This window comes from Rhodnius prolixus, unplaced genomic scaffold (assembly GCF_049639745.1).
Source record: "Rhodnius prolixus isolate KJV_2025 unplaced genomic scaffold, Rpr scaffold_2, whole genome shotgun sequence".
Classification (NCBI taxonomy): domain Eukaryota; kingdom Metazoa; phylum Arthropoda; class Insecta; order Hemiptera; family Reduviidae; genus Rhodnius; species Rhodnius prolixus.
Genome location: NW_027411592.1, coordinates 49653046 through 50806478, shown reverse-complemented (window position 1 = coordinate 50806478; position 1153433 = coordinate 49653046). Strand labels below are relative to the sequence as shown.

General features: G+C 32.3%; 44 protein-coding genes, 13 long non-coding RNA genes and 1 other non-coding gene across 153 annotated transcripts; 31 read left to right on the top strand and 27 right to left on the bottom strand.

The window, feature by feature from the left end:
* Positions 1-66307: 66307 nt before the first annotated feature.
* Positions 66308-77184, bottom strand: LOC141449930 (uncharacterized). The gene is made up of 5 exons (XR_012455773.1): positions 77139-77184; positions 67656-67852; positions 67447-67530; positions 66940-67295; positions 66308-66853 (listed from the first exon to the last, which is right to left on the bottom strand). It is a non-coding gene; the product is annotated as an uncharacterized lncRNA (long non-coding RNA).
* A 63310-nt stretch (positions 77185-140494) lies between these two features.
* Positions 140495-143002, bottom strand: LOC141449929 (uncharacterized). Its single transcript, XM_074119884.1, has 3 exons — positions 142753-143002; positions 141382-141519; positions 140495-140913 (listed from the first exon to the last, which is right to left on the bottom strand). The coding sequence occupies exons 1-3, from the start codon at positions 142910-142912 to the stop codon at positions 140618-140620; spliced, it is 594 nt and encodes a 197-aa protein (XP_073975985.1). The 5' UTR covers positions 142913-143002; the 3' UTR covers positions 140495-140617.
* A 138888-nt stretch (positions 143003-281890) lies between these two features.
* On the top strand, positions 281891-287765 carry LOC141449927 (uncharacterized). 3 transcript variants are annotated; one of them, XR_012455772.1, is made up of 4 exons: positions 281891-282052; positions 282142-282192; positions 286175-287044; positions 287586-287765. It is a non-coding gene; the product is annotated as an uncharacterized lncRNA (long non-coding RNA). The 3 variants fall into 3 exon arrangements; XR_012455771.1 differs by lacking the exon at positions 281891-282052 and having other exon boundaries at positions 282059-282192; positions 286175-287011; XR_012455770.1 differs by lacking the exon at positions 281891-282052 and having other exon boundaries at positions 282059-282192.
* A 57373-nt stretch (positions 287766-345138) lies between these two features.
* On the bottom strand, positions 345139-347350 carry SdhD (succinate dehydrogenase, subunit D). The gene is made up of 4 exons (XM_074119882.1): positions 347190-347350; positions 345968-346083; positions 345686-345897; positions 345139-345458 (listed from the first exon to the last, which is right to left on the bottom strand). Exons 1-4 carry the CDS (start codon positions 347233-347235, stop codon positions 345281-345283), a joined length of 552 nt encoding a protein of 183 aa, XP_073975983.1. The 5' UTR covers positions 347236-347350; the 3' UTR covers positions 345139-345280.
* A 149-nt stretch (positions 347351-347499) lies between these two features.
* Positions 347500-348974, top strand: mRpL9 (mitochondrial ribosomal protein L9). 2 transcript variants are annotated; one of them, XM_074119880.1, is made up of 5 exons: positions 347500-347749; positions 347837-347996; positions 348075-348244; positions 348364-348564; positions 348712-348974. In XM_074119880.1, the coding sequence occupies exons 1-5, from the start codon at positions 347636-347638 to the stop codon at positions 348907-348909; spliced, it is 843 nt and encodes a 280-aa protein (XP_073975981.1). In that variant the 5' UTR covers positions 347500-347635; the 3' UTR covers positions 348910-348974. The 2 variants fall into 2 exon arrangements, with proteins under 2 accessions (XP_073975981.1, XP_073975982.1); XM_074119881.1 differs by lacking the exon at positions 347500-347749 and having other exon boundaries at positions 347837-348000.
* Positions 348975-349802: 828 nt separating this feature from the next.
* On the top strand, positions 349803-363291 carry metro (membrane palmitoylated protein 7-like protein metro). Of its 4 annotated transcripts, none has more exons than XM_074119867.1 (12): positions 349803-350020; positions 350175-350236; positions 350323-350606; positions 351369-351500; positions 352011-352040; positions 354181-354348; positions 354453-354649; positions 355263-355711; positions 356191-356393; positions 356477-356617; positions 357530-357714; positions 358204-363291. In XM_074119867.1, the coding sequence occupies exons 2-11, from the start codon at positions 350200-350202 to the stop codon at positions 357704-357706; spliced, it is 1818 nt and encodes a 605-aa protein (XP_073975968.1). In that variant the 5' UTR covers positions 349803-350020; positions 350175-350199; the 3' UTR covers positions 357707-357714; positions 358204-363291. The 4 variants fall into 4 exon arrangements, with proteins under 4 accessions (XP_073975968.1, XP_073975967.1, XP_073975970.1 ...); XM_074119866.1 differs by having other exon boundaries at positions 349803-350097; XM_074119869.1 differs by lacking the exon at positions 352011-352040 and having other exon boundaries at positions 349804-350020.
* A 1086-nt stretch (positions 363292-364377) lies between these two features.
* LOC141449923 (polyisoprenoid diphosphate/phosphate phosphohydrolase PLPP6) lies at positions 364378-376513 on the top strand. Of its 4 annotated transcripts, none has more exons than XM_074119876.1 (6): positions 364489-364630; positions 373822-373977; positions 374045-374144; positions 374298-374611; positions 375533-375659; positions 376000-376513. In XM_074119876.1, exons 2-5 carry the CDS (start codon positions 373822-373824, stop codon positions 375623-375625), a joined length of 663 nt encoding a protein of 220 aa, XP_073975977.1. In that variant the 5' UTR covers positions 364489-364630; the 3' UTR covers positions 375626-375659; positions 376000-376513. The 4 variants fall into 4 exon arrangements, with proteins under 4 accessions (XP_073975976.1, XP_073975977.1, XP_073975974.1 ...); XM_074119874.1 differs by lacking the exon at positions 375533-375659 and adding an exon at positions 372949-373259 and having other exon boundaries at positions 364501-364630; XM_074119875.1 differs by lacking the exon at positions 375533-375659 and having other exon boundaries at positions 364378-364492.
* On the top strand, positions 364648-368142 carry LOC141449918 (tetratricopeptide repeat protein 27-like). Its single transcript, XM_074119865.1, has one exon. It carries the CDS (start codon positions 365101-365103, stop codon positions 367609-367611), a length of 2511 nt encoding a protein of 836 aa, XP_073975966.1. The 5' UTR covers positions 364648-365100; the 3' UTR covers positions 367612-368142.
* On the top strand, positions 368296-372942 carry LOC141449922 (tetratricopeptide repeat protein 27-like). The gene is made up of 4 exons (XM_074119872.1): positions 368296-368461; positions 370350-370543; positions 371638-371922; positions 372062-372942. The coding sequence occupies exons 2-4, from the start codon at positions 370350-370352 to the stop codon at positions 372321-372323; spliced, it is 741 nt and encodes a 246-aa protein (XP_073975973.1). The 5' UTR covers positions 368296-368461; the 3' UTR covers positions 372324-372942.
* Positions 376514-377689: 1176 nt separating the features above from the next.
* Positions 377690-385405, bottom strand: LOC141449921 (alpha-tubulin N-acetyltransferase-like). Its single transcript, XM_074119871.1, has 8 exons — positions 385149-385405; positions 384445-384594; positions 384189-384360; positions 383809-383965; positions 382440-382509; positions 382085-382157; positions 381681-381730; positions 377690-380811 (listed from the first exon to the last, which is right to left on the bottom strand). Exons 1-7 carry the CDS (start codon positions 385250-385252, stop codon positions 381704-381706), a joined length of 753 nt encoding a protein of 250 aa, XP_073975972.1. The 5' UTR covers positions 385253-385405; the 3' UTR covers positions 377690-380811; positions 381681-381703.
* Positions 385406-385431: 26 nt separating this feature from the next.
* On the top strand, positions 385432-389022 carry LOC141449920 (inositol monophosphatase 1). The gene is made up of 6 exons (XM_074119870.1): positions 385432-385571; positions 385641-385774; positions 386096-386349; positions 387145-387250; positions 387597-387748; positions 388004-389022. Exons 1-6 carry the CDS (start codon positions 385503-385505, stop codon positions 388114-388116), a joined length of 828 nt encoding a protein of 275 aa, XP_073975971.1. The 5' UTR covers positions 385432-385502; the 3' UTR covers positions 388117-389022.
* Positions 389023-390228: 1206 nt separating this feature from the next.
* Positions 390229-393145, top strand: LOC141449924 (small integral membrane protein 29-like). Of its 3 annotated transcripts, none has more exons than XM_074119877.1 (4): positions 390229-390465; positions 390531-390735; positions 390851-390991; positions 392580-393145. In XM_074119877.1, exons 2-4 carry the CDS (start codon positions 390538-390540, stop codon positions 392613-392615), a joined length of 375 nt encoding a protein of 124 aa, XP_073975978.1. In that variant the 5' UTR covers positions 390229-390465; positions 390531-390537; the 3' UTR covers positions 392616-393145. The 3 variants fall into 3 exon arrangements, with proteins under 3 accessions (XP_073975978.1, XP_073975980.1, XP_073975979.1); XM_074119879.1 differs by having other exon boundaries at positions 390851-391014; XM_074119878.1 differs by having other exon boundaries at positions 390851-391018.
* A 6516-nt stretch (positions 393146-399661) lies between these two features.
* On the bottom strand, positions 399662-405157 carry LOC141449915 (uncharacterized). Of its 2 annotated transcripts, XM_074119864.1 has the most exons (5): positions 405081-405157; positions 404667-404834; positions 403411-403493; positions 402202-402345; positions 399662-401064 (listed from the first exon to the last, which is right to left on the bottom strand). In XM_074119864.1, exons 3-5 carry the CDS (start codon positions 403468-403470, stop codon positions 400936-400938), a joined length of 333 nt encoding a protein of 110 aa, XP_073975965.1. In that variant the 5' UTR covers positions 403471-403493; positions 404667-404834; positions 405081-405157; the 3' UTR covers positions 399662-400935. The 2 variants fall into 2 exon arrangements, with proteins under 2 accessions (XP_073975965.1, XP_073975964.1); XM_074119863.1 differs by lacking the exons at positions 404667-404834; positions 405081-405157 and adding an exon at positions 404040-404180.
* Positions 404133-412803, top strand: sgl (UDP-glucose 6-dehydrogenase sgl). 4 transcript variants are annotated; one of them, XM_074119861.1, is made up of 10 exons: positions 404133-404259; positions 406647-406852; positions 406920-407057; positions 408691-408855; positions 409386-409583; positions 409681-409828; positions 410949-411043; positions 411151-411354; positions 411546-411701; positions 411782-412803. In XM_074119861.1, exons 2-10 carry the CDS (start codon positions 406694-406696, stop codon positions 411959-411961), a joined length of 1443 nt encoding a protein of 480 aa, XP_073975962.1. In that variant the 5' UTR covers positions 404133-404259; positions 406647-406693; the 3' UTR covers positions 411962-412803. The 4 variants fall into 4 exon arrangements, with proteins under 4 accessions (XP_073975962.1, XP_073975961.1, XP_073975960.1 ...); XM_074119860.1 differs by having other exon boundaries at positions 410928-411043; XM_074119859.1 differs by lacking the exon at positions 404133-404259 and adding an exon at positions 406431-406553 and having other exon boundaries at positions 410928-411043.
* LOC141449916 (uncharacterized) lies at positions 410184-414425 on the bottom strand. Of its 2 annotated transcripts, XR_012455768.1 has the most exons (3): positions 414144-414425; positions 412731-412892; positions 410184-411467 (listed from the first exon to the last, which is right to left on the bottom strand). It is a non-coding gene; the product is annotated as an uncharacterized lncRNA (long non-coding RNA). The 2 variants fall into 2 exon arrangements; XR_012455767.1 differs by lacking the exon at positions 410184-411467 and having other exon boundaries at positions 411782-412892.
* On the top strand, positions 413442-434967 carry babo (TGF-beta receptor type-1 babo). Of its 4 annotated transcripts, none has more exons than XM_074119851.1 (9): positions 413442-413724; positions 417077-417197; positions 419102-419223; positions 425532-425792; positions 426289-426519; positions 427685-427852; positions 428580-428752; positions 429277-429516; positions 429939-434967. In XM_074119851.1, the coding sequence occupies exons 1-9, from the start codon at positions 413658-413660 to the stop codon at positions 430068-430070; spliced, it is 1515 nt and encodes a 504-aa protein (XP_073975952.1). In that variant the 5' UTR covers positions 413442-413657; the 3' UTR covers positions 430071-434967. The 4 variants fall into 4 exon arrangements, with proteins under 4 accessions (XP_073975952.1, XP_073975950.1, XP_073975951.1 ...); XM_074119849.1 differs by lacking the exon at positions 419102-419223 and adding an exon at positions 422901-423070 and having other exon boundaries at positions 413443-413724; XM_074119850.1 differs by lacking the exon at positions 419102-419223 and adding an exon at positions 421715-421869 and having other exon boundaries at positions 413444-413724.
* A 673-nt stretch (positions 434968-435640) lies between these two features.
* LOC141449912 (putative serine protease K12H4.7) lies at positions 435641-443604 on the top strand. 5 transcript variants are annotated; one of them, XM_074119856.1, is made up of 10 exons: positions 435641-435750; positions 438720-438900; positions 439690-439877; positions 439976-440211; positions 440286-440421; positions 440918-441109; positions 441213-441334; positions 442066-442198; positions 442784-442953; positions 443068-443604. In XM_074119856.1, exons 2-10 carry the CDS (start codon positions 438721-438723, stop codon positions 443178-443180), a joined length of 1470 nt encoding a protein of 489 aa, XP_073975957.1. In that variant the 5' UTR covers positions 435641-435750; position 438720; the 3' UTR covers positions 443181-443604. The 5 variants fall into 5 exon arrangements, with proteins under 5 accessions (XP_073975957.1, XP_073975956.1, XP_073975955.1 ...); XM_074119855.1 differs by lacking the exon at positions 435641-435750 and adding an exon at positions 436306-436440; XM_074119854.1 differs by lacking the exon at positions 435641-435750 and adding an exon at positions 437521-437753.
* LOC141449917 (uncharacterized) lies at positions 436031-438393 on the bottom strand. The gene is made up of 2 exons (XR_012455769.1): positions 438256-438393; positions 436031-436418 (listed from the first exon to the last, which is right to left on the bottom strand). It is a non-coding gene; the product is annotated as an uncharacterized lncRNA (long non-coding RNA).
* Positions 443605-445208: 1604 nt separating the features above from the next.
* On the bottom strand, positions 445209-452058 carry LOC141449909 (uncharacterized). Of its 2 annotated transcripts, XR_012455765.1 has the most exons (4): positions 451314-452058; positions 447070-447343; positions 446619-446721; positions 445209-445997 (listed from the first exon to the last, which is right to left on the bottom strand). It is a non-coding gene; the product is annotated as an uncharacterized lncRNA (long non-coding RNA). The 2 variants fall into 2 exon arrangements; XR_012455764.1 differs by lacking the exon at positions 446619-446721.
* Positions 452059-452365: 307 nt separating this feature from the next.
* LOC141449910 (uncharacterized) lies at positions 452366-457475 on the bottom strand. The gene is made up of 3 exons (XR_012455766.1): positions 457342-457475; positions 456919-457030; positions 452366-453542 (listed from the first exon to the last, which is right to left on the bottom strand). It is a non-coding gene; the product is annotated as an uncharacterized lncRNA (long non-coding RNA).
* LOC141449907 (putative serine protease K12H4.7) lies at positions 454259-467535 on the top strand. Of its 9 annotated transcripts, none has more exons than XM_074119844.1 (10): positions 454259-454418; positions 457394-457574; positions 460797-460984; positions 461091-461326; positions 461397-461532; positions 464495-464686; positions 464790-464911; positions 465643-465775; positions 466361-466530; positions 466645-467535. In XM_074119844.1, the coding sequence occupies exons 2-10, from the start codon at positions 457395-457397 to the stop codon at positions 466755-466757; spliced, it is 1470 nt and encodes a 489-aa protein (XP_073975945.1). In that variant the 5' UTR covers positions 454259-454418; position 457394; the 3' UTR covers positions 466758-467535. The 9 variants fall into 9 exon arrangements, with proteins under 9 accessions (XP_073975945.1, XP_073975942.1, XP_073975948.1 ...); XM_074119841.1 differs by lacking the exon at positions 454259-454418 and adding an exon at positions 454552-455108; XM_074119847.1 differs by lacking the exon at positions 454259-454418 and adding an exon at positions 455978-455997.
* Positions 467536-487810: 20275 nt separating this feature from the next.
* Positions 487811-490191, top strand: bin (biniou). Its single transcript, XM_074117102.1, has one exon. The coding sequence runs from the start codon at positions 488684-488686 to the stop codon at positions 489509-489511; it is 828 nt and encodes a 275-aa protein (XP_073973203.1). The 5' UTR covers positions 487811-488683; the 3' UTR covers positions 489512-490191.
* Positions 490192-558631: 68440 nt separating this feature from the next.
* Positions 558632-565952, bottom strand: Cog6 (conserved oligomeric Golgi complex subunit 6). Of its 10 annotated transcripts, none has more exons than XM_074119795.1 (13): positions 565827-565952; positions 565325-565439; positions 565141-565250; positions 564936-565046; positions 564710-564873; positions 563306-563525; positions 563105-563229; positions 562487-562707; positions 562170-562333; positions 561137-561370; positions 560461-560622; positions 559267-559431; positions 558632-559170 (listed from the first exon to the last, which is right to left on the bottom strand). In XM_074119795.1, exons 3-13 carry the CDS (start codon positions 565225-565227, stop codon positions 558898-558900), a joined length of 1926 nt encoding a protein of 641 aa, XP_073975896.1. In that variant the 5' UTR covers positions 565228-565250; positions 565325-565439; positions 565827-565952; the 3' UTR covers positions 558632-558897. The 10 variants fall into 10 exon arrangements, with proteins under 10 accessions (XP_073975896.1, XP_073975900.1, XP_073975895.1 ...); XM_074119799.1 differs by having other exon boundaries at positions 565347-565439; XM_074119794.1 differs by lacking the exon at positions 565827-565952 and adding an exon at positions 565655-565786.
* Positions 565953-566116: 164 nt separating this feature from the next.
* On the top strand, positions 566117-575478 carry LOC141449894 (uncharacterized). Of its 6 annotated transcripts, none has more exons than XM_074119823.1 (9): positions 566117-566336; positions 566418-566584; positions 567550-567744; positions 567983-568206; positions 569555-572468; positions 572567-572779; positions 573185-573331; positions 573961-574010; positions 574128-575478. In XM_074119823.1, exons 1-5 carry the CDS (start codon positions 566117-566119, stop codon positions 569739-569741), a joined length of 993 nt encoding a protein of 330 aa, XP_073975924.1. In that variant the 3' UTR covers positions 569742-572468; positions 572567-572779; positions 573185-573331; positions 573961-574010; positions 574128-575478. The 6 variants fall into 6 exon arrangements, with proteins under 6 accessions (XP_073975924.1, XP_073975923.1, XP_073975927.1 ...); XM_074119822.1 differs by having other exon boundaries at positions 572862-573331; XM_074119826.1 differs by adding an exon at positions 573625-573708 and having other exon boundaries at positions 572567-573331.
* An 11278-nt stretch (positions 575479-586756) lies between these two features.
* On the top strand, positions 586757-597461 carry Mvd (mevalonate diphosphate decarboxylase). Of its 4 annotated transcripts, none has more exons than XM_074119820.1 (10): positions 586757-586896; positions 589485-589555; positions 589640-589707; positions 592158-592207; positions 594200-594352; positions 594422-594621; positions 595678-595800; positions 595880-596053; positions 596141-596296; positions 597107-597461. In XM_074119820.1, exons 3-10 carry the CDS (start codon positions 589640-589642, stop codon positions 597260-597262), a joined length of 1080 nt encoding a protein of 359 aa, XP_073975921.1. In that variant the 5' UTR covers positions 586757-586896; positions 589485-589555; the 3' UTR covers positions 597263-597461. The 4 variants fall into 4 exon arrangements, with proteins under 4 accessions (XP_073975921.1, XP_073975920.1, XP_073975918.1 ...); XM_074119819.1 differs by lacking the exon at positions 586757-586896 and adding an exon at positions 588673-588842; XM_074119817.1 differs by lacking the exon at positions 586757-586896 and adding an exon at positions 589029-589133.
* A 179-nt stretch (positions 597462-597640) lies between these two features.
* LOC141449899 (protein stunted-like) lies at positions 597641-600879 on the bottom strand. 2 transcript variants are annotated; one of them, XM_074119836.1, is made up of 4 exons: positions 600720-600879; positions 600385-600515; positions 599648-599684; positions 597641-597772 (listed from the first exon to the last, which is right to left on the bottom strand). In XM_074119836.1, exons 1-3 carry the CDS (start codon positions 600746-600748, stop codon positions 599674-599676), a joined length of 171 nt encoding a protein of 56 aa, XP_073975937.1. In that variant the 5' UTR covers positions 600749-600879; the 3' UTR covers positions 597641-597772; positions 599648-599673. The 2 variants fall into 2 exon arrangements, with proteins under 2 accessions (XP_073975937.1, XP_073975936.1); XM_074119835.1 differs by lacking the exon at positions 599648-599684.
* Positions 600880-601292: 413 nt separating this feature from the next.
* Positions 601293-602028, top strand: LOC141449903 (uncharacterized). The gene is made up of 2 exons (XR_012455760.1): positions 601293-601631; positions 601717-602028. It is a non-coding gene; the product is annotated as an uncharacterized lncRNA (long non-coding RNA).
* Positions 602029-602262: 234 nt separating this feature from the next.
* LOC141449890 (uncharacterized) lies at positions 602263-605053 on the bottom strand. Of its 3 annotated transcripts, none has more exons than XM_074119810.1 (2): positions 604931-605053; positions 602263-603999 (listed from the first exon to the last, which is right to left on the bottom strand). In XM_074119810.1, the coding sequence occupies exon 2, from the start codon at positions 603950-603952 to the stop codon at positions 602864-602866; it is 1089 nt and encodes a 362-aa protein (XP_073975911.1). In that variant the 5' UTR covers positions 603953-603999; positions 604931-605053; the 3' UTR covers positions 602263-602863. The 3 variants fall into 3 exon arrangements, with proteins under 3 accessions (XP_073975911.1, XP_073975909.1, XP_073975910.1); XM_074119808.1 differs by lacking the exon at positions 604931-605053 and adding an exon at positions 604069-604394; XM_074119809.1 differs by lacking the exon at positions 604931-605053 and adding an exon at positions 604217-604349.
* Positions 604529-606264, top strand: mRpS21 (mitochondrial ribosomal protein S21). Its single transcript, XM_074119834.1, has 3 exons — positions 604529-604670; positions 605027-605093; positions 606031-606264. Exons 1-3 carry the CDS (start codon positions 604585-604587, stop codon positions 606145-606147), a joined length of 270 nt encoding a protein of 89 aa, XP_073975935.1. The 5' UTR covers positions 604529-604584; the 3' UTR covers positions 606148-606264.
* A 3903-nt stretch (positions 606265-610167) lies between these two features.
* On the bottom strand, positions 610168-618486 carry LOC141449905 (uncharacterized). Its single transcript, XR_012455762.1, has 3 exons — positions 617741-618486; positions 615039-615189; positions 610168-610537 (listed from the first exon to the last, which is right to left on the bottom strand). It is a non-coding gene; the product is annotated as an uncharacterized lncRNA (long non-coding RNA).
* Positions 618487-644011: 25525 nt separating this feature from the next.
* LOC141449888 (UNC93-like protein) lies at positions 644012-720019 on the top strand. The gene is made up of 7 exons (XM_074119806.1): positions 644012-644322; positions 674092-674611; positions 676062-676270; positions 695975-696212; positions 716735-716897; positions 718160-718427; positions 719365-720019. Exons 2-7 carry the CDS (start codon positions 674133-674135, stop codon positions 719715-719717), a joined length of 1710 nt encoding a protein of 569 aa, XP_073975907.1. The 5' UTR covers positions 644012-644322; positions 674092-674132; the 3' UTR covers positions 719718-720019.
* Positions 689721-694071, bottom strand: LOC141449902 (uncharacterized). 2 transcript variants are annotated; one of them, XR_012455758.1, is made up of 3 exons: positions 693879-694071; positions 693037-693625; positions 689721-689976 (listed from the first exon to the last, which is right to left on the bottom strand). It is a non-coding gene; the product is annotated as an uncharacterized lncRNA (long non-coding RNA). The 2 variants fall into 2 exon arrangements; XR_012455759.1 differs by lacking the exon at positions 689721-689976 and having other exon boundaries at positions 691926-693269; positions 693458-693625.
* On the top strand, positions 696231-709830 carry LOC141449904 (uncharacterized). The gene is made up of 2 exons (XR_012455761.1): positions 696231-706278; positions 706384-709830. It is a non-coding gene; the product is annotated as an uncharacterized lncRNA (long non-coding RNA).
* A 2651-nt stretch (positions 720020-722670) lies between the features above and the next one.
* On the bottom strand, positions 722671-725490 carry Surf1 (surfeit locus protein 1). 2 transcript variants are annotated; one of them, XM_074119829.1, is made up of 7 exons: positions 725045-725490; positions 724838-724958; positions 724630-724751; positions 723546-723743; positions 723293-723466; positions 723003-723146; positions 722671-722923 (listed from the first exon to the last, which is right to left on the bottom strand). In XM_074119829.1, the coding sequence occupies exons 2-7, from the start codon at positions 724856-724858 to the stop codon at positions 722869-722871; spliced, it is 714 nt and encodes a 237-aa protein (XP_073975930.1). In that variant the 5' UTR covers positions 724859-724958; positions 725045-725490; the 3' UTR covers positions 722671-722868. The 2 variants fall into 2 exon arrangements, with proteins under 2 accessions (XP_073975930.1, XP_073975929.1); XM_074119828.1 differs by having other exon boundaries at positions 724824-724958; positions 725045-725479.
* A 155-nt stretch (positions 725491-725645) lies between these two features.
* Ada3 (transcriptional adaptor 3) lies at positions 725646-730288 on the bottom strand. 4 transcript variants are annotated; one of them, XM_074119811.1, is made up of 10 exons: positions 730149-730288; positions 729867-730052; positions 729612-729793; positions 729325-729441; positions 728344-728478; positions 726944-727140; positions 726531-726616; positions 726275-726393; positions 726017-726178; positions 725646-725929 (listed from the first exon to the last, which is right to left on the bottom strand). In XM_074119811.1, the coding sequence occupies exons 2-10, from the start codon at positions 730039-730041 to the stop codon at positions 725798-725800; spliced, it is 1305 nt and encodes a 434-aa protein (XP_073975912.1). In that variant the 5' UTR covers positions 730042-730052; positions 730149-730288; the 3' UTR covers positions 725646-725797. The 4 variants fall into 4 exon arrangements, with proteins under 4 accessions (XP_073975912.1, XP_073975916.1, XP_073975915.1 ...); XM_074119815.1 differs by having other exon boundaries at positions 727028-727140; XM_074119814.1 differs by having other exon boundaries at positions 729382-729441.
* Positions 730289-730386: 98 nt separating this feature from the next.
* TH1 (negative elongation factor complex member TH1) lies at positions 730387-742069 on the top strand. Its single transcript, XM_074119805.1, has 14 exons — positions 730387-730522; positions 730638-730788; positions 730881-730996; positions 731180-731289; positions 731905-732014; positions 732178-732285; positions 732374-732523; positions 736118-736248; positions 737534-737718; positions 738295-738562; positions 740276-740486; positions 740559-740699; positions 741221-741350; positions 741763-742069. Exons 2-14 carry the CDS (start codon positions 730735-730737, stop codon positions 741795-741797), a joined length of 1749 nt encoding a protein of 582 aa, XP_073975906.1. The 5' UTR covers positions 730387-730522; positions 730638-730734; the 3' UTR covers positions 741798-742069.
* Positions 741797-748482, bottom strand: NijC (Ninjurin C). Of its 4 annotated transcripts, none has more exons than XM_074119831.1 (4): positions 748267-748426; positions 747625-747810; positions 742418-742615; positions 741797-741994 (listed from the first exon to the last, which is right to left on the bottom strand). In XM_074119831.1, the coding sequence occupies exons 1-3, from the start codon at positions 748306-748308 to the stop codon at positions 742424-742426; spliced, it is 420 nt and encodes a 139-aa protein (XP_073975932.1). In that variant the 5' UTR covers positions 748309-748426; the 3' UTR covers positions 741797-741994; positions 742418-742423. The 4 variants fall into 4 exon arrangements, with proteins under 4 accessions (XP_073975932.1, XP_073975934.1, XP_073975933.1 ...); XM_074119833.1 differs by lacking the exons at positions 741797-741994; positions 742418-742615 and adding exons at positions 742622-743772; positions 744426-744527 and having other exon boundaries at positions 748267-748474; XM_074119832.1 differs by lacking the exons at positions 741797-741994; positions 742418-742615 and adding an exon at positions 743996-744527 and having other exon boundaries at positions 748267-748435.
* On the top strand, positions 746061-797419 carry Mical (Molecule interacting with CasL). Of its 7 annotated transcripts, none has more exons than XM_074119782.1 (36): positions 746061-746296; positions 750319-750416; positions 751032-751081; positions 763176-763339; positions 764763-764864; positions 764934-765141; positions 765223-765339; positions 766058-766159; positions 766311-766567; positions 766650-766907; positions 767163-767365; positions 767453-767610; positions 767781-767851; positions 768318-768482; positions 769433-769555; positions 769679-769837; positions 770496-770642; positions 771549-771806; positions 772734-772875; positions 774384-774514; positions 774610-774822; positions 774909-775080; positions 775360-775610; positions 776053-776192; positions 776890-777020; positions 777666-777757; positions 778894-779031; positions 779641-781806; positions 781881-782042; positions 784458-784526; positions 785500-785560; positions 786494-786605; positions 788730-788842; positions 789084-789257; positions 790249-790363; positions 796422-797419. In XM_074119782.1, the coding sequence occupies exons 4-36, from the start codon at positions 763184-763186 to the stop codon at positions 796492-796494; spliced, it is 6939 nt and encodes a 2312-aa protein (XP_073975883.1). In that variant the 5' UTR covers positions 746061-746296; positions 750319-750416; positions 751032-751081; positions 763176-763183; the 3' UTR covers positions 796495-797419. The 7 variants fall into 7 exon arrangements, 6 of the variants coding, with proteins under 6 accessions (XP_073975883.1, XP_073975882.1, XP_073975886.1 ...); XM_074119781.1 differs by having other exon boundaries at positions 750319-750421; XM_074119785.1 differs by lacking the exons at positions 746061-746296; positions 770496-770642 and having other exon boundaries at positions 750278-750421.
* A 1163-nt stretch (positions 797420-798582) lies between these two features.
* Positions 798583-801555, bottom strand: LOC141449884 (sulfhydryl oxidase 1-like). Of its 2 annotated transcripts, none has more exons than XM_074119791.1 (2): positions 801031-801555; positions 798583-800950 (listed from the first exon to the last, which is right to left on the bottom strand). In XM_074119791.1, exons 1-2 carry the CDS (start codon positions 801320-801322, stop codon positions 799308-799310), a joined length of 1935 nt encoding a protein of 644 aa, XP_073975892.1. In that variant the 5' UTR covers positions 801323-801555; the 3' UTR covers positions 798583-799307. The 2 variants fall into 2 exon arrangements, with proteins under 2 accessions (XP_073975892.1, XP_073975893.1); XM_074119792.1 differs by having other exon boundaries at positions 798583-800966; positions 801031-801161.
* An 85-nt stretch (positions 801556-801640) lies between these two features.
* Positions 801641-814667, top strand: Flo1 (flotillin-1). The gene is made up of 10 exons (XM_074119816.1): positions 801641-801987; positions 802124-802199; positions 802317-802407; positions 802513-802656; positions 804454-804573; positions 806293-806423; positions 806508-806592; positions 807057-807244; positions 808938-809148; positions 809683-814667. Exons 1-10 carry the CDS (start codon positions 801936-801938, stop codon positions 809878-809880), a joined length of 1296 nt encoding a protein of 431 aa, XP_073975917.1. The 5' UTR covers positions 801641-801935; the 3' UTR covers positions 809881-814667.
* Positions 814668-818917: 4250 nt separating this feature from the next.
* On the top strand, positions 818918-830101 carry Spt5 (Transcription elongation factor subunit Spt5). Its single transcript, XM_074119788.1, has 21 exons — positions 818918-819136; positions 819251-819411; positions 821174-821280; positions 821373-821445; positions 822638-822876; positions 822954-823091; positions 823319-823553; positions 823633-823723; positions 823844-823965; positions 824291-824480; positions 824983-825200; positions 826246-826499; positions 826587-826782; positions 827093-827218; positions 827310-827505; positions 828335-828453; positions 828542-828632; positions 828719-828946; positions 829019-829147; positions 829459-829571; positions 829755-830101. Exons 2-21 carry the CDS (start codon positions 819283-819285, stop codon positions 830025-830027), a joined length of 3267 nt encoding a protein of 1088 aa, XP_073975889.1. The 5' UTR covers positions 818918-819136; positions 819251-819282; the 3' UTR covers positions 830028-830101.
* A 342-nt stretch (positions 830102-830443) lies between these two features.
* On the bottom strand, positions 830444-837720 carry LOC141449889 (PP2C-like domain-containing protein CG9801). The gene is made up of 6 exons (XM_074119807.1): positions 837036-837720; positions 836737-836951; positions 836199-836608; positions 834535-834736; positions 834249-834437; positions 830444-833941 (listed from the first exon to the last, which is right to left on the bottom strand). The coding sequence occupies exons 1-6, from the start codon at positions 837158-837160 to the stop codon at positions 833613-833615; spliced, it is 1470 nt and encodes a 489-aa protein (XP_073975908.1). The 5' UTR covers positions 837161-837720; the 3' UTR covers positions 830444-833612.
* Positions 837719-840936, top strand: LOC141449906 (uncharacterized). Its single transcript, XR_012455763.1, has 2 exons — positions 837719-837924; positions 840067-840936. It is a non-coding gene; the product is annotated as an uncharacterized lncRNA (long non-coding RNA).
* wnd (Mitogen-activated protein kinase kinase kinase 13 wallenda) lies at positions 840277-880652 on the bottom strand. Of its 2 annotated transcripts, XM_074119789.1 has the most exons (14): positions 880403-880652; positions 860351-860474; positions 851461-851693; positions 850035-850218; positions 847899-848090; positions 847515-847673; positions 847130-847397; positions 846163-846395; positions 845738-845876; positions 845376-845534; positions 845027-845233; positions 843120-843283; positions 842854-842998; positions 840277-842121 (listed from the first exon to the last, which is right to left on the bottom strand). In XM_074119789.1, exons 2-14 carry the CDS (start codon positions 860452-860454, stop codon positions 842023-842025), a joined length of 2286 nt encoding a protein of 761 aa, XP_073975890.1. In that variant the 5' UTR covers positions 860455-860474; positions 880403-880652; the 3' UTR covers positions 840277-842022. The 2 variants fall into 2 exon arrangements, with proteins under 2 accessions (XP_073975890.1, XP_073975891.1); XM_074119790.1 differs by lacking the exons at positions 860351-860474; positions 880403-880652 and adding an exon at positions 854372-854541.
* On the top strand, positions 854675-877223 carry LOC141449901 (uncharacterized). Of its 2 annotated transcripts, none has more exons than XR_012455757.1 (4): positions 854675-854849; positions 861630-864301; positions 864382-864662; positions 872759-877223. It is a non-coding gene; the product is annotated as an uncharacterized lncRNA (long non-coding RNA). The 2 variants fall into 2 exon arrangements; XR_012455756.1 differs by having other exon boundaries at positions 864382-864828.
* A 14977-nt stretch (positions 880653-895629) lies between the features above and the next one.
* FIG4 (polyphosphoinositide phosphatase FIG4) lies at positions 895630-912566 on the top strand. The gene is made up of 15 exons (XM_074119780.1): positions 895630-895857; positions 895945-896143; positions 897720-897927; positions 898436-898543; positions 898767-899034; positions 899185-899383; positions 899466-899664; positions 900002-900191; positions 900327-900552; positions 902124-902265; positions 904100-904288; positions 904420-904560; positions 904669-904815; positions 911947-912046; positions 912253-912566. Exons 1-15 carry the CDS (start codon positions 895774-895776, stop codon positions 912418-912420), a joined length of 2568 nt encoding a protein of 855 aa, XP_073975881.1. The 5' UTR covers positions 895630-895773; the 3' UTR covers positions 912421-912566.
* Positions 912567-914003: 1437 nt separating this feature from the next.
* Oseg1 (intraflagellar transport protein Oseg1) lies at positions 914004-931249 on the top strand. Of its 2 annotated transcripts, none has more exons than XM_074119779.1 (23): positions 914004-914193; positions 914276-914385; positions 915169-915289; positions 915375-915665; positions 915777-915852; positions 915927-916121; positions 916475-916563; positions 916985-917093; positions 917752-918033; positions 918231-918395; positions 918499-918618; positions 918714-918832; positions 918920-919073; positions 920041-920384; positions 920467-920750; positions 920863-921001; positions 921193-921283; positions 921946-922046; positions 922373-922481; positions 923834-924011; positions 929088-929281; positions 929350-929517; positions 930652-931249. In XM_074119779.1, the coding sequence occupies exons 1-23, from the start codon at positions 914135-914137 to the stop codon at positions 930751-930753; spliced, it is 3600 nt and encodes a 1199-aa protein (XP_073975880.1). In that variant the 5' UTR covers positions 914004-914134; the 3' UTR covers positions 930754-931249. The 2 variants fall into 2 exon arrangements, with proteins under 2 accessions (XP_073975880.1, XP_073975879.1); XM_074119778.1 differs by having other exon boundaries at positions 914261-914385.
* A 1648-nt stretch (positions 931250-932897) lies between these two features.
* On the top strand, positions 932898-934110 carry LOC141449876 (SOSS complex subunit B homolog). 2 transcript variants are annotated; one of them, XM_074119776.1, is made up of 2 exons: positions 932898-933152; positions 933224-934110. In XM_074119776.1, the coding sequence occupies exon 2, from the start codon at positions 933242-933244 to the stop codon at positions 933797-933799; it is 558 nt and encodes a 185-aa protein (XP_073975877.1). In that variant the 5' UTR covers positions 932898-933152; positions 933224-933241; the 3' UTR covers positions 933800-934110. The 2 variants fall into 2 exon arrangements, with proteins under 2 accessions (XP_073975877.1, XP_073975878.1); XM_074119777.1 differs by having other exon boundaries at positions 932901-933042.
* Positions 934111-946476: 12366 nt separating this feature from the next.
* LOC141449874 (peptidoglycan recognition protein 3-like) lies at positions 946477-966067 on the bottom strand. Its single transcript, XM_074119774.1, has 5 exons — positions 965936-966067; positions 963300-963770; positions 949141-949275; positions 947512-948047; positions 946477-947402 (listed from the first exon to the last, which is right to left on the bottom strand). Exons 2-5 carry the CDS (start codon positions 963655-963657, stop codon positions 946824-946826), a joined length of 1608 nt encoding a protein of 535 aa, XP_073975875.1. The 5' UTR covers positions 963658-963770; positions 965936-966067; the 3' UTR covers positions 946477-946823.
* Positions 966068-966277: 210 nt separating this feature from the next.
* SMC5 (structural maintenance of chromosomes 5) lies at positions 966278-979910 on the top strand. 4 transcript variants are annotated; one of them, XM_074119769.1, is made up of 21 exons: positions 966278-966614; positions 966731-966872; positions 967597-967752; positions 968387-968516; positions 968673-968796; positions 969728-969845; positions 969953-970081; positions 970783-970975; positions 971742-971873; positions 972686-972837; positions 972935-973024; positions 973108-973235; positions 973654-973817; positions 973926-974055; positions 974519-974765; positions 975068-975244; positions 975324-975554; positions 975799-976026; positions 976168-976347; positions 977094-977189; positions 979564-979910. In XM_074119769.1, exons 1-21 carry the CDS (start codon positions 966529-966531, stop codon positions 979750-979752), a joined length of 3222 nt encoding a protein of 1073 aa, XP_073975870.1. In that variant the 5' UTR covers positions 966278-966528; the 3' UTR covers positions 979753-979910. The 4 variants fall into 4 exon arrangements, with proteins under 4 accessions (XP_073975870.1, XP_073975869.1, XP_073975871.1 ...); XM_074119768.1 differs by having other exon boundaries at positions 966282-966614; positions 967597-967757; positions 968392-968516; XM_074119770.1 differs by having other exon boundaries at positions 966294-966614; positions 966784-966872; positions 967597-967757; positions 968392-968516.
* Positions 979911-981497: 1587 nt separating this feature from the next.
* On the bottom strand, positions 981498-1048076 carry Awh (LIM/homeobox protein arrowhead). 2 transcript variants are annotated; one of them, XM_074119773.1, is made up of 6 exons: positions 1047873-1048076; positions 1007658-1007839; positions 986243-986460; positions 983302-983547; positions 982535-982675; positions 981498-982341 (listed from the first exon to the last, which is right to left on the bottom strand). In XM_074119773.1, exons 1-6 carry the CDS (start codon positions 1047915-1047917, stop codon positions 982265-982267), a joined length of 909 nt encoding a protein of 302 aa, XP_073975874.1. In that variant the 5' UTR covers positions 1047918-1048076; the 3' UTR covers positions 981498-982264. The 2 variants fall into 2 exon arrangements, with proteins under 2 accessions (XP_073975874.1, XP_073975873.1); XM_074119772.1 differs by lacking the exons at positions 1007658-1007839; positions 1047873-1048076 and adding exons at positions 990841-990886; positions 990957-991110.
* On the top strand, positions 991230-1002377 carry LOC141449875 (uncharacterized). The gene is made up of 3 exons (XR_012455754.1): positions 991230-992060; positions 998457-998734; positions 1001933-1002377. It is a non-coding gene; the product is annotated as an uncharacterized lncRNA (long non-coding RNA).
* Positions 1048077-1053357: 5281 nt separating the features above from the next.
* TRNAR-CCU (transfer RNA arginine (anticodon CCU)) lies at positions 1053358-1053430 on the bottom strand. The gene has a single exon. It is a non-coding gene; the product is annotated as a tRNA-Arg (tRNA).
* A 1413-nt stretch (positions 1053431-1054843) lies between these two features.
* Positions 1054844-1069514, bottom strand: LOC141449870 (uncharacterized). 5 transcript variants are annotated; one of them, XR_012455750.1, is made up of 4 exons: positions 1067907-1068770; positions 1066918-1067100; positions 1056065-1056246; positions 1054844-1055146 (listed from the first exon to the last, which is right to left on the bottom strand). XR_012455750.1 is itself a non-coding variant. In XM_074119767.1 (2 exons), exons 1-2 carry the CDS (start codon positions 1068219-1068221, stop codon positions 1066993-1066995), a joined length of 423 nt encoding a protein of 140 aa, XP_073975868.1. In that variant the 5' UTR covers positions 1068222-1068770; the 3' UTR covers positions 1066512-1066992. The 5 variants fall into 5 exon arrangements, 1 of the variants encoding a protein (XP_073975868.1); XR_012455751.1 differs by lacking the exons at positions 1054844-1055146; positions 1056065-1056246 and adding an exon at positions 1066510-1066675; XR_012455753.1 differs by lacking the exons at positions 1054844-1055146; positions 1056065-1056246; positions 1067907-1068770 and adding exons at positions 1068780-1068838; positions 1068950-1069514 and having other exon boundaries at positions 1066515-1067100.
* An 11107-nt stretch (positions 1069515-1080621) lies between these two features.
* Positions 1080622-1084551, bottom strand: LOC141449869 (uncharacterized). The gene is made up of 2 exons (XM_074119766.1): positions 1084332-1084551; positions 1080622-1082785 (listed from the first exon to the last, which is right to left on the bottom strand). The coding sequence occupies exons 1-2, from the start codon at positions 1084549-1084551 to the stop codon at positions 1081809-1081811; spliced, it is 1197 nt and encodes a 398-aa protein (XP_073975867.1). The 3' UTR covers positions 1080622-1081808.
* LOC141449868 (TBC1 domain family member 13) lies at positions 1084517-1094967 on the bottom strand. 11 transcript variants are annotated; one of them, XM_074119756.1, is made up of 12 exons: positions 1094770-1094967; positions 1094621-1094694; positions 1094410-1094535; positions 1094174-1094330; positions 1091446-1091602; positions 1090363-1090570; positions 1089523-1089724; positions 1089277-1089399; positions 1089122-1089179; positions 1088787-1088854; positions 1088637-1088714; positions 1084517-1084564 (listed from the first exon to the last, which is right to left on the bottom strand). In XM_074119756.1, exons 1-11 carry the CDS (start codon positions 1094787-1094789, stop codon positions 1088675-1088677), a joined length of 1233 nt encoding a protein of 410 aa, XP_073975857.1. In that variant the 5' UTR covers positions 1094790-1094967; the 3' UTR covers positions 1084517-1084564; positions 1088637-1088674. The 11 variants fall into 11 exon arrangements, with proteins under 11 accessions (XP_073975857.1, XP_073975858.1, XP_073975866.1 ...); XM_074119757.1 differs by having other exon boundaries at positions 1088637-1088711; XM_074119765.1 differs by having other exon boundaries at positions 1088637-1088696.
* Positions 1094968-1095049: 82 nt separating this feature from the next.
* Positions 1095050-1105157, top strand: LOC141449867 (protein zer-1 homolog). Of its 7 annotated transcripts, none has more exons than XR_012455749.1 (13): positions 1095050-1096265; positions 1096334-1096467; positions 1096931-1097070; positions 1097411-1097613; positions 1098031-1098211; positions 1098479-1098640; positions 1098728-1098889; positions 1099210-1099359; positions 1099515-1099669; positions 1099757-1099854; positions 1100435-1100675; positions 1100842-1100912; positions 1102539-1105157. XR_012455749.1 is itself a non-coding variant. In XM_074119752.1 (12 exons), exons 1-11 carry the CDS (start codon positions 1095505-1095507, stop codon positions 1100638-1100640), a joined length of 2343 nt encoding a protein of 780 aa, XP_073975853.1. In that variant the 5' UTR covers positions 1095050-1095504; the 3' UTR covers positions 1100641-1100675; positions 1100842-1105157. The 7 variants fall into 7 exon arrangements, 4 of the variants coding, with proteins under 4 accessions (XP_073975853.1, XP_073975852.1, XP_073975851.1 ...); XR_012455747.1 differs by having other exon boundaries at positions 1101157-1105157; XR_012455748.1 differs by having other exon boundaries at positions 1100842-1101059; positions 1101157-1105157.
* An 11176-nt stretch (positions 1105158-1116333) lies between these two features.
* Positions 1116334-1143515, bottom strand: LOC141450445 (uncharacterized). The gene is made up of 4 exons (XM_074120902.1): positions 1142503-1143515; positions 1141020-1141036; positions 1134451-1136665; positions 1116334-1117528 (listed from the first exon to the last, which is right to left on the bottom strand). Exons 1-4 carry the CDS (start codon positions 1143278-1143280, stop codon positions 1117407-1117409), a joined length of 3132 nt encoding a protein of 1043 aa, XP_073977003.1. The 5' UTR covers positions 1143281-1143515; the 3' UTR covers positions 1116334-1117406.
* Positions 1143516-1153433: the final 9918 nt, after the last annotated feature.

Genomic DNA, 1153433 nt, shown 5'->3' with positions numbered 1-1153433 from the left:
GATCTGTTGTAGAGTAGTCTTTTCAGTTGTCGGAAGCGTCTTTTAAGTTCTGTTCTCTCTTAAGTCACGTATGAGAATTCCAAATAAATTACAGAAATGAATGATGCTTTCAGAGCTTTTCTTTCTAGAGAATCTTTACAGAATGTAGACAGTGCTGCAAAGCACTAAGTTCTCTTGTGGAACTTAAGGCTGTCCAACGTAGCACCTGCTACTCCTTATCCAGAAATCCTATCTGTTTGACCTTCTTATCAAATCATTCCAGAATCATTCACTTTCCCGACAAACCTCATTTTGGAATATCCAATCTCGCTGATATCTCCAAATATTCCAACCATTTTTTTTTAATACTTACGCTCTTGAAAACGCAATTCTATCCTTACATCGTGATCCCGTAATTGCTCACCGTTTCCTCCAATTCCATCTTCCATCACTCGTGTATTCTGGAGCATTAAAATAAAAAAAAAGTATGCTTTATTTAAGAATTCGAAAATGACTTATTCATCACAGAAATTCAGTTTTATTTAGGAATAGAATTTTTACTTTTTAAAATTCGTTGTTTTTATTTTAAATGATCTTTCTCTCTCTTTATATTTCGGCTAAAATTATAATTCAAATTTGTATTTTAGATTTTTGCTACTTGATCGAATGCATCTTACTGTAGATTTGATATTTTTTATTATATTTCTTCCAGAATATAACTTGGAATTTATTATTGCTATTACTTTTTTTACTTTCTGTCAATTTTATTTTATTCTTATAGTTCTTAAACAATTAACAATTTCCTCCTTTGTGTAGGTATACCAATAATAAATAACAAAAGTTGATTCGAACAATTGAAAAGAAACTGAATATATATGGCTAAATAAGAAAAGTAATTGTTTTAGTTATTCCAATTTATATTCTATGTGCGATTCTACAATGACATTTTGCTCTTAGACAATTAAATTGTATACTTCTTTACTAATTACATATATGGAAAAGACTAGTAAATGGTATTTACTGTGGCTAACCAATATGGTTCTGTAGATGGCTCTTGTACTCGTCAATTGGTGCTTATGAAATTTTTGGTTAATGTTAAGATTTACTGATTAATTAGACGTAAAATAGGTACATATAGCGCAATATTCACCCACGTATTTCTTTTGACTCACCTGTTCACAAATAGGCCAACAAAGTTGTGATCATCATAAAGTGTCCGAGCCTTTTGTAAGCCTCTAGTAACTGATTTTGAAGGTTACTTACTGTCGTATTGTAGTAATTTTTGTAAAAAGCAGAAATAAATATCTGAACAATAAGAAATTAATTTATTTTATTGAATTGAATGCGTTGAGGTTGGTTTCCATTTTCATATTCTTCCGCGACCAAAGTCATTTTCAACTGTCTTCTTGTCTAGTTTCCTCTTGAAGGATGTCCATTTTCGTAAAGTATATCTCTAGCCGTTCTTCAACTTTTTTGTTTGTCTAATCTTCGAGTTTAATAATCGAGTTAGCTTACCTTAGCTGTTTCTAATTCCAAATTTAGTTGAGCAATTTCTTATGATTGGTGTCGTTCCAAACATTTCGTTGAACTTCACCTTTTTGTAGTCACTTGGTCAATGGATTTTTGATTCTAAGTCTTCATAATGCATTTTCTATTTTTCCTATTAGTTTATTTTAAATGTTCTTTGTCAGCGTTTTATTCAGTTTAAAGCGATTGAATTCTAAATTCAAAATTATTTTTCAGCCCAATAAGTCTTTACTTGCTGCTGCAGTTGTCTTTGTATAAGTGTATTGATACCTTTCATTAATGTCTAGATCAATACTACATGAAGTTTATGACTTATGTAAGCAGCATGTCCGACTCTTTGTGGATAACATAATCAACTTCTGAACGTCCTTAGTTAACATCCTCATTAATTTGTTACTTCATCCCAGATCTCGACTCATATCCGGCGTCGGCGTTTAACTGGACTATTACTTTCAGGCAATTCAAGTTTAGTGTTTAAATTCTCGATTACAAAGCTGATCTATTCTCACGACACATTCCTGCTTCACACCCGATACTGATCATATTTGGCTCTGAAAATACTTGATAAACGAACTTTGATAGATCGATACCTGTCGAACTTCTTTCCCCAAGATTTCTCTCCTACTAATATTAAGTATGCTATCCTAATTCTTACTAGGAAAAAATCTTCTGGCTGCCGTGATGACATCATTTACCTTCACTCTCCGGCAAATGCCAAAAATGCAAATATCAGTTCAGCACAGTGAAAACTTATACATGTGCGATGTATGAAGACCCATGAAGAACTAAGCTGGGAAGGTTCTTCTTCTAACTTCCTGTCCTAAGATATTTTTCCCCTCTCTTTTATCGTGCTTCAAACTTTCAACGTTAACTATTTCATTTATTTAAATTTGCATGCTATACGTTATTCTAGGGAAATTCAAGCATATTCTACAACAGACAAATTTGAGAAATCATAACTTCAACTAAAGAAGCTCGTATTTTATAAATAATTTGTATTTTTTTTCGTTTTGTTCTCCTATTTATAACTAACTGTCGATTAATTAACTTTCAACGCAAACTAATACACTGTAGGAGAGAACATGGATATATAAGGCGCCACAAGAGTGTACAAGACGTCATTGGTCAGTGTTATCAATGAAAGATGCCAGAGTGCTCTCCTGTAGCTCTACATAGCTCCCACTTCGGTTTGGCTGCACTAAATCTAGCCCCCATTGGGGGGTTTAAGATTATTTAGAAATCAAAGACGTATCTTATATACACACATCACCTTAAGTACACATACACATACAAATACACTTTCAAAACAATGAATTTATTTGTATTTCTATCTATTATAATGTGGTGCGACTTCCACAATTGTTTAATGTTAACATTTACTAAAAACAACTATTTTCACCCTGGTTTCGTTATTTATTTATATAATAGATGGTCTCTGTTTTATATAATTATAATGATTTGGTTATTTTTTCACATATTGTTTTAGTTATTTATAAAACTTTCTTTTATATTTTCGAATAGGCGTTATGTAAACTTTATGTAGTTTGCTTTATTATTATTAACCATATTGCTTTTAAAAACAGAAGAATGGGGAATTCATAATTCAAGAATGGACATGTGCTAACATAATTATGCGAGTATAATTGTGTAACTATCGTCACGGAAAAGATATACTTGCTTATAGCCCCATTTTACAAGTGAGATAAAGAACATTTCAAATCAAATTTCCCGATTCTTTGCAAGAATCAAGGTAAAGTTGTTGGTTAATTTTTGTTATCTTTTCCTTCGTATCTAGGCATCGAAAATAGAGATATGAAGCCAAGGCTTTTTTTCGCACTGGTGCAATGCCGTTTCTTTGCTACAGAACCAACGCAGGCTATCGTCTGTGTGATCCATGTGATCCTATTATTTGTTTAATGTATAGCATGGTTATTTGGTCAACTATCAATCGACTGGCCGAAACTTGCAGTTACTTTATGAAACTGGACAGCGGCAAAGTAAAAGAGGCACTTAAAACTTCATCGAAACATAATTGGGCTTGTCCACCAATTTTTGTGACTAGTTCTAGAAGATAAAATAATATAGGATGCAGAGAGACTCCATAGTTTCTACCTTAGTTCTTATTTACTCGCACAAGAATCTGTTACCACTATGCAACTAAATACATCACTCTAAGTGCACAACAAATAACGAGAAGTCATATTCAGTCACCACTGTGTTGTTCTAGGAAGAAATAAGTCAGTACGCAGCGCTCAAGATATCCTTATCTCATAAGGAAGCCACGAAGAAGAAAGTGGTAGAAGAATGGTAGTCATGATGAAGAAGGAAGTGAAAGAGGCTGCGCTATTCCTCAAATTGAATATTGGAAAAGATTGGGCTGGTAAATTGAGGCATTAGCTGCCAACAGTAGCTGTGCTTACCAATATGTTGGTTTTTTTCCAGTCTTCATAAATGGTTAATGTGCAAAAAAGATCACAAAAACAATAAATAAATAAATAGAATATAAAATGGACAATGTCTTAAGACGATGGTAAGTTTTACTTTAGCCTCAATACTTATCGACCATCTACTGTTCGGTAATCTGTCTTCGAATAGCCAAGATCAATTAGGGAAGCAAAATCTGCTTGTATTCTTTACTAAAATGATGGAAGAAATTAGTACCAGCCACTAATTTGAGGTAATACAATCCTTTTTAGAGTTATATAATAACATTATACATATATTCGCAGTAACAACTATTAATAAACTATTTTGTATGTAAGTATGAATGTTAAGTGCATGCCATTAGCAGATAAGTATATGGAGAGACCAGATGTAGAAGAGGCTCATTTCAAATCCAAATTCAACTTACTAAATATTCCAACTAAAGTTTATATCTTAGTAATTATTATTTAAGCTGTATCATTGCTTAGCGCTGTTCGTATATAAGTTGGTTGTGAGCACATTAAGTCAAAGGACGAGAGAACATACTCACCTATATACCAAAACAGATACCACCAAGTTTGGGGGGGGTTGTAGGAGGGACGGTTCAACACAGATCCCAATATCTCACCCAGTCTTCATTTAGAGACTGGTGTGTAAGAGGTATGTACGAGTATATGTATGTTCCTTCATATTCCCCATCTGTTATGCAATATGCAGATAAGGAAGAAGGCTGAAAGTGAGTGTTTGTGAAGGAGCAGGACGAAGATAGGTTTGCGGATCCTTCAGGATAATCACATGCAATATATATATATATATATATATATAATTCAGGAGTGCATGTGTTGTATAAGTTAGCTGCCAGGTAGGTGATAACGTCAGAAGAGCGAAACAGCGAACAGCTGGTCCTTTGATCCACATACACTGAAGATAATGTTAATTCCATCAACTTACACCAAACCACCCTCTCACACGCACTTATTTCCCCTTTCCTGAAAAATTAATTACAGCCTTTATTAGTGTAAGTTCCAACATTAAGTGAATTCTTCAATAATAGTTATCATTTTTCAAAATGATTTTTAGCAATTGTGATTTCAAGTGTTTACGGTAACCATGGACAAATTTATAATATTATTTGCGAGAAATCTAACTTGAGTAAAACCAAGATTTACAATAAATTCCATTTTATAGAAAACTGTAAACATTCTAGAGCAAAAAAAACGAAAAAATTCTTTCAAAATTTCATACTAATATGTTGCTTAGAGAGGGAGATGATAAATCGGTCGCAATTTCATGGGAATCCATGACCCAAAAAAATTTCAACTCTCAATATCTTCTAAATTCATTGATCTGTACACCAAATAACTATAGCATATAACTGTCAAAAACGTAATGTAATAGTGTACACAATTTCATACTAATATCTTTTGACAGAGGGAGACGATAAATCGGTCGCAATTTCATAGGAAGCCATGACCCAAAAAAATTTCAACTCTCAATAACTTCTAAATTTATTGATCTGTACACAAAATAACCATAGCATATCACTGTTAAAAACGTAATGTATAAGTGCACACAGTTTCATACTAATATCTTGTACTGAGAGGAAGATGATAAATCGGTCGCAATTTCATAGAAATCCATGACCAAAAAAAAATTAAACTCTCAATATCTTCTAAATTTATTGATCTCTTCACAAAATAACTATAGCATATAACTGTTAAAAACGTAATGTAATAGTGTACCCAATTTCATACTAATATCTTGTGTACAGAGGGAGATGATAAATCGGTCGCAATTTCATAGGAAGCCATGACCCAAAAAAATTTCAACTCTCAATAACTTCTAAATTTATTGATCTGTACACAAAATAACCATAGCATATCACTGTTAAAAACGTAATGTATAAGTGCACACAGTTTCATACTAATATCTTGTATAGAGAGGGAGATGATAAATCGGTCGCAATTTCATAGGAATCCATGACCCAAAAAAATTTCAACTCTCAATATCTTCTAAATTTATTGATCTCTTCACAAAATAACTATAGCATATAACTGTTAAAAACGTAATGTGATAGTGTACACATTTTCATACTAATATCTTGTGCACAGAGGGAGATGATAAATCGGTCGCAATTTCATGGGAATCCATGACCCAAAAAAATTTCAACTCTCAATATCTTCTAAATTCATTGATCTGTACACCAAATAACTATAGCATATAACTGTCAAAAACGTAATGTTATAGTGTACACAATTTCATACTAATATCTTGTGTACAGAGGGAGATGATAAATCGGTCGCAATTTCATAGGAAGCCATGACCCAAAAAAATTTCAACTCTCAATATCTTCTAAATTTATTGATCTCTTCACAAAATAACTATAGCATATAACTGTTAAAAACGTAATGTATAGGGTGAAGGGACCAGTAATTGACTGGGCACCAGTAATTGACATACCAGAAATAAACTGGTATTATAAGGAATATGAGCCGTTTTTAGTGGTGATTCTTTCAATTTCGATATTGAGAAGTCTTTGGGTAGGAGTTCCAGAAAAATATTAATTATTGGAAGGTTCCTTGGTATCAGTGGAAGGTTATTTGTGTTAAAAGTTCAAAATCAAGGAAAAAACAAGCCGTTGCTAAGGAGGATTGATAAGAAAATAATTTTCCTTTTTTCTTATTTTTCGTTTATTTGTTCATATATTCGTGTGGTTATCAATGTTCTGTTATAATTAGTATTACTTGTAGATTTCATTTATGTAGTTTTTTTTTTAATTATATGAAGCATTGAGGATTAAAATGGGGCTGTCAATCACTGGTCCTTGAAACGGCAATCTGCCCAGTAATTGACATGTATGTCAATTACTAGTCCTACAGCTTTTTTGTTTGAGACCAGTGATTGACTTCCTGGGAAAATGATAAGATGGGTTGGTAAATTTTATTATAATTAAAAATTCAATACATTGTAAAATAAAATCATTGATAAAAATCGGCAACATAAAATAAATAGTAAAACTTCCAACAAAATATGTTTAAATTAATGAATTAGCAAATGTACGCCTTATTTCAAGAGGGCATGCAGAATGATTATTCTGTACAGAACAACAATGTATGAACAACAAACTGGAATAATCGTGATCGCCGAACAGCTTCCGAGGCCTACGTGATTGATAAAAACGACGCCCACTTATCGGAGTTGGAAAATCTCTCTTTCTCCCTCAGTTTTGGGTCCTAGCCACATGACAAAGAAGAAATGGTTGAACCATAGAATTCCATCAAATAAAACGGCCAGGGGAAAAATGAAGCTCCCTCAAGAGAAGTACGAGGTGCGAAATCAAACATACGTGGAGAGTTGGTGACTTAGTGATGTTACACATTAATAACATAAAAAAGATTGTAAGATATATTGTATTTACCAATTGACAGACATGTTGACGGAAGACGAATATATAGCATCCCATAGGCTAATCTGTATTTAAAAAAAATAAAATCGGTATGAAAACCATTTTTAATTCTCAAAGACGTGAAGGTTGGATCGCCCTGTACTACTTTATGGAGAACGTTACCAATTTAATAAAACCGTTGATGTGTGAGGTTTTCAAATGGCTTGTGATTTCAAGTGGCTAATTATCAATTACATAAGATATATTATGATGTTCATTTCCTATGGATTCCGAAAGAATATTTTGTTTTTTCATTCATTTTTTCTTTTATGGTGTGCCTATTTTAATAACACATATTTTTGTCAATTGGTTACCTAGTTATGTGAATATCAGTGGTTTATTTGTAGGTATGTGTATATTAATACCTATCTTTTCCAAGTTAAAGAGTCAATAACAGATATATATTTTTTAATCTAGTTTTTTTTTCATTGACGATTCATTTATTTATTACTGTTATAAGTGCGAATGCTTACAACCTGTGGCGGGACGCGATGAACGTGCACACAATGTATATATACATGTGCCCAAGAGGTAACTCAGTAATAATAAACAATAAAATACTGAATAGATGCAGAAAGTAAGAATGAATTACATTCAGATAGTTTGGTTTCGAAGCAAATGACACTGGCAGCACAGATTGTGGAAAATATTAGCGAAGCGCTCCAAAAGAAAGGAAGTGTAGGAGAAATTTGGTTCACTAGAAAGCACCAACAACTCGAACCCAAAGACACGTAGATGCCATCGGTAGCAGCGTTATAGGCGGATTGAATGAAACAAGGATGTGGCCACATAGTCTAATCGGAAGTAGAGAGGGTAGTTTGGTAAAGTGAGAACCAAAAAAGTTCCCAAAAAAAGGTTTAAGTAACAAAATATTTAGCGGTAACTTGAAAGTATAAGAGAGCGGAAGAATTAAGAGAAAAAGATAATGGCGAGCCGACAGACATTGTGTACGATCTAACAAGCATGTTAGCTAATATCTCCTTGGTACTATTGAAAGTAAGGGCTGTTCTTCAAATTACCTGTCTTGGTAGGACAGTTGTGTAAGAATTGATCGTCAAAAACTGCATAAAAAAGGGTAAAGTTGAAAAAATATTAGATTATTTAGGTTTGCCTATTTAAAAACTGATTGTAATTAATTATGAATAAGACTAATTTTTGTTATAAATCCAATTGAAAAAGTGATTTAGGTGATATAAGTGATTTATTTAGATTTAAAAGTGATTTTGAATGCATACCTTATGTCGTTTCATGAATATATTTGTATGTCAATTACTGGTCCCACCCCATGTCAAACACTGGTTCCACCGAAAATTCGGTATGTCAATTACTGGGTCATTGACATATTTCCAAAAAAAATCATTTTTGGTTGACATAAAGATCGAATTTACTGCTTTTAAAATATTAATAAAATAGAATACATCCTACTGGAGCGGTACAACTTTACAGCCTACACCTGGAGCCAAAATAACGAAAGTTATTCTATCTTAAACTCGAATTTTTTCTTAAGCAGTCAATTACTGGTCCCTTCACCCTAAGTGCACACAGTTTCATACTAATATCTTGTATTGAGAGGGAGATGATAATTCGGTCGCAATTTCATAGGAAGCCATGACCCAACAAAATTTCAACTCTCAATATCTTCTAAATTTATTGATCTCTTCACAAAATAACTATAGCATATAACTGTTAAAAACGTAATGTATAAGTGCACACAGTTTCATACTAATATCTTGTATTGAGAGGGAGATGATAATTCGGTCGCAATTTCATAGGAAGCCATGACCCAAAAAAATTTCAACTCTCAATATCTTCTAAATTTATTGATCTCTTCACAAAATAACTATAGCATATAACTGTTAAAAACGTAATGTAATAGTGTACACATTTTCATACTAATATCTCGTGCACAGAGGGAGATGATAAATCGGTCGCAATTTCATAGGAAGCCATGACCCAACAAAATTTCAACTCTCAATATCTTCTAAATTTATTGATCTCTTCACAAAATAACTATAGCATATAACTGTTAAAAACGTAATGTATAAGTGCACACAGTTTCATACTAATATCTTGTATTGAGAGGGAGATGATAATTCGGTCGCAATTTCATAGGAAGCCATGACCCAACAAAATTTCAACTCTCAATTTCTTCTAAATTTATTGATCTCTTCACAAAATAACTATAGTATATAACTGTTAAAAACGTAATGTATAAGTGCACACAGTTTCATACTAATATCTTGTATTGAGAGGGAGATGATAATTCGGTCGCAATTTCATAGGAAGCCATGACCCAACAAAATTTCAACTCTCAATATCTTCTAAATTTATTGATCTCTTCACAAAATAACTATAGCATATAACTGTTAAAAACGTAATGTATAAGTGCACACAGTTTCACACTAATATCTTGTATTGAGAGGGAGATGATAATTCGGTCGCAATTTCATAGGAAGCCATGACCCAACAAAATTTCAACTCTCAATATCTTCTAAATTTATTGATCTCTTCACAAAATAACTATAGCATATAACTGTTAAAAACGTAATGTATAAGTGCACACAGTTTCATACTAATATCTTGTATTGAGAGGGAGATGATAATTCGGTCGCAATTTCATAGGAAGCCATGACCCAACAAAATTTCAACTCTCAATATCTTCTAAATTTATTGATCTCTTCACAAAATAACTATAGCATATAACTGTTAAAAACGTAATGTATAAGTGCACACAGTTTCATACTAATATCTTGTATTGAGAGGGAGATGATAATTCGGTCGCAATTTCATAGGAAGCCATGAACCAACAAAATTTCAACTCTCAATATCTTCTAAATTTATTGATCTCTTCACAAAATAACTATAGCATATAACTGTTAAAAACGTAATGTATAAGTGCACACAGTTTCATACTAATATCTTGTATTGAGAGGGAGATGATAATTCGGTCGCAATTTCATAGGAAGCCATGACCCAACAAAATTTCAACTCTCAATATCTTCTAAATTTATTGATCTCTTCACAAAATAACTATAGCATATAACTGTTAAAAACGTAATGTATAAGTGCACACAGTTTCATACTAATATCTTGTATTGAGAGGGAGATGATAATTCGGTCGCAATTTCATAGGAAGCCATGACCCAAAAAAATTTCAACTCTCAATATCTTCTAAATTTATTGATCTCTTCACAAAATAACTATAGCATATAACTGTTAAAAACGTAATGTAATAGTGTACACATTTTCATACTAATATCTCGTGCACAGAGGGAGATGATAAATCGGTCGCAATTTCATAGGAAGCCATGACCCAACAAAATTTCAACTCTCAATATCTTCTAAATTTATTGATCTCTTCACAAAATAACTATAGCATATAACTGTTAAAAACGTAATGTATAAGTGCACACAGTTTCATACTAATATCTTGTATTGAGAGGGAGATGATAATTCGGTCGCAATTTCATAGGAAGCCATGACCCAACAAAATTTCAACTCTCAATTTCTTCTAAATTTATTGATCTCTTCACAAAATAACTATAGTATATAACTGTTAAAAACGTAATGTATAAGTGCACACAGTTTCATACTAATATCTTGTATTGAGAGGGAGATGATAATTCGGTCGCAATTTCATAGGAAGCCATGACCCAACAAAATTTCAACTCTCAATATCTTCTAAATTTATTGATCTCTTCACAAAATAACTATAGCATATAACTGTTAAAAACGTAATGTAATAGTGTACACATTTTCATACTAATATCTTGTATTGAGAGGGAGATGATAAATCGGTCGCAATTTCATGGGAAGCCATGACCCAACAAAATTTCAACTCTCAATATCTTCTAAATTTATTGATCTCTTCACAAAATAACTATAGCATATAACTGTTAAAAACGTAATGTGATAGTGTACACATTTTCATACTAATATCTTGTGCACAGAGGGAGATGATAAATCGGTCGCAATTTCATGGGAATCCATGACCCAAAAAAATTTCAACTCTCAATATCTTCTAAATTCATTGATCTGTACACCAAATAACTATAGCATATAACTGTCAAAAACGTAATGTAATAGTGTACACAATTTCATACTAATATCTTGTGTACAGAGGGAGATGATAAATCGGTCGCAATTTCATAGGAAGCCATGACCCAAAAAAATTTCAACTCTCAATATCTTCTAAATTTATTGATCTCTTCACAAAATAACTATAGCATATAACTGTTAAAAACGTAATGTATAAGTGCACACAGTTTCATACTAATATCTTGTATAGAGAGGGAGATGATAAATCGGTCGCAATTTCATAGGAATCCATGACCCAAAAAAATTTCAACTCTCAATATCTTCTAAATTTATTGATCTCTTCACAAAATCACTATAGCATATAACTGTTAAAAACGTAATGTATAAGTGCACACAGTTTCATACTAATATCTTGTATAGAGAGGTAGATGATAAGTCGGTCGCAATTTCATAGGAAGCCATGACCCAAAAAAATTTCAACTCTCAATATCTTCTAAATTTATTGATCTCTTCACAAAATAACTATAGCATATAACTGTTAAAAACGTAATGTATAATTGCACACAGTTTCATATTAATATCTTGTGTAGAGAGGGAGATGATAAATCGGTCGCAATTTCATAGGAATCCATGACCCAAAAAAATTTCAACTCTCAATATCTTCTAAATTTATTGATCTCTTCATAGAATAACTATAGCATATAACTGTTAAAAACGTAATGTATAAGTGCACATAGTTTCATACTAATATCTTGTATAGATAGGGAGATGATAAGTCAGTCGCAATTTCATAGGAAGCCATGACCCAAAAAAATTTCAACCCTCAATATCTTCTAAATTTATTGATCTCTTCACAAAATAACTATAGCATATAACTGTTAAAAACGTAATGTATAAGTGCACACAGTTTCATACTAATATCTTGTATTGAGAGGGAGATGATAATTCGGTCGCAATTTCATAGGAAGCCATGACCCAAAAAAATTTCAACTCTCAATATCTTCTAAATTTATTGATCGGTAAACAAAATAACTATAGCATATAACTGTTAAAAACGTAATGTATAAGTGCACACAGTTTCATACTAATATCTTGTACTGAGAGGGAGATTATAAATCGGTCGCAATTTCATAGGAATCCATGACACAAAAAAATTTCAACTCTCAATATCTTCTAAATTTATTGATCTCTTCACAAAATAACTTTAGCATATAACTGTTAAAAACGTAATGTAATAGTGTACACAATTTCATACTAATATCTTGTGTACAGAGGGAGATGATAAATCGGTCGCAATTTCATAGGAATCCATGACCCAAAAAAATTTCAACTCTCAATATCTTCTAAATTTATTGATCTCTTCACAAAATAACTATAGCATATAACTGTTAAAAACGTAATGTATAAGTGCACACAGTTTCATACTAATATCTTGTATTGAGAGGGAGATGATAATTCGGTCGCAATTTCATAGGAAGCCATGACCCAACAAAATTTCAACTCTCAATATCTTCTAAATTTATTGATCTCTTCACAAAATAACTATAGCATATAACTGTTAAAAACGTAATGTATAAGTGCACACAGTTTCATACTAATATCTTGTATTGAGAGGGAGATGATAATTCGGTCGCAATTTCATAGGAAGCCATGAACCAACAAAATTTCAACTCTCAATATCTTCTAAATTTATTGATCTCTTCACAAAATAACTATAGCATATAACTGTTAAAAACGTAATGTATAAGTGCACACAGTTTCATACTAATATCTTGTATTGAGAGGGAGATGATAATTCGGTCGCAACTTCATAGGAAGCCATGACCCAACAAAATTTCAACTCTCAATATCTTCTAAATTTATTGATCTCTTCACAAAATAACTATAGCATATAACTGTTAAAAACGTAATGTATAAGTGCACACAGTTTCATACTAATATCTTGTATTGAGAGGGAGATGATAATTCGGTCGCAATTTCATAGAAAGCCATGACCCAAAAAAATTTCAACTCTCAATATCTTCTAAATTTATTGATCTCTTCACAAAATAACTATAGCATATAACTGTTAAAAACGTAATGTATAAGTGCACACAGTTTCATACTAATATCTTGTATTGAGAGGGAGATGATAATTCGGTCGCAACTTCATAGGAAGCCATGACCCAACAAAATTTCAACTCTCAATATCTTCTAAATTTATTGATCTCTTCACAAAATAACTATAGCATATAACTGTTAAAAACGTAATGTATAAGTGCACACAGTTTCATACTAATATCTTGTATTGAGAGGGAGATGATAATTCGGTCGCAATTTCATAGAAAGCCATGACCCAAAAAAATTTCAACTCTCAATATCTTCTAAATTTATTGATCTCTTCACAAAATAACTATAGCATATAACTGTTAAAAACGTAATGTAATAGTGTACACATTTTCATACTAATATCTTGAGCACAGAGGGAGATGATAAATCGGTCGCATTTTCATAGGAAGCTATGACCCAACAAAATTTCAACTCTCAATATCTTCTAAATTTATTGATCTCTTCACAAAATTACTATAGCATATAACTGTTAAAAACGTAATGTATAAGTGCACACAGTTTCATACTAATATCTTGTATTGAGAGGGAGATGATAATTCGGTCGCAATTTCATAGGAAGCCATGACTCAAAAAAATTTCAACTCTCAATATCTTCTAAATTTATTGATCTCTTCACAAAATAACTATAGCATATAACTGTTAAAAACGTAATGTAATAGTGTACACATTTTCATACTAATATCTTGTGCACAGAGGGAGATGATAAATCGGTCGCAATTTCATGGGAAGCCATGACCCAACAAAATTTCAACTCTCAATATCTTCTAAATTTATTGATCTCTTCACAAAATAACTATAGCATATAACTGTTAAAAACGTAATGTGATAGTGTACACATTTTCATACTAATATCTTGTGCACAGAGGGAGATGATAAATCGGTCGCAATTTCATGGGAATCCATGACCCAAAAAAATTTCAACTCTCAATATCTTCTAAATTCATTGATCTGTACACCAAATAACTATAGCATATAACTGTCAAAAACGTAATGTAATAGTGTACACAATTTCATACTAATATCTTGTGTACAGAGGGAGATGATAAATCGGTCGCAATTTCATAGGAATCCATGACCCAAAAAAATTTCAACTCTCAATATCTTCTAAATTTATTGATCTCTTCACAAAATAACTATAGCATATAACTGTTAAAAACGTAATGTATAAGTGCACACAGTTTCATACTAATATCTTGTATAGAGAGGGAGATGATAAATCGGTCGCAATTTCATAGGAACCCATGACCCAAAAAAATTTCAACTCTCAATATCTTCTAAATTTATTGATCTCTTCACAAAATAACTATAGCATATAACTGTTAAAAACGTAATGTATAAGTGCACACAGTTTCATACTAATATCTTGTATAGAGAGGTAGATGATAAGTCGGTCGCAATTTCATAGGAAGCCATGACCCAAAAAAATTTCAACTCTCAATATCTTCTAAATTTATTGATCTCTTCACAAAATAACTATAGCATATAACTGTTAAAAACGTAATGTATAATTGCACACAGTTTCATATTAATATCTTGTGTAGAGAGGGAGATGATAAATCGGTCGCAATTTCATAGGAATCCATGACCCAAAAAAATTTCAACTCTCAATATCTTCTAAATTTATTGATCTCTTCATAGAATAACTGTAGCATATAACTGTTAAAAACGTAATGTATAAGTGCACATAGTTTCATACTAATATCTTGTATAGATAGGGAGATGATAAGTCAGTCGCAATTTCATAGGAAGCCATGACCCAAAAAAATTTCAACCCTCAATATCTTCTAAATTTATTGATCTCTTCACAAAATAACTATAGCATATAACTGTTAAAAACGTAATGTATAAGTGCACACAGTTTCATACTAATATCTTGTATTGAGAGGGAGATGATAATTCGGTCGCAATTTCATAGGAAGCCATGACCCAAAAAAATTTCAACTCTCAATATCTTCTAAATTTATTGATCGGTAAACAAAATAACTATAGCATATAACTGTTAAAAACGTAATGTATAAGTGCACACAGTTTCATACTAATATCTTGTACTGAGAGGGAGATTATAAATCGGTCGCAATTTCATAGGAATCCATGACCCAAAAAAATTTCAACTCTCAATATCTTCTAAATTTATTGATCTCTTCACAAAATAACTTTAGCATATAACTGTTAAAAACGTAATGTAATAGTGTACACAATTTCATACTAATATCTTGTGTACAGAGGGAGATGATAAATCGGTCGCAATTTCATAGGAATCCATGACCCAAAAAAATTTCAACTCTCAATATCTTCTAAATTTATTGATCTCTTCACAAAATAACTATAGCATATAACTGTTAAAAACGTAATGTATAAGTGCACACAGTTTCATACTAATATCTTGTATTGAGAGGGAGATGATAATTCGGTCGCAATTTCATAGGAAGCCATGACCCAACAAAATTTCAACTCTCAATATCTTCAAAATTTATTGATCTCTTCACAAAATAACTATAGCATATAACTGTTAAAAACGTAATGTATAAGTGCACACAGTTTCATACTAATATCTTGTATTGAGAGGGAGATGATAATTCGGTCGCAATTTCATAGGAAGCCATGACCCAACAAAATTTCAACTCTCAATATCTTCTAAATTTATTGATCTCTTCACAAAATAACTATAGCATATAACTGTTAAAAACGTAATGTATAAGTGCACACAGTTTCATACTAATATCTTGTATTGAGAGGGAGATGATAATTCGGTCGCAACTTCATAGGAAGCCATGACCCAACAAAATTTCAACTCTCAATATCTTCTAAATTTATTGATCTCTTCACAAAATAACTATAGCATATAACTGTTAAAAACGTAATGTATAAGTGCACACAGTTTCATACTAATATCTTGTATTGAGAGGGAGATGATAATTCGGTCGCAATTTCATAGAAAGCCATGACCCAAAAAAATTTCAACTCTCAATATCTTCTAAATTTATTGATCTCTTCACAAAATAACTATAGCATATAACTGTTAAAAACGTAATGTATAAGTGCACACAGTTTCATACTAATATCTTGTATTGAGAGGGAGATGATAATTCGGTCGCAACTTCATAGGAAGCCATGACCCAACAAAATTTCAACTCTCAATATCTTCTAAATTTATTGATCTCTTCACAAAATAACTATAGCATATAACTGTTAAAAACGTAATGTATAAGTGCACACAGTTTCATACTAATATCTTGTATTGAGAGGGAGATGATAATTCGGTCGCAATTTCATAGAAAGCCATGACCCAAAAAAATTTCAACTCTCAATATCTTCTAAATTTATTGATCTCTTCACAAAATAACTATAGCATATAACTGTTAAAAACGTAATGTAATAGTGTACACATTTTCATACTAATATCTTGAGCACAGAGGGAGATGATAAATCGGTCGCAATTTCATAGGAAGCTATGACCCATCAAAATTTCAACTCTCAATATCTTCTAAATTTATTGATCTCTTCACAAAATTACTATAGCATATAACTGTTAAAAACGTAATGTATAAGTGCACACAGTTTCATACTAATATCTTGTATTGAGAGGGAGATGATAATTCGGTCGCAATTTCATAGGAAGCCATGACCCAACAAAATTTCAACTCTCAATATCTTCTAAATTTATTGATCTCTTCACAAAATAACTATAGCATATAACTGTTAAAAACGTCATGTAATAGTGTACACATTTTCATACTAATATCTTGTGCACAGAGGGAGATGATAAATCGGTCGCAATTTCATGGGAAGCCATGACCCAACAAAATTTCAACTCTCAATATCTTCTAAATTTATTGATCTCTTCACAAAATAACTATAGCATATAACTGTTAAAAACGTAATGTGATAGTGTACACATTTTCATACTAATATCTTGTGCACAGAGGGAGATGATAAATCGGTCGCAATTTCATGGGAATCCATGACCCAAAAAAATTTCAACTCTCAATATCTTCTAAATTCATTGATCTGTACACCAAATAACTATAGCATATAACTGTCAAAAACGTAATGTAATAGTGTACACAATTTCATACTAATATCTTGTGTACAGAGGGAGATGATAAATCGGTCGCAATTTCATAGGAAGCCATGACCCAAAAAAATTTCAACTCTCAATATCTTCTAAATTTATTGATCTCTTCACAAAATAACTATAGCATATAACTGTTAAAAACGTAATGTATAAGTGCACACAGTTTCATACTAATATCTTGTATAGAGAGGGAGATGATAAATCGGTCGCAATTTCATAGGAATCCATGACCCAAAAAAATTTCAACTCTCAATATCTTCTAAATTTATTGATCTCTTCACAAAATAACTATAGCATATAACTGTTAAAAACGTAATGTATAAGTGCACACAGTTTCATACTAATATCTTGTATAGAGAGGTAGATGATAAGTCGGTCGCAATTTCATAGGAAGCCATGACCCAAAAAAATTTCAACTCTCAATATCTTCTAAATTTATTGATCTCTTCACAAAATAACTATAGCATATAACTGTTAAAAACGTAATGTATAAGTGCACACAGTTTCATATTAATATCTTGTGTAGAGAGGGAGATGATAAATCGGTCGCAATTTCATAGGAATCCATGACCCAAAAAAATTTCAACTCTCAATATCTTCTAAATTTATTGATCTCTTCATAGAATAACTATAGCATATAACTGTTAAAAACGTAATGTATAAGTGCACATAGTTTCATACTAATATCTTGTATAGATAGGGAGATGATAAGTCAGTCGCAATTTCATAGGAAGCCATGACCCAAAAAAATTTCAACCCTCAATATCTTCTAAATTTATTGATCTCTTCACAAAATAACTATAGCATATAACTGTTAAAAACGTAATGTATAAGTGCACACAGTTTCATACTAATATCTTGTATTGAGAGGGAGATGATAATTCGGTCGCAATTTCATAGGAAGCCATGACCCAAAAAAATTTCAACTCTCAATATCTTCTAAATTTATTGATCGGTAAACAAAATAACTATAGCATATAACTGTTAAAAACGTAATGTATAAGTGCACACAGTTTCATACTAATATCTTGTACTGAGAGGGAGATTATAAATCGGTCGCAATTTCATAGGAATCCATGACCCAAAAAAATTTCAACTCTCAATATCTTCTAAATTTATTGATCTCTTCACAAAATAACTTTAGCATATAACTGTTAAAAACGTAATGTAATAGTGTACACAATTTCATACTAATATCTTGTGTACAGAGGGAGATGATAAATCGGTCGCAATTTCATAGGAATCCATGACCCAAAAAAATTTCAACTCTCAATATCTTCTAATTTATTGATCTCTTCACAAAATAACTATAGCATATAACTGTTAAAAACGTAATGTATAAGTGCACACAGTTTCATACTAATATCTTGTATTGAGAGGGAGATGATAATTCGGTCGCAATTTCATAGGAAGCCATGACCCAACAAAATTTCAACTCTCAATATCTTCTAAATTTATTGATCTCTTCACAAAATAACTATAGCATATAACTGTTAAAAACGTAATGTATAAGTGCACACAGTTTCATACTAATATCTTGTATTGAGAGGGAGATGATAATTCGGTCGCAATTTCATAGGAAGCCATGACCCAAAAAAATTTCAACTCTCAATATCTTCTAAATTTATTGATCTGTACACAAAATAACCATAGCATATCACTGTTAAAAACGTAATGTATAAGTGCACACAATTTCATACTAATATCTTGTATTGAGAGGGAGATGATAATTCGATCGCAATTTCATAGGAAGCCATGACCCAACAAAATTTCAACTCTCAATATCTTCTAAATTTATTGATCTCTTCACAAAATAACTATAGCATATAACTGTTAAAAACGTAATGTATAAGTGCACACAGTTTCATACTAATATCTTGTATTGAGAGGGAGATGATAATTCGGTCGCAATTTCATAGGAAGCCATGACCCAAAAAAATTTCAACTCTCAATATCTTCTAAATTTATTGATCTCTTCACAAAATAACTATAGCATATAACTGTTAAAAACGTAATGTGATAGTGTACACATTTTCATACTAATATCTTGTGCACAGAGGGAGATGATAAATCGGTCGCAATTTCATAGGAAGCCATGACCCAACAAAATTTCAACTCTCAATATCTTCTAAATTTATTGATCTCTTCACAAAATAACTATAGCATATAACTGTTAAAAACGTAATGTAATAGTGTACACATTTTCATACTAATATCTTGTGCACAGAGGGAGATGATAAATCGGTCGCAATTTCATAGGAAGCCATGACCCAACAAAATATCAACTCTCAATATCTTCTAAATTTATTGATCTCTTCACAAAATAACTATAGCATATAACTGTTAAAAACGTAATGTGATAGTGTACACATTTTCATACTAATATCTTGTGCACAGAGGGAGATGATAAATCGGTCGCATTTCATGGAAATCCATGACCCAAAAAAAATTCAACTCTCAATATCTTCTAAACTTATTGATTTCTTCACAAAATAACTATAGCATATAACTGTTAAAAACGTAATGTAATAGTGTACACTATTTCATACTAATATCTTGTGTAGAGAAGGAGATGATAAATCGGTCGCAATTTCATAGGAATCCATGACCCAAAAAAATTTCAAATCTCAATATCTTCTAAATTTATTGATCTGTACACAAAATAACCATAGCATATCACTGTTAAAAACGTAATGTATAAGAGCACACAGTTTCATACTAATATCTTGTACTGAGAGGAAGATGATAAATCGGTCGCAATTTCATAGAAATCCATGACCAAAAAAAAATTAAACTCTCAATATCTTCTAAATTTATTGATCTCTTCACAAAATAACTATAGCATATAACTGTTAAAAACGTAATGTAATAGTGTACACAATTTCATACTAATATCTTGTGTACAGAGGGAGATGATAAATTGGTCGCAATTTCATAGGAAGCCATGACCCAAAAAAATTCCAACTCTCAATAACTTCTAAATTTATTGATCTGTACGCAAAATAACCATAGCATATCACTGTTAAAAACGTAATGTATAAGTGCACACAGTTTCATACTAATATCTTGTATAGAGAGGGAGATGATAAATCGGTCGCAATTTCATAGGAATCCATGACCCAAAAAAATTTTCAACTCTCAATATCTTCTAAATTTATTGATCTCTTCACAAAATAACTATAGCATATAACTGTTAAAAACGTAATGTATAAGTGCACACAGTTTCATACTAATATCTTGTATTGAGAGGGAGATGATAATTCGGTCGCAATTTCATAGGAAGCCATGACCCAAAAAAATTTCAACTCTCAATATCTTCTAAATTTATTGATCTCTTCACAAAATAACTATAGCATATAATTGTTAAAAACGTAATGTAGTAGTGTACACAATTTCATACTAATATCTTGTGTACAGAGGGAGATGATAAATCGGTCGCAATTTCAAAGGAAGCCATGAACAAAAAAAATTTCAACTCTCTATATCTTCTAAATTTATTGATCTCTTCACAAAATAACTATAGCATATAACTGTTAAAAACGTAATGTAATAGTGTACACAATTTCTTACTAATATCTTGTGTACAAAGGGAGATGATAAATCGGTCGCAAATTCATAGGAAGCCATGACCAAAAAACATTTCAACCCTCAATATCTTCTAAATTTATTGATCTCTTCACAAAATAACTATAGCATATAACTGTTAAAAACGTAATGTATAAGTGCACACAGTTTCATACTAATATCTTGTATAGAGAGGTAGATGATAAGTCGGTCGCAATTTCATAGGAAGCCATGACCCAAAAAAATTTCAACCCTCAATATCTTCTAAATTTATTAATCTGTACACAAAGTAACTATATCATATAACTGTCAAAAAGGTAATGTATAAGTGCGCACAGTTTCATACTAATATCTTGTACTGAGAGGGAGATGATAAATCGGTCGCAATTTCATAGGAATCCATGACCCAAAAAAATTTCAACTCTCAAAATCTTCTTAATTTATTGATCTCTTCACAAAATAACTATAGCATATAACTGTCAAAAACGTAATGTAATAGTGTACACAATTGCATACTAATATCTTGTGTACAGAGGGAGATGATAAATCGGTCGCAATTTCATAGGAAGCCATGACCCAAAAAAATTTCAACCCTCAATATCTTCTAAATTTATTGATCTCTTCACAAAATAACTATAGCATATAACTGTTAAAAACGTAATGTATAAGTGCACACAGTTTCATACTACTATCTTGTGTACAGAGGGAGATGATAAATCGGTCGCAATTTCATAGGAAGCCATGACCCAAAAAAATTTCAACCCTCAATATCTTCTAAATTTATTGATCTCTTCACAAAATAACTATAGCATATAACTGTTAAAAACGTAATGTAATAGTGTACACAATTTCATACTAATATCTTGTGTACAGAGGGAGATGATAAATCGGTCGCAATTTCATAGGAAGCCATGACCCAAAAAAATTTCAACCCTCAATATCTTCTAAATTTATTGATCTCTTCACAAAATAACTATAGCATATAACTGTTAAAAACGTAATGTAATAGTGTACACAATTTCATACTAATATCTTGTGTACAGAGGGAGATGATAAATCGGTCGCAATTTCATAGGAAGCCATGACCCAAAAAAATTTCAACCCTCAATATCTTCTAAATTTATTGATCTCTTCACAAAATAACTATAGCATATAACTGTTAAAAACGTAATGTATAAGTGCACACAGTTTCATACTAATATCTTGTATTGAGAGGGAGATGATAATTCGGTCGCAATTTCATAGGAAGCCATGACCCAAAAAAATTTCAACTCTCAATATCTTCTAAATTTATTGATCGGTAAACAAAATAACTATAGCATATAACTGTTAAAAACGTAATGTATAAGTGCACACAGTTTCATACTAATATCTTGTACTGAGAGGGAGATAATAAATCGGTCGCAATTTCATAGGTATCAATGACCCAAAAAAATTTCAACTCTCAATATCTTCTAAATTTATTGATCTCTTCACAAAATAACTTTAGCATATAACTGTTAAAAACGTAATGTAATAGTGTACACAATTTCATACTAATATCTTGTGTACAGAGGGAGATGATAAATCGGTCGCAATTTCATAGGAATCCATGACCCAAAAAAATTTCAACTCTCAATATCTTCTAAATTTATTGATCTCTTCACAAAATAACTATAGCATATAACTGTTAATAACGTAATGTAATAGTGTACACAATTTCATACTAATATCTTGTGTACCGAGGGAGATGATAAATCGGTCGCAATTTCATAGGAAGCCATGACCCAAAAAAATTTCAACCCTCAATATCTTCTAAATTTATTGATCTCTTCACAAAATAACTATAGCATATAACTGTTAAAAACGTAATGTATAAGTGCACACAGTTTCATACTAATATCTTGTATTGAGAGGGAGATGATAATTCGGTCGCAATTTCATAGGAAGCCATGACCCAAAAAAATTTCAACTCTCAATATCTTCTAAATTTATTGATCGGTAAACAAAATAACTATAGCATATAACTGTTAAAAACGTAATGTATAAGTGCACACAGTTTCATACTAATATCTTGTACAGAGAGGGAGATTATAAATCGGTCGAAATTTCATAGGAATCCATGACCCAAAAAAATTTCAACTCTCAATATCTTCTAAATTTATTGATCTCTTCACAAAATAACTTTAGCATATAACTGTTAAAAACGTAATGTAATAGTGTACACAATTTCATACTAATATCTTGTGTACAGAGGGAGATGATAAATCGGTCGCAATTTCATAGGAATCCATGACCCAAAAAAATTTCAACTCTCAATATCTTCTAAATTTATTGATCTCTTCACAAAATAACTATAGCATATAACTGTTAAAAACGTAATGTATAAGTGCACACAGTTTCATACTAATATCTTGTATTGAGAGGGAGATGATAATTCGGTCGCAATTTCATAGGAAGCCATGACCCAAAAAAATTTCAACTCTCAATATCTTCTAAATTTATTGATCTCTTCACAAAATAACTATAGCATATAACTGTTAAAAACGTAATGTGATAGTGTACACATTTTCATGCTAATATCTTGTGCACAGAGGGAGATGATAAATCGGTCGCAATTTCATAGGAAGCCATGAACCAACAAAATTTCAACTCTCAATATCTTCTAAATTTATTGATCTCTTCACAAAATAACTATAGCATATAACTGTTAAAAACGTAATGTATAAGTGCACACAGTTTCATACTAATATCTTGTATTGAGAAGGAGATGATAAATCGGTCGCAATTTCATAGGAAGCCATGACCCAACAAAATTTCAACTCTCAATATCTTCTAAATTTATTGATCTCTTCACAAAATAACTATAGCATATAACTGGTAAAAACGTAATGTGATAGTGTACACATTTTCATACTAATATCTTGTGCACAGAGGGAGATGATAAATCGGTCGCAATTTCATAGGAAGCCATGTCCCAAAAAAATTTCAACTCTCAATATCTTCTAAATTTATTGATCTCTTCACAAAATAACTATAGCATATAACTGTTAAAAACGTAATGTATAAGTGCACACAGTTTCATACTAATATCTTGTATTGAGAGGGAGATGATAATTCGGTCGCAATTTCATAGGAAGCCATGACCCAACAAAATTTCAACTCTCAATATCTTCAAAATTTATTGATCTCTTCACAAAATAACTATAGCATATAACTGTTAAAAACGTAATGTATAAGTGCACACAGTTTCATACTAATATCTTGTATTGAGAGGGAGATGATAATTCGGTCGCAATTTCATAGGAAGCCATGACCCAACAAAATTTCAACTCTCAATATCTTCTAAATTTATTGATCTCTTCACAAAATAACTATAGCGTATAACTGTCAAAAACGTAAAGTATAAGTGCACACAGTTTCATACTAATATCATGTATTGAGAGGGAGATGATAATTCGGTCGCAATTTCATAGGAAGCCATGACCCAAAAAAATTTCAACTCTCAATATCTTCTAAATTTATTGATCTGTACACAAAATAACCATAGCATATCACTGTTAAAAACGTAATGTATAAGTGCACACAATTTCATACTAATATCTTGTATTGAGAGGGAGATGATAATTCGGTCGCAATTTCATAGGAAGCCATGACCCAACAAAATTTCAACTCTCAATATCTTCTAAATTTATTGATCTCTTCACAAAATAACTATAGCATATAACTGTTAAAAACGTAATGTATAAGTGCACACAGTTTCATACTAATATCTTGTATTGAGAGGGAGATGATAATTCGGTCGCAATTTCATAGGAAGCCATGACCCAAAAAAATTTCAACTCTCAATATCTTCTAAATTTATTGATCTCTTCACAAAATAACTATAGCATATAACTGTTAAAAACGTAATGTGATAGTGTACACATTTTCATGCTAATATCTTGTGCACAGAGGGAGATGATAAATCGGTCGCAATTTCATAGGAAGCCATGACCCAACAAAATTTCAACTCTCAATATCTTCTAAATTTATTGATCTCTTCACAAAATAACTATAGCATATAACTGTTAAAAACGTAATGTAATAGTGTACACATTTTCATACTAATATCTTGTGCACAGAGGGAGATGATAAATCGGTCGCAATTTCATAGGAAGCCATGACCCAACAAAATATCAACTCTCAATATCTTCTAAATTTATTGATCTCTTCACAAAATAACTATAGCATATAACTGTTAAAAACGTAATGTGATAGTGTACACATTTTCATACTAATATCTTGTGCACAGAGGGAGATGATAAATCGGTCGCAATTTCATGGAAATCCATGACCCAAAAAAAATTCAACTCTCAATATCTTCTAAACTTATTGATTTCTTCACAAAATAACTATAGCATATAACTGTTAAAAACGTAATGTAATAGTGTACACTATTTCATACTAATATCTTGTGTAGAGAAGGAGATGATAAATCGGTCGCAATTTCATAGGAATCCATGACCCAAAAAAATTTCAAATCTCAATATCTTCTAAATTTATTGATCTGTACACAAAATAACCATAGCATATCACTGTTAAAAACGTAATGTATAAGAGCACACAGTTTCATACTAATATCTTGTACTGAGAGGAAGATGATAAATCGGTCGCAATTTCATAGAAATCCATGACCAAAAAAAAATTAAACTCTCAATATCTTCTAAATTTATTGATCTCTTCACAAAATAACTATAGCATATAACTGTTAAAAACGTAATGTAATAGTGTACACAATTTCATACTAATATCTTGTGTACAGAGGGAGATGATAAATTGGTCGCAATTTCATAGGAAGCCATGACCCAAAAAAATTCCAACTCTCAATAACTTCTAAATTTATTGATCTGTACACAAAATAACCATAGCATATCACTGTTAAAAACGTAATGTATAAGTGCACACAGTTTCATACTAATATCTTGTATAGAGAGGGAGATGATAAATCGGTCGCAATTTCATAGGAATCCATGACCCAAAAAAATTTCAACTCTCAATATCTTCTAAATTTATTGATCTCTTCACAAAATAACTATAGCATATAACTGTTAAAAACGTAATGTAATAGTGTACACATTTTCATACTAATATCTTGTGCACAGAGGGAGATGATAAATCGGTCGCAATTTCATAGGAAGCCATGACCCAACAAAATTTCAACTCTCAATATCTTCTAAATTTATTGATCTCTTCACAAAATAACTATAGCATATAACTGTTAAAAACGTAATGTGATAGTGTACACATTTTCATACTAATATCTTGTGCACAGAGGGAGATGATAAATCGGTCGCAATTTCATAGGAAGCCATGACCCAACAAAATTTCAACTCTCAATATCTTCTAAATTTATTGATCTCTTCACAAAATAACTATAGCATATAACTGTTAAAAACGTAATGTATAAGTGCACACAGTTTCATACTAATATCTTGTGTACAGAGGGAGATGATAAATCGGTCGCAATTTCATAGGAAGCCATGACCCAAAAAAATTTCAACTCTCAATAACTTCTAAATTTATTGATCTTTACACAAAATAACCATAGCATATCACTGTTAAAAACGTAATGTATAAGTGCACACAGTTACATACTAATATCTTGTATAGAGAAAGAGATGATAAATCGGTCGCAATTTCATAGGAATCCATGACCCAAAAAAATTTCAACTCTCAATATCTTCTAAATTTATTGATCTCTTCACAAAATAACTATAGCATATAACTGTTAAAAACGTAATGTGATAGTGTACACATTTTCATACTAATATCTTGTGCACAGAGGGAGATGATAAATCGGTCGCAATTTCATGGGAATCCATGACCCAAAAAAATTTCAACTCTCAATATCTTCTAAATTTATTGATCTCTTCACAAAATAACTATAGCATATAACTGTTAAAAACGTAATGTAATAGTGTACACATTTTCATACTAATATCTTGAGCACAGAGGGAGATGATAAATCGGTCGCAATTTCATAGGAAGCCATGACCCAACAAAATTTCAACTCTCAATATCTTCTAAATTTATTGATCTGTACACAAAATAACCATAGCATATCACTGTTAAAAACGTAATGTATAAGTGCACACAGTTTCATACTAATATCTTGTATTGAAAGGGAGATGATAATTCGGTTGCAATTTCATAGGAAGCCATGACCCAACAAAATTTCAACTCTCAATATCTTCTAAATTTATTGATCTCTTCACAAAATAACTATAGCATATAACTGTTAAAAACGTAATGTATAAGTGCACACAGTTTCATACTAATATCTTGTACTGAGAGGGAGATGATAATTCGGTCGCAATTTCATAGGAAGCCATGACCCAAAAAAATTTCAACTCTCAATATCTTCTAAATTTATTGATCTCTTCACAAAATAACTTTAGCATATAACTGTTAAAAACGTAATGTAATAGTGTACACAATTTCATACTAATATCTTGTGTACAGAGGGAGATGATAAATCGGTCGCAATTTCATAGGAATCCATGACCCAAAAAAATTTCAACTCTCAATATCTTCTAAATTTATTGATCTCTTCACAAAATAACTATAGCATATAACTGTTAAAAACGTAATGTATAAGTGTACACAATTTCATACTAATATCTTGTGTACAGAGGGAGATGATAAATCGGTCGCAATTTCATAGGAAGCCATGACCCAAAAAAATTTCAACCCTCAATATCTTCTAAATTTATTGATCTCTTCACAAAATAACTATAGCATATAACTGTTAAAAACGTAATGTATAAGTGCACACAGTTTCATACTAATATCTTGTGTACAGAGGGAGATGATAAATCGGTCGCAATTTCATAGGAAGCCATGACCCAAAAAAATTTCAACCCTCAATATCTTCTAAATTTATTGATCTCTTCACAAAATAACTATAGCATATAACTGTTAAAAACGTAATGTATAAGTGCACACAGTTTCATACTAATATCTTGTATTGAGAGGGAGATGATAATTCGGTCGCAATTTCATAGGAAGCCATGACCCAAAAAAATTTCAGCTCTCAATATCTTCTAAATTTATTGATCTCTTCACAAAATAACTTTAGCATATAACAGTTAAAAACGTAATGTAATAGTGTACACAATTTCATACTAATATCTTGTGTACAGAGGGAGATGATAAATCGGTCGCAATTTCATAGGAATCCATGACCCAAAAAAATTTCAACTCTCAATATCTTCTAAATTTATTGATCTCTTCACAAAATAACTATAGCATATAACTGTTAAAAACGTAATGTATAAGTGCACACAGTTTCATTCTAATATCTTGTATAGAGAGGGAGATGATAAGTCGGTCGCAATTTCATAGGAAGCCATGACCCAAAAAAATTTCAACTCTCAATATCTTCTAAATTTATTGATCTCTTCACAAAATAACTATAGTGTATAAATGTTAAAAACGTAATGTATAAGTGCACACAGTTTCATACTAATATCTTGTATAGAGAGGGAGATGATAAGTCGGTCGCAATTTCATAGGAAGCCATGACCCAAAAAAATTTCAACCCTCAATATCTTCTAAATTTATTGATCTCTTCACAAAATAACTATAGCATATAACTGGTAAAAACGTAATGTATAAGTGTACAAAATTTCATACTGATATGTCGCTTATAGAGGGAGATGATACATGGGTCGCAATTTCATAGGAATCCATGACCCAAAAAAATTTCAACCCTCAATATCTTCTAAATTTATTGATCTCTTCACAAAATAACTATAGCATATAACTGGTAAAAACGTAATGTATAAGTGTACAAAATTTCATACTGATATGTCGCTTATAGAGGGAGATGATACATGGGTCGCAATTTCATAGGATGCCATGACCCAAAAAAATTTCAACTCTCAATATCTTCTAAATTTATTGATCGGTAAACAAAATAACTATAGCATATAACTGTTAAAAACGTAATGTATAAGTGTACAAAAGTTCATACTGATATGTCGCTTATAGAGGGAGATGATACATGGGTCGCAATTTCATAGGAATCCATGACCCAAAAAAATTTCAACTCTCAATATCTTCTAAATTTATGGATCTTTACGCAAACTATTGTTTATAGTTTTTTGTTGTTTTTATTAACGTTTCAGTTGATCCTTTTTTCAAATTATGTTGATTTTCACCAGGTCTGAGAAAGATTTTTATTGAAATTGACGAAAATAATATAGATAGTCGGTTTTTAGACAGCACTGCTTTTTCGAGGAACTTTTTTGGATTTTGTTTTTCCAAATACTTCAGCGTTTTAATTGTTTTGATAGTATTAAGCGATTTTTGCTTAACGGCTCCCATAATCAGTATAGTAAATTGATAATAATTATTCTCTTTTTTTGTTTTTTCAATTTCATTTCTATTTTATTGAATTAAATAGTGCCTTATTTATCTAATGAACTTTAAAAGCTAGTTACTATATCTGACAAACAGTAATAAATTCAATATTTCTATAATTTGTACATTAGATACTGAGTTGCATGAATATTAAATGTAATGGTGGTCATCAATTCAATTTGGAGTAACGTTGTCTAAGTAAACATATTTGTGCCTATCTGTACTGCAGTCAGTTTGGTTGTATGTCCATTTTATGTTTGTTTGAGTGATATATATATAAATATATATATATATATGTATATAGTAAATGGCCCGTTTGATCTGGTTTAAATCAAAATTGAATCCTTTGAGAGAATCGCTAAAGACTAAAACACAAGTTAACTTGACATTATTATATAAGTAGAGTGACCGGTTCCATCTGCCCATCCCCAGAACCTACCATCCAACTGTACAAGGCCAGTCCGTATTCCCTTTGTATCCTTCATTTATATACATATATATATTTGAATAGAACTGGGCACAGGCTAGAGTTTAGCAACCTTAAACCCAATCATCCTTCTCAAATATGGGGGTCTCCTCTTACCCCATTTCTAATCTCACCATCATATTGTCTCTCTTTCTCTCAGCTACAATAATATTTACTAAGAGAAAAACCATTTTAAATCTCGCAAATCCAATTTTGAAGCTATTTCATTTTCTTTTCAGCTAACTTTTTCCTTTTTTGTTTTCTTCTTAATAGACTCTGCTAAAAGTGTTATCCCAACTCTTTGAAATCAGAAGATAAAAATGTATTATACTTACATGCATAAACTAATTATTGTCCATTCTCGGGTCACAATAAAGCGGTTGAACAAAACAATACCAAAAGTGTTCTGTACAAGGCACAACTATTTCTGATTTAAGCCCCACACTGTTCCACTAGAAATCTGGTGAATGACTTTGAAATGCTTGAAAACATATTCTACAAGATAACAGCTAGTTACTCAGATTCCTCTGTAACATATTTCCTGAAAACAAGACTCGATTAATGTAATAAAATGAGTGAGATAAGCCTGCATTTTAATTTTGTTTTTTAAAAAAAAGAACATTTTTGAGCAAATCGCTGTCCGGACTTGATCTAAAAACGTTCAAAACTTGAACATAAAGTATGTACCTAAGTAGGTCCTCTCCTCTTTGCGTAGATTGCAATGAGGAGGAAGATTTCAAACATGTAATAATGATATGTCCACGTTATGTGAGTAGAAAGGAAACGAATGTTTGACGATATATACAGGTATTTAGATGCACCATTTCGCTACGAAGACATTATATTCTCCACCAACAGTTATGTGCTTAAGTCGATAGCAGAGCTAGCAATGAAATATGAATGTATTTAGAAGCTATAGCCGAATTAGAATGAATGGAACAAAATGCTTAGAGAAGGATTACGTGATTTTAATTTTGGTTAAGCGAGAAGGATGGCAGGAGCACAGAGTGCTGCTCCATCCATTAGCAGTAGTTTAGGTAAATAGCAGTATATAGTAGAGAGATGAATGTGTGAAGCGAATGTATTTGTAGGTAAGAATGGAGAGTGAGTGATATTCTAGTGACAAGCACCTAGACGATGCTGGCTGTATGGCGGAAGCCAATGCCAAAAAAAAAAAAAAAAAAAAAAATGTACCTAAGTACTAAGCATATCAAAGTGCTCAGTAGTATGGTGACATAGCTTTCTATAGTGCTCAGGTTGAGCTATATAACTATTTTTGAACACACAAATATAACTATAGTTTGCAATTACACTTAAATTGATGGAATTAATGAAACTCTTGCGTTCATGAAGTGCACCAAAAGTTTTTGTATTCCCAGCCTTCTGCCATAGTGAGGTTTTCAACTTCTGTAAGATTACAGCTTGAGAGTAATAATAATGATGATAATAGTAAAAATAATAATAATAATAATAAGGTTAGCATACTGGACTCCCACGCGGAGGTCCCGGGTTCGAATCCAGCAGCTGACCCTTAGATTTTCTCTTCCTAGGAGCTTCTTACAGCTCACTGTCCGGTGATGGACAGTGTTGTCTGTAACGAGAGAACACTGTCCGGAGGCCGGCAGTGCACTGGAAAAAGCTCCGGGCGCTAATGACCTCAGCTGTTGATGCGCAAAAAAAAAAAAAAAAAAAAAAAAAAAAAAAAAAAAAAAAAAAAATAGTAAGGGAAGGGGTTAGCTATGCGTTTAGAGTATTGGATTCCCACGCGGAGGTCCCGGGTTCGAATCCAGCTGCTGGCCCTTAGATTTTCTCTTCCTAGGAGCTTCTTACAGCTTACTGTCTGGTGATGGACAGTGTTGTCTGTAACGAGAGAACACTGTCCGGAGGCCGGCAGTGCACTGGAAAAAGCTCCGGGCGCTAATGACCTCAGCTGTTGATGCGCCAAAAAAAAAAAAAAAAAAAAAAAAAAAAAAAAAAAAAAAAAAAAAAAATAATAATAATCATAATAGTAAGGGAAGGGGTTAGCTATGCGTTTAGAGTATTGGATTCCCACGCGGAGGTCCCGGGTTCGAATCCAGCTGCTGACCCTTAGATTTTCTCTTCCTAGGAGCTTCTTACAGCTCACTGCCCGTTGATGGACATGAATATATATTGGTTTTAGTGACCGTAAAATATTAAATTAAACATTCAAATTGGCGAGGAATCGGTCCAAATAAAAACAACTCGTCTTTTTTGCCAACGCTTCGACAAATATATTGCCTTCTTCTGGGCGTGTGTTAGATGAGTTACAGAAAACTGTAATTGGACCGATTCCTCGCCAATTTGAATCTTTAATTCAAAATAATAGTAATAATAATAATGATAACAAGCGTTTGTTTTATCAGAACATAATAAAACAATTCATGCGAATAAAAATTCACTTTTTGACAATAGACAAGGTAGTCTTTCAACTTTTAGTTTAAGTATGTATACATAAAAGAAACTCAAATTAGCTTAACTCAAACAACATAAAATGAAACCTAAGGAACTGAAAATAATCAAAAAAACAGTATTAATAATAATAACATATTTAGATTATATACATAACATATATATCCATACACAATCTTAAATATCAGAGTTTTTGAGTTACTATAGCAATAAGTCAACCATTGTACTAGGCAAGAAGAAAACCACTGTAAGTGGATGTCGCCCTGACATACCAACAGAGTCTTGTTCCAATCCTCCCCGTTTTAATATTCTTTTAGATCTTCTTTTAACAACCTTCTCGCCTTTTGGGTAATATCAAAGTCTAGTATCTGTTCTTATCAGCTTAATCTCTGCGCTTTCAGAGTAAATGAGACAAAAAAAATGTTTAACTTTCAGTTCACAATGAAAGTCGTCAGAAAGCCGAGAAGTGAATCGTGTTTCTACTTTAAATTCCCTCCACTGTCAGTTTTCCAGAAAGTTGGTTTTTGATTGGCGGACATCATGTTGCTGTTAGTAATCTTTTATGCTTGAGATTCAAATTTAAAAGCAATCAGTTTGGGATAGGTGAAATTAGTTTTCATTGAACTATTCTACTCTAATTGCAGATTGTTGTATCTTCTTCCTGATGCCCCTTCCTTAAGGCCCTCCTGGAAGTCCTGTTCAGCGCTTGATAACTATTCTGTCTACAGTTTAATCATTACCACAGCTACACATGTTGCTCTACTTTGCGAAAATATGGATATCTAGCAAAGAAAGTTCGCTGTGTTTGATTTAATAATACCTAATGATAATTTAAAAAAAATGAGAAATTTATATCTATAATAGATTTAACAAGAATATAAGTGCAAAAGGTGACGGAACCAAGTTGGAAGGGGGGGCACAAAAACAAAAAATGAAAATTTAAATTGAATTAAGCGAAAGGTACGTAAATTTTTACATATACATATAAATTTCCTCTGCTCACACACGGCCAGAGATAGATGGGATACTGCACGGAGGTGACTCTGTAGGAGATGAGAATGAATGTTGGCATAGGAGGGACCCACATATGGACAGACAGCGAGGTGTCATGTCCTATATATTTAGGTATTACTCTCGAACAAATATTTACATTCTGCCAGACACCATCTCACTCAGCACTTAATTGGAAAGACGACGCGACTCTGTTTTATTATTTTAATTTTTTTTTTTTTTTTTTTTTAAATATATATTCCGTCCAGCCCGACAGTTGGCCGGTGACCGTCAGCCGCAGCATCCGCAGCCTGTCGTAAAAATAACAAATAATATCGTTGATGGGTTTTTGTTATGAGCGTGTTTTCATTTGATTTACCATCCAGTTCGCGTTTCTTTTTTAATCCCTTTAATATATTTCCATTCAATCCTTCTTTTCAATTTTATTATTATACTTTTGTTTAATCTTCATTAAAATTTGTCCATATTAAACGCTTTAACATCATCAATAATACTCTCAAATGAAGAATTGTTTCATGTTATCCTTTTACTGCTAATACTTTTACTATGGCAAAATTTAACAAGTGTTTTCTATAAATAGGTCACCAACATTTGGTCACCTCGTTTACTACAAGCGACTATGAACGATTAGAAGATCCACTTTGATTTGTGCGACTTTGTACGCCTAGGGTTGTCCATTGTAGGGAACTTGGTGCGATTGTTGGTTGACATCTATTCCATAAAGTTGGTGAAGATCATGTAATTGAAAAACAAAATGAGAAAACGGAGAATTTCCTTTACCTTTACTGATGCAAAGAAGTAAAACAGAAGAAATGTCAGGGTGGTAAATCCATTACTAGGTAAGAAGTGGAAGAATTTCATTATGTGCAAGATGCACTAATTCTTTGATTATCATCGGATTTGTTATTTAATAAATTTTGAATCCACCCTTAGCCAAAATGTAAAATTTTTAAGAAGAAATAACCGCTTGTTGCTATAGTTACTTACCCTAGATTTATTGTTGGACCAAATGCACGTTTCGTCCTTCAAATAAATTCATTCTCACCAAATTAAAGATTATAATATAATATAAAAGATTATGGCTATTAGAGAAGCCCAATGCGAAGAATTAAGCCCAGCATGTTAAACCCTTCTTAATGACGTATTCGTTGTTTCCATGAAAAGATAATAAACAAAAGATCACCCAAATCTTTTTACAGAAAAGTAGCTGCAACAGCTAACTGTAGCTGATATAACCACTAAAGATTATATAATTTAGCAGCAGCTTATTATATCTCTTAAGTATTAAATTTTTTTTTTTTTTTTTTTTTTTTTTTTTTTTTTTTTTTTTTTTTGGCCTTATTGTACCACGCAAATTAGCCATATTAAAAATTTAAAAACACAATTTAATTAGAATTATTATAAGGTACAAATTTAAAAAAAAAAATCCATCTATTAAATATTTTATGTTATTCTGAAATGAGAAACTTTGATAACATTTTAGTTGAATGGTTATAGTATGTGTAACAATTTGACACTGATAATCTTGATTATTATTGTGTTATTATACCTACAACCAATAATAATTGTTATATTAATCCGTAGCAGAGTGTATACACTAAGAGATATCGCGTTTGCATTCAAACTGGCCATCAGCATTATTGTATTATGTCTATTAATGACAATAGCTTCTTTACAATGCCTTGTGTCAATCATCCAAGATATTACATTCTTAATATAGACCGAAATAAATTTGCTCTTTTAATATCTTTCTACCGGCCTCCTCTCACCCCTCATCTTAGACAGTGTTGTTGCGCTGATGATGGGAAAGTCCTTTACCGGTCATGAGAAAGTTTCTAATTTTTAATTCTCATACTTTTATTAGATTAATTAAAAATTGTTTTAAGAAAAAATAGAATACGTAAGGATAGCAGCAAGCTCGGTAACGTGATTTAAAAAAAAAAAAAAAAAAAAAAAAAAAAAGAACGAGCGCCATCCGTGAATTTCGATTCAGGAAGAGAAAATCGAACTTAAAAACGAATGGGATGTACAAAACTCGCTGAAATAAGCTACCAGAATTTCATTTATATTACTTATAAATATAAATTTGACCAAAGCCTTAAAAACCTCAAAACTGAATCAATTTGGGGAAAAATTCATATCAATTTAAGTTAGAGAGAGAGAGAGAGAAAACAAAAAACGCTTTGGGCTCAAAAAGTGTATTTCAAGTGAAACACAAAAAAATCTATCTAGAATAAGAGCAAGTCAAATATATTTAAAAATAAAATACAATTTAAAATATATTCCAGTTAAATAACTATAGAAATTAAATGAGAATCACAAAAACTAATAACTTCTCTGTAATCCCTAAGAAAACGAAGCCAAAATTAACCAAAATAAATTATTCATTAATCCATATACAATTATTCATTCATCTAAAAATAAACTGAAAAGTCTGTAAACTTGTCAAATAACCATCTAAAAGTGACGAAAATTGAAGATTTGTACCAGGAGAACATAATGTCAAAGGAGCTCACCGTAAAAATCAAAGTGAAAATTGATTTGAAGGGAAGGGATAAACTTCAACCAATCAGAATGCAACATTTTAGAGGTGGAGCACAATGGGCAGCTGGCCAGCTTATCGAAAATCAACGGCAGCCATCTTGTAACTAGAACTGCATTCTGATTGGCTGATGTATTGCACCTTCTCTTTTAAAATGTAAACTCATGGGCGTTACTCTAAGCTTCTGTCACATTGTGTTGTCCTGATACAAATCTTCAATTTTGGACATATTTTGACAAGTTTATTGACTTTTCATTTTATTTTCTTTTACACGAATAAATTCTTTATTTATTTATTTAATTTGGTTTGCTCTGAACGAAGATAATTTGTCTTGCCTTGTACGTGCTATTTCAGTGAACGTAAAGACTTATTATTTATAAAATATAAATCAGGATTAAATACGTAACCAAAACTAAAGTTTTAAGAGAACTGGCCAATCACTACGAATTGATTTTGAACTTTTATCATAATTTTGAACATGTGTAGTATATTTCTGGGTTGATTTGCAGCCCCTAGAATGTCCGTGCCTTTCACAGAGCCTGTGACATCTGATTTTCTGATCTCTCTGACATTGCAATCCAAAAGAAATTAAAACAAAAAGCACTGTAGTGCAGAAGAATATTTTAAATCTTAAGAAATAAATTAAAAGAACGCACGAGGCGACAATGAGTAAGAATAACGCTTTGAAGAGAGGTAGTTCTTCTGGCAGTACTAAGATGAAACTATTCAAAATATCTAATAGCGCAGAGTTACTCTTTAAAAATACCGGCGAAGAAAAAAATCCAAGAAAAAATTAATAAAAGTTTTTTTAATTATATCATTTACAGGGGAAGCGTACAAAGATTATGCCCTTTTTTCCCTGAGTAAAAATTATGAGCGTAATATAACCAAAGTTAGGGCAATATATTCACATTTAAACAGTAAAAAAGAAGTAGGTATTACGTGTACGACCCTTAGGAATATGGTGGAAGATTACTTGGGGGTGTGTGGAAGTCACCAGTGCAGGAGTAACAAACAGGGAAACAGAAGTGAACAAGAAATGGGAACGCCAGTATATGAGTGAGTTAAAAATTCGTGTCCATCCAATAAATTCAACCTTTTTTTTAGCCGCTCTCGGCTCCCGTTTGGCTTAGGCGGTACGTTGACGTCGACAGTAATAGGGTCGCGGGGCAGGGGGGGCGTAGCCCGACAATACAAGTGAAATATAACAACTCAACATATCTATGTACATATGTACATGTATGTCGGTACAATATATGCCCATTTAGTGGTGGGGGCAAGTGTGTCTGTATTGTATGAACATTTTGTATGTAGAACATATTTCTCAACAGTTAGTCTTCATTTAGTATGGTAGAAACGTCACCTCCATGTTCCATGTCACTTTGGGCGCTTGTTTTGATGAAAGTTATTGTTATGGCTAACCAGAAATCCACTTTTCTATTATAATCAGTTTTAATGTTTTGGCTCCTTCCTTCTTTGCTTCTAACTTAAATAAAAAGAAACCTAGTCTCGTTTTTGCTGATTAAAAATTTATATACAAAAACCTCAATGAGCAGCTTATTTTGATTTATATTTCCCATGATTTACTTGGAAGTATCCTCGATATGGACACAGTTACACAGAGGAAATAATTTAACAGCTTTTCTATAAGAATATTTATTTAATTTACATCAACGATTTATAAATTACCAGTAACAGTTTCTCAAAACTGCAGTTAATAATTAAAACTGTCCGGTAGGACAGTTGTATAAGGATTGATCGTCAAAAAGTGCACGAAAAAGCGTAACGTTAAAAAACACCCAACTTTGACAATTTTTTTCTCTTTTTCTATAAAAGATAAAATTCCCAAATTTTCTTTAAAATATAGGGCAAACCCTCCTTTATAACTGTAATTTTTTTGCAACCCCCCAGACCTAATAGATTTCGAGAAAAAAGTCGCCGAAAATGAGCAAAAACGGCATTTTCAGAAATTGTTGTTGTTGTTCTTCTTCTTCTTCTTCTTCTTGTTGTTGTTGTTGTTGTTGTTGTTGTTACCTTTTTTGTAAACTACGTAGCGCCTAAACGCAAGAACCGATTTTCATGAATGAGGTGACATTCGATTCGGAATTTTATGTAGATGTGCCTTTTGGGGGTCTCGACGCTGTACACCGAATTAGAGAGGAGTTAGCCCCCTGTATGTAAGGCCCCCTTCAAAATTATTATTACTAATTACTCTGTAAATCTTAGCCCGATTTTGATAAAATTTGGTAGGATGATAGAGTTAGGGCTCCCCTACGTAACATTAAAGCGGCGATCTGCTCTTACACTAGTTAAGGGGAAGTATAGCAATCGTTTCAAATTATCGACAAGTGAACTGATTTTCATGAATGAAGTGTCATTCGAATCGAAATTTTGTACAGATTTGCACTTTAAAAGTCTCGTCGCTACGCCTTATATGGAGGGGAGTTTGCCCCACCCAAGTAAGGCCGTTTCTAAAACTATTATTACCAATATTTCTATAACGCTTTGTCCGATTTTGATAAAATTTAGCACGAAGAAGTGATTAAAGCTCCTCTACATGGCTGTGAAGTGCCATCATGCTCTTACACCTACTAAGAGGAAGTACTGAAATCGTTAAAATTATCAATGGGTGAAACTATTTACATTAATGAATTGTCGTTCGATTCAAAATCTTTGCCTCTTTGCCTTTTAGGGAGAAGTACTGTAATCGCCCGTTTATTTTTCTTACTCCTCTTAAAAGGAAGGTCTGAAATCGCAGTTTAAATTTGCTTTTTACGTACAAATACCTTCCTATTTTATATAAAAAGGCTTTCTCAAAAAAATTGTTATTGAGGATGGTTTGGGGACCGCAACTATAATCATTCTTTAAAAAGATCTCTCCAGTGGTAGTTACGGTTCCTACTTAACACCTTATCAGGTTATAATGATAGAATTGCTTATTCCAAATTTAAAAAAAACAGTAAAGCAGATATGTAACTTAGCAAAATAGACAAAAATGAAAATCTATCCAAAAGGTACAAAAATCTCCTTAACAAAAACTTACAGTTTAAAAAGTTAAGTATAAGGGTTGATTAAACGCCAAAAGGTACACAAATCAGCAAGTACCCAACATTTCATTCAAGCTTAGTTGATATAATTTAAGTAATTTTGCTGCATTAACTTTTCCTTCACATTTTTTAGAATTTATTAGATGTCACAGACCCTTATGCTGGCCATTTTCATCTACAAAAAATTTGTTCAAGTAGCACTGTAGATTGACTGTAATATCTATTAATCTATAATAATCAAACTATTAATTACAGGTTAAAAAGAAAACGTTATAAAAATAAAAAAAAATACGAGGCTACAAAATTTAAAAACTTTTTTAAAAAAATGCTTACACCAACATACATCAATGATTTCGATTATTTTATTTTTAATAAAAATCGTCTGTTTAAGTTTATTCTTCGATTAAAGTAATTGTTATTTTATGTAGTAGTCAAACGTTTATAATAATAGGTAATAATTATCTGGCTTTATCGCAAATAATATAGTTTTCTTCAATCACACTCTCAATGTAGCTGTTCTTCTCACAATGTTATATATATGTTATGTAATATAAAATAAATAAGTATTGCATACTTTTAGGACAGCTAATTATTCCAGTATTTTACTGTAAGTAAAATTAAATTACAATTGAGAAATGAATAATTGTTGTTGAATAATCTACTTGTTATTAACTGTGTGTTATTTGTGCTCACGAATATTTCGGTAAGACGAATTCAAGTCTGAAATATTGTTTTAAATCCTCCATGATTCAAAATTAAACAGTAGCCGACTCTAACTTTGTCTTTTTCTACTTTAACATGCATGTATAAGATGTGACAACTTCAGAATAAAGGGCATATTAAAGATAAATCAGAAGAATAATTTGGAATAGAGTTAAAATAAAGTACCTATTTAAAAACGAAGATATAATATACATTTTATCATAATTATAACCAAATAATATTATGAACGAACTGGCCAGCATAAGGGTCTGTGACATCTAATAAATTCTAAAAAATGTGAAGGAAAAGTTAATGCAGCAAAATTACTTAAATTATATCAACTAAGCTTGAATGAAATGTTGGGTACTTGCTGATTTGTGTACCTTTTGGCGTTTAATCAACCCTTATACTTAACTTTTTAAACTGTAAGTTTTTGTTAAGGAGATATTAATAATATTTTACTGCTTTTAGAGTGTACACTCATAGCAAGGAGTTGACCCATGCAATTACAATCTACAATATAAAACAGATACAATAGAATGTAATTACAATATACAATATAATAATTTCATGTTTAAAGAATAGGTAAGCAAAGAATCAAATGATCAGATATAAGATAAACACAAACAGAACAGAAATGTCGTACTAATGGAAAAATAATATTAATAATAATAAAATTAATTCTTAATTCATTAATTTAAATCAACCGAACATAAAATTATTCTATTTATATTTTACTACACCTTATATTCTTCAAGGCATTAACAAAAAAAAAAATCAAAACCTAATCTGAAGCTAAGAGCTGGTTAACAATTTCCTGTAGGTCAAAATTTTAACTACAAATTTAAAAACATCAATAATTTGGGAAGTGGTTGTGAAAGCAAACAAATTGGAGAATATTTCAGTCCTATCTGAACTCTACTAGGCGGGAATTAAATTGTTTCTAACGCCCACAAACATCGGGCACTCCACTAGACAATGAGTCAGTGAATCCGAGCCGCCACAAAGTTTTCATTTCTCTTCGCTGACAAATATAAATTTTACTAAACGCTTTTTAGATTGGCTAAGCGAATTTGGCTCTGAAGCCTTATCTTATTAATATTCAACCTGAAATGTAAAATAAACTTCTTGCATTCCCAAGGTACTTATATGCCTGTAAAGGATATTATATCTGGAGTCCAATACAAACCGTATGTCTACAGACAGGAACTTATTTCGAAATCTTTCTACAAGGCTGTTGAAATTGGTACGCATAGTTCCAGGGTTCAAGGATAAGAGAATGTCTTCGGAGCCAATAGCAAAAAACATTGCTTTAAGTACAGAAAACCAGTTCAGTTCAGGTTTATTACAACTAGAATCATCTAAAAAGATGAGACTCTTAAGTCAAAACTGCAGTTGAAACAATTGGAAAACTACTTCTGTATTTGAAAGTCAAATCGTGGGTAATAATGGTCTTCGGCAGTAACTACGTTAGGGTCACTGATTCATTAACTTGCTGGAAGAACGGTGAATGCGTTTTAAATAAGATGGTGTTGATTCTGTTTTCTTAAATTGGATGAAAGATCGGGGAACAAGCATGGTCAAGATCGGAAATCTAAGAGGATTAAGTTTTACAAGCGTAAGGGAGTCAGAGATGGCTAAGATCCAGATAGCTCGACCAGATCTAAAGAGATGCTAAGATCGCTGGAGCGCCAGACTAAGAGCGGCGGAAGAGGCTCCATTGGATTAACTGCACTGTCGAAGAACGAAGGAACGAAAATAGTTGAAAAAGAAACTAGTTTTCTTAGTAAAATTAAAAGGAATTCAATAAAAATATCATTTGTAGTGGAAGGTTAGAAACTGTTATAGTGTAAAGAGTAGCCTGTAAAGGCGTGCAGTCAGTGAAAATGCAGCAAACCCAAGTCCCTGAAGCGAGGCTGTAAAACGATTCACAGCCATCTCCCTAAACCCTCTTGTATTAAGCTTGCACGCACAACAACAGAGTCCGCACTCTCCATTGCTGCCAGGTTTGACCCCCTGAAAGTGATTGTATAAGCGGTGAGCAGAAAGGTGAGCCAGTGGTTGTGCGGGGGTGGAGAATATATATATATATATATATATAGTATTACAACGTTCCAGATCTTCCTCCATTTCACAACAAACTGGTAATATTAATATGGCCACTATTGAACAATTCATAATGTAAGTCTAACTACACTCCCTGGAGCAAGGGCCCTATACCAGGGATTCAATTATAAATTAAAAATTTAACATTAGGGAACAGAGCAAAAACTAGATTCAATAATTCAGAAAGGGCCCGGGAGTTAGGAGATGGCGGTGGAACGCCCTTATTTACACCAGAAAGGAATACATCCCTACGCTTTCCTTTTTAGGAGAAAAAGGGCTTCACTTTGTACCATAATCAATTTATTCATCATTATATCATGAACTTCATTGCGAGGATGCAAAAACAATCAGAAGTTCTGATGAAGTAACTTGTTTTTTCTCGAAATAAATTAGTTTACATTCTTACAAATTAATTTAACCTTCCTTTTATTCACAGATGATGTTACCTTCATTTGGTCTGAGAGAATAGACATAAACAAAGCGGACAAAACAGCAGATTCAATACTCAAATTGCATTTCTAAAAAAAGAAATACCCCCACACTAGACTTAAAAGAACAGAACTAAACAGACGCTATCGACTACTTCGCTACTTAGCTACGCTAAAGACTCTTAGACGGTAGATCAAAACTCTCTCTGGACAACAAAAGACTGATTTATACTTCTATTTTGGAACCCATCTGGGCGTATGGAATAAAGCTGTGGGGTTCAACCAAACGCTCCAATCTCCAAAGGATTCAATCTAAAATACTTCGAACTATCGTAAACGCTCCATTTTATGTCTCCCAACCTGGACTATACACACTGACCTTAATATTCCTTTCGTCACCCAAGTTGCTAAAACACGATACAGAAAACTCCACTTCAGCCTGCAATCTCATATAAATCCTCTAGCTCAAAATCTTTCTTCTAGAACTCTTCCTGGTAACCCGGACAAGACGTCTTAGAAGACAGTGGCCTCGTGATCTCCTCTCCAGTGAAGAGAGTGACTAACCATATAATGTTTTGGAGTGTTACACACTGGGTAACTTCTCCACTTGTTACCTTATCATTTATTACTTCTATTGTATCTTTGTTACTTATAGATAGCGCTAACGCGCTGATTGTTGCACAATAAACGCAAAAAAAATAAAATTATTGAAGCAAGATTAAATAATGATTTAAGATGAATTCCAGAGATTTTTTGCAATACATTTACTAGCAAATAGAGATTGCTCTGCAATACTTCATACGCAATATATCAATAAAACAAAATATGCAATTTACCCTAATGAGATTTGTAATTTAAAAACAGTCAAAGACTTTTATCATATTTTGTTCATATGTCCTATTTACAACTCTTATAGAACCGCAGAGTTAAAAAAATTGCCCTGATTTGGTGACTGTACTCTCTCAATATGAAAAAATGTAAAATAATAAATTTATACAGATTTTTAAGACTAGCAATGAAAATGAGCTCTTTTGTAATTAATGAGTGACTCAAAGATTAAAATTGTTCAGTTTTTCTTGAGTTTTGTGTAATTTTCATTTATAATTTTTGCAGCTTTTTTATTATTATAATTTTAGCAACATTCGGTTTTGCTTTTTATTTTATTTTCAATTAAAATTGGGCTTTTCTATTTATTATTATTATGGCCAATTTTCTTATTTGTAAGTTATCTTTTTTTGAATCGTACTACATGTTGCTTGCAAGGAAGAGGTGTATTGATTGAACTTCCATTTAAAGTATAAAATAAGCACCTCAATTTACCTTTCAACTATTAATAGTATTAATTTGAACGGAAAACCATTTTGCTGGCAAAAGTTTCAAGCTTATACTGTTTTCTTTTACGCATAATAGTTTCAACAGAATTGTCATTCAGTAAACAGCGGATGGAGAAAATATTTCGGAACTTTCCCAACTAACTTTAATTTTTTGATATTAAGATTTTCTGTGAAAGACTTATTGACATGAAAGGATTAGAATAGTAGGAGAGGTCCACATATCTAGATGCAATTAATAGACTATATATTTAGTTCATAGAGTGAATTACAGTATTATATAGTATATACGAGTACATATATGATGACAGTAGAACATTAGTCATACTACGGATTATACACTCCTCATATATGTATATATATATATATATAAATATATATACATATATACATATAGAGCTCATATATAATAATTAACTGTCCACTAGTACTTCTCTTATTATAAGGTAGTGAATACATGTTTATACATGTAGTTCTACATACGTCACATATCTAACTCCACTATCATCATCATTATCATTACAATCATTGATATTTATGCTCCTCCTACCCTCTCTTTCAGCCTCCATAGGCATGCACCCATATATGTACACCTAGTTTGTAGCCTTCCCAATCTACCTTAATGTCCACAAAATCTAATAATGAAGTAGATAAATTTAGTAATTAGAATGTACAGAAAAATAACAAATTAGTGATTGAGAATAATTATTGAAACTATTTGTTATCTATTTGAAGAATAGCTGTTTCGAGTGATGGATTCACCTGCGGTCCTTGGTGGTTTTAAGCTGGAGAAAATGTTACTTAAGGCCAACTATGCGTCACAGAAGTTCATCTTTGTTAGTCAAGGCAAAAGGCATTTATTTACCTTTACTTGTTCCGCAGGTAAGCTAGTCTCAAGTCTTGAACTGAGTGCCCATGCCTACTCTATCCGGCTATATGGCAACATATAAGGCAGTATACATCACAGGATATTCCGCTGTAGGTAGGGCCAAACTCTGTGCAGACTATGATTGGAAGAGAGAATGTCAGTTTTCAAGGCAATCGCTAGCTTGAGACTTCAACACTTGAAGACCATTTTCAATCATCAATTTAGCCTATTCTTCAGTTCTTTCATCTTTTATGGGGTCCAAGTAGCTCAGCTTTACGTGGTGACCCCCCCTCATGTGAAGATGTGCTAAACTCTTCTGGCAGAGTTGACCAGTATAAGCCGTGTATTGTTCTTGCTGTAGAAATTACATTGGATTGACGTTGCCAATTTTCAGCAAAGAAAGGAGCATCGTTCGACCAGCCTTTTTGTGAATCTACCGCTAGAGACTTGATTAGTATACTGTTGCGTCCAAATGGAAACAAAACTTAGTCGAGTCTTCCGTAGGAAATAAATAAAAGGTAAAAGAAAGACGGAGAATACTAGCTCAACCTCGGAATCATATATCAACCTCTCCACGAAAACGGTTAGGGCGAATTTACCTGCAAGCCCAGGACTTGCCAATGGTGCACATCAACAGAAAGGACCATTTCTTTTTGTTAAACCAAGAAAACGTACCTATTTTTCCATGATGAACCTTGCCCTTTACACAGTCAGTCTGTTATTTTTGAAGAGAAAGACGAACATACCAGGATAAACTTAAAATAATAATCCAGAAGTCGTCTGAGCCTTATGACGCAGTAAGATAAAGTAGCATTGCTGCCGTGATGCTAATATGGATTTGCACTACATAAAATTATACTTTAAAAACACTTAAATCTATATAAATCATTAAATAAAAGTAAAGAACAAACGCTGGCAATCAAAAGTCAACTTGTAAACAGCTGATAGCCTAGTGGCCTAGTTAGGGGGAGATGCTGTGATATCATCCCACCTATTTTAGTCAATATGGAGGGGAGTTCAAAACTTCTCTGTAACCCGCTTTAACAATGGGCAGTCGAACGCTAATCGACAAACCTCTGAAATAAAAACAAAATCTCTATTTAACGCTTTTTGGTGTTATATTATTATGACAAGGAAAAACGTTTTTGCTTCCTTAATATGTATTTCTTTTTGCTGTAGTTTGATTTTCTTAAACTTTGTTTTTTTTTTTTTTTTAAATCACTTTAAGCTCCAACTTAATTTATCACCAAACCATTTCCACAGCTCTGGTGTTCCGCATCTTCACCCTGCCAAGTCCAGGATTGCCCTAGAAAGTTAATTTAGTCGTTCGCTTCACTTAACTTCAAGTAAAAATCAAAGACAACTTACTGTTCTCTGCTTCTTCATGATTCGTCTGGAGCCAATGATTTGAGTGCTTTTGGTCCTTCCCTTGGTCTCCGTAGGACAAAATCTTTGTGCAATTGTCTCCCATGTATTTCTTTAATAAATTATCTTCTTTGAAGCTGGTTGAGTTAAATCCAAAAAAAGGTTTTCGCACAGGAACTCTAATTAACCACAATACAGACTCAAAGTGGTTTTATTGGTAGGTCTATTGCCAAATCCACTGCGTTCCAAAGAGCTGTTTTGGATTCACTAAAAGATAGTGTTTGTTTTCATAGAATGGAATGGTTAATAAAGTAATTTTGTTACGTTAAACCCGAGTTGTTGAACCCAACTACGTCACCATGGCTTCCATTGGTGGGTGTTGGAAGTTGACATCGTGTGAAGTTTGATCTTGTAGTTAGGCTTGTTCACGTGCTGTGTAAGGTAGCTCATAGCTAATCTAATTTCACCAACTTGGAAACTCATAGAAATTAAAATAGACTTTGCAAATAAATTTGTATTATTTTGATATTGTAAGCCACCAGAAGTTAATATTGTGAGTGATCTCCAACTGTCGAATTGTCGCTTTTAGGTAAACAGTTTTAAAGAAAATCTTATTTTTCCGGTACATGCAATGGTAGCAAAACCAAATATTAAACTTGCGCTGAGGAAAATCTGCGAATAAATCTCAGAAATAGGGAGATTTGCATCTTTTCAGACAGCCAAGCTGCGCTGAAGGCCATTGTTTCCTTCAGAACTACCTCTTCCCTGGTTTGGGAATGTAAAAAGGCCCTAGAACTACTAGCTCGGCACAATAAAGTTCGGTTAGAATGGGTGCCTTGTTTTGTGGGGATTAAGGGGAATGAGACAGATGATCTACTGGAATGGAGCTAGTACTTCCTTTCATTGGCCTGGAGCCTGTCCTGGGGATCACTAGGGGTGCAGTTCTTGAGGCTCTCAGAGAGACTGGATCTGGAGAGAACATGAAAAGAACTGGGTGATGCTTCCTGGGGTCAATACGGCAAGAGTGTTATGCCCTTGCTGTGTAAACTCTGGGCTTGAGCAGAAATCAGATTACTCTGGTTACAGGTCTATCCACAGGGCACGGCAGGTTCAGAAAGCACCTGCACAAGATTGGGCTTATTAGCTCGGAACCGTTGTGCAGATTGTGCCAGGAAGAGGAAGAAACAGCCTCTCACCTGTTATTCGATTGCGTTGCGAAAAACTGCGCTACGACATCTTTGGTACTTTGAGACCAAAGGAGGTTATAGCGCAGAAGCAACTGGTAGGGAAAGCTCTCAACCTTCTTAGAAGGGGAGGTTTCATCTACTAGACTTAAATGGGAAGGCACAATAAGCCTCTAATGGCTGCGGTGCCGTGGGACATGCGTCCCGTCAAGCCTTTTAAAATCTAAAAAAATCTAAAACCAAATATTAAATTTGAACTGGTGGTTTTCCGTGATTGAATTATGCTGAGTTCAGACAGACATAACACACGTTCAGACCAATTTGTAATTAGAAAAAAAGTGGAAATACATTTTTAGACCCAGGAAATGTCATAACATCTGCTTCTAAAAAAATAAAATTGAAATATTATAGTAGAGAAAAAGGAAGATTGAGGATATAAAATGGTAGAGATATAAAAAAGAGGACCTTAAGCGATGAAGTTTGAAAGCTATGGTAAAGAGTCAAAAACAATATTCCTCAAGAAGAAGAGGCTGGAATATGATCATTTGATGCAATGATTGGAACACAGCAGCGTTCTTCTATGAGTGGCACAGTTCAGTGTTGTAGTAGAGCTAGTCTATAACATCATACATGTGTGGTATATACAATATTGACACATCTCCGCCAGTATGTAGAGGCTTATATGCATGCTTGTATAATATAGTGACTGAGCTTGATGTAGTAGAGACAGTGTGCGACTAAGAGAAAGAGAGAGCAGCTGAGATAGTAAGGAAGCATTGCTGGGCTGTTCAGAAAAGCTGAATTATTTCTGCAGTCTACCTGCATGAGTTGCGAGCAGTATTAAATATTTGAGCAGCTTTATAGGGGGCAAGCGCATGCTGTACTCCCCCCGCTTCCGACACAAGTGAATTAATAATGTCGACTTCTCCGAAAACAGCGGACTCAAAAGGCACCGTGTGCTCACAGTTGCTATAGTGCCCCTTCTACTCTCATTTTGTTTCTATCACCTCGTACCATCCTCTAAAACATGCCTATCTTTTACCATTATCACATTTCTATTTCTGTAGTAAACATCATCTATTTATAATAAACATAATTAAAATGAGATTTCAGGCAACGTCATTATTAACAAATAAATCTAAGGAAATCTAAGAACTAGCAGCTGGATTTGAGTAGTACGCAAACCTCTGATCTAAACGTGGTATAGAAAAGAAATGGTAGTAAAGAAGTGGAAGCCATTCTAAAAGCAGAAGGTATAGTTTCCTTAGGTAAAAGGTCATCGCAAGGTTAAAGCAAATTAAAGGATAAACATGCGTATAAACGGGGCCACCGATAGTACAGAAGTGGAAGATTTCAGATTGATTATTGCCTACAAATTTAATGGGGAAAAATTTACACAACTGGCTATGAAAAAGTGGCTGACAAAAATTCAGTCACAGTAATAAATTTAGGGACTTACCAAGGGAACCATGTTTGAAGAAGGCCATTCTTCTTCTTTCAGCCACCAGGACTGGTATTTAGGTTGAGAGCTTATCACGGAGTTTGTGGAACATTCTTACATAGAAGGAGATCCTTTATCTCTTGGTACAGCCAGTAATGAAGAGGAAGATTTCAAGCATGCAGTGCTTATTTGCCCATAAGGAATACCAATATTTGCAAGCTTCCGTTTTCGAAGATACAGTATACTCCACTAACGTTTACTCTCTTAAGGTGGGTCCATTACAAACGCTCTACTCCTCTCTGAACCGTTCGCAGAGTAACGGAGCAGTCAGAGATAAACAGGCTTGTTACTCAACTTGGTGGAAGTCCGAACTACGATGAACATTATCCATTTGTAGTCGGTACATCAAAGAAAAGCGTTCTTTTCCTGTTCTCACTTCAGTTTCAGATTTGGGAGCAGCTTGGACGGTTTTGCTCTTCCGTCGGTAGATTGTCAAGAATCCACACTAACCAGTCTGGGTATTGAATATAAAACAATATCCATATCCATCAATATATCCATAAATTCTGGATCCATTATTCTAATAAATAGTAATAATCAAATTAACTTGCGGCTTGTGACGTTATTATCTAAATTCATTGTTTTATATAACATAAATTTTTAAAATTTGTTTGGCACGAGCTTGGTCGATTACTAAGGCAGTACAAACTTATTATTTGTTTTAATTATAAGATCTCTTTTCTATAGTGTTCGTATTACTAAATTACATTTCTTTTTAATTTCCTTTTTACATTAAGATTCGAATTTCTAATTTCCTTCTTAGGCATTCTAAGATTTAGAAAAATTTGATTTTAGTGACAGTTCATTTAACTTTATTAGCATGTTAAAACAAAAACCTTTTTGTGAAATAGTAATACTGACTCCGGGTACGTTCACAACGGAGCTGTGAGCATAGATGATAGCGGAGATGATAGCAGTGATGCATCAGCGCTTATAGAATAACCTAGTACATTCTTATGTGAGCGTGCACAACGAAGCTTCGACTAGTGACCCAAACTCACTGCTATAAACGAGCATAGATGATAGAATTGAATTTTTCATTTTTCTGCTAGCTGAACTCCAGTATCGGAGCTTCAAAATGGACGTCGAAAAATTATTTAGTGCTGTCTTTACTCATTATTTTTGGTTATTATTTTATTATTTACTTTTAAACAATATTTTGTTTTTTAAATCGTGCTTACATTTATTTTCATGTGTATTTATTTGTTTTTTTTTTTTAATCAAATCATTACTAACCTAAGAGTAATCACTAGTTTTTCTTCTATGGTTATAGGATTTCCATGACAATTTTTCCAAAGTTTTCTTAATTTTGACCTTATTTTTTCTAAAATATAGTCGAATGTGGGTGGACCCATCCTCACATATTCAAAAAAACGATCCGGATAATTTCTAAGTTCCTTATATAAATAGTGAAATTCGCCCAAAGTACTTCGTTTTTTATTTATGGGATGTACATGATATTTTCTAAAGCGTTTTTTCTTTAAAATATACCATTTCGTTGCTGCTGAACATAAAAACTCTTCTTCACTACTCGGACATGTTGCATGTATCACAGCTCCGTTGTGCACACTAACCAGCGATTATATTTTCTCTCTATCAGTTATCATCTCTGCTAGCATCTATACTCACAGCTCCGCTGTAAACGTACCCTAAGGCATTTTCCTGTTTTGCGATGAAGAAATTAAGAATATTAATATTCGCTATAACTATCTAAAAATCTATTGCAGATTTGCTAATTTCCTTATTTCCTTATTTCTGGCATCGATCACTTCCTTAATTATTTTTTTACTAATAATATAAAAAGATCGTTACTTCCGGATCAGATCATTCTTGGGCCACTCTAAAAAAGAAGCACTGGAAATTCCGACTTCAGTAATTTTATTTGTCCAATATTCAGTACCTTATCTTCCTTCCAAAAGAAACCTATAATGTCTTCCGTGTGAAGTTGGGCCGGTCTCTTGTTCCGGTATTGAAAGTTGAACAAGTTAATTAAAATGAGGCGTGAATGTTGTTTAAATCCAAAGTAAGTATTTCAAACTAAACCCTCCAAAAGAATATTTACTGGTAGCTTAAAGTGGCCCCCCCCTGTTACATATCAGGTTAAAGAAATTGTTAGAGCGGTACAGTGATCCCTCACTTATGGCGGTTAATAGGGACCAGAGCCGGCCGCGATAAGTGAAAAACCGCGAAGTAGTGTCACCCTCTCATTTTTAACATACGTACATTTTTAGTGTATGTATAATATCAATAAGTGTATATGAAACCATATAAGTGCATATGTTACCATTAGAACATTAAAACATTGTTTTAAACGTGCAGGTAAATAAAATATTAATAGTATAAATATACATAAAATAAGGTATAAATGATATTAATATGATATGTGTATGTATAACATACGTAGATGTAACTAAAGTGTACATACTGTAAATATGTTTTTAGAACTCTTTGATTTAGATTTTGAATTGTTTGGGCACTTCCTGCCTTCAGCTGGCGTGCGGCGGGCAACTTTCGCGCCATAATTCCTCAATTTTGAATTTTTGAACAATCCGCGATGTACAGAGGCCGCGATAAATGAACCGCGAAGTAGCGAGGGATGACTGCACTTAAAAAAGTTAAGTCTTAGTCAGCTAGAATGGCCATTCAATAAATACCATGACGAAAAAACTGGACCATTACCGAACTGTTTTCTAATTAAAACGGTCAAAAGAAATAAAGCAAGTATAGATAATAAGATAGCATCGGAAGAGCTATCGACAGAAGAACATTCTCCAAAAACGAAGATAAGAATATAGGGGTACAAAGTAAATACTTACGGTATAGCTTTTATAGACAGATTATAAGTGAATATCAAGGTATTAATTGACTGATTGAAGAAAGCTAGCGAAAAACATAAAAAACAAATCATTGGTCTAGAATATTCTTAATAAAGAAGGAAAGCGATATTGAATGAAAAGATCTATTTGAATGGAAAAGGACGGCTATTATATTGTCTTCATCGTGTTTGATGAACAGGCCACTCTCAAAAGATATTATTGATAAGTATGTACTTATATGCTGAACATGGGGAGATATTAAGTATATATTATATAGATCTATATATATTGAATACTTGTGTATACATTGCAGTTTCATATTTCCCTTATTACTTCTTCACAATATACGTTCGAAACCTCTCTGGCCCACTTTATCTATCTTATTTGCAAACACTACTTCTCTTTTCAAAGAAAAAGTCATCCGTCTTTTATTTCTTCGCTCCCCTTTGCAGGACTTCTATTGCAGCTTCTCTTCCATACCCCAGCTAATCGCTAACCGTCTGCTTCTCTCCTTACACCACTCTATCCATCTCCTTAAGCCCCTATTAATACTAGTGGTAGGTTTTTAATTTTTTATTCACTAAGAGTTGTCCACCACCCTTTCGTCTTCTCTTTTTCAGAGTTCTTTCTTATCTGTGTGTACTTCAAGCACAAGAAAGAAGTAATAAAAAGAGAAGAAGCAAAAAAACTGTTTGTTACAAAATGTTCTCGTTTACACAAAAGAACCCTTTGAGTTATAGTCTTGAGGTAAAAAAAAAAAATCGTTCTTAGTAAATTATTCATTTCATTGAAAGGGGCTAAAAATGGGAAATTGACAGAATGTCACATAAAGAGTTTCCATATATATGTACTCAAGTTAAACCGCAAGGCTGTAAAAATTGACCATCTATTTAATCAAATATTAAAGAATATTATTGATTTGGGGAAAAAAAATTAAGAACAAAAGTTGTGGGGAAAAAAATATCTTTATCTATTATTACACATCTTACCAGCATGATGTAATAATGTCTGATTAGTGAAACAATTTCAGATTCACACCTCAATCCTTCGCAATCCTCAATTATAAACCTCAACACAGTGGTAAACAAAATAAAGCCTTATGAAGCCCAGAAAAAGCTCAAATAGTCGGCTGTGAAATAATTAAAGTTGACTGATTTTACTTAACTAAGTCGACTTCAAATTTAAGCTCTCTGCTATCTATCTTTATTTTGAGCTGTGGGTGAATGATATCAGCTTTCAGACAGTGGACAGATAATGGGGGTCCAAGTGTATCTTCTTCAGGAGCCTTCAAACCATGGAGTTCCTATGGGAGGAAAAAAATAATCGAAAATTTGTTTGTCCGCCTTACAAGAGACAGGAGGAAGTGATCAGAATATCATTACCGGAAATATCCATCATTGAAAAGATATTAACCATCATAATTATTATTCAATGTTTAGGTTGGTTTCGAAACTTCCCTTTTCTTCATCTTCTCGAGCGTTGTAAAACTTTTTATTTAGGTCGAAACTTATTATCTACTGTTGTATTTGTCTTGTATTTTTTTCTTTTATCAACGTTATTTTCTAACATAAATAAATCATTCAACTATTTGCCTTTTTTTTGCTTTTTCTCCCCATTGCTCCTCATTTTGTGATTTCTGGTAACAGCGGAGCGGGAAGAAGCTCTTTCTTTTCACCACTTCAAACATTAAAAAGAAAGAAAGAAAAAGAAGTACAATTAAAAAGTTGAAAGCGCTACTTTCTTTTTTTTCTCTTCCAACACGATTCCATAAAGGAGGAGCAAGAAAGAGGTTATGAATGAGGGTAAAGGAGGGTAAAAGAATGAAGAGTCTTTGGTAAAAAGTTTGGTGGATGTAACCTTCAGGGGGCGTTGAAATAGAGGAGGCGCTGGGGCAAAGACAAACATTTCTATCTTAAGTACAATATAACTTCATGACGGCACGACCAGAATATGCCTTTTTACCCCGCTAGTCGCCCCGCTCTACTGTACAGTATAATGTTTAAATATTAAAATGGTGATTTAGTGTGGTATAAAGGAATGGAAGGAGTCTGGGCTATTCTTTCTTGAAGTGTGAGTGTGTGTGTGTCTGATATAGGAACAAGTTGGACATCTATGTACATTAGCACAGTACAGGAGCAAACCATAGTGGAGGAGATTGCGACACCTGAACTAAGTACAACTACTTCCAAGAATCCTGTTGTTCTCACAACCAAGTCCTACTGAACACAAAGAGAGGGAATTTTAAGGAAAGCGATTCCTTAAGAGTGAAACAACTGAAACAAATGACTTTATTTAAACTGAAAGAAAGATTTGATTTGCAGTTACAAAAAAAAAAAGAGATCTAGATGAAGGAATTGGTAGACAGATGACTTCTTGACAAGACGTGAGACTCGGGGTCCTCAGTAATGCAACCAAATTATGCCTGAATGGCTGCGGTATATAGGAGTATTCTATTCTTTTTACAAGTTTGCAAGGTTCCCCTAACCAGTAATTTTTGCGTATTATCTATTATGAAAGAGGAAAGGGTTCTGTAATGTCAGAAAAGAGGAATGAATTCGTAAACCGTTTAAAAAAAAAATAGAAAAGTGAGAATTGACATGGAATAGGCAAATCTTGGAAATGGACAGAAGAAACATAGTGAAGCGGCGAGCAAAGCTGCAGAGAGAACAAAGAGCAAGGAGCAAAGAGCCGCATGCACGAGTTTAGTTGCGTTCTCCTTTCGACGAGACATGATGGAGGAATTATTTCTATTTGAAAATTCTTCCTTGAAAATTTGGTATTTACTGCAGGAGCAGTAGTGTTCAAGATATAACATAAACAGGACTAGACATGAATATGGTGAATTCCATCACTTGTACCAACAACTTCGGCAACATCCTGGCAAGTTTTATTCGTATTTTCGAATGTCTTTTCCAACATTTGATTACATACTAACCAGTGTTGAAGGCATGTTAATCAAGAAAAGGACGAATTTCCAATGTTAACCCCATTAATCCTGTCCCATTCCTTATCCAACACAAATCGGTTGTGATGTAGAAGATCCTTTTGGTCTCACAGAGGTTTATTTAAAGAAAAACTACACCAATAAATGCAGCAATATCCATTTTAACCTTTGGAAATTGAGCACGATGAGAGCGAAGAAATCAAACATGTCATAACGCTTTGCTCTACTCTCTCTTGGTAGCGTTGCTCTATCTTCGCTTTGCTCCCCACTATACGCGGTCCCATGTGTTTGTTTTCGCCGCTTTGCTCGCCGCTCCACTATGTTTCCACCCTTAGGTCATCTTGCAAGAATCTGGACTACACTGAACAATATTTATTGCATTTCTTAGTCTAGCGTTACCTTAGTGGTTAAAATTCATTGCAGTTCCGAGTAGTATTCAAGCAGTCAATCGGCTCACAATTCTTACTTCGTCTACCGTTTAGTCAGTTTCCTAATATTCACTTATCAGTTAGTTCCTTAAGTTTGTGATTGCCAATCACTCTTTATTATAGTTTAATTATAAACATACGAGGGTCGTTTGAAAAGTCCGTGCAAAAATAAAAACTACCTAATTTTTTGGGGTAAAACCTTTTTTATTTTTCAACATAGTCTCCTTTTAGGCTTATACACTTCGTCCAACGCTGCTCTAGTTTGTTGATCCCTTCCGAATAATAGGATTTGTCCAAGTCTGTTTCTGCAATCACCTCCTCGTTTGAATAAAATCTTTTTCCCGCCAGCCATTTCTTCATATTGGGGAACAAATAGTAGTCCGAGGGAGCCAAGTCTGGAGAATAGGGGGATGTGAAACGAGTTGGAACCCTATTTCCATTAATTTTGCCACCACAACTGCTGAGGTGTGAGCTGGTGCGTTGTCGTGATGGAAAAGGACTTTTTTGTGGGCCAATCGTGGGCGTTTTTCTTGCAGCTCGGTTTTCAAACGGTCCAATAACGATGAATAATACGCACCTGTAATAGTTTTACCCTTTTCCAGATAGTCGATGAGGATTATTCCTTGCGAATCCCAAAAGACAGTCGCCATAATCTTTCCGGCCGAAGGAACGGTCTTCGCCTTTTTTTGGCGCAGATTCCCCCTTGGTAACCCATTGTTTAGATTGGTCTCAGGAGTGTAGTGATGTATCCATGTTTCATCCACAGTGACGAAACGACGCTTAAAGTCCTGCGGATTCTTCTGGAACAGCTGCAAACCGTCCTTGCAACACTTCACACGATTTCGTTTTTGGTCAAGCGTGAGCAATCGCGGCACCCATCTTGCGGATAGCTTTGTCATGTCCAAATGTTGATGCAAAATATTATGTACCCGTTCATTCGAGATGCCCACAGCACTAGCAATCTCACACACCTTCACTCTTCTGTCATCCATCAACCATATCATGGATTTTATCAATGATTTCTGGAGTAGTAACCTCAACAGGGCGTCCAGAACGTTCAGCGTCACTTGTGCCCATATGGCCACTCCGAAAATTTTGAAACCACTTATAAACTGTTCTAATCGAAGGTGCAGAGTCACTATAATGTTTATCAAGCTTCTCTTTAGTCTCCTGAGGCGTTTTGCCTTTCAAACGACCCTCGTATATCAGTAAATCTATCTTATTTCTTCTTAGCCCTTTCCGGAATCTTTTCTCACAAAACCAACAAATCCGCTTGACATTATATGCGAGCTACTTAATGCGTGTGATTGCATATTATCTACATAATTTCATCCAGTCTTTATTCTTCTTCTTTTTCTTGAATTTTACTAGTTCTAAAGAGTTAGTGCATAGTTTAAGGTGTTGCCAAATTCGTTTCCACTATTTTATTGCAATGTTCAAGATCTTTACATTTAATCGCCTCCGTTATCCTGATATCTTGCATTGCTAAGAGGTGCATTTTTACTAAATTTTACTTAACATTCTCCTAATTTTTAGCAAAACTTTTACTTCTCTTTATTTATTCCATCCATCAAGTATCCAAATACATAACTGGATTTTCCAATACATAGGTTTTCTTTAATATATTTCCTTACTTTTCATTCTGTAGATATATTGCTAGAACATTGTTTCTCGACTCATTTATTATATTTGATCCTTCCAAAATTCTTCCTTTTGCGCTTTATTATTGTACCTTCTCCAAAGTTGTAATTTTTTTTATCTTTTTTAACTATTTATTTTCCTTAATACTTGACTACATTTGACTATATCCAGCTTTACAACTCACATCACAAATTAGCGATCGTAACGCAATTAGGCAGGATATAAAAGAGGGTTTCCTCGCCTATTGACACAACCTAAAAACCTATCGTCTGTGGGCCATTCTGTCAGGACATTTTCTGAACCCATCTACCTCTCATAACAAAAAAAAAAAATGCCGATATTATATTAGCATTGGTCCAAAATCTTCAAGTGTCTTGTTTGGGAAGTACTTCATTCGAAGTGGATTCTTGGTCATTTGTTAAGAATTAGACGATAGATTAGAACTAGCAACGCAACTACCGCCAAAAAAAAATGCCCCCCACAGTCACGGATATACAGGAGAAATTTTGGGAATGAAGTGGTTAGCAATTTCTAAAGTTTACGCGTTTTACTATATCAGTTGAAAGCGAGAGTTTCGAAGATTAGTTAACGTACGGTTACTTCCGTTTTTCACGAAAAAGTTATCCTTACAGGATTTAATCCTCAATTTAATGTTCTTAACGCAAGGAATATTGGTTGTAATTCATTATTTTCTTTATTTAATTAATAAACGAATGTATATCGCTGATAAGAGAGATGATTGTATTACGATAGATAACATTCTAAAAGATCTTTTCAGAGTACAACTGATCTTTCTTTTTGTTGCAAGATGCCGTGTTCAAACTAAATCTTAATGGTCGCCGAAGGATGAGTAAAAAAACAAGAAGATTGAATCCAAACAATTAATCTCTCCGCACAGATATAATTATTATAATTATGATGAAATATCTTCTAGGCGGTTCGGTCGATTTTTTTTTTTTGGCCAAACAGATAAATCTAACCGTTTTCATTATCTCGATATTTTACTATTAAAGCTTTATACATATGAATTGTTATTTTTACTTCTTTTTTTTTCTTTAGCGAGGAACCAATCGAACGGTAACCAAAAGTATAAATCTGTAATCTGGTTATTTTAATCAGTAAAACATAGCGCGCGCCCATCTGATAACTCCCGTACTGTTACCCCTCGCGCTGACGCGCTAGGCCCGGAGAATTGCAGTATAGATGAAAGGGTGAGCCTGAAACAGCACTTTTACACACAAATTTAAATCTGATCGCATTAAAACAGACATATACTTGGACATATATTAAATTTCCAAACATTATTTATTACCTATGTAGTTACTATAGGTCAATACATCCATACCATGCCCTAGGTATGGTAGTAATGGTAGTAATAAATTATTGGTATACTACCAGTAAAATCTACTGAAAGAAACAATGTTACATATATTAATTTTTGCTTTTACTTTCAATCTATTTTAATGTAAGGTAAATAAATGAGAATCATTTTTTTGCTTATTTGAATAATTTGGTTATAGCACTGTGAAGGAATTAAAGAATGAATTTCTCTGCAAATACCTCCTACGGTAAAGCGACATACATTTAGAAGATAGATTACTCTGTTGAGGGCATCTTACGCCAGTCTCTTGTAAGATTCTCAAACACATCTAATTTGTAAGTTTTCTAGATTTTCTACAAAAATTGTTCGCTAAGTAAGTCATTCCCTGAAAAAAAAAAAATCCCATTCAGTGGTATTTCCATTTTTAAATATTATGCAAAAACTAGGAATTTCATCAATATCTGTAATTTTAAATGCCTACCCAATTCTTTCTCCTTCAATCATTTTCCTCCAAAATATTTTCAAATTATGGTTGAAGACCAAAAGTAGTTTGAGGTATACATAAAGTTTATAGAAAAACCATTGATTTCATTTTTCAGCAAAAACTCCTTAAAGAAATAGAAAGAATCTTCCAATCAAAGGATATCGAGGCGTCATGGTAGCCGAGCGGTTAGAGGCGAGACTAAGGAACGGATTTTTATGTATTTAAAAATGCCAAATATTTAATTAAAATATGCATTTATTTTCGTCAATTATGTGGAAAATATGTGATTTTCTTAAAATATTTTCTGGAATATTTAAGTAAAATGGGCATTTTTTTTTATGAAAATGGAATTTTTTTTGGGGGGGGGGCAAGTTATAATTATTTATACAAGAAAAGAACATTTTTACAATTTATAATAATTTATTAGGAACAAAATAATTTGTTTTTACAAGTTGTAATGATTTATTCAACAAAGAACATTTTTACTATTTATAAAAAGATGTGTTAAATTTTCAATTTTGAAAACTTCACTCTTCGAAATTGTTTGCAACCACATGAAATTTCAAATGTTGAAACGTAAAGTGACGACGATCTGGGCGTAAGATGGACTTGTAACGACTAAAATCCTTTGAAATGTGGATTTTTAAGTTTGTGGAAAGGGATATCTGCTCTAACCAAAGCCCGGCACAGATCTGTACTCAGAGTGGACTTACTTGATGATGGAGATGTAAGGAAGGCTTGATAGGACGTCCTCTCTTTCTTTCTGTTTTTATTCTCTATGTGCGATCCGGTGGCAATATGTTGGGTGACTTGGGAACGTTGAGAGCAAGAAACGCGCTTGTCACAAGCTGTGCAGTACAAAATGTCTCCATCACTTCGAAAAAGTTCTGCTGGAAACTCGCGAAGATATTTAGCAACCAGTTGTTTGTTTGAGGCCGATGTTCGTGGCATTTCACCCAAAAAAGAATACACTAAGTGACCGAACGAAATGAATTGGACACTTCAACGAACGAGCTGAAAGAACAGACAACGTCAGACAACTTCAAAGAACTAACAAGTGCCCGTCACTGTTTAGCAGCATTCTGTGTAAATTACAATAACCATTGTACCCACTGTGATTCACAGCCCTACAGTCTGTGGTTCACAGTTCCTGTCAACCACCTCCCAATTATGAAAATATGCCCAAAATGAAAAATATATACATATTTTGATTAAATATGTAGAAATATTTATTTATTTTAATCAAATATGTATAAATATGCGATAACATCCAAATATGTGGAAATATGTGAAATAAAAGTAGACTCAAACGGCTTAAAAAGTGTCAGTATGAATACTTCTAGTTGAAAAACGTCTGTAAATTGCCTAGAAAAAAATATGTAAATACATACAAATCCGTTCCCTAGGCGAGACCTTTAAAGCTAACATGTCTTGTAATACTAGCTTCGATTCACCCGGTCTTAGGCCTTGGATTTTATTTAATGGTTAGTAGAAGAAATTTACAGTACAGTATGTTTGCTAGTCGCCTCCGTCCACGACACCTAATTGGTAGTTGAACTGAAAAAATAGGCATTACTTTATTTTTACTTCTTCAACGGATATCGATCGCTTAGAACCAGATTCCCTAATTGAAATATAAAGTTCCACCTCCCTTAAACTTTCAGTTTTTGCGAAAAATTTTATTCTGAGGTGCCCCCACTCTGAGCCTATTGTAAAAACTACTTTTGCGGTCCTGAGAAGGCTGGAAAACGAATAGTTTTTTTGGAGAAAACTACGAATCGCAAAAATTTTCCATAAGCGTAACACTTTACACTTTCCTAAACGTAAATCGATCATGTGCTTCTTCACAAATCCGGCCAAACAATTTTTTCACTTCCTCAAATTGCATCTTTTAGCTACATACATGTCGAGTTTTAAAACCTAAATTGTTGTATAGGTGAAAACCAGTACTATTCCCTACAATGAACTCTAGAGTAATGTCTGATACGCCTGCTACTTCGAGATACTACACGTAATAGAGTCATCTGTTCTTGTAGAACTGAACAAAAAGACTTTATAGAGATCGTTGGCGTTGGTGAATTAAAAATCGATAAACCTTTAAGCAAAGCATCGCTGAAACCGTGTTTTGAATCGCCAAAACAAAAATAAAAATGAGATTTAGTAGAAGAAAGAAATTAAATCTACAAAAGCTGGTTAAAGTATTTTTACAAATATTTTCTAATCAAAAAGACACATCACGTTATACAAAATCTTTTTTTTAATAATCTAATTAAAATAATTCCAATTCACAGTAATCAATACCACAAGATTGCTTTGTTGAATTCAATGCTCATTTATAGTAAGCTACTATTATTGCAGTTTCACCTTTCATTAAGAATGAGCTTACTTGATCAAGAGCAATGAATACAATTAAGCTGCAATCAATACGGTTTGTAGCCTTTATTGACAATCAACTAAATTAGATGTTGTTCATTGTAGAGGAGCTCTTAACTTGTTGTGAATCTGTGCAGTAATTTAGTAATACATCCGAAAATTGCCAATCATCTTCACAAATATTGTGTTACTAACAATACTTTGTAAGTAAATAACGTAATATTATTTGTAGATTATTTTAGTCTTACGAAAATATAACTGTTTGCCTTTATGGATTAGGTAAAAGTAAACACGGATAAACTAATTTTTTTAAGAGAATAAAAAAGCTACTTTTCTTGCTCTCAGATTATTGAATACTTAAAAAATTCTCCATAATCCTCAACTTATTAATTACACATGCGTAACTGAAGTTAGATTAATGAACACATGGACCGCAAAAATGTTGTATCATTAAATAACCTAAAGTATCTGTTTCCGGTTTGAATTTAAACATAAGAGATAGGTAGGTCTTATTTACGTTTTACGATTACCAATTTCGAAAATGCAGTCATTCTTATTACTTAAAAAATCATAATACTTTTTTTAATAAAGTGTAGTCATATCAGCGAGATTCGAACTGGGAATCTCCCACTTACAAAGCCACGCTTTTGACTACTAGACCAACACCCTGGCAAGATATTCTTACCTTAATCATAGGTCAAAAAGTCTTGCATACGGGGTACATTAACATAATACAATGGTTGCTTTTATTTGATGATAAAACAAATTTATCCTGATTCTCCCATAGCCATTACTAGGGAACGGATTCGTATGTATTTACATATTTTTTTTTTTTAGGCAATTTACAGAGGTTTTTCAACTAGAAGTATTCATACTGACACTTTTTAAGCCGTTTGAGTCTACTTTTATTTCACATATTTCCACATATTTGGATGTTATCGCATATTTATACATATTTGATTAAAATAAATAAATATTTCTACATATTTAATCAAAATATGTACATATTTTTTCATATTTTTCATTTTGGGCATATTTTCATAATTGGGAGATGGTTGACAGGAACTGTGAACCACAGTCTGTAGGGCTGTGAATCACAGTGGGTACAATGGTTATTGTAATTTACACAGAATGCTGCTAAACAGTGACGGGCACTTGTTAGTTCTTTGAAGTTGTCTGTTCTTTCAGCTCGTTCGTTGAAGTGTCCAATTCATTTCGTTCGGTCACTTAGTGTATTCTTTTTTGGGTGAAATGCCACGAACATCGGCCTCAAACAAACAACTGGTTGCTCAGCATTACAGTATTAACAGTAAACAGATCAGTATTACTATGAAAACTACAATAAAATCAAGAATGTCCTTTCACATCTCGAAGACGAAGTAGTAGCGATAAATACAGCCAAGTCTTTATTCGAGAAACCTAATTTAAGGAACGACCTTGCATTCATTTCTGACAATTGCATATTTCTTGCACAAGCCATTATTACCCAACTTGAGTCCCAAAATGTTCGACTGACAGAAAACGTGTCCAACGTTAAAAAAGTCATCGAAAAGGTGGAAGGAATACCTGGGAGTAAGGGAGATCTGATCAGATCAAAACTGGTAGAGTACTGAGCAAGAACAAAAGGTGGGAGACCATCTGCCAGATTTCTGATATTATCAGTGGAACAGAAGTCACCTCAGAACATCGTGTACCCTTTACAACCAACGAGATAACTTCTTTCAGCAAGGCACCTATAACATCTGTAGATGTTGAACGATCTTTTAGTCCTTACAAGTCCACCTTACGCCCAGATCGTCGTCACTTTACGTTCCAACATTTGAAATTTCATGTGGTTGCAAACAATTTCGAAGAGTGAAGTTTTCAAAATTGAAAATTTAACACATCTTTTTATAAATAGTAAAAATGTTCTTTGTTGTATAAATCATTATAACTTGTAAAAACAAATTATTTTGTTCCTAATAAATTATTATAAATTGTAAAAATGTTCTTTTCTTGTATAAATAATTATGACTTGCCCCCCCCAAAAAAAATTCCATTTTCATAAAAAAAAATGTCCATTTTACTTAAATATTCCACATAATTGACGAAAATAAATGCATATTTTAATTAAATATTTGCCATTTTTAAATACATAAAAATCCGTTCCTTAGCCATTACATTACACTACATGTTTTAAAATCTACAATTATTATTATTTTTGTTCTTTGCGTCACAAATAACATTTTTTGCAGTCGGAGGACCTCCCAAAACGTATATTTCTGGTGGAAAATTAATATTGAAAACCCGATCACGAATAGATAAAATTGTAACCTTGATCTTAAATATCTCGACAAACATTAGGGATATCGAAACCAGGTTAACGTCATTTTTAACAATTTTTTCTGTAGTTTTCATAATCATTGTCAAAACCAGTGGGTCCTTATGAAACGCCGATCAGGTTTTTGCCCGTAACTCTGCTAAATATGAAGATACAGCATCAGGGGTGGAAAATTTGAAAACTAGACCAAAAAAAAGAACATATAGTTTACTTCGTGGGTTTTTTTCCGAAATTCCGCCTTCCTAAAAAGTTATTAGCGTATGGAGCGTTTTAAATGGAGTATCATTCAAAATTTAGGATCATTTACAGAAGAATAAATTCATTAAAAGATCATTTCATCAGTTATTCCGTAAAAATTTCTTCTGCATTTTTCTATTATTATTTAATAATTGAATTCTATTTCTGTTCATCATTTCGAACATATTTCATTCTTTTTCTTTTATCTGAGTCGCCAATTATTAGCTGAAATTAATGTTGAATTCATAACGGTAGTGCATAATTCAGTTATGAACTTGCCTTCTTCATTAAATATTCAATTTTAGCAATTAGAAACGAGGAGACCAAGATAATATTCGCCTCTTGCCGAGTTTACACACGCACACATCCACCCTGGATCTTCGAAAACAGTTGAAATCTACTTGTTCAAGCTGTTAATAAACCTGAATATTATTCCGATATTCGTATTGAAAGTTTTGCCCCACAGTCTTGTATATCATTATCAAAGCTGTAAACTTGATAATAGTTACTACGTTAACTGTGTAAATTATTGATAAATCTATTTTAGTGAATTCTGCGGCCTGTGTTTTATACTTGTAGCGTACTTAATGTTAAAAACGTGAAACGAACCCTCGGCGCTAACTTAAACTGCTTGATTTTTTTGGGGGGATAAGTTCTCCCCTCGCTTCCCCAATTCTCTGCAAGCCCTCACCACTCGGGTCTTCTCATTTCCTCTCTTGTTATCACACTGACACAGTATTCTTTGTGTCTGTGTGTAAGTATACAAAAATTTACGCTTCGATCGCAAGTTTGTTATTTATTTTACCTTTAATTTATCTCTTTTATTGTCAAGTCAACTGAAGTGGGTAATTGCTTTGAGTTAAACGTTTTTTATTTACTTTTGTAAATACATATAATATAATTTAATGCTAAATTTTAGGAGCTTTGTTAATTTATCTCAAATTTACTTCGATTCCTTTAATAATCTCTTTGATGTCACAAAAGAGATTTTCGCGATAAGCTGTGCTTATTATGGAATTTACTAAACAGCTATTGTGCTTTACTGTTTCATGATTTTAGAATTAGACCAAGTGATTTCTATGCAGTATAACTCATGATTGTAAAAGTAAAAAAAAGCAAGTACCATGAGTGTCATTTAATACGTACAGAGACACCTGTAACTATACAGCTGCATGAATATTACTTTATGAAGCAGATGTTGGTACATCTTAACAAACTTGTTACAACATAACTCTAACTGAACGCGATTGCAACATTCGGCTGTCGAAAATTAAAAAATAAAAGACTTGTACAGAATTTCCTGCAACTTCTAATGTTCTTTCTTAATCAAATATTTGTTTATCATTTTTTTTTTTTTAATAAACGTTTAGCATGAATGAAAATAACAAATACGAATTATGGCAAAAGAAAGAAAAAGCAAATGGAGGTAAAAACACAGATTAAGACAAAGAAATAAGATTTTGGAATCTGGTCAGGAAACCAGAACGATACGTAATATTTCAGGAAAATTTGGCATTTTAAGGGAAAAAGTTACATAAAGAATTGAGGATGCAGGGCTTACCTTTTTTTTTAAAAAAAAACAAGCATTCCAATTAACAAGTCAAGTAAACACACTCCTTGCCGCCTCCAAATTGAGTGAAGAAATTAGGCCAGAAGTTGGACAAAGATCAACAGACCTGAAGATGAAATGTGAATCGAGAAATTGAAATTTTCTTTGTTGCCCAGGAAATATTTTAGATTATAGCTTCCATAATAAATATCCATCAGTGCAGAGTGGGTCATTTGTCTCGAATAAAGGAACCAACTAGCCGAGAATTTTGAAAAAACTAGGACAAATAGGCTAACCCTAGAGATTCACTTAATACGTACCTCGGTTATCCTCAAATTCAATTAAAAACAGAGACAATCTTGCATCCAGTCTCTCCTTCTCAGCAGAAATGAATCCACTGAAGGTTGCAACCAAGGCAATAATTCATCATCCAATACTCTTCCTCTTCTCTTTGCGTTTGAGAATCCCCAGAAGATTGGAAAAGTCTCAGATCTAACATCAGCAAAAACCTGTTCAAATGCAAATCCTCCACCTTTTTTGTACGCTCTGACCAGAATTCCAATTTCTAATCTTTAACACTTCTAGTGCATTCTCGGGCTACTGCACTTAGGAGTAGGCTAATAGAGTCATTTTGAACAGTTCTAACTATTCAAGCAAGTACGAGTAAAACAAACATTGATGAAATGGGTGGTTTTTCACTTTTCTCCCAAGCACTTTAAACTCTAAGCATGAACTTTACAAATAAATATTTTATTTATAATTTTATTATTCTGAGAGAGTTTAGATCTTCTTTCAAAAGGCGCATCTTGTACCTCTTTCTGCTCCTTCCTTCTTTTCGAAGGTTGGAGGATATCTTTCTGTACAGACAAAACTTAATTTATGCATTTTAGACCAAAAACTATTGGATGCCGCATCGCTGGGTGGTACAGAATCGAGAGGAGAGTCACTTCTTCAGCAAAAACCGAACTGCTGAAGGTTCTTCTAGTTTCCTAAAGCACAAATTCTCCTGGTTTTTATTTTTTGTTTTGTAGTTTTCTAAGTGTGCCAAATAAGATGAGAATGTTATTTCAGAGAAGTTGCTGTGCCAAAGAATAATAATTTAGACTAACTCAAATCAAATCTAATTAAGCAAATGGAGTCTTGAGATCAAAAAATATTTGATAATAAATTATTTTTTAGACAGAAGCACGTAAACAGCGAAACAACCAATGAACGAATAAATTTCCCTGTAAGACGAAAGAAATTAAGAAAAATCACGTCGCACCCTATTAAAGCAAACATTTCAAAACAGTTGGTTGAATGAAAATAACCCAGTTCACCTATTTAATGGATTAAAGAATTATCCATGAAGTATGTAACAAATAAATGTTTTGTACCAACATCTTTACAATAAAAATGCTTAGTGTAAAAAAAAAAAATCGGTTGAGAGACTTTTAAAAAAGTAAAAAGTCTACCTTATGAAGTGTCACTTCTGTTTGAGGGATTTTGGGTCCCCCCTAGTGTACCCAAATCAAAATGTAAAGTTCCAACTGGCTGCACTCTTCGTTTTAGAGATATTTTGTTTAAACAGACTATTTATGGGTAAAAGTAGCGACTAATAAGATCTTAAAAAGGTTATTTGCATAAAATTTTGTTGTTAAAATACAGTAAAAATTATTTTAATTATTGAGAATTCTAATCATAAATACATTGCTATAATTGGTTGAAAGTAAACTCTATTAAAGTTAAATACTGGGTTCCATAATTTTCTTAAATATATTATTTCCTATTTAGGTTTGGTACACCCATACTTCCCATCTTGTGTTTAAGTTAGGAATAACATTAAATAAATAAGAAGATTAGGTCAACTACGGGCTCGATTAATATTACTAACACTAGCTCCCTGCAACGCCATCGTTTTAAATAAATTGAAATAATAAATTATGACGTAACACCATTTATTCATATATATGTGTGCCACTTTAAATGCAAATCGGCAATATGAATATAATCTAGTATTGTTTGAATACAAAATGAATATGAAGATGGTAAAGCTTGTATATACTCATATATTTATTTATATAAACAATCCCGAGATGGTCCTATCTGTTTAAGTTGAGTTAGAAGGTGTGTGTATTCAAGTATCCGTACGAAATAGCTGCTACCATTCTTCGCTTAGCTGTGGAGATGATATTCTTCGGCGAGGAACAGCATCCAGCATCTCTGCCGCTTGCCTTTATTTAATTATAATTGTTATTACTTTATGTTCGTACATATTTAAAGTTTATTAGGATAATTTCATTTAATTATATTCACTTACTGTGCAATTATCATAGCCAAATGTACCATTAAACTATGATATCTAAGCATTTATCGAGCTGACTGTCCCAAGTCAGAAAGATCTGTAGTTATTTTGACTTCTGCATTGAAGATCGACTCATTTTGTTTGCTTATCATTTCCTGAAGAAAGTGATTCATTAATCCAGAAGAAAGTAAGAATAATAATGCCGATTTCAGACATTATTCTTTACAAAATGGTGACTGAAATTGGCATTATTCTTTCTTCCTTCCTTTGAGTATTTCCATTGCAGACATATTCAGCAAGAAGGTCTGTATTGGCCACTTTCTACGTTATGTACCTTCTAGTCTATAGTGCAACAATGTCCTGGAAAACAGCTAAAATAACAACCAATGCAAGGTTATTCTCAATTCGTCTACAACTATTTCATTATCTCTTCCTCTATTCAGCCGTTAAACAGTGATTAGACAACTTAGCCGTAAGATTAAGTACTTCTAGTAAATAAAAAGAGCAAAATGTGATTCTGACCTGGATTTGGTTATCTCCTCTTTCTACGTAGTCATGAATTAGTATGAATCATTGAAATGTATCATCACATTTAATTGATATTTCCTGGGAAACAATCATCATTATTTTATTTCACAAATAAACTTTTAAAAGTAATAAAAGGCAACTTATTTTTTTTGTTAGAAATGAAAAAAAAAAAATATGCAAGATAAGGTTAGAATTGAACCTACCAATTTGAGAGTTTCTCACGTTATTTTGTTTAACGCCTAAAAGTTTGGCAATCAAACAATGCGGAGGTACAACCAGTTCAGCGGCAAAAACTAATTCGCCATTCTGCTCCAATCTTCTCTGAATAGTAGTTCACTGGACCAAAGTTTCTCTGAATTAATGTAGAAAACTATGTCACGTGCTGCTGTCTGCCAACCGACTGATCCAGCATTAATGATTATTCAATTGTTGATTCAATGTATCGATAATTATTGATATTTTATAGAAACAAAAAAGCTTTCTTCAGAAAATTAGCAGCTAAATTTGCTCGTATCAAATTCATAGTATAGAAATTGATCAGTCACCTATCCATCTCATTACCATCTAGTTATGAGAAAAGCAATTGCATTATTGATGTATCCAAGAGAATGTTTGGGTTTGCACAGTAACAAGGTGGGCCTCTGCTGCCCCTTTCTCTCAATATCCCTGCTCTTGCGGTTCCCTAGGAGCACTGATGGAACAAGGTGGGCACCAGTTTTGGCAGAGTCAACATACAAACCCCCGGCGAACAGGATAGAGAGAGGGACTGCACTACTGTTGTTGCGGGTGGTATCAGCGGTGCGCCACCTACCTCCTAGCTTTGGCTAAACTACCTCTCTACACCGAGAATGCACACAAACTCCGTCGTCGTTACCCGGGGGGGGGGGCAGTATCACATAACGTCTCTACTTCGGCCCATCCATCTGGACCATTTGGTCGGGGCTCTCTCACTATACTATTATTGTATGGTCAATGTTTCAAAACCAAACGGCCACCAAACATCAACATGCTTAATTCATAGCGCTAACCAAGCCAGGTAACCATAAACTGTTCTAACCTTAAACCCCCCCACTCCCGTCCACTCTTATGTACATTACCTCAAATATAAGGCTAGCCTCAAACTCACAATGTAATATGTATATTTACTTATTTCATTATATAGTCCATTGTAAATTCTTTTCATTCAACTAAACTTTGGGAAATTTCAATCTTTCGAAGTTTACTTATTTAAGTTAAACTTAAACTCAGTTTGCCGCTCTATAATAGTGCATATATTCAGGATAAAATTTCCTTCATATACAGCAAAATATATTTTTAAAAAAGATATAACTTTATTGATTGCTTTGTAAAAGAATCATTACAAGAAATGAGGTTAAAATATTAACAATTAGTTCATTTTAAATCCTACAATCTCATAGCTGAACACTGTTTACTCACTTTCCTTAAAATCTCCAAAAACACAAAGCCGACAAACTCGAAATTTGAAGGTCACCAATCATATAAATATTTAAAGACCTAGCGGTTACATCATTCAACAGACAACTTTTTTGGATTGACTTAGTTCTTCACACTAAGTTTTAAGAGAAATAAGGATTTGAGAAGTTATTTTTCTTTAAATGCAAATAAGTATGCATCCACTGGAGATCATCATTGTTGTTGATCTCGCATGGTCAACCTCGCTTCTACCGTCTTCTTCGATTGAAAGTGGATGGTAGACTTGTGTAAAAATGTCTAGACATCTTTTTTGTTGATATTTCTTGAATCCAGATATGGAAAGTTCAGACACAAATGGTATGCTGAGGTCTTAGAAGTAGTTTAATCGCTAACATAAAAGTGGAGTTTTCTCAGAGAGATGAATGAGTTTCAGAATGAAGAGGTTTGTACACGGTTTCAGATAGTTTTTACACGTCTACAAGTCCATGACGGTGCGTGATAATCATTGATATTCTGTAACCCTAGTTTTGAACGTTTTGTCGAGTGGTTTAGCTAGATGTTTTCTGACTCATGTTAGGTTCAAAACGACTTAAGTCTCGTTCGGAACTTCCAAGAAAATGTTAAGATAGAGTTTTTTTTTGGCATTGGCTTCCGCCATACAGCCAGCATCGTCTAGGTGCTTATCACTAGAATATCACTCACTCTCCATTCTTACTTATAAATACATTCCCTTCACACATTCATCTCTCTACTATAAACAACTATTTACATTAACTACAGCTAATGGATGGATCAGTACTCTGTGCCCCTCCCATCCTTATAGCTTAACCGAAATTAAAATCACGTAATCCTTCTCTAATCATTTTCTTGCATTCTTTCTAATTGGCTATAACTTTTAAATACATTCATATTTCATTGCTAGCTCTGCTATAGATTTAAGCACATAGATGTTGGTGGAGAATATTATGTCGTCGTAGCGAAATGGTGCATCTAAATATCCGTATATGTCCTCAAACATTCGTTTCCTTTCTACATAACGTGGACATATCATTATTATATTTTTGAAATCCTCCACCTCATTGCTATCTACGCAAAGAGGAGAGGGCCTCTTATTTATTAAGATAGAGTTCTTTGATTTATAAGCATAAATTTTAGTACGCCAATGAAGAAGTTAATGCACCAATGTACCAATATTAGTATAACTATAGTTTGTAGACATCGATAATAAAGAATCAGTAGGTTTCGCAAGAAAAGGTGGTCAGTGTCAAAAAAGTATCGATGTCAGAAGTTAGGACAGACGTCCTATACAGGCGTATAGACTGACAAAGAAAGTGTTTAGACTGGGTCACCGATGATTGTATATCTACAAATATTAAGCCCATATCCAGCGTTCTGTCCAAAAAAAAACCAAAAGAACTATATTTAGGCCAGATTGCATTAAAATGGTCAATTTTTATAACTCTTTTCGCGTTTAGAATGAAAAAAAAAAAAAACGTGATGAATCATTTTCTAATTTTACGATGAAGAAAAGATCCGATAAAAATTGAAAAATACTGGCCTAAATACAGAACATTTTAGGTGCCACGTTAGCCTAGCGGTTAGGTTAAGGGTGAGACCTGTAAAGTTAATATGTCTTGTAATACTAGCTTCGATTCCCCGGTCTTAGGCCTTGGATTTTATTTAATGGTTAATATGAGAAATTAACAGTAAAGTACGTTTGCTAGACGCCTCCGTCTACGACACCTAATTGGTAGTTAGACGTAAAGTCTGCCTTAAAAAATAGGCATTACTTTACTTTACTGATCATTTTATGTTTAAAACATTTTTTGGAGGAGCCTAGGAGTCTCTGGATGCAATACGGGATATTGTTTCAATATTTCTTTGATATAGTATCAGCAAAACGAAAATTTTCTTGAAATGAAACAGTGAACAGAAAAGACACTTTCTTGAGTTACTCCTACTTTTATTTTGGCAATATCTTATTTGAATTCGGCAAAATAATCTAAGTATTCAGTAAGTATACTACTTAGTATTCAGTGTTGACTAGAATATTATCCAATGATGGAGGTATTATTAAGAAATATTACCAGTTTGAGTTAATACCTGGTTCTAAAGTCACTTGAATGTTACTACTACGTACTAAATAATGCAGTCCATAATAATATGTAGTTGATTAATGTTTAGTAATGGAGAGGGGAAATTTCGACTCATGTGTACAACATACATATTATATACATAGATATATATATATATTAAGGTATTGTTATGTTAATAGTGACGACACAACACACGTGGCCCAAAGCTACCAGCTAGGTCTACATAAGGCCGTTACACTTTGGTATAACTCAATGCCTAATGGTGGTACTATGATAATTAATATGCAAATTCTATTTACTTTACATAAATAAAGTGATAATAAACTTACCGGGATATTCTGAAATTTAATTGTAATATATACTCCATAGTATATAACTAGAGTTACTGAAATAATATTTGAGGCTAATAGATGAGGTTTTGGGCGCTTAATATATCTACTTTCTTATATATTTGACATATATACATTACTTGGTGTATGCGCTTGCATTTATTGGTAAATAAAGTAACCTTGTAATCACTTGCTGGAATACTGTCCAAGCTTAAAGCAATCTCCAGGACTCACTAAATTATTTACAAAGTAAAACCTTCAGATTTTTGGAGATTGCTGAAGAGATTTGAAACATAAGTGAGTGAATAAGACAAGCGACCAAAATTGTCATTGAAATGCATAAGTACTAAAAGGAAGCAGCTACAAGGACTAAAAAAGACAAACACATCGTATTCAAGAATGATCTGCTTCTGAGTTAAGTTGTTGGTCTTCTTATTTAATAGCTGAAGATAAAATATTTCTTGGCCGCAAAATATTCTCATCTATCGCAAATGTCAGATAGTTTAAAAGATTTCTTCTTTGCAAATAAAAGTTTCCTATAAAGACATACGGGGAAATTAATGTAAGAACTGTCCAGGTAGATCGATGTCTTTAAGATAAAAGGTTAGAAAAAAATTGCTTGGAGCTGCATCAATAATTTCACTCGTACTAGAGTAACCGCAAAATCATAATCTACAAAAATAAGGATCATTTATTACTGTTTAAAATGACAGTACTGTTGGACAACGGGAGTTTGGATAATGACTGTAGATGGCAGAAAACTTGGGAAATGATATTATTCGAGAAGATTTAATTTGCGTCGAGCTTGAAGGAGATGTATGATCTTTTAAGTCCAGTAAAGAATTGAAAGACATTGGAGAAATAAGAAACAAATTTGGTCTCTACTATCAAGAAAGGATGACAGTAGGCCACATGTGCAGGACACAGGAGAGAATCTCTAGAAGGATACTTCTATCATAGTCAATAGAATCCAGGAAATATTGACATCAAAGCTAAGATGGCGTACAGAATGATGCGTAGAACATGTTAGGGAAACTTGGAAGATGAAAATTTTCTTAGTTTTGCTGAATATTCGGAAGAAGATTATTAAAGTTAGGTCTAAGATGTGATTAATTTTATGTTAATAAGGAAATTAATTGGGATTTTCTTATAGTTTTTGTGAATTTTCATTGAAACAACTCGAGCTGAAAATCTGGCCCACTAACCACATTATGTTAGAAGTACAACTTTTTTTAAAATATTTTGCTACAATGAAACATCCATTTTTTAAAGGTTCTCTTCGCTCTCCGTCGTGCCATTTCAGTAAATTGTACAGATTTACTTTTTGTACAATATTACTGAGTAGTAAATACACCCAACTCTTTTTTTTTTAACACCGTCTTTTATTACACGATTTTGAAATAAAACGGTTCACCAATAAGAAGTAAAACACGTCTTTTTATGCGAATTTTTTTGTTCTAGCACAAATTCCATCCAAAATTTTTTTGTAATTCTAAATTTTGAGAGTGTGATCCAGAAGTCGGTCGGTTTTTGCCCACACATGTGCTAGTGACTTGGTCTTGTTGACATCACCATGACTTCATGGCTTGTTTACTTTGTATTCCGGAGCTAACGGGGAATACCCGAATTTTATTAACAATTTTTTTTCTTTATCTCGTTGTACTTCAACTTGGAACACAGCATTTCGTTATTCACTGTTAAAGTGTTCAGTATATTACATATACTGACATACCTATCGATGATGACAGCATTTTTGATCTAGCGATGAATAGTCGGGAAATTGATTTTTATTCTTAAATTCAATTTAAATTTTTATAACTTTATAATTTTTATAAAAATGAATTGTTTTTGTTTTATATATAATCATTATCATTTTTTTGCACGTTTTTTGGGGGAAATTATTTATAGTAGTGCTGCACGAGACCGAGACGAGGCGAGACTTTATGCAGTCTCGATCTCGGTCTCGGTCTCGTCGAGATATCTCGGCCTCGGTCTCAGTTTTTTTGAATTTTTGTTTAAGTATTAAAAGTGGTTAGCTATTAATAATCTTTTCAAAAAATGTTATTATTTTCTAATAATTATTTTAATTTATATATTGGTAATGAAAATGTGTGTAAAAGAAGACAACTACTTACACTTCAATGCATCATATATTACTATTACTGTTATATATCTTTATATAATTTCAAAAAGATGTTAAAAACGCGCCAAATGAAAGACCCAAATAACATATCTGCCTCCTATAACAAGTCGATTCGTGAAAGAAGATTCTACTTCCCGCTCTATTAGTTATGGCTGTTGGTGAAGATAAAGAATCTGATGATTCACCTTTTGACGACGACGGCGACTGCATCAATATTTTTGCACCATTTGCTCAAAAATCAGCAAATATCACCGAAGCATGGAAGACAGAAATAATTAATTATACCAAATTAGACCAAGCACCAGTAGACGTTGACATTTTAGAATGGTGGAAAACACTAGAGAATTCCTTCAAAAATTTGTCTAGAATGGCGAAAGATATTTTTAGTATCTGTGCAACTTCAGTGCCATCGGAAAGATTATTTTCGCAAGCTGCGATGATAATGACCAATAGAAGATCTTCTTTAACTTCTGATTCAGTAAAAGCTCTTTTATGTATCAATGCTCAGGCAAAGAGTATCTTAAAAACGAAAATAGTGCGAGACCTGCGAAGCTAATGAGTATTGTGGTACTGGGTTCGATTCCCGGTCTTAGGCCTTGGATTTTATTTAATGATTAGTAGAAGAAATTTACAGTAAAGTAAGTTTGCTAGTCGCCTCCGTCCGCGACACCTAATTGGTAGTTGAACGTAAAGCCCCGCCTGAAAAATAGGCGATTACTTTACTTTGCTTACTTTACTTATGTAATTCGAAGTCAAATAGATGTAGTAATATTGAATATATATAATAAAAGCGTAACTTTTAATAATTAATTCAATACCCGTAATGATTATTTATTAATAAAGAACACAATTTTATAATTTTGTAGCTAAAAATTAATATTTGAAAAACCGAGACGAGACCGAGATTTCTCGACGAGATATATATCATGTCTCGATCTCGGTCTCGGTCTCGGTTGCTCAAGTCTCGTCTCGGTCTCGGTACCGAGACCGAGACCGAGACCGAGATTTGTCTCGTTTCTCGTGCAGCACTAATTTATAGTTTTTTTTCATCTCAGACGATTTTTTTAAAGTTGTGGAACATATCCCCAAATTTACCATAATCTCGCGTGTATTTTTTTTTGCACGGATTTCTAAGGAACGTATCTACCGTGTTGGGTGTAGGTTAATAATATTTTGAGTTTTAAAGAGAATTGGTAAACGGGCAATTGTTTTTTGTTATCATAAACCTATACACAAAAAACATCGCTTTTGTTTTGTAACCCTTTCAATGAAATCTTATTTTAAGGGGAGATCTAGGTAACTTGGAAGTCTGGTAACCACAAAGTAGAGGATTGAACACGAGTAAGTGTTAACGCTAATATTTTTTTTTTTTAAATACAAAAACTCAATAAAACTAAATTTTATCACCATTTCAGCAGGGAGAAAACAAACTCGTTGCCCATCAATACATTGAGTTTAAAGAGGGAAGAATCTAGACAATAGAAATGTGAACAAAGGCAGCTGCGGCAGCCGGAAGGAGAGAAGGTGAACATTGTTAATGGAGTTAAAGAGAGTGTGCAGCCAGGATTGTGACGTTGGGGCTACAGCTTACTGGAACAGTAGCTGTAGTGGAGTCGCCGGAGAGGGGGTATCGGTCCTCAGGGATCTAGCGCCGCAACCTGCTGCTGGAACCGCCGCTGCTGGCCTCACCACCACTTAGGCTCCACAAGTGGCCTCGCCTTCACCGACACCTCAAATCTCAACACTCACTTTATTAACCGACCGCTACAATCTACCACCTTCCATTCTCCTCTACAGTCAACTGCTCCCACTTATCTTCGCTACCTCTCAGTTCTTCACTTACTATTATTATTACCTTGCAGTTTTATTAGATTTTGTACTATCTTTATTTACATGCATCTCACGTCTGTCACACTATCTGAACTGGGAACCATCTTTATTATTATTATGATTATTTTAAATTTCATTCATTTTCCACTTAAAAACTATTTTTTATAAGGCGATATCCAAAGAAAGTAATCTAACAAGATTTCATTAGATGTAAAGGATTCCAGTGCTTACTCTATCTTAGGATATAATATCACGTGTGCTATTACTACATTTAACCTCTTTAAAAGCTAGCGTCCAACGTCCATAATACCACCACTGATCTTGGCAACACAATAGAATGATTTAATTTTAATTGTGACAGAGACTTCTTTAAGAAGCATCCTTGAAATATTAGAAATCATTTTTTTTTTTTTTATTTAAACGTGGTCTTAGAATAGAATAGATTAAATTAGGGCGGCCTCAAGGCCAACGCCACTGCGACCCCTTTGGATCTATTGTGGCTCCCCAACTCTAGAGCTCGCCCTCCAGACCTGTCCGTTTAATCAGACTCTTAATTCTGGAGAACGGCTCTTGGGTAAAGCTCATAGGCCTTGGTTTTTTCTCCCCGAGAAGTAACATCCTTAGCCATTCAAGCCCCTCACACTGACACAACATGTACAGTGCCGTTTCCTCTTCTTCCTGACAGAACCTACCTAAAAGGCTATCATCTGCCAGGCCCATGCGATGCATGTGTTTTCTGAGCCTGCAGTGGCCCGCTAATAAGTCTACAATTATCCTTATAGCCAAAAAAAAAACCTGGTCTTGCTTTCGAAAGCAAAAGTATTTGAAAGAAATCAGTTAGCGTGTGGCTTTGAAATGATTAGTCCACTGTGTTTCTCGCTAGGTTCAGCTGATTGTTTCTGTTACTAAGGTAAATTCAACTTTTTTCTTTCCAAAGGTGCTGAATTGATGGAAGAAGTTAGAAAATTTAGAAACTCCGAAGGAAGATAAACGTAACACTTCTCAGAATACACTCGTAATCTACATTTTAGGCGCAGTATGTCCTAGATAGAGGATACAGGACCTAAAACTGAAGGCTGAACTCTATTGTGTGCTGTTAGCACAAGGAGAATAGTAGTCGTCAAAACTACGATTTTAACTCAAACCTAAACTTGATACTAGGGCAGGGATGGCGAACCTTTTTGAGACGTGGGTCAAATTTTGTTCAATTTTTTTTTTTAAGTACTAATGCCCATTTGCATAAGAGTTAAGTTTAAAAATTTTAAGCTGAATATTTTCAAAACTAAACATCTTTAAAATTCAGTTGGCTTAACTGGGTAAAACGGGATGAAACAAGTGCTATGGAAGTCTCTTTTTACAAACATAACTGAACAAAATCTTACAAAAGTGGGTTTTATCGGAAGAAAAATCTAAATATGGTTATTTGCTTTGGGTTGTCGATTTTTTATAACAAACAAAATATGAGTAAAATTATACATTTTATTTGATATTTTATAAACACTTTTGCTTTATTTCAAATACAACAACAGCATTTGTCATTTGCGTTTTAGAACTGTAATGATCCAAACTAAAGGTTATAGATAGCATTTAAATTGCTTTTGTATCAATGCGTGATTGAAAAAAATACAGATAGAATATAAATTATTCACACAAATAGAAAATCTAAATCAACCCGCGTAAACAAGCCTTGCAATTCCCTAGCAATTGTGGGTCAGTGAAAAAGCTTGCGCGTCTCAAACTTTATCTGAGGCAACATTGTTGTTTTTTTAAGACATTCTAATGATGGAGCTTTCTGATGATATCACGTTTCCTTCAACATTAAAGATAATTTATCTCTGAGATAATTTCACTCACCAAAACTCCAGCCACCAATCAGTTTGGACCATTTCAATAATTTTCAACCAATCAGGAGCCGAATTAAGGCAAGAATGCACCAATGTGTAAGCGCCGTTCAAAACTTCACTAATCAGCTGATAACAGATGATATTTACATTCTAAAGCTGCCATAACAGCTGTAATTTTTAATATTAACTAACATTAAAATTGTAAATATTTTAAATACCTAACTAAAGAAATTGATTTGCTTAAAAAAATGTATTTCTATTTTGAAAATAATTGCTTTTTCTTTTTTTTAACATTACCAAGTTAGTTACAATTTCTGCCCTCCAATCATTTGGGTGTTTCTGAATTAACCTATTAAAAACCATTGGAGTAATAATTTCACAGCAATGATTGTCATTTTAGCACTCGTGGAATATTGAAGACAAACATTTGTATATCTTCATACAAATTGTGAACTTCAAAAATAAAAATTAATTACATACACTCAACAGCAAAAAAAAACGGACACTCAGATTTGGTCTCATAATTTTGTTAAATACGCTAATCTTTTTAATTTATGGTAAGAATTGGTTTATTTATAAGTTATTTACACAAAATCTGCCACAAATGACTAAGTTTTATTAATTATTAACACAAAATTATAAAATAAAGAAAAAATAAGAAATTAACACATTTTTTTTTAAACTTTATTCTTCATTTTTATCAGGTTTTCTGACAAGGGATGTTCTTCTAATAGCGGGTATTTCTCTCTCCTCTATGGCGAAGGGCCCTAATCCTGTCAGGCAGAGAAGAAATTAAATTTTGGACGTACTCCACCGGCAGAGGATCCCATTCTTCACGAAGAGCAATTTGGAGCTGATTTAAGTCACTAAGAGGAGGATGACGATGTCTAACATGCCTTCCTAAATTATCCCATAAATGGTCTATGGGATTCATATCGGGAGTTCGTGTAAGCCAGTCCAGAACTGTGATTCCCACTTGCTCCAAGTATTCGGTAACAATTCTGGCGGTATGTGGGCGAGCATTATCCTGCATCAAAATGAATTGGTCACCAATAAATGGAGCCAACGGGATCACAGCCTGTAGGAGCACTTCCTCAATGTACCTCCGAGCAGTCAGAGCCCCCATTATCAATGAAAATCAGTTCAGTACGGGCGTGGAAATTGATTTCACCCTAAACCATAACTGATCTCCTTTCGAAAGGTCGTGACTCGCGAAGAGTACATTGAACAAATCGCTCCCATGATCGTCTCCACACTCTGTCTCGATCGTCTGAGTGGTATAGACCAAAGTGAGACTCATCTGTGAATAAAACTGTTCCCCATTGCACTACAGTCCAATGAAAATGCTGGTTGGCAAATAATCGCCTTTCTCTACAATGCCTTTCCAGGAGTTGGAGCCCTGTCGCGGAGCGCCTTGCTTCAAGTCCACGCTCCCTCAGTCTCCGCCATACTGTGTCCGAGCTAACACGCGTATTTCGCGCCACTTGAAGCCTGTCCCGAACCTCAGGAGCAGTTAAATGGCGGTCTCTCAATACTGAGAGCGTGATAAATCGATCGTCAACTTCAATTGAGGCCCTTGGTTGGCCACTGCCGGCCCTCCGTTCATAACTGCCAGTCTCCCGGAAACGCCGAATGCATCATTAATGGCGGACTTCGCTACTCCAAGTGTTTCTGCGATAGATCGGGCGCTCCGGTCTTCTCTTGCCAAGGCATCAGCTCAGGCTACGTCTACTTTCGAAAGAACCATTATTCTGGACCAAAATAAAAAAAAAATCACGTCTATTAATGACAGAAAGGCGCGGTTAATAAAGTAAAGATCTTTAAAGGTGCGAAAACCTGCTTACAGTTTAGAAGAGTTCCGTCAGGTAAAGCAGCCTCAAGACAAATAAGCCACATCTGAGTCTTATCTCATGCCCTACTGATCCTGAAGGGATTAGTCCAATGGACTTAGACCCTACATTCTCTGTAATAACCAGATTACCCACAAAAACAAACACATCACTGATAATCAGCTTTTAATATAAAAAATATTAAGTGTCCGGTTTTGTTTGCTGTTGAGTGTATGTTTCTTTTTCTTAACTTTATATTATTACATATTTTGTTTGTTTGTTTTTTAATAATGATCGAAAAGTTTGTCGGAGAAACAGAAAAACATAACTTCAGGAGTGGGTTCTGCAAATTGCTGTTTTAGTTAAATGTATTGCCTTGGTAATTTAAAATACCTAAGGGAATCCTATAATTAGATAATGTACCAATTTCCACATTTTGATAATCGCTTTGCTTTAATGGGCATACTTAGTAAACCACTTAAATACCCCCAATCCTCAAGAGTCCCAGTCCAACTAATTTGGAAAACATAAAAGGATTTGGAAGCAGAAAATTAGAGGGACGATAGATCAATCTTTTTTTTACCCTTGTTCTGTGCGACCGGTTGACACTACACTGTCGGCGAACTTCTTGTGTTGATTGGCCTTCCGCCACCACGACAACAGCCTGGCCGACCATTCATCAACTCCCTACCCACCGTCATCAATATTATCATCATTAAAGGATAGAGAGAGTGAAGGGCATTGCGTTGGAGAGAATGAAAAAGGAAATTGGACAACGTTTGATAATTGGTTGGCACTTTTCAGAAACAACGTCTTTTCTTAATTTCCTGTTCATTCTGTTATCCGTGCGCTCATTGGACATGAAAAACGTAGTGATTGGGAAAATTAGTTTAAAAACGTCCTCAACTGTGCGCGCGTTTGTCGCGAGAAAAGTATCAAAATTGAAAGAAAATGACTAACATTGCCAAATGATTCTTTCTATCAATACAAAGAAAATTGAAAATATTCTTTTCACGTTTTTTGTAATGTGATTAAAACAATTAAATTCAATTATTAATAATTGCAATACGAGGTGTGGCTATTAAATAACGAAACTGATGCTGTAAAACATTTTATTTTTAATTTATACATAATTAGTTATTATCACCTTCAATATACACCCCTCCCCTATCCCTACAACGCTCCATGCGAATTTACCATTGTTTGAAACTGCTGGAAGTCTTTATCGGTGAGCTCCTGCATGACGCATTCTCTTTCACAGCTTCAACGGACTGCTGAAATCGTGTTCCTTTTCAATGCAGATTTGACTTTGGGGAACAGATAAAAGCCACAAGGGGCCAGGTAAGGCGAATAAGGCGGATGGCCTAAAACTGGGATGTTGTACTTTGGCTAGAAACGTCTTGACAGGCTTTGCAGTGTGAGCCGGCGCGTTCCTTGATGGAGAACCCATAACTTGTTCTTTCACAAATCTGGTCGTTTTTTTCCTTACTCTTTCACAGAATTGAGCAAGCACCTCACGGTAGTAATGTTGATTAATTATAATCGATATTTTCATCCGTTTTGGACGTGGAAGGGCGACTCGGGCGGTCATCATCTCTGACGTCTTCTTTGGCTATCTTGGAAACGCTTGAACCTACTCAAAAACTCGCGCACGTGATTAAAATTCATCACCATAAACTTCTTTTAATAAAAGATGAGTTTCAGTGGCTGTTTCACCAAGTTTCATGCGAAATTTCACGACAATTCGTTGCTCTACTACATGTGTAGTATCGATGTTTTCGGCAAAACGAAACTAACACCTCTTACACAAACGACGGTTCAGGTCAGACAGATTTCTCTACAAACATGTGAGACGCTGCAATCGAAAGAGAAGGCATTACGCTGCACAGCTGTCGATCGTTAAGATTTGGCGCATTAATAGTTTTTCTGCAGCAGCATCAGTCTCATTATTTAATAGCCACACCTCGTATTACTGGGCACTTTTCCAAGATTGTCTTTTCGTAAGGTCTATGATACTTCATTGAAGAGAAGTGAAATAATTAAACATATTTAGGAACAAATATGCATACAATTTAAACTAAGAATTATTACAATTCATAAAGGTTTGTCAATGAATAATTTTTACCATATTGTAGGTGGTTCATTTAACTATAAAAACATTTACATAGTTTCGTGGCTGATGATTATGAGTTCTGATAAGTCAATGTAGTAAACATTCATAGATCTCTAAAGAATTTAGACTCCTAGCGACATTATTAAGACACAATATTTAAATATGATCTAATTTCGTGCAGAGTAACTTCTGTAAAATGAAAGAAGGTTCACACGTTTACGCGCTACGTTGTTTACAAGGAAAAGGTAAGTAACAACAACAAAAAATAGCGTTTTTTTTTGCCAATTTTTAGCAACGTATTTCTTGAAATCTGGAGGCAAAAATAATTACACTTATAAACCAAGGAGTTTATATCCTACCGGATAGTTTTATTATTTTGTACCTTATCTCTGCAAATTAAAGTTGAACAATAAACTAATAATGTTCTTTCTTTAATTTTTACTTTTTTTCAAGAATAAATAATAGTAATGTTCACTTTAATCGTGGAAAATAAGCCAAAATAAATTCAATGCAAATACTCATGAATTAATGTGTAAAATCCATACAGTATTCTGGAATACGGATTGGCTCTGGTTAGGACGATAATTATCTATATTCACAAAACAGAGAACAGAGAACATATACACATATATTTAACATTACGGTATTGTTATCATTGTTTTTGTTATTGTCGTGTTTGTTATTGTTGATGGGCAGTTATTATATTACAAAGAATGTTCATCATTTATATCTTAGTTCAGCCTAATTATTTACATCTATAATTGTGTTTATTCGTTTTTATGATGATGCAAAATTATAAATTATAAGTTATCATCACTGTTCATCATCGACAATGGTAAAAGTTTAATAAATTAATGCTTCAATTGGAACATTTTTATTTTGAAATATTCAAAATAAATTGTGACAGTAACAAAATGAGGAGGAGTAAAATTTACGTCACGATTTTCGAATACATATATATAATTTAAAGCAGAAATATTTATGTATATATTTATTGTATATAAAACACACCTTGATTGGTAAATATCATCATACTGTTTCACCTATCGCTTATGACGTATCAGTTTGAATAATACAGGAAGCCGTCGTCAGTTTCCCTATCTCGCTCCACGACTTCTTCATCCGTTCACGTCGACCATGTTCCTCTTCCACTTCCTCTTCTCCAACCTCCAAAATTTTATTCTATACACATTTTACGTCATTTTAAAATATTCAATCCTTATTATTTTTTTTTTTTTTTTTCCGCTCAAAATATTTAGCAACGTTTGGCATAAGAGTGGTAATTCTAAAGCAGTGGTTCTCAACGTTTTTTTTTTTGTCGCGGCGGCACACTTGGCGGTACACTAACAATAAGATTAAGTTTAAAAGTATTTTACTTATCCATAATACACTGGGTAAAATAGTTCTATTTATTTTCAATATAAAATAAAATAATATGTACTACAAAAACAGCAATATAATAATAATAAATTTATTGCTTTCAAGTTTTCACCATAGCAAGGGGATAAGCATACAAAGCTGATAACATAATAAACATTACAAAATATTAATCTGACACTAGCGCTGGGTTCTTTAAAATCCTGTAAAATAGCAAAATTTACATTAAAAAATACATATGGGGATAAAAAAAACCTTATTTAGACAATATAATGGAAATCTTCAGCATCTTAACATATAGATAAATGACAATAATTATAATGATATTTTGAAGAAATGAATGTTATGTGAGAGAATAATTCAAACACAAAAGTACAAAAGAGACAACAATAGTACATGTTTAAGCCCTACAATAATATTGCTTTTACTCTTAATCCCTCGATAGTAAATATTGTTTGCTTTGATATCATCTAAGCACAATAATTTTTCAAATTGGACTAAGTTAGAAACTTGCTCCACTTGAAAATGAAATAGAATTTATTTCTCATACAATCTAAAATTTTACATTCTGTAAAGAAATGACAAAGATCATCCTTAGGACTAGCCTCATTACACAATTTACATTGGCTTTCAGGAAAAAAATGTGTGTATTTCAGTCCATTAATAAATGATCGAACAGATTTTTTAGAAGCTGGTCTAATCTGAAAAATAATTCTGATTTGACTGATTTGAGGAATTGAATTCAGGGACGTTTCTTGGCCACCCAATAAACTAATATTTCTGTAGAACAAATTAAAAGTTGAATTTATAGCAAAATCTATATCTTTTCTCAACAAGTGGTTACTGAATGTGCTAATACAAAAAACAACAATATATGTTTATTAAGGGATTAATTACAAGTTAATAATAAGAATACTTTTAATGAGAAATTTGAGCTTGATGTTTTTTGATAATTTCGTTTTGTATTTGGTCGTATAAATGATAATGCTACTCTCACATCGTCTTCTACAATTTAATATATAATTTTTATTGTATGCATTTCTAAAATTTGGCGGCACACTTCAAAACTTTCGCGTGACACAAAAGTGCCGCGCGGCACTGTGGTTGAGAATCACTGTTCTAAAGGAATCGATCCTCAGAAACTAAAATAACTTTTTTAAATTTTATCCGTCTTAGTATGCATTTTTATTGTATCCCTGACCGATTTCTGATATTCATCCAACGTCATAGGTAGATTAATCCGTTTGGTGTACAAATTTCGACTTCACTTAACTTCACCGTTTCTAAACTTGCACTAAACTCTGTTATTCAGTATTTAGAACTGCAAGCGATTTTCATGCTCAATATCGATAAATACATTAGGATTTTTTTCTTACACTAACTTCTCTCTTCGATAGATAGAAAAGCAACTCTCAACATAATTTTAACCACATGGTAGAAAGAGAATTATTTATATAAACACAAGAAATGAAGTTGAAGAGAACCAGAAGAATAAAGAAGCGAATAGTAACAAACAACATAACAAAGTGGTAAATAATAATAACAACACAAAAGAGAATTGTTTTACAGAATACATAATGTAAACGTTGTTTGTAATTACCAAAATCCATGATGAAAGCAACGCTAAGCAGTACAATGTTTTTAACAAATCTTAACATATTTCTATTACTTTGCTCTTTCATAAACATATATTTATGTATTTCTCCGTCTTTATATCTAGCTGTCTTCTTCTTTTAAATATACATAACAACATAAGTTTACATCTGTTAGCGAGATTCCTTTAACTTAACCTCTACACTCAATAGTCTTATCGCCATAGTACGTTTTGTTTATGTTAGTCACACATAAGTTCTTTATAAACACATCAAGTTAAGTAATTTTTTTTTGTTTTGTTGAATTTATATAAACAATCAGATCACATAACTTATTATTTTTATATCCGCTTAAGTAAAATTATATTTGGACAAAATAGTGTACAACTGTTTATATTTACATTGAATTCAGACCACGTGATGCCAGTGTTACATCATACAGAACTGTTGCATGTACAGACACGACTATTTTAAAACTCAATTCTATTATAATTACTTTTTTTTTATAATTCTATTTTAAACTTTATAAATCGAAATAGATAGAATTCATAACAACCGAAACAAATCTTTGTCCAGTCTTATGTATTAGTGTTGAAATTCCGCTACGCCCTTTTCAGCAAAAGAGTCTTCATCTTCAGCTGAAATCGGGATAAACCTAAGCCTGAAATCCAAGAGAACAATTACTGGTCGATTGTTACTCACCTCTTATCGATAACCGGAGGCTGTTAGTGACTCGACTACATTTGGCTTCTTGACGTCAATGTTTGACGGAAAGAATGTTCTGACGTAAAAGGGGGTTAATTTTGAGTTTGCTAGACGAGATCTCAGCATTGTTTTACAGTAGGTGTTTTTGGGAAGGGTTGCCAAAGCCATTTTAGTTTAGGTAACTCTTATCTTCATTTAAAGCCAACTCAATACTAGGATCGATTTCTTTAAAAATGGCTCCAACGATTTTTTGTAAACTTGTATCAACTCAATGTATTAGTGTGTACGTATGTTTGTGCGTGTATATTTATGAGTTCCTGTCTACATCCAACTGGAATACGGAAAATCGCAGTGACATCCAATTGGATATTTTCCTTAATGCTAACAGAAGACCTCAAATCTGTTTTTTCAGATTTTTTTTTCTTTCTAATTTTTAATAAATAAAACCAATTGTATTCATTTGCGGTCGCCACGGTAGCCGAGCGGTTAGAGGCGAGACCTGCGAAGCTAATATCTATTGTGGTACTGGGTTCGATTCCCAGGTCTTAGGCCTTGGATTTTATTTAATGGTTAATAAAAGAAATTTATAGTAAAGTGTGTTTGCTAGAAGCCTCCGTCCACGACACCTAATTGGTAGTTGGACGTTAAGCCCCGTCTGAAAAAATAGGCGATTACTTTACTTTACTACTTAGAATTGTATTCATCTAAACCACAGGTTCTCAAACTTCTGCCGCCCCACTTTAAGAATCAATTATTTTCTAGCACCTTCAAAAATGTTCAACTTTACCACATCTTAAAAATCATCAAAGCAATCATTACTTTAGTTTAATTAATCGTATAGCTTGCCATATGAGTCTTATCCTGTTTCTGAGTTCGAACTTACATTTTAAATGGTACTGTTCTAATGAGAGCAATAAATTGTAACGTAATAAATAATATTTAGGAAAACTTTTATTCAAATTAAAACAAACATTTAATTTTAACAAGTTTGTTAATATCAGGCTCGAATTTACTTAAAAACATCCGTAAATCACCGCGTTCTGTAACATGCAAACGATTTCTCTTTTTAGTTAGCAGCGTTGCCACAGCGCTAAATCCACGTTATACGACGATGGGAATGCTATAAAAAAATCGTTGACCACAATCCAGGGGTACAACTGTGGGATTGGCTTTTGTAGCCCAAAATTAACGAAAAAAAAAGACGAAATAATTGATGCAGTATAGAAGGCAGGTTTTGATTTTAGTTTGAAATATTACGACAAACACAAATCAGTCATCGATCTCCCTAAACCCCTTCAATACTCCCCAATTTTCTTTGAGCTCTTTTCGATCCACCAGCGCCCCAAAAAAGGGGCATTATCGCCCACTTTGAGAAAAATTGATCTTAATCTATGATTTTTATATTTTAAACATCTTTCTGTGTAGGTTCGATTTAAGGCACTTCAGAGTGAGATGCGTGTCTTGACTTTCCTTAAAAATGCTAATGATTTTATATTTATTTGGCACCATCTTATCACCTAGAGTGACTAATGTGGAACAAAATTTCCAAATTATAAGAAAATCGGCTGATCAAAAGTGTCTAATTATCAAACGAGTTTTAATATTTGTTTATTTCCTTGTAAACAACTTCTACTATGGGATTAAAAAAATAACTGCCATTTCAGTCTAGTAAAATTTATTCTGCCGAGCTTTCGACCTAGGGACTAGGTCATCTTCAGGGCTGTGGAACATATTTACAGATTGTTAACAATGATTCTATTGAAATGAATATATATAATAAAACGAAAATTATTTACCTAGTTTAGAAAGTAATACTATTACATTTCAGGGTTGGTGTGTCTTCTGTCTTGTCTGTTCACGGACTGAGTGTGATCGGACTGTGTGTAATATGTGTTAGGTTGTGTGGAAGTCAGTGTTGCCAATTGTCAAGTATTTTGTAGTAAGTTTGCGTATATGTTGTTTAAATTGTTTGTGTCTGTTTTGAAGTTTAAACTGTTTTCTGTCTTAGATATGTATATCATTTCCAGAACTTTCCTTTTTTGTGTGTTGGTTTCTGATTTAAGTATCTTTGTGTTTGGGAAATCGAAAGTGTGATGATTTTCTGTGCTGTGTAAGGAAAGTGCTGTTGGTGTTCTTTTTTAGTTTTGTGTCATAAGAGTGTTGGTACAGTCTTTATTTTAAATACTGTGATGTTTCGCCTATATATTTTTTGTGACAGTCTTTGCATTCAATTTCGTATTTCAGATTTGATTGTTTGTCCTTTTCAGTCTGGTCTTTTAGCTTCGAAAAAAATTGTCTTTTTGAGTTGTTGGTGTTTTTTGTAGAGATTATTGTGTTTGTCTTGTTCTGTAGTAATGTTTTTAATTTGTTTGTGAGTGGTTGTACAATATGGTAGTGAGGCATATTTTTTGGGTTCTATGGATAGGTTGGTGTCGTTGTGTGTTTGTAAGTTTGTTGTTCCTGATGAGTTGGTTGGGTTGGTTTTTTCGTAGTAAAATTTGATGGCGTGGTTAATGTGTTTTTGAGGGGGTAGTTGTTGAGTTGAAGTGAACTTCTACTATTTCATTTTGTGAACTGTGTAAAGGTAGTACTACAACTATTTATTTTAAACAATCTCCACGGAAATTGGATTAAGAGTGCTTCTGGAAAAGGTGGTGGGTTTCCCCTTAAGATTACTTCTAGTTGATTTCCTTATTTTGTGCAAACTAAGGTCGTTACTATTAGCAACAGAAAAATGTGGTTGCTGTAATTGAATTTGAAGTAATTTCCTCAATAAGGACGTAGATCCTTTATTCGATGGTTCACTTCCTTCAAAATACTCATTGGCACTTTTTTGTTAACTTCCTTAATTACAATGTAAACAAATTAAAACTGTCCGGTAGGACAGTTGTATAAGGATTGATCGTCAAAAACTGCACGAAAAAGCGTAATGTTGAAAAACACCCAACTTTGACAATTTTTTTCTCTTTTTCTATAAAAGATAAAATTCCCAAATTTTCTTTAAAATAAAGGGCAAACCCTCCTTTATAGCTGTAATTTTTTCGTAATAACATAGATTAATTAGTTTTCGAGAAAAACGATGCGAAAAATGCACAAAAACTACATTTTCAAAAATTGTTGTTGTTGTTGTTGTTCTTCTTCTTCTTCTTGTTGTTGTTGTTGTTGTTACCTTTTTTGTAAACTGCGTAGCGCCTAAACGCACGAACAGATTTTCATGAATGAGGTGTCATTCGATTCGGAATTTTATGTAGATGTGCCTTTTGGGGGTCTCGAGGCTGTACATCGAATAGGAGAGGAGTTAGCCCCCTTTATGTAAGGCCCCCTCCAAAATTATTATTACTAATTACTCTGTAAATCTAAGCCCGATTTTGAAATAATTTGGTAGGATGATAGAGTTAGGGCTCCTCTACGTACCATTAAAGCGGCGATCAGCTCTTACACTTGTTAAGGGAAAGTATAGCAATCGTTTCAAATTATCGACACGAGAACCGATTGTCATGAATGTAGTGTCATTCGAATCGAAATTTTGTACAGATTTGCACTTTAAAAGTCTGAACGCTGTGCCTCATAAGGAGGGGAGTTTGCCCCACCCAAGTAAGGCCCTTTCTATTACCAATATTTCTATAACGCTTAGTCCGATTTTGATAAAATTCAGCTCGAATAAGTTGTTAAAGCTCCTCTACTTGGCTGTGAAGGGCCATCAAGCTCTTGCACCTACTAAGAGGAAGTACTGCAATCGTTAAAATTATCAATGGGTGAACCTATTTACATTAATGAATTGTCGTTCGATTCAAAATCTTTGCCTTTTAGGGAGAAGTACTCTAATCGCAGTTTATTTTTCTTACTCCTCTTAAGAGGAAGTACTGAAATCGCCGTTTAATTTTGCTTATTACGTACAAATACCTTCCTATTTTATTCAAAACGCTTTCTCAAAAAAATTGTTATTGAGGATGGCAACTATAATCATTCTTTAAAAAGATCTCTCCAATGGTAGTTATGGTTCCGACTTAACACCTTATCAGGTTATAATGATAGAATTGCTTATTCTAAATTTTAAAAAAATCTGTGAAGCAGATAAGTAACTTTGTAAAGTAGACAAAAATGAAAATCTATCCAAAAGGTACAAAAATCTCTTTAACAAAAACTTACAGTTTAAAATGTTAAGTATAAGGGTTGATTAAACGCCAAAAGGTACACAAATCAGCTAGTACCCAACATTTCATTCATGCTTAGTTGATATAATTTAAGTAATTTTGCTGCATTAACTTTTTCTTCACATTTTTTTAGAAATTATTAGATGTCACAGACCCTTATGCTGGCCAGATCATTCATAATATTATTTTGTTATAATTATGATAAAATATATATTATATCTTCGTTTTTAAATAGGTACTTTATTTTAACTCCATTTCAAATTATTCTTTGGATTTATCTTTAATATGCCCTTTATGCTGAGTAGTCACATATACATGCATGTTAAAGTAGAAAAAGACAAAGTTAGAGTCAGCTACTGTTTAAATTTGAATCACGGATTTAACAGAATATTTCAGTCATGAATTCGTCTTACCGAAATATTCGTGAGCACAAATAACTCACAGTTAATAACAAGTAGATTATTCAACAATTATTGATTTCTCAATAAATTGTAATTTAATTTAGTCTCCCTAATTTTACTTATAGTAAAATACTGGAATAATTAGCTGTCCTAAAAATATGCATATCTTATTTATTTTATATTACATGTATATAACATTGTGGGAAGAATACCTAGATTGAGAATGTAATTGAAGAAAACTATATTATTTGCGATAAAGCCACTTACTTATTATTATAAACGTTTGACTACTACATAAAGTAACAATTACTTTAATCGAAGAATGAACTTAAACCGACGATTTAAGAAATAAATAAAATAAAATAAACAAAATCATTGATGTATGTTGGTGTAAGCATTTTTTAAAAAAAGGTTTTGAATTTTTTAGCCTCATATTTTTTTTTTTATTTTTATAACGTTTTCTTTCTAACATGTAATTAATAGTTTGATTATTATAGATTAATAGATATTACTGTCAATCTACATTGCTACTTGAACAAATATTTTGTAGATGAAAATGGCCAGCATAAGGGTCTGTGACATCTAATAATTTCTAAAAAAATGTGAAGAAAAAGTTAATGCAGCAAAATTACTTAAATTATATCAACTAAGCATGAATGAAATGTTGGGTACTAGCTGATTTGTGTACCTTTTGGCGTTTAATCAACCCTTATACTTAACATTTTAAACTGTAAGTTTTTGTTAAAGAGTAGTTTTATAAGTTCCACTATTACCATTTTTTTCTCACAAACTGTACAAATGTTGGTAAGAATTAAAAACTACTTATTTATTGTAAGTTTGATGGAAATTAGTTTTTGAATTTTTTTAGTAGAATGTGAGTCGTGTTTTTGTTCGCATCAGACTTTTCTTTTTTCCACCTCACTTTGTTCATTTTCTAAATTTTAATTTCCGAGAAATGTGTGGAGTCAATTTACAAAATGGATACCTCAATTTATACATCTAACAACAATTAATTTACCAAATAAATTTTTAACTTGTAAACAAAGATTTTAATTGAATTAAATTAAATTTTCAATTTTGTGTAATGACCATTGTGTGTGTGCGGTTATTTGGAAAACTGGAGGAAAATATCACATTTTGTCCAAAAGATAAAAAGAAAATTTCAAAAAATAAAAATAAAATAAAACAAAAAGTATTTTGTAGAATGTTTTTGGAAAATTAAATTTTTGTTTTCATAAAATAAAATGAAATATCAAATTATAAAAGGAAAATTATTTTTGTTTCCCATCCCCTCCCCTCTTCGAACCCCCCCCAAAAAAAATTTCCCAAAGGTTACTCATTATCCATGCACCGCCGACAAGTGCAATAAAGAGTGAGGTGGCGTAACGCACTCTCTCCTGTCTCCCGCCCGCTACCTCGCGGTCACCCTCACACTACTCCCGCCAAAACACGTTCAATTTGCCACAGTTAATTGTGTGTATTCATCCGTTACGTTGTGCATAAGAGAAATTCTGTTACTCGCAGAGTAATATTTATATAGTCCGGCCAGCCCAGCTGGCTAATGGAATGGAAAATTACATTTGGTGTTAAAAACCTACCCCGGCTATATGAAATATGCTCGCTACTAAATTACAGTTCCCCAAAAAATTTACAGTTGTTTTTTAACAGTATACATTTAAAATATCGGCCATGCATGGGAAAATTGACAACTGAATTTTTTCTTTTTTAAAAAAAAACAATGTATAAGAGCAATTTTTCCAATCGTTTCATGTAAGTCCGCCAATGATGTATATGTAACACGAGACAAAATTTTTATTTGTTTCAACTGAAAGAATTTTCTATTGAATGTATAATATTTATATACTATATACACTTCAATTTAATCTACTCTGGAATTATGGAGAATAAAAATCTTCTATCGAGATAGCATTGTATTGTTGGGCTATAGGCCATGGAATCAATCTCTAAAGAGTTATTTATTGAATCAGAAACAAAGTAGGGTAGTACCCGGCGAGCCAGATGTTTCATTATTTAAACTGCCACCAAGTAGAAAAAACAAAACAATTCTGAAATGAATCGTAAAATATTTAATTCAAATCTTCAGTGAATCTCTTGATTACAGAAAACGTAGAGTAATGATAACTGTTTTCAATGATTCAGATACGAGTATACTCGCCAATGCAGGGTGGTTCCTAGGCATTACTTGGCGTAATCCTTCTTTACTCCCAAAATTTTAATTTGGGATTAAATTTTTAGAATATTTTGGGTGTTTTTTTTTTTTTTTGGAAAAAATAGGAAAGCAGGAACTATCGGCTCCTCTATCTCTTTTTCTAGAGCGTCCCTGCAGTTTATTTGGTTCCCGCTGATATGGGCTAGAGACATCTGGGAATTGAATCTTTAGAACATGTGGGGGGGGAGCGCTGAAGACATCATATATGTAGTTGAAGGGCTAGCTTCCTAGAAGACCTGGGCCGTTTATAAGATGATTTAGCCTGCAGGATATGGCCAACCATTGTAGCTCCTTTTCTCTCTTGTTCTCCATCTACCTCACTTATCTCTTAATTCTGTAGAGACTTCCTAGTAGATCTAAAACTGTCTCTAACGTTCGCAACTTTCTTTGTTTCTCTGTTCTTAGTGCCCCGATTTCGCGTCCATAAGACATGATACTTGGCAGCTACTAAAAGTGCTTTATTATATGAGCTGTTATTTTTGAAAGTGGTATAAATCCATTTTGCCATGTATCGAGATATTTAAGGTTTTGCATTTGAATTAATTTAAAAATATTCGTAAACCTTAATCTATTCAAGTGATGTTACTAACACCATACACCTTTTAATTTTTATTATGAAATAATAATTATTACAATTCTTAAAAAAATAAACAATTTTTTTAGCTCCAAATGGACTTATACCACTTTCAAAAATAACATATTACAAGAGATAAAAACAGGAGTAAATTTAAGTCCATATTTTTATAGACATTATAGCTTTACTGAAATGGGTTTTTATGTAAAAAGTAATAATTAAAATGAAGACACTTAAATACACGAATAACCAAGTTTATTATTTTTCTAATTTCAGTTATATTAAAAATATAAAAATGAAAATTACTTCGTTAAGATCTTTAAAGCAAAAAAAGATACTTTAAACTTATTTTTCTTTTACAGTTAGCATAATATCTGCTGACGAGCAGCGTACACTGAAGTAGCAATAATCAAAAATAATTGCAATAAGAAAGTTGTTTTAATTATAATTATTAGAAATGGACTTATTCCACTTTCAAAAAAAATATTTTTGTGATAACATTTTATAGTCAAAATTCTTTTGTTGACTTTATAAAAAAAATCGTACTCCATTGAATGTATGGTTATAAATATGGAAAGAATGTGACTACGAAATTACCATTAACTCATTTCTTTTAAAAATTGGACTTATACCACTTTTAAAAATATCAGCTCATATATTTAAGGTACTACTTAATAATACTGAATCAAGCAAGCTTACTCTCCTTACTTCTCTGTCGGAAAAACCATTCAGCTCAAAGGTTTCCCAGATACTTTCTGGCGTCGTCCATAACTTCAGCGCCCCTGTCTTTTGACATAAATCCATATTTCAAGTAATTAATCAGAAGTCTTGAGTCGAACTTTAGTTCTTGCCTCTTAAAAAAGAATTACCTGTTTTAATAACCATTCTGATTCTAAGTCCTTTCCCTAATTCTGGCGGCTGACATCCAGTTACATTTCCAACCACTTTGGGGACAAGATGTCCGTTGAAGAATCCTTTGGAGGTACAAATCTCTTAAGAGGGAGATTTCATATATTGACTTGGCATTTTTCCTACATACTATGATGAACGTTTTTTTGTATGTAAAAATAAAATAAATCCTTGTAAAAGAAATGTAATTTTGTGTAGATGCTTCTGGGATACGAAGTCCACTAATGCGATATTAGGGATAAACTTTAATTCTTCAAAAAGGAATAGAAAAAAAAAATAATAATAAAAGCTCTTACAAAATGTATTTGGTCATTACGCTAACAGTGAACACCATATTCTCTATCAATATAACGCACAGTATTTATCATTTTGTGCCGCTTGGCCATGATGAGTACATTAACAAGAAGCTTAATTTTGTTCCATCTAAATGAGCTTTCAGAGAGCTGTTAAACAAAAAGCACAAAAAAAAAAAAAAGTTCATTTAAAAAACAAAAAACAAAAAGGAAAAACAAAAATGATGATAACATACGTTGAAACACGTAATGTAAGTATGATTCGGCAGAATGAGGCTTGTCGATTAGAGGAGAGACTGCAGCGATTAGCAGAGGTCGTCATCTACGAAGTCCACTTAGCTTCTTGCAATACAGCTTCCATTTAGCTGCCAATATTTATTTAGGATATCTCCGTAATCATTTAAATTATATTCTCTCACCTCTCTTTTGAGGAGTGGTGGTAGGGGGTTGATGCACTCGTAAAGACGGTTTATTTTGAGAGGCTACCGGAATTGCAATATGTATTGAGGTTCCTTGATAAGGAAAAGGGATTTTCTTTGCCAATTGTTCTGTATGTATTCGTGTGAGCATAATGCAAAAAAAAGGGAAAGCTTTTAATTGCAACATTTTCCAAAGAAAATTCCTCCTAAGGCAGTTCTAGCGGTGAAGTAAGGAAAAGGTTCTCTCTAAATTGCCGATATTTACCTCTCATTACCTGTACTGTAACAATAGGAATTTAAATATGTAAGCGAAATTTCAAATTAGCAAAAAGTCTATTCGGAATTGTGTTGAGTCCCATTATTGAATAAATTTAGTTTTTCATTTCTCTCCTCAATAATAAATATTATACAAAACAACTGCATTACTAATAGCAAGTTTTGCTGTAATAATAAAGTAATAATAATAATAATTTTTTTTTTTTTTTTTTTTTTTGAGGGGTGAAATGCGTTTTCGTACGCAGAGGCCCTGCTGTGCCGGACTCCCAAAATAGACTACCGGCTAAAACACCCCCCCGCTGCTAGGCCTAGCCTGGATTCACTGGCGACCAGCATTACTTCAGAGCTAGGCCTCTGTCTTTACTCATTGGAGTATTTCCCTCGGTGTTACCCTACTTGGCAGTCGTCCAGGTCCTGCTTCTTCTGCTGAAGAAGGTCCCTGGCGTACCTAGCTGCAGTCTGCCAGTTGGCCTCACTGGCCAGCATAGCTTCGACTATAGTGTCTGGAGTCTGTTGCCCAATCACTGCCTCGAAGTGACCTCTGAGCCGCTCCCACCGACCGCAGGAGAAAAACGTGTGGGAAGCATCGTCTTTACTGCCGGGGCAGTAAAGGCATTCCTCATCCTCTACCTTTCCCACCTTTTTCAGGTATGCCCTGAAATATCCATGCCCACTCAGGAGTTGTGTGAGGTAATAGTCCACTTCCCCATGTGGTCTCTTCGTCCATGGCTTTACCTCCTTTATTAACCTAGCGGTCCATCGACCCCGCAGATCATCTTCCCAGGAAGCCTGCCACCTCCGGAAAGTCCCATCCCTCTCCTCCCTGGAGAGAGCCTCCTTACTCCCCTCTGCCCTCCTTTCGTGGAGGATCTTGCGTTCCCTAGCAAGGAGTGCAATCGGGATCACTCCGGCAATCACGAGAACCGCTGGCTCAGACACCGTGCGATATGCAGAGGCAATCCTCAGCGCACCAAGCCGCTGCACACGAGCCATTCTCTTCCTGTAGACCTCCTTGTTAAGAGCATCTGCCCACACCTCAGCTCCGTAAAGGAGTATCGAGTGTGTCACACTCATCAACACTCGGCGTGTGCTGCCCCGGGGGCCACCAACGTTCGCCATCAGCCTACTGAGGGACGCGACACTCTTTGCGGCCTTATCCGCTGCGCTCTGAATTTGCTTACCGAAGCTCAGCTTGCCATCAATCATCAAACCCAGATACTTGGCAGTGCTCTTCGAGGTCACAACTTCTTCCCCAACATGCCATGATATGCTCGTGGGGATCCTCAATAAAGTAATAATAAAGTAATAATAATAATAGTAATAATAGTAATAATAGTGCCTAAATAGTTGAATCATATAATTTATATTTAAAGTAAAAGAAACATATAAAAAAGATGCTTTTGCTTACTCGCCTGATTAATAACTGTATATTTGGCTAATTATGATTACTTTTGTAGCTAATAAATTATAAACAATAAAAGAAAGAATACTTCATCCGAACCACAGATGCCCTGCCATCTTTCAGGCATGAAAATATGATAGATTCTTCTTCGAACAACTTTTTGTTTAAATCTATTTACCTGCACAGGACATTGGCACGAAATCAGTCCTGGGGATCACCAAGGGTGCATGCAGTTCGTGTGGCTATCAGAGACTGGATGTGGAAAGGACATGAAGAGAACTAAGTGATGTGTTCAGGGGTCAAAAACGGCAGGACTGTGATGTCTTGGCTGTGTAAACAAAGAGCCAAAGTGGCTCTGCGCTTGAAGCAGAAATCAGATTACTCTGAACACAGGCCTATTCACAAGGCCATGGTAGGTTCAGGAAAGCATCTGTTCAAGATGGGGCTTATTATTATCTCGGAGCCGTTGTGCAGATTGTGTCAGGAAGAGGAGGAGAAACGGCCTCTCACTTGCTGTTCGATGGCGTTGCAATCGAGAGGTTGCACTACGAAACCTTTGGATCTCTGAAGGAGATTGTAGCGCAAAAAGAGTAGGGAAAAGACTAGTAGGGAAAGTGCTTAACCTTCTTAGTAGGGGAGGTTTCGTCTACTAGATCCAATGGGGAAGGCACAATAAGCCTCTTGAGGCTGCGGTGTCGTCCCTTTTCTAATCTAATCTGCCTGCACAGGATACCTCTACCAGGTTGTACAAACTTTGAGATGCCCTTGCACGCTAAGGTTTCTGCTGAACAGCATCAACCGGATGAGCGATTTTACAATTTTAGCGTTTTGCATTTCGTTCGTAAAAACAAAAAAAATAAGTGATACATAATTCGCAGTTTCAGGAAACGATAATTTTTAATAATTTGCAAAATAATAAATTCAATACAAAAAATGAAAATATAAATAATGCCGCCGCTACATATTTATTATTTATTAAATAAAATTTAATTACAGAAATCTTGTGAATAATATGAATTTTTCATTTCGAATATTATAAAAGAAATCCACCTTTTTAGAATAATTTTAATATATATGTACATTTTTTAAGAATGAATAAGTTAATACGGGTATATTTGGTCGCTCTTGGCTCCTTCTAGATGCATAGTTTGTGAATGGCGGATACACGCAAAAGGAGATTTATCTTTACTATATACTTATATATATATACTATGTATGTCTCTCCTTCTTTATCTGAATTATTTATCAATACTCTTGTGTTCTAAACCATCAACAGTGGATCTTCTCGCACGTTCGCACGCATATATATGTACACATTCGTACATACGCACACGATTGTAAGAAAATGAAATATATGTATCCCCACTGAACTTTACAAACGCGAACATAAATTTCTTTATCTGTGAATATTATGCAATAATATAGTGGTAATCAATTTAACAAAATATCTTATTTTAAAACCAAATATTGTTGAATGAATTACAGCACATTCATTTACTGCAATTCCTTCTATAAATTTTCTGCAAATTACAAACATTCCTAGGAAAACCCAAGACTAGAAAGTAAACTTGTCCAATCAATCCATTTTTTTTAAGCTTGGAATTTTGAACAATAAACTTAATTCTCGCCATTATTACATACAATGACGTCCCTTATACAATTTAATAAGACTTCAGTGTGAGAAGAGATTTACAATAATAATGCCAAGGAGATTATGGAAGTTTAAATTTGAGAAGATGAAGAAAAGAATCGTGCACTTTCAACATGGATAAATCAAGATTTATTTAAGATAAATATTCATTTTAAATGCACATGTTTACTGGCAGAATGTGCAAGCTGTTGCATTTTATTTAATGCCTAGTGATTTTATGAAATGTCTCTTACAAAATTTATGCAGTTTTTGCAATGTGTGCAGTACTACACATTTTGTAAAATGTCAATTGTGATAAAGTAAGCGTATTGAAAAACTCTTTTTGTACACGTTTGCCGAGAACAGTTATATGTTTTCAAATCACAATCTTATTTGAAATAAGATAAACTGAGAGCTAGTAAAAAGAAAAAAGAACAACTAAATTTAAACTGAAGAAATAAGCTTAATGTGATTGACTACTTAATACTTGTAACAACTAGCAAGTAAATAATAATTAAAAATAGGTACAACTGTATTAAAAACTAAAAAATACTGTTTTAAATAATTTTCTTACATTAATTTTTTCAATTTATCTGCTTCCAACTAACTAACTCTGAACAAACACTTCTGAGACCGATCTGGATTTATGGAGCCGAACTGTTTGGCTCCAGGAATCCCTCCAACATTCAGAGAATCCAATTTCTTCCAATCTTAAGTCTATCGTCATACTGTCAACGTTCCCTGTGTTACCAGTTTGAAGCATCTTCAAACAATGCAGGCCGAAATGTTTCCTAAATTGACTATTCTCCATCTTGGTATCCAGGCTTAACATGTTTAAGCATAAATAATAATCCACTTTCTCTTTTAATTTGAAACGAATAATAGACTTATTTAATTTTAACTAGCATTTTAGGCAATTTTCGAATTTTATAAAGTAATTAGGTATTAAATAAAACAGGCAGAATTTCATACTCTGCGAAAGACAAAATACGGAAGTCAAATGCTTATTGTAACCCTTTATACAACTGTCCTACTGGACATTTTTAATGAACTCAACCTACAGTTACTTAATTGACAGAACTATAATTAAAAAGAACAATAATTGATTAGTTTAAAAAAGTTAATGAAAAACCAGGGCTATTGGAAAAAATAATGTCGAAAACTACGTTTTATAAGCTCCTTTATTCGTAGATGGGGATACTTTTTGAACGTATCATAGACAGTTAAAGGATTGGCTGAAAGTTTATGGGTTTTTTTTACCGGGCCATCAAATTTAGCGTAAGTCAGTAATAGTGGTGATGTTCAAAATGTCATGAAGATGGTAACTGTGGTTTTAGCGAGGCAAGTTTGTGGAGAAGTGAAGGAATTTATTTTCTATTAATTTGGAGTTTTGGAAAGATTTAGAGATGTGTCTAACTTTTGATTATTGATTTGATACAGGACGTCTTCATTTCTGTAGGACTTTTTTGGAATTCCAGAAGAGTATTGGAAGAAAGAGCCATTTTGCGAAGTTTTGTGAAGTTGAATTTGGACTTCAAGTTAACTATCCAAGGTAACAAAGGTTAAGCAACGTGCATTTCGAGAACTTCAACTTTTAGTTTTATTATTGTTGATACTCAGTTTCCCACTTTTGGCAGGATTGATCTGAGAAGAAACTTCTTTACTTAACAGCTGAAGAAAACTACAGTCTTTCAGGAGAATATACTCTTGTTAAATTTTAGTTACTTCAATGTTTCGTCAATATTTGAGAAAATAAATTTAAATATTGCAGAAAGATCTCTAAAAGTTTAGTTAAGTTTACTATTATTTGGATGTTAGCAGCAAAATAAATATTTGACGATTTTAAGTCGCTGCCAGCAAGCAGGCTGAAATGTACCAATGTAGTATTTACAAGAGAAGAATACATTCTACAGAATTTTGTCTTCTAGACGCTGGAAGTTTGGACAGAACTAATTCTCCAGTACAAGAGCGGAAAGGGAATTATGGTAGGTAACGGTACATGTTCGTCAAGAAATCATGACAAGTAAGCATGAACTAGATACAAAGCACAGCATGGAATCGCTATATAGACAGGCCTTTTTGAAAATTTAATTTACCTCTTCCTTGCTTGCTGAAAGTAATGGATGGCAACGCAAAAATAAGTCTTTTGAATAAAAAAAGAATTCAGTCAAAAAAAGGAGAAGAAGAAGCTAATAACGTAGTTTTGAAATATAAAAAAAAATTGTAGAATGTATCCTTACAGAAGTTCCTATTTATGAAGAAGTACAATATAGATTAAGGTTGAAGCAGGAAAGGACATGAGTAGGAATATCTTTACTGTATGATGCAAGCTGAGGATATGTATAGTTGAAGAACAGGAAGTGGAAGCTATGTAGCTGGATATATAGACTGTCCATAGTACCCCAGTACCTCCAGGACTCTAGTACCCCAGCTGAATTAGTGAACACTCTAACACAGAATATTCTTTGTGAATGGCACATCGTTCGTTGAATAATTTCTGTAGAAAGGGACGTCTCATTGTCTGTAAGTTTCTTCTTTACCAGTAGACCAAGAGGCCATCCAACTTGGAACCTTGTATTGGCTGGCTTTCTTGTACGTGTGACTATACCTAACCCGGACTAAAGCACCGCCCAACGAAACCCATCTTGAGTTCTTGTCCTGAGATATATATTTACAGGCTGGCACGTTTTGTCACACCCTTCATGTTACCAACATCCAAGAACTCATTTATTCAAATAAATATGATACAGTTACCAGTATAGGTTAAGCACCATGTAGGAAGATATATGCAGAAAATACATAAGAAATGAGAAGAGAAGTAGTTTAGTTTAGACAAAGGAAGAACAGTGCCTCTTGTAGTTTTCAACAATTTAAAGAGGAATAAACTGCTGGAAAATCATATTTTCATTAAAAAAGCCATAGAGCGGTTTTATTGCGTACCTCCGGATGTAACTTTATGGGTTCATACTTTATTTTCAGCAACCATCAATTGTAATAATGTCCTGTAGACCTTGTTGTTGCATTTTAACTTCGTAATGTGTACTACGAGGGTCGTTTGAAAAGTCCGTGCAAAAATAAAAACTACTTAATTTTTTGGGGTAAACCTTTTTTATTTTTCAACATAGTCTCCTTTTAGGCTTATACACTTCGTTCAACGCTGCTCTAGTTTGTTGATCCCTTCCGAATAATAGGATTTGTCCAAGTCTGAAAAATAGCCATTCGTTTCTGCAATCACCTCCTCGTTTGAATAAAATCTTTTTCCCGCCAGCCATTTTTTCATATTGGGGAACAAATAGTAGTCCGAGGGAGCCAAGTCTGGAGAATAGGGGGGATGTGAAACGAGTTGGAACCCTATTTCCATTAATTTTGCGACCACAACTGCTGAGGTGTGAGCTGGTGCGTTGTCGTGATGGAAAAGGACTTTTTTGTGGGCCAATCGTGGGCGTTTTTCTTGCAGCTCGGTTTTCAAACGGTCCAATAACGATGAATAATATGCACCTATAATAGTTTTACCCTTTTCCAGATAGTCGATGAGGATTATTCCTTGCGAATCCCAAAAGACAGTCGCCATAATCTTTCCGGCCGAAGGAACGGTCTTCGCCTTTTTTGGCGCAGATACCCCCTTGGTAACCCATTGTTTAGATTGTTCTTTGGTCTCAGGAGTGTAGTGATGTGTCCATGTTTCATCCACAGTGATGAAACGACGCTTAAAGTCCTGCGGATTCTTCTGGAACAGCTGCAAACCGTCCTTGCAACACTTCACACGATTTCGTTTTTGGTCAAGCGAGAGCAATCGCGGCACCCATCTTGCGGATAGCTTTGTTATGTCCAAATGTTGATGCAAAATATTAAGTACCCGTTCATTCGAGATGCCCACAGCACTAGCAATCTCACGCACCTTCACTCTTCTGTCATCCATCACCATATCATAAATTTTATCAATGATTTCTGGAGTAGTAACCTCAACAGGGCGTCCAGAACGTTCAGCGTCACTTGTGCCCATATGGCCACTCCGAAAATTTTGAAACCACTTATAAACTGTTCTAATCGAAGGTGCAGAGTCACCATAATGTTTATCAAGCTTCTCTTTAGTCTCCTGAGGCGTTTTGCCTTTCATAAAGTAGTGTTTAATCAACACACGAAATTCTTTTTCGTCCATTTTTTGAAAATCACTCGACTTCCTCCATTCAAACGAATGCCAAACACAAGGAAATAGACCGATCTGGCTGAAACTTGGTGTGTGTTCTTCCAAGAGATGCTACTAACTAAACATAACCTCGATACGCGCCAGTAGTGCTATCTCTCTGACTTTGCACGAACTTTTCAAACGACCCTCGTACATATTGCATATAGTAGTTCCTGTAGCCGTCAATTACAAACATTTACTACTTGAGAACAGAGAATTAATGAGTAAATGAATTAAAATGTTAATGGTCAACTATTTAAATGTGATACGCTGACTCTGGGCTCTCTCTTTCCACATGCACCCCTACGTTATCAGTCAGGTGCGTCCAGGTAGTCGGATGATGGAATAGCCAGTAACAGTACGTCAGTTGAGAAAAGGTCACGCCTGTTGCCTTCGTTTGGAATTTAAAAGATAAAATACAACGGAAAAATACCGAATTGGCTTCCATTTCGACTAGATTTCTACTTGTTTTGTCTCAGTTATCTAGTTTTGAGGCCAAAGGTAAAATATACATAAAGGGTAGCCTTGGTTTGGAAAATGTAATGTAAAATACAACGGAAAAATACCGAATTGGCTTCCTGCTTAGATTTTTAAAGCATTCTTGGTTGTGATGTTATGAAACATAACTTATCAAATCAAATTTGTAAATGTGATGTGGCTAGCGTGAAACTTGCCTACGGCACCGAATGGCTCGTGTTTTAATTGAGTTTGACACCTCTGATCTAAGGGAAGGAAAACCCTAAATAATCTAATTCACACCAGGAAACCACCACAGAAAAAGCCTCAAATTCCTGAACATTGCTTCGGCTACAAAAATTTTTTTATCTTTATACTGATGAGGAATACTACAGAACACTCTTTAAAGTTGAAAAAGTGTTTAGATCTGCAGTGAGGGGGGGTAGTATCGCTAATTTTGCCCGACGTGACGCTACTAACAGAAAGAATGAGGCTAACTACGTTTTGTTTCCGAGGCGACGCACAAGTAGTTTTGTATAAGAGTACACAGCAAGATGGTACTTTAAGAAAAGGCATCGTAAGAAAAAGAAGAGAGCACGGAAGAGGAAAAAATGCTCTTGAGGAACTCAGAACCAACCACAATAATAATAAATTCTACCAGAAGATAAATTTCGCTAGAAAAGATTTCATGCCCATAACTATATATTGTAAGGACGTCCCCTTATTTTGTGAGGGAAGAAGGGCTTTGGCAATGATACTCCGGTAAAGAGTAAAGATACTCCCGATAGTCGACGATGTTGAACCACTTCTTGAGAAAGGAGAAAAAGGTCCATGAAAATCTTAAAAATAATAAGACTTAGCGACATGATGGGATTTTAACAAATTAAAGTTTCGACGTTTAGAATGAGTTCATTTGTTGGTTCAGGAAAAAGAAAGACAAAAGTAGAAAATCAATAAAATGAGGTCATTTCCAAATTTATTTGTAATTCAAAATAACAAATAATTATTTATCTGATTAATACAATTCATTCAAAAAAGTTTTTTGAAATTAATTATTCGAAATTATGTATAATTAATAATTCGTTTGGAAGAATGCTCACCCAACTTGAGTACAACAAAATAGCATCCTAAAGTAGGGTTTAGGATGTTTAGATGAGTCTGAATGGAGTTTTATATTAACAATTAAATTAATTAAGAATATTTCACAATTAAATATTTAAATTAAAGACTCGGCTTGTTCCTTTCTTAAACATACTTTGGTTAACTCTTCTTCCAGAAACTCAGTGAATTAACGCGAACTTTAATTTAATATATTATAAGTGGAATTAGGAGAGCGTACATTCTTCTTCTTTTTTGGCTGATTCACAATAAGTTAATTACGTGCGCTAGGTGAGAGGAGCTACTGCAGCTTCCAAAATATCGCGTACATACATACATACATACGTACAGAAATGGAGTGCGCGGAATGTGGAAAAGATTTTTAACATTAATGAAAATTCCTAAATCAATAAACAAATCGCTTTAATAATTATAACTCTTCAAAACATAATTATATATACTTGAACAATGCTGCATGATGAACTCGCTTCATCCATCCACACTCTATCATCATTCAACATTTAAAATGAGGGCCCATTTTCTTTGAATAAGTTTGCATAGGAATTTATTAATTTTTACACAAAAATACTTTTAGAAGATATATTTTACATTTTAAGGAAGATATTTAATTATGGGCCAAATATTTTAGATAAATTAATTAGGTATAATTTTATCAAAAAGTGTGTTTTTTTCCCTCTCTCTCTTTTTTTTGTAACATTCTCTTCCAATGAAATAAAAGGAAGCATTGCGATCGTCCAATTTTCGATTTCGTCTTCATCTGTTTTAAGATGCAAAAAAAATAAACATGAAGGGAAGCCTAAGATTTGGAAATTGAAAGGTAAAATACAAAGGAAAAACACCGAATTGGCTTCCAGTTCAAATAGATTTCTACTCCGGTAAAGAGGATGCAGAGATGGAAACAGAAGATCGAGCAACACCTGATAGTCGACGAAGTTGAACCAGAAGTGGTAAAAAGTGGTTTTAACTGCATATCTCTGTAAGTACCATTACATGAAATGTATATTTTATTTGGGTATCACCATTGGACCGAAACAATTACATTGAGATCAACATTTTTTAATCGGAAGTGATCGAATCTCTGCACAAGTAATTGCAAGAAAACATTACATTCCGCAAATTTTGTTAATATTGTGCTGTATTTGGACCATACTTCAATTGAATTAAGATAAAGGTCAATATTTTGATGGCCGGTCGTCCAAAGAAACGTTTCAATTAAAGAAACCTTCGCCCTATCAAACTGGTTTCGAGATCTGAATAGTATTTCCTTTTTTTACTGCCTGATGTGTCAGAAATTCAATCAATATTAAAGCCACAAAAATCAATATTTAGTCGATTTTTTTATCCACAGAAAGTTTGCGTAAAATTGTCCTGTATCCTCTATATTCATAGATTTAGATCTTAATATACAAAAAAAAAAAAAAAATTGTGGAACATTTGTCGTTTACAATAAAGTAGAAGATAGAAAATTTAATTAAAATAAATCGGAACAAAACACAATACTGGGCGCAGCAATAAACTTTGAACTTAGTTCAAAAATTTTAACATGATTGATTTACTGTTTATAAAACCTTTGTTGATTCTTAAAATCAATTGATTAGTAAAAGATGAGTGATTGGAAAGATAGCAATAGCAAGAAAAATCATTTGATCCACTTCCGTCCAAGAAAACAAAACAAAATTACAGATCGTTTTTAAAATCGAGATGGTCAAACGAGAGCACTTTATTGGTTCGACAGAAATATTATTGTTGCAAAAATAACTCGAGGCTTTCGTAACAAGCTAGGGAGGTTCTCCCAAAAAGTTTGAAAAGTTCTAGCTAGTAAAACTGAGGTTTTTTTTTTGATGATTGAGGCAGAGATATAGCCCAGTATGGGAATAGTTATTGACATCAACTTATGACGTGCATTTTCTTTTTTTTTTTTTAAAAAAAAAGTTTTTCACAAAGGAAAATGAAAGCTGTAAAAGCTGTAAAAGCAACTATCGCAATTTCTTTTCAAATCAATTCAATTAGAGTGAAACAATTCTTTTAGATCTGTGCAAACAACGACTGACTTTAACACTAGATTGCCCAAAGAAGTCATTATGACTGCTTTTTAATTTCATTTTAAAAAAAAATTATATTTGAAATGATATAATTTCTTAGAATTTTCCGACTTTTTATAGATGATATAAATGCATTTATTAAAAGTTGCATTTACCTCCCCCCTCTTTTTATTTCTGATATATGTGGTGTTATACCTAGATTGCCCAAAAGCAGCCATTTTGACTGCTTAGGAAATTTGATATAATTAAATTACTTTTATTTTTGAATTCAGCAAATTTCTCATATGACCAGTCCAGCCCTGTATTGAAATAATATTTTTCATTTCAATACCCGTTAAGGGTACGTTCACAACGGAGCTGTGAGCATAGATGATAGCGGAGATGATAGCAGTGATGCATCAGCGCTTATAGAATAACCTAGTACATTCTTATGTGAGCGTGCACAACGAAGCTTCGACTAGTGACTCATACTCGCTGCTATAAACGAGCATAGATGATAGAATTGAATTTTTCATTTTTCTGCTAGCTGAACTCCAGTATCGGAGCTTCAAAATGGACGTCGAAAAATTATTTAGTGCTGTCTTTACTCATTATTTTTGGTTATTATTTTAAACAATATTTTGTTTTTTAAATCGTGCTTACATTTATTTTCATGTGTATTTATTTGTTTTTTTTTTTTTCAATAAAATCATTACTTACCTAAGAGTAATCACTAGTTTTTCTTCTATGGTTATAGGATTTCCATGACAATTTTTCCAAAGTTTTCTTAATTTTTACCTTATTTTTTCTAAAATATAGTCGAATGTGGGTGGACCCGGTCCTCACATATTCAAAAAAACGATCCGGATAATTTCTAAGTTCCTTATATAAATAGTGAAATTCGCCCAAAGTACTTCGTTTTTTATTTATGGGATGTACATGATATTTTCTAAAGCGTTTTTTCTTTAAAATATACCTTTTTGTTGCTGCTGAACATAAAAACTCTTCTTCACTACTCGGGCATGTTGCATGTATCACAGCTCCGTTGTGCACACTAATCAGCGATTATATTTTACTCTATCAGTTATCATCTCTGCTATCATCTATACTCACAGCTCCGTTGTAAACGTACCTGTTACACGATAACATAGAGGTACATGATAAATTGTAGATTTCAACGTGCAGTTGCTCTGTAAGCCAAAAGTAGTTGTTATTCTTATCTCTATGCAGTGATTTTTGTTCTACCAAGGTATCTACAATTGTTTATGTTATATCATTTACGCCCTAAATACATAAAAGAAAAGTCGAATAAAAGTGATTTATTTATGAAAAAACTAACGAACATAAGTGAATTCTGGTCTCTCTAGAAGAGTGCTCCGATACAGAATCAAATGCAATAAGTTCTGAACTATCATCTGAAAATGAAACAGTTTACATTCAAAGTGAAGCATCTGAAACTGAAGATGGCGATGAAGAATCGACCACTAATGATGAAAATGAAAATGTCATCAATATGCCCAGTAACAGGTGTAGCATGCGAATTATTTCAGACACTGATGAAGAAAATGAAAACACCTTTCAGGAGATCGAAAGAGCTGCTGATTACCATCTGATACTGTTATCTGCTGATACTGTGTGGTCCAAATTTGACGAAGGAGGTATTCCTGGAAGATTACCATCTATTTGTATTTTCAAGGATGTGTAAGGGCCAGCAAACTATTCAAAAAGAAATATTATGGCAGATAATATATTATCAGTGCATTTTCGTAGATAGTAGATAACCATATTATGAAGCACATAAGAATGTGCACAGAAGAAAAAGGTCACCGAATTTCGATGCATGATTGGACCACATCATTATAGGAAATGCGTGTATTTATTGGGATTTTTTATGCTCGTGGAGCTTACGGGGGCAAAACATTGGATCCTTTACAAAGTAAATACAAATACCACGAAAAGTGTTCTTGTTCCAATTGGCAGAATAGCTTTCCACTGTATGGCAAAAAATTTTACCAGAACCTGAGGACCCACAAAGGCCAGCTGCAACATCATCAACTGCAATCCACCCTAACAATCGCAGAATTTGTCAAATATGACTTTGCCACAGTAAAGAAACAAATAATATTTGTGAAAAATGTAAAAAGTATGTTTGCGTAAAATGTACGCAAGAAAAAATGTCCACTTTTATTTGCAAAAAATGCACAACTAAAAATGCATAAAATACTTTTCTTTTTTTTTTTCAATTGATAGTTATTTATTTAACAAGTGTGGAAAGTAGTACTTTTCCTCACGCGAGGCAGGGTTTGCACGCACGAGCGAGCGAAGCGATGCGAGTGCAAGTGCAAATTGCCGAGTGTGAGGAAAATACTTTACACTAGAGTTAAATATTATATTTTTTCTGCAACCATTTATTAACTAATAAAATTAAAATTTTCATTTTTACAGTCTACAAAAAGTAATTTATTTATTATAAACATTTATTGTTATATTACAATTATTTACATTACTTACGTATTTACATTACTTATTACATTTTCTGCTGTTTCTTTTATTGATGGAGGAGTGTTTTCTAAACAGGCATCACTAGAATCCATTTTAAATTTCTATAAGGTAACACTATAACCTTTTTAACTGTTATAATTAAAAATATCTAATTATTTATTAAAGTATTATTTTTATTTCTATATTCCTTTCAATTTTTATTTTATTTTTTAATATTCGTTTTTTAATTATTTACCTAAATAAAATAAATTTAAATAAGCTTATTAGAGTTTTACAGAAAATATTTATGTTAATAACAAAACTTCTTATATCAAGGAAGCACAATAAAGTTTTTCCACTCACTTGTGCGGAAAGTGACACTAATGGGAATTTCCCCCCACTAGTTGGGCATTACACAGCTGATTTTAATTGAGTAATGAGAACTTCCCTACATGGTTGCAGAAAAGTAAATTTTTGTAATTGTTTAATATTTACTAAATGTTATATAACTGTAAATAATATAAAAGAATATTTAAAATCAATTTTAAATAAATTTCTCTGCGCCATAGTTATTCTTTCACAAAGAAGTCATTTTGACTGCTTTTGGGCTGTATAGGTATATACTAAGTTCCAGTCTTTCTAGTGTTTGAATTAAAAAAAAAAAAAACTGCAGCATTTGTTATTAACAAGCGTACGGAAGCAATTTCCTGTCAAAAACCGGTGAAAAGGAAATACGTAAAGCTGTGGTGTGCATTGTGAGAAATTTAACCATCGCTCTGAATTCTTAAAGTTTTAAATTGTGAGATATATCCTCTTGATTATCAAATTTGGAGATTTTTGTTTAGCTTAAACAAGATAAAAAGTAAGCTATAATCTCCAAGTTTTCGTTACGATAGAATATCTTCATGAAAATCACAAAATGTTATGTATTTTTCTCTCATTTTTATGGTTAAAACACTTTTTCCCAATGATTTTTTTTAAAGCTTTTATCTCATGATTAAGATAGGAAAATGTCTAAATCTAAGTTAAATAAAGAAGACAAAAAATCAGTGAGGTGTTATGTTCAAATAATCTTTTTTAAAACAATATGCTCACAGTTATTGAATCTGATTTACTTTATCGTTCTGTTATTGATAAAAAAGAAGTGGGTTAAAAATAAACAACTGTAATGGATTGAAATGGATTACTTACCTGTGTAGACATATGAACGAATATTCAGCAAGTATTCTCAAAAATAATCTTCAACAATTGTAAATACAAAAAAATGGATCTAATGTAAGTCACTAAAAGATAAAATACAAAAACATTTTTTACTCAATGCGCTATAGACACCCACACCATAGATTAAAGCCGGATTGGCAGAATTGGTTAAAGTGACAGACTATAAATTAAAGTTGAATTGAAGATGTACATATACATGCATATAAAAAAAATATTTGTCTCATTCGAAGCGTATATCACATAGGCATTAACTATTCATTCCAGCGAGGAGCCCTGTTTTAAAAATTAACTAACAATCCACACAAATGTTTGGGGGGGAAGAATTCCCTTTTTTTTTTGGTATTTTCTATTTTTTATTTCACCACTTTGTGTGTGTGTGTGTGTTTTTTAGGAAGAAAAAGGATGGACACATTATTCGGTGGGTGTTTAGAAGAGATGAGGCGGTGGAGGTGGAAACCGCTGGAGAATTTGTAAGACAGAAATATAGAAAAAAGAAAAAAATACTGATGTGAATTCTTAAGTATTTTGAAATAATAGATGTGGGAAATAGTGTGGCTTAGGGAAGGGTGTTACCTGATATTAATTTATAATTTATAAATAAGGTATCGCTTTTTTGTTATTTTCAAACCAAGTTGTTGAGAAATATTATTGTAAACTGTTCGTGCTGAATTACATCAAAGTTATTTATTTTTTTGTTTGAATTATTCAGAAATATTCATTACATTTCTTTCTCTTTTTCACAGATATTCATTTCTATCATTTCACATTATTTGCTTTACTAGGCTAACAAGCAGAACAGTAATAGTAGTGGTAATCAGATTATTAAGTTGGCATTGAACGATCAAGCAATTTCAGCTTCAGGCTTTTCAGATGAAAATAAACATTACAATTTTCTACACTGCAAGCAATAATCCAGATGAACCTATCTGTAAATCCCGCCGCTCAGATTTCCCTGAGTAGAAAACAGCTACACATTAGTTAATCGATTCGTTAATCTAATATTTGTATGTCGGGTGTAAAGGAAAAATGACGCAGAATTGAAAGATATTTCTCACCAACTTTTACCATTAACTAGCTCTGTCACAGTTCACAGCATTCAAGAAATTGGATACGCAATTAATACAGCCATAAGTAGGGAATGGTGAAGTCAAAGTGATAACTAAACTTTAAGACAAGAGCTACGAGGGGGTATCCAAAAAAAACCGGAATTATTTTTTAAAAGCTATTTATTTACAATTTTTTTACAGAACAACCTTATCCCCTTCAAAATACTCTCCATTACAACTAATACATTTGTCCCACCGGTGCTTCCACTGTTCGAAACATTTTTTGTAGTCATCTTTAGAAATGGCTGACAGCTCCTTCTTCGTTTTTTTCTTGACCTCTTCAATGTTGTCAAATCGGTGACCTTTCATGCCCTTTTTCATGCGTGGAAATAAGAAAAAGTCGCACGGAGCCAGGTCAGGCGAGTAAGGTGCGTGGGGCAGCGGAACCATGCCATTTTTAGCCAAAAACTGTGTAACAGAGATGGCTGTGTGTGCAGGTGCAATGTCGTGGTGGAAGAACCAGTCTCCTGTTTGCCACAAATCGGGTCTTTTTTGGCGAACACTATTGCGCAATCTTTTCAAAACTTCCAAATACAAGGTTTGATTGACGGTCTGACCTGGGGGGACAAACTCTGAATGGACTACGCCTTTGGCATCAAAAAAGCAAATCAGCATTGTTTTGATGTTTGACTTGACTTGACGACATTTTTTTGGTCGGGGTGAAGATGACGTCTTCCATTGGCTCGACTGTTGCTTTGTTTCTGGGTCATAACCATAGCACCATTACTCATCACCAGTAATGACCTTTGACAGAAAGTCTGGATCAGTTTCAAGCTGTTGTTTCAAAGCACGACATGTTTCAACTCGATGTTCTTTTTGATTGTCAGTCAGAACTCGAGGAACAAACTTGGCAGCAACCCTTTTCATCCCCAAATCTTCCGTTAAAATTCGCTGAACCGAGCTCCAAGATAACCCACTACTCTCTGACAGTTGATCAATTGTCTGTCGACGGTCTGTGAACACCAGCTCTCGAATTTTTTCAACATTTTCGTCGATTCGGGCAGTTGATGGACGTCCAGAACGAGGTTTGTCATCAATCGACATGTCGCCATTTTTAAACCGAGTAAACCACTCGTATACTTGAGTTTTTCCCATAGCGTCATCTTTGTAAGCTGTTTTCAACATTAAAACACTTTCAGTAGCATTTTTGCCGAGTAGAAAACAAAATTTCAGAGCTGCACGTTGTTCACTTAAACTTGCCATCATAAAAAACGAAAAAAGAACAAAACAATCACTGCAGATGAACAGAACAAGCCAGGCAGACAACACAGGCAGGACTGAACTGGCAAGGAATTGCGCTATACACGTCTAGCGGCAGAAATGCGTACTACATAAGCTCCATGCGCGGCAACGCAATTCTGGTTATTTTTGGGTACCCCCTCGTATGTACTTTGTAAACGTTCTTGGGTTAAACAGTTCGGACTGCTTCTTACTGCGAAAGAATGAATTCCCGAAATCTAGACAAACGAATTTATATTATTTATTATTAATTTGTTCTCTTTTTTTCTTTTTATTATACAATTCTAAGTTACTAGAAAATTCAATTATATTCTAAATTATGGTAAGAAAAAGTCATGTGAGTGTTCATACGTGATTCTTTTCAAGAGAAAGTAAAGAGAAACTGTCGAATTTTAGCGAAAAATAATCGAAAACGATCTTAACCTATGAAAAAATTTCTTGAAATTAGAGAATGATTTTTTTCCACCTGAATAATTTGTTAGTATTATTTCTCAATACCTAAAACCACAAAAAAAAGTTAATAAAATACGAGAAATTAATAAAAGATTTAGAAAAATAAGTGAAAAGTTTTGAAGCACCATTGTGTTAATAAGATGTGATCAGCCATAACTGTTTGTCATTGGACGGGGCGTGGTTACACTAGCGGTGGGAGTGATGACGCTAGAGGTGGGCATGACCCGCCCACAACCGTACTGCATTGTGGTTGGCTAATACTTTATACCAAATAATTTCAAGGAAATAATTATTTTAAAATTTGTTTTCCAACATTTCTCTCATAGGTATTTGATAATCTTTCGATTTAAGCAATAAAAACTATTTCCCTTTAAAAATACGATAAATAATATTTCTTTTGGAATTATACTTCATGTTTTGCACTATTATCGTCATCAGAAACAAAAAAAACTCCAGAAATTTGTATTTTTTAATCGTAAAATAGATAAAAGAGAAATGGGCATATTGTAGACCTTTACCTAAACTTTAGCCGCCATTACCTAAGCTGTAAGCTTACTTTATACCCCATCCGGTGGAGAACTCTAGAGACAATTTCTGTAAACATAAATGCAGTTTCTACGCTTACATTTTGACCATGTTAACAACTCACTAGATTTATATATGACCATCTTACACACGTATATAACCATGTTGACGACTCACTAGACTTCTATAGAGCTATCTCAAACTAATATTTTACCATGTTGACGACTCACTAGACTAAAATAGAACTAACTTATTTTTTACCGCATTACATGTAACCTATTTATGTATCAGTCTGTTATTTTGTCAATCTGTCTACTACACATCTCCATGTTAGCGAAGTAAGTAATTTGACCTTTGCTGTTCCACTCTGGTGGAACCTCGCTTTGTTGGACGTTCCTGAATTAGAATGATCTCACACAGGGCTACATTGCTCAGTTAATCTGTGAGTAATTGTTTCAGACTTATGAATACATTACAGTAATTCATTGAACCAACCTTGGATTGACTTGCTATTTATAAAGTAGGAGAGTACTACTTTAGAGTAAACTTCTTTAGAACTTCAATAGAACTCATGAGGACTCAACTATCGGAAAATGGCCAGTAGGGACTCATCAGTTGCTGAGCCAATAAAAAATTGATAAATTCAACACTAGTATTTCCTCAACTTCTGGTACTTTTTTAATAGTTTATAGTTTATGGCTTAAAATATTGAAAAATTAAATAGAAATTTCAAGAAATAATGATATAACAAAGTTTGGCAGAAAAGTGTAAACGTTCGCGTAGAAGGTCACTGTCTTTACAAATATTTGAATAAGATGGTTGAAAATTTTAATTTTAAAAAGAATTAATTGACACTGTTAATAAAGAGTGGGGCCGTGTACAAAGAACATGAAGGAGACGGCGGGAAAGGAAAAAGTAAGGAAGAAGATGGAAATGGTCGGTTTGTCAAGGGAAAGCTGTAGTGAAAGTTTTTTGTTAAGTTTAGTTTGTAGTCTGGGCAGGGGTGTGTGGAGGGACCGCCAGTTTGGGGACCATCCCCTCGCGGCCCCAACACTCAACAATGTACTGTCCAAAGTTGATTCTAGATTAATTAAACTGATATAATTGTGTTAATATTTCATTGTTATTCTTTAATTATGAACTTTTTATCTATTTTTTTTTCTTTTTTTGTTTTTCATTATTATTATACCTTTATTGAGGGAAAACTGAAATTAGAATTATTATTGGAAATTTCGCTTTCCCTCTGTTTCTAACTTCCTTTTCCACCCTTTTTTGACGTAGAGCGGCGAATTTTCCGAGTGAAAACACTACCTCTGCGAACCATCTTCATGTCTTTGACGTAATTGTCAATGCTATGTCTCCAGCTTAATCAATTCCACGCTGTTCAGTTGCTTTCCCGAACCCATATAGCGTCCTGCAAACCAGGATGGCCTTGTTTCTACCAAAGATAATTCCTCTTACTTCCAGTGTTTCTAGAAATCTCTCCAAAAGATACTCTCAAAGTTTGTTTCTATTTCTGGACCAATTAATACAGTTCCTGTCTAATTTCTGGCTGGTTGGAACTTCATTTTTCCTTATTCCATCATCTGTCGGTACCAATCTTGAAGGCAATCTTCCAAACAATGGATAAAGTACGAGATGTGGCTATTAAATAACGAGACTACTGCTGTAAAATATTTTATTTTAAATTTAAACATATTTAATTATTATCACCTTCAGTATGCACCCCTCCCCTATGCCTAAAACGTTCCATGCGAATTTACCATTGTTCGAAACCGTGCTGGAAGTCTTTTTCTGTGAGCTCCTGCATGACGCGTGCCGCTTTTTCTTTCACAGCTTCAACAGACTGAAATCGAATTCCTTTTATTGCAGATTTGACTTTAGGGAACAGACAAAAGAGATATAAGGTCAGGTGAATAAGGCGGATGGCCTAAAACTGGGATGTTGTACTTGGCTAAGTAGAAACGTCTTGACAGACAATGCAGTGCGAGCCGGCGCGTTGTCTTGATCACAAATCGGGCCGTTTTTCCTTACTCTTTCACGGAGTTAAGCAAGCACCTCACGGTAGTAATGTTGATTAATTATAATCGATATTTTCATCCATTTTGGATGTGGAAGGGCGACCCGGGCGGTCATCATCTCCGACGTCTTCTCGGCTATCTTGGAAAAGTTTGAACCACTCAAAAATTCGCGCACGTGATTAACATTCATCGCCATAAACTTCTTTTAATAAAAGATAAGTTTCAGTAGCGATTTTACCAACTTTCATGTGAAATTTCGCGACAATTCGTTGCTCTACTACATGTGTAGTATCGATGTTTTCAGCAAAACGAAACTAGCACCTCTTACAAAAACGACGGTTCCGGTCAGACAGATTTCTCTACAAACACGTGAGACGCTGCAATCGAAAGAGAAGGCTTTACACTGCAGAGCTGTCGGTCGTTAGGATTTGGCGCATGCATAGTTCTTCTGTAGCAGCATCAGTCTCGTTATTTAATAGCCACACCTCGTAGTTTTAATTCTGGAATATTGGTACAGCCTGGTTGTCCCAAAATTTTAAGAAACTTGTTATCTTCGAGTAAGTAAGTAAGTAAAGTAATCGCCTATTTTTTCAGGCGGGGCTTAACGTCCAACTACCAATTAGGTGTCGTGGACGGAGGCGAATAGCAAAGCACTTTACTGTAAATTTCTTTTATTAACCATTAAATAAAATCCAAGGCCTAAAGACCGGGAATCTAACCCAGTACCACAATGCATATTAGCTTTGCAGGTCTCGCCTCTAACCGCACGGCTACCGTGGCGCCTCTTCGTGTAGTATACTTTGGTTCTCTTCCGCACAAGCAAACTAGGTAGACGTAACTCTAATACGCAACAGAGCAAGTTGCTGCCTAACTCTAGCTGTTGGACGAGTATCTTCAGCTAGATAATAGGCTTATGCTAGGCGCCAAGGAAGCCGAACGGATAGTGGCAAGATCTGCAAAGCTAATAATATTGTGGTACTGGGTTCGATTTCCCGGGGTAGGCCTTGGATTTTATTTAATGGTTAATATGAGAACTTTGTAGTAAAGTATTGAAACGAAGTGACCTTGGCGCCGACTCTTGGGAGGAGGATGGAGCCTATAGTCCGTGGTGAGGCCGCAGGAAGGGACTAACAAAAGTCCAGACTTGACCTGGGCTGTTCAGAAAGGCCTAGATTGTTCTGTAAGTTTCTGGCGAACTCTAGAATGTTCCACTACCGTATTAAAACCAAGTGAGCGGCCCCATTGAGTCAGTTCTAGTTTTACATTATTCTTCGGTGTTAGCAATAAGCGGGTTAGTCAGTTAGTGAGTGAGTAAGCAGTGGTAAGTAGTTGAGTTGAGTTGAGTTTTGCTAGTGCAGTCGAGTCTAAAGCAATTCAGTGCATTGCGGACCAGTAGTCAGTCTTTGCAACAGCTTTTGTTGTGTATTTATGTGGTAAATAAGTAATAGTAAACTGTTGTGACTGTAGGGAATAGTAAATGTAGTGAATAGTTATAGTTTCTAGTAAATGTTAATAATGTTAGTAATGTTACTGTGCTAATAAATCAGTTTGGTTACAAGTTTAGCGAGTTTTATTCTTTATGGACCCATTTATTAATAACTAGTGGCAGTCACTAGTTGTAGTTGAAGTTTTTCAGATAGTGAAAGAAAAAGGTAAAACTTTACAATATGTTTGGTAATCGCCTCCTGATTCGCGACACCTAATTGGTAGCTGGATGAAAAAGCCCGCCTGAAAAAGAGGCAATACTTTACTTAACTTTTTTTGGCTTCTGCATTAACCCGTTGCCGCAAATGACGGCTATAGCCGTCCGATCTTTGTTGATATGTAGGCAAACGACGACTATAGCCGTCGTGCACATTTTAATTAATAAAAAAAAGTACAGCGTTAGTACGAAGTGTACTAACGCATACACTTGTTAATTATTGAATTAGTAAAGCAAATGCTGTATAGTCGTCACGACAGTCATAGCCGTCATTTGCTCTGGAAAGAGAAAAAATGACATGATGAGCAAATGACGGTTATAGCCGTCGAGAGTTTTTTTGGAAAAACCGTGGCCAAATGTGATAATTTTTACTTCCAAACATACAACTTACACTTGATTCTATCTGGCAGTCAGTTTCTGAGCACGATCATCAAAATAAAAGTGTGCAGCAACGGGTTAAAAGAAGAAAAACATTCCAACCAGCATCACCAATCGCTCAGATATTTAAGTATATTGTAATTTAGCTGAATATAGTGGCTATTTAGTAATCAAAGTTGCTGAACCTTTGTTCCAATCAGTTTCTTAACAATGCCTAAAAGTTTTCTACAAAAAAGCCTACTGATGAAGTTTCAATAAGAATTAAAAGTAATATTTTGAAGAAATTAGTCTATTTTCTTGAAATTACAGTGAAAGAAAGTTGAATTAACTTTTCAAACCATATTTTCCAAATGTTTTGAACAATACCATGAAAAAAAGATTTCAATTTATTTTTAAGTTAACTATATTACATGGACTTCATTTTCCAATAAAAAGAAGTTGTACAAAAATTATTCTTTCCTGATAAACTTACGAAATTTTACTGTAAAAATTGTAACAAACACTCCTAAAAGGTTAACAGTTTGCAATGAATTATTCAATAAGAGTTTGTAGATATAAAAAACAAAAAAATACAAAACTTGTGGTCAAAATAAGTAAAAATTAATTATTATTGACCTAGAAGTATAATTATTACCTAAACGTTTTTAGAAAATTATTTACAAAATGTAGAATGAGAAAAAAAGTTAAAGGCAAACTAATAGTTTTATCAAACTGAAACATTATTTCTGACCATATTTTTTAACTAATAATTACCCATCACTTTTCACTTTATCATTTCATTCTCATGTTCTTTGATTAAATATTTTATTTAGTTTGATAATTATTTATTAGCATTATCGATTATAGTTATCAATCAATAATTAGTAAAGTTCTACTGGATAACTACTTTATTTCAATGTACACTGGATATCATATTTATGAAATTTACTTTTTACAAATTTGAAGCTAGCATTTAAGTGCTCTTCAATTTATTGTAAATTTTTGATTAAATTACTTCAACTTCAAATTGTAGAAATTTTTGCTAAATTGAAAACTTTGGTGAGCGAGAAGAGACAGGATTAGTAACTGCTGGCTGGTGTAGGAAATTAAAGTTTAAATAGGATGGCCATTTAGCTAATTCAAGTAATCATAAATGGACCAGGCAATATCGTGGAAATGGGCACTCTAGGCTGGAAAAAGAATTCTGCAAAACAATTGAAGATGTATGCAGCTAAAGTAAACAAATAAGGAGTTTAGTGGTTGAGGACAGAGTAGGATAGTGTCTTTTGAGGTGAAAAGGGAATGAAGAAGGTCCATTGGCTTCCAAGAAGTTAATAAGGGATAATCAGAACCTCTAGAGTTGCCTTTGTCTATGGCTACTACGGGCCCATCTTTCTATTAAAGAACCCACAATATTAGTGCCAGAAGTCGTAACTTTTAGATAACAAACTTTGGAGTTCTGAGAGAGAATTCTAGCGAAACCTTGATGACATCAGTGTTTTCTCGCCTAGATCTTTTTTCAGTTAGTTGAAGTAAAAATAACAAGTCAGGGAAGGTAATTAGTTCAAGGTTTACTGCATCGGACTTCCATGCTATAGCCCAATTTCGGGTCCTGCTGGTCTTCCTAGGAGATACTTACAGCTCACTGTCCCAGTTATAGAAAGTGTGGGTTGAAATGGGAGTACACAGCCTGGAAGATTAGAGATCCTATACCGTCGTCTGATAAAAGATGATCAAAAGTGAACAGTTTTGACTGCACACAAAATTACAGAGACATCTTACTACAAAGCGATGCTATGTAAGAGGATTAGAATTAAAAGTTGGAAAATGGGACTGTAAAAGGTTTAAAGGGTCAAAGCCCAGGTAGGGTTCAGAGCAACCACCTAAGGACACCAGACCACCGCTTGGGACTCTCGATCGCATTCAGGGAATTGCATTCACTCGTTGAGGCTTCATTCTACCACTCTCTTCACTTACTTACGTGAACGTTACTCTACTCGTCATTCCGTTAAGGCCAATTCTTTTAGTTCCATAACGACTGTCGACAGAAATAATCAACCGTACATCCAACATCTTTACAGCAAAATTGGATCTTTAAACTTTGAACGATCCTTGAAAGAACGAGAAGAAAATAGAATGCAAAAAAATACATCAATGTGAAAAACATAACATTCTAACTTAACAAATCTGGGAAATATCAGGTTTTGGAGAAACACAGCTGACTGACAGAGGAGATAAGATGATAGAAGTAACTGTGACTTTAAAGAGAAAAAAGAGAATTTGGCACTATTGAAAATAACTAAAAAGAATCAAATCAATCAATTGTTATTGCCAGATTTCAGTAGTTCTGAAATCCTGTGTTAACCCTCTTCGTGATCTAGTCACTGAGAGTAAAATAAGTGAAAAAATGCTCTAGTTACAGCAGTAAGAAAAAGCAAAAGATATGAACAAGATAGTACAGTAGCTGGCCAGTGAACTGATTACATATGTATTACGAGGAGGTTGTTGTATGTACAGACCACAATACCACTGTGAAACTATTCCTCAATACCTGCAGTTCGCTGTTACTCACACTAACCACTGAGAGTAGAAGCTCAGTGAAGCTGAGAGTTGCTATACAGAGAAACACCGGTGGCTCTGAACGGTTAGTGGAAATAGGTAGCTCACTCCGGCTGAACATATTATTGATTGCGACACCCCATTATCATATTGATCATGAATTATGCAACGCTCTGTTCTGAATTAATGTTTATTGCCATATTGTTTAATTAGTTGACCCCCTTGCTAGAATAGACCCTGCGCCTCCTACCGACAATCCCTACAACCCTTCACTTTATCACTAACCTCTCCCCTCCTCCAGATACACACACAAACTCATCAGACAACTCACCATCAACTACCGTCGCTAGACAAGCAATGCTTCCCACTCCTATTTCTCCTATCACTCACCAGAGTACCTCATATATTCATGCGTCAAATATTCTAGTAAAGGAACCAAATTTTCAAATTACAATCCTGTGAGATCCTGTGAGAAACGATTTCTGTATTTTCTCAGTTAATGATTGATTCAAAAGCCAAATATCTCCAGCATCCCAAAAAAATCTATTTGCCAGGAAAATTTGTTTTTAACAAAATTATATTTTGAGTTTGATCGTTATTTGGTTATATAGTGAAGGCATCACATGAAAGAATATACAGTTGGAAATAGTTCTGGTTGGAATACTGAATCCTTTGGAGTAAAGTGGTAGGAATCCGTTCTGACAAGAGAATCGACCATCCTTGCATATTTTCTCTCTTCCGATGAGAACTTTGGAACGAAAATGCCAAAGCAAACTAAAAGTGGTAGCTGCTATGTAAGAGAATTATGGAATTAAAAGATGGGAACAGTGGCTTTGAAACGTTTAAAAGGTTAAAGCCCCAGGTAGGGCTCAGAGAACAGCAGAAGCTGCCCAAAGTCATCAGAGTGTATAAGGACGCCAGAATACCGATCGGGACACTCAATCGCATTCAGGGAATTGCATTCACTCCCTGAGGATTCATTCCTACATTCTCTTAACGATGTCAATCTACTCTCATCCAGTTAAGACCAATTCTTTTAGAACGGTTAAAGCCCAGGTAGGGCTCAGAGAACTACAGAAGTTGCCCAAAGCCATCAGAGTATATAAGGACGCCAGACCACCGCTCGGGACACTCAATTGCATTCAGTGCATTGCATTCACTCGCTGAGGATTCATTCTTAGACTCTCTTCATGACGTCACTCTACCCTTCATCCAGTTTAGGCCAATTCTTTTAGAAGGGTTAAAGCCCAGGTAGGGCTCAGAGAACAGAAGAAGTAGCCCAAAGCCATCAGAGTATACCATATAAGGACGCCAGACCATCCCTCGGGACCCTCAATCGCATTCAGAGAATTGCATTCACTCGCTGAGGATTCATTCTTCAACTCTCTCCACGACCTTGCTCTACTCGTCACTCAGTTCACCCAATTCTTTTATAAATAGTTAATATTTAGTTTACCCCAGTTAGTTATTAGGAGTTTACGCTCGTTCCTAACTTAGGGTTAATGTTAGCCACTAAATGCTTAGTCTATGTTATTATCTTTTATTCTATTTCAACCCTTCAGCCTTCTTAGTCAAATCTAATGTAATTAAAAGCTTCTTCATTTTTTTTTGTGGTGGTATTCATCAATATCAACCTCATCTACAGCTAACAGATTTATAGGGTGCGAAATGAACGTATTTGTAAGTAAGAAAAGAATTCTCCTACTCACCTAGTGGTTTGTCAAAGTATAGTAGCCAACAAAGAGACCGAGGAGAAAGTGGCTAAAAGTGTCGTATGACAGGAGATGAGCGGAAGTTAACTTTATAGGAAAGTAGTTGGAAGTGGCTGAAATTAAGGAGGAATATCGTTTTAGAATCAGTATATCATTGTACATCACAAAATTCAAAATTGATTTTTTTGCATTTTGAACAGAAGATAAGAAAGAATATGCTAAGTTATTCTATTTATTTTATTTAAACCAATTTCATGGCTAATTTTGATTATGAGAAATCTGAAGACTATTGGCCAAAACTGGTACCAAATGTTTACTTATAGCGACAGTTAATACTGGTCCACCATGTGGTACCACTGTGTGCTTTAAGAAATTAGCTGGTGTAAGGTGTCTGGGATCTGTAATTAACTTCGTCTAACTAGTAAACTTTTCCTCGCTAGCATAAAGCTTCGTAAAAATCTTATATTCTGATGATTATCTCGGTACTTTTGAGCGTGAATATGAAGCAGATACGTCTAATTAGACAACCGTAAGTGATGAGGTGTTTAATTAGTTCTGAGACCACAACTCGTACATTCTGCGCTCCAGATATATATATTGCTATAACCAAACAATTACCTGCTCTTAAACTCCACTTATAATTAAAAACAAAAAATGATCCACACATTGAAAAATTGCAGAAAATACTCCAATGAAAAGTGCATATAAGCAAGCAGAACAGTGGTACGTAGTAATGCATTGACATTACATGCATGCGAGCAGTGAAGCGCGAAATATGCGGTGCAAAACATAAAGGCGCGAAACGGAAATGCACTCACAAGTAAATAAGAGTTGAGAGGGTGTGCAGGGTGTTTTTTTTTTTTTTTACTCTGTCTCCCTCTAAAAACAAAACGGAAGATAGGGTAAGCTAGCGAAGCTCTAATTAGCACACTTCCCTTATTAGCCTGCTGTGAAGTTAAGGGGTAACCACTAAAGGCGCGGCTGTAGAGGAGGACCGTTGAAAAAGTACTCCTTACTTAATACCTTTAGTAATGAATCTGCGAACTCTTCATCTTTTACAAATCAAAGCTTTTTCAAAACAAGTTCTCAAGGTTTTTTTACCTACTTCCTCACTTCTTGGTCCATCATTCTCTTCTCCATCCAGACGGGAAGGAAAATTCTTATTCAAAATCTCCCAATTGGCGTAGTGGCTTCTTAATAATTACTCCTGTACCAACTGTTACGAACATATTTCTCTCACTTAATTTTATTTCTTCTATCACCTCACCGTGTTAATTAACTTGACGAAATTGATGTTCACAATTTTAGAAATGTCAATTTAAATAAAGATCACATAATAATAATATTCAAAACAAAAATTTACAAATTTCACTAAAAAAAAAGGTCGTAAAAGAAAAAAAATACGTCCTGAATATAAAGAGTCAGCTGGTGGTCAAAATAAGAACATGAAATGTAAGAAAGTTTGGAAAAACCTAGGTGGGTGAACCATAAATAATAGTAAACATACTCATGAATTTTTTTTAGTCATTTATTTAGTTACAATCAACGCATTGCGTTATAAGCAACAATGGTAACTATATAAGCAACATATCACACATATCAGAGTGAAGTGAAGTTACCCAGCGGTAACACTCCAAAAACATTCTAAATTCTACTGACTCTCTTCATCAGAGAGGAGATCGCGAGGCCACTGTCTTTTAAGACTGTCCTAGAAGTGTTGTCTGGAAATGTTCTGGAAGATAGATGTTGTGGACAAGTGGATTGTGATGTGATTGAATGTTAAGATGGAATTTTCTGTATCGTGTTTTCAGCAACTTGTGTGACGAAAGGAATGTTCAAGTCTGTGTGAATGGTTTGATTGGTGACGTAGTAAGGAGCGTTTAACTGTAAAGCGAAGAATTTTAGATTGCAAGGACTGGATCCTTTGCAGATATGAGCGTTTGGTTGAACCTCCACAGTTCGATGCCATAAGCCCAGACTGGTTTTAATATACTTACTTAAGTCTTTTGTTGCCCAGAGTAAGATTTGATCTGTTGTCGAGTAGTCTTTTCAGTTGTCCGAAGCGTCTGTTGAGTTCTGTTCTCTCTTAAGTCGAGTATGAGGGTTCCATATAAGTCTTACGCATGAAAAATAAATGTTAATTTTGTATTAAAATTCAATATGGGTACAAAAAAAAAGAACCATGGCGGACATTTAAATTATGAAAATTTAAGTGAGAACGATTGAAACGGTAATTTGGTAAGAAAACTAGGATCCAACCTCAGGAGAAGTATTTAAATTAAAACTGAGTCACAAAATGGTTGCAAAAACAGATTATTGCCAGTTTAAGTCAGAATTTTTTGATTATTTTTTTGACAAGCTTTCAAGTCTTCTTCAGGGCTTCTGCAAACAAGCAGTCAGAGCAGAAGGCATACCTTTGATTTTAAAAGTGCAAAAAATATTATTATTGTTGATTAGCGTAAGCCCTGAAGATGACACCTAATCCCTAGATCCGAATGCTTGGCAATAAAATAATTTAAAAAATTACGTGTTGAAATTAGCAATAATATTGCTTTCTTTTAGATTAATGAATCAGTCATCAAAAACTATGAATAATACTCTGCAGTAGTTCTTCTGGTGAAAAGATTAAGTGGTGCTCAATGAATTGAATGAAGCATTTGACTCCAGGTGACTCGGAATTAAAATTAAAAGCAGAGGACTCATTTATCATTTACTTCTTTATACTACTCTAACTGAGTAGAAGACTCAGGCTGAGTTTGCGTACTCATTTCACGAAGTAGAGTTTACTTTTAGTATAAATTTTAAAAACACAGGAATACCTCAAATTTTAAATTTCCCTCGTCGAACAAAAAATTCCAAAAGCATAGTTCAACCATCTTTGTCCAGTTAACGCCCTAAGTTCACTCTTTACTTTGGCTATTTTAATAATGGTTGCTCCATAAAAATAACTACGACTGCTGCCGTTCATTTGGCGAATCAAAGTTACAAATGATAGTACTTTAATCAAGATCGTCTTTAAAGAAAAGGAAGTAGTCGTTAACTAGCGCATACAGTAGCTTCCGCAGTAACAAATAAGTCTTTAAATAGCCGCAGATATCTGAACATCAGCATCTGCCGATTGAAGACAGAAATAGGATGACAGAATATTAAGTTCAAAATTACGATCTAATTTTAAGCGAACAATAAAAAAAAAAAGAAAGAGAGAATCTTTATAAATTATTAATCTAAATAAGTGTCATTTGTATTTCTTTGTATGTGGACACGTATTGATTTTATTAAGATAGACTGACTGGTCTTTAAAAATGGTCAGTCACAAAAAATGGTTATTGTATTTTATTCATTTCAGTAAATTTCTTTTGTACTTCTTCAAATATGACAACATTCTTTGATTTCTTTCTTTCAATATTATGGTATATATCGCAATCGTGTCAAATATTCTGAATATGCTAAAGTCAACAATGCAAATATGCTGAATTCAGGGGGTAAAAATAAGCTGAAACTTTGTATACTGTTTTAAAACTGAAAATACAGTTTCAGGAAAAAATCCCATCCCGAATGAATGTGACTTTTTCAGTTTATTCAAGGCACTGATAAATTTTCAAAACCCATGCACTCCTATTTGGAATATTATACGAGAAATAATTAAACTCTCCTTACCCACAATGCCTCTTCAAATAGATTCTAGATCTGTCAAATAGTTAACATTAAGAAATATTAATAGCTTTGCGAAAATTTCTATTGAGAAATTGTGGACCTTTTTCATCTTAGTAGGTCATCGGCCCTTTTTTTTGTCTTTTAATTTGAACTATGAACTCAGTTATTTCTTTTCCAGGCCATTCCTTGTCCTATTGTAATAGGACATAATTATTTACAGTTATTTTACTTATTTATCTCATTTTTCTTTTAATGACGCGTCAACCATTGGGGTCATTGGTGCCAGGAGCTTCTTTTTTTTTTTAGCGCACTGTCGATCTGTGCATAGTGTTCTCTCACACAAGACTGGACATTGAGCAGTAAGGATCTCCTAGGTATTATTTGAACTTGGGCAAAAACTGTTTTGAGCTTCTTCACTTCTTCCTTTGTCACGCGGTGTACCTCAAGGTTCTTCCCTATCTCCCACCCTCTTCTCAATTTACATCAATGACCTTCCTCTTTCCATCTCTCATTCCCAGTATCACCTCTATGCTGATGATTTTCAGATTTACCTATCCTTTTCCCCGTCGGATTTGTTTGAAGCTGTATTTAAACTTCAAGAAGACCTCAATAATATCTCAGCATAGGTCACGAACAATAAGCTTACCCTGAATGTAGACAAGACCAAAGCTATAGTTATTGGCTCCAACCCACTCCTTAAATCATTGGCTCCTCTTCCTAATCTTTTCCTTTACAATACCCCAATAAAATATTGTTCCTCTGTGAAATACCTTGGTATCACTTTCGATCAAAACCTATCCTGGAAAAACCATGTTTCCCAAATCTCTCGTCGTTCCATCCATATCCTTAAGCAGTTTAATAGTTCCCGTCACCTTTTTCCAATTAAGACCCGGCAACTCCTAGTTTCCTCTCTTATATTCCCCCATTTCGACTATGGTTGTTTAGTGTATGGCGGTCTTTCTGGTGATATTGAAGCTAAGCTTAAGCGCCTCATGAACTGCTTCATAAGATTTATTTTCAGCATTTCCAGAGACTCTCGCATTTCGCACTGCTATGATGAGTTGAAGTGGCTTTTTCCTGTCTATCGCCGCCAATATTTTTTGGCTTCTTTCCTTTTTCAAGTCATCCAGTCTCAAAGGCCTTCCTATATTTTTCAACTCCTTAAGTTTAAATCCTCCATCCATTCCCGTAACACTAGATCTCGCTCATCTGATCTCTATATTCCCTCTCACCGTACCTCATCCTTTGACAAGTCCTTCCTAATACGTGCTACCTCTCTCTGGAACTCCTTGCCTTCATCTGTCCACCATGCTCCTACCCTATCCATCTTTAAATCCCGTCTATTCAGTTATCTACTTTCTATTCAGCTTCCTCCGAAATTCTAATTGTTTTAATTTATTTCCTTAATTTCTGCTGTTTTATTATTTTATTTTTACTTTCATTTTCACTTATTATATTTTCACTTTTGTAAATACTTATTTATTTATTTAATTTCTCTATAATCACAGGCCAAACTGTTAAGGCCTCTATTTGTTCCTGTATTTATTCTTAGGGGACAATTGTCCCAGAATAATAAATTTCTTTTCTATTTCTATTTCTATTTCTATTACTATTATGAAACTTCTGAGATTTATGCTGGAGATGTCTCGATTCTTGTAAATACTATCGTAATGCCTAGTTTTTCACACAGGCTTGACGTCCAACTATCGATTAGGTGATCTCTTTAAGTATACTTGTATTCAAATGAACAAGTATAAATACTAAACTATGTTTTCAGTACAGATTCTATCTTTCATGAAAGATTAATTAAGTATGGTGCGTTTAGTGAGAATAGAGTTTGTTTTACATCGGTACTTTTAATTTGGTTACTATTATTACTATTATGATAGTGGGAGGACAAGAGGTAATGAAAACCCTACTAATTAGCCCTTCCGACAATGTATCTGACACGAACTGTTCGTGCGGCCAGTTCATTTGGTAAATAAAAGAAAGTTAAAAAAAACACTGAAATAAAAGATTACTTGTGTAATTAAATCAGTGTTAACAAAGATTATAAGGGTCGAACTATGACTGGAGCAAGATGAAGAATGTAAAAATGGTATATATATATATTTATATAAATGGTGTGCAGTCCGGCAAGATGAATGGGTGGTTTTTGTATTAATGAAAGTAAAGCCAGTGGGGCTAACTCGATGCTGCATTAGGATTAATTGTTATTGTAAGTAATGTTGTTTTGTGTTGGTGATGGTTTTAGGAACATAAACGGGTAGTGGAGGTTTCTGAGGATGTGTACGAAGAAAGCGAGGGTGTGGTTAGTTACTTGGGGGCGGACGAGAGAGAGCGAGGACGGTCTTGCCCTCTTTCGGCGGCGCGACCAGTTTCCGAGCTGAACAACACTGAGGTTTAGAGGTGAATATTAGTGAACACGCAACTCTACAATAACAGTAAATTAGAAACAACAATAATAATGGTAACAACAGCAGTACAAGTCTAGTTGCCACTCTTCTCTGTCTACACATAATATCTGACTAAAATTTTAATGAATTAACTCTCGTATCGTCCATTATGAACTTTAAGAGAAGGGATAGAAACCATAGCAACATAAGAACCTCAATCTTCCAGCATATCCATTAAATAAGGCCAATTCATTGACGCTGTACTGGAAGATGACACAGAAGGAAATGAAAGTTCCTTCAATGAGTATGGGAAGGAAAGAATCAATCAAAACCAACAACAAATAGTTTGGTACAAGATAAAAACTTTGATGAACGAAGTTTTGTTAAAGAAAAGCTATTCCTGAGTTGGAAAAATCGTTAGTCACATTTCCCGGTGTTTGGCTGCAACTGTTATGACATATGTTAACAGAAGTAGGTAAATCCGCTTGAGCTGCTTACGCTGGTGAGGGAGTTCTACTCCTCTGCTCCTTCTATTTCTTACTTACCAGCTTTTCTCCAAGTTGAGAAGCGATGTGACGATTTGTCGTCCTTCACTAAATTAGTAAAGGTATAAATATTCCACATTGATTTATATTTTGATTCTGAAATACAGATATCTTTTCTTTTTACCTGATACGGTATCCACTTGCTTCTTTTTCAGAATTTTCACTAACTCCTTAAGGTGTCCAGCTACTAAAATTAAGACATCTATTTATGATGTAATCATTGAGCGATACCTGATGGTTGACTGGAACTTGCTGAATTAGAGCCATCATGGCAGTGCCATCATTTCCGTTCGATATAACTACACTTTTTCCAACCTATTCTAGATCTTCACTGCTCATGGAAGTAGTTTAATTGTTCCTTCCATTCTGCTACCCCTGTTCCTCCTCACTTTTCCCATTACAATAATAATTTTAATTTTCACTTTAGTGGGCAGCTTAATGCGCGTGAGAATTGCCTTAATAAGCTGCACAAACTGACAAAATATTTCAAAATTGATGGAGCCGTTCTCAAGTGTAAGTAAAGAGTGGAATGAATTTTTTAAAACGTTTTGTTTAAGGTGGCACTGATTCAGAGAAAAACACAAAACAAACAAATTAAAATTTCCTACAGTTTTCCGATTTTTGAGATTTGCTGAACACTCACCATTGTTCGAATTCAGAGGACTTAAAAATGGAATTTTTTGGTGATTACTCAGAATTGACCCTCAGACGGTCATGGACCAGTGAGGTATGTCTAAAATAAGGAATGCATTTTGTTTTTTATCTGTTTCGTAAGATTGTTCGAATAAAGACGAACTATTTTTTTTTTTTTTTTTTGCGCATCAACAGCTGAGGTTATTAGCGCCCGGAGCTTTTTCCAGTGCACTGCCGGCCTCCGGACAGTGTTCTCTCGTTACAGACAACACTGTCCATCACCGGACAGTGAGCTGTAAGAAGCTCCTAGGAAGAGAAAATCTAAGGGTCAGCTGCTGGATTCGAACCCGGGACCTCCGCGTGGGAGTCCAGTATGCTAACCTCATAGCTAATCCCTTCCCTAACTATTGCTATTATTATTATTATTATTATTATTATTATTATTATTATTATTATTACCTGTTATTATTATTATTACCTATTAATATGATTATGATCACCTATTATTGTTATTATTACCTATTATTGGTTGGCGTGTCTTCTGTCTTGTCTGTTCATGCCACCCTGTAATGTTGTAAAACATTTCTTTGTAAACTAGCCCTGAAGATGACCTAGACCATAGGTCGAAAGCTCGGCATAATAAAAATATATCATGACTAAAACTGGCAGTTATTTTTTTCATCCTATTATTATTATTACCTATAACTCAGTAGTAATAACTCAGAAAAGAAAATGTGCACAATATTATTCTTTTAGAAGGAGATTAAGCTGAAAGCTGCTCTAAGGAATACTTCGCCATTACCTGGCTCTTGGGCAGAGAATTATTGGAGGCAGATTCCTGGTTGTGGATCCCGTATGCCTTGAGAATACAAGAATGATATTAATGACAAAACCCTGACAGTATAAAGACAAGTATGAAGAGCCCAGACAATAAATTGATGTCACATCCATTGCATTTGTAAGGCATATCTCTTTTTGCTTGGTCCTCAGAGACTATTTTACCAAAGTAATCATCTTCCATTAAGAAAAAATTTCATCTGAATATCAGCCCATGGTAAGAATGTTGTCACAGAAACCCTAAACTCTCTAAAGGATAGCTAATTTCCCCCCCCCCCTGCTGTCAAACCAATATTTCTTTCAGAGAGCAAAAAAGAATCAGATTTTTAAAGTTATTTAGAGCTAAGAGGAACTTGTAAGAAGTACGAAGGAAATACTTGGGAGTGCGCAGAAAGGCTTTCGGCTGCCATCAGTCATTCTTATCTGAAAGCCACACATGCGGCTTGGAAACATTTGTTCTATCCAGCAGAGAGGCGGGGCGTATCCTCCACAGTCTTAGAGAGTTAGAGGACATTTTCAAATTTAGCACACTATTTATTCAACTATATAATTTTGTAGCAGTTTAAAGTCTGCAAAAATTACTCTAAATAACCAAATATTTATTTAAAAAATTGTTTGAGTTATTATTATTTAAATTATAGATGAAGAAGGGTCAATAAGTTTAAATTGTGTTTGTCTGTAATATCGCATTTATTGGCGATCTATGAATCTAATGTAAGATGACATTTTAAGGAGTGCACAGCTGAAATTCTGCAAAATACCGCTCTATCTTCCAATAAATATTAACCGACTCTTATTATGTCTGGAAAGCCGAAGAATTCACACTAAATTAAAAATGTTCTTTACTAGCTGCACCTGGAACTTAGTGGTACTACTAAGTGCGCTTCAGTTTAATTGGTTAATCTTATTAAAGCATTATGTAGCCTTAAACTGGCGTCACGAGCGGATAGAGGCGAGGCCCGCAAATCTAAGAAGTATTAGTGTTACTGAGTTCGGATACCCGGTCTAGGCCTTCGACTTCATGCAATGCTTAATATGAAAAAATGTGGTTAAAGTTAGCACGAGTGGATACAAGTTATTAAATATTTTGAAAGTGCAGGATTTGAGAAATGGGTATTAAATGGAATTAAAGAGGATGTTTCTAATATTGTTATTCCAAATAACGAAATAATAAATAATTATTTCGTAACATTATTTAAAATAAGGCTCCACTTTGGTAAATCACTCCTGCAAAGTATTGTCTCCAATGGCAACGTGCTTTGATTTTATGGACAACTTAATTCAGAGACCCTACCGCGAACAATATTTTTTTAGCTTGTCCATCAGCAAATAACCAGTTTAATCGTACATTCTTGACGTGCGTATTTGGAGAAAAAAAAAAAAAAAAAATCACTCCTTCAACGCTGGCTGTAACGTGCGTCAGTAAGTGAGCATGTTACTTCCTGCATAGTGACCATAGTTCTTCAACGGAAGTCACAAACAATGTGAAATTGAAGTATATAGTGCGCTCGTCTGCTCACAGCCTAAAGGTAAACAAATATGCACCAGTTATTAGCGCATGAAGTTTTTTTAGTAGATGCCGCGGAGAGCAGTTATTTCGAATTTTTATTTGACAGTAGGATCTAGATCTCGGATGATGACTAATCTTCAGGATGCTGCCAGAAAGAACTATAACAGTACTTCTGTGCCTCTCACTTGACGTAATCAACTATAAAACTTGGTTATTCACATTAATATGATAATCATAAACAGCATTCTAGTATTTCTGTGCTTTGTACGCAACGATTCGGCGACAACTGGACGCAGAATACAAGCGGCTCTTTTTACTCCGGATAATGTTCTTGCATGTTCAGGGTGCTACAAAAATTGTTGAACAAAAAAAAAATGCAAAAAAATTAACAAGAGCATGTTACAACGTCAGTAGAAAACAGCAGGGGAAAAAAAAGAAGAGGGTTTTAAAAACAAGGCGAGCAGTTTTTCAAAAAGTGTAGCCCATACCGGAAACACACCAGCATAACGTCATCTGTCCTTTTATGTAAATTTTTTGGTTTGGGTTTTTTAAACAGAGTTAATGTTCGTTTTAGGAGATATAGGAATACGACAATACTGCAATGGATGAGCAAGAAGCGGGGACTACAACAGCATCAAAAAATCTGCATTTTCACACTCATCGCTTAACTTTTGCAACTTTTTTTTTTTTTTTTTTTTTTTGAACCTACACACCCGCACTCCTTCTCTTAGCTTGCAGTGTGACAAGTTTTGCAAATTTTACGTTAGCCAAGAGACATATGGTCCTCCAGAATGCACAGATAATTATGTATTAATAAACACAATCTGTTTGAGGGTATGTGGTTTACAATGGACTGCACTGCCATCTAGGGCCAGTCCTGCACATGTTGCAACTCTGTTTCAATATTAGGTTGGCATTTTTTTTTTTAATAAATTTGTTTTTTGTTTTAATAAAAAACACATTCATCTACGTCACACGAATATCATACTATTCAAATTTAAATCGATACTGGCGGAACCTATTAAAAGCGTCCTGCGGCAACATGAAGTATACTTTAAAAATTCCCTATAAATCGTATTTTCAAACGACTAAAAATTAATTGGCAACAAATCGATTTAACCTGTCAAAAACTATTTCAAAATGCTCAACTAACAAATTTTAAAATTTCCAGTAGAAATTTACTTATTTACTTCTCATAAATAAATATACGCAACATTCATAAGAAAGCAAACTAATGATTTGAGGGGAGCAATTAATGAAAAAAGGTCTAATTGAGGGGAGCCACAAATAGCAGGGTCCAATATTATAGTTATTACGTTTAGATATTGACCAAAAAAAAGCTGTAGATTGTTATAATATCATATTTAGTAGGTCTACAATAATATTAAAATAATTTAAATTCAAAACAACTGCGAAACTGCTCTACAGACTTCTTGGACGAAGCTCCAAATTACCCATTGAACTCAAACGCTTAATATACAACACTATTCTCAAACCTATGTGGGGGTTCAGCCAAACCTACAAACATATGGACAGTACAAAACATTTCAGTCAAAACTATTGCCGACATATAGCTGACGCTCCTTTCTATGTGACTAACCTCACTCTTCACAAAGACCTCAACATTCCCTTTATAGACCAACTCGCCAAGATTAAATATCAAAAATTCTATACTACTCTCTCGACTAGCTTTAATCCTCTTGTACTGTCTCTCGCTTCCTCTGACGTCCCGAATCCTGACGCTCCTTTCTATGTGACTAACCTCACTCTTCACAAAGACCTCAACATTCCCTTTATAGACCAACTCGCCAAGATTAAATATCGAAAATTCCATACTACTCTCTCGACTAGCTCTAATCCTCTTGTACTGTCTCTCGCTTCCTCTGACGTCCCTAATCCTCCTCGCCGACTGAATCGCCAGTGGCCCCGCGACTTCCTTGCATTCTGAAGGCTTAAACGCCATTATTCTCCTATCTCTCCTCTCTCCTCCCCACATTCTCCTCTCTCATCTAGAGAGTGCTACCGCTGGGTAGTTTCTCTCCTCCCGCACCAGTTCGTCACTCTCTCCATATTTACTTATTGTATACAGTATATACAGATTGTAAATTACAAAATAAATAAATATATAAAAAATTCAAAACAACAATATTTAAGTTACTTTAAGTAATAAAATTATTGATTGCTGAAGACTACTCCAAGAGAATTTGTGTTCGATAAAGAACATATTTAAGAGCAGATTAACTATAAATAAGGGAATAGAATAGGTAGTGGTTAATGCACAAGAGTCTTGACTCACATACTCGTACACAGATCCTAAGTTCCGAGTCTTACCTGCCCTTAAAATTTCCTCTTTCTACAGGGATCTAGCAGGTCATCACGGTCTGGTGATGAATATTGAGCGACTACTTCCCTTCTATCTAAGACCCTTGTAGTTAAGCTTCCGCTGGCCAAGGCATACTACTAATCTTCAACTGCTCCTTATATCTTCTTATAAGGCACCTAGTTCAGCAAGATTTCTGTAGAGTGGATCCTCCAGCTCCTGTAAAGCAACTGCAATCGCTAGTTTGCTTTATGAGTACCCATGAAAGGGTACTTGGAGATCGCAGATAAGCAAAAAAAGACTTATGGAAAACCTTCGACCTTCTTAAGACGAGATACTCGCATTAAACCTCTTTACTTCTTCGGGGAGAGTTGATTTACCAACCTGCTCTTTATATACAATAATTTGCCAGGAAGTGTAAGGAAATGACATTACAGTTTGCAGGCGCTGTATCGCTGAGTAGCGCTATGAAATCGTTGGCAATGTGGGTCCAGAGTAGTCATGTGGTAAATCCTGGATCTCGAAACATGAACTTTATGAAGTTTACTAGGTCCAAATGATTGTCCTCTTTGGCTTCAGTATCTTGGGGAGCTAGTCCCATACCGTATCCCAATTGGGACCTCTGGAAATAAAATTGTACTTTTTTCTTTTTTGTTAATTAAAAAAAAAAAAAGCCACTTAATCAGTGAAAACCGAAACATTTCAAACCATATTTGACAAAACCAATTTTAACCAAAATGTGATTTACAAATTTTTGACACAAAAATGACACAATATACAGATAGATCTGTATAGCACTGGGAAAAATATATGACGCTTATTGGCAAAAGCTATGTTGCAGCAGCTATCCAATATAATAAAACTCTGTGGAAAGGACAAACGATGTACAATAGAAGAGGGTACACAGATATATGGCGAGGTAGGTAGATTTGTGATACCATCAGATCAGCCTGTGTGTGGTATGCAGATAAAAATAAAAAAAAATAAATAAAAAAAAAGCGTTAACCCAGAGTTAGGGATGCTGCCGTTAGCGATCGTGCCCAGGGGAAGGGTATGCGGAGAGAACAAGAACACCAGAGAGGGTGTACGGCATTACACCTACACATACACACAGAATCCTGAATAAAAACGTATAAATTTCGATCCCATCACACCTCGTAACATCATACCCTCGTCCGCCAAATATAAATTGGACGAATGAAAACAATTGTATACTAGTAATCAGATTATGCCGGATAAAGAGCTATATAGTCCATGGACGGATGCGATTATCAGGTTCTTGCTGTCACGTTGGTGACGCCGCGAGGGGAATACTCGCCCGTGTGACCCACTATTGCAGAGCAAGACCAGAAATGCGTATGAAAGTTAGAGAGAAAAATAACTTTTACAAATTTAAAGTTAATAAAATGGCTCCATTTTGTTTTATTGCTTCGCGTAAATTTATCCATAAAAATTCCAATTAAATTGAGTCAATCAAAATTACAATTTATAGAGTCCAGTTGGGTAAAATTCCACCCTCCCTTCAAATAATTACCAATAATGCACCTCGGATGTCTCAGTAAAATAATTTATCTTGAGCTTGAGCTTGCAAGTTCCTCTCGATGAGTTTGGGTTTCATTGGTCTGTTAAAATTTCTAGACACTTGGAAGAATATAAGAAGTTTGCTCAGTCTTCAGAATTCGATCAGTACAATACAAGATGTGGCTATTAAATAACGAGACTGATACTGCTACAGAAAAAAACTATGCATGCGCTAAATCTTAACGACCGACAGCTGTACAGCGTAAAGCCTTCTCTTTCGATTGCAGCGTCTCACGTGTTTGTAGAGAAATCTATCTGACCAGAACCGTCGTTTGTGTAAGAGGTGCTAGTTTCGTTTTGCTGAAAACATCGATACTACACATGTAGTAGAGCAACGAATTGTCGTGAAATTTCACATCAAAACTTGATAAAACCGCTACTGAAACTTACCTTTTATTAAAAAGAAGTTTATGGTGATGAATGTTAATTACGTGTACGAGTTTTTGAGTAGGTTCAAGCGTTTCCAAGATAGCCGAGAAGTCGTCGGAGATGATGACCGCCCGGGTCGCCCTTCCACGTCCAAAACGTGTAAGGAAAAAACGACCCGCTTCGTGAAAGAACAACTCACGAGGTTCTCCATCAAGACAATGCGCCGGCTCACACTGCATTGTCTGTCAGGTTGTTTCTAGCCAAGTACAACATCCCAGGTTTAGGCCAACCGCCTTATTCGCATGACCTGGCCCCATGTGACTTTTATCTCAAAAAATTGGCCGTCCATTAAGCCAATTATGCGCAAGAAAGCTTGCAGTAACGATTTAAGCTCTTGCAACATTTCCGTGTTTAATCTCTCTTCACATTGTTGCTAGTTGACAATTACATTTTATCCACACTATTTATGTATTTTGGGAATCCCTAATTTTTGTCTTAATACATTCACTTTTGAAACAGGTTTATTATTGTTAAAATATGACATTATTCCGACAATTGATGGTAATTGAATTGTCCGTATTTAAATTTACTTTCCAGCAGTTACTTTTCTTTATTTTTGTAACCACAATTATTGAGTCCTTATTTCCATGAATATTTTTCTTACTGGTTTTCTTGCTTACATTTTGTAATTAAATTATTCTTTCAAGGTTTTTACTTTTCTTCCTAAGATTAAGATAAATGACAGCGGGACGGGACCTATGCCCCACGGAGGCGGCTTATTATGCCCTCGCCTTCTGGATCTAGTGGTCGAAACCTCCCCTACTAAAGAGGTTGAAGACTTTCCCTACTAGTTCTTTTTGCGCTACTATCTCCTTTGGTCTCAAAGGTTTCATAGCGCCACAGCAAGCGTGAGGCCGTTTCCACCTCTTCCTGACACCATCCGCGCCACAGTTTCGAGCTAACAAGCCCTCACCTTGTACAGATGCTTGCTGAACTCTCCATGCCCCTGTGAACAGAATAATCTGATTTCTACCCCAAGCACAGAGACACTTTGGCTCTTTGTTTAACCAGCCAAGGCATCATAACTTTTACTGCGTTTGACCCTAGGACACATCACCCAGTTATTTCACGCTCTCTCCAGATCCAGTCTCTCTGAGAGTCGCAAGAACTGCACCCTTAGTGATCCCCAGGACAGGTTCCAGGCCGATGAAAGGAGTGTTAGCTCCGTTTCTCGCCAGTTGATCAGCTAAACAGCTGAAACCATTCCCCTTAATCCCCACATGGCCGAGCCAGTTGTTCAGGGTCTTTTTACATTCCCAAACTAGGAAAGAGGTAGTTCTGAAGAGAGTAAGGACCTTCAATGCATCTTGGCTGTCCCAAAAGATGCATTCTTCCTAAATAAAATAATATGAATTTACTATCAAAATTTAACATAAAATTTACCTCAATTTAAAATAAAAAAAATTGTCATAACAAAAATTTCCTCTACCTCTAGTCCAAATTTTCATCTGCATTGAACTGATTTTCTGCATTTTCAAGTTTTATTTGAAAAGTTTTGTTAACCTTTTATCTGTTTTCATGTCGATAGCTGTTCGTTTCCGTTGTGTATCGATACTGATTCGATTAAATGGTTTGAAGTTATTCTTTCAGGAAAATTGGAAAATACACACACAAAACAGTTATTTCATGTCCAAACTTGTTCCGTCCAGATATAACAAAAGGAAACGGACAACGAATGTTCCAGACAAAACCTTCCGCACAGGATGTATCATTTCACTGATTTTTTAAAAACTTTTTCGCTATTTTTCATGAGAAGAACATTTTTTTTCCAGCTGTATACTAATTCACCCATCATCATCGTGGAGGATGACACTAGTATTAAAACCGAGATTAGATGATACAACTAGCATTGACTTAATTATGAGATACATAACAGAAAACGCTGGAAAAATTGGAAACTTCTAGCCAGTTTAGGCAGAAGAAGGGTATTTATCGAAGACGACAACCACTATTAAGACCGAGGTTAGTTGATACAACCAGGGTTGACTTAATTTTGAAATACATAACTGAAAACGCTGGAAAAATTGGAAACTTCTAACCAGTTTGGGCAGAAGTAGGGTATTTGTGGAAGACGACAACCACTATTAAGACCGAGGTTAGTTGATACAACCAGGGTTGACTTAATTTTGAAATACATAACAGAAAACGCTGGAAAAATTGGAAACTTCTAACCAGTTTGGGCAGAAGTAGGGTATTTGTGGAAGACGACAACCACTATTAAGACCGAGGTTAGTTGATACAACCAGGGTTGACTTAATTTTGAAATACATAACAGAAAACGCTGGAAAAATTGGAAACTTCTAACCAGTTTGGGCAGAAGTAGGGTATTTGTGGAAGTCGACAACCACTATTAAGACCGAGGTTAGTTGATACAACCAGGGTTGACTTAATTTTGAAATACATAACAGAAAACGCTGGAAAAATTGGAAACTTCTAACCAGTTTGGGCAGAAGTAGGGTATTTGTGGAAGACGACAACCACTATTAAGACCGAGGTTAGTTGATACAACCAGGGTTGACTTAATTTTGAAATACATAACAGAAAACGCTGGAAAAATTGGAAACTTCTAACCAGTTTGGGCAGAAGTAGGATATTTGTGGAAGACGACAACCACTATTAAAACCGAGGTTAGTTGATACAACCAGGGTTGACTTAATTTTGAAATACATAACTGAAAACGCTGGAAAAATTGGAAACTTCTAACCAGTTTGGGCAGAAGTAGGGTATTTGTGGAAGACGACAACCACTATTAAGACCGAGGTTAGTTGATACAACCAGGGTTGACTTAATTTTGAAATACATAACAGAAAACGCTGGAAAAATTGGAAACTTCTAACCAGTTTGGGCAGAAGTAGGGTATTTGTGGAAGACGACAACCACTATTAAGACCGAGGTTAGTTGATACAACCAGGGTTGACTTAATTTTGAAATACATAACAGAAAACGCTGGAAAAATTGGAAACTTCTAACCAGTTTGGGCAGAAGTAGGGTATTTGTGGAAGTCGACAACCACTATTAAGACCGAGGTTAGTTGATACAACCAGGGTTGACTTAATTTTGAAATACATAACAGAAAACGCTGGAAAAATTGGAAACTTCTAACCAGTTTGGGCAGAAGTAGGGTATTTGTGGAAGACGACAACCACTATTAAGACCGAGGTTAGTTGATACAACCAGGGTTGACTTAATTTTGAAATACATAACAGAAAACGCTGGAAAAATTGGAAACTTCTAACCAGTTTGGGCAGAAGTAGGATATTTGTGGAAGACGACAACCACTATTAAAACCGAGGTTAGTTGATACAACCAGGGTTGACTTAATTTTGAAATACATAACAGAAAACGCTGGAAAAATTGGAAACTTCTAACCAGTTTGGGCAGAAGTAGGGTATTTGTGGAAGACGACAACCACTATTAAAACCGAGGTTAGTTGATATAACTAGCTTTGACTTGGTTTTTGGATTATCAACTTCTTTTTTAGGCGAAGTATATTTATATGATATTCCAACTTATTTTAAAGTCTATTTAGATCTGTCTTCTGATACCCATAAACTCATTTTTGCATCTAAAACTTTGAAATGATTTTGTTTAGTCAGATGTTATTCTTCTGTCAGATTTAATTTTGACATTCATTACAAATTTTCGCAAACATAATGCTAGAAATCAAATGAATATTTTCTCATATTTTAAGGAGGTAAGCTTATATCGATATCTATCAGTATGCAATGACAATAACAAGTGTCAGTTTTCTCTGGTATCCTAATTTGTATTAACTTTTTGTTTTGGAGTAAGCTTAGTAAACATATAACGATGTTAATGTAATTGATGTCTAATGCTGTAAAATAAAGGTTTACAGCTACCACAGCATCATTATTCCCGCTGCTCTTTATCTGTAATTTATAAATAATTGAAGCATTAGATGAAACGCTCCATACCCCAATTCCAAAAACCATTCTACAGTGTAGTAATCCGAAATAGGCTCGTCTAATTACTTCCGGTGGATCTTCTTCTTTTTTTCTGTCTTAGCAGGAAAGTTATCTGAGAAACCAGAACACGGAGAGATGTACGTACATTAACTCGTTTAAATGGAGGTTGGTTGAACATCAGCTGTGATGCTTAAAGCATTATTCTGTTACCAAGCTTAGTTAGGTCTGTTACAGCGGCAGCAGGGACGAGCTGTATTTAAAATAAAATCTTGAAATGAATGCTATAATATTCATAATATTGTAGCATTTATATAGTTGGCTTTACATTTATAGTAAAATGTTGCGAAATGTTCGTAGCGTCCCATAAATCCATATTATATCATATAGTGATTGTTCCTTTATTTTTTTACACCAAACTGGTTCAGAATACCTTTTCCAGTAGCCGTTACAATCGAATTACAATCCAGTTCACCATCCCTTCAGTTTAATGCCAATACCTCAATCGATTTGAATTATTGAAATTGGAGAATACATTATTCATAATCGATGTGGATTGGTAGTACGAGGGAATACTCCTTTTTTTTTCTATAAGACTTATACGTTATGAAGGGGGATGGTGGTGAAGCAAGGTAGGGGTGCCAATCTATCTCTCGGTAGGAAATTAAAAATCCCTAATTCCGTTTGTAATGGGCGACGATGGGATATTTCCAATTAAGAGAACTCGTCAATCAGTCTAAAGTGAACGAAGAAAAATAATTACCGCTTTTATTCGGTTCCGTTTCTTACCATCTTTTTTATACTTCGTAATACATAGTTTTTAATTATTTGAAAGAATAATAACTAAAAAAAAGGCAGGAAAATTAATTTTACCCAAGAAAATTGCATTTATACTATAATGATGTTTTTTGCATGGGAAAATGTAATTAAAAATTCCTGAAGTTTTATTACATCAATTCTGGAGTTCTTCTTAAAAAGAGGACTGCAATTTATAGACTGAGCCAGTGCCGATGAAAGTGAGAATTAAGTAGTCTAGCCCACTAAGGCTGGGAACACAGTGGAGCGGCGAGCAAAGCGGCAATGATAGCGAAGAGCAAAGCGGCGATGATAGCGAAGAGCAAAGCGGCGAAAAAAAAACACAAGTTAACATATGGGACCGCGCATAGTGGAGAGCAAAGCGAAGATAGAGCAACGCTATCTATAGAGAGTAGAGCAAAGCGTTATGACATGTTTGATTTCTTCGCTCTCATCGCGCTCAATTTGTAAAGGTTATTTTTCAAAGGTTATGGATATTGATACATTATTGGTTTAGTTTGTTTAAAGAAACCTCTGTGGGGCCATAGTATTTGTGAAGCTACAATAGTTTTTAATAATTAATAGTTTAAATTAATTAACAATTAGTAGTTAATGGAGAATTCCGGTAATTTTTGCTACATTTAATTTGGTTCTCAATCCCTTAATGCTAACTTTCATCTAAATACTAGGCAAAATTAAATTACATTTTCACGTCCTTTTACTTCTGATCAGGACGAATTCTCTAATCCTTCTTCTGTAGCGTCGTACTACTCCAGTTTTTCAGATGAACAACATTAATTTATGACAAATCATGGAGTAGTGATTTAATAAAATTATTGTGTTTTTTTAATTGACTAATTTCTTTTTATCTGTATATATTTCTATTTTATTTTTATTTATTTTGATTTTCTTATCTTAAAGTAACTGCTAGGATTAATGGGGTTACACAGATTTGTATTTAGTAAATAACCTACATAGTTAATTTTTCTATATTATGCCTAACTCATGTTATGAGCTGTATTACTCAAAAACAATAAAATTTGAATTTGATTAATGGGGTTACACTGGGCTAGTATGTAATCAAATGTTGATATAGACATTCGAAAATACGCATGAAACTTGCCAGGATGCTCCCGAAGTTGTTGGTATAAGTGATGAAATTCACCAAGTTCATTTCTAGACTTATTTATGTCATGTACACTGCAGCTCCTACTACTAAGCTGCTGCAAATACCAAAGTTTCAACGAAGAATTTTCATATAAAAATAGTTCCTCCATCTTGTTTTGTCAAAAGGAGAACGCGACTAAGCTCGTCACTATGTGCATGCGAATCTTTGCTCGCTGCTCGTCGCTCTCTTTGATCTGAAGCAGCTATCATCGCCGCTTTGCCCGCCGCTCCACTATGTTTCCATCCTAATAGAGATTTGGTTTGATTTGGTGCATACACGTCAAACTCGCTTAACTGGTAAGCATGTATGAACTTGTCGAACTCTGCAAAACTGTTTTTTGGAATTATGGTGCTCTTCTCTCAGAGGAGTTTACTTTACTTCTTGTATTCTCTTATTTTTGAAGTCTTTCCCCTCCAAGATGTGTCTGTCTTACAGGGATATTAGACGAGCCTATTCTATTTTCTAATCATCACAATAATTCGACATAGAATTTCAAAAATAAATGTTTATTTTTTTTTTTTTTTTTCTTATGTTTGTTTGTACTAAACACTATAATAAAGTATGTCAACAATTTTTCTTTTCCAACAGAAAGCAGGTAACATAGGTAAACGGTTAATTTGATTAAAACGATTTTTTTTAAAACGTCTTCTTCATCAGTCTTGCGCCTTGATACTTCAGACGCATCAAATCTCGCCGACGTTGTTCATCAATATCCCAGGCGTTCGGATGATATCTGTCCATATTTATGTGATCGTTTTTGCTGTAAGTGATTACATTGCCTGCCCTCTTTTTGTCCAGTTCCTTCTCTTTCTTCGCCGCTTTGTATTTGTTTATTATACTTTTACGCTCCTCTTTTAATTGATTAATCAGATCATCCCACATAGGATTGTATTCATCTCCAGTTTTTTTAGCCTTCAACGGTTCAAGACACTCTAAAAGATAAAAATAAAAACTTATAATATTAACAGTTAGTCAATGGCCAGCTTATCTTTTTCATTCGCTTAAAAATGTTACTTTAGCTTAACTTATATAAGAGGAATTATTGCGTAATCGATCAGATTCTCGATTTTTAGTTTTCAGCGGAAACCTACTTTTTGAGGTCCGTTGAAGATGAAAAAGAGGTTTTTACAAACAGAATCCTGTACATCTGTTCGTTTTCAACATAACTCAAAACCCTAACATCGCAGACGGACAGAGTCCAAACAAAAAAAAATTTTGAATCAAATTAAGAGATTTGTACGATTTGTTTACGATGTCTGAAAAAAGGTCGACCTCAAGAAAATGAAAGAAAAATCTATTTTTTTGTGACTTAAAGAAGTCCTATGGAAAGAGTAAAACAGGAAATACCAAAGGATAAAAGAAAGGAACTCTAAAAGTGAAAGAATTATTTGGTGACTTACGATAAACTCTCCAGAAATCGGAGTTCTTCTTCATTTGTTTGCTGGTCGGTGTGCCACGACTTTCGTTGGCACGATTTTCGATGGCATGATTGTCTGTTTGATGATAAATACTTGATGCTGGTTTTGATAAGTTTTTCGCTACAAAAGATAAATAAGAGGGAATTATTGTATTTAGTAAACTTTAAATTTAAAAATAGTTTAAACCACTAATTATTTTTTTATTATTTTAAGCAGCTAAAAATTCTCCTGTATCCTTCTTAAAATAATTAAAGAAATTTTTACTGTAATTTTTAACTTCCTGTTTGCAATGGCATCTTAAGAAAATAGCAGAATGACAAGTGATACGAAGGAGAATTACTAAAGTAATCGCCTACTTCTTCAGGCGGGGCTGCACGTCCAACTACCAATTAGGTTGGTCGTGGACGGAGGCGGAAGCTCATACATTACTATAAACCATTTTTTCTAACAAATAGAAAGTAGTCGTTCGCGGGATTCGAACTGGGGATCACCCAATTACAAAGCCACGCTCTTGAACCACTAGACCAACACACGCCCCTGAAGGAGAATTACTAAATCAGGCGAATATCTCTAAGAACATTAGGCATACCTGCACCAAAAACTGCTCTTAATAACAGCCCATCACTACGACTAGATCTGAAATCCATGATTCCCTATCGCACAGTGAAGGCTAAAAATAATATAAGTTGCTGGTTGATCTTGTAATTTGAAAAACTTGAAGAGATAGAATCAATGACAATCTAATTCAATAAAGAATTTTTTCAAATGTGTTCAAAGGTAGAAGCGGATTTTGTTCTCTCTCTCTCTCTTTGAAGGTTCCGAAAATGGGGACCTTCATCTTTTTTAACAATTAAGAATCCCCTTGGAAACTGCAGGGGCAAGGAATTGGCTATATTAGGCTTGACCCAGACTAATCTGAAGATTGAAATATGCAATAAAACACTAAACTGCAATAAACGATACAATCAACTGAAACCTCTTTATGCACTTGACCAACTGATCCTCTCCGTTCAAATAGTACTCAGACTTCCTCTGACAAACGCTTGTCAAATTGAACAGCAAAGAAAAGAGAGTTATAGCAATTAGAATCAGAATAACAAGCTTACTTCTTGCTGTAGACTGAAACCGTCGCTATATCAAGATTTTTGCAGAATTTAACTGCATTTTAATTAAAAGTATTTATTTTTAAAGACAGAAGGGTCCATTATTATACATATATACATATATCGATCTTTCAGCACATATTTACCGAAAGATCGAGATCAAGATTTGGTTCACAATAATGGGGCATCTTTGAAATAATTGAACAAAAAAAAATATGCAATTAAAAAATAAACGCTGCAATGCACTTACATCTGCCTTGCAGTAATTCTTTTACCATGTAACGTAATTCACTGCAAGTGATTACTTCGTCTGCGTTACTTTCATTATGATCGTTTGTTTTGTAATTGATCAAGTTGGAACGTTTTGAGGGCGTTCTGTTCGGTGTATTAATTTTATATTGTGCATACATTTTTGTCTGGCCTAATTGTTCAACACGATGTAATAAACTGAATGATTGAGTTTTAATGAATAAATACAATGAATTTTGTTAGCGATATACAGCTGTTTTTATTATTATTGTTGTTATTACATTTTTTAATCACATAATTTACTGTTTTCCCTTCTAATTCCTTTCACTATTTCGGGTTTCTTATTTATTTGAACTTTTACAATTTTTCTCGTTTAGCCATAAAATACAGGAACAAACTGGCAACTTAATGATTGTTCATAAACCACAATCAGTTTTACAACAATTTAATAAAAAAAGACAGCAATATATAACCTAATTAGAACACCAAATGTGAGACTAAGTTATGTTGAATGTTCTGTTTAGGGTACGCTTTATAAGTGGAACAATTGGCTGGATTTCTCCACAAACAAGGAACTTTGCCACAGACGATATAAAAAGTAGAAATTGAATAATGCACTTATCACTAGTGATAAAAATAACAGAGGGAAAATTAAGTTGTTAAAGATTGGAAATATAAACAACGACCAAAAAAAAGCAATGCAATGTTGTTTAAGATGATATTTGGACAATTTGGAGATAGAGGAGAATAAAAAGAGCATTTTGAAGAAGGAAAATGTCAGGAAAAACAAAAAAAAAGATTTCCCAAGAAGTGAATCCACTGAAGAAATGTTCTTAAAACTTTAGAATCGTTCCCGGACTATTGCGAAGCAGTAAATATTTGGTAAGCATATTCCTTTGCAAAGATACTTAATAGAAAGCAGGCGACTAATACGAGGGTCGTTTGAAAAGTCCGTGCAAAGTCAGAGAGATAGCACCACTGGCGCGTATCGAGGTTATGTTTAGTTAGTAGCATCTCTTGGAAGAACACACACCAAGTTTCAGCCAGATTGGTCTATTTCTTTGTGTTTGGCATTCGTTTGAATCGAGGAAGTCGAGTGATTTTCAAAAAATGGACGAAAAAGAATTTCGTGTGTTGATTAAACACTACTTTATGAAAGGCAAAACGCCTGAGGAGACTAAAGAGAAGCTTGATAAACATTATGGTGACTCTGCACCTTCGATTAGAACAGTTTATAAGTGGTTTCAAAATTTTCGGAGTGGCCATATGGGCACAAGTGACGCTGAACGTTCTGGACGCCCTGTTGAGGTTACTACCCCAGAAATCATTGATAAAATCCATGATATGGTGATGGATGACAGAAGAGTGAAGGTGCGTGAGATTGCTAGTGCTGTGGGCATCTCGAATGAACGGGTACATAATATTTTGCATCAACATTTGGACATGACAAAGCTATCCGCAAGATGGGTGCCGCGATTGCTCACGCTTGACCAAAAACGGAATCGTGTGAAGTGTTGCAAGGACGGTTTGCAGCTGTTCCAGAAGAATGCGCAGGACTTTAAGCGTCGTTTCGTCACTGTGGATGAAACATGGATACATCACTACACTCCTGAGACCAAAGAACAATCTAAACAATGGGTTACCAAGGGGGAATCTGCGCCAAAAAAGGGCGAAGACCGTTCCTTCGGCTGGAAAGATTATGGCGACTGTCTTTTGGGATTCGCAAGGAATAATCCTCATTGACTATCTGGAAAAGGGTAAAACTATTACAGGTGTATATTATTCATCGTTATTGGACCGTTTGAAAACCGAGCTGCAAGAAAAACGCCCACGATTTGCCCACAAAAAAGTCCTTTTCCATCACGACAACGCACTAGCTCACACCTCAGCAGTTGTGGTCGCAAAATTAATGGAAATAGGGTTCCAACTCGTTTCACATCCCCCCTATTCTCCAGACTTGGCTCCCTCGGACTACTATTTGTTCCCCAAAATGAAGAAATGGCTGGCGGGAAAAAGATTTTATTCAAACGAGGAGGTGATTGCAGAAACGAATGGCTATTTTTCAGACTTGGACAAATCCTATTATTCGGAAAAGATCAACAAACTAGAGCAGCGTTGAACGAAGGGTATAAGCCTAAAAGGAGACTATGTTGAAAAATAAAAAAGGTTTACCCCAAAAAATTAAGTAGTTTTTATTTTTGAACGGACTTTTCAAACGACCCTCGTACTTTTGTTTTCTGCTTTAAAAGTAATTTGCTCTAAAACTTTTTTTTCTCCCAATCTTTACAAATGAAGATCACACAATTCGTTTAATTATTATTTAGAGTGAAAACATAATAATGATAGAATAATTATATACAATTTCCACTGGGTATGTTATTTATTTTACTATATTTCTATAATAATGAATAACGATTAGAACAATTAAAACAAGATCGTATAGTGAAGCTAAAAATTGTGCCCAATTTTCATTAATTACACGTTATATAATTAATGTTAAGTGCAGACTGTGAAACGATTTCTTTTCAGATAACAGAACATATTTCATGGTGCTCATATTCAGCATCTGACAGCCCTGTATTTATTCTTTTGTGTATTGTTTTATTTCTTCAAAGATGTTTCGCTTATTATTTAAATAATTAATTGTAAGAATAATGATATCCTTTTTATAGTTTAATAATTTTGAATATTATTGCTGAAACCTGGTTAATGAAGAAAAATATCGATATCTTTACTTGGGATGAATATTATAAATAATAAAGGCGCCACGGTAGCCGAGCGGGTTAGAGACTAGACCCGCAATGCTAAGATGTATTGTTGGTTTAGTGGGTTCGATTCCCGGTCTTAGGCCTTGGATTTTATTTAATGGTTAATAAAAGAAATTTACAGTAAAGTATGTTTGCTAGTCGCCCCCGTCCACGACACCTAATTGGTAGTTGGACGTTAAGCCCCGCCTGAAAAAATAGGTGATTACTTTACTTTACTTTTTTATAAATAATAAATCGCAATAGACATCGAATTAGTGGTACCGGACAGTTATTTTGAATAAATGATTTTTTTTTGCAACAAGATTATTTGCGATTAATTCTGTTAATAAGGTAGATTTATATTTTTTAACTCTAGTTTTGTGACAAGGTGTTGTTTGTTATATTGTTATGAAATTTCATAATAAAATAACTGAAGACTAACTGAAAAATATGTGACTGATTCGTTAACTCAAAGACTGTTTACTTTCAGTCACAATTTGTTGTACTTGGTTAACATTAAAGGGAGTTTTGTCTTCTGCTCTCACTGTCTTCAACTACCAATTAGGTGGTCGTTGACGGAGGCGGAAGCTCATACATTATTATAAACCATTTTTTCTAACAAATAGAAAGTAGTCATACGCAGGATTCGAACTGGGGATCACCCAATTACAAAACCACGCTTTTGACCACTAAACCAACACACGCCCCTGAAGGAGAATCATTACTAAATCAGGCGAATATCTCTTAGAAGAAAGAACATTCGGCATACCTGCACATCACCATCACTACGACTAGATCTGAAATCCATGATTCCCTCTCTCACAGTGAACATGATGGCTAGAAATAATATAAGTTGCTGGATGATCTTGTAATTTGAAAAACTTTTCAAATGTGTTCAAAGGTAGAAGCGGATTTTGTTCTCTCTCTCTCTCTCTCTCTTTGAAGGTTCCAAAAATGGAGACCTTCATCTTTTAACAATCAAGAAACCCCTTAGAAACTGCAGGGTCAAGGAATTCGCTACGTTAGGCTTGGTCTCAGACTAATCTGAAGACTGCAATATGCAATAAAACACTAAACTGCAATAAACGATACAATCGACTAAAACCTCTTTATGCACTTGACCAATTAACTCTCTCCGTTCAAATACTACTGCAGTACACGCCTCAGACTTCATCAAATTGAACATCAAAGAAAAAAGAGTTCGTTATCAAAATAGGACTAAGCATCTAAACAGGAACACATCTATCTTTCATTATTAATAAAGTAAAAACAAAGTGCAATTGTTAGTAAGTACAAGCCCAGAAGATGATGAGTACAAGCCCTAGGTCGAATGTTTGGCAAAAAATTAATAAAAACATGGCTGAAATTGGCAATAATGGCTGAACTTGAATATACATTGATTAGTCAATGGTTTTGATCTAAAATTGTAATAATCATTGATAACAAAAGAATAACTTCCATTAATTATGTTGAAAGAACAAGGTATGTAATCTACTCAATTGAACTCAAATACATATAATACATAAATGATGAACAATCTAAAAGAATTAACCTACTAATTCAACATAAATGCTTCTAATTACAATATTCTTAAACACTAAATGTCATTCATTTTTTGTCAACAAACGAACTTATTTTCATCAATAATTTTTATGGTAGAACAAATTTTGGACTTTAGCTTCTGCAATTCTTCACTTGACTAATGATAATGATAATTATTTATGAATTTCAGTTTTCTTTAATTTCTTGAGAATAAATAGGTAGAGAAAAGAAAATTATAAAGCAAAATAAAAAACTGAAACTTCCAACAGAATAAACCAAACAAAAAATAAAGAGAAATAAACACACGATATAAAAGTTATGTATATTCAAACAAATATGAATAAATGACGTATACGACAACATTTATTCATGGAAAAATGGACAAAAGCGACAGAAAAAAAAAACTTAAAACAATTCGTTCGTTCCAGAAGCAAAAAAACACAGAGAAATAAGTGGTTTGGGACGAAGAGCAGGTCAAGTAAAATGGGAATATTTGTGAAAATTAGAATATAAGGGGCACGGCACACGGCAGACTGCCCACGGACTGATATTTTGGTCAGCAAAGAGGCCTGCAATGTGGAGGCGGCTAGTGGGAAAGTTTTCTGCCCCCCCCCTCCGAAACCAAACACTATAACCAAAACTGGGGGGGGGCAGCGAGTTCTGGAGAGCACAGGGATCTGCTCTGTTGTTTGTACGTACGTCTGCGTGCTGTATATTGAATGTATCAAATTGATTTACGTATTGGCCGGGATGGGTGTCTCTGTAGAAGTGGAGCGGCTGACCGGGTACTGTACGAAAGTCGTAGGACTCCTCGTACCGAGTTCAAGGGGCAGAAGAGGTGGGATATTTTTCTGTAAAAATGTAAAACCAGGACCTTTTGTTATTTCGTTATCAAGTATAAACAGATATGGTAGGACCAAACAAACAGAACATTTGTTGAACAAACCAACCATTTCAATGTTCCCAACAACAATGGTCCGCCATAAGCAACATTTCTCTTGTTGGTTTAAGTTTTTTTTTTCCCCCCGCAGTTCCAATTGATGATTAGTGTATATTTATTACTTGGGAACTGGCCACAATCATTCTTTCACTCAACCATCATCCTTATAAATCGCAGATGCAAAGATGAAGCTTTTATTCCAATAAGCGCAGAGAATATTAAAATCAAGAAAGAATTAATTGAATAATACTGAAACTGTTATTAAGAAGTAGATCCATTACGTCGAAAATAAATCCATAGAAATCATGGTAAACTATTTCAGACAAAGATGGTGACTTAATTGTAAAGATGGTAACTTTTATGCGGCCGGTATTTCTTTAGAAATTAAATGGTCTTCTTCTAGTCAGTTATTTCCTTATCCGAAAATCTTACCTGCTCAAAAGTACATCCAAGTACTACGTGGATATTCTAACCTGCCACGGTAGCCGAGCGGGTTAAGAGGCGAGACCTACAAAGCTAATATGCATTGTGGTACTGGGTTCGAATTCCGGTCTTGGCCTTGGATTTTATTTAATGGTTAAATGAGAAATAGTAAAGTACGTTTGCTAGTCGCCTCCGTTCACGACACCTAGTTGGACGTTAAGCCATGCCTGAAAAATAGGCGATTACTTTACTTTACTTTATGTGGATATTCTTCTTCTATTCGACTCCAACGTACTACCTATACTTCACTCTGTTTCACTCTAAATACACAAAACTACACTGTACTACACTTCTGCAATCTAATACACTACCAAGTAGTTCGCTCGGTACCTTGGGCTTTACTTTCGAAGACTTACTTGGAATCTCCACATAAGAATTAAAAGTACAGTTTAACATTAAAGTTTTGAAACTAAATTTTACCATTGCCTAATGGCATAGGCTCTAGTGAGTCCACTCTACCCGATATAAAACCCAGCGACTCTTACAACTCTCCCAGTCAATCTTCACACTGGTTACCCTTAAAGCTAACCAGTAAGTTTTCCAATCTTGTCAGAGATAGGTTTAAAAGTAACCATGAACATAGGTAACCATGTTTATAAATTAGTCTTTCTATGTTACTTCCGCTTTAAAAGTCTCTCTATCGGCCAAAGCACCAGCAATTTTTCTTCAGTATCCTCTTCAATTCTGGGACAAACTGCTGACAGCTGCCAAATTACTTCCATGTAGAGTATGTCCAGTAATCAGCGCAACTATATTCCTTCCTGCTTCATTTGATAATCTCAAAAGAATCAATAGGACATAACATTCGGTTCAAATAATTTTATTTTGCGCAAGAATTAAGTTGGCGCCTGCCATCTCTTGTCCATTCTTTGCTGCCTCCTACTCTTTGATTCTGGTAGCCAATTAGCTACCAAAGGACAAACTTCCGTTAGTTTTTTAAATAAATGTTTAATTTCTAAAAATAGATACCATAAAATATTTTTATTTTAAAAGTATAATATAAAACAAAAGAAAGGATTACATCTATGCCTTCTTTGCTACAAAAATAGATGAGCGAAGTATATAATTTATATCTATATATCTGTACGTGATATTATATACATTAGTTAGTGTAAGTGAAAAGGTTTATAAATAAATTAGATGGTCCAGTTAGAAAAGATCCATATGGCAACGCTATAAATAAAGTACAATACAGAATCTATTCCATATGTAAAATGTGATCTCATCTCATCTAGATGCTCTAACTTTTATATATATATAAAGCCTGACATGTTAATGCGCGCGTGTTTAGTAACCTTATTCATTAAACTATTCATTCTAGTTTGTTTTTATTTCTTCTGCACTAAGTAACTTTGCTTATTGGCCACATAATACCTTGTGTAACCTTATTGTTGTGTTCAGTTGTCTTGTTCTTAATAAAGCCAAAAGTAATTGATTGTTCAGTTAGGTCTCTCGAAAATCAATCACCAAAGAAGTTCGCTTTGCTTATATAAGAATGACTGAATCTTTGATTAAGCTGATAGTGGCTGGGGCGCTTGGTATGATTCGTAGATCTAAATCACTAGAGAATGGCTTTAAGTTTCTCTTAAACAAGAATTCTGTTAAATCAGTCCTTCACCTTCTGAAGAGCTAAATAGTAGAAGTTTAATTGAATTCCACCACGGCTAACATCATCTGGGCCCTTCATGCTGACAGCATCTTCTACGTACATTCCATTTCACAGGACATCAGTGTTTAACCTGTATCCTGCCAGCATGTTCCCGACAATCTGACGCTGTATTTCCTAACACGACATTGTCAAATATTAGTGAAAAATCAGATTTCAATTTAAGGACATTTCTAAAACTTTAATTATTTCTTGATTTCTATCTTTCTAGTACCAGCGGTCAGTTCAGATTTCTGAACCGTTGCTGATTTTATAGTAAGGAAGTTGCTGCGTCTTTCAAGGGCTCCACGTTGACTTCCGGTAGTTGAGATTCACAACTGAGATTCACTAACGGGTCTTAAGACAGACATGAGGTTACTTCCATTGATCTCTAAATTTTTGAGATGTGAGGAGATCAGATTCAAGTTCTGTAGTCACAAAATTGTAATGCAAGAATTAAAAGTATTCCCCTAATAAAGTTAATAATAATAATAATAATATTTATTGCTTTTTAAGTTTACACTTTACAAGCAAGGAGTTGTATGTATTTGTGATACAATAATGCTGAACTCAAAGTATTGAAAATAAATAATGGAATGCAAACAGCGCATCTACAATATAATAATAAAACATACAAAATTAAAGTAACTGCTTAAAAAATACAGAAAATACAAACAAAAGTAGGACACTTGATGTCTAATAAAATCGAAATTAAGTAGATTTGATTAATTTGGAAATAAATAAACAAAATAATAATAATAATAATAATAATAAAAAAGAAGTTGCACAAAAATTAAAACATAATAATATTCATGAACTTAGAAAATAGATATGAAACGGGGAGGAAAAGATGAAAACTCAAAGCCACAAAAAAAAATACATAAGCCGCCTAGAAAAGGAAAAAGTAAATTTATACATATTACACAGGTATATGTTAAATGACATTATATACAGGCACAAAAAACATATTAACACTTAAGTTTGAGACCATTCACTGTAAACAAGAAGAGGTTATTCATTTTACTTAAGGCCAAAGTGTTCAATAAATTTTCAATTTTTCCAGTTGCAGTCAGAGAATCATTTATGAAACAGGAAATGTATTTAGTTCTGTGGTGATTAAGTTCTGAGCAATCTAAAAAGAAATGAGACAATGTATCAAACTGTTGTGAATCACAAAGCAGACAGTAACTCTCTGGAGAAAATTTATAGCGCATATCACCACATGATACCTTAGAGCACTTTTTACAAGCCAGTCTTATCTGAGCCATCAACCTTAATTTGTTGATATGGCACTTCAAATTGAGATAACTTTCTCCAGATCCAAAGGAGCTAATATTTCTATAATATAAATTATATCGACTATTTAAAACAAGGTCAACATCAATTGAAGATAAGTGGTTTTTCAGCTTGGCAAGTACATCACATCTGCTTTTTCGCAGAAAAGAAACATCTTGCTTAAGCCACACATCCTCAGCTCCAATGAGATAAAAAAACGATTTAAATTCAGATACCCAATTGAAAGGTATTGAAGAGAAATTAGCTAGTTGGTGCAATCTCAGATAGCAAATTCTAGGAATGCAGCTATCCGGCATGAGTAGCAATTTTTCCCACCATTTCAACATTCTCTTGAAAACATTGTATTTTACATGCACCCTTCCTGTTTCAAGTCTTTTGTACGAGTTTGGAGTACTGGGGGAAAGCTGTAGAAGGGATTTAAAGAACAAGATTTGGCTCCTTTCGAGGATATCCAAACACTGAGAGCCCCAAATTTCGGCACTATATAGCAAAACACTTTCAGAGAGAGATTTATACAGATAGCATTTGGTGCTCCAAACATCTGATTTACTGGTATTTAATAATCTGTAGACCACAGAGTTGGCTGCAATACTTTTCTGTAAAAACCACTTACCAGCCTGAGAGAATCTGCCAGAAGCATAGAGTGGGACACCCAAGTATACAAAAGAGTTCTCTACAGATATACTCTCCCGACCATAATAAAACGGGAAATTTCGGAAGTCTTCCACCTTTATGAAAGGGAACCAGCACAGTTTTCTTGGTATTTACAGAAAGAGAATTCTCATTACAGTAACTTTCTAAGATTCTGAGATTAGTCTGCATTTCTAGCCAAGAAGAAGACAATATACACAGGTCATCTGCATAAAGGACCATTATAAGATCTCTGTGTGAGCTGATATTTACACCTCGAACACCATGATCAACGAAATAATCTACAATGTCGGCTGAAAAGAGCGAAAACAGTAGTGGACTCAATATCTCGCCCTGTAGCACCCCCTGAGTAACACCCATCTCATTAGAGAGAGAGGCACCATCCGAAATTACAAAAGAGGCTCTATCATACATACTCCTAAGAAATCCAACCAGCCTAGCGCTAACACCAATTTGAGATAATTTAAACCACAATTTGGCGTGGTTCACAGAGTCAAACGCTCTTTTGAAGTCTACAAAAAGGCCGAATACTCTCCTAATAAAGTTATTACCCTGATTGTTCGCTATTTTGCTCTGATTGGATATATCTCCGCATTCAACTAATTATTACTTCTTTAAAGACATGTTTTTTTCAGCATAAACATGATAAAACATGTTCGAAATCCAGTTATGGCGTAGATGGTTTTAGTTTATAATGATTGTTTCACACCTTAACTTTTATTTTTATAGTTTACCGAATTTTGAAGGGCTGGTTTTTTAAAACTAAATCTCGATTCATTTTGTTTGAGTTTCATTTATTAGGAGCTGGATAATAAAGTAATCTTACTTGCATCTTTTGGAAAATCAAATGGAGTTTCGTTAAATAAAATAAAATCAAATATTATCTTACTAAACATAAATAAAAACTTAAATTGAAAACTAAAAATATACATTCTAATCGAATAATAGTTATTTATTTAACAAGTGTGGAAAGTAGTACTTTTCCTCACGCGAGGCAGGGTTTGCACGCACGAGCGAGCGAAGCGATGCGAGTGCAAGTGCAAATTGCCGAGTGTGAGGAAAATACTTTACACTAGAGTTAAATATTATATTTTTTCTGCAACCATTTATTAACTAATAAAATTAAAAATTTCATTTTTACAGTCTACAAAAAGTAATTTATTTATTATAAACATTTATTGTTATATTACAATTATTTACATTACTTACGTATTTACATTACTTATTACATTTTCTGCTGTTTCTTTTATTGATGGAGGAGTGTTTTCTAAACAGGCATCACTAGAATCCATTTTAAATTTCTATAAGGTAACACTATAACCTTTTTAACTGTTATAATTAAAAATATCTAATTATTTATTAAAGTATTATTTTTATTTCTATATTCCTTTCAATTTTCATTTTATTTTTTAATATTTAAATAAATAAAATAAATTTAAATAAGCTTATTAGAGTTTTACAGAAAATATTTATGTTAATAACAAAACTTCTTATATTAAGGAAGCACAATAAAGTTTTTCCACTCACTTGTGCGGAAAGTGACACTAATGGGAATTTCCCCCCACTAGTGTGGGAAGTTGGGCATTACACAGCTGATTTTAATTAAGTAATGAGAACTTCCCTACATGGTTGCAGAAAAAAAACTATTAAAAGAACCAAAATTTAGAAACAAAACAAAATTCCTCATTTTCAAAGCACTTCGTACGAAATAAAATATTTCATTTAATTTCTTAATATCGGATATATCTAATAGAGTCTGAACTTGATTATCTACATCTGAAATATTGGATATGTCATGTATTCAAGTATTTATCTCTATAAGATTGCAGCCTTATACATTTTAATAAAAAGTATTGTAAATCCTCTTTTTCGGGAATGCTGCATACAGTAGATATCTCCTTGAAAATTGTTTCTGAAAGCAGTAGAAGTACTTTGAAAACAACGAGGCTGACATAACCTCATTTGGCTGATGAATTTATGTTTATTAATTGGCATCTTTTAATATTCAACCATTTTTATTAAAATTACCTTAATTAGAGTAGTATTCATGAAATAGTCTATAGATACATTGTACAAAGGTAAATCTTTCTATTTAGATGATAATTCTATAGGGAGGAGTGCTGTAATAGAAAACAAAGTAAAGTGAGTTTAAATGAGAATGTTCCAGTTATGGATAGGAGTATGTTGCCTCGTTAATGGTACCAGGAAAAGAGAGAGAGAGAGACGGGTAGTTAAAATGAAAGGAATACATAAAAATAGGAGCACAATCTGGAAAACATTGAAGCTCCAGTGATTTCTGTGTATATGTGCGTTTGAAAAAAAAAGAAGAATAAATACAAAAAAAAATACTGGGAAATAACGCCTCCTTCCAACAACAGTACAGTTCTGCCCCCGAGGGCGGATTTGCTATTACTTAGCACACCATATATATGTTAGCCGTATATCAATCAATATAGGCAATTATCCTGGGCAAATCATTATTTATTTAAAACAGACACGAAGACCAGGGCAGGGCGAAATATGGTGCTACATCGTGGGTGGACTGGGAGAATCATCGGCTACTGTTTGTCCTTTGAAAGTATATTTGGGGAATAGCCCATAGAAAGGTGCTCTCCAACAGTGGGCCTCAAAGTCAGAGAGCAACCCAGTGGCAGTGGGGTGCACAAAAAGAAGAAAGAAATGAAATGAAAAAAAGTAGATAAATTTTTTTTTAAAAAAAAAAAAAAAAAAAGAAAAAAGCTCGGGAAGGCAGGAAAAAATATACCATCATTCCGATCCATTAACAGTCGATACTTCGATTTGATCTATTCTTCTCTTGTAGCGAGTGCTTTCTGCTTTGGGACTCAAAGTAAAGCCATTACGAACATTTTTTAAGTATTGATACATTGAAAATGAGAGATAGAGTCGGCTGTATCGCTAACGCCACTGGCACTATACCACCCCCTAGGACATTGCTTGTCACGGGAGGGGGGGGAGGCCGGCGATGCAAAAGGCCTGCAGTCCCATGACAAAGGCAGGATAGAGGCAATTAAAGGAATCAGTGCACTCTCACATCCTGGTAGCTACGCTTACATCCACACACATTGACGACATATAGAAAAACTGCCATCCAAATGAAGAGGATCCATATTCAACAGTTGCCGATGGACAGACAATATTCTGATAGCAGTGGATTGATAACAACGAAAAAAAAGAAAAAAATTCTTGCCCCATGGCAACTTCCGGTGAAGTTCATTAAAGAATTTCCGGTTCAAAAAAAAAAAAAAAAAATGCTTCAACATTCAGTGAAAAGAGTTGAAATAGTAACCAACAAAAAAAATGGCAGGAAAAAAGGACTCAATATCAATAATCCCCTAATTTATATCAGTGTTAAATGGAACAGAGTATCGCGCGAACGGTGGCGATTCTATACCCACATTATCGTTGAATTAAGAACATCCACATTCTAGGTCTATATCACACATATCTGATCTAGGAATCGATCTCCTAAGATTGACGTCATGCCGGACAAAAATCTGACCCAATAATGTTCCGTAAATGTGTCTGAACAACTTTTTCACTTTCTCCTTTTTGGAATACTTTTTACGGGCCTATTACAAGGAAACCTAAAGCGAAGGTGGTAAGAGTATAAATCATAAAACTACAGAAAGAAAAAAAAATAAAATGATGAATACATAAATTTTAAAAAACAAATACAATAACTAAAATAAAGAAAGCAAATTGAATGATAAGAAAGGTAAAAAGTAAAGGACTTGGGGCTTGATTAAGTGTAATCCAACGAAGTTCATCACCGAACCGAATAAAGTGATTTTGAAGAAGGTCCACATGATTACTCGACCAAGAATTATCTTGAGGACATCGAGAAAGATTCAACGTAGGTTATTTTGAGGCAAGTTGAAGAATGAGGGATCTTAAACTTAAGAAAAATTCAATGAAGCGTAATGATTTTAGCAACCTAAATGACGGATGGTAAAAGCCCGTCAGATGTCACTTTAGAAGCATGTTCATCCGGAAACCCTCTTAAAAATGAATGTTCTTGAAAGAAAAAAAGACGCAAGTTTTGAGCCTACTATCTGAGGAGGGAGAGAATATAATTTAAAGTAATTGGCACAGAGATTTTTTCGAAAAGACCGTAGAACTAAAAGAAAAATTACGTCCACCTGTTCAGGTTATTATCGCCTAATTCACATAATAATCGCCTACTTAATATTATGCAAGTGAAGTGTAAAAAATCATTTTATTCTTTACAGAGAAACTATATTTTGCCTGACAGTGTTACAAAAATTACAGATCTACCAAAGCAAGCAATCAGCAAACCAAAATCAGCTAATTTTAAGAAAATCTAAACAAAAACAAATAAATGGAAATTGAAAATTCTCTTCAGCGAAATCGGTACTTTGGATGGTCCAATTTTCACCAAAACTTTTGAATCCCCGGATGGCACTGGAACGGAAATATTGATTTGAACTTTCATTTTTCGCACTTTTTTTGTGCGTTAAGATCGATAAACGCATTCGCTCACCCATTTTTAGAATCCGCTATGTTTTAGATCAGCAATCATTGAATCAAAGTTGGCAATTTAAATGAAGCATAAATTTCTATTTTATGAGTGTAAACATGAATGTCATTTAATTAAAATTGCTCAATAAAAAATGAACTTAGTGATTAAATTAAAGGAGTGCTCAAAATGTAATAAATTAGTTCGTCATAACTAAACTGTATTAGACAAATTCCTGACATGATAAGGAATATCTTTATGGACTCTAATTTAATATTAATATGAGAGCACATTTGGAAAAGTTAAATAGCTCATAACATTAATGTGAACTCATAAATGTTTATTATATTATACATTGCACGCTTAATTTATAAATCTAATAATGCAAGAAATTAATCTATATTTTGAATCAAGATGTTGGCCTTGCGCCATATATATAAAGAAGCAACCAGCTCCTCATATAAATATATTATATATTTATAGGAGGCTAGTCCAGTTTTTAATCTATAATTAGTATGTGAATATGTTAATCATATTTCAGGCGAGAATGACACTTCGTACAGGCAAAGATTATTATTTAAACTGTGTCAGAACTCAGAAGTGACACCTGTGAATATCCGCTTTTACATTACCAATCAAATTATCTATTTCATGCAGAGGTAGTTTTTTATAAATCTCTGATTTTTCTTTAAAAAATAAAATAAATAAAGCTTAGTCTCTATTCAGATATCAAAGCGTAAAATTACAGATAAAGGAAAATATTTGAGGGTCGTTTGAAAAGTCCGTGCAAAAATAAAAACTACTTAATTTTTTGGGGTAAACCTTTTTTATTTTCCAACATAGTCTCCTTTTAGGCTTATACACTTCGTCCAACGCTGCTCTAGTTTGTTGATCCCTTCCGAATAATAGGATTTGTCCAAGTCTGAAAAATAGCCATTCGTTTCTGCAATCACCTCCTCGTTTGAATAAAATCTTTTTCCCGCCAGCCATTTCTTCATATTGGGGAACAAATAGTAGTCCGAGGGAGCCAAGTCTGGAGAATAGGGGGGATGTGAAACGAGTTGGAACTCTATTTCCATTAATTTTGCGACCACAACTGCTGAGGTGTGAGCTGGTGCGTTGTCGTGATGGAAAAGGACTTTTTTGTGGGCCAATCGTGGGCGTTTTTCTTGCAGCTCGGTTTTCAAACGGTCCAATAACGATGAATAATATGCACCTGTAATAGTTTTACCCTTTTCCAGATAGTCGATGAGGATTATTCCTTGCGAATCCCAAAAGACAGTCGCCATAATCTTTCCGGCGAAGACCGCTTTTTTGGCGCAGATTCCCCCTTTGTAACCCATTGTTTAGATTGTTCTTTGGTCTCAGGAGTGTAATGATGTATCCATGTTTCATGCACAGTGACGAAACGACGCTTAAAGTCCTGCGGATTCTTCTGGAACAGCTGCAAACCGTCCTTGCAACACTTCACACGATTTCGTTTTTGGTCAAGCGTGAGCAATCGCGGCACCCATCTTGCGGATAGCTTTGTCATGTCCAAATGTTGATGCAAAATATTATGTACCCGTTCATTCGAGATGCCCACAGCACTAGCAATCTCACGCACCTTCACTCTTCTGTCATCCATCACCATATCATGGATTTTATCAATGATTTCTGGAGTAGTAACCTCAACAGGGCGTCCAGAACGTTCAGCGTCACTTGTGCCCATATGGCCACTACGAAAATTTTGAAACCACTTATAAACTGTTCTAATCGAAGGTGCAGAGTCACCATAATGTTTATCAAGCTTCTCTTTAGTCTCCTGAGGAGTTTTGCCTTTCATAAAGTAGTGTTTAATCAACACACGAAATTCTTTTTCGTCCATTTTTTGAAAATTACTCGACTTCCTCGATTCAAACGAATGCCAAACACAAAGAAATAGACCGATCTGGCTGAAACTTGGTGTGTGTTCTTCCAAGATATGCTACTAACTAAACATAACCTCGATACGCGCCAGTGGTGCTATCTCTCTGACTTTGCACGGACTTTTCAAACGACCCTCGTAAATTGTATTCGCTGTTTCCTTTAATTTAATAAGAAATGAGGAACTTTATTAATCGCTATCAGATTCAAACAGGAAGGCACAAGTTTTACAGCAGCCTATCGTTAGGACATTAGAAGCATTGGGCTATCCTAGAGTGTAGTTCTAACTAGGAACAACTAGGAAACAACAGGTTATATTGCAATTAAAGAATTTTTCTCGTTAGTAATAGCTCTCGGAAAAACCAAAGTGTTTAGCAAAGCTGATAAAAAAAAGTATGTATGAGAAGACTTCATGAATTAGGATGGGTTCCAAGGTTGATATGGGATTCCAGGGTTACCAAGAAAAACTGAAAGATTGTTCTTAAACTTTCGAAGGTCTAGAGCCCCGATTGCTGTCATTCAATTGGGGAGCCAGAAACAAAAAGTGGGAACTACAAGAAATAGACAAGACCCCAACTTAACTCTTGCGGACTAATCCAAGAGATTTGTACAGATTGTTAAGTATAAAGATACCCTTGAGATTACCCCAATGAGCAGAAAAGATACAAGGAACATGGCGGCCAAGGAGCTTAGTTAATATTTTTATTTTATTTTTTTTCTAGTAAACGTATTTTTAATTATTCATACCAACAGAAATGGATTCATAAAAATGAGAGACAAACGAAACCACCGCCACGAACTGTGGATAAATTTACCACCGTTGTGTATTCATACACAAAATATAAATGTATTTTTAAAAGCGGTCCGTGTTAAGGTGAAATCAATTGTGATACGTATGGGCTAGGTTGGTTTAGGAGTTTTAAGAAGAAATTAAACTAAAGTTAAATAGGATTAAACTGCTGGTATTGTAAAGGGAATGGCGTCGAAAAATATTTGAATATATAAACTTTGTTTCCTATATTTAATCAATAGAACGATTAATAATATTTGCAGCATTATAAGACAAATATTTGTTTCCCAATTTTCATAAACAAGAAACCACGAACAAAAAAATCTTTATCAACCCGTTGATTAATAATAATAATAATAAAAAAAACGTGAATACAAATAACGAAAACCAAAGTATATGTATACACTCTAATTACTGCGTACAGGATTACAATATCTTTATCTATATGTGAAATTGTATATGTGATAACATTAGCAAAGTAGAATGTCATTTGTTTTCTGGAGTAATATTACCGAATAATTAACTTTAATCAATCACACAGCCTTTTGACGGCATTTTATAAATATGGATATACACACATGTATATGTATTTATCCATATACCTATATATGTCAATGTATTGTGTTATCAATGTATACGTTGGTCAATTATTTAACTTAATATGAAGAAAAGAGGTAAATATATCCTCTATACAGGGTGTTCAGCATAAGACTACGGTAACTTCGGGAGACGATTCTGGGCATCATTTGCAACAAAAAATTTCATATAAACTATGGCTCGATTCGGCTCCGTTTTGTAGATATTTTTAATTATATGTTTTTTCATATTATTACTATTTTTTAGCAAAAAGTTGCCTATATTTCTCAAACTATTAAAGCTACAGCTATTTTAATAAGCTCATTAGAAAGAAGGTTAAATTTCCTTTTAAATAAGCTAATTTGTATTCCAAAATAATAATAATTAAGTATTTTACTTTGTGGCCCAAACATAAGAAATAGCAAGTTTCTAATTTTTTCCAAAAACTTTGACTTCATTTTTCTCAAAAACATTTTATATGAAAAAACCGTGCACTATTCAGGAAAAACATCTACATACGATCACCTTTCGAACGGTATACAATAATTGGGGTTATTTTAAAATTGATGCAGAAATCTGTGATTAATTGTAAAAAAGTAGGCATTATGAAAGGAATTCACCTACCATAAGAATATAACTGAACAGAATCATCAAATCCAGTACGATTTTTTGCAAACGTGTAATTTTATAATTTATTTATTTAAGAACTATATTCAAAAATATAAAACTTACATTAAAAGTAATAAAATAAAATAAGAAGAAGAAAAATGAATATGATGTTAAATGAGTGTTAGGTACTAATTTCGAAAGAAAGGATTTTCGTTTAACGAGTTTAGATCTGTGTGCTATTCTTTAGTTAATTAAAGAAATATGCCAAATAATGTGAATAAATCCTCATTTCATCATTTTGAACTACTCAATAAACTTTTGGAATTAACAGGTTGTGAAGAGCTAATGAATAAGCCGAGAACTTACTTATCGCTCTAATCTCCAAGTTAAAAACTGATATGTTTTATCTTAATACGGCTTATAAAAACAAATAAATACAAGAAGAAGAAAAGATAGTTTAAAGCCTACATTTTATTAGATATTTAGTTGTCATTTTGCTATCATTATGCCAGCGTATTCGAATATTGAATATCGCGATATGTCATACATCATTATTATTTTTAATGTAAGTTTTATATTTTTGAATATAGTTCTTAAATAAATTAATTATTAAATTACGCGTTTGCCAAAAATCGTACTGGATTTGATGATTCTGATCAATTATATTCTTATGGTAGGAGAATTCCTTTCATAATGCCGACGTTGTTTTGAGGCCTACTTTTTTGCAATTAATCACAGATTTCTGCATCAATTTTTAACATAACCCCAATTATTGTATACCGTTCGAAAGGTGATCGTATGTAGATGTTTTTCCTGAATAGTGCACGGTTTTTTCATATAAAACGTTTTTGGGTAAAATGAAGTCAAAGTTTTTGGAAAAAATTAAAAACTTGCTATTTCCTATGTTTGGGCCACAAAGTAAAATACTTAATATTATTATTTTGGAATACAAATTAGCTTATTTAAAAGGAAATTTAACCTTCTTTCTAATGAGCTTATTAAAATAGCTGTAGCTTTAATAGTTTGAGAAATATAGGCAACTTTTTGCTAAAAAATAGTAATAATATGAAAAAACATATAATTAAAAATATCTACAAAACGGAGCCGAATCGAGCCATAGTTTATATGAAATTTTTTGTTGCAAATGATGCCCAGAATCGTCTCCCGAAGTTACCGTAGTCTTATGCTGAACACCCTGTATAAGACTGGTCGAATTAATCTTAAAAGTAAAACAAATCAGCATTTAGTTCAAATATATATTTTTATAAATTTATTTCGTTATTTACAATCTGTATAATACACTATACAATAAGTAAATAGGGAAAATGAAGTATAAAAGCGTGAAAGGCAGGAGGAAAGAAACTGCCCAGCGGCAGCACTCTCTACAGGTTGATTTTCAGGCCTTCAGATTGCGAGGAAGTCGCGTGGCCACTGGCGATTCATTCGGCGAGTATTGTTGGGGATGTCAGACGAGGCGAGAGACTGTACTAGAGAATTGGAGCAAGTGGAGAGAGCAGTATGGAACTTTTGATATTTAGTCTAGGCGAGTTGGTCTATAAAGGGAATGTTGAGGTCGTTGTGAAGAGTGAGGTTAGTCACCGTAGAAAGGAGCGTCAACTATCTGTCGGCAGTAGTTTTGACTGAAATGTCTGTACAGTCCGTATGTTTGTAGGTTTGGCTGAACCCTACAGCTCTAGTCCGTAAGTCCACATAGGTTTGAGAATAGTATTGTATATTAAGCGTTTGAGTTCAATGGGCAATTTGGAGCGTCGTCCAAATATAGTCTGTAAAGCAGTTTCGCACGTTTTGGTATTGCTTGTCTGTTAAGTCTAGGATGTAGGTTTCACGTGTGTCTTTTGTCTATAAAGAGCCCAAGGTAGCGCACCAGATCTGTCCAAGGAAGAGGATTGCTGTTGAAGAGGACAGGTGGACAGGAGCCCCGCCGGAGAGTAAACGTGGCATGCCTGGCATTTCTGTGAATTCATTTTAATCCGCCACTTCTTTGCCCAAGATTCTATTTTATGTGTGTCTGTAACTTGTATGAAGCTGATGAAGAATGTGTACGAGGTGTGTTCAAAAAGTAACGGGAATTTTTAAATTTCGCGGGTTTGGAGAGACTGATTGTAAAATTTTTTTTTTATTATGTTGGTACACATGCCCCTGAAGTACGATAAAATTTTCAGTAATATTCATTGTTTACTTCTTAAGTGGCAGCCGTTAAGGTTAGACGTGTTTTTCGAGCTTGGCGATTTTTGTTTGTTAAAAAAAATGGATCAAAGAATTTGTATTAAATTTTGCGTAAAAAATGAAATAAAGTGTGTGAAATGTTAATAAAGGCATATGGTGAGTCTGCTATGAGTAAAACAAGGATTTACGAGTGGTATAAGCGTTTCCAAGATGGCCGCGAAAACGTTGAAGATGACGAACGACCTGGACGTCCAAGCACATCAACAACCGATGAAAACGTGAAAAAAGTGAAAGAAATGGTTATGAACGATCGCCGAATCACAATCAGAGAAGTCGCTGATGATGTTGCCATATCAATTGGCTCATGCCATGAAATTTTTTCGGATGTTTTGGGTATGAAACGTGTGGCAGCAAAATTTGTTCCAAAATTGTTGAATTTCGAACAAAAACAGCGGAGAATGGAAGTTGCTCAAGAGTCACTCAATGAAGTCGACAACGATGCGGATCTACTGAAACGTGTTATAACAGGTGACGAAACATGGGTTTACGGATATGATGTCGAAAATAAGGCTCAATCGTCCCAGTGGAGGCTCGACAAGTGCGGTCGAATGTGAAGGTTATGCTCACTGTGTTCTTCGATTTTAATGGCATAGTGCATCATGAATTCTTGCCACAAGGTCAAACAATCAATAAGGAGTACTACCTACAAGTTCAACGCCGTTTGCGTGAAGCAATCCGAAAAAAACGCCCGGATTTGTGGCAAAACAATTCATGGATTTTGCACCACGATAATGCACCTGCTCACACTTCATTGCTTGTTCGTGAATTTTTGGCCAAAAACAAAACTTTAACGATGCCCCAGCCTCCATATTCGCCAGACATGGCTCCATGTGACTTTTTTCTATTTCCAAACATAAAGAGAACATTAAAAGGCCGTCGTTTTACAAGCATAGATGACATTAAAAGCGAATCGCTGAAAGAGCTGAAAGCTATCACAAAGATCGAGTTTCAGAAGTGTTTCGAGGATTGGAAAAAGCGCTGGCACAAGTGTATTGTATGCGAAGGGGACTACTTTGAAGGCGACAATATTAATGTAGATGAATAAATAAATATTTTTTTTCAAAAAACGAAAATTCCCGTTACTTTTTGAACACACCTCGTACTTGTAGCTAGTATGGCTGTGTCGTCTGCATATGTACAGAGTAGTGTAGAGGGTTTTACAAGTATCTCTGATGTGTACATTGTGTAGAGAACGGGGCCAGGTATACTCCTCTGCGGCACTCCACTGTGGAGAAAGAAGAGATGGCGGAGCCAGTACTAGTATCTTGAAAGAATCTATCTGAAATAGTTCAATTATAAATTACATTAAATAAACTGATTTTGTCCACATTTGTATTTTATTGAAAGTGAAGATAAATAGGAGTAAACGAGGAAGAACGATTAAACAAAATCTCCTTCGCATTCGAGGGTAAGAAAAGAATTGATTGTTTTCACTCAAAAAAACAATAAGTTTAACAGTATGAATACAACAATCAGATTCCAAATTGTAAACTGCTAGGTTAAGTTCATTAAAGAGAATCGCTAGACTTAAGAAAAGAATTGAGGCTTAAAACCTCTTTTTGTGATTGTATATTTGATGCTTTTTAAATTGTAAATTTAAATTTTCCCGGATTAGCGAGGTGTCAAGATCCAACGAACGGAACTGTGGAATTGTGGCAAGGGGGGAAAAAAATAAAGTTAATTTTCTCATTTGATGAGAAAATATCCATCTCTTCAGCCGCTAAATTGTTTCAACTTCTAAAATCACCTGCCTAAATCACTTTTCTACTTTGGTTTAGATTTGCTGAAGAAATTTGGAAGTTAAAACGTTGTGATACAAATGACGTGAAATAGGATTTCCGCAATAACAATCGACCTTGATGACTTTGATCGATTTTGTTCAACTTTTTTACGTATTTTTACAACTCACCACTTTAAAAGCGAAAAATTGTGGAAGAGAATTGATTTAGGTTTTTTTTCCTGGCGTCTTCAGCCTAAAGGATTCTAGATTGAAGATAGAATGGCTTAATGATACCGAATTCGCGCCGAAGCCCTCGCTTGAAGTTGATAACTATAACTACAAGCTAAAAATCTTTTTATTTTTAGATCTCTCGGGAAAGCGAACACTGTTTAAATATGTATGTGCTGATAAGCTACAGTTTGCCTCATAAACCAAAAACTTCTTCAATCAACTACCTCTGAAGTCTAAATCTAAACTGTAAAAACACGTGAATTATCAATCGCAAAACATAGTTAATAAAATTATCCACAATTATGGTAGAAGCGCGAGAAATAATTTAATTAAAACTGATAAATTTCTAGTACTAATTAGATAGGATAGGAACAATTACAAAATTTATAAACGTGTTTTAATCAAATCCGAGAGAGATACCAGGAGAGTTTCCATAATTATGAAATATTACCTGAGCTAGCAGGTGTAAAGCTTATGGGCGCAAAAACATAAAGCTTGGTTTGATATACAAGGTTATGTATAAGCTTGTATAGAATAATATGTTACGAGGATATAATTGAAATGAATCCGATATAACATATCTGTATTAAGGTAAGAGATGCTGCATTGCATTGGATGGGGGTGTAGCCTCATGCCATCTGGGAAGTTGGGCTTGAAGGTGTGCTTGGCCGCCAGCTTAGCACTATATACATGTGGTAACTATATCATCAAGCTAAGCTATGAGAAGTTAACTTATTGAGGTAACAAGTTGGCAACAGTGGGGGGAAGTTGGCAAACATGGAGAGAACCAGGTTGGTCCTTGTTAGTGTTCGTATAGTACTATGTAATTATGTGTTAGTAGTTGTAGGCATAGTGAGCTCATTACTCGAAATTATATTGTACATGTGTGATATTGACTATATATGCACTACCACTTCATCACTGCACTTGCTACCGCCTACAATGAATGCACTTCTCTCTCTCTATCACGTTAGCCAACTTACACACATTCACCCAGGCTCTAGCAAATTGCACTGCGAGATTATTCACCAATTACACAATACGTAGTTTCTATAGGATATATTAAACAGGCTAATCAGACTGATTAATTCAGAGTGGCTAGAAAGGTCCACCTGATCATCCCTCCGGCTATCTCCAAATTATCTCACTATGCACCCAATCCCTGACATCCTTCTCGCTCCCTCTATCTGCACCCGTGAGTGTGTGTACAAGTGCTAGTTAGTAGAGTATATTAGATAGCCACCAAATAACTTATTATAAAATCATATGCCACCTCAATAGTAGATTGAATCCAACCACAGGCAGAAAATAATTAACTATGAAAATTATTATTTTAGATTGAATAATTTGAAACAAATAATGATGACGTTGGGCCTCGCCTCTTCTACCGTCATTAAATTTTCTTGAAAAATTATGACGTACTAAAATGATGGGAATAAAACATACAAGTTCACTGCATAGAAAAGGCTAAAATAATGAATCTTTGATTCATTCCATGCAAGGATTACCTCGCTGAAAGTTTCAGCAGTCGATCATGCGCTAAGGATGCACTTCTCAGGATGTGGCCACTGTCTTCAGTACTCGTTTTACTTCATTATATTCTTAGCTTGATGCAAAAAAAAAAAAAAAAAAGCGAAGAATTTAATGGGTGTAGCTTGCTAAAATGGGATATTTTTGTACTCTCTGTTGTAGATAGTTCTTGCTTTAATTGCTGAAGATACGAGGGTCGTTTGAAAAGTCCGTGCAAAGTCAGAGAGATAGCACCACTGGCGCGTATCGAGGTTATGTTTAGTTAGTATGATCTCTTGGAAGAACACACACCAAGTTTCAGCCAGATCGGTCTATTTCTTTGTGTTTGGCATTCGTTTGAATCGAGGAAGTCGAGTGATTTTCAAAAAATGGACGAAAAAGAATTTCGTGTGTTGATTAAACACTACTTTATGAAAGGCAAAACGCCTCAGGAGACTAAAGAGAAGCTTGATAAACATTATGGTGACTCTGCACCTTCGATTAGAACAGTTTATAAGTGGCTTCAAAATTTTCGGAGTGGCCATATGGGCACAAGTGACGCTGAACGTTCTGGACGCCCTGTTGAGGTTACTACTCCAGAAATCATTGATAAAATCCATGATATGGTGATGGATGACAGAAGAGTGAAGGTGCGTGAGATTGCTAGTGCTGTGGGCATCTCGAATGAACGGGTACATAATATTTTGCATCAACATTTGGACATGACAAAGCTATCCGCAAGATGGGTGCCGCGATTGCTCACGCTTGACCAAAAACAAAATCGTGTGAAGTGTTGCAAGGACGGTTTGCAGCTGTTCCAGAAGAATCCGCAGGACTTTAAGCGTCGTTTCGTCACTGTGCATGAAACATGGATACATCATTACACTCCTGAGACCAAAGAACAATCTAAACAATGGGTTACAAAGGGGGAATCTGCGCCAAAAAAGCGGTCTTCGCCGGAAAGATTATGGCGACTGTCTTTTGGGATTCGCAAGGAATAATCCTCATCGACTATCTGGAAAAGGGTAAAACTATTACAGGTGCATATTATTCATCGTTATTGGACCGTTTGAAAACCGAGCTGCATGAAAAACGCCCACGATTGGCCCACAAAAAAGTCCTTTTCCATCACGACAACGCACCAGCTCACACCTCAGCAGTTGTGGTCGCAAAATTAATGGAAATAGGGTTCCAACTCGTTTCACATCCCCCCTATTCTCCAGACTTGGCTCCCTCGGACTACTATTTGTTCCTCAATATGAAGAAATGGCTGGCGGGAAAAAGATTTTATTCAAACGAGGAGGTGATTGCAGAAACGAATGGCTATTTTTCAGACTTGGACAAATCCTATTATTCGGAAGGGATCAACAAACTAGAGCAGCGTTGGACGAAATGTATAAGCCTAAAAGGAGACTATGTTGAAAAATAAAAAAGGTTTACCCCAAAAAATTAAGTAGTTTTTATTTTTGCACGGACTTTTCAAATGACCCTCGTACGTTCCTTAGAAAATCGTGCAAAAAAATAAATAAATGGGACATTATGGTGAATTTGGGGATATGTTCCACAACTTTAAAAGATCGTGTAAGATGGAAAAAAAACGTCCAAAAAAATTGATAATGAAATCCATATTACATGTTTAAGAAAATAAAAACAATTCATTTTGATGACAAAAAAATTATAAAATAAAATTAGTATACATTGAAAATTCCGTCCATAAGTACATATAAAAATTTAAATTGAATTTAGGTATAAAAATCAATTTCCCAACTATTCTTGTTAGCACGTTTATTACGAACTGCAATCATCAGTAGATAAGTCAGTAAATGTGATATACTGAACACTCTAACACTGAATAACAAAATGCTGTGCTCCAAGTTGATGTACAACAAGATAAAGTAAAAAATTGATAGTAAAATTCGGGTATTCCCCCGTTTGCTCCGGAATACAAAGTAAACCAAGCCAAGAAGTCATGGTGATGTCAACAAGACCAAGTCATTAAACACATGGGTGGGCATAAACCGACCGACTTCTGGATCATACTCACAAAATTAGAATTACAAAAAGAAACATTTGTTTTGGGGATTCGAGCTTGAACAAAAAATTCGTGTAAAAAGACGTGTATTACTTCTTATTGGTGAGAATCATGTTATTTCAAAAATCGTGTAATAAAAGACGGTGTAAAGAGTTGGGTGTTCTTTAATATTGTGATTTTAACCTCTATTCGAGTACGTTCTATCTTAAGAGTTCGTTTTTTTTTTAGTTGCGATATTTATATACATATTGTGACGTGTTGTAAGAAAGGTTTACAGGCATCGACAATATTATATATTTATGATATAAGAATTGATTCATAATTATATATCAACAATAATGGAATATAAGAATGGATTTGGCAGGAAGTGATTTAGTAAGAGTTAAAGACGTTTCCTGGGAGAATTCTAGGGGAAGTATGTCTGAATTTCTGTTGGTGTTAGTGTGGTCCCAATCTATTGTATATCAAATATTCATGTCTCTTACACTATACACTCGCATTTTCACAAAACATGTACAATATATACACACAAAACTTGCAAATATAAACTCACTGTATAAGTGAGCATCGACATCGCCCAGCGCCCCCTCCAGTATATTTATTATTCATTTCGTTGGGTTATTTTATATATCAAATATATGCATCTCGATCTAACTGAACTTAGTAGTTACTTCTATAAAAAGATACGCCCGAACATTTCTCTAACATCTACACTCATATAGGATCCATATGCATGTTTTAAATATCTGATTTAAGTATATATATTTGTATATGAATGTTTTATGTGTAGGTTATTTGTACGTATACGAGCAAACAATGCTGATTTGCTTTTTTGATGCCAAAGGCGTAGTCCATTCAGAGTTTGTCCATTGATTTTGATTATTATACAAATCATTCTTGAGCAGGTAGTTGAATCAAAAAGAGCAAAACAAAATGTATAGAAATAATGCAACCTTGAATCGTAAAAATAATTTTTTATTTTTAGCTTTATTTTTACGAAGGAAACGCAAGCTACAACAATTTTATTGAATTATTTTATGGAATGAAGTAAAGAATTATTATTTTCGGTAATGTATGATATAATGTTTACTATTTATAGTAATACTACAAATAGAATGTATAAAATATAAATAAAAGCATGCATAATACTAGAAATATATGTACACAGACAGGAAGTTATAGAACTTAAGATAGTTGGACGTTAGAGAAGAGGGTGATGAGGTTTAATCTGGACAATGCCGAAGGATATAATAAGATGGTTGATTGGATCTGGAGAAAATTATAGCTGGCAGCTCCGTTGCTGTAAGGTACGCTCCGGTGGGGGCGATGTAGATGATAAAGATAGTGCGCTGTAGATAAGAATGGTAGAAACAGCTACCTGAACTACCCGTAGGGTACAAACCGCATACTCATCTAGTTCGTGTGTGAGTTGCTGGAAGTTATTCCCTCCTCTTAAGAGTGGGGAAAGTCACTCCTTCTTTATGGGTCTGCTACTGGTTTCTACGTTATTTTATCTATTAGGAAACTATGCATCTTGAAGCAGTTACGCACATATTATATTCTCATTGTACTTTCCTACATTGAAACAAGTTTGTAAATTTTGCCTTGATAATAAGTATATTGAATTCAAGTGCACGCAATAAAATCATAAATAAACCAATTTCAATTTTCGTAATGTTTGTTGCGGATATTAACGCATTACCACGTGATCATTCCAAGTATGTTTTCCCAGATTTTTGAGTCTCTACGAGGGTCGTTTGAAAAGTCCGTGCAAAAATAAAAACTACTTAATTTTTTGGGGTAAACCTTTTTTATTTTTCAACATAGTCTCCTTTTAGGCTTATACACTTCGTCCAACGCTGCTCTAGTTTGTTGATCCCTTCCGAATAATAGGATTTGTCCAAGTCTGAAAAATAGCCATTCGTTTCTGCAATCACCTCCTTGTTTGAATAAAATCTTTTTCCCGCCAGCCATTTTTTCATATTGGGGAACAAATAGTAGTCCGAGGGAGCCAAGTCTGGAGAATAGGAGGGATGTGAAACGAGTTGGAACCCTATTTCCATTAATTTTGCGACCACAACTGCTGAGGTGTGAGCTGGTGCGTTGTCGTGATGGAAAAGGACTTTTTTGTGGGCCAATCGTGGGCGTTTTTCTTGCAGCTCGGTTTTCAAACGGTCCAATAATGATGAATAATATGCACCTGTAATAGTTTTACCCTTTTCCAGATAGTCGATGAGGATTATTCCTTGCGAATCCCAAAAGACAGTCGCCATAATCTTTCCGGCCGAAGGAACGGTCTTCGCCTTTTTTGGTGCAGATTCCCCCTTGGTAACCCATTGTTTAGATTGTTCTTTGGTCTCAGGAGTGTAGTGATGTATCCATGTTTCATGCACAGTGACGAAACGACGCTTAAAGTCCTGCGGATTCTTCTGGAACAGCTGCAAACCGTCCTTGCAACACTTCACACGATTTCGTTTTTGGTCAAGCGTGAGCAATCGCGGCACACATCTTGCGGATAGCTTTGTCATTGTCCAAATGTTGATGCAAAATATTATGTACCCGTTCATTCGAGATGCCCACAGCACTAGCAATCTCACGCACCTTCACTCTTCTGTCATCCATCACCATATCATGGATTTTATCAATGATTTCTGGAGTAGTAACCTCAACAGGGCGTCCAGAACGTTCAGCGTCACTTGTGCCCATATGGCCACTCCGAAAATTTTGAAACCACTTATAAACTGTTCAAATCGAAGGTGCAGAGTCACCATAATGTTTATCAAGCTTCTCTTTAGTCTCCTGAGGAGTTTTGCCTTTCATAAAGTAGTGTTTAATCAACACACGAAATTCTTTTTCGTCCATTTTTTGAAAATCACTCGACTTCCTCGATTCAAACGAATGCCAAACACTAAGAAATAGACCGATCTGGCTGAAACTTGGTGTGTGTCCTTCCAAGAGATGCACATAACCTCGATACGCGCCAGTGGTGCTATCTCTCTGACTTTGCACGGACTTTTCAAACGACCCTCGTACTTTAAATTTGGAAAGAGTTAATTTTTGAGATGGTCAAGAGGAGAAGCAAAAACCAAAATAAACTCCCTAAGCTCCTGGCACCGCCCACCTTTGATTCAAAGATATGTCGGTAAGGGGAGCGCTATCTCCGAAGGAATCCGATCTTGTTGGCCAAAGTTGAGGGCGCCACTAGCCTGGATACTGATGACAACCTCCCCAATCGTTAACAGACTATTGAAGAATGCCCAAGAAAGAGAAAGAGAGAGTCGATAATCACTCCATAACAACAAAAAACTTTTTAACTAAGTAGAAGATAACATCCTCTAATACCTGTTAACCAATATGGCTCTCAAACGAAGTACTGGCCAATCACTGGTAAGGATTTAATTATTGAAAGAAAAAAAGTTAACTGTAATTATCTCGATTTATCAATAATTAATGTATTTTTATCTATACATAGAAATTGGTAATACAAGAGAAAAAGTAGGATAGTGAATACAAATGAACAAGTACACTTAAACATCATTTACCCACTTGTTGTCTACCAGATGACACTTCTGAATCATCAACTTTGTCAACCTGTCAACTCACGGCTGACAACATCATGTTGACAAGTCTATACAATGTCGATATAGTGTACGTTCATTGAAAAATCATCAACAAATCTTTGTGATAATCTTGGCCATATTAGTTTACATAAAAGATATTTCTAATTAACTGGAAAATGCTATTTTCCTTTATTTTCTTTTATAATAAACTCTAATAAATCAAGATGTGTGGTTTTTTTTGTTTAAACCAATTCTTTTAAGTTGAACAAATATTGTGTAAAAAACTCTGTGGCTTTTCATTTACATTCTCTTCGCATTGTTATCTTCAAATTTCGAATGATTATTCGAATCTTCGTTGGACTCAATTTAGGGATTCTTTAGTAAACGTTAAGTTACTGAGCAATCAATTTTTTTAAAACGATATTTCATTAAACTGGGAGCTGCCAGTTAGGACTAAAACTCCCTGAAGACAACTTAAGCTTCTGCACCATTGACTTTCAAAATTATTCTGAAAAAACAACTCCTCACTGAAGAATATTGGCTATTCCTATTACTAACCATGCACTCCCGAAAGCCCAAGTTGTAGCGGGAGGTCGCCAGTTAGGAGAACTACCATTTCCTGGGTACAATTCCGGATGCGCCTAAGTTCTTTGCACTACTCAGGCTATTCATCCTAAACTTCCAGTTCTCGCATTATGCTAATAATTCATTCTCAGTATTTTATACTGTCTTGAACAGGTCAAATCTGAACTATTCGAACTTTACAAACTTCTGTCTTATTACTTGACGTAGACTTGGTGAATCAACACGAAATCTTAATCTTCCAATCATAAGCGGTAATAGAAAAAGGTAAATAAATGTGAGGACTTCCAGTATAATACAATATAAGTTCTGATTGGCCATGACTGCATCAAATAAAATAATAAAAAAAAATGTTAATAGATTACAAAATGAGAAATAAAAAAAATCACAAAAAAAAAAGATGAAGAAACCAAGAATGACTGAAACAAATATTATCTAAATTAGCTCATACATATAATTTTATAAATAGGAGCAAAATAGAAATGATTGCTAAATGGCCAATGTTATTGTGATAATTTCTTCTATTACGAGCAATTGTTATATGTTTTTACCTTTGTTAAGATAACAATATTGTTCTCAAATTAAAGCATATTAATAATGCAAAAGTGAATAACATAAAGATGATTCACAAATGTTAAAACTATTTGATAAGATAATAATAATACGTTCTAAGTGTTACTCAACATTGCTACCTTAGAAAACTTGGGATTTTTTTTATTTTTTGTTGAATATAATCGTTAAATTCTTTTAGTTTATCTTGAGATATTTTAGATTTTATTTTATTTTACGAAATGAAAAGTTTCCACTATCTAAAATTGTTTACAACATTTGTGTCATCCATTATAAGCAGCTGAATCATCAGCTAAAGTGTTAAGATCATTCTGTTTTTTTAAGAGATATTTTCAGGATGCTTGCATCATCCTTTAGAGCCTTTTTTCACCATTTTACTATATCCTCAGTACATCCTTCAATTCCTCCAATTCAAATCCTTTGTTCATCTTGCTCTTGCCGTCCTGACTTTAACATTCCTTTCCTTCAGGACATCAGCCTACAATAAATCGTTTTTCATCCTTGCGCTGCTCTTAGTAAAACTGATAAAAGCAATCACCCTACCTCGTCACTCCTTTAATCAAATCCATTATCTTTTATCTCAGTTTGGAATGACTGATTTCTTTTGCATATCTGTGTGTATTTAATTTTCACATCCTTTAATGTTGATCTAACAATTTAGTTAATTCTGTTAAGCGAGATTGGGCCATTACTTTTGGTACTTATTATTCTTAAGGTACTCCCAGTTGAAATCTAGGAGGCTCCCATTTCATTTGCATACTTTCTTCGCCCCAGCCACAGCCTGATGCTCAGAAAATACACAGAGGCATCATGAAAAAAAAATAAATAAAATAAAAAAGCTCTGCGATTTATTTATATTTCGAATTTCCTGGAACTTCTAAAGTTTAAGATAAGCTCTCGGTCAAGCTTCAGAATATTCTTGAATAATTTAATTTAATTGAACTTTTTGAATAATTGTTGAGGAAGAGTTTCATTCCTGCATAATAGAATAGCCTAAATTCAATAAGCCTAATTTTTGTTAGCACTTTCTTTGGACAATCGCCTTGAAGTTATCCTTGTTAAAACGTTTTCCAGAATGTGTTACTACCACATAGCAACAAAGCATATGTCTGTTTTTATTCCAGTTAAATACAAACAGAAAACAATGATAACAATTTATTGTACGATTGGTTTAAACATTATAAATAGATGGCTGTACTATGATATATAGATCACATACTGTTATAAGAACATTGGCTATTTATTACCTGTTTACTTACGTCTTTCATAACAACCTTATATACTTATTTATTGTGAACAGCAATAAATTATCAAGCCAAACACATCTTGTTTTAACAGCACTGCCGTTATATCTTAAGTGTTTGCAAATTAGCATACACATGCGCTTTCTTATATAAAAAGATAATTTATACATAAATATGTATATGGTAACATAATGTTTATTATATCAACTATAACTATATGGGCTATATAACAGATTCATATAGTTCGCTAGAATAAATAGTTTCAGTGTCGGCACATAAATCATTGACCAATGATCATGAAATATGTTTGTAAAAAACAGTTAATTGATCACGTGACAGATAATCCAATCATTCTTCTTCCTTATTGGATTTTATTCAAACAAATTCTCTCATTATTTCTGGCGACAGATTCTCGTGGTGCTTACTCAGAATACCATCTTGTACTTTGTAATCTCTACTGTTCGGACAAACCGATTTTGATCTAAAAATTGACTGTCCCATCGCATGTTGGTATCTAAACGAAAAATCCAATTTCAGCTTTTGTTCAATTTTGTCTTCAAGTTTCGGAACATACACTGGAACAGAGTAATTGGTAGAAACCAGTTTTTCCGTAAATATTTCTGTTCAAAACAAAAGATCCAAATTTTGCACAGCCAGTTAAAGTCTTTCTTTTAAGATAAGGTAACTAGAGGTTCCTTCCAATATTTTTTATCTCATTCATTAATGTTCTAATTTAATTTTTTTTTTATGTTACTTTTCACTTTCTAAGGGTAACAACGGCAACTCCTCCACAATGAAGGAGTATTCTTCAAACCTAACTTTTCTTGTTTTAAGCAGTTCGGTCTGTACATATTTATTGTACCTATATGTTTACAAGAAATTTGAGAAAACTACAAAAACCTGTGTAATGACGTTACTGATTCTTATTCCTTCCTTATTCTACAGAAAAATTGAGAAGTTTCACAGGAAAAAAGTGACTGCTCCCAAGTTATTGTCATTGTTTTGAAATCTATCAATCCGATTTTAACAGCCCATCACTTTCGGAGTTATCGTCCATGTTAAGTCTTCTTAACATCCTTGTCTCCTTCGAGATTGTGACCAAATCATTCTCTCTCTTGATTAATTAATTAAAGGAATCCTCGTACAGGTTAGCTCGAATTCTTGTGTTACTCATTCGATTCTTACCAGTTGTTTTTTTTTCCTGAGTGATTGCAATAGCATTGCCTACAGCTGGGCTCCTTCTAGCAAAGGTCTCCATGTACATACTAGTTTGGCCACTTGTTACTTTAGGAACTTCTTGTTTTTGCCAATTTCCTGCTGAGATGCCTATAGCGTTACACTTGGTTTTAATGCTCTATTAAGCAACCAACATTTGTCTTCAGGTACATGGTGGTACAAATGAGAAGTCCAAGAATCAATGCAATATATTTTTTTTTTAATCTTATATTAAAATTCGCGACTGCAACAACTGTTGCAACAAGCGAATGTGATGTAAGATAACTATATCTTGAATATGGGCAGGAGAAAGAACCCAATGGTTTCACTCCATTAATGTGCTCTTGCTTCAACGAGCTCTTATGATGAGAGTAGATCGCGGGGCCAACTTCTCTTCAATCACCTTAGAGGATTACCTGGTATTGCTAAAGAAGATAGGTATTCTATTAGAGGGTTAGGATGAACTGCGGTAGAGGAATGAAATTTGAGAAAGCACCCATTAGTGTCAATCCATTATCGTGGACATATGTTAGTCTGCTCTTATGAGGAGAGTAGATCGCGGAGCCATCTTCTCTTCAATCTCCTTGGAGGATTACCTGGTAATGCGGAAGAAGATAGGTGTTCTAGGAGATGGTTAGGATGTGCTGCGGTAGAGGAATGAAATTTGAGATCATTATGGATGGTGAGGTTAGAAAAATAGAACGGAGCGATAAGAGGTTTTCGTAGTATTTTTGACTGTAAAGAGATGCGTAGAGAATTGGAACGTTTAGTCGAAACCCCCATACTTCGATGCCCTATGACCAAATAGGACGCAATAACAGAAGTAAAACACTACCTTATTTGCTAATCAAATAACTATTATTTAAAGTTAATAAGTTTATCAGTGCGTTAACGCTTAACTAATTCACAATAGATAATATTATGATGTTTTTGTTTATATTGAGCGGTTAAATCTAGTTACAGGCAGCCAGTATGTTAGTTTGGTTTTGTGTATATGTGACCGAGTAACATGTTTACAGTTAAGTAATGAATATAGTGTAATGTTATCTAGTAATATAGAAGAGAGAATGCTATTTCTCTTGCAACGTAGATTGCACTTTATGGAAGAGATTCTTGCTACGGCCGGTTGTATAATGAATGACAAGAGAATGGTTTTGCACGGTAGCTAGGCTAGTATTAGAATGCACTTGTACATAGATCTATTTGAGAACTACAAAGGGCCTAACTTGGTATTTGTAGTGATTAGCTGGTTGAACACGGTCTGGCCTAGTGAACACCTAATTGCTTTATTAGAGAAGTAGATTTTACTCGTACAGAGAGTGTGCGCTCATGCTTAAACCGATACCTGGCAATTATTCTACTCATCTAGCTTTTACCTATAAACAAGCGTGCGCACGAAAAGCCATTCTCTCTCTCTCGCGCGCGGGTTTCCTGAGAATGAAAGAGAAAGAGAAAATTGTCACCACAAACTCATTTCTCGGTTAAAGCATATAACCCCTCCTAGCCCCCATATAACCCTTCGAAAACCTCCTAAATTTTCTCTAGCCTTCTGGGTAACTACACCAGAAACATTGTACTGTATTGCTTTAACAAACGAAAATACACAGACACTAACAAAAACCCCTTTAGAACTTGTAACTAGTTCCACAAATACAGCTGTTCGTCCCCTCTCCATTTCAACCGCCTTGTCTACCATATGTTAGAGATATCGTTTGTGTATTGTTATTATGTCTAGTTTTCAACTACCCACCCTTATCCACCCCTTCAGGCCATCGAATAGTATTCTATCTCCCAATAATAATTGTTCAGTTGTCCTATTTGTGCTTACACATAAACACAATCATACACTTTACCCAGATTGGAGATACTATATATCTACCTTGCTAACCTGCTAACACTGGATATACCCTACCTTCCAACAAACTACATGTTATTTCTCTTTGTCCTTCCCTTCCCTTGCTTATATATAAATGCATAACTATGTTTGTAAGTGTGTATATCTGTGGAAAATTAGGCTAGATTTTGGTTGAAGTCTCGGCCGGACAAATTAGTTCATTTGTAACCCCCTACCTCTCCCGCTTACCTTGGTCCTATGGCCCTTTCTATTACGATTTTGGTTGATTTGGTCTATACGTTTGGATATATTAGAAAATAGAGCTCGCAGCTAATATACAACCTTACTAAATTAAATGCTGCAAAATAACTAATCTCTGACCAAACCAACGCTAACTAGATCTCCCCCACCTGTTCTCCTGTGCTCTATAATGTAATTAATGTGGAAAATATCGCATTAATTAATGCTGCAAAGTGTGCAACAGGAATACAAATGGAAGAACTAAAAGTAGAGGGGCAGATATCGGGTTGCCGGGCCACGCTTGTAAATATCCAGATTGTTAACTAGATTTCACAGCTGCTCGCAAACACTATTCCCCCCCAGCTGTGTGACATTAAATCTAGTTTTCATTAACTATATCCACAGCATGATGTGTTTCATTCTGTGTGCTATGGTAGTGCCAGCAGATATCCACTGGTACACCAATCATTGTCTTCCCTCCACCCCTCATATATATATATATATGATTTTCAATTTAACTAAAACTAATCATTGAAATTGAGTTTTCAATTTATTTTCATAAATAATTTCAACTTTGAAAATTTCTTATACACATTGGTTTACAAACAACATGATTATTCTCTTTTTCAATTCCCTCCCTTTTAAACTTTAGTTCAGAGTTCACTGCCCAGATAATTATGCAATGAAGTTATAGCAGAATCGGTGCGAAAATTTAACCAATGAGTTTGCCATTTTTTTGTAAGAGTAATCAAGTGTACAATTTTATTAACCGCAGGCTCTATTTACTGTGACTTTACCATTTTTATTTATTTATCTTGAAAGTTACATCAGCACTGGATGTACAATGAACAATGTCAATAAAGTAGAGTAAAGTAATTGACCATTTTTTCAGGCGGGGCTTTACGTCCAACTACCAATTAGGTGTCGTGGATGGAGGCGACTAGCAAACATACTTTACAGTAAATTTCTCATATTAACAATTAAATAAAATCCAAGCCCTAAGACCGGGCAGATATACCTCGGACATCCAAATACCATTCTTTCCACCTTTGCTGAAGATACTGCAATCTTATCTCCTCATTCCGATATTCTAATCGCTACACGAGCTCTAAAAACACACATCAACCACTTACAGGACTGGCAAAGTACGCTACCTTGGACTGCACCTAGACAAACGGTTGACATGGAATCCCCTAGACTAGATTGAAAGGACAAGAAACTAACCAAACGCAACAAAATTTCTCGCCAGACTACTTGATAAACGTTCTAAACTTAACTAACATAGCAAAAGACTCTTATATCTACTGTTACTACGACCTATTTGGTCATACGGCATCGAAGTACGGGGATCGACTAAAGGTTCCAACTCAAGGAGATTTGAAGTGAAAATGGCCTCGTGATCTACTCTTATCGTGAAAGCAGTATAGCAAAGCACGTTACTGGAATGACACCACTGAGTGCCTTCTCTACTCATAATTTTCACTTAATTTTTTTGTTATCAGGTGCCATATTTGCTTGTTGCAACAACCGTTGCAGTAGTAAATTCAAATAAAAGATTTAAAAAAAAAAAAACGGGAATCGGACCCAGTACCACAACACATATTAGCTTTACAAGGTCTCGCCTCTAATCGCTCGGCTACCGTGGCGCCTCAATGACAATAATAACACTTACAAACTGAGGGAAGAAGTTATCCAGGGGTAACACTTCCTAAGTTATCTCTAGGATTAACTACTCTCTTCACAAGAGAGAGAAACTCGTGAGGTCACTGGCGTTTTAATCGCCTAGGAGGAGGATCTAGTGTATGTCGAGATGATTAAGATGGTTATTAACTTAATTGGGGGTACTCCAAAGCTGGACTTTGCTAAAAACATCTTCAATCTGATTGGGGTAGGTCCACTGAGGTCGACCGTTTCTATCTCTCCCATCCACACTCGTCTTGTTCGACTACCTTCTTTCGCTCATCCTCTCTATATGTCCAGACCATCTCAACATACCTTTCTCAATCTTCAACATCTTCTTTCATTTCACAACGCCCCTCTAAAATTATCTTAATAAACTCTACTTCAAGTTTTAAGACTTACCTTAAAGTTTCAATCACACTGGACTTGGTATTTTTTGTGGATGAGTCACACTCAAAGAGCTAAAGAGCCGCGGATTGTCGTCCGCTGACTTAGGATAGCAGGGGAGAAGGTCTCGTTATGCTGAAGTTATATCATCTATCTTTCTCAAAATGCGTTTGAAGTGACTTCGCATATGATATTCATTTTCACTGGGATCAATTTTTGATGTTCCTTATCACAGTTCAGTAAAGTTTAAGTTTGCCTTGGCTTGCGTTTTAATTCTGTGATTGCTACAAAGTCGGCTGTTATTATCTACGAAAATTGCAAAAGGAATAGAGGATTATGGAAAACAAGTGAAATAGGTATGGTATGCACTGTAACTGTTTCAAATTTAAATAATAAACAAATGTTAGGTGATTTTTCGTTCAGAAAAGGAAATGGAAAGGTGGAAAATGTACTGGACATAAATGTCCTTTGTTTTGTGTGAATTTTGAAATTGAAGAGAAAATTTTGTTATTTAGCGCTGTAGATATTTTAGATAATATTGTAGGAGAGTTTTGATCAGTTGCTAGATACTGGGTGCAAACGCCTGGACAAGTTGAAAGGTGGCCGAAAAAAAAATCTCTGCTTTTGTTTATAACATTTAGATTGGGAAGTGCCGGGAAGTGATGCGAGCAAGAGGCGCGGGAGGAGAGGGATGTTAGTGGAACCGATAGGAAACTTCTGTAAACATTTACAAAATACAATGAACGAACTGTGTGTGCATGTTTTAGTAGTAGTTAGAAATGTGCAAGCAAAGTACATGGCTATGTCATGAAACACAATATTGCCAACGTAAAACTGTCCACAAAACATTTTCCTAATAACGTCAAACTCAGGGTTGGGTCTCTGGGCGTATTCATTTCAGATTACGACTGTTCGCCAGTGGAGTAGTGGAGTCTGTCTGTAGGAGAACGATGAAAGGCAAGTTGGAGAAGGTTTTTACCGCAAAAACCCCTTTTTCTATTGTAAAACGGTTAATAGAAGGTTTGGATGGAGGGGGATATGAAATGAAAGGGGGGGCAGTGTGCCCTTTGCCCTTTTTCCATAACCGTCAAGAGTCATCTCGCCAATCACAGTCTCAAACAACCTCTCTATAATACGAAAAGGTGACCATGATGAGTACATATCATCAAAGTATGCAATGGAAAGAGTACAGAAAAAATCTGTTGATGCCCTAAATAAACTCTGGTAACCATCTTTTTCTCTTGGGAAGAGAAACATTCAACCAAAACCAAAGCGTACAAAAACATAAAAACAATCAATGATAACTTTTGTAAATGTGACAATGGAGAGAACTGTTAACAGATAACATGATGTTTCCTTTTATTCTTCTTTCTAGATATTTGTGTTAAACATTCTGCAGACTGAGAACAAGAGAAAAAAAAAGAGCATAATTTTTGTTTTTCTCCTTCATTTGAAATTTTCAGGAAAAAATGTAACTTCTGAAATGTGCAGATAATGCGTTGTCCAAGTGCTTCTGATGTTCGCTCCTTCGACATTATCGTGCATTTATCTCATAAATGTAGGTCACTAATCTCTGAAATTCACTTTAAACTTACAAAAAAGAAGCCTTCCGATTCACCTAATCAATACGTAATGATCAGAATTTCCATGGTAACCCTTTCTAAAAACTTTTTTCTTTTGCGTTTATTTTTGCTTCAATCAGCACGTTGGCGCTATAAGTAACAGAGATAACAGAAACAATGAAGCAAACGAGTGGAGAAGTTACCGCAGTGGTAACACTCCAAAACATTAGACTGTTTAGTCACTCTCTTCACTAGAGAAGAGATCACGAGGCCACTGCCTTTTAAGGCGTCTTGTCCGGGTTATCAGGAAGAGTTCTTGAAGAAAGATTTTGGAGCTAGTCGTATATGAGATTGCAGATTGATATGATCATGTTTTAGCAACTTGCGTGATAAAAGGTCAGTGTGTTATAGTCCAGGTTGGAGACATAAAATGAAGTGTTTACAATAATTCGAAGTATTTTAGACTGAAGAGATTGAATCCTTTGGAGATTGGAGCGTTTGATTGAACCCCACAGCTCTATTCCATACGCCCAGATGGGTTTTAAAATAGTAGTATAAATTAGTCTTTTATTGTCCAGAGAGAGTTTTGATCTTTCGTCTAAGAGTTTTTTAAGTTGTCGTTAGCGTCTGTTTAGATATCTTAAGTCTAGTGTAGGGGTACCAAGAAAGTCTTCTGTCTAAGTAAAGCCCAAGGTAGCGGGCAGTGATTACTTCTGGTACAGGTGTTAGGTTACAGAAGACTGGAGGAAAGAAAACGAAATCCTTGAGCGAAAATCATTCATGTCTTTCTTTCCCGTGATTTCCGTAACGAAATTATTTTTTTCGTATTACTTTTTCGAAAAAACTCTAAATTCTTGAGAAATAACGGGAGTAATACCTATTTTATTCAGGCGAGCTTTACGTCCAACTACCAAATTAGGTGTTGTGGTCAGTGGCGTGTAGCAATGTTTTACTGTTAAATTCTCATATTGTTTCATAATTTAGACAGACTGGTGTTAATGGCATGCAGAAAGAGGTCTCAGAAATGTGAAAAAAGTCTACAGAACTGGAGGAGATGTAAATATGTAAGAGAAACAAGAAAGACAATAATAAATAACTTTAAAGAAGAACATGGTAAAGAAAAATCCAGTATAGATTATTAAAATATCATATAAGATATTGTGTTGAAGGCTAAGAAATAAAGGTGTATAACTTCTCTCAATGCACTAATGGTACGCTCAGAGGTATTATAAGAAAGATATTGTAAGCTTGATTGCAACTGGTATTTGAAATGGCTACCGTTAAATAACTACCTTCAACATTCTGTAATAAAAATTTAAATATAATCGCTATTTCGTGATCATTCTTATTAATAATTATATCTGTTGGCGCAACTAAAACAAGAAGAAGTGTAGAGTAAAAGGAAGGCCCGGAGGGATAGCCACGGCCACTGCGAGTCAACACAGTGCTACCAACCAATAATAAAGAAAAACTATGGGGGTCTTCAAATTAAAGAAAAAAGATGGTAGAAGAAATGAAATTTTTAAAGTTCAGTGTGAGAACATTCCCTATTAGTTTATAATAATAATGGAGTCTATTTAGCATTTATACGGTTCGAGATTTCTTTTTACTTTTTAAAATCTAAGAGTGCCGAAACCTGTGTTTATAAATGTACTGATCGGAATCTTCATAATTGTATATTATTGAGAGCAAGCAAACTCAGTTATTCAACTTTGATGCTTTACTATAAAATCTTTATTTTTATTCTAATAATTTCTTCCTTTTTTTTATAAATCATAACCTTTTTTAGAAATAGTTTTTATTTGTGATAACATCTTTCACTTAGTAGTTTTATTTTTCTCTTACTAAACAGACTTCTATAAGTACAGCTTAAACTTCTAGCAATGAGCGTAAAACAAATTTCATCTTTTTGTATGAGCAGTTATGTTTTTTAAATTAATGTTTGTATTAACACCCAGACCTGTCTTATATCCACTGAATTTTGATTCAAAAAATGTCAAAGCGAATTTCAATGGGAAGACTGCGGCGTATTCCCCATATCGCGCGGTATTAAGAGGTGGAAACCTAGTTTACTATGCACTAAATCTATTACTATGCTCTATGACCAAATTAGACCAATTGATCCCTATATTCCAGGAGATCATTCTTCTTATGGCTTCTTCAGGAGATATATCCGCTGTTTGCGTACCTGTCGCTGTGCCAAGACCCCTGCACAATACTTTCTGAAATAAAGTAACAGGAATACAAAGTAAAGGAAGGATGCTAGGTAAGGTAGGCACTCTTCAATGTCCAAGAACTGGGGTCTTCAACCTTTTACACTTTTAGAAACCCTTGGAGCTCATAGTCTTTCTTGAAGGAACCTCATGTTTAAAATAGTTTATCAAAGTTTTTTTTCCACTCAAATTCCCAAAATTATTCTAGAATATTTTTATTTAATCTTAATACAAACCATCTTAATAAGAGACAATTGTACAGGTGATTTCCATTTTACGTGCGTTTTGGCTGAGCAAATGGTGATCACTTGTAGAACCCCCTGTCAACGTTCCAGGGGAACCATAGGGCTCCGCGGAACCCAGGTAAAAGACCCCTGGCCTAGAAGAAATTAAAAAATTACTTATAGTCATTCTAGGAACGAATCGTCAGTTGGGTATAATCATTCCTAGAAGCCAATACACCCGCACCCCACGACGGTCTCAGAGAGAGGAGAAAGAATGCCTCAGATAATCTGAGAATGGTTCCATCAGGTAATGGGTACCAGTCTTAGGAAGAGTGTGAAGCCTGCAGTTGCAGGTAACTACTCCCCGGTCATTCTCAGTGCTCCCATAGGGAATATATCCTATCTATCATATGCTATAAAGTCGGTCCGATAGTCAACTAGAAAAAAGACGAAGAATGTAAATCTTTACTCTTTCCATAACTTAGAAAAGCAAAAAAACGCATTTTTCACCAAAAATGGCTCTCCAGAGTGCTGTGGAAAACCAGAATGACACATCAGTGCGAACATCTATTCTGGATTGAGTTGACGTCGACTGATAAGGCTCCACTTAAACCGCATCCAAAATAATAATGTTTCTAAGGACGTAAATCATGCCCTAACGAGAATATCACAATGCATCCTGCTAAATGAAATCCTGTAACTTTTCCTTAACTAATGGCAGAATTTTAAGGCATTTTGCTCTTTAGTAGAAAGAACCTGTTAAACTTACAGAGAGGTAAGTCGCTGTCTTACTTAAAACTTTCCTCAATTAACTAGAGAACAGTTACAAATAACTAAAAGCACCAATCAAAAATCAATCAAGAAGGCATCGGATATAAGTAGGCAACAGATGGTATCAAAAGCGGAACCTCTACACATAACTTTCTGTACCTACTGTTCTTATGATATGTTGTCATATCATAGCCACAGAAGAGGGCACAAATCCGAGCTGAAATGTGAGCCAATTATATTAAATCTATTCTTCAAGACTTATCTCCGATAATCCAGAGATCTAGTACAGTAAAGAATGTCGAAATAAAGCTTAATGCTGCAAAACTAGTGAACTAAGGGTCGCACACCAACGGGACGGTTTTGGAACATAGCAAATACTATAAATACCAGCGTGGCTTAACTTCGGCCATGAAGGTAAGGGCGAACTCTATGTGCTTTTGTGGACTAGGAAATTCGAGCTGCAGTTCATCATAGTTTCTTAAGTAAAGATGATTTACAAGAGTTTATTGGCGCATTAAGAGCCGCCCTCAATATATTAAACCAATCTAATACTCTCTATAACATAAATTCCCACAACAAAGAAAATATCCACCTTCAAAAAAATACATTGCAGTCATTTTTATAATTTAACATGTCATAATACAGGACGTTAAAATTGCCGGGTTTTAAAATAGTAACAGAATAAAAAGAAAGTAGACAGAGAACCCGAAGAGAACCCAGTGTAGGAGCGACAGAGATAGCGAATTGTATGAACGAGGAGATTTATAAGTCGCGTCTAACACAAGCATAGAAGGATATCGTAGTTTGGAAAAGTTTAGAATAAGCATAAATCACAGAGAGTAAAACAGAGAGAACGAACTAATCATGTTCTTCTTGGATGGTGATGGGGTATTCAATGTTGTGAACGATCATTACGTAATTGTTACCTTGGCACCCATAATAATACTAAATCTTTTATTAAAAACTGTAATTATAAATAAATTCACTTTCTGTACTTCTCCAGTAGAATTCCAAATAAATGACTGAAATCAAGGATAAAAAAAGTTTAAAAAACCGAAAACAGGAAAGACCAGCCATACCGTCTCAGCATAAAAACAACTAAATAATTAATAATCGAACCTTAAAAGATTTATTTTAAATGTTTGAAAAGAGATCGGAATTTATAGAATAAAATCGAATAGTAAATCTGTAGCATTTTACTTTTCCCATCTCCTGATGAGATTTTCCATCAGATAAGTTAGTAAATATAGTTTTAGAGAGCTTTCCAAATAGATTAAAGGTATTATTTTGTACTAAAGTAAAATAAATAAAACCTAAAGGTTTTCATAAACTTTTCTAAAAAATGAAAAACAAATATATATTTAACGGCAAAGTAATGAAGGAGTTGAAAAACTGAGGGTTAAATACTTGGGAGCACATCTTAACAAGAACGACCACTGTAGGAAACTGTAGACTTAGCAGGTTAGTAAAGACCAGCCTTACAATGATAAACCATTAATAGTTTTCATTTACTCTTACATTCTCTTAGTTGTCCAAAAAGTAAGAATAAAATTCGGGCCATTGAGATGAGGTTCCTTTAAAAAAAAAATAAAATAAAATAAAACAAGAAGTGGCAGAATGAGGAGCCCGACAATTAGAGCCAACCTTAATGTTAAGGCGAGCTGTCAGCATAGTCGAAGAGACCACCTCAGTTAGTACAGTCGTTTATGAAGAGAGTAGACTAGAACAGACTATCCAGTAAAGATACGGACGCTAGCTAGATCCCAAGAGGTTTGAATTATATCCAGAGTCATGAAACGTCCAGAAAAAGAAGTTAAGAACTAAAATTTATAAGGAGGCTCTACAAACCACTTGCAAGAAGAGAGGAATTTGGCTTTGAAGATGATGGTCATTATAATTTGTATTATTTAATGTTTCCAAAACGTTTTAATTATTTAATTCAGTTTTTTATTGAACTAATTTAAATTTTTTCCACCACACAACTGTCTTCTGAATTTTTTAATTCTACAAATATGTTGAGTTTTTCATTATCCTACTAGTTTAATATCTTCTATCACAAACTTTCCTAAACTCCTGATTATGGGCACGATCAACAATGTTATCCGTAACATAGGATAAAATAAAGAAATTTTGTCAAACAAAAACACCAAAAAATATTGGCTATTACTGACATCATAAAGTTGAAAAAAAAACTTTTAAACTGGACGGGGGCGCTGTGAAATGGCGGCTAATCTATGGGTCATTTAAGCAGGCCAAAAACTAAACAGACTAATGCCCATAGTGAGTGGATTTTCCTTTTAAATTCAACAAATTATTCAAAAATTTAAACTATAAACAAAATTACAATTACTGTTGAAAAAAAAAAACCAATAGGGAATTTAAATGTTTTTGTAGGTTATTTAGCGGCCAAACAGACTTGCCAGTTTGTATAAAACAGTGAGCAAATCAAGCCGACGGTTATGGGAACAGTTAATCAACGGAAATAGTCATATTTGAGGTGTGCATGGACCAGTAAACGTGACTAACTGCACTATAATTAGGACTGTCATGTCCAACCTCACCCTTCATCACCGGAGGTGTATAATTTTTTTTGTTTTTGTTTTTATGTTCACTAAAATACAGGATATAAGTGAATAGTGACAGAATTAGATATACTAATAGTATTTCTTAAATAGTGAATAATGTAATGAACACAATGGAGAGCAGTGTTTTCAGTTTTTTGGCTTCATTTACAGAAAAGTTTTTTTAGTGAAACGGAAAGATATCAGTTCATTAACAAACTTCAACTCTAGACCTTTTAATAATTTTATTCTTAATATTAATGCAGGAAGTAATATTTCATAATTTTTTATTCAAATAAGTTTATTCCACGTCACCAGCATTGTTACAGATTAACACTTGTACATTTCATTTATGTAAAAAACGTTTTTTTGCTTGTTAGTTTCAGGTTAGGTGTAATTATTGTATCAATTACTAATAAAATAATTATATATTAAGTTATGTAGTTAATAATTGTACATATAAGTTATTTACGTCTAATTTTTGACCAGGTGTCTTTAGACTGACATTCAAATGAAATATTACTTACAGTAATTTTTTTTAATGATTTAAGGCTCGTCAACATCCTAAGGTTATTGGCGTCCGGAGCTTTTTTCAGTGCACTGCTTACAGTAATCTCCTATTATTTGGACAGTAAGTTAAATCCTAGTCAAAAATCGAAATGCATCTATTATCTTCCTTACCATTAGAGGGCTGTGGATGAATGCTTTCTTTGGATAACGACGAATAACACTTAAAACATTCTCTTGCGATATAAGAGTGAAGCTTGCAAAAAAAGATCCGCTCTGAAGAATTAAAACTTTCACAATTCGTTTACATTAAACTACGAGGGTCGTTTGAAAAGTCCGTGCAAAAATAAAAACTACTTAATTTTTTTGGGTAAACCTTTTTTATTTTTCAACATAGTCTCCTTTTAGGCTTATACACTTCGTCCAACGCTGCTCTAGTTTGTTGATCCCTTCCGAATAATAGGATTTGTCCAAGTCTGAAAAATAGCCATTCGTTTCTGCAATCACCTCCTCGTTTGAATAAAATCTTTTTCCCGCCAGCCATTTCTTCATATTGGGGAACAAATAGTAGTCCGAGGGAGCCAAGTCTGGAGAATAGGGGGGATGTGAAACGAGTTGGAACCCTATTTCCATTAATTTTGCGACCACAACTGCTGAGGTGTGAGCTGGTGCGTTGTCGTGATGGAAAAGGACTTTTTTGTGGGCCAATCGTGGGCGTTTTTCTTGCAGCTCGGTTTTCAAACGGTCCAATAATGATGAATAATATGCACCTGTAATAGTTTTACCCTTTTCCAGATAGTCCATGAGGATTATTCCTTGCGAATCCCAAAAGACAGTCGCCATAATCTTTCCGGCCGAAGGAACGGTCTTTGCCTTTTTTGGCGCAGATTCCCCCTTGGTTACCCATTGTTTAGATTGTTCTTTGGTCTCAGGAGTGTAGTGATGTATCCATGTTTCATCTACAGTGACGAAACGACGCTTAAAGTCCTGCGGATTCTTCTGGAACAGCTGCAAACCGTCCTTGCAACACTTCACACGATTTCGTTTTTGGTCAAGCGTGAGCAATCGCGGCACCCATCTTGCGGATAGCTTTGTCATGTCCAAATGTTGATGCAAAATATTATGTACCCGTTCATCCGAGATGCCCACAGCACTAGCAATCTCACGCACCTTCACTCTTCTGTCATCCATCACCATATCATGGATTTTATCAATGATTTCTGGAGTAGTAACCTCAACAGGGCGTCCAGAATGTTCAGCGTCACTTGTGCCCATATGGCCACTCCGAAAATTTTGAAACCACTTATAAACTGTTCTAATCGAAGGTGCAGAGTCACCATAATGTTTATCAATTTAGTCTCCTGAGGCGTTTTGCCTTTCATAAAGTAGTGTTTAATCAACAAACGAAATTCTTTTTCGTCTATTTTTTGAAAATCACTCGACTTCCTCGATTCAAACGAATGCCAAACACAAAGAAATAGACCGATCTGGCTGAAACTTGGTGTGTGTTCTTCCAAGAGATGCTACTAACTAAACATAACCTCGATACGTGCCAGTGGTGCTATCTCTCTGACTTTGCGCGGACTTTTCAAACGACCCTCGTATATAGTAGTTGGGAAAGATGTCAATAATTAAATTAGATTTGTGTGGTGTCTTATTAGTAAAGAAGTTAGGTTTCATGATGCTTTTGTTCAATAAAATAATCACTGTTAGTCAAGACAGCGTTACAATCAAAGCAACTTTGTAAGGGCAAAATTTGTTTATATTTATGAAGCAGGTACCTTCATTCAAGAAATCGCGCATCATTTGGACACGAAACCATTTTCACCTGTGCTCGATTAAAGAAGCCCTTCATTCAGAGGTAAGAGCATACATTACCCTCATTTTGGAAGTGAACTCCCTTGGGGGAGAGTAATCAAAGCGAAAATCATTGCCTCTCACAAATAGGTTTCGTTCTTCTGTTGCTTTTGGACGAAACTAACAATAAATTGACTGAAGAGAAGTGTTCAAGCTAACATCTTATGTATAGCCACCGTATACGCTTCTCAGGTCATCATCGATGGTGACAGGTTCGGTACGCCAAGAAAAGGTTTTAAGTAAGTCTAGGAATGTGGGCACATTATCTTTAGTTAGGGATTCTATTTTTGACTTCGGAAAGGCGCGGTCAAGGTACTGGACAGCATTAGGTACTCTGATAATTGGCCACCTCATCATCTCTTCCTCAACTTCTTCCTCTTACTCTAATAAATATAAAGTGAAAGATAGAAGGTAATAAAAATGTATATTATTTAGAAAAGAATTACTGTAACTTGTTTAAATAAATAAAAAAATATGAAACCGAAAAAGAAAGGTGAAATACATTAATCATATTTAAAATATTAGATTGACATTCAGAAAAATGTTTATATAATTTTTTTAAATTGTTTGCTTTTGAAAAATTATTTATTTTAGAAAACTGTTAAATGCCAAGGTAATATAATAAACGTTGTCAGAACAAAAATATTACAATAGATCCGTATAAATTTTAAAAAAACTAAACCAATCCTCTTTTTTTTTAGAACAATTTTTTTCTTCAGGATTAAAAAAAAATAAAATTAACTCCAAAAATTCTTCAATTGTGGATATCTCCTTTAACAAAACTCTTCTCCTTTTGACTTCCATTTTTCTCTCCTAATATTCGTAGAAATATTAATTAAAACGGAAAATTATAAAGAATGTCTGTCAAATTTGAATAAAAGAATTTTAGCGAACTAAAATCATATAGATTAATAATTTTTTTAACTATTTTTAGGAAAGATATTGCACTTACAGTAGATTTTTCATTAAAATTTGAGTTAACTTCCCTGCCATCTTTTCTTTTTCAAGAATTTTTTTGAGACCAAACAGAATTTCACTATAATTTATGTTCTTTTAACCAGAATATAAAAACGAAATTCTGATAATTGCGTTGACTAAAATTTTAATAACCCTTTAACATTAGCTTCAATGGAAAATATCATAAAATAAAATTTGGTTATCTAGGAGATTATACTTGGAATTTGGATCATTAAGTTAGATTAGACTTGGACTATATTCTGTACCCAGGCACGGAGCCAAAAGAGAATTGTTGTGCCAAGTCTTTGTAGATCTGGAAGTTTCTCCTCAACGCAAAGTCCGATAATCATCTCCTCCCGTCACCAAGTGCAGAGGAGGCTGACTGGCCGTTTTCTCCTCATTATTTCACAATCTTCTCAAAAGCAAGAAGAAATGAAAAATTTGACTCACTCAGGGCAAATATTTCCTTAGATTTAATGCTTTGTGAAGAAGTATAAGTCCAGAATGAGTGAGGCCAAAGGACTTCAATTAACTAAACAGGAACTATTGGAGGTTTCTCGATTGAGATTAGTGAGCTGAACTTGTAGGTCGCTTGTATACACTCTGTGTAAACTACCTCTGATTACCTGAAGGGTCTTAGCGTGGATATTTACCGGAAAAGCTATGGAGGTTTCACCACTGGATCCGAGTAGATTACACAGAGCTAAAAGGCCTACAATCCCAGGAGAACCTTTCCACATTGTTTCGAACAAGAAAGAAAGAATAACAGACATCCCACCTTAGTAAACTAACTCTAATAACTGGACTCTGTTCCCTACTCGGGACTTTCACGATAACTGAGAAATTGCATCTGCATTTGGGCACTTAGATCATACATTGATTGTTTTCTTTAATCCTTACAGATGCAAATACCGTAAATTTCATTTTATAAGTGATTATTTTTTCATTGAACAGCATAACGAAGTATTTTCACCCTTTACACTAATCACAAAAGACAGGAGTTTATAGTTACCTTTCAATAGACCATTTCTTAAAATTGCTACGAACTAGGTGCCTTCTGTTTTCAACTAGACACACTTCTTTATGATTACCTCAACAAAAATAATGTTGATGTAAAGTCGAAAGATTTACTTACATCTAACCTCTCAGTACCAAATTTAAGATCAACATCTGGGCAACTAAGTCAAACCTTTTAAAAGGGACAATATTCCTTCTTGTAAGCAGAATCTTACTAAACTATCTCCTTTCTATTAAAGATTTTAAAGGCTCTGAAGATATCTTCTTTGGCGACCTCAAAACGTGTATTACCTGCGAACATTTACGAATCCTATTTTTATATTTCAGGTAAACGAGAAATTCATAGTATTAGACACAGATCAGTTGCACATCTTATATTCAATCCGTATTTTAAATATGGAAATTCTGATCTCGCATTGTGAATGCTAGATGATTTACTTGCTGTCAGCCTTACGGTTCATCGGTCAAACGACTGACAGCAATACATTGCAGCATTTACTTTATTTTAATATAATCTAGTATAATATGTGTCGCATCCGTACCTTTACACTCCACACACTACCTACGATGGCAGATTTAAATTTTCCTCTTACAGTCTTCTGACTAGAATATATAGAAATCTTCCCTCTTGAAGCGCTATTTTTCATTCCAATTCTATTACATTTCTATTACACCTGACACGCTGGCTGCCTACGATATATATTTGTAGTAATATATGGGACCGATCAAGTAACAATATGGATCCTTTATTTTCATAATATTAAATTGTCTCACTATTGCCGGAAAAAAGCTTATTAAAATTTCCTAAAGATTTCTATAGGCACAATGGGGTACATCTAAAAGAAAATCATCATCTAAAAAGCTGAAGAATCTTTTTTTTTTTAATTGATCTCTTCTCTTAAAACAGTGCTATAATATACTTGTAGCAAAAAGAAGATCTCATCTGATCCATTTCAATTGGTACAGATCTATGAAGATTTGTGAGAGATCACACGGAAATAGTTAAAAATTTAACTGACCTTAGCTGAGATTTTACAACTACATCTTATTCCACTAACTCCATTCCTATTGGAGTAATCTTTGCGAAAATATGGCCAATCATAGTACTCATCTACCTCTTCAATTGTGCATAATTGCAACTTTTTAACTGTATTTATAAAGGAGATATAAGGTGATTAAGTTAGTCGTTTTAAATTCCCTTCATATTTCGAATTGCTGTATCTCCTGTCCTATTGGAGTAATCTCTTCGAAAATATGGCCAATCATAGTACTCATCTACCTCTTCAATTGTGCATAATTGCAAGTTTCTAGCTGTGTACAATAAAAAGACATAAGTACTTTTCAGTTGACATCCGGAAAGATTAAGTGCAGTAGCATCAAAGTTTCCATTGTCTTTTATAAAAGTTCTGGAAAAATAAATAAGCACGAATATTTTCGATGACTTATCGATGAAAAACAAAAACATAGACGTTTATTGAACACAGCTTTTGTTGATAACGTAGATCTGAGTTTAAGACATTAAGTCGGCTGCAGTCTTGATGTGCAATTCTATTTATTTATTTTTTCTAACATCATAATGATAAATGCAGTTCGTTGAAGGTCAAAGTAATATGCATTACATTATTACTCTAATTATAATTTATACAATACTAAACAGTTTGTTTAAAAAGTTTTTTTTCTTTAAATATCAATTTCAAAGAAGTGGGACTCCATATCAAAGAAGATGTCGCTGTTAAGGGGTTTGCGTATAAAACCGTGTACATCTGCCTATGTACTTATCTGTCTATGGACTTAGTTGTAAGATAATTATAGACAATATCTTTCTTCTAAAATCACTTAACGCGTATGCCGAATTACTAAATAATGGGTACGAGTTTTAATAATTATAAACATATAACAGATGTGTATAGAGAGCGCCATGGGTTCAGCCGAGTTGTGTCAGCTGCGAGTAGAGAATGCCAGGCTCACTAGGGGGTTACAGCAGGGCCAAGCTCGGGGTCGCCTCAGTGCTGAGGGAAGCTCACAGTGAGAGCCCATCTGCCCATCCTTGCACAAGCTATACTCTTCACTCCTGCAGGATGTAGAGATAATATTTTTAATTGCACTCCATCATCTCCCATTGAAAAGGAACGCATAGTCCTTGTTCTTCTCTGCGCACCATTTTTGACATCTGCACCTACTCCAATCAAGTATTTATAATAATATACCGAACATTTGGGGACTGGCATAGAAATAACCCTCGGAAATCCCTCCCTTTACAAAGATTTTACTTGGATAAGAACTCTGTAGGAGTTTGCTTTGCTGAGCGTAAGGCTTTACAAAATGAATTACTTTCAGTATTTTTTTTTTTCTGTTTATTGATCTTTTTCTGTTGAAAGATCCAACAGACAATTAAATAACTCTGATGATCCTCTATATATGTGTGTTTGCGTTTGATAATTGAAAAAATTAAAACAGACAGTTGTTTCCTCCGAGAAGAGCGTCAGTCACATGGTAGTTGGAGCGCTATTCTTTGTAGCCATGGCTAACATTAAAGGCCATCCAAATATCCACTGAAGAGCAGGAAGCTGTTGGATGACCATATGGGCATAATTTGTAACAAACTGCTAATTAAAAAAAAATTCAAGATATGCTCATGTGGTAGGTGCTACCAGATAACCCAGGTTTGTTAGGATCACTATAGCTCTGTGCATTACTGCCCTTCGAACAGAGTGTTTTCTCGTTGCACTCTATCGCTTACATCACTGGAAGAAGGTTTCTAGAATGAGAAAATCTGAAGTATTCAGCTGGACAGGTACAGACATTGAATTTACCAAATATTAGCAAACTTTTCCAACGAAAACTGGCTCCAGGGCTGGCTCCAGGTTTTTGTGGGCACTTGGGCGACAAAACCTCAGCCTTCCTCCTTTGAGGTGACTGCCAACTAGATTAAACATAATACAGTAAATAATACTATCTAAATAAATAGGCCACGCCCCTGGTCGCTTTTCTGAAGATTAGCCGTCTTCTTCTTTGGCAGTCATTCTGTTGAAAACCATGTACCATGTGCTTTCTTGATTCTTTTCAACTACTTGAGCACTCAATCTGGGTCTTCATTCCATCTCTGGCTTAATTATGAATACATAGAAGCACAAATATTAATACACCCAGTCAAACTAGACGAGAATTCGTTAATTTTCCTTTTAGTTTGCAATCGTCACTCCAAATTTGGAGTACCCTGTTTGTACAATCTAATTCACGCCTGAATTTCTAATTACTATTACAAAATAATTTGAAAAATAAGTAAATCTTTTCAACTTTTGAGCAAAAGTATTTAATTTCTGTTTCAGTGTAATAATAATTAAGGCAATGGTAGATTAAACACAGAAGGTGGACCGAATTTGAAGTTAAGATTGCAAAATAAAAGGAAAAATGTAGAATATCTCCTCTATTTTGGTTGGAATCATTGAGATTTGTTTCTTCATTCTTTTGCAATCTTTCTCCTACATTTGTTCAAAACTAGAAGATTATTTCTACTTTTTCTATCCAATATTCAGAAGTAATGTGAAATTCGGCTGCCCTCTTTATATATTCTATCTCTGACTTAATTATTGATACATTCAAGCAGAAATCTCAATCCTTCTAGCCAAACAAGTTGAGAATTCCTTAATTTTTCCATTAATTTTTTAGGCGCGCGATGTTACCTACACCCAGAAGAGGAAAACGCGAGAGTTTTAGAGAGGGTTAATCTCTAGTGCCCTTAGTGCGTAAGCCCCACCACCTCGGCAAGGTTGGACACCAAGTGGGGTCAAGGCATAAAGGGCCAGGGCCATAAAGAGGGCAAACAAAAGACACCGAGAAAACCCTGCAGAGGAAGATGGAGAAAAACTGATGCTGAAGAGGTGTAAAGTAAAGGATACAGGAAGACGGTTGTTAATCCTTCTTCTTGCCGATGAACGAAATGCACTGTAGCTTGGAAAGAAGAGAAGTGAAAGCACAATGAAGGTTACAAGATACGAGGCTACAGAAGTTTGGCGGGAACCAAATCATGGGAAACGCATGGCGGGAAATTTAAAAAGAGGGGGCGCCGAGAAATGCTGAGTTTGACTGAACAATTTTGTCATCGTAACTTCAAATTCTGAGCAACCCTGTGTGTACATGCCACCTCTGGCTTAGTAATTAATACATTGAAACAGAAATATTAATATTCTCAGTCAAATTAGACGAGAATTCCTTATTTTTCCATTAGTTTTACAATCTTACCTTCAAATTAAGGCTATGAAGGAACAATGCAGGCCCCAGCACTTGCCCAGGTAAGCTGGGTGCTGACGCCGGCCCTGCTTGTACCGTTTATTAAAGAATGAGCCAAATACTTCGTTTTTTTTTTTAAATCATCGATTTATTACTACTGAGTTATTGTTAGCGTGAACGTGAACAAAATGCGAGTAAAGAGTCATCTATAATCGTAAAAAGCATATCTATTTTAATTCCTTGCAGCCTGATTGTATCGATAATAAATTTCAATAAGAAAAAATGAAATAGATTATCTTAAAGGTATCGAACTGTGATGGCCGCAGAAGGAGAGTAAGAAATGTTGTTCATTTATAAAGTGGCCATTGACAATGATAATTTATTTTCTCATAAAGAATATAGTGAGTTGTAACTCTGTGTTCTTACATGAGCCCAGTTATTCAAATGTTATCACATAACTGGCTGTTCGCTAGTTTAATAGTTTTTAATGATAGTTTTGTTCTTTTTTGATAAATTTAACTTTGTTTATTTTTATTGATTTTCGTGTGAAGAGAAAAGATTTTTTCCAAAAATGGATCTATTTGTTAATCACAATTGAAATCCAAGCAAAAATCCAACAAACGCCCTTGAATGAAGTGATAAAATTGATTGTTCTCCAGTTTCAATTCTATTAATTATTACTGTACAACTTAACTTTATAATTAAAGCAATTGGTGGCTACAACCTCAAGTATGTAATAATAATGTTGGAAACTACGATTTTACAAAACAGCAGTAATCTTTCCCAATGAAACTATCGGTCGCTTCTACCTGGAGAAACAAGGTGTAACCGACAAAACCAATAATTCTATATAAATCTATAATTGGTCGGAATAACTTGTTTAAAATAAAACACTTAAAAAGAAATATAAACAGAAACAAAAAAAAGTTCCTTCATTTTTTTAACTATAAAATATAGAACTTTTAATAACTACAGCAAGCAGAGAGTTAGAACTAAGGAATCCCTCTACTTTAAGACAAAAACTCGAGACCAATGCGCCGATAATTCAGGGTTTTCTACGAAGCAGACGAAGCGGCAGAGAAGTGACCATATATACAGTAATAAGGGGGTGTATCGATCGAGAAATTATATATCTTCTAACATACATTCACTTTTATACATGATGTACATGTATAGTTAAGAGAGCGGCCGTGTCTGGGGCCAGGAGAAGAAATCAGTGCAACAGATAATATATCGTCAAAATAGACGTCCAAATGATTTCTATACATTTCTCTCTCCTTTTTTTCAATAAATTTAATTCCTACTATAACCTCCTCGGATAGGGTTATATATTTTTTTAGTTTTGAAAGAATAAAAAACATCTGTAGAATATAAAACTTCTTTAAAAAGGAAACATTCTCACAGTAAAATTACCAATCATAAAACATTATCCACCTCCACGTTCAAATAATTTTATAAAGAATGTATTTTGATTTCTGAAAATATAATTTATGTATTCTTACAAATCTTTCACTAAATACACACCTGTTGAATAAAAAAACAATAAACTTTAAAGATTTCTTTTAAATATTTTTTTATTCAATGTAATAAAGTGTTTGAATATTTCAGAGCCGCAAATCAAAATTATAAATCAATCAAAGCTGTTGAAAAGTGGAATTACGGAGAAGAGAAGGAATTTAAGTGCAAGAAAATTCAATGAAAAAACTGGTTTTTGTTTGTATAAGATATTATAATTTATCACTTTGTGTTTGATTACTGCAAATAAATTTCAAATCTCAAGGTAAATACTTGCTTGAGAATTATACCCGAGATTTCTGGATTGAGAAATAAAATTTGAGCTAAATGATACTTAATTCGAGGTGGGCCTATTGTTAAATAAATTTATTAGGTAATGAAAAATTGCCAGTAAGACTGCTGAGAGGACCCATTTCTTACCTGCTGCAGGTAAGCGAATTACTAGGGAAGTGTGGCTAGTGCTAGAACAGCCATTAACAAAATGCTGGCAAAGATCTTGGTTTACGAGGGGCACTATTTATATTTTGAGCCTAATAATAAAAAAACAGTAATTTGTCATTGAAAATGATATTATTGTTTTTCAAAATATTCTCCTTTATGATCTATACCAGTGGTTCTTAACCTTTTCATAGACGCGGAAAACAATTACACGTATATACTCGTATTTTTCTCGCGGAACACTAACATTAAATAATTTGAAATTCGGTATTTAGCAAGAACTTAAAATTAAATTCGAATTAAAAAAAAAGGAACAATTTTTTGTTTTCGTATCTTTCCTAAGTTTCTAAATTTCAATACATTATTAATTTTTTTATTTATTTAGGTATCCTTTTAATGAGATTTACACCTGTACCTACAGGGTACAATAGGTAAATGTAATAGGTATAAATCAATAGCGTGTCAGAAGTGAATGACGGTCATCCAGTGATGGCCGCCATTAGTCACCCAGTTGGTCACGGGGCCAACGGCGCCTCAGCCTTCTTCGAGGTGGATTGGAGGGTAGCGTAATTGAAGATAAATTTGCAGCTAAAGGGTTGTGATGAAGTGAAAGTTTTGGATGAAAATTTTTATATCGAATTATGGCAAGTTCGGAGATGAAAGGAATTTGGAGATCTGTATGAATTGTGTAGTTGCTAACATATAGAATGGAGCGTCTAATATGCGGCGGAGTATTTTAGATTAGAGAGTTTGCAGTCTATTGATGTTGCACTTTTTCAATACATTTAAAATTGAAATTTCCCGGAACACTTGGACCATATTCGCGGAACACCGGTTAAGAACCACTCCTTTATATCATCTAAAATTATAGATCTGTGCACAAAATAACTATAGTTTATAATTGAGAAAAACAAAGTGAACAAGAGAACAAAATTTCATACGAATACGTGGTTCACAGTGGGTGATATAGAACGGCCATAATTTTACAGAATTTCATGACCCAAAAAAATTTCAACCCTTTATATCTTCTACATTTATAGATCTGTGCACAAAATAACTATAGTTTATAATTAAAAAAAACAAAATGTATAAGAGAACAAAATTACATCCGAATACGTGCTTCACAGTGGGAGATATAGAACGGCCATAATTTTACAGAATTTCATGACCCAAAAACTTTTCAACCCTTTATATCTTCTACATTTCTAGATCTGTGCACAAATTAACTATAGTTTATAATTGAGAAAAACAAATTGTATAAGAGAACAAAATTTCATACCAATACGTGGTTCACAGTGGGAGATATAGAACGGCCACAATTTTACAGAATTTCATGACCAAAAACATTTTCAACCCTTTATATCTTCTACATTTCTAGATCTGTGCACAAAATAACTATAGTTTATAATTGAGAAAAACAAATTGTATAAGAGAACAAAATTTCATACCAATACGTGGTTCACAGTGGGAGATATAGAACGGCCATAATTTTACAGAATTTCATGACCCAAAAACTTTTCAACCCGTTATATCATTTACCTTTTTAGATCTGTGCACAAAATAACTATAGTTTATAACTGAGAAAAACAAAGTGTATAAGAGAACAAAATTTCATACGAATACGTGGTTCGCAGTGGGAGATATAGAAAGCCCAAATTTTACAGAATTTCATGGCCCAAAAAATTTTCAACCCTTTATATCTTCTACATTTATAGATCTGTGCACAAAATAACAATAGTTTATAATTGAGAAAAACAAAGTGTATAAGAGGACAAAATTTCATACGAATACGTGCTTCACAGTAGGAGATATAGAACGGCCATAATTTAACAGAATTTCATGACCCAAAAAATTTTCAACCTTTTATATCTTCTACTATTTTAGGTCTGTGCACAAAATAACCATAGTTTATAATTGAGAAAAACAAAGTGTATAAGGGAAAAAAATTCCATATCAATATGTGGTTCACAGTGGGAGATATAGAACGGCCATAATTTTACAGAATTTCATGACCCAAAAAATTTTCAACCCTTTATATCTTCTACCTTTTTAGATCTGTGCACAAAATAACTACAGTTTATAACTGAGAAAAACAAAGTGTATAAGAGAACAAAATTTCATACGAATACGTGCTTCACAGTGGGAGATATAGAACGGCCATTATTTTACAGAATTTCATGACCCAAAAAATTTTCAACCCTTTGTATCTTCCAAAATTATAGATCTGTGCACAAAATAACTATAGTTTATAATTGAGAAAAACAAAGTGTACAAGAGAACAAAATTCCATAACAATATGTGGTTCACAGTGGGAGATATAGAACGGCCATTAATTTACAGAATTTCATGACCCAAAAAATTTTCAACCCTTTATATCTTCTACATTTATAGGCCTGTGCACAAAATAACTATAGTTTATAATTGAGAAAAACAAAGTGTATAAGAGAACAAAATTTCATACCAATACGTGGTTCACAGTGGGAGATATAGAAAGGCCATAATTTTACAGAATTTCATGACCCAAAAAATTTTCAACCCTTTATATCTTCTACCTTTTTAGATCTGTGCACAAAATAACTATAGTTTATAACTGAGAAAAACAAAGTGTATAAGAGAACAAAATTTCATACGAATACGTGGTTCACAGTGGGAGATATAGAACGCCCAAATTTTACAGAATTTCATGACCCAAAAAATTTTCAACCCTTTGTATCTTCCAAAATTATAGATCTGTGCACAAAATAACTATAGTTTATAATTGAGAAAAACAAAGTGTACAAGAGAACAAAATTCCATACCAATACGTGGTTCACAATGGGAGATATAGAACGGCCATAATTTTACAGAATTTCATGACCCAAAAAAATTTCAACCCTTTATATCTTCTACATTTATAGATCTGTGCACAAAATAACCATAGTTTATAATTGAGAAAAACAAAGTGTATAAGAGAACAAAATTTCATACGTATACGTGCTTCACAGTGGGAGATATAGAACGCCCAAATTTTACAGAATTTCATAGTCCAAAAAATTTTCAACCCTTTATATCTTCTACATTTATAGATCTGTGCACAAAATAACTATAGTTTATAATTGAGAAAAACAAAGTGTATAAGAGGACAAAATTTCATACGAATACGTGCTTCACAGTGGGAGATATAGAACGGCCATAATTTAACAGAATTTCATGACCCAAAAAATTTTCAACCTTTTATATCTTCTACTATTTTAGGTCTGTGCACAAAATAACCATAGTTTATAATTGTGAAAAACAAAGTGTATAAGAGAACAAAATTCCATACCACTACGTGCTTCACAGTGGGTGATATAGAACGGCCATAATTTTACAGAATTTCATGACCCAAAAAATTTTCAACCCTTTATATCTTCAACATTTATAGATCTGTGCACAAAATAACTTTAGTTTATAATTGAGAAAAACAAAGTGTATAAGGGAAAAAAATTCCATATCAATATGTGGTTCACAGTGGGAGATATAGAACGGCCATAATTTTACAGAATTTCATGACCCAAAAAATTTTCAACCCTTTATATCTTCTACATTTATAGGCCTGTGCACAAAATAACTATAGTTTATAATTGAGAAAAACAAGGTGTATAAGAGAACAAAATTTCATACCAATACGTGGTTCACAGTGGGAGATATAGAAAGGCCATAATTTTACAGAATTTCATGACCCAAAAAATTTTCAACCCTTTATATCTTCTACCTTTTTAGATCTGTGCAAAAAATAACTATAGTTTATAACTGAGAAAAACAAAGTGTATAAGAGAACAAAATTTCATACGAATACGTGGTTCACAGTGGGAGATATAGAACGCCCAAATTTTACAGAATTTCATGACCCAAAAAATTTTCAACCCTTTGTATCTTCTACATTTATAGATCTGTGCACAAAATAACTATAGTTTATAATTGAGAAAAACAAAGTGTATAAGAGAACAAAATTTCATACGTATACGTGCTTCACAGTGGGAGATATAGAACGGCCATTATTTTACAGAATTTCATGACCCAAAAAATTTTCAACCCTTTATATCTTTTACCTTTCTAGATCTGTGCACAAAATAACTATAGTTTATAACTGAGAAAAACAAAGTGTATAAGAGAACAAAATTTCATACCAATACGTGGTTCACAATGGGAGATATAGAACGGCCATAATTTTACAGAATTTCATGACCCAAAAAATTTTCAACACTTTATATCTTCTACCTTTTTAGATCTGTGCACAAAATAACCATAGTTTATAACTGAGAAAAACAAGATGTATAAGAGAACAAAATTTCATACGAATACGTGGTTCACAGTGGGAGTTATAGAACGCCCAAATTTTACAGAATTTCATGACCCAAAAAATTTTCAACCCTTTATATCTTCTACATTTATAGATCTGTGCACAAAATAACTATAGTTTATAATTGAGAAAAACAAAGTGTATAAGAGAACAAAATTTCATACGAATACGTGCTTCACAGTGAGAGATATAGAACGGCCATTATTTTACAGAATTTCATGACCCAAAAAATTTTCAACCCTTTATATCTTTTACCTTTCTAGATCTGTGCACAAAATAACTATAGTTTATAACTGAGAAAAACAAAGTGTATAAGAGAACAAAATTTCATACGAATACGTGGTTCACAGTGGGAGATATAGAACGGCCATAATTTTACAGAATTTCATGACCCAAAAAATTTTCAACCCTTTATATCTTCTACCTTTTTAGATCTGTGCACAAAATAACTATAGTTTATAACTGAGAAAAACAAAGTGTATAAGAGAACAAAATTTCATACCAATACGTGGTTCACAATGGGAGATATAGAACGGCCATAATTTTACAGAATTTCATGACCCAAAAACTTTTCAACCCTTTATATCTTCTACCTTTTTAGATCTGTGCACAAAATAACTATAGTTTATAACTGAGAAAAACAAAGTGTATAAGAGAACAAAATTTCATACGAATACGTGCTTCACAGTGGGAGATATAGAACGGCCATTATTTTACAGAATTTCATGACCCAAAAGATTTTCAACCCTTTATATCTTTTACCTTTCTAGATCTGTGCACAAAATAACCATAGTTTATAATTGAGAAAAACAAAGTGTATAAGAGAACAAAATTTCATACCAATACGTGGTTCATAGTGGGAGATATAGAATGGCCATAATTTTACAGAATTTCATGACCCAAAAAATTTTCAACCCTTCATATCTTCTACCTTTTTAGATCTGTGCACAAAATAACTATAGTTTATAACTTAGAAAAACAAAGTGTATAAGAGAACAAAATTTCATACGAATACGTGGTTCACAGTGGGAGATATAGAACGCCCAAATTTTACAGAATTTCATGACCCAAAAAATTTTCAACCCTTTATATCTTCTACATTTATAGATCTGTGCACAAAATAACTATAGTTTATAATTGAGAAAAACAAAGTGTATAAGAGAACAAAATTTCATACGAATACGTGCTTCACAGTGGGAGATATAGAACGGCTATTATTTTACAGAATTTCATGACCCAAAAAATTTTCAACCCTTTGTATCTTCCAAAATTATAGATCTGTGCACAAAATAACTATAGTTTATAATTGAGAAAAACAAAGTGTACAAGAGAACAAAATTCCATACCAATACGTGCTTCACAGTGGGACATATAGAACGCCCAAATTTTACAGAATTTCATGAACCAAAAAATTTTCAACCCTTTCTATCTTCTACATTTATAGATCTGTGCACAAAATAACTATAGTTTATAATTGAGAAAAACAAAGTGTATAAGAGAACAAAATTTCATACGAATACGTGCTTCACAGTGGGAGGTATAGAACGGCCATAATTTTACAGAATTTCATGACCCAAAAAATTTTCAACAAGAAAAAATTTTCAACCCTTTATATCTTCCAAAATTATAGATCTGTGCACAAAATAACTATAGTTTATAACTGAGAAAAACAAAGTGTATAAGAGAACAAAATTTCATACCAATACGTGGTTCATAATGGGAGATATAGAATGGCCATAATTTTACAGAATTTCATGACCCAAAAAATTTTCAACACTTTATATCTTCTACATTTATAGATCTGTGCACAAAATAACTATAGTTTATAACTTAGAAAAACAAAGTGTATAAGAGAACAAAATTTCATACGAATACGTGCTTCACAGTGGGAGATATAGAACGGCCATTATTTTACAGAATTTCATGACCCAAAAGATTTTCAACCCTTTATATCTTTTACCTTTCTAGATCTGTGCACAAAATAACCATAGTTTATAATTGAGAAAAACAAAGTGTATAAGAGAACAAAATTTCATACCAATACGTGGTTCATAGTGGGAGATATAGAATGGCCATAATTTTACAGAATTTCATGACCCAAAAAATTTTCAACCCTTTATATCTTCTACCTTTTTAGATCTGTGCACAAAATAACTATAGTTTACAACTTAGAAAAACAAAGTGTATAAGAGAACAAAATTTCATACGAATACGTGGTTCACAGTGGGAGATATAGAACGCCCAAATTTTACAGAATTTCATGACCCAAAAAATTTTCAACCCTTTATATCTTCTACATTTATAGATCTGTGCACAAAATAACTATAGTTTATAATTGAGAAAAACAAAGTGTATAAGAGAACAAAATTTCATACGAATACGTGCTTCACAGTGGGAGATATAGAACGGCTATTATTTTACAGAATTTCATGACCCAAAAAATTTTCAACCCTTTGTATCTTCCAAAATTATAGATCTGTGCACAAAATAACTATAGTTTATAATTGAGAAAAACAAAGTGTACAAGAGAACAAAATTCCATACCAATACGTGCTTCACAGTGGGACATATAGAACGCCCAAATTTTACAGAATTTCATGAACCAAAAAATTTTCAACCCTTTCTATCTTCTACATTTATAGATCTGTGCACAAAATAACTATAGTTTATAATTGAGAAAAACAAAGTGTATAAGAGAACAAAATTTCATACGAATACGTGCTTCACAGTGGGAGGTATAGAACGGCCATAATTTTACAGAATTTCATGACCCAAAAAATTTTCAACAAGAAAAAATTTTCAACCCTTTATATCTTCCAAAATTATAGATCTGTGCACAAAATAACTATAGTTTATAATTGAGAAAAACAAAGTGTACAAGAGAACAAAATTCCATACCAATACGTGGTTCACAATGGGAGATATAGAACGGCTATAATTTTACAGAATTTCATGACCCAAAAAATTTTCAACCCTTTATATCTTCTACATTTATAGATCTGTGCACAAAATAACTATAGTTTATAATTGAGAAAAACAAAGTGTACGAGAGAACAAAATTCCATACCAAACCGTGCTTCACAGTGGGAGATATAGAACGGCCATAATTTTACAGAATTTCATGACCCAAAAAATTTTCAACCCTTTATATCTTCTACATTTATAGGTCTGTGCACAAAATAACTTTAGTTTGTAATTGAGAAAAACAAAGTGTACAAGAAAACAAAATTCCATACCAATACGTGGTTCACAGTGGGAGATATAGAACGGCCATAATTTTACAGAATTTCATGACCCAAAAAATTTTCAACCCTTTATATCTGTGGTTCTTAACCTTTTTATAGACGTGGAACACAATTATATGTATAAATTTTTCTCGCGGAACACTAACATTAAATAATTTCAAATTCGGTATTTAGCAAGAACTTTTAAGTTTAATTAGATTCAAATTAAAAAAAAAAGGAACAATTTTTTGTTTTCGTATCTTTCCTAAGTTTCTAAATTTCAATACATTTAAAATTGAAATTTCGCGGAACACTTGGACCATATTCGCGGAACACTGGTGTTCCGCGGAACACGGTTAAGAACCACTGATCTATTCACTATTGCATGCGTTCGAACCACTTGTTAATGCATTTTTTCCATTTTGCTTGAGACACCTCCAAAACATGGTTTTTGAAGCATCAACGGCTTCTTCTGCCGACTTAAATCGTTGTCCACGTAATTTATTCTTGACTTTCGGAAACAAAAAGAAAAGTCATTTGGTGCTAAATCAGGACTGTACGGTGGATGACCCATTAATTCGATTTTTTTGAGTGCTCAAATAGTCGGTTGTTAGACGAGATGTGTGACAGCTGGCATTGTCTTGATGAAGAATGATCCAACGGCGCTTGATTGTTTTCCTTATTTCATTGAAGACTTCCGGCAAACAAATGGTTGTGTACCATTCAGAATTGACCGTTCTACGTTCCTCTAAAGGCACTGTTGCCACATGACCAGTTTTTCCGAAAAAACAGGCGACCATTTGTTTCGAATTGCTTCGAGCGCGAACAACTTTTGTTGGATTTGGTTCATCTTGAAACACCCATACAGTCGACTGCTGTTTAGTTTCCGGTTTATACGCATATATCCATGATTCGTCACCTGTAGCAATCTTATACACGTCTTTTGAAGCACCGCCATTGTATTTCTTAAGCATTTGTGCCTAGATAGAGCTATTGTGTTCTCGCACAGGTGTCGGCGAAATTAACCTATTACCCAGCCAGACCGGAAAGAAGCTCAGAGAGTGTTCTAGAGAAGGTAATCAGCCAAGTAACTATCCAAGAATTTGCATCTTCTATAAACAACAGCTTCACAGCTCTTCAGGAGCTGTATTTAAGTTACCTCAAGTGCGTTCAGGTGTCTACCGAGTCGACAATGCTGTCGGAAGGAATTCCATAAGCATTTTCTTAAGCAATGTTTTTTGACTCAGAAGATCTAAAAAACGCTAATTTTTCGATTAGTAATTGGATATCGTAAAATGAATGATCGTAACGATGAAATTAATAATGCAAAAAATAAGGTAATAAAAAAGAAAAAAATAAATAACGAATGAGGCGTTATGTAGGTTATAAACTGAATGAGGTACTAACTGAATAAAATGAGGCGTCATATTTACCATGTGTAGCCCCAAACATTATGCAATATTGCTCTTGTAGATATAAAAAATAGTAGAAAACAGACGAAATGGCCTGTTTCTACTGAAATATTGACACGATGTGTTTATATGACTTATTTTGCTTACTATGGTAAGTAGAGCATTTTTTTGTGTTTGTGTGTGTGTGTGGGTGAATGTGTAGTAAGTAGGTGGAAGCAACATTAAAAAAGAACTGTTTGGGTAGCCGTGGTAGGCTTAGTTTCGTGTAGCCTCTTGTGTCTATGCGGACCTCGGCGCATTAGAAATGTGTCATGAATCATGCGCGAAATGCTACTACAGACACAAAAGCAATGAAGGTATTATGAATAATAGATTTAGAAAGAAAACTTTGGGAAGTATGTGTACACCATGTGTTGGTTTGTCTCTGTCTGTGTGTGTGTGTATATATACACAGTAAGGTTGGTATGATTACCTTTAAGTGCCCAGACGTAGCCTTCCCTACTTTTAAAGCCTCCCACCTAACCCTGTCCAAAGGCAACGACGACGACGACGACGCCTGCCCTTATATTTTAAAGAAGATTCTCTCACTTCTTATACACACAAAAGACACTGTATACATACATATATGGGCCATGTTCATGCGCTAGCAAGGGAACTACATTAAACATTTAGTTGAAGAGTCAAACTGGCTGAGAAATATAACTGGAGCTGAGTTGATTCTTATGGTTTCTTCCAAGTGTCTCAGTGTTGTGTTTTTTTTGTACTTTACATTAAAAACGAAAGAAGGATGTTACGATACAAATATAATATCACTCTGACATATAAATATGTCTGAGTAAACTGTATTTCCGGTGCGTGTGTAACGTGAGCTGTATATGACGGTAAAAAGTTTGGTTAGTGTGTGTATAAAAGAAGAAAATTACATAAATGGGTGTATATCATATTCAAACAAGTGAGCGAGGATGTTAAAGACAAGCTTTGCGCTTTAACCTAAACACTTAACGCTAATTCAGCCATCTTATTTTTGCATAAGAATATTAACACTTAGTAATATAGAACTTATAATAGTGATTATATGTACTCGTATAACTGAAATTACATGATTAAGTTCTGCTACTGTAAATATTTTAAATAGAATTCGAATTGGTCAAGTAGATGGACAGCTGTCCATGCTTTGTGTACATATGATTTACCGGTTATAATACTATGTATAAATTAATTAAAAATAAAACAATTATTATTATTATCTTTAGATCATCCGCGAATCTTCTAATCAGTTAAAGACAAGTCGGTTTCATTCAAAATTTCCCCCCATGAACAGTAATTTTAATGAGAGAAACAGAGGCTTTGCAAATCCATAAAAAGTTTTTTCATTTTAATGTTTTTAGTGCATTTCTAATCGATTTTAGTAAAAATTCAGTATTGGTAGAAATCCATCAGAACTGGAATAATTAGACGGTCCTGTGAGCCCAACTAACATGTAAATTCAACATACTTGAAACTAACATTCAAATTGTACGTTGAACAAATCTTTAGCCTCTCTTATGTTTTGAATATATTACCTAGGTAATAAATGATAACAAGAACCTCTATGTAGAGTTTACATCCTGTCAGGTCTGTTTATATGTAAGAACACGGCGGGGCTGAGGAAACACAACACACAAGCTGTACTAACTGCAGATCTACATACAAACATACCTGCGGCTGCTGCATTCGATCACCAGCATGATGATGATGTTGCTGATGGTCCAACTGTACAGCAGCATCACTTATCAGCGTAATATTCTACAGAACAGTACAAGACTACTATAACAACATCTCTTAACATCCAAACACACCAGTAGTCACGGGGGCCATATTTGTGCCAGACTCAACCCTCTAGTTAGCATATCACCCATAGAATTGTTCCATCTACATGATTTCTCTGGTAGATAGTAGCCTGGAACTATATATACGTTTATTTACTTACTAATTAGGGTAACTATGTCAATATTTGGCTATATGCACATATAGTTGTCGACTGGGGCACTCCACTATTAGCCAATAGTCATTGTTGCAGGTCCCTTCTCTATCTGTGTGTACAGCTTCAGTATTTCTGTGTTCCTTTTCCCCTAGTATTTAATTTCACCATTTCATTTAAATTTTTCTTAGTACATCTTTATCTGCTTATTTTTCCCTATTTATAGGGTTCGATGAGCTAAGTAAATAACTTCAAAGTGTGTGATTGACTGGTCGATGGCCCAACTTCTGTGCAAACTATGGCCGAAAAGAGGAATATTTCAATTTTATCCTGTTTAACTACTTTTAATAATCGATGAAATTTGAGGTTCCTGTGACGTAAAAATCGATGGAAAATTGGGTAGAACAAAAGTCTTTACTTTTCTTTTTTTTTATAAATAATTTGGATGAACTTTTTATATAAACAGAGCTATGTCATTGTATTTTGGCCAATTAATAGTAACTAGGTACTTTACATTCACTCTTTATTTAGCAGCGATGATTTAAAAAAAATAGAAAATTATGGAATTAGATTTTGAGGCAATATTTCAAGAAAAACTCCATTAACTGAATGTAAAAAAAAAAAAGTAAAGTAATCGCCTATTTTTTCAGGCAGGGCTTAACGTCCAACTACCAAATTAGGTGTCGTGGACGAAGGCGAATAGCAAACATACTTTACTGTAAATTTCTCATATTGACCATTAAATAAAATCCAAGGCCAAAAGACCGGGAATCGAACCCAGTACCACAATACATATTAGCTTTGCTGGTCTCGCCTCTAACCGCTCGGCTACCGTGGGGCCTGACTTAAAAGGAAGTTCTACTTGACAGAATTTAATTTAATATTATTTTTACCTTTTATTAGATTCTCTCAAGAACAATTCCCTGATTTTTCTCTAAACTTACGGATATTTTTGTCCATAAATAGTTGTAAAACTTTTATTTGAAATGATTCCAGAGTAAAATACGATGAAACACCCTTTAGGGCAAAATGAACTTAATAATTTAAGAACTTACAATCTATTATTTATTGACAAGGATTAAATATGGGTCCATAGTTAGTTGCCGCAGTAGGTAAAAGCAACGATGCTGCAAAAGCTACGATTGGTACGATTGGTACTCAGTTCGGTTTCCGGTCTAGGCTTTGGATTTTACTGAATAGTTCATATGGGACATTTAAAGTATGTTCGCTTGTCGCCTCCGTACATGAAATCTAATTGGACGTGAAGCGCCTTCGTTAAATGAATGATCATTTCAGAAGTGCAGTCCCGGATGTTAGATTTTATCCCCTGAAACCACCTATTCTACATACCAATACGTCTTCCGGCAATTTTTCTGACTTTGTATTTAAAAATGCAATAAAAAAAAACAAAACTAATTGCTTTGAACTAACAACGTGTGTCGTTAATTTGACCGCAAATAAGGGGTAAACATAAATGAAACTAAGAGATAATCTGTATATAAATTAACTGTTTATATGATTTAGGAAATTAAAGCGGTGCATTGTAGTTATTTTATTAAGAATGTATTTGCGGTTTAAACCACTGTATAGTCCTGAAGAATGTACATGAAAAAGGGACTAAATAATATGAAATTACCCAAATGATATCATTTCCGGTTTTATATTGTTTGAAAATCACAATGTTTTCACCTGAAATATTGTGTGGAACATCATGGAAACCGCAGTCTATGTGTTGCATATTTTGTCTCTCTCTTAGAAGCGCACAAACTGAGAACCGTAGTATTTATTGAGTTACAATATTACTAAACTAATACTTATATATGTATACAGTAGAGTTGTATGACGGACCCAGTTAGTGGGTAACAGATGGTAACGTAAATAATCCACAACAATTTTACTGCGTCATTTGCAATGCACGGCGACACACATCGTACGGCGCTGAGAGTGATTAGTTTTGGAAATTGGAATAACCCATATGGGAGAACTAATACGATAGAACGAGTGTGTGCTAGACTGCCCCCGGAGGTGGTAACCGGGGGCGAGATGACCACCGACTCTCCTCTCACCTTGGTTGATGAGCTACGCCCATCCTTGTTACCGTCTCGTGTTCTCCACACCGCCGCCCAGTCCATACTAATTGGTACAATAATTGAATAGGAATGATTAGATAGGAATGAATTGCAATTTGTTAGAACCGCTCTGATTCGGTCTACAAATGAAATTTGTTCCCTAATTGAAATACGTTGCCCATGAGGATAATTCTGTGCGAACCAAACCGCCGATATACTCTAGTTGCCATAAACAACAAGGATTTTAAATCTTCTAATGCATATATATTATGTATTATGTATTTTTATCAATTAAATTTTAAATTTAATCTTTGTAAAAATCATTGTATTGTTTAGACTTTAGACTATCTCAATGTAATATTACTTGCGATTGATTTTATATAACTAGTAACAAATCTGTGCTAGCTCTTTCAACAACTCACAGCAAAAAAGCTTTTAAAAGATTGCAACAACCAAAAAAGAAAGCTTCTTCTGCCGAGCTATTGGCAACCTATCGAACGAACCAACTCTGGATTAACTTTGCAGTTCTTGTCTAAAACCGCTCAGATGTTAGAACGCCCACAAGTATTAGAAAAAACTAGAAACTCGCTATTTCTTATGTTTGGGCCACAAAGTGAAATACTTAATATTATTATTTTGGAATATAAATTAGCTTAGTTAAAAGGAAATTTAATCTTCTTTCTAATGAGCTTATTGAAATTGCTTTAGCTTTAGTGGTTTGAGAAATATAGACAACTGTTTGCTAAAAAGTAGTAACACCTTGAAAAAACATAAAATTAAAAATATCTATAAAACGGAGCAGAATCGTGCCATATTTTATATCGAATTTTTGGTGGCAAATGATGCCCTGAATCACCCCCGAAGTAACGGTAGTCTTATGCTGAACACTCTGTATATATAAAACATAAATTAAATAATTAAAGTAAAGTAATCGCCTATTTTTCAGGCGGGGCTTAACATCCAACTACCAATTAGGTAGGTGTCGTGGACGGAGGCAACTAGCAAACATACTTTACTGTAAATTTCTTTTATTAACCATTAAATAAAATCCAAGGCCTAAGACCGGGAATCGAACCCAGTACCACAGTACATATTAGCTTCGTAGGTCTTGCCTCTAACCGCTCGGCTACCGTGGTGCCCAATTAAATAATTAGTTCACTTATGGAAGAGCTATAAATCGCCCTAGCAAAGCGGCGATAGAATTTCGATAGGATATATTGTTGAAAGAACCCTTGATATTAGTAAGGGAAGAAATAGTTTTGCTTTCAACGATTATTGTAATACAGGAAAAGTGGAAAATAAATCTATGAAAAAGCTGCAAGTCAGGAGAAAATGCAATCCAGGAAGTTGGCCATCAATGGCTAAACAGGAAGTCAATTTTTGGGAAATGTTCTTGTGTACTTGCATCTCCTCCATTGCAGTTATTCTGCCTACTGCATTTCGGCCAAACGTTTTAGCTTCTTAAGTGTTGTCATTTCTTCATGCAGCTTCACATTATTATTATTATAATTGGTAAAAAAATTAATTGCCATTAATCAAATCATCAATCACGATTATTATTTTTTTATTTCTTTTCACTCTGAAATAAAATATCTAAAAATAGAGAATATGAAAAAATAATTAATGCCCGAAGAGTAATTCTAAAGAAACATTAACCGTAACTTTATAAATAGCGTGTCAAGTTAATATGCAAATATAAATCGCAATATTAACATTAACGCCTCCAACTCCCCACTGGCTCTATTAAAAGTAAAATTAATTATGAAAACAGAGAATGGTTTGGATGGGGGTAAGTTTTTATCAAAATATGGAGAGCCAGCAAGCCACGGCGGAGGTGGGGGTGTGAGGAGCATTAGACAACACTGGGAGCAGTGTTGAGGGGGCGATGTCTGTTTGTTGGGGGGAAAAAAATACTAGAAAGTTGGGGCTGGTCGGGGCTGTACAGTCTAGTTTACGGAGTAACGGGGGGTTGTTATCGTGTCCGGACAGGCTAGTCAAGTGTCGTTAGCGAGGCTCTGATTTGTGGCAGTGTGTTACATCTAGATCTGAACACCGCTGCTGCACTAATGTTTACCATCACCCCACTAACGCGACCTACAACTCAACGCTGAGTGCATTTATTTCGTGATACTCTTTTCTTGATTACAATTCCTGCCAAGGAACCTACCTCTCTGTTCCATTAAAATCCAATTGAAATGCATTGATATATATTTATTTTTTACCTGTACAGGTTTTTCTTTGTTACATCTTCCAGTCCGGCCTAATAACTATACGAAGTCTTTTTTTTTATCTTCTAAACCTTTTCTAATCAGGTTATGTGGTTTTTCCTACATCCTCTGGTACATAATCCGATAACGAAGGCTTTCACTTCCTTCGCACATCCATTTAATTTGGACGATACTTTTTCATACATATCGTACCAAAGACATGAAACTTGTTGTTTACATCTAAGTCAGCCCTTCTCCTAATTTCATTGAATTGGTACAGGCTGAAACCTCGGAAGTACTCAACAACTTCTCTTCTATAAGTTCCATTTTAGAGACTTTATCTCAGGGAATAGAATCGATGTGTCACCCATCATAGAGCACCGTACACCTAAAGGTTTACATTAGACTTTCCCTATAGTATTTTAGAATTTTTTTCAGCTTTGGTACAATAAATAGAAATAGTTGAAATTCGCATGAAGTGTGTTCATAGGCTTTAGGCCAGCGCGAACACCCTAGCTTGATCTTGAGAACTTTGGCCATCCGGTTAGCAAGTGCGACTGTTTCTTCGGCATTTAGATGCTTGTGCGACGACTCAAACGTCTTGAAGTGTTCTTGGGAAGAGTTGTAGTTGTGAAAGCTAATTACTGGATTTAAAAGGAAAGATACGTTTGGAATGGAATTTGGTTTTGAATTTGAAAAGAAGGAAATTTACAAGTAGGTATGGATAGTGATGTTTGAGTTATAAAAGAGGGAGAACATTGACTAAGTTACGTAGGAGTTTAGATTTTAAGGATTGAGGGCGTTTGGCAGTCCCGTATAGTTTAAGCCCGTAAATCCACGATGGAACTAGTAGTGTATTTATCATTTGTTTCGTAAAGTAAGTCAGAAGCGTTTGTCTAGTAGTTTCTTTAATGTGGTCACCCATCCACTAACCACGCCCGATATTGCTTAACTTCGGTGATCGGAAGACAAACAGTGTATTCAACATGTTTTGAAACTGAGATTCAGTTCGTTTGTGTTGAGTGTGAGGTTTACTTGTTAGTTAATCGTCAAGGTGGAATCCTAGATAAACTGACTTGAGAATTATAGTGAATTAAATATTTATTTAACTATTTGTAGTTTTTGTTTTGATAAAATACTCAAACAAAATTAAAGCAGCACGTCAATAAACCAGTGGTTGATTAATATTGAAACCAAATAAAATGTTTAATTATGAAAAAGTTTGTTGAATCATTTATGAAAAAATTTTGCCGTTATAATCATCAAAGGAGGCCGTTTCTAGGGAAACATTTTGACAACAATTTCACTTTTTAGCTCCACAAAGTTTGTAGTTTTTTGTTGGACGAAAAGAATTTTAACTTTAAAATTATTTAGAATAAGGAACTTTGTGGGGTTAAGGAGCTGTTTTAAAAAAAAATTCTCGTTTTTCCGCTCAAAAAAAGAGTTTTTTTACACTTGAAATTTTTACAATAACAAAGGACTAAACCCAACAGCAAAACTAAAATGGAGGAGAGTAGCGATGGGCTGCCACATGACAGAGGACCACCACCGATACCCTACATCCAAGCGGATAAGTATACTACTAATAATAGTAATACTGACAGTAGCAATAACTCCAATAGTTCGCCTACAGAAAACATTAGCGTAATTCCTAATGCAGGCAAATCAAATAAAAGGTCGCTGGTTCGGGAGGGAACCCCCTTGGACCTAATTCGGGCTCCCAAATTGGGTAAAAATGACGACATGACGAAAAATAGTGGTCATGTTGCCATAGAAACATTACAATTACCGGCTGGAAATAAATTCAAGCCAAATGATAAAGGTCCCTACTTCATCTTTGTTGAGGGAAATGAGGGTAACCTGGGAAGTATCCATCGGGTTACTTTTGGCAAATGGATTTACACCGAGGATAATAAACATTCCCATGATATCCTGGATATAAGGTCAGTTGGGAAGAATAGAATGAAAATTGAAACAAGTACCCCCGAGGCAGCAAATTATTTGACAAATAATAATTGTTTTTTAAAAAAAAAAATTGAAAGCCTACATTCCGGACCACCTTATTTTTTCAAAAGGTGTCATAAAAGGGATGGAGTCTTCAATATCTGAACAAGAGATTTTGGAGAATATTCAAAGTCAAATACGAGTAGTTAATGTAAAAAGAATATTCAGAAGGGTAGAAAACAGGCCACTCGAGACCTGCTTTCTGACGTTTGATAGTCAGAGCTTACCGAGATACGTTTCAATGTATGGTGCCAGGTTTAAAGTGGAACCATATGTACCAAATAGAAGACCGTGCGTCAACTGTCTTCGATACGGGCACTCCAGCTCACAATGCAAAGGGCAACCGAGGTGCAGTAAATGTTCTGGTGCTCATAGCATCGAACAATGTGAAATAAACAAAACGGAATGCATTCACTGCCGAGGTAATCATTTGGCTACGGATGCGGCGTGTCCAAAATATAAAGAAGAAAACAAATTGATTAAAGAAAAAGTTACATATGGTACTACATATCTAGGAGGTACCACCTTCGTAGAGGTAGCCAAAAGGAACAGATTCGAGTGCTTGTCGGAGGAAGAATTTCCCCCCCTTCCAGATCCCTTACTCCACCCCATAAAACAACAACGGCCACGAAAACAAAAGAGGCGGTCAGAGAAGAAAACGCCGATTTTGGGCGAACATCGGGATGTTCCTGATGGGCCTATTGTGGAAATCGAAGAAGTCAGCCAAAAAAAAGACAAGGATAAAATCAGTATCAAGGATATCCGAAAAACTTTTGCCGCAGTAGATCACCCAGTGGTGGATGTAATCATTGGAGTGATCGATTCACTGAGTAAGGGAGATATTGGTGAAACTACCAAATCCCTAGCACTACTTGTATCCCAATTCTATAAAGGGGAAAAAACTGAGAGTGCTACTCCTTCAAAAGGAGCGCATTCTGCGGGTAACGCGAGAATGCTCACCAAAGAACGAAGGAATAGTCTGCGGTCTAGTTCGGAGAGAAATGAGAATAGTAAAACAAAAGCATATAACCTTGAACATATGAAGGATATTCCAAAAGTGCCTTTAGGCTGTAAATCTAAGATAATCACACAAAAACATTCTCAATCCTAATGAAAATTTTACAAATAAATATAAGATCGTACTTAGCCAATAGGGACAGTCTTGATGTCCTGCTGCGCGAGAGGTGCGTCGATGTGGCCATCTTAAGTGAAACATGGTTTAAGTATAACCTAAAATTAGAGTTGCGAAGATATCACGTTGTCAGAGACGATCGTGAGGATGGATATGGTGGAAGTGCCATATTTATCAGTAAAAAATTGCCTTTCGACCCAATAGTGCTGAATAATCCATTAAGGGGCAGAGTTCAGATATGTGGGGCTAAAATCCTATTTAGGAGCGTCAGTATTACGGTCCTTGGCACTTACTGCCGTCCTGGGCATAAAGCCTCAGTAGAGGAATGGAGTAATGTACTAAATCAGGTTTCGGGTCCTCTTATTCTTGGTGGAGACTTTAATGCGCTTCATCCAATGTGGGGGGGACATCGGGAAAACCTAGAAGGACGAGCTCTAGCAGAGTTAATAGATTCGTACAATCTGTGTACATTAAATGATGGGTCACCCACTATGATTCCCCGACCGGGGGCTCGAGCTCAACCTGTGGACATAACTTTATGTTCTCCAGATCTGATGTCTGAGCTCAGTTGGGAAGTAATACAAGAGCCCTTGGGTTCGGATCACCTGGGAATTCTGGTGAAGTCATTTAATGGGCGGCAGGCAACCTCTGGTGCACGCATTAGGCACCCTAAGGCAGGAGGTTGGAATCTCAGTAAGGCGGATTGGGAAAAGTATCGGATGGTACTGGATTTAAAATTCAGTACATCGGAATCCACCAGCTGCACTTATGATTATTTGACTCAAGAAATAAGATCAGCGGCCTTAGGATCCATTCCTAGATTCCCACAATGGCTTTATTTAAACCCAAATCGAGCAATCAAGCCATGGTGGGATGATGATTGCAATAGAGTCAAGCAAGAGTCAATAATAGCCTACGAAAGCTATAAGAGAGCACCCACCTTGGAAAATTACGTCAATTTAAACAGAAAACTAGCAATCAGTCGTCGGACGTACAAAGAAAAAAAACGAATAATGTGGTACGAATTTTGCAATAGTTTAGATAGACAAACTCCCTCTAACGTCATTTGGAAGCGAATTCGAAGTCTAAAAAAAGGTTACTCTCCCCAAGTAGAAGTCACTGATGATGGCCATTGGGTTGAAGAATTCCATAAATCTCTGACTCCGGACTATGCTAGCCAGTTTATCGACCTATCAAATATCCCAATTGGTGATGAGGACTTGAATCTGCCATTCCAATTGTGGGAATTGAAGTATGCTCTAAAAAAAGGAGGTAGTACATCGCCCGGCCAAGACGGTATTCACTATCAAATGCTACAAAACCTTCCATTTCCGGCCCTTTTATCGCTTCTTAGAATTATGAACGAAATGTGGGTTGGGGGAACTATGATTGAAAGTTGGAGAACCCATTTAATATTTCCTCTCTTAAAGCCTGGTAAAGATCCCAACTCGTACCAGTCGTATCGGCCAATTGCTTTATCGTCCTGTGTGTGCAAAACGTATGAACGGATGATAAAGCATAGGTTGGATTGGTGGGTGGAGGAATATAATAAGCCATCAGCTGGGTTTTAGAAGGCACCGTGGCACATTAGATTGTTTGGCAGCGTTTGTTAATGAAGTGCACTTAAATAGAACGGAAAACAAACCCTTATTAGCGGCTTTCGTAGATATTCATAAAGCATATGATAACGTAAATATCGCAATACTAAAGGATAAAATGTTGGTAATGCAAGTACCTGGCAGGGTAATAGTAAATATAATTAATATGTTACAACAAAGACAATTAATTATTAGAAGGGGAGTTTTGGTAACGGGTCCCAGAACAACAGGCATTGGTCTCCCCCAAGGTGCCGTGCTTAGCCCTTTGCTATTTAATATATATACATCTGATTTGAGAGACTGGCTCGTTCCGGAAATCAGGATAGTCCAGTTTGCTGATGATTTCACTGTATACACTGGAGGTAAATCCGAAGAAAATTTGGTAGAAATAATGGGACAGGCCTTGCATGATCTCAATGCATGGTGCAACCACTTGGGTTTTCGCATTTCTGGAAATAAGAGCTCAGTCACCATGTTTAGTAGAAAGCGTCAGAATATTCTTGCTGGCACTATACAGCTAGGGCCGTTTAAAGTTTCGCAATCGCCAATAGTTAAGGTCTTAGGACTTTATGTAGACCACAAATTAACTTGGAGACCTCACATTAAGAGAATAATCCAAAGTTGTGAAAAAGCATTGAATGTGCTTAGATATGTTGCACATGTCACATATGGTACCGACCCAAAAATAGCCCTTCTGCTTTACCGAAATTTAATTTTATCTAAAATAGATTATGGTTGCGGTATTTACGGAGATGCCTGCCAAACTTCACTATCTGGGCTGGACAAGGTCCAGTACAAAGCAATACGCATTTGTCTGGGAGCTATGAGATCAACTCCCACAAATGTTCTCCTGGTGGAGGCTAAAATTATGCCTCTACAGATACGTCGAGAATTATTGTTGGGAAAGTTCTTAAGCAAAAGGCTAATTAAGTTTAAGGAAGTTTCCTTGATGAGAGTCTCAGAGCTCTCAGAAGTGGTTCGCTCACACAGGTTTTGGTTAAAAAAGAAAACGCCATTAATGTGTGAAATGTTTAGAGTAACGGAGAAATTATACTCTGGCCTAGAGGTGTTGCACGCGTCTCCTCGCAGATCTCTTCACTATGAAGTATCTTGTAAAGAATCTCCGTACGTCCATTTAGATTTATATGATAAGGTGAAAGAAGAATGGGGGGATTTAACATACCTAGCTTTTATAGCGCGCATGAGGGAAATCATAATCAACCCTTATTTACTATTTACGGACGGATCAAAATCGGAGCAGGGAGTAGGTTGTGCTGTGCTTGACCCGCAAACGGGAAGTTTTCGCCTATACAAGCTCCCTAATAATGCCTCAATATTTACCGCAGAAATCGTAGCGATTTGGAATGCGGTAATCCTGGCGGAACAAATACAAAGTAATGACATAATAGTCATTCTTAGTGATTCTAAAAGTGCACTCCAAAAAATAAAACGTCCGGGCGATGTTTTTGATCCCATAATTATAGAAATTATAAGTCATTTGATTAATGCAATGGGTAGGTTGCATCTGGTTTGGCTGAAAGGGCATGCTGGGATAGTTGATAACGAGAAAGTCGACGTGCTAGCAAAAAGAGCGATCTTATTAGGGGAACATACTCCAGTGCTCAATTTAGCGGATTTCGAAGGTGCTTTAAGAAAGCGTTGTTATGACGCATGGCAAAAGCTCTACGATCTGGAAAAAGAAATTAAGGGTAAATATTACGCTGATTTACAGCCTAGGATTCCCAACAAGCCATGGTTTGTAGAAGTACTGGAGGGGGAAAGGCAATTTTACACAACAATAATGCGACTGAGGTTCAACCATAATCTCACAAATCCGCATCTGCATAAAATTAAGTTATTAGATAGTCCCAAATGTGATTGCGATAGCGGGGAGGATGGGGACATCGATCACCTCCTCTTCAGATGCAGCAGATATAATAAAAATAGAGACAAGTTCCTAAAGGAATTGGCAACACATGTACGATTTCCCTGTAGCGCTAAAAGTATTTTAGCTATAATGAATCCTGATGCGCTACGAATTATTTACAAATTCATTAGAGAGAATAAAATAAAAATATAGGATGCAGCTAAACTCCATAGTTGCGATTTTAGTTCTTAATTACTCAAACAAGTACTATCATAACTACACTACTAATTACACCACTCTAAGCTCACATCAAATAACGAAGTCACATTCAGAGACCATTGTGTTGTTCTAGGAAGGAATGTCAGTACGCAGCGCTCAAGATATCCTTATCTCATGGAAGCCACGACGCAGAATGTAGTAGAAGAGTGGCTGGCATGACGAAGAAAGAAGGGAAAGAGGCTGCGCTATTCCTCAAATTGAATATTGGAAAAGATAGGGCTGGTTTTTTTCCACCAACATATTGGTAAATTGAGGCGCTGGAAGCCAACTGTAATTGTTCATGCCAATATGTTGGTTTTTTCCAGCCCTCATATAAAGTAATGGTTAATGTGCAAACAAGACCACTATAACAATAAATAAATAAATAAATAATCATCAAATAAATAATAAAAGTTTGTAAAAATTGTTGAATAATTATATAAAATTTATTTTGATTTTTGGAATGCCGAGATGAAAAACTAACTAAATGGCGACATATTACATTGGACTACATTTCCTGCACCATGCTTTCAGTATCATTGCACACCCACACTTCGACCCAGAAAAAAACAAATATTTAAACACATTACTGGCTCTCCCACAACGCACCGCGTATAACTCCATAAACTTCATTAGTATTTATAAATATGTGTAAAGTCTGATGGTGATAAAAGGATATATATACATGCGATTATCATAGAACGTTCGTACACATTATATTGTGTCAAATTTTAACTGTTCTTCACAGCCGGGTCCCTTGCCAAGGGACCCCTTTTCTTCATCATAATGATGATATCTGTACGCTTTGGACCGACCGCACCACCCATTCCGGCCGGCCTACTAAAAACTCGCAAAAGACCAAAACAATACAAAACGATATTCACAATATAAAATATTACAATAGGAAAAACGGTATGAATGGTGATGGTGAGGTGGTAGTGTGCCGGAAGAAGTATGGCAGAGGGGGGGTAGGGTATTATAATTTAGTAAGCGCGCTGGTAACAGTAATAACTCTGGAGTAATGGTGGCCCGGGTCCGATGCGGCTCTACACCCGCCGCCATTTCAAATTTAAAACATTTCCAGATATAATTTAATATTTCCAGAGATAATTTCATAATTGAATAAAAATCGAAAGAGAGAGTTGAAATAGCTTTAAATATATATATTTATATGTGCGACTCATTCGTTCATGTACGCAAGCCGATGAGGGGCATTGCCTGTATACAATCCTAAAGATAATAAGTTAATTTCAATAAACCATTAACAAAAAATATAAAAAGTAAATAAATATTCGGAGGCTTTTAGAATACTTTTAATACCAGAGAAGGAATTTTTGCTGTTTTTTAATAGAAGTGACATTTTAAAATGGAATGGATTTTGTAAGCACAAATATAATGTAAATTGCAATGCCGATATCCTAAACGGATCACTTCGATCTTTGTCATTTCTTTGGCTTCTAAACACTCTTTTCCTTTATTAGGCCATCCAGTTCATTTTTTTTTTTTTTGTCATTTTCGTCGGTGGTGAGATGAATAAACTACCCAAAGCCCACAGTGTACAGCAGAGGTCCCAAAACTATGGTCCGCGAGCCACATGCGGCCCCCTGAGGTCATTTATCCGGCCCTCGCCGCACTTCCAGAAGGGGCATCTCTTTCATTGGTGGTCAGTGAGAGGAGCACTATATGTGGCGGTGCCGCAAAGCGCCGCGTCGATGCACGCGTCACGGCTCCAAAAAATAACAGCAGAAGTAGGAAGAAAGGCAAAACACTATAACTAAACCGGACATTGGACCATCTCATTAGCCAAAAGCAGGTCCATAATTCCCACAGACATAATCGGCAGTTTGTTGATTTAAAACTTTTATTCTGTATTTTAAATATTCTATTTGTTTCCGTTTTGTTTTTTTTACTTTTCAAAATAGTTTGTTTTATAGTCCGGCCCTCCACCGGTCTGAGGGACAGTGAACTGGCCTCCTGTGTAAAATGTTTAGGGACCTCTGGTGCACAGTAAACCCATGATCAGCACTCTAGCGCTACCTATCAGCAGCGTCAAAGAATCTTCATGGTGATTTTTTTCAGTTGATTTAAATTAATATTCAAGATTTGTTTGTAAACATCATTTTAAATTAAGCAATATGAGGCAGTTGCTAAAGCTTTCAAATGTTCAAAACTTGTATTTACAAGATATTGTTTTTCAGAGTAAATAATATCTAACATTGATGATCTTCCATTTAGATTAGCCAAATCTGATTACACTCTAATTATCTTGCTTAGCAAGTATATTCAATAATTTATCATAAGATACGACGGAAATAAGTTCAAAAGACTTTACCAAGAATAAGAAGTATTTTCTAATATAAAAAATTATTTCTGAAAACTAGAAGAACGGTTTTCGGAAAGTGTAGTTCAGCATCAACTGATCAGATAGATGAACCTCTGATCATGACCTTTGTGCGAGATTACTTACATTTTGTATATAACATCTCTTACATCCAGGAAATTCGCAAATCAACATTTAGTTTAAAGACGGTTTGGAAAGTCCACATAATTTTCCATGATTGTAATGGCATAGTAAAGTGTAGGCAATATAAGAAAAATATAAATATATTTGTAAATATAGCGACAATATTTAGCGAAGAGGTACTCTACGATATTATTGCTCTCAGTGCATATGCACGTAGACATATTGGATGGTATTTAATTAGAAAATTCAATTTTAAATAAGATTGAAAGACTTTAGGAAAAATACATAATCGCAACGCAAAAAGAAACTTAGCAGAGTGACCTGGATGACGTTCTGCGACACTGTATAGTTTTCTACTAGCCTATAACGAGGCAATTTCGGCAGTTCATTTATAAGCCTACGACCCCTTCCAGCAATATTCTATAACTTTGCTGAACATAAGCTCCAGATTAACAGATACTGGAAGCAATAAAATATGCTTAAAAAAATATTATTCGCTGAGGTTTTTTTTTTTAATTTAACGTTCAACATTATTCATTGTAATTCATATTGACATTTTCATAAAATCTGAGCTACACACTCATATTGGTTCCAAAATTAAAATAAAAATAAAAAAAAAGTCTTGACTTCTTTAACGTCATATAAATGTGACACAAAACAAATTCCAAGTGTAATGCGAAAAATATTCATTTAAAAAAAAAATGTATATATACGCACTTAACATTTTAAGAGTGTAAATTTAAAAGCAGAATAAAACCAAAATCGTGTATAATTTTAAATTCGTTATTTTTACAAAAAATGTTTTTTGTTTAACTCTCCTAAACCGCTATTCCCTTTTTTTTTAATTTTCCCCTTTATTTTTTAATTTTATTTTATTTTTACAGGGCGACACTTGCTTGTGTGTTTGTTTTAGAGAAATGCTCTGAATAAAATTTACAAAAATAACAGTTAAATCTTGTTTCCAAAATGAAACATGAATATTAATAAAAAAGTTTGACGAAGGGTGGGCCATAGGAGGAGGAGTTAACCTGTTTACGTAGTTGAACCTTCTTTTTTTTTCTGTTATTTAATTAAGATTCATAACTGGATTATACAAAAAAATAAAATTAAATTAAAGTATAAATATTCTGTAGCTTTAGTTATAGTATAGTCCACGTTGAAATATTGTGAGGGCACCGTTCAGAACATCGCCAAACATTAATTTATCTTTGATAGGGTCCACACATCGAGTTCAATCGAATGTCAATCAATGTTGGCGAAAGTTTTGACAATATGTGTAGGCTGAGAAAGTTATCTCTGTGCGTCCCTTATCACACGACTTCCTTCCAGTAGAGTATCATCAAAAACACAAAAATGGAAATGCGTGTATATAAAAATAAAAACATATCTGAAATCGTATCAAACCATAAGTTCTTACTTAAGTAAGAGCAAATGCTACAATAGACCCTTTAGAAGAGCGTAGCATTGTAAGGATTCCTGGCCAACTCCAATGAAAACTAGATGTACTCGTATATGGCGAATAAATGGATGCAAACATCCAAATCATGCCTGCAATCATACCTAAATTTCTCTTGAGGAATGTAAATAAATTCAAACTTGATACCGCAATGAATAAAACAAATCTTTTCTTCGGATTCATTAGATTGGATTCAACGTGGGAATTAAAGGTAATTTTTAATATTTAATTTAACTCAATTTAAGTTTTGTATAACAACTAAGCAACATTAAATTTAATCATTTAAATTTAAATTCATCTTTAAAATGGAATTAAGTCCTAACCTTGAGGAACTTGTTTTCCATCAGAAATCCTTGAGTTGGATTAGTTTTCTTAGAGTTCATAGGCCGATAAAAGTATAAAAGATTTGGAGTGTGTTCTTTCTAGGATAGTATCGCCCAACCTTAACATAAACATTTTTTTAAAGCGTTACTCTGAATCAGTTTTGGTTAAAGACCATTTTTCCTTTTTAACACTTTACTGAGTCTATATTAGGCAGTGAATATTACCCCCAATTATATGCTCTACGTGGAGACGGGTGTGGATTTACTGTTGTTGTTTACTTTGAGGTTGCATTTTAATTACTGTCTGAAGGTGTTGAACCTGCCTCAATCTGGGCTCCCCAGAATTTTGGCGGTGGAAGTAATTAAACAGAAAGCATATTGGTTTGGTAGTTGGATAAGGTTGGCAGAGAAATATGACTGTGTGTTTAGCCCCTCTATTGAGTACTGGGAGTGTTGGAGAGATCAGCTGGCAGCTCTGATAGTCAGGATTAGAACGGTTCATCGGGACGAAGTTATTGCGTTTGGCTAGAGCATCCGTTAGGTTTTCACATTATGGACAGCTGGATTTGAACGAAAAGCTATTTTCTTTTGAACGGCACGATGTTAATATGACATACACGCTTCAGCATTTGCGATGGCTTTTTAAGCTAAGAGGTGAACTTTTATATCTGAATCATACTCCTTGGCTGGAGAGGGATGTCCAGACGTGTTCTTTATGCAATTTAAATGCAAGAGAAGATATCGTTCACTTTCTTGCATTCTGCCCTATACTGACGGAATTTCGATTACGTTACTTGGGTGTTCGTACCCTCGCTGTGAGTTCAATGAGAGATTATTTAAATGCTCTGGACTGTCATGGTCTCATAAATTTCGCCAAGTCCTGCTTGGCGCTACCGTTTTCAGTTGGTGCAGGAATTTAATTTTTGATTGTTGTTAATTTTCATTATGTAACTTAATTTGGAATTATTATAATTTATTTATGTATCATAAGTTTTTGTTGCTTTTATACTATTCTTTGGATTACGTAATGTTGATAAAAGTTTATTTTTCTATTTAATTAACGGTATTAATTTCTTAAATGAAATTAGTAATTTATTTACTTTTGGCATTTATTTCATTTTGATTGATGTTACTTATTGTTTTTGTAATATGAAGTTCTTGGTTCATTTGTATTAAAATTTAAATTGGTTTTGTTTCACATCAACCTCCGGCTGACGGGTTTCCCAAGCCGTATATACTTCAGTTTTGCTGTAGAAATGTTTATTTTGCGTTTTTTAATAAAGTATATTATTATTATTACTGAGTCTATATAGCAAGAAGATATTTTTCCAGATTCAAACTAATTTATAATTAATCACATAAATAGAAAAGAAAAACACAATGGACTGAAAACTCAAAGGATACTTTTTTAAAATGAACTTTTCATTTAGGAAATACAAGTGACTGTTTAAGTTCTTACTTGAGACTTTTTCATTTTATTTTTTTTTCCTCCCCACTTTTCTTATTATTTTTTGTTGTAATATAGAAGAAAAGGAAGAGGCCGGAGGTTATGAATTCAGTTGGTACAGGATGTATAGTATATTAGTAGAGGAAGAAAATTAAAATAGGATTTATACTGCAGCCAGAGTGGAGAGGTTCTTCATAAAAATTACATTACTCTCTTTATTGAGCTTAGTTGGAAATTGAGAAAAGTATTATATTTAATGAAATAATAATGGTAGACAATATTATTTTTATGAGATATTTAGATTAGACATTATGGATTATTTGGGCCAGGAAGGGGTCGCAATGTAATAACAAGCTCGGATTATTATTCAGGAAAAAAAGGGAACAAAATACAATTTTATTATTATTAGTATTCACATAACAATAATTTTATATTTTTCTCTATTTTCATTATAATAGTCATAACAGAGTGAAAAAAAAAAAAACTGGTTATAAGTTTTTTGTTTCTATTTTTAGTAAACATTTAAATAAATATCAGGCCAATGGGACGGCTTCTCGATATTCCGAACCCTGCATTTCTTCTTCTCGTCATGGGACAGGGTTTGCAGCATAATTCAGTCCCAGTCGATAGTTTGCCTACATTCAAGGAGCGTTTGCACTGCAGATCATATTGTTCGCTAAATATCTAAACTTTATCGCTCCTCATCTTGCTAATAGAGTTCAACAATGCATCAAGAAGGACATTTCATTCTAGTTACCATTGTTCTCGATAACACACTTCATCTTCTAATCATTTACATTCTAATTTATTCTGGTGGATTCGTAACTTGTAAATTAGCCTTGAAGACTACCTGATTAATATCTAAATGTTTGCAAATGTTATGAAAAGAGGAAATTAATAGAAAGCTGAGACCGGAAAATTTAAGATTCAGATTCCTAAACGAAATTCCGCTGATTTTACAAAGATTTTTTAATGTCCTGGATTGTTTGAAGTCCTGGGCCAAATTCAGAAACTCTTCACATCGGTAATGGCTCACATCTTCCCACGTCAAACTTTCTGTGAACATTTCTACCATATAATACAAATTGAATCTATTTCATCCTAGGAAGTACATTGAATCCAGACCATCCTATATCAGACAGAGATTCAGTTGGCGTTTCTCGCAGTTTTTAACGCCTGTCAACAGATTTTCGGCTTTCAGGAAGGAGTAAAGCCAATCCGATCACCACGATTCTGGGTAGGCTAAGAAGCCATTACCAAACTAGATAGTTTAGTTCTTATCAGTTGGTAAAAGCATTATTTTTCAGCGTGTGATCTTTGAAATCTTGTAGTAAATAGACTGCAGTGTTTGCCTACAGTGGAAGTCTGGCGCTGAAAGTGAATGAAAGGTAAGTGGTAAGTTTCAGGTTTTATTGTCCCTTAAGCTGTAGCAAAAGTAACCCTTTCAGAAGAAGGCAACATCCTGTGAATATTCAAATTGGGGATATGGCAAACCACACCCACGTTATAAAAACTGTGTCTAGTTTAAAACCAAACTGTGGCTTATTGTTTTAACATGGACGTTTAAAGTAAAATGTGTTTTAAAGACAACATTAGTTAATTATGGAACTTTAATTTCTAAAAAATCTGACGTGACTGCTACAGTTTTCTCTTACAGTAATTGAAAAATAAAATAGAAACTAATGTTATTATTTTAATGCAATATTGTTAGGTTATAATGCTTTTAAATAGATTGAATAAAATGATTATTGGATATTTTTTTTTTTTGGCAGAGAGTAACTATCATGAAAAATGCGGGCAAGCTTAAGACACGCGACCAAAGAAGAAGGTAGACTAGCTGCTAACACTGGGACAGACCAAGGAGGAGATCTATTTACAGAAGATAATATAAGTGGCGACCAGGTTAGCGAGGGAGACCCACAAAAAAAAAAAACAGTGTGAAAAAAAAATAATGTGCTGTAATATTTTGTTATTAAAGTAGGCCCGTTAGAGGCATGCTTAAACTGTCTATTTATCGATTAAATAATTTATCTAGTATTATGTTACTTTCATGTTGTTGTTTTTTCCTTCCTCCACTTGCTGTAAGGGACTAGTTCTTCATGTAAGATATACCTTTAGGAGAGTTTGGTTCTGTCAGTTCATCTTTCTTTAATAATAAATCTTTAAGTTCGGGGAAGGAGATGTTGTCACGTCAGTGCATTAACTAAATGGGGTATATCTTTGCCCAACTCCCAATAAAACATAACACCCCCTTAGGCTTTCCGCGCTATCCCTCCTAGATCTATAATACTCCCTTGTAGTTTCTCTTTTAAACTAATATTAATTATCCGATATCTGGTTCCGGATCTTACTAACAACTAATGTTTTACTAATCACTGCAGCCCAGATTTGACTATGATATATGAGCGAGGGTGTTTCTTTTCTTCACTGTGCGTACATCGCTCTCTACAGGCGACTGCCTTCATTAATTATTATTAGCATTTAATTAGCAGGGCCAGTTAATTTCATTCATTAAAAAATTAGAATCTTTTTTACGGTTATTTCTTTCATATAACTGTGGCGCCTCGGTAGTCGAACGGTTAAGAGACCAGACCCGCAATGCTAAGATGTATTAGTTGGTTTTAGAGGTTCGATTCCCGGTGTCTACATCTTAGATTTTATTCAGTAGTTAATATGAGTAATTTACAATAAAGTATGTTTACAAGTCGCCATGACACCTAATTTGGACGTTAATACCTACCTGAAAAACAAAAATAGGCATCACTTTTTCCACTGTTATAACTGCATACTACTGAATAACCTCTCCACATCTCGCTGCCTCACAAAACTCATACAATAATAGCCTAATTTTGTAAAAATCCTAAAAAAAAAACCTCATTTCCGTTATATATTCAAAAACGAAATCCTGCAAGATTGCTATACCTACTTCCTTTTTATTATTTATTGGCTTAGGTCTTATTAAAAATCCAACATTGAATAGAAGTGACTAGATCATTAACGAATTTCAGGAATTCTATTCAAGGTGAAAGTTTATACTCTGGTAAATCAAGAAAAACCACCCAAAAAAAAAAAAAATTTATTTTAAATTTTTGACGTGAATACGTCTTTAAATTTGCTATCATATGGAGGCAATCCAAAAAACCTAATGATAACAAAATCGGGGGATACAGTTTGGCATTATAGTTTCGAATCTATCGTCTACATCCAAAATTAAATTAGACCACTGGATAGCTAAAGGATCAAAGAATTCATTACGATAAGCGAGGACTGTGACGCATCGCGCGCGGTGGAGGGGGAAGCCATTTTGAGATCATTTTGCTGCCTATCGAGATTTGCAACTAGTATAACTTTTGACTCGGAGAAGCTACAATGTTCGTTTAAGTTTTAATCGTCACAATCTATCGATTGTACATAAAACATTAGTGTAAAATAGTGACAGTGAATATAATAAGGTGTTAGAATAAAAAAAATATTATCAAAAATATATAATGTCGGCCTATACGCGTCGAAAAGCCAAAAACCAAATACAGAGATCGTATACGGTTGGAAAGGGCTTCTCAAGAACAATCGAATTGTAACAATAAAACACCATATGACCGAGACAAGCTGTGCCGCATTTTACGTACGGGAACGTAAAAGAATGAATGCGGCCGAGCGGATCAACGACGGTGTCAGTGCAACTGCAGCTGAGGCCGGTTGAAATTATGCAAGTTGATGATGAAATCGCTTCTACATCGACAACGAACTGTATAGGCATAGAATGTGTTCGATCGTCGATTTGTTTCCTTGATTTCATCCTAAATACATAAATAAAAATATTTTATATAAAAAATATAACCCGTTAGGTAAACGTATTCACATACAACACACGGCCGTGTCCATGACACAGCCAAAAGTTAATTTTTTTACAAAATTTAATGTTCATTAGAAAAATAAAAGAAAGTGATAACTCAATTGAAGACAAAGAAAAATAACAGACCGACTAATGCTTTGTGATTCTTGCCTTTTTACAACGCGTTATAAGTAATTAACCTTTCTCAGCTTTTTGATTATCTTTTCTTTACAAAAAAAAAGAAATAATTTACTTATTTACATAATTGTGTATGGATATTCATTAAAAATGTATAGATTGCTCTTTTAAAATTTCCAATACTAAGCAATGTATAGTTAATGATAATCATGATTATATATGAGCTGTATAAATTCTTTCTTTTCTTTTTTACAAATTGTATACTATACATTCAATAAATGTTAATTTCCAGAAATATATGCACGACTAGTGACTTCTACTTAGTATTTATTATTTCCAAAAAAAGAAAATCCCTGGATATGTTAATGTGGCCAACCTTTTATTATAAAATTGTAATAAAGAGAGGGATAGAATATAAAAAAGTTGATATGAAGAATGTATAAAACATTTCTTTACATTATAATAATGTATGGGGACATCACAATAACTACCACGTTTACAAATACTATTACAGCGAACAGATCTGTAATCCTCCACTCCAACTGTAGCATGATCTGTAATCTTGTAATTATGAGCACAATAATGTGTATTTAAGTTTGGGGGATTTTTCTCGATTTTTTTTCTTCTTTAATTGTAATCATTAAAATGTATTTGTACGTTTACAACTTTCGCAGAGGCCTTTAATTTAAGAATCGTTGGAAAATATTTAATTACAAATAAAAAATTGATCTTGAACGAACAGATTTTTTAAGAATTAAATTATTATGAAGAGCATCCTTTTTATTAAATCATTTTTAAGGAAGTGGTAGTTAATTATATAGTTAAAATACGAAAGGATCACAATTCTAGGAATTGGAAATTTGTTTTCAAAAGTGAATATATGTTTTCTGCCAGTCTTTCTGCCTTTATTTGAATTTCAAATCCTTAAAAGACATTTTAAGCAGGATGGATAACTAGTATTTAATTTAAGATTATGTATATACCAAGTTTACATTTTTGTGCGCCTACTTTAAACAGTAAACTGCTTAGAACATATTCAGTTACCAGTACAATTCAATTGGTATAAAATATAATTTTTATATTATATTTTATATTTTCCTATAGGAAAATATCCATTGAAGTAAAAAATAATAATAAAAAAAAATCTAAAAAAAAGTCTGACGAAACATTTGGAGTTATATGCTACAAAAAAAAAAACTCATAGTTATTTTTGTTGAAAGCTAGCAGTTTTAACGAAATATCAATATTCACCCAAGTAAATTACAGTTGACGTAATAAAAATTAAGTTTAAGCTGGTGTTTTTATGTAATAACAGAAGTTTATTACCAAAATTAATGATTGTCACGCAATGAAAGCATCAATTATTTTTTTAAAAATATCTGTGAAATATCTAGTGACCAGTTAATTGATATTACTAGCTAAACACTTTTTAAATGATTAGATAATATATGAAATAAAAATTCTATATATGAAATTAAATATAACCTTTTTTAAAAAATAAATAAATAAATAAAAATGGCTTTACAGACATGTAGAAGGATAATTCTAATAGGTTACCTTATTGGAGCTGAAGATATATTACAGCTGGGTATAATTTATTACTTTAATGATATATTTGTAAGTAATGGCCGCACATTTTTGATAACTTTGAAAGTTTGCGATGTACATGAAGATAAATGTGTGATAAAGCAATCCTATCTAAATTTCTGAACAAACTGATAGGTATGTGAGCAATTTAGAATGGCTTTAATCATCTGTCCGATTATTCAACTTTCACATTAGTAAAAAGAGTCAGCCTTAAATAAAAGATTGTTTCAACCATTATTTGTAAAAAAAAAAAAAACGAAGTTTTACTTTAATTTAAATTTCTTTAAAATTTAAATTATTTGTTTAAGATTTACATCTTAAAAGTTTCTTCTTTCTTGGAACCCCCACACTAGACTTAAGAGAACAGAACTGAACAGACGCTATCGACAGAACTAAGACTCTTAGGGTACGTTTACAACGGAGCTGTTAGTATAGATGATAGCAGAGATGATAACTGATAGAGTAAAATATAATCGCTGATTAGTGTGCACAACAGAGCTGTGATACATGCAACATGTCCGAGAAGTGAAGAAGAGTTTTTATGTTCACCAGCAACAAAATGGTATATTTTAAAGAAAAAACGCTTTAGAAAATATCATGTACATCCCATAAATAAAAAACGAAGTACTTTGGGTGAATTTCACTATTTATGTAAGGAACTTAGAAATTATCCGGATCGTTTTTTTGAATATGTGAGGATGGGTCCACCCACATTCGACTATATTTTAGAAAAAATAAGGTCAAAATTAAGAAAACTTTGGAAAAATTGTCATGGAAATCCTATAACCATAAAAGAAAAACTAGTGATTACTCTTAGGTAAGTAATGATTTTATTGAAAAAAAAAAAACAAATAAATACACATGAAAATAAATGTAAGCACGATTTAAAAAACAAAATATTGTTTAAAAGTAAATAATAAAATAATAACCAAAAATAATGAGTAAAGAGAGCACTAAATAATTTTTCGACGTCCATTTTGAAGCTCCGATACTGGAGTTCAGCTAGCAGAAAAATGAAAAATTCAATTCTATCATCTATGCTCGTTTATAGCAGCGAGTATGAGTCACTAGTCGAAGCTTCGTTGTGCACGCTCACATAAGAATGTACTAGGTTATTCTATAAGCGCTGATGCATCACTGCTATCATCTCCGCTATCATCTATGCTCACAGCTCCGTTGTGAACGTACCCTTAGGCTGGAAACATAGTGGAGCGGCGGGCAAAGCGGCGATGATAGCGAGGAGCAAAGCGGCGAAATCAAACACAAGTTAACATATGGGACCGCGCATAGTGGCGAGCAAAGCGAAGATAGAGCAACTCTATCTATTTCTAGTTTTTGTTTTTGCCGCTTTGCTCTTCGCTATCATCGCCGCTTTGCCCGCCGCTCCACTATGTTTCCAGCCTTAGACGACAGATCAAAACTCTCTCTCGACAACAAAAGACTGATTTATACTTCTATTTTGAAACCCATCTGGGCGCATGGAATAGAGCTGTGGGGTTCAACCAAACGCTCCAATCTCCAAAGGATTCAATCGCTACAATCTAAAATACTTCGAACTATTGTAAACGCTCCATTTTATGTCTCCAACCTGACTATACACACTGACCTTAACTTTTGTCACACAAGTTGCTAAAACAAGATACAGAAAACTCCACTTCAATCTGCAATCTCATATAAATCCTCTAGCTAAAAATTTTTCTTCTAGAACTCTTCCTGACCACCCCGACAAGACGCCTTAAGAGACAGTGGCCTCGTGATCTCCTCTCAAGTGAAGAGAGCGACTAACCATCCAATATTTGGGAGTGTTACCACTGGGTAACTTCTCCACTCGTTACCTTACCATTTATTGCTCTATTGTATCATTGTTACTTATAGCGCTAACGCGCTGATTGTAGCACAATAAACGCAAGAAAAAAAGTTTCTTTTTCGCACTGTACCAATTTATTTTATGGCTCTTTCGTTTTTTTAGACTCAATTGTAAAGAGGATTGGTAGAAATTGATCTGGAAAACCAGCAGTATTTATGTAATTGGGAGCCCTTTTTGATTCCGCAAGATGTCACTAGAAATGTTAGATAATATTTCTAAAGGATTTTGAATTAACTCCTAATTGATTGAAATGAACTTCTAGCTATGCAAACTATTTTGAGTTTAATTGTGAAATCATGTTAAATTTATGGAAAGTATTTTTTCTTTTTAATACTTTAATTTACTTTATACTGTATTAAATTTTAATTTAGAAATGAATTATTATTACAAATAGTTATTTATTTGTTATTAACTGTGTTTAATATTTGTGCTCTCGTATTGTTCTGTAGCAAAACAATTCCTAATTTAAATAAAATTGGCTAATACTTTCGTTTTTCAGCTGTAATAGATAGTAGAAAAATGAAAAAGACATCTGCCATTTTATTGCGGACCAGACAGGGCGTGGTGTGTGAGGGGGATAGGCGTGGCTTAATAAACTGTTCTGGATTCTGATTGGCTCTTCAACCAACCTACTTTTCACACTTCCATTCTTCCCTGTGATTGGCCAATTCTTTAGTGGTAATTATTTCTATGAAAAATAAGTTTAATTTTGTTTACTAATTTTTCCTCCGTAGGTATTTAATGAAGAATCAAATTATACAATAAAAAATTATCTCAATAAAAACATGAAAAATAAAAGATTTTTCTAGCTTAATGTCTTCTTTTCTACACTAATAATGCAAGGGTAAACAGAAAATTAGGTATAATGGTTATTTTCTTATGAAATAGGTAAAAGAAAAATTGTAGGTCAGGTTTCACGTTCACCGTTCTTCACCATGTTGAATGTTTATTTGCTTAAGGCTGTTATTTAACGATTTTTTAAACATTTAATACCTCCTATTGCAATCAATCTTAAGTTAAACAGGTACTACACTTTACTGAACAAATATTTTGTAGATGAAAATGGCCAGCATTAGGGTCTGTGACATCTAATAAATTCTAAACAATATTTATGAAAATTTAATGCAATAAAATTACTTAAATGATATAAAATATGAATAAAGCACATAAGCTTTTTTAAACGTTTCTAAATGGCTGAAGTTACAAGCTGTACTAGTAGATAAATTGAAATGTTGGGTTACTTGCTGCTTTGTGAACCTTGAGGATCTAGATGCCCATTCTCACAAACATTTGACATTAATGACATATATTTTCCATTTCTTATACATACTTTCCATTGCAAGTAATAGATATCTCTTTAACTATCATAATAACTTATAAAATAATCGATAAAAACGTTTACCAGAAAATTCTAAACAAGTCTATTCTGTAACGTTGCATATCTGGTTTACATAACATTTGGAATAAGCAATAGTTTCGTTATAACATGATATTGTGTACCAGTGGAACTTTATCTACTACTGGAGAGATTGTTTAAAATGATGCTGTCTCCAAAGAACACTACAAAAAGAATTTTATTGGTGAAACGTTTCGAATAAAAGTGGAAGGTATTTATTTGTAGGTAAGTAGCAGTTTCGTATTAGAAATTAAACCGCGATTACACTACTTCCTCTGAAGAAATGAAATGAAAAATAAATTACGTTTACAGTTCTTCTAAGTGTTTTTCAACGTTACGCATTTCCGTGCAGTTTTTGATCATCAAACCTTATACAACTGTTCTACCGGACAATAATACTGTATCTGACAGAACTGTTTTTAAAGAAAAGAATGAATATAACTAAAAAGTAGTTTTGCACAAAAGAAATTGAATAGAAATACTAAATTTAAGGATTATTTGACAGAATTATAAAAGCCCATAGAGACAACAAGCTGTTACAACGACCTGAGCACAAATAAAATTAACGACCTGGCTCCAACCTTATTCATTTCAACCGGATTTCAATTTATAGCCAATCGATTTTCAATTAAACCGACTTTCTGAAAATTAATACCCTTTACTCATTAAACTGCCGGTAGCTGGTTCCATCTACTTTCTATCTATGTGTAACAGCAGCAGAGTAAAGATAGAAAAGGCACCAAAATATATATAAGCGAGAAATTAATCAGCGCCCAGAGTTTGATTCATTGATATTTGTATCGAAATCTCTCCGTTCTGTCGCTAATTATTTACCACAATCATCTGCGAACTAACTCTTTATCTGTAAAACTGGGATGATGCGGTTCCTCCTGCCAGATACGGCTCTCATACCTGGTTTTCGTACAGAAATTCAACCATATAACCTATTCTAGATTCTAGATTGTGTAATGTTTGATTTATAAGTGCTAGAGTATATGGAAATTGTTAAATTTCCACATAAAGGATGATCATCTCGGACTACTTCCTTTATTCGAACCAAGCACTACTCTCAAATTCATGTTGGCTGCACTGACATGCTAGAAAACGGAAGAGATTTTTTCCGGTAAGGTCTACACTATTTTTGCACAAAAAAAATTTGGGCTCAAGCGGTGTATTAGTAAACAAAGAACCTCCTCGCAATCACACTTAATGTAATTCTAAAATGTTCAATGTTTTTTTTATAAAAGTTATAATACAACAAACAAAGGTGAACATAGAATAAAATGACATTCGAAGAAGATACCCAGTGGTACGTATCACTTCATGACTTCGGAGTTAGTGAAGATGATCACGAGGCCAGTGGCGCTTCAGTTGTGTAATGTAGTAATAGCTTAAGTTTGGAAGCTGTTGTAGAAGTACGAGTAATGATGGCAACGATACAATTACTCGTAAATTGTAATGATGGCATCAGGATAAATGTGGAATCTTTAATTGAATAATTTTATCAGATCGGACACGAAGGAAATGAATAGATCATTACACAGGTTTTTAATGGAGATATAATAAGGAGCGTTGGAGATTTTTCAAAGGATTTTCGGAAAGTAAGGATTGGATTTGGTAAAGGTAGGAATGCTTAGCGGAACCTTAAACCTCTAATCCGTAGGTCCATATAGGTCGTGGTGAGTATCTTTTTTAAATGTAAGTTCAGATCATATGTAAAGTAGTCATGATAGCATGTGAAATCGTCTGTTAGTCTCCATTCTTTGCTGTCTTCATTAACGATTTCTAGTTGTCCATCTTTAACCCGAGATAGCGTTCTCTGTCAGAAGTAAAAAAGAAATGTGTTATTGAATTTAACACCAGGACAAGTAGATAGTCTGAGTGTGTATTGAATGTATTTTTGTTCATTCACTCTTATCTACCACTTTTTTGCACTAAGATTCTGTTATGGAAAGAAGTTCTTGAAGTTGCCTAGAGACCGAGATAGGTTCGAGATGAGAAGAGAGGATAGCAGCACCTTCTGCAAAGGTCGAAGTTTTCTTTGTTCAAGAATGCAAAGAAATAAATTGTATTTAAAATAGGTCCCAAAATACGCCCTACAGAACTTCTGCTTTCACAAGAAAGTAGGGAGAAAAAAGGACTTCTTTAAGAAACTGGGCAATAACTGGGTCTCTAAAGGATGAGGAAATAGGTATGAGAGTGGGAGGCTTTTGATTTTGGACAGTAGCAGGCTTAAATATCTGGGGTCTGTATTTGAGAAGGATGGCTTCTCAGATAAAGATATGGAATTCCGAATTCAAAGTGGATGAAAAACTGTAAGAATGTTGAATTCCTTATTGTGGAATCCACACATATCTGTTGGGGTGAAAAAGCAAATTTATACGTCCATTGTGGAGAGTATATTGCTGTATGGGAGCGAGACCTGGACTCTCACGAAAAAACAAATGCAAAAGCTTAGAGCGGTCGAAATGGACTTCTGGAGAAGATCGGCGCGATGCTCAAGTGCACAACGGGTGAAGTCAGAAGCAATAAGAAGACTCATGGAAGTGGACAACGACATAACATAATAGTCCAGATATAACAAAGAGGTCTAACTTGGTATGGCCACTTACAGAGAATGGGAGACGACGGATGGCCCGGAAGATGTTTAAGTTAGCAACCATCCTTTAATAGAACCAGAGGCCGACCGAGGCAGGTCTGGCAGCAGTGCATCCAGGAGGTTATGGCCGGCTGGGGACTGCGGGACGGTGATTGCCAGGATAGAGAAGTTTGGAGAAATAAGATCCGTGCTGGCAACCTTCGGGAGACGCCTGAGTAAATAATAATAGCAGGGATGCTGCACCTTGAGAAACGCGTGAGAAAGAGGAACGCTTCCGTACAGAACTGTACCTTTTCAAAGATGGAGATTAGAGCATCTACAACGCGACGAAGTTATTTTTTTTTTTTTTTTTATTTTTTTTTTTTGGCACATCAACAGCTGAGGTCATTAGCGCCCGGAGCTTTTTCCAGTGCACTGCCGGCCTCCGGACAGTGTTCTCTCGTTACAGACAACACTGTCCATCACCGGACAGTGAGCTGTAAGAAGCTCCTAGGAAGAGAAAATCTAAGGGCCAGCTGCTGGATTCGAACCCGGGACCTCCGCGTGGGAGTCCAGTATGCTAACCTCATAGCTAATCCCTTCCCTTGACGAAGTTATTGAATAGTGATGTATCTTTGTCTAAATACAATCTGGATGGTCAGGAAGGATTTTTCAAGCTTCAAGGATAGGAATTAAACGTTTAAGGGGCTCTTCAAATATTTTGAACATTGCTGATAGGAGCGAGGATAATGTGGAGGTTTTCCAAGTTTAAAGATCATCTTTAAGACCGTGAATTTTCATGAGGTAGAAAAATGAGTAATTCTCAGTGTTGTTTGGAGTTGTACTGACATAAGTCAAGAATATCAGAGCGCATCTTAGTACATGTTTAACTTCTAGACGACATTTAAATCAGGTCGTACCCTGTAGTTTTGCGAAAGACCATGTACTTTTAGAAATTTTTAAATGGCTATTTGAAATTACAAATAGCGCAATAATTAAATAAGAACTCATTTTCAATATCCAGCTGACAGTAATTCTAAAACTGGCACCTCAACGAAATATGACAAATTAATAAAAAAATTATTTATGTTATTTTGAAGAATATAGTAAATGTGAAGAAATGTCGATTCAGTGAAGCCAACGTAGCCCTTATTTATTTCTTTATATATATATATATATTTGATACAGCCAGAGGCAGAATTACCGAATTTTCCCCTCAGGATATAAAATAGAGTTTAGGGACTGAAAAGTTTATTTAATTTTTACCTTCGACGATGTGATTGGTTAGGAATACGATTGGGAAGTTACTTCCGGTTCCGGACATTTTGGAAGGAGGAGGAGAATATGATGGGGCTGGATACTACTAGGAAGAGGGCGGACGCTGGTGATGGTATAACAAGTTTGACGTCGTCTGTAAGGGAGACATGTGATGAGTTGTTAACAGAAACAAGATTGCTCAATACAGTAATGGCGAGCATGCATCTATAAATCTTGGTTCGCAGCATGGCGTCACAGCGGGTTCAAATTTAAATCACCATAGCTACATCTGTCGTACAAGCTTCCTTCCTCTTTATTAACAAATTTGTTTAATCGATAATTTAATTGTCGGCTAGCTTGATTTGGTGAGTTACGCATTGTGAAATATAATTGAAAAAGAAATTATTCTTATTATAGTTATTATGGTTTAAACATTGAACAAGCTTTTAAAAAGTTTCATGAACCTATGTTAACTTTTCATTCTAATTACCTGTTGGCCAAATTATTCAAACTTTGAAGAAATTGATGCTTCTTCGGCCATGTTTTGTAGATATTTCACTTCTTTTTCAATGGCGTCTTTCAATTGTTCATCTTCTTTCTTTTCTTTCTTTTTTTTTGGGGGGGGGGTTTACTTTATCAATTCCTACAAGATTTCAACCCATTTGGACTTACGGATCAGAGCTGTGGTGCTCAATTAAACCCTCTAATATCTCCCGCACCCTATCCTTCCAATCAAAAGTCCTCCGCCGTATTGTAAATGCTCCCTATTATGTCACTAACCTCATCTTTCACAAAGACCTAGATATCTCTTTTGTCACTGTAACAATCCATTCACGGTTCCTGAATTTCCACAGAAGCCTATCCTGCCATCCCAATTCACAACAGTTCGAACTCTTTCTTCATCAACCCGTCCTGATAATCCTCCACCGACGTCTAAAACTATGTTAGCCTCGTGATCTCCTATCCTAGACCTTTCCAGTCACTAAAATTCCCGAGAATATCAGCAATGGCTGATTTCTCTCTTCCTGTGTCCTTACGGTTGCAGTGTGCGTCGGCTATGCCAGGCAGTTTTCGCATTCTGTATTATACTTGTACCATTCACACTTTGCCTGGTGTATATGTGTTTTTATACAGGTAGCAAATTAAAAAAAAAATCAATTCTAAGCTTTAAGTGAGGATCAACACTGCGATAAAGCTTTCTTCAAATCCTTTCCTCAGAAAGAGTGCACGATATCACTTCTTCTTCTTTCACCTTTTTAAGTTGGGAAGGCTTGCAAAGTTTCTTTTCCATGCAGTTCTGTTTTGGATCCTGCTTTCGCGTCTTTCTTGATCGATGCATCGAAGACCTATCTTTAAAAAATAATAATTTCTGTTTCTAAGTTTTTCTTTTAGACATATCACTTCTTCTTGTGTCAAAAATCTTGCAAACATCCTCAAGACACGGTCAAACTGATAATAATAATAATAATAATAAAAATTTTTCGATTTACAACCTGTACAAAGCGATGTTACCTCCAATGGCTCGATGCCTCTTACAGATACTTTTAGACCAAAAAAGCTGTAACGGTGATATAACAAAAGGGCTCTCTGCATCCTACGATTGGATCACTGTATGTCTCGGTTCTTGAGTGCTGCTCATGTGACCACAAATATTAGTACCTAAAAGATGGATTCTTGGATCAGCCAAATGCTGAGTAACTTACGATCTTAAGATTCCTTTTTCGAAATGTCGCATTTACTTCGAACACAGTCCACCACAATTAATTTATCATTTAATATTGTCAATACTTTGAAATTAAGACAGAAATTATTAACTGAAATACAATAATAAATTACCTTGAACAAAACAATAAAATACAAAAAATATTGGAGTAAACTAGAGATATTATTACTAGTATATCGTTTAGTGTAGATAATTTAATAATTAATAAAGGAAAATGATCCTTATTACCTTTTAGTACGCGTCGAACCCCTTTTATATTCAATATGAATAATTTGCTGTATAGTTTTCCAAATGATCATAAATTGTCCATAATTTCCCATTTTATCCACTATCAGACCTTAGTTATCCACTACAGTCCCTCCACTACAGTCTATTATCCTTCTAAATGGTAAATTGACCGGATAGTATATTGAATTATTCAGCTGGCAGAGTTGGTCATTACCTTCTTCACTTGAGCTACACAGAGTGACGTATTTATATTTGCTTTCAATAATATGTCATCTCGGGCCACTCCCCTATTAAACCTTTTGTTTATCAATATCTTCTTTTGTTCCTTCTAATTCTTCTGGTTTTCCCATTTGGATCTAAAGAACTATTGAACCAGAGTGGGTTTGTGGAATTCACAAAATTGATTCTAACTTAGTTTCCTATATTGAAAAAACATTTGATTTTCATGAAATCAAAGAGAACAAAAAATAACCAGAACGAATCTCTAAAAAAGAATGAACTTTTGTTGAAAAGTGGTAGAACTAGAGATGAAGTTCTGGGATGCAATGGGATTATGTCCTTCATTTTACATGAACGATTCATACTAACGCCCTGTACCTAATAAGAACTACCATTAGGTAATTTTTCAGGGCGACAAAACATTCTTGTTTGAAATATGGGGGATTGAGATTGAAATTTTCACTAAACAACAAACGACTTATCTAAACCTGTCTGGACATGCTGAATGGAACTTTGGGGCTCAGCCAGCTTCCAGTATCTATAGAATCCAATCCTTCCAGTCTAAAACACACTGTCAAATCGCTAATGCTTTTTACTTTGTGCCTAAACTCTACTTGCACCGAGATTTCCTTGTCCCCTATGTTTCAGAAGCTACAGGATCCCGTTACGTTGAATTCCAAGCTTCAATGCCCTCACATCCTAATCCACTAGTATCCCAACTAATTGCATTACCAGGAAATCCTCAAAGACGGTTGAAGCGCCGGTAGCCACGCGATCTTCTCATCGAAGTAACTGCCAATGCACAATAGTAAACTGTAATTCTTTGGGTGTTTCACCATAGGGTGAATTCTCCCCTTACGCTACTTATGTATTTACACTAAAAATCATGTAATATCAGCTTCATTTATTGCAGAAATGGACTACAGTTGTGAAAAAAAATAAAGTTAATATAAGGTAAGTATGGGTAGGACGCAAGTATCGTCAGATTTTGTATATCTACAACTGGATGGCAGCAATTCCTACGTTAGAGCGTGTAGTCATCAACTGTGAATACCGTGCTTGTGATAATTTCTATTTATATGTAGTTTAATCGTCGTTAAACTGAAAATTCAACTCTTTGAACTTGGCGAGTACACATATTATAATATTTCGTTGTCGATTCTTAAGGTTTGGTGACGGATTGACTAGATTAAACGTAATAATTCCGTGATATTTGTGTCGTGTGCATCTTGGTGAGTACGTGTTAGTTTGAAACAACATGGCATTAATATATGATTAATGTTAGTAAAGAAAGATGCACAATCTGATTCAAAAATGCATTTATTTTGACCTTGAGCAAGATTTGATATTTTTAAGTTACATTTAAATAACCTTTCCTAACTTCAAGGCAGAAAACCATTAATTTGTATGTTACAATAACTAAAAGGTAGGAGTTAGCTCTGTCTTCCAGCGTAATTTCATAGCAGTGATAGATTGTGTTTTTTAGACCAAAAATCTATTTATTTATTTTTTTAATTAAACCCAATTTACTTCTTTGTTCAATGATTTGTCGACAGCAATTAAAAACTGCAAGCATTAATGTTGAAAAACACTCAACTTTGACAATTTGTTTTCTCTTTTCATTTTAAAGATAAAGTTTTTCAAATTTTCTTTAAAGTAAAGAGCAGATCGTAGTTTATAAATGTGATTTTTGTTTGCAACAATACTGTTCAAATAGATTTCGAGGAAAAAGTTCGAGAAAATAGGCAAATCGGCATTTTTAGAAATTGTTCTTGTTCTTGCTGTTCTTTTTATTATTTAAACGACTTGAACCGATTTTTTTTTTTATGAATGAGATGAAATTTCTATGCAGTAAAAGGTCCATTTCGCCAGATTTGTCCAATAGCACTCGTATCCCGCGATTAGAAATATAAAATTAGAAATTTCTACAAACTTCCCGTTATTTGTTACATGAACACTCACACCCAAACTTGTAAAAACCTTATTTTTTACGAACTGAAATAACCTCAAAACTGATTTTGCGTGATCGCAATAACTTTAATTCTCTTTCTAGCAGAGAGCGCGAGAGAAATTTAATGACATCACTATTTGAGTTCCTTGTTTACAGTTAATTTAACAATAATAACAGAAAAATATACGTTTGAGCCAGTATTATTGTTTTGTTTCGCTTAAGACTTACAGAAAACAATAAATAAACCAAGAAAAATGAAGAGTGGGCTGATTGTAATTTGATTTAAAATATTAATTGTTTCGTGAATGTAGTAACAACTATTTATTAGGTAAGCAAACGAAGACCGGCCTTCCCTGTTATTAAGGGAAAGCGCCCTTGAACCCCCATCCTCCTCATAAATATTACTCTTTCCTTAAATAAAAACTAAAAAAGAAAGAAAAGAAAAAGAAAATACCTTCATAGAATGAAAGAGTTGTACGAAAAACTGGCTGGTGAATTAAAGATTTGTGAAATATTGTCCGTTCCAGGCTCTAAATAATGGCAAAGCTGTATATTTTCCACCGTTTGTTTTACACGCTAAAGATTAACTTAACTCCGTCCCAGCTTTAGTTCAATTTTTTATTCTACTATTTAGTTCTGACTCGGGCCCTTTCAACAGCGTCCAAAAAAACTCTTACCGTTTTGCTAGCTGAATAATTTATCGAATAAGTTAAGAAATTTGCGGATATTTAAAACGCTAATATTTAACACTTGCTTCTACTACTATTTATGCCAATAACTTCTCTATTCTTAGAAAAAAAAACTCTCAAAGTATTTCATGAGATCTTTCCAAGATATTTTATTTAATGAGGAGCTCCGATGACCAGAAATTTTAAAAGAAAAACCATAATAGTGCAAAAAAGGTAATAATGTCAGCTACCTAGAATGACTGTATCCCTAGGGCTAAAGTTAAAAATCTTTCCTTTTTCCATTTTTACAAATTCTCTATTAAAAACGACTCTTAGTTTCCAAAAAAAATAAAATAAAAATCCTGACCTCTTATGCAAGGCAAGTTGGGAGATTTACCCAGTATTTTGGACTGTTAAGACACTACATAGTTTTGGGGTTTATGATTACAGGTTCCAGAAGATTCATAAACCGGCCTGAATTAAGCTTTTTGAATAATATAGTTACTTAGAGCTTGCATGCGAGATTGTAACAGCATAGTTATTGGCTCTACAATGGAGAGAATACAATTATTGAGTACCACTCTAGTGGCAGAAATGTTCCTGGACGAAGCAATTGTTAAGATTCCTTACTGGCAATTTATTTTTTTTAACTTAAATTTTCCAATACTTCGAAAACTTCTTAACGCTCCGTTCTATGTATCTAACCTCACTATCCATAATGTCCTCACAAAATCCCTTTCATTACAGATCTTGCTAACATTCGTTTTCTCAAATTTCATTCCACTCTACAGCAGCTCATCCTAACCCTCTCATAGAACCCCTATCTTCCTCCACATTACCAGGTAATCCTCTAAGGAGATTGAAGAGAAGATGGCCTCGTGATCTTCTCTTATCGTGAGAGCAAAGCCCGTTACTGGAGTGACACCACTGGGTGCCTTCTCCACTCGTGATTTTCACCTATTTTTTTAATCAGGTACCACATTTGCTTGCTGCAACAACCGTTGCAGTGGTAAATTCCAATAAAAGATTTTAAAAAATATAAAAAAAATCTAATATTAATACCCAGTTATTTCAATTATAGATTATTTTTTTGAGTTACAGTTTGTGGATATCGTATTAAATGAAGTTACAAAGTTTGGCATAGAAAGTACAGAGAGCCAAATAACTCATGTAGTTATTCCGTCCCTCATAAGGTTAGGAAAAGAATTTTATAGCTTTGCCTGACCTTGCATAACTTTTCAGTTAGATGTTGTTCAAGGATCAATTGTGAAACTTACTTTTTGTGGAAAATGAATTTTCAAAAATATTTTATAGTTTTCCTGTCCTTGCGTCACACTGCCACAAATCTTTTTAATAAACTTGACTTACAATTTCTTCCTAAATCTTCTTATCGACCTATTTCCACTTCCATTTTTTATTTTCTAGTGCAGAGTAAAAGGTTAACTAGGAAAGAGATGGTGAAAGAAGGTTGAATTCTTAACCTCAAAAGAACCTACGTGGTACCGAAATGAATTTAAAAGTTGGATTGACGAGATTAATAATGGATTATTCTTTTAAAGATAAATTTGTAAGCCTCATTTAAGTGAAACAGTTAAAAAAGCTAGATTTTATGTTCCTGATAGAAAAAATATTCGCCTTACTTTTATCGATAACTCTATTTCTCTATTATTCCTAGTTAATGATTGAATGTTAGTTAATCAATATAAAGGCAATGTTGTAAACCTGTATTTAAGTGACTAAGAGGGAGTAATTTATAAGAGTGGGAATCAGAAGAGTTATCAACATGTCTGAATTGAAAGGAAGGGATGAGTTGCACATCATTTCCCTGTAAATATGTACTTATATATGTAATCTATGAGTAATAATGAAAGATTTTATTGCTTTTCACCATCATCAGCATCATCATCACCTCTTCATCCTTCACACAAAGTGCTCTCTGACTTCTCCTCCTCCTGATAGAGAGATAGAGGAGGAGAGAGAGAGAGAGAGAGAGATCTTGACATCCCCTCTCAAAGTATTAAGTATCTGGGTGTGAGCGTAGTTGAAGCTCACTTGGGGGCGGTAAATGATTGTGGAGACCCTGAGATTGCATATCCGCTAGCAGCTCCCGCCTTCCCCGGCCATACACATGTTGCCACCTCCTAGATATAAGCCATAACTGTATCCCTCCCTCCTTCCTCTCACACTGTCATCAATGTTAAACTTCTAGAACCTATATTACATTTAATATTTACTAATACATCCACTATAAAATCTATTTAATATACTCATATATATTTTTGGATATGTTTGTTTGCAAAATTTTAAGTTATTCTCAAAATGACTTTTCGCAAAATTATATTAGAGTTGATCATCAAAAACTGCACGAAAAAGCGTTAAGTTGAAAAACACCCAAGATAAAATTCCCAAATTTTCTTTAAAATAAAGTCCATATCCTCGTAATCTTTGTAATTGTTTTACAACTTAAATACAAGCGTACACACATATATATATTTAAATATCAACGCTTATAGTAAATAAAATAAAATGTTCTATTGAAATACAAAAACAATTTCCTATATTTATCCATTTGAGCTGATTTAATTCAGACCGATTTCGGATGTTATAATATTGATTTCCACTTTCTGTCTGTCTAACACTGTTACAATTTGAATATAGCAACTAGATCTATCTTCCTTAGGAAGAAAGTTGGATAAGAAATATGTTAAACTAGTAAAGAGGAGTAGTTAGTTGTTGGAAATAGAACGAGCGCAAAACGAAAGGCTTGATACTACTAATTTACATTAACATCTTCAGGGATGATTTTTTTTTTATAATGAGAACACTATTTCTTATTTTTTTTTTTATTTTTTTTTTCCGCCGGCGCATCGACGTCTATGGCCATTAGCGCCCACTATTTCTTATTATTATTATTATTTTAATTACGGTTTATTCATTTTATGTTGATAGAAATTCAAAAAGCAAAAACATTTGTGGCCACTGAGCCACATAATTTATAATTATAAAAGCTAAATGTCCAAATTTGTGGCAAAAGGCGTGAAGTGGTTATGGCGTTATTACGATTATTACTTTATCAAATAAAATTGTATTATAAAACTAAATTTAATGATTTTATAGCTAACTATAACAAGGCCGAAACTAGGAACAATACTTACTTACTTATACTAAAAACGAGTATTCAAAATATTAAAGCGAACATTGTTAAGAAACTTTAAGAAAAACAAAATCCGTTTTTATCCAATAAAACTCAACCTAACGAAATAGCCAATCCCCAGATGATTGTGTCATTACCAAAGTCACTTTCGTTGTCTTTAAAACAGCTACTGTTTTAGGTAAATCAAAAAGACTGGCTCAATCAATAGATTTAAGGAAAACCTCTAAGAGTTGCCAAATCGTGCGGGCCACTCTATTGAAGATAATTGTTCAATATTTTAACCTTCCAGCGGGCGTGAGTATCACACAGATACAGACTAAGACTAAAATAATCGCAATTTAGAGACGGAGCGGCGGAGGATGCTGTCCTTTAAGCAATGCTACACCTTCAGGACTAGTTTCCTTCAGTAAAAATCTTATCTTGTTTGGGGTAGTACATTTCTTTGCAATTGTCGATCCGTGCCTGACATATACTCGCGACCAATGGAGTAAGTTTCCAGACTTATCAATTATTTATATTTTTTTTTATACATTTCCATCAAATTGAACTATTTTCAACATTTTTGATGAGAATATTGTTTTCTACTGACAGAAAAATACATTGTATATCTCAGATACGAGGAGGAAATAACTGCGAACACTTTTAGACAGTCTAGTGGCTGAACATTCTGATTGTAATTATTACACTTATTGGCATGTAAAAAATAAAAAGTACTGTCGTTTTCTGAGTCTTTTTTATTTGTTATTTCGTTATTAATAATTACGGATGTTATTTAATTAATTTCATTTCTTCTATTGATAGAAAAAATTAAAAATACCAAAGTTTATCTATAAGATAGGCGCGCCCGTTTTTGTAACTTTTTGGGCGCGCCCGCTGGAAGGTTAATTAAGCCAGAATCATATACTTATTATACTCACTCAATCAATACATTATCATTAATACGTATAAATTTTTCTGGATTACGACAGTACTTACATTAAAAATTATAAATGTAAGAACATCTACCATTCTGAAAATGCAATGAAAACAGAGTAGATATGCTGCATGTCGATATTATTATTAATCTAAATTAAAGTTCAAGTATGTTAGTTTAAACATACTACTCGTATCACAGCACAATGTGAGCGTCAAACTGAGAAGAGGAAGAGATTTGAAGTGTCACGATTATTGGGTGCCCTATTTCCTGCCTGCAAAGGAAAAACTTCCACCTTTATTCTCTTCAAACTAACCACTTTTTGCAGTAATTACTCTTTTACCGACGGACACCGGCCTAAGAAAAACATTTAAAAGAGAGAATAGATAGGCGACCGAAGCTCATAGAAAACTGCAAATCAAAGTCTTTTATGCTAAATGAAAAAAAACCATCTCTAACCTGATTGTTTTTGTTAATAACTGCGAATATTAAAGCTTACCTACACAAACTATTTCACCGAATAATCACGTTAATCGAATAAATTACATAATCTTTAAAATTTGAACATGACGGAAGCTAACGTCCGTGAAAACAGAAAAATTTAACGTCATATTAGCTTCCAAAATAGTATTATATTAATCACACTTTTATAGAAAAATATTTGTTTAGAATAAATGTTTTACATCACTTAATACACCATGATTATGTTTTGCTTTATTAATAAAACAGAAAAAAACTTCGAGAATTAAATCAGAAACCCAATCAGTAAAGGTAATTCCTGGTTGATTTAGTTTAGCCAAAAATATTCATATGAGCAGGATAACCTGTAATTTAAACGGAATATCACGCTTGAATTCTCGCAAATTTTTATAGATATTGTTGAAGTTGCTCTTCTTCATCTTCTCTTGACGGTAAAGTTGGTTATCATCAATTTTTATGGTCTACTTTCCTTCACCCTACTGCCAACATCCAGGTGTCTCCTCTATCCTGTATACACTGCTGATATTCCTGCCGAATAGTGAATTTCATCCTACCTACGTGGAGGATGTATTCATTATTGCTTCATAAAGTCAACTTTTCCAAATGATTTTTGAATATAACCAAACAAATGGTTATAAGAAACAAACAAAATTATCAGAGTTAAATATTACTACTACGGCTATAATAAAATTAATTAATAATTCCGACAAGTGTAATAAATTTGTATAGTACAGGGTATAGTTAGTTATAAGTTTAAATAATACTGAAGGTCTCTGTAAGACGAGTGTAGAAATGTTGCAATAGGAAGGGGCATTAATTGCAAAATAATTCCAGTTTTTTCTAGAGCTTTATAAGAAATAAAATGATGTCCAATCTGCAACTTTGTTTTGGAAGTTAGTAACGCCATCACAAATCCTGTTACAATAGCAAATAAGTTTGCAACTATATCCTAATCAGTTTATGTTCTTCTTGATGACGGTTTGATGGGGTCGGATCTCTTCGCCAATTCAATTTATCTCTCTTTTGAAGTGTCTTCTGAAGAGGTAGTTGAAGGAAGAGATTACCAGCCTAAATATTAAGACTGGATCTGATCTGGCATTCCTTCAATTTTCATCTGTAAGTGTTGATCATCTTTATGGTGCAGATCTATTATTTAATTTTGTAATTAAATAGAGGTTATTTGCATCAGATTGAAAGAAGCATTTGTAACTCCTATGTTATACATTTCTTTCGCCTAATGCAAAGATATCAAGAATTCCAAATATTTAGAATGGTACTTAAACTTAAGTATGCCTCTATTATTTGGAATCCGTACAGAGCAGCGAAAAAAATGAAGCGGTTGGAAAAAATCTAAAAGAAATTTGTCCACTTCCTCAAATATTCAAGGCAGAGCAATGTGGCAAAGATATGAATTTGGACTCTATTGAAGATGGAAGACTGAGATATAATTTGCGTTTTGTTTTCAAGATTTTAAATGAAAAAATTGTTTTTACAGAAATCTTATTTATCGTGAGATTCCATGTGTGTCTTAAATGTTTCGCAATGTTTAAACAGCCCCTCATTTCGTTCGCAGCAAATGGAAAAATGGTGGGACAGGTGCTGTAGAAGATGGAACAATTCAGTGGCCTTAAGAGCTGAGACATATGTTTCCATCAGATAAGAAGATAAGCATGTTTATAACAACAAAAACAAAAAAAAAAAACTTCTTGTATAATGATACAATTACTTGTGACTGCAGAGATCTCTTTCTTGATGTACTTGCTGTTGACACAATTTGCCTTTTGTGATTTCAATTGATGTGACTTCAATTATTTTGCTTTGTAAATGTAAATAAGTAAACAGAAGTATTATCAAATGTTAGGGTTTAGAATTTTAATATTTTAGAAATCGCTTTTTCGTTTACAGAAGACCTCAAAACAAGTACTTCTAGTGAAAAAACAAAATAACAGAAACTGTCAGATGGCAAGACCCCCCCCCTTGTGGAGGGTTATCACAGAATATAAAAATCTCCTTTTCTAAACTAGAATTAATTCCCAGTTACTAAATAAACAAATTAAACAATATTTGACTTTAAATTAAGTATCTGCCGTTCATTGTAATGTTTAAATTTAAACCCAAAATTATTGGTTATTGATATCCAATTAGAAGATAATTAATTGCATACACTAGTAATCTCATATTGGGAGGTCATTTATTTTACAAAACTGTATGCAATATTACACTTATCTATTTCTAATTGGGCTCATAAATTTAGCAAGAGATAGCCTAACCACGAACTGTATAAAATGCTTTAAGCATTTGGTAGAGCGAGCTGTGTGTTGCATTGGTTTTATTGTAACGATAAAATGTTAGTGCAGAAATATATGTTTGCTGTGTAGGGTAACCTTATCGACGCTGTTCACTCTGAACAGAAGTTATATTTTGGCAGATTTGATGTAATTAAGTTTTTATTTTTAATTATGTAGCATAATCTATGATTTTCGGCCAAATTCATTCGATCGCCATTCTAGTAACAGTATATACAGTCCCTGAGTGTACTAACAATCATAATAAATTCAGATGACAAACTAATTTTCGTTTTTTAGTATTCAACAAACATTTCTTTTACATCATGGAACGTAATGGCAGGATCGTAGGTGGCTAACTAGTGGCACAGTGGCTTAGAATGAAGAGGAGTTTCAGAAAACAGTTTCGGATAAAGCAGTGTACACGGATTGTGGAAAATATCAATTACGTGATTAAGAGTCAGATGCAAGTCTGAGAAATTTATTCTTTGCTATCTGGAATTTCTTGATGTAACTACTGCAGGCTTCAGGCAAAGCAGTGGCCTGATGAACTACATTGTAGAGGAGGAGTTTGTTCTGTACAGTCATCTTCGAGTCACTTGTGAGTAAAAGGAAAAGTAGTTTTGCATTCAGCTTACCAGAATGGACTCTTTGCTGTAGGTGAGTTGAGAAGATTAGTTTGTCGTCCAAAGTTAAACCTAGATATGACTATTCCATGGGATCAGAGTATTGTTGTGCCTAGTTAGTCTGTTAGACTGTTGAAGAACAGACTACGTTGAATAAAAAGTTTGGCGTTAGTCTTCTCATGGTTTAATTTGTTTTTCCATCTAATTTAGTATTTAGTCTGTCCATGTTGTCGCTTATAAGCCACGTCATTATCTTATACAGCAAGATTGATTAATTATATCAGCTTATAAAGGGAGAGGATTTATATATGAATCCTAGGGTAGAACCTTGAGGAACGCTTTCTTCGTTTGGACACGAGTGTAAAGAGGCAGAGATAGACTTTTTATTGGAGTGCTATGACTGAAGGGGTGTTATGAGTTGTAGAAGAAAATGATATTCAATTAGACAGTGTCTATGGATTTTTGTACGTCGAACAGAACCAAGTCTGTGGGTTTTTGTAGTGGAATTTTCTTTTAACAATGTCTACAATTCGTGTTAGTTGAAGATCAATAGAGAGACGAAGTCTAAAGCTAAACTGATCTTTAGTTAGTTTGTTGTTTACGTTAGAGGTTCTGAGTATCTGCACTATTTTTACGAGGATTTGGCTGACGGAACTTAGAAGGAAATAGATCGGTATCTAGAAGGGAATTTTTGAATTAATGATTTTTTGTGCTTCAAAATTTAAGAGCTGCAGTCAAGTTGGAAATGAAAACTGATCTAGTATTTCACTACTATAACTATTTTTTGCAAACGAAAATTTAACAGATATTTTAAATGTGATTGCTGCCTTTCTTTTCTCAGTAATCAGGATTTCTTGATCCATTTCTGGCTAAGATCTAAGGAAGCTGCAGCTCAGAAGAGGCTTCATCGCGTTAGATGGATTCTCAAGTTCTGGATTAGAGCCAGAGCTGTTCCTCATGCTTCTTTTCATGGGAAACACTGCAGCTCACAGTTTGAAAAATCATCAAACACGCTTTGACTGTCAAAGATCGATTTTCTTGAGCACATTCAAAAAAGAATGAAATCACTTGAGCATTGCAATAATTACACTTGACAGAATAATTACATTGGCCGAAATTAAACTTACTTTCTGTTTAAAAAAAAACACGTATTTTGGACATCAGTCAATTTTACTGCATGTTGTATTTTACAGCTTAAAAGTTGAGTGCTTTATTAGAATTAAACTTCTGTTAATGACATTACAAGAAAACAGTTCACATCAAAATATTTATCAATTCAGATTCAATTTATTGTTGATTTTTTTCCCCCCTGTTTAAACTGGTCCAAACTAAGCAGTTCAGAGTTGTTTTTAATCATTAATGTGATTTAAATGATTCATTATCATGATCATTTAAAAAATTAAAAGCTGTACTTTATTTGTTTTCCAAATTATTTTCTGATAAACGAATAAAATTTTAAACATGATGGCCAAACAAAATTTATAAATTGGATAAACAAATTTTTATTCCCAAACTTGGTAATTTTATTTTAAATTCCACTTCTCAATATGTGTTTATTGTTGGTAAGTTGTTTTTTTTTAATTATTAAATCACTTTTAATTTCATACACTTTGTAGCAAATTAGAGCCCAGCCAAATCGGACATAATTTCATTGTGGTTTTACATTTTTCTCTGTCATGCTCTTTAAGAGCTTTCTAACTTGTTCTAGAGAGAGAAAAAAAGCTCAGTGATCTTACTCAGAGCTTAATACACTGAAAGATCTTAGAGAATCTTGTACAATTTAAAATTTGTTTGCTTGTGTAAGGTTGAAATAAAAGTGCAATTTTTGTACCTTAGAATTCAAAAATAAATAGCTATTTAGCTTAAGCTTCGAATATAAGCCATCATTTGCCACAACTTGAACCAACTATCACCCAATAATTGCCAAGAACCAAAGTGCTAGTTTCGTTTTGCTTCTCAAATAAACATCGTATTTCAATGAATTACATTTTAATTAAATACTTAAAAAAGATAAAAGCTTTTTTCAATAAAATAAGAAACCCATCTGCCAATAATTATTCAAAGAAATAAGTTTAATTATATTCAGAAAAAAAGTTCTGCTTGAATGAGTAGAATTGAGTTTAACATTTAATTCAATCCATTCAATTCCATTATAATCAAAATTATTTGATTGATTACTGAAAATTCATCAACTTCTTAGTCTCCTAACTCGGTCCGTACTACCATTGCGTTAGTAGAAAACTATTAGTATATTTGCTCGTACTGGATTTTATCTCATGAAGATTTGTTAAGAAACTTTCAATTTTACAGTTTTGTTAATTAAAATATTAAACAAGACCTCATAAATAAAATTAATGTAATAATCAAAATCATTGATTAACGGTGTACACAATGTAAACTAGAATCAGACCCAACTAATAATAGGGTAATCTAGCTGGGGTAAAATGATCATATTACCGTTACACTGACCAAATAAACGTAATTAAACTGTAAATGAGTATTATTATTGATGCTGTTATTCTTGTTATTGGTGATGTTCTTGTTGGTCATAAGTTTTTCAAATAAAAAAAATATTAGTTCATTTGTGAATGATGATATTATGACAAATTAGAAATTATCTTTGCCTGACTAAATTTTTTGGAAACTTTCAAATAATAGAGATCCAAAAAAAAAAAGAAAAAGGCGAAAATCTTTTGATGTGAGTCGAAGCGTAGAAACAGAGGATGTTGGATGTTGAAAGCCTCAGAAGTAAAAATATTTCTCACAGTTTTATCATTTTCTACTTGAAGAATGTAGAGGTGACAATGAAACAAGAATCTAAGGTATTTGCCAGTACCATGTGTAAAGAACAGATAAATAGCATTTGGTTTTTATTATAATTATACGTAAAATAAGAACTCTTGTATATAAATTATAACTTAGCTTGAAATGTGATGGGTAGGTTTCAGCAACCCGCTAGTTCAAGTTTCTGCCTTATTATACCTTGTCACAAAAATGGATAGAGATTATTATTAGAGATAAGTTTCTCGTCTGGGATGATTGCTACCCTAATTTGGGCAGATCTGCAAGATCTATAGATAGACCTCATGGTATGGGGCGAATGCATGCCAGTAGAGAATACCAAGCAGCTTTTGCTGAGGGACTCCCTTTTGGAGCTTTAGAGCTGGACAGATAAGTTACTAAGGGCCAGAACATCCTTAACAGTCTGTGGAAGCTAAGACAAGCGGCAATCTTTCTAGCGGCCTCAAGAGAGCGATGTTTATATTTTGAAAATTTAAAGCACAACAGTAACTGGGCAGAACAGAAAACAGAATGGAAATAAATGTTTAAATTAATATTGAGTTTGCGTAAAGTATAAACTAACTAAATAAATAAGTGTAATAATGAAATATACCCGTACTAACATTTAAAGCAAATGGAAAAATGGGGAAATAAAAAATAAATATGAAAGGTAGAGTTATTTTCCTTCTTCTGGACTCATAACGAACTAGATTTACGATTGCAGTTTACAGTTGCCAGAGACAAGTACCTTCATAGGGAGCTGTAGCTACAGGAAATTGAGTAGGCGCCTTCTCTCAAGTGAAACGTAGGGAAGTCATGAATATAGTTTTTACATGTACAACCATATTCTTATCGGTACTAAATGCCCTTTTTTTTTTACCTGTAATTCAATAATTCAATAAAATGAAAGAAAAATAATACTTTTTCCTTAAAATTTCTTGAATAAATAGTGATAATTATTGTTATTATTTAATAAATGAAGGGTGTAAATTATTAAATAATTTTAGGCTACCTTAAACAATACAACTAAATGAAAGCAAGCCACTGATTAGTACAATCCTGAACTTAATTTTCTAAGGAACTCACCAAAGTAGACAATATAACCAGTCTTAACCGTTTTAAACTCTCCCGGCTTCAACTAAAACCAATAAAGATAACCTTGAGTACTCCCTTCGTGAAAGTGGACTAGCCAATTCTTCATGCTTTCAAATATACTCTTATAATAAACCACTTTACTTTTATAATGCAGAGGTAGCTGATAACTACATCTACTTGGATTTAGCGTATGCATTGGATGACTATAACTCATTATTTAACCATTGTAAACTCTTACACTAAAGGGAGCATCAATCAATAGAAGAGTGTGAATTTGACACTTCGTGGGCTTGTTTAAAAGTTAAATAGTTCACGGTCTAGCAATAAACATCTAGGTTTTATTTTTAATTAAAATTCATTATTTTTTCTCATAGTTCCCTTTCAATTCAATGCGTTGATCTAACATTTTTTCATTACATAAATTTCATCCTTAAAGCAAGATTCTGGAAGGTTTACCAGTGAGTGCATTTATGACTACAATCACTTCTTTATTTAACACAAATAGTTTTCCAGCAACTATTTCCTTAGATTAGAAGACTAGGTGGAGGTTTTTGGTGGTAAGAGGGTGCTAAATCTGATTAATAAGGTGGTTGTTTCTGTTATGAATTTATTGGGGTTTAATAAGAAAAGTTTAACACAGAACACGTGTATTAGAGATGAGCAGAAGAACACACATAGCAAACGCATACAAGAACAATAAGACCGCCAACAACAGCCAACATAACAACAATATTTTTCTTAACACCCTCTCTCAATGAGATGTAGTTACTTAATGTCTACAATAAGAAACATCGAATTGAATACTAATAACACAACATCCACATAAACTAAAATAATTAACAAGATATTAAATGTTAAAAAAAAATCAATTAGTGAGCAGAGAGTTTCTAAGAGTTTCAAATTTTTCGGCTCCTAGAGCTTTGGTAAATAGATCAGCTATATTTTCTTTTGAACAAACATAGTCAATTTTAATAACATTATTTAGGCACAGATGTTTGATGAAATGAAATTTTATTTCTATGTGTTTGCCACGTTTGGTATTTGAAAATGTATTTGCTAAAGATATCGCACTAGCGTTATCTATTTTAAGAACTGCTTTCATTTCATCAGGCTCTTGTCCTTTCTCATTAAACACATCTTTAACAGATTTTAACACTTTTTCACATATCACCTCACTGCTTGCTCTTTTCACTTGACTCAAATCACTTAACACACCACGAAGATTCACTAACTCTTGAGCAGCGAACCCTGCCGCGATGTATTCAGCCTCCATTGTTGATTGAGCAACACATCTCTGCTTCTTTGAGTACCATGCGATAGGGTTTCCAGCATGAAAGCATATGAATCCACTGACACTTCTTCTAGAGTCATTTTGATCAGCTCCCCAATCAGCATCACTCATACCTTCTAAGCCTCCTGTATTTTTAGAAATAGGGAGCCTTAGATCTTTTGTACAACTTAAGTAACGTAGAATTCTTAGGCCAGCTTTCCATGTCTGACTGGTTGGCTTGTCGAGATATCTACTCAAATATGATACAGAGAAAGTAATATCTGGTCTTGTTGTTATAGAGATGTACATTAGACTACATATCAGTCTCCTATATGGCACATCATTTATAATATCCAAGCTTTCATCTGCCTTGAACTTAGCCTCCATAGGTGTTGAGATTGTCCTACACACCTCCATGCCAAACTCTTTTGTCAAACGATCTATCATTTTAGTTTGAGACAAGTGTAAACCATTTCTAACATGATTAATTTCCATTCCTAAAAACGATTTAGGACAACCTAAGTTTTTTGTATTAAAATTCTTCTGTAGATCTTTCAATAATGAATTCACATTCTCCTCCGTCCCAGCCAGTATCGCATCATCAACGAAAAGAACTAAGTATATATTATCTTTATAGTAAAGACAATAATCATAATCAGATCGTGTAAATCCAAGATTTTTCATTACGGATGAAAATTTATTGTTCCAACATTTTGGAGCGGAGCGGAGACCATATAGAGATCTATTAAGAATGAGAGTATTTTCTTGACATTTTAAACCTTTAGGTGTTTTAATATAGACCTCTGTATCTAAATCTCCATTCAGGAAGGCGGTGGGTACATCAATTTGAGTCAAAATCCAGCTATACTGGACTGCTACTGATAACAAGAGTCGAACAGTTGGGATCCTACATACTGGTGCGTAGGAGAATTCCCATTCTTCTTGAGGAACTTGAAATCCACGAGCCACAAGTCTCGCCTTCTTGGTTCCATCTTCTTTGATTTTAAACACCCAACGTGTTTCAATAGCTTTCATTCCTTCAGGTAATTTTCCGGGGGTCCAAGTTCCAAGTTTCTCGTGAGACTCTAATTCTGAATGTATTGCACTTTTCCATTCTTCTGATTCCATGGCCTCTTCAAACGTTTTTGGTTCTTCATTAGTTGACAATAGAAAACAGTAAGCTGTGTACAGCTCATAGTCATCCAGATATCCAGGTTTTTTCTTTTTTCTGTTTGTAGTAACTATTTCATCTTCTGCATTTTTATCCATAGAACCCATTTGTAAGTCATTCTGCACTACTTGTTCACCCTCTTCATTAATCTTTATTACTGGATTATTTTCTACCCCTTGAATTGGAACGATAGTGTCTTGTCCATTTTCCTTGACCATATTATTATCTTTGTATACCATGATTGACTCATCAAATTTGACATCTCTTGACTTTATTATTTTCCTTTCCTTTGGTAACCACAATCTGTAGCCACCTCCACAGTAACCGACCATTACCGCACGAACTGCTCGGGGTTCCAATTTCCCAGGCTTAGGTGTCACAGTATGCCATGCTCTACATCCGAATATTTTCAATTTGGACAGATCATTTCGCCCATTCCACAGATCCGAGGGAGTTTTACCTCTAGGCAAAACTGAAGTTGGTGACCTATTTGTTTCATAAACAGTACATTTTAGTGCCTCTCCCCACAAATATTTGGGAACCCCAGAATCAATTAATTTAGTTCTTAATTTTGAGAGTAGAACCCCATTCATTCTCTCACATCTGCCATTCATTTGAGGAGAATGACTTATAGTATATTCCATTCGAATGCCATTTCTTTCCACAAAGTTTAAAAAATACTTCGATTTCGCTTCCCCACCATTGTCTAATCTTATGCGCCGGACGCTTAAACCGAACTGAGTTTTTATTTCTTTAATGTATGATATCAAGTTTCTAGCTGCTTCGCTCTTATTTTTCAGCAATTTAACAACTACAAAGTGGGAATAATCATCTAATATTACCTGGAAATATTTTTCGCCATTGAGTGTACTCGGTGTGATGGGACCAACTAAATCGCTTGAAATAAGACTTCCTATTTCTGTTGCACGCTTTTTGTTCTCATAAAAGGGTTGCCTCTTTGCCTTGCCTTCTATACAAGATTCGCATAATTTGTGCGGAGTAGGTAAATTCAATTGTGTTAGCCCATCAATTGAGATGTGCCCCATTCTTTTATGCCAAAGATCTCCTTCATTGGCAGCAACAAAGCACTCTTCATTAAATTTATCCGCTTCAAAAAGGAAAAGACCATTTTTGGGCTTGAAGAAAAGTACAGGTTTATTTTTAATGAAAATAGTTGTACCTGATTTATCAGTGACTATTTTCGCCCCACGGCTAGCAATTTTTGAAGAAGACAAAAGATTGTGCTTCATACCAGGAACGATTAATGCTTCGATAACGAATTTTTGTCCCTGGCAATAAAGGCTCAACTTCCCTCTTTCATTTGCTGTCAATAGCCGGCCATCCGCTTGAACTATTTTTACTGTATTTTCTAATTCTGTAATGTTTTTCATGAAACGTTTTAACTCTCCTCTGACAAAATGATTTGAAGCGCCGCTGTCATAGATAAAAGATTTTTCTTCGAAGATCATGCCTGAATTACAACTTTCAGTTGTAAATAAATCAACTTCACTCTCACTTTGAGCATGATTTGCATGGCTATCCCTTTCTGTAAATTTTCTTCCTTGACTCTGCCGTAAAGGAAAATTGTTACCTCGGGTCCTTCTGGCTCTGTGGTATGATTGGTACCCTCTACTGTTTGATCCACGTCCTCTTGTTTGGTTGCTTCCCTGGACAATTTTTGGACAGTTCGCCTGGAAGTGTGAACTATCCCCACATCTAAAACAGCCATTATTTTGAGCTTTAAGGCCTGTCTCAGAAATATCTTGAGACTTAATTTTTAGTTCATGATCCAACAGACGTGCCTTCACAAAATCCATTTTTATTTTTTCAACAGTTTCCAAAGCAGTGACCACAGTATCATAATCTTCTGGAAGTGAAAGAAGCAAATGACATATTTTATCACTTTCATTCAGCGTGGAACCTAAATCACTCAGTTCTCTGATAATTTTATCAAAATTAAGAAAATGGTCTTCCAAATTTTCAAACCTCTCACTTTTTAAGTTTACTAGCTTCCTCCATAAGGTTAGTTTAGAAAAAGAACTAGACCTCGCAAATACATCTTTTAAAGCTTGAAGCATTTCTTTTGATGTTTTAGAATCTTGAATAATGTCAAGATGTTTATCGGAAATACCTTGAATTATGATGGCTTTTGCTTTTGCATCGTTAATGAGAAAAATTTTCTTTGCTACTGCATCAGTTGGAGGGTCACTTTCTAAAACGTCAACTAACTGTTCTTTTTCAAGAATTGCATTCATTCTAAATTTCCAGTTCGTGAAATTATTCGCTGAGAGTATAGGCACAGGCAAAGTAAGCACTGACATTTTTATAACCTGCACTATTTGAAATTATTAAATTAATCACGTAAACCGTAACACTAATATACATTTTAATTTAGAATAACTGGGCCCATAACCTGTTATGAATTTATTGGGGTTTAATAAGAAAAGTTTAACACAGAACACGTGTATTAGAGATGAGCAGAAGAACACACATAGCAAACGCATACAAGAACAATAAGACCGCCAACAACAGCCAACATAACAACAATATTTTTCTTAACAGTTTCGTTAGTTCATACATCAAAACACTCAATTTTACCGTCACCTCTTTGAGGGAAACTGTTACTCTATTGCAGCTCACTGCAGTTAGTTAAGGTATTGTAATTCAGAATTGTTTCCATCCAATTGGTGGACAGGACTCAGTGTTCTGTGTGAAAACTTTATATTATTTACTATCTTATTTTCTTATATTGATACTTTAAATGGTTGCTACGAACGTTTTTAAAATAACAGCAAAAATATGTTTGTTTTAAGTGACAAGTAATAATAATTCAAAAACCTAAGTCACTTATAAATTACTGTACACTTGAGAACCAATTCATCTCTTATTAAAACAAAGCAATAATGTCACTCATCTCTGATCTGGAATTTTGATCATATATGTAACACAACAAACAATCCAGAACCTTTATTGTCAACTTTTGGTGATTTCACTTCAAAGTAACTTTCCAAATACTACCATTATTGCTTTAGCCTATGCTCCATCAATTTTCCTGCAACATTCATAGCATACATTTAACACTTTAAAAACATTTTTTCAAGAAAATCTTTCATACGGCAGTTCCCGTGGGAAATATAGAATTTAATCTTTCTTCTAAATTGTCATCAATTAAATTAAATTTACAAATTTGAAGAAAAATCAATGAGCTTTAGTTCGACTGCACAGATTAAATTTTGGGTTTTACAGTCAGTTTTTTCCTCCCAAATTCTAATATTTAAAAAAATATAATTTCTTAAATTGTGGAAGCAAGTAGTGTTAGCATACAAACCAAATTTTGAAAATGGCAACATATGCAAACAGTAAACTTCCTAAAAATATTAATATTCTTTAAAGTTAATTTTTAAACAAAGCAGATAATCTTCTCTAGATAATGAAGATATTTTAGTAAATGTTTTCTAGTTCTCACTCAGTTAAAAATTAGTTAATAATTGATGGGAATTTTAATAGTAGTCCACCCCTATGTTTTTAATTAGGGATAAGAATCTCTGATAACATCTTACTAACTAATATTACTGGTATTAAATTACCACAGTAGTCTTATCTCTTTTCTTTTTTTTTAAATAGACAACAACTATGAGAGAGATATTAAATGTATGTTACTAGATACAGAGAAAGATTTGGTTAAGAATTACCATAAAAAAAGGTTGTGAAATCTTGGCCAGTTTTCATTGTTCACATCTCCTTGATAAGCTTCTGATATTTTCATATTACAAATATTAGTAACTAAAACTATGAGAAAATTATTACTACAGTTTATTTTTTGTTTAAAAAAAAGAAAAGAAAGGCAAGGGTAAAAGTACATTGGAAGGGACCTTATAATTTGTAACTTCATGAAAACTTTACACTTATTTGCTTCCTTGTTTTCTTATATTGATACTTAAATGGTTGCTAAGAACGTTTTTAAAATAACAGCAAAAATATATTTGTTTCAAGTGACAAGAAATAATAATTCAAAAAACTAAGTCTCTTATAAATAACTGAGCACTTGAGAACCAATTCATCTCTTGTTAAAACAAAGCAATAATGTCACTCGCCTTTGATCTGGAATTTTGTTCAAACAATATATTTAATACAACAAACAATCCAGAACCGTTATAGTCAGCGTTTCTTGATTTCATTTCAAAGTAACTTTCACAAACACATTTGAAAATTCACTCGTATCTGTTTAGATAACCGCGTATTTCAGGAAATTTTGGCCAGCCGCCTTTTCCTTATAGTTTTCCCGATCAGAAATGGGGTAACCTGAACGGAATAAAAAGCATTATATATAAAGTTTACTGGTTATAGAAAAGAATAACCCTGGGTACCAACATTCATAGAGCTTTTTCTTACTTTAATTGTCAAAGTTTTAAGTTATACATTTACTTTAAACATATTTAACTCATACAACAAAGGGACACTAGAGGCAAGTTAAATTTGAAGTTTAGATAAAAATTTTAGTATACATTTTGAAGGAAAATCTTTGGAAAAAAAAGATCCTCTTTCAGCTCGCTAAGTCACAGTGAAGCAAAAAAATAATTCTTCAGAGTGTTTGATGAAATGCAAGAAGATTTATTGTAATATAAGTTTCGAGTCTTGCATCTCTAATTATCCCAAATTCTTCTCTCTTTTTTCATAACTTCAGTACATTTTTGCAGCAAGTGAAGCTGATACAACATTATAATATAAATAAATGGGTTAATTATTTATGTAAAAAATTATTACCATTTTTTTCAATATAAAATTTACCAAATTATGATGATGTAGTTAAAAAACATATATCTAGTTTTGATATTAACCAGTACACAGTTTACAGTTTGCCTAAAACTCAAAATATCTTACTGACATGTGTATACACATTTTGAATATTACTGCACGCACCCAAAATGTTATCTGAGTTATGCCCCATTACCCACATGTCTATAATTTATTGGAGCATTCCAATTTCTATTATTATTGATTGTTACGATATCTGAAGTTTGTTACATGCACTAGTTTCCTGTGCAAGCACCACTGACCGCTTGTTCTTGCTGTTGTTATTATGGGTGTTTGTTGTTGCTGCTGTTGGTAATGTTATTTGGATATCAGTGTTATATACCATCCCTATGTTACAAACAGTTTTGCCGTTGTCTATAATATTCTATGAACGATTTAAACTCCATTCTAGCAATAATGCCTTCTTCAGTCGTTTATAGGCAACAAACTGGCCGAAAACATCAATTTTCAATCATACAATTTTACGTACATGCTTCAGTTATTTGTAGTTTTTTTTAATTTATTTATTTTGTCATTTACAATCTGTATAAATAATTACAATAAGTAAATAGGAGGTGAATGAGATGAACTGGTGCAGGAAGAGCAGGAGGAGAGAAGCTGCCCAGCGGTAGCACTCTCTAGATGAGATAGGGGAATGTGAAGAGGAGAATATGAGTGGGAGAGAGGAGAGATTTAGTTCTTCAGACTGTAAGGAAGTCGCGGGGCCACTGGCGATTCAGTCGGTGAGGAATATTAGGGATATCAGAGGAGGCGAGAGACTGTACAAGAGGATTTAAGCAAGTAGAGAGAGCAGATGGAATTTTTGATATTTAGTCTTGGCGAGTTGGTCTATGAAGGGAATGTTTAGGTCTTTGTGAAGAGTAAGGTTAGTCACCGTAGAAAGGTGGGTCAGCTATCTGTAGGAGGAGTTTTGATTGAAATGTTTGTACCGTCCGTACGTTTGTTGGTTTAGCTGAACCCCACAGCTCTAGTCCGCAAGTCCACATAGGTTTGAGTATAGTACTGTATGTTAAACGTTTGAGTTCAATGGGCAATTTAGAGCGTCGACCAAGTAGTCTGTAAAGCAGTTTCGCACGTTTCGTCATTGCTTGTCTTTTAAGTCTAGTTTGTGGGTTCCACGTGAGTCGCTTGTCAATATGTAGAGCCCAAGGTAGCGCCCCCAGATCTGTACAAGGAAGAGGATTGCTGTTGAAGAGGACAGGTGGACAGGAGCTCCGCCAGAGAGTAAACGTGGCGCGCTGGCATTTCTGTGGGTTCATTTCAATCATCCACTTCTTTGCCCAGGATTCTATTTTATGTAAGTGTGTCTGTCACTTGTACGAAGCTGATGAAGGATGTGTACTTGTAGTAGCTAGTATGGCTGTGTCGTCTGCATATGTACAGAGTAGTGTAGAGAGTTGTACAGGTATGTCTGATGTGTATACTGAGTAGAGAACGGGGCCAAGTATACTCTCCCCATTATTTGTAGTAAAATTTTGTTATAGAAATATCTGTGAAAACCAGAAAAGACTTGCTGACAAAGTGGAAACACAAATCAATAATCAGAACGATTACAATAGGCTTTTTAAATTGAAACGAGAATATTCATTTATCTTCGCAATTAAAATTTGTTTAAAATAATTTTATAAAAGAAAATGCTAACTTAGACAATATTTTAACAAAACTTCGCTGGAAGAGAAATAATTATGGCTATATTAATATTAAAATCATTCATTTATTAAAAGTCAAACTTATTAAGAAAACTCTTGAAAAAGTCGTTTCTAAGGGGAAAAATACATAAAAAAAATTAATTGAAATATTGCAAAGTTAAAGGGGAAAAGAAAATGAGTTTTCGACAATGATATTACCACCACTGCCGAGGAAAAACACGCGTAAATAATTGCTACAATCTTAAATTTTCCATTATTATCTAAACGTTGGCTCGTTATATTTATTTAAAAGAAAAGATGTAAAAGTTTATTAACATTGTTTTATCAATTTTAATTAGAAAAAACATTAATTAATTAATGAAGTCTAAAGAAAACGGAAAATTATTAAGAAGAAAGTTATCTGTTGAATGATGGGCAGAAATATGGCGTTAAGAAGTAGATCTTCACTTTGGATTTTAAACAGGTCCGACGGCACAAAGTTTTGAAAAAGATATTTCAAGATATCGAGAATAATTAACCACCGACAAACTAGACTTTAGTAGTTGTATTGATTACAATTGTATTGTAATCTAAAAACCTATTGTGGCTTCTTTAAACCATAAATGTGGGTCTGTGCCGAGTACTCTGAACGTGCGAAGCGAGACTAACCCTAACGCTGGAAGTTTATTGATACCTGATCATCAATGGTGTATCTAAAACCATTTTAACTTTAACATTGACTAGATAATTGACACTAAAAGTAAAAGTAAAGTAATGCCAATTTTCTTCAGGCGGCATTACGTCCAACTTCTAAATTTTGGTTAACATTAAATTTCTCAAATTATCCATTAAATAAAGACCACAGCCTCTAACCGCTTGGCTATCGTGGCACTGTGTAATACACTATACAATACAGTAGCTAAAAACAAAATCCATAACAATAAAAACATTACAATATCGTAGCAAAACATTTTTTTTTAAACTTATACTTTAATCGTATCCAAATTTCGAGTCCAAATATGTTGCATCCAACCGTGAAGAATGCTGTACAATTTTGTTATATTAAAGACAATATCTAGCTCTACAATAGACAAGAAAAATCAGCATTCCTAATACAATAGTTGCGGAGATATTAGCAGTTGAATTTTGAGTCTAAATATCTCCGGTCTTACTGTTCAAAATGCATTGCAATTTTGAACCACTAAAGGTAATAATATCTGGTTCTATAATTGATATAAAAAGCAACATTACTAATGCAATAATTGTGGAGATATTGGGAGTTTAAATATTGAGGAATATTTAGTAAGAATAAAGTAAAGTAATTGCCTATTTTTTCAGGCGGGGCTTTACGTCCAAGTATCACAAATTAGGTGTGGACGGAGGCGACTAGCAAACATACTTTACTGTAAATTTCTTTTATTAACCGTTAAATAAAATCAAAGGCCTAAGACCGGGAATCGAACCTAGTATGTACCACAATACATATTAGCTTTACAGGTCTCGCCTCGGCTACCGTGGCACCTCGGAGTTTAAATATTGAGGAATATTTGTGTTGAAATATTTACTTAGATTTTTGTCACTTCTACAATTAGAACTCTTACTGACTTCTCATAAGTTATTATATCAAAAATAAATTTTGAAAGTTTGATAGTTTTTAATACTTTCCTTGGCAAGGAGAAAAATAAGTAGGCTTATAAAGAGAAAGTTGGTACAAAAATAAAATTTCTGATGAACTACTAGAGATGGAACTACTTAGATTTAATGTAATGTGGTTGGACGAATTAAAGCAGATAAAATGTCGGTTTGTAGTGCACTAATGCGGTTACAGGACAGCATGGTCAGTTAGCCATCATACTATGGTAAATACACTATACTACTAGTAATTCTGACTTCGCACTTTACTATCTCTAGAGTGTACTACAATCGGTACATAGTACAAAATGTTATCGACCAATGATCAGTTTGCTAATAATATCGATGCTACTCTTGTGGCATTTCTGATTGATAAAAATTCATTTCATTGAACCAAAACTCGCTTCAATTACTACAATGAACCTAGTCTAACCTCTGGAGACTGGGTAACTCACCAGTGTTGTAAAACCACAAACCCTGTTCTGTCTTTATAGATGTCAAACAAAACCCCTAAATACCTCTTTTTATTTTGTATGTAAAAACAAAAAAACATCACGCCAGAATTGTCTAGGGGGGGCCCATGTGCATGAACAATTTTTGATCTAAACGCTCATCCAATTCACAGTCAAAAATGCAACTACACAGACGTATCTTGCAGTCAATGTATGTACGTGTAATGCTAACTTGTCTGGCAAACAGTGTCAGTGCGTTCAAAACCTAATCATATTATATATGTCCCATATGGTAAACAGCGCAATAATGCGGGTAAAAATGGCTACCAGACTGGACGCTCAATGGGAACGTTCACACTTTATTTGATTACAAAACATTTGTGTATATAGATCGGATACAATTATATTAAACATTGAATGTTAACAATCGGTGTCAACTTTTGTACAAAATTCCAAAAACCTCCTTCCAATTTCTACCGACCGCACTTCCCATGACAATTGTAAAATATTATTTCTGGTTAAAATAGAACAAAACATCTCTACCTTCTCACCCTAACTGCTGCCCGTCAGCAACTGAGCAGCGTTTTAATTTTATTAAGTATAACTTTTTGATGTAATTAATATCGATCTTTTATTATTTTAAAATGCACAGAATCACACATATGTACATACAGGCACATATGTACATACAGGCAAACATATGCAGATACGTTTTCAACTTCATTTTATAAAAATGGGGAAAAAAAATGTTTTTATTACATTTACTGTCCAAAATTTGGTCCATATTCAATTGAATTTCATCGCACACCACACATAGTATATATAACAAAGCTAGCTTTTGATTAGGAGTTGTCATATAATTAATAAAATTGATTACAACAGTTGACCGTTAACTCTGCTAGCTGTTAATTATCAAAATATGAGGCAAGTTAAGTCTGAACAAAAACTAAATTTATAACGTGGTTAATGAATTCACACTATTCTTGATTATATTTCTGCTCAAATAGTATTAAATTCTTTTATCTTCGTCATTAAGTTGATACTGATATATTTCAGGAGACCAAGCTGGAAAACGAAAGGAATCTTACCCAAGATACCATATTTGGGGAAGAGAATGTATTCGACGGTTTTGGGACTGTCCCTAGATTCAAGATATCTTCTTAATGAACTCTGTGATATGGTATACAATTTATTTAACGCAGTTTGAAGATTCACACTGAATATCAACCAGTCTCTTTTAACTTTGATGTAGGCCTATCAATCAATCTATATCACGAACTATGTGCGTATCAGGCGCCACGATAGCCGAGCGGTTAGAGGCGAGATCTGTAAAGCTAATGCGCATTGTGGTAATGGGTTCAATTCCTGGTCTTAGACCTTGGATTCTATTTAATGGTTAATAAAAGAAATTTATAGTGAAGTATGTTTGCTAGTTGCCTCCGTCCACGACACCTAATTAGTAGTTGGACGTTAAGCCCCGCCTGAAAAAATAGGCATCACTTTACTTTACTATGTGCGTATCTATATCACTGATTAGGGATCTAGAAAAATTTAATGCTAAGATGTTGCTGAATGAAGTTATCTCCTTGCCAGTTCGTTGGATATCAAAATTGCGCACTTTTTAAAATGTAAAGTAGCTCATACCAAACCTCTTTTGTAGGTAGCTCTTGGAGTCGTAGAAGAAATAACCATTCAGCATAAGATTTATTAGGTTTTGACGAGCTAAGGTAACCAGATTCTGAATTGATTACCTCATTCCATGTCCGCATTAAAATAAATCCTACTATTGAGAACGGCCAACAAAGGTTACTTCTAACCCTTACATAAAATGATCAATGGTGGATAAGACAAAAATCTCTAGAACAGAAAGATCCAGGTCGCAGCATTTAGGTAAAAGCTCTAGATAATTCTGGAATCATTTAACAGGAATTACATGATGCGTTGAGAGGAGCAAGCTAACCCTAAAGAGAAGAGACAGGATCAAAAGCCAACTTATAAGGGAAAGAACTTCAGTGAGAGACGCCGCTCGGTGCTGCAAGAAGTTACGAGTGGGAGTGGGCTGGACATTTGGCCAGAACGGATATCCACAGATGGACAAGGATGTTAACAGAGTGGTTACCTTTAGAAGGAATAAAGAAAAAAGGTAGGCAGCGCAAAAGATGGTCCAGACGAGATGAAAAAAGAAGAGGGAGTCACCTGGATGAGGAAAGCGGAAGACAGAGCCTACTGGAATAAGAAATGTGAGCACATGGAGAAATCAGGTAACTCTTATTCTTAGGTACAGCTGGTCTCCGTCAAAGGACCAAAACTCCCCTATGGGAAGGCCTACATATTTACAATGATTTAATCAGTGTAGTTTTATTTCATTTATTTTTTAATTTTTGTCTTATTTATACTGAGTGATAGATATTTATTTGTGTTATTATTTTTCTGTAAAATATGTAAATAAAGGCTTATTTTTTTTTTTTTTTTTTTTTTTTTTTTTTTTTTTTTTTTTTTTTGGCGCATCAACAGCTGAGGTCATTAGCGCCCGGAGCTTTTTCCAGTGCACTGCCGGCCTCCGGACAGTGTTCTCTCGTTACAGACAACACTGTCCATCACCGGACAGTGAGCTGTAAGAAGCTCCTAGGAAGAGAAAATCTAAGGGTCAGCTGCTGGATTCGAACCCGGGACCTCCGCGTGGGAGTCCAGTATGCTAACCTCATAGCTAATCCCTTCCCTAATAAAGGCTTATTATTATTATTATTATTATTATTACACATGATGTATAGCTTTTCAGTTCGGAAGGTTAGACAAGAAGAGGCACAGAGAATAAACAAAGCTGTTTGTAACATAATGGACGACTGTGCAATAGTTTATGAGTGCATTCTTGTACCTGTATTTATTAAAATAAAACTTTTAGAAATATAATTAGAAAAACTTTTAAAGTATAATTATTAGAATAAGAATAAACGTTTGCAGAATAAGAAAGAAGTAATAAATGAGGAAGAATCTGTAATTATCAAGAACATAAAGGATGTACATTTGGAATAGTTAATAATCGTCCTAGAATCTGAAGAATACCTAGTAGTACATGATTTATTTGTGAGGAAACAAAATTAATGGTCAGGTAATTAGAGATAAATACTGTGACTAGGTAACGGTGTGAAGTTACCTGAGAAGCAATCATGGCGGCCCTTGAAGAGGGAATAATCTAGGATAATTAAAATAAAAACCACTTTTTTATAGAAAAAAGTAGTTCCTCTATTAATTAGTTTAATTAGAACTAAGGTGGACTCAATGTCTTATTGGCGCAGGTTGAGTTGTTCTTTCTGTAAGCGCGGAGTTAATAATTGCAACATTCCTGATTTTCTTTTCTCATTAGGTAATGAAGTCGAATTGATTCCTCATTGTACAGATGTGTGATTTTTTAAATAAGAATCGGTTTCGGACTCAAATTCGTCTGTTGTTGATCAAAGTCAAAAAACAGTCAAAAAATTGGGGAAAAAAACATGCATTTTTTAATGTTCTTTTAATTACTGATAAAATCAAAGATTCCATTTTTATTCAAAGCAATGCTCTCGCAACAAAAGTCAATTTGGAGTGTCGTCCAATTAGTCTAAAGACGTTTGGGCGTTTAGTCTTAGCTTGTCTTTTAAGCCTAATGTTTGATTTCCATTTCTACAAAAAAAAAAGTTCAAGATAGCTTACCAGGTTTTGTAGCAGGAAGAGAATTGAGCAACGACTCTTAAAGGCAACAGAAATTACAAACTGGATACCCAACTTCAAAACACTAGCCCCGGAAATGAAGCCTTGATAAGAGTGAATGAGCGAGTATTTCCTGCGGATACAATCTTAAGAGCCTATCCGGTGACTCAGACTCAATTTCTATTTAAATATCAATTTAAAATGTCTTGCCTGATATTTTAATGTTTAGAAGAAGATTAGGTACAATAAAAGAGAATAATTATTAAACAAAGTCCCAAAATTTATTAATCATTATACATAAAATGAAAAATTATTATTTAAAAGCTAGAACAAAAACAAAAATTGTAATTATTAAAAAATATATTTCGCTGAAATAATTTATATATCCTATCTTATATAAAAATGAATATATAATACATAAATATAAGATAGAAGGCATAGGACAATATAAAAGAAATCAGGCTTTATAGAATGTCAATCTACAGACTAAAAACGAGTCAAACGATGCCTCAAGCGAATAACACTTTTTCAATTAAAACCTAATGAATATAAAACACTTATTTATTCTTTTATAACTAGAAAAAAAAAAGAAAAATAATAATCTTGAGTCTCTCCGTTTCCGTCAATCAATCTTATATAAAATATGATTAGAATTGATGTAAAGAAAATAAAGATTAATTGGAAAAAAAAAACATGACTGTTCTAAACATTTATCTAATTTATTATTATTGTTATTGCTATTATTATTATTATTATTATTATTATTATTATGTGAGCGTTTCTTCTCTTTGTTATAATATTACTTTCATCTTCAGATTTTATTTTATAAACGTATATTAAGTTCATCAAGAATAAGGGTATTAAAGAAGATAAAATTAAAAAATAAATTAATTGTTTTGTGAAATGGAGGAAAGAGTAAAACTGCAGCATTCAAAGGATGAACAATACTATTCCCAAAATAAGAAGGGGTCTTCTATAACTTAGAAAAAATTCTGACATACTTTAAACCAATTTATTCAAATTATTTAATGAAAACTTCCTTTGCAATCAATTTGCACCATTTCTATTATTTCCACCAATTAGTAGCTTATCATAGTGATAATATGCGCTGAAAAGCATCTGTTAGAAGACAATGTAAGCACCTTACATGCTTAACTGTGTGTACTAAGCATTGTAATGGCAGGACGTCGTTTGCCTTAAACAAAAATAATACTGAATTCATGTCCACAGCATCTCAAACATTCGCTCACCAGACGAAAGATTGTATGATTGGTAGTTCTATACAGTAATCATTAAAAAATAAAGAATTTTACTTCACCAACATTTTATTAATCTTATTTAATCAAATTTAGAAGCAGATTCTAAACTTTTTACTGGCAGTGTATAACAGTTTTAACGAGAATATTTAAAATGGCAGATAAGAGAAACGATAAAGAATTATCTTATTTTAAATAAAAATGGTTTTCTGTATATTTATAAATGAGGGGGCTTGTTAAATAAGAATAACTTTATTATTAAAGTACTACGAAGATAGTCAACATACTAGCACAGTTTGGTTGACAATAATCGAATGCCCAAAAATAACAGCTTTTAAGCAACACAGAACTGGGAAATTATCAGATCTAATATGATATGTACTTCATTTTGATTCTCTCTAAAGCAGTCTCTATTTTACTTTATCGAATACATATTATTTAATAATTTAAAAATAAAAAAAATTTAAGACTATCCCAAGGATTCTAATCCTGCATAGCTCTATTTCAAAGCTTAGTAATGATCTTGTGTATTCTCAAGTCTGCGAAGTTATTTAACAAAATATCAATATTTAATTAATAATTATTATTTAGTAGTGAAATTACCATTTGATAGTAAATTCACTAAATGTTCATTTATAATATGGGTACATAGCTAACTCTACGAGAAATGACATTTAAAGGATGTTTGTAATTGATTGCAAATGTATATATATAAATGTCCATACGTAATATTCGCAGGAAATAAAGCAATTATAACGTCTACTACATATAGACATTCAGTCTGGATATCCCCACAGCATTACTTGCCACTAAATAGCAAACATGCAAGTCTGTGCATGCAGTACAGTATCTCCTCACACATCGTCAGCCAATGAGTAGTCTATATATGCAGACTAATACGCTAAACTTTATTGATTAATATAATAAAATTTGAACATTTTATAGAATTTATTATTTAACTAATGTCTGCTGCGTATGTTCCCACATTATTTACCATTATACTCCCTTTTTTCTTTATTTTTCGTTTAAATTCAAACTTACAACAAATAGGAGTTGATTTCAATTTAAGGGAGCTTAATATCGTGAGGTTTCTCCTAAACAATCAACATTAATAAAAAGAACAATGAACCAAAACCTTAACTTAGCCCCTTATTTAATGTTTTTTTAGTATTATTTATAAGACCACATATTACCCTATTAGGCGACTTTAGGGATAAGCTGAAACAACTCAAGATGTGCCATAAATCTCAAGATTCCTACAGATCTTGCAGTCCATCGCTTTTGATCTAAAGCGTTAGCCTTATTATTAACTTTCAAATACTGAAACAGCAGCATTTCAGTGAAATTAAGAGAAAAGTTCCACTTTTTCCAATAGTTTTTGCTTCTTACTTTTCAAAATAGATCAACCCAACAAGTACAAAGTAGCATTGGCCTCAATATTAACTGTTAAATACAAAAACAGCAGCATTCTGTGAAATTAGGAGTAAAGTTTCACTTTTTTCCAATAGTTTTTGCTTCTTGCTTTTCAAAATAGATCAACCCAACAAGTACAAAGTAGCATTGGCCTCAATATTAACTGTGAAATACAAAAACAGCAGCATTCAAGTGAAATTAGATGAAAAATTCCACTTTTTCCAATAGTTTTTGCTTCTTACTTTTCAAAATAGATCAACCCAACAAGTACAAAGTAGCATTGGCCTCAATATTAACTGTGAAATACAAAAACAGCAGCATTCAAGTGAAATTAGATGAAAAATTCCACTTTTTCCAATAGTTTTTGCTTCTTACTTTTCAAAATAGATCAACCCAACAAGTACAAAGTAGCATTGGCCTCAATATTAACTGTGAAATACAAAAACAGCAGCATTCAAGTGAAATTAGATGAAAAATTCCACTTTTTCCAATAGTTTTTGCTTCTTACTTTTCAAAATAGATCAACCCAACAAGTACAAAGTAGCATTGGCCTCAATATTAACTGTGAAATACAAAAACAGCAGCATTCAAGTGAAATTAGATGAAAAATTCCACTTTTTCCAATAGTTTTTGCTTCTTACTTTTCAAAATAGATCAACCCAACAAGTACAAAGTAGCATTGGCCTCAATATTAACTGTGAAATACAAAAACAGCAGCATTCAAGTGAAATTAGATGAAAAATTCCACTTTTTCCAATAGTTTTTGCTTCTTACTTTTCAAAATAGATCAACCCAACTAGTTCAAAGTAGCATTGGCTTCAATATTAACTGTGAAATACAAAAACAGCAGCATTCAAGAGAAATTAGATGAAAAATTCCACTTTTTCCAATAGTTTTTGCTTCTTACTTTTCAAAATAGATCAACCCAACAAGTACAAAGTAGCATTGGCCTCAATATTAACTGTGAAATACAAAAACAGCAGCATTCAAGTGAAATTAGATGAAAAATTCCACTTTTTCCAATAGTTTTTGCTTCTTACTTTTCAAAATAGATCAACCCAACAAGTACAAAGTAGCATTGGCCTCAATATTAACTGTGAAATACAAAAACAGCAGCATTCAAGTGAAATTAGATGAAAAATTCCACTTTTTCCAATAGTTTTTGCTTCTTACTTTTCAAAATAGATCAACCCAACAAGTACAAAGTAGCATTGGCCTCAATATTAACTGTGAAATACAAAAACAGCAGCATTCAAGTGAAATTAGGAGAAAAGTTCCACTTTTTCCAATAGTTTTTGCTTCTTACTTTTCAAAATAGATCAACCCAACAAGTACAAAGTAGCATTGGCCTCAATATTAACTGTGAAATACAAAAACAGCAGCATTCTGTGAAATTAGGAGAAAAGTTTCACTTTTTTCCAATAGTTTTTGCTTCTTGCTTTTCAAAATAGATCAACCCAACAAGTACAAAGTAGCATTGGCCTCAATATTAACTGTGAAATACAAAAACAGCTGCATTCAAGTGAAATTAGGTGAAAAGTTCCACTTTTTCCAATAGTTTTTGCTTCTTGCTTTTCAAAATAGATCAACCCAACAAGTACAAAGTAGCATTGGCCTCAATATTATCTGTGAAATGCAAAAACAGCAGCATTCAGTGAAATTAGGAGAAAAGTTCCACTTTTTCCAATAGTTTTTGCTTCTTGCTTTTCAAAATAGATCAACCCAACAAGTACAAACTAGCATTGGCCTTAATATTAACTGTGAAATACAGAAACGGCAGTTTTGCAGTGAAAGTATGCATATATGCTTTAAGCTTCTCTTCAATGCTTTCCACCAATCAAAGACGCCCAGGAATGGAAATATTTAATGGATGCAGCTTGCAGTATCCAAAGAATTTATGTCAAGTTCTGCTCGTGCATTGCATTGTCAAGAACATACTTTAAAATGGACTTTGTTGTCTCTTTTTCGGTTATTGTTTTAACAAATTTTGATGAATACTTACGTCTGGACATAATTCTGGCAAGTCTTATAAAGATCACACCTTCATGAATTCCAATGTGACGTTAAAATCTCGGCATATATTTTTGAAGGAACCTTATGTTATAATTAGATAGTTATTCAATACACACCTCCTAGTGTTACGTTCGTCCAAAGAACACTGTACACTTTCCCCAAGTTAAAACCCATTTCTAAAAATGGGTACTTACTTCTTCAACCATCTCTAGAAAAGAGAGATACACATTGGGTTTATGTAAACGCATCTATCATTAATAAATTTTTGTATAACTCACACGTTTGCATATTTTAGAAACAAAACAAAAAGTCAATGTTTCCATGCGCTTATTATCTTCAGGTACAAGAAGGCCACACTCGTATCATTATACTAATGAACATGATATAAACATTTTCTACGTAAATATAAAATCGCAGGTCATGAAGTAATTTCCTCTTGTTTCTGTGTAAATAATATAATGAAATTCCCCGTAAATAGATATGAACATTTTATTATAAGTATATAACGTTTGAAAATATAATACTAAATTAACTAGAATTACTCGTTAGTAAATGATTTATGCGCAATAATATATATTTTTATATACTTGCCAAAGACCGTACTAGAAATCATCCTCTATTGTCATGTTGGTCTTTATAATAGATAAACCAAAACAAATTAATCATGAATTTTTATTTCATATTACATCCTCCAATGATTTTAGTTATTACTACATTATTTATACAGAAAGTGGAGAGACACAAATGTAATACTGTAATAACGGAATGTTAATAACAATACCTTGGTGTTATTAATATTACAATTATAGAGAGCGCATGAGCATTATTAATTGCTTTCTGTCGCACAATAACTAGCTAACTTCATCAATCTAATTCCGTTAACATCTCTGTTAATTTCTGTTCAGTTATATTGATTGAATTCTTCGATTAAATTTATTAATTATCAATAGCTTAATTGGTAATTTCCTTCTTAAACAATTATTTAATAAATTTATAAAATAATGCAAGATGAGAAACCCAACAAAATTAATTTATGTGAGCTGTATTATTTTTATTATTTACAGGAAGACGTGCACTGTGAAAAGCCACAGAGGACTCTTAAAAACACAGCCTCAAAAAAGAAAAGAAAAGTCGTGCACAGTTAGTATCTTCTTTGTCTCCAGAATTCTACAAGAAAAGGACTCTGGAAAAAGCCCCAACACATCCTCAATCATGGCCCTTATATAAATCCTAATTAGATGCGTTGAATGGGTACATGAAGACCAAGAAAGACAATAAAACTCATTATTAATGCTGCAATCACTATTTCAAACCAATGAAGGAAACTAAATTGGTCCAATTACTTCCACTTTTACATCTCCTGAGAGTTTTGATTGATTCACCTAGAAACATACTTGAAATAGAAATAGAAATAGAAAAGAAATTTATTATTCTGGGACAATTGTACCCTAAGAATAAATACAGGAACAAATAGAGGCCTTAGCAGTTTGGCCTGTGATTATACAGAAAATAAATAAATAAGTATTTACAAAAAAGTGAAAAACGGGATTTAAAGATAGAAAGGATAGGAGCATGGAGGACAGATGATGGCAAGGAGTTCCAGAGAGAGGTAGTTCGTATAAGGAAGGACTTGTCAAAGGATGAGGTACGGTGAGAGGGAATATAGAGATCAGATGAGCGAGATCTAGTGTTACGGGAATGGATGGAGGATTTAAACTTAAGGAGTTGAAAAATATAGGAAGGTCTTTGAGACTGGATGACTTGAAAAAGGAAAGAAGTCAAAAAATATTGGCGGCGATAGAGAGGAAAAAGCCACTTCAACTCATCGTAGCAGTGCGAAATGCGAGAGTCACTGGAAATGCTGAAAATAAATCTTATGAAGCAGTTCATGAGGTGCTTGAGCTTAGCATCAATATCACCAGAAAGACCGCCATACACTAAACAACCATAGTCGAAATGGGGGAATATAAGAGAAGAACATTCTTTGTAGAAAATTAATACTTCTAGTCTTGTAGAACGGCAGTTGTTTTTTTTTTTGAGGTTAGAAAAAGTAATTTTAGAAACTTGCACATCTGTAGTTGTTTTTCAGCAAAAGATAACAGTTACTAAGGTCAACATTACGTTCTCTGAAAGACATTTCCAATCTTCTTGACTTTTTTTTCAGATTTGCTCCAGTGCTGCCATCTATTTTGCCAACTATTTCACTGCATATGCACTAGGTGTGAAAATTTTTGTTACCTTTTTTCGTAATTTACAACTGCGATGCATGAACTCTTCCTGAAAGTAAATAAGCTCTTGTAAAAGGAATAAAAAGTGATTGTACTTCATGTGGTAAGTAAAATTAACTTACCGACTCCATGGGCCAGACAATTGGGCGAGCAGACGTCAAATGGAGATCAGCGATAAGAACACATGTCTGGAACTGCAAAGCTTGATTTCATCTGCATTCTTTCAACTGCCTCTTCTTTCGAATCTGATCGGTTTTGAGTTTTTTTTTATCAATTTTCGAAGATTGAAATATCAGGCTTGTGTAGAAAACTTTTGTCTTGCACTTATAAAGTTTCATTCCGTTCTTAGCATCCTATATAGCCCAGATTAGAGTCAGATTGTGCTTCGGATAGTAGCATTTTAAGAGGATGTTAACATTTCTCTACACATACCGGATGAATCCAGTGCATGCATCTGTGGTAGATAGAAGAGGTCGAAAAATATACCTCTGGCGCACGTCTGGAAGTACTAAAAGAAATATAAGAAGAGTGTAGAGGCGTCCATGATTCACACGGTCAGGAACATAAGGATCGACGGTTGAGATTCAAAGGAATTTCCCTGAGTTTTATGCTGCAAGCCCTCAAGCTTAGCAAGGTCAAAAGTCCGTGAAATATCTAGCAAGTAATATTAAACATTAAAGTGAATTCGATAATCACAGTTTTTAAGAAATGTTTGTGGATAATATCCCTTACTAGAGCTTTGTTTATTATATTTTCCAGTTATTTATGAAGAAAGAAAAAATATATAATACGAGGTTTAGTGTATTTAACCAATAAATTTTTGCTAAGATTAGATAGATATAAATAGTTGAGGTATATCTGAAAGATTTCTTACGATATCAATAAGTCACTTTCATTCTTTTGCCCATCACTTAAAGTGAAAGAGTACCAATGATGCTGAGGAGGGACGCTTTAACTAAACGAATGAACGTTTAAGTATAAATCTGTCTGACATAATATAAGCAGTGAACAAAATATACATGTATTTACTTGGGTAAGGTATACACACACTAACACGTCACAACATTCTCACACACGTATCCTTAAGTGTATATAAATATCTACACCATATATCAACTTAATTAATACCCCATACAGTTCCTTAACTTTTGAAGGGATAAAGGTAAAAATGATACCTTTCATATAATAAGTGTTATATATTAAAAAACAAGAACAAAAAACACTACGTTATTTAAAAAGAAAAGAAGAAGATTACAGAAAGATTCATTGTCGATATGTTCTTGTGTTAGTTTCGTGAAATCATTATTCACAATCGTGGCAACATCTTCTGACAACAACCTACATACTACATATTTCTGGTATTAGTACGTACAATTTTATACTAATAACTATTATATTTCGTACTATTAACTACAAATCTATTTTTATTCCTTTATTTTGCTGTATATTTTTAAAAAAAGGAACAAACAAACAAAAGGCAACCCTATAAATACCAGTTTAATAGTTTACCTTCCAGAACCCGATCGGCGCCACAAACTGATTTCTGTACATTTCTAAAACTCACATTAATTTAGGTATTACAAAAGAAAAATCATCCTTTATTTACTGCAGAAAGGTTGCCTTGGTTACAATGAAGAGCTTTTTTTCTTTCTTTTTAATTTGCAATATTTTTCATTGACAATCTTCAGTAGAGGAAGCGATGGTAATGTAGAACCCATCTTTGTTTTTGACTTACCTAAAGCTAGGCATTCCCAAAATTTGTATTGCTTTCTCTGGTAATTATTAGCTTTATATATTACTCTTGCACTATTGTCTTCAAATTTACTCTCCTCCAACCACCAGATGTGCAACCTTCAATTTTATGGAAAAAGTGAGAGTGGTGCCTCTGACTTGAGGTGCGGGTAATATGGAACACCTTAGTATTTTTATTGCAACTCGCCGTAGAGTCCAGAAAATGTCGTAGTTTTAAGCTTTAACAAATAAATGCTACAGTAAACCAACAAAACAAAATGCTGAATTTATATTGGTTGAAGAGAAATGTAATGAGAAAAACTGTATAATTTTAACAAAATATATAACAGGAAATGCATAATGCGGCTAGTTCTTAAATATATATATCTAGGCTCACTAAATATTAAAAGACTATTTAGGAGCTATATAAAGAAATGGGTACCGCAAGGTGCAAGCGTTGGTAGGTATGACCCTCCAGTCTGGGGGCTCATGATGACCTCCCACCCTTATCAGGGCTCATGTCCCCAGCCTTCCACACTGCACACATTTTGGTTAGATATATTTATGGGTCGTATTTCAAACATGCGTTCAGGCGCCCGTGAAAATATGCATGGAATAATTAATTTCGTGTCACTCCAAAATGCGCCACCCCTCTTCCTCACACTTACCCACCCTCTCTCTTACGCACACAAAATGGTATTTCATATTTTCTGTATCCATTTCTGGGACTAGTACTGTCGCGAACAGAGTTGTGGTGCCTTCAAACTACCCTATCATTTACTACACAAACCATCCGCCAAAAGTAACAGAAAAAAAAATTAAAAATTAATTTGTGGAAAACTTTTCTAGTTCTGGAAATAAGAGTTATTACCATAGAAATGGTTACTATCTCCATTTTGGAGATATCCTAAAGGAAATAATGATCAGTTTCATGCAAAAAAATGTACATCCCTTGCATAGCTTAGCACACATCCCTTTCGTCCGCATTATCAAAACCAAGAGTAATTATTCAAAACAAGTGTGTTTTTAATGAGAACAGATTAAAACTGCCCAGATTGGATAGTTGTATAATGCTTGATTGTCAAAAAAAGTGCTCGAAAAAGCATAACGTAAAACAACCAACTTTGACAAGTTTTCTATGAAAGATAAAAATCACAAATGTATCTACAATTCAATATTTCTTATTTTGTTAAGAGTAGAAAGTTGTTAAAGGGAAATTATAGTAATTGCCGCCAGAACATAGCGTCGGTAACATGGAGTCTTATTCTCAGTGTAAATTGTAGTACGTTCTGTATTTTGTATTGTGCCCTTTTATGTGTTTAGTGTTTTGCTTAAATAAAGTCTTAAGAATTTATAACGTGTCTTCTCAATTTAAGAACCATTCTATCATCAATTCTATCAAAAGTTAAAAAAAATAATAGTTTTTTATAAAATTAACCATATACAGGGTGGAACCGGATAAGTGACGAAATTTCTTTAAGCATGTAAAATACATAATTACTTAGTAATTATTGATGTATCATGTTCTCAAAATGCCGACCTCGATTCCTGACGCATAACCGAGCGCGTTTTCGCATTGCTCCCACTGTTGCTGAAAATGTTCTTTCAGTTTTTCTGAAGCAGCAATTACCCGTCTTCTCACCTCTTCTTCACTGTTGACCTCAACCTTGTAGACCTCACTCTTATGAAAACCCCATACGTAGTGGTCCATAGGGTTGAGGTCAGGAGATCTCGGTGGCCACGCGGTAGTTCCACCTCGCCCTATCCACTCAGGAAAACGTTGCGACAACCATCTTCTGACGTTCACCGAATAATGAGGTGGAGCTCCGTCTTGTTGAAAAATTAAATTTCTGCTAACGTTGTGAGGAAGATTCAACAACAGTGGGAGCAATGCGAAAACGTGCTCGGTTATGCGTCAAGAATCGAGGTCGGCATTTTGAGAACATGATACATCAATAATTACTAAGTAATTATGTATTTTACATGCTTAAAGAAATGATTTTGTTAATAAATAATAATATTGATATGCGAGTACGCTTCATCCAGTCCCCTTTGCTTCCTTCGCTAACACCGTGTTTTTCAGCACTTTCTCAGTAAGGCTGGAAACATAGTGGAGCGGCGAGCAAAGCGGCGATGATAGCGAAGAGCAAAGCGGCGAAATCAAACACAAGTAAACATATGGGACCGCGCATAGTGGCGAGCAAAGCGAAGATAGAGCAACGCTATCTATAGAGAGTGGAGCAAAGCGTTATGACATGTTTGATTTCTTCGCTCTCATCGCGCTCAATTTGTAAAGGTTATTTTGCAAAGGTTATGGATATTGATACATTATTGGTTTACTTTGTTTAAAAAAACCTCTGTGGGGCCATAGTATTTGTGAAGCTACAATAGTTTTTAATAATTAATGGTTTAAATTAATTAACAATTAGTAGTTAATGGAAAATTCAGGTAATTTTTGCTACATTTAATTTGGTTCTCAATCCCTTAATGCTAACTTTCATCTAAATACTAGGCAAAATTAAATTACATTTTCACGACCTACTACTTCTGATCAGGACGAATTCTCCAATCCTTCTTCTGTAGCGTCGTACTACTCCAGTTTTTCAGATGAACAACATTAATTTACGACAAATCATGGTGTAGTGATTTAATAAAATTATTGTGTTTTTTTAATTGACTAATTTCGTTTTATCTGCATATATTTCTATTTTATTTTTATTTATTTTGATTTTCTTATCTTAAAGTAACTGCTAGGATTAATGGGGTTACACAGATTTGTATTTAGTTAATAACCTACATAGTTAATTTTTCTATATTGTGCCTAACTCTTGTTATGAGTTGTATTACTCAAAAACAATAAAATTTGATTTTGATTAATGGGGTTACATTGGGCTAGTATGTAATCAAATGTTGATATAGACATTCGAAAATACGCATGAAACTTGCCAGGATGCTCCCGAAGTTGGTACAAGTGATGAAATTCACCAAGTTCATTGGTCATGTACACTGCAGCTCCTACTACTAAGCTGCTGCAAATACCAAAGTTTCAACGAAGAATTTGCATATAAAAATAGTTCCTCCATCTTGTTTTGTCAAAAGGAGAACGCGATTAAGCTCGTCACTATGTGCATGCGAATCTTTGCTCGCTGCTCGTCGCTCTCTTTGATTTGAAGCAGCTATCACCGCCGCTTTGCTCGCCGCGCCACTATGTTTCCGGCAAAAACAAAAACTAGAAATAGATAGAGTTGCTCTATCTTCGCTTTGCTCGCCACTATGCGCGGTCCCATATGTTAACTTGTGTTTGATTTCGCCGCTTCGCTCTTCGCTATCATCGCCGCTTTGCTCGCCGCTCCACTATGTTTCCAGCCTAATAGACCAAAGGAAACAGCTATTATTGAAACTGATTATTATACCATTGGAAAGAGTATTAAAAGGAGCAGTTTTTGTGAAATTTGACAGCCTCTAAGACCAATTTTGTCGAGGAGGCTAATTTTTGAAAATTCATGAAAATTCTAAATTCCTAAAAAAATTAACGTTCTTATTGTAATAAATGAATCTGATTAAAGTTAAATAACTACGAAAATGATCTATTATTATAGGAAATTTAATGCTGAATACGAAAATGAGGTGAAAAATGTAAATAAGTGAGGCACAAGTTGAGAAATAGTGTTTTTATGACGTAAGGTCGGGTTTAGTCGAAAAAAAACTGAAAAAATCATAACTCTCTAATAGATAGAGATAGGACACTCGTTCAGGCGGCGTTCTACTACATTTTGAATGTAGTTCAACAGAAAAAAAATTTCGTCACTTTCGTCATAAAATTTATTTTCTTTTAGAAAAAAATAAAGCAACATTATTATTTTCATTCAATTTTGTGGGTTTAATTCCAAAAATTAATGGAATATTATTTTGATTTTAGCATTATTATTACAATATTATTTTTTAAAAGAAATTCATGATTTTTCTTAACTAATTTCCATTATTTCAACCAGTGAACCAGGCTACTCTCAAATTGACACATTGAGGCAGTAAAGTTGCAAAGTTTTCTATCCAAATTGTTAAGTTCCCTAACCAAAATCTCGTAAAATAAATATTAAAAAAGCGAAATTGTTTAAAAAAGGACTTCCTCGGACATAATATAAAATTAATTTTTAAACATAATTACGCCAATTTTTAAGCAAAATTTTTCTTTATCTTCTTTATCGTATTTTCTTAAGCAGGAGCTTCTTACTTCCAACAGTATGAACTCTTTTTTTTTGATAATTTTTTTAAAAACGAATGAAGCCGAAAATATGCCACAAATACTAATAATAAGAAAAAATAGCTTACTAAATATTAGATGCATTTATTTTACTGTCACATAATTTGTGTATAACGAGTAAAATCACTCTTGGTCAGTTGATTGTTTAAAGCTTTGGACTAACAAAATTCACCCTCTATTTCCACCATAACCAGTAACAGAGTTACAAATTCATTAACAGACTAATTTCGTACTTAGCGCACCCCCCGCTAAATTTCTAATTGAACCGTTTTCCTATTCATCATCATTTGTTAGATTTATGCATATTATTTTGAAAACATAACATTGTTCTTTACTATTAATAAATTATTGTTACTTGTACATTAAGTTTTTATTTTGATCAAAATCCAAATTAAATGTTCGAGTAAATTAATTTATTGACTCAATTATTAAAATTAAATACATATAATTTGTATGGGTCAGTCTGTTTTAGTTTACGTAAACTAATTTTTGCCTTTTTTTTTGCTATTTAATTGTTTATCTTTGAAAAGTTTATCTCAAATAAAACTGTTCAAGAGCTGAAGTAATTCTATTTAAAATCATTTCTGCAAACAATTTGCTTTTTAACCTCCGCTTGCAAACTTGTTTCAAGGATCAATGGTAAATATTACTTATTGGAGTTTTTTCTGCTAGTAAATATAACCATCAGTTTTGTTTACAAATAGAGCTTTAAAAGTCTGGAATTTCAGATTTTTGTTGTTGAAATTTGCAACTACAAGGCAGTAAAGCTTCTAAAACATGTAAGTATTGAGATTATCACAGATTGTTTTATTGAATACACAATTTGCAGAAGCATTGATACTCGGTGAAAACTTAGTACTGCATAGATTGGAGATGCTTAGATATGGAAAGGCTTGCCTGAACCTTATACTTCAAAAACTGTAAAATCCGAATGGGTTTCAGTAGAACGTTAATGTATCCGTGCTTTGTTTGAGAGTTTAGTTTTGAACTATGTGTCAAGTAGACGTACTTAGTAAGTAACGTTTCTACAGTTCTTTCCGTTTGAATCTTGAATGCTATTTTCATGTCAACTTTTGATAATGTAAAGTACTAGTTGTTTGAGTAATCAGCTCAGAAAGTGACGTTTGATTTAAAATAAACGGAAGAGGAAGCAGAAAGTTATATTCTGGCGTTTCTGGGTAATCACTGAAAAATAAAAAAAGCTTAAGCAAGCTTCACTGAAAATTTAAGAACTACGCTGAATGGATACGAAGACACTAAAAGTCTAAACATGAAAAGCACAAATGAAAGAGTGCATAAGATTATATGAAGGTTACAAAAAGATACCTCAAGATTAGCTTCATGAGATTTTACCAATCGAAGATACCCACCATTATCTTACTTGTTCACATTTCCAGAGAACCTCAAATTATGTTTTTTCCTGTATAATCTGTTACTGCTGTTGATAAATGGAGCTTTAAATCCAAAACCTTGGATTATTTAAACTCCAAAATTATTGTTGCCTTCCAGAGGTGTGCAATGAATAAGCTTTTAGCGTCAGTTGTACTGTTTTCTCGTCTAAGTACAGTCCAGGCCGACCAAGTAGCCCAGAACTCCACATAGAGGTATAATCAGTACATCTTCTGGAAGTTCTTTGTTCTCCATTTTTTTTACAACAGTTCTAAACTCTTGCATTTAGAACACGTCTGTCAAACCAAATTTCAGTTTTCGTCCTTTCTTACCCAAAATATTGTTTACATATTCCTTAAATGATTCTAAGAAGCACAAAACGGAGAAGAACCAACTTTGATGACTTGGTCATGGTCGAGCTTCAGAAGTATGATGGAGGACGCTTGTAATAGCATTGTTTAGCAAAGTACAGAAGGCCTATTTTGACAAGCGAAGCTTAACGTTCAACTTAAAATTAGGTGTTGCGGATGGTGGTGGAAACAGATGCTCTTCTACTTAAATTTTGTCTAACAATCAAAAAGTAGCTTAAACGTGTGATCTAAAATGGGGATCTCCCACTTTGTAAGACCACGCTCGTATGCAGCATTTCTCTATAATGTTTTATCTGTCCTGATTCGCAGATGCTTAGAGTAAAGAGTAGCATCGGTTTTGGAAATTTGACGAGGTAACATTACTTTCATTTAGATCTACGAGGGAGATGTCGGTCTGTTGTCCCAAATATATACACTAGAATCATCTCTCTGAGTGAAATATATTTAAACAAAGAGAGAAGCTAATAAATACAAAATAGAAATGTATTCATGTTAATCTTATAACAAAAATTTAAAAAAAATCATTTAACATCAAATAATATGCAACCGAACCAGGCGGAAATTCAACTAAAAATCTTCTTCAAAAAACAAGAAAGAATGCAAATTACACAATCCATTTAATGTTATTTCATGATATGACATTGCATTGAAACAAAAGTGCAAATTGCAATTATATTACACGTGATTTCGTTATGACGTCACGGCCCGTCGGTAGTATGACTGAAATTAAATAAAACTGTGGCATGAACAGCACGTCAATGGGAGACTCGTTTGTGATACCCCAGCGTGGTACGTATATCGCAGCTGTCCGTACTACTAGCATCTCTGTAAAATTAAAATGAAAATAAACCCAATTTCATATGTGAAGGGTTTTTTAGAGAGTAGTAGTAAACATTGGCTACGACCACTGGTCCAGCTTTAGGTAGGGAACATTTAATCGTACATCTAAAGTGACAAGTTAAAATGGCGATATTGTTGGTCACATGTCAGCTACTGCACACTGTTTCCTGCGTGCAATTATTTGATAAAAAATAAAGAGATTATCTCCTGCATCCTTGCAAAATCTTGACTTACCATAAAATCTAAATCATATTCTCTGATCTAAAACACTCACAAGACTTAATTTACTTGCAGTTTACACAAATAAATTCCCTAAAAATAATTTGTAATAAAAGAAAATGGTAAATGATTCATCCCAGCTGGTTACCCTTCTTGACTTTAGAACCCTCGTATATTCCTACATCTTCATATATGATATAAACTATTTCCAAACATAGACGAAAAGAACTGCAAACCAGGTTTAGCTCAAAGCACAAACGAAAGACTACCTAAACAGCTCTTAGCTTGTAAAGTACCACAAAATGAAACTTGTAGAGTTACAGATTTAAGTCACTTAATTTCATCCCACTCCGATCCGGTGCAAGCCAGTCAGAATATACAAACTCACTTACAGCTTCTCGAAACCTGGTTTCGAAAATGGAAAATAAAAATTAATGAGCAGAAATCAGTGCACATTACGTTTACTTTACGAAAATCTGCGAGTCCACCAGTTTTCAACTGAACTGTGTAACGATTCCTCCAGCTGACGTAGTACGATACTTAGGACTGTACATTGACAAGTGACACAACCCACATACTCGACTGAAACGACAAGATGTGAACAGACGCTACAAGCTACTTAATACACTACTTGACCGCAGATCTAAACTCGATTTGAATCACAAACTAAGCTCATCTATACAAGACACTATTAAGACCCATGTGGACATACGGAGCAGAAGTGTGGGGCTCAACCAGAACCTTGCAACTCCAAACGCCTGCAGACACTACAGTCAAAAATCTTAAGAAAAATCCTTAATGCTCCATACTACATTTCTAACCTTACCATTCGCACTGACCTTCACATCCCCTTTGTCACTGACCTAATAAAGTCTCGCTACCGCAGATTTCACAGCCTCCTAGCTCACCATCCTAATCCTCCTGTACAACAACTCTCCTCTCCTCAGCTTCCCGACAATCCTCCTCGTCGCTTGAAGCGGAAATGGCCTAGGGACCTACTGATGTGAGTGTAATATCCACTGAGAAAGAGTTCCATCAATAGGTGACTGCTCCTACATGACATTCATGAGAACTTAACCACTTTCATCCAATTTACTTGATGCAACATTTGTTGCAGTTGTAAATGTACTAATAAAGTGAAAAAAAAAGTCACTTAATGTTTTATCAAGTTATTTTTATACCCGAAAATGTAAATAAAATATCACAGCTAACATGTACTATACTTTAACTGTATACTTCTCATGATGTCATTAATTAATTGAGAATAAACTAGTATTTAACCAAAGAAAACGGATGTAAAAAAACACAAGGCCATTTGGAATTCCAGTCATCATAATTCATAGTTAAGGAAATAAGTATTTAATAATTTTATTAATATAAAACTACCTACACTTTAATTTAAATAATTTGATCAAATAAATAAAAATGATTGAAACATAAAACTGAAAACATTAAATAGGAACTTGCTGGTTCCTTAGCAATAATTATTGTGCACAAATATATGCATATACTTAGTATAATGCATGGAAAGCAAAGAGTGAGGCTAGTATTATTTAAGCAAGGACTAATTACAGGATTTTTTATTAAAAATAAAAACTATGTAAGTTTATTACATTTATTATAATACATTAATTTCCTTTTTAATTACATATGTACATCAGACTTAGTAAGTGGGGGAATAATTGATGTTTAAATTTACCGGATCTTGTAACAAAAAACAAGAAAATGTATTTTGTTTAATGTTTTTAAGTTTTCTTTGTATCAGAATCAGAACTAATTTTAAGAGTGGCTAAAACTATAGTATGTACAACTAAATAACTTGAAAGCAATGAATAAGTTCAACATACTCGTATTTGTTCATTTATATCTTGTTTTTATTTGTACTTTACATTATTAATTATAAATTATTTTATATTAATATTATTCTTTATTGGCATTACAGGCCAACAAAAGAGGGGTGTCTTACTACCCTCTGTCCACTACGGCCAATCTTCTCTATAAGGAGATTGCAGCTTTCCAGTTCTGCAAGTCCAACAGAGTTGTTGGCATCATCTCTAATTTCTTCAGCCCATCTCTGACAGCCAGAATGGTTCTGCCACTCTTCTAGTAACGGTCAAGACTTTCTTACCTCTGTTTCAGATGTCCTGGCAACAAGTCCACACTAGCAAATTATCTTCAGATTGGTTCTTATTTCGCAGTCTAGCCAGTTTTCTTTATTAGGCCGAAGATACTAGATTCACTCATTGCTCCTCAAGTGCTTCCATGCTCCAGGGCCATAGATAAGCGCTATGCACATAAATACAATTTTAAAGAATATTTAATAAATGAAGAAAGTTTATAGAAGGAGAATGAATCTTACATAATTATCTTAAACAATATTTATATTATAATAAAGATATGCGGGCGTACAATATTACTTCACATTAAATGATTAAAGATCATTACACAGTATGATATTAAGAATCAGCTATTTCTACTAATTATATTTAATACATAGAAACCATAAAATGACCCGCATAAAAAACTAATTTCATCAATTATTAAAATTGAAAAAAAGGATTGTTGCAGCTGAATTCTAAATTACAAGAGAAAATTTTGCCAGCTGTAGTGTTAATTTCGCGTAAAAATGGCTGTAAAAAATATTATATTGTTATTATGGAAGTCTATAGACTAGATGGCCTGGCTTAGCGTTCATCCAAAATAGAAATAGTTCCATTTTCTGTTAAAGGTCAAAGGGTCTTAACATATCTCCGGGAAATGAAAGAAATGTAGAAGCTAAGTACGTACTTCCAGACAACCTAAAAAGAAACTTGTATGTAGATTCTTTAAATAACGATATTTAAAGGTTAATGTTTGCCCAACAAGGTTGATTAGTTTCTCTAATTGATCGAATTTTAATTAACAATTTCAATTCATTGAAGCAAATGAATTGTTCGATGGTAATCAATGTTGTTTACTGTATTCAAAAGTTTCAAAAGTCAGCAACATAAACACAAGATTAATCAATTATTTTTTCTCAGCTCCTTGTAACTTTTTCTTAATTGAAAAATTGAGAAAACCCTGTTTTCCTAAAAAGAAAACATCATAAAGAGAAAGATAGTTTATTATTGCCACTTTCAGTCATAATTATTTATATTTCTTTTGTCTCCAAGTTTTCGATCCCAAAGGACTAGGTTCATTTTCATTACTGTGGAACATATTTTACAGAAACAGATTATCATGTACATTGATTTGATGATAAAATAAAAAAAAAAAATAGTTCACAATTATTTACCTTATGCTGATTTAAAATTGAAACTTGTTTCACATTGTGGTTGTTAACCTTAAAGATGTCTTTGGTCCTGACTGTTCAGGTACTGAAATGGTCGGTTCTGTGCCCACTTTCTTCAGCTGCCTTGTCAGAATCTCGTGAGTCTATTTTTTGCGAAGTCCGTGGCAAGTGTTGGGTGCGGAAGTGAAAGAGAAGATACCGCGAATTGTTTCGTGATGGTGAAGATGGAAGAATAGATAATAAATATTTATGAGATTAACGACATTTGTCTATTATTCTAATTAATGAATATAATTACGTTTATTTAATTTATGTCTTTATTAAGAATGAGTGATATGTATTAATTAATGATTGTAAAGGAAGTGTTAGACACGGCGTGATTGCTGGTGGTACTTTGCGACGTGATGGTCCAATTGGTGATCTGATCTTGCGTACGATCGGTAATTAGTAATGATCACAGATGCGTTCTTCTGCTACGAAGAAGATTTTCTTGAAGGTTGGTAGAGTCCCATCTACTCTAGAGTCTAGACTATGAACACTGTCTCTCACAGCCGTATGTATTTCAGTGGGAAGATCAGTGAGGAAGGTGTCTCAAGAACTTAGCTTTTCTAGCTGGAATATCTTGAAGGACCCAGGCATATCGCTGATCACACCAAATGGTTCAGGCTGTAGGAGGAATGCAGTGCTCTCTTAGTTGGCCACAGTTTTTCCTGCGATGCCATTTTCTTTAAATTAAATTAAACAAACTACTCCTTTACAAAGTGGTCATTAGGCCGATGTTGCTCTACGCCTGCTCCGGCTGGAGCCTGACTTGTAGTAGGTAACATCAAAAAAACTCCAGGACAATACAGAACAAATTTCTGAGACTAGCGACTGACTCTCCACACGTACTATGGATTGACTCACTCCACGAGACTGCATCCAATATTCCCGTACACACCTATATCCAAAATCGTCTGCTGAAACTCCTTTCCATCCTAGAATGTCATCCTAATCTACTCTTCCGTGACATAGCCTCCTACACATCCTTCTATTCTCTACAGGCATAAAAGAATCAAACACATACTCCTCTAACTTTCTACACTAGCTGCAGGTCTTTCCTCTTTTTCCCTGCATTCTTATCCTCCTTTCTTGTTATCCTCATTTGTTATGAAGGTTACAATGTTTTGTACATTGGTACTTCGTATATCTATTTTCTTTTATTTAAAGTTTTATTCTAATCTATTCTATGGCACAATAAGTCTTCTGTGGCTGCGGTGCCTTGGGGTATAGGTCCCGTCCCATCTACCATCTAATCCATCTAATCTATTCTAAATTAAATTAATTTTCCGAAGCTATTCTAAATCCATTTTTGAGGTGGTAAAATGTGAAATCAGTGCTATTAGCGTTGGTTTACAGCGAGGTGAATATTACCGTCGTCACATAAACGAATGACCGTTCTTCAGGAAGTCTGTTTTTGAATGACCAATTTGTCGATTTAAAGCCATTACTCAGACTTTGCTAAGCTCGTCGTAGGGCTTTAGTAGAACAACCACCCTCTTTTAGCACAGGTGACTGCTCGCCATATTGAGGGAGACTACTCTACCAGAAATGAGAGGGTTAGCGAGAAATTGTTCTGTAATCATTTACTCCTGTAAGCTTCTGCCATTGCATGTCTTTAAAGCATATTTTTAATTTTATTCAAGCTCGCTCCTGGTGCTCTATTATATACTATTTACTCGTAAATATTGTTCTAAAAAAAACACCTACATTTCAAAATAAAAATGAAATATCGCCTCCACCTCTCGCCCATGCAAAAAAAAAAACAGAGTATAGTCGGTGTTAGATGCACCCACAAAATACTTTATCATAAATGCATGGGAGATGTTGTGACAGGCGACATCGGTGGTTGGTGTGCACTTCAATTCGATGCACACCACTGCATACGGATATTCCCTACCTCTTCTCCCATCAAAACTCCTACTTTATTTCTATATATATTGCATTAATGCACCAGCCTGTTAAAAACCTCAAATCAGATTTATGAAAGGTTTTTTTGTTATTATTGTGCTTTGTTTTTTTGTTATGCGGGCAGATATTTTTTATATTTGTTTGAATTGTGTTTGGCGCGGATGTTTAGAATGCAGGGATTTACGCCATACTCTGGGGGTCTCAGCAAAAATAATCAGAAATTATGTTGGCCAGTGCTGCTATCTGGGGCGTCATGCATTGTTTTAATGCTCTGCAGAATTTATCAACTCTTATCTCTAGTGCATATCTGCATGGTGTATGCTATATTTTTATTTACACATTTTTTTTTAGGTGACCAAATTGTGCATCCGAAAAAATTTAACTATTCTCAAATAATTGAAAAACAATGCAAGTATTGTTCTCAAATAATTGAGTTCAAATCGATAATTTCAAACATTTTTGATGGCGATAGTATATTTCAGCTCGTTTTTTAGTTAATTGATAAAAGAATTTAGTTGATAAAACTAAAATAAAATTATAAAAAGTCAACTAACACTTTACTTTTGTTTCTTAGTTTTAATAACTATCTGAACTTCCTGATTTATTTATTTCTAAAGAATGTAAAATAAGGCTAAATATAGTTGCAGTCTTACACAGAGTTAATAACGTTAATAACAAAGAACAGCTTCTTATAATAAAATTTTGATCTTATTAATTCCCTTTTTCATGCTGAATTGTTTCAGCTTTAGCAGTTCCTGTCTCCTACTTTTCAGCTTTTGTCTACTACAGCTTTTGCAGCTGTTATTTACTGCATACCTCTGTACAGTGCTCTGGAATGCTTTTTTATTTTTATTAGATGATAGGTTGATTGTTCTGAAATCCTATCTTGTATAAGATTCTATATACTACCTTAAAGAATCAGACACAAAACAATGTTTGACATTACTTTTTTCTCCCAACCGGCGTTCTGTAAACAGAATACTAGCTAAGAGAAGCTGAAAAGTAGTAAACAGGAGCTGCAAAAGCTGAAAAGTAGAAGAACTGGAGCTGCAAGAGCTGAAAAATAGTAGATTGGAGCTACTAGAGTTGAAAAATAGTAGATTGGAGCTGCAAGAGCTGAAAAGTAGTGTGCAGCGAATTGTTTTAGTAGACAGAGGACTAGTTTTCCTTCCTGATGTTGATCCCCCAACCACAGATAAGAACATTTGCCAAAATTTAATTTTTATTTGTATTCTAATATAAATATTTTCTCATAATTTTATGAGATATATTATGATATTACATATTAATATGACTTGGAATTTTATATTTTAGTAAATGTTCTTCCGAAGCTGGTGCTAGCGAGTTTGAGAATCAACGTATTTGGTTATTTATTATACTTATTTATATTATATGCATTTCTATATTAATATCACAATTTTGTTATTTTCAAATTTCTAGTGCATACATAATAAGCTAATATTAGCATGTCCATAATTCGAAATTCAGACCATGAATTTTCTATTTTCTTATCATAAATCAGCATTCTGTTGGCCAACTTGAGTTAAATCTTATATTACTTCGACTGATTTTTATTAGTGAATAAATCCAATCAACTCAAACTTTAACATTATGTTGAATATGTAAATTTCTAATTTGATATTTGGAAGGAACAAAACAAAATCAGTTTTCATCGCTTTTAAGGATACGCAGTAGATATATCGTATTGGTGGATGCAAAAGATGTATGCAGAATGCCTCAAAATTGTACCGTACTGCGGGCTGGCCAACACTGGTACTGGAAGGCTAGTACCCAGTCATTTGCCCCGCAATCTTATCGCGCATGTCAGACATCGCTCCGCCTACCTGCCTTCCAGTTTTCCACACGTTTTCCTCCCTGTCCCACAATACGATCATATAATTGGCCGGGGGACGCCTTACTGACCACACCTTTAACTAACCTCACGAACAACGCAACGATATCTATATATACATGTAAATGCATATAGATATAGATATTGTGCAGGAGTAGATGAGTAAGATAGATGGATGGTGTGAAATAGAATGTTGTTGTTGTAGTAGTTAATGTGTGCAAGTGTAGGTGTGATGGAAAGTAATGAATGTAAGTGAGGGGGTTGGACGATGACGTACGTCTGTATGTATTGGGAAATAAAAAGGTGTTACGTATGTGTGTCTGCCAGTATTATTAGAAAATCTCACTTGAATACAAACTAGAGAGCGTCAGCAGCCTAGTTTTCCCTCTTTCTGGGTCATTTGGGCCAGAAAAATTAATTAAACGCAAAACATATTTGTTCATAATTATCCAAAGTGCATGTGGTGCGCCAAAGTTCACACAAGAATCTTTTTTGACTAACTAATTTGATATCCGGTTGAATAAATACTAGATGAACAACCTGAGTATAACCTCTTCATTGTACATCTTTTGTTGTACTGTAACAGGTCAATGAAGAAGGCAAGTGCTGAACCTTTAATAATTATTTTTAAAAAATATTTACCAAGATCTGCAAAAAATAGTATTGATATGCAGTGAGAAAAAGAACTATTTTTATTTATATTTTGTATTATTCTTTTTTATTTATACAAAATGCTGTACGATCATTCCCGTGTATTGTAGATACTAACCTGAGTACAATCAACAAGTGTAACATTACATACCTCGACAAATCTTGACTGGGTAAGAGAATGGCCCAGTGGGTGGACTGGATTATGACTGCGAAGGGACCAGCATTAGCTCCAGCTTGCTCCTTCTAGATCAACAACTGTTAGAACTACCCTTAGCTTCTTGTAATCAAAAATCCATAAACAGCCTTGCAACCAGACTCAAAAGAACATCTTTCACAACAAGATAACCTTCCACTTTCTTAGAACATTCCAGCAATAATCCTGCAATTTAGGACACAAGATTTCAGCCCTTTAAGGTAGCTTAAATATTCAAAGCCATTGGTCAGAATTGAATTGCTTGTCTGAAATTAAACAAAAAACAAAAATTGCATGAACCGGTGCTCGTGAAACAGAGTAATTCACTCTTCAAAGGTACCACCATGATGATTTTCAGTAGACCACAGTTCTAGAACTTCCATTTAATCAAGAACCGTCTGTGTAGTTACACCGGAGATAAGTAGCCGTGGTATACATTATGAAGCATACCGCAGAATGGAGGTTATTAGTCCTTGTTTCTTGGAGACGACTTGCAACTTAATTATGAACACTTTATTGGCAGTACATTGTCGACCATTTGAGAGCAGTTTTTGTTATATTTAATAAACAATCATCTGAAGGTGAGGCCACCAGCAGAAATATTAACTCTGCTGAAACTAATTAGTATTTTGTATCAGCTCTCATACCCTTATAAAACTTGGATGAAATATATCTACGAGGTCTGTAAATTAAGTAATGAGACTGATTTGTTGATTGAAAAGTATTCAACACTTTTACGTACCGAGAGGTTCTTGAAAAACTTCAAGGGTCATTCGTGTGAGACCAAACATCAAGAACAAGTGGGTGTTGCATCACGATATTGCTCCTTGTCACACAGCAATTTCAATAAAGAGTTTTTGGCCAGTAAAAACATTCCTGTGGCTCCTCAGCCTCCTTATTCGCCTGATTTGAGTCCTTGTGACTTTTTTCTCTTCCCGAAGTTGAAAAATCACCTCAAGGAAACTCATTTTGGGACAGTCGAAAACATTCAAACGGCTGTAATCGACCAGCTGAAGGCTATTCCAGTATCGGAGTTCGAGCACTGCTATGAGGAGTGGAAGAAACGTTTCCAGCGCTGTGTGGCTTCATAAGGAAGTTATTTTGAAGGTGACAATATAGAATTGTAATTCTTTTTGAATAAAAAAAATTGAAAAAATCAGTCTCATTACTTAATTTACATACCTCGTATGTGTACTGCTTTCTAAGGCGGACTCCCTAAGTTAGCAACATTTTTAGAAAAACAGCACGGCCACCTACAGAAGTCTGGGATCGGATGAAATCGAATTGGAAGAGGTGTACGGTAATCTAATCTCTAGTTCACAGGGTAAACTTCTTCTGCAACAATAATCATTTTCCTACATTTCAAAAATTATCAAAAATGACTGAGGTTAACATAAATGTATTTAATTCTTTAATTATACATTTCTGAAAGTGAAATAAGAGAATATTAAATTCCAAAAAAAAATTATTACCTTTACATCAGCAACTGTCTTTAAATTTTTCTATCAGAAATTGCTTTAATAAAACTCACTTATTATATTTCTAAATTTTACCAGATTTATTAACATTCATTGGGGCAAAAATGAAAGAAAAAACTGCTTATCATTAACGTGTTAAATAATACGTGAGGTGGACACTGTTTCAGAATTTGTAGGCAAACTCTAAAAATGGTTATTACGAAAATAAATGCACTAAATATGACCTAGAGAATTCCTAAAATCTTATCATTAAAACTTTACAACAACTCTTTTCTTCAGTCAGAGCAATGTTGCATGAGATAGTAAAAGTTTATTGAGGAGTGACATCTGTAGTAGCCCATCAATAACTTGCAAGGAAGAATTCAATGATCAAATAGTTCTCAATTAATTAAATACAAATAAATATTTATTTTATTAACCAATAAAATATCCTAGGCAAGTCGGACATGATTTATATCTTAGGATGTTGATGACAGAATCTGTAGAATCTGGACGATAGAACCTACTGAACGTGGATGATAGTATATGTAGATTTAATTTACTGGTAGGAAAAAAGTTATTAAAAGTGAACTTAGAAAATTCAATAGCCTAGAAGTGGGAAAAATGAAACAAAAATTTTTGATTTACAAAAAAGGAGAGTTACGTAAGTTGAAATTAACTTCCAGAGTTAATGACTGATGTTTCTATATCTGTACCAGCACGAAGACTACAAGGACCAATCTTTTCAGTAGTTCCATAAACATGTATTCCAATAAAACTGACATTCCAATTTTAATGACACAGTGAATGATAATGTCTTTTAGTAATATGGATTGTCTATTTTAAAAATAGATGGGTCAGAAATTGAGAAAATAAAATTCAAAGTGAAAAACTGACCTTATATCAATCAATAAGTTCATTGATATAAAATCCAGATTAGGGCTGGCAAAACTTGACTAAAAAGAATGTAATACCTAACAGACATTATTGTCCATGGTCACGTTATAAGGGTAGAATAACGATCCTAACATTAACTTCAAGAATCACGTAGATATTGATGGTCTCGCCTGAAGATTCTGTCATGAGAATTGAACTAAAGTAACAATAAAATTTACAACAAGATATCCATTTATAGGAAAATGAATGGAATGTTTATTAAATTAACTAATAGATTTTTCTCTATGAAAATTAATTTTCTGGAATAAACCTTAATAAAAAGAAAAAAGAATAATAAAAAAATAATGTCAAAAACCTGTGAACTAAGTTTAGATTTGGTTGGTTTTCATATGAGTTTCGCCTTGAACTCCGTTACACAAAATCAATACTTCATTTAAATGTCATTATGTGAGCCAACAACCACTAATTTCAACCAATCTTTTATCCAAACCACTATCTCATGTTATTTAACTAAAAACTCAGTGTTTAATAATATAGTAATTTTGGTTTAAAACAAAAGACTTTTATAATAATATGAAAAATAATAGTTAAATATAGGGAAAGAATTAGCTATGCGGTTAGCTTTATTGGATTCCCACTCGGAAGATCCCGGATTCGAATCCAGCTGCCGCTGGCTCTTAGATTTTCTCTTCCTGGGAGCTTCTTACAGCTCACTGTCCGGTGATGGACATTTTTGTTTGCCACGAGAGAACTCTGTCCGGAGGCCAGCAGTGCACTGAAAAAAGCTTCGGGTGACAGTAACCTCAGATGTTGACGCGCTTACATCACTCAAAAAGTGTTATTTATTTATTTTGCAACCAAAGCCTTGCCCCATTCAAAGGAGTTTGGGTACAATAATACAAAAGTATACAATAAGAATAGCAATACAATAGTATAACTAAATATGAAAGTTGAACTATTATTAGATTAGTAAATATTACAAAAAGAAATAGAAGATTAATCAAAAAATGATTTTAGTTTGAAATAAAATAATGTGTAGATATAATTATGGATAGAATTTTGGAGAGTATGTGAAAAGACAGAGCCAAAACTTGAGATAAGTAAAAGAGCAAATAATGGTATGAATTTATTACGGAACATGTTATAGACTGGACAAATACAATAAAAATGGTAAAGACTTTCTTCAATATTTTTTACAAAATGGGCATAAATTTAGTGGATACAAATAATAGGTATTACCAGCCTTACCTGAAAATGCTTGCCTGAGAGTCTAACTTGAAACTAAAGCGTAAACATCATTAAAAATATAAATAGTTAAATACATATGTTTGCTATCCGCATCAACTGAAACTGATTTGTGGTGTTGGACGTAAAGACTGCTTGAAAAAATACATAGCTATTACTTTACATTTTTTTGCTTACAATTACTTTACTTATTTAAACTGTAAGTTTTTGTTAAGGAGATATCAATGAAGTATGAATGAAATGTTGGTTACCTGCTGATTTGTGTGCATTTTGGCATTTAATCAACCCTTATACTTAACATTTTAAACTGTAAGTTTTTGTTAAGGAGATTTTTGTACCTTTTGGATAGATTTTTCTTTTTGTCTATTATTTGGGTGGGGCAAACTCCCCTCCTTATGAGGCATAGCGTCGAGACTTTTAAAATACAAGCCTGAACAAAATTTCGATTCGAATGACACTTCATTCATGAAAATCGGTTCACGTCCCGATAATTTGAAACGATTGCTATACTTCCTCTTAACAAGTGTAAGAGCAGAATGTCGTTTTAATGTTACGTAGGGAAGCCATAACCCTATGATCCTACCAAATTTTATCAAAATCGGGCCAAGATTTACAGAGAAAGAAATACCTTTTTTGTAAACTGCGTAGCGCCTAAACGCGTGAACCGATTTTCATAAATGAGGTGTCATTCGATTCGGAATTTTATGTAGATGTGCCTTTTGGGGGTCTCGATTTACAGAGAAATTAGAAATAATAATTTTGGAGGAGGCCTTACATAAAGGGGGCTAACTCCTCTCCCATTCGATGTACAGCGTCGAGACCCCCAAAAGGCACATCTACATAAAATTTCGAATCGAATGACACCTCATTCATGAAAATCGGTTCACGCGTTTAGGCGCTACGCAGTTTACAAAAAAGGTAACAACAACAACAACAACAACAAGAACAAGAAGACGAACAACAACCATTTTTGAAAATGCCGTTTTTGCTCATTTTCAGCAACTTTTTTCTCGAAATCTATTATATCTATGTTGTTGAAAAAAAAAAATTACAGTTGTAAAGGAGGATTTGCCCTACATTTTAAAGAAAATTTGGGAATTTTATCTTTTATAGAAAAAGAGAAAAAAATTGTCAAAGTTGGGAGTTTTTCAACGTTACGCTTTTCCGTGCAGTTTTTGATGATCAACCCTTATACAACTGTCCTACCGGACAGTTTTAAAAAAAATATTTGAAAAACTGCTATTTATAAATATAAAATTCATTACAAACTATCAAATTTTAAGACTTAAGTTTTGATTAAAGAAAATTGTTTACATGTATAGAATTGTGTACAAGAAGGATTCAATACTGCTATACTTATATATTGAGGTATTTTTCGCAGTTTTGACATAATTGGCCGCATTCAGCAGACAAGAGCGCTACCAGATCGCTCCCAAAGGTAGCGCTTTATTTCTCTGAACGCTCTGCTACTAATATAACCTAAACATAACCTTTTTTCGAATTAATATTGGCGAGGAATCGGTCCAATAAAAAACAACTCGTCTTTTAAATTAAAAAGTGCTAGGCCATTTCAAAATCTGGTATTTATTAATCATATTTCAATTTTTTAACTTGTTATCAAAGAGAAAGAAGAGCACGCGATAGGTCACTTTTATGTATTTTTTCATCCCCATTTCTACTAAAAATACTGCCAAGGCAGTAAAGCTAGTATTTTTCTTAATATCGGGAAATAAGTAGTTTTCCGAGTGATTATTCTAAGAAAAATCAAATGTTAAGAGCTTTCGATGTTCTCAAGCATACACGAAATGACTAAAAAATAATTTTACATCTGTTACAAACAAGAAGGTTTAATAATTATTTGGTAATTTTGGGAGAGTTGCGTTTAATTACCAAAAAAATTGGAAAAATTTCAAAATTGTTTTTATAAATACACGTACTTTGCTAGTAGCGATCACCGTTCCGTCGAAGTAGCATAGAAAATTTCCGCTCCATAAGATGGCGACCGCTCCCACAACATGTTGTGAGAGCGATGCTAAAAGTGCGCCATTCAGCGGATAGTTCCGCAGCGCTCTTGTCTGCTGAATGCGCCCATTAAAACATAAATAGCACATTTATTTTAAAATATCCTGATCCATTAATTTTAAGATAAAACAAAAATTCTTAATGTGTGTAATAACTGATAAATTTTTATCGTTTCATAAACCATAGGAAAGGAAATAAGTTTTTAAAAAAATTGTACAATCGAGCGGCCGTATATATGTAATATATAATATTTATTTGTTGGGAAATTTTACGAGAATGAAATAGGATTTACGTGTGGCCGTTACGAGATGTATGTGTTAGTCTGTATATGTTATATGTTCTCTGTAATAAATTGAAGTGTGTAATAAACATTGATTTATATATATGTAGTATGTATGGCTTGTGTATATACAAAAAAAAAAAACGCAAAAAAAGGAACTTTAAGGGGAGGAGCATGGAGGCAATGTCGAGCTGGCCTGCGAGGGGGGCCCTTCTAACGTATATTTATGATTGATAGGTAATATTTTGTTGTTGGTGTTGTTTGTTGCTTGTAATTTAGTGTTGACAAGAGTCATTCTCAAAAATCCACAGTTTGTGCTAGATTACACATGCCTTGCACTCAGTGTAGTAATTTACTACAGAGTTTTTTTTTCTGTTTTGTTCAGTCAGTTGGCGTATGTCCATCTCAAGGTTGAAACTTTATAATGCCAAAAAATCTAGTTTGACCAATAGAAATGACTTTCACTAATGAAAATTTAAATGAATAATTTTTTGGGCAATCGCAGAGTCAAACTATGTCCAAACATGGGCCCGTGCTACAGGCAAGATACACGCGGGCCACATCATATTTACAAATTTTGTTAAATTTAAATACTAAAGGGAGGCCTTAAGAATAAGAATAGGATTTTTTGTTTGCCTTTTTTTAGGCATTGACTTTCGCCATACAGCCAGCATCGTCTAGGTGCATATCACTAGAATATCACTCACTCTCCATTCTTACTTATAGATACATTCCCTTCACACATTTATCCCTCTACTATGTACAACTATTTACATAAACCTTACCACTAATGGATGGATCAGTACTCTATATTACTGCCATCCTTATAGCTTAACCGAAATTAAAATCACCGTAATCCTTCTCTAATCATTTTATTCCATTCATTCTAATTCGGCTATAACTTTTAAATACATTCATATTCCATTGCTAGCTCGTCTATAGACTTAAGCACATAGATGTTGGTGGAGAATATTATGTCTTCGTAGAGAAATGGTGCATCTGAATTCCTGTATAAGTCGTCAAACCTTCGTTTCCTTTCTACTACATAACGTGGACATATCCATTATTATATGTTTGAAATCCTCCTCCTCATTGCAATGTACGCAAAGAGGAGAGGACCTTTTGTTGATCCTGTGAAGATACGATCCACATAAGGATGGGATAATTGAAGAGCTTGGTGCAAAAAGGAGTTATCTACAGTTTTTTAAAATTTTTAGTAGGGACAAAAAACTAAATATGCTTTAAGATGTATTCCTTATGTTGTGTCTGCTGTAAGGATTAGTTAATATATTGTGATGGGGTCATTTGGGGCTCAATTTGAACTTTCTAGGGCATTTTTTAAGCTTGCTGTAAGCAAAAGTTATTTTGCAGCTAACTCTTTTTTTGCACCAAAATCATAATTTTCAGTAAAACTTTGATTTTTGTTTGATTGATGGCGTCATCTTTTCTGTTTGGAGCAAAAGAAAGTTATCTGCAGTAGGAAACTCATTTTTGCTCCAAATCTAACCTAGGTTAGAGAATAAGTAATAATAATAATATTTATTCTTCATATGAAATATTTACAAATTACAATACATAAGTTTTAATTAAGTACTTTAGTAAACAGATTTCTTGTGTTTAAGCTTTTAAGCGGCATTTTGTGTCTTGTCGAAGCGAATGTTAGATATATTATTAGGCCTGTCAAAAAGAAAAATAATAATATCTCCCAATTATAAACATTAAATAAACCTAATAAAACAATTTTTGTTTGATTGATGGCGTCATCTTTTCTGTTTGGAGCAAAAGAAAGTTATCTGCAGTAGGAAACTCATTTTTGCTCCAAATCTAACCTAGGTTAGAGAATAAGTAATAATAATAATATTTATTCTTCATATGAAATATAACTTACAAATTACAAAATGAAAATATTGTACGGCTTGGAAAATCCGTCAGCCGGAGTCGATGTTACGATAATGATAAAGAAAGGAAAAGGAAAAACAAATAAACCAGAAAAAATAATAATAGCAATAATAAACAAAAAATATAACCGACCTAGAAATAAAAATAAAACGAAATAACCAATATATAACAGAATTATAAATTAATAATTAAACTCCTGAACCAACTGATAACGATAAGACTAGGCATGGCGAGCATATTTAACAAGAGGTTGACAATTTCGCGTTCCATTTAGGAAAGAAATCAATTGTTCTCTCGTAAGTACTGAACGGTCCGAGATAGAGTCTCCGGATCTCAGAAAGAATTGAGCAGTCACCAAGAAAGTGAACCACGTCCTCAATGCACCTTGAATTACAAAGAGAACAAAGTTCAATCTCCCTAGGCAGCCATGGCGTATGATTCAGGTAGACAAGCTCACATCTTAACTTAAAGATCCAGCGGAGTTCAGTTAGAGTTAGACCCAAGGAATAGTTAGACCCAGTGCCTTCCAGGTAAGGCACTGGGGCACATTTATACTCATCTTCAGTAGCTAAACGGTTATCGAGGGAGAGAATTGTGTGTGTGGTAGTGCTATTTTCTTCGTTACAATTTTCATTTTATTTCAGAACAAAGTGGGCCACAAAAAATTACCTCGGGGGCTGCCAGTTTAACACCGCTGGTATGGACATTAAAAGAAAACTTGAAGTAACTTCCGAACACTCAGATTTCTGGTAAACTAACCTTCTCTGTTATGAACCTGGAATCAATTAGCTGATCAGTTAAGCTGGAAATGAGCAGAAACAGTAATCGCAAAATGTAAGAAATATTATTTTATAAATTCAGCTAAAGGGTACTTATAAAACAGATCTAAAGTAAGAAAGGTAAGAAATGATGTAAAACAAAACCAAAAAAAAGGGTCAATTTTTTTTACAGCCCCAGGAACAACAGCTGCTAGTGGGGCAGAGCCATTTGTCCGTACCGCTGGGAGAAGACATACCCCAGCTACAAAGTCAACTCTTCCGCCACCCGTCACTCAGTCAAGTTCCGGTGTTTTGGAAGTAAAATTCTAATGAATTACCCTCTGATCTTTAGGTCTGTCTAGGTTTTGGTATTTCGAGAATGGTCTGGGCTTTTGTTTAAATATAAAATTTCTTTATATTTTAATAATTTATTTTGACATTAAAATTGCCATATTCAAATCTTTTTTTCCCTTCAAACTGACCTTCAGAAGCTCTAAATTCTGTTAATAGGGAAATCGTCGTACAATTAATAGTAATACGAACTGATGTATACTATTTTATTTATAACTACATAATTAATAAACTGGTCAAAACCTTTCCAAACCTTTAGACCTCTCTTCTGCAGAATCTTGAAGGAAAACTTGAATTAAGTATATGTATAACTGGACAACGCAGCAACCAAGTGGTCAGGAGGACCAAAAAAATACCATCATGAGTATCATGTAAAGTAGTAGTAATCGCCTATTTTTTTCAGGCGGTGCTTAACTACCAAATGAGGTGTCGTGGACGGAGGCGACTAACAAACATACTTTACTGCAAATTTCTTTTATTAACCATTAAATAAAATCCAAGGCCTAAGACCGGGAATCGAACCTAGTACCACAATGCATATTAGCTTTGCAGGTCTCGCCTCTAACCGCTCGGCTACCGTGGCGCCCCATGAGTATCATGGTAAGTTATCAAATAGTTTTCTACAATTTACTTAGTTTCAAGGGGAGCATTTTCCAAAAAAAAAAAAATATATCGTATGAAGTTAGTTCGTGATATTATACCAGAATATAAAAAATTTGTCTCTTAGGTTTCAGCACAAGAATGTCTGAAATTTCAAAAAATACTTAAAAGTTTTTGCTGACTTAATAATGTTAAATTTAAAATTGTATTTATTAATATTGTTTTTTAAACAATCTATTTGTTTTTACTTCTTTTATAAGTGATCAGTATGGTGTGCAGCTCATATTGTGACTAGCACGTAGAAAAGTGACTGAAACTTTTTCAAAAAGCAATGTTTCTAAAAATTTGACTTATTCCAACAACTTCAGTAAACTTTTTGGCTTATTATTTTACTTACTACAGCAAAAAAATTATTATATCTGCAAGCTATTCATGAAACTAAAACGTAAAAACTTTTCATCTACTTTTTTTTTTTTTTTTAACAATACAAATCTAAAGTAAATACGTAGTTTGCACAAGCTATGGAAAAATCAAATTGAATTCAAACAAAACACAATACCGGATATTGATATTGTTTTGTGGAGACCCCTTTTGCAGTGTTTGTTTTAGTATGCGAACTCACGCACTGGATGAAGTACTCTAATAAACAAAAAAACAAAAGTAACTACGAATTCAAATGAAAAAAAAAATCACCAGATTTGTGTAGTAGAATGGGACGAATGGTAAGTTATATATAGCATCAAGAAAATAGCAATATATGTAATCTACAATAGAGTCGCAGAAGTTGAAAGATTTGTCATCTTTTTTCAAAAGCCTATTAACCTGTATCTTTTTTGTAATTCCACTGTTATTGTTGCAGTTAATATTTTTAAGCATTTACCTAATTTTATCTTCGTTTCGCGTAAGTGATCTTGTACGTGTCTAATTTCTAGCAAATCATCTTTTATTCCGGCATTTTTCACTATTTATTAGACATAACTGTTGCCAAAGCATTCACTCTAAAAGAAGTCAACAATTAATCTGAAGTCTCCCTCGTGAACAATATCCTTTAAATGGCTAAATCACTACTGACTTCCTTCTCAAACTCTGAACCAAGGCAATTGTTTTAATTACATTCTTAGGCTGGAAACATAGTGGAGCGGTGATGATAGCGAAGAGCAAAGCGGCGAAATCAAACACAAGTTAACATATGGGACCGCACATAGTGGAGGGCAAAGCGAAGATTGAGCAACGCTATCTATAGAGTGTTTGTTTTCGCCGCTTTGCTCTTCGCTATCATCGCCGCTTTGCTCGCCGCTCCACTATGTTTCTAGCCTTAATACAGTACTATCATCTTTAGAACCACCGCATCTCTTCTTTTCGCTTAAATTCCCAAACCCAACAAACCAACTCATCATCTCATTAGTCTACTTGCGGACAGAATGCTTGAAAAAACTCCACTTTCAATTCTGTTGACTCCTCTCAAACTTATTCCTAACCAACAATTTGGCTTCCAAAGTTATCACACTACCGTTCATCACGCTAATAGAGAATTGTAGACCCCTTCCCCATTGCAACTTCACTTGAACGGTCAGTAGCAGTACAGCCGGAGGACATCTCTCCAGCATTTGATCGTATTTTGGCACAACTTAGTTGATGTGGAAACTCAAAAGGTGTTTAGTTTTTTTCTTGCATTCCAGAAGTATCGGTGGTTCAACCACAAACTGCGTATCGAGCATTAGCTGTCTAGTAGGTTATTCATTACGACTGCAATCGTTGGATGGATGTCGTTCACGCCATTTTTGTCAGTGTGCGCTTGCTTTTATGTAATCTATTTTACATGAAGCATGTAAAAATCTTAATTAAAAAAAGTTAATACAATATAAAATATAGTTAATATAAAAAGTTAATCTTAAGTTAAATAGTTGAATTTAAAAGTAATACTAAGTTGAAAGATTTTTTTTTTAATTTATTTTGTAATTTACAATCTATATAAATATATACAATAAGTAAATGGGATGGAAATAAGATGAACTGGTGCGGGAAGATCAGGAGGAGAGGTAGCACTCTCTATATGAGAGAGGGGAATGTGAAGAGGAGAATACGAGGAGGAGAGAGGAGAGATTTAGTTCTTCAGACTGCGAGGAAGTCGCGGGGCCACTGGCGATTCAGTCGGCGAGGAGTATTAGGGATGTCAGAGGAAGCGAGAGGACAGTTAGTCGAGATTAGAGCTAGTCGAGAGGGTAGTGTGGAATTTTTGGTATTTAGTCTTAGTGAGTTGGTCTATGAAGGGAATGTTGAGGTCGTGGTGAAGAGTAAGGTTAGTCACGTAGAAAGGTGCGTCAAAGTTAAAGATAAAAGTTAATAAAATTATGTAATTTCAATAAAACAACAATAAAATTATTGAATTATAAAAAATAAAAAAATAAAAATTAAATATACACCACAGAGAATGATCGGCGTACAATCCAAACATCACACAAAGGAAAATTATCAAAAATTTAAAGAGTGTAAATTGAGCACAATGTAGTTCTCTATGGAGAATCGATAGGTAACCGTGTAGCATGCGTAAAAAAATTGACATTATTTTATCTGTCACAATGGGGGTGACATAAATTACAGGTTAATATAATATGGCTACAAAATTAAGTTAATTAATACAGAATACAAATAAGAATATTAATAAATAAATAGCACATTACAGCGGTAAAAATAAAATGGTGAAAATGCACAATTTAGTTAATCTCACTTTATAAATGTACACTATATGTATATATACTTACATTTCAAATTTTGTGTAAATTAGCCGGTGTATATTTAAAAATTAAAAAAGGTGAAATCCCCATGCTATCCTCTATATTTCTCATTTAACTCGCCGCTTTTATATGCAGCTGAATTTATAATAGACCATACCGGAGGATTGTTGTTTTGGACCATACTACAGACGGACAGACGGGTTTTGTGTGTCACATTGGTCACTATAACCTCTGTCAGAATGGTAGCCTAAAGCTTCTCTTATGTGTTCATGGCGACCAACGGGTTCACCCGTGCAAAATGGTGTGTGTATGGGTGTGTGTGTGTGTGTACGTGGACTAAACGTAATGACGTCATTAATCCTCATAATGTTGAATTCCTGATAATACAGTTGCATTTAATGCCGTTGTGATTTATGCTAGTAGTATAGTGGGGAGTGCGCGCCCCCCCCCCACGACCGTCGCGCACAAATGTGGTGCGAGCGAACGCGAATGACTAGGAGGGAGCGAAAGTATGGTCATTTTTATGAGTTAATCTAATCCAGTATTCATGTGAACTCATATCTGTTGTACGAGTAGTTTGTGTGTTTACCATGGAGGGGAGACAGGAATCTCCCAACGCCCTCCAGCCAGCCCAAACTGTTCCAGCACGGCACATTCGCCTAACTTTGTAGGCTACGCTCCAGATGTTAATCTCTTTCAATTTTACGTATAATAAAAATTATTTTTAGTTGCATAATCCAACAGAAACAACAATGGCAACAATAGAACGGTAAATGTGTGACTGATCCCTCATGTGGTCATTCAATGCGCTTTACACAACTCTTTTAATCCATCTTTCTCTACCAAATAGCAACAACGACAAGGAACAACTCAAATGGAAGCAAAATCTCTTTAACATAGATCATAAAGGTCAATTACCAAAGAATTCAAGTAGCGGTTGAACTTAACTCAAAAACGGAACAGATTAAGAAAAAGGTATCTCAGCTTTCTTCCAGGCCAGGCTTCCTCTAAAAGCAAAGAAGGCATCGTAAGCAGAAGATACGTGGTATTGGGTTTCCTAACAAACCTAGTAAGTGTATAGCCAGTTATTGGACCAAAAGGAAACTCAAAAACTTTAAAAATTATAGCCTACAACCGGAAAGTTAATAAGCAAAGAAATGTTTCCTCTTCTCCAGTAGCAGCCCCCAAGTCCAACGGCGGGAACCCTGTAGAACTATCTTCGGAGTTAGTCACACTCTATAAATAAGCTTGGGTCAAATTTTATAAACTCTGCCTAGTTACCACTTGAAATGGTGCCGTTTATCTTGACCATAGTGGAGAGTTGGATGAACTTAACCAGTTAAGCGTGGAATTTAGTTTTTTTAAAAAAAAAAAACCCACAGTGTGCGGAATTAAAATCAGACAATGACGTGTATACACGTCGAACGCAGCAGGGCAAAACAACCAAAAGTTTACAACGTCGTAATATAGTCACTGCAAGCGACTTTTTCTGCAATAATCTCTGGGGCTTGAGATTACCAGAGCATTCTGTGCTCTTTCAAAATCTTGCACCGCTTCACGTATGCATTGCTCTAGTTAACTAGGAACGCAAGAGCTTTTACTAGGAAGAAAAGTGCTTTGAATTCTGTGCAAAATGAAATCTTGAAAGGGTTGAGAGCTTCTATTTGTGTGCTTAATTCCCAATCTCTAATGCGGAGACCAAACTTGTACCAACCACTTATCATTTGGCTGACTCCCTCCACCCTCTCCGTATAAAATAATTGGCAGTTCTATTGGTAAGATGAAGGAAACATCCCATCAAATAATATTCTTATTGTATTTTATTAAAATTTCGAGTTTTTATAGTTAATGGTAATTTTATATTTTTCACAGCGAGTATACACGTCGGGCGCACCGTAAGAGAGATTCGGTTTGACGTGAATACATGTCAAACACGCTTAGCTGGTTAACTACCTCCTAGATCAAAAGAAAAGTAACCTCAGCACAGCTGACAGGTCTTCAGGAATGAGTCCCGAATGCCAAAAGACCGTCCAGTAAACCTTTCATATCATCCCAAATTTAGTTAACAAGTGTCCCAGATTGGGAATCAAATACTCTCTGTGCTTCCACCAAAGTCCCAAAAATGAAACAGGTAAACTTAATAATTGCCTTTATTGGACTTGATGCAGTTAATTAGCTTCTGAAGGTGATAATTTAAGTTTTTACATTAGATTAACAGTTCTGAAGAAAAGTATCGCAATGCTGACAAACAAACGGTTGATTAGAACTCAGATTTTCTGAAATTTTAGCTTAAAAGTACTTACAAAAACCTGAAAGAGTTTGAGAGGTATTTAAATTCGACTTGATAAGCTGCAGGAATCGTGCACCATCAATAGATTAATTAATTAATTGAACTCAAGGAGTAATTTTTTGTTGAGCTTTGTCAGTCTTTGTCAGTGGATGGGCTTCTACATGCTAGACAACATCTTGGCTGAGTATAGCATCATGAAATCTTACCAGTATGTCAATCATATTCCCTGTTTCGAGCCCAACTATTCCCTACTCTCCATTCAACCTTCCTGCTATAATGTAATAGCCAAATCATTGTCCACAGTTCAATACCTTGAGCTGTCCATTTTCACTAGCTGCAGATATCTACAATCCTAAACTAACTTTTAGCGAATGTTTATCTCGTTTAGTTCTAGGCTAAACGAGCCACATTTTAAAAATTCTAAAAATGGATATTTAGCATTTCATAAAATAGATAGTTTTAACTAGATTCTTAGTGCCATCACTTTTTGTCTCCAACTCTATCCACATTTTCTTTCATTTAATTCTCTCTCATTACGAAGCATTAAAGAGCTAGAAGAAACTCATTTTTAGCATACTTTTGGGTGCTCCTATCTGTGGGTGCTTTGTTTTTATGTTTTAAATAAAGAAATATGCGATTATTTCCCTTCTTTTTTTTAGCACCATAAAAGTGGATTAAATTTTGAAATTGCAATTTAATATAAAATTAAAATACAAAGAGATAAAGCACATTGTTATGGCGTTATAAAGTTAATATGGCAAGTTTGTAATGCCCATTATGTTAGATAGTAGAATTTACGATATTACTTCAGAAGTTTATAAGAAAAACAAAAGAAAAAATGTAATAAAAATTCTTCGTAAATCAACTAGAAAAGAAAAAATCTAATACAATATTTGTACTGTTCTTACTACGACTAAAAATTCATTAAAAAACTCTAAGACAATTCCCTTATTTTTTAAACATTTTGTTAATCTTTCTTTTTGTTTTAATAAAAAAAAAATTATGCTTTTATTTTTGTATTTTCACTAAGAGAATGGAAAGAGGCGATTTCATAAATTTCAATTCCTTTTTCTTAGTAGTTATAATAGCGTATTTCCATAATAAACCGATTTACCTTTATAAAAAGGATGACGAGAGTACGATGCGAAGAGAAACAGGAAGGGATATTTGGGGTGAGGAGAACTAGGAAGGGTAATTCAAATATGTAAATATATTTCTGCAGGTACAGCAACTGTGGTCAGGCGAGGGGGAATTGCAAAGAATATTTTATATAGTACATAATATAAAGTGTTGTAAAAACAGTACTTTGGCAACAAAAATTCTTATCAATATGTACGTCTGATTCATGTCTAACAACACGTTATTGTTAAATGTATATAATTCAAGAAATATTCATCTTGGGTTGGCGAAAACAATAATCGCTAACACTACACCTAATTGACGGAAAAGTTAGAAAAGTTTTGTGATGTGAACAGCCCACTTTCTCTTAGCACTCCTGCTGATTTGTCTTCCCACTGATCATAACTTAAAATTAATCATTCCGTTAATATCGGAAATATAATGGAAATCGTCTTATTTTGTCTCTATTTTAATTTCTTTATGCTTTAACTTATATTTCAAGGGAAATCACAAGATGAAGGAATTGTAATTTGGGTCAATTGTAGAATGTTTCCATCACTCCAGTAATTAGCGAGCATTTCTGTTTCTAGATACAAGAAAAAATTTTACTCTACTACATGAAATGATAATCTCCTAAATGGAAGACATATCTTATCTCTCTCTGTCGACAGGTTGAGACTTTTTACCCAATAAGAATGAAATGGCAAAAAAAAAAGTTAAATATGAAAATATTCTACATAAAAATTTTGAATAGAAATTGAATTAGGGTGAAGGGACCAGTAATTGACTGCTTAAGAAAAAATTCGAGTTTAAGATAGAATAACTTCCGTTATTTTGGCTCCAGGTGTAGGTTGTAAAATTGTACCGCTCCAGTAGGATGTACTTTATTTTATTAATATTTTAAATGCAGTAAATTCGATCTTTATGTCAACCAAAAATGACTTTTTTTGTAAGTATGTCAATGACCCAGTAATTGACATAGCGAATTTTCGGTGGAACCAGTGTTTGACATGGAGTGGGACCAGTAATTGACATACAAATATATTCATGAAACGACATAAGGTATGCATTCAGAATCACTTTTAAATCTAAATAAATCACTTAAATCACTTTTTCAATTGGATTTATAACAAAAATCAGTCTATTCATAATTAATTACAATCAGTTCTTAAATAGGCAAACCTAAATAATCTAATATTTTTTCATCGTTACTCTTTTTTATGCAGTTTTTGACGATCAACCCTTACACAACTGTCCTACCGGACAGTTTTAATTAAATCTAAACCAAGACAGGTAATTTGAAGAACAGCCCTTACTTTCAATAGTACCAAGGAGATATTAGCTAACATGCTTGTTAGATCGTACACAATGTCTGTCGGCTCGCTTTTATCTCTTTCTCTCAACCCTTCCGCTTTCTTATCCTTTCAAGTTTCCGTTAAATATTTTGTTACTTAAACCTTTTTTTTTTGGTTCTCACTGTACCAAACTCTACTTCCGATTGGACTATGTGGTCACATCCTTGTTTTATTCATTCCGCCTATAACGCTGCTACCGATCGCAACTACGCGACTTTGTGTTCGAGTTGTTGGTGCTTTCTAGTGAACCAAATTTCTCCTACGCTTCCCTTCTTTTGGAGCGCTTCGCTAATATTTTCCACAATCTGTGCTGCCAGTGTCATTTGCTTCGAAACCAAACTATCTGAATGTAATTCATTCTTACTTTCTGCATCTATTCAGTATTTTATTGTTTATTATTACTGAGTTACCTCTTGGGCACATGTATATTATACATTGTGTGCACGTTCATCGCGTCCCGCCACAGGTTGTAAGCATTCGCACTTATAACAGTAATAAATAAATGAAACGTCAATGAAAAAAAAAACTAGATTAAAAAATATATATCTGTTATTGACTCTTTAACGTGGAAAAAATAGGTATTAAAATACACATACCTACAAATAAACCACTGATATTCACATAACTAGGTAACCAATTGACAAAAATATGTGTTATTAAAATAGGCACACCATAAAAGAAAAAATGAATGAAAAAACAAAATATTCTTTCGGAATCCATAGGAAATGAACATCATAATATATCTTATGTAATTGATAATTAGCCACTTGAAATCACAAGCCATTTGAAAACCTCACAAATCAACGGTTTTATTAAATTGGTATCGTTCTCCATAAAGTAGTATAGGGCGATCCAACCTTCACGTGTTTAGGAATTAAAAATGGTTTTCATACCGATTTCATTTTTTTTTAATACAGTTTAGCCTATTTAGTCTATGGGATGCTATATATTCGTCTTCGGACAACATGTCTGTCAATTGGTAAATACAATAGATCTTACAATCTTTTTTATGTTATTAATGTGTAACATCACAAAGTCACCAACTTCTCCACGTATGTTTGATTTCGCACCTGGTACTTCTCTTGAGGAAGCTTCACTTTTCCTCTGGCCGTTTCCTTTGATGGAATTCTATGGTTTAGCCATTTCCTCCCTTTCTTCTTTGTCATGTGGCTAGGACCCAAAACTGAGGGAGAATGAGAGATTTTCCAACTCCGATAAGTGGGCGTCGTTTTTATTAGTCACGTAGGCCTCGTGAAGCTGTTCGGCGATCACGATTATTCCAGTTTGTTGTTCATACATTGTTGTTCTCTACAGAATAATCATTCTGCATGCCCTCTTGAAATAAGGCGTACATTTGCTAATTCATTAATTTAAACATATTTTGTTGGAAGTTTTACTATTTATATTGCCGATTTTTATCAATGATTTTATTTTACAATGTATTGAATTTTTAATTATAATAAAATTTATCAACCTATCTTACCATTTTCCCAGGAAGTCAATCACTGGTCTCAAACAAAAAAGCTGTAGGACTAGTAATTGACATGTATGTCAATTACTGGGCAGATTGCCGTTTCAAGGACCAGTGATTGACAGCCCCATTTTAATCCTCAGCGCTTCTTATAATTAAAAAAAAAACTACATAAATGAAATCTACAAGTGATACTAATTATAACAGAACATTGATAACCACACGAATATATGAACAAATAAACGAAAAATAAGAAAAAAGAAAAATTATTTTCTTATCAATCCTCCTTAGCAACGGCTTGATTTTTCCTTGATTTTGAACTTTTAACACAAATAACCTTCCACTGATACCAAGGAACCTTCCAATAATTAATATTTTTCTGGAACTGCTGCCCAAAAGCTTCTCAATAACGAAATTGAAAGAATCACCACTAAAAACGGCTCATATTCCTTATAATACCACTTTATTTCTGGTATGTCAATTACTGGTGCCCAGTCAATTACTGGTCCCTTCACCCTATAAAGGCTCTTTTTATCATGAATAAAACTTAATTTCAAATAATGTTACATAAAAAGCTTTAATTTAATAATAATTCATAAAAGTTTATTTAGTAATCCTGAATGACTAGTGATCACCTTTGCAGTTCAGTGTTCTCTTGTTACATCTTTGTTGTCCATCACCAAGGAAGTGAAAATCTATGGGTAATCAGCTGGACTTGTACTCGAGATCATACAAGTTCATGCTCCCCTTTGTGTGCTGTGTAAGTGTATTGGAGTGTAACAGTATATGTTGCTCATGATCATGTTGTTAGGCTGGAATACCAGCAGGGACGCCAAGTACCCTGAAGAAGTGGCTAATCCACTTCCCCCTATGGGGAGCCAACGATATTTAATATTAACTGTTAATTAGTTAAAACAATTTTAAGAAAATTAACACCTGTTTTCTCCTAATATTCGTAAAATTCCAAAGAGATTATAAAGCACTTGTTCAGGTAATTTCATTTTTACCATTCATAATATTTTGAAAGAAATCATGACCAGGTGAAATTGGATAAGACCAAAACAAAAATTATAGAAATCAATGCCATAATAATCTTTACAGTTCTAAATAATATTCCATTAGAGAAAGTGCACTGACCTTAGCAGTGGGATAACCTCGATGAACCAGTAGAGATCGAACGTACAAAAGAAATTATCAATTTCCCAATATGGCGGCAAAACGGATATAAAGAAGTTATACAAATTGGTGGGTGGTTACTTGTTTTTGTAGTTGTTTTTTTTATCAAAGTAGAGAGTTTTATACAATTAACTGGCCATTAGGTTTAGTGTCCTTCATGCTGGAGTACAGCGTAACTTTCTGCTCTTAGTTCTTACTCTCGCTTTGTAGCGTACTGGCAGATATGCAGGAGAGAATGAGAGAGACAACTACTAGTACTAGAAATTGGATACAAGTTCATTTGTAATAATAATAAAGGTTTTTTTTCTTTTATGAATTCCACAGTTAGAGAACGAAATGAAGACGAACGACCGCACTAAGAAAGATTTTCTAATTTATAATGTTTCGTGATGTACCCTCCAGATTGTACCTTATAATCTGTATAATTTGGACAATTAAGGTTTAGACAAGGAAATAAAGAGAGCAAGATGGCTGGGAAGGTGGAATAGAATGAGTAGTAAAAAGTTAGAAATAATCTGTGAAGTCGTGTAGAGTGGCCAAGCAATATGGTGGGGGAGCGACGACGAAGGGGCGGAAAAAGCTAATTTCTCTCTCTTTGGTCGTGATCGAAGGCCCATGAACCTCCTCCACTGATATATATTTATGTATTTCGCTTGCATACACTGTATTCACATATTAACATTGAAACACAGGCCTTTACAGTAGCCTTTATTGTAATTACAATATTGTGCACTCAAATTATCCGTTCGCCATGTTAATATTTACTTCAGTTTGGTATAATAAGAAAGTAGATGGTTTTGAAAGTACCATCAAGCGTATAGTGTAATCCAATAGCAGTACATATTTTTTTACCATCATGGGATCAACACACTTAAAGTAGACGAAAAACATTCGCTTCTAAATAACTGATGTGAAGAATTCTACTGAAATAAATATCCCTGAGAACGAAGTTTCATAACAAAGGGATAGACCGAGTTTAGCAAATTTTATACTGAAATCCAAATGAAACGCTGTGGTAATGGACTGTCTGAACAAAAATTCTGCCTCCTCTTCTAGTAGTCTTACAAACGACTAATCCTTATGACTAAATTAGTTCGTGATTAATTTTACAATAATTGAATAAATATTAGTTTTAGTTAAGAAACTTGAGGCGCCACGATAGCCGAGCGGTTAAAAGCGAAACCTGTGAACCTAATATGTATTGTGGTACCTGGGTTCGATTCCCGGCCTTAGTTTTTATTTAATGATTAATGAAAGAAATTTACAGTAAAGTATGTTTGCTAGACGCCTCCGTCCAAGACACCTCATTTGGTAGTTGGACGTAAAGCCAGCCTGAAAAAATAGGCAATTACTTTACTTTAGTTTTTTTTAGTCATGGAATTTGTAATTAATTATTTGTTATAAGCTGTGCGTAATTCTGTCACTAATCAATGGGTTGTTACGACAATAAGCAGGCTGAGAGCGAACCACGCTGTGTGCGGATCGTATCTTCACAGGAACAACAAAAGGTCCTCTCCTCTTTGCGTAGATTGCAATGAGGAGGAGGATTTCAAACATATAATAATGTATGTGCTTAAATCTATAGCAGAGCTAGCAATGAAATATGAATGTATTTAAAAGTTATAGATTGAATGCAAGAAAATTATTACAGAAGGATTTACGTGATTTTAATTTCGGTTAAGCTATAAGGATGGCAGGAGCACAGAGTACTGCTCCATCCATTAGCTGTAGTTTAGGTAAATAGTTGTATATAGTAGAGAGATGAATGTGTGAAACGAATGTATTTATAAGTAAGAATGGAGAGTGAGTGATATTCTAGTGATAAGCACCTAGACGATGCTGGCCTTATGGCGAAAGCCAATGCCAAAAAAAGGCAAAAAAAAAGTAGCAAGACAAACTATAACTTTTTCTTTTCCTATTATAATGTGCATTTGTATGTGACGATTGTTCAGAATAAAGGGCATCCTTAAGATGAATTAGAAAAATAATTTGGAATAGATTTATAATAAAGTGCCTATTTATTACTAATTATGAAGATGTAATATATATTTTAATATCATTTTAACACTAAAATTGTTACGAGTGAACGGGCCAGCATAAGGGTCTGTGACTTCTAATGAATTCTAAAAATATTTAATAATGAAAATTTAATGCGGTAATTTTATAAAATTTTAATAAAACACGTAAGCTTTTGCGAGGAAGTATGTTTCCAGAATTCATAGTGGCCCAAAAAATAACAAATTACACTCATGAAAGATTTTCCCTTTTTGAGTTAAGGTAGGTACTCTCTTCAATAACACACATACTCATGTGTATTGTATATATACAGAGAAATTTGCAGAAACTAGTTTGAAGTACTCCGGGCCACGTCACAAAACGAATATTTCCTGTAAAAAACCTAAAATCAAAACTGTGAAGAGAACGTAAAAATCAATAGAAGGCAGTGGAGCACATATATATAGAGAGAGAGAGGAGTTGTGCGGAAAAGATGATATATTGTTCTGTAGTAGGTAATCAGAGCAGTGTGATAGCACCACGGCTCAGCGGACAGAGAAAGGGAGACTCGATCACCTCCCCATGAGTAATTCACTATAAAGTGAAAAATTACTGCTGGGGCAAATCTAAGGGCTGTAACATTGCCTTGGGATGCGGCAATAGGGGAATATAAAAGGCGTGACCACTTCCTAATTGTTTCCTGGTCTGCATTATTGATATTGAATATCGATTTTTTTGTATATATTTCTATCTCTTCCAGTGTCCAACTTCACCCTCCTTCTCGCTCTCTATTTAGAAGAATGTGAGAATTGGGAATAAAGAATAATAAAAAAATCATGGATTCAATTATTTGTGAGACTTCCTATTTCATCCAGCAATTCTTTCCGTGTCCTATACACTATCAGCAGAAAAAAAAAAATTATTTCACAGTAATTTCCTTGTGCCGTCCAGTTTTGGCCACTTACCCAGCCAATTCCCTCTCTACTTCCAGGGATGGTTGAAAGAAAAAACAAAAAATACAGATTGGGTTATGATACAAAGATTTATAAAGGAGTACCTGATGATTATGGTTTTTATCAATGTTTGTGGTAATCCATTTCCCAGTTGGGCTTCGTGCCGCCATCTCGTTCATAATAACCATAATGTCAGTAGAATAGAGGTTATATGTTAAAGTCATCCTAACAATCTAAGCTATGAACCTTCCATGAACAGGTGACGATGTTTAAAACGATAATATTACGCTCTTATAATATTTAGTCAGTAACTGATAATTACTCATCTCACTTCGTTTTAAGTAGTAAAATAATTTGGTTTTAAAACTTGAGTAGCCTTGTCTAAAGAAATGGAGATTAAAATAAATGAAAACAAATGTAATTACATTACATTCTCCCAAAGGAGAACTATTCTTTAACCCGTTTACCTCAATAAAACCAAGTATCCTCCACTTGAACGACCTCGACTCTTTTCTTTAATTGCACAAGACGAAAATACAGTGAAACCTTTGAACAAACAGGAGGATTGATCAAAGAGGAAGTAGGCCATGTCTGATTCAAGCATATTATATCATAACCAATGAATTCATTACAGTGTGTAATTAAATTGTTGTAACAGTGTACATTCCACAATAAAAAAGTCTAAACCTTACTCCTCTGCCTGCAACAGATTGGGTTCAGTACCTAGGACTCTTCATGGACAAACGCCAAACCTTCAATCCGCATACAGGACATAAACGGAAAGAACTAAACAGACAATTCAAACTTCTCTCTAGACTTCTCGACAAGTGATCTAAACTTTCACTACAGAATAAACGACTTATCCTACACTATGATACTGAAACCTGCCCGGACTTAAGGAATGGAACTTTGGGGCTCAGCCAAAGCTTCCAGTATCTACAAAATCCAATCCTTCCAGTCAAAAACACTCCTTACTATGTATCTAACTCTACCTTGCACCGATATTTCCTTGTTTCCTATGTTTCAGAAGCTATAAGACCTCGTTATATTAAATTCCATACTTCAATTACCTCACATCCCAATCTTCTAAGTACCTCAACTTACTATTCTACCAGGAAATCCTCCGCCTGTTTTAATAGCTTCACTTATTGCAGAAATATACTGACTTAAATATTTCTGTTTCATCAAAACATCGAATTCTAGGGCTTCTATTTTTTTGTGAGCGCATTATCAAAATGTGAAGTAGTGAAACTTATATGCATGGATTTTTGTCTCTAAGTAAGTTATATAATTCAAAGTGTTTCTTGGTACATATATTAAACGATTGGTAAAGCATATTAAAATGTTTAAATGTGAAATATTATACAAAACAATAAAAGCAAACAATTTGATCTTGAATAAGTGGTATTATATTGTTGGCTAACAATAGTGAGCGAGCATTAAACATACTTAACTTATCATGTATTCCAATAAGAAAAGAAAATCGCCTAGACCACCAAAGTATAGCTCATTGTGTAATATAAGAAGTTATAAACAGAAGACCATGTCCGAACATCCGTAAGAAGAACACAATGATTGTTTGGAGACTGCAGGGAGTATGGTTTGCAGATACTATGGTAAGAAGTAGTCAACCAGTTTGGAATATAGATGTGAGAGTTAGACGTAAAATAACTTAACAGCCAATAGAACATGCATGTATCTGATTGTTTTGCTTAGAGATCTGAGATTGGTGTGTACTATCAGATATTGAATTCGCTTAATCCTTAGCTCAAATAGAGAAGTACCAGAAATCATTACATTACGTACATTACATACTCAATAACTTAAACTAAATAACTAAAAAATTTAAAGAACATAAAACAGATGGTTAGGCACATTGATTGATTTATTTTTTTTAACTATGTAGTAATATCTACCATTTATTCTCACCTAATTGAGGTAAGAATTTAATGTATTGGATTATTTAAACCGTTTTTTTATAAATTAATACAACGACCGCTAAGGCGTAACTACCATCAATTATCTTCATTTCTCCTGCAAGTTTGTATTTTAGGGTAAAGAGCCCAAATTTTGTCCCTCTATTTAAAACAATCGCCAAGTATTCACACTAATGGCAATTTTAAGAAAGCTACATTGAGGCAGCAGTAATCGTTTGGAAACGTCAACTCGGGGTACGGTTCATGTCCAGCCGAGTTTAGATGTGTTATATTTTTAGTTGTTATATTTGGTAGTGTTAAAGGTTAAAATATTGATGTTGCTTAGGGCATGTCACATATTGCCTTTATTTTGAAATTCTTCAACGAAACGCCAGTTCATTCATGTGTTGTTTCTATAGTGGTAGCCATCTTTAAAAATGTAATTGTTCCTAATTCTGTCCTCTTAAGTAGTCCAAATTTCGTTCCTGGGGACAAAATTTAGAACATTATTTTTATTTCATATTTGAAAAAGTTTTAGGAAACAGTTGATTATTTGCTTTCGATTTAGATGGCAAAACGTAAGCAATGGAATCCTAAGGCAGTGGTAGAAGCAGTGAAGGCGGTGAGAAAAAAATAAGTGGGATACAAAACGGCAGCAAAAACATATCAAGTTCCAAGAGCAACGCTGAAGGATTATGTCCAATCCTCATTAGAACCAGAGGATAAAAAACTACTAATTAAATTGAATTAGTTAACTGAAAGTGAAAGGAAGTCTGAATTAAATGTGTATTGAAAGAATTTTTCAGAATACGGAATCCAGACCAGGGAGAAGCTGAGATGTTCCGCTTCTTCAACCATATCCTTGTATTGTATTGAACATGTGAAATACTTAATTATCTTGTAGTACAAATTCAATATTCAAGAAAATTTACTATTGTAGTAAACTGATAAGAGGAATTCATGTGAGTGTTCAAACAGAATTATTTTTCCGCCAGAAACAGCAACTCTGTTGCCATTCCCAGTTAATTACAAGCAAGATCGTCGGGGGTCGACCTGCTACTCCGCAAATCTATAGTTGCCAAAGATATTCATATATGTTCTCTCAAATCAGAACGTTGGGTTTATTAACATTCTAGAATGATAAAGTGCATTTTGGTTAGCTGAATGAGCCCTTAAGGGAACTAACCTCACCCCGTTAGTTGGAAAGCCCAAACTATAGTAGATTAGATTCGATTAGGAACACGGTCATTACTAAGAGCCAATACCTTCTAGGAACCTAGTTCAAACATTAAACAATAAGCCATATTACTGATTACACTTAAACAAACATTACATTGCTGTTATTGTTTGTAATTACACAAGTGTTTAACTTTAATTAACAAATCTATAAGTACATCGCTTTGTTTGTACTGGGGTCCATTTAAGTTTTAAAAAGATAGTATTGGTGACAATGGCCATACAAGTAGCACGAGTATTTTTCTCTTTTTTTTTGTAGACAATAAATCAAAAGCATCGGGAGGTTATGCGGAAAAATGGGAACCCATTTTGTATTCCAGAAATTGCAAAAACGTAATTATAAAACATTACTCACTTCTGCGTGATTTACAATTAAACCCTTTGCTGAGTCGAGAATTATTCCATCTTTTTATTTTCATCAAGATAACTTGTAGTTTTACCCTGGCTGGTGAGTTTCGTATACGCCATACCATACAATGTGTATGGCAAAAACATAAAAATCAGCTGTGAATTTCAAACTTTTTAATGATCAAAATATTGTGTACCACTTGGAGAGAAAATGTAACTTGGACCGCTTTCTGTGAAAGGCTGAAAATCGGCAGGTTTACTAAATTGTCAGATAGATTCGGTTTACTTTCAACAATGGAAGTGACGGAGGGTTCCGTTTTTGAATTAGTAAAGTGGCAAAAAAAAGAATTACCACTTTTCGGGCAACTTTGCAATGTCTAGCAAGTGTAACTGATAGGCCTCTTTAGGTGAGCAATTTAAAACTGCCCCCAAATTTAATAATGGTTAGAAAAAATGAGAAGCAAAATGCAAAACTTACACACACTATAACTGGTTTTATATTATTACGCACATATTACTACTGGCGTGAAAAAAAAAAAATCAGTCATCGCTTAATTTGAAGGCGACTCATCAAGCGATGAGTTGGTCTGCTGGAATTTAGGACGCGTCAACTTTTGAGGTCGTTAGCGCCTGGAACTTTTTTTTTGTAGCATTCTAACGGCCTCTGGACAGATTTCTCTGGTCACAGAAAACTTTGTCCATCACCAGATATTGAGCTTTAAGAGGCAGCTGGATACGAATCCGAGACCTCCGCATTGGGAATCCAATCGCTAACCATTTAGTCAATAATAGCCTCCCTGCAAGGGATTAGCAATGAGGTTAGCATACTGGACTCCCACGCGGAGGTCCCGGGTTCGAATCCAGCAGCTGACCCTTAGATTTTCTCTTCCTAGGAGCTTCTTACAGCTCACTGTCCGGTGATGGACAGTGTTGTCTGTTGATGCGCCAAAAAAAAAATAGCTTCCCTGCGATATATTGTAAATTAATATAATTTAATTTTAGTCTCATAAAATTTTATCGTTATTATTGTCATAATCGCATAAAAGTGAAATCATTGCTTTCGTTGTTGATATCTTATTTTTTAGTTCTTTTTCTTCTTTTTAGATCTTTTTTTTAAAAACTACAGCTTCTAATGTAAGAGATTTTCTCTGAATCGGACCAATCTTTATAAACTATTAATTCTGTTCCCGTTCAAGATGTACCAGTTAATAATTTAGTATTAAAACTGCATATGATTTATCCCACAATCTTAGTGAAAGAATATTGGTTAATTTTCACAATTTGAAACATCTTACGAATATTCAAACTAAATAAATATTAATTTGCAGAAAATTAATGAAGCATTGGACTTTTTTGTACCCTCTCAATATAGGTACCTTGACCATACAAACATTTAAATCTTGAATAATGATCGCAAATCAGTTTATAATTATTGAGGCTTCACTGTGCACAAAATATATATCACAACCATTTAATTTGTAAATAAAATTTTGAAATCTGATGACATATGATAAGAATGGAAAGCGTGGAAAAACGATTAAAATACGAAGTGAAAGTGAATGCGGGAAATGTATTGTGTAAGTGACGCTTCATGGAGTTGACAGTAAAATTCCTATGTGAATTTTAGATGCAAAATAGTGTTTGTTGGGGGCTATAGTGTAGTTCGAGGAGGGTGGTTGCCGAGAGTGAGATAGCTGCCTGAGTGTGTGTGAGTGTTCAATGATCGCTGGAGGGGGGGTCTGTGAGATTGAGGGGGGGCAGGCGAAGTGGAGATAACTCTGGACACAGGTCGGCTAAAACAAAATGTTCTCATTCTGGGACACCAGAACAATAACTGACACTATCAACATCGTTTAATTACAGAATATTTAGGGGTCATTACTGGTTAAAACGGCACTGGACAGTTAGCAGTCAGGCCTATAAACCATAACAAGCCTGTAAACCAAACTTCTATTATATACATTTCCGTAAAGAGTTGAAAAATATGATTTGGATTTAGGTTTCACAATGCACCGGGTTTACAAAGATATTCCAATTGGAGTTACGAGTGTATGTACGCTAAAAGAATATTTTGCTGTACTTGAATCCTACCAAGAGAAGTACTGAAAAGTTTGGAAATTATGTGTAAATAAATACGAGTTTTAAACTTTACTAAACACAAAAAATGATTAATGCAAAATACAATCAAAAACCACTAAAAAGAAATGAAAAAGTTCAAATTGTTGTTCTTTTAAAAGAGATCAGCTGGATTAGATTTTCTAAAAATTTGTACAGAAAATATGCACTTTTTTGTTCGAGTTAATTTGTCGTAAAGTAGGAATTTCTCCAACTCATTTGATTCTAATATTAAAACTAATTCTAAGGAGGCCATCAAGATAAAAGAAATGAAAGTTATCAGAAAAAAAAAAAATGGCATTGTACAAAGGAGACAGTGGTTTAAGGGTAACTCTACTAACTGCAGCATCAATAAGTACATTGAGAGATAATCATGGAGTTTGTTAAACAGAATTGTTACACAGAATCAGTAAGAAATCTTCACCTATCTGTGCAGGCTCATGAAGGCGAAGTTATCAAGCAAACAGCAATGACATGTCCACGGTTGAAGAGGCCGAAATTATTAGGCATTTAATACCAGTTCTTATAAGATCTCTTCCGAAGAAGATATGGTATACTCTATCAACATTTGAATGTGAGCTTGTTTAAAAACTTTGTTTTTAATATTGTAAGGAAATAACGCCCAAAAAATGTTGCAATAAAATGTTTTATAAATAAATAATGTTAATGAATGAAATTTCATCATTTGCGATTAGATCGGATATTCGGCGAAAGCCAATAACAAAATGGCACAAAAAAATAAATAAATAAATCTATAATTTTGAAGAACCAATTTGTTTCATTTTCAAAAACTTGTGATCAAAACACAAAATCGAAAATTTGACAAACGATAGCTAAACTTCCTCTTAAAAGAAGTAAGAGAGAGTAAGAATGACAACAAAATAAAACATAACACGAAATTTACCTGGAAATATCAAGCGAATATAAGGTGCATTTTTATTAGAAAATAAAGTTATTCCACAAACTCAGAGTAATAAATATTTATTGGTAATACAGAAATGTTATGTATTCACACAGACAAACCTAAGATATACAGTATATTGTTCATACATTATTAAGTTGCTCACATATAGTGCTTTTATATATATTTATATACATACATATATATTGCTAGTCTTGAAATAGTAGAGCAGTAGATGGAAGAGTTTTGACGTGTTAAATATACATGTTTATACATATATATATGTTTGTAGTCCTCTGTGAGGATCGCGCGAAACCGGAAACTTGCTTGAAATTTAGGTTATGGAGTATTAAATATTAACAGAAGGAAAACTTCTTGTGTTTCCAGAGCGCCCAACGGTGCACATCTTGTCGCGTGAGGGAAGTAAAAGATAAACTATACCTTTATGTAAATGGTATAACAAAACAAATCCTGTAAATATTCTACTTATGTTAAATGTAATAAAAATTATTGCAGTTTCAACAGCCTTTATCTAAAATGACTGTATTCTCTTAGATTTATCATTAGGGCAGCAATAAATATTTCTGAATAATTAAGGATGTAAGAATATTAACATAATTCATTCAATGAAACAGAGATCTCTCCTTAAAATCAGTTTTAATTCAAAGAATTTAAAATAAAAATGAAACATTCATATTTCAGTAGATTACTTTTTATCTCACACCGATAAAAGAAATCTATCAAAGATCCAAACTTTGGTTTTAGTAAGCTATAAAACTAAACAACATGTTTAGCTTTAAATATTCCTCCCTACATAGCAAACACCCTACACACAGGAAATGACAATTTAGAGTAAAGCCTAAACAATTTCCTCCATTGAAATCACCTAAATCAATCAAATAAAAGTAATCGATCTTCAGAGTCTGTAATGAGTTCACAAAGTGAATCATGAGCCATAAATGAAATCCATAAGAGTCATTTGCAATTAATTATATGTTTATACATTAGGTGCTGTGTAAATTTAAGAAGAGTTTCATGTGTTTCGAAAAGTATGTTTGAAGACAATACTTCCGAGTAGAGTAGAAATAAGGGTGAGTTTACGTCATGTGCTCTTTGCGTTGCTTTGCTGTGCTTTGTTTATTTTTATTAAAGCAAAGAAATACCTACATTTGGTTTTATAGTGTCAAAAAAGGCTAAATGAATGAGCTGATCGGAGAAGCAGTCCAGATGATACTCCAAGCAAGGTTATTTGCTTCTACTAACAAGGTAATTTACTTTCAATTTCTTCGCAGTCTTTGGTGGTACAGCACGCTCAATTGACAGTGTGAGAAATTTTTCGGTGTATCTTTATATTATCAACATTTTTCGGATTTGATATTCAAGTAACATATTAACATATGGTTGGTTGTCTATCAACAGCTGAAAAGACAATGGGTTTAATAGTTTGGTAGGTTAGTAAGATTCGCCAAAGGAGAAAAACAACTACCATTATCGCCCTTTACGATTATTTCATTATTATTAATATTACCCAATGCAACATATAGTATGTAATGTTGGACTGCAATTCGCCGGTTAGCTCTGTTTTTGGTTTTTAATTTAAGGCGAGAAAACAAATAAAATAATTGTGCCCGGAACTTTTTCTTTCAGTGCAATGCCAATCATCAGAGAGTGAGCTGTAAGAAACTCTAAAGAGAAGAAAATCTAACGTCCAACTCAAGATCTCTGCATGAAAACCCAGTTTGCTAGCCAATCAGCTAATTATCTCCCAGTCTGCTTTTCAACAGTGTCATTTGCGCAGGGTAAATTGAAAAATCTCAAACTAATAATTTCTTCTCTATTCAGTATGATCTACACTTGATCTTTATTGTGTGTCTAGACACACTGATGGAACAATCCGCCACCGTATATTTTGTACTGAACCAAAATTTATATATTCTCCCTGAAACAAAACCAGAGCCACCTAATTTCAATTCAATTTGTTGTTTCAATTCGATTCCACAGAGTTGAAGCATCAATTCTGTTTAAGGAAATCAATAAAGAAATAAATTTATCAAAGGAAGAAACAAAAGAAAAGAAAATATCCTCCCAAAATTTCCTACTCCAACAAACTTTAATGGGAGATATAAAAGTTTTATAAATATAATTAAGAAGTTTTCTTATTTAATTATAGTTAGAATATATTTTATTACTACGAAGTAACTATGAAATTATAATATTAATAAAAAAGCAAGAATTTATTATTACAAACAACAGTAATTATAAAATTCATTTAAATTATTATAAATAATTAAATAGCAATTATTAAGGCTATACGGCTAAGTATGGTAAGGGCAAATTATTTTATTATTCACTTTAGCAAATGCTATGTTAGAAGAAAATTTCATTAATGGTTTTGTCTTTTGTTAATTATAATAATAATTAATTTATTGACAAATCAAAATAAAACAAATTTAATATTTATTTCGTTTCATAAAAATGTTTCAAAAAAATAATAAATAAATAGATTTTTACATCGAATATGATAGTCAAAAAGTAGTTTGTTCTTTAAAGTCTATTTTTTAGCGACTGCTTAAGAAGGAAAGAAAGTATTGCGAGCTTTCTAAATTGAGTTTCCACCAGAAATATGTTTTTAAAAAAAAGCTCTGAAAAAGCTTGTATTTAGGGCATCATCAAAAGTTCCAGAAAGATAAAAACTTGGTGTCCCGTTTTGAAGTTAATGTCACTTCTGATGGTGTTGGTTGGAGCCACGAGATTCGTTAAATTTATTTTTTTGTAAGATGAAAAACGTCGGGTTGTTTGAAAGGAAATCTTCAGCGTATTGTTGGCCTCCGGATAGTTTCTACCTAGTTCTAACCACACTGACCGTTAGCTGTAAGAATATCCTAGAAATGATAACATCAAAGGGCACACAGCAGATTTGTGTCAGTGACAAACTGTTATTTACTTTATTTTATTTAATTAATTATTTTAATTTAATAATTAATAATTAGACTGCTTTGAGTTAAATCTTCACTTAGGAAATATTTATAAGCATAGCAATATAAATATTTATATAACAACAATAACAAAAAGGACAAAAACTAATTTAAACTTATTCATTCATAAATATTATACAGTGAAATTTATACTTTGATAACTTGATTATGAAAATAATAATATGAGAGTGTATGTATGGACGAGGTAAAAGATGAGGGGTGAGCCGCGGTGCACAGAGTCATGGTGAGGCAAGCCTTGTAAAGTTATGTTGATAAAGTTTAGTGGGAAATTGTTATTCTAGGAAAGCGAGGTGGTTATTCTATGAAGGAAGATAAATCAATTGTTTAAGCCTAGGGGGTGCCACCGTGGGGCCTGACCTAACCCCCAGTTCCTGACTTCAAATTGACAAATATCTCTTTGCTAGGCTTTATCATGTTTTACTACTTCTACTAATTAACTATGCACATACGTGTACATAATAGGGCCAATAATTTTTGTAAAACTATTAAAATCTAAATTACAAATAATATTCTGCGCAATATTACTTTGAAATATTAAAATTGTTTAGCTATAAAATAAATCTTTATCAATTTACTCCATTATTTTTTAGCATTTTTAGAGTAATAGCTCAAATGAGGAAAGGATCAATGAAAGAAAATAAATTATTCACGTGATCAGACCAAATTAGACTACCGGAAATAAACTATTAGCAAAAAAGAAAAAAAATGTAACACCCAGAAGCAGTGTAGAAAGACTTCTTTCATTTCCACTTTATTTAATTAACCTTAAAATAGATTTCAGTTGGGGAAAACTGCATTCAGGCAGATTATTAAGAAGTCGCTTCCTCCTTTCTTCTTGTCACCGTCTGCACTGCAAACGGGGAAAAAAAATGGTCCCACCTACTGGGGGCACCCTCAGAAGATTTTTTCTAAGCCAATCGGCCCTCGTGTCACAAAGTAGCAACTTGAAAACTCACCCGGCTCTGGTTCTAATTTTGCTAACTCTGGCCAATTTCGATCTGAAAATTCTCTTCAACAAATGTTTTGACTACCCTATTTTCTTAATGCCGTATACTTTGAAAGCAAATTTCAATGCTTTAATAATCTGAAAGCAGATAAGAAAGTTTTGAACCTTACTATTATTAAAGCCTGTCAAAATATAAATTCATCAGTGCTGCTAGATTTCTCTGTAAACTTTTGAGCTTGGGACACTGGAGTGAACAGTCGGTTCTTCCCAACACAGAAGTGTATCAGCCAGCAGGATTTGAACAGGGATCTCTCGACATAGTCTAATGCATTACACTAACTAAATCACTAGTTAGGCCTCAATGAATGCCCCTTTGGAATTATCAATATTTTCTACCCCTAAAAGGAGCTGAAAAATTACCAATATTAAAGTAAATTGTCCGCAGAGAAACAAGAAGGCGTAAAAAAAAAGTTGGGAGACACAAAGGGTATTTCTTTTTTTAAATAAATTATTAAAAAAGAAAATTGAATTAAACAAAATTATAATGTAACAATAATAAAGTTAGTATTTTATAATCACTTCAGTGAATTGTGTACTTATTATTATAAAATATAATACTCTCGTATTGTTGTTAACCTCCATAATAGAAATATCTATATTTTACAGTTGAAGTTTATACCCATGAGATATTGTATAAAACAATTAAATATAACGTTGACGCATGAGTTATATTACATGGTAACTGTAGGAGAAAGAAGTAAACTTCAGGCGTTGAACAATGAACTAAAGAGGGTGTGCGTTAAGAATAGCGGACTGAGGAATAAAGATGAGTGGTGAGACCTAAAGACTGCTGAATTGTGAAGCATTAAATCTTTAGGGCGATGGTGGCCTGGGCGAGGGGAGCAGCTGGCAGCAATTAAACAAGACACTTGCCAGTCTTAACGCTGATTACAATAATAAATTTTAACGATAAACTTTAATATTTGATTCTGGTCTTGCAACCTTCTCCACAAATAGAAAAAAAAATCGAAGAAAAAATATAAGCAAGTTTAGTGTTTCAAACTCTTAAGGCATTCCAATAAATATCCTCTTTCCTTTTTAAACCTCCATCAATCGTCCAGAAACAAAAAAGGCAATTGTTTATGTTATTGATAACAGCAAGGAAAAGGCGTACAATGTGCTGATGTCAACGACCATTATCAGTAAAGAGAAGTTGTGCACATTATTCATATGTTAGCCAACGAAAATTTGGAAGCAGCCAAGAAATGGTTTGATATTATTCTTAATGAGCAGAAAATAGTAAACATTATGTTTATCTTAAGTAAAAACTCCCAACATTGTGCCATCAAATTTTTGGGAATTACCTTTTATAAACTAAACTAGCCTAGAATCATCATGTAAATGTGAGTGCAGGCAAGTTATCTAAAGTAACATACATATTGAGAAAACTAGGGAATGAATTGGAACTCCATGTAGTTATCATTGCTTTATTCTAGATGACTTATGGCATTCTGCTATAAAGCGCAAGTGCAAACGCCAAAATGATGTTCACGCTGAAGAAGAACGCAAAAAGAGTAATATTCAAGATCAGTACAAGGGAACACTGCAAACCAACACTAGCAAGAATTGAGACAATACTTCTTACCTATTTATACACAATTGCTTGTTAAACACAAGAGCGCCAGAATCGTTGTACCATATTTTCTTTATTTGCCCAGCCTTAAAACATTTTGAGATCTATTTATTTAAAAGATTATGAATGCTCCCTCAGCTCTCTTAAGTGATCTCCATTAAATTCAAAAAATTAACGATATTTATAAATATTTTCTTGACGCCATGTCCCTAAGGAATCTTACAAATTAATTATTTTCCGAGGTCAGTTTTATGTAATTCATCCTAAGTACTCCTTTTGTTTATTTTTATAAATTATGTTCTTTTTATTACCCAGAATTTTCTGTTCTATTTGTTTTTGTATACAGCATAATGCCTTTTGTTTGTTTTTATAATTTTGTAATTAAAAAGCCTTGTATTTTATTTTAATTCTAATTAATGATATCTTTATTTCACATTCTTTTTGTCATCATATTATTATATAAGATTTTTGTACTGTTCTTATTTGTAAAAACTTATGTTTAAACAAATAAATTATTATTATTATTGTTGTAGTATGCTGAACGAGAGGCAAAGAGAGCCAATAACTACATCAGACATCTATCTAAGAATTACCTTAAAACAAATAAATAGCAAGAATATAAAGGAATTTCTAATAGATAAATAAGAAGTTTTTCTATGAATGAATGGTTTTCACTTCCGGAATTCAACATCAAGTGGCCTGTTAGAAAACCTTCTGTGTTACGAACTTTGTGCTTGATTAATCATATTTTATTTCTGTGACGACCTTATACATTATGCAATGCGCCCTCAAGAATAAAGAAATAAAAATAATAGTCTTTTAGAGAGAGGTTAACTCAGTGGTTAGTGCAGTGGACTTGCACATCGTTGCCTCAGATCGAGTCTCTAGCTACCTATCCTTATTTTTTTCTTTCTAGCTACCTCTTGCAGTTCACAGAAATAGAAAGTGTTGTCTATAAGTGTGATCACTGTCCGCAGAACGGCATTTTACTGAAAAAGAATCGGACCCCAATGACCTGAATAGGTGCCGCGCCTCAATAGAAAATTTTTAAATAATAGTCTTGGTGTGAGTGAGTTTTTGCATTTGCTTTCGCCGTATAGCCATTATTAAGTAGAACCGCAAAATAAACTTAGTTTCAAAAATGTTTATATTTACTGGTGGAGAGCTACGAGATATCTGAGAACCTAGATGTTAGTGGAAAACGTTATGTTCTCGTTTCACGAGGGATCATCGCAAAAATATGAGAAACCCCATCCTCTATTAAGATAGCAATAAGTTAGACATTTCTGTAGTATTCATAACTTTATCTTAAAGGATAGGAATCTAAGAATCTAGTATTTACAGTACTTCTTAATTTTGCAAGTAATTAGCCAAGTAGCTAGAAGTCCTAGAATCTAATTTAGAATCTGTTATAATTACAAACAGGACCATACAATGCAATATTTCAACTTCTTTTACTAATTTTCTGATAGTTTGGAATGCTTGGCATGCCTACACAAGACGGGCTTATTGAAATGGCTAAAGCGATTACTATAAGAAAAAATTGGAACCGTGTTAGTTACATTTGCCCTTTTGTTTTCAACAATTATCTAATTCATTGAAAACACCAGTCAGATTCATTTTTGAAAAATTATTTCATAAATAAATAACCGACATTAACTGAGAATTTCAAATTATAGGAATTTTAAAAAAATGATTTACATAGGACAAAATAAAACAAATAATAATAATGGAATATATTCGCCGTGTAACACATCCTACATAATCTGATATGGCATTCCAAATAAAACTCTCAACATCCCTGGATTTTTCCAATAATCTCGTTAATAAATTCTCCCACATGTATGAATCCTGTTCCAGCAATCAGCGCATAAATCATTATAATACCAAATTCCTATTTTAATCTGTATTAATTTATATTTATTTTATCTTCGCCCATCATTTATTATTTTCTGTTTTTAAAGGTACCTTTTTCCCTCACTAAACAGAATCTTGTTACAAAATGAAAACTATTTGAACGTTTGAGTGAATAAAAATTCAATAATTAGGTACTTTGTGATATGCTAGGTGGTTATTTATACAGAAAGATAATATGCTAACGCATTCTGTTGGATGTACCAAATACTGATTCAACCAATTCACTTTTTTTTTAATTTATTTCCGATCCATTCACCCGTATTTTATGAACTATACGAGTTTTATTAAAGCGAAAATAAAAGATGTTATACAAGTATAATAGATCGTCAAAAAATGTCTATTTAAATTTTTAAGAAAAAATAAAAATAGTTTTTTTCGTTCTATTGATTTCACCAGACCACACTGTAAGAGTTAAATTTAGGGTTTATTAACGTAGGTGTGTAACTGTTCAATTTTGTAACAATGTGGTGGTAAGAAAGTAGAAGCCGCCCAAACTTTAAAAGTACATTACAGTGCTAATATTACCTAGCAATGTAGGAGCTTAAGACTTTAAAGAGGAATGGTCCTTCGCAGGAAAGTTGGAAAAAGATGTATGAATGATTTGAGTGAACAGAATAAAATTAAAGGCCAATTAAGTGTTTGTTATCAATTAGAGTACATTTATATGAATCTACCCATTCGATTAAAATATCAAAAATGGGATGAACAAAATTTTCCTGTGATTAATACCATTAATAATTGTGAACGTTTTCTTTCCTTTGTGTTGTGTAGGAACTGTGGCTTAATTTATTGAGATTAATTTTTGTTAGCAATTTAAAGAATCATTGCGGCTGGGTATCCATGAAAGACTTAGAATTTTTGAGAAGTTATACCTTGGTTAGTCTCTAACAACCCGGCTTCCACTTCTTTCTCTGGGAAGCCGTGTTTGTTCTTCACCGAATTCTAATAAGAAGTAAGGATATTCGCCTTTAATGCAGATTTTTTTGTTAATCAATGGTGATGATGTAAAAATACCTGACAATGAACTTCACCTTTAAGAGGAATCTCTCTTTAAATCTTGAATCTAAGAAGATTCTAAGATATTTAATTGTTTCAACTTTAAGGCAATATGGCCGCAGACGGGCAGACTTCTAATCGTTAGCGTTTTCTTTGACTCTTCTCAGGTAAATATAAATTTAATTTGTAGAACTAATTTAAAATGGATTTAACAAAAAGAAAAAAACAAGGATAAACATAATAAAAATATAATTGAAAAATGAAAAATAATTTAACAAAAGTTAAATTTTTATAATAATGATAAGAGAGAAATGCTGAGATTCAGATAGAATGTAATTAGATATGGTTACTTTCTAAATGCTAGGGTTGATTACAATTTTTATTAATTACTTGCAATACCATTAACGAAAGAGGAAAGAGGCGAGGGAGTGAATGCCACACTAACACAGGTGTAGCCAATTACTAAAAAACACAAAGTGCTCGTTAGTAGAAATATGTATAATAAAAAAAAAGAAGAGTCGCGCAGTTCTGGGCTGTTCTTGCTAATACTCCCTGGAGCTACGGCTGTAGAAATAACATTTACCCGTGGAGTGTGGTGGGAGAACTTATCTGTTTTGTTAAAAGGTAGAAATGTAAAAGAAGATAAGGCAAACTAGGGTATATTGTAGATAAAATTACATGTCCTACAATTAGAAGGTAGCCTCTTCTGCTTCCCCATGTCCGATGTTGTTCTGATTTCTTTTATTTTGTAAATATATATATATATATATATATATATATATATATATATATATATATATATATATATAACTAATAGCTACAGTAGCTTAAACACCAGCTGCTAATAGCAGCCTACATACAATAGCTACCACTAATGAGCACAATGTCTTCTCCATTTGCTGCTTTATCGTTCCATGTTAGAACGCTTTATGACTTACCGCCTATATTAATCAAACTAAATCCCCTCAGCAAACTTATTGTATGGGTAGAATTAAAATAGCTATATCCATTATAAAATTTAAAGTTTCACAACGTGCATATTTCATTATTTTGGCAGGCTGATTTCCTAAGCACAGGAGATCAAGATGTAAGCTGCAGGAAGATATCTCGAAATAACCTTACTTTTTCAGGCGCAGTACAAGAGGTAAATCCAGTTCAGTTTAGGGCACAGCTTACCAAGTTTTGTTATTATAAATTTAAAGTTAGAGCTGTAGTTAAAGAAAAACAAGCAACTACACAAAGTAAGGTTTATGTTCTTATAACTGATAATAAAGAAATGAAAGGAGTAAATTGGAAAAGGCGCAAAAAAAACCTCTTTTACAGCTTCTTTAAATAGTTCCTCTTCTGTCTCATTGCTTTAAACCAACAGTAGCGCCCTTCTTCTCCATTAAGAGAGAACAAATAGGCCACACAGACAACAGGATGAACTACAAACTCTTCAATCTAGAATCTTCACAATATTAAGGATACTTTTAAAAGACCAATCGGGCGGATAGCCAAAGAAATGTCTGTCTTATTAGCTGAGTACTGTTCAAGATTGATGAGTATTGAATGATATTTATTAATATTTCTAGATATTTGAAATCCAAGGTACAATTACACCGAAATGAGGGGAGACTGTCAGTAACAATGATCATGAAGTGTCAGTCTAGAAGCCTAAAGATGATAGAACAATTTACGGGTTGCGATTCTTGACGACAATGCTTGTGCATTGGAAAGTTTTATACATGCTTCAGTCCTTGTTCCAGAGCTCTGGATTTTTGCAACAACATATAATAAATTTTAAAAAAATATTAAGCAAAAGAAAACCTACTCTTAATTTACAAAGAAATTAACCCCCGCTATTTTTATATTAGGCTTTACTTTTCATCAGAACAGTACATAAAATTATGTAGATCCTGTTTTCAATGAGTATGTTACTCCATAAAATTATGAAATGCTCATGATAATAAATTCAATTCTTAAGATGAAATTATAACACGCACATAGCATATTTTTATGTTTTCTGTATTCTAAAGTGTTTCTTGATTTTTATTTATTTTAAATGCTTAAATGTTTCAAAGAATATGAAACAAAATCCAAGCTACATAAGTGATTGATTAACGACTATTTCTTTTAAAAGAAATTCTCACTGAAATTAAGAGTAACTGAAATAAGATTAATCAAATTGAATGACAAAAATAATCACATTGCCTATAAACGGCAAATGGATCAAATAATTTTAATAATAATGCACCCTATTTCTTTTTTGAAATGCCCATGAACATTATAACGATCAATGCGCTGAAAATTTCCAGTAAAGTAAAATGAGAATTAGCATAAAATATTTTCAGAAATTATTATAGAGAATGATATTGAAACTGATCTTAGTTCTGATAGGAAACAATGTTCTATTTTTAGACTCCGTACACTCTTTAAACAAACAAGTAAAAGCCGACGATTTAAGAAAACTAAATTAACAACGGAATAATTGGGTGATTTTCAACCAACTTATTATTTCCCTTCATTTCATGGCTCTATTTTCAACATATTATTTTCTTCTGGCTAGCGATAACAAAATTGGGTATAATAATCAAACAAAACTACTTATCTTTCAACACTTGGAGTTCCTTAATTATGTGTTTATACTTATTTTCTATAAGAATTAATGTAAAATTTATAATACATATTCCTTCTAGAATGGTTCGAAGGCTGACTCTTTCAAACCCTCGGTTGGAGTCGTAAATTAATCTACCTCACGTTTTATTTGTACAAAGAAATAAACCACTAAGTGCATGGAATGTTCGACTGTAAAGGGTTCGAGAAGTACCAGAAAATTCAATCTTATTAGATTTCCAAGCAAAATGCTTAAAAAAATTTTTTTAATAAAAAACAAGAAAAAATAATTGTTTTCTTCTTCTTCTTCTTGGGCATATTGGAATGACATCATACTGAAGAAGAAACGTGCAGAAGAATACTTCTGCGAATTGAGTATGCTCCTGCTATCGATAAAAATTTTTGTAGAAAGCAGAGAGAACAAAGAAACCAATGAAGAAATGGACGGAGACTTCAGTATTTCTCTAAACGTGATATCATATCACTGTGTTAAATTATTAAAACTGCCCGGTAGGGTAATTTATAAGGGTTGATGGTAATAATATGTGTATACATATATTGTATATTGCACGAAAAAGCGTAACGTTGAAAAACACCCAAATATGACCATATTTCCGCGTTTTCTTACAATATATAAAATTCTCAAATTTTATTTATCACATAACTGTTACAAGTTATTTAAGCAGCTCCTCATTTATTGATACATGAAATAAAATATTTTGCTTCTAAATGAATACCTGAAATGAGTCTGTTTGAGGAGGAAGACTTGCATAATTAGATTTTATTTGATACGAGTATAAACAGGCCTCAAAGTGCTTAGTGAACCCCACCTACTTGGAATATAATAAATGGTTACAGATATAATATTCCTATTGATTGTTGTATTTATTTTAACCTGGTTAGTTATATTTAATGTTACAAAAATATTAAATTAAGGTAAATCTAGGTATTATATGTGTATTAAAGTTAATTAAAGATAAGCTAGGAACTTATGTTTTATACATTAAAGTTAGATTAAGAATAAATTAAAACAACCAAGTAATTTAATCTTGAATAAGTGAACAAAAATGCAATGAAGTATGAAAAAAGGATCAAATAATAATACGAACTAATGAATACAAGATAATTGTATAGATAAGAGAAACCTTTTTTTTCGCTCGAAAGCCCGATTAACTTCTGCCTTTCTACAGATCTTTTCCCATCTCTCTCCTCTAGGTGGTAGAAGTATTCCCCAAAAGACATGACTTTTAACCTCAAGAGATCTTATTCATAACTTGACGTACAGTAGCTGTGCAATTTAGATAAATTCTAAAATGTATGTTTCCTCCCTCCTCTTTCTATTTTCATATATTTTACATTTGTAATAATTTTGGAGCAGTAAATATTATGCACACGTTCAGGTTTAGAAGTTGTGGAATACTTGTATAACTGCTTTCGGACAAGAATTCAATTTAACCAGAAATGCCCCAGTAAATTCCACAATATTTCAGGAATAAATAGACCTGGATAGGGGCACTTTCTTAAAAGGAAGTGTGCTAAGTTAGGGCAAGAGGCTTTAATAAATCTTTTGGTCGCAATATCCTGGAAAATAATCCATTTTAGTTTATATAAATTAATGTATAATTTTCTACTTACAGGAAATGTTCAATAAATATCTCAGATGTATCATATTATATATGCATATTAGATATGAGGAGTAAATGCATATAATGACAATGAGTTAAGCTATTGCAGCTGTATATACCCAATATATAAAGATGGCACGAGGATAATGTGAGTGTTGGTCTGAGTGAAGATAGCGTCCAGTATCAGGTCGAACTGCTGCGAATATCCATCGTCCTATTGCAGGGGTCGGCAACCTATTTTAAGTAGAGAGCCATATTTCCTTAAATAATTTTAATAAATCTTACCAAGAGCCGCAAGGATGATAGTGTAAACAAACTCTGTAGATCATTTGTATTCACAAATTATTATTTTATGATATTCAATAACATTTAAATGTTTTATATATTTATTTTCACATATTACAAAGTAAATAAACAAATAAATAACTAAACCTGTGTTTAAATGAAAAGTCGGCAGTTTCATATAATTACGTACTTTATTTTAATATAATTCCATTCAATTTCGAACCTATCACATTTAAAATTATTTTTTAAAAAATACCTTTAAGAAATGGTATTTTCATTCGTTTCAATAAAATTAAAATATAAAATATATTTTGGACAGGCTGAAGAGCCACACAATTTGGATAAAAGAGCCGAATGTAGCTCGCGAGCCGCGGGTTGCCGACCCCTGTCCTATTGTGTACGGCTGCGGCCAGCTCGTAAACCACAAACACACTGATGGACATTAGCTTTCTGGCGAACCCTATTTTGAATATATTATTGATGAGTAAAAACCTTTCTTTTATAATATGGAACCCATTCAATTCAAATTGTCTTTAACATTCTCAATGTTTTATTGGTGTGCCTAGTACACTAGATGCAAAACTGCCTATAATTTCAAACAATACAAATGTCATAAAAAATAATATATCTTTTCTCTTTCAGAATGGTAAGTTTATTATTATTTTAGTAACTTGAGAAGATCATAAATATAAAGGATATAATGGTCATAACTGCAGTTTCTTAAACAACAACAAAAAATCTAAATATGAATAAATTAAATTTAACAAGACAGAATATCTGGTGTTCTTTTTTAAAAGAATTGCCTAAAAGTGGGGTCTGGAAGTTAAGCTGCCCCTATTAAAAACTTTTTTTTACAAAATAATTGTATAAATATAAAAATCATCCAAAAACAATTGTTGTTTTGCTAAGGCACCTCAACTGTCATAGAATCTCTGAAACTGATTCTTAGGGGAAAAAATAGAAACATTAGAAAATTTAAACTTTCTGAGCACAAAAAAAAAAAAATAATTGTAAAAGTTATTCTTCCTAAAAGTAACTGGCTGAATTATGTCATAAAGATAATAAATAAGTTTGTAATAGTATAGTTAAGATGACATTTAATTATTTCCATTTTCTTCAACACATGTTCCGCACATAATTGCCGCTCTTTGTTAGAACAGGAAGGTTTAATGAGACCTGAATAAACCCAAGCAACATTTGGTGGCAGCAATCTAAAGTATTGATTTACTCGGTTTGGTCAACTAGTTTTTTGGAAATAGTTTTCCTAGACCCTAAGAATTCTTTAAAATCACTAGCTACCTTTTTGGATAAAACAACAGTCTACATAAAAAAGGTTGTGTATCGTTTCTGCTTCATGCACATGAGGAGATAACACTTATGAAATTAACTGCTTAAAGAGTTTTTTGAATATGAAGGCTGACCTGCTACTACTTCGGATGCCTTCAAAAAGAATGTTAATGGAGTTTGAATGAGAAAACCTTACCAAATTCTCTTCTATTTTTTTCAAGTGAGAAAGTTGATTCATCAATTGCTGCCCGAGTATCGTTACGTCTTATTGCGTAACTCAACCAACCCGCAGAGCCACGCCCTGAAGAGGACAATATATTTGTCGAAACGTTGGCAAAAAGACGAGCTGTTTTATTTGACCGATTCCTCGCAAATCTTCCATCCTAAGTTTGACAATTTGCGGTCACGAAAACTATACGAGGGTCGTTTGAAAAGTCCGTGCAAAGTCAGAGAGATAGCACTACTGAAGCGTAACGAGGTTATGTTTAGTTAATAGCATCTCTTGGAAGAACACACACCAAGTTTCAGCCAGATCGGTCTATTTCTTTGTGTTTGGCATTCGTTTGAATCGAGGAAGTCGAGTGATTTTCAAAAAATGGACGAAAAAGAATTTCGTGTGTTGATTAAACACTACTTTATGAAAGGCAAAACGCCTCAGGAGACTAAAGAGAAGCTTGATAAACATTATGGTGACTCTGCACCTTCGATTAGAACAGTTTATAAGTGGTTTCAAAATTTTCGGTGTGGCCATATGGGCACAAGTGACGCTGAACGTTCTGGACGCCCTGTTGAGGTTACTACTCCAGAAATCATTGATAAAATCCATGATATGGTGATGGATGACAGAAGAGTGAAGGTGCGTGAGATTGCTAGTGCTGTGGGCATCTCGAATGAACGGGTACATAATATTTTGCATCAACATTTGGACATGACAAAGCTATCCGCAAGATGGGTGCCGCGATTGCTCACGCTTGACCAAAAACGAAATCGTGTGAAGTGTTGCAAGGACGGTTTGCAGCTGTTCCAGAAGAATCCGCAGGACTTTAAGCGTCGTTTCGTCACTGTGGATGAAACATGGATACATCACTACACTCCTGAGACCAAAGAACAATCTAAACAATGGGTTACCAAGGGGGAATCTGCGCCAAAAAATGCGAAGACCGTTCCTTCGGCCGGAAAGATTATGGCGACTGTCTTTTGGGATTCGCAAGGAATAATCCTCATCGACTATCTGGAAAAGGGTAAAACTATTACAGGTGCATATTATTCATCGTTATTGGACCGTTTGAAAACCGAGCTGCAAGAAAAACGCCCACGATTGGCCCACAAAAAAGTCCTTTTCCATCACGACAACGCACCAGCTCACACCTCAGCAGTTGTGGTCGCAAAATTAATGGAAATAGGGTTCCAACTCGTTTCACAACCCCCCTATTCTCCAGACTTGGCTCCCTCGGACTACTATTTGTTCCCCAATATGAAGAAATGGCTGGCGGGAAAAAGATTTTATTCAAACGAGGAGGTGATTGCAGAAACGAATGGCTATTTTTCAGACTTGGACAAATCCTATTATTCGGAAGGGATCAACAAACTAGAGCAGCGTTGGACGAAGTGTATAAGCCTAAAAGGAGACTATGTTGAAAAATAAAAAAGGTTTACCCCAAAAAATTAAGTAGTTTTTATTTTTGCACGGACTTTTCAAACGACCCTCGTATATTCGTTACGTCTTATGATAAATCAGTGTTGTATTTACATGTGAGTGTAAGGTGCAAGTTACAGTCAAAAAAAAAAAAATTAGTGTACACGTTAGCGACTATGGCTAAAATCAAAAAAATTTAACACATATTTCCTTTGAGTTTCTGTCTTTCTTCTTTCTTGCAAGTTCTGAGGAAGAAGTAAAACTTAAAACCAACAAATCTAAACCTAAATCTACAAATCTTTTCCCTTGAAGAAAGCTTGATGGAAAATTTGCCCTGAAGTAATTTCATTGAAGTATTTTCCATTGTAATTCTGCTAGGACATTAAAACAAAATAATTTGATGGGTCTGCTATTGAGAGCAGTCCTTTGGAAGATGTTTTACTGTAAAGTTAGCACTGATCAGTGTTGTAAAAATAATGACGCTCCTTAGTGTTTGTAACTTTTAAAAGTAATACTTCTTTTTTCTCTTTTTTAATAAAAGTAAAAAAAAAGGAACAACTTCACTTACCATTGTGAAATAAAATAAGAAGAAAAAAAAGGGGAAGGTATGTGTCTTATTTTGAAGAGCTTGTAGTGGTAAAAGTAAAAAGTGTCTGAACGAGGAAATATTATGTAAAAAGCAAGAAAAGCTCAGAGAGATGCAAATGCTTTGTAAAATATACCCTCATTTGTTAGCACCTCTCCACACTTACCAGAGTTCATGGACGGTTTTCAGATAAGAAATAAAAAAAGAAGACAAAAACTAAGTAAGCCTTTTTGGCCTGTTACAGTTAACTTGTAAGAGAAGGAGAGAGAATAATGTGGGGCCGCCTTTTTCTTTAATCACGCGACCATCTCTTCCACATCATTCCAAATCCCCTTCATCTGTTAACTACATCACACGTGCTACATCATCCTTTCCATGTTATGTACGTACATATTTCTACTTTGTTCTAACTTAACAAGAAGGAAGTTTTTTTTTTTAACCACTTTCTCCCGAGTGGTAATAAGTGCGGTAGACGAAAAAGTGATTTTTACTAATTGATCTGTGTGAATCTGTATACACCCACCTCTCATTACTCATACACTGCAGGAAACTTCAACTTTATTTTAATTTTGGTACAACCAGAAAACGCGTTAATGGGATTTTGGTCTTAGTCGTTCTATCAGATTGCCATTTTCTCCAATTTGGTTTCCACGATTTCCTTTAAAGCACTTAATTTCATTTGAATCATTTGCCAAGAAAATTAAGAGCCATGAGATTTTCAGATGTAGGGCTTTTCTCTCCCACAAGTAAGAAGGGCAATTTTTGGGACAGCAATGTTAGGGAAATTGAGAAAAAAAAAAACTAAAAAATAAATTCTAAGACGTCTTCCCAGAGGATTTTCTCCAAGATGAACAGCATGTGTAAGCACCCACGTATATCTGATGCCATGTTAACATGTTACAATGGCTGAACTAATTTAGATTAAAGAAATATTAGAGGTAAGTATTAATTAAAGATTCACAACACACTCTCTACAGATATGTACATTTTGTTTCAGCTCGGTGGAAAGAGGCAGCCTACCGCAGTTTAACACCATCACTGATCGTACATTGTCAGCTCTAGCCATCCCCTCTTTATAATAAATTAATAATCAGACTTAGGAAGCAACCCAAGCTTCATGAAATGTTAATCTATAAATTACTACTGCCTCTCACAACAAGAACATTTCATTCAGTGTTAAAATATATAACTCATTAATCTTTTCAAGTATGACGTCTATATTGTAAAACCATATTTTCCATCTATTTAAAATAACTTGATTTATTGGAAAGTTTACTTTACTGAAATTAAAGAATTTAGTATTCAACACATACTAAAAAATCTTTTCGAATCTTGGTGGCCCACAGGGCTTCAACTGTATCGTTTTCTTCACAGATAAACTGAATAAATTTAGTTATTTTATTTTTTGTGGACAAGGAAACATAATTCTATAAATACTACAATTCTAAAAAATTAAAAAATACTAAAAATTCCTTAAAGACTAAAAACCTCAGAAACATCCGAATTTTAGCCTTAATGAAACCGAAGAGCGCTTATCAAAGCACCTAGTGATACCCGTTCTTTCTACGTACATCTATCTTTATATTTCTTTACTGTTACTGTAGTTTTGGATATAACCTAGCTCAGTGAAGACGCTTGGTAACTACATACATATATTTAAATTTGTTTGTGTGATTTTTAATTTTGACGTATCTACGGCTCCAATTTGTAAACCACAATTAATCTTTTAGAAGAATTCACTACAGTAAAACTTACCATACATTAAAAGCATTTCTTTAGTAAACATTTAATGCATATGATAACATCTGCACCGCATTGATTGGCAATTAAAAAAAAAAAAAAAGTATTGTGGACAGAGGCGTCTAGCAAACATACATTATTATAATAATTTCTTGAATTAACCATTAAATAAAATCCAAGGCTTAGATCGGGAATCGAATCCAGTACCACCACAATAACTCAGCTTTGCGGGCCTCGCCTCTAGCAGTTCAGATGTTGTGGCACTTTCATTGAATGGCATTTTATAGCATTTGTCGTTTCAAACATTAATTTGAAGAATCTGGTTTAAACTAATTTATTTTAATTATTGTTTCAAAAAAACTGATGAAATATTACTTGCTTAAATTGAGACAAAATTGTATTATTAGGAAGGCAAAGTTTTGTGATTGGGCACACCAGATCTTTTTAGAGAATAGTTACTAACAAAACAAAAAAGTGAAAATTCTTTTAATTGCTTTTATTTACAGTCCAAGTTATTCTTATATTCTGAAAAGAATTTAAAAAAAGTTGTTCGCTGGAATCAAATGACTTGCTAGAAGCGTATTCACATCTACACAATTTTTATATACAATCATGCTTATTTACATTACCAGAACGTTTATTTTTATTTTGGAGAGATGACGGCTTTCAAGTCCATGTCTAGTTTGTATATATTGTAAATCATACAAGTTAAGAAAACAAGTCTTGAAGGCAGTTAAACATACTAAACATCCGGATGTTTTAAAATGTTTAAAAAAAGAGGTGAGTATATTTGTTGTTTATATAAGTGCATGTACGTATGTATGTGTGTAAATGATTGTAGAAGAAACGTTTCCCCCTAAAAAGTTCAAACTATATAAATATTTTACTTTAAATGTTTTAAACAAATTGATGAAATCAAAAAGAATGAAATCCTTCTTCCTTTTATTATGCGTAAAGAAAAGTAATTTTGGCCTGCAGCAAGTTTTGCAATAATTATAAAATTTCATCAACCTGACTCATCTCACGCAGATATTTTTACAACTTATCTCTTCTCTAATTTGTTCTGTCCACTGATGCTCTACATAAATACCAAAAAACGTATAGTACTCAAAAAATTAATAAAATAGGTGGCAGATAAATGTATGAATAATGTTCATTTACAATTGTTTTTCCTAAAAAGATGAGTAATAATAATAATCCCTGTGTTGAATTATTGAATTTGCATTGGTTAAATGAACAATTTGCCTCTTCATTTTACTCTGCGTGAATTTATGTTTCTTGTTTGAGAAGATTTTTAGAAATTTATAAAGACTTATGGTTTTGTATTATATAAAATCTCATTTAGTTGTTCTCACCAATTAGACCACAGTCATTTGTTTTAGGTTTGATTTATTCAACATGGACCTGATATATAAATTTAAGAATAGTAAAATTCTTCTATTTATGCCCAACTTCAGCGAAACTTCAAATAAGAGTGTTTTCTTCAGATGTTACTAGCAAGAGGGCTATTGCGATCGTGTCAAAAAAGTTTTGTTCGTCGCAGCGTCCGTATTTCTTTTTCAGTTTCGTGCTGTAGTTTGTTGTGAATGTTCTAGGTTCCTGGCAGATAGAATAACTGCCTAACCAAACATTGGGGTTTGTAATCCATTCAAAAACAATAATAATAATACTTTTTATTTTTCAACTACTTTGGCAATAAGAAGCCATCCAATAATATCTAATTTAAAATATCTAGGTAATTATCATCATTAATTTAAAAGATATAAATCTACAGCTTAAAGCACATAAAGATAAAAGTGTTTTTAAAATGTAAAAATATTCAACATTTGCTTTTCACTTATCTATAGTTTAATCAAAAATTAACTCGTAATTTCTTAAGAAGAAATTGTCCGTAACGAGAAGCTAAAACAAAAGTATAAAGGTGTTGAAAACAAATAAGAAATTATCTAGTGAGAACTGGAGGTCATCTCGATTATATCGTCCTAACATTGCTTCGCTTCTGTTTCCTTTAACGATTTTGTTAATTAACATTAATGATTTTTATTTAACATAAAATAATAACGTTTAATGTTCTAGAAAAAAGATCTTTTAGATTGTACAGGATTTGGCCATTTACTCATCTAGCCTGTAGCCTGCACTATTAAACCCGTAACAATGGTTAGTAAAATGCAAATTAAAACTACATATCAAAGCAAATGTAAAAATAAAATTCAGAAAAAAATTGGAAATGGTTTATATAAAAATAAAGTAACGCATATTTTTTTCTGGTGTACTTTTATGATCTACTCAGTTGCTTCATAACATATTAGGTAAAATCCAAGGCCAAATCAGGGATTGACCCCAGCCCAATAATACATTAAACTTAATAAGATCATTTTTTTAGCATTCTTTCAGTTTCTTTAAAACTGGACGAGTCTTCTTCGGTACATCTTGGATAGCATTGATAGACACTGATAGGATACATTGGCACAACCAGTGGCTCTTACCGCTTTTACTAGAACTGGATCATATTAGATGATACTTTAAGATGTTTAGATGAGTGGTAGCCAGTTTGAACATACCTATTTCAAAAAATGAAAAAATCTAGATATAGAAATTTTATGGCGAAAAATTAAACCCTGTTTTGTTTTACCTAGAAAACACAACAAAAATTATAATTCTCTAACGCTTTGAGATAGGACATTAATTCTAGCGGAGTTTTACTACATGTTGAATGCAGTTTAGCAGATCAATTTCTTTTAACACTTATCTGAATACACTCGATATAGATATTAGAATGGTGCGGGTTGGAAAAGGTTGCGGAATACTGCCTTAGACGATTTCTTTAATGTAGTGTTGTAAGGTTGGTGTTAATCAGCTAGCTTATAGTTTTGCAAACCTAGGATATCGCATATGTCAACTACCTCTACAAAATTAACACAATACGATTTGGATTAGACATAGACAACCAAAGACCCACATCTAAAGGTTGTTATCAGAAAATAACAATATCAGAAAAGATGAATCCACTTTCTCAAGAAATGTTACTACCATGAGGTAGAAGGTGCAAAATTTTGTTGGCTCTAACCATCTGGAATGTTTTCCATCTGCCTTTCACCTTAAATTCTATATTCTACATCTTCTAAACTAGACCACTATTTTATAATTGTAAAACTAAATAAATATATTCATATATCGGTGGTACTAGCAATATTATTTTACTTTACGACAGAAATAATGACAATAATTTTAAATAATATGGAGGACTTGACCCCGGCGGATGTGATGACAGAACTGTTCACTGCGCTCACTGCTCAGTTATATTGCCGGACACATAAATATATTCAGGGAAGCATATATGATTTAACGTTGGCCCAATGGAGTTAAGAATAATTTACTATACTATCCAGTATTAATGATGCTCTGCTAGCTGACCACCGTTGACCGCATAAAACACAAATAAATTTGCATTTAACTCCATAAACCTACATTAGAGCAAGCATACAATTTTGATTATTTAATTTTTAGTTAATTCATCATTAATTTTATCTTTCCTCTTTGTGTCCATTTTAGGCAGAAAAAAATCACAAAAAATCGTTTGTAAAATGTTTTTCAGTGTGAAGTCCACCGTTAACTAGATTTCTTGCCAAGGAAAAGTTTAAAGAAAAGAGAATTGATTTGAGAAGATTTCTAAAATTAAACTTTCACAGCAGCGAGAAAAGATAAAGGCTGAATGAATTCATCAACGCATCATGTAACCAATTGGAATATGTTTACTCTATCAGCTATAAGTATTGCATATCTTTGGGTGGCTATTCTGTGATTTTTCAACAAAAATGGCAAATTATAATCACAATATTGCCTTTTATTAATATTTTTCATATGATGAAAAAACGTGAGTAGATATCTAGTGAATTTCACTATTAGGCAAACAAGATTTAGACCTGGGGCCTCTGGCTTCAAATCCACGGCGCTACCTAATGTTTTAATCCCTTCCATAAGACATAATAACCTTTTATAATCTTAAAATTATTTATTATTTTTTTAACAAGTTGCTTGCTGACAATTGCTAGTATTCTGTTAATGCTTAATATTCAGGATTACCGAACAATTTCTTCCAGTTTTTTGGAATGCTATCGAAAATGGCTCTATAATTTTTTTTTTTAACTTGGTGCGCTTTTACCTCTCTCTAGCAAATTTAAAAAATATTTTGGGGAGAAATGTTTTTTAAGGTAGTTCTTAGAGAAGTGCTTTTTTAAGTTGAGCCGTTTGAATGCCGTTTTTAAAACAGGAATTCAAAATGATAGTAAAATTACAAATTATCGAAATCTATTGAGCAGAATTACTAATCACCAAACAAATTTAATTGTTTTTGGTTGTTTTTTTTTTTTTGCGCTAATTCTTAGTTTCAAGAAAACAGCATACATAAATTTTAATAAGAGAAGTAATGTGAATGTGAAATTTTTTATTATTTAAAATTGGTTATTTTTTTTACATTTCTTAAAATTATTAAGAAAGAAATTTAAGTTTAACGAGAAAAATAAGTGTTATTGCAGGGTTTAAAAATGCAAATTACTATTTCCTTGAACAGAGTTGTTTTTATTAAATTAGAAAATGAACTCTAATTGATTTGTACAATATTTAACATATTGCAGTATAATAATAAAGTAATTCATTTGCTTAGAAGTATCTATTTGTATGATTTAAATTCGATGAATATTGGAAAGTATTTTAAATATAAAAATATAAGTTGTAAACTAAATTCCAAAATTATCAACCGCATTATGTAGGTGCAGTGCATAGCAAGACTAGTGTAAAAATTGACCACCAGGCAGCAGCATCTACCGGACTTGATCTTTGAAACTGGATTTAAAAAAATAGACAAAGAAATAATTTTTGACTATTTTCGCTTGAAACTACATGCTCCATATTATCTCCCAGCTGGGTATAGGAAAAGCAGTAATTAGATTATAGAGATGATATTCTATATATTATTACTTAAATAGGTATCTTTATACCTACATCTATGCTGAAGGTGGAAAAAAAGGCTACTTTACTATTATTTTCTTAATTGATTGGATTAGCATCATACAAATTATTTAAATTAAATATTTAATTTAAGATCATTATGAATCTTTTGTTTCTACATTATTTAATATTTACAGGTACCTAGCAAGAAAAGACAAGCGCATTTTCTTAATTTTTGCCCCAATACTTTTTGAAGCTACTCTTTTACTCTTACCATATTTTTCACTACATTAAAATCATGACCTCGCCAAATTTCGATATAAAAAAATTCCACAACCTTTTTTTTCCTAATCCTTTTCTCACATTCGGGTAAGCATAAAGATGTTTGAAGCACTGTTGTCCCACGACTTACTGGAAATTTAATGGTAGAACGGAAACTCACGCCTTATCGTGGTACAGATTACTTTAATATAATACTAATAAAAGCGGCAAAATAAGTGTCTAACAAGGGTTCTTTATCTTCTATGAATAAGTACGACTTGACAAAATCTAGCTTTTGTAGATGTTTTCTAGATTTATAACCTGGGATAGCACCTTTCAGCACACTCCAACGCCAGTACAAGCGCTAACAGAACCCAAACATTTTTAAGGAGGCACTTTTAAAATTTAAAAAAATAAAAATTAAGGTTTTAATTTAATGTAACAAATTTTATTTACAAAGTACGTAAGAATACTGAATTTTTTAAATAAATTAACACAAATTTCTCAACAATTAGTCATCTAATGTAATCTGAGATACAATTTAAATTACTACTACCAATATCTAGATCTTCCATAGCAATCTAATACCGTTTCCAATGCCTGCATTATTGAATGTTAGATTAAAAAGACCCACCAAGGTGAAGATTGAGAGTAGATACACCAGACCAAGTGCAATCTTCGGTATAATATTACCAAAAAGGACTGGTCGAACGTAGTCAATAGCAATTGCTTCAAATCCCCTACAAAAGCACAAAAATTCGTTAAAAATTTAAATTGAAATGTACTGCGGTTGAAATGTTTGTTGAGGACGAAAAAATTTTTTTTAAAAAAACGGCAGTGAAACATCCAATTAATTTATCAGTTGAATCAAAATAAATTTAACGTAGAACTAACTTTTAGAAACTAATAAGTAAACTAACTTTTAGCAACTAATAAGTAAAAGTTTTTATGATAGTTCGGAACTAACCAATGCATATGCATAACTGCTGATACAGCCATTAGGATATCAAAAAGCACATTGGGATACATTACTCCAAGAGGGCAAATCACCAACAGACCCGCTGAAAGAGCTTTTTCGTAGGTCCATAATTTGCTGTGATCATGATGACTGCTGGCGTCTGGTTTTGCGGCAACAGTTTTCGATAATGGTCTTACAATTTGGCTCAGTTCTGGAAAAGCCTTCAAAAATTACAAACGTTAATTTTAGTGTTGATCAAGTGCTTAATATCGTACTTTAAAAATATCATACTTTACAACTTCTGAGGGGAGCAAATTTTTCATTCCTTCCTTGTAGTAAATCATATCTCTGGAAAGAAACTGATGATATTTTACTGAAGTTGGTTGCTACTCCAAGTGTAGGTCGCACTGTAACATTTTAATTTTCCACAATGAGAAGATAGCACTATAACTTACATTTTACAGAAATATATGCTAAATTTCTGCACAGCAATCATACAATTTTTCGCAAATCCTTGTAACTATTAATTATAGCAAAATCTGATGAGTTTTGAGGGGAGGCACATGCCGTGAAGTGTACGCTTAGGTATTGCACGGTGAGATCCTCAGACAGGAGTCTCCAGAGAATGTAGGCTTCCTGCATTGCACCAGTGTACTCTGCAAGATTGTAGCAATCTGACAAGATGTTTTTGAAATGAAAAATTTCGTTAGGACTTATTCCAACATTACTATAATTAAGAAAACTGAAATATGCTTTCTAAAAATCAAACAACTGGGGATGAAACTGGCCCTAATGTTAAATAATAGTTTGTCTGGTTAAAGCAGGATGGTATTAGTGAGGCTGAAAGGGCGCGATCGAATCGACATTTATGGTCCATTAAAAGTTGACATTCAAATACGGAATATAAATCCAATACAAAACGCGACAAGTTTTTTCGTAAGCCGTCTACACATTTACGATTCCCTTACAGCACTAAAAGTAAGCCAGAAATACAGTAATGTGTTGAAACGGATTAAAGTACAGATTTATAAAATTGCACAAAAGTACGATTTTCTACAAAGTGCTCATTTCACAAATAATAATAATTACAAACTTTTCATTATCACGCGAGAAAACATCACACATTTTAGTTAAAGCTAGGTACATTAACCACTCTGTTAATCCTGAAAGATAAATATTTATGACAAACAGAGGAGCAATATGTTTTCCACAGTCAGTAGTGTCTTTTATTCTGCTTTGACAGGTGTCTGGCTAGATCTTGACTAGACTAGGTGAAGGCTGAATATCTTCAAAAAAGCTAATTAAAGTTTATGCAGATTTACTTTTCCCAATTAATACCCTGTTAGAGTCAACAGCCGTCAGAAATGTCAATAATTGTTACTTTTTTTTCTTTAGTATTACGAAAAGATTGGTTTATTGTAAACCAATTGGTTTAATAGGTTGGCAAACCAAACCTTAAATCACAAATAAAAATAATCGCTTTAAAAACTAACATATTACGTAGTGAACTCACATTTGCAACCACTTAAGGTGCTTCTCAAAAAAAGTGATAAGGCCATTTGTTGAAATTGAATTACACTATTTCGCCAGAAGAACCGAAACTAGGACTTTAGAGCTAAAATAGGCAAGGTTAGCACTGACCTACAGCTGGTAATTGATTACCTTTCATTTGTCATAGAGTAAAAAAAACGATATTTTTTAAATAAGAAATTTTAAAAAAATTAGGTAAAACTATGTTTATTTAATTTCTTAGCAATGATATATGTATACTTTTTTTATAGTGAAAAAGTAACAATTTAAATGATCACCTTCTGTGGTAACCATATTAAAGGTTTACTTTGCGTTGCCCTTAGCATTGCTTTGCTTAGCGATTATTGTGAATTTAGAAGGGTTTTATTTAGTACTAAATCACCTGAAGTCAATTTTCTACGTTAGTACATTTATAGAGTTATTTGAGCGATGTTTACGATAAGTAATAAATTAAAGTTTATCTCCTCAGTATTTGTGTACAGTGATAGCTCTTGTCTTCAAAGAACGTTTGCACCGATTTTGTCTAAATATATCCAGTCTAGGGTAGGTAGATTATCGTATAAAAGGTAACAAAAGAAAGAATAAATTCACGCTTTTGTGTAATAAAAATGTTGGTACTTTTTTTTTAAGAACACCTATATTCTTAAACGGCGTTATCCAGTAAAACTATATAAAAAAGGAGTAGATCGAATAAGGTTAAAAGGCAAAGATTTTGTTTACGATTTATTAGAAGATACAAATATTTCTAAGAAACCTGACGTACAAGTAATTTTAAAAGAATATGTTGAAGGTGTGTAAGTATAAAAAGTATTTTATTTTTATTAACGTTCCTTCTTAAGCTTGTTTAAATTGTAACCTTTTGATACAGGTATTGGACAACGGGGAGACGTGGTAACTGTGAAAAGGAATTTCGCTTACAATAAACTGTTGGTACCTGGATTGGGCGATTACGTTACACCAGAAGCTTTAGAGAAGTCGAAATTAATAAGAGAAAAGGCCAAAGAAGTTGAAAGTTTTAGTTCATTATCAGCACTTCAGGTATATTTTGTGACTATAAGTTGGGTAGCTGTTACTTAGAAGAATTAGTGTAGTAAAAACTCTGAAGTGGAAGGATTTGTTTAGATCATTTTGCTGGCAAGATTTTTTTTTTTTTTCAGACCGTTCGTTACTTAGAGTCGCAGGTATTGTCTGTTGTAATGAATAAAGAAACAGAATGGACGATAGAACCCTGGCATATTAGAGTTTCGTTTAGAAAAGCTGGAATACATGTACCCGACGCATGTATTTCGTTACCTGCAAAACCTATTTATGGTCCAGATGCCGAACTTGAAAGCAAAGAGTTTTGCGTGACCGTTACAGTAAGTTAATTGAGATTGAAGGTTTTATTTATATTATGTCTTCTTTCACTTAACTAAGCACCTTGGCATATACGTACCTTGATTTAGACAAGGAGAATATGTTTCTACCCTAAATGAAAACTCCTTGTTACCGTTTTTCTGTTTCAGATAAATAATAAGGAAAAAGCTAAAGTGAGATGTCGGATTCATCATTGGAGTACCAATCCTGCTGATAGATTGCCACACATTGATCATTATTGGTTGAAAGAAAGTGAACCCATATTTCCGGAAGAAGCAGATATATTGAAAAAACTGAGCCATCAGTCTTCTTTAAATAAAAAGAAGAATGAACTTACACATTCTTAGTTTTGTAGATTACATAGTAATGTATGAATGAGATTTGTACAAATAAATTTTTAAAAAGTTCTTAATTTGAGCCTATTTAATCAATTTTGTATTCTTCACTATCACCAAAACTTAATTTGTGAAAAGAGAAGGTTGAAATATTTTGTAAAATAAAAACGGCCTTTCCCCCCTTTTTTAGGCGTTTTTCCCTTTATTTAGAGAAATTATAAATGAATGATTATAAAGGCCCATAATCGGATTAATTAAAAAAATAGCCATTTTTTTTTAACTTGCACCGGTTAAAAGGTCGGTGTACATTCTTAGAAAGTAGGTATCTGTAAGTATGCAGTAATGTGAATGAGGATTAAGTGGATAAGCGAGGGTTTGGCCAAACCTAAGTAATTGTATTTATAAACTATATTCGCATGACCTACAAGAAATGGTAGTTCTGTCTGAATAAGTGTTCTTGTGCTATCTGGTATATTTGCTGGGACTATAAAAATTCCTGAACGAATGACTCGATTATTTTCAAATATAACAATCCGAGCCTCATTAGATTTTTTAAAGCCATTAATTTTTAATTTAAATTATAGGACCCAAACATCTGAAGTACTAAGCTCTAATTACGGGCTCTTTTTTCAAAAGAAAGCTTTAATTTTTTTATATAAGTAAACTAAGTATAAGTTATAGATTCTTAACAATTAAAAATTCCAATTTGCAATTTTTTTATCCAAGTTCTGAATAAGTTTTATTTAAACAATTTTATATATCATTGATTCCAGCTAGATGTTTAGTAGCCCCTTATAACTGAAAATTAAAACACATTTTATAATCTACTAGCTTGCGAAGAAAATGGAAAATTATTATTTCAGTTTCAACGGGATTTTAATATTTGAATGTTGGCTAAACTGGTAATGATTTCTATCTCTCTCTTCGTGCTGCATAAATAAGTTTCGCACTAGAGTTAATACGGTCCCGTAAATTTGGAAGAGGTGTTTTATTTATGGGTCGTTGATATGGTTCCTGGGGAAGTACTTTCTCTCGTTTATTGTAATTAAATGTATTTTATAATTAGGAATAATTCCACGCTAATACTAGAATGGTATAACAAAAACTGTATGTAGTCACTGTGGTAAGCATTACCTCAAAACAGTTTAGATTAAAAATAGGTTTATATTTTTAATTTGGCAGACTATATGGATGTAAAAGGTCTCGTTTCATTTGTATTGGTTTTCTTAAAATTCTTTTATCTAGAGGCTGAGTTATTAAAAATAATTCTATTTTAGGTGAAGGATTGTAACAATAGATATAATGACTGCAGTTATGGCTAGCGGCAATTGGGATCCTTGTGAGTATTATTATTTTTTACTTTTAAGTAGATTGACGTGTATCATTTGTATATTCTATTTTAACTTTGATTATTTGTATCCTCAGCACTGTCTGGATTATTAGCTTCTTTAGAAGAATCTCGCCGTCAGTTACCAAGTTCCGAAGAAGAATTCGGCTTCTTAAGTGGCCTCTTACAATCTAAAGAACTCCATGCACTTGTGAAAGTTCACAATAAAATAATAGAAAATGGAAAAGACGACAGGTTAAATCCTTTGCTATCAAGTTCAATGCAAATTGGATTAGAAGTCTTAGAATTGATACTGCCCAGGCTTGAAATTAGTGAAACCTGTAAAGAATTATTCGTCCTTCTTCAAAAACCTCATGTACAGGTTAGTAGTATTTTGTTCCTTCATTCCTTCCTTTTCATGTAGTTCTTGGGTGAGTTCTTAGTTATTTTTATTTCAAATAATTAAGATTATTCTGATCTGTAAACTTAGTGAATTTGTATATATTAGAAAGTTTATTTAAAAAAAGTTTTTGCAGGCTATTCCTACGATTTTCTGCGCCTTAGTTAAAACAAAAAAAAGAACAATCGTAAAAGTAAAAATTATTTTTATTACTTTGTTTTGGATTTAATTTTTACCTTTTATTCGTTGGTAATGATAGATTCATTCGTTATTCAAACACTTGCAATTATCAAATTTGGGTTGAGTGATATTTAAGGCTTAAGTGAAGTAGTATACGTTTGTTAAAGAGAAACAATTTTTACTTGTTTATTCAATTGAAAGAGATTTTCTGGGTAGAAGTATTCTGTCCAGAAAACTATAGTACTTTTCATTTCTTTTTGAAAGAGTACTTGATTTGCTGGAAGTAAATGTTGAAAATCAAATCAGAAGTTTGCAGTAAAGCTTGAAATACAATTAATTCAATCTAAAGAAAATTTCTTCCAAAAACTGCGTATTTCAGATGCGCACAAGGAACTATCAAATTAAGGATTTCCCGGAAGAAAAGTAGACGTATATATCGGTTAAATCTTTCAACTGAAAGACTGAAACTTGTTCTTATAAATTTTCAAAAGTGTATATATATATATATATATAAGTATTAATTAATTTGCAATGAGAAAATTATATGTGCTGTGTGAATTGCAGGGTCTATTATGTGCACATGATGCTGTTGCCCAGAAGGACTACTTTCCAAGACTACCTGATATTCCCATTGACGTTGAAGAGGATGAAGAGACAATCAAAATAGTACAACTTGTGAAGAGTAACGAGCCTTTGGTCAGTTTATTCAAATATTTACGAGTTATTAATAACATTAATAATTTGTTATTGATCTCATTTTATTCATCGTTTGTTGCAAAAAGTTAACCTAATAAACGTGAAATTAGCATTGTTGTACGGGTTACTATTTCCTTAAGGATATCGTATTAAAGACTGGCCCTTAATAACTTTATTACTAGAATAATTATATTAATTATAAATTTTATGAAATCATCAAATTTGTTTTTAATTTTTAAATTTGATTCATTATTATTCACTTTTATTTTTAACCATTATAATAGTTAAAGGGCTTGCCATTTAAACTTTGGGTACAGAAATATTTCATTTTGCATGGGTACTAACGAAACAAAACATATAGTCTAATCACGCAGTAATGGTTATGTTTTTCATCGTAGTATATTAGTTTTAGTAAAATAAATTACTTAAAGAAACACTAATAAAATGAAAGAAATTCCGTAACAGAGAGCTAACATTAACATTTTCTCTGCATTGCTGCTTTCAATTTAGAGTGGTACCCAGAGTGCAGAACCAATTGTGGTAAGTTGTAAGCTCTAAAGAGAAGCCAAGTTAGTTGCTAGAAATTAGTAGTTACATTTGAACATCACTTCATCAACTCATTTTTATTACTCTTTATAGTAGCTAGTACACCATTTCATGCATGTTGTTTCTTTCATTTTCTTTTTAAAAGCATTAGATCTAAAAATTAAGAATTCCTTTTTCACATATACGCAAGATTTAAGTTTTGTTTTCAGTCTCATTATTTGGAATACTCAAATAATTCGGGTATAGTGCAAATTGAGTTTGATCTCAAATCTGTTGATCTAGAGAATTTTTAAAATTCGTTAAATATAAGTTCATTCATTCGGAGGAAATATAGAATTTTATCATGTACTGATTAGATTGTAAGAAGATAAAAACCTAATTCAAGTCAGAAGGACTCTGTTGTCATAATTAATTAAAGACTTCTTCGGGACTTCATAGACATCTTCACGAGAATCGGTCGCCATAAATAGATCTCTCTTGTCTATCCGGGTATTCAGATATAAAAATCTGCAAACCGCCTGGGCCACTAGGATTCCCAACTTGCCCTCGCAAGACTTGAATCCTTTTATTTACTTTACTTCATACCAAAAAAGGAAATTATAGGAAATGAATGGGAACCCAAAAAATCACCGATACGGTTAGACCAAAAACAGGCAAAAATGTTCATTTATAGGATACACTCCATTTCTAATCAGACAAGACCGGGTGACCATGATCTAGGCATCCTTACTGAAATCGAAGAAGCACATGTTAACACGGGCCTGATGACAGCAATAGCCAGTGAATGTTTGGGAGGAACAAAAATAAACAACAATGATGTAGTATTTGTGTTATTGGACTACTACCGAAATTCGCCACTTCGATAGAGAAAGTCTCATTTTTGTAAACTTTACCCGAACTCTTTAACTCTTAACGAAGAGTTGGTATTGGAGATATGAGGTCGCGGTGGTTGTAGTATGCTGACTGGTCAATCCCCATTAAATATAATCTAAATTTGTATACAATTTCCATGGTTTTTTGTCACTATGAAGACAGTAAATGGAATCATGATTCTGCATATATAAAGGAGAGTAAAGCATATTCATTGGGAAGCGTTTATTTTTGTACTTGTTTTAGAATTGTTCCTAAAATTCCTAAATGAAAACTTGTATTATTATGTAGTAAAATATAATGTAAGTTCTGAAACCATAATAGATTTCATAAGAGCTTTTCTTGCTCTTGCCATTCTCTTGGCCTTATCCATTTCTGGTGTTCCAGCCACTTGGAAATAATATTACATTAATTGTGGTTCAAATATCACATTAATTGTGAAGATTCAGTTATGTGTAATTGTATTATTTTACCATTACTATTTGTGACTGTATTTTTTTCCAGACACATAGGATATTCTACTTTTTTTTCTAGTATAATAAACTCTCTTTTCAATGAGGATATTGTTTTAGAAACTGCAGATTTCATTTGCTAAGGACTATCCTTTTTATTAGTGAACATTAAAATAATGAAAATTACTCCTAAAATTTTTAACATTGTCTTCTTTCTCTTTAATCTTGTTCTTTTTTATTTTACCATCTGTAGAGATTTCCGCAATCACTTTCCTATTTTTTTATTTAATAATTTTATTCCATTACGTTTTAAGTTTTTGTAAGTTATCTTTTCTCTGAATGTAGGTTCAATCCATTATACCTCAACATTTAAAAACTTACATTTTCTTTTTAATTTTGGTTTCTACTTTGGATCCTATAAATATTATCTCATTCCTAGAATGTTGTATGTTTATCACTAACCTGCAAAGTTTTAGTCGCTTTTTTTTTCTATTTAAATGTGACTTGAATAATACCATACAATTGTTCAATAAATTAAAAATAGAAATCGAACTTAAAATTGGTTTCAGTTAATCAATAACAACGTAAATTTTTAGGTTCAACTTTGGAATAAGACCTTCTTAAATCTAAATCATGTTTACCACTTTATTACCTGGAAATTATTCAAAATGATTTATTGATTTTATTGTATATATTATTTATTGTTAAGCCTAATTTTTTTTGTTAAAAATCATCTTATTAAAACAAGTCTTGATTATAATACAATTTCTATCTCTAAAATTTCTTAATTTATGAGAAAATTATTTATTTAGGGAGCAACAATAAAAAGTGACGAAGAGACAGGGAAAATATTAATTGCCCGTGTAATGCATGGAGGTGCAGCTGACAGATCTGGGCTTATCCACGTTGGTGATGAAGTGGTGGAAGTGAACAATATCAATGTAGAAGGACGGACACCCAATGATGTTCTGGCAATTCTTGTAAGAGTTAATATATTCTTAGTAGGCTGTTGAATAATTTATCACATTTTTATTTATGAAAACCTAATGTATAAATAATACATATATTATTATAATGTTTTCAGCAACAATCAGAAGGTACAATCACATTCAAATTAGTACCTGCTGATGGAAGAGGTGGTTGTCGTGAAAGTAAAGTACGCGTTAGAGCGCACTTCGACTATATCGCATCTAGTGACCCTTACATCCCATGCAAAGAAGCTGGATTAGATTTCCTCAAAGGGGACATATTGCACATTGTCAGCCAAGATGACTCTTACTGGTGATTACTCAAAAAATTTTATTTTGTGAGAGCGGGATTGTACTACTTCACATTTCTCTTCTCTTAGCGTTTTAATGATGTTATTAATATTTATTTTATTTTTATATAAATTTATACTTAGATGAAATATTTCCTCCATTCTGAAGTGACCGCCCCTAAAATGATTGTATGTAGAGTATTATTCGCCTTCAACATATGGTGATAATGAATGAAAAGAAAAATGTCAAATGTTAAGAATAGACATATAGAAGCCTAATAGTGAAGTGATCTTGTTTAGCTGTTACCTTGCAAACCGCCATATAATTATATTTATTATTTACAATAACATTTATTATTGTTGGTATTATTTTAAATTTATATTGTGAGGATAGTCTCTTTTAATGAAAATTAATTTAAGAAGTGGGTTTGAGGGTCGGGCTTTCTATGAACCTCCTTGGTGGTTATCACTTTTTTAAACTTTGGTCTTGAGAATTGGAGTTAGATATAGTTTTACTGATAACACAAAATTTATATTATTAGAATATGAAGACTCTTGTATAAACATACAATTTACAAGTAATTTTTGATTTATTTAACAGACTATTTATAAATTATAGTAATTCTCTTTATTCAGGTGGCAAGCAAGAAAAGAAGGGGATAGAAATATGCGAGCAGGTTTAATTCCTAGCAGAGCTTTGCAGGAAAGAAGGATTATTTATGAACGGCAAGCAGAAGAGAAAGCTAACAGCGGAGATACTATTGAAGCGTGTGCTGCAAAATGTCTAGGTGGAGGTCCACCGGGACCAGATTCTAGACCGCAGCCAGTAACCCTATCCTCTCCATGTTCACCTTCACAGTGTGCTACTGCTCCACCAAAGATTAAGAAAATACTCTATGATAGTGTGGAATGTGATGATTTCGCCAGAGAAGAATTGCCTACTTATGAAGAAGTTGCTAAACTATATCCAAGGCCAGGACTATATAGACCATTAGCTCTCGTTGGGCCTCCTGGCGTTGGACGTAATGAATTGAAGAGAAGACTTATTGCCACCGATCCCAATAAATATAGATCGCCGGTACCATGTAAGTTTATTAATTGGGTAATGTAATAGTAAAAACGTTTGGTTTGGCATTTGTTCATAATTTATTTACATACTCTTAAGAGTAAATTCAGCAGTCGAGACCTAAGTAACAGTTGCGTACTCACTCTTTCTCTCTTTCAAATAATTCTTTTAAGACGCTGACAAGAAATCGGGCAGGGAAGGGATTAGCTATGAGGTTAGCATACTGGACTCCCACGCGGAGGTCCCGGGTTCGAATCCAGCAGCTGACCCTTAGATTTTCTCTTCCTAGGAGCTTCTTACAGCTCACTGTCCGGTGATGGAAGTGTTGTCTGTAACGAGAGAACACTGTCCGGAAGCCGGCAGTGCACTGGAAAAAGCTCCGTGGGCTAATAACCTCAGCTGTTGATGCGCCAAAAAAAAAAAAATCGGGCTCCATTGTCTTCACAAGTTGAAATTAACACTTTAAAATTAGTTTTTTTTTGTTATTGTTTTTTTTAGTCACAACTCGAGCAATGCGCCCAGGTGAAGTAGATGGTAAAGATTATTATTTCGTTAGCCGAGAGACTATGGAAGAAGAAGTAAATGAAGGAAAGTTTATTGAATATGGTGAATATAAGGGCAATCTTTATGGAACGTCTGTAGAAAGCGTTCTGTCATTAGTCAACGCTGGTTATGTTTGTATACTCAGCCCTCATTATCAGGTTAGACTCTTAGTTAAGTATTTTATCACTATTCTAGAAAATATAAATTTATTATTTTTAAACAAGATTCAAATTTCTTTTAGGCTCTGAAGATGATTCGGACTGCCCAAATTAAGCCTTATATTATATATGTAAAACCGCCTTTGTTTGATACGCTCAAGAAAACACGCACTGCCGCATACGCTAGATCTACCTTCGATGAACACAATTCTAGAGGATTTACGGTAAATTGTTTATTATTATTTTAAAAAAATATCGTCTCAAACATCTGAAGCCACTTTTTGGTATACTGCCGGTTTTCTGACAACACTGTCCCATCACCGGACAGTGAACTGTAAGAAGCTTAAGTCAAACTATCTATTCCTAAACTTAATGACCTACTTCTTACGATGGATGAAATCCGAAACTGATAGGGATTTTCATAAATGTAAGGGCTACCACGAATAAAGTCACGATAAAGAAAATTCTAATTCTAATCCCTTATACAATAACAATTTAAAAAATCTAGAAAACGACAAAAATAGAGTTAAAGGTTTCATTACAAGTATGATCTAACTTGAAAAAAGTCGGTTATTCTTTCACTGTAATACTGAGTGTCATTGAAGACTCTTTTTTACAAAATCGCTCAAGAGATTTGTACTTCTTGTCTAGCAATTTACAATAGCGCTAGCATTCTATTCTTAGGATTCTTGAACAGCTCACTGAATGTTGTCTGCAAGAAGAGAACATTTTCCGGAAGGTGGCAGATTACTGAAAAAAAATAAAACCAAGGGTGTCAATGTATCTCTTTGATTTTAACCAGCACTGCGGACTTAATCACATTTTCAACAGTTATCAATGATCTCAATTGTTATTTTAGCCTTAATTTAAAAAACAAATATGGTTCTAGATAAAACACGACTATCCCATACCTAGAAAAATTCTGTAAAGAAAAATGCGCACTTTCGATCATAAAATTTTCTCCCAATTCGGAATTTGAGCAATTTTTCAACCTCGTGAAAATTACGCCCGATTTCAGGATGAAACCCAAAACAGATCGATTACCAAAACATAAAAATAAAAAAATCTCTGAAATTGTTATTTGTATCAGAAATATATAAATCGTTTTTCCTTGCAGTTCACTTTTTTATTTACAGGATGATGAATTGCGGGCAATGATTCACCGAGGAGAAAGAATTGAATATATGTTTGGACATCTCTTTGATGACATCATAGTTAATTCAGATCTATCTGCTGCTTTTGAAACTCTAATCAAAGTAGCTTTCTCAGTTGAAACAGAGCCTCAGTGGGTGCCTGCCTCCTGGGTGCAGTGACTGAATTTGTAAGTATTTTAAATTTTTTCTTTTACTCCTATTAAGTAACATGTGAATATTTTGTACTAATAAATTATTCTCTCAACTATCTTTTAGGGCCCACTGTAATGTGTAATTACTGTGGGTATTCATTTTGCCCAGTTTCATTATTTATAGTTTATTTTATATTGTTAGGCTGAGATTCCCGAAGCGTTATTGCTCTCCCTTAATGTTTTTTTCTTAGGCCAAACATCACTATTCGGAAGTCAGTGCTGTTTGAGGTTAAAAGACAAATTTAAAGTTTGAAATGATATAAATAAAGTCATGTACGGATAAATTTATGTCGGTCATTGTTGTTTGGAATGATATAAATAAAATCATGTACAGATAAATTTATGTCGGTCATTGTTGTTTGGAGTGCTTAATCTAATGTGGTTTACAAATCGCTAATAGAACAAAATTAACTTGTATATTACATTTTATTAAATTGAATTACTGGTGTTTTTTTTTTGTTTCAGCGTAGTGTTCTTCGGTAATTATTGCCTTGTTACCAAATGCCACTGAACAATAATTTATAAGTACCGCAGGTTTGTATAAAATCAAATAACGCTTAATTATTGCTAGTTCACGCCATTAAATCTTGTATACCTTTCGTGTGGAAATATTTCTCTCATCTTTCACTTATTTAAGGAAAATAACATATGCAATAATATAAATAAAGCAGATGTTAAGCTGTAAAAATATATATACACATATATTTCAATGCCAAATTAATTCTGTTGTTTATTTTACTTATTTGTTCTTCTTAATTCTTTGATCTCATATTTACAAGTTCCGGTAATATGAAAAGTATTTATTTTATTTATTGTATATTTAATGAAGAGAAAAGGGATACATATTTATTGATTATATATATTTATTTTATTTTATTTTTGTTTAGTGAATAGCAAAACTACTTTTAGAAGCTGAATGTCTTAGATTGATCAGCAAAACATTAAACGAAATAGTTTCAGAAGAAAATAATGTTTTCTCATTTGTTTTAAATTGAACTGTCTTATACTGTACCTTGTACTACTAATTTCTTTTAAGTTTGAGAATCAGATTTTTATTTACATTTTGAAGATATTCTTTATAATTTCATTTTTAATATAAGTTATTGCAAGCTGAAACACAGTGGAATTAAAGCGATTGGAACATCACAAATGTCTACGTTTTGATAAACGAGGATAAATTATTCGTAATTTTGAATGTTTTCGTACTTAATATTAATTTTGTGACAACGTGAGCTTTTTTTTAAGCATACACTTTTGAATAGTAATTCAAGGAGAAAACAACCGTTATTGAAATACTTGTTGAATTAGGCTTTTAAGTTTAAATAAAGAGTTAATCTCAGATCATCTGAACCAAAGAACAGTTAGGCAAATTCGTTTTTACTAGCATTTTATTATTTATTTTTCGAACAATATAAAACGGATTTTTGTACCTTAAAATATATGTATAAACCGTTGTGGAGAAAATTGTCAACCTTCTTGGTAAATATAGAATATAAAACGACTTAGCTAAATATTCTATTGTAGGACAAACGTTGTATGCCATTCCTCTGAAAAATCATTGTCTTTTTCGTAGCAATGATCGCCAAAAACATCGTATAATGTTATTTAATATAACGGGAGTAAGCAGCTCTCAACAAGCTGTATTCAGATATCTCTGAAGATCTTCATTCTGTTTTAATTTTCTGAAATAATCTATCAAGTGACTCTAGGCAAGTTATATAAAATGGGAATGGCCGTAATATGTTTTTACCGTAGTTACTGTGGTAAATGATTTTAGAAGACAATTTTTCCACCAAGACAGAATTTTTATTTCCAGTATAATTTTTAAATTTTTGTAACGCCAGTAATTTTTTAAATCTAAATTTGAGTGAATATTTCCATTAGCACAAAGGTTTCCAAAATTAGCTGATATATTCTTTTAGTTGCTCTGATGATAATGCAATATCTTAACGCATCTAATGATCCACCGTATGATTGTTGCATGCGAGGTCCTCGGAAATATTTTCAAATACGAGCTTTTTTTATACTTTATATGCAAATGTTTATCTCCGCCGATGAGGTGTTTTTTAATAAGGGTCAGGCGGAAATATCACCTCCTAGTTTACCAGCCATTACATTTAAAAACAATCCCCGTAGATTATTTGGTTACATTTCGAAAATTGTGGACTCCTTATTGTTATTTACATTTTGTTTGCTTAAACTTAAAGTGTTTGAAGGGGCATATAATAGTTTTTATTTGTTTTACTATTTTAATCGGATCTTCCGAGATGCTAAGATAAAGTAAACTTTTATTAAATGAAAAGAGTATTAATTTAAAAATAAACTTTTTAGAAAAATCTATTAAGACAGTACAGATTGATAGGAACGATAGTTTTTACATGTAACACTGAAGTATTGCTTCCCAAACTACAAAAACAAATATTTTGCTTCTCTTGTAGTTATAATCCAAATTTCACCTTAAAAGAACAGATAGACTTAATAATTTTGTTTTAATAAGTTAGTTTGTAATGCTAAAGTAAATCAGCAATGTTCTAATTAAATTTTCCCTTAATAGGATTAATTATATGTTTGTGTGAGAAATTTTTGATTACTAATTATTAAAGGTGTGTATTTAGGATTACTCGTGACAAACGTGAGCTTTTCATCTAGGAGCTACTAAATTATAAATTATTTATTTACAAAAGCATTTATTAAATAAAATATTATTTTCATTAGTGAAATATTATTTTTATTTTAGCACATTAAAATTATATGTTTATTCTTTTAAAGCTGAATAACCACCGTTTTTATAATGGAATTGTTAGCATTGAAGGATTATAACTGCACTTACAAATATTTCTTTATTCAGTATATATTTAACATGAAATTTATACTGAAATTTTGCTAAGCTCATTTTTATATCTATCAATTCGTAACAAATATTATTAAAAGACAACTTTAAAGTTGGCAATTTTCATCTTTATCCATTAAAGGCAAGTTTACATTAGAATAAAAAATTGCATTGTATTCTAGTCTTCCATTCCACATAATTTGTTACTTTATTTTACAATTTTATCAGCTCAGTATAATAATTTATATTTAAAGACTTAATGTTCAGAAATCTTATATTTATATTAATTCTAGTCCTTTTTGAGCTCTATATTTAGTACAACAAAAACTAATCGTAAGTTGAATTTGTTTCATTTTTTTTATATCAACCCACTTGTGCGCTGTCAAATGTAGGATCCAAGTTAGTTAATACTTTCATATTCACAATTATTTAGTATTCTTATGCTTTATTCTAGAATTAAACCAGAAAGAAAACTTACACACTCACAAACACAAACTAACAACGACTTACCGCGGTAAGGAGGTTATTGAAACCATTTTTTGTGATAGCCGCTCAACCCCTAATTTCTCTGATTTTGAACTTGTACTCGCATTAAATTCCTATTAGGTAACGAGTCCGTATATTACATTTAAATGGCATTTAAAAGAAAAACTTATCCCACCTCTCATCTTTAAAAGCATTTGAATAAGATCTCTTAACAGTATAGTTCTTGCACAGTTCGCAAATTGTCCTTTTGCCATATTGAATGATGAGAAACTAATAGCTAGCTACTACTATATTACGATAAAAAAAAATATTATTATTTTTGGATCTTACGTTTGATTATTATAAAAATTTAAAAAATGAAAGCATATTAATTTGGCATTAGCAGCTAAATAGACCATTAGTGTTTTACCTAGAAAAAAAAAAATACAAGTACTTCATTCGAAAAATATGTTTTGCATAAGAAAATATTCATAATGTGAATGTATAAAGTGAATTTAAGATATCATTAAAAAATATAAAATCCTCAGGAATTAGATGAAATTGTAAAGAAGCTAATTTTCTGATAATTGTGTGACTGTGGTTATGTGCTTTTTACAGTGTGTGTATGAATTAAAAAAACAATATTTTTAAAAAATTGGATTGAATTTTAAATATTTAAAATTTGTTTGAAATAGGATTTTTTTACTATTTAAAAAAAAAAAAAAACAACTTCGTCGACTTGTTAGTATTTGATCACCCTTGTCAATATACTTATATTAAATGTTTTTTTTTTTTGTCTCGTCACTTTTTTGAGGTGATGGTTCACCAGGTACCAAACTGCAGAAATTTTTATGTAAGTTCGGTGTTGTTAATTTATTGAATGAAAAATTTCAAAAGTTACACTGTTTATAAATTGTATTAAAAAAAAAAAAAAAGAAAAAGAAAGTGTAACTGATTTTTACTGAGATTTCAGAACTTTGTGCCTCAAAAAATTGTTGATTTAGTTGCTATTTCTGTTGAGAGAAAACGTAAAATTAATAATAATAATAAAATAAAATTGTTATAAGTGTAAAGAATCTCGTGATTAATAAACGAAATAGTTTTCAATAAACTTTTTTTTTCTTCTAATTTTGTTGGTCTATTTTTAACTGTAAAGATGTAGAACGCGAATTGATTAGACCCATAAATGCTTTGACATATACATTGTGTAATACAAATTTCTGGCTATTAATTTTGATATATTAAAGAAATATGTTTATAATTTACTTATTGTAAGTAAATATAATTACTTCTGTACTTATAATTAATTCTGCTGTTGTTAAAATAAAAAAATATTGGCAAATTTTGGTATTATAACTGGTTCATACGTTTCAATTTTTTCAATTATTTGTTTTTTTTTTTATAAATCACTGAAATGATTTCCATAGTTCTCGTTTTTCTCTTCTTCTGTTTTATCTCTTTTACATCATAACCGGATCAATCGATTTTCACTAGACTTCTACTCTACTTCACTCTATTTTTCAATCCATTGTCTGCCACATTCTCCACCAAGTGTTCGGATTCTGACCAACCTGGGTCTTCCTAGCTTTGTGAATTTGCGTAGAAAACCTTCATTACTTAGCCAAATATAACAGCCTTTTCTCGGAAATGCGTTCTAGCTTCGGTATCCCGGCTTACAATGTTTACTTGAAATCCCTTTTCATTGTTTATTGGTAAAATGTAATAATTTATTTTTTCAATTTTCTTTCTAATTTCATAAGGTCTTAAGAATTTAGTAATTTATTTATTTTCAAGAGTTTAAAATAAGAAAAATATGGAAAAAAGGCAATCAAGCACCAATGTTAGTTCAGTCAATAATGTGTTTTTGTTTTTTTTATGAATTTACAATTACATTCTCTAGCCAACACCTCTATCTAGTTGTTATAATTATTATTACATTATAAATAATAAAATATATAGAATCTTAAAAAAATATACTTCTTATGTATGCCTGTATTATAAAGATATTATATCTGGCGTTGTTAATACTACAATAAAGTGTTTATTGAAAATGTTAATTATAGTGTGAATATACAGTTTTGTAAATTAGTTTGTTGAGTATTTTATTAAATTTACATTTTATGCATTTAAAGGTGCAATGTTGGAAAGAGAAGGAAAGATAAACAAAAAATACTCCCTTTGAAACATTTAAATTATTTGCTGTAAATTTGTAACTAACAAATCATAAAAGAAAATTAATAAACAAAAATTTTAAACAATTTGTATTTCTTTAAATTTTCTTTATTTCTTCCAAGAGTAGCTGTACTTATTTTTAATTTATTTGAAGCTAACGAACGATACTCACAAAAGGCCATACTTTACTGAAAATGATTTAGACATCTAACTTCTTCAAAGATAGGTTCGTCAGTGACTTAGGCTTCTCACGAGTGAAAGTGGAAATCAAAATTTTCTACTTGAACCTAGCGTTCAAGGAGTTTATGAAGTAGATGAAAAATCTGTCAAAACCGGACTCGTCAAATTATTGTTAATAAACATATGTATGTTAATATGCATCTAATGCAGGCAAGGAGTTTGTCTCAGAACAAATAAATTAAGTAGTTTTCCAATTTTTCTGTTTTCAAGGAACACACTGTCAGAAGAGTAAAAAATAAGTTTAACATACTAAGCTGAAGGGTGCACATACTTCATGTTGGCTTGAATAATGGTCTCTCAAAAGCTTTACCGTAAGTACAAGGACATAAATTTAGAAATTAACGAAATTTTCTAGATAAATTGAATTATCTTAGTAAAAATAAATCCTTCAACCGTGATTCAATAAATTACTTAAGACAAAACTCTGTATTTACATCTATGTATATTTGTGTTAATTTTACGAGGCTTATAATTATTTTATCCTTATCATTCGCAGAGCACATATCCAGACACAAGAGAAAGATAGGTATTATTAAAATTCATATGTGGATGTGTACCGGTAGAATTTAGGCTAAACCAATTATTTAAAATTCTTGATTTCTTGAATTAGTACATACATACGTACATACAATATTGTATAAATTTTTTTTTACAGAACTATAGTTTTCAAGTGCACTAACTTTTGAAGATACCTATTAAGTTTAAATAATTAAGGTTTAATAATTTAATTTATAATAATTTGATTATATAATTGCGAACCATTTAATTTCACATTGGTCCATAAGAATGTAGAAATTGAGCATTGCTTTGTAAAATAAATGTACTCATAAAATTGTAGCTACAATTATTAAATATCTTTACATATTTATTTATATGAGTTTTCAATTAAGATTGAAATATATATTTTTTTTATTAAATAAATCAAAAGCATTTAGAAGATAAACAGGATTTAGCTGTTTGCCATTTATAATGAACGACTTCTTGAACTAATAATAGCTCCAAACAGTTGGGCAGTAGTCACTTGTCATTTGTTCAGCTGATTAGTTGGTAAGTGCAGTTTATTTTTGTTTATTTTATGAGTTCTCGCGGCAGTTGAGGTTATGTATTAGTAGTGATACGTTGAAAACGTGACTCTGATATTACTGGTAGTGGAAGTCCTTTAAGTATATTAAATAACTTCTAGAGGTAAGAACTTTGTAGAATGACCACATAAATTAGTAATAGTAAGTTCCACCGTAGAAATGTTTTCATTTATAACCTACAAACAGTGCTTTCATTAAACACTTTTAAGCAGTAGTCTTTGTTAGCTTTCCCAAAATATAACAATATATTACAATTTTTCGTCTCTGAATAAAAAAATGCAACCGTTCTACTAACGTTTCGTACCGGTTACTGATAGTGACTCAATTTCTACTTTGCGACACCACTGTCGTAAATACATCCTTACATTATTTAATAATTATATACAATATACAAATTTTATACAACTTAATTTTTTATTTATCCATTGAATAGTTATTCAAAATGAGATATGAAACAATTTGGCAACACTGTTTTTTTTTTTAAGTTTCTGTGAGCTGTGTTTAGTTCTTCAGGTGGCAGTGCTGATGTGCTAGGTTAGTGAAACATACTATACCATTATTTAGTGATTTGTGATGGCAAATTCCATGGAACATATTGTGGAGTATGAAGAGGTCTTGATCAAGGGAAGTAATCTAGATATATTGGAAAATATAACTCCAATGTTATCTAATTTGCAGAAAGGCGAATACAACGTGTTGGTTGAGTCAGATATATGTAAGTTCATTTTTTGCGATTATAAATGCAAATTGGACAATGATAACCTTATTGAAAAACTTTGTAGTTGTTTGAGTGATTATTTGAGTAGGTACAACGATATTGAAAAAGAGTTCGAAATATTGTGTATAGGCATTGCATGTTTACAAAGTTTTGTGCAAAGCAATTGGACTGGGCCAGCTTACGTACCTCTAGACAAAGAAGGTTCGTGTGTGAACCCTTATATTTTGCAGTTTATAAATGCAGAGAATATGAAGAAAAATGATGTTGTGGAATGTTTAAGGCTTTGTCTTTCTGTTGATGGTGAAGAAATTTGTACATCAATTGTTTGTCCAGAATTACTTATATTAGCAATAGCGTTTTTCAAGAGTCCGCTTCCTAGTTTAAACTCAGCTGAATGGTGGTTAATGCGTACTCAGTACATACACCAACAAGTTTTAGATGAACATTCTCCTACCCTTCAAGGAGAGTTAATTAAACTCAGTCAGATTTTGCAATCGTCTCAATTTATTTTGAATAACAATTATTTGGAAGTGCTACTTCATCTGGAAGTAGCAAGGATTTATCTTCATTATGGAAAAGTATCCATTTCAGACCAAGAAATTAAGGCTGCTTTAAAATTGTTGGACATGGAGGTAAATTTGAGTGGTGCATTAGGAAGAAGGACTCAGTACCAAAAAAGAGATTTGGCACAGTTAACTATAAATGTCAAATTAGGAACTAAGGCCACAAAGGCAGTAGACAATGTTGGTTGTCCAGTTGAACAATTTCCAAAAGATGTAATTTTAAATGACGAAGTTCGCCTGCCACATATTTTTTTCACTAATTCAGAGGAAGGGCGATTCCCTGACCTTTCTCCACTACAACAGGCAGCCATTATCGCAGTATTTGTACAGAAAAAAAAAAGTCAAGCCAAAGATCATTTACAGAATGAAGAACTAACACCGTTTCTCAACTGTCTGCTCGCACATCCAAAGGTTTGGGCATTTCAACTGTCAGCACTTTTATTTCGTTCAAGATTAGAATGTGAACATAAAAGAACTGTAGAAAGAGCTCTCTTGCAAACTCAGGAATTGATCGACTTTAGTTCTAATGTGACCATAGTTCCGCACCGATTACATTTATTTTACTGCAGCTATGCACCTCCATCGTTTGTTATAATGTCAGAATGTGCGTCTATCTTAGTTTCTATGGGTTCCGTTCAATCTGCATTGAGTCTTTACTTGAAACTACAAATGTGGGATGAAGTAATAGACTGTTATAATTACTTAAAGTTGAGACATATGGCTGCAGAAGTTATTAGAGAAAGAATGAAAAAGGCAGAAACTGTAAAGTTGTGGTGTTATTTAGGTGACGCTACCGACGACACTTCATGTTATGAGAAAGCCTGGGAACTTTCAGGTGGTAGAAGCGCGCAAGCTCAGCGTCATTGGGCTATGTACCATTTTCGTAGAAAACAGTTTCAAGAAAGCATTGAACATTTTAAAAAGTCACTTTCTATAAACAGTTTGCAGGTTGCTTTGTGGTTCAGGCTTGGGTACGCTACGCTTATGACAGAACAGTGGGCAGAAAGTGCACAAGCATATCGCCGTTATTGCTCGTTAGAGCCGGAGAGTTTTGAGGCGTGGAATAATTTAGCTAAGGCATATATTTTGCAAGGGCAGAAACATCGGGCATATAGTGCTCTTCAGGAGGCTGTAAAATGTAACTATGAGACTTGGCAGGTGTGGGATAATCTGATGGCTGTGAGTTCGGATTGTGGATATTTTGAAGAAGTCATTCATTGTTACCATAGAATTCTTGATCTTAAGGATAAACACATTGATGAGCAAATACTAACTGTACTTACCACGGTAATTATTAAGGGTGTTTGTGATTCCCATGGAAAACCTGCTGTTGAACACAGGAAAAAAGCATTAGAATTGTTTGGACGGATAACTGCAAAAGTTATGGGAAATCCTATAATTTGGAAACTGTATGCAGAATTAACTGCATCTATTGAAGAACAGACTCCAATTACACGTTCAAAAACTCTACAGTACTATCAGAAAGCTTACACTGTGGCAATGCAGGACAGCTCATGGTTTAAAGAGATAAAATCAATAAAACAAATTATAAGAATATGTCAGTGCTTGGGTAAAGCGCACCTACAAATCATTAAAGACTGTTCTTCACCTAAAGAGGCATATCACACTTTAACGTCTGCTAAACTCTCCTTGCAAAACATTATCTCAAAAGTAGATCAGCATATTGTTGACTTTAATAAGGACCATATTGATGAAAAGTTTCAGTCAGAACTCACATTGCTTAGATCATTGTTGGATGCAATTATAGAAGAGCATTCTAAACTGAAAAATGCGACAGCATGAAAGGTGATTTTTTTGAATATTTGAAATTTATCTTATGTATGTGGAATTTGTCAACCACATAATTTGCCTTTATTTGAGTGTATACAGTCAGGAGGCCATTAATCATGAAATAATTCTACTTCTTGTCTAGTCATTGAGCTTTTATGTAAATACATATACTCCATTTTACTATGTAAATAATTTTGTGCCAAAAGGCCAATTCAAGAAAATTACATTTTTTATTTCACCTTTTTTCATAGAAATTCATTTGTAAATATATTAAAATTTGAAATTTCATTTTTCTTATAAATTGGTGGACGTTTTTATTGTGATAATTATTACATTATTAATATTTATTATCTGTGGGAGCCAATTAAAAATGAGTACTCATTTCTATAATTGAACAGAATTTGTTTATATTATAAGGATTTTTTTGTTGCAATAAAACTTGATTGTATATTATTGGGTATTGAAATGTATTGTGCTAATTTTATGTAATTTTAGCTCCCTAACAGACTTATATGTCTCAGTTTCAACTGGGATATAATTTGGGGGAAAAATCTAAGTGAAACACTCTCTTAATTTCATTTAATTTTATATTTTATAGTTGTTGATGAAACGTAAAAAGGAAAGAGAACTATTTTCATTTTTTTAAAAATGTCCTTTAGGTTCGGATCGTTACTCAGAGTTCTATCTATTATTTGATGTTTATATGGTGAACGAAAGAAAACTAAATTAAATCAGAATGTTTGTTTTTAAGAGCAAACATAATAAATTTTAAATGTTTTGAATAAAGGATATGGCTTCTTCCTTATGAGAGTAAAAAATAAACTTATTCTTTATTTAATTACCTTTCATCGAAGTTTTTGAGGTATTTATTTCCTGTTTTTATGAAAATTACCTGAATTACCTTGTATTGGAAATTAAATTTTTTATTTTTGAAAATTTTCGTTATGAATTCAAAATATCCTTCATCCTTTATTTACCACCAACTCTGAATTTCTTAGAAACTTCTTTTTTTATCAGATTATAAGTCAAGGAAAGAAGTAATGTCAAGAAATTAATAAATATAGACGGTATTTATATAAATATAAATATAGAACAGAATTTTGAAGAAAACACTCAATATATTTTTCAAAGTAACGATTTTTTATAATAATATTAAAGTAAATTGCTGCAGACTCCCTTACGACTGCCTTCAGCCCCCATCTTTGTCGCATAGAATTAGCTAAAAACTGTTCGTGTGCGCTGTGATGTGAGGAGACGGCAGAATGGACGAAAACATCTGGAAGGAGGTCTAAGACGATCCATACTGTACTAGGCAACAAGAAGACAAATGGCTGAATTTTGTATATGTCATTAATTTTGAGCGTAAAAAATATACATATATAGAAATAATTTAAATTTTTAATAAATATGCATTCATATCGGTGTTTTGAACATATAAATACAGGTATTTCTTGACTCAATAAATAAAAAAATAAAAGAAAAAAATAATCCTTTGTAGATTACTTAAGACACAAATGTCATTAGTTGTCGCATCTTAAATTAAAAAAAGTTCCAGGACAGAATGTGGGACTCAAACCTTGAACCACGAGGTAGTGATCCTACTTGCCCTTAGATTTTGTCTTCCGAGGAGCTTCCTGAAAATGTTGTTACGCCGGTGACCTCAGTTTTTGAAGTGTTTTAATAAAAAATAGATAAATAAAAAAAATAATAATTTGTTATTCGCTTGATCCATTAAACTTCACATGATCACCTTTTTTTATTATCCTGCACATCGTTTTATTGCCAGCAATTTTGCTATGGTCTGGTACTATTCTTTTTCCCGTTCTACTACTCCTTCTATGAAGTAGTATTTATTAGTATGTTTTTTTTCTGTTTTTTTCTAAGGGTTTTCCCTACAGTGAGGATTCCCTCGCCCAAACTCATTTAATTTTTTTAGTTTCTTCTCCAAATCTCTCTGTTTTTGCGTCTTTAATTGAAACGCCATATCCTCCTTAGCCATCTTCAGCCATGACAACTTCGGCCTACCTCTTCTCCTTCTTCGCTATGGGTCCTTTCATTCCATGATCCGTCTAGGAATCCTTCGCTCTTCAATCCTTGAGACATGTCTGAGCCACTCCAAACCTTTTCTCCGTAATTTTTTGGAGGATGTTCTTCTCTACTTCCGTAGTCTTCCTTATCACCGAATTGCTAACTCTTTCTAAACGGAACCTTCTCCAAAAATCCATCTCGGTTGCCACCAATTTCCTTCTCTCTTGACTTCCTGGAGCCCATGTTTCACTACCGTATATGTTTTTTATTTTTACTTTAAGCTGAGCTTGATTCCTGAGCTTGATTAGACCTTATGGCTCCTGATAGTGAGCTGTAGAGAAAATCTAAGGGGTAAGGCTCCTATATGTATTAGACATTATTATCTTTAAATTCTTGTAAATTTTACAAATAAATGACTACTAAAGCCTTTAGGACATAGGTATAATCTTGAAACTGATTAAAATTATTTTGTGTTTTTTTCATATTTGTATCGTACCCAAAGCACTCAAACTAAATTAATTAGAGAATTATTTATTATTATTATTTATTTATTTTTTCTTGGCTTATTAATTTTTATTGCTTGTTCATTACATAATAAACATCAATGTAAGTATTGAGTTTTATTTTTCATTTGTTAATGGTAATATATCTAGGTGTCATTTGATACTAATTTTTTCGTTATCTTTATTTTACTTACTTATATATTGTTTCCGTAAATCCAGATGGTTTATAAACCTTCACAAATGTGGACCAATCTCGCACAGATTCAAGTCATTTTTGATGAAAGAGATGAAGCATTAAGGGTAATGTTAGAAGCGTCCCAGATTAATCCTCAATTTTGGGAGGTTTGGCGAGACCTTGCTGCAATGAGTTTGTCTTGCCATAAGTTTGACATTTTCATAAAGTCATATAGCAGGCACAGTATTGATGATTTTAATTTCTTCTTAGAATTTATTTTTAGTTTGCTTGTGTTTAATTAAATATATGTGAAAACTATTTTGTATAAACAGCATCAATAGATTAATAATTCTAACTAGTGGGATAGTCAGTTTTCAGTGAATCGATTGTATATTTTGTATAAGACTTTTTTTTCTTAGGCCCAAATGAACATATTCCTTTCATTTTTAATAGAAGAATAATTACGAGATAGGAGAGAAACTAAAACAAATACTTCTAGCTCTCTCTCGTGGAGTTATCTTTGGAGCATATTTATAATTAAACATGTCTAGTATTAACAGTCTTTTACGACAGATACCATTTGTTCTGTGGGCAAAAATATTTCAAAACCTAAAATTAACAATGTCGTTTTAAAACATCACTAACTTTAAACTTTTTTTTTTATTTTAATTACGCAAAGTAATTAATTATACTCTCTGACTAATAATATTCAGTTAGCTATTCCTGTTGACAAAATTAGTGTGTACAGGTATTAATGAGAGGTAAAAATCTAGTTGGGTCTAAAGTTCCTACTAAAAATGTGCATTTATTGTGATTTAAAAATCTAAAATGCTATGCTAGTAAAGTTTTGTTTCTTTAGAATTGTTATGAAATGTAGAGGTTTGCTGATACAAAGATAGTTAATCAGGAGATGATATCCCTTTCTAACCCCATTATGCTGAGTGATGGGCAAATGATGCTGAGTAACTTTCATCTGCAATTATGATTTTTTTGGATTTCCGCTTCATCATTTCTGTTTTTTTTTTTTTAAATAAGCAGCAGGGTAGTAGCGTTTCTTTCATGGCACGAATGAGATACTGCCTTTCTGATCTCATTTCTGGCTTTTTCATTTTTAATTTCTTTTGCAATATACTCAAAAAAGAAAAAGTTCCGTCTCGTACAGCATTCCAAGCATATCTGGATTAATGCGCTCTCTTATGGGCATTCATAGTTAAATTACCCGGCTATATCTAAGATCCAGCAGCTGGATTCGAATCCGTGAACTCCGCGTTGGAATCCAGTATTCACTAACCATTCAGCTAATCTCTTCCCCTGCTATGTTTATTTGTACAGATTATTGGACTTAAATAGTAAATATTTGAATGTTGACTTACTTACAAATTTGGCATACTCTGTAATTAACCTGAAAAAAGATGGAATTAATGAAGCTAAAGCTACCCAACTAATACAGAACGTTCAGCAGTTATTTGCTCGAGTTTCAGAACTTCAGCCGAACAATCCAATTTTGTTGTCACTGAAAGCACTAGTTGCTAGTATCTCATTGCAAGATACATCCGAAGCATTCAAATTGATGGACAAAGCTTTAATAACAGCAGATTTAAATTCTGTTTGGTATAGGTAAAATTAAAGCAATATTTGACACTGTTAATTAAATTTTATTTTGCTTTTGCCATAATTGAATTGTCACCATTGGATATCATAATTTGTGGATTTGACTCAGCCCTTCGATCTACTAATAATTGATTTTGATCCCTAGGTATCATTCTCAAGTTATGAAGAAAATTCATGAAACAAAAGTTATCATTAATGCCGTGTTAGAGATAAATCTAATTTTAAATGAAACGAGATTATCCTGTAAACTCCTTAGAAGTGCTAAAAGTCACTTAAAGAAAGTTATTTGGACATTACATAAATATTTTACAGATATTATAAGAGGTGATCTGAGAAGAGATATTCAAGAAGAAGTTAAAGATCTTGAAACAAAATTTGCAACTATTCAACAAATGGTTCCCAATTAATAAAATAGATGCCATTAACATTTTGTCAATAAAAAAGGAGGAATCTGAGTTATCTTAATTATTCAATTTATATCTTTAAAACACTAGTTAACATTTTTAATCATCCATAATTCGTTAAGAGTTTCATGTATTGAGACTAAACTATTGTAATTGAAAACAAAGGTATGAAGAACGAATTTTTATATGTCCAAGAATTTTAAATTTAGGATATTTCGGTGTTCTGTTTAAACACGAAATTCGTTTAGACTATTTAATGTACAACATTATTTGTTCAAGTTTTCAATTTGAGTTGGCTTTCAAATTAAGCATAATTTAAATTATAAATCTTACTTTCGATCGCAGAATTGGACTGTCTTTGGAAACCGAGAATGAATAATTTTTAAAGATAATTTACATTTCATTATTTATTTGACTTGAAATATCTTTTTTAACATTGCCATTGCACCAGTAACATGCAGGAAAAAGATAATATATTGTGTACAAGTTTCCCATTTCTTCAAGTTAAAATGTTGATAAAATTACTTTTTATTCATAAGTAAAATTACAATTTTTTTTTCTTTGTAATAGGGACATCCTGTGGACCCTTGTCACTCACTAGAACAAAATGTAAATTCGTTTGTTCTAGGAAATTAATGTTTCTCACTTGAATGTGAGAAAAAAATCAAAGAGGAAGATATTTTTGACAAGCTCCTAACCAGGAGTTACGTTAAAAAAGGATGTAGCGGTGACCTGAATGGTAGAAAAGATTCAAGGCGGTTTTAATGTGACTTTCATGAAACAGTGGAATGCTGTCGTGTCGAATCCAACTTCAACTATTCTTGCATTGGACTGTTATGGTCTTAAAACATTAGGTTATCTGTCATCTTATAGTGTACAAAAATAAAAAGGAGATATAAGAATAGTGCCGCCAATTTACATTTCACCTATCGGCGCGAGGTAAAGTTACATATAAGTTACGCCAAGTTCTAAAAATAAAAAAAAATGATAAAATATTCTATGTATTACCACAAAAGGATAGTGGCAGTTGAAAACTGAATGGCAGAATCGTGTAACTATAGATTCCGTGTGGTACAGAGGCCACTTAAATAACTCCATATGTAGTGTGGTCTGCTTTAGACTACATAGAGCATCGAAATAAAATTACGCTTAAATGATAGAAAAATGTTTAGTTTCTTATCGTGGATTAATAAGCGATAAATTTTCAACTTATTACTATAAAAGTAGTTTGCAATTTGTACTGACTTGGTACGAATTTTTGCGAGGGTTAAAGCTAGTTAGCTTTACAAAACAAAAAATCTATAAAAACGATAAATCTATTTTATCAGAAAAAAAAGCTTTAAAAAAAATTGTAAGAAACATAGGAGTGATTTTGATTACTTTAGTTATATTATTCTCATTACTTTCGTTAAATTTACTCATTATTCCTTTCACAGCAATGCACGTATGAAGCAAAGCATGTATACTTATTTATAATCTTAATTTTTTGATGGTTTTATAGATGACCATGGGTGAGCCTTCGCAAAGAAAACGTCAAGTCCCAACATTTTTGCAAACTTTGTTGAAATTGGATGTTTCTGCGACAACTTTATTTTGTAAAAATGTAGATAAAATAATTTCTCCCGTCAAGTATAGAAAGTACTACAAAGTACTCGAGGTAACCATAATTCTTTGATTGAGATTAATATTTACATATTTATTTGTTAATCATTTTCTTATTCCAGATTTCCTGCCATGCTTTGCCTTGGCTTAGTCTTACTTTAGCTTCCTTGTGGATTTTATGGAGTGAGGCTTTATTCCAATCACAAATCAATTTTTTATTGGGTTAGTAAGATTGCACTAGAAGATATACATTTATTTTTTCATGCTTTTGCAAATTTCGTATCTTTATTTGCTATAATTTGCTTTACTTGTTATACTTATAATTTTGTTCCAATGTTAAATTTACAAAAAAATAATTGTACCTTTTTCTTGTAGGTCTCATAATTGATATTATAGATATCAGCTTGCTGAAGGCCTTCACACGCCGTCGTCGCCCAGCGGGAAATCATTCTGATATGTTTTTCACTGTCGGCCCGGATCAGTATTCATTTCCATCTGGCCATGTATCTAGAGCTGTCTTTGTCACCTGCTTCTTCATCCGGCTGCAACCTACCTACTTCATTTTACATTTGTTACTTATTTTATGGACCTTAGCAATATGTTTTTCAAGAATACTTCTTAGAAGACACTATATTCTGGATGTGTTAGGCGGTTGCATTCTTGGCTTAGCTGAAGCATCGTTTTTGTCGGTTTGTATAAATTTTATTCCATCTGAAGCTATGGAAAATATGTTTTCTTATCGTTGATTTTATTCGACGAAGCATGTTTGTATTAATAATACTCTGGTCTAAAATAACTTGTTTCTTATATTTACACATTAGAACGCCTTTATTTACTCGACCAAACACCTCCATAAATCTAATTTGTGTCTAAAAAGTTTAATTGATTCACTTCGTGTAAATAGCCGGTTATATTTAAGTAAAAGTAATTAATTTAATCAGCAAGTTTAGTGTGAAACAGAAACATAGTTGAAGCTAAATTCTGTATACCAAACTATTTAATCAATCTCTGATGACAGATAAAAGTCCGAATCGGTCAGGGAGGATAAAATGAGCGATAAAAATAATTTAAGTTACCATCTTCCGAAACGTTGACCACTTCAGAAATTTTTTTTTTAATAACTGGCAACCATTCAGTTTACTTTTTAAAAACAATCTCATTCCTGGGTTCTTCAGTTCGTAATTGTATCGCGGCAGAGTATTTGCCTGTGCTTACGCCATTATAATTAGTTAATACATTTTTAAGTATATATATACTATTTAATTACATGTACTAACTAACTATATAATTACTATGCTATGTAGTCCTAGATTTTGGGTTTTACTTTAGACCGCACTGAAAAATTATTTACTTATACATAGAATTGCAGTCAGATTCATTTCTTGATTTTTAATAAATTATTATATCTTTAATTATTCACTTATTTCAACAAATAATTGTCACATGCAGTATTATTCGTTGCAATTGACGAGTGGTTACAAAATAAGATATATTCAACTTTCAAAGTTGTCTAGAGATTGGGGCATACTTATTTTGCTTTTCTGGCTGATTTAGGGAAGCAGATCTCCTAGTTTGATGAATAAAATTTGAGGTCATTTGTGCCTTTTCAGTGTACTGCCGGCGTCCGGACAATGTTCTCAAGGTCCCTTCACCGGGCAGTAATGAGGCTCCTAGGAAGAGAAAATTTAATGGCAGGCGGCTAATTGCGGCTCGGAAATCCCGGGCTCTATCCATTAAGTTAATTCCTTTTCTTATTAATACTATAATATTAATTGAGCTATCTCTTTAAAATTAAAACTTATTTGCGAATAAGGTGGGGAAATTCACGGTAATAAAAGAGAATGTGGACAGTCAGTAGAATACTAAATTATAAGCCTTAATTGAATCTTCATCGGTGGTTGCAATTTTGGGGACTTCCTGTGCACATAAGCATGCGTCTAAAATTATGTACTATTAACAAATATGGTCCCTTCTTTAAGAATCATCGAATAAAAATTTAAAAAAGTTATCTTAAGTCTTGGTATTATTTTATGTCAGTAGTTGCATTCAAAATAATTTATTTTTATTTTTTATTTAGATCATATGGATAAGCAAACCTACAGCCTTATGGATTGTTTCTTCGCTTTCTGACGAAGCTGTTAGTTTAGAAGGTTTACAAGATCAAACGCCAATTAATGATGATCTGTGATTTTCATGAAACAAATTTTTGTTTTACTTGCAGAGAAATAAAATTAGTGTTTGTTTTTCCTATATTTCAGTTTATTAATTTTCGAATTTAGAATTGTACGTTTTGTATTCTTCCCAACGCATTATTGTTTAATCACTTAAAAATCCACCCGTGTTACCCAATAGTAATGTCTTTAAGTACGCTAGTAAATACTGTCATTTATTGGTTTACTGATATTCATGAAAAAATGAGTAAACACAATGTAAAAAGGACATTTAAAAAATATGTCTCATTGCCAAGTGCCTTTCTTACTTGTACACATTTCTAGTCAGGTGTATTAGTCAGAAATTTACTATATGTAGTTTGATTCTTCAGTCAGAGAGAATAATTATACCGTTAAGAAATTAATTTTTACAGTTTTGTTTTGATTTTTTATTTTTTTGTTTCTTTTGTTATTGATACAGAAATGTTTAACAATTTATGTGAAAGGACTGCATTTCCAAACAGAAAGATGTCGTCAAAAACATCTTTTAACCCTGTTTTATAAAATAAAAATTTCCTTATCTTGGGTAGCTCGTTTTTTTTCTAATTTTATAGAAAAGAGAAGTGATTCTAACGTCAAAACGTTGACAGCGGAACATAGAGAGATCTGTGAACAATTTCATTTGTTGCGGCAGTCCTACCCATTTGGTGCGGAAGCCAAGAAAGTGACAACTCTCGTCCGTAATCAGTTATGTGTAGATTATTCTTACGTACTTTTCGGGCGACTCATCAATTTGATTTCTCATTACTTCGACAGAAAATGTAAACTATTCTTTCTGCTAAGGCTACAACAGTCTCTGAATTCTTCAGTAATTCTTTCCAACTTTTGGCATCCGACTCAGCAAAAGCTTTCAGTTCAATTTTTGAAAAAGATTGACCCCACTGTCAGCACAGTAGTGAGTCTAAAATATAACTTTTGCCTGTTACGGACTCTAGAATTTGCAGAGCTGTTTTCTGATTATTTGCCGATTTCGCTAACTTTGCGAGAAATTAATGCAAACAATTTATTAATTAATGTATAAAATACGAAAATCTTTCACAATTTTAAAAATTTTTGTAAACCAACACAGTTCTCGAGATAATCTGGATAACTGAAGAAACGTGTAAAAATAATTCGAACTCATACATATCACTGATTTTATGTATGGTGCTTGCATTTTTTTTTTTTATATTTCATACCATTTTTGGATTTTTATCCATAATCCATTTTACTACAGTCAGCAAGTGTAAAGCGAAACGGTAACATAAATCAAGTCGAATCTCTGTAAAAATCTGATTAATCTACCTCCAATTAATGATGGATGAAAATCCCAAACCGGTCAAGAAACATGTATAAATTTAAAGGTAATATAATGTTTCCTCCGAGTTTCGTTTTTAAATATACTTCGGTCGCATATTCACGTAAAATTTCCTAATCCTCACTTTTTGAATTCATTTCTTTTTACTAGTAAGTAAAATAAAGCACAAATTTTATCGAATGGTATTTTTGTTTGTGTCAGTGTAGTAACCTACACAATACTGAATATGAAGAGGAATTAAAAAAATATATGCTCCAAAATGTAATTAATCCATTTTACTAGAGCCATTAACAAATTATAAATAACATTATTTTTTAAATCAACAAGTTAATAAATTATTTAAATACAATAAAAAATAAATTATACTTTTATAATGTCGCAATAAATATGGTTTTGCATTATTTGACGCAATTTACTAAAACCTGTTTAAGTGACCATTTTAATATTTTAAAACATACAAATTTAAAGGAATTAAACTTTCAGCCTCCTTGTTTAAAGTTTTTGTATACATGTTTGCGATAGTACAAATGAATCATTAAAATAAAATTGATTATAAAATTTTAATGTTCTTTTCATTAGTGCAAATAACTGTTTAAAGCAAAAAATAAATTAAATCCATAACCTAATTAAATGCAAATTTAGTACCAACAAAAAGTGCAATCACAGATAAAATTATATTAATATGACAGATATAAATATTAATAGCAGGCAAATTATTTATAAAATTATGTAGGAAACGTTGGTTTAAAAAAATTAAATAATACAAAATACAAAAAAAAAGGAAAGACAAAAAGATATCGTTAGTAATGAAATATTATTTCATAACTTTTATGTTTAAATAATAATTTCTTTAGGATCTTCTCATATGTTTGAATTAGTAACTTAATAAATAAAAACGTAATTTTCAGTAAACTTTCTCTTGAAACAAATTTAAAAATACTGTATTATAACTAATTTAAAAAGAAAATGCGTGAACCTCTTTTATTACATTTAATTATTTGGCAAGCCAATTAAGTATAAAAACTAAATCTACATACAAATCAATTATTACTATTTAATTAATTTTTGTACTTTTCCATAAATCAAAACTGAAACTACAATAACTTGTGCTCTTGGAACATCTAGTTCGCATTATTTTTGCTTTTCAAGCGATGTTCTATCTTAAAGTGGCAGTATGAATAGATTTAAAATGTTTATTTCCTTATAATTTATAAATAAAGCACCATAATAATAACGAACAAATAATGTTTATTAAAATGTTTCTATTGAATAAAGCATATTAATAAGACGTAAAGATAAACCTGAAAGAAGTGGTCTCAAATTTCCAAAACCTTATTGGCCACAAAAAAAAAGTAATTATGATAGGAAATCCATTTTATATTATAGATTAATTCAAGATATTAAACAAATAATTAAATAAATATCGTTTTCAAAATTATAAATAAAAACAAAAATTATTTTAAGATTGTGCAACAGAAAAAAGTTAATAAATTAATCCTGAAAACTTATTTCAGATTTCTTATGATATGGAGGATAGAACTTCAAAATTTGCATCGTTTCTTATAAATCTTTTAAACATTTGAATTATTATTATTATTATTTATTTATTTATTTATTTACTTCACAACCTTGGAAAGTGCTTCTTGAAAAAGCAAAATAAAAAAATATTATAAAAGTGAGTACAGTAAGTGCCTTATATTTTGCACAATGAATTTCTTATATTTATTACGCTTATTTATTTTCCAAATTGAAAATGTTCATTGTTATAAATTATTTGAAAAAATGTACCAATAAGTTAAAATTTGGTATAAAAGGTAACAAAGAAGATAGTATAAAATAAATAAAATAACAATGACGAATTCGTTTGTAATGTAATATGGACTAACTACCTAAAGAATCGAAAAATAAGAAATTTCCAGAACAATATTTCTACTATTTGCATATATAATCTAAAAAATAATACCTACTTGAAATAAATATCATTTGAAACTACTCACATTAGCGATACAACTTGAACACTGAATTTTAATACTACATTGGTTCTTTCTATATAGATTGGGTGTTCCCCTTGGGTTTCTTGCATTAATAATTTTAATAAAGATCTGACCCCATAACAATGACTTTATTGTGAGCAATAGCAGATTTTCTTTTCTTATTATTTATAATTTACGCCGCAAAATATCTCTCTCACTCATTTTAATAGTAGAAACTAACTTCAATTTATTTAGTAATTATTTTTAAAAAGTAGATGAACAGCCATGTTTGGACGATGATTTTCTGAATTAACTATACGCCGAAATAAAAGAACTTACTTTCGTTAATGTGCAATGCTTCCAAATAATAAACAGAACTAAGAGCCAAGAACCAATTTTAAGTAGGACTAAAAAACAAATTAGAATATATATCGAAAGTTGAGTTATTACATTTATATGTATTAGTCGCCCATTTTAAATTAACATTTATTATTAACTATATTGACCTCAGTAAAAAAAACAAACAAATTGATGACGTCTTTTTTTCTATTTGTCAACATTAAATAACATTATTAAATCAAGGTATTTAAAAACAGTTGTAATTTAGTAGACAAAAATGTCTGCCTAATTTAATTTTTTTATTTCTCAATATCACAGTTACGGTTTATAGAAGAAATCATGATTATGGCTGGGGGCCAATTTCAGACTTTATATTCCAGTATAAAAATAGAGCCAAAAAGGCAAGGCAAAAATTTCATTGGGTGAATTTTTAATTTGGAAGATTATCCATTCAGAGGAAACGCACGTCTTTGATCATTAAATATAATAGATAGTTTTACGTATTTTCTATTAAAAAGCTGAAAGAGTAGCCACGATTTTTTTTTTGCGGTTGTTAAAAAATCAATGCTTTTTGAACATAATGACATTAAAAGTGCGTTAATTTTTAATACTCCATGTATATGAACTGGCATAAGATATATCTGAATTAATTAAGTTTAGATTTTTTAAATACATTTTTTACACTCAACTACAAGAGGTTTTAAAATATGAACAATGTTAAAATAAGTACATCTTAAATTATAAATAATTTAACAATAAATAGATCATTATCTGAAAAACAATATGTCAGGAACCATAAAATGAGTAAAATTATAAAAAATATTAATATATTATCTTAAGTATTAAAATGATAACGTCTTTTTAAATAATCAAAATTAAATTAAATAACATTATTAAATCAATTTATTGCAAGTATTCAAAAAGTGCTAGCGTTCGTATTCATGCTTTAAGCAGAACTCTTTGTTTAAATTCTTACTATTAAATTGCTAATCCAGTTGCTGAAATGGTAGAGATTATCATCGCTAGTTACTGTGACCATGGACACTGCTTCAATTTTATCCTTTCAAACACTGTGCAACACATTAATCAAAGCATAGAGTAACAGTCTGCTTCAACTACCACAAATATTTGTTTGCTATATTTAGGAAAATTGACATATAAAATACATAGGAAAATATATGTACATGCATTTAAAGTGCTTCTTAAGAGTAAAGGTTTTGGAGAAAAAAATCTTTCAAGATCTTCTACTTACAAAATAAAAATTATATGGCACTTAAAATTTTTACAGCAGCTTATGGGGAAATCATGTTACCCCCAATATATAACTTCAGCAACAGTAATTAACAGCCAAGTCCAAATTTATTAGTTTTAAAATTTGAACTTTTTTTCCAAAATTGAGGTAAGTTTTGGAGGCTCATTAGCTCATTTTTACTGAATTACTTACAATAGCTCTCTGATTAATAGAAGAAAACTTATTTTGTTGTGTAATATTTTTGATTAGATTAGGATTACATTAGATATTTGAATTGTCCAAATACGTATCAATCAGTTCTCCCTTTGTTCAAGAAAATTTGCCTTTACAAAATAATTCTTTAATCAGTTAGATAAACTGAGTGATGGAGTACCGCAGGGTATTAGAATCTCTAGCGGACAGCTGTGTTGGATGTCAGGTCTCAAGTCATTCGAGGCAAAGAAATGGCCAAAAATTTAGTACAGACCCCCCTCCCCCACAGAACTGTATTAGACAGTTGGGGACAGCTCTGCTTTTGAAGATGTTTCTGATGGTTAATTAAATTTCTGACGATTTTAACCTCCTTAGCAGTGAGAAAAATGAACAAAGAGGATTATTTTCATGGTAATTCTTAAATAATATCAATCATATATGGGGACGGGTCATATATATGATGAACAAAATGTAGATAAATATGCATACACCTACCTCATAAACTGCTAGCTAAGCTTTTAAAGTACCGGAGAAGAATGAATTATCTGAAAATAAATTAAACCAATAAAAAATATGTCTTAAGTAATAAAAAAAAAGAAAAAGGTTTTTAAACAAACATGTCGGTTTCCATAATTTGCTTTTAATCAGACCGTATCAATAATATTTTGAGACCACAGATGGAATCTTTAAATATGATGCAAAGAATATGGTGCCAAATTTTATTAAAAATAATTTATCAACTTATGAATATATATCTTTCTCAAATAGCTATCACGAAACAAAAACAAAGACGTAACGACAAATTTTATTTAAAATTAACAATTTACAGTAAATAAAAGTGTATGAACTTCATTTTAATACTTTATCAAAAACAAAATTTACAGAATTAGCTTCTTTACCTTTCCCACAGTTGATTCTGGTTTATGAGCTGTGTGCCTTCCGTTGTATTTTAAAGAACCCATTTTTCCAACACTGTTAAATTTATTTGACAAAATAATTAACTGCATTTGTTATTTGAATTATAAAGCTAAGCGCTTTCTATTATTATTTTTAATTAAGTTTATTAATTTAATACATTGCAGAAAAAAAAAAATCAAATATCTTTAGTCATTTATTATTTCAAAGAAGTTAATTTTTCAGAAGACTTGTCTTCTCGAATTTAGGATTCCAAAATTAAAAATTGTTAATTCAATAATATGGTTAATTAGTTTAATTTTACCTTTTAAAATGGATAGAATAATAACAATCAACTACCTGTACGGCGATTCAGGTGGTGTGTCTCTGCTTCTTTTAGGATTTCCAAATCCAGAACTAAGTGGATAACCTAAAATCGTTATTAGCAATGATTAGTGTTTTTGTAGTAAACATTTAAGTCGGATTTATAAATTATATAGTTAATTTTTACAAATCAACAGTATCACTTATTGACAAACTCCCTGAAAGAGTTACTTGAAGAATCAATTAAGTATATTCTGAGATAGTCGGCACTTTTTAATGAACATATAACATCCGACTTAAAAAATACTTAAGAAAACAGGGAACTCTCGAAAAGAGGACAATGGTCTTGAAGGAACCGATGTAAAAAAAATCAGTTGGCTACTCACATGACATTGTCGAATCGCTGCTTGGTTTATATTATCATCAAACGAAGAACGCTTATTAAGATAATTTTATTCATACTAAATATTACAAAAAGTTTACGAATGCAATGAGCCTACAAAAAAAAGTTGGATCGTGCGTTTTAAGGGAAAATCTCAAAAAAAAAAAAAAAAATCTTTCAGAAAAGTAGATTCCAGTTGATAAAATTTTGTAACAAAATCTTTGCTTACCATGATGACAACTAGTCGGTTAGCTATCGAATTTGAACTTTCCTATTCTGAGATATGTTGGGCACACACACATAAATTAGTTCCTAAACATCACTCGTTCAGCGTCAAAAAATCTCTAGTGAGAACTTCTAGTGAAACTTCAAACTGCATTATCGGCGCAATCGCAATTATTTGTACAAAAGAAGAGTAAAAATAATGTCAACCATAAAATAGATGAAATTAGAGGAGATGCCTTAGACCTCATACCACAGCACTTACAGTATCGCCGCTTTGTTCTCTAACAGCAAACTCAAAATTGCGCACTCACTTCAGATCCTTTATACCAATCAATTTTCCAACATTTTGCGACAACAAAGATAATGTGGAACCCACTGGTTGACCCACTGATATTATTATGGGCTTTGTGGTGTTTCGAAAGTTGCCTAAGTAACCCTGTAATTTTGGGTAAATAAAGTACAAAAAACTATCTTTTGAGTCTTATTTAATAAATAAATTAAAAAAAAAAAACTACGCATGAACTAAAACTACTAAAAGAAATGTAATTTAAATTAAGTTTTTAATGGCAAAATTCATTTCACTAGATCTTCATAGCGTTTTTTAATAGGAATTGAATTCAACACTATATGAACCTTAAACTCATAGATCTTCTTTTAGGTGAAATACAAGTTATTAATGTATCCTGATTATTTCAAGAAGCGATGTTGCTATAAATAAGAGTCAAATTAACAAAAAATTATGTTTAATGAAAAAGTATCTAACAACCTAGGTTTTTTTCTGAGGTCTAAACGACTCACCTGAATGATGTGGTTTTCTAGGAAAGAATCCTTCAAATACGACGTAATTATTTGTTTGAGGTATGGAATTTTTGAGTCCATAATGCTTACGGAGAAAAAAAAGAAATTTGTCCGATGGTCTATCAATTGCAAGCTTCTCTGGTTCTATGTTTTCGACCTAAAAAAGTTTTTATTTAACATAAGTATGATATAAATATGACCAGTGCTAGTTAGTGATATAAAAAAAAGTTTAATTAATTTTTGAAATGCATTATTATTTTCATTTTCTATAAAAACCACTAATTTTTTTCACAAGAATAAGTAGTGATTTTTTGGTCAGTTGAACGAGGAAACATGTCAGAGCATAATGAACATATATTGGTAATAATTATTAAACATACATTTAACATGTATTCAAACAATTTCTTTCCGCATCCCATCCTTTGTCTGGACTCGTGGACGTAAAAATCCAGGACACAAAGAGGTATCATCTCATGACATTCACCAGTTTTGTCAAATACATATAGTCTTTTCCTTCCCATTTTCAACATACCAATGACTGAACCGTTGTGACTAAAATATGATTAATTAAAATTTATGTTAACTGTTGAAACTGATTTTCACAAAGCTCAAAATATATATAAACAAAAACATTACTTGTTACTCTCTCTTTCTGTCAAGAGATATACAATATGTTCGGAATTGCGCAACTTATCAGCGCTTGTAATTGGCTTCAGCAATCCTTGAGCTTTAGCTGACGCTATTCCCATATCATCTAAAATTTCAGATATCGCTCCTACACAAAATCTGAAACAATAGATTTAAAACAAATCAGATGATATTCTCAAAATCATTTTTGCAAAGCAAACAATAATCTCTCGAAACATCTCAATCCTGATTTAGGAATTCTAACAAGCAACTTTTAAAGGTTAAAAAACACCTTTGAATCACTGAGTTTTTACCAGCAGATTGTACTAATCATTTTAAATGATTTACATAAGAAAGTGCTAGTAAGCTAACCAATTTTACATTACATCAGAGTTAAGATCATGAGTTAATCTTAAAACTTTCGGACGTAAAATTCACAACCGATTGGCAAGAGTAAAAAATAAAATAAAATCTTATTTAAAAGTATTTGTTTGGTGTTTCACCAATAAATTACCATGTACTGCGACCAAACTTTTAATATTTTCTTAGTTGAAAAAAAGGCTAATATTACTGATACCACCCATCTTTTAAAAACTGTTTTCAATTATTTAAATATTTCTACTTCCTACTAAATTTATACTTATTTATTTATTGCATATCAAGATATGACTTCGGTTGGATAAATACATTATAATTAATTTTTAAACACATACCTTAAATTTCTTCGATCCCCTGCGAAATTTTCAGGTACCAAAGTATTATTTATTACTGTTATTTCTTGGGTTATGAAACTACTCAATTTAAAGTTAAAATCCATTATTTAATATATTGATCTAGGTATATATAAAAAAAAAAAAAAATCTGAACCAACAATGAACGGAGACTTTCCACTTCACAGTTCCATTCACGGGCATTGAGCATGTGTGTCAGTTTGACAGCTACCAGCTGATTAAAAATGTTAGACGTTCTATCCAATTTGCGGTGACGAACTACTCAGTTCAAATTGAAGTTGTAAGTATTCGAGTAGTTTGAACAGATTTATAATCTTTGTTTAGTGCAAATTAAAGATGACTGCAAGTAGCGACATTGTAAGAATTTTCGGTGTAGCAAAAAACTTGGTAGAGGAAGCCGGAAAAGTGAGTTAGCAGCAAAGTAAAAAATATATTTTATAAATATTAAGATTATTAAATTAGTATGATTTTTAGTTAATAACTGAAGCTATATGGAAAGATAAAAAAGTATCAACAAAATCAAGTGCCGTTGACTTTGTAACAGAATCTGATCAGAGAGTCGAAAAATTTATTATTTCAAGCATCTCTAAAGAATTTCCCGATCATAAGTAGGTATTTTTAATTCAGATTTGATTATTAGATCCAAAAATACAACGGAAAACATTTTTTTACATAAGAAGTTAGGTCAGTTCCTTGTTGAAAATTTGTATTAAGTATGTACTATCTTTGATCTGCATTTAATAAAATGAACACTAATTACTTAATCAGGTAGTTTAAAGCTAATCATTTCCAGAAGTGTGTGCAGGATAGTTGAAACTTTACAAATCTGTATTTTACATTCTAAATCTAGCAGCTAACTTGTCAATTTGCCTTTGAATGATGTAAAATGGGTAGGTATAAGTTTCTAACACGAATTTGCTTTTTAAAAGGTTTATTGCTGAAGAATCCACAGATCAAGAATTAAAGTTGTTAGATTATCCAACATGGATTATTGATCCTATAGATGGTACTATGAACTTTGTTCATGGAAATCCTTTGGTGTGTATTTCGATAGGATTTTATGTTAACAAAGAAGCAGAGTTTGGAATAATCTATAACCCAGTACTTAAAGAATTGTACACAGCCCTTAAAGGAAAGGGAGCTTATCTCAATGGCCAGCCGATTGCTGCATCTGGAAGAACTGGTTAGTTATTGTGATTATTTATTTATTTATTGTTTTGTGGTCTTGTTTACATATTGACCATTATTTTTTATGAGGGCTAGGAAAAACTAACATATTGGTATGCACAGTACTGTTGGCTTTTAATGGCTCAATTTACCAATATATTAATGAAAATAAAACCAATCCTATCTTTTCCAATATTCAATTTGAGGAATAGCGCAGCCTCATTCACTGCCTTCTTCATTATGACTATCTCTCTTCTATCACTTTCTTCTTCGTGGCTTCTGTGAGATAAGGATATCTTGAACGCTACGTACTGGCTTATTCCTTCCAAGAGTATTTAATTAATAAGTTTAAGTAACTCATTTCATAAATTTTAGAACGTTCGACTCTGATTGAATTTTATTTAAATCACAAAAGTTCAATTAATTAAATTGATATTTACTTTAAATAACTGAACCCAGTGACAACTAATTAAAGTTATTTTTGTATTTTATTACTTACTTACTTACTAAGTAGCTCTGTAGCTCTGGGCGAACCTTGCCTCCCTGACAACTTCGAACCACCTCTCTCTGTCTTGCGCCTTCCTTTTCCAATCAGTCATTCCCAGCCTCTGCAAGTCGGCCTCCACATCCTGCATCCAACGCCTTCTTGGGCGCTACCCTCTACCTCTTGTACCCTGCATTTTATTAACTCCACATTAAATTCAAGTTAACATTAAATATTATTATTTTTTTCTGCCTCAGTGGCTGGAATGACTTAACTAGATAATTAGATAATCCAAATATTACTCATAAGCTCTTAATCTGTTTCTAGAAATAAACAAAGCACTAATATGTTTTGAAGGCGGTTCCAGCCGCGACCCAGAGAAAATGCGATGTGTAATTGAAAATTTTACCACTCTCTACCCGAAAGTTCATGGGTTAGTTTAAACTCTCTTTAATTTTGTTTGGAAAAAGCTTTCTAATGACTCAGAATTCGCGCACAAGTAAATCTTCTTCTTAACTTAAGATAATTTTCAAAATGAATGCTATTTATTTATTCAAAATTTTGTGAACACTGGCCGAAGATCTGTTGGGCCTTGAGATGGGTTTTTTGTTCAGAAAAATAAAAAAGTGAACACTATTTAAATGCAGAACGTAACTTTTACGCGTGTAAGTGAATGTTCATTAGAAACTAAGAATTCGTCTGTAATTCGCTAATATTAAAAAGCTTAGGGAAAACAAAACGTTAACGCGAATACATCAGATCGTCTATGAACATTTTAGATTTAGATCTTATGGAACGGCCGCAATAAGTATGAGTATGCTAGCTAGAGGATCGGTTGATGCATACTTTGAATTTGGACCGCACATTTGGGACATGGCAGCAGGATCTTTGATTATAAGAGAAGCTGGAGGAGTTGTCATTGACCCGTCAGGTCAGTAGAAATATTTTATAATATCAATATATTGATTAAAACAAATTTATATTTAGATTGTTAAACCAATAACTCTAAAAACAAATATTTCTGAAATATTTTTCAAGTTACATTGCAACATAATGAAGAACCACTTGATATGGAATCAGATTATTTATATTTTATCTGAATTCTAGTGAATATATTTGCTATTCAGTCGCTCACAGATGATCTACTAAAAATCAAAATCTTTTAAAAAGAAATTATCATTTATAGGTGGACCGTTAGATTTGATGAGTCGTCAGTTTCTGTGTGCTTCATCTACAGAATTAGCCCTAGAATTATCCAAGAACTTAAAACTGTACAAACAGCAGAGAGATGATGAATAAATTCAAATATTATTCATTCTTAGTATTCTCATCATTTTGAGAGTTTAATGCCATTTTTACTACAGTGCTTTTATAATTTTCAATGACAAATTTATTAAAATATAAATTGAGGATAATAATTTTCCTTCCAATTGAACATTCCTATTTAATGAACAACATTATCGATAAGATTTTTGTTTAATGTTGCCCAAGTTTTGATTAATAATTGTTAACAAAAAATTGTTACGTTGAATGTGTGTAATATGTAAGTTTAAAGAAATAACCTAAATATAAATAAGAGATGTTTTATTTAAATGAAAACATGAATTTGTTTCTTCTGAGTTTTGTAGTACCATGCTAGTTATTGAATTGTAGAAATAATACCTGAAATAATTGTACAACGTATGTACGAATATTAGAAAAATTAAGATTATTTTTGTGTTGAATTTATCATTGAGAACATAAATTTACATAATTATGTATTGGATTTTAGAAGTATTAAGGAAGGTCTCGTGCATTTTTATCTTCATAAAAACAATATCTTTCCTCAAAAATAATGCTTAAAATGTGTACACAAAATTAAAGTACGTACTTCAGTTTTTATTAGAGTAATAAAAGAGAGAAAAAAAATTGATTCAAATAATAGCCTTTTTTCTTAAATGTTTACTTTTGTCTGATGGCCTACTACTCACACAATATCAATTAGTAGTTCATTCTTTGTTAGGAAATTAATTAAAGCTCATAATAGATGATAAAAACAAAAAAAAAATACCGCAATATGAAAAATTTAATTATTAAAATACAATTTTCATATTTATTTAAAACTCGCTTGAATTTTCTTGGCTTACCTTCATACATTCATGAACTTCTACTGACAAATCTCCCATTCGACTGTTGCAGTCATACAAATAAAATGATAATCTTTTACTTTCGAGGGTTTCATTATTTTTTCCTACATCTGTCAAATATGGGTAGTAAATAACATGTTGCCCATCCATCATACGCGTTTGATGATTTTATTGAGATAAGAAAAAGCTGAGTTTCAGGCTACCATTAAAGGTTCCTGATTCGCCAACCTAACAGCCTCAAGTGGCTTTGCAGCTCAATACAATACCATTTTTTTAATGTCTATTTGCAACCTTCACTCTAGGACATCAGTATTAACATTACAGGTCCCTTTCTTCAATAGCAGTATTGGGACATAGCCACAAAAACCAGTAAGCCCTATTGTAGATGGTCAAGAGACCGACATGGTTTTTACTTCACCGTCAAATTCAGTTCACAACAAAAGTAGATCCTGAAAATTTATGGCAGAATCACTTCTTAAGAATTGCTGGTGACAGACATAGACTGCGATCTTTCGTAGTGATCGCAGACTTAAGGTGGAAACATTTGAGCCGTGGTGTCCTAATTTTTATCTGAGGAAAGATCTCGACAACTTCGTGGCGAAATAACTCAAATTTCCGAGATTCGAGGAGTAGGGCCAATCTTGAACTTAATAGATAAATTCCAGCAGAGGAAGTTTGTCTATTCTCGTTTGTATTAATTGGCTATTAAAGTACTCTGTTCACCGGCGAGTTCGGGGCCTTGTGAAAATATCTTTCCTAAAGCAGGGCAAACCATAACTGAAAAAAGGAGTCGCCTGGGAACTTCTAAGCTTTCAAAAATTATCATCGAGATCACTAAAATGAACGAATTTGCCCACCTCTGGTACGAGAGAACACGGTTCCAAAGCAGTCAATGAGCACATAAAAAATGTTGACTTGCCTTAAAAAAAAATTCTGTTAAGGGAAAGTAAAATAAATTTGACCATCAAACTAAATATTTTATTACTTTAGTGAAAACAAAATGAAATTTTTGTCTTTAAATTCAATCCCAAAAAAAATTATTATTTAATTTTCCTAATTAGACTCAGAAAAAAAAGAACCTCACGAATAAGACAAAAGACACCAATAAAGTTCTTTCCTTCATTCTTCAAATTTAATCAAGATTCCTTTTCAAATATTACTTATCTTATGGAAACAAAAATCTATACTTATTTAAACTTGTATTTGTTTATCAAGGATGGAAAAAAAATGAGACAGTAGGTATAACACGATATACGTACACGTAGTATACATATGTATACATAATTTGTAAGGATTCTTCTCAGACGTGTATCTGTATATTAAGATAACAGTACAGAAGTTTAAGTTAGTTAAGAGTAGGTTATTACTGTCAGTGTGCACGGAAAATACTGGTAGTCCTGAAAACAAACAGAGTAGTTATTCTATATAATTAATCCGTCGAAAATAGTTTTAACTCTTTAATTAAGTAAAGCTGCAAGCCTAGTCTACATGTTTTATCAAGACATAAAACCACCATTGGAAGGTTAGGATTTTAACAAAAATTTAACTTATAGTGTTTTATAAAAGTAAAATAATCTGTTTTTGTAGATGTGGGATGAAAGTAGTATCCAATTTGAATATTACCAGAATGAAGAATCATACAGAAATATATAATAATTACACTACAGAAGCAAGTGAGATATTGCCAAATTTGCCTGGGACAGTAGACGAAATAGAGTCAAATGACGATAACTTGAGCTACTTACTAGTACCATTTTTTTCTTTATTAATTATCATCATTTTAACTATTATAGTAAGTTCGAATATGATTTAAAGATCTGTGTCATCAAAATGTGAACATATTATGCAATAAGAATGTGTATAAAACCAGTTTATGATTGATAATGATTTTATATCAATTCCTTCAGGTTATTGTTTTACTTCATCGAAAACGTCGCATAGATCGTTTGAGACATCATCTCATGCCATTCTATACGTTTGCACCTGGTGAAGAAGAGGATTGGGAGACTGAATTATTGGAGAGTGAAGGAGAAGTACAAGCAAGAAGGGTATAATATTGTCCGTAATATACGTAGGTGAATAAAAAGAGTATGTCAGCAGTTGTTTTTTTACGAAGTTAATGATTTTATCATTTTTTCGAAGAGGGTGGTCCAAAATTAAAAAGTATGAATTATGAAATCATCAACTATTTTATTGCTAGTTCATTATTTAACTTCGTAATAAATCTTAAAGTTTTCTAATACAGTAAAATAAAAATGTGGTGCGAACCAATCACGCGCTTTCTTTTACTCCGTTTTAACAGTTAGTGACGAATTAAAGTTCTTCAGAGTTTCTATGAGAAAAAAAACAAACAATTCCCAGAAAAAGCGTATTGAGGATTGCCGGAATAAAACTCTACTCTATCCCCCCCCAAAAAAATGGCAAGCCCTCATGTCTTTTCAGTCTGGTATTTAACGTACATTATAGTGATTCTTGAACAGAAATTGGAAAATTATAAAAACAAAACACAAAAACGAGAACTTGACTTCCAGAAATGCCACTTTCATTTAATCATATTTCATACTGTAAAACATCGTCTTCCCAAAGTTCCTTCAGATGGATTTTTCAGGAAAAGTGTTTCAAATGAAAGTTGTAGATTTAATTGGAAAGTTAAAGAAAACGGTATCTTTGTCACAAACGTCGTTTTCTGCAACCCACTATCACGACTTCTAATCCTTGAGAAACAAGTCTCCCCTAAGCAAGAAGCGGTTAGCATGTAAGTGGTGGTCGTTCTTTAGAGTTCTCAAAAACTCTAGAACCGATTCTTCAAAGAAATTTGCTTTTAGGAATCCAGAATGTAAGGGTAGTTAATGTTTCCCCTCAGTTTCATTTGGATGTTGGCGTATTTCAATTTACAACTGACCTACGTGAAAAATTAATGCTTAGTTGAGTTCCTACATTAGTTATCCTGCCCGAGAGTGGAGGACTTTAAGCGAGAAAATACATTTTTTTTTAGCTTTTTGAATTTAAAAAAGTTGTGAGAGAAACCAGAGACATTGATTTACAAATTTAGCTCCGAGACACGTAGAAAAAAAAAATTGATCTGCAAAGAAAATTCTGTCCAAGAAGCCACTCATATTTCTCGGACTAGGGACGCTTACAAGACGTGGATGAAGATCCACAAGCTGGTGGAAGCAGAAAACAGGAAAGTTTCCCAGATTAATAATAAAATCCTTTACCTCTTATTCGTTCTGCTGCTTATTTGTTGATAGTTTCACAAAAGCAGATACTACAGATTCCCATTAGTTTATTAAAAAATATGATGAGGTATTTATTTATTTGTTTCTTTTCATTCATCCGGGTATTGATTCGTAGATCTTTATTCAAGTCTCGTTTTCTTGTTCTCCAACAAAAAGACGAATCCTTGCCAGAGCCCTGAGGAACAGTTCTTTGGCGAGACCACTTTGAATTCCACCAATATCAGTTTCATCATTATTGTAAAAGTTTTGTACAAAATTGTTACTTACTTTTGCCCATTCTAAATACGCTATTGTTTAACTGGATTTGATACTAACAATTTTTTCTCCTAAATTTTTGCATAATTAACTTTTGTTAATTGTAATACATGAATTATTGACATGAATTTTACGCTTTCAGGATTACAATTCGTTTCCCTTGTTAAAATCTCTGTGAACATCAAGAGGCGTATTTTATTATAACCTATTTTATTTCTTTTGTATTAAATTGTATTTCTTAACATTAGATACATATATACATGCTTATATATTCAACTATCTTTCTAGTCTTTGTCTTTCGATTTTTAATTTTCAATATTGCATGTTTTATATAAGTTTTTGTGATATTTTTATGTAACCTGTTTTTCATGATTTGATTCAGACAAGTGAATTTACAATTGACATAGTTTGAATTATATATGTATATGTATTTCTTCTCTCTACAATATGAATATATATAAAACAATGATATTAAAAAAAAATTATCCTTACATTTGTGGACAAGTTGTATAAAAGAAATGTAAAAATACAAAAAAAATTATAACGATTCTCTGTTCAGAAAATTAAACCTATTACAGGTTTGTTTACCCGATTTAAGACTTTTTAGTTGGAGTATCAAGAAAAATTTATTAAACTCTACATTTCATTAAAATTGTGTCTCACAAGAATACTATTGTGGGATAATAAATTGATGTTAAAAGTTGTAAATCCTATTACTTCCTCCCCTCTTAATTTCTTACAGTCCTACTGTACCTCTTTGATTGCTCATTTCTGAAAGAAATTTCAAATGTGGATTTGAGGGTATTCTGGTTAAAGACACGACAAACAGTTGTCAGTTTGACTAACGAAGATGTCTATTCAGGATAAACTTTCTATGTACAACTCCCTTGAGCGGATGTATATCCCTTTAAAGTCTGAACATGTTACAAGTATAGAAATAATAATTAGATTAAAAAAAAAAAAATCAGTTTATTAAGGACTAGCGATAAATACATACGTTATAAGAGGTTACAATAGAAAACCGATCCAACATGCAGTGATCTCTATACAAAAGAAATCAGGAAACATACTATGCGAAAATGCCCGGAAACATACCGTCAGTTGATGTCTACACAAGGTTTAATCGTAAATGTCGATCAGGTGTGGACGGAGGCGGATAGTTAGCATTATGTAATTTTCTTATTTAAAACATGAAAAATTAAACATTCCTTATTTAAGCAATATCCCAGGTATATACTTGGAATCTAATCCAGTGCATCAATTTAGTGGTATTCGCCTTTCAACTGTTCGACTACCCTGAGAACTACTCGATACATTATGTTTATATTTTACCTGTATATGGAGACAACTTTTGTCTATAATTGTGTAAAATTTCGTATAAATCTGTCGAGTAGGAAACGAGATATTTAGAGTTAAATTTTGGTTTCGTTTGAAACAGTGAAATCTTTAACTTTAAATATCTAGAAAACTACTCGATACATTATGTTTATATTTCACCTGTATATGGAGACAACTTTTGTCTATAATTGTGTAAAATTTCGTAACAATCTGTCGAGTAGGAAACGAGATATTTAGAGTTAAATTTTGGTTTCATTTGAAACAGTGAAATCTTTAACTTTAAATATCTGGAAAACTACACGATACAGTATGTTTATATTTTACCTGTATATGGAGACAACTTTTGTCTATAATTGTGTAAAATTTCGTAAAAATCTGTCGAGTAGAAAACGAGATATTTAGAGTTAAATTTTGGTGTCGTTCGAAACTGTGAAATCTTTAACTTCAAATAACTCGTAAACTACGTCATAGATTTTGATTATATTTTACCTGTATATAGAGACAACTTTTGTCTATTATTGTATAAAATTTCGTAAAAATCTGTCGAATAGGAAACGAGATATTTAGAGTTAAATTTTGGTTTCGTTTGAAACAGTGAAATCTTTAACTTCAAATATCTGGAAAACTACTCGATACATTATGTTTATATTTCACCTGTATATGGAGACAACTTTTGTCTATAATTGTGTAAAATTTCGTATAAATCTGTCGAATAGGAAACGAGATATTTAGAGTTAAATTTTGGTTTCGTTTGAAACAGTGAAATCTTTAACTTCAAATATCTGGAAAACTGCTCGATACATTATGTTTATATTTTACCTGTATATGGAGACAACTTTTGTCTATAATTGTATAAAATTTCGTAAAAATCTGTCGAGTAGGAAACGAGATATTTAGAGTTAAATTTTGGTGTCGTTCGAAACTGTGAAATCTTTAACTTTAAATATCTGGAAAACTACACGATACAGTATGTTTATATTTCACCTGTATATGGAGACAACTTTTGTCTATAATTGTTTAAAATTTCGTAAAAATCTGTCGAGTAGAAAACGAGATATTTAGAGTTAAATTTTGGTTTCATTTGAAACAGTGAAATCTTTAACTTTAAATATCTGGAAAACTACTCGATACATTATGTTTATATTTTACCTGTATATGAAGACAACTTTTGTCTATAATTGTGTAATATTTCGTAAAAATCTGTCGAGTAGGAAACGAGATATTTAGAGTTAAATTTTGGTTTCATTTGAAACAGTGAAATCTTTAACTTTAAATATCTGGAAAACTACACGATACAGTATGTTTATATTTTACCTGTATATGGAGACAACTTTTGTCTATAATTGTGTAAAATTTCGTAAAAATCTGTCGAGTAGAAAACGAGATATTTAGAGTTAAATTTTGGTGTCGTTCGAAACTGTGAAATCTTTAACTTCAAATAACTCGTAAACTACGTCATAGATTTTGATTATATTTTACCTGTATATAGAGACAACTTTTGTCTATAATTGTGTAAAATTTCGTATAAATCTGTCGAATAGGAAACGAGATATTTAGAGTTAAATTTTGGTTTCGTTTGAAACAGTGAAATCTTTAACTTCAAATATCTGGAAAACTGCTCGATACATTATGTTTATATTTTACCTGTATATGGAGACAACTTTTGTCTATAATTGTATAAAATTTCGTAAAAATCTGTCGAGTAGGAAACGAGATATTTAGAGTTAAATTTTGGTGTCGTTCGAAACTGTGAAATCTTTAACTTCAAATATCTGGAAAACTACTCGATACATTATGTTTATATTTCACCTGTATATAGAGACAACTTTTGTCTATAATTGTGTAAAATTTCGTAACAATCTGTCGAGTAGGAAACGAGATATTTAGAGTTAAATTTTGGTTTCATTTTTTGGTTTCATTTGAAACAGTGAAATCTTTAACTTTAAATATCTGGAAAACTACACGATACAGTATGTTTATATTTTACCTGTATATGGAGACAACTTTTGTCTATAATTGTGTAAAATTTCGTAAAAATCTGTCGAGTAGAAAACGAGATATTTAGAGTTAAATTTTGGTGTCGTTCGAAACTGTGAAATCTTTAACTTCAAATAACTCGTAAACTACGTCATAGATTTTGATTATATTTTACCTGTATATAGAGACAACTTTTGTCTATTATTGTATAAAATTTCGTAAAAATCTGTCGAATAGGAAACGAGATATTTAGAGTTAAATTTTGGTTTCATTTGAAACAGTGAAATCTTTAACTTTAAATATCTGGAAAACTACACGATACAGTATGTTTATATTTTACCTGTATATGGAGACAACTTTTGTCTATAATTGTGTAAAATTTCGTAAAAATCTGTCGAGTAGAAAACGAGATATTTAGAGTTAAATTTTGGTGTCGTTCGAAACTGTGAAATCTTTAACTTCAAATAACTCGTAAACTACGTCATAGATTTTGATTATATTTTACCTGTATATAGAGACAACTTTTGTCTATTATTGTATAAAATTTCGTAAAAATCTGTCGAATAGGAAACGAGATATTTAGAGTTAAATTTTGGTTTCGTTTGAAACAGTGAAATCTTTAACTTCAAATATCTGGAAAACTACTCGATACATTATGTTTATATTTCACCTGTATATGGAGACAACTTTTGTCTATAATTGTGTAAAATTTCGTAACAATCTGTCGAGTAGGAAACGAGATATTTAGAGTTAAATTTTGGTTTCGTTTGAAACAGTGAAATCTTTAACTTCAAATATCTGGAAAACTGCTCGATACATTATGTTTATATTTTACCTGTATATGGAGACAACTTTTGTCTATAATTGTATAAAATTTCGTAAAAATCTGTCGAGTAGGAAACGAGATATTTAGAGTTAAATTTTGGTGTCGTTCGAAACTGTGAAATCTTTAACTTCAAATATCTGGAAAACTACTCGATACATTATGTTTATATTTCACCTGTATATGGAGACAACTTTTGTCTATAATTGTTTAAAATTTCGTAACAATCTGTCGAGTAGGAAACGAGATATTTAGAGTTAAATTTTGGTTTCATTTGAAACAGTGAAATCTTTAACTTCAAATAACTCGTAAACTACGTCATAGATTTTGATTATATTTTACCTGTATATGGAGACAACTTTTGTCTATAATTGTGTAAAATTTCGTAAAAATCTGTCGAGTAGAAAACGAGATATTTAGAGTTAAATTTTGGTGTCGTTCGAAACTGTGAAATCTTTAACTTCAAATAACTCGTAAACTACGTCATAGATTTTGATTATATTTTACCTGTATATAGAGACAACTTTTGTCTATTATTGTATATAATTTCGTAAAAATCTGTCGAATAGGAAACGAGATATTTAGAGTTAAATTTTGGTTTCGTTTGAAACAGTGAAATCTTTAACTTCAAATATCTGGAAAACTACTCGATACATTATGTTTATATTTCACCTGTATATGGAGACAACTTTTGTCTATAATTGTGTAAAATTTCGTATAAATCTGTCGAATAGGAAACGAGATATTTAGAGTTAAATTTTGGTTTCGTTTGAAACAGTGAAATCTTTAACTTCAAATATCTGGAAAACTGCTCGATACATTATGTTTATATTTTACCTGTATATGGAGACAACTTTTGTCTATAATTGTATAAAATTTCGTATAAATCTGTCGAATAGGAAACGAGATATTTAGAGTTAAATTTTGGTTTCGTTTGAAACAGTGAAATCTTTAACTTCAAATATCTGGAAAACTGCTCGATACATTATGTTTATATTTTACCTGTATATGGAGACAACTTTTGTCTATAATTGTATAAAATTTCGTAAAAATCTGTCGAGTAGGAAACGAGATATTTAGAGTTAAATTTTGGTTTCGTTTGAAACAGTGAAATCTTTAACTTCAAATATCTGGAAAACTGCTCGATACATTATGTTTATATTTTACCTGTATATGGAGACAACTTTTGTCTATAATTGTATAAAATTTCGTATAAATCTGTCGAATAGGAAACGAGATATTTAGAGTTAAATTTTGGTTTCGTTTGAAACAGTGAAATCTTTAACTTCAAATATCTGGAAAACTACTCGATACATTATGTTTATATTTCACCTGTATATGGAGACAACTTTTGTCTATAATTGTTTAAAATTTCGTAACAATCTGTCGAGTAGGAAACGAGATATTTAGAGTTAAATTTTGGTTTCGTTTGAATGTAGTGCGTATTACCACACTTTATTAAATAAAGTATTAAGCATTTTTAAGTAATAAGAATGTCCGCATACGCGGGATTCGAACTGGGGATCTCCCACTCACAAAACACGCTCTTGACCACTAGGCCAACACTTTGCTAAGATATTCTTACCGTAATGATAGGTCAAGAAGTCTTGCATACTAGGTGCATTAAAATATTGTGATGGTTCCTTTTATTTGATGATAAAACAAATTATCCTGATTCACCCACAATCATTACGTTACACTACATGTTTTAAAATCTTCAATTATTATTACTTTTGTTATTTGCAGTCAGAGGACCTCCCAAAACGAGTATTTCTGGTGGAAAATTAATATCGAAAACCGTTCACGAATAGATAAAATTGTAACATTTTAGGGATATCAAAACGGTATTAACGTCATTTTTCACAATTTTTTATGTAGTTTCTATAATCATTGTCAAAACCAGTGGTCCTTATGAAACCCCAATCGGGTTTTTGGCCGCAACTCCGCCAAAAATGAAGATACAGCATCGGGGGTGGAAAATTTGAAATTAAACAAAAAAAAAACATTGTTTATTTCGTGGGTTTTTTCGAAAATCCGCTTTCCTTAAAAGTTATTAGAGATTGGTGCGTTTTAAATGGATCACCCTGTATAATGGTTATATCATTTTTTCGTATTTATCAGAAACATAATTCTTACTGATAATTGGAAAAATTGTCCTTTGCGCTTAAATCACGCTAATTATTGCCAACCCAGAGGGCAGGCAGAGCCTATCTTTATCAAAATGTATCTGCAGACATATTTGTTTTTACTTCTGTTATTATACACCTAATCAAATAGAATTATATTAGTTAATCTCGTTATAACGAATCAAATGCACAAGTCTAATTTTTTGGAGTTTAGGAGTATGGTGCCCCTGCCTTTCAATCTTCAATGCTTGCTACGCATATCATTGGTGTATTCAGGAACTGCTACAACCCTTCAACGTCATTTATGTGATGTAAGCACAAGCAGCAAATGTGACCCTGATTTCTAATTTCTAGCATTTATTTTTTAAAAATTTAATTTTTTTTTTTAATTTTATTACCGTTTAAAGAACAACATTTTACACCGAAAAGATCATTTTCTTGCAGATAGCCTATTCCTAATCTCTCAAAAAGTACCTGAAAACTAATGTTGTTTGAAAAATGATTTAAAGTTACAGATCAAATTTCTCTAAAACAGCTTGCTATACATATTTTTTGCTTTCGTAAGTGCAACCATTTGAGACATCTTTATGTTTTAAATTCTCTCAATGCAAAATGATTTTAGAGACGTCGAGCACCTCTCAAAACTTCTTTTAGTTTAGTGAACCTGAATTACACCAGCTAGTTTAAGTAACAAGACAGTTTGAATGAAAAAAAACCAATGAAAAGTCATACAAAATAAAAAATGACATACCTAAGAGTAAGTCACGTGAGGGTTCTCACCAGACTTTTTTGAAGTACACCCTAGTTTATTAGAAAATAAAAATGCCTCTTACCAAAAACCTACTCAGCTAGGCAGTTTGTATGAACTTCAATTGAAAACAACAATTTTTTTTTTTTAACGTACAGTTAAATTAATATTAATTAATACATCTCTGCAAATATTAAGAAAAACTCAAAACAAATTTTTTAAACATTTTATTAATTTACTCCAAAATTTAAAGACACTGTATTACAAAATCGTCACACAATCATAAAATCGATTTACATTGTTGATTAAAATACATTTGTGCTCATTTTTGAAATTCATGTATAAATTCGAAAATTTAATATCTGATTCACTGTACACTCCAAATATAAATCTTTCTTTGCAAGTCTAATGCACATAAAATATTATATTTCGTCAAAAAACGAGAGAATAAACAGTTAACCAGTTGAGAGAGGATGAGACATTCAAAAAATTAGATATTACTACTCATCTGTTTATTTTACAGCAGAGCAAATCACATAAAAATCATATACATTATATATTATTATAATATAAAGAAGTAAAATATAGGTTTTGTCCGATAAGTTTGGAAATGAAGTCATACAAAATATTGGTTGAAATAATGGAACACTTGCAACAAGAAACGCTATCAGTTTTTTCAGTCTTCATTCGCCCTCTGGAAGTCGAAACTACTTGGACATCATCCTGAAGGGACGTCTTTATAGATAGCAGGAATTGCTATAGCCCTTCATTTTGATTTTTACGTGATGTAAGCACAAGCAGTAAATGTGCCCCTGATTTCTAATTTCTAGCACTCATTTTACAAAAATTTAAATGTAAATCTATATATTTTGAGGTTTATTCTAGCTTCGTAGGCTTATTCTAGACTGTAGGGTAGTTGGGATAGCGCTAGCGCATTAGTGCCTTACTACCAAACGTACACTTGACAAGCGATCACAATTCAAAATTCCGTGCATTTTGACATCAGTTTGAAATGATGACGTAGGGCGCCGGGTCGGTCCCGGTCATTTCTGAATTTTGTATATCACTCAAAAGAAAAGGGTATGGCATTTCGTCCTTATAAGCCTTAGAAATCATCTTAAAATTCTCTTTAACAAACTTCTATAACGCGAAATTTGAGGGTTCAAATAAACTCATTTCAGGCACGATTTGCAAAGGCTTGGAGGCAACTTAGTTGGGTCTTGAAGGTTAGATAACATCTCCCACCACCGATTCCACCTTTTAGCCCTCCACGTTGGCTGGAAAAAGATATGTCCCGTTACTTATTGGACAAATCCTGTAGTTTACATCAAAACTATACATAAACACGAGAACACGTTCAAACGTTTTCCTTAAATTAACGGTTTTTAAAAATAATTTTCTTAAAATAATCATTATAGATAGCAGTACATTAGGTGTGAGTATTGTACTTTATATTCAGGTGAAATTTAATATACTTTTCTCAGGTTTAGTTATCGTCACCTTCATCATCATCTTCCTCTTCTTCTTCCTCCTCTTCTTCCTCAGCAGATTCAGCCTTTTTCTCTTCTTTCTTTGGCCTTCCTCGCCCTCTGCCACTTCCAGCACTAGATTTGGTCTGCAAAATTTAAAAAATAAAATTATAATTCACTTTTCTATTTCCATTAATTTCTTTTCTCCCATGAAATGAGCTACGTTCGTGTGCCAGATATTAAACGTTCCGACTGTTGTATAGCATCAATCAAGCACATTCAAATAACTAACGAAGTGTAATTGTAATTCTCTAATGGTTTTTGAAAAAGAAGACTATTGCTCGACTTAATAATTCTTGCACTGTACGATAAATCCAATGCTCGATAACATTCTAAGATCTCAAACATATGACACCTCCACTTTATAGTTTTACTCACATTATTACCTCTAAATAAACTTGTTCTTGTTTACTACAGTAAATACAAATAATATTCATTTCAATAGAACCACTATAAAGTAAAGGAATATTATTCTATTTTCTAAATATTTTAATTTTATATAACAAATAAAAAAAATTTCTTTCGAGTTTCAATTCCCGACGCATTTGACAAACCCAAATTGGTTATCTTTTCGGTAGTTCCGACTATGAGAACTGGAGTAAGATTAGGCACATTGATAACAGTTAGAATAATCGCTGAATAATTTTTATTCAATCTATCGCCAAGTTTTATCAACATTATGGTAACAGTTATTTTATAATAATTAAAATTACGAGTGCATTCAGTACAGGCGTTTGGAGTGGAGAGTACTTTAGAGCTGGAGTAATTCCACGAGATCAGAGCTGTTAATTGTAATACTTTGCCAAGTGAAATAAGTAATAAAAAGGAGAAGAGCAATTTTAAAATACAGGTGAGTAGGGAGGTGCCCAGTACTGTTACCATGCTCTCCACGCACTACCTTTTTTTAATGGCGCCTTCCCTTATTTATTTACTGACATTAAATTTAATACAATGAGCAAAAATATACAAGACGTCCTTAATTGAATAAATCTGATCTAAGTTCTGATTTAACACAAGATTTAGAAAGTATTAGAAAATAATTATTTTTAATATTCGGGTATCAATAGCGGAACTCGTCTTTCTTAACAGAGGGTTAGGAAAAATTCTTAATACAGATATTACTTCCTATACTATTTTAGCGATTATGTCCATAACCTTATTATAGCCTTAGCGGTTTCTTTAAGAAGAAGACAATCGAGTTTATTAAGCAGCCAGCGTCTTACCTTGGTTTTACTTTTACCACCCTTCTTCACTGATCCTTTGGGTCGACCTCTGCCGCGTTTAGCTGCAACTTCTCCATCTTCTTTCTTATCTTTTTTTTCAGGTGACTGGCGACCTCTTTTTTTAGATTCCTTTGTTCCAGATTCCTACATATTACAATAAAGTTACATTTATAATTCAGATTTTTAATGATTACTGTAGAAATAATTTGGTTACAAATATTGCTAATGAGCTCATCCGAAAAGTTTAGAATTCAGTTAGATCTCTTCTTTTTATGTAAGTCAACACGAGAAGTGAAAGCGATTTAACATTATGGATCAACAGATTGAGGGTACAACTAGAAAGACTCATTATTTTTTGTTTAATCTTTTACTTATAGTAACTGGATATAGTAGAAGGTAAGTGGAAGACAAGCCAGAGAACCGAGCTAAATTCAGTTCTACTCCCGCCCTTGGGTGCTATCTTGGAGCCTCTAGTCGCAGTATTCTAGATGAATACTGAAGCTAGACCTCTAGAGCAGTCTTAGTTTATACTAAGATCTAGGTGAACATTGAAACCGCTTTCTCATACTCTCATTTTTTTTTTAATGTTTTGTTCATTCCTCAAATTCTATTTACATTTTAGTTGGCTTTAGTGTATGTTCTCTAAAATAAAAATACTTTTAAAGAAAAAAGATTTTATTGTTATAAGCGCCTTAACCACAATTGTTCCATGTTCACTGAGGATCTTTATATTTAACTATCCTTACAACTGATAAAAAAGTTGCCGTTCTACTAAGGAGCATTGTTTATATAAATATTATAATATATATATATTTTATTAATCTATTGCTGAAATTTTATTTATGAATCCTTTTCATTAATTTGGGGACATTATTTTAATTTACAGGATTTTGCAGTTTCGGGCCAGGCAGAAAGAATTTTAAAAAGCCTAAACTTACAAAATTTATTTATGTAACTGTTTTGTTCTCTATTTTAAACTGCCAACTCAACAAAATTTTATTATTTTTTAAAATAAAACTTAATAATAAAATACAAGGATCGATGGAAGTTGAACAACATTTAATTTAATCAATTACTCAACAGATATTAAATAGGGGAACTAAAATTAATAAACTTAAAAAAAATCAATATTTACAAGTGTTTTTAGAATAGAAACTATCTTCAATTAAAGAATTACGACATTTTTATTTATTTGTTTTCTGTACATGCCTCTGCAACTTTTGGCCTGCCTCTTTTTTTTTCTACTGCTGGAGATCCGTCGTCAGACATCTTTCACTGCAGGATGGTGATATCTGAAATTAAAACTGCCTTTACTAAGTTATAAAAAGCGCGCGCGGGGCGCGAAGCCCATCCCAACGGTCGAACGGCATCCAGTAATGCCTCCTTTCCTTAAAAATTTTTCAAATAATAATTTACATTATTTGTTACAATTTGACTTACGATAAAATATAAATTTTAAGGTAAGCTAAAAAATAATAACAACTATTTATTGCCACTACATACAACACAACTATTTTTTCCCCTTTTTTTAAATTAAATAACCCCATAAATATCCAAAATAAACAAAATATTAATTAATAAAATATTTATTTTTTTAAATTTTTTTTGCCTCGAACAGAAAGAGTTTAAAATTATTGTAATTAACTCTATTCAGGAGATACAGCTTAAAGAATGCGAGAATAAAGCAGCGTCCATGACGCCATAGCTCCTGATTTAGATTTATTAGTTTCTAATTGAAACAAAGTTGTTTTAGTACAATATATTTTTAAAAAATTAGGAAAAAATATATAACAATGCGGAATAAATTAAGAAGGTCAGATAAAATTTATAATACTTACAATTAAATTGAATGAGATGTCAGAGTGGAGACTAGTAACGCACCAAGACTATCGAGAAGACGGCAATACTTCCCTCTACGTAAGATAGAGAGAAGTGTAGTCGGCTAGTGTTGTATTAAAGCATAGTTCGGCTGGTAGGAGCGCCTGCGCGAATACTGGATGCTTCTCAAATCATGATATGCAATTCAGCTCACACGATTTATTTATTTTAATTTTTAAGGTAAATACGTTAAATTAAACGCGAAGATGATTATTTTAACCAAAATTAGGTTTTAGGGGTGTCAATAACATTTCCGTAACCTAAAGTAAAAATTTAAATACAAAATGGACTTATTTATCCCTTGTTAATTTTAGTATTGAAGATTCACAATCTTTTTTTTTTTACAATACCCTGAACCTCATAATTCCCCCAGCTTTATACATTTAAGGAGTATTTTCAACAAATATATTTTCCAAAATATGTACTTCAATTGCTTTAACTTCAAATATTACACAAACGAATTTATTATACGTATTTTTTGTCACTGTGAAGAGGTTATTATTGCCAATGTTAAAAAAAAAAAAATACTGTCACTATAAAATTATGCAATTAATTAGCTAAAAACTAAGATGTTTCAATATAATTACCATTCTTGTTGCTTAAGGAAGTTCGAAAATCGCAGAAATAACTTCCGCATTGTAAGAAAGTTAGTATCTTGCATAAAAACTATTGTTCATCGGACGAATTAGCTAGCACTACATGATTCCTAGGATGAATGATGTACTTTTAACATTTCATGTAAAGATAATTATACCCTGAAAACACAAACTCCGTTAGTACGAAAAATGTTCCAGGCAAGAAATTTCGTTTGTTAGCTATTTCTACTTGATATTTTTCTTTTTCACAAATCTAATTCACAAAAACTCGAAAGGTTTTTTAATCTATTTTAACTGCAATTTATATAATTTATTAGCTCCTGGCCAACGGACGACCAGTATGCTATTTTTATTCTATTTTCTTTCCTAAAACTACATCTACTTTCATTTCCACACGACACTTGCATTTTTGCTAGAAAGTATCTGCCCAGTACACATTACACAAGCACTCACCACTGTCCACCGACACATATCACGATTAGAGGGGACATTTTAATACTTCCGTTACGATACCAGAATCGATACTTTTAATATCTAGTATCGAACACTGGTTGCTTTTTCTTCAGGCTATACTAGTTATTAACACCCTTAGGAGGGGTTAATCAATTTTATTTAATTTCAGAAAAATGATGTTCAAAGATTTTCTAAGTGGAGTTTTATTTTACAGAAAAATTAACCTAATTGTTAAAAAATAAATTTAGTTAATTTTCATTGATAAAGGGTTCAAGTTCTTTCAAAATACAGTTAAAGGAGCATATCAATGCAGTGGCCTAATTACAGATACATTTATTTAATTTTAATAAAACAATTTATCAGATGTAATATATGTAATTTCTATAGCTTTTTTCATTAAAATGAAATTATTTTAAATTAAAGTGGTCTGTTTTAGTTTAAACAACTTTGATTTATTGAAAAAATGGCATAAACTATTGACTGAAAGATTTAAAGTTTAATTTTTTTGATAACCATTAAAAATGAAAATCTATCTTTAATGATAGTTGAGATATTATTTAAAGACTCATTAAAAAAAACTTCTTCACTCAAGATTAACTACAACAATCACTTTTCACATGAATAATGGTGATTTTCTGATTAAAAACCGCCGTACTAATTAACTACAAAAGAAATAAATGTTCTGAATTCAAGAAAATCATAAAAGCTAGTTGAATATTCTTTCGATGAAATCTTCGAATAATTGATAAATTACTTTACGTACATTAGTAAACATTCGCACCAAACACTCTACATCAAAGAAATTTGATGTTTTTATTTTAAAATCATATCAATTTTTTTTAGTAGAATTTCAAGATTTTTTAACATATTTTATTCACGTTCGGTTATAATAATTATTTTGCTAAATATTATGCTCTATTGAAGGATACTTACAATTTACCATAACTGTTTCATATTTGCATACAAAAATTTATATTTGATTACTTACATGAGTGCCATTTACTCTCGATTAAGATTTACTAAAATATGAGAATTTCAAAGGAGATGATTAATGAGATTATATGTAAATTTATTAAATATGAAATCATTATTAAAGAAAAGGAATAAAATTAGATACAATTTCGTGATATTTGATGAGTAAAAAACTTGAATTAAAAGCACAAAAGATAAAGATGCGCATGTCAAAGTAGGTTTATTATTATTAATAAACATTATTATTATGGGAAAATGCTTGAGATTAATGAGAATGTTTATATGACTTTTAAAGTTACAATATGAACTCACAACTTAGCTGTGGGTCCGCTCGGAAGTTTGTTAGGGGGCTTCCCCACTTTTTTGCCGTGCCAACGCCTTATAACCTAAGCTTAACTTTACTCCGCCTTGTAAACAACTAGTGTTTTTTAGTGGTTTGTTGGGACAGATTGTGTACGGTTATTTAGTACGCCAAGTTATTTTGGTCATAACTTCTTATATGAATGCTCATTTCTGTGTAATGATGCTACGTTTTTCAAAATTTAGGTAAAAGAAACATTGTCTCTGTATAAGCGTTCCCCCCCAGCACAACTATGGTGATCAGAAAAATTTGTTGCATTGGTGCTGGCTATGTAGGTGGGCCTACATGCAGTGTAATCGCTTGGAAATGTCCAGACATTACTGTTACAGTAGTTGATAAAAGTAAAGAAAGAATAACGCAGTGGAATTCTGAAAAACTACCTATTTATGAGGTTCGTGTGTTTTTAGTTCTTTTACTTGCTAAATGAAAGAATCATTCAATTTTCCTTTAATTTACAGCCTGGACTAGACGATGTCGTACAGCGTTGCCGAGGGAAAAATTTATTTTTCTCTACTGACATCGAAAAAGGTATCCAAGAAGCAGATCTGATATTTATTTCAGTCAATACACCTACAAAAACTTTTGGGAATGGCAAGGTAAACTTACTAAAAGATTGTGTTTATTGTAGTAAGAATCATATGTAGTTATTTAATATTTCAAAAGTTACAGTTCACAATGTGCTCAATTTGAGAAATTTGTGTATTTTCAAGGATGTTGAGAAATAATTTTTCAGAAGAATGATATAATATTTTAGCGTGCAATTCACTTAGAAAATTCACCTTGGCATCGAATATTAAATTTAAAGACATTAACCGTTTATTTATTTTGAGGCGCTTTTTATGGCATTTTCTGTATAATATAGACCAAATCCTCCTTTATAACTTTTTTTTTTTTTTTTTGCAACAACCGAGGCCTAATTGAATTCGCGAAAAAGTTGCCAAAAATGGGCAAAAACGGCATTTTCAGAAAATGTTGTAGTTGTGGTTGTTCTTCTTCTAATTGTTACCTTTTTGTAAACAACGTAGCGCCTAAAAGCGCGAACCGATTTTAATGAATGAAGAGTCATTTGATTCGGAATTTAATGTATAGATGCGCCTTTGGGGGGTCTCGACGCTACACATCAAATGGGAGAGGAGTTAGCCCCTTGTATGTGAGGCCTCAAAATTACTAATTTTTTTTTTTTTTTTTTTTTTTTTTGGCGCATCAACAGCTGAGGTCATTAGCGCCCGGAGCTTTTTCCAGAGCACTGCCGGCCTCCAGACAGTGTTCTCTCGTTACAGACAACACTGTCCATCACCGGACAGTGAGCTGTAAGAAGCTCCTAGGAAGAGAAAATCTAAGGGTCAGCTGCTGGATTCGAACCCGGGACCTCCGCGTGGGAGTCCAGTATGCTAACCTCATAGCTAATCCCTTCCCTTCAAAATTACTAATAATAATAACTCTGTAAATCTTCCCACAAATTTAATGAGATTTGGCAGGATGAAAGGGTTAGGCTTCCCTAGATAACATTAAAGCCACTGCTTTTACACCTACTAAAGGGGAGTTTTCATTTCAAAATATCGACGCGTCAGCTGCCTGTCTCGAATGAATCTCATTTGATTCAAATTTTATGTGGATATGCATTTCAGTCTGCTCCACAACTGGTAAAATAGCAATGTTTCAGTGATAACAGTAATTGCGATATAGCTATGTTTCAGTTTTGGTGGTTTTGTAAATCGTTCAAATTTCAAACCTTACATTTCTCTTACAAATAATAACTTAAAGAGGGTTTCGAACTGGAAACTCCCACTTAAAAATCCAAATTTACAATCATTGCACTAAAAGCGACCTCAGTATGGATGTTTTTTTTTATTTGTGGTAATTATTTTTTATTTATCGCAATTATATTAATCAATATTAATATATGTATGATTTGAGTTGGTGCCTTAAAGTTTTTGCGAAATCGTCTCCTATCATTTGATGTTAGATTCTTAGTGCTCTGCAAGGAAACTGCAGGTTTTCATTCTCTCAAAGGTTGATATTTTTTCTTTGAGATAAATTTTTGATTTCTGAGATAAATTAATTGCTTTAATCCATTCTTTTCAATAAATGACAAAAGGTTTATGAAAATAAATCTCTTTTTTTTTATACTCACAAATTGTAGGTCCAACTTTGAATTTTTTGAGTAAAACATTTAAATTTTTGCATGTGAAGATTATCAAGCAGTTCTTTTAATGTTTTTATTTGCAGGGTCGAGCAGCCGATTTAAAGTACGTGGAATCAGCTGCTAGAATGATAGCTGATATAGCTACGAGTGACAAAATAGTTGTTGAGAAAAGCACTGTTCCAGTAAAAGCTGCCGAAAGTATAATGAATATTTTGAGAGCCAATCATAGGCCAGGAGTTAGCTACCAAGTTAGTTACAGTTTGTGCTTAACTTTCTTTTTGCTTCTATCTTATTAGAATAAAAAGACAATAAGTTGTTAAAATTATATATTGTTATCTTTAAACAAAGATTGCATGAATTTTTACTAAAATTTAGTTAACTGTAATGACGGGAGTTCTCGACAATATTGATATCAGGCTTTTGGTTTCAGAACGAAAGCTTATTAAAATAGTGTTCCTTAAATTTTTTTTGAATGATGTATTGTTTGTTCATCAAGTAAGCAATGATTGAGATTGCTTCTAAACATAAGCAAGTCCTATGATTAGTACTTTGATATACCCCTTTGTGTAACAATGTGTGTATGGAAGCGACAGAGATGTATTTTGTTCATTTTGTAGTGCATCTAACTGATCTAAGGAAATGACATACTACTTTCCCTTAGAAGGATAGAGAAATAATGGAACACTATTCAGTGGGAAGGGTATAAATAGTTTGAGAACTTACAATTTTTTTTTTTTTTTCATTTATTTCAAATCAATTTTACTTGCATACATTTTAGATTCTGTCCAATCCTGAATTTCTCTCAGAAGGTACAGCAATAGAAAACTTGTTGTATGCTGATCGAGTGCTAATTGGTGGAGAAGAAACAGAAAATGGGAAAAGTGCCATAGAAGAACTTTGTTGGGTTTACCAACATTGGATTCCCAGAACCAATATTATTACCACTAATACATGGTCATCAGAACTTTCAAAACTAGTATGCTCTTTATTATATGATTTTTATCTGTACAATATTTGAGTAAAAGTAATGTGAAGCCTCCTTCTCGGAACAATATATTCTTATATTTTTTAAGGCAGCAAATGCGTTCTTGGCCCAGAGGATTTCAAGCATAAATTCTCTTTCCGCAGTATGTGAAGCAACAGGTGCAGATGTGTCAGAAGTAGCTAGAGCAGTAGGAATGGACTCAAGAATTGGTCCTAAGTTTTTACAAGCTTCTATTGGTAAGTTTCCTATGTAAATGATCATTACCAGTTTCAATTATTAGAGTAAAATCGTTATTAAATATTTCAGTGCATTGTAATAATTACAACTTACCTCTTTTGGCAAAAAATAATTTTTTTAGAGGTCTGATTCAGTTCTACAACTTCCACCTCAGCTTTACATTATTATTACTTATCTGTGAGCCGAGATCGAATATATCGCTACCTAAAATCTGTAGACCCAAATAAAAATAACAGCTATAAAAGCCAAGTCTACCACAAAAATGCAGTCTCGAACTTGAGCCAACTAACATTTTCAAACAAATCGAAAAATAATCTATAATGGTGAAAACATGAGCTCTTTCAACATGACCTCATCTCCTTGCATCCCAAACAATCCGTCATTGGACGGATGGATATTCCCTCCACAAACTGTACAAAAGGGGTCGGGTGTGAGTCGCATAACAAATAGGCGCGAACCACAATGATCTGATAATCATCTCCGTTTGCACTCCCAATCAGCATTTTAGTAGACAGTACAAACATCATTAATAAATTCATACCTAAGAATTTATGCTGCGAAGCGTACAAGCCTAGAAGCTAGGTATATAAGTATCCAGAGATATGCAATAGCAGTTAAAACGATAGAGATAGAGAGACTCATGATTTGTCCAACCTTTTTATCTTTCTTCATTTCCAGACCGAAAAATATAATCTGAAACTTGGACGGATACACATCTTTTTTTGAATGAATTTCCTCTAGTCTTCTGGAATATTCCAGCTCTAGTTTTCTGGTGGAGGCACAAGAATTTAGAGCTTTGAGCGCAGCCTTACTATCCGAGCAGATTCGGTTATAAGCTGAAATATTGTAAAAGGATTTACTTTTTTATATTTACTTAGAATATTCCCTTTTAGTATAAATTTAGCAGATATAAACCCCGTTAAATCTGTGTTCTATCCCTCTCATTTATTGTAACAGAGGTTCCTTTAGGAACAATGAGTAAATATCAATTTCTGCCTAACTGAACCACACTGTTCACTAATATTGAACGATAAAGCAATTTAAACTATAGCTATAGGTAAACTACTATAGGTATAGTAGTTGTAGATTTTCTTTTAGAATTTTTCACGAAATTTTCAGGTTTTGGTGGAAGTTGTTTCCAAAAAGATATTCTAAATTTGGTTTATATTTGTGAATGTCTGAATCTTCCGGAGGTTGCTGCTTATTGGCAAAAGGTACATATGTCAATGTTATTATTTAAAATAATTATGGAAGGATCCCTCAAAATCAGATCTTAATTTGTTGTATTTGACATTTTTAACATCTCTTTCATTTTTTTCAGATTATTGATATAAATGAATACCAGAAATCGAGATTTTCTGCTAAAGTAATTGAATCATTATTTAATACTGTTACTGATAAAAGAATAGCTATTCTTGGTTTCGCTTTTAAGAAAGATACAGGTGATACCAGAGAGTCCCCTGCTATCCATGTTTGCAAAATTCTTCTTGATGAAGGAGCGAAGTTGCATATATACGATCCAAAGGTTAATATCTGTTCTCTTATTAGTTGTTTTTATCCAAACTTTCCGTTTTCCTGATCTTTTACGGAAATAAAATGTTAACTGTGCATTATTACTTCTTTCTAAAAGCTCAGTACCTACAAATAAATTGTTTATGTCATTAATGTGTCTCTTAATTCTTAAATGAAACCTTGAACTTTTCGAATTTATTTAAGGTTGAATATAATCAAATCTACGAAGACCTTATTCATCCTTCTGTTACTGATGAACCAGAAATTGTAAGGAACTCGATTTCTGTCTATGATAATGCATATTCAGCCACGCAAGGAACTCATGCAATTGTGATTTGCACAGAGTGGGATGAATTTATTGTGAGCATAACTAAGCAATGCCTTACGATCCATAATTATTGGTTGAATAAACTAATACTCTATTTTCTTATTATTTTCAGACTTTAGACTTCGAAAAAATCTATGAGCACATGATGAAACCGGCCTATGTATTTGATGGACGAATGATACTAGATGATGAAAAACTATCAAAAATTGGTTTTCAAGTACATACAATAGGAAAAAAGGTTTGTCGAATGGGATTGAAAAGAACTTGGGCGTCTCTATTCATGAGCTTGTAACTGATATAAATTACATACATTTTATTCAATAAAAGCCCTTGGCATATTCGCCAATCGCTTATTATGTTTTAATTTTTCATTTCTAATTATTGAGGTACGGTCAATTAAAAAGTACTTCGTTAAAACAAATTATAATTGACTCATTTCGACAAATTTGATGGTTTTTAAGGCCCCAAATAACAGTACAAACGAAATTTATTGAGATACCAAAAGTGAACAATGAAAAGAGGAATAAATAAAAAAATAATCTTCATTCCTTCTTAAATGAGAAGATTTAATAATTTGTAATTACGAAATTTTTTTTTCTTATAAATTATTCCAACATTTTTTCCTCTTAAGCATTGCAAAAGACATGTTTTCTTGTAAACATTTATCTATTTATTCCTCTATTATTTATTAATTTTGGGCATTCAAAAATACAGTTTGTTCTGTTTTTTAGACAAAGAATAAATTTTGAGAGACTTGGGCCCTTATGAATTGATTTTTTTATAAAATTAAATACTTTTATTTGACAGACCTCAATAATTTGAAAAGAATCATGACAATTTCATTATTATTCCTTTCACTTGAAATTATGTTAAAAGTGTTCATTTTCATTTTAATTTGTCTTATGTAATAAATTTATATTTATTTAATTATAATAATTAATATATTATATTTATGTATATTTTTTGTTATGGAAGTAAGAGCTTTATATGCTACAGTATTATATGTAATCTTACTTGTTTAAGCGATTATTCAAAATTTTATATGTGCAATCTCGGTTTACCTGTGTATTACTCATAAATTTAAGTCCCATTTTCTGTTTTTTTTTTTATCAAATATAATTTACTGTTCCAGTATTTTTACTATCTATCCTTCATTTATGTTTTATCGTTTTTTTTTGCTTCCAAAATATCAAATGACACGTGGACAAGTGAGTGAAATTACTCTGAAAGTAACAAGCCAAATTAACTGAATATTTTGTGTAATAAAATGCTACAAGAAAGAAAAGAATAAACAAAACTTTGCGCGTAAGTGTATCTTGTTCTACAAAAAGCGAACAGTTCTCATGCACTAGATTTAAGTGTTACATTTGAAATAATTTTTTTTTTTTTTTGCACAATAGGAATAAAAATATGGTAACATATTCAATATCTACATCTCTATAAATTGAAAATATTTTTGTGGAAAATCAATGAAATATTGCTAAAGAAAATACCATTCGTTAAGTTCCTCGAAAACGAGGCAACTTTGAAAATGTGCCGAAAAGTAAGATTTCTTATCAAGTTGAGGTCGAAAACTCTAATAAGAAAAAACTTAAAACATTTATTTCATCTGAAAACAGGTTGTTTACAAAATTAAATAACTAAAAATTCTAGGCAGATGTTGAGAGTATTTCGCTAAAAGCTATCAATTCAGTTTTCGAAAATTGTGGGTGACAAGCGGGCAAGCAGGGCATCTGAGATAGGTTACTTGCGCAGACTACGTATGTATCGCTCTGAGTTAATATATATATTGACCAATAGAACGAGGGTGGAGGGTCCTAATTCTTAGTTCTTACAGCTTCAACCAACTGAATAATGGCGACTTATGAGTTATATGGCAATGTCATTAAGTAGGGACAAATTCCCTGTATTTCACGCGACTCTGAATAAAATGTGTTTCATCAGGGTTGAAAACAAGTGATTTCGTGATGTAGTGTCCGAATTTTAAAATGCATTCTTATTTTCGACTCTTGACTACAATTTCAGTTCTTGTTTGTTTGAGAACTTCCGTTAGGGGTAAGTTAGAAATAATTTTTATTTTTATTTTTGAAGTCTGCGGTAAGTAGTGATAAGTTCTGGATTGAAATAAACGTAAAATTTTCCACATTTTATTTATAACCTCTATACTGTTACTTAGCCACTTTTATTGTAAAGGAATTAGGGGCATTCATAAGTTATTTCTGCCATTATTTACTTAAAATGTGTACCGCATTATTAATTTATCGGGAAAAATTGACCACATTCACTGAATAGAATTTTTTAACCTGATGCTATTCCGTTTTTAAAGTGGTATCAAATGTTAACATATGTTGCTTATTGAAAAATTGCTTTTATTCCATTTTATTTCTAGAACTAAATTATATTAAGTGTATTATTATTTTTGAAATGTTAGAAATGGAAAAGCTAAGTTAACTTAACCTTGAGATGTTACTGACCTATCTGGTATAGTGAGTTCCTTCTCAGTCATCTAAAGAATGTGTTCATGGTACATTCGCATTCTGTACTATTCTATTCATATAATAAATCTCTAAGAAATAATACAGTTTATTTTTACGTAAAGTTCTTTTTTTAAATATTTTCTCTTATTTAGAATTTTGTTAGTAGTGTAAGATACTTCTAAGAATTCATCAAGGCTTAAAATATATTATTAAATTAAAACGTATTTAATTAAATGGTGTTACTAATAAAAAGAAATGCAGATTGTAGTAGAGTAAAGAGTTCAAATTTTAATGTAATCTTATTAAGTACAATTTTTTTTGTTTTTAATCAGCTGAAATTTCAAAACTTAATCATTGTGGTTGCGTAGGTAAGGTATCACCGGTGTTTAATTACTTTTTCTTCCCTCCTAGATAACGTCGAGAGGTTCTCTTTCTTCAAAAAATAAATATAGATCTTATCGTTGCGTTATTAAAATATGTTAACGTTTCAGATAGATGCTTAAAATTTAAGAAAATGATCTTGATAGTACTTCTATTTTAGTAAAGTAATTACTTTTATGAAACTTTTATTAGTTATTGGTTTAATTGCACCTTAAAAATATAAATTTAAGTTTTTAATAGAACAGTGTGAAGTAAAGAGAAGGTCTTACAAATAATAAGAAATACATCGGAACTAAAGTTATTTCAAATATAGTGAGTCAGTCGTTCCATAAGAAATTCTACTTTTGATGGATAAATATAATTCTGAAAAATATATGAGAAGGTTTCATCGATGTTACTTGCTTCTGCAAGAATCTTGTTTATTCGTTACTCTATGTTTTTTGTCATTTGTATCAAGAGGAATGTAGTGGTCTTTCATTACCTTATTATTTGTATTATTATTAATATAACATTATTAATGTTAGGCGTGTAAGCGGTGAGAAGTCTATGTCAGGTAGTAGTTATTATTACGGACATAATGAAATTTTGACGCCTGGTTGAATCTTTATGAGTATTTAACGTCATTCTTTAACATCTCGACTTAAAAAACAAATATTTTTACTTTTGATAAGATGTGTGTTTTCTTTAAACAAAAATGTGAAATATGATTGTTCTCACAAACGCACCATGATAGCTGTTATTATTATATTTTTTTCCCTACGCATCGACATCTCGGTCATTAGCGCCAGATAGCTGTTATTATTCTCAGGATGAAAGAAGTTTTGTCAGTAATTGCTGTACTCTCATGCCAAAGGTTCCAGCTTCTAGTTAGAGTTTATCTTTTTATCAGCTTCTTAAACCTTTTTCGCGAACTACCCTTATGGATAAAGTTGCTTATCACTAACTACTAATTTTGTATAGAGGTTACTGTACCTCGCATTTGTGAGAAACGTGCGAGAAAGTGAATCCTGTAATATAGGCACCGGTTGTAGTGCAACGGAAAAATAGTGAAGGGAAACAAAGTTACGCTGCAACATTTTTTTTAATTCTCTAGTAATTAGCAATGTACATTCTTTTTTGGCTGATCGCAATGTATCTGGGAGCAATGTAAATTAGTCCTTCATTTAGCTGAACATCACAATATGTCTTGGAGAACTCTCATTGGTCGAGAGATCAATTCAAGAATAAACCTTGACAGAAGGAAAAGCGGCATTTGATCTCGGCTTTTCCAGGTTCTTGATCGTTACTGAAGTGCCAATTTGGAGGTTTGCACGTTGTATTGACTATCAACAAGCTAGAAGGAAGGACTTGTATGCTGACTAACAGTCACTTATTTTCCGAGCCAAAATCCTCAAGTACAAATGATGACGTTCTCCCCAAAAAGCCGCTATGAATCGCTCAGAGCAATATTCCTTACGATTTACCCGAAGTCATAGGTCCTTCATTATTTCAAAGCTTTCGCCCAGAAAGCTTAGAAGTGCTGTGCTGTCGTCGCTGACGGGAGCTCGTTGGTTTCAATCTGTAATTTTACAGTAGTGAAATCCAAAAAATCTCGTTCCTGGTCGGAATATGGAATTAGCTAAAGGCATTTTATGGAAAAGCTAGAACAACTACATGTGTACGCATTTTCAAACTTACTTTTCTAGTAAAAGACGGCTAGTTTGTTTTAAATTCTTTTGAATTATTACATACAGTATTTTCTATTTGGATGTTGGATCAGTTTGCAAACCAGCTTGAGTAGCTCTATGTTACATTAGAGAACCTCTGCCTTGTTAGCTCATATTCCTCCGTGGATGGGCAGGGATAATGTTATCTTCAAAAGGTTATTGTCCAGTGACAGTTAGTGCATTAGGATGGCCTAGATCAATTACTTGAATTAGTCCATTAGAACCAAGCAAAAAATTTACCCAGTTATCAATTAGTAGTTTAAAACATTCAACGACGGTCACCGACCATGTGTCTTAATTTTGTGCATTTCTAATTTATTCTTAATGATTTTCTTATTTAAACATATAATATAAATGACTAAAAGACTATAAAAATAAATAAAACATCCACCATTTTAATTTTATTTATTAAAATATTAATAAAAGTTAATATAATGAAGAGTGAGTCTTCTAATTGTGCAAAATGCACCGTTTGTGATGGTGTAACACAAAAGAGGAGAATTTCGTAACCGGCAGTTGACCAAAAAATGCAAGTTTCATGAGGAAATTCAAGGGCGTTACTTCATGTGGAAGAGAAATATAAGGCTTACCACTACTGTAAGCTTGCAATAGTTTAGAACTTTATTTTACCTCTAGGAAATAAATAACTTGGTAAAAATAATCCTTTAAACAAAAAAATGAGACCCATTTGTTGAAACCAAAAAGTATCACCATTTTATTGAAGAATTATTGTTGTACAAACAATTTTGTAGAAATTAGGTTTAAAATACGTCAAAAATTAAATTAAATTTAAAATACGTTCGTATGTTGAAATAATTTAGCTTTTATTATTGTATTTTTCAGCACTAAAATGTCATTGCGATATTTGTGTAGCAGAGACGAATTTTTCTTGTGTAACCGATGGGTACTGTTTCACATCCGTGTCTTTGGATAAAGCAACAAACAAGATACAAAGTGCATTTAGGTAAACAATTCATGCAATTTGGATAAGTTTTAAGTTAAATTTATTAAAATAAACTAAAACTTTGCATAGGAATAGAAAAATCAGCGTAATACATTTCATTATTTTATTTTCAAACACTTGAAAGTTCTTTATGGTAAAGAAAATTTCGATTAGAAAAAGCACATTCTAGGGATTGTAGATGTACTTGCATCATATTAACTTTTTTGTTCGTAAGATTTTTAAAATAATTTGTCGTTCATAAAGTTTTGAGAGTTTAATAAACTTTAAAATCAAGAAGTTGCCCATTTTATATATGTATAGTATTTTTATGGGGTATTGTATATTAGGACTTTTAATTAGATTATTGGGCTCCTTACTCGAGCCAGAATTCTCTCAGATATTCAAGGGAAATTCTAGACGGGAAACCGAAAGTAGTAATTCTGATATTATTCTGAACAAGGCTTTCCAAGAAGGTTGGTAATTTTCTTCTTTAACCCTGGTATTTGCTTAGCTTCGCCTCCCACGCCACGTCCCTCCATGTTCCCAAGATCAAAATAGGAACCACAGGGATTGTTCTGAGGGGAGTGGAGCCGATATTCAAGTATAATCTCCCTAGTGTTCCTCCATGCATCTCTCTCTGCAAAGCCCTCCACACAGATGTCCTCTATTTGTTCAAAAATAAAAAGTTAGGAGTGTTCAAAGAAGGGTATACTTTTACACTCCAGGAAACGTTCCTGTCTCTCTAATGCTTAACAGTACTATAGATTTAGTAACGAATTATCTTGTAACTGCTTCTAGGACTTGAGCTCTAAATTGTTGAATCGCCAGCTCCGAAGAAATAGAATGATCATAACCGCAGTTGGTTCCTCATTGGGGCTGATGCAAGGGGTGGGATCACTTAAATTCCATCCAGATCTTGAATTATTTTGGATCTATTTTCGATGTTTACGGTCATGCATTACTCTTAAGTACTCGTTGAAATGTACACAAAATGCGGGTAACTTCTAACCTAAAGATATTTAAAAGTTACCTTTATAGAGATAATAATCAACGGTAGTACTACTAACATAGATAAGTTCATTATAGATAATTAACTCGTATTTCTAAAAGTAAATAAAAACATTTATTTATTTTTATTTCTTGTTATTGACCTTATTGACCACGTTTTCTTGTTGGCTAAGATGATTAACCACTCCTTAACTAATTAATTTAGAGTTAATTTGCGAAAAATCTGTATACATTTTTGGTCACGTTCATTTTTCTGAAGTGCAGGTTTATAGAAGATTGAGACAATACAGTTAATAGTTTTTGGGTACGTTTAATTGGTGCTTACAACCTTCGGTTCTAGAGTATCCACAATTACCACTCAGGTATATTACTTCAACTTGTCTTTTTTAGTTAATATATCACCTCTTTTGAATTTTTGCATCAATGTTAGGCAGATCGTTAATTCATCTCAACTTAAGAAATTTTAAAAATTTATGCAGAACATCTTTTGCCAATTAAGTCTTAGAATGCCAAAAGTTTCGTATTCCACTTTACATTGAATAAACAATACTGACCAATCAGAATTTGAAATATGTTTAAAGAACATTTTATCACAGAAAAAGGTTTTAAATAAAATCATGTACAGCCATGTAATAACAAAGCAAATACCCTGAAAAACGGCAATTATTTGACTCACCCCATGATTTGTACTTGAAACCAACCAAGAAGATTGTCTGATTCAATTTTTTTGTTTTTGTTATAAGTCTTTGATGCAAGTACATTATTCACAATAGGAGTTGTATTATTATTAAATTATTTGATATTTTTACTTGTTTAACTCAAGAAGGGATTTAAGTAACCAAGGTAAAAACAATTGAAGGAAAGAACCCTAATCAATGTGTGTACATATTTTGTTGTGTGATTGTTTCGCCCCAAAGGTGTTATGACAAGGCACACTGGTTTCCTCCTGAGAGGCCGGTACGGTGTTTCAAGTCGGATGATACAGCATGCTGCAACAACGCGGACTATTGTAACAAGGCCTTATATCCATTGCCTGCAGGTAAACCCGTGTGCAACCATCCTTAGTCCCCCATCCAATCAGTCCCCATCAAGGCAGCCAGTTCTCTGTATTGAATTTGCGTTTTGTTAAATTGAAGAGATAAGTTTTGAATTCAACGTTATTTCTAAGTTTAAATATAGTTAAATTGCTGCATTTGTTAAATTTATTCACGTGGGAGTTATACGATTAATGATTTAAAACGTTTCTGCTGTATCCATTTATACTTAATTGTTTCTTCGAAATAATCCAGAGTTCTGAAGTAAGCACCTAAAAGGAAGAGGCTCAGACTTTATTTCGGTAGCATGATATCCTGTTATTTATTTTTTAAAATTAAATTACTGGGTTTCACTTTCCTTTGTATGCAAGTTGTAATTAGGTGTAAGAACTATCGTCTAAGAATTTTACTCTGGGAAAGACCGATGAATTATCAAAACTGGGTAGTCAGAAGGATTCAAAAAATGAGATTAAGATAACTAAGTTCGGAGTGTGTTACACTGATTTACTGAGCTAATGTTTCAAAGAATTCTGTTAATCAATCACTAGTTTTCTAAACTCAATGTTTAATTATTTTTACTTTTTAGAAGATATATTTCATGTCGTAACAGATATTTTGCTGTATAACTTTAAATTTATTGAGGGATAAAAATGTAAATGCTTTATTAAATCAATCAACCGACTCGTTTTCTAAAAAAGGGGTAAATTCGTTTTTCTGGAGGGCTTTTAAACCTGTAGCTTGTAGAAATCGATGACAAATGAAACAATTAGGCATCTCATCCACTGAAAGCGACTACTAGTTAATTACTTTATTACATCAAATTAATTTATTTGAGCGAGTTTGCTTTGAGCATCTTATTGTAGGTTACTTCGAGCGACTATCAATTAGCGGCTTTATTCGAAAACGTTCTTAGAAACTAGTGGTAAAATTAATATTGATGTCTTAATTCATTTTTCCTCCCTAGCGATGTGTCTGACGTAAACTAGTAAAAGAAGCATTAGGTGTTCAGTAAATTCAAACTTAAAATACCAGAGTGTATCAAGCTATTCAAAGAAAGTTATTATAACAGCTAAATAAGCATTTTTGTCATAAATGTGGATATGGTTATGCCCTCAGAATTTTGCCTGTAAAGTTCGTTTTGTATTTTAAGTATAATTAAAATTTATTTACTATCACATCTTACAAAATTATTTTCATGTACGAATACAGTTTTCTTCAAAATTTAGAATGTCTGATATTTCGGCGCTTATTTTTAGTCTAGTGAGCAACGATCACAATAACGGCAGAAAGATTTAAATTAGCCTCTTCGGTCATGTTGGCCTTCCAATTCAAGCTTCTTGCCTCTCCCTTAAAAACCCACTTGCAGTAATGTGCTTTTGCTTGTCTATTCGTAAGTATTGCACTACATCTTAAGTTTTGTAGAAACATCAGCTCGGATCAGAAAAAAAAAACTTTTTATATTGTTTATTGCAATGTCAAACGTACTCTCATGCACCATTCTTAAATGAATCTTAGGCCTTTTTAAATAGTTTTAAAGATAAATCCGTTACGGGATATTTATTAAGCAGTTTTAGTAAATTTCTACGAATTTATTTGACGCCCATTGAAGGAGGTTGTGTACATTTCTAACAAACCAAAAATTTGTTAATCACAGTCACGAAATTCATTTATTATAAATTTTGTGTTTTATTTTGTAGGTGTAAAGCATTTATTTGAGCAAACAGTCGCAAACACTAGTTTGATAACTGAATGTAGATGTGGAGTAAAGATATGTGGTAACTACTAACATCACACCCAATTTCAAGGAAATAAGTTGATATTCTTGCGTGCAGTAGACGCAATTGTTCTCGTAACTCTTGGTGGTCTCTTTACTGGTGTCTAACACACAAAGTAGCCAGAAATCGTAGTCGCTTTCAGTGTCGAGAGACCTTACTAAAAAAAAAAAAATACCTATTTCACGTTTAAAGTGATTTGTTCTAAATTACAATTATGATGGTAGAGCTAACTTAATCGTTATAGTAATAATTTTGTAAATGTGAGGTTTGAACCCGAGGTTTCTTTTTTATTCATTCGTTATTGCCAGTACAATATTGTATTTTGTGTTGTAAATGCAGATAGTAAATAACTCACCGTACCCTCTGTTTTCGCTTTTATTGACTAGCCCTATACAAAAAGAAGTTTTTCAAAATTTAGGGTTGTTTGATGTTGATAAATAAGATATCGTTGTAGTTCTAGCAGACGGTTCAGCCTTGTTGGTGTGACTTCCTAAAAAGTGACTTACCTCATGTAACTGCTAGTTTCCTGCACCCGAGGAATTTTAGCGTGTGCGCGTGTGTATTTGTCTGTGTGTGAATAACAATTCCCATAGCGTGATATATCGCGCTTTTGTTCCCTCTCTCAGTAAAGAGAGATGGAAAGTTAAAAATCTAACCACTGTATTGTTTTGTGTCGTTTTGTTTTGCAATTGTCTTCGGGTGGAACGCTACTATGGCGCAGATGTCTTGACAAGGAAGTTACTCATCCACCAGAGAACCCCATCGTATGCCATTCCAACGGTAAACATAACGACTCCTTTGTCATAGAATGTTGCAAGAAATATGACTTCTGTAACAAAGATCTGAAACCGGTACTTCATGAACGTAAGGAATCAGGTAGGTCCATCAGTGGCTGATACACTTCAGACGCCCATGCACCCATTCTTGAGTCTTACAATTCTTCAAGAGTAGTTGATTGCATATTCTTTCATGCATGTTTTTCATTCCTATTCACTTTTTAGGTTACTATTGCTTTTATAATTTTCTATAATTACTTCAAATTCTTTTTATTTATTTATTTTTCGCTTGCAATATTAATCTGATAATTTGTAAACATCCATAGGTTCTTGTTTTCCTTATTTTATTTTTTCATTTTGAAAGAGAGGTTTGAGGAATACCTTTGCAAGTTTTATTATTTTTAATGTTTAAGTTTATTAAATTGATAAAAACCCTTAAAACAAATTTGTTTAGTTTTTAAAAGAACATGGCGGAATTGATATCTAAGCTAATTAAAAAAAAAAAAACAGATTAAAACTTTTAATCAGCCTATCTAATTCTGAATATTAATTTTGTGCAGGTTTTATGAATCTTAAGACAGAATTTTTTTGACTACTAACGACATCGTAAGGTTTTAATTGTAATTTAACTTAAAATACCTTCGAATTTAATCAAGTTTCATGTAAGTATTTATGATAGCACGCACTATGACCCTCTCTCATCATAAACACAAATTATATTGAAAATTAAGAAAAAGAGAAACTCTCATCATCCAAAATTGGCTGATTATTTCATGGTTTCTTTCGAGTAGATTTCATTAGCAAAATACCTTGTACTTGTATCTTAAAAAAATCAAATTTCTTCCAAATACGAATGAAACCGAAGTAAAATTAGTAATTTTGATTGGCTTATCTATTTTCTCATACGCTGCAGTAATGTTTCCTTCAGTCAATGTAAAGCAAAGGTGAACCTTAAGCCAAAATTGTAATTTTTACTTTTGTATTAAGGGTTCTTCACAGAACAAAGTTAAAACTGTTGGATGTTTACTATGTGCACGCTCTTATTTTAACCTTAGAGCATATGGATTTGTCAAACTATCTTTCTTTTTCTTTTTTCTTTTTTTTTTTTCTATAATTTCTATCCATCTGTAGGTGTTTGCCAGAGAGTATTATCTTCCCACCAAAGAATCCTTTTTGGTGCCTTCATACACCTGACTGGAAGCCAAGTGATAATTGCAACTCTCATATGAAAACATGTGTGTTCATGGAATGCTGCGATTCGGATTTATGTAATAATGGAAAATTTGAGGCCAAAATTAGAGGTGAGTCTTATTAATTGCCTCGTGAACATCAGTGAAGGCAACAGAAGCGGGTTCACCTTGTGTCTGTCTTTGTGTTTTTGATTCGTTATTTTATTTTATTTTTTTTGAAAAGTGGTGAAAGAATTTGATTGTTTTTAAAAATTCTGAAAATAAATTATAATAATTAAAAAAAAAAAACTATAAAACTTTTTGCGGATTGTGTCAATGCAAAAATGCGCATACTAACTTCTGCAGTTTTATTGTTTGCACCGTGGCTGCGAAGAAAAAAGAAAAACTTATGAAAACATGAGATTTTCGTGTAACTCTTGAGTTATTTATCTGAAACATATCTGGACATTTTTACCGATATCCCTTCAAATCTTAATAATCCTCTGAAGTGCCCCAAAAAATCAGTTCTTCAATATTCCAAACAACGTTTTTGAAAAGATAAAATGACATAAATTTTACTTTGAAATACCTTAGAAAACTAAGCAATAAATGTTGGTTTTAAGTAAATTCTTAATTTTTTTTTAATTTAGTTGTTTAAACGTTTTTTACAATTGATTTTCCAATAAAATAGCGTGCAGGAATTTTCATAATTATAAATTTTAATTATGTTGAACTCTAATTGTAAAATATACTTTTCCTTACTGTTTTCTATAGTAGAAGAATCAATTCGGAGATAATGTTATTTAGCCTAAGGTTAGGTGCTTTTTTTATTTAATTTTTTTAATTGAAGTGAATATCTTTCATTAAAAAAAAAACTGTTAGCAGTTTCAGAAAACTTGTAGTCTAGAAATTGTCCCAAACTACTGCCTATTTAAAAGCGCCTTCAAACAGTTGCTTTTTCTGCTGTTTGGAAGTTGGTAAATACAACGAATATTCTTCCAGAATTTTCAGAATAAAAATGATAAATGAAAGCTATGCGTTTATTGAAATACAATCACTTCAACACTACTTTTGGGTTCTAATATTTATGGAATTTAATTTTTTCAGGGGAATCAATGGTTATTCTTTTAAGTAACATAATGATTATTTTTTTTTAAGTTTTTGATTCAAATGCATGAGATTAAGACATTGGGAAGTAATTTTAAATGGTGCATTAAAAATTTGTCTGAAATCATTTTTTAAAAAAAGTACCGATCTAATAATTTGTTAAGAATCAGTCAACTTCTATAGTATATTAGTAAAGAGGACCAATTTATTCCAGCTGTCAGTATCATTTTTATTGCTGGACTCAAAGAAAAATGTAGAATCTTATTTTGAATGGTCTCTGGAGATAAATATATCTCTATACAAAAAAAGTTATTTTTACTTTGATTGGGGTTAGCAACTACTTTGAATGATGGAATTCGTCATAAATGTAAGTAATGTGTGCCAGATTTAGCTGATTAAACAATTAACCAATGTAATGATTATTTATTTTTTCTAATAAAGAAAGAAAAAAAGAAAAAGAGTTTACCTTTTAGACTCGTTTGAATGCACGCTATTTACTTTTTCAGTTGGGAGACTCTTCTTGGACAAGTACGTATATACTTATTTTCTTTTTTTTTTATAGTCTGTATAGCATGAATTCGTTCGAATGGTATAATTTAAAGTAACAACACTTCAAATAATGGTTCTTGGCGAAATAGCATGTTTAATGCATGACAAAGCAATCGAATGGTTTGAATTTCAAAGAAGCCTACTTGCACGACTTATATCCACTAATTCATTAAAAAATAAAGATTATGTTTATGCATTCTAAGTTTTAAATTTATATTTTTATTTTATTATACCTTTTTTTTCTTTTTTTAATTCAAGCACTTTTTATTTTTATATTTTTTTATTTTAGAAATTTAACTTGGGAAACCTTTTTAATTCTTTTTCAGCTTTATTACTAAATGATTTTTAAGATTTAAAAGCAATTCCCAAATAATGTTTTACATTAAATGAGTGTTTCAGAAAATTGAAATTTTATTTTCTTTTATTAACCAATTTTATAAGTTTTGGAGCAGTCTCTTTGCATTTAAATATTTTCTGTACCTTGTTCACATACTTTTGTTGTGTTTTAAACAGTAGAAGTTGGTTAAAAATTCGTTTTAATTTTTTTGTGCTTAGGATGTTGCAGATGTTTACGTCATCCACAAGCACATTTTTTATTAACAATAAAATGTGATAATTTATATTTATATATATATATATATATATATTAATTATGAATTTCAGAAAAAAAAATTCTCTCAGAAAATAACGAACGGGACACTGTTATTTTTATATCCATTCGCTAAGCTTTCATTTTCGTGAGTAAATGGAAAAGAAATTTATTCTCTTAATCTTTCTATTGTGGAAACGTTCCTTTGGTAGAGTAACCGTTTAAGACACTTCGAAAAAATTTCAAAGTAGTAATATTTTAGGCCAGTTAAATTATTTTCACCTAGGTGTATTCATTTAAATGTATATTTTAGTAATTCTCATTAATTTTGATTTTCTTTTTTATTAGCATGGAAAATCGGCGGAGGCGCCGGTGACTTGGATATAAGAGATTCATCACCCTTGGGTTCACTGGAATTGGCTTTGGCGATAGCACTTCCTTTTTTCCTGCTTTGTGGCTTAATAATGGTAGGATTTTCTTGTTGGAATCGTCACAAAGGTAGCTCACGATATCATTGCCCTGAATCACTAGACGGAACTGAACAACCAATTCTAGGCAATGTATCTCTTAGAGATATGATTGATATGACTACCTCTGGATCAGGTTCAGGTAATCTTGTAGATGTGCAAGTAATTAATAAGTATGATAGTAATTTTATTTCAGTTCATAATTCTTTTATCATAGAAAGTTTTAGGAACAAAAGGCAATTACCCTTTTTATGTCTCCATTCAGGGAAACGAACTTAGTAAAAAAAAAAAGTCTAAAAACCGAATATCATTCTTCCATTATTAATGGCTAAAACATCTCGTTCGTGGGATTTGGATTAGCCTTGAGTAAAACCAAAAAAGAAGGAGAAATGGGGCCGCAGATACAATGGGCTGAGTTTAAAGATTAGTAAGACAAATAATTAGATGCCTTTAGATTTTTTTTTTGCTGGTAGCCTCTTTCTCACCTTCTGTGGACAGTATAAGTATTACCTTGACAAGAGAACAATGTTCGAAATGGGCAGTACATTAAGAACGCGCCGTAACCGGAAATGTAAAGCGCCTTAAAATAATAATCTTTAAGGATTATTCTAATTTAATATACTAAAATTCTGTTTTAGGATTACCTCTACTTGTACAGAGAAGTATTGCACGACAAATACAACTTGTAGATACTATCGGAAAAGGAAGATTTGGTGAAGTTTGGCGAGGACGTTGGCGAGGAGAGAATGTAGCTGTTAAAATATTTTCATCAAGAGAAGAAAGGTCATGGTTCAGAGAGGCAGAAATATATCAAACAGTTATGTTGAGACATGATAATATTCTCGGATTTATTGCTGCTGATAATAAAGGTAAATGTTATTGGAATGTTATGACCGCAGTAAACTTCCAACATTGATTATTTAATTGTAAATGCAATTAAGTCAGCAGTTATCGTGATTACTTATAATATCTTGATTTTATATGTCTGAGCACGTTTCACTGACCTGCTTCGATCTCACATCTGTGTCAGCTATTGTAGTGGCAGACGCAAACATAGTTTTGAGTCAAATTCTCTACATCAAACTGAATGAAAGTCGGAACGGAAACCGGTCAGGGTTATCAAAAAACATGCGACCTAAGATGGATAAATTCTTAACTGGGTACATCCCAAAAGCTATTTAAGCAGCTTCTAAATAGAATATAATTTCTTGATAAAACCAAAACTTGTTGCTTGTAAAGTCAAGTTCTTCCCTCAAGAAGAAAAGGATTAGAAGTTATGGCGTCAACCAAAAATGCTCCTTAGAACTAGAATGATTCCTTAGCTGACTCCTTAGGAATGATTTATATCTTTAAAAGGTTACTGAACACTTACTGTACTAATTCAATCGATTCAGGCACTATTTATACTGCAGAAATGTACGGAAGGAAGGATTAAAAGATTTTAGAAGAATGTTTTGATGAACTTCAGAAATGCGGGGAAAAAAGAGTATTTAGAAGGTGACCTATTCCAAAACCAAAAATATATTGTCGTCTAGGTTTTGATAATCGTACATGTCAGTATTATTGCTCGCAGCTTAGTGAAACTTCACGTGAAAATATTAATTTTAAAGTATCAGCAGTGATAAGTGATGGAATATTTTAAAGAAAGTGAAGTGCTATGCTTTTTAAAAATGGTTGACAAAAAAAGTAAGAAAACGAGATAAGTTCCTATTTTAGTGAAGTATTTAGAAACTTAATGAGTTCTTAAACACTCATTGTCGTCCAAATATTTCATAACTTACCAAATTAATTTTATAAAAAAGAAAATCTGTAATTTTTCATTTTGTTATTTTAACTTTATATTCATATCATTTAGAAACTAATGTATTTAGGCTGGGGAAACAAAAAATATTCAGGAAGGTGAACGTTTCTACGTTCTTCTTTCGGTTTATGATATTATTAATATCTGGACTCCAGTAGTAAGAAACGAAAAATGTATTATTTTCAAGACTAATAAATAAATGTTATTTCATTGATGAATAAACGAAATTTCAGATAATGGGACATGGACTCAGTTATGGTTGATAACCGATTATCACGAACATGGTTCATTATTTGATTATCTAAATAGAACAACCGTAGATGTGCCAGGCATGATCAAAATGGCACTTTCGATTTCAACAGGTTTAGCTCATTTGCATATGGAAATCGTAGGCACACAAGGTATGAAATTTATGAACTTTTTCTTAACATGTTGTGAGCACTATGTTTTGTGTTTAAATTATTTAATGGCCGAAGCGGGGTTTTATTCTTACTTAAATATATTGTGTTGGGTAAAATGACTTCCAATTATGCCAGACTATCGACTTTCCTCTTTACTAATAGTCCCCAACTTGCAACTTGACTTGCACCCAGACTAAAAGAATATCTTTACCAGCTGCCAGCTCTTTCAGGCGCCTAGAACAAACTATACCAATCTTATGGGATGGTACAAAGAACGCTGGTCTCCTAGATAAGCCAAACGTTGAATATTCTCACCTAGCAGTCAAGTCAATGCGTCCATCACTCTACAACGCATATCCCCCCCCCCCCAGGCTAATCGACGTCTGTGGTCATTAGCACCCTACAACGCGCATATTACTAACAGTTTAATAAACTTTGAAAATACTTATGCATAACATCATTGGCTAAACATTAAAAAATATATTTGTTTCTATTTTATTTTTTTATAATTCGTAATCATATAAGTAGCAATATTAAAAATTTATGTACAATATTTTCATTTTCTATAAACCATTAATAAAAACTCATCATGCTAATTTCGTGCTAACTGGACTTCCAGTATTGCATATCTAGTCATAATTGTTTAAATGATAGCACTTCTTAAAACTTATTTTATTTAAAAACAAAACAAAAAAAATTATGTTTATTTGGTAATTTTTAATTTCAGGGAAGCCTGCTATAGCTCATCGTGATCTGAAGTCGAAGAATATTTTGGTGAAAGCAAATGGTACTTGTGCAATAGGAGATTTAGGCTTAGCTGTTAGGCATGAAGTATCTACTGATACGGTAGATATACCTTTAAACAACAGAGTTGGTACAAAGAGATACATGGCACCAGAGGTACGAAATTTTTAATTTAGATTTAGAGATAATTTTGCTTTTTTTTCCAAATATTTTACAAAAGAGCAATTGAAACTTATTTAGTATGACAGCTTTTTTTGGCATCAGAGACTTGGAGAACAGAAGCCAGTAAATTAATAAATTTTTTGTATTTAAAAATATTGATTGAAATGATTTTTCGTAATATTATTCACTATTTCTTTTTCCTTTAGAAGTCTATTTATCCTCAGGGACCATATTGAATTTATGTTTTTCAATGAACCATGACAATATTTTAGATAACTAAGCCGTGTATCTTACTTATTTAAGCTGTGAATGCAATCTCTTTACAATCTATGCGCAACTTGCAATCTCTTTACATAACTTCCTCAAACAGGAATAACTTAGAACACTAGGATTCTGCTGCCGATTGTTTTCGTCGTATACAAAAAAAAGAAGAAATTTGTTGGATATAATATCATCTAAGGTGACCTGGTAATTTTACTATTAAATAGGTGTTTATTTTTTTTAATTTATATTTGTAGGTATTAGACGAATCAATGAATATGAATCATTTTGATTCATTCAAACGAGCAGATGTGTATGCATTTGGTTTAATAATGTGGGAAATCGGACGAAGAGCTAATGTAGGCGGAATCCACGACGATTATCAATTACCTTTTTTTGATATGGTACCTTCAGATCCCACTATCGATGAAATGAGGAGAGTCGTGTGCATCGATCGAAAACGACCAAGCGTACCAAATCGATGGCATTCTTCACATGTGAGTTTTTGTTTTTTTGTTATTAAAAAAATACTACCGCCACTGCTGAACATTTCATCTCAGGCTTTTTGCTTGTTCGGTCTTAGCCGGTCAGCCAATTGAGAATTGTAATTTTAATTTGCTTTTCAGGTCATCAAAACAGAAAGTGTCGGTGGTTTTGAAATAATTGTGATGTATTTTTTATTTTATAATTAAAGATAAACATTTTAGACATAAGATTCCCAAAAACTGATGAGATTATCGTCTTAGACTTTAATGATATATGCTTACTACTCTTGGAAAAATGTCTGATTTAGAGAAAGTTAATATAAATTTTAAGAAACGGCAATTGAAAAAACTTCTAGGATCCTGACCTTCGCTGGAACCATAAAGCCATCATAGATTAAATAATTTCGTAAATAAATAATATTGTTCATTTTTAGGCATTACAAGCCATGTCAAGAGTGATGAAGGAATGTTGGTACCATAATGCGGCAGCAAGATTAACTGCACTTCGTATTAAGAAAACATTAGCTAACTTAGCTGCTTCTGAGATACTCAGAACAGTGGCGTAGCCAGATTATATTAAAGGGTCTTAGATATATTCATTTTTAAAAAAACCTTTAGAATTACCGAAATAGATTGCAAAAACTTTATGTACATAAAATTTTCCTTTTTAAGGGACTAATAAAATATTATCCTAGTTTAGTAGGACTAATGAATTAAAATTGCTATAATCTGCATTAAATTGTTTATGGATTGTGCACATCTAAATTTCTAAAACTAAAAGCACACAGCGTATAGAAGAAGAAAGTGTAATTATTCTTATCCGCCTCTAGATCATGGTTTAAGTACGAACTAACGACCCTTCTGTCGGATAGTTCAGTAAACACTCATACCTATTGTGTTGAAGTAAATGTAAATTTATGAAGCAATATTTTCTGATTTTTATTTCTTAACTTTACATACTTTACAATTCCCAAAATTTTAGGAGTGAATTTAGTTCATGAATATTTTTTTTGCCAGGTTTTAAAGTTGGTAATCACGTTAAAACTGAAAGTCTACTCATGAAATGACAAAGTCTGAAAAGGAAAGTGTCATAATCTAAATTAGCCAATTCTGAAACTATTGCTGCATTTTTTTTTTCGCACAACAGATTTAAATAGGGCACTAGAAAGCTACAAAGATAATGATGAGTTTACGAAAACCCTTTATAGTGTAGCAGTACCAGTTCTAGTATTCTTAATTAGTCAGCAAGTTCAAACTGGAGCTTTCGGTTTCATCTGTGTGTCTTCTGTACATATTTATCAAAATATGTGATTAGGTACTTATATTTGCTTACATTTTAATTAACTTGGTTAAAAAGTTATTTGTAATTTAAGTGGCTGTGTTTTCATTTAGCAAAACATTTCAGCACTGATACATAATGATAATTGGGCGGTCATTGAACTCCAGAAGTAATTACATTTGTTCCTTCTATACGCTAAGCTAAAACTATATCCACCGGATGTTTATTGTAATTAATTGCAAAGTTACTGCTGATTTTTGGCTTGAACACAAAGATGCTTTTCGAAAAATTGCTGCTGAAGTTTTAGTTCGAAAAAAGAAATTATGAAGGATATTTACAAGTATGTGAAAATACCCAGCATCCACAATCCCAATAGTGCAATTACCTAATTTAGCTCCAAATTTCCTGTAAATAGTCCTTATGTAGCCTTTAATTCCCCACATTTTAATGTATTAATACTTAATATAATTGAATTATGAATTGGGAAGACCAATTCGTCATGTTTATTGCCTGCCCTACATTGGATACCTGAATATGCAATTTTAATATTTAAAAAAGCAATTTTAGTGTATTTCTTATTCTATTTTTATTAGTTTATTTATTTTTAATATGATTTACTCAAAAACTGCTGAGTATTTATTTATAATGAAACATTTCGAAGAAAAATGAAAATATTTCTTTTTGAAGTAAAGAAAATATAATTCGGACATGACTATATAATAATAAAGTATATATATAAAATAAATATTCTACTTTAGACATATCATTCTCATAATAGTTATTCTAAAACCAGTTTTTCACCATTTAATGATGCCTGATTACTAGATAGTTCGCTTCCACTCCTCTCCTTTTAACATTTTATACAACTATTCTCTTTTTCATTCAAGATTTTATCATCTATTATGTGCATATGACATATATTTAAAGTACTCTCAAAATTAAGTGATTTGTAACTGATAAGTGGGTGCGGACGAAGACTGATAATCTCTAATCAATAATATTGGACTCGTTTAAATTTTTTTTTTTCACGTTGCATTTTTTAAATTTCTTATTAAATGTATTGTATATTTGATCAGTTATTATTTTTTTGATGTTTAAAAACTATTTTTCTTCTTAACAATGTGAACTTCATACTAAATGTTATTCCATTAACTTTCTTTGCTATTTTTGTATACTTTGTTTAGTTTTAAATTCATCTTAGGAGAGCATTGTAGTTTTTTTTTTAGATTCCCTTTTCTAAATTTGTTGCTAATTTTTACCGATCAAAACTTCGCACAGCAAAAGAATGTATCCACATTTTCAAGCAATTGGGTATCTGTACCCTTGTTTTATGAATGTTTCCTCAGAGAAAAGTGAAACCCAGCTATTATGGCTTGTCTTGACTGATTTTTCCCATCATAACCTACTTTAACAGTTTTTCGTTAACCTAGAATTTTAAACGTTTTTATCACGATCCTCACAATAATTATATTTTGTGAGCGATTTGACCCGTAAAATATATTTATTAGTCTATAAATCATTAGAATTTCCAAGACATTCCATTTGCCTGTTCAAAGCAGTTCTGAGATATAATCTGAGATTCGCATACCCAAACGAACGTTCTGGATCCTTTGTGATAAAGAAAGGAGGGAGTTCAGCACCCTGCGACCTTCGTAGATCTGTTGTGTCTCCTGACTGGTGCTGGGTGAAACTCTAAACCACACTCTCAATTTAAGGTTTCTGAGCAGCCTTGATTCTGGTGTTCCCATGCATCTAAATACATTTTAAATGATGGTATCGCAGTGAGAAGTTTCCACAAGTGTTGTCACATTTCAGGCCCAGCCCCGTTGGTACTCTTTTAACTCTAAAATATCTCGTAGATACCCATCAGCGCGCCTATCTATTTTTACTGAGCCCGTGGCACACTTCTGATCTTTTACGATTATAGTTATTCAGACAGACCCGGGTCTTTCATCAGTCACAGGTGATTGGTCCAGAGCTTAGCTCTTTAGACCACCTCCTTCTTTTCAAGCTTTTCGTAATAGATGTTAATCCCGCAAAAGGGTTTGGTCCCATAAAGTCGGAATAGGTGCCTTGTCAAATCGTCGGTCATCATATTACATACCTGGCCAACATGATATCCAAAATAAGGTGAATTTAATTTTTCTGCCAGTTCTTTGGGTTAGCCGAGGCTGATGGTATAGGATCTCAGCCAACGGAATGGATTACCGGCTTCCCACATTTACCATGTACTTAATACATCTTCCTATTGTTTGACTTTGTCTGGAAGATGCTGGGCAAATTATGTTTGGGTTTCTGGTATGTAGCACAAATTCTTTAGCCTTACTTCCTTTAAGGGTCCTGATCCAATCGTGAACTACGTGATCGCTTGTCCTTAGATGCTTCACTTCCTCTTGGTGTTCACTTTAAAGAAAAGTTGATGACTCTGTCCTAATCATTCCATCTATAGGGAAGTTCCAAAAAGGGAAGCTGACGTGTACAGGGTTGTCACATCTTGTCCCTCGCAACCTTTCATGTTTAATTATGTAGATATTACATACTAAAACAAACATTGTGAAAGCCCGTCACAAAAAAGGAAACATGGCAATTAAGTCAGCTGTTTACTATTTACTCTGATCACGCGCCTTTGGACAGCATTTCAGTAAGCAGTCTTTGTGATAAAGCAGAATATTTAATTAATTACTGTCAGTGTCCAAAAACAGTTTCGTTTAGTTTGATTATGCTCTCCTTTAGAAAAAGTAACACAAAATTCATTATCACTTAGTGCAGTAACATGGTTGTATTTACAAAAAAAATAAAATAAATAATAATTATAAACAATGCAATAACTCCAAAAATTTTAACCACTGTGATAATTCTTAAATGATCAAAATAGAAATGCAAAACGTGATTTATTAAAGCTATAACTCAACCTGTAAATACTTTAGATGGTGCTTTTAAGTTTGTCATCCCTCCCCCCTAATAATGTAGCCCAAGGCTCCAAAATAATAATAAAAAAAGAATAAACTTTATTTTATAGAAGGTTTAATAAAGTAGTGTTCATTTTATTCTCACGAAGTGAAATTGTTATAACATTTTTAAAAAAGTTAAAATTAAATATATCAAATAATGTTTTGTGAAATACTTTTCTTATATTTCCTTAAAAGGCTCAAATGGATATTTTGTTTAATTCCAATTTATCGAATTTGCTTTCTTCTAATTTATTATGTAATGAATAATTCAATGCTGTGGGGTCAGGAGATTCAATCATGGAGAGTTATAAATTGTTAATATAAATGAATAAAAAAGAAAAGAAATATTAATTGTATATTGCTATCACTGCATTTAATAGCTTAATAGTTTTTTATACTTGTAATATATATATATATATTTTTTTTTTTTAAAAAAAAAAAAAGCTTTCAAATTGTTATGTTTGACAAAAAAGCTGTCTTTTTTAATTTTTTTTTTCTGAACAATATGCTCTACTAGCCCTATATAAAAAACTAGCCCTACTTAAAACAAAAATGGCTTATCATTTGTATAGTAATTGTACTGATAATTCACACCTTATTACCTCCTTGAGTTAAATTGAATTAATTATAAATATATTCCATTAAATTATATTTTCCTTGTATAAATGTGACTGTAAATGTCTGCTTTTTTGTACATAAATTAAAAAAAAAAAATATTTGAGGATATATATGTACATCCAATATATCTTACCTATACATAAGAGATTATTGAAGGAAAATGAGCTTTTATATAAACGAAAGAAAGAATTAATTATTGTATTACATTATCTGTCCTATGTGAACCGTGTATAGTTCTGTTATTAGCTCATTCTCTCAATTTGTAATAAAATTCTTTTATTCTTTAAGTGCCAAAAAATAAATATATAAAACTAATAAATAACTCATTAAAAATAATTAGAATTCCTATTTGAATCACTGGTGTTTATAAATTTAATAAGTTATACATATTTATGTATAAAGAACATCTTATATATATAAGGAAACATATTTACAAAGATTTAAAAAAAGAAAATAAAATGCCCTTTTTTATGAATTTACCTTATTGAAATAAAACTAATAAGTTTCAGAATGATATATTTCAATTTATGTATTTTTTTACATTTTTTGGAACATTTAAATTTCAAAATGTTTCTATTGTTGTTTTATTAATAAAACGACTAACTCATGCATAAATTATTATTTCTTGAAACCCTGAAACACATTTATTTATTTTTTTTATTTTTCAACCTTAAAAAGGAACGCTTGAATTTGGAATTCAGAATAAAAAATATTTACTTTTTCCTAGATCTTTATTGACAGAATATCTCCATGTTTTCAGTGTTTTACTTTATTTGAACGATTTTAGATTCTAAGGATTTTCTCGTCAAATGCTCGTAAGTTTCTTTAAACTTCTCCGTATACATGTACTTTATGGCCATCATTTTATTTTAAACTTTTTCCAAAGAAAATTGATGTTTTTAAAAAGTTTTTTAGGAGAATGCTGCAACCGTAGGCATCCCTCCAATTTTTCACATTAGAACAATGTACAATTATCTATTTGAGGCACATTAAAACACTGAAAGAAAAATACTTAGAAGAATTTCGGTTAATAAAGGAAATGAGATTTTATAAAATTAATATTTTTTTTATTTCGAAGAATAAAAATAAAACTGCTCCATCACTTTTCTACAAACGATATACTAGTTGCACAGTTTACTTTTTTCGGGAACAATTATTTTTAGGGAGCAACCGAAAAAAGGATAAAAATTCTACATCTTTTAAAATAAATAAATAAATTCATTATCTTCTCGAACAATATATCTTAAATTGATTATAGTACTTGTTCAAACATTAATGTCACAATATGAACAATAATCAACTGATTGATTGTATTTATCAACAGGCTAACACATAAAACAAGTCGTTTAAACTTTTACGTTATTTCTGTCAGGAAGAACTGCAAAATAGATAAGTTAGGTAAGTTTTTTAATTAAATTGAGAAGTGATTTTTTGTATTATTTTTTATGATTTATGTTCGTTCATAGAAAGTTATAAAGTATTTACGAAGTACCTTATTATAAACAATCTTTTTTCGTCTGGACTTTGCAGTGTTTATCAGAATGTTCAGTGGAATAGTCTCAGACTTATTTTCCCAGAATTTAACGGGTTAAAGTGCAATAACTAGTTTTTTATTTTGGTCCATGTTAGTCGCAGATATAATGTCTACAAGAACGCAATATTATTTTTCCAGAAGGACGGATCATTGTACAGTTGAATGAGTGAATTATCTTGAACCCAGTAGTGTCAGGGGCCCGCTAAAACCGTATGTTTAGTTTAGTTTAATTTTTTGTTTTTAACTGTTAGTGGAAGAGGAAGAGGAACTTTTTACTTCATTTATATCAACGCATTTGTATATCTTCTACGCCATCTCGCGCAACCTATACAAACCTTGCTTTTAACAGAAGAATTTAGTACTTTCCTGAACAATTAATCATTATCTTAATTTAACAGCTTAATCTACTCGAAATCACCACAATCCTGGTTAACATAATCACATAAAAAAGCGGTCATATCTTCCGCGATCTAATTATTCATATTGTGACTCTCTAAATTATGTTTGTTTTTTTTCCATTGAATGTAGGCATCTGTTGGTAAAACATAATACAGGTAATTATTAGTATAACATAATACACGTATGTATTAGTATAAATGAAATTCATTAATACAGTTTTTAACACATTATTACGTCAAAATTACTTCTGAATGATTATTATCAACCTAAAAGTCTGAACCTTTACTGGAGGTACAAAATAATTAAAGAAAATGGCCTATTGTTTGTTTTTTACATCTGTTAAGTGTATGAGTGCACGATGAGCTAGAGTTAGGTTGTGGGTTCACAAAATCCAAATAGAAGCATACATCAACTAACTGCCTCTGCAGGCTCGTGTGTGTTTGAGGAGTTAGTGTCGTTGGGCTGAAAAATCTGAGCAAAGTTACCTCTAAAGAATGTTTCATCCATAAATCACTTTCCTCTCTGAAGATATACAAACTTCATAGTTGGCGGGGGCCAAAAAGCATAAGTTTTCTTAAATGTTCTATGATCTCGTTCGTACTTTTTGTAGCCTTATATATTCGTTTGGCAAAAGCCCAAGAAAGTAGTTTTTTAATCGCTTTAAGAAAATGCTCTTCATTACAAGATTCTTTGGGTTTATTGAGCAATTAATAAAAAATTGTTTTAAAGCATTTCAGTTTAGTCCGCTCATTGCTTTTAATAGAAACATTTAATTAGATTCTATGGCTGTGAATAAAAAAAAGTTTTCTTCATGGTCAATTTCCGATATTAATTCGATTAAGTAATTTGCGAGATAAAGGGCTTCAATTTTTTTTAAATGAAAGAAGTATTTTGTAATTACTATTAGTGGAATTCTGCTTGCTTTTAATAAATGATCACATAAATGACTTCTTAGATAGATTTTTTGGGATAGCTATTTGACCAAGCAAAATGAAAACCCCCAACCAAAATATTCAAGATGTGCCGGTTTTAGTTACTTCAAGGTTGAAAGTATGTTTGTAAAAAATACATTTTAAGTTAGCTCTTCCAAAATGCAATGTAATTTTTACTTTAAATGCAATAACTATTATCTTCGGTTTAGAAAGACTAATTTGAACGTAAATTCAAAGTCCGCGTAAATTAATAATTAAGGTTTGTAACTCTAACCCATCTGACTGTATTTATCTCAAACTACTTATCAGGAATTTGTTGAAAATCACTGTTTGGACATACTATGAATATAAAAAAAGTTATAAATCTTCGACATTAGAATCCAACGTGACAATAGAGAAATAGACAAGCTAAAGTCAGCAATTCATACTCTAATGTCAGCATGAGATGATTCTAAGTTTAGTTTGCCAGGTTAATTCGTCATTTTCTAGCAATTTTAGTGAACTATTGTTTTAGAGAAAGTATAGGCTACTATAGGGTAAGGAATAATATTTTTACATATGTTTAATAAAAATCAGGATTCACGTTTCACACGTATTTGTATTTATCACTTAATGTGGTCAAAGCGTGGTGACATTAGATTTAACTTCGTTCTTTTTAATGTTTTGCGGTCAGTATAGAAATGTATATGTATGCACATTAAGTAAATGTGTGTGTGAAGATACAAAAGGTGCATGATGAGAAGGAGAAAAGCGAGCCAGCAAGTTGCACTCCCTTGATATTAACTAACTTTTTCTTTTTAAAATGTTAAAAATACCTATACAAAGTTATGATAGGATTTGTATCCTTAAATTAGGATTGAATTAAAATTTGGTTAGTTTAGCTCGTGTATGTAATTGTAGATACCGGATTTTAGATTACAATTTAACTGCAACCAGAACCTTGAAAATTTCAAGGACCTAGAGCGTCCTAAGATTAGTTTTAGAGCGTTAATATTTGTAACCTCTTGACTTTATAAATTGGGTAAACTCTTAATTTACCTATTCTTTTAATTCCTTATAGAAACAAGTGTTCACCAAATCATATTCGGAATTCTCATGTAATTCCAAATCGCCCATCTGTAGCACAAGTTGAAGAATTGGTATATTCTCCCTGAAAAATAACCAATTGGTGTTAAGTTCATTCTGAAACTGGCCAGATATAAAAATTGCATTTGAAGCACTTTGCAATCATCGGATTCCTATTACATTTTGGGATCTTCAATACTCTTGGAGAGAATGCAAATGTAAACACAAAAGTAAAAATTCATTATTATCTGTCCAAATTTAATTTGGGATGAATTTGTAATTTGCTTTTACTTATTTTCTGTGAGCTGGGAATGTACTCTTTTCTTTTATAACTCTTAGGGTTATAGCAAGAGCAAATACCCTGCTTATTACCTGATTAAAACAAATCTTATTTACCTTCTTTTGGTTACAAGAAATAAAAGAATTTTATTTTCTAGCATGAAGTTCCTTCTGTTGGTGTACTTTTTATGGATGAACAGTGTAGAAGCTTCGCTGAAGATTAATCGATTGTATCTTTCTGCACCTCAAGTAAATGAAGGAGTTCAGCTGCCTCCTGATCAGTGGTTTGAACAAAAGCTAGATCACTTTGATCCAACTAATAAAAAAACATGGTTACAGGTTAATAATTTTCGATGTTTTACTGTTTGATTTAACCAAACAAGTTGTAAATACTTATTTAAAGGAAATTATCCTATACATTTTTTATGATACTGAAGTTATAGCACTTAATATAATTTCAATTCACACACTTCAACATTCTTTTCCATTTACGGACATGGTCCTCCGCATTGCTACAATACAGAGTCTGGTCCTACAGCTACTCAAATTTATAGTCACCGGACAGATACGTTTCCTTACTGTCAAGGATGATCAGAAAAGAGGCGAAAAATTAAAGTAAAACCTGTCTTCACGCCTCCTTTAAGCCGCGAAAAGGAATCTCTGAAATATACCAATTGTTATATATTGCTCGTTAATTGTAATTCAAATTTAGGTGGAATCCTCATACTAGACCAGACGATATAGAACTAAATTACAATTACAGAAAAAGTATTACTTTTACATCATTTCTGAATTGGACTGTAATATTATCATATCTGTAGAAAGCAATATATATAAGTGATTTTGCCGAAAATCTTTTGTGACAGCGAACGTTTAATTACATTTTGAGATGATTGGTAAGTAGCCTAGAAGACATCCGATATATAACTCATCCCTCCTTTGAAACTTCAGAGGAATCACTTCTGATAATTTCCTCTATTTATCAACTCGGGACTTATATTTGGTACTTTGATTTATAAAAATAATTGTTATTACCTGATTTTATAATTTATTTATAATCAATTATAAAATTCAACAAAATTACAATTATTTATTTATTTTGTTCTTTTTATTATTATTATTTTAAAGAGATATGGGGTGAATGATTCCTTTGCAAAAGTAGTTCGTGAAGCACCCGTTTTCTTAATGATTGGTGGAGAAGGAGAAGCAAACCCTAAATGGTTAGTGAAGGGAGCCTGGATTGATTATGCCCAGAAGTTTGGTGCTCTCTGTTTTCAACTAGAGCATCGTTATTATGGCAAAAGTAGACCTACTGCGTAAGCTTTTTTTAATTTTTCACTTGGATTTTTTTCATAATTATCTGTTTATATTATATTTCACCGAACATATACCTGATTAATAATGTTCTTGACAGTGACGTGAGCGTAGAAAATCTACGATATTTGAGCAGTGAGCAAGCTCTAGCAGATCTAGCTTATTTCATTAAGGGAATGAACAAAAAGTACAATCTTGATGAAAACAATAAATGGATAGCTTTCGGTGGCAGCTATCCTGGTTCACTTGCTGCCTGGTTACGATATAAGTACCCTCATCTTGTTCACGCTGCTATATCCACTAGTGGGCCACTGCTCGCTATTGCTGATTTTAAAAGTGAGTGTTTGAGCCATCATCAGTTTTTTCCCAAGTGAACACTTAAATACATTAAAATTTAATTTATTTTTCAGAATACAATGAAGTTGTTAAAAAGTCGTTGGGTACTTTTAGTGAGGATTGTGTAGCCTCTGTCAAATCGGCCACTAAACATTTTGACAAACTTGTTCAACATCCTATTGGAGGAAAACTAATTTCTAAAAAATTCGAGTGAGTCGAGATAAAAATCTATCTTTAACATTCAGACAGTATCAATGCCGATAAATCATTCATAAATTCATAAGAAGCATAAACAATGATTTATTATTCATACAAATAAACCAAATTTATTTAAAGCCTTTACTTTTGCCATTACTTTAATATTTAAAATATTATATTATTTATTAGTGGTAAATGATTTAAGGTTTTTGAATAAGTACTAAATTCTAGATCTCTGAAGCTGTAACTAAGTATGGTAATTTCAGTGTGAATTTTCTCAGAAAAGGTTTTCTAGTTAGAAAGTATAGAGCTTCTATCATCTAACTTGAAGAGTCTAATGATTTAGCAAACTGAATCTTTTGGATTCACATCAGTGGATAAATCCTCCTTAAGATCAAAATTCAGTATTTGATGTGGGGTACATAAAGGAGAAGCTCAAAAAAGAAATACAAGTATTTTAGCCTCTTTAGAAATTGATTTTTTAATAAAAATTAAAATGCTATTCTAGATTATGTCAACCTTTAAACGTGTCAAAGAAAGAAGACATATCCAGTTTGGCTTCATCTTTAGCTGATAATTTTGCTGGAATTGTTCAATATAACAAAGATAACAGAATTTCAGCAGATCCAACAGCAAAAATCACCATTGATGACCTCTGCAAAATCATGATTGACCGATCACTTGGCGAACCACTTGACAGGTACTAGATTTTCGTAGCCTAAAAGATAATTTACTTATTCAACTAATATAATTTCGTTATTTGTTTATTGTGACCAAAGACATAAATCTACCGTATTTTACAGATATGCAGCTGTAAATAGCATGATGAGAAAAGTACAAAGTGAAAAATGTCTGGATTACATTTATTCAGCTTCAATTCAAGAATTAAGCAACATCACTTGGCCAGAGAGTTTCGCTGCAGCAGGTAAGATAAAATAAAATAAAAGTAAGTAAGAATATTGTATTGTTTAATATCAATCCTCCAAGAGGGTTAATGTGTCCTAAATGGATGGATCTAGTTTTTATTCAAGTGAGAAATGAAGAAGAAAAATCCATTTCAAGTATAGTTATAAAATATATGTGATAAAAATTGAAATTCTTCTTCTTAGCAGGGCTTTTCTTTAATTCTGATTCGAACTTTTTTCATGACAATAACTTAAAGATTTATGGAACCATTTTCATAAAGTCTACTATAGTTTCTCCAAGAAATAAAAGAATTTTTTAGGCGAGTTATTGGCATCATCTAACGCATTGTAAGTTAGCTGAAGAATTGTTCATAACAGACCACTTTACGCTGTCGATTCTAGAGCGTTGGATTATTCATAGTCTTCTGATGCTTTAAGGGGAATTCCTGCATTTGAATCAATTTTGTAAAAATTTTCAAAACCTTGGAGTAAGTAATAATTTATGAAGAGCTTAAACTTTTTAAAAAGTTTACATTTTTACATTACTTTAATACTTGTTTATTTATAATTAGTAGTTTGTCATTTTTACTAGTTTTTAGTTTGAACATTTTTTCAGCAAAACTTTGTATAAGGCTGAAATTATTTTCTCTAAGGAACGCTGTTACGTTTGATTTCATTTCTTTGACATTCCATTAATGAAACTTAGAAAATGAAATAGAATGTTTCAGGCAAGGTTTATTTCCTGTTGTAGATCGTCAGTGGTTCTACCAAACTTGCACAGAATTTGGATTCTATCAAACTTCAAGCAGTGATGCGGAATTGTTTGGCTCTAATTTTCCCTTGGATTTCTTTATAAAACAATGCAAAGATGCGTTTGGGGAAAGGTAATGTTGATTGAATTGTTATCTCTTTATCTTTTATCAATATATTTTTTTTTTTCATGAAAAAGGATTAAATTATTTCATATACAAGGGCTTTATCTTCCTTATTGTACAGCTACCACCTTTAAAGCAAAGATCCTGGGTTTGATTCTTGATTCATTACGGGATTTCGATTCAGTTCAGTGCGACTCTGTGCTGAATTTTGAAGCCGGAGTTAATGCTTACTACATGAATAGAAAGAAAGAATAAATATTTATTTTAATAAATATATACAAAATATAAAATAAATAAAGAAATATAAATGTAAAAAAAAATATTTCAACCTTCTTAGCTAAGTGGAGTAAAAGATAAGTTAGGTGTGGAGGATTGGGATGCAGGGAAAAAGGAGGAAAAACCTGCAGCTAAATGCTTACTACATGATTTATCTATAGCAGCAATTTAGTTATCACATAAGGGAAGAGTGGTCTGAATATGCCTTAGTGCAAACTACCTTTGGTCGGTAGTTGCCTCAAAAGGTTCTGGACCAGAACTAGATTAGAAAAGAATATTTTGATAAACTGTCAAGATTATTTTATGATGTAATTTCAGATTCAACGGAGAACTACTTGATCTTGGTATACAACGAACGAATACAATATATGGTGACTTTCACCTGTCAGTATCTAGAGTATTATTTGTACATGGAAGCATTGATCCTTGGCACGCACTTGGTATAACTTCATCTAAAAATCCGGAGGCTCCTGCAATTTATATTTTGGGTAACAAACAGATATATAGTAGTTATTTAATTAACTATTAAATAATTTATATATACAAATAAATATAATGAAATATTGAAAATAAATGTGTGAATAATATTTATTTTTTTTTAGGCACTGCTCACTGTGCAAACATGTATCCACAGTCGCCACAAGATCCACCTCAGTTGGTCAAAGCTAGATTACGAATTTACGATCATATTGGAAAGTGGTTACTTAGGAACTAGATGAAAAGATTACTATTCGGGAAAATGTAACAACATAGCCCCAGCCCTATGTTTCTGTATTAAGATTAATAAGTACCTAAACGAATTTTTATTTTGAAGGTGTTATTTACCACCATTTTTAACTTTAATAAAATATAGAAATATTTTAGTAGTTTTTCATCTATATATATGTATATCTTTTAAATGTATATTCACCTCAAATCTCTCACCAAAAGCATTATGTATGGTTTCAAACTTCTTCAAATATAGATTATTTTTACAATTGTAATAATTTACTTTTATTCAGAGCAATGTAATATAGCAATGTTGTTAAAATTTAATTATTGGCCAGTATTTGTCGTGAAAAAACTACAAAGTACGAATTAAACAAAAATAACTTCTTCTAAGAAAATGGAATAAATATTTATTAATTCTTTCTTAAATATATCACCCTATATACTTAATTCCCCCCCCCCCATAATGGGAAAAATGTAGATAAAATAATAAAAACTTAAGTTTACGTTAACGAAGTATAAATTTAACTTTATCGGGAAAGCCTTTTTCTAGGAAATTCCATAAATGGCAAATCTGGTTGTTCATTTATTTACTCATAATTTTAGCAGTGCTATTAATGAAATAATATTTTTGATGTAAAACTTTGTGGTAAATTTATCTTAATTAAAATTTATCTTAAAATTAATAAAACTAAATAAAATTTGTACGATTTAGGTACTAAATTTAAACAAAAATTGTTGGAACTTCATTCGAGGAAATAACCAAAAATAAACAATAACTAGTTTTCTGGACTTTCTGGTACAACCTTAAGTTTCTAAAATTTCTAATAAAACAGAATTTTTATTAATATGTGGGCCACGATGCAGGTTTGCAATTTTCATAAAAAGAAGTTTAAAGAAAAATAATTGTTTTTTTTTTCTGAATGAATAGTTAGGTTTTACGAGCGTTGACCTGACAGCCAACGTCTCCGCGATCCAGAGGGTCTATTGTGGCATCCGCTAATTAGAGTCTCCCCTCAGACCAATCTTTAGTCTGGTGAGATGCTCCTGGGTAAATTGTGAAGGCGTGGATTTTTCTTCCCCAATGAGCCAGACTCTGTGCCAAAATAGACAATGACATTGACCCTACCCGTGTAATGCTATTTTATCTTCTCCTTGACAGAACCTATACTGGCTGACATCAGCCAGACTAATTCGTTGCATGTGTTTATTCAGACTATAATGGCCAGCGAAAAGAACTACATTCATCGTAATGGCCGCTAGGCCTTGTTGGAGTAATGCTGCTGTGAAGTTTAGGCGAGTAGCTGCTAATAAACATTTTCACTTACTTCTGGCCCTCTCCACTCCTGCGACTTGTTATGCACCTACTCTATAGGCAATTTACGATGCCTCAAAATGTTTAGATCCCGTGAAAATAAAGTTTCTTCTCAGAAAGGTCCAGCGATCCTTCGTCTCATTGTTTTTGCAGCCCGAAAGGTCCGGTACTCAGGCAAGAAAGAACGGTTATTTGGTTTTGTTTGTGGTATTAGCTACTTTATTGTTTAATTAATAATATGTGTAATTTGGTAATAGTTCTTTAGAGAATGGTTTAATGAACCACCAATCATTAGGAATCAAGTGGTTCCTTTTTTTGATCATTAACAGGACTGGGTGCCTGGTGGAACCAGATAGAAATTTAATATTTAAACTTCTTGCGATGTTCCGTTTTAGACTTGTGCTGAACGTTCAATCTCACATACATACCTAAAAACCGAACGAATTAAATTAATTACTAGGAACTTTTTTTTATTATTATTAGAAAGAATATCTATTTCTGAGAAAATTTCAAAGTTGATCATCTATCTTCACGATCGCAATAATTTCTTTTAAAAGCATTAGTTTTTTTTTTTTTTTTTTTTTTTTTTAACGTAATACTGCAATTTCTCTTGATCGATTTTGTTGTAAACTTTACTTTCGGAAGCGAATGATAGAACATTTAGTTGTACAGCCGTGGAGGTTTTCGTATATTAATGTATCATTTGATTTATAATAAGTTCAACGCATTGAACCTTTTAAAAAGGAAGTTACTCGCGAATGACAAGAGTAAGGAGGTGGTAACAGAAGTGGGATGCTGCCCTATCAAGTAAACAATTTAATTGTGTTTTGCCACGGCTAGTATAAAATCCAATAAACCACGGTTTGGAGTTTTGGTAGAGGAGCAGGGTGTAGTTGCCAGTAGCTAGGACGGGTGCGGCTTGTTTGTCCAAGCGGGGCTTCAAACTGCTCTCCCTCCGTTTAACCAAACATCCGCACAACCAATTATACAGCACCGCTTCTACCAATTGTACTTTTTATCTCTTGTTTATTTGCCCAACTAAGCTCTAAGCTACAAACTCATTTAAACGCCTCTGAAAAGTACAAAATAATTATCTTTATAAAGTTCATTGAAAGAAACTTCTAATTAGATTGTATGAAATTAAGTTTACATTTGACGATTTTACAGAACATTTTTAAAAGAGCTTTTTTCGTTTAAACCAAAAAAAAAAAAACTTTTTGGGACGAAAGGAATTCGCATTATCATCAACAAAGAGGAGATGTAATGTAATGGAAAATGGCGCTTATAAGCTATCTTATAAGAGAAATGTAAAAGATTCACGACTTTCTTAGAAGAAGCTCTCTATCATCTCAACCTGTCCAGGGTGTCTTGCTGGAAGTAACTGATGATATCGCAAAGCAAATTCTTGATAAAATGGCAGCAATTTTTGTTTTACTTTTTAGAAAAGCATTCAATACAAAGAAATTCAATTGTCCAAAATGTTGCCAAGGCGGAGAGTTCTTCGATTTCCTGTAAGATCATTAAAACGTTTTGAATCTTCCGTTGTAAAAGGGTAGCAATGAGTGGAATTCAGATTTCCTCAGAAGGAAAACTTTAGAGTTACAAATTATTCACTTCCTCAAAAAACCTAGTTTTCTAAAGCTAGTAAAACTTGGCTTTAGTCGAAATTTATAAAATAAATTAATTTTTTAAAATTATACCATCTTCATTTAAAAATTTAAAGGTTATTAATTTTGTTTCACATTCATCTAAATTTCTGTAGTTTACACTTTTTATGTAACAAGAAATTATGAAAAAAATGGACAAACAAAATTGAGAGTAATTGTTGGTTTCACAAATTGTATTATTAAACTAATCAATAATTCATTTCATCTTGTACTTTAGGGAAGTAAATATACTTCTTAAAATAACAGAGGTAATAATGGGTACAAAGATGACATGTGGCAAGTTAGGGTTCGGTAGTGTAGTCGTCGGCCCATTCCTTTCTTTATCTCTCACACAACTTAATCTCAATTAACTTAGTCCAGTTCTTACATAAACTTAGGCTTACTCCGCAAAATATTAATAGAAAATTTAATGGGGAGTTACCAAGGTCAGGGAACTAATCTGTTCAAATTCATTGAAACTTACATTCCATCTTTTTTTTCCTCTTACTGGTGCAGTTGGAGAAAGTAAAGAAATCGTCTCAAATTTTGGATATCGAGTTTTTAAGGAAATATTTCTTTTGGGGTCCCTGAGTTTGAAAAATGAAAAATCAATAATCTTTTTTATCATCATATTTCATTCATTTTTTTTTTTTTTCCATACATCTCTTACAAATTAAAGCCAAGTTCTGATGAGACCCTAAGGGCCATCATATGGATTCGATACAGGATTTAAATGTTTTGAAAAGTCTGTTGTAAGTTACATTGTGTAATTAAGAGTAATAAAATAAATAAATTAGTGAAAATTTATTATATTTTGAAGCTAATGTTCTTTAGAAATTGCATAGAAATGTGCAGTAATTTTTTTCTAATTTATAAATAACATGGTGGAAAATTTTATCAAATCTATTGTTTCTATTGTGAACATAACTTCTTACCTATAAATGTGAACAGAGGCAGAGCTTATTCTCTAGATGTTGCCTATTTCGCTTGATTTGCTGCAATGTACATTGTTTATTGACTAATATTTGGCAAATAGCATTGTTTGTAAGCATGTTTAGTCAGGCACGCAAAAGCATCACCATCCTGAGCATTGAATGTTAGCAATGTATACATACACGTGCGTCAAGCGACCAGATGTTTCCTTCACTAGCTAGTGTTGTCTTTACCAGGACATCTTCTTGGTATGATGTTGAACATCTTCTTGTTAGCCTAATAAAACAAATCTTGTAAATAAAGCAGAATAATATCTCTCTTGTTATTTGGAATTATTGCAGTTGATACAGTTCAAATTTTAATAGCAATCAAAAAGAATAATATTAATGAGTTTTTTTTAAAATCGATTTATTGGTTGTAAAATTTGCTTCCATTAAAATACTGTGCTAATTTTTGTTTTATAGGTACTAAATTGCCTATAAAAGAGCTTATAAGAGACAATTGCAATTTTAATTTTAAATCTTTTTAAAATGCATAAATGATAGTACAGAAAATCTGTTTAAGGAGTAATCGAGAGATGCAATTTATTTCCAATTATATGAACAATTTTATAGCGTGAATAGGTATTGCGGCTCAAGTTTTTGAATATCCATAAGTTCATCTTGGGTGGGATCCCCTAAACTTTTACCTACTTATTCTTCAAACTTCTTTCCAAAGAAAGTTAACGCCTTCAGATGCTGTTATAACTGCATTCCTTTTTAACATATTCTGACTAGACTTAACTTGCTATCCAGAACTACTCTTATGAACTATACCAATTTGCTAATATGTAAAGAAGTTGCTGGTATACTAGGTTTATTAGATTTATTACCTAAAATTAGTAAATACAACTAGGTTTTTCTAGGTTGAAGTATCTTTTCTTATGACTGAACTTACGTGTTGAAAGCATTTTGCCGAAAGTCTGGAAAAGTATTCGGACAGCGCCGTACAGATAAAATACTAATGATAATTCATTAATATTTTAATATTCTCATCAATAGTTTAACTACACACAATACACCAAAGCTTTCGGAGAGTCTTACAACTTGAGGACATCCATTTTCCAGTTTTACTGCTTCTGCGTGTTTAAAGCTAAGAAACTATTCTTTGTGAAAACTTACGCAATTGAAATTACAAATTCCTAAACCTTTACCTCTTTGCACCTTCTAAGAAAAACCTTCATCAAACGATTATTTTATCAAACGACCCATACACATCCAACAAAAACATCTTACCTCAAGTACAGATTCTATCCTATAAACCGGACATTGTAATACGATTTCAGTCAATCTTATGTATGCATGTTGGTATCATTTGGGAGGATAGTTATTTCAAGGTGCTCTGTATCTATCTACCAACAATGTTGTCACATTTCAGGCCCAGCCCCGTTGGTACTCTTTTAACTCTAAAATATCTCGTAGATACCCATCAGCGCGACTATCTATTTTTACTGAGTCCGTGGCACACTTCTGATCTTTTACGATTATAGTTATTCAGACAGACCCGGGCTTTCATCAGTCACAGGTGATTGGTCCAGAGCTTAGCTCTTTAGACCACCTCCTTCTTTTCAAGCTTTTCATAATAGATGTGATGTTAATCCCGCAAAAGGGTTTGGTCCCATAAAGTCGGAATAGGTGCCTTGTCAAATCGTCGGTCATCATATTACATACCTGGCCAACATGATATCCAAAATCTCTTTAACAAAAACTTACAGTTTAAAATGTTAAGTATAAGGGTTGATTAAACGCCAAAAGGTACACAAATCAGCAAGCACCTAACATTTCATTAATTCTTCATTAATATTTAAGTAATTTTACTGCATTAATATTCATTAATTTTTTTTAGAATTTATTAGATGTCACAGACCCTTATGCTGTCCATTTTCGTCTATAAAATATATGTTCAAGTAGAACTGTAGATTGACTGTAATATCTAGTTATTTATAAAAATCAAACTGTTGATTACAGGTTAAAAAAAAACGTTATAAAAAATAAAAAAAATTATGAGGCTAAAGAATTCAAAACCTTTTTTAAAAAATGCTTACACCAACATACATTAATGATTTTGTTTATTTTATTTATTTATTTTTAAATAAAAATTGTTGGTTTAAGTTCATTCTTCGATTAAAGTAATTGTTATTTTATGTAGTAGTCAAACGTTTATAATAATAGGTAATAATTATCTGGCTTTATCGCAAATAATATAGTTTTCTTCAATTACATTCTCAATCTAGGTATTCATCCCACAATGTTGTATACATGTAATGTAAAATGAATAAGATATGCATATTTTTAGGGCAGCTAATTATACCAGTATTTTACTATAAGTAAAATTATGGGGACTAAATTAAATTACAATTGAGAAATCAATAATTGTTGAATAATCTACTGGTTATTAACTGTGTGTTATTTGTGCTCATGAATATTTTGGTAAGATGAATTCAAGACAGTAGCTGACTCTAACTTTGTCTTTTTCTACTTTAGCATGCATGTACGTATATGTGATTGATCATAATTATAACAAAAAAATATTATAAATGAAGTGGCCAGCATAAGGGTCTGTGACATCTAATAAATTCTAAAAAATATTAATGAATATTAATGCAGTAAAATTACTTAAATATTAATGAAGAATTAATGAAATGTTGGGTGCTTGCTGATTTGTGTACCTTTTGGCGTTTAATCAACCCTTATACTTAACATTTTAAACTGTAAGTTTTTGTTAAAGAGATTTATGTACCTTTTGGATGGATTTTCCTTTTTGTCTATTTTGCAAAGTTACATATCTGCTTTACAGATTTTTTTTTAATTTGGAATAAGCATTTCTATCATTATAACCTGGTGTTATATAATGATAAGGTGTTAAGTCGGAACCGTAACTACCACTGGAGAGATCTTTTTAAAGAATGATTATTAGTTGCGGTCCCCCAAACCATCCTCAATAACACTTTTTTTTAAAAAAGCGTTTTGAATAACATAGGAAGATATTTGTACGTAAATAACAAAATTAAACTGCGATTTCAGTACTTCCCTTTAAGAGGAGTAAGAAAAATAAACTGCGATTACAGTACTTCTCCCTAAAAGGCAAAGATTTTGAATCGAACGACAATTCATTGATGTAAATCAGTTCACTCATTGATAATTTTAACGTTTGCAGTACTTCCTCTTAGTAGGTGTAAGAGCATGATGGCACTTCATAGCCACGTAGAGGAGCTTTAACCACTTATTCGAGCTGAATTTTATCAAAATCGGTCTAAGCGTTATAGAAATATTGGTAATAATAGTTTTAGGAAGGGCCTTACTTGGGTGGGGCGAACTCCCCTCCTTATGAGACAAAGCGTCGAGACTTTTAAAGTGCAAATCTGTACAAAATTTCGATTCGAATGACACTTTATTCATGAAAACCGGTTCACGTGTCGATAATTTGAAACGATTGGTATACTTCCCCTTGAAGAGCAGATCGTCGCTTTATTGTTACGCAGGGGAGCCCTAACCCTTTCATCCTGCCAAATTTTATCAAAATCGGGCCAAGATTTACAGAGTAATTAGTAATAATAATTTTAGAGGGGGCCTTACATAAAGGGGGCTAGCTCCTCTCCCATTCGATGTACAGCGTCGAGACCCCCAAAAGGCACATCTACATAACATTCCGAATCGAATGACCCCTCATTCATTAAAATCGGTTCACGCGTTTAGGGACTACGTTGTTTACAAAAAAGGTAACAACAACAACAACAACAACAACAAGAACAAGAACATTTTCTGAAAATGCCGTTTTGGCCTATTTTCAGCAACGTATTTCTCGAAATCTATTAGATCTGGGTGGTTGCAAAAAAATTACAGGCATAAAGGAGGGTTTGCTCTTTATTTTAAAGAAAATTTGGGAATTTTATCTTTTATAGAAAAAAAGAAAAAAAATGTCAAAGTTGGGTGTTTTTCAACGTTACGCTTTTTCGTGCAGTTTTTGATGATCAACCCTTATACAACTGTCCTACCGGACAGTTTTAATAAGGTGAATTTAATTTTTCTGCCAGTTCTTTGGGTTAGCCGAGGCTGATGGTATAGGACCTCAGCCAACGGAATGGATTACCGGCTTCCCACATTTACCATGTACTTAATACATCTTCCTATTGTTTGACTTTGTCTGGAAGATGCTGGGCAAATTATGTTTGGGTTTCTGGTATGTAGCACAAATTCTTTAGCTTTACTTCGTTTAAGGGTCCTGATCCAATCGTGAACTACGTGATCGCTTGTTCTTAGATGCTTCACTTTCTCTTGGTGTTCACTTTAAAGAAAAGTTGATGACTCTGTCCTAATCATTCCATCTATAGGGAAGTTCCAAAAAGGGAAGCTGACGTGTACAGGGTTGTTACATCTTGTCCCTCGCAATCTTTTATGTTTAATTATGTAGATATTACATACTAAAACAAACATTGTGAAAGCCCGTCACAAAAAAGGAAACATGGCAATTAAGTCAGCTGTTTTACTATTTACTCTGATCACGCGCCTTTGGACAGCATTTCAGTAAGCAGTCTTTGTGATAACGCAGAATATTTAATTAATTACTGTCAGTGTCCAAAAACAGTTTCGTTTAGTTTGAATATGCTCTCCTTTAGAAAAAGTAACACAAAATTCATTATCACTTAGTGCAGTAACATGGTTGTATTTACAAAAAAATAAAATAAATAATAATTATAAACAATGCAATAACTCCAAAAAATTTAACCACTGTGATAATTCTTAAATGATCAAAATAGAAATGCAAAACGTGATTTATTAAAGCTATAACTCAACCTGTAAATACTTTAGATGGTGCTTTTAAGTTTGTCATCCCTCCCCCCTAATAATGTAGCCCAAGGCTCCAAAATAATAATAAAAAAGAATAAACTTTATTTTATAGAAGGTTTAATAAAGTAGTGTTCATTTTATTCTCACGAAGTGAAATTGTTATAACATTTTTAAAAAAGTTAAAATTAAATATATTAAATAATGTTTTGTGAAATACTTTTCTTATATTTCCTTAAAAGGCTCAAATGGATATTTTGTTTAATTCCAATTTATCGAGTTTGCTTTCTTCTAATTTATTATGTAATGAATAATTCAATGCTGTGGGTTCAGGAGATTCAATCATGGAGAGTTATAAATTGTTAATATAAATGAATAAAAAAGAAAAGAAATATTAATTGTATATTGCTATCACCGCATTTAATAGCTTAATAGTTTTTTATACTTGTAATATATATATTTTTTTTTTTTAAAAAAAACTTTTAAATTGTTATGTTTGACAAAAAAGCTGTATTTTTTATTTTTTATTTTTTCTGAACAATATGCTCTACTAGCCCTATATAAAAAACTAGCCCTACTTAAAACAAAAATGGCTTATCATTTGTATAGTAATTGTACGGATAATTCACACCTTATTACCTCCTTGAGTTAAATTGAATTAATTATAAATATATTCCATTAAATTATATTTTTCTTGTATACATGTGACTGTAAATGTCTGCTTTTTTGTACATAAATTAAAAAAAAAAAATATTTGAGGATATGTATGTACATCCAATATATCTTACCTATACATAAGAGATTATTGAAGGAAAATGAGCTTTTATATAAACGAAAGAAAGAATTAATTATTGTATTACATTATCTGTCCTATGTGAACCGTGTATAGTTCTGTTATTAGCTCATTCTCTCAATTTGTAATAAAATTCTTTTATTCTTTAAGTGCCAAAAAATAAATATATAAAACTAATAAATAACTCATTAAAAATAATTAGTATTCCTATTTGAATCACTGGTGTTTATAAATTTAATAAGTTATACATATTTATGTATAAAGAACATCTTATATATATAAGGAAACATATTTACAAAGATTTAAAAAAAGAAAATAAAATGCCCTTTTTTATGAATTTACCTTATTGAAATAAAACTAATAAGTTTCAGAATGATATATTTCAATTTATGTATTTTTTTACATTTTTTGGAACATTTAAATTTCAAAATGTTTCTATTGTTGTTTTATTAATAAAACGACTAACTCATGCATAAATTATGATTTCTTGAAACCCCGAAACACATTTATTTATTTATTTTACTTTTCAACCTTAAAAAGGAACACTTGAATTTGGAATTCAGAATAAAAAATATTTACTTTTTCCTAAATCTTTATTGACAGAATATCTCCGTGTTTTCAGTGTTTTACTTTATTTGAACGATTTTAGATTCTAAGGATTTTCTCGTCAAATGCTCGTAAGTTTCTTTAAACTTCTCCGTATACATGTACTTTATGGCCATCATTTTATTTTAAACTTTTTCCAAAGAAAATTGATGTTTTTAAAAAGTTTTTCAGGAGAATGCTGCAACCGTAGGCATCCCTCCAATTTTTCACATTAGAACAATGTACAATTATCTATTTGAGGCACATTAAAACACTGAAAGAAAAATACTTAGAAGAATTTCGGTTAATAAAGGAAATGAGATTTTATAAAATTAATATTTTTTTTATTTCGAAGAATAAAAATAAAACTGCTCCATCTCTTTGCTACAAAAGATATACTAGTTTTTTTTTTTTTTTTTTTTTAATTTGTTTTATAGGTTATAAACCTGTAACAAAAGGAGTTGGTTTAATCCTTAACAACAACGAATACAACTTGGTACAAAAAATACAAACAAAATAATAAGAATCTAACATACAGCTAAATTCAAACTTTACTCATTCAACAGAAATGACCGTAACCGTTAGTATATTTTTAACATATTTGTACACGTTGTGAATGTTTGATTGAGAATAATCATTCGCTAATATTTCCATTTCTCTCGCTAAATTGTTGTTTTCAAGGTTTAAACTTTGCCTATAAATGCTATAGGCAGGACATTCTAAAAACAAATGAGCGATATTTTCACGCTGACCTCCATTACAAACCATACAAAATTTATTTGAATCTATTGTATATATAATATTTTTGACAGTAAACTTCAGTACATAAGGTCCTGACATTCTGAATTGAAAGATATACTAGTTGCACAGTTTACTTTTTTTCGGGAACAATTATTTTTAGGGAGCAACCGAAAAAAGGATAAAAATTCTACACCTTTTAAAATAAATAAATAAATTCATTATCTTCTCGAACAATATATCTTAAATTGATTATAGTACTTGTTCAAACATTAATGTCACAATATGAACAATAATCAACTGATTGATTGATTGATTGTATTTATCAACAGGCTAACACATAAAACAAGTCGTTTAAACTTTTACGTTATTATTATTTCTGTCAGGAAGAACTGCAAAATAGATAAGTTAGGTAAGTTTTTTAATTAAATTGAGAAGTGATTTTTTGTATTATTTTTTATGATTTATGTTCGTTCATAAAAAGTTATAAAGTATTTACGAAGTACCTTATTATAAACAATCTTTTTTCGTCTGGACTTTGCAGTGTTTATCAGAATGTTCAGTGGAATAGTCTCAGACTTATTTTCCCAGAATTTAACGGGTTAAAGTGCAATAACTAGTTTTTTATTTTGGTCCATGTTAGTCGCAGATATAATGTCTACAAGAACGCAATATTATTTTTCCAGAAGGACGGATCATTGTACAGTTGAATGAGTGAATTATCTTGAACCCAGTAGTGTCAGGGGCCCGCTAAAACCGTGTGTTTAGTTTAGTTTAATTTTTTGTTTTTAACTGTTAGTGGAAGAGGAAGAGGACCTTTTTACTTCATTTATCTCAACGCATTTGTATATCTTCTACGCCATCTCGCGCAACCTATACAAACCTTGCTTTTAACAGAAGTATTTAGTACTTTCCTGAACAATTAATCATTATCTTAATTTAACAGCTTAATCTACTCGAAATCACCACAATCCTGGTTAACATAATCACATAATAAAGCGGTCATATCTTCCGCGATCTAATTATTCATATTGTGACTCTCTAAAGTATCAGTTTTTTTTTTCCATTGATTGTAGGCATCTGTTGGTAAAACATAATACAGGTAATTATTAGTATAACATAATAAACGTATGTATTAGTATAAATAAAATTCATTAATACAGTTTTTAACATATTATTACGTCAAAATTATTTCTGAATGATTATTATCAACCTAACAGTCTGAACCTTTACTGGAGGTACAAAATAATTAAAGAAGATGGACAATTGTTTATTTTTTCCATCTGTTAAGTGTATGAGTGCACGATGAGCTAGAGTTAGGTTGTGGGTTCACAAAATCCAAATAGAAGCATACATCAACTGCCACTGCAGGCTCGTGTGTTTGAGGAGTTAGTGTAGTTGGGCTGAAAAATCTGAGCAAAGTTACCTCTAAAGAATGTTTCATCCATAAATCACTTTCCTCTCTGAAGATATACAAACTTCATAGTTGGCGGGGGCCAAAAAGCATAAGTTTTCTTAAATGTTCTATGATCTCGTTCGTACTTTTTGTAGCCTTATATATTCGTTTGGCAAAAGCCCAAGAAAGTAGTTTTTTAATCGCTTTAAGAAAATGCTCTTCATTACAAGATTCTTTGGGTTTATTGAGCAATTAATAAAAAATTGTTTTAAAGCATTTCAGTTTAGTCCGCTCATTGCTTTTAATAGAAACATTTAATTAGATTCTATGGCTGTGAATAAAAAAAAGTTTTCTTCATGGTCAATTTCCGATATTAATTCGATTAAGTAATTTGCGAGATAAAGGGCTTCAATTTTTTTTAAATGAAAGAAGTATTTTGTAATTACTATTAGTGGAATTCTGCTTGCTTTTAATAAATGATCACATAAATGACTTCTTAGATAGATTTTTTGGGATAGCTATTTGACCAAGCAAAATGAAAACACCCAACCAAAATATTCAAGATGTGCCGGTTTTAGTTACTTCAAGGTTGAAAGTATGTTTGTAAAAAATACATTTTAAGTTAGCTCTCCCAAAATGCAATGTAATTTTTACTTTAAATGCAATAACTATTATCTTCGGCTTAGAAAGACTAATTTGAACGTAAATTCAAAGTCCGCGTAAATTAATAATTAAGGTTTGTAACTCTAACCCATCTGACTGTATTTATCTCAACTACTTATCTGGAATTTGTTGAAAATCACTGTTTGGACATACTATGAATATAAAAAAAAGTTATAAATCTTCGACATTAGAATCCAACGTGACAATAGAGAAATAGACAAGCTAAAGTCAGCAATTCATACTCTAATGTCAGCATGAGATGATTCTAAGTTTAGTTTGCCAGGTTAATTCGTCATTTTCTAGCAATTTTAGTGAACTATTGTTTTAGAGAAAGTATAGGCTACTATAGGGTAAGGAATAATATTTTTACATATGTTTAATAAAAAATCAGGATTCACGTTTCACACGTATTTGTATTTATCACTTAATGTGGTCAAAGCGTGGTGACATTAGATTTAACTTCGTTCTTTTTAATGTTTTACGGTCAGTATAGAAATGTATATGTATGCACATTAAGTAAATGTGTGTGTGAAGATACAAATGGTGCATGATGAGAAGGAGAAAAGCGAGCCAGCAAGTTGCACTCCTTTGATATTAACTAACTTTTTCTTTATAAAATGTTAAAAATACCTATACAAAGTTATGATAAGATTTGTATCCTTAAATTAGGATTGAATTAAAATTTGGTTAGTTTAGCTCGTGTATGTAATTGTAGATACTGGATTTTAGATTACAATTTAACTGCAACCAGAACCTTGAAAATTTCAAGGACCTAGAGCGTCCTAAGATTAATTTTAGAGCGTTAATATTTGTAACCTCTTGACTTTATAAATTGGGTAAACTCTTAATTTACCTATTCTTTTAATTCCTTATAGAAACAAGTGTTCACCAAATCATATTCGGAATTCTCATGTAATTCCAAATCGCCCATCTGTAGCACAAGTTGAAGAATTGGTATATTCTCCCTGAAAAATAACCAATTGGTGTTAAGTTCACTCTGAAACTGGCCAGATATAAAAATTGCATTTGAAGCACTTTGCAATCATCGGATTCCTATTACATTTTGGGATCTTCAATACTCTTGGAGAGAATGCAAATGTAAACACAAAAGTAAAAATTCATTATTATCTGTCCAAATTTAATTTGGGATGAATTTGTAATTTGCTTTTACTTATTTTCTATGAGCTGGGAATGTACTCTTTTCTTTTATAACTCTTAGGGTTATAGCAAGAGCAAATACTCTGCTTATTACCTGATTAAAACAAATCTTATTTACCTTATGAAATTTTTCTTTTGGTTACAAGAAATAAAAGAATTTTATTTTCTAGCATGAAGTTCCTTCTGTTGGTGTACTTTTTATGGATGAACAGTGTAGAAGCTTCGCCGAAGATTAATCGATTGTATCTTTCTGCACCTCAAGTAAATGAAGGAGTTCAGCTGCCTCCTGATCAGTGGTTTGAACAAAAGCTAGATCACTTTGATCCAACTAATAAAAAAACATGGTTACAGGTTAATAATTTTCGATGTTTGATTTAACCAAACAAGTTTGTAAATACTTATTTAAAGGAAATTATCCTATACATTTTTTATGATACTGAAGTTATAGCACTTAATATAATTTCAATTCACACACTTCAACATTCTTTTCCATTTACGGACATGGTCCTCCGCATTGCTACAATACAGAGTCTGGTCCTACAGCTACTCAAATTTATAGTCATCGGACAGATACGTTTCCTTACTGTCAAGGATGATCAGAAAAGAGGCGAAAAATTAAAGTAAAACATGTCTTCACGCCCCTTTATGCCGCGAAAAGGAATCTCTGAAATATACCAATTGTTATATATTGCTTGTTAATTGTAATTCAAATTTAGGTGGAATCCTCATACTAGACCAGACGATATAGAACTAAATTACAATTACAGAAAAAGTATTACTTTTACATCATTTCTGAATTGGACAGTAATATTATCATATCTGTAGAAAGCAATATATATAAGTGATTTTGCCCAAAATCTTTTGTTTAATTACATTTTGAGATGATTGGTCAGTAGCCTAGAAGACATCCGATATATAACTCATCCCTCCTCTGAAACTTCAGAGGAATCACTTCTGATAATTTCCTCTATTTATCAACTCGGGACTTATATTTGGTACTTTGATTTATAAAAATAATTGTATTACCTGATTTTATAATTTATTCATAATTTATTTATAATCAATTATCCTTAACAAAAACTTACAGTTTAAAAAGTTAAGTATAAGGGTTGATTAAACGCCAAAAGGTACACAAATCAGCACGTACCCAACATTTCATTAATACTTCATTGATATTATTTAAGTAATTTTACCGCATTAATTTTCATTAATATTTTTTAAGAATTTATTAGATGTCACATACCCTTATGCTGGCCATTTTCATCTACAAAATATTTGTTCAAGTAGCACACCATTTAACTTAGATTGACTGTAATATCTATTTATCTAGAATAATCAAACTATTGATTACAGGTGAAAAAGAAAACGTTATAAAAAATAAAAAAATATGAGGCTAAAAAATTCATAAAATTTTTTAAAAATTGCTTACACCAACATACATCAATGATTTTATTTATTTATTTTTATTTTTAAATAAAAATCGTCGGTTCAAGTTCATTCTTCGATTAAAGAAATTGTTACTTTAAGTAGTAGTCAAACGTTAGTAATAATAGGTAATAATTATCTAGCTTTATCGCAAATAATATAGTTTTCTTTAATTACATTCTCGAACTAGGTGTTCTTCCCACAATGTTGTATATATGTCATATAAAAAAAATAAAATATGCGTATTTTTAGGACAGCTAATTATTCCAGTATTTTACTATAAGTAAAATTAGGGGGACTAAATTAAATTACAATTGAGAAATGAATAAATATTGTTGAATAATCTACTTGTTATTAACTGTGTGTTATTTGTGCTCACGAATATTTCGGCAAGACGAATTCAAGACTGAAATATTGTTTTAAATCCTCTGTGATTCAAATTTAAACAGAAGCCGACTCTAACTTTGTCTTTTTCTACTTTAACATGCATGTCTACGTGACAACTTCAGAATAAAGGGCACATTAAAGAGAAATCAGAAGAATAATTTGGAATAGGGTTAAAATTAAGTACCTATTTATACGAAGGTATAATATACATTTTATCACAATTGTAAAAAAAAATATGAATGAACTGGGCAGCATAAGGGTCTGTGACATCTAATAAATTCTTAAAAAATATTAATGAAAATTAATGCAATAAAATTTCTTAAATGATATCAATGAAGTATTAATGAAATGCTGGGTACTGCTGATTTGTGTACCTTTTGGCGTTTAATCAACCCTTATACTTAACTTTTTAAACTGTAAGTTTTTGTTAAGGAGATTTTTGAACCTTTTGGATAGATTTTCCTTTTTGTCTATTTTGCAAAGTTACATATCTGCTTTACAGATTTTTTTAAAATTTGGAATAAGCAATTCTATCATTATAACCTGATAAGGTGTTAATTCGGAACCGTAACTGCCACTGGAGAGATCTTTTTAAAGAATGATTATAGTTGCGGTCCCCAAACCATCCTCAATAACTAATTTTTTTTGAGAAAGCGTTTTGAATAAAATAGGAAGGTATTTGTACGTAATAGCAAAATTAAACTGCGATTTCAGTACTTCCTTTTAAGAGGAGCAAGAAAAATAAACTGCGATTACAGTACTTCTCCCTAAAAGGCAAGGATTTTGAATCGAACGACAATTCATTGATGTAAATCAGTTCACTCATTGATAATTTTAACGTTTGCAGTACTTCCTCTTAGTAGGTGTAAGAGCATGATGGCACTTCACAGCCACGTAGAGGAGCTTTAACCACTTATTCGAGCTGAATTTTATCAAACTCGGTCTAAGCGTTATAGAAATATTGGTAATAATAGTTTTAGAAAGGGCCTTACTTGGGTGGGGCGAACTCCCCTCCTTATGAGACAAAGCGTCGAGACTTTTAAAGTGCAAATCTGTACAAAATTTCGATTCGAATGACACATCATTCATGAAAATCGGTTCACGTGTAGATAATTAGAAACGATTGCTATACTTTCCCTTAACAAGTGTAAGAGCTGATCGCCGCTTTAATGTTACGCAGGAGAGCCCTAACCCTTTCATCCTGCCAAATTTTATCAAAATTGGGCCAAGATTTACAGAGTAATTAGTAATAATAATTTTAGAGGGGGCCTTACATAAAGGAGGCTAGCTCCTCTCCCATTCGATGTACAGCGTCGAGACCCCCAAAAGGCACATCTACATAAAATTCCGAATCGAATGACACCTCATTCATGAAAATCGGTTCACGCGTTTAGGCTCTACGCAGTTAACAAAAGAGGTAAAACAACAAGAAGAAGAACAAGAACAACAATTTTTGAAAAAGCCGTTTTTGCTCATTTTCGGCAACTTTTTTCTCGAAACCTATTAGATCTGGGTTGTTGCAAAAAAAATTAGTCATAAAGGAGGGTTTGACCTATAATTTAATGAAAATTTGGGAATTTTATCTTTTATAGAAAAATAGAAAAAAATTGTCAAAGTTGGGTGTTTTTCAACGTTACGCTTTTTCGTGCAGTTTTTGACGATCAACCCTTATACAACTGTCCTACCGGACAATTTTAATAAAATTCAACAAAATTACAATTATTTATTTATTTTGTTCTTTTTATTATTATTATTTTAAAGAGATATGGGGTGAATGATTCCTTTGCAAAAGTAGTTCGTGAAGCACCCGTTTTCTTAAAGATTGGTGGAGAAGGAGAAGGAACCCCTAAATGGTTAGTGAAGGGAGCCTGGATTGATTATGCCAAGAAGTTTGGTGCTCTCTGTTTTCAACTAGAGCATCGTTATTATGGCAAAAGTAGACCTACTGCGTAAGCTTTTTTTAATTTTTCACTTGGATTTTTTTCATAATTATTTATTTGTTTATAAATATTATATTTCACCGAACATATGCCTGATTAATAATGTTCTTGACAGCGACATGAGCGTAGAAAATCTACGATATTTGAGCAGTGAGCAAGCTCTGGCAGATCTAGCTTATTTCATTAAGGGAATGAACAAAAAGTACAATCTTAATGATAACAATAAATGGATAGCTTTCGGTGGCAGCTATCCTGGTTCACTTGCTGCCTGGTTACGATATAAGTACCCTCATCTTGTTCACGCTGCTATATCCACTAGTGCGCCACTGCTCGCTATTGCTGATTTTAAAAGTGAGTGAGCCATCATCAGTTTTTTCCCAAGTGAACACTTAAATATATTAAAATTTAATTTATATTTCAGAATTCAATGAAGTTGTTAAAAAGTCGTTGGGTACTTTTAGTGAGGATTGTGTAGCCTCTGTCAAATCGGCCACTAAACATTTTGACAAACTTGTTCAACATCCTATTGGAGGAAAACTAATTTCTAAAAAATTCGAGTGAGTCGAGATAAAAATCTATCTTTAACATTCAGACAGTATCAATGCCGATAAATCATTCATAAATTCATAAGAAGCATAAACAATGATTTATTATTCATACAAATAAACTAAATTTATTTAAAGCCTTTACTTTTGCCATTACTTTAATATTTAAAACTCCTTAACAAAAACTTACAGTTTAAAAAGTTAAGTATAAGGGTTGATTAAACGCCAAAAGGTACACAAATCAGCAAGTACCCAACATTTCATTAATACTTCATTGATATTATTTAAGTAATTTTACCGCATTAATTTTCATTAATATTTTTTAAGAATTTATTAGATGTCACATACCCTTATGCTGGCCATTTTCATCTACAAAATATTTGTTCAAGTAGCACACCATTTAACTTAGATTGACTGTAATATCTATTTATCTAGAATAATCAAACTATTGATTACAGGTGAAAAAGAAAACGTTATAAAAAATAAAAAAATATGAGGCTAAAAAATTCATAAAATTTTTTAAAAATTGCTTACACCAACATACATCAATGATTTTATTTATTTATTTTTATTTTTAAATAAAAATCGTCGGTTTAAGTTCATTCTTCGATTAAAGTAATTGTTATTTTATGTAGTAGTCAATCTGGCTTTATCGTAAATAATATAGTTTTCTTCAATTACATTCTCCATCTAGGTGTTCTTCCCACAATATTGTGTATATGTAATATAAAATAAATAAGATATGCATATTTTTAGGACAGCTAATTATTCCAGTATTTTACCATAAGTAAAATTAGGGGAACTAAATTAAATTACAATTGAGAAATGAATAAATAATATTGAATAATCTACTTGTTATTAACTGTGTGTTATTTGTCCTCACGAATATTTCGGTAAGACGAATTCAAGACTGAAATATTGTTTTAAATCCTCCGTGATTCAAATTTAAACAGTAGCCGACTCTAAATTTGTCTTTTTCTAATTTAACATGCATGTATATGTGACAACTTCAGAATAAAGGGCACATTAAAGAGAAATCAGAAGAATAATTTGGAATAGAGTTAAAAGAAAGTACCTATTTATACGAAGATATAATATACATTTTATCACAATTATAACTATTATGAATGAACTGGCCAGCATAAGGGTATGTGACATCTAATAATTTCTTAAAAAATATTAATGAAAATTAATGCAATAAAATTTCTTAAATGATATCAATGAAGTATTAATGAAATGCTGGGTACTGCTGATTTGTGTACCTTTTGGCGTTTAATCAACCCTTATACTTAACTTTTTAAACTGTAAGTTTTTGTTAAGGAGATTTTTGTACCTTTTGGATAGATTTTCCTTTTTGTCTATTAGCAAAGTTACGTCTGCTTTACAGATTTTTTTAAAATTTGGAATAAGCTATTCTATCATTATAACCTGATAAGGTGTTAAATCGGAACCGTAACTACCACTGGAGAGATCTTTTTAAAGAATGGTTATAGTTGCGGTCCCCAAACCATCCTCAATAACCATTTTTTTGAGAAAGCGTTTTGAATAAAATAGGAAGGTATTTGTACGTAAATAGCAAAATTAAACTGCGATTTCAGTACTTCCTTTTAAGAGGAGCAAGAAAAATAAACTGCGATTACAGTACTTCGCCCTAAAAGGCAAAGATTTTGTATCGAACGACAATTCATTGATGTAAATCGGTTCACTCATTGATAATTTTAACGATTGCAGTACTTCCTCTTAGTAGGTGTAAGAGCATGATGGCACTTCACAGCCACGTAGAGGAGCTTTAATCACTTCTTCGTGCTAAATTTTATCAAAATCGGACTAAGCATTGTAGAAATATTGGTAATAATAGTTTTAGAAAGGGCCTTATTTGGGTGGGGCGAACTCCCCTCCTTATGAGGCATAGCGTCGAGACTTTTAAAGTACAAATCTGTACAAAATTTCGATTCGAATGACACTTCATTCATGAAAATCGGTTCACATGTCGATAATTTGAAACGATTGCTATACTTCCCCTTAACAAGTGTAAGAGCAGATCGTCGCTTTATTGTTAGGTAGGGGAGCCCTAACCCTATCATCCTACCAAATTTTATCAAAATCGGGCCAAGATTTACAGAGTAATTAATAATAATAATTTTGGAGGGGGCCTTACATAAAGGGGGCTAACTCCTCTCCCATTCGATGTACAGGGCCGAGACCCCCAAAAGGCACATCTTCATGAAATTCCGAATCGAATGACACCTCATTCATGAAAATCGGTTCACGCGCTTAGGCGCTACGCAGTTTACAAAAAAGGTAAAACAACAAGAAGAAGAACAAGAAGAACAAGAAGAACAAGAACAAGAACATTTTTTGAAAAAGCCGTTTTGCTCATTTTCGGCAACTTTTTTCTCGAAACCTATTAGATCTGGGTGGTTACAAAAAAATTACAGTTATAACGGATGGTTTGGAGTAAGATTTAAAGAAAATTTGGGAATTTTATCTTTTATAGAAAAATAGAAAAAAATTGTCAAAGTTGGGTGTTTTTCAACGTTACACTTTTTCGTGCAGTTTTTGATGGTCAACCCTTATACAACTGTCCTACCGGACAGTTTTAATATTATATTATTTATTAGTAGTAAATGATTTAAGGTTTTTGAATAAGTACTAAATTCTAGATCTCTGAAGCTGTAACTAAGTATGGTAATTTCAGTGTGAATTTTCTCAGAAAAGGTTTTCTAGTTAGAAAGTATAGAGCTTCTATCATCTAACTTGAAGAGTCTGATGATTTAGCAAACTGAATCTTTTGGATTCACATCCGTGGACAAATCCTCCTTAAGATCAAAATTCAGTATTTGATGTGGGGAACTTAAAGGAGAAGCTCAAAAATGAAATACAAGTATTTTAGCCTCCCACTTTTACAAAAAAAAAAAAAAAATTTTTACTCTTTAGAAATTGATTTTTTATAAAAATTAAAATGCTATTCTAGATTATGTCAACCTTTAAACGTGTCAAAGAAAGAAGACATATCCAATTTGGCTAGATCTTTATCTGGTATTTTTGCTGTAATTGTTCAATATAACAAAGATACCGGTATTTCAGCAGATCCAACAGCAAAAATCACCATAGATGACCTCTGCAAAATCATGATTGACCGATCACTTGGCGAACCACTTGACAGGTACTAGATTTTCGTAGCCTAAAAGATAATTTACTTTATTCAACTAATTTAATTTCGTTATTTGTTTATTGTGACCAAGGACATAATCTACCTTATTTTACAGATATGCAGCTGTAAATAGCATGATAAGAAAAGTAAAAAGTGAAAAATGTCTGGATTACATTTATTCAGCTTCAATTCAAGAATTAAGCAACATCACTTGGCCAGAGAGTTTCGCTGCAGCAGGTAAGATAAAATAAAATAAAAGTAAGTAAGAATATTGTATTGTTTAATATCAATCCTCCAAGAGGGTTAATGTGTGCTAAATGGATGGATCTAGTTTTTATTCAAGTGAGAAATGAAGAAGAAAAATCCATTTGAAGTATAGTTATAAAATATATCTGATAAAAATTGAAATTCTTCTTCTTAGCAGGGCTTTTCTTTAATTCTGATTCGAACTTTTTTCATGACAATAACTTAAAGATTTATGGAACCATTTTGATAAAATCTACTATAGTTTCTCCAAGAAATAAAAGAATTTTTTAGGCGAGTTATTGGCATCATCTAACGCACTGTAAGTTAGCTGAAGAATTGTTCATAACAGACCACTTTACGCTGTCGATTCTAGAGCGTTGGATTATTCATAGTCTTCTGTTGCTTTAAGGGGAATTCCTGCATTTGTATCAATTTTGTAAAAATTTTCAAAACCTTGGAGTAAGTAATAATTTATGAAGAGCTTAAACTTTTTAAAAAGTTTACATTTTTACATTACTTTAATACTTGTTTATTTATAATTAGTAGTTTGTCATTTTTACTAGTTTTTAGTTTGAACATTTTTTCAGCAAAACTTTGTATAAGGCTGAAATTATTTTCTCTAAGGAACGCTGTTACGTTTGATTTCATTTCTTTGACATTCCATTAATGAAACTTAGAAAATGAAATAGAATGTTTCAGGCAAGGTTTATTTCCTGTTGTAGATCGTCAGTGGTTCTACCAAACTTGCACAGAATTTGGATTCTATCAAACTTCAAGCAGTGATGCGGAATTGTTTGGCTCTAATTTTCCCTTGGATTTCTTTATAAAACGATGCAAAGATGCGTTTGGGGAAAGGTAATGTTGATTGAATTGTTATCTTTTTATCTGTTATCAATATCTTTTTGTTTCATGAAAAAGGATTAAATTATTTCATATACAAGGGCTTTATCTACCTTATTGTACAGCTACCACCTTTAAAGGAAAGATCCTGGGTTTGATTCTTGATTCATTACGGGATTTCGATTCAGTTTAGTGCGACTCTGTGCCGAATTTTGAAGCCGGAGTTAATGCTTACTACATGAATAGAAAGAAAGAATAAATATTTATTTTAATAAATATATACAAAATATAAAATAAATAAAGAAATATAAATGTAAAAAAAAAATATTTCAACCTTCTTAGCTAAGTGGAGTAAAAGAAAAGTTAGGTGTGGAGGATTGGGATGCAGGGAAAAAAGGAGGAAAAACCTGCAGCTAAATGCTTACTACATGATTTATCTATAGCAGCAATTTAGTTATCACATAAGGGAAGAGTGGTCTGAATATGCCTTATTGCAAACTACCTTTGGTCGGTAGTTGCCTCAAAAGGTTCTGGACCAGAACTAGATTAGAAAAGAATATTTTGATAAACTGTCAAGATTATTTTATGATGTAATTTCAGATTCAACGGAGAACTACTTGATCTTGGTATACAACGAACGAATACAATATATGGTGACTTTCACCTGTCAGTATCTAGAGTATTATTTGTACATGGAAGCATTGATCCTTGGCACGCACTTGGTATAACTTCATCTAAAAATCCGGAGGCTCCTGCAATATATATTTTGGGTAACAAACAGATATATAGTAGTTATTTAATTAACTATTAAATAATTTATATTTACAAATAAATATAATGAAATATTGAAAATAAATGTGTGAATAATATTTATTTTTTTTTAGGCACTGCTCACTGTGCAAACACATATCCACAGTCGCCACAAGATCCACCTCAGTTGGTCAAAGCTAGATTACGAATTTACGATCATATTGGAAAGTGGTTACTTAGGAACTAGATGAAAAGATTACTATTCGGGAAATGTAACAAACATAGCCCCAGCCCTATGTTTCTGTATTAAGATTAATAAGTACATAAACGAATTTTTATTTTGAAGGTGTTATTTACCACCATTTTTAACTTTAATAAAATATAGAAATATTTTAGTAGTTTTTCATCTATATATATGTATATCTTTTAAATGTATATTCACCTCATATCTCTCACCAAAAGTATTATGTATGGTTTCAAACTTCTTCAAATATAGATTATTTTTACAATTGTAATAATTTACTTTTATTCAGAGCAATGTAATATAGCAATGTTGTTAAAATTTAATTATTGGCCAGTATTTGTCGTGAAAAAACTACAAAGTACGATTTAAACAAAAATAACTTCTTCTAAGAAAATGGAATAAATATTTATTTATTCTTTCTTAAATATATCACCCTATATACTTAATTCCCCCCCCCCCATAATGGGAAAGATGTAGATAAAATAATAAAAACTTAAGTTTACATAAACGAAGTATAAATTTAACTTTATCGGGAAAGCAGTTTTCTAGGAAATTCCATAAATGGCAAATCTGGTTGTTCATTTATTTACTCATAATTTTGGCAGTGCTATTAATGAAATAATATTTTTGATGTAAAACTTTGTGGTAAATTTATCTTAATTAAAATTTATCTTAAAATTAATAAAACTAAATAAAATTTGTACGATTTAGGTACTAAATTTAAACAAAAATTGTTGGAACTTCATTCGAGGAAATAACCAAAAATAAACAATAACTAGTTTTCTGGACTTTCTGGTACAACCTCAAGTTTCTAAAATTTCTTCGAAAGAGAATTTTTATTAATATGTGGGCCACGATGCAGGTTTGCAATTTTCATAAAAAGAAGTTTAAAGAAAAATAATTGTTTTTTTTTCTGAATGAATAGTTAGGTTTTACGAGCGTTGACCTGACAGCCAACGTCTCCGCGATCCAGAGGGTCTATTGTGGCATCCGCTAATTAGAGTCTCCCCTCAGACCAATCTTTAGTCTGGTGAGATGCTCCTGGGTAAATTGTGAAGGCGTGGATTTTTCTTCCCCAATGAGCCAGACTCTGTGCCAAAATAGACAATGACATTGACCCTACCCGTGTAATGCTATTTTATCTTCTCCCTGACAGAACCTATACTGGCTGACATCAGCCAGACTAATTCGTTGCATGTGTTTATTCAGACTATAATGGCAAGCGAAAAGAACTACATTCATCGTAATGGCCGCTAGGCCTTGTTGGAGTAATGCTGCTGTGAAGTTTAGGCGAGTAGCTGCTAATAAACATTTTCACTTACTTCTGGCCCTCTCCACTCCTGCGACTTGTTATGCACCTACTCTGTAGGCAATTTACGATGCCTCAAAATGCTTAGATCCCGAGAAAATAAAGTTTCTTCTCAGAAAGGTCCAGCGATCCTTCGTCTCATTGCTTTTGCAGCCCGAAAACGAATGATAGAACATTTAGTTGTATGTACAGCCGTGGAGGTTTTCGTACATTAATGTATCATTAGATTTATAATAAGTTCAACGCATTGAACCTTTTAAAAAGGAAGTTACTCGCGAATGACAAGAGTAAGGAGGTGGTAACAGAAGTGGGATGCTGCCCTATCAAGTAAACAATTTAATTGTGTTTTGCCACGGCTAGTATAAAATCCAATAAACCACGGTTTGGAGTTTTGGTAGAGGAGCAGGGTGTAGTTGCCAGTAGCTAGGACGGGTGCGGCTTGTTTGTCCAAGCGGGGCTTCAAACTGCTCTCCCTCCGTTTAACCAAACATCCGCACAACCAATTATACAGCACCGCTTCTACCAATTGTACTTTTTATCTCTTGTTTATTTGCCCAACTAAGCTCTAAGCTACAAACTCATTTAAACGCCTCTGAAAAGTACAAAATAATTATCTTTATAAAGTTCATTGAAAGAAACTTCTAATTAGATTGTATGAAATTAAGTTTACATTTGACGATTTTACAGAACATTTTTAAAAGAGCTTTTTTCGTTTAAACCAAAAAAAAAAAAACTTTTTGGGACGAAAGGAATTCGCATTATCATCAACAAAGAGGAGATGTAATGTAATGGAAAATGGCGCTTATAAGCTATCTTATAAGAGAAATGTAAAAGATTCACGACTTTCTTAGAAGAAGCTCTCTATCATCTCAACCTGTCCAGGGTGTCTTGCTGGAAGTAACTGATGATATCGCAAAGCAAATTCTTGATAAAATGGCAGCAATTTTTGTTTTACTTTTTAGAAAAGCATTCAATACAAAGAAATTCAATTGTCCAAAATGTTGCCAAGGCGGAGAGTTCTTCGATTTCCTGTAAGATCATTAAAACGTTTTGAATCTTCCGTTGTAAAAGGGCAGCAATGAGTGGAATTCAGATTTCCTCAGAAGGAAAACTTTAGAGTTACAAATTATTCACTTCCTCAAAAAACCTAGTTTTCTAAAGCTAGTAAAACTTGGCTTTAGTCGAAATTTATAAAATAAATTAATTTTTTAAAATTATACCATCTTCATTTAAAAATTTAAAGGTTATTAATTTTGTTTCACATTCATCTAAATTTCTGTAGTTTACACTTTTTATGTAACAAGAAATTATGGAAAAAATGGACAAACAAAATTGAGAGTAATTGTTGGATTCACAAATTGTATTATTAAACTAATCAATAATTCATTTCATCTTGTACTTTAGGGAAGTAAATATACTTCTTAAAATAACAGAGGTAATAATGGGTACAAAGATGACATGTGGCAAGTTAGGGTTCGGTAGTGTAGTCGTCGGCCCATTCCTTTCTTTATCTCTCACACAACTTAATCTCAATTAACTTAGTCCAGTTCTTACATAAACTTAGGCTTACTCCGCAAAATATTAATAGAAAATTTAATGGGGAGTTACCAAGGTCAGGGAACTAATCTGTTCAAATTCATTGAAACTTACATTCCATCTTTTTTTTCCTCTTACTGGTGCAGTTGGAGAAAGTATAGAAATCGTCTCAAATTTTGGATATCGAGTTTTTAAGGAAATATTTCTTTTGGGGTCCCTGAGTTTGAAAAATGAAAAATCAATAATCTTTTTTATCATCATATTTCATTCATTTTTTTTTTTTCTATACATCTCTTACAAATTAAAGCCAAGTTCTGATGAGACTCTAAGGGCCATCATATGGATTCGATACGGGATTTAAATGTTTTAAAAAGTCTGTTGTAAGTTACATTGTGTAATTAAGAGTAATAAAATAAATAAATTAGTGAAAATTTATTATATTTTGAAGCTAATGTTCTTTAGAAATTGCATAGAAATGTGCAGTAATTTTTTTCTAATTTATAAATAACATGGTGGAAAATTTTATCAAATCTATTGTTTCTATTGTGAACATAACTTCTTACCTATAAATGTGAACAGAGGCAGAGCTTATTCTCTAGATGTTGCCTATTTCGCTTGATTTGCTGCAATGTACATTGTTTATTGACTAATATTTGGCAAATAGCATTGTTTGTAAGCATGTTTAGTCAGGCACGCAAAAGCATCACCATCCTGAGCATTGAATGTTAGCAATGTATACATACACGAGCGTCAAGCGACCAGATGTTTCCTTCGCTAGCTAGTGTTGTCTTTACCAGGACATCTTCTTGGTATGATGTTGAACAACTTCTTGTTAGCCTAATAAAACAAATCTTGTAAATAAAGCAGAATAATATCTCTCTTGTTATTTGGAATTATTGCAGTTGATACAGTTCAAATTTTAATAGCAATCAAAAAGAATAATATTAATGAGTTTTTTTTAAAATCGATTTATTGGTTGTAAAATTTGCTTCTATTAAAATACTGTGCTAATTTTTGTTTTATAGGTACCAAATTGCCTATAAAAGAGCTTATAAGAGACAATTGCAATTTTAATTTTAAATCTTTTTAAAATGCATAAATGATAGTACAGGAAATCTGTTTTACAGGAGTAATCGAGAGATGCATATTATTTCCAATTATATGAACAATTTTATAGCGTGAATAGGTATTGCGGCTCAAGTTTTTGAATATCCATAAGTTCATCTTGGGTGGGATCCCCTAAACTTTTACCTACTTATTCTTCAAACTTCTTTCCAAAGAAAGTTAACGCCTTCAGATGCTGTTATAACTGCATTCCTTTTTAACATATTCTGACTAGACTTAACTTGCTATCCAGAACTACTCTTATGAACTATACCAATTTGCTAATATGTAAAGAAGTTGCTGGTATACTAGGTATATTATTCCTACGATTTATTACCTAAAATTAGTAAATACAACTAGGTTTTTCTAGGTTGAAGTATCTTTTCTTATGACTGAACTTACGTGTTGAAAGCATTTTGCCGAAAGTCTGGAAAAGTATTCGGACAGCGCCGTACAGATAAAATACTAATGATAATTCATTAATATTTTAATATTCTCATCAATAGTTTAACTACACACAATACACCAAAGCTTTGGGAGAGTCTTACAACTTGAGGACATCCATTTTCCAGTTTTACTGCTTCAGCGTGTTTAAAGCTAAGAAACTATTCTTTGTGAAAACTTACGCAATTGAAATTACAAATTCCTAAACTTTTACCTCTTTGCACCTTCTAAGAAAAACCTTCATCAAACGATTATTTTATCAAACGACCCATACACATCCAACAAAAACATCTTACCTCAAGTACAGATTCTATCTTACAAACCGGACATTGTAATACGATTTCAGTCAATCTTATGTATGCATGTTGGTATCATTTGGGAGGATAGTTATTTCAAGGTGCTCTGTATCCATCTACCAACAATCTTACAGTCTTTAAGAAGTGTTTTCTTCAAGTTTTGGCACTTTTATAGTTGATTTTCTCGGGTTACTGGGAATTACCGGAAAACATATAAAGTTAAAGCTTTCTATAACTTTTCGTTTCTGGACTAAAGTGAAAAATGTCTTTCTTTCTTCAACTCCATGTGGCTTCTAGCCACACCTCTTCAATTTATATTATCTCTAATACGCGTATTTCTAATTGGGTGTTTATAAAGAAAAAAAAAATGTCGAGAATCATAAGGATCACTCTTAGTTATGTTTTTTTACTATGTTTATACTTCTTGTTAAATGTGTCATGTTTACAAGAAAAAGATTTCTAAATGTCCAACGTGTTGGATTAAGTTAGATTAGTGTTTGTCATTTCTATCAACCAGAGAGTACTATTTCATCACAACTCCTACTTTATGCATTATACAGTGAGTGGGGGAATGTGTTCTACAAGACTGCCCATTTCGTCCTGTCGTATCCCAATTGTAAATCTTTTCACGAACAAATTACCAACAGTAGGTGACACAAACTACTTGATTTATTTAACAACTAATCTATTTTCTTTTACAAATGGTTTTGTGTCTTCAACTTTATTTAATAACTTAGTCATTCTTTGATTTAATTATTTTCTAATATCATGTAAACAAAATTGATTAGTGGTTATTTATTTTCTACTTTTACGAACTTTTTAATGCTCGCAAAATTCTGAAACATTGCTAAGTGCAAGTTCTCGGTCTTGCAATAAAAATTTTAGTTTAAAAATACATTTCTGTAGGCAGGCATATTTGAGTTCAATCACTCTAACGTTTTTGAAAGAACTACTCGAAAAACAATCCAAATTGACTCTAACTAATAAGACGAAAAATCCTCTACACAGTTCCAAATTTCTGAATCTGGTCAATCGATAATTCTAAGCAATGAAACTACCCACACTGACATGAAAAATCCCTTTTGTTCTTGACCTAGCCAAATCCATTTACACCAAATTTCATTTCAAACATTCCCAACACTTTAACCCGCTCATACATAACCTGTCCTAAACTACTCTTTCCATCGAATCTTTACTGAAGGCTGAAGCGTTGATGGCCTATGCGATCACCTGATCGCATAATAGAAAAGGGCAACCTTAAAATGAAACGTTAATTGAAAATGAACTAGTTCACGATTTCATGAAAGGAATTAGTACCTAAGAAGTTTAAAAATAAACGATTTTAAGCATTTGTTTTCTTATTAAATCAATTATTTTTGTATAATTTTGATGTTCAAGATAAAGGTCAGTTTGAGTTTACTTTGATTAGCTGTGTCAAACTATTTGCTTGTAGGAGTGTCGGCTAACATTGACATGTTCATTCTCTAAGTTTTTAAAACATTAACAATTAACAAAGTTACATCCCAAAAGGAGAAAAACAATCATGAACTGCATAATTTTCTCTAAAAATAGATTTAAATTTCTTTCTTACTTTTTTTTTAAAAAACAGATAAATTTAGTTATAAAATTTAACTTTTACCAATAAATCGGTACTCAGAAATATTTACTGGAACATTTGACCAGGATGTTATTCGTAAATGGGAATATACGTAAAAAGAAACTAAAGAGAAACGCCAGGGGGTAATGGCGGAAGTGCTCATGTAGTACTATGAAAGGAGGAAACTCATTCCTGCTGCGACCGGACGAAATAACCTCGTCACAAATCAAAACTTGAAAGCCCTCTCGGGGGGCCCCGCACCTTCAAAGATGTTTGTTTTCCCAGCTCAACTATCTAGCTGTACTAAACCTTTCGTCAGACATATCAAACTCAGTCCAGGCTGGCTGTCATTTGGTATTACACAAATAGAACGCACATCTCACTCTGTATGTAGTTCTCGTCTATCTGCAGCTAAATATAAAGAGCGTTAAATAAAAAAAAATCACTTTTTCATTGGAGATCTAAGATTTAGTAGGGGAGAAAAAAACTATAAAACACCGGCCTTCTATATAATTGTTATTAATAAATCTTCTTTTTTAGTTCCATTGATAATCCTACATAATTCAGCATTTTTTACTGTAGCCGCTTCAAATTAATAAAATTGAATTTAACGAGATTTTTTTTCCAAATAGAAAAAAAAATAGATCATGAGATATATTTAGGCTCTTTCTCTAATAGTTTTTAATTTCTCTTATTCTTGTATGAGTAAAGAATTTCAATCGTGTAGTTTGTACATACATTCTTTCGAAATACTTGCAACCTCACGTTAATCTTCGAAATTGAAGTCATTTCAAAGTAAAGTAATATTTCAAATAAAAGTAACAGTCAAACAATGTGTAATAAATATATATTTGAGTTAGCGAAGTTTGTAATAAATGGCTGGAGTCATTTTAAACAAAGATAAGATATGAGAGAGAATTTTTAGTATAATTACATCAAATTATCTCAATTTATTAGCAACGAAAACACTTACAGGCATTTTCAATTCACCGCCTTGACAGTACTCAGAGAAAGTGAAAAGTATGATATTAAATTTCATTAATATTTAAGAATTAGTGGGAAAAAATATGGAGGCATAGCCATAAATTATAAGTGTAGTTAACAACTAGAGACAAATGGTAAGCGTTACTCAAAATACTAATGATCTTTTAAAGGAGTAACATGTGAACAGTCTGAGGGTGACAGAAAGTAAGGTGTGGTCCACTTCAGCGATACAAGATGTTCTATTTGCTCACAGTATCGAAACTCTAAAAGAACTCTGAATTTGGATGCTTCTGTTCTTTTCTTGGAATGACTTTTATCAAGTTATCGTGGCAATTATTGAATAAATTAAGTTCCAAATAAGAGATTCCGAATAAAATCTGTAGATTCTTTCATTTCTTACTAACAAAGGTAAGCATTAAAATATTCAGAGCTTTGAACAAATTTAAAGCTCCTGTTTCGGAGAGAACCCATACTATACTGAATTTTATTTTTTATTTCATATTCTGCAGCTAAAAAAATTTGTACACTCAAAGTATTTGTCACGAGTTCTTCTCTCTGGTAAGTTTCTGAGTGTAGAGCAAGGCTTATGTAGCCGGAGAAAAGTTATTTTTTTTTATTTTTTTAATCATTTATTTAGTTACAACCAACGCATAGCGTTATAAGCAACAGGGTAACAATAAGCAACTATCAGAGAAGAGAAGTTACCCCAGCGGTAACACTCTAATAACATTCTAAATTCTACTGACTTTCTTCATCAGAGAGGAGATCGGGAGGCCACACTGTCTTTTAAGACTGTCCTAGAAGTGTTGTCTGGAAATGTTCTTGAAGATAGATGTTGTACAAGTGGATTGTGTGTGTTTGAATGTTAAGATGGGATTTTCTGTATCGTGTTTTCAGCAACTTGTGTGACGAAAGGAATGTTCAAGTCTGTGTGAATGGTTTGATTGGTGACATAGAAAGGAGCGTTCGCTACATAGCGAAGAATTTTAGACTGCAAGGACTGGATCCATTGGAGGTTTGAGCGTTTGGTTGAACCCCACAGTTCGATGCCATAGACCCCAAACTGGCTTTAATATACTTACATAAATAAATCTTTTGTTTTCCAGAGTGAGTTTTGATCTGTTGTCGAGTAGTCTTTTCAGTTATCTGAAGCGTCTGTTGAGTTCTGTTCTCTTAAGTCGTGTACGAGGATTCCATGTAAGACTAAAGAAAAGTTAATGTTATAAATTCTGACTTTTAAAGAAAACTTGTTAAACTATAACTATGAGCTCTAAGAGAAAGCTGACGTTACCAGTTTCTTCCTAGTTTGTAATTTCTCTTACTAGCTGAAGAGAAAGTATTGAGATTATGTCCAATTTTCTCTGGAGAAAATTCATCAGAAATACTCCTTTTTCCTAAATCAGAACAAGTGGTATGGAAATCAAAATAAAATGGTGGAAATATGAACATCATTTCAGAAAAGTAGAATTTTCACAAGTTTTATATCATGATTGTAAAAGAAAAACAGGAGCCGGCCAAAAACTGAAGTTCTATCAGACTTATCGAGAATTATATTTTGTTGCTCACATTTCTGATTTCTTATTTTCGAAGAAAATTAATTGTAGGTCAGTTCTAAGGAAGGAAAAAATGAAGTTTAGTTCCAGTACTACGCACAGTCAGGTAACTCGTGCAATATTGTCTATATTAAATAGTTTACTAAAATTTCGAGTTTTTAGAAAACAGCATAGCCTAACCAGTTTTTTTTTTTAAATTTAAGTTTTCCATAATTTCCACAACAACTACCAAGTGAGTAAACTACTCACTTGAGAAACTATTATTTCTGATACAATGTTTTCCCCCATGAAAACTGTTTTTAAGAGGGCTAATAAGTTTTAAAATTCTTTTCGTGAAAAGTGATTTTAGTGCTTTATGGAAGCGAATGCTGTGTTTTGACCCAAGAGAGTATGGGAGAGGAAAGTATTGAGGAAGATATATGGTCCTGTAAACGAGGGAAAAGGATGAAGAATCCGCACTAAATTGGAATTGCAAACTCTTTATAGAGAAGCAGACAAATGCATTCATTGAAAAAAAAGGAATATTCGAGTTGATTAGGATATGTGGAGAGGATGGTGAACAGAATCCCGAAACGACTTTTATATGGAAGGCCCAGAGGCGTCAGATGGAGAGGTAGGCCAAGACTGAGATGGCTTGATGACGTCGAAGGGGATTTAAGGAAAAAGGTTGTGAGAAGGTGGAGATTGAAGGCTCTTGATAGAGCTTAATGGAGAGCCTTGATTGAGGAGTCCCTGGTCGTTTCAGGACTGCAGCACCGAGGAAGAAGAAAAAGAAAAGTGATTTTGAGGTGCGTTCTGATAAGTTAGGAAATCCCGTTTTTACTTAAAAGTAGACCTAGATGAAGCTAATCTCCTTGAGATGCAAGTTAAGAGAATGTAAATATTTCCAACCACGGTTGCTTATTTATTTTTGTTTAACATTGAAATTGTTTAGCTTTTAAAATGCTTTGAGAAATTCATTAAACACATTTAGTTCGTTCGAAAGAAATATTGCGTAGATCGTAAATTTAAACCTCTTTCCGCTTTACCATAAACATCAACATGATTTACTCTGGATTCAGCCAGAAAATTTCACTTCAGGAAGTTGTCTGAATGGAGAAGAATAATTTACTCAGCAGATCTTATAAAGATATATAAAAAAAAAGGTCATCTTTTCTGCTGCATCTAAATAACTCGCACAGAGTTTTGACTCTTTCATCTGATCCCCCTTCTATTGATACTTCCGGCAATGATTAAGAAGATGGTAGTAAAAGTAAAAAAAAATACTAGAAATAAAAATATCTTCATAACAATTTATTTATTAGAGTAGAACCAATTTGAGTCAGGGCCACAGTTGACGGACATGCCCACTTGTTCTCCCTCGGCTAACGTCCCTTTCATCTAGAACTGATGAGGACCGAGACTGAGGTGCGAGACTTCTCGTCTCTATTAATCTATATTTAATTCTTCTTTTTAGTTATATCTCTGTGTGTAATGCTAGCGGCCATCATTTCAACTATTCACTAGGAAGAGATGTTCTATTTGTTTTGGATTAATGCCCATTTACTATTCAAACCGATTATTTAAAATGCAGATCTACATATTCTGAAGATTTTTGAATTGAATTTTTCTTCAATATAATTGTAAATGATGTCTGGTATGTCATTTACAGGAGTTTACCTTATCGCATGTTTATGTAACAAAATTTTATAGCATTTTGTGCTTAGAAAAAGAAGTTCATTTAGTTTGAAATTCCTCTTAAATTCACAAACTGACAGAGTAATTTGTAATAACCACTTTTGCAGACCTAGAAGGCCTTGAAAATATTTATTTCCGGCAAAAACTCTGAAAAAGATGTCCATAAAAGTTACATAATCGGGTGGATAATTATTTTTCTAATAGGATAACTTTTCTCAATGTTGAATCTATGAAGTTAGCTGACACAGATACTTATTATAGATAGATAACTTTAGAACAGTTAATCGCAGGATGTTCCGAAGTTAAATTTAAGCCCCTCAACATACTGTGTGTAGTACATCTAAAGTGGAGTTCAATGACAATATTGGCCAACTTCATATTCTCCACTGTTCTTGAGTGACGTCACTTTAAATTTTGTTTCTAAAGTCATTACTTTTTTCCAATAAAAATGTTATTACTCAGAAAGTTTTAATCCAAAAACGATTCTTGTTGACACGGTTAGAAAGACAGATAAATTTTCTAAAAATTGATTCCATTTCGAAGCATAAGTTATTCTCCAAACAGCCACAATCTTCCTCCGAATAGTGGAAAAATAAAAGTAATCGAAATTTTTAAGAAAACTCATTAGGCCCTTACGTGATCATTATCAGACCTAGGTGCTCGCACTTTTTATAAAAGTTTCCTTGCCTAGTGGGCTTTCAAACGGTATATAATTTTCCAGGATTCCTTTTATCTTCGTATGAAAAATTACGTTTGTTTTGCAAGAAAACGTTTTCATGAGCACTCAACAGTGTTAGTTTATCAAGTTGTTTAATTCATTAAAAACTCTTTTGGATTGACGAATAGTTAATTTGAAAGTAGGCTGTCTTAAAATAAGGAAGTCATAGGTTACAAATTGCACTTTTTAGGAAATTTATCTGTCTTTCTAACCGTGTGATCATAATCGAATTCAGACTAAAACTTTCTGAGTAATAAACATTTTTATTGGAAAAAAGTAATGTTTTTAGAAAAAAAAATTAAAGTGACGTCACTCAAGAACAGTGGAAAATATGAAGTTGGCCAATATTGTCATTGAACTCCACTTTAGATGTACTACACATAGAGTAGCCCTATGGGACATTACTTACTGGTTCACCCTGTATAGTGGTTATATCGATAAATAATAACTAATTAAAGGAATGCTTTTGTTTTTGTATATTAGAAGTAATTTATTTATTTGTATTTTGTGTGTATCGGATGAGTATTGCAATTTAGGATAGACTCCAGCTTTCATAAGATTTGTATTTTTAAAAACAGCAATTAAATTTATTATTAATTGTCAAAGTTGGGTGTTTTTCAACGTGACGCTTTTTCGTGCAGTTTTTGACGATCAACCCTTGTACAACTGTCCTACCGGACAGTTTTAATATATTAATCTTTTTCATTTTTTACGCCTAAAATCCAACTTAACCCAGTCGTGCCTTCAAACATGGGATCTTCCTTACTTTCTAGTTCTTCCTGGATGATCTAAGGAGAATTTTGACAATTCTCTCTTCTATTTTTTCCACTAAACTAATTCCTTCTTTTTGCTAAGGCTAACATGTGCTTGTTTACACACAGAGACTACTTCTGTTGGTCCTTTATATCCCAGTCGGCCATAAAGTCTACTAAGAAATTAATGTTCCTATGTATTAAGTTCATCTTCTTTCCTTAGAAGCATAGATTTTCGTGCAGGGACTGGTAGACTTTTATTGATTATAAAGATCTCTCGCTCATATTTCTCTACTGACATAAGCTTAGTTGTAAATATTTAAAGCTAACGAATTGCTTCAAGCAATCTGCCTTGAATACAACAATTTAGTTTTTTCTCTGTTCAATTCAAGTTCGACTTTATTTTCAGCTGCTTTCACAAATATTTTGAAAGTATCAGATGGATTTTAATTGCGTACTTATCGATCGCAGATAGTTGTTAATGACTAAGAATGATGGTTACATCACGAGGCCACCTGTCCACGTTGGACATCCTAAGTAGCGAACCGATTGTACAGTACTCCTTCTAACAGACCTGTACCATCTGATTGCCAGCCATCCGCTCCATAGGCCATTTTTACTCGGTAATAAAGTTCAAATACTAGTTTGAGAACAGGCTATTTGGAGAGATTGTCTCTTTTTTTTCAGTCAGTGAACAAAAGGTGAAAAATTCAAGGGTTATGTTACATACAAGATTAGCTCGTTTGTTTTGACATAAAGAAAAAGGTCATTCCCTTAAGTTATCTGATGATTAGAATATGAAACTGAAGCTGCTGGCCATTTTACTGTTTAAAATGTTGACACAGACTAGAATCACACTGGGTCTATAACAAATGATTATTTTTTTTCATAATTCATTTAGGATTTTTGTCAACAGGTTCGTTTTTTCTCCTACTCTCTTTTACGCCTTCGCGATCCAAATTTAACGCGGCCTAAACATTGAGAAACGCTATTGTAAGATAAGATTAGATTCTTTATAAGAAAATATACCTGTATTAGCTCGTCAAAGATACCTACGGACTACACCTAAAGACGGTCCTTTCATCAAAGTGTGTGCAAACACCCATGAAATTGCCTGCGTGTAAATTGGCCGAAATGCTTTCCTTTTTCTTTTTCTATTAGAAGATTGTCGTCCTTGCCCAAACTAGCTAGCGATATATATATAAAAAATAGTATGGTGTTCGAACTAAGGCTAGATTAGAGGGCGTATAATGTTTGGTAGATTGTGTAGGAGGGTTGAACAGCTGGGTGAAGTCCAAGTGTTAATATTTAGTTAATAGACACTAATAGAGCGTCACTCCATTACTACTAGCGCTGCAGAGTAATGCACTGGAACAAATACACCTGTCTTTTGTATTTATTGTTTTTGTTAAAGATATATAAACAATAAAATATTTATTTTACTAATCAGACACTGGTTTTGCCAAATACCCTATATTTATTTTGCCCTCTCAGAAAATTATTTAATTCTTTTTATTTATATAATTTTATTTTTTTTACTTTGTGATCTGTTTTATTTGGCATTCATAATTACTTCTACAAATGTCTTCTAAATAAATAATATTATTAATAAAAAGGTAAGCTTTAAGTTATTAGAATGCACCGTCCTTTTTTTATGTATTGACAACTTCAGAGAAGTTAGCAGGCAATTAATTAATATATATTGAAAAATTAGTACTCATTTGGTATTTGTAAGAAAACTCATACAAAAATAGAGTTTTACATAAAGAAATAAATGATTGAAAATCAATTCTTGGTTCAATATAAATAAGAATTTAACTTGCCGAAGTTAATGTAAATCACAGAGATGAAATTAAAACATGGCGTATCCTAAATGATGAGACTCTGAATAAGAAATTCTGGTATGTAATCAAGATTGAAGAAAAATAAAATCCTTTATGGCGTTCCAAATCAGAGAAGAAATTAATCAGAGATTTGTTCAGATGAATTTCATAAAGTGCAACGATTTGGTTTAATATTGATCGAAACCATTTGAAAATACTCAATTCTCGGCATTTTTTTGTTCTCTCTGTAATTAGCGATATCGTCCTACTTTGTACCACGAACTGAATAGGTTTATAGAAAAGGAATACCTGAGAACAGCCCTTCTTCATCAAGAAACTGAGATCTTCGGCTTGCAAGTACAGTTCTCTAATCTCTGGCTACAATTCTCTGCCTTTTAAAAAGAGGAGTTTGAGGATTTCTTTAAAATTAAACAATTCATTTTTAAACGAATAATTTGGTCAACAGTGAATGCTGTAATTTGGTAATCATTTTGTACAGCGTAAAAAGCGAGAAATATATCAATGACTGTTAACATACACTTTTAATGTTTATTCTAAATGGATAATTTAAATTTGAGCCACAGAGCGATTAAAAAAAAAAAAACATGTTTACCGAACACACATTTTGAAAACATGTATGATATTATTTTTTTTTAATAAGCATCATTTCCATTAAAACCGTAAACCCATTAAAAAACACACAAAAGCTACATTAATTAAAACCAATTTAAAATTCAAACACAAAAATATTCTTTTCAAATTTTAATATTAATACATCTACATTACAATTTGTATGAAAAATATTTTCATTCGTTTTACAAATAAAAAGCGATTTTGGAGAGATACGTATTGTTAAATAAATAAAATTTTAGGATGAATTAGGATAAGGAAATTGTAAAGCAATAATAATAATGATAATGTAGTTAATTTGGGTAATGTAGATGATTTGGGTAATGTAGTTAATTTGGGCAATGTAGTTAATGTTGCCTATGTCAGTTTGGATTATATGGGTTGTTTAAACCTTACAGTTTCTTTAGTTATTTTACATATTAAAACTCAGTAAGCTTGAGAAGCATGCAATATTATTTTGGAAATTGTTAAATCTATTAAAATTATAATTTTTCGAAAATTATTTAAATATAATAATAATTAGAATGTGGTTAGTCATAATGAATGTAACCTAAATATTGAAGAAGCGTCAACTTTTGCATTTATACGTACATAGTGTGTACTTAGAGTGGAACTATTCTGCCAAAAGAATAACAGCCGAAGATATTGTGGTTGTGGTTAGATGACAGCGGTGCTGACTCCCTAATGCCACAATGCAAATCGTGACCGCTCATGTTTATCTAAGAAGGGGACACATCCTTTCTACCTCACTAAAACCAAATGAGACTTGAAAACTCTTGAAGTGGCGGATGTCCCCATCAAATATGTGACCACCCATAATCCTCTTTCTTCCAAAGCTTCTTTTTTGCTCCGCAAAACGACAAGGGAAATCTGTCCATTGTTCTTTTATATCGCTATGTAAACAGTTATAAACCTTATTTGGTACTGCCAATGTTGTCAGAAGAACCAATTATGCATAAATACTTGACGACAACTTATTTTTTCTTGCTTTTTGAATTCACTGATATCGTGCAGCTTTTTGATTTTTGAGCTTTAAATGGTGGTATGAAATCGATTAATAGTTTAATGTATGTACAATCAAACGATGTCTGGTACTGATTTTGAGATAGCCAGCTTCCAATATAGGCCCAATGCCATTTTGGCAATCCAAAATTGGAGGCAAATTTTTTGATATAGCTTTAGGTAAGCCATAACTCTTACTTACGTAGAATGAAAAAAAAGTTAAAAAACGTGTATTTAAATGGTTGTTAAGAATAACACGGCCTATTTAAATGCCACCAATCTTAAAAAACGATTCACCTAAATTTATTGTTTAAAAAGTTTCAAAAATTAAAGAGTTTAGTTTGAAAAGCGGATGTAAGAAAAATAATGCTCCGATTTTTTGTTTTGTTTTTTGATTTGAGGCCATTGTGGCGCCCGAAGCCGTTTTCACACTGCATCGTGTTTTCTCATTACAAAGAACACCGTCAATTACGAACAGTTGTAAGCTAAGCTGTAAGAAGGTTTCTAGGAAGATGGCTGTGAAATGTCTGATGATCTATTTTCTGAAGACATCATCACTCAACTAGTGTGGTCCTAGTGAAACGGAACAGACTTAATTCACGCACTACTGCCAGCCAACATGCCGCGACATGCTGTCAACCTGGCATGTAGGACAGAGAACATCTTTTGGCTCGCTTACACATCGCGCTGTCAAACTATCTTCTTCAAGTGAACAGTCCTTTTATTACCCATTCCATTTCTTCTAACACATAATGTCAGTGGTACTCTAACCGCTGACTTTTGAAGGTCATTTTAAATATGAACGGGGTACGAGGGAGATTAAAATGATATTGACATAATTATCTCAGAATTTGGATTATAAGATGAACAAGATGTATGTGATAAGAAAATGATTGTCTTTTAACGTTCTCTTACAGTGAAAGGAGGTGAAATGCTTTTACGCACGGAGTGCCGGGCTCCCAACAAAATGGCCTACCGGCTAAAACACCCCCTTTCATCCCTGGACCTAGCCTGGATTCACTTGTGCAGCATTACATCAGGCTAGGCCCCCCATCCTGACCCTAATTAGGGATTCGCTTCCTCCTCATCCAATTCCCTTTTTTTATTTATTAAAATCTCTCTTGCAAAAAATGCGACCGCTCTCCAATTCGCTCTGCTTGTGAGCATTGCACTTTGGAATCGGTCAGGAGTCCACCGGCCGACGCTCCCCTCCAAATCCCTTCTGAGACGACCCCACCTTTCACACTCAAAAAAGGTGTGATGGGCATCGTCCCTCATCCCTATACAATGGGGGCAGTCCCCTCCCGGCCGCTTGCCCATTCTCCGCAGATAGTCTCGGAAGTAGCCGTGACCAGTGAGAAGCTGGGTGAGATAGTAATCTACCTCACCGAACGACCTCCCGGTCCAACTGTTCACGTCCGAGACTAACTTCACAGTCCACCTTCCTCTGGTCTCCTCCAGCCATGCAGCCTGCCATTCCCACATAGTACGCAGCCGCTCCTCTCGGGTGACCGCTATCTTATCCACCTCCCTCCTTCTCCCGAAGATTCTCTTTCGTTCGGAGGCGAGAAATGAAATAGGGATGACCCCCGCAATCACCATCACAGCCGGCTCCGAGACAGTCCGGTATGCAGAGGCTATCCGGAGAGCACCGAGCCTCTGAACCCGCGCCAATCGCTTTCTATACGTCTATTTGCTGAGGGCGTCCGCCCAAACTTCAGCTCCATACAGCAGTACTGAGTGTGCAACACTCATCAGAACCTTACGGGAAAAAATAACAACAGAAAAGAGAAAATAATAATAATAATAATAATAATAATAATAATAATATACAATGCTTTATTTCCCTCTTTCTAGGAGCTTCTTACAGCTCACTGCCCGGTGGTGGACAGTGTGGTCTGTAACGAAAGAACAGTGCACAGAAAGAAGTTCCGGGCGCCAATAACCTTAGATGTTAACGCGCCTTAAATCTTTTTAAAAAATAAATAAATAAATAAATAATAATATATATTTATTTATTTATTTAAGAAATTATAGTGCACTAAATCGTTTTAAAAATTACAAAAGGTATGGCTAACGCCGTCTGCCAGAGTTTGGTATCAAAATAAAAAAGAAAGATAAATTATATGAAAATATTCTGTATTCCTTCGCGCGGCAGAAATAAAATAATACACAGAAACTTTTATAACTTCTGAGTTATACTGTTAGTAAAAATTATAAAGAAAAATTTTAAAATCAAAGAGGAAATATTGGGATATGTTATTGAATACTCAGTTATTCCGTTAGATAAGTATGCTTAAAGACCTCAAAAGGACTTTAAAAGATGCTTTCTTGATGAAAGCTTTCTGAGGCGTTTCAACGATTCAAATTTGTAGCTGTATCTTTGCGCTAACGAGATCATATGAGAAAAATAATTAATTCCAGGTTCGTCCTATTTTTCAGATAGCCAGGCGTCATTACAGGCCATTAACTCCTATGAAGGCTATTCAATTGTAACCGTTTAGTAATTCAGACGAGAATCAGTAGCCAAATTAAGCGCTTTCTCGTCTGGGCGCTCGGGAATCTGAAATTTAAGACCTGGGAAGGATGTTACACAGTTTTCATAGGATTTGAACCATTTTTCGGGCATCGTAAAAATGTCTTACCCGAGCGGCCGCATAACAAGTTGCGGAGAATCCACGGGCTAGAGGAACGCGGAAAACTTGTGGATTGAACGAAGTCATGCAACACCTTGAACTGCCAGTGATGCTTCTGTGCAACCGTAGTTCTTCCGTTCTGCATCATTAATATAGGAGGTGTGTTACATATTTTAAGGCAAAATTGTGTTTTTATTTTTTTCAAAGATTGTCTTTGAAGTTAGAGCATTATCGGCTAGAAATTGTTCACCTATTTTGATTGCTTTAGATACTGTAGAGAATGCCAGAAAGTTGATATTTGCAACTGAAATAACTATTTATAGGATTTCAATAACGAGTAAATTCTTATCCATTACCTTTTATCCTGCATTTAAAACTAACAAAATTTTGTTATAATTAATATGGTTTACACTAATACCAAATTTATTTTGTACAATACCAATTATTCATTTCTGTTACCACTTTTAAGTAGTAAAGATATTCAATCTTTTTCATTGCAATTTATACTATTTATCACGCAATTTATAACATCTTAGCAGATCTTAATCAAAAAGAGTTTGGATCAATTTATGATTTTAGATTGAAAGGTTTTGTGCTTGATATAGACTTCGACTTCTAACAGCAAAGTTACTAGTAAAGTACGTTTTAAAGTATTAAGAAGCACTAAGTAACTCTCTATCATTATCAAAGACAACTAAATGTTGATAAAAAATGCCAGTTTCGGAAAAAGAACATTTGCTAGTTATAATTATATTAACTGCCGTAATATGTGAATGATATTGATAAATGATGTAACACAACCAAAACAACACTCTGGAAGCGGAAATGTTGACAGATGAAGATAGGAAACAGTGTTAACTTGCCGCCGCTACCTTTGAAGTTAATCCCAACCCCTCCGGGCAAAGTGTTAATCGCCCAAATGTTTCTGTACAAAATTCAGTATTTGGTAAATCCTTAGAGCTTAGAATGTAGTGTACATTTTCAGCTGTACGTCTGCGTTACATCAATATATCAATGCATCTTAAACAGCTTTCAGTACTTAAGCTGCACCCTTTATTGTTGCATCTGCTTATGTTCAAAATATAAACTGTATAAATTTATGCTAAAATAAAAAAAAAAAAAATTATAATTTACAATGCTGGCTGGAGGATAAGTGGTATTTTACTTATTCATTTTTTATTATTTTCTCCCCCTGTATGGTATTAATTTTCTAAATTGAGTGTCACAATAAATATCCTTATTGATGTCCGCTGTAACCGAAAGATCGGTTTTTAGAAAATAGCTTTCTTCGCTTTTTTTGAGCTTGAGTTTATTAGAGTGAGAAGAAAATATATTTAAAAAAAAAATCAGAGTTAGCTGAAACCATTCTATTTCAGTTGGATTCCACCAGCAAACATGTCTGATGAAACTAAATCTTTTTTATTTTTTTTATAATTATTTACAACCTGTATATATCTACAACATTTAGATGTGTTTTATATTGAGTAAGGCACAGATTGCTTACTGAATCCTGGTGGATCTAGCGCCACAATCGAGGAGGCATGTTGAGAGGGGCCAGCCAACGCTGGAACTCTTTAGAGGTTGGAAGGAAGTTTAGGAAATTGGTAAAAGGTCACGGGGCCAACGTCGTTTCAGGACGTTGAAGGACTGTCGGGATGGGTTGTTGTGGATAAGGCTTGGGCAGTGGGATTAGGATGTATGGTTAGGCTATTATGGAAATTAAGGAAGCCGAGAATGTATTAGGTCATTAACAAAAGGGATATTGAGGTCTGTATGGAGGGTTAAATTGGATACATAATAAGGACCGTTGAGGATATGCTGAACTTTAGATTGAAAGGATTGGATTCTTTGGATGTTGGAAGGTTTCGCAGAGCCCCATAGCTCAGCTCCGTAGGTCCAGATGGGTCTTAGTAGTGTCCGCAACACAGAATCCTGTGCATGGTTGCAGCTGTTTATTTTGTTTTTAAATATGTTTAAGGGGCAAAACAGATAAGAAACTTATAAGGAACAGATAAGGCCAATTTATATAATTTAATTACAAAATAAGGGAAGTCAAAATTTTGCCTACTAATTGCAATTTACTAGTCATAATTGCAGTAGGAAATAATTGATAAATGTTTAGTTTAATTAGAATTTAAGTAGATTAGACTGTTTATTACACCTTGTAAAAGGAAGTATTGTTTTCTTTTTAGGTTACACCATCCGGAGCTGATTCGCCTTTGGAAAAAAAATCAGCCAACTGAAATATGCCAAGTGCCTAGTTGGTAAAAAAAGTAATCTTTAAAATATGTAGTAAAGTAATTCTTTAATTTTTTTTAGGCGGGATTTACGTCCAACTACCAAATTAGGTGTCACAGAAAATAGCGACTAGCAAACATACTTTACTAATTACAAAGTTCTCGTATTTTTCTTTGTTTAATGATTTAACGCGCGTCTAACACCTGAGGTTATTGGCACCCGGAGCTTTTTTGCAGTGAACTGTCGGCTTCCGGACAGTGTTCTCTTGTCACAGAAAACATGGATTGGTGATGGACAATAATAAGAAGCTCCTAGAAAATCTAAGGGTCAGCAGCTGAATTCGAACCCAGGACCTCCGCGTGGGAATCCAATCTAAACGCATTGCTAATCCCCTTCCAAAAAGTTCTCGTATTAACCATTAAATAAAATCCAAGACCTAGACCGGGGGGTAATCGAACCCACTAAACCAACAATACATCTTAGCTTTGTGGGTTTAGTCTCTTAACCGCTCAGCTATCGTGGCGCCTTCCTACGTGATTTTACTGATAATTAAATTGGTCACTAAACTTTCTAGTTTGAAGAACATCATATGACCAGGATGTGCCAACCTAATTTTACACAGTGGATCGTCTTCTCAGTTAAAAACATCGCTCTCGTTTGAAGCACCTTAAGAAGTGGTTTCACTTAACGCTTTCCTTCTATGGCTTATTAAAATGAAGCCAACTATTTTTTTATTAAAGGAGCGCGAGATAAAATGTGTTCACAATTCGAAGCTAAAAGGATATCTTGAGAACTGCGGAGGAGGATATCGTATATATATTTTTTTTTTTTTTAGCGACAAAATAGACCGGGAGCGTAGTGTGTCCTTCCAACTTATCCAGGACTTCCGCTAGATACATTGTCCAAAGAATCTTGTTGATTTCCTCTGCATAAGAGTAAGGGTGCATAAAGGATTGAAGCGAGACATTACTATTCATTAGCAACACTTACAATATTTGTAGAAACAATAAATCCGTATAAGGAAGAATTTAGTATAAAAAGATGATAAATATTTGTTTAAGAAGCCTGGCCGAGGAAGGGGGCGATAAATCTAAAGACAACATCCATTCAATGAGGAAACAAACGGTTTTCATTCGAAATGTTTTTTTAAGATTTTGCTAAACATATAATGTTGGTAGAATGTTTTTTAGATCAATATTTATTTAAATCCAGGTCATTGGCCAGATTAGTCAGGTTGACCTTTTTATTTGGCTTAAATTTGTAAATGATGTGTTATTGTTTTTAGTTAGGGTAGGTAAGTAAAGTAGTTGAAGAGGTAAGTCGTTTAATTGTTGGAGGGCGTGCCAGGATAGGGCGGAGCCATAGGATATAGTGGGGACAGTTTGGCCATCGGTAGAAGGGATATTTGGAAGCTGCAGGATTCCACTTCGGCACTCCCTGTTTTCTCTAGTCCAAAGCCAACAAACCGACTGTTTTCACATAATCTCTGTGTCAACTTCTCTCTGTTGTGTCTCATAACAGAGAGACGACTGCTTTATTTATTTTTTTCTTTTTTCTTTCTTTTTATTTATTTATTTTATTTTTTTTTTTGTAAAGTAACCTTATCAAAGTTAAAAGTTTTCGAGACGTGATGCACACTCTGTTCGGTGAACAAGGTTACTACCGGGGGTATGCAGCCGGGCCGGCAGGATACGCCACAGGTTATGCTGATTACAGCAGGTACGCTGGATACCATGGTGCCGGATATCAACCTGTGCCACACCATGTGCCTGCCAAGGATATGGTCAAGCCGCCATATTCTTATATCGCTTTAATTGCCATGGCCATACAAAATGCGCCAGAAAAACGATGTACTTTAAATGGTATTTATCAATTTATTATGGAACGTTTTCCATATTATCGTGAAAATAAACAAGGATGGCAAAATTCGATTAGACATAATTTATCCTTGAACGAATGTTTTGTGAAAGTTCCAAGGGATGATAAGAAACCTGGCAAAGGAAGTTATTGGACATTAGATCCGGATTCGTACAACATGTTCGATAATGGTTCTTATTTAAGGCGTAGAAGAAGATTTAAGAAAAAGGATGCTCTACGTGAAAAGGAGGAAGCGTTAAAGAGGCAACAAGAGATTCAAAGAAGAGAAGAATTGAAAGACAAAGCGCCGAAACGGGAACCAGAACTAACTCCTTGTGAAGTCAAATCTGAATATGAAGGATTTTCTGTGGATTCATTGGTGACGTATCCGCGATGTTCGGCAGTCGCACCACCGGCAGGACCATCTACCTCTGTATATTCGTATTGTCAGTACGAGGACCAAGGGTACAGACATCCTGCGTGGTACGGAGCAGCGGATACAGCCGATATCTTTGACAATCCCAGCTGTCAACTTGGTTTCCGGCACGTTAATTCAGCAGCAGCACAGCATACAGCGTACTATCAGCATTCACAGGTATAGCTGAACCACCATCATCCACTAACTGTAGGTAGAGCTCAGCATTCTTAGTCCATACTTTACCAAAATATTATGCCCACATTAATATGGACAAAGCAATGTATGTCGTTGTAATTAGGTAAATAATTATATAACCACAAAAATTCCAATAAATTTAAGACTGCACCCAAAATATTCATAAATTAATATAATTAAAATTACAAGCAATTTAAGATTTGAGGAGTTGTTTAACGCATACATTTTATTTTATATAATTAAATCTAACGTTAAAACTTTAAATCGCATGTAATGCTCCTCTGATGGTACAATTGAATACTTCCGTATCAAATATTATATCTGGCATTTTTACGTTAATCAGGAATAATTTTGAATTAAGTAATTAAAGCAAAAAACCAATTCTTCTTTTTTGTGTATTGGATTTGGAACTGCGCCATATATTTAAGGTTTTTTCTAGCAATATTTCTAACGAATATTTCGTAGGAGTAGATTTCTGATAAAATGAATGATTAACGATTAATTAAATCTAAACTTTGAATCTACTCAATCACGACCCTCTAAATGTTAAAACGTGTAACTTGCTGGGCTTCGAATCTTGCTTCAACTTTTATTACCTTCGAACGTGGATCTTTTTTTCTGTATCCCAAAAGATAGAAAACTATTCCTCCAATTCTAGGAGAAACTATTCGGAACTTTACTTGACTTTTTTCCACGTCATCGCTTTTAATTTTGATTTTAAACACAATTTTATGTCATAACGACAATATATTCAATAATTTGTATTGAAAACAAAGGATTTAAAATTTAATCATAAGGATAGTTGCTGGGAATTTTGGGCAATATCTTTTACAACCTTCCACTCTTCGGTTAATTTTGATAAATTATGGATTTTCTTCTATTTCAAAGGTTAAAGGTTGATCACGTTTACGTAAAAACATATTTCCTTTCCCAGTATTTATTTATTTACCTATTTTTGTAATACCCTTTGTATTAATTACTCTACCCACTCGGCTATAGCGTAGAAATGAGTCAATTGACATCTAACAGAACGTTTAAAACCAGTAAAAGTTTATTGATTTCCCCTATAAGTTAGTTGATCGATATTTTTGGCGATGAAATAAAATATGAAAACTGAACAAAAAAATAATATAATGTGACTATCTCGTTCCCAGTATTTAGGATTCCAGCGATCCAGATAAACAACGAGAAAGTGATATCGTTAGCGTTTTAATAAAAGGTTTAGTAGTTTTTCTTTACCACTAAACAATTATAGTTTTCCATTAGGCTGTTCCACTTATCAGAAAATACCCCTAAAAAATTCTCTTCCACGAGATCATTTTTCTCTCAAAAAAAAAAATGGCCCAAAATGTATGAATAGAAAATAAAAATTAATTAACGATTGATTTAAAACATTCGATATTTCAACATTTAGTCTTATAGCTATTTAAATGAACTGTGAACCATTTAGTTAGGTTACTGTTTATTGTAGAAGTAAAATTACACGGGCACAAGGTCTAAACGAGAGCACGTTAGATTGGATTTAAGGTTGAACACGGATAGTTAATAGTTGAACAACAACATGCTAGAGAGTGGTAAACACTGTCGGCTGAACTACCAGCAACACTAATGATAACAGTAAATGTGTTTATTTAACAAACAATTAATTATATACAAATATTTGATATTAATAAGACACCTTAGTAATAAACAGTACTTGATGAACATTATATTACAATATTGTTACTGTTACACGCCTTTGTCTATTATTGTTACGCATATAGTTTTTATCTTTCTTGTTTCTTCTATAAGATGAACTATACAAGATCTTTCTTCTATAAGATGAACTATACAAGATCTTTCTTCTATAAGATGAACTATACAAGATCTTTCTTCTATAAGATGAACTATACAAGATCTTTCTTCTATAAGATGAACTATACAAGATCTTTCTTCTGTTAATTGAAGTACAGAAATTTCATTAACAAACCTTTTACAGTCTTCATTTTTTTAAAATATTTTTAGTTCAACTGAGACATTCTTTAAACTTACAAGATGAATGCATTCCACTCTTATTAGATATTTAATTTATTAAAAATCTCAGAATAGATTTCTGTATACGTATATGAGGCCCAAAAAACGGCACTCTGCTTTCGCCTTGGTGAAAGATTTGCCGTGATTTTTGCAAATAAATATTAAATAGAGCATTGTCAAATTGCGGGAATGACAGAATTTGGTATGATTTTCATTCGATGTCTATCTCTTCAGGTTGTACGACTTAATAGCCGTTTATGGAGATGGATACTCGTATATCTTCCTGGCGGCATTGTGGGGAAGCTGAGTGTGGGTAGTGCTTATCCCGAACTCTGGCTCCATGTCTTTTCTGGATGAGTTAACAGGTGTTGGAGTGCCTACGTTTTTTTTTTTTTTTTTAGCATTTTTCAACTTTCTTTTAAATTTGAGGGAGCCTTCTTCAGAATATCTCGGGAAGGGTATGTTCGCGCATCGAGTAGTGTGATCCCTGACATCAGGCCTCCAGTTATTCTTCCTAGAACTTCCGTGGAGAACTTGGTGAGTGGTTTCATCACCTAGAACTGCTTCAGGATGAAAAGGGTCCATAAAACTATTTTAGTCATAGTGCAGTTCGCTTGTTAAAAGGAAAACACAACGGAAAAGTTTGTTGTAGCGATTTCCTAAGCATTGGTACAACCCATTTGGTACTCTGCTTCGGTAAGACAGAACAGAATTCCACAACAACAAAAAATAACTTCAGAATACTTCCATGAAAAACTGGGAAAAACATAGTACTATTACGGGTCTTTCCTTCTGAAAGTAGATTGCGTTGTACTATTCGATTCCTAAGAACTTCTACAGTTCTCGAATCATCACAAACGCCCAGGTTTTTGCCATGCCACCGATTTCCAATTCTCCAACAATTATATGTTAGAAATCTGGAAACCACTGGTAAAATTTTGGCTCTTTTCATGGGAATTCAACTTGCTTCTTTCGCCAAAAGTCTATCTACTATATTTACTCTGCATTTTGTGAAGGAATTCATTGCAAACTTTACCGCTCCAAAAATTACTTTTATTCAGAAGCGTACATCCCTAATCCAGATCTTTGGACAGCTATCCTGCTCCTTCTTTGTTTTCTATTCAGCGAGTGCAATCTTTACCCATCTCAATACTTTCTGATCACTACAGATTTCACGACTGTTATACTGAAACTTCAAATTCTCATAGTCAGTTTCACTCTGCAGTAGTGGCACTGCCTTATCTATTTCGATGAACATTTACCTAAATCTTGGAGAGAGTTATAAAATTGTCCAGCAACAAAATTTAAAAAAGAACTAATTATATGAAGTTCTTCCTAAATACTATTTTTTACTTATACACGAATCCATTCAGTGATATTACTTTTTAATTTAAGGCGCGTCAACTTCTAAGAACATTTAGCGCCCGGTGCTTTTTTAGGTCACTGCTGGCCTCCGAAACAGTGTTCCCTCGTTACAGACAATGTTTATAGCGACAGTGAGATGTAAGAAGCTCCTAGGAAAATAAAATCTAAGGAAGTGAGAAAATACTAATCTAAAATAATAAAATACAATCTGTGCAGGAGGTTTCATTTAAATCACTTTGTTTAACTCCTGGTTTGACTCACTTAGAGAATATCTGTACTGTTTCTTTTAATCCTTGACTTATCTATTTTTATTTAAACTTCAAGTAAAAAGTGGTTGAAGTTAATGCCATCACTTCCTAAAAATCCTTTTTAATCTTGTGAAATAGCGACAAGAGAATGAATGTCCATTGATGTCAAAAAGATGTTATACACATGTCAAAATTAACTAGCCACTAATCTATTTAGCTGATGTCAAATATGTTGTTGAGTGATGTGGCTTGAGTGGTACAGAGAGGAAGTGGTTAGTTTTTGAGGAAGTTATGTAGGCCCTACGTGCCTCAACCACCTTGCTTAAGGCTTGCTGTTATTTCAAAGCTCTTTCTAAGTCATTCTAAAACCACCCACATGGTCTTCTTTCATTTAAACTGGTAACCCAATGGGGAAAGTATAATAAAAGAAACAATTCGGACATTAAAAGATTGATAATTAGCCTATTTAAGATGCTTGATCATATTTTCTGAGGTACCTAATGCTTCAGAAGTTAAACAAAAGAGAACTTTGTAAAAGATTGAGGGCTTTAAAGGGTCAAATTTAATTTTAATTAAAATTATTGTTTTATTTAAAGAAATTCATTGATAGTAATTGATAAAATTTAAGCTAATTAGGAAGATTACTAATTCAACTCAATTATTCAATAGATAAAAACAATAATCATAAGATTCACTTACCGTCAAATAATATAATATACATAATATATATACACTGCTCCACAAAAAAAGTGGCGCACTTTAAAAATGCGTTATTTTTTTTTCTCTGTAACTTTTTTGTTCTACATTTTATTTTAGTTAGCAAATATAAGAAGTATAAAGTTACGGGAGGGCTAAAATAAAAAAAAAAATGATTTAAAAGAAATGAAAACCTTTAATTTAACAAAAAAGTACTTCTCGGCAAAAAATGAGTTTAATAAAAAAAATGTATTTCTTCCGATTAAAAAAGAGAAAAAGAATTTTAGTAACGTGTATTGCTCGTATTACTGCATCCGATCTCCTCGGCATACTCCTTATTAAATTTCTCACGAAATCTTGTGTTAATTCCTCCCATATCTCTACCAGAGCACCTCGCAACTCTTCTAAGCTCCTGGGAGGATTATTTCTCCATCTTAATCGCCTACCCAACTCATCCCAAAGATGTTCAATTGGATTTAAATCCGGGCTGCGTGCTGGCCACCTCTAAACACGAATGCTAGTGTCCTGTAGATATTGAACAACACAGGCGGTAGTGTGTGTTCGGGCATTATCTCGCATAAAAATAAAATTCTCCCCAATAAATGGTGCATAGGGTATCACATATTGCTGCAAAATTTCCCTCACATACAAATCTGCATTCAAGATTGCCCTGTTGAACACGTGGAGCTCAGACTTAGCCTCCATAGAAATCCCAGCCATCACCAGCACTGAACCACCTCCGAATGGTAGTCTACCAGAAATATTGCACGGAGCGTAGCGCTCCCCAGGCCTTCGGTAAACTGGGTAAACCCATCAGGTGCATAGAGAGCAAAACGGGACTCGTCTGAAGTGAGAACGTTTCTCCAATCGTTCTCAGACCTGTTGCGGTGTTCCCTAGCGAACTCTAGACGGGCTCTCCGATGGTCTACGGTGAGCAATGGTCCCGTGGCTTGCTTCCTAGAGCGTAAATTCATTTCAGCAAACCTTCTTCATACGGTTTCGGCACTAAGTGAAACTCCACGAACAGTAAGCAGTGTTTGAGCTGTTTCAGAAGCAGTTGATGTACGATTTCTAAGAGTGTGAATTCTGATAAATCGGTCATCTAGTGCTTCTGTGGCTCTTGGTCGACCCGAACCTTGTCTGCGAGTGCAGAGGCCTGTCTCCTGGTAACAATGGATGGCTCTACGGACGGTGGTCTCAGGCAACCCTAACGTTCGAGCTGCGTACCGCTGACTCTGTCCATCCTCAACTAATGCAATAATACGGGCCACTTGCTCTGCTGTAATTCAGAGTTTGCAATGCTTTCAGCTTGAAAAAAGTCGAAACGCAACTGTAGAGATCAATAAATTTATTTACTGTTGAGGTAAAGTTCATGTTGTTGTTTACACAAAAAGACCGAAGGGGATTAAACGAGGAATTGCTTCTCTATTTACAAGAAACTTTGGGCCTTGATTCGATTAATTGTTCCCTGACAGTTTATGAAAATAATTAAAACTAATAATCTTTGCCCAAAATGTGATAAAACAAAAAATAAACGCTTTTTTCAAAGTGCGCCACTTTTTTTGTGGAGCAGTTTATTTACATAATATATTCATACTCATTGTTTGTAAGAATACCAAATCATTCCTCTATTCCTCTTCCTAATGACTAATTACTAACTAATTACGCTGGTAGGATCGATTTCATTAAATCAAAACGGAATAATCAGCAAGTTACAGGGGAATTGATGAACTATTCATGTTTTTTACTTTCTTATTTTCGGAAACCAATTTGCAGAATCTAAGAAAATTTCCAGCGCTACCTACAGGCAAATTTTAGAAATTAATTTTCCCAAGTTAATAACAATGCTCGTTTTGAGATTTTGAACAAATTTAGAAGAAATAAAACGAACATTTGTGCAGAACATAAAGTAAAATGTTTTAACAGATAATTGTATAACTTAATTTTGAATTAAGAGTATAGTTTCCTACTGCTTTTTTAAGTTGGTTTCTGAATTTTGCTTGCAAATGAACAGTTCTACCGTGACAAGTTCTTTTATTGATTCCAATAACCTTTTTGCCGGTACTAACCGAAAAGAAATTCTGAAGTAAAAAGAGCAATGAAAATATATATGAGACAACGCCAGTCCTCTTGCTGGTTAATTCGGTTCGGTTTCTTATTTTCTCGATTTCCAGATGGTTTAACCAATTTATAATCTTGAAATCTCGTAAAAAGCTTTTGTGATAGATACAATGAAAATATCAATCTTTCTTTTAAAGAGCTTTTACTTCACCTTTATGCATACTTAATGAACCGAAATCCGGAAGGAAAAAATTCTGTAACTAAAGAAAAACCTAAATGATGCACCATCATAGTTAAAGTTCTACTTCTTAAACGTCTGATTCAACTATCAATCCACGTTTAATTGAATATACATTCAGTATCTATTAGGAATAGATAACTAGAAAATTAATAGTAAGTAACATACAATAATTATTATTCGTTTTCAGAATCGTCTACGCTTTCAAATCTTTAGATAGAATAGGATGTTTTATGTATAACCATTCGTGTTTAAAAATCTTTGTTTCTTTATAAATAAGATAAAATCACATTATGTATATGTATATACATTAAAGAGCCCTCTTTAACCACACAATAATCAGAATACCTTGATTCTGGATTTCACAATTAATTTCTTGTTATTTATTAATGCTAGCTAGAAGGTAATTATTTATCTTATTAATTAATACCTTGTACATTATAAGGTAATTTTAGAATTTAGGCTTTACGAATATGTTTGATTTACCTACATGATTATTAATATTATGCTAATAGGTATGCATATATACATATATACTCATAAGCATAAAAATGTTTCCTTATTATTTCTGTAAAATAAACAAAGTCTTTTTAAACACTAAGATTATACAAGAGACAGCTCTGTTCGTACGATCTTTAGATTTGACTGTAGACAATTTTGGAAATTAAATCTTTAAACTTGAAAATTGCGAGTCTATAACCAAGTTTACGGTAAACAAATTGTTGTTTTTCTTGAGAAGGAAAAAGGAAACAAATCAACAGACAAATAAAGAAGGTTAATATACTTATTTACTAGTGGGACGAAAGATCTGTATCTGTAGAGATTTCTTTCTCTGATAAAATGATGTCAAAAAGTGTTCGCTTTTAAGCAGAACGGTTGAACTGATCATTTTAAAGTTATGTTTGCTTCCTGATAACCCCTATTTTGGTTTCTTGATATGGTATTCGGTTTCTGTAATCGGTTTTCTCGTCTGAAAACAGGTTTATCAATTCTAAACACCATAAAACTTGCACCTGGCGCCCTTATTGCTCAGATAAACGTTAAGAGTTAGTTTGACTTATTTCAATGAAGTAGGCGCAATCCTTCCAAATAAGTAATTTCTCACTTTTTTACTCTTCCTTTTGAGATATTTACCCATGGTATCCTGTATTTATTTACCTTTAGCACCAGTCTTTGCTTGATCATAGATTACAAATTCCTCTGGTTCAGATAGATCATCACTCTCTTTAACCATTTCGTCAAATAGCCCATTCCAAATTGTTCACCTGCCATCTATTAAATTTCTAATTGCGTTCATTATTGATGCAGGAGATAGAACTAGTATTGGTGGAGATCTTTGCTCAATGAAGCCACTTGCAACATCATGTTATTCTTAACTTTTTTTTAATGATTCCAAGATTGCTACTCGCCAACTTGTAAATCATTTCAATATAGGCGTTAAGATTTGTACATTGTTTCGTTTAAACAATCTTACAAATGTTTGAATATAAATTGTTTTCTCATTTATTAATACTTTGTACAGCATAAGGTGATTTTAGAATTAAAGGTTTGCGGGAATTTTTCATGATTACGTACTTTTAACAACCATTTTCCGGAATTTTCTTTTGTAACTTAACTAAGTTACTCTTCCTTTTGAGATATTTACCCATGGTATCCTGTATTTAAAGTAAGAAACTTCTTACTTTTGGTAAGTTTTTTTTTGAAGCTTTGTCTTCAATCGAAAGTATTCAATAAACTCAACATTAATTTGTAAAAAGAGCATAAGAAATTTTTCAATAAAACTTTCAGATCGGTACGTTCACAACTTTATATACAAGGATTGTGAAATCAAGAACTTTTGATTAGTGCGCGGTCTCCTTGGGGACAAAGGACGAAAAACGGGAGATATATTCGTAAATTTTCTAATAAAATTAATAATAATAATAATAATATACTTTATTAAAAAACGCAAAATAAACATTTCTTCAGCAAAACTGAAATCACAAGTATATACGGCTTGGGAAACCCGTCAGCCGGAGGTTGATGTAAAACAAAACCAATTTAAATTTTAATACAAATGAACCAAGAACTTCATATTACAAAAACAATAAGTAACATCAATCAAAATGAAATAAATGCCAAAAGTAAATAAATTACTAATTTCATTTAAGAAATTGATACCGTTAATTAAATAGAAAAATAAACTTTTATCAACATTACATAATCCAAAGAATAGTATAAAAGCAACAAAAACTTAAGATACATAAATAAATTATAATAATTCCAAATTAAGTTACATAATGAAAATTAACAACAATCAAAAATTAAATTCCTGCACCAACTGAAAACGGTAGCGCCAAGCAGACCTGGCGAAATTTATGAGACCATGACAGTCCAGAGCATTTAAATAATCTCTCATTGAACTCACAGCGAGGGTACGAACACCCAAGTAACGTAATCGAAATTCCGTCAGTATAGGGCAGACTGCAAGAAAGTGAACGATATCTTCTCTTGCATTTAAATTGCATAAAGAACACGTCTGGACATCCCTCTCCAGCCAAGGAGTATGATTCAGATATAAAAGTTCACCTCTTAGCTTAAAAAGCCATCGCAAATGCTGAAGCGTGTATGTCATATTATCATCGTGCCGTTCAAAAGAAAATAGCTTTTCGTTCAAATCCAGCTGTCCATAATGTGAAAACCTAACGGATGCTCTAGCCAACGCAATAACTTCGTCCCGATGAACCGTTCTAATCCTGACTATCAGAGCTGCCAGCTGATCTCTCCAACACTCCCAGTCCTCAATAGAGGGGCTAAACACACAGTCATATTTCTCTGCTAACTTTATCCAACTACCAAACCAATATGCTTTCTGTTTAATTACTTCCACCGCCAAAATTCTGGGGAGCCCAGATTGAGGCAGGTCCAACACCTTCAGACAGTAATTAAAATGCAACCTCAAAGTAAACAACAACAAAATAAAATTAATAATTTAATTAGTTCTAATTTTTTAGGATTATATATCTTTGTATAATTTGTGGGTGTGAAAACATTCAAATAAACAAAAAATCCTTTCTCGCTGTGTCTAGGTAATAACGTTAATTGAAGATGCATTAAGGTATAAATTTATTGAATATTAATTTAGAGTGGACTAAAAATGATATCTTTTTCTTTTACTTAACATTTCTCTTAATAATTTTAAACTTTTCATTCCACACCGACGTCCCACTTAATACACAAAATTATTGGGAGGAAGAGCTCAGTTTGCGTCCAAAAAATCAAGTGCGGATTTTGCTAATAGATCATTTCGCACAAAACACTGAGCCAACACCTGGGAATTAGGATATGAATTTTTAGAAAGATACTATTTACTTCAAAGAGTGCGATATCTATCCGGCGGGGTTTCCTCCTACATTCTGTAGATCCAAAAAAGAAAAGTGCTGCATCTTAATTTAGAAGGGCCACCACATCTTTGTTAAATGTTATTTTAAAACCTCATTTCTTTGTCCAAAATGTAATCATGGCGATTTTGGTGACGTTTAATGAGACAAAGCAGTAAAAAAATATGGCGTCACACCGCCAAAGAAACGCACGTTACTTCAGGAAACAGATGTTTTAACACACAAAAAAAGTGAAGGCTCTTATTTGTGACTTCCTATTCTAAGTGGGAGAAAAACTTTGGAAAATTGTAATATTCGGGGATTGTAGTTCATTGGTTAATGGTTTGTTTTAATTAAAGGGAAAACTAATCGAGAAAAGAAGGTTTTGTTGAAATTTCACCTTCCTAATAACGGTGATTATGGAAACAAGACGGGGTTTATTTGTGAAAAGTTACTTAAAATGTTCTCATAATCGTTGAAGCCCTTTTTCTTAAAATTAATTAATTTTTTTCTATTTGAAGTTTTTTTGTTTTGTTTTCATTTCTTTTGGTAAAATTATTGAGTTAGATATTTGAAATAATTGTAATATTAATACAATAACCATAACGATAGAGCCGACTTTTCCTTCTCTTAAGAAAGTGTAATCCAAAAACAGGAGTCAGACAGAAATCTTGTTTTAAAAGCACCCTTTACGTCAACTAAAAAACAGGTTTTGTGAATGAAAAATACTTTTCAATTTCTCCTTAGATCAGATTTGGATTTAGAAAGCCAAAAAATTCCTACGATCTAAAAGAAAAATCTGAATGAAAGCTACAGTCTATCTAAAATAGTAGCTTGGGATATCTACACAGGGTCGCTAAAAAACCATGTAAAGTAGCCATTTTATTTAATATTTTTCATGTTCATTGTTGAACGTAGCGTGAAGTTAAAGCGCCTCTAGAAACTCATTAAAATCAATGTTCTTTGCTTCAAACCAAAGGTTGAAAAATAATTAGAACTATTTGCGAAAAAAATAACTGAAACATCTAATTGAGTTAAGTTCCATTGTCTTTCAATCAATCTTTTACAAATTTGGAAATTTAGTTCCACATTTAGTTTTGTATTCTTTATTTGAATCTTCACACACCAATTGGCGAAACACTTTTCCCAAAAAAATCCAATGAATCCTCAAAATAAAAAAAAAAATCTTCACGTTTTACGAGACATTCTTTTACAGAGTTAAACTACACATGTTTAAAAAAATTAAAATAATTTCTAAGATCAATTTGTGTTTTATTTTGTGTAAGGACAACAGTATATAATGATCTAATGATCTAAAAATTGATTGCCTGTTTAATGTTTTCTTTTTTTTTTTATTTAGATCAACAACCCGGACATCATAAAAAAAATATATATATATAAAGTCTTTGCTCCTCGGAGGTACATTACTTCCATAGTGCCAAGCCCCGTGAATGTTTAATGTTGGTAGAAAAACATTAACTGACTCACTAAAATAGGTGAAACGTAAACACTAAGGAAACAGAAGCCAGGAGGCTCACATAAATCGAGTTGCAGCGGTCCAGCTCCCGGGGGGTCGTCGCGCAGCACCAAATCTCCCCGAACATCTGTGTATATATACAGTTTTTTAGAAACTGATTTTTTAATTCTATCTCTCAACCAAAGTATATTTAAATAGGCAAATTGTTTTATTTAGATCTACTTCATGATTGTTTTCTGTTTATTTAAATATTTTTTTATTGTAGATCCTGTATTGGAAGTAGAAAAGAAAAAAAAGAAGGATGATGGTGTTTAAAAAAGCAGTTATAATTCTTTGAATTAACTTGTTACCATTTGTATAAATTCTCGTGTTATCACTCACCCATTGGCAGATAGTCGAACTGAATCATGTCGACTTTAAACGCAATAGATTTTCGTTTCAGTTAAACCTTCCAGCCAAGATTAAGGAAACGAAACATTAAAACGTTATCATTACAGCTTCTATTTCCTATATAACAATTAACAGCTCAAAAATATAAAATTCCCAATTTTCTGTTTTTCTTTGTAACTCTTCAATTTTGATCAATAAATAGTAAACTGAAATATCAATTTTATTTCAAGCGAATATCTTAAAAATAAAGTGAATAAAGATGGTTTATAAGTCAAACATAAAGGCCACATGCCGATTTCGAATTCCAATCAGTGCTACCCTTAGACTTTATCGCTGAATCGAAAGAATACTACAACGGTGTCTGCAATACTGCTCAGAAGGCTCCGCTCCAATTATCATAGATCATAATGCTAGTTTGAGAATTCAAGTAACCATTTCTGCGTTACCAAACATGACGGCTTACTGAAGTAATGAAGAGCTTGGTAATGGTCATTTCCATCCTACCTCCATTTTACTCCAGCTTTCAAATATCTATTGTTTTCACAATACTGTCAAGCATTATTTTGTTAGAAAATTTTTCTTTTAGTACTGACTATTGATTTATAAAAAAAACATTCCGGGCAATAAACAGATTGGACACTCAGGTTAACTCCTAAATCTGATATTTGGTTTCGAAAGACAACATTAAATCCCCAGAAACATTCTGGCTACAGGCTAGAACAGACAATGCTGTCTTTGCGAAGGAAAACGCCTTTGAGGCCGGCAGTTTTGTCAGAAGCCTTAGAGACTGATAATGTTTACCCTGAATGAAGGAATCCAAATTATTATGCATTATTTGCTTTTGTTTTGTTTCTATTTTTTGGCCACTTGTACTTATTTTTCAAACATACGAGAGAACAAACTTTGGGTCTCTCCTCCATTTTCATTCTTCCCAGCTATTACTTCTTAAATTTTAATAATACCAATTATTTTTAATTATTTAACGATGTTTTATCAACTTTCAGGTGGTTATATGTCTGCCTTTATGGGTTTTCTGATTTATTATTATTCAATTAAATAATTAGCCATATTTACTCCATTTGTTTTGCTCTAACTGAAAATTTTGATAAGTTTTCTCCTGGTATTGGTTGGAAACTGGAATTTCGTATAAGATTTTTCACCAGTGAATCAAAAAGGATTTCAAGACATTTACCTTAAGTATGAAAGCTTGGAAACTAAAACTCTTTGATACTAATAACATCGAAATTAACTTCAAGAATATGATTGTAGATTTCCGCCTTTAAACATGACAGCAAAAAAAAAAAATCAAGGCTGAGATAATTTTGCTCGCAATCCACTTAGTGTCCTTCAGGATTGTTAGAAACAAGTCTCTCGTTTGTCTTTCGAAGGCCCTCTGCGTATCTCGAAATCCTGATTACGGATATTTTTCACCGTCTGTCCTATTCTTCCGAAACCTTACTATTCTCCATTTTATTTTACCTTTACATTTTTTGGCCAAGAACAATTAATAGATTGAAGAGGTATTGCCCAGTACTGCCTACAATTCTATCTACTCATTCTCTCTTTTCTGGTACATCTTTTTACTTTAATGAAACCTCCAATTTGCTTAATTACAGTAAATTATTACACACAAAAGCTTAAAAAAACTTCAGCGCACTTTACGCTCAAAAAAAAAGAGTAAAAATGCCAGTTATAAATATTAAATTGTGTATAAAAAAAAACAAAAATTTAAATTTTGTTAGTGTATTTTGAATTAAAAATAATAAAAGTACTTCATCTGGAATAACTGTATTCAATGGTTTTATTTATTTTTTTTAATTTTTTTATAAAAAATATATTTATAAATATGTATTAATATTTTTAAAATTAAAATTTATTAAGTTACCGCAATTTCTCATTTTGAAAAGATACTAACAAAAACTATAATTTTCATTGATATTACTTAAAATTATCCTAGCAGACGGATGTCTACAGTATTTTACAGCATACAAAACTTCTTATTACTAATGTTGCAACATAAATTACAAAGAAATAATGATTACATTAGTAATAAAAGTGAATTCCCAAATAATCTTAATGTGTAATAAATTTTTTGTACAGTTTAAATATTTCTTACAATTTAAATAAATAAAATAAAATTTCAATTTTGATATTGTATATTCTTCTATTTAAAAATAACTTCTTTTAAAATAACTAATTAAAAAATTAGTGGAAAACTATGTTAATTGTTGAAATTATTACTGTAGGCATGAGATAGATTCAAATGTGATTTCATTTTTCTTTCTTTTTTTTAAATTTAATTGTCAATGTTTTTGTACAAAGTAAATCACGAAGAAATTAATTCCCATAAATTTTTAATGCAGAACAATTGGAAATAGGATTGTATTAACTTTTTATTATAAAAAAATAAATTTAATTATTCTATGAAAATCCGTTATTCTTTAAGAAAATTACTGTACACTTTATTAACTGTAAAATCTATTCAATTTTATTTGAATTTCATTAAAATGTAACCCAAATCAAGATTTTTTTTTTTTTATCTAAACATAAATATATAAACAATTTTATATTTCTATTACAGCATAATTTAATTCTTCATTGTAATAATAGTAATACAACGCACCGATGTACGGATAAACGGAAGGCAGATTTTTTAAATTATTAAAAATTACAAGTTTTTAAAAACGATTAAAATTTTAATTATATTTCTTGTAAATACTGACACAACTCAAAATATAATTTAATAAATGAAATTACATACATTTACAAAAGATTTTATTACAGCTTATACTCTCATTAACAAAAAAAAAATAATTATAAGTTCATGGAAACGCATAGCAGAATATACGTAAATTATTTGTATAGAATTTGAGATTTTACTTCATTTAATGACACTTCATTAAAAGAAACAGTATTAAACTGAAGCTGGAGTCTTATCAGACTTTTTGTTATTTATCTTTTAATTAAACTTTAAATAAATTCTGGATAACTCTATTGTAAACTAATGTTTAATTAATATAAAATTGTTCTATTCAATATTTTTTATATTATTTTTTGAGTGAGATCGCAGTATACGAATTTTTGTATATATATTATATATATTTAACAAAAAAACTGTCTTAGGTCGTTGAATAATAATAAAAATAAAAAGTGGTAAAAGAGATAATTTTGTAAATATTGATTGTAAATTACTTTGTATATTTGTAGTCTTATTGAGTGTCATATTGTAAATGTATATATTTGTATCCGTAGGTTGTGATTTGTATTGTTCTTCCGAAATTGTTTTATTATGCGATATTATAAAACGGAAATATATATATATATAAATAAGATGCAAATAAATTATATATATAAAATAATGAAAAAACAAACAAAAATCATGAAAAGAAAAAATGAAAATTGGAAAAACAAAAAAAACGCTTGTGTAAGAAGATAGATTAATAAAAGATTAGAAAGAAAGATTTTTGATTTTTGTTGTTTTGATATTTCCAGTTTTGCGTTGTAAATATGCCGGAGGTGGTGTTTGTATCTGTAATGTGAATTGATCCTGTGCAACCACTGAATGTCACATATGCAAAGTGAGGGCGGGCGCCCAGTGGAGTTGGAAAAAGAGTGCGAGCCAGAACTGATGATATTTATGCATGATATGCACATATAAATTGTGACGTCACCGATGTCGTGTCGTCATATTTATGGTGGTAGTGTTGGTTCATATTCCAATTTAGAATATTTAGTTTTTTATTTGAAAATAAAAAATTTAAAAAAAAAAATCCACTGAGTAACATCAGTTTACTTTACTCTTGTAGCTACCCCCTTTCAGCACCATTCTTCACACGTTCTCAACAGCATTTTGTGTGGAAAACTCACAATGGTAAATGGAGATTGATTTAAAATCGAATGTAGCGTTGAGTCCAGTGATTTTAGGACAAGAAATCTTAGTACGCCCGTGAATTACCATCAACAGCTTCATTTTTAACAATCTAAGCTCATTTTAGTTGCTCTTCTACGAATGCTCAATTTTATCTGATAATGGGAAAAAATATTAACATTCGCATAGTCGTTAAGAGTTAATAAAAATTGCATTATGTGAAGTATTTAGCATATTATATATGTACATATATAAGCTTATTTGGGGCCATGATAGCTGTGATTTTACAAGTTACCACAGATCTATCAGTTTTATTGGGAATATTTTTTTTGGAAAAAGTAGTTTTGGGAATGATCTGAGAGTTCGGTTTATGTTTGAGTGTTATACTGGTAGAAGGGAGGCGAGCATACAGTGAAGCGACCTGATAAATAGAGCTAATCATAAATAATAACTAAAATCTCGTAAGCAAAAACTTTTTGCAAAAAGCAATTATGTGGCATTTAATTTTAGTTAAACATAATTTCTTTTCCACAACTAACTGATATTATACAGTTTAGTGGTATTATTCCAATGCTTTGTAATGATAGATAAGCATTTAGATGAGACTAATCAACAATCTTTTTCTTTTTTTAAAAAGAAAATGACAGTATATAAATTAAGCCAGAGTTAAACGAAAACCCACGGTCATAAATATAAAAGATACTTGAACTTTCAACAGATATGAATGAAACATAAATTGGATGATCACTTCAGTAAAATTGCTCTCAAAGTACTTAGACATCTATCTTCCTAGCTTTATCTTTATAATAAATGATTCTTTAATTATTAAACTACATCTTAAATATTTAGATCGCTTAATTAGGAGATCCTAGTGAACTTGCAAAAAAAAAGTAAAATTTTGAGGGAAAAAATCATATGTTTAGTTGAAAGTACAAAAATAAAACAATTGTAAAGAAAGATCTAGACTATTTATTTATTCAATTATTATTTTTTGGTCTTCCAGTTGATAATGTTTCTTCAATTGTGATATTTTTTTTTACTTTTAGTAATGACTTATTCCTTGCCGTCATGAATTTCAATCATTTACGAAGTTGCTAGAAATATTCTGCTTCATTTATATTTTGATCCAGTAGTAAATACATAATTCTTTTGAATTCAGTTGGTAGTTTTAAAAAGGGGTTATCACCTGGTAAATATACTTGGATATATTAGGAATTGCTTCTAAAAAGAAGAAGAAAAAACAATGTATTTATGCGATTCAAAATCCGATTTAAAATGAAGGTTTAACCATTAAAAGAAATAAATAAATTAATTAAACTGATACAAAACTACAGGGGTTCAAAAAAAAAATTTATTTTCTTAAACAAAAAACAAAAAAATTGTAGTAGTTGACTGGTGCTTAAAAGTACAATTTTATTTTAGAAATTTTATTCATCAAAATAATAATTGCATTGTACTGGTGTCAGATATTCAGAGTTTAGTAAATTTAGTTTTGGTTAAATTCGCAAACATTCCATTTCGAAATTTACATCATTTAAGTTTATTTGTGAGAAGAAATCAAATTCTGCACATTCACTTGAAGAACCAAACTTCAATGTAGGAGAAAAAGCAATGAAAGACACAAAAGAAAAAATTAGCATTCTATGAAAAACAAAAAATTATGAATTACTAAGCTAGTTTTGTAGAACAAAACTTATTCACCGATATCTTTTAGAGTGAAATCCATGTTTTAATTAAAAACATCATTATTAAAAACTATAAGTTATTAGTTCAAGCCCACAAACCTAATTGTCGATTTCCCTGCTCGCTATTGATCAACCCAGTTAACTGCGATGAACCCAAATGCTTTCAATGGCTAATTGCAAGAAATAAGCTAGTACCTACGCTTATTTGCGATAGTTTAAAGTGAAGAACGGGTGCGAACATTCAGAAGAAAGAGAAGAGTTCACATTGCACTGTATACTGGACTGTAATCTATGTCACCTCTTTGCAAGAAGCGTATTAAAAATAAATCTACAATCTAAGATTGTTGGTAACGTTAGAGTTAAACAAAAAAATAAAATAAAGGTACTTTATTATAATATTGGATTGGTGAATATCTTTTAAAAATATTTCTTGTGATATTTGTGGAGAGGTTTATAAGAAGGTAGTACATTAATCAAGACTGACGTCTCTGCTGTAATAGTTTTCATTGGCTCAGTTTCACACTTCTTTTTTTTTTATTGCTTTCTTGTCTTCCTCTTAATTCATTCATTCATTTCAAGTTTTCTTGGTGTTCGTTTTGTTCAACGTTAGACATTAATCACCATCATCAAATGTTTACCTTTTTACCAACAATGTGTTAAGACATCTTGAGAGCTCCTACTCGCTAGATTGTTCTTCTTTGTCATTCAACACTCAGTCCATATAAACAAATTAAATTTGACCATCATGTTTGTTTTGTTTTACCTGTAGCTAGAATCAAATGAAAGAACTGGTTATTTTAATACTAAAATAAGAAAGAACACCATACATTTTATTTGTATAATTTTTTGTTTTGTTTAAATAAAATTCCTTAAAGAACTTGGTTTACTGCGTTTAACTGAAGAAGAAAAACTCAGAAGTGGAGTAAGCCGCAAGGATATTCAAATGTTTTAAACAATGAGACAGACAAAGATCATTCACCTAAATAGTTCATACATAGGATTTATTTATCTTACCAAAGAGATACTCTCTGTTAAGAAGAATCGTCGGGCACTTCCCAGGACTGTACGAAAGTGAAGGTAAAAGACGTGCTCAGGCAGCAAAAACAGTAAGACCAATTTGGATACATTGAAAGGAGATACAGGTAGAGAAAATAATGGAGCAGAACTTGGTATCTAAAGTGGATTGGTGGTTGAAGTTAGTGGCAATAAAAGTAATTTTATTGCTTAAAAATTATTGTTTATTAATTCTCTTTGACGTAGAACTTGCGAAGCGAATGCGGTGACAGTCAAAAGTATGTAACTGTGTTTATTAAATCCACATAAAGCCACACATCTAAAAGGCTATAGGTATTGTTGTACATAGGAATTATAGTTGATATCTAAGAAAATGGTTTATACTTCTTCAAAATATGGACACTTTTTTAGGAATATCGAAAAGAAAATGACTAGAAAAGTTGAAACCTTGGGTTAATTTTTTTTACTGAAAAACAGAAAAAAAAAAAAAAAACTGGCACAACAAGATGGTGGAGGGAGAAGAATGAGGAGTTGATGTCTGGAAATGGCTGGGAAAAAGGAAAGGACTGGTTATAGAACTTTGAAGGATACTTTAAATTTCCGTCACTTGAATGACTTGACGGCAACCTTGTTCCGAGTAACCTTTCTTACACTAAGAAAGATGAGAGCAAAATAATTAGCAATAATGGTTTTCTGCTAGTTTTAGCAAAAGTGGTTTGTTTTAATCATCTTAACAACTATTTGATTCTCTGTAATTATGAGATATAAATTAGATACAATTATTAGATTATGTAAGCAGAAGTTGAAGTTGCTTCCCTGAATAGATTGAATTAAGCGGCTTATATTATTATTAACAGATCATTCACCAAACGCAAAGGGAATAATCAAAGTAAAACAGAATAGATTATAAATAAACTAATTCGTATTTTTAAGTTTTACGGCAAAAACTTGCAGAACTGTAACAAAATATTCTAGAGCCTCAATTAATATTTAAAAATAAAAAATGTGTGTCATTGTTTTTTTTTTTTTTTGCTCAGATAACTTGAGTCATTCTTCCTTTCTAGATTTTTATTAAGACATAATCATGTTACTATATCTCGCGATAAGAACGGCCGATTCACCATTTCCAACATTAAAAGATTGCAAGGAGTACGTAGGAAAATCTCTTTACGCTGCTAGTAAAAACGTTATAAGTTGGAGTACATCTCTTAGTATTCCGTCGTTCCGGGAAAGAGTTCATAGTTGGAGCGATGGCAATCTTTCCATGGGTAATCAAACTCCAGATTGGGATAGGATCGCTAAAAAATATTATTACACTTTAGAACTTAAAAGATAAAAAAGAAATTTATAGCTAAAATAAATAACATAATGCCTTCATTTCTATTAAATGTTCCCTATTTGTTTAGGCAATTATTGTGGGCGATGACTAGATAATGGGAAAAATATAGATTTATATCTGCACAAAATAGATATAATTATTTTGTTCAAATTAACATATTTATACGTAGAGGAAAAGAATGATTGTAGAATTACTTTTTTAGTAGATTTCTTCGCAATTTTGGTTCTCATTTACTGAATCAACGTTATCCAGTGCTATTCCCCATAAGAACTATTTAACAGAAAAAGAGTATGGTTTTTAATAAAACAACATAACACTTTTTTTTATTTGCATTGCGCTTTGATATATTATTTTGTGGTCGGCTCCAACTTGGCTATCACCCAGCTGAGGGCCGCCCATTTGCCGACGCCTAGATGAATGTGCTTTAGAAACACTACTATCTATTGATTCACATTAATATCTCTTATATTCCAAGGCCAAGTCAGAAGAGTCAATCTTCTAGCTCGGCTGTCTCCATTCTGCCAAGGCAGTTTTTAAAGATATAATAACGTATTTTACAGTAAAATCATAAAAATGGAGAGCAGATAGCTGGAGCTTCCAAATAACAAATACAAATAAACAAAAAAAATTGTTATAATTACAACCTTTAATACCCAACAGTACTTTTATTAAAGTATTTATATTTTACTCGTTGGACGTAATGTGTGGGAACATCAAACAGCAATGCATGTAACCACATGTAACATTAAGTTCTCTGGAAGGACATAAAATACTTCAATGGCTAACTCGCCACGAAATATGTGCTGTAATACCTACGATACTTAGAAGATGGTAAAATTCTTGTAGGTATCTTGTCGTTGAAATCGGTTCTGAAATGTTTCAGAAAAGTGAAGCAAGCCTCTTCTATCAAGAATAGCCTGGGTTGTTCCCAACACTACTGTTGGCGAGTCTCTGAACAGATGTCCAAGGCAGTATTTGGGATTAGTAAGGTTTCACATAAATCAATCTTACTATTGAGCTAGATGAGTCGAAAGACAGTCTTTGAGTGCCCAATCAGATGTAATTCGTAGAAGTATTCATGAACAATATCTCAGATACATAGTTTGGATCTTATCCTGGATTATGAAGACATCGCTGCATTCTTATAGAGTTAGTGAAGTAGAGGAAGAAAGAAACATACTGACTCCAGCCAGTGTCTGGATTTTTTTTGTTGTATTGGAACAAAACCTCTGGGTCTTTAGGCAGCTCAATACTTGGTACCGCGTCAAATTCTTTTAATGACAATAGAATAACTAACCATCAATGGTAAGTGAAAGAGATGTCAGAAGAAGAATTTGACAATCAGAATTTTAGCAGTTAATTATTAGTAAATCATGAAAGTGTCTCACAACATATTTTTTGTTTTCTGATAGAAAATATTTATTATTTTGTTATGAGAGTTTTTTATGTAAAAATTAAAAGAATAATTCCTTTTCTAGCATTTAATGAAAGCTCATGTATTTTTACTAAGTGATAATATTCTTTTCAAATACCCAAATTGTAATTTTTAAATTCCAATCAATACATATTGTTAAGAACATCTTTACTGTCAGGAGAACGAGGGAACGTTGTGTTCTGTTTGTATAAGTTGCCCCACCCAGATGAAGTGACATGTCAGAGGAGCTAGAGAGTTGCTAGTTGTGGGCCATCTGCCTGCTTGAGATGCTCTCCCTGAATGCCTTAGGCCCGAGTGTAAGAAGTGCCTTGCTGACAGAACACTACAGACATGTCAGTATAACAATTCTTACTAATTATATAATACTGTAGTATATTATCATTTCGATACAAAGAAAAGAGCCAATGTAAAGGACAAAATATTTTGAACTAAATTAAGTGTTCAAACTATTATTTAAATAATTAAACATCTCTGAATAAGAAGATTGTCTGAAGTTTTTTCCAATTTTCTATTTTTTGTTTGTAATACGTAGTTCTAGCAATGAAATCTGAAGATATTTTCCGTCTCTTGCACTGTAGAAACTTTCTTTTTTCAGATTTCTTGCTTATAACTTTTTCCTAATCTTCTTAGAGATACATCCACTTAATACTTATCTTTTTCAGCTTAGGAAGTCTTTTTTTTAATTACTATCTATGGATGCGATGCCATTCTTCAACTTACAAATAGAATCACACTTCTACTTTGGTTGATGGATGCGTCGGAGGAGTTTTTTCAGATGCTTTTAGAGTTCTGTGCAAGCCTCTTCAAGGATCACAGCTTAAGCCAATGTTAGGAAGTGTACGGGTGTCTGTTAAAGAAGAGATTTGCTTCGCTGACCATTTGAGTTGATTCAGGATTAAGAGGTCAGAGTTTAATGATAAGAAAGCAAAGAGAACAATATACAAAATGGCGTTTAGCATTAAATTTGCAGAATACAAATTATAAGTAGTGTGCTGGTTCAAGTATTTTGGATCCGCAACGTACAGTAAGGGGAGGGATTGGAGACAAAATGTCTGAAAGAACATTGTGTGTAAGTTTAGGGGGTCGTCCCCTTTTATGTTGCAGTCTGTCTCGATGTATATATTTACACAGGATTCATTATATATTTACACTGAGCTATACTTCTAGAAAATAGATATAAAAGCTTAGGCTAGAATAAAAGAAGAGCTAGAAGAAAAGGAGAAGTGAAGAAAGCAATTAGGATATTGCCCCTAATTTTGGGGTATAGCTCTCTTCAAAAAATTTAAAAAAATAAATGACAAGATATTATTTTGGAGTATCCAAGATTACCTCCCAAAACGTAAGAATATTAGAAAAGGATTCTGGAGAAAATCAATGAGGAAAACTAAGAAACTATGTTGGATTGAGCAAAGAAGACATGGAAAGAAGACAATTGAACATGAGCAAAGGTTGTTTTGTCGTGAGACCTGGGCGATAGCCTAAGAAAATCTGGGAGACGCACGAGGCAATTTAGTGTGGGAATATTTAGAAAATGAAAATTTCCTCAAATTGAGGAGAAACCAGGAGAAAGAAATATCTACCAAAACTCCCTTACTGGCTGGATCAATTCTCTATTCTCTTCAAACATGGTTGAATTAATCTTTTGATGAACATATTTTCCAAATTTTCCCTTCAAACTTTGTTGTAAGTGAAAATAAAAGTTTTCTGTCAAAAGATATAATTGAAATGATAAACTTATTTTCCAATAATAGTAATTTGATGACTTATAGAAAATAATAATAAATAACCAAATTGAAGAGTACCTATATGGTTAACTGTGATGAATATTTTAAAAATATAGCATTTTAATGACAACGATCATGAACGCTAATTCATTAGATCCAAGTTACTTGTTTATTTTAGGAGGTACGCTTGATGAATGACCATGTTATTTATCATATGCATGTTTAACACCAGGGTTAACATATTGGTTTGCTAGTTATATTTAGACATTAATAATGAAGTGTCGTACTGTAAACATGAAGTTACTAACTACTTTACCAGTCTCCCCTTTTTTCTTAAAAGAAAAATATTCGGGACAAATTACTGGCTAACGACTCCTGCAACTATATTACTTGTATCTTGTTTCACTTTACATGATAACGATACGTACAGAACAACCTATTTCACAAAATGTTTAAAAATTCTGAGCTGTTCAGAAATGTTCAATTTCTAAAAATGATTTCAATTATATTTTTGATTTATTTGAGATAAACATTAAAAATATATTGCATTAGACATTAAGTAATTTGAATAAATGTTTATTGGGTTTGCTATCCGTATAAAAAGCGGTGTATAAGATAGAACAGTAGTGTTTGTGGCTGCATCAGTATGTATATAGTTAAGGCAGGCGAAGATCGACATAAAACAGACGAAAACAAATCTGTCATTCATCTATCCACTTTGTTTTACCTCCTAATTCTTTTGATCTTCACCTCATCATTGCCCTTCAATACTCCAGCTTTTTGAGAAAGGAATTGAACAAAAACAACTCCAGCATCACTAGTACTATTACTAGATTGCTTTTATCTATGAAATTAATCCATTAAATTAATCCAGACTTATCCCATAGAAGTTTATTTATCTATTTTCTAACATGTTTATTTTTGTACAGAGTTACAAGTTGTATTAATTAAGAACGGAAATTTACTGAATCTAATACCTGTTTATAAGTGATATTATTATAAAGATTTTCTATTTTCAAATTTGTACTGTAAATTATTTTGTTAATTTTCAATATATTTCATTTCGCTTTACATTAAAAGGAAATCCAAGTTATCTGAACAGGCTCCAATTTCATTTTTCACTTTACAGCAGATGGAAGGATCCATGTTTTGTAATTTTGTTATATTTTTTGTAGCACTTTTTGCTTCTTTAATAAAATAAAATATTATTTATTACTTTCAATTTTTCCTTAAATTCTCAAAACTCATTTTAACACGAACCCAAAGCCGGACTCAAAACAGTGTTCTTTCACCGTGCACACAACTAAAATAAGCTGTTAACTTCTAGGAAGAGAAAATTTAAAAGCCTCGTGAGGGACACTGAATGGCTTGTGAAGAGATGCATTGATGTCGTGGTTCAACACCGAGAGAAGTGAGCCGGTTTTTGAGACATCTCCCAGAAGTTAGATAGCAATGCCGACAGCGCCAAGTACAGCAAACTACATGCTCGAAAGTTCTAGGTAACTAGAAAAAAAGCCAACGTCTAGTGATGTGTGCACAAACTGGAGAATGTTGTAGTTTAAACACAGTTTACGCCAGTAATATTCTAACAAAGCCGGGTAACCACTGTGATGATAGTAGGTCTCCTGACAGGCCACTGTAGACTGAGGAATAATCACACGAATCTCGTCTCCTAACAGCCGATATCATAACCTGAGCAGATTTGATCAGGATAAAGGGGAAACGCAAGCACTAAGTCTGCTAATGCTAAGAACTGTATGACCAAAGACGTTGGGAGAAGAAAAAGAGAAGCCTCATAACCCCAATAGCCCCTAATCAGACTCCCAAATCTAATCAAACAGATAACTGATAGGAAATGGTACCATATTAGTTTATTTGGCGAAGCTGTTCGGCCAACTTTCTCAGAATCTAATCTTAAAGTAAAGGCTCGAAATATTGGCTTCCTAGCAGAATGTTAGGACATATTCTTAGTATACACCAGTGAGAAAACTTTTTTTAGAAGCGGGCCGAAAACTGAGAAGGAAAAATTTGGACGGGCCATAATAATTTTTTTGATTTAAAAAAAAATACAGTAAGCGAGTAAACTCATTTTTATAATATCAAAATTATACTAATGCGATGCATTAAGCTGCGAGTGTTTTGATAATAGTTCCGACATAATTTGGCCCAAATTGGAACATAGTTATTCTTAAGAAAGGAATTGAGGTGGTTCATTCGTCAATCTACGAGTATTTGTGGCAGAGCTTTTTCTAAGTTTCATTATTGAAATAAGCTGCACACAAATATATGAAGATGCAAACAGGGCACAAATTCTTATAACCCCAATTTTTCAACTCGTATTAAAAACTTGAACGTTTACATTGCAAGAGTAATTGCTATTTTTAATTATCATTATAAAATATGCGACGGGCCTGATTGAACCATTCACTGAACCGCAGTTGGCCCATCACTGGTCAACAAGATTAGTAATGGCATTACAAAGCATACGGAATCACATTCTTTTCAATTTACTATAGTAAATAGAATGTCACTAAGTGAAAATAGTAGAATATAAGATGTAGAACACGTGGTTCGATCTGGATCCGGGGATACAGCACTGATGTCTGTTCTGTAAAATCTAAATGAGGCTGCGACACAGCTCTATATCCCCCACTTCCAGCATCTCTGCACAACTACAGATATACAACTGAAGGTTGGGGAAGGGGGAGTGGGCAAAGATCGTAGAGAGCCCCCATCTGGCCTGCTGCATTTTGTTTATCTTAGCCCTGGCTAATGGGCCGCTGCATCTTACATAAATATTGATTACTAATTGGTCCACTCGTTACGAGTTGTAGAAAAAAAAACATGATGAACTTCATTACTGTAAACTTTACCTGCTTCTAAATATTTAATTGTTTACATTTTATAGTTAATCATCTTATTGTCGAGTTAATTAAATATTCATTTATTTCATTATCTGTATCAAACTGTTTCTTTTTTCAGATATCACTGACAGTGTGCCAGAAAATGTAAAAATAATAATTAGGTACTAAAGGCAGCCATAAAAACATCAGTGCAAACTACAGCAATGAACTACTTAAAAAAAAACTTTTATTACTTGATTAGTTTTATTCACTTTGTAAAGATTATTATTTGGGCTGAATCAGAAAGCTTTAATTAATCAGAAAAACTGTATCTACTTCTAATGTAAGAAGTTAATGTAATAACTTGAAAATAAATTTAATTGTACTTTTAATTTTGCTTAATTACTTTTGAAACACTGTCACATCTTCTAATAAGTAATTATCAATTATTTCAATTAATTATAACACAAAATTATATTGGTAATAATGTGACTGGGACCAAAGTGCTGGAAAAGATCGTCTTGAAACTCGTTTTTATTGTTTTTTTGATCGGTTTCGAGTTTTCATTGAAAATCAGAGATTGATGCAACATTGTGCTTTCTAACAGGCTGTGACTTCCACCAAGATAGTTCTAAACACGACCAATAGCTGACTCAATGGATGTCGACGAGGTAATCAGCTTCTAAAACTGATCTGAAACAAAGATGGGGAAAGGATCAGGTTGCATTAAGACATTTACTGTTTTGCATGTGATTTAGACGAATCTATTGTAAGTTAATAAACCTAAACTAAATTTAATAATTAAGAAAAAAAAAAACCAACAAGTTGACTCATTTAAATGAACCTAGCGTCTATTTTGTATAACATAGATGGTAAGATACCAGCGAGAATGCTCCACGTTCGGTCCTTTGGAAGCGAAGAACTAATAAAATGTTCCAAGCAATTGTCGAAGTCATTATTTTGAGTGCGGCCGAGCCATTGACAATAACAATTGTTGAGAATATCAAAGAGAGAGGCAAAGAAAGACCAGTGAGGAGAATGATGGAAGTTAAAAAGAGAAAATAATAAGGAAGCAAGCATGAATATCAACGATATTATCTAGCATTGGGAAACTAACAACATTTTCAATGAGATGGTACGGCATGTTCAAAGGAAGAAGGTAGTGAAGTGATTGTCGCGGGGCCTAGAAGGAGAGATAACCCCAAGAAAATGGAAGGTTATTACAAAAGAAAAAATGTCCGAAAGAGACTTAAATTTATTTAAACTTATTCTTAATCTAGATAGCTTTGATTAGCAGAAAGTAAGGTGTATTTACATGTATACATATATCTTAAGGTACGTATATATATAATATCTTTTGATGCGCTAAATCTGTTTGGCCTACTAAGCGATAGAGTACGCATGAAACGCCTGCCAAAACTCATATCTCTCTAGAACTAGTGTTTACAAAAACAACATGTCTATGTTTATATTTAAAATGAAGCCATAAAAAAAAAAAGAAGAAAGAAATCTTTAAATGTAAATATAAACGTGCGTGAGATTAGAGAAGAGAGAATTGAAGCACATTCGTCTAACTACTCGTAGAACTCGTTTTACTCTTTCAACAAATCCAACAGTTTTGGTCAAGGGTGTTCCGAGTTGGATGTCTTAAGGAGTTTTCTTACTGGAAACCTCTCGCAACACACTACTCGATACTGTGGGCAACGAATGGAAACTGCGTGACAGTGCACTGAGAAATGGTTCCGGCGAGATGACACGTAAGTTCTCCTGATTAAAATTTAATGTATTTTGACTCTAAAAAGAATCGACTTCTTATAAATATAATTATTAATTTCTGTCACCGGAGCTGACCATCAGAGAAGCACGAAATTCGTAATTAGTTTTTGACTATTCTTCGAAATTTAGATTTGATTCCTTTGAAATGGCTTCCATAAACTAATTATAGAATTTATGGATTTCGATGTAGTTAATCATCCAATTAGGTAATACTGTTGGTTTAGCAAACTCATGTTACATATTATGAGGACTATTAACTGACAAAAAAATACTGAATACTCCATTGGAGAGTTAAGTTGTCAACTTAGACCATAAGCTCTCAGAAGAAAGCTCTCCTTTTTTTGTTGGCTGTTGGCGTGAGAAAGACATTAGATAAGAATATAGGATGCTGAGCCTTATTGCTCTGGATCTGTTAATTAACCATTAATGCTTCAATTTTAATTTCTCTGAGACGAAGTTGACTGTCAAATTTCTAGTCGGTGTAATTGAGAGCGAGTCGACATAATTGGACAGCATGCTATTGGAGAAGTATCAGGCGACTAGGCGATTGTTATGCCCGAAATATTTGATGAGGAATAGTTGATGGAAGGAAGACCAAAGTTTGCTCCGAGAGACCTAAATCAAGTAAAACACCATTTCGGGCAATAATTGGTCAATAATTTTTAAATCTGACTTTTCTGGTTACAATTATTATAATTCATCTTTAGGAGAGATGCTAGTTTATCCTGTACACAGCATCTAGTTTCTCAGTTCTTCTCGTCTCTCCAGTGTGAAAGGTATTGAATATGAATTGATCCGTTTTTGGGATCCTAAACCCGAATAGTTGCAGAAATCAACAAAATTTCGTAGGTTCTGTTTTATTGTGGTTTTGTTTTGAGACTGACAGTGTGAATTTGCTTTTGTAGGCTGAGATTCCTAAAGGAATGCTTATATCCTTAACGCATTGGTCATCGAATTCTGGGATTGCCCTTAAAAGATTTATTATTAAATTGAAAATTCAAACAAAATAAAAATAAAATAGCCATTAACCCGTAATAGTTTTAAACTGACAATAAAATAACTATTAGGTTGTGTTTACAATTTAGGTGAGCCCATGAAATTAGCTAAAATGCTGTGAAATATCCATGACATTCGATTCGCTCTGCAATGAGTGTGGCCCGTAATAGAAGAGCTGTCAGTATTTTTTCAAGAAACTAAAAGTTCCAAACCTTTTTCAACTATTTCTATTTTTGGTCACATCAAAAGAAGAAAACGTAAATGTCTTTTGAAAAGTATCTAAAATGAAGGTTTTTATCTCTTTTAAATACAAAAAGTTCAAAAATAAAATAAAACAATCTCAGAAAACAACTTTATTTCAAGCTAATATAAGACTCTCTAATGATGTCAAAAGAGCAAAAGATTCAGATATTCCAGACCATGAACTTTTTCGATGCTAAATATGGATCGATGATTTAAGTAGACCAATGAGCAAATACATTTCATTACAATTTTCCAATTTTCATCTCTTTTACGTTTTGCCAAAATTAACTTGTAAATTAAAAATTACAATGGTCAGTCACATGTTGGTAATTCTATTGTTAATAAAATGATTATCTCCGTACAAAAAGATGGAATCTTTTTGAGATTGTCTAATCTAGGAGATTCGGATTTGAATTCCTGTCTTGCACAGATCCGCAGCTTTTTCCTGCATCTGAAGAGCAAACTACAAAAAAATTATTTCTGGAACAGATTCCAATTTAGTAGATAGTAACTTACGGGAAACTCTGTTCAGTCCGGTTCAGCTATATTGTAACACATTTTCTATTCAAATGTGCCTTATTGGTCGATGTAGATTTAAACCAATATATCTATGCTAATGAATTGCAAGGCTGACTGCAGAATTAATCCGTCAAAGCCGTGGGGTTATAAGGAAAATTGTAAACCTATTAACCGTCCACTGCAAGCTCAAAAAACACATGCATCGCATGGGCCTGGCAGATGATAGCCTTTGTAGGTTCTGCCAGGAAGACAAGGAGGGGGCACGTGTTGTGTCAGTGTGAGGGGTTTGACTGGCTAAGAATGCTACTTCTCGGGGAGGAAAGACCTGAGAGCTTTACCTAGAAGCCGCTTTCCAGAATTAATGATTAAACGGAAGGGTCTGGAGGGCGAGCTCTAGGGTGGTGGGAGCCACAATAGATCCAAAGAGGGTTGCAGTGGCTTAGGCCTTGGGCCGCCCTACTGCAATCTTATCTTAATGATTCGCAAGTTATTGTATCCTATTACACTGCCAACCTCTCGTGAAAGTGAGCAGTAACTGACTCCTAGGAAGATAAAATTTAAGGACTTAGTTCGACTAGATCCCGAGATACTCATTTGAGACAGAAAACCGTTCAGTCACTTTCTAACCACTCCTCATTCATCTTTCTAACTCAAATCGAAATATTCAATAGACTGTATTATTTTGCATATTTCAGATATTTGGGAATAAGTTTGGAACTAACCGAAAATTGGTTCTTAGATTTAATTGAGGTGTAAAACCTTAACACGACTTTCGTTATACTGGAAGCATTGCGATTCTAATTAAAAGATATTCAACTAATTTAACTAAAAGTACTGGATTTTTATGTATTGTTACAAATCATGTTCAAAATGACGTACAAAAAAAAAAAAAAGAAAAAAAAGAGATTAGATAGATAAATAATAAAAGGCTGTGAAACTGTAAGTGTGGCAGAAATGAACGTTTCACAGACTGCCTGGAGTATTTGAACAATAGTGTGCGACGGTACAATAGTGCTAATATAGACGGAGGGGCAGAAAGTTACGATATTGTCCGTACATAACAAGGGCTGAGTGGAAAAGGAGGCAGATGTTCTATAATAGTACTATGATTGGCTGTTTTGTGATTGGCTACCTACACACTTGAACCAATAGCAAGCTTTGGCAGGGTTACCATGACAGCATGTCTTGTCCCATCATTCTCTACCGCCTCCTGTTAGCGCCGCCACTTGGACGCCTTGATCAATAAGAAGTCTGCGACCACAGCAAGCTTTCACAACACCTTTTATATAAAGCTCTCTAATTTTGGAAAACTATAGAATCTTTTGTTTCATCTTAATCATTAAGTAAATAATTCTTTGGCTTTATCTTTTTTTTTTTTTTTTTTTTAAATTATATAAAAGATTTTTTCAAGGAATAAAGTGAGAACTATTGGTAAAAATACAATAATACATTTTCAGAAAAATAATTAAGTAATTTAAAGTTACATTTTCATTACCTTTTTTAGTTGATACTCGTTTTAAATAGCTTGTTAACTTTTTCCCAGTATAAGATATAAGATATCCCAGTTTATGTTCATTACGGCCAACCAGTGGTAGCGGGTTTTATTTACAGGTGAATAGAACTGACTGATTAGGAACTGAATGTACTATGCTCACTCAGTGCTCAGTACCTTATAAACTATTTTGGTATTGAGTGCACTAAACGTTAACTCAATGCTCAATGCTCGAAAGCTTGAAAATAAAGTGGCAAAAAAACAACAACTGAAATTGGCTATAATCTTTTTTCCACTCTTACAAATCAATAATTTTAATCCAGTTAATAATTAATAATTTGACGAGTAATTTAAGTAATAGCTATCTATAGTTTTATCAGTCGTAGCCGCCAGATTATTTTTCATGTTTCTTTTCGGTTTCGGATGAAAACAATAAAATCCAGCGTTCCAGTCACATTTTCATAGTATAGCTCTCTCTTTTTCAAGGATTTTGTGCCATTATGATTGTCTAGTCTTAGCCAATTACAAAATTATTTCAGTAAAGATAGATTTTAAAAAGATATATACATACATTTGGTGACTTCCTGGAGTGACGTGGACAAGCCATTGTATGTCTTTAGGTCTAAAAAGTGGCCTTGTTAATCAATCTTAATCTTGCTTTAAAGCTTACAGATAGAATATTACATTCATCTTGAATACAAGAACATCTTGTAGAATATTCAGAAATTCTTCCCTCCTGAACTATCTTCTTTTCTGCAACCTTGGATGGAGGATATTGATGTGGCCGAAGAATTGTTACTACTTCTCAAAGGTTGAACTGAAATTCTATTCTTGATGCCTTTAAAATGAACACTATTTAGTATCAACTACTTGCAAATTTCATTGCAACTTAACCTATGCTCATGCATCGGCATATTTCTACATTATTCTTGATTAATTACAAACCCAGAAACCAAATGGAAGTTACTGCAGATTCTCAGAGTCTTCATCAATTAAAGAAGTCGCCAGGGAAATACGTAATCTCTGGCTGTAATTGGTAAACAAATCAAAGTTCATTTGTAAGAGCCATAGAATGAAGTGTATCTCCATGATTTTCGAAAAACCTTTGATTCTTGGGATAAGACAAGCCCAGAATCTAATTATAAAATTTCTGAGGCTCATTAAATATTTGTACTATCAAGAAACAAATTCCAAAAATTGCCTACAGGCGCTAACTTTTGATTAATTTTGTTTTTTAAATAGAGCTCAGGGTGCAGCGATTAAAAATGAATAAAAGGAGGTAATGATAATGTTGTAAGAATCGCATTAAAACATTGACGAAGCCTTAGAGTGAGACATTAAATATAGATTTATTCGTTCTCGTCTAAAATCGTCAGAATTCTTTTTTTTAAATCCCCAACTCGGTTCTGAAACAAAAATAAATAACAAAAGTTCATTATTTTAAGGCAAAAAAAAAAAGAAAAGAAAACTCTTTCAAAATGTATTACTCGGTGACCCACCATTTTGCACTTTCCCACTAGTTAATAAGTCGGGTGCAGAACTAATATAGAGAGTCAATAAATGTTGTTTGCTGAACACAAACACGGGGCGAACAGCAACAGCAACAGCAGGAGGAACCGCTCTTGCTGTTATTGAGTGTGTACTCACGCTGACTGACTTCACACGTTATTCGCACGCTAGTCACCCTATACGAGCGGCCTGTCATAACATTAAATTATTCAATAAATTAATATACTCCATTATTATAGATTAGTTTATCCATTATTAGATGAAGATAGCCTTCGTTGCCAAACAAATTATATCCTGAATTTCAAATTATGCAAATACTCCCTGAACCTAACTGAAGCAAACAAAGCCTTACTTTTTCAGGAGAAGGCTTAACGTTCAATTACCAAATTAGAAGCTTGGTTGGGTCTAAACTTCTCAAATATTATCCCTAACAAATTAGAGTCTGCAACTGTGGAACTCAAAATGAAGACACCAAATCTTCTTCATCAATATTGTTTGTAATATTACGCGTGGTCTCCAGGACTTGAAAAGCCTCCTTATATCTGGAAAATACTGATACTAAACTATATTATTTAGAGAGAATATAATGAAAAGATGAGTATTCTCACTCGATTTGTTTTTATTATCACTTGAATTACCTTTTATTAAGCATTCATTAGTTAAATCTAACGTTATAAATTGTTGCTTTTATTTACAAATACAGATTTTTTACTAGATACAAACATTTGTGAGAGCCTTGATAAGAGAACTGTAGTACAACTGCATGATTAGAGTGATTTGAGACTAACAAGCGAAGGAAAGAAATTATTGAAAAGATTTACTAAAAGTGCGTTTTAATAGTAAAAAATACTTGTAACAGATTGTTCCAACATATTTGATTTCATATTGATTTTAAAATTAGGTAATATTCAAGTTCGTTTTACGTATTAGATTAAGGCCGAAAATATTATTAAGTACTTATATTTATCCGAAGTCCGTTTTAAAACTGGAAGGCAAAAAAATGAAGTGGCAGTTCTAGAATTAAATGAGTATCCGGTGTTATGTAGAGTATATGTGAAAATGGAGAAAAATGAACTGAACAGGGGCACAGGGAAAATGTATGTTGACTGTTCAGTATTTAGAGAAAAAAAAAAACTCAAATATTTGCGCATTTTCTTCATCAAAAAGTTCACAGTTACAAGCCTTGTTATCCAGAAAAAAGTTACACAAGGAAAGGAAGTGGTACAATGGTTAATTACCTGAACTAAGAAAGTGGAGCTCCTATGTTGGATTCAGAAGATAGCCCTCAGAGTGTCTTTTTTCCGCAACAGAAATTTGGTGCGCTCAAGGATTCAATAATCTTAAATGTTGTTGCGGCCCAAATTAAAAGAAAAAGAAAAATTGTAACATAAGTCAATAAATATTCAATTGTTTAAAAGATTTTGTAATATTCCAAAAGTCCTGTAATTTTAAGGAAAGCAACAAAGAACTTGCAGTAATTATTTTTAAACAGAATGATTATTTTTGTACACTTACAATAAACTCATTAAAGATCTTTCTTTTTAATTATAAAATGTTTTTCCCTCTTAAAGTTCACTCTAATTTAAATTAAAAAACATTTTTTTTTTACAATACTTTAAAGTTTAAAAAAGTATTTGTCATGAACTGAATAAATTAGTAAAATTGCCCTTATTGTAATGCAAATACTTCATAAATAAGATAATTGTTTCTTAAGAAGACAAAAGATCTCAATTAACTGTATTTAATTGCTTGATAACTGTGAATATTCTTCCACCATCATTGGCTCATCCACTCGGCCATATTGTCAAGTCAAGCATTTATTTTTAAACTTAAGAGAAAACTCAATTTCTTCTTTCTTTTTTTTGTAGTAATTTAAGGAACGTCAACATCTGAGATGTTGGAGAACCATTTCAGAGGGCAATGCTAGGCCTCAGCATAGATTTTAATCCAGTAATTCCCAGAGGCAGTTCAACAAAATTAATTACAATTTTCAATGTATTTTTTTGGTGCGCAGAGTACAAAAAAAAAAAAAGAATCAGCATGCAAAAAACTATGAAATTGTTGAATCATTTTACGATGGAGGAAAAAGCCCCTAAGTTATAGAACATTTATCGGATGCACTAGGGAGGAACCTCGGGACATAAAATGTGGTTAAAATCGGTGATGCACCTTCATGCAATGCACCTTCATGCAATGCACCTTCATGCAATGCACCTTCATGCAATGCACCTTCATGCAATGCACCTTCATGCAATGCACCTTCATGCAATGCACCTTCATGCAATGCACCTTCATGCAATGCACCTTCATGCAATGCACCTTCATGCAATGCACCTTCATGCAATGCACCTTCATGCAATGCACCTTCATGCAATGCACCTTCATGCATTGCACCTTCCTCTTGAAAGAATGCACCATTTAATTTTATTTTCCAAAAGTGTAAGACTGATAAAAATTGATAAAAGCAAGGAACCGAAATTGTCATAGAGACAGAGAAAACAAAGACTGGAAATAGAACAATATTCTCAGCAAAATTAAGTCGTTTATGGTATAAATCTTTGTTGTTTAATAAATTCAAATTCTTATTGTTCAGTTTTTTTATCTATGATTTGTTCAATGTATGAGATGGAGAACACGAGATATTGATTCTGATTTTTGTAAAGGTGTGTTCTAGAGCTGAAGATAAAGGAAAACCAAAACAATTAATGAAGTCTTATTACTTTTGACCGTCACAATACCCTTTATTCTAATAAGAAAAAGTAACAGATTTTGTTTTTAGAAAACAAAATTATTTCTCTAAAAACACAAAATGGAAAAAAAAGTTAATCTTTAATTAATTACCAAAATAAACAATTCTAGAAATGAAAATCTACGTTTAGGCCAGGTGCAGCTAAAACATTTTAAGCATACATTTACGAAGAAACATAAATATTTTTACTGTCATTATAAATGTCCATCATGCCAGTTTTGTTAGTAAAATATACAGAACAGAAGTAGAATTGTACCCGGTAACATGCACAGATAATTGAAATTAAATGTTGTGAAGTTTTACTGAATACAATTAAGTTTTTCTACCGTCAACACTTTTTGTAGCGTTTATTTAAGATTAATTAGAAGTTCGGCTAAATAAATATAGTGCTCTACCTACTTTAATTGTAGATTTTGGGTACCATTATTTTGAAGAAGAGTATGTGTTTCGTCCAAGTTAATGGTAGTCGCCTTTCACTTTAAGGCACAGTATTGTCCATTGTTTTCCGAATCAGTTGATTCCACCAAAGAGTATGCTTTAAGATGTGTAAAATACCTACCAATGGCTGCTATTCAATCTTCATTCGACTCAAAATGTTTTCCAGTCACAAATTTATTTAGATTTAGGAATAGGTGGAAGTCAGAGGTGCCGAATAAGACAATTTAAACACAATCTCCCTAATTTTTTTCCCATTACAACGCACCTTTGCGCAGGAAGTATTGAACTAATAAAGAATGATTTCATTCATTCTTTTGATCCAGAAGGATTGGGTAATATTGGTCACTATTATTTGGACCTTTCCAAGGAATAAATAAAAACAAACTCTTTTGAAAAACTAGAAAGCACTGGCCATGAACTTTCGGCAACTCAAATCAAATTTGGCTTTTTTTTTTTTTTGAAAAGCTTCAATCATCATGTTGAAGAGCGCCTTCAATCCATTGCTTTTCAAATTAGATCGACCCAATATGTACAATATAGCATTGCCCTTAATATTAATTGTGAAATACAGAAACAGCTGCATTTCAGTGAAATTAGATGAAAAGTTCCACTTTTTTCAATGGTTTTTACTTCTTGCTTTTCAAATTAGATCGACCCAATATGTACAATAAAGCATTGGCCTCATTATTAACTATCAAATACAGAATCAGCTGCATTTCAGTGAAATTAGGAGACAATTTCTGCTTTTTCCAATGGTTTTTACTTCTTGCTTTTCAAATTAGATCGACCCAATATGTACAATAAAGCATTGGCCTCATTATTAACTATCAAATACAAAAACAGCAGTTTTACAGTGAAATTAGGAGACAATTTCTGCTTTTTCCAATGGTTTTTACTTTTTGCTTTTCAAAATAGATCGACCCAATATGTACAATAAAGCATTGGCCTCATTATTAACTATCAAATACAAAAACAGCAGTTTTACAGTGAAATTAGGAGACAATTTCTGCTTTTTCCAATGGTTTTTACTTTTTGCTTTTCAAAATAGATCGACCCAATATGTACAATAAAGCATTGGCCTCATTATTAACTATCAAATACAAAAACAGCAGTTTTACAGTGAAATTAGGAGACAATTTCTGCTTTTTCCAATGGTTTTTACTTTTTGCTTTTCAAATTAGATCGACCCAATATGTACAATAAAGCATTGGCCTCATTATTAACTATCAAATACAAAAACAGCAGTTTTACAGTGAAATTAGGAGACAATTTCTGCTTTTTCCAATGGTTTTTACTTTTTGCTTTTCAAAATAGATCGACCCAATATGTACAATAAAGCATTGGCCTCATTATTAACTATCAAATACAAAAACAGCAGTTTTACAGTGAAATTAGGAGACAATTTCTGCTTTTTCCAATGGTTTTTACTTTTTGCTTTTCAAAATAGATCGACCCAATATGTACAATAAAGCATTGGCCTCATTATTAACTATCAAATACAAAAACAGCAGTTTTACAGTGAAATTAGGAGACAATTTCTGCTTTTTCCAATGGTTTTTACTTTTTGCTTTTCAAAATGGATCAACCCAACAAGTACAAACAAGTGTTGGCCTTATCATTAACTATCAAATACAGAAACAGCAGCATTCAAGTGAAATTAGATGAAAAATTCCACTTTTTCCAATGGGTTTTGCTTCTTGCTTTTCAAAATAGATCGACCCAATATGTACAATAAAGCATTGGCCTCATTATTAACTATCAAATACAGAAACAGCTGCATTTCAATGAAATTAGGAGACAATTTCTGCTTTTTGCGATAGTTTATACTTCTATTTGGTGGACTCATGTCTAACCCACTGAAACAAATCTGAGTTCAAAATCAGTTAGACTCTTTTTAAAATGGTTCAAACAGCTGTGAAATTCGTTTTCATTCCGGTTAGTTGTTGATGTAACTGTAATGTACTTTTCTTACTGTTTATCTCCGGGCTCAGCTATCTCAGTAATATTATTCGTTTATCGCCCCACAGAACGTGTTTTTCATATGCAGTTATGGATAATCTATTCAAAATAAAAGCTGCAGATTTACATGTGTAATTAAGTATTAAAAGTTAAAAGAAAATTGGAGTTGTTTCTGAGAAAATTCCAAAATTCGAATAATATGGACCGTTCTGATTTTGTCTAAAATGTAACAGCTGGCCTCGTAGTGTCACCGGTTCTAAAGGTATAAAAAAGAAAAGTTAATGATTTTTCCTTCATCTTTTTTTCTTGATTTGCGCTTACTTGGTGTGCTTGTAAAGTAAACCACATTTTCTATTTCCCTTGGTACTTAAATATGAAAATGTGCAATATTTCTTCTTGCCTAGTTTTCCAACAAATTTGCTACAATATTTTCGTTAACAATGTGATAATCTGTATATTTGTACAATATAGCCGCTTGACTCTTAGAATAAACTTTACGTTAATTACTAAGTACAAAATTAGCTTAATAAACATTCTTGTTATTTTAGTTTTTCACTTAGTGTTATCACTATTAATATCAAGAGGTTTCACAATATTATTATTAATAAATTATAGTTAATTACAGAATTAATTATGTCCTACTGTTTTGTTACAGTTATAATTAATAATGTATACGGTATGTAAATAACACATTGTCACACTTATCTTTAATTAAACTTGCACTAATATATACTGTTTATATTTATAGAGTTATTAAGTATACAGAAATAAAATAAAAAAAAAACTAAAAAAAAGCTGTTATTTACTTTGCTAAGATGTATATACAGTTAATGAGATAAAGTAAAGTTTTAAGGCCAGAGTATTTGTAAGATGGAATTTGTGAAACGGATAGATCCGAGGCGCTGCAAGGACAAGAAGAAACCTGTAATAATAATATTTATGGAATAATGTTCCAATCATGCTATCTCCGTCTTCTACCTTATCTCTCGTATTCATTATCTCACTTGCTCACCCAACTTGCCCACCCTCTAACTCTGCGTGTGCACGATGGTCCGTACGGCCAATATAGACGTTGTGATACTGATGTATTCAAGATTGCTGGAGTGGTTGCGGCGAAGCAGACCGTGGGAACTGCCACACCTGATCATCCCAAACCCCCTAAATCAATGGAACGACCTTAGTAGAGCGTCCTTAGGGATTTTAGTTATATCCAAAAGGGATGATTGCTGCTGGCGGTCTTCATCAGAGAGACTTTTCCTTCATTTTTTTTTTATCATTTATTTTTTTTTTTAACTAGCAGTTTTATAAATTATCAAAAAAATACTTTGATAAGTATAAAATCAAATTTATGAGAAATAATCTCAAGTATTTTTATAAATTTTACATTAGATTATTTATTTTAAAGTATCCTTATTAGTTTCCAAGCTCGCACTTAAAATGTGGTAGAATCTGCACAGCTGGATGTATAGTTGATTTTCTTCAAAAGAAGATGCTTATTTTCCTTAGTTATGATTGGTTGCGGATTTTTAGATGGATGACCTGCTATTGGGGCACTAATAGTGTAACAAAATCTTTGGTAGATAGATAGATAGAAAACATACTTTATTTCACAAATCAATATTAACATACATGAACTAATATAAATGTAGAAAGCATGAATACTGACATGATTGCTAATCGTCTGTCGGAAGTGTATGTCTCATAACTCAGAAAAAATTTGTAATAAATATTATACATCACAATTAATATTTGTATGTGTATAATTTTCAATTATTTACATTATAAATATGTGCAATTTATTATTATTATTATTTTAATTTATTACGAACCAAGTAGGTTTTTTATAATAATTTTAGAAATGAATAAGTATCAATGAACGACCAAAAAGGAGAAACAGTAATATAATAACATACTTAAAAATTGAAATTTTCTATCAGGAACTCTCTGTAAGACCATGCCAAGTTATGCCGGCCATTTAGAGCCGTTCAGTACACAACATTTCGCTAACTGTCATCACCTCGCTAAAGAAATACTTTTTTCTAGCAAAACTTAATATGGCACTCTGGCCCAAGAAATGGAATACATCTTCATTAGCAGCTAAGTTACACATACTGCATTTATAATTCCTTTCTATATAAGGCTTGTAGTTTAAATCGAGCAGTTCCCCTCTGATCTTTACATAAGGCTTAGTATAATCAACATTAAATGATAAACTGCTATGGATCTTGTGGTAGGAGCTATTAATCGCGTTATTAATATAACTATTTCTATAGTACTGAATCAGAGAGTTCTGTATGGTCTTAATTTTGCTACTAAACTGTTCAGGTGAATGCACGCTTAACCCAACATTACTATCCAACTTATTAATCCAATCGGACAAATCCTTAAGCCAAATAATTTTTTTATTAATTATTTCACAAGCTAAATTTTTAACTAAACGGCTGTTGTCGAATTCACATATCTTTTTTAAGAAATTTCAAAAATAGAGTAAATGTGAATACATTGGGGCACTAATAGTGTAAGAAAATTTTTGGTAGTGAAAGTCAAATTCTTAAATCCTAATTGAATCCATCTCTGATAATATAATTCATGAAAATCGGTTCGCGCGTTTAGGCGCTACGTTGTTTACAAAAAAGGTATCAAGAAGAAGAAGAAGAAGAAGATTTTCTGAAAATGTCGTTTTTTCCAGTTTTTGATAACTTTTTTCTAGAAATCTATTAGATCTAAGTTATTACGAAAAAATTAGAGTTATAAAGGAGGGTTTGCCCTATAATTTAAAGAAAATTTGGGAATTTTATCTTTTATAGAAAAAGAGAAAAAAATTGTCAAAGTTGGGTGTTTTTCAACGTTACGCTTTTTCGTGCAGTTTTTGACGATCAACCCTTATACGATACAACTGTCCTACCGGACAGTTTTAATATAAGATGGTTTCCTCAATATGTTATATTTAATTTAATATTACCATAAGTAAATTTTTCAAAGCTTCTGTAAAAAATGTAAAACATTTTCTCAGCAAAGTCCTGAAGTATCGCAAAAGTATTTTTTAAAAAAAAGATAAATTATATTTTTATTAGTTGGGAAATGAACAGTTAAAAAATGAATCAAAATTTACAAACGTCATTGAAAACTCTTTTACCTAAAATTTAATTATTTTTTTTTTTATTCCTGAATGTTTTCCCCAAAAAGGATTTGCATACAGAGTAATAAATTCGTATTTTATTACTTAGTCTCCATTTTCTTCTCTCAAAATTGTAGTTTTGATAACAATGCTACTAGAATAGCTGTTGTCGTTTATGTATACCCATTCATTCGCTGATTGCAGCCTGGAAAATGTTGTCTGGCTTGCCATTTTTACTTCTTCAAGTAGAAAATATAAGCCTTCCTCTCAGAGCTCCTTGATTTGTTTGATTACAATTAAGTTGCACTTTAGACTGCGTACTGTTGGCTCAAACTATAGCCCTATATTGTATACTTTTGTATTTTCAGTATTCTTCTAATTTGAGCATTCTCAGGAATCTTCAACTTCTCTGATTTGTTAGTTAATTCAAAGTTAAGGATATATTTTGAATTCTAAAGTAACTAGAGTAGGAATTTTAAGTAATATGATCTCGTACAGGCCAAACAATGGAGGAGTTCCAATGTCCAATTGGACAGCATTATTCTAAATTAAATCAGTGGAGCTGGAGAGACAACACTAAACCACTAGTAGGGCTTTTTACCCGCACTTCATCTGTTCTACGGATACATTCGGATAAAACGAAGTAAATTTACCTTCGAATGGTATATCCGAGCATATTTTAATGTTCTGCTTTTGTGGCCCACAGAAGTTTGTGTATACTAGGTATGGATCCTGCGTTAGTATGAGTTTATAAGTGCGACGTATATGTATTTGTATGTATGGAGTACATGTTTAATTAAAGTAAAATGCATCTAATGGGGCAAGCAATGATAGAGAGAGAGAGAGAGAGAACGTATACATCAGCGCGGTAAATAGAAATGTTTAAAAGTGAGATAGAAGGATAGGCAAAAAAGAGAGGGGAAATGGCAGATAAATAAATTAGCAGCATCGTGTACCAGAGCGAGCCTAGAGTTGGGGTCTCCAGGATACCAACTATATCATTCCCTCTCAAAAGCGCACACACATTCAGTTACTTGCATAAATTAACAATTTGCAACAATTTCCTCGTTTCTACTAAATTTGTTACAAAATCGTTATTCATTTTGCATTCCTTAAAATAAATATACACAGTTTTATCATCATTGTGTGCCAATTTTCGCACTAATTTATCATAATATAAATTTACAGTAAGTATAGGTGTGTACAAATATACATTTGTTTAACATTATTTATTTAATGAATTCAATAGGTGGTAAAATTAAATATATATATCACTTTGAATTTAAATTGATTTACTTTCAAACGTAACAATGCATTTATCTAGAAGTACAAAAAAGAATTATATTCCATTAATTTAGCATAATAAACCGCAAGAATCTTAAGAAAATTTTTAAGACTGTCCATCTTGAAGAATATTGTTAATTGTATTATCTTTTCCTCAAACATTAAATCATTGACGAAACAAAAAGTGAAATTTGAAGTATAAAAGTTTCCAAGATTGAATACCAAGCCCGTATTCAATCTTATTTCTCAGGGATCTTACAAAATCTTAAGTTGATCTCACAAGATGGCCTAATTCACTATCATAAAAAGATGTTTCCAAGAGAAAAAAAACTATTACGGTTTTGTTATTTACTTTCTTTGGGAAAAAAGAGAAGAATTTGCAAGGCTTTCTAATGAAATTGTAGTTTTCTACCATCGATCGGTGAGAACGATGACTAATCATGAATATGAATCATGTTTGTGATTCTTGCGATTTTTATTTTTATTTTTGAGTTATTCTGTTGGCATAGGTGAATTACCCATCTTCAAACACAATTCTTGCGATTACAGATTTGGGAAGCGTCTGTTAAATTATCAAGTTTAAGTATAAGTTGATAAGTGGCAAAGTTGAGTCAAGATGATTCACATTACTGTGTTCTGAATGTCTGCGTCTGGTAGACGTGCAAAGAAACGAAAGGTAGGCGTACAAACAAGTCTCGAGAGTAACCAATTTGACAAATATACATTTGCCTAAGCATTCTTGAAAATCTTTCTGAGTTGCCGTTGACCCAATGCTGCATTATCAATTGAAGCAATAACCCAAACTCTTGAAAAGTCGATGATTTCATCCGTTGTGCATCATGAAAGGTGAATTAATCAATTTGATGCAAAGAATTTGATTTCAACTATGTTTCCCTCTAGTCTCAGAAGTGGCAAGCCACACCACAGGGCAGAGACAGGCGAAGGAGTTCATTAAGGGCTATTCGCCAAAGCTGACTGCAGATTTAATCCGTGGGGCTATAAGCATAATTGTAGGCCTATTAACCGGCCACTGCAGGCTCAGAAAGCATCGCATGGGCCTGGCAGATGATAGCCTTTGTAGGTTCTGTCAGGATGAGGAGGAAACGGCACTGCACGTGTTGTGTCAGTGTGAGGGGCTTGTCTGGGGCTAAGCATGTTACTTCTCGGGGAGGAAAAACCAAGGCCTGTGAGCTTTACACCAGGAGTCGCTCTCCAGAATTAAGAGTCTGATTAAACGGACCAGTCTGGAGGGTAAGCTTCTAGAGTGGGGGGAGCCACAATAGATCCAAAGGGGTCGCAGTGGCGTAGGCCTTAAGGGCCGCCCTATTAGAATCTTATCTTATGTTTCCCTCTACTTATTTATGTTTCGTCTATGTTTCAAGTGCAGTGTGAGAGGGTCAAATTCCCGTTTAATCAACCCCTGTTGACGAATGCGAGTCCGGAATCGGTCAAGGATACTAAGAAAGTTGCATGTTTACGACAAATATAATCAGCCATATTTTCAACTATTAAAAGTTACCCAGAAAGAATTCACCTACATACACTTTTTTTTCTGTCAGAACATAAAGTATATTAAAAATGGAGCGATCACTTGGTTTTTGGCCCTATTGAGCGAGAAGATACTAGAAGAAGGAACCATATTTTGTTTTTCTTTGAGAAGTAGAAGAAAGAAATTTTGGCAATAGCAGCATGATGTCTTCCTGGGATCGGATATCTCTTCTTTTTTTATTTTTAATCATAGATTGATATGGGATACATTCAGGGGATTCTGATGGCCTTATCTTATCCAGGATGCATTTTCTTCTTTAAGGGATTAGGCTAGTTGTCCCCATATCCTAAACTCATAATCTACAAACTCCATTCTATTTACAAGGTTTTTCACTAGTTGTTTTTGTATATTATCTCTTTTTTATCTCTATAAGTCAGATTTTTCGTATCGGAAACTAGGAATAACATGGAGAATGTTGCTAGGAAATATAAATTGTGAATTTGCCTTTTAACTACAGGCTGCCAAAGAACTGGACCCACACATTGCAAGTTTTTACGAGAGCAGGTCTCCTATCGTATCCTATAAAAAAAAAGCCCAATTAAGTAGGTCTGATCAATGTTCAATCGTGGCCAGTTACCCAACAGTTGGCAGTGGCTACTAGTGTGGAAGTGCAGTAGTAGATATGGTAGTAAGCAACGACTTGCTAAAAACTGGAAATGCCTTAAATTTAGTGGCTTCTCTCGCAACTGTTGCGAGCACTTTATACTTTGTCTGAGAGCAAAGCTTCATCTAGAATAGGATTATCCAATCCTAGGGCCCATCAGCCCTAGCTCCATACTAGTGCAAGCCTCAAAAGAAAGAAACAAGAAATTAAACAATGGTCTATGGCTCTAGTCTAAGGCATTAATCTTGTGTTGTTTCAAAGAAACAAGAAACCAAACAATGGTCTATTGGCACTAGTCTAAGGCATTAGCCTTGTGTTGTTTCAAAGAAACAAGAAATCAAACAATGGTCTATGGCACTAGTCTAAGACAGTTAGCCTTGTGTTGTTTCAAAGAAACAAGAAATCAAACAATGGTCTATAGCACTAAACTAAGACATCAGCTTTGTGTTGTTTCAAGGCAAACTAGCCCCCTTTTCCAATTCTCTTGACACCATTTCAGTCCCACAACTGAAAGAAGAAACTTGAACGCGAAAAAAGCCACCGCTTCCAGCCGAATTCATAGTAAATTTTAAAAAAAATTCTATCTTCCTAAATTGACAAATAATAAATTATTTCGAACCAGATTTTCTTTTTTTTTGTTTTTCTTTTATTCCTAAGTTTTTGAAAGTTCCGTAAAAATAATTGAATAGAAGTTGTCCGACTAAATGAAAAAAATAAATTTGTGATTTACAAAAAAAGCACAACAATTCTGTTATCATTCTCTTTCCAATACCAAATATCACTCGCCATAGTGATCATAGCTCGTGAAGCTATATACAGCTCGTTCTCTCTCTTTGCCTATCTCTATTTCTCTCTATATATGCATATATATGTAGCTATATGAGAGAGATAGAAATATTTTCTCAATTTTTTTTTTTTTTAATCTCTAAGGTAAATATAGAGCTTGCAACCCTGGGGCTCTGACCACTCACTCACATCTAGAAAGCTCTCTTTTTTGTTTTTTAAGCTGTCGATTGTTTGGTCGAAAAAAGAGTATGTAAAGTTTGGCGATGGTATAGAGGCCAATATAAATGAAGTATATATTTTTGTTGAGTTTTTTTTTTTTGCAGCGAGAAAAAGGTAAAAAGAAGAAGCCCTATTTGTTATTCTAGGGCGCAGGGAAGCGCGGAAGGTGTGCACGGCCGCCAGAGGGGATGTCCGGTCCATCGCCTGCCATACAGCTATGTCAATAGTATTTCCATACAGAATTGCCATTTTTCTTTCAATTAATTCGCACCTTACGGGCGTACATTAATTTTATTGAAAAAGTATCCTTGACTCGTAGTTTCTAAATATTGCTTCTGTCCATAATTTCCCAAGATTCAGTTTTTCTTAAAATTTCCAGTACGGGCTTTTACATAACTTTCTCTTGTCCAAATTTTATATAATTAAAGTTTTCTAGATGAAAGCCAAAGACGTGTATTTGCTGTTAAAAACACGTTTTCCAAAATTTTAAAACGATCGCCACATCTCTTATTGTTATTAAAGTAAAAAAGAAATAAACACAGAATAGAATTAGTAGAATGACTAGAAATTATCTGATATTTACAATCATTTAACCCAGATACAAAAAATAAATACGATATATTGAAGATGTCAGCTCTAAGGCATTCCTGCGAGAGAACATTGCGTGATTCACAATAGTGCACCCAATAATTACTTAGAAATAAGTAAATATTACGCAATTTTAGGCTCAAAATCATTGGTGTCCAATAGATTTAATTGTAATGGATATATTATTAATTTCGTATATTAAATCTAGGTAAAGCAATAATTAATAAAGGAGTAATGACCGGTTCTATGGTTCAAACTAATTGAATGGTTTGACCTTATAGGAGATATAATTTGTTTATTAATACTGATAATAATGTATATCCCACCAAAATAGTAATTGTAATTAAAATTTAAACATGTAATAAAATTAATTTCCCTATTAATGAGGAACTGGCGTCTTGAATGCCTAAATTTGAATAAATTTAATCGATTCTTAATAAAATAAGTACTTAATAAAAGTCTTTATAAATGGTGCTTAAATTAATTGCACTTGTTTCTGCCACATTAAAAAGAGCCAACAATTGAAATTTATGCCTTTTAGGGTTTGTAGTCTTCCACAATCAGGCCAATATTAGGAGATACCAACTCTTCGTGCTTCACCCAAGTCTGGCGTTTATCGTGTCATAGTCAATTTCAGGGAGGAAATTAATTCGATGATTTCAAAACTGAAAATGCAAAGTTTAATGATTAATGAAGTGTTCATTTTTTGTTTCTCTAACCATCTCATTGTTGGAGCTGAATAAGCATTACCATTTGTTTACGGCAAGACCAGCGTTATCTTAAACCACCCTATAAATGAAGGACATACTTTTTTCGATAATAAACTGATTTTTTGATTGTTGACAACTATAAATGTGCTTGTGTTTGTTCTTACGTACGGTTACAAGGTAACCAAGCAAATTCCAAGATAATCCGAAACTTTGTTCCAGTATAAGTGTATAACAATGCGATGCTTTTTTTTTTGTTCGTGGTACAATTTTCAATGTTATTTATACAAGATAGTGTTAGAATGTGTGCGCAGACAATCTCTTTGTGAATGTGGGTGCATCTTAGCCAGTAACAGAACACACACACAGTGTTATGCACCAGCTGCAGAACATCACACGTGTATGCACATCCACTGATGCACAACTCTACACCCACATGCAATACCATTGCCACCCACTCTAAAGGCGGTCCTTCTTCTACTATTCCTCCTTCTTGATGGGTCTTTCACTTAGTTTACTTTTTCAATCTTTTTTTATTCCCCTTTTTCTCCTTTGTATTCCTAGTTACAAAAAAAATGTCATCCCAAATTTGGTCGTAAACTATCATTCTTCTTTAGAAGTAAACTATTCTAGTGCAATGATGCAACTATTAGGAATATATTGCGTAGACGTGTGAGAATCTTTTGAGTTCATTGAGGAAAATCATTAGGTCCAAACACTGCAGAAGTCTAATATCACAAATATTGAATTTCCCTTTAAAACAATTGGATTTCTTAATTTATTTTTTTAGTTCACTTTTTGCTGCTAGCTTCACACTTTCCTCACACTAAGTACGAACATAAATCTTTGAAATGAAGCTGAAATTATTCAAAATACAGTACAATCTCGATTAACCGGCCTTCAGTTAACCGGGATTCGGATTAACCAGGATCATGTTGAGTCATCATAAGAACACCTGGATTTGTGCCGAAATAAAAGTTAATTTTCGGTAGCGACAGGAAAATTTTTTGTCTTCCGATGTAATATAATTGTAGGCGTGGCAGCAACTCTTTTATACCTGATTTTCTTGAAGGGTCATTATGTATGTATGTAAAAACCCAAAATACAGGTTTGTCCCAAGCTATATGGATAACGACTTTTTCTCGGAAACTAAGGTAGCTAGAAAAAAACTAAAAAATACGTTTTCCCTTAGTTTTTTGTTAGGAATCCAAATTTACTTTATATTTTTTTTTCGGTGCTTCCAGATGCGAGATACAGGCACCAACTTCATTTTTTCAAATGGAAAGGTGCGGTTTTTATTTCAGAAATAGATTCCTCTATTTTTTTAAAGAAAAATTTACTTGAACGGTTTTTTTTTGTGAGCGATATTTTAGAAGTTAGGAATGAAAACATGATTCTTATAAGAAATGTCAAAATGATAATATTATAACGGTTTTTTGATTGAATAAGAAGGAAAGTACTATTTTATTATAAATTTTACTCCTCATTAATATTACAGATCATGCTCGAAATGGCCTCCACCATTAGAGATGCATAGACATGCTCTTTCCTGCCAATTGCCCTTACTGCCAAAGAAATAGATTCGATTTTAACCGAGTTACAGACATCTATTATTCTTTGCTTTAGTTCATCTACAGATGCAATCCTGGCTTGATTCTGATGCACCTAGATTTAGTAAAGCTTTTAGATAAGCAGAAATAAGGAAAGAAAGAAAAAGTTATGAATAATCACCTTGTTTTTCGAGTATGGCCACTGAATCGCCCCCCGTGTCGATATAACACCATCAGGCATGTAAAGAGATATCTCGATAGGCAATTTGATGGGCGTGTTATATCGACACGGGGGGGGCAATTCAATGGCCACCTCGTTCACCGGATTTGACACCTATGGACTATTTCCTTTGGGGATACCTGAAAAACAAGGTGATTATTCATAACTTTTTTCTTTCTTTCCTTATTTCTGCTTATCTAAAAGCATTACTAAATCTAGGTGCATCAGAATCAAGCCAGGATTGCATCTGTAGATGAACTAAAGCAAAGAATAATAGATGCCTGTAACTTGGTTAAATTCGAATCTATTTCTTTGGCAGTAAGGGCAATTGGCAGGAAAGAGCATGTCTATGTATCTCTAATGGTGGAGGCCAGTTCGAGCATGATCTGCAATATTAATGAGGAGTAAAATTTATAATAAAATAGTACTTTTCTTCTTATACAATCAAAAAACCGTTATAATATTATCATTTTGACATATTTTCTTATAAGAATCATGTTTTCATTCATAACTTCTAAAATATCGCTTACAGAAAAAAACCGTTCAAGTAAATTTTTCTTTAAAAAAAATAGAGGAATCCATCTCTGAAATAAAAACAGCACCTTCCCATTTGAAAAAATGGAGTTGGTGCCTGTATCTCGCTTCTGGAAGCACCGAACAAAATTTGCAAAGTAAATTTGGATTCCTAACAAAAAACTAAGGGAACACGTATTTTTTAGTTTTTTTCTAGCTATCTTAGTTTCCGAGAAAAAGTCGTTATCCATAAAGCTTGGGACACCCTGTATAGTGCAATTAGTACTGAATTTCTTGGAATTTACCACGGTCTTACAAAAGACCATGATGGGATTTACGTATCGTATATGGTTGATTTTCAACTTCACGGTGTAATATATTTTATGGAAAATTGCCGGCATTATACGCTGTATTCGGTTTAACCGGGATTTCAGTTTTCCCGGGTGGGTATAGCCGGAGGTTAATCGAGCTTGTACTGTAATATGAAATAACAAACTAAGGACATTACTAGCTCTTTCCTTTGTTACACTTAGAATGGTCATATTTAATTTTGGAAAATAAAAATGTGATTAATTTATTAAAAATATTGAATATATTTTAAGATATTCTGGATGTTTTAGAAGTTCATCTTGATTCTGAGATGAATCAGAAATTGGCCTCCACAGTGACTAGGGTATAACGCTGAATGTCAAATTTATTATTAATATAAAATATGACAAATTAATACGATATTAGTTACACATAAAAATTAATAAGGAAAAAAACAGGAAATGACGTTGATTACCGGACACGCTCTCCTAACTTAACACTGGTTCTACTTAAAAGTGATTCGACAGTCCCAATGACAACTGAGTAAGATTTAGGTGCGAACAGAATGTGTGGCAATGTCCAGGTTTTGCGCGCAATGAAGTCTTTAGAGTGGATGTGATTGGTTTTAAGTAAGTCAATAAGGAATTACCGGCGGACGGGTGTTTTCTTTTTTAGCTATTATAAAGATTCTTCTTTTTATTGATTTAATGTATATATTAAAATATAAAACATTATTGTTGATAGGTAAATATTATTTTAGAAAAATAGTTACAATGAAATTTAAAGCAAACAAATATAAAAATACATTTAGCTATTTTAGTGAGTAGTGCATGTTACTGCTGCTAGCTTTATTGAGATATTTGCCCTCGTGCTTCAGGTCTTTTGTTCAGAGTTTCACCCTTGCTAATCCATCGGTAAGCCAATATTGCCTGAGGAAAGTAGCAAGCCAACCACCTCTGTTTACATAACTTGGCCTATCCATTCAGTTGCTATTTATTGAGGGTTGACTTACTATTAAGAAACAATTCTATTCCATAGAATTTTACAGCTGGCAACTAAAACTGGTTTCGAACTCAACAGTAAAATTAACTTAACAAGAAATGAATCAATTTTGTAAACTAAAGAAAGATAGTTTTTACATGAATTTTTCTTTGCATCAATGGAAATTCACAAATATCTTGGTTACAGGTAAGTTTTTTTTAACCGTCCTTTTAGTCGGCAAATGCCTGCTTCTTGGGAGGCAATCTTTGATAGGGGGACTAAGATTTATACACAATTTATGTATACTAGGAGAACAAGACCCTCAACACTGGGTTGCAGGAAAGAAGAAGAGGCTATAAGCTGCAAAGAGATGACCTTGCCCTGAAGTATGATCAACTTTGAATAGTAGAAGATTCAAAGGGTGGCCACGGAAAGTTGAAGATTGGGGAAAACCAACTAAAATGGAAAAATCTAACGTAATACAATTTTTCAAATATTGCCTTTGCGATTTTCTGTAATATGCATGTACATAGATCTGTATCTTATTATATTGTATTCATATTTCTTGGGGCATTAGTTTTATGGTAGTTCCAGAGGAATGTGCGGGTACGCTCCTCTTATATTAAAGAGGCTCTCAGTGTACAATATGGTAATAAAAACGGTATAATTTTAATACGAATTAAATATGCATCTAAAATTGATAGTTTGAGGGAAATTAAAGTATTTAAACCGAGAGAATTTAGTAAGACAATATCGTATAAGAGTAAACGCAAGATTTTTAATATTTAATAAAGTACTACAAATAGAGGTAGTCTTTTCTTATACCCTTGCATCGTAGGGGATAGTTATTGCAAAAGGGATGTTCATGTAATTTGAAATTGTAAAAAAGAAGTGCAAAATATACGTATCAAAATCAAATTGTATGTAGGAATTGTCTTCGTTGATATCGCCATTTACTGAAATCAGATATATATATAAAAAGAAAGGTAACCTCAAAAAGTAAACAATGTTATTAGAAGCAAATGGTCAGAAAAAGAAGCAATATAGGTGATGGAAATGGTTTTCTTTCGGCTAGAATGTGTTGAACAGAGAGTGAACACTGTTATTAAATAAACATCTAGGAGATACGTCCACCCTTAAGTTTATTATTTAGTTAGACCGAGAAGGTGTTAAAACTTGAAATGTCTGCCGTAGGTGTTGGATCAGCTGGGAGTTGCCTCTGTGCGCTTGTTATTCTTTAGCTTAGTTTGGTGAATGAATGAATGAATTGACGGGCAACATTGATTTCGGGTCCTGGTTTGTAGAGACCAGAAAAGAATATAACCTGGCGAAGAAGTACCAAGACAAATATTATGCTAGGGATGATGGTAAATGTTGATGAATGGAGAAAGCTAGAAAGACAAGATGACAAGCTTGGGATATGTTCGCCAACCAGCTTTTACATAAACAGCAGTAGATACCTGACAGCATCTTTTTTATAATTGTTAGTCTTGTGTAAATAATGTGCTGCGGATAATATATTTTTGGATTCCTTTAAAATAATTAATTGAATTATTTACTTACACATTTTATTTTCGTTTCAAATTCTTAAGTTACAAAAAATAAAAAAATCTTATGCAACTTTACATGATTAAAACTGTCCGGTAGGACAGTTGTATAAGGGTTGACCATCAAAAACTGCACGAAAAAGCGTAACGTTGAAAAACACCCAACTTTGACAATTTTTTTCTATTTTTCTATAAAAGATAAAATTCCCAAATTTTCTTTAAATCTTACTCCAAACCCTCCTTCATAACTGTAATTTTTTTGCAACCACCCAGATCTAATAGGTTTCGAGAAAAAAGTTGCCGAAAATGAGCAAAAACCGCTTTTTCAAAAAATGTTCTTGTTTTTGTTCTTCTTCTTCTTGTTGTTCTTGTTGTTCTTGTTGTTACCTTTTTTGTAAACAACGTAGCGCCTAAACGCGTGAACCGATTTTCATGAATGAGGTGTCATTCGATTCGGAATTTTATGTAGATGTGCCTTTTGGGGGTCTCGACCCTGTACATCGTATGGGAGAGGAGTTAGCCCCCTTTATGTAAGGCCCCCTCCAAAATTATTATTACTAATTACTCTGTAAATCTTGGCCCGATTTTGATAAAATTTGGTAGGATGATAGGGTTAGGGCTCCCCTACGTAACATTAAAGCGGCGATCAGCTCTTACACTTGTTAAGGGGAAGTATAGGAATCGTTTCAAATTATCGACACGTGAACCGATTTTCATGAATGAAATGTCATTCGAATCGAAATTTTGTACAGATTTGCACTTTAAAAGTCTCGACGCCGTGCCTCATAAGGAGGGGAGTTTGCCCCACCCAAATAAGGCCCTTTCTAAAACTATTATTACCAATATTTCTAAAACGCTTAGTCCGATTTTGATAAAATTCAGCTCGAATAAGTGGTTAAAGCTCCTCTACATTGCTGATGCTCTTGCACCTACTAAGAGGAAGTACTGCAATCGTTTAAATTATCAATGAGTGAACCGATTTAAATCAATGAATTGTCGTTCGATTAAAAAATCTTTGCCTCTTTGCCTAGAAGTTCTGCAATCGCAGTTTATTTTTCTTACTCCTCTTAAAAGGAAGTAATGAAATCGCAGTTTAATTTTGCTATTCACGCACAAATACCTTCCTATGTTATTCAAAACGCTTTTTCAAGAAAAGTTGTTACTGAGGATGGTTTGGGGGACCTTAACGATAATCATTCTTTAAAAAGATCTCTCTAGTGGTAGTTACGGTTCCGACTTACCATCTTATCAGGTTATAATGATAGAATTGCTTATTCCAAATTTAAAAAAATCTGTAAAGCAGATATGTAACTTTGTAAAATAGACAAAAAGGAAAATCTATCCAAAAGGTACAAAAATCTCTTTAACAAAAACTTACAGTTTAAAATGTTAAGTATAAGGGTTGATTAAACGCCAAAAGGTACACAAATCAGCAAGCACCCAAAATTTCATTAATTCCTCATTAATATTTAAGTAATTTTACTGCATTAATATTCATTAATATTTTTTAGAATTTATTAGATGTCACAGACCCTTATGCTGGCCACTTCATTTATAATATTTTTTTGTTATAATTATGATAAATCACACATATGTACATGCATGTTAAAGTAGAAAAAGACAAAGTTAGAGTAGGCTACTGTCTTGAATTCGTCTTACCAAAATATTCGAGAGCACAAATAACACACAGTTATAACAAGTAGATTATTCAACAACAATTATTGATTTCTCTATTTTAATTTAATTTTACTTATAGTAAAATACTGGAATAATTAGCTGTCCTAAAAATATACATATCTTATTTACTTTATTTTACATATTACATTTTTTTTTATAAAAAAAAGTTTTGAATTTTTTAGCCTCATAATTTTTTTTTATTTTTTATAACGTTTTTCTTTTTAACCTGTATTTAATAGTTTGATTATTATAAATAACTAGATATTACAGTCAATCTACAGTACTACTTGAACAAATATTTTGTAGACGAAAATGGCCAGCATAAGGGTCTGTGACATCTAATAAATTCTAAAAAATATTAATGAATATTAATGCAGTAAAATTACTTAAATATTAATGAGGAATTAATGAAATTTTGGGTGCTTGCTGATTTGTGTACCTTTTGGCGTTTAATCAACCCTTATACTTAACATTTTAAACTGTAAGTTTTTGTTAAAGATTGTTCAGTGAGTTCTCAAGACAAGGCAGGTTTTTAAGACCTACACCCTACACAAAACAGATTTCAGATCATAAAAATAGAAAAATAAAATCAACATGAGAAATGTATTTAAGAACCAATGGTAGATGAAAAGATTGGTAAGAACCAGTAGTAGATGATATTTAAACATAAATTTTCTAAGATGAATCTGTAATCCTGATGTACCTAACTCTCCAAGCATGTCGAGCATAAGCTTATCAGTGGGCGAGAATTTACTTGTTCGGATAAAAAAAGCAATAATTTCACGCCTTGCAAGATTTCGCTTACCGAAATAAAGGAACTGAAATTCTGCCAATAGAGGACATTCGCCCAGAAAATGGTATAGCTCTTCGCGGGTATTGAAATATACAAAGAGAACACATTTCAACATCGGGAGATCTCTCCCAAGCCAAAGTCTACAGTTCCAAATACAATAGCTCTTCGCTCAGCTTAAATAGCCAGTAAAAGTTCAGAGAGTAGTTTAGATTCTCGGAGAAGGAGACCGTAACCTTTTCACCCGATACTCCGAAATCAAAACTGTATACAACAAAAAAACCGTCCGGATACTACTGCACGATTCACATACTCCACCAGATGAGACTTATTAATGACATCTGGAAGTTGCAGAAGATGTTTTGGGGCAATCAGGAGGGTCAACCAAAGAGAAGTGAAAATCGTATTGGTACACCTAGTAAGAGTGAGCCATTGTTTAAACCAATGCTTATATATTGTGTACATAAATATGCACAACATAGTAAATGCAATAATTTTATACGATTCAGTGTTCCGTTTAACTTGAAGAAATAATAATATTCCGAAACCACGATAAGTACTTCCTCCCTAACTGAGAATATAACCAACATATCGCTTGCACTTTATGAAAAACGAATATGAAAAAAACAATAAGAAAGAGAATATGAAAAAATTGTTCACCAAGAAAATAAAAGCGCAAGAGGGCTATAAAGAAATAAGGGTACATATAACTCTTCATAAACGGAACACCATGGTTATTTGATTGACTGGTCTGGTACTAAGGATGACTGGAATGACAAGGCGGTTAATTTCCTAACTATTGAGTAGGAAGGGATGTGGTGTCTTGCTGAAGGAAGTGGAACAATGGTAGGAGCAATATTGACAAGTGGAGGTAAGCTCGTTGGCAGGTACACATGCATACCATCCTTGCAGGACCTGTGCAGGGTTTAGTGGACCGTATGACATCTGTCCACACAGTATTTTACTTTTCATCTTATTTATTACCTCCATCATTCCAAGATAACAAAAAAAAAAGAACTAGGAATTACATGATTTAAAAACAAAAAAAATTAAGAAAGGAGCCATGTTTAAATAACTCCATTAAGTTGAAAATGTGGTTAGGTTGGCAATGCTGGATAATATCTTTGATTTTTAACCATCATAACACTCATATTTCTTGAATTCCTGACCGGTTTTAGACTTTTTTTCATCGGTTTATTGTAGAAATTTTGACTATACTTACCGCGTCAACGTAACGTAAAGAAACTTAAGGACGTTTGAAAACATTGATCAAGTATAAGCAGCTCAATGAAGACGACATAACGTGGGCGCTGGTGAGACAGAGATAGCTGGCCACCCTTGACTAAGGAGGATCAAGAACCGAAGAAGAACAAGTATTTCTTCCTTATCATAAAATTCATAACGATTTACGTGATAAGAGATCCACACTAATGTGCTTCAGCTACGACTTCAAATCATGTATTGGATAAACTCGACGGTGAATAGTTGACACCATGCAATCTTTCTTTCACAGGTGTAAAAAAATAGTTGAAATGAGAAAAGAATCATGTGAAAAAGAAATTAAATTATCCTTTTAACCGTACATAAAAGTGGTCTATCTGGTCAAGAATTTATTTGTAAAAGCAATGATGAACAAGGTGCAATTGGGTTACTAAACCATGTGTAACATGTAATTTTGTTCGTAAACAAGAAAATTGCTTCTTTTTTCTTACAATAAACAAGAGAAAAAGATGGTTAGTGAAAGAGAAGAGGGAAGTAGAGGAGATTAGATGGACAATGAAGCTGACATGAAGTAGCGAACTGTTTGCAGTTAAGCTCTGGCTGCCTACCTGATGCATGACCCTACGCACACCATATGCAGTTTGGGTGGTCCTTCATACTTTTACAAAAAAAAATACTGTCCACAATTCTTCACCATAATCTAATTCACATATTTAGATTTTATTGTTCCTTGCAATGCAAATGGTATTTGACATATTAATAATGTGAATTTCTTAGAAGATTTCGAGTACTTTTTGTAAAAAGCAGACAAAGATTGGTATTAAAATCTCACCTTTGGTTTTGCCATGAATCCTTTCTTTTTAATTTGACTTCGCTTTTCTTTTCTTCGGTTTAGATTTGAGTTAGAAACATTGTGTGACATCTTCAGACTTGCAAAAGGCAAAATTAAGTTTAAATTTCGTTTAAACACCACAAAGATAGTTATAGAAAAATTCAGAGAAAAGGGCAATAACATTTAATTTTTTAAAAATATGATAAGAACACACCGCGGCATTCTCTAACTGCAATTCTCAAATTAACATAACCCCTTAAGTTCTATTATCTGTGTTTGGCAACAAATAGAAGTTGCCACTCTTTGAGGTTAGTTAATCCATAGCTTTAGTGAGGATATAGTAGATAAGGCTAACAATTTTCGAGGGGGAGCACACTTTAAGGAGCAAAAAACAAAATTGCCGAGAAGTGTACATTACGCTGTTTTCTCAGTTAAGTCTAAAATAGAATAGAATAGAATAGAATAGAATAGAAAAGAAATTTATTATTCTGGGACAATTGTCCCCTAAGAATAAATACAGGTACAAATAGAGGCCTTAATAGTTTGGCCTGTGATTATACAGAAATTAAATAAATAAATAAATATTTACAAAAGTGAAAATGAAAGTAAAAATAAAATAATAAAACAGCAGAAATTAAGGAAATGAATTAAAACAATTAGAATTTCGGAGGAAGCTGAATAGAAAGGAGATAACTGAATAGACGGGATTTAAAGATGGATAGGGTAGGAGCATGGCGGACAGATGAAGGCAAGGAGTTCCATAGAGAGGTAGCACGTATGAGGAAGGACTTGTCAAAGGATGAGGTACGGTGAGAGGGAATATAAAGATCAGATGAGCGAGATCTAGTGTTACGGGAATGGATGGAGGATTTAAACTTAAGGAGTTGAAAAATATAGGAAGGCCTTTGAGACTGGATGACTTGAAAAAGGAAAGAAGCCAAAAAATATTGGCGGCGATAGACAGGAAAAAGCCACTTCAACTCATCGTAGCAGTGCGAAATGCGAGAGTCTCTGGAAATGCTGAAAATAAATCTTATGAAGCAGTTCATGAGGCGCTTAAGCTTAGCTTCAATATCACCAGATAGACCGCCATACACTAAACAACCATAGTCGAAATGGGGGAATATAAGAGAGGAAACTAGGAGTTGCCGGGTCTTAATTGGAAAAAGGTGACGGGAACTATTAAACTGCTTAAGGATATGGATGGAACGGCGAGAGATTTGGGAAACATGGTTTTTCCAGGATAGGTTTTGATCGAAAGTGATACCAAGGTTTTTCACAGAGGAACAATATTTTATTGGGGTATTGTAAAGGAAAAGATTAGGAAGAGGAGCCAATGATTTAAGGAGTGGGTTGGAGCCAATAACTATAGCTTTGGTCTTTTCTACATTCAGGGTAAGCTTATTGTTCGTGGCCCATGCTGAGATGTTATTGAGGTCTTCTTGAAGTTTAAATACAGCTTCAAACAAATCCGACGGGGAAAAGGATATGTAAATCTGAAAATCATCAGCATAGAGGTGATACTGGGAATGAGAGATGGAAAGAGGAAGGTCATTGATGTAAATTGAGAAGAGGGTGGGAGATAGGGAAGAACCTTGAGGTACACCGCGTGACAAAGGAAGAAGTGAAGAAGGATTACTATCGGGAGTGACAACGAATTGGGAACGATTAGACAGGAAGGATTGGAACCAACGGAGGGTGCTATTGGAAAAAGAGAGGGATTGTAGTTTAGATAGCAGGATATGATGGTCAACGGTATCAAAGGCTTTGGAGAAGTCTAGGAGTATAAGGATGGTAAGTTTTTGGTCGTCAATAGCCGTCTGCAAGTCATGGGTAATTTTCAAGAGTGCAGAATGAGTGGAATAAGAAGGACGAAAGCCAGATTGGAGTGGATTAAGGAGATTGTTTTGTTCGAGGTAATTAGAAAGCTGGGATTGCACTAAACGTTCAAAGGGTTTGGAGAAATTTGATAAAATAGAGATGGGACGAAAATCAATAGGAGAGGTGGGATTTGAGATTTTATTTAGAGGACGGACTAGGGCTGTTTTCCAGCAGGATGGGAAAATAGAATTCTGAAGGGAGAAATTATAAATATGGTAAAGGACTGGCAATATCGCTGGGAGGCAGGCTTTAATTAATTTAACAGGAATGTTGTCAGGGCCATAGTCATTTGTACGGGATACGTAATTTACTGAACAATGCAAAGAAAACACGACAGAAAACACACCAACCCACTAATGATTTAAAACAGTACATTGTAAATTAGCCCTGAAGATGACCTAGTCCCTAGGTCGAAAGCTCGGCATAATAATGTTTACCATGACTGAAGAAACTGGCATTTATTTTTTCCTCCTATTAAATTTTTAATTAATTTGCATTTTACCTGATATTTTAAGAGATAGTATCAATTAAAAAACTTGAAATTAAACATGTGTCGTAATTTTCAAAATTTGAAATAACTCCATCTTAATTCTTTTAAGCAGTAAGTTGAAAATTTTCATCAATTATACTTCGAATTATTTAGATGAACGCTGAATTTCTTGCTGCATATTAATCAAATAGACAATTCAAAATCCCTTTCTTACTACCAATGGATACTAAAGGATACTAAATAAGAATATTCCATTTAGCTGGCAATGGAAGAGAACTCAGAAATTTTACATTTTTTTACCCCTTTTCATTACCACATTTCACTATAAAATATTATCTGGTAAAAATTTAAAATATGAGAAATTAGGTATCCGTCAATTAGTAATAAATTATCTACAGACCTCATAATTCTTAGTGACAGTAAAGTGAGTGTTTAATCAAGATGTTCAATTATAAGAAAATTTGGTAAACATTATGTTAGGATTACCTAAAGTTATACGAATTATTGAAATAAGGCAACTATGTAGTTGATTAAGGCTAAATATACTTATTGAGTAACTCCATTCTATAAATTTCTCCAACAAAATAATCGTAGTTCAACATATTTATTCTATCACAAAGAATAAGCTAACTTAATCTAAGATTTACACTTTTACAAGTTACACTCGGAGTTTTACAGACAAATGTAACATTTCTTTTAAAATGTACTTAACAGAACAGCTTGGCTATGGAGTTAATACCACTACTGCCCAGACATTCCTCAGAACTTACTGACAAATATCACGGGGAGCTTTGGTATTCTATTCTTGAAACATCAACGATCTGTTATTCTTTCAGTATTTTTGGCAGGGAGATTGTCCTAAATAAGCTCAACAAATAAGTCTTTTTGGCACTCAGTGATTTTGTTCTGAGGTGGCGCCATACTCAGCTTGTTCGTTTTCGGATATTCCGCAATATCTGAAAACCTATTCCAGCACTACGGTTGCACCCTACTGTTTGAACTTTTCTAGTAACCTCTATATTTTTCTTTTTCTTTAGAGCTCTCACTCTTCGAATTTCAGACTTCCACTGCCAATATAAGTGTCCTTTGTACGGCAAGACTTCTATTTTAGAATAGAACAGAAGATAAATTCTAACCCTACCATTCAGAAATCTAAAATGTCTAGCAAACATATATTATCTTAGTTTAAGTACTGTCTAACTTTAGTTTTTCTACTTTTCTTTTAAAATCTCTGACAAGCAGATTAAATGCGATCAAGTGCTCTCATTCATCCAAACAATGTATGAAGAAAAAGTTTGTTCTCATATTCATAAAGATTCAATCATAAATAAAAAAATGTCGACAAATCAACTATTGTTAGCAGCTGAATTGTTCACTAATTTTGAAGTGACTTTGCATAAAACCAACAGAGATTATTGCTTTATTAATAAATAATTGGAGTAATAATTATATCAACAGAAGACAAGTAAATAATTACAAGATTTGAAATTATTTTAACAAAAAAACTAATGTGTGCATTACATTTCATAATTTCAGGAAATATTCCAAGCAGATGTTAAATATGTTTTTATTATTGATAAATAAATAATTATTTGATCCAGTAGGAAGAAAACCTTACAGTACTTTCGAAAGATAGTTAAGGCATTGTTAATGTGTACTGGAGAGATTTGGTGCCAAGTCACCTAGCCTGGAGTGTAAACTATGCGTTCAGTGAATAGGTAGCCCTGATTGGTATGATTCAGATCAGTGGTAGAGGTTATGCTAAGTGGCTCTCAACATGAATACCTTAGCATTCAAGTAATACTACCTAAATATGTGAACGTGAGTATTCATAAATGTACACCACTGATCATTTTATCTAAAGAACAAAATACGATTGATGTGCATACAAAGTTTGGTTATGTAATTTCAAAGAGGAGGTGAGAATAAGTTGATATGTATCATTTTCCAAATCTATTGCCTATAACAAAAGCTATTTACAGAGCAGTTGTATAATCTTTAAAAAGATAACATTTAAAGTGGTGTCAATTTGGGTTAAATTCTATTTAGTTTGCGATTTTCCCTAAAGAAAACCCATTGGAGCTAACATGATCAAATTATAGAGGAGCTAACTAATGCTAATATTTCATGAGGACAAGCTATACAGGAATCGGCTCAAAAGAAATTTGGAAACTTCAAAGATCACCAAGCAGTGGGCTCAACAATTCTTCAGAATGTTGCAAATATAGTTAGTTCTCCAATTTGAGAGTAACAGCTAAGTAAAGAACAAAACCCTATTTGGGTTATGAGACTTTTACTTACTTACTATTTGGTGCAATAGTCCTTAGAGTAGGACCTGGACCTCCTCAACAAGCTGCCCCCATCCGCTCCGGTCTGCGGCCTTAAGGCGCCATCTTCTAACTCCAGCCCGACGAAGGTCTTCCTCCACATCATCTAGCCATCTAAGTCTAGGGCACCCTCGAATTCTTCTGCCTCCTGGGTTTTCATTTAATAGTTTTCGGGGCACCCTTCCCTCAGGCATCCTCTCCACGTGTCCCAACCATCTCAATCTCCCCTTTTTTATTTGGGCGACCATGTCTGGTTCTTCCATTAAACTATTCCATCAATTCGTGGTTCTTTCTTATTTTCCAGTCGCCATTCTCGCACTTCGGGCCAAATATCTTTCTTAATATTTTTCTTTCCCAAACCCCGAGTATCTTTTCACTTTCCTTGCTGAGCACCCAGGTTTCGCTGGCGTATGTGACGATGGGTCTGATTATCGTTTTATAGGCTATTATCTTAGCCTTGCGGGACAAATCCTTAAACCGCAAAACCTTTTGAATAGCGAAGAGGCATCTGTTTCCTGCCGCTATTTTCGCCTTTATTTCTGCAGTTATGTCATTATTGTTTGTAACAAGTGACCCTAGATATTTAAAATCACTGCACGTTATGAGACTTTTGAAGAGTAAAATTAACTCAAGAAAATATCAGAGCTACAACCGTAGCTTCGATAATTTGGAACCATTTCTTCCATTATTCTTTGAATTATTTTTCAAGAGATTAAAAAAAAGAAGAAAATAAAAAATTGCCCATTTTATTTCTGTCGGTATTCACTACCAACTACCGATCAGATGTCTTGGAGGGAAGTTAGCCAACATTCTGTACTGTGGATTCCTTAATCAAACAAAATCCAAGACCTATTCGTTGGGGCCTAGTACCACAAAACCCATGGCTTTGCGAGCAGCTCCTGCAATCACTCGGCTACCAAGGGCTTTCTCTGCCATCTGCACTAGGTGTGGCTATTAAATAACGAGACTGATGCTGCTACAGAAGAACTATGCATGCGCCAAATCCTAAAGACGACAGCTGTGCAGCGCAAAGCCTTCTCTTTCGATTTCAGCCTCTCACTTGTTGGTAGAGAAATCTGTCTGACCGGAACCGTTGTTTGTGTAAAAGGTGTTAGATTCGTTTTGCCGAAAACATGATACTACACATGTACAGCAACGAATTGTCGCGAAATTTCACATGAAAGTTGATAAAATCGCTACTGAAACTTATCTTTTTATTAAAAGAAGTTTATGGCGATGAATGTTAATCACGTGCGCGAATTTTTGAGTGGTTCAAGCGTTTCCAAGATGGCCGAGAAGACGTCGGAGAGATGATAACCGCCCGGGTCGCCCTTCCACGTCCAAAACGGATGAAAATATCGATTATAATTAATCAACATAACTACCGTGAGGTGCTTGATCAACTCCGTGAAAGAGTAAGGAAAAACGACCCGATTGGTGGTAGAACAAGTCATGGGTTCTCCATCAAGAAAACGCGACGTCTCACACTGCCTTATCTGTCAAGATGTTTCTAGCCAAGTACAACATCCCAATTTTAGGCCATCCGCCTTATTCGCCTGGACTGGCCCCCTGTGACTTTTTTGTAATAAGTTAATTAATATTAACATTGTATAGTTAAAAAAAACCCTGATTATGAACTATGGTGCAAACAGTAACTTGATTAACACATGGTCAATGCGGTTTATCTAGGATGACGTTCAAAGCAGACAGTGTGTGTGGCTTGTCGAGAGTATTATTGATGGTAACAATAAGCAGATTACTGGAGAGCTGTTGATGTCAATATTGAAGAGAAGCTGTAGTCAGCAGCATCATGGACCACCTCGACATTCCGTCCTCGTCACTATTCAATGCAACAATAGCCTACCATTTCATATGATAATAATGTACTTCTGTCATATCTGTAGTACTGTATAATTCTTTAATTAAATCTTGCTTGATGAAATTTCACCTTCAATAAATAATAACTTTCTGAAAGAACTTTCATCACACGTGAATATTGTAAAACTATTTCATGATTAACAATCACTTTTAGTCGAAAATAATTTTAAAATACAACTATTTTTGTCCAGTATATCTACTTTTTAAATATGTCTTTTCATAGTTTCTCTAATTTTTTTCTTAGTTTTGTTTATCTAATTTAAAGCACATAAACATCTGAGGTTATTGGTGCCTTTTTCGATATAATCGTTGAAGAAAACACTGTCCTTCGCGGGACTATAAGCTGGCTAACTGACTAAGAAAAATCTGTGATCTTCATCAGCAGCTGTACTCGAATCTGGAATCTCTGCCTGGAAGTACAGTGCTCAGTTCAATAACCACTGAGGTAGGTAATCTCTTCGCTTGAATACCGAAATACTTATTTTTCTTGTGGCAACAGTCGGTAACATTAGTTTTACTATTTAATATTTAACACTTATTACTATTTAATATTTAGCGGCATAAAAACAAAAAGATAAGAAAAGTTATCTGAACGCGAACAAATCACTTCCAGTTTGACGAAGAATTTGCCGTGCAGTGTTCATCACTTTCAAATAAACGATCTTCCGCTCATTTCCCAAAGTCAATTATTAATATCTGTAGTCTTTCAATTTTCCTATAAAAATAATAAATTGATGGTCTTCTTAAGAGAAATAAAAATAGAAAACTGTTTGCTTTGGGTAAAACAAAGGCTTATCGGCTTCTCTACTGAGCGACTCCTGTAAAAGACTTCCAGAAAGATGGTTGGAAAGAATAATTGTTTTAATGCCTAATGTGAGCAAGTTTTAAATATTTGCATTCACTTCTTCTTGTTGTGAGATTCATTACCAAGGTAATATTGTCACTTAAGAACTAGTTCGTAAGGTCTGATTTCACCAGCCAGTTTTTCAGCTGATTCTTGGTTGTTCTGTACTGTCTTAGAGCGATCATTGTCCTTGGTTATTTCTGTTCTCTGCACCTCATATCCCGTTTTCAGGATCTCATACTTCAGATGTTTCCACTATTAGTAGTGATAGTTTTGCCCTTTTATAATTGTAAAATCATAATGAGTATGATTTGAGACAAAAATTTGAAGCAAATAGATACCCTAGTACAGCCATTTATGGATTAATCATTCCACTTGGTTATAACTTGCGCGTTTACATCCGGAAAGAAGTTTCAGCCTCAACAGTTTCAGTCCCATTGAGACCAGAAACCGTATCATGAATCGGTACTTTTTTAAAATAAAGTCTTCCAACATTGAGATGAATGAGTCAAAAGAGGTAATAACTTAAAAAGTCTGATTTAATTTTACAAAATTACAGTTCTAGAATTGGAATAAAATTTACCTCGGTAATAACACAATATGTTCATTCTTTCGCGCTTATTCGGTTTTACGTTTGACTTCCCTTTAAGACGGGTTTGTTCTTCTTCCATCTACTTTTGCATTAACCTACACTAAACAGGACAGGCCTTCAGTTTTGTTAAGAATGCCCCTGGAAATGTATTTTTATTTTTTCAGTTACTTGCAACTTTTACGCTACTGATAACTGCATTTGAAATATTAAATACATCAAATTATTTCACGCATTTTCGCTCCCTGAACCCCACAATCTCAGCCATACTAAATATTATTTTCATTCACGAGTTATCTACTTTTTTGCAAATAAGTCGTCACTCACTTCATTATTTTTTTCTAATCCTCGTTGTTTTTTAGTCTTACTCTCCTATTTGTTCATTGTTTTTTTAAATTACAAACTTCAATTTGAAGAGTCATGCAAAAGAACAGAAGTCATAGGAGTCCGCGATTTTTTTTACTAACTTATAGTTAGCAATATTGCTCAATATTTTCTTTTTTGGTTTCTCCTGAAATGTAACTTACACGGATGAACTTCATGCTGATACAAGGTTAGTTTTCCTCGGGTTAACTGGAATATTTTTGGTTTTGTTTTATATGTAAGAAACCAAACACGTATACCAAGTGCCATTATCATATTTATATTATTTAAGAAATAATCAAATTTAGTGAATAAAAAATAAACAGAACAGGTTTGAAGAAAATTGTTAATTAGAACGTTGAGAAAATTTCTATTGATAAAATGTGTTTTTCAACCAACATTTTAATTAAATTGTTTTCCCTGACCTTCTTTTCATATATTTTTTTTTAAACATAACTTCCGCTGCGTCTATCCTGCAAGCGAGAAAGAAAAATCCAGAAATTAATTAAGTTTTGTCGGAGGAAGAACAATGTTTATATATATATGTATATAATAAAGATAAAAGTGGGAGATAAATGCACCAACGGATTGGTTATTGTTAGAGGATTCACAATGGACCCATCCTCTCTCTGTACCCTACAAAACCGCACCGACATTCCACACTCTCTCAGTCGTGGGTGCGTGTGTGTGTATTATGTGTGCATGTAGTAGTGTCTATTGAAGTGCAAATGCTGCCAATTTGCATCCCCAGCGTATGGTTCTATTATCAATTCGGAATAAATCCTGCAACAACGCACACCGTGATAGTTCTCGTTATCTAATGGCTCGCAAGCTCCCCATACGCACATCAAGTTGTACCAGTCTTGCGCATTTTGAACATAATGTAACTATCCACTATCAAATAAATACGACTGCTTTAAACTAATCGTATTGAAATGTACCCAATTAAAGCAGAAACTTTCTCCTCAGGCTCCATAGTTCTACTTAAAACAAAAAAACAGAAATAAAAAAAATTGCCTTTTTACTGTTTTCCAAATAATTTTTATTGTATCTAATAAATAGACATAACGTGAAACAGGCATATGTAAAAGAATCTGGAAGACTTTGTGCCAAAAATACCCGTAACTCCTTCCTCGAAAGAGGAAGTTGATTTTCACATGTTAAGATTTTTCTTCTTAGGAGCTCCTAATAGCTCACGGTCTGGTGATGATGGCAATGTTGCCTATAACAAGAGAAAATTGTCCGGAGACCGGTATTGTGGTACTGAATAAACATAAATAAAAAAATTCAAAATGCATGTTAAAGATTTCTTTATTACTACTCAAAATTTTCTCTAAATTTGAAATTCTACTCTTTATAACACAAACAGAGGTGATTAATCTGTATATTGAACTAACATTACGTTTATAGATAACTATAATCTCAGTATAGAACCGTAAAACTTTCCAAGAACCCCAAAACAGGGAAAAATATTTCAGAATAATGGTGACAAGAATTTAAATGATCTATTAAGCTGCGAATGTGTAAAATGAAATCGTTGGAACGCAAATTTTGAGCGAATCGCTGGGAAAAACTAACGCTCCTAAGTATTGATAAGTTAAGTATATTTTGATTGATGGTTGATGTATCTGATCAAGCACTTTTAAGTTATTAGTTTACTTTAAAGAATGTAGTTCAGCTACCTGCCCTGTAATGAATACAAGATTAAATGGACGAAATTACTTATTATTTTTTATCTTTTTTAGCAAAAAATATTGAATCATTAATAAAGATAAATTATTTAATTTTCAAGAGCGAAACTATTGAATAGAATTCGCAGCCCAAGAAGTGATAGTGAAATGGTAAGATAAAAAAAGAAAAAGATATGATCGATCTTTTAGCAACTCAATAGTGTAGTCTAAGTTGGCTACCCTTTCCATACACTTCCAAATTAACGTCTGCCAATGTTGTTTTAACAGGAATGGGGCGCGCGGGCTTTATAGTAAAGGGTATGACTGACTATAAACGTACGTTGTTGTACAATGAAAGAGGGTATGAGGGATGTTTAAATGGATTAAAGCGGTAGGTAAGGCGTGGCCTAAATATAGGAGTGGTAGACAAGTTTAGTTATAGGCGGAGCAAAAATAAACTCCGCCTCATTATAGTAGAACCAATCGATTGAAGCCTGCTGAACAAACAGAGATCTAATGTTGGATGGAGCGCACGAAGGGAGAATTTCGACAGTGAAATCCCATTAGCGTTCAGCCGAGAGGGCTGCCTTAGGCTTATTTCACCCCCCCCCCCCTCTGCACCCACGGTTCACCGAAACTCCAACAGTTATATCATCACCCCAATGTGTTTAGATCTAGGAGACCACCCTCTCCTTGTCATCGGCAAGCCACAAACTTACTTTGGCGGATTAAACCTCTCTCGTGCAGAGACCATGGACATTGTGGGTGGGTGAACCTTAAAACTTAACCAACTTTATTTACATTGCACTACTTCCTTTTGTAAAATCTTCCAGTACGTTAAAGTGGAGATACGTTTAATCGGAAGTGCGGTAAAGATGAGATTCACTTTAGTAATGTGCACATGAACATTACACGCCAATTTCAGTGCATACTACCTCCCGAAAAAGAAGTTCAAGAATCAGAAGTGTAAAGGCAGAGTTAGTTCCGGGTATTTGATGTAAAATCCAATCAATTAAAAGTAATTTGTAACTGTAATAGGTAAAATTCAAAAACTATTTGAAAACAAAATAAAAAACCTAACAATAGTATTTTCTCATTAAATATGTACATCCTACAATATCCCCCATAAGTAAAAAAAAGATTCGAAAGTGAAATTGTAAAGAATTTTCTATTTTAGAAAGAAATATCTCAAATATGAAAAATCGTAGGAGGTTTGAACATTGATGAACTTTTTCTGAGTTAGGATATCATTATAAATTTACGAAGTCAGTACGAATTCTGTTAAGTAATCAAGACTGTAATACCTAATCGCAATTAATAATACCTAATTACATTTTTGAAGTGCCACGATAGCAGAGAGGTTAGAGGCGAGGATTGTGGTACTGGGTTTAATTCCCAGCCTAGACCTTGGATTTTATTTTGTGGTTTAATGCGATCATTTTATCGTCATCATTTGCACCACGACATGCAATTGATAGTTAGACGCAAAGCCCAACATTTTACTTTTTAAAAAACATTTTGGTTTCCCTTGTAAGGATTGCAACAAAATGTTACATCTAATATTGCTAAGAAAAATTCGTGTTTTCAGCTTTTTGAGAGTAATGCAGAAATAGGGAATCCTTATATAAAAGAATAATACTAATGTATGTTTTAAGTAAAAACGTGTGATCCCAACAATTCCGATCAAATGCTTGCAAATTGTTGGGATAGGCGCTTAACTATTTGGTTCAAATGCTTCAATTTGTCAGTTTATAAAGCTTACTTCTAAAGTAAGTGTGGCTGTGGGTGTGTTCACATCGAAATTTTTATTTTCTGATTGGCAAATCCAACCGCCCATATTTTATACCCCCACCTCTACATTCTGATTAGTTAATTAATTAGCACTAATCATTTTGATTGGTTTATGTTATCAGAAAACTACACAGTTTTTCAATCCAGATAATTGGCATTTAGTGACATTTCTGTAAAGGAAACAGTCGTAATATATTCTGGTAAAATCTGTTAAGATAACGATTTTCTAAACGTCAGCGTAATTCATGTAATTATTGCATCTCAATATGCAATGTGACTTCGCAAGTTCTTACCTTCATAATTTTGTATGTTAGAACCTCCAGCATTCATTTTAGTTAATAAGAGTAGTTACAGAGCAAGAGTTGCCACTATAACATGCATTATTTTAAGCCTAGAGTGAGGATAAAGCGAGAATTTTTATTTTAAAGAGGCCTAAGTATAAACTCCACTAATTGAATTTCTCCTCTAATCATTCAACTTGATTTTCGTTTTCATGGACGTTGATTTGTTGCAAACCAACATATAATAATTACCAATCAACAAAGTTTATTAAAAGTAAAACACATTTAGTTTAGAATAGATTCTTTAGATATGGGATTTTTTTGCATTTGAAGTATTTGTTTCCACGAAACGTCAGTAATTGGTAGATCGGAAATTACTATCATTCATTTTCCAAATATAGAAATTTTCTGCTTACCATTATTCTAATGTTATAATTTACAAACACAATAAATTTTTTTAAATATAACAGTTCAGATTTTTGATTATATGTATTTTTTACTTCTTAGGGAAAGTTATAAATATATAATTTAATTTTTCGCAGCTCCTTACAGTAATCATAAATGCCATAGGCAATTATATCCCAAAAATTCATCAGTTGTATCCTTTGATGAAACTCGCTAAAAAGTGGTGGAAAAAAGATATAATGGATCACCAAACTTAAAATCCACATTAAGTTTAATTTGAATTTGCAGCCGTAATACGATTTCATTCGCGATTTCCACGAACATTTCTATTCGTCGGTCCTTAGCGTTTTGGTGATGTTTGGCTAGCTGGCCTGATACAAAACAAATGGTAATACACTCCTCTCTCGTTGCTACGTGATTTCAGTCCACTCCAAGCGAACTCCTTGAACCTCGAGTGTTAGCCAAATCTGCCCATTCAAGATGTGAGGATCGTAAAGGAGAAAAATGAAGAAGAGATAGAGTACAGGGAACCAAGTTCCACATACAGTGGAACCAAGAGATTCATTTTTAGCCGCCTCTTACGACATGCAAAGTGTAATGTGAATGTGCTCAAAGGAATAATATAATAAGGGTAATAGTGACAATAAGAAATATTAAAAACATTAAAATAAAAATGCATCTATTTAAATCAGAAAAAATATGAATTTCCTTTAGCATTGCTTACAAAATAAATCTTTAGCGCACAACCCTTGGAGGGCCAAAGCTTTTTTAGATGAAGATTACTATGGGAGGCAAGAGGTGAACATGTTTCCCATCGCCGTTAGCCTTAAGAAGTTCTCTTAATTCATCTCAAATCAAAGAGACTCTCTAATCAACGGTTAGGCGGAATATAATGAAACAAATATCGCTTAGAAATGACTAATATCACAAATTGTTAATATTATTCTCAGCCGAGACATTTCCACGGTTGTGAAGTAATAGGTCTGCAACTTCTTGAGGCGTTCTTGGTACAAGAGTTTGCGGACTATCGTACAGATTAGCTGGATCATGTACTGATGAATACACTTTTTTATAAATCGCAAGTATCACTTCAGTTGCCCTCCTTTGTACAGTCCATCTATGCACACCACTTAGCAAACAGTGTACTTGCGGTAGCAGAAGAAGTTCTGGCATTGAAACAAAACTATCAAATTTACTCTGCAATTACAAAAAAAAAAAAAAAAAACCTTCGTTATTCAAGAGATCTTGAAAAATAATAATATAGCTTTGAATAGATTTTAATTTTTAACTCACAATAAAATTTGCAAGTGAAGAAGGCTGCATTCCGGGAATATGAGTTAATGGTCCGGTACTTCCTTGCTCTTCAAGGATCATATAGATTGGTCCTAAATTCAAATTTGCAACCAACGAACTAGCCTGTTCAGAAGTTAGAGTATCTATTTGAGCATCACACTGTGCCTGCAATCATCAAATATATATTTATAATAAAATGAATAGTTTGGGTGCCTAAGGACCTATTAAAACTAAACACAAGATATGGTAAATTAATCAACTTAAAATTGTTTGAAGCAAAGGAGTAAAGACAGAGATTCCCAAACTTTTCTGGTGTAGGATCCTCATTTCGCATTTGATATGAATTTGGTTAAGTCCCCTTAAGTGAATTATATATGTAAATGTTATAAACACATTAAAAATTTTGTGTGTATTTTTATTGGAGGTGAAAGTGTGCGCGTGTGTATGTGGCCAGTCAGCATAACTCTCAGAAAAAAAAAAAAAAATTAAATCTATATCAAGTTTAGTTGCCGTCATTAGGCCCAGTAATAAATAATTTATTAAGCTTTCTGACAAAATTAGATCATTCAACTTTTTTAGATTTTTCTTAAAAGATGGCCCTTACTTATTCTTAATGCGCACAAACAATCCTACTACTTTGATTAGAAACATTTACTCTAGAAAAATCGATTAAGATCACTTCTGGGCGACGTAGTTATTGGGCTAACCTCTCTAAAGTTCCATTTCAGTGCAATTTTACAACTTTATCACGTATTAAACAATAATAAGGATTAAATGTGCAAATAAAATTCTGAAATTGAAGGATATTGGATGACCAGAAGAGCATTTAACTGAAAAGATTTTTGTACTTTTAAGCAATTTTTTTTTTCGAAAATTGGTACCTCTAGTCTAAAATGAACATGTCAACTATTTTTATGTACAAATTATAAATTTCAAGAAAACTTAATACGTGAACAGCGTTAATGTTATATTTTGCGAGAGTTAACATCAGAATTGTTTATTAACAACAAGTAGATGGAATTAGCTTATTATTTTAGATGAGTTCAAATACCTGTTCACTGTTTTTTTTTTATTATTATTATCATTTCATTGAATGGTTAAGATAATTAAAAAAATTTAAAAAACCATCATTTCTCTAAACGAAAGCATAAGACGAACTGTTATAGCACTTTCAGATTCTCGTAATTAGATTACCTGTAAACGCTCCAAGCGATCATCAATAAATTCGTATAAAGTGACAGTAGTCTGCATAAGATGTAAACAATTGAGAAGGTACACTGCCATGTCGGTAGTGGTTAGTCTAGATGCACTAACGTTGACACCTTCAAGTAAAGGATCCAATACGGATGATACTAACTGTGAAATTAAATCTAACCATAATATCTAAGCAGAGTAAAATTATCACACTATATTTATTAACTTTCTACAAAGTTTTTATTATGTATGACCTAAAAAAAAAAAAATAGGTTATTAACATAAATATAATAATTAGAGAAAACATTTTTGTTTAATTATAGTTGCTGAAGGTACAATATAATTCTTGAAAATGGATCTTTTCTAAATAAAAGGGATAATTTGTTTTATATACATAAATATATTACAAGATGGATGGCCCTCAGGCATCCTATCCATTGAATCTCAAATCATCTCTAATATTATTAGTAGTTTTCGCAAGTGTTCTATACAAAAAAAAAAATAATAATAAGCATATAAGTTATCAATTAAAGAAAGCAACACCGAAATTATTTTTTGTCCAAAATGAAAATAAATAATCAGTAACAAATAATGTAATCTATTTTGTTCAGCTTAAATTTAAAAAAATAATAATAAAATAACCTTCGCAAATTTAAAAATATATAACCAATGTTACCTTGTTGAGAAATTCGTGATGATAATTAGATACTCTAGCAACAGAAAGAAGATCCCTGAGAAGTGATAGCAAATAGTCCACGCCAGGAGAAGGGCTCAGATCTTTGGGAGGCAAAGACACTCGTTCCATGATTTCTTTCCTAACAATCACTCCAAGTTTCTCCAATAAAGTATCACAAGAATTAGTCTCACAATCGGCTAAACCTCTAGTCAATCCACTTTTCTCTCCAACTTCCTTTAAAACAAAAATAATTCAATACATTATGGTAATGATTACATACTTAGGACTTTATAAGTAAGAAGGAAAGCAAATAGCTCAGTGGAGGCGCCAGGTATTCCTGGCTGAATGTCACAGTCCCCCCCCCCCCCCAAGAACCGAGTGATCTTTTTCACGATTAGAACTTCTAATTGGAGTAATCCCTTAAAAAGCAGGCAAGTAATTATATTTTATCGTTTATCTCTTAAAAAGCAATTCATTGTTTTAACGCCAATGGGTTACCAGTCAAATTAAGGTTCCAATAGAACCTCTCAGGTAATATCTGCCTCATTACCGGGAGCATCTAGATGAGCTTTCAATCCTCGACAGGACGCCTAGTCCCACCCTATCTTGAAATAAGTTGGCAGAAATCAAGAGATTTAATAACACTTTAATTTGCACTTTTCTTCACTAAATGGCTCCCGATTCTGCTCCAGGCGAATCTTCGAACTCATGTCTACATGGACCTCACCTTTTGAAAAAACTTGGGAGGTTAGACAGCAATCTGAAGTGCTGGTTGAGAATCCAGACCGGGCTAATAATTATGTTCATTTAAAATTATGATACCCAGTTTTTACTGAACAATTGGTACTTAACAATGTTAATAACCACAATTAATTTTTTCAACCTATAAAAGTAGGAAGAAAAACTATTTCGTATCAAATCTCCGTAGAACATTAAAAACACTATAAAAATTTCATCACAAACTTATTTAAAGTTAGAATTATTACATAAACTTTTATTTTATTTTTTTTGGAATACTAAGAAAATTGAATACCTGGGCAAATGTTTCTCTGTAGAAGGAGAGTAAATTAGTAATTATATACAGTGTCTTAAGTTGAATTTCTGGCGAGAAGATTATTTGTTCTATTCTAACTTTAAGAGGAGTGACAACTCCTTCAGATATAGTAGCCAATGCTTCTTGTATTTCCTCACCCACATCTAATAAAACAGTTTGTAAAAAAATAAATAAAATAAAATAAAAAAATGGAAATTATAATGTTTTATATTTATAATTTAACTGTGAAGGATTTCGAGAAATCAATAATGCAATATTATTTTGTAAAAGATATATAAGTATTTTTAATTATTTACCTATAGTCTGACAAGCACTCAAAAGTACAGCTAGATTCTCCCTTTCACATGGGACAGTCTGATGAAGGAATGCCAACATGTCCGAAATGTAACGTTGTGGATCGTGTGCAGACATTTCTATGGGACGTGGCGTACCTCCCGGACCACCTTTTGTAAGCGCATCTACAAATATTCGTACCAATACCGATCTTCTATGTGTACAGTATGCACTAATCACGTATCTAAAGAAATAATGTCTCTATTGTTTATGTTATTTAAAAAAAAAACTACACACGGAATTTGAACTGGGAATCTCCCACTTACAAATCCACTTTCTACAACACCCGCCCCAATATTTTAAAATACTAGTATTAGTTAGGAAAGGAGTTAGCGAATACTGGATTACAACGCGCAGATCATGAGTTCGAATCCAGTTGCTGACCCTTAGATTTTCTCTTCCTAGGAGCTTCTTGCAGCTCACTGTCTGGGGATAGATAGTGTTGTCTGTAACGAGAAAACACTGTCCGTAGGCAGTGCACTGAAAAAAGTTCCAGGCGACAATAACCTCAGATTTTGACGCACCTTAAATAAAAAAATAAAATAAAATAGTATTAATTTCATTAACTTTTAACTTCTTACTTGAAAAGCACTGGTCTATCTTGCATTTTAGCCATTGCCTTTGTTAATAAGTTGCTGATTGTTGGTGATTCTATACTTTTACAATTTGTTTGTGCCCATCTGTATAATCTTTCTAAGCCGGTTTCCTAAAAAATAATTCAAATATCCTATAATTTCAAAATAAACAATATTAAGAAGGAAATTAAATAATTCGAAAATAACCTGGAACACTGCCATTTGTTCCATAATTTCAATTGCTATGACCTGATGACCACTCTGCATTAGAGAACGGCAATCATTATGTATTGTAGCTGCACGCTCTAGAACTCGAAAAAATTCTTCGTTTATATCACCTTCCCTTAAAGAAGTTACTTCTGACTCCGTCAGTTGAAAGGTGTTTATCATAGCAGATGCTATCTTTTCTTCCAAAGTAAGTTTTTCACTACACAAAAACATAAATCAATACTGGATTTTGATTAAGATCGGATAGCTTACATTATGTAAATTATTACTTGATAAGAGTGATTAAAGAGACCCGGACTCCAGTCGGTTGGACTATCTTGGTCTTGGGAAATAATAGATTGTGAACATTATTTTTTTAGGACATAAGAAACAGGTTGTTCAGAAGATCCAGCGCACAGATTTATTAATATGATCCGATCAAAAGTAATTACCTTTACGAGAATGTTGAAATTATTATTTTCCCTAGCAGAACACAGTAAAGATCTATAGAATAAAATTTATAACAAACAAACTAGGCCCGAAAGAAAAACCGCTACACAATTTGGTATAATTCTTGTCAAATTGGCCTCTTCCCGTTATATCTACTTAGAATCCTACCAGAACATGGACAACATATATCATTCATGCTATTCACCTAAATCCCACAGCAACTGATTCTGCAACTATGTATGTTTTTGCGTAATAAAGTAAAACTTAAGTGAACCATGGCGCAAACTACACAATATCAGCACTGCGCACTTCACTCTCTCTGACAAATGTTTTTGATACACATAAACAAGGTTTACAATATACATTTCAAGCCTCTGAGTTTTAGGTCATCAGAAACTACACATTAATATCTGAATGCCCTTTCAGGGAGTTATATTTCTAAAGGATGCTATTCTACAAACCCTCTGCTTCTATTCTTCTATGACTTTATTAATTTTGTCCGAATAAAAGGAATTAAATGCAAAATATATAAAGGAATATTTTCTAAAACACGTGCACATAGTTGTAAGCAAATGTCTCTAGATAAATGGGGATAGCCGATGTCAAAAATGGCCACTATTTTGGGGCAAGTCACTCTCTTATAAACAATTTTTGAGCGAAAATAATCCACCCAAAAGAATCATTCAATTTTTTTCTACTTTTAGTGATAATTAGCTCACTTTTGTTGGCCCGTTCGAATAAATAATGACACTTCTTTACGTATTGCTTACGAACACTAACATTGCAATTAAACTATTTGTGATCTACAGCATCAAAACCTCTGAAAGGGAACAAATAATGCTTCCATTTCTTTTAAAATGGAAAAGGTATTTCTAGTATATTATACATATATATAAAAAAAATGTTGATGGTGAACTACTACTACTTATTAAAAATCTAAAGCAAAACTCCTACTTTTCTGCCTGCAGTTTAGTCGTTTGCTCTATAAGCTGGTTTGTTTGGGCTTTGGTAGCAACTAGTTGTTGAGACATACTTTGCACAGCAAAATTCATCTCAATAACGTCTTCATAAATAGCATCCAATCTCTCTTTCACTTTTCGAAACGCACTTAAGAAGTTCTGCAAAACAATTTCTGATTATTTATGCTAATGATAAGAAAAGCACTCTGGAGCAAAATTACCTCATTAATTGATAAGCTTCTCTTTTCAATATTGCTTCTTAAATTTCTTCTTGATTGAATTGTATTTTCATGAAAATAACTATTAAGTTCTTTCAGAGCCATCAACGCATCCTAAAATAAATGAACATTTAAAAAATCAATGACTAATGCTCTAAATAACACAGCAGAATGTCTAAATGACACAACTAATCCTAACGTAAAGAACCTTATCACTTTCGATGCGAGATTCCAGTACTTTGTTAACTCTTTTGGATATGTTACTAGTTTTTTCTTGGTCTTCAGTTGACGCCATTATAAATCTTATTTGAGGACTATCTATATAGAAAATATTGAGTTTATTTTTTTTTTTCTGGAAATATAATATTAGGTTCTTATAATTCAAAACTCACTTTATTTTGCGCTATAACTTACTCAATGCAAAAGTTATACAGAATTTTGAAATAAGTGTACGTTATGCTTCACATTGGTGAAATACTCTTACCTAGAGTTCTTTTCCAATAAAACCTGTAAGGAAAAATTAAACTAAGAAATAAAAAATAATCGGGCATTTACTAAATCAGCCCGGATATTCAGCTCTTTAATATAACACTAGTATATTCTTTTTTTTTAAAACTCGTAACTGCTCGTACAAACTGTCGTCTCAAATATACACTCATTATTACTGTACTGGCTCATTAACCAAGTAAGGTAAAGTAATTTAATATAAAGTATTCACTAACTAAAACCGAATGTAATCAGAACCTCACTGCAACTTCTTTTTCATCTTTCCTTTGTACGTTCTTTACTTGGTAGGTAGGTTTAGGTTAGTTTAGTACGTTAGCACTTTTCACTCCAATAAAGGAAGGTTATAATATTTTGATTAGAGAAGATTCTAGATAAGAGTAAACCTACCAAACGTATTAAAACATCTCTTATCAATGTGCTAAAAATTAAAGAAAAACTGTATTCATTTCTTCAATATTCTTAAGCAATGAAGATAGTCATATTACGTTATATTCGATTAAAAACTAAAAGGACTAAGCACTCTGGTGGTGATAACAATTTTTATAGTGTTTGGTTATGTTTACAAGTAAGCGGTAACTGTTATGCACACTACACAGTTTCTTGAAACTTTGTTTACATATATTGTTAGGAATTTAGCGGTTTCTTAATCTTTTCAATTTTTGTTTAAAATATCAGAAATGACATCAATACAATCATATGTGATATTAGATCTTGAAACAACTGGGCTTCCTTCAACAAATTACGGGGAAACAAAAATTACTGAAATATCTCTTCTTGGAGTAATGAAAAAACATTTTGATGATTCAACTCCTTTCCGAATACCGAGAGTAGTTAATAAATTAACTATGTGCTTTCATCCAGAAAGATTTATTTCATGCCAGAGTGAAAATATTACAGGTAATACTATTATTCTCAAATGTAAAAGCTTAATATTTTCTTTTATTTTTCCTAATATGCTGAAAAATATTTGACATGTAGGTCTCAGTAATGATCTCTTAGAGGAACAAGGAACATTTGATAATAATTTTTGTGATATTTTGCACAATTTTGTACTTCGAGTACCACAGCCTGTCTGTTTGTTAGCTCACAACGGTTACAGATTTGATTTTCCACTGATACAGGCTCACACCAAAATTTTAGGAAGGGTAAAGATACTTTATTTATTTACAACCCCTTTTTAAAAATAAATAATAACCATGGTTCCAAAACTAACTAAATAGTTCATTTTTATCCGTTTTGTACTAAATATTTTGTATATTTTATAAGCATTACTCGTTTTTAAATTCTCAACTACCCTATAATTAATTTTTATTTTTTTTCAAATTTAGACAGTCATTATTTAGTTCTTCTTTATACAGTTCTTCACAGCAGTATACTTTTTGAAGCATGATATCATGCTTTTATTTTGAATTTAAATATATCTTGTTTATCAATGAAGGCAGTTACATATAAGCATGCATATTTATTCAATGCAAGCACCAAAAGCCTTATAAAACAGATATAAAATAAGGACTAACAGTCTTTTGTGATTAAACTTTTGTTTGTCGAAAATGGCCTCTCAAATTTCATCACAATTTTTTTTTTATCCTTGCTCACTTTTCTTTTATCGACCCATTGGATCCTAATGTTCTCTTAAGTTCCAAGGAGAAAAACTTTGAGCATTTTCGCTTACGTTCTATAATTTTATTATTCTTTCCAGAATCAGAAATGTGATAAAAAAGAATTGAGCACTGGAGTATGTCGTGTAGCCCATTTAGATATCTTACTGTCAGTTTCACCTCCCATTGTTGAGCACACTTTTGAGACAGAAACTAAAGATATCGAAAAGTCGCGAAATTTCAAACTGTTTTCTCCTGGTCCAAACTATTCAAATCAATGTATGTCACGAATTAATTCTAATTCACCAAAAGAGGGTAATATAATCTTGTAACATTCCAGATAACCAACCATATTTTATTCTTGGTGCAGTATTTATTAATTTGCCTGCCTAGACATCAGAAGTTACTTGTTAACATTATGTTTGACTTTTAAATTTTATTAATTTTACCATCCAGCATTTATTATATGTTTGACGAAATTATTTCTTAAATAAAACTTTTTTTTGTGATAGCCTTTACCAGAGCACATATTGTGCGCAGATACCTGGTACGCTTTTAAGGATCTACACATAGTTGAAAAAGAACCACCATGGCATATTCCTAGAGGTATAACACATCCATTTTCTCCTCCACCTGAACGAGTTGAAGATACTGATCTTTGGGGCAAAGACTTCGAATCGGAATTGACGTCTACGGCATTAATTAAAGTATTTTTTTTATTATTAAAAAAAAATTGCTTTTTATACTATTTTGTTTTTTTCTTTTATTATGCGAACATTGAATTTAATTTATATTCTCCATCTTAGCAAAATTTTATTTTATTATTTATTTTCGTAAATAACATAAAGAGAAGAAATTGTGTTACTAAATATGCATATTTAATGTACAATTAATCATTTTAAATTAATTGTATCTTTCATTAAAAATGAGACGTTTTGATTACAGGAAGTCGAAAAAATAGAGAGATCTGTTTTTGAGGATTGTAATGGTCTTACTACCTGCGAAGCATTAAGTAAAATTTACTTAAATACTCCTAAGCGAAGATCTGCTTCTTTACACCCACCTCCTGCTCCACCGAGATTAAAAAGACATTCAGTTCCTCAAGGAAAACCATCGTTACCTCGATTAAACACAGTTAGGAAGGAACTTTTCCACGGGAATCCTACTTCGTAAGTTATAGATCTTAGTTGTGAAGAACAAAGGTGTATAGTATTTGGTACATCGTCCATAAAAATTTACTTAACGCGTTGGAACCATTTGATAAAAATTTGCATTTTCGCTTGCTCTAAAGCAAACTTTGTTTCATTATTGGTAAATTTTGATAAAAACCTGCTAAATATAAATATTTTAATGTACTTAGAGCTACTAGATAGCTTTCTTTAGAAGTGGTGGAGGTGTTTCTGCACTGTATGTTCTTTCTGTTTATGTTAACGGATGATCTAAAAAAATATTAAAATATTTCAGATTAATATGGACTATTTACACTAATATTACGCTACAATTTATTCAAGACCCTCTAAACTGTGAGGTAGAAAAGATTTCTGAATTTTTCTAAATCTGAAAGATTTCAGCGACTGACCTCTAGTACGATTTCTCTGGACACCACTTAGAAGAAAAGCTACAACTTGATTCTTTTCTTTTTTAGCGATTCTGACCACACTAGCGGTTTGTAGTTACCGCGTTCTTACATTCGAATCTAAATCAGTACCTCCTAAACTGTGCAGTATAGGTATAACTGTCTGCTTGCAATTAGTTTGCGAAGGTTGTACACGCTAAATGCCGTTATTAAGACTTTCCACCAGCACCTGAAGCTTCATTATTTCTATGTATCTCCCGCCCTATTTTGTCAATCGGGTCTTACTCTTTCCTAGATTGTTCGTGCTCATGATAACTTATAATACTGCCTCCATATAAGTCCAAAAAATAAATAACTAATAATTACTACTGTAACGATTACAAAAGATTACTTTCGCTTTGCTTCTTGAAGAAATTAAACATAACGCTATGGCTATACATTTGAATAAATGAGAAAGTAATTTAAAAATCTAAACCAACGAAAAAATATAATTTATAATTATAATTAATTTAAAGATTAATAAATTTAAGTCTCTATAATACATCCCTAGAAACCAAAATACGAACAAGATTAAACATTATTTTATCCGCAGTCAAAGCAGACTAAAAAAGAAAAGAATAGTAGTATAATAGTCTATTGACTGAGAGTGGCAAAAAAAAATGAGCTCTACAAGACAAAGAAGGAGGGATATGGTTTACAAATATTACTGCTAATTCACGACCTATTGTTGAAGCCCCTTTATATATCCTTCTTTTTTAACATAACTTAAACAAATTATTAATCTTAATTATTTTCAATTTTGAACAATAATAATAAAAAAATACAAGAAAGTAACTTATGATAGGGATTATGAACTTAATGAAATTGCCCTTAATATCGTAAGGTTAGAAATGTCCAGGAGGTCGGAATTTAAAAAAAATATATATTTTTTTTTATTGTAGAAAGAAGCCTTCGTATAGTTTGCAAGCTGTTTATAAACACTTATTCAACCGAGACATACCTTTGGCTCACACCGCAGAAGGCGATACATTAGCAATGCTACATTGCATCACAGCCTTAGGAACACCATTTCATGAATGGGTACAAGCTAATCATCGTAAGCTGAATTCAATACTTAAATTCTGGTGATTTTCAACTTTAATCTCAAATTTAAAAACATTGTGAAATGTGTAAGTGTAATATAATTTTGTCTAAAGTAATCTTACGATCAATTGAGTGTGAAATAACTGTTAAGAGTATAAATCTATTTAGTAAATTAATTGATCATTTATAAAAATGAAAGAGTGAAAAAAATGTTAAGTAAACCTTTACTCTAAATATATCATACGTGAAATATAAAATTTATTATTTAAAAAAAAATGTTATTTTGAACATTTTTTATGGAGTTTTGGGGTGAGTGAAGTTGATAAATTCCTTTTCGCAAGTAGTCACATAAATAAAAATATTACTATGGATACTTGAATAAAAAATATATGGTTTTGTATTCAATTATCTTCCGTCCACGACACCTAATCGGTAGTTGGACGTTAAGCCTGGAAAAAGTAGGCAATTAATTACTTTTCTTACGTTACTATTCAATTATCTTGCCCTTATGTACTTGGTGCGTCCACAAAATGTAAAATGTTGCCTTAAAATTGTACGTAAATGTTGCTCCATATTCGTAGGAATATATATCTATATAAATAAATTAAGTGTTATATATTTCACAGTGGCAAGCGTGATGTTTTTGTACCTTTTTCTTTAATGAAATCATAAATTAGCCTTTAAATTAATTTTGTTTTCAAAGTGTTTAAGAATAAAGGTTTCTATCGGCCATGGTTTTTAATTTTAAATCTGTTGAGTTTTACAGGAGCAGTTGGTGTTTAAGAAGGTACTATAGGCTTGTGATTAAAAATAGTATTGACATTAAAATTACAAAATAATTTTTCTTCATAATCGTTCTGCTGATCATTAAAAGTGAAGTGCTTTTAGACGTGATTTCCTTCGTTGTGGTTGATTATGTTTAATAAATTAGTATCACTTAGATTTTTCTTCCGGAAAAATACTTCCTTGAGATCTCCCTCTTTTTTTTTAATTATTTAGTAATTTACAATCTGTTTATATGTGTTTGCTACAATAAGTAAATATGATGAAGAAGTAAATGGTGTGTGAAGAGCTGGTGGAGAGAAACTGGGTGGTAGCGATAGCACTCTCTAAAGGAAATCGATGATGACGGTGATCTTCAGTTCTCAAGGAAGTCCTGGGGCCACTGGCGATTTAGTCGGCGGGGTAAATTGTTAGGAATAACTGTAGAGGCAAGAGGCTGTATAAATGGAATAGGGCAATTAGAAAGAGAGCAGTATGGAACTTGATATATTTTTTTTAGCGAGTCGTTGTACAAATGGGATTTTGAGGTTGTTATGAAGAATAAGATTAGTCACGTAGAAAGGATCTGTCGGAGTAGTTTTGATGGTAATGTTTGTACTGTCCGTATATTTGTAGGTTTAGCAGAATCCCACAGATCTAATCTGTATGTACACATAGGTTTGAGGATAGTATTTATATACTCCGTTTAAGTGCTATGAGTAATTTTGAGCGTAGTCCAAGTAGTCTGTAAAAATGTTTCGCACGTTTTGTCATTACTTGACTTTTAATTATAGTGTATGGGTTCCACGTGAGTAGTTTGTCTACGAAGAGTCCAAGGAGCGCACCAGATCTGTGTAAGGAAAAGTATTGCTTTTGAAGAAGTCAGGAGGAGAGGTGTCCCATCGGAGGGTTTGTGGGTTCATTTTAATTCACTACTTCTTTGCACACTACTTCGTCATCAGTTTTTAAAGAGAGAGTTAAATTAAGTTTAGTCACGAGTAAAGTCTGGAAATTGTCCTAGTCAACAGGTCTCGTAATTAGGGTAGGGCTTGGTTGAAGGGTCTTAGGTGTTGTAGTTTGTACCAATGGCACAGGACTGCTGCTAGAGGAAAGATCTGTAAGAGTAAGAGATGTCTGTACACTATGAAAATGTCTGTGAAGTAACAGAAATGTTAGGCACTTTAGAGTGAGCTATCGGCCATAATTGGTTGATCAGGAGGCAGTACATTGTAATGAGATGAAGAAAGAACATTGAGTAGTGTGCTTCCTCTAAGATTAGTTGTGCGACAACCCCACTGCGGATGGTTAGCGTTATAGTCCCCACCTGCCAAGAATCTTGGTCCCAGTTTGCCAAAGAAAGTACTAAATTCTTGTGTTGAAATTACTTCAATAGGAGGGCAGTACACTGCTGCAGCCACATTCAAAGAGACTGTCACGGACCGGAGGCATCTGTTTGTATAGTCAGGAGCAGGTTGTGAATTAAGAAGAAGCAGTGTCTCCATCATTCGCGCTAATTGGTTTGTCATGTGAGAAAATATCTAGTTCGTCTTTGGAAGTTTTCAGCCCGTTTGCGTTCCAAAGAAGTATTGTGAGCGATTGCGAAGGAAAATGGAGTGATGAGGCATTCATTTTACAACTCTAGGAATGAGGTCAATTGAGTAGTGAGAAGGATGATGAATAATTTGAACACAGAAATGAATGAAGTCAATATAGTTTCAACATCAGTAGAAACATACTTGAACTAAATTTCTATTATAAAAATTTTGTTAGTATATTTTCTTCTATATTTTCAAGAGTTTTTTGAACATATTTTTATAAATGTGTTGCAACAAGCTATGCCTAGTAGGTAGGTTTGGTTAATAAAGTGACGATAACGGTATGAGTTAGTGCTCAGTCACTAAAGCTACAATTCTCCCTCTTCTAAAATAAAGCGAATTAAGTGGGAAGAATAATATATACTGATAATAAACGTCGGTCAGCTCGCCGTAGGGGTGACCCTGAGAAAAACAAGTAAGCAGCATTGTGTGCAATTGTGAACGTAATGAATATTTTTATCTGTTTTTAAATTCCCCAAAATATGGAACCAATAGCATCTTACGTTATAATAGATGTTGAAACGACTGGTTTGCAAGGATCACATTATGGAAGAACAAAAATTACGGAAATATGTCTCGTTGGTGTAATAAAAAATCACTTCAAGATTCAGGAACATTCAAAAACAAATTCAGCTTTAGAATTAGAAATTCCTAGATTAAAAAACAAACTGACGATGTGCTTTCAGCCAGAAAAGGATTTGACTGTCATGAGTGAAAAAAATTCAGGTTTTTTTTTTGTATTTGTCAATTACATGTTTATCTTACCTAAATAATCTTAACATTTATATTAATTTCAAACTTCGGTTAGGTCTCAAAAATGAACTTCTTGACGAACTTAAACCATTAACAACAACTTCTGTGATATACTAAATTTTTTTATACAAAGCCTGCCTCAACCAGTTTGTTTACTAGCCCACAACGGTATCCGTCACAATTTTCCTCATTTACAGGCATACACCAAAATTAGAGGAAGGGTGATTACATAACCAAAGAGTAACTTCATTATTTCTCTGAGAATTTAACATTTGAGCTAATCGCTTCTCAGAATGAACTGCTGTAAATAGTCGCTTGTTCACCATAGCTGTTGGATGTACCCAAAAATATATCAAAATATGTATTTACTTCTTCCAGCCTTTTCCAGATAATTTGTTGTGTGCAGACACATTAGAAGCTTTTACGACACTCAAGGAGAGTGACAATAGTAATTTTTGGCACAAAACTAAAAGTAACATTACACCTTCAAGGAGTCAGCCAGCTTCTTCAAAAGCTATTGATGAGGTAAATTCATAGTCAGAAATTATACAGTCACCGATATTTTATTTTTCAATTACGTCATTTCCATTAAAGATTTGAATATTTCTTATTTAATTGCATGTTTTCTGCTTCACTTTTATTTTACTAAAATAACGCAGACGTGAGGATAATTTTTTTCTCTCGCGGTGATAGTGAACTTTTTATTCTACTGTTGCTTATTCTTCTCCAAATGTATAGATATATAGGACCCAATAGGCTCAGAAAACATCTCTACAAGGTTTCCAACAAGATGGGCTAATTTTTTCCACTCTGTTTAGGCTGTCAAGGGGAGGAGGATACAGCATCTGTATTACATCTCTCTGACTGCTCTGCAATTGCAAGTTTGCGTTTCGAGACGATTGGTACCTTTATAGAGTCAACATATATTTCAGTTGTTTCTGCTCTTGTACAATAAACCTCTTGTAGTTGCGAAAGATCCCATCTTAAGTCTAGTCTGCACTTATTTATTTTCAAGTATACTTTAGTTTGTTAGTCACATGAAATATTAAGTATCGGTAGGGTACTACCTATTTGGGCTTAAAGAATATTCATTCATTAAAGTGTTGTCAAAGCATTAACTTACTACCTACAAAATCTTAACATTTTTCTTTTAGGCAAATTCACCTGAAAATGATTATCAAAAGGAGAAGGAAGCAGTTGACAAGTAAGTTACATTACTAGCAAAAAAAAAGGAAAATAATGTTTTTTTAAAAGTTTAAATCAAACTGTTTTTCGATGAATACCAATTAAAAGGATTCTGTTAAGTAACTTTTGCTTTTAGAACACCAAACAGTTTGAATTCCATACATCGCCTTTTATTTCATGAAGAAATACCCAACGCACACACGGCTGAAGGAGATACTGAAGCTTTGCTGAAATGTATTGCTGCCTATGGAAAGTCATTTCATGATTTTGTACAAAATCATTGTATTAAATTCAATAATATACAGAAATGGTGGTTATACATTAAATTTTGATAAATGGCCCTAATAAAAAGAAACTTTAGTGTTTATAACATAAAGCTTGCATCTAACTAAACTTATGAAAATTTCATAATTTTTTGAACTTGTAACAGGAATTATCATTACCCAATTTGGTGCAGTGAGGAGAGGAAGTTCATACTTTAAATTAATAATTTAATTACAAATAAAAACTTGTTTTCAATTGATTAAGTAATAGATATAATTACAATTTTTTTTAAAAAAGTTTTAAATTATAAAACAAAACATCACTTTGAAATATTGTTAATGATTATTATGAATTTATAGTGTTCTTTCAATATTTTGTATTTATTTATTAAAAAGTTTCAAGTTTTACAAAATATATAAATATATCTTCATATATTTTATATATACAAAATATATATTCACTTTCAATTGTACAAAGAAAGAAATAAGGAACAAGGTATTTTTCTTAATCATAAGCTGGCTTATCATATGCAAACGTGTGAGTTGCAGTGAAAGCTATTCACTAAACTATTCCCTCTATTTACAGAATATCAAATATATACGGAGTGTAGTTGAAAGAAATTTCGAAAATTCTATGCGTCAACATGAACACAGCTATTCAGGCTTATTAGACCTTATTACATTGGATTCATTACGTAAACTACATTATTCATTGAAACCTGTAATCTATCAAAAATGTAAAAATTGATATAAAATGTGCTAGAAATTTGAATCTACACACAAGCAATCAATGACGATACAAAAAATTAAAGCATTCGCGGAACAAGCGCTGCCTATTAGTGGAATATTAAAATGAAATAAAACATTAGTTATTAAGTAACAACTTATAAATTATTTTGCGCTATATTATTGTAAAATTCACTGACGGAATAGGTTCGGTTATTCAGCTCTATCTATTGTGCTTAATCCAGACATTTCTTTTACCAATTTTTTAATATCTTCTTCAATCATATCAACACCAAAAATTTGAAATATGTTTGTTTTAATTTTTTCAACATCATTTGCTTCTAATAACCTATTTGTTTTCGCAATTATTCTTTTAACTTGCCCCTCCATATTCACAAGTTGGTCATTTTTTAAAGTTTGATATAGATTCATTTCTGTATGCCAGAAAAATTTTAGAGTTTTGATTTCCAAAGATTCTGCAAGTTTCACGAGCATCTAGTCAAAACAGAGAATAAGTATACAAAAATATATCATTAAAATACAGAAATCTAAAATACATTTATGATTATAAAAACAAATATAGCAAGGCAAAAATTACCATTGTACTCACATAAATAAATAAAAATGAGACTGGTTTAGTCCAGAAAATTTCATTTTTTTGTTGTTTTTTATCAAATGCTTCCCACAAAAACAAAGTTTTTATATAGTAACTCGGTAATCCCAATTTATTGGCATCCCTAAATTTCTGAAAAAGATATTACTTGTCACTTGATGAATAAAGAAGCAAGGGATAGAATAGAATAGAATAGAATAGAAAGCTTTATTACACATTTTACAAAAAGAGAAAATTACATATAAATAATAAACTAATAGCTATTGCTAGGCATGGTTGTATACCGTCAGCCTAGAGTTCATCTTAAAACTTGAGAAAACAAAAAAATAACTTACTTGCTAAAGTAAAACAAAGCAGAAGTAAACAAGTCCTGTTGTAAAGCGAGCGGCCATATGTACATAATATTTTGAATTAAAAAACAAAAGCAAAAAACAAAATTCTACATATTGTATTCACTTATAAGGAACATCCTGTACTTATAAGCCGAAACATGAAAGCAAAACAACTTTGTCCAATTTCCACTATTCAATAAATTAATAATTTCTGCCTGGCTTAGTGCCTTCTTCCCCAGCCACCTAATCCTATATTCCTGTAAAACAGGGCATTTCCCTAAATAATGGCACATGTCCTCACGTTCTCCTAAGTTACAGAGGGTACATGACCACTGTTCCTCCGAACGCATTACATTATAATTTAAGTTAACTAGCTGCCCTCTTAGCTTGAAAATTACCTTCATAAGACCGAAACTGTTAGTATCGGATATGTAGTGACCCTCTCCAAGATCAGCAACCAGATGTTTATATAACGAATGGAAGCTCGAATATTGCCCTTTTGATATCATGTTTTCCTTAAATTTACTTTTAAAACTGGCCACTACAGTTTCTGGATTAACACCTACATAATCCAAGCTAATGTTTAGGTTACCAAATAACTCTAAGTTTTCTTTGTGCCAATATATTCTATTCTTTATAACTTCCTCAGCTAATGCTTTGGGCAGTCTCCCTTCTGGCAAGGCTAAAACTTTCTTTATGTAATTCAAATGCAAATTTAACGTGTAACAAAAAATTGGATAAAAATTTGATTCCAGATATAAAATGTAATGAGGCGCATTTACTGGCAGGCAAAACAACTTTCTAACAAAAAATAAATTTAACTTTTCTATTTCTTTAAAACTGAGAAAGCCCCATACCTGCCCAGCATAACACATGATAGTTCTTACCGCAGCATTGAATACATTTATTTTTTTGGATATTGGAATGTCTGTTTTTTTCATCAAATTAGAATATGTAGTATTTAATGCGAATTTCGCATTTTCCAATTTAACTGAAAAATGTTTTTTAAAATTTAGGAGTGGTGTAAGACCAAGACCTAAATAGTTATAATAATTAACTGTTTGTAAAGCGTGCGTTCCCATTTTCCATTTTTCATTCCTGGCTAGCTTTCCTCCGTTTCGAAACACCATCACTTTTGTTTTCTCTAGATTCACGGATAAATTCCACATTTCACAGTACCGAACAACTTCGTCGATCATTAACTGAAGTGTTTTCGGATCTGGAGCTAATAAAACCACATCATCTGCATACATCAGACAACGAACAGCAATCCCCCCCACCCTGACGCCTCCGTTGATAAATTCCGAGAGGTCATTCAAAAAAAGCGAGAACAGAGCGGGAGACAACAAGCATCCCTGCCTAACGCCAACAGACGTTCCAAATGCCCTTGTAATCCCCTTACCCGTCCAAACAGAAGCCTCTGTGTGTCTATACAAAGCTTGAAGTGTATTTATAAACTTGCTTGATACACCACATAGGTACAGTTTATAAAACAACGAACTTCTACTTGGGGAGTCAAATGCAGCTTTAAAATCTATAAACAGACAATATAACTTTTTCCGCTTTATTCTTGTTTGCAATTTAATAATACTTAACAAATTAAAGATATTGTCTGTTGTGGAATATCCCCTTCGAAATCCGGCTTGGCACTCATTCAGTACCATGTTTTCATTAATCCAACTATTTAGTCTCGAGAGGAGCAAACCCGTGAATAACTTCGCAATACAATCCATGAAAGAAATGCCCCTATAATTGCTCACTTCGTTCACATCTCCTTTTTTAAAAAGAGGGAAAATGACCGATTTAGAGAAGCTGTCCGGAACCTGTGACGTTTCATAAATAGTATTAAATAAATTCAATAAAATCTGAAGAAAACTATCTGGGCAGGCTTTATAAAATTCATAGGGAATACGATCATTCCCTGGAGCTTTTCCGTTCTTTGCCCTGCCTAAAACCTCTTTTAATTCGTACAGTTCAAAACCTTTATCCAACTTTACATTTGTATTGTAGGGAGGCGCATATAACATTGTAGTCGCCTGGAAAGGAGGGTTCAAAAGATTACAATAATATTTGAACCATTCTTCTCCCGTTATATCCGGACTTCCTATGAATTTCTTATTTTTTAATGTATTTACCAAGTCCCAGAATCCTTTAGAATCTTTAACCGTTTTAAATTGATTAACAACACCTAAATAAAATTCTCTTTTTTTACTCTGACATAATTCTCTGTACTCTTTATTACTTATAATATAATATTTTTTAATTAAGTCACTATTTGTTTTCTTAAACAGATTCAATAGACTAAACACTCTTTTTCTTAATTTCAAACATTGAAAATCAAACCATTTTTCTTTAAAATTATATTTTAGACAACACTCTTTGCGACCTCCTAGAAAGGACGCATTCCTAATAATATCCCCAAATATATTTATAGCCTCTTGAGAATCTTTCGGGAGATTTATCTGGCCAGCTTTATTTATATTGTTTCTAAAATTTAAATTATCCTGCTCTATCCATTTCAACTTTGGTAATATTGGAAGAAAATAATCTTTTTCAACCGTTCCCAAATTTAATGACAATTGCAGAGGCATATGGTCCGAAAAAATTTCCGAATTTATCTTAAAATCTTGTACCAAGTGTAATATATCTATAGATACACAACAATAGTCTATAACAGAGCTGCCACGGGGCCCAATATACGTGAACTCCCCGAACTTGTCCCCAGGGGTTCTACCATTTAAAACTACCAAGCCGAAATCAGCACATAAATCCAGAAAATGTTCTCCTTTATTACTGGAAGTGTTATCTTTAGAATGTCTATTCAAACTGAATTTAAGCTTTTGCCAATCTAAATCATCAGAAAAAGTTTGATTTTCACCTATCCTTACATTAAAATCCCCCACCCAAATTAAGTTATGGCCAGAGCAGTGCGTAAACACAGTACTTATATTACAGAAATCCTCTCTCCAATTGTCAATCCTTACATAAAATGGCAACAAATAAAAACTGATACTATTATTTTCAAAATAAATTAAATATTGATCATCAAGTTTTTTGAAACTAAAGCCTTTACATATAAGTTTTCTTTTTATCCCATATAAATTTCCCCCTTTGGCTCTGCCATATTTAGATTCTTTCTTAGCACTGATCCAACAAAGCTGATAATTGAATAAACATTTTTCAAAGTATGCGAAATCTTGCTCAACTAAAAAAGTTTCGTATAAAAGAAAAATGTCGAACTTATTGATAAAATTAAAAAACGTTACCTGGCCTTTTTTACTATTCAGACCCTGTATATTATAACTCAGAACTGAACATAAACTACTTTCCTCAATATTCACCTTCACTTCACTTTTGTCTATTTTCCTTCTTCGTTTTTTGACTTGTGAACTTTATTTCTTCCAACCCGCTGCAGAACGTCATCGCCTACTGCAATAAGCTCCTCCAGTAACTTCTTGATACCATTTATCTGATCCACTGACAGCGTCATCAATTCCGTCAAGCATCCCAGACCATCCCTTCCGTTACACTTCAGACCCTCCTCAAAATCCCAGGAGAAACTTTTTCCTTTAAAAATAAAATGCGAATTTCTAATTCCAACTAGCGCTTTATCATCCATTTGCTTTATCTTTTCTCTAATTTTTAATAAACACCGTCTTCTCCTCCTTGTACGTTCACACAAATCTCTATGAATAAATATTCCTGTCCCTTTCAATTTATTCGCATTTTTTAAAACCTCTAATGCTGTACTTTCTTCATTAAACTCCACCAAAATCACGTCCTTTTTTCCATTACTCCTTAAATTGAACGCCTTATTAATGCTCACATTACTTAATTGAAGTACTTCTTCACACATCTGCTTTATAATTTTCACTTTATCATTATTATCACTTTCTTCCATTCCTCTAAACACCAAATTCTTGGCCTTACTTTTATTTACCAAATTCTCCACTGTATAACTTGTTCGTATCTCTCTCTTTTTTAATTCTTCAATTTCTTTTTTGAGTGCAAGATTCTCCGCAATCACACGATCCATTTTTTCCTCCAGCACTCGAAAATCTTCTTTTGAAGGCATTCCCTGGCTAAATAAACGTAACTTGGCGTCGAGCAAATTACTTATACTTTCCAACGTTAAGGCCATATTTTTATTTTCCACAACCACACTTAGATCTCCTTGTATTCTTTTAATTTTGCCTTCTTCTGGGGAGTCTTTACTCCGCCTTCTTTTCGCAATATTTGGGGATCCTTGCAAATCAGATGTGCCCTTATCACTTTTTCCTATATTCATGAACTTGCTAGTAATTGAAATTATTTAAAATTAATTAATTGTGATGTTTAATATCAAGTGACCTTGCCGGAGTAAATAAATCTTTATAAATAAGCAACCGAGTTGAACAGAGACACCACCACTCGAAGCAAGGGATAGAAGCGCAATGGATTATTATGATGGAGGTCCCGGATTTGAGTAATATCTTGCCGGGATTAAATCCAAGCTACACTTAGATTTTCTTTTCCTTGAAACCTCAGTAGCTCAGTTTTCGACGAAGGACAGTGTTAACCAACCGGAGCCGCAGTGCCACTGGTAAGGCTCCAAGCCAATGACCTTAAATATGATAAAAAATAAGTAATAACAGATAAATACTTCAAAAATATGAGTTACCCTAAGCAGTCATAAAAGAAAATATTGCGAATATATCTGTTATTTGAAATAAGCCACGAAGAAACCTTTGCTTAAAAATAATAAACTTTTTTTGTATTTTAAAAAGTAATTATGGTGTCTGATAATTAATTTAGGTTAACCCCCAAAAAATTATAGCTTACAGAAAAATATATCCCGACTTCATTTAATACTATGAATTAATGAAGAACTGCCATTTTTAAACATTATATTGGTTATTAAATATGAGGCGCCAAGGTAGCCGAGCGGTTAGAGGCGCGAACTGCAAAGCTAATACGAATTTTGGTACTGGATTCGATTCCAGGTCTTAGTCCTTGGATTTTGTGTAATGGTTAATAAAAGAAATTTACAGAAAAGTATGTTTGCTAGTCTCCTCCGTCCACGACACCTAATTGGTAGTTGGACGTAGAGCCCGTCTGAAAAAATAGACAATTATTTTACTTACTACTTTACTATTGGTTATTAAATATTAAATGAAATTCTAGCAATGAAAGCGAGCATGTTGGCTAATAACTAGGAAATAATTCGACTTAAAATTTATTTAGAGCGAATTTTCTTTTTAATAAATATTGTAAAGTTTTTCTAAAAAAAAAACTTTACTTACACAACTAGTGCCTGCCACTAGTTATTTGATATGTGGGTTTGATTAACTAATAAAACTCGTTAAGTTTGTAAGTAATAACCTGATTTATTCACACATTAACATTAACTAACATTAACATTTACAAGCAACTAACGCTATTCATTACAGTCACCATTTACAACAGTCACAACAGTTTACTGTTACTTACTCACTTCGTAACGCCACAAAACTGTTCCCCGACTGACCACTGGTCCGCACTGCACCGAATTGCACTAGTCTCAGCTGCACTAACACAGCTCTACTCATCAACTGACTAATTGCCCAACTAGCTACCACTGAAGCACTCCACAACACTGACTCTCTCTAACTATGTCTCAACACTGACTCTCCAAGACTAACTCCAAAACTAACTGATTAACAACTCGTTAAGAACTCCTTAAAACTTGATTAAAAACTGTTAAAACTCAATTGAAACTCGATTAACACTTGATTAGAAACTGACTTCTCCAGCTGTGTCGGCCTCCTTTTAACTGCGTGCCTCCCTCCAACTGGGACTGCCCTCCTCCAACTCTCTGAGCATAAGTTTCCACGCCCTCCTGACGTTCATTGGCTGGAGAAAACATACTGCCACCACCTCAGCTGTGAGCCGCCTCCTCCCATTCTCTGTCTCTCTCCAACTCCGTCTGTCTCACTCTCACCTGTCAATCACTGGCTGGGAAACACATATGCCACCACCCCAACTGAGGCCTTTCTCTTAGCTGGCTTTTACACAGGTCACTAACTCCTTGAACAATCTAGCCCTTTCCTTTCTAGTTCAAGTAAAAACCGGCCCTTTTGTCTACACAGTGGTGGCCTGTTACCGGCTTTAGTCGCTTAACCCCTAGAACAATCTAGGCCTTTCTTTTCTGCCACAAGTAGATACCGCCCCTTTTGTTTCTGCAGTGGCGGCCTGTTACTGACTTTGGTCGTTCAACCTCTAGAACAATCTAGGCCTTTCTTCTCCGCCCAGGTCAACTTCGTTACAATATAGAAACTTTTCACCTCAATACCAAGGACAAAGTTTCAGTATGTACTATATTGTCATCAACTAACCGTAATAATGTAAATTAGTTGTCGAGTTTACTAAAAAAAAAATATTTTCTATTTAAAAGTATTCAAATTCGGCTGCTTAAGCTCCAAAGGTAATACAAGTAATAATAAAAACGCACGTTTTTCAAAAGTTATTTTTGACTTTTTTTCATGTTAGTTATAAAAGAGAGTGGATTTTAATAACATAAACAATGTAATCTAAGCTTTAATTATAAATTATGTTCATTAATAAAGCTATGCAAAAACTTACTTTAAGCAATCTGTTGATGTATTTGAGGTGCCGTTGACCAATCATAATCTGTTGTTCTTGTATTGGGAAAGATGGTCTCCAAAGCGTTGGATTCAGCATAGGTTTAGGCACAACCACCCACGGTGCAGGCTTGGAAATGTCATTAATTATGTGATTTATTGTTCATTTCGTTTATTATTTTGGATGTATTCTTTAAAAATGGAATTTTCTGCCTTCAACAGAAAATAATTCTGCATTTTACATATACAATCTAATTTAATCTGACGTTAAATTTTTAAAGGTAACTTAACATGTTCTCGAACATTATTTCAGAAATTTAACTTTGTTGAATTTTAGTGTAGTAGCATACGCTGTGAAAGCAGTAGCCTTGGTGCTTTCGTAATAAATTTTGTAATTCTTCTCTAAATACCAAACAAATCTAGGCGTTACAGCGGTTAGAGACAAGTAAAGGTAAGGTGTATTGTGGAAACTGGGATCGATTACCAGTCTAGGCCTTGGATTTTATTTAATGGCTAATATGAGAATTAATTAGTTAAGTATGTTAGATAGTCGCCTCCGTAAACGACACCTAATTTGGTAGTTACCCTGAAAAAATAGGTATTATTGGGTTATCCGGAAAATAATGCAGGATTTTATGTTTTCTTTAAAATACCCCTCCAAATAAACTGTTTATGTTTGTTGGACTTTTTACTTTTATAAATGTAAACACTTATTAATCTTCTTTCAAACAAAAATGTTTGTTTACCTCTGTAACATTTTGCTACTTGGAAATAATTCAGTCTTCACTAACATGTCAAAGCGTGATTTTCGCATATTTTTTTTTACGAGTTTAAACTCGGCCAAAACGGGGCCCAAACGTCCAGAAATATCAACGATCTCTGGGGCGAAGGCGGTATAAGTGAGTGCACTGTTCAACGGTGGTTCCAGAGATTTCGAGAGGGAGACTTGAGCCTTGAAGACAAAGATGGCCGTAGAAAAAATTCTGCCCTTGTTGATGATGTCGGACAGACTTCCAACTACCAATTAGGTGTCGTGGACGGAGGAGACTGGCAAACATACTTTATTGTAAATTTCTTTTATTAACCATTAAAAAAAATCTTGTAAAATTGTTTTTGGAATGTGAAATATCCCATCAAACTTCTTTGAAGAAAAGTAAGGAATAAATGTTCGGTTTTAATTTCCTCTTTTTCTTTACAGCTTAAGGGTGCAAAACGCTTTAAATATCCGTTATATTTAAGTTTTCAATGAAGGATGTAATCTGTAATAAATGAATTAATTCTGGACAGAGAGTTATGGACTAGAGCTAATATCTATAAATATGTATAAAATTACCATGTTTGATAGCCAACGCACAGGATGTGGAGGTTTCATAGTTTGAGGAAATTCAATCACTGGAACTAAGTCAATATCAATGTTGAAGAAATCTTTAAGGATGTGTAATGTATTGGCGGGCCCATTCTTTTTTCGAGATACCTATTTTCAGAATATAAAATTAGTATTCCCACAATTTATTTGAAAACTGAAAGATTTTTTTAGGAAGGAAGGATATTCATTTTAAGATAAATATGTCTCATTATTTAATGTTGAAAAAATGTTATAAGAAAATTAACTAGAATAAAAAGGATAAAATCAAAACTATACTTTTCCTTAAAAAAAAAAGTTTCTTCTCATAAAAAAAAGCTTAATTAATTTAAAACAGTCCAATTTCATAACTGGCAAAATGTTTCATTGAAGACCTTTTAAAATGACAACCGCAAGATTTAATAAAAAAAGTTTTATTTAAGATGTACCTACTCTACAGTTTCATACTTTATCGACTAAATTGCACAAATTTATAGAAAATGTTATTTGGTCATTCTACTTTTTGTCCTTTCATGGCTTTCTAAAAGAAGTAACAAATATACATTCAAAACGTCAGGCCTTAAAATATAATATTGTATTGTATGAGTATATTAATATCGAACCAACAATCATCCATATTGTACACATGGTTTTAATGGTTTAGATAGATTTACAACTCATTTAATTCTCTAAAATATTTTACAAATGATAAGACCTTGTATTACACCAAAATCGCGCTTTTGAAAGAAGCCTAACAATCAGTCTCTTTCAGAGATGAGTTAAAAATGAATTTTTTTATTTATTATTTTAATTTTCTGCTGTCATATTTTTTTGAGTTATGCTGACTATCAATAGATCCCCATTCCATTTAGTCCTGGTAAAAACACAGAAATTGAATCACTAAGTTACTCCCACCTAATAAATAGTTCTAAGAGAAAGTTAAAAATTAAATAAGAAGACAATACTTACTTCAAAACTCCCACACTTGCCATTTACCCTTATTTTTTTACCATCACTGTTATCGGAAATTTTTGTTAACACACTTTCGAACCATCTTAGGATTTTTGTATGCAGCAAATACCCATTTTCGTCAACCCATTTCTTCCAGGCTCTACAACAGTCAAAGTGGAAAATTGCATGGGATGCGCTCACTCACCAATAAAGAATGTAAAATTTACTCTAAAAAAAATTTCAAAATTCGGTGAAACCCATTTATAAGTAAGGGCAATAAATAAGAAATATGATAAATATAAATAAATGTGCAGTTAAAAGTAAAATATGAATTACCTAAATATGTTTAGATATGAAGTAGATATGAAGTTTGGGGAATATCGTAGCAGGCATTTTTCGAAAAAATCTTGGATAAGTGAAAAATTCACTCAGGGATACGATACTACCAGTTGTAGAATTCCTATTAACTCGGAATTTAGTATCCTTCTTTATAAAATACATGATGCATTGTATTACACATTACCTAACTTTATACAGAAATAGTACTTTAAAGGGAAGCCTCATGTGTCTAAAACTCAATTTCGATCATTTGTCATGATCGTAATCTATTCTTCACCTAATAAGACAGAAAAAATTGACTTATATTAAAAAAAAAAAATTAATAATTTTTACCTTCCGCAATCATCATCTGTAGCACGTTTAACATTTAATCGCACAAAGCCAGGGTCATCTTTACTGCTTTCAATCTATATAAAAAGAAAAAAAAAACTATAATTTCCTTTGGTATGAATGAAACTATGAAAACCTAACAACAAAAGCATTTAATATTTGCTACCAAACAGATTGAGTCAATGGGATATGAAAATTTTATCTTTATTAACAAATCTTCTTCTTGACTCCGTTGAAGAACCAGTAGAAGGCGCTGAAAGTTGTTAAAAGCTAAGGGGTTTCCAGAGCTACGGCAAGTAGTACTGCGGCTAACGAAGCTGAATTGGCAAGAGACAAAGATCCTCTAGCTCACATGAAATTTGAGACACTCTAGGTGCACTCCCTTCTAAGGGCGTAGATTGGGGGCTAATGTGCCCGGTAGGAGGGGCCCAGAAAGAGGCAATTATACTGAAGTCTTTCTTTCTTGATCACTCACTTAATGATATAAACCACACAATTGTATATATCATGAACACTTTACCTTCCTTTCTTTATTCAAAGTGTCTGGCTCTGCTTCCATGATAGGATTCTAAAACTTCCGCGAAAGTTGCAGGAAATGTGTTGAAGAAAGGCAATAACAGCGCCGGCCTACTTGCTCCAAAACAATTGCTGATATATAGCAATAGTTTACTGGACGTCGAAGTAAAACTTACGAGACATCAGAGGTAAAGTTGGTAAGTGTACAGGATTGCCTAAAGTGCAAGATTAAACTTCAATAGGGACGATAGGTTTTTTGACTTAGCCTTCACCTCGACCGGGTTCGAAATGCTTTTGAAGCTTCTGAACCTGCAAGATGTGCTTATCATGGAGATTCTGATTAGCCAAGGTGTTGAAAGATATTGTTATAAGTTACTTTTTTGAAAAAATATTTTAAATATCATATAAAAATACACAAAAATAAATATATTCAACAGACAACCATTTTACGAAATTAGAAAATAAAGACTTACCTTAATTTTTTCGTAATTGCAAGGAATCTTTAAAATCACGTTAAGGTCAAATTCAGTAGCCTCACTTACTCTTAATCCATCAAAAAAACTTCCCACATAAGTAATTCTATTAAAAAAAAAATTGAAATCTGGATCTTCTTTCTTTAATTTTTCAAACAAAGTATTTACTACCTATAAAAAATAAATAGGTCTATTTGCTTTTAACTGCAGCTGTTTGAACCAAAGCTAAATTCATGTGTAATATACATTTAAAATATTTGTACACTTACATCCAAAGTAATTTTTACACATTCCTTCCGTTCTTCTTCATTGATGGACACACATCGTCGATTAATTTCGTCAAGAGAAAGTTCAAGTTTCGAATAAAATTTTTCTTCTTTAAGTAAACCAGCTTCTGACATCTTCAGAGAAAAATAAAAAAGTAATTTAAAAAAAAATATTAATGAATGTTTTTATAACTAATAGGTAATTTATATTACCTCAAATTTCAGCAGAAAAGTAATTTGTCACAAATAAAATAATTAAATGCTCAAGGAATGAAAGTCCTGACTTACAAGTTCATAAACAACAATATTTAAATTAATAAAAACAATTTCTTTCGCTTTCTTTCCTGAAATAAGAATCAGTGTTTCACATTTGTGGCTAATTTTAGCAGTGCTGACTCAGCTCTTAATATTGATGTACACAGGATTCTGATATTACTGCTTCATCAAAGCAATGAGTGGGCGGCTGACATCGTATCTGAGTCATCACTCGCCTACCGATAACAGTAAAAAAAATTAGTAAACTCAGTTTTTTAATGGTTGAACGTCGTCAAGGATAAGGTCAAAGAATAAAAGAAAGTTATTTTCTGTGTTAAGTTCCATATATCGGTTTCTTCACATCCTAACCCATCTTCCCACTTGTTGCACTGTCTATGCCGGTAAACCCTCCAAAACTGTTGAAAGCGCGATGGTCAGGTGGTCTAGGCACAGTAGTGTAAGTACTTCTTTGGTCCTTGACACTACTCATGTAAACTACATGTTTCATGTTGCAACAGATTCGCTTTATACAGAAATATACTGTGGTTGTGAAAATTAATAAAGTTAACAAAAAAAAACATAATAAATTTATTTACTTAAAAACAAAATTGAATCTGACGTTTTTAGATAGATAATGAGCACTGTAAGTTCGGAATATTAAAAAAAAATTAAATCTAATAAAGGCTCTTGGATAATTTTGCTCGAAGAATCCTTGTTTGAAATACAAGTTTTCCATACTAAATAAAATTGGAGGATTAGAGTGCAAGTTTAAATAGAGAATGGAGATTTACTTTACTTTTATTGATTTGTTTGCCACAATAGTGATGGTGATAAAACTGATTGGTTAATTTGTTCTTGTTCTTAATTTTGTTGTAACCTATTACTTACTATCAAGTTAGACAGTCCTTAAAGTCGGACCTGGACCTCCTAAACAAGTTTTTCCCCTTCGTCGCGGTCTACGGCCTTAAGGCGCTATCTTCTTACTCCAACCCGACGAAGGTCTTCTACCATATCATCCAGCCACCTAAGTCAAGGGCGCCCCTGAATTCTTCTGCCTCCTGGGTTTTCTTTCAACAGTTTTCGGGGCACCCTTCCCGCAGGCATCCTCTCCAAGTGTCCCAACCCTTCTGGGCGACTACATCTGTTAACTACTTCTATTAACTTACAATTACTACGTGTTTTAGAAGTTAACTGTGACAGTGAATTTAGGATATTTAAGTGTTCGCTTAATATTAAAATTAAAAATTTAAATCAATGTAACAAAATTTTTTTTTACACAACGAATACTAATAAATTTTCAACATTGCTTCAAATATTACTTGTAGGTTACGGTAATAACAAGGGTGCGTTCCACTAAGCGACCACAACGACCACGCTCACGGCCGCGATTTTGCCCGTTCCACTTGCTTGCGAGCGTTGCGATCGAAAACCCAAGTGGAACGGACTGTGGGCGTTTTAACCGTTCATGTAAACATTACATATGGCGGCCTCGAAAATAAGTTAGAAGCTTGAAGAGGTTATTTTTTAATTTTAACCCCGTTTATAAGCAGTTATAATAAACTTTATTAATTATTAGTAAAGTTGACTTATATTAAAAGAATATATATAATTCAATTTTAGTGGAGTATTTATAAAATTTACGTTTAAATAAAATTAAAATGTCTTTTGTGGCAACAGTTGGATATTTATTAATAATGCTTTAGAAAGTTCTTTATCTAGTTCCGATGAAGAGTGGAATGCAATTTTATAAAATCGCAATGATAAAAAGCGAAAACTTAGGCCACGTATTATTAGCTATCAGTGTAATTGATCTTTATTCAGATGAAGAATTTAAAAGTTATTTCAGGTAAATGATTTTGTTATTCAGTGATTTAGTATGTAAAGGGATAAGTAATTATTTATTTATTTTTTGTAGACTTTCGAGAAACACATTCTATTATTTACATAAAATAATACTTTCATTTACATGAGATAATTTTTTCGGTCGCCATATTTTGTTTCAAAAATTGCGCCATATTTCTGAACGCCCACTTCGACCCAGCTCTATAGATGGGGCGTTGTGGGCTTCGCGTGGCGAAAATAGTGACGTTTTCGCCACGACCACAACGACCGCGGTCGCCAAGTGGAACGCCTGAAGGTATGTTTTGGTCGTTGTGGTCGCTTAGTGGAACGCACCCCAAGTGATAAGCAAATGTAACCTTATTTTTTTGCAACCTGGTAAAACATTATGACTGATGTTTGAGTGAATTATGTCTGTGACCACTAGGAACGACAATTACTTAAAATATCTGTGAATTAATAGAATTCAACTAGATTCGTTCTCTGTAGGTTTTTTTTAAAACAACAACAACAAACAAACAAGAAATGACAATCATAACTTGCTTAGCCCCTGTAAACATTGCTGTAATTAAGTACTGTGAGTAGTCTTCCCTTTATTCTTCTTTTAGAAGTAATCTGTTTAAGATCAATTTAAGTTTTATGTTTCCAGGGGGAAAACGAGACGAACGATTGATTCTGCCCCTTAATGATTCTGTTAGTGCAACTCTAAGTATCAATCAGGTAATTTTACAATTAATAGAATAAATAAGAAAAATTTATTAAGAACATATTCGACTATTGGACAATCACACAATTCTGTTACAGATGCATGCAACAACAACTATTTTTACCAGCACTGATCTATCGGAAGACAGGATTTGGCTGAACGGAAAGTATGTATACATCATTAAGCAAAAAAAAAACACTTTTAATCGTAAAGAAGATCTATTTTTATAAGTACATCAGTTTTTTGCTTCAATGTGTATGAAAACGAGTATTTTCCTCATTGTAGGTATATATATTAAGAGGAGTTTAGTAAAATATTTACCTTATGATCAACCTCAATAAATAGGATAATATCACCAGAATCCTTTTATTGCAATTTTTAGTATTAGTATTTAAAGGCTGATTCATATATGCATAGTGCGGATTAGATAAAGAGGCGGGCCGCCAGGGTCGCCAAAACTAAGGCCAAAGACAACGGTAGGGCCTTATGTTAATGCGTTTTAAAACGGCTTTTTAAAAAAGTATGAGGGAGAGTGCAGTATATATAGTAGCCACAGTAAGCGGTGACAGTAAAAAAAGGTTGAATGAATGATAATAATTTCATTAAACCAACATCAGAAACATTTAAAAGACTGAAACATTGGTCCAACCAAATATCGGAGTTTGCTGTTGAGGGCAAGAAGCAATCGTAATCCTAAGGAGGCTCTCAGGAGTGCCATCCAGGATGCCTTAGACTCAACTTATAGGGTTTAACGTAAGTTCTATGTTCGCCCTGAAGTCTTATGTTAATAGTGAATGAAGTTTTTGTCTCAGCTGCGGAAAATACTTGTAGACTGTGTTTAATACTGCACGAGAGTATTTATTGAAGAATTCTAGGTCCCCCAGATTGCTGCAATAGCGACCGGTCTTCTCTTCGCGTCCCTACATACTAGTAATAGAGATTAATAAGAACTGGTGTGCAATAACGGGTACAAATTAATTATTTTTTCAAAAGATTGAAAACGCTGTTGAGCTTTTCACATTCTTTTTAACTGAACTCCAACTGGCTATGTAATTTAACTAAACAACAATTACTACCGCTCCCTTGTAATTGGGAATGCTGGCGGCTTCCGTTGGAGAGAATACGTTGGTTGAAGAGATTCAAGATGATGAGAAGCCGTTGTGATTATAAAAGCCATCGTGAGATCATAGTGTACTTGAGAGGTAGCCTCCAGAAAGATGGATCCACATATGCTAATTTTTCAGCTGCAAATTTCTCGTGCAAAGCAGTTAGACACTGGCTGTATTATGGTGCATAGCTTATGCCCTCAGAATAGCGATTAATTCGTCCATATAGATTGATGCCTCTACTTTTTCATTGATTAATTTGCAAAAATTATGGCGCGGATCACATACAGCACTACCCGTTGTATTTTTCTGCATTTGATTCAATTTCTGATGTGGTCTTTCCGATTGAATATCGTCCAAAGAAATTGGCATTCCTTTTTGTAAGGAAACTCGAAAGTTCGCTAGCACCATTTCTTTCGGCAGACTCTTTTTTTCTTTCTGTAAAAGGACAGATAACTAATTGCCCGTTGGAATCACTCCACTTTCTAATAATCGTCGGAATGTTGCTACATTTTATCAGAACTGATTCTAGCTAAGTGAATAGAATACACAGTTGAACTTGGAATGTTCTCCTGAAGAAGACCAATCTGGGTCACTTGTGGGCCCTTTAAAATAGTTTATTTTTTCTAGATTCTTCAATTCATAATTGATTAGATTGTATTTTTCAAGAATCTATTCGGCGGGTCAACTACTCGCATCTTTTTAACGAAAATCAGAAGTGGTATCGATTTGTAAGCAGCAGTGAAATCTGAAAACATGTTATTTTATTTATTGTGAATTCTGAATGGATGTCGGAATCGAACTTGATTTGATTATCCTGGATAGCTATTCTTTTTCAAAAACCACTTTGGCTAGATTTTAGCACCTTTTTAGACTTTAACCACTACTCCAACCTGTTTTTAATCATCCTTCGAGCACTTATACTCTGATAATAAAAATTGCCGTACCTTAAGCACCTTCTAGAGTGGACATTTTGTTGGAATCCAATTCATAATTGGACGTCAAGCCCCGCCTGAAAGTGTAGGTGATTACTGTACTTATTAATAAAAACCAATGCACGTTTTGGATACTTACGTATTACAGCTGCGTTTGTCTCAATAATGCAGTCAAATCCAATTGTAACGGCGTACTGCCATTCTCACTTTTTGCGCCTGACCTCTAGTATTTCTGTACACCTTCTTGTTAAGAGAGTTGTAAGCTGACATCTCTTCCTCGGACAGGACTATTGCAACCCTTCTTTGGTGTAAATGGTTAGATATATACGCTTAAATTCTTTATCTCTTAGTGATAATGACCTCATAGTTTATTCTCAACTACCGCGTTATTATATTTGACTCTAATTCTGTTCTTCCCTAACTTTTTGATTGCATTATATTGAATGCATTTTGGTTATTATGAAAGTGTTCTGAAAGTGACTTTGATTGCAAAATTCTTGTAAGTAATATTGCTTAGCATTCAATCTAAACGTTATCAATTCATTTCTAATTTAATATTATTAATTACTTTACAGAGAAGAATCATTTGATGAAAGTTCTAGATTGCTGACATGTATAAATGAGAGTAAGTCTACTTTCATGCTTTAATGTCTTTTAGACTAATGACTTAGACTCAAATGTTGATCATGGTTTGCAAAAATACTACTAGGTTCGAAATAGAAATATTAGTGGTGAGTGGAGATCCTTAACTAGATTTGAGTCATATGTAATAATAATAATAATTATTATTATTATAGTATTATAGTAATTTTTTTTTTTTTTTTTTTTTTTTGGGTAGGTGAAATGCTTCTAACGCACATACGTGCCGGACTCCCGCCAAGGCAGCCTACCGGCTAAAACACCTACCCCGGCACCAGGCCTAGCCTGGATTCGCTTATGCAGCACTACATCAGGCTAGGCCCCTATTCTATCCCCAATCAAGGGGTCCTCCCTCCAAACTCAACCAGTTCCCTTTGTTTGGCACTTAACACCTCCCTAATGAAGCGTGCCACACATGCCCACTGCCGCCTACTAGTGAGCATAGTCGGTATTATCCCCGCTGGGGTAATATGCCCGACATATTGCTCCAAGTCTCTCCTGAGGCAACCCCACCTCTTACACACAAAAAAGGTGTGGTGGGCATCGTCTAGCATTCCCGGACAATAGCCGCACTCACCACTGGTCCTCTTCCCTATCTTCCTTAGGAACTCACAGAAATACCCGTGACCACTAAGGAATTGGGTAACGAAGTAATCCACTTCGCCAAAGGACCTCCCTATCCATGAACCAACATCTGAGATAAGGCTGGCCGTCCATCTACCTCTTGACTCCTCCTCCCAAGAAGACTGCCATTCCAACACCGTGTATGCACGCTCCTCCCTGGAGACCGCTACTTTATCCATTTCGAGCCTTCTAGCGTAAACTCTCCTTCTTTCATCGGCCAGAAGTGCAATTGGGATAACTCCCGCTATGACCAGGACCGCTGGCTCCGAAACAGTCCGGTATGCCGAGGCTATCCGTAGGGCACCCAGCCTCTGCACCCGTGCCAGTCTCTTTCTATAAACTTCTTTTCTGAGTGCCTCTGACCATATTTCAGCCCCATACAACAGGACTGAGTGGGCGACACTCATAAGCACCCTGCGCGTACTGGCTTTGGGACCTCCTACATTGCTCATAAGCCTTGTAAGTCTGGCGACATTCTCTCCTGCCTTATCCGCCGCCTCCTGTAAATGTCTCCCGAAGCTCAACTTCGCATCAATTGTGATGCCCAAGTATTTCACGGCTTCCACCGAAACAACTTCTTCTTCGCCAACGTTCCACGGGATATGCCGGTTTATTCGTTTTTTTGTCAACATGACAACCTCTGTTTTGGGGAGAGCTAGCGATAATCCGTGTACGGTCATCCACTGGTTAACCTTCCGCATCACTTGATTAAGCTTCAACTGCGCCTTCTTCACGTCCCGCGCAGCAATAAGCGCCGCTACGTCATCAGCATAGCCAATCAACATTGCTTCTTCTGGTAGTTCCAGTCGCAAAAGGCTATCATAGGTCACATTCCAAAGATCTGGGCCTAATATTGATCCTTGTGCCACTCCAGCAGTAATCGATCGTGTCCTTGGTCCCTCCTCCGTGCAATAGCTGAGCACCCTATTGTTGAAGTAGTCGCTAATTACTCTCAACAAATAGTGTGGGATCTGAAAGTTCGCCTCCAGCGCCAGTATTATAGTAATAATAATAATAGTAGTAATAATAATAAGGGAAGGGATTAGCTATGCGGTTAGCGCACTGGACTCCCACGCGGAGGTCCCGGGTTCGAATCTAGTTGCTGACCCTTACAGTTTCTTTTCCTAGGAGCTTCTTACAGTTCACTGTCCGGTGGTGGACAGTGTTGTCTGTAACGAGAGAACACTGTCCGGAGGCCGGCTGTGCACTGAAAAAAGCTTCGGTTGCTAATAACCTCAGCTGTTAATGCGCCAAGAAAAAAGTAATAATAATAATAATAATAATAAATAGTAATCTATTGACATTTTATGTAATAAATTATTTAATTTAACGACTATGAATTTGGCTTGAACAGTTCGTAAAAAAGCTGCAGAAAAGGAAAGGGAATGCTTAAATAGTGGCATTGAAACGGAAGATAGATCTAAATGGAAAGTTCATGTATGTTCTGAGAATAATTTTCCTACTGGGGCGGGACTTGCTTCCTCGGCTGCTGGTTATGCCTGTTTTGGTAAGAGGACTTTTTTTCTTGTAATGACTGCAGCCATATTCAACAATTAATGGTAATTCGTTTTTTTAGTGTATTGTCTCACAAAAGTATTGAACGTAGATTGTGAAGTGTCATCTGTAGCACGCTTAGGCTCAGGAAGTGCCTGTAGGAGTGTTTTAGGAGGCTTTGTTCGTTGGCATCGAGGCCTTAAAGGAGATGGATCAGATTCGCTTGCCGAGCAAATTGTTCCTGCTGAACATTGGCCAACTCTCAGGATTGTCATTCTTGTGGTTAGTAATGTGTAATCTAAGTTCTAAAATAGAAAGCGCCTCTTTCCCAATTTTATTGGAAGATCGTTCCTCAGAATATCGTAGCTTTTTGCTGGAAAATCCAGGCAAATCGAAAATTCATTTATTTCAACTTAAAATGAAAGTGCTAAAACACAAAGAAGCAATAAAAAAAAACATGTCCTTATTGATCTAATAATTTTTTTGTACACACAAACGCTAATAAATATTTTGCAAAGCTGGGGAGACGTTCAACGTTACTGATGTTTCATAAAAAATTACATCCAGCTTTTGCTCCAATTCAAATAGAAACGTCACTGGTGACTTTGGATGTTCATGATTGTATCAGGTACTGGCTGAGGAGAGGTTTCTTTCATACTAAAGTTGCATTTTCCCATAGGCGCTTCTTCCACCACGTTTACTTCCAAAGTAAAAAAAGGGATTCTTCTATGCAGTTGCAAGTCATGACCCCTTATTTCCTTTCCGCAGGAGAACAAGTCCTCTGCATGAAGTCCTAGAAAGGTCCTTGGTCCAGTTAGAAACATGAAGTTAGTACGAAGTATGAATGTAACCTACGGTTTTACCACACCTTCATGTTGTCTAATTGAACTGGACCACACCATTCCAGCTACCCAGTCTTCTTTTCGTTATTAGAAACGTTGCTGTTATTTGTTTATCTAATTCTTCTTTCTAATTAACTGTATTGAAACATTAGTCCACGATACCTGTCCTACCGCTTTAAGCTTTAATCAGAATATCCATTCTTTAATGATGGAAAAAGTTAATCCGTTTAAAAGTTCCTTTTGAGGATCTTAGAGTTAGTGCTAGAGGTACTTATCTACAAAAAAATACGTCACATAACTATCATGCTTGTGGTAATACTCTTTTCTTATTTTTGACTCTAAAAAGAATCAACGCCCATTAAAAATGGTTAAAAAAGGGTCAAGTTTATTTCTAGTTTGTTTATATAAATGCTCTCCATTTTCGCAGAAGAGATCAAGAAGAAATTAAAATATTTTCATTAATATTCTTGCCTGTAAAAGTGATTTCTTTATTCAGGTGAGTGATCACAAAAAGAAAGTCAGCAGCACTTCTGGCATGCAAAGAAGTGTAGAAACAAGTGAATTGTTAAAATTTAGAGTTTCAACTGTTGTACCTCGTAGAACTGAAGAGATTATAAAGGTGAACTTCTTTTATATCTTTAAAAAGATATTTCAGTTTCAAAGAAATGTTTCTCAGTGTTATTGACTGTTCTCCTTAGGCTATTGAGAGAAAAGACTTCCACTCTTTTGCAGAGCTTACAATGAAAGATTCCAATCAATTACATTCTGTTTGTTTGGATACATATCCTCCTGCAGTTTATATGAATGATGTTTCACACGCAATTGTTGATTTCGTTCATAAATACAATAAATTGAAAGGAAGCAGTAATAAGGTATGTAATGTGGACCGTAATAAATAATTACTTTTCTAATGTATTAACATTCTTAATGCTTACTTATAATTCTATATTTTTGAATAGCTAGCTTATACATTCGATGCAGGTCCAAATGCCTGCTTATTTACGGAAGAGGAACATTTATCAGAAGTAATTGCTCTTATCAAACGAGTATTTCCACCACTTAGTGATGATAACTTCGTTCGTGGCCTTCCAGTTCAAAATAAACAAATTGATGCAGTAAGTAAACAATTTGTATCCAGCTTTTGGAAGTAAATTTATCTCATTATAACACTTAGAAGGGATTGTTATCCATTCTAGAGAAGGAATCTTATATCTAGAAGACTCACATTTGAGGTTTGTGAGGTTGGGTTTACAATTTACATGACTCTGTTCTGTTCTTATTTTTTTGTAAGACTCTTCAACATTTGACGTAATTGGCGCCCGGAGCTTTTTTTCAGTGCACTTCCGGCCTCCGGACAGTGTTCTCTCTTTACAGACAACACTGCCCATCACCGGATAGTGAGCTCTAAGAATCTCCTAGGAAGAGAAAATCTAAGGGCTAGCAACTGGACTCGAATCCGGGATCTCCGCGTTGTAATCCAGTATTCTCTAACCATTCAGTCAATCCCCTACATTTAGTGAGGTTATTGGCGCCTGGAGCATTTTTCGGTGCACTGCCGGCCTCCGGACAGTGTTCTCTCGTTACAGACAACCCTGATCATCATCAGTGAGCTACTAGGAAAAGAAAATCTAAGGGTCAGCAGATGGATTCGAACCGGGTCCTCCGCGTGGGAAACCAATACGCTAACCGTATAGCTAATCCCTTCCCTGATACGGTGCTTTCCTCAGATTTCTTCACGGGAGACTACTTACTGTACTGCAGGTTGCTGCTACTGTAGAAATCTGTTAACAAATGCTCGCAACCCATATTTCCAACCGGTTTACAGCAATTTTAAAAAAGATTAAGGATTTATTATGCTAAAAAACATATGTTTCTTGATAACTTTTCGTTGTATTAATGGTCTTTAATGAAATATCTATCTTTAGGACAATCTGTTGCTCCCTTCCTGTGGGCCTCACGAACCTGGTCTCCTCAAATACATATTATCAACGAAATTAGGAGACGGTCCAACGGTGGTTTCAGAACCTGGAATTCATTTGCTGGATGACAAGGGGCTGCCAAAGAAACAGCTGGAAGTGTAATTTTAAATTTATTACAATAAAGGATTTGACATTAATGGTGTACGGGTTGCTGCGAAATATTATTTACTGTTCAAATAAAAATATAAGATTGCCAAAGTATTTTAGGGTAATGAGAATTTTATAAATTGTTAATCACTTATTTTTTGAGGTTTAGGTTTTAACTTTTTATACTTCAAATAAAATATTTTTCTAATTATTATTCAGATTTATTTATTCCTGCAGTACTTTTTTTATTTTTCAAGAAAAATGTTTTTTTCTTATTATGCAAAGCACACGAGTATTTATTTTTTTATTTTTAATATATCAAAGGATACATTCTTGTTTTTTCTTATAAGTTTTATTCAACAATAATGTGTTTCATTAATATTAAGACACTCATTAATGAAAAACTATTTATTTACAACTTAAAAAATTTGATACATTATTGCGTTAGCATTAACTATTGTTGAGGGGACACAAGTTTTTTTTAAATAGATGAAGAAGCTTTCTTAAGGGCATCACTATCGGTCTCTGAAAAAAAAAAAAAAAAAAAAAAAAAACTATTAATAATGGGAATTAAAAAAAATTAAAAAAAAATGCCTGGATATTCAGGTAAATCTTGGGAACAAAAATAAAATTTGTGTTCATATTTAGGATTCTTATTTTAATTTTGAGATTTTTATTAATGATTCAAGGTAAGGCTTCGTTGTTATCATAACTTAAGAACTTCTTTTATAATAATTTTATATTTACTTAGCGTCCAACACTGACTGAATAAATCACGATGAACCAATAAACGGCTATACATGGAACTAGTGATTTTATTCTTTTCTTTTTATTTAAAGAGTTAAAGCTGGCTACAACTTGATTAACAATAAGCCATATATTTTTCTCCAATCCCAAACATATATGTATAAACTTAATAAACGTACATAAAAGGCATGAGTTTTAAGCCTAAGTGGTTCAATTTTCCAAAGTTGGGCCTTGGCTTCCTCCAATACTTACCTTTCCTTAGTTTTTCTCCTCCACGCTCATAATCCTAATCTTCTAAGGTCGTCATATCATCCAACTACTTCAGACTTGGTTTTCCTCTCAATTTCTTCCCCCCTGGTCGGCAGGTCACTTCTTTATAGAATCACTGGTATCCGGCATTCTTTTTTAGGTAGCCAATCTACCACCACCATCAGTAACGATGCTGGAGTATACCCACAACTACATTTTTCTAGTTATTGCGGATCCTCCATTCTCCATTTCATTTACCACAAATCCTTCCTCTGGTATTCCATACTTTAAATACCCAGGATCATCTCACTCTTCTTGATCGGCATCCAATTCGCAATCCCTTACTCTAAGATGGGTTTAATAATCTTATACTGCTACAAGTGTTGATGCCCGATAGAATAACTTGAAGTTTCAGAACGTTATCACAAGTATCTGTCTCCGGCTATTCTTGCTTTTGATTCAGCTTCTACATCATTCTTCTCCGTCTCTGAAGCTCCGGTCAATGCCTCTCGTTACAGACAACACTGTCCATCACCGGACAGTGAGCTGTAAGAAGCTCCTAGGAAGAGAAAATCTAAGGGCTCGCAACTAGATTCGAACCCGGGATTTCTGTGTGGGAATCCAATACGCTAACCTCATAGCTAATCCCTTCCCTTGTATTCTAGCTCCGCGATATTATTGTGACACGGAGAGGCTAATATCAGCTTCTTCAAAGCAAGAAGCAAAGAAAAGTTTAAAACCAAAGTAGCGCAGAGGTTCTTAAAAAGAGGAGACACTCGGAGAAATGATCCAATCCTAACAATTATTCTACATTTGATTCCTCTTCAAAGACATATATATACTTAATGCATTTAGTAAAAAACAGGTTAAGTTACACACTCTTAAAAACATTTGTTAAACCAAGCGTTGTTAATTTAGATTAAAATCAATTTTTCAATATACAGCTTCAAAAACAAACCCAAAATCTGTCAAAAGTAAGTAACTTAGAAAACACATATAATTTAGTTTTTAATGCGTCTTAACTTACATCTGGAGTAAATTAATCCAATAAAACGAGCTTGGTCTCGGCGACATAGTCATTGTTCATTGGTGTATTTTTAACATACTAAATTTCTACATCATTTAATGAAGAAGGTAGTTTTCAAGGCGATATTAATAATCCGAAGTTTAATTATTGTACCGATGGGATTAAGTATAACAGAAATTATTAATTGCTACTAAAAGTAATTTAATTAAGACTTGTTAGTTGAACAAAAATTCACATCAATTGGTTGGAATGGTCGGGTTAAGTTATAATGATTAGGATGGCAAGGGTTGCTAGAAATGCAACATTAGAGTATCTGCACTTTTTAGTTGGAACGAGCATAGCCAAAAATTTATATGAACAAATCTACGACACTGTACCTTAGACACAATTCACTCGAATTCCTTTAATTTTCACCTGAAATTATATGTTTTTATAATCTTAATTTTATAATCCTATCCAAAATAATACCTATTCCAGCACGTAGTATTTACTATTCTTAGTTAAAAATATTTAACTCGAAAACATTCTTCAGAAGTCTAAAAAGTATTTTAATACTTTTTTAGGCTTTTTAATTTTCTGCATGAAATGTAATATAAAAAAGCTCGCTTGGTCTGTTCACAAATTTCTTTAATATCTTTAAAAAATATCAGTCTCTAGATAAGAGATAATGTAACTGAATTGTATTTTACTTTTTTAATTTAATGCGAACCTACAGCAGAAGACCAGTCTTTTTCAGTGCACCTCTGAAATTTCTGTCATCACTAGAAAATGACCTGTATTAGGCTTCTACAAAAAGAAAATCTAACGGCAATCAACAGTATTCGAATCAAAGTACCCATAATCAAGAAACTTTTTATTACATTACTACTTTACGTTTAAATTACACTAAAAACAATAAAATGTGGTAAGAATTAATTTTAAGTAGGTGATCCTAATACTAAAAAATATTTAAAATGATGGTTAAATACTTAAACAGAATCTTTCAGCAAGGTGCACCCTCTGAACTTTCTAAGAAGCTCCCGGCTTATGTATTTCAAAATATTTCTTCCTTTATATTAAATAATTGTAACGACTATATCAAAATTATTATGAACAATTTAAAAGTTATATTTACTAATTGGTTTTCCATCTTTCCATGGAGTAAATTTTACGTGGCTTTCTTCTCTCTTAATAGCTTCTGCTTTTAAGTTAGGCTTCAAGGCTTGGCGAACCACCCTAGCCGCAATGTTGGAGTAACGAATATAGCTGTAAAAGAAAGTTTTTATAATTAAAAAATAATTAAAGATGTTTCGACAGTGTGAATTTTTTATTTTATAGTATTAATCGTTCACAAAACTGCAAATTCAACAACCTATCACTGAACTTACACGCCAGAATTGCAATCCAAAGCGAATTACTTAAAAGTTACTGAATAGCAATAATTGTAGCAGACTGGATTTAATTACTCACTTAAGGCCTACAGCTCGCCACGAAGACATAATAATGGATTTTCGAATGAACTAGATAGAGAGTGCTCCTTCTGGATGCCAAAAAAAGTTAAGATCCCAATACTAGGCCTATGCTACCCAAAGTTATCAACAGCTGGTCTACAGCTGTGCGTCTTAAAGATTTGTAAGATCCTTGGTAATTGATTTACTAAGAGAACAAAATAAATTAGGAAAAATTGTATTATAATTCAGTGGTGATTAGAATAAGAACAAAAAGAGTAGAAGATTTCCCTATAGTTTTATTCTCAGGCGGGCAAATTGAATTCGATATCAATTGATATGGGACCAATATCAGCACTATATTTTTAATATTTAAGTTCTGTTCGCCCCCAGTATTTTGTAGAATATTAAAACTATTTTGTGTGAGAATAGAGCATAAATTAACTTTGCTTTGAACAGGTGATCTTTATGTTAACTAGAACACGTACTTTTGTAGAATTATAGCTGACAATGGCACTAATCTTTTTACTTTGGTCTATCATCATTATTTAATGATGCTTATAAATATTACCTAATATTTGTTACAGGCTAAAGAATATTTTAATTCCCATTTATAGTCTGTAGTTGATTAATTTACTTCTTTTGAATGGTTACCTTCTTTGTAATCATAAATTATAAAGGGTCAAGATTTTACCTATAAGTTATAAGTGCAACATCATCTCCTGAAGTCTCAAGGTACCAATATACTCGTGCCACCTGCGATTGTTACGAAGCCAAAAGAAGTGAAATCGTTTTCCTCCTCCTTTCCTAGTCATATACTGAACTGGATCACATTTGATCTGCAAAAGAATCTCATGGCCTAGCACAATTTAGACGTTATCCTTATGCTGTTTGTTCCTGGGTTTTTCCAGTACTTATCACGGTCTCCCCAAAGGCATTGTTAATTAAATAACAATAATTATCATTATAATCATATTTTAGAAGTATTTGAAACGTAATGTACTTATTTTTTTCTTCAGAAATTATAAGCTAACACATTACATCTAATGTTACGTTTGCATGACGTTTGGACATTTCTACTTCTAAAGTCACTGGCCAAGAAGAATTCCATTGTTATAGAAAAGTTCGGCCAAAGCCTTGAATTTGCTTATACATTGGAGTTCTGCATCAATTAATGGCTGTCTATATTGAGCAACATTTACATTTGCAAGTACATTATTACATTCCGTTAAAAAAAGTGTCACCTGGAATTCTGAAACGATGATAACATGCTTTAAAGCTTTTAATTTTTCAGCACTTTTCAAAATATAGTTGCAAAATGAAATTTCCAAGAGGTTTTTATTTTCTCCCCTAGTCTCCTCTAAATTTCTTAATACCATCTGTATATTAAACAGTAGTTCCTTTAATTGTGTGCATGGGTGTGTTGTAGGTCAGTCTGCAACTCCAACATTAACTTCCGACATTAGGTGAATTAAGAGGCAAATCATATCAGTTGTTAACTACATCTCAAAGCTCATTCAAATCTTATTATTATTTTTTTTCTACCGACTCAGTAAAAAATAGTATTTCAAAGTGCACTCCAAGTTTATTTATATAAAAAAAAGTAATATAATTTTTAATCACCAAAAATGACATAAATTTTGGAATATATAAAAAGAAAGAAAAACATCTTACGAAGCAGAAATTTGTTTGAAATACAATTAAGAACAGAACAATTCTTATCATCTACTTTGTAATAAAATACTTTCTAAATAAAAGTGCTAAGCAAAATTGCTTTCCACATTAAATTTAGATAAATTGAATTTGTCTTCGATGAAGTTATTCTAGGTTGAAGTTCTGCTAAAATTTAAGATTCTATAATTTCCTCTGCGTTAACTACATATAGAAGAATTAATATCTTAAGTGGAAGAAATTTATCATCTACATGAAAAGAGGAGAGAAATATTTTTGTAGTAGTGATAACTAACTTCAAGCAAGAATTATATTAAACACTGCATTATGTTACTATGCCTCCACGCCAGACGCACAGCAATATTTGAGAACAATATGATTAGCAAGGAGAATAGTAAAACGAACTATGTCGGCCTTAGATTCCAGAAAAGTAAATTTCAATACACTAGACTATTTTTGACTACTTTTTCTTTTTAACGCGTTCCTTTAGCTTTTTTAAGAGTATACATGGACAACTAGTTTAACACTCTTATTTTTAGCGTAAATCAAAATGTCGTAAGAAGCAAAAACATCATCGTCATCCACGCCGTAAAGTGAATATAAGTAATTGCCATACTTAGCATCGTGAATATCAACAATGTGTCTTGAATAGGTGAAAAAGAGTAGGAACCTATCCGCCACTATGCTATGAAGGTCTCCTAGTATGCTATATTCACCTATCAATGTCCTCCACAAAATCATATTATCTTTAATATTGCACGCGAATATCTCCTTCTTTTCTAACGGCCAAGCATCCAAAACATCCACCAAAATATCCTTTGTTGGATGAAGAAGACAGTCTGCGGATACGAACATTTTTTTGTTATAAAGTAAGGTTCCCGTTTGTTTATCCCATGCACAAATGTCTACCTCACTATGACCATCTCCCACCGCAACTAGCACATGATTATTCACGTGCATCTTGTATATATTCCAATGAGGTGTAACTGCAAAACACATTCTAGCTCTTTCATCATAAGCAGTAATACTGTCATTAACACATATATAAACACGTTCTTTATCGTACAAAAAATCGCTCATATGAGCTTTAATTTCAATTAAACATATCATTTCTTTCATATTCCATGCATACATGATTTTTACATGAGGCATGTATACATACAATGTATGCCCTAATATACACATCAAATTTGATCCTACAGTGTACAAGGAAGACTGTTCATTCACCTCGTTCAAAACTCTTATTTCTTTACTACAGATCAACTTGCTGTCTCTATCTCGGATATAAAGCATATGAGCAACCTTATACCGATCATTAATGAGATGATACACTAAAATTAAAGGTTTATACTTTACTACAATATAAGATGTATTAGTTGCACACATATAAGCATCATACTTTTTAAAACTTAGTTTCTGACAATGCACAAGGTTCCCCTTTTCTATTCTGTACACTTCCAAACCGTGATTATTTATAACTAATGTCTTTCCATCGTAGGCACTACTATTTATCCAACGTCCATTTATTTCATGCCTCTTGTACCTGTCCTCTTCCCAGTTATGGATAATTTTTTTGTGGTTCATGAAATATAATTTCCACTTACATGGTTGACTCAATATCCATCCAAAATCTGAAATAAAGTAACAATAGGGAATATTTTAATATTTACTATGAATAAAAACGAACCAATTAGCAGTACCTTTAGACGCTTCGCATTCTTTTAAGGGTATGTCTTCTTCCCAAAAACGTTTCCAAACTAAATTTGTGTTCGTCAAATCATACCACAGCCGACAAACTAAACTACAATTTAAGATGTCTTTCAGATTCAGAAAAGATAATATTTTTACCGATATTTCTGGTGGTAAGCATTTCAGAATATCCATATTTAATGAAATAAAGCACTTGTTCCAAAATGTTTTCAACTGTTCGTTCCATTAAAATAATTTTTGTATACTTTGTGGCTTTCCAATCATTTTCCATAGATATTGCTAGATTTTAAAAAAGTTTTGTCGAATTTATAGGAAAGTGAAAATACATATATCCATTCCCAGCTCACCACAACATTCCAGTTTTACGATTGATTGCTGCAGGTTATGTTGCCTCTAAGTAGTAAATGTATCTAGGTGATTGTAACCAGAAGTTCAAAATAATTTGTGTTTAATTTGATGTAAATGTGTACCAAGATTTCAACTAACAGTTTTTAAGTTCAAAAGAGATGTCAAACAGGCATGTGTCATTTATCGCTAGGACTGTTCTAGTCCGAAATGGAAATGTGGATGAAGCGGCTCGATTATTAAACAGGTTTGTTGACTGAAAAGTGAAATGAGGTAAAATAGCAACATTATGTACTTAATAACAACTAATCATAAGCTTTAATTACCACAAGTGCTTGGTAAAATTATTAATTTGTATTAGTGTTTTTGCTTATATGTAGATTTTTGATGGTTAGTACATAACGATTACATTGTAATTAGTAATTGTTAGTATAAAGCTCACACAGTATCTACCGTGACATATAGCAATGAATTTGTATTCAATCATAGTTTTCAAATCTTCATAACCTTGAAAGTGCTGTCAGTCGTCAATCATTCCCAAATCGTGTGTTATCTTCTAGTTCATTTGAGAGACTACTCACTAACTCCATTTTTTTGTTGCAGAATTTTAGGCAGAGAAGGTATTTTTGATCAGTATAGAAGAACTCGATATTACGAAAAACCTTTTCAGGTAATTGGTTAGTTTGAGATTACCAACTTCAGTTTGAAGAATAGTTATCCCCTAAAGAATCAAAATGTGACATAAAAACCAATACATTCTTCATAAGCTTATCTTTGACTTCACAACTTTTCCTAATCATGTATTGCCTAGTTTTCGATAAAGATTAAAACTAGAAGCCTTTTTTTTCAAGAGTGCTTTATGTACAGCTACTACACTAAATGTCGCGGACGCAGGCGTTAAAGCTTACTCCGTAAAGCGAACTATGTATCTTAGCTTTGTGGGTGTCGCATCTTAACCGCACGGGCATCTCGGCGCCAAATAAAACTTATTAATTAACACTTCAAACATTTGTTTTCCTTATTTCTTAAAGATATCGTTCATATTAAAATATGCGAGTTTGCTTCTGTTCATTACCAATATTCATGGATGTAGTATGTTAACATCGACGATCAAATACATTTGACAATTTGATAAAAGAAATTCTTTACTTAAACATTTCATTTTACTTTTCAGTTTAAGAAAATATAAAGGCATGTTTACTTTTGATTTACATTTTTTTCTAAAAACCATGAATGCAACTTTGCCTCAATCAATGGCATAGAAATTTTAATTGTTGGCTGGAATCGTTATATATGTAGATACTGTTCCTTTGAAAGAATTCTCAAAAGTCTTAAAACTTCGGCGTCCACCACATTTTTAAGCAACCTCTTCTCTAGCACAAACAGTTTGATAAATTCAGAAGTAAAAGGTAAATTGGAAGTTACTTTTAATTAAATATATTTATTTTGCATATACATATATTGCTAGGAACTTAATATAAAGAATACAAAATTATTTGCATTATCACTTTAAGGGAAAATTGTGTCTTTGATAACTTTGGTGACCATCCTGTTCAAATTATTTAATTGTTTCTCACTAAGAAATTTTAATTTGTTTTATTTTCTAGCAAAGGCGCAGAATTAATTATGAAAAATGTAAAGCAATTTATAATGAAGACATGACAAGAAAAATTAAGTTTATCATGAGAAAAAACAGGGAAGATCCTTTTCCAGGTTGCCATTAATATGTTATCAATATCTTGTTTAATATACTCAAAATTTGTAGAAAAAAACTTTATATTATCAAAATAAATCTTTATGTATTTATTTGCAAAACAACCATTAAATTATAATAAGATTAATTTAATCTTGATTTTCTTGTAGACCATTAATGTTTTTTAGTGAATACATTTGTAGATCTCTGATTAAAGAATTTACAGATTGAAAGGTTCTCAAAAGATAATCATTAGACCATTCGTACTTGGCGACTGTGATGTTACTTTCACAGTGACTGTTCTAAATGAAAAGTTTTATTCTTTTGGGTACAATGATGAACTTTGTTTTTTATTAAGCAATTTTTTTAACTCTTAAGTTAGTGCAACTTGAGTGCGAATAATCGTGATGCACTCCATATAAGCTCTGGGAGCTCCAATTACTTAAGATGACGCACTTAATTTTTATTTATTTATTTGTTTTAATAAGTACGAATTTACAGAATGTTCTTACAAGTTTTCTACGATTTCCTTTGTAACGATCCTGTTCTTTATTTTTTATAGGTTCACGCTAATTTCTCTTGTAGGCCGGGTTTTACAGTGTTTATTGAGGTAGGATTGCAATTAGTAGTTGTTCAGTACGAGCACTAAATTACGCAATTTATGGACAAATTGAAGCCCAATGCTCTAATTTACAATTTGTAAAATTGATTTTACATAGACTGAGAGGAGTTGAGTCTCCAGTTTCCATCATGATTGCTATTTGTTCCTTCATTAATATTTCATAAAATTAGAAGTTAGGGGGTACATTACCTATTAAGTACTGCCTTATGTCGGAGAAACACTTTCTGATTTTGTTTGGAAGTCCCAACTAGTACAAAGCACAGCTGTGATCACTCGCAAATTTAATGCGATTTGATAACCAATAGTGAAATCACTTCGCAACGTTGTGTCCCAGAAATTTCGTTTTGAAGATTATTATCTTTAAGATAGCCCAGTATCAGTTGACCTGTATTGATCGATGATGATGCTTTAATATGTATGATATGTCGTACTGTTGACCCATCTCAGACGGTTCGAGGAATCTGGAGGAACTCGGGATGTTAGCTAAAGTGAGAGCTTCTCATGATTAACTTCAGAAAAATAGTCTCGTTTGGAGATTAGTTCACTTCTTTGCATTACAAAAAGAATAATTACAGGATCGAATCGGGACTCATGAAAAGTGAATCCTCTACAACAATAGAAAACTTTATGGAAAAGTGATTGGACGAACACTTACCAAAATATTTTTTAAAAAATGGCTATAGAAAGGTGGTCAGTGGCTGGTTTCAACTAACATCAATGTTTAAAACCGGTGAAACCATCAATACAGAAAAATATGTATATGCGTATTTGTAAAATATGTATATACATTACTTAAATTCAAACATGTAACAATATAAATTAGAAGTTTGATTAAGTAGCACAGTCAATTAAAGTTTCCTTTGTAGCAATTATTAACTTCCAAATAATAAAGTTGTATATTTTGCAACTGCTAAATAACTGAAATTTTGGAAATACATTATGTTGAACAGATTAAAAGGTAAGATTAATTTGATCGTAATTTTTAATTTCCTGTCACAGCATACTCATGGAACCAGATCTGGAATTTTGTCTTAACATTGTTTGTTTATGGATTTTAAACGACAATTAATGGGTGCCTAAAATATGATCAACTTAAGGGTGATTCTGCCAGTTTTACCTGAACTTAAATAAGTGTATGCTTCAAACATTTTTTTGTCTAAAAATTCTTTGCGTTGCAATGGTCTACATAATTAGTAGGCATTACTAATGCATTATATTAAAGATAAGTGTTTATTCTACATATTTTGGTTTTGTAATCTGTTTAAATTGTAAAGATTTAAAAAGAAAATTATAAAAAGTGTATAATTTAAAAAAAATAAAAAACAAATTAAATAATAATATTGTGTTTATTTTTTCTTTTAATCTCTTTAATAATATAAGCAACTTGAAGATACAACTTATTTTTTAGTCGAGCTTAACATTTGTAAAGTCATTTTCTAAAAGTAATTTCGTTTGTGAACATTTAAACTAAGTTAACTATTTGAGTCTTTATTGTCTTCCCAAAAGGGGTTATTTTGTAACTAGTATGGTTTTGGAAAAGTGCTAATATAAACAGTGATTGGACCGCTTCCTGGGAGAGACATCATTAACTAAAGTTGATTTGTCATTAATTTTCGTCATTTCTTTTAATTACTCTTTCTCTGTTTTCTTTTTTAACCAAGGTATTATGATAATTAGATGGCATTAGGTAAGTGTTAATTAATGATACCGGAAGTGAGCTGAAATAAATTGTTTCCTGTTGAAAAAATGCAAAAAATGAATCTTCCTTGTCGAGTGTGCACAAGTAGATCCAGGCTATATAGCTAAATGAAGTTCCTGGGTGGGACGGTGGGGCGAATAGTTTTAATTGGTTTAAAACGTTAGACAAGACAGGCATATACTGTGTATGCATATTTCCATGTTTGATGATAGCAAATGTAGCACTAGACTAGGTCTAAGAGGTGACAGATGTTAAACTAGAAGATATATTTGGAGTGACGAGCGACAAGCGATACACCTCCCCTCGTCTCTTAGGTCGTACTGAATATAATTTTTTAATGCCTTATGAATAAAGGTTAACAGCAGTACTGTCTGGTGGCAAAAATTTGTACTACTTTTAAACTAATCTATCTTTAAACTAAGTGGCGCTCTTTGACGGATTTTTTTGGAACTAATTTATTTTTGAACTTTTCTATCTTTCGTGCCCTCTGAGGGATTTTTTTGGAACTAATTTATTTTGAACTTTTCTATCTTTCGTGCCCTCTGAGGGATTTTTTTGGAACTAATTTTTATTTATTTTGAACTCTTTTGATATTTTACGCTCTCTGAGGGATTTTTTTGGAACTAATTTATTTTTGAACTTTTCGATCTTTCGTGCCCTCTGAGGTACTTTTTTGGAACTAATTTTTATTTATTTTGAACTCTTTTGATATTTTACGCTCTCTGAGGGATTTTTTTGGAACTAATTTATTTTTTAACTTTTCTATCTTTCGTGCCCTCTGAGGGATTTTTTTGGAACTAGTTTTTATTTATTTTGAACTCTTTTGATATTTTACGCTCTCTGAGGGATTTTTTTAGAACTAATTTATTTTTGGACTTTTCGATCTTTCGTGCCCTCTGAGGTACTTTTTTGGAACTAATTTTTCTTTATTTTGAACTCTTTTGATATTTTACGCTCTCTGAGGGATTTTTTTTGGAACTAATTTATTTTTGAACTTTTCGACCTTTCGTGCCCTCTGAGGTACTTTTTTGGAACTAATTTTTATTTATTTTGAACTCTTGATATTTTACGCTCTCTGAGGGATTTTTTTAGAACTGTTTTTTTTATTTTTGAACTTTTATGGAATTAATCGAGTTTTGCAGTACGCCGCTCAATTATCAATGTGTTCATTCGTTTACAAAAATAAAATATAATTTTCTAATATTTCAAATGCTACTTTTTTAAAAATGAAATTGAAACGTTTTCCATGAAATTTAAGTAAAAAAAGTATGGTTTTATTAAAAATTTATTTTATTAAAAAACAAAAACATCGTTAAAATAAGTTTAATTTGGGTGAATAATTTTTATTTAATGATTAAAGATACAGTGTTGATATTAAATTAAATAAATAAGATCTTTAATGAATTCTTTCCAAGAATACAAAATGATAATATTTTCAATTGGGTGAATATACTCGTATAAATAGATATTTGAGAGTTTTAATAAAACACCCCCAACAAAAAACAAGAAACAAATGAAATTGTTAGTCAGTCAGACAAACTTACTAAATATTTAATAACTAATTAGTGAAAGAGTTAGTATCAGTTAAATACATAGGAGTCACTTCCTCTTCCTTTTAAATGACCTTTCCAGACATTCTGGCCGTGCACTTCATAGTTTCTCAACTATCCTAATACATCAAAATCTTTTTGCGTGAAGAACTTATTAATTACCTAATAATAACTTCAATGTATAATACGACAAATTAATTAAAATTAAAACCACTTTTAATTTTTAATCTGACGTTACTGTTATTTTAATTTATTTAAATACATAATGATGGTGTATAGAACTATTGTGGAATTCATTTGCACTATAAATTCTTAATTTCAACTAGTACAAAAAATAAATAAACCTTTCTATCGCTATTTATTCGTCTGAAGTAAGCCATCTTATTTTTAAAAAATATATGATTGTTTCTATGGATGTAAATGATCTCTTCAATTTTTTGAAAAAAGTACAGCTCCCAGGGTTAGTTTTCTATTAGCATACCCTAAATTAATCTTAAGTTTCTGTGCTGTTGTCTTCTGATTGTCCTAAGCATCAAACAGTTATAATATTCTATAACAACAACAATAAAATCTTTTAGCAAGCGATGTAAACGATAATTGAATGTAAGTTCACAAAAGTATAACTAGAATAAGATAATTTAAACTTTTAACGATTAATCATAAAAGGTTTTGTATAACAGAAGCAATCAATATAAGTGGAAGTCAAATTCTCAGATATTATTTTTCTTCTTCCTTATATTATGTGATATTCCCTTACTGAATTTTCTACTTTTGCACTATATGCATCGTACGTCATTAATTTTTGATTTGCGTTTTTATTTTAAATGTTTTAAAAACTAAAAAATTAATTGGTTTTATATTTTGATGACTAAAAGTTTAGCTCAATATTGTTCTTCTTTACTGAATGAAGAGCGAACAAATGTATTAAGTTCCTCCCAACTTGTGGAACTTAAAGATATTGGAAAAAAATCAAGCCCTTGCTCTACATTTTACGTTCGCAGTCCCTAAGATATTTGTTACTTACAGCTTGGTTCAGATATGGAAGAAAGAGAAAAAGAGAAATTCTTCATACTCAATTCAAAAATGTAAAGAAATAAAAAAAAAAAAGAATAAAATCCTTGTAAGAACATATTGTACTCAATAGAATTGGGTTACCCACCCAAAAAACTTAAAGTTAAGTCAATAAAAAGAGGGATGTAATTGTCTGTCAAGTTCTGGTTTAATAACAAAATTGTATTTCTCTTCATTGGATACTTTTTGGATTTGGACAGTGGTGTGGATAGCTCAGTAACTAGCGCTCACATATTGTTGTGGCTAGTTCAGAAATCCAGCTTTGACCTTCTGCAAAATGTTTAGATGTATGTATCTGTTTTACTTCCGAAACTGAAATCATTTCAGGATTTGTGGTTATTAAGAAACACTAAAAAGCTAATAATTCCTTGTTGTTTTGATTATATCTAAAAAGCGGCCAATTAAGATATGGTGTATCTATTTAAAAAAACAAACGATGTGAACGGGGATAGTTGTAACCTAAAGATATCAGATCTTTTCTCATTTATTATGCAATTTTATATGTGGGATGGGTAAAAGCTGTAATCTTCATTAACGATACGCTTTAATAAAATAGTTTGGCTCTGTCAAAAAAACATAAAGAAAACTAATAAGAAGTTTAACGAGCATGATTGGGCCAGACCAAATAAGAGCGTAAGTTTGAGATGGCTCGGGCATCTAGTATGATTGGAAAACTCTAGAAATTCTGATGGGTTGGAAGAAAATTAAGGCTTAGGATTGATGATACTAGGAATCTGGGTGTAAGTATTGGATAAGAGGGAGCTTAAGGTTCTTCGAGGGCCGTTGAGCCGAAGAAGAAGAAGAAGATTGATTAAAATGTGTTCATTTAAAAACAAATAACAGTTTATGAAATTTGATATATTTTTTTTTTACTACTTACCGAATATTTTAAATTATTTGATCAATTTCTTAATTGCATGACAATAATAAATTAATAATTTTGTATTGTTTACATAAGTTTCCAATTAACAAATATAAATAACAAACATTACCAATTTCCACTTAATGTTACGTCAACATTAAAACTAGCTTAAGGAAAATCCATTTTATACTAAATTATTATTTTCTAAAAAGGTTTCATAATTTTAGAAATGTAAATAAGGAAAAACACGTAGCAGCCAGAGTTCACTGATGTGGTAAAATGTTTTAAAAAACTTAATAAAAAGTTAGCAAAAATGTGCATCGGTACAGTCTATGCTTAGAGCACTAAGTAAATGAAGTGTTTCGTGTTTAATGTACTAACATCAAGGCAGGATTGCTCTGGCGTAATAAATACCTTGCACAAGTGTGTTGGGAATATCTGAATCAATTTGCTAACAGTAAAAAAAGAATAATCAAAGAAAGAGTTAACACAGAGGTCTTGTAAACGAGAAGGATCGTGAAAATTATGATAGCAAAGAACTGGAACACTTCAATGAAAATATAACGCAAAATAAATTAAAGTAAAATGTTTAATCCGGTGAATATCGGTAACAAAGCCGATAGAATAACAGTATCTGTTTTAAGTAAAACGGAAAAAAAAGAAAAAAAAAATGAAAATGACTGAGTTGACCATTTATTCTCGGAGCGAAATCTTCATCAATTTTTTTGTTTTTACCCAACTTCCGAAATGTAATTATTTGTTTGAATTATTAAAACTGTCCGGTAGGACAGTTGTATAAGGGTTGACCATCAAAAACTGCACGAAAAAGCGTAACGTTGAAAAACACCCAACTTTGACAATTTTTTTCTCTTTTTCTATAAAAGATAAAATTCCCAAATTTTCTTTAAATTAAAGGGCAAATCCTCCTTTATGACTGTAATTTTTTTGCATCAACTCATATCTAATAGGTTTCGAGAAATACGTTGCTGAAAATGAGCAAAAACGGCATTTTCAGAAAATGTTCTTGTTCTTGTTCTTCTTGTTGTTCTTGTTGTTCTTGTTGTTACCTTTTTTGTAAACAACGTAGCGCCTAAACGCGCGAACCGATTTTCATGAATGAGGTGTCATTCGATTTGGAATTTTATGTAGATGTGCCTTTTGGGGGTCTCGACGCTGTACATCGAATGGGAGAGGAGTTAGCCCTATGTATGTGAGACCCCCTCCAAAATTATTATTACTAATAACTCTGTAAATCTTAGCCCGATTTTGATAAAATTTGGTAGGATGATAGGGTGAGGGCTTCCCTACGTAACATTAAAGCGACGATCTGCTCTTACCCTTGTAAGGGGAAGTACAGCAATCGTTTCAAATTATCCACACGTGAACCGATTTTCATGAATGATGTGTCATTCGAATCGAAATTTTGTACAGATTTGCACTTTAAAAGCCTGGACGCTGTGCCTCATAAGGAGGGGAGTTCGCCCCACCCAAATAAGGCCCTTTCTAAAACTATTATTACCAATATTTCTATAACGCTTAGTCCGATTTTGATAAAATTCAGCTCGAATAAGTGGTTAAAGCTCCTCTGCGTGGCTGTGAAGTGCTATCATGCTCTTGCACCTACTAAGAGGAAGTACTGCAATCGTTTAAATTATCAATGAGTGAACCGATTTAAATCAATGAATTGTCGTTCGATTAAAAAATCTTTGTCTCTTTGCCTAGAAGTACTGCAATCGCAGTTTATTTTTCTTACTCCTCTTAAAGGGAAGTACTGAAATCGCAGTTTAATTTTGTTATTTACGTACAAATATCTTCCTATGTTATTCAAAACGCTTTTTTTTAAAAAAAATTGTTATAGAGGATGGCAACTATAATCATTCTTTAAAAAGATCTCTCCAGTGGTAGTTACGGTTCCGACTTAACACCTTATCAGGTTATAATGATAGAAATGCTTATTCCAAATTAAAAAAAAAATCTGTAAAGCAGATATGTAACTTTGCAAAATAGACAAAAAGGAAAATCCATCCAAAAGGTACAAAAATCTCTTTAACAAAAACTTACAGTTTAAAATGTTAAGTATAAGGGTTGATTAAACGCCAAAAGGTACACAAATCAGCAAGCACCCAACATTTCATTAATTCTTCATTAATATTTAAGTAATTTTTCTGCATTAATATTCATTAATATTTTTTAGAATTTATTAGATGTCACAGACCCTTATGCTGGCCACTTCATTTATAATATTTTTTTGTTATAATTATGATCAATCACATATACGTACATGCATGTTAAAGTAGAAAAAGACAAAGTTAGAGTCGGCTACTGTCTTGAATTCATCTTACCGAAATATTCGTGAGCACAAATAATACACAGATAATAACAAGTAGATTATTCAACAATTATTGATTTCTCAATTGTAATTTAATTTAGTCCCCCTAATTTTACTTATAGTAAAATACTGGTATAATTAGCTGCCCTAAAAATATGCATATCTTATTCATTTTATATTACATATATACAACATTGTGGGATGAATACCTAGATTGAGAATGTAATTGAAGAAAACTATATTATTTGCGATAAAGCCAGATAATTATTACCTATTATTATAAACGTTTGACTACAACATAAAATAACAATTACTTTAATCGAAGAATGAACTTAAACCAACAATTTTTATTTAAAAATAAAAATAAATGAAATAAACAAAATCATTGATGTATGTTGGTGTAAGCATTTTTTAAAAAAGGTTTTGAATTCTTTAGCCTCATAATTTTTTTTATTTTTTATAACGTTTTTCTTTCTAACCTGTAATCAACAGTTTGATTATTATAAATAACTAGATATTACGTCAATCTACAGTTCTACTTGAACATATATTTTGTAGACGAAAATGGCCAGCATAAGGGTCTGTGACATCTAATAAATTCTAAAAAATATTAATGAATATTAATGCAGTAAAATTACTTAAATATTAATGAAGAATTAATGAAATGTTGGGTGCTTGCTGATTTGTGTACCTTTTGGCGTTTTTGTATAAGGTAATGCGTATTTTCATCGTCTGTATGTTGGATTTATCACTTAACATCCTCCGAAAAATAAGTAAATTTTTGCTTACTGTACTTTGTGATTTGTGCAATCTTTGCCATCTTTTCAATACTGAGTTTTATTTTTCTTCCACTTATATGAGCTTCCTATATTTTGTAACAACAGCTTCTTCAATTTTGAATCAAAAAGTTCAGCAATTTCACTTGTTTAATGTATCTTAACTGGAAAAAAAAAGTTATCGTTGAAATAAATGTAATTTCCGTCAGTGAGCAGTAAGAAGCTCCTAGGAAGAGAAAATCCTAAGGCCAACAGCTGGATTCGAACCCGAGATCTCTGCGTTGGAATCCAGAATACGCTAACCACAGTTTGTGCTTTTCCATTTCTAAATGCGGTTTTCCATTCCTAATTTTGTTGGGGGGAGACCAAAAAAAAAAAATGTATAACTTTCTTGCAGCACAAAGAAGATGAATGACTGTTTATTTTTTTATTTTTTGAATAAAGAAAAACACCCATTTTTCAGGCGGGCTTCATCCAAATGTCAAACTAGGTATCATGGCGACTAGCAATTACACATTTATTACAAAATTTCTTACATTAACTAATAAATAAAATCCTAGATCTAGGACTTGACTACCATCATCACAATATAAGTATAATAGCCCTGTGGAACTCGCATCTCTATGAGGTGCCCTTTGTAGTTCATATATTCGATTTTTTTTTAAAATATTAAACATCAAAAATTTGGTTCTATTTTTCTTTCAACATAAAATTTTCGCAAATATACTTTTATTTTGTATTAACAAGTTTGTATAGTTTATGAAATAGTTTTACAGTGTAATTTTTAATTAATAAAAACAAATTAAATATTTATTGACAACGTACAAACATAAAATAATTATTTAAAAAATTATATGTAGCGTACCTAATTTAAATAACTTCTCAGTTCATTGTGAATGTTGTTACATACAAATTCTAGCTAAAAATATTTAACAATTTATTGCTAATTAGTCATCTTACGAAATTGTTATGGAATAATAAAACTATAAATTATCTTATCTGGCCGATTGTGTCAACTTACCTTTGGTGAAACAAAAATTTTAATTACCTTGAAATAAATAAAAAATTCAGGTTCAATCTGGTTTTGTTTAAAGGAAGTTTTATCCCGATGATTGTGGAAAATATTTCAAAAAGTAGTATGCAATATGGCAAGAAGAAAAATAGTATTATGTTAACGAATTTTGAATTTAGTTGGATAATCGTTAATTTATATGTCATTTGTAAGTGCGCGATTACGTATAAGTTGATTAAAATTACGAACTATCACTTTTAATTTGTCAAGTTACTTCAAAAGTACGTCAAGAAAGCGAATTTCCAATTCTATTTACAATCGATGGTGAATCATATTATATGTCTTTTATTTTTAGTGCAATTTTTATGCAAGGTGAACGAACAGCTCATTATGTATAAATGGGCTTATTTAAACATACTTAAATGTACACATAAATTATGAACACTCTTGTACGTAATGCTTAAATTGATTTGGAATTTTCACTTGAAACGCAGATATCATGTAGCCTTGCCAAGGAAATGGTACATAGCGAACACACACCAAAACGCTTTGATGGGCTAAAATCCGTAGAAAATGAAATCCAAGTAAGGACATATTTGGTTAGAATTGAATTTTCTAGGATGACGTATGATGCTAAAAGTTATGAGGGAGTGGCAATAAGGCAACCACTAAGACCTCTATCACCGCTAGTTTTGATGATTTAATCCTATTTAGGATAAAAGAATCATTCTGCTCACTGTTGCTAAAATTGGATGTGCTTACTTGTGGATCTTTTTGAAAGGATTCTCGTCCTTTATGTTTTAATCCGTTTTTCGTTGAGAATAGGCTTGAAAAGCGTTTTTATGACAACAGAAGACTGAAACAATCAATTTGGTTTAACAATCAGTTTGTAATCACAACAAGAGCGGAAGGAAAACTCTGAACTCTACTTCCAGCATCTTCACTTAGGCGCTGGCCAGCAGAGAAAATAAGAAGTCCCATATCTAGAATTGAATCAAATTCTGAGATGGGAAAAGGATACCATCCTTTGGACATTTGTGCAAAGTGTTAATAAGAACAGGTGAAGAATGGAGGGAGTATCAGACTGTTTTTGACGTCGTCTGTCACCAGGAAGTTGTTGTACCTGACTGCCAGCATGCAGTTCATCTTAGAAAAGCAGACCAAGTGCCGGAGACGGATTACTTCAGTTGGAGGATGTCATGTGTGTCTGGGAAGACATGAGGAAGAAGGATGCATTGGCTCCTGGGAATGGTTAATCCCTGATGGCCAACTAAGTACTCTTCCTAGAACTGGAGAGCCTGGGCGATTGATTATTTATCTGGTACTTGTAGGAGACTGTATTATGACACCATAATCGAATGATATCACAGCTACTAATGGTGAATGGTTAGCAGTTACATAAAACTTATAGCAGTTGATAATAAAAACAAGTAAAATTATTCAATGCAATTTAGTGCTCTGATCACCTAAACTTGAACTCAATTATGATATTCTGGGGGTCAGTATTACTGTTTGAAGCGGTATACTCGTAGAAAAGTAGATATAGTACAAGAATCATATAAAAGAAAAGTTTTAAAAAGAAAAACAAACAACGTTGCAAAATTTGGTAATTCATTATTAAAAAACAAACAAACAACAAGTTTTACAATAGATGGACAATAATATTTAATTAATTGTTATTGTACAGTTTGCTCTGTACGTACGTATTTGACGACCTTAGCTGGATACGGAAGCCATTGGGATGCCAGCGGTTTCCTGTCGCTAGTTATAATACTGCATTCATCGTTGATGGTTTTGGGCCTAGGACAATTATTTAAATAATTGATCCGTTTCTTCTCTTGACAAGCCACCTCTGTATTGAGCATGCGCTGCCATCCACCTACACTCATACAGCCCCATACTAATAAACAAACAATGATAACCCAACAGTGTCACTGGTTACCAGCTGGTCCATCGTGCATGTATGCTAATGAATGCAGTTCTAAATTCTCGATGGTTAAATAAACATTTCTTGTTTTAGTAACCAATTTTATTGGCTTTCTAAGCAATGGATTGTTTTTTAATGTTATATTACGAGTATCTATTGTCTTTCAGGTGGAGTGTTGATAATAAACATCTGGTGCAAGTACTCACGCGACTTTTTGTTATTACATATGTTTACATTTTCTTTCAACTTTCGTGTCCAAAATATTTGAGATTTTAGCAACACTGAATCTCCACCAATATTATGTAGCATTGGAAATACAAAAGATTCTGTCAGAATCCAGAAATGGCCAATTAGAGGCAAATCCAAATACCAGATCCTGTAACAACCTTCTGGAATCTATTCTCAGAGAAAGAAATGCCAAGATCAGTCAGTGAAATATATTCTAAACAATATTAATGAAAATTTAATGCAGTAAAATTACTTAAATGATATTAATTGTTTTAAGATAAGGACTAGAGCTGTGGGGTTCAGCCAAACCTACAAACATATGGACAGTACAAACATTTCAGTCAAAACTACTCCGATAGATAGCTGACGCTCCTTTCTACGGTGACTAACCTCACTCTTCACAACGACCTCAACATTCCCTTCATAGACCAACTCGCCAAGACTATATATTAAAAGTTCCAAACTGCTCTCTCTAATTGCTCCAATCCTCTTGTACTGTCTCTCGCTTCCTCTGACAACCCTAATACTCCTCGCCGACTGAATCGCCAATGGCCCCGCAACTTCCTTGCAGTCTGAAGGACTAAATCTCTTCTCTCTCCTCCTCCTATTCTCCTCACATTCCCCTCTCTCCTATAGAGAGTGCTACCGCTGGGTAGCTTCTCTCCTCCTGCTCTTCCTGCACCAGTTCATCTCATTCGCCTCCTATTTACTTATTGTATATATTTATACAGATTATAAATTAAAAAATAAAAAATAAACATACGGAGTCGAATGGAGGTCCACAAATAAAAGGAAATGCCCAAAATAAGAGCAAACTAAGTTTGGAAAGACTGGTATAGAACCAAAAGAATTTTGGAAACTTCTGTGCAGAACTCCAAAAAAAGAAGCGATCTTTCCGGTTTAGAGGATGGAGATCCGACTGCATCTAAGCTAAAATGAATATTTCATTTTACTTGGTTTTTATTTCTGCAATGCAATTGACATTTTCTAACTAAAGAATTTTGGACAAGGTCCAGAACTCAATCGATGTAATAAAATTTAAAAATTAAAAGAAAATCTTCATTTAGTTACCATTTTGCAACTAGTTAATAAAGTGAAATTTCATTTCTTTCTATTTTTTTGAAACTTTGAAATTTTTGGAGACCCAATTTGATAAGTCAATTTTATTATTTGGTTTACAAAATTTGCATTTTCAGAAGTAATATTAATGTTGCATGTGTTTCACAACCAAGTTATGTCCTTATTAACTGATGCCAAAAATGCAGTATTGTAGCTGAACAAGCAGTAAAAATCTAATATTAAAAGTAAAATTTTCAATTTGAAAAAATAAATTTTGTTTTTAACATTTCTGGAATATTAATTTGGAAACCAATGTATGTATAAGACCAGAAACTAGTGATATGATACATACCCCAAATGTATGTATGTACACGCAAAGACAATTAAGGATGAATATAGAATGATATACTTGTAATCTGTTATACTTCATTCATTACAACGCTTAATTATAGAGGATATCCTGAAAACTGATCACTATTAAACAATCACCATCAACCTTGGCCATGTTCCATCATTAAATCCGTACACATACATTCACGTGAGAAGAACCATTGAGAGCAAGAGTTTATTGTTGCTGGTATTTAAATCCTAGTTTAGCTTCTAGACTGCGTATTTTTAACTTTCTTTAGACCTATTTTTTTTTTCAAATTTCAAAACTTATTTAATTTTAGCTTTAGCTTTCTATTACCAATACTTAAAAATTGAGTTTTTAAAAAAAGTTTTTCTTCAACTCGATTTCCGGAAGGTTAAAACTTATCCACATATGCCTGATGAATGCGAATTGCAAATCTTATGTTAATCTTTTAATCCAGTTAGAATGTTTCTACAGTAAATTAATGCCTATTTTTGCAGGGCAAGCTTTATATCCAATTATCAAATTAGGTGTCGTGGACACATGCGGCTTGCAAATATACTTTTACTGATAAATTCTCATACTAAAACCATTAAATAAAATCCTAGACAGGGAATCGAACCCAGAACACATATTAGCTTTGCGTAGAGTGTTCTGCTAAACATACATTATGAAGCCTCTACATAATTAGATTAATTGTCGGACATATTATTAGGAAACTATTACTAATACTTCTCTAACAGCGCAGGAAAGGAATACATCGTGAAATCGAAAAGGAAGATATCCTTTTAATACGCAAACTGCCCAGCGTTGGATAAAAATTTACCTGGGTGACTAGATCTTAGAAAAAAGTTCAGAACAGTTCAGTGCGCCCCTTACTTCCTTCCTAGTCTGTATGTCCAGAGAGTGAATTGATTAGAACTCTGTAAGCAGCACATAACACTGTGTTAATTAAAGAACAAGATGACCAGATAGTTTGAAAGTTTCTGCTATTTCGATTTGTCTCCCGGACTAAAAACAAAAAACAAAGACGCGTTTCCACCATGATCTTTACCGAAATTACAACTTTAGTTTTTCCAATGTTAACATTTAGTTTATTTTCAACACAATGTTTTTAATATCTACCGAAGAGTTGGACATCGTCTGCGAGCTGCAGAGATGATGCGATATTCATCTAAGTAAATAAAATCCAAAGCCAAGTCCGAAAATCGAACCCAGAATTCATGTACAATAAATATTACATTACTTATTATTAGAGAAGACATATTAGCTTTGGCGGGATTGATTTGTACGCTATGGCATTTATAACTTAGTAGATAGGCTTCTAAGTCATCAATAAATAAGCAAAAAAGATATGGTTATCTCTTTGAAGTAACCCATTTCGTCACACCAGCAATTCATCTGTACATCAATGCCCCATTTCTGTAAATCCGTACCATGATGGACTCTGTTAAGAATCTTATCCACCTGCAATTGAATTAAAGTTAAATTATTTTCGTCACAAGAAATTGTAAACCAATAAGTATCAAATGATAAGGTAAATATCTATAAAATATGCATAAACTTTTATTTTGTTAAAATGACAGTAAACTAAACAAGTCAGTACAGAGATACTGTCCTCTGTATTTGTTAAATCCGATTTTATATACGAATGTTTATGTTTTAGTTTCCAAAAGTTATTATCTTAAGACTTCTTTACTACCTTATAAATATAATATTAGGGAATGTGACCTTTTGTAATCAGTATTCAAATGGAACGTAATGCTGAGCAAACTGAGGTTGGTACAATAGTTACCGAATTTAAACAAAGGCTTTTTAACTTCTTTTTTTCTATCATAGTAATAGAAGTTAAATATTTTTGTTTGAGGAGGAAGTTTTTTGAGTGTGCATGTTTCACTTGCAAGGTAGTCTCAAAGGAACTGAACACTTTTACCCGTTTTAGTATGTGTGATGTCTCCGGCGGATGTGATTGGAACATCATGGCCTATTTGACCTTCCGCCTTTTGCCTTCATGATTATTAACTATATATTAGGATGTTTAGAGTATATTTTGTGTGTAAGTAAGCGTGCGCTTTTATTTGTCCCTTTCTATAAACATTGAGAACTTGATTCCGCAGTATTATCAGTAATCTTAAAGAAATGAGAAAAGAAAGAAGAATACAATAGAATGATATAATATATGCATAAGATTGAGATAAAAATCGATTTCCAAGTTTAGAGCACATAGTTACAATAAAACGGAAACTAAAACCACAAACGAAGTACACTCAGCAGCGATTAGGGTGGAATATTAACGGAATTGAGTAGGTCACAGATGACTAGCTGTCTACCAAAGACATCAATAAATTGACTGCGATCTGTCGTAGAGAAACGATCGATCCTGACACACATAGAATAGCCTTGGCACATAGAATGCAATCCCCAACGGCAAGCAACAATCGCACGATTGTCCAGGCAATCGGAATTAAAAAATGTAACATTGGACGCGATATTTGTGCAAACAAACCTGGGCTAGCTAGAACGCTGCTAGTTTTAATTTTTTGTTTGTTACAATATGCAGCTTTTATAGCGAAATGAGAAGCTTTACAAAAGTATGTGAAAGAAAAGACTAAGTTGATTAAGTGATAACAATGGTCAAGATAATACTACTTCCAATGAATGATTTAACCAAAATCACATGAAAATAGAATATTCAATATTTTTTTATAGGACATTACATTTAAAGCGATTGGCCTGAAAGTTCAACGATCCAATCAACATAGCATAGGCAGCTGATGTACAAAATTACCAATTCATGCCTTTAACTCAGTTCCTGAGATCGGTTCAGGAAATGTGAGTGAAAAATCTGAAATACTCATTTATGTAAACTTCGCTAATTCGTTGGCAGATCCCATGAATATGATAAAAAAAACGGAAAATTAATTAAAAAGGAAAAAAAAGCTTAAAATTGGAGAGAGAAAGCTGCACATCTAAATACTGTTACAAGTATCTGTTTTCTTTCGTAACATTTATATTTCTCAGCTGGATACAATGCCATATTCTAGCAAGGGCAAATTATTTTTTGTTCTGTTATGTTGTTTCATTTCAACATTTGCGCAGTTCATCTTCTCTTAATGAAATCATCAAACAGGTTTTGATGATTGGTTAAACATAGCCAGTTCCCAATGAAATGCAAGTAAGATCATCTTCATTAGTTCATGAAATCCTTTGAAACATTCTCAAGATGAGTAAAACATTTTGGAAAATGTAAAAACCTACATTGTTTTCTTGTGATTTTTAGTTCAATCACAGGCGATGGCATTTCTTAAATATTGCTCTCGTCTCTCTAGGTATTAATTTTTATTCCTCCACTTCGATAAAGTTATTCGTCGCAACAATTTGGCAACAAAAATTGCAAATGATAACAATAAGAATACTAGCAACAATCCTAGACACTGGTTCGTTTATGTTAGGCCTTATCAACGATTGCCATAACAGATCACGTTGTATCAGTCGGGAATTTAAAGAAGGTTGTGCAAATAGAAAAATTATTTTCTAATTCAAATTCGCTGACACGAGCTGCGTTACTTTGTTCAATACTGTTTTTTTAGAAAATTTCATTAATCACGACTAGGTATATCAACAAAGGCATGACCAAAATCCATTAAATGTAGTTACAACATAAAATAGATTTTAAAGCATTAGCTAAGTTGTGATAGACAAGCTAGCCTCTAAACCTTTCAACACAATTGTAACCTATTAACTTCATAAAGTCTTTTACCACTATCAATAATATAAATGGAATATTCAGGTTCCTTACATAAATTGAATTATAAAAATTATCAAGTTTTTAACAAATGCGTTTTTCAAGGAAAACAAAAAATTAAAGATAAAGTTAAATTTAAAATGTAAAATAAAAAAGTAGAGTATGAACTATAAAATGAAAATAAATTTACAATGCTTAGCAAAATTTGAAATAGACTTGAATATTTAAATTATTGGAAATGCTTACCTATTTTTCCGAAAGAAGGGAAAGAACCCATTTTCGTCGCTTTTTATTGTCGTAAACATTTTGCCGGAAAAGTGGAACCGCCGTCACAATTGATTGTTTTTGATTTTTGGATGCAAACAATTCGCTTGTACACATGTACATACAAATCCAACAAGATAAAAAATTGATATCTTTGATTGCAAGCTATAGATTATTTTTTGGTTTTTAAAAAATAAAATAGTAATGCTCAAACTGTGTTCTGGTGGTATATGCTGTTTTTGTAAATTCATCTATTCCATAAAAATAATAACTCTAAATGTAAATAGTTGCAATGTACGAGTAAAATTGAATCGGCCTTTAGATTTTCTCTAGCTAGAAACCTTTTAAATACTAGATAATGGACAGTGTTATCTGTAACGAGAGAACACTATTAGAAGTCTATCAATTCACTGAAGAAATAATGTCAGTTGTTGGTAAAATTAAAAACAAAAACAAAAAAAACGCCTTTTTTACATCACTGACTAAAATTACACACTTGAAAAATGCCCCTTAAATTATTTCTGCTGAAAAAGGATGTTGTTTAGTTATTCCAGATTAAACAATGAATTGGATAAAGCTGGAAAACAAAACACAGTACTAAGAGCGACAATGTAGTTCGTTGTTAATACATATTTCAGAATTTTGTGAAAAACATCAAAACGCATGTTTCACATTAAATTTATCCTTTTGTTTAATAAAAGTATGAATTAATATTTGTTATGGCTCTTTAAATATAAATATTTGAAGATTCATGTAACTGTAACAATGCAACTTACAACTTATTTTCTCCTAAATTACTCTCTTGATAACTCCAACACTGAGTACATTTTTGTATAAAGGTGTACGATGAGAAAAACATCAAGTGGAAAATGAGTACCACAGATCTAAAAGAAGGAAAAACTTTTAATAGATATTAAAATCGAATGCTTTCCTTCATTAAAGTAATCCACTTCTTAAAGTTTCCTTATATCTTAATGGAGTGTCTAAAAGATAATGCAGGTCATCTTTTAGAGTTCTTTCAACAGTACTTTCTTTATAAATATTTGCTTTTAAATATATAATCAATATTGATAATATTTGTGAAGGTTTAGTCCACTTACATCCTCCAAAGGCCAATCACCAAAGTATATAAACTTCTTTAAACATCTTAATGTGAAAAGAAGTTTAAAAGATGAGGTTAGTTCAAGGTTTAACATTTTCAAAGACACCCTTATTAACTCATCTGAAATCAGAACTCATCTGAACAGAATGTAGTATAGTGATGGAAATAAGTTATTAATAAACTTAAACTAAATAAATGTAGTACATTGTTGCTGGCGACTGATTCATTTAATATATTAGTAAATTTAAACCCGTAAATGAACTTATACTTATAATAAACTTTAGCAAATGACCCTTTAAAATCCCTTCTACTGGCAGCATCATAGTTCATAGAGCGGGTCACAGATCTACCCAGGTATTGATAACGTAAGCGGTGTTAACATTTTCTACATAAAACTTATACTCTGATGATGAATCAAAATCAGAATCCGGTCAGCATGTTTCAGAAGACGCTAATTGTGAAGGATAAAAATCTTTTATATATTTTCCAGCATAATGGACACTAAGAATAAAAAAAAATCGCATTCTTAGATTTTTTGGAAAACAACTCTCACGATTTTCTTTAAAACTTTGAACATAAATTACATTAATAACTTCTGTTTGAGTAGATTACAAGGAAAATCAGATTCAGACGGTTCTATGAGCTGGTGGAGGCTGTTTTCTTCATCTGGTATGCTTCATCTGTGTTTTGAAAATTAGAAGCTTAAAGACAATTTTATTACTTTAAACTTTGAGAACAGTAACTTGTAAAAGTCTACTGAGTGTTCGTATTAGATTTTTCCGCTATCTTATAAAACAAGAAATAACACAGAAAATATTGTTGAAGTGTACGTTCCCAGAAATTACCATAATTTGTGAGAAAATGGAAAAGTTGTGGGAAGCTTGCATACTATTTTGTAGTTATTAATAGTTATTTTGTAGTAATAAACTCGTTTCTATTTAAAATAATTTTTAGATGTTTTCTGCTATAAATGTATATGTTCTTGGTATATTTTTAGATACTTAAAAAGAGGTAATTATTTAGATATTTGCAGTTTTTCTTAAAATTTTCAGACTATGTTTTTAGTAATTTTTTAGTTGTTCAAGAACTTGTAGCTTTTCATTATAATTTTCATTCTTAATTTGCTTAATGCTCATGCATTATTATTAGTGAAGATAGTAAAAAATAAATCTGAAACGTCGTTTCTGTTTTCTTTCAGACAAACTTCCCGTTCAAGTTGTGTTGCAGCCTTACTTTTCCAACATTTCGACACCTAACTAATTAAACTAGTACTGTAATTCCACAGACAGGAATAATGTGTGAGACTGACCAACTAAACAGGGATACGCCATTTATCCTTATGAACTGTTCATACCAACGTACAACTCTTTCCTTAAGAGTTCATTTTTAATAAAGTTCATTTGGCATCAACGATACTTAAAGATAAGAAGAAAGGTTTAGTTATTCTCTTTAATTTCCTTGTTTTAATCATCAAAATTGACACAATAATTCTTTAAAAAAGAATTATTTCATAGATTTCCCTCTTCTATACCTATTAATTACCTAGTCCAAACTAAATCAAATTCAAGGCTATACTGCTTAAGAACCGCTTCACAAAGAGTTTGTTTGCATTGTTCAAATTGAATTAGCACCAGTCTTGAATCTGGTTATCAATTATTAACTGGTAATTTTTTAGAAATTGTTTATTATATCTTTTTTCCTTTTCCGAACGAATATATTAGTTGACCGATGGCTGTAGAAGCATGATCAAGCAGCGAACCCGTCCAGGGCAGAGTCTGCATGGCTCCAGGATAAAATCTTTTTACATCATGCTACTATTATGTGTCTTGTAATGGTATCTATCTGGTAGGGCTGCCTCTCTTAGGTTATCGGAATCATTCTTTTACTGAACCTGGCCGACCCTTCTTAACTGGCCGTCATTAATCATTTTCTGGAGAAGGATTACTCTGATAGCGGTATTCTTCTCCGATCACGTTTTTTAGATGTCGCGTCCATTTCTGAGTCAAAGTTAATGTGTTGCTGCTCTAAGACTGGAGAAGATGTCGGCTGTTTTATTTAAAGCTATTCTCTTGCAGAGGAAATAATTATTTAGCCTGGTATAGCCTGCTAGTTGCTCTAGTTTCACTATTTCCTAAATTACTGTACTCACCGGCGAAAGAGGCTTAAAAACTTACTTACTATTCCTCATCTTAAACTCAATGCTTTCTTAGCTCTTCGTTCCAAATATTGAGATCGTTCTAGAGTTCTTTACCTGAATCAATTCAGTAGGGTTAGCAAAAGCCAGTACTGAAGAGACCAATTCCCAATTGTAGAGTTCGATTTGTCTACATTTTTTTTTTGTTGCATTCTCTCAACACATGGTCTACCACATTAATAAAAATAAATGGTATCACATCATAACTAGTTCCAATCGAAAATTAGTTATTGTTATTAAACTTGACATACGAAAAAGAATGGCTCACAAAAAGTTATGTTGATTCTGTAGGAAAATGTGGTGGGTTACATGGGAACTATAGATGCCATCAGCATCTTCAGTTTGTCTGAGTCCAAAACAGTAGCTCCAAAGACAGTTTATTTATCCTCTAATACAACTCAAAATATTTGGTTCTTTTTTCATTAGCTAAAAACAACACTTTCTAAAGAGTAAAAAACGCCTAGCCCAAACTGATAAGGCAAAAGGAATTTTTAAGTAAAAAAAATTAAAGGTATTACACTTTTAATTTTTAAATCAACAGTTGAATAAAAAAAAAAAGAAAAAAAGTGCATTCTTATTCAAAGAGAACGTTTATTTCCGTCGTTTATTCAAGCAATTAAACATATTTAATTTAAATATTTAATCAAGACTACCATTATTATTAAAAAAAGTGTAGACTACCCTGAAATTAAATTAAAATGTAATTCTTACATTATTTCCGTTGTTCGTTTCAATTATTTTTGCACAATTAAGAAATAATTCTTCATAAAACCCATTACTTTATAAGAAATGTTTTTGCAACCTGATAGTTTATCTCTTTTTATTTTTTGATTGGAGTTAATTGATACTTTTAAACATGAAGTCAATACTTTTAGCCAAAATACTCGTATTTCATCCAGTTAATAGATTTGACAACAAATTTATTTCTTCTAAATTATTTTTTCTTTATTCCTACTTCTGTCCTTTAATTGTGTTTGTTGAATTAATATAATGAATTCCAAACTTAAATGTGTTATTTTTGTAATCAACAGATTGAGTGTGTATACATTCTCAAATTGTTCTTGACCTGAATGGCGTTCGTTTTTTGTATCAAGGGCTGAATGTAAAGTGGTTTAAAACGGAAGAATGTTTTCAGCTGTCCATTTGATCATTTACAAATAAACATATTTACGTGCAATCATGTTTTCAATTAAAAGCCAAATCAAATATTTATGCTCTTGATCAATTTTTATCTATTGAATTTCAAGAACGAAAGAATTAAAGCAGAGAAAATTAGAAGGAAAAATTGTATTTCTTTTGAAATTGGATAGGAAATTCGCACTATAAGGATAACAGTAGCTAGGCCATTCCATAAACTGGAATAATATGACAGTTGGTCACAAAATTCAAAAACTGAGATTTTTTGGCAGTACTGATGATTAAATTTTCTTGCTGGAGTTGGACCATGTTTTTTTTTTTTTTTTTTGAGGACTCATGGGTACAGAAAGAAGATCTGTGTATTGCTAATCCATCTTACTAAACTGACATCAAGAGAATCACAACTGAAGCATGTGTACCTTCAAGTTATTATTGAAAATATTTTTAAATACTTTCAAACTTAAGCTGAGCCATTGGAGCTCCCAGTATACTCGATGCATCCGTAAGCTTTCTTTCGTTATGGATGGCACTTACGTAACCATAAAAACCCAAAATTAAATAAACTGACGAATCAACAATGACATAAAAATTTGTGTACATGTTATGCAAATAATGGTTATAAATCACAAAGTTAAAAAAGTTATCATAGTTAATTTGTTCATTTAGATGAATAAAAAAAATTAAAAAAAAATCCTAGTCGTAAAACTGTTTTTAACTAATACAGGTTTTTATAAATAATAAAGTAAAGATCTTGAATGGACCAAGGAGGTGAAAAAGTGGGAGGAAAACGAAATTAGTTAGCTAATAAAGTTTGTTATCTGAAAAACTAAACTTTCTGGACAGTTATTATTTATGGAGATATTATCATCTGAATTATGTAGAGTCATTGGATTATTAGTATCTTATGAGAGATTTGATGCCTTCCGACTTCTTACTGAGATAACTCTTATGAGTCTTGAGGAACTCTTTAAGACTATTTCTTTTGAAACGTTTATGACTTGGAAGAATTCCAAAGAGCATATCCCAGTCCAGTATGGATATCTCCAAACTAATTCTTTATGAATATTACCTTCTCAGTTTTTTAAGAGATTAGTATTTTAATGAAGGCAATTTTTCACTTTATCTGAGCGTGCACTTTATTTGAAGATCCATTTACTTCATGCGTCTTTTTTTTTGAAAAAATAATATAAAACGCGTATCTAATTCGCTAAATGCATATGATGGGACATAGAACCCAAGTCTGATTTATATTTCAACTAATAAAATATAATTGTTGCTTAAAATTCAATTTTGTGATATAACAAAGTACATTTCATTTCGGTATATCTATTCTCAGAACAAAATTATGCTGATTTTTTTATCTCGGTAATAAAATATATAAAAACAAAAAATTGAAAATATTAGTGTTTTGTGTTTTTTTCTATAGCCATTAAAATGTGGTTATCTTTAATGGAGAGTATTAGTAAACAACAATTTTAGGGGATGACTAACATAAATGCAACAGTAATCATGACTCCATCCTTCAGTAAACTGACATCAACTTTGGGTTCTTGCCGCATGATTTACAAATAGCAATATAGAGGGAATTTGGATAGTCCACGTTGTCTGCACTTTAGATAAATTTATTGGAGTGATTTGCGAGATGAAAATCGCGGAAAACTTAAAAAAAGAAATCCAATAATTCACACGCTATTTTTTCAAAATTAGAATTTTTGTTTTTCTTTTGTATTCTTAGTCAATACTTATTCAATTTAATGTAAGTGATAGAAATAGCAAATTTAATACTTTGCTATAAAATAATTCTAATCACGAAGCTTAAGCAATTTAAATTTTTCATAATTCCCTAAAAAGAATATTGATTTCGATATAAATTATAGGATTACAAGTGTATAATGAGGCGAATCGCTGTAGTATTTTTTTAAAAGAATATATTTAAAATTCTTTTTTGCTAAATGGTGCTTCCGTTTAAGAGAATTTAATTTTAGGTGAACTAACAAAACATTAAGTTTAAGCTTATTATGATTTCATTGTTTTTAAATTTCAGTTCTCACAATAATCGTTCAGATCACTCATAGGCAGACGGACCACTATTTATGACCCAGCGAACTGTTATCTACTTTCTACGAGCTAATTAAAATTGAAAATTTGATAAACACTAAAACTTTGCTCTTAAAATAGTTAGAGAAACTAAAAAAGTTGAAATATTTTGCAAAAATGATACGAATGAAAGCTGATATGAAGTGATAAATAGATACACCCTTCAGCATTTGCGGAGTCTGCTAGTAAAGCAAATTTGAAACCTATTTTTTCAAAGAAAAAGTAGAAATTAGAGGACAAAACCCAACTGGATTAGAATGTTCACTTCACTACAAGAGAAATGCGCACAAACTCGGCTCAATGACTTGTCAGTTAAGATTTTCATTTTAATTGAATTTTAAAAAAAAAAAGAAGTGATAACATTGAAGTGTTGGCGTCATAATGAATGATATTAACTCATCTATTGAATCCATTGTTTGTTTTCCACCAAATCTTTGTTGATTTTGCACACGTAACCCCCGCTTGCTCTGCTTTTCCTAATGATGGTGTTTATTACGTCCTTGTTAATTAATTGAAATTAACAGGGGAAAAAAAGCTTATTGCCCTTATCATCAATTCTTTGAAGTTAAATTTACTGTTTTTTTTGGGGGGGGGCCTCATTGTTTGTTCAATTTATTGTTGAAAAAACATTTAAAAAAGGAAAATTACCTTCAAGATTTAAATTATTTATTTGTAAGATTTTTTTTTAGATAATCTAGTGATTCATTATTTACGGTGACAATTTTGTTCACCCTTGTTTTTCAGCAATTAAGGAGCAGTGCTGCTGGCAGACAAACAAACTGATTTTATCTGTTTTTATTAAAACATTGCTCATAAAATTGTTATATAGTAAATTTGGAGATGTTGATTCATTCAGCTTAAATCCAGCATCTAACAAATCTTTCACAATAGTTTGAAATCTAAAAAGAAATTCTTAACGCTAAATCGTACGGAAGAATCAAAGAAGTAGCTCTGACCGTTTCTGGGATGAATAATGCGATTATGTTATGAGGGTCGTTTGAAAAGTCCGTGCAAAAATAAAAACTACTTAATTTTTTGGGGTAAACCTTTTTTATTTTTCAACATAGTCTCCTTTTAGGCTTATACACTTCGTCCAACGCTGCTCTAGTTTGTTGATCCCTTCCGAATAATAGGATTTGTCCAAGTCTGAAAAATAGCCATTCGTTTCTGCAATCACCTCCTCGTTTGAATAAAATCTTTTTCCCGCCAGCCATTTCTTCATATTGGGGAACAAATAGTAGTCCGAGGGAGCCAAGTCTGGAGAATAGGGGGGATGTGAAACGAGTTGGAACCCTATTTCCATTAATTTTGCGACCACAACTGCTGAGGTGTCAGCTGGTGCGTTGTCGTGATGGAAATGGACTTTTTTGTGGGCCAATCGTGGGCGTTTTTCTTGCAGCTCGGTTTTCAAACGGTCCAATAACGATGAATAATATGCACCTGTAATAGTTTTACCCTTTTCCAGATAGTCGATGAGGATTATTCCTTGCGAATCCCAAAAGACAGTCGCCATAATCTTTCCGGCCGAAGGAACGGTCTTCGCCTTTTTTGGCGCAGATTCCCCCTTGGTAACCCATTGTTTAGATTGTTCTTTGGTCTCAGGAGTGTAGTGATGTATCCATGTTTCATCCACAGTGACGAAACGACGCTTAAAGTCCTGCGGATTCTTCTGGAACAGCTGCAAACCGTCCTTGCAACACTTCACACGATTTCGTTTTTGGTCAAGCGTAAGCAATCGCGGCACCCATCTTGCGGATAGCTTTGTCATGTCCAAATGTTGATGCAAAATATTATGTACCCGTTCATTCGAGATGCCCACAGCACTAGCAATCTCACGCACCTTCACTCTTCTGTCATCCATCACCATATCGTGGATTTTATCAATGATTTCTGGAGTAGTAACCTCAACAGGGCGTCCAGAACGTTCAGCGTCACTTGTGCCCATATGGCCACTCAGAAAATTTTGAAACCACTTATAAACTGTTCTAATCGAAGGTGCAGAGTCACCATAATGTTTATCAAGCTTCTCTTTAGTCTCCTGAGGCGTTTTGCCTTTCATAAAGTAGTGTTTAATCAACACACGAAATTCTTTTTCGTCCATTTTTTGAAAATCACTCGACTTCCTCGATTCAAACGAATGCCAAACACAAAGAAATAGACCGATCTGGCTGAAACTTGGTGTGTGTTCTTCCAAGAGATGCTACTAACTAAACATAACCTCGATACGCGCCAGTAGTGCTATCTCTCTGACTTTGCACGGACTTTTTAAACGACCCTCGTATATTGCTTTCGGTTAGAATACTCATGATTATAAGTGACCAATCTTTCCTCACCACAATTAAAGCAAAGGAAATATCTGATGTTCATTTCCTTAAGAAAGGATGGAGCACTTACATGTGCAATTCTTGAATCCAAAAATATGCAATTAATAAAGTAATGTAAAATAATTCAATTTTTGGAAGCCGAGTTTTAATAAAGAATATTTTAAATTTGATATGATTTTTCACATAAAACATTTTTGTTTTAAATTTTAAGAAAAAACAAAATCCCCGATTGATTTTTGTCCGATTGGACAACTAGCGGAAGAAGATTCGTTGTTAAATAGTTCAAAAGGGATCCAAAGAGAAGAAGAATGGAAAAATTAATTGGCAAAATTCTTGAAAAAGGACTCTTTTTATCGTATAGACTCTTACCTTTATCGTATCCTCACTTCAATATATCAATCGATATATTGATCCATTATTATAAGATCAATTTAAGCACTCAAAGTTTAAAGAAAAAAAAAACCCTTCCAAGTAATTAGTACTTTCAGAGGCTGCACCTGTTAAACCTAAATTAATTATATTTTGAAATCATTCGAATCAGAAATAAATATAAACTCTGAAATGAATAATTGAAATGGTGGATTATTTCTGTTCACATAGTTGTTGAGCACATTTTTTGAGATTCAGTCGCTTATTGCAAAATAAATAAATAAATGTGCGCATTAGAACGACCAAAATTACTTTCCAGTAAAATTAAGTTCCCATTATTTCACAACATTATCTAAAAATGTTTTTTATTTTACTTTTTTAATATTCTACTAACATTTTATTAAAATTTTAGTGCAGTTATTACGTACTACCGGGTTGACATAATATTCTAATGACGCAATATTTTTTTCCTTATATAATTACAAGCTAATGTGAATTAATAAAACAAATTTATGCCGGCAATAGAATAAAGTTAGTAACAACCCTGGAACGCATATTTACAACTAATCTGTTTGTATAAACAGTGGGTAATCCAATTGACGCCACTACCACTTCATTACAGGTGCTAATGTTTTAGCGCAAATTAAAACAATACCCTTGGTGATTAGCAAAAAATTATTCAACTTTTTGTAATTTTTTCTTCTTTTTTTTTGTAATTTTAAGGAGCCGTACATGAACAAATGAAGTCCAAGGAAAATGTTGAGGAATCCGAAAAAGTGGGTCGTTAAAATATCTAACATTAACAGAAAGAAATAAAAATAAACATTCACGTGGAACCCACACACTAGTCTTAAAAGACAAGCAATGACGAAACGTGCGAAACTGCTCTACAGACTACTTGGACGACGCTCCAAAATTACCCATTGAACACAAAACGCTTAATATACAACACTATTCTCAAACCTATGTGGACTTACAGAACTAGAGCTGTGGGGGTTCAGCCAAACCTACAAACATACGGACTGTACAAGACATTTCAATCAAAACTCCTCCGACAGATAGTTGACGCTCCTTTCTACGGTGACTAACCTCACCCTTCACACCGACCTCAACATTCCCTTCATAGACCAACACGCCAAGACTAAATACCAAAAATTCCATACTACTCTCTCTACTTGCTCAAATCCTCTTGTACTGTCCCTCGCTTCTTCTGACATTCCTAACAATACTACTCGCCGACTGAATCGCCAGTGGCCCCGCGACTTCCTTACAGTCTGAAGGACTAAATCTCTCCTCTCTCCTCCTCATATTCTCCTCCTCACATTCTCCTCTTTCCTGTAGGGAGTGCTAGCGCTGGGTAGCTTCTCTCCTCCTGCTCTTCCTGCACCAGTTCATCTCATTCACCTCCTATTTACTTATTGTATTTATTTATACAGATTGTAAATTACGAAATAAAAAAAAAAAATAAACATACGGAGTCGAATGGAGGACCACAAATATAAGGAAATGCCCAAAATAAGAGCAAACGAAGTTTGGAAAGACTGGTATAAAGCCAAAAGAATTTTGGAAACTTCTGTTCAGAAATCCAAAAAAAAAAGAGAAGCGATCTTTCCGGTTCTACTTTAGAGGATGGAGATCCGACTGCATCTAAGCTAAAATGAATATTTCATTTTACTTGGTTTTTATTTCTGCAATGCAATTGACATTTTCTAACTAAAGAATTGCTAAGCAAACAAATGCTACCCATTTTCCTTTTTGTTTCTTATTACTAACTGAACATAAAAAGTTCTTCTGCTAGTTTCAAAATAACTTGTAATTTGGTAGAACAAAAAAGGGGAAACAATTAATGTTTTTTTCTGTGTCTAAAAATTAGAGATAAATATAATAACAGTTTCCGAATTTCGAAGGCAAGCTGGATGGGAAACTCAAGGTTAATTTTCATGGGAAAAACATATCAAAGTAAAATAGATGGTACTCAAAGCAAATTACAGTTGATAGTTTTAGATTAATTTATATTTGTGTACAAAGGAGCTGTACAACAGTGTTGAGTGACATTGATGAATAACTTTATAGAATAAGTTTCTCCAGTTGTTTTAATTTAGAATATGTTCATTGAACTTAATCACAACAAGAATAAGTTGCATGAAAAATGTTATTTATTCTTATATTAATTTTTGAAAATGTGGTTAGGTTCGCCATACTGGATAATGTCGTTGAATTTATCGTAGTAAGCATGTTTACTTCACTTCTGTTTCCATCTCACACTACACTTGCTGACCCGGAAACCGGACAGGGATACAATAAAAATGCACGCTACGGAAGGATAAAAAAGAACGATTTTCGATTAATTCTTACTGACCAGCTTATATTAGATTATCGAAAACTTTAACGATGTTTAAAAAACTTTTAAATAAACTTAATTATTTCCTGTAACTAGCATATTGTTCCAACTTTTTAGAACTTGTAGTAATTTCTCCATTAAAATCATCCACAAAGCAATAGCCTACTTAATAAATCCTAACCAGCTCTGTATTCTTTGTAATCTCCATGAAAATGAAGATCTATTTCATTTATTATTATTACCTGTCCGATTTATGAATGTATTAGATTAAAATATCTGCCCCAGTTATCTATCCCAACCACTATTAGCAGAGAGGAACAACTATTTCATTTACAATCACTTTTATCGAAATCTCATTGCCTTAAAATTTACAGTTATACCATTAACGTTACTAACATTACTATGTTGCGCTCATCCATACTTAATGACTGATGTAAGTTATAAGATTCTGTTATAATATTTAAGTTATAATTTAATTTAGAAGTTTATCTCTCATTTAGTAGGATTATTTTTACATTATGTGATTTATTATTTTATAATTATTTTTTGTTTAAGTTCTGTTTAATTTGTATCTTTTAATGTTTGTTTCTAAAACGTTTTGTTTATACAACTCCTTCTGTACACCTGAATGGTTCAAAAACAGAATAAATAAATAATAATAAACTGAATTTTTTAAAAAAAGCCGCGGGAAAACTTTAAAAGAGATTTTGATTATATGGGGGCAACAAAATGAGGTTTTAGAAGACCATCTCTAATATAGAATCATCTAGGATGATTTTTTTTATTATTATTATTATTTTTCTCATAATATGGTACTAAAATTAATGAGTACACCAATCATTGGCCTCCTCAAACTTTCAAGCAAGAAGGATAGCTTAAATTTGAAGAACTTACAGGAATGAAGCAGACAGAACAAATATGAATACTACCTGTCGAATTATTAAAGAATAGCTACTTAAATTAAAAATATCAAAGTACATTAGCTACTTACATTTAAAAATTACTAAGTTCTTGTGAATTCTTATTTGGCAATTGCAACCATTCCTAAAAGATCAAATCCTTCAATCCTGATCTACAATTGTTTTTTTTTTTTATTAGTAAAGAAAATTGTTTTCGTAGCACTGGATGGAAGAGGAAAGCTTTTAAGCTAGAAGAGCTAAAGCATCGTCTAGGTGCTTATCACTAGAATATCACTCACTCTCCATTCTTACCTACAAATACATTCGCTTCACACATTCATCATTCTACTATATACTGCTATTTACATAAACTACTGCTAATGGATGGAGCAGCACTCTGTGCTCCTGCCATCCTTATAGCTTAACCAAAATTAAAATCACGTAATCCTTCTCTAAGCATTTTCTTCCATTCATTCTAATTCGGCTATAGCTTTTAAATACATTCATATTTCATTGCTAGCTCTGCTATCGACTTAAGCACATAAATGTTGGTGGAGAATATTATGTCTTCGTAGCGAAATGGTGCATCTAAATACCTGTATATATCGTCAAACATTCGTTTCCTTTCTACCACATAACGTGGACATATCATTATTACATGTTTGAAATCCTCCTCCTCATTGCAATCTACGCAAAGAGGAGAGGACCTTTTGTTGATCCTGTGTAGATACGATCCGCACACCGCGTAAGCTTTTTGTTACTGGAGATCCTGTGAATCACAAAAAAAATATAAGACACTAAGCTGGGAAATATTTAAAAGGAAATGTGTAAAATTATCCTTCTTTCTTTCAGTTGTTATCTAGCCGGATCCTAGATAAGTAAAACCTTTGAAAACTTAACCTGGAAATTATTAGTTGACCTTAATTTTTGCCGGTATTCAGGATATTTTACTGTTGTGCAAAAGTGTTCAATTCAGCATTCAAGAGTTTAGGCTAAAAAAACTTGCTAAAAGCAGTATTTAACACGTTGCTGGTGGAAAATATTGTAATTAACTTTTTTAGCATTCTAAAGTCAATACATTTTAGTTTTAACTAAAAGGTACTAATTATGCATTTTTAATTAATCCTTGTGTTTTTTTGGTCCTAACACAATTAGTTTTATGTAACGCTGGAAATTAGTAGCGGTAAACAATCGCTGGTCACTTTGTTAAAGAATATTTATTAATCTTTTTTTAACAAAATTCAGCGATTTCAAATCAAAATTCTACTTTAATTTGAGCGAAATTCTGTCCCAAGTGTGAGGAAAAAGGGCAGGTTTGATTCTAAGATTGGTTGATTAGAATTTAAAATAAGTTTTATAAGGTTGGTTGGTACAGATCATGGGCACCGCCAGCTTCCCAAACAAATGAAGCTGTTTAAATTTTACAGAGCTTACAGGAAAGAAGCAGCAATTCTTACAATATTTTTGTTGAAAAGGAAAATAATTGATAATTTGTATTAAATAGTTTAAAAAGAAAAAGTTCTTACGTTCATATTAAATTTGTAACCAAAATAGTAATCGTAGATGTCAAATGTAAGTTGACTCTATGAGTAGAGCTAGTCCTTTGAACCAAGAGTTGCAAAACCTTTTGAAGTCGTAGGGCCAGAATTAGGTCACAATAGAAGGACTTTAAATTTACCACATAAGCCTATTTCTTATGAGCTCAATTATTTCTATTGAGGAAAGTATTAGCTATACTTACTTACTTACTCAAGGGCTGTAAGGGTCCATGAAGGACCCGAGCCTCAGCCACTACAGCTCTCCACCTAATTCTGTCTCTTGCCGACGTTCTCCATCTCTGCCAACCATGGGCTTCCAAATCGTCCTATTCGTCGTTCAACCATCCTAAAAAGAGTTGAGGCCTACTACCCCTCAGCCTTTTTCCACCAGGGTGTCCATATAGAGCTTTCCTGGGACCTCTCGTCTCCTGCATTCGGTGCAAATGTCCACAGTCATCGTAGTCTACCAGACTTTATAGTGGCTATTATATCAGGCTCACTGAAAAGTTAAACAACTTCTCGATTCGTCCTGATTCTATAGCCATCCTGCGTCCTTACAGGTCCGAAAATCCTTCTTAATACCTTTCATTCCCACCTGCACAACCTTTGTTCGTCCGCTTTAGTTAATATCCATGCTTCTGAACCGTAGGTAACGATTAGACGCAGGGTAATCTGGTATCTTTATAGCTCGGGACAAGCATTTCCTATTAAAAACTGGCTGCAGCGCCCAGAGACTATGCGGTTAGTGTATTGGATTCCCACGCGGAGGTCCCAGGTTCGAAACCAGCTGCTGACTCTTAGATTTTCTCTTCCTAAGAGCTTCTTACTTCAGCTCACTGTCCGGTGATGGACAGTGTTGTCTGTAACGAGAGAACACTGTCTGGAGGCCGGCAATGCATTGAAAAAAAGCTCCGGGCGCCAATAGCCTCAGATGTTGACGTGCCTTAAATCAATAAAAAAAAATATTACTATAATAAAATTATTGATGTTAAATACATTTACACAGTTCCATAAAGTTTAATGACCGAAGTCAGTTTTTTCATAGCAATTACAAAATAATACTAAAAATAAAACTCATAAAAACTTCCAAGTTGTGAATCTGACCAGAAACATTCTAATGTCAGGACTTATTGGAATTCTTACGGTAATTTTCTTTCAAATTAATGAATTTCTCACTTAACTGTATCTGACGGAGGGGGTGGCCATTGCAATTGAAAGTTTTAGACTAAAATTAATGTATCTACCTGTTTTGTAGCAAGCACTTCGACTTCTTCTCTTCCTTTATCGAGCCGACTCTTGGGCCTCGAACTTTCCAATACAAATTTTGCAGAAATGATCTATAAAGAAAGCTATAGGTCTATGTTGAAGCAGTAGGAAACTAAGAGCCGTTTTTCAACTCATAATGAAAAACAAAAATTAACTTTAAACGTGATTTTCTCCCACTCGCTACTTCTAGCATTGCTTCTAAAGTAAAGTTACCAGATTTTTTACCTGAAATCCGGAGACACCTGGCAGCTCCAAGTGTACAGATCATCGTTACTGTTGACGTCCACTGATAAGAGTTAAGTTTCTCAAAGTAAATTCAATACCACTATTAAATTCTACTATTATATACACTATAAATATAATTATTAATACTTAATAAAACAGTATTCTTGTTCTGACACAATTAAAATCACAAGTATTTTGTGATGAATGTATTTTTTGTAATATGTCATCTCTTGAACTAAGTTTTGTAGCAAGTCATAGTCATAACAAGTCACAGGAAAGTTAGTGATGATAGTTATCATAGAACGCACTGTTTTAACACTCATTCTTCGTCGCTGTGAAGTCCACATCATCATGTTCATTGCTGAGAAAACTCTTTCGACAGGTGCATTACTCCCTGGCAAACAGAGACGGATATTTCAACTAGCTTTTGCAGATTATTAAATGATACCATTCTGCTAGTGAAATGTGAAAACACATCACTTCACATTTCACATGTGATCAGGTTCATAGTGTTCCATTATATCTCATTCTCTTTTGATTAACATATTCCTTCAATGATGATGATCTCATCAAATATGACATCTTCATCCAAACCATTCAAGTAGTTGTTCTTAGCTTTGAAGAAATGGACTGCATCCTCAAACTTATCTCTCACTGGAATGCTTCTTAAAAGAATGCATTCAGAATTATCAATATTATCAAAGTGTATCTAAATATTCCAGAGCTGTACTGTAAAAATCATTTGCTACAGCTAGAAACTGTTTTACAGAAATTGCGCGATCTTCTTCCAAAGAAGTTTTTTCACCACAGACACTGGAATGAAGTGTTCATCCATCATTGTCTTCAGTTTAGAGCTAGTGACAAAATATATGAACTATTAAGTCATATCTTTCCCACTAGGTGGTGACGATTTACACAAACTACTTACCTGCTACTTAATGCTTTTAGGACTAAGGACATTGATGACGAATGGCAGGAACAATCAAGGAGAAATGTAAAAATTCGGGGACATTTTTCAATCAGGGACAGAATTACGAATTCGGGGACTGTCCCCGGAAAAACGGGGACGTCTGGTAACATTATTCTAATGTCTCTAGATGTTTTTATAGATGCAGATCAGTACATACTTCTGAAGAGCCTCTTTTGAGGTAAGCTTAAGTTCAATGAACAGCAAGAAATCTATCATTTTTGTATTTTTTGAGACAAAATTTTCAAATGGTAGAGATGGTTAGTTCAATTTTCTCAATCATATAGATTTTATTTTTTTTTTAGAAATTTTTTTTTTTGTTTTCTCTCTCTTATTAATAATTTGGGTGACTAAGTTGGAAATGGAGATCAGAAATAAAATTAAGTGCTCCCTACTGAAAACAAAAAATGGCCAAGTTACATAATAAAATGGCCTGTCGTTATAATATCGGGCATAATGCTCAGGTGACATACCCATTAAAAGAATTTTTTTTTTTTCTTAACTAGAGAAGTAAGAAAAAAAAGCGTACTTGAAAATCTATTTTTGTAAATGTATTGTTTATCGTTATCAGCTGTCAAAATGTGAAAGGCAGCTCGTTTATTGAATACTCTTGTCATGTTGATTATATTTTTAGTTTTATTTTAAATTTATAGTAAAATCGATTAAGTATGAATTTAAGTATCATTAAGTTCTGGTATAGAATTATCTTCAAATTGAGAGTTCTTTTGTTTTTTTTATCAGACTTGCTCTTTATTTTGAATAAATAATTTTTATTAATAAAATATCGCTTTAGGTAATCCATACACGTTTTTCTGATTGGCTAAACGATTTCAGTTACTTTATTTGTTTTTTTTAAGCCCTATATTTATCAACTTTGGTAACTTATCGCTCTATTTACATCTTCAATATTTCTACAAATGATTTGGAAAATATTTTGAACCATGACTAGTCACTAGTCACTCCGTAACATTCTTCAAGTTTTATTTTTCCTTTTACTTCCTCTTTAACAGCAGAAATTACGCAAATTTTCACAGAATGGAATTGTCATTGGGAAATAAAATTGATTATTATTATTATTATTAATACTATAACGCCGAAATAATAACAAAGGCTAAAAATTATTTAAATAACACAAACACGCTTTTTACCTAGGCTCATATGAAATAAAAACTTATTTTAAGGCTTTTTTAAAAGATTTAAGTAATTGTTTTTAATTAAAAAATAATAATAACATTAAAATAAAACTTTTTTGTAAAATATGCATAAAAAGCATTTAGGCATATACTATTTACCTACTGGCGTAGTAAAAGCCCAATACTTAATTCATTTTTCAATTTAATTTAATATTTGTTTCGCCTGAGACGGTCGTGAGCATGAGATTGGTCTCTCTTTTTTAAAAAAACCTATTATTATTATTAAAACTATATGACAATTTTAATATAGTTTTGGCCAAATATTTATCAACTAAATAAGACTGAACATCAATGCTATAAGCTAAGAGTTATTTGCCAGTTATAAGGTCGGCTATTTTATATTTACAATGCAATAATACCTAGCGCCTGCCATTGTTTGAGATGTTAAGCCTGAATAACACAAATGCTATGCCACTTAGCAGAGATAATACTAGTTAGGGCACTAATGGTTTTTAATTGTTCATGTTACAATTTTGTTACAGCAAACGAATTATGTAAGCTAAATTCATAATGGCCAAATGTGATTAATACTTATGAAATGTTATCTTTCTTTTATTTTTTAAATTGAAAACTATTACTCAGCTTTTTTAAAAAAGCCTTAAATTAAAAAAAAAAAAAATCTAACTTTTGTGATCTAATATTTATGTCGACGTAACATGTTAATGGATGTGTATTTTGGTTTCCTAAAATTGGTTCTGATTATATATGGTGATGACACAAAATAAAAACTAAAATGGTAGCATTTTCATTTGAGCATGCTACCATTTTTAAACAATTGAACATGCTAGTCGATTACTTGTTTATCATTAATCTAACACAGTTCATCGACTCTGCATTTTGGTGAGGAAGCACTTTATTTTTCTTTGTGAAATTTCTGCTAATTTCGTATCAACAATATCAACTTTCGAGTTTTTAATTATTGACTTTAAACTTCACTATTTTTGTTGAAGTTCACAGTTTGTTGAATTTCAACTATAGAATCTCTAAGTGGAAATCTATAGAGCTACTTATATTAAGGTTTTCTCTCCTTGTAAGCTTTACAAGGGTGACTCAACAATCTGTTAAATCGACCCTTAACCCGTCGTTCAAGAAGAAACTTCTACAGAAATGTGAATTGTTAAGCTGCTTGAAATTAACTTGGTCCAACATTCACCTGTATATTATTATCACCTTTACCGTCGTCATTATATTCATAATCTAATATATCAATGCGAACAAATGTGAAGAAGACACAATTTACAGGCTATGAAGGCTTCAGTTATTTTGAATTCCATCGACTCCATTCAAAACTACATTTTAAAATAATTCAGTGACGAATTCTGCTTCGGATTTAGATATTTTAGGATTTACTTTTTCTGAGTAACTAATCATGAATGCAAAATTGTTATTGTTTCAAGTTAATAAAATTAAATTGAATGAAAATAATAATGCATTTAACTCACAGTTTCATTTCTAGTTTAAATCAGAAAAATAACACTTTATAAAACTATGTATTTTTTAATGCTAGGCTAGACCTATTGGCGATAGATAGATATTATATATTGGAGGTGCCTTCCGGTTAGAAGCGGAAAGAATAAGGTGAAGAACAAGTTTAAAGTTAAGAACTTTACAGCCTTAAATCAGCGTTTTCCAAACTGCGGAGACAATTGCCTGGAAGTCGCGTAGATTTCATCAGAAGTCTATTATTTGAGTACTAACAAACCTAAAACTTGGAAATATTAGGAAATCATTAGGCCATGCAATATATTAGTCTACAGTGCACTCTGTTGCATTATCACAGAAAACATTGAAAATTAAATTGAAAAACTATCTCAGGGAAATTATAACTTATAAATCATTTTGGTATTTACAAACTAAATCGAGTTTTTTTCCCCCCATTTTAATAAACAGCTCTATGAATTTAAGCTCCGGAGTTGAGCACAAATCTCAAGTCTTTGGTGCTTCTAATCGATGCCTAACTTTATTAATTAAAGTAAAGTAAAATAAACTAAAGTAATCGCCTATTTTTTCAGGCGGGGCTTAACGTCTAACTAACAATTAGGTGTCGCGGACGGAGGCGACTAGCAAACATACTTTACTATAAATTTCTCATATTAACCTTTAAATAAAATCCAAGACCTAAAGACCGGGAATCGAACCCAGTACCACATTATTGTTTCAAGTTAATAAAATTAAATTGAATGAAAATAATAATGCATTTAACTCAGTCTCATTTCTAGTTTAAGTCAGAGAAATAACACTTTATTAAACTATGTATTTTTGCCCACTTTATTAATTAATGACAAATATAAATATAAATGTTTTGAATTTAATTATGATTTAGTCAATTTGAATTTCAAGAATTTAGTTGAGCAAAGTTCACAGCGATTATTCCACTCAGAAATGAAGAATAAACGACGAAAATTGAGGAAGATTTTTCAATGACAAAAAAAATAAATAAATTATGAAAATATTAACAAAACAGAATTAATGAAGTTGTTAATTTCTGAATTTATTTATTTATTTAGCGGTCAAGGGTATAATTGTATTATAAGGAAAGTACTAAACGTTTGGAGTAAAACAAACAATTATAGGGTTGCAGTGGGGGGTAGATTAGCCCCTCTTGATTTCCGAAAGTTCACTTTGGTTTGATAGTAGAATCTATTGGAGGGGGAAATCAGGTGTTGAAGAAAATCTATGTGTAACAGAAAGTAGCGAAGGGTGGGGGGTTTTAGCACCCTGCCACTATAGAGAATCTAGAATATACCACAGGTTATAGCTTACCTGTAAGTGAGTTGTACGACAGCTACTGCATTAACAACAACACAGATATTAAGGAACAACTCCCCAGTGACAGTAGTATAGACGAAAGTAATTGCTATTAAACTTATAGGCGCCCATTTATATTTTACATAATAACTTATAGGTTATAAATTAAAACTTTCATTTCTATAGTTTCGAGACTTTTATTTATCGTTTCGTTTCTTCATTCGTGCGGATATTTTTTTAACTAATCGAAGTTCAAATCATCTATGCAGAGTGACTACTAACTGTTTTGGGCCTCTTCAAGCTTCAAGAAGTAAGTTTTTCATTTGTTTTATCTTATTTATTTATTTATTTTAAAAAAGAATTTTATCCAATAGAGTATTCAAAATTTTTTCTATTTCTTATCTCAATCAAATAACAAATACGAGCACTGTTCCGGTTGGCATTTTACTAGTAGGAAATCATATAAATACGTTGCACCAATTAAATGTTCTAATTTCACTTCCTACCTAGCAATTTTAAGATGAATTTAGTAAATTGGAGAAAATAGATTTTTAAACAAAATATAATACTTTTTTTTTTTGACAGTTCCAATTAGTTTAATTATTACTCTATTGGCAGATACACTTCTAACTTTACCTTTACTTAAATTATTCTTCCTTTTTTTTATTATCATTTTTTTAAATTATGATAATTATTTTTTTAACGAAAACGATTTATTCAACATGTGGAGTTTATTTAATGAATACTTCACATTTACAATAATTTACGAGGCCATTCTAGCAGTAAATTCTACACAGGAAACTGGGCGTAGAGGCCGTGTTTTGTTTCTTTTCCGCGATTACCGGCTTTGAAGACTACATACGATCGTATATTCTGATATATCAGCGTGCACGCGCTCTATTTACACATTTTCAATATCTCTGTTTGGTCTGTTTTAAATTTTTTCTACCATAAAATGAATGGATTATGGTTTGTTTTTTTTTTGGTGTTATTGTTAGAAAAGAATTTTTACTTCTCTGGACATCTTTTAATGATGGAGGGAATTGATTATAGAAGTTGTCTCAAAATGTGTTCGTAATTCATTTAGACTGCGGCGAAAAAAACAGTTTTAATGCTAACAGGATCTTGAAACAAAATCTACCGGAAGTTTTGCTGAAACATTTTTGTTTTTTGAATTTTTAAATGGCTACTTCCATAGTTTCCGTTTAATTTGGAAACCGGAAATTTAGATTGTTGTGTCTTGTATAGAAAGGCTCAATTGAAAAGTAGGGTTTTGGGTCCAACTGGCTGGATGCCCTTAGAATCTCTTCTCCTAGGAATGTCTTAAGTTCACTTGTAGTATAACCAGAAAACAAAGCACGAAAACTGACAGTGCTCTGAGCAATCTTCACGCTCTAATAATCTCAGATGTTGAAGAACCTAAAAATTTGAGGCACAAACCTAAAAAAAAATGTTTGTTATTTCTATTGTTTTATAATTTTGAATTCAAATGTGTGTGTGTTTTTTTAAGAGTTTCGTACATCAAATCTGTTTTTTTTGCCTTTTTTTTGTGGCATTGGCTTTCGCCATGCAGCCAGCATCAGGTGCTTATCACTAGAATATCACTCACTCTCCATTCTTACTTATAAATACATTCGCTTCACACATTCATCCCTCTACTATATACAACTATTTACATAAACTACAGCTAATGGATGGATCAGTACTCTATATTCCTGCCATCCTTATAGCTTAACCAAAATTAAAATCACGTAATCCTTCTCTAATCATTTTCTTCCATTCATTCTAATTCGGCTATAGCTTTTAAATACATTCATATTTCTTTGCTAGCTCTGCTATAGACTTAAGCATATATATTTTGGTGGAGAATATTATGTCTTCGTAGTGAAATACCTGTATATGTCGTCAAACATTCGTTTCCTTTCTACCACATAACGTGGACATATCATTCATTATTATATGTTTGAAATCCTCCTCCAAGGAGAGGACCTTTATAATTTCTAGATTATTTAATCTTAAAGGAAACAGTTTACCATTTTATCAGAGATATTTTTTTTTAGAAGATGTAACTTCATCAGGTCGTAAGCTAAAAATAGCTCCCACTCGAGACAATATTACTAATTAATTTAGAATAATAACACACTTCAGGTGTTGCAGTTTGGTAAATTAAAAAAATTTATTACTCATTATCTGCTATTGTTTTCTTGTGTTATCTTACGTATATTTTTTTATCCAGTTCTAACCGGTTTCGAATATTCATTCATTATCAGAAATAGCTTTAGGTTAATTTTTTTTAGAGATAAATTCTACTGTTTGTGATAATTGCAGAGTTTAGTTATGTCCATTCCTTGAAGGGCGCAAAGTTGTGCCTTGAATTATTGATTTCTTAAATAAGTAACCATTCTTAAGTGATATAATTGATTTTCTATTTAAAGCAATATAACGCAATTTCGATTCTTTTCGAAAAATAATAATAAAAAGGAAATATTTTTAATAATAGAACAACAAATTGTGAATCGATATATGCGCCCCAATTCTAGCATAGCAAAAATATACCTCAAATTAAATTTAAAAAAAGTATGAATCACCCATCTGAATATTGCATTTATCAAGTTAAGGTGAACATCTCCCTACAATTGAACTGCCGCTAAAAAGAATTTCCCTCGATAAGAAGGTTTCAAATTGAAGTGATAGTATGGCGTCATATTTGTTTTCCTCAAAACAGTTTTCTAAGAATTTGTTGTTAGAAAATTTAAAAATTGTTATTTAGACACATTTTTTTAAAGACAGGCTTTTACTGTGAGGCATTTCTCAACATGTTCTTTGTGATTTGTGTGTAAACACAGGGTATGAGTATTACTTTGATGGCCGTTATCCTGTTCATCACGTAAGAAACATTCCTTATCAACCTCCTAATGCATAGTCACCCCCTTCTATCATATGATTGCAATACTTCCTCCTATAGGAGGTAAAAGAAAGAAAAAGCTTAATTTTAGTGTTTTGAAACCCCTGAAAACTATTCTCCTGTTAATGGAAAAAACCATAATAATTTGTTGTTGGCTTTAAATTTGGAAAATACCATTCCCTTTTCGATACCAGGAACGAATTTAAATTTAAGCGATAAAGGAGAAAAAGAAAAGTGAAGTTATATCTATCTTTTTTTTCTGTCGGGCTTTACGTCCAACTACCAAAATTGGGTTCCTGTTCAGAGCCGATTAGCAAACGTACGTACTTTACTTTAATTATCCAATATTAAACAAAATCCAAGGCCTAGTACGGGAATCGAACCTACTAACCAACAATACATCTTTTCTTCTTTTTTTAACTTATTTAAACGACATTTTGGCAATATTAAATTATGCTGTTAACAGATAAACTAGTCAGGTTTATTTCTTTTAATTTTATGAGCAAAAACTATACTAGATAGTATTTTTATTTCCTTTTCAAGCATTCAAATTGGTCTAAAGCTATAAATTTGTTTATAACTACACTTTTAATCTATAATTTTAGTCAGCGATAACACATAAAACCACATTAAGGTGGAGTAAATATGCCCAGATATGACTTGTTTTCGAAACATTAACATATATTACCCACATTCGCCTTAAAGTTATCTGTTTTAATTGGTGATTTGTTAAACTTAAAAGATGATTTTCTGGTGAGTCTGAAATTATAATTGAATATGAATCACTGACGCAATATTAGGTTAATTTCAAATTAAAGTAAATTTTACAACTTTTTGAAATATATGGCTAGAACAATAAATTATTCTCAAGGTAGTCAAAATAATATTTAATAAAAACGTTAAATAAAAGAAACTGCAGAACTTTAAAGAGGAAGTGAAATAAATTACTTTAGCATCATGACGGAAGTGAGATTTTTCTTATCAAAAGTACAATACAATAAATATTAACGTTAATTATTTTTTATAAAAATGTCTAAGAAGCAGCCAGTTAAATGAAAGAAAAAGAAAATTTATTAAATATTTCTGCGTAATACGTACTTTTAGTGTAAATGGAAACGTATTTTTATCAGGTACTTGCTTTAAATTTTTCTAATTATAATTTCGTGAAACTTAGGATGAACTAGAAAGATTGTAGAATTCAATATTACATTTTTTTTCACTAATAGAATGTGACTTAAATCGACATTACTAGGACAAAGTTTTAAAAACAAATTTGATAGAACTAACGTTACATAAGTCGTGCTCCAGATCTTATAAAATACATTGGCGACTGGTTAGAAAAATACAGAAAACTAAAGCCTGTTTTATTTACAGATGTTAAAAGCAAACTGTAATGATTTGTTTTTAGGAACCTAATATTCACTCCATTCCTAAGTAAGTTTTACTTAAGTTTTTTATTTAGACATCAGCGCCAAGCCATTGTTTTGGGAAAAAATTTATCTAGCTTAATATTCACTTCATTACATAGTCTCGTAATTCAACCAATACTCATTTTAATTTCATTGAAATAAGTATCAATAGAATAGGATCAGCACCGCCTTTGTTAATAAGAAACCAGTTAAATTTTGTTACCTATTCAAAAAATTGGGTCAGAATTCAGGAAAATCAACGGCCGCAGTTTTTGGATGGTCTTTAGTAGGGAAATTTCCTCTCAAAAGAAGCATCTTTATGCTTACAAAAGGTTTCAGTTTTTAAGACAAGATTTTTTCCTAAGTAATGGAATTTTTCCTAAGGACATTTCCCAAAATTTTGTAGTTTTAAAACTAATTAACTTTTTTCTTTTTTTTTTTTTTTGGCATTGGCTTCCGCCATACAGCCAGCATCGTCTAGGTGCTTATCACTAGAATATCACTCACTCTCCATTCTTACCTACAAATACATTCGCTTCACACATTCATCATTCTACTATATACTGCTATTTACATAAACTACTGCTAATGGATGGAGCAGCACTCTGTGCTCCTGCCATCCTTATAGCTTAACCAAAATTAAAATCACGTAATCCTTCTCTAAGCATTTTCTTCCATTCATTCTAATTCGGCTATAGATTTTAAATACATTCATATTTCATTGCTAGCTCTGCTATCGACTTAAGCACATAAATGTTGGTGGAGAATATAATGTCTTCGTAGCGAAATGGTGCATCTAAATACCTGTATATATCGTCAAACATTCGTTTCCTTTCTATCACATAACGTGGACATATCATTATTACATGTTTGAAATCCTCCTCCTCATTGCAATCTACGCAAAGAGGAGAGGACCTTTTGTTGAGCCTGTGAAGATACGATCCGCACACCGCGTGGTTCGCTCTCAGTCTGCTTATTGTCGTAACAACTAATTAACTTTAGATTTATCTTGTCATTCTTAAAAAAAAAATACCTTTATTAAGTAATTGTTGATGTAATTACTTTGGAAGAAAATAGGTCTATGACTCTGCAAAGCTGTACTTAGGCATAATATTTTGTTCCGCCAGAAAATCTTTAAGAAATTCTACTTATCTGCGAGTTAATTGTAGTATAATAATAATATTTGCAACTAATTGTAAATGATATGTACATAAAGTAAAGATTATTTGCAAAAAGAAAATACAATTTTATAAGCAACTTATTTAATGTACAAGCACGGGTCGTATTTTTATACCTAGACTTAAAAAAAATACATTGCAATAAATCATTATTGTTACTTCAGTCTTTACAACATTGGCGTTAAAGTTACTTTTCCTTTTTTTTTGAAATCATGGAATTCGTGATTTTTTATATATAAAGGAAAGTTTGTTTCGATCTTATCATTCTTACAGTTTTCTTTTATTTTTAAGAATTTTTATTGTGCAATGAACGATATTTTTGATAAATAAAAATAAACTCTATTAGTTATTACAAAAAAAATGAACGCAGTATTTGAACATCGTAGTTTGCTGTTACAAAATTGTTCGTTTTATTATGGTTATACTGGATACTAACACGGACAGGTATATAAAAAACTCTTTTTTCTGCAACCATGTAGGGAAGTTCTCATTACTCAATTAAAATCAGCTGTGTAATGCCCAACTTCCCACACTAGTGGAGGAAAGTGAGTGGAAAAACTTTATTGTGCTTCCTTGATATAAGAAGTTTTGTTATTAACATAAATATTTTCTGTAAAACTCTAATAAGCTTATTTAAATTTATTTTATTTAGGTAAATAATTAAAACACGAATATTAAAAAATAAAATAAAAATTGAAAGGAATATAGAAATAAAAATAATACTTTAATAAATAATTAGATATTTTTAATTATAACAGTTAAAAAGGTTATAGTGTTACCTTATAGAAATTTAAAATGGATTCTAGTGATGCCTGTTTAGAAAACACTCCTCCATCAATAAAAGAAACAGCAGAAAATGTAATAAGTAATGTAAATACGTAAGTAATGTAAATAATTGTAATATAACAATAAATGTTTATAATAAATAAATTACTTTTTGTAGACTGTAAAAATGAAATTTTTAATTTTATTAGTTAATAAATGGTTGCAGAAAAAATATAATATTTAACTCTAGTGTAAAGTATTTTCCTCACACTCGGCAATTTGCACTTGCACTCGCATCGCTTCGCTCGCTCGTGCGTGCAAACCCTGCCTCGCGTGAGGAAAAGTACTAGTTTCCACACTTGTTAAATAAATAACTATTCATATTATTCTTTGCACCTCTGCAAGTGTATTTCCGGCCAAAAGACACAGTAGAAAATCTTCCGCAACACTATTATGAAAGAGGTTAAGAGGAAGTCAAAATATGTATGTTTCAATAACAGTGTATCGTGAAGCATAAATAGACTCGAATAGAACAGTTTATTTTAATACCATATTTTAGGCTGGATTGAGGCAGAAATATTAAAAGTAGAAGCCAAATTCTCTAAACCCAAATTGATGAATGATAGATGAAAATTCGAAAACTGATTAGAAATGGAGAAAAGAAAATGCTAAATTGGATAAAATCAACAACATTTCCACCACTGCAGGCCCAACCACATTTTCAGCCAAATTCACCCCTTTTGTTACTTCTTAGGTCTTTATTCTTAGGCACGTTCTGGAAAAAAAAATCCAAAATTTTCTACTTTATCATCGTGAAACCTTCATAATATTGAAGTAAACTATGATGTTTTCATAAACATTCCATGTTTCAGGAAATTATATAACATACAACACTTAGATCTAGTCGGTTTTTTGGTGAACTTATGTTTGAATGTTGATAAAAAAATTTAAGCAATGAAAACTAGTAAAACTTCGAAATTATTAAACTATTTTTGGTACTATTGTGGGTTCTGTTTGAAAACTTTTCGATGGGAATTCATTAACTTGAAGAACGACTTTATTTTATTTTTTTTATGATTAAAGGCGCGTCTACATCTGAGGTTATTGGCGCCCGGAGCTTTTTTCAGTGCACCGTTGGCCTCGACAGTATTCTATTGTTACAGACAAAACTGTCCATCACCGGACAGTGAGCTATAAAAATCTCCTAGGAAGAGAAAAATCTCAGCTTCAACAGCTCAATTCGAACCTAGGATCTCCGCGTGGTAGTCCAATACGCTAACCGCTTAGCTAATCCCTTCCTTATAGCACTTTATTAAAGTAATTTTACAAAACCTCGTATATTACATTTCCTTTTTTTGAATTTGAAGTTAGAAAAATGAATTCTTTGGAATGATACTCAGGAAGGTGAGGTGAACTATCCTTCGATCCTGTGATGTCACCTTACTTTATTTAATCATTTTTTAAGATTCAAAGTTTCAAGATGGTTTGTTCTCCTTTTCTTTGAAGAGGCTGCATCGTTTTCGAAGTTGAGATTCTAACTTTATTGATATCACTATGTTTTTTTTTTTTTTTTTATTGAAACAAACTTCTCAAAGCTTATAATGTTTCTGGTAAAGAAGAATATTTTGGGACTTATTTATTGCTTCAATAAGAAGGAGATCGCCAGAGAGTGCTTAAGCTTTAAAATTTGTTTTTCAAATTTAAAAAAATAAAAGAAAAAGAAAAACATTTCACCTGAAGCACACAGTAGAGACTCATGTCCAATTATGGGAGACAACTAATTTGATATTAACCATCGTTCTAAAAGGTTAGAATCTCAATAGAAACACGCCATATAATAGTAAGTTTACACACGCTATTATTATAGATTTTGACGGGAAGCCATTTCATGTGTTCATTGTTTTGTACAGCACGATCTTACATGACCTAACCCACGCATAAATAAAAAGTATACTTTGAATGAGAAGGCTCCTTTCATGCCCAAAAGTCCTCCGTTTTTACCTTGACCTCTTAACAATATCTAAATTGGCTTTTACTCAAAAATCTATTGATTCGTTTTACTCACAAAACTAAAGATTAACTAATTAACGGCCGAACTATTTCTTCATTTTAATGGCAATTAGCATGAGTCTGTACGCGCTGTTTTACCTGAAATGGAAGCATCTTTATAATTTTAAAGAAATTAGCATTTATATAAATATTATAAATATATAAGCTTATTATATATTCTCGTATTTTTTTTTTTTGGCGCATCAACAGCTGAGGTTATTAGCGCCCGGAGCTTTTTCCAGTGCACTGCCGGCCTCCGGACAGTGTTCTCTCGTTACAGACAACACTGTCCATCACCTAGGAGCTGTAAGAAGCTCCTAGGAAGAGAAAATCTAAGGGTCAGCTGCTGGATTCGAACCCGGGACCTCCGCGTGGGAGTATATTCTCGTATTAATATCATTTTTAGTAGTCTTCTTCCAAACCTTCTTGCGGTAGACAGTTCCACTCTACCATACTATAAAAAGATGTTATCGACAAGATTTACTGGTACAAATTTTACGGGTATTTAACATTTCTAGAGAGAAAAACATTAATGAAATCTTTGATTATATTCTTCACAATAAACTAGTGTTTCTATTGGCTTAATATTAACATTAACCAAAAAAATTGAAAGTTCTGTTCTAAGTTTCTTATTGAAGTGTTTGTCTTATCTACGTAAGTTTGTGGTGAACATGTGTTTCCGATAATTTGCTCACATTGTTCGTAACAGGAAATAGAAAAAGAAAATTATCACCAAAAGTCGCTTCATCGTTCTCAAAAAAATCCAGGAAATCTAGTCAGCGATCTATTATTTTGTCTATTATGAACATTATTACCTCAGTGTTTGATGCAATTGCATTTTTTTTTCTTTTTGTTAAAAAAATCATTACCGCTGATTTTATTCACCTTGGCCTACATTGCGATAATTTTTTGTATTTTTCTGAACACATATTTGTGGAATATCTGCCCTACCTTGGAGACGGATTGAGGTAGTTCATTTTGCTAACTATACTTGACTTTTATTTGTAAAATAAAGAATTTAAATGTAATAATTATTTCTATTTTTAGCGTCCCTTCTATATTGAATTTAAAGCTTAATAATCCTCCATTTTTCATTAACCCAAATTTATTTGTGACATTTTTCTTTGGGTTTTCTTTCGTTTTAAGTTATAAAGGACTCATTTAGAGTCCATGTTTTGGAGTTATATTAAATTTTTAACTCTGAGTACAAAATATCTTAAAACAAAAATCGCGGAAAGCACCAATTCTTTGGAGTACCACAGTAATTAATGTATTTTTACAAGTGTAAAGTATTCTCAATAATGTCTCTAACGATTATTATTAAACTTTGGGCTGTCGATTATCCAAATAAGGAAAAATCACTTTAATTAAAATCAGCTAGACTGAATTTAAGAAACTATAATTGCAAAATAATTAAAGTTTGTCCTTGCCTATACGACTTTGATTCGCTTGTAACACTTCCTTAAAAGAGCTTAAAGCTAAATCTCTTAAGCAACTCAATTTTTGTTTTAAAGAAAGGTAACAGCCTCAGGGCAGTGTGCTCCTTTTTAGATCTAAAGTGTACTTACAAATCTTTTTCTATATAATCCATCAGAATTTGACCAATAAATGAAAATAAAAAAAAAATGAAGGCAAATGTAATTAAATTAGATCATTTGGCTGTTTAAACTGAACTCCTAGACTCTTTCTTTCTTCCTCCATAAAGAGTAAGGAATCTAAAGTTATTAACAATTGCCTAACCTGGAATCCACAGACTTCACTGATACGAGTAAAAGATACTTTTCAATGGCTCTTGACAAACGGTCGAAATTTTTACAAAATTACAAACGACTTATCTAGTCAATGTTCCACAAACAGGGAAGTTTGGAATTATGAAAAAGTTATGTCCCAACCAAAGCTATTCATTCATTCTAATTACCTAATTCGATGAATTGTTAGAAAATTCTGCAAGTGTTTAAGAGCGCGCGGACCCCACGATAATTTTTAATGAAATGGAGTTGAAGTAAGCATAGTAACTTCTTTGGGTGTTCAAAGGGTGAATTTTCCTCACATGCTACACATGTTTGTAATATGTATCATGTATCAGTTTTTAATGTAGTAGAAATGGTCTAAATTTTGGAAAAAAATTATGTAAAAAAATGTTGAATGAATGATAAGTTAATTAAAATATTGCGTAATCTGAGATTTTAGTGCCTACAAGCAAAAGAATAAATAATGGTTTCTCCTGTACTATTCACAAAAAAAATAAAAGACAAAACAAATAGGGGAATCTCTGATAACATGCATTTCACATATTTGACGTAACATAAGACACCCACCCAGTATTGTAGATGTGATTAAGCATAAATATGAAGGAAGACAAGAAAAGATGAGAGAATCAAAGAAAAGATTAGCGTGCAATCAAGAACTTAGAGTAATTTTATTCTCCTTATCTTCAGTACAAAGTAATAAATAATAACTATTTTATTACGAAGAAGGTATTTTTTGAATCATTAAAAATTAGCGAGCTCATGGAAAATGAGATAGCAAAAAAGATTTTAGTTTTCTTATTTTTTTAAAAAAAAACAACAAAAAACAAACCAGCTAACTTAGCTAGCACTTAATTAAGTTACATCTTTCATACCATTGGATGATATGGTATAATCAAAGTAACATTAGTAACAGAATTACTGGTATTTCCCAAAGTCATGGCATAAACGTTCCAACAATTTCATTAATGCCAGATAATTAAACATAATTTATGTTGAATAATTGAGAACTAGCAAATGTAATTCAAGATAATGATTTTTTTTTGTTTAAAAATTTGACGTAGGTACTTGAATGAAATGTTGCGCTGAACGCCACCTTAAGTCACCTGCATTGACATTATCAATATGCTTTCGTGTGTCAATTTACTTTCTTTTTAATAAATGCAACACTTGAATAACACTTCAACAACACAATGTTGATTGCAAAGTAATTAAAAATTACTTATTCTCTTCATGCAACTTTTATATATTTTTATATACGTATAACTTAAATATTTACTTGCATGTTATATAAAGTAATAAAAACGGAAAAGCACGTGATGATGATAGCTAGTTTATCAATGGGCAGCCTACAGCAAGAATTCAGGCCATCACAGGAAACGTGATAGGTTTGAACTGACTTATCAACGGGACTGATATATTTATATAATTTCATTTAAAGTGACAATAATGTTTTATTAAAAATAAAAAAAAAAATCGTCTATTTTTAGCTGGTAAACACTAAAGTGTTGAAACGCGACAATATTTTTTGGTCCATTCTAGTTTTCCTTTTCATATATGCTGTTCCAGGTAACAGAGAGTACTAAATAATTAAGTGTCGTGTCAATTTTCGCATTTTTACCGGAAATAATACTTGAGGTCTCTTAAGTGCTTTTTAGACCATAATAACTCTCAGAGTTTTGGTCTATAGTGTTTGCGTGCTTTAATAGAATATCTCAAGGTTGCAGATGGTTCAGTTTTAACACGGTGCTTTGATGCTATTGTCGTTTCTGGTGCTGAAATTTTGGCTGAAACCTGAAAATTAAACCAATAAATCAATTGGAATTGCTGGCTTCCAGCAAGTCTCCTGTCACTCTGTCGGTTTCTGTCTCTATCCATGAAACTATCAGGTTCCTAATCCTCCAAAATTCTCTTTCTTCTAACCTTCCTTTAATTTTCCTTCTCCAAGTGTATAGTGCTCTTTCATGGTTCTTCAGTTGCACATAGCATTGTCGGAATAACATCAGTATAGTTTTCTACTTCTCTTCTCGGTTCGATTCTTTTATTTAGACCGTTTTCACAAAAAAATTATTTAATTTACAGATCAACTCTATAATCCTTTGCCTTGCCATCTACCAGATTTAGCTTTTTTGTAATTTTTTTTTTTTTTTAAATATCTTTGCAACTCCTGAAAGTGTCGCCCTTGTATAATATGCCAATAAAGTGCCGTCATTTGCGTACGTACAAAACTCGGATATGGCCATATTACCTATTAAATATGGTTCTCCTAGAATTGGTCTTTATTCGGACATCTCTTGGAGACTGCCAACAACAGATGTTGGATCTTGTGCCGTTTTAAAAAAAGTTATACTTTCTCGGGATGTCTAATCTTTGTCGTGCCACAAAGTAAAAAATTTTTGTTCGACCTGTCATATGCCTGGTAAAGTTGATACAATTTCATTTTATTTCACACAGATTCATACATCTCAATGTTTTCACAGAAATTAATACATTACATCCCGTAAAATGTTTAGTTTAATAAAGCACAATAATTTATAATCTCATTAAATAGTTTTGTTTATCGCAGACACAAGATACACAAGATGTTTATTTAAATTTTTTTTCAAAAGTTAAAAGTACATTTTAAAAACATAATTTTAATGATTGCCAGCCTTACGACTCACTTAGGACTTCATACAGACTACCCTGCCAAATGACCAAACTTCTGCACGATGACTCAAGCCACATAGAATCAATATTTCATAGCCTTAAAAGCACAAAAAACAAATAAAAGGCAAACTTTGCACAGTACAAACTTTAAAGCGATATTACCCTTAACTAAATTTAACTCTATAAAATACTTTTAAAAGATTAAACATTAACAAATTTAAAAGACAAATTTACTGAATTTTATAGACGAAACTTTACAAAAATGAAACTTGCGAAAAATGTTAATAAAATTAAATAGCAGAAAACAAATATAACTTAATATCAGTGATCTATCATTGCGAAAGAGCCTACCATATGTACATCGAAAACAACGTTCGCAAATGCCAACGCGACGTTTTACGTGTCAAGGACCAGATTTTGCACAAAAAGAAGGTGGGGTTAATTAGATGAGGTCGCCTTAAAAAACTCAACAGGCGGATGAGGCTAAATACCAGAGAAGCCCCTCTCTAATATCAGATTCATTATTTTGTATTAGATGTGTTTTTTTTTCTTCTTTTTGCTAAAAGATTTTCTCAATTAATTTTCTCAATCAACTGTTAAGGGGAAGTAAAAATTTAGTTTTTACCGGAAATGCCCATTTATTTAGGTTTCAGAACTTGAAAAAAGGTTTTTCTTTCTCAGTTTTCTATAAATTAGTCTCTCTGCGATTCGACTATATGTTTGTGGATAAAATGTACAAAGCTTAAACTTTATTTTTCTAATAGTTTCACAAACTAAGGAGAATTTAATACATTATAAATGTATCAAGTTAGAAGAATTTCGATAAACACCTGTAGGTTTAAAGATTATTTCTTTTTTAAATTTTCTAAAAACTCTATCGACCTTTATCTTCTTTAACGTCTAATCTCGTATTAGAGATGATATTGAATATTGTTTCATTTAAATCTGTGACAATATTAATTATGGGTTTCTGGAACGCAGCGTTTTTTTGGCTCACATATAATTTTAGTAAATTTAAAAACTAAACTCATACAAATAATGTAAGAAAGGTGAAAGTAAAAGCTGTTACTTTTCTGGAAGCAGCGATAATCCTCTAATTATTGCTGAGGAAAGAAAGAACAGTAATTTTGCCAAAACTACCACTAACTAATACACATAATAACTTTGTGTAAGAGATTTGTTTGCGTGGGTAGCATTTGTGATGAGTAATTGAACAAATATTTAAACATAAGATTTATTATTAACCTTAAGCTGTCAAGGCACTGACCAATATCTGTAGTACCATTGCTGTAGTAAAAGTAGTTATCTAGTAACCGAATTGATCGAAAATACAAAAAAATAGTAATAAAAAGTGTACAGTCAGCTGTAAAAATTCTTGCATAATTTGTAATGTAATCATTTGCAATATTTTGTTAGTAATTTAAAGACCAAAAGCAAATTTACAATTAGTTTGTATTAGTTTTCTGAAATATTTATTTTTTTTATTCTAATTGCACTTTCATTTTATTAAATTTAAGGAATACCCACCGACGTACTAAACAATAAACTTCAAATTAAGAAAAATTTAAATTAATTTAATGATCTGATGTATTGAATGGTTGAAATAGTTTGCTTAAAAATAACCCATATTAAAGAAAATTCGTTTTAGTCGCTAATGAGATGAATTAATTTTTTTCGATGAAATGTAAATGAAAATAAGGATTCAAAAAGGGGCAATTTTGTTAAAATAAAGAAATAAATAAAAACAATCTAGCTGCGGAGAGATACAGACTAATAGCTTGCTGTATCTTCTGTTTTAATAATAATGATCTCGTATATCCCCGTATCATCGAAGTCAAGATTTCTAGGTCTCTGGTCTTCAGAATCCCTCATTGTACATTCATAACATACTGTATTAGCTCACTGTTAGTTATTTTGGAACACTAAGTTTTGAAGTCATCTCATAGATTCCGAAATGACCTGAAAATTAATATATTTTTTTTCTTTTGTACAGATGTTAATTATTCTTATATTAATAATAGTTTATATACTTTGTTTAGAGACAAACTCTCTTCTCTTAAAAATATAGAATGTTTGCTCTATTCTTTAATGGAATAATGAGCACTATTTTCGATTTGACTGGGTGTTGTATCACCTCCTAATAATTAGGACTGATGTGCTTCCTTCTAGTGCCAATGATGAATCAACTCCGTCAATTAGCGGTAACTGCTTTCAGGTGCCATCCGCAACACACTTCAATGTTCACCAGGCGTATTAAGTATGGCTCCTTCAGATTGAGTAGTAAAGGGGATCGTTAGTCATTCTGTTTCCCTATGCGACAATTCCTACAACTTCCCATAATGAAGACCCCCCCCCCCTCTGGGGTAAACGCCCAGGTTTTCCAGAGGAATCCCAGGGATTGGGGAGACGATAAGATAACGACTTCCGGGCAACCTACACTCCCATTCCCCCCCAAGTGAAATGGTATCAAACCACCCCCAACACCTTCTGGTTCAAGAAGCAGGCAGGTTGAGCCATCACTTCCAGAAACCTAAAAGATATCTCTCCAGAATTCAAGAATGATTGAATCCCCACCCTAACTAGCTAGATGCCAAGTTCTCGTACTATCTTTGTTTCTGAGAGACAAAAGTGTACCGCAATATTGGAATTAATACTATTACTCTGAATCACTTATTGCCTCTCCTAAGTGCTATACTAAATGTTGTTTGTGCATCTATCTATCATTTGGGATTATTTTTTTTTGTTTTCTTTTGTTTCTTACTGAAGGCTACTTATTATTATTTTGACAGAAATATTATCAGCAAAATTATTATGCATATTACCTTGGTGTTCCCAATATTTGTTTCCATCGTTTAATCAGTCCCTGATTATTTACGATCAATCTCTCCATTAAAATGAATTTTAATTCAGTGTTGATTAGAAAGTCAAAAGTCAATCTTAACATTGGTGCATCTTCAAAATGAACGTATAAGTAACCTCTAAATACGGTTTCCTTCAAAATTTTAGTAAAAAAAAAATTCTGTTGAAACTAAATTCGTGATTTCTCAATATTTTTAATTATTCTTATCAATTTGTTTTTTACAAAAAAAATTAACTGAATTTTGATTGGCGTATCACCTTGGTCTTCCTCCATATAATTTTTTTTTTTTTAATGATAAAAGTGTTACCACTTTGATATGTTTTTAAAAAAAATTAATTTGTTTGTCCTTTAAATATAAAAGTTTATTTTAAAATAAACGGCTATTTAAGAACCGACCATTTAAAATATTAGATATAGGTAATATTGGGAAAATTTAAATTCAATTTATTCATTCAAAATGTTAAAATATACCAACAGAGTTCATTGAAGTAATCAATGAAAAACGCTAAATTTCTGCAAAATAGTAAAAGTAAATGATCGGCTGTGACAAGGATTCGTTTTTCTCATAGTTTTAAAATTTATTGAGGTTAAATTTGATTGTGGAAGAAAAAAAGTGATATTATTATAAGAGGTAGGTTGCTCTATGGAAATATATTTGTTTATATTAAATCGGAGTAATTTTTTTGGATTATGGACAGGAAAGTTTATACCCTTGGGAAACAATAAAAAAATAATCTGTTGGTAAAAGTTGTTCTTGTCTGATGTAAAATAATAAAGTTTGGAAGTATGGTATTTGGCGAAGTTAGGGCTCAGTGCTTTCTAAGTTCGCCACTCAGTCAGAGAAAGAAAACGCAAGGTTCCAGATCAAGAAATTTTGATTATTTCATTAGTAATAATAATATATTCAGAAATATAATACAAAATAAACGAAAAACAAAATACATTCTTGTAGACGTACCTCATTGGTCCATGGATACTTTCCGAGGCAATAGATATAACACAAACCACGTTCCACACAATATGGCTAATTGTCTCCTTAAAAACTGTACTAGCGTCTCTTTCGATTGTTAAACAGAGTTTTGAGGTAGCAGACACCCAAGTCAGTACCTGCTGTCATCTTCCGGGCAAATCTTTTATCTTGTTTAAAAATGCAGGTGGCGAACTTACGGAGACTGGCGAACTTAGGGCAACCTACCTTATTATAAAGAAGTCAAATTTTATTAAAATGACAATCATATTATTAAACAGTAGTAATAATTATGGGCAGGTAGGTTCTTTGTGGAGAAAGAATGGGTAGAACTTTTAATATAAGATAAATATTCTACAATATTATCATTAATCTAACATATTTTGCAGTGATTGGTAATTCAAATCTGCATAGTTTAAATTTCAAAATAAAAGGCATCCTTTGATGGTAAGGGGCGTCTATTATGTGGATGTGCGCAAGTCATTTAAAGAGATATTGTTAAGTTCTTCAAGTAAATTGTAGGTTAGCCAACAGTAATAGAAATATACGCATGTTCTTACAAAATAGAAATCTATAATTGTCAAACCTGAGAATCTTTTTTACAGTTCCTCTCAGGGGGTCGCTGCCCTCACTAGTTGTGTATTGAAGTAAATTTCCCCCTCCTCTCGATGAACAAGCTGCTGAAATCTCGCTGTTTAAATAAATTTATCAATTTCATTTTCCATTCTGATTTTTGTCTCGTTAATAAAAAGGTAAAATGATTTAATTGATCTGATTTGATTATTAAGAATAAATATTTGCAATCAATTTAGTCAAAGTTACTCAATTTACAAAATAGTACAACAATGTGAAAAAAACTTAATTCATCGATGAAGCTGTTTCATTATTGCTTTGCTGTCATTTATTTCATCAAAAATCAGTTTAAAACAGTAAACTTTACAAAAATGTAGACACTGTAGTTAAGTTTTTCAACCTTTTTCTTTAGATTTTACATCCTTACTGATATCGGTAGCCTGCCTGAAAAGGCAGCTGAATTCATGTATTATCAGCCGAAAACTTGGTCTGGTAATGCCAACTCAATGAACTGACCAAAGATAGAAGGAGTGCAAAGGAATTGACAGGAATAGATAGCGGCCGCCCTGGCAGACAAAATCCCTTTTTGTAGACGATGATTTACTTGGTGAGAAATTGAAGGGGGAGGAAGAAGCCTGCAGAGGTACGCCCTGGTCCAGTCTGCCTAGTCTGAGATAAACCAAAGATCTATCTGACTAATTACAGCCATAAACGATCTGAGGCGTGCTTCAATCTAACTAAAGAAAGATAAACTCCTTATACTTATCGATTTCCTTACAGAGAGCCTTTAAAGAAGCTAAATCTAGAATATGAAGGCAATTGTAGATTTAGAGAGAGTTGTAGGAAACCGCAATATACCTCCTAACTATTCAAATTATTATTCAAAGAAGATTCAGACATCTTGGAAACTGTAGAAAACTGGAGGAGAACATACTTTCCCTTGAAACCCTCTCAGATCTTGAGTTTTCTTCTAGTACATATTGGACTGGTGGGGGGTTCTTTGGACTCGCCTGACACCAGCAAAGAAAGCACGTTAGATCTTAAAGGTCACATTGCTCTGTCATATGAGAAAAAATGGTTCATAATAATAAAGAGAACGGAAGTCAATAACACTTCAGAGCCATCATGCAACAATCAACCTTTGAAACGCCTCTTCTTCTCCAATCCTTTTTCGTAAGACTAAAATACTTACTGCTGACCAACGTAGGACTTTAGACTCAACATATAAAATCACATACTAGATATCGCGACTAAAACAGATGCTCGACACATTATTCGAAGGTCCTGGCGAACATTGCAGGCTATGGCACTAATGATCTCAAATGTAAGATGGTAGAAGGTTCAAATTAAGTTAGATGATTACGATAGTAGATAGATTAGTTGTGTTATTTTAATAATCATATTATTGTTTAAAGATAGATTTTCTTTGGTGATAAAGTTTCTCCGAATTCTTTGTATAACCCAACGTAATAATTCCAATTTTGACGACAAAAACAAAAAAAAAAATTATTTAAGTAATTGTTCAAACTAAGTGTCTTTAAGGCGACCTAATTGCTATTAGAAACCTTGACGACATTAATTCAAGGTTAAAAGCTGTTCACAATTTTCTTATGTTTTTTTTTTTTTTTCTTATTATTATTTATTACTATTAAAAATAATTACATTTTTTAAGTTTACTCTAGTGTTGTTTAGTCGCAATGTTTGGTAAGGCATTGATTGTCCTCCAAAAACAGCGGAAGAGTTGAAAAATCATTTCTTGTTTTTTAGTTTTATAATTATAAGGTACTCCTGTGTATGTATGTTGGTAGACATATTACTTCCTTATAAGTAAGTAAATTTCTTTTAAGTATTAATATTTTACAATTCTTTAATGTACAACTTTTTCGTCTTCAGGGGACCTCAAAGTAATGAAGTTTGTATATTTTTAGTGGGGCTTATTTTGAGTAATAATTAGTAGTATTTATTAATTTATTTTGTATTTGAGTCTGATTATTTATTTTATATATTTATATGCATTTGGGGTCCAGTCCCCATACAAAGAAGTTTGGTCTTACAACAAATGTGAAAGATAAATACAAAAAGGCTTCGGCGGTGCCTACACTAAAAACTGGAGTCCGATAATAACTCATACTTATTAAGAAGAAGGAAAGAATAATCTGATATCCAGTTCGTTTGATATTAATTATACCAGCAAAATCAGGATATAAAGTAATAAAAGACTATTTTGGAAGCAAGATCAATGAATTAAATATAACAATAGAAGTTTTAATGAAAGATAATGTTATCTCTCTCTATTTTAATTTGGTTGCATTATAATGAGTTTAATGTCATGATTAATAATGTATCATTCATATTATATTTACCTACATCTATTTTCCAAAAGTTATTCATATTTCTTTAAATAAAAAAGAAGAAACTTAATCGCGTGTGTTATCGTAATTGCAGAATAAAATTAAAGATTGTTTTTATAATTTATAAATGTTGAACTAGTGTTTGGTAATTTTGATTAAGTTTATCATTCCCAATAACCACTTTAACTATGCATCTAAATTTATTTAAGGCGGGCAGCATTCCATTTTTAAAAAAAATACTGTAATAATTTGTTCAGAACTGTCAACTACGTTGAGCGAACATTATAAATTTCATATTTAATTACAGAATACAAGAATTTTTACGCATAAAAAGATTTAATAGGGTACACTCATAAAACAATTATATTAAATCGGACAGCAAAATGTGGCGCGTAATTCAATAAAACAGGAAAGATCTGTTTCAATCTTTAAAAGATAATCTTAGAGCGGTGAACAATTGTTTTGGATTCAAGATCAGTTCTTATGGAAAAACGTAACGCTAAAATTTTCTGGAATGTAGTAATAAGCAAATGGAAATATATGTTCTCTCTTTTAAAACATGGTTTTTCAATGCTTAAATGGAAAATTGTGATATCTTTATTGTTATTGTCTTCTAAAGAAAATAAAGGGTAGTATTCTTTACCTCAAATATGCATCCAATAAGTTTTTTCGTTATGTTTAGCCACACAACCGGTGCTAATATTGTCAGCTATTTGAATCTATGTTAAATGAATAGCTTCTATATTCCTTACATCTTACTCAACAGAAGTTCCACATAAAAAATTAAAAGAATCTAAGTTTTTCTAAAATTTGAATTGATCAAATTGAATAGGAGGTTACAGGTGTTTGTAGTGATTCTTAAATAGCCTTTGTATTTCGCAACATGCTGGGCTTTCCGTGACCAGAGGTTTGAAAACGTCGCGTTCTTGGCATCTTTTTAACTAACGATAAAGATCACTTAATTAATTTTGTGCTAATAACCACTGCTAACAGTATGATTGAATTTCAATTCGCTCAATCTAGACAAAGTTTACAACCAGTCCCGCAAATATAGTGTTCCACAATTTTAGATATTTGAATGTCACAGAAGGTTGCCTTAACTGAAATATCACATTCTATTTGCCATATCGTGTTCAGAATTTGACGCAAGAAATGGCAGTTAAATCTTATGAAAGGAGGTTTATGTTGATAGTTTTGGCCGAATGGGTAGCCTCTCCTTCCTAACAGACAATCTTGTTGCTTCGTAATCCGACCTGATCTCTATTTCATGTAAAACGTTCCTTGTGGTTCCTCAGAAATGAGTGCATCAAATACATATCAAGTAGAAGCGAAGAAAGATGCAATTAGTTGCAAAACCAGATATATATCGTATATCATTTTAAAAAATTGCTAACAAAAAGCCATAGGGATGTAATTTCAAATTTCCAATTGTTGACTTAGGTACTTATTTCTGGAGCTCTAATTAGGGGCAGAATGATTTAGCTCTAATTATTGTTTGTAACGATACTGCCTTCTCATTTAAGTTTTGTTGGATATTTTTAAGTTACGGAAAATTTGAGTAAAACGTTTTCTTTTGTCCTTCCAGAAAATTCAATGATGGCGATTTCGTCCCTCTGTTTTCTGACATAGCTAAATAATCCTAATTAATATAAATATAAAGTAGTGATCACCATTTTATGATCAACAAGGGCATTTTCTATAACTTTGTAAACAAAAAGCTTTCAACTAATATTTCAGAATTACAGAGAGGTGGTCAAATTTTTACATTTGGATGTTCGCTGGAGGATACTCTCCAAAAAAGATTTGAATCAAGAATATGCGCGTAAAGGATCATCAAACCCTGCAAATAGAGAATCTGTAAGCGGTTTTTCAAGGCATATTATTGAAGGTTTCTTTCTATAGATACTATATGCTTTTAGATGTAATAAAGAAACATCTGTCAATGTAAGATGTGTCAGATATTCCTAGGGACCAGTCAGGCCTTCAACTTTGGCGATTAGTTTTTATGAAGTAATCTGCAGAAATTGAACCCTCTGAAATTTGTGGAAGAAAACTAATCAACGTTCTTAAGCTGAACATCTTTGTCCACTTTTTATTCAATTTTTTCTTATCAATTTTCTTTTTCCAAATAGCCTGCCTCATTCTAGTATCATCGGCTGGTTTCTTCTTAAGCAGTTATCAGCACATCTTTGATATCACAAACACAATTCACTGTCAGAGTAACTTATGTTGCCAAGGACATCAAGGAATCAAAGTCTTTTTCTTGTTTGCTGCAGTAGTTCCACTGTAGGCTTACCTATTTTATCTCTTTTACCATGCTTTAGGTATTTTTGCACTTATATTTCCCCTCAAGTTTTTTAAATTCAAGTATTTTTATTACTTTTCCTCACCTTCGTAAGAATGGATCAACCTCAACTATGAAAATGCTTGAACACTTTTTTGCGAGTATTCTCGAGTATCGTCCGAAATATTTCGATAAACGTGAAACAGAAACAAGAAAATACACCTTCAATTTGTAACTGTTTTTTCCAGAGAATTCTGCTTTTGTGGGTTCTGGTTTTATTCAAAATTCAAATTTGTTTAAGTATAAATATACTTATATTTATATAAACAATAAGATAATTGTTTCCTCCTAAATTCCAAATTTGAAGAAAATTAGGTACCGAAGCTTGATTTTTCTGTATTTTTCTACAATTTTTGTTGTTGAAAATTTATTCTAGAGGGCTTTTTGGAGAAGAAGGTTAATTTGGCTCAACAACCATTGATTTTGGAGTATTATGGAGCTTGTCTCCAAACTCTTCATTTGATTATCAATCATCACGGTGATATTATTAATCAAAATAGTACGCTCCAAATTTATTTTCTTCCTTCGGATCCAGTGAAACTAAGCCAACTTTGATTTCTGTAAAAAATAATAATAATGCAGTTTTCTCTTATGCCATTTTGGCTACTGCAATGCTTTTAACGCGTAAATAATGAAATAATAGATGATATTGAATAATACAAATATTTTTCTTAAACAGTTTTAGTTTTTTGAAGAATTTTACTTGATAAGTCGAAGAAATCATAACATAATTCTACAAGCAGATTTCAAAAATAATGCTCACCAAATTTAACTTAACTTAAGTTAATTTCTGAAAGTAATAAATAAAATGCTTTATCATTGACAGCATAATAATGATGTTAAAGAAAAGTTATTGACAGAGAATTCAGTGGCACGTAGACGCGCGACATACGTAAACTTGAGCAAAGGCGCGACAAGGCAAGCGTGCTGCCCACCTTGAATTTACTGTTATAGATGTACGCTGTCTAGCGCGTGCCCGTACGAATGGTTGGCCCAGATATGACCTGGTTGTACCCGGTTCATACCGCCTGTCAATAGAACCGGTTTCTCTTTATTTTATTATTGATAAACTTGGTTCCGGGCGCCACATGGAGAATTGACTTTCATCTCTTTAAGTTTCGATCTGGTGTTATATCGGGTGAAAAGGAATCCCATAGTTCTTTATGAATTTCTTATTAGTTATGATCAAATGTGCTAAAAACTATATATTGGTTCCTAGAAAGGTAATTGCTCTTGATAGTCTAAGATAACCGTAAAGTTACCGAAGACTAAAAATGGCATGTTTGGATGAAGAAATATCTGTCCCACTAGAGATATTATCCATTCAAAATCAAAATTTGGACAATTTTTAATGGAAAAATGAGATTGTTTGTCAATTATCATTGTAGTAAGTAAGTTTCACACCTTTCTCCAGAACCAGAATTCTCATTATTTCTGATTCTGGATTTCTGATTTCTGATTTCTGAATTCTGAAAGGTGAAAACAAATGTATTGGATAATATCACAATCATGTACGGTTTAGGACAACGTAAATCGATTCTATAAAATCAAGAGAATTTGGTACTTGCACTTTTATAATATCAACTGGAGTGATTATTTAAAATTGCATCTAAGGGAATATTCCCAAAACGTTCCAACATTGGGCAGCGAGGTTTAGGTAGCGCCAGGTACTTGTAAACAGATTTTGGCCAGAATTCGTAAAACAGAGAAGTTCTTGTTCCCCTTTTTTGGGGGTTTAAGAGGATTTTTTTTTTGCGTCATCATCTGAAGTTATTAGCTATCCTGTGCTTAGTCTGTAGCCAGGGTTCTCTCCAATACTCTTCATCCCGGTTTGTGAATAGTAAATGGCTCCTAGGAAGGAGTAATTTCGAGGACAATTAGCCCAGGATCTCTTAACTTCTGTGACCAGGACACTTTCCTTTTAGTTATCCTTTCCTTTTAAAAAAATTATTACGCCGTTTATTGTTTTTAATAATTTTGGCCTGTGAAAATGCGAACCAATAATTTTTCTTAAGTTTTCCTCAATTCTACTGAAAACAATTACTTTTTTTAATTTTGGTTTTTAAAGTGTTGTTCTTAAAAAAAAAAATTATCTTAATGGCTTAACTTTATTGGTTATCAGATCACTATTAACACAATATAAATTGGATTGCCTGGCTTCTTACTTCTAAACGAAATAAAAAAAAAAACTAAACGTTTAATATCTTTTGCGTAGAATTTAAAAGAATTATTGAAATTCCCATCATTTATATTTCCATTAACCTTAACGTTTATTAGAAGTTACTTTTTTTTTTTTCTTTGTTTTTTTAGGACACCATTGCTATCAGATATCGATATGAATATAGTCATTCGAACATAGCTATAGCATTATAGTTCTAGAAACCTCTTTGCGGCTGATTTGTAGGTCAAGCATAAGCAAACTAATAAAAGACCCTTTAGTATACCTATTGCAACTATTGCAACTAAAAATATCAGAAAATATGTCATTTCAGTGATAAGATACCATGCAGTTGGTGTGCTGAGGGAATGTCCAGCTGTTTAAGAATTCATTGAGAATATTGATTTTTCTCCCAATTCGCTGATAAATAACCAGATAAATGCTATATACCTGCAAATTACTAAGCGAATCGTATGAATTTATTAAAATTAGAATTAGAAAATTAAAATGGATCGTGGCCTAAAGATAGAACCATGAAGACATGGGAGTGATACAAAATGTGATCTTCTTTAAATGGAATAAAATTTATGATTGCAGAATTCGTTTCTTTAGGGCTTTTTGGGTGTTTGTTTGCATGCAGCTCCCCACCTTTAAAGAGATGATAGATGAAGATATCTCTTCTACGAGGGTCGTTTGAAAAGTCCGTGCAAAGTCAGAGAGATAGCACTACTGGCGCGTATCGAGGTTATGTTTAGTTAGCAGCATCTCTTGGAAGAACACACACTAAGTTTCAGCCAGATCGGTCTATTTCTTTGTGTTTGGCATTCGTTTGAATCGAGGAAGTCGAGTGATTTTCAAAAGATGGACGAAAAAGAATTTCGTGTGTTGATTAAACACTACTTTAAGAAAGGCAAAACGCCTCAGAAGACTAAAGAGAAGCTTGATAAACATTATGGTGACTCTGCACCTTCGATTAGAACAGTTTATAAGTGGTTTCAAAATTTTCGGAGTGGCCATATGGGCACAAGTGACGCTGAACGTTCTGGACGCCCTGTTGAGGTTACTACTCCAGAAATCATTGATAAAATCCATGATATGGTGATGGATAACAGAAGAGTGAAGGTGCGTGAGATTGCTAGTGCTGTGGGCATCTCGAATGAACGGGTACATAATATTTTGCATCAACATTTGGACATGACAGAGCTATCCGCAAGATGGGTGCCGCGATTGCTCACGCATGACCAAAAACGAAATCGTGTGAAGTGTTGCAAGGACGGTTTGCAGCTGTTCCAGAAGAATCCGCAGGACTTTAAGCGTCGTTTCGTCACTGTGGATGAAACATGGATACATCACTACACTCCTGAAACCAAAGAACAACCTAAACAATGGGTTACCAAGGGAGAATCTGCGCCAAAAAAGGCGAAGACCGTTTCTTCGGCCGGAAAGTTTATGGCGACTGTCTTTTGGGATTCGCAAGGAATAATCCTCATCGACTATCTGGAAAAGGGTAAAACTATTACAGGTGCATATTATTCATCGTTATTGGACCGTTTGAAAACTGAGCTGCAAGAAAAACGCCCACGATTGGACCACAAAAAAGTCCTTTTCCATCACGACAACGCACCAGCTCACACCTCAGCAGTTGTGGTCGCAAAATTAATGGAAATAGGGTTCCAACTCGTTTCACATCCCCCCTATTCTCCAGACTTGGTATAAGTGTATAAGCCTAAAAGGAGACTATGTTGAAAAATAAAAAAGGTTTACCCCAAAAAATTAAGTAGTTTTTATTTTTGCACGGACTTTTCAAACGACCCTCGTATTTCCAAATTCTCTTTCTCTTAAATTTTTCTTTATCTCCCATTTATTTGTTATTTCTTTTTTTAAAAAAGAATTTTACAGCTGTACAGCTAGTACAACAATTAAAAAAGATGAAATATTTAATATCTAACTTTTAGATATTCTATAATTTTCTAAAATCAATTTTCGGGTAGAAAGCGTCACAATCAAAATTAAAGGATCTTGTTCTGTGTAGTATGTCTTCAGTATGTGGATAAAGAGTTCCAATTATTCAATAGTCTTTCGAAGATCTATTGAACGAAGAAGATTTATGCCAACAACTCGTTAAAAAGAGACTTTCTGTTGCAAACAATTTTTATTTTTTTTCACTTTGAAGTGAAACTAAATATTACATTATACAAATTAAATTTTAAAATCCTTAATTTTCACGACTAGATTCCACAGAAATAGTTGAAATTGTGTCGATGATTTTTCTAGTTTCTGAGATAAGTTTAGTGATATAAGGAGTCTTTGTTTTTGTGTTTTTTTATTATTTATTTTAGATTTTATTTATTTTTTAGTCAAAATATCAAGGAGCTAGTGTTTAGTGGCCACCATTTATTCCTTTATGTTTGTTTAAACTTATTCCAACGGTATTTAGTAAGAAGAATAATGAACTACAAAAAATTGCCAATATTATTATGTCTTTGCATAAGTTATTGCGACTTTTTCCCCCCAACCATATAACTGTCAACGTTTTGCTAAAAATATTCTTTTTTAAAATAAATCATTATTCTTTTTTTTATGGATGAGATTATATTATCAATATTATTTGCACAATGTTTCTTAGTTGTCATTAGTTATTCCTTTATTTAGTTTTATGTTGAAATAGTTTTTTCACAGAATTATTGTTTTCTATTAAGCTAAGTTATCTTCTTTGCTTTAAAAATATAACCGTTTAACATCAAATTTGCTTTTCTTCCTATCAAAATGAATACTTCGTTCAGTTTGAGATAAATAGTAGCATTGCATTAACTCATAGAATCCTGTTTTGCTACTGAAGTGTTTCATGCTAATAGAAACCACATAGAGAAATCTAGAAGGTAAAAAATGAAAATAAAATGTTTAAAGATTTGTATAAACTGGCATAAGAAGTAAAATAGGAAGATTACACAAGTGATTTAGCAATATTTTGTTTAGTTACCAGAATGAAATGACGTTCTAAAGCCAGAGACCTCTAGTGTTATTTATTCAAATTCATTTCAAACTCTAAACCAGAGCTGTAAATCTCACTTTACTTTTGTTTAAAACATTTCTTAATCAACCGACAGACTTTGAAAACTGTCCTAAGCTTCTGAACTCCTAAAATCATAACTATGTGCACAGTGAAAGAATAGTGTTGCATTTGGAGAAAGACAAGTTAAAAACTGTTGTCATGTAATTTCTCTATTTTTTTTTTATACATTTACAACCTCCCAGCTTCGTATTTTTTCCCTAATAATTTACGTTAATACTTTTAATTGAGAGAAAAACTAAAAACACCAAACTGGATTCAAAGGGTTTTCAATAAAAATTATTTCTTGCTCCGTCTGTTCCTAATTATAGTAGTAATTTTCGTTGCTAATCTTACTGATGAGTTAATACTATTTAGGCCGACAAATACGAAGAATTGCTCTCCCAGCATTTATATTGTAAAGCCCAGATATCCTGATTTTCAACTAATATCCAGAGAGTTTGTTTATCAAGGGATTTAGCAACTTTACAGGAATCACAGCCTAACAACTGCCACACAACTCGCTACTGGAGGCAAGTCCAGGACATTCAGATAGTTTACTTAGGCCTGTAGTTGATGTGTTCATCGCCTGCGGTTTTAGCGTACCCTCAAGCAAACTGTTGCTCATCATCACTCGCAAATACTCATTCACATTTACTCGCCTAAATTCTGTGGAAATCTTTGATAGTTCAGAGTAGCACAATAGATCTTTCAAGTCTCTGTGTACAGCTTTCTAGCCCCTTCCTATTACTAAACATCTTTACTCAGGATTGTTATGGCCATTCTTGTAAATAAATGATTTTTAGATAAAATTCTGTAAATATATTATTTTTTAATAATGGTAAATGACTACCACAAGTTACGAGAATCCCCTTTTTTTATCTACACTGTCAGACTAGATATCTCAAATGGAGTTCTTCTACGTTGAATGATAAATAAGGTGTACTTTGGGATTATCCCGTTGACCATTTTCGCCAAAAGATAGCTTTGCGCCAATAACCTCCAATTTTATCACATTTACTGTGTAATCCTTGACCACACGAATTAGTATCACGATTTAAATATACTGTTTTATTTTACTCCGCTGCTAAATGGTTTCGAATTTGGGATTTGCCTAGCACCGAAGAGAGTGCAGTGGCATATTTTCAAGAGTATGGAATCATTTCTTCTATATGCACCAAAATGATTGACAAAAATGTATATAGTTATAATTCTATGTGCAATTATAAAAAAAAAAAGAGGTTTTTACTATGTTTTGATTCTTTTTATTACACTTTTTTATTATGTTTTATTACACTTACATTCTTTTGATTATTATTTTATTATTATGATTTGATAAATTTAATGTGTTTAGATTGTTTATTTTGGAAAATGCTTTTTATTATGATGGCGCCAAAGGATTTGCGCATTTTGGCGAGCGTTGGCAGATCGACGGAATAATTCCAAAGTTCCATAAATAATTCATTAACAGAAGGTTAAAATATCCAGATAAAATACTGAGTAAGCCAAACTTTGATAACATTGGAAGCTGTATAGAAATGTTATAGTAAATAGGAAATGGTCACTGGTCTATGACAATAACTCTACACAAGTTTATGCTACAACTGTATCATGCACATAACTTTATTAATTTTACAGTCATGTGAATGTCCTCGTACTCTTTATTTCAATGTTAATTGTATTGATATTGCTATTTAAAAAAAAAATAAAAATAAAAATTTTGCTGTAAAATTATAATAATGCTTATTACAAATATAATTCTTGAATTTGAATTAACAATAGAATTCTTTAAGTTTTTCATTATTTGGAAATATTTAATCAATTTGAGACACATTATTTTCAACTATCTTTATCTGATAATCTGAGATAATTGAAAGATTAACTTTAATAATATTACTTTCACAAAACGGCTGTACTGTTCACAGCTCTATAATTATCAATTATAACATAACTAAAGGCTCCCCTTACTCGTGCATGGGACAAGAGATTCTTTGCCTTAAAAGTAAACCGCTGCTAATTTAAAATATTTAATTATCGAACTCCATTCTGCTATCCTTCACAGTTATTTGATAATTTATTTATATTTGGTTTTATGTTTACAATCGTTATTTGTACTTTTTGAGAGCATCACTGTTTGAGGACTTTAATTATCATTAATGCCTGCATTAATCGTGGTGTTAGTGACAAAACTACAGTGTTTCTTTTCAAATTAAGGATTCTCTCTACTTCTGGATAGTTCTTGTATCCACTTCCATTTCTTTTGCTCCATCCTTCAGGGCGATAAAGAACCTAGTGTACCACTGGTTCTTGTTTCCTCAATGTAAATACCATTTCTCTTATCTTTACATTTCTGCTGTTGGTTTTTATAGGTTATTTATTCCAAAAGCCTTTCCTTAGTTAATGCAAGTGCTTATTTTAAGTTGCTGTCAATGTTTTTAGTATTAATTTATTGCTTAAATATATATACAAAAAAAAATTAATTAAGGAAAAGCACAAAATACTTAATCTGGATAGACAAAATAGTATTTACAGACATTTCCTTGTCACAGTTTTGTTAACAACCTTGTCGGTAAAACTACCATTAGTTACTAATAGCTTGTTCAGTTATGTTTAACATAAGTTAAACTGAAAATAGGTTCAATGTTAACATTTAACTGAAAAACAAAACAAATATTACGTTCGCCTGCTGCAATTTCCTCTCAAAATTTTAAATAGGGTATGTATATAACTTAAATAGGTTTAGAGGCCTAAAAAGGCTGGACCGAAGACATACGATTCGTAATGTAAAAGAAGTTACTGTTGTTAATAAGCATAAGGCCCTGAAGATGAACTAGTCCCTAGGTGAAAGCTTGGCAGTAAAAACAAACAAAATTATGTCTGAAATTGGCTGCAGAATAACAGAATAACCTACAATTTTTTCAGTTACAAAATTGAACTATTGCTAAACACTTTCTCGCTTTTTTTTCTCACTTTTTCCCAGTAAATAAATATTCTTATTTTTACTTCTTAATAAAAACAATATTAATTTTGAAAAGATAAATTATTTATACTTTTGTTTTTTGTTTCTCTTTTAGGTACCTAATACTGGAGTTTGGGTGAAGAAATTTAGTGAAGAATGGTGGCCGGATTGGAGAAAAAGTGTGAAAGTGGCGATGATGACGTGTACACCGTGTCAGTGGTTGGCGGAGGCGGTGGAGTTGGATACGATAACCAGGCGTACGATGGAGAGTTAAAGCCACCACCAGGACAAATCAAAGGAGACGATGGCGGTGGAAATGAAGATCAATTTGATCCAACAAAAGGAAAGATTAAATTATCTAGAAAAGAGAAATGGAGAATCTTGAAAAATGTAGCCGCTGTATCTTTAGCTTTTATGGTTCAGTTCACTGCTTTTCAAGGTACAGCAAATCTACAAAGTTCTATCAATGCCAAAGAAGGTTTAGGTACGGTATCATTATCTTCAATATATGCTGCACTGGTTGTATCCTGTATATTTGTACCAACGTTCCTTATCAAGAGGCTAACCGTCAAATGGACATTGTGTTTCTCTATGCTGTGTTATGCACCGTATATTGCATCACAATTCTATCCAAAGTAAGTTAACTTTTTGTTTTCAATGAATTTTTAATTGCCTTACTTACTGTTCTGCTTTCTTTCCATTTAAATTTGCTTAAGAAACCATTTACAAGCCGTCAACGAAAATAAAATGAAGTACTGAAGACTAGCGCTAAATGTTGGATTTCTAATCTGAACCTTTTTCTTAACTTTGGTCGCTGGCTACTTTTTAATCCCTCTCTCTAAAAAAAAGGAAACTCAAATCTTATTGCTCGTTTTACAATTCTTTCAAAAACTGGGATGCCAGATGAAAAATATATATATAAAAAGAAAAACACTATAAAACAGGATTGAAAGTGGTTTTCCTTCTTGTAAACAGGTTTTTAGATAAACGACATCCAAGTTCTTATTTAATAGCAATAAATTAAAACATGCATTTTATAAAACCAACACGGAATGCCGAAGATAAATTAAGGGGACGTCCCACTTCTTAAATTGAAGAGACCTCTTATTAGTGAAGAACAGAACCGATCTAAAAACTGTTGATTACCAAAAAAAAAAAAATTTTGCCTTCCTTATGATAAAATGATTTAAGATTTCATTATGATTTCCACATTTTTTTCGAAGTTTTTTAGTCGCAAGAATCTTATTTAATTTGAACTAGAAATACAATTTAAGACCAGGCTGCCATTGAGCTAATTCGTTCAAAAAAGCAACGCATTCCAGCCAATATTTCTAACATTTCCTCCGACTTCGAGTTAATATCATCAGTTCCTTTTTGTTCCCTTGTTCGCGACTACCCCGTCAGAGGATATAATAGTCTGAGAAGAAACCATTTCTTAATATTCTCCACCAATCACAGGCACAGAGTAGTGACTACTTCTATAAGTACCTCATTCGGATCATTCCCTTTTTTATTTTCACCTCCACTGATGGTGTGGAATACAATTTGGGTAGAGGATTAAAGAAGGTTTTGAAATTTGCTTCTTCTTTCATTTAAGATAAAAAGGGAACATCCTAAATAAGAAGATATAATAATTTGGCAAAAGATTTTGGATTTCCTCTCCATTTTTCCAGCAAAATGGCAAGAAAACTTTCAGTTGTAAAGTTTATTAATACTTTGGGAGGAATTTGGTCGATAAAAGAAGTAAGAAAAATGTTAAAATGAAAAAGTTAGTTCGTCTAAAAGTTAAACTAACTCTATAAATGATCTAACCTGTGCCTCTTTGGCAAAGCACCAATAATCTTGCAAAGCCTCAAGACAACAGTACTAGTATATTTCAATCAATTACACGGAATAAGTCTCTGATCGGTGAAAACAGTAAAGAAATGTTTCTCTACCTTGTCTTTTTCTGGAGAAAAACTTGACTCATTTAAAACTTGGCTCAACTTGAGTTCAGGGAGCTTATTCTGTAGAACTTTATTTATTTTTTTTAACTATTGTATTATTAAAATTCTATTAATGAAGTATTAATTTTCTATTTTTTAGATTCTACACTTTAGTCCCAGCTGGCGTTATACTCGGCTTGGGAGCTGCACCAATGTGGGCAGCCAAAGCTACATATCTAACCCAAGCAGGAGCAGTTTATGCTAAATTAACTGATCAACCAGTCGATGGTATAGTTGTTCGATTTTTTGGTTTCTTCTTTCTTGCTTGGCAAACCGCCGAATTATGGGGAAATCTTATCTCATCATTGGGTAAGTCATTGTTTTATTTTTCATTTTTTATTAATTATCAATAGATAATCTTACCATAGAAGGGAACAATAATATAAAACATTAAACTACTGTGACATAAGCAAAATACTAAATACTTTAAATTAATCATTAAAGAATAAGAAAGTAAAAACTTAAAACTACAAATTCCAAGATCAAATCAGTGATTTTTTGTTTTAAATAATAATTCTAATCTACGGTAATTATTGACAATCATTCACTTCATAACGGACAAAGGAATTTATTTTAATGTTCACAGGTACAGATAAAATTTTTAAACCGTAAAGTTTTGTTGTTGAGAAACGATTCTCGAAAACTGAATATCCTTGAAATGGCCGGAAGATAATGAAAATTATTGAATTCTCGTAAAACATTTTTAAAAAGGGAAATGACTGTTCAGTTTATTATTATTATTATTTTTTGTTAACAGAACTATTGGTATGTACCAAATTTTCCTTACTAAGTAAGAGTAACGAGCACATAATATACACAGTTTTCTGAATATTCGAATTAGTAGTGCTCTTCATCCACTGCCATCACTTAAATACTTATCTTAGCTACCTCATCCACCTACTTAACATATAAATAATGGATTTTACAATTGGCTGAGAAGGTCTCATTTACACAAATTGTTCTAGAATTTTGCCTTCTTTTTATACTTTTTTCATTTCTACTAAAAAATGCATTTATATCAAGAGACAAACATGCATGACACTGAGTTGCCTTTCCTATGTGCAGTTATGTATGGTGACGTTGAGGCCAGCAGAGTGTTAGAAATGAGGTCGTTTCGATTATTTAAGTAGCAAAATTTAAAAGTTAATTATTATTATTTGCTAAAAAAAAAAAAAAAATCTTTAAAAAGGTGTATACATACAAATTAGCCGAACAGAATGTGTATATTCTATATATATTATTATTAATATTCATTTTGAGCGATTAGTACATATATAATTACCTATTTCTGTTCATTCCCTGAAGGATTTACATTTCTCTCGGCCCCCCAAAAAGGAATTCATTATTTAATTACCATATTTTGAATTTAATTATTATTTTATTTTGACATTTAATTCAAGACAAGTACAAGTTGGGGTAGAGCTACTGTTGAACCATATTATGGTAGCTGATAGAGCAATGAGAAGGCCTTTTGGACTTGATTCTAGCCAGAAACTGGTCCAAACTTAGAGCCCTTGTTGAGGCTGGGAAAAAAGAAAAAGAATCTTGCGCAAATTTCCCATCAGTTCTGCGGTTAATATAAGTTACAAAATTCCAGTGATTTTTGTGAGCTAGATTCACATTAATCAACACGGAAAACTTTATAAAAATCCATATTTTTTATTTTTAATTTTGAGGCTCAGGGAAACTCCAAAACGCATATTTTCAGTAATAACTCCTCGAAATTGAAAACTTGACAGATCTCAATACTTTCGTTTCGTTACTTCAGCAGAACCTTCTTAGAGAGTGGAGAAATATATCAAAGTTATATAATAATAAATATGAGGGACTAAATTTAGATGAATTTAAAATAATATTTTAGGATATGAGAACAACTTAGGTATATCAAGAGTGCTTCTTAAAATCACAATAAAAGTAAAGTAAAGTAAAGTAATCGCCAATTTTTTCAGGCGGGGCTTAACGTCCATCTACCAATTAGGTGTCGTGGACGGAGGCGACTAGCAAACATACTTTACTGTAAATTTCTTTTATTAACCATTAAATAAAATCCAAGGCCTAAAGACCGGGAATCGAACCCAGTACCACAATACATATTAGCTTCGCAGGTCTCGCCTCTAACCGCTCGGCTACCGTGGCGCCCTTATATAAATTTCCCATTCAATAAATAATTGCAATAATAATAACAACATAAAAAGCTGATTTATTAAACTTTTTGCAAAGTAAATTCAGAAATGAATGCCTAGATATTATTTACGTCTTACTACCCATCAGATGTCGTGGACTTAAGACAATTACCGACCATAATTTACTATAAATAGTATTACATTAGACAGAAAGTTTTCTTTTTTACTTTTTGATACTACCAGAGGATTCATCTGTAAAGTTACAATAGTTATACAGCTAAGCACCTCATTATTAAATCATAAAGTACCCTGTTCAGCTTCACATCACCTATTTTGAGTAATAACTTTTACCAAAATCACAATAACTCAGAACTGCAATATATTATCATTTATTAATAAATATTTTATTAATTTCGTTCGATTTATCTTGATTGATTATTTGTAAGTTAGTAACCCAAGATCATGGCCACTCCAGAAATTGTCAATCCAAGGCCACAATTCGGCATTGCAACAACTCCATCCATATCGGTGCACTTAATGTCTTAATTGTCTTTAATTTAATTATACTTTTTGATTAAAAGTAATTTAATTTTTTTTTAAAATTATTTCTCATATTTTATTTTCTAGCCATGAATTAAGTATTTATTTCATTTTTATTCCTGTTTATGTAGCTTTTATTAGAAAAATGTACAACCTCTGTATAAATCTTGCATCATTAAATTTCACGTAATTTCAAATAATAGTAATGCAACTTAACTGTTAATCTAGCCTTAGTTGGAATTGAAAGTACTACTTAGGTATAGTTGTGCTTGCACCTTAAGCAATGCTTGTGAGTTCTTTTTCTTTAAAACGATAATGTTGAGGGCACGACCCTGACTCCTCAGTAATAACAGTTTACTATTTCATTTCACAGTTCCTATTTCAATTTTAAAGAAATATTGCTAAATTGTTATTTTACTTCATTTTGTTTTTTGCTATTAATTTAAAATAATATAAGTAAGTTATTATTATAAAAAATTTATTCGCTAATTTCATCTAAGCGTTTTCATTTTTCTACGCTCTCCTGCATTATATTTATGTGTTTAAAACAATTTAATAAAATTATTGGTATCGTTTAATGTGGCTTTTAGTCTTACATTAATATTCTAGGCAAACCTACTTTAAGATGCAGCAACACAGATGTTGATGACCCTTTAAAAAAATAACTCTTCAACTCCTCTCTAATCTGTTTCTACGGCTGCTGTAAATGATGTTCAAACTTATTTCTTATTAAACGTTTTGATTCCTTCACTTAAATCAGTCAATGAACTGCATATAGATTTGACATGTACTTGTAAAAAGGGAGGCAGATATTTTGAGACACAAATTATTTTTTTTTTTTGTAATGGACACTAATCTTTTTGCAACTAGTCCACAGCTGACTGATGTCAACACTTTCTGTTAAAAGAAATTCCATTTTTACAAGATAGAACCTATATGAAATAATTATTTTTAATTTATTCATTGTTAGTTATTTTAAAAAAAATGAATCTCTGTCCATAAATATTACTCGCTTTAATGAACATTTTCATGAATAATTTTCTTTTAAAATGTTATTTTTTGAAAACTCTGTAATAGTTTCTTTTGTTGTATTTTTAACTGCTGTATTTTTAACAATTAATTGCTTTAATGGCTAGTAACGTCATAGATAATTTTTACTAATTATCCTCTTTTTCTGTGGTTCAAATTATCGAAATATTACTGACTTTTACGCTTTATAAAGGTGAAAGGAATCGATTAATTACGGGACAAATAAATCTTATCATTATCGATTATCTCCTAATTGTCAGAAATTCTAAATACTATAAAATTTAGTATATTTCTTCAAGTTTTTGATAGTTTTTTTTAATCTTCTTTTTTAAGCGAACGCTCTCATAGAATTTCTTGCTTTCTTTCTTTTTAAAGTCGGTAAAATTTAACGGACAGTTTTTTGATTTTCCACTGATCTCAAAAGATAAGATTGACAGAGGTTTGAGCGCTGTTTTATACAAGAAAATACTTAGGAATCGCAATTTTAATATTGTTTCTTTAGGTGACAGCGTAGGATCAGAAACAATGGCACAATCTTTATTTAACCACAAATCTATCAACAATTTTTTTGTTCAACTTGTATATTTCCCATCACTATAGTTACTTCCTACCGACCAATCTGCTTGCTACCACTTCTTTCCAAAATCCTCGAAAAGCTACTTCTTAAAAGACTTTATCCTTTAGTGTCAGAACAAAATATGATTCCGGATCATCAATTCGGATTTCGGAGACATCACTTAACTTCTCACTAGGTGCTTCGCGTTGTAGACACTATCGCTATCTCCCTCGAGCGAAAGCAGTATTGCCCGAGTGGTTTCCTTGACGTCGCTCAGGCGTTCGACAGGGTGTGGCACGAGGGACTACTGTTTAAGCTGAGGGAGATTCTTCCTCATACTTACTACCTCAACCTCAAATCTTACCTAAATGATCGATATTTCAGAGTCAACTGTGGAGCAGCAGACTCTGATATCCGTCTAGCTCGAGCTGGTGTTCCTCAGGGCAGTGTCCTAGGTCTTATTCTTTACTCCTTGTATACAGCAGACATACCTCAACATCCAAATACTATCCTCTCAACCTTTGCTGACGATACTGCTATCTTATCTCCACATTCCGATCCTCTTATCGCTACACGAACTCTACAAACACACGTCAACCACTTACAGGACTGGCTTTTCAAATGAATAATCAAAACCAACGTTACGAAGTCAAAGTTTATAGTATTTACTCTCAGACGGAAAATCCTACCTCCTGTCATCTTGAACCAAATTCCTATACCAACTGTGGACAAAGTACGCTACCTTGGACTGCACCTAGACAAACGGTTGACATAGAAACCCCATACTAGACTGAAAAGACAAGAAACTAACCAACGGTACAAAGTTCTCGCCAGACTACTTGACAAACGTTCGAAACTTAACCTACATAACAAAAAAACTCTTATCTCTACTGTTACTGCGACCTATTTTGGCCATACGGCATCGAAGTATGGGGATCGACTAAGCGTTCCAACTCACTACGCCTCTAGGCATTACAGTCAAAAATACTACGAAAACTTCTTAACGCTCCGTTCTATGAATCTAACCTCACTATCCACAATGACCTCAAAATCCCTTTCATTACAGATCTTGCTAACACTCGTTTTCTCAAATTTCATTCCACTCTACAGCAGCTCATCCTAACCCTCTCATAGAACACCTTATCTTCCTCCACATTACCAGGTAATCCTCTAAGGAGATTGAAAAGAAGATGGCCTCGTGATCTACTCTTATCGTGAGAGCAAAGCACGTTACTGGAGTGGCACCACTGGGTGCCTTCTCCACTCATGATTTCCTTTTATTTCTTTTCCCTTTCACCGTATTTGCTTGTTGCAACAACTGTTGCAGTGGTGCAATTGCAATAAAAGATTAAAAAAAAAAAAAAAAAAACTTGTATATTTAATTGTTAGTTAGAATTATATGTTTAAAAAAAAAAAAAATCTAATCGGAACTGAACAAATGTCACAACCTTGGACTCGACCTACGCGCTAAGGCCAGTATATTTCTATTTAGTCCCTTCCTAAATTGTTGTTATCAAAGACATAAGTGAGCAGCAAAACCTCAAGTTCTCAAGTCTTTTCCTTTATCCTCAACCCGTACTGCGTACATTTCAGCAATGAACTGTAATTACCGTCAGTTCTCTTGCTATTGGACTACTGATACCGGACTTGTGTACAATAAACAAGATATAAAACTTAATTATTATGAAAATAATCAAGTAGATTCTTCCCTAATAAAAGTTATTTGTTGAAAATTACCATCTGTTGATTTAGAGGTCGAATTTTTTGCGGAAACGATTCTCTTCCGCGGTTTATTCAATGTGGTTAAAAAAAAAAAAGTTAAGTAAAGCTTATGAAGTTTATCATAAGCTTAAGCTATTTAAATGATTTAATTAAGAATTATTTTATGACCTAATGATTCTAGATAATAAATAAAATCCTTTAAATACCTTTCAATAAATATAAATCTATTAATGTCACAATTTATGGGTTCACCGTATAAAATACATAATTAAACTGGCCAATCCAAGTTAATAATTCAAAAGGTTATTATTTTTTTTAAGGTCACAGGAATAATCATTTAAAAAAATATTAATTAAGAAGAAGTTTAAGAAAATTACAATGCTAGTGTACCCGATTTTTTGATTCTCTCTAACCGTTGTCATCAAGAACTTAGAATTTAGTAAAAATACGCTTTAGATACCAAATTATACTCTTTAAATGTCTTTCATTAAATACATACATAACGCTTCAAAGTGTCAGGTGCTCTGAAAAAGACCTGGAAGAGGTCTAATAGATTAAATCTTTCACAAGGCGCCAGTTTAACCAATACTTTTTGTGACAGGATCAGGTTTACAACGCCGGCAGACAAGGATGCCATTTTCTCCGCTTCCTGACACAGATTTACATCTAGGTTAATCAACTCTATCTAGTTAATAAAAAAGATGCTTATTTTTCGAGTAGAAAACTAGTTCTGGTTAGAAAAACCTCTACATTTTCAATGTCCAAAGAATTCTATCAATCATTTTTTTGCGTATTGTCTTCTCTGGTCTCCAAGTACCAGAAGTCTCTTTAAACAAAACTAGCGATTGCAGTGCAATCTGACAGGGTATAAGACCTGTCATAGTCTCCATAGTGACTGGACCCAAAACGGCGAAATTCCTTATGAAGATATTTTCTGACCAATCTTGGCTTATAAGTAGGCATAAGGCCAGATTAAGTGGGCCTAGTCTGAATCAATAACCGCGACCAGATGGACACTTGAAGGTGAGCAGTTTGCCTTGATCGGCTTTAGGCTAATCGAAGAAATTTGTACGTCTGGCTTTATGTAACTTACCTCTCCAGTTTAAAAAGCTCCAAGGGCAGCAAGTGGAACAAAAAGGACAGACCAGCCATCAAGTCTTTGCTTCTAGAGGAGTGCACGTCCTTGCCGCATGCAGGATGCCTGACGACTTCCCTAGAGTCTTCTTCCTACACAGGCATAAAATTAGACACCAAGCATTTCGGACTAGAAACCAATCTTCTTCAAATATTAGTGTTTAGCACCTATTAGTGACACAAATAAAGTCACAGAAATGAAGTGAGAAACTAGAGCATGGAAGGAGTAGTACTTCCAAGAGATCTTACTAGTGATTCTCATTTCCGGTCAGTAAAAAAACTGACACGATCCTTATACTTCCTAATGATAGGAGTAAGAGAAAGCATTGTTTACATCCTGATGAAGTACACTCATAAAAAGGTGCTTGGTCGGGAAACAAAACAACTTAATATTAAAAATAAATGAACCAATAAACAGTTGAATAAAAAGACGTCCCTGAAGGTTGTATTATGCGAGAAGGTAAAATATTTCGATACTCTACAGCCTGTTCACATTTTTATTTCTTTCTTATTTTTATTTTTTTTAAATCATAATTTATAATAAATGGTTCCAATCGCCTTCAGATAAATATGTTTTCTATATCCTCAGTATTCTTTCTTTTTTTTTTCATTATTTCCGGTACTTTTAAGTCCCTAAAATGCTATTCCCTTAATAAATTTATATTTGACAGCAATATTACATTATACTTTACTAATATAAACGTTTGTATCTTGACATTATAGTTACACATATATACATATATGTATATACATTTTTTTAATATATGCTAATCTATATTTTATTTATTTATTTTTGTTTGTTTTGATAACATCTTATTTATAGAGTTATATACATTACTCGCATCTTACTTTTTTAAGAATATTTGTAAAAATTGCTCTTTTTTACAAAATTAGATTGTTTTAAATCAGTTGTGTTGGCCCTGAAAACTGTTTACCTACATAATTAGATACTCTCATAAACTATGTTATTTCTAGGACTATATCATTACTAAAGTCTGTCTGTAGTGGTAAAGATAGAACAGAATAGAACTTTTTGTTAATAGAATGGATTTTTTTTTTAAATATTTTAGATAAAAATCGATATCTTTTGCTTTACAAATATCTTCTAAATTTATTTATTTTCCGTAAAATATTTTTCATTAAACTTCTGAATATAATGCAGTCCTCCGGGAATACCAGGAAGATATTTCACTTACAAAATAATAAGCACCTAAGGCGATTAACGCAGTTAAATCTTTAATACGTGCAGTTAAATCATTGTAATTAAATTTTGAAGCAATTTATCTTTTCAATAGATTCTATTAAAAAGCGAACTATTTGAATAAAATGATTCTATAATAGATCTAAGATTAAGGTTTTAAATTACGATTTTTTCCATTCTATAAATAGTTTTAGTGCTGTTAAGTAGCTCGGAACTGGTTAAGCCCGCAAAGGATGTGGTCAATTAAGTGCAGTCTCGCTTTCTGACGGAAATAGCCAGACTACAGGACGCTAACGTCCACGTCATATTAAGAAAATGTCCTCAAACTACTACCGCTACGTTTATGTCATCAGCCTTCTTGTATAAACTACTAACACTCTTACTTGTTATTTTTAAACAGGATATATTTAGGTAACAAATCATTTGCAGTATAATTAAAGTTATATGATCATCATGTGCATCTATTATCGAGTTCTCAGCAGTGTCTATCCATCTCAGGAGTGGTACTTTATCCTTTGAATAGTGTCTGTCCCACTCAGGACAGAGACTCCACTCAGGAGTGGTGCTTTATCCTTTGAATAGTGTCTGTCCCACTCAGGACAGAGACTCCACTCAGGAGTGGTACTTTATCCTTTGAATAGTGTCTATCCATCTCAGGAGTGGTACTTTATCCTTTGAATAGTGTCTATCCATCTCAGGAGTGGTACTTTATCCTTTGAATAGTGCCTATCCATCTCAGGAGTGCTACTTTGTCATTTGAATAGTGTCTGTCCATCCTTTGAATACTAGCTATCCAGTATTACAAACACTCTGTTCTTCCCTGAATCAATGTCTTCGATAGATTCATCTATCTCTCTAATTGTCCACCAGCACCTATAATTATGTTCATTAAAGTGCATTCTATATGTCTAGCTTATGCTTATACGTTATCGTGTAGTTATTACTTACTCATAAAACGTAATAAAGAAAATGGTAAAAGTAATCTCTAAAAATCTCTAGGTAAATAAAGAAAAATACAAAAAAAATTTAAATTTCCATTTAGAAGTAGGATTCTTTCTTATGACATTAGTTATGTATCAATAGCAGAATAAATCGATAAATTTAACCTAATTTAATGTTTAGCTAAAATCAAATGAAACAAGTGAATTTTCCAAAAAGTATGAATTCTCCAGGATTAAGTACAACTGTAGATGATAGTCAAAATACATGTTCAAACATTGTGGCCATTTTGCCGAAGCGAGAAGTTTCAAACTAACTAAACAAGATTAAAATCTACATTAAAACTATCGTATTGTTGGTTTGCGTTACTTCTTACTTGCTGACTTCTCTCCAAGAAATAAATGTTGACTTCCATGTGCAAATTAATCTAACAAAGTACCGGCCTTTTTGTGACTTTAATACTTAACTTATTATATGGTTGTCAGTTTAGAAGATAAAAGATCTATCATTTTAGCGAGCTTATCAAAAAAAGAAAAGGTACATAACTTATCTCAACTATCATTACGGCATTGAACATAAGAAAAATTAAATGCAAATTTTTCATCAGAAATAATAATTTCCTAAAAGCAATTCCTGAAAGGTAGAAATACCAATTTGCAAAGATACTAAGTTCAACATTCAGTTTTATAAAGGGCATTAAAAAAGATAATGGAAGGTCGAGTGGATAAATACTAGTAAGATGACCTTTGACCCATACTCAGGTGAGGATAAGTAGTTTTCTTACTTTAAAGATAATGATGACGGCTCCATTGAGATCACGAATGAGGGTAAGGGTCACTCATATCAACGTCCTTTCACCGCACACCTTGTCCTACCTTGCCTTGTTCGTATTTAATCTTAATTATGGCAATTCAACCATACTGCTTAATTGCTTTTTAAGCAGAAGTTATAAGTAAGTTAAATGAAGGTGTGAATAACATAAAATCTCCATCGTCACTTCCTTTTTGAGCAACATAATAACTTATGTTAAATAGTTTATATCATAACCTTTTTAATCCAATTTTTCAATGTAACTATTAAAAATACCCTTTACTTGACTTAATAATAGGTTAGAAATTTATTTAAATTAAAGTAATTGGAAACTATTAATTTCTGTGGGCTTTAGTCCAATTACCGATCAAGTATCTTGGTTGAAGGTGGATGGCTACCATCGATTATTACTTAAATTTCTAATTTTATCAAATTAAATAAACCAAGGCCGGGAATCGAGAATAGTCTCACCACATTCCCGTGTATATATACATAAATAGGATGAGCGAATGACAGCAATCGATATTATTGTTGGATTTGTTGCTGTCAGTTATATTGAACGCAACAGTAATGCTTATATTGTTTAGTATCGCTAAAATGAATACCTTATCCTGTTTGTAAAAGCAAGTCTTTTATTTTCCTTTACTACGAACTAAATCTGGACCAAAATTTCAATTTGAATTATGTTAAATTCAAAATATATGAATTAAAAAAAAAAAATTGAATGACTTAATACAATTCCTTAGTATAATTAGTGACATCTTTGACCTAAATGGCAAACTGCCCAAGGCCAATCTTCTATCCTAAGTGGGAATTGTTATGGAGTTCATTAATATTTGGCAGCTTACAATAATTATAATTACCTCTATTGTTTTATTAAGTTATGTAGTTTTTTACATTTTTAATCCTTGTAAATTAAACTTAGGTAGTGCTTAAGTGGTATAGAGCAGCTTAAGTGTGGCTATAATCATGAAAACAAACATTGAATGCAACATACTGTAATGCAAATTATAATTTGCGTGACACCTACTGCATTATTAAGATCTATTGAATTGTTATAAATTTATTGTTCTCTATATTAGGGATCATTGCTCAGTCTATTTTATCAATCCAACAAAGGTTTTTAGAAGTTTTCTCCAATATTATTGACGACAAAACAGAAAATTTATAAACTTCTTGCATCAAGAGCAGCAGTTAAAGAACGTAGAATTCCTGTAGTGAGAAGCTCAAATGGCCGTCTTTTGGCAAGTCCTTCAAACTTTATAATTAAATTGTTATTGAAATTCAAATGAACAGTTTAATTGCTTTAATTAATAAACTTAGTAAAGTAACAATGAATTAATAGAAATACAATTTCCGCATACATTTTAAACGAAATACATACCATTTGCAGTCTGAAAACCATTTACCAATATGTCCAAATAAATTATGGGTTGTCATGTTAGACTGACACTACCGAGTGAGTTTTAAAAATAATTATTTATTTATAATTAAATTAAATCTTTCATATATTAGAGAGAGAAAAAAATACACTTCCGGGCCTCACGTTTTCTGATCGGAATCATGCGCATTCAATAACAAGTTTGCTTATATGGGAAGTGGTGATTTAGTTTAGTGTTGTGTGCTGTTCATTTGTCAGTTTTACATTGGCTGTTTTATGTGTTCAGGCCAATCACCCTCCACAGAGTGAGTTCCTATTTCTGGAATTCTTTTTTTTTTATTTCAGAATGCGTCAAAATATGTTAACATCCGCTTTCAAGAGACCTGGAGCAAAAATAATATGCTTCAGGTTGCCTCAATAAATTTCTTATTATTATTATTATTATTATTACAATATTCTACAATTTTCAAAGTTTATTGAAAGATATGAAATTTAAACAAAGTTGTCTAAAACTGGATGTGAATTCAAAATTTAATCTATGAAAATTTAGTAACAACAAGACCCGTTTGAATCAAGCTGCCGGTCTTGAAGATTTCTCTTCCTAGGCGCTTACCTACTCCTCACTTTCCGATGATGAACAGAGTTGTCTGAAAGAAGAGAATATTTTCTGAAGTCCGGCTGTGCACTGAACAGCTACGAGCGCAATAATATCAAATTTCGAAGGGCAAATACAACAATCAGATTTTTTTTATATATATTTATTTTGTAGTTTACAATCTGTATACATTGTATACAATAAGTAAATAGGAGGTGAATGAGATGAACTCGTGCGGGAAGAGCAGGAGGAGAGAAGCTACCCAGCGGTAGCTCTCTCTAGATGAGACAGGGGAATATGAGTAGGAGAGAGGAGAGATTTAGATCTTCAGACTACAAGGAAGTCGCGGGGCCACTGGCGATTCAGTCGGCGAAAATCAGATTTAAATTAAAAACTAAACTAAATAAGTTAACATATTAGTCCACAGAAACCTATGATTATTAAATATCAGAGAAAACTAACCCCAAAAAAAGAATTCTTAAAAAAGAATTTTAATGTTAATTAAGAAAATGATCTTGATAAATTGAAAGCAAGACGCGTTCTTATGTCCCACAACAGACGCCACGATAGCTGAGCAGTTATAGACTAAACCCGCAAAACTAAGATGTATTGTTGGTTTAGTGGGTTCGATTTCCGGTGTCTACTTGGTTCTTCGATTTTGTTTAATGGTTATGATATGAAAGATTTCTCGTAAGTACTATATTTGCTAGTCGTCTAATTCGGTAATTGGGCGTAAAGCCTGGGCTTCACTTTACTAAACAAATCCGAAAGCCTTTCTTCAGATGCCAAAGTATAAATCGAACATACAGGTTAAAAAATGGTGCTCTAAAACTGTTAAAGAATTAATGTACTGAGTAAATTTAAGTCCTGAAACTCAAGACCATTTATTTGGGTAACCAAGGAGTTAACTGAGATCACATCGTGTAAAGCTTAAACGTCCCATCTTGCAAGATCTCCTTAGTTCAGTTCTATTTTGTTACTGTACTAAAAATCATGGGATTTAGGATGTATTCTGCTTACAGATAGTGGTGGGTAAATGTTTATTGTGAGCTCTCGTTATCTTGATAACAATCAGCTCTAATTAATGTATTTGCCGAGTAATCAACAATTTATTGTTCTCTGTATGAGTGGTATAATATGGTGTATGATACGATAGCACTCAGAACTTGAGTAAATAATTGTTTATATATATATATATAATATATAAAAAAACACTTAAAAATTGACATTAATAAGCAATCAATCTTTAAGTATACGATCGAGGATACAGGTGAACATTAGTATGCCAACAATGAAATGGTTGTTTGCAAGTTGGAAGATTAATCATATGGAATTAAAAAACAAACAAAGTGAGGATTACGAACGCACCAGGCTCAAGTCGAATGAAATAATACATATTAATGAGCGAAGTGTGTAGGGTTATTGTAACCGTGTAATGTAGTAATGAGTCATCTAAAGTGTAAACGGATTGCTCGTCTCTCTGTTCGACATTCTGTTTGCTCCTCTTTTTTCCTTATATTAAAGTTCATTCCTCATTTTATTTTTTATTTATTTCTTTCGTTTTGATTTTTTTTTAACTATCACTTAATTAATATTTAATTATTGTTGCTATCTGCTATGAGATATTTTAAATTGATTTTGTTTCAGTCTATAAGTGATTGCAAATGGCTTTCATGATGTCTAGCTACTTTGCTGGATCACTTCTATTTGTTTTAATTAAAAATTTAAAAAATCATTTCATTTTTATTTGAGCCAAGTTAATAGTAAAATATATTAATAAAATACAAATAAATAAGATTAATTGCACCCACACAACACACATATATAGGTAACAAAAAATCAGATAAAAATCTTGACGGAGATCTATGAGGTCGAGAATAAGAACGGAAGTTGGTTGCCAAGGTTAAATTTTTTTTACTTCTTCATTCACATCCGTTTTTTTTTTTGTTCATCCGACAGCTGTTTGCTCTACGATATCTTGCTGACTGCCAAAGCACACAACAACAATGAAAAGTTTGTGGGAAAAACTTTTGTCTAGCTTTTCTTATTATTATTATTTATTTTTTCCTACATGGATATTTAAACTCCCAAATTGCTGTGGTAATTTTGAATAATAAACGATGGGAGTTTATTTTTGTTTATTTTCATTTCTTATTTTTTATAATCACGGTTGAAAAATTAGACATTATCTAATTATTTATGTATTTTCTGTAGCCATTAATCAAATTTGATGTTTGAATATTAATAAATTAACGTCTCCTAGTTCGATATTATTTTCTATTAAAGAATTTCAACACGTACTAAATTTTAATCAACATTATACTGTTTGTAGAGCGGTACCTCATACGAGGGTCGTTTGAAAAGTCCGTGCAAAAATAAAAACCACTTAATTTTTTGGGGTAAACCTTTTTCATTTTTCAACATAGTCTCCTTTTAGGCTTATACACTTCGTGCAACGCTGCTCTAGTTTGTTGATCCCTTCCGAATAATAGGATTTGTCCAAGTCTGAAAAATAGCCACTCGTTTCTGCAATCACCTCCTCGTTTGAATAAAATCTTTTTCCCGCCAGCCATTTCTTCATATTGGGGAACAAATAGTAGTCCGAGGGAGCTAAGTCTGGAGAATAGGGGGGATGTGAAACGAGTTGGAACCCTATTTCCATTAATTTTGCGACCACAACTGCTGAGGTGTAAGCTGGTGCGTTGTCGTGATGGAAAAGGACTTTTTTGTGGGCCAATCGTGGGCGTTTTTCTTGCAGCTCGGTTTTTCAAACGGTCCAATAACGATGAATAATATGCACTTGTAATAGTTTTACCCTTTTCCAGATAGTCGATGAGGATTATTCCTTGCGAATCCCAAAAGACAGTCGCCATAATCTTTCCGGCCGAAGGAACGGTCTTCGCCTTTTTTGGCGCAGATTCCCCCTTGGTAACCCATTGTTTAGATTGTTCTTTGGTCTCAGGAGTGTAGTGATGTATCCATGTTTCATCCACAGTGTCGAAACGACGCTTAAAGTCCTGCGGATTCTTCTGGAACAGCTGCAAACCGTCCTTGCAACACTTCACACGATTTCGTTTTTGGTCAAGCGTGAGCAATCGCGGCACCCATCTTGCGGATAGCTTTGTCATGTCCAAATGTTGATGCAAAATATTATGTACCCGTTCATTCGAGATGCCCACAGCACTAGCAATCTCACGCACCTTCACTCTTCTGTCATCCATCACCATATCATGGATTTTATCAATGATTTCTGGAGTAGTAACCTCAACAGGGCGTCCAGAACGTTCAGCGTCACTTGTGCCCATATGGCCACTCCGAAAATTTTGAAACCACTTATAAACTGTTCTAATCGAAGGTGCAGAGTCACCATCATGTTTATCAAGCTTCTCTTTAATCTCCTGAGGCGTTTTGCCTTTCATAAAGTAGTGTTTAATCAACACACGAAATTCTTTTTCGTCCATTTTTTGAAAATCACTCGACTTCCTCGATTCAAACGAATGCCAAACACAAAGAAATAGACCGATCTGGCTGAAACTTGGTGTGTGTTCTTCCAAGAGATGCTACTAACTAATCATAACCTCGATACGCGCCAGTGGTGCTATCTCTCTGACTTTGCACGGACTTTTCAAACGACCCTCGTATTAATGTCACTTTATATTTATCAAATAAAATTTAAGTTGCATGCAATTTATACACAAATTTCCCATGTAGGAATTAAAATCTTAATATAGATTTTAATGTAGTAATTATGTATGAATTATATTTAGAACAGTGAAAGAATAGACTAGTTTATAAATTTCCAAATATTACACAAATAGTGAAAGCTAACAGTGTAACAATGGGAGAATATTAAATGACACATATTATAAATATGTCAACATTTATAAATTCATTATATTTAAAATTTACAACTTTGTGAGCAATAAATCTCCTGTAAAAAGTAAATATGATAAAAAAGATGTGAATGAATTCAACCGGTGAATGATTTTTCTACTGTTGTGGAATTATATAGCGCAGCCAACGCCGTCTGTATCATAGAGTGGGGTTTGTCGGAAGGTGTCGGGGAAATGATGTAATTAATATAGATTAGCATTCTTTTACATAATGATTCATATTTTTCTTCTCTCTTAATTTTGCATCATTTTATTTTGCATTTTACTCTGGAAGCTGGAACACATTCCTAGATTTCTACTCTTAGCAACCATTTTCGAATTCCATGTGGTTCCTCATTAATCTAAATATTAGAAGCTAGTAAACGAATAAAATTAAAAAATTGCATAACAGAAGAAACGGATTTACAATGGTATAAAGTGTTATGTGGTACCTATTCACAGGCTTGTCCAAGGGACATATTTTTCTGTCCCATCCCATCCCATCCCATGGCAATTTATGCCTGACCCATCCCACGGGATTCCCATTATAATATTAATATGGAATACAGTTCAAATAAATTAAATTTATGAAAGTTTACGTTTAGTGTCTACTAAATAGGACTACTTGTACAAAGAGACATGTAAAACGACAAAATTTATTAACTTTATTAACTTTAACTTTAGTGTTACCGCTAGTTAAATTGAGAAAACCTAGACAGAGCCTTTAAAAAATCTAGGAAAACCTGAATTATTCTTGAGACTCGAAATCCTTCTAACAAGACCATGCGGTTACATAGATGATGAATGATTTCTATTTTGTTGCACTTACGCAACTGCAAATTTCAGCCTAAATTTATTTTATCGACTACCATGGGAAATACAAATGTGTGCTGTCCCATCCCATCCCATGGGACGTTTCCCATGGGATTCCCATGGGAATAACATTCCTGTGGACAACACTGCCTATTCAAAATCTCTTGGACTTTTCAAATTACAAAATTCACTTTTTGTGCACAGAAAGTGGGAATAGAGGGGAAACACAAATCTCTTTCTTTCACAAGTTCTTAAGATTGTTAGGAGGAATAACCAAAATTCCTTCTGCAACCTTCCTAAATTAATTTTCAGCTGAAAAAGTATGTAAACAAAACTAAGAGTAATCGGCGAGTTAGGTACCTGAATTTCACTTTTGTGGATTTAGAGAAATTAAGACGTTGCTGTGGTTGTAGAAACCTTACTTCCAGTTTCACTAATTTTCTATTAACTTGAAATTCCTTAGTTGCACCTTGCGTAATATCAAGACAAGGAATTGGCTAATTGCATTGAACTTCTTTTGCGAAAGTTCCTATTTCGAGTTTGAAAGGTTGCCCTTTAGATTTTCTCTCCTGGCAGCTTCTGCAGCTTACTTCCTGCGCAAAGTAAGCTGTAATTTACTGCCTGGTAGCCTGGAATTGAACTTAAAGTTCAAGCGCCATTGACGCGCCTTAAATTAAGTCAAAAAAAAATTAAGGGGCTAGTTTCTGGAAAATTTCAAAGAAAAGGAAAAACATTCTAGGTATCCCGAAAAAGTAAGTTACTGTTGTTCTCATGGTGATACCTAAACTTAATATAAAATTTGAGCTTTCGGTTGATTTTTCTGACAGAGTTTAAGTGTTCCAATGCTCGTACAGACTTATTGTCTGAAAACACAGTTTTCGCACCTCAAAACATTTTAATTGCTGGTAAAACACAACTTCCCCAAAATTTGATCATCGCAATACTTTCCCTAAAAACAGAAATCATTATTAAGATTTTCATTAAATTTTTAATGATAATTTAAAGGTTTTTTGCTTGCGTAAAAGATTGCATGATAATCACCATTTTAAAAAGGTGATTTTTAGCACACATTCCTTTTGCTTACAAGGTAACTAAGTAAACATATTTTGTATTTTTTTGTCTTTATAAATAATAATATGTTTTACATTTTGTAATAATTATAAAATTAATATAATTTCCTATTTATTAATTTTAAATATTACCTTTTTAAACGTAAAAATCTGTATCACCATTTCCTTTCAAGAAATCCAGTTCAAACTAGAATCTCTTTGTCCAACCAGACAGACTTGGGGTGAAGAAAGGCGGGTTAGTAGCCTTGGCGAAAATCATTGCTATTACACCTGATCACTAGCTTCTTGACAGTATTTCTACGCTACACTGTAAAATTCAATCGTTTTTTTGTCTCAGATGTTTTTTTTTTATTTTTTCGTTGATTCTATGAAATAAATAATATGTAAATAAATAACTATAAAATTAAACAGAATGAAATCAACTAGGAAATAAAAACATTTTTGAAAGAAAATTTGTGCTGATGAATAATAAAAAAGTAATATTTCATTCTTACAGTTCTAAAACTTGATTGATAGAGATTAATGTGTAGTAGAATAGATTGCTTTATTTTCTCACACACTCACAAAGAAACAGCATAATTGCTAGCCAATCATTGCACTTGCAGTTATTTTTCCTTGAACTTTACCATTGCGATATTTTAATTGCAATCATTTTCAGTTTGCGAGTAATCAACGTATAAATATACGCTTCAGTTATTATATAAAAACATTATTTTATTGGTTGAAACCTCTAAAATCTATACAATTATCTCAAAAAGATCTCTCGTTTGTCAAGGTTACTGGTATAACCAGTTTTCTGTTGGGTACATTGACAGTAGTTCAGTTTTGTGATGTTCAAAAATTTTGTGTTATAGTAGCGTATTTAAAAGAGCCATTGATTGGTGGTACAGTTTACTGTTAATGCCCAGTTACAGAGTAGAAAAACGATGTTATCAGGGACTATTGGATGTAGATTCTTCTTGTAATAATGACGTTAATTATAATTGGGTCAGTCAATTTAAGAAAATCATGTACGATTTAGGATTCGAGCAGGTGTGGCTGGAACAATGCCCTCAAAAACTTAGAGTCCCGGAAAGTGCTAATAGAAAAATTTAATAAAAAAAGTTGGCAGGATGATTGGGATAGAATACAATCTTCGACCTATAACACGCTATTTTAAAGCATTATCTGTGACTTAAACGCTACCAGCAATTATTTACTGTTGAATGATGTACCTTTTACAAAGTTAACAATAATTAGCCAACTGAGAATGTGTAACGAAAAAAGAATAAATATATATTATAAAAGTAATAGATATATATGGAGTACTGAAGACATATGCACAATGTGTAACACCATGGAGGAGGAGAGTTTAGAGCACTTCCTGTGCCACTGTCCACTCTATACAGCTCTGAGAAATAAGTACATTCACAAATACATAGGTGACGTAGTAAAAGAGTCCAGACTTGAACAACTAATTGCAATTAAATGTAGACAGCAAATTGACGATATATTTTATTACTGTACGGGTGCGCTTAAACTAAGAGCGTTTGTCATTAACGAATAGGAAAGGTAAAGAAATAAAACAGAAAAGACAAATGAATTATATGAAATAAAAAATAAAATAAATAAAATAAGTTTGTACATATTACAATATAATCAAAGTTAGCAATATGTAGTAATAAATATATAAAATGAAATTAGGAAATATATAAAAATAGTGAAAAGTTCGGTTCTGTTCGCTAGGTTTGTGCAAACACATTTATTATGTTTATTTTTGTGTACATAGTCTATTTTTGTTTGTATGTAAGTTTTGTTGATTTCTTAGTTCGAAGTATTATGTATTGATTTAGTTAACTTATGTTGTAGGCACGCATAATTGTGGCTCATTTTTTGTAAGTAATTTGTCAGCTGTATATTAATTTAGGAGTAACTATCTATTGTAAATCTGTGCAACTCCCACTGTGTACCTTATGGTTATAACAGTTGTAAAATAAAAAAAAAAAATTTGTGTTATCTTTGGGAATCAAACCAATAACAGTAAGCTGTTATTTGATTAATGAATTTCAGTTCGGAATCGGATGATTCAAATAACAATACACTGTCCAAAAATTGCAATAATCCATTCGTGCAGTAAACAGCAAATCCTACTATTTATAAAATATTAAAAAGTAAATAACATTAATATAATCTAGGTATCTTATATAATTTAAATCATTTTTAATTTAAATCATTTCTGTTCTTTTCAGTATTATCATCTGGAGCTCATGGAGGAGGCGGGTCGCATGCAGCTCACCATGGTAACGCCAGCGAAGAAGCACTCAAACATTGTGGTGCAAATTTCTGCGTGGTCGGAGCCACATCACACGGTTTGGAAAATCTAGAAAGGCCGCCAGATTCAGAAATCTACACGATTAGCGGCATATATCTATTATGTATCGTAGTTGCTGTGATTATGGTTGCTTTCTTAGTGGATCCATTGTCTAGGTAAGTCAAATTTATTTTTACATTCTCTAATTTCTAATTATTTTTAGGTATGTTTACGGGAGAATCGTTTTATTCATTTTTATTCTTAATAGTAATTGGGTCTCAGTAATTGGACAACATTTCTTACTTCTCTTCTCGAAAGTTTAAAAAAAAATAGTCTTAAAACAATTACCTATCTTTACCACACGACAAATATGTTGTTATTTTGAAATAGCAACTTGAAATTATCTACTTTCAAACCTTGCTTACACTTCACATGATAATTCTTCATTTTCGCTTTACTTGAATGCCAGAAATATATATTCTTTTTGATTTGCCGGAAGGAGTAAAAGAGCTATTCGAGAATTGGGCAATTTATATTCTCGTTATGGTTGCTTCCGCGCTAACGTTGAATGTCAATATCTCAAAGAAAGAAATTTTGTATGATAATTTGTATAGGGCTATTATTTAACGATTTTTCAAGAATTAATGATAAATAGTTTGATAATTACTATTGCAATCAATCTAAGTTAAATGGGTGCTACACTTTACTGAACAAATATTTTGTATTTGAAAATGACTTGATAAGGATCTGTGACATCTAATAAATTCCAAACAGTATTAATGAAAATTTAATGCAATAAAATTACTTAAATGATATTATTGCTGTAATATTTTAATGTTTTTTTGATAAATGGCTGAAATTACACAAGCTGAAGTATGAATGAAATGTTCGGTACTTGCTGATTTGTGACTCTTTTGTCGTTTAATCAACCCTTAGACAACCTTATGCATTATCAATAACCCCTCCTAAGAGTAACACTGATCTCATCTTAAGAAATGGGATATATCTGACAGTCAAGTAATCGCAGATAACTGGAAATATTCATATTAAATTTTGTATAATATCAAACAATTCTGGCCTCTTTACGTTTCTACTTATAACAGAGCTGATGAAAGAAGTGGATTTGTATTTAATTAATAAATAAAAATTATAATTTCTAGTCAATTATTCAATTCAAAATTTAATATTAATTAAATTTATCAAATTGTGGAAAGTAGTTTTATAATATACAATTAATGACCAACTCTGCTAATGTAGAGCAATTTAATCCTGGAGAGAGTAAGGGAATGAGCCAGAGATAAGTTGAGAGTGTCACAAAGCAAGAATGAAATTTAATCTCAAGGACTCTGCCAAGATTTTGTCACACTTTCATTACAATGTTACTAATTTCTCTTTATTCTTCTTTTTGAATTTTATCAAACTATTAATATTAAGGCTAGTTTCGGTGAGTAATGTCGACTGACTTTACAGAGTCGACTGAAGAAGAAATCCTATTTCTCCCGAGCAATTAGCTTTGTTTACCATCTCACTTCGTGAAGTTTGGAGCGCTTGTTTTAATTAACATCTTTAAAAAGATCTAAACATCAGAATGGCTGTTCCTACATAACGCCGTTTTCAAATTCTTGGCAAATAATTTCATGAAAGAATCGTGCTTGCTGATTGCACTTAACTGTATAATAATGGAAGGACATCTACTTTGTTAGATGTACGATATTACTATTTTTACATTTAAATGGATACGGTTAATTTTCGTACTTTAATTTACAATAAAATTATTTATCTTCACGAAAATATTCTTAGGAAAATTGTGATTGGCTAATCGAAAATCTCCTGAATTTAAAGCTACATGACAATCTAATTTTTGAAGAAAATGGCGGAAAAGTTCATGAATAAACTCTCTCAAATGTTCTTTAAATTGTGAAATTTAAGCTAAACATTTCATTCTCATTAAACAGGAAACAGGATCTGGCATTTCAGTTAAATGGAAGCGAACTTCCTGATCCACTCAAAAGTGCCCTTAAAGTAGAAAAAGTGGTTAGAAATGTTGGATAATATCGCTGATCTATACCCTTGCTATGCTTTCTCTTTCAAATTATGAAATTTAGTTGTCTTTATCGACAGGATATAGAAAAATCGATGCAAGTATGGAAAACCCTAGTTGTAAACGTTTCTTTTAATCTACTATTACAGAGATTCCTAATCTTTTTTCATTAGTGTACCCCTTTACCTGATTGTTTCCTTAGTGTGCACCCCTAACATATATATATATATTTATTTATATATATATAATATATAAATAAAATAAATAAATAATCGTACTCTTGATTTTACGTATTGTAACTTTAAATTAACAGCAAAACAATCTGAATATAATGTGTCTTGTAAAGAACATATACATATGATATGTTCCTATTAAAAAAAATCATCTATGAATAGGTAAACATTTCAAACCAATAACTATTGCGGGGGTCGTAAATTGAAACAGCAAAGCTTTAATAAAGTAGAAGTAAATTATATGCGGGCCATGTGTAATATTAGTCAAAACTAAAGTAACATTTTTTCGCAATTTTTACATTTTCAAGAAATTATTTAATAATTTTTGATATACAAATATATTTACTTTTAAAAAAATACTGCAGTATCGAATGAGTACTTAATTCTTGTCAATTTATATGTTATTCAGTTTTACTATAATAATTTTGTAATTAAGTTGTAGGAATCATTTATTATATAATTTTTTTCTTATTAGTAGTATATCTGTATAATTTTTATATCTTCCGCCAAAATAACTTTTTTTTTGCGTACCCCTAAACAATCTTTCGCGTACCCCAGGTTGGGAACCGCTGTACTATTAGATTAAATTAGGTATAAGTCGCTGTATTTTAATAATTTTTTAAACAAAACTTCATTTCTTTTCAAATTATTTCTCACTTTATAAATAATCAGTTCTTGGTACTATCGACCTATTCAATTTGGCAGTTTATTTCGGAAAAAATTTGGCAGGAAACATGTAGAACGGAAACGGCAATAAAAAATTATTGGTAAAGGTTATTTCCCAATAATTTTTGCTCGGATATAATTGTTGATGTAGTTGTTCATAATTATAATTCTTTGTAATTATATGAAAACCAAATTGGGCAACCCTAGTTTTGAATGAAATTATATTCAATGAAATAGTATGAAAAAGTCATTAAAAAGTCGCTTGTATTGGTTTTAATTTTCCTGACATCAATAATATGACGTTGTCATTTAAATCAGAATAGACTTGTTTTCCTTAAACATTAAATCACCGGTAGTTCTGCTTCAGCCACGTTGCTTTAATAAACCGTAGAGAAGCAGTTTGCAGTTTCTCAAATGACGTACAACAAAAAACCATATATCATGTCTCCACTTAAGTTAAAATATGTACTTACAGTTCATTTATTTTCAACATATTGCTTCAGTAAACAGTTGTGTAATTTGGACAATTTTTTGTTTTGTTTTCATTTTCTCTGGGAAATTCAAGCACATTTGGGAAAGCGCTTAGCATTAAGGAGCTGGTTTTCCTCTAAAAATTCCTTTTCAGTACATTATACATTTCTAACAACTGTATAATATTATGTCTTAACAGAAACTCCGTGTCGGAGAAATGTCAGTCCACCAACTGCATACAAAGAATTTTTCTAGTTTTCCATCAAGTTATTTATACAGTCACCTTTTCCTCTACTGTTTCCTTGCTGTAACGTTGAAAAAATACAATATTGAAGTTAACAGCTATTGCATTATTGATGTTAATTTTTTAATACAAATTTTTGGTATCAAGAAAATTGAAATACGTTAAGTGCGTTTGTTGAAAGTCGTATGTGTTCACAGTAAACTCTTTTTTTTATAAGGAAAAGATTTCCCCTCTTTTCAACTTCAATAACTGGCTTCTTTCTGCGTTATATAACTAATTCAATTCTTTATTAAAAAAACATTTAACTTATCTAAAAAATAACTGTACAAATACAATAAATAAATTTTTAAAAAAAATACAGTTATATACAAGTCGCAGTTAACGAGATTTATAAGTGTTTGTCTGGAGACTGGTGTGCCGCCGGACTATGCGTGGCTTCTAAACTAAGGAGTTCTAACCAGTTGTATCCGGACTAAACTAGAAGAACGTTTCTTTCCCCCCCACCCACTTTGCAGACAGGTTTCTGCAGTTTCAAAGCTCTGCAACTGTTCTTTCCTTTCACGCCATTCTAGAAAGAGGATATCCTGAGTTGGAGATCAATTTAATTCGTATTGCTTAAAAAAAAAATCAATTTTTGAATTTACATTATTCAATATTGAAAACAAAAATAAATTTTTAGAATCCTGATATCACTTTCAAATTGTTTTAGGATACGTCATAATATACCAAAATATTTAACAAAGATAACAAGCTTTTTCAACCTTGGCATTTCTAGGTTTCCATGATTTTATCTCATTTTTTCTTTAAAAAAAAAAGATATCAATTACAAAAGCACTTCACTTTTTGTTATTCAATGGTTTGATTCGGAAGGAAACCACTTTTAATACAAGAATACCCCCTTCAATCTCTATTGCAATTTATTATGCTATATTATACGAAATGTGCAATACTTCTTCTTAAACTGTTGTGATCTAAAATTTCCTGAACACAATACTTTAGATTCAATTCCTCTTTTAGAATTATTCAGAAGTTGGTATTTTTATGACAATAAATTAAACAGTTTCAACTTGTATAATACTACTTTTTGAGAGTACCACTTTTAATTTGTAAATTTTTCCTAAATTTATATATACATAGATATTTTTTTCATTGAAACGTAATTATTTCAATTCTAAGTAGTATTTTCCTGCGTTTTGAACGCGTGCGTAAATCATTTTCTATACATATCTCCCTTCTTCCCTCTTTTGTATATTATTTACCTCTTTCATTACAAAATAGAGACAATCTCACACAAATTTCCCTCTTCCTGGACGGGCCATGTTGTCATCAAGGACTTGTTATATAACTAATTACTCGTGATCAACATTGTTCATTGAAAATAACAAGAATAAAGTAATTTACGTACATATCATTTTTTTTTTTTCCACTAAAATTTACATAATATAGTATTTTCTGCTTCAAAATGGATAGAATACAAATGCAAGAATTGGATTCATCTAATAGAAATAAAATTTTTAATAATTTTATCACTCTAAAATTTTCACTCAATCGATAAATTCTTTACTTCTGATGTTCTACAAACTCTAAGATATTCGAGATTTCCCTCCTATATTCTTTATTCTAAATTTCGAAGATCATTGTCTCAATAACATTTGAAAGTTCAGTAAAAAAAAAAATCAATAAGTAAATATTTGTATGGTATAATAATACAATTTCTATATTATCTATACTGATATAAAAATATAACCATGAATGTGACGTAAGACTAGATTGTGAGAACTGTTGAGATATCTATTTATCTTTTGCATTATACTGTTGTTTTTTTTTCTGATGGAAGGAGCTAATCATGTTAAGATGGAGTTTCCTCCGGAGGTCTTTGAAAACCGCTTTGTCCAATTTAATGTTTATTAAGAAGCTGAAAGTTTCTGTAGCAGTTAATCTAAAAGTATGAAAAGATAAATGCAACGTGCAAGTTTTTTTTCCAATGAACACTTCATTGATTAGTTGTGCAGCAAAATAAAATTAAAAGCAGATATGACATCAGTTTTTTGTAAATAAATATATAAATTTCCTCCATTTGAAATAATATTCAAGAGTTCATACAATTTTTATATATAATTTAGTAATACGAAGAATTAACAATTAACACACTTTCGAGCTCGTAAATTAGTTCATTAAATTCAAATTATGACGATCTAAGAAGAGAAAATCTAAAGGCCAGCACCTGGATTCGAACCCCAGGATCTCCGCGTTAAAAACCAGTATACCCTAAACCACTGAGCTAATCCCTTCCCGGATTAGAATAAAATTCCGTCCATTTTCTATATTATCTACTCTACTTTAGATCTGTCTTAAAATACCTTTTTTGCTGTATTCATACAACAATAATTTTCACAAGTTTCTACTAACCTTGTTAATAATTGATAATTGGGTGAGTGCAGGGTCGTAACAGTACACTAACTCTAGTTTTAGTTTAAATAGGAATTTTCAATGAAAAACAAAAAATAAGTTCCTTAGTATCAAGAAAAACAAAAAATAAGTTCCTTAGTATCAAGAAAAACAAAAAATAAGTTCCTTAGTATCAAGAAAAACAAAAAATAAGTTCCTTAGTATCAAGAAAAACAAAAAATAAGTACCTTAGTATCAAGAAAAACAAAAAATAAGTTCCTTAGTATCAAGAAAAACAAAAAATAAGTTCCTTAGTATCAAGAAAAACAAAAAATAAGTTCCTTAGTATCAAGAAAAACAAAAAATAAGTTCCTTAGTATCAAGAAAAACAAAAAATAAGTTCCTTAGTATCAAGAAAAACAAAAAATAAGTTCCTTAGTATCAAGAAAAACAAAAAATAAGTTCCTTAGTATCAAGAAAAACAAAAAATAAGTTCCTTAGTATCAAGAAAAACAAAAAATAAGTTCCTTAGTATCAAGAAAAACAAAAAATAAGTTCCTTAGTATCAAGAAAAACAAAAAATAAGTTCCTTAGTATCAAGAAAAACAAAAAATAAGTTCCTTAGTATCAAGAAAAACAAAAAATAAGTTCCTTAGTATCAAGAAAAACAAAAAATAAGTTCCTTAGTATCAAGAAAAACAAAAAATAAGTTCCTTAGTATCAAGAAAAATAAAAAATTAGCAATATCATCTGACCAAAAAAAAAACAAAATGAAAAAATTAACAACACAGATTAATCAGAATGTACTCGTAATTAGCAGTTCAGAAAATTAAGTTTGGTATAATAAGGCCGGATGTTTTACTCGTCTGTTAATAAAAGATCTCGGATTAAATACTACCTGGCAATAAGGCTAAATTAACAATAGTCTGAGGAGATTTTAACAAAGGTGAGAGAGATGTTCAGATTGAGAACTATTAACTAAACCAACTAACTGGGAAATCACAAGGACTCTGTTTTTTTTTGTTGTAATGTATTAATTACAATCATTACGTTAAAAAAGAACAAATAATAATCACAAAAATGGTAGCGATCAATTGCCAAATTCCTTTATTTATATTCATGTTTTTTCTTTAAATCAACAAATATTGAAATGGCCAGGTAAATTGAATTTCATCCATAAAACTGCATTTATTTACTATATCAAATTAGGCGATTCAGAAAAAGAGTAAAAATAGCTTTGAATATGTGAAAAAACAAATTATCGGTAATAACATTTGAGAAGTAAAAAGCTGCTGATTCGTTTGAGATTATGTGTGTGTAGATATGGATAAGATCTGATGGACTCAATGCTTGGTAAAAAATAATTTAGAATGACCACAGTATTCCTCCTCAATATCCCCTAAAAAGTATTTTACAAGAAAAATAATTCAGAAAAAGTCTTTGAGCTACATGTTTGCATAAAATTTCTTTAAAAAAAAAAACGTGGTAGGCATTTTCAAAACAAGTGAAGTGATATTTCCATTGGTAGAATTCTCTTTAAAATAGTTAAAAATTTCACAATATATTTAAGCCTCTAAACTTAAAATTAAAGATATATTAGGTTGAACCTGGAGAATTATAGTAAGATATTAGCCTGCCAGGGTTTAGACCAGATTTTTTTCTCCCCCGAAGGTAACTTCAATGATATTCGGTAGTATTATTTCTTACATTTTTTGGGGGACAATTGGTTCAAACGGAAACACACAACTCTAAATTTCTAACAATATTTCTCTTGGTAATGTTTCTTACAATGCTTGCAGGAGCCAATCATATCTCTTATTAGCCTAGACGTGGTTCATGTCAGGTCTCACCTGAACTTCAACTAAATAATTCATTAAAATATTCCAAATAAATTGTAATCACTCAGTCTACCTATTTCTTTGACATCACTGAATCATATGGTTTTACCACCTATCTATTTGTTACAATTTTAGAATAACTACCTCTGTTGTAAGTTGGGAGAAAATCTTTTTTTAATTTACAAAAATTAGGAGTTGTGCAAGCTGCTCACTAGAGTGACACTGTATTGCACTGTGAGCTATTTTCTCACTTAGTTTCCCTAAATTGATTATGTCAAAAGAAAATTTGTTTGCAAGGATATTTGTTTCGTAAACTCTTATCTAAATGGCTTAAATTAGTTTAACTTCAACTTCGATAAAAAGTAAAGTAAAAAACTTAATTAGGCTAAATACTTGCCAGAGGCAGCTACTTGTAACTGATAATCTCATTTATATAATCCTTTTTTTTGGATGTAAAAATAATTGAAATCTCAATTTTTGAAGCTTAACTAATTATTCCATTATTATAGCACATATGGTTAGAACAAGGTCAATCTTAGTTAAACGCTAGAACGATAATTTAATTAATCTCTGAAACGATTCAGTCTCAGCCGGAATACTGAATATCAGTGAATGTCCATATAATCACATGTGTTATATCTTTCCTTTAAGGTTATTAAGAAGCATCCCATAGAAATAGACTTTCAATCTCTAGAAAACAAGGCTGCGGTAATTTCCTTAGCTAACTGAAAGGTCGCTAGGATATCCTATTTCTTATGACTTATCGGATATCTAGCGAAAATCTTCTCTTTTAAGTAAGGACATCCCCTTCCCTCTTGGGTACAAATTTTGCAGATTATTCCATTTTTCCATTTCTCAATAGGTGCTACGCCTAAGCATACAACTATTATTATAAAACATTATTTTTTAATTATGTATTTTATTATTATTTTGTTTCCCGTGCCAAAGAAGGCAGACTGGAAGGTATTCAGAATAGACATCTACGACTGGCGTTAGCTATTCATTTTGACAAAGAACAATTTTTGTTTTTTAATTTGGAAATAGGTGGAATTCAATGGGTGCCAAATATAGTGAATTCAGTGGCTGCTCCAACTATTATTCTCCAAATCTTTCGGTTGTCCTATTGCCTAAGCTTGTTATACGCAGGTGTATAAAATATATTGTACTCTTTCTTCTTGTCTGGCTACAAGATTCTTAAACACTTTTACAATAATTGCTGATAGTCATTAATTGCCTTCTTGATGTTTAATTTGCGGTTACAGTTTTTGGGGTCCTTCATGTGAATCATATACAAGAGAAGCACTTTTTATGGATGCACATTTATTCATTATTATGATTTAATTATTAATTAAACTTCAGAGCCAAGCGATCTGCTGATCATTGCACCCCTATTAAGGCTTAAGATGGCTTGTATTCAACCAAAATGCACGGTCTATTCAAAGTAAATCTGCACAAGACTAGGCGAGTAGTTCCTTATTAATTTACTGTCGCCTGGCTCTGCCCTGCGGATTCCATTCACCATTTCTGCGACTTACTGAATTTATTAGTTGGTATGTATCCAAAAATTTAGTAAATGAAGATTAGAATTGGAGGAACCAATATTAAACCAAAAAAAGTGTTACCAGCTTTTTTTTAAAAAAAAGAAGATAAATCAAAAAATTAATCATGCAGAAATGATACAATAAACAAGGGTAAGCTGCTTATATTGTATTGAAAAAAACTATGCTTCAATAATGTAATCAAAATAAAATGTTATGAACAAATAATACATTTTTTTTTATTTCCGGTTGCGATATCAATCACATTGGATTATTATCGGTAGGCTAGTTTGACAGTGTGTCAGTAGCGCGTGACCTCGTCCCTGTACAATATCTTCGACGTGGCACGGCAGTTCTGAACATTTGCCCAAGTGATAGGGAAGTTATGTGTGACGCGTGAAGGTTGATAATCGCTGTGAACTGTCGTCTTTCAATTATGTTTCTATTAATGTATTCTCAAATGACTACTAAAATACTGATATGGCTACTGGTAAAATAAATCATTTGGCATATCTTCCGTCCTTTACTTTTTTTATTTTATAGTTAAAAAAAAAAAATCTCTTCAAATTTGCCTTTACTTTAGTATTGGTTTAAATTAGACATAGTTAAATGATTGTTTGTTGCACCTATCTAAAAAATCAAATCAGCCTATCGTAAACAATTTAGTAAAATCCCAGAGAGAGATTTCTGGCTTGAAAACATTAAACACGCAGAAACGATACAATAAAACACTGTACATTACAAGTTTTAGTTGTATATTAAAGCGGATCTTATGGGATTGAACAAAGTGTGCTTCAATAAATAATATATAAAAATAAAAAAGGTACGAATAGATGAATATAATTATCTGCTACTTTCATTGAAACTTACTAACTTTAAGCTCCTACGTATAGAACGTTCAGTTAAAAAGTGGAATTTCTCTGTACAGATCACTAGAAGAGAGAAGTTTTCTTTGCTAGGACACGAATTGGGCACATTCATGAGATTTACTCTGTTACATTTGCATATTTGTAGACTGCAGAGTTCAATTGTTATTGCCACTTGGCTTATCCACCAATCTATGCGAACTCTTAAGTGATAAATCACCATATTTAAATTCTTAAACACTGCAGAATTTTATTCCAAAATATAGTCATAAACAAATGTTGACGCACAATTTTAAATCCTTCCTGTGAGACTTTTGTTTTTTTAATAAAAATGTAAGAAATATCAAAATTGTTTTTCTTTTCTGTTTTACTTTCTGAAAGAATGTAAAAATACAAACTTGAAAATAAAATTTAAATTAGAATTCTAACAAAAGCACTTCGAGAAAAATCGAACAATTGTTTAATTCTTCGGATCCATCCCTTAGTTGAAATTATCTGAAACACAATTATTGGAAATATTTTGATTCACATGTCATGATACAATTGATTTTATAAATGAGAAGTTTTGGGAACCCTGAACAATTAGTGCAAGGAAGTTCCTGGTCTGTTGCATTTGAATTCAAAATAGATTTCGGATTGTTTGGCAAAACTCCAAATTTTCAAGTGTTAAGTTTAATATTGCGTTTATTAGCGCCCGTTTCATACTGTAGTCTTCTTTAAGGTTGTTGATAATCTTTTCTTTTCAGTTATCTTTTTTTTTTTGCTATTTTCTTGAAGATTCAAAATTTTCTCTAAACTTTGTTTACTATTAACCAAACTAAACCTTACCCTTATACAACTGTCCTACTGGACAGTTTTAATTACTTTTTATTGTGACATTTTCTCATCTCAATTAATTTTTCTGTTTCTTTAGCCCACTTTGTAAATTTTCTTTCTAAAACGCCCTTTGGTTCAAGTTATGGCTGCACCTAAATAATATTAAAAGTTTTGCAACATACAAGTATAAAATTCTTTCACAATATTTATGGTAAAAGTCATGAGGGTGTTTCATGTTATAAAGTTTTTATAAAAAAACCCTTTTGTATATGATATAAGGGTTTATTCATTTACTTCTTCTCAAAGTGTGATTATAGTTGAAAGAATATAAAATAGAGAGGAAAATATTTGTAAATAAAGGTACTAGGGTGAAGGGACCAGTAATTGACTGGGCACCAGTAATTGACATACCAGAAATAAACTGGTATTATAAGGGATATGAGCCGTTTTTAGTGGTGATTCTTTCAATTTCGTTATTGAGAAGCCTTTGGGCAGCAGTTCCAGAAAAATATTAATTATTGGAAGGTTCCTTGGTATCAGTGGAAGGTTATTTGTGTTAAAAGTTCAAAATCAAGGAAAAAACAAGCCGTTGCTAAGGAGGATTGATAAGAAAATAATTTTTCTTTTTTCTTATTTTTCGTTTATTTGTTCGTATATTCGTGTGGTTATCAATGTTCTGTTATAATTAGTATTACTTGTAGCTTTAATTTATGTAGTTTTTTTTTTAATTATAAGAAGCATTGAGGATTAAAATGGGGCTGTCAACCACTGGTCCTTGAAACGGCAATCTGCCCAGTAATTGACATGTATGTCAATTACTAGTCCTACAGCTTTTTTGTTTGAGACCAGTGATTGACTTCCTGGGAAAATGATAAGATAGGTTGATAAATTTTATTATAATTAAAAATTCAATACATTGTAAAATAAAATCATTGATAAAAATCGGCAACATAAAATAAATAGTAAAACTTCCAACAAAATATGTTTAAATTAATGAATTAGCAAATGTACGCCTTATTTCAAGAGGGCATGCAGAATGATTATTCTGTAGAGAACAACAATCTATGAACAACAAACTGGAATAATCGTGATCGCCGAAGAACAGCTTCCGAGGCCTACGTGACTAATAAAAACGACGCCCACTTATCGGAGTTGGAAAATCTCTCATTCTCCCTCAGTTTTGGGTCCTAGCCACATGACAAAGAAGAAAGGGAGGAAATGGCTAAACCATAGAATTCCATCAAAGGAAACGGCCAGAGGAAAAATGAAGCTCCCTCAAGAGAAGTACCAGGTGCGAAATCAAACATACGTGGAGAGTTGGTGACTTTGTGATGTTTGTGATGTTACCGGTAGTACAGTTGTGTAAGGGTTGATCGTCAAAAGCTGCATAAAAAAGGGTAAGGTTGAAAAAATATTAGATTATTTAGGTTTGCCTATTTAAAAACTGATTGTAATTAATTATGAATAAGACTAATTTTTGTTATAAATCCAATTGAAAAAGTGATTTAAGTGATTTATTTAGATATAAAAGTGATTTTGAATGCATACCTTGTGTCGTTTTATGAATGTATTTGTATGTCAATTACTGGTCCCACCCCATGTCAAACACTGGTTCCACCGAAAATTCGGTATGTCAATTACTGGGTCACTGACATACTTCCAAAAAAAATCATTTTTGGTTGACATAAAGATCGAATTTACTGCTTTTAAAATATTAATAAAATACAATACATCCTACTGGAGCGGTACAATTTTATAACCTACACCTGGAGCCAAAATAACGGAAGTTATTCTATCTTAAACTCGAATTTTTTCTTAAGCAGTCAATTACTGGTCCCTTCACCCTACAAGTTGTACATACTATTTAGAAGACTAGTCTCCAAGCTATTTACGATATAATCTATTTACCATGTTTATTTTCAAAGAGAATTTCTTTATCGCTTGTAAATGCTTCATATTTTATTAAATAATACTATCACTGGCACTCTAGAAAATACATTAAGTGATAATTTTGCAAAACTAAATTCCACCCAGCTACTAAAAATAATTTTTTAATAGTAGCAATTCTGTGTTCTGTAGTGACGTGAAACTATTTTTGAGATTTAGATGACAAGAATGTTAACTGTGCAAAACTGAATTCTAAGTAGTAAAGAAACAATAAATTTTTATTTTTGCACGTCATTAATTGTAAATTATCTGCAGTTTAATTTTAACTATTGTTTAAATAGCTATTGCAGATTCTCAACTTTTTTTAACCTATGAAAATAGTCACATGGAATATCAGTTCATATTTTAAAATCGGAATTACAATAATTTCTTGTACAATATTTCTTCGATTTGTTATTAAAATTCTATTTTAAAAAAAGGACCAATATTAGCCATTTAAACTGTTAGAAAATATGGAACAAACACTAACATGACTTTCTGCCCATGGCACGCATAAAAGATCGCCTGAAAAAAATGAGCAGCATTACTTTAGTTTACTTTTTTACACTCGCCTACTTTCTTTTATTAAAGCTTACTTATTTAAATTTTTTGGAAACCTGGAATTTCTGGTAAAAAGTTGATTTCAATGTTACATGTTCACTGTAAGTATAACCACATTATTCTGTTAAAGGAAAAATAAAAAAAAAAAAAGTGATAGTCCTAAAATACTCTAACGACAAATTAGAAAACTAAAAAAAAAGACAACCTTTACAATCGCACTTCAGTTGAACTAACCACTACTTCTGCTAGGAAATCTGATATTTTTAAGAAATATCAAATTTTATGCAATAAAAACGATACTTTAGGGGGAGCCATTCTAACTTCCTCCAAACCACCCCAAAGAAGACTGTGGTAAAAGTTACAAACTAAAGTAAAAGCCAAGATGTCTAGTTAGTACCCCGACTTCAAAGCAACTCCTTATTTTTATCTCAACAAAAACAAAACGCTGAAAAAAAAAAAACAGCAAAGCCTCTCCACCCATCTACTGATTTGCTTTGAATTCAGAATTTTTTCAATATATTTAATTATAAAATGGGACGGTTTTGCTTACAGATTACACGATACTTTCGGAAGATTGGGTTTCTGTATTCAAGTCCAGCCATGCTGCCAATAAATTTCCATTACCACTTCCCCATGTCCAACGATGGACGTATTGAGTACTGCGAAAAAACACTGACCAGAAGATTTCTGGTGCCCATCAGAAATTTCATTGACACCACCAATGATCTCAAATGTTGATGCTCAAAATAGAAACTTCGAAAATTATGTTGTGATATGTTCCATTAATTTTCCAAACCACTAATTTTCTTTCTGTTTGCCTATTACTCATTTCCTGTAGAATACCATTCTGTTGTGGCGAAGTATTCCATCCCCATGATATTGCAATTGCACGCCTATCAAATCTCCTTCCTGAGGCTTTATATCGTATACCGTGGAAATTGTTTTTTACATTCTGTAAAATTCTCCGTGTCTGATATCATCTGAGAAGAGGGTACCCTGTTTCTTTGACCTTCATTATCAGATAAAGGCAAATTAAACCAATCAACCGAAACAATGGAATCTACCAATCTGTATAATGTAAAATACATTTAATAAACAAAATTCACCTAGGATTTCAAAGAAATGATTCAATCCTTCCAATAATTCTTAGCCAGCTACTTCTGATGTACAGTAGACCTCCTCCACTCGCGGGTGTCAACACTTCCTCCTCAGAAGGATACTTATTCTGAGATCGTCTTGGAGACATTCTTCTGTGCTTCCGAAATGGCTAAACTTTTTTAATTGCCAAAGTGCTTTACATCTTACAATATTTTTAAAAATTTTCTTAATTTCACTTTTGGGGCAATATGTAGATGTATAAATAATATACTCTTCTACAATATAGTTTCGAAACGAAGTTGTAATTGTAACATATTCTTTAATCTCGCTGCTATCAGAAAAGTAAAAATGATTGAAACTGAATTAGTTTACATACAGATGTTTTGCAATTTTTCCTTTTTTAAACGATGCTATTATTATAACCAATTTCAGAATTACTGCCTTGAAATATTGATAATAATACAAATATATATATTGATAATTTTTCACGATAATAAATTGAAGTTTTATAGAAAGTGATGTGTATTATTCTAAATATAATTCACTTGAAATTATCACACATCCATTTAAATGCAAACGTTGAAAACAGGAAATACAATTCTTTCTTTGTTATTGAAATGCCGACCACTCAATTTAAAGTAAAGATATTTAAACAATTTTTTTTATGTCTTCATTGATATCTTCTGAAGACTTGTCACATTTACTTTATTGAGTGTATAAATTATAGCGGTATCTTTTTTTAGATATCAATATCATTTATGTCATTATTTAATGGATTTATTTATTACGTTATACACATATATGTTTTTATACATTCATATGAAATACTGAAATAATTGATTTACCAAAAAGGGACGGTTGGGTCGAAGGTAGATCACCTTCATACTAACAAACAGAAATATAATAAAAGATAAAGGCCATCATCCCCTTGTAACCTTCATTTTTCGAGTCCATTTGAGTTTGGATTATTTGTTTTGCAATATTCGATATCCTTAGTAATCATTTTAAAATATAAAGTTCATTTAAACATAATACTTACCTTTGCTATTTATGTGCGTTATGAACATAGAAGTTTAAGTTTTGCCAGTAATCACTATTTTTCACATCAAAATTTGAATAATAATAGCTAGCCTATATTATGTATAACATGGTAATTTTTTTTTTTCTTGGATTCAAACATGTTGCCAATTTTCTGAGACTCTTTCATTTTCTAATGCTTTAACTTGCAATTTTGGTTGATCACAGTGCACTTTGTAATTATCACTGGGAACATTTTGTTTGGTAGCAATAAGAGGGAAGATTACATCTACTATTTATGGTGCCATCATCCTCTCACTTTTTCTGTCATGTTTCTCTACTTGAAGCAGAGAAAGATGAGAAACGGTTTGTTATCGCGATTTTTTCTACGAAAAACAATTCATACGAGTCGGTTACGCTTCAACTTTTATAAAAGTATATTTCCCGAGGGTATGGTATTCAGAGTAATTCGGTGTCCACCGCCACTGGCTCTTCATCGAGCACTTGTCTTCATGTGAAAGTGCAGTAACTAGTTGTTTCTAAATTAGTCGAAATATTTCTGCCGAGTTCAAAAGAGAATAGAAAGCACGAAATATTAACTTGAATTGACTGAAATTTGTTGATGTATTAGATTACTAAAATAAAACACTTCCTATTCGTCGAAAATATTTGATGAGGACCAACTTTGAAAATCAGACATCATTGCATTTTTCTTAAGAGAAATTAAAAATTATTTAATAGTTCTGTAATCGACCAAATATAAATACTGAACTCGGTTTAGTTGTCAATATTCTAACGCATCAGAGGATTTGCTTGCTATTGTCACAGTATTTGATTCACTAACTAAATAATGTGGGTTTTCTCCTTTTTCTTTATCGATTTTTTTTTTTTTTAATCGTTCGTGATATTAGATTATTTAAGATTTCTGCATCCTGCTACATTACTTAGTTATTAGTTGAGTTACTGAAATGTTAAATATTATCCAAACAATTAAATTTCACAAATCTATTCAATGGTAAACCTAACCATAGTAATGAAAATTATTTAGCCATACGACCACAGATTTGTTAAAATTTTGCAATATTATATTACGCACATGTTGCAACCGTCTTGTTACACTGCTAAAATTACTATGTAGAAATGGAAAGTGATATTGTTGTTGGACGATCACCCTTTCACCATCAATAGGATGATATGAGTATGGTAGGAGAGCCCCAATGTGTTATGGTATATGGAGTTCTAGAATAAGATAGTGGCAAAAAAAAGTATAATTGAGCTAAATAGTTATCTTTTAAGTCAATGAACTCTGGCCTGTATTAATAATAAACAACACGTATTCATAAACAGATTTTGTATACAACGATCTATACATTTAAATGCGCATTATCAGTAGTGTTAAACAATAATAACTCGACCAATACCTTCAAAATTCTAATCTTAATTACATCAAATCATTTGACCATATCTTTTAGTTTAGATTAAAAAAACAAAAATAATTATAAAATTTTTAAATAAGCTGAAGAAAAAATTAGTAAAATTATCTGGCAAGTGTAAAGTTAATGTGTATTGTTGGTTAGTGGGTTCGATTCCCAGTCTAGGTCTTGGATTTTATTTAATGGTTAATAAAAGAAATTTACAGTAAAGTATGTTTGCTAGTCGCCTCCGTCCAAGACACCTAAGTGGTAGTTGGACGTAAAACCCGCCTGAAAAAATCTCGCAAGTCGTCCATATTGTATCTGCTACGGCTCCTCGCGCAGAGCAGGAATAATGGCCTGTTGCGTTTCTGACAACAGGTATTTTCTTCTTTATTCTTTGGCGTCATTTTTGCCATTTACGATATCATTTTATTGTTATTATTTTAATGAAAACTAAAGCCTCTTTAAAAAAAACAAAGAAAAAGCTACCTTGAATAATGAGTTTCAACGTCTGAGCATATTATCTTATTGATCAGACGATGACTCTCTCACCTTATCTTTAAAAATAATCTAATCTCCAAAAACTTTCTGCATTTCAATGGCTAATTGGATTGCAATTTTCTTTTGCAAGCTTTTCTTCTTCATTACAACATTGTTCCCATTCTTATTCTTGAGGAGATACTATTCTTTTTCAATCATTTAATTCTTTTTCTAGAATTATTATTTCTAGAAATATTCTACTATTTACCAGTCTATTATAATTTCCTCAAACAGTAATTTCTCCATTATAGTGGTGGTATTAAGAATAGAAAACAGTGACTAATTTTTAGAGGTTTCTAGTTGGAATGCCTGCCTGGTTAAGATACTTTGGAATTGGGACATTCTGCCATGATTTATGTCATAAATCATAATCCATAATGTATGGATGTCATAATCATAATCCACTCCAGTTTTGTCACTGCCAGTTTAACGAATCTCTGACCCTGTGATACTATCAGTGAGGGGGGATACCCCTGCAACTACAGTTTTTGGAGCTGTTGAGCTGGAAAGATAATTTCATAGATGACTCCAACCACTAGCCTTTTCCAATGCCACAAGGTTTATCTGATATCTGATTTATTAAGAATCAATCCAATTAAAACCATGTACGTTAAAAACAAATATTAACTACTATTTGTTTGGTCAAATATGCTGATTTTATCAAGGTATTTAAGGATGGTTTCTTTCAAGAATATTATTTGTAAAAGCCAGCTAATAAAAATGTCAGTTAAGTTTTTCTGTTCTGACTGAGTGACCATTATGAAATGGTAGTTGGGAGATTTTAATTCATCATTAATTGGTCATTTTATAGTTGAAAGTCAACTAATGTAATGTTGAAAGTAATGACAACGCCATTCATCACTCTGCATACCTTTTATCTGTAATGATTAATACTTCCCAGACTAGATGGGGACAAACAGAACAATATTACGAGTATTAATACTACATGTTTAAAGTAAACGTAATTGTAATAGACATTCCATTAGAAATTAATAATTTATATTAAAAAAAAAAAAAAAAAAGGAATGCTATGTCTCTGTAAGAGAAATGTAAATGTATTTATTTGAAGTATTGGGTTTTTTGTCCTTTTTCCCAAAATATAAAAAGAAAAATTTTTAAGTATGAAGAAGTTTAACTTATTTTTGTCAGAGGAAAAGAACTGGTTCTGGTACTCCAATGTTTATATAAAGTAAAAACTATTGTATTATTTGGACAATAAAAACATTTTATTAAAAATTTATTTGAAAAGTGATACAGGTGAACTGGTACCCAAAAAATAAACGGACTAAAACTTTCTTAAAAATCCGGATAAAACTAGTTTGTACCGATTAATAGTAATTGGTGCTGCAAAAAAGAGAAGTTATTTGTTAAATATTTCGTACTTCTGATTGGAGGTCCAACATCCTCTCCTGCCGCATTTAGACCTGTAATTATTATAATTATAATTTTTAGCAATTTATTTCGATTTTGTTTTTATTTCAATTGTGTACAGAAGGCACTTTAACTAGTAGTTGTCATTTAATGACTATGTAGGAATTATATCCATAATTTACTAATTTGCGAAAAATTTCTCCTAAATATCGGTTTTAAATAAAAGATTTTTGTTCAGCTCCCATAAAAACTAAGATCTGCTCTAAAAAAAAAATTCAAACTATTCGTCAACATTTATTTAAATAAAGTGAATTTAATTTTATTTTTAAATCTGATGTGAAACACAAACACTTTATATTTTAACAAAAGTAACAGTTTTAACAAATTTTCAGCTCAAAGTTTTAGTAAAATTGTTCAATACGTTTCTGGAAGTAATATGAACAAAATTGAAAACATTTTATAGCACTGATATTAAGTTTCAGAAAAATTGCTTCAAGTAAGAAGTGGCTCAGCAATCTCTCCTCTTTCGCTGAGAAGTATAGTTGCCCCATTCTCTACACATTATACACATCAGATATACCTGTGCATCCCTCATTTAATAAATTAAAATTAAAGTTTCTTTGTAGAAACTTATTTATAGTCTACTTGGACGATGCTCCAAATTGCTAAAGTACTGAAACGATTGCTATACAGTGTAATCCTCAAACGTATGTTAACTTACAGACTAGAGCTGTGAGGTTCTGCCTAATCTAAGAACATATGGAATGTACAGAAATTCCAACCAAAACTACTTGGGCAGATAGTTGAAGAATCTTTTTACCTCACGAATCTTATTTTTCACATCAACCTTAACATTCCATTCATACAACTAGCTAAGTCAAAATATCAGTCCCATCTGCTGCCTCTACTTGCTCTAATATTTTTATACAGTCTTTCGCTCTATTGACTTTCCTGACAATCTACCTCACATTGACTGAATCACCGGTGGCCCCGAAATTTTATTGAGGCCTGAAGTTCATCATCATCCACGATAACCTCTGTTCAGTTTCTCTGCTCCTGTTCACCACGCACCGTTTACATCCTTCTTCTTCAAACATCTTCTTTTTTTATAGTTGATCTAGAGAAAAATTTCTATTTATTTCTAGTTTTGTAAGTATAATCAACTGTATTCGTTGAATTCATTATCCGTTGATAATTCATTAGTTAAAAGTTCGCGTCACTATGATTCGTTATTTCATCTTATTCAGCAAGTTGAACGGTTGAAAGCTAGACTGACAAACTCCCACACTCTGACGTAACGTCCTTGACAAACAAAACAATAATACAGTATGATGTCTCTCATCCTTTTATTTATTTTTTTATTCTTCCCGTAGAAAAGCAGGGACAATTTAATTTGGGCTGCTGGAACTAGAGAATTACAGTTAATCACAAACATTTGCTGTGATTATTTCCACATAATAGTTATAAATAATTACATCAAACTATTATATTGGAGCCACAATTATGTATTAGCGGAAAGAGCTCAATATTTTTACGCGATTCAAAATTATTTTTAAGCAAGTACTTCTGTGGTTTTTTGAAACTGTTAGCTAGTTTAAAACACTCTACAAATAAGCGTTATTATTGATTATATGTTTTTTTGTAATATATAGTTTTATTCATTTTTCAGGTATGGAGAAAAACAAAGAAGGGCAGATTCATCAGAACTTAGCGGTATACAATTACTTTCAGCGACTGCAAACCATTTAAAAAAGCCATACCAACAACTACTTATACCAATCACAGTATGGATAGGTATGGAACAAGCATTCATTGGAGCAGACTTCACTCAGGTAATTTTCATTCAACTTGTTGGTCTTAAAGAATATTCTTTTAATTTTTTTTTGGATAGCAGTCGTTTCTTTAAAAAGAATTACTTGAAATCTGGAATTTCAGACTGCATCAAAATCTTTTTAAAGTGAGGGTATAATTTACGAAAGACTTCTATCCAACTTCTTCTCCAAGACGCATCCTCAAACGAGATGGAACGGAGATTTATCTTCCTGACTACATTTTTTTCCCTTCTACAAAGTGGTTCGCAGTATGTTTCATCCTGTGTGAACATATCCTTAAGAGGCAGCACCCTATGTGAGGGCTGTGATCTTCCATGACTCGACCTTGGTTCAACCTAAGAGTTGGGCACTTGTACGGCTCCTCATCCAGTGAGATCTTGGAATGTCTCATCCCCGTCATGCTTCTCTAATAAAGAGTTCACTTTTAAGTGAGTCCCTTGGCATTATTAAGACGTCTTTGGCTTTTGTACGAAATAGTGCAAAAAGAGACGGAGATATCTACCCTCCTTAGCCAACATTAGCCCTCTTCATTATCTTCTAAGTTAACGGCCCTAACTTCATATTCGTGGTTCGCCAGGAACTCCATTGATAATCTTCGATCAGATCTGGTGTGCTTCCACAGTACATGATTCCAGAAAGAATATATAATAAATGAAAAATTCAAATGTCCCTCATTTTTTATCTTAGATAACCTTGTACAAACCTTCAGTTCAGCAGTTTCTAGAAACTCCAATCGAAATTCTTCATTTTATTTTACTTTTTTAATCTCAATGCTTCATAGGTATTTTAACATTACTTCAAAAGCTTGCAATTCATTGCTTCTCTGACAGTCTCTAGAAAGATTTTATAATGAACTTCCAATCAATTCAATTGAAAGATTTCATTTTCGTAATTATTTGTTCTAAAGGACTTTATAAAGTTTCATTGAAGAGGAAAAACAAGTTTCTGGAAGGGCAATAATGTATCGGCAGTTATATAATTATCACATTATTACTATTATTAGTTATGACATTATCACTAGTATTAGACATTTAAAATTGTCAACATTGAATTAACAACTATTTTATGAATGTCTGGAAATAATGATTAAGACAAACGTTAATATACTGTATAATTTATGTACAAAAATATGAACATCTCACATCAGGATAATGGTTTTTCTTTTCTCACTTTATCTTTATTAGCTCCATTAAGATATGATTATTTAAAACAATAAAACTATTTTTTCAAATTTTTAATTGAATTATGATTTTTTTTTACAGGCCTATGTTTCTTGCGCTCTGGGAATTCCTAGTGTTGGCTATGTGATGATTTGTTTTGGAGTAGTAAATGCTGTATGCTCAGTTGTATTTGGCACATTAATGAAATATATCGGACGATTTCCTATAATGGCGTTAGGTGCAATCGTTCATGCTATACTCGTTATAATTTTGCTGTACTGGAGGCCGCATCCAGACTCTCCCCTAGTCTTCTTCGCTATATCAGGACTGTGGGGTGTAGGAGATGCCGTGTGGCAGACTCAAGTGAATGGTAAGAAAATTCAAAACATAGTAACTAGTAATAATAATTATTATTATAATTATAATAATAAAAGTGAAGGGGTTAGCTATGCGGTTGGCATATTGGATTCCCATGCGGAGATTCCATGTTCGAATCTTCCAGCTGCTGAACCTTAGACATTTCTCTTCCTAGGAGCTTCTTACAGCTCACTATCCGGTGATGAACAGTGTTGATTGTAACGAGATAATACTGTTCGGTGGTCGGCATTGCACTGAAAAAAGCTCCGGGCCAATAACCTCAGATGTTGACGCGCCTTAACTTAAATCATTAAAAATAATTATAATAATTCATATTAATTTGAACAGAGTACAAAAAATACTTAGTATTAAATAATATGCTGCTAAGTATTTATAAAATTAATAAACGAGATTCTTATTTGAAACTGCAGTAAAGTGGGATATTTTAAAGCCACACTGTTCATCGAAAACATCCCAATAAAGGGTTTACTGGAGTAGTTTAGGAAGGGTTGGCACCTAATTTGCTAGTTGGAAGTTAAACCCTTTTGGAGAAATTTCTAATTGATTCTTTTATAAATTCATTTCATCCAGTTTTGTTACCTATCGTGCTAGAAGATGCTCGATGATTAATATAAGATTAATTAACCTTTTCTTTCTCTTCTTTTCTATCAACACCACTCCTTTACTAAGATTTTTAAGATTTACTAAGATTTGAGACTAATTTACTAAGAATAAATTGTGAAAAATCGTTCCTACTGGCTAGTATGTCTCTGATCAAGGTGCACATCTGGGCAATTAGATAGAAACGGTTTTTCAAGATCTATTCCCTAAAAATCAGAGATCAAACTATAAAAGAAAACTTATCAATAGTTTTAAAATTACTTGAACTTTTAACATCATAAGAAGCTAAATAAGTGAATTATTTATAATGAATCCAATGATTGTTTCAGGATTGTACGGAACACTTTTTAGAAGGAACAAGGAAGCTGCGTTCAGTAACTACAGGCTTTGGGAAAGTGCAGGATTTGTAGTTGCGTATGCTTATAGTACACACTTATGTGCGCGTATGAAATTATATGTGATGCTGACGGTCCTTATAATTGGTACAATAGGCTACTGCGTAGTAGAAATATTACATAAGAGAAAGAAGCAAAGAATGAAGAAAGCAGAAGCTTTAAAACAACAACAAGAAAAAGAGAGCAAAGACTTGAAAAGTTTACCTCCCTTAGCTCCAGTTCCCGTTGATGAAACAGATGATGAAAAAGATGATATTGATGATGAGATTACCATCACCCACCTATAAAGACGGCGCAAGGCTATTACAGCTGTAGGACAACAAAACACTATTAAAAGTACTATGTTACCATAGAAAGAGCACGCTCTTTTATTTAGGTAGATAGAGTACAGAAAGGCGAGACGTCTGAAATAAATTTGCCTCTTAAAGGAACAAAAGCTTATAAATGGGTTTGATTCCCGACAAATAGATTGTAAATATTCAAATAATTCATTTTAATAAGTTAATCCAAAAATGTCCAATGGATGATGGCTAATTTGCAATAACCATCAGGACAAGAGAGAAGAAAGAAAAAAAAAATCCAAAAACAATACCAATTATTCGGAAGCATTTTCAGAATTTAAATTTAGAGTTTTTATTGTTTCTTTAAAATAGTTGTGGAATACTCAGTATGAAAGTGTAAGTTAAGAAACTCACTTTATTAAATGAAAACCCCAGTGTGAATGACTGATTGTTTTTTAGACACTATATCACAATGCAGTATTCAAAACTTTGCATTTAATTTTTTATTGTTAGTTGTATTACAAGTGTCCTTTTTTAAAAAAAAAAATCACCAAAGGGCTTTGTAGTTTTCTAAAATAGTTATTTTACACTTGTATTAGGTAAATAAATTCTTAGGCACTAACTTTACACTAATTTATTTATGAAAAAAAAAAACAAAAATCAAAAAAATCAACTCACTTAGTGAGTGAGTAGAAAGAACGTTGTAAATGTACTAAAAAGTAACTTGAATGTAAGTGATTGATGTTAATAAGCGTACCTTTTAAATTATGAATCTCAAAATTCGAGGTTCTCGTTTGCTTGTCTTTCGAACAGTATTCTTCAGTATAATTATCGTTTTAAGTTGTTTTTAGCAAACAAAACAAACATTTATTTATTAATTTTATTTAATTGTTACATGATAAACAATTTTTTTTTTTTTTGTTACATTAATGTTTAATTGGTACTTTGTAAATCCGACGAATATATAATTTTTTAACAAAGTATTATTTAGATAATTTTTAGTTTGTATGTACATAATTGTCGTTAGTTATTTAGAATTGTTAGATACTACTTATCGAAGTAGAGCAGTTATGTTTCTTTCTTTATTACTTTGTACAAATAGGAACGTGTAAAAAGTTTTTAATGGTGCAGTGTTATAAGGTTTCCTAAATAACCCACCCGATATCTTCTGCACCTCTTATATATTTTTATTCAAATTTAATTAAATGCATTTATTTTATTGATTATTTATATTTAAAATCTTCGCATTATATATATAATTAAGAAAAGCCATAGAGATGTGTTAGTGTTAGATTATAAAACAAATAAATTCAATTGGTTCTATAACTACATAATCTATTTCCCTAATTTACCATGTATTCTTATTACATTTCTTTTGATATTGAAGAAAAGAAGTTTAAGAATGAAACATTTTATTTCAATATATCAATATACATATCTATGTACTTATAATGGTACTTCCCTCTTATTGAATTTTATATCCTCTTACAACAGGATAACGCTGGAGGAATAGAAGGCCAGACTGGCAACAAAATCAAGAGAACCAGTGTGCGAAACACAGAGGAAGTTCTACTGTTCTGTAGAACCCATACAGGATAGGTCTTCGAAAGAATATTAGTAATAAACCATAATGCCATAATTGGCTACTCCAGCAAATCTTTGCATTAAAACAGTTGTTTCAGGGTTGACCGTCAAAAACTGCACAAAAACGCGTAACGTTGAAAAACAATCAACTTTGACAATTTATCCTCTTTTTCTATTAAAAAGGAAAAAAAAAAATCACCGATATTCTTAATAATATAGTCGAATCCTCCTCCATAACTGTATTTTTTTAAAGAAAAAAGTAGCCAAAAAAAAAAAACAAAAACTGTATTTTCAAAAATGCTTCTCCTTCTTATTGTTGTGTTTGTAAACAACATAGCGCTTAAACGTTCGAATTTCATGAAGAGGTGACATTAGAATCGAAATTTTGAACAGATTTTTATTTTAGAAGTCCCGGCGTTGTGCCTCATAAGAAGAAGAGTTTGCCTCACGAAAGTAAGGCCCTCACAATTATTATTAATATTTCTATACCACTTACACCAATTTGAATACAAATTTAGCACGGAATGATTGAAGCACAATTTCGTAATTATTCTTCTTTAAAGAATATTTATTATTTAACGAATTGTACAAAAAAAAATAGCACTATATCTGGTATAAATTGCAACATTCTAGAAATCGTTTATGGTATATTACAGGAGGTTAAATTGTTAATGTAAATTTCAAACGTAAATATCTGTTGTAATATTTTTCAGACCTTAAAAACTTCTTTACCGAATTGTAGAGAAATGTTAGCTCTGTAACTGGCCAAAATGCAATGTTTTAGTGTTTATAGTTATTGAGACATTGAAGATTAAATTTTGGGGGTTTTGTAAATCGTACAAATTTCAAACCTCTGTATTTCTCTTCCTATTGTACCGATTTCAATGAATTCTTTACAGAACTTTAGAGAAATGATAGCTCTACAACTGAACTAAATTGCAAAGTTTTAGTGTTAATAGTTATTGAGATATTGAAGATTAAATTTTGGGGGTTTTGTAAATCGTTCAAAATTCAAACCTCTATATTTCTATTCCTAATTTTCGATTTCAATAAATTCTTTACTCAATTGTAGAGAAATGTTAGCTCTATAACTGAACTAAATTGCAATGTTTTAGTAATTTTTTTTTTCCATTAATACTGATATTTGAAACCTTATAAAAGGTCATGTTTAAATGTTTTACAAATTGATTTTCGGAGAAACAAAATTGATTTTTCTACGAAAGCAGTTTGCATTCAATAGGGCCCATGACTGTACTGAATAATTTTTATTTAATCTGAAAATTTCACGATAAATTGAAATGGATTATATGTTAATAGTCGATTAGTTTTAAATGAAGTAGTAAAGAGAAGGGAAGCTGATGGATTAAAATATCAGTAAACAGAAAATCTATATATTTTTTTATTTTGATTTAAAATTAACCTCATGCTATATTTTTTGATTAGCTACTGAAAACTTTTTATATATATTTTTTGTATTTTACTTATCTAATATGGAACTTAAGTAAGGCTTTCTTTCAGGGAGAGACATAAAATCAAACAACATTTTTTTTAGCTAAGAAGAGTTAAGTATGTTCTACCTGATAAATTTCTTGTACCATAAGAAAGAAGTTCCTAAGCTAATACCATACCTGGAATTAAAAATGAAAATAAGCAATATACAAAACTAATAAACTGATAAAAATGAACAAATGAAATAAATCTGCAAACCATGTAAGTATATACGATAGATGTTCATTTCTGAAGGTGGCTCTAGTTTGTCCTCCTATAGGACCTCCCTCTACTGTAAAATCAGCAGTTACGTCTATGAACACTGGCCTACAATCAACAAATTTCGCCATCTCTTCAACATCTCTGTAAAATTATTAAAAAAGTTCAATTTTGTTAAAGTAATCGCGTTTCCAGAAGGTAATGAAAACCGTCCATTCCTCTTTCTTCCAGCAGTTTTCTTAGGGGAGACAATGTTCTTCAGATTTCAGATATTGTAATACGCAATGTACCTGCTAAACCAAATTCTAGCATCCAGTTTATTTAATGGCGTGAATGGCTGTCTTGGTTCACTTAACCTAACAACACCTTCCAGCTCTACTTCTTCATTAATTTGTCCATGAAGACGGGTTCTCGGATTCTTATTTTTTAATGCAACCCAACCACGATTAACCAAAATTCTTTCCCTAGTAAAAAGAAGCATAATTTAACGCTTTTAAAGCACCAATAATTATCTTAGAGTACAAACTTTGATAAATGTAATACTTAGATTCCGAAAGAATAAAAGGTGTTACAACTTGATAACCACTAGATTTATTTGCTGATGTTGTAACAAGCTTTCCGTGGTAAGCTGATTCTCCATCCAGCAGCAATGATCTAGGTCCCAAATACATTTCACCTGCATGATCAAATTTACCTCGTACCCGCACCTTTCTATACTCCAACGCTGATACTTCGCTATCTCTACAAAACATAAGAAATAACTAAATAACTTAAAATGAAAATAGTGGAAACAAAATAACAAGCGAGAAAGAAAACAATTTTTTAAGGAACCCGGAGTCAGAGGGGATAAATCTGAATGTTTTATACTTAATTATAGTAGCACGGAGTAACTATTGGCCTGAGGAAAGAAGAAAGAATAGGTGTTACATTGAAGATTACATGGCTGAATCAAAATAAATTGCCTTCCAAGCAAAAATAAACAGGGGTAAAAATTTCGTTGATGCCATAAGATGGTGGAATTGACACCAAAATCCTAATTTTACAATGACGGCCTGATGATTATGAAGAGGTTGCCTGAACTTTTAACGAGATGGAACGAAGTTTTGCTGAAACGGAAAAAAAGTAGACTTTTAAGATACCCGCGCGATACATAAGAGAGTACAATGATGATTCCGCTTTTACAGACACAAAAATTTGCTGTCTAGATTAATATACTCTTCAGATGACCAACTTCCCATAAGGGTTATTTAAAAATGGTACGATGTACTAAAAACACTTCTTTACTAAGATTGTTATTAAGTTGCTTTTGACTGCGTCTTCGGCTTTCTGGGTAAGAGAATTCTACTAATTCATGTACGAATTTAGTTTCTCATTAATTTAACAGGCCAAAAGAAGGATTACAAAAATGGATGATACTTTACAAAAAAGCCACTTGTGTTTCAGCAATCTTATAAGTTCATATAATGCAAACAGTTTCGAAACCCTCTTTAGCTCAATGTAAAATTTTATTAAACGACATTGTTTGTTTATAACAATATTCCCCCAAAATTATCTAAATGAAAGAAAAATTCATTTAAATTATAAAAGATATATTTTGACTTAAAGATTCTTGGTAAAAAAAGCTTACTCTTCAGGAAGTTGTACAGCCGGTTCTCTGGTTTTTACCATCAGACTTTCTATTAAATTTTCTTTCCATTTTTTCCTCTTAATTTGCCAAGTACCTAGACCAAATGTAGATACAGGAATCAACTGCAATTCAAAAATAACTTATGTTTTAAGAAACAGTGAATGTGTTGTCATCATCTAACAACTGATAATTACCAGTAAAAACCAACCAACAGGTCCAATTCCTTCATTTCTTTTAAGGTCTCTAAAACTAGAGCGGACTGGCCGTTGTAATACGTTTTGTTGGACGTTCTGCTGTATGCGGGAACTAAACATTCTTTTACAAGAACACTGAAAAAATATTAATTCCGCCCAAAAATAATTGAACAGCTTTATTGAAATAAAATATTAATTAAAAAATAAAGTTTATTGCTTACATTAACAGGCAATGCAGTGGGTTGAAATAATAAGTAACTTCTTTTCAATATGTGGTTCACACTGGTTTGAGTAGACAAGACATTGTAGAAATACCCATACGCATTAGGTAACATTATGAATTTTACAATTTAGAATTATAACAAATTCAGTAACAATAGCTAAGAGAAGTACAATTAAAAGTATGGCAATAACACAACACAGTATTTATTTGATGACGAGAAAAGTACCATTACCAACCTTCAGAACCTGTTAATAACCTTCTCTTCATAAATAACACCCTAACTAAGGTTATCTAAAAAGCCTTACTGCCAGATCATCGGTGAATTTTATAACTTTTGTAATTATTATTATTGAATGAGTTGGTATAAATCTACATTTAGACCCAACACAAATAAAAATTAATTACTGCACATACTCTTATGTTATAGTCTTTATCAGAACTAATAAATTAAATTAATGCTTCCTTATCTTCTGCAATAATTTTGATAACTAATGGTTCGGGAGGGCATCTTGTCTTGAGATAAAAATCTAAAGCAGAAGCTACTAGTCGTGTTTAGAGGAAAAAGTGAAGGGGAAACTGGATGTAAATGCTCAAATACCTCCATTAAAACTAAATATAATTCATAATTTAAATATACATACATAGCTCATAAATCATGTTCTATAAATAGAAAATAAAATTAAAAAAGATCTATAACAGTAAACACATTATAATTTCTGTAATTATTAAAAAATAACAATTAGTTTCATAATTACAAAGAATCAAGACTTTTTAAAAGCATTTCTCTATCTTTTAACACTTTCCACGCTTGGTCTCGTTCCTTTCTTTGTAACTGTTTCTTCTTTAGCTTTGCGGAATTCGTCTTTCTGTAGATGTCCATAAGCTAAAATTTGAATAAATTGTGTTCAACCTTATAAAATTAAAAATACATTATTTGAAAATATTTTTTTCAAAAAAAAAAAAGGTTCACCTCACTGTCTAAGGATCTGATTTTACGTTTAATCTCTTGCCTCTTCATTTCGTGTTTGGCTTGAGCCAGCAATTTCGATAGATGTTCCTTATTTTGTGCAGCAACAATCTTCAATTCTTCCTCGCATTTTTTAATTTCGTTTAAAACTTCATCTGCTTCATCCTATTTAAATTTTAGTTATTGTAATAAGAAGCACAACGAATACTACTAACCCATAGAGGGAAAATCCGGATTAAATAAGTTATTATGTAAACTTACGTTGTCGTTAGCATCTAATAATCCTACTGCTTCCAATTCTCGACGAATTCTTTGTTCAAAACATGCGGTGGTGTGATATAATGGAAGTTTTGCCAGGTACAATGAGTTGTCATTTTCTTCTGTAACACGATTTAATTATAAATAATGCAAATCAAAATATTGACTTGCTATGTGGTGAACATGTCAAGATATGAAAAGTTTTATTTTAAGATGTTTCGTCAAATCATCAAATGAAATACATAAATTATTAATATACCCAATTTATTAAAAGAATCGTGTGAAGGTTCTTCCATCAATGCAGAAACTAACCGTTGCACTAACGGACCGGGAGTCATATCGTTACTGTAAAAATAAAATTTAAAAAAAAATCACAGTAGACTTACATCAAACATAAATGTTACTTAATTATTGAAACTTAATTAATGTATAACATATTAAAGTTACGCAGTCTTCATGCAGCTTCCTTTTAAAATGCCAGAATAAAAGTTGCATTGTATAAACAAAAATTGCGTACAAGTTACAAAAATTCTTTAGGAAAAGAAAATACTCGACTATAAATTAACTAAGCTTGAAAAATGAATTAACTAGAGTTACTTTTTGCTTGATGTTTTTTAAATTAATTGATAATTACTAACAAATTCAATATTACTAGCAGAAGGGAATTTGTACCACATGTTAGACGCTCTTTTTAGCATACTGATGGCATCAACTTCACCAGCACCCTTGGGTTGTTTGCTAACAGAAGATGCTTGCCTTTCTTGTCGAAGATCCTCTTCTGACCAGCACTCGGTATAGTGTTTACCTAAAGGGGGTATTTTAATGCCTGCTAAGTCAGTATCACATGCTGCGATGAGATTCTCCAGGTCCTGTGTAAAATATATGTTTTATAACCTTAAGAACCAAATAATAAATAAAAAATGACAAAAGAAATAAAAAATCAAATAGATTTTGCTTGCTAGTTCAGACATGATGATTTTTAGATGGGTAGAGATGTGAAAGAAGACATAAAAGAGCAGCCGATATCTTAGTATATCGAATTAGGGGCTATTCGCCATAGCTGACTGCAGACTTAATCCTTCAAGGCCGTGTGGTTATTAGGATAATTGTAGGCCTATTACCTGGCCACTGAAGGCTCAGAAAGCACATGCATCGCATGGGTCTGGCATGTGACAGCCTTTGTAGGTAGCACTGCATATGTTGTGTCAGTGCGAAAGGCTTGTCTGGCTAAGGATGTTACTTCTCGGAGAGGAAAACCAAGGTCTGAGAGCTTTGCCCAGGAGCCGCTCTCCAGAATTAAAGGTCTGATTAAACAGACGGGTCTGGACGGCAGGCTCTAGAGTAGTGGGAGCCACAATATATCCATGTGGTCGCGGTGGCGTAGGCCTTTAAGGCCGCCCTGCTAGAATCTGACTATCTATCTTAGTATCGCACATCAGCTACTTTCATCACGCAATATGTGGCAAATCCTTCCTTATTTTAACACCACTGCTCGATAACTCTTTAGGTGTTAAACCCAATGAACGTATAGAAAATGTGTGAAGTATTTCTTTTCATCCAAAAAAAAAGAAAACTAGAAACCGTGAGTCAAAGGTCACCTTTTTCATATTTAACATAAATAATACTCTGAAGGGGATGAATGAGACTTTTAAGGATTATTTTACTCTCTAACGTCCAGATACAAGAAAGACAAACGAAGTTTTTAGAACTTGCCTTGGTAGCAAAAATTGGAAAAAATATAACAGTTGTTTTTTATTATTCTAATAATTATTTTTTATAAAAATTATTCTTTCCTAAGAGGGATTGAACTAACTACTTGTTCAGAGATGTTGGCGTTAGTATAAAAGTCCTAGCCTAACAAATTTTATTTGCAAATTTACGAGTCTGCATAGCTTAGAACATTCTAGAATCAGCATGCAAATTCTATTTCCTTCACAAACATTCACACTCCTTTTACATGTTGTACATCATGACAACAATTATTAAATATAATAGACATCTAAGGGACTTGACCATCCTTTTGGGCTCACGGAATTTGACTTTTCTAACTTTCAAACTGCAATTATTCTCACCTTAATATTGTTCTCGGTGATTTCTCCAACATAAGGTTCAACCGAAGCCCAGAATTTATTAGGGATATCGTTTTTTGGCAATGAAACTTTAAGTGAATCTTTAGGAGTGTCACAGACCATTTCGCCAGAAATATCCTGAAGCAAAAAGATATAGATTAGTAAGTTTATTGCCAAATGCAGGCTCAAAATCACATAATCAAATGTAAACAGAAACTTGAGACATACAAACGAATATTTCTTACCAATCCCTTGTAATAGCACCCTCAATCCAATACGTAACTTAAAATTATTTGATGTAAAATTTTTAGTTTAAAGCTATTAGTTTACACTGACCCAATAGTTGTTTACAAGTCTTTTACAACATAACTTATTCTCAAAAATTATTTTTGGTTAAAATATATGTCATAAGGCAACTACAGAATGAATATAATATTGAGCGACAAGTAAGCTACAAAGGTGCTGTGATATTCCGAAGGCAAATTCAACTGCATTAAACAAAATACAAATAAATTATTTCTTCACTTCTATCACTTAAACCTACTGAAAAATATTGAAAATAGAATAGCCGATCTAATAATATTTCTGTCGATAAAAATTAAATTTCTAAAAGTAAATAAAAGTACAACTTTTGTCAATAAAAATGGTATCTGATATTTCCTGTGCTTTCACAAAAATGAAAGTAACCATACGTAAGTGAACAAGGAAGAAATAATTTATTTGGGTCCAAAAGTGCACAAATGTCCACAAAATGAAATGGTTCAAAGTTCTAAAAAGCGTGCAATTCGCGGAGATTCATTTCAAGAAAACAACTGAAAAATTTACTTCAAAGACAAAATTAAAAGTTTTTATGAGAACTTAATACACGAAAATTACTTAGGTCTGAAAATAGTACAATAATTTTTAAATTAGATTTACGCTCAACCATTTTATGAAGTGGACACATAAATGAGAGTGTGCTTCTAAGGACTAATGTTCACTAACAGAATCATTGCCACTGGACACCCCATCCATTTTACTGCTTGAGTCTCTGTCTCTTACTTTTGAAAGATCCTTCATCGATTTTGTAACTCTGCTGGTATCGTTCAATTTGCGTTTTTTCTAAAATAAGAGACAAATTATTACAGATCGATAAAACTTTAATGAATAACAAAACTCAATAGTGTCTGCTTAATAATGGTTTGGAAAATAATTCTTTTCCTTCAATGCAATTCACATTAATAACATTCGCATCAAGATGTAAGTAATACAAAATCATAAAGTTTAATTACTTGACTTAAAATAAGTGTTGCCTTATCTGGGGCTATATCTTCAGCTTGGTTTAATGTATCTAATTCAGCTTGTAACGTTCTCGACCTGACAGCAGCAGCAGACAACATCAATTCTAATTCTGGTTGAAGTCTATCTAATTCTTCCATGCTTACCGCACCATCGTCTTTATTTTTGTTTAATACTAAAGCATGGGGATACAAATAACTATCAAAAACTATCAAAATAAAATTTAAACCAATACTTGACAGACATACCATTCGAGTAACAATGTAAGTGCCTCGCTTTGTCAATTGTCTTTAGAATTGGAAAAACGAAATCCGCCTCTTCTGTGCCTTCTGATGAATGAAGTTCTTTCTGTTTACCATTACTGTTAGTGAAATTGCTACTATTTTTTCCTTTATCCTTCCTTGTGGAATATTTAGCTTTCATTGTAGCGAAGCCTTTAAACAATATGAAACTACTATTAAAGAACTTTTAAAGTTATAAACATTAACAAAAATTTAGCGGGACCAGAAAAATTACAAAATCATGCATACCTTTCCTAAGAAACTAGGTGATATTAGAACAATAACATAGTGTTCACTAATTCTTTTTAAGTAAATCTAAACCGCTAAGTAAAGATTTATAACCTCGAAATAATGCAGCAACTTAATTTGAAATAATTTTAACCAATAAAAGTTAGAGCTCAGTAAATTTGTGTGAAAAAAGTATTATTTATCGTCACTACTTGCCAGGGAAAACACCATAACACCTCAAACAAAGTATTACAGATTTCACTTCGCTTACTAGTGTTACCTCCTCAATAACCTTAACCTACTCACTGCCAATATTTACATTTACGTACATGCCTAGAGATTAGTTCGGACACAGGATTAACGATGAATTATTTTGCCGAAGCTCACGCCATAAGGTAACTGATTTAGTTTTTGTTTAGAAAGCAGTTTGATTTTTAACTAGTTCATCATTTCTCGCTTCAGATTGAATTTATCATTTTATGTTTTTAACAAAAGTTAATCTGATTTAAGGCTATTTCCATTTCAAGGAGAAATAAAAGAATTGTGATGTCTTGAAATGTAAGTTTATGAATTTTCAACAAAGGTTTCCAACACGAATTTCAAAAAAATGGATGACGATTACGATGAAGATCGCGAATGGGATGGACCTGTGGGAGAAGATGTAAAAATTTTACAATTCAATTCTTTGCATTTATTTCAGTTTGTCATGTTAATAATTGAAATAATTGAATTTAAATAACTATATTTTTTAAGTCGGATGGGGGTGAAGAAACAATGGAAAATCCACAAGAAGTATTAAGAGAATGCTTAGAAAAATTTAGTACACCAGATTATATCATGGAACCTGGCATATTTTCGCAGTTGAAAAGGTATAAGAAGCTTAAAAAAACTAACACTTTTTTTTATTTTAGTAAAGCTGAAAGCTTTTTATATTATTTAAGGTTTCTCAACATAGAACTAACTGCCTTTAGTTATTAATTAATAATAATATTTTTGTTTGCTATTAATCAACATTTTTAGGCAATCAAAATTTTCATATATTTTATTTTCAGATATTTTCAAGCTGGGGGCAGTCCTGAGCAAGTGATAGAGCTTTTGTCGCACAACTATAAAGCTGTCGCGCAGATGGCTAATCTTGTTGCAGAATGGCTTATTTTAGGAGGTATCTGTTAATAACATGAGAAAAAAAAAAATACTAGTATTAATGAAATTAGCGTTGTAATAGTGCACTGGTTTCCCATGCGGAGATCCTGGGATCGAATCAAGCTGCTAATTCGTGAGAGATTTTCAGTATCTTACATTTCATGTTTGATGATGGAAGTGTAACAAGAGAACCTTTTCCTGAGACCAATGATCGATCGTGCAAAATTTGTCACGCTGAGGGTTTTTTGTTGTTTTTTTTTTGTAACCAGTAGCTTTTGTTAGGGTTTGTTAGTATATTTCACTGCATGATGCAGGACGCCACCGTGGTAATTGAAAATTGTTTTCTTACAGTGGTTTCAACATTAATTTAGATCTGAAACCCATTTGTTTCCCCATCATTTAGACATCTTGAAGATCTGATTCAGTTATCACCGACCCTGATGAGAGAAAACGAACTCTAACGCAAAAAAGATTGTTCGATTTACCTGTCAGAGTTTCTGTTGCATGAAAAAACAAATTGTTTTAGTTATGATTAGATTAATTATTCCTAGGATGTTTTGAAATCAATTTTCCTAAAAAGTATTTTTTTATTCATTACCATCATTCTGGATTAAATACTCTAACTTTATTTTAGGCGTTAAAGTGACGAATGTTCAAGCAATGGTTGAAAATCATCTAAAAGAAATGATTTTGAAGACGTTTGATCCTAAGAAAGCAGACACTATATTTACCGAAGAAGGAGAGGTATTCAAACAAATTTAAGATAATTTTGTTCATGAGATGGTTTAAATGTTGAACCCGTCTGTAGTTCTTTATTTCATGAGAGTAGCAGCGTCAGATAATGTTCAATTCACCTTCATGAAAAAAGTCTCATTTGAAACCAATTCATTCCAAGTTTTGTTATTAGACTCCTGCTTGGCTGACAGCTATGATAGAACATCCAACTTGGAGATCTCTTATTTATCGCCTTGCTGAAGAATATCCAGATTGCCTTATGCTCAATTTTACAATTAAGGTTGCTTATTTATTTTATTTATGTAATTTTTTTAATATCGACAACGTATTCATTTTTGTTGTCTACACTGTGTTTTTTTTGGTGTTAGTTAATATCAGATGCGGGCTTCCAAGGAGAAATAACGTCGATATCCACTGCTGCTCAGCAGATTGAAGTGTTTTCTCGTGTTCTTAAAACTGCAATTTCTGGCTTCCTTACTACTTCAGATGACTGGCAGAAGAGTATTGACGAATGTGGGGTATGTATTTGTTATTTTTTAATACTATTTATTATGATTTTATGTTATTAATTGTAGAAATCGCCATCTCGCAGTTTTAACTTTGCCCTCATATTTCTTTTTTCGAGAGAATCTTATTCTTTCAATCGTGTCAAATTTATGAAATTGACTTTTCGCCACACATTAATTACATACAACAAAATACATTTGAATGAATCCTTCATTAAACAAAAAATAAATAAATAATAAAAAAAATTCTGTATGTGCCTGCATGTGAACAGGATAACTCAAAAAGTACAGTTTACAGAAATTTTGAATATGCCATTCCTTTTGATATTGCTTTGATTTTGAGAATTGAACTAAAATCAATCGAATGTTTTTCTCAATATTTTGCTGAATTATTTTCTAATTTTGGCAATTTTCTTAAGAATGATTCTAACATTTCTTTACTTATCTTTTATTACGTATCCATTTACAAATCTAAATACATATTACTTAAAATTAAACTCGTTATATATATGAGAACAAATGACAAATCGATGTCACTTTAAGCTTTCTTCTAAAAATGCTTTTCTATACACGTTCTATACAAACAGTTTCCTTTTTTAATTCGGGGCTTGATGTCCTTCTACCAAATTGTGCCTGGGGAGGGGACGAGAGCTCATCTTAACTATTAATGCTTAGTGAACCTAAGATATAAGTTGCAACTTGCGGGATTCGAACTGGGGATCTCTCAATTACTAGTCCGCGCTCATGACAACTACAAAAAACCCGCCTCATCTATATAATATTTTCCCTTAACAAAAACTGACAGTTTAAAAAGTTAAGTAAGCAAGTATTCATACTAACTTAGTATTCATTCATACTTCAGTTAGTTATTTAAATTATATAGAAAGTTTCAAAAGTCGTGTTTTTAATTGACACTTTATTACAATTGTTATTATTTAAGAAATTTACTGCACAAATTTTCAATTATTTTTTGTATAGTTTATTAGATGTCACTGACCCTTAAGCTGGCCATTTTCATATACAAAATATTTGTTCAGTAAAGGGCAGCTCCCATTTAACTCTTTTGATTGTTTTAAAAGATATTAAACTACTCATTCACAGGTATTTAAAAAGATGGTAACACAAAACAAAAATTATGACGTTAATTAACAAAAAAAAAAAAAGAAAAGCATTTGCCAACATTTGTTACCGTTAATGATATTTTGTTTTTAAATATCTGATTTAAGTTTTCTTATGTTGCACATCACTAAAATTTTAACCCTCAATTTCCCCCCTCACAATGTTCAGATTTTATGAAATTTTGCTCAAATATTGGGGAACTTCTGCCTCTATATTGAAGTTTTTGTATGTTGTACTTGTATCTATCTAATATTTCATATTTTTTAGTCACGTGAGTGTGCCCATTAGATTTTTTCTAAAATAGTTCCAATAGTATAAATTGTTTAATTTAAGGTAACTACTATTCGGTGAAAATTCTAGTTTACAAGAAAACGTAACTACGTACGTATTAATAAAAAAAGTCGTGTGAGTGTGCATAATAGATGTTAAATATTAAATTGGAAATAGTAAACAATCAATGGAGCCGAAAGTTGCCGACAAAAACCGATCACATTCGGCTTGATAGAAATAAAAGCAAAAGAAAGTCATGTGAGTGTGAAAATAAAATTAATCATGGTCATGGAGCCGAAAGTTGCCGACAAAAACCGATCGTATTCGGCTTGTTAAAGAGAAGAGAGAGAAATAAGATATTTAAAAACACGGCTAAGGCTGGATGGGTTAGAGAACCAGTGATTCTTGGAAATCTGTTCTTTTTCTTATTAATTTTCCAACTTCTAACCCATCGGTCCTTAATCGCATAGGTTTGTGCTGACTTTACCTCTCTGAAGTGAGTTTATCCTCTATATCTCAGGAACGGATGATCGTACAGAGTTCAAATTTGATATTTCATTCTGGTGCCACCAGCGGAAGCTGCCATAAATTTTTGGTCAAAATAGCTCCACCGGAAGTACCACTTTACTGAATAGATTTTTCACTTTTTAACTTTTTTTAAAAAACCGCTTCTTGGATTTACTTTAAACTTGGTATAATTATAACTCTCTAATAGTTCTATAACTTTTATGGGAAACATTTTTCTGTAATACTTCGATTAAGGGCACTTTTTTAAATTAATTAATTAAATTTTAAATTAACAAAATTAATGAAATTTAATGCAATAAAATTACTTAAATTATATCAGTTTTAATTAAATGTCATTCAAACACATAGTTCTATATAAATATAGTTTCTAATAAGGATTCAAATTAGCGAGGAATCGTTCCAAATAAAAAACAACAACTCGTCTTTTTGCCCACGTTTCGACAAATATATTGCCTTCTTCAGGGTCTGGATATTACAAATAGAACAATACAAAACAATTTAGAGAATGGAAACACAGTAATACAAATAAAATAAATAAAATACAATAAATTTTTATAATTATTGAAACTTACGTGGCTATGTGGGTTGGTTGAGTTACAGAAAACTAAGAGCCAGAACTAGAGAACAGGTATTTATATAACGAATATAACGGGACTTATAAGGGAATTTTGGTAATGACTATAAAGAGTCGAGGCAGATACAATAGAATAATTACAATGCTTAGTTTAACAAAAGAGTAAAATAGATGTGGAGATTTCTTTTAATACAAAACATTAATGACAACATAGGAAAAACCAAAACCCTTATGTATATGGAATACATACAAACCAAATGATCAAAAGTAAATTTAAAAAACGCAGCAATAATTTTGTACAAAATTTTCATATCTTTTTATTTTTTATAATACAGCAATTGGGTCTCCCCTGAAGTTAAATGGGTTGTTTTGTTTGACTATGTGGCACATTTCTAGACAATTTACTTTGTGATGGCTTTTTCCCCTATCCAGTATTGTCACATTTTGGAAGTCGACTTTATCATTGGGCTAAGATTTTACAGAGTTATTAGTAGTAAATTTTTAGGAAGAAGTCATATATAATTGGGGCTAACTCTTCTTTCATTGGTGGTACAGCATCAAGACCCTCAAACAATTGCAAGCGAAGATTCGCCCTTTATTTCAAACAAAATTTCGGAATTTTATCTTTTATATAAAAAGAGAGAAAAAAAGTCATGGTGGGTGTTTTTTCAACGTTACGTTTTTTTTGGGGGCAGTTTTTGACTATCAAACCTTGTATAACTGCCCTACTGGACAGTTTTAATAATATTTATAGAAAATGCTGGACCTCTAATTTGAAGCTAAATTATTAACAAGTAGTTCAGTAACGATTTATATAATTTTATTAGTTTTATTATTTATATATTTAGAACGTTTCAACATCTAAAGTAATTGACTTTACTTCCCAATAACAGCAGTGAATTATAGGGGTTCTTAAGAAGAGAAAATATAAGGGTATCACGCTTGGAAGAGAAATACCTTTGAGTAGTTCCCACTAGAATTTGTCTTATACGCCTTCTTTTTCTGAGTAGTTTGATACATAATATCAAATTGGAAATTCTTGTGATTTTTTAAAAAATATACTTAATGAAAACTTTTTTCAAAAGTTGTTTTAAGAAAATTGAATTTGATTTTAGAAAATGGTTTGCCACGGTCAACACACTTATGTATACAGTCAAGTACTTCTACACGTTCTTTCCAAGGAAGCAAAGGGAGGTTCTACGATGAAAAGACTGGCTCAGGAAATTACAAAATGCGCCCAACAAGAGTGAGAATTTAAATTATTCCGCATGATTAAATGTTTATTTTGAAATAAGCTGTTTTCTGTGGCCTTATAATTTTGTAACATTTATTCAAAAGTAGAAAAGTTATTGCTATAATATCTTGGAGCAAACAATGAAGACATTGGATAAACATTGAAGAATTAGAGAAACATTTCCAATTAAGTAGAGATATTTTAAGATTAAAACTTCTTATTGACAGTTCTTTTTAGAATAAAAATTATCCGATTAGAAAAGAAGGAACTATGCAACCAGTACTTTCATGTGTTTTTGTATTAACCTTGTAAGTTAGAACAACTTTAATACGGTTCTAGATTATATTTATATAATCCCCTTAACCAAAACTTTCAATTTAAAAAAGTGAAGTATAAGAGTTGATTAAACGACAGAGGATACACAAATCAGCAACTACCCAACATTTCATTAATACTTATGCACTTATTTGAACTTATTAGTAACGTTCAAAGAAGTTTATTTATTTAAATTTGTTTCTAATTTTCTCCCCATTTTCCTAAACTGTTTTTATAAGTTCTTTAACATTTTGCCTTTGATCAATATCCACATGAGTTTACAGAAGATATTTAAAAACACATTAAAACCCATTTTTACTTTTGGAATTTGAAACGATGTAGGTGTAAGAGCAGGTTGCCACTTTAATGTTACATGGCAGAACAATATTCCCTTCATTCTGCCAGATTTTATAAAAATGGGACTAAGATTGACAAAGGTATTAATAATAATTTTAGAGAGGGCTTCACCATAAGTAGGGCTAAGTTTTCTCCTATTGCAGTTTAGCGTCGAAGCTTTCAAAATTCATATCTAATCAAAATTTCCTACATTCATGCAAATCGATTGAGGCGTTAGGCGCTTCGATTTTGTATTTTATGTTATTTTTTTTTTTTACATTTGCTTATTTTAAAGAAAATTTAGGAATTTTATCTTATTAATAGAAAAAGAGGAATAAACTGACAAATTCAGGCGTTATTCAACATTACGCTTTTTATTGCAGTTTTAGATGATCAACCCTAACGGACTCTTATAATATTTAACTTATTTATAACGTTCCATTTTTAATTACAGGTACATATGACTACTGTAAAATTGGCAAATATGTAAATTTTCTTAACGCGTATGTTCACGTGCGGTTATTGAGTATTTACATTACGGAGAATGTAAATCTTAAGGAAAAAAACAACTTTTTTTTTTGTTTAGCTTACTTAAGTTTTGTTTCGTTTTTTTTATCCGTGTCAAAATTTACTTATTTGTTTGCAGACACGACGTAACGCCTATAACAATGTCATTAAATGGCGCTGCTGGATATCCTCAGGCTTGCCAGGCTCTATCGTCAATGATGTCGAGGAATACCTTGAATCCAGCTGATATTACTGTGCTCTATAGAAACTACAATGCACCTGATCCACCTCCAATTGATCTCATCAGGACTCCACAATTTTTAGGTTTTTTTTTTTTGTTATTCGTAGTCTTATGATTTTATTTTCATTTAATTTTTCTTAAGCAAAAAGCTATTTCTTGGGTAAAACAAGAAGCAGGTTTTTCTTTTGTTAACTTTTTGAAAAACAATACTTAGGTTATAGATTTCAATATAGAATGGAGTATTTTCTCTTTAGCATTTCAAGATTCACCAAAATATTTGAAGATTTAATGGTAATTTTGATTACTTTTTTAAAATTTCTAGTAGCTGAAAAAAAGATATCTAAATATTGGTACGAATTTTTATTTCCCCATATTCCACTAGACCTTTTTTGCAAAAGAAAAAAAAATAAGTTAAAAGAAAAACTTCTAATAAGACAATTTCTTGCACTTTCTAAACTAATATTTGAAGTTTCAAATTACTGCAGCTTTTTTGTCTGTGGTACATCGCGCAAACAAAAAAAAGTGCACAAAGAGAGAATTATTCCTTACAAAAACTTTCTTCTATCTAGTTTTTTCTATCTCTATTTTTAATAATATTAATAATAAATGCTAATTTCTTTTTTAAAACTTATCATAAATCATTGACGATTTTGTTACAGAACTCTTAGTGGATGCTCTCTTTCGTCCAGGAATGAAATTAAATCCAGAGCATAAACCCAAATATGTTTATCTTCTAGCGTATGCAACTTCTGTTAGTGAATCAGCATTAACTACTGGAAAGAAAACGGGTTCGGGGAGAAGAAATATTAATAAAGAAGAACTTAAAGCCACTGCTTTAGCAATTGATAAAGTTCACAACATTTGCAACACTACAAAAGGATCTACAGAATTAATTGCTGAACTCTCAACGATCTATCATTGTATAAAGTTAGTAACTGATTTAACCTTTATTTCGCTATGTATATATATTTTTTTATATTATTCTGTTAAATATTTTACCTATTTGAAAAGCTGGTAAAGTGGGTAAAGTAGTTTTTGTATTAGTGTATAGATAATCAATGCAATCAATCAAATTTGAAATTAATTTGTTGTTATGCACAAATAAGCCAATTTTTTGAATTCACTGAATGTTTTGACGTCTAAGGAACAATGTAATTTAAGAGTAAAAAGGAATAAAAGTTCAGTTTTAGTCGGCAATTACAGTATTCAGCACTAACAGCACAAAACTAATTACTATACCATATTTACCTTAGTAACTCCAAATCGTATTACGCTGTCCGCGTCTGTTCACAGGCATAGGTTTGTTGAGACACAGTTTCCAGTGTTGCAAGACATACTGCCATCAACTAGTGTTTTGTGTGGTTTAATTCAGTATTTTAAGCTTACAATGTATGATGGATTTAATTTTTCTACATTCATGCAGCATAGGCGTATCTAGCGGGGTTTAGGGGTTAAATCCCTCTGTCCCCAAATATTTATGAAAAATAAAAGTTTTACAATAATGTACGATGACAAAGTAATTTGAATGTAGACTATGTACATTATTTAGAAAATTCTAGCTCGTGGACAAGTTTAAATTGCTTTACTCTTCTCCATGTTTAAGTGTGAAACTTAAATTCATTGTTTTTTTTTGTTTTTGTTTTCTAAACATGATTCTCTAATCTAAAAAGTGCACGTAAGTTTAAGTTAGATTAGATTCCGTGAGTATTTTCCAGTTAGCCTTTCCGAGCACCCACTAGTTTTTTCATTCCTATCTTTATGATTTGATTTACAGTTTGGACACAGCATCTGGGTAAAGCTTGAAGTCACAAGATTTTCTACCCTAAGAGCCTTAGACAACTATATACACCCTTCACACTGACAGAAAAATACTCAGAAAGTCTAATAGCATTTCTTTTTTTTTCTGTTTAACCTACACAAGCTGTAGGTACCAGTACTCTTCAAAAGCTCCACAGACAATCTTAAAATGCCTTAAATTAACGTCGTAGGTCTTTCTAATCAGTATAGCCGCCTGGATGTCTGAGAAAGTAACGATTTTCTCTTATAATCTGAACAGTGCCAGTGTAGTCCATTAGTCTGAAAGACTGTAGCCAATTTTGCTAGACTTACCTAGACATCATGCTTGGAATCAACGCCGTTCACCTCTGTTCCGCTCTAGCTCACAGAACCATAAACTTAAGTAATTATTTATGCTTAGCTTAAAGAGATCATGTTTGCAGTAATTATTTTGTAAAAATATTCTCTGATATCTCATTAGAAAAGGGATAGTGCGTATTCTAAATTAAAGAATATTTTTTAAGAAATTTCTTCTTATTTTGATGGATGCGCTTGAAGTAATATTAATAATATCTATTACTGACAAATATTATGTGAAAACTGACTTATATACGCTACAAAATGCGACGCTTGGAGCAAGTTCAAGTCATGATAATTATATGATTTAAAGCAGAAGCAAAATACGCGTCACAATATCTAGTTTCCTTAAGAGGGAGAGGGTAAAGTAATGATGTGAATTTCTGTCTTCTCCGCTTTTATTTAATCTGATTTCTGTCTTTATTTTCAGCTTTTATTGCATTCTCTTCACTTATCTTCATTCTGTCAATTATCGTATTTAATGTCTCAGAATGTCTATGGTTTTAGGTTTCCAGTGGTATCAATTGGAATCGTACGATGGGTTGAATGTGTTGTGACTGAACCGTCTTATTTTAAACTGAGTACTGAACACACTCCAATCCATTTGGCTTTGTTGGATGAAGTTGTTACCAATCATCCACTTTTACATCATACAGTACTTTCCCTTTTCATAAGGTTATTTGAAAGTAAACAAGATGAGTTAGAGATACTAGTTCAGGTAAGTCTGGGGTGTTGCATTTTCTTTACTGTTTTTATTTAAGAATTCAATATTAAATCATAAATGTTCTAGCTTGAAATGAAAAAAATGTTATTGGAGCGAATGGTGAACTTACTAAGTAGAGGCTGCGTAGTTCCTGTAGTGAAATACATTAAACAATGCTGGCAGCGTGGAGATACGGACATCTCCTTAATCAGATACTTTGTTACCGAGGTAAACTTATTACACAATCTTTTTAATTTGTTCTGACATTAATTATTATAGCTCCCAATGTGCTTATTTTAATTGGTTAATCATTTTGTAAGGTTCGTTTTATAGGATTAATCTTATTCGCAACTCACATGAATTGCATTTGTATACTGAATTGGCTAAAAGCATAAATTGCAGGAAGTTCATACATGTAAAATATTTGTGAAAACAACATTAAACTTTTTTAGTCGTAGATTTCATGAAATGATTAAAAACCTTATTTGTGTTATAAATCGGGATACTAGAAACTATTTCAAAAGCGGAATTAAAATACGAATGAATCAGATATTTTTCAGCCATTCGACCAATTACTAATGTGTCCTTACTGACAAGTTACTACTGCATTCATTTATTTCTTTATTGTGTCTACTAATTGCATCATTATTAACCCAAAAATATTCATTCATCCGAAATTATTATATTGTACATTTATACACCAGCTAAATACGTAATGTGATAAGTTTAAGAAATAATGTTTCTTTTAGGTACTGGAAGCTATAGCACCGCCTTACACATCAGAATTCGTCCAACTTTTTCTTCCAATTGTAGAAAATGAAGAAATAACTGGTAATATGCGAAGTGATTCAGAAAATGATCCAGTCTCTGATTTCATTAGTGAGTATTTTTTTTTATATTATCTTAGAGTCTTGAGAGAGATTAACAAAAATTTTATATTCCATCTCTAAAATATTGATACTAAAATAAATAAATAAATGAGGGGTTTCGAACTAGGCTCCTCCAAAGTGCGCAATGAATGAGTTCATTTAAATCAAAGTAACTTTAATAAGAATCAAATGTTCGTTACAATTTTTCTTCAAAATTGCAATAATTTCTCAGTTTTAACCGTAAATATTTTTTACTAAAAGTATGAAGCTTTGGAAATAAAAAATGAAGTAACAAAGCTTTATATATTTTATTAACATATTTTATTTTCATTCTTATTACTTGTATAAACTTTTTTGCTGTTTTTAATAAAATGATATATTTAAAGAAAATTTAATTTTATTATCTTCATTTAACATTTCAGTGCACTGCAAGACGAACTACACAACTGTTTGTTAAAATTTATTTAAATATTTTGTACATTTTATTGAGCAAAATTGTCTGAAGATACTTCCGATACTTTGAACTTAAAATATTTGATTTATAGAAGTTTCTTTTTAAACAAAATATAAAAAAATAAAAAATGTTATTCACAACGAAAGACCTGTACCATTAAATTTTAATTGAAATTTTTGTACGCTGTGTCTGGTATGTACCTGAAATAATTTTGGTGCCAGTTAAATATTACCCACATTTAAACATAAAATATAAAATAAAATGTTTTTACAATTCTGTGTCTACAAATTTTTGTATATCCTGTTCAATGTGGATTAGGAAAATTGTTCATTAAGATTCCATGTCTAACTCATCTAACATGCTTTTTATCTAGGACTGAAATTTCGCTTCAAATCAGTTTCATGGAGTATTTCGTTTAATTAGAAGTTTAGCTTACAGAAAGAAAATTGTATATTGAAAGCAAATTTTGAGCAAAAGCTGTTTAAGAATTTTTACCTCTACACTCAAAATAGTTAATCCCCTTTATATGTATTACCACTGTTTTGAAGACTATTTTGTTGAAATTTATCTGATTCCTTGCTAATTTCTTATTATAATTGCAAATTATTCAATACTCAACTTACCTTTGGTTAGAATTTTGATTCTTTATTTTCCATTGGTATAGCGGCATCATAACCGAAACTCATTTTTATTATATCGATGAACATTGATAATGTGAAACATGATACTACTGCATGATTTAGATTTTCAATTAATTGACTTCTTTCAGCGTTATCCAGATTTAGCCTTATTAAGACAACTGATAGTGCTCCACCTACAACCTATTTTATACCATTCAATTAAAAAAGTTATGCCTTGTCAAATTAAATGTTAGGGAGGAAGTAATATTTATTCATACACCACTTTGCTGGTTAAAAAAATTATTTTTCTTTGCATCGCGCTCCAGAATCATCCATATAAACCTCTTCCTTATTTATTTGTACGGCAGAGCTGGAGTTATTTTTAGCTCCATTGTATATTTATTTATTTACGGTGAAATGAAATTATTAGGAGTGCTAATGATCATAGCAGACGATTCACCGAAGGTTCAGGAATTAATACTATCTCTATTAAGACAAATCTTAAGAAGATTTCTAAGAAGATCAAAAATGTTAGAATCAAACAACTGTAGATATATTTGCAGAATATTGTATAGTTGCTAATTTGTAACAGAGCTGTTAGTTTCAAAATCCAGTCTTTTAAGCTTTGATGTGGCCTTTTTTTAGATATACTTTTTTAACGCATTAAATTCATAAAAAGAAACGAAATCAATTTTTTATCGCAATGGAATCTCATTATTTATCGATCAAAATGAAGCAATGATTATAACTTAGATTAAATTGTTTATTATATAAATAACGCCGAATGCAGACTCCTTTCAACCCTTCCCAGAGCGAGAGCCAGCGTTAGGTGCTATCTATCCTGTGACTATAGATTGTCGTGTAGTCAGACAGAAGCTTAAGCCTCCTTAGAGACGAGATTACTAAGTGGGGCAGAAAATACTAAGGTATCAACAATTCGATTACCGGACGTGCATCATTGTGGCTCGTCACTTCTTAAATTCGGCAGACACCATATCAACAGTGATAATATTGAGGAATCCACAATCTGTGAATTTTTTGGATTAATGAGATTCGAAGAGATAATTTTATAAATCGCCTTTAATGGATGTAGGAATTAATTTCCTTCAGCGTTATTATTTTTACTGCGATAACTATTATGAAATAAGCAAAAAGGCCTCTTATTAATAATAATTTCCGTTAGGACAGTTTTATAAAGTTTGATCGTCAAAAACTGTAATAAAAAGCGTAACATTGAAAGAACACTCAACTTTGACCATTTTTGCCATACAGGATAAAAAATCTGTGTTTGTTGATGCTCCTCTTCAGCAAATTTACAATTCTTTGAACCACAGTGAATTTGAACCATTTAATTCACTCTGTAGAAAGAAAACAAATTTGAAAAACAAAAAATGTATAAACAAAAAAATGACATTATTTCAAAACCTAGTTTAAAATCTTAAATGGAAACATTTTTCCTTAAATTCCACTATCGAGAATGTAAGTTTCTGCTTTATTATCATTAATTCTGTGAACTATTTTTGGTGAAATATTTCAAGAATAAAATCCTTTGAGTTAGGTAAACAATTTCTAAATACAAAATTTTTATAAAAATATTTTTATTTAACAAACGTATAAAAAAGAAATTCTTTAGCGATAATGGAAACATTTTTTATCCTTCAATACTTTATTTCTCATAATCAATCTAAACTCAGCGCATTGGAATTCCAATAAGTTTAATCTTCGGCGCTTTTGTATTTTACAAATATACATTTATAAAAATAAAAAATTGGTACGAATTTTCCATTGAATAATGTACTACATTTGGAGAGGAATTATATTAATGCTTTTAAAATCTCCTTCAGCAAATTAATTCCTCTTTTCTTTTTAAATATTAAAATGAAATTTGTTCTTCTTATCTTTGAACCAAGTCAATTTTTAACTCTTAACTATCAACTATTTGAAGAGGCTGATTTGAATGTTCCATTCCAAAACCTGATATGATCACATTAACTATAGATATGACAAATACCATGATCAATATAATGTCATTGAGTATGGTAGCGGGGAGATGGTCTCCAACCTGATTTATATCCAGTCCACCAATGATTAAGAATAGAATCCCCACGCACATCTGTAGAAACAAGTATTGACTAATTTATTTTTCTGGCAAATCCTAATTCAAAAAAACAAAATGTATTTTTAAGTTATACTATTATAACTCTCTAAAAAGAAGTAAGATCAACCAATCACTGTTCTTGTATTGATTTCATTAGAAAGGAACATGACCAAAAATGGAAAATGAATATCCATTATTAAGATGACAAGAATTCTGAAAATAGAGGGAGTTACGAGTAGATTTAGTTAAAACCTTATCTTTAAAAATCTTGGTTTTTGGAGAACAAATTATTAATACCATAAATTTTGATTGAATAAACGTTTTTTACTTTAAAATAAAGGTATAAAGTCACATAGGCTCAATAAAAATAAACCTTCAAATCATAGAATGCCATAATTAAAATTAAAATATTCTTTCTTAAATTACATCCCATATTTAAGATGCTCTTTCTCTGAATTATCTACTTCAGTTATCCATTGTGTAAATTTCTTACTTACTAATTCAATTTTTATGCGTATAAAGTGTAGGAGCCTAGAATTTCTGCACTGGAAGAATTACGCAGTTTTTCCTACCTTTACTTTTAGAAAGCTTTCCAATTGTATAAATTTAATTTGTGTAAATGAAATTTTAATGTATTTCAGAGATGTTAGCATGATATTTTGCTTCATTCATTTTGTAGTCATCGATGGTTTCTGTGTTCGCCAAACTTTTATCACTATATACTAGTGAACAATGCTGTAACCATCCTTGCGTTTGTTTATTGATTCGTATGAGAAATTCACACTGTTTATTAAGATATCTGAAGAAAATAAGAATGTTTACAAAACGAAGTACGATGTCAGAGATCTTTAATATTTTCCAGCAACCAACCACTGCGATTTTACACATTTCATTGATGAAATTATATATATATTGTTTATTGCAGATAGCTTTTTATTCTGATAAACTATTGTTTCTAGGGCTTAATATTTAAACAAAATTTTCTACCTCTATCAAAATCAAAAAATGTATACAGCTAGCAAACTAATAATTTAATATTTATCTATAAAAGTATCAGTGTACATTCACATTTATCATACATTTTTCGAAGACCAAATATTGTTTACTTTTTAATATAACATGTGTACATACTATTATTTTTAAATTAATTAATTCGAACAAGTTGCATGAAAATAATTAGTAAATTTATTTTAGTTGAAGGTTGTTTTTTAAAAATTTCACAACAGTATGCTTAATGAAAGAAAAAGAATTAAAATTAATTAAAAATGTTGAATTTCCATCATCGGAAGGCGAGAAACTGAATCAGGTTAATATAGTCAAATAGTAGAAATGAACTAGCTATCGCCTATGATGCTAACTCAGTATTAACTGGCACAATTCGCCCAAGGCTGGGATCGAACGCTGATATCAAGAGATTGAGTGCTGTGACCACGAACGAGCCAGCCAGTGCTAAATGGTTGATTATGAGAGCAGAAGTCTTGTATTCAATGAGATGTAGGCGGCAGTCACGCATTAGATTCAATGATAGAAACAGCACTCCCATCCCAACCTGTAGAGCCATTATGAGTGATGAAGATGTTGATGGTTCTTTTCTTCCATGTGTGTTTACATTTTATTTCTATTATTAGCTTCACACCAAGTTTCATTTGAGAATAGAAAAAATGGTAATGTAAACCTAATCTCAAAACTACCATTTCATCGAAACAGTCAATTCAATGCCGAATAAAGCATGAGAAGCCCTTAAGACTATCTCTTTCTGGAAATGTTAAAATCCCAATTGACAGGTATACTTCAAAACTTGAAATATTAACTAAGCTATAAAAAAGTTCTTAACTTGTTCACTGTTCATGTTTTTTGTGTGACATATACGTTACTAGAATGCATCCATATTAGGATAAAGCAGTGCACTGACCAAACCAAAAGTCGAGATCCGAAATGCCCGGGTTCAATAAAATAAATTATTTCTAAAGATATTTTGAAAAATAAAAGTTGAAGGTTTAGTAGGGTAGATGAGATCCTAAATTTAATCATTGGAGGTTTTTTCGTAAATAACGTCAGAAATTCACAACCGCTTTACCTTTTCTTTTTAATAACAAAGGCATTTTTAGGCATAAATATTGTTTAAGAGATCTATTAAATTTGATTGTCTCTGCACTTGAGATTAAATAATGTCAATATGAATGAAAACTATATACTTTACCTAATTTTTATTTTATCGCAAAATAAAAATTGGAACCTTAATTACAGAAAATTAAAGAAGTCCTTGCAAAGTTTGAGTCGAATCTACCCTCTTATTTCAACAGAATCTCCACGCTTTTTATGCTTCAAATATTGCGTTTTACATAAAATCAATAATTCATAATTTGCTTAGGATAAATGGAAAATGGACTGATGAGATTTCAGAACATTGTCGTCAAAACTTACTACAGGAAAAAAAAGAGTAAATTCAATAGGTTTCAAAATTTATACCTATAATAATAGTTTAAGCATTTAACTCAAATATTCTTTTTCCATTTTATCAAATTTTTATTTATCTAAAATGTAACGATTTTTTTCTTTCTCTTATCCACATATTAAAGAAAGTGTTGAATCGTATAGAGTTTTGATTCTAGCTTTTCTCTGGAAATATCGGTTTTGTGTTATGCTTTACTACTAACTTATTTTGACATTGTTGGAAAAGCATTAAATAAAAGTAAGTCTTTCATTTCCTGATTGCCTAAAGAATTTCCCGCGCACGATATTTATTATTATTTGGAACCTCTCAACGACATACAATTACGCTAAAAAATGACTGTAAAAATTAACAATAGGATAATCAAACCCTCTTTGTATTCTTACAAATAGTGTTGCCTAGCGCTACAAAGTCTGTTTAGCATTATAACTTATTTTGAGTATAATTTGTCATTTTTTTGTTTGATTAATATTTCCCGCTAAAATCAGAACACCAATAATCCCAAAACATCCACCTAATAATGAAGGTTATTACTATAGAAACCGCTAGAATAACAAACAGCAATCAATCGGAATATTTAATCTAACTCAATATTTAATATGAAAAAACGAAAATAATAATTTACATAACAAATTAAATATAAACAATAATGCATCTTACCTGTAGTATAATTGATGTTGTAATTAGGCCTAACATCAATGAATAAAATTCATGTTTGTCTCCAACTTGTAATATATATTTGAGTTGACTTGCATTTGCTGTTAATAATGCAATATCTAGCATTCCCTGTGCAATGGTCTTTTTTGTAGCATATCTATTTGCATCTAATGGTTTACCAGGTTGTAGCTAAAATATAAAAATATAATAAATTAGCAATTCATTTTACTCACTACATTATTTCAATTTTTTATAATATTTATTTCCTTTCAGACAGGACAAGAGCAAAAAATAAAATTCATGAGAGTTTCTTAATACTTCATTAAGGAACTTCTAAGGTGAAAATGTCACTAGAATAAAGAAAAAGTAGATTTGAATTCCGCCCCGATGTGGCAAAATTATTAAATGTGAAACTATTATAAATATCCCTTCATTTTTAACGATATCTATTAATTGTTTAAAGAATTTCTTTGTAAGGTAGAGGCTGATAAGTTTAATTCAATTATTTAAAGTAAAAACCAAAAAATATTTTAAGCAGTTCCTTCTTACATAAACCTTTGGACTAGAAGGAAGGTGAAAAAATCGTTTCTTTTAGCGCTCTATCTCTTGAGATTGCATCCAATGAATCAAAATAAAATTACTTACGGAGGTGGTTATTTCTGGTGAAATTGCTGAATTAGAAATCATGTTTATTCCGTAACTAGACAGTAACTACTAGAGAACTTAACACTTCTGTATTCTTTTATATTGGTCTTCTAAAATCAATAATATGTATATCAAATGTTTCCATCTTTGTGTTTACTCCGTGTAGCCTAATTTAATTTTTAAAAATATATTTTGCAATAAATGAAGAGAATGTATGAATGATAGTACAATTTATTGAATTTACTAAAAATTGGGTTGCAGAAAAAATAAAAGTTCATATAAAATAATCTTTTATGAATTTCTACAAAATACAGTTTGAGTTTATTGGAATTAATTTTTTCTGATAGCAAATTTAAATTATAATTCATATAATTCAAGTGTGATTATAAATTTATTCGCTTTAAAAAAAAAAAAAAAACTATCGCAGGCAAATTGCACTTCAGAAAGTGCGAAAAAATCGGTACTCTTTCCTTTTCTAGTGGAAATTAAAGTTTTGCTTTGACCTTGCCAGTCATTCGATATCGAATTTCAACCAGAATTATCCGTTTTGACCCCCGAGTTCAGAAAAGGGTTGATAGAAATTTTTTTGTGTATATGTGCGTGTGAACACTGAAGCTCAAAAAGAAAAAAGTCGCTGGGTACTCGGAATTTATATTGTATGGGTGCCGCCATGTGACCTGACAGCAGTATTGCAGAGACGGTATCTTTTTGGAGTACTTTACTAAAGCCACACAAAAACAACCTTTATATTAGCTGTTTTATTTCTCGGAGCTCTCGATTTTATTTTGCTAATTTATTATTAGGCTTAGGCATATTTTTGCTTTTATATTTAATAATGTTGTTTCTATATTTGATAAAATTTTGCTTGCGTGACTTTTCTTTTTCTCTACTTAAGCAATCTTGGAGATACTTTTAAGATTTGATAATCTTGAACATATTTGTGTTTTTTTTAAAATAATTTTTTATTTTTTTTATCATTAAATAATATTAACATTAAATATCAATTATATTTTCTTTTAATTCGGTTACAAAAAGAAATAGATTATTCTGTCTGATAAAGCTATTTCTATGAATACCAAGGTAGAATTTGAATTACTTGATGGAGTGCAATCACCTTATACTCATTGGAAGATTAGGTGCTTAAGAAAACAGCCAAACGGTTTGAGGCGCTAACGCAAAGCTGAGATGTATCATCGTACCGTGATTGATTCCCGATGTTGGGCTTTAATTTAATGATAAAAATATTTATAATATTATGATAGTTATTTGCCTATCTTATTGGCAGTTGGACTTAAACCCGGCCGAAGCAATAGGCTTAATAAAAAGTTCACATTGATGCGACCAAGTACAATACCTTTCGTAGAACACTCTCAATATGTCGGGCTCAAAATAAGTGTATCTGGAAGAGTAGCCTTACATTAACTTGAAAATAGAAAGCAGAAGGGTCCAACAAAGATTACCACTAGCAAATTGGTTTTAATTCCATCAAATAATAATAATGTATCGTCGGGCAGAGAACAAGTTCTGTCGTGGGGTTAATATAGTTTAATTAGTTCTTATTTTTCTTTTTCTTTTATTCTTCTAGTAGGGGAAGTTTGTAATCAGGTAGATTTTCTATTTTTTTTCCGATTATATTACATCTGCTAGTAGAGACTGGGTAAAGAAAAATTATTAATTCATTAAAAAGTTAATTAAATTATACTTGCTATTAGATTTATATGAAACTAGTGGCGAATGGTGATATATCTTGACATTTAAAGAAAATGATTTAAACTCTATTTGAAATACCTTTATAAAAAGCCTTCCTGAAAATTAAATTCTAACAAATCCTACAAGTATAATGAGACAAGCTAGTAAATAGACCTATGTTTTCATTATAATAATTCACTAATCTTCAATCAATGCTTAAATTAATTAATATTATATTCTCATTGAAGAAAAATACTCGCGGATATTAGTAATAAAATTGGCGTAAGGTCATTCATTGGTGTAGGTTGGTAACACTGCCTTGTCAGTACACGATATTTCAGTGGTTGTTTCATCTTGTTTCAGAGTCAGGTGATAATTATTTGACTTCTTAGTGTCGTACTAAAGGTTGTTTTGAGTTGTACAAGTGACTGATCATCCAAGAATATGTTCAGATAAAAATGGTTAGGTATGTTTTTTTTAAAAATAATAATGTAATATTATCATCTTGTTTGAATTGAGCATTTGGGATTTTCTTCGATAGGGTTGTCCTAAGCAAAGCAATTTCTTTCCTTAAAAGTGTTTTTAAAAATTGCTCTTTGATTTTGGTTCATTATGTACAACCTCATTTCAGTTATTTACAAACATTACCTTTATTACTTAATTGTTTATGATGAGTAAATCTAGTTGTAATTTAACTTGGTTTTACTAACTTATTTACTATTTGAATGTAAAGTTGACGGATTTTTTGTCTTTAGGGCATTTTAATTGTGAATGATTAATTTGTCTTAAGATATATATAAAACGCAAATCATTCAGATTGTATTTCATTAAATGATAAGTTCATTCAGCTACGCTTTATCAAGGGGTGGGTGTTCAACTTCAACTATTTTTAGTTACCATAGCTTAATCTTTCTAATTTTCAACAAGAACACTCAACTCATCCCAAAATAAACTGCATTAGATGATTTTTAATTAGCTTAAATTGCGCAAAGTTATGGTTATTTTCAAGAATTCTTTCCCTTTTAGATTACGTACGCATTTAAGTTATTATACATCTTTTTCTTTTTTTTTTTTAGAAAGAAACATGTTACTCTACTTCTTGATCCGAAGATACCTTAGCAACTTGGTAAGTAATTGTTTGTTTTATCTTACTGAATTGGAAAGTGTCATTTTTTCAATTAGTACAAGAGTTTCTTGTACTAGTGTGGCCAGCTCTCACTGTATTTTGTTCTAATTTCCAACAGCTTGCCAACTAATGACTATCTAGTCTCTACTGACCTACTAAGTGTCCTATAAGCAAAATGGAAACCTCCGAAGGTATAGATCGTCCGTCCAAATAATTCAATTAAGAAAATTAGAGTTTAATTGTGCATTGGCTGATTTACCATGCCATCTTGACTGCATGCAAAAAATCAATTTGATGAAAAATGTTTTAAGTTCATTAGACGTCATTGATTAAAACTGATAGATGACAAAAATATAAAATGTTTTTGTTTGAATACTGTTGCTTCATGGTTCGGTCGGCACCACTCAGTTAATCATTAACAGTTGTGTAATTAGTTACGAGCCCTGCCTCCTTATTTTGCTGTCCATGATTCACTAGCGAGCACATGATTCACTGGATCTTAAAAAATCTTATTTAAATCATTGTACTATTTTATCTTTTTAATTTACATTTATAACGTATATAAAATATATATTTATATATATTTATTTATTAATGAAAATATATCCTAGGCCCGCAAGTTGGGACAATATTGTAGATTTTATCAACATCATGTTTTCTTTAATTCCTACTGGGTATATGATTTTCATCCATAACTAGTTTTCGTCACTTACAAAGCTTATGACACTGAAAATCTTGTTTACTTCTTATGATAAATGAAAATCTAGATCCGATCAAAACTTGGAGAAAATAAGCTCACTAAGATGGATAAAATCTACGACGTTTGGTATTTACAAATGCGCATGTCATTGATTTATAACTTTAACGAAGTTTAAAAAAAAGTCGTCAGAGTTATTTTTGAGAAAATCATGAAAACCTGAAAGCAATCAGTAAAGGCGCACTTCCGTTTGAACCTTAAAACCTGAAGTTGAAAAGAGGCTGAGAAAACGGTGTAGCTCTTAAAAGTTTAGAGTTTAAAGTTTTTGTTTTTTCTAGAAAAATATCTATAATTTTTTATGAACCAGTCTTTTAGATGCTTCCCAAAGCCTTCATTTTTACTTCATCGGAAACCAAAAATCTTGTGTGACAATGCTTTGTAGCCTCTTCCTCTTCCTTTTTTAAAATTCTTTTCTTTAAAAATTGAATAAATATTTCATTCCAAGTTGGTTTATGATTCTTTGTAATTTCATTAAATGTTTTTATTATTATTATTTTCGTTTTTTTCTTATTGTAAATTTTTTTAATTTATTTTTATCCCTTTCGTAAAAAAAAGAAGTTTTTTTAGAAAATTGTGTGCGTGGGATTTAGAGAGTATAAAAAGAATAGTTAAGTAATCGTCTACTTATTTAGGCGGGGTTTAACGTCCAGCTACCAATTTGGTCGAGGGTGGAAGCATATAATAACATTTTCCTTACAAATATAAAGTACAAGCGGGATTTGAACTGGGGATAAAAAAAATATCTTATATGCAGTTTAATGTAATTTTTGTCTTATCTGCTAACTAAATAGCAAGGATTTTAGTTTCGAGTTTGAAGGAAATAAGCTTTACTCTAAGTGTGTTAATTTCCTTCAGGCTTTTAAACAGTTTTTCATCGAATTCTTCGAAACCACTAGAACGGATTGCTTGAAACTTGCGACTTTAGTAACTCAGACCTTTTTTTTTTTTTTGTGCCACTGTCGTGGTTTAAAGATTGATTTTTTTTTTAATTGACTCTTAGGAGCCTGCAAATATCCTTCCACAAAGTAGCACGCTAGTATAATGTACTGTCTAACATGTATGATATTAAAAAACATCGAAGTATTTCTAAATTCCCGAGTGAGAAGTCAAGAGTTAGAACGGATTATTTTAAGGATAGTTTTTATAATTTTCTTTAAAATAGCACCTGTGATTTTTATTTTTCATTTTATTATTATTATTATTATTTTCTTCTTTAAGCATTAAGGTGCGTCAACAACTGATCACTGGTGCCTATCATTTTTATTAAAATTGAAATGAGTGCGAACTTTATTGGAACTAACTTTTACATTTATTGGTTTCCTATTCCGTACACGAGACATAGAAAATAGATTTAGTTGTTACATTAAATCTTTATTTCAAGGGATTCTATGAATACGCTGACTAACCAACACATTCAGTTTACATAGATACCATAAATACTCTTAATGTTTACTTGGCATTTCATTAAGGGTAATTCTTGAGGAGAGATGCAGATAATCACCCACAAAAATGGCTTATTTAAAAAAAACCGAGAAAAGAAAGAGGTGTAATTTTCTTATTAAGTGTTTGCCCTGCTTCTTTTTTGGGTTTTGGCGTTTAGCCATGCATCCAGCTGTGATATTGAGCGATGTTACGATTTCTTTAACTAATACTCATATTTAAATGCATTGCTTTATAGTTCCTATATTCCAAATGGGCGCTATCTAGCGCAGGACCTATAGATCTTCCTAGCTCCTAAATCCATCTAAACAAGAAACAAACCTAAAACCTCCAAGTTGTCCGTATTAGCTCAAAAGCTGCTGGTCCTCTTAATGTAACTTCTCAAATCAATGTAAAACAAATAGTTGAACCGGACTCTTTCCAATATTATCTGTATCGAATCTTTGTAAAAATCTTGGACACTCATCTAAGTAATGTGCAACTATTTATATGAGCATATTATGTAGACATTCAAGGCTGCACGATGTACAATAAACTGTTTATTCTAGATGTAGATTTCTCTACAACTAATTAGAAGATAAAACAAAATTAATAAAAACATTTTTGGTTAAATTTCTATTTCAATTCTTTTAAACTAATATTTTGTAAAGCAAAAGCAGTTCAATGAGATATTTAGATTTGTTTCTTTATCTTCAGTTTTAATGAATGTAAGTCCAGTTCAGATTGTATAGATACAAATTTTTACAAAACAACGAAACTAAAGTCCATTTTTTTTTTTTTTTGTTTATATGCATTGTAAAGTACCAGTCATAGGGTTCAGTGGAGATGTTTTAGATCAGTGTGAGAACGTTATAACACAGCTGTCAAACTTTTTGGCGATTAAGTAGCATTGTATCATTTATCGTTTTGTAGGTACCTTGACGTATAATCTGTTGTTATATCATCTTCTTAGATTTTTGTGGGTAGTAACTAACTCGTAAGTGGGAGAATAATGATTGAATAGGAGTTTTAATTTTTTAAAAATGAATTTTACTTTTTTAAAGGATATTTTTTATGTCTTATAAATGAGACATTCAGTTTTGCGTTATCGTCGGAACCTCGCAGGTAGCCGTATCAAATTCAATTTTTATTTCAAACTTGGAGAATTCATAATAGTTTTGGAAAAGTATGAAATTTATACATCCCTCCAAGTCGCCATAGGTAGTCCTATTACTTAATTAATATAACGAGAAATAAATGTGTTATTACATTATGTCTTTAAAATAAATGGCTTGACCATAACAAATTTTTGGTTCTTTTCCGCGATTTTTTTTACCATTTACCTGATTTTATTAAACCACTCTAACAAGTAAGGCACCTGCTTTGAACTTTTTTCAAGAAAGTGGATTTTTGGTGGATTTTTGATCATTTCTTTGAATTTCAGGTTTTTTTCTATCCTCAAAAAGTAATTTCTATTTATTATTTCGCAAAAAAATGCGTTTGGATATTCCTGCATGAAATTTTAGAAAACAATTTGTCACTTATATTAACGAGAATTAAGTAATAGAAAATTTGGCACCAGTTCATTAAATTTGACATACGTTATTTTCTGTACATAATATTTAATAAATAAATACCCAAGATTAATAATTAATAAATAATACTTTTTCTTCAAGGAAGTCAATGATCAGGTAATAAATATAATCAGTTAATAAATATAAGAATTTGTTCTAACAGGCGCAGGCGGGGTTGCACCTTCTCTCAAATGTCCCAGCCTTGAAATCTATTTCCTGGACTAAGCCATTGCTAAGAGAGAATATTATAGTTCTCATTTGTTCTGATTAGTGTAAATCTACTGCAGCCTAGTTTATAAACTAATAAACTTTTAATTATCGCATTAATTAACTCTTATTAATTCTTCATGTAATTAATTAAGGAATAATATTTTAACTAAGTGAGACGTCATCTTACACAAACTTTATTTTTAGTTTCTCTTATTTTATTCATTTACAACTCATACCTCTTGACAGAGGCAGTACTGCGATCGTGAAGAAAATAGACTTTCATTTTTCACTAGAAACATGATTTTTTTAAGATTTTCTCAGTACGAGAAATTGGTTTTGTAAAAATTGTTGAATGTGTAGTTATGTGCGGCCAGCAACAAAAGGTACTAAAATTTTTTTATTTTTACTAGGGGGCCACAATGGGGATCGCGATAATAAGACTTTAGTCAAAATGGGCAATGTAAGCGAAAAACCATTTACAGAATCGATTTACGAGAACTAGCACGCTTGAATCAATTTACTTAACTACAAGCGTGAATCTTGATTTGTTTTTTTTTAAATAAAGGTATCATTTTGTTTTATTTTTTTTTTCATAAAAATTTATTTTAGAAGCTTATCTTTGAATTGCCTGTGTTTCAATTAATTGGACTTTTACACCTCTTATATAAGTTAGTGAGAAGTAAAACGTTTACAGAAATTTATTTGTCCCAGAAGTGTGAATCAAGAACGAATTATTTTTAGGTTTCATTCTAGAAGACGGTTTTGTTAGCATTTTTTTTGTTTTGTTTTGTTATTGTTTTTAATTGAAATTGATCTTAAGTCCTTGTGGAGGAGGATGAGTGGACTTCCTTCTAATTGCCACTTCATCGTAACATACAGTCATAACATTAACACTTAGGAGAATTTGTTAGAAATAGTCCTAATTTGAAGAAAATTCAAGTAAACTTTCACTGACAGCATTTTTCATTTTTTGAGATTACCTTAAAATGATTCTGACATATTTCTGTAAGCTTCTTGTATAGTTTATCATTTTTGGCTGGCCTCCAGGCATTTAAAGAGGCATGTGACATTTAATAGCCAATTTAAGAACTGTTTTAATTTTCTTTATTAATACTGTATCATTTACATTTTTATTTTTTTGAGATTTCTTTTTAAAATGGCTCCTTCGTTTTTCTCAACTGATAAATAAAATCTGTGACTTTTATCTGTATGATTTTTTTTTTTTTTTTAAATTTAGTTTAGGATAGTTCTGGTAGAGAGGTATTCCTTTAATATGAAGTCTTTATAGTAATGTACGGTTTTACCCATTACAATGTTAGAAGTAAATAGGTTTCAGAAGTTTCTACATTAGAGGAATATTTTGGTGCTTATAAGTAATTGTTCCTTATAACAAAAGCTTAACATAATGACGTAACTTTGCTCATTGATATTGCGTACACGCTGTTGTTCATGACGCCCTGAAACATACATAATGGAGAACGTTTGTATGAACGAGAGAAATGAGAATTGAAATATTTATTCATCTTAATTTTAATATTATTCAATTTCATATTATTTAAATAAGAATAAAAAAAAACAGGTCATCGCAGTTTTTGACTTGTATTTCCAGGTATTTAAAAGAGTAATGTAACATTTTGATAGCCATTATAGAAACTTTATTTTCTGATCTCTTATCCAATTTAGAAGGAAGTATTCTGCTGTAATCTTGTGATTTTATCGGATGGAAAGAAAAAAACAGGTCCCCTGAGAACAGAAAATGCATGGTTTATACAAATGTGTATGCCCCAACATAACTCAAAAATATAAAACCCCAGAAAATTCAAATTTTTATATTTAAATTTCCCTCTGAAATATCATTTTATCGTAATTTGCTAACCATAACCTATTAAAAAGATTATTATTAATTACTGATTATTGCAAAAATTCTCAAAAATCTTTTTCTGTAGCCATAATGGCAAAAGGTTTTTTTCCAGTTTTGCAAAATTTTTCTCGAAAACACACCACCTGTTTTGTTTAAATTTGTTACCCTTTCCTAAGGGTAACAATCCTAAGCTTTAATTTTATTAGTTTTTTTTTTTTTTTGGCGCATCAACGGCTGAGGTTATTAGCGCCCAAAGCTTTTTCCAGTGCACTGCCGGCCTCCGGACAGTGTTCTCTCGTTACAGACAACACTGTCCATCACCGGACAGTGAGCTGTAAGAAGCTCCTAGGAAGAGAAAATCTAAGGGTCAGCAGCTGGATTCGAACCCGGGACCTCCGCGTGGGAGTCCAGTATGCTAACCTCATAGCTAATCCCTTCCCTTTAGAATTATTATTATTTCTGTTTTTCATACTTAGTATGGTGTTTCGGGTCGCGGGCTTCTCTTTAAAGTGCTATTTCATTGTTAAATGAACTGTTCTCTTACCACTTAATGTAAAATTAGAAGAGATTTATTGTCATTTATTTATTATTTGGCGTAAATTCGGAGTGACGCTTGAGCGTTAGTAAATCGAGTTTTTTAAATTGCATAACAGGGAGGCTTAATTTTTTTATTATGAAAATTGATATTAAAACGGAAATTCTAGGAAGATGGGTTAATCATGTCTCCCTAAGAAATAATTTTATTTTAATGCTGTGTTAAGGACAACTTGTATTTAGTAAAAAATTGTATTTTCTAATAAATATATAATTTACAAACTCCAGAATTTAAGTAAGATGAAATCTTTCAATAGTATTAATCTTCTAAATGTGTGAATTGTGTTTAATTATAGATTTCGGAAAATGTCTGGATTATAATAGTAGAATGTAATTTTTTTTCAACCTTAAATATTATTTCATAATGAATAGATCTTTGGATCTTAAAAAGTCCCAGCCGATAAATATGTTTTGCTCCAGTTAACGTAATGTAAACTGCTGTTCTAATACTTGCTACATAACACCGCTGGAGAGAGATATTATTCACTAGACATTGTTAATAAAAGGGAACTCTTTTTTATTAACCAATAATTCTTTTTTTTGTTGGTTACTTCTATAATTTTGAATCATTCATTCTTTTATAACGTGAAGATTTTATTCGCAAATTGTTTCATTAATTTTATTTCTCTTCCATTCATAAGGTGAATGCAGATTTTTTATTTAAAATTTTCACCAAAAATAAACGTTTGAATGAAATCCTTAACCAAGATAAGAAGTTTTACAAACTTTGTGAATGTGGTTTTATTAGGAAGTTTCCCTAGTCTTCATAACTCACAAAACAAAAACAAAAAAAAAAAAAAAAAAAAGAAGATATTCGTAGAAGTATACATTTTTATGTCCTACCAGGATCAATGCAGCAACAGATCAACCGTTGGTATCTGGGGTACCTAGCAAAACTTGCCAAAGTCTTTCATATAGAGCTGTGATTGCAATAAATTTGTGCTGCTAAGATTTTTTAAGATTAAGGATAAGGAGTTTCAGAGACATCCAGTTGGCCACTACTGCCTATAAATATTAAGCCCTTCAAGATTAATTCAAGAGACTATAGCACTTTCATTGCAAAAGGGAGAGGGAGCCTGCCACTCCCGTGGGGGGGTTCCCAGTAATACCCTTAAACGTCCTGAGCAAATTAAGGCATGTCGTAAAAATGTCTGCAGAAGTGCAGACAATAAAGCGTTCACGCACAAATAGATGCAGTGGTCGATGAAATTTCCAGAAGGAAGCGAATAGGTTCATTATTAGTCACTTGCCTAAATTTACTACGATATATCAAGGGTGGCCATTCGGACGATAGTTGGTCTCTTAACGGACGTATTAGCAAACATATGGGCTTGTCAGCGATTAGTCTGCGTAGGTTTGTCTAAAAGGAAAAGAAATGGCACTATTTTTTTTTTTTTTTTTTTTTTTTTTTTTGCGCATCAACAGCTGAGGTCATTAGCGCCCGGAGCTTTTTCCAGTGCTCTGCCGGCCTCCGGACAGTGTTCTCTCGTTACAGACAACACTGTCCATCACCGGACAGTGAGCTGTAAGAAGCTCCTAGGAAGAGAAAATCTAAGGGTCAGCTGCTGGATTCGAACCCGGGACCTCCGCGTGGGAGTCCAGTATGCTAACCTCATAGCTAATCCCTTCCCTGGCACTAACTATTGTATTCATTTTTAGATAGATAAGTAAATTTATTATTTAACTATTATAAATAAATATGTAGGGAAGGGATTAGCTATGAGGTTAGCATACTGGACTCCCACGCGGAGGTCCCGGGTTCGAATCCAGCAGCTGACCCTTAGATTTTCTCTTCCTAGGAGCTTCTTACAGCTCACTGTCCGGTGATGGACAGTGTTGTCTGTAACGAGAGAACACTGTCCGGAGGCCGGCAGTGCACTGGAAAAAGCTCCGGGCGCTAATGACCTCAGCTGTTGATGCGCAAAAAAAAAAAAAAAAAATAAAAAAAAAAAAAATATGTACAAACTTGTAGTGGAGTTTCAGCTCACAGAACTAAACTCTCCAGCATTGCTAGTTAAGTAAATAATTTAGTTGTCAGATGTTTAATTTGGGGAAAGATTAAAAAATCCTAAACTAGGGGCGCCACGAGTTAAGGGCGTTTTTTACCCTCCTTTGTATGTTGCACCTTTTTTCTGAGCTATAGTCACCAATTTTTCTGCTAAGCGAGTTGTTACGGCTAAGAATTGCTCTGCTACCTGGTGAATACGTTTCTCCACATATCCACCATAGCACAGATATCCACTGTACCACGGTGAACATGTGACTAACCTTAATAGCTTATTTTGGGTCACGTGAAATGTTGGCAATGTCAAGCTGCCAGGCTGGACACATGTATACTGTAGAAAAGAAATACCCATTTTTGTAGAAAAAGATCTATTCTTCTCCAGCAATTAAGAGTTCCTCGAGTACAGGGAAAACATTTACACATACTGTTGCCATGCTTCTGTTGGTTCTACTCTTTATGTGAGAAGCACCATTAGAAGCATCATTGTGTCATGCTATTGCTCAGTTAGACCCTTGAATATGAAGTTGAGTATTTCCTGCCTGTGAAAGAGCATGTATGACTGAATCTTCGACTTTTTTTAAGAGAGAGTTCTGCCTTCGAACTTGGAATTCCCTTAATTAAGAGTACAGACTTAATTAAATTTTTGTAGCTTATCATTGATGTAGTTTCATTTTTCATATATTTGGGGAGATTCAACGCCTAACCAATCCCCATCCTTGTGTGTAACATACAGGGCGTCCCAAGCTATATGGATAACGACTTTTTCTCGGAAACTAAGATAGCTAGAAAAAAACTAAAAAATACGTGTTCCCTTAGTTTTTTGTTAGGAATCCAAATTTACTTTGTAAATTTTTTCGGTGCTTCCAGAAGCGAGATACAGGCACCAACTTCATTTTTTCAAATGGGGAGGTGGGGTTTTTATTTCAGAAATTGATTCCTCTATTTTTTTAAAGAAACTTTTACTCGAAAGGTTTTTTTCTGTGAGCGATATTTTAGAAGTTATGAATGAAAACATGATTCTTATAAGAAATGTCAAAATGATATTATAACGGTTTTTTGATTGAATAAGAAGAAAAGTACTATTTTATCATAAATTTTACTCCTCATTAATATTACAGATCATGCTCGAAATGGCCTCCACCATTAGAGATGCATAGACATGCACTTTCCTGCCCCTTACTGCCAAAGAAATAGATTCAGCTTTAACCGACTTACAGGCATCTATTATTCTTTGCTTTAGTTCATCTACAGATGCAATCCCGGCTTGATTCTGATACACCTAGATTTAGAAATGCTTTTAGATAAGCAGAAATAAGAAAAGAAAGAAAAAAGTTTACATGCCTGATGGTATTATATCGACATGGGGGACGATTCAGTGGCCATCTCGTTCACCGGGCTTGACACCTATGGACTATTTCCTTTGGGGATACCTGAAAAACAAGGTGATTATTCATAACTTTTTTCTTTCTTTCCTTATTTCTGCTTATCTAAAAGCATTTCTAAATCTAGGTATCAGAATCAAGCAGGGATTGCATCTGTAGATGAACTAAAGCAGAGAATAATAGATGCCTGTAACTCGGTTAAAATCGAATCTATTTCTTTGGCAGTAAGGGGCAATTGGCAGGAAAGTGCATGTCTATGCATCTCTAATTGTGGAGGCCATTTCGAGCATGATCTGCAATATTAATGAGGAGTAAAATTTATGATAAAATAGTACTTTTCTTCTTATTCAATCAAAAAACCGTTATAATATTATCATTTTGAAATTTCTTATAAGAATCATGTTTTCATTCATAACTTCCAAAATATCGCTCACAGAAAAAAACCGTTCCAGTAAATTTTTCTTTAAAAAAATAGAGGAATCTATTTCTGAAATAAAAACCGCACCTTCCTATTTGAAAAAATGAAGTTGGTGCCTGTACCTCGCTTCTGGAAGCACCGAAAAAAATTTACGAAGTAAATTTGGATTCCTAACAAAAAACTAAGGGAACACGTATTTTTTAGTTTTTTTCTAGCTATCTTAGTTTCCGAGAAAAAGTCGTTATCCATATAGCTTGGGACACCCTGTATATTCACATGTACATGTTGAAGTGATATTTTTGTGAAAACTATAAAACGAAATTACTGCTCGTTTTTTATATTTATTTATTAATTAAAATGACGTAAGCTCCAGGTTTTTTTAAATAATATTTATGTTTGTTACTTTGTATTTTGTTCCTCTCAAAGGAAAACTAATAATATAATATTCAAGTGTTTAAAAATGATTTATAATATTACTAATAATTTAATTGCACTTGATTAATTAATCTATTTCTGAAAACTTTCTACAAAGATTTCTTGAAGAAAGTCTATAGTTGACAAACGTATTAGTAGTGAAAGTATAAATATCACCATAGTGCAGGAAAAAAAAAGTATACCAACTTCATGTACTTATTTATTAATTACATTAGAAATAGGAACTTAGAATTTTAAAAATTATTTACAAAAATATATTTCAGTAGGTAGCTCAATGAAAATAAAAAGTTAGTTTGTAGAATGGACACATTTTGCTTTCACTAACTACGACATCGTTCTTGCTGCTAATTTTTGCAAAGTGGAGCATGAAAACCTATTTTGACAAGTGAAGTCGTTGCCATTCGTTAAAATATTTGAGCAGTTAAGATAGCCCAGTACCTTACTTAGTAAATAAATATATACATTGAATTTCGTGCACCATGTTTTAATGTAATTTATTGTACCGTGACTATAAAAGTTGCTTGCAAGGAACATTCATTACATTTCCTAATTATAATCATATTTCCACTCGTATGCTTTCATTAATTTTCCAATAGAATGATCGTTTCAGATTGCAAAAAAAAAAAATTAACATAGTTTTTAATTCTAAATTCTTTTCATTCTTGGTGCAACGAATTTTTAAGTTCCTTCGAAGAAAGAAAAAAAAAAAATTGTTTTTGGAGCTTGTTTCAAAAGAAAATTCTCAAATTTGGATGGATGTGCCTTTATATCACTGACCTTAAAACAGTAAGGAATTGATAATTTGGCCATTATAAAAATTGAGTGTCTCATTAATACACAACTTTACAATATGTTTTGTAAATTACAAAAACTTTGCCATTTGCTTTTACATAGTACAGAATATTTTATTGCTTTCTGCTTTTCTTAAAATCAAATTATGTGATCAATAATTTATGAACCATCGAATCCTTGGTTTCTTTTTGAGGTAATATTTTCCAAGAGGCTCTCTCTCTCCCAGAGACACGATTGTTAGTTCCAATCGTGAAATATGATGTAAGAATTACATGAAACCATCTACCGTAGGAGAGTGTGGTAAATTTGATTGGCAACATTGTTGACTGAAGAATAATTATTCAATTTTATTTCTTATAACGTAATATTTTAAGGAAGGCTTTCAAAAGTAATAAAAATGTATATTCAAAGGATTTTGTTTCAATATGAAATTCTTTGTTAATTTTACGTTATTAATTTGTTCAATTTTATTACTTAAGGGGCTAATAAATTTTTTGCAGGAACAATTTCTTGTTCTAATTTTGGAATCGCTAAATGTTGAATTCCTCTGATTTCTTATTGAGCACGATGTTTTGTTGGCAGTGATTACTTTATTTTATTTAATCTCATTGTACATTAAATTATTACAAATTCATTTATTTTTACAGGATAGGCTATGGAAAGAGCAGAGAATGCAGCACTTGCAGCCGAAGTATTCGACCAGTTCTGCAGTGCTGGAACCCTTAAGGCAATTCTATCACATCATCGCCATCTCTGCAGCCTCCTGCATATCAGGCCAGCTAGTTTTAATCAGTTCTATCCAAAGCTAAAGGTAATTTATTCATTTTATGAATTTAAGTATTTATAAAGATAAAAAGATTAAAGTCATTGATGATTTAACATTACCATTCTAAGCAGTCTTTAATTCATCTGGAGCGTTTAATAAATTTTTAAAAGTGCATTACAAAAAAACAAATGAGAAATTTCATTACTGCTTTAGGGGAAATATTGCCCCCATTATATTGGAAATATTAAAATATGACCATGATATATTTCCTTAAGCTGTCATTTAAAATGATTTTTTTTAAGCCTCCTGTCATAGAAAATGTTCGATGATTCGAGTGCCAAAGGGGAATTAGATAATGTAGCGTTTGTATGATAAACCGAAAATTGTAAGCAGGTCAACTCGATTCTTAGCTAGAGATACCACACGGAGTATTATACAAAGCGACCTTACTGAGTATGGCCACGACAGCCATGAAATAATTAGAAATTATTATAATCGGAGGATCGTCTTACGGATTGATTTTGAAAACTTTTTCAAAAGTTTTATTGTGCACATCTTTTTAAAGGCAGATAAGCGAAGTATTTAGATATATAGAAGTATTTAGATCAGATTTTAAAATAAGTTATTAATTACTCTTTTTTAGAGTAACTCAGTCTTTGAGCCGCATTCTGATTGTTTAATTTGTATCTAAATTATCACCCATTTTTGTTATCAGGCTGAGACAAATTTTCGTTGCAATATATTCTCGTAAGTCAATTGCATATCTAATGATTTATTCAGCAAAACTAACCGGTTCACTAATACGTTTTTTTTCTAAATAAATCTCTTAGGAACTTGTAGTACAACAAATGATTTCTTTTGATAAACTCCAGAGTTTTCTGAATTATTGTAATGCGTAATCATTTACAATTTATTTTTTTAAAAAATCATCAAGCAATCCGATTTGTAATTAATTATTATTTACATAATAAGGTATAACTAAATTACATAAGGTATAAGCAACTAACGTATGTTGCAATGTAGTAAGATACGGAATTTTTTAATTATGGCAAAGAAACTAACAATTAATTTTTGTAGTACAACAATATAATTCTATAGTACAATTTCTAGAAAATTTAATGCTAAAATGTTAGAATACCGAGACTCTGTTGACGAAGCGGTGTACTTCTAGTATCGTGAAAAAAAAATCAGAAAGCTCCAATTACTAGCGGACCTGACAGCGCAGAAAAGAATGAAGGTGTTGTACCCCTCAATTCAAGGCTCTTCTTCCTGAGATAGCTTTTTTTTTTTTTAATAACCCTCAAAATGTTGCAGCTATTTCCTCCCCTAAAACCGTAGTTTAATTTCGTTATTAACAGAAGAAATCTTTAAACTAATATTTATGAAAATAAAAATCTATTTATGTCCTAAAATTTAATTCTAAGTTTTTATTTGTATTTTATGTTTAATCTGTTTGTTTTTGTTTTAGTCCAAATTAAGATCGTGGAAAGCCCAAGCACTGTGGAATAAATTTGACAAACGAGCTAGTCACAAATGTTACAATAGAGGGAAAGCATGTACGAACGCAAGGGTAAGTATTGACTTTAAACAAGTTTTCAAAGATTTTTAAGGATTAAAAGTTTTTTGTTTGTTTGTTAAGGTACTGGTTATTGGAGCGGGGCCTTGCGGCTTACGTGCCGCTATCGAGGCCCAATTATTGGGTGCCAAAGTTGTCGTTGTTGAAAAAAGGGATCGAATAACTAGAAACAATGTATTACATCTGTGGCCATTTGTTATTCATGATCTAAGAGCATTGGGAGCGAAAAAGTTTTTTGGCCGGTTTTGTGCTGGTGCCATTGACCATATAAGTAGGTTTTCTTAAACATTCTGCGTTAAAAAAATTTTTTTTAAACATTCTTTTTTACTACTCATTTGTCTTATTGTTTAAGGTATTAGGCAGTTACAATGTATTCTTCTAAAAGTGGCATTAATATTAGGCATTGAAATTCATGAAGGAGTTGGATTTGAATCCTTACTCCCTCCAACTCAGGATCAGGCCACTGAAAGTAAGTGACACCTTTAATTAATAAAAAGATTGCTGAGCAATTCTAATCTAAATTAAAGATGATCTCCGCGTGGGAATCCAATACGCTAATCGCATAGCTAATCCCTTCCCCACTCACCGTTTCTCAAGAACTCAAACGTTTAACGTACAACACTATCCTCAAACCTATGTGGACCTACGGACTAGAGCTCTGGGGTTCAGCTAAACCTACAAACATACGGACTGTACAGACATTTCAATCAAAACTCCTCCGACAGATAGCTGACGCTCCTTTCTACGTGACTAACCTCACTCTTCACAACGACCTCAACATTCCCTTCATAGACCAACTCGCTAAGACGAAATATCAAAAATTCCACACCACTCTCTCGACTAGCTCTAATTCTCTTGTACTGTCTCTCACTTCTTCTGACATACTCCTCGCCGACTGAATCGCCAGTGGCCCCGCGACTTCCTTTTAGGCTGAAGACCTAAATTATTACTCTCCTCTCTCCTCCTCGTTTCTCCTCCTCACATTCTCCTCTCTCCTATAGAGAGTGCTACCGCTGGGTAGCTTCTCTCCTCCCGCACCAGTTCATCATAGTCTTCATATTTACTTATTGTATACTGTATACAGATTGTAAATAACAAAATAAATTTAAAAAAAAATGTAAGATATTTTAAAATAATAATTTGAAATTTATAAATTTCATTAAAAAAAAAATCCCACCGCTATTTAGGAGTTGGTTGGAGAGCATCTACAAGTCCTGCTGATCATCCCGTTTCTCAGTACGAATTTAATGTACTAATTGGAGCTGATGGCAAGAGAAATACTCTTGACGGTGAGAACATTTCATTTTTCTCAGAATTGAAACTCATTAGAAGATAATACAGATGCTAGAAGCCGCTGTAATTCGCTGAAACAGCAAATATTTAGGCTGCTCTAGTAACAAAAGTGTACAACCCTTCTGATACAAAACTTTTGTTTTTTAGGTTTCAAGCGAAAAGAATTTCGAGGTAAATTGGCCATCGCTATCACAGCGAATTTTATTAATCGACATACAGAAGCAGAAGCTCGAGTTGAAGAAATATCTGGTGTTGCTTTTATATTTAACCAAAAATTCTTTAAAGAATTATATGCTACTACGGGTATAGATTTGGAGAACATTGTATATTATAAGGATGACACCCATTACTTTGTCATGACTGCGAAGAAACACAGTCTTATTGATAAAGGAGTTATTAGAGTGGTTAGTACAGTTAATTGATTATTGATTTTTTTTGGGGGGGGGCTGAAAATGTTATAAACAATTTATAATTATTCTTGCACAGGATTATAGTGACACCGCTAAGCTTCTGTCGCCTGATAACGTCGATAAAACCGCTTTAATGGATTATGCAAAGGAAGCCGCTGATTTTTCTACTGGATGTCGCCTGCCACAGTTGGAATTTGCTGTTAACCATTACGGTCAACCTGATGTAGCGATGTTCGACTTTACTTCTATGTATGCTGCTGAAAATGCTTCTCGATTCGTTGAAATTTCTGGCCATACTCTTTTAGTTACATTAGTGGGTGATAGTCTCCTAGAGGTATATGTCATATTCATTGTATTTGAGATTTGCTTGGGTTGAATTAAATTTTATGTATCACATATGTCGTAGAATTTTCTAGGAGCCTTTTATTAATTATTCAATAAATTCTTCTTCTCTTTGAAGTAAAAGATTGGTGAGCAATTCTAACATAAGTTGGAGATTTTTTTAAAAAATAATTTGAAATTCATAAATTTCATTTTAAAAAATCCAACTACTATTAAGTTTAAATTTAATGATAATATTTTTTTAAAGCCTTTTTGGCCAACTGGCTCTGGTTGCGCAAGAGGATTTTTAAGTTCAATGGACGCTTGTTGGGCAATTCGAAGTTGGTGTTTGGGCCTGCATCCGCTTGAAGTATTAGCAGAAAGAGAAAGTATTTACCGTCTATTAGGACAGACAACTCCAGAAAATCTGCACCGCGATTTGCAGGCATACACGTTAGATCCGCACACTAGGTGACAAATTAAGCTACTTCTTTTTCTTGGCATGCCTTGGTAAAGTATAGTTCTAAAGACTTACACTTTTTTTTGTGTTTTTATCAGATATCCTAATTTGAATAGTAGAAGCGTTTTGCCAATTCAAGTGAGAGGTCTCTTTAGTACTGATGACACAGCGGCTCTTGAACACTTTTTGAAGGAACCTAACAACTCTCAGCCTCCTACACTTCCTCAAGAAATACCAAAGAAAAGAAGGAGAAGAGGTATTTTTTTTTTTTTATTATTTTTTTAAATATGTACTTTCAATAAAGTATTGTTCATTGCACTTTTTTTCTGCTTTAGATTTTGAAATGTATTGTTTTCTTGAATATTTATAAATGTTATTGCCTATTTTAGTTACACATTGTTAGGTGGTGGATTGAATGTTTTTCAGATGGTCATGTGCATGCTGAAACACTTCTTCATTGGCTCCAGAGACAGGTGTCCCATTATCCATCCATAAAGGTTGTTTTCTTGTGTTAAAATATATTTTTAATTTAATTTAAATATCAATTGGAATGTTTTTATACTGAAATGTTTTATGCAACAAGAACGAGTCTCAGATGAAATTTTGCAAATATTTTAACTACTAGCATTGCCATCTAGTGGCTTATCAAATTTCTTTCTTTTCATTTAATTTGGAAGAAGATATTGCTTTGATCTGAAGTAATTTGTGTTAGGTAATCTTTCTGGACAACTTAAAATTTAAATTTTACATGGGACATTAAGCTTTTCCTTATAAAATTTTACTTTTTTTAATAATTGCTACTAGATATGAATTTTTTTTTGTTTAAAACAAAAAAAAAGTTTTATAATTTATTTTTAATTTTGCATGTTTTACTTTCTTATTACTCCTTTTATTATTATTCGTTTTTTAGTTAAAAACTTGGAGCTAAGTGAATAATTTGTTTACTTATTTTTATTGGTTTAGGTCGTGGACATTACTCATTCTTTCAAGGATGGCCTTGCTCTGTGTGCAATTGTCCACAGATATCGACCACATTTGCTTGACTTTGCAGCCTTGGATCCAAGCAACGCAACTCACAATAACCAGTTAGCTTTCGATATTTTGGAACGAGAATTAGCTATACCTCCGGTAATTTTTTTTTTGGATTAATATTAATTCTGTGTTACTCATTTTGAAAATGAAATATTTTGTAATTTTTAAGAAATTTAGTTCTCTCTTCGTTTGTTAAAATCTTTGTTAGTTAAGAATGTTTATTTTCTTTGAAAAATTTGTCAATTTCGACTTTACAAGACTTTAAGTCTAGAGGACATAAGCTCGGAGAAGATCTTTTATAAGCTCATCGTCCTTATAGAGAAACGTGTGTTCCAACCATAAATAATCAAAACCTAAGTAAAGGATGAAGGTATCTTTGCGAAGCTATCTTTGCTGTGCAGTGGCAGGCTCGTAATCAAATGAGGGTAAAACGTAATTTAGCACCCATATTGTCATTCCCCGGGATTCTGATACGATCTGCCTTCCAGACCAGAAAACCTCTTTAACAGAAGATATTTCTTTCAATCTCTTAGACCCAATTTTTAGCAGTTTTTTTTACAGTGAAGTCATAAGAATTCAATTTCTTCATCATATCCTTTTTTATTTTTGTGGAGAAACAAATCTCTTGTAAAAATAATTGACCCTGTCGCTTAGCTTAAACGCAAAATGAATAGCACTATCCACAGCCTGGAAACGTGATTCATTCTCAGCGATCGCCGGAGCCAAAAAAAAAGGGCTACTGCTTCATACTTACCAATGATTCTGGAATCATTCGTTTAACCTTGAAATAATGGCCGATATCACATAGGCAGATCTTACGTTAACAATTTCTTCTTGGAAGGCAACCTTACATTGTAAACATTAACAAAAACAAGCTTTTACTACAATAAAAGAAAATCCAATAGGGGCATGATACAATAACTTGTGTTACATGTGACCAAAGGTTTGACTAAAAGAATTCGTTTACCCAGGTTAATTATGAAATGAAGCAAAGGTTATTCTGAGTCTGTTATTACTCTTTAATAAGATTATAAAATTCATTTTAGGTGATGACCGGAGAAGAAATGGCAAACTGTGAGGTACCAGATTCACTCACTATGCTCACATACTTATCACAAGTATATGAAGCATTCAGAGGAGAAATACCTCATATTAAACATCCAAAACTGGTAATTTAAAATTCTTTGTTGAAAGAATTTATTTTTTATTTAGGAACATTTATCAGATTAATTAGGTTTCTCATTCTCAAAAAGTAGAATAAATTTACTAAAATTAATTAATTTAATTTAAAGGATGATTCTGCCGAAGAGCTTGCTAAGCCAGAAGACACTGTAGTAGTAAAGCGAAGTAGTCTGAGCAGGTTAAGGCAGGGTCATCAAAGAGTTTCATCTGGAGGTGCTGAAAGAGCAGTCAGTAGAACATTGAGAAGAAGTCACGTTAGATCTCACGCGGTGAGTATTCTATCATTAATTAAGAACTATTATATTATAATATTTTTATTTCTTACTATTTGTACTTACTCTTTTAATAGTACTTTATAATTTTTACTCCAAAAGTGACCATTATTAATTAATACTGATTAATTACTGAAAGTAATTAATATATTAATTAAGTAAACAAAAATTATCTAAAGTAATCTTAAAAATTAATACGTTATTTAAGATGTAAATTCGGTTTAAGAGTTTCAGATGGTTTCCTAATATTATTTATGTTAAACATCACATAGTATTAATGTGCTTCTTCGCTTTGATGCTTAAAGTGCTGGATATATCTGTGGAATATGGTTCTTGCTTTTTGGAAAATATGAATTAAGTTGGGGATGTAATAGTTCTTAAAGCAAATTTAAATATTGATATTGCAATTTTTAATGCATAAATATGTTCTGAAAGAAGAATTTTATATCATCTTTAAAACCGAAATTAAAGACCCTTGGTCGTCGTATGTTGGTCAAATAAGATAAATTTTTAAAAACATTATTAAGAGGAAAAAAAACCAGTTATTTAAAATTACAGTACACTTTTAAGTAATGAGTTTGAATTTTTTTAAATGAGAAATTTCTTTAACATAAAATGAAAGGCTGTTGATTGTGCATGGCTGGCTGTGGGTTAGAGCCTACTTGAACACGAAAATGCTGTAGTAAGGGGATTGACAAGAATTCTAGAAAAAAGTATTAGTGACTCATTGTTACCTAATAAAGATAAATGGTATGATGTCGATTGGCGAAGTAATCCTGGGGAAGCAAGAAGGCGTCTTCAGGTGAGTAAAATAGATGCTTGAAATGCTGGATGATTTCAGTTTAATGTAGCAGCTGCGGTATAAAAACAATTGTGTGAATTAGAGCAAAAAAAAGACAAAATTTAAAGACTTTTTAACAGTTTCATAAGATGAATTTTGTTTTAGTCTTTTGAAGCCCATTTGATTTATGCATGCATATATTTTCATTTGTTTAGTGAAAACAAAGGTCGGTTTAAAATTTGTGCGAATAGAAACATGTTTTAAATTGATAATTGGAACCACTTCAAAAAAACGGGAGTTACGGAGGAATTATGATAGTTAACCCCTTAATTTTGCACTATTTTGTTTTGTACTTCAGCATTTTAGGATATTACTGTTTTTAAAATAAAATTAGAAATTTAAAATTCTTGTTTATTAATGTAAATACATTAATTACAAAATAAAATAATGCTAAATAGCACAGTCACAATTAGTGTTTCAAAGGTCTTATTTTTATTTCTTTATAAATATATCATATTTTTATAACTCACAAAAATGTAGAAAGTAGGGCCACACCAGCATAAAAAGTGGTACTTAAAAAGACAATTTGGAAATTGAATTTATGTTGTATTATACTTCTCTTTCTGGTAAGATCTTACTAATATTGTTATTAACTTAATCTTTTCGGTGTTTAATTTGTTGCTGAGTATATGTAAATAAATACTAATTAACAAATAAGAAAAATATTTCATTTTGATAATCTTAAACCTGAATTGGGATAATAAGATGAATTTTGTTCATTATAAAAAAGTGTAAGATTTTTTTTATTTCAAAAATCATAGAACCCAAAACAAAAATAAAAAGTAAAAAGTTAGTTGCTTGTTATTATTATTACTACATAGATGTGAATTATAAAATAATTATCTATTTTTAACTTTGGAACATTAGGCTGATTTAGAATCTAGAAGACGGCGTCAGGAAGATATAGAACGACTTCGAAGTGAACGATATATGCATCGTAAATATTTGAGACATATTGCTAACCAGCAGTTTTATAAGAGTATGCAGATGCTACAGACAAACGCCCTTCAGACGCAACAAGAAAATAATGAACCTTTTGAGGATTATTCATTGTTTGTTTATCGGATGACAGCTCCTGACTTTAAGGAGAGAGTAAAGCAGCTAGAAAATAAACTGTTATATCCAGTAAGGGAGATGAACAACATTGTGCATGTTGTGTTTTTGAAGTGCAGTACTTGTTTTAAGACAACCCTCATCGTTTTATTGTTTTCGCTCAATAATTTTGCTAAACAGATTGTGTGTTAACAATGGCCACCTCTATTCGACAGGAATGTTTAAACAATTATATAAGAGTCTTAAAAAGCCTTCTCAGATTTCTACCTAATAGAATCTTAGAATGCTGTATAGACTGAGGGAGCTTTCTAAGAAAACGTTACGATACTGATCATTATGGGAAGTGCATTCAAGACAGCATACCCACTGATTTTAATTGGAGGTTTGAACTAATTTTGATGTTATGAATTTTAAAATTGTGTGTTAAGTTGCTTGAAATATTAACATAAAATATGTTTATTAAGTTAAAATCAACTAATGCCTTCATTTTGTATCCAAAAATAGGATGATCACTTATTAAACGTATAATTTTTTTATTTTTTGTTTGTTTTGATAATCTTGGTTTTTGTTATATCGATAACTAATTTTGTTTTATTTATTTCTTCCCCTAAGATACTTTTTTTTTCTCGAAAAACTAAATAAAATAATAACTTATGTTACTATTAGTTTTTAAAGAATGGTTGCAAACTTCTACAGAAATTTCAGTATTTCAGATTATTTATTATACATAAGTTCTTTTCAGATATTATAGAAAAAGGAAAAAATTAGATAAATTATTTTTTTACTTTAAACATTTTTTAAATCTTTACCATTAGTTTCCTTTAGTTTTGCAATAAACTTACCAATTAATTGAATAATTAAATAAAATTATATTGTTTTTATTATTATTTGCATTATACATATTTGTGTTTCAAAAATAAAACTAACCCAATTTATAAATTTCTAATAAATTTACCTTAGGAATTTTGATTTAAGCTTAAACTCAAAATATCTGTGTAGGATCGAGAAAATAGGCCTGGAGTAGATGGCGGGCAAAGAGGAGCATCAGGGCAAGAGATTAGTGGAAGAGTTAAAGATCTTGAGGCTAAATTTAAAGGAGTCCATTACGACAAAAAACCAAAGGATCTTCTCAGGGCAATAGGTTAGAAAGATTCAATTAGTCGCATATATCTTGATGTTTTTTTAGAATTTTATTGTATATAATTATTTATGTATGTGAATATTTGTAAAAGAGAGTAGATTGTCTGCCTGTGAAATATCTCAGGATGAACATTTTTTTGACAGTTGTATAGGGGTTGATCGTCAAAAACCACGAAAAAATGTAAAGTTGAAAAATGCCCATCTTGGTGCAATTTTTCCTTTTTTTCCATAATTTTACTAAAATTAGTAAAACAAATAAATAAATTAATTGTTTTTGGGTAGTAAGAAATCCGAAAAGCACAGTTGCTCTCTCTTTTCTGTTCCAGAGTCATTTTCCAGAAAATTGATTTTTGAAGTATTTGACTGCACTTTCAGAGTATACCAATGTTTTGTTTTGGACTACTCTAAAGTTTTTCGTAAAAACTTCATGTGCTATTTGTATTCGTAGAACTCCATCTTTATATTTACTCTTTCTGCAATCGAGTGAAATTTTCGAAATTGATTTATACAGGAAATACTTGTTGTTTTTTTTTGGTGGTTTACTATTGGTTACTTGTTTGAAAAATGGGCTTTCCAGCAAACAGCAGTGCTACCAATAAGGTGGAAATCTCCACACAGTATAATTTATTTTTGCAAAGATTTAGTAGGTTTTAGTAAAAAAGTCTAGCGTGAACTGTCTTACACAGCTTAATTCACAAATTTCTAGCTTAAAATAACTATTTTTTTGCTAAAAGTTAGTTGGCCTTAATGTAGGTTCTAATATAGTAATATTTTCTTTCGAACTCCGAATTAATTTTTAATTTAATAAATTTAATTTATTAATGTTAATTAGGTAAAAACAAAACAATTCGAGGTAACTTTAATGTACTTACTCCTTCTGTAAACTTTTAATAAACATTTTCAAGGAAAAAATGAGAAATTAAAAAAATATATAAGCTAGAATAATTTTCGAAAAAAATCGCAAAAAAACTGTACAAAATCGTAAGGTAACTTTAAATTCTCAAGTTTCCCTTCAAACTTTTTGAGAGATACTCTTCGACAGTATTATATACGTACATCTTACTAATACCATACATTTCACTAACGTGACTTTGTGCTGCCTATTTACCCGCTTCCCTGAAGTGCCCTAAATGAATTTTGCTGAAAAAATGTTTAAAATAAACGTTCACGAAACTTGAAATTACAGGTGTGCAATAAGTAATTTTCAGCTGTTTTCGAGAAACATACAAAAGTAAAAGTGAAAAAAAAATTATGCTCCTCAAATTTGAAATTTTAGTAACTCAATCTAATATTGAGTTGTCTAATATCTCAATTTGAATTTAATATTGTTGGGTGAACAATTTTAAAGTAAAAATTCAAATTTCTTTTCAATTTTTTTGTGAACCGTTCGCAATAAATCGTCAAAGGGAGTAATAATTTCCAGATATGTCTCTTGATTTTTATAGTTCTTATTTTTATCCGATACAAAAAATACATTGTATTAAAAAAATACTTATTCATCGTCAATAGGTAAAATTGAAAAGACCGATTGGAATGTTAAACAAATTGAAAAAAAAATTGAAGAAAATAGAATGGGCCGTGGTAGTTCCAGAAAGTCTGAAAAGGTGCCAAAGTGGAGTAAGCAGCAATTTGATGATAAGGTCAGGATATTTGAAAATTAATAAATAATAATAAAGTCTTCAGAATTATATTTTGAGTTCTGTTGCAAAGAGTATTTTATGCTTCTTTTATTTAGTTCACTGCTGTCGAACGAAAATTAAAGGCTCGAAGTGCTGATGCACATGCAGACAATAAATACACCGAGATTGACACCAAAATGTCGCGTTTAGAGAAAAGAATCAAAGAAGGAATCAATCTAGAAATGGGTCGTAGAGGAGCAAACAAAGTTTCAGCCATGGCTGCACACTTAGCGACTATTCATAAGCAGCCTGAGCCACATATCTTACAAGTAATTAATGTTTTGTTTTTTTTGAAGCTATTAAACTAGGTGTAGTTTTCTTTAACATATACATTATTTTCATCATAATTTTTAAGGTGGGGAAACCTTCAAACCCAGTGGTAATGCAACCTCCAACACAAGGAGGAAGTGAGCTGTGTCATTTCTGTAGCAAGAGGGTGTATCTCATGGAAAGATTAAGTGCCGAGGGAAAATTTTTTCACAGAGGCTGTTTCAAATGCCAGTATTGCTCTTCGTCGCTTAGGCTTGGTATGTAAATATTAAAATAATAATATATACATTTTTGTTTAGTTTGAGGCGAGACAACATCTAGGTCATTGGCGCCCGGAGCTCTTTTCAATATACAATAGTAAGAGATAGTATTCTCTCGTTACAAACAACTCTCCTCCTTCATAACGTTTTCTCAAAATAGCTCTGAATGATTTAGTAGTAAATAATAATAAAATTGTAGATAAAAATTTAATTTGAGATACTTGAAGCTCTGGTTTCTTTGATTATTAAGTAATAGTATCCAAAAATTTGTCACAGGAAACTATGCATTCGATCGTGAAGGAAAATATGGGTCTAAGTTCTATTGTGTGCAGCATTTTGGCCTTCAAAATATTGCTTCTTCACGACGCCAAGGATCTGTTAGGACTGAGGAAACTATTCGAAACGCAACGGTGCCAGATACGTCAGGTTCTCAATCTCCTAAAAGGTTAACTCCTGTTGCTGAACCGCAGACACCAAAATTCAGTCATCTTGCTACTACTAATGTATCAGGAGTTTTAGAAGAAGAGGTGCGGTGTTCTTTGAAACATGCTTATCACTTAATTTGTAGATGGTTCAGTACTATTTTTAAGTATGTATTCCAAATCGTTTACTTTAAATAAGAGTATATATTTTTAAGTTAACGCGAACTCTTTATCAACATGAGCTATGTAAGTAACTAAGAAGTTATTTTGCAAGGCAATCTCGTTTCGAAAGAAGGATCGATTTATTTGAAATAATTTGAATGCTGAATCAATAGGTAGGTTTCTAATCCTTAATTTTTAGTTTGTTTTTTTTGGAGGTGTTTGCCACACTGGAATAACTTCCCTTCGGATTTATGGAGTTATTATTGGTTCTTGCAAGAAATCTGATTTCTCCTTTGTTTTATTTTCATTATTTTGTTTTGATTTGTACAATTTATTTTAATGTTCAGACTCATTAACTGAATTTCTTATTTCCAACATAATTTAGATAGTGGACGTAGCTGTAGCAACACCAGAAAGAGTTGAATTTGAAAATCTATCTGATTGTGTGGAAGTAGAAGAAGATGAATGGACAGACAGAAACTTTGGTCTTTCCGCCACAGATGTTTCCGACACATCACAAGATAGGTAAGTCTGCTTTGCTTTTTAATTTATATTTTATAATTAATATTAGTTTATTTTACTTTCCTAGTGTGAATGCAAACTATTCATATCTTATGTAGTGTACCATAATTTGTATTATCTTGTTACATTTTTATAAACCTCCATAAATATGAAATAGGTCGTTATTAGGTTAATCATATTTTTATTCAGGATGTCGAAGTCTCCCTTTACCTTAATCTATAATAGAGTCTTGTACATCACATTTTCATTTCACTCATGGGCTCCTAAAGCAAGGGCTCACATTTTCTCTCTTTGCTAAGAGAGAAGTGCACTTCTCCTTCACCGAAGAAGCAATACTTCGACACGGCTGTTTACTCGTTTCTATGAGCAAATGGTTACTTCTCAAATGGAGCACCTGGAGGTTTTTTTTTGCTTAAGTATTTCTAATTTGTATCCCTGATGAGACCACAAATTTAAAAGTTGTCTTTGAAGTCAAGTGTTTTACGAGTATAACCACGGTTTCTGCCCAGATCATCCTTTTCTTTATGAAAAACATTGCATGTTGCTTTCAGGAAAAACTTGGAGTATCTGTTTACAATTTTTTTTTAACATTTGTTTATAATTTATTTTTTTTTATTATCTAATTTAATATCTCTATAATTGCCAGAAGAGTGTGATTAAGTTTGTTATTATATATATATATATATATATTTTTTTTCAGTGCAACTGATTCTGATTCCGATAATTATGCCGAAGCTGAAGATGGAGGCCTTGATCCTGCAGAAGAAACACTTCGATTAGCAAAAGACTGGACTAGAAAATATGGATCTAGCTATTCTACAGATTCACAAGGTTCTGCAAATGTTTTAGATAGAAACACTTTCCTTATTAAATTGTGTTGTTAAATAAATTTTTCTGTTCTTAAAAAGTTTAATTTAATTAATTTATTAGAAAAGTAATTTAATTATATAAACTATTGAAATGAAAATAGAAATCAAAATAAATAGAATAGAAATAGAAAAAAACTTATTAGCCTATAATCAAGTGCTGAAAGTAAAATATTTTGAAAAATTTTTGTAAAAGTTGTGGGCAAATGTATTTGTATCTCTTTCCATTTTTGTCGAGAGTTTTAAGTGGAAAACTTCTGCAAATAATTTATTGTGGTATATTCACGAATTACGTCACAGGTCTCATTTCTTAGCCATATTTCTGATAAATCACGATTTGAATAGACGACTAATAAGAATTGTATTATAGGTTTTTAAAAATAACACAACGTGGTAACCTTGGCGTAAGAGTTGCAAGTAAGCTAGTGTTCGAAAAAATAAGTTCTCATTTCCCCCTTAAGGATTAATTAAGAAGCTATATTCTTTCGGGATTAAATGAATCTTTACATCAGAAGAAAATTATTTTAAAAAACTCTAGAAAACAAATTAAAACTGATTTTAAAACAGTTTTACCTAATTCATAAATAATGTTAGCCACTGTTTGTTGCAGAAGAAGACAGTGATACAGAAACGGAAGATGATAACTTCAAAAAAGGAGGAAATGCAGCGCGCCAATCGGATTCCACTGGCTCTGAAACAGAGGTGACGACCTGCCCGTCATCATGTTGTTGTGTCTGATTTCATTTTACCGGTTCCTGCAAAATCAACTCCATTCTCTTTATCAATATTTATATGTATATTTTTTTTTTGTAGTGAAATGGAAACAAACTATAAATTCAACTAATATTTCTTACCTTAAAAAAGTTATTAACAAACAAGATGTAATTAATATTTAAAAAAATATAGAATAAGTTAATTTCGTGACGGTTAAGCGAGTGATAATAAAAACTTTAAATCTTTTTGAAAAGATATAGACATTTCGAATTGACAGAGGTATTTATAGTCTTTTTTTTTTAATTGCAAATGACGTTTTTTTTTTTTTTTTTATTTGTGCCGTTTACTAACATGGGATGGCCTTTTTTTTCAATTACTTTTGTTCGGGTTCAGCTGCAGATTTATTTGATTTTTGTCTTTTCAAGAGTGTTGATTTTCACACCATTCTAGACCCGCACTGCACTAACTTATTTTCATCAGATTCTTGTTGTTAATAATTTTTGTTCTAATATAATTATGCAACCATTTAGGCATTCAACATTCATAATTCTTTCTGGTTAAGTTCTTGAATAGGGTAATTACTACAAAGGAAAGTTTTATAAACGCAACATGATTCAGAATTAAATAAAATATACATACAAACCATTGTTTCCGAAGAACTAGATTTGAGCAATCAGTACAACATTTTCAAAGTCAGATTCTTTTGTTTTATACCTTTGAAAGCCTAAATTTAAAATTATTACCCGTTAACCTTTTATCCGTCGTTTTCTTCACTTTATCTTTCATACCTTTAGGTACCTTTTTTAAATAATCTTTCTATTTACTACAAATTTATAAATTTAATTAGTTAAATGGTTGGATATGATTCATTCAATTACTTTTTTTATAAATTAATTTCAAAGTTCATTTTTCCAAAGACACGTCAAAATGTGTAACTAAGTTTATAAAGAAAGCTACTTTTTTCTTTCTTTCTTTCTTTTTTTTTTTTTTTGTAATCAAATGCATGAGTTTGAATTTTGTTTCTACTCATTGCTAATAACGACTACTTTCTAAACTGCATGAATTACCATTAAACAATGAGTCTAATGAATATCAGCAATGGTTTTATAATGGTTATTTTTTAGGTTGCATCTGACGAAGAGTGCAGTAGTTCAAGTTCAGAAGAAGATAATTCTGCTACCGAAATCTCGACTGATTCAGAATTCGAACACGATGGTACAACGCATATGATACCCGACATAGTTATTAGCGAAACTGTACAGGTTTGTACGGATTTTTAGTTAATGACTCTACACACGATTTTCTCGTATTTCAGTTATTACAATTATTATAAATGACGATTTGCCTCTAAACGTTTAATTTCGCTCAAATAAATATATATTAATGGGGTAAAAGTGCTAGTTTTTTTTTTGCAGATTTAGAGGATTTGAATGTTAGTAAAGTAATTTCTGGCGAGGCCTAACGTTCGTTAGCTAAATTAGGTGACGTGTAGGGGAAAGGAAGCTCAAACTTCACTATTAACACTTTTTCCAACTAACAAAAAGTATGATTTATTTTGGAATCTCTTACTAGTCGGCATTCGTATTTACTACTCAAACCCTTTTCTCATTTGACAAAAAAAAAAGAATTCAATAGAACCTTAATTCAGAGTATTAAGAATTCGTAAACAATTAGAAACTGATTACAAACTTTTTGGAACAAAAAGACTTAATAATGTGAACTATTATGAAAATGGTTCACTCTTCCAACTTTGAATAAGAAAAATTAGTAATATCCTTCGAAACATTAAATTAGTCTCGATTACAATTTATTTCTCTACTAATTTTATTTCAGTTTCCATCTATAGTTTTTATATACGGCTTTCCTTACAGGTCAAACGATGTCACATCGAACAACCAAAGCAAGTACAAATAGTGTCTTCTAGGCAGCTCAATGGTAAGATTCAGGCAGCTAACAACGATCGTAAACACGAGCATAACAACGTTGAAAAGGAGAAACCTTTACTTAATAACCTTATCAATAATAACAACGTCACAAAACCTTCCTTGCCATTTATAAACCCCAACAGGGGTGATTACATGCTCAATAGAACACAGTCTACTGAAGGAATAGCGTCTAGGTTATCATTAGAATTAAAAAAAAAATATTTATTAGGACCCACTACTGGCAAATCTGAAGTTAGGAAATCTGGCTCTTCTTCTATTCTTGATACTAAATTTAAATCATTGATTGACAATATTTCAGAAACTCAAAAACTTTTGAATCCTGCTCCAGTACCAAGCCCAACGATGCAGGCATTTTTACAAGGAGCCGATAAATTGAAAAGTTCACCTATAAAATTGTTAGAAAAAAAAGAACTCCCTGCGAAAGGATTCAAACATATTTGTAATCTTAAAACAGAAATCATTGAAGCCAGTAAACAAAAAGAGGAAGAGGAGGAAAGAGTCCGAAGCCCTGTTCACGAAACTAGTATAGTAGTTCCAGAATTTCCTCGTTCAGCACCCAAAGAACCCGAGGAAGCAGGAAAAGAAATCGAAAGTGATTCACTGTCTTCTGAAATAAGCACTTCTACAGAAGATGAAGAAGGCGATGAGAGTGGTAAAGAGGAAACGCCAATTAAGTCGCCGCCCAAACTAGAAATACATAATTCCAGGGGTGAATTGATGGAGGATACCCCAGAAATGGATAGTTTGAACATGCCTGATATTTGCAAAGCAGAAAATGAACGTTCACCAATTCGAGACAAGTTAGATTTAGTGCAAGTTGGTCCAAAAGTAATAACAGCTCCCACAGGCGATCTTCTGACTCAAGTATCAACTACAGCTGAATTATATAAAGATATTAGTAGTCCTCCTTCTCCTGATTCAGATAGTCTAAAGAATGATGTAACTGTTTTGACTGAGACGGAGTTATCCGATTGGGCCAGGGATGAAGATGGGGTAGTTTCTGAAACTCTAGATGATTTAGAGTTCAACATAAACCCACAATACATCACAATTCGTCCTCCGAAACGAGGGATGAAAATAGCAAAGACTGAGGATTTAGAAGATGAATATCAACATATTTGTGGAAAAGCTAATCCACTCGATCTAGATAATTTAGAATTTATGGATACTGCGGGTGAAAGCAGTGGTAGCGAGAGTTCTGGAGCTAGAAATAAACTGCTTTTAAATCGTGGGTATGTTCAGTTCGTTAACAATGAAGATGATCTCACACCTGTAGCTGAAGCAGTAAATATGCTAGAAGTGTTGGAAGTAGAGACCTCAAAAGAGGAACTAACTGATACTACAACATCAGAGCCTACGACTGTTAAAGATAGTCCTGGAGAACCTCCTCCTTTAATGCAGATTCTTTCTACTCGATCTAAGAATTTTGTAAATGCTAGAGATTCGCTCGAGGTTGCTAAGGCAAGATCTGTTGCAGAACCAAAAGGAAACACCCTTAATTCTCCAGCAACATCTCGCAAATTAGAGCAAATTTCACAGGAAAGGGCCAAACAAAAAGATTTAATACATGAGATGGTAATGAATAAGTTGGGAAGATCACCAAGAGAACAGTTGCAGAATCGGCCGAAAAGGTCCAGATCTAGAACTTTCAGTCCGTCAACAACGCCTCCGCAAGTACCACAAGTTAGTACCGAAATTGATCGATTTGAGAAATCCCGGCCTGAAAAACAAATAATAACGAAGCAAGCAAATGAGACTCCTAAAACCTCATCTCCAAGGCAACGTTCCCTCACTGTGAGTTCATCTTGGCGTTCTACAGATACTCCAAGAACTGAGGCCTGCTCATTGCCCGACATTCATATGGCATGCTCAGGCATTTCTTTAGATTCTGCTTCCTGCACACCATTTAGAACTCCTTTGGCTGTGCCTAACTTACGTAGTGGATTAAAAGAACAGGCTCGTGCTAAATTTAAAATGATGAGTGATGAAGAGTTAGGTTTATCACCAGAAGATAAAATTAAGAAATTTAAAATCAAGATTCAGAAACATCTTCAAGATACTCCTAAAAATTCTTCGCCTTCAGCTTCTCCGGTAAGTTTAAAATATAAATATGTATATTTTCAGCATATTATACCAAACTAGAACTAAATAAAAATATTTATTAGGGAGAAAAGCCTGAAGGTAATAAGAAGTCGAAAGAGGATCGCAAGAGGAGTATTATACAAGCTGTATCTGACTTCTTTCACAAAAAGTCTCCATCGCCACCAAAAACCCCTTCTTCTAGTCATAGCCCTACCAAGAACATCTCATTACTTAGTACTACTAAAGTAAGTTTTTATTTGATATACATATTTTTTAAGACAAAAAAGTTTTAGTTGCACACGTTTACTTAATTACTGAAGTATATTTAAAAAACTATTTCTAAAAATAGATTCCTCTTTGTTTTTTGCGATGTTTTGAATTATTTTTATAAATTTGAAAAATTAATAACTATTTAGTCTCTTTAAGCACGAAACCCTCTTTAGTATTTTTTTATTTGACCAACTGTATACAAGTACTTTTCTAAATGAAATTATTCATTAATGGGCTGTAAAAGAAATAGAATAATTGTTAAAAAACTAAATTATTTTAGTAAATATGGTACGTTTGAAACTTGTTTATGGAATTTTCATTAAAGCTTTTATAGGATGTTTTATAGGATTTTCTGGGATATGACTTTTGTATTCTGAAAAGCTGAATTTTCTAGAGATTTTGAGGTTTATGTGAAAAATAACATTAACCCACCTTGGAAGGCCATTTTTATGTTTTGGAGGGTATTTACGAGTGGAGAATACATTTTTACTGTATACTGCTGATACTTTCCTTCCTCTGGTTTTGTAGGTTTTTGAAAAAAATATTTACTCCCATTGCCTGGAAATTTTTGATTTTTAAAGAGCTTTTGATTAAATAAGAGGAAAACAAATTCAATTCCCAAGTAAGGATGTGACGTTGTGACACTGCAGTGATGTGTGAGATTTATGAATTTGATTGTTTTGCTTAGCAGAGCGCGCCTAGTTGTTAACACCTCGATCGTAGACTACAACTCACATAGGCACTGAATTCTTGGCAAATACACAGTCTATGATCCATCACCCCGATCACCTTTGCATTCAGCTATTCCAGTTCTCATTGACCTCTTATTTTAAAAAAAGGAATAAATAGTACATGTAGAGAAGAAAATTTGAAAAATAGCCCCGTAATTTTTTAATTTTGTTTAGCGAACATCCTACAATATTCACATCAAAATTAAAATTGAATTAAATAAAAACTAAGTAATTAGGCATAACCGAAACTAGATGTTTTTAACCGTCAGTTTTGTCATTTGAGAAATTTTATTGCCTTAATATTTAAGTATCATTTACCATCTTCTTTAATTTTGACATCTCTTCATATTTTGTTAAATTGATAATCAAAATATATTTCACGCTTTTATTTTGTCATATTTTATGAACAAACGAACAACATGCATTTACTTATTATGTGTATGCAACATGTATAAGTGATTTACTTAAGTGGTCTAACACTGGGCAATGCTATTAGCTAATAACATGGTTGTATTTCTTATTCATGGCATGCATTTCAAATAAAATTACCGTGCTCCTTGAATACTAAAGTAAACCTTAATGAAATAAGTTAAAGAAAATCATTGAACTCCTAATACGTAATAGTCTGCCACGAAATTGTAGATTGAAGGAAGGGCAGAAATGGAAATATTCAAGGCTTTGAGCCCGTGTATAAAAAAAAAGTCTCTAAAAGAGCCTCAAAGTTGAGTAATTACTCTTTGAGAATAGTAGTAGTAAGATAATAGTTTATTTTTCAGACTAGCTTGCCTGACTCAAATTAGGTGACGTGACGTAAACACCTTTATTATTTACTTTTTTTCTGACAAATAAGAATTTAGTAGTAATAAATAAGAAATGTGTGCCTCCCTCTTACAACTCATTTGTATGGTAATTATATTTGTAAGCATAAAGTTTCCATTTGTTCCTCAGTAAACATCATTCTCTAGGGCGCTATCGCTCTGAAAGGTTTCTACGCCTCGGTCAGTTTCCACCATTTAAGCGCGTTCTTCGCACTCCCATTTTCCTCAAGTTTTTTTTTCACTTTGTCATGGCACCTTAATTTGGACCGGTCTCTGTCTCTCAGGAATGCCTTCTAATAGTTTCTACGTCAGTTTTTCCTCCTTCAGTCTAAATATGTGCTCCAGCCACCTAAGCTTTCTTTTCTAATATTTCTTCTCACTTCGGCGGTACTTTCGCTTTAACACCCTCACAATGGTCTCCAACACTGTCTCTACTGAGATTGGGCAAACTTGAAGTAATTAGCTCACTTTTTTATTATATCTTGGTCAAGTACTAAGAGGTGCTATGAATAGATTCTTACGCATTTAACTCTTGGGTAAATGATCCTTTCTTTACCACTCTAAAGTATTGACAAAATTTCCTTCTGCTGCTCTGGGCTTTCCTTCTTTGGGATAAATTTTTGACTCGAATATTTTGTTTTTGTATTAACACTTTATTTTTGTGTGCCCAGATCCCAACAGATATTTTATCTTCAGTACCATCTTGCGACTAAAATTTGTTTATGAAAGTATTGAAAAATTCTGTTTTATTTGCAGAAATATTAGTTTTTAATATTTATTTAATACTTCTCAAATATTATACTGTATTGTCAACGCTAACAATATTTTATCGGGTTGGGAGTTAGGGCAGATCCTTCTTCGACGAAGAACTGAACCACCACCACTAAGTCTCAACAATTGGCTTCTAAGAGTAAGTTGAGGAGGATATAATTTTCAAGCACTTGGGTAATAATAAATTGGCAAGAAATGCAAATGTTGCTGCATCTTGCTATGTATTTGGTGTGGTTATCTATGTGATAATATTTTCAAGTTGAGCAATAAACTTACTTCCTTCTAATTTATTGTAATTATTTTCATTACTGTTGGAAATCACTACATTAATATAAAATTAGTACTAAAAGAATACACACCAAATAATTTGGAAAAAAGCATCTTTAAATTAAAATCAATAATTACAAATACTTATTTAAAAAGAATGGCTTCTCTTTGGGGTTGGAATGTATAGCACTGGTAAAACTCGTCCGACATATTTGTATTTTGGTTATTTTCTGTACAGATGCATTATGTATTATACACTGCAGATTTCTGGGAATAAATCTAAGGATGAACTTAGAATTCTTCAGAAACATTAGGCATGAAATCGATTTGCTATTTACTTGTTGATTAGGCAATTTAAGAGAGGGTAAAAAAATTGAGGTAAAACTGTTTTAAAGCAATTCCCTTGCCTTAGCTCAGAGTTTTCTAATTTATTAAATTAGATTAAAACCTAGAATGATACTTGCAATTGACTGCATTTTCTCCTCTCTCCGCTGAACTGCCTCAAAGAGTTACCTAGTTTTGTTGTAGCAGCATCCTGCATGAAGGTGATGGCTTCAGGAATGCTCAGGAGAGATTTCTATGAAGCCCTCCTAGTTAATCTAGGTTGTAAAGTTAAAGAAAAAATCAAAATAACTTGGTGACCTCTTTGTTTATAGGGAAATTATTCAGCTATGTGATCTATATCCTAATTTGAAAGTGTCTTGCACATGGAATAATTAAGAGAAATTCGCTTTATTGCTTGTCGGTGTATATATATTCTGAACTTTTAAGCTCATTTAATTTATGTATATATAATATTCTATTTAGTATTAAATGAAATATTATATGTTATTTTCTGGATAAAGGAAAGGGACAATACAGCTCCACCAGTGCCTCCGCCTCCTCAGTCGTACGTACCCAGTCATGGTGAGTCTATTTCACTTTGGTTCCTGACATAGCATGAAAGTAAAATAAGAATAATTCTTCTCATTACAGCTTTTTACACCACTTTTATAAAGAAATAAATATTAGTGATTTCTTTACAAATTGACATTGTGCTTTTACTATATCTACGAATCTTATTTGTATAAAAGATTTTTTTTTTGTTCTTTTCACTTCTCCTTTTTTATGTTTTAATTTATCCATTTAGTAATATTTTAAAAGTCATAAAAGAATGTTATATTTAGTAGAATTTGAAGCTTATTTTTGAGTTACCAGAGACTGGATTATTCGCTAAGAATTGTATTGTTGTTTTTAATGCATTGTGAAATAATAAATCTGCAGACATCTTTTTTAATTTAGAATGAATTATTATATAAAATGTATCAGTATAAATCAGTATTTTCATTTAATCGGTTTGGTTACTGGATGGCCTGTTGTTGCCTTGACAGTGTTGCAGTAAGGCGAGTATTTTGAATTATGAACATTATGACTGCGTAATATTGAATGTCCATTAATTTAACCTACATATTTTAAATCTGGGTTAATGAATATATATATTTCTTTAATCGTATTTGGAATAATCTAAGATGATTAAAATATTTATGTAATCCACTCGAGTAAAATCTTAATAAAATGGTAGTATTTATAACCTGGGTTATAGAAGTACTTATTTTACTCTTTAAATACCAAGTATAAAGGGAAAAGTTTCAATGTCAATTTATTTTTTCTTTAAATTTATTTATTTACTCATTTTTGTATATATTCATAGTTAAGAGTAGAAACTGTGGATGCAAGTTAGCTAATTTTATATTAAACAAGCTATAGTTTCTGAATAGTATTAGTTTAGTTAAGAAATTGTTGAAAAGTCCGGGGTGACGGTTGGTTTAGTCGGCTAGCAGCCCTATATATGTGTTGTAGAGGATAGTGTGTCCGAGGATGACATCTGTGACAATTCTACCGCTGACAATACTTCACTAGTCAAACGACAGCGGCTGAACAGGAGATTGGCAAGGCTACAACAAAGTAAAAGGTGAGTAAAACCTGTTGTTGAAGAAATTGAATTCAGTAGTTATTAAGTTAACGAGAAAGAAGTTCCCTAGTTGACTCAAGTAATAAATGTAATAAATCCAATTTGCTGGATGAAGATACTTTGTAAAATGTTCATTTTAATGAGTAGTGTAAAAGAGTGTTAGCTAAAAAGTTACATAAACTAAAAACTATTCACAAACAAGTAATTATAAATGAATTGATAGAATTTGTTGAATTTATATTTATATTATTTATTTATTTTCATTTATATTATTAATTCTCTTCAAGATTCAGTTCACTTACGAACTTAAAAAAAAAATTATTCTAATAATTTTATTGTATGTCACTAAAGCAAAAGTAGTGTACGCTGCTGATGTAAGCTAGGATTGTTGTGCGTGCAATTGAAGAGGAAGAAACGTGTTCTTCCTCAAGACCATTTGAAATTTAAGCTTTTTTTTTTAACCTAATGAAAGGTTTTAGTGCGTGGTACAATAGCTGCCAGAAACTTAGCTTATAAAAGTCTAGTTCGGCTTTATTTTGATCATTACTTAAAAAAAAAAAAAAAAATGACTTAAATAGCTTTTTCACAAAACCCTGTTAGTTGCCTTCCCATATAAGGATTGACTGTGTTGCTTCTGTTCACTTGTCAGAATTTTATTTAACCATATTGTATTGTCATATTTGTACATAACTTTCATTTACTCAAATTTTTTAAATAAATTATTGAGTAGAATGATAAGAATAAATCAAGTTCATGCTGAAAATTCAGAAATATGTATTTATTCTCTTTTAAAGAATTAAAAATTCGATCTCTATGAAATGAAAATTTAAGCTAAAGCGCTTGGGAAAGTACAATTCTACATTAAGTAAGAATATAAACTACCGAATATTTATGTTTATGTACATAGTCTTTACACTTAGAAGAACCTGCACTATTCTTACTCTAACGTCTGTTGGAATTTTAGTTAGTAACTGCTTGGAGGGAAATTCACTTAGTCATAAAATTCACATTAATATGGTAAATTTTGGTTTAATGTGCTTTTAGATTTATTTATACAAATTAATGCAAGTGAAATTTTGGAAGAGTTTTAATTCGGTAGGAGAGAAAGTTGTAGAAAATTAAGACTGGCAACCACTGTCCCTAACTTTTTTATATTATTATGCAATTATCTGCTTTATTCTGACATTTTTAGAATATTCTTTTTCATATTTTAATTTTCCTAATTATTTAATTAATTAATGATTTTATCCGTAATAGACCTTGTTCATTTTCGGCTATATGTTTTCAACAATCTTCAGAGTTTAAGCACTCTATGTTGCTTTTGAAATGCTCAAACGTGTTTGTATTCAACTACATAACCTGCTAAATAAGAAAAACGAATAAAGTAAATGGCTATTAGACGAATTTTCTATCAAATTATTATAGAAAGAATTTAATATGTTTAATCTACAATGTCTTGGAATTTTCCATTTTTTGTTTTATATTCATTGGTTTTCAGTCGTTTATGTTTATTTATACTAATCCTTTTACATTTTTATGTGAATATAATTCTGAAATTAGTCAATTTCTAAGCATTTTCATTGTTTTAAATACTTATTTTGCTTATTTAAAATTTGGTCTTTTAATGCAACTGATTGCTTTTGCTGGATGCTGCATTGCAAACTGCGCTTTAAAGTGTAGAAATTTTCTTTAAATTATCTAATTGTGATAAATATTTTTTTCGACCTGGTCTTCGTGAATTTTATTTGTAAAAATAGCAACATGAAGAAAGAAACTTTTTGATTTTTTTTTTCCATAGGATGCAATCAAGGAATGTTTCAAAATTTATTGGCATAGCTTTAAAACGTAGCAGACATGAAATTTAATAAGTTTGTTTCTATTTTTACAATAATTATCATTAAAGAAAAGAATGAAATACATATCTAAACCAAAATATTCATTGATTTTATTTTATTTTTTAAAAGTTTACAAGTTAGCAGAAATATTTGGTTATTTTAATTATTATATAATTTAAAAAATTATATAATTTTCTTCCGAAATTTTTGAATTTGTGCATATAATGTTAAAAGTGCATTAATTATTTAATGTTAATAAAATTTCAAATTGAGATTTTGATGTATTTAGGTTACGCATGGCGCAAGAGGTTCAAAGAGAGCTGGAAGAATTGGAAGTAAAACAAAAAGAGTTGGAGGCCAAGGGGGTTGCAGTGGAAAAAGCACTTAGAGGAGAAGACACTGGTATTTAAAATAATGATTCGTGTAATTTTTTGAGATAATAATTTTAATTGTAATTAGTTTTCTACATTACATAATATATTTTCTGAATAGGACAAAATGTTTTATATGGCTTTTTTTATTTTGTATTTAAATAGTATTTTTCAGTTTTTTTTTTTATTAAAGAAGGAAGTACTGTTAAGAAAGAAAATTTAAAACTGAGGATCAAATCATTATTATATTTGTATTTTGTTATTCTTTAAAGGAATGAAGGGAAGTGAAAGTGAACTTTTGTCTGAATGGTTACGACTTATGCGAGAGCGAAGTGAGGCACGGAGTAAAGAAAAAGTGCTACTGATTAGGGGCCAAGAAATAGAATTAGAGCATAGGCATGCCCGACTCCAAAATCAGTTATCACAGCTAATGAGTTCTACGCCAGGTAGATAAACATTCCTTTTTTTACCTTAGCGTATAAAAAAAACCCATAAGGAGTTCAAATGGCCAGCGTTGGGTAGCGCTAGTTATTACGTGATATCACATTGAGTTCATGTACACCTCGGCAACTTAATATAATTTATACTTGAGCGTGTTAAGAATTATTTTTTGAGGAGGCACTTTACATGAGATTGAATACTCCTGCTTATATTTAATAAGAATTAGTTAAACCCTATTTTCAGAAATCGGGAAGTAGGTAGTTTGTCTACTTTGAAGAGTTTTCGTAAATCAGTCACTTAAAATCATTAATAATAGCATAAATAACTTATTCTAATGTTACTTGACAACAGTGAATCCCTAAAATTGGGATATCACTTAGCATAAGAATTCGCCCTGATATTTAAGATTTGTAAAAAAAATTATTATTGAAAATTTTCTTATCATTGTCAAATTCGCTACTAGATATATTTTATAAGTAGGTGTAAATCGGGAATAGTATTTCAAAAATTTAAACAATGTAACTATCTAAAAAAAAAAATAGTTTTAAAAGTTAGAGAGAACACTGTCCGGAGACTGGCAATGCATTGAAAAAGGCTCTGGACGCCAGTAACCTTAGTTGACGCGACTTAAATAAATAAATAGCTGTTCTGATATTGTTAATATGATAAGAAATATAATAAATAATAAGTATTCTGCTGTAGCGTAGAATTTATTTCATTTAATTGTTCATATTGATCTAACAGATTTCATTTCTTATATAGATATGAATTTATTTCAACAAACTTATCAGTGTTTGTAAAAAAAGTAAACCTAAAACGTTATTTAGGAAATTCCCTGCTCTTGGTTATTTCATTCAGTCTAATGATAAAAATGATAAATATTATTATAATTCTGATAAGGTTTTTAATTTCAAGCCGTATTTAAAGATAAATATAGTTTAAACATAAAATATAGTCAGCAAATTCTCAATGTGTATTTTTTTATTTTCTTTATAGATGGTGAGAAAACAAGTGAAGAAGTAGCATTAGAAGGAAGAATTTTGAGGGAAATGTTAGAAATAGTGGAACGTCGTGATTCTTTACAAGGGCAATTAGAAGCGGAGAGATTAAGGTGGCGTAATGAGTTGGATAGTGACATAACCCATGGGCCATCGCTGGCATATTTGGCCGTCATGATAGGATTGCTCTATTTCCTAATTCATTATTTCCTTTGTAACATCCTAGACATTTATCCGCAATGCTGCACAATTAATCCTTTGCCCTGAACATAGGCATGCACATGTTTACCACCTTTACTAAACTTTTTATTCCAGTTTTATCATTTCAGTTTCCTTTTTTTTAAGCTTGATTTTTTGTGCTTATTAAAGAAGGAAAACATTTTAAAATAAACATAAAATCATTCAGTCGTCTTTTAATACATTATTAAAGAGAGTAGCAAGTAGTGTAAAGTAGTCACAGAGTTCTTTTTGTTGAAAATAAATTTGTAATTCACAAGAGTTAAATAATTCATAAAAACTAGTTTATGATAGGCGTTAGTTTAAAAAGAAGTGCATGCTTGATACCATTATCTACTGAAAGCAGATTATGTTTTTCAGAACCTAATATTTTTATAAAGTAGATTGAGTTGATTGGTTATACTAACCAAATTTTTACTAACTATTTTTTTAAATGATCAAAAGTGAGTGCAATAAATTCTTTTCTTTTTACTTTCAAAATCTAATCGTAAGTAAAGAATTTTTTTTTATTAGCAAGCTTTGAAACCATTTATTACATTATCTCAGATAGCATTATTTTATCTAAGATAGTATCGCCTGAATATATATATATGTATATATTTTATATCTTGCATTTTTTTTTTAATATTACTTTATTTTACTAATAGCGTGAGGCTGATTCAAGTATAGAAACGTTGATCCATCTTCATAAATTTCTTTCACGCTTTCAACTGATTAATGTTAATTACGTTTGTGAATATTGTAAATTCTAGAATGTGTTTTGCCAAGTCTCGAAACTGAGTGCTTTTTGAGATTTGAGTGGCGTTGGATTCTACTCCCAGTTTTTAGCCTTTATATTTCACCTGAAAAAAAAAGTACATTATTTTATAACAGAGATGTTCCGAAACGAAAATAATTGTTGATTATTCTGATCTTTCAACGGCTAGGCAAATAAGTCCGATCGGTTTTTGTGGGTGAAATAAAACTCTGTCTATAATAGACATAAAATTTATTTTAATCTACAATATAACCATTATTTAGTATAACTTGTTCCCATCTTTCGACCAATTGCATAATGCCACGTTCATAGAACGTCTGGGGTTTATTGTCAAAAAACTGATCCAAGTGGTTTTTGATGTCCTGTTCGTTTTGGAATTGCTTTCCATCCATGGAGTTCTGCAGAGACCGGAATAAGTGATAGTCACTTGGAGCTAGGTCTGGTGAATACGGAGGATGGGGCAAAAGGTCCCATCCAAAGCTTAATAATTTATTGCGAGTGAACAACGAGGTGTGTGGCCTTGCGTTGTCTTCGTGGAAAACAACGCCTTTTCGATTTGCCAGTTCTGGGCGCTTTTTTAAAATTGATTGATCCAAGTTTGTTAATTGCGAACAGTATAGAGTTGAATCAATTGTTTGTCCTGATGGTAATAGCTCATACAAAATAACACCCTTGAAATCCCACCAAATGGAAAGCATAATCTTCTTCGGATGCAATCCGGGTTTTGACGTTCTTCTAGGTGCCTCACTTCTTGGTCCCCAAGATTTTCTGCGGACATTATCGTACAGTATCCACTTTTCATCTCCTGTTACCACCAACCTTTTCAAAAATGGGTCGATTTGTTGCCGTTTCCGGAGTGAATCACAAATAGAAATGCTTGTTGCCAAGTTGGCTTCGGTTAGAAAGTGTGGTACCCAAGCATCAAGCCTGGAAACGTATTCGAGTTTGTGTAAATGGTTTTCTACACTTGTGTGCGACACATCTAGGTTCATAGCAATTTCTCGCACTGTTTGGGTGGGATTTTGATCAACAATAGCCTTAACATTGCTCGTTTCAATTTCTTGTGGGCGACCAGACCTTGTAGCGTCATTGATGTCAAAATTTCCTGAACGAAATTTGGCAAAACAATTTTGACAGGTGCGTTCGGTTTAGAAATCATCCCCATAAACACTGCAAAATTTTTTATGGGCTTCTGCCCATTTTTAAAATAATATAGCAAAATATGCCGATAATGAATGATATCTTTTTCCATGTTCACAGTGCAATAGCAATCACAATACTAAGCTACTAATGTAAACAAGAATTTGCAGAAATGTTTGTTGACATATAACAAACAGAGTAAACAATCCACCTTAGGGATTAATTCATCAGATAAGAAATGGATCGTAATGATATAAAAATAAACAGAAAAACCGAAAGGACTTATTTGCCAACCCTATATAATTTAAACTTATTTTCGAAAATTTTTAGGATAGGTGAGAGGATTACCATTAAAACATTGGTGTCCCTAGGAGTATTCCTGTCTAACAATTTTATCAATTCTTAAACTTGGACCCTCAAGCTAAGTCTAGTTGTTTTGTGTAATTACTTGTGTTTAGGAACCTATTTTAATCTGGCTCATCGCATTCTATCATGCGTACATATTTATTGTACACATTACTGTGATTTCTACTACTGAAAACAAGTACAAGTACTGACCGCCAAGAAACTCAAAATAGATTTTTAGCTCGCAGCTACTATTGTAACAAGCTGCTTTTCTTTTTTCTTTTTTAGCTACTTTTTGAATTATTTTATACTTAAATAATAAAACAATGATTGGGGATGGCTAACCTCGTTTAACTAAAACCAAGTTCTGTGGGGAGTGCTAACCTTGTTAATAAAAGATTTAGTAAATTTTGTTAAATATTCAACCTTAACAAAAAATAAAAAATAATAATAGCTAACCCAGAAGTTTTTAGTGGAGAGCACTATCAAATACTCCCGGAATTCATAAATCTAATGAAACTATAATGTTACCCGATTGGCTGATTTTCTTGTTAGCATTCCTTAATATGCATTTTTTATTTTCTTCTTGAATTGTTAAGTATTTAAAATTGTGACCCAGCGATAAAATCTGAAATAATGTTAACAGTATAGTAAGTTCTATAATCCGGTTTGAGTTTCATGTAGATTCAGAAATTTAACAAATTAAAATGAAAATTGTGGGTATCAGTCTTCAGTAATAATCAAAATGAATAAAATATTTGATGATTTTTAACTTGCCATTACATTAACTTTTGACGATAGTAGAAACGAATCTAAACTTTGAATAATGTATAGAATATCAGAAGCAATGTTTTTTGCTGTCTTTAGAAACTACTGATTTGTTTGTTTCAGCTATTTATAAATTTGTACAGATAATGTATTTGATTGTATATTAATCAAATTATGTGCGTTTTAAAGGATATTTATCTTGTCTTGGACTAAAATTATAATATTAACACATTTAAATATGTAAATTTAGCAAAAAAAAAAAAAATCAAAGCTTATTATTTCTTTTGTCACAGTCAATTTATTCTTTCTTGGGTTTTTATAAATTACCAATTTAAATGTGTAGAAGTAGTTGTTATGGTTATTTTCTGTATAGTAAATTACTCTTTTTTTTTCGCTAAATTTTCATGTTTTAATAAGTCCTTATTTTACTCTTTGTCTGTAGATGTTAAATTATTCTATCTTGGTCGGTTATTTAAAAGATGTTTCAAATGAAGTATTTAGAAATTCTATCAAAAGCTATTTGTTTTGTTAATTACAAAATTTAGTTTCTTACACTGTTTGGATGATAATTAAAACTATATTTTTATCGCAAATAATTAAAAAAATGTAAGGCATTTCCTGTTATGTTTAATTAGCTTAATGATGACGATCGCACTTAAAATGCTGAAAGATATAATTAAATGGGTGAATGTTAAAGAAAAAAAAATTAAAGGTCATTTTAAAACAAGTTTTCTTGATAAAAATTGTATTCTTTAGATATATACGGTTTTGATATGGGTTAATGTGCGGAGTTGTAGATTTATATCTGGCTGATGTAATTTAATGTTTTTGTTGAATCCCCCCTCCAAGCTGCCCTTTGAGGTGATCCACTTACACTTCATTTTTTTAAAAGAAATATTATTTTCTTATTATATGTTTTAACTGGTACAATTACAATTATTGTTGGTATAATAATAATTTTTATTTTGATAATCTTACGCATATTTTTATTTTTATCGTTAATGTTCTTTCAATTTTTATGCTTAAATATTTTTATGTATATATTAATTTCACCATTTTTATTGTACACGTTCTTAATATTTTTTAAATAATTAATGTGACTACTGTTTATTTTTATTACTTTTTTTATCGGTATCGTTTATTACAATCTATATAATCTTAAATGAATTAGATAATTACATTACTGAATCCTGGTAGATATACATTTTATTTGTCTGGTTTAATAAATCTTTGACTGGGCCCTTTTTTGTTTTAAATTTAAAGCAATAGGATATCAAGGACAAAACGTTTTTCTCTGATATATTGAGCTGAATTAGTTTGATTAATGTAAACACCGGTAAACATAACTTCCTTAAAACAAAAAACACTAACACTTTTTATAAAAATATGTAAAAGAGATCGTCTTTTTTGGGGGGTGGGGTTAAAACTAACTGCATGTCCAGAAACATTTATTGTGGGTAAAATTATTTTAATTAATGGAAAAAAGTGGTATTAATTACTTAAGGAGTTAGAAAGGGAAACAATAAGACTTTTTCCTGTTTATTTTCCTTTAAATTTCTTTTCCTTTTTTGAAAAATGATAAAATTAAGAAACGGATGTAGGTTTGGGTGAGTTTATAAAATTACCATTTTACAATATACATATTAATATGCGACTTTTTTATTTTAGTATGTTTTTTTTATTTCTTCAGTATTTCTTTCTAGAACATGTCAAAAATTAAGCGGAGCCGTTTCGACAAGTACATAATCGTTTAATAGATCAACTCTTTTTTATTGCCAGGATATTGAATGATATATGAAGAATAAGAAACTTATTTCTTGACTGAAAATTCTGACGTTATTAGAGATTGTAAAAAGCTCATTAACTTTAGCAAAGCACACCTGGCAAGATAACAAACGTTTATTAAAATATTCATTAAAATTTTGTTTGATTTATTTTAAAATTATTTATCCTACGTCGAGTTTTAAGTTATCTCTTTTAGTATTTGCTAGGCCACATGAATATGTTGTCTAAGAAATAATTTTCTTTTTCCTCATTTTAATCCAATACTTTTATGTACATCTCATAAGAAAATCAGCAATTACCACCACAAAGTTAAAAAATTGCGAGTTAGCTATTTCCTAACATTACTGTAAAAGTTATAATTGAATTTTTACTTATTTCATTTTTAGTTTTTGTAAAATAAAAGTAAGATTGAAATTTTATGTTTATTATGAAAAAAAAATTTCCGTAGTAGGCGAAGTTTTTTTTTTAAATTTCTTGTTTTTTTTTTTAAATTTCTTGATATAGCAATGTCTACATTTACAGTGCTACTCTAATAGTGAAAGATGAACGAAGTAGACCTCTTTAAACAAGAAATATTTAATTATTCATAACTTTCATGCCCTAAATTTTATTTAATTTTAATAATTTCCCACAAAACACTTTACGGTTACAGTGTGCCCTTCTAATTAAGTCCAAAAAAAAAAAAAAGATTTTCTGTGGCCGATGCGAATAAAATCATCAAATTTAAGGCTGAATATTTATTTATTGTTTTTGTGGTCTTGTTTGCACATTAACCATTATTTTTTTATGAAGGCTGGAAAAAACCTACATATGAATATTTGTTCATTCTTATTATTTACTTTTTCTTATTTTTGTTATTTTGTACTCCAAAGCTCGTGTAACTTTTTCTTATCCTTTGGGTGAATCAGTTCAAGGACTTCGGTAGCAATATTGGTTCATATTGTGGAATATATTGGTTTGAATTTTTTGTTCCACTTAAGTAAATGCGCCTCTTAGTTTAAATTGATAAATTTTGATTTGCCCTAAATACCTCTCTTTTTACCAATATGTGGAAAGAAATTTATAAAGTAGTTGTCCGTTAATTTATAGATACTATTTCATCTCCTCATAGTAACTAATTTAAATATTTTTTCACACAGGTTTCAAGAAGAGGATAAGGATTTAGAAGCTCAAATGAAAGCCAAAGGCCTCCAGCTGACAGCAAAACAGTGATGATAATTTTAATCTAAACATAATTTTAATAATCTAAAGATACTTTTTAATTTATTTCAACTTTCAATGTCATTTCCTAAAGAAACAAACCAATTATTTTTTCTACAGCGATTAGATACAGAATAATAATACTGTAATTATTCCTTTGTATAGATAAATTCAAATTTCTGTAGGTTTTTATTTTTGCCACCTCTGTTTTTCCTACAATTTAATTTAATTCGTGCAATCATTTGCAAATTTTTATTATCTCATAAGTTATTGTTTAAAATTTAATTTTGTCTGCATATTAATTGAAACACTATTAAAGTAATATCTATCAGTAATTTTTTTTAAATCGCCAAATAAGTAATTTAATGAAGAATTATTAGAAATAATAGGCATTCTAAGGTGCGTTTTGTTTTTTTTAATCAACACTTTGTGAAGCTAGCTAACAACCAAATTTTATTTGCTCATGGGTAGATGTAGTTTTTTAAATTTAGGTAAAAAATAAAATTTATTTATTTTCCACTTTTAAAATTTATTACAAAAAAAAAATGGGATCATCCAAATAATTTTAGTATTGTATCATTCTCAAAAAATATGTTAGGTTTGCAATAAATAACGATAATTGATCTCGTTTTAATTGCTTTAAATTGAGCAAGTTTAGTACGACCATATGCAGCTTTATATATCTATGTATGAAAACAAAAATTTGGTCAATAATACCTCCTTTCTTTGTAGATTAATATTATTTATAATTTTTTTTATTCCACATATTTAGTAATTGCAGTTTTAATTGTTAAAACTTTGTTTTTTTACTTTGTATAATTTAAGTATCCTGAATAGTTTTGTAATTATGTAAATATGAAGTATATGTTTGATACAAAAATTAAACTGAAAAGTTGAATAAGTTGTGTTCGAGAAATAAAAACGCTTTTTAGCCAAATTGGTTACTTTTTGTAAAATTTGTATATTTCTTCATGCAGGGCCTTTTTCAGTACTCTGCACCTGCTATTTTTCAAACCTTTAAAGGCAATTGCATTCATTGAACTAACTCTAAGAATAGGAAATATTAAAATTGAACTAAGACTGATAAGATTTTTTAAAATATTTAATAATTATTAGTTTTTAATGCCACTAAGATTAAATCATCGTTACTTATTTGAAAGTGTCGTATTTGTTGAGAAATCGTAATTTCTTTGAAGTTAGCTAATTTTGTTACATCTTTTTTTAAGACCTTATCTGCAAATAAATTTATTGTTCCGAAAATCTCAATCAATTGAACAATTTAGTAGCTAAGAGTTTTTAAGAAGATTTTACCGTCGTAAAACGAATAGAACAATCTGTCTTTTAAGAATTAAATTGTGTGAATTATACTTCTACTGAAAATTGCTGTTATGAATATTTTTCATAAACGATGACTTAAGGTTATGTGCTATACAAATTATTCATATTCGATCTTTCACTCCAGCAAGCAGAGTCACTTTTGTGCGGCAAGAAACCATATTTTCATAACCAACTTACCGTTAAACGAAGTCCACCACAAATTTTTAAAATGAATATTTCCATTAATTTTGTACTAAACCCAGGTGAGCTTTAATTAGTTTGTAAATAATTGATAAATACCAAATCTACAGGCCTACCATTTGCGTTTTTTTTTTTTGTGCATTGTGCGCTGTTATTGTAAAGCAAAAAATATTTGACTTTTTCGATCTACAGCAGAGAGAATAGATTTTTACAGTTGAGAAGAAATTAAATCCTTTACTCTACATTAAAATACTAACAGGAGCCATTCAGTAAAGAAGTACTTCCTATTGAGGAATTTTGTAGGCTAAGTTGCAGTCAGAAGCCAAAATTGGAAGCGACAAATTAATTATATAATACTTGAGTTAACTTGATTTACAATAATTTGAATTGATATTGTACAATATTTGCTTCATTCACACACTACCACTTTTTAAAAGCAACTTTTTTGGACTGTGGACATTAAACAGATATTTCATTAAAAAATCGAAAAATAGAAACTTTTACACTTTAATAGAACCTTTAAGCAATAAACTTCTTCCCATAACTTGTACTAACAGTTTCAAACAGATAGAAATAACAACGTAACGCAAAACATCACATATTTATTTTTACAACACTACATACATAAATGAATGTCTGTGGTCACTGTCTATGGAATACAATAATTAAAAAAATAAAAGGAATGATTATACTAATTAATAACAAAAGAATTGGGAAGATTAGATCAAATTTCACTTATAATAGCAAATTGTTCCTTTATATTCAACTATGTCCTTTACAGTTATATACATTTAAATATGATTTTCTGTTTGTATTGTACTGGCTAACAGGTACATCAGCAGGAGATAAATGCTGAATGCATCGAATTAATATTTATTAAATCACAATTTCAACTTAAATACAATCTATAACAATAAAATAAATTAAAAAACAGAATTAACTCATTTGGCGAATTCACAACCATTGTGAGAATAGTTTTTTGGTAATAAATAAACTTATATTACAGAAAAATTAACTTATTTTGTTTTACAATATATATCACAGACCACTTAAAAATTGTTTAATAACGAGCCAAGTTTAATAATACGCTAATAACATTATTTTAGACCACAACTTATATACCTTATTTCAAAATAGTGATGTACAGTTATCAGACAGTCTTAAAGAGAGGTAACAATATATGTAATATTAAAAGCAGGCCAAAGACATAATATGATAAGAGAGGCAAAGAGAGCTACTTTTTTTGGTCAGTTATTAATGAAAATGAGTTCGACATTTATTCTTAAATAGTCCCTGAAATTGAGTTCTTATACTTTCTGAAATATGTCAGCCATATCCCAGGAGTTTACATTAAGCTTTTTACGCTGGTATTTCTTACATAATTTGATACAAATAAGACCAATAATAGCAACCGAAGTAAGATACAGAAGACTAACTAAAAATATATCTATCAGGTTAAGATCCCAAGAAGCATGCATTTCAGTTTTTTCAAACTTGGTGTTTCCTTTCTCATCTACAATCACCTCATGTCTAACTAAATGGGATACAGCTGCTGGGACTTCTGTGACACCTGGCAAATCAGAGAGAGATAAGTAGCTTATATTTGTATACATGTTCTTCAGAAAAATTAAAACTTTTTCTACATTCCACAAATCTCCCTCATGACATTCCGAGCATATGTCAGGAGGTGGAAATTGCAACTTCGGATGTTTAGGATCTTCTGTAGGATCGTTGTGTAACCTTTTATTTACGCTGTTGTGTGCCTTCCATAGCCACAAAATGCTGCTGGTGGTATCTGTAACATTTCCTTCCATTGTTTCTGCCATTGACTGAAAATGCTGAGAACAATCTGTGCATCCAAAAAAATGAGTAATATATCCTCTCATTGCACGAAGCGGTTGTTTTGGCTCTGCTGGAGGATAAAGATGGGCTTGAACAATGAGAGTATGAAACATAGTCCACAGGGCACATGGATAGCCTCTAAAACGAGGATTGCTTCCTCTACAACCAATCCAACCACCTGTAGATAAATAAACCGGCGAATTTCCCTCTTCGCATGATTTTACTTCGGAAATGAAATCTGAGCCTTTAATTTCAGTTTTGGAAGAAATTTCATCTCTCAAGCAGCGCAGGAAATTTTTTCCGTTCTCACCAATAGGAAACAAGTCGGCAAGAGTTTTGAGATACAATTTTAGTGCTGTTAATTTGTCCTCTTTAATTTCTTTATGAGAAGGGATTTCTACATACAACGTCTGACGTAAAGCACCCTCTATGTCAACCTGAAAAACCATATCACTAATCCTATTTTTTTGAAGGTTTTCTTTAATTAACTGATCAACTTTTATTAATTCTACAACAAGATCAGCGCTTACAGGAACTACCGAAATTAGCTTGTTTTCTAATAAAGGCAAAATTACTCCTTTTTTAGATAATATCGTCTTCGTTCTATCATATAGATGCAAATGGCTCTCATTGGCCAGCCCAATTTTTTTAAATTCCTTGTTCTCTTTGAACATTAGAAAGACTCCCTCTTCTTTCAACATTTTTCTGATATTTTCATTTTCCGGGGGAACGCTCACCACTTTAATCTTTTCTACTTGGTTTAAATCAAGAGCGAGTTCAACACCTGTATAAGATGAAGAATTTTCAGTGACAATCAAAGCAAAATCTAAATTTTCGTTCCACAATTCGTCTAAAGTGCCATGATTTTCATAGAAAAGATCAGGTATGTCAGTTCTCTTTTCAGATTCATTTCGGAGTTGCCTAATAACAAATTGTCTCAAAGACGCCACTTCCCTATCTTGTACAACTATTCCTAAAAAGTCCTGTGATGATCCACTAGGAAAATACCTCAGATTTGGATATGTCATAACTTCATAATCTCTGCAGAGAGGGGTATTGAAGGGATTTGAACAATCCACAGCCGCAACTCGAACTAGATTCTTCCAACCTGTAAAGTATGGAAACTAGAAATGCAATAAGTAAGAAAATGCTTTAAATATATGTATGTATGAAATTTGTATTACAAACCATATATATCCTGAGCTAAAGATTTCCATGGGCCAGAAAACCTTTGGCAATGTCCACACCAACTACTGTAGAACTCTATAAACCATGATTTGGAAGTGACGTTGCTATGAACCTCACTTCTGAAATTTGATGCGTTCAAAAGAGCAATTTTATCGTAGTCTGAATAAAGTCCACGTCCCGTCGCAATCTGATGTGAGATTTTTCTTGTATCGGCGGAAAGAAATTGTTCACATCTAGAAATAGCAAAAAGTGAAACGAATAACAAAGAAACTTTTGAAAGTGGAACGTTCATGACTAAGATCTCAAAATTCAATTTTTTTTTTCAAGGGTAAATTAATTGAAATGAGAGAATTCAATTCCCTAATTCCGTTATCAACATGAAGTTGAAATCACAATATGGAAAGATCTGACGAACTATTACACTAGACACTGAACACTGCCATCAACAAGACGAGGAAATCTGAACTGTACTGAGTACTGACTGTACTACGTTCCAACTCCCTTCTTCACGCACCGAACGTGGCTGTACTGGTATATCCCGTATTCACCTCTTTCCCATCAATGTTCAGAAGTTCAGATTCAGATCAACAGCGCTGGTGTTTATCAAATTGTTGAGGGTATGAACAACGCTACACAGCGGATAATCATCCAACTAACTCCAATTTGTGATTGTTACTTTGTAAATACAAGCATACACATTTTATTTCTATTAACCACTAGAATTATTGGGGCTTTAAACGTTTAGGACGTTCAAAATTGAACTTTGTGTTTCAGTTATGGGAAAAACATCGAATCGGTAACAGTCGAAAATCTTTCTTATTTGCAGGAACGCGTCGCCATTCTGTACATTAAAAGTTATTCTCTGTAAATTTTATCTTGAATATCTATGATTTAAATAATCGGCTATGACTTGGGGGTTTGTTACTTGTGGACCTAATGAAGCGCTTGTGGTTTCAGGTATAATTGACTCAATTTTAGATCTATTTTAAAAGTTTAATATGATGTACTGACAAATTTTTCAGTACTAATTTAAAATACTTTATAAAGTACCTTAAGTATGGTTTATATTGTTAGAAATATGTATAATTTACAGGCTGTTGTCATACTAAGCCTCTTTTAGTACCTGGTGGCCGGGCTTTTGTTTGGCCGACTTTACAATGTGTTCAAAGGTGAGTTATACAGTCGTCTGCTTATCATCGTTTCATTCCAGAGTTTATTTATTTTTTTGAGTGGTGTTTTGTGAAGTTAGTGAAGATTCAGCCATAAAAAAGTAACATTTTTCTTAGGATATCTCTAAACACTATGACACTCCAAGTAGAGAGCCCTACGGTATACACAAGTCAAGGTGTACCGATTTCAGTTACGGGTATAGCTCAGGTATGTATAATAATTAGCTCCTTATTTCTATATTCATTTTCATCTGTTAATTGATTATTTCCTTCAAGAATGTTTAATAACAAAAAATATTTTCTTTCTTTGAAGGTTAAGATACAGGGTCAAAATGAAGAAATGCTATTAGCAGCTTGCGAACAGTTCTTAGGCAAATCTGATGCGGAAATTCAACACATTGCATTAGTCACATTAGAAGGACATCAAAGGGCAATTATGGGAAGCATGACAGTAGAGGTTAGTCAAAAAATTTTACCTGCCCTTTACTTCAAAAAATTGGAAGGGATATAAATATTAGATTTCAATTTTTAAGTGTTAAGAAAAATTTGATAGGACATTTTTGAAAAATGAGGGACTTCGATCTACTTACTTTCTTTTCCGTGTTTACTGGTTGTTATCCATCTTGAACATAAATTGATAAGACATTTATGAAAAATGAGCAATTTTGAATCATCTTCAATTTACTTACTTTCTTTTCCGAGCTTTCATGAACGTGGTAGATATCTTTTTGCAATTTATTGTCATTTACTGTGTGGGTCTTACCGTGATGTAATAGCAACTTCGTTACATAATTATAATTTGAAAATCCAGGTAAAGCAAGTAAGATAAAAGAAGGAAAAATCTATAATTAAATCCGGTGTAAATTAATATTAAATTCAGCCAGTATTTGTGAACATGTTTCTTTAAAATAGGCAACTTCACAAAGTTGAGTATTATGAAACAAGCTTTTTTCCAAAAGCCCCTTTTTGTTTCCGTTGAACTAGTATATGCTCCTTGCTTCAGGGTTATCTTATTAAAATTTTTAGTGATGTTTCAGTGAAGGAAAGTTTCAATGATGGCAGTTTTTTTTTTTTCCTATGCTTGAAGCCAATAACAGACGATTGTAAACATTAAATTCAAAACTTCATTATAAAGGTAATTTTTAAGCATTCATTTACACATCCACACCCATTTGTAGCTCGACATACAAACCGTTCAGACTTGCCCTTTTAATTAATTATATTAATTCATTGCTAATAACATTGGCTTTCTTAATGATACCGATGTAATTTGAAGGAACGGACTATCTTTGATTGGAGGGAACTGAACAACTTTTCTAACTTATACTCAGGTTTATGGCGTGTTGGACTTAAGTTACTGTTAGCTCTGTATATTTCATTCTGATAAGCGCCACAGAGTTCTTGGTTGGACCTGATTCTATTATATAAGTTTTTCTACTTGTTAGTCTTAAAAATAAAGTAATTTTTTTTCCAGTGGGCTGTACGTCTATCAATTTAGGTGTTGTAAACGGAGGCGGCTAGCGAACATACTACAATATAATTTTCTTTTTTAACCATGGAATAAAATCCAAGTCTTTGACCGGGAATCGAATAGTACCACTATATATCATAGCTTTGCGGGTCTCGCCTCTAACCGCTCGGCCACCTTGTCGCTTTAAATATAAAAAACTACGGTTTGAAGCACACTTGTGGATTGTACCTCTTACAGAACATTTCTGTTCCAACAGCATTTTCCCACTGCCTCATATTTTTCATTCTTTTTAAGAATATGGGTCTTATCCGAAAAGTGGACTATTTGACACATTCTGTACCAACTTGCCTGGCCAGAAGATCGGCTTTTTTATTTCTGAGGAGCTTCACGTGACCCATCTAACTAATTCTAACTAACTAATTTGAATCTTAAATAATTTGTTAATTTAATTTTTAGAATTAACTTTATTATTTTTATTGTCAAATAAGAGAACAAAAAACAACTACATCTTTCTACCAAAAAAACGGAGTTGTTTTTTGTTCGGTACCGATTCCTCGCTACTTGAATCCTTAATATAAATATTTTACGGTCACTAAAATCTAATACAAGTTCATATTAAGATTAAATATGTTTTTCATACATTGTGGAGGGAAATTCAACTTCGCCCTAAACACTACCTTGTGTGCGCCCAAAACCAACAAAAAAGAACTAAGTCCCATTTTGGGGCCCATGATTTGTTGTCCAATTCTATTTTGTGAGAAAACTGCAATTGTTTTATTTTAGGAAATTTATAAGGACAGAAAGAAGTTCAGCAAACATGTCTTTGAAGTAGCTTCATCTGATCTCGTAAATATGGGAATCACCGTTGTGTCCTACACACTCAAAGATATCAGAGATGAAGAGGTAATTTTAATAATTTTTTTTTGTACATTTGTATTGTCAGAGAGGCCTTTTCCCCTTTTCTTTTGTTATAAAGGCCTTTGAATTTTGCCAATATTGACCAACTTAATTTTTTTAGTGTTTGTACTAAATAGTAATTTCGGAAAAGTAAGTTGGTAAAATAGTAAGACTGAACCGATTAATTAAAAGTTAATTTAAATAGAATAAAATTAAGAAGGCTAGTTGACAAACAAATTTGTATGCATATAGCCACAAGAAAGAATTTTCCGAAGTTAAATTTTAAGTTATAAAGATTACAACTGATTCCACATGTTTTTGCGGCATTAAGCGCGTGTTGACTTCTGAAATTGGCTGGTGTACACACTGCGTATTTGGCGCTGCACTTCCCTAAGAACTTACATAACTAAAGCCCAGTGAGGGCTTGAGGTAGATAATTGGTTTGGGTAGAAAGCAAACCGCTAAGAATTCAAGAAAGCACCATTACAATTTGTTAATGCTTTAAAAAGCTTATAATTGTATTTTTAATCTCATTTCCTATTTTCCTCTGAATGTGTTGTATGCAGTTTTAATTAAATTAATAATGATGTTACAAAACCTTCTGTAAAATTCTGAAATTATCGTGATTTTAAAGAAGAATTGAGTGAAAATTGTGTATAAATCCAATTTAATAGAAAATTTCCCCTGATCATAATCATTATTAAAATTCTCAACGGAATTGTTAGCATCGAGTAAGTGAATGAAATAATTTTTGCTGACTATTGCTCTACCTAGTAAAACTGTTTTTGTCAAGTTTGTTAAATTTGAATTTTTGTTGCTGTCTTATGTTGTAGTTTCCCATAAATCTTCAGTGTAATTTTTACTGAGTGCCAAAAAAAAAAAAAATACAAAACAAAACAAAACAAAAGGAAAGCCATTCTAGAAAACTAGTCTTATCTACTTAAATAAAATTGGTAAAATCATAGCCCTCATCAGCATTACTGCTTCATCTTATACACAATAGAACGAAAAATATGTCTTTTACAGATAACTGTAATCGTATTTTTAATTTTAATTTTTAAAAGTATTACTAATCAATACAATAGTAATGGTTAAATTCCTTCTTTTTTTTTTATTATTTACTGCTTAATATTTTAATTATGAAAAGGAAAGATTTTTTTTTTTTTAATCACTTCAATTAATATCTTTTTCGTAATTAATATTTAACTTTTGTCTGCGTTCAGGGAGCCAAGGTATGTCATTTTATTTTTTATTTCTTTATGAATAATATAGTGAAATTATGAGTATTATTAATTTACATTTGTAATTAATTCATGTTTTTATTAACTGTTGCTTCCCATTTTGGTTTAATTTAGTCCTAAAACGTTTTTGCTTCATTGTACTCAATCATTGTTTTCAGTACAATACAAAAATTAGTTCTACTTCCATATTTTTTTTTTATATTTCTTTAATCAGTTTTACGTTATTTCTTAATTTTTACGTCTCATACCGCAAGAAGAAGGAAATTATAGATCCATAGAAAGAAGAATTCAATTCGAACGTTCTCGGTTGTTGTACCATGTGCAACATCATTTTAGCTATCCATAGTAAATATTTATATTTTGCGTATTGTACGCTTAAGCTTACCGATTTCGAACATTTTAATTGTTTATGTGATTCAAAGTTAGGCGTTACTTGTTAATTATATTACCGTAACCCCCACAACGATTATTTCTCTTTATTTAGGGATACCTGAAAAGTCTAGGAATGGCAAGGACAGCGGAAGTAAAACGAGATGCTAGAATTGGCGAGGCTGAAGCTCGAAAAGATGCTACTATTAAAGAAGCAATTGCAGAAGAGCAGAGAATGGCCAGCAAGTTAGTTACTAGCTTTTTTTCTGCTAGTTGCGAGATTTTTAAGTTATGATAAATTGAATCAAACTTTTTTCTTTTTTTTTAAAGGTTTCTCAATGATACTGAAATCGCAAAAGCCCAACGAGATTTCGAATTGAAGAAAGCTGCATATGATGTTGAAGTTCAAACAAAAGTAATTTTTTGTTTTCCGCTAAGAAACAAAATAAGTATAGAATTCTTTTAAAGTTCTTTTCCTTCCTTACTCACTGTTAAACTAATTCACTCAATCACTAATTGGTTAAAAATCGTCTTATATCTTCTTTGATTTAAAATGTAACAGGCCAGAATGTCATCATTTACGTCCATCTTTTAATTTTTAATCTTCTTTTGGGTACAACTGTCTTCTCAATAATGTGAATACTTTTTTTACGAATGAGTAGTTTCTCACGCATTCGCATTAGACGCGTGTTACTTTGTGCGTTGTGCCTGGCGGAAGTTTTAAAAAAGTTAATAATCCTCATCTTAAAAAGATAAAACCATTTTGTCGTTAAGTATAACTATTTATAGTTTGTTATCTGAGGTAAATGAATGATTTTATAGTTTAACTTAACTGTATCCCATTTGAACAAGACTATAAATTTTTGTTATTATTTGCAGAAAGCTGAAGCCGAATTAGCGTATGAATTGCAAGCAGCTAAAACAAGGCAGAGGATAAAGGAAGAACAAATGCAAATTAGAGTCGTTGAAAGAAAACAAGAGATTGCTGTGCAAGAACAAGAAATGCAGCGCAGAGAAAAAGAACTTATTGCTACAATTAGAAGACCAGCTGAAGCAGAGAAATATAAGTATGGAATCACGCCATTAATTTGTAAACTTGGGATGTAAATGAGGAGGGGAATACGAATGATTGTTGATAACGTTGATTTTATCAGTTATATAAATTTGTATTTAATTTTTTTAGACGATTTAATATTTTCAGCTGACTTCAATTGGTTCTTCTATAAAAAATCTAATGCGCACAGGGCATTTAGCTAAATAACTATATCTAAAGGCAAACAAATATTCGGAATTTGTTTCTGTAAAAATTTTCTGAAAGTAAATTGTAAGTTTTAAGTTAATTTATTATCGCGTAACACTCTAGTATTTCAGATGTAGATATTCAGGTTCAAGCTCTATTAGATGTAGCCGATATTAACAAATTAAATGATTTATTTTATTTTATAACAAGTGCCTTCAAAATGAGGAATTTCGTTTTAAGTTTATAAAAATACTTTTATAATTTTGTTTTGTTTATAATTGTTTGTTTTTAAATTTTGGTTCTTTTTATTTTCATTCGATTGGAATGTATATTTTTAGTTTTAAATTCAAGTTTTTATATATGTTTTATAAGGTTTTATTTTGTTGTATTTAACCAAACTCCATTTGTATAGGGTAGAACCCTTAAAACAAATAAAATTATTCTATTCTATTCTATTCTATTCTATTCTATTATCGCGTAACTGAATTTATTTTGGTCCTTTTAAGTTTAGGCACCTACAAGAATTTGATAGCTTTTCGCTATTTTGTTTTCCTTTTGATTATAAAATTAGTATTCACGTTAGAAATTCCTGGCTTAAGTATTATTTCTTGATTACAATTAAATAAGAATATGTAGATCTTCCAGGCAACCAACCACATCGAATGCAATCTTAAATTGATGTATAATAATGCTAAATTCATCTACAATTCATTAGATTATTAATATTTTTACTTTCTTTTACTATACTACTATAAGAGATGGTAATGTAATCTTTCAGATTTTAGATTTTTAGTTTTTGCGCAAAAAATCCGTTTTGATGTTCTTCTTAGTCCCAAAAAATGGATTTTATAACATGGTCTTCATATGAGTGTATGTGTGCCTGTAATCACGGAAAATTTAAATTTAATAGGGTTTTAATTAAAATCCGTCCACTGGAAATATTACTTTTCTGAATTTATTTTTAGTTTTTTAATGATTTTTCAAAAACAGCTCCGACTTTTTTTCAGCTAGATCTATGACTTTTATTTGAAGCATTTTCCCAGAAAAATTAAATTAAGGGATAAAGGTAGTCTTCTAAATTACATTTTTGTATATTGTACTGTGTGGCCATCTGTGTAATTTTATTCTAATGTGGAATTGTAATCATTAAAATTGAAGAAAATCTACTTTTAGAGTTCCTTTAAAGAATAGATTTCCACTATTTTGAGATTTACCCGAAAATGGCTCCTACGATTTAATTTTAACTTCATATAGTGATAAAAAAATAAGTCAACAAATTTAGTTTGAAACATCTTATTCACAACTTTCGAATAATGGTACCTCTGCAGACGGGAATGACTAGATGCCTTCTAACGAGCAATTTTTGTATAAGGTGCTATTATATCGTGTATATTATACGTAGTTGATAGTTACATTTACTTAAGATTTTTCGTTTATAATTTATGTTTAATGTAAAATATTCTTCCTAAGAGCCACTAAAGCCAGTATTCAAGTATTAACATCAAAGTTTGGTTAATTAGATTGGAAAAATTAGCTGAGGCAAATCGTGCCCGCCTTATAATGGAAGCAGAGGCAGAAGCGGAAACAATAAGACTTAGGGGTGAAGCTGAAGCTGCCGCTATTCAAGCCAAAGCAAAGGCTGAAGCTGAGCAAATGAGTAAAAAGGCCGAGGCATTCAGGGAATACAGACAAGCCGCCATTGTGGACATGCTTCTGGACACATTACCCAAGGTAAATTATAAAATAACCGTTGAAATGAAAAAAATAAATAATGAAAAACAATCACCAGAGTGATTATTTTTTTATTCGTACAAATTACTCAATTAGCTATATTCTCATCTTGAAAACATTTCAAAAAATATAAAAGAAATTCTTATAGAACTTGACGAATGTTGATTGGTACATTTTTTCTCAAAACTTCTAACAACACTTGTTGTTTAACGTAATAATTTAAGATTTGAAAAAAATTCTCTTTAATCATTATTTCTTACCAAAATAGTTTTGAATTATTTTCAGAAAAAATAGTGGTTTGTTTTATAACATTTTAATAAATCTAAATCTCAATTTATGAAAAACCGGCTCGTTAACATTGATATTTACAAATAACATCTAGATTTTCTTAAGAGAAAAGATCTATCTTTACAAAGATATTCAAATTTTAAATTAGTTAAACTTATATTTAAATTGAGCTGCAGCGTTTTTTATTAACCAAAGAATTTCTCTTTTGTATAATATATTTTTTTAAACTATTACATTGATGTTCAGATGGCCGCAGAAGTTGCTGCACCATTATCACAAACCAAGAAGATTACCATGGTATCAAGTGGAGCTGGTGAAGTAGGGGCATCTAAGATCACATCTGAAGTACTTGATATAGTGACAAAGGTGCCAGAAATGGTGAAATCTGTCACTGGAGTCGATATTATGAAGGTTAATCTCCAGCATTTTCCGGAAGATCATTAACACTTACCGGTTCTTTTATTTACTCATTTATCTTGAAAGAAAAATGTATTTTATTAATGAGGCCAGTTTTGAGATTTTATAAGGCACAAAGATAGCTATTGCTTCATGCGGAGTTTACATTTGACATTTTGCAAGAAATTCAATTATAGTGTTCTATCCTTTTTCATCACCAGTACTCTAGGTGCTACCAATAAGTTTAAAAATTAATTATATACTTATTTCAAAGATATATGTAACCATCAAAGAAGTAAGTCAACGTCGTGAGTAGAGGTGCCGTTATGAGAGGCATTGTCTTTCCTAGATTTTCTTCGCTTATAAGTTACTTTGTAACGAGAAACCACTGCTGAATACCAGTACTTATCATAATTTAAAAAAAAAAAAAAAAAAAAAAGGAGTATATATGCTTCTGAAATTATTACGTTTTTGAGATCCAGAAAATATGTGTCAATAATGCTGATAAAATTCAGCAATAGTATTCAGAAATTGTAAGAATCATGCAGAAATCTTACTGACGTAAAACAAAGCCTCAAGCCTCAAAACAAGACCTTTAAGAGTGTATTTTAATGATTTATTCTTGTTTTTAAGTATGTCAAATGTAAAGTCAGCATGGTGATTAATACTTCTAAGCACTAAATTAAACTAACGAGTACCAAAACAAAAAAGTTACTATGTGGTCTTATTTTCTTCTTATAGGAGACACTTGGTTTTCACACATTTATATGCGAGGTATTTTTTCACTTCTTTCCATTTAATTATTTCAAAATCACGAAGATAGTAATTTATTGAATAAAAAATTCAGAACAGTCGTTAAAGGAATTTTAATGATTAATTTTAATATTAATTAATTTTAAAACATCTAATATGAAGTATTGTTAGCAAAATATTAAGTATTCGTTAATTAATTGCTTATTGCATAGTATCATTTAGATGTTATATTAAATGATTTTGATTGGGAAAGTAGGTGAATACAGATGGATAATTTTAGAGTGGCTATTGATCACTGGTCGGCTATAAGCTCTTACATTCTGGAAATAAAAAAATTAAAAAGAAAAATTTGATTTCTTTAGTCACATTATATGTAATTCAGTTCTATGGCTAATTTTCGTTTCTTCAACCTGGAAATTCGACATTATCAGATTCACAATATAACAGAAATATTGTCAGAAATATATACAACAGAAATACAATATTAATAGAAACATTGCATTTCTTACTGTATTTCTTGGATTAGTATTTTTTGTTTTATTTTAATAATTTTTATTTAAACTAGTTTATGGTAATTAATGCTTACTCCTACATCTGAAATGTATCTAGTTAGAATATCTTTAATTACAGATCCTTGTTTCGTTTATTCAAAAAATAACTATATCGTAAAGTAATAATGTGATGTGAAAGTAAAGTTTGTTAATGAAAAAAACTCATAAGACAATGAAATGAGATATTTTGGAATGTAATTCTACTTTAAGATAAAAATATTCATTTAGCTGCTTTTCCAATTTGGGAAAATAAATTGCAATAGTATTTCATAATTTCCTTTATTTTACGTTTTCTGATTTAAAGGATTTGAAAAATGATACAAAACAAACTTAATATTCTTACCTGCAGCAGCTTAAATTTTACTTAGTTTCTTTAACCACTTCAGAAGCAAAGTACGATTTGGTTTGGTAATTTTAAGATATGTTCTTCTAACGTCGCTCTTTTCGCGTTCTGTTCACTACTAAATTGTTGAACATATGTTTAAACGGGTTTGATGTACGTGAAGTATGAAGCGAGTAAAAATCATTTTAAAAATATGGAAAATTCTAACCTTTTGACGCTTATGAGGTTTTGCGATTAAGCTTTGCCAGAAGATGGAGAGTACTCGTTATTATTATTTTTTGTTCAAGTAAAAATTCTCCCGAGTAGAATTTTGCAAATGTGGGGTTTCAAACTTAAAGGTTTTAATCTTGCTGCGAGTCTCATTACCACCAGCATGTGAAGTTTTTTCTCTGCCGTAACACGTAAACACAAATATATTTCTAAAACTGGATGAGTGAGTGAAATTCCACTAATTAGAAAAAATATGAATTTATTTCTAAGTAACATCTAGTTACTGATAAAATCTTTAAAGAGATCATGTTGGGAACTAGTGAGGAAAGTTGGGCCTGATTATAAAGGAGTTTGCAGGATAAGAGACAATGAACGAGTTTCTTTTGATGAGCGGTTTAAAAGTCAAGACTTATTTTGTGAGTGTTAAATCCAACACTTAGCCCGTTTACGTCCTTAATAGCTTAGCTAGCAATACTAGTTTTTTGTCAACCCAGTGAAATTCGTCATCAGCTGCAGGAAGATTGTCATCTTTCGTATAGAATTCTTGCCATTGACTCTGTTCGTCCGTTTATGTTTAAACAATTTTTGGCTAAATCCCAAGACAGGCATCAGAAGTCGAAATTGAGTCTTGGAGATAGGGTGTTGGAGCAATAGGGTGTTAAGTATGATTAATATTCTGTTATTTTTATCAATTTGGTTTTTAAACTTTTTGAATGAGGTTTCCTTTTTTTTGGTAAATGTCCTTTTTTCTTTTAGTGTTCGTGATAAGTTACAGGATCGAATTGAGTAGACAGTATTTCAATATCATCCTAATGTTGCTGATAAATGCAACTAAAGTTAACTTCTGATTTTAGTTGTTGATGTAGTTCTCCTATTGCAAGCCTTTGGCCGTCAGATATGTAGTTATGGGATTTTTTTTTAATGAGGCTAAGAATTGTGTCCGACAATTTGCTTAACATAGGGCCACAAATGAGGGTGCAGGAAAACATTTTAAAATACTGTTACCATAAGCATTAAGTGTAATATTATTATCTAATAAATTAATTAGATGTTTTTCTGTTGTTACCATGCTTGACAGGAGTAAAAAAAAAATTATTTTAAAATAAATTTATTGATTTGTCGTTTCGAACATCCGTGGTGGTGACCTTTGGGAATTTAGAGAAAAGTTGTTGCCGCTTCTAGAAATTACACATTTTTTCTTCCAAGTTTCTGAAGGACGATACCAATACGAATGGTTTTTGAAACTCGAAACATAAATTTTTTATGAAAGAAATTTTTTTTTGTACCTCCGCCAATAAATGTAACAACGTATATTGTTATCGTCGTAAATTAGAATATTTCAGTACAAAAATTGCCTATACTTAATTCTTAGTTGAGTCTGCGGCTGCATAATCGTTTTAATCAAAATCTACAAACTATATCTCTAACAAGAATGCAAATATTTTATTTTTGTTTTCTGAAAATTCCATTTTTTTTGTGTGTTTTTTTTAAGAATATGGCAATACTAAATGTAGACTTCAAGATTTCAGTAATCAATTGTTACAAATTTATTTCTCTTTTATTGATGTTTTGTTTTACTGAATAACATGGCCTTTTTTCACAAAGCACTTAATAATGTAATAACCAGGTGTTATTATGTGCCAGTTTTTTTTTTTTTTTTTTTTTTTTTTCCTGATATGATAAGCTTTCAAATACCACCCATTGTTTAGTGTGGCGTGTACGTGGTTCTCAGTGGCTGTGTGATTGTTTTAAATTAAATAACTTAATAAATGTGTACATTTATTTATTTCTAAGTTGGATTCCTAGGAGGAAAGATATCTTCTAAGTGCTCCAAAATAAATAAATGTAAAGGATATTCTTTAATAATCGTAAATCATAAATAAATATTATACATGTATAATATTAAAAATGTGTCACAATAGTTATTAACTGTATTCATTCTGATATGGTCGTGAATCTTAAATGTATAAAAACAAAGAATAAGAAAAAGAAAACCAAGCATATGTTTAGTAGAGCTCAGAAAGAATGCTAGGAATACATTAGTCGGACCAAAAAATAACTCCAATTTTATCCCTAAAATTCCACTTGTTTGGAAAGAAATTTGCCTCTGTGGTTCAAAAGTTATTTAGATAAGTTACGCGAACGAACACACACCTTTTATTGTCAATTAGGAAGATTTGTAACATTTTTAAAACTAATATGGCAAAGTTTTCAAACACAAAATTATAAATAATAAAACCCTATAGTAAAGTTGTTAACATATTTTTATACCGAAAAGTAATCGACTGTTGGCATTTAACTAGCATTTTCCCATTCCTTTTAGTATGAGACGCTTAGTAATTTTAAATATTTTATACAAAATGAGATTAAGGAGGTCTTCTTCCACAAATTTGAATATATATATAATATATGAATAGTAAGATTTGTGAGAGCTCTACTAAATAAGTCATTTTTTTACATGACATTTGATTTTTTGCGCTACTTATTTTATTTTGTGACGCGCATGGCAACTAATTTATGTCTCTTTTCTTCGGAGGCATAGTTTTTCACTGCCTTTTTCTTCTCAAGGAAAGTAAAGTATTCCTAGATGTGTTTCCCTTTCTATCCATTCTATTCTTAGCTGCCTTAAAAGATTTATTCCAACATGTGATCAGCATTTTACATTAATAAATTTGTGATTCAATACCTTTGTTGTAACCATTTGATTAATTATTTTTTTATTGTATCTAATACTTTTTGCCTAATTTGCCTACTTTTAACAAAGTTAAAAGTCAGTTATGAGTTTTAAACTTAGCGATATAACACTGCCGAAATGTTCTACACAATTTGCCACAAATTATTATAATCTATATTTCTGAATCCTAAACATTATTCACATTTTTTTTATAACATATCCTTAAGTGCAATGAACTGTTAAAATTATATAATAAATAATTGGGAATGAAGATTTAGTTCGCATGTATCATTTTTATATTGTAGGCTGAGAAAACAAAAAAATAGAAATTTTTACTTTTGTATGTACAAATTGTGTAAGTGTTTCGCGATTAAATGACTTAGACAGCTTAGAATGTGTAGGTAATATCTTAGGAATTCGAATGATTTTTTTATTATTATTATTTAATCGTTTCGAATTGGCTTATTCTTCAATTTATTTCAGCTTTTCTAGCGTTCAACTCTGTTGAAAATTATTAATTCCCTGCGAAATATGTCATTTTATTTGTTGTCTTTTAATGTTTATATACAATACATAGAGTGTTATAAAAAAAATTAACAAATCAAAATCTTATTTATTCCTTTTAACTTTTTAATTACTAATTTTGCAAGGTTTTCTAGTAAGAACTTGATAGAAATGTTTTTGAAAAGTATAAAAAAAAAAGTAAATCTAACAGTTTGATAATACGTTCCAAGATTACTGTTGTGAAAAATCTCTATAGTTAGATTTGGTACATACGTAGTCCTTAATTAAAGAAATTTAGTTGATCCGGGCGTTTTGGTGTAATGGATTTTAAAGTGACTCCCTCTTATCTTCCTTAAACCGTTACATGCAATCAGTGTATCAGGAAAGTCCGTGACAATGGGTAATATCTGGACGTTGCGGGTTAATTAAAACTGTCAGGTAGGACAGTTGTGTAAGGGTTGATCGTCAAAAAGTGCACGAAAAAGCGTAACGGTGAAAAAAAAATCAACTTTGACAATTTTTTTCTCTTTTTCTATAAAAGATAAAATTCTCAAATTTTATTTATGTTATAGTAAATATCTACAATAAAATATTCCTATTTTAAGGGAATTTGATGTGAAATGGAATTCTCTGACTCAATATTGCGTAAGTTTATACTATATAGTATGTAGTTGAAATACTCTAATTAAGAGCATAACTTTCAGCACATTGAATTTTCTTAATATGATTTTTTTTAATGGTCTGTTTTTCACAATTGATATGTTTTAAAATTCATCCACAATTAGCACAAAATTATGTTTTATTATTTTATAAATAATTTGTATTTCATAAGTTTTTGCGCTAGTTTTCACTTTTAATATTTATTAATATTTTTTTTTTTAATTTATGTTTGTTCCTTATTTTGTTAGTAAGCTCATTTATATTTTTTGTCCTTTGTTTTTGTGATTATAACTCACTCTTGCTGAACAATGAGTTTTCCAAAGCAATAGGTAAATTTTCTGTGAACTACCGATTATACAGTAGTTGACCTTGGTGTTAACAGCATTTTTTTGCCTAATATAAATGTATTTTTTTCTAAAAAATGATTAATTGTAAATACTGATAGAGACTAAACAGTTACTACTATTGATTAAATAGTCATACTCACTAAGTCAGTGCTTCTTCAACTTTTTGCGATCGCGACCTCTTTTTAAAGTAAAAATTTCTTGCCAACCCCTTTATATAACACCTAATGATTAGGCTTTAAGTCGATTTAAGGTCATATTTGGATATGATTGTATATATAAGCTTATATATGAAAACATATATGACCGGAAAAACCGCTAAAATTATCCTATTTTTTTAAACAGGAAAAAATTGAAGTTTGTAAAAATATGGTCTTTTCAAGTTGTATGACCTTCCAATGCCCAGCAAAATAGCAAGTCTTCATAAACATTATCATGACCATATCGTACAAATATTGACTATTGAGCTGAATTTTGAATGTCTTGACTCATATTTGATATTGGAATTTTTCGCAGTTCATATGCACACTTTTTTCCATTAATCAACTCAATAACTTTAACTGCTACGGACAATACAAGTTCCTCATCTATTGTAAAAGGTTTTGTTGCTTTCGCTATTAAAAACGATGCTTCGTAGGATCCTAATAAGTATTTTTCCTGGACCGAAGGATATTTTTCAAAACTTAGTTTTACTTTATTGAATCTCTCCTTTCAAAATATTCGACTTTTTTGTTTCAGTGGATAGGGTGCTTCGTTTCAAAATGCCTTTTTAATTCTGTGGGCTTCATGCTTTCATTAGCCAAAGTTACGTTGCAGATTAAACAAAGCGGATCGCGTTTACCATGATAATTATTAAAAGTAAATCTGTTTTACATGATTATTGTATGTTTTGTTTGGACGAATTTGGCTCTTTTCTTGTATTTTCGACTTATTTTTCTATATACTCGAAGTTGCTTTGGTTTCTTTTTTTCGGATTCATATTTCTTAGCATTTTTTAGCCACTTATCCATTTTAGAGTACAAATTCAACTAAAATAAATCGTAAATAAGTAAGGATGTTTTTAATTTGTATGAAACGTAGAACTTTATAGCCATTAACATTTACCATGTATTTGAAAGAAAAACGGACGCTGTGCTCTATTGAAAAAGTTCCTTATATTGGAAATCTAGTGATTTTGATCACAAGATAGGTTCCTAGTAGGGTCCAGTAGAAATGTAAAATTTCCGCTTCCTTCAATTTTTAGTATTTGAGATTTTTTTCACACGCACATATTATTTTCTAAAAATTAAAAAGCAAGCAGTTTGTATTTTGAATAAATAACTAACATCAAGCTCTTTACGTGTAAGTCAACTAAATTAGTTTCTTCCACAAGTAGGTAGAAGGTAAGTAGGTAGAACCAATAATTATAAATATCAGAACCATTATTTGTTAGAATCAACTATATGACAGTAGTTTTTATTTGAACGTGCTCTATATAATTTTTTTTTTTATTACTACAAACGTTTAGGTAGTACTTAATCTTATTAAACCAGTTGAGTACACCAAAATACGTAGTAAGAATGATAAATCGAAATGAAATGCTAGTAATTCTTCAAAGTGATGTAAGAAAAATACCGAAAATAGTATGTTAATTTTGAAAAGAATGCATACTTGTTTATTAAACAGTTTTATAGCTGTTAAATGAGTTGCTAGATTTTCCAATTGAGTTGCTGTGGTGCTTGCTATTCTGGGATAAGAGCGATGAGTTGCAAACAAATTAAAGGCTCGTCAAGTTAACTTTTTTACTGTTGGGAAAATGTTAATTTTTGTGATTTTGGTCATTTTTGTAAGGTGCTAGCTAGTCTGGACTAAGTGTAATGAGTTCAAGCAAATCGTACATACTTCAATTTGAATTTAAATTACCTTTTCAATTAGTGGCGCATAAAGGCTAAAGCTATTTTCAGATTGGCGCAATAATTTGTTTTACAAAATTCATCGTGGCGCCATGTCAACGCCGAATCATTAGTAGATCTTTAATTGGCAATATCTTATAGTGCAATAATATATTACAATATCTAGTATAAATTTAAAATTTCGTTTTGTGGCGCTTGTAGGTGGAATGAGTTTTAAGCAAATCAAAGGCAATTTTACCCTTTAGAAGGAAAGAAAAAAATGGATAGCAATTGCATTATTTTCCCTAAAGAGCGATTTAAGGAATTACATGGTGATTACAGTGCTTCCATATTGCAGACTTCTCTCCTCAAATATCACCGAGACCTCCAAGAGGCACATCTACATGAAAGAATCAATTCAATACTTTCTCAGGTATCACAATACTAGATGTTGCACATTATGGGCTTTATGATGATTTATGCTATATGATTCACCTCTGCTTACAATTACATACATATGTACATATATTTTATAAGGCTAACAGTTTACAGATTCATTTCGGAGAAAATAGAAATGCAGTTATGACAATTGATTTCTTGTGGTGAAGCTGATTGAAGCCCTCTTTGAGAAAAAATTTCCTTGAGTACAATTATTGCTTTACCATTCATAGTGCCATTATTACACAAAATATAGAAATAAATTGTTTCTTATAAGCAAAGGTTATTTTGCTTATTAGCAAAGGTTAATTAGTTCTTTTATATTAAAAACCAACATGTAAAATTTACACCCACAACTTTATTTTTCAATATGCCATCTTAAAGTTTAGAGATTTCCGAATTTGAAGTTTGTTTGCCACGTAGAATTACTGTGATTGAAATAACAGATAGTCTTCTTAAGTGATTTTTTACGAACGGCAAGTGTCTCATTCAAGTTTTTAATTCTAAACAACTTAGAATTTTGCGTACGCAAAGTTATAGCTGATAGATTGGTTTTATACTTTAGAAACTAAATTTTTACGGGTGATCCTCTATAATCAAGTCACATGAAGGATATACGTATTACGTATATTTTAGAGATTAATAGTTATTTTAAAATTAGTTTTCAAATTTTAAAGCTATACTTATGTTAAAAACATTTTTTAGAAAGTATTCCAAGAAAAAGCTATAAGTTTAGATAGCAGCGTAATCTGTTACGCGTAACTTTTAGGTTATAGGTGCAAGCTGTTATTTATTGTCAGTGATGTTACCTTCCTAGTGTTAATATTTTTGATTGATTCTATCGCCTCAAATTTGAATACAGTTGCTTGATCTCATCGTATGGTGCGTTCCTATGTGAAAAGTTATTAAAAGATAGCTGAGATACCTTCACTTTTGCTTGGAGCCTCAACGTTCAGGTACGAGACCAATACTGTTCGGTTATGCTAATTTTAACAAACAGTAAATTAATCAGTCGTAAGTTTTTATAAAAGTTGATTAAACAATTGTAATATGAAGCTAAATTATTTCAGTGCTGGGGAAACATTTTTAGTTGCATTTAAATATGTCAGACTATGATAGCGACCAAGGGAGTGATGTCGGGAGCTACCAAGAACAAGGCAGCGAACCCGCTGATAGTGACCAAGGCAGCCAGCCAGCTAGTCCTGCTAGGGGAAGTGAAACCGATCCAGAGGTATCAAATAAAATATAATGCAAGACTTTTGATTTGGATTATTATATTTTTTTTTAAAGTAGGTATATGCCAGAAATTATGTTGAGTTTAACTCATCCAGACTAGTGTCCTAATATTATTAGGGTGTCCTATATTATTTAAGATGGAAGGAAAATTGAATGCTGTGCCTTGAGGTGATCATATGTGAAGAAACGAAGAATACCAACGTTGCTTGACAGTAATGGAGTGTGCAAAAAAAATAAGGGTCAACATATCCAAGAAAATTTATCACTCTAACAATTTATCCCTGGTAACAAACCAGGCTCTTAAAACAAGCTGCAAAGATAGGGGCAGCGTATAAACCATACTCTTGGTAAATGCTCAGCTGCTACTTCAATAAAAGTACAAAATTAGATTCTTGGAAATCCAACTGCTTAATTTTTGACACTATTTTACATTCTATTTTGCTGTAGATCACAGAAATTTGGGAATGCAGGTACGAGAATATTATTGAAAGTAATGCCCATTTTTTTACTCTAAACAGTTTTGGAATTCAGTAAACCGTTTTCTTAGGCAAAACTTCGTGCTCGGAAGTGATATAACAATCGATCAACTAGTAAACCATTTTAAATCTCTTCTTAACCCTCCAGTTCTTTCACTTTCTCTCTTCGCAGAACCTTTTATTTTTTCACCTACCTTGGACTGACCTTTCACGTTCGGTGGGCTTTCTTTATCTATAGCTAATCTGAAGCGTAATAGAGCTCTCGGACCGGAAAAGTATACCCTATAAATTCTACATGTTTGCTTCTTCAGCGTTTATGGAGAGACTGTTAGCTTTCTTTAATTATATTTTAGATCAAAGAGATATTCCTCCATCGTTCGGTAGATCAATTATCTTCCCGCTCTAGAAGCATGGTAATGATAATGAAGCAGTTAATTATAGAGGATTTTATAGTTTCAACTCCAAGGCTAAAATATTCTCCTCTCTCTTGCTCCGCCGGTTGGAACAATTTATGATCCAAAATGATCTGTTAGCTGAATTCCAAACGGGTTTTAGGAAGGGATATTCCGCAATTGTAATATTTTTCATCAAATTTAATTAACCTTAAACTTTTAGAAAAAAGATCCTCTTAGATCTTTCTACTGTTTCTTTGTTGATCTAAAGGCCTCATTTTATACCGTAGAACATACTTCTTCATTTCTTAAATTATTTAACTTGGGTATTTCGTCAAGGTTCGTGGACATTTTGCAGAAGTTATATTCCTTTGCTGCCTGTTCCGCCCGCGACACATCTTCAATTTCGGAATTCTTTAAGGTTTGTTCTGGGGTGAGACAGGGTTGTTCGCTAAGCCCAATTTTATTGGTCGGAAATAAAAAGATAAACATCTTGCTTTAGGCGGGCGATCTTGTTTTGTTAACTGACAATCCACTTACTGTTCATAGAAATATAATAATTTTGGAAGCATATTGTGACCAATGGAATTTGACGGTAAATTTATCGAAATCCAAAGTTATGGTTTTTCGGAAAGTTGGGAGATTAGCCTCTACAGAAAAATGGTATTTTAAAGGCCAACAAATTGATTTTGTAAACAGATATAAATACCTTGGTGTTATTCCAACGCCCCGCCTAACCTTTTGGCCTCACCGTGAGGGAAAGTCTCTTTGGCAAAACAAGGTCTAAATAGAATATGGAACAACTTTATTCTAAATGGAAATTTACCATTGCAAAAATAAATTTCGAATTTTTGAACTAACATCTAAAATTGGTTTTATTTTTATTTAGGAATCTAGAGAAAGAAGTGTCAGCAGATCTAGAAGTAGAAGTAGAAGCAGAAGTGTAAGCGGAAGCCGAAGTGGAGGCAGTGGTTCTGAAGCAGAAGAAGATAACAGGTATAAACATTTTTGTTCTATACAAGAAATCAACTATATTGGTGAATTATATCAATTTTTGTATTTTTAATTTATTGTTTTATTTAATTAAGACCAGAAAAATCAGGCAGTGAAGAAGAAGAACCTGAAGGAGAGGATTTGAACTCAGAAGTGGATGATGAAGATGTGAGTACATTTTTTAAGTTTATATGTTATATCAACTCTAAGATTTCCGTGTACTGTTATAATTTATCAATTGAGGGTATATTGCTGCAGATATAATATAGGAAACAAAGATTATGATAGATCGATCAAAGTTGAGAGGAATACACCTTTTGTTTAACATTGAGCATCGTGTGCTTTTACTTTCTCATTATTGGCCAGGAAAGTATTTCATCCAAAAAATTTTATTTTTGGTTTATACAGTAAATTTCGATTTTGAGGGTCCCTACTTCCGAAAAAAGGTTTAAACAAAATATCTAACAACGAAAAATGAGTAGCTGAAAAATTATATTTAGAAAGGGTACAAATGGAGGACCTCACTGTAAAGTAGTGATCAAAATCGATTACCACTTTACTGAATTGATTGCACTTTTTTTAATTTTCCTGGAAAAAATAAAATATCCATTTATCGTTTAACTCTATCGAGTAATCATTCTTTCTAAAAAATAAATACTAGCTACACGCAGGATTCAAACCAGGAATCTATCATTGATAAGTTATTTTCCTCTAGAAAGGCGCCTTTAAGGGATAACTACAGGCAATTAGAGTAATCAATTGCAGTTTCGACATCAAAACTGGCTTTCTGATTGTGATCTTTATCATATATATGTATATCAGAGCTGTTTCTTAGAAATAAACTAATCCTAACCATAATTGGCTTAGCTACTACGCTTGCCCCCTCGAAAGATGTGGTTTTACGAGTATCTGATTCTGCCTTAAATTGTTTATGGTTAACTGCGCCAGAACACCATTTTTAGTTTGGTATCAATCAACGCACCCTTGTGGAGGTTAAAAGTACATACTTCCAGCGCAACTTGCTCAAATCAATTAAAAAATCAAATAATTGCAAACAGTTAGTGCATAGATATATAAAATCTCTTTGTATGAGCCAGTTGAATCAACGTTCAAATATCATGCAGCTTTTCATCTACCAATACATATGATTACGCTTTTACTTCTTCTCCAAGCGATGTAACTCGTCTTAGCATTGCTTTTCGTTGACCACTCCTCAACTAATCTCATGCTGCAGTTCCTCATTGATTCCAATTCTGTTGCCGACATGACTTGACTAAGACTTCCTCTTGTAGACCAGCGTACAGTTTGCTTTCTGTCAAGTTCTGTTCACCTGAGTTTTTAAAAATAAATATTTATTTAGGAGTACGATGAAGAGGAAGACGAAGATGATGAGGGACCAAAAGGCAAGAAGAAGAAAAAGAAGAATGACAGGTTTGGTGGGTTCATTATTGACGAAGCCGAAGTAGATGATGAAGTTGAGGAAGATGATGAATGGGAGGATGGTGCCCAAGAAATAGGAATAGTTGCGAATGAGATGGAAGAGTTAGGTCCTACCGCTAGAGAAATAGAGGGCCGACGTAGAGGAACTACACTTTGGGAGTAAGTATTTTATATATTACTGTTTAGAATAGTTATATTTATGACAATAATCTCTAATATTTCACTTTTTATTTTAGTTCACAAAAAGAAGATGAAATTGAAGAGTATTTAAGGAAGAAGTATGCGGATGAATCTGCAGCCGCAAGGCGATTTGGTGATGGTGGAGAAGATATGTCTGATGAAATTACTCAACATACTCTTTTACCTAGTGTAAAGTAAGGAAAAATCTTGTAAATCTCTTTGTTATTTTTATTTCTTTAAATTGTATCACTAAGTACTTAGTTTTTCTGTCTTAGAAATAGAATAAGTTGAAACTTACAACTTTTTATAGCTTAGTATGTATGGGAAGGTTTTTTCAATGAACGATATAAGTGATTAGCTAAACTTTTATTTATTCGATTATATATAAATATATATGGTTGAAATATCTAATTCTTTTCAGAGATCCCAACTTGTGGATGGTTAGATGTCGCCATGGTGAAGAAAAGGCAACCACTCTTCTTTTAATGAGGAAGTTCATTACCTACCAGTTCTCAGAAAATCCGTTGCAAATTAAATCTGTAATCGCACCAGAGGGAGTCCGAGGATATATATATATAGAAGCTTATAAACATGCCCACATTAAACAAGCTATTGAAAACGTTGGTAATCTAAGAATGGGATCTTGGAAGCAACAGGTATTTTTAAAATGGTTTCAGTTTTCAAAATTTATTAATACTGCATGTATGTATTTTAGCAATAATTTTTTTTTTTAAGATGGTACCTATAAAGGAAATGACTGATGTTTTGCGCGTGGTTAAAGTACAGACTGGTTTGAGACCTAAACAATGGGTTAGACTAAAAAGAGGTTAGTAATAATATTATTGTGCTTGCTATTGTTTTTGGCTCTCTTTGAATTTAATAAATTAAATTATTAATTACTTCAACATATTTCAAAACTTGTTCTTTTTTTTCTTTTTTTTTAAAGGCATTTACAAGGATGATATAGCACAAGTAGATTATGTTGACTTGGCCCAAAACCAAGTTCACCTAAAGTTGTTACCTAGAATTGATTACACACGACTTAGAGGTGCTCTTAGAACAAACCAGGTAAAATAAATTTTAATAATTTGCTTAAAAGCAATAAAGAATTTAAAACTTATTTAATATAGCTTTGACATTGTTACAAGGGTGTAAGAAAAAAGGTAAATGCATATATTTTCAGACGCGCGTATCACCCATCTATCAATTTAGAAGTTACAGCTAATCACTGTAGTCTGAAGAATACATCTTAATAATCTTTTTCTAATTGAACTTAAATTTAGTAATCCGAACTATGGACTTACCACATAATAAGTCTATGCGAATAACGACTATACAAAATCTGCCTCTACTGCTGAAAGTAATTTTTATTAACCAAACTCATCTATTTTAGGAGAATAATGATTCATTAAAGAGAAAGAAAAAGAGAAGGCCTCCTGCAAAACCATTTGATTCCCAGGCAATCAGAGAGATAGGTGGAGAGGTTACTTCAGATGGCGATTTCTTAATATTCGAAGGAAATAGATATAGCCGAAAAGGCTTCCTGTATAAGAATTTCAACATGAGCGCTATTATTGCTGATGGTAAAGGGTTTTTTGTTTTTAAATTAATAAATACTTGATATTTACTAGTAATTAAAAACTATAAAGTCAATACATATAAAATTAAAATAACATAGACGGTGTACTTATTATTGAATTGGAGCTTCTAACTTGAGTATTTTTCCTTGGACAGATCAGTGTATGTTCACAAAATGTAATCCTCTCCTTAGCGTGCAGTGATGTAATATGTAATTGAAAATAAGAGTTTATGATAGTGAGGTAGAATTTGTAATATAATATTACTATTCAAGAAGGAATTAGCATTACGACTTCTCAAGAAAAAAACATTTTACTCGTCAATAACTTTTCAAATTTGCCAGAGAACGGTTTAAAAACTTACTATATCTGAATTTCATCCACTCCAAAGATTGGTTTTTAAAATTTTCTAAATCCAAAAGTAGAACACCTCTGTTTTTCCTCGTTTAATGTACATATATGTGTGAAACATCTCAAAAATAATTAATGAATATATTTATCTTGGTAGGAGTCAAGCCAACTTTATCAGAATTAGAAAAATTTGAAGAAGCTCCCGAAGGTGTTGATATTGAAGTAGCTGCGAATAAAGAAGACGGTCCAGGACATACTTTTAGTACTGGAGATAATGTAGAAGTATGCCAAGGTGAATTAATGAATCTGCAAGGCAAAGTTCTCTCAATTGACGGAAATATGGTTCTTGTTATGCCTAAACATGAAGAACTTACGGTAAGTGTGTGACTGTTGTGTAAGTCAAATGAAGAATACCATCATTTTGTTTAATATTATTTATTGTGCATTCAAAGTATAAAGTTGAATTACTTTTTTCCGAGTTAGTCTTTCCGTCACTCCTGCATATCTGTCACTGCGAACTCAGTTCCCAGAAAACTGTAGTATATGATTAAAGATATATTATGGCAAACCATTTTCGAACTTCCGACTCTTGCACCTGCATCAAACAGCCAATACCAGAAGGTTCTTCATTCTGCGATGAATGTCAAATCAGTTTCACAACTTTTCTACATAAAAACCTAATAACACTCGCTGTCCATCCCGGGTGAAAGTTGCTAGCTAATCATGAAACTGTACCGATCCTTTTCATCTACTCAGTGCGCCTTTGTATAATGAAAAAATAATATAAAAAAAATATATACTCTCTTACTAAATTCTCAAATTTAATTATTACCCTTAAATTTATTTCAAAATACGAATTGAAAATATATTTCATTCTTATTAATATTAAGTTTGCCATACAGCACACTGACATCACTTTAGAGGAAAACACACCTACTATTCCTCAAGAACGCGCTTATTATGAATTTCCGCTGATTATTCCTCGGTTCTCGAAGCTGAAAGTATACTATAGTAATTGGTTCTCAATTCCCGATCTTGATCGTGAATTTTATTTGATGTTATACAAAGAAAAAGTATGGTACCTTTCCATCTCCGTCTACATCGGCAGTTGGAGTAAAGAAATTGGCATTACTTCAATTTTACTTCAAAGGAATAAACAATTTTAGGGTGAATTTTCAAAAAAATCTCAACAGGTTAAAAAAAAAAAGAAGTGGTACGGGTGAGGAAATTTCTGAACTGCTGAAGGAACCCCTCAGGGTATGCAAATGAAATTCAGTTTAAATTACTGAGACTTAACAAAGTTGTATTATTAACAGTGTAAAAATGGACTTGTATTCTTAGTTAAACGTAAAAATATATTTCTTATTACTTATATGAAATTCATTCATTCTATAACTTTTTTTGACATTTGTATGTTTAGGAGGCCCTGGAATTTCAAGCTCAAGAATTGCAGAAATATTTTAGGCTTGGAGACCATGTGAAAGTTTTAGCTGGTCGTTATGAAGGTGACACTGGGCTTATAGTTAGAGTGGAAGAGAATAGGGTAGTATTATTTTCAGATTTAACAATGCACGAGTTGGAGGTTCTGCCAAGAGATCTGCAACTTTGTTCTGATATGGCAACAGGTGTAGATAGTTTAGGTCAATTTCAATGGGGTGACTTAGTGCAGATAGAGTAAGTTCTTTCTATCTTATTCATTTTATCATTTTGATAGATTTATTATTTTTAATAAAACCGTTTTTGTTTTTTTTTGCAATTTAGCGCCCAGAAAGTTGGCGTTATAGTACGTCTTGAGCGTGAAAACTTTCACGTTTTGAGCATGGAAGGCAAGGTGGTAATGTGTAAACCTCAAGCGTTACACAAAAAGAAAGAAAATCGCAATACGTATTCGCTTGATTCGGAGAGCAACCACATACAAAAAAGGGATATGGTGAACGTTATTGATGGTATCCATAATGTAAGTCTCAAAATTAATTTAGTTGTTTCTTTCTTTATTTATTATACAAATATTTTATGGGGCAACGACTTATCAACCAACACTATAATATTACCGGCTCCAGACCAATCTTTCATGCACGCAAGAAGATTAGAATCCGGGTTCTGCGCGTGGGATTCCAGGCGTTACTTACCAACTAATCCCTTCTCTCCACGCATTATTATTTTTGTATTGTCATAACTATTTGTAAGCTTTACACTTTTTTTTAGCACTTTTAAAGCAATTTTTACTAGTAGTTTATAGGATTTCTCATGTATAAATTTATTTTTAGGGCCGAAAAGGTGAAGTGAAACATTTGTATAGAAATTACGTATTTCTCTATTCAAATCAGATTCTAGAACATGGTGGTATATTTGTATGTAAAACTAGACACATACAATTAGCTGGTGGTAACAAAGTGAGTAGTAGATTTTTCCGAATTTTGCTTTCGTTTAATTTTTATTTAGTCATGCTTTTTTTAATTTAATTTATTTTTTTTTCGCCAACAGGCAGTTGACAATGGAGGTATGATGAATGGTTTTGCTGGATATCAATCACCTAGAATATCTTCCCCAATGCATCCTCAAAGTGGTGCTGCTAGTCCTAGGGGAGGTAGAGGAGGACGTGGTACGGGTGTGGCTGGTATTAGAAGAGACAGAGATCTTATTGGAAAAACGATAAAAATTACTAAGGGTCCTTATAAAGGTTCGTGGTTTTATTGAGTAAAATGTTGTTTTAGTTAGAGATTTTTTCCATCCTAGCATGCTTGTTCTGGTTCTGGATGAAAATCCGAAACCTGCCAGAATGTTTCAGAAACAAGCAAGCTATGGCGAACAAGATGTTTGAAATTTAATTCGTTAAGTGCTTTCTCTCCCCTCCGCAGGCTACATCTCCTACATTAGTAGTTTAAGCCCCACCTGAAGAAGTATACGACATTTACTTCACTTTTATTTTAGTCAATATTATGCGATAAATGGATTTAATAGCCTGGACTTTTGACTAAAACTCATGCCTTTATTAAGGTTTTAGTGTCAAAATACAAACGTAGTGAAGGGACGTTTATTACGAACTAGATTAGTTTTATAAAACGTGGTATATTGTTTTTGATTGGAATTGGGCAATTTTGTTCTTAAATTTCTTTCTATGCCTCACGAATCAATTGTTTATTGAAACCTGTTGCAGTTCTCAAAATTTTTTGAAAATATGGAACATTGTTGAGGTAAATTTTCCAAAATATTTCTTCCCTTGTGCTCTCATATGTTTTTTTCCTTCAAACATACAATATTTTCTCATTTCCTTTTTCTTCGTTAGGAAATTTGATTTGGTGTATATAAAAACGTTTCTACAAAATAAAAAAAAGTGATTTCAAAAAGAGCAACGTTACTTTTACAACTTATGTTTGTATCCTTGACAGAATGTGAACTCTTATACTCGGCCTGCAAAAAGTGGTCACGCCTAAGCTGCTTAAGTATTAAAATATTCATTCCTTCCCTGTTCGAATAAAATAAAATAATCTTCCGATTAATTTCTACAGGAAATGTTGGCATGGTTAAGGACGCAAATGCAGAAACTGCCCGTGTTGAATTACACTCTTACTGTAAAACTATATCTGTTGGCAGAGGACATATTGATGTTGTCGGAATGCCTGCAAGGGTTTGTCTTTATATTTAATACAATGAAATTAGCTTTTTGAATTTACTTTAAATTGGTGCCAATTGTATGTATTATCCTTCACTTTTAGGATGGATCATTCACCACATACAGTCGAACACCTTCACATGGTGGTGCTCAAACACCACAATACGCTGGTTCTAAAACACCATTATACGATGGTAATTGTAATTTACTGTATAGTGAGCTTTTTGATTAAACAAACTGCAAGGATGGAGTTTTTTAATTCATCTTTTGATAATTAAAGGGGCTGGTGGTAGAACGCCTGCCTACGGTGGTGCTACTCCTTCTCATGATGGTGGAAGGACACCAGTTTGGGATCCGTCTTCAACACCTGGTAGACCTGATGAAGATGTGTACGACGATGATGCTTACACTAAACCAGCACATCCTTTTACTCCAGGAAACATGTACGGTTCTGATAGAGCGACTTATTCACCGTATGATTCAACACCTTCACCCACTGGATACAATAGTTAGTGTTTAAATCTTTATTCAATTTTTTAAAATAAAATCTTCGATGCTACATTCTTATATTGATCTCTAGGTGGAGCAGGAAGTTCATATGCCGCATCTGCATCGCCTGCTAGTGGATCATATTGTTCACCATCTCCTACTTCATACAGTCCAAGGACACCGGGAAGTGGTACCTCACCTTACACACCTGGCGCTTCAGGTAATGAAACGAAATATAATTTCCGCTTATATTTCCTAAACCAAAATAAAAACTCTGATTTGCCCCAGTTATATGCTCCAATTTGTTATTTGCTACTGGCTCCTTTATGAATGAGTTGTAATTAACAGATTGTTACTGGTTTGCTACTAACTAGAAAATAGTAATTTCCGAAGAAATAGAATTTAACATAGAATAGATGCAATAATATCACCAGTTATGTTTACCTTGGTGTAGAGTTGGATTATAATTAGTGTTCACAAAATATTATTATGTACAGTACAATATATTTATTTCGATTTCGTTTATTAAAGGACATGAAGTAACCAACAATGACTGGTATACTACTGACATAGAAGTCAGAATTAAGGACACTAATGATGATTCTGGGTTAGCTGGACAAATAGGAACTATAACAGGTCTTTCTGTAAGTTATTCTAATTATTTTTAAAAAGTGATTAAAATGGCTGCTGCTACATGACATTGAATTTAAATTTTCATTCCTAACTAATACACATTGATTTGTGATTTTGATGAGTTTAAGAATTGTTTTTAATCCAGATTGAATGGTCATTGTTTGTCTGAAATTTATTGAATCTGCATTTTTCAGGGTGGAATGTGTACAGTATTTCTTCCAGACGAAGATCGATATGTGAATATTGAATGTGAACGTTTGATGCCAGTTAAACCTGCTGTAAGTGACCATGTAAAAGTGATTGGCGGCACTTATAGAGAAGCTGTTGGTGAACTTCTTACTATCGATCAGTTAGAGGGTGTAGTTAAAATGGCGGGTGAACTTGAACGGGATAATAATGTAAAAATGATAGATTTAGACATGTTATGCAAAATGCCAGATAATAAGAAACCAAGTATCCATATGTAATTTCTATTTATTTCTGTACTCTGTAATCTTCTTTAAAAGATATTTAATTATATTAAAAGTTTTATTATATGGTTTTCGACATTTTATTTGTTTCCTACTGTCATATTACTGCCTAACAATTATTTAGTAATTTTCAGAGTAGGTGTCTATATCGCTGAATTTTCCAACTATTAGGATAAACGAATTAGCTTAGTCGTTAGCGAACTGGATTCCCGGCAAATCCTGGGCCGAATCCAAGCTACTAGTCTTTACATTTTTCTGGGAGCTTCTTACAGCTTACTGATCGGTGATAAACTGTATTTTTTGTAACGAGAGGACACTGCCCGAAGGCTCGGAGTACGCTGAGAAAGCTCCGGAACCAAATCAAGACACGCTTAAATAAATTGTAGGAATAAAATAATAAGAACTTCACAATCTGGCGATCAACACAAATAAAATATTTGTATACGTATATATTTTAACATTAATTTAAAATTCAAAAAGTAAGTGTTATTTTCCTGAATTAAAAATATCAACAGAAAATAAAATCAAAATTTTAAAAAGATAAAATAATAATAAATTACAGAAAAAAGTGAACACATTTTCTGTCAGTTGTATCAAGTAAATAATTGTATTTATAATACTGGCTGATGATATTACTATTATAATAAGTTATTGGCTTTATTCTTAACATGTAATTTTAGAAATTCTATGAGATGATTACACAATGAGCAACAATACAAATTTATTTTCCCGATTCACAACTGGTATTCAACATAAAAGTTCAAACTAATAAGAAATATATATAAATAAACCAGCATTACTTAAAATCATTAATATACAAAAAATACTTTATTATACAGTAACTTTACAGTATTTCATGCTTACTTTGGCTTTGTGGCAGGATACTATTTCTATTCTAGCACTTGTTCAATTCTAAATATTTAAGAGTATAACAAAAACATTGCACATTAGTTGTTTTAAAATTAAAAATACAAAACCTCTGCAACCTGCAAGTTGTACAGAAATCTGGAGATCATCTTTTAAAAATGCCAAGTTATACTTGGCGAAGCACAATTTTTATTTTTTTACAACTTTTAATTTACATTCCAGCACCAACTTGGAAATACTTTCTCATAGAATTTGAATTAATATTATAGACGGAATTTTAGTTTCAATTTTAAATTAGGCACTGATTAAAATAGGAAGAAAATAATTTTCCTGTAGCACAAGACTGTAAACATTAATTGTAATAATATATCATTATGAGATCTTTAGCTCAAGATATTTATTGATGGTGTTTCTTGTACAATACGAATCGTTTCAGCAATAATTATTGGGATACTGAATTATGAAAAACTAAAAAAAGACCTCAACTAGAATGGGTAGTAACTATCAACTAATGATATAAACGATTCCATTCCAATTTCTGAGATTTTTTTTTTTAAGCATTTTTGGCTGATTCACATACTTCATGCCCCAGTCGAGTTTTAGTGCAACTATACGCGCTATAACGTAAGACTTCAGTTATTATTAACCTACGTAAGTAAAAAATAAAACTAAATAACTGGCAAAGACATCAATGAAATTGTGATACAATTGCTTTTGCGAATGAATTGACTTAGCTTTGTGCGAAAATTGTTATTTATAAAAATATGCTAAAGTAATAACTTTCAATTCATATTTCGATAAAATTTCATTTTTCTTATGTTGCATGAAAAGTTTTGAGCAACACACATAATTCCAGGGCGCACAAAAAAAGTTAAAGAAATGAGAAAAGTTAAACCATATCCAGTTAAAGTTCAATAAATGTAATCTCTAATAAATGTAAATTATTTCCTGATATTTTTGTTTTACCCACTCACTTTAAGGCAGTTTAAGTGCTATAATAACATTAAAAGGATTAGATTTACGGAAAAGTACTTTTAATGCCCCAACGTTTGCTTTTTATCAGCCGTTGCTGTTTTATTAAGATTGGTAGGTTTTCAAAAGCGTAAATTTAAAAACTTAAGCAATGCTTTATTTAAGCTGCTGCCATGTCATTCAATCTAAAAATTGATGTTCTCAGTAGATAATAATATTCATAGATACTAACTTTAATTTTAGGATATTTCCTCGGAAAATCTAGAAATCTATGTAAAATCATACTATGTTTTATAATAGTAACAGTTTGACATCGGTTTAAAATATTCAAAAATATCAACTGATTAAATAAAATGTGAGGGCTAACCAAGAAAAAATATATTATCTACATGACATTTTTTGAAAATGATTCACTCGCAACACAAATACACACTATTTCCGTTTAATAAAGTGAGATTAAAGTCGCGCTACAAGGTCAAGCTTTTTATTATTTTTTCCAAAGTTGGTTAAGAAACGATAGATCGATAAAATGGATTTCTTTTTCCAAAAAATGTTTCTGTCTAAACGTAATTGATCAGAATAGTAAATTATAATAATGGTAATATAATATTGCTAACAGTCGATTCATTCTTTGGACACAATTCCATTTGCATAAAGTTAAATGCAAATATTAATTGTGCCTTTCTGTTCAACTATAATTGAAAATCATTAAATCTCGTCGCAAAGGATAAGTACATTTTATGACAAGAAATGGTCATAAGTTTTTCGGATGGAAACATCCTTTTAATCATTTTTATTTATTAAACTGAAATTCTTCATTGAAAGATTTATTGTTTCTTTCATTACGAAGCAATGCGCCGTAAAGGGAGGAAGTTAAGCGCAGATGTCGGACGACATCATGAGATTCTTGGCCGCAATGAAGCACTGAATGAAACATTTCGCTGACTTTTGAAAAAATATATGGAAATATCGGCAAGTAAAAGGAGCCAATTATGGTAAAATCGACGTGCAAGTTTGTGAGATAGTCACCGTGAATTTCACGATTAGAGCTCTTTTATGCCAGCAGAAATAGTCATTACTTCTAATTATTTTACACGCATAAAGTAGGATAGAGAGCTGAATATGTTTGTGTTCGTTATTATTATTTTTTACTTTATTTTAAAAGTCCATTTTTTAATATTAAGACCGGCGAGCAATTTGAATCACCCTTTTACATTTACACCTGTTACAAAACTTTCCTTTTTAAAGTAGAACAAAAATTTTTTTGAACGAGCATTACAACTAGCTAATCTAGCTATCACTGCAGTGATCAGGACGAAATTTATTCGCAAAAAAAAACAATATATTATTATTTCATTTTAAATTGAATTGAAAAAATAAAAAACTCAAGACAATTTTGAAGCATTGTGTGATGAGCCCTAAAATTAATTAATGAAATTAGAGGTATCTCCTAAATATTTAAGTATTAGAATTAGGATTAGAATAATATAAGTTGCATGGTATTGCATTATCGATACATTCTTCTGAGTTCTAATCCTGAGATTATGATACTAATAAGGGAGGTATCCGTTGCAGCTAAAGATTTTAATTTTTTTTCTCCTTCTTACTCAAAAACAGGAGTCTTCCGAAATCTCAGGTGACTCTATCAAGTTATTAACTATTTTGAAACTTTTTTTTTTTTTTTTTTTGAGCGACACTGAGTAAGAAACGCAGAGTAGCTAGATAAAGAATGTGCCTAAAGACTTATGCGTGTTCTTGTGTAATATTTCCATGAATTGTATAAGCAACTACCGTAGCGTGATCCAATTTTCCTGGAACTGCAGCTAGTTTACCACACATCTGCTTCCTTTTCGCTCTTTGTTGAGTCTGTCCACCACTTCTATAAAGATCTTCATCTTCCAAAAGGCGCCGTTTGGCTGAGGTCAAACGCGTAACAAAGTCAAGCATTAAATCAACCAAACCTCTTGCAGTATGGCAAGGGGGTCCATGACCGGAGACACCATTGCGAAGTAAATCTTCAGTTCTAAGAAGACCCAAACGGTGACGTTGCTCTGCTTCTACACCGCCCAGTCCTTTAATATTGATTAAATTGACAATAATTTTAAATTAAAGTTTTTTCTTTTTAAAAACAGTAACAGAATGTGTGTATATTTTTAAAATAATAAATATATAAGAGTACCTTAAACTTAATTAAAAAAAATTAATAAAATAATCCACATACTTCAGGCGAAGATATAGCGAACGAAGGTGGATTAAAACGTTACACATTTCTTATATTAACAATTAAACTTCAAGACTGGAAATCGAACTTAATATCAGGACGACTATTAACTACATTATACTATATTATATTCTGTATTTGAGTAACAATTCCCAAACCTGTAAATTTTCCGACGACAGGATCAAGATTGTCTGAAACACCGTCAGATGTAATAAAAACGATGTCCCCAGGTTCTATTTCAGTCATTGCACAAGTTAGATTTGCTAGTTCTGGATTTGTCCCATCCACTGGTCCGAGAGCACCAAGTGCGTCACGCATATCTCGCATTCGATGTACGTCATGAGAGCCTAATCAACAATTTTGCCTTAATTTCACATTATTGATACCTATTAAACTTAGCTAAAGGAACCCAAAAATGAGAGATACAATGTACTGATAGCATACCTTGAGTAATTTCTCTGACACCATGCTTGTGGCTGTAAACATAAGCTAGACTGTCACCCACATTACAGGCACAAGCTATATACCTTTGTGGTGCAACAAGTGGCAACACTAATACTGCCGTCAGGGTTGTCAGCATACCATTCTCTTCAAGAATAAGATTGTGCGCTGCATGAAACGAACGCAGCAATGCAACAAATGCCTCCTGTAAAAGATTTCTAAATTTAGTGTTTTTAATTTCTTAAACATTTTATATTAAACAATTTTTCCAGAGTTCATACTACTATGAACCTTTAGGATATTGGGATGGAAGGATTATACGTGACTCTAGTGGGAAGAGGAGGTTAAGCAGACGGTTTACTACTGTAGAGGCTGGAAAAGAAGATCTTGGTTTAGTAACAACGACCTGATGATCAGTATTGGAGCAATAGTGAAGAATAAGTTGGATTTCGGATTAAAATGTAGCAGTTGGAGGAGACAGTGAGATTATATGGATGAATGGCTTTCTATTGGAGAGCTATGAGTGTAAGAGATTGTTTAAGTATATCGTACAACTAGGTACCCACCAGTTATAAAACGCAATGCAAGATTATGCACGAAGGTTTATATTAATGTTATGACACCAATAGTTAGATGTCTAGACATGTTTGTTTAAATAAGGAACGACCTATTCCTATTAGTCCTACTTCCTAGCAGACGTGTTTATATATTACATTTAATTTTTACATTCTCTTCCTCTAGTTGGAAGAGGAACAGATTTTTTATTTTAAGTTTTCCCCAGAAATGTCCCTTTAGACAACTTTTTGGCCCGAGAAATTGTTTTTTGCATTTATGAATAGTAACTGAAGAACGAAATCCGAAGAATTTTCAAATTGATATTTAGCTTAGTTGTCAACAGAAGCTGATTAGAAAAGCTTCTTCACCGAAGAGATTTTTCTGTATTTTAAAATGTTCTTAAAAATAGCTCCTACAGTTCTAGTTAAACTTCGTATAGTGACTACAAACACATAAATCTTTAACTTTCACTTGAAACAGTTTTCCCAAAAAAAAGATTAAGGATACCCATACTTCTGAGAGAATGGATGTTTATGTTGCTCCTATAGTGATAAGAATTAAATCTATCTCAAAAATTCGAAGTTATGTAATAAATAAACCAGATATCCATAAGCTATTAGTTTGAATTTTCAATTTTGTTTCATTTACCATCAGTAAAATAGTTTACTTCAAAAGGTTTTGTGGTTTAAGGATTTGTCTCGTAAGGCTAATATAGTAGCCTATAAATCCATTATCAGACCCGTCGTCACATCTCCAGCGAAACGTGGGTGCCCAACACAGAAAGCGAAAAGATACTCAGTGTAAGGGAAAGAAAAATATTCAAAAAAATATTTGGCCCGAAGTGCGAGAATGGCGACTGGTAAATAAGAAAGAATCTAGAACTGATGAAATTGTTTGGAGAATCAGACATCGTCGTCCAAAGAAAGAAGAGGAAATTGAGATGGTAGGGACACGTGGAGAAAATGCTTGCGGGAAGGGTACCTGTCATGTAAAAAAAGTCACAAATTTGCTATATGTTAATTTGGGAAGGTTTAAGAAAATAGTTGGACACAATGTATGAAAAAAGTTTAAAATCAATCCTGAAAATGTTACAAAAATTGGAATTTAATTACCGTGGTGCTCGTAACAGTATGAGCTCCAAACAATGCTTGATTCAGATAATCAACACATCCATGGACCGCCGCTTTTGCTGCTAAACTTGCCTTAGCACCCCAGTTAACTCCGTCCGCCAAACAAAGAATTGCAGAATTTTTACGAGAAACTACAGCGAAACAATCGGCTATAGGCTCTCCAGCTGGAACACCCGTCACTGGGTGCTTTTCGTACAAAGATACTGAACGTCCATAAGCATTACTGGTTGGAGATTCCCAGTTGCTTACGCCAGCAATAACTACGGATTCGTCGCACCCATCACCACTGCCACATCGTACTAATTCAACAGCATTTGGGGTACTTTCGCATTTTTGTAAAGGCACCAGATTACAATTGACAGTCGAAGTGTTAGAATTTGCGTCTCGACTTCCTAAAAAAAAAACTGATTAAATGTAAAACTTAACAGGAAGTAAATAAGAATTTTAAAATGAGGTCGTCATGGTAAGGCCATTATTCTAACAACCTGACTAAATGAAACTTGTTAATCATTTCACAAACCTGGTGGTGAGTCTTCATCAGTCGTATCAATAAATCTAACGTCTGGATCACTGATCGACAGATGCCTTCTTTTCTTGTTTACTGTGGTCAGACCACCATTTGGACCTGTCATTGCTGAGAGAATTGGTTTAGACAATATTCCAATTGTCTTTGGTGGCAACTGCTGCGGGGTTCTTCCGTGAACGATTTTTGGCTCATCTCTACCATTATCCTGGCTAAATACAAAAAATAATTTTCCTCAAAAGAATAATAACCTTAAGAAGAAATAAGAAACGAATGTAAATGTTAAATGCAAATACCCATTTAAATAGCGTTGAATAAAACATTCATTAGATTTAGGTAATTGTTTATCGCAAGGTCTACTATCAGGAGGGTTTGACAGTTGACGAATAAATCCTGCAACCTTCTGACGAAATCCTGGCATTATAGGAATAATTACTTGTCTAGCATTTTACAGTTAAAAATAACAATAAATGAAACACCAATGAATTCTATCCCGCGATCCAAACTCACGAAACTCTAAGAAAAATTGCGCACATAAGACAATTTTTTTCGAACATTACAAAGTTACAGATTGATATTTATCAGCTGAAAATTACTTCCCCCCTACACTTGACATGGCCGCCTTCTGCAAGCTGCAGTAACACTACTACACAGTACACAACTACAGCTACAGAACTATACCTAATACCTAGTGCTAACAATCCACAGCCTACAACAAAAAATGAAAAATATAAATATAATACATAACCTTAAAAAGGCCTTCCCAATGTTCAAAACTCTGTACCCACTGGTTGCATATTAAAAAACTGTTAAATACGCTAAACATCCAGATTTTTACATTTACAAATTGTGAAAAGAAAGAAACATATTATCATTTAAGAGAGGATAAACTGAATCTTGCCGAGTGGACACAAAATTCTATTGGAAAGCATGCTGCACGGTGTTAGCTAATTTGATTTTAGTAGCACGTGCTAGTGAATGGAAGTTTCATTAAAAATAATAATTGTCGATAAGCAGCAATTATTCTGATGCGCTCCTGCTGCTCTGGAGTACAACTTTCGCTTCTACTTTACATCAAAAAAATATTGCGGTAACAATGAGATCAGAGCGCGGTTCTCAATCAGAAATGAAGCTGATGTCCTTGATTGCACACTCTTCAGTCTTTGATTCCTCATAACAGATAAAGTTAGAGCCAAACAATTGGTTTGTAGTAATAGCTCAGTGATTATATTAAAACTGTCCGATAGGACTGTTGTATAAGAGTTGATCGTCAAAAACTGCTCGAAAAAGTCAGAGTAATAGACTTGTTGATCCATTAAAAATCCTTAAATTTGTGTGGATGGCATAGTCGTATTGATTGCACTACTAAGCACATTTTTATGTACTTAGCTAGTATAGTGTACTTAAAATGATTCATAATGGGTCTGATTTTAAACAATGTTACATAGCAGTAATATAACAAGAGTTAAGTAATTTTAATTTAAAAAAAAATTATATTAATTTCAAAATTTGCATAATGTTCCAAATATTTCTATTTGTTCAAGATTGGATTGTAGTAATTTTTTTTAGTGCTTAACATTAACGGTAATGGTTAAAAGTTACATTTTTTTGGCAATAGGAAGAAAAATGATAGAGAAATATTCAATTTATAAACCGTTTTATTTGAAACGTTAAGATATCTTTGATGAAGAATTAGATATTGGCGTGAGGTAATGAAATAGAATATCTTAGTTTTCAGCCAAACAGGTTTTCTGTTTAAAACAAATCCAAAACAGTTTTTGATTTAGTATATTCTAAACCCGATATAACTGACCCGATTTAACAAGTTGTTAAAATTAATAGATTACGATCTCTTGACGAACTATATAGAATTACAGAGTAAAGATTCCACTTTGTGCTAAGCAATAAATTCGTCTATAAATTACAGGCATGCCTAACATCTGAGGCTCATTAATTGCACAGATAACGAACGGAGTGCAACGTAAAACCTAATTTTTGTTTGTTTGTTTTTTTAATTTAATGCATTTCATTATCTATCGAAGTTAAGATGTCGCACTTTATCTCTTTATTCTTTTCAACAACTTACCTGACAACTTGCTGAAGAATTTTAAAAACTTTGACTTGCAGCCTGCTGGGGGTAAAGTAATGCGGCGATCCATACGCTTCTACCTCAGCAGAGGTAGCATCATAGACTAGCTTACTAAAAAAAACTGCTAGTAAAAAAATAAATTCAATTTTATATCTAATATAGTTTAAAAAGTACTTACTATTTTAGCTTAAAACTCTAGAAGTCGATTTTCTAATTTAAAGCCCCATATTTTTGTAAATGTCTCCGATCCCGAAAAAATGAAAGCATCTCTGGCAGTGAATTTACTTTTATCTAAATTAACAGTTTTTTGGAATATTTTCAATAAATATATTTTACATAAAATATTAAGAATGCTCCATTACCAAAATCTTCAAATTATGACCTGTCTGCGGTCAGATAGCGACCGCGAATTAAAGAAACTTGCTAGTTTAAGCATAGTAGCTTACAAAAGCTCTTTTTCTATTAAAGATCAAATTTTCTTTAAAATATAGGGCATACCAGAGTAATTTTTTTGATGTGATAGGTTTCGAGAGAAAAGTTTCCAAAAATCAGCAAAAACGGCATATTCAAAAATTGTTCTTGTTGTTACCCTTTTTTTTTGTTAACAAAGTAGCGCCTAAACGCGTGAACAGATTTTCATGATTGAATTGTCATTCGATTCGGAATTTCATGTAGATGTGGTTTTCTACTGAACTGCCTAACCACCTATCCCCCAAAAGTACCCTTAATCGATTTATTCCAGAAAAATGTTTCTCATAAAAGTTATAGAACCATTTGTGAGCTATAATTGCACCAAGTTTGAAGAAAATCCAAGAAGCGGTTTTTTAAAAAACGTTAAAAAAGTGAAAAATCTATTCAGTAAAGTGGTACTTCCGGTGGAGCTATTTTGACCAAAAATTTATGGCAGCTTCCCCTAGTGTCACTTGAACGAAATATCAAATTTGAGATTTCTGCGATTTTGTGTTTCTGAGATATAGTGGATAAACTCAATGCAGTGAAGTAAATTCAGTATAAACCTAAGTCATCAAAGACCGATGGGTTAGAAGCTCGCAAATTAATAGGAAAAGAGGAGATTTCTAGGAATTACTTGATTAGCCCATCGAGCCTTAGTCGTCTTTTTAACATTTCATTTCTCTCAAGCAGAATGCGATCGGTTATCGGTCTAAATTTACTTTTTTTTACAAATCATGTTATCCCCACATTTGTTTACTTAACTCTACAAATATCTTTGTCACCAGAAAAGGAGTTAGGAAGGCGCACAATCTTGGAGTTGAAATACCTCATCTCAGTCTTAACTACAGACTTAGAAAAAATTATTCAGTTTACTAGTTTGGAAGTGCAATATTGAAAAAGTGCTATAGATAAGGCTTTGATTCTTGAAGGCAGCAGTATGAATCATAAACCACTTTTGTAATTATCTATAATTCCAGAAATAAAACAACTTTCAATAAGTTACACCCCAGAAGGGAAACTATTTCAGCGTTTTATTAATTAGTACAAGTTCGATTGCATTGTAATCATCATCATAATCATAACCATAATTTAACAAAACATTTTTTTTGTTTTTGTTTTATCTTAACAAATTTAGAAATATATTTTGTAAAATATGTTTCTACCAAAAATAATAAAAATTTCTCAACATTTAAAATTTGTTTTTTAAATAATTATTTTGAAACATGCTGATTTGTATTGCTATCTACATAGAAAAAAATTCAAGGACTTGATTTGCAGTAACTTTCAAAAAATTTCAGTCGATATCATAGATAAGTCCCAAAAGCGTAGTCAGAAGCTGAAATTTAATCTTAACAACTAGCCTGAACTAAACATTTAGTTATAGGCAGTTATACTTAACAATATTTACAACATTGTAAATTTAATTATTGTACACAAACACACACACACACACACATACACACACACACACACACGTACACACTCACACATTTGTTTACGTATATCCCAAAGATTTTCTAAACAATTTCTTTTTTTAGGTTTATAACGACTATTCATTCATTTTCCACAATCATTCGCATTTTCCAATTTTCTCTGGATATTTTTTAATTATTATTACTTACTTCCCAAAAATTGGATGGATTATTATAAACTTACTCAAGGAACTATACATTTACACTGTAATAAATTTATAATTTAAATATAGCACAACATTTATGGGAGATCTACTCTTACATTGCAATTATAACTTTTCTTCAATACAGGTATTATATATTACTGTCAGCATTTATTAACAAAGTAATTGAGTCTGAAAAGTATCAGATACAAGTTTGATAACATTAACAAACTATTAATACTTTGAAGGCAGCCTTAGCAACTACACGACTCCATTATTTTCAACTACACCTATTCCTAGATCATTGTAAGCTATGTACTTAATTTCTTACAATTGGAAATTATGTGAAGAAAACTTTTTTTTGGAAAATATATTAAAGAAATAAAAACAAAAAATACAGAACGAAACCATGCTACATTTTTAGAATTTAATGTATGTGCCTTTCTAGAGTACCAATATATGAGAGAGAGACAGAGAGAAAAAATAATCACCCTCAGATACAGTAATATCATTAGTAAATAAATTATGATTCTAAACAATAAGTACTTAACTAAACAAATTATATTACTAAAATACAAAACAATAATAATAAAAACTCAAATAAATACTTTATAATTAAATTACTAATTGAACTAAACGAATTTAGCTTATGACAATTGCTTTTAATGAGCAATCTTCAGGTGATAGCTTTCTTTTATTTTTCTTAACAAACGTTATATATAATGAGCTCGACTTGTTTCTCAACGAAACAAAAACAAAGTAAAACAAAAAATAAAAAACAAAAAATGAAGAAGAAGAAGAAAAAAAGGAATGCTTACAATCACAGTCTTACAGTAATTTCTCACTTGAATAGTTTTTTATAAAATATAAAACTTACAAACAAAATGGAGGGATTAGACATGTAAAAATTATAAAAAAAAAAAGAAAAAGAAAAAGAAAAAATAATAATTAACTAAAATTATCGAGTAATTTAGGTACTTCTAATTTGTGTTCATCTTGTACTACCCATTAACGTACAAAAAATACTTTCTCTTACAGAAATAAGAAAAAGTAAAACATAATTACAATAAACATAGATTTCATGGGATAAATATATACAAACGGGGATATTTCTACATTTTAGGACTTATGCTATTGCCGCTTGCACATGTCCTATTTGAGACGCAATTGTTATTTCACTCAAATCATCTGAATCTGATTCTGAACTGCGGTCACTTCCAGTCCTCTGTTCAAAAGAAAAAAAGAAAAGATATATATAAAGCTATAAAAGATATGTATATATTATTATTGAATAATAACATTCAATAGCTTCTTTAAACTATTAAATTAAAATTAACAATTATTGGATTGTGATAGGTTTTTAGTCTGTTAAAAAATAAACGTATGAAAAACTAAACAAAAAATTGTTCTGTCCATAAAGAAAGTTAACACTTAGGTAAATTTATGGATGGGTTTGTAGTTTAGTTCATATTGCCTTTTTTAGATTCCTTGATGAAAGGAGTTTTAGATTTAATATCAAATCATTTATTTTTCTCACTATAAACAGCTTAATTATTATCAGGATACGAACGTCATGTTTCCTCGGTTTTGTGTATTCATTATTGCATTTTGTTTAGATACATTAATGGAGCTTCGTGAACCGATGATTAAAAATGCATGGTGCATGTATGTGCTAGAAGTCATATTTCCCCGTAGGTACGAAAACGATTTGGAACCAGCAGAAAATCATTTAAAGAAAAAGAAGAAATAGTTCGGTCGAATTCTTAGTAAAATACTTAATAATGGAAATCCCGAGAAGCTTCATCTAGAATCAACTAGAAGTTGAGAAAGTTAGAAATAATTTTAGCATAAAATAAAAACCAAGTGAAGTCAATAACAAAAAAAAATCTTTTCATGGCTGCGCTCCAACGAAACAGCTGTGGCTTTTATTAAAAGAAGGGGTACAAAAAGGTTATACCTTTACGGGAGGAGGATTACTCTCTAATGTTGAACTCCTGCTATGGCTCCTTTCAGACGTATTCTCCTCATCTGAATGTGGAAGTGGAGGAGGAATCTTGAATCTTCTTATGCGACATCCTGGACCAATAGGCCTCCTACTAGCACTGTAGATAAATCACTCATTAAAACTGTGTAACATTGTCGTATAATTAAACTTAAAAACATCAAATTTAAAAAATTTAAGTTCTTTTTTTATATTATTTTTTTTCGAAATTTTTTACAAACCTCTTTCTTCTGAGTCCGCAAGAGAAAGGTGGGTCATCATCTTCTCTACTCGAACTATCTTCGATTAGGGAATTGCCATTTATTAGAATTTCACTCACTTTCCTACCAAGTGACTCTAAGCGGTCGTCATCACTCATTCGACTGTTAGTGCTTAGTTCATTTTCCTAAAGAACCATTGAAATTAGAAATTGACAAAAACATATAAATACTTATTCTATTTCTACAGAAAAGTCATTTCTACAAAATTTGTTGGCAATCGGCTGCGTTGTTGGATAAAAAACACACACATTGAAAAATAATATTTTTTCATATTTTTTATTTGTCAATATCATTGCTCATTAGGTTGCTGCAAAAGTTTCATGAGGTCAGAAAAAATTGCGGTAGCAATTTCCCAGGTGGTGAGAGAATTTCTAGACATAAAGGGAGGGGAACTTTAACAATATCCGTTGCTGAAATTACTGGTACATTCTTTACTATCTGACAATGGATAAAAAGCATTTGGAGGAGGACGAATATAGGCCACCTGGAAGCGTCCGTCTAAAGGTTAGGGACTGTCGACAGGAAAGTGTTCTATCACCTTGCTATAGACAATCTTAGTCGATGATCTCCTAGCAAGCCTACCTGCGGAGGATAGCTGCTGTCTAAGGTGTCACCAACGATTTGGTTTTATTATTCGGGGGCAGTGTTGCGGACATCGCTTGAGAGCTCACTCAGAAAACCCTCGATATGGAGAACAGATATTGTAGGAATAAGAAGCTATCCAATAACCCACATTCTCTTCAAAACAGAGGTTAGATATTTCGGTCAGTCTAGTTAGCCTCCAAGATTTTCGTAATCATACTTGTAGATCGATATAAAATTTTCCCAGTAAACTTCATTTTAGGACACTTCTGGAATGGGAGATGACCCTCCTCCCACTAGTTTCTTATGTGTCAATTTAAGTGTGAGATACATGTTTTAATTACTATTGTACTATCCCTTAATAATAACGAGAATTATAAATGAGTTGCTGAACATCGGATTTTGACGAAAACGGCATGACCAGAAATTGGTCTTTATGGGAATGCAGAGGAAATGAACTTGTTCCTTCCCTCTAAAGTCGTTTCTCTGAAGCTACGTTGATAACACCTACGTGATAGTGAGGTTTAGCTGATTTCTCAAATTCTGAGTTAATGATACTAATATGACTGGAAATGTGAATCTCTGAAAAATTTCTGTCATCAATATACCGTCTTCTCACTTAAAATACTATTGCTACTATTTGGAATTTTTTCCCATTAATTAACTCATTTTAAGAGGGGGCTCTTAGGTGGTCACGCTTTCACTATTTAATTAGCAATTTTTAATTAATGAACCTATATTGACGCCCATTCATGTGTCTTTCATTAACAGTGAAGGGTATTAACAGTTTGTTTCTTTGATGAAAGCTGGAAGCAAGCGTTTAAAATTATAGAAAAAGAAAGTCATGTGAGTATTCTTGTAATAATCTGTGTTTACTCCACATTTGTTACTGGGAAGTAACCTAAGCATTAGGTAACCTTAATGTTTCTCTGGGGTATACCGGTTAAACCAAGAGGGCGTAGCACCTAATTTTCAAGTTAGCTGTTTTTTACGAGTTTGAGATGTTCATTCTCCAACAACATTGCATTTAAAATGAAAAATTCAAAATTTTTTTTGAATTTGAAAATAATAATTAAGAATATTTCAGTTATTGAGCAGATGGAGAGAAAGTGTATAGAAGACTATTCTCTAAAAACTCCGTCATTCCTAGAGTACTTAAAATCTAAATTTTCCATTGGTCCCCTCTACTCAAAAAGTTTGAAATGTCTGCTTTAGTTGATCCCTAAGAAACCTTTTCTTCACCTTCCTCTGGGTAATTTTATGAAGTAAATTTATAACCCACTTACATCAAATTCTTGACTCAGTGAGCAACGATCCGTAGTATTTCCATTAATGCTGTCTGTTGGGCTAGGAAGTCTTGAAGCGCAGTGAGAACTACAGTCACTTACATCCATTGGGATATCTTCAGTTTGTGTTTGACTATTAACAAGTACTGCACTTGTTCTTCGGTAAATATCATTTTCACATTCGTCTACGAAATGTACGCTGCTTGTCTGAACAGAAAAAGAAAAAATGGAAACTGATTATCCAAATAATTTTTTTTTTAATTAACAAAAAGCAAGGTAGATATATAAGTAAGTTCGTCAGAATATTTTTTAAATAAATAAAACATATTATTGAAAATAAATAAATAACCTCAAAATTGTTTGTTCTTAAAGGAGATTGTGGATTCCAGAGAGTGATAGCCCTTCTCATCCTTGTCCTCTTTGGGCGAGTTGGTGCAGGTACTGCCTTGGTTTCAACCGTTCCGCCACTCATATGTGTATAAAGGACAGACTTTATGCACAATTCTTCCTGAACATATTTTTATATACTTCCGATACATATTTTTCTTTACCTTGCTACTATTAAGCAAAAATTTAACATTCATCTTAAATCAAAAATATAATTGTGATATATATATATATATATATATATATATATATATATATATATATATATTTAAGATGAAGTAAATATCGATGTTGCTAACATTAAAAACTTTTTTTAAAAATTACCTGAGGTTGAACTTTGTAACTGCTTGGCGAAGTTGGAGACATAACAAAATTTCCATCTTCATCTTGTTTCCTGTAACGTTCTGTTATAGTCTTAACAATTGGTCTGGAACACCTTTTTTTGCCAACTTTCTTTTCCCATCTGTAAGTTTAAAGTGAAATTTTTAAAGATAATTTTAAACAAAATAAAACAATTTTCATTAACAAACTTCGATTTAGACAAAAATTTCTTACAATACATTTGTTTGCAAATTTTCATTATATATATATATATATATATTGAAGATTTATTATGGTATACTAGAACATTATGTATGTATATATATATATACATAATTTTCTAGTATACCATAATAAATCTTCAAAGATCTACACTTTTAGTTTGGCTTAATATTTACTGGAATTGTTACATCACAAAGTAAACGTACTTTCGGATTTCTCTTTCTCTCTCATCAAGATGAATGAATGCAGCTGCCAGTTCTGTGTAAAGATCATTTACTCTTCCCAACTTCCATTGATAGTGCTGTCTAATATCTTGGGCATGTTTTAACTCATCCTTCCTTTTCTTAATCAAATCTCCTTCATCAAATCGTGGCATTCTTCCACTACCATTAGTTTCCATTTTCATCATTTCTTCACGGACTTCTTCCTTCCAAGTCGCCTAATTTGGTACAAATTAAATAACATGTAAAGAAACATATACTTGAATATTGATCATATAATATAAAAATGCATAATTACTAATTTCAATTTAAAAAAAAGTCAAGTGTAAATTTGAACCATGAACTGGTACTACGTTTATACTCAAGCTTGTGTTTTGTATTGAATAATACAACTTTTAATTTTTTTTCTAGAGTAATCCCCATTTATATTCAAACAATTGTTGGTATTAAATTCCAAAATTAAATTGACGGTGATCCTGCTCATTAAATATTCTCTTAATAATTAGCCAAAGAATTAACATATATCATGCTTAGGGACATATGTTTTCGTTACGAAACAAAATGAACTTTTATTGCAAGATTCTAAATGCCAATAATGTTGGTTTTTAACCGTGTTTCAAAGTTTATAAAAAATTATTTTAAAGCGATTTCTACTAAATGAATCCAATTCGAAATACATGATTACAATAAAGTATACGACCAATATAAATTCTATTGAGGAGAAAAGAAAATTTCCAAGACAAAAAATATCTTAAATTACGTATCTAATTATTATTTATTTTATATTATAGCCTTTCTCGTAACATGTTTAGGCACGGATATGGTGATTTAGAAGGAAACTCAACTAATAATACTATTAAGAGCAAAAAATAGAACATTCTGAACAGTCAGTCATAACAGATATATCTTACTTTGCTTAATTTTATTTTATAAATTCTATTACTGCACTTACCTGCGTTTTAAAATATTTCTCATTAGAACTAGCAAGCACTTCTGATGCCGCAATTTCTAAGTGATACAGAATATGCTTGAATGAAGGTCTATTTCTGGGTTTCGCAGACCAACATTGTTTCATTAGTAATTTAAAACCATCTGGACAAGATGAAGGGATTGGCAAACGTAAAGAATTACTTCCAACACCCCATATGATGGCTGAAGAATCTACATCTTTGTATGGGGTTTCACAAGTCAGTAATTCCCACAGAACAACTCCGTAAGACCTAATAACAAATTTTTGCATTTTCTTTTTGTATTCTTTTTAAAATAATTAATTTTTAAAAAAAGCGTATAATAATTAGCATATCTAGTAGATTAATACTAGCTACCGGAAAACTTACCAGATATCCACTTTTTCCGAACATGGTTCGTTTCTAATAATTTCAGGAGCCATCCACGCCACTGTCCCTGCAAAACTCATTTTCGTGCTCCTTTCATTCCATTCTCGAGAAGTACCAAAGTCGCTAATCTTAACTATTTTATCGGAACCTATCAGCACACTGTAATAATATTTGGAATCATTAATAATGAAAATTGTTTTTAAAATAATCAATCAAATTAATACTTCTGCATAATTTAGGCAAAGAAACGTAAATTCAATTCATGTTAGTCGAGATTTCTATTAATAATAGTTCCAACAAAGAAGTTCAATAATATGAAAGAAGCAATATTTAAGAACCTTTTATTTTATTTTTTTATATATAATTCGCAAGAATAATTCATACTTAGGACTTTTGAGGTCTCTATGTATTATTTTGTTTGAGTGCAGATACTGCATTCCTGAAGCTATCTGCTTGGCCCACGAAACTAGCCTTGGTGGAGGAATTTCTTCACCGTCTTTCAAAAGGTTGTACAACGGTCCAAATGGGCAATATTCCATTACAATGCAGAAACAAGGAGCTTGAGTGCATACCCCTCTGTAGAGACATTTCAAATAATAAAAGTTAATAAAATAATGTTGTTAATAGCATATTAGAATATTAAAAACATCACGAAAAAGTCAAGACAAGAAAGTAAAACAATATAACGAATAATAAATTATGAATTTCAAAAGAATTATTACTTGGAATAATTTCTAGATTTGTACCATTTCCAAATATTTGAAATAATTAAAAAAAGTCAATTATTACCGATCACCAATCCAAATGGTTAAAAAAACAAGAAAATCAAGCAAAGAAAAGAAAAACTTAAATTCTCAGATGCTGGTAAAATAACAAAGACAAGTTAAGAAAAACCAATGATTTAATGCTCCATAACTTTCAGTAATAAAAAATATTTATAAGACAGAACACGAAGAAATAAATTTCTTGTGAGGCGATTAGAAAAAACTCTAACAATAAATAATAAATTAGTATGCAAAAGGGAATAAGAAAGTCAAGAACTAAATAAATTCTTGATTCAGTTTATTTTCAAGCAAAGCAACAAAAATAATATTGTTCTTTTACTCCTGTGAATCTATTGAAAAGTTGAAAGTTATTTGAGAATGAATCCCTGAAAGTGCAAGCTGCTGTAGTGTTACAAAAGAGCTTACTGTAAAAAAACAGACAAAGCTCGCAGAGTTCTTTTTTTTAAGGGCGCATAAACTGCTGAAGTCATTAGCGCCTTTAAAGTTTCTTTAGGCACTACTCTGTTCATTTTCTTGAAAATTTGGGTGTCAAGAATGGTGTCCCCACCATTACAGTTTTTTAAAAAATGTTTTAACCCCGAAAAAAGATGAAAAATTTTGACTGAAGATCTTGTTAGGTAATCTAGAGTAATAACTTTTTCAGTTAGCATGAACCTATTCTGTCTAGTAGTCAGCAGATATATTAAATAATAATAATAATAATAATGGGGAAGGGATTAGCTATGAGGTTAGCATACTGGACTCCCACGCGGAGGTCCCGGGTTCGAATCCAGCAGCTGACCCTTAGATTTTCTCTTCCTAGGAGCTTCTTACAGCTCACTGTCCGGTGATGGACAGTGTTGTCTGTAACGAGAGAACACTGTCCGGAGGCCGGCAGTGCACTGGAAAAAGCTCCGGGCGCTAATGACCTCAGCTGTTGATGCGCCAAAAAAAAAAAAAAAAAAAAAAAAAAAAAAAAAAAAAAAAAATAATGTTATTAACAAAGAACCTTAAAAAAAACTACTGCACAGCTTAGCAGCTTAGGCCACTTTCACATCCTAAAACAAAATGAATAACTTTCATAACTACAGATATTCTTTAAAGACAAGCCCAGGCGCAAATAGGACTTGAAAGTAAAAATAAATACAATAAATAAAACAAATAGTTTTCAGTTCATCTGATCGTTAAGTTCAAATTCATAAATTTAAATAATTAAGAAGAATAATGTTTTTTAAAATAAAGAACCTAAATAAATTTCTCTTACTTCCAAAGAAACAGCACTACAGGAGTACACCTGACTAAACGAATTTGAGAATCCAATTTAACTACCTAAGACCACTTTGAAAATGTGGAATCTACGAGAAGCAAGAAACAAAATAATACATTTTTTAATCTATGAACTCAAAAATTTAACGCTAATTTTCTTTCTGGACCTCTCTTCTTTTCCAATTAGTACGGAAAATCACTTATCTTCTCTTTCTAGGAAGAATATATGAAGAAGGATTTTTACAAGGGATATAAGTGAAAAATAATTAAAAATAAAAAATTAACTAAAATGTGGTTAGATTAAAATGTTAACGGATAGAATCAAAAATATTTAGGTAGTTGGTAACTAAAATATAAATATACCATAATATTAATGGTTTTTTTTTTCATATTGTCAGAAAAACCTAATGTTTCCAATGTATAGCTAAGAACTATTTAATTAATAACCTATGAGCTAAAATAAAAATAATCAAAATACTTTTTGACTTACTTGAATTGAACAATATTTGGATGATTAAGTTTTCTCAAATGTCTGATGTCAGTCTCTTTTTGTTCTCTCACTTTTTTAACAGCCACTATATCATTCTTCAGTTTACCACTAAAAACAGCTCCTTGTGCTCCCGAGCCCAACCATTCTAAGTCACTGATGTCATCAAAAGAGATTTCCCAGTCATCTGTTAACAAAATAAAATAAACATTCCTCAGTTTTAATAGCATGGTTCTTATAACTCTCTTTGCAACTTATAATTCAATTTCTCTTTGAAGTGATATAGCATAATTTATTTTAGCAGTATTTTATATTTATTTTTTTTATATTTAAATCATTTATTTTACATTTCTTGTTGAAGGTGAAAAAAAAGTCAAACGCATTATCTTTGAAGTATGTATAAGAACAAGATTTCCTCATAATGATTGTAAAACAAAGAATAAAATAATTTATTAATAAATTTAGAATGGATGTTTAAGACAAAAATACTGAAAATGTCAAAAAATAAAAGGAAAATAGAGTACATACTTCAAGTTAATGTCGTTTCAGGTAATGGACAAAACATTTCTGAGTACAAAATTATTCATGAATGAATAGCAAGAGTAAACGGAATAAAAAAATTTCCTAACCAATTAGATCTGATTATTCTTATTTTAATTTATTTTCAATAAGAAACTAATATTTAGGTCATTAAAGACTTGGGGTAAATCTTAGAAAACAAATATTTCCAACTTAATAGTGACTAAAGACTATTACTGCTTTCTAATTCATACAAATTATTATCAGCCTTCTCACACCATTACTTTCAATTTTTTTTAGTGATGTTGCAAATGAAAATGTCTATGATTAGCGAAGCTTTAGTGGGACTATCAGTTTTAAATTAAATTAAGACAGAAGTTTTTTTATAACTCCCAATTTAAGTTTATATTTAAAAACTAGTGATAAAATATTAGGTAGATGGTTTTAAAAATTACTAAAAATATGTATAAGTAGGACATGTTCTTAGACAAATTAAACAAAAAAAAAAGTAATTTTAAGAACTGAAGATGCGTTCAGAAAGTCCGAAACTTCTCAGACTTGAGGAACACTTAAAGGAGGATGTAAATACAACATAAAGTATGGAGACTAACTGAAGAGTTTTGAAGGTGAGGAAAGATGTACAATCCCTAATAAATTTATTGCCAAAAAACTTCAAGAAGTTTGTATTAATTACTTAGTTTCTTAAAATTACTAAACTAAATGGAATTCTTAATTTAAGAAAATAGTTTTAATAATTCAGTATTGATAAAAATATCTTTTAACAAAAATTTCTTTTTTATCCCTTAAGGTTTCTCTATCCTTCAGAGCAATAAAAATTAAGGTATCACATTTAAAAATAAAAGAAACGATTACCTTTTTAATAGAAAATATAAATAACAAACTGACTGACCCTGGTGCGAAGCCTTGATCTCATTGGAGGTAGCTTTATTGATGATAGTCCAGACAGGACGCAGGCAACCTAGTAGGCCTTCCACCCAAGATCCTCTGTCGGCAATAGTGCTTTGATCAAGATTAATTTGACTGTCCTCTGAAGAGTCGCCGGTACTGCCGCCTCCACCTCCAACTCCACCCACTCCAACACCACCTCCAAGTTCTTCTAGACCTTCTTGAATGCAGCGAATACTGAAACAATCAATTAACTTAATTACAACGAGAAGGGTTGCACAGTGTACTGCCAAAAGTACGATACCATCTCTATTAATCTTTATATTACAATAAAATCAACTAAAATAATTCATTAAGTTTAATCTTAGGAAGCCATTACAAAATATAAGGTAATTTATATTTCCTGAAAAACTTTGTACAAACCCAAAAAATGAGAAAGTTTGAACTTTATATGCTCGTCTTCGAGTGTCACGATTAAAACCATTCATCTGTTTTTTTCTCTGAATATTAAATAATTTAAAAAAAAAATCATTCATGAGGTCCAAAAAGTAAAATCAGAACTACACAATCTTGGTTTTTAGTTTATCTAAGCCCTTAGGGCCGGATCCTAACATAGCGATAAAAATGTTTCAGCCTTACAAAAAAATCTTTTTACAGAAGGGACTTTTTACTTCTTCACGATTCCCTTAAAAATAGCTTCAACTGCGTATACTCATTTTGAATTAAAAGTTGAACTTCAACTTTCAGAGATTTATTTTTTTTAACTTTGTTTTAGGAGGATTCTAGAGCGATAGATTCCCGTAAAGATCCATAACGGTCTAATGCAAATTTTTATTATTAAGTTGCTGGGAATTGAAATTAGGAGATTGAAGAGAATTTGTAGATTACTTGCAAATTAGTAGGTAAGAGAAATTCATGAATGTTCACACCAAATTCTTGTACTTTCTCTTTCTTTAGTAATTAGCAAACTTAATTTGAGCTCACAGCTTTTAAGTGATTGGCGCCTGGAACCTTTTTATTTTTATTATTCCAAATAAAACCTCAATATCGCAAATTGAGACGATTTTTTTTCCTCACTCTTACCAGGAGTTAAAAAAGGTCAAAACAGTCCAGTCCTTTCAAATCGTTTATATGTTGCTTTCTAATTGCAATAGTTAATGCAAATCAATGCATTCTAAACTTCATTCAGTATGCCTTAAAATAACGGCAGAATACACTATAAAAGAATTAAGTTGCGAATTCAGAATTACCTCCTAACATACTAATTTTAAATAGATTTAATTTTTAAAAATTCAATCGAAAAATTAGCCAGCGACTATGAATAAAAGTAGAGCAGTGGTTAGATTTTGTATGTTTAGTTAAATTTAGGGGTTTTTCCTACACGGTCGGAACTGACACTTCTTAGAGACAAAGTTCATAAAGAACCCACAAGCCCCATGTAGCTCTAGAAGATATGCATCACCTCACCTTAACTACTTGTTTCATCTTTGATAAATAGATTCCACTTATCAAGTGTATACTAACCACTTACACAGTTACCTCCAAACCATTTGGTGATAGTTTATCTTTTTTTTTTTACGGTGTTTTTTTTTCAGTGCTCTCCTGGCCTCTCGATAGAGTTCTCACAGACAGACCGGATAGTAAGCTGCAGGTAGCTCCTGCATCAAATCTAAGAGCCTGCAGTTGGATTCGAACGCGTTGAAATCCAGTATACGCTAACCACTGAGCTAATCCCATTCTTTTTTAGCCTATTATTTCATGAAAACGCTAATAGAGACAAAAATTACTCCGTGCTACATTTCCGAAGGTTCGAAATTTTAGTATCTCCAAAATTGTGTTTTAAGCACCATTAACAGTTCCCAGCGGCTTCTTATTTACTAATACTAATAGTTTAAATTTCATAGCCATTTTTCGAGTACCATTTAAATGAAAGAATAAATCCTATACTTGTAGAGAAATAACAAGTTATTTTATTACTTTTTACGGGTAATGCGCTCTACAGCGGAAAATAAATCTCAAATGTTAAATTGAGGAAAATAAAAACTTATTTAACTAATAAATTTTAAAATTATCTATAGATAATGTTTCAAGAATCTTTAAAGTATCGACCTTCAGATAAACAAAAAATGCTTTTGAAAAATTGATAAAATTTTATAAAAAATATTTATGTGATACCATTTAAATAAAATGTAATAATTTGGTTCTAATTTTTGAAATAATAAAATTACGTTTTACATATTCTTATATGTATAAGGTAACTAAAAATTGTTTTTACTTTACTGCACTTATCTGTACATAGAATTTTAATTTACTATTGGCGCAATACTCGTTATGTCCTTGACATGCTCTGAATACTTTCAGATCCGGTTAAATAAAATTAAATATCCTATACAAAAATTAAAAATAATCATTAAATTTAATGGAAAGTAAATAAAACCTTCTCTTTTTTTTGTGAATTATCAAGAGTATTCTTTGAAATAAAATTCCAACACTCTACAATTAAAACATTTTATCTTATCTTTTCATGAAATGATTTTTTAGCCCAACAGATTTTAAAAATAATAATGCGAAAATATAAAGAAGCTGTAAGAAATAAATTGGTTTTAAATCGCAAAAATAGTTTTAAGATACATTAATTATAACTAATTTACTATTGTAACTAATTTATCTTGCCTGGTGAAGTTATTAATTTGACTGATAACAAAAAAAAAAGGAACATTATTCAATAAAAAAAAAATTAGAGTAATTATTCACTCAGCTAAAATTGGATTTGTTAAGAAGGATTTTTAAGTTAAGCGAACCATTAGCTACTTTACGCGATAGTACTTGTTTTTGCTGTTGAGGATAAGTTTTGGACTAATCGTTCTAAAGGAAAAAAAACAAAATAAATAAACAAACAAAAAACGATTACTTACTCTGGCTTCTTATTAACTTCATTGTTAGAAATATTAATATTCGTGATAACTGTCATAATTACTTAATAAAACTTTGAAAATAACAACATCTACTACACTTACACAAAGTTAGGAAAAGACTGATTGAGGTGGAAAAAGTGTATGTCTGTGTGGATGGTAAAAGCGGTCAAGATTCTTAGTTGTGGGAGGGGATATTCCTTATCAGCAGTACCAACGTTGGTTATAAAAACAGTTATTAATGCTCCCTCTACTCTCCGTGTTTACAAATATGATTATTATAAAACCAAAGATAAATAATAAACCAAGTAATATTCTTTTGTAGTAAACAAATATTAAATAAAAATCAAAAAGTTACTTAATCTGATTTCTTTTTCATCCTAACTACCTAGTGTCTATCTAGTGTACCTCTTTCGGTATTAGTGTAAATCTTCTTGAAAACTGATGGAGCCAAAGAATGAGGGAGAGAAAACAAATTTTGGTAAGTACACTCGCACGACTTACTCCTCCTTTAATTCTTCATGTTTAATTACTTACAAAATTGCTTCAGTCTTCGAAGATTTGCTAAATTTTAGATGGCTCGTTCTACATTACATTCTGTATATAGGGGACTCTGTTTCTCAAGCTATGAAGCAAAACAAGATTTGTGCCGACTCCTCGTGGGGGGATTTAGTTGGTAAAAAACCTTTTCTTTTTACAAAGTCCAAGGTTCGCCGCTAGTCGTTTTTGCATATTATTTCATAAGATCAACAAGTGTCAGGAGTTCGCATCACCAACTATCAATTGTAACGTAATCAAACAGGATTTAAACGGGTATTTCCTCTGCTCCTGTCACAATCAGAGCTGGATTCATCCATTGTAGGATACCCAATAGACAGGTCCAGCTTTGTGCGTATTGTTATATTAGGAAAGGGCACATCCGTTTATATCCTGGATACAAAATGGATGTTATGCTGTTATGTCCTATAAAAAGGGTAAAAGTAAGATGAAAATGGACATTTTCTGGTTCCTCTGTCCATTCATTGGTAGGACCACTGTGAGGTGTGCTATTTTCTTTATGAGCAGCAAAGACTAGTGGAACTGACTTGTATATTGCATGCTGAACCTAAAACAGCCCCTTCAGCTTCAGCTCAAGTGAAGATTTAACAAAGAGAACAGATCTATGCTACTTGGTGGTCAGAGGCATAGAATCGCACAGTGTCAACTATCAAACTCCCAAGAGGCTTGGCCTATCTGTAGTGAGAGGGGAGAATTTACCACTGATAAAACTCAGAAAGTAACCATTGTTACTTTTTGAGGAAAACCGGGCATCATGAAGAATTTCCAACAAATTAGAGAGAAAAGAGATGAACTGAATTAGCTAGGAACTTATGGAATGGAAATTGACATTAGGATCCAACAGCTTACGAAATCAAGGGATTCATAATATTACTAAGCAGGCTTTTATTTATTGAATGATTCGCTTCAAAGATTCGAAGCGAATATAGGAGAAATATTGATTGGAAGAATTATAACCTTTAGATAAAAGAAGCTTTGGCTCAACTTCGAAACCTTTATTCAGCTTGTAGGTTTGAAAAACATAGTTCTATGGGAAGATAATAACACTGCAAATGTCAGTCATTATAATTAGTATAATACCATTATAATGACTAAAATTTGCATTATTCTTTTCTTCCTATTGGGTTAATGAATCACACCAAAAACAACGAACAGTATTGCATAGTTCTATAGATAAGTTGTTTGAATTAAATTATATTTTCATTGACTATGAAGAAGTGTGAAAAGTTTTTAACTTGTGATCAGTTTCTTTCTTTTAAGTCTGCTAAGTGGATTCTGTGAATACTTGTAGGTAGTTTACACAAACTGCTATTTAGTTGAAGGATAGTTCGCTATAAGGAGAATGCATTATAATTGCATAGGCTCTCATTTATCGGCAGTTTTCACTTCTTTAGCCATTCCTCAACAATAGATTGAAAGCGAACGATCGGCAAGATCGTGTCTAAATGAGAGGAAAGGATTGCAGAATGAAAACTATTGGAAAACATAAGCATGTTGTTCGTAAATAAAGTGTTTTTATGTTAAAACCAAATTACGACTACACATGACCTTGCTGAATGAGACTATATTTATTTGATAGAAGTTAATCAGAGAAAGTTCCAGCAGTAAGAGAAAGGAAGTTACAAATCTACTTCCTTTACGAAACAGGAAACAAGCAAGAGTTTATAAGGTTTCAAATTTTAAATTGATACATTTTACATTATCGAATTTATAATCTGGATATCAATTTTATCCTTCAAACTTTAAAACAAAAAAATTATAATTTCAAATAACCTTTCGCTAAGAATATTGAATTGTTTAGAATCAATACCACTATCACATTCTTTTAATCTACATAATCCAATTTATCAAGACATACTTTTTTGTTCAGCTCTTTAATTTTATATTGTCCCGAAATAAACTTTTATTTTCATTTAACATACTTAGATTTTGAGGTTCCTTGAGCCCAAAAAAGTGGTTTTTACAAAATGGTTTGGGTCTCTGTATTTCTGAAATATCGTAACTCAAAATTGAGAAATTGTATACAAATGTTCTACTTCTTTCGCTATCTCCTTTGTGCCGTGAGGCGTGGAGAAGCAGCCCGAATCCAACCCTTCCATCGATATCTATCTCGTGCCAACCTTCTCATCTCCGCAAGAGATACTCCTCTAGCTCGGCCGAGACATTCAATGTATTCGTCGAAATTTGCCTCTTGCTCTCTTGCCAATGGGTCTGGCATCTAGCATTTGTATAAATCTGAAGTTTTGTTATAACTAACAGATTACGCAAAAATAAGGTTTTACAACATTTTTCATTTTATTTGCTTAAGATTTCCCTAAAAACGGTTCCTATAACTTCATATAATGATAACTTTTTTTTTTATTTTGTAATTAACAATCTGTATACATTGTATATAATAAGTAAATATGGGGAGAATGATGAACTGGTGCGGGAGGAGAGCAGGAGGAGAGAAACTACCCAGCGGTAGCTCTCCTCTCTATAGGAGAGAGGAGAGATAAGAGAATAATGGCGTTTAGGCCTTCAGACTACAAGGAAGTCGCGGGGCCACTGGTGATTCAGTCGGCGAGGAGTATTAGGGATGTCAAAGGAAGCGAGAGACAGTACAAGAGGATTAGAGCTAGTCGAGAGAGTAGTGAAATTTTTGGTATTTAGTCTTGGCGAGTTGGTCTATAAAGGGAATGTTGAGGTCTTTGTGAAGAGTGAGATTAGTCACGTAGAAAGGAGCGTCAGCTATCTGTCGGAGGAGTTTTGACTGAAATGTTTGTACTGTCCTTACGTTTGTTGGTTTGGCTGAACCCCACAGCTCTAGTCCATAAGTCCACATAGTTTGAGAATAGTGTTGTATATTAGGCAATTGGTAATTTGGAGCGTCGTCCAAGAAGTCTGTAAAGCAGTTTCGTACGTTTTGTCATTGCTTGTCTTTTAAGTGTGTGGGTTCACGTGAGTCGTTTGTCTATGTAGAGCCCAAGGTAGCGCACCAGATCTGTACTAGGAAGAGGATTGCTGTTGAAGAGGATAAGTGGACAGGAGCCCCGCCGGAGAGTAAACGTGGCATGCTGGCATTTCTGTGGGTTCATTTTAATCCGCCCCTTCTTGGCCCAGGATTCTATTTTATGTCAGTGTGTCTGTAACTTGTATGAAGCTGATGAAGGATGTGTACTTGTAGCTAATCATATAATGATAATAAACATTTAAATCTACAACTTTCATTTAAAATCTTTTTTCTAGTAAACTTCTGAGATAAGAATGGGTTATATAACCTCTAAAGAGCTATGTATATTTCTATAAAGAACGATTGTGTCTTTTGTTTAATGTTAAGAGCGGTTAAATGTACTGTTAAAATTGTGTATGAAGAAAACTCCTTAAACGGAACTATCTCTTTTTTCAATTGATAGTTTTCATTTCCTTCAAAACAGCTCCTTGACTTTTCTTAAACCTCGTTCGGGATTTTTGTAAATTTACGTTTCAGAGTAATGTAGTATGTATGCTTTTACAATCTACGTATATGTTGGCGACAATTAATATGGGTTAAATAGTCTGAGTTTGAAGAATATAAATGAATTAAAAGTGAGAATAAGTAGTAAGCGAGAGTCGAGAAATTATTCTTGCGGTTTTTTTGAATTTATGTTAAATGACTGAACTATGTTCATCAACTATCGTTAGTAGTTTTCAAAATGTTGATCGTATGCATAATCAATGGACTTGGCTGTAATACTAATCTATCAGGTAACCTGTTGAAATGTTCTGTAAACTGTGTAATGTTACAAAATAATGCTTTGCCTTAGAATCACAAAGGGCGGCGAGCCGCTTTGCTGATAGAGAAACTATAGAAGAGGACGGGCGAGCTCATAAGGAAACGTTAATTTGATAAGGCGACGTAACCCCGCTTTATAACGATCTCAGTTTATAAATCAGAGATAAAAGTTTACTTTTCTCTTTCTAATTCTAAGAAAAAACGGAAGTGTTTGTTTTTCCTGTCAAATTTTTCGAAGGATAATTCGAGTATTTACAGGAAATACTTTTGTACTGGACGCTCATGGATGTTCAATAAGGGATGAAATGAAGAATACTAAAGGATGTTAGCGGATGAGGTTGAGTAACCAATGTCAAGATGGCCAACATTACCAAAAATGGTCAAGCTAGTGAATTAAATGGACAAGGTTTGCGAGTCAATTTCACAGATAAAACAAAAAAAAGAAAGAAGAAAATTGCGATAATTCAGATACTTAATGAGGTTACCTGAAAATTTTTTGCAGTAATTATCGTAGGTTAAAAATGATAAATGACGGAAGTCAGTAGCCAGGATGTCCAAACATCTTTGAAGGTGAAAAACCTGCGAACTCTCCATTACATTTAAAAAGAGCAATTTACGGGAAATTTTGGATCATAATGATTATTGCTAAAGTCCTATTTGCACAGGATGAGAGGAAAATAAACCAACCAGTAAAACTCTAAATATAGGAAGTAAAAATGGGCGATAATTAAGCACATATCAGTCTATCATTGCTTTTTATTAAAAGTTTAATTTCAATTCAATATCTGATAACATTTCTCAATGTTAGTCAGTGTTAGTCTGTCTTAATTGTTTTGACGAATGCAAGAAGTACTTTTGGGTTCTTGAAATCGATATTATGGTAAAAAAGGAGGGCTACTGACCTTATATCCTTAAACTCTCAAATGAGGGGGTTTCTGCAGTAAATTTAAGGGAAAGGAAGCGAATTGTATTTTATCCCTGTTAGGTTAACCATTCTGTCACAACTTTTACTTGATTTACTGTCTTTTTTATTGCACTTTTTGAAAGGATATTATGTTTAAGAGCTTTAGGTAATATCCTTAGCCCTAACGTAGGTATGTTCCTAACAAAACAAATGAAAGATATGGCAATAATGGGCTAGATAGAGTTATCTACCATCTTAATATTTATATTTATCTTAAGATAAACACTTCATAATTTAGGCAAAGCATAAGGGCACTATAATAAATCCACTTTTTAGAAAAATCCTGGGGGATTTAGGCGAACTATCAGTCGACCCGTTTACCTAAACCACACTCCTCTTCACACCACAGATTGTGCTCTTCATGGACAAACATCTATCCTGTGAGGATTCACATGCTAGACTTAAACGGAAAGAAACAGACGATTCAAACTTTTCGAAAAACAATAGAAACCTTCATTAAACAAAAACGACCTATTTACACTAACTTCGTCTGGGCCTACAGAATGGAACTTTGGGGCTCAGCCAAAGCTTCCAATATCTACAAAATTCAATCTTTTAAATCGCTTGTTTGTGTTGAGGATTTTGTCCTAGATACATGGTAATTTCGACAAAAAAAACAAAACACTTTTTCAGAAGTCGCAAACTTCAAATAGAAAATGCTCAATAGCAACCAGAAAGTAAGAGAATCTATAGCGTTTCCACTCACCTATTGCTGATGTTATCCTTCTCGTCAGGACTGGGTAGGGAAGTATTTGCCTGGGCGAGAGATGGATTGGATGCCATACACTTCGCCTCATCAGGAGTATGCATACTCTTTTACTTCTGTTTGCCTGAAACAAATGATTTACCATAAGTAAAACTGTAAAATCAATTCACTTTGCACCAAATAATTTTTCATTTACTGTATCACTATGACAAATGGATACAATTGTTTTCATACTTTAATTCTCAATTAAATTTATTTTTCTGTAGTAACAGAAGCGAACAGTAAATTTGTTCGATCGTTGCTGATTTAATCGTCTAAGCTCATGCTAAATTGCCGCAGTTAACGTGTTAATTTCTCTCTTCTTACTACTTAAATCCTCAGTTTAACTTTCAGTTATCCAAGTTGAAAGAGTTTGATTTAATTCAAGAAAATTCATATTTTTAGGTTTCCTGATCACGGAAAAGAGGTTTCTTTTCTTGATGGTCTCTTTTGATTGTGTCTCTGGTCATCAAGAAATAGATAATCAAAAATAGTTCACATTTTTATGTTAGTTTAGAAACTAACCAGTGTACACAATACTAATGTTTCAGTCAAAATCTAACAACCGTAAGAATTATAGTAAATATATTGTTTTCAGAATTAAATCAGCAAAAAAGTAGTTAAAAATTGTGACAGAATTTCGTAAAGGCGGCTAGCGAACGTATTTTTCTATTAAATTCTCATATGAATTCCAAGGCGTAGACCAAGAAGCGAACCCAATACCACAAATACATTGTTCTTCCCTTCTGACCTCGCTATCGTTGTGCCACGACAAAAATCTACTTATCTTTAACAACTGGATGTTTTTACACCATTTTGCGGGGTCCTTGCACAGTAGTGATTGGCATAGTATGAAAATCCAGAGAATAATCTGTAATATCTAAATCCAGCCACTATGAAACAGTATTACTACAAAAAATAAACTACAGTTGAGAAAACAATGGGAAACCCCGTCAATTATAATGATTTTAACAAGTGTAACTGCTGACGAGATGCGGCGGTTTATTTTGTACTGAATATCACTAGGTTAATTACGTTTGACTGTTTAACACTTTGTAAAAGTAAATTTACATTTACACTATTTTTAAGAATATTACATGTATGAGACAAAACTGTTTAATAAATTATCGTATTCGATTTCCCTTAATCTTAATTTTGTAAAAACATTTCCTACAGTTTACTGTACGATTTTGAAATACAGCTTGATCACATTATTATTATTATTTTAATAATTTTTCAGTCGGTCATTGGCGCCCTTAGTCTAGAAACTGCGGAAAGGTGTTTTCTCGTAACAGAACGCTGTATGAAGAAGCTAGGAAGGAAGAAATCTTAAATGAAGGAAAGAGTCAAACCAGGGATATTGTGTGGGAGTCCTGTGCACTACCCACTCAGCAAATTACTCCCGTTATCCTTATCTCTAAATACGACATCTTGCTAATACAATAAAATTAACATTCAAAGATTATTGTTATTTTTACGAATTGATTTTTTTTTTTTAAGTAACCCAAACAGTTTTATGATTATTTCGATAATTTTAAAGCTAATTAAAAGAAATATTGTAACGTAAACAAAACTTTGTATAACTTCAAAACAACATTAACCTATTCCGCAGGACAAATTGATATTTCAATTAGTTTTGGTTTAAAAATATACTCATCTTAAACTAGTGGATGTTTTTTTGGATGCACTATTTACGGGGTCCTTGCATTGTAGGGATTGTTGGTAAAGTATGACGGAAATCCAGAGGATAATCTGTAATGGTTTCTTGACAAGCTCAGTCATTGCAGTCGTGTTTCTTGAGGGATTCGTCAAACAGTCGCACAGGGCAGCCTCATTCACTGATATCTCTTTGTCCAAAATTAAAAGAATATTTATGTAAGTAGTAATGAAGATGTGTTGTTACTGGGTAGATAATGTCCTTAAAATTTGAGCTAATCAAAATCGAGCTTTAAACTCATTCTTACTAATAACTATTACAGAGCAGCCTTGAAACTCTTTTAGAAAGAATCCATTTTTTCCTGTAAGGACTTGCAGACTCCTTTTTTCTACCTAATTGTATCAGTTAAAATCAATCTCTTTTTTTTTAATTATTATTAATGCACCCTAATAAGAAGATAACACACCACTACAATTAGTTCTTTTCTTATTTTTTAAGTAAAATCCAAGCATAATCTACGTTTAGCGATCTTAAAACATTTATTATTGTGGCATAATACATATCTAGGAACGTATTGATTATATAAATGGAAAGTGATTCCCACGTCAGAGGGATTGAAGCCTCTTTCCTCCTTTACAAATTATTAAAATGGATTTTTTGTCAGAAAATAAATTTTCAGATCGCCTGATTAAAAAATAAAAAAAGTTTAAGAAAATCTCAGAAAGCCCTAATTTGGTTTAGATGCTATTTTCGCGCCCTACATTAACGTTTAGACTGAAATCCTTCAACAGAAAATGATGATCTTTTTATTTTATTTTATTTTTTATTTTAAATAAGGGTCTCAACAGTTGGTACTACACAAAAATAAGCCTCCCACTACAGTGTAACACTGAGTCTCCCTCTGGAGAAAGAAGTAAAGTGAATATTTCCAGCAAAAAATATTTTAAATTAATATTTAAATACCAAGTAAGTTTCACAGAAACATTTTGTTTAGTAATCTGAAACAGAACTTATCGATGTATAGATTATTAGTTGAGAACTTTGAAGAGGATTTTGTTTAAAAAAAAAAAATAATAAAAAATGTGTACTTCAAAAAAATATTTTTGGTTTAGCGTTAACATGAGATCCATCGCGTCTGATTGTTGAGAACATCGCCTACTTTACGAGTTAACTGAAAAGTGACACAAATACCAAGGCCTAGAATAAAATGTAGGCAAAGAATGGCAGGATGTAAGAAAACAAAGCCTTCTAGATTCTTTGTTAACAAAGGCGTGAACTCTTGTTTCCATTCACCAAGCAAGAAAAAGAAATTAATCGAATTAAGATAAAGTTACAGAGGGAGATTACCGCCACAGATTTAAATTCAACTATCTATCAAAAAAAAAAGAAAAAGAAGTACATTCTCACCTGAAGTCTCAGAAAGTTCGTCCAGAAATCCGTTAAGTGAAAATGTGTGCTCCTTTTACTGATTTGGGAGGATTTTTTCATGTAGGATAAAACAAAGTATAAACACAAATATCTTTCTATACAGACACACGTCACTGAAGTCCCACTTCTAGACATTCCTGTAAAGTACATACCTTTAACACGTTTAAAATTACTTTCTTGCGCAAAGTCTACCACGAAAATTTCAAAAATGCGCACAAAATACTTCCTTTTAGAAAGAAAATAAAAATGCTTTAGAAGCACAAATGACAAAGTCATGGATTAAATGTTTACAGTCTAGCTGTAAATATAGTTAATGTATTACGTACATATTTGCAAAATAAACAAATATTTTTAATAAAAATAATTCTTTTCTTTTCTATTATTGTTCTAATGATATTTAAATTAATACTGTTTATTGATAAAATGTTAAAACGTGTTTTATCCTAGTATTTGGCTCTCTATAGCTCTGCTTTATCAGTGTGGCTTCAGTTAAATACCTTTGTAATGTTGAGATAAGCTAGTTTTATCTCACATACAAATGTATCATTGAACTAGTATTCGTACAATTAAAAAAGTAGAAAAATTAAAAAAATCATTTATGTAAATAAATAAAATAATGGCACAATAAAAAAAAAACTAAATAAAGAAACTAAAATCAAGGTCTATTGAGTGAGTGACGCAATTAAAAAAATTGCTTACTACTTGGCGGGAATATAAATTAAAATTACACCACGGATAACTTAACCTTAATATAACGTTTATTGTTACTTTTCACTGTTGCTGTCGCTTCAGTTATGTCTGGCGAATTTGTAAGCCTATTTAATAAGGTGGTTTTTCATTTTTTTCAAGATTTTCATTGAAGCCTTATTTGAAACTTTTTCCAAGGATAATTGATTTTTTTTTTTAGATTTTCAAAAATCAACCATTTAAATGCCATGATAAAATAAGGATATTATTAAATATTTGATATTAAAAGGCACCGAAGTATTGCTAGAATTTTAAATTGAAATGGAATCACCGGTAAAGCCATTTTTAAAAATCATCATCATTTAAATTGTATTTTCCTCTGTTGTTGTGAGGAAATAGCTATTAAATTTTTGAAAAAATTGTACTAATTAGGTTAATGATAACTACATTAAAGGAAGGAAGAATATGAATTCTCTCACCACAATTTGTTATCAATCTAAGGTAAATTCTTTACAATAATCCGATTGCCCATTTATTAGAACTGTACTAATTTGAGAAATGAAATTAAACAATTTTTAAAGAAATTAAACATCAAAGTGAAATTCTGTGGGTTAATTTTAACAATTAAATCAAGTATGGTATGCACATCAAAGGAAACATTTTACAGGTATTTATACTTCATTATTTTCGGTCAAAATCATTTATATCAACAATTTCTACTAAAAATTCTTCATTAGGTTTTATTTACTTTGGTTAATACGACCAACAAGATTAGCTCTAAATTTTGGCAAATTAAAACAAAAATTTTATAATTAACAGTAAATTTTGCATTCAATAAATTATTAACGGCCAAATTATGAACTGGCACAAACACCCAATAGAATAAAAGTGATAAATAATAATAATAACAATAATAATAATTGACACAAGAATGCGAGAATATACTTAGGATATGGGAGCGAAAAGTGTTGCAAAAAATCTAAGGCCCGGTGTACATTGACGGTGAATGGAGGATCCGAAAGAACGAAGAACTCAAGAAACTATACGGAGAACCAGGACATAACATAGTTTCTTGTATCAAAAAAAGGCAGGCTGAGATGGCTCGGCCATGTTGAACGGATGTTCCATCATCGAGTTCCAAGAAAAGTATTATATGGACATCCGGGGGGGCCGCTAGACGTAGAGGTTGTCCCAGGATAAGATGGTTGGATGACGCAGAAAGAGATCTGCGAAAGGTGGGTGTTAGAAGATGGCGCCTAATAAAAGCCGAAGACAGGGAAGAGTGGCACTATCTCTTGAATGAAGTCCAGGTCCTCCTACTATAGGACTGTAGCACCATGGGAAGAAGAAGAAGAAGAAGTTTCAAAGTGATATTTATTTTAAGGGCAAAAAAACTTACAATTTCACCCAAATCTGCTAAATATTGCTCGAAAAATGTATAAAAAAAATTCTTATAAAAATTAATGGTAGAATACTTTTGGCTATCGCTTACTGCAATTACTAAAATTCTGAATGACATATTCTTGATAACCTTACAATTTTGCGCTATTGTTAAGTTGTAAACGTAAAAAAGCAATTTTACACAGAAAGCAATCCAACATTTTTGCTTTTTGTTTCATAGAACTTAAATATCTACTCTGAACAGTGTGATCATATCGCAGAAAGTGCCCCTAGCGATTATTTTCTTTTAAAAAAATCCAATTTATAGAAAGAAATAGTAGAGTGGATTTACAGAGTTATACAATGATTGGATTTTAGACGATCGGAAGTTGTTTGGTACGAATTTGAGTCGATTACTTTCATTTTGTAACTGTCCACTCGAATTCGTTCCTACAGTAAATTTAATGCATTCTGTTGTATTATTAATAGATGAGGTTAATATAGATGAGTATAGCCACGAAAAGAAGATTTGATTACATTTGGCTCAAGGGCTAAATAGAATGCAAAGAAGTAGTTTTGTACTCTTGACGCTTGGGCAGCTTCTATTGTACAAAGCCTATACCTGGTTTTAACCCTTTAAATCTTTTTCAACCACTTTTTCTAACTTTTGAATTTCTTAATTTTGTGTCGCTAAAGCGGTCAATTTTGAGAAAAAGTATCGTTGAGTCGTCCAGAAAATTGTAAGGGATCTTTATTGTTTAAACGAGCAAACAATTGGCTGCAAAAAAAAAAAATTATTTCTTGGCATTCTTCAAAAACATTGTTTTAAATCTCAAAAATGAAATTAAAATTGATTTCACTTAAACCAGCTAGAAAAAGCATTTTAAAATATTCTTGAAGAAAGATAAATGAATAAAATGTTCTATTATAAATATCATAACTTGCACAAAAGGGTATCAATAAAAATTATAATCAAGCTTAGGTTATTAAAATGTAAACACAAACAAGCATAATTATTTGCCTTAAAATTTAAAGTTGTTTATTCAAACAATTTACACTACAGAATTTGCTTACTGGCACATTTAGCATTGATTTTTAACCATTGTGCTACAAAGGAAACTACAAACTAAATCTGATATGAACTATCACTACCTCACAGGACTTCGTTAATTGAATTATTATTTCGCCCAAGTTTGTTTTTTCCAATTTTCCTTATTTCTGCAAAGAGACTTTGTAAACAACTTAAGGTTATTATTTTAAAATTATTTTTCCTTCTGTTGCAATGATGTTGGTAGATACTATAATTATAAATATCTAGTTAGAAATGTATTCCTTGTTGATCTTCCTTTTCCTTATACCCATTTTATCCTCTTCAAATTTTTTCCTAATAAAATTCTTGCAAAATATTTATCACTTCCAATAATATTGCCAAAATAAAATATTTATTGATTATTTTTTTCAACTTTCAATATTTATTGATTCTTTTATTCAACTTTCAATATTTATTGATTCTTTTATTCAACTTTCAATATTTATTGATTCTTTTATTCAACTTTCAATATTTATTGATTCTTTTATTCAACTTTCAATATTTATTGATTCTTTTATTCAACTTTCAATATTTATTGATTCTTTTATTCAACTTTCAATATTTATTGATTCTTTTATTCAACTTTCAATATTTATTGATTCTTTTATTCAACTTTCAATATTTATTGATTCTTTTATTCAACTTTCTTACTTAAAACTATATTTCTCTTTTTTATAAATATTTAAAACAAAAGTTGAAGAATTGGCGGGTGTTTAGAAGATCGTTCCTCAGCATAAATTTGTTTGTTTGTTTTAATAATTTGGGCTGATAATTAATTTCTTTCAATTAAAAGTTATTTTGCGCTATTTTAACGAAATGTTTATCAATTTCATCAAACACTTTTCTCAGCAGTAATAACTTTTGAAACGATCAAGCCAATTTTGACAGAATACATTCCAATTGAAATTACTTTAAGCAGTAATAACTTCACAATTCTATTCATAAATTGAAGCCAACTAGGCCTATACTGTGGGCCGAATTATAGGCCTCAGAAATAAAATTCAAAACAGTTTAGTTCTATTATGTAGTCACCAGAAAGAAGTGAAGCAATTCAAACGGCCGAAATGGCACTTTTTTTGGTTAGATTATTGTGTAGAAATGAAGCGCTCTTGGGAATTATCTGTTACCTGAGTGTGTGTGGCTGCAGCACAGGTTGGTATGGTTGGATGCTTGCAGGAGGTGGTAGGGGAGTTCAAGGACAGGTAGAAACATGTCTCCACATGCTCCTCATCTTGACACAATGTTCCCACAGTGTTTCTTCCTTCAGTGGAACCTTTATTTACTTCTTTCTTGCTTTTTCCTTTTTTTTTTAATTAGTTCTTGTTATTCACATAAAATATCCAAGAACTAAAAGACTTGATTTAATAATAATTGTCGGTACAATTGAGGCTTTAAAATCAATTATAATATTTTTAATAGGAATTTGTTTTGCTAAATTTATGTAAATTGCTTCTAATTTATATTAGACTATAAAAAGTTTTTTTTTGACAAAATGTTAAGAAACAAAATACTATTTTTAAATAATAAACCAGGGTATGTTTGATTGTATAAGAATTTTTGTGAATTAAAAATGTTAATTTCTAAAAGATCTATAGCCCAAGCAATATTCTCAGTGCACTCTCAATCAACCAGACAGTGTTCTATCGTTACAGCCCATCACCAGAGCTTTAGAGGCCCAAAGGATATATATGGGGCAGCACTTCTGGACTTCTGATCTACTCTGCCGACCGTAGGTAGTATTGGAACGTCTGCTCTAAACATTTCCAACATTTACATAATACACTACAAAGAAGTGTTCAAACTATTCTGGGTTTTGCTTGTGCGTAACCAAAAGTAAGCTCTGGCTCATCAACATACAATCATTAATTATGCAAATGTCAACATGAATAAGTAACAAGAAAATTTAATCGATCCACAAATAGAACGTTGTTCAGTTCGCACTGGATTTGGTTTTATTATAGCACACCGTCTTCAATCTACTTTCTCCTACATCGACTATTCCAGAAATCAGCTACATCCAAAGCAGTAATATGAAATGAAAAGTGATTGCACTATGCAAATGTTCGGCAAAAGTGGGATGTTTAAGAAAAAACAGAAAGCAAAGGCCACTCTAAGAAGTCTTTAATCCTCAGAGCATGTTGTGACATGAATATACTGCTATCAAGGCGCCACGGTAGCCGAGCGGTTAGAGGCGAGACCAGTAAAGCTAATATGTATTGTGGTACTGGGTTCGATTCCCGGTCTTTAGGCCTTGGATTTTATTTAATGGTTAATAAAAGAAATTTACGGTAAAGTATGTTTGCTAGTCGCCTCCGTCCACGACACCTAATTGGTAGTTGGACGTTAAGCCCCGCCTGAAAAAATGGGCGATTACTTTTCTTTATTGCTACCAATTCTGCAGCGAAGAGGAGGCTACCCAAAGAATTCCAAAACTCTACAAATCAACACCAGTTATAGACAATCGGTATCTATCTGCATAGATAAGATAACTAGGCATAAAATATATGAACCTCTAAATTGAGTAGAGAGAGCAGTTGCACTAAATTAACTAGTTAGTTTTGATGTTGACAATAATGCACCTCACTTAGTCGTCATTTAAAACTAAACAATCTGTTAAGAGTGAGTCAAAGTTTTTTGAACTTATAAAAATTAATTAGTAGTTGCGCTACAGTTTCTGAAAATAGTTCTTTAGATAACTTCCTTTGAAAGACAATATTTGTTTCTAGTAATCCCACATTCACACACTGAATTTATGATTAAAAATTACATGGTGTTAATTCACGATTTAATGAAGGACTGTATTACGATAATAAAGAACATTTTAAGGTACTAACTTTAGTGCATATTTTAAAGGGCTGTTGATTATTCCACACTGTACGGATAACTCTCTAATGATACACTAAATAAAAAATATATTTGTATGACTTAGGGAAATTAATATCAAAAACTATTACGATAATAATTAAAAACTGTTATTGATACTGATTGCAACTTTCATTATCAAATAAATAAAATGACATGATAAAGAATACAAAATAGGAGATGGTCGTATTGTTAAAAACTATAGTTATATTTAAAGGTAACTATAAATAAGATTAAAAAAAAGTCTCAAGTATGATATGAATGAGAGAATGTTATTAATAAATCTAATTATGTACTCTGGAAAAAAAGAATATCTAATGTATTATTAAATCACAACTTTTAAGGGAAAAAAATCGAACGTGAAAAATGTATAAATAATAAACTCTTTAGCCATAAACTTGAAAATATTTTAAGCAGAACTGTATTGAGCTGCTTTCTTTGTACAATTTCACAGTTTATTAAAGCATAAGCATGTTGTGAGAAAAGTATAATGCTATTGTACATTGTAGGATGACTGTATGACAGATTTATTAATTCGAGGGGAAGAAAGATTACTGCCAATTTCAGTTCTAAGGTTTTTATCGAAAAGGTTTGCAACTAGGGACTGTTTTCATTCTTTCTGAATTTCTTTTGAATTTATTTATGCAAAAGAGTCTTTATAGACTCTTTCAAAACACATAATAATTTAATACAGATAAAAGTACCTACATAAGTCGTAGATCAACAATCGAATTGTTTAGTATCTCGTAAGATTTCTTGTCTCTAAGAAAGAAATATACTTTTTAATTTTTGAGATTTATGAGATTATGCTAAGCATTCCTTAAAATCTATTGGTTAATCGTGGTTATCTCGGCAGTAATATAAGAGAATTATCCATTTAAAATAGTTAATTAAAAACTTGTTATTAATTAATGGTACATTAAATGGAATTCAATTAATTTTACATAACAATCTAACTAGAACTAAAATCGAAAGAACCTCCAATAATTATTATCAGAGTGTACTCAAAAGAGTACAAGTTAACAGCGAAAGAAAAAGTCATAAAAGTAACAACAAAACAAAGAACCAAATAAATTTACTGCTAACAATTAATTATAGTTGTAATTATGTAATAAGATGATGTCCCTTATCAATAAGTGTACCAAACCAATAGTTTCAAGGCTGAATCAGAAAAAAGAAATAAATAATAGAGGCTTTATTACTTTTAAAAACTGCACAAATTATATAAACATATCAAAAATAATAAATATCTTTCTCTCGCTCTGATAAGAAATAGAAAATAATTTTAATTTACAAAAAATTTGGGAAACATATCCGCACATATTCTTAATTATGAAAATCATATGTATACTGACGTATATACTTCATTACGTAAAACTATTTTTAGTGGTGGGCGATGAAAGACTTCAGATAGTATATTATTTACAATTTCCGCTTTGATAGACGTTTTACATTTTATTGTGATTGCCTGAAGTTATCTCAAACGTCAAAGCAAGTGAATATCTAAAAGAGAGTACATACTCAAAATAGAACAAAAGTCACGCACCAACTAAATCACATATTGTGATAGATTAGGAAACTATCAGGGTCAGCGAAATGCACGATCTATGCAAAAAAAGAGAGTAGTTTTTTGGAGTTAATTTCTGCAAAGGAAAAGTTGGCAGTATAACTGAAAAATACGAAGGGATTCCTTAGCAATTATGTTTTGTTCTATAATCGTATTTCTAAAGAAGATTTAGCTAAATGATTAGTGAGAGCACTGCACTCCAAGCGGAAGCCGAAGGTTCGAATCCCAACTATCTGCCTTAAGATTTTTTTTCTTTTTAGGGTTCTACAGTATAATGTGTGAGAACACTGTCCTGAGTCAGGCAATCCACTTAGGACGCTGCGAAGTACCAAACTCTTCAGGTGTTGATGCGCTCTAAATTAAAAAAAAAAACAGAAAAAGAAAATACTTCAAAAATGTATATTAATAAATCAATAATATTAATGATCGTTACTTTCAGTTTTAAAAAGTTTTTACGCCACCATAAACTTAAATGAATTTACATCTAAAAAGCAGATGGTACGTAGGAAGCAAAACGAACAGCTGCTAAACTGCGGGACATAATGAAATGGAAATTTTTAATTAAAAACAGCTAGTAATTAAATCGAAAGAAATAAAAACAATAACCCCAAAAAAGATAGCTATCTTCCAAAAAATTAAATTAGTGAGATTTGGAGGAGTACTGGTTATTTTGGACGAAACTGTAATGCTGATCCATTAAAAATAGTTTAAGATAAAGGCAATACAATTTTGTTCCGTATTATATTTACAAATAATTTAGAAGAATGCAAGTCACTCTCTCCTTGTAAGGACGTTTTTTTTTTCTCTCACGTGCCATTTCACTGAATGGTACAATGTTTACCACTTGTTTAGATAATATTAGTAAGAATCAAATACGTTACTGTAAACAGATTGATCAATAGTGCTTGAACGACTTCTTTTAGCGAACGCAAACTATCATCTCAATAAGAACTATTGCTACAGAATAGTGAATCCCCCACTAGACAATATAGTAAGTTCTTAATCATTTCGTAAAAGTTCTAATTTTGAGTAAAATTATAGAACTGCCACTGTTTTATTTTTTGTTTTAATGTCAGACCTTCTTCATTTAAATAAATTTACAAAATAATAATTAACACAAGTCACAATTTACGGTTAATTGAAGACATTGTTACTGTAAACTGTACTAACTTAAAACGGTAATTATCACTATAACGAGAGAACACAGTCTGTTGTCTGACAGTGCACCGACAAAGATTCTGGACGTTTATGACGTCAGGTATTAAATGCACTTAATTCAATTAAAAGATAGTTAACATTTTAATTCATGTAAATAAAATGGAAGGAACTACGGACTCAGCAATCGAGAAATTGGGATCAGAGGACTTGACTTAATGCACTGAATGAGGAATAAAGAATTAAACCAAGTCCCGTATTACACTTATACTTTGCAAGCATATCTAACCACTAAACTGTCACGGCGAGAATCTGTTGGATTCACTAAAAATTGCGTAGAACATTATAAAAATGTATCAATGCTATTAGTCTTGCATTTACGAAGTGCAAAATATTATGAACGTTTGAATTTATAAATCTGTGTATATTACATTTTTACAATTATCTTGTAGATATATAACCAATGGAAAAACTTAAAATAACTTTTCAAAACATTATTCTAGTTTTCTGTTTGTATATTTTTTTAAAAAAAATTTGTTCCAGGTCCACAAAGGAAGGTAAAAGAACAGAAAGGCATAAAAAAAAAAGCTGGATAAGGTAGTTTAGTGTTGGCCAGAGAATAGAAAAAGAAGGTAGTGAGATGTGAGAATAGGAAGAAGGTTGAAACACCTGTGGGTAAGGTATACCTGTGAGGGTATACTTACAAAGTACCTGTTCACCCACCTATGAGGATACTATACATCTTGTGTCTATACTAAGAGGTACTATTGCAACTTGCATTTTGGTGGCGGTTGCAAAAAAGAAGAATGAACGTCACTAGAAAAAAAGGGAAACAATGGCTAATCTGATGTTAACCTCTGCAAGAAGGCATTACTTAACTATTCCCAATAAAATCAAACAAAATTATCGGATTTCTGTACTACTAGAATACCTATAAAAGAGAACTGTTAATTAATGCAAGCAAGAAAATTCTTAAACCAATCACATCCTTGAAAAATATAGTCTTTTCCTTATTTTTGGAAGGAACAAAGTGAAGAGTACGGTTAATCACACCAATAAAAATAAGTATGAACGAATGGTAAAGATTATTTAAATATTAAATTGATTTTATTGGTAGAAACTATAACAGATACAAAAGTCATACTGAAATATTAACCCAATCAGCTTGAGAAGACGGTGATTACTCAGGCAGTATCTTTTTTCGAGACTTCGAAATTCTCAATTCTTGTTCTACAAAGTTACGAAGAAGTGAAGGTGACTAATTTCCACTTCAGCTATTTTAACGTAAAACCCAAATGGCGTTCAAAAATCGTACGTCACTTGAATTGGAAAAAACAAAACAATGGATTTCGTCAAACTTGTGGCTTTAAGCGTTATTTTAGAATAAATCGCTGAGCTTTTTAGGCGCTTCGATAGACGAGCAAAGTTAAGCGGTACTGGTTTCCGATTCCCGGTCTAGGCTTAGGATGTTATTTAATGGTTTTATATAAGAATAAGTAAAGTTTGTTGCTATCTGCCACCGTTCACGAGACCTAATTGGTAGTTGGACATAAAGCCCACCTGAAATTATTAAGCATTACTTTGTTTTCTTTACATTACTAAGTTTTTTTACAAGGAAAAATAGCGATCTTGCTATACTTTTAAAATTAAATTCTACAGGAAATGTTTGGTTTTCTGTACGACCTCGTAACATTCTGGAACATGGATTTTTAGTTTTGTCTCGAACAAAACTTAGATCAATTTGTATACTTAGATACTAGTACTTTTATCTGAAAAATATGGAAGTTATAGAAAACTAAAATGTTTACCATTTCTCTAAATTACTGCAATAGTCAATATCCTAGTTCAGTGGCGTGTCCTTTGCCGGCACAGATTTTGATTTTGCTCTTAATTTTTAATGATTGTACGCAAACGCTTGACCTGACAGAATGTTTAGAATGATGACATCTGTAGATGTCAACCTTTGGTTACTGGGAACCCTATCAAATATTATCGCGCGTAGAAATCGGCTTTGACGTATTATTCAGGCGCCCAACGTAGCCTGACAACGCCAAAGCGATGAACTACCAACCATTGAACCAAGATCTGAGCTTGTCTCTTTCGTAGTCATCCCAAATCCATCACACTTCTCTACCAGACCCATTCATACATTAATAATACAAGTGGAGGGGATTTTAAAAACGAATTTTGAGACGGAAGTTTTTTTTAAAAAAAACTTGAAAGAGATTTGTTCAAATGTCAAGGCTAATTGGAATCAAGGTATAGTGATTCTATTTATTTTAAACAGAAAAATTAATTTAATCAAACGAAAATCAAGATATTGGCAATCACCTGTGTTCATTTAATGTTAGATTAATAGGTAAACCACAGTCTAATAAATGAAATCACAATTAAACGCGTTTCAGAAAGAAATTATTAGGCAGAAAATGAACTGACATAGAAATGAAGCATTTTTTAATTTTTTTCCAGCTCACAGATTCTGGAGCAGCCCAGTTTTATTCTTCATTTAATTCATGTTCCCTACGAGAAAACATAAACAAACAATTTCCACTTTTTAAGCTTTCAATAATAGCTGCAGTAGATAAATTCACAGATTTAAAGCTTCCGAATGCTACGATACAGTCAGTTCTTCCTACAAATGAAATATCAAAGAGTTTTGTTTTGTGATATACTAATTTTTTGAGTTATTTCCTCTAAATTACGTTTTATAGCAGAATATTTTTATAAAGATGTTAAAAACAGTTAAGGCAAAGCCATTAAAAAAAGAAGAAAAAACTCTACTAGTTTATGTGCGTAAAAATGAATGACCTTTTATCAGAACAAAAGCGGAAGGATTGCAGGAAGCTGAAATCTAATATATTGAGTCGAAGTTTAGTTCTAAAGAAGGAATCGATTTAGTCAGTTTTTGAAACTTTCTCTTAACTTTAAAAGAGAGAAAATATCGTAAGATCTACTTTCGATTTCTAGTTCTCGCCGCAGGTTCACGTATTAAGGCCTTCATTAATACAAACCAGAGGGTTTTCCTTGGTTTGTATGTATCTGTGGGGTATTTTTTTTAAAAAAAGAAATCGCACAAACTTCAAATTTGTTTTAACGTAAATATTACCTCTTACCTGTTATACCTGCAGTTAATTTATTTAAATCTGACATTAAAACCAATCGCATAGTACAAAAAACGCTACAATTATCATATGCATATATTCATTAAAACCTTGGAACCTTCATTGGTTCTTAAGAGAGGACTTGAGGACTGTTCATTGAATAGTTGTAATTGCAATATTGAACTGTTATGAACAATTTGTTTTAGTTTTTCATAAAAAGCTTCTTCACATTGTTTTAGTGCCAACCATGATCAAACCAGGTTGTTAAAACCCATAAATACACTCATAAATAATGTTCTTTTGCAGTGCAATTGTTCTGAAGTTAACAAACATTTAGACTAAAGATAGAGGAAGTTAGTTAAGTTTGATTCCAAATATTGGTTTTTTAATTTTAAAGATTTTCATAAAAACGCTCACTGTGGTTTACCTTGAAAACTCACTTTTATTTTAAACGTTTTCCCACGTAATGGTCCAGAAGAGGTGTGGGTTTTTAAACTAATATTTTTGAATGAAGTGCTATACTTCTCAAACCATGAACACATATTTAGTGCCTCTGTAACACGAAGTGAAATAACATCATAAAGGGGGGGGGGGTTTACAGAGAGAATTATTTTTTTTAATTTAGTAAACACGTCTTTATTTCATTTTCTATTTAAACGTAACAATAGTACTATTCTATTATCAAAGCTAGTTTTTGTTAAGTTCACACGCATTCATAATTATTTGTAAGTGCCACAAACTTTTTATATTATAAAAAATTGAAAGAACTTTTTCAAGTTTGTTGTAGAAAAAAAAGAATTTAGAAACACAATGTGCTTAAGTATATCGATTAGTTTCTATAAATAAGTAAAATGCACACGATACTGCGAAAAACATCGCATGCATCTCCTCAATTTAAAATTTACTACAAAACTCCTAAGCTAATATTACTTTGTGAGTTGGTATGTAACTTTCTCCTTAATGTCAGCAAGAAAAAATCAATGATTATTTTAAACCAAGAATTTGCTACAATTTGTTATATTTGGATGGAAAGTTGTACTATTTTTATAGATCCACTTAGAAACAATAAACAGAACAATATCATTAATGAAATGAAACAGTCAGATGTTGACCGTTGTATAAAATATAATAGAGCCAAATAGAAAAATAATTCAACCAATTTATCTAATCTATGAGTAAATTATAATCTCCTTTGGACACATGTCGCATAAATTTTTAAACTACCTGAGGAAAGAGCGATTAAAATTATCTTATGGTAAGTAAATAGTTAGCACAGAACCTGAGAGATTTTATCTACGTTAATAAAATTATTGGAACAGTTTAGAAGTATTGAATTCATTAAAGAAAACCTATCGATTCTGCAAAGTACGTACATTTTTATTTTCACTTTTTCCACTTTAAAATCGAATTTTTAAAATTGAGTTTACAGAAATATAAGAGTATAAGTGTGAAAATTGTGGAAAGGCTGCTCTGCAGCGATCGAAGTCAAAAAAAAATCTCAGAAAGCTGACCTCAATTTTCTAATTAAGTTTAAGCATTAATTCAAATTCGTTGGAATTTTCAAAGTTCCGGAAATAGTTCTAATATTTTTTCAATTTTTAACTAATTAAATTACCCTCTCTCCTTTTTAAAAATAAGTTTCGTTTCTACACATTGACATTTTTTGTAGAATCCGTAACTAAATTTTTTCCTATTTACTTTTAAGTAAAAACGTTAGTTGTAACATTTGTTGATTAGTTAAACATTTAGTAAGAAATTTCAACTTCATCAAAAGTATTTTGTGAAATGCTGCAAGCGAAGGTAAATAAATTTTTTGATAAAAGCATTTTTTTAAAATAGCAAACTACAAACTTTTGCTAGTATTGTGCAGAAGTTTTTAGTTTATCCTTTTGCTAGTTGCTCTGAGTGAGTACAATTCATTACTGAATTGATTTTCTAGTATTTTTTCTTCGATTTTCACCAAAAAGGTACAAACCATTTTTTTTTCTAAACCTTTTGAATCTATTTACCCACCAAAATAAATGGGTAATCTTGTGTTTGACATATTTTTTGAAGAGGAGATATTCTCTTTTCCTAGAGTCCTCGAGGAACTAAAACATTCCATCTTGAAAGTTTTTTATTGCAAAGTAAGAGAAATTTAATATGTGATTTTACTGGATTAGTTTCTGGAGAATGTCATCATAAACTTCAGTAAGTATTGTTTACATTTTTTTTTGCTGAGTATTATGAAAATGTCAGTTAAAGGTGGAAAACAATCAATCAATAAAACACACCAAAATATTGAATCGCTACTTAATCACGCACTAATCATGGTCAATATTAATTCAACTTTTTGTTGAAAACTGCAATTCTGAATATATTTTTTAAAAAAAACTTTTCTGCTAGAAACACCAATCAAAATTATTAAGGAAGTTAGGGCAAAAAGCAAAAAAAGAGCAGAAACTATCTAATTGCAGAAGTCTACGGTTTAAAAATGCAGAGAATCTGTAAAGTTTGCAAATTAACCGACAGACGGATGTAATACTAAATCAAAATCATTCATTCTGTAATTATTTATCTTTTCAAATTACTCTCTACAAAAGATGGCAATTATTGTACTTCCCTTAAATTTGGCTAATATATACGTATAATCTTTTCACTTACATTCAAAAATTGCATACAAAATTTAAGTTCTAAGTTACTTTGGAGCCATGGAAGTTAGGCTTGACTCTACCATGAGTTTAATGTATGAAGTTTTAAGCAGAGTTAAGTTATTATAAAAGTTCCAGTTGAAGCAAATTTGTCCATACCCCAGAATCTGGAGTTTTTCTAATTAATTAATGAGAAATGCACACTAAAAGAAATCTGTAAAAGTTAATCTATATTTTTCCTAGCATCATCTCGTTTTTCAGCAAGAAGAAGCCTCCAAGCCACTACGACTCCTGACAGAGCATTCTTATTAAATCCAAATGGATTTCTTTTCCTTTAACGAAGATATTGTCCACAAACAGACAATCAAACAGTTACCTTTTCTGAACGTGCAGGGCATTTATTTGAACCCTTTACTTACGATGCCTTTTCAGATGCAAAGTCGGTACTATAAAGCACCCTTCGGTGTACTTTATTTTTACGGCTGTCACTCAAACAGTCGGCCTGCTTAACCTAGTCAAGCACAAACTCGTAAGTAAGTTCTATTTTCTTGGTGTTCTGTATGCAAATGCAGATTTTTAATTTCTCAATCAAAAATTCTATAATTAGTTTTAGGTTTTGATTGGCTATCTGTGTTGACCCCCTTTTCCATTCAAAAGAGCTCTGATTCCATTCCATTAGAACACACTTTCCTTTTAAGAATGTGATAAGTTGATTTTTACTGCTTTTAAAAGCTTTCGGGAATTTTGCAATTCACTCGTCTTTCTCTCCCGGCAAATTAAATAATTATAATGGACCCATTTTCTTTTTTAGGAATTGATAATTACAATAGTGGAAAGACTTATCATTATTAAAGAATAGCAATTGGAACAGTGATTATCACTGACTGTGTGATTTTTTTTCATACATTTTTAAAAGTAATAATTATTTGGAGCTACAAATTCACACCTAAAGCTGAAATTGATCTGCCACTACAAGGTTAAAATTTGTAGTAAATGTTATTCAGAAATTAGAATGTTCAATAGTTTAAGATAAATTTCCTGCCTTTTTACCTGATTATTGAAAACAAAGTTAATGATTCAAACAACTTATCTTTTAATTTATTGACCCATACAATTTTCAAAACAATCTTTATTTTAAAAAAATTATAATTTTGTGTAATCCCATTTAGATTAACTCACACAAATACTGAAATCTCAATTTAGTCACTAGCATCGCTTAATCTCTCTCCTGTAAAAAGCATTTCCTCCCAGATTAAATTGTGCATGAAATCATTTAAGATTAGAGAAAATCGATAGTTCTGTTTTCTAAAAATTCCAGGCAAAAAAAAAAAAAAAAATACTCCTGAGGAAGAATTTTGACAAAATCTTTTTAAAAATCACTTTTCGTGTTCAGCAGCTCACCAACTATGTACTGCCAATCCCAAATTCGAAACTCTGCAAGAACTTAGTTATGCGCTCACTCGTAAATTGGAGAAGATAAAGAAACAAAAGAAGAAAACACGTTGAACGTAAATAAAAACATGAAGATTAGTTGTCTAGTAAATGTTGCATTCACCTAGTGTATACGTTGGAACTGTCATAAAAAGTGTAATCTTACTGCTATAACTGCTGAATAATCAATGCATTTTCTACAAGAATTCATTCCCGTGTATAAAGTGTTTCATGTTTTACTAAGAGTTCTATCAATAATTAAAAGTAAATGCCAAATAGTAGTAACTTGATTTCAAGAAAAAAAATTTATAAGTTATATTACACGCTTTTCTTAGTTTTATCATTGAAACAACTTATTTTATGTAGCAACCACTTCATAGAACTTTTCAGTAAATTAAAACTTGTAATTGTTGGAACGCCCTAAAGCACCTTTCACTTAATTTGTTTCTCGCTTCACAGAGCCACTCCTTCCTTCCTGACATAAAAATCAATAAGCCATTTCACAGCATGCTGCAGTAGTTATGTTCTCTACCATTTATACTAGTGATTAGTTTTTTATAATTTCTATATCATTCAGACAATTATCTCTCTTGGAAATAGCTAGAAAAAATGAATATTTGAAATAAGATCCTGTTGGAAGAATTCTGTTCACATTTGTTATTTTAAGTAGTGACATGGATTGCATGGAAAGAATAGTGTGGATAAAGTAAATCGAGGAATAAAACAAAAATTAAATTAAAACATTTGTCTTGCAAAATATTATTGGAAATGTCACGATACTCCTAGACATCTCATAAAAAGTAATCAAACAAAATAATATAAAAAATATTCTAATTTTCTTATATTTCTTTTAGAGAAATGTCAACCTCTTTTAGTGATTTTTTTTAGTCTAGTAAATACCAAAGATATAACTTAAAAAATGTCAATTTCAAGAAAAAGACTTTAATGAGCACCAGTCAATCTAGGCATGTAGTTGGTCTGTATTCTTTAGAAGCAGTAAAAAATAAAAAAAAATACACAAGTACCTGTTCTTTAATCCAGTTTGATGACACAAATATTTAAAATTAAAAAGATCCTTATAAAAATAAATAAATGAAAAATTAAATCACATGGCACTGATTGGGGATGTAACTTGTTATTTCACTGGTGTATTATGTGTAGAGGTCACTAACATAGCAAACACTGCACAGAGCCCGTATATGACGTAGTTAGGTGATAGACACCATACAGCGGCGTACAACTTACTGAACTAAAGAGAAGTAGGAGGGCGGCTTGGAGTAGGTGCTGCGACTACTAGCGGCCTCTAGCGGCTAATATGAGCCCCCAGGCTGACGTCACTCCTATAATGCCTAGAACTGCCCCCATTTTGCCGCCTCGCGCACTCTTGACCTTCGGCTGCCTCCTCATTCACTATTGTGTGGACCACCAACCAAACCATAGCTTATTATTTGACACTTCGATCAACCACTTAGATTCTTGTTTTGACAAAGAATTACTGTTCTCTAAACTTCTATTAATTAAACAATAAGATTAATGGGTATAACGTAATTAGTAAAAGCTTCAGCTAATTTCCCAAAGAGTAGGCATTATTTTTATAATCAAATTCCTCACGAACAAAACAGTTTATAGTACGACGCGAATACACAAAGAGTCTTATCCTACACCAACTTTCTACGTCACCAGTAACCTCTTTTTTTATGATGCTAACCATCAGCGACATTAAGCAATATTTGTGCGTTGTTGGGCAGCACTGCCAAGAAGCTTTGTATCAAATATTTCAGAACCATTACTGGTGATTCTTGATTGTTCTTCCTTCAACTAAACTGTAACTTCCACAATAGAGCTTTAACTTCAGCAACTTCTTCTCCAGAAATAACATTAGATGTTCAGATGAAGTTCCCACTTCTTAGCCTCTGCTCATAACAAGATAAGGGCCCCCACCATTGCTATCCATGCATATGTAACTAGTGCCGAAATCATGAGTAGAGCACATGGCTGCAAAAGCAGTGTGAAAGAGAAGATAAATTGCTGATCAATCAAAATGGTAGGATCCATCAAGATCTGTCCAGAAGATATGACCTGCTTTATGCTTTACAAAGCAATCTTGACTTGTGATACAGCAGTGAAAGACAAAAAAAAATATCATTATCTATTTGGACGCAGATGAAAGACGATCTAAACTATATCGTACTTGAAGGCGTTCAATATCTGAATATAAAACGAAATTTAGCGTAATTTAAATAAAAAATATTTTCTCTGAGGAGACCGAGATCATTTTGCATTGTTTTCTACATATTATTGGACTTTAAGAAGCTTTCAATTCAATAGAAAACTTGATTCTTGCACGAACTGATCAGCAAAGCTTTAAGTCTAATAAGGTCGATTTTGGGATTAAAATTAATTATTTTTATACCAGAATAAGTAAAGAAGATTCCTTTTTTCAAAACTATACATATACATATATTTGTTCGTTGTACAGTTAAAAAAATTAAGTTTTAAGTTTGTATTTGTGGTCTAAAAGTTCTGTTTGGTGTTAAAAATTATATTACGAAAGTTCGTAATGCAACCGAACGAGTATAAAAGTAAGCATTCTTTTTATTCTTCTTTTTCATTATCTTCGTGGATGACCCTTGGTTTGGAGGACCAAGGCTAATTGTACGAGCTCAATTCATTGAGTAAACCAAGATCTTTTAATATTTTATTAACTTTAGAAAACGAAAAATTGTTTTAGAATAAAAAAAAATAGTTTGGATATAAAGTAATACGCCCAGAATCCTAAATTGTTTTAAGAAATATTTTAAACATTCTGTGAGTTGTATTAGTAAGTAAATGTAAAGCTCTAACATGCATTTAAGAAATGAAACTAAAAGAATTTTAAAGATGTGTTGTTCGACGAAGAGGCTTACATTCCGTGGTGACTCACCAATCCAGTACAACCTACTTGGTAAAATAGTTTTTTATTTTATTTTATTTTTTTTTATAAAAACAGAACAAAACTAAATATTCTTTATTTTTGAATCAGAAGTGAAACCGGTATTCGAGATTTTTATTTTATTATAAATTGTGAATCAGCTACAGTTAAATGAAAACATGTAAACTTTAAATTCAACAATTTTCAAACAATTTGAATTAGATTGTGTCAATAATAATTCTAATATTCCATCACTTACAATTACGCAATATACGAGTACTTGCATTGAATGCGTTGTGATGTTACGCTGGAACGTTACTGTGAACGCTTCCACTTTTATCTGAAGTGTCTTTTATTTTAAGCTAACTTTTAAATTAGTTTGTATTCAATGCATAAGAAATGGAATTTAGGACGATTTCAAAGTCTTCAGGAACACAACAAAAACCTTCTAAACTTAATCTGACACTTCAACGTTCCAAAAAAAAAAAAATCCAAAAGGCTGTTCTATAGAATCACACTTCCGGATTAGGTTTTCTTTAAACTTAAAATGCTGTACTTCATTGTAACACCATCACTTAATATTAAAAGAACTGTGTTTGGTTTGACATTCCATTGAGAGATGCTGAAGTTAAATTTCTCTGATTATCTCGAAAAAATTGTACCTGAAATATTTTTCAAATTAAGATCTTTCCATGTGTGCTTGTACGCATACAAAGTTTATAGAAAATTGTTTTAGGTATGTTCCAAATATTATTGAAGGAAAAGAGTCATTCAGTTCATTTAACTGCCAGTTGACAACATTTTATCTGATAACTGTGGGAGCGACAATGGTATCCAAGCGAAATGCCTAATTTGGCTTTCTCGATTTTTCTTCTTAAGCGATATCTAATCTGTATCTCATTTACTGAACACATAAAATATTACTGCGCATAAAATATCTCTTAGATAAAATTATTTTCAAATTCAGGCCACGTAAAATATATTTCAAGCAAAACTCAATTTGGAAATTTTAACAAGATCGTGTTAGTTTTTTCTAACCAGCAAGTAAGTGACAGTAAAAACTATTGATCCAAACCAAAATTCAACAAAAAAAAAGTACTTCCTTAATATTATGTAGAAGATAGTCCATAACTGAAGGTTAAATAAGTACAGACAAAAATAGTTATTAGCTAGGAGATTGGCGGACCTTCACAATAAGACAGTAACGACCCACTGATCCTCCTTGACCCAATCGGTAGTAACGGGTTGATCTCATTAAATTCATAAGTAAACTTCATTAAATTCTATTCTACCTTAATTCATCATTATCAAATAGTAAAAACTTAATTTAATCATTATTATTGCAAAACTAATGAGCTAGCAAATCTTGAGTATTCAATGAAAACAAAATAAGTAAGATTCAATTGGGGAAACAATTGATCTCCCACTCTCTCTCTTAAATTGTAAAATAAATGAATTTTATGAGCATCTCATTCCACCTCTTCACATGCATTCCATAAGTATCAGTAAAACATTCATAAAAAGCACTACGTCTTAAGGAAACAAAATGTTGATGAATTTTTAGCAAGATATCCATGATTCCCTTTTCCTTAATTGAATGAATTCTTTGAATGAATGTTAACACTTCCATAGAATGAATTCTGTAAGTAACCGTGATCATAATGAATATACTGGACCTAAATGAACGTTGTGATTACCCAGTAATTATTTACAGAATCACTCTCCAAAACTTCACTGAATCAGTAGACACTCCTCTTTCACCAGATAGGAGAGATCTCACAGTCTTGTTTTTTAAAGGAGTCTAGCAGCAAGAGTTTCAATGTCTAGTAGGATGTTATCAACAAGAGTTCGAGAAAAGATATGTGATTGTAAGTTAGAAAGGAATTTCCATTTAAGCTAGCACGAATAGGTTGGTGAAAGTTATAATAAGAATTGTGCGGATACAGTTTGGTCGGAGGAGATGGAAAAAGAAGCATTTCTGGACAATAAAGAATTTAGTATTTTAGAGAGAGGATTCATTAGAAGTTTGTGCGAAGGATGAAATACCTATCAAAGGTAAAGCTAACATCTTAAAAAGCTTATATGTAGCTGATTGACAACGGAAACACAAATGTTTAATTTATAAAATTAGTACAAAGTAATTCTGATACATTATAATAAATGTTACCTACGCTAACAACTTGCTTCCTACTTGGAGTTCGGTAATTTATTATGAATTTCTTTTGTGAAACAACAATAATTTTCAACAGTTCTTGAATGCTGTTACACAACAATATATATTAAGTTACCTGAGTTAGCTCGGCACTTGGAAAGCCCCATCAGACATCCAACATTTCTTGTAGAAATCAATAACAGCGGAGTAATTCACAACACACTTTGTTTTGTTTACATCATACATAAACCTATATTTATTTAATGCATGATATAGTTTGACGTGTGCACTTTCTATGTAACAATTTGTATTGTTACTTTAATACAATTTAAGAAGTAATAATAGGGTGGGTTTTGAAAGTGAAGCCTCAGGATCGAGATGATTGGCATTATAACAGAAAAACAGTGTACTTTACATTATAAAAAAAAGATCCAATCTTAAAACCAGACTACAATTGCTTCAAATCGATTTTACTGTTAACTGATCAAATTTACTGTTTACGCATTACTGATCACACATACTTTAATGAGTCTTTTACGAGCTATTATTTTTTCTTTTAGCTCGGATATAATAACGCACCACGATCTTCCTGGATCTATTGTATACCTTTACAGGGTTTAATTAAACCTTGCAACACCTCCTTTCATTTAAGATATCTGAGAAATCTCAAAATTTCTTTTCCATTTTGTAAGATGTGCCTCTCACTTTAGTAGAGCAAGCAAAATTAAACAATATGTAAGTAATTCAAACTTTTTTAACAGAATTTTATATTTTAATTTTGTTAGACGATTCTTCTTTGTTATTTTCAAGTTTTAGAATCATTGCTAAACTGTTAGAATGAATAGCAATTTAAAAGATAAAATAAAAGATCACTTCTATTCCTGAAATTTCCAAAAAATAAATCCCAAAAAATTGTTTCAAAATAATACTGGCAAAGATATATAACGATTAAAAGGAAATTTTCAAAACTTCTTTGAAAAAGGAAAAACAATAAAAACTAAATCCATTATTGTCTGCTATTAATGTCCCGGCATTTAAAATTAAATAATCATTACTAAACAGTAATGAACTTTTGGAAAATCGCATTAAGGTGACCGATATAGGTAGAAGAGTGGGAGAATCATGTGACAGAAACCTGTCTGAATGGCGCTAGTGGCTCCTACTTGACGATCAATACGGAAAGAGACGATAAGACGCCAAAACAAGCGACGGCACAAAATACAAACTACGTTCAGAAGACAAAAAAATAGGGAGTGTTCCTCACCGTATTCCCATGGGTTTGTATTGCGTCGGGAGTGGGTCGATAGGGATATCGTAACAATGGAGAACCCGCAGAGTGACGCCTTGCTGCAAACTCTACTCTCCTTTACTAATCTTAATTCTCTCACTGTAACACAATTGATTTCAGTTTGTCCTCTTTTTATCATGAAAACTTATTTTTATAGCAGAAATACATTCTATTTTAAGTAAAATGTTATATTCCATTTCAATGTGTACTAATGTCTTGCTTTAATGCAACCACGTTGTAGTATTTGTTCAATCTGTAACTCTTTTCAAAAACACTGATATTTTAAAATATTTAACGAGGTAAACAGTGGTAGATCAGAATAACTTTGCTTAGAGAGTACTTGTAGATATATTGTGATTTGCTACATGTGTCAGGGATAAGCGCGTGGAATGCGGTTGCCTTTACAGAGACGTGGAAGTTAATTATGATGATGAGCTTAAGTATGCCTGTAGGTTCATTAAACCCAAGTATCATCTTACGACAGCTAACTAACTCTGCTTAAGCGAGCCGAACTATCTGTGAGTGTTGGAGCTGTTAGCGATGTTAGACTGAGGTAACGGCAGCGACCCAATATTGGCCCAATAGCTCCTAGTTTTTAGATGACTTGATCTGCTTCATAGAACCAAAAAAGCAGCGTTGCATCACCAGAGCAGGCTCTAAAATTGGAGGTGTACAAAACTTTGGCTAAAAGGTACTTAAATCACGGAATGTTATCTCACAAAATCTATAGCTTTGTAGATAATGGATTCCTCGTAACTACTCTACGTTAACTTCGACAGTCATGAAGGAGTATCTCTGGAGTCCAGAAAGACGCAGGCTCTTAAAATTATGATGAAAAGTAAATAAATAAGTATTTACTGTATCTTAAACGGTGAATTTGGCAATAACGTCGCTAGATGTCGACTACAGTCATGAGTCAAGGCTCGAGAGAAGAGTTGACTTTACGATGAGTATTTCCAGAAATTATTGTATACACCCATAGTCAGTAAGAGTTCATAATAAAAGAGTCGACAATCTCACCAGGAAATACGAAGAGTATGCACTTCTAAATTGGAATCCACCAGCTTAGTGCCTAATTATCCTGACAAAAAGGATTCGGTGTAAATTTACCTTTCAAAGTTGAAGGCGCTAATTTCTCTATTAACGGATCACAAGACCATTTGTAAAAAAAAAAAATCTATCTGTAGTAGATGCAGTCGAGCCACCCAAGATGGCTTTTTTGCCACTCAATCTATCTGACAAGTAAGCAACTTGCTCTCAACCAAGGCTCAATTACCGAACTGGTAACAATGAGAAGACATCGTTCTCTTTCGGAAATGTTTTTGTGACGATTATATTTCTCGAAGTGAACACTATTTATGCCAGAAAATAGCACACAAGATTGTAGTTACTGATTTCTCTAAGATTTATGAATAGCTCGCAAATAGCACGTGTAAGAGGGCCGCCTTAACTTGTACGGCATACAGAAAACACTGAGACCTGATACTTCCCTGATTAATACAGTAAATAAACATGTTATAAAAACCATCCTTAGCATAAGTTCTACACCTGTTATTTTTTTAGTTTAAAGAAATTTGATATTTTAGAATTATAGTAATTGAAAGTAAGTTAGAGTCATGTTTCTCAACAGACCTCCATTATTTCGCTTCAGGCCTCTGTACTAGTTGATAAATGAAGTAAATCTTTAAGACCGCCAGAAAAATGTATATTTTACTTCATGTTCTCTAATGCCTATGATTTTTCGTTTTGTTTCTGCAATCTAAAATAATTTAGTTTTGGAATATAACCAGGGATCTGATAATTTAAATGAATCTTTTACGAGGAATAAGCAATTTTAAAAGTTTGTTTTTTAATTTTACTCAGTAGTGGAGAATCTACTAATATGCTAAACCATTTCCTACATTTTTTTTTCCTTCTATAGACATAATGGAAGTTTTATACACAATCTTTTTCTACAACCTGCTGGATGGAACTACAATACTGTAGCTAGTTATTAAGGGCAGTGTAGCTTGACGAACACCTGTGTAGATTCTCTGGCATCGTTTTGTATATAACTTGTGCGGCTCCGTGTGCACTAAGTATTCTGTATAGGTTTATTAGTATGGTAAGACCACAACAGCTGCATGTACTTCGAAATGAGAGACATGCGCCGAGAGGCGTGTCATTTTACGCTATTCAAAAATATTGTGTATAAAACAAAATGCAGAAGTGTTTAAAAAAAAAGTTGAAATTTCTTACATAATTAATTTTGCCTATTTTTAGATTTATCAATTTTCAACTGTTTACCTTCTCTCATTCCTGGTATCCAATTGTTTGAAATTTTACTAGAAAGGCAAATTTTTGAGGTCTTTCAACAATTGTTTTGAGCTCATGGTTTATAAGAGAAAGAGTGTGTACCAGAATAAATAAAAAACAAAAAGAATATCACTGAAAGCACAATGTTGTGTTTCTGTTTTTGAAACTGTTCTTTATTAGCTGAATTCTTAACCCGCAAGTGTCACTGCACTTACTCTATTTTTCAGTTTTTATGGCACCAAAAATTTTCTTTTCATTTCGGAAACTTTAGTTGAACATAAATGCCTTTAATTTTTTACTTTAAACATATTTCTAGGGAAATATACTTATGATTTGAGATAAAATTTAGCATCGAATCCATTTTTGGCTGGTTTTCTTTTTGATATTTTCTTTTATGTAGAAGAAATAATAATTCTGAAAATAAAAATGCATACTTTAACAAATAAATCGTATTATTTAAGCGATTCTGGTCGTAACGTATCTGAAGAATAAATTATTCTGATTTACGGTGCATGTTAAGTTTCTCAAAACCATAATTCAGCGAAAGCAATTCTTGAACATCTGGATGGAGGCCCTGTTCTTAGACATCCAACGTTTGAATAGAGAAAAAAAAAAACTCATTTAGACGCATATAAATTCGGCGAAAATCTCAGGGCTAAGCAACTATTCTGAAAAAGTGCTGAAGCCTTCAGCACTGTGGGCCCAGCGGAATATGAGAAAGCTGAGCTTAGGCCACTAAAGATACTTCCCGGATCTTGAATTTCTTAAGATAATAGATTGGAGGCAGAAATATTTTATTTTTTGCTCTGGGCCTCCCTACCATGTTCCAATCACTGGGCTTACATGTACTGGCGAATGTTCTCCTTTTTCTCGAAGCAACACCATTCAAAAATGTTGCTCTATTTAAGTTATACATCGTTCTAGAACATAAATATTTTTCTCGCATATTACTTGGGAAGTTTCAGAATTTTTTTTCAGTACCAACGAATAGTTTCAACGAATTACAAATTGCAGATGGAAAGTATCATTTGCTGAGAACAGTACATGTTTGAAGGTCAATCAGTAAAATCGTCACCTTGGAAATAAACAGCTGGTGAAATGGAATATTTTGTTTTGTTCCAAGATAATTAATATGCAAGAAATTAGTAAGTTGCTCTATGTGAACTGCATTCTTATAACTTATTTATTAACTTATTAATTCTTATTTATTAAGAATGTTATTAACAGTAGATGATTTAATAAAATAATTTTTTTAGTACAATACAATGGGATTCTTCTGGTGAAGATAATTTTATACACCTTCATCCGATAGGACAATATTTTTATGTTAATCAATTCGACATTAAAGAGGAAAGTGGTACCTCTAATTATTTCTTATAGGCGATTCTTCAAGAAGAAGGATGAAGACTAAGTTATGACATATCGTACTCTTTCCTGGCTGTGATATCCAACGCTATCCATCTGCCAGACTTCATTTCTTCCTTACCTGTTAGCCCAAATCCGAACATTCGATACAAAACTTATTTTATTTATTTATTTTTGCACATCGACTACCGAAGTCATCATTTTAAGTTACTCTCTTCTTTTGGCCAGTCGAGCTGGGTCAACTCTCAATACTAAACTTATTAAAATCTCTCTCAAGTGTAGACATATTTATTGTCCACACACACTTTGCAATATAGACAAACGCTGAAGAGCTATGATTTTCGGTCCGATATCTCATAACTCGGTTAAAAGTTTAAACTGTCACTGAAATGAAAAATCAACTTTGATTTATTATGAAATTAAAGAAAATGTGTATGTCAGAATTGAGAAATCTGGACTTCCAGAATTACAGAAAGTCTTGTTTAATGTTTACATCAGATTTTTAAACTTCCGATACTATAATGAATTAAATCTCTCATTAAATGTAAATAAGTAAGTTTTCTCAATTTTCTTAAGCATTTTTTGTTATTAATCTCTGCACGAACAGTGGTGCGCCGTCATGCTTCAGAGATTTTTTTGGCGGACTTAATTTGTAAGTCTAATCATGGGAACTCTCTGATTGTATCTTCAGCAGATGGTTCTAATTTTATTGTTTTTACAATCTTCCTATAAAATGTCTCGAGAATTAAAAAAAATTATAACAGGTGTGGGTTTAATTTATTCTTCGATACATTATCTGCTGAAATGAGAAATTTCATTTTGTCAAATTAAGATTTTATACCTTTTGAATTATGTTGATTCTTTTAGAATTTATTATTTATCATAAGGTATTAATTAGATTTTGAATTTAAAATAAATTCATATTATAGGTGTAAATGTAATAAGAGAAATATTAAAATGTACAGTCCTTGCAGAAAACTAAAGCCAAAGGTACTAGATAGACAATATCCCTACCAAACTTCCACTTTAGAGATGACTCATGTTCCAAACAACTCCAGTTTTTATAGTTCAATAGACCGGTCGGTCAGGTGAATTATAAAATTAGTAAACAAGTGCATACGAAAAAGGTGGCTGTTATTTCGAAAACATGAAACATTACGCAATTTAATGATAATAAAAAAAAAAATTAATGACACCAAAAAGCACTTACATTAATTATCCAAAACTAGATCCAATTTTCATAATTCTTGCAACTAAGACAAAAATAGTAGGCCTGATTCAAATAAACAAATATTCATTTGAATAATTTAGGCATGACGAAAAACGATTCATTTGAATTTTAAGGCTTTCTAAAATTACCTTAATGTCAAAGTCAAGGGCGTATGAAATCGATACATAAATAGTTTACAGCTGAAGTCGGGCAAAAAAAAAAAAATATATATAGGTATATACAATTATTACTGCGAATAGTATGGAAATGCAATTAATTTAATAAATAGAACAATTATGGTAACATTCATTGTTGACTAGTTACATAGGAATCAACAATAATTGAATATTAACAATGATTTTTCAAGCTTAAGTTCATAATTAAAAAACAATATTCTGTTAAATACATGAGTTTATTCTCTTTGGAAAATTCTCATGGTATTATTTCTTCCAAACTTCAAATTTGTTGTCAGAAATGTATATTTCAAAATTATATACACAATAAAATGATAATTTTTAAGAAAGCTTGCATCCAAGTACCTCTGGGTTCCATTAAAATCAATTTTAAAGAAAAAAACTTTTAGCTGAAGTTGCCTCTATCTAAGCTGCAGGTAACAAAATCCTAGAATTCATCGGAACTTTAAAAGTAAGTCTAAAGAACTCTCCTCTAAGTAGACTAAGTTTAGAGAAATCAGCTTGTGAGGTTTTTGAAAAAAACACGTGCAAGTTATAATCCTGTATGACAAAACCAATTCCCTAACGATTTTCTTCTACTCGAGTTTTTAGCCTATACATTTAATTCTCGTTAACACTGCACAGATAATAGATTCTTCATTTGGTTAGCCCTTTATGGAGAAGCTATAACATCCCTCTAACTGAACTAGTTGATGTAAATGTGCGTAAAGATAGTAAAAAGTGAAGGAAAATACAATAGTAGGAGCTGAATAAAAAATAATAAAAACCCAGAAAAAAAATCCATTCAATTGGAGAGATTATTGCTCGCTTAGTTGGCCTTTAAACAGTTCATTTAAGTGCTTTCTTTTATAGCAATACTAGAATTTCTCTCTCCCTAGTAGATTTACAATAGAACATTTACTATATTTAAAAATGCCTGTTTATATACCTACGATTTAGTTATCATAGTTTTAACTTTTATTTTTTAGCTAATTCGATTAACTGAAACAACGAGTTTACATTTTACAATAACTGGTACAATAGTTTTATATTTCGATAATATTGTTGTTGGAGTTGCCTCTAACCCGGAATTATGTTGACCTTCAAAAATATAGTCACCATCGATGGACAGTGAGCTCCTTAAAATATATATATATATTTAAGCGTAGCACGCCTTGATAAGTAGTTGTTGTGTGATAAAAGAAATAGAATAATAGCGTTTGCTTTTGATGCTGTCACGTAAACATAAAAGCCTTCGCTTTGCCATCAGCAGAGCAGGATAGTTGCAAGGTGATGATGATTCTTCCTGTGGTTTGCCTTCTACACCTTTTAAAAATGTTAACCCTTTGTTGACTTCAAACAGCTTGAAACAAAAAACGGCATTAAAAGAACAAATATTTGATTCCATCTTTAAAATTCCATGTTTCTTGGAAAAAATTTCAAATATTCATTTAAAAAAATAAGTTCTTGGATTTTAGAAAAACCTGTATCAAGAAATGGAATTGCAACTATCGAAGTTCATTTCATTCACCTCACATTCATATTTACTCTCTACTAAGATGTGATCAAATAAAAGTGCACAAATTTTGAAGATATGTTCCCTTGAAGGAAACTTTTGTTTTTTGAATAAAGTTATTGATCTTTACCTTAATTAGTAATATTTACTTCCAACAGATTGTTGAATGACCTGGCCATTAACGACATAAACATATGAAATATGTATGTAATTTGGGAAGCGTAACATTAAATTAGGTGGGTGGTTGTTGGTTATAAGGTAAAGTAGTACAGTCAGGTTCAGCAGGTAGAAGCTTTTTAGAAAGATAGTGAGTCATCATGTACTGTGGGACAGATTCCCATACCAATCGGCACTAAACAGCACTGAAAGTCACTTCCCTGCAGGACTTAGAGGTACGGTATCCTCATTCCCTTTTCAAACCTGTACATTTACATTTAATATTACCTCACTATTACAAGATCAACTTTTGTTTTTAAACTAAAAGGATTTCCCCTGATGTAACACATCCAATTTTAAATTCAATGAATTTAATGGAATCTGTTAAATGAAACTTAAAAAAAAAGCCATTCAATATTGCTGCGTTTAAGTTCTTAGATTTTGTACTCTGTAGGAGCCTCTACTGCTCACATCTGGTAATGGAAGTGTTGTTAACCCTTGTATGACCGGAGATCAAGGAAAATTTTATAAACGTTGTAATGAAGTTCGCAAAACTATTAACGAACTATCTTACGATTATACTCTATAACAACTATATTTTCCAATACTTGAACTTTTTCATTCAAAAATATCACCTACTTTCTAAATAATTCGAAAGAATCATAGGCTCGCTCTTTCTGCTAGTTTGCCGTTCTGGCAAAATGCTGTCAGTTTGCTGCCCCGACGGAACAGTAGGTACATTGCCACTTATAAAACCACTAACCCCTTTACAGCAGTTTCCAGGTTTAGGAAATTTTATAATGATAACAGATTTCGGCTTATTTTTAATGTGCTTCACTAGATCCGCTTTCATTTTCAGACCATCTTCTGTGCGTTGAGGAACTGACGCTTGATTCTTTCGTTTTTTGATTCGTTCTTTTGTATTGTACTTTAAATTTTTAGTTTCACGTGATTAAAGTTAGACCCTTGACCCATTTACACAGGGTAGGCTGAATTTTTAGTTACCATTCGAAAATTAGTGGAAAAATAAGGAATTATTATCTAGTTTGATCAGAAAGATTAGGATTTCTGCTTCAGTGTATCAATAATTAAACCAGAGGTGGAATGAATACACAGGACAGCCGAATTTCAAATTCGTCTGAAAATTGAATGCAAAAATAAGAAATTCCCTTCCAGTTTTGAACAAATGAAAAAGAAAGATTAATAAATGAAAAAATAAAATTATCAATATTTCCTGTCAAACTAGACGAGAATTCTTTATTTTTCCATTAATTCACCAATCTAACTTTAAATTCAGTGTACCCTGTGCACGATCCATCTGTGGCGTAGTTATCAATGCTATAAGGAGAAATAATAAGCATTCCAGTCAAATTAGACAAAAATTACTTATTTTTCTATTAATTTGGCAAAGGTAATTCCAATATTAGGCTACTCTGCCTGTACAATCCTCATTTGCATAATTATTAATACACTAAAGTAGAAATCTCATTTTTTGATTCAAAACTAGAGCAGAATTTTCCATTTTACAATTAAGTTTGTAATGGTATTTACAACTTTAGGCTACTCTGTGTGTACAGTACACCTTTGTCATAGTTATTAAAAGTATGAGGAAGAAATCATTATCTTTCCAGTCAAACTAAATGAGAATTCCTAAATTTTTCCATTAATTTTGCAACCATAGCTTCAAATTCTTGGCTACCCTGTGTGTTCATTTCCCCTCTGGTTTAGTAATTAATTGTATAAAGCAGAAATCTCAATTTTTGCAGCAAAAACTAGACAAGGGATCCTTATTTTTCCATTAATTTTGCAATCGTAACTTCAAATCCGGGCAACCCTGTGTCAGAATCTCAGAATTTCCTGTTTGATTAGATGAGAACTCATTACTTTCCCATAAATTTTGGAATTGTAACTTAAAATTCTAGGCTACTCTGTATGTACATTTCACATCTAGCTTAGTAATTAAGTGTATAACTGAAATCTCAATCTTACCATCCCAATTTAATTAGAATTCCTAATTTATCCTTTAATTTTGCGATTGAAAATTAAAATTCAGATTACCCTTGTATACATATACATTCTAACTTCGGCTTATTTATTATTACAAAAAGCAGAAATCTTAATCTTTTCAGTCAATCTAGACTAGAATTATTTTTAATTTAATTCTAGAGTTATTTTTCCATTAATCCTACAATCGTAACATCAAATTCAAGGTACTCTGTTTACACAATCCGCCTGTGGCTTGGTTATCAAAGCCATAATGCGGAAATATTAATTATTCCAGACTAATCAGGCCAAAATTACTTATTATTCTATTATTACAGCAAAGGTCGAATATTGGGATACCCAGTAACCTGTAATACATGTAGCAGAAATCTCATTCTTTTGTTCATAGCTAGAGAACATTATTCATTTTTCCATTTATTTTGTAATGGTAATTCGGATGTTGGCTATTCAGAGTGTACAATCCATCATTGCCTTAGTTATTGAAAGTGTGACGGAGAAATCACAATCTTTCCAATCAAAGCAGTCGAGAATTCCTTATTTTCTGTTAATTTTGCAATCGTAACTTGAAATGGTGGGCTACTCTGTTTGTACTTCCCACCTCCAGCTTAGTAATTCAATGTATAAAGCAGAAATCTCAATCTTTTCACTCAAACAGACAAGAATTCCTTATTTTTCCATTAATTCTGCAATCGAAACTTCTAATAAAGGCTACCCAGTGAATACAATTCAATTTTATCTTAATTATTAATACCTGAAGCTGAAATCAAATATTTTTCAAAACTGGGAAAGAATTAATTATTTTTCCAATTATTTTGTTACTGTAATTCGAAATTCAGGCGTGAATTGGATTGTGCAAACAGGGTACTCCGAATTTGAAGTTATTATTACAAAATAAAAGGTAAAATAAGGAATTCTTCTCTAGTTTTACTGGAAATATTAACGTTTCTGCTTCAGTGAATTAATAACTAAGCCAGAGATGGAATGTAAACACAGCATTGTCAACGCCAGCAGATATAATGGATGTAATAACTGCGAGCTTTGAGTTTGTTCTTATTAAATGTATTTAAAGTTATTGTGTTTAAAAGTAAGAGAACCGCATCGGTTGCTACTAGCTGCAATCGCATATCTATATCGATAGTAATCGAATTTCATGTGTAATATTTTCCTTTGTAGTAGGGTATTGATAAAGGATACGATATGGTTAAAAGTAAGATAGGATTATGCGTTGCTTTTAGTACAGCGTAATATGAGGTCGGTGTGATTTGAATAGATATTAACTTATTTAACAAATAGGAACTTTAGTGTATGTGATTTTGTCTGCTCAAAATGCCAAGGGAAGGAAACACACATTTCATTCTCTACCCTGTTATAAGTTCAATTCAAAAAATAATTGTTTACGATATGAAAGATGTAAGTTATAAAATGAAACTTAAATTAACTGATACAATTTCATTCTTATATTCAATAAAATGGTCTAAACTTCTGATTATTTTTCAGACTTTTTATGTAGTAGGGTCAAATAATACCCAAACTGTATTTAGGGTTTTGAGAATAAATCGAATGGACCCATGTGAACTGATAATAGTGGATGATAAAATGGAATATTCTAATGAAGAAATAAAGTCGTTCTTTCAGAAAATAGATAGTAAAACCAGTAAAAGCACTAACAAATATGTGTCAGCTTTTGGAATTGTTGGTTAGTAATTTATAAACAATTTTCTTTTGTTATCGAGCTATCTTTTTCACATTATCCTGTACTATTTTCTTTTTGATGGTACTGGTTTTTAATTACTCAATCTATAAACTTTGTATAAGTTATTTACAAGATAGATATTTAAATGTCTTTATATAAGATATTTAAAACTGAAACTTAGTAAAAGGTTTACTACGGCGGGTATAACATTTCTTCAAAGGTACTTTATCTCTAACACAATGTTTTAGCAGGATACTTGTTTAAATTTCCATTTTTATCAGGTAGTAAAACTTGGTTGACGTAGGTTTCTTTTTCTCCCTGGTTTACAGATATATTTTGCGTATAAAATTACTAAAAAAGAAGTAACAGTAACAATTGAAAGTCTGTTTAGCAAATACCCTCAAGCCTTAATGACGTTCCTATAAACTTAGCCACTTCTAGTTTTAGAGTTACGTAGATTGAACGGAGTCTAATTTTTTAAAATATTTACGCCGTGGCAAGTCCTAGTGTCCACATTACCGGAGCAATGGAGCCTCACTATAGAGCATAAAAAAAAGAGAAATCACAGCCAGCCATACGCTTATTGTACGCTTCACTGTACTATTCGGAGTCTTTTTTTTTATATGCAACAGATTCTCATATCTTTAAATATATAACTTTATTTACGTAAGTGTACATGGATAGCGTTGGACTATGTAAAAGTTGGCTTAATTATAGCTGGGCTGTTGACTCCTCTTGGAACTCAGAAGGAGCCGACCAAACTAGACTTAGTTAATTACAATCTCCGCAGTGGAATCCAATATTCGCTTATTACATAGCTAATCTTTTTCTACAGATATTAGACTAATTTTATGATATAAATGGAAATGAGTGCATACTCTCAGAAAAAACTCTATAAATTTAAACATATAAGGATTGTGCCTCTTAATAAATTGGTGTAACGGTTCACGATCGCTAAATACATTACAACCCTTATACAACTGTCATACCGGACAGTTTTAAAGATGTCAGAGTGGAGAATTCGAACGTCCATGTAGGTCCTCATTGGCCAAATTCAAAATTCCTCGATGTATTCTCTATTTGAAATAATTCTTTAATATTTAAATAAGAAATTAAACTAAAGGAAAAATTAATTACGACATATAAAACGGCCAAATTTGGTTCATAAAAAAAATTCATTTTATGCAACAAAGAGTACATCTGTAAACCTATTCTACAAACCAATATGTCTGTATTTATATTTGACCCTATGGGTGAATTATTTAATTTATAGGAAAAAAAAGTGTTCTACACATAATCATATGTTGTTTAGTTCAGTACTTCGTACATTCAATGATGAGTAATTGCACTTGGAGTTATGTAGGGCAGATTTTGTGTAGTGGTTACTAGCGCGTACTTTTATGAGGATATGCTAGTCTACTATTCCTTGTAGCTACTTTTTTTTTCCAGAAATATTCTTTGGAAGTACTTCCTGCCTCTTTCATATAACCTAATTTGGTTACTGTTCCTTAAGCTCACCAGAAAAAATTAGCTATTCCCTTACATATATGTTTTGTAAGTTTATGGATTTTGGTTTTAGGATTTGTGCGTTTCATGGAAGGATATTACATGATTCTCGTAACAAAAAGAAGACGTATCGCCACAATAGGTCTTCATTATATATATAAAGTAGAGGATACGACTATGATATACATTCCAAATGAAAGTGTTAAAACTCCCCACCCTGACGAAGCAAGATATGTTAAAATGTTTCAAAGCATTGATCTATCCAGTAACTTCTACTTTAGGTAATTTTTCATTTTTTTTTTTTTTTATGTCTTAAGGTTGAAACTTAAACAGATTTTTACCGTTTTGTTTTTTCTATAACAACAAAAAAAATCTGTATATACCTCAGCATCTATATCAATAAATGTGGAATTATACAAACCCTTTAATTAAACTACAGGTATTCTTTTATTTCCCGTTAATGAAAGAAATTTAATTTAATTTTAAGATGTAAGATCCATCAAAATGAAAGTCATTGAAGTACCTAATGATTTTTACACATATGAATTTAGATAAACAGAAAGGAAGTAGAACAGTTTTAGAAAAAATTGAACAAATTTGCCGAATCAATGAAGTTAAAAATATACAGAATCAGAAAAAAATTAAATAAATCAACTTAATGTTTCCACAGCCCTAGAATTATTTTTTATATTATATGAGAATAAATGTTTATTATTATTATTACACTGATTTGTAGCAACTATTTTTGAGGACACAGTTTTCCATGTTGAAAGTGTTTTGGTGTTTCAGTTACAGTTATGACCTCACTCATTCTTTACAAATAAACATGGCACTTCCAAAGGGATTAAAAGATATGGTTGAAGATGTAAAAGAAGAACAGGAAAACGTTAATAAAAGGTTATTGAATAATCTAATGTTTCACATTTAGTGTTATTGATTGAAGTATGCTTATTTAATCAACAATGAAACGATAAGATACCTGTACAAATTCAAATGTATTTGCCACGACAGTCAGGTATAATGAACTTTATATTTTCATTTTCTATTTATCTAAATAAGTACTGTTTTAGATTTCAATATACTGTTTTGGTTGAAGTATATTTTTTATATTTCTGCTTAGATGTGGTGTCCAGAAAAATGAGCGTCTTCGTTTGAAAGAAGTGGAAGTAAATGGCAGATCAAATGAAAAATTTGTTTGGAATTCATATCTGCTTTCGGAAATAGTTGCTGGACGATTAAGTCAAGATTGGATTCTGCACATGGTGCATGGTTTTGTCAGTCAAGCTAACATTAGCGTTTTTGGTAGATCGGTATATGTAACCCTTATTGCAAGGAGATCAAACAAATATGCTGGTACAAGATTCCTTAAGAGAGGTGCGAACTTTAATGTAAGTTTAACAAAAACCTTGACTGCAAAAAGTTTTCGCTTACTGTTTCATTGAATTACAACTTAAACGATCTGTATGATATCATTGCTAAAATTTACTTTTAGTACTTTTTTTTCAACCTTCTTTCACGAATAATGTCTTCAAAACTAGGGTGATGTAGCAAATGAGGTTGAAACAGAGCAATTAGTTGAAGACATGGGAGTCAGCAGCTGGCCAACTTGCCCTAGAATTTCTTCATTTGTCCAGATGAGAGGTTCTGTGCCTGGGCATTGGAGTCAGGACACTACAAAAATTGTGCCAAAGCCTACTATTTCTTACGATATTGCTGATCCATTTGCAGAAACTCCTGGTAATTCTTCTTTCTTCTTGTATTACTATTCTTATTTCTTTTTTGGCTATAATATCACTCAGTTTTGATTATTTTTTAACAGGACGACATTTTAAGCAGTTGTTTGATAGATATGGAGCTCCTATAATTGTTTTAAATTTGGTTAAGCAGAGGGAAAAGAAAAAACATGAATCCACTTTAAGCGAACAGTTTAGTTCAGATATAAAATATCTGAATCAGTTTTTACCCCCAAACAAAGCAATACAATATGTGACATTTGATATGGCCAGAAAAAATAAAGGGTATGTAAGTAAAGAAATTATTTCTTAACAAATTGATGAAATAGAATGAAAGTTATTTAGTTACACCCGCAGAAAATATAAGATATTTCTTCAACACTTTAAAAATCATCTATTTTCTTTTAGATGCGTTTTATAGATAAATTCTATAGAATCCTATTTATTGTAAATAAGAAACAATTGATAAAGTGACGTATAGGTTATAATTTTCATGTTAAATCAAGTTTTGCTTAATGTTGCTGGCAAAGATACATTTCGACTCTGCTATAATGTTTACAAAATTATTTTTCAATGATTGTACACTTAACGAGAATTTATTTCTTATTTGTAACATTTTTAGGAGTAAAGCAAATGTTCTGGGGCGTCTAGCGAAAATTTCTGAGAATGCTTTATCGAAAACTGGTGTGTATTTGCAAACAGGAAGAGGGGAAACTCTTCAAACTGGCATCATCAGGGTTAATTGTGTGGATTGTCTGGATAGGACAAATACAGCTCAGTTTGCTTTAGGAAAATGTGCTCTTGCGATACAGGTCGGTGGGCATGAAACTAACTTTTGATAATTGGACAATTGTGACGAAAAAAATGATTGATTACTTAAAAATTAAACAATTTTCTGGAGGGGTGGGGAGTATTTGTTGTATATTTTAAAACCTGTAATTTTGCAGCTCTCTGGTTTAGGGCTTCTTGGTAAAGGGCGGCTGGATTTTGATTGTGATTGTACACGCTTGCTTGAGGTGCTTTATGAGGATCATGGTGATACGCTAGCGTTACAATATGGAGGTTCACAGCTTGTTCATCGTATCAAAACCTACCGCAAAACAGCACCTTGGACCTCTCAAGGAAATGATATTATGCAGACTTTGAGCAGATATTACAGCAATACTTTTTCAGGTACTGATTTAATAGTAAATCAACTCTTTTAGTAAAATATACTGGTTTACCGCGCAGTTTTCATTCTAATAAGTGATCCAACTATCGCAACCCTGTAACGGATAACCAACAAAACTATAGTATAGTGTACTCTGCATTGTTTTCTTAAATTAATGAATTTTGAAATAGTTTACTTTTTTCCGATTTCAACTATGCAGATTTTGTAGGAAGAATTACTGCAGCAAATGAATGAAAGTAGTTTACTTACTTGAACGTAATCTGTTGAATGAATAATATGTGATAAATAGCAAAAAGTGCGGAAGAATGATGCTGAATAAAATATACAAAATAAGAGGAAATACTTTATCTGTGCTATTTGTCAATTAAAAAGTAACTAAATAATTAGAAGTATTAGTAATGGAAACAGTTTTTTAATCTGTTAGATTTAAACAATATGATTGCAATTTGTAAATTTGATAGAGAAAGTGGTTTGAGTGTGTTCATTAGATTTTATCCTAAAATAGTTCCATTAGAATGTATTGTGTTATTTAAGGTAACTACTATTCGGCGAAAATTCTAGTTTACAAGAAAACCTAACTACGTACGTATTAATAAAAAAAAGTTGTGTGAGTGTGCATAATAGATGTTAAATATTATATTGGAAACAGTAATGTCAATGGAACCGAAAGTTGCCGACAAAAACCGATCACATTCGGCTTGATAGAAATATAAGTAAAAGAAAGTCGTGTGAGTGTGCAAATAAAATTAATCATTGTCAAAGAGCCGAAAGTTGCCGACAAAAACCGATCGCATTTGGCTTGTTAAAGAGAAGAGAGAGAAATAAGATACTAAAAAACACGGCTAAGGCAGGTTGGGTTACAGATCCAGTGATTCCTGGAAATCTGTTCTTTTTCTTATTAATTTTCCAACTTCTAACCCATCGGTCCTTAATCGCATAGGTTTGTGCTGACTTTACTGGTCTGTAGTGAGTTTATCCTCTATATCTCAGGAACGGATGATCGTACAGAGTTCAAATTTGATATTTTATTCTGGTGCCACCAGCGGAAGCTGGCATAAATTTTTGGTAAAAATAACTCCACCGGAAGTACCACTTTACTGAATAGATTTTTGACTTTTTTAAAAAACCTCTTCTTGGATTTACTTTAAACTTGGTATAATTATAGCTCACAAATAGTTCTATAACTTTTATACGAAACATTTTTCTGTAATACTTCGATTAAGGGCACTTTTATGGGAGGGGGTGGGTAGGCAGTCCGTTAGATTGCCAGTTCGCTAGAATGTATGAACTTAACTCTTTTTGAGAGTCGCAAAAGAGTCTGTGACATCTAAATAAATTCTAAACAAAATTAATGAAAATTTAATGCAGTAAAATTTCTTAAATGGTATCAATTGCATTAAAATGCAAGAATAACAAATGCTTTTTCGAACGTTTCTGTATAACTGAACGTTTTTGGACTACAGTTAGAACAGTATTAGATTCAAAATTATGGAGAATTAACTCTTGTTTTACATATTCAAAGTTAATTTTTTATTATTAATTAAGTATTCGCAATAATTGAGTGCAATTTCAGATTCTGAAAAACAACATGCAATGAATCTTTTTCTTGGACTCTTCATTCCTAGAAGAAATGAAACCCCAATTTGGGAACAAACTACAGATTTTTATTTACATCACCCAGAAACTACAAAAGTACTTCTTCCAAAATTTGACAGGTACTTCTTGTTACTCTTTTTTTTTCAGTATTTATGAAGAGATATTTCTAAAACAATACGAGCTTTTTTTATTTATCCTCTTTTATATGTTGATGTATTGGTACAACGTTAATTTGTAGATATTAAATATACAGTCGAACCTCGCTTAACGAGCATAATTCGTTCCAGTACCTTACTCGTTACGCGAAATACTCGTTAAGCGAAACAATTTTTTTATATAAATTAAAATAAAAGGGGATAATTGCTAGATCAGCCACACTTACACCATTTTCTCGTTTCTCAATGATTTTACGTTTCAATTCTAACGTTATTTTAATTCTTTTCGAAGCCATTTTGTTAGAGGGATAACAAAATAAACACAATAATATTTAAACACAAATATCACTATATGGACTTCCCCTATACACCACTCATTCGGTGAAGTTCGGTTTCGACTGTATCAATGCATTAGATACGTGGAGAATATGAAACGCATATGCGTAAACAGGAATAACTAATCGAAGAATGCGCAGTTTTCGATGACTCAGCGAAAACTGCGCAGTCAGCGAAATGTCATTAGAAAACTATCGTTATGCGAAACATCGCTCGCCATAAGAATCAATTTGTTTTACTCGTTATGCGAATTACTCGTTAAGAGAGGTGCTCGTTATGCGAGGTGCCACTGTAACTTGATCAATATATCGTCGCCTAAGAAGTGATACCTTGTAACTAGAAAATATCAACTTTACAGGAGAAGGAAAAAAACAGGATATAAAATTCATTTTAAGGCATACAGTAATTCTTCTTTCAATATTAACTATTAGTGTGACTGTCGTCTTGAAAGTGCATGATTGAAAAGAAATTTTTTTTCAACATTTATTTTTTTTTTCAACATTTATATATAAAAATGTAATTTTCGTTGAAATTTTAGTTACGAGGTATCACTTCTTAGGCGACGATATACAGGGTGACCAGAGTTATATGCTCCACCCACTTTTTTTTTAACGGCGGGAAATTTGAAAAAATAAAAAACATGTATTTAATCATTTTTAGTCTAGTTTATTTTCAGTGATTGACACATTTTTTTAAACCCCTGTATCTCGAGATACAGCATCCAACTTCGTTTTTTCAAATGGAACGTTATATTTTTTTTTTTGCATATTTTTATAGTATTTGAGCTCCTAAAAAGAATAAAAAAAATTTTTTGAAATAGGTTAGGTTTTTCAAAAGTTATGGTAATTTAAAATATGAAAAACAAATTTCATGTCCAGGTAACGTTGAACACTCTCGCATTATGTGCCGGGCAACCATCTTGTTGAAAATACATATCTAGCCGACGTTGTAGAGGAACATCTTCAAGCAGAACTGGCAAAATGTCTCTTAAAAAAAGTTAGATACCTTGCACCAGTTAAGTTGTCTCTGTAGAAGTATGGGCCGATTAGTTGATTACCTAAAACTCCACACCAAACGTTTGTAGAAAAAGCAACCTGAACCTCGAATAACTCTAGCCTGCCTAGATCTTGACTCCGCGACCATAAGTGCTGCTACAAGCAAAGCGAGGGAGTCCAGAGTTTTGGATTGCCTATCCGTTGATTGTGCCCAGTTTGAACAGATTCTTTAAAAATAACAATGTAATTTTGACAATAAACTGAAATTTGTTTTTCATATTTTAAATTACCATAACTTTTGAAAACCTAACCGATTTCAAAAAAAATTTTTTTTTGTTTTTTTTAGGAGCTCAAATACTATAAAAATATGCAAAAATAAATATAACGTTCCATTTGAAAAAACAAAGTTGGATGCTGTATCTCGAGATTAATAAGCGCAATAATTCAAGTGGATCACTGTTTTGTAGGCTTCCTTTGACCCAATGGTGGGGAGAGGAAGATGTACAATGTTTAGCTAAGGATTACAGAGAACGAGAAGCAATAGTAAACAAGTTAACCCGCATGGATAGAGTTGATCTCTTCACTGATTTTCACAGAACTCATGAATTCACTCCATTTACTGATGTGTTTACTTTCACTATGAGTCACACTGTCAGGTGAATATTTATTACTTGAATCTATCTTAGAACTGTGAAATATTATATATTAAGACATTTCAAGTTTGAATTCTAGTTTAATGTCCTTATGAATGAGATATTATTATTTATCGTTTTTTTTATTTTGACAGAGACTTTGCTCCTCATTGTGTGACTGATCTTAGTCCATTCACTGTAAGAATCGGCCCTGGACGCAGAAGAGATGACATAATAAAAGGAAATCCTTCTCTGACTGGTCACTGTTCTACGACAAGCAATACTAGCAGCGACAGGTTAATACAAATACTAATTTTTCTTCTCAATTTGTGACTTACATAATATTTAATTTAATTTTTTAATACTTTTTGTTATTTCTATATTATAATTAAGTACTAATTCAGTTGCAGTCAAGATAGCGATGAAGAAGAAATAAGAACTGATTCACGACAGTCATCATCACCTGCTAAACAGAGCACACAGTCCAACATGGCCCCACTTTGTTTTGTACCTAAACAGCCATCTGTGCAAGATATGCTTATGTATAAGAGGTTTGTATAATCAACATCACTGTAAAGAATTGTAATATTTCTTCTAGTACGTGTGCATTTATTTGGTAATGTTGGAAAGTTCAGTTTTGGCGTTTTGTGCAGTAGTTAAAACTCTGAAGAAACGTTTTTGGTCTACAGTTATAACAATATTAGATCCAAAATTAGAGTGAATTAACACTTGTTTTACCTACTCAATGAAATTATAATTTTTATTATAATTTCACTATTAGCATAATTAAATGCTATTTCAGATTCTGAAAAGCAGCATATACAAAAGTTAATGAAATCCAATTGAAAAATTTCCGGGCTCCGATGATAATAGTAACGAATTTTTCCAATATTTTCCGCAGAATTAGTTAATTTATTTAAAGTATCTTCAATGAAGTATTTGAAACTGAATTAATTCCAAGTACTGAACTGAAATTATAATGTTCTTGCTTTTTGAGAAAGATCACAGATCTGGACCGGAAAAGTGAAGGGTATTACTTTGGGCGTCAATTATGTGACTCAACTTTTATCCAAATTTTATTATTTCGTCAACAAGAATGGTGTGAAAGTTTATTAATAATTCAATATCTAAACGGAATCAGGGAAAATCACCGTTGATTTTTGTAATTATTTTATATTTATTAAGCAGATGTTGCATTTCACTTTTATGCTTAATTTTATTAGTAACTAGATCTGAACTCTGTAACAGGAGTTACTAGCGTACCTCTACACCAGTGGTTCTTAACCTTTTCATAGACGCGGAACACAATTATATGTATATATTTTTCTCGCGGAGCACTAACATTAAATAATTTGAAATTCGGTATTTAGCAAGAACATAAAATTAAATCAAATTAAAAAAAAAGGAACAATTTTTTGTTTTCTTATCTTTCCTAAGTTTCTAAATTTCAATACATTTAAAATTGAAATTTCGCGGAACCCTTGGACCATATTCGCGGAACACCGGTTAAGAACCACTGCTTTAAACAAAGTGTACAAGAGAACAAAATTTCATACGAATATGTGGTTCACAATGGGAGATATAGAACGGCCATAATTTTACAGAATTTCATGACCCAAAAAATTTTCAACCCTTTATATCTTCTACATTAATAGATCTTGGCACAAAATAACTATAGTTTATAATTGAGAAAAACAAAGTGTACAAGAGAACAAAATTCCATATCAATACGTGGTTCACGGTGGGAGATATACAACAGCCATAATTTTACAAAATTTCATGACCCAAAAAATTTTCAACCCTTTGTATCTTCTTCCTTTTTAGATCTGTGCACAAAATAACTATAGTTTATATTTGAGAAAAACAAAGTGTACATGAGAAAAAATTCCATACCAATACGTGGTTCATAGAGGGAGATAGATTTAGAACGGCCATAATTTTAGAGAATTTCATGACCCAAAAAATTTTCAACCCTTTATATCTTCTACCTTTTTAGATCTGTGCACAAAATAATTATAGTTTATAATTGAGAAAAACAAAGTGTACAAGAGAACAAAATTTCATACGACTATGTGGTTCACAATGGGAGATATAGAACGGCCATAATTTTACAGAATTTCATGACCCAAAAAATTTTCAACCCTTTATATCTTCTACATTTATAGATCTGTGCACAAAATAACTGTAGTTTATAATTGAGAAAAACAAAGTGTACAAGAGAACAAAATTTCATTGGAATATGTGGTTCACAGTGGGAGATATAGAACGGCCATAATTTTACAGAATTTCATGACCCAAAAAATTTTCAACCCTTTATATCTTCTACATTAATAGATCTGTGCACAAAATAACTATAGCTTATAATTAACAAAAACAAAGTGTACAAGAGAACAAAATTTCATACGAATATGTGGTTCACAATGGGAGATATAGAACGGCCATAATTTTACAGAATTTCATGACCCAAAAAATTTTCAACCCTTTATATCTTCTACCTTTTTAGATCTGTGCACAAAATAACTATAGTTTATAATTGAGAAAAACAAAGTGTATAAGAGAAAGAAATGCCATACCAATACGTGGATCACAGTGGGAGACATAGAACGGCCTTAATTTTACAGGAATTCATGACCCAAAAAATTTTCAACCCATTATATCTTCTACCTTTTTAGATCTGTGCACAAAATAATTATAGTTTATAATTGAGAAAAACAAAGTGTACAGGAGAACAAAATTTCATACGAATATGTGGTTCACAATGGGAGATATAGAACGGCCATAATTTTACAGAATTTCATGACCCAAAAAATTTTCAACCCTTTATATCTTCTACATTTATAGATCTGTGCACAAAATAACTGTAGTTTATAATTGAGAAAAACAAAGTGTACAAGAGAAAGAAATTCCATACCGATACGTGGTTCACAGTGGGAGACATAGAACGGCCTTAATTTTACAGGATTTCATGACCCAAAAAATTTTCAACCCTTTATATCTTTTACATTTATAGATCTGTGCACAAAATAACTATAGTTTATAATTGAGAAAAACAAAGTGTACAAGAGAACAAAATTTCATACGAATACGTGGTTCACAGTGCGAGATATAGAACGGCCATAATTTTACAGAATTTCATGACCCAAAAAATTTTCAACCCTTTATATCTTCTACCTTTTTAGATCTGTGCACAAAATAATTATAGTTTATAATTGAGAAAAACAAAGTGTACAAGAGAACAAAATTTCATACCAATATGTGGTTCACAATGGGAGATATAGAACGGCCATAATTTTACAGAATTTCATGACCCAAAAAATTTTCAACCCTTTATATCTTCTACATTTATAGATCTGTGCTCAAAATAACAATAGTTTATAATTGAGAAAAACAAAGTGTATAAGAGAAAAAAATTCCATATCAATACGTGCTTCACAGTGGGAGATATAGAACGGCCATAATTTTACAGAATTTCATGACCCAAAAAATTTTTAACCCTTTATATCTTCTACCTTTTTAGATCTGTGAAAAAAATAATTATAGTTTATAATTGAGAAAAACAAAGTGTACAAGAGAACAAAATTTCATTGGAATATGTGGTTCACAGTGGGAGATATAGAACGGCCATAATTTTACAGAATTTCATGACCCAAAAAATTTTCAACCCTTTATATCTTCTACATTAATAGATCTGTGCACAAAATAACTATAGCTTATAATTGACAAAAACAAAGTGTATAAGAGAAAAAAATTCCATATCAATACGTGGTTCACGGTGGGAGATATACAACAGCCATAATTTTACAAAATTTCATGACCTAAAAAATTTTCAACCCTTTATATCTTCTACCTTTTTATATCTGTGCACAAAATAACTATAGTTTATAATTGAGAAAAACAAAGTGTACAAGAGAACAAAATTTCATTGAAATATGTGGTTCACAGTGGGGAATATAGAAGGGCCATAATATTACAGAATTTCATCACCCAAAAAATTTTCAACCCTTTATATCTTCTACATTTATAGATCTGTGCACAAAATAACTGTAGTTTATAATTGAGAAAAACAATGTGTACAAGAGAAAGAAATTCCATACCGATACGTGGTTCACAGTGGGAGACATAGAACGGCCTTAATTTTACAGGATTTCATGACCCAAAAAATTTTCAACCCTTTATATCTTCTACACTTATAGATCTGTGCACAAAATAACTATAGTTTATAATTGAGAAAAACAAAGTGTACAAGAGAACAAAATTTCATACGAATACGTGGTTCACAGTGCGAGATATAGAACGGCCATAATTTTACAGAATTTCATGACCCAAAAAATTTTCAACCCTTTGTATCTTCTTCCTTTATAGATCTGTGCACAAAATAACTATAGTTTATAATTGAGAAAAACAAAGTGTACAAGAGAACAAAATTTCATTGGAATATGTGGTTCACAGTGGGGGATATAGAAGGGCCATAATATTACAGAATTTCATGACCCAAAAAATTTTCAACCCTTTATATCTTCTACATTTATAGATCTGTGCACAAAATAACTGTAGTTTATAATTGAGAAAAACAATGTGTACAAGAGAAAGAAATTCCATACCGATACGTGGTTCACAGTGGGAGACATAGAACGGCCTTAATTTTACAGGATTTCATGACCCAAAAAATTTTCAACCCTTTATATCTTCTACACTTATAGATCTGTGCACAAAATAACTATAGTTTATAATTGAGAAAAACAAAGTGTACAAGAGAACAAAATTTCATACGAATACGTGGTTCACAGTGCGAGATATAGAACGGCCATAATTTTACAGAATTTCATGACCCAAAAAATTTTCAACCCTTTGTATCTTCTTCCTTTATAGATCTGTGCACAAAATAACTATAGTTTATAATTGAGAAAAACAACGTGTACAAGAGAACAAAATTCCATATCAATACGTGGTTCACAGTGGGAGACATAGAACGGCCTTAATTTTACGGAATTTCATAACCCAAAAATTTTCAACCCTTTATATCTTCTACATTAATAGAGTTTGGCACAAAATAACTATAGTTTATAATTGAGAAAAACAAAGTGTATAAGAGAAAGAAATGCCATACCAATACGTGGATCACAGTGGGAGACATAGAACGGCCTTAATTTTACAGGAATTCATGACCCAAAAAATTTTCAACCCTTTATATCTTCTACATTTATAGATCTGTGCACAAAATAACTATAGTTTATAATTGAGAAAAACAACTTGTACAAGAGAACAAAATTCCATATCAATACGTGGTTCACAGTGGGTGACATAGAACGGCCATAATTTTACAGAATTTCATGACCCAAAAAATTTTCAACCCTTTATATCTTCTACATTTATAGATCTGTGCTCAAAATAACTGTAGTTTATAATTGAGAAAAACAAAGTGTACAAGAGAAAGAAATTCCATACCAATACGTGGTTCACAGTGGGAGACATAGAACGGCTTTAATTTTACAGGATTTCATGACCCAAAAAATTTTCAACCCTTTATATCTTCTACATTTATAGATCTGTGCTCAAAATAACAATAGTTTATAATTGAGAAAAACAATGTGTATAAGAGAATAAAATTCCATATCAATACGTGCTTCACAGTGGGAGATATAGAACGGCCATAATTTTACAGAATTTCATGACCCAAAAAATTTTCAACCCTTTATATCTTCTACCTTTTTAGATCTGTGAAAAAAATAATTATAGTTTATAATTGAGAAAAACAAAGTGTACAAGAGAACAAAATTTCATTGGAATATGTGGTTCACAGTGGGAGATATAGAACGGCCATAATTTTACAGAATTTCATGACCCAATAAATTTTCAACCCTTTATAACTTCTACCTTTTTAGATTTGTGCACAAAATAATTATGGTTTATAATTGAGAAAAACAAAGTGTACAAGGGAACAAAATTTCATACGAATATGTGGTTCACAGTGGGAGATATAGAACGGCCATAATTTTACAGAATTTTATGACCCAAAAAAATTTCAACCCTTTATATCTTCTACCTTTTTAGATCAGTGCACAAAATAACTATAGTTTATAATTGAGAAAAATAAAGTGTAGAAGAGAAAAAAAATCCATATCAATATGTGGTTCACAGTGGGAGCTATAAAACGGCCATAATTTTACAGAATTTCATGACCCAAAAAATTTTCAACCCTTTATATCTTCTACATTTATAGATCTGTGCACAAAATAACTGTAGTTTATAATTGAGAAAAACAAAGTGTACAAGAGAAAGAAATTCCATACCAATACGTGGTTCACAGTGGGAGACATAGAACGGCTTTAATTTTACAGGATTTCATGACCCAAAAAATTTTCAACCCTTTATATCTTCTACATTTATAGATCTGTGCACAAAATAACTATAGTTTATAATTGAGAAAAACAAAGTGTATAAGAGAAAAAAAATCCATAACAATACGTGCTTCACAGTGGGAGATATAGAACGGCCATAATTTTACAGAATTTCATGACCCAAAAAATTTTCAACCCTTTATATCTTCTACATTTATAGATCTGTGCTCAAAATAACAATAGTTTATAATTGAGAAAAACAAAGTGTATAAGAGAAAAAAAATTCCATATCAATACGTGCTTCACTGTGGGAGATATAGAACGGCCATAATTTTACAGAATTTCATGACCCAATAAATTTTCAACCCTTTATAACTTCTACCTTTTTAGATTTGTGCACAAAATAATTATAGTTTATAATTGAGAAAAACAAAGTGTACAAGGGAACAAAATTTCATACGAATATGTGGTTCACAGTGGGAGATATAGAACGGCCATAATTTTACAGAATTTCATGACCCAAAAAAATTTCAACCCTTTATATCTTCTACCTTTTTAGATCAGTGCACAAAATAACTATAGTTTATAATTGAGAAAAATAAAGTGTAGAAGAGAAAAAAAATCCATATCAATACGTGGTTCACAGTGGGAGCTATAAAACGGCCATAATTTTACAGAATTTCATGACCCAAAAAATTTTCAACCCTTTATATCTTCTACATTTATAGATCTGTGCACAAAATAACTGTAGTTTATAATTGAGAAAAACAAAGTGTACAAGAGAAAGAAATTCCATACCAATACGTGGTTCACAGTGGGAGACATAGAACGGCTTTAATTTTACAGGATTTCATGACCCAAAAAATTTTCAACCCTTTATATCTTCTACATTTATAGATCTGTGCACAAAATAACTATAGTTTATAATTGAGAAAAACAAAGTGTATAAGAGAAAAAAAATCTATAACAATACGTGCTTCACAGTGGGAGATATAGAACGGCCATAATTTTACAGAATTTCATGACCCAAAAAATTTTCAACCCCTTATATCTAGTGGTTCTTAACCTTTTCATAGACGCGGAACAGAATTATATGTATATATTTTTTTCGCGGAACACTAACATTAAATAATTTGAAATTCGGTATTTAGCAAGAACTTAAAATTAAATTCAAATTAAAAAAAAAGGAACAATTTTTTGTTTTCGTAACTTTCCTAAGTTTCTAAATTTCAATACATTTAAAATTGAAATTTCGTGGAACACTTGGACCATATTCGCGGAACTCCGGTTAAGAACCATTGCTCTACACTAATAAAGTAATAAATAATTATTTGGTACTGTTAGATATGTAGAAATTGGCCGTCAAGCTACCGTGACTAAAGGAAGCTACACTCAACTTATTCTTCAACCAGTTTCTAAACTAAAATCTGATTCATCTTTTGAAGTAAGCATAAATTCTTTATAATCAAACAAATAGAAGGTTTTACTTTCAATAACAATTTTTAAACGTTAATACAGATTTCCTTGAAAATATAAAGATTTTAATCTTTTATGGAAGTAATTATGGATTGCATAGTTCTACAAAACCCAGATATTACAATAAAAAGAGGCTAACTTTTAACTATAAAATAATTTCCGTTTTTATCTTAGGTCACGCCTCCTAAAGTGAGTGCGCAGTCACTGGCTCTTTATGAATCCTTTGTAGCCAAAAAGTATAATACATTGGATGATTGCATATTACCCCAACAAGCTGAAAAATATGCTCGCTATGCCAACAACCAGTTCTACATGTTTCAAGGAAATCCATGGACTTATTAGAATTCCGTGTAAACAAAGTTCCTATTGTTTATAGTCATTAACAACTATAACACCATGATAGATTTTTTTTCATGTTTTATTATTTTGCGACAGTTTCATTTTGTATTTCAGTCGAAAAAATATTTACTTAGTAAATGTAATGCAATTTTCATTTCAAGTCTATTGTACAATTCATTTGACTACAAAGTAAATAATAGTCAATTTATTTATTTAAAGAAGTTTTGATTGTAAAATATTTTAAATTTTTTGTTATTGTTTTGTTAAGAGATTGTAAATAGATGTTATTTTGAATGTAAATAGATTTAATATTAAAAAGTGATTACTGTTTTTCATTTAAATTTTCATGTCCAAATTTCTAATTAACATTTTCCACTCACAGTGGCGCTTTTAACTGTCTGGCAGCGTACGTGAACGAAGTATTAAGGACGAACAACAGATTCCATTAGCTGACATTCATTAGGCAAATGGTACCTTAAATATCACGATATCAACTGATAAATTGATGTAATGCTATTTCTGTGTAAGCTAGTTAGAAATATGATTAATATGGAACTATGGAAGCTATTAATTATCAAAAAAAGAACATAGATTACGGGTCCTAGGGCAACTGGCAGTAGCCTTCCCAAACTGCTGTCTTCGGTCTGATGAAATTAATATGCGATATACTGGAGGGTATTCCGAAAAATATAACATAATAAATGGAAGGCCTTGCATGACCTCAATGGTGAGTAGAATCTTGGGACTTTTTATTTCTGCAAATATTTAAGAACTAGGCTACCATGCGTCAGAACACACTTATCTCACACTGTTCATTTGTGGTCTTTCGAAGTTAATTACCAATAGTAGAACTCTTTAGACTACATGTAGGACATAAAGTAACTAGGAAACCCTACATTAGAAGAGCAATGGAAAAGCACTGAATGTTCCTACATATGTCACATACAACACCGATCCAAAAAAGACTTCGGTTGAGGTATTTATGAAGATGGTTGTTAAGCTTCACTATTTTCAATAGGAAATTGAGGATAAATATTGTGTGATGTGTGCATCCTCGAATCTCCAACAAGCTTTGATTTGTAGAAGTGCGGGAGGGAGAAAGGCACTTTAGTAAAACAAGAATGCGATTTAGGTTCAACCGTAATCACACGAATCCGCACCTGTATAAGTAAAGTAACTAGGTAGTCCCTAAGTGCGATTGCAGTAATGAAGAGGATCAAAGTAGCACTCATTCTTTAAATGCAGCTGAAAGTTTTTAAAAATTATTTCTAGTCGAAATTATAAACAAAACATAAAGGCATCAATTGCAACTGCTGGTTGCAGAAGAGTAGCAGTTGAGTTGTAGCCTCCTTAAGCTTCTGTATCTTACGTTTTCTGAAGTACATTTTTTTACTGCTTTTGGCCTTCATGCATGCCCTAAATATAAATATTGAAAGACTGAATTAATCAATGTGCTATATTATACATCATAAAACACAATTTATTTTTTTGAATAAATATTCTACAATTGATTTGAATCGAAATCTGTGATAGTCTACTCAAAAGGCCGCCCCTCTCCATTGTCCAATATTTAATAACTTCCAATGTGGTTATCATGACTTGTTTTGGTACGTCGTTGTCATGGGGACCGCTTATGCATCTATTAACAGCGTGTTTAGTGTGTATATGGACAATACTTAAACTTGTATGAAACCAATGATTTTGTCTGTCCAAAGCCATGAGAACAGTACTAAAATGGGTAGACAAAGTTAGCGACAGAGATAAACAAGAGCAAGGGTATTTACTTTTAATAATTACTTTTTTACAGTATTTTATGTATATTTTACTTTACAATTTTAGCTAGTCTTTTTTTCCACAGCGTATATGCACTTTGCTTCAATCCAGATGGAACTCACCTAGTAGCTGCTGCAGGTCAAACAGTTCTTGTTTACGATACAATTACAGGAAATCTTATACAACCACTTAAAGGTTTGAAAATGCTTTTATATGAATTCATAATGAGTTGTGCAAAATAAAAAGTCTCATCGCTTAGTTTCAAGTCTGTGCTAGCTTTAAATCCGTAGTTACTACTAGTATTATATAACTTTAGTTTACCAACAGAGTGATTAAAGGCTTTACTGAAACTTAAAGTTGCCTTCTTTTTTCTTTCAACACTAGTGTAATGCGCCCTACAGTCGGTGTTATAAAGTCGCTTTTCAGAAGTAAAAAAAAAAGCCATATGCAGTGGTATAGAAAACACTGCACACTGGTAGGACTTTTGAGAACTCCTACAAATGAAGATGGCTGGCAAGGTAATCTCCGTTCTGCAATCCAAAACATGCCACGAATTTACTTCGATGTAATTCGCGGAAGACGTCTTAAGGCTTTTTTTTCTTGGCGATTGTGAAGTGAGTTATAATTCTTTTAGCTTCGCTTAGCGCTAATGGGTGCTGTGCCTGGAGCTTTTGTGAGCAATCCTATATGTCCTGAAATTCATTGCAATTTTAGATTCATGTTTTTACGACACTACGAGCCTCTTCATTTCAATACATTTACGATCTCTCTGTTCAATGGCGAGGTGGTAAATACAATTGCTGAATTAGAGTCTTCTTAGAATACAATTCCTTTATCTCTTCCTTCTTTAAGGGTCTCTAAAGCAAGAGCAAGAACTGTCGCCCTCAACTTTCCTTTAAATTTCTTCCCAACCCGCCTAATGGGCAGAAGATCTGAAACTATCTGTGATATACCTTAAGTATTCCTTTTTTATTTCAGGACATAAAGATGTAGTATACTGTGTTGACTACTCAAAAGATGGAAAACGTTTTGCCTCTGGAAGTGCCGATAAGAATGTCATTATATGGAGTTCTAAACTTGAAGGAATAGTAAAATACAAGTTAGTTCTCTATATAATTTTAATAAGGTTTTCATTATTCGAGAGATAACTTTTAACAACAAACTCCATAAAATTCTTGTTTTAGTCACAATGATGCAGTGCAGTGCCTCGAATTTAATCCTGTGTCGGCGCAGTTAGCTAGTTGTGGATCAAATGAACTTGTGCTATGGTCTCCACAGTTAAAAGCTGTACAAAAACATAAATCTACATCTAGGATCCTTTGTTGTTCGTGGACACCAGACGGGCAGTACATAGCTCTCGGGTTGTCATGTGGAGCGGTTTCTGTAAGAAGTCGCTCAGGCGAACAAAAAGTGAGGATAGAACGACCAGGTGGTGAAGATACACCAGTTTGGGCAGTGGCATGGAGCCCAATAAAGTCTGTTTATATAAACTATAATAAATTTTGTATTTATTTATAAACTATTATTATTTTAAAAAATAATTACTGTTTTAATTTTTAAGTTGACTTAATTTTTTATTTTTCAAGGGAAGATAATGCTGATATTTTATGCATTACGGATTGGGGTCAGACCATGTCTTTTTATAATTTCAATGGAAAAATGGTTGGTGTATTATTTCTGAGTGCTTTCCTTAAAAAAAAAAAATCTACTAAATTATTTTTATTTGTATACTTTAGGTTGGTAAGGAAAGATCTCTTGGGTTTGAACCTTTATGTGTTCGTTACATTTCCAAAGGAGAGTTTATTCTGGTTAGTGGATGCAGTAAATCCTGCCATTTGTATACGAGAGAAGGCATCAAACTGGGCCAAATTGGTGAGAGTTACCAATCATGGATATGGTCTTGTGCAGCTAAACCTTCTGCATCTCATATTGTAAGTTATCCGATTAAACTACCACATTTTATCATAATAATATTTAATTCTTTTTAGTGGAACCCAATTTGTTGTGTGATTAAACTGAATTTGTAATTATCCGAAATCACAAATACCTGTATATTTTTTAATGTAATGGTTTGAGTTCATTGGCGCTGAATCGTGAATGCTCAGAAAGCTACTAGGTTCACTCTCATTGCTGTCAACTACATTCTATATTGTTGTTCCTACTACATTCTGTAGGAGGTAAATCTAAAGGCAGCACGCCTGGAGTTTGAGACAACAGTCGAGGATATATAAGGGCGAGTTCATCGCTAAGATAATACTACATAATTATTTTACTAAATTTTTAGGCTGTTGGGTGTCAAGATGGCAAAATATCTATGCTTCAAACGGTTTTCACTCAAGTACATGGCATTTATAAAGAAAAGTATGCCTACAGGTAATTATATAATGTTTTTATAGTTTAAGAGAATTTACTTATGTAAACTGGAGACCTGGCGATTTTGAACTGAAATGAATAGTATTATGGTCAGGTTCAGAGTCGTTTTAGTTTGTAAATTATATTTCATTTATTTATTTATTAAGTTATATTACTGTGTGTTTGTTATTCGTGTATATTGTTGTATTATAAAGATTTGAAATATTTGTCATGCGTTCGTATTTTTATATGTTCAGGCAATAAATAAATAAATAAATAAAATAAAAAACATATTTATGTATGTATCGCTCTTATATATACTCTTCACTCTGTTATATATATATATATAACATTTATATCAGAGAACTATATATATGTAAGAGAACTTAGTCATCATTTAATAAGTGAGGCAAGTGATATGATTAATAAATTATTTTATCAGGGAAAATCTGACAGACGTGATAATACAAAATTTACTTACGGATCAGAAGTTGCGTATTAAATGCAGAGATTTGGTAAAGAAGCTCGCAATTTACAAGCACAGGCTAGCTGTAAGTTTTTTCATTATATAATACTATATTATATAAAATAATATTTACATATATGTACATTTTATAACAAAATTTAAATTTAAGATAAGGATACCTAAATGTCTAGCTTATAAAAATTATCATTTAGAGTAATTTTTTCATTTCAAACATGTTTGCTTTTATGTTGATGTGATTAATTAGTTGACAAATAGCAAAAGTTTGTTTTACTTTAGTGGTGTAAAAAAAATTACTCTTTTACGAATTGCTTTGATTTGAACAACTTTCAATTATGTTACAATTCTGATCCTACTTCGACTGCGATACCTGATATGTAGTTAGACTTGAAGTCCACCGGACAAAATAGGCATTAAAGTTTAAAATGTGATTAGTTTCGAAGTGTTGTATAATATCGCAGATTTTATCTGTTGCAACGCGCATGTTTTTTGTATGCCTGACCGGTTTCAGATATTCATCTATCATTAGAGTTTATCATTTGTTCTGTGTAAGTGGGTGTCACAGCAGTTTTTTGAGTGTATTTTTATGATATTTTGTTTGTTTTTGTTTAAATTTATATCGCATTAATAAATTATAAACTTTTTTGGTCACTTAATAGTTAGTCTTTTTCACATTCAAATTAAACAAAATTCATTGTTCAATAATACACCATAAATTTATTTAGGTGCAGCTCGGAGATCGTATTACTATTTACGAATTGTACAATGGAGATGCTGGCGCAATGCATTACCGTTTAAAAGAAAAACTATCGACAAAAGTTGAATGCAGTTTGCTTGTTGTAACTTCAGGACATTTAATCCTTTGTCATGACCGAGTCCTACAGTGTATTACTTTCGGTGGTGTGCACGAAAGAGAGTGGGAAACTGATGCAAGTGTACGTTACATTCGTGTGATTGGTGGTCCACCAAACCGTGAAGGCTTGCTTATTGGTCTAGCAAATGGTCAGGTAATGTTTCAGACTTGATATTTTTTAACTGCTTGTTAGAAATAAATTCAATCCGCTGTTATATGTGATTGAATTTTAGGCATTATTGTTTGTTACTCCTTTTTAGTAGAACATGCAACATTTTAGAGCTTGAGCAAATAACATGATACTTAACTAAAATTATTCTAATATTAATATGTATTCGTTTAAATATGCAGGTATTAAAGATCTTCATTGATAATGCATTCCCTGTAGAACTTGTGAAATTAGAAACAGCAGTCAAATGTTTGGACATCAGTCCCAGTAGAAAAAAATTAGCCGTTGTCAGCGACAAAGACCAATGTTTGGTGTACAATTTATCTGATAAAGAACTACTTTTCCAGGTATGAGCGAGGTATACTGCAAAGTGAAATTTGCACTTAATCTAAGAAACGAGATTTGGTATAAATAAATACCTTTTTTTCCTTTTTTTTTAATTGCACTTAGGAAATGAATGCTAAATTTGTTGCTTGGAATACAAGTTGTGAAGATATGTTGTGTTTTTCTGGAAACAATACACTTAGCATAAAAGCAAGTAACTTTGCTGAGCATCAACTAAAAATTCAGGTAAGTTTGTTTGTGTTATGCAATACTATAAAATAAAATACTATTGATCAGAGCTACCTTTAAATTGTTTTTGTATTTCTGTATTTTTTTTTAAGGGATTCGTCGTAGGTTTTTGCAGTTCAAAGATATTTTGCTTTCATCAGAATAAAATGTCCACTATTGACGTACCTCTTTCAGCTCCAATGTATCAATACCTAGAAAAAAAACTTTTTAGGTATAGATAGAACTAATAAATATTGTATAACGTTATTCGTAAGATTGAAACATTTATTTATTTTGTAACTATTCAAATATATTTCAGAGAAGTCTATGAGATAGCATGTCTAGGCGTAACAGAGTGTGACTGGAAAACACTGGCCCACTCTGCTCTTGATTCGTTTAATCTTGAAATAGCAAGAAAGGCTTTTGTAAGAGTAAAAGATCTCACTTACCTGGAACTTATCCATGATATACAGGTCATTTAATATATTTTATCTTTCATTATGATATTTAAAATTCTGAGTGAGTTTTTAGAGTTTTATTTATCCTATCACTCAGCAGATGTTTTTAAGAAAGTGTAGAATATTAGTCGAATTATTTCAAATGATATTGATTTTAATCTTGGGTATGATGAAGTGAGCTTAATCACCCACGTGATGGCTATTTGTTGAAACCATCAAATCAATCCTTGCGATTCTAGATTTAATCCGTGAATGTAAAACTCTTCGATTGCTCTTGCCATTTACTAGAAAAAGATATGAAAACTACAAAATTAGAGAATAGAACATTAGGAATATTCCAAATTCAGGTGCTAAATAAATATCGCACTATTTCGTGGAAATCCGAATATCCCAAACTCAATTTGGATTAGTCTTTGGAGTAATTCAAATTGGAATTAGATTAGTCGACACGAGTTACAGATTAAATCAAGTTTGGTACACTTTAATATACAGATAAAATGTGTTACATTTTCATTTCAGTATTACTAATCTTAATGATATTTTAAGTGGGGGTTTAGTTATAAACGATTGCCTCAAGAATTTTGAGGGAGATTGACCAGAAATATAATTCGTGAGTAGTAAGTGGTGATGAGGATTTCAAAAGAATCCATTGACATGACTGTATTGTCTATTAGGTACTGATAGAATGGCTGTCTAGGGCACTTGGCTGAAAAGGCAGACCGAAGGGTCACCAAAAGAAAAAATATTAAAACCGAGAAAAATTGGCAAATGTACAATAGAATATTTTGTTGGTCCCCTGCTGAAAATATCGTTGAATTTTTCCTTTACAGCGTGCTTTTTGTCTTTCAATATCTCCAGTTTCTTAGATTAATCCGTAGTTAGAGATTGGTGTCTCAAGTTCACAAAAAGAGTTGGACTTACGCTACTCAAAGTTAATTTGGTTGTTAGGACATTTAATATTTGGTCTCTTTTTACATTTTAGACTAGACAAGAAAGAGGTGATAGAGAAAATGATGTTTTCTTAGCCGAGATCCTAAGTTATCGTGGGAAATTCAAGGAAGCTGGAAGAATGTATGCTAAAGCTGGGAGGCCTGAAAAGGCTCTGCAGATGTATACGGACTTGCGAATGTTTGATCTTGGGCAAGAATTTCTATCAGCAGCTGCGGCTGCAGGAGGTACTGACATGGACAAAAAGTCTCTATTAAGAAAGAAAGCCGATTGGGCAAATAATATTAATGAACCTCGTGCTGCTGCACAGATGTACCTTTCAGCTGGCGATACACTCAAAGCAGTTGACATAATGATTCAACATTCTTGGGTGGATATGTTAGTTATAGTTGTTAAACTAAGAACTCTTGAGTATCAGTTGTCCATTTCCATAATTATCTATTGCTAAAAAAAACTTTAGGTTGGTAGAAGTTGGTAGAAAAACCAGTAGCGGTGGTACGGATGCTGAAGTTGTTTTGAAGCGAATAGCAGGAGCATTACGATCAATGGGACAACTTGATCTTGCTGCAGAAATGTACAGAAAGCTAGGGGCTGACGAAAGTTTATTGGAAGTACACATTGAAGCTGGAAGATGGAGTGAAGCAATTGCTGCTTTGCATGATCTGCCCTCGCAAAGGGCTAAGGTCTATCTACCCTATGCTAGATATCTTGCTGAAAATGACAACTTTGTTCAAGCTCAAAAAGGTTGGTGAAATATATTTTTAAATATGTTTTCTTACATTGTAGTAGGCCTTGGAGAGGCCTAAGCTGAAAACCGTTCTCTTATGGGAACTATCTTTTATTTAATTTCAAATAGCGTATCATAAAGCTGGGCATCCAGAAGAAGCTTTCAGGGTTGTCAAGCATTTGACAGAGAATGCCATTATTGAATCTAGATTTAATGATGCCAGCTATTATTATTGGCTTCTAGCCAAACAAGCTCTGCAGTTAGTGAGGTAACTAATTTGCTTAATGTTTAAATGTTATACTAAGAAAAAATTTAAATCAACCATTGTATTTAATGCTAGTAAAAATTAGTGAAGTTTTTAATGAGAAATTAATCGAAAATTTATACAAATAAAAAGAGGCATCCATTTTTTCTCTTCAGTTTTTATTGAACTAATATAAACGTTTGTAAATTTTGCAGTGAAGGGCAACAAAATATGCTTCAGAAGTATTATGAATTTGAGAAGTATGCCACGATTTATTATGCTTACCATTCCATCCAACGGTACTCGGTAATTATATGAATTTTTTCCATGTGTATTATTCCGAGTTATTTTTTTTTTGTAACAATTCTTCCTATTAATATTGGTTTTATGACTAAAATTTAGATGTTGACCAACTCCTTTTAATTTTCGCTGCTTCACTTTTGGTGGTTTTTGAATTGTTTCTGCACTTAAATTGCATAATAAAATGACAATTTAGAGCATTCAAAAATTACAGACCCAGATCTTCCCAAAATAATTATTTCTGGAAAATGAATGTATACTAATTTATACCTACGTATATAAAGTAAAATCAAATAGATTGGTAATTTTTCAAAAAGCACTTAATCTGGATGTATTTAAAATATGTATCCACAAACCAGTTTTAAAATCTACTTTAAAAACATCAAAATGCAGAAACTGTAGCCATTTCAATCAAGATTTATTAGCCGTATATTTAAGTGGTTTGTTATATATTTAATTAAATATCTAATAAAAATTATTAAATGAATTTAATATATGTGAATATTGTTGTAATTACACTGTGATAAGGCCCAGATAAACATTGAAAGAAAAAATTAATTTATAGGTCAGCGTATAAGAACTTTTACCTCTCTCTTCCTCTTTCAGTTGAAGAAGTCTTAAGCTTAAGAAAGCGCATATTATGTTAAAATATTATTATAATTTTTCAGGAAGAACCATTCACTGCATACTCTTTAGAAGATCTCTTTAACATTGCTCGTTACCTTATGCAAGAAACCAAAGTTATCCAGCCACCTGGAGTTTCACAATTGTATCCTTACATTATTGAGGTTTGTGTACAGCAGAGCTTAATCTAGTATGGCAGAAAAAGGGAAAATTGATACTGAGGCATGAAAATGAACAGCAGTTTTATTGGAAGCTGATGTACAGTTTTCATGTATTTGTGTGTGAAGTAGGTCGAGTTGAGTTAAAATGCAGTTTGCAAGCAAGGATATGCTAACAAAGTAATAATATGAATATCACTTTTCTCTGATCTCCTGTGAGTAGTTTATAAGTGTTATTTGTTGTTTTTTTTTGCGCCTGAACTTCTATATTTCATTTGCATTAATCCTTAACATTAATATAATAAATATAAAGTGCTTTGCTATTGGCTGTGACGAAATTGGCACGACCTCTTGGAGCATACAAATTGGCTAGGCAAGTGCTTAGTAAGATACATACATTGCGAATTCCCCCTAAATATCAGGTCAGTATTTAACAAACAATTTAAGTATGTACATTATTACAACAAAATTTTATCGTAAATTATATTAGGTTTTCATTGTACTCCAGTGGCATTAACTTCTTATCTTAATATTTTTATTTGTCTTATATTATTTTTGTGATTTTGTTCATTATTATTATTTAGGAAGGAGGGTTCTACGATAGCTAAGCGGTTAGATTCTAAGTCTACAAAACTAAGATATATTATTGATATTGTGCAAACTGTGAATAGATTCTTGATCCTGGCCTTTGGCTTTATTTGTTGTATGTGAAATTTACAGTAAAGTACAGGGTTACTCTAAATTATTGTAGCAATTAAAGGAATGTACTGTAGCTTCATTATTTGTCATATTAATACAAAATTTAACTGTTATATAAACAAGTTTTGTTTTGTTGGCCTCACAAGTGCTATTACTTTATTACAAGTGCATTATTGGTTTGAGCACGCAGTTGTGGTAGATTTGCTGGTAGAGGAGTCATAAACTCTGAATCTTTCACATAATTCTATACAAAAAATCACATGGGGTTTACAGCAGGAGAACGTGGTGGCAATGACAGGAATTGCTGATCATTTTCTCACCATGTCCGAACTTTTTCCCCCATTGCTTTTCCTCCAACATCTTAATGAAAGTGGGGTGGAGCACTATTTCACTGCTGGTTCTTCTGAAGCCCTCACAGTAGGTTTTCACTGAGGCATGAACCAATTTTGCTGCTTATCTAGGAACGTGTTTCCTGTAAGAAGGGGCCGTAATCTTTAAATTGCGCAGGACACATCATCTTTGCGTAAGTCAATGCCGTAGAGTTTTTGGACCCCCAGATTCCCGCATTGTGTCTGATCTCTCTGTCATTCACAAAATTCTTTCATCGCAAAAGATTAGTTTTTTTAGAAAACCCAACCTCATTTTTAAGCTCTTGTAACCGTGTCAAAAATTCAAATTGTCAGCAGATTGCAGCGATTTCCAGCGGTAAGGTTTCATCAAGGCCTCAATTGTTTTCTTAAAATCAACCGAAAGGTCGATTGTGGAATGTGTCAGCAAAACAAAACCAGATGATTTTTTTTCTGTATGATTGTTCAGTTTTGTGTTAATATATAAAATAATGTAGCTGCAGTGCATTAGTGAAATTGCTTCTTCTCGTGTTTTTAAATACATGTTTTTTCTTTGATTTTGTTTGCCATCCATCTCTTTACGAAGTAAATAAAAAAAATTTGAATTGGCTCTGTGCTTCAGAAATATGATGAACCGTGGTATTATAACTGTGCCCTCTAAAGCCTGCATAACTTTCTTTCCATTATATACGGACTTAAAACCTATTTTTTAACAAAACTATGTTTAGGAATATGTAGATACATTAAGTCTAATGGTAAAAGGGAAACCGTATCATGACAATGAAGACTTGCTAATCATGTGCTATCGATGTTCAAGTTATAATCCCCTAATGACGCCACATACTGCGAGACCGAATGCTTGCACCAATTGTGGACAACAATTCGTACATTCTTTTGTAACATTTGGTAAGAACATATTTATTTATTTTTTCAAGAAGATTAGCCAAACTTTTAACTAATTAAGAAAGGATCATTGTTCCAAAATATTAAACAAATTGAAGATTTGATAGAATTGATGATAGAATGGTTTTTAAATTGAGAAGACACGTTATAAATTCTTAAGACTTTATTTAAGCAAAACACTAATCACATAAAAGGGCACAATACAAAATACAGAACGTATTATAATTTACACTTAGTTAGAATAAGACTCCATTTTACCGACGCTATGTTCTGGCGGCAATTACTATTGTAGAATTTCCCTCTAACATTAAAATTTCCCTTTAACACTCCTCCTAAATTTTAATTATTCTTTAAAATAACTTTATTCACTTATTCCTAAGCAACTTCTAAAGTATTCGAATTTTCTTCTTTGAAGTGGCTTGGTCAATAAATCTCCAAGTTGTTCATTTGTACTGATGTGTTCGATTTCAATTTCTTCTCCTAGTTTCTCCTTAATAAAATGATACTTGGTGTCAATATGTTTAGTACGTTTTGACGCTTTTCCATCTTCTTGATTAATCATATAAATTGCGCTTTGATTGTCTACGTATAGTGGTATAGGAAAATCATTCACTGCTTCCAATTCTAAGCCGAACTTTTTTATAAATAACACATCTCGAATAGCTTCACTTGCTGAGACGAACTCTGCTTCTGCAGTCGAAAGTGCCACTGTTTTCTGCTTTCTGGATGCCCACGATATTGCTCCTCCTGAATACATCAAAACATATCCAGATGTTGATCTTCGATCTTCCACGCTGCCTGCAAAATCTGCATCGCTGTACAGGATTAATTCACTTGCGCCATTGTAGTTGATACCATAGTTAATAGTACCACGGAGATACCTTAATATCCTTTTTGCTTGAAGCCAATGTTCTGACTTTGGACTCTACATATCTACTGAGATAGTTTACTGCGAATGATATGTCTGGTCTAGTCATAGTTGACAAATACAACAGGCTTCCTATCAGCTCACGATACGGTTTTCCTTCAGCAATTGTATCGGATGTATTTTTCAAAGTTTCCATCGGAGTGTAGGTTGAGTTTGCATAATTCATGTTAAAAGTGTGAAGAATTTTCTTCGTATACTGACTCTGGTTGATGAGAATTGATCCATCCTTCCGCTGTTTTATTTCAATACCTAAGTATTTATTAGCTTCTCCCCAGGTAGCTTCAAACGTTTTGTTTAATTCCAACATTAGTTGTTCAATTTCATACAGATTTTCTCCTATTACCAATCCATCATCTACATACAGGCAATTATAATTCCTGATGACTTGTTAAAAAATACGCATGAATCGGACTTTAATACTTTAAAATTTTTAGTTTCAAGAAAAGATTTAAATTTTTCTCCCCATTTCCTTGGAGCTTGTTTTAATCCATAAAGACTTTTCTTTAGTAGACATACTTTGTTTTCATTACATTTCTTAACGAAACCTTCGGGTTGTGTAATATATATCGTTTCATCTAATTCTCCATGTAAGAAGGCCGTTTTTATATCAAACTGAAGTATTTTAAATTTTTTCTTTACTGCATGAGCAATTAGAAATCTTATAGAATCATGTTGTGCAACAGGAGCATATGTTTCTTGAAAATCTAATCCTTTTACCTGCTGAAAACCTCGCACAACCAACCTTGCTTTATGCTTCTCTATGGTGCCATCTTTCTTGTATTTCTTTCGAAAAACCCACTTAGTTGTTAACGGTACTTTATCTTCAGGTAGATCCACAATTTGCCATGTTTTATTTTTATGTAGTGCATCGATTTCTTCTTGCATTGCTTGTTTCCAATTTGGGTTAATTAAAGCTTCTGATGTAGATAAATTCTCACATTCTCCAATTAATAGATAATTTTCCAAATCTGGTGGTTTCTTTAATAACCTTCTGTCTCTCAGACTATACTGCTCGTTTTTCTTTTTCTGTTCATTTTCTTGGTTTGTTTTTCGTTTTTCTTTATCTTCTCTTTCAATTTGTATAGTTTCAGTTTCTTTCGTTTCTTTATTTTCTCCTCCCTGCTTTTCACCATATATATCTTCTTTCTCTTCAGACAACAATGTTGATTCCTTTTGTTCTTCATAATTCTTATATTCATTACTAATTTGGTTATTACAAATATCAAGGGATATTGCTTTCTCATGTGTTGATTGAACAAAGATGACGTCTCGTTCTACTTCAACTTCACCTTTTTCTGGGAAATAGATTCTAAAGCCTTTCGAAGATTCACTGTAACCAATAAATAGTCCTTTTTTACTTTTAGGGTCTCATTTAAGTCGCTTCTGCTTCGGCACATGCACAAAAACAGTTTCACCAAAAACATGTAACTTACCAATGTCTATCTTTCCTCCAGACCAAACTTCTAATGGAGTTTTCTTTTCTATACTGCTTTTGCCAGTCATGTTTATAGTATATACTGCAGTGTTTACTGCTTCTGCCCAAAGTGATTTCGGCAAGCTTTTGGCATGAATCAGGGTCCTAGCGGCTTCAACAATTGTTCTCATTTCTCTCTCTATTCTGCCGTTTTGTTCTGGTGAATACTTACAAGAGACTTGGTGTAAAATACCTTCTTTATTTGTTATTTCTTTTACATAAGAATTGAGTATTTCTGTTCCATTGTCAGATCTTATGATTTTAATGCGATGATTCACATTGTATTTTACAAAATTTACACACATTTTAATTTTGTCTTTTACTTCACTTTTATTTCTTAAAAAATAAACCATTCTGGTGACTAAGATCATCCTTAACGAGTAAAAAATATCGAGATCCTCCTAAAGAATCTTCTTCCATCGGTCCACAAAGATCTATATGTAAAATTTCTCCAGGTTTAGTTGCTCTTGAAGCACTTGCTTTAAAGGGTAATCTATGTTGTTTGCCAATCATACAGGATTCGCAAAAGAAATTTTTATCATCTATGAACTCTGTTCCAGTTAATTCCAAAATTTTTCTGACTTGAGTGACATTTTGATGTGCAAATTTTTCATGATAGGTTCTTAAGCATTCAATCTTTTTTGCGCTGTAACAGGTTATAGAACTTGTAGGTAACTTAAAATCCATATAAAATAATTTTTCCTTTTTATTTCCAATTGCATAGACCAAATTATTCTTTATAATTTTACAATCATTTTTCTCATAGATCATACTATAGCCCATTTCTGTAGCTGCACTGGTAGAAAATAAATTAAATTTTAAGTTGGGGACATACAGCACTTTGGTAAGATCAGTAGGATTGTAAGTTTTACCATTGTATGCTAATATTTCAACTTTACCTTGTCCAAGAGCTTGTAGAAAAGAACCATCTCCAATTTTAATTGATAAGGGTTCATCAAATTTCTTGTATTCTTCAAACCATTCCTTTTTGATACACATATGATCACTTGCTCCGCTGTCCGCAATCCAGGAGTGTTCATCAGCTAAGATTTCAATCAAATTTAAACTAATAAAGGCTGCTTTCTTCTTATGTTCATAATTAGTATTTCTATTGTGTTTATATTCTTCTTTTTGAGACTTAATCGGGCAATCAGCAATAAAGTGTCCTATACGACCACAAAAATGGCAAGGAAATTTCTTATTTGCCGGCTTCTGAAAGTTATTTGATTGTTGATACTTTTCCTTTTGTTTAGAGTATCTGTTCATCCTCTTTGAAGTAAAGGCATTTACGTTATTAACATTTAAACTTTCATTTTCTTTCATTCTACCTTCTTCAATAAATAGACGAGAAGTTAGGTTACTTAACGTTCTTTGTTCTTCAGATACAGATTCCCAAGCTGACACAAAATGTTTATATTCTGGTGGTAACGACGACAAAATCTTGGTCATTAACATTGTATCACTAATGCTCTCTTTTTGTGCTTTCAATTTAGCTACTAAAATTTCTAAATCTGATATATGTGTTCCCAAACCTCGATTTTTAAACTGATATTCAAAAAATTGCTTCTGTAAAAGATAATTTCCTACATTTGATTGTTGCTCAAATAAGCTACATAATTTATTCCACATTTCATATGACGTTTTGCAGTTCAGCAAATATGATATAATTCTGTCCTCAATAAGTGTTATAATAAGTCCCTGAGCTCTTTCATCATTACGAACTTTTTCAGTTTCTGTTGCTTCTATTTGTGGAGTTACTATACAGCCTAACCAGCCCTTTGATTTCAGCAAAATTTCCACTTGGAATTTCCATAAGTTCCAATTTTCATTGCCTCTTAATTTATTAATAGGTAATGTTCCTTTTACTACTTCCATTTTGCTTTGATTCGACTCAGTAAAAAATATCAACTTCCACTGATAATAAACTAAAACTTTTAAGAGATATTTCTGGGCTCATAACCTGATAGAATTGATGATAGAATGGTTCTTAAATTGAGAAGACACGTTATAAATTCTTAAGACTTTATTTAAGCAAAACACTAATCACATAAAAGGGCACAATACAAAATACAGAACGTATTATAATTTACACTTAGTTAGAATAAGACTCCATTTTACCGACGCTATGTTCTGGCGGCAATTACTATTGTAGAATTTCCCTCTAACATTAAAATTTCCCTTTAACAAGATTACTTACTTATTTATTATTTGGCTGCGTGCCCTCTTAGTTCAAGGATTGCCAAGTTGTCCACTATTGAACGGTGAACTGTTTTAAGAGGCTCCTAAGAAGAGATATCTAAGGGCAGGCAGGTTAAAAAATATATTAATGTTAATGGAAATAAAAAATTTAATCTTAAATTCTGAAGTAAAAATAGTAAATTTTGTTACTAAGAACTATATTAATCTACAAATCTGTGCAGCAGGTCTCAATATTCTGTGAGGTGTTATATCGTCTGAGTTCCTTTTAAAGAGTAAACATTTTCGGCATCTTAACGAACATCTTTTCTGAGGCCTAAAAAATAAATTTAAAAAAAATGTTGAGGTCTATAACACCTCTTTTTATGTTTATTGATTATCAGGTTTTTCAAAGTGATTTTAAGGCGTCAATGTTTATTATTACTTCTGTAACAATTATTCGTATGATAAATTCACTTGTTTTTGTATTATGTCTTTTTAGAAGTTTTACCTTTGGTTGAATTTTATTTGGAAGAAGGATTGAGCGAATCAGAAGCAATTAGGCTTTTAGAAAGCCCTTCCGATGATAATGATTCATCCTGGACTCAAAATATCGATTCAAATGTACAAAGCATGAGATTGGACGAATCTTCTCCTAGACCTGATCCATTTTCAGCTAGAATCATCAGCTATGATGTAATGTTATTTTTTATGAAGATATTTTTAATTTTTAAACAAGTACTGTATTGAATTGCGTTCAGCAGGGCTCTTCATCTGATGATTTAGTACCTGTAATAGCTAACCGAGCAAGTTTACGAGCACTGGATATTAGTAATGTTATTATTTGTCGCTACCCGAAACCATTAGGTGTCAGATTCTATAGAAATCTTCTTCCAGATGTTCAAGTTACTGCTTGCCCACATTGTCACAAGGTAAATAATATAAATTAAATATAAAACATACATAGACCGAAAAGCGGAGATGGAACTTTTTTGAAAACATAAATAAATAAAAGTAAGCAGTTGTTGATTTTATCCATTCATCACATGCAGTTTTTTCTGTTTCTGACCGGTTTTCGATTTTCATCAGTAACAGAAACATAGTGGAAATCAAATTCATTATACCCAGCTGGGGAATCAACCTCAGATGATAGATAAAAATGCGAAACCGATTAGAAACAGGAAAACATGCAGCTGCGACAAATAAATACTTATGTCCAGTACTGCAGGCCCAACCATTTTCATATGAACCAACTTTCATCACTGTCTGCTCAAAATGAATTGACCATCATGATTTTTAGAACGCTTAAGTTTTGCATTTATTTCACAGTATACTATATAATTCCAAAATAAAATGGCCTTAGAAAAAGAGAGAATTGTTAAGTTCATTTGCGACAAAACTTCATGAATTATTCCCTATTTTACCCGTTCTCAAGAATACTGTGCCCATTTTATAATTTTTCATACTTCAAGATACTGGTCACAACTACTGGGGGCTAGAACTATTGTACAACAAATCTAATTACAGAAATCGGAAGTTCATTAATTTTTCATAAGATGACCATATCATTTAGCCTATAATTATGAAAGAGCTTTAAATTACTTTAATGTTATAATTTTCAAAAATTGAAATACTTCATATCACTATCGGTGTTTCTTTTTAAACAATAACCTGTTAAAATCCTCAAAATATTAGTCAGTTAACGCACTTCAGATTCATGTGTTATTTTGACTTTTATTGTAAGGAATGTCTGCGTAAAGTGCAAAACAAAAAACGTTGTGGAAAATGAAAGTGGAAGAAGTGTAAATATAAGAATGACAATATTTTTTTTTATTATTTCTTTTTTAGATTTTGAATCCCATTTACAGAAAAACTAAAAAAGAAAATAAAGACGAGGAGAATTACTAATAATTAATGAAATCTTTGATCTACATTAAAAAAAATGTTGCAACTATTGTACTGTTAAACATTCTGCCCTAATCTAGATTAGAGAATTTTCCTTATATTGTGGGCGTTTTTTTACGCTTAACGAATTCTATTTAAAGAATAATCAATTTGACTTACAGATATTTCATGTTGACGATTATGAATCTAGCCTTCTGGAAAAAGGTTTCTGCCCTTTCTGCCGAGTCTCTGCTGATTCAAATGAGGATTTGGAAAGTTTATAGAAATAATAATGATGTATCTTGTATTATTATTATTTTTTTAATGCCCTTGGTTGTATAATTGTATTTTAAAACCGATATAGCCAAATTCTTCGTCAGTGCCTTGACATATTTCTGAGAAAAGATTTTTGTAGATTAATTTTCTATTGGAAAATTATATCTGAACTACTTTCTTTTCTGGACCTTGATTCTCGTTTAAATATTTTATACATTTTATCCAAAGAACAATGATCCTTATCACAAACAAAAAAAGAAAAAAGTAAACAACTTTCTTTACCGGTTTATTGAACTACTGTAAGACTTTATTTATTTATTTATTTTTTGATTTAAATTGTTATATTTGAGAAACCGGCTTTAAATAATTTTTTAAAAGACCAAAATAAAATAAAAAATCAACTAATTTTATTGTTTTTCTGATTCCTCTTAAGTCTTAAGATTTATCAGAAATTTTCTTATTCTTTTTGCGTGGAAACATTGATAATTTTTTTCACATTTGCAATTTTAATCGAAAGAAAATGAAATTGGAAGAACTTAGAAAGTTAATTTTAAAAAACTCACATCAAAGATATTAGTTCAAGACTTTTATGCATATGTAAATTTCCATGTGATAAGAGTGCCCTTGTTTATAGTTGTGCAATAAGTATTAGTAAACTGGTAAATGTATGTATATTTTTATAAGAAATCTATTAAAATAAAATTTTATAATTATTTTTTGTATGCTTGATTTCACGCCATGGTTTTTTTCATTCGTCGAGCAATAGTCTTGTCATCTGTAAATATATGAAGTGATAGTGGCTAAAAAGAACACAACAAAAAATATTGTGTCTCCTTTTGATCTTCACAAGTTTAGAACTACAATTTGTGAAATGTAGTAGTCTTTGATGAGTACAGGTTCTAAGGGGTTCAGAATCAAATTGCTTAAAGCTATCAAGCAGTTGCATATAAGCAGCATGCATTTGGAGTATTTTCATACACATCAGTGTGTTTTGTATTGTTTTTATATTACCAAGGAATTCGATCCTACTGGGGTTTGATGGAAAAATAGATAGAGCCCGGAGCCATTTTCAGAGCACTGCCTACCAGAAAACACTAACTTCACTCACTGAACCTTGACATCGTGCTGTAGAAAAGGCTCCTAGGAAAAATGTATTGCCTGCTTACTGGATTCAATTCGGGAATTTCCACAAGAAAGTCCTTTCGCTAACCACAAAGACAGTTTATTCCTTCGTTAGGAATAAAGTAAATTAATCACCTATTTTTGAAGTGAGACTTAACGTCCAAATACCAATTAGATGTGTACAGGGGCGGAGTTTATTATTAACAATTTTTTTCTAATAAATAAAAGTGGCTGTACGCAGGATTCAAATTGGGCATCACCCACTTAAAAAAGTCACGCTGCATAACCATTAGACCAGGGGTCTTCAACCTTTAGGAACCCTTCGACCTCATTTATGGCTTTCTTCAAGAAACCTCATGTTTAAGTATTAGATAAAATAGTTTTTCAAAAGTTTTTTAGCCCAAATTCGCAGAATTATTCTTGTATCTTTATTTAATCTTAATACAGACATCTTAGTAAGACAATTCTACAGATAATTTTTATTTTACGTGCGTTTTGGTTGAGCAAATAATGATCACTTGCGGAACCCCTATTAAGGTTCAAGAGAACCCAGGTTGAAGACCCTTGTTTTATGCCAACACCCACCCCCGAAAATTATTCGCTAGTTTTGAAGGATTTGGTACACGAAATTCTAATTAATATTGTAAGTTGGCGTTAAAGAGGTATTATCAAATAATTATTCATAATTACTATTTTACAATTTTTGTTTATAATATATATTTTACATAGAGTTTTGTTTAATATACAAAATTAAATTAATATCCAGTACTACTCGGTTTTATAAGATTTCTGTGTCAATCGATATTCATTTGATTTTTAAATGAAGAAGGATTTGGACAATAGCCAACGAAAGTTTTTTTTTTTTTGAAAATATTTGTGTTTATGAACTACGTTTCGGTAGCATTGATGCTCTTCATCAGGAGCTACTTCGATTTAGCTTAGCTTGTGTAGTTAATAATGCTAAACTAGAATTCCATCGATAGTTTGTTTAGTTACTATCGATGCTAATCATTAAATCACCTCTGACTACACTGCAATTCTGGAAGGACTCAAATAAAGAGAGCTTAAGTGAAGCATTGGAACAAGTTAACAGTAGTAGTATTAAAATAAAATAGTCAAGAGGATTTGGTCAGGCTTGAACTGCCATTTTACTGGAATAGAAAGGTTATTCTCAGGTAAATAAATAAATACATCCATAGAATATACTTAGAATAACTTCCCAGTTATAGTTTCGTAATTATATTTACGAAAATTCGTAAGTTGTACAATCGACAAATTATCATTGGTAAGTAACTTATATATTGAATGATTAGATGGTTATGTATAATTATAATACAAACTAAGTTTTTATTTTAGGGTTTTAATGAAGTTGATATGGATACTGTTATGATAAAGGATATAAGACAGGGCATGAAGAATTTAAATCTTACTGTAATAGTTTTAGAAGTTGGAAATCCAGTACAGATTAAAGAGAGAGAAGTGCGCACCTTGAAAGTAGCAGATGCAACTGCTTGTATTAACTTATCTCTTTGGGACGAGCCGGGACATTACTTGATACCTGGTGATATAGTGAGATTGACAAAGGCTCATGCCAATGTTTTTAGGAACTGCCTTACTTTATATTCTGGAAAAACTGGTGATATAGACAAACTGGGAGAATTTTGTATGGTGTTTAATGAACAGTTAAATATGAGTGAGCCTAATATGACATTTGAAAGTGGCCCTAGTCTCACTGCAGTTATGAATAATGGAGGCCCACCTCCAAACAGTAACAATAATGGTGGTAAAGGTGGGTCCAGGCCACAAGGTAAACAAGTCCCACCAAGATTCATAGAACAAACTACGACTTCCAGCAAGCCTCCTTCAAAAATTAATAATTCTAAACCAAACAGAGGAGGAATGAAGGGCATGGTAAGGCCTGAAAGGCGGTAATATACACTTCATATGGAAATCTGTACATATTAATTTTAATTAATCTTCAAACTGTGATGAAGCACAGTTCAAAATCTTTGCCAAAGTTGATTTAACACCATGCAGTGATACATGTATATTTTTTTTATTGTACCATTGTATTTAAACTATGTAATCGTATGCTTATCTTAAGGCACTGTAAGTTTCATTCCAGAGGATAAGAGTAAAACTGGATGTGCATGCATTGTTTGAATTATAAGTTCCACTCGAATGTAATTTGCAAGTCATTTACTATGTACGTTTTAATTTAACATAAACAAAATGTTTTTGTATATGTTTTATTTTCAATGTTACTTTGTTAAAAATTCATGTTTTAAGCCTCTTTAAGTTATGCTGATAATGTTTAAGTGCTACAGATCAACTTGGAGGAAACAGTTACGGCGAGGTAAGTAATCATGCATAGTAAGTTATACTTAAACTAAAGAATATTCCAAGGCACTAGATCATTATTTACTAGTGGATAAAATTGTAATTCATTTTTGACTTATATAAAAGACAGTAAAAAAAACCTTAGTTCACCATAGTAGTTTTTTTTTTACTTACAGCAATGTTAGGATGTCAATAGGTTCATCCTTAAATATAAAGCCAAATAATTTTGTTTTAGATCGTGGATGAAAATGAAGGTTTCAATGATTAATTTATCTAAAAAATTAAAAATTAAGGTTTTTCCTTTTCAAGAAAAATGTATTATATTTCCTACTTTATCAAGCTGGTCTAAAAAAAGTTAAATACCCATATTCTGAAACCTCTTCGGAAATGTTAATGTGTTTAAAACTGTCCGGTAGGACAGTTGTATAAGGGTTGATCGTCAAGAAGTGCACGAAAAAGCATTACGTTGAAAAACACCCAACTTGATAATTTTTTGCTATAAAAGATAAAATTCCTAAATTTTCTCTATAGTATAGGGCTAATCCTCCTTTATAACTGATTTTTTTTTTCCAGCTACAAACCAGATCTAATATCTAACACATTTCGAGAGAAAAATGGGCATAAACGGCATTTTCAGAAAATCTTGTTGCCTTTTTTGTAAACAACGTAGCGCCTAAACGCGCGAACCGATTTTCATAAAAGAGGTGTCATTCGATTCGGAATTTTATGTACGTGTGCCTTTTGGCCGTCTCGACACACTACATCGATGGGGAGAGGAGTAGCCCATTGTATGTGAGGCCCTTCATTATTATTAAAACTGTCCGGTAGGACAGTTGTATAAGGGTTGATCGTCAAAAAGTGCACGAAAAAGCGTAACGTTAAAAAACACCCAACTTTGACAATTTTTTTCTCTTTTTCTATAAAAGATAAAATTCCCAAATTTTCTTTAAAATATAGGGCAAACCCTCCTTTATAAATGTAATTTTTTTGCAACAACCCAGATCTAATAGATTTCGAGAAAAAAGTTGCCGAAAATGAGCAAAAACGGCTTTTTCAGAAATTCTTCTTCTTCTTCTTCTTCTTCTTGTTGTTGTTGTTGTTACCTTTTTTGTAAACTACGTAGCGCCTAAACGCGTGAACCGATTTTCATGAATGAGGTGTCATTCGATTCGGAATTTTATGTAGATGTGCCTTTTGGGGGTCTCGACGCTGTACACCGAATGGGAGAGGAGTTAGCCCCCTTTATGTAAGGCCCCCTTCAAAATTATTATTACTAATTACTCTGTAAATCTTAGCCCGATTTTGATAAAATTTGGTAGGATGATGGGGTTAGGGCTCCCCTATGTAACATTAAAGCGACGATATGCTCTTACACTTGTTAAGGGGAAGTATAGCAATCGTTTCAAATTATCGACACGTGAACTGATTTTCATGAATGAAGTGTCATTCGAATCGAAATTTTGTACAGATTTGCACTTTAAAAGTCTCGTCGCTATGCCTCATATGGAGGGGAGTTTGCCCCACCCAAGTAAGGCCGTTTCTAAAACTATTATTACCAATATTTCTATAACGCTTTGTCCGATTTTGATAAAATTTAGCACGAAGAAGTGATTAAAGCTCCTCTACATGGCTGTGAAGTGCCATCATGCTCTTACACCTACTAAGAGGAAGTACTGCAATCGTTAAAATTATCAATGGGTGAACCTATTTACATTAATGAATTGTTGTTCGATTCAAAATCTTTGCCCCTTTGCCTTTTAGGGAGAAGTACTGTAATCGCCCGTTCATTTTTCTTACTCTTCTTAAAAGGAAGGTCTGAAATCGCAGTTTAAATTTGCTTTTTACGTACAAATACCTTCCTATTTTATATAAAAAGGCTTTCTCAAAAAAATTGTTATTGAGGATGGTTTGGGGACCGCAACTATAATCATTCTTTAAAAAGATCTCTCCAGTGGTAGTTACGGTTCCTACTTAACACCTTATCAGGTTATAATGATAGAATTGCTTATTCCAAATTTAAAAAAAAACAGTAAAGCAGATATGTAACTTAGCAAAATAGACAAAAATGAAAATCTATCCAAAAGGTACAAAAATCTCCTTAACAAAAACTTACAGTTTAAAATGTTAAGTATAAGGGTTGATTAAACGCCAAAAGGTACACAAATCAGCAAGTACCCAACATTTCATTCAAGCTTAGTTGATATAATTTAAGTAATTTTGCTTCACATTTTTTAGAATTTATTAGATGTCACAGACCCTTATGCTGGCCATTTTCATCTACAAAATATTTGTTCAAGTAGCACTGTAGATTGACTTTAATATCTATTAATCTATAATAATCAAACTATTAATTACATGTTAAAAAGAAAACGGTATAAAAAATAAAAAAAATTACGAGGCTACAAAATTAAAAAACTTTTTTAAAAAAATGCTTACACCAACATACATCAATGATTTCGATTATTTTATTTTTAATAAAAATCGTCTGTTTAAGTTTATTCTTCGATTAAAGTAATTGTTATTTTATGTAGTAGTCAAACGTTTATAATAATAGGTAATAATTATCTGGCTTTATCGCAAATAATATAGTTTTCTTCAATTACATTCTCAATGTAGCTGTTCTTCTCACAATGTTATATATATGTTATGTAATATAAAATAAATAAGTATTGCATACTTTTAGGACAGCTCCCGTGATTCAAATTTAAACAGTAGCCGACTCTAACTTTGTCTTTTTCTACTTTAACATGCATGTATAAGATGTGACAACTTCAGAATAAAGGGTATATTAAAGATAAATCAGAAGAATAATTTGGAATAGAGTTAAAATAAAGTACCTATTTAAAAACGAAGATATAATATACATTTTATCATAATTATAACCAAATAATATTATGAACGAATTGGCCAGCATAAGGGTCTGTGACATCTAATAAATTCTAAAAAATGTGAAGGAAAAGTTAATGCAGCAAAATTACTTAAATTATATCAACTAAGCTTGAATGAAATGTTGGGTACTTGCTGATTTGTGTACCTTATACTTAACATTTTAAACTGTAAGTTTTTGTTAAGGAGTTATTACTAATAACTGTAAATCTTAACCTGAGTTTAATTAAATTTGGCAGGATGAAATGGTTAGGCACTAATCGTTAGGGCACCCCTACGTAATGTTAAAGCAACGTTCTGCTCTTATTCCTGCTAAGAGAAAGTGCTGCTGTCATTTCAAATTACCGTCGCGACAACCTATTTTTGTGAATAAAATGTCATTTGATTCAAATCTTATGTAGATATGCATTTTTGTGGTCTCGACGCTGTGCATCTTTAGGTAGGGAGTTCGCCTCCACGCAAGTAAGGCCCACTCTAAAATTATTACCAATATTTCTTTAACGCATAGTCCGATTTTGAAATAATTTTGCACGAAGAAGTGGTTAAAGCTTCCTTACTTGACTCTAAAGTGCCACCATGCTCTTACACCTACTAAGAGGAAGTACTGCATTCGTTCAAATTATCGGCGTGTGACAGATTCACGTCAATGAATTAACATTCGATTCGAAACTTTATGTGGATCTCGACGTCTTCAACATTTGAGTCGGAGTGCACCACTTAAGTAAGGCCAATCTTAATAATCAATAACTACGACCAATTTTGATGAAATTTGGCAGGAAGAAGTTGTTAAAACTTTACTTTGCGTCATTAAAGTGCCATCCTACTCTTCCAGTTACTAAAGGGAAGCATCGTGGTCGTGCATATTTGAAGTTTAATGTCTCTTTCATTTTTAGGGAGAAGTACAGTGAACGCAATTCTACTTTTCCTACTCCTGTAAGTACTGAAATCGAAGTTTAATTTGCCATCATATTTTAACGTTTCCCCCCAAAAAAAATGTTTTTGTAGATACTGCGGGTACGGCAACTCTAAACATTCTTTCAATTAATAATTATAATGAAAGTATTGCTTATTCCAAATGTTAAGAAAATCCGTAACTTTGCAGAAGATGCAAAAAAGAAAATCTATCCAAAAGGTAACAAAAACAGTTTAAAAAGTTAAGTATAAGGGCTGATTAAATGACAAAAGGTTCATAAATCAGCAAATACCATTATTTCAATAATACTTGATACTTACTTAGGTACTTATTACTTACTTAAATGATACTTAATGATTACTTAAATGATACCAATAATACATTGATTTTAATGAATTCTTTACCGAATTGTAGAGAACCGTTAGCCCTACAACTGGTATAAATAGCAATGTTTAAGTGACCCGAGATCTATATTCGACAGCTAATAACCATTTAGCTTAGCCCCTCTTTTTTTTTTTTTTTTTTTTTTATTACAATTATGTTTTAATTATATTGAGATTTATGGTTAAAAATATTCTGCTTTGATGCATTTAATGGCCCGTACCCTCGAATTGACCAATTTAATGATAGAAAATCTTTAACTTTAGAAATTATTCTTTAATAGATAATATATTAAGAACTCCTTTAGTATTTGCTTCATATTCATAACGATTTGTTAATATGCAAGAAGAGTAAAGGATTCTACACGAAGAAGAGTGACTACAACTTTGGCAATAATTCTATTATATTAAAAGCTGGAAAAGAGTTACCCTGTCACGCAATACATATAGCAACTGCAGAGGAAGTATGCGCTTCTAGGTACTTCGTATTACATTTAATGAACAAACAGATACATTTCAAATTTATCTTACTGAGCTAGCACTTTTGAAAATTGATCTTTTGGATAATTTCGTACATTAAATTTAGCAGAAATCTTTTCTTTTTTTTCCAAACTGAAACACTCATTTTCTTATTAATAACGCTAAATTCTATACTCTCATTAAGGAGAGGAACTATGTTACACATATCATCACTTGAATGTAAAATATACTAGATTTGTCGAGTTTTTGTGTCATAAATTGACTAAAATCGAAACTATTCTCTGAAAAATATCCTTTCCTTTATAACTAACACATCGAAAACATGTTTAGATCTGCAGTGCCGGATGGATAATAGTTGAAATAAAAATCTCTATATCCAACTAATGATCACTTCTGATTGATGAAAATCCCGAACCGGTCAGAATTAGGAAAAACATGTATGCTGGCCGGATAAAAGTCTATTAAACTCAACTTTATCCTCAAAATCATTTAATTATAAAATAGACTGTATTTTTAAGGAGTTTGAACGTGATGGGGGGAAATGAATAGACTATCATACAGCAATCAGTCATTTTGATTTTTTATTTACCTTTATTGATCATTTGACATACAAATATTTTGCTGTGCAAAAACATGTAACATAAAATGTTAATCTAATACAAATTTCTCTGCAGTTAAAAATCATTATTTTAAAACTATACATTCAAAGCTATATAGTAATTTGGTAACTTAAAGGAAACTAATATCAGCAAAAAAAAAGAGTAATTTGGAGGGTTCCAGGGGTGTACTGTTAATTATTTTTTTACCGGAACGCTTAGGTGTGTATAGATATATTTTTTAAAATATTTTTTATGCTCCAAAAAGCAAAGGAAGCGAAAATCATTGCGAACCCCATTTTATGTATGTACACGTTTATTACAATCATACGAACATTTTATAAAAATAGCTGAAAAATTATAAAATATGTATAGTTCTCATAAACAATTGCTATAAATATTTACAATAATACATTAAAAACAATAATTTTTATAAAATATTTCAAATATGTTCAGGATCTTTTGGTTGAACTTTCTTTATTTCGTTATTACGATGAGACCTAATTCAAATTTTTATTTTTATTTTAGTCATCTGGATTAAATAATTGTTGCGGTGGACCATTCATTTTTACAAATAGGAGATTTACTAGATTTTCAATTAATATTCAATTTCTTTGTTCATTTAAAATAATATTCGTATTACTAAATCCCAGCTCGCACTCTGTCGAACTGTAAGGAATAGTATTTTTGTATATATCGAATTGAAATTTGTAAATCTTCAGGAATTTCTTCGCCTCCATTATCAATATAATCTCTAAACGCATTGATATTGATATATCGCGTCGTTCATATTATTAAATTAAATCTGGTGCATAACGACTCGACAGTCAGTTTCAATAACCGTGGGCCATACCGTTGGATCTAATACTCGAAATTCATTTATTAAATCATTTTCTGTCATCACACAATGCAATAATAACCATATACAAGACTTACATTTACATAAATTAGAGAATTCACAGCTGGATCTGACCTCCAAGCGACCAGATGTAGAAAATTGTATTCACGTAATTTTTTTTTTTTCACCTCAACCAATTTTTGTTAGAACAGAAATCATCTTTAGTCCCGGAACGCGTTCCTGTACAAAAAAGAAGTACCGGAACGACGTTCCGGAGCGTTCCGGCTTGAAGACACCACTGGAGGGAGCTACATTTCAATGCTAAAATTTCTGCTTTTGTAATGTTATGAACCAAGAAATAGTCAAATGAATTTACCGTAAATTATAACCCACAGAATATTCATCATTACGCTGTATCAACAAATGATTACTTTTTTCTAAGGCGCGTCAACATTTGAAGTCATTGGCGCCCGAAGCTTTTTTCAGTGCATTGCCTGCTACCGAACAGTGTTCTCTCGTTTACTGATAACACTGTCTATCACTGGATAGTGAGCTGTAAGAAGCTCCTACGATAAGAAAATCTAAGGAGCAGCAAGATAGTGATTAGATTGGATAGCATTGGACTCCGATTAGATTGGATAGCATTGGACTCCAGTAATCAGGTAAAATATTGCAAGGCAAGATTTATCTCCCTTTTTTATTTAGTTCCAGAATTTTGTAAATCTGAAGAAATCAATTTCTTCTTAGTCTTCTTGTTTTTTTTTTGGTTTTCTTTGTTTTCTTTGTTTTCTTTATTTTCTTAGTTGGTTTCTTCCATATAGTGCTGTTCTGTACGAAAAAAATATAATTTTTAATACATGAAAATTTAGGCAATAAAAAAAGGGATCTTTGTTTTAACATAATGAAAGTAAAATTAAAATGTGCTTTAAGTTGGTGAGAGCAATTTTAAGAAGTTCCAACAGCATCATTTTATTTTCTCTTATTGTTAGTAAGAAGTTTTGCGAGCTAGTCAAAGTCTCAAAGTTAAGCTGAATTATCCATTATTTTTCTAGTTTTAAGGTTTCATGAGTATAAAAACAAGTTTTTTTAAGCGCATAGTCTTTTATCTGAGAGTAAAAAAGTCTTTTCAAAGCAAAAATGTCGTATAAAAAATCTGGTGAACTTTGACTTCCGGTGCTAAGTCGTTATTTGTCAACCTAAAGCACATTATTAAATTGATTTTTTTAGTTTTCAGAATTTCGTTTCTGACGTTAACTTAAAAGCTTATTATCACTTTTATTAGTACGGTTTTTCCCGAAAACTGATTTGTAAGTAGTTTCAGAGAAGTATACGTATACTACAGGCCCTTTTCTCAGAAGTGCCCCCTCAAATTTTCTAATTGGTAATTGATTTGCCAAAAAAGAAAAAATATCCTCTCATTGGCGAAACGTTCTGTAGTCGGTAGAGTAGTCTATACAATATTAAAATATTCCTAGCGCTTAGTCTTATATATATACATATATGTGTGTTTGTGTGTGTGCACACAGATTCTCCAAAAGAAAAAGCAGCATAAAGCTCAGATTGGATACACTGCTGTGATGCTATAGTCGCTTCAGATTCTGAGGTTCTCTTGATATCTGCCAACCCGAAAAGCGACTTAATTGACGTGATATATAATTTTGTTCAATGTTTCTAATTAATTTCTCTTTCCCAGAATAACATAAAGGACTGTCACATTATCTATAGTTATATTATGATACCTTAAAAATATTGATGGGATTCTAACTTCACAAAATAGGGAAAAAGAAGAAAATATCCTCTTTTGTATGGGTTTCACAGATTTGTTTTTTATCCCAATTTCACAAATCCGTAAAATTAAATACCTTGTACAAGAATTCAGTTAAACTTCTCATTTTTGTAATTCCTTTTTCTTTCTTTTTTTATAGCGCATTGAATGAAGCTTTTTTCAAGTACTACTACTCCTACGGGCAGTTTCTCTTGTTACAAACCATGCTAACCATCATCTGACAGCGAGCTGTAAGAATCATCCGTCGAGTTGGTCTGGCCACCTCCGAATTTTTTTAAAGATTGGTTTGCACGTTTGTGCTTTCATTTTATAAAATTTAGTTGTTTTGCCGCAAAATAAAAAAAAAATAAAAATGTCAAGAAAGGTATTTCAACAGTAAAACTTGACGTTAAGTTGGGCTGGTCACTTTTTATTTACTGAAATTAAAAAACTAAAAAAGAAAAAATTGTACCACTCGTTTGTGCCAGCGATTCATCAAATTTTAGAGTTTTTGCAATAAAGAAAAGTTGGTTCTCATATTCGAAATCTCTCGGCTTGAATCAGGCCCACATCGCCGCATTAACTAATCCAATTGCCTGACTATTCCATCAAGTGTGAACGGCCCAACTACTAGTTAAAATATCACGAATACTGCAGATATTTTAAGTTGTTTTTTTTTTTTTCATCTCCACTTTTAGCAAAATGGTCTTGATAATTTGTAAAGTTCATCATTTGTGCTGTTATGTAAATGAATATCAATTTAATCTGGCCACTTTCTTAATAACTTTTTTAATTTTAATTTAGCACAGTCCTCCTAATCACATCATTGACCAAAACCAATTCCTTTCCTTCTTCCAATTTCTCGGTCCTCGTTTTATCAGCGGTGGTGACTATAACGCGAAGCATCCTTGCTGGGGAAGCAGAGTAGCCAATCCAAGGGGACGCACTCTGCAAAATGCCCTCTCACAAACCAACTATTCCTACATATCCCCCTCTCAGCCCACTTATTGGCCAACCTCCTTAAACAAACGTCCCGACCTACTTGACTTCTTCATTACTTCCAACATCACATCCCTTTTTACTGATACGTACACCATTCCTGACCTTTCCTCTGATCATTCACCTGTCATCCTTGTACTCGACATACACCCCAAAACTATTCCTTCCAAACCATCTCTAATTAACGGACCAGTGGACTGGGACCTATTCAGACAACTACTCGAACAAAAACTAGAACTGGGAATTTCACTTAAAACACCTGAAGACATTGACAATAACGTAACCTACTTAACTGAGGCAATACAACAGAGTGTCTGGAAATCGACAACATACAAACAGACTGACAGACCAACAACACCAAACAACCTACCAATGGAAATACGAGCCTTAATTATGCAAAAACGAAGGGCCAGATCATTATGGCACCGTACCAGATACCCTTCCCACAAACGAACTTTTAACGCACTAACTAACAAATTAAAAAACCAACTACATAAATACTATAACGAACAATACGCGAAGTATACAGAAACCCTAACAACTTGTGACAACTCACTATGGACTGCTACAAAACGTGTCTTAAAATACAAAACTGTTTCCTCTCCCCTCAGACGAAATGACGGAACCTGGGCCAAATCTGACTCAGAAAAGTCCGAACTCCTTGCCACCCAACTAAGCTCTGTTTTTAGTCCTCACACAGACATTATAAGTCACAATCATGCCGAAAAAATTTTAAACGAACTCGACGTCCCTTTACAACTCTCCCCTCCTCCGAAATCCTTTACTCCTACAGAAGTCAAGCAGGTAATCCTCAATCTCCCGAGAAAGAAGAGTCCTGGTTACGACCTTATTACCTCCAATATCCTTCTGCAACTCCCCAAAAAAGCAGTTATCCTCCTCACGACAATCTATAACGCCGTCCTCCGCACAACGTATTTCCCCTTCCTATGGAAGTTTTCCACCATTAAAATGATCCCCAAGCCTAATAAGAATCCTCAATGTCCTTCTTCCTATCGGCCAATAAGCCTCCTTCCTATCCTGGGTAAAATCCTCGAAAAACTCCTCTTACCCCGCCTTCAAGCTATAGTTATACCCCTTCAACATATTCCTGATCATCAATTTGGATTCCGACAGTTCCATTCCACTATACAACAAGCTCATCGCGTTGTAGACGCCATCGCTGTTTCCCTCGAAAAGAAAGAATATTGTGTGGGTGTCTTCTTAGACATAGCTCAGGCATTCGATAGAGTCTGGCACGAGGGCGTCCTCTGGAAACTAAAGAACATCCTACCTTCAACATACTTCCTAGTCCTTAAATCCTACCTAACTGATAGACACTTCCAAGTATCCTATGGAACCCACAATTCCTCTATTTATCCTATCCTTGCTGGTGTTCCACAAGGAAGCATCCTCGCCCCATTCCTCTACACCATTTACACGGCTGACCTACCAACTCATCCTTCTACTTCCTTGTACACCTTTGCCGATGATACGGCAATTCTATCCTCTGGTACTGATCCTGTCTTCACTACCCGTACACTTCAAACCCATCTCAATTCCATAGAAACATGGTTAACCGACTGGAGAATTAAAATAAATCCCTCTAAATCCAAAAACATAGTCTTCACACTTAACCGCAAAATCCCTCCTCCTGTTTATATGTATAACACCCCTATACCACCTGCAGATCACGTGAGATACCTCGGACTATTCCTCGACAAAAGACTTACTTGGAATCCTCATACTCGACTAAAAAGAAAAGACCTCAACACAAGATATCGACTTCTCGCCAGACTACTTGACAAACGATCGAAAATTACTTTACGAAACAAAAGAAGACTATACATCTCTCTCCTCATGCCAATATGGACTTACGGACTGGAACTCTATGGCGCTGCCAAAAAATCCAACCTTAACCGCATACAAATCCTTCAGTCTAAAATCCTCCGCCGTATTACGAACGCTCCTTTCTATGTGTCAAACCTCACCCTTCATACCGACCTCAATATTCCATTTGTAACCAACCTCGCTAAATCCCGCTACACTAAATTCCATAAACTCCTCAGATCCCATCCCAACCCACTCGCACAACTCCTTTCATCCCAATCACTTCCCGGAAACCCCGTACGACGGCTCAGGCGTCGCTGGCCCCGAGATCACCTGAGGAGCTAACGATGGTCACCACTGGGTGACTGTCATTCACGACAATCACGCCATGTCTATACTTATTTAGCACATTTACTTGTTGCATATATATTTGTGCAGTTGTAAAATTCTAATAAAGAAAAAAAAAAAAAAAAAATTTAGCACAACGAAATTTTTCAGATTGTTGGAACAAATGTTGTACAAAAAATCTTTAAAAAATTCGGAGGGGGTGTAAGAAACTTGACGGACGTGTAAGAAACTCTTAAGAATGGTTAATCTAGCCACCAGCATTTAAATTCCGGATTCGAATCCAAGACATGTGGGACTCCAGATCGCCAGCTGTGGAGCTAATCCCCAATCCTGGTCATGCAGTTTTAATACTGTCTGATGTACTTACCTTGGACAGGGTATATGAATTTATTTTTTGAAAAGCTGATTGTACTTTTTGGTAAATGTACGGTCTGAAGTGCTGTATTTGCGATAATTCAACGATAATATTGACTGTAAAGTTTACTCTGCAGTACTGTTAGTAACATCCGAGGCATTAAATTTTTAAAGAGGACAAGAAAACTATGTTTAAATAATTAACAGACAGCTTAGGCGCCATGCAATAACTCAAAAGAAAGTCTTTTACAAATAAATCACTTCCCATTTAGTAAACTAAAGAACTAGATAGTAACCTTTACTAAAATGGGGAAAAATTTAGAAACAATGAGAGAAATATCAAGCTGATAATATATTTAAGGCAATAAACGATGAAAAAAAGAAAATAAGGCTGAAAATAGAAATCAGTTATATTGAAAAACAAATGAACGAGATTTAAGGGAACAAATTACAAAAATTTGAAGGTTGATTGATTTAGCAGTTCTAAGTTCGGGCAAAGAACAGTTAGTAAAAGGGTATTTTGGCTGTGGAAAGAAAAAAATAAATTCTTCAACAGAAAATTTTAAATCTTAAAATCTAACCGTGGAATTTGTAGCGAATATCTTTTAATTTAATGTTATCCTTCAGTTACTACATCAAAGAAAAATACCAGACAACTAATGGACGATATTTTCAGATATTTACTTTAAAATTGTATTGTCATCTGATGGCTTATTAGTTACAAACAAATGCTTCGATTTTTTAGAAGATTATACAATTTAAAATTAAACAAAAAAGTTGATAATCTTAGATTCTTGCGGGAAATTGCTAAACATATAACCGACTGCAATTGCTGTAGTATCTGGAAAAGTAAAATATTGGGGTATATTAAATCACACCGAACTTTCTTTAAAAACGATGTTATTTACATATATTGAAAACAGAGTTCCAAAACAATATAAGATGTATTAAAAGTAATGGCAAATATTTTGAGTAACGTTCAATCACTAAATTGTAGAATAATCTCAATTAAAACTTTATTACAACTTTAATTCATCTGATCTCCATAAGAGTTCAATTTGGAAAAGTAAAATGTTGGAGTAAATTGAAGCAAACCTATTCTCTAAAAACGCTATTTATATGTATTTTCAAACTTGAGATTCAAAACAATAGAAGATCCATTAAAAGTAATAGCAAATATTTTGAACGTTTTTACCAGTAAATCGTAGGATAATCTCAATTATAACTTTATTACAACTTCAATTCATCTGATTTTTCATAAGTGGTCCAATGAGGCCATTTTTTCAAATCTTCCATTAATGCTGCACCTGGACTTTCAGTGGCCAAGACTTGTTTGTGCGCAAATAGCTTATAATCTGGTGCAATTTTACCTAATTTTACACCCTCCTCAATTAACAATTTCGCTGCCCTTATTTGTCTTTGGGGTGGTAAAATTGACACAAATGTACCTATAAAGTAAATAGCAATACTTCTCCTGTTAAATGGAATTGTATGAGAACCAAACTTGCCCCATCCTAACCCCGTATAGGCTGCACCATCACCTCCAACAAGGAAGTGCATACCCATATCACTCCAACCACGTCCTAAATGATCTATCTGAATGTCACGCACTTTTTGGGAACATGTAGTAAATGAGGTGCAATTTGAGCCGGCAGTGTGGGCTATGATCACATAATGAGGTGGATTAACTTTTAAATCCTCTACCTTTCCACGAGACGGTTCTGCATGCCAATCTTTACGAGAATATAATAGTAATGTTGAATTCGCATTCATCTCAGAATCCCATTCTGAAAAATGACAACACTTTAACTTTCTATAAGCCTTTTATTGAATAATAGAATAGACTAAATTAATGCAAGTACATAAGCAAGATTCCTGCTCTACACCTACAGCTTCATAATTATTATTTTCCTTTTACAATTAACGGAACATTTGGAGACCAATGATTGCATTTCATCAACAAATTACTTAAAGCTGCTCCTGGACTGTCGGTAGGTCTGATTTGTTTATGAAGAAACAGTTTATAATTTGGGTTAATTTTACCCAATTTTACACCTTCTGACAATAGAATTTCAAAAGCTGCAAGTTGTTTTTTCGGTGGCACATCTCTAGCAAAATTTCCTATGAACGCTACACCAATTGATATGGCATTGTATGATGCAGTATGAGATGCTACTTTGTTCCAGCCCCTTCCCTCGTAAATGTAGCCGTCTCCACCCACTAAGAAGTTGTAGGCAATATCGTACCATTGGCGACTGAAAGCATTTGCCTGCAATGTCCTTACCAGACTGGAGCATGCAGTAGTTAGAGAACAACTACTTCCAGCTGTATGGCCCACTATAACTATATCAAGTGGTTGATGTTCAAATTTCGTAACACCATCCTTTTCGGGAAGGGCAAACCAATAACCGCGTGTTACCAGTCTATTAGTATAGTTACTGCTTAACTCCTCATCTGGAAAATAACAATTTTTCGTAACTGTAGCGCAAGAATCCAGCCATAATAAATCCAAACCTGACTTCTATGAATAACTAGGGTTAAATCAAAAAATTCTTCAAGAATTGTTATTTTAACAATAAGTAAATACGTAGTTTTTTTTCATCTTTAGATTTGTAATGCAATATTTTGATAAAAAGAAGATTAACGTTCATAGAAGACTAAAATTAATAAAGCATTTCAATTGTTAGAAATCCTTAATATTAATAATTAAAGAAAGAGTAATTTCTTTTCATAAAATTGTTTACTGGCAGAAGAATGGACTGTGTCTGGGATGTATATCAGCGAAGACTGGCCACTGAAAGGAATATTAATATAAATAAAATTAAAAAAAAAAAAAAAATGGATTGGTTCGAAATTCGCCAGGTTTTAAATTATGAGGTGAAGATTGTTAAAATGGCTAGAGAAAATTTTTTATTTTCGCTGGAGAAGGAAATAATATTTTTTAAATGTCAATAAGGGTCTGTAGGACAATTAAGGAGTGCTTTTCTGTTGCAAAAGACACAAACCTGATGTAACGTAATTGAACTTTTATTTACTTGTTCTCTTTTAAATAATGTATAAGAAGTAATGCCCAACCTGATAGAACGGCTTGAATCTTCTAAAATATTTGGATAATGATTCACAATTCGGTTATAGAAGTTACATGGAATCAGCGTAATTATTGTAAACCAGTAAAATAATAATAATAATTAAATAAATAAAAAACTAAATAAAAGTCTTTGAACGTACACATTTGTAGATAACAAATATGTTTTATAATAAATAACTTCTAGAGAAATTAAACATGCTTTGTTACAATAAAAAAATTATTAACATACACAATTAAATAAAAAAGTAAAGCTGTGAAGGAAAACTGAAGTATTCAAAATAGGATTTCACAGAAAAAAAGAAGAAAAAACCAACATGCCAATATATAAGTCATTCGAAGTCAGGCTTGGAAAATTAAAATAGTCTTTTCACCCACTTACAAGCAAATAATATATATCAATAAAATGAACATTTAAGCTTTACAAACGTGTACATTGCATTAATACAATTACTAACTTACCGTTTTCTTCATTTGTTGGTAATAATAAAATTAAAGTCACAGCCATTCCAATTAAAACAAGGATCACAATAAATATGAACAATAAGTGTCTTCGTTTCACAGATGATACAATGTTTTTAAGATTTTTATTTTCCTCTGCAAATGGAAAAAAGGTATATTAATTATTGCATAATTGAAAGTTTATTAATACATAAAAAAATATGGAACGAGAACCAACTCGTTATTGCATTATGATGAATACTTAAAGCCAAAAATTCAGGCCGTTTGATCGTTATGTAATATTATACCATTGTAGATACTGTTATATTAAATAAATTTTTCTAAAAATGCTTCTCATTAATTTCTTTCATTACTTATTTTAAATTAATTTATTTATTTGTATTACATCCAGCACAATTAAATGGGTTAACATGCATGAACCATCTCAAAAGCACTAATTTCTTTTAACATCATATTTCCCTCACTAATGACGATTCTTTTTTCAACATTACAATTTTAACCATTTCATATAAAAGACAATGAGATGTATTTATAACTGCTTAAAGTCATAGCTCTCAAAAAACGTCTTAAAAAGACTTCGGAAAAAATATTTCAAAAAAGTGAGACTAGTAGCCTGATAACAGAAAGTTTGATTAAATCGATGGAGTGATTTGAGAAGTTCTTAAGTAATAAATAAATAAATTAAGTTTGACCAGCCATTGACTGAAACCATTTTTACTTTAGATATTAATTTCAAATATTATATGTAAATGCAGTGGTGTCAAATTTCAGAAAAAGAGTTACTTCAGTAATATATGGTTGTGAGGTCTCGAAAGAAATAAAAATGCTGTTTTTCACTTTCAATCTCTCTCTCAAAATGTAGTTGAGAATATATTGAAAAAAATGTGTTAAGTTGTTATCACCTAAATAAACGCTACCATGATTGCTAATAAACATCTAAATGAATTTTTATTACAGGTTTAAGAACCTCACTTTGGGTTAGGCTTTAGAATTGTTTAATGCAGCATTATGTAAATTAGAATACGAGGAATGGTCCTGCTACCAAGGCAATGCTGTCAAATATAACAATAAAAAAGGCAAAACGTGCCCCTCGAAGTTCTGCTAGGAGAAACTTCTTTTTACAAACTCTAGGGTTTTACCACCTGACGTTTTTCCTCAGGTCTACTAGAGGTCTCGAAATCAGACAGGATAAAGAGACCGTTTCCTCACCTCATTCCAGTCTATAAAAGAGAACCAAATCATTGGAATCACCTTTGGAGATATTTTCTGAGGCTAGAATTGCTTTAGAAAAGAAATTTTGCCTGAAAATGCCCGGCAATCAGTATGCACTGGTTAAGATCCGCGAAGGCTAAGTGGAAAGCCTCAGGCATTGATTAGTAGAATTTAGTGTGATGGTATGTACGTCCACGCTGCCCTACATAAGTATCTCTCTAGCTCAAAAGCGTCAAAAGTCGTAGGTAGCTGGGTGTCCCAAAGTATAGGGTCGCCCTGTACTGCATGCCTATCGATCGCCTTAGAGGCTCCAAATTGTTTTGGCTTCCCACAATTATTTATCTGACGACCCAGACTAAAAACCGAACTTTAAATATTAACTCCTGCTGTCTCTTCTTAACTCCGCAATTCTCACGGAATTGAAAGAAGAAACTTCATGCCTACAAAATTTATAAAATAGAAAATAAGAATACTTAATTATTCTAATTAAGCTTGGTAAAAAAACAATCTGGCATTCATTATTTCAAATATTTTGCAGCCTTCTTGAAAATGTTTCACACAGCTGCTGGTTTACTTGCAAATCTCAAAAGATTAGGTTTTATACCAATCATAATAACTGCTTGAATTTCCGACATCTTGTTTTAAAAGCTTAGAAAAAAGAAGCAGAAAAAAAAGCATTCAATGAACAAGCAATTTTTAAAACCAGTCAAATTCTTAATCAAATTGTTCATTTGGCAGTTATAAATAAAAACTTGTGTTCATTCGTCACCTGAATACTGTTTGTAGCCAAGCTTTCCTCCAAATATTTACATCAATCTAATCAAACAATAATCTCTTATTTTATTCAAAATATTTCAATAGAATATTTTTGAGGGAGTATTCTTAAGACCAGTGATGGCATACCGGTTTAGGAACCGGTTCCATAAAGTCAAGTGATATCTAGGAACCTATTCTTTATTTTTTACTGCAACCTCTGCAGTTTACACTATTGTGGCATAGATTACGGCACGGTTGCAATTTTGTACGGCTCCCGACTTAGGCAGTCTACACTTACAACACTGCAGGGCATAGCGCACGCTTCAAAACTGAAGTCAGACTAATTCATTTATTTTTAATAAGCGGTTCCCTAAGGTTTCATAATTTTAAAAAACGGTTGACCGGTAAGATGCCATCACTGGGTGAGTCCATTCTACAGTTTTGTTCGGACATTTGTTCATGTTCAGGTACCTTTTCTCTCCTAAAAAAACAATAAAAATAATGTGTGAAATTAAAATTACCTAACTAAAATTATATGAAGCTAAATTTATTATAAAATGAAGGGGGTTAGAAAAATTTAATAGTGAACATTCCAAATTGTGTAAAGTAAGCAAAATCAACGCCAGATTCTTTATAAGCAGGGCCTTAAAACCTCAATTTAAAAAATGACAGAAGAAATAAACTTTCTTCTTACTGCAGAACTGAATAATAATTAGCATTAATAATTAAATAGCAATGATTTTATTAAGAGGTACGTTAAAAAATGTAAATCTAAAGCTGTATTTCCCACAAACTTGTGTACTTAGCTTCTTGAGGTTAAGAATATTTGTAAATTAATAAGACAAGAATTCTTTTGTATTTAGGAAACACACCAGTTAAAGGTACATAGGGAGCGAACATAGTTTTCATCTGTAGTCTATGTAGTATATATTTTTGGCCAGTTATATGGTGCAGTTTTTGTACACATCATTTTTTTATAAAACATCTTCCAAACCAAATTGTAATAAATCAGTAAATTATTTTACAATTATTATTGTTTATTCTATCTCCCTCAGAGTGGTATTATGTAATCCCAATAGATGCAATTATTGATTACGGAGATGCAATAATAAAAAAATCTGGTCTGTATACCCCACAGCTTTTCTCTTATAATCTTTGACAAATCTGTTTTGGCACAGTCATCACCTAAAGTGAACAATATCAATTATGATGAAATTTTTAAAAAGGGAATATTTTTTTCGGCTAGTTGGAATGGAGCTCATAAAAATAATAATAAGAGCTCCTACCAGCGTGGGGAAAAACTGTTGTGCGTAAATGAACGGTTGTTGTCGCGAAAAAAAAAGTTTATATTATTTTTAATGAGGAAGTTAGGTTCGCTACATCCGTCTTTATCATCAATAAATTTATCCACTCTAGTGTGTTTTTCGTTACTTTTTTGCATTGTTTTTCAACATACTGCCAGTCAATTCAAAACAGTGTGGAAAAGCGCAGCTTGTTACGCAGTTTTAAGTTTTTTTCCCCCCATTAGGACAAAGTAAATACCGTCTGTTTTCTCAAATAAAGGAAGCGAAATAAAGTACCATTGCAGGAGCAAATACATCTGATGTAATCACTTACTCGATTTATACCTCACTATAATTCCCTACAATAATCACTATAATAATAATAACTAGTTTCAAATTATTTTTCTACCTACTCAGAATTTCAGCAACGCAATAAAATCCTATTAAAATTATAAAACTCATATTCTCATTGAAGGTCAATTTTTCTTGAAATTGAGTATTTTGACCGCGCACTTTTTTTTTTCAAGTAACACAGGTGATAGAACAGAACTTTTCTCTGAAATAGGACTTTAGAGTAAAGCGTTAACAACTCCTTTCCCTAAAGGCTGTTAAATGAATTGTTAAAAGAAAGGGCTTCTTAAAATTCCATTAAATGAATGTTTCATAGAAAAATGACGCAAATGAAAATTGTAGTTCTACTGGTAAAAACCGTTAGAATACCAATTTAAGGGTAGGAACTACTTTAGAAAAAATGAAAAACACACACACACAAAATTGGTTAAATATTGACAACATTCCTGGTTAATGTTTGGAGTTGGTAGAGAGATCTTGCAGCTCTCAGTCAAGGAAAATATTTTGATATATACATAAAACGGACCAGAGAAAATAATAAATAAGATATTATTAAAGCCTTATTATTATGGAAGATAAAAGCACAAAGAACTTTCCATTCTGGTTGATACCCAAGTGAAGATACCCAATATGATTGGGACAATTGAACAAAAAAATTGAATAATCAAAATAAATGACAATTTAATGGGGGTAGGTTTTGTAGTTGTTCTGAGGAACTATGAATTTCCTTTTTAATGAAAAGATTTTTTTTCTTTATATTATACCGGACAATTACGGGCAATCACTAACTTAAGCATGTCTGCTGCAAATGGTGCTAATCGAAGACATAAGCATGGTACAACCTAACCTCACCAATGTGATTCTGCTTAGAAAGACTTCTTAAAAAGCCAGGATCTACCAAGAGATTGATACCCGAAAAATGAAAAAAAAACTGCACAAAAAAAAAAAAATTAATTCACTGAATGATATTTAACCTACTTAAGTGATAAAGAAATGAAAGTGGAATTTAAAACTAAATCAACTCAAATAGCTCAATATTTTCATTTTTTATTTTATTGTTTCATTAAGTTTACTCATTTATTTTTTGAAGTAGGGATTAATCTGAATGTGTAATGTGCTACTAATTTTGGAAAATGCTAAATTATAGAGATCCAAAATTTTAATAGATTAGATAACTGAAAGAACATTTTGTCACTAAATAAAATATAATGTGAGTCTATGAGTAAAAGTTTATTAGAATTGTTTTTTAACTCCTTGTAGTCCGTTTTATTAGTAATTCATTAATAAAATTGCTTCAATTGAATTTTAAAAATCGAGTAGTTCATAAAATTTACTTAAAACATTATGCCTCACCCAATTCATTGTAAGCTGGGTCTTGGAAATTGGTCAAGTTGCCAATAGAAATCGCATCCGTAAGTTTACCTAGGCGCCGTTCGTCTCCGCTATTAACAACTCTTCTCTGGAGTAGCTTTTGTGGGCCTGCATTTACTGCAATTTCCAATTCTTTTCTCAATTTTTTTACTTCAGTTTTAATATCATTATTTCCTTCAATAATATGCTGCATATCTTTGGTAATGGTTTCAAATTTTTCACTTAAACTTTTAACAGTATCTTCCAAATATTTTACATAAGAAATATTGGTTGAAAACCTGTCAGTGTTCGCATTACTCAATTCCTTCTGAATTTCTTCTGGACATTGTGCTCTGCTACACCAATTAACCGCTGATTTTACTTCTTGTTCTACACGAAATTCACTAGTAGACATGTTGAATTCAATGTGTTCTAGTAGTGGTTGTCTGTTAGATACTGGACCAAAAGCCAGTCGAATAATTCGTTGTTCTATTGGACATGGATTTTCCGTGGTGGGAGAAATTATTAAAGTGAAGTACAGTGCAAAAAAGTGTTTAGTTATTTGTACAAAATATTATTTTCGAATGTTATTTATTGTTTATTTTCATAAAATGAAATCTTAGATGGTATATTTATTTTTAATATTAAACTCCAGTAAAGATCATCAGTTTCAAAAAATTTGTTGCATAATTTTTTTTTTTTTGCAAGAATGCAATTACTTTATACAAAAAATAATACTGTTTTTAGAACTTTTTTAATTGTGTTTGCGTTAGGAAGAGAGACAAGAGTATTAATTGTGTCTAAAATTTATTTATCTTTTTTCGAGGGATGAATTCGAGTGAATGAATGGTAAGAAATTTTCATTTAAAAATGTTATATGAACGTAAGTCTTTAATTACAGAACTATAAAAGATCAAAGTTTTATTAAGACTTAAAATACATTTATATCTCTTTACCAATGTAAAACAAAACTACAATTCTTACCAATTTTTTATAAGAGCAAAATTAGTGACTCATAATAAATCATCAGCATGTGCTTCACGAGTTCGTTTTGTAAGTTTTTTAATCATATAAGGGTAAACACTTAGCACAACATTATTGCGAATTTCATTGACAGCACCCACGACTTAATTTAAGTAACTGTTCTGAGGTAAACGTTACAGCAGTATGTACGAGATGCTTAAGTGACCACAAAGATAAAAATCAAGATTATTTAGATTTAGAGACCATAGGGGCTTCACGACCTACCCTCGGAAATGGCTATTTAACCATTCAGTTCGCCTTCAGAATTTAGTAACCATTTAGTTCACTACGTGAGGCTAATGTGAAAAATTCAAAATAACTGAATATTAAAAATGCCTATCCAGGTGTTTAAAGCAATGTTGATTCAGTAGAGACAATAGTTATTAATTATGATAGTTATTTTAGGAAAAAAATTTTTAATAATCAATTATGTGCTTCCGCCCCCGTCCACGATATCAAATTAATTATGGTAGTTGGACGATAAGCCCTTCCTGAAAAAATAGGCTACTAGTTTACTTTTTATGGTAGTTATTTAAACATTTTCTCATACAAGTCCTTTTCCATCACGACAACGCACCAGCTCACACCTCAGCAGTTATGGTCGCAAAATTAATGGAAATAGGGTTCCAACTCGTTTCACATCCCCCCTATTCTCCAGACTTGGCTCCCTCGGACTACTATTTGTTCCCCAATATGAAGAAATGGCTGGCGGGAAAAAGATTTTATTCAAACGAGGAGGTGATTGCAGAAACGAATGGCTATTTTTCAGACTTGGACAAATCCTATTATTCGGAAGGGATCAACAAACTAGAGCAGCGTTGGACGAAGTGTATAAGCCTAAAAGGAGACTATGTTGAAAAATAAAAAAGGTTTACCCCAAAAAATTAAGTAGTTTTTATTTTTGCACGGACTTTTCAAACGACCCTCGTACAATAAGCTTCATCAATCCACAGAATACTAGCTAAAAAGGCCTGGATCTTAGAAACCATTTGTAGCATTTATGTGAGAATGGGCCATAATCTTCTGTTTGTAAAGCCTGAATCCTACGGATGAAGGGGATGCACTTCATTTCGGTATAACGTTCGCCGTACAAAATTCTGCGAAAGGCGCATTCCTGACGATTTTGTTTTATTTTTCATTGGTAAAAAAAAATACAAAAAAACCGTTCAGACAATGTTCTCGATAATAAATAAAAACAAAAATTGGTTTTTGATGAACGAAACTTCTTTAACTTGTTTAGTTATAAATCTTCAGCATATAATTTTGTTTTAGTTAAAAATGAAAGGATATCAGGTTTCACTTTCATTTTGTAAAAAGATAAGAATCTGTAATCTATTATTTATCTTTTGTAATATATGCAATATTTTCATTTATGCAAGCAGTGGACTCTTCAGTAATGGTTCATAACTTATAAACAGAATAAAATAAATAATAAGCAAAAAACCAAAAAGCAATTTTTTTTTTTGCTTTTCTTAACAATTTAACAGATAAATTCCCCATGAGGAGTCAGAAGCTTGTTAACTTACAGCCGTAAGTAAACCACAGATGATTACCAAATTTATTTCAATTCTACTGTTTGAAAAATATACATAAATACTGTTACTTGGTATTTTAAATTTGTAATCGCCAACAAGTAGGAAATACCAAGAGTATTTTTATTTCATCGAATTCATTTACGTCAATCCTAATTATTTATTTCTCCCAGAAATTTCTTTTTGGTTTCTCTTATACTCTTAGTCATCACTAATCATTACCGGTTTTCTACGTCCGGTTCGTGATAAGTTTAATGGGATTCTTTCATCGTATATCGTCGACCATTCTTACACACAGGTCCATAGTCTCTTCTTAGAACTTTCTTTCTCTAAATATTTACAATTTTTCAATTTCTTTCAGAAAGTAGGGGAGAGGGTGGCACATTTGAACAGAATTTACATTTTCTGTTACAGAGTGCACAGAATCGTATTATTGAACCATTTTATTTTGTTTTTGATAACCTTCAAGTCTTCTTAAGAGATCTATATCAATAAAAAGTTGGTACTTTACATACAAATCTATATTTTTTTGAATTTAAAAATGTTGTGTCAAATGTTAATATCTGCCCCACTGGTGGGGGTAGCTTTGAACACAATATAAAATAGAAAGAAATGATATTACTTTACTCTGAATCTACCTTCTATCAGTTATTTCTCTCACTACCACATTACTTTCTCTTTAAAACCACTGAAATCTAGTTCAAGAATGACTCAATTCGGGATGTTATACCCCAAGTTATCGGTTTAGGAAAATTGAACAAAATAATTCGGTTTGTCGCACTTCTTAATGTAGATTCGGACCACTTTCCCCTTCTCTGCGATTAAACAAAGAAAATCACAAACTTGCAGGTCGGTAGGGCACATATTAACTGAGATGTTGAAATGTGCCCCCTTTCCTTCCGTAAAAGAAAAAATCCAACACTTTTTGCAACCAAACAGACTTTTGTAAATACTAGGTTTAAAAATAAGAATTCCAAATGTTAGTGCACAACATATTGGTTTCTATTTTAGAGTATTGGAATAACTATCATGTGGTTTGTGTATTATGAACATTATTGGTATTCAGAATTGTATGTTAAGTTTTGTGGTTAATTTGGTATCTGGTTTTGGGTTTTGGATCCGAAGAGAGAGACAAAATGTGAAACGAGTTATGAGTTATGAGAGAATAAACTCCGTTGCACATAATCCTGGTGTTTGATCTGGATCCAATACACCAAATGGTAATATGGACTAACAATACTTACACCTTTTCCACTACAATCTTCACAATGCACTTCCAAGCTGCAACAAAAATTTTATTTCCACCTTACAAAATATAATATTCCTCAATTCTGACTTTACAAACAATGAAAACGAGGAGAAACTCTGTCAATTATACAACAGATTTACCACAAAATATGGAGAAAATTACCAATCATAAATGTTTTAAATACTAAATAAATGTTTATTTGGCGAGATGTGTTAAAGGTGCCCCCTATTCATTCAAATATGCCCTCCTCTTCCATACTGTAACCACGATATGTGAGAAATACCTTATTGATTGTTTTATAAACCATCGCTCTGTTTGTCAAGCTTAGATAAAATGGATACTAAAACTATGAAAAATATTGAAATTTAAACTTTCTGTGATTTTCAGTTTTTAATTTGTCTTCTAAATAAAAAAAAACAAAAAGATGATATTTTTATCAAGCATTCAAACACGATTTTGCACTGATGTCCGTTTTGAGGACTCCATAACACTACATAAAAACTTAAAATTGCAGTAAGCTATATATGAGCTGTTATTTTTGAAAGTGGTATGTCCAATTTTTAAAAAAATTAGTTAATGGTAATTTCCGTAAGATATAGACACATTCTTCCCATATTTATAATCATATATTCAATGGAGTACGATTTTTTTTTATAAAGTAACAAAAGAATTTTGACTATAAAATGTTATCACAAATTTTTTTTTTTGAAAGTGGAATAAGTCCATTTCTAATAATTATTATTAAAACAACTTTCTTATTGCAATTATTTTTGATTATTGCTACTTCAGTGTACGCTGATCGTTAGCAGATATTATGCTAACTGTAAAAGAAAACTAAGTTTAAAATATCTTTTTTTGCTTTAAAGATCATAACGAAGTATTTTATATTTTTAATATAACTGAAATTTAAAAAAAATAAACTTGGTTATTCGTGTATTTAAATGTCTTCATTTTAATTATTACTTTTTACATAAAAACCCATTTCAGAAAAGCTATGTCTATAAAAATATGGACTTAAATTTACTCCTGTTTTTATTTCTTGTAATTTGTTATTTTTGAAAGTGGAATAACTCCATTGGGAGGCAAAAAAAATCGTTTATTTTTTTAAGAATTGTAATAATTATTATTTCATAATAAAATTTAAAAGGTGTATAGTGTTAATAACATCACTTGTATAGATTAAGGTTTACGAATATTTTTAAATTAATTCAAATGCAAAACCTTAAATATTCGATACATGGAAAAGTGGACTTATACCACTTTCAAAAATAACAGCTCATATCTAGTTTGGGGTCCCTCAGGGGACGTCCGAATATTATATAGCCCTCAAAATCCTTGAAACTCAAGTGTACTTCTAATTGCTATTTATTTTTAATTGCGTTTTTCTCGAAAACGGCTCTATTTTTATGTTGTGCTAGGTTAAATATATTACAAAAATGCAAAGGCAAAAGACAAGTACTGAATCAGAATCTACTGTTTAACAGTGATAGGCTTTCCTATAGTATAATATAGAATAATATTAAGTTATATAATACAATAGTATAATAAAATCTTTTAATTAGAATCTTCAAGATTGTCGGAAGAGAATGTAGCGAGTATGTTCCTACCAGATGATTAAAAGTTACGATGATCACATAAAGCGTAAACCTTAGCTTTTAAAAACGGAAAGAGGTTTTTTCGTAATTTAAGAATCGCAGAAGATTCCGGAAGTAACTTGTAATCAAAAATCTGCGGAAATAGAATACCTCGTATTATTAAAATAAGAGGAAGTTATCTGTCAAAATGTGTCATCTTTTCATATCGTTTATGAGGGAAGTGACGAACTGCATGACTCCAAATAATTTTCCTCCTACATTGATCACTCGTTATAACATACGCTCTTTCTGGTGTTAACTTACAGCTTGATGGGATGTAATACAATCTTGTAAAATTTGACAGCTTTTATCGATTTTTTTTTTTCAGAAAAGAATATAAAAAAATTGCTAGAATCAATCTCCGATTTTCACTTTCTGCACTTAATGAAATCACAACTTTTTTTTTTAATCCTGGAATGTAACAGCCTGAAACAATGACTTGGAGTAGGGGAGTACATATTTATAGTAAGATTCATCAAAACTTTGAATATGTACATTCAAACTGGATGTCCTCATTGGTAAATCCTAACGATTTAAATCTAATCTCTGATTAGTGTATCTCCGCAAATGGCTATGGTTTACATACAGTTTTTTATTGTTTTGCAAATAAAGTGTAAAATCACTTTCTTTCCTGTCACCGTTTCTACGTGGTACATGGGCCCCCAATGTCTGAAACGAGATTTCATTTAAAGAACAAAAACGTTTTACACCAGATTTATTTTATTTTTCATACTTATAATAGTGACATATAAATAAAAAAAAAAATGAAACCAAAGCGTTAGTGTTATTGGCATTAACTGAATATTATTAGTCAGTTAACTCTTAGTTATTATTATTTCACAGAAAGGCATCAAGGACAGTGACAAGCATACTAATACAAACATTTCCCCCATTCCAGCTATTCATTATTAAGACAATACAAAAAATAAAAATAAAAGTTTGAAAATTGTTTGAAAAATAAGCCAAGACATTTACATATTATTTGTCGTTTACTATTTAACTACAAAAAAAAAAGAAGGAATTTCAATACTTATGGCTGGTAAAACATCTACACACAAGTGTCGACCAAACCAAAAAATTAAAAAACAATCACGAAAAATATTAGATATACAATTTCAATTAAGTTATTAAAAATTATTGATATTAATTATATATGTATAATTTTTATTCGTAGAGCGTTGGTGGTGATGATATAATTAATCAAAAATACGAATAAAATCATCTCTCCTGAAGAATGGAATTAATTTGCCGAAATTCTATAAAAAGGTTTTTAAACACCGCTTTCATTTCCAATAGATGGAAATTAATGAAGATACAAGGTCGATAAGCGGTAAAATAATAAAGTTCTTTGTATTTAAATAATAATTCAATAATTTTAATAATTTTATTTCCTGTCTTTTATCTTCTTTATATAAGAAGCATTATTCTATTCTTAGATAAAATAAAATTAGTCAGAATTACAACAATAATCATGGTGGAAAGATTTACTTATTATGTTTATTTAGAAGGTTTGTTATGTCGCGACTTCATGTTTAGCCGACTCACTTTAGATTCTCTCTTAAAAAGTCTGTAGATTATAAAGAGTTGCGACATGAGGCCGGCAATGCACTGAAAAAATTCCGGACACCTTTGTTAGCCTTAGCAGTTTAGTTGTTGATGCGCCTCAAATAAAAACAAAAAAAATGTGGGAAAAGATAATTGAGGTACCATATTAAATATTTAAATTTTTAATACAGTAAAGTGTACACTATGTTGTTGTTTGGTGTGTATGCGGGTGTGTTTGTACATTAACTAAAACAGAAAACTCGCAGAAATTTGATACTTTGTCTACATGCTACCGGCGTTTAAGTTTGGATCCACCGAAATAATACATTAGTCATCAGAAGGTGAATGTGAAGCCTTTTTATCTAACTGCCTCGTTTATGTGGATTATTGTTTACATCAGTAGCTCTGTTAGACAGGAAGGTTTTTGCGAAGGTCGTACCTAGTTTGGCTTACGAATTAGGTGAGTGCGATGACGGCCTCTGCTTTTTTAACTTTATATTTATTTAACCGTTCTCGTATTAATTGAGGTAGGGTGTTTGATTATGTATATAATGTTTAACATATTTTCTTCGATTTTGACATATTCTTCGTCAATGATAGTATTGAATTCAGGGCTAAGCTTCTTGAAGTTGTGTGCTTGGCTTTGTTCATTTTAAATACTGTTTGAAAAAAAAAAAACTTGATGTCACCACATTCCTTTCATTTCGCTAATAACCAATTTCGGTGAGCCTCCCTCCCAAAAAAATAAAATAAAAATAGAAAGAAAATACTATTAAGCAAGGCTAGTAATCATTAAAAAATACCACGTACTGAAATGTACTACTACTGAAGAATACTACTACTGTTCAAAGGTAAAATAATACGTTAAGGAAATCTGTCAAAAGAATTAGGAAAAGATGCGTATTTTTCAGTCGTGCTTTATTTCTAACTAAATCTGCTTCTTGCCAGAGGCAGCTAATAAACTTGTGTTTACACCAATTTCTCATATTTCTACATCAAATAAAATTCTAAAAAAAAACAACAGAGTATCAGTGCTACGCATTAGTTAAGGTAAACAATCCAGCTTGATTTTAAGCAAAATATAGTTATTAATATTAATTTAATATTTTTTAAAAATTTCATTTCATCAAACTAAAGTCAAAGATCAAAAGTATGTTTAAATAAAAAAACATATATCTACACAAAAGATAACATCTTATCAAATGTGTAATAAAACTGGTTGTTCCATCTAAATTTTGTTTTTATTAGAATGGGAGGTCAACAAGGAAAGTTTGTTGATAAATTAAGTTGTATGTAATACACTGTATTGAAAAACGACTGGTAGAGCTAGCGTAGCGTCTCGGTGCAACAAATTATCTTACACTCTGTTTAATGGAGGATTAAAAAGCATTGATGTTAATAATTATCGTTCTTGGTAAAACCTTGAAACCTGCATAAGTTTCCTGTGGAATTCCGATAAAAATGTGCGCATCTGAACATCCAAAATTAAAAACTTATTATAATATTAATTAATAAATTTAAAGTTGGGGTTCCTCAAATAATTGCAAATAACAATTTCCCTTAAGTTAAAATTTTAAACATTCCGACTTAAAAAAATAAAATTTAAAGGCGTGGTTTAACAATATTTATAATGCTATATTCGGCAATAGATTAATAATCTTTTCCAATTTTTTTTTTTTTGGTAAATTTTTACTGTTGGTTTCTTATAAATAAATTTTTCATATCTTTATTGATGGTACCACAATTATAAGGATTAGTAATGTAGCAGTAGTTTCTATTTTAAAAAATTCACCTTTATTTATTTCATTCAGTTATCATAAATAAACGCTTTTAATTGGAGGTATTTAGTGCCTTATAATAACGGCCAGTTTAATGTACTTCTTGAATAATAATGAGCCTTATGTGATGCGCGTTAACAGAAACTCTATAATTTTACTTTAAAACTTCCAGTCAAATGATCAATTCAAACAGATGGACAAAATTCTGAAGCTGCATTAAACCAAGCGACTAGTCATGACCCGAATACACAAGCATAAAATCTATACTAATAAGAGCAAGTTTCACTCGAATTATAAAAAAAAATAAAAATAAAATAAAAAACACCCATTTGAAAACAAGTTGTAAACACAATTGACACAACTCAAATAAATCTAAAAACAAAAAAATGTATTTAATAAAAATAAATCATTTCCGACTTTGTGTATATAAAAAACTATATATTTACCTTTGTTTACTGCTCCAATAAATGTCACTTGACCTTTTAAATCACTAGGAAGAGCTTTTTGAGCATCCTTTGAACTGAGCACATATTGCTGAATAGTGACATCACCATGGTAGTAAGCTTGATTTCCGACATTTACCACAGGACAACTACTTATATTTAATTGTCCAACTTTACTTTCTAAATGTTGTGGCGATATATCTTCTACATCATTTACAGAAACTGTTGATTCGGTATCCGCATCATCTTCAAATGCACAATTTTCTAATTCATAATCTCTAGGTGAGAGGATAATTTCTTTGGAATCTGGCCATTTTATGTTATCAGTTTCAATGTTTTCTGCCAAATCCAAATCTTCCATCACATTGTTCTAGCATCACATCTTACTCTTTGTTCCATACTGCTACTTATGATTAGAAATCCGTGAGAAGTGAGTGGGGAGTAATACCCTGTCTGACCGGCCCCTCCACTTATCTATAAAGACAATTTTAGCTTCTTTTCATTTAGCATATAGCATATACAAACTGGCATGCACTTATTATCATAGTCATAAAGTCATACTTTATTAGTCAAAAAGTTACTAACTAAGCAATAAAAGTTGAGAAAATTTAATCGTAAACTAAATACAAATTAAACATTTTTTATGTGCTTGAAAGATCTTTTCCTGCTTAAAAACATTTTTCCTGGCACCGGCTACCGAAGCCTTGGCCATGAGCTTTATAAGATCTATCAGGCTTTTATTGCTTGAAAAAACAAAAAAAAATGCAGCAGGCAGAAGTCAATTATTTTCAAAATTATCTACTTACCAAATTAAATTTTGAAACTTCAAGACACTGCAGTACCATTACTTTTAGCAAATTGTTGTCAATATTAACTATTTTCTAAGATTATTCCAAACATTCTTCATCTTATTTTTTAAAAAAATATGAATTTAATAATCACTGATTCAACATTAAATATATTATAATTACTTTCTTAAGTAAGGTGAAAAATTAAACTATATCAAGATCTGAAGGTTTAAAAACAAATTCTTTATTATTTCCTTTCAGCAAAATCCTAATTTTTAAGACTTAGTGATTTAGTGTTGAACTATAAATATTAAAAAGTGTTTGTTAAATAGGTTCATTTCCAAGAGCTTCAGTCCACCACTGAAGATCTGGAGGATTGTTATAAAAACGAATTATACATGCTGAAGCAGAGTTTAAAACATATCCATTTTTCTTCAATTTATCTTGTAAAATTCATTTTAAAAATTTTAATAAAAAATATTGATCACTTTAAAAAAAGTTTAAGAGTTTATTAGTGCTCTAAAATGCTATGATTTTTTTAATTATCTGTATCTTACAGGATTTTTACTTAATAGTTATTATAAAAGTATCCTAGAGTGTTGATAAAGCATCATTTTTTGTTTAACAAAAAAGAAAGGTTTTAAATGGGCTAGCTGTTATCACTGAGACTGTTGAGGAGGTAACTTTGCAATAAGTTGAGGTACGTCGTGGGATATATGGCAACGAACATTTGGAGCTATCCAACCACAACCCGAATGCATCCCTAACCAGCACAGAAGGATTTTCCCTGAACTAGTGAAAAGTATCCTTGAAGAAATGAGGTACTACGAGGAAAAGTGTTATGCTTCCATTCTTGACCTAATGAAAGGACGCCCATAGGGCTTGCGAAGATCTACAGCATCTTTAGACATATCACTGGCAATGATATTCTCCAGTTCCATCTTCTTAGAATGGGTGCACTTAATTCACCTACGAGCCTGTTCATTCACCTATGTGCGATATAGAAGATATGACTACAGAACATCTTAATACATGTTCCTCGTTACAATAAATTCATCCTGAAAAACAAATGGTTGAATAATATTTGGCTATTCGCTCTTCTGATAGAAATGGTGAAAAATACAATTATTAGTGCTAATGGCCAAGCTGTCGATGCGCCGAAAAAAACAATTAGTGGATTGCAAGATAAGGATGTGTATTTTGAAAAGTTTTTAAAAGAAAAAGTCTTCAATCATTTTAGTGTATTAGTTAGTTCAGGCATGCTAATATCTACTAAGATATACTAATATGTACCATTTTCCTAGCTTATTTCATGGCCTAACGTGAAATAATTGACCTAAGTAACATTTCTAATTCAGTGGCTTATAAGGCTCCAAATGATATTGCAGTTAAAAACAGGGTTTTTCCCCCTGCGAATGTCTTCCGCCACACAGTTTAGAAAACTCTGATCAAAGGACGGGTTTAGGACTTTAACTCGGTAACTCAGCGTGAGAGTGCAGTGAATGTCACTCGTATTCGCTACATTGTCGCAAAACTTCGCTGGAAAATTAAAAACCGGTCTTTTGTTTTTGAGACTAATATTTGCTCTAGACATGTTTAAAAAGCAGAACAAGTTTGAAAATGATTGGTGTTTAACATTAAATTAGGAAAAAACAAAGAAAAACTCTAGTCTTTTCTTCATTCTTATCTAAGTTTTTGGTGAACATTCTGTGATACTCAACCATTAAGCCAGAATTCCCGAATAAATTAGTTAATATGTACACTGCACAAAGGTTCTGTTTGGTTATCAATTTTTGTTGTCTAATACTGTCTAACATTGTTAAAATCTGAACTTTAAAAAAAGGTTTTTACCTTCTTTCAAAATTACAAATTACAGCTGCGGGGTGCGTGCTGCTGGCGCAATTCCATAATGAATTTGTATTTAGCCAAACAAGCCTCTTCAAAACATTTCAGTTCAACACTAGCTCATAAACTAGCCTTTAAAAACAATAATAGTTCATAAACTATTGTTGTTGTTATAAATCAAAGAAATATCCTAAATGTACTCAGTATTATAAAAAAGTTTTCCGTATGTCATCGATAGTTATGATCCAGCAATCGAGATAGATGCTGATTGAGTAAGCAAATTACTTAACTTTTTGACTCTGAGAATATGAATAGTTCGAAAATTATTTTAAGAAAACCTCGCCTAGTTTTTTTGATAAATTATATATTATTGTTACTCAAATTTAAGTTGATAATTGTCTAGTTATAGTCACATTGGTGCTTTGATTTGGAGAACTGAAGTAACAAAGGATTAAGAGAATCGATTCCTTTTTCTTTTCCCTCCAAGTGTGAAACATCTCTTGACAGTTGTTCAATTCGTTCTATTGTATATAGTATTTAACATTTTCTTGCATGTTTAGCTAGAGTATTTTGTACCTATAGCTTTAATTTATACAAAAATGTTGGGGCTAACAAAGAAAGTACAAATTGATAAGCTTTCGTTTCACGAAGGAATGATAGTGAGAATAAAATTACGAAATTTCATGTAATCTCTATTTTATAAGTTCAATATTTTACTATGTTAATGAAATAATGAAACTATAACAGTTCTAAAGTATAATACTATAAATTTTACGTTTATACAGTTTTTATTTGCTTCAGGACGTACGATAAGGTTGAAATTCATGCCCAACCTAAACTAAACTTTATTTTAGGACCTAATGGAACTGGAAAATCAACATTTTTATGTGCCATTATTATTGGATTGGGAGGAAAACCTAGTATAATAGGAAGATCATCAAATGTGAGTAATCATTTATTAAATTTCAGTGTATTTAAAAACCGATTCATCAAATTCATGTTTGCCTTTACACTTTTCTTTGTTCAAATTTATACTTATTTGTGTTACATGTTATGATATATTTTGTGAGAGTTGGTTTGAAGTTTCCTCAGAGTTGTCCGAGTGTTCAGTTGGGTTGGTAAAGATGAAGTTTATTTTCATGCCTAAATCGTGTGCTGAGTAAACGATTAATTAGAAGGTATTCGATGATTGTCTCTGCCTAAGTAGAATTTAAGTTAAAGAACAGTCATCAGATGAAATATCGTTGAGTGCAGTTGACCAAGTAAAAAATGTCGGTATAGCTTTAAAAGTATGCCTAGTGTGTTTAGTAGTTTTAGAGAAGGAGTCGGTTTGTAAGTTGGTTCAAATAATAGAGCAACAGAAAATTTTTTTATTGTTAAGCACTTGGCCTCAACTCAACGATTTTTACTTGTTCAACGCCATTTCAGATGTACTGCTGTAGTTTGTATTACTTCCATGTTCAGTACCATCAGGGTGGTATCCTGTAATGTTATGTGTATGTGCTTACTGAAATGTGTTTCAGTAATAAGTCCTATCCGTATTTCATGTAGTGAAAAGTTCACTTCTTTAAGTACTTCCACAATCCATTAGCTACCGATAAAAGTGTAACTAACTATTGCCCTCTACTGGTATTTTAATGATGTACAATTTTATTATGACCTAATAGCTTGCAGATTATATTAAAAGAGGATGTGACCAATCGAAAATTGAAATAGAATTATACAATCCAGATGGAATGAACTACATCGTTACGAGATTAATTAGTGCATCCGCTGCTTCATGCTCATGGAAATTACATGGAAAAACAGCAAGTTTTAAACAGGTAAGGTATATTGAGTGTCTCTTTAAATATTTTTCCATTAATTCCTGGCAGGTACTTACTTCTTCTACTTCATCCTATCAGCTTAAGATTTGTTTAAGAATTAAGTTGAAAATTCTGATTTTTCCCAAGATGTGTTTGGAACACTTTTCATCACTTACCCTGTAAGATTAATGTAAAATCCCTTTCGTCTTTAAAAATTAAATAATTAAAATTTTCCCTGATTGTATTGTTTCACACTTGGATGGATTGATTGATTCTTTTTTCTAATTATCCTTAACAATTCAAAATTAGTAAGCTGGAAAATTATTATATATTCTAGAATAAAAAAGTTCAATTTCGAATCTTACTTTACATCTGTCATCTTCTTGCTATTGTAATATTAACAAAAGCATAATTTTTTGGGGCTTATTAATAGCTAGGTCATCAGCGCAAATGTAAAATTAATATTAGTATTGAGTAACAGTTTTATAATTACCTTTTTAATGAACATCAAGGGGCCAAACTTATTTAAAAAGATTTGCAGAAGAATTAAGTGTCATTCAGTTATTTTACTATGACTTCTATTATGATTATCCCATTTTAAAACCCTACTTGTGGATTAGTGGATTAACTTAATTTTTTTCTCATATTGCAGGTAAGTGAAATGATTGATAAATTAAATATTCAAATTAACAATCTCTGCATGATTTTGCCACAAGATAGAGTTCAAGATTTTACTAAAATGAATAAAAAACAATTATTAGAACACACTCAAAAATCTGTTGGTTGGTATAACAAGTTTTTTCACCTTTGTTTGCACAATTATCACTTAAATAAGTCAAAGGCAATTTTATATTCCTTTATATATAGATTATAGAAGGATATATATTGTATCACCTTGGACTCTGGTATAACTTACACATAATAATTAATGCTTACAGGTAATGGAGATATGGCGGAAATTTATGATAAACTATGTACCACTCGTAATAGTGTGAAAGATCTTAAAATAGAGTTAAAAGAAAAAACTCAAAAATATGAGGAAGAGTTACAGATACTGAAAAGGTAATTGTATTAAGTTAGTGTTTCTTCATTATGGCCTTTAGTAATTACATTTTTTTATTAATAGCTATTTCTTGTCTGATGATTCCAGCGTTTTCACAAATTTATTGTTTTCTTCGTGGCCTAATTCATAAAAATTTATTACATCGTTATAAAAAACATCATAATAATGTATAAAACATAATTGTAATTAACTGACTAAAAACTCGCTACTATTAAAAAAAAAATGGTAGGACTGAATTTTAATGTTTGTATAAAGATTAGTTTTATATTGCGAATCCTAGTAAATTTCATTGCAATTTAAGCGTCGAATGGAGGGTAGAGAACTCTAAACGTCTTTAATAATAGTATTTTAAACGACTGATTCCACATTATTTGCATATATTCTAAGGATAGTATACTTCAACCAGGTACGAGTTTTGCGTCGCACATAAAATAATAAAATAGAACAAGGCAAACAGAATACTCGGATTGAGACTGCTAGGAAATTCACAAGTTCAATTTTATCATAATCCTTTATCCAAGCGTTTTACAATGGCGCTACCTATTGATAACAATGGTATCAATTAAAGTGAGATGTGAAAAAAAAGTATTTCGGATTATATTTGTTAAAAATCGTATGAACTTTACGAACAAAAAATGCAAGAAAATACTTCCATTACGTAGGATGTTAAGAATATTCAAGACATCAGATGGGTTTGTTTCAAATGACGGGTCATTTTCAGATGAACATGTTCTCTCACAAAAAAAAAATCATAATCTATCCTTTTAATAGGAAATAGTTTGGTAGTAAAGTACTAATAAATTATTACACTTTTCAGTGTAATAAGACGGCGAAACATTCAGGTTTAAGTACATTATGGGTTTTAACACTTTCAAATGTTTTTTTAATCGTAAAAAAAGTTTTATTATTTAATTCTGATTTTTCATATAGGATGGAAGTAGACGTGAAGAGTTTTCGTGAGAGGCAGGATGCTTTAGATAAAATAGAAATCATGAAAAAGAAAGAAGCATGGTTGGCTTATGAAGAAAAATCAGCAAGTTTCATCCAGGTAGTTTTTTCTTTTTGTTCACAATCTAATGTTTCTTTTCGTTCATTTAAATTCATTTCAAAATCATAAAAATTATCAAGATTCATTAATATAGTTGAAATTTCCAGTTAAATGCAGAATCAAAGAAGTTTCTTAGTCAATATGAAGAATCAAAGCAACATCTGAAGCCATTTTTGGATGTTATTAATGAGGGTCGTAAAAAAGAATTAGCACTATATAGTAAAATTAAGTCTCAGGTAAGTTGAAATATAAGACTAATTGTACTTTTGGAAGTTATAAATCTAAACCAGATAAAGTAATTTTAATATTACGGTAAGAACAAAAGTGGGTTTTATTTTTTATTAACCAGTAAATAGTAGAATGTGAAAAATAATAATTACCTACTGGTTGGTAATTATTGGTTAAGCACATAGGGTGCGTTCCATTAAGCGCTAGATACCTTGAAAAATTACCTTAAATTGAACGTTTACCTGTACTTATATATTTATATAATTTTTATTGAAAGAATTCAATATTTAAGAGTTATTAATTAAAATAATATTAAGCCTTGTCCGATTTCTCGAATTCGCAGGTTGTAGCAAGTCTTGTACAAATAGTTTGGGAGAATGAAATTGGAACATTGCCTTTGATTTTTTTTTTTTTTTTTTTTTTTTTTTTTTTTTTTAATTTAAGGCGCGTCGGCATCTGCGAGACTTACAGATTCATTCTTGTAAACACTGGCCATTTTAACAAAAACCTAAGCCTTGTCTAGTTCAGATCATAATTGGTATGTGACTACTGTTCGCTTTACGATGGGTAGCAGTCCTGCTAGACTTTCCTCCTTACTGTATTTTCTGAGTACCCTTATTTTCATCACCTGGGTCATTTTCCAAAATTTTTGCCAATAACGTTCAATTTCCACACAATTTATTCATTACTGTTACTTTTTTTTTTATAGAATAAAGTATCATCTCAAGCTGAAATGAAGCAGAATGATTTAAAAAAACATTTTCTTAAGATAAAGAACAGTATCTTTTCTGTAAAAGAAGATTTGAAGGCCAAGATTGAAGCTGAAGAGAAAAGGGAAATGGAAATTAACCATCTTAAGGATGAAATAGCCGTAATGGAAACGTCAATTCCTAAAAAAACTGGTCAGTTTTCAGTATAAGTTAATTACAAAATCTAACGTGAACACTCAGTATTTCTCTTACTACAGTTTTTAAATTCAGAATTTTTTAAACATATTTAACGTTATTCAGTTTTTAAATTCTGATATCGTGCTTAGGGAAATGATTTCCCCCACCCAAATTAGAACTGCTATAAAACTGATTTTTCTACATAAATTACTTCGAAAAAAGTTATAGAATGTGATTGTGGTTTAGAGATATGTGTATATATTATGAGTATTTAGATACAGATACATGTATGTTTACTATGTAAATATGTGTGTAGTTTAGAGAAAAATTGTTTGATCCATTTTCGAGAATAGCTGAAACAAGCTAACAGTCCATTCAGTAATATGGCACTTCCGATTAAGGAATTTTATTTTAGTTTACTTGCAAAACTACCAATAGGGACACTACCTTGGATGATTTTTTTTATCTAAAGAGTTCTGTTTATCAACTGGGTTACTTGTAGAGTGCAGGTTTCACTTAATGCTGATTTAAGCGTTCATAAAAAAAAATAGAAAATGGCCTTTTATTCTCTCTGGGTGAGTACAGCTATCCAAAGGGCAAAAATCTCACCCTTTTCTCTGTAGTAGTGAAATCTCCAAGTACTATATTTTTATTTGTCTTTTTTTGTCGTAAAATTTATTTTGCAGAAATTTATTTATTGTACAGTGTGACAGAAAATGCTGACAGGTGTAGCACAGTGAATCTTTATTTTTTGTCCTTACTATTTTCAAACGATTTTCAGAGGATGTTTTATTGCAAGAAATAAAAGAAGTTGAAAAGAAAACAGAAGGTTTACTGCAACAGTTTTCGAAAATGAGGTTGCAAGAAGATCAAATTAGAAGTTATAATACTAAGATTAATCAGCACATGAAAGGTTCTTTACCTATTATTTTTAATTTGTTAGTTTTTTCCCATAAAGTGAATAAATCATATATATAATCAATTGAAGCTCAATTCTAATTTCGCTTTAGTTCTTTAATAATTGAGATAAATTGAATTATTTCATTTCATTTTTAGCATTCTTGTTTCCTTTCAATCTGGCGGGTTTCAAAGTTCAATTTATTTTAGGTTTCATATTAATTGAGATAGAGTGCCATTTCAGGCAGAGCAAGATAAGACTATCAAGATTAGAAAGTAAATAATTCTCTTCATGAACATTAAGTACAGTATCTGAAGGTAGATGAAAATCCGATATTCAGAATGTAGAAAACAAGCATGCTATGATGGATAAAATAAAGTGATATATATTTATGAATTTATTTTATTTTTTTAATTGAATACAAATAATAAAATTTCTATGATGGTTTTGGTTTTTTCGACCGTTGTTGATAGATGATTTTTGGTGAATATCGAGGTGCGGTCTTAAATAAAAACAACTTTTTTGCTTTATACCAACGTTTCGGTAAATTTTACTACCTTCTTCAGGGTATTATAAAAAAAGTTTGTGAAGTTTAATGTAGAGCTACGAGTATATCATCATAACTGTTGATATACATAACTGTTCAACAGTTATGGATGATATACTCGTAGCTCTACATTAAACTTCACAAACTTTTTTTATAATACCCTGAAGAAGGTAGTAAAATTTACCGAAACGTTGGTATAAAGCAAAAAAGTTGTTTTTATTTAAGATCGCACCTCGAAATTCACCAAAAATCATCAATAAAATTTCTTTTATTTAATCAGCTACCGAACACAGAATAAAACAGGCCGAAAGTGTTTACGACAAAAAGTTAGATATATTAAATAATTTTAAAGATTCTAAGGAAGCTTATAATTGGATATCACAAAAACGTGAAATATTTTCGGGCAATGTTTTGGGGCCGATGTTTATTGAGGTAAGGAAAAAATGATAAAATAATTTAATTTGTAAAGTGAATTTGGTGAAAAAACGTATTTTCTTTTTTGTTTGTTTGATTTTTTTTTTTTTTGTAGCTCAATGTGAAAAATCGAGAGCATGCTAAATACGTTGAAAAAGTGATTCCATATAGAGATATTATTGCTTTTATATGTGAGAGTCCACAAGTGAGTAATATCTAATCATTGATTTCTTTGTCTATTTCCTCGTAAGCGTTGTAGATACGCTTATAATATTACACGCTTTTTAGGACACCACTAAATTATTAACTGTACTGAGGGATAGAGAAAAGATGAAAATAAATGTTTTAAATTCAGCTGCAGCAGAAAAGGATTTGAGAGAAATATACCCACCTCCAGTGCCATTAAGCGCCATTAAGTATGCAAAAATTTCACTTTCTAATTTCACATAAACTCGTTAAGGATATGAATTGCTAAGTAGTTCTAATATGGAAAAAGGTTAAAAATGAAGAGAGAGTTTCTTCAAACTCAATTCTAATATACAAAATGTAGCCCATCGTAATCAATATAGGTTTTTTATCTTTCGGCGAGCTGTTAGATATTATTCAAATGCCTTCTTAATATCCAGAGGGCTTTGCTATATATAGTACCTTCATGGATTTTTAGATTTTTCTTAGGCAAATCAATTGCTACATAAGTCCTTGTCTTTCAGCAGGATATCTTTAAATTATGGGATTCTTTCTTTGTAGGATATGATTATTTATCACAATTATACACCTGATCATGTCATTCTAATTTTTATGCCTAAAAATTCTCTTTTTTATGTATTATTACAGAAAGTACGGATTCCACAACTACTTAATTGATTTAGTCGAAGGACCACCTGCAGTTCTCAATTACCTTTGTTCTCAGTTAGGGTTCCATAAAATACCAGTTGGTTCCGAGGCTGTGTTAAATTATAAAGATGAAATACCTAGAAATATTAAGTTATTTTTTTCTAGTTAGTATAACCTGATCACGTTTTTAATAGTGCAATTATTTTTAGATATACAATTCAGATTTATTATTGTGTAATGTAATAATGTGGAATGTAATTTTTTTCGTTTAGAGAATAAACTCGTCCAAAGTAGAACATCTGCCTATTCAGGAGAAAGATTGCAAACAATAATGGAACTCGATGAGCCAAGGTTTCTTGAGTATTCTATTGATCACGATCTTATAAAAACACTTAATCAACAGTAAGTACATTTTTTGAAGGTATAAAAATTGTTACATGGATTTGAGTTTTCTTACAAATAAAAGGAAACATGTTGAGATTTTGATAAAAACGATCATCCTGGTTTATTCCAGTTTTTTTCACGACTTCTCTTATTTATCATCCATATTTTAGTTTTTAGAACAAAAATTATTACAAAATATTATAGTTTTATTTTTATTTGAAATCGAGTTTAAGCACATTTGGAAGGTTTTGAAAGTGCTCTGCTTTCGTAAGAAGTAAATTGATATTACAGTGCATCGTAATGTTTTAAACTAAAAGGCATTCAATTATAGTAAATGTTAAAAATTATAACAAAGAAGAGCAGGGAATTGTTAATCCGAGTTTTATTATTTACAATTACTTTTTGTTGTTGTTTTGTTATTTCGCTGTTTTTTTTTTTTTTTTTTTTGTTTAATATTTTGGTTAAATTTGTTTTTCTTTAGGAAGGAAAATCATATTCGAGATCAAATAGAAGGTCAACAGAACGAATCAAAAATTACGGAGATGAAAAAGTCTGTGGAAATTGAGTTGAATCGTTCTAGAAACACTAAGGCACAACTTTGTAGAGATCTAGAATTTAATAGAGGCGCCAGTGTCCGATTGAGAATGAAACGAGAACAATTGGAACAACTTCAGCAACATACGTTTAATAGAGATGCTGAAGAAATGGCTACAAAAGAGAAAATATTAGTATGTTTTTAAAAATATAGAAATATTCCTTGTTTTTAATTGTGTGAATTACAAGTGAAATGTGGTTTGCAAAGCTCAATAAAACTTTCGTAAGAAAATGTTGAGTTGTTTCAAGGATTTGGAAAAATTCAATCGTCACATTCTGTAGTATTGCCGCTTTAAGAAGCCATTATTCATTTCAGCTTATCTATACATGCTATTGTTTAATAATAATAATAACTGTTTTTTTTTAATTAAGATGTATTTTGACAATCGTCAGTTTAATAGACAAACTTATAATTTTTTTTCCGTCTTTTTAAAAGGATTGGATTAGAAAATTCATCGAAATAAATACAGATTATTATACTGCTTTGAAGGAGTACCATAAATCACAAAACATGGCGAATTTAATGCAATTGGAACTTGATAATCTCACCGCAAAAATTAAAAATGATGAAAAAGAATTGAAAATCCAAGAGGCGCGAAGTTTAAAATTGAAAGTAAATATATTTTCTTTTATACTTTAACTAAATAATAATGCGTTTGTACGCATAATGAAGTAAGATGAAATTGTTTTAGGAAAAAATTGAGAAAATCAAATCTGAATTAGTTAAAGCTAAAACAGAGACTAAGGTTTTCTATGATAAAGCGAAAGAACTGACGGAAGGTCTAGATCCAGATAATCCCCAATTTACAGAAAAGTATCAAAATTCATTCAGAAAACTTCCTAAGAAATTACAAGAATTAAGGGACTATCTTGGCGAAAGTGAAGCAATGATCAGATGCCTGCAAAACAATTTTAACAATAAAGTAAGATATTTGAGTGATCATTACTTAGTTATACTGGGCTCCAATCTCTTTCATTATAAATGAGTTACTGAATTATTTATTATTTCTGTTTATATTGTACCCTTAAATTACTAGTAAAAAATTATTATTTAAATAATTAAATCAAAAGTAGGTATCTTTTGATTTTGACTATTTTCAATAGAATTATACTCCATAAATATTGCTACATTATTTTATATTTTATACATAAATTATTTTTGTTTAGGTACTCTTGGATTATAATAAAAAAAAGTATCTTCTGGAACAGTTATCAAAGAATTTAGAAAATGTCAAAACGAATCTGACAGTTTCTGAACAAGAATGCTTAGATCTAAAAAGTAAATGGCTGCCTAAAATTAAAGAACTTGTAACAATTATAAATGATAAATTTAGTCATAGTTTCTCTTTCCTTGGATGTGCTGGTGGTGTCGAATTAGACCAAGGAGAAAATAAGGTTTGTGTTTAAAAAAACAAAAAATATCTACAATAATAGCCTTTCCTGAAGAATGATTCGTTAGATTATAAAGTTCATTTTTCCTACTTTTTTGACATAGCTTAAAAAAATAAAAAACGAGATTAAGTATTTACATTGCAGGAGGATTATGAAAACTATGGAATTAATATAAAAGTGAAATTCCGAAATGATGCGGACATGTTAATATTGAACCCTTTTACCCAGAGTGGAGGGGAAAAGGCATTGTCAATTGCGGTGTTCTTGTTATCATTGCAGAGTGTGATAAATGTTCCTTTTAGATGGGTGGATGAAATCAATCAGGTAAGTAATGAAAAAAGTCATTTTTTATTTGTATCTTTTTTCTTGAATAAAGTTTTGAAAAGACTTTTCATCAAACTTATTGACGTTTTTGGGTTAATGTAAGATTTTTTTTTGTGTTTTATAAAAACATCAAATCTAGAAAATTCTACTTTAGAAAACTTACGATTTTCTCTTAGTACTAATTTCATGGTCCTAATTGACATTTTTTTTTTTTAAATTCCGAACATTTGAGAGTCGTATTTAATTTTTGCCAACAATTATATCGTTGATAATAGTAAATTACGCAGAAGTGTGTAACCCACCGCAACTAAGATGACCACCAAAAACTGCTCCACAAACAAAATTTTGAATCAAATATTAAAATTACATTATACTGTAAATACTGACTGTTTTAGGCGGAGCTGGAGAGAGTATTCCAACTATTATGTGGAATACAAGATTTAAAAGTAATTTTTATGTATTTAAAAATGTTTCAACATTTCAGGGTACCTTGGCCTCTGTCCATGTGGTATTTTTGATCTCATTAGATTTTATTTGCAAGTTATCCATTACTTAAATAAAGAAAGCAAATAAACAATTTAAAAAAAAAAAAATTCATTTAGAACAAAAAATAGTTTAATTTGGTCCAGTTCCAAAATTTAAGGACAATGGGCCCTTTTAGCTAGTTAAGGTTAACAATTAGTTGTATAACTAATCTAAAAATAATTTATTTTATTTAAAAGCCTAATTTTTTTTCTTTTTTAAAGGGAATGGATGAGTATAACGAAGTAAGCGTTTATTTCTTGATGATGTGTGAAATATCAAACAATCCAACAGCTCAGTATTTTGTAATTACCCCTAAGGTATGTTTTATTTTATAATCTGTACTATTTTTTTTTTTTTATTGTTTTAAGAAATTTCTTATACAAAACAATGAAGTGGGTCTTTTATTTAAGAATCAAATCTTAATTATAAACATAAAGAAAAGAAAGTTCAGTTTAGGAAAATAAACACAAATTGGTGGATAAAAGTTTAAGTAAATATTCCTAATAATAATAGATGTGCGTTTGGTGGGTCTTGATGCTGTTCTTCCAGTGAGAGAGGAGTTAGAATACATAAATTCCCTACATTACATTGTAGTACCATCCTGCTCTTACATCCACTAAAAAAAGTATCGTAATCGTTTCAAATTATTGATGCGTGAACTGATTTAGATTAATAAAGTGACATTCGGTTCGATATTAATTATCTAGATGCGTCTCTTGGGTAACACTACACAGTACTTGATACTTTAGATGGGTAGTTTACCGCATGTATGGGATCTCCTCTAAACGCAGGTTAAAAAAAAGACGGGTCGTTAGAAGTGTTTCATTATATTGCCCGATATAAAGGCAAACTATAAGCAGGGAAATCATATTCAGAGATGGGTAAATATTGTTCGTAAATAAGACTATAGATAGATATATAAATAGGACTGTTCAAAAGGTACAAAAATCTCCTTAACGATAACTAACAGTTCAAAAAGTTAAGTCTAAGGGTTGATTAAACGACAAAAGGTACACAAAGTAGCAAGTACCTAACATTTCATTAATAGTTTAGCCATTTAGAAACGTTCGAAAAAACATATGTTTAATTGACATTTTATAATATTTAAGTAATTTTAATGCATTAAGTTCTCATTACTTTTGTTTAGAATTTATTAAATGTCACAGACCCTTATACTGACCATTTTCATATAAAAAATATTTCTTTAATTAAAGAGTAGCCTACCATATATCGGAGAAGTACATATATCGCAGCGAACTGGTATTCTACAGGACTGCCTAACCACCCCCTCCCCCAAAAGTGCCCTTAATCGAAGTATTACAGAAAAATGTTTCCTATAAAAGTTGTAGAACTATTTGAGAGCTATAATTATACTAAGTTTAAAGAAAATCCAAGAAGCGGTTTTCTAAGAAAAGGTTAAAAAACTGAAAAATCTATTCAGTAAAGTGGTACTTCCGGTGGAGCTATTTTGACCAAAAATTTATGGCAGCTTCCGCTGGTGGCACCTGAATGAAATATCAAATTTGAACTCTGTACGATCATCCGTTCCTGAGATATAGAGGATAAACTCACTACAGAGAGGTAAAGTCAGTCCAAACCTAGGCTATTAAGGACCGATGGGTTAGAAGTTGGAAAATTAATAAGAAAAAGAACAGATTTCCAGGAATCACTGGATCTCTAACCCAACCTGCCTTAGCCGTGATTTTTATTATCTCATTTCTCTCTCTTCTCTTTAACAAGCCGAATGCGATCGGTTTTTGTCGGCATCTTTCGGCTCCATTGACCATGATTATTTCCAATTTAATATCTAATATGCACACTCACACGACTTTCTTTTATTTTTATTTCTAACATGCCGAATGCGATCGGTTTTTGTCGGCATTTTTCGGTTCAGTTGAAAATATCTACATAGTAACAACTTTAGTTCCGATTTAATGTTTATATGACTTACCCACTCACACGACTTTTTGTTATTGCTACATACTTAAGTGGGTTTTCTTATAAACTAACATTTTTAGCAAACCTTAAAAAACTAACCTTAAATTACACAATACATTCTAATGGAACTATTTTAGAAAAAATCTAATGGGCACACTCACACGACTTTAGTAAAGGCATATTTTAGAAAAGGTGGTATTATATTTTGATATTAAGAAGAAATAAATTATTCTTTCTGCGAACATATAACTTGACCATTATTCACGTAATAAATAGAGAATGAAGTTGTACTTTTGATACTTTACTTACATTACTTTTAATTGTGAATCAGCGACTTTGTTTAGTTATTTGTAGCCCTTTTTTGGCTAAAAGAGACCACAAGGTTTTTAAACAGTTTTTGTTTCTTCTACCAAACGTTTAATTAAATATTTTTCAAGCAACTTATCATTCCTATTATTATTTATTTCTTTAAAACTTAAATTGACTTTAAAGAATGGTCATTTATTTCTAATGGCAGAACTAATAAATACAAATTAAAAATTTGTTATTTCAGTCCTTTTTATTTTCAAATTATATTTAAAAAAAAATGTTAAGTACGTAACGGTCCTTTGCACTTTCGAGTACAACCGCTTTGTAAATATTATAATTTGAATCTTATTTTTAAATAGCAACTAACCTTTTATCATAATTAACTAATTCTGTAATTTTCTACGCACGTTTGATTTGTTTACTGCTTTTATGCGTTTGTTTTAGTTGGTGGAAGGAATTAAGATGTCAGCAGATACGACAGTGCATGTGATTTACAGTGGAGAATTTCAGAAAAAAGATGACTGTATAAATTTAGAATACAGTTCTAAAAAACCTGCCAAGATTAGAAAAGTAAATTCTAGTGAATTAAAATGGTCAAAACAGAAATATTTTGATTACCTTGGAATTAAATAGCAAAGAACTAAGTAATAATTTTAACTTTAATCTATCATATTAGAAACAGAAAAAAAGTCTGTGATTCTAAAGAGTTTTATAGATACATGTTCGTAATTAATATGAGTTAAATTTTGTATTTTTAATTTATGTAAGACTATAAAGTTTTGTACGTTTAATTTCGTTTCTATTTCTTTTTCCTATGAAAATACAAAGTTGTTCTGTCAAATTTTGATAGTAGCTTAACGAATTCTGAAATTTAGTAAAAAAAAAAGTGATTTGGACGCTCTAATTTATTCATAAATTCTATCAACTTTTCACGCTCTCTTACTAATTACTTGTCACAACAATCAAATCGGACATTACCAATACAATCTTTTATTTATCACTCGAATTTTTAATGTAAATAAATTAATAGATATCAGTCCTGACTAAAGAAACAAGACATAAGTGGATAATAAAACATTTAGTATTAGCGCATCTTCAAAGTGTCGATAACGGAATTTCATTTCTTCCAACGAATTCTTTTCCAACAATTACGATTATTTAGATAACTTTTCTTCGAAATGTCGCCAATTAGTTGCCAATGGAATAATTCCAATACCCAAACATTTATACTAAAAGTTACTGCCTTAGAGCAAGACACCTACCCATCAACCATTTCTTAACGAGGGCCAATTTACTTCTGTTCCTAAATATAATGATTTCTGGCTTGCTTTAGTTTATCCTTGAATTCGAATAATGTATAATTATTATTATATTTTTAAGTTGTTTAATGTTTGGGCTAACCTGTACTATATAATCTGCATACATAGGTACAATCTATCCTCATATCGCATTTATTACCTAAATCGCTACCAGTTTGCCCAGGGAGTTGATGGTCAAGAAATTTTAATGAATATCAATCAGCATTATTGATGAATACACATCAAAATTTAGGGCAATTTTAGGAGAATGGTGTTGATGGTTAGTCTTTCCTCTAAATGACGTTTCATGCCATTTATTTTTTTACAATATCTGTGGTCTAAGTAAAAAATAATATATGTATTTAAAAAAATTTGAGTACAAAAAGCGTTTGAACTACGAAAGTTTAAAAAGAGAAAGGTCACCCTTAATTTTTTGAAGGTATACTTTTTCCTTTGAAAGTTTTTTTCCTATTACATATTTGAAATAATGTATTACAAGTTTTAATTATAATTTGTAATATATTGTTTTTAAATTAATTCAAGTATCAAGTAATAGAGCAGATAAGTATACCCCTTGTATTAAACGAATGCAAGTCCATTAGAAGTTAATAATGATAAAAATCAGTAGATTACGATGGTACAATCCAAGATAAGGAAGAAGTAATATCCATATGGAATATAAAACCAATGATTTTCGCTTATTTTAATTGAATGCAAAGAAAGTAGCCTTTGACAATTGGAAAACAGATAATGTTTGCTCATTAAAAAAGCTAAGAATAAACAGGCTAAGAATTTTAAGTTTAATGATGTTTCAGCACATAACTTAATGGGAAATATCTTGTTAAAAGAAAAGTGTTTAGAGCCCATGGTTTCAAATTTTCCGTCTTCGACTCCCTTACTACCAAAATCTACACTTCTGTTCAGTCTCTTTTTTTTTTTGTTCTAGTAGTTGATCAATTGTAGATTTATTCTACATTTTACCGCTCTAGTAATTTGAGTAAAATTTAAAAAAGAGGGAGATAAGTTATTTTTTTAGAATTAGGAATCAATTATAAGGTTTTATATTTTTTAAGGTTTAAATTAATTTAAAACAACATAACAGTATATTGCACATATACACAAATTAGTTTGTTTGCTATAGAAGAGAGTACAATGACATTAAGATAATTTACAAATATATTTACAATTTGTATATAAATATCTATTATTATGTACATTAACATTGCAGTAAATTATTATTTTCCTTTACTTTATATTAAACTTTATTTATCACTGATTGATAAGAGTGCCTACATAATTTATATAAATTATTATTCTACAATTCCTAAAAGTCAGAGTAACATCACAGAGTAAGCACCTCTAATGAGTAATGAAAATAATAAAATAAAGTATAGACAGACTAATGTCTTTGATTAACTGAAATCAAATGAAAACTTTACAATATTTTATTTGATTAGCCGAAATCAAATGAAACACCTCACATTTTTTTTAAACATAAAATTACAATATATTACATTCAAAAAGAGAAAAATTATATGTATAATATTTACAATTTCTTTTATTTCAATATTAAACTTATTATTGGTAAGAAAGATAACTTACTAATCTATCAAACAGCTTACTGAAGGTTCAGCAAAAGGTGTATATTTTTAGTGTACACTTGGTGAGATTAATTTATTTCTAGCTATACTTTCTTTCTTAAGCATTGATAAATATATCTTGATTATTGCAAATTTTATTGTTTTTTTTTTGAGAGCTTGAAGGCTAGAATGAAAAACTAGTTTGTTGGTTTGTTAAGTACGCTTGGGTTAATGATGGGATGACTCAATATCATCCCCATCTTGTCCTCATACACCTTCACCTCGCATTGAACACATTAAAATTGATTCTTGAGAAAGTTCATCCAATGATGATGGTTCAGACACTGTAAATTTTTAGGTTACATTATTATTAAATACGAACTATGGGTAGAATCTTGATTGGACCAGACAAGAGAAATGGTTAAATAGAGATAAATATTTTGTAAGATGTGGGATGTGTGCATTGCAATTATGAAAATAAAACATAACTTTGCTGAACACAAAATTTAAATGAATATAATAATTTTAAAGACTTACAAGTATGTTGAGACTGATAAGCTGGCGAAGTTTTAGAATGATGTTGAAAAGAGTATGTCAACTGCAAGTTTATATGCCTTCCAAAAGGACTAGTTTCGCCTAATTCTCTACCTAAAGGACCTTGTCCATTATTTTGATGACCTGCAAAGAAGAGAAGTTGTTTAAAGGCAATGAAATATAGGAAGAAGAAAGGGAAAACAAATAATGTCTATATCTACAAAAATATTCCCGATTAAATGTAAAAAACGTTACATGAAATTTGCTAAAAATGTAATTTGACAGCAGCACATTCTGCATTTTATAAACTAGAAAAAAAATGATACAAATGTTCCAATTTCACAACTGAAATATCCTAGAATATGAAAAATGGAGGCGACTAGCAAACACACTACTGTTAAATTCTCAAATTCATTTGATAAAATCCAAAGTCTAGACCGGGAATCGAACCCAATACCCTAATACTGTAAGTAATGTTTTTTTTTCTCCAGTAGTTATCAATTGTGGATTTATTCTACATTTTACTGCTATTTGAGTAATATTTAAAAAAGAGGAAAAAAGTTAATTCATAGCTTTGCAGTCTCTAACCGCCCAGCTAGCGTTGCGCCTCTCTTCAACGACTTGTTTCATATTATATATTATAATTATGCAATTTGTATTGAAGCAAAATGATATCGTAGCAAGATAATATAGAAAACAAATGATGTCTGGATTAGAGAGAGTATTAACCATTCAACAACTAAAATTAATTTGCAAAAGTAAAAACTTACATTGAGAATTTTTCATTTTTCCAGTGTGTAGATGTTTTTTCTGTCTTGCTCTCGAGTTTTGAAACCAAACTTGTGTAACCCTTTTCGAAAGACCGGTTATCTGTGCTATCCTTTCTAAATCTTGACCATCAGGATTGGAATCCAATTGAAAATTTGCTTGCAGAACTTGTAATTGTTCCTCGGTAAAAGTGGTGCGCACTCGTTTGGCTTTGCTTTTGTTATGGTATGATTCAGAATCTCCTCCCTCTAAATCAAATAAAGAAATCATTGTTGAAAATAAGAGAAAATTATAGTGATTTTAAAAGCCTTACATTTTACTTTATCAATAAAGTCAAATCACAAAATACTTGGATTTATTTGAATAATTTTATTAAACCTTATTCGTATAAATTAATAAATCTGTTGCAAATAAAAAAACGAAGTACTAGTAATAGATTATGTGTAGATTGTACTACTCGGTGGTTAACCACAAAAGGTGGAAATAAGAAAGTGTGATTAATACGATTACTCATGTTCCCGTACTAAAAATGGGTATTTGAAAAAGTTTAAGAATAAAATGTTAAGTTGATGGGGAGTATTGAGTAATTTTCTACTTAAAATGGCAGCTTTATAAAAGGACTGACGTTATTGTTGGTGCAGTAATTACTTGAAGGAATGGGCTCAGATTGATGGAAACTAGAAAACATTTAAGTATACAGACAGGAAATTCATTTTAAATGGACATGTAGTTGTTGTAATAAAATTAAAGCTAATTTAGATAATCGCATCTCCCTTTTAGAATGTCTGCGATTATCAGCAGACTCCCCCATAGTTTGAAAGGCTGGTATACTCAAGTAATGGCTTTTTTAAAGTGTTTATAGATGATCCTAATTATTCCATTTGTATTCCCAAACAAAATTTTTCGATTGAGTGAAAACTTTAAAAAAAAAAAACTCGTAAGATAAATTTTATATTCTAAGAAATCAGTTAAAGTTCAGACAGGTTATTAAATTTCTGTTAATTGTTTTTGGTGACTGATTCATTAATTCAGAAGGGAGAAAGAATAATGCCAACTTTTTTTTTAATTATATTGCCGAGCTTTCGACCTACGGACTGAACAGCTGTGTCTCCTACATTAACCGCCTTTAGGTTCGTTAGAACGCTGTATAGAGAAGGAATAGTCTCCTCAATTCACTAGAATATTTCTATTTCTGTACTTGGTAATTAACAATTAAGCCAATACTATGTTTAACCCAAGGGTCTATTTTGAAATCTAAGAAGTAAAAACCATTGGAAAAAGTGGTACATTTCTCCTAAATTCACTGGGAAGTGAATGTTTCTGAAGTTGACAGTTAATAAAAAGGCGAATGCTAGTTTGTACAGTTAGGATCGATCTATTTTGAAAAGTTGTAAGTAAAAACCATTGGAAAATGTAGAAATCGTACTCTAATTTCACTAGATTACCACTGCTTCGTATTTGATAGTTAGTATTAAGGCCGATGTAAGAATATACATGTAGGTTCGATCTGTTTTTAAAGGTAAGAATTAAAAACTACTGGAAAAAGTGGAAATAGTCTCCCTACTTTTGCTGGAATACTGCTGTTTCTGTATTTAATAGGTAATATTTAAGCCAATGATAGCTGTAACCCAAAGGGTTGATCTATTTTGAAATGTAAGAAGTAAAAACCATTGGAAAATGTGGAAGTTTTCTCCTTGGAATGCTGCTGCTTTTGTATTTGACAGATAATATTAAGGCCAATGCTTTGTTGTTCATGTAGGTTCGATCTGTTTTGAGAAGTAAGAAGTAAAAACGTTTGGAAAATGTGGAAATATCTCTTATTTTATCGTAATACTGCTGTTTCTTTATTAGATAGCTAATAATAAAGTCAATGGTAGATAGTACATATTGGGTCGATCAATTTTTAAAAGTAACAATCGATGGAAAAAGTAGAAATTATCTCCTAAGATTTCTGTATTTCATATTGTTTCTGTATTTAATAGTTAATATTTAGGACAAAGCTAGATTGTACATGTTGGGTCGATCTATTTTGAGAAAAAGAAGTTAAAACCAATGTAAAAGATGGAAGTTATATCCGAATTTCATTGTAATGCTTCTGTTTCTGTATTTGATAATCAATAATAAGACCAATGCTACTTCGTACATTTTGGGGCGATTAATTTTGTAAAATTAGAAGTAAAAAACCATCTAAAAAGGTCTCCTAATTACACAAGAATGTTGCTGTTTTTGTATTTGACAGTTAATATTTTGGTCAATGCTGCATATTCATGTTGGGTCGAACTATTTTAAAAAACAAGAAGTAAAAATCATTGGAAAAAGTGGAAGTCTCTCAAAATACATATAGACCCTAACTGTACCAACTATCATTGGCCATATTATTAACTATCCAATACAGAAACAGCAGCATTCCAAGGTAATTAGGTGAACACATTGAATTTTTCCTACGTTTTTACTTCTTGTTTTTTAAAATAGTTCGACCCAACATGTATATGCAGCATTGACCAAAATATTAACTGTCAAATATGGAAAAAGCAGAATTCCAAAGAAATTAAAAGACTATTTCCACTTTTCCCAATGGTTTTTACTTCTTGTTTTTCAAAATAGATTGACCCAACATGTACAATATAGCATTGACCAAAATATTAATTATCAAATACAGAAACAGAAGCATTCTTGTGTAATTAGGAGACAACTTCTACTTTTTCTCATGGTTTTTGCTTCCTTTGTCTCAAAAATATCGACATTACATTTAAAAATCTTGCAATTATAATCCTACAGTTCACTAGTTGGATAGATTCCTCCCTTTGGAGGTTAGGGATTGAAGGGGAACAAGGAGTAAAACCTGCCAGCGTTCCTTCCATTTCTCAAAAAAAAAAATTAAAAAAATAAAATAAAAATAACTGTACTTTTAGTATCATGTTCATTTAGTTTCAGTATACCCACCATCTGATGATGTAGTAGCACCATCCACAGTTTCCATATAATGAGCCTTACATAGTACACGGTCTTCATGTAGAGCAAATTCTTCTCCGGTGCTTAATTGCCTTTTACAAGCTTCACACGCGAAACAAGCTAGATGGTAAACGTGATCCCTTGCTTTGCGTACCCAATCTCTTGCCGAAATTCCACGAGAACATTTACTACACTTTGCACCAAAACTTCTGAAACATAAGTAAATTAAATAAATATAATTTTATTTTATTTGTTGATTGGAACATATATGTTAGAAAGATGTAAAGAAAAAGTTCAAAAGGGAACTAAGCTATTCTAAAACTCGTGGCAACTAAATGAAGCAAACACCGTAAGCTTTACGGATTCACTTTGTTTCTCAAATCAATCTTTTCTTTTTAAATCCATTTCATTAACCTTTCATTAACTATTTTCCAACTTTTAATTAAACTTTAAGTATTCTTTACTTCCACTCGCCCACAGTTTTAATTGTTTGGGGAAAAAAAATCAGTTCTTACCGTTGAATCAAAATTCAAAACTTCGCAAATCATCCATCGTGGAAGTAATTGAGAAAAAAGGTGGTAGGTAATAATTGTTTGATAAAGAAATATTTTCATTTCCAAATAATGATTGTAGAGTAACCACAAGAAAGAATTTAAGAACATTGTACTAATTTTTTTGGAGGAATATGTTGAGTTGAAGTCTGCCCTACTGGTGCCTCTCACATTGAGAACCTAAAGGAGGGTATATCTAATCTACGGTCTGGTAGAGGTGATGTAGGTTCTATGGTTTTCGTCCTTTATCTTCGATTAACCCTACTATTCTTATTTAAAATTTGATAGGGAAGTTAAGAATTTAAATCAAGTAAATTGTCTAAAGAAAATTGAATTTCTATTGATTGAAAAAGAGTTATATACATTCTTGGAACAATTTTTGATCTCGATTACTTTTCTGTCTGAATTATCTTTTCAATTGACTTTAAATTTATTTTATTTTTTCATTCTTTTTTAATAAATAATTGTAATTAGATAGTGATTGTATTTAGCAATAAAGTACTTGTAACAGAGAAACAACTTTAATAAAATTTGTAAAAAGATGTTTAAATAAAATCACGTTGTTACACACGAGGTACCCGCATCCACTAATCGTAAAGTTCGCTCCTTATTAAGAACTCGCCGCAGGCGCTCAACACCAACTACACAAGATTAACTATTTACTTAACTTTTCTTTATCCATATTCCCAGCTATCGAATGCATTTTGATTCTTCAAATGCATGTTAAATGTTTATAAACAGCATAAAACTATCAAGGAAAAATGAAATAAATAAAAATAATTTATCATTTTTGACAATTACAGAAACCAAAAACTGAAATTTATAAAACAGCCAACAAATGGTAAAGTTACAAACCCTAACAATACTCTAATTTCATCTGCATTAATGAATTTCACAAATAATAAGGTGGAAAGTGTTGTTGAAACATAATCTATCTTTGCTATTTTATAATTTCTGTTTATAAATTATATAAATGAAATACACAATTCAAACACTTCAATATAAAAATGTTAAATGTGATATTAAAGTTTCGAACAATTCATTTTAATTTGGGTTTAAATTAAGCTAGTTATTCAGTAAAATCTACATCCAGAAGAGTAACTTTCTGTAATGCTGTAAGAATTACTACCCTCTAAATCTCATAGAAGGAAGAAGCTAATTTGAACCAAAAAACTTCTTCATAGAAGCAAATTTTAATTACTAATAAGTTAAAATGCAGAGCCAATGATTGAAACCTGTTTAACGTCGAATTACTCTAGCCTGCCTAGATCTTGACTGCCATCATAAGTGCTGCTACAAGCAAAGCGTGGGGAGTCCAGAGTTTTGGCTTGCCTATCCGTTGGTTGTGCCCAGTTTGAATAGATTCTTTAAAAAAAATAACGTAATTTTGACAGTAAACTGAAATTTGTTTTTCATATTTAAAATTACCATAACTTTTGAAAAACCTAACCGATTTCAAAAAAAATTTTTTTGTTGTTTTTCGGAGCTCAAATACTACAAAAATATGCAACAAAAAATATAACGTTCCATTTGAAAAACAAAAGTTGGATGCTGTATCTCGAGATGCAGGGGTTTAAAAAAATGGGTCAATCACTGAAAATAAACTAGACTAAAAATGATTAAACACGTGTTTTTTATTTTTTCGAAATTTCCCGCCGTTAAAAAAAAAGTGGGTGGAGCATATAACTTTGGTCACCCTGTATATGTACATATTTTCTAAAAAAATTAAGAGATAATGATCCCGTAGGACTCATCAAAATTTACTTTTTATTTTTTAAGTTATTAAAATTTCATCAAATAACAAAATAAATTCCAAGTTAGTCCGTTTTTACTTACTCTAACTCGTTTATTTATATCATAAAGGCAAAATTTATACACTTAATACATGCCAGATTTGTAATTATCTGTAAGTGAGCAAAAAATAATGATATGTTACAAGGTTGTCAACAAGAAAAGTATATTTGATTAAATCACATTTTAGTGTTAGTATGGCTATTTCACGGAGACAAGGTAGTTAGTGCCCGCATGATTACACTCTAGTGAAGTTGCAGCAAATATCTGCCTCACACTTGTAACATCATCATCATCATCATCCAACAGCAATTTCTTACTTCTATTGTGAAAAATAAAATTTATACACCATATTTCTCAGCCTTGGATTTACTGCCTTGTTTATGCTTGGGAAAAAAGAATATGAATAAAAATTATATTTCTAGAATTGAAATTAATTTAAAATTCCTTCGTTTACATCATATCTCTGTATTTCATGGAGGTAGCTACCCCCTCAAAAAAAGCCTGAATTTCTGGATCCAAGAATGGCTGTTATTTCACTGATAACCGACAAGCTGATCATGCAATTGGTTAATCAAGAACAGCTTAGCTGGTTGTGCCGCCTCTACCAACAGGGTCCGAACGACTTGGTGATTGCTGAATGGTTTAATTAGCTTAAATAATTCTTTTCCAGTGATATTTTGCGTAAAAAAAGTTGTCGAGGAATGCTTTTCACCTTCTTGGAACCAAGTCCTTTGCTCGAAGATGGCAATTAATGGTTGAGTATGACGCATCTAATTCATCTGTAACTTTTCTGGATTTTTTGTTTGTAATTATGGCTTTATATGAAACATTCTTCATTTTAACAGTTTAGGAGTTGAGAAGAAAGAGCCCACGGCTTGTGTCATATGAAATGTATGTCATATGTACGAATAGATTTTATCATGAGAATTTAGATAACGAAATAATAGTCAATCAGATTTCATGTTTGTCAGGAATCTATTATGAGTTGTTTGAGATCCTCTCTTTCTTAACTTGTAAGTTATTCCTGAAAGTATCTTACTTTTTATTAATTTTAAAATTATTTATCGAGAACTTCATCTATTTTCATTGCCACATAACGTTTAAGTTTCGAGAATGTACGCGGATAGAAACTACAATAATGTGAAAATTTACTAGAGTTTGTGGAGTTGAAGCAGTTTAGAAATAGGTGAGCGAGAGAAAGATGGTGCAGGTGTTGATTTATAAGGACCGAGTTAGATGCTGTGTCCTCACAGGTATTCTCAGCGCTCTCTTATCTTTTTTAGTAAGATGAAGTGGAGTTAGTATGGCGAAGAACATGCTACTGGATGCCACACACGCTGAGATCTCTTTGGAATACTAATTATAGGTAAATTAATTAACGATTATCCCCGGAGTTAGATTTATTGACATACAAGTTTCATCCGGTCCACCACTACGCAGTCGTAAGTTTTTGGCTGGTTCACTACCACAAGACTACTATTTTGAATATTCAAATTTGTCTCTTTTGTTTTTGTTTTTTTTTATATTTTATTTCTCTGAACATATAATTCTGTAGGTTTATTTATTTTTACCACCCTGACTAACAGGTCGTCTGCATTGTTTGTCATGCTCGATTAAGACCTACATAATTCAAATATTTTTTTTTTTTCACTTGTTTTCTTCTGAAGCAGTTTAAAAGTTTATTACAGTTATTGAAATGTGGATATTTTTAATGGTGTCCAAGAAGTTAGGCTAATGGTAATTTTTTTAAAACACACGATCTCTTAGTAATTATTTTTTAACTTCTTTTGCTTATATTATTTCATTTGATTTCTATTTTCTTTAAATTTATTTTAATCACAACACATTAGTTAACCGTCAATGAACGAAGCAATTAAGAAAAAGATTTTTTTATCCGTATATTTCTTCATTTTTATTTTTTGTATGAGCTAGTGATTTAGTTGGATGGTTTAACTTCCAATGAAAGTACGTTCAAACACTCAATTAATTACTAATAGTTAGGAGCCTCATATAATTGAACTTGAAGATCAATTCATTCACATTCTAAACAAGAATGTTTAATGTCAAAAGAATGGAGAAACTGAAGATACCTTTGTCAGAGAGAGGGAGCACTAGAACCAATCTAAACCTTAGTTTATAGAATATAAAGATACCTTTAGAGTGTAGAACAGATCAATCTGATCTGTCGCCAAGAAGAGTATACTATTCGGAGAAAATGATTTAAGAGACTTCAGATATTTATACCTTAACTGACAATTTTCCAGCTTAGTAGATAGCTTAACGAAGTCATCTGGAATAGTCAAATGACTATTACAAAAATAAGTCATGCAACTGATACTTTTTAAGTTTGCAACACTTACTGGTATTTCCTAGATGTGGAAAATTAGCGCATGATGTCATTCTAGATGTACTGCAGAAAGGAAATAAGCACCATTCTGTTCAATTCACTCGAACTTTGCGAGCTACATGCACTCGAAGCAGAGAGCATTTATTTACAAAATAAGATAAGCTGATTGGTAATTTAAATTTGAATCGAAAATTGTAAGAAATCGAACGATGTTCATATGTCATGGTAATCGAAATAATAATCTATCATACTTAAATTTACTTGACGTTACCTCAGCTCCAACGATTCCTTTATAACTTCATTGCAGTGCAAATAGTAGAACTACTACTACTTCTGGAAGAGAGATGGGTTCAGTTCCTCTCTAAAGTACCATTTTAAGCGAAGCGAATGGCCTCATTGTAATAACACCAATAGGAAATCAATAAGTAAGTAAAGTTTCAGATTTGCAGAAAATCGATTCAACGAAGATGCTACTTCGATGTATAAATTTTGAGTTTTTAGCCCAAGTTTCAAGAAAAGTTCATTATGACAATAGTGTTGAAAGTAAATCGTGTATTTTCAAAAGATTTTGCGAATATATAGATATTAACATCTAATTTTATAAGATAATGTTTCGCCAAAACTTTATAAAGTACTGAATCATTACCGGCAAGAACTACTACAAAATTGTTCAAGTAGTAAGTACGATAGGAGACGGTTGGTCTTCCTTGCTAGTCTCATTGAATTATAAGACAAACGTCCAACAGAAATTGTTGTTTCCAATCCCCTTACAGATCTAACAGGCTTGTTTACAGTCCCAAGGGTGCCTCGTTAGAGATTATCAATAGAAAGTTCTCCATCATATGTCCCACCAGCATTGTCTACTGTAAATAGAGTAGTAAATTTGATTTACGCACAAACTAGCGCTGTAACACTATTTACATTTCAATCATCTTATACAAGGCTATAATTTATTTATTTCTACCATATTAACAAGTACAAAATGCTTTTCAAAATAGTTGAAAAGTACGCTATCCACTAGGCAAATCATTGATTCAAGTAAATTAATTTTGAATTCTTTTCTGTTTTTATGTCGGTATTTCTTGACAGAGGTTTCTATAAGGTTTAAGATAATCAGGTGAGTCTAAATTCAAATATTTTATTAATTAATATTTTTAAGAAATTTGCAGTTGGACACCAGAGTTTAATTTCCTAGTATACAGGAAATAAAACGTGGTATACGCGAAAAGTAAAGGGTTAGTATTAGGACAGAAAAAGCGGATATATTAAAAAAAAAAAAAGCAAAATAAAAAAGTGGTTTTAAAATACTAATGAAGGTTATTTAGTGATTTATTTAGTGGCGAAGTTGTGTGTAGCAGTATTGTAGGATGTGATAGGGTCTAGCAGCGATTCCTTCGCTCTCTCTCCTACTCACATGTCCATATCGGAGAAATGTAGAGTCTACAAGAACAAGCAACTTCGGATAACGCTTCTTAGATTTCTGTGGACGGTGTTCTTCTTAGATACAGTCACAGTCTTCTATCTTTTGAACATCACCCAGGCTGCTGCATGCACCCACAGACGGAAGCTCGTTAATTGATTTAAAAGAAAGAATTATAGAGAGCGTTGTTTGTCGTATACTCTCCTGTTTGGCAACGAGGTTTTTAAGCTGTCTTAGTTATTTTTAACATTGCTTATCAATTAGTGCTTTACACTATAAGAAGGTCAATCAACTTGGCTTTTTTTAGTGGCCCCAATATTTGTATCGGATAATTAAAACTAAGTAATATACGAGGGTCGTTTGAAAAGTCCGTGCAAAAATAAAAACTACTTAATTTTTTGGGGTAAACCTTTTTTATTTTTCAACATAGTCTCCTTTTAGGCTTATACACTTCGTCCAACGCTGCTCTAGTTTGTTGATCCCTTCCGAATAATAGGATTTGTCTAAGTCTGAAAAATAGCCATTCGTTTCTGCAATCACCTCCTCGTTTGAATAAAATCTTTTTCCCGCCAGCCATTTCTTCATATTGGGGAACAAATAGTAGTCCGAGGGACCCAAGTCTGGAGAATAGGGGGGATGTGAAACGAGTTGGAACCCTATTTCCATTAATTTTGCGACCACAACTGCTGAGGTGTGAGCTGGTGCGTTGTCGTGATGGAAAAGGACTTTTTTGTGGGCCAATCGTGTGCGTTTTTCTTGCAGCTCGGTTTTCAAAAGGTCCAATAACGATGAATAATATGCACCTGTAATAGTTTTACCCTTTTCCAGATAGTCGATGAGGATTATTCCTTGCGAATCCCAAAAGACAGTCGCCATAATCTTTCCGGCCGAAGGAACGGTCTTCGCCTTTTTTGCGCAGATTCCCCCTTGGTAACCCATTGTTTAGATTGTTCTTTGGTCTCAGGAGTGTAGTGATGTATCCATGTTTCATCCACAGTGACGAAACGACGCTTAAAGTCCTGCGGATTATTCTGGAACAGCTGCAAACCGTCCTTGCAACACTTCACACGATTTCGTTTTTGGTCAAGCGTGAGCAATCGCGGCACCCTTCTTGCGGATAGCTTTGTCATGTTCAAATGTTGATGCAAAATATTATGTACCCGTTCATTCGAGATGCCCACAGCACTAGCAATCTCACGCACCTTCACTCTTCTGTCATCCATCACCATATCATGGATTTTATCAATGATTTCTGGAGTAGTAACCTCAACAGGGCGTCCAGAACGTTCAGCGTCACTTGTGCCCATATGGCCACTCCGAAAATTTTGAAACCACTTATAAACTGTTCTAATCGAAGGTGCAGAGTCACCATAATGTTTATCAAGCTTCTCTTTAGTCTCCTGAGGCGTTTTGCCTTTCATAAAGTAGTGTTTAATCAACACACGAAATTATTTTTCGTCCATTTTTGAAAATCACTCGACTTCTTCGATTCAAACGAATGCCAAACACAAAGAAATAGACCGATCTGGCTGAAACTTGGAGTATGTTCTTCCAAGAGATGCTACTAACTAAACATAACCTCGATACGCGCCAGTGGTGCTATCTCTCTGACTTTGCACGGACTTTTCAAACGACCCTCGTAATAAATGTAATAATAAAACGTTGACTCGAATAATAAATTTTTTTTTTTGTACGATTTTGTGCTGCGATTTCAATGAACTGCTCCTTTGCCTTGCCAGGTCATCGGCCGTATCATTGCTCTCCTCACCGACAAGTCCCAACACCCAATAGAGTAACAGTATTATCCCCTATCCCTTTCTGGTACCAGGGGAATCCCTACAGCATCCCCTTCCGCCCTAGATGACGAATAAAACCTAGAATCTGAGGTTCTAACTAGTTTATGTCCTCTTCCATCACTTGGTCCTAATCACCCCGAAGTGTCTGCATCTTCCTTGAATAAAGGGCATTGCAGTCAGATAGGAGGTGAATTGGAATTCCTGCTAGTACCACCAATGCTTTCTAGATACAACAATCTTTATTTCCAAAATACGCATCTGCAAATAAAAACATAAATAGAATCATTTTGTAGATGCGTCCTAATTCAATATTCTTAAAATACTTATAATTTTTCAAAAATGAATGATTTTTTGTTTTGTTTTATAGGAATTAAAAATTCAGTTTTTTTATTTCGGTTCAGCGCGTTGCAGAACTCATTATTGAGCTGAATGTTTTTATCTTTGTTGAATAATTGAATTAAAAATAATTTTTAAAGATCAATGTATTTAATGACTTGTTTCGATGTGGACTGTTATTTTTTTCATTGATAATAATAATATAATATATAATTTTTAAATAGTGTAATTGCTGTATTATTAATTGACTTATTTTAAACTATTCTATGGAAAGTGTCAAAATTTAAGAGTGCCTAAAGACATGAATGGCACACCTAAACCCAATACAAGAAATATTATTTTCATAGTATTTTACAAAGATGGTGATGTATCACCAGTGTTCACCAACACACAACCATTGTGTCCTCTGTTTTTACACACTCATACGTACACAATCTATCTTTAGATCCGCGCTATAGACTTTGAATAGTGGATTTTTTTCCCCCCCATTCTCCTTTTCTAGCGTAACCCACACCAAACTCGCCGCCTCTCCTTCCTCCTACAAAGTTGACTCTTATAAATTATGACGTACATAATTCATAAAAGCGTTTCTTTGTTTGGTTGCTCCTTCTTCTTCGCCAGTCCTTCCAGAAGAACTGGTAGGCTGCAGATAGGAGTCTAGCGCAGGCAGAGAGAAATAAGTCAAGACAACCTCAGTAAAAAGGAAAATATGTGGCCACGCTTAATTCTGACGAAGGGGGAGAGTTTAACCATTCAGAAAAACGTTATTTAATAAACCAAAATATTTATTAAATAAATTAAATTGAAAAGCATAAAAAGAAAGGACTTGTGGCCATGACGCAAACATTTTATTATGCAAAAAATGTATATTTCTAATTTTATTAGAGTTGGTTGTGCAATTTTATTTTCGATAAATGTTTTCAACAGTGAAAAAGCTCTTTACATCTTTATATAATATTGTAATAAAACAAATTTAGGATTCTTTTAGTATTAATCCAGGTTACTAAAGTTTTTTTTCCAGTAACAGCCATTATCATTTAAGTTACCGCGAATCACCTGTATAGGGTGCGTTCCACTTGGCGACCACAACGACCAAAACATACTTTCAGGCGTTCCACTTGGCGACCGCGGTCGTTGTGGTCGTGGCGAAAACGTCACTAATGACGTCACTATTTTCGCTCACACAACGACCACAACGCCCCACCTTAGAAGCTGGGTCGAAGTGGGCTTTCAGAATTGGCGCAATTTTTAAAACAAAATATGGCGACGGAAAAAATTATCTCATGTAAATGAAAGTATTATTTCATGTAAATAATAGAATGTGTTTCTCGAAAGTCTACAAAAAATAAATAAATAAATAATTACTTATCCCTTTACACACTAAATCACTGAATAACACAAAATCATTTACCTGAAATAACTTTTAAATTCTTCATCTGAATAAAGATCAATTACTCTGATAGCTAATAATACGTGGCCTAAGTTTTCGCTTTTTATCATTGCGATTTTGTAAAATTGCATTCCACTCTAATCGGAACTAGATAAAGAACTTTCTAAAGCATTATTAATAAATATCCAACTGTTGCCACAAAAGACACTTTAATTTTATTTAAACGTAAATTTTATAAATACTCCAAAATGTAATATAAAAAATTGAATTATATATATTCTTTTAATATAAGTCAGCTTTACCAATAATTAATAAAGTTTATTATAAATTTGCTTATAAATGGGGTTTAAATTAAAAAATAACCTCTTCAAGCTTCTAACTTATTTTCGAGGCCGCCATATGTAATGTTTACATGAATGGTTAAAACGCCCACAGTCCGTTCCACTTGGGTTTTCGATCGCAACGCTCACAAGCAAGTGGAACGGCCAAAATCGCGGTCGTGGTCGTGGTCGTTGTGGTCGCCAAGTGGAACGCACCCATATTAGGAAACGAGAATTAAAATAAGAAAGTAAAGAATATCATTAAACTTATTTACGGTTTACATTTAGCTATTTCTTCCCTTAACGAAATTACTTTACTTACAATTCATTTATTTGTTTTTGAAGCGTAAAGAGATGTATGATATTCTAATTAGTAAGCTAACAAATTAATTTTTTCTTAGATTAAAACTGTCCGGTAGGACAGTTGTATAAGGGTTGATCGTCAAAAACTGCACGAAAAAGCGTAACGTTGAAAAACACCCAACTTTGACAATTTTTTCTCTCTTTTTCTGTAAAAGATAAAATTCCCAATTTTTTTTTTAAATATAGGACATATTTAAGAGTACCCGTTTAAGAGTAATTTTTTTTTTGGAACCACTTAAATTTGATAGATTTCGAGAAAAAAGTTGCCAAAAGTGGGAAAAAACGGCATTTTCAAAAATTGTTATTGTTGTTGTTCTTCTTCTTACCTTTTTTCTAAACAAAGTACGAGGGTCGTTTGAAAAGTCCGTGCAAAAATAAAAACTACTTAATTTTTTGGGGTAAACCTTTTTTATTTTTCAACATAGTCTCCTTTTAGGCTTATACACTTCGTCCAACGCTGCTCTAGTTTGTTGATCCCTTCCGAATAATAGGATTTGTCCAAGTCTGAAAAACAGCCATTCGTTTCTGCAATCACCTTCTCGTTTGAATAAAATCTTTTTCCCGCCAGCCATTTCTTCATCGTAGCTTATGTTTTTGGAATAATAAATTCGATGATAATCGTACATATTGCTACATGTATTATGTGTAATTCCTTAGCTCAAGATCAACTTACGCGCATTAGCAGTTAGCCTATTTTAAGATTGAAAATTTTTGCTGAACTGTAACTCTTGATAGTTGTATGATCTTTAAAAAAGTTTGCGCTTAAAATTTCAACTGACTGTTATAATCTAAATAATAATAAAAAAAAAGTAGAATCTTTATAGCTATATGCAGAGTTTTGAAAATGATTCGATTTCTATTTCTATTCTAAATCCTTTATCTCAACAATTATTTTCTGCATCTATCATCCAAGATAACCATCTGGGAGTCATCATTTGAGAGGTCATTTGTGGATCTAGCCCAAGTGAAAGTAATTGTAGTTTTGAACTTTTTGATAATCATTCTTTCTGAACTTCTAACTAGACTTGGTAGTATTATTTCAGCTTTCCTAGAGAGTCTTTCTCCATTTCATTATTCCATTTCAGCAGTACAAGATTTTCTGAAAGAATTGTGGAGGGGAATAACGCGTAATAGCTCTAAATTCCATTTTTATGAGAAAAAGGTGTTAAAAGAAATAAATTTTTTTTCTTGGACTAGAGTTGCTCACTCACATCAGACTGGATTCTACTCAATGGACCAGATTAGTTCTCTCTTTTCTTGGGTGTAAAGAAGAAACTGTAACTGTGTCCATGTGTTGGTAGCTGACTGAATGAGGATATAACTCAGCCAGGGCTGCCTACACACGCACATGTCTTAAGCTCTGTAGCAGGCGGGATAAAGAATATATATAATAGCTCGAAATAAATCGTAGGGCGCACCTTCTTCTTCAGAATACGCACGCACGTTTCGTCCACTGAGAGAGCACACCTTCTCGTACCATAGACTCCGGTCGCGACAACAATTCTCTCACTAATCCTCCATGGACAATTCTCTATCTTTTTCTCTCGCCCTCTCTCGCTCTTTGTACAGTACCGCTCGACCAACACCGGACAGCACGTGCTCGACTAACACCCCTGCAGGAATATCCTAGAGGATGTCTTTTTTTTTTTTTTGCTTTATGCTGCTCGTAGGCGGAACTATATACCATTTCTATGCATACTTTTAGAATATTCTCAATGCAACTTGAGCGTTACTTCATGCGTACTAAATTCTATATTTATTTTGACTATATTTCCTCGTTATTGCTCTTAAATCTTGCTCACGGAGAAATGATGCGATGAACAACAAAAACATTATTCTTTTTTAATTTACCATTAAAAATTTGAACACTGGCCATTTTCTCTTTCAGGTATATTTACAAAGCAATTGGCAAAATTTCTTTTAACATTGAAATCACGCTGAATGTTCGGATCTCCTTCGTACGAAAATGGTACATCAGAAATCTGCTACAAAAAGCACTAGTTCCCAACCTTCTGTTCTGCAAAGTCAAAAGAGATTGTGTCAGGACTACAACGATCATTGAGGCAGCTAGCATGCTCACCACAACTTCTTTACTTTATGACTGAGGTTTTGGACACACGGCCAATATACGGGTGGCACGTGTCAATGGTGGGTGGCGCTGTTTAGGTAAGTGATGAAGCAGAACCCTGTTAAAGAGAAGAAATATCTATTAACTCTCTTTGGAGCACCAGCCTAATTCTTGAAAGTCTATAGTTGAAGCTGGAATACGAGTATGTAAGAGCGCTAAGTTCTTATGCTCGAAATCTATCTGACTGCATGCTTACCTTCTCGCTTCTGCTACCAGAGCGCAGCATAGAAGTTACTGTACCCACGATAAAGATGCTCGGAGATAGACTTAGTTAATCACAGAAGTGAAACTTTTTGTCAGGATTATAGGTAATTTTCACCCCAATTGAGGAATTATGATTCCTCCATCCAATTAGGGTCTGGACCTTCCACTGCAAGCTCTTATAAATTTTCTAACAAAAGAGGAAAGCGTGAAATGGCCCTGTCCAGTAACCACGAAATTACATTTCCAGATGGAACATTTTAAATAAAAAACAATCATTGAGGCGCCATGGTAGCCGAGCGGTTAGAGGCGAGATCTGTTAAGCTAATATTTATTGTGGTACTGAGTTCGATTCCCGGTCCTAGGCCTTGGATTTTATTTAATGTTAACAAAAGAAATTTACAGTAAAATTTGTTTGCTAGTCGCCTCCGTCCACGACATCTAATCGGTAATTAGACGTACAAGCCTGCCTTAAAAAATCGGCATTACTTTACTTTTTTTTACAATAATCATTTAGATAGCATACAAACTAAAGAGCATTGTTTAAGCCGTTTTTAGAGAGAATCGCCAAATGCAGAGAAAATTATACTTTCAAGTTACAATTTCGCTCTTCTATTTCCATCAAGTTTGTAATTTTCACCAGTAATTTAGTTCAAACTAACATTTAAATTTAGGACGTACCAAAAAACACACTGAACAAACGCTATAGTCTTTTCTTTCACGGAATCCCCAAAAAAATGATTTTCAGAGAGGGACTTTTCAAATAAACCGATTACAAATATGCCTATAAAGATGTATTTTTTTTAAAAAAAGGAGTCGTTTTCAACAAATTCACATTAGATATTTACATTATTTAGCATCTTTGGAACTCCAAGCATCAGTTTTGGATTTACAGCATTGGTTTAGTGAATAGCTTGCGGCAAACATCGTGTTTTATGCTTTATTTGATACACATTTAATTAATTAGACGTTTATCGCTCCAAATGCTTTTATTATAAAATAACTTCTCATTTTTTTTTATCTACTTTGCTCTTTTAGTAAGACCTAATTAAATAATGAGTATTTTTATCTGAATATTTGTTGTAATATGTGCATTTGTTACCATCGCCAACAATGAGTATTCTTAATAAGGTTTGACAAGCTGTGAAATGGGATGAAAACATTTAAACGCATTGATCATTTATCAGAAAAAAAGTTCTCCTTTTGGCTTAAAAACAGAAACAAAAATTGAGTAAACTCGCCGTCTCACTTAAGAATACTTTATATTTTAGGATTTTAGCAAATAATTCTTTTTGAATGATATCTTGCGCATATAAATGTTAATGTTAAACTGTAAGAAAATAGGACACTTCAAATAATATCCCCTTTTGTGATCATAATAATAATATTAAGAGTATCGACGTAACTAATATTAACTTGTTTTATTTGTCCTTTTCACACACTTTCAAATACTTCTGCACTGCTTTGTAACAGAATTATTGTGCACACGTTACCATCGGGCTAATCCAATTGTCAAACTTTGATCAATTCCGGTCACATTTTCTTTCTTTTACAGTGAACGCAAAGGGGAGGTAGATGTATATATATATATATAGTGAGTGTGTTGATTGGGACAAATCCAATCAAGCAAAGGGTGGCGCTTGGCGAGGCGGCAAAAACAGGGATACAAACTGTCAGTGAGCGCGCCAGAAGGGGCAGCACTAGCAGAGGATGGAGGAGGAGGAGGCGGCAGGAATAAAATAAAATAAAAAGAAGGAAAGGGGGGAAAAAAAGGTTCTATCCCGCAGACAATGTGCGCAAGCGCTGCGATATAGATCTAGGGGCGGCACCAAACTCTGCTTCCAATCCGGTGAATAGGTGAAATCAGATTGGATAGCTGTGGTTTACGTGGGATATTGTTTTTATTATCATTATTATTATTATTATTTTTAAAATAACCTTCCCATAAACAAGAATAAGAATATTTTTAGAAATATGTTCGTTTTGGCTCTTAAATTCAAGAAATACATCAGCCAAACTTATTTAGTGTTTTTTTCCCATTGTAGGTAATCATGCAATATAACTTCTAATGGCTTCCCATCACATTAAACCTAACAATATTACTTCTACATAAATGGTTTAATATGAGAACTAATTTAAGTTAGAAATATGGTTAATATTTCCCAACCCAGACGATAACATAAACATCAACAAGCAACCAAAGAGAAAAAAAATTGAAAAATATCTTGCATGAATGGTAAGGAAACACAAGGTTGGGTCCTGACAATCCTTAAAGATGTCAGGTGTGTAATGGATCACTAAATATACAACCAAGGTAGGCACAAAGTTCAGCAGGGGTGTCCTTTTTATCTTCTGATTCATTGCTGCTGTTTCACAATCATTTCTTCTGCTTTTTCTCTTTTTTTGTTGTTGTCCTTGTTGTCCTACTGGGGCTCATGTGAATCCATCTAACATGTTTAGGAAGGTTTACAACTCCTTGACAACTTGAAGAAATATTTAGATAAAAAAAAAAAAAAAAAAAAATCTGGTGTGTGTAACTCATTTTCTTACTTTCTCTTACTTCCCGTATGAGAAAGATTTGCAATCTTGAAAATTTTTAATACATAATATTCGACGTAAGTACACGTTGAACGATTAATCAAAAATGTATTTAGCTTTGGCCTTATGGGCGGTCGGTATAACTAAAATTTTATCACAGCTCTTGAATACACGCGTTTGCAGCTATTTTACCCAATTTGAATTCTGCATTGAAAGGATATTTTCAAATAGTAAATTAATTGTTATAGAGAAATGAATAATAATATCTAAGATACGAATACCAATTTCATAAAAATCTATTAAAATACAAATTAGATAATTACAAATACACTCCTGCTTTCATACAGATTATACCATTGACTTTTTTAATCCATAACAGCTTTTAATTAATTGTACATTTCCAATTATTTTAACCAGATTAGATTTTCATCCATCTTATAATATTGGTACAAAAACTTACAGCTAAAATTTCAGCAACTCTTTGTTTCATGTCTAAGCAACAAATGTGACAGAAGTTTTGATAGAGGCTATAAATAAGATGGTCGACACTAACATGATAAACCAATTCCTGAAAATGGCAAAAAAATCCAATACTTGATAGAATTAAAACAAATTAAACTAAAAAGAGAAGAAGACAGTTAAAGGTGAAAGCGGTAAGGCATTCTAGCGAAAAATTGAAAAGAATTAGCGAAAATGTAGTTGAAGAATATTTGTATTTAATTATTAAAATGAATTAAATATTACTGCACAATTGCATTTCTTGTATAAGCTGTAAGCAACTTTTTTTTTAATATACACAATTCTTACACAGTAATTGTTAGAATATTCTAGATAATATATACACAATAATTTATTTTGCTTGCTTATAAACACCTACATACTATACCTAAATGTCCCAAGTTAACATTTAGTCGAAACACTTCAATGGTGCGATTCGAACTGATTTATTATTGCTTTTCAGTTGCGTACCCATGAGAGGAGAAGTGAAGAGGGAGGGAAGCTGGTTCTCTTGAGTTTTGAAATGTGTCAAAGAGGTATGGAATGCACTGTGACTAGGCATTGCTTACTTCCATTTGTCATACAGCCGCCTCCTCAGTCTGTAGATGGTGGTTCTCTACTTGTAGAAGGAGGACCTCATTGTGCCAGACATTCGGGCGCTCTTATAACAGACCGCAGAATCACTTCTTTTGAAGTTTAAAAGTTACTTATCATGCTTATCACTAACTCACTTATTTATCATAATAATAATCTATTTTTATACTCTTATTTTTATTTTTATTAATCTGATGTTCATTATGTTATTTTAATATAGGTAACTGATAAATAGTTGGATTCTTTCTTCAATAAAACTATTTTAAAATAAAGAAAGCAAAAACAAACTATGGGTAACCCTAGCAACCTTACGCAATAAAGTTCTCTAAAATACCATATGATTTATTGTTGCAGAATTATTTTAGCAATTTTAATATAGGTAACTGATAAATAGTTGGATTCTTTCTTCAATAAAACTATTTTAAAATAAAGAAAGCAAAAACAAACTATGGGTAACCCTAGCAACCTTACGCAATAAAGTTCTCTAAAATACCATATGATTTATTGTTGCAGAATTATTTTAGCAATTTTAATATAGGTAACTGATAAATAGTTGGATTCTTTCTTCAATAAAACTATTTTAAAATAAAGAAAGCAAAAACAAACTATGGGTAACCCTAGCAACCTTACGCAATAAAGTTCTCTAAAATACCATATGATTTATTGTTGCAGAATTATTTTAGCAATTTTAATATAGGTAACTGATAAATAGTTGGATTCTTTCTTCAATAAAACTATTTTAAAATAAAGAAAGCAAAAACAAACTATGGGTAACCCTAGCAACCTTACGCAATAAAGTTCTCTAAAATACCATATGATTTATTGTTGCAGAATTATTTTAGCAATTTTAATAGCAATTATTTTAGCAAAGAAAGTTAAGTATCAGTTCGAAGAGTTTAAACTTAATGATAACTTGAGACATTTAGGAATAGAATGAAGGTATTTATAAGCAAGCAAAATAAATTATAGTGTTTATGTTATCTAGAATATTCTAACAATTATTGTGTAAGATAAGCGCGTATTTAAAAAAGAAAATGTTCTTACAAGTTCATATACGAGTAGTTACGGTACTGAATCGGTACACAGTAGATATTTTGGTAATTTTGATTTTTTTTTTAATGACTTAATCTCCAATGAAATCTAAATTGCCTTCCCAACACTTGATAAACCGGGGCCTCACCGATTCCTGTGGCTTCGTGATTTAAAAAAATGATGTTGGTAATTTATTTATTGTACGAAAATATTTGTTCTCTTCTAATGCTCACTCGCTTAGAACAAATCAAGTTGGGAAATTTAGCGAACATTGTGCGGGTTTAGATCTACCACTTAAATCGTGAAATGAAAGGAAGAATTTTCTTATTTAAATGAATAAAAATATATTGCGTTGTATGTTTTGTATAAGCCTCTCCACTAGAACTACGAGGGTTGTTTGAAAAGTCCGTGCAAAGTCAGAGAGATAGCACCACTGGCGCGTATCGAGGTTATGTTTAGTTAGTAGCATCTCTAGGAAGAACACACACTAAGTTTCAGCCAGATCGGTCTATTTCTTTGTGTTTGGCATTCGTTTGAATCGAGGAAGTCGAGTGATTTTCAAAAAATGGACGAAAAAGAATTTCGTGTGTTGAGTAAACACTACTTTATGAAAGGCAAAACGCCTCAGGAGACTAAAGAGAAGCTTGATAAACATTATGGTGACTTTGCACCTTCGATTAGAACAGTTTATAAGTGGTTTCAAAATTTTCGGAGTGGCCATATGGGCACAAGTGACGCTGAACGTTCTGGACGCCCTGTTGAGGTTACTACTCCAGAAATCATTGATAAAATCCATGATATGGTGATGGATGACTGAAGAGTGAAGGTGCGTGAGATTGCTAGTGCTGTGGGCATCTCGAATGAACGGGTACAAAATATTTTGCATCAACATTTGGACTTGACAAAGCTATCCGCAAGATGGGTGCCGCGATTGCTCACGCTTGACCAAAAACGAAATCGTGTGAAGTGTTGCAAGGACGGTTTGCAGCTGTTCCAGAATAATCCGCAGGACTTTAAGCGTCGTTTCGACACTGTGGATGAAACATGGATACATCACTACACTCCTGAGACCAAAGAACAATCTAAACAATGGGTTACCAAAGGGGAATCTGCGCCAAAAAAAGGCGAAGACCGTTCCTTCGGCCGGAAAGATTATGGCGACTGTCTTTTGGGATTCGCAAGGAATAATCCTCATCGACTATCTGGAAAAGGGTAAAACTATTACAAGTGCATATTATTCATCGTTATTGGACCGTTTGAAAAACCGAGCTGCAAGAAAAACGCCCACGATTGGCCCACAAAAAAGTCCTTTTCCATCACGACAACGCACCAGCTTACACCTCAGCAGTTGTGGTCGCAAAATTAATGGAAATAGGGTTCCAACTCGTTTCACATCCCCCCTATTCTCCAGACTTAGCTCCCTCGGACTACTATTTGTTCCCCAATATGAAGAAATGGCTGGCGGGAAAAAGATTTTATTCAAACGAGGAGGTGATTGCAGAAACGAATGGCTATTTTTCAGACTTGGACAAATCCTATTATTCGGAAGGGATCAACAAACTAGAGCAGCGTTGGACGAAGTGTATAAGCCTACTAGGAGACTATGTTGAAAAATAAAAAAGGTTTACCCCAAAAAATTAAGTAGTTTTTATTTTTGCACGGACTTTTCAAACGACCCTCGTATTCTGGCTATTAGAGTCGACGTACTAGCTAAAAGTACGATTCCTTTAGAAAAAAATCTTATAATCAGCTTGAGAATTTTATTAATTTTGAGGTAAATATCTTGAGTTTTGATCAATTTGAAAGTTCAGAAGCAGATAGGTAAGAAGACACACCAACTTTAGAATAACAATGTAATGAAGCTTTCAATGGAATAAGCTTTGAAGATGACCTAGTCCCTAGATCGATAGCTCGAAAAAATAAAAACATTATGACTGAAATTGGCATTATTCTTTCTTCCTTCTGGAATTAGATAAACTTTTTTCTTAATAAATTTAAGCTGAAGATTATTTGGGTACATATTAAATGACTAAAAGTAACTATTAAATACTAAATGACTAAAAGAAAGATTGATAAAATTGAGTAATTAATGCGGGAAATTAGCTAAATAAAACGAGAAAATGAGTGACGGCAAGGTCAATGTAAAGCCACCACACTAGGAGAGGCTCAGTGCCGAAGGGAGAATGATTGGTGGATTAAATATTCCCAGCAGTCAATTAAGTGGCAGGATAATACGACCGTGGAGGAGGAGGAAGTGGTGCTGAAGATGATAAATTTGTTGTGACTGAGTGACAGTGGCCGGGGCGAGCACAAAGCAAGCAGCATGACTGGACGGTCCTCTCTTCTGTTTGGCCAAGAGACCCGCCGAGCTCCGTCTGCTCTGTTTGTACAGGGTTCTTCTCTAGCTGCTTTCTACAATCACATATTTATACAATCAGGTGTGGAGGGGGAAATAGATCTAATAACAATTATTAAAAAATTTCATCTCGCTCGGTTCGATGATCTGGCTATCATCGACATTTTTAAGCTTACTCAAACTTTAAGCTAACGGCCTAAATAAAAAAAAACAACTCTGACACCTGTTAAGAATATTACAAGAAACAATTCTTAACAGTCAGAAAAGCAAAGTGCGGAATCGATTAATGAAGACTTCTAATCAATGATGATCGGAAAATTCTGAAGTTCCTTTCTCGCTTGCGGCTGGTGCAATTTTAGAAATTGTAACTACCTGTTTGTTGTTTTAAATGTTTCCATTCTTTGCCTATTTCTACTTTCGTGACTTTTGACTCAGTGTTTGTTTTTTTTTTACAGACTCCATTTTTTCTTACTATCAGTATGCGAGAGTAAAAGCTCAAAGTGCCGCGTTGGTGCCTCTATATTCATGCTAGTGACACCTACGTTCATGTTAGTGAAGTAGCGTATACATGTGTGTGGCCGCCTTATTCAATAGTACAACTATGAAGGAATGAAAGAAAAGAAAAAAAACTCTATTTTGTCTAGTTGTGGCGGTCTTCAGCTTAAAAGACTCTTGGACTGTTGAAATGCTATACAGTTCACGCTTTTGTTCGAGGTTATTAAAAACTTGTAAAGGATTATTCATTTACATGTTGTGAACTCTGCTTAAACGTTTAATCATTCTGTAGGTAGCTTCTGAACATAACAGCTCTGTATCTTTAAAACGAATACTTAAAGAAGGTGTTGACAAAAAATATGTAGTAGGTGAATTAAGGTTACTTTATGTACGTCTTTTTTGTTTTTTTAAATTTATGCGAGTTACGATTCATTAAAGATTTATAAATAGGATCTTCCTCATCATTTTTATTAGGTAAAATGCCAAATAGTGTGGCGATTCCAATTCACAATTCTATTAGTAACTTATAGCTTACAAGGCGCCTAAACTTTCAGCAAGGATTACATCTGCTATGACCAATAACTCAATACGGCCATGTTAAAAAATTTATAGCGGATAGTCAAAATAATCGCTGAACTAAGCAAGGAACGATTCCTACGGACGTAGGAAAAGAGGCTAGAGAAAAGATGACCTAGAGAAAGACAGATGAAGGTGTAGAATTGAAGAGGAAAGGTTGCATTGCAGTTCTGGACTGGCTAGACAGAAATAAACGGTTGAGTAAACATAGTGATTTAATTCTGGATTCAATGTAAAAAGAAGTTCTCTAACGTACTTTTCATCCACAAGTTAAAGAGGAGAATAAGTACCTTCCTAACTGTCGGACAAGTCCTTCTTATTCTCGTCATACATAAATATGCTAGTTTATCTTCCAGGATTTCTTTAGCCTCATTTACCCATGTCATAGACTTACTGACAGTGGAATACTTAATCCTTGCCTAACATTGATTTTAGAAAACCAAGTTCGCTGGTAAAACTGGCTCTAGGCTGGTGTCAGTAAATTTATATTAAACAAATGGTATTAAACCTTTAATGCTGTCATGCAAAATATAAATAAACATATAAATAAAATCTTTTTTTCTTTTTTTTTTGTAAGTGTAACAGTACATTTACATTTTCAAAGTCAATGAAAAAAAAAAATATAGCAAACTTAAAATCATAAAGAAAAACAAAACCTAGTAAATACTCACTTAGCATAATCTGCTTTGCAATAAACAGCGTGATCTCTAATAAAACAGGAAGGTTCTCTGTCTAAAGCAAGTTGGCATACAGAACACCGTAAACAAGCCGCATGCCACGTTCTGCCAGATACTTGTAACAGATATTTATCTGTAATTGGTTCACAACATCCAGCGCACACGCATCCCTCCGTCTGTAACAAATTTAAGGGTATCTAAAAAAAAAACATTTTGCCATTTATTTAGAATTTATAACTATTGTACAAGTCAAACCAAAGTAATTATTATTAAAGTTTCCACTTATTTGATTATCGAGTTTTGCAGTTTTATGCCGTTTTTATCATTAATATCACTGCACTGCCAATATATACCAACATGCGAATTCTTTTAAAGAAAATTAAAATCCGTTTTTATTATACTGTCCGGTACTGATGCTAAGATAAGTTTTGGAAGAAACCATCATTTTATTGAACACATTTTAGCCTAAATGGGTATACAAAGAACCTCTACTTTGAAGTAGAAGCAGTACAAAATTAAGTAAGTCCATACTTAAGTAGTACATTTCATAATTGACATTACTTACTCAATTTTCACCGCATTCTGTTTTTTAAACTTTTGAAAGCCGTCTTTAATTGATTGCGCCAATGTTAGTTAACTCACCTTTCTTGCCTTTAAAAACAAAAATGTTCGATCAGACTATAAATATCTAGGCATAATAATTGTATATATGTAAATCTACAATTTGTATTTGATTTTTGTTTTTCGATTATCAATAAAAGTAAAGTAAAGTAATCGCCTATTTTTTCAGGCGGGGCTTAACGTCCAACTACCATTTACTAGGTGTCGTGGACGGAGGCGAATAGCAAACGTATTTTACTATTTCTCATTTAACCATTAAATAAAATCCAAGGCCTAAAGACCGGGAATCGAACCCAGTACCACAATGCCTATTAGCTTTGCAGGTCTCGCCTCTTAACCCGCTCGGCTACCGTGGCGCCTTCGATTAACAATATTACTGCTGTGAAAGATGGTATTAAGATTCCATTTAAATTTCCATTTCTCTGTAACGTTCCTAATTTTTATGAGCTGTTTAAGGGGGGTAAAAAATAAAAGTTTGAACAAGATTTCCCAAACGGAAGTATCTTTTTACTCAATGGGTTGTTCAAATTCTCGAAAATGGTACCTAGCTTCTCTGTAAACTTCGTAATATACTTTCCAAACTCTTTAGATTTAAGAATTTTTCTTTTAACATTTCCTTTTTTTGAACAAATCATGTTAAGGCAGCCTTCGGGTAGGGGTATGGGTTGGCTACCCTGTTTGAAAGAAATGATTCAATATGATGTACGGTTTTACAAACTATAAGTTGGTGAGAATTATATATAGTTCAAATAATTGGTGTTTAATGAATATTAGTGAGAGAAAACGTTCTAAATAGTATTAGGAGTTGTTTGAAGATTCACAACCACCATTTTTTCCCCACAAAATGATAACATTTAATCACAATGAATCGATAATAACAACTGAACATCTGAGAGTATACAAGGATCTACTGAGAATGAACACTTTAAGTTCTAAAGATATACTGACTTGAAAAAAATATATATATATATTACCATAGAAAATTAAAAATTCTAAGGGATATTAGCAGTTACATTGACATGGTAAGTTGTGCGCGCATGTTTGAAGTGAGAATGTGCGAGATATCCTGTGTTAAAAAGAGTGTGCTGAAGAAGTTGATGAAGCCGTGGACAGTTTTATGGCTGTCGCACGTCAGTAACTCAACATACATTATGACTGCCGATTCTTGTTCCATGTCTGCAAAACGCTGTCCAAACCTCATTCTTCCACTGCTCGCTTCAAGCATGTTCAATTTTATCACCTTTTTTTATTGTTTTGTTCCATTATACTCTTACAATATTATTTGAAATAATATAGGTTTTTTTTTTTTTTTGTATATGGCGATTAAAATAAACGTTGGAATTGTTTAACTCATATTTATTAGAAAACGGATCAAAACAAGATTATACTATACATACTTATTTACAAAAAAGATACTCTCTGTTATTTGAGAGCAGTGCTCACATATTCTGTTCACATATTTTGACCAATCTCCTTATTTAATATCTCTTGGTGGCACCTAGTCGAAATATGAAATATAAATTTTCTGCGAACTTTCCTTTTTAGTTATGATGGATAGATATCTGCACCCAGTCTCAGTAAACGCTTTGCTCACAGTAACTATACAGTTTTTGAAGCTAGTTAATGAATAAAACTTAACATCAATACCAAAACGTTGCAGGTAAAATTGAAGTTGTCCATTAGGCCTCTTGTGGTGCAAGGGTAGGTACTCTTACATTGCTTGTTGACAAACACTCAAGAAAAGCATTATAGAATAAACATTTGTTTCTTATAAGTAGCCCTTCTTGCATGGGTATATACTTATGAAACTTTTTTCTTTAGAACTAGGTTAAACAAATTTCAAACTATGTAAGTAACCTCGAATACATTCTAATATTCCTTATTTTGATGTGCCCAGTAACAATATTACATCAAACAGCCATAACTTCATGGACCACTCCTATGATTAAAAAGGAAATCAGATGGATTAAAAAGCGATACCTTTAAATTTAGATCTATACTTAAAAACAAAGACTAGCCACAATCACTTCAAGAATTCCTACAAATAAATGTGAAATCGATGAGTATAATTGATAGATCACGTTTAAAAACAATCGTTCTAAAACAATGAGCGTCGCAAGCTTCCAGGATTAAGTTTTAATTTTATGTAGCTTAAATGGACGAAAACAGAATAAAGAAGTAAATTTTGTATTTGTATGGAAATAATTAAAGTAAATTTCATTTTTCAAAATTATCGATTAGAATTTCCAATAGATTTATTAGAGGTAAATATTTGCAAAAATTGGATACGTTCAAATTTATAGAACTAAAATAAAAGTAAACAAAAATTTTTTGTATGAATAGTGAAATTATTTAACCATCATTTAATTTACTAGCTAGGTTTAGGTTCTCATTGGTCGGGGCGTGGCCTATTTAAAGAAGGTGTGACCAGCTAACATTTTTGTTTTTTTATTGGTTCAACAGACCGCCTACATTTCACACTTCCAATATGCTTCGGCAATTGGTCAATTCTTTATCCCTAATTATTTCTACGAAAAATACTATTAAAATTTTTCTTACTCATTTTCCCCCATAGGTATTTCATGAATTATAGAATAAAAATGTTGTATCACGAAAATCCAAAAATAAAAATGGTTTCCATATTATATCCTTTGATTTGTACTTCTAAAGTTGACCAGAAGCAGAAAAATTACGAATATTGTGATTTAATCGAAGAAAAAAGTAAGTGAAAATTGGGCATTTTGTTCAATATTTTCTAATTTTATTTGCGCATGGTTTCTAATTCAGTTTTCTTGTATTATTCATTATTATTCATGCTCCACAACGTTTTAAGCAGTTTTAGAGAAAACATGACAAGGTACTCGGAAATATATGCTGTACTAACATTTGGAGAACCAATTTTATTTAAATCTGGAATTGTAGGAGTGCTTAGCTACAATGGTTCAGTTGTATTGTAGCTTATTCCGCTTGATTGTAAGCCAAGAATTTCTTAAAACCTGATGAAAATATCTGTGATAATTCACAAGTTGATCAACATTCTTGCCTTATTCGTTTTTACCTAAGTAACCATGCTTCTCGTAGAACAGTATTGAGGCATCGTGCGATTTCTCGCATATCTTACATGAGCAAGATACGTTTGATGCTTTCTTGAGCTCTTTCTACCAAGGCGGACAGCGTCCTCGATACTATAGATCACGCAATGTCTTGTTTACCGCATTAATCTTGTTATTCTTTACAGGATGCCAACTTCCTTTAATTGCCGATGAGGAAAGCGTCCATATGATTGCCTGGGAGCCAATTAGCAAAACTTTACAGGAATTGTGCATAGATAATTAAAAGCGACATTAGTTCAGCGAGATAATAAAAATAATGGTACTTTAGGTTAGAACTCTGTTCGCCCAAAAAATTGTAAATCCATTAATATCGTAAAATAAGAAATGCACTCTAAAATATTTTACTCATTTATTTTCTGTATTTCCTTCATTTGCCGTGCAGCAGTGGGGTGACTGGCTGGACAAGTCTCCAGGTCTCTAAACAAACTTGCCGTTAGAAACGTCGTATAACAAATCTTGTAAAACCGGAAGACTTGTCATTATCTAGTATAAAATAAACTTTTAATTTTATATTTTTTAGAGTTTGAGAATGAAAATAGTAGGTGGCCTCAGCTTCTTTATATCCCCCTCATCTCCTCCATGAGTGAAGTTATTTTTTTTTTTTTTTAACCAAAGAGTTGTTTTTTATAGAAGCTGTGTTTGTATTTAAAATACCTAATTATAAAGGCATTTGCCATATTTCATGTAGTAAAAATTCCTTGGGTTATATTGTAGCGATGATATGCTTTCCTTTTTTTTTGTTTTTTATTTAAATGTCGGGAGGAAAAAATATTTCGCTTCACCTGTCTCAGTTCGTAGTTTATTTAATCAGATATTACTTTTTTTATTAATTACTTTATTATTTGTCGAAGTTTTTGAACGTCGACAAGGTGATTTATTAAGCCAGTACTATTTGCACCAATTTTCAATTCAATTCTAAGTGAGGCATCGTTCTCCAACCAACCTCGTGCCACCACATTTCTCTATCAGTTTAATTACTCCTCTAACTTCGTAGCTTTAAAGAATCAAAAGATTCAGTAACAATTACTTTTGAAAGTATTTTTATATCAGTAAAACAACTATTGGAAATTACTGCAGCTAGAAACGTAGTAAACAACTGCGCACATTTTCAACATTTCCCATTAATTTAGAGGGCAATGTCGAGCTAATATTCTTAAAGATTATGTGAACTATTTTATCCTAAATATTACACAAGTAATAAGCAAAGATCATAGTTTAAAAATTACTGAATTAAAAATATATATACCTATATTTCTATATTTTAGAACAACAGCTTTTTTTCTGTTTTCGTTAATAATTAACAGCTTTTATTCATTTTAAATAAAAAAAATAAAACGCAAGTATACAATAACAGTGGCAGTGTAAGGTATATAACAGGAAATACAGCTAGCTACATGAAACGTATGTCAAGAAGTCGCCTGTCACTAAAACATCTTTTGTCTATTCAGAAAAATAAAGTACACATATATATTCATTCAATATATTGCTGTCATCGTGAGAAATTCTTTTCAGAAGCTACAGACAGTCGTCTTTCTGTCTCTCTATGAATGTTGTTCGGTACGCTTTCCAAGTTTTTGTCTTAGCATAATGTACTACCGGTACATTGAAATACATCGGCCATTCAACAATAACAGACAACAAATTTATGCAAGCTTTCTTAGGTGGTCCTTCTTTGTAATTTTTTTTTTTTTCTTATTTCAAAATTAATTTTTAAAAATGATTCAATTTAATATAATAAAAGGGCAATAGAAATATTATTTCAAATCTCTTTGGCAGACAATTTTCAACGAAGTACATTTCAGAAGCTGATTTCACACTCATTAAGATACATTTCTAGACACCTTTTTTTAGTAGACAATTTAAAATTAGTACAGAATGAAAGAGTAATTTGTAAAGCAACTTTTCTCGCTTCCTTAATTTAAAATAAATTTTCGAACCCAGTGCCACGAAACATCATAGCTTTACGGTCTTCGTCTCTAGCCGCTGAATAATTGAAAATAAGACCATAATTTCATAATATAATCCTAATTTAATTCTTATGTTTTGGCTTTTTAAAAATCAATTAATGATATCTCAGCTACAGAGAATTTTGTCACAATATTTAACACCACGTTTGTTTTTATTCTGATGTAGAAATCAGAACATTATGTAGCAAGGTGTATATAGTTGATCACAGTATGTGATGGTGAAAAAAAAGATCAAGAAAAAGGAAGAATATAGTGAGGTTTCAGCCTCATAATTCGATGTAGGTCGCCACCCGGAGCGCTGAGGCCAGCAAACAGAATGGTACTCCAGTCTGGTGGACTATGGATACGATATTGTCTTCTTCATGGACTTCTTATTGCCAGTCTATTATCATAACGTTGTATTTATTGTAGAGAATTGTTAGAGTACCACTTTAGGATTCTCTAATGTTGGGCCACCCGTTGTTTCTATGGGCAAACATTGTGTCTAATACTTTGGAAGAAAACTACATTAAGTTATTGTCTTACCTAGAGTGAGGTAGATGCTGTTTTTTTTTGTTTTTATCTCTGTCTCTCGCTGTTATCTTATAAACTGGTTTTTCTACTTTGGGTTGAAAGAAAATAGTAATTTTTCATTAAAAAAGAAAACTTTAATAACAAAAAAATTCTATTGCGTACAATTCTCAAATTTCTGGCTGAACTTTTAACTTCTGACCTACCTCAAAATGTCTAAAACGAACAATTAGAAACTTCAGGACATCTATAGAGATATTCAGCGTCCATCTGGTGGCTGTTGAATCGAAAACTAAAGAAAGAAAAGGTTAGCCCTATAAAAGAGGATCTGTAAAAACAAGTTTCAACGTGAAAATAATTAAAATACAGTCGGAACTCCCAAAAAAGGCACTATCACTAGCGGCCACCTCCATTTACGGGCAGTTTTTGGATTTCCCCTATACACTTTCTATATAAAAGAACCTCCGTCTAACGGACACTCTACATAGCGACCGCGGACAATGATTTTGGGGAACAGATATGTTTCACCTCACACCACCAACGACCACCTTATTATTAAAAGTTCGTTTGACGCGGTGATCAAAATAATTATCCCCTCTCAAGTTTTTCTTTTTTTCTGGTTTTCCCTAAAGTTTCCTATGTAAGCTCATACATCTTGTACCATTTTAATCATTTTTCAATATTACTTTGGACGAACAATATTATTTTTTCCCGATATGTCTCTCAAACGAAAGTGGTTAACTCTAGAAGAGAAAATAAATGTGTTGGAAGATTTAGCAAAAACCATATAATATATAAATTATAATTATCAGAGAAATGTTTAAATAAAATATTATTTTTTATTATGATGATAATTTTACCCAAAATTATTATTGTTATGAATAAATGTGATGATTATTATAAAAATTATTAAATAAGTCAATAATATGTAGTTTTTTGATGAATTTTTTGGATAATTAAGAAAAATTTGATGCATATCAGATAGCTAAATTTACGTTTTTAAATCTATGAATAACAAACAATTTTTAAATAGATGTTTGGAAAAAAAAACCCATATTTTTTCATTATGAAACTTGCCTACCTCCTTCTAACGGCCACCTCCAGATAGCGGCCACTTTGCTTTACCCCGCCAGTATCCGTTATTGAGAGGTTCAACTGTAGTGCTACTCTTACTTAAAACAAGGCTTTAATGATATTGGGATAAATGATTACACTTTTAATATCGGAATTCGTGCTACAATTAAATTAAGTGTAGTAATTTTGTGAAAGAAAGAATAAATCTTTCACACCTATTGTAACAAAGTGTAACATATTTGGAATACGAGAGGATGGAGGGAGTTTTGTTGACATTGGCCCCAGAAGGAAATGGCTTGTTCGCACCGAAAGTGAAAGAGTGTGTATAGGAAAAACGATGGGAACGACAATGGGGACTAAATCGTGGCTATGACAAGAGCCATATGCGGTAGGCATTGTTATCCCCTTGAGAGGAGGGCTACGTCACGCTCGGTGATCACATCAAGGGGTAGGCGTGCGTCTGGTCGTCACTTTGCCGTTCTATAAACGTGTACACAATACATCCCTCTCTTTCACGATTAGATGTTAAAAACTTTTAACTATCACTGCTTTAAACGTTTACATCGTCTGCTGTTCAGAGCTTTAAAGGATTTGAACGATCATTGTTCGTTAGTTTCATAAATATCCAAATATCGTAAAGCCAACAAAATACTTATACCAACGTAATTTCTACTCTGTTCTCATTCTATGTTATAACTTTATTACTACTAATCTTTTTGTATGTTAACATTATCGTATATTCATATTTAGAATTGCTTCTGTAGTAATTTTATGTGAATTACATATTTATTAAAAAATTGAAAGATCCTGGATAAATAGATGAGTTTATTTCTTCAAATATCTTATTCAAACAAGCTAAAAAACTATTCTCATTTTTCATACGAATTCACACAAACAGATGAGATGTACCCAGTGGTACATGCACTTGGAATAAATGAAATCTAATTAAGTAGCAAGGAACCAAGACAAAATGGACAAATCTTGTACCATTAGTACAATGCGGTCGCTCTTAAATAAACTCACAAATCTATGTTGAATACATTAACAACAGGTTCGTTGGACGCCGGGTTTTATTTATCACCCTAATAAAATAAATGTATTCAAGATGAAGATTACTTAAGAGAATTACGTCCTTATTACTCTTTAAGCAAAACGAAAGCAAGTTATTATAAAGAGAAAATATAATTTGCAGAAATTAAACTAATATTTTATCCTCTCATTACATAAAAATTTGCATTTTTTCACACATTATTATAATTATAGAAAATATGTATGTGCTGAGTGCGCAACACATATAAACATACTAGTATTATTGTTGTCTATTGTAATTTACTTGTAAATATATACATTACTATTTACTTTATTATTATAAAGTTTATAATATTGGATGTAACAAGACACATATTAACCTTTGTCTTGTTTAAAATAAATTAGTTTTATATGTAAATTTATTGTATATATAATAGAACCTGTTAATGCATGATCTGGAAGTTTACTTCTTAAATCCGACACCTGAATAATAATGTAAAAATTATCTTTTATTTCTAATTATTAGCATTTTATTAAAAAATAAATATTCTTTGATTGTTAAATAGTTTGGTAATGGTTGATTATTGCTCATGTTTTTGGTGACTTTTTATTCCAAATAGAATAAAGATTGATGCCAATTACAGTTATTATTATTGTATTTATTTATTTTTGCACATTCACAGTACATAGTGCCCTTGTTATATTTACGTTTAAGAGAAGCTTCTTTCTGCAATATAATGAAATCCTAAACTCCGTGTCATAATCGGATATTTAGTATTTGAGAAGACAGTTATCTTTTTTTCCAAAGATTTTATGATTGGTGCATAAGGTAATCTCCTTTCTTAAAATGCACTTGTTGTCTAATTGAACTCATAAAAGTGTACTCCAAAAGACAGATCTTTCAAAATCCTCGTTACTGCTGAATCAATCTTCTCTTCTAATTGAAATTACAAAAGGAATCAGATGAGTGAAGATAGTTATTGGTATATTGGATTTGGAAACTGGACGTGAACCAGTTTTCTACGTAGTAAGATACGCACTACAAGTAGACCAAAGTTTGATCTACTTGCACTTTTACATTCTTAAGAGTGACCTTACAAAAAAATTGACGGGTTACAGATTAATAGGTTCTATGTAATGTTATTTGTGAAAAATAACAATTAACTGATATAGTAAGCAGTGGAAAGTTTCAGAAAGAGCTGCATGCAATCGTGAAGTTAGTGGAGCTGAGCGCGATTTCAGTCTAGCTTTACTTAAGGGGGATACATTGCACTAAACTGGAAAGGTACCCTTCCACAGAGGGGTCGAAGCAGACAGCCATATTGCCCATCAGGTATTGCCCAATATCGCAAGTAAACCATAAATGTGCTGTATGTATCTATGCGCAGTGACTCGGCTAGTTATTACCAAACTCCCTTCGCCACAATATACCCCACTATGCAGGATGTAGAGGGGAGTTGCTCTCCCGCCATAGTTTATCGTTAGTAACTGCCCACTTAATTTGCCAGCGACTTTTTGTGGATTAAAGAGTGGATAAAATTTACTGTCGTAACAATTACTTTTAAAATTTTGAAAAATTCATGATCTTTGTCAAATGAATCGGAAGAAAACTTGATTCGTACAAGGAAATCTTCGACTTTGAATCCCTTTGATTCTAATTGTAGACAATGTGAGAGAAAACTAGAGGCCAGCTATGCACTCAAAATAGCTCCAGTAAATATTAAAAAACTAATATATTTATTTCTTTTTACTTTTAAATAACAAAACAAGAAGATTAAAGAAACAGAAGGAAGAAACAAAAGCGGAGTGAACAATGGAGTGGTGACATAACTGTAACACAGGAATGTCATACGCTCACAGAATTTACATTCATTTTTAAAAAGACAAAAATTAGCATATTGTCCGAGGCCTCTGTCAAGATTTCAGTCATTACATGTTCTAATTATAGTAGCCGTCCAATAATGTAGGTATTTTTCTTTTTTTAATATTAATTTCGTATTGAGAATAACAGATCAGTATGACGTAGCAGCAGAAAGAGGACTGGGAATCAGTTAGTCCTACAAAATGAACATCAAAAAACCAGGACTAAATTGTGCCTTATTAATGCTCAAAATAAATATTTAGATCAATTCCAGTGATGCACTTACATTAACATATTATGAACGTTTTTGTTTCTACTTATAATGTTTGATTTCTCTGCTTTCAATTACGATATATTAATGGCAATGGCTATACAATGATGAGAATGAAACATATTGACCAGTTTTGATAATTTATTTCTTAATATTAATTTAAATATATTAAATATTCATTCATTTTGAAAACTCCGGTACGAATAAAATCAACCTCTGTGCCATCATTTCGATATTACGTTCTAGCAGAGTGTTGAAAAATTGCATAATAAAATTGTAGAATTGCTGCATTAATATACGTATGTATTTCTACTATTTGGTGATGAGACTTTTGATTATAATAACAATTAGTTGATACTGAGGTATGATTATCATGTTATACTTAAGATATGGACTAGACATTTGATGCATTCATCACAAACAACACTCAATCTGACACTTCCAATACTTAAGCTGCAGCCCTTTATGTACGCAATTAGATGAGTTTAAGTGTAACCACAGGTAAACTTCACAATCTGTCCACGTTTCTTTGTACAAATACAGATATTTAAATGAGCTACAATATTAGTTTTGGTCGCAGAAGATTAAGCTCGTATTAAACCACAATCTTTACAAATCTATAACCTTCAGTTTTTTACCTTTTCATTTTAGATCACATTATTGTAATGATCTCTAAATGATGAAAAGTTTGATTAAGAAATACATAGGTAAGTCACGATTACTGAGTAACTATCTCCGATAAGCATTTCAGAGTACAAATAGGATAATACTTTACCGCACTCAAGCATGTCGCTGTTGGAGTTCTAGAGGGTAGCATTCTGGGACTTATTTGCAATCTTTTTTTGCACTTAAGACATACCAATTGGTCCGAATACTACACTTCTCACCTATGCTGAAAATAACGCCAAACTGTCCACCAATCATAAATAGTTTACAAAATAATAATCCTCAAAAACTGGAAATACACCTGGTGTAAGAAATGGGCTAAAGTAATTGTTTAAACTTTATCTTTACTCCTCGTCGAATTACAAACTCTTCAGTCTTTTATAAACTATACTTGTGCTTTTCTTAGATCGAAAACTTTATTGGAATCTACACAAAGACTTAAAAAGAAGAGAACTAAATAATATCTTTCGACAATGTGATAGACACTTAAACGATAGATCTCTTTCTGGACGAATTTTTCTGTCTGGATACAGAAGACCAATTTTTACATCTATTTTAAAACTAATTTGGGCGTATGGACTTGAACATTAAACCAAATATTCTGATTTCCAAAGAAATCAATCTGTACCATTTAAAACATTTCTATCTGTAGAAACCTTTTCCGTCTCTAATCGAACTATGCTCATCGATACAATAAAATTCCTTTGATCTAACAATTCACCAAAATCAGATACAGGAAACTCCACTTCAACTTAATCAAAATCACAAGTATATTCTCTAGTTCAAAATCTTTCTAAGAACATGACTGGACTCCTTAAAAGACAGTGGCCTTTTTTGAACTCCTCTATGTTGAAGAGACTTGCCGATTGGTGCAGCGTGATTTTGAGTGTTACACTTCTTTGTACCTGAATTATTTATTGTTATAATTGCCCAAATAAATGAAGGAAATAAGCTAGGCTAGTGTAGATCATTTTCCTTAAATCTCATCACTAAAAATTAATTATATTAATTATCATAATTATTATTTCTGAAAGTTGCAACAGTGTAGGTTCTTGCATGATTTTTAACTTCCCACACGCGTAAGCTAAACTATATAGCTTCGTTTAATTCAACTTATAAAAAACGGATTTTTAGAAGCCCTTTTTTTGTCTCATCGACGATTGTTGATTTCATTTAATCATTGTTGCTAAAGAGAATCCAACTGAGAAATAGTATTCTATTTAATAAATTTTATCTATAATTATCTAGTCTATCTTTATAAATAGAAGTTAGTAAGATCTTTGCATTTTTATGTATTATTTGAATAAGATTATCTTCGTAGAAATAAATGTTTTACAGGTCCAATGAATTTTACTATATCGGTGAGTTGGAAACAAACCAGCCTGACCGTTAAAGAAACGGACAATGTAAATCTATTTATGAAATATTAACATTAAACACGCTATACTAAAAGCAGTTCATTTTATTCATAAGAGTTATTCAATACTAATATATTGCTACAATTTTTTATATATATTTTTGTCAATAGCTCTTTCCATCTATATTAATTCTATATATGTATATATTTTACAGTGCCTTTTCTGGACACATTTTACTTTTCATTATTGCAAATAATAAAATATAATTTTCAGACCTTAACTCAGCAAACTGCCTCCAATTCTTAATAGGTTGCTGAATTGATTGAGCAACTGCAATCGAGCCAAAAACTTAAATTACATTCATCCAAATCGTACATAACAATTCCTCTTTATATAAATAAGAGCTAGACGAAGAGTTCTCTGCCTGGCTGAAACAGGCTTAGTATACGAGATAAATATACGTACTTCGCCAAATCTGTTTCCGATAAATGAATTCTAATTCTCAAGTGCGATTCTGGAAAGTGCGCATAATATCCATCAAGTATTGTTTATCATCCTCTACACTCATGATCAAAACTTCCAAATTTCCTAGCCTAGTTTCTTCAGATTTAAGATTAAGTGATAGTCAGGGATGCCAAATCTGGAGAATAGAGGAGATGTTTCAACAAATTATATTTTCTAATTCCTTTCGGTTTTCTCATTTTGTGCGTGTCATCATTATCAACAATTTATATCCCATTGTAATGATTTTTTTTTTTTTTTTAAACTTTAACTTTTAGGTGAAGCTGGCAGGCCTCTTATTCTAACATACTTAGTTAGTAGTTTCATTTATCGGTTTTTAGGACTCCATAATCTGTCAGACTGTTAAGAAGCGTGTAAAAATGTATGTAGTTTGTTTAGTGAAACGCTGAGGTATAATTCCGAACGAACTAAGTTGGGTCTTAATCAAAAAAATTTAATCTGGTTGAATAGTTTGATTTTGTCTTTAACTAACTGAACGATTCTGCTTTTAATGAACTCTAAATTCCATTAAGTACTTCATTTACTCTGTTTAATTGATGAAAGTCAAAGTAAAATATTTTAATAAAAGCCCCCAATATACACCGGAAGGGAACCACAACTATTTTTATTATTTGTTTTAAGAAATTTCATACATTTCCTAGAAATACATTATCGGTTAGCTCCCCTGCTAATGCTGCCACAAACAATAAATGATTGTGAATGAAATAAGGTGACTGCGAAGAGGTAAGATTTAACCAAAACTGATGACCCTTTGCTGTCAACTCCCCACCAGGGTTCCTCAATCCATTCACCCACCTTCCAACACAAATCATATATAAATAGAAAGAAAAAGACGAACTTAAGTACCATTTTGGTAAATATTTCGTTAGTAAATATGTAAAGAGTTGCTACTGACATATGTTTATTTGGAAATAATTGTTGTTCTGACGTCTTAATTTGTTTTCACACTGACCTTAAAATTGTTTCCATAAATGTAATAATTACTAAAAAGATAATACAGATTTTAATTTATTTATTAGTTTTTATTTTACTTTCTTAATTATAGCTAATAAAGAATTGCGAATTTTTAAACTTCATTAAGAACCATAATTACAAAACTAGGGTTCCTGCCAATGCCTTCTTCTGGCTGGATGAATTTAAATCTGGGCTCCTTTCAAACTTCCCGAACCAATTTCTAAGTACCAAACTTTAAAAACCAATTCACCAACTTCCATCATAAGAAATGATATAGCGGTTATAGACTAAACCCGCAAAGCTAAGATGTATTGTTGGTTTAGTGGGTTTGATTCCCGGTCTTAGGCCTCGGATTTTATTTAATGGTTAATAAAAGAAAACAGTAAAGTATGTTTGCTAGTCGCCTCCTTCCACGACACCTAATTGGTAGTTGGACGTTAAGCCCCGCCTGAAAAAATAGGCACTTACTTTAGAAGATTTCGATATGAAGCAGTTTCATTCCTTATAAAACAGAGGTCATATTTCTCGAAGGCATATTCCATTAAGACATTGAGGGAACGATTGGTAAGTGACAAAATCTTGGTTAATAATGGAGATCACAGAAGCAAGGTTAATGTGTAGATATAACGAGTAGAATTGGACCAAGAATACTTTCCTACAGTTTCCACGGGGTGAGCGATGTTCTCCAGCAAATCTAGAAGAATTGGAGAAGTATTAGGCAAGGATAAAGAAGAAATAGATGTGAGCAAGGATTAACTTGAGTCCACTACAGGAAAGCAGGCTGTACGTCCAGAAATAGGTACCTAAAACTGTTCCTTCTCACTGTAGAAACTTGTGACATTCTTCTGTCGACATTGTGACATAGGAATAAATCTGTATAGGAAATCAGGTGAACTAACCTGTGAAAATAGTTAATTAAGGAAAACAAAAACAGATAGATATCATTAATATTATCCTTCATTTGGCGGATTCAATCGTGATTTCAAGACTAAAGTTCCTTTATTTAATAAATATCAACTTCTTCAAATTCTTGATAAATAATTAAGTAACTAAATGGGTTGAACTTTACACATTGTGTAAAAGTTTAAGTGGATGTTAAAATAGATATAAATAAACCAAATTTTTAGCTATTATAAAACATGTATTTCTTATTGCGAGCCATTGCAACCTTCCGAGTTTTCTGAGAGGTCACAGGTTACACAACACCTTTTACAAGAAAATATTACTTGCGGAACTCTATCCACTGCGCCAAGAAGGTGTGAAGTTTGTTCCCATATAGGTAATTATAATTCACCTTCTCCCCTATTCTCCGGCCTATCAAACCAACAACTTGACATTATTGCTAGAATGTTAATTCAATGTATATATATATATTTTCCTCTCTTTACATAAAGTAATAATAAATCACAAAGTATATATTTTCACATCTTTAAGTTAGTAGGAGGACAAGCGGACAGCGGAAAAAGGATATTCTCCGACTATATATATTGAATCAGTGGATAAAGTAAAAAAAAGAGAATGAGAGGGCTAGATAGTTACAGAAGTGTGACGGCCCAGGACAAACAGAGAGAAGTGAAAGACCGAAGCGTGGGGCGAAGATGAAGAAGGAGTATGTAGAGAAGAATATTTCTTTAAAATAAATATATATATATATATATATATATATTAAAGTGTAGTGCGCACAGCCGAAAGAGTTCACAAGTTGTCAAAGTGTGGAGGAATTATGGGTGTCACCTTTTGTGCTCATGAGTTGGCCGTGAAGGAGGTAAAAGAGGGGCAGACATTCATTGTGCTCTCCAGGAGAGGGTTGCCTCTTTCTCGCTCTACAGCATCCCACTTGAGACATGGACCCCATGATATATCGCTGCCAGACCCGCTATCATAAATACATACTCCCTCTTCCTCACATCATCTTGTATACCCCACCCCACAGTTCTCGCTTAATCCTTCCACAGGACAACCTCTTTCTTTCCTTCTTTTTTCCCCTATTAAGAACCCTCTTTGACTAACTGGTCGCGAGAAAGAAACACCGACCTAGTATTCCTATTTCCGATTTATACTGGATCAGTTTCTTTTTTTGCAGATAAAAAAACGGGAGCCTCATTGTATTAATTTCCCCGTTTTCTCGATATTAAAATAAGTACAATAATTTGTGCCTGTGTAGATTATTATTTATCGATAGAGAACAGGTTCCAGTTACTATATTTGGACCTTTATTATTATAACTACAGCCCACATCTCATCGTAGTTTTATTTGCGAGAATAATAATAAAAAATAAAATATCTATAAAATTAATAAAATACTATCGCTACAGTAATTCTCTAATAAATTCTTATTGATTTGCAAACAACATATATTCATACGTACTACTTACATAGGTATCTCTAGCTAACTTGCTTTGAAGTAGAATTCTTTTTCTAAATTACCTTTTCCAAACAGAATTTATGTAAAGTAAATTAAATTTTAAATATCCGGAATATATCTTTAAAAAAAAAATAAATGTAAGAACTACAGTATCTGTTGGAAATGTTTTATAAAGAAAATACTGAGATTTAGTGGTTCAGAAAATAGAGAAAAATACAAAAATCTTCATTAGTTTCACTGGAATTCCCTTAATTTCTGTTTCTAACATTGTACTTTAATGCCAAGCGTATATTGTACACACTAGGTCGGCTAGTTTCGGCAGTAGAGGTTTAGAAAAAAAGGGAAAAATTCAAAATCTTCATTAGTACTTCTGAAATTTCTCTAATTTCTGTTTTTTTACATTGTTTTTAGTTTTGTAATTCATTTTGTTAAATATTTTAATATTTAAAAACGGATTGAAACTCATTACGCAGAAGATGTGATGGACAGTATTTTAACCAATATATAATATAATTTTCAGAATTTGGTTTAAAACGTTTCAGTAAAGTCATGCCCTTTCAGTTGCTCTATTTCGGCCAAAATGAAACCGGAGGAATCAGACAATGAAATCAAGACCATTAGATCATTTTGCGACGTTAAGTTTGTGACAGATATTCTGTTTCCATACGTACCATACACTTACTGGTAGAGTGCTAAAAAGTATATTGATTTGAACACGACAAGATCGCATTGTAGCAAAATGCGAAGAGAATAATACCAATCATTTCCCAGTTGGAGGGATTTTCACAGCCAGAGACGAATTACAACTTCATAAATTTCTCATATTAACAGACTAAATAAAATCCAAGCCCGGCATTCTAACCATAAGAAATCTTAGCTCTGCGAGTTGAAAAACGCACGGCTACCGTGGCGCTTAACTCGCTGCAATACTTCCACTTATTAGGAGCAAAAGTAACTAAAACTACGCATGGTAAAGTCAATCATGATAATCCGTTAAAGTTACATGGTTTAGATGGTAGTATATTATATGTACATCTATACAGAAGTAAATAATAATAAATCAATGGATCTTATAGAAAAGAGAGAAGTTTTGTATAAAGGGGCTGCTTGTACACAATAACTAACACACACTCTCTCTGACGACATGTATCACCCTCTCCAGTGACACCGTGTGCGTAGTGAATATGATGTGTTGGCATGGTCTATTGAATATAGGGAGGTTACCAGAGAGGTTAACAGAAGGTTTGAGGAAGGTGTGAGCCTTGTTCCCTCTCCGGCCATAACATCAATAGAAACTCACACTTGTGGCCACAATGGGCTTGCCACAAAACTACCAGACTTTTGGAAACAAATTGTCTGTAACTTTCCTGTAAAAATCCAGCTGATACTTGGGGTGTGCATAATATACTCCCTTATGGTTTATCTCAGTTGTAGTGGCGTTCCTAGATAACATGTTTTCCCCATTATTACCTCACCAACCAAAACGAAAACTTACAATACGAATATATCAAACTCTTACATAATTTATAGTAAGTTCACTTATTGGTACCAAGATTTTTACTAGTGGAATTACGCAAATCATTAACTTAAACATCATAATTTTTATATGAAAAACATTTGGGGAGAACTGTGACTTTAGAATTAATCCTGAACTATTTCAATTTAGGCGCCACGGTAGCCGAGCGGTTAGAGGCGAGACCTGCGAAGGTAATATGCATTGTGGTACTGGGTTCGATTCCCGGTCTTAGACTTTGGATTTTATTTAATGGTTAATAAAAGAAATTTACAATAAAGTATGTTTGCTAGTCGCCTCCGTCCACGACACCTAATTGGTAGTTGGACGTAAAGCCCCGCCTGAAAAAATAGGCGATTACTTTACTTACTTTACTATTTCAAGTTTTGTTGAGGATAACTAGAGACCAAAATTTAGTCAAATTATTTTCTTTTTATTTAGGGTAAAAATCCAGCAAAGTTCCCGGTCCAGCCACCTCAGATTTTTTGCTTCTTCAGAGCCTCCGTGATATCTTAATGAGTAAATAATGTCACTCAAGTCCCACAATGAGTGAAAATAAAACAAAAAATCTTCCTCGGACAGCAAAGTAAAAATAGATGTATGGTATTAAAAATACAAATTTAATTATATAAAATATGGCATAGTTCTGTACTACATTGGAATATAAGATAAAAGAAGCGCCACGGCAGCCGAGCGGTTAGAGGCGAGGCCTGTAAAGCTAAGATGTATTGTGGTTCGATTCCCCGGTTCAGGCCTTGGATTTTATTTAACGTTTAATATGAGAACTTTGTCGAGAAGTATGATTGTGCTAATCGCCTCCGTCCACGACACCTTATTTGGTTGTTGAACGTGAAACCTGCTTGAAAAATAGGCATTACTTTCCTTAATACGACAAAAGAAAAGTGCAAAGCAGATGTATGCCTATCGAGTGAAACGTGAAATATTTGGAGAAGGCATGAAGGCATTAAAGTCTCTTTGGGTTTCACATTCTATACAGACCACTAGCACATTGTGGCGGCTAATAAAAGAGTCCAATTGTTAAAGTCAAAGACTAAACACCTTTTTGACCCTTATAAACTAAACCTACTTTTTCTATTATTTGGTTGTATCTTTATCAAGTGTAGCTAAATTTAAAAACGTCACTTGAGTAAGTTTTTTGCTTTATTCACGAAATTTATAAGAACAATTTTTACGTTTAGATATTTTTAAACCACTTGAAGTTGAAGATTTGTAAAATTGCCAACTTTTTTCAGTTAATTTTCTTGACCGAGTTTGCCGAAAAATTATAAATTTTTCACTCATAATACAACTTATTAAGATTCGATTTTAACTCATTTATTGTCAGTAAGTTAAAATATTTTTAAAAACAATCTATTAGTTTCTTATACAGGGACAAGTTCTTTTTTTTTTGTTGTCAAGTTTAATAGTAATGTCACACCTCTTGAAATCACAAAGAAATCTGTTGCAATAAATGTAGCCAAAAGTCAGATGTCTTAAATGAACATCTGCTCAGTTACAACCACCTGGAAAGAAGGCACATCTTGAAGCTACTTTAAAAGCGGCCTTTAAAGGAATATTATTACAAGATCAGTCCTAACTTAGGCGCCATAAAAGTAAAATAGTTGACAGTACAAACTGGCTATGTAGAAAATTTCAGCATCTGAAGAGATGAGAAGAAGCTAACAGTTAAGGAAGGAATTGGATTCTTGATCTAGTTTTTAGAGAACAATATTTTCTAATTTCACGAACGAGGATTTACAATTTTACTATGGGCCTGAAGTGTCTCGCATCTCAAGGATAATAAAGGTTGAAGAAATGGATTAATAGAAAAGGTTTATCGAAAAACGCGAAGAAACAGAATAACGAATAAGGATATCCGGCAGGAAATTATTGTAACGATGGAGGAGAGAATAGGAAAGAGGAAGTTGCGGCGGATGCCTTCCGGAATTTCAGTGGAATAAAAGGACCTCAAGAACCTGAAAGTAGGGACTACAGAAAATAACCAGTGTCCGAACAGTCTAGCAGAATCGAAAACGTTAAAAAGAGGCTTTTTGTTCTGAACGGAAACCTGGAGCTTAAGCAAACACTTATTAGACCTCTCTCTTTATCAAAATGTCTGACTTATCCCTCACTGTTGACTGTTTTTGACTTTAAATTTGTTTGCCGCTAGTTGTCGGACTATTCTAGTGGAATAATTGCTTATATTTACACGTGAATGGCCCTTTTTTCTCTTTCGTTCGTTCACAAATGACGAAAACTTTTACAACGGTATTGATTGGTCATAATTGTAAAATAGAAGCAAAAAGGAAAAAAAAATGATTGCACGCTTTTTCATATTTTTATTTCGTTTTGTTGGGTTTTCTTGTTCCTTTCTTTGCTTAAGATAAGTGCTGCTCCCCCAGTTTGACTGAACTGAGTACAACCCTCTTACCATAATGTCGGTGAAGTAGTTTACAATATACTTCAATGGCTAATATAAAATATATATATTTTGCCCCCCTTTTTAAAAAAAATATAGTATTGTGGTGAAGAAGGGGTAACACTTGGAAGGGCAATAACTCCCCTCTTGGTAAGACAGCAACATTATTTTTTCTTCTTTTATTTAGCAATGTAACAGTATGGCAACCATTTTCATGAAGTACCTACTTTAAAAGAACTGATAAAAATAACAGCAAAAGTTATTTGAGAACAGCTGTAGTTGTCGCAAGTTCTGTCATTTTGTTACCTTTTACTGTCTTTTTTCTAAATATTTTCATCATTGAGCTTTACTTTGTAGACATTCTTTCTTTATATAATTTTGAAACAAAACAGTTTTTCCTAATCAGAATTAAGGAAACAGATACAAAATGGATACTTATGCTTCCGGTTGTTCTTCTTGGAGCTACTGCTGTTATTGAAATGTAACTCGAAGAAATTGCAGTTTTACTGTTTTCTTCAGATCAATGGATTGGAAACAAACAGTAAGAAAACAAAATCCGTTATTGTTAAAATAAATCTAGAGGCGTTTTTAAAAGATCACTGCATTATATGCAGTGATGGAACGTAATAAAATCTCTGGTGCCTTAGACACACTCTAAATTAATATACTGCAATTTCTGCTACTGTAATATTATAGTTAAGACATTGTTCAAGGTTTAAGCTCAGTTTCTACACCAGAGATAGGTATCAAGAGAAGGGTATGGAATTTACTTCAGTGGGTTTACTTGGTAGAACATGCTGGGTCCTTTTTTAGCATAATAACAAAAATTTAAACTTACATCTTCATACAGCAGAAACGGGACCCGTTCATGTTCTAATCTTGACTTCAGTCACTACTGTACACAGAAACCTCCGAATATCATTAAGAAATATATAAATGATAATGCAGGGTTCAATATTTTTATGCAAATCGCTTACAGAACCCATTAGCCAGTAAATTCATTAAAGAGAAATCTATACTGCAAAACAGTAATCGCTATGCTATTATCCTATCATTGCTTTTAACATTCAAGACATTAAATAGGCGGTGCAACAGAAATGTAACCATTGTGACTCATTAACTTGGTAGTATAAGCTCTTAATCCGCTAAATCAATGACGGAGAAATGTTTCAAATGAACATGATGAGCATACTTAACTGGTGATTAAAGAAAACCTAGATGAGTAGACTTATCGAACATTAAAGAAAAACATTTGAGCTTGAGATAGATATCGAAAATCTGAAAAAAGATTCCAATATTTTCTCTTGCTAGGAGTACGAGCAAGTAAAAAGTACTCAGGAAATATTAATAATTCATTTAGGGCGAAAAATTGACCTAATAAACTTCAAATGATTGCAGAACTTATCAGATTTTCAGGGAAGTTAGATGTGGCCAATACTTATTAATAGAGGGAATGCTTTAAGTGCTGTAGAGAACAAATGTTGCAGGGATGACAAAAGGCAATATACTTCATGACAAAGGTCGTTATGAGGTCAAGTTGGTGTTATGGCCCCTTCTCATTGGGTTTATATATAACATAATGGACAGAAGTACCGGCCTATTGGTACTAAACCCATTGTGGGCAACCCTCTTCTTCCGGCACTAAGAACACAAATCGGTAAGAGTCATTGATTTTATTGTATTATTTGTTACTTATTAATGTTACAAAACAGGTAATTTTGGAAAGATCTAGTTCTGATTTAAAGATTAATTTCTTTCATTGCAAAGATAATCAAACTATATTTCATGTTATTTTGTTTAAAAATAATCATAAAGGTAGCTAATGGCCAGGGAAAAGGTAACCGATCAACTGGCAAGAAGGCTTCTATTTAGCCAGGTGAATATTGTCAATAGTAGATTGGATATTAAGTGTAAATAAAACCGTACATTTATGATTGGCCTTTACTTATGCATTTAGGCCAATTGTTCAATTAAAAAAATGTATTGTCTTTGTTAAAATATGAAAATTAAACAGACACGAGCGAATGAAATACAGTCGCAGATGTTAACCACCTGAGTAAATATTCCACTTGTTGCGCATATACATTTAAAAAAATATAATTAGTATAGCTTTTAATTAATTTACTTATAAGGTAATTTGCTACAATTTTTTGGCCATGATCTTCCAATTACTTCTTAATCATTCCCAACATTTACCTGCATCGGTCTGTATTTGCCACTAAGGATTTTCCATTTTATAAAACAAGGCAGGGGCTTCAAGGTGTAATCATTTATTACCTAGATCTAGACAATCTCTTGTTGACTTCTGATCAATTTAGAAAGACATGCTACGTTTAAATTAGTTAAGTTAGCTGAAGAGTTCGAGACTGATAGGGTTCCCTCTCAATAATCCTTGATTGCCAGAGAACCTTCAGGGCTAGACCGTATCCCTCATCTATAATTAAAAACTGTGCCAACACTTCGTCAGAACATTTGACCATTCTTTTCAATAACTCTTTAAATTGAAGAGTCTCTCTGTTTTGGATAATTTGCTTTATTTTCCCGTCTCAAGATAAACTTATTAAATACAGGCCCATTTATTCCCAGTCGAGTGTTCCCAATTGATCATTTAATCTACCCTAAAATTTAAATATCAAATAAAGTACACATTAGTGTTATTTGGTGTACTTCCAGTTCTTCCAGGATGATATACCCTTTAAAATTTAATACATTTTCAAAGCGTAGTACGCAAAGCAAAATAACATAACTAACGAGGTAACCTATTTCTACAGATTTCAGCATTCTTTGACTAAGTCATTATTGAAAAATACTAATAGAAAAAGTTGTTTTTGTTTTGCGAGATATTGAATTAATTTATCTCTCATCTTAAGAGAAAATCTGGATTGGTGAAAAATAAATTCTTAGTAACTGACTGGTGTTTCTCAAGGATCATGTTTTATTCTTGATTTTCGATGGTGATCTCTTAAATATCTTTCATTGCATTTGTTACTCACTTTTTGTTGTTGATTTAATAATAGTAATAATTGCCTTGAATGGAATTATATTAGCTGTTTACTTCTCTTACTAGATTATTAATAGTATCTTAATTAGGAATTGTTCAGACCAAATCTTTTAATTGTGATTTAGATGTTTCTTATCACTTAGATTTGACTGAATACTGTTTAGGTTTTCCACTAGGAACTTTGAGTAATTTAAAAAATGTACATACTCTTGAATGTGAAACTATTTCGGTCTACTAAGTGTATTTATTAATTTGTATTATTAATAAAGTTTAAGTAACTTTATTTTCCGTTTGCATTCTTTACCAAAAAGTACATATTACTTGTGATTGTATTATTGCGATCAGACAGAATATACTATTGCTGAGAAGAGATCAATTTAATTTGAGAATAAATGACAACTCAGTTCCTCTCAGTGAATTCAGGCATGAGAGCGCTAAATATGCGCTTTTTGCAATCGAGAACAATTTATTGAAATCTTATAGTATTGTACAAAATTACTCGAAGAACGATAGATTGTAAACATCAACTAGATTTAATTAATTTCCATGTTCCATCCCACTGTCTCTGATTAAAAAATATCTTTTCTTATTGGAATTGTTAGATTAATTATCACCAGAATGCTCCACTAATCTGAACTAGGGCTTGGTTATAGATGGTATGATGGTAGATGTGGATATGTATTTTTGACTTGGAATTCAGACTGTTTACCATAATAGTAAAACAATTAATAAAATAAATAGTTTCTGGTTGAAAATAGTGCAATCATTAACTGAAATGTATTAATTAATCAATTTATAGTTTATGCATTCATCATTTTTTTGTAGTTGTTGAAATTAATTTATCATTTTGCGCGGCTACTTCTTCGGGGGTCTTGGGGAGTTTTTGCAGGTATTCCATCCCAAAATAGAAAACACACTCACACGAACCATAGATATATTTACAATATATATTTATGGCATTCATAACATTTAAGGCTAAAGACAGAAGAGGCATTGTTGACATGCTAAGTCCATAATCTAAACCACCTACGATGGAACCATTCGGTCATCAAACTGTGGCTTTAAATCCACTGTTCTGAAGTAAGGATTGAAGAGTGTTTCCCTTAATGTTATTTCAGGATTGCGGTTGTAACCGAAAAATAGTCGTAGATGGCAGGAGCTGCTACATAATGTAAATTTGCACTTTGGACTGCAAGACCAGGTGCTGTTTACAGCCAAGATTCCAAAATAAAAATAAAAACATTCATTCTCTACCGTACGTTCGGCCTGGCCAGTGCCTGCTTATGTTATCTATCGTCTGTGAGTTTTATCTTTTTATTATTATTTTGTATCTAGTATAAGTTTTCCTTTTGTATGATTTTTTCCTTAATTAAAGGTATTTTGTCGTTTGGTTCATTAAGCACAAGAGAAAATTTTATTTTACTTTCTATCGCCCCGGGTGATTGTCTCCAGGACCCTCCCTCCTCTCACCAGTGAGCTATCCCGCCAGAGGCACCCTTAAGGGTATTTTTCTAATTGAGGCTGGTTAGGGATATCGTATCTGATAACTTCGGCTATCTGGCGCCCGCAAGGATACCGTCCCTTTCCCCTGACCGGTCACACCGTTAAACTAAAAGCAGAAATAACAATCAGGTGAAACCTGTAATCAATATTAATTAAAAAGAAAATAGACACCAATCAAAGATAGATTTGGGAGCCATTTTGTTTAAGAAGACGGTTCCAACTATTATTAAGACTAAGTGTGTGTGTGGTGCGTGCGAGGATGATTTGAGTGTGTAAGTTCTAAAAGTACACCTATCAAGAACCATATGGTACCAGAATAGAAGTGATGGAAAGAAGTGGCCAACAGCTAAGTTATGATTAATGTATATGCTGCAACTCGCCTTAAACTACTAAAAGACATAGCGTATTCAGCTATACCAACCACCATACTGACAGTGTGTAGCGTGTCTATGCGAGGCTCATTACTAGCACACTCTTCTGGAGTCCACACTGATCACTAAGACCTATTAATGTTCTCGTAATGACGTAGACAAATTTTTATCATTTTTAATATCAATCAGTTTACCATCTCTCTTTCATTATCTACAGCATCATCATAGATTCGTCTATTTTATTTTTATAAGCTCTGATCGAAAATGATATATGTTTTAAATTTTGTTAGGAAGAAGGGTTTGAAAAGTGAAGAGAATTAGAAATATAAATTGTTAAATTAACTCTTATATATATTGCTTTGATTACAAAATATTTAAAGAAGGAAGTATTTAAAACAACTTTTGTCACTTTACAAGTCTTAACTCAATTCATCTTCCTTTCGCTAATTGCTACCTTGGGATATATATCGACAAACGACTTACATGTAATTATCCATGTTAAAATAACTTGAACTTAATCGATGAAACAAATTACTGTTGCAGACAATCAAAACTGCCACTGGAACATAAACAACCGATCTGGACTTACGAACTTGAATTGTCGGGTTCAGCAAAACTTTCAAATTCACAAGAAAAACAGTACTTTCAATCAAAAATTCTTCGTCAGATTACAAATTTTCCATTTTATGTCTCTAACTTTATCCTCTCTGAACACCTCAAGATCTCATATGCAACTGAAGAATATAAATTTAAGCATTTTTGATTTTTTCTTCTTTTTCTTTCAAATCAATCAAATCACCCCAATTTCCTTTCTTCCACAAGCAAAAATAAGATGAATTAACAAATATGATCATATTTGATCACATATTTTCACATAGAATTTTTATTGTATAATCTGATAATTTATCAAATACCTACGGAGGAAAAAATAATAAAAAAAATCTAAACAATATTTTTCTAAAAAATAATTTGGTTTATATAATTAACCAATGAGAAAGCCGTGAAAGAAGTGTGAAATATGGGCGGTTGGATTAGCCAATCAGACGATTGAACTTACTGGGTGACCATGTCCAAATAGCCACGCCCTCTCCTATGCAATGGCCGTTATAATTGAGATGTGTAAGCTTATTATTAAACTATACTTTTTAATTCAAACATATCTCTGGATAATATTTTTATGGAGAAGAGATGCATTGCATTGAAATAGACTGAGAGCCAATGATCTCAGATGGTGACACGCATTAAATTAAACAAAATTGAAAAAGAAAAACCTGAATATTTATATGGAGAGTTCTGAGAACGGAAAGACGGGTTTGTTGAGAGAGGAGAGTTCGAAAAGAGAAGAAGATAAAAAGGCTCGCTCGCTTTGTGGCAGTGTTATCCAATCATAAGTCTTAGCTAGAAACTTTTAAGTGGCCATCCACACCAATCAAGTGATGTTTTTAAGAAAATTCCTAAATTAAGATCACTTCGAGAAAGTTAGTGAAATTCCGTGTGTCTCACCAGATTTGCATCTTGTAGTTTTTTAACGGCGTTTTACTTGTTTAAACAATAACTAATTTTTTTTATCAACCATTCTTATATTTCAGCATTATGTCAACAATTCTAACGCTAGTATTATTTGCTAGCATTAGGATTCAAGGATATAAGAGCACAGAATGAAGAGTCTTTGTAAAGTATCTTCTCAATTTTAACAGTCTGCAGTTTGTCTTTAAGGATCAGTAAACACCGAAAATTACAGTAAAGGGTTTAATCTAAATTTATTTATACAACAAATCTCGGGATGAGAGAAATATTATAAAAAGAGTTTGTTTTGTCTTATAAAAAAAACAGTTCGAGAATACAAATGTAACAACACTTTCGAAGATAATAGTTTTTCTCTTATCTGTTATGAATGGCAACATTTAAATATTCTGTATTCTAAGCCTCTCTTGGGTAACACTATACATGCATAATGCAACATCTGAAGAAGAAGACAATTTTTTCTTTAAAGTTTGGTGCAGTGTGTGAAAAAAGATCTCATATTTATCCCATTCCATAATTGTTGAAGGAGAGATCAAATCTACTCTGGAAAAAATGATCACGTACTTGTTGAATTTAGTTATTCAACGCTACTGAATCTCGCTCTTAACTTGCAGCTTATTCAGTTTTTGTATTTTGCCTTCGATTTCCGTTGTTCCTTTGTAATTTTTTTCTATTTTAACTTAAGGTGCCTCAATAACTGAGGTTAGTGGCACCCGAATTTATCATTTAAATGACTTTTGTTAATTTGTCATTACATCACTAATCTACGAGGAATCTCCCATTTAATCGACAAAGGGCAGTGAAAGCCTCTAATCAGAATAGTTTCGAATTTTATACATAGAATGACTGTAGAGAATAGCATGCTATTAAAGTGGACACTGCCTCCAGGAGAGTTACTGGAATTTACAGGCATTAATGAAGGGATAATGTACGACAATAAGATAGGAGAAACAATTTAAAAACACGCCACACCTTTACAACCTACCATGAAGATAGATTGCTTATAGTTTAAGAAAACTATACCAACTAAAGAAATATGAACGATATTGGAGTTACTAATCATATGCACATTATAGTAAGGTTATATATTTATTCAAAGGAATGTCGCCATCAGTTCTGATGGGTGTCGGCTGTGGGTAAAAGAAGAAGATGAAGAAGAAAGAAATCAATCATTGGACATACTCTCATATAGAGAGGTGTGGGTATAGGCAAGGGGTTAGCACATAAAGATGACGTGTTCTGTGTTACTGATCTTGATGGAGGCTGTATGATGGCCAGTTCTTGCCAGCAGGGAGTAAAACGATACCTATCGCGACCAAATAATAACTTCTTTCTTATCTTAAGAAGTAGTGGTACACTTCTGTACTTATAGTAATCGGCCGATATGGTCGATTCTAAATCAACAAAACACAATGTCTTACTTCAGTTATATTACCATCCATCTACCTTCAATCACTTCCGAAACGTGTTGGTTAGTCATCTTTCGATGGATTATTTGATGAAAATAATCGCTTTAGATGTTGCGGCTATCTTATTATGAAAATAAAAGACTGTTCAATTGTTCTGGCGAGAGGGATCGCTTTCTTGTTCCCAAGGCTCCTGCACTCATTATTAGTTCGGGTAATTGTCATTCTAACACTCTCTACCGCGAAATAGCCGATTGTGATCCTTACATTCCCTACAGAAGAAAAGAAGTAAACGTGTCCTTTTCCTCTACTATAGGACGGGATAAGGATATCCTTTTTCAGGGAAAAAGGATATCTATCCTTGACCCATTCTAAGCGTTCTCTATGTAATGAAGTTTTTAAATGTATTAGTTGTGTACAGATCCATCTATCAGTTCGGGAATATCATTCTTTTTTTTCAACACAAGGCATTCTCTACAATCGGCGATTTCAAGAGCATAATTCAGCATATTTCGCTTGGATAACTGCAGACAACTTTTGCAATAAAAGTGACTTAAGCTTCATATCTACCCTTTGCTGCGTTATCTTGTTTTTGAAGAAATTCCTTCATTAATTGTAACATAGCCTAGAGGTGGAATAAAACCAGAAAGGCTCAGCGAGTATTATTGGGAACTGAGTAATTGATTGGCTTATAAGCAGCCTAAAGAAATCTAAATCAACAGAGCTGTTTTTTAAGTTAAAGTGAAGAGTTTGCTTGATACTCGTTCGCTTAGATTTTTTTTAAATTAGAGATTTCGTTCAGAGATAAAAATACTAACAGCAGATTGGAGCAGCACTTCTCAGCAGAATTGGACATCTCCGCATATCATAGTCTTCATAATCTGATAAACCCCTACAATTATACGATTAATACATGGGCTAAATAATTGTCCAACTAATTGAGTTTTGCGCAGTTATATGCCAACTCCAGCTCACCGCTTGAAAATGCTTTACATTGACAACTCTAGTATTGGTGTTTTGAAAGGGCAAGATTTACGTTAATGTAAATTTAACTTCTCAGCAACCTTAAATTAATATCTAACACCTACCTCCCCATTTACGCACCCAAATCTATACTTTTTTTTTTTGTAAGCAATAGGTGTTAAAACATAGGAAATTAGGGTGAGGCACTTATAAAAATGTTCATAGCGTGTTAACAAGCATACAAACATAAATAAATACAAATTTAGTTTACATTACTATAGCAGTAAATAAAAGATAATAAATCTGAACACTACCAAACAACTCCATGCTGTTACAGATAAGTATCTTAACAGAGTTTGTTCCCATTCTATCAACTGAGCTTTGAAGACCAAGTAGACTTCCGACAACCTCAGTATACTACACTTCTTATCACTATAATTTACTAGTCTCATGGATTTTAACGCCATTGTTTTTTTAACAATTAAGATAAAATTAAATGAAGACATGAATCTCTTAAACGTGAAATCTTTCCATGTTCATGTAAACATTGTATTTAAGTTACAAGCTCTTATAATTATGTTTATTTTGGAGTAATTTCTGTCATTGTTGTGATTTGATTGTACTTTTTAACCAATTAGGAGGAAATCCTGTAAATCGTATAATGGTTTTAATTTAGAATCCCAACGAAGAAGTTTAGGTCCAATATGGCGTAGAACTGCGAGGAACAATGTTCTATTTTAAATCATTTTTCTTTTCTTTCCTTTTTGAAAAAAGAAATAAAAAATATATGAAATAAAAACAAAAGTAAACTTTAACAAAATGGTAAAAATTATAAATAAAAATTAAATCGGTTTAAGTTTTCTGTATTGTATAAAAATGCATATAATTTGCTAAGCAAGTTATTTTCCTTCTTCGTCTTCTTCTTATGCGATTTCATCTGCAGTTAGTGGATAGAAATTCACTAAGAAACTTGGCGATAGAATTATGATGTTGCAGTTTGGGGGAAATGGTAAGGAAAAAAGGGTTAGAAAATATTCTGCAAAATGTAAAAAAGATATCAGAACGAAGTTAAAGAGACATAAATATTTACAACACACTCTTGGACATAGCTTACACATACAACTACTCACACAAACATTTCAGCCAGAGAGTCTAAACAGCCAGTAGTGAGTGTGATATCCCCTGCTGTTCCAGGTCGCGGGCGGTCTTCCACTTATTCGGGCAGGTTTTATTTCTTCTTCTTCTTTTTCTTTGACTTATTGCTGCCGATATGTTATTAGGGGGAGAAGACACATTTCGGATGCAGAACACACGAACACCCAACTGTCCGTTGCACGAGGTTTAGAAACTTGTTACAGAGCGAAAAAAAAATAAATAAAATAAATGGTTTGGATCAGCGAGATTAGACTTCTTTGTTAGTTTTCATTACTAATACTACTTAACTTCTGTTTGCCTTTTAAGCCAATACTTTTAACAACTTTTATAGTTAAATAATCCGATTAAAGTTATTTTAATAAGAACGTATTTTATTGTTAGATTTAATCTTTATTTTTTAAGCAATTACATCGTAAAATTGATTTAAATTGTTATTCATTTGTTAAATTATAAGTTAAAAGCCCTTAATAGAATATTTGCCCCAAGTCCAGTATTTTCACAGTTTTTAAAAATTTGTGTTCATCAAAAGTTGATATTTAATTTTGATATGAGCGCTTAGTGGCAGTGGGGAGTTTCGAATTCAGAGTATAACTCGTTTTCTCTTTCACGGATTCTCTGAAATTTTAGACGAGATGAAAATACAGGCTTTCACCAAATAGACCAAATTAACCACTCGCTGGGAAGTCATTTTAACATGAAGTCTGTCCTCCGCTCTTGCGTTTGGAGGTCCAAATCCATCGGAGAAGTTGAAACTGGTGATAATAGACTTGTGGTTAAAAGAGATTGATCCGAAAATTAGTTATTTATGTCCAAACCTCTTTTGATTAAAAATGTTCTCTTTGTTTATAAATAGCATTTATTGAATCCTGATATGGAAAAATTTAACACTTCAATGTACAGCCATCTGAATATATGCTTTTTTGATCGTAATTCTAAGCCTCGATCCTATCTTACACCTGATATCAATTTTTAAATGAGACGTTTCAACTCTCAGCTAAGAATGTGCGGTAAAAATAATTTCAGATTTAATAGTAATCACGCTAAAACATACTCATATTGCATCATAATAATTTTTGGCTCTTTTTGTCAAAATTGAGAAGAAGACATTCCATTTTGATGCATTTTTTTCTGTTTACTGTGATTTTCGCTACCAGCTGATTCCTCAGTTTGTCTCTTTATCGATATCGGATTTTAATAATAGCTTTATGATATTTTTTAAGCCCTTTTTAATGTATTATTTAACATTATTAGTTTTATTTTTGTTTCAATTATACTTAGATAATAGATTTTAGGAGTCAGTTCTGATTTTCTTATTTCCTAATTATTCTAGCCTCTTTTGTTTGTAGTATAATACAAGTATTATTTTATTTTGTTCGTTTTGTATCATTTAACCTTCTTTTTTGGAACCCTGACTTCTCAGTGTAGGATTCCAGCCCTCATAAAAGAAATTAGGGATTGTAAAACGTAAAGAATTTTTCAAGAAATTTGTACTTTAATTTTGAAGTAAAAAAATAGATTTTAAGTTTATCGCAAGAGCAATACAGTGAGGGTGTGTAGCGCCGACGTGTTTCTTCTGTAAAATATCCCGCATAATAAATTTCTTCGGCAGCAGAGCTAAGCCAAAGAATGGACAACGGCTCCTGCCGTCTTGGCGAACACGCAAAGTGAAGGAAAAAAATACAAAAAGTGAAATATGCAAAACCATATATACTATATCCAAGTAGGCCAAACTACAAGATACACATGTATATATATAATCTTCTACTTATTCCAACATTCATTTCCCCCTCAGGAACTCCAAAACTATATGTAGGTTCTACACAAGGAGCAAGAAGAAGATGTCGGCTGAACATTATTCAGCCAAGGTGGACAGTGGTCCGATTATAGTGTCTCTGGTACAAGCACCCGAAAAATAGATGGGACATAATGTGTTAACATCGAACACAATATTCTAATGTACACCGTTGGCTACACCAATCATCACAACAGCATCTTCTCGACTCCCGTTTTTTTTATTACAACTTTGTTTTTTATCTATATATATTTTTGGGATCTCTTGACGGGGGGGAAATATTTGAACATTTATAATCATATAAAGAAACAGGTAAAATTTTTATTGTTACTTTCAAAATGTAAATGCCATTAGGAAATTGTGTGGTAACACCAAATCAAAATTAAACATCTCTATTGGTTTGGTTTTTAAATTTCTAATTTCAAGTTTAAGACATTTCTAAAAAGCTTAAAAGTTAAAGATTAAATAAACACTCAATTACTAATCTTTCCATTTTGCTTCCAACAAATCTGCATAAGTATTTCACTGAAAACCATCCTGTACCTTTATTCTTATTTATCTACAAAGTTGAAAAATCTACCAAATTTCTAAAAAAATTAGTAATAAAAATAATAATCATATCTTTATTCAATAAAGAAAAGAGTAAAAAAATAAAAAAAAATTGTTTATAAAGCATAAATAAAAAGTGAAAGACGGCCATACAATGACGAAGACCGTCAACAGACTTTATAAGACTCTTGGAAGTTTGTTAGACCGAAATTAGTGGGTTTGAACAGCTTAAGAGTAAAAAAATAAAAAAAATTGTTTATAAAGCATAAATAAAAAGTGAAAGACGGCCATACAATGACGAAGACCGTCAACAGACTTTATAAGACTCTTGGAAGTTTGTTAGACCGAAATTAGTGGGTATTATTGATTAATAATATTGCAAAACTGTTTTAAAAGTAATATATCCGCATTATTTCACAAGATTGCTCAAAAAAAGTGGTGGAACTATGGAAAAGTCTAAGATTGCAACCATTAGAATACAGAAGAAATGATATTAAAACTGTCCGGTAGGACAGTTGTATAAGGGTTAATCGTCAAAAACCACGAAAAAGCGTAAAGTTGAAAAACACCCAACTTTGACAATTTTGTTCTCTTTTTTTATAAAAGATAAAATTCTCAAATTTTCTTTATAATGTAGGACAAATCCTCGTTTTTAATTCTATACATTGTTTGATTGTTCCTTTATAGAAAGAACAGATTTGTAATGAAGAAAAAGAGAAATTAGAGTAAGTACGAGTCTGGGTTATTAACTTGCCTACTGAGAGGTTAATTGAGAATGAAAGATAAGATTTAGAATAATTTAGATCAATCACGGATCTAGACTCGAGCTGGCCAAAGATTAAGGTTTTTAGTAGTAAAAAGAATGTACTGAAGAAGTAGGTTTAAAAGAAAATTACATTAACATTCCATCCTGAGTTACTTGAGCGAACGAATAAGCTGAGTTGGTTAACTCAAGAAATTAAATAGTTACCTAATTTATTACGGGAATTGGGCTAGCCACTTTTTCAGAAATCTAAGCTTCCCAATCTAATCCAAAAATAAACTTACACAATACATTAACGACCTGCAGAGTTTGAATCACCAAGCAGTCACAGCTTCTTATCACTTACACCACTTTTACGGACGCCTATACAATGGAATTATTGCCACTTCCCTGTACAATCTAAAGCTCAATTTAAAGGTAGTGCCCAAATATTGGCAATAATAAAAACTAACACTTTTTTTCTTTCATTAATACCAATTATTCGAGTTCTTGGCCATTCTGTAATTTGCTGCACCAATGTTGTTGATCTTAGTTTAAAGAATATCTTCTTGTTAACTTATGTCTACTGATTTCAGTAAAGTATTTTAGTCTTTGACAGAGAGGAAGTTGCTCTCGTTTCATCTTATTAGTTAGAAACAAGAGATAATAGGATGCACTGTTGAGCGATTCCTCCGAACGGCTCCAGGACACAAGAACCTTAATCACGGTCTACTTTGACGCCGAAGCTCAACTATACTCTGTAGACAGCCTTCAAACGTGCATAGCGAAATAATCACGAATTTCAGATCAATGTTACAACATTTTAATCTTGATTTTCTAACCGTCACTGATAATTAGAAAAAACATACCAAATATGGCCCATACAGTTTTCTTCGTTTATCACCAAGATAATAATTAGAAATAGCCTTATTTGTAGAAATCTAATTGTTCTTTCTAAATATAGCAATAAAACTAGTGAGTAATTAATTTTATTTATCATCCTTATTCTTCTGTTTGGTCGGCAATTCAATCTAATTGGATAAATTAATTGTAACGTTTGTTTCTGGACCAAATATGGTGAGGCGATATTTGTTGTTATTCACATTACACTTTACAAATTCACCTACCTTTCTTAATGATTAGTTTTTAATGCATTTTAAGCTTTATTATTCAAAACTGATTTGAATAAACTCACAAATGGAGAGCACTCAGAGATGTATTCTTATAAAAGAGGCCAATATTAAAGTAACTGAATTCTCGAATATTATTCTATAATACTATAATTCTATTATTCATTAAATATAATTATTTCCAACTGTTGGCGGATCATATGGCACATAATATTTTATTTACTGTTATGCTCTCATGATTCATGCAGATAGAAAACTATGGTTTTTAGAAATTTCGGGAGGGTAGTTAAAGCCCAAAAACTGGTTAGACTTCATAAATTCTGAGCACCGGATACAAAGTTTTCGTATAAATTAAAGAATGATGGCTATCCTAAAATAATTAATTATCTTCAGAATCAGATTTTTACAACATTTGAACCTTAAAGACGAAAGACAATTTTTGTTTGAAGCAAAACAAAGAGTGAAGAGATAATGAGAACTAACGTTTAGCGTTGGTGTCTGGCTATGAAGAACAAGCTAAAGATGGATTCAGATCATAGCAAAGAAATCTGCAAGCGTTTTAAGTACCTAAGGTGACAGACAAAATCTTCGAGGACATGGAGTATAAGAGAAGAGAATAATGAAGATATCGAACATTGGATCATCTCTTTGTGAAAAGTATGTAAACGATATTTTGAGGGATGCCCAATCTGATCTGATTTGAAAATGGCTAGAATTGCTGTAAAGTAGTTGCAAGTCTGGAAAGTAATTAACAATGTAAGAAAAACAATTTTGAATAATTTGATCGGAAGCAATTCAACATGGAATACAAGAATGACCAGATCCTATTCGCTAGCTGATATTTTTATATGTATCTGCAAACCTGCATTACAAAATTTAGATATCTAATTATTTGCAATTGTAACCATTGATATTAAGTATTGAATTATTACAACCTTAGCTAACTTATAAAGCTATTATGGTAAATTTAACTTATAAATTAATTATTCAATTATTTAAAAATAGTAGCAAGTCTGATTTTAAGAATTTGTTTAAAGCCAAATTCCTATAAATGATTTTTAGAACACCATTTGAGATTAACTTTCATTAACAACTCAGTAAGGATGTTTTTAAAGATATCCCGAAATTTTAGTAGATCAAAATCTCCGCAGAAATGGACAAACAACTGAAATCAGTTCGATGGAGAGTCAGATAAACAACAGTCTTTACATTTTCTTTAATTTTAGCTAAAGATAGATTAATTAGATAAAGTAATACATCAAATCATAGATAACTGCATGACTGCTATTGTAACTTTCTTTACCTTTACACTAAAATAATCCCTCATTGAGATTTTGTTTAGGTGTTACAGGATAAATACAAAAGCAAAAAATATATTATTGTTTAAATGCTAGATTATGAAGCACTGTTTGCATTTGAAGAAAAATAAATTATCTAATAATTTACACAGTCTTTTTAAGCTAATAGGTTGGATTCAAACGTAAACATTTTTTTTTTAGTATGACCTCATTTGAACGCTACAATTTAGGGGATCATTCAGAACTCATTAACTTCAGAGTAGTACTTTGAAGCGCTAAGTCACGTAACAGCCTTCAACAGTGTCCTTTACAGTAATTACTTATTTTGAGATAGCTTTTTAATTAGTTTAATTTAATAGAAAACATACATTTTACAAAATTGACCAACAATTTGGTTTCACGTAAAACACAAATATTTTGTAGCTCAGCACAATTACGTCGCGGTTGCAACTTATCCTTATAAGTTATCTTTTGCTAATTCACGATTGCCTTTCTAAAAAAAGTAATAGAAACGCTTATTTTCAGGCTTCCTTTAAGCAATCAAAAATTTGATCAAATTTGAAGAATTATGAACTTTTTTTGATGTACTTTTTAAACAAATTTAAAACTTATTTTAAAATAGAGAAGAGCTGAAATTTAAAATCATATTCTTTAAAATAATCCTACATAAATTGACAGACAATTCCAAAAAGTAAACCAAAAATGTTTTGCAATTAAAAAAAAAAATTAATAAAGAAAGTTTTGGGCAAAAATAATTAACCAAAAGTACAACTTCCGTTTTGGTTTTTTAATTTGTTACCGATTGGTGGACAAGATTTGCTGTTAATTTCTTTTTTGAAGTGGGATCATTTTAAATTAATTTCTAAGAGATTGTTGAAAAGTTGCAAGTAGTTCCTATATCATCGAGTGTTTTTATTTTGCGAGCCTACAATGTTGATATTTATTTTCTAAATTAGTCTTAAATACATATAATTATTATTTATATCCAAATTTAGGGCGTACCAATTCAGAAAACATTGTCACACGGAACCTCTTAAAGAACTACTTTCCTCCGATTCCGTATTGTCTCCGCAGACAACGCCATCCTTCAAATTTTGGCGCTAATTGTGAGAAAATTTAAGGGCAGCCGGCAGGAAGTGTCGGAAAATTAACGATAAATTAGTTTACTACCACTTGAGAAAATCCCTGCTCTATTAGGAACCAAAAGTAGACAACTTTACGGGAAAATTAAGTTTGATTTAGTGAACGAAAAACTTACAACTGTTTGTGCAGAAGATGTTCAAAGTACAGTTTTATATATTACAGTATATACTTTTAATACATAAGTATGAAAGAAATTCTCGGTGAAGTAGCAGACCGTGCAGTTGATTGAATTAACATTATTTTGGGTATGAGTTTTGGATAGAAAAAGAAATGCCAACACTTGCGAACCCAATCTAAATCTTTTTTAACATTTCTGGTTTACACCTACAACTTGTTTAGGATACTACTTCCCCTAAAATTAAGAAGTGTTAATCGAGTTATAAACTTTTAGTTAGAACATTCGCTACTCTAAAATTCAGTAGGTGAGTTTTTGTTTTACTTTGTATCATCTTCAAAATGAAGTGTATGGTTTTATATTTAATAAAAAACTGAAGGTAACTTTATAGTTTGCGATACTATTTTTCACCGTGTCTTGGACTAAATTACATTGTCAAAACCTTTGAATCAATCGGCCATTGTACAAAACAAGTAAAAACACTTTTTTGCAATAATAAATCAAATTAAAATACTTAGATAGAAGATTTAGAAATACACTTTCATTTGCCAATTGTTTTAAAATAAGCTAAGTGTTTAAGTTTTGTTTAAATTACAGTTATAAGTTTCCTCGGTAAAATATTATTGAAACTGCCAAATTGAAGAAATTTTTCAAAAGAAAATTTAATGTTAAATCAATCTAAAGTGTCGAACTATTGGATCATATATCTAGCCATAATGTGCTCCGTAATATCTTTAAACTTTTAAGTAAGCTGATTAATACGACATTGTCAATAATAATAACAAAAGATTATCTCTTATAACGCAATCAAAAATGTCTAAATTCCCTAATTTGAAGGATTTGTGCTGCCTTTGTTATTGCAATTGGTACTCTAGTCATTTTTGTATTAAGTTGAGTAACTTTCCCAACGAAATGCTATTTGAATATAATCCAATGTATTTATTACACAGTAGTTTATTCTATCAAGTACTACAAAATACTTTGGAAAATTTGGTTTAATATTATGAAAGTAATATTATTAAAAATGAAGTAATAAAATTCTTTCTTTTAAAAATATGTTTTTTTTTTTTTTTTTGTTTTCTTTTTTTGGCATTGGCTTCCGCCATACAGCCAGCATCGTCTAGGTGCTTATCGCTAGAATATCACTCACTCTCCATTCTTACTTATAGATACATTCGCTTCACACATTCATCATTCTACTATATACCGCTATTTACATAAACTACTGCTAATGGATGGAGCAGCACTCTGTGCTCCTGCCATCCTTCTCGCTTAACCAAAATTAAAATCACGTAATCCTTCTCTAAGCATTTTGTTCCATTCATTCTAATTCGGCTATAGCTTCTAAATACATTCATATTTCATTGCTAGCTCTGCTATCGACTTAAGCACATAAATGTTGGTGGAGAATATAATGTCTTCGTAGCGAAATGGTGCATCTAAATACCTATATATGTCGTCAAACATTCGTTTCCTTTCTACCACATAACGTGGACATATCATTATTACATGTTTGAAATCTTCCTCCTCATTGCAATCTACGCAAAGAGGAGAGGACCTTTTGTTGATCCTGTGTAGATACGATCCGCACACCGCGTGGTTCGCTCTCAGCCTGCTTATTGTCGTAACAACCCATTTATTAGTGCCAGTTCCCTTAAACCATGGTTGTCTAGGTAACTGATCTGCCATAGTTTTATAGAATCTACCTTTATCACCATTATTGTAATCTGTCTGCCATTTTTGTAGTGCTGCTTTGAAAAATATGTTAAGGCTTGAAGTAAGTTAAAGTTAAAGTAAATAATAATAAAGCGCTTAACATGAACTTAAATTTTTCATACAATACTACTGAATAAAAAAGATTCTTTCTAATTTTCTCATATTGAAAGTATTTTTTCTTTTTAAATGTTTTTTTAAAATTTCTGTAAAGTTACTTTAAAGTTATTTGAATTAGAGTATAATTTTAATATAACGGAACAACTTCACTTATCAGATTCACATACCCATGATGTAGAAGAGAAAAAGAACCTTCAGATGGAATTTTATTTCGCGCTTTGATTGGACAATTTTGAAAATCTCAAACAGTTACGGAACTGCTGGAAAAGTTATTTTTATTAGCAAATAATGTCTGACAAACAAATAGAGGAAAATAGCAACTTACACTGATAATCAAAATATTGCACGCTTGAATTCTGTGTTCAATGGATGGCTGAATCCCCTAATTGCAGTACGATATAATAGAATTTATATTTATGTTACCTTGCTCAAGATATTTATTTCTAACAGGTTTCGGATTTTCATTCGTCTCCAGAATTTACGCCATAAGATTCGAGTAGTGGTTGGTTACCTTCTTTTTTATAATATAGTTTCTGTAATCACTCAACTCAGCGTCATTTTAGTAGCCAAACGACAGACAGACATTTCAGAAGACCATCTTCTGAAAGCAAATGATACCTTTCTGGAATAGAGAACCCCCAAAACAGGAGCGAGCAAAAAAAGAATCTAGTTTTTGGTTTGTTCTGTGATTGCCGAAATTCAGTTTACTAACAAACTTCATGCGACCGCCATTGACTTGCCTCAGGGTACATCGGAGTGAGTACGCAACTGTGGAATTAGATAATCGGAAGTTACGCCCATATTGTGGGCTTCTTTGGTACAGTTGTAAGTCATTATTTCTTACAGTTACTCACAATACAGTTTGAAATTAACAAATTTCACAAAAAACCCGTTGACAGCATGCGAAGACGGTGAAGGAGGAGATTGGAGGTCAGATTAAGACAATGTTCGGTACGACCGCACAAATAAATTCGCCTCTTAATTTTCCTTCATTTTTATATGGACCTAATGAGCAAACACTGCTGACCATAATTTCACTTCGGTTTTTTTTATCTTCTCAGTTTCAGATTCAAAATGCTACTGCCATTTTTATTACCCAAAACCTTGCGCGATGTCTTAAGAAATTTAAGAAATGCTCTTGCTTAATTATTTACTAAAATTCTACTCACTTGTTTTAGCAAACTATTGAACTAACATGTCCAATTAGCCAACTTTTCTTATGGCGACGATTCAATTGGTAAGAATCCTGCATTCTCATGCTTTACTTTATGAATGCTTCCTTGAGCTACCAGTTCAAACTTACACTGAACTTATCAGGAAGTGCCTTTAAGAACTCGTTTAAGGAAAGGTTGGAAACATCACGCTAGAAACCTCCCACATTGTGAATATCATTAAGCGACAAGATAAGATACTATATTGATAACAATAATAGAAAACTGACCTTCATGTCTATGAAACTGAATTCCGTAGTTCTGGACACTATCATGTAGATGGTCTGATGAAAGCAGAACAACTGTGTGGGCTTCACGTGAACTTCTTCTATTCTTGGAACTATTATTGTCCAATTAGAAAAAAAAATAAGCGCGCGCGAATCAACCCCACACAAAACACCATACGTATTCCTAGCGGCTCTGGCTACAACACTGAACAAGCCACCAACACTGAAGAAGTGGCGTGCTATAAAATTAGTGGAAGGGGATTTCTCTACGATTGGCTTGTGTGTAATTTACTGGGCGGAGCCACGTTGGAGGATCAGTACCGCCTCTGCCAGTGAGGCCAGACAACCCCCGTGGCTTCCGTGTTCATCCTCATGCAGCAGTTCCCCCTCTCGTACAAACAAGCCTCTGTGTGCCCCCCATGCTGTGTTGTGTGAACACCAGTTTTCCCCCTTTGTTTGCCAACTTCAGATTTGACTACGGGTTGTTTGGACCCTCAATCTCCCTTATTTTTCCCCCCTCCTCACCTAATAACTAACAGCAACCTTACCTTCAAAAGATTATTAATTTGTCATGGAGAAAAAGATAGGGTCCTCCAAAGAAATTCTGGATGAAAAGGCAAATTTCTTTATACCTTTTCAAGTGTAGTGAATAATCCTAAAGAATACTCGAGAATGTAACTAAATCAAAAGGCAGAGATACTAAAAATTGTAATAAAACCTTCAATTAAAATATAAAAAGGAGGACGCATTACGTTTAAAATAACTCAGAACTTTACTGCCTCGTAGATCTACAGCGAATTCTATTGAAGTCGTATTAAATAACCAGTGGTTTCTAGATCATATTCCATCACCCGAAAGAAGCTTCTAGAGCAGGGGAAAAAGCTAATAGCTGGCAGTGGGATTCGCCTGACAATCCAGTGCTCTAACCTTTGAGCTTATTTCCTTACTTTCATTATTATCACTTAAAATGTAGAATATTTTCTACACAAACAAAGTAATTGGTTGAAATTATTTAATAAAACGAACAAAAAAATGCAATAAAAATTAAAATTTCATTCCTTTACAGCAGCTCATCCTAATCCTTAATTGAACACTTATCTTCTTCCACATTACCAGACAATCCTCCAAGGAGATTGAAGAGAAGATGGCCCCGCGATCTCTACTCTCCTCATAAGAGCAGTATAGCGATCTGTTCACGTTAATGGAGTGTCGCCACTGGGTGCCTCTTCTCCAATCTTCATTCAAGACCTTATATTACATCCATTTGCTTGTTGCAACAACCGTTGCAGACGCAAATTTATAAAAAATTAAATAAAAAAAAAATTAAAATAAAATGCCAAAGGATACTACAATAAAACTAAAAACTTTTCAACTTACAGTGACTCCCATTAATATTGGGACACCTTTTACAAAATGATTTAAAAGGAAAATGAAAACAACATACAAAAGTTTGGAATTTTTTTTAAAAAAAATTACATTAGCAACATCTGTGGAAATTATATATAAGTATAAATCGATGAAATTCCAAACTGTTAGGTAGCACTTTTTGAAAAAGTGTAAAATAAGACTCTCAAAAATATTGGGACACCAGAAGTGCTAGAGTTTAAATGTTCAATATTTAAAATCTCCAACTATTTAATAATTGGTTGGTAATAATTTAATAATTGCTTTTTGACTTACAATAGCCCTCAAACGATCAGGCATAGGTGAAACAAGTTTTTGGTTAATTCAGGTGGTGTTTTTTTCCTATTCTTCCAGGAAACATAGTTTTAATTCATTTTTGTTAGATATTATTCGTTTTTCTTAAAGCAGTGGCTAAATATTGCCATAAATGTTCAATGGGATTAAGATCTGGTGACTGCGGAGAGGTTTGGAATACTTTTGGGCAATTGTATAACAGTCGCTGACGAAGGTTTGGGGTCGTTATCTTGGTAGAATTTAGAAGACCCTAAAATACCAAATGTTTGGGCACTTTTTTCAAATTATATTTTAATATATTACTATAAACCATTTTGTGCATCATTCCATCAATAAACACTAATTCTCCAAATCCTGATGCGGACATCCAGCCCCGAACCAGAACTGACCCACCTCCACCCAGGAGGTGCAGCTTTAAAACCCTTTAAAGTTGGCTGTAAATTCTTCTTTTCGAGTTCAGCATTCGCTTTCCTCCAGACCATAACCCTTCCATCTGACTGGAAAACATTAAATTTTGATTCATCGCTAGAGTGTATCATTCCAAAAGTCACTATTTACATTGGAATATTTTTCGGCAAATTTCACTCTCTTAACACTATTTATCTTACTTACAAAAGGATTCTTCCAGGCTACTCTACCATGGTAGTCGAGTTTTCTTAGCACTCTCCGAACTGTTTCTGCTTCTTTTTTGCTCTCTGAACATGTCAAAAACTTCACATAGAAGTTTTGGAGCACTAAATCGGTGATCTTTTTTAATTCTTTTAATATATAACGCTGCTCTCTCTCAGAGAGCAGTTGAGGACGGCCTTTTTGTGGGGTTGAAACAATTCTTTTTTCTTTTTGGTAACGCTGAATGATGTTCCACGCAGTAGATGTTTTAGGTCCGATCAGTTTTTCTGTCTCTCTAACACTTTTTATTGTCTTTGTGCAAAGAAATTATAATATTTCTTTGTTCAATCGTTGTATTTGTATTTTTGCGCGACATGTTACACCTGGCTTGATTTATATAAACTAATTTAATTATTAATTTCATATTGAATATATGCTTAAGGTATATATTTACAAATCGTATAAATATTCGGGCAAAACCTTGGACAAACTATAAATTATAATAGTGTCCCAATATTTATGAGAGGTAGAATTTGCTCTTATTATTATATATAAAATTTTTTTTTAATCTACCAAAACATTTTTATGTAATTATTTAAATAGTTTTTATTTAATTAATAGTACGTAATTATAAAATGAAATGAATTTATAAAAATTTGAATAAATGGGTGCCACTTTTAATTTTCGTCAATTTTGAACTTCTGTTTGTACTATCCCAATATTAATGGGAGTCACTGTAAGTGCAAATGAAACATTTATATGTATGCAAATATGAAACTATGAATCCTAGAATCTAGGGACATTATGTCACCTTACTATCGATAAGTAAAGGTGAACAGTAGCAGAGGACAAACATGGTTATACTATTAAATCCAAAGGGAACTTAGTACCGCAGTACATCTCTGCTTTGCCGACTTGCCTATCATGTGAACTGTATTTAATTACAGACTGCAAAAGGATGTCTGTTAGTCTGACATGGTTCCTTGATAATTCTCTGTTCATACATAAAATACAATGCTCACTGTTCAGAGCCACAACTGGCAACTATATAGGAGAAGTTATGATAAATAAAATTAAGTTTAAAAGTTACTAATCTGTTTTTTGCTGCCTTGTTGTACAATTTCGATACCATTCTGCTCTAAAATTACTATTGTAACACTTTGTTCGTTTGTAACAATGCCACGATGAGAAGTGCACTTAAATCTAACAATAACACTATCAAATACGTTATTTTTCAAAAGTTATGCTTATAACTGTAATCTAGTTTTGGCATGAAAGCTTATTTCACCAAAATTCCAATTCTTCTACAGGACAAAGTTTATTAATGATTTCATCCTCACAGTGAGCCTAATTTTTAGTAACTCTGATTTTATCGATCTTTAAGGATTTAATCATTAGCATAATCGTCAACTAATTTTTTGTTTGTTTGTCAATTGTTCCTGGTGAATCCACAGAAAAGATACTTTTTTTTCTGAATAACTATGAAGAGCTAATTATTTTCAAATTATAGGCTGTAATAAGCGGTTTTTGGAAACTAAAACAGACGTGAAATCCAGCGTACTTCCGGAGCATAAATGATTGCAATTGACATACTTGCTCTCTGAGCTTTCCATTGAAATGTTCTATAGCTTCATAGATAGCGTATAAATCTGCTGTATGGACACTGTCATATCATCAAGGCCGTTCTTATTCGATATATTATCGACCACAAAGTGGACCCTACCCTTGTATATTCGTCGACATTTTTGACCCACCTGGAAATACGTGAATGGGCTCATTCCATATATTGTATTTATGGCTAATTCTTTCTAAAAACATTTCTCTGTACAAATAACTAGGAGGTGTTTTCTTTTGTTTTGAAGCTGTAATCTACTGCGGTTTGTCAGAATCTCAGAGTCGGTGGGCCCATCGCTTTTATACCTCTGTTTAAAGAACCTTACAATGAATGGCGTTCTTCCTCCAAATCTGTTATTATACAGATCCATGGAATCATAAGGGAAATAAATATAAGGGCGATGAGGTCTTGATACAATAATAATCGCGTCATTATTTATTAGAATGTCTCTTCTTTTATATAAACAAAATTCCTTACTTTCAGCTATCAAAAAGTCAAAACCCAACTTGGAAATTGTTTTCGAATGAACTTAGAACGAACTTAATGTAGATATTAAGTTACAGCTTTACAAAAAATTACGACAAATTAAAAAAAAAAAGATCATTTAATAAAGTCTGATTTGCAGCTGGACGCATTTCGTCTGAATACTTTCGAATAGAGTTTCAAATGCGTCGCTGATACCCGTGATTGCTTTTAATGCAATTTTTAGTCCAGAGAAATTTATTTTCTAAGAATGTATTTTTGATGATTTAATTTTTCAAACTTAAAGCACATCATAAACTAATGATTTAACCAACTTTCAAGAAGCAAACATAATCACAAAAAAAATGTAGAACCATAATTTAGAAAATGCTCCTAATAATTGAAACATTGGAAAAACAAGCAATATAATATTAACAGTAAGTAGATAAAGTGCATATAATATGCATAAGGTGTCATGTTTCAAATCAGCACTAATACAGGCCGTGTTACTTATTCAGCTCGCACGCTGAATTCATGATGGTAGAATCAATATTATGGTACCAACTGCACCATCATTGCATATAGTTACAGCTAGGTATAATTCCGTCATTCAGACAATATCAAGCAAACATTATGCGCACTACAACGGATAAAATCAACTACACTTTGAGGCACATTTTTCGGCCCAAAAAAACAAAATTGTTCAGTGGAACACTAGTGCATTGGTGAATGAATGCAAGTTATCATCTCCTTCTAGTGGCCTCCATCGACCGCTTTATTACACTTTTTTATAGCCGCAGAACAAAATATCGCTGAATTTTATTGTCTTTTACTACTTCTGTACAAATTAAAATTTTGTAATATAAAAGAAAATTTGTTTTTCAGGCGGGCTTTACGTCCTCAACGTTTAGATAGCCGCTCGGCTAACATGTAAAAGAAAGCGTGATGTACTTTAAAAATAAAATTTATAATAATTTGTTAAAAATCAATAGAACTAGTAGTGGATTATTTTTTTCTATCTTTTTTTAATTAAATAAAAAGAAGTTCTTTAATATTCACAACGATCTAGTCATAAATACGAAGTAAAAAGTAAAAAATAATAATTACCCCTGGTGGGACTCGAACCCACAATCCCCGGTTTAGGAGACCGATGCCTTATCCATTAGGCCACAGGGGCTTGTTGCACCGGTGAACGTTACTTTCTTTATACAATGCAGGATAACAATATAATGGAATGTAAATATTTTTACATTAAAGTGATAGTGGAAGTGCGAATTTACATTTTGTCATTTTGATTTGATTTCTTTTTTTGTAGTAGCTTATTCACAGAAAGTAGTGATTACTTCCAGAAGCTAATATGTCTGAGAAGAATAGTTGATAGAAATTGAAAACTATATTCTCATAAAAGATAGAAAGTAATAAATAAATAAAACACCTACACATTGTAATAACAGACTGATATATGCTGGTAGGAACTTATAGTTAGCTGAGGTAGGAAGAGTTAGTGTAAAGCGGTAAGCAGATAGCTGAACTGGCCTTATTGTAGCTGCAGGCTGTCTTATACTGTCTCCAATTAAATTGGATAACACAAGTATGCTAACACCGAGAGCATCATTGTTTATATATTTTATAGAACTAAGCACCAAGTTTATGTTCCAATATTGTAAACCTGTTAGCTCTCGCAGGATCCAGTATATATCCTGCATACAACCTACTATACACGGGCATAGTGTGCAATAATGCTTTCAATATTTTTTATATTTATTTCCGAATCCCAGTTTTGCTCCTTCATTATAACAGTAGGAATTTATTTTTGAATTTGCCCCCAAGGTTGTGTATTTACTGGAATCAGCATTGCTCACCTTCTTCTTTCTGTGAGGTATTTATCCTGTGTTTCAATGAAAGATTGTAAACATAATTTATATCAGCACATTGCGGGTGAAATCTGAAGAAAGGAAGACTTCCTTTATGTATCAGTTACGCTAAAATTCTGGTTGCTACTCTCACAAATTTCAGCTTCAATTTCTTACCTCTTCCTGTTCTAGCAAATTGTTGTCTCGGCTGAAAGAAAAATTTTGGAAATAAAAGGTTGATGTAGGACGAAAGAAAATTTCAAATAAATGAGTCAAAATCTTTTCCAACTAGTTCTCGAAGTACTAAGAAGTATGTAATCATTAAACAACCACTTCTTCAAATGATTCTGATAAGAACTTATGGAATATGAAGTAAGGAATTATGCGATTTCTCGTTTTGGAGTTAATTTGCATTCATTAACACTCTTATAAGTACATATTTATGAAAATATATATGCAGTGAATAGTAAGCAAATATACATAAGTAATAATTATTAATATACGATATGATGCAGTCATGAAATTCTTTAAGTGCTTTCAATTGAACCAAATATTGGAAGAATAATTTGTATAGAAATACACTTTAAAAGATTACTTTATATATTTGTATATAGAAAGTTCTACTTTTATATTCCTATATACAGGGTGACCAGAGTTATATGCTCCACCCACTTTTTTTTTAACGGCGGGAAATTTCGAAAAAATAAAAAACACGTATTTAATCATTTTTAGTCCAGTTTATTTTCAGTGATTGAGCCATTTTTTTAAACCCCTGTTTCTCATCAAATGACAATATTATTTTGTAGTAGCGGATATCAGAAGATCAGGTTAAAGAGAAGGTTGTAAGGTTGGACGACGCTGATGGCGGCTTACCGAGAGGAAAGTTCTTGCGCTTTTCTGCATCTTTCTTTTTATTTAATTCCATTTCGACTCTTTCACCATTTTGGAAATGGCGGATATCGGTAGCTTCAGATACCGAGTATTACACAAGATGATCAAGTAAATCTCTACTTCCACTTAAGAAGGAGCAGGCAAAGTTTCTGCAACAGAAAGGAAGTTTTCTAGTGTTTTAAAGTTATTAATATGTGGTTAGGATTCAGTCATGGATTTCTTAAAGTACTTACAATCGATACAAATACTTGATGAACACAATAATTTGTATAGAAACAAACTTCTGAAGATTAATTTATATCGTGATTGTAAACTTTAGAAATTTGAGAATGATTTTCAAATGAAGTATGAAGCATGAATCTTCTTTAATTACAAAAACGATAATTTTTTTTATAATTATCCTCTTTAATTAAACAGCTAAACAAATTACAATTTGCGAAATACAAATTTATTATTACCAAAATAATCCGCGAAGGAACCTGCAAACCATCCTTTGATGTTTAACCTATTAATTTTTGAACGCTACAAAGAAATAAGCCCAACTTTTCAACATATAAGATTAATAATGAATGAGGAGGTTAAAAAAGTGGTGAGGAGAAAGGGCATGGTCAGCGAGCCAGAGCGCCATAAACAAAGGCTACATTCAGAAGAGCGAACGGCACTTTAATTGGATCGTTAGAACGCTTAGACGGAGCAGAACACACAGCTTTAACACAATTTTACTTTTAATTTTCAAACTTAGCCCAATGGTGTGTAGTCCATTTATTTAAATGCCAGCCAGAGTATTAACTGTATATACATATATTCGTATATAATTAACAACATTACACCAACCTAGAGATTGTTTATTTTTATTAAATTAGTATACATTGATTTAAAAGAGATAAATTAAGTATATTAGTTTTCCATTTTATCTTAAAACAAGTATTATTTTTATTTATTTATTCATTCCAAAAGAAATAACGACTGGCTTTTTAAATTTAAAACCACATAAATAAAAAGTGGAATTTTTATTGAACTATTTTCATTATTTATAAGTTGGTGATAATAAAACAAAATTTTCTTACAAGAGCAAACTTTATTTGATCGATGTTTCTAACATCTTCAGTGTTCTTCTTCAGAAGGTAGCGAGGAAAGTTGTAGTATCTATAACAGTCCCGCTATAATCATTAATCATGAAGTCTTCGAAGTGTTCTCTCGCCGAAACACTGCTCGTCATCGACCACAGAACAGAAGGCAAAAAGTAAATCTATAGGAAAAATGAAGCATGATAAAAGTTTATGAGTTGGATTTGAAAATTAACAAAGAGGATAAAATATTTTGTATTTTTTGTTCAACATTTGAGGACTTCACAAATTATTCTGTGGCATGGAATCTTTAAAAGTCTTATCCTTTACTGCTGTTCTCAAATTGTATTAAAGGAATTAACTGAATATTAATGTGATTTCTAGATCTACTTAAACCATCTTTGTAGTTGAGTCAGGCTTGAAAGCTTCACAAAAATACTGTTGGAAATAAATCCAACAAGCTCGTCAATTGATGAGTACAGCCGATTAAGTGGTCAGTGTGAGCGTGTAAGCGCATTCTGCATTGTATGCAACGCACACAGTACAATATATGGTTGGATGATTTCACTTTACTATTATACTTTTGCTACTGTTCACAACTTAAAGTTACTGTTGTGTATATGTATGGGAAACGCCCTGCGGTTATGCCTACTGGTCACGTGTCCTACTTGACGGCGACACGTGGGCGCGAACTGGCGCCCCAGTCAAATGCCGCCGGCGGTAGCAGCTACCCAACCACACCAACCCTATTGACATTCGTGGAATAAATTCAACAAACTGGGCTGATCAAAAGGAATGAGGAGGAATGCGTTGATGATGATAACGATTACAGATTTACAAAGGGTGGGTAGCAGAAAAAGCGCTCATGTGGCAGAAAACGGTGTAGTTCAGCACATTATGTGGCTGTAATCATCCTTCCTTCGGTGGGAACGTGTAATTTGATGAATTGTTATTGGCTCTAAGTTCACAGATTAATTATGACCGTCTTTCTACTGCTTTAAGTGGGTCTTGTCTAATTTTGTTCCAAAATTTAGTCTTCATCGGAATGTGTTTCAAATTTGGTAACAATACAAAAATACCATAGTATTTTAAACAGTAATATCTTTATATCACGCTTTGTGTTTTTTTATGTTTTCTGACCGGTTATGGATTTCCTCTATGTTCAGAAAATTTTAAAGAATCTTATCTGTTACCACTGCAATAAATAATTCAGATTAAGAACTAATCTCTGAAGATTAACAGTAGGAAATTCACTCACTCGTTCGGCATCTTTTGAATTGATATACCCATTTCAAAACGTGTTGCTTAACAAATTTCAGAACAAAGTTTTACTTCTACATTTACCGGAAATATATTTATTGCACCTTTAAGTGGTCGAATTGACTTGTCATCTTTGAATGGTAAAAGAAGTTACGAAAAAATCTAATAACTAGTACCTCTGCAAGATCTATTTAGGCTCCCTTAGAATTCATAGTATATAGAATCTAAGAAATTACAGAAAGTTTAAGGGAGAATGAAAGTAATTGTGAAGATGAGTTACATTATGCCCGTAATAAAGCTGAAAGAATCGTTATTCAGATCTTTATAATAAACATCTGGTTGACAACATTTTAATAGAAATCAACAACACTTGTTATCCAAGTTTTTTGGTCACAAAACAAGGCAAATGAAAGTGAAATACTTTGCTTTTAGTTCAGATGAATTGATCTTTTACAAATAACCAAATGAATATGATTCCAATGACATTGTTTATTTTTTTAAATTCCGTTTATAATAAAAATTCAATTAAATTTGCTGTTTACCATTCAGTGTCAGATACTGGATTTGAGTTGAATTATTGCGACTATTTATATTAGGGCATGGAGTTAATCAAAATGGCTTCTAAAATAAATTATTTATCATTTAATGGCTTAAAAAAATTGTGACGTTTAATGGAGTAAATCTTTCATTATTTTAGATATTTATTATAAATATAAAAAGCTACGATTTAACCAAGTGCTTTTTAACACTTTTAATTTATTTCAAAAACTGAAGTTAATCGACTTGTGCTGTGAACGGTTCATTTAATACTCTTTTAGAAAAATATAGTTATTGGAACATTCAGGAGTTACGCTTAACTTTTGCCAGTAAGTTGAATGTCGCACATTAAATCACCATACAAGCCTTTGTATGTACTAACATGTACATTTGTGAACATGCAAATTTTACATATAAAATAGAAATTAAAGCGTTCTCGTGGCTACTTCACTACGTCGATGCCATCGATGGTAATCACCTTGGTGTAGAAGAACTCCAGGATAGCGCTGTGACTATTAAATTTCAACTGAAATTCCAGTTTTGAAGCGAATTTCCAAATTGTAACTGCATATCATGAAAGTTTCTGGGAGTTAGTTTCAAAACAATCAGAAACTCAATATTTTAGAATTCAGTGTTACCAGGTTTAAAAATAAATAAATAAAATTTTTACTAAAAAAGTAAATGTATTTTTTATTTCTCATAAATTTAAAACAAATCAACCAGAGAAAAACAATAAGAAGCAAAAACAGGAGGGTTAAGAAAAGAAGACGAGTTAATGTTCGCACACAAACACAGTTTTATTTATTGATGGGTCTTTGTTAAAAGGTTAGTAACCAAACAGCCTACACGAAAGGCATTAAAGGACCCGGGGCTAGAGTAAATAGTACAACATGCCAATTAAAAAATTCAACAGTTAACGCCCACAAAATCTGTCAGTATAGGTTATAAATCAAAAAAAGAAATTCAAATATAAATCCAATATAGATTGTCAGTAGTAAATCGGTGAGTATTTTAACGCCGGTGGCCCCTCTCTAGGTCGTAACTCATGTAATTGAGAAGTTATACACAAATTGATGTAAAATAGTATACAAACAATTTTATATATATTGTCTATATTTTTTATTTTAACAAAAAAAAGATTTATTATTATTAAACAGACAATCCTTTGCTCTTATTACTTTCGATTTATTGTTGTTTGATTTCAATTAACAGTTTAAAATTTATTACTAGTTAGAGATATATTGAACATTGTCTGTGTAGAGAGAAATAACTTTTTAAAAATCTATTTAAGAAGTAACAGAATATTGAATTTATAATAAATAGTAACGAAAGAGTGGGGATTTTTCAGTGGAAGTTGAGGTTACAGATTCGAATCCAACTGATTTCTCTCAGAATTTCTGTTCCTAGGAGCCTCTTACAGATCACTAAATAGTGATTGTCGGAGAGAAAACTGTTCGGAGGCTGGCAGTTTACTTAAAAGGCTCGGCATGTTAAATATCTCAGATGCTGTCGCGCCCAAAAAAGGTAAAATAAGCATTTCTTCCAATTGCCAGTATTTGGTCTAATTTCCCTTATCTCTCTAATTAATACTTCGAATTTATAGCACAGAATTACGGGGAGGACGATCAACCTTGCAATGTCCAGTGATGTAAAACCTTCCAGTCGTTAGTCCTTCGCCGAAATGGGTCACTTCAATTTATAATGTCTCCAAACTAACCTCCATCTTGACTTTAAAGTTCTCTTTGTCAGGGTAAGAACTTATCCACCCTGATTTAAAAATTTCCACACAATTTGAACGTTCTCGCCTAATTTTATACACAAACTCCATCCCTATATCCTCCATAAGGATAGAAATACGCTGGACCTGGCGATCTAATCACCTATTCCTGTTTCCCATCCTAGTTATAGCTGCGAATATTTCTCTCATCACATTCTCCGATTATCTGCTGGCTTGGTGACACTACTTATATGATAAGCATTCTTTACAAATATTATTAACATTTATTGCAGACAAATCGGAGTTTATACTTAATATAAATAGGATTAAACTATCCTAGATTATCAATATCTAATAACTACAGAAGGAATATAGCTAGCCAAAGCCAAACATCAAAGAAAGAAATAGATATTCATAATATTCCTTAAATGTTTAGCAAATTCTTGCAATAAAACAATAATTTTAGTAATTGGTAACTCTAATGACTTCATATATTAATTTAAAATGATTAATAAATGAAATGTATCCAGTATTTGGTAGACAACAAACAAAGCCACTAAAATGATTGTCGCAAACATCAATGGTGACATGAATCTATTACATACTGGGATACCTGTAGTAAACATATCGATCAGGTGGTCACTATAGCAACCAATAGACAATAGAGAGCAAATTGCAAGCATGAAGACCCCTGACGACAAAAGAGGCACTGATTGTAGAGCCACTAGATCTCCCTATACATACACACAAAACAAAGTAACACATCTATCACACACATATATAGGCCTGTACATTCTCTTTCCTTTACAAATTATCCTTGTAGTTGGAGGCCACGTGGCCGCAATCATTGTTACTAACCCTCTAAACTATTGTAACTCTACTATTACTAATCTAATGGGCTGCAACACTTTATAGTTATGATAAGTACAATCACCTGATAGTATCTGTAAGAAGTACCCTACATGGCCATACAATTAGACAGAATTAGAGTATATAATTTTTTTCTTTTCTTTTTTTTTAAATTTAATAGGATGCTGAGGAAGTTTAGATCTAGCAAAAGTTTAAGAGTGGTATCAGAAGGATGTCTTGTAGCACATTTCTGCAAACATGCAATAATGGTGCGATTATTCAATCAAAAGAAAATGCTAAATATAATCTCTTGTGACAGGGACAAAAGGTAGCCATTACTTTTGGTCACTAAAGAATTTCAACTATTTTATTTAATTCTACCTATCTGACATCTATTCGGACCATCTTATACTTCAACTACAACGATGCTCTCCTTCTGCTTTAGGAAGAATCTTTCATCTTAAGTGATTTCCTAACCACCGCATCTTTCCTAACATAATTTGTCTATTAGACCGTGCTCTTTCTACAGCTCAGCGTTGCTTGTATCCAGATAGAAGCTGACATCCAAAGGAAATAAAACTATCAAGGATTTTTCTTTTCTAATAGTTCAATGTCGGTTACTCTATTTTAGTCTTCGCTCAAGACTACAAGAATTTTTAAAATTAGACCGAATCTGTTGCGCGAAGTGAACATTATCATTGAATGCTTATTGCGAACCGCTTGCAACTTAACCCTTATTTATTTCTATGAAAATCTCTAAATTACTGTTTAGGTTTTCTAAATCAAATCAATTATTTTACAACCACGCTTAGTGATTAAATACAAAACGTCTAACTTGAAAACATTAAAAGAAAAGAGCCCTACTAACAAAATAAAGTTCAATTTAATGTTTTCTTTTATTTAATATCCCCAAATAGATAAAAATGATCCTCTTATGTGCACCGAACTTAAGTACAAACATAAAACAATGGATTTATTTTATTTTTCTCAAGGAGAAAGTAAAAGAGAAGTAGAAAAATGAAAAAAATTGATTCGTATATAAATTGAAAACTATGGGCCAATTAGCCAGTTTATGGGCGTGTCTGTTAAGGGCGATAGTGGCCACTATATTTCAATATGATTTACACAGTAAACTTCATAAGAGGCTACATCATTCTTGTTTTTTCTCTCTCCCTCTTTATAACAACACACTTGGCTGCTTTAGTGCATTGGGATACCGACGGCAACACTCAAGACCAAAGCTCACTGAGCTATGTTCCAGGTAAACTTTGTATCAGACTTCGTTTTACTTGTTTATTTAGCCATCATTAGTGTTACAGAGTTGTTTTAACACGTTCATTTAACTATCTATTTTGAAACAGTAACATTAATATTGATTTAATGGAACCGCTATTTTAATTTCCAGCTGAAAGTTTAATTATTCGCAGCAAATTAAACCAATTAAATGGATGTTGTGATGAACCCAAAAAAAAATGATGTCAGATAAATCATATGCTATTTTTAATGCACAAAACATGTGTACTGTTAATTATAATCCAATTGTAACAAAAAATTTTGATCACAGTTTTAAAATAACTCCAGCGAGAGTGTTGCCGGTGGGCAGCTTCTCTCCTCAAGTTGATCCAGTCAGGAAGACTTCTTTTATCGTATTCACTTATTACGAATTCTATTCTTTGTAGATTGTGAATAGCAAATAAATTAAAAAAAAAAAAGTTTTAAAATGTTGTGGTACAAAGCAGTATTCGTTGAGTTGAATAAATAAAGCAAATTAATATTTCAAATACTGCAATCAAAACTTAAATAAAATCAAAACTTGCAATGAATTTAAATAAAATTTCCTGCAACTTCATAGAACGATCCTTTTCTTGTACTGGTAAAGAAAACCTATCCTGATGGCTGACTTGGTCCATCCCTCTGGGTTTATTTTTCTGGTTACATGCTCTGCCCAATTCCATATTTCAACTGAAGAACTTGTCCTCAACATCTGTCTTTTTTTTTCTTATTCCACGCTTTGTTTGCCTTTAGTTCAATAACGATTTACTTTAAAATTGTCTATGATGAACACTCGTTAGGTCTGGAATAATGTAACTGCTCAATACCTTTTGTAACCTAGATTTGCTCCTAGATCTGCTCTCAAATATTAATTAGGCTTCTCTCAAAGTTGTTTAATTAAGTGAGATCTGCTGCACAAGACAGGTCATCTCTTCTTGCAACTTCAATTTACTTCCTTGAACAATATTTCAAATGTTTTCTCGTTTGTTAGAAATAAACTTTTTTTCTTTTGTTAGTTTTAGACTCCTTCTTTTCTAGTGCTGATTAATTTATCAATAATTTTCGCCAATTTTCAGTTATTGAGAAGTACTAAATCGTCTACAAAACTTAAATTACTTATTTTTTTTAAAAGCTACTTTAATAGCTTACTTGTCCCAGTTTATTTTACTAAAAACTTGCATTAATAACACATTGAAGAAGTCAGAAAAAGTGCATTTCTTTGCCTTGCCCCTTTTTTCTCCTTCTTCTTAGAAAAACACAAATTAGTTATGCTCCCATAACATTGCAGTACATCCTTAAACAAAAACAGCGATATTGGACAATCCTAGAAAAAGTAATTATAGCTTTGAAAACAAAAATATTTAGTAATATTATTTTACAAGTTCATGAAACAGTTTGCTAACCTAATTACTATTTTAAAATTCTTTATTATTTCACTGAACATCCAATTTTTTTCTCCTTAAGTACTTACTAGTAGTATTACTATAGGTAGTAATTTCTTTCAGTAGGTAGCATTCAGACTAAACTAAAGGTAAAACAATGGTCTAGCTTTTTTTTAAATATCCAGTATTATCCTCGATGAAGCGAGCATTGATGGTGCTGGCTGTATAAAAATGTTAGCTAAATGTGATGATCTTCAGAAGCGTCTATTAAGGAAAGTTTTATCAATAGACTCGCTTGAAATCTTTGGCTTCAAGTAGAAATTGTAGTGATCAGCACTAACTGCAACTGCAAGCATGACAGATTGCCTCTTAGAGGAACGAAATTAAATTGGGTTGCGAGTTGCTCAATAATGTAAGTTTCAATGGCACAGCCGTTGCTCGAAAAAAAAATGAAACTATAAATTCAAAGCTAGGCAACCTTCTTTAAAGCATACTAGTAGCAGGGAAGGTACAATATTCACTCAGAAAAAGTGTCGGAACGGAACTCAGGAACATCTCCATAATGGGCAGACCAGCCCTAAGTCTTGCTGGCGGATACTAAGCGCTTCTCACCTGTCCATATCGTTTCTAATTGAGTGGGTGTGGCTTATTTCGTTATTTATTTGTATATGCCCAATTCCACACCACGTTTCTTTCTTTTAATTAAGATAGAAATTTATTAAGTTGTGTTTTATAAAAAGTAAATACACAGCACGTGCCTTTCATATATAAATTGAACATCTGTGTTTTTGTTTTATGTTTTTGCCAAATGTTTAATAAACCAAGTAATACACAGATATACTTCTATCTAATTATTTATTCTTCTAATTTATTATTGTTTTTAGGGACTACCCTTAATAAATGTTTCTTACAGTAATCAGAGCCCTAATTAAAACTCCTTAGAGAGCACATCCAAAAAATGCCAATGGTATTTCTTTTGTAAACTGTTACTAACTTTGCAAATAATTACTTCAAAAAGTGTAATTCCACTTTATTTTAGTTACTAACAGCTACTGTATAGATCTAATGTGGATCCTAATACTTAATCATCTAATACCTAGCAACTAGCCAGTCATCCAAATCTTTCTTGGTTGATAACTTCGCAGTCCGTTTGCAGATTATTTGAGTCTCTTTTTAGGTGTCATTACGTTCATGTCCCAATTCCTTCAGGTGACCTCCGAGGAATCAGGTTAGATACAGTCTATTTTTAATCAGATTGCGGCTAGTTGTTGAACTCTTCAGGAAGTAAATGTCCATTCCGGCAGATCTTCGCTGATCTTAGCCTCAGCAGTTCCAAAACCATCAGATTCCTTCTTTCAGATCTCCTCCTGGAGAAACCCGTCGCTCATTTCATCGCACCTTGAATAGGAGTAGCTCCTGGTCTTGTCAAAATGTTTGTCGCCCTCCCGATTTTCTGCAACACCAACATGTCCTGGCACCCAATTTAAGGTGATTTTTTTCCTTGTACTAGTCATTGAGTTCCTCAAGAAATTCTACAATAATTTTTTATCTATAGTGAACTAAATGCTTCAATGGTGGCCTAGCTATCGGATATAACTATCTTGATTCCGATTCTGCCTGACAAATTTTCAAATGATGTGAAGGAGTTTTAGTTACTATTTTCTATAACTTTCCACTTTGTAATCCACTGAGATACAGAGTATCATCAAGTAAGATCATCAATAAACAGAAGCTTGAAACTTATAGTACAATACGCTTTCTGAAATCTAATTTACCATTTCATTGTTTCCTTCAATAGATCTACATAAGTAAATGTTGAAAGATAAGATCCACTATTTTGTTGTACACCTTCATTGAAGTAAATGCAAAGCGCAGGTGATATAGCACGTGCACAAATGCACAATAGTTTTCATTCATATGAAAGAAGATGAGCGCACAGATTGCATTAAGTACCATTATAGACAAATAAGTATGATTACTCTTAATGTTCCATTCAATAACTGATATTTTCTTTGTAAGAAACATATAAATATAGAACTTCTAATCAAAACACACGCTGTGGAAATAAATTCTTTACGAAATAAGGCGAAAGACAAGAACGTAATTGATTTAAATTGGATTCGGTGTACTTCCTTTACTTAACTAAAACGTAAAATGGAAGAAGCGGACCGATCAAGAGATGAAAATTCTTAAATTCTTTGATTCATTTTCATCTTTACTAACTTTGGAAATTTTCACTTTGCCCTCATTGCAATATAACTGTGACTGAAAAATAATCAAGAAAAAAATTCTATCGCTTTGTACACACATTCCTCAGTCTTTGCCCCTATAATAATACCCCCCAACCTAGTCCCTCAAAAAATAATCTCTAAATCAAATAAAGCTTAGCATCGACGATGAGGGTAGCGTAAAACTGTTAACAGTGACAGTTGTGAGAAGGTGTGATATGTTAACAGACTGGCTGTAAACAGGATTAAAATGTAGGAACAAGGATCAGCACTGCCTGTTGTAATAGAATGCAGTTGATGTCAGTACAATTGGTCTGAATTCCCTAGCCGCATGGTTAAACAGATGCCACTGAGCAAATGATGTCCTACAACTAATTTCAGCTTCTTATTGGTTTACAAAATTGTTATAAAAAAGGTTATTTTTTTAGAAAATGAAATAAGGCAAGAATTTATTTATTATACATATATATATACAGGGTGACCAGAGTTATATGCTCCACCCACTTTTTTTTTAAACGGCGGGAAATTTCGAAAAAATGAAAAACACGTATTTAATCATTTTTAGTCTAGTTTATTTTCAGTGAATGACCCATTTTTTTTAACACTTCTATCTCGAGATACAGCATCCAACTTTTGTTTTTCAAATGGAACATTATATTTTTTGTTGCATATTTTTGTAGTATTTGAGCTCCTAAAAACAACAAAAAATAATAAACTCTAGCCTGCCTAGATCTTGACTTCGCCACCATAAGTGCTGCTACAAGCAAAGCGTGGGAGTCCAGAGTTTTGGCTTGCCTGTCCGTTGGTTGTGTCCAGTTTGAACAGATTCTTTTAAAAAAATAACGTAATTTTAACAGTAAACAGAAATTTGTTTTTCATATTTTAAATTACCATAACTTTTGAAAAACTTGACCGATTTCAAAAAAAATTTTTTGTTGTTTTTAGAAGCTCAAATACTACAAAAATATGCAACAAAAAATATAATGTTCCATTTGAAAAACAAAAGTTGGATGCTGTATCTCGAGATACAAGGGTTTAAAAAAATGGGTCATTCACTGAAAATAAACTAGACTAAAAATGATTAAATACGTGTTTTTCATTTTTTCGAAATTTCCCGCCGTTTAAAAAAATAGTGGGTGGAGCATATAACTTTGGTCACCCTGTATATATATATACTTGTGGCCACAGCTTCGGCTGATTTAGATACTATGTATTTGTATATATAATGTTTAATAAATGGCTATTATTATTACAATTGCAAGTAACAATGTGTCTTGCTACAAAACTATCACTTGGCACCACAAAAAGTTTCGAGACTTTTTCAAATAACAACTATCGCTCCCAAAATCTTCTAAAATAGTTATCCCTAGAGAAATAAAAATGATTGTACATAATACAAGGTTAATGAAGTTTGATGGAGCTGTTAATGAAAAAATTCTAACAATTGGTTAACAGATTTCCTTTTTATAATGCAATTGTAGCAATTCTTCCTAAAAATGAACAGATAGTGAAATCTTTCACTATACTAAAGTGAAACTTCAGAGGGACGCTAAAAGTTGTAGTTAACGTTATAATTATTCTGCCGATGCATAAATTGATCTTATTTACCATGAAAGATGAATTTCTAAGAGGAGAGAGTAAAGATTTTATAGAAGTACTATAAATATCCCAGGATGTCTGTCTTTAGTGACAGCCTCTTCTTGCAGAAATGGGATGTCTTCGACTTCTGTGATGTCCAGCTGATCTAGGAAAAAGGGCTTCACATCTTAAGGTGAATGCAGACTGCAGCAACTGAAACAATAAAATGTAGCAATGATAATCAAATGTAAAGTTATACTTAAGGGGAATGTAAAATTTATAAATTTCTGTAGATATACATAAATTTTATAGACCACTGAAGCTGGTAGATACCGGCTACATTTGAATTTGATAGTAATTAAAAAATAAAATTGATTTAACCTTTAAGATATAAAAGCAGACATAACTGATAACCATTGATAGAAATATTAAAAAGTTAAAATATGAGCATGTTTCCAAAATAAACACATTTGGCAAAAAAAAAAAACGATTAAAATTCTCTACATTGCTTTGAGCTGACCACAACGATGTAAGAAGTGGAAACCACATCTCCTTCAAATCTGTGGTTGAACACCGCCTTATACTTCAGTGTAATACACATTTATACTTCAGCAACTTTCAACTGCAACTAAATCTAACTGTTGGAAAGCAAAATCTACATCACATGCTGTGATAATTATCAACAATTGCGAAGCTGCCTTCCTGGAACATCTCGAACAAGTACTTGTAATCTTCTATTATGAGGGTACTGTAATACAGCATCCGAAACAACTGTCGCATCAATAATTCTTTAAGATAAAAGCATGACAATAGCTATCTAGTTTTCAGAAATCGCCTGCCTTAGGAACGTGAAATAACATCTTTCTTTTACGGTAATAACCCACCCATTTGGCGCCACGCGGACACTATCGGGTTTCCTCTGTTCAATATCATGCTTTCTCAAAGTGCTCTGCGTCCACGTAAACATTTGAGCATAAAGAACAAATATCTGAGTAGGGTGCAATCCTAAAAACGTATACCTGCAGATAATCGTGACAAGTGGCAAGCTGGAAAATGGCGCTAGTAGTTCTCTTTGGCAGTTTTATGGGTAACCTTTGCTGCGGGATCGCAAGTTGTTCCAATTTTTTTTTTTTTTTCCAGAACCATTTGGCTCTTGACTTTTCCTCCAGAAATTGGTTACGTTCATGTGGATGAGCCTTCAAACCCTTTGAAGAGGATCCGACCACAGGTTGGATCATGTCATCGTCTAACTTAAAAAGGTGATCGGCTATTTCATTCCCTGATATGCCTACTTGAGCAGGTATCCATTGCAAAAGAACCACACAAACGTACATTTTTTTGTGAACAAGATGATACCTGTTTGAAAAGGATTTATGGATTTAAAAAAACACTCTAACAAAGGATCATTAATGATTTTGTTTAATGTTAGACTATGCTTAGATTAAAACTTACCTTGTAAGATAATAAGCCAAATTAGGTTCTTGCGGATCTAAGAGTGAAGGTTTATACTTTTCAGTTTGTCTTAAAAAATAAGTTTTTAGGTATGTTATTAGGAATTAGTTTTCAGAAGGATATGTGCCATCTTCAATGGTTCTGTCATCATCTGAATGTACTGTGTCTACCCATTTATACTAGTCTGAAATATTATGTTTTAATCTAAGCATAGTCTCTAACATTAAACAAAATCATTAATGATCCTTTGTTAGAGTGTTTTTTTAAATCCATAAATCCCTTTACATCCTTCATATCACAAGAGAATCTTTTTTAACAAATACATATTTAAAACTTATTGTTAGTAATTAACTATCTTATTTATAATTTAATTAACGACTATTAAGTAGACAATGAAAACTACTCTGAAAATAAATGAAGTATGAAACCAGAGCTCGTACCTTTTCACATATTTTTATTGCTGTAAGCAAAGAACTAACTTAATGCGGTTGAAGGAAAACTGTAATTCATATTCAGCACTTAGGTAACATGTTTTTTTAAATATTCCAATTCAATTATCACCTTTGTTTCTTAACTAATATGAAATTTAACAAAATAAAGCACTTCTTACCCACTAGTCAAATGATAATATTTTTAACTCTTTACTTAAATAATAAAATGCGCTCCTCTGACATCTGTGTTCCTGTAATCAATAAAGAAAATAATAAGAGAAATTTTGAATAAAAGAAATAGTAATGGATTTATGGAGAACAGGATTGTATAATAAAACCAGAGGAGAAGACTGCATTGCAGGTTTGTGGTGACGCTATGAAGAGATGAGGTGTTGCCAAGTGCGAGTACACAGAGCTAGAAATGGTGGAATGGAATATTTGAGTTGTGCGTGGAGGGGCATCCTCATGCATATGCAGTTCCATTGCCTCTAAATCAACGGCTTTTGCATTTTTCCCTTGTGCACATCAAAGCCTTCATTAAGTATGATTTTGCTTCTCTCATTCTTTATTTCATTCCCTCTCACTCACTAGACTCTCTCTATTCAACTGGCTAAACTAAATCGATCAGTCAGTACTTTATCCAATTGATATCCAAGGGAGGAATATTTTCTACCACAATAGGCTTCGGAACTTCTAATAAATGTATTAACTCTTCTACAACTCGTATTTCTCAAAAGGAAGCAACTGCATAGAATACTGAACACACAGCACTGGATATCTCAAAAACTACAGCTCGTAGAAAGATTAAACTTCATTTTCTGGTAAGGTATTTACAGCGCTTCTCATTCTAGAGTTTCAACCGATGTCTTTTTACAGCAAAGCATTTTTTTTTAACATAACTATCTAAATTTTCTTATACCCTCAAACATTACCATTTATTTTGGCGCAGGAATTTAATTTTGTATCGTTAAGCTATTCTGCTTAACTATATGATGTTGAAGACTTTATAAGTATGCTGGAATTCAAAGAATGAAAGCAAAATTGATTGAAGCAAGCGTAACTTTACAGAGAGTTGTAAAGTTTAAAACTTTTAAACTTTTACTTTTCACGAAGGTAACAGCTTGGTTTTTCTTCATTTTTTTTTTCAAGCATTGTGTGTTATTTCCCTTTTCAAATGCCTGTTACTTTTATTTGCAAAATGTTTCCAGAAATGGTATCTCAGGGTCTATAAAATCTATGATGTTAAGAATGTATAATTTCAAAACTTTAAGGAAAATATTCAACAATATTTGCACCCTGGGAAAATCCATCGTTATAGCGTCCAGGTCCATGAATATTTGAGATGCTACGCCCAACAGTACTCATAAATTTGGGGTACAAGAAGAAAGAAAACTGAACATTGGATCTCAGTAAGAAAAAAAAACAAGGTTTGTATCATCGAGAAGTTGTAACATTAGGTGATAGACTTGATGTGTGTTTTTATTTATTTATTTATTTTAAATAAAATGCTGAGCGTTTATGGAAATAAAAATTCCTTTTTATTTAATCGCTGCAATAAATACTTTAATTATAATAAATGGAGAGCTATGACAGAACTTGGAAGCTAACAATCGTATAAAGGTGAGTTTTATGATCGAAATTTATTTATTTAAAAAAATGGGGGCTAGTGACTGCCTATTGATGTCAGAGTGCAGATTAATGAGAAGCAATCAGTCAGGGACTTTCAGTCACTGATCCAACAGGACCACCCTTCTGTTCAATGACTTCAATGATTAGCATCTTGATGATAAAAAACTACTTTTTTTCTTCCTTACTGAGGTGATCCAATGTTCAGTATTTTTTCTTCTAGTCCCCAAGTTTATGAATATAATTCATTATTATTTATTTATCAAAACAGGACACTTGTCTAAACATGCTTTGTTAATGATAGGCACAACATTCTAGATGTTGCAAGATTTGTTATATCTTCTGTAAGCCTCAGTGGTATGGAGAATTGAAAAATCTAACTTAATAAGCAGGGACCAATTTAGAACCATCGTCTATAACCTGCCTAAAATAAGTAATTTTAATGATGAACATTTTGTATTAAAATGGAAATATGGATTTCTGTTAAAATCATTTTTTTAAATAGTATTTAGCAATCATGATTGTGGTTACAATCATCTTTTATGTAACATTCAAACTACCATGAACGAATCTAGTAGACCCCATATGACAATTATCTAGTGAAGAGGTTCAAAATTAAAGAGATAGCTCTGTCTATAGGATAAATAAAATCCAAGGCCTAGACTGAGAAACGAACCATGTACCGTAATACTTCTTAGCTTTGTGAGACCTGTCACTGCAACCTCCAAATATTTGACCCATATTATCACCAATATTATAATTTGTAAAAACCGTACTTTGCCCTAAAATGTGCAAAGACCATAGAGATGCTCGCCCAAACCAATAAGAAGTTTACAGAAAGGCTAGTTTTTTTTAGTTTGAAACTATTTTTTTTCGTAAATTCTCCATTTTTCTTTTTTCATTATTAATAAGTCTCTAGGTGCAGAGCAGCTGCCTTCATGAGAGAATCCATACCCTTTAAAATATGATAGTTTAAGTAAATCGTTGGATTCAATTACGAGGAAAGTGAAACTGGAGAATCGCTTTTTAAAAGCGACACTTTTATTATGTTGCCCGTTTTGAACTAAAACATTACTACCATAAGAGACATCATCAAATTGGAATACTGAATTTGACCGTACTAAGATTTTTAGTTGGTTTATCTATTTATTTTTTAGTTTTGTCCTGTACAAACGCAGAAAGGAAAGATAAAAAAAAGCCTTACTAAAAAAAACTGTAGAGCAATAGAAATTATTTTTCAGTCGATGGAAATTATTTCCTCCACTGTACTTACAAATATAAATTACTATATAAAGATATCTAAGAACGATTGAGAAGTGGGAAAAAAATATCCTTCGTTAAGCAAGCGGAGTAGCAAAGATGAAGCCAAGTGTATCTAATTCGACGATTGTTGGGCTTATTTTAATAAAAGGGAATTGTAGGGAGAATACGTTTGGGGGAAAGGTTATGAGATTAGTTCCCCGGGGGCGGCTGGTTACAACCCTCGACCACCCCCGCGGGTCATTAGGACATCATACGGCCGACTTGGCCGCCTCAAGCTAAATAAGTGTGATGAAATATCATTAACTAGGGGGCTCTGTGTTGGACTGTTCCTCCTTCGTTATACCTGACAGTGTAATAACCGCTTTTCTGCTTAGCGTAACCATTCTACTATTTCACGCTGTACCATTGGTGCAACAGACTAATTATGCAATTTTTTGTTTTGGTGGAGTAAATAATTGTCGTACTGATATTATCTCCAAAAATGGATTTTGAAAACTGAACACTATTAAAAAAGAAGGAAAAGTGAATGTCTTAAGATTTATTTCTTTTGATTAAAGTATTGCTCTCGTAGTTTTCGCCAGAAAATTAAGTGCTGATTCTAACTTTTATTCAAAATAATGTTTTTAGCGCCCCAGTAAGGTGCCTTTTTGAGAATGTTTGTCTTGTGAAACACACTGGAGTGTGTTTGGGAACAGAACATCACAGAAATGAAGTCACGGATAACTAAAACTTTCATTTTGGTAAATTGTCGCTTCTGACACAATTGCTTCGGCCAAAATCCTCAATCGGAAATCCGACCAGTTTTCGCAACTTTCTTAACAGTGGATTCAGTGATTTTTTCCAATTTCATACACTATCTCCCACCACAATGGCCTACTATTTCTATGTAAAACTTTTTCTCAGAATAATTGACTTTTTTATTGAGTTCTCAGGAAACTGATGCTCTTAAAGTTCTTTTTGAAGGGTTCCTTTCAAAACGATTTACCGTTCTACCATCTGTATAATTCAAGAATCAATAAGTCTCGAACATATGAGAGGACTATGTAAATCATTTTTAATAATTTCAGTACGGAAAACACTTTGGATATTTTTTGGTTCGTAATTTTTAACAACTAATTAAGGATTTTTTTAATTGAACAATAGGATAATCCTGTTTCTATAAAATTACACATAATGTGTATCGTTACACAAAACTATTAAATTACATTCTATGAATAAAAACAACTGTTTTATCCTGTGAACTCTTTAGTAGAAATTTCTTCGCTATGGGAACTTCTCTGATAAATAAAGTAGGAATCTATGTACTAGTTCTCAGAAGATCCAGATTTAAATAGAATAAAACAAACACTTGGGGAATAAAAAAAAATATCCGTTATTGAAATATGCACATCCATGTCAATGAAAGACAGGGTCAAGTGTCACGAGGTACCTATGACTAGCAAACACCCCCATAGCTTTATTTCCTTTCATTACCCAACAGGTTACATTGTTCATGTACAAAGATAAAAGCTGAAATGAAACTTGTCCTATTGGAAGAATAGAAATTATATGACAAAGTTTAACTAAAAAAACAACTTGAGAAAGTATTAAAAACAAACAGATGAATACAAAATGCGGTTTAAAAGGGAATAGATCTTCCTCACTATTATTTTCTATATTCTTCTGACTAACTGGTTTTGAATGATAAACCTCTTTGTCGACATTTCTCATTTAAAAATAAACTTTTGGAATAACGGAAGAATGTTTTGTGATTGTACATCGCAGTAGCTTTGATAGTTTGGAAAGGGTAGAGAGAATTCGGAACGTACTAACTACTTTACACACAATACTATTGATACTAACAAATTAACACTCAATTTAATATTTCATATCAAAGGCAGTTCACCGACAACATTTGGCCAAACTGCAAACTAATTGTACAACAATCTTTCTTCTAGAGAGGGATTACGTAAACTTTTCAATATTGGGTTCACAACCGGTGAAGCCCTAAGCTTCGCCTCAAAATTTTATTTCAGTAGGAAGTTTTCTTTGGAAGACTCCCACCTACAAAGTCGAAATAAACGCCTTAAACCAAATGATAATTATAAATCTGAATTAAAAATTTCAAGCCAGATGTATGAAAGCCTAAAGAAATCACCGGTTGTTTTGAGTTTTCAAACTATTTATAAAAGTATTCAAAAGAACTTTAGATTTCTTACTTCATATCTTAATCTTGTCTTAAGATCTTAAAATCTTCAATCTTCCAAAATCTTTGAACTCAATTTGATGAAATAAATGTATCGTTTTCTACTACCTACCAAAAATGGTTCAGCAAATCTATACTATTGCTTAGAGGAATACAAAAAGTTAAAGGTAAATCGATGAAGATAGTTAAAAAAAAAAATAGCAAACAAATGAAAGAAATCCATTCAGTAGAGTCGCACTCATGGGTGACTGATTAAAGGCCAAAAAGTAAGTATCAAGTTAACTATAGTTCTGAAGGGGAATCGCAAGATTGAGCTTCTATGTCTTTCAAACAATCTGTTCAAAAAAGCAGTCGAGCTAAAAACTGTTCGCATTTAGGGGGTCAAAACATTTACTTCCAAGAAAACTAATTATGATAATTTTCTGCGAGTAAATGTGCAGTATGGCTTGAAGTCGCTAAATCTTATAAACAACTACAACTCTAAGCTCTATTGATTGAAACTTATTGGCTTTTGGGCAGGAATTGGTCCTCAAGATCTACGAAGAAATGGCTAGACTACTTTCTTCCAATAAGTGGGAGTGTGCTGGAACTGTGACATCAAAGATCTGAACACGTCTCTTTTCCTAAATTTTTGTTTCTTGTCTTTTAATGGGGTGAATCCCTCTTTGTCCTTGCAAATTAATTGTTAGGTATCTTAAAAACTATGTAACAGATTTGTATGTCTAAAAAATGTTTCAAAAAAAACAATTCGCACATCAAGCAAAAATGTTATATGGCCAACAATGAAATAGTCATTAAGAGTGAAGTTGTACAAGAGTGTCTTTTGACGATCACGAGCGATCTTAACGCGCTCTAACGAGCTGTATTTAAAGAGTTCTTACCTGTAAGATATGTGCGGTCCAACTTCATATGTTGTCTTCCAGAAAAAAAAAATCCATCCCATCTTATTGTTGACAAATACTGTAGTGATCCAAACAAATCTAACGAACCGACAAGGTAAAGCTTTCTTTGACTACTCTTGAAGATCAAAATTTATAACATCATTCCTGAAGAAAATAAAAACATATGAGCCGTATTTCAAATTGGTGCAATAAGCTCTTAACCAGCACCATAACATAGTTGCTAATTTGGTAATAAATAAAATTGATTTAATAAGATGTCAGTTAAGTTTAACGAAAGCATTGTTCTATTTAAAAATTGGTTTCGCTCTCATTCATTTGTTATATTTTTAGCAGCTAAACTATAAAACTGAAAATTGCAGAAAGTTGAACCTAAAGTTTATTTAGCTGTTACCAGGGGATATAAAAAGATAAAAATTATTAAAGTTAAAGTGCTCCCTTTAGAGATTGCATTAGTGTGTGCGCGGTTTGAAATGGTTTTAAAACTTAATTGGGTTTTCCACTGCAGTTCTGAATAAGTTCCGATGAGTCATTAAACATGGTGTATTAGATCCTCTTAAGATATACATACGAGTATATCGTATGTATGATTTATTCATTAACTCTTGAAGGCAAAAAGACTTCATAAGCAAACAATTTATAGAGCACACAATGTGCATACAGAATAGCATGTCTTGCAACAAAATTCAGTATCAATTTGCCGAAAGTAAGATTCCTTACATCTCTCTTATTGTAATTGTTCTTTACTCTAAAGCATTGATAGAACAACATCACAGCGTTGAAGAGAAGAATAAAACCCGAAGAGAATTTACAGAAAGCAGTTCTTTATTTTTATCAAGAGAGCAAACCCTCAACTTTTTTTTAGAAACTTCATCTCTTAACCTGAGACGACTTTTATTAGGTTTCTTCACGAGCATCATTTGTGAGAAGATAGATATGAATGTGAAACAATAAATGGCCATCATAGTCTCGTAGCTATCTCTCGTTTGCTGAGGAATTTCATTTTATAAATGGCCAAGAACATGTGCCCTAATGGGAAACTTCTGCACTGATTTTTGCTTTTACAACTGCTTTCTCTAATATTTAATGGCGTTTCAAATGTTAGTCTCTAGGCAGTTTTGAGACAATTATCCAAGTATTGTAAATAAATGTATTATTCTGCTGTTTAGATAGTCAGATTAGGTGATAAATGAACGCACAAGTTTTCACCTTTAAAGATGAAACCTTTAAACTATTCCCTTTTAATATTTATCGGGCTTTACATGAACTTGGTATCCTTCAAGTATGTAGGTCCCTTACTTTGTTTTACTCTGTTTATTTTTTAGTGACAGTTGATTTAAAAGAGGTTTAGGCTGAGCGGGTTGTTTCTCTTTTATCTGTAATATCGTTTTAATAAGTTGAATCCATAAAATTGTGATTATTTAATATTTAGTCAAAATTTGAAATTTGAAAAAAATGTATGACAGATCTTCCAAAAATGCCATAAAAGTGAGTAGAATGTGAGGTAATTGCAGGCTTGAAGAGTTTCTTAAAAGCCTTATGTTTCTTGTTGCTAGTCTCTTAAGTCCTATCATTTCCTTTTGAAATCGAATATTGCTTCTGATTAAGGAGTGATTTATTCATATTTTTGTTTAATTTCTTCAGAACCACTCAGTAATAAAAGAAGGAATGCGATATACTAGAATTTAACAGTTTATTGTCATGCATTTTGTGACATGCAGTCTTTCAGTGAAGTGGTAAAGTAGAAAGTGGTGAACAGCATGTGATGTTCGACAAAGCGACAACACTGTAATCATTGAATATTACTATTGTTATGAAGTAGTAACATTGTTTAGTTACAATATTTGAAGTGAAATAGAATGAAGACGGTTTATCACAGTAATTGAACTAGTGTTGGTGACATTGTTGCGGCTGTGATCATTTATAGTGGTGACCTCCCAACTGCCAAACCGCTGTCACAATAAAACACGCCTACCCCATCTGGACTATTGCATCTTACCCAACAATCTCAACTGTATGGAGGGTTTAAATTCACTTACGCAATCATTTAAGAATGTATATTTACAAACTGATTTAATCTAGGCTACCACTGAAATCTGAGTTTGATTACAAATAATATATAACTTTAGGGATAAGGTGAAATATTTTCGAAGTTTAGAAACTGGAAGAACAAAATATTTATTTTTGTTAAATGGAAACTTTATGTTTTTCATTTCACATAAAATCACCGGTTCTTCTTGCTGGAACCTTAGTATGACCATTTCCTTGTCATTCATCAAGTTGTTAGCTAGAATATGAATTATTATTATTATTCTCAAATGAGTAGAGAGTAGTTAGAACACTTCTGTTCAAGTTGGGAAATTTTCAAAGTGGAAGAGAAGAACATAGTAGTTCAGAAGACAAAGTTCAGAAGTAGAAGTATTTACTGAAGAGGCGAAAATAATATAATAGTTATAATAAATTATCAATTAAGCCTTTTAATACTTTTCAAGAGTACTGGTAGCGAAAAAAAAATTAATCAGCAAAATATTTGTATATTATAAGATAAATTATTACAAACCTTTTATGGTGGAAGAGGAATAATATTTTTATATTGTAAAGTATTGTTTATTGTTTTTGGTGACTGATTCATTAATCCAGAAGGAAGAAAAAATGTCGCCAATTCCAGTCATTATTTTTTATTTTTTTCAAACAAAAAATAGTGCGTTAATTTGATATAAAAATGTACTTCATAACTCTAAATTAAAGTGTGTTCCACAGCCCTGAAAGTGACCTGGTCTCTACCTTGAAAGCTTGGCAAAAAATAAAAAATTAAGTCTACTGAAATTGGCAACGTTCTTTCTTTCTGTTGTTTAAATTTACATAGATATGTATAATATCAGTAAAGAAAGTAGAAAACGGCGGAAAATAAGTTGTAATGATAAGAAAGTTAAATTAAAAATGTTGACGGGTACAGAATTCGCACTTGTAATAGTGTGGTCCTTCTTGCAGATACTGCTTGAACATACACATGGTTGCTCCAATGAAAGAGGGAACAAACTGATGACTCAAGAGAGATGTCCACACAATGGGGGTATGATTACTAAATTATACCTTTTTATCGGTAGAACATGGTTCGGTTATGCATTCGCATTTTCTGTAATTTTATTATTAGTTGACAACCGCACTTGAATTTTCACCAAATATACTCTAATGTGATTATCTAATTCTCAAATAAATATTCTTAGATTTGATTACTGCTGCTAAGTATTTAAATGTAAAATAATCATTGTTTTTAAACTTGTAATTTCAAAATTTACTTTTTATAATCTCTTTTACAATTGTATAACGTTAAGACGGTATCTAGTTATTATCATTAAGGGTACAATAGAAATTGCGAATGGTTTTTACGAGTCTCCATCACACGGAATCCTTACTTTATAATGCTATGCCGCCATTTTAAAGCTTAGAAGGTTAATACTTTTTATTACTTTGCGGCATTGAGTTCTGTAATGTTAGAAGTAGGCATTCATCCTCAACTTCCAAGTAAACTCTGATTGGCTTGCTGTAGCACCAATAACTGTTCTGCTGTTATTACTCACATTAAATCATCTCTGTAACATAAAAGACCAGCAAAATGGTATGATGCAGGATGCAGGGAATGTACTTTCATATTTCCTTGATCAAAATATCACGCTTGATAGTTATCTTGAAGCTGTTTTATTTTTTTTTTATTTTGCGGAGGGAGTTCTTAACCAATGGATTCCAAGGCTTTCTGAAAGTAAAGCAAACGCCTTTATTTCATGTTGTAGTTTGTTTGTCTGGTAGACAAATACTTAATAATCTTTTTCAATGAAATGTCTTCAAAACAAAAAATTGTGTAATTTTCCATGTTTTTTTAAAATAACCTTTTTTTTAATTAAGGAGTTCAACAACTCATAAGATTACCCTACCGAATGTGCCGCCTGCCTCTACACAACATACTTTTACTCCTTAAGAATCAAACTATTAATGCATAGGTTAAATTAGAAACAGCCCTGCTCAGACAGAGAAGAGAAAACATTTTAGGGCCCTCAAACCGTGAATATAACGAGCTACCTCTAAGCTAATCCCTGCCTTTTATTTATTTTTATCTTTTATTGGCTAAACAATTTTCCTGGATCGCTCAGCTTAAATATTAGCTCATTATTTTTAACAGCTTGAGTGGTTTTCAAAATTGTGGACAAAGATTGAGCTCATTGATTTCTTTGGCCATTATCCCTTTGGAACCAAGGCCTTTTCAGTGTAACTTCGAAGGGCAATAAAAACAACAGTTTTATGTCAAAAATATTTAACCATTTTTCTGGAATGTTACCATGACTGTAGAAAATGACCAGTAATCTCATCAAAATAAAAAATTGCTACCAAATTCAAAACAATAAATTGCTAAAACAAAATAGAAATAAATATCTGAAAATAAAATCTCCTAAAGGCAGTTTCTATCGTGTATCTTGTCTATAATAGTTAGAACCAGCTTTTCTGTTGGGTAACCAAAAACACAATACTTTGCTCAGTAGAGAGCTCATAAAATAGATCAATACTAAAATCATTTTTTAAAATATATAATAAAAAAGGAATGTATTATACATTATTAGCAAAGTAACAATATCTGGGGACGTATTTTGTAATAAAAGTAATGAAATCACCTGGTTGTGACCGAAGATTTAACAGAATAATTTTAGTTAATTTATTTGATTTATTTAAAAAAAGTCAAATTTTGAAAATATACTTTGGTCTTAGGTTTTCACAATCAATATGTCAATATATTTGCTACAGTGCGTAATACGAAATAGTAAAATTGCTTTCTACATTTAATAAGAGACATATAGTCACTTAACATCAATACAATAAGCAGTGAATAATAACATAAAGCAGCGAAATTGAGTAGGAGAGTATATTTTAATGGGTTTGATGTCCTCTATATGTGGTACACCTTGTTATTGGTAGATAAAGTTAATGGGAAGGAAAGTCTAAGCGTAAAAACATCTGCATGATATGAACTGACACAGCAACATCATCAATCTAATACCGGTGTTGTATTTCATAACAAATAGAGGAGGCTAATGAGCCGACACCATACATATTTATCTATTCCTGCCGCCACGCCAATCATGTATTTTCTATCGACCAATATTTCGTTTATGCTCAAAACTAAATTAGAAATTCTAATATTAAATCTAATATTAATCTGACAAATGAGACGCTCATAAAAGTATATATAATACTCATGTTAGATTTTTGAAATTGCGTTTTTACAATAGTACACAATTATTTTGAGTTCTGAGTTTGACAAAATATCTCTACAAAAAAAAAAAAAATTAATCAAACTTGGGTTTTAGACACCATCTTTGTATCTGATCAGAAGGTTTTTTTCAATCGAAAATCTCAAAATTATGATTTTAGTTTAGTTTTCTGCTATTTTTTTCAATTCTGCTTGCGTCTTGAATAATTTTCTTTTCTGGATTTGCTAGCAATATTTATTACATCCACTTACGCTAATCAATCCAAACATTTTCTGTATTTAAGTGTAAACTATACAAAGAAGGTCTCTATTAGAAAATACCTGCGGTTTCGATTACCCTCGTCAAATATATTCAGTAGCGAATATACCGACTACCTATGGCAGTCACTCTATATATAGCAGCTTTACATGATAGAGAATTTTTACAGGCTCTAACATCTTCTGTCTTCATTCGCCAACTCCGTGTACTCATTGGGCGTAGATCATATTACTATATGAAATTTCATTTAATAAAACTACTAATCTTATATTTATAAGCAGAACTAAATGAGAAATAAGTAAAACGAAGTTTAACCTTTAATCAATAAATACCACACAGGAATTTAGGTAAACCAAAAACATGATTAATTAGTTTATTTTGTGTTTTTCATTGCTATATCAGTTTATTAGTGTTTTACTAATTTTATTTCATCAGTATTTTACATTATTTTATTAGTATTTTTCGAGAAAGATCACAAAATATTGGATAAAAAAATAAATAAATTCAAATTAAGTACATCACAGCGTATTTTAAAACTCCATCTAATGAGATACAATGTTTGATCATACTTTGAATAATTATATTCTACCAAGTTAAAATTATTAATAAAATTATTCCAAGTAGAATTAGTCATAGATTGGAAATTTAACGGAATTTGTCTCAGGTCTGGAAACAGTAATAATTAAAAAAGCCAATACAAAATGTAGTTTCTAAATGGATAAATGCTGAAGAGGCTTTCTTGGGTGCTTTAAATAATTTGTTAATGTGTTCCTCCACTTCATCAAATCTTGCCATTTCCGAATCTGAGCATCCCATTTCATGATTGATACGCTTACACTATGAAAGATTACTTTTGAAGAAAAAAAATATCTTAATTTTATAAAAATTGATTTCAAAATAATATTCAGAAATATTATTCTGCCAGAGCATGGTTTAGAGTAAAGACAGTTAGTCTGAATCATTTAAAATTGTAATGGGAGCTTTATTGAATTAATTCTCTCATGTTTTCTCCCTCTATTAACGATATTGATGGTTATTTGGATGGAAGAGTAAACGTTGGCAAAACAAACAGTCAACACCTGACGGTTCGCTGACGATATCGTCTTGCTTAGCCACTATACTGCTCTTATGGCAAAGTACGATAAATGTTTTGTATTGGTCTTCGGGGGAAGAGGTTCGATAATATGCTTAGTGTTAACATGGATGAGTGCTTGAGAACGATTTCTGTTCTCAGGAATCCAAGCAACGTAATGCCATAATATACCCTGCTTCATCAAGTAACCTACCGTTAGTACTGAGTAAAGCTATAGAATTAATTTTGAGACAGTTTCAATGAGGACATCAATGAAAATGAATCTACAAAATATGTATAACAATGTAAATACGATAAGTACTCGTAGTATTTTTTTAACTCAACTCCTCGGAGAGATCCTCGTTAATTCGATGAACATATCAGTTCAATTCACAAAAATTTAATTGGTTTAACAATAGAGATTTGTAAAGTGTTTGGTAAAAAATGTTTAGCTCGACTAATATAATTCTTTCTTCATACACTATATATGGAAACAAGTTTAGCGCAAACGTCATTACACTGTAATACACATTTGGCAATATCAGTGTAAAAATTTTTTAATTCATGAGATAATATTTTTGAATATTTTTCAAAAAATATTTCTTTCATTTTCCTTTGTGTCAAACTACCCAGTATCTCATTAAAAACTGAATTAGAATCAATACATATTTTAATATGTTCAAAATATACTTCAATTGTAGCATCGTTTACTAAATGTCCATTTTCGTTAGACGCTTTAGAAAGATTAAACAAAATGGAATTGTCAACTATATCAATTTTGAGGTTACATTTAAGTGAAAGTTGGTTCCATTCAATCGAAAAATCCTCAAATGTTAATTGTAAATGTTCTAATTTGAGAGGGATTGAAACAAAGAATAAATTATCGCTTATATCTACATCTATTCCTTCTTCAAGGATTAGCGGAGCCAATCCTTTCACTTTTATAGTTTTTACCTTCAGTTTAATTTCATTAGTTTCAATATTGTCTGGTACTGCGGGTACTTCGAAATCATTATAATCTTCACATTTTAAACAATCATTTATACCATTAACAAATTCTCCTATAAGAGTATCGACAGTTATCTTTTCTTCTACATCTTGTGTTTCAGATTTTCCTGAGTAATTAAAGTTAGATTCTTCTTTTGAAAGTCCAGAGAACAAGATATGTTCATCGTAGCTACAAACATCATTTTGTAATTCGTTGTTTTCAACCTCAATGACATTTGATTTTCTCCTAGCTACTGCATTCTTATTACTTACAGGAACCAAATTAGGAGACTGCCTATTTGCTGAACAAGATATTACTTCCACGTTTTGGATATCATCTGAAACTGTGCTGGGTTCTTCCTTTCCAATGGACCCCAAAAGTAAACCGTCTCCACTAGTGCTATTCCCAATTTTTAAAGGCTCAGTCTGCGAAGGTTTGTTTCCCACCAAATTCCTCAGCAAGCCTTAAACAATCATTAAAATAAAAAAATAAATAAATAAATAAAAAAATTGGTTACATTAATGATTAATGTCTATATTAGAAAGTACTTATAAATAAAGGAAAAAGCTTCTGAAATCAACATATGTATGTAATCCATGGAATGAATAAATAAAATAGCTGCTGATAGACGAATTAAAAATTGTTTTCATTTGCATTTAATTTTTTTTTTTTTTAATAAATGAATTTTTGGGCTTCGGCACAAAAAAAGCCAAAGTTTCAATTTTGACGACCCTAAAAAAACTTACTACATGCACTTAATTTCAGATTCACACCTCTTTCACCTACAGGGAAAAAATTAGTTTTGGTCGTAAGTAAACCAGTTCAAATACAAGTTGCTCTCTGAATTTTATTTTAACTTAATAGAAAATGTTCATCGATGTTGGCAAAAAAAAAAATTGTGACGTTATGCACTTACTAGTAAATAAAAAGCAGAAAAATAAATTTTGTTAATCCCTTCTGGTTTAGATATCATATTATTGAAAGTGAACACTTAATTATCAATATAATAGGCGCCACGGTAGCCGAGCGGTTATAGGCGAGACCTGTAGAGCTTAATATGTATTGTAGTACTGAGTTCGATTCCCGGTCTTAGGCCTTGGATTTCATTTAATGGTTAATAAAAGAAATTTACAGTAAAGTATGTTTGCTAGTCGCCTCCGTCCACGACACCTTTGGTAGTATGACGTAAAGCACGACTGAAAAAATAGGTAATTACTCTACTACTTTTATCAATATAATAAAGAGAGTAAAAAGTCAATTAAATATTGTAATTTTATTCATTATGTAGTTTTCTCAAGAAAAAATAAAATTGGCAGACAATTTAAGAAAGTATTGAAAGTAGCAGCTGGAAACTGGCAAAATATTTTTCAAAATTGATTTGGAGAGACTGGTGTACCTTTCACAGTTAGCCAAGAACTAGACTTGATTTTCCAAAGAAACTAGATAAGATCCATAAGCGAGAAATTGAGGCACCACAACTGCTTCTATTGCGGGTTTGCTAAAAAATTAATTTGTTGTGAAAGATATTCTACAAATAGAGAATTAGCCACGTAACAGTACGATAACATTTTTAACTAAAAAATGAAGATCTCTCAACTAACCATAAGGCAAGGTAAAAAAGTTTACGGTACGGCTCTTGTACACAAACTAACCCATTAAAACTTTGAAGTATTCTTGACAATGTATTTTCTAAGTTTAATACAGGAAATGAGGTTTTTTATTAGTAAAATAAAAGAATGACATTGTGTAACAATTCTTTTTTACTTTCTCTTCCTCTACTTAATAAGAAATGCCATATAACCTGCCAGATTTAAATGTAAATATAAAATAAAGAAATATGTTTATATTTATATTTGAATCTGGCGGGTTATATGGTAAAAGCGAATCAGAATCACTTCGAATTAGGCCACACCTATTCTTGACATTTACCCATTTTTTCATCAAAAAATTGTATATTATAAGCCAGCAATTTTTAGTTTCCAGACATCAAATTATTTTCAATAAATTACCTGAAAGATCTGTTGAACATCCTTCTTCCCTTACACTAGGGATGTCATTGTGTACTAACATTCGGTTCACATTTAAATTTACAGTAATACTGTTTCCTACAGTAACACCTGTGGAATTAGAAATGTTAACTTCTTCAGGCCCTTTAAAGTTAAACTGTGGCGTTTCGTTTTCTTCATCTTCATCGTCTACATCGGAACAGTTTTCACCCCCGACTTCCATTTCTCAATTATCACTGTAATTTCAAATACTCTTTTCAACACTATAAAAAGTAAATTCGACCATGTTTCAGGTAAATAAAGGATAAATTTATAGGTAACATTTTACTAATTATTTAGCTTAGTATTGTCACAATCTGTTTTTTAGTTTAGTTTTTAACTTAACAATTAAGACAATCACAATTCAACTCCAAGCACTGTTCACAAATTTATGATTCCCAGTAATACTCAACGCCTTTTTAAGATAAGATAAGATAAGGTTAAACTATTTCGTAGTAAACTATTGTATCAGTATCAATCAGCTTTGCTGATTAGTTCAAAATAGTACCATCCAAAATGTTCACATTAATAATTTATATTTTTGTACATAGATAATATGATTGAAATTTTTTTTATCGTGGATGTGAATTAATCCTAAAAAAATGGCGAAATATTTAAATTCAAATGTAGATTCAATTTTTTTTTTGGCATGGCTTTCACTATACAGTTAAACTTTTAAACTTAAATGTTAAGTGACCCTCGAAATCTTAATAGTTCTCTGTGCCACAAAATACTTTGCCGTTCGATCTTCACCCATTTTAATTAAATTTCATGGCCATTATAGTTACATCAATGTTTTTATCCTCTAGAGTCTTTTGTTCCAGTTTGTGCCTGTATGTTAGATAGATAGATAAAGATGTTTATTAATTATTTCTAATACAGGTTCACAAAGAAACATACAAAACATCACAAGGCAATGATCTTTACAACCGTCCAATGCCTGTATGTCCACTAAGATTAAAGTCTTAAATTCTCTTTAAACATTCTTAAAAAAACAGTCTTAGGTAAAAAATCTAATTTACAATAAATTCTTTGTGAAGTGTAGATGTAAAAATAAAATACGAATTATATTGTATGTTGTATCTAATATACTTTTAATATGTAATATATTATGTGGCCTGAACAAATCGCCATCAATTTTATGAATATATCAGTTTTTAAAAAGAGTTTTAACCTTGTTTTTTATATCAGCTACTTCTTTTGTAATTACACTATGAACGCCAGTTGGAGGGAAACAACAGTTGAAAAAAGTAGATTATCTATTGGGAATTTCAATTAAATACTAAAAAAATACATTAATTTATATTTTTTAATCATCAATATAGTAAAGTTCAAAATACAACGTACAATATAGATGGAAAAAAGAAGTCAAACATCAAATCAAGGTATACATTAATGCAAACAAGGAGTTGGAAACATCTACAAGGGAGGAAACAGCAAACTTGAGGGAGAAACTTGAGTGAATAGAGCAATCAAGGGAGATTCAACTTCACCCGAACCCTCCTCTTGTTGTCTGGGATAATCTGATAATGGAAGTGTATCTCCCTGGCGCTGACTTGTCAGACTAAGGGCAACTTTTAAGTAGATTCTCTCGCTTTCTTCTGAAGCAGCTAGAAAAGAGGTTTTTGTCAGCATTTTCCTTCTAGAAAAGTAACAATAAAAAAATGGATGTATTTGCTGGGAACAGTTTTTTTTATCCTCATCCATTTAAAGAAATTAGTAATTAATAAATAGAAAGATACTGAGAGAGATGTAAACCAAAACTTTGAACCAACACAGAAGCCTATTAGAATTTCAACTTTTTCCTTGTAAATAAAACTTTCAACTAACTATTGTGCACATATCTAATTGTTTTCGAGAACTTTCAAAATTCGTAAAACAACACTGAAAAATAATATTTTCTTCTATTCAAAAAGGTCCTTTATGAAAATGAATGTAATGTAGGAACAGTGATTGAAAATTGCAAGTGGAGGGGAAATTTAAAGATTACAAAATTAAACTAAAAAATTGTTAGGTCTCACTTTTAATAGTGCGTTTTGGGTGATTACTTTTTCTTTCTCTCACCTCCTAATAAGCTGTGTTTTTTAAAATAGGAAGTTCTATATTTTACTTCGGTACAATGTCATATAATAGAGGAATATGTTAAACTTGTTACATTGATTGAAGAAGGTTTTATCCTTCGAAAAAGGTTTTTTTTGGTATAGAATTTGGTTTTTTTCTTTATAACTATTTTAATTTGTCTTTACTAGTTGATTTTTGTTTTGCTTTCTTCATTATCGATAGTTCTTATTGTTTTGATATTTAAATTAGTGAATTTGAAATTTGTGTGAGTGTCGTGTATATAAACCATCTCCTTTGTAGGATATCAAAATTATTCCTACAGTGTTGAATAAATAACCATTTTTCTGAACTAATACATACTGTGATCTAAAATCATCTGCTGCTAATTAGACCTGATAACCGTTAAAAAATTAGGCATTGCTGAGTCCAACAATAAAATTCAAGAATTGACTTACCAGCACGATCTAACGGCATCACTAGTAACTGTTAAGGACCTATAGTTCAGACATATTCTGTAAAATAGCGCTCATTTACGTTTCGGTTTTAAAAAGTAATTTTTGCCTTTTCAGACTGTTATATAAAAAAAAATACTACGTTTCTTTTACCATTTATAAGAAGAAATAATGACTCAGGGGACTGGTTAAACAATAATACATCTCTTTCAGAGAAAGTATAGAAAAATTGCCTCCAAACTCAGCAGATTTTCACTATTTTCTCTCAAAACTTCCAATTCGAAAAATGCATATCATTTACTAATGTTTTTTGGTAGAAAAAAAATTAATAAACATTTACTCATCAGTCACAACCAACCATGTCTTGATTTCTCTTTATGCCATGTTTTTTTTACTAACTTATTTAATTATTAATTTTAATTAATTAAAGCAATAAAAGATTTCAAAGCGCCACAGCTGTACACATAAGTAGTAAAATGTGCCAATCTTATTTATCGTGTGATTTTTTTTAACTAAGTAGCTGAGTCCATAGACTTAGAATACACATCTTTTTTTAAAATAAAGATGTTGATGCAATGTTATGGAGATGAGTAAACAAACTGCATTATTTTAAATTCACCCTATGGATGTGAAATAAATCAACTAAGGTTCCAGCGCAGTTGTAAGTGTTGTCTAATCAAAATACTGAAATAAAATTCCAGTACTTAGAAGTCGAAGAAAGTGGCCTAAATATAACAATCTAAATGCCAAAGAAAACTCGAAAGCGATGCTACCACACAGGTAAACATAAAATTCAAATGAAGTAAATCTTTTGTAGAAGTGAAAAATTTCCTCAAAAATTGATTTATTTTCAAATTTTTAAACTCGATATGTTAATAAAAAATGTATACAAGTATTGTAGTAAGTTTAGGTGTCATTGCAGTTCCCAACTTATATTTCAAATATCTTCATCATACGTCTGCAATATAAATTTACTTTTAAGGAAAAAAGGAAGATTATTGAAATAGGTCAATCACCAATGAATAAAAATGTAATATTCAATATTTATTTTATATGAAAATAGATAATTTCGTTTTCTTAACTATATAGTTAAAAAATATTATACCAAAGATAAAGTAATATTTGAAATTAAAACTAAGATTGTACAGAATTTAGGCAGTGGTTGCATCTAAGTACTCAACTTACATAGTAAAAATTAGCTTACCAACTATTATAATGGGATGTTCGGTTTAATAAATGTATAACAAATAATCATTATAATTAGATTAATAATTGGTCTCATAGATATTACAATGGCACAATCAAGCAAAAAATCAGATACATTATGTAAATATCGGATACACTGTATAATATACATTATAATAATGTAAAAAAATATTATAGTAATATAGAATACAAATAATAATTACATAGAATTGAAAATAAATTTGATAATTAATGTTTCGGTAAAATATTGCTGAACATATTTATCACAGTTGTAAATTTCATATTTCATGGACATTCAATTAAAAAAATTTATGTTAGAAATTTGATTAATTACTTTTCGTAGTGTATTTTCTTAGGCTCTAGTGCAACAGTTACAACAAAAAAACAGTCTCTACCGAGATCATTTCATTCTCTCGCTTTTTGTTTAAATTAATGTTAGAAGAAGAAGAAAAAAAAAAAATCACAGAAATTGTCATAGTATGAGTTTATAGGTCAAGAGACCGACTATTCTTAATAATAAATGCTGACAAATAATTTGATTTTTGTTTACCTCTTGATAAAATAACATGCTTTTAATAAGTCCTGTAATCACCGATATGTAGCAACCTTTCTGAAAAAAATTTGCCTACTGAAATAATATAGCATATGAAACTTTTATAAATATAATTGGATATTTAAAAAAAATAAATAGTTTAATCACCCTTGTTTTTTCTCTGCAAGTTCTACTGCTTTAGCAATTACAATCTGAATGTCAGTTGGAGGGAAACTCTGAAAAAAGAAATTAATGAGCTATAGTAAACCTTACGTATGTAAAACAAAATATAAATAATTAATTTTATGATCAATGAGGTACTTTCAACAAAATGGAAGGGGAAATATTATCTTAATGGTTAGTCACTGGATTCAGAGTTTGAATTTAGCCTACCCTAAAATGTGCCTAACGAATTGTAATAGAATCTTCTTTTGGAGGCTTCTTATGGAAAAGTTATGAATACCAAATGGTGTGAGTAAATATCACATACTTAATTTACTAACCTGTAAAAGTTTAACATTAGTAGGAAAATCACCCTGCAGAAGTTGATCTCTAAGCAGTCTGAAATACAAAAAAGAAAAAAAAGTCACTAAATTCATTTGAGAAAGGAAAAAAAAAACTGCTCAGAAGAGTGTCATTTTTCTTTTTAATGACTAACATTATCATTGCACAACAAATGTGAATGAGGAATGAAAATCTGTTTGGATCGGCAAGGAGGGAGTCCCATATTCTAAGAACATCAGGTAGCGGAAATTCTTGTGATAGAAGCAGTGTCAACCATCTGGAATGGAAGCAGTGTAAACACCAATTATGAATAACATTTATAGGTTTTTAACATTTTTAGGTTGAAAATTCAGATCAATAACAGAAATTAAATAAGAAACAAAACAAAAAATATATTTACCGAAAACTATAATACTGAGGTTTAAGTTCTTGTTGCTGCAGTTTCATATAGACAGAATGATCATTAGACTTCAGTTCATGGCACAGTTTATTCATCAAACGATTAATTCCACACTCTGCTTCATCCAGAGATTTAATAAAGAAATCCCTGATTTCGCCCATTAAATTTGTAAATGCAAAAAAACAATCCGCCTCAGCATGTTCTATAAATATACGAGTATTTACATATTGCTTACAGTAGTGTATACGTATATTTATACTATTATGTAGGCAATTTTAAAGAATTTTTTTTAGTAAAGATAATAAAAACAAAAATATCTTTATATATTTTATCCAAAATTATTTCATTTCATTTTCTAGTAATCGAACTTCTGCATTTAGCATTTGCCCAATTTTTCGATCTTGTCTTGATAAAAAGGATCTTTCAAAACAGTTTATACCCGCTAAATAAAACCTGCCGGATTCGGCATGATTATTCGACATTACTTTAGATATGTTTTTCTTTTAATTTTTTTATAGTGGTCATAAATGTAAGCCACATTTTTATATCACATGGTTTATTGGCTGTCCAATTTTTTATTTCTATTTTATATTAAGACTTCAATGAATGAATAATATTTATTACTTTTATAAATCATTCAAAAAAATTTATATTTATTTGCAGCAGCTTACGCATACCAAAAGTAGCATACACGAAATCGTGTAGATGACAGTTCTGGTTTTTTACTTTTAGTTTAGTTTAAGAGACAGTTAAACTGACTAGAAAATGAATGAAGCTACAAAAATTCTCTTAAATTTTCCAGCATTATTGTTGACCATAATTTGTAAATATAATTATTACCTCTCCAAGCATGATCCGGGTCACAAGCAAACACATGATAAATAGGACCAACGATTTCGTTCATTCCTTGAACATATCCTTGGCCTGGATTCAGTTTGGCATATAAAAACAAAATTCTTTCTACTACTTCCCAGTGAGCTTCAGAACCTTCGGACAATGGATAATAATCTTCGGTTGCTTTACGAGTTGACAATGCAATCTGCAAAAACTTTCAATTTTAAGAATCTTAAGTTCCACAGATCAATTAAAGTGATAGTACTGATTCGTGTAAAATATTTTACTGAAGTGCGAGGTAAAATTCGTCAGATAACATTGCATTTCATGAATAACCGTTTCTTAAATTATTGTGGGTGTGTATGAGTTTTTTATGCCACTACCAATACTGTGTATAATGATCCTTAAATTACAAAAGACAGGTGTTAAAGAACTTAGAAAGTCCCGTGAAAAGTAAAACGAGAGAAATCAGTTTGGAAAGACGGGGAAGCAAATTAGAAAAAAAAATTATATAAACTGTAAGTTTTTGAACGTTTCTCAATTGGCTAAAATAAATTGAATGAAATGTTAGATACTTCCAGATTTTTTTAACCATTTGACCTTCTAGTTGTCAATTTTTGTAAATTAGATATTACATATGTATGAAATTAGTACACGAAGTTAAAAGAATCGTTGAACATATTTTGAAAAACTCACAAAAAACTGAGAAATCGATTCAATAATGTAGCAATTACGACTGTTTGATTTTGTCCACGAACAAGTAGCATCTTTATAAAAATTTAAACATTTTGTGTAAATCCTTTTTTTGGATTACGACAGATACAGGTAAACAGACTGGCAAAACCCAAAACTAAACAGTAAAAAAAATATTTTTATGGATTCAAAATTTGTTTTTCCAGTGAAATCTCAATTGAAACTGTTTCCTCCCACCAGGGTAAACAAAGAAATAATAATTAATAATAAATTAAAAAGGAACTAATAAGAAAATTACCTGCTGCTCTCCCGGAAAAGATGCAATAATAAAATGAGTCATAATTAATTTTTAATGAAAAATCTAATATGTAAACTATTACTTTGAATTTTACTCACTCTAGTAATTCCGAGACCTTTGCGTTCAACATTTGCTGATTTAAGTACTGAATGCTGAACTCGTCTGTGTAATCTCTTAGCTCCTCCACTGTGTACAACTGCCTCACATGGATATTTTGTAGGTTGTTGAAAGAAAGAAATATCTGGACACAATCTCCTAAAAAGTAGGAAGTACACAAGTTTTGTATAGACTTTACAACATCTAATGGAAAAATACCCTGCCACTCCCCAGCTATTACAAGCAATAGAGAAGTATTTTTGTAACGCTATTGGAAAGTTTAACCATCACCTTCCTTGCGTTCCATAACATCCTTTTCACCTGGTAATAATTAAAATTATAACTTCCCTGAGAGAAGTTATTTTCTTTCTTCCTGGAGGGTGTGAGGAACTAATCCTGACATTAAGAACACCAACTGTTAAATGAAGTATAATGAAGCCTGGCGAACTCTTTCGTTATAGTTAGCTGAGGTTCATAAATAAATTATAATTTAAAATTTAACTTAATTAATCTCACATAAAGAGGATCTGTTGTGGCACAATTCTCTAGTTTAAAATAACCGAATAACATTCCGGATTTAAATTTCTGCACAATAAAAGAGAATACTTACCATACAGTATTTACAGCAAATACCTTAAATTTGTAGATAACTCATTTTTAAAAGCTATTTTATATTTCTTTAACCAAATTAAGTTATGCTGAAAGTGTCAACTGCACCCATGGAGATTCTTCTCACAAAATCAAATCAGCAACCATGGGTCCCTAGAGCCGTGTTAATATGCTTTTGAAAGGGCAAGCTTTCAATTGCTCTAAACCGAGCGGAGTATTTAAAAGGGCACGTAAGGAGTTGGAGGAACATTAGGTTTTGAGAAAAAAATTCTAATTGTAGCTTCCGCAAGCTTGGAAGCGTGAGCAGCAAGTTTCAAGCGAATCTAGATGTTAAACGGCTTTAAGAAAGAGACAGGAAAAATACGGGCTAATCCGGTTTGACATTACGATAGGTAATTATAGTCTTTCAGAGGATAAAAAAAAATATCAAAATATTTTTTTGCTGCTGAGATATCGAGAAATAATAGCTTCTAGAATAATCTTTTTAACAGACTACCGGGCGTCCATACGGGCTATCAAATCCCTAGAAGTCTTGCTTATTATGACATAAGGTCTTTGTTAAATAGGGGTCCGGTCAATGAGGTATAAGGCGGAAAGGAGCATGCACTACGAGAGGTTCTGACAAGTTTTTTTGGGACCCAACTCTTATATGGCTTGTGAGAGTAACCACCATCAAATATGAGTGTGGATAAGTCGCAAAAGTTTTGGATTTATCCGTTTTTAAACGGAAGGTAGGGATAAAGTTTATCACTTGTTATCGCCATAAAATTTACATACTCTTGTTTAGAGTCTGTTTACGTTTCGTCATGAAGAAAAAGAAACGACATAGTACATGTTGTGTTACTGTTGACCTGCACGCAGGAGTAGTTATACAGGGTTAAGGAGCTAGCATCAGACTTTGCTTCATCCTCCTGACTAGATAATTTTTAACGGTACTTTTCCGTTAGCCGGGCGCAAGCGAAAAACAGTTTTGGGTAAAACTGTTTTCTTTACAATTCATTAATATTTGTTTATAGTTGAACTTGTTTTGCTTAATATTATTTAATATTTGTTTATAGTTGAACGTTTTCGACTTTTATTATTCCGTTGACTTGGTTCGCGTTTGGTTCACAATTGGCGACATTTGCGCCCGGCTAACGGAAAAGTACCTTTTTAACTTTTAAAGGGGCTAAATCCGAACTCTGTTTCCTCGTAACTTCTCTTACGAGCAGACTAACAGAAGCACATGTAGATTGTCGTTTTCTCTTTTTCCTAACAAACGTAAACAGACTATCTACAACAAAGATTATTTTTTATTTTTGTGGTCTTTCAAGAGAAGAAATCTTTTATTAGATCATTCGAAAGCGACCGGAAGTGAATTAGGCTACGGCTAGCAATAATCTTCACCGCCTGCCTCCTAACCTTTCAATTATAACTATTTTTAAAGGCATCTCAAAACATATATTTCCGTAAAGACACAAAATCGAAAATCTGTACGATTAAAATACCCTTCTCTTATTTAGTAGAGTGAGAAGAAATTAAAAAAAAGTGTGGAGTATTTTGTAAATGTCCCACAAAACTAAAATATCCATTCAACCATTTTAGAAATATCTTTTCTAGCAACACTTCGCGTTTTTGCCAGCATTTTCCTTTTTACCGACCGCTCAAGCCATTGTTAGAATCAAGAGCGATTGTAGAATTCGAGGTTAAAGCAGGAACTTACACATCTGGCTGTTCACTAGGTGAACATGGTAAGATTTCATATTCTAGCCAAGGATTAGCAATAGTGACCATTTAATTTGGTATTCTCCAGTAGATATCCCTAAAAATCCAAATATTTGGGTTCATTTATTTATTTTCCTTTAACTGTTTTATAAAAAAATTGAACAACTTAAAAGATAATGCGATGTATTGGCAAAAATTAAGGAATATGCTAAATCAATAGATGAATCCAGAAAATAGAATTAAATAGATTACAAGGATTGGAATAAAGGCATTAAGAACAAATGAATTGATTATACAAACAAAAAATGGGAATCATCGAAACTTAAGAAAAGGGAGCCACTTCAGTGGGGCAGTGGGCGAAACTTAATTGATAAGATTATCCTAGTAATAAATAAATAAAAATATTCCTTACCGTACCTAACATCTTTATCAATTTGTAATAACACTTCGTTGTCTTTAAAGTAAGTTCCCCATTGGCTATCTGGATTCACACTAAGAGGGTGGTCTGAGCAAGTTACATCAACTCTTTCTCCTTTTTCATGACTACCTTCTCCTGGATTGACAATCATTTCCTCTGAAAGAACTCAGAATTGCTACATAAACTAAGAATACCCTTTGATTAATAAATAACTTCTATTACTTAACCTGATTACCTATGAATTGCTTGTATAGCTCCCGCTTCCTAGCTAACATTTCACTCCATGAGATACGGTTGGATGGGAGGTAATTCAGCATTAATCTCCAACACAATGCTCTATTAGTTTGTTCGTCTGGGATTCCTGGGAAGTATTTAATACTTTAAGAAACCTCCTTAGCTATAAGGACGATATTAGGATCTTTGTAAACTTTCAAAACAAATGTTACCATTAAAGCACAGATTTTTCAACTGTTTCAAATCAATTTCTTCCCCGTGAATTATATCTTCAAATTCTTTTAACCTGTGATACATATGTTTTAATTTAAAGCAATTTAAAATATAGCTTCAATGAACATAACCAGCAATATTAAATAACCTTGCTTTGTAAAACGCCATGTGTAATTAAATTAATGGACAGACAGTGCTTAATCAGGAATACATGAAGGCATCAACATAGTTTTAGGAAGATCAAGTTGCAAAAAGAACCTTTAAAATTAGAGCTAATATAAAATTTTATCTTTGAAAACACACACACAATCACGCAAACGAATCCTACATTTTAGTCTTTTAACTAAAAGTTAAAAAGATTTCTTCTCAGCTGATTCCAGCTGTACACTTATTAATCAGCTGCTTTTTTGACAAGCATGCGTAATAGCACCTTTTTTAATATTACACAGTGAACAGAAAATTATGTGCTAAAATACTGTGTTTAGGGTTTTTTTTAAATAATTACTGACAGTGATTTTTGGGTTCTGTGTACTATATTCATTAATTCTAAGCAATAAGTGATATTCAGTTTAACATGTTATTTATTAACGAAATAGAAAATTGTGTGAAAGTGTTTTGACGTGTAACAAAGTTCTGTTTTTTGGCGTTTTTACTAATGTTTATTTCGAAATTCTGGGAACCGAAGAGACCTCCCGGAAGTAATTTGATTTAACAAAAAAAGTATTTTTTAATAATTAATAATTTTGTGAAATATGAAAGACCCTAAACTGAATGTGTTTCAAGTGAAAATTCGGCCTTGTAATTTGTAAATTTGTATCCGAAAGTACTATTAAACTAAACAAAATTGTTGAGAATCGTCAACTGAAAGTAGATAATACACATAATGTTTTCTATTGTGATTAACAGTAACGACAGTAAAGGACCAGATACCCTCTTAAGTCAGTGTTTCAAATTTGTAGTGAGGAATTTAGACTTGGTATTTTATAAAGACCCAACCACTTCAGGATATGAACTCTTACCTGGCCAAGCTCTCCCAAGAGAGATTTGTGAGGCACTAATTAGGGAATACCAATTAAATGGATTTCAAGTTAATGATAGGTTTATTCGATTATTTAAAAATCTCTCCAATACAAGTTTGAGGCAAGTACGGTTAAGGAATTCCACTATTACAGATGATGGATTTCATACTATATTAAGGCATCGTTTAGTTGAATTGGATATATCAAAATGTCAAATGATAACTGATCAGTCACTGAATGTATTAAATGAATATAGTGATCGTTTGGTTACATTAATTGTGGGAGCAGGAGTGCAACTTTTACCTGACTCTCTAATGTACAGCGTGAGTCACAGTTGGGCTAATCAAAATAATCCATTATCTTTTGATGATAGAGGATATATTCTAAAGGCGCCAAATTTGAGGAAACTTGCAATTAGAAACTTGTATATCCATCGAGAAAAAAGATATTTTCCTTTGTTATTGGGATCACTACCTAATCTAACAGATTTAGATCTCTCAGGATGTAGTGACGTTGAAAATTTAGAATATATAACAAAGTTAAACAACCTAGTTTCATTAACGTTGCATAATGTTTATAAAATTCAAGAATCTTTACCTTACATTTGCCAACTGAAGACTCTCAGGTAAATAAAAAAGAAAAAGAAAAAATACACACAATGCTTGGTAATACTTGAATATAATTATTTTACAGGCACCTAGATATATCTCAATCAACCGATAAAATGGGAGTCTATCAGAATGAGAACGAAGCTCTAGCTTATATTGTCACCAATTTGCCTAACTTGGAATCTTTGGATATTTCAGGAACGAATTTAGCAGGAACAGGTATTAAGAAAAAACAATTATTGATTTTGTGTTAAATATATGTGTTGAGTACTCAGGTTTCATTATTCTTCATTATTATTAAAAAAATATGAAATAATTTCAATTATTGATTTTAGGATATTCTTTCATTTTATAAAACAGTTCAGAGTCGGTGAAGTTGATTCTAGTTGCATTGTCTGGATTTAGGCCTTCTTTTTTAAAATCATCTTATATTGCGAATATCTGTTTATATCAATTGAGTTTTAACAGACTAGGTTATAACTCTTTGAAGGACCAAACAGAGTTGCTTCTTGTCCTGGCTATTTGAGAGCTTTTGATTGGATTGTAAATCTAAAGAAAATATAATTTCATTATGGCTTTTGTAAAATTTCAACCAATACCAACTGACCTCTTAGATTTATAAATCAGAAAACTATGATTTTAATGGATTAAGTTATTAGTACAATAATTTATTCAAACAAAGGTGTTGCAGAGCACAACGCTGGATCTAGTGGTACTGACATACCAGGCTTAGCATCCAGGGTAAATCGACCTTTAGAATTTTTAGGTTTGTATGGAACGCACCACGCAGCTTGCAGAAGACATGACATACCTGCCCGACATGTAAGAGATTTTATTTTATTATCAAGTGAGGAATAGCAAATAAATTAGTCCAATTCAGAATTTGAGGACTACAAAAAATTAAAATATTGAAACAATACTAAAGTTTTGTGTTCAATTCTTTTTGGGGAGTTAGCTTATTCTTGGTTATGAAATTTTCAGTACTGTATTCTTAGGGGTTGTTGTGAATGTTTGGAAAGAATTTATTCCAGTTTTGCAGGTTTTGCCTATTTTAATTTAATTATTCTATAACTTGCGATTTAAATTATCAATCATTCCCAAATCATTGCATTGTTTTCAGAATGAATATATTAACAAAGAAATCTTTTCTCAAACATTGCAGGTGTCAGGAGATAAAGATGAAAAACAAGTTTTAGTAGCTGCTGCTGCTTATTTAGAAAGACCAGATATTCTTCAAAGGGTTCTCAATGATCTTTACCAGTTATTTAGGTATGAGAATTGTCAAAATATACCAAAGGCTTTAGCAGTCGTCTTGGAAGCAATGGATAGACATCTAACTGCTAAACATATCCAAATTTCTGGAAGGTAGGGGACTTTTTCGCAAATATAAATTTTGAAATTGGTAACCTCAGAAAATTATCACTGCTCAAAAAGTCAACACTAGTAGGTCTGCAAGTTAGTTAATGGCAAGAGTAAGCAATGCTAACGATAATGGCGTCAAATTTCGCATCCTGAATAAACTTGTAAAATATTGATAATTTTTTTTTTTACTGTTTATGTTTTTCTTTTTTTAAGTACTAATAAATATCAGTTGTTATGATTTAGTCATAATTAAATGATATTAATATATTGGTTTGAAACATCTTCACAATTGTACGTTTATCTTCAATATGTATCAAAGATAATTTTAATTCTTTTAGAAACTTAACACGACGGTTTCAGGAAGAAAATTTATGTTTTAAAAGTTAAATATTTTATTATTGTTATTTCTTTTTGTCTTAGTGCCACTTTGTTTTACATCGTTAAAAACAAAGATTTTGTTCCACCGTTGACTTGTCGAACTCGAAGAGCAATAATAACGACTCTTCTAAATGGGATGAACACACACCGAAATGATGACACCATGATGAGAAATGGATGTCTGACTTTATGTCAGTTCAAGATACCCTACGATGTTGTTAGTGTAATTAATTTTTATATCAATTTATGAATTACCCTTAATAAAAAAAAAATGGGAAATTTTCCCCAATGCAGACTAGCATAACAAACAAGTTAACATCGATTTGAATAAGACTTGTTTTCTGCTCTTATTTATTGCAACAGAAGATATTAATTATAAAAGAGTTTTCAAATCTTTATTTTTTTTCTGCTTCTTTCTCTTGTTTAATCGTAGTAACTATAGGTGACTAAGGCATTGATTTCTGAAAACGTGATGTTTTTCTCTTTATAGCTGTTTGAATATAAGAGACTTGTTGGAATATTACTTCATATAGTCAGTGAAATGGAACAAGAAGGATTCGTACAGAGAATTGGAATATATTTACTGAATTCATTAGCATGTCAAGTAGATGGGACCCAAAAACAACTTTTAGGAGATCTCGGAGCAATTAATGTGAGTATTTTATCTTTTTGATTTTAATGTTTATACATTTGTTGGAAAGATTCTTACCTTCGATTTATTTATTTTTTGGACATGCAGAGAATGCTAGTCATTATTGATGACCGTGTCTCAAGAAAAGTTTGTGATGATGTATTGGAAGTTGCTTGGTCAACTATGTGGAATGTTACAGATGAAACTGCCATTAATTGTAAACGATTTCTTGATGGCAATGGAATGCGTTACTTTTTGGATTGCTTAAAGGTAAGATAAACAAAACGAAAATATTGATATTAATCAAAACAGTAGTATCAATCAAAACTAAATTTTAATTTATTCATGTTAAAGAGTATATTGTTTGCTCTTCGCCTTCATCCTCCATTTTTGTTCTGTTTTGGACTTTTTCCAATTTTTTTATTTGATTCCATCTGAAATAGCACTACTTTATTATTTTGCAACTGGACTTCTTTTTTCAAGAGAGTTTTTTCTGTCGCAGATATTTAGCAGTTCTTTGGAATCAGCTTTTAAAAACAGAAATTATCAAGTAATATATTGCTAACGTAGTTCACTTTATATTTTTTCAGCTTTTCCCCCAAAAAGATGAATTAATGCGAAACATGATGGGTCTTTTGGGGAATGTAGCTGAAGTAGAAGATTTAAGGCCGAAGCTGATGACCAGCGAATATATCTCTGTTTTTGCTAACTTGGTTGATTCAAGTAGTGACGGTATTGAGGTGAATTATAACTTTGCTTTGTTAATGAGTTGAATGATGATGAGAAATCTATCGGTTATTTCTAACATTAAATGTAGTTTCTGAAATATCAGAATCTGTGAACATTGTTAGGATTAAAAAAAACTTATCATTCAATATATTTTTTAAAAAATTAGGTTAGTTATAATGCGGCTGGAGTTTTATCACACATGGCATCTGATGGACCAAGAAAATGGAATATCGACGAACCGACAAGAGAAACAGTTCTTAACCGAATGGTAGCTGCTATTAATAGGTGGTCTCTTACTTCCGAAAGAAACATTAATTATAGGTAAATTTAAACTTCTTAAGTTTATTTTTTAGAAAAAAAAATTGTACTACATTTTATTTATTTTTGTAATTTTACTTCTTTTTAAAGATCATTTGAACCAATCTTGCATCTAGCAAAAGTTAGACATACACCTGAATGTCAGTATTGGGCGGTTTGGGCATTGGCAAATCTTACTAAAGTATATCGTAAGTATAAGAATCGTAATATTGAAATTTTTCATAATTATTACAAATACTAGTTCCTATTTGTAGGCAATAATTTTTATAATTTTACTAGATGCAGTTATCTTTCAAAATTTGAGGTGCAAACTTGTGCTCTGGTTTTGGTGTTTGGTGACAAACATGTTTTATGTTATTCAAGGCTACGTTTGATTGATCTATTTGCATTGATTGTTTTCTAGATTTTGACGGTCTAAAAAAAAAAAAAATCCGTTTCATTTTAAGTCCAAATCATCACTATTAATTCGAGGCTTTTTTGTGAGAGATAAAAGTACTATTTTCAACATCTTCATGAGGTGTTTCTTTGAACTGTCCATTTCATCTTGTGCCCAATCCAAAATGTTTTCCTCTCTCCGTGATTATTCAAATTAAGTAATCTTAATGTCTTTTATGTATCATTAAAATTTATATAAAATCAGTAGATCAGTCAGTAGAATTACTATTTTGCATAAGGTCGCTGTTGATTTTTTTTCCTGACCGTGTTGAAAATAATCTTGTTTTTCTGAATCAATTTCTTTAAAAGGATCGGATAATGTGTTTGTTCTAGCTGAAAGATATTGTGCCTTGGTTGAAGCTGAAGGTGGGCTGCGAATATTGGAAGAAGTGTTAGATGTACCACATCAATGGAATCCGCATACTCAAGATTTATATGATCGTATTAAAAATTTAGCTATGGAGGTGATTAAAATGTGTAGAAAACAAAGAGAAGGCGTTGGGATTGGTAAAGCTGATGTACCACAGTTAGATGGTTAAATAATAGAACCATTTAGGATGCTCTCTTTTATACAGTAATTATAATCTTTTAATAAGTGTGATTGTATTGATGTGTGAAGAGATAGGAAATATTGTTCGATTATCTCTTTTATTATTATTATATTTATATTTATTATTAATTGATTATTATTACTTGTTGATTGGTGGAATTCTGAATATTTTATTAAAATGCCCTTTTAGATCATCACTGTTTTGACAGATTGTACTTTTATTCATTGACTACAAAGAAGAAATATGTATATTTCCCATAAGTAAGTGATTTAGTGGTTAAAATAACATGTGATGATAAATATATTATCTTTAAATACGTCTGTGAACTATGGTATACCAAATACCGAGTAAAAAATAAAAATGTATATACTTTAAAAAAGTTTAGCTTGGCCGAAAAAAAATTGAATGTGCGTCTTTCTTATTTATATTATTAATTGTTTTATTTTTATATATAGATATATGTTTTGTTTAATTTTCTTTAGCCATTAACTTTTCTCGTTTTAGTTGTACCGTGATCATTATATCAAAACAATTGAAAAGTGCCTATTTATAATTATTTCTGATAACACATCAAATCAAAAGCATATAGCAGCATAGCACATGATTCATGTTTTCAAAAGTAATTTTTTAAGAGTATAAAATCTTTTACTATGAGCCGCTTTTTGAAAAACGATTTGTATACAATTAAATTTTTTTCGTTATTCTACATTTTTGTTTTATTTTTGAAAATGAAATTCATATTAACTTTTTTCTAGAGCCCATAGTTTATTACATTAAGTTATTCAGTTTTTTTTTTCTAAACGAAGTGTATATTTTTTTTTTTGTGATTCAAAGAAGCCAGAAGAGAAATGAATTTGTATTTTTTCAAATTTAGTCATTTTATTATTTTTGTGTAACATAACAACTTCCGGTTTCTTTGAAAATCATTAAAACAGTTTCAATGTTTTTGGGGGGCTTTTAATTAAAGAATTGTCTGGTTGGTTTGCCTCATATACTTCGTTAGGCAATTAATTGGATGAACTGTAATGCATTATGCTGTTAAGATGATTTTTTTTTGTATTTACTCACTAAACAAGTTTTTAAATTTAACAAAGATAAATACATTTTTTTTTATTTATTGAACATTTTGTCTTAAAATTTAGGACAGTGTTGCTCTAAAGTGGTTTCAAAAGATTTGTATCCATTGTCTGATGAAATGTGTGTTTTTTAATTTGAATTAATACTAACTTTGTCCTTTGTTTTGTAATTGCATACAAATTTAGGATTTAGGTAAAATCCATACTTAGTCAAGCTTCATTTGCTAAAAGTTTGTTTTACGTAACTTGAAACTTAGAAAATAACGCGTTTTGCTGATCATTATTACGATAAGCACATGCTGTAGGATGTGTTTAAATATTTTATCCTTGTTTTTATATTAGGAAATCAAAATAATATAATAGTTTCTTTTTAGTATCATTAAAAGTATCAAATATCTTACTAGATCAGCCGTTCAAACCGTTTAGTATGGAAGTGATGCTTATTTTATATTAACTTTTTCATTTTTTAATAAACTAAAAAAAGAAAAAGGTTTTCATCTAAATTTGGTTTTCATATTTTTAAATTATATGGTCTGCTCGTTTTAAGGTTGTACATTTGAGATTAAATGATAGATTTTTGAACTCTTTGGTTCAACCTTTCAACTCTGGGTTAGTGCCCTGAAATTGTAATGTTACACAAGTAACAATGTAAGCAATGTTTGAATCATACGCTCAAATATTTTTGAATTTAATCTACTAAAATTTTATAGTTTTCACTCATGTACATAAATGTAGAAAGGATTGTCGCATGTTTATTACATTAGCAGCGTTCTTTCAAAGTTGATGCTAATTTTTGTTTTTGTTTTGTAGATTTTTGTTATTATTCCTGCATCCAACAATTTTTGGAAGTTTCAGGAACATGTCAACATCAAAATTCTTTTTTTTTTACAAGCGTGTAGCTGCCGTTTTCTCCCCGGAAATAGAATTTTTTTAATATATTTGGCATTATATATTGCTACTTTAAGTTAAAAATTTAAATAAAGCTAATCTTATTTATCAAATTTAAAGATTTAAATATTATTTTGATTTATGTTTTTGAGAAAAATGTTTTTAGCTTAGAGACTTGTTTTTTATTTTAGTTAAATTCTTTTAAATTTACTTTTTATTCATTCTTTTTTCTCTCTCTCTTTTCTTAGAATTAAAATGTACCTTCAATCAACGAGAATCGATGAAAGAGAAAAAATAAAGTTTACCTTCCTTTCTGAAAGAAAGAATAATTAATACAGTTCTGAAACAGCAACAAAAATAAATAAAATCTAGTTCAAATTTATTATCTGCAATTTACAAAGACATATTATTATTATTTACGAAAACAAAAAAATTTCTGTTAATCATTGATTTTTATTAATTTACTCCTTAATTTTGTTTTTTTCTTTACTATTCACATTGGCATTTATCTAATTAATCTGAACTATAAGTATAAGCGTAAACAGCCAATTTTGAGATTACATTTTTTTCTTACGGAATTGATAGAACATTCTCTCATTAAACTTTTCAAAGTTGTTAGATCGTTAACAACTTTTTTCGAAGTTCATAATTTACTTTTATTACGATTATTATTTACTTTTTAGGCGCATCGACTGCAACTATCATTAACATCCTCAATTATTTTATCTTTCTCTTTTCCATCGCCACAGGAGCTGGAATTCTTTATTATTGTTATTTTATCCATAGCGAACTATGAAGTTATTAAAAAAAACTTCGTTTACGTGTTGTGTTTGCGTTTATTTAGAAGCTGAATTATGTATTTATTTCTTTTCTTTTGATTTTAGTGGAATATGCTGTACTTATGTTTGTTTGTAAATATTTATAAATATTAAGCATAAAATTATAGAAGATTATCTTTGGACTTATGTACATAAAATTTAAACAGAATTATTATTATAATAAACATGTTGTAAATGTGTTAATACATAGATAAATTTATTGTTGCATATGGGAAATCACATAAACAAAAATTCTTCATCTTTCGATTTGTCATATATTTCATTCAACTCAAAATTTAAAGAAAAATGTTCTTTTTTTATTAAAATTTTTGGGAGATTTTGAATCGCATATCTTATTAATAGAATAAAATTTATTTCATAAACAACAATTCTTGTATTTTACAAAGACTTAATTAAACCATCACTTTCATACTTTGTTAAACAGGGTGACCAACTAATTTGCACACCCCACTGATCTTCTGTACTCGTAAAGATAAAAAAAAAACATATTATGGGTAGTGTCTCTTTTTTTTTTTTGCGTCATTTCAATATAACTGCTGAACTTATGTGCACTGTTTGCTATGTGCCCACATAGATGCTTACATTATTTCAAATAGAAATCCATTTTTCTTGATCCCTATTTTATTTGAAATTTTGTTTCACATGAAATATGATCTCCTGATCATGAAAATTGGAAAGTTCTTTTGTAGGTTTTATTTTTAGTTTGGAATCCATTCGTTTTAGCTACTTCACTTTTCCAAGTATTATTATTCCAATTACGGCGCTTCATCGAGGTCATTGCTCCCTGAGCCTTTTAAGCATTGTTAGGCTTTTTCTCTCGTCACAGCGTTAACGTAAATCAACGGACAGTATGCTTTAAGTTAAGTGGGCCCTACGAGAGAACATCTAAGGGCTGTACCTGATATCAAACCCTGAATCTTTGCGTATCATTCTAGTGCACCAATCACTGCGCAAATCTTGTCCCATAAGTTTGCAAAATTCTTTTTCCTTTCTAACTTCTTTAAACTTTTTGTTTTTATCAAGAGCACCTTATATTAGCCAAAATTAAATGAAGCAGTATATCTTTGTTAATTTTTCACTGTGCCAAAGAAACATTCATCTTCGTTCAAAATGTTCATCCTTAGAACGCATAAATTTTTAAAGGCTTAGTATGTAGCTATGTTCTCAAATATTGATGTGCCTTAATTGAATTAATCAATCGAATCCATTAAGACAATTTTTTTTCTATTTTTCAAAAAATCTAACCTACGGATCAGCTGCCCTGATTTACATGTTCAGGGGCGCATTTTTCATGAAATAAAATTTCGTTTCAGAAAAAATATAAATAGTCCTGGTTCTCATTTGAAATGACAAAGCTCCGATTAGAACACATTATAAGGGATCTAACGTTTACTATTACTTATATTTTGAAAGGGACAGAACATAAGATAGATATGCACATATAATTGAAATGATAGTTTATTTTAAAATTATTTCATCAGTTAATTTTTAAAAGAGAAAAATAATGTCTGCATTCTAATTTTCAAAATGTTCAGATAAAAACCGTAAAATATGAATGAAAATCGTTATTTAAAGGAAACAAAAATGTTTTCAAATCGCAGTTTAGCTTTAGCTATCAACAAGCTTATATTTAGTTATTTTAACAAGTAAATTTCATATCTCAACATTTGTACAAAAATATAAGCAGTTTTCACTCTTTGTTTCTATGCGTATATTTGTCAAACTTCACTCAACATCCTACTCAATTCCATAAATTCGGTATTTTAAGTTTATGGAATTTGTTCTTACCAAACCCGGACTGACAATTACGGCTTCTGGGAATAGTTTTAACAACGAAATCTTTTTATTACTATTATTATCTTAATTTAAGGCATCAGAGCATCAAAGGTCATTGACGATCGGAGTCTTCTCAGTGCAATGCTGGCTTTAGAACTGAGCACTCTAGACAACAATGGCCATCACTGAAAAGTGAGCTGAAGAGGGTCCGAAGAAAGAAAATGTTAGGGCAGCTCGCCTTGTATTTGAACCTTGTTCATCCTGCTTTATCTTAGTGTTATTAATATAACCAAAAAAAAAAAAATAATAATATGAGTAATTTAAAGAATCACAGTCATTTTAAGAAAATCTTATTAAATGTAAAAGCAAATTTAAATTTTCCTGTGGGACAAACTTTTTGGTTTTTTGTTCTTTGACTTGGAAAATATATTTATTTTTAGAAAAAGAGAAGGTTCAACTTACAGTACTTAAAATATACACAAATTTAATATAATAGTTTTATTCACAAGTGCTCTTGTAGCTTTTCTTGAGTAAAGTGTCATAAATTTATTTTTTTTTGTACTATACATTTAGTTATCATTTTGTTATATTTAGTACACATGGAAAGCTAAGAATTAATTTCAAAGTGATAAAGCACTTTGGTCTGAAAACTGAACTTTATTGTCAAAAAGTTAAGCTTTTAACATTAAATAAATATCTCACACTATTTTGATTTTTTCTCTTTCTCTCTCTTCCTCACACTCTCTCTTTGATGATAAGTATTTGGTGTAATGGTTGCACTGAAATATTCTAAAGATATGTTTGCCGTGAAACATGCCTATAATTATGAGAGTGATGGGTTCTAGACAGGATCAATTTTGATAGATGTTAGATGCCGTGTTGTGGCTGAGTGCCTTAGTAAAAGTCTGTCTACGGACATGTCACCAAATGTAAACAACTAAAGATTTAGTGTTTAAACTAAAGTAGTCCTATTCCTTCCCTTCAAATCCATTCCGACTCTACAAGTACATCTGAAATGAATGATCTCTTCGTAAATTTCTGCAAATGCATACTTTTCAATATATTTATAATTAAATATTACCAAGCTCAAATGAATTAAAAATTGTGGAACATTAAGAAGTTTTTTCCAAATATCATTGCGATTATGAAGGAATTACCAAATCATTATTTATTCTGAAATTTTGGCAATGACAGACTAAAAGTAATTTATCCAGAAAATTTCTGTAAAATTACAAACACAGTTGGTTCTCCATATATTTTAAGACTAAAATTAGATTACTTTTTAAATTAAATGTTTGAGAGACTGAGTTGTTGTTAGTAGGTGGATTAATATCTTCTTTAAATATTAATGAAATAAAATGAAAATTATGATGTTTTAAAATGATGTAGTTTTTAGACGAAATGTCTATTTATTTTGATAAGCTCTCAATACATCTTTGGTTTTGAAGAAGCCAAAAATATGCATTATATTTTGATATATATTTTTTTTTCTCTCAAAAATCTTATACCACATGTAGTAGAGATGCCTTCGCTAGTTACTTCCAATTTTCATTTTTTCTGATAATCTACCTTTTCAACTCACTTCATATTGTATTCCTTCGTGAAAAAATTACTTAATTAGTACTTCATTGCGTGTTAGTGGATTTAATTATAAATTATATACATCTCTTGAAAGTCTAACAGAAACTTTCTCAGTTTCAAACTTTACAATAAAAAAGTTATCGTCACGCATCAAGTAATATTTTTTTTATACAATTATGATGATACTGGAACTCAGCTCACTCATGACATCCATACATAGAAGAATTAAGAATACTGGAAAATCGCAGCTTGGTAATTGGGGTCTAGGCGGTTCCAATTAGCGAGCGTTTCGGCTACTGCGGTTCTTTTTTTGAACAGGCTATTATATCGTATAACCCTGATTTCGATCAAGCTTTGACTCATATATTTTAAGACATAGAAATTTCGCAGATGTGATGCACTCAAAACCACCCCCTATAAAGGGAGCAGGAAAGGAGAAAAATTTGTAAAGGCAATTTTTGAGCAGAGTGGCCATATTTTCTGAAGTCAAAACGCACTCGCTATACATTTATGATTAACTTTGACTGCCACCAAATTCTAAACCGCACTTGAAGTTCCCAAAATATGTTTATGGAATTCATTAAATAATAAATATTTAAACTAAAAATTCAATTTATTAATAAAAGAGTTGTTTCCATTTATACTTTACAGAGTGTTTGATTAAGAACATCGTCTGCGTTTAAATATGAAGAAATACCAAATATGAATTGAATTTGAAAAAAACTTTGAGTGCTAAGTATTATTCTATTCGTGCAAACATAAGTTGACTATAGAAGTGATGTAAAATGTATGGCATTAAATGTATATTGTTTTTTTTTTTTTTTTTTTTTTTTTTTTTTTTTTTTTTTTTTTTTTTTCTTAAATGGCTTTTAGTTCTTGCTAATTAGCCAGAGGGTATTATCGGATAAATAGTTATATTGATATTTGATTTGATTTAATACACTCGAATAGTTCCATGTATACTATGGGGTCTTTTGTCATTAGGATGGAATTTAAGTTTGGTGGGAGGGTGCAGTTTGAGTCTATAATTGCCTTCCATAATTCTTCTCTGTTTTTGGAGAATTGTGGGCATGCCAGAATTAAATGATTGGCGTCAGCATCCGATTCTGAATCGCAGGAACAAGTTCCGTTGATGTTGACGCCTATTCTTGCCAGATGATGTGGGGTGTAATTGTGGTTTAGCCTCAACCGGGTTATTGTGCCATAAAACCTTCTCTCCGCGCCAAAGCCATAGAACCATGGCTTTTTGGGGATGAATGGTTCAATTGCCGCGTAAAATTTTCCTTTTTTCTGAACCTGAATTTTGTATTCCCCTTGCCAGGTTGAATAACATTTCACTTTGTAGTTATTTTTTACATCGCTGGGTAATAATATTTTTAATTTTGGACAGCTAGTTGATGTGACTGCCTCTTTGGCCCCAGCATCAGCAACTTCGTTGCCTTTGAGCCCTGAGTGGGCCTTTATCCATATTAGGTGGGTAGGCTTGGTGAGGGATAAATTGTGAAGAAGTTTCACTGTTTCTAAAATGAAAGAAGGGGCATCCCGACCTGGATGCTTTAGTCTAAACAGGGCGCTCTTACTGTCGGACAAAATTACTACAGATTCTAAATTATTTGTTGCCTGTGCAATCTGTAAGCTTTGGTTAATGCCGACAAGTTCTGCAGTGAAAATGGAAGCCAATTCGCCAAGCCGGTACTGGTAGCTCGCATCCTGCTGCACATCATATACGGAGCAACCCACACCGTCCGCGGATTTAGAACCATCCGTATAGAGTACATAAGCACTGGGAAATTTATTCTGAAGCTTTTCCAAAAAGTATGCGTTATTTACCGAGTTGGGTTTAGACTTATCATAGTTATAAAAATTGGTGTGGATGTTCTTGTTAACGTCTAGGGATTGTTTCAATTCCGCTGTATAGAACGGCAAAACCTCCCCCCTCTGGAGGGACAAGGAGTGACCAGATAATTCGGTAAATACTCCCACCAAGATCGGATCCTTTTTTCTTAGCCAATATTTGTGCGTAAACACCGTACATGCAAAGTTACTGATTTTTCTAATTACCGGTTTACTGTTGACACATAATCTATTAGTAATAAATCTCGAGGCGAGTATTTTTCTCCTTATATTCAGGGGAAATTCTCTAGCCTCCACCAGCAAGGCGTTAATGGGAGTCGAGGTGAGAGCCCCAAGGGCGGACCTCAATGCTTTATATTGGATTTTATCCACCCTGTTTAAGTGGGTAGGAGCGGCATCGCCGTAAAGGAAGCTTCCATAATCAATTCGAGAGAGGACAAGATGTTTATAGACGGTTAGAGAGGTTTTGGTGTCAGCTCCATAGTGCAAATGGTTGATCATTCGCAATATGTTCAAGCATTGCTCGCATTTTTTAGTGATATAATTGATGTGATCCTTCCAGGTAAGCTTCGAATCTAACCAAACGCCCAGCGTCCTCATCGAAGGCAAAACCTGTAGGTTATAAGGGCCAAGTGCCATGGTGGTGTTGGTGGTAAATCTCCTTCGGCGAGTGAAGATAGTTACGCTACTTTTGCTTTCTGATACTGTTAAGCCGAGGTCTGTGCACCATTTATTGAATTTATCCATTGCTGCATATAGTATGGACGTGGCTTCATTCAGGCTTTTCGCTTGGCTGTAAATGAGTATATCGTCAGCGAACTGTGATATTCCCACTTGTGAATTAATTGTGTCTGCCAAATTTGCGGTGTACAGTGTAAATAATATAGGGCTTAATATAGCCCCTTGAGGAAGTCCAACGTGAGTTTGACGCCCTTGGCCATAAACGACACCATTACATCGGACATATATTGTCCTATCGTAGAGCAGACTAAGAATTTGCTTGGTTATCCTCGGCGGTGCCTCCATAGCTATCAGTTTTTGTATTAATATTGGTATGCTCACATTATTATATGCATTACGTAAGTCTAAGTTAGTAGCCACCAGGAATTCTCCATTTGTAAATGCTTGTTGGACGTCCGTTGTGAAATATGTTAGAGCATCCATAGAACTGTGGCCTCTCCTAAATCCGTTTTGACAACTTGGAACTTTCTTTTCTGATTCTGCCCACCATTCTAGACGAGTTTTAAGTAACCTCTCAAAAGTCTTGCCCACGCATGAGGACAGAGCGATTGGTCTGTAAGAATTATGGTCATCCGGATCTTTATTTGGTTTTAACAGAGGAATAACAATTTGTTCATTCCAATCAGGAATGCGAACTCCGCTTTGCCATATTGCATTGAATATATTGATTAAAAGTGATTTCCCCACCTCTGGGAGATTACTTAACATTGAATAATGAATGTGATCCTTACCCGGAGCTGTGTTATTGTGTGCTTTAAGAGCATTTAGGAGTTCATAATATTCAAATGGCTCGTTTAATTTGTTTGGTGTGACAGTTAGGTTGGATAAATCTAAATATTCTGGGACTATCTCAGGAGTTAGGGCATGAAGGAATTCGGGAATCCATTCATAGGTGTTTGGTTTTGGAGTGCTCGTGGTGCCTCTGAGAGCTCTCACCCTAGCCCACACATCCCTGATAGGCGTATTACTGTTAATACCATTACAAAACTCCTGCCATTTTAACTTCTTTTTAGTTTTATAAATTCTCCGGCAGTTAGCAGTTGCTCTTTTACTGGTTATATAGTTATCCCAAGTTGCCGACTGTTTATAGCTCTGAAATGCCTTAATGTTTCTATCCCTAGCTTCGTCACATTCCTTATCCCACCAAGGGCGGGGAAGTTTGTTAAGTTTACTCCCTTTATATTTTTTAAATTGGGGTATAGATTTTTCAGCTGCTAAATTAACAATACTTATAAAATTATTATAGTTAGTGAAAACGTCCGAGGTAACTGTAAAATTATTGAAATGTTGCTCGGCAAATGACGCATACATCGACCAGTTTGCTTTCTTTACATTCCATTTTCTCACCGCCGGTAAGTTCCTGTATTCTTTAACTTTCTTATCTATATTAATAATCAATCCCATGTGATCCGAACCGAATGGTTCATTCAGAGTTGACCATTCACACCTAGATGCTAGGGAAGGGGTAGCTACTGAAACGTCTACGGCAGAGGGCCTTTTATTCGGTCTTCGGAGCATTGTGGGAGAGCCATCGTTGAGAATACATAGACGCTTGTCATGAATAGCTTCTAATAAATTTACACCTGCCCTATCGTTGTATGAACAACCGTATGACTGGTGATGGGAATTCAGGTCGCCACATATTATGAAAGGTGTTCCGAGTGAATCAAACAAAGAGCTCCAAAACTCAGTAGCATAGTTATGAGCTGGGCTGCAATAGATTGATAACAAATTTACGTCAGTATTTGATACCTTGAATTTGACTCCACAACATTGTATGTTTTGTCTGTTAAATCTACTGGGTATGTTAATTATTTGAAATTTTATACGATTTCTAATAAGAATACACGCGCCGCCATAACCGTCACTTCTATCTGCCCTAACCACAGTAAAGCCGGACAGACTAAAAATTTCTTTTTTTTTCAACCAAGTTTCAGCTAAGACTGCCACATCTACTTTATTTAGATTTAGATAACTTTCTAGATAATTTCTGTTAGTTTGAATGGAACGAATATTTAATTGTAATATTTTAATCATTTTAACAGTTTTGTTAAGTTAGTATAGAATTTATTGTTTAGAATTCCAAATAACAATAAAGTACAATACAGGTTAAGGTTTATTAAGAGTTGTTGTCACAACTGTTTATAGTAGAGAAGTTATGATCGGAACCTTGTTTCATTGAACCTATTTCATTTTGATTCAATAACTCTTCCAATTTTTTGTTCAAATATTTAAATATTGCCGCAGAAATATTAGGGTTAGTTGAGTTACTAATTTGGTTAATTAATTTTAATAAATGATGAATATCATTCTTATTAGAATCGGCCACAACAGGTAACGGATTCACATTTCTAGTTGTTTTATTCTTACTTTGAGTGTCCGTACTACTAGTTGTTTGTATGTCTGTACCATATCTGCTAATATTCTCTCTATCACCAGCCTCATTAACAACCGCTCTGTCTGCTACATTACCATTGTTTGAAGCTTTAGGTTTACTAATTGATTTAGTTTTGCTGGGGTTTGTTTTTTCAGCAGTCTGTTTGTTTGTCGCTACCAATCTGATTTTGTTCTGTTTGGGCTTACGTATTGAGAAAGGTATAGTTTCATTTATTTCAGGAAAGTCTTCCTCCAGGTTCAACACTTCAAACCTATTTTTAGTAACTGCTGAAAATGACAGATTTTTGTTTGATTCATTTAGCTTTACTCTCATTGGACATTCTCTGTAGGTTGATTTGTGTTCCCCGTTACAATTAACACATAAAGGCAGAATCGCATCAACTACAGTGCAGTCATTTACATGATGATTGCCACCGCAATGTTCGCATCTTGTGTGACTTCGGCATTGATTTTCAGCATGTTTGAATCGAAAACAGTTTTGACATTGTCTTATAGGGGGGTTATAGCGGTCAACACGACACCTCGCCCCATAGATTGATACATATTCAGGCAAATTTTGGCTGTCAAATGTGACTATACAAACAGGGATGTTTACGTTTGAACCTCCCGATACACCCTTTCTAGTGAGGCGCCTCACACTTATAGGTCTAATGGGCGAAACCATTTCTGCTAATATTTCCTTTTCATCTAAATCTAAGTCTACATCACGGATAACCCCGCTGGAATAAACTCTAAAGTTCGGTATGTAGGCGGTCATCTCTCTCTGTTTGAACATGTCTAATGATAATAATTCATTAGCGGCTCGTGCGTTTTTGGTAATAATTTTGATACGATTCTGTCCAGTGATACTTATATCAGTGATATCATTTTTAAATGCTGATGCTGAATTAAACAACCATTTCCCAAATGACATCCTATGAACCTTACCAAGATTACCTTTGTTACCATCCACATTAACCACAAACGGACCCTTATCCGCACTACGATATCTATTGTTAGTAGCCATCTTTATGTAGTCTATATTCTGTGTAAACGTAGCCTGGTTAGTCTTATTATTGGTATTTTTTTTCTCAATAACACAAATTTTGCTTTTTGCAGTATCCAGTGTATCATCGTTGAGGCGTTTATTACCCCTTGCGATACAATTTTGGTTTTCATTCACAGAATTGATGATAGTATCACCTGACACCGTGTTAGTATCCATTTCCATATTAATGTTTCCAGAAACATAATTGATATTAGTGAGGTTAGAGGTAGTATTGTTAGTATAATAACTTGAATTGGACTCATCCGTATTGTGTTGAATTTCCGGAGGCCCGGGGCCTCCACTATCCGCAGACATCGAAGTGTCGGCTAAATTTTCTTTAGTACTTCACGTTACTAATGTTGCTAACTAACTCCAATTATAAGATAATATATAAAATAAAATAATAGAAAAAAAAAAAAAAAAAAAAAAAATTATAGTAATAATAAGTGCCACAATTTGTGTTAAAAAAAGAAAAGCAGAAAATTTAAACAAAACAATTATTATTAAATTATAACAGAAATTATTTTAATAAAATTTGACAACTATAACTATTCAGAACACGCAGTTGTAAGAGATGTTGACGGAACGAAGGTCGAACGACAACTGTGATGTATATTGTTAAGAACAACTAAATGTCGGGTAAAAAAATATAAAAGTTTAATTTGATACATATGTAATTACAATTAATACAAAATTAATTGTAGTATTGAATGTGCACATAATCCCGTATATTTTTTGCTTTACTTCGAGAGTACAACTATAAATTGAGCGCTTTACAATTTAAGACATAGTCTTAGAGTAATACATACTAAATTAGTTGCCTGGGCTACGTCGAACTCTCGCATTTCTCTTCTACAGTGTAACTGTATCAAGTGCTAACTGAATTATGATTCAGGAAATCAAACCGACTAGAGTTATTGCGCGAGCTGGATGAAATAATTCATTAGGTCAAATTGACATTGCATGTTATCGCTTGTATCGAAATGTTATAAAAAGACGAATGAAATTGTTTTAAGTAATAAAAGCATTTCAACAAAATACCTGATAACCTTTTAAATGCATAATCATGTAAGAAACATTTCTTTTGTTAGTTTTAAATTAAGGATTTAAAATTTTAATTTTTTATTTCTCTGACGGAATTATCCTGCCGTCTGCTTAAATTCCCTTAATAATAAAGTCCTTCCATGTGCACTCTTAGTTTTTTTCTAAAAAGTGCACATTACTTTTTGTGCAGTTACAAAGCTTATTCGTTTATTTGAATAAAGTGTTAATGAGTTTTACACGTTATTGAGTTTCCTGATGTCCGTCATCAATTTTTGTTTTTGTAATTAAATTCTTTTATAAAATTGAGAATGTAATGAAATAACTTATCTCATAAAAGAAATAGCAAGAAGATTGCAATTTTCATTTTTTTTTTTTTTTTTTTTTGGAGAGTAGACTCCAAAAGAGTTGGCCAGAGAGCCTACACCACCACCCAGAGGGTATGTTGTGGTTACGCCCGTTAAATTATCTCTTCCAGACTGTTCTGTTATATAATATTAAAAATCTAGTGAGGTACTCCTGGGCAAGTTATGAACGCATGAGATTTTCTTGTACGAACTCCAGCCATACCTTCGCATTGACAAAACATATGCAGGGCCGCTTCCTTTTCTTCCTGATAAAACCTTCACAAGCAACCTTTGCCAATGGAAATGCTTCATAAAAATTATGTCTATTCGAATTTGATCTCAGAAACTTACGGTGCTTTTGCGAAAAACATTTTTTAAAACTCTTGAGTCAAAAGTAATATTAAAAACAATCATCATTGTGATTTTTTTAATTATCGACTAAGAAATCCCCACAATATATTCTATTTACCTAAAATGACAAATTTCGTATGAAGTCTATTGCTGCGAGATTTCAGAGCAGTTTTTGCTTTAAGGATTACATACGAGATATTTATTCCATTAATTAGTGATTTCAAAGAAAATTCGTTTATTTGAATAAAGTGTTAAAAAAATAAGTTAATAAATAATAGAACATAGAGCTGGAGGAATTGACTAGAGAGATGCGCATTAGATTTGTTTGTTTAAACAATTGCGTATAGCCACATCTAAATATTTGCCCCATTATTGGCTACTTAAATAGTACTAATTTATTTTCACCATTCACAAACATAAAATACACAATCTAAAATTACATTTGATTTTCTTTTTTTTTGGCTCTTTAGAGTTTACTTAACAAAATTTCTTTTGATGATGTCTCCTAATAAAGTTTGTGCTCAAGTCGTAAAAATATTTTTAAAATAATCATTAAATTAAATTTTAATAAATATTATCAGATTAGTTTTGTAGTTTTAATGTCTTGGACTATTATATAGTAGATTGCTTTATCACAATAGATCTCTGCGTCGCGTTGGCGTAGGCACTCTGGCCATACTCTCGTAGAATCTTACATAATCGTTTGATGTGAATACGAGTATTATACTTTATATGTACTGTGAAAATCTGTTCCAAATATTATACTTTAACAAGATCTTCTACAGAAAGAGAAAGTTTAAAAAAAATAAATAAATGTGGGAATTGGGTATCCTTCAAACTCTTAAAGGAACTTTCCTCCTCTTCATCGAAATTTCAAATTTATTCCTGACATACTTTTCTCAAAAATTGAGTTAAATAGTTTCAAATATTTAGACTGTCGTTTTTTATTTTAAAGTATGCATTTTTTCATAATTTTTTAAATCTTTTGTGATTTTGTCTCTCTTTCTCTCTATTTCTCGCTATTCCTTTATAAGACTTCCTCGTAAATACCATTTACTTATTGTAATTGACAAATATTCAAATTAAGTATGTTAGGTATAAATAAGGTATAATACACATTAATGCAGTTACTTAATAATTGGCAGGAAAATATTTAAGGAACTCCTTTTTAATTTTTTTTCTTTTAATGCGTTAAAATGTTTTCAAAAGACGAATTTCTTTTGGCCTCGAGACAAGAGATCTGTTCAATACCAGGCTAGAAAAAATAGCTAGCTGATGGCCATACCCCATAAATACACTACGCTCGTGCCCAACATCTGCACTAGGTTCCTCCTATTTTTTGTGTCCCAAACTAAAAAGGATTCTCTTATTACTGAGTGACAAATTAGCTTCGCATTTATTATTATTTTTTTTCAACTTGTCACTAATATTTCTAATCAATAAATACTTTAAAGAAAATTTTATCACTTTTAAAGTTATGTTCTACAAAACGAAAGGAATTATGGATATAAACCTCAAAAATTTAAGTCTGGTTGAGTTTATTTTTATTTATTTTTTTGATAGAAGACAAATAGATTTTTCTTCTGCTTTTTGATGCTTTCTCTATCCAGCCAGCGACATTTACATGTATGAAAGTGCACTCTCTAATGTGAATAGTGCAGTCTAAATTCTAACATATCTTTTACTTATGCCTAAGTCTCTACTATTTACATCTACTCATCCTGAATATTCAGCAACATAGGAGTACTCTTCATCTGTAATGCCTTTGTGACCTCTTGTCATGTTCAGGTTAACCGACTTGATAACATTCTTATTAATTGGTACTAAGGATTGTAGTACTGGAGAAGGTACTCGTACCAAAATGGTGTTTCTAAATACTTAAATAAAGTATCGAGCATTTTCTTTCTTTCTCTTGTTTTGCGTGGGCATATCATTATTATATGATCTTCATTCACTCTAACATAGCGATGAGATCTCTTATTTGTACAAATTCACAAACTGGATGATTAGATCTTATTGTCTTAACAGCTTTTTTTACTAATAACCTATATCCTTTGAACTTGGTCGTTTGGGTGATTCGGGCATCATGAAATTTATGTATAACGTATATATTTATTTTTGTATAACGGATACAAAATTATATGACTGTCAGCCATTCATTTAAGGCTTGCTGTCTAAACTTAGATTTTATGTCGGTAATAGGCATATTATAATATTCCATTCCATCATTGTTGGTGGACTTCTCTGCAAACTTCTTTATCATTCCTTTGACTCCAACGCATCAGTGTCCCCTTACATTAACAAATGGTGATTGTAACTTAATAAACAATTGAAAAACAAAATAAATTAATAAAAACAATATTTAAAATTTATTATTTTTAGATTTAATTATACAAAAGATAATTTTTCACTATAGTTACTAGTTATGGCAGTTAGTGATTCACAATTGAAGTCTCCTTAGCCTCTTTGCTTAAATAGCAATATTTCAAACTTTCAAAATATAACGAATTTCCCTAAAATCTCTTATTGCTACAATAGTGAGTTATTTCATTGTCAGCAATAATTTAAATAATACAAAATTCAGTCTAAGTCAAATCATACATCATGTTCAAATTTTTGTACATTATATTGCACTGCAAAATTATTACAATCTATATTGTTTGTAGATCACTTTTTGTTTATCCAGAATAATAACATTAAGTACATCAATTTTCATTTTAAACTAAGAATGCATTTTTTTTTTTTAATATTAAAAAGAACAACCGGACGGTTAAAGGAAATACGTGTCCAAATTAATAAATGTTGGACATTAAAAAAAAATAAGTTAACAGTTTCATCAAGCAAATTTATCGTAGAAATGCATTGAGGGGGCTGGAGTTCCATTCGTTGGTATAAGTCCAGGAGAGCTTGTTGTAATAAAAGGTTTTCTATCCAATGATTGCATCAACCCTCGCAGATCTGAAATAGAAAACAAAGAGAATCAGAATATTTGAATATTTTTTCTAATAACTGTATTAAAAGACAATGATTTTACTTATTTTAGCTGCCTCTTTAAAGTGGGGAAATCTAGCTAAGAAACATATTTGCTCTAAATCCATACTATCAGATTTCTTGATAAGCGAGGCTAACTATTGTCGAAAAAACGTCATCGTTTTTCTTGGAAGATTAAATGTGAAAATTGATTTTTGGATTAGTAGGAAATGGAAATGTGGGTTTATATTTTTTTAGGCCACTGCTGCATATTCGATGCTTTAACATAGAAAATTCTGAGTTATTAGAATAAGAGAACGTACTGTGTTTGTGTTAAATTGTCTATTGATGCTTTCAAATCTCTGAATACACACACAAAAAAAAGATGTTTTTAGCCTATGTGCAGAACAAAATCTCAAATAATGAAAAATCACGTAAAGTACAAACTGGTTTTAGTACTAATGCCATGCCAAGTACTTAAGGTTCCAATACCATTAACACTAAGTATGACGTTTTCTCATGAAACTTTTCATGTTTTTTGTGCAATGTTATGGAAAGATTTTTCTAATATGTAAACATTGTGTACATATTTCTAGTTATCCGCTTGTGATCTAAAAGTGTTTTGAAGGTTTTTCAAAAAAAGTAATATACGAGTATTTCTCAAAGTTGCTTTGGAGGATATTCTTCGTTGTTAAACACCATCACCTAAAAATTACATCTAAAAAAATTACTTGAATATCAAAAAATATCGTTTAAAGAAGATAAATTTCTGAGTTTATAAAGGTTTTTCTGGAAAACCGCTATTTAGCTTTTTATGAAACTTGAAACACTATCTGTACTAACAGTAATCATGATAGTTTGTAGTATAACGGAGGTAAAAAATGTAGGATTCTGCCTCGATCTGACGAAGTACTTCTGGGCCAGCATTATCCTTTTGCCTATATTTATGTATTATTTAAATTTACGTTAGTTTCTAGAAGTTTTTCTACACAATTATAGAGTAATTGAATTTTTTACTCTTAATAGCAGATCCTTGACTTACACGGTTAGTGAGTCCTGCTGTGAGGACAGAACTGGGGAAAAGGAAGAAGGATAGTTTAATGTTAGTGCACCAATTACACGTGTGATAAGGTGATGATGATTGTTTATATTGAAATGGAGGCTGCGCTCCCAGTAAGTGGGCCCACTACACACTTATAGTCAGTTCAGACAGACCTGTTTACAGCAATCAACAACAACTTCTGAAAGGAGTGTTCCTTCTGAACACACTTATTGTTTACAATACAATTAACTTGTTGGAATACATAAAAGCGAACCGCATTCTAAATTTGGCGGGGGCGCCAAAGTTTCATCTTAAATTAGCTTCCCAAAATACTTAACTAGCCCCATTATACAGTTACACTGAACAGAACCAGAACATATCGTTTCACTATTTTAGCATTCAAGTTTTTTTTTTTTTTTTTTTTTTTTTTTTTTTTATAAAATAGAAGATTATAAATACAAATATCTTAACATGCAATTCTTGCATTTAAGGCACACATTTTTTATCCACCTTGAATTTTGTAATGTTTAAAAGTGGTATAGTATTGTCTCTAGTCTTAGAACTATTTGAATGCAATTTATTGAAATGCAGCAAAGGGGCGATCACCAACTCAGTAGCCATTTTTTTTTTTAAATTTCTCCTACTCTAAACCATTTAAAAGTAAATACTACCCTTCTTAAGTATTGAGATAGTGTCAAATTTTCCTTTGCGAACGGAAATAATAATAATAATAATAATAAATTTATTAAGGGAAGGGATTAACTATGAGGTTAGCATACTGGACTCCCACGCGGAGGTCCCGGGTTCTAATCCAGCAGCTGTCCCTTAGATTTTCTCTTCCTAGGAGCTTCTTACAGCTCACTATCCGGTGATGGACAGTGTTGTCTGTAACGAGAGAACACTGTCCGGAGGCCGGCAGTGCACTGGAAAAAGCTCCGGGCACTAATAACCTCAGCTGTTGATGCGCCAAAAAAAAAAAAATTATTGCTTTCACCATAGCAAGGGGTGAGCATACAAAGCTGATAACATAATAAACATTATAAAAATATTAATTTATTAATTGACATTAGTGCTGGATTCTTTGAAATCCTGTAAAATAGTGAAATTTACATAAAAAATACATATAGTTATAAGAAACCTCATTAGACAATATAATGGAAATCTTCAGCATCCTAGGATACAGATAAATGACAACAATTCTAATGATATTTTGAAGAAATGAATGTTATGCCAGAGAATAATTCAAACTCAAAAGTACAAAAGAGGCAACAATAGTACATGTTTAAGCCTTACAATAATATTGATCTTACTCTTAATCCCTTGATAGTTTGCTTTGATATCATCTAAGCACAGTAATTTTTCAAATTGGCCTAAGTTAGAAACTTGCTCCACTTGAAAATGAAATAGAATTTATTTCTCAGCCAGTCTAAAATTTTATATTCTGTAAAGAAATGACAAAGATCTTCCTTAGAACTAGCCTCATTACACAATTTACATTGGCTTCCAGGAAAAAATTTGTATTTCAGGCAATTAACAAATAATCGAACAGATTTTTTTTAGAAGCTAGCCTAATTTGAGAAATAACTTTGATTTTACTGATTTGAGGAATTGAATTCAGGTACGTTTCTTGTCCACCTAATAAACTAGTATTCCTGTAGAATAAATTAAAAGTTGAATTTATAGCAAAATCTATAACTTTGCTCCAACAAGTGGTTACTGAATGCGCTAATACAGTCTTTTTTTAATATTTTATAATGATTTTATGGTCCTCACAGTGCCACAGATACGAACGGAAATAAATGTTTTGACTTCCTGAATACACAAAAAAAATAAAATTTGTTTTTGGCACACGGTCTGTATGTATTGTTTTACAAATACCTTAAAAACCAAAAGTTTTAGGTAACACAGCTCTTGGTATTCTGCTTTTAGTACTAATGTCGCTTCAGGTACTGTGGATTCGATAAAAAATCCGTCAACCGAAAGCACGTCTTTATGGCAATTTAAGTTTATTGAGATATTGTCAAAAACAATTCCAAATGATTTACTCTAAAAATGTGAATACTGTTTATACCTACCTTCGTATAAATCAAGATACCATTTTTATGTTAAACGTTTTCCAGAGTAAATTGGTTCTCAGGGATGTACTACGTCATGCTTTCTTCTACAGTTTCTTTTTAGTGAAAGCTAATTTTCCCGCGGATTGTAATATCAAGTACAATCCAAATTTGAGGGAAAACGTCAACCTATGGAGTGATTCTATGCTAGCCACTTTGAATTTTTCCCTTTCTATCATTAACGGAAATCCTGGCCTCAACTTCCCTTGCATAACTGTTTCCTATCACATCTTGCACACTGTACACAGTGCTTTAACTCCAAAATGGGCCCCCCCCAATCACCATTTCTTCCTCCCTCAATTTGGCTAAATATCTTCCTTATAATTTTAAATTCTTTCAGTGTATAAAAAAAAGGCTGATGGCCAAAAAACTCTCATCCATTCAATAAATACTTTCGGTATTTCTGCAAATTAACTAAGGTGTCAGTGCAATTATCTTAAGTTTTCCATTAAGAAGGAATGTGTAAACATCCTGAAGATTATTTCAAATGTTATTGCCCCAAAAAATTATGTCCCCTTGTTTATATTTGGTCCATTTAATTGGTATATTTATAAGTTAGAGTAGGACTGATTGTGCGAGGAGTTAGAAATAAAGTGTCAACATTATTGTTCCCACGCTAATTTTTGAATGTTTACAAAAATAAATCTCAAATTTTCATTTTTCCGACTGGTTCAATGCTCTATAATTTCAAAAACTATTTTTAATTACTTTAACAGTTCAACATTATACTGAATATTTATAAAATTCCTTTATTTTTTTGGAAAAAAGGAAGGAAGTACCAAAAAATAAGAAGTAGAAAATACCTTAAATGCTTACCATTCAGACTAGTCTCGATTAAAAAATTAAAATCTGTGAAACATTCACATTTTTCACTTTCGAAATCACAAAGCCATTTTTAAATTTTCTTTCTTTTTTTCTGTTACCTCGTTATTGTCTAGGCTGACTTAAAAGGCTTTTCAGGAAAGCATTACACTCTCTCCTTAAGATGAATTTTCATGAAAAGCGTTTTCAAAAAGCGAAAATAGTAGAAGGTACACACTATTAGTAAAGAAAAAACTGATTGTTCATCATTCCATTATCTTAATCAATCATTCAATTATATTATTATAATTGTAAAATATTCTTTAAGCAATTTATTGACAACAAAACGATTAAATATCTACGAAACTCGTAATTTTGTTTGATTAATTAATACTCCTTAAGGCGGTGGTAGCCGACTCTGAGTACTAGAGTGGCATACCTAACTTCCCCCCACTTCCACAACTCAACTAAAATACATTTCCCACAAAAATGTTTCAAATAAAAGTGATTGATCATCAACATCTGTACAGTTTTATAAAATGTTTAAGAAAAGAATAAATTTATTAGAGCTGTCTGAGAAAATCGCAACAAAAATGGTCTTGTACGCTCATATACGTCTGACTGTAACATTCTCAACGATCTAACTTTAAACCCAGAATAATTGAATTATATTTTATCCTTACTGACATATTGCGTAATATATTGAATTGCGGTATATTAACTGATTGCCATCGTGTGATATAATAAAATTATGGCTTACAGACAAGACCTATTCTCCAATCCTCTTAGAGCACTGCTCTAATTTAAATTTTGCAAGAATTAAATTTTCTATGTATATGAAATTAACACGTAAGAAGTTTACAGAAAATACTAGATTCCATTTTTCGAGACAATCTTAAAAAAGTAAGAAAAATCCATTCAGAAAAGTAGTGGTGGGGCACCTAATAAAAATTTAAATTTGGTCTGAAAGTTAAACATACTCTAAACAATTAAGAGACCTCAAAAATCCATGAATGTTCGTGGGAAAAGTTGGATAAATGGATTTAAATGGGGGCGATAGTTTAGGAATGTAATTTCAGGCAACTGAGTTTGGCTTTAGCGGAAACGAAGGAAGTTTTTAAGTCGGTAAGGATGGTGAGGTTTAAAATGTAAAAGGGAGCGTTGTCCATGGTACTTAGGATTTTGGATCCATCCATACTGACTTATTGGAGTGTTGTATAGTATAGTTGTCTTTCGTTGTGTAAAATGAATTTTTAGAACGTTTGTCTAATAGTTTCTTTAACATTCTGTATGTGAGAATCAGTTAGCTTGAGTCTAGTTTGAGGGTTCCATGTCAATCATGTTTTTTCCACATGGAGTCCTAGATAATGGACTTGCGTAACAGCTGGGAAGGAAGTTTAGGGTGTTAAGGAGTACTAATGACGGCATCATTACTAGCTGAAAGGATGGCCGTAATAAGTGGGAGATCTGAAATATATATTTTACAAAAACTTGGAGCAAGTATTCTACCTTGAGGAACACCTGAAAGGATAAGAAATATAGGAGAAAAGGAAGTGCCTTGGACAACTAGACAGATGCGATCAATAAAATGTGATTTTTTAGGTTTAGGTATTAAAACGATATATTAGGTACAGTCCCGTTGTAAACTGAAACTTTAAAATCTATCTGGTTGTAAACTTGCTCCTAACCGGAAACAGCAGACGAATTTTGCATGATTGCAACACTTCTCTTACTGGTACGAGTAAGTATTAAAAAAGAAAATACCAGGGGGTAAAACGTATTTAAAGGTTGAACTTTTAATTGAAAGGATTTTTCCTTATAATCGGGTGGGCACTAGCTCGCAAAACTAAGATGTATAGCGCAATAGATCTACTCGTAGTACCGCAACTAGGTTTGAATACTAGGGATTTTATCTGTTAATAAGTGAATAAACAGTAGTTGTCTGCTTTCTGCCTTCGTCCACGAGACAACCAATTCTTTGACTCCGGTAAAACTGGGTACGTTCTAACAGAAAGCTTCTGTTGGAAATAAATTATTTTTTATAAGCAATAATTTTAACCTTAACAGTTATTTTTTCTACTGTCTCATTCCATGTACGAAATGTTAAACTCCTTGGCATACTACTTAAACACCTGTATACCTATAACTTTCATTTATTAATTCACAAATTAAATTAACACCAACCAGAGGTAAATTTTCTGATTCTAGCTAGTACTATTTGTTTGTATAGAATTGAATACATAGAATCTTATTACATCCGTTTTATTACTCACAAACTAGTTTTTGTCAGAAAATACCCAACAGTTGTAGGAGGCATTTTGGACACAACACTGCCAGAGCATATGTATGCACTTGTCGGCAATAAAAATCTATTGCCCATATCCTCCTAGTTGACCTTACATCACATACTCATCACAAAATGAGTTTGAATGATTAACCATTTTTTGACGGTTGTTTTAGAATGAATTTTTATATAATGTAAGCAAAAAACCACACAGAACTATTTTAGCGATATAAATTTACTGAACGCGAAGCGACATCGTTAAAAGGGGGTGAACCTATTTTGTGAAATGGATGCTATTATCCAATCAGAACAGTCTAGTATTGATAAAAAATGAGATTGTAAGTGTTAAACATATTTTTATTCTACGATTTCACTCAATCGATTGCCATTTCCTATTTTTCTTCTGCCTCTAACATTTATACTATGATTGTTATAATTATATAAAGGTATGACATCTTTAGATGATAAGTTCAATTAGACTGGTGATAAGATCAATTGTTTTTGTTAATTTTAACATGAATTCCTGTATTTTTAAGTAACTTTTGGTTGCTCCACCATTATTATTGTTATTTATTAAATAATCATCTAAAAACCTATCTGCTCCTTCCGTAAATAGTCAAATTGTTCCCAATAACATGAGATTGGTACAGATCATACACTTTTTGATGGGCTTAGATTGAAAACTTTTTTTTAACCAACTTATGAATAAATATTTATTTCTATAAATATATTGTATATATTCATAAAATAAATACAGAAGTATAATGTATTTATTAATATTTTATATTTCAACCTTCTTACCAAGTAAGGAACGAGAAAGGTTAAGTGAGTAGGGTAGAAATGCAGGGAAAAAAGGAGAGGAAAAACCTGCAGCTAACCGACTTATGAATGAACTTTCGATTTTTTTAAAATAATGTTTGTTTCTTACAAAGATTTCAGGTTTCGTTTGATTAATTTGAACTTCCTTTGATTTATTGACTACATCTTTCTTCAATCACTACTCTTAAGAGATTCAAATTTTACTCATCGTTCTGATAAGAATACCTAATAAATTTATTAAGAGCAATAACGGCAACATGAGCTGGCTGCTTAACTACAATCAGCTAGCTGATAGATAATTCCCATTGTTTTTTCGTATACATCAGATGCCTTGCTCTAATTTCACAAATGATGAAAATTGGTTAACCCGAATCTTTGTTTTCCATTACAGAAAATTTTTTTTAGTTTGAAGGAATTTTAACAGAAACGAATAAGATTTTTTTTTTTTAATATCTTCTTCCCTACATATCACTTTAAGCCAAACATTCTGATCAAGCCTTAACTCTAAAAACCGAAGTATAATCTCATCCTCCTGCTTTATACCAGTAAAGTGTGGACAATCTCTTGAAAGTGTTTCATACTATTTTGTTCCGTTTTTTATTATTAATTGGGGTTGCCCTTAAATTGGAGAGGCAAATGAATAGTACGTATATACTAATATTAGAGTGGTAAGCTGGCACGATTGATTTACCTATTTAAAAAGCTAAGAGATGTGGTATCTCTGGAGGTTCTGAAAACAGTGTATTTCGAATTGTTCCAGTCCAAGCTGAGTTATGCACTGCTACGTACTATGGAGAGCAGCCTCAGATGCACAAATCATATTTAAAATGCAGAAAAAGGTCTTACGGATCATTTTTCATAGCAGAAAAATGGACAGCTGTAAACTATTATTTAAAGAGAGTAGAATATTAACTTTACCGTCGTTATTTATTTATGCTAATATAATGCATATAAAAAAGAACGAGAAAAATGTTTTAAGAAGTGATGAACATTCCTACAATTTAAGAAGCAAAAATGACTTACATATGCCTAGAAGGAGATTGTGCAGGTCCGACAAGGCGCCGGGCATGATGGCAGCCAGGATGTTCAACAAAATTCCACAATCAATAATAAATACAGAAAAGAAGGCATTACAATTATGACGAGACAATAAATTACCTAGCGAAAACAAACGAAATTGAAGTTAAATTTCCATATTTTGTTTTTTTTAAAGTATTCTTTTCTGCAGTTATTTACTGTCTTGATTCTGGTATTTAATGGCGATCTATGAACAGGTTGTTAGATGACAGTAATCAAGTATTAAAAGAAGAGATATGAATATTTATTAAAACAAAAGAAAAATGTCAAACTTGAATTGTATAAATTATTAAAAAATAAATAAATGTTTCTATAAGTTTATTTTAAATTGAATCATACAAAATTACGATGCCAAAAAAAAATAAAAAAAAAAATAAAGAAGAACACTTTTGTAAAATTTATGTTGCAAACGCACTTAAGCAGAAGATGATCTTGGTGAAGAACAGCAGCCCACACAAGATCCAGAGACATATGTAGCGTTAAATATGGCTAGTCTGTATGTTGTGACATCTGATGGCGACCCTAGACAAATAGCCGTCTCGTCCCGCGTCCTCTAACGGAGTGCAGACCACTTAAACAGTCTTGAAATTCATATGACCGGCCGACTAATAGTTTAAAGTCACCAATAATCGTCTGGTGATTTTTTTTTTTTTTTACAATTCTAGTAAAAATATTTCTGGCATGAATGTATATGTATATAGAAGTTAAGTCTTGAAACTAAATCTAATGATATTGTTGTGTCTTGCAAATATTTTGAGAATCTTATCATTATTGCGAACTTAACAGTAATCATAATTTCTTAAAATAATAATAATTTGTAGTGTTTAATCTGAATTTGTAGAGAACTCTCTGGCTTTACTATAGTTGAAAGACTGAAAACTATGATTTTTTTTTTTAGAAACTTGATAAAAATTCTGAGGATTTTTTTGCGAAATATTTAAATCTTAAAGGCGGACATTTATAATCGTCAAATCTTCAACTCGGCAACATTGATTAATTGATTAATTCGGCATTGATTGCTTAGTGATGGTTTTTAAAGATATATCACCCTATTAGAGGCGCACTCCGAATCATGGAGGGCTGGGTTAAGAAATAATAATTAATAACTAATGAGAATATAACAAAATAATTTAACCAACTACATCTTTTTAACCTATAAAATTAACATTAATAACAGATGTTCATTAGCAATTAAGAATTACTTTATGCTTAAAGTTCTAGGAGGTTCTCGGACGGCATCAAGACTATAAGAAGGGACGCTAATCTAAATGTTTAATCTCAGTAAGCTACGAAAACTGGTCCAAGAAAAATTGAGTGATACTCTTTAATTGATGAGTAATGTATTTTTTTAATAAACAAGGTAAGAGAAACACTATTCCGTACGTGCGATATATCTTGGAAGTGCTTTCATCTTGAAGAAGGAAGTTCTAAGAGCGTACGGCTGCCTCCAGCCCAAAGATGGAAGTTACTACTAACTGAATTCAGAATCTAGTCCTCGAGGTGTTGCCGAAGTCATGAACGAAAGAAGAACTGGAACCAAAAGAAAAAGGAGCAGGCCTTTATAAGGCTATGAGATAGAAGAGGAAGGGATTCGGAGAAGACATATTCGACAGCTGCGATGAAGATTTCATCTAGAAGGAGTAAGACAATCAATAGATCTGGAGATGCCCACTCTATGGAGAGTTCCTTATACTTCCTTACATACCATAATACAGTTAATCCCAGGGTCATCTCTAGACTTGGAGTTTAATACACCCCCGAACATTCGGTCGAACTCCATCATAATCTTCTACTACAAAACTTGGGATGTCTAATTTAACTCTAACGGATAAATGGTTGGTCACCTTTCAAGGGATCTCAATAATACAGGGTGTATACGGAGGAGTGGTCGAAACTTCGGGAGGTGATTCAGCAGCTCAAATGCAACAAAAAATATTCTCTTCACTTTGGCCCGATTCTCAATAGTGTCCAAGATATTTGCATTTTTAACTTTTCCGTCGATATTCGCGTTTTCCACCATAATGAATCTGGGAGTCACATAAATTCAGAAAAAGTTGCGCATTTATTGAGCTTCAAGACCATATGGATTTTTTTGGTTTTTAATAAAACTCTACCCCGAACAGAGGGGTGAAAATGCAGAAAACTGGGATTTTGCGTAACGACTTTTCACTACTAATTTACTCAAATGTCAATTTTTGGAGAAGGAACAAAAAGAAAAGTAACCATTTTAGTTTTTAACAATTATTATTTAATAAAACGGAAGTAAAAAATAAAGTAGCATAAGATTAGATTAGATTAGATTAAATTTGGGTGGCCTCAAGGCCTGCGCCATCGCGACCCCTAAAGTAGCATAAAGTAGCAAATATATAAATTTATATATTTACATCTGTAACATTTTGCTATGAAAATTCATTTTAGGGTTATTGAACGTGGATGAAATTAATTTTTTTCCCCTTAAGGTGACAATTCGTTCCAATTTAAGTGTTAACTAATGTTATGCGAATGAAATTTGTTGCTAAAATTCAAAGTTTTTAGAACAATTCTTTGAATAGAAGAACGTAATTTTTAGTTTGTCGTAATTATTATTAATAATAAAGAAGTCATTAAAGAAAACCATGTATTCCTAAACGTTATAAGATAAATAGATCGATCTAGTTTAATTATAAAATGTATGTATAAATAGCCGAAATTTATTGCAGGCAGATATGTTATTGGCGCCTTATGGTTTTCTTTAAAACTAGCCGTATTTATTTTGGCTAACACTTTAAAATAACATTCCTTGAATGTTAAAGAAGAGACATTTAAATATATTTCAATATTTTGCTGAACCTATTTTATTATTGTTCTTGATCTTTCGATTTATTTTTTTTAATATTTAATAATTAGTTCAATTTATTTGTGTAAGAGTTCGGGAGCAAATGTGTTATTTTAAGAAACTGTTGATACTTAAACAAAAAAAGAAACAAACAAAAAGAAACACAGAAGACAAAAATAAAAATTGCTACAGCAGCGAAATCTTCAGCTGCCTAAATTAAGTTTATAGCAGCAAGAGAGCTTTTAAAGAATTGCCTAGGTTTTAATTTTGAATTGCTTCACTGATTTATTACTGTTTTTTTTCTTATTTAAAGACAATGATTTATCATGAATTTTGGTTTGATTTACTTTTAACAGTTTTAAGGTTTGAAAGAACAATTCTGATGTCACAAAATCCTAAAAGGATGGGCCCACTTCTTAATTCAGTTCAAACTTCAACCTACAATCGATTCGCCAAAAGCTCCATAAAATGTATTTGCAAGAAAAGTGATTTAAATAAAAGTGATTGTATTGTTACATAATGTGAAATTAGCTCATCTTAATTTAACACTAGAGAACACTGTGATTTAAAAAAGTTTCGAGCGCCAGTAAACACACAAAACAAAAAAATGGCGTTAGAGAAATGGCAAATTTTTGACAGTTTTTTTTTAATTTACTCTAAGCTACAAAGGGAAGCTGCAACCTCCATTATTGCAAAATGCGAAGGAATCGTAAAACACAATTCCCTAACTAGTACGTGTCCTAACACTTTGGGAGTAATTTCTATAAAGTTACAACATTACGTACTTAAATAAAAGATTGAACATTTTTGTAAATTTTCCCAAAAATTTTATGGCCGCCTTGTGGAAGGAGTAGAATAAGTCTCCCATTAAAGTACCATTACTCTGGTGTGTTAGGTATTAACACCTTTCGTAAAATTAGTGAGAATCAGGTAATTGTGCTGTTACGAGAGCGAATCGTAGGATCGGAATTTGAATCTCTTAACTAATTCTTAGCAGCTTTCTCACAATGACGTTCAGATAAGGATCTCTCGTATTTGATAACGCGTGTACCTAAACTGAATTTAAAAAAAATCAAAAGGTCCTAGGGCGGTTGCTTTTGTTCAAAATGTAAATTAATTTAACAGCATAGTTAATTAAGAAAATTATGAACTTTTATAGAGGTGGAAGTTTAATTCAAGCCATTTAATCAAATTTAATGGAGACGTTGATAATGCGATGGTCTACTAAGCCGGAAGTCCGGGTTCACTTTTAGGTGCTGTGTTGACGCTCCTTAAATGATATTTAATAATAATAATAACAATAATTATTATTTAAATAAAAATATATACTAAATGAAGTATAATACAAGAAAAATTGCCTCATTTACCAATTAAAATTGTTTATTATCAAATAGAACAGTGAGAAAAATTATGATGTAAATATAATAAAAGCTTCAGAAGGCCAAGAAGATGCTGATTAAAGTGTTTTTTTGGTGCCTCCGGCTCAGCAACGAAAAACAATAAAGTATGATTCAAGTGGCATGTTGAAGTGTGCTCGTGTGAATGACAGCTACGAAGTCTTCTACCTTGCCAATGCAGACATCCAGCATTCAGCCACACACGTACGAACAGTCCTCATGGATTTCAATGTATAATGGTTAGTGTATCTTCCGTCTCTTGGGCATTCACCGTGTGTGTCAGGTTGATGGGTGACAACTATTAATGTCTTTACAAGCAACTCGGCTGACACCACGTTACATAGATACCTCAGTTACGATTTCATTTTGATGAGGGTTCAAACTTTTGCTTATTTTCTTTTCCCCTCTTATTAAGCAAAATAAACAGACTACTCAAGAAAGTCACTGAAAAGATTGTGTCAACAGTTACTACTTCCGTTTTTATAAAAAAATAACAGATAAAAAACTAGCAATTATTGATTGATGCTCTCTCTTCATGAAATTCTTTAAAAATTGGTTTAACTCAAAGTGATGAGTGTTCTAAAATTGCCTCGTAAAGCAAAAAATGCCCCTTTACTTCTCGATCAGAAGAGCAGTAAGGAAATTGTTACTACCTTTTTTGAAAGGGAAGAAATAAAAATTAAAAAATATTTAGAGACAAGTTTTCATATTACTGTATAAATATCTTTCTTATATACATTTAACAATTACTTTCACTTATAAATTCTTAATAATTGATAAGCTATAGATGTATAATTCATTTTATACTTGTTTCTTATCGTTTCTACGTTATGTGCATTTTCCCATTATTAAAAAGTAATGCCTTATCACTACAACCCGTAAATTTGCGTCAAAAATGTCAGAAAATAATCCGCATTTATAAATTCATAAATTTTCAAAAGTTATTTGCAAACATAATGTACTTTAATTATTCATTGATAACCAATTAAAAATATAATGGATAAAATTTAAAGATAATAATTTACGATGAAGAATGTAAATTGCAGCTTTTTAGAAACTTGTAGTTGTTTCGTAGATGCTATTTGAAAAAATGCAATTAGATTTCTTCTCCATTCTTTATTTTGGACATCCACTACCATATAACGATTATTTCTATTACCTAAAGTACAGAGCCACACAGGCGGAAGAGGACTATCTTACTGCTTCAAGAAATCTTGGCATTCCTATGGGGATCTAACAATAAGTACTATGTCTCTTACATTGACATTCTAAACTTTCACGAATCCGTGGATTTTATCCAGCACTGCGGGGACCTAATCACATTCTCAACTTGGACCACCAGCAGAGACAGTTTATGTTTGCAAATAATTGGAAGTGGCTAACTCACACTATCACCTACACCCGCTGAAGTCCTTTAGAAAACAAAAAAACGATGAAAACCGCTGAGTAACTTTTTAGTTTTTGTATGTGGGAGATAGATTCGTTCAACCAGCTAAAAGTTGAGGAGTTGAAAGGAACACTTTGATTATTTAGTTGTCAATTAATCTCTATTTATTATTGGAAAAGAAAGAATACACGGAAGACATATCCTACATAAGATTCATTGTTTTTAGACTCCAAAAGATAACAACGCTATCTTGTTTTGTGAAAATATTTCATTATTTCTAATGAATTTTATATTATTGTGCTATCAAACTAAACACTGATAACATCTAAGTCAGTTCATTTTACTATTAACCTAAAATATCTGGGTGGTATATCATTTCCTAGATAAGTTCACATACTACCTAAAAAACACATCAATGGAAGATATTGTTTTGGATTGATGTACGCAACAACAATCTTCGATTACTGATGATACCTTCTTATTATACGAGCTGGCTGTCGGACACAATGAACTGTTAGTGATTATTTTCAAGTTGCATTCCACTTTACATATCAACTTTTCTTACACTTATAATTACGTCTTGTCAATGCATTATAATATGTGAGTCTATTTTTAATTTTAACCGGAATTGAATGATATGTGGTTCCCTAATTTAGTTCAAATTTGTTACTATTTTTATGACCACCTGACTATTTATTAAAACAGTCCGGCAGGACAGTTGTATAAGGGTTTGTCGTCAAAATTATGATATAGTAGTTTTGTATAGAACATCATATCTCACTTAATATGTACATTTATTTGAAACTTATTTTGCGGTAAAATTGATTATAGAGGGATGATGTTATTTTGAGAATTACTTAAGAGCAGAATGGATTGAGAGGACTATACCAGTTTTCGTTCAAGAGCTTTATTAGTAATTAAAAATAATCAGCAGCTGCATCAGGCCCCTTTAATTTTTTTTTCTTGCCCACTGCAGCAGAAATAGCAAACGCTTTTTGTTAAAGTAATGTAAATTTTCTTTCCATTTTTGCTATCGCTCTAACGAAGCGTTGAAGTTTTGAAAAATTGTAATTGCGGGGCGGCGAATGGTGTGTGTAAGAGATTTAAATTGAAATTCCCTTCAAATTTAGAGCATTTCCGGTAAAGCTATTATCAGACTCAATCTCTTTTAGAACAAAATATTAAAACAAGAACAAGAATGAATATAAAAATGAAGCTAAGCTCTTTTCTAAAAATTTAAGATCTACTTAAAAATGTGGCTTTGAAAACGTTTTTGATTCAAATGGAGAGGCGAATCGCTCTAGATGAGTACACCTTCAACTAATCAAACTTAAAGAGTGGGAATCTAATATTTGGTAAATTTTGGGTCAAATGCATTGTACTTAAAAGGCTAAACGTAGATTATTAAGTACTGAAGCTTTAACTTTGGCTAGATCAACAACAAAGGGACAATTCATGTAGTTTAAATGAAACTAATAATATTTTTAGTGTTGGTTAAAAACTGAAATTGAATGACCTTGAACATAATATTATCTTAGTTTTATAGTGTACATATACATAAGTTTTTAAAAACTATTTGATTATTGGCTGATTACATTAAAAAAATAAAAAGAAATTTAAAGTATCAAATCAAAAGATTAGATATCTGAATCAAATTACGAACAGTACATATACCCTGCAATCCATAAATTTTTGTAACACGTCAATGCTAAACACCTCCTTATCATCCTATTTTAATAATAAGAAAAAATAACCGTGGTCATCGGAGTTGCAAGGAATAGCAGAGCTCTGCGACGTTTTCTTGTCCATGGCAGAACAAAGTTCGTCCCCATATGTCGAGAGCATAATAAAGTATACGCGTATGTGATTTGTCTATGAAGTTTAATGTAATCTACATCAAAACCTATCTGTATTTAAAGGAGAGTAAAAATACATTACAATTAACATCGTTTACAGTATTGCAGAACGTATCCATACACTCAGAAAGCTGAAAGACTACGGATGGGAATCCAGTTTGCTAACCACTGCGCTAATTCCTTCCATATTATTATTATGGGTATTAGTTTAGTGCCATTTTTATGGTTAGGAATATTATTTATTACCCGGCCGACCACTTGTAGGCGCGCAGGCTGACTTCATTGTTTGTTACGTCCATGCTACTTTGCTATGTGGGCGACAGCATACTGGGTCCACCGATTTCGGACAATGATCTATAGCACGTAGTAGGCGCCAATGCACGCGTCTCGTAGATTCAAGTTACACTGATATGGTAACGGAATAATGAATACATTTTTTTAAAACTATTATCCTGTAATTTTATCCAGCAACAGGAGTATACAACAAACTGAATTTAATTTTCCTGCTCCTTGATGACCGCGCAGAATGATTTACCATATTTTTGGAAATTAGGTTTACTTCTGAATTTTATCAAAGTATTAACCACAAGGTTATTTGGTTGTTTCAAAATTTACTTCTCTATATACAATCTCTTTTTTCCTTTTTCATTTTCGAGTACTTTAATTTGGTATTTATCTAATAATAGACCTTTTTTTTTTTAACTTGCAAAATTGTAACCACTATTGTAAAAGGGATTGCCTCTAATTAAAAAAAAGAAAATCGTGTGGACTGATCAACTGTAGTCGTACATTATAAATTTAGGAAGAATTAGTAATTTGGTGAAAGGAGGAAAGAATATTTTACACAATAGAGTTCATTATTTAAACTTAATTTATAATATACAATAAATGCGTTGATCGTAAGTAAATAAACGATTAAAGAAAGTTATAATTATAATTAAATACTGGAAAAACTAAAAATAATTACGTACTTAATGTGGGAATCATATTTCTCAAAAAGTTAACATTTTGTTTTCATTTCATTTTGAGAAATGAAGAATATAATTTTTAAAAATTGGGTATGGATAATTCTGGACATAAAGTAGAAAATGAGAAAAACAAAAAAATCTGATATGAGAACCAAATTAATTTGGTTTCACACCAGAGTACTTAATTTTTTGGATTAATGCTTTAAAATTTTGATAAAAATGTTAATTTCGATAACAGTTCTGTTTGGTATCTTCCAATTTTCTACCAACATATTTTACTTTCGAAACCCTGGGACTTATGAGCTAATTTAGTAAGAATAATAATAACAAAAAATGCATCACAAACTCACCACTGTAGCTGTCATCACTGAACAGATCCTGTTCAGCAGCTGAAATGTGCTGCCTCTGCGATATCATTGTATTCCCGAGTGAAGAATATTTATATAAATAGGTTCTCAGAGAATAGTTCGGTTGAGGATCATTACTATTTGCAACGTACTCAGTAGGAATGTAATTTTCAGTAGAATAATCAGGAGGGATATAGTTCATAGAATGATACGCATTCGGTGAGTACTGCATGGAGGTGTAGCTCATCAAAGCATTATTTGGTGGTGAATGTTCCGTTGGTGAAAGATTCATTGTTGAGTAATCGGAGCATAGATTTTTCGTTGAAGCTTCACTAGTTGATGAGCAGCTAGAAGTAACATTTTCCATTGAATGTCCATCGTTAGTTGAAGTAAAATTAGTAAAAGAATAACTTGAAGGTGAATAAGCAGCATTCTCAGCCGTTGCATCAACATCGGTTACAGTAGGATTAGATGAAGAGTAATCAGGTTGACAGTAAGCAGCCTCATTTTTAATCGAAACTTCAGCTTTAACGGGAACATAATCCGTTGAAAAGAAACCTTCAGCATAATCAAGAGTAGAATTTTTCATCGAAGCTCCAGTATTAGTGGGAGCAATGTTTGCTGATGCTGATACAGGATTGTTCTTCAAGGAGCCATCACATGTAGGCATAAAAGTCCTTGAAGCAAAGGCAGGAACAGAATTTTTCATATCAGTTCCTTCAGCAGTTTGATTCAAATTCATTGGAGAATAACTTGTTGGAACATGATTAGCGGTAGCGGTTTCCATCACTGAACCACCATTTGTTGAAGAGACATTGAAGGAGAAATAATTTATTGAAGCATTATTAGTAGCAGTAGATTGTTCTGAAACACCGCTGATATTTGGAGCGTAGCTGCTAGTAGAGTAATTAGTTTCAGAATATGAAGGAGGCATAGTTTTCATTAAAGCACTGTTATTAAGTGGATTAAATTTTGTGGTAGGATAGTGGTTTGTATCAGATTTCTTTGTCCACGTATCACCATAATTTGGATTAAATTGCATTGAAGAGTAATTTGTTGATGTGTATTCAGAAGAATTTTCCATCAAAGGACCATTAGTAGGAGTCACTAAGTTTGTTACAGCAGTGACAGAAGAAGTACCTTTAGCTGGTGGCCCAGAATAGTCTGGTACAATATCTTCAGGCGAAGAACTTTTCGTCAAAACGCCATCATTAGTTGTTGGAATAACATTTGTTGAGCTGTATTGAAGTGATGCGTATGCAGGAGAACTATTCACTGGAGGATCACCATTTGATGTAGTATATTCTGGTAGAACATATTCAGGAGAATTTTTTAATGCAATACCATCACTGGCTGGAAGAAAATTAGTTGAGCTATAATGATTTGAACTGTTCATGTAAGCACAATTATCTGAAGAACAGTTTTTTGCTGAGTATTCAGGAGAGTATTTCTTTATAAAATCCTCAGGAGTTGAACATTGAATTGAAGAATATGTACATAGAGAATTGTATTCATTTTGGGGTTTTGAAAAAGTAACTTCTTTTATAGATTCCTTGTTGTTCTGTTCATAGTTTGTAGTCGGCGTGCCATCCCAATGATTCAGTTGAGTATCATAGTGGAACAATGGTTCAGTCGTTTGATTTGGGCAATTCTGCTCTTTCAAAGAGTTTCCTTGAGGAAATGACTCTTGCAATTGTTCAGCTTGGGATACAAATGGTTGTATATATTCCAGAGTTTTAATTTTTTTTTGATTTGGAAATCTAGGCCTCTTCATATAATTACCAACTTCAAATAATGGTTCTTCTATAGGATTTATTGTCCAATAATGACCCTTGCTGGATCTTTTATCATCTTTTGGAATTTTAATAAAACACTTACTCAATGAAAGATTATGTCTTATGGAGTTTTTCCAACCCTGATAGGAACTACGAAAGAATTGGAATGTCTGCTGAAGATATGCATATATCTCAGATAATGTCATTTTCTTATCTGGTGAAGCTTTGATTGCCATAATGATAAGGGCAATATATGTATATGGAGGCTTACCGGTATGTCTGTTAGATCTGTAGGATCTTTTCTCATTGACTCTATAATGTGCGTTGGTTGACACCACCTGTTGTCCTGGGTTTAGATTTCTGATTTTAACCATCTTTCGATATATAAAGGAATGTTGAAAACTTATAAACACAATATGTCCGCACTTAATTGGTTGAATTGCCTATTGTATACTACTTAATAACAAACTGTCAGAATAGCAATAAAATAGTCAGCATTGTGAATTGGGCATGCGCATTTTTTTGTAATAAACAAGAGGGGGACAATAGGGCTTAGGTGTCACCAGCAATTTTTTTTAGTCAATTTTTATAACATTTTAAATGATTTTTACAAGAAAATCATTTTAAGATTTAATACATATTTAAATATTTGAACAATATAAATAAATTGTCATTTAATTATTTAACTTTAAATTTAAATTATGACTCTTACTTTCATAAAAATTGTACGTTGCGCAGTAAAGCCAGCTTCAAACAATTTCTTTGCAATCAAACATAGAATCAAAATAGAAAATAGTATTACTTTAAGTCACTGGGATTTCTGGACAATCTGTGACTACGGTATAATAGGACAACGAATCTAATGGTTTGAGAATTAGTGTTAAAGGCATACAGCGAAGCTGATGTCTGAACTACAGAGCAATCACATTTCACCCTTTATTACAACTCTGATATTACAATTCCTTCAACATTTTTTAATGATCCAGGAAATATTCAATCAGTTTTCTCCTAAGCGACACCTTCTTACTCTAAACTAGCATGAGATCTTCTTTCCTCTTTGTCGTCTAGTATTCTAAACTAGAGGCTTCTTGAGCCTTAATGTTCTCTTTTTGGAAGCTTATCGTAACACACCCTGGCCACAAGAGGAACTATCTCTTTACGCCAACAATTGTATCCCACTTCTCCAATAATTGTTAGTATTCTTATCCATTACCCTCTTAGCATAGACCAACTAAATTTTCCGAATCTCTTTTCCTTCCTTTACTTCGAAAATCTTTTCCTTTTGCTTATCACCAATGCTTCAATGATGTTTGTATCTTGTTCCTGTTTTATCAATTAGTAACTTCTATCTTGCGCCTTGCCAAAGTTTTCTTGAACACTTATCTATTTAATTGAGGAACACTAAGAACTTGAAGAAGAGTGTGAATGGTTTCGATCCAATTTTTCAGTATTTATAGTTGTAGATCAATCAATTGTTTGAGAAGGAACACGTTAGAGTTTTTAAGAAAAAAAAAATCATTTCAAATTCAAATTCTAGACGGAAGTTTCAAAAAAACGATATTTGAAGAAAGTCGTTGGGAGTCATTTTCGAGAAATATTTTTTAAAAAGAAACGAATCATGAAAACTTGGTTGCTAGTATATGAGTCCAGAAAGTGAACAGCGGCCATTCAATTTCTTTAAAAAGATGGAAAGTACTTCTTTTTACCATCTCATTGGCGCCCGGAACTTTTTCCGGTACTTTAATGGGAGGCTGAATATATAACAGGCATAATTCACCTACTGATTCAACGAACAAAATTTTCTGTCGTGGCTTTAAAGTTTTTTAATGAAGTCCTTCGATGCCTCTATGATTCATACAATATCGTCTATGTAGTGTTTAAGGGAATGTAATTTTATAGCTAAAAATTCTGAATTTGAAAAAATGTTTCGACAAGTGATTGGGCGAACGTTAGCTGTGTACTCTTTTAAGGAATGATTCTGCTTAAAACTTTATAACGTGTGATGGCAGAAGCTTTATAAATTCCTTGAAAGGATAAGGAAAAGAAGCTGATTCCATGTCTGAAATTCATTGAAAATTGAAACTGATCAGAAAACAAGCAAGCTTTTGACTGATGAATTCGTAATTATATGGAACAATTACTCAATAAAGCATTTACCAGATTGTAGTGTTATGATTAAACTTTAAGTAACAATTTCAAATGAGCTTACGTTAGGGAGTAGATAAGAGATTAAGCAAGACATGTATGTGGCTGTAGCAATCCAGCTAAAAGTATGCAACTGCTTATTTACATTAGAAGGTGACTAAAGGAAAAACTGTTACCAAAATATTCTGTGCTTATTTATAAATCAAATGTCAAAGTTCTTTTTTAGATTATTTTACTAAGAAGAACTGGGGATAAATCTTTCTATTTTCGTCAAATGTACAAAGAGTTAGATTCATTGCAATGATTCGTTGAAATAAGTACATTCTAGAAAAACAACTTGAACATTTACTGCACTATCTTTGATTTTACCCGTCGTAGCCCGCATGTTTATAGTACCCTTGATTGGTTTGGATTTCCAACCATCATCAGAGGTAGAAATATCAATTTGGTGTAGAGATTTCGATTTTACTTACGTTTCCGTCTTGCACTACACTACTGAGAGTCAGCAAAGACGGATAAAACCAAACATACTATCTAGCACGGCGGACCTAACCACACTTTCAACATACGCTGTATTGTCGGCAGGTTCTTTTAGTTTAAATCAATAATTGAATCTACATTATTCTTCGTCTCCTTCAACTTGCAATTTTTTCAAATAATGTAAATGAAGTTTATTTACTCTCTCATAGTTCGTGTAACCAAAATATCTAAAAAACGAAAAAATCAAAGGAATACTAAACTAGCTATCTCGTTTCTAATCATTTATCGGGCGACCATCATTGCAAATACTTTTTAAATGTCACGATTTTTGAGTTTCAATTCGATTTTGTGATTCCAATAATTTGGGTTATTTTCTTAGGTATAGGAAGTTATAAAATATATATTATATAAATATATGTTTTTCTTTTAAAATTATTTATTCGATATTACTCTAATCAGGAAGATTATAATTTATTTTAAAGAATGTTTTATCCCGTAAATTTCAGTTTTCTAATTTTTATTTTTAACACTGTAATGTCCAACGTTTCTTAAAATTGAACTTAAACCTAAAATCCGAACTATATTGACAAACCAAGCAAGTCTACAACGACAGATAATTGCTGATCCTCCTTCCACAGTATAAGCCTTACTCTTCCCAATGGCAACGAAATCTATTCCGTACAATAATGCGCCAAGACAAAATATCACAAATTCCATAAGTTACTCTCTACTTGTTCTAATTCATTTTTATAGCCTCGTACCTTTATTGTCATTTCTGACACTACAACTCACCAAATTATTCGCTAGTTGTCACGAGACTGCAGCCTAGACGTTCTATCTTTCTATATGTACTTAAAAGAATGAAAATTATCAAAGTTATCCCAAACATATTATGAAATATGTCAACTTTACTTATAAAACAAAATTACTATTAATTGAAGAATTTTACTGAAAAAAATATTTAAGAGGGTTTTGAAAATTTTTGGAGGTATTAGTAAGATATTTGTCTTTAGATTCTTAATAATTTGCTGCAAGAGGAAGTCCAGTGCGCGATCACCCAAGATGTTTTAAAACCGTTTTCTCGTTCATTTCCGCTTTTTTATCAATCACCCAAACATTACTTTCTCTTAAAGAAGATTTCAAGAAATACTAAAAACCACCTTAATTGAAACAATCTATTTATTTTAAATGTATAAATTACATTTTTTAATATTCAAAACAAACTTAAGCCCGAAGAATAATACCTCAAGTGATATGTTGCAACATGTAGTCAATGTTAAGTGGCCATCACTTCACGTTCTTCTATGACAGACGTTGTTAACTTGTTCTGATCTTCTCTTAGTGTTGTTCTACAAATTACTTTATTTATTACGTCATTTGCAACGCATAGATTAACATATTTTCTTTTAATTTTCAATATTATTCGTCATGATTATCTGTTTGCTTTACGAAAGAAATGTATAATTTATGATACAGTTAGGAGAACGATTTAAAATTGATAAGTAACGAAAAACGCGAGACTGTGAGCCAGAAACTTGCAGATTCTTGCAGCTGTTTGTACAATCGCCAATCTTAGGATAGACTTTGATCAAATCGTTTGGAACCTTGTTCATGACCAAATTATTACTCATATAGTACATATGTGCAATTTTGATTCTTCTTGAAACTCATTTAAAAAGTGATTAAAATGGAAGCGAGATGCATGAATAATGTGGCAAGGAGAAGGACATGAGAAATGCATTCCGCTGCATTTAAATTACATTCAAAGAGTCAATAAACCTTCTCATTGTCTTCTTTTAACCAATACTCGGTATTTTTAATCTTAAGAACTGTCGTTTCAATAGGCCGTGCCTGGTAGCCTAAGTCTTTGTGTTTTGAGTATTTTTCTATATCACTGTTTAAAATCACTAATTTTCACATCCAATTCAGTGAAAAAGACACTTCAATGTTAAGTCTACCCCTAAAATGAATTTGCCTGGTAAAACAGAACTTATATTCTTTCCAATTCGTTACCTCGTTTAAAGAAGTTTCGAGGAATACAAAGAAAAATGAAACCACTTTCAGGAAATTCCACATAGAGAGGTATTTTCACCAAAGGCGGAATCAGCTGCTCATTTAAATATTGATAAATACGTAACACTAGAATGGCCTAATAGATGATAGAGTTACTACCTCCTTTTCTAAAATACCTTAAAATGAAATTAATAAAATCTCTAAATTTTAGTTATACCAGGTCAAGTTTAGGGAAAATTGTCAGAGCGGTTGTTTTCGGCAAAGAAAGAAAACTGTAAATTCCATCAAAGAAAAGCGTTAAATTTTGCCTAAAACAGGATAAACACCCAGTTTTTTGTTTTGTAGAAAACACTTTTTTCATGTTCAACGGACTTTGGGACGTTTATTTCCGAATGAAACCATCCGATTACATTTCTTCAATAACTTCTCTTACAAGGGGCTTAAAGAAATTAAAAACAATGTAATGCTAATGTTTCAAGATTTGATCTGCATTCGAAATAAAAGACTTCTTTTTCTAGAAAGTTGTTCTATGAATGGATTTCACACATTTTGAGGTAATTAACATATAAAAGAAACAACTCGTGTTCACCATCAAACGAATCTCTCTTTACGCAATATACGTAATTAATTTTTCCTTGAAATTGTGTTGAAAAGGGATTGTTGATTACAAATCTATATTGTGCACTATAACAAAGGGATAAATATTCAATATTTCCTGAAAAAAAAAAGGTTTAAAGCAAAGAAATTGACCCTAACTGTACTATCCTAACTTCAAATTTAACATTTTTGGCGATGTCTACTAAATTACATAGACAAAGGATTTTTAATGAGCACTAATGTTCTTGTAACTCAGAATTGTGGTTAGACGAATCATATCTATTCAGGAGTTAGCTCCTTTTTATAAAATAAAAGCTCTATTTTAGAGGTACGTTTAACTTCATTCCTTTCTAAAAACCAAAAAAAAAACTTTAAAAAAGTTTTCTCGAAAATGAAAATACCAAATCTTCAAGTATGCTTTGTGTATTATTGAAGCAATTTTCTTTAAACACAAGAAGTCAGAGAAAGGAAATATCCGTGAAAGATTACTGCATGAGAATCCTGTAAAAATGGTAGGTATTTGAAGGTTCATTATTGCGTCTAGGAAAAGGTGTTTTGCCAATAAGTTCCTTAACTATTCTAAGGTAGAAAGGAAACAGCCTCTTATATCCTGTCTGAATGGGTTGAAGGTCGTAATTTTGCGATTTTAGACTTATTGTCTTATTTATGGTTCCAAAGAAGATAATACTCAAAACAAGGATCTTGCAAAATGAGTTGGATATACTTCAAGACCAACATATATAAGGAACAATAAGCATCATCCTTGGTTTCTAATCCAATCAAAGATAAATATAAGTACAACAGAATCTAATTTTTGGTATCTACATAAAAATTCATATTAAACATGTTTAGTGAGGATTTTTTTGTAAAATGGAAGTTTTTAATGATCAAAAAGTAACATTTAAATTGGGTGATTTAGTTTTATATTGCATGATTTGGGCTACTAATTATAAACTGATTTCTAGTTAAGAACCATATTTTGTTACTTTTATTCTTCGCCATTAATTGTATTTTTAATGTTAATTAAATAAGTATATGAACTTACTGCTGTCAGCTGTCTGCGGGGTTTGTTGCGGTGCGGTCGCGGTCACCGGATGCATGTACTGATTGTAGTATTCCTGAGTAAAATGATGATCATGTATATCGGAAGATTGTCCAAGATAATTCCACGGTGCTGGTTCTCTATCACTGGGATATGCAGCATAATCAGCATACTGTGGATATTGCTGTTGCTGATATAGTTCCTGTTGTTGGTGTTGCAATGATTGCAACGGTGCTGCTGGTTGTTGATCAAACTGTTGAGCATAAACCGGCGGCCGTATCGCTTGACATTTTCGACGAAATCCCCGCGGCCGGCGTCGAAATGAACCTTCTTCGAACATCAATTCAGAAGCTGGATCAATTGTCCAATAATGTCCTTTGCCCGGCCTACCCAACCCTTTGGGTAATTTTATGAAACATTCATTTAAGGAAAGATTATGTCTAACGGAATTCTTCCAACCTTGATAAGGTCCACGGAAAAATGGAAACCTTTGCTGTAGAAACGTATAGATTTCGGAAAGGGTAAGTTTTTTGGTCGGTGAATTTTGTATGGCCATGACGATAAGCGCTATATAAGAGTATGGAGGTTTTTCCTGTCGTCTGACACCGGAAGATTTCTTGGTTGCCGGCGGCGCCACAATGTCCTGTTTGCCACTACCCCCGCCCACACCGCCTCCGGCCTCCTCAGGTACGACTACATTGTGCTGATGCAGGTGCAAGTGATGCAAATGATGCTGGATACTTATTTGGTGAACTACAGGAACATCCTCGCTTTTCATCATTTTTACTCCCACTATTTTATTTTGATTTTTTTTGCCTCCTAAGAAAGGAAAGAGTCACACAATAAACATTTATATTTGATTCCAAACAGTTAACCTGAAGGGTTAAAGCCTGGGCTGCACTTTATAGTTAGTGTATATACAAGAGAACAAGTTGTGGATATACAAACACAGACTGATAGTGGTTTAGTTTTTAGGATGATGGTGGTGGAAGGAACTATCAGGGACAGTACGGTAGTGGTAGTACTAGGGCGGTCACACATGTACACATATGTGCACGTGTATATGTGGGCAATATACATTCGTGAGCAAGGGCGGGATGGGGCGCATGCGTACTTGCAACCGGCAAATCTTCCCAAAGACACGCCCATCTACCATGTTATTTTTCCATTGAATTTTCCTCAATTGAAAAAAGGATTTCCCTCTAATAGCCTCGACATTTCTAATTGAATAACATGTTTCCACAATGTTTTTTGAACATCCTTATATTTCCTACCACACCTAGATTATTTATTGAAGCAATGGCGCTTGTTCCAAAATATTAATGCACGGAAAGAGTAGTAAAGTTAAAATTCAAAATAATAGAATTCACAAAACAAAATATTACTTTTTCATCTTCAATACTTAATGAGATATACCTAAAAACTTTTTAAAAATTAAATTATATAGGTTTTGAAGGAAAGTTATTTATTTAGAACACTTGATCTTTGTTACTTTGTCAAGACCGATCTTAGAATGCTAATAAGTCGGAAATGTTTCAAGATTCCGCCCAGTTGCTAGATAGAGGATGTAGATGTAAAATGTCGTTTAAAAAACAGTTTTCAATGATGAATCACCTACTAAGTGAGGCTAAAGGTAAGGTGTGATCTAATTTCTTTTGGAAAAGCATCCAACTGCGCTGAAGTTTCTTGGTCATACTTGCTGCAAGAGGTACAGCAGGAAATTCGGTCCGCAAAAGGATCTTATTTGGCCCATTGTTCACACTGGAACTCACTTGTTTCAACCCCAAAATTCTAGTTGAAATTAAATAATAATAAACATATGAAAATAAGATAATACATTACATAATAAGCTCATGCGAACGGTTGGCCCAGATAAATTACCTTCATCGTCAAAACCAGGTTATCCAACCTGGACGTTCTATGAATGGACTACACACATTTTGAGGTAATTATAAAAGAAACAACTCGTGTTTACCATCAAACGAATCTCTCTTTACGCAATATACGTAATTAATTTTTCCTCGAAATTCTGTAGAAAAAGATTGTTGATTGCAATTCTATATTATGCACTATAATAAAGGAATAAATATCCAATGTTATCCATCTAAAGTTAGCAACTAAAATTTGGGTAAAAAATCGAAAGATACCTTACTATTAATGAGACTTAGCCTGGGCTTGAATGGGATAGATTGTCATTCGAATGCTATTAATTAATATGAAATACAAAATTAACCAGCCCTAATGGCGTCCTGTGAGTCTTCCTAGAATAAGGAAATAGAATTACCTTCACGTTTTTTTCTTAGTGATCTAGTTTCTAATTAGCTCGTTTTTCGTGTACAGTTTGTTCTGAGTTTATGATAACTAATCTCCGTTTTACTCACTGGCTTTTAAAACTGCATTAGGATGTAGCTATTAGAAGAAAATGCTTAAATTCGGAAGTAACTAACGGCCGTCTATTCATTCTTACTGTCCAACAAAATGAGCGTCCAATTTCGGTCGACATTATTTCTTTTAATTACGGTGCGCCAGTATCTGAGTTCGGAATTGTTATCTTGCTGATCATCATCAGACAGGGAGAGAAAACCCAAGGATTGGAACGTAGGATCGCCGCGAAGAAGTCCAGACACTTACCACTCAGTAATCCCTTTCATGTTACTCAATCATTACTAATAATTGTAAGTTGTCTAATTAATAATGTTCCTAACCATTTTTAATAATTAATTAAGTTAATAGCCTCTCGTCTACAGTTTTACAGACGATTACAGTTTTGGTAGCCATAAGCTTTGCCAGCAGTGGGATCTTTATCTAATACTGATGCTATTCTTAGGGTTAAAATGCAAACAAATATCAAGCACTGCAAATTCGGCTTTATTAAAGATAATAATTGTTTTCTCTTTCCAAAAAACGTGTACCACCGTTCGAAACAAATAGTTCTTGGAAGAATGTCTGTAGTTTGCGGTGAAGTTAAGGAGGTTTAATGCCTTCAGGTTCTTTAATTTAGCCTTTAGACTGTTAGAAAATTATTAGCAAGCGTTATATTGCTAACTTTAATTGCGATGGCCAAAATTTGAAAACTCTAGGGCATTTTTTAGTGCATTCTATTCAGTAGTTCAGAATTCTAGGCAAGCCCTTCAAGAACAATTCGAGATGAATTATTCTTTCTTAGTTCTAGAGAACGCGCTTCATCGTCTAAGAGTCAGGAGTTTTCCTTCTTCCATTAACCGTAAATGAAGTTTGATGGCAATTCAATCTATCTCACGATTTCACCAGTGAATTCTTTTTTCATAGATGCCATTATTGTTATGAGGAAGCCTATTTCAGAATTATTTTTTGAAGAGAAATTTGTAATTATCTATAATTCTGGTAGCCTTGAAGAATAAGTTCCTCTAGCTCTATCCTAATCAAGTTTTTCTCCTGCATCATCTTTCTAGTGGTATGGAGAGAAATTGCCGTCATCTTTAGTCAGCGCCAGTTCTGAATCAAGTGTAAGTGTATTCGTGGTTGGATTTGCTTCGACAGATTCATATAAAGGGTCTTTAACGTCACATAATAGCCACTCAGAGCCCCTTTTTCTTTCAAAAACGATCACAAAACTAAGGCGGATTCTGCGCTGTCCAGAAATCATTTTTTCTCATCTATCTCAAAAGTCTTATCGTGGTTTTGTTTGAAAGGGTTTACAATTAAGGATGATTTAAAAAGGACATTATGTGTTTATTTAACACTATTCTTAATCTAAAAATTAAAATTAGATAATGTTTGTAGAGTTTGCAGATATCGCAGGTTAGTTACGGTTTTAAGATACGTGAAACTCCGGCACTAGAAGAATTTTCAGTTTTTAAATCGCTTTCAATAATTGATATTTTACAATGACTTGATCAAACTCAATGATTAATATACCAATACCGTAATATACAGAAACACAATTAATCAGAAACAGCTGTACAATAATAATAATAAAGCCATTTATTTGGTTTCAGAATAGTACATGTTTTATATATATAATACATGTTATTAATAAAACAAATAAAATAATAACTTTCAAAAAGAAAGAATAATATAATATTGAGTAATTCTTGAAACCAGGCCCACTACTGAGCATAGGCCTCTCCCATTAAACTCCACAATCCTTCATCTTTCGCCTTCCTTAAAACATGCCATGGTCCAGCATGTTTTAAGATGTCATCCGCCCATCTCTTCTTTTCCTGAATTCCAGAGACCAGTTAGTAATTCGATTTGTCCGACGACCATCTTTCACTCTCATCAGCTTTCCTGCCCATTTCCACTTTGCCATCTTCACCTTTCTTACAATATCCATCAAACCAGTTTGCTCTCTCATAAATGTGCCCTTGACTTTATCCTGGCATACTCCTCTCCATAGCTCTTTGAGTAGTCTGAAGCCTATTTAGATTTAGTTTTGTGCAAGATCATGTTTCGGCACCATACAGAAGGCAGGGCATTATGCATCGTTCTAAAACTTGACTTCTTTGTTTTATATTAATATTTCTATTTTTTACTAAATATTTCAATGACCAGTATTTTTTCCAATACAGCTGTACAAACAAATGATCAAATTTTGTTGTTTTTTCCAGCACTGCGGACTAAACCACATTTTCAAAAAAGTGATTTTCATAAGAAAAGTAAAAGATATGAAAATAACCCTCATAATTTTCTCTGACTCACGTTATTTATTCAGTTTTGATTGATCATTTTAGAACGATTTCTCATTCTCTAATGCAGTTTTTCATGTCATTTCAAAATAACAAATACAAACCATTCATAAAAAGCTGATTATTTGAGCAATATAATCAATCTAATCACGAAATCTCGCATCAAATTCCTAAATAAGATTTTAAATGATAACATCATGCTTCTTTATTTTTCTTCATATTCCACATTTTTCAAAGTTATTAAAATTAAAATGTTGTTAATGGTCAATCATTATCCATATTTGGAAAATGATCCCAATTTTTCACATGACGTGAGGAAATAAAGTAGTGTTTGAAGAATATTATGAATAAATGGAGGACAAAAGTACAAAATGTTAAAATTTATTGGCATTCGAAAATATTAAATACATGAAAAACGTGGAGGGGATTTTTAGATGTAGAGAGTTTTTTGATGGAACACAAATTGGAGTTTCGAGAATTTATGTTAACTGGGGATGAGTTTAGGGGATTAAAAGTTATTATCCCTTATCATTTTTTTTTTGTTACAATTTTATTTATTTATTATTTTGTCATAAAATTTATTAATTTTTTTTTTATTGATTTATTATGATTATTAGATTGCGTCTATTATTTTTTTTTTGTTTTTTTACAAAAAATGATCGCCTCTGTTATTAATATGAGAAGTTATGCAGAAAGTTTTTGCTCTTGCAAACTTGAAATATAAGCGAGCAGTTTATTGTCTTCTTTATAAATTAATCTCATTTTTTGTTATCAATTTGTAACTTATTTGTTTTTACGCAACCTTATTGTTACATATATTTGTCATTACAACATATTAATAAAGTAAACTCTAAAGGAATCTTAACTTTAATCTTTCCTGCGGAGGGCAGTTGAATTGTTTTTCTTCTGCGAAAATATTTAAAATAAAAGTTATAAATTATAGAAAATTCATAAAATTATATTGAAGAAATGGTACATTATGAAGGAAATACCAATCTACACTAGGAGTGCTGTTTCACAATTTTTTCTGCAAATGTTCTTCAAATACATGTAGAACTACCTGGATGCAATAAGCGTACTAAGTGTAAACCAGTGTAAAGAAAATCGCAGAATTCAATTCGTAAAATCCAATAAAATACTGAAAAATCTATTCCTGCTTAACAGCTTTGAACACAATCTTATTGTACTCGTCTCTCATGGTTCCAAACTGAAATATCAAAATGAACTTTCTGCAATTATTTGTTTAAAGTAAAGATTGATTCAAACTCATAGGCTGGTGTGGAGTAGGGCCCATTGCGGAATTGGGAGCAACGAGAGGGTGGTACACTGGCGAACCAAGCTGCATTGAACGGTCCCTTGCTATCGGTGGTGCTATTCTGAGTTTATGCCTGTATTAGAAAGAAAATTAACGAAAAGGGGCAAAGGACTTATTCAGAATCATCAAAGGTACGATTTTATAAATCGTTAGTCCCTAAAGTGGGTCATAAACCTTGGTTTCGCGATGGATCATGCTCAAACAGTACGTCTTCATTGTTAATAGACTGCGAAGTGATCATTACATACGTAAGAAATACGAGTATCTTCATAAACTAGGTAAAGAGGCATCCCTTCCTCTTTGTACAACTTGTGACTGTCCAGAAAACGTGGAGCACATTAGAGTCATGACAATTCCTTTTCTGAAGGATAAGGGAAAGTAAACCCAAATTTTGTTACCGTAGTTAGACAAAAGCAGGATGGATTCCTGCGCAAGACGTTGTACTTTTTTAAATAATTAATTTGAATCGAGATATTGTCTAATTAACTCTGAGGGCACTTGGCTAATATAATTCTATAAACTTTGTAAAAGTTCTTGAGATATAACAACTGACTTAGTCTTCCAAAGTATTGTTGCAAGGAAGGATGAAGCTATAGAGGATGTGAACAAAAAAGGAAGTAATGGAACTACTGGTGAGCTGCTGGCGGGTGCGAACAGACTACAGCATGGTGTGTGTGGCGGGTGACGGCAGATCTTGTAAACAGAGCTGAGCCGTCACATCGCCACAACTCATCCCAGACTAGCAGCTCCAACAGCTCCCTGTCTAGATCTTGTAAACAAACAAGACTTTGACTGGACCGACACCCTTTCCCTCTATTATAACACTGTATGTATACATCCAAGATCCCTGTAGGTTATATTTAGTGCAGAGAGAAAGAGAGATATTGTAAGAAAAAGATAGAAATGAGATATTTTCTATTCCCTGGCATACTTCATGTATCTAAAAGAGATACACTGCGTTTATCCTCACCTATCAGAAACTTTCCAATCTATAAAGATGGATATTTATAGATTTTGGACATTTAACCAATTCTTTTTAAACTCTACTAGCTGTAATAATGGAGAAATATTAGCTAAAAATTACACGCAATATTGTGGAAAAACAACTTCGTCTGAACAAATGGTCTGGGCCACTTCTTGTTCGCCAACTTTTTAAATTTCGCTAAAAGTTTTTCTTTTCACTTTCTTTGGTGTGTACAAAGTAAATATTTCATTCAGATTTTTAAAATGGTGTTTTCTACAGAAATATATGTTTAAGGACACAAGAGACTGATTTTTTTCACGTTATTCGCGTACTTCTGCTTGGTCACACAACTTAAAAATTCGGGTTTTTTATTTTGCAATTAATATCCTCTTTAAAATTTTCTTTAAGGATTCATGATGTTAACTTAACAAGACATTTCCTAAAAAATAGTTTCTTATCTGCAGAACAATTTCTTGTATTTTGGTTAAGAAATAGAAAAATGTTTTTTAGATTTCCCTGATAAAATACAGAGTGTTATTTCACATTGAGGCGCTCAACATGTTCTCATGTTATGCTTGACCTAAGCACAGTAAGAGCGACGCACCATAGCGTTCGTTATTAAAAGTATTGAGAATATAAAATGGAAAATTCAATTAACTTCAATAAAGTGATAAATTGGAGAGCCAAGTTCTTTTTATAAGAGGGACACGCATTTCAGGTCGCCAATTAGATTTTAAAATCTATGGTTTTCACATTTTAGAATAAGTTTTTCTTCGAAATAAAATTTGTCATTTCCTAATAAGAGTATAAATATATTTTTATAAATTCAATATTATATTACTCTTTTAGAGCTCAAGAGAAGGAAACAGAAGGACCACACAAAGTTAAAATGTAAACAAATTAGGGTTCTAGGAAATAAAATCCTTCCGTTATAGTTTTTATTCCACATATATATACAGAACATGTGCGTATTTAGAGCCAATAAACTACCCCTGAATACCTAAATAGTCACAGAGGAAAGGAAGAGCGGTGAATGGCATTAAGACTATAAAATGAGCACACAAAAAAGAAAAGTTCTAAATTATTTCAAAAAGAAAACTAGGTGATAAATATTTTATGAAGGGTAAATAATTATCTGCTTTATCTTTTATTTTAATAAAAAAGAAAAGAAGGAATTTCCATTTTTGGGGGGTAAAAATTGTGTGAAATACTTAAACGAATTTCATTTACTAAAAATCTCATATTTTTTACAAATTGTCAATGCATTTGTAACTAATATTCTTATTATTAATCAGTTTATAGAAGCTAAACTAAAAGAAAAACAGTACTATAGAATCGTTGATGCCTTTTATTATACAGGGTGTATACGGAGGAGTGGTCGAAACTTGGGGAGGTGATTCAGCAGCTCAAATGCAACAAAAAATGGTCTTGAAGCTCAATAAATGCGCAACTTTTTCTGAAATTATATGATTCCTTGATTCATTAACCATTGAAAAAATGCTGTTGAAAATTTTAACAAAAAATCATCAAGAACGAAATTTTTAGACATTCAAGTAAACATTTCATTGTTATAAGAATCGTTTTGAGGCTCTGCACCAAGTACATATATAGGAAATTTAATGCTCTTTCGTTTGGAATAAGCAGATTTGTTGTAGGGTTAAGGATAGAAAAGTTAAGGCAGTTTTTATGACGAAAAACGCGAATATCGATGGAAAAGTTAAAAATGCAAATATCTTGGACACTATTGAGAATCGGGCCAAAGTGAAGAGAATATTTTTTGTTGCATTTGAGCTGCTGAATCACCTCCCGAAGTTTCGACCACTCCTCCGTGTACACCCTGTAGAATATACCTTTTCTAGGACAAAATAAATTTACGAAACAATGGCTAACAAAAACTGGAGTGGAGCTGTCGTTTAAAAAGTATGAAACACGCCTTCATTATTGAGAAAATCTCACAAAGCAACAAAAAATAATCAGTTAGAAAATTCACCATATCAGACAAAAAGTTTGTTGTCAATTAATAAATTTGTACATTCCCATTAACATTTTATGAGTTGTAAAGCAATCAAATATTCTGAAATGTCCCATTAAAGAGATGTCTTTTAAACATTTCTAACAAAAACTTCCCAAAGATAAATTATCATGGGCAAATTTTTTCAAATAAAAGTGGTTTTTCCATAAATAAGTGATATTTATAAAAACCGTTTCAAGTATCGATGGAAATCTTAAAGAAATTTACTATTTTGGGATTTTCTTCAAAAGTAGAATTTTAGCTACACATTTAATCTTGATTACGAGATAAAGTAATAGATCTTTACATTACTTTGAAATATCTCTTTAGAGGGCAGCTTAACCTTACTGTCTCCTAAGAATTTTCCTAAAATAACAGTTCATAATCAAACCTGTGCTAAGAGTTATTCCTGAATATGCCTCAAGTGTTAAGTGTTCGACCAAAATTTAATTCTAGGCAAATAAATGATATGAAAATTCACTTAACAATCGTAGAATAAGAAGTTTAAACGATATCGGTAAATCAGAAATCCAAATTTTTCTGAAGTTTTTGCAATTTTCTGTAAACTTCAATCATGATGAGTAGTAAACCGTTGGTGGTAAAGGATGTATTCTCTCATGTAGAAAGAGGAGTCTATCACCTTAGTGTGGTCATCTCAATCTGTCCATACCCTGATCCGTGGGATCTTTCAGACCTAGTTTATTTCTTCATTTGGCTTACCATTTTTGGAATATCAGGTGAGATCACTGCATAAGTCAACAGGGAGTAGTGAACAATTTCTACCAGCAACTTCTCTTCCTAGAAATTCGCTGAACAGTCTAATCATATTCATTTAGCGGAGCCATTGACAGAACATCTTGGCAGCCTAAGGGATTGAATACTGCCAGCTAGTAGTTATCTTTAGAGAGCAAACATTTAGCTAATAACATATTGCTAATGAATAAAAAGAAGCCCCAAGTGTACCTAAATTGGGGATCCACCCAGTTTTTAAACTTAAACATTAGATATGTAATTATATTAATAATTAAATATGTAATTATAAAATCTTATTCAATGAATCCAAATTTTTTCTTCCCTTTCCATACAACATTCCAGCTGCAGATAAATAAGGCAATTATATAAATCATTTTAGGGACATTCTAAAAGTTCTGTTTGTTTCTTTCAGCCTGGAATGTAGTAAAGGAAAATGAAGTCTAGGGCGCCAACAGATGAACATATAAAGAGTCGTGTGCCCCTCGCCGCCAGTAGTGCTTCACACGTGTACTCGACGCCTGCATCCATTACCGGGACACACGATAGCCTTGTCCCAACACCGATATGCCCTCCACTATTGGAAATTTTTCACATACAGCACATCTGTAGTCAAAAAATAATAGCAAATGCATTGAAATATAACTACCACAATTCTAAATTCATATTTTTACCCAAGAATGACAACCGAAGTAATGAAACACGAAACTGGTATAATCTTACAATAAAACATTTTTAAATAATCATTTTATTTACTATTCGTTTGAACAATAACGAAATCTGAAATAACAACTTTACAATTACTGAATTCTCGGAAGTTTTTTGAATTCTCATGAGAGATTCGAAAGAAAAACAAAACGGTGATGAGAATGAAAATGTACGAGTCAAAATAATGCTTTTTGATTTATTCTATAATATATTCATAGCCGCAATTCATTCTCTTACCAGTAGTGCGAGAAAGTTTGGCGGATCTAAAAAATGTATAATTTTTTTTTTCATTTCAAATATGCGATTTGGGTTTCCCTAAAACCGCTAAAATGATTTTTAAAAAATGCCCTCTTTGTAGATACTAACCTACATTCACTGTACCTACAGTGAATAGCGAAGCAAGCTCCAAAAACCTTACAGTAGTCAAAAAAAGTATTCATACACTAAGTTTTTTTACTTTATCTACTGAACTTTTGTTTCTAGGATGACTATTTCTTCAGCACTGAAATCGAAGATAGT

What these genes read in the sequence shown, in the direction of transcription:
- LOC141449929 (XM_074119884.1), bottom strand. Translation starts at nt 142,912, where the DNA reads ATGTATGCACAATATAAAATTAATACACCGAACAGAACGCCCTCAAAA. An exon ending in AGAATTACTGCAAGGCAGAT is followed by an intron (nt 141,520 to 142,752) that starts GTAAGTGCATTG and finishes TATCTTTTGTAG; the next exon opens with CGAAAAACTTATCAAAACCA. An exon ending in CGATTTCTGGAGAGTTTATC is followed by an intron (nt 140,914 to 141,381) that starts GTAAGTCACCAA and finishes TTTATCTTTTAG; the next exon opens with AGTGTCTTGAACCGTTGAAG.
- SdhD (XM_074119882.1), bottom strand. Translation starts at nt 347,235, where the DNA reads ATGGCCTTATCACTTTTTTTGAGAAGCACCTTAAGTGGTTGCAAAT. An exon ending in CTCCCCTCAGAAGTTGTAAA is followed by an intron (nt 345,898 to 345,967) that starts GTATGATATTTT and finishes TAATTTTTGAAG; the next exon opens with GCTTTTCCAGAACTGAGCCA. An exon ending in GCAGTTATGCATATGCATTG is followed by an intron (nt 345,459 to 345,685) that starts GTTAGTTCCGAA and finishes GTGCTTTTGTAG; the next exon opens with GGGATTTGAAGCAATTGCTA.
- mRpL9 (XM_074119880.1), top strand. Translation starts at nt 347,636, where the DNA reads ATGTTTACGATAAGTAATAAATTAAAGTTTATCTCCTCAGTATTTGTG. An exon ending in GTTCATTATCAGCACTTCAG is followed by an intron (nt 348,245 to 348,363) that starts GTATATTTTGTG and finishes TTTTTTTTTCAG; the next exon opens with ACCGTTCGTTACTTAGAGTC. An exon ending in AGTTTTGCGTGACCGTTACA is followed by an intron (nt 348,565 to 348,711) that starts GTAAGTTAATTG and finishes TTTCTGTTTCAG; the next exon opens with ATAAATAATAAGGAAAAAGC.
- metro (XM_074119867.1), top strand. Translation starts at nt 350,200, where the DNA reads ATGACTGCAGTTATGGCTAGCGGCAATTGGGATCCTT. An exon ending in TAGCGGCAATTGGGATCCTT is followed by an intron (nt 350,237 to 350,322) that starts GTGAGTATTATT and finishes TTGTATCCTCAG; the next exon opens with CACTGTCTGGATTATTAGCT. An exon ending in AGAGTGCAGAACCAATTGTG is followed by an intron (nt 352,041 to 354,180) that starts GTAAGTTGTAAG and finishes TTATTTATTTAG; the next exon opens with GGAGCAACAATAAAAAGTGA.
- LOC141449918 (XM_074119865.1), top strand. Translation starts at nt 365,101, where the DNA reads ATGGCAAATTCCATGGAACATATTGTGGAGTATGAAGAGGTCTTGATC.
- LOC141449922 (XM_074119872.1), top strand. Translation starts at nt 370,350, where the DNA reads ATGGTTTATAAACCTTCACAAATGTGGACCAATCTCGCACAGATTCAA. An exon ending in TTCATAAAGTCATATAGCAG is followed by an intron (nt 370,544 to 371,637) that starts GCACAGTATTGA and finishes TTATTTGTACAG; the next exon opens with ATTATTGGACTTAAATAGTA. An exon ending in TTAAATTCTGTTTGGTATAG is followed by an intron (nt 371,923 to 372,061) that starts GTAAAATTAAAG and finishes TTTGATCCCTAG; the next exon opens with GTATCATTCTCAAGTTATGA.
- LOC141449923 (XM_074119875.1), top strand. Translation starts at nt 373,822, where the DNA reads ATGACCATGGGTGAGCCTTCGCAAAGAAAACGTCAAGTCCCAACATTT. An exon ending in ACAAATCAATTTTTTATTGG is followed by an intron (nt 374,145 to 374,297) that starts GTTAGTAAGATT and finishes TTTTTCTTGTAG; the next exon opens with GTCTCATAATTGATATTATA. An exon ending in CTGAAGCATCGTTTTTGTCG is followed by an intron (nt 374,612 to 375,999) that starts GTTTGTATAAAT and finishes TTTTTTATTTAG; the next exon opens with ATCATATGGATAAGCAAACC.
- LOC141449921 (XM_074119871.1), bottom strand. Translation starts at nt 385,252, where the DNA reads ATGGATTTTAACTTTAAATTGAGTAGTTTCATAACCCAAGAAATAACA. An exon ending in GGGGATCGAAGAAATTTAAG is followed by an intron (nt 384,595 to 385,148) that starts GTATGTGTTTAA and finishes CTATTGTTTCAG; the next exon opens with ATTTTGTGTAGGAGCGATAT. An exon ending in ACAGAAAGAGAGAGTAACAA is followed by an intron (nt 384,361 to 384,444) that starts GTAATGTTTTTG and finishes ATCATATTTTAG; the next exon opens with TCACAACGGTTCAGTCATTG.
- LOC141449920 (XM_074119870.1), top strand. Translation starts at nt 385,503, where the DNA reads ATGACTGCAAGTAGCGACATTGTAAGAATTTTCGGTGTAGCAAAAAAC. An exon ending in AAAGAATTTCCCGATCATAA is followed by an intron (nt 385,775 to 386,095) that starts GTAGGTATTTTT and finishes GCTTTTTAAAAG; the next exon opens with GTTTATTGCTGAAGAATCCA. An exon ending in AGTTGTCATTGACCCGTCAG is followed by an intron (nt 387,749 to 388,003) that starts GTCAGTAGAAAT and finishes TATCATTTATAG; the next exon opens with GTGGACCGTTAGATTTGATG.
- LOC141449924 (XM_074119877.1), top strand. Translation starts at nt 390,538, where the DNA reads ATGAAAGTAGTATCCAATTTGAATATTACCAGAATGAAGAATCATACA. An exon ending in TCATCATTTTAACTATTATA is followed by an intron (nt 390,736 to 390,850) that starts GTAAGTTCGAAT and finishes CAATTCCTTCAG; the next exon opens with GTTATTGTTTTACTTCATCG. An exon ending in GAGAAGTACAAGCAAGAAGG is followed by an intron (nt 390,992 to 392,579) that starts GTATAATATTGT and finishes TTACGCTTTCAG; the next exon opens with GATTACAATTCGTTTCCCTT.
- LOC141449915 (XM_074119864.1), bottom strand. Translation starts at nt 403,470, where the DNA reads ATGTCTGACGACGGATCTCCAGCAGTAGAAAAAAAAAGAGGCAGGCCA. An exon ending in GCAGGCCAAAAGTTGCAGAG is followed by an intron (nt 402,346 to 403,410) that starts GCATGTACAGAA and finishes TGTAATATGTAG; the next exon opens with GAATCTGGAACAAAGGAATC. An exon ending in GTGGTAAAAGTAAAACCAAG is followed by an intron (nt 401,065 to 402,201) that starts GTAAGACGCTGG and finishes TAAATTTTGCAG; the next exon opens with ACCAAATCTAGTGCTGGAAG.
- sgl (XM_074119860.1), top strand. Translation starts at nt 406,694, where the DNA reads ATGGTGATCAGAAAAATTTGTTGCATTGGTGCTGGCTATGTAGGTGGG. An exon ending in CATCAGAACTTTCAAAACTA is followed by an intron (nt 409,584 to 409,680) that starts GTATGCTCTTTA and finishes ATATTTTTTAAG; the next exon opens with GCAGCAAATGCGTTCTTGGC. An exon ending in GTTTTTACAAGCTTCTATTG is followed by an intron (nt 409,829 to 410,927) that starts GTAAGTTTCCTA and finishes ATTTTCTTTTAG; the next exon opens with AATTTTTCACGAAATTTTCA.
- babo (XM_074119849.1), top strand. Translation starts at nt 413,658, where the DNA reads ATGCATTCTTATTTTCGACTCTTGACTACAATTTCAGTTCTTGTTTGT. An exon ending in ATTTGAGGCCAAAATTAGAG is followed by an intron (nt 423,071 to 425,531) that starts GTGAGTCTTATT and finishes CTTTTTTATTAG; the next exon opens with CATGGAAAATCGGCGGAGGC. An exon ending in TATTGCTGCTGATAATAAAG is followed by an intron (nt 426,520 to 427,684) that starts GTAAATGTTATT and finishes ACGAAATTTCAG; the next exon opens with ATAATGGGACATGGACTCAG.
- LOC141449912 (XM_074119853.1), top strand. An exon ending in ATAAAAAAACATGGTTACAG is followed by an intron (nt 438,901 to 439,689) that starts GTTAATAATTTT and finishes ATTATTTTAAAG; the next exon opens with AGATATGGGGTGAATGATTC. An exon ending in TCCTGCAATTTATATTTTGG is followed by an intron (nt 442,954 to 443,067) that starts GTAACAAACAGA and finishes ATTTTTTTTTAG; the next exon opens with GCACTGCTCACTGTGCAAAC.
- LOC141449907 (XM_074119838.1), top strand. Translation starts at nt 456,613, where the DNA reads ATGATGAGAAGGAGAAAAGCGAGCCA. An exon ending in AGAAGGAGAAAAGCGAGCCA is followed by an intron (nt 456,639 to 457,393) that starts GCAAGTTGCACT and finishes TTTATTTTCTAG; the next exon opens with CATGAAGTTCCTTCTGTTGG. An exon ending in ATAAAAAAACATGGTTACAG is followed by an intron (nt 457,575 to 460,796) that starts GTTAATAATTTT and finishes ATTATTTTAAAG; the next exon opens with AGATATGGGGTGAATGATTC.
- bin (XM_074117102.1), top strand. Translation starts at nt 488,684, where the DNA reads ATGCACACTCTGTTCGGTGAACAAGGTTACTACCGGGGGTATGCAGCC.
- Cog6 (XM_074119795.1), bottom strand. Translation starts at nt 565,227, where the DNA reads ATGGCGTCAACTGAAGACCAAGAAAAAACTAGTAACATATCCAAAAGA. An exon ending in CTCGCATCGAAAGTGATAAG is followed by an intron (nt 565,047 to 565,140) that starts GTTCTTTACGTT and finishes CATTTATTTTAG; the next exon opens with GATGCGTTGATGGCTCTGAA. An exon ending in AACAAATGGCAGTGTTCCAG is followed by an intron (nt 563,230 to 563,305) that starts GTTATTTTCGAA and finishes ATTATTTTTTAG; the next exon opens with GAAACCGGCTTAGAAAGATT.
- LOC141449894 (XM_074119824.1), top strand. Translation starts at nt 566,117, where the DNA reads ATGACATCAATACAATCATATGTGATATTAGATCTTGAAACAACTGGG. An exon ending in ACACCAAAATTTTAGGAAGG is followed by an intron (nt 566,585 to 567,549) that starts GTAAAGATACTT and finishes TTTTTGTGATAG; the next exon opens with CCTTTACCAGAGCACATATT. An exon ending in CGTCTACGGCATTAATTAAA is followed by an intron (nt 567,745 to 567,982) that starts GTATTTTTTTTA and finishes TTTTGATTACAG; the next exon opens with GAAGTCGAAAAAATAGAGAG.
- Mvd (XM_074119817.1), top strand. Translation starts at nt 589,046, where the DNA reads ATGGGGCGTTGTGGGCTTCGCGTGGCGAAAATAGTGACGTTTTCGCCA. An exon ending in GCTGACATGTATAAATGAGA is followed by an intron (nt 592,208 to 594,199) that starts GTAAGTCTACTT and finishes TGGCTTGAACAG; the next exon opens with TTCGTAAAAAAGCTGCAGAA. An exon ending in TCAGGATTGTCATTCTTGTG is followed by an intron (nt 594,622 to 595,677) that starts GTTAGTAATGTG and finishes TTCTTTATTCAG; the next exon opens with GTGAGTGATCACAAAAAGAA.
- LOC141449899 (XM_074119835.1), bottom strand. Translation starts at nt 600,748, where the DNA reads ATGTCTTCGTGGCGAGCTGTAGGCCTTAA. An exon ending in TGGCGAGCTGTAGGCCTTAA is followed by an intron (nt 600,516 to 600,719) that starts GTGAGTAATTAA and finishes TTTCTTTTACAG; the next exon opens with CTATATTCGTTACTCCAACA. An exon ending in GAAAGATGGAAAACCAATTA is followed by an intron (nt 597,773 to 600,384) that starts GTAAATATAACT and finishes TTTTTTTTTCAG; the next exon opens with AGACCGATAGTGATGCCCTT.
- LOC141449890 (XM_074119808.1), bottom strand. Translation starts at nt 604,252, where the DNA reads ATGGATATTCTGAAATGCTTACCACCAGAAATATCGGTAAAAATATTA. An exon ending in AGAATGCGAAGCGTCTAAAG is followed by an intron (nt 604,000 to 604,068) that starts GTACTGCTAATT and finishes ACTTTATTTCAG; the next exon opens with ATTTTGGATGGATATTGAGT.
- mRpS21 (XM_074119834.1), top strand. Translation starts at nt 604,585, where the DNA reads ATGTCAAACAGGCATGTGTCATTTATCGCTAGGACTGTTCTAGTCCGA. An exon ending in GCGGCTCGATTATTAAACAG is followed by an intron (nt 604,671 to 605,026) that starts GTTTGTTGACTG and finishes TTTTTGTTGCAG; the next exon opens with AATTTTAGGCAGAGAAGGTA. An exon ending in ATTACGAAAAACCTTTTCAG is followed by an intron (nt 605,094 to 606,030) that starts GTAATTGGTTAG and finishes TTTATTTTCTAG; the next exon opens with CAAAGGCGCAGAATTAATTA.
- LOC141449888 (XM_074119806.1), top strand. Translation starts at nt 674,133, where the DNA reads ATGGTGGCCGGATTGGAGAAAAAGTGTGAAAGTGGCGATGATGACGTG. An exon ending in GCATCACAATTCTATCCAAA is followed by an intron (nt 674,612 to 676,061) that starts GTAAGTTAACTT and finishes TCTATTTTTTAG; the next exon opens with ATTCTACACTTTAGTCCCAG. An exon ending in AAATCTTATCTCATCATTGG is followed by an intron (nt 676,271 to 695,974) that starts GTAAGTCATTGT and finishes TGTTCTTTTCAG; the next exon opens with TATTATCATCTGGAGCTCAT.
- Surf1 (XM_074119828.1), bottom strand. Translation starts at nt 725,158, where the DNA reads ATGTTACCTAATGCGTATGGGTATTTCTACAATGTCTTGTCTACTCAA. An exon ending in CTGTTGGTTGGTTTTTACTG is followed by an intron (nt 724,752 to 724,823) that starts GTAATTATCAGT and finishes TTTGAATTGCAG; the next exon opens with TTGATTCCTGTATCTACATT. An exon ending in GCTGTACAACTTCCTGAAGA is followed by an intron (nt 723,744 to 724,629) that starts GTAAGCTTTTTT and finishes TATGTTTTGTAG; the next exon opens with AGATAGCGAAGTATCAGCGT.
- Ada3 (XM_074119811.1), bottom strand. Translation starts at nt 730,041, where the DNA reads ATGAAAGCTAAATATTCCACAAGGAAGGATAAAGGAAAAAATAGTAGC. An exon ending in CAACACTTATTTTAAGTCAA is followed by an intron (nt 729,442 to 729,611) that starts GTAATTAAACTT and finishes CTCTTATTTTAG; the next exon opens with AAAAAACGCAAATTGAACGA. An exon ending in TCACCGAGAACAATATTAAG is followed by an intron (nt 727,141 to 728,343) that starts GTGAGAATAATT and finishes TATTTTACACAG; the next exon opens with GACCTGGAGAATCTCATCGC.
- TH1 (XM_074119805.1), top strand. Translation starts at nt 730,735, where the DNA reads ATGGATGACGATTACGATGAAGATCGCGAATGGGATGGACCTGTGGGA. An exon ending in ACAAAATGCGCCCAACAAGA is followed by an intron (nt 736,249 to 737,533) that starts GTGAGAATTTAA and finishes ATTTGTTTGCAG; the next exon opens with ACACGACGTAACGCCTATAA. An exon ending in ACGATCTATCATTGTATAAA is followed by an intron (nt 738,563 to 740,275) that starts GTTAGTAACTGA and finishes CTATGGTTTTAG; the next exon opens with GTTTCCAGTGGTATCAATTG.
- NijC (XM_074119830.1), bottom strand. Translation starts at nt 748,308, where the DNA reads ATGATTTCTAATTCAGCAATTTCACCAGAAATAACCACCTCC. An exon ending in CACCAGAAATAACCACCTCC is followed by an intron (nt 747,811 to 748,266) that starts GTAAGTAATTTT and finishes TTTATATTTTAG; the next exon opens with CTACAACCTGGTAAACCATT. An exon ending in CAACATCAATTATACTACAG is followed by an intron (nt 746,062 to 747,624) that starts GTAAGATGCATT and finishes ATGGCTCTACAG; the next exon opens with GTTGGGATGGGAGTGCTGTT.
- Mical (XM_074119782.1), top strand. Translation starts at nt 763,184, where the DNA reads ATGGAAAGAGCAGAGAATGCAGCACTTGCAGCCGAAGTATTCGACCAG. An exon ending in AAAGAAAAGAAGGAGAAGAG is followed by an intron (nt 767,611 to 767,780) that starts GTATTTTTTTTT and finishes AATGTTTTTCAG; the next exon opens with ATGGTCATGTGCATGCTGAA. An exon ending in ACTTAGAGGAGAAGACACTG is followed by an intron (nt 788,843 to 789,083) that starts GTATTTAAAATA and finishes TATTCTTTAAAG; the next exon opens with GAATGAAGGGAAGTGAAAGT.
- LOC141449884 (XM_074119791.1), bottom strand. Translation starts at nt 801,322, where the DNA reads ATGAACGTTCCACTTTCAAAAGTTTCTTTGTTATTCGTTTCACTTTTT. An exon ending in TTTAGCTCAGGATATATATG is followed by an intron (nt 800,951 to 801,030) that starts GTTTGTAATACA and finishes CATACTTTACAG; the next exon opens with GTTGGAAGAATCTAGTTCGA.
- Flo1 (XM_074119816.1), top strand. Translation starts at nt 801,936, where the DNA reads ATGACTTGGGGGTTTGTTACTTGTGGACCTAATGAAGCGCTTGTGGTT. An exon ending in CAGTTACGGGTATAGCTCAG is followed by an intron (nt 802,408 to 802,512) that starts GTATGTATAATA and finishes CTTTCTTTGAAG; the next exon opens with GTTAAGATACAGGGTCAAAA. An exon ending in TGGGAAGCATGACAGTAGAG is followed by an intron (nt 802,657 to 804,453) that starts GTTAGTCAAAAA and finishes GTTTTATTTTAG; the next exon opens with GAAATTTATAAGGACAGAAA.
- Spt5 (XM_074119788.1), top strand. Translation starts at nt 819,283, where the DNA reads ATGTCAGACTATGATAGCGACCAAGGGAGTGATGTCGGGAGCTACCAA. An exon ending in AGAGGAACTACACTTTGGGA is followed by an intron (nt 822,877 to 822,953) that starts GTAAGTATTTTA and finishes TTTTTATTTTAG; the next exon opens with TTCACAAAAAGAAGATGAAA. An exon ending in GTGCTCTTAGAACAAACCAG is followed by an intron (nt 823,966 to 824,290) that starts GTAAAATAAATT and finishes CATCTATTTTAG; the next exon opens with GAGAATAATGATTCATTAAA.
- LOC141449889 (XM_074119807.1), bottom strand. Translation starts at nt 837,160, where the DNA reads ATGCCAGGATTTCGTCAGAAGGTTGCAGGATTTATTCGTCAACTGTCA. An exon ending in TGATGAAGACTCACCACCAG is followed by an intron (nt 836,609 to 836,736) that starts GTTTGTGAAATG and finishes TTTTTTTTTTAG; the next exon opens with GAAGTCGAGACGCAAATTCT. An exon ending in TGTCGTCGGAAAATTTACAG is followed by an intron (nt 833,942 to 834,248) that starts GTTTGGGAATTG and finishes TCAATATTAAAG; the next exon opens with GACTGGGCGGTGTAGAAGCA.
- wnd (XM_074119789.1), bottom strand. Translation starts at nt 860,454, where the DNA reads ATGCATACTCCTGATGAGGCGAAGTGTATGGCATCCAATCCATCTCTC. An exon ending in AAGGATAACATCAGCAATAG is followed by an intron (nt 851,694 to 860,350) that starts GTGAGTGGAAAC and finishes TGATTGTTTCAG; the next exon opens with TATTCGCTGCATTCAAGAAG. An exon ending in CACTGAGTCAAGAATTTGAT is followed by an intron (nt 843,284 to 845,026) that starts GTAAGTGGGTTA and finishes ATGGTTCTTTAG; the next exon opens with GAAAATGAACTAAGCACTAA.
- FIG4 (XM_074119780.1), top strand. Translation starts at nt 895,774, where the DNA reads ATGCCAAGGGAAGGAAACACACATTTCATTCTCTACCCTGTTATAAGT. An exon ending in TCCAGTAACTTCTACTTTAG is followed by an intron (nt 897,928 to 898,435) that starts GTAATTTTTCAT and finishes TTGGTGTTTCAG; the next exon opens with TTACAGTTATGACCTCACTC. An exon ending in ACTATGAGTCACACTGTCAG is followed by an intron (nt 904,289 to 904,419) that starts GTGAATATTTAT and finishes TTATTTTGACAG; the next exon opens with AGACTTTGCTCCTCATTGTG.
- Oseg1 (XM_074119778.1), top strand. Translation starts at nt 914,135, where the DNA reads ATGAGAACAGTACTAAAATGGGTAGACAAAGTTAGCGACAGAGATAAA. An exon ending in AACTTATCCATGATATACAG is followed by an intron (nt 919,074 to 920,040) that starts GTCATTTAATAT and finishes TTTACATTTTAG; the next exon opens with ACTAGACAAGAAAGAGGTGA. An exon ending in CCACCTGGAGTTTCACAATT is followed by an intron (nt 922,047 to 922,372) that starts GTATCCTTACAT and finishes ATAAATATAAAG; the next exon opens with TGCTTTGCTATTGGCTGTGA.
- LOC141449876 (XM_074119776.1), top strand. Translation starts at nt 933,242, where the DNA reads ATGGATACTGTTATGATAAAGGATATAAGACAGGGCATGAAGAATTTA.
- LOC141449874 (XM_074119774.1), bottom strand. Translation starts at nt 963,657, where the DNA reads ATGGAAGATTTGGATTTGGCAGAAAACATTGAAACTGATAACATAAAA. An exon ending in TATTGGAGCAGTAAACAAAG is followed by an intron (nt 949,276 to 963,299) that starts GTAAATATATAG and finishes TTCCATTTGCAG; the next exon opens with AGGAAAATAAAAATCTTAAA. An exon ending in CTCCAAATGTTCCGTTAATT is followed by an intron (nt 947,403 to 947,511) that starts GTAAAAGGAAAA and finishes GCTTATAGAAAG; the next exon opens with TTAAAGTGTTGTCATTTTTC.
- SMC5 (XM_074119769.1), top strand. Translation starts at nt 966,529, where the DNA reads ATGTTGGGGCTAACAAAGAAAGTACAAATTGATAAGCTTTCGTTTCAC. An exon ending in TAGACCAAGGAGAAAATAAG is followed by an intron (nt 976,027 to 976,167) that starts GTTTGTGTTTAA and finishes TTTACATTGCAG; the next exon opens with GAGGATTATGAAAACTATGG. An exon ending in GGGTGGATGAAATCAATCAG is followed by an intron (nt 976,348 to 977,093) that starts GTAAGTAATGAA and finishes TCTTTTTTAAAG; the next exon opens with GGAATGGATGAGTATAACGA.
- Awh (XM_074119773.1), bottom strand. Translation starts at nt 1,047,917, where the DNA reads ATGATAGTGTCCAGAACTACGGAATTCAGTTTCATAGACATGAAG. An exon ending in TGCAAAGCAGATTATGCTAA is followed by an intron (nt 986,461 to 1,007,657) that starts GTGAGTATTTAC and finishes CTTATGTTTCAG; the next exon opens with AAGTTTTGGTGCAAAGTGTA. An exon ending in AAAAATGAAAAATTCTCAAT is followed by an intron (nt 982,676 to 983,301) that starts GTAAGTTTTTAC and finishes TCTTCTTTGCAG; the next exon opens with GTCATCAAAATAATGGACAA.
- LOC141449870 (XM_074119767.1), bottom strand. Translation starts at nt 1,068,221, where the DNA reads ATGTACGTTTGTGTGGTTCTTTTGCAATGGATACCTGCTCAAGTAGGC. An exon ending in CTTGTCACGATTATCTGCAG is followed by an intron (nt 1,067,101 to 1,067,906) that starts GTATACGTTTTT and finishes TTATTGTTTCAG; the next exon opens with TTGCTGCAGTCTGCATTCAC.
- LOC141449869 (XM_074119766.1), bottom strand. Translation starts at nt 1,084,551, where the DNA reads ATGGAAGTCGGGGGTGAAAACTGTTCCGATGTAGACGATGAAGATGAA. An exon ending in ATGTTCAACAGATCTTTCAG is followed by an intron (nt 1,082,786 to 1,084,331) that starts GTAATTTATTGA and finishes TGATTGTTTAAG; the next exon opens with GCTTGCTGAGGAATTTGGTG.
- LOC141449868 (XM_074119756.1), bottom strand. Translation starts at nt 1,094,789, where the DNA reads ATGGCGTTTTACAAAGCAAG. An exon ending in CCCGGATCATGCTTGGAGAG is followed by an intron (nt 1,089,725 to 1,090,362) that starts GTAATAATTATA and finishes GTATATTTATAG; the next exon opens with AACATGCTGAGGCGGATTGT. An exon ending in CTTGCAGAGAAAAAACAAGG is followed by an intron (nt 1,088,715 to 1,088,786) that starts GTGATTAAACTA and finishes ATATTATTTCAG; the next exon opens with TAGGCAAATTTTTTTCAGAA.
- LOC141449867 (XM_074119750.1), top strand. Translation starts at nt 1,095,505, where the DNA reads ATGTTTTCTATTGTGATTAACAGTAACGACAGTAAAGGACCAGATACC. An exon ending in TACCCTACGATGTTGTTAGT is followed by an intron (nt 1,098,212 to 1,098,478) that starts GTAATTAATTTT and finishes TTCTCTTTATAG; the next exon opens with CTGTTTGAATATAAGAGACT. An exon ending in GAAAGAAACATTAATTATAG is followed by an intron (nt 1,099,670 to 1,099,756) that starts GTAAATTTAAAC and finishes TTCTTTTTAAAG; the next exon opens with ATCATTTGAACCAATCTTGC.
- LOC141450445 (XM_074120902.1), bottom strand. Translation starts at nt 1,143,280, where the DNA reads ATGATGAAAAGCGAGGATGTTCCTGTAGTTCACCAAATAAGTATCCAG. An exon ending in CAGTGATGACAGCTACAGTG is followed by an intron (nt 1,117,529 to 1,134,450) that starts GTGAGTTTGTGA and finishes TTTCTATTTCAG; the next exon opens with ATCTGCGAGGGTTGATGCAA.